Consider the following 1,134,817-nt stretch of genomic DNA (forward strand, 5'->3'; position numbering starts at 1 on the left):
ATTAGCTATTACCGAAAAACCTTTGCGAGGAGAAGAGAAATCTCACTGTAACTTGGAAAACTGGGCCCGGAGGGACCTACTTGGAGTTTCCAGCTCTTACACTGCTTCTCTGGGTATAGTTAACTTTCAGTCCTCAATTGGGAAAGCAAAGTGATCCTTTGCTATGGGAACTGATGATCCTGCTATGGGATCCTGGGTCTTGCTACTTCCCTCTCTTCCCATGTTTCATGCTACATGGGACAAAGGGAGAAGCAACAGGAAACACACAGGCCAGAGGTCCACGTTGGCTTCCCACGGGATTCCCATCTGCCCCTCAGTTATACAAATCAACCGCTGTTGCTTGCAAGGCAGGAGCCATAGCTCAGTAGCAGAGTACAAGTTTTCCATGTGGAAAGTCCCACGTTGAATCCTGGCATCTCCAATTAAAAGGTTCAAGCAGTGGGTGGTGGTGAGGAAATGCTTCTTCCCAAGAGAGCAGAAGACTGCTGGGCTACTTGGACCTGACCTGGTGGGAACCAGCAACTCCCTAAGCTTCAAAACAGGCAAAGAACTCTTAAAGCCAGGGCTGGGAACCTGTGGCTCTCCAGGCACAGCGCACATCACTCCCAGCCAGAATGACCAAAGGACTGTGACCTGCAGTCTAACAACATCTGGAGGACCACAGATCCCTGGCCCTAGGCTGTGTACATACCACATGTTCAAAGCACATGTCTTACCCCAAAGAACCCTGGGGGAACCCCTCCCAGAGCAACAATTCCCAGCACCCTTAACAAGCTACGGTTCCCAGAACTCTTGGGGGAAGTGATGTGCTTTAAGTGTATCTGAGAAATCATTAGCTCTTGCAGTTCCGTCTGTGGTCTGTAAAGGCATTCGCTGAATTTTTCATCCTCTGTTGCTTGCCAAATTCAGGGCCTTTCTGCACGTACTGTTTAGAGCAGAACAGCTGCTCTTTGACCTGACATTTTTAAGAGTGAAGTTGTAGGTGATTGTTGGCGTTGTTGGTCACATGTCGCTATGATCGGAGAGCGAGTTTTCCTTTCCACACTAAACTGCATACAGTAGAGGCTCTTGCTTGTAGGGAGTGCATAGGGCCACCAGACTGGGCTTCTCTGTACTAGCACCTTTACACAGGTAGCATATATACAATCACTGTAGTTTTTACCATGACAGCAGTTAAGCAAGGGCTTCCTCTATCGCAGACCAGATATGCACTGAACACAAAACGGCAACTCGTAGTAGCACAGCCTGGAGGCAGCCCTGAGTAATCCCAAGGCAATTGCATGAGTCATCATCATATGTAAACCAGCCCTTGATGTCTTACAGCTGAATCTATGAACTGTTTCCACTGACAAATATCGTGTATGACCAATATCCCTGAACTCCATGTTGTGGACTTGAAAGTTCTCACTTTCTTACACAGGAATTTCAGAAGGGAAGCTCCAGTGCAAAATAGCTGAATGAGAACTACCAACTAAGTTTGATTCTCTCGATTTGGACATGAATAGAGACAATGGTTTCCTGTCCCACTGTACATGTTAATTAACTTTGCAAGGCTGAAATGATTGTGTTATCATGAATTACTGCAGTTGTGAATGGTCACTATGCTTATTTTCCATAGCTTTAAGCTTTCAATGAATTTCTAGTCTGCACTTTTTTGCATTTGATTGCTATTTGAGTCCCTTGTCCTTCCCCCACCGTCCTTCTAAACATATTTCTGCCTATTCAGGATAAAATTTGATGCATCTGAGAAAGTGAACCCCATTCCATGAAAAGCCTGTGCCATAAAAAATTCCTTTAATGTGCCACAAAACTCTTTGATGTTTTCGTTTAGTACAATGCTTTGAGCAGCTCCCACAAGGCTCCTAGTGGGCTCCCATCCAGACACTGATGCAAATTTCAACAAAGGTGCAGCATCAACTGTTCCCAGATATAAAACCTCTAGGAAGACGACTCTTTCACACTTCCAAGCCATCAAGGAACTCATGTGAACATGGGTGTCTATGTACTTGAACAGGACTTTAGTCCAGTGAGGGCATATATTCAAAATCTCCTGCCTCAGTCTGCTTGTGCCCACAGAAAAGATCTTAGTAGCTTCCACACACTGCTAAAGAGAAGCATGGCAATTTGTATTGGAGACCCTTCCTGGTAACAGAGAACAGAAGCAGATATAAAGGGTCTCTGTATGCTACTAATGAACAAAGCAGTAACTGTACAAATCAACAAAGCGGGAAAGCTAGAAAGCTGAAAAAGAGGGAAACTACTAAAAAAAGAGGGTCTCTTTTCCATTTGATGTCACAGGAGGGAAGAGAGGAGCAACGGAAAGCATCTAATTTCCCAGAAATTTCTTAAAAGAAAAGAAAAAATGCCCACAACGTTCTCATAAAAGCATCGGTTGGGGGCAAACAGCAAAGGCAGAATAAAAAAGCTGTCTATTTCTGTAGTGCCCCAGTGTGCAGAAATTGGGGGACTCCTGGCCATTTCTGAGGCAATAAGAGCACTGCTGGAGTTCTGTTTGCCCCTGTCGTTTTCCTAGGAGGGAATCACAAGTTTATTGTAAGCAGTTGGCAGTACATTATCTGTTCTATAATTATCTTTTGAAAAGGAGCTGTTTATTTCATTCCGAGCACTGTTCTCTGGAAAGTAGAATGCAAGCCAGGCAGAATCTTGCTTACTTTTTATCTGTATTTTGAGAACATTTACATCCCTACCTTTGCCGTGGAGTCAGCCCTGCATGGTTAATGAATGTCATTTGACAGCACCCACCCACCCATCCACCCACCCAGATACACACAATGCTAATATCATTCCCTCTATTTCCGGTGCTTAGGCTATGAGTGCCATTGTGAATGTAGCCAATACCAATTTGGGATCTCTATGTGAACTCTAAAGGCTATTTTTATTTCAGTCCGTTTTCTATCTGTTTTATTGCTGACCCCTTACTTGCAGCTGCTTTTATTGTATGCTTTTCATGACCATACATAGCTGTCAACTTACATATTTGAAAATAAGGGACCAGCAGCCTTGAAAATAAGGGACCATCGGCCAAAATAAGGGACCTGCAGCCTCACCTGTTCCAGGCACTCCAGTCTGAGTCCTCCTGCAGTCTGGTCAAACTCATGCTGGTAGCTTCGAGAACACTGTCCAACCAACTTTGTAACCAGAGGTTCAACTGAATAGAATCTGAATCACATGCACCACAAGGCCTATGCAGCCTCAACTTAAGATGGCTCCCCGGCCTGGCTTTGCACTGCAAAGTTTGCAGCAGCACATGCAACAAAATGGCGTCCAGCATTCAAAAAACCCCTCAGCTTGCATTAACTAGCCACATACAAGGCATGCAAGCTTCACCCCCCAGTCGTTCTTAGACTTCTTATTGGGTGAGCAACACAGCCAAGCAACAAAGTTGGAGCCTCCCTCCTCCCTGGCCGGCAGGGAGGGAGGGAGAGGAGCTGCTTCCTTTGAAATTTAAGGGACATTTAAGGGACATCCATCAATAAGGGACAGCAGCAGGACATGGTGCTGGAATAAGGGACTGTCCCTTCAAATAAGGGATACTTGACAGCTATGTGACCATACAATAGATAAGTTGACAATAAAGAAGGAACCATTAAATATGGTTGCTCAAGGGCATCATTTCACCTGAGACAAGCAGGCTTAGAGAGCACTGATCAGGCTTGCAAACAGGTACTAGCCTGGTCACTTTTGATGAGTAAGAATTGCCTCCTGGTGATCAGCAAAGATGCTTCTGAATGCTGCTGCAATGGGGTAGCCTTTTAAAAAATAAATAAACTGTGAGCAAATCAGGGACTTATTTGCGAGTCCAGAAATCAGTCTCATTGTTTGGTACTGTTAGCAAACTATGATGCTGCAGTTATTTTCTGTGCTTCCGTTATGGGTGCCACTGGAGAGCTGTCCAGGAGAATTAAGGGTATGGGATCTGTGCCAGATCCTGATCAGGGCAAACTGATGAAGCCACATACACCTCTGCCAGAAAGCCATTAGCCTGTCTCCATCTCCCATGGATCAAGCAATTAATAGATCAAAGGTTTCCCAAGCAACAAGGCCTTCAAGGGAATTAGTACAGGGAGACAACAATTATGCTGTCCACAGAGGTCTCTGCTCTCTTTACAAAAAGCAGCCATTTAATTTGAAATTAGAATGCGCTCCCCCAGTTATTATTGAAAGTCCAGTTGATGGTGCTGACGAATCATCATTTTGCAATGCTTTCTGTGATGCTCTCCTTCCGCCGCCACTTCTAAGATGTTAGGATGGTATATTTCGCTCCCTGCACAGCTAAGTCCTGAAGTGGCTTAGCACTATTGCCACACCTGTACAGAAGAATGGTTGTGATGGCTGGTGACCCTGCCCCTCTTCCTTCAACACCACTTGCTGTCGATTCTCTCTCCTTGAAGAGAAATTGACAGTGTGGGGGGAGGACAATTTGAGGACAGAGTTGGAAGGTCTTCAAATGAGCATTGGGTGGGCTGGAAGAGTTGGGTTTCACCAGCTTCTCCTTGATTGCCAGCTTTCTGATCTCCCCAGCTTCCCAACTTACCTGAACATTGTTTACATGTGGTTGACTGTAATAGCTGGAGGGTGGAGGGCTTTCACCCTGACTGCCCATCAGCCTGTCCTTTGACTGCTCTCTCCATACCCTATTGCTAGGCTTGGGCTTGATGTCTAGGTCGCTCCTTTGTGGCAGTGATAGGTCACAAGGGAGCTTGTAGGGCCATGCTGGGGCTGAATGAATCTCTCTGGTGATGCTGGGAAATGATATATAATGAAGTTAAAACACATATATGTTTAAAATAACTTTTGTTAAAAGACCAGAAGCCTTTCTTTTAGGAATTTTAGGTGAAGACATACCGAAGGATATGAGAAGAGTGTTCATGTACACGACTACAGCTGCAAGGATGCTGTTTGCTCAGCGATGGAAAGATGATAAGATGCCGACAAAGGTGAACCCGCAGACAAAACTATTGGAATATGCAGAGATGGCCAGACTGATTGGGAAAATCAAAAATTAGGGGGGCCACAACTTCAATAAAGAATGAGACAAATCTAGATTGTATTTAAAAGAACACCGTAAATACTGGAAATCTTTGGCAGGCTTTGAATAACTCTTGCAAGGACACAAAGATGGGGGATATATTTGGAGAACTACACCATAATTTGGATGACTTATAATACAGTGGTACTGCGGGTTAAGAACTTAATTTGTTCCAGAGGTCTGTTCTTAATCTGAAACTGTTCTTAACCTGAAGCACCACTTAAGCTAATGGGGGTCTCCCGCTGCCGCCGCGCTGCCGCCGCACAATGTCTGTTCTCATCCTGAAGCAAAGTTCTTAACCCGAGGTACTATTTCTGGGTTAGCAGAGTCTGTAACCTAAAGCGTCTGTAACCTGAAGCGTCTGTAACCCGAGGTACCACTGTATGCAGTAGACTAAGATATTGGAAGGACCGACAGAGGGAAGGAGGGAAGTCCTCAGATTCGAAAGAATCTTGTTTTTGTTTTAAAATTTAAATGTTCTAATTGTGTGAATCAATTTGTAAAATCAATAATAATAATAATAATAATAATAATAATAATAATAATAATTAAAAAGGCCAGGAGAAAAGGAGGACAGAAGAGAGAATTTCAGCATGTGAAGCTTCCCATTCCTTTTTCTAGGTAAAGGTAAAGGTACCCCTGACTGTTAAGTCCAGTTGTGGACGACTCTGGGGTTGCGCGCTCATCTCACTCAATAGGCCGAGGGAGCCAGCGTTTGTCCTCAGACAGCTTCTGGGTCATGTGGCCAGCATGACTAAGCCACTTCTGGTGAACCAGAGCAGCGCACAGAAACGCTGTTTACCTTCCCACCGGTGCGGTACCTATTTATCTACTTGCACTTGACGTGCTTTTGAACTGCTAGGTGGACAGGAGCTGGGCCCAAACAATGGGAGCTCACCCCCATCATGGGGATTCGAACTGCCAACCTTCTGATGGGCAAGCCCTAGGCTCTGTGGTTTAGACCACTTTTTCTAGATAACTATTAAAGGTGCAGAAGCCTGTATTCTCTTCTTCACCTATGGCAGACTCCCGCCCAGTCACTGACCAGAACAAGAACTTCCTAGTTTCAGCAAGATTGTGGCATCCTGGCCCTCAGACGAGATTAACAGCCATCAGCTGAAACAGTGGTGGGAAGTTGCTGTGGGAGTATCAGTGTTTGGCCATGGCCATGGCTCCAGGGGCCACAACTGAGACCAAGCATTCTCCCCAGCCGTGTCTTCCTCTGAGTGATGCTACAGATTCCCATGGACATTGAACAGAAGAGAGGATCAGCAAGGGAGCTCCAAGTATGTCATTACTGCAATTACTGAAACAATTACTGAAATGATAAAGGGATATTTCCTGTTCCCTGGTGGTGGGCTATTTAATTAATTGTTCAGGTTATATATTATTACGTCTCAGAATCCCAGTTGCATTGTCATGTAATTGTTGTGATTTTTTTTTTAAAAAAACAACCCCAACAAGAACACTAAACTAAAACTGCTTGTTGCCAAGGAAAAGGAAATGACACATTAAGGCCATGATACTGTACACTTAGTTGAACAAAAGGGAGATTTATTTCTGAGTAAATGTGCATAGGATCAGGCTGCACAGGAATGATTTCAGTGCAGTTCAAAGCAGGTCCTGCCCTTGGCTAAGACCTGAACAGATTCACTGTCTTAATGACAGACCAGTCTTCATCCATTCAAGCTGGCTGCTAGGAAATCAACCTAGCTCTTTTAAAGTTCTGCAACCATGTTTCCCCCCATCGCCAGTACAAAGCCCATTGCTTCTCAAGTCTTCTTCCATTGAAAGGCTAGATAGCACATTTGCTTCTCCTCTGCCAAGTCTTAGAATTCTGTAAACTGGAGATGGAAGTATTTGTTTTCAGACTGATGACTATTTTAAACAATATTTTTGTTTATTGCCTTTGCTTTATCATGTTTCACAGTAGACCTAAGCAATTCTGTAGGGTGTTTTTTGTTTAGCATCCATCAGTGGTTATTGCCAAAAACAGGTACAGATAAGTGAAAGGTTTTTCAAAGTCTGGCCTTTTTAACAACAAGAACAAGCAACAACAAAAAAGAGGAGGAGGAGAAGCTAGGATAGTCATTATGCCCTATTTGGAATGTGAATCTTGTCTTTCCCTGTTTCAAGTAATATCCAATTTTGAAATTGAAGTGTGCTATGGAGGAAAGGGTCGGGCACCAAACAGCACTTTGCTTTTGTTGGGAAAAATACGTGAGTGCACATTCTCTCTCTCTCTCTCTCTCTCTCTCTCTCTCTCTCTCACACACACACACACACACACACACACACACCCCACAAATTCAAAATAAGAGAGGCGTGTACAGCTTAAACCGCCCTGGCAAAATTTCCCATCAAGCCTGGATGATTTAGTTCCTGGAACGCCATTACCGTAAATTCAGTTTCCATAAAATAAGCACAACTACAGTATTGGAAAAGTGAAACATATTAAATCAAAGAAAACACATGAATATTTCCACTACTTTGAAGAGACAGATTGAAAGGCTATTTCCTCCCTCAGTGCCTTGTTTTATTTTCTTACCTTCCAATGACTGTCAGGGTATTAAAATGGGGGACTTTTATCTCAATTAAATTATGCATGTGCTTTTTTAAACATAAATGCTACCAGGAAAGCAAGAAGAAGAAGCTGTCAGAATATTATAGCTTACCTGTTTGCTGCTTATGCAATAAAATAAGATGCCCCCCATGTTCTGGCAAGTTTAGCCCAAGTAGATAATATATTTTCTTTACTAATAATGCAACAAGCCATTCTCTTGAGTGCTGATGCTTATGTAACCAAAACAACACTCACCCACACACAAGAGGAAGGTACCAGCAGGCTTTGGGGATCCCCATGGTTTATAGAAGCACAAAACTTTGGGATGGGGACAGCAGCATAGTGTGGGTTGCTGGCGCCTGGGGCGGGCAAACCACGAATGCCATCAGAGCCGTGCTGTGCTGCCTGCCTGTGCAGGTGGGAGCCTGGCTGGCCGATGTGACCCTTGGCAGGTGAATCTCTCCGATGCCCATGGAAAGGAGCGCTGGGCCGGGCCATGCTAGGGTCATCCCTTGCCTGCTTCCTCCCATATGTGCCCACTCACAGTGGGCCTTGGCTGCTCTGCTACCTTTGCTGGGGCAGGGATTCCTGCAGAAGTCAGCGCCTGCATGGGGGCGCCTGGTTGTGCACCCTCAGAATTTTGTGCCCGGGGCCACGGCCCCCCTGGACTCCCCTCATGCTATGCCACTGGGTTAGGAGCCTGGCCAGGGGGAACACCCCAAAATTCTTTGAGGGAAAGAATGTGCTTTAAAGATATAGTGCATACCGAGCCATCGCTTGAAGATCAAGTGAGGACTGCTAAAATGTGTTTGAAGCTCCTAGTCGTCTCCTAGTTGCGACAAATGGAACATGAGACCTTCATGTTTTAAGGATATCCTTGGATAGCATATAGCTCAGTTTATATACTGGATATGTGACACACACCTAGCCTCTTTTAACACTGCCAGTTAAAGGATCTCAGATAACAGAGCAAGTCCTTTGCCAATCACAGCAGGGAATGCAGGGCTCGAAAGCCCAGTGACCCGACCCTAATGAAGGGAGTCTCATCTGTTCAAGTTTATTTGGTGATGTGCAAATAAGGATACTTCTTTGTATGGCAGCAGTCGTATGCAGTGCATGACCAGACCAAAGCAACTCATCATGTGTAGAATTTTCTAATGGCTGCTGGACTAATCCAGGTGGCCAAATGCGCACATCACACTCCAGTGATATCTGTTGGAAACAATCATGTCGCTTGAGCCACAGATGCTTTTACTCCACACAGCTGGTGTGTGAAATAAACCACATAATTTACTTGACTCAGGCAATTGCTTTCTGAAGACCTTCATGGGTGGCAAGAGATTCAGCTCCCATTTTGGCTCAACAGTGTATGACCTTGTTGCTCAATTCTTTTGCCCTCCCCCACGAGGTATTTTGGTGCTTTTTCTTCTAAGGAAAAGCACCAGGAAGCAGCTTGAATCTTGAAGGGGGATGGCAGCTCAACCTTCTCTTCGCCAAATGTTTGAGCGCTAAGAATCTCCCTCCTCCCCGCTGCCCCAAACTGCTGGGAAAGCAGCTGACAAATGACAGGCAGGGTAAGGGTTAAGCTGTGAGGTACCCAGCCTCATATAACCAACCTATTGAATTCTAATTAATGCATGGTGGGGTTAATACAGTAAGCTGTCCTGCCAGGCTTAGCTAGGTCGCTTCTGTAATTTGGGAGGAAATAGGTAATCAAACCTATTGTGCCCCCCACCCTCAGTCTACCTAAAGAAGTTTGAGCTTTTTTCTCCTGCTCAGCCACATGACTCTGACCAGCCATTTTTATGTTCCTATACCAATAATTTAGGAACTTTTATCATTTTGTAACTAAGCTAAGTTTTACTGCCTGTGCAACTTTTCTAACTGATGTATGGAAAAGCACATGAATCTGACCTTTGGAGAGTTTGTAAGGAAACCATTTCCAACTTACCAAACATATGTTTTTTTCCTATGCAGGTGGAAGAGGGAAACTTTGGAAGGGCATATTTTAAAGATCTAACAGCCTATATCTCAGGGAATTGGACTAGATGACACTTGTGGTCCCTTTCAACTCTGCAATTCTATGATTCTATGATTCCATGCTTCACTTTGCTGCATATTTAATGACTTTAAATCTCTGCTGGGGTTCTCTCACCAAATAATTGCTGTCCCAAACTTGGATCTTGGCATCCAGAAATTCTCTCTCTCCCTCTCCCTCTCTCTCTCTCTATATATTTGTACCACCATAGACACTCACTATCCATTGTTTTTAAAGCAGTAAGAAACACAGGCAGTACAACTTAGGTTCCAAAGTGGTGAGAGTTTCTAAATTATTCGTATAGAAACACAAATATGCCTTGCTAAGCCTAGAATATCTAGCTTAGACCACCTTACTGGTAGGATTCACATGGTGGAATGGGAGAACAAAGAGCTTGATAACCCTTCATTCCAAAGTGTGGGGGAGTGACCTAGCTAAGCCCAGCAGGACAGCTTACTCTATGGTCTTAACCCCATCATGCACTAATCAAACTTAAGGATATTAGTTATATGAGGCTGTCTAGCCCACAATCTGAAGCAGCATCCAAACCCCAGACTGCTTGCATCATTGCGTGAAGCTCAGCAAAACAGGGATTCTTTTATTATTCATTCTAACAGAAGGGGATGTGCACCGGCACGATCTTTTGGATATTTGCATTTTTACAATTGCTGCAGGGACTGCAGCATTCTTTCTGAGATCTGAATCTGATGAGTATTTCCAAAAATACATGTAAACTTTAAGAGGCTATTGGTATGGGGGTGGGATATTAACACAATCAGAATTTCATATTGAAGCAGAGAAAATTGTGTGTCTGAATGTACTTTTTTTTAAAAAAATCCATTCTTTGGAAGTTTATTTAAAATGATTTCATAGATCACATTATGACTCATTTGGCAGGTTCTGAGTCTTCTGTTGATGCTGTAGCTTGATAACCTATGAGTCACCCAGCCCATTAATCCTTTTTCTTTCAGTTGACTTTTATCTGCTATTCACTTTCTCTCCCATTAGAGCCCCTCCACATCCCTTTCCCTTCACTTTTCTCTTTTAGGATCAGTTCAAATGCATTTCCCCACTACCGGTCCATTTCTACTGTTTCTTGCCGTTTCTGCAAGGGGCCAGAGAGAGAGAGAGAGAGAGATTTTTTGCAGCTTTCATTATTTTCCTTTACCTGGATACGAGCCAGCTTTTGAAATGCCACTCGATTATTATTTTTCCTTTTGATGCATCTAGATCCCATCTGCCAGATGCAAATGGCAAAAGCAGCAGAACAGATTAGTGGATTGGGGCAAAACTCTAGAACTAACTCGTGGCAGAAACAGATCATTGTGTGAGGAATGGTTAGGAAGAAACCCCTTCTTGACAATGTCCCCAGGTTTATGAAATTATCCAGGTGAGCAGTGCAGTGCATTGAAAGATCCTTACTTCGGCTGTGCACATATGGTTATGTAGACTGAAAATTGTCCTTCCTCAAAAGGCTTGAAGGTCAAATAGAAAGAAAGGCATAGATCTCCCCAGGAAAATGGGTGCAAATGGGGAGGGAGGCTTCTGCACTGGTTCCATCTTCCCCCCAGACTCTTTGAGACAAACTGTTACTTCTACAAAGTAATGCTACCTCTTCTGTGGGTCCCTTAAAGATCACAAGGAAAATTGAATCTTGAATTCAAAATGAGCCACTGAGTGTGGAAATGGCATTGAGTTTCTCAGTTTAAATTGCTTTTCAACTCTGGATCCTATCTCCAGGAGTGTTAGCGATGGAACCCTCAAAAGGAGAAGCATAGTTGAAATGGGCTGCTTTTGAAATATTTCCTCGATTTGCATACACAGCTTGCATTCAGACAATACGCTTGCAACCTCAAGGGTGAGGAATTTGTGGCCCTGTGGATGTTTGGCTCCAAACTCCCATAATTCCCAACCATTGGCCATGCTGGCTGGGGCAGATGGGAGTCAGAGTCCTGCAACATCTGGACAGCCACAGGTTCCCTATCCCTACGGTACACATATTATTATTGAAAAATCATGGTTTGTTAGTTTGTTTAGCAACATTTACCTATTGTCCAACAGCAATTGTCCTCTGGGTGGTTTACAATAAGACATTTTGCAGAGCTTTTTAAAGATCTTTTGCATTCGTGGCATTTGCTGTTGCTGGGTTAACTCTGGCTTACGCTGCGAATGGTTTTAATTTGTTTTAAATTGCATTTTATCTCTTTGTCTCAACATAATTTTAGAACAAATTGAAACCAGCCATAGGATATACCAGAGTAAACCCAGCAACAGCAAATGCCATGAGTGCAAAAGGTCTGAAAAGCACTTTAAAAATGGAAAATATTCTTAAATGGAAAATGATGAAAAGGCCAGAGATAATTGAAAAATAAAAAAGACTGCAGTTTGGCTTACTTCTGAGTAGGCGTGTATTGGATTGTACAATTAGGCTGTAGTCCTGTACTCACTTACCTGGGAGTAAGTTCCACGGAACTCAATGAAGCTTATGTCTGAGTAGATATGCACAGGATTGTACAATACAAGTCAGTTTTTACTATTTAGGTATTCAGTATCTCAAACCTGAGATTAGGGTGCCTGCAGAAGAATGCATTCTGTATCTGCCCTACCCCATATTTTGCCTGCATAGTTTTTACTGCTACTCTTGCTGTGCACGAATGCATGATTACAAAGTATGTAAATAAATTATTATAACAATAGTATTTTTAATCTTACTTTGCAAGTTGTTGCCTTATTCTTTCTTAATTTGGGTTAGAAGGAGAAAGCCAGCTTACTTCGAAGCTGGACTTGCACAAAACAAGGTTTTTCAGTCTCATTCCTATGCTTTTAATTTTCCTGCAAAGGACGGCAGTTTGAAACTCTGTTCAGCCCACACACGTGAGCTCCTGGAGAGATAAACTGCAATTACCGTATTTTTCCCTCTATAACACGCAGATTTTTTCTCCTAAAAAGGAAGGGGAAATGTCTGTGCGTGTTATTGAGCGAATGTGTGGTCCCTGGAGCCGAAAAATCAGGCAAAAATCAAATCGTGCTTCACTGAGAAGGGAAACCTGAAAAGAGGAAGTGGCTGCTTTCCTGCATTCTGCCTCAGGGTCTTACTGCCCACTCTCCTCTGTTTCCTTGCTGTGTTTGCTGAAACGGAACAAAGAGCAGGGAAAGCCCCTCCCCTCCAGGCAAGCAGAGGGGAAAGCAGAGTGTGTTCCTTCTAATTCCTCTCTGTGCTCCGGTGCTGCTGGGGGAGAGGGAGAGAGGGGGGGAGGGAGAGAGAGGGGGGGAGGGAGAGAGAGAGGGGGGAGGGAGAGAGAGGGGGGAGAGAGAGAGAGAGAGAGATGGCTGGCTTGGGTGGGGGGAAACTTTTGCCTTTCTTTTCTCCCTCCCGTTAAATCCCTCTCCTGCATTCTTAGCCAGCTGCTTCTCTGCACACCCCTCTCATGTCCCTTCTTTGTTTTTCCTTCGCTCCCCACTTAAAATGTGGTTACAAAGCATAGATCCACATGGATCCTCAGGATCTTTGCATTGGGTCACCCCAAATTCACCATCAGATCACATAGCATGTCCATGGCTACAGCCTGCACCAGAAAAATCACGCAACCACTGTTGCCTGGGGCTGCAATGGTGCAAAAATGTGGTTAAAAAGCATGGATCCACATGGATCCTCAGGATCTTTGCATTGGGTCACCCCAAATTCACCATCAGATCACATAGCATGTCCATGGCTACAGCCTGCACCAAAAAAATCACGCACCCACTGTTGCCTGGGGCTGCAATGGTGCAAAAACGTGGTTAAAAAGCATGGATCCACATGGATCCTCAGGATCTTTGCATTGGGTCACCCCAAATTCACCATCAGATCACATAGCATGTCCATGGCTACAGCCTGCACCAGAAAAATCACGCACCCACTGTTGCCTGGGGCTGCAATGGTGCAAAAATGTGGTTACAAAGCATGGATCCACATGGATCCTCAGGATCTTTGCATTGGGTCAGCCCAAATTCACCATCAGATCACATAGCATGTCCATGGCTACAGCCTGCACCAGAAAAATCACGCACCCACTGTTGCCTGGGGCTGCAATGGTGCAAAAATGTGGTTACAAAGCATGGATCCACAGGAATTCTCAGGATTTTTGCATTGGGTCACCCCAAATTCACCATCAGATCACATAGCATGTCCATGGCTACAGCCTGCACCAGAAAAATCACGCACCCACTGTTGCCTGGGGCTGCAATGGTGCAAAAACGTGGTTACAAAGCATGGATCCACAGGAATTCTCAGGATTTTTGCATTGGGTCACCCCAAATTCACCATCAGATCACATGTCTGTGGCCACAGCATGAAGCACAAAAATGATACATCCACTGTTTCATTCGGAATGTTTTTTCCCTTGTTTTCCTCCTCTAAAAACGATGTGCGTGTTATGGTCAGGTGCGTGTTATAGAGCGAAAAATACGGTAATATATCCTCTCCTACCCATTAAAACCCATAACCCATCCCTCACCAATTTCTCTGTATAATGTCTCTTACAACAATCATAAGCATTTGTCACTGTATCTCAAAATGCCCACCCGGCTTCCCTAGCCAATTCTTAGGAAAGCGTTTTCCAACAACCTTTGAGGAAGGGGAAGGGAATCAACTGCATCCCTACCCTAGATGGAACTTTTGTTGGATTTAAGGTCATACAGCCTGGCAAGCAGTAGATGAAGAAACCCTATTTCCACCTTCCCTTTTGTCTTCCACAATTTTAAATTTAACAAACCCCAGAGTAGACAGACAGGCTAACACAGTGCCATGAAACAGGCAAAACAGAGAGGACTAGGGGGTGGCACTGGGGTGTGGGGTGGTAGTTTTTCTGTCCTGAAAATAGATAAAGGAATCAATGTCAGGAACATAGGAAGCTTAGTATTGTCTACACGCTGACTGGTAGCAGCCCCTAGGCTTACCCTTAGGAGTTAGAAATGGCCAGGGACTGAACCCAGGGTTGTCTGCATATGCTCTACCACTGAGCTGCAGCCCTGTAGGTTTTCCTAGAAGCCCTGTGGACTATTAAGGCTTAAGCAGTACTAGAGATTTGTTAGAAACTCCTAAGAAATGTGCTGGCAAACCCTAATAAGCCTAACAAAACACCAGTCCTTTCTGAATCAAGCTGAAGGGCAACTGCAGTCATTTTGAAGTACTCTTCGTCTTTCCTTCCCTCCCTATCTGCCAGGAATGAACTTGCACAGTCAAAGAGGCATTCTTTGGCCTGGGAGCCTGTTTGCATTGTCTTCCTGCTTCCCTGCCTGCTATTTATTTATAATTACATACAACTCTCTCTCTCTCTCTCTCTCTCTCTCTCTCTCTCTCTCTCTCTCATATTGAGCTTTTTCCAAAACACTTCCCTCAGATTCCTACACTTGTCATCTCCCAATTGCATGTTGATTGCAGCTTGGAGGTCAACATGAGATTCAAGAGGATGAAACAGAAATGCAAATTTTCCTCTCTCTTGTCTTGCAAATGTTGCTCCAGCCACCTCAGGGAAGAAGAAGAACAGACCAGCTGATGTCAAGGCAAAGGCCTCTCAAGGAAAGCTTGATCACATGGACATGAGGCCATTTTTCACAATGGCTGGAAACTTCCGGTTGATTATTGGGTAGGTAGTCAAAACTGAACTGAGGAGGGCAAATTTTAATTGATGAGTGAGCTAAGGGCACATGTATGCTTTCCGAATTCATTTTGATTCTGCTCTCTTTTGCAGTACTAGGAAATTTTAAAAACCCTGCAACCTTATGCAAAAGTTTCACTTTGAACAGAAATGAGGAAGTGTGAGTCTCTTGAGGACACAGAAAATTTCCCAGTTCTTTGTGACTGTTGGACTTGAATAACAGCCTTCCAGGCAAATAAAAGTTGTTTCTTAACAACTTTGGGTATATCCAGAAGTCCAGTCTCCTCCTCATCTCTCGTTATTTGCATTTCTTTCTTTTCTTTGGAAGAACAGCTCCTGGGAACCTCAAGACTGGAGTAGGAAAGAGCCATGTGAGATCTAGGAGCTTACCACAACTGCTTTGAATAGATCAGATGGTCATAGAATCACAGAATTGTAGAGTTGGATGGGGTGCCAAGGGTCATCTAGTCCAACCCCTGCAATGCAGGAATCTCAGCTAAAGCATCTAGGACAAATGGCCATCCAACCTCTGCTTAAAAACCTCCAAGGAAGGAGCGTCCACAAGCTCCCAAGGGAGACTGTTCTACTGTCAAACAGCTCTTACTGTCTGAAGGTTTTTTCTATGTTAAGTCAGAATCTCCCATCAGGTTTAAATCAGGACCAATTTCACCCATGCTCACAAAACTACACTGTCATATAACTCTATGAATAAACTTGATGGCTACAATCCAGGAGAGATTTAGATATGTTAAAGTTGATTAAAAACAGGGGACAGAGGCCTGAATGTTGTTGTTATTAACCTTATTTATAGTCCTTCACCTGAAGGTCCTGAGGCAGAAAAAACAAACCAAATTAAAACCGAAACGAAACACTAATATTAAAATCAGCCAACATAAATTCCATAAAAATAAAGCAGCAATAAAAAAAATGTACCTCATCCTTTCCCCGAACCTGAACAAAGAGGTGCGTCCTCACTTGAGGATGAAATGACAACCATATCATGGAGTGAGACACTTCAGAGGGGAGGCCAATGCAGAGGCAAGGGGCTGCCTTTGAAAAAGCCCATCATCACGTTCCCACCCCATGGATTTCACTGGGCGAGCGGATCCCTAAGTGGGCTTCCAAGACATGATATAGGAGGAAGTATTCTTTCAGATACTTGGAACCCCGGTCATTTAGGGCAGGAATGGGGAAGTTGTGGCCCTCCATATGTTGTTGGACTCCAACTCCCATCAGCCCTTATCAACATGGTAATTGGGCAGGGATTATGGGAGTTGTAGGCTGGCAACTGCTAGAGGGTTTCCTCACCCCTGGCTTGGGGCTACAAATACTAAAGACATGGTTCTCACATATAGAATTATAACTTGATTACTGTGTGAAATCTGTACACTCAGATGGCTGTGAGGTAAATGTGTACATCAGCCTTCCCCAATGTCCGCCATCCCTGATTTGATCATTGACCACACTGGCTGGAGGTAACGGGAGTTCAAAAACCCCTGAAGTCCGCCAGGTTGAGGAAGGCTGAATTGACTCTAGCACATGAAAGCACATGCCCGGAGTCCTTTGAGTGGACCTGGGGCAGGGGAGTCTAAGAAACTACCATTCCCAGAATTCTGTGAGGGAAGCCATGGCTGTTTAAAGTGGTACAATAGTGCTTTAAACGTATCGTGCAGATGAGACCACGCTTAATCATTCTCCTCACTAACCATGAGCTGGAGCCAATCTTTAGTTTCACTTCCTGTGGCGCGTGGACCAAGCTAGTAATAAGCACATTATGACAAGATAGTGTGCTGAGTGGCGACTGGAGTACAGGCCGCATTTTTGGCCCTGCTCCCTGACATGGGGTTCTCCCCCCCCCCCCACCTACAACAACCTCCTGTTGTGCATGATTGTCTGTAAAGAAAGTCCAATCTCCTGCTTGTGATGGTGTCCTGTCACATTCATTGTTGGAAAAGATCTAGTCCTGGGGATGGGACCAAAAATGTAGCCCCTTCCTCAATTTTCTGCATGGTTATGCTCTAAACATAAGTCACATATGGTGCATGCCTTCTCTCTGTTGAAATGTGTTCCTTTTGTGCTTAAGAGACACAGGATGTTCTATCTATAATGGCCCATTCGAACATGCAAGCCACTGCTTGCTGTTCATTTTGTACATCTCGCCCTCCCCACTTCTTCCAAGGTTTTCAGGATAGCATATGTGGCTCTCCCCTTCTCCCATTTTCACCTTCACAGCCACCCAGTATGTGGGGCTGCCTCTGAAGACTGGTTGGAAACTGCAGATGCTGCAGATCAACAGTGTGGAAACCTGAAGCAATGCTGGAGAGGCAGAATTAGAGAATGGATCCATGCAAGAAACTTTTAACATGGTCAGTTGCTCTGAATTCTTCTTTCTTCAACAGGGCTCAAGAGGACTTCACACGCCAATGTGGTGGTTACTGGATCAGTATTTTAATGGCGATGTAGGTGGCAGATCCTTACCCCACAACTGATCTCTGGCAGAGGATAAACGCTCGCGTAAGCAGTTTCTTTCAGCCCCATTCATATGATGCAGAGGCTAGTTTGTAAGAGCCAAGTTACAGTGGCCCTTTCAGTGACCTCTTCTTAGGAAGAAATAATGCTCAATTTAGATGCAAATTTACTTTCATGCTCAAGGAAGCTGCAGTGTTTTCATGGAATATTGTATATTAACAACAGAAACACTAAGCGTAACCAGGACCTGAGGAAATGTTTATCCCAAACAAATTCCCAGTCATTTAACTGATGGGCTAATCCTCTTCTTGTGGGTTTTGACGCTCCCCCCCCCCAGCACTTGCCGTTCAACACCCCCACCTAGATTAGCATTTATTTTTCACAGTGGTTCCCTGTCCTCTTTCAAAGCGCAGAACAACTTACATGGCATTGTCCCAATGTACAGTGGTACCTCGGGTTACATACGCTTTAGGTTACATACGCTTCAGGTTACACACTCCGCTAACCCAGAAATAGTGCTTCACGTTAAGAACTTTGCTTCAGGATAAGAACAGAACTCGTGCTCCAGTAGCGCGGCGGCAGCAGGAGCCCCATGAGCTAAAGTGGTGCTTCAGGTTAAGAACAGTTTCAGGTTAAGAATGGACCTCCGGAATGAATTAAGTACTTAACCTGAGGTATCACTGTATAGCGATAGCACTATATGTACATATGTATGTATGTATGTATAGCGAAAACAACTAAGTTTGTTATTGGTATGAGCTTTCGTGTTGCATGCACACTTCTTCACGAAAGCTCATACCAATAACAAACTTAGCTGGTCTTTAAGGTGCTACTAGAAGGAATTTTTTTATTTTGTTTTGACTACGGCAGACCAACACGGCTACCTACCTGTAACTAAAACCTGTGGGGAACGTTAGGCTGATAGATAGTACTTGTCCAGGTTCAGCCAGCCAGCTTCATGGTGAGCAAGGATCTGAACCCAGGACTCATTGGTCCAAATCTGCCCGGTGCACTGCCTTTTACTGAAATGCGAGAGCCAATCAGAGTGCAAGGAAGCAGCTCAATAGAAGAATCTTTCTGTATAAGACCGGAAATCCTAGGTCTGAGTCTGAGTTGTGAGACTATGTGTCTAAAGCCAAGCAACCTAAGAGACTCAGGTGAAGTCTGCGCCTGTGGCCAAATGCTAAAAGCCATCCTAAGGAAAGCAGGCAGAACTGCAACAGGGCTGTTGCAAAATGTCGTAAATGGCTTAGCCTTTTTTGCCAAGCACTCACAAAGCAAGCTGATAGCTAATTTCAAAACAAAACCAAGCTTCAAGAAAACCACCTTCATAACCATTAGACCTACCATTGGTCTTGATATAAGAAAAAAAACTGCTCATGTTCCCTTATGGGGTATCCAAGAGCCCATATAGAGTCCTTTTGTAGGTTCTCTATTGGTAGAAGAAAATAACAGAGACCAACCAGAGAATATTGAGAAGCAAAGCAGCTAGTAAGCCTGATCTTTATTAACTGTTGCAACAGGGTGCTCCCCCACACGCAGGAGAGAGGAGGAGGACCCAGAATAAAGGTGTGCCTGCCCTTTCATAGACATTTTAAATTGCCTGCCATGGAGTCCAAGACCACCCCCATATACATCATACCTACATCACAGAAAAGGCGGTCTACAACAGAAATCTGAGTGCATTGTTTATCTCATGTGTGGCAAGTTACCTGATTGCATTATCTGGCTTTTGGCCACTCTTTTGTTATTATAACTACTTAATTCCTGAATCTAGGTCACAGGCTCACACGCTCTTCATATCTTGAATGTGCCCCTAAGACAGGATTTGTGAGGACAGGATTTGTGAGGAAAGAGACAATGGGGAGGTTTCCCACTTTGACCTTGCAGAGAAATATTTGAGGTCAATTTGTTCAGGACCTTTTTTATGGGGTTTCAGACATGTGATTTATATATACAGTTATGAACATTTTATAAAAATATATATGACCTTAAAATTCTTATAACAGTCTCATCCTCTCAATCTGCTTTGTACGCAGGGGAAGTCCCTAACTCGCCAAGGTCTTCGCATGCAGAACGTGTGTATGTAACCTGTAAAAGGCAAAAATATTATGGATGAAGCAAAAGACAGTGCTCAGAGACTGGAGCTGTTGTGTGGTATAAAAGCTGAACAGAGAAGATCTTTGTTAAATATTCGTGCTGAACTAGGGTTGCCATATTTCAAAAAGTAAAAACCAGGACATATCCCGAAAGTTGTTGAGGAAGACCCCAGAATTGTTGAGCCTTTTTTAAGGAAACCACTGAAATTGTTCAGCTTTTCGATAGGCTTGCCTAAGATCAAGGACAAAGCGCCACCTTTCAGAAATCCCCCACCAGAGGTTGATTCCATCTTTGAAATCCTGGACATATGGATTTCTTTTAATCACATTAATTACTGTTAAAAGGCATTTATTGCAGTTTCAGATTATTCTGTCGTTTGTATTGCTATGGAAGTTGAAAAATGTCCTTTTGATTTCATTCATCTGTGAAAATGCCTTTTCAAAAGCCCTGTTCTATACCAGCTGGCCACCTAAAGAGAGCCCAGCCTTAGTTTTTCTGCATTCAACCCAGTTTTCTTGACACAGGCGTATAATTGCCATCCGCTTCAAAGTGAGCACCTCTTTAAATAACCAGCAAGCCTTAACTGCTGGGGGCAACTTCAAATGATACTATAACCATTTAATCTCTCCTGATCAAACAGGTTGCAAAGGTTTTCAAAACATCTAATTTTTTTTAAAAAAATCTGCTTACCGGAGGCAATGACGGAACAGGGGTGCACACAATATGGGCAAACATGCTTCTGTAGTGCTACGTTCAATACAGCTAGAGGAAAAACCACAGATTTACAGATGGGCAACAATCTGACATTTGCTGCTGAACTCCGCCAATGCTGCTGTACTACTTGCTATATATTAGCAAGTAATGCCAGGGTGAGATATATATATTATATATATATGGAGGAGGAAAGGCCTGCATTTCCATTTCCATTCCCCAGCAATCCAGGAAGATTAATTCCCAATTCTCCATATGGGCCTATCAACTTCTTCTGAGCTAACAGGTAAATGCTGTGTTATTAAGCAGTTCACAGAAATGCAAACATTTATCACAGATAATATACCACAATGCTCTTGCATGTCACTGTCAAGGCCAATTTAAAGAGTTATTCTTGGGAACGCAGGGCCAGTGAATGGAGTCTATTAAACGGATGCGGTTTCCACTGACATTTGGAGCAGCTACGGTTTATCACGTCAGGCCTACTTGGAAGTTTTCCAGGTCACAGAATACAGAACCGAGGGAGCCGTGAGGAGAGTACATATGAGTAGGGAAGACCCTCCGTTGGCCAAAGTGAACTGTGAGCCATATTTATAACCGTATCCCTGAAGTTCTCAGCTCATTGGGAAAGAATCCTTCTGCGTTTTGCATACTGGTCGTAACTCAAGGGCAAAATATATCGTCCGAGGGGCTGACCGTGAAGAAAGGTGTCCAGGCTTGTTAGTTGCTGCAGCATCTGTTAAAGCTGCCTGGCCCTGCCTCCCAGCCTCTCCTGGTCAGCCCGCGGAAACGCCCATCTAAAGCAGGTGTCCTGAGCATATCTAGCCCAAGCAGGACAAACGGCCAATAGTTTAGTTCTTTATTGACAAAGCACACACTTACAGCAGCTCATAAGGTGCACTGAAGACACACATACACACACACTTCTTGTGACTACGTAGGTGAAATAAAAACGGGATTAGACAGGAGGATAAAGCTGCTAGTGGCTGCTGTTGATGGTGGCTCTATACTGCCTCCCTGAACTGGATACCTGATGCTGGGGAACAAGTGTGAGAGAAGACTATTACTCTCACGTCTTGCTTTGGGGTTTTCAGGCAACCAATGTGAGAAGAGAAATACTGGAATAGATGGGACTTTGGTCTGATCCAGCAAGGCTCCTGTTATGTTGTTTAACTACCATTTCCTGAATAAGAGGACAGAAATCTTGTATAGTTCCCTAAGGATAACCATTGGTCTGTCAAAGTGGGCTTGTAGGAGATATGTCAAACTGCTATGTATTGGGTTTAACACATTTTATGTTACAAGGTGTGTTCTAACCAATCATAGAAGCGTTGGTAGACGAACGTTCTAAGGGCATTTAAGCGCATGCACTTTCAACTGTCAACTGTCAACGGTCAGTTCATGCTTGGGATTATTATTGTGTGTCCAGTCAGTTTGGTTCTTGTGTTCCTATGAGTGAGCTGTTGTCACTGACAAATGTTGAATAAACTTAGTTGAGGAACTTATATTGCCTTGGGATTCTGACTTTTCCCGAACATTTAATATTGGCGACGAAGGTGGGATTGATGAGTTCCCGCCGGCTGCCAGAGGCCCAAGACTGCACAGCAGCAGCACCACCTGCCGCCTTGCAATAAGCGCAACCTCTCTGCCACGCTGGACTCAGCAAATAGTCCCGGAAATGAGACCGCTCCTGCTGCGTCTTCACAACCACCCACAATCGCACAAGCAACTGCTCCAGGTCCGAGGATGGCCACCAGTCATAGTCGGCTGCCACCGGACTTCGATATGAGCCATCCTACAGAATGGCCACAGTGGCTCTGCTGAAGAAGGAGCTATGTCTGACTACAAGGCTTCACTAGGGAGGCAGACAAGGTGGATGTGCTACTGACGGTGATGGGAAGTTCCGCCATCACTCTACTGGAAGGTCTGATAGCACCCAGGGACATAGAGGCATGCACTTTCGATGAGCTGACACAGGCTATGACAAGACACCTCGCGCCTCAGCCACTAAGAACCACCGCCACTACAACTTTGCACACAGAGAGCAACAAGTGCAAGAATCAGCGAGTGAATACATCTTGGTTCATGCTACAGCACAAGGACGCACTAATATTTCAGGTAGGAACATCTCGACTTCCAAGATTCTGCTATCAGAAACCATTTGCTGCCGCCGGTTCCTTTGAAGCAGTTTCTCCCTGACTAGATCCTGATGAGCAGGATCCACACCTAGTGTAAATGGCAAGCGTTTAACAGAGACCTTTAAAGGGAACCTACTTTAAAATGCAACGGCACAAATGTTTTATTCATGTTCCAAAGACAGTCATGTGCATGATCACTGTCTTTTGAGTTATGTCAATTTTAGCTGACAAAGGTTCATGGTTGAGTACAGCATTCCGCTGCACTCCTGTTTAAATAAGGGGTATTTTGTAAAGCCAGAGGCTGTGTGGCCTCAGGAGACGTGGGATTGCGACTAGACAGACACAGTAGTTTTGCGGATGTTAAGTTGTAAACTGGAATCTCCCTGCAGAGAAGGAATCTATGTTTTAGTCTGTTTTATAAATGAATGAATGAATGAGAAAGGCAGCAATTCTGGGGTGGGGAAGCTCAGGCCTGGGGTGGAGGCAAATGCAGCCCTTCAGCCTCTCTATGTGGCCCTCAGGACTCTTTCCACACCACACCCCCTCCCCAGGCCACCCCTCTCGCCAGCTCTGCTTTTCACACTTTTTAAGTATTTTGCCTGACTGGAATATGCCCTTGAACTCTGATTGTGCCTTGAACTCTCCTCTGGACGGAAAGCTGTGTGTGAGCCTCAGGGCGGGTACCAGGAGCAGGTCAGCAATAACTCACAAGGTATCAACAAAGGGAACACTTTATGCAAAGAAACAAAACAGCTCAGGCCCAGTGAGCACAGCAACTCTTCCTAGCAGGTCTTGTCCCAATGAGGCAGTTGCGAGGACAGTTTTCTGAGTCTCCTTGTTCCTCAGCTCCTTCCCAAGCAATCTCAGACTCCAACACCTTGTCTGTCTCTGCTCTGCCCTCTTCATACCTCTGCCAGTTCTGGGAGACTGGGGTGGGGAGGGGAGGAGCTGGTTACAGCAGGAGGGGGGTGGGACTCCTTGACTTCTTCAGCAGCCTGCCTGATCTCTGCCTCTTGGCCTCCCTCTTCTCCTGCCTCAGCTTCTGCCTCTGATTCTGGGCTGCTCTCTGCCGCAGCCTCTTCCTGCTCACTAAACCATGTTACCTCTTCAGCTTCCGACACCTCCTCCAGCCTGCTCCCTTGTCTCTCTGACCACTCATCGCCATCCCACCACCACTCCCCAAGCACGCCCCAAGCACTGAGCCTTCTTCCCTTGGAGGTTCCCTAGCCCTGCCACTCCTCAGCAGCTAGCCTGTCCGTGGCAGTCCGTGTATGCAGAAAATTGACTAGTGTATCATTTACATGATGTCCCGCCCACTTTTGCCCCTGGCCCCACCCATCAATGGCACCTCAGAAAGTTGCCCAGAGGAGAATGAGGCCCTCGAAGACTAAGGTTCTATCCCTGGCACCAAATGTGAAGAATTAGCACCAGGAGGGGTTAAAATTCTCCTGCCCAGAAACCTAGAGAACTGCTGGCAGTCTGAAGAGACAATGCTGGGCTAAACAAAGTGGTGGTTTGACAGATTAATTTGATTAAGGGTTGTAACAATAACGCAGTACACGCATGTCTTCACAAGCCTTTTGCTCTTATCCTGGCAGCAGGTCACGAAAACAACCTACGGCATGCAGCTCTGTTGTTCTCTTTGGAGTATTCCAACAAGCCCTAGAGTGGTGTGAACCGAGGATGGAGGGATATTTGCATTCCTTGTCAAGTACTGCTGGTGTCTCTGTGGGATTCCATTTCTGTTCTGTTATTATAGTGCTTTCTGAAGTCGGTGGTTAATATTAACTGACAGGGCCAGCTGAGAATGTTGGGCTTCCCCATTACGGCTAATGAAGCAAAATACTAATTGAGGCACTGACTGCTTCCTTGTACTTAATTGCATTACGGCATCCCAACTTGGCTTCACCACGAATTCCAGGGCCTGTTGATGTACAGTGGTACCTCGGGTTAAGAACTTAATTTGTTCTGGAGGACCGTTCCTAACCTGAAACTGTTCTTAATGTGAGGTACCACTTTAGCTAATGGGGCCTCCCGCTACCGCCACACAATTTCTGTTCTAATCCTGAAGCAAAGTTCTTAACCCGAGGTACTATTTCTGGGTTAACGGAGTCTGTAACCTGAAGCGCCTGTAACCCGAGGTACCACTGTATCTCTTTTTAAGATCTGGGTTCAGATACCTTCTCAGCCACGAATCTCTCAGGGTAACTGTAGGCCAGTCACTACTTTTCAGTCTAACCTATCTCAAAGGGCTGTTAGTAGGGGGGGAAAGCAAGGAACGTGTAGGCTACATTGTGCTTCTTGAAGAAAAGGTAGGATATAAAACAAAATGGTTGGGTCTGTGATTATTACGCCTCCAAATGTGTTGTGAACAGAACCTTTAAAAAAAGAAAACTGAAAAACGATCGCAGGTTAAATGAATTTTAAATGGAATATCAGAAGTTCAGATTTGTTAAGCCAAATTGAAAACACAGTCCTTCAATATGTCCAGCTGCACAAGCTCATTGAGACGAATGGACACTTTCCAATCACAGTTAAGGCCTGAAATGAAGGGTTTCCCCCTGCGTTAAAAATATGGGGAGGCAGCAGATTTTGTCCCCGCCCTCACTCCCTCCACTACTGTCCTCTAGTGCTGATGGGGCATGGCAGCCATTCATTACTCCAAATTGGCTGTGCTCACCCATGTCAAGATTTGCACAGGAGAAGGTCCTGGTGAACTGTGCCCTTAAGGGCACCTTAAGCACTGACCAAACCCAGACCTGCTTAGCTTCAGCAAGGTTTCTGCATCATGTTTGCTCAGTCCATGCCCTTTGTTATGCTTTCAAATGAAGTCATAGCTATGCTTTCCATTAACGAAAAAGCAACCAGGTGCCCGAAGCATTTTGCCTGTTCCTTAGCTTTGACATTTTGACAATATGCTTCTTGTGTGTGTTGATATTATATGAATTGCCTCCATCAACAACTACAACAATTAAAACAAACTTCTTTGTTTTTTGGCTCTCCCCTCCCCCCCCCCAAATCCCACCTTGCTAACATTTTGGGGTGTGGGCGGAACTATAAATACATGCAGGCAGTTCTTTATTGATCCCACATTCTGTAGGGTTCCCCCCCACCCCGATTCAATTACATTTTAATTTCATTTTGCTCAGCTCCGATTTATAATGCAGTCTTTGCTTCCCTGCATTTACATCTGTCAAGGACCTGCTTGGTGATGTATAATTTAGCAGTGCTCCTTTGAAGACAATGATAAAAAAAAAAAACGCACTCAAGGTGCAGCCCAAATCCTCTTTTGAATAATAAGTTCACAGCTTTGCCTTAACTGTAATTCAGGCGTCTAACATGATTTTCACCTTGAATTACCACAATCTCCTTCTTAATGAACCGGAGGACAGAGATGTGAGTTAAACATTCCCGGCATTTCCTCCAGAGCCACTGCCATGCTCTTTGCTTCCCATTAGGTGTCAGTGCAGACCAACGCAATAGGATGCCACTAAATATGCTTTTCTCCTTTATAAAAATGTGTCTAGGCACACTTTACGTGTGAAGACTATGTGACGCACCTATCACCATGTCAGCTGGGGAGGGGAGACTGCCCTTATACAGTAAACCCCCCTAAAGCAGGCTGCATCCAAGGCCAGCTGAATACGGGGCCCGTAGCTCAGGCATAGTGCCTATTTCACATGCAAAAGGTCCCTCAGCATCTCCTCAGCATCTCCAGCTAGGGCTAGCAGGAGAAAACCTGGACAGCTGCTGCCAGTCAGTGTAGATAATACTAAGCTATATAGACCAATGGCAGAAGGCAGCAGCTCATGTTCCTGTGAACATTTATTTATTTATTTATTTGCTGTCAGGGGAGAGTGGCAAATGCCTTCCCCAGTCAAGGCATCAATAATACCCAAGGCTGGCCCCTGAGACAGAAAATCCCATAAGCATCTCTCCCCGCCCTCAGCAAATGAAAACACAAGAAGAACAGAAAAAAATAATGAACAATTTGATACATGGGCGTAGCCAAGGGGGGTGGCAGGCAGGGGCAGCTGCCCCCCAATCAATAGAAATTTTTAAAAATATATAGCAAACTGAGGTTCTCCCCCCCCCAACAAAAGGTCTGCCCCCCCCCCCCACAAAAATCCTGGCTATGCCCATGATTTGATGCCCTCTCACGATGCCAAAAGTCAGTTGCCTGAGGCGGCTTTCTCACTGTGCCTAAGGAAATGGGAGTAAAAATATGAAATGATCCAGTGGCAGGAACTGAATCTATACAGTGCTTTGGGGGGGCACACATACCCCTAAACATTTTGTGAATCTAAGTTTGGCCTCACTGAGGGGCAGTATTTAATATGAATAGGAAAATGAGAGTACCCCTAAACCTTTTTTTTTTAAAGAAAAAAAGCACTGAATATATATCTATATCTATATTGTTGCAAGGAACTATTACGATCCTGAATGGTCTGGCCTGTAAACTGCATCTCAAAGGAAGGAAAAGAGTTATATTAACCTTTCCTAAACCACTGGAAAATTGAATTGTAAAACCATTTAAGCCACACACCACCCTCACCCTCATTCAGATGGCTTTAAGTGTCTTCCTTTCTCTACCAAAGTGTTTGTGACTTGACTTTTCAAAATGCTGCCACCTGACCTTATGTTCTTGGTGCGTCTCAAGGACCAACCAGCCTTTGATGTTGCAGCCCTTGAATGAGCAATCATCCGGTGCTTTCCCCCCCAAGAATCTAGTCTATTTTGTTGGAGCAAAATGGACAGAAAACAAAGGCAGGCAGGCCCGTGTCTTGGAACCAGGGCAAGCGACAGGTTGTTTTTTTGCAGAGAAGCCAAAAATGTTTGTTTCCCCTCCTTGTTGGGGAGGGAATGTGTTTGCTAACGTTCTGCTGAAGGCTTCACCTGCACGGAGTCATGTCACAGGCCCAGCAGCCCAAATGCATGTGTCCAGTTTGATACAGATTGCTGAACCAAAAGGTTTAGTGGTAGTATGAGAATATATTATGCCATTGTTCAGTGGAGAGCTGATGGGAAGCAACAAACTGGCCTCTGCTTCTAGCTAGGGCCTCAAGATCACCCCCTCCTCCCAGTCTTCTCTCTCTTCTCCCTCTGACCTCTCATCATTGTCCCACCACCAACCCCTTGGCTCTGAGCCTTCTTCCCTTGGGGGTTCCCCAGGGGGTTACTATCACCATTCCTCTGCGTCCAACCAGTCCGTGACACCAGCCACACTTCTGAAAGCGAGTAAGGAAACTTTCCTGGGATCCCAAAACGTCAGGCAAGTGAGTCACATTGGCACCAAAGGGAGCTCTTACCCTGCCCATGGGCCTTAGAGCCTTGACCCACAGGCTTCAGGAGTCTCTGGTTGCCCCAAGTGTGCCTAAGTGTGTACTCTTCCCGCCTTGGATCAAATCTTTGCTTCCAGGTGTCATAAGAAAGCGGCAGAGATAGTGCGCACCCCGGAAATGATCTCTTTCAGCTTCTGCCTTCTGGAAGAAGGTACAGGGTTATAAAGACTAGGACTAGCCATCTGAGAAACAGTTTTTGTCCAAATGCGATTTTGGTTTTAAACGCAGTGTAAGGTAGTCTCTGGGGGAATATATTGTATTTAATTAGGGGGTATCAGAGTTTTTAGGGGGCTAACCAGGCTGGGATAGCTGGGATAGCAGGCTTGTTGGTTTTTGAATGTCTGATGTAGATTTTTTCAATTTTGTTGTTCTGTATGGGACAATGACAATAAAGATTATCGTATCAGTTGCTCACTTAGGCAGCCTGCCTACTCCAGCTTCCTGCAAAAAGTAGCTAGATTAATTTATTTAGTTTCCTGTGTTGCAGGGGGTTGGTCTAGATGACACTTGTGGAGCCTTCTAACTCTACAATTTTATGATTCTATAGGTTCCAGCCACTTCTGTTTAGTGAGCGAGGAGGAAGAAAAACACCTACATTTCCCAGAGTTCCTGTTGGCAGGAAGGAAGGGCAGAAGAAGCCTTAGGCTTCCCTCCACCACCGCCCCTGCCTACTTGAAGTGTGGGAAGTAGGCAGAGGAGGGAAATTGACACATGGCGGTTATTATTTTGTGTGTGTGTGTGTGTGTGTGTGTGTGTATGCCACCCTATACCCGGAGGTCTCAGGGCGGTTCGCAGAAAAAAAATCAAAATATAAAACCACAAAATATATAATCAAAATAAAAACAACCACCCAATATCGTCCCACCCGCCCCTACCCCAGATCACAGTTTTGGGTACCCACCTCACCTAGTTTTGACAATTCTTTTCTGTCCCTGTTTATTTACCCAAAAGCCATGAGCAAAGTTCATCTCCTCACTTTACACATGACAACAATGCTCTTTCTAAGAGCCGAAGGGCATCCTCAAGTAGCTTTCTAAATGGAATTATTTCAGGATGAACAATGTTTGTTCATTTTATCCTACCCACTTTCAAGTGTGATCATTTCAAGGTACCAAACCCCCCCCCCCACATATGAGCTAGATTGTTTAGCCTCTCAGCAAGTAGGTGATCCATAGGAATGTTTGAAACAGGCAACAGTCTTAAAACTTACAAGCTGTTGGGATGGCTGTTGATTTTATTTTCTATTTTTTTACAAGTGTCAACTTATCATATTATCATCTTGATTTATTACTGACATTGTCATAAGTTCCCAGCGCAGGACACAACAATTTAAAACACAACATTAAAATCAGTTTAAAACAAATGACAAAAACAAAAACAATGTGGGGTAAGTCAAATACCTTAAGTCAGGGTAAAGATGCATGTATCTTTGTTTTTGGATGTTCTGTGCTTTGGTAATGATCTATTTTTATTACAGAAGTCACAATAGCCAATCAATAGGCTTGTGATTTCACTTTGCTTGTCAACTTCTTCAGATTTATCTATCATCTATCTAGTGCATCTGGTGCTTTCTTAGATTTCAAAAACACGCAGAATCTGCTTAATACACTACAGAGGTTGGTACTACCAATATAATTAGAATCACAGGAAACTGGGTAGAGCAGCTCATTTATTTAGTGCTGCTTTTTAATGCGTTTACTGACAGATGTGCTTTGCCATATTGCATTGCCTCTTAGTGACAACACACACACATATATATTTTTAAAAAAATCTATTTTATTCCGCTTCATTATTCTAGCTGGATCATTAATTCTGTCACCTGCTGGAGGTAAATAACTACACAGCCACCCTGAGATTTCAGTGGCCTGTGAATTGCTCTTCCCCTCGCCCCCTTCCTTAGAATTTCTCTTGTAATGTAATAGCTAGGCTGTTCTGTTTTGCAGAGGAATATGGACTTTTGTATTCCTTGATTGCTTGCTTAATAGCCCCTGATGGGCTGCTAGGACCTTCTTTCACAAGGTGTGTTTGGGCAAGATGGAGACTGAGCTGTTTTAACTACCTTACTGAGGGTTTCACCATTATTTAATCCTGCCATTGCTGGCACTTGGCTCTCTGTGTTTTGTGTTCTGATGGGTGGATTATATTTTCCTGTTCAGCTGTATTTTGTCAAGAAAGTTTGCAAGCCTGCTTGGAGGACCTAGTTTTATCTTAAACGTTGTAAATAAATAACGTGTGCTTGGGTGAATGAATCCTTTGGATGTCCAGGGGCCATCTCTGGCAGTGGGGGTTTCTGTCAGCTTTCACTCCTCCACCTATATCTGTTTTAACGTCATGGCTTTCCCCAAAGAATCCTGGGAACTGTGGAACCTCAACTGCACCAACTTCACACTTCTCAGCACCCTTAACAAACTACAGTTCTCAGGATTCTACATGACTATGAAAGAAGTGTATGACTGCTTTAGGTTAATGGAGTGGATGTGAGGGGTGCTTATTTTGGACTTTATGACCTGTAACATGGCTGCTATACATCCTAGGAGTTAAAGGAGGCTGGGGCCCTCTTTGCCATGTGCTTTTTTGACAAGCCCCTTTCAATCCCTTCCACAGAAAGCGACAGAAAGACTAGAAGAACTTGCTGAAGGGAAAAAAGGGTGGTAAAGACAGAAAAGGGAGAGAAGGCTGGGTATAGGGCTGTGCAAACTGAGGAAACTAGTTTTGGACCTCTAACTGCAACTTTTTTAAAACAACAACAGAATTTCAAGTTTTACATAATTGGTTGGAAAATAAACGGGGAAAACAGAACCTAAAACAGACATCATTGTTCTGATAAGACAAAAATATTATTTATTATTTCCATTTCCATTATGTGAGAATAATACACTTTCCAGTGTGGGGCTTACTGCTATGGGGCATTTGTAGCTTGATATACCTTAGGGCTTCAACATGTCTTAATATGGCCCTTGTCCTGTGTCAAATAGCTTACCACAACCTCATTCTGAGATTTAACTCCTCATCTTGAATACTCAGGGCAGGAGGAGGCTATGACCCTGAACCCTGTTGCCCCCTCGCCCATCACCATCCTAGTCATCCAACACTCATGTCAGTAAGCCATGTTCATGAAATAAAAACAATAAAACCAAAAGTCTAAACACCACCAAAGAAAAGAACTTTAACTTGTCCCAAATGCCAGTGGCAATATCCTGGGTTGGATTCCAGTACTTTGTGTGCTTTTGTCCCACTAAAACCAGTGGGACCTAAAACATGACTAGCAGGAGAATCCTAAGCATGCCTATTCAAAAGTAAGACATAAATTAAATGGGATGTACTCCCAGGTAGGGGGTTAGGAATGCAGCCTAACTTGCCCCATTAGCTTCAATAGTACTGCACTGATTTAAGTCCTGCTGGATTCAACCACCTGGTATCTTACCACATCTTATCAGAGATAGCTACAACGTGAGAAAATGTAATCCTGCAATTCCCACTCCAACCCAACCTAAAATAACTATATTTTTAAAAAACAACCTTTGGGTTTCCTCAAAGTTTCTCATATCTCTGCCTGAGAATGAACCTGAATTCACTTCAGATTTTGCTTTAGACAAAATCTTGTGACAACCAAGGCATATGCAGGACACACAGAAATATTGCTAGTCTTAATGTAATTCTTTCAGCCTAGGACAATTTTTTGTTTGTGTGTGAGAAAGAACTGACAAGTAAAATTTGCTTTAAAATACATTCTATGAGAATCAGTGGTGGCAATCCTGTTAAAAACTGAGATTTTTAACGCAATATAGTTTAGTAATACTGTCTTTCAGGAGCGAATGTTGCTCATTGTTCATGTAGGAGTTGGGGTGGGGGTGGGGGGGGGAAGACTGGTGAAGATGTACTGTATGAGATGTATGACTATCATTGTTGCTTCATCCTGTAGAACCAGTATTTCCAGTAGCTATTACCTACTAGGGAGGATTCTCAAACTGGCATGATTGTACCATATGGGAGTGTAGACTGCAGAAAAGAAAGGGTGTTTTAGTGCACAGCAGTTCTTTGCTGACTGGCTTGCACTTCTGACACAGTGGGGCCATGATAGGGATCACTTATTGATTACCCATCTCTTGAATTTTGATTTCAGTCACTGATACTTGGTTTTTCACTTGCTGACATTTACAAAGCTGACGTATTCTAGCATTTAGGCTTCAGGCCATCTATGTGCCAGGTTGCAATACCTTTAGTAAGGGAAAGCAACCAGCCAGAAGCTGGTGCTCAACTGCAGATTGCTGGCTAAAATCAGTTCAAGTTCTGCCTCAAAAGTAGACTCAGTACTATGGCCTTGGGCACATAAGCAAGCGTATAACTTTTGCCAGACAACATTGATTCTTAAGATACAAATTAAGAAAGATTGCTTCATAAAATATTTCACAAAGCCCCATCAATATACATGTGTTTTACAATATCAACATACGTAAAACAAAAACTAACCAAAACCACCAGATTACCGCCTCCAGAAGTCTCCAATATGGATGAGAGAGGGAGGAACATGAACTGGGAGAATAGATTGAAATGAAATGTAAATACATGTAACACCACAAATGTCCCTTTTAACCTTATGTATTTTGTATTTTTATGTTGTGAAGCGCCCTGTGATCTTTGGATGAAGGGCGGTTTTCAAATTTAATAAATATTCTTTTGGATTCTGTTGGAAGCCGCCCAGAGCGGATGGGCAACTCAGTCACATGGGCAGGGTACAAGAAATTAAAATAACAACAACAACAATTTCTTCCCTCTAGTTCATGGGTAGGCAAACTAAGGCCCGGGGGCCGGATCCGGCCCAATCGCCTTCTAAATCCGGCCCACTGGTGGTCCGGGAATCAGCATGTTTTTACAAATAGAATGTGTGCTTTTATTTAAAATGCATCTCTGGGTTATTTGTGGGGCATAGGAATTCGTAAATTATTCCCCCCCCAAAATATGGTCTGGCCCCCCACAAGGTCTGAAGGACAGTGGACTGGCCCCCTGCTGAAAAAGTTTGCTGAGCCCTGCTCTAGTTATCCTTCTCTCCCTCCTCTCCTTTTGTTGACTCTGGCCAGTGTTGAAATTTAGACTAAAATTATTCATGTAGGGACCTGCCCTTTTGCTTTTGTTACATGGTAGAGCACTGCTCTACTGATAGAGCTATATAAAGTAACTATGATGAGGATTTCAACATTGTCTCCTAGGTAGGGTTGGGGGGGAGAGGGCCAGTGCCACTCCCCTCACACGCACATCAACAGTTTCACCAAGGGCCCTCCTTTATTTTATCCCATATATGTGAATGGAATTAATTCTTATGGGGCAAAGTAAAGTCCAGAAAGTCCAATGAGAGTTCTTAACCAGCTTGCCCTTGCCCATTACTGGATGTTCTCCATTTTGACCAGGACTCTTGAGATCAAGAGTCTCTTGTTCTACTGACTGAGTTACGTTGCTAGGCTAGAGAATCAGACTATATACAATATTGGTCCACACTAAAGCCAAACCACAGGAAGAAAAGGAGTTAAATGGCAGCAGAAGCTTGTGCATTTAGAGACAAGAGAACCATCAGAAGTTTGGGGCTGGATTAAATATTAAGCACATAATTAAGGTATCAAGGGAAGGGAAACACCACAGACATTTTCCAATGCCAGATTTACCATGGACCATGTGGTGCAGCTGAAAATAAACATTATTTATACAAATATAGAAAAAGAAACATTTTCCATCTTACTGTAGGTTGCTTTATTTTGAAAAATAAAATTGTATTTTATGGTTTAATATTGTTTATACAGTTGTACCTTGGAAGTTGAATGGAATCCATTCCGGAAGTCCATTCAACTTCCAAATTTTCGAAAACCAAATCGTGGCTTCTGATTGGCTGCAGGAAGCTCCTGCAGCCAATCAGAAGCTGCGGAAACCCCATTGGACATTTGGGTTACAAAAGAATGTTTGCAAACCGGAACAATCACTTCCGGGTTTGTGGCATTCAAGAGCCAAAACATCCGAGTTCCAGGGTGTTCAGGACCCAAGGTACGACTGTATTTTGAAATAGATATATATAGGGGAACCAAAATCTTTGAACTGCTTTGGGCCTCTACAGGTCTTAATCTGGCCCTGGTGGTGGTGTGTGTATGTGTTGTTATTTCCATCCCCATCATTCGGCCCAGACACTGAGATCTAGCTCCGAGGGCCTTCTGGCGGCTCCCTCACTGCGAGAAGTGAGGTTAAAAAGGGAACCAGGCAGAGGGCCTTCTCGGTAGTGGCACCCACCCTGTGGAATGCTCTCCCATCAGATGTCTAGGAAATAAACAACTTTCTGACATTTAGAAGACATCTGAAGGCAGCCATTTAGGGAAGTTTTTAATGTTTGATGTTTTATCATGCTTTTAATATTCTGTTGGGAGCCGCCCAGAGCGGCTGGGGAAACCCAGCCAGATGGATAGGGTATAAATAATAAAATTATTGTTGTCACTTGCATGCTGCTTTTAACCCAGAGGTCAGCAAGGTTTACCTCGCCTGGGCCGGTTCACTCCAGCGGAGATCCCTGTGGGCCGGATTGTGAGCGTGCGCGGCTGCGATTTCTGGCATCTGCGTCTGCACAGGCACAATTTTCGGCGTCTGAGCGTGCACAGACATTATTTCTGGCACCGCGGTAGCGAGTTGCACCGGTTTAGCACAGTGCAAGGGGACTTGCCGTGCGGGTGGCTCGGTTTGGGGGTGGCTCGTGGGCCGGTTAAACAACCCCCATGGGCTGCTTGTGGCCCATGGGCCTTAGGTTGCCTACCCGTTTCAGCCCATGCAAACCAGAGCAACAACCCATTTCAAACTCAATAAAAAGCAGCGCATCCAACAACCAGACCACAAAAAACAGGGGATATTAAGTAGGTAAGCTGTCAAGGGAGCCCTTGGGCCACTGAGTCAGCACTGCTGCGGTTTGCAGAACTCTCCAGAGGCTCCAAAACGCGTCCCCAAAAAGGGAAGTCACCATGACTGTGCGCGTGCGAGGAGGAGCAGGGGGCGAGGAAAGGAGCTGCAACCAGCCAGACGTAACACCAACTACATATCCTATCAGCCCTTCGGCTGGCTGGCGCGCGCGCGCACTCGCGGGGACACCCGAACGCGGCCGGCGGCGGCGCATGCGCGACGTCGCCCGGCTCGTCGGTTGAGCAACGCGGGCCGTGATTGGCCGCGGCGGCGGCGACGGAGGGAGGCCGAGTGTGTGAGCGCAGTGACGGAAGGAGCGGGGGGCAAATGGCGGAGAGATGGTCCAGGGCCCTGTTCAAAGAGCAGCCGCACTAGTAGTAGCAGCAGCAGCGGCGGCGGCGGCGAGAATCCCGGCGCGGAGGAAGCGGCGGCGCAGCAGCAGCAGCAGCCGGAGGAGGAGGCGGCGGCGGTGGTGGCGGCGGCTCGGCGGCTCCTGCGAGGACGCGAGGCCGGCGCTCTAGCCCGGGCGGCCTGTGAGGAGAGGCGGCCGGAGGAGCCCGAGGCCCCGGGGGCGTCGCCCGAAGGCACCGAGCGAGGGCAGGAAGGAGAGAGCCCGGGAGCCCGGCCGTTGGGAGCGAAGCCGGCGGAGGCCCCGCCACCCCCGTCCCTCTCCACCTACCCCGGCAGGTTTCGTTTCCCCCCTCCCCTTCCGTTTCTCGGTTGTGGTTGTGCGTTTGTGTGCTCGCTTCCTCGGCCTCGCTGTGGTAAGTGTGGAGAATTAGAGAGAGGCCGAGCGAACTCCCGGAGGCCTATGCCGGGATCTCCGGCGCTGGGTGAGGAGGAGGCGGCGGCGGCGGCCTGCTTTCTCTTCCTCGCCTTCCCACACGACGGGAAGCCTCGCAAGGCCGCATAAGGCGAGGCGGCCCCGAGGGTAAAGCCGGGAGGGAATCCGTAGATAAATATGCGTGTGTACATAAGGAGAGGGGGAGGGTGGAGGCGTTAACTCCGAAGCCCGAATGGCCTGCGTTTCTGTGACTATAAACACCAAGCAAGGGATCTTCTCTCCCTACCCCCCCCATAAGCTTAAAAAAATACTCCTCCCTGGTTGCCCCCCATGGCACTTAACCGGGATCGGGGGCTGCGATCCCGGGCAGGAGGACTCGGTTCCTAGCGGATCGCGGCGCAAGTGACTCCCGAGGAGACGTGCGCGGCGAATCGGTTCCTGCGACCTGCTTATTTCGAGGGTCTTAACCCGCCGCCCTGCATTTCTCCTCTTCCCCCCCTTCCCTTCGCCCCCAATCGAGAGCCGGGGCGGTTGCGAGCGAGGGGTCCTTGGGGCGATCAGGTGGGTCGGAATCCGAGGCGAGAGAGAGGCGTCGACTTCCAGCGCCGAGGCCTCTTCCGGGGTAAGTGCTGAGGAGGCGACTTTGGCCTCATCCTGGAACGGCCCGCTTCGGCTCGGGATGCCCCCGATCTCGGGGGGCTGTTGCCCAAAGTACGAACTCCTGCCAAGCTCTCTCGTGCGGTCCTGTATCCCCCCTCCCCCAGCTCGGACTAGGGTGCGGCTTGGACGCCGCTTCGGGTTCAGGGCCTCCCCCCCTTCCCACCCACCCGTTATTATTCGTAGGGGTTCCTGTCCCGAAACAGTGGCCGCAGTGGCTCTCTGTTTCCCCGCTTTCCCCTATGGTCGCGCTGGCGCTGTCTGCTCTCTTGCAAGTTACATGGGTGGGTGGGGAGCGAGGCGGGAGGACGGTAACAACCATGAGAAAACCGGAAGGGAAATGACGACATCTTCCATTAACTTGGTGTTTTAGTTCTGGATGACACGGTATCCCCATCCTCCCGCCCCTCCATTGTCGTCATAAGGCACCATCGCCCGTGCCTTAAGTTAAAAGGGGGGGGGGAGGGAGCAGGCCGCCTTTCATGATCTGAGAAGCAGTGCAGGAAAATACATTAAGGCCCTTGAGGCATGCTATCTTTAAAAGGATGATCAGGTGGCTTTCGATATAACTTTTTGAACAACCATATGAGCGTAGATTTAACACTTAATGATGTAGTAAACTTTGCACATTTATATTCTGTGATCTTCTTTTTCACTGTCCCAGCCTTAGCTAATATCTTAGTGGTCAGCAAAGAATATGAAAGGGCTAGGTTGTGAGCTGCAAAGTAAATCTGAAGCACTCTTGGAAGAGTAGAAGGCAGAAAGGAGAAGGTGCTTAAGTTGCAAACATTTCAAGGCTAGTTTTTTTCATAGTGTGCTTGATCTGATTCAGAACTTTAGATCAACTTCGGTGTTTTGAACTTAAATAATTCCTAGTCTAATCAAATGAAATTGTAGGGTGGGGATAGAAAACCTGTGGCCCTCCAAACCTTGCTGCGGTACAGCTCTCATCATCATTCACTATGGGTCTTAGCTGACTTGGACTCATGGGAGTTGGAGTCCATCTGGAGGGCTGCAGGTTTCCCCATCTCCACAGTAAAGTAAAACAAGTTATTTACCAGGCAATTATGCAAGATGCTGTTCTAAAAACTGGTGTGTGTGGCTGAATGTAATTTGTTCTTTAGCAAGTAATACTATTACTGAGCACAATTCAAAATGTTGGTGCTGACCTTTAAAGCCTTAAACAGCTTCGGCCCAGTATACCTAAAGGAGCACCTCCACCTCCATCATTCACTGAGGTCCAGGTCTGAGGGCCTTCTGGTGTTTCCCTCACTGCGAGAAGTGAGGTTACAGGGAACCAGACAGCGGACTCGGTAGTGGCGCCCACCCTGTGGAAGACCCATCAGATGTCAAGGAAATAAACAACTATCTGACATTTAGAAGAAAGCCCTGTTTAGAGAAGTTTTTAATGTCTGATGTTTTATCGCTTTATTATTATGATTATCATCATCATTAATTTTGTTGGGAGCCACCCAGAGTGGCCGGGGAAACCCAGCCAGATGGGCAGGGTATAAATAAATTATTATTATTATTATTATTAACCCTATAGCATAAGTTGACAAGTTGCACCAGTGTATCAATATTGATACTGGGTGAGACCAGTACAGGTCATATTTGAATTGCCCCTTTCACCAGCATGTATTCATATATCATTTGATGGTTAGTAATAAATCTATCTTGGTTTAATAAAATATTCCACATATTTCAAATAGCAACTTTAAAAAGCTTGAAGAATTAAAATGACAATAGGGTTTTAAAAAGAAACAAATCTTATGATAAGGGCAACAACGTTTATAAAACAATCTTCTAGTCTTGTGGGCGTAAGGATGCCTATGTTTGAGAGGATGAGATCCACAGCCTTAGGGTATTCCTGAACAATGTACGGTACATGGAATATCAGGATTTTAGTTCTTAGGGATGCTTTTCATGGCTTGATAACAAATCAATCAATACATTATACTTTCTTTTGTCTACTGTATTACATTCTACAGAACTGTTCTGGACAATTTGAATCTGTGGCTGTTTTTGCAAACACTGACTTAGTTGTGTGTGGGTCTGTAGGGAATTATGTGCTTTGATTGAGATGGGACCATGGGTGTAGCTGGGGGGGATGGACAGCTGCTCCCCCAATCAACAAAAATCAATAAAAATACTTAACTAACTGAGGTTCTGACCCCCCTAACAAAAATCCTGGCTACACCCATGAATGGGACATAAACCGAAAGAAAGGTTGCCACAGTTGCTACCTTATAGGCAGAAATAAAATGAAATACTGAAAATAACATTAATCTACTTAATATGTATGTATGTAAAATGGGATTAACAGTTAGTAGATATTTTTGCCGTTTTGTCTTGTACAAGCTTTGTGTCTTGAATTTTGTGTGTTGAAATACTTACCTGGTATAATGAAACATCAGCTTTTTTCTCTTTAGCAGAATGTTTGTCTTCTATGCTGATAAGAAACTCTTTCCCCCACTCAAAATATTGAGTCTTCGGATGTTTTGTTTTTGAAATTTCAGTAGGATGCACTGTGGTCACAGTCAGTAGTTTTATCATCTGTTAGGAGGTTCAGGAATGTTTATTAAAAGAATATAGCTGGTGTCCCAAGTTGGAAAACTACAAAGAGACTCACTGTTAAGATAAGAGCCCCAAATAGTGTTTTGATTCCATATCATGGTTGAAGCATGGGCCATTTACTGCTAAGAGGAGAGCTAATATTATGGCTGTGGTTTAAACCACAAGGAGAACAGGCTGTGCTGTCATTGATGATTAAAGCTGTTTATGGTTGTAGCATCAGAGTCATGGAGTGAGCCACTGGTGTTAATCATTTTAGAAGCAGCAGCCCCCCCAGAGTGTTGCGGTCAGAGGCAGAAGCCTGTACCCATAGCGTATGAGCTATGTCCCCTTCCCCCCACTCCCATGGTTTAACTCCATAAATTTAAAGCATTCTTGCTCTGTTCATCAACCAAAAAGCCTCCCATGACAGCTTGTAGATAATCTTTTTAAAAAAGTAGTCTCTGACCTCATGACACACAAGGCAAAAGTGTTGAGGAGGGAAGATGGAAACTAGCAAGCACAAGAACCGCTTCTTGATGTTGTCAGGTTCTTATAACAAGCAGCTTAGATGGCAACTGTTCAGTGAGAGAAGAAGCCCAAAACATCTGCAGAGCTGGTGGAGTGGTCCTGCTTCCCTTCTGCCTCAGCTGCAGTCTGATGGAATAGTAAAGGGCAAATTTTCTACCTTGGGTAGAAAATTTGCCTTTAAGGCTTGATGGGAATACTTTCTAATATGAATGGCATGTCATCGGTAGTATAAAAACAAACAAGATCATGTAAACAATTGAAAGGGAGCTTAACTATGCATCCCCCCCAAATAAAACTAATGTCAGGTGCCGTCTGTGAATGTAGTGTGAAAAATATTTTAAGATGACGAACTTGAATTTTTATCCATAACTTGTGTTATTTTAGGTTGGCGGCAGCTAAACCAGTGGCCCTCCAGAGGTTCTGAATTACATTTCCCATCATTCCCGATGGGTCTGATGGAAGTTATAGTTCAGTAATGTCTGAAGGGTCACAGGTTAGACAGCCCTGCTTTAGCTGATATTCTGTAAAAGTGCCATGAGTATTGTTTCTTGTAATTATTGTTTATTTGAAAGATGCTTCTGTGTGTAACTCTTAATGTAATAAAATGTAGTAAAAATTGTATTCTAAAAGATACTCATTTTTTTATTTCTACAGAGAATATGAAACAGTTGTCAAAATGACATCCAGATTTGGGAAGACGTATAGCAGGAAAGGGGGCAATGGCAGTTCAAAATTTGATGAAGTTTTTTCCAACAAACGGACTACTCTTAGTACAAAATGGGGAGAAACTACCTTTATGGCCAAGCTAGGACAGAAGAGGCCCAACATCAAGCCAGACATTTCTGAAATTCCTAAGAAACCCAAAATAGAAGAGGAAGCAATAGAAGACCCATTTGGATTTGACAGTGATGAAGAATCCCTGCCAGTATCTTCAAAGAATGTGTCACAAGCTAAAGGTTCTTCTCAGTTGGAGTCAGTTGAACCATCTCAGTCTGGCGACTTCTCTTCTGTACTTGAATCTAATAGCAAAATTACTCAGTCAATCAGTGAAGATATTTTGTCCAGCAAATGTGTGTCTTTCGAGAATGCTGTTCATGGATTAAAAGAGAAGAACTCAAACAGAAATATGGAGGATGGTGACCTCAAAAGCAGCAGTGTTAACACTGTAATAGCAGGTAAGCTTGGATAATACAGTTAATTTCAGAGTTAACAACTAAAGTCAGCCAAGTTGGCCACTCTTTTGACCAAATAATGTTTTCTTTCAGATTCAGATGCTTATCAGATCCTCTACTTTAATTGTTCCATGGCATGGGCTTATGCGTAGGGATTTCTGGTTGTGAGAGATGAAGTTTCATAAACTTCACATATTTGCAAGTTGGAACGTTTAATAAATTTGTGCTCGCTAGCTGCAAGTTGAAAGTCAGGGAGGCAAGGAATTGGTTGAGGGATCTTCTGGAGCACATTTTGGAGGTGTGCAGTGCGGAGGAGGGAAAGGTGAATCCGCACCCAGTATGAGTGGAAGTTGCCCAAACAACGATGGATTCCTCCCTTTACAATGGCTCTGCCAACTTATGTGTGATTAAGTAGTGTGTTAGCTTTTAAGATTAAAATAACTTTTATGACAAGTGCAGTATGGTTGCTTTTGTTCTTTCCTTTATTATTTTTAAGGCACCTCTATAGTGATGTAGAAATGTCAAGATCTCTGCAGAAATGTCAAAATATCTACTTTGTATATTAGAGAAGTAAGAAAAACAGAAATATGATTGAAACTAGGGCTGATATTTTTTAGCCATTTGTGGATGAAGTGAAAAATCTAAAATTGGAGTGGAGCAGAAGAAATGTCCTGGGAGGGGGCAGTTGCAGAAGTTTGGCTTTTTGCTTGGCACATACCCCCAGGACTCTCCAATATCTAGCTTACGGGTGAGGCTGCAGAGATCCTGGAGAGTGGTGCAAGGCTTAAAAATAGTTTAAAAAGAACAGCACTTGAATGCCACTTAATGTTACATTAAGTGGCAAACCAATGACCAACCCCCCCATAACTCCCATAAACATTTTAATGAGCTTATTTTGCCCTGTCAGGTGACAAGCCCCGTGCTGCTGTTGTGAGGAAAAAACAGATTTGTAAAACTAGAGGTAGAATGCTACTGAAACAGGGTTCTGTTTTTGCTGTCTTATTGGTAACATGCAGAGTAGGGACTTAAGTATCCTCCCTACAAAATAGAACATGTAAATCACTTTGTATGAGATCAGGGGGTCTGCACTTTGTATGTTACTGCAGAAGCAAGGAAAGCACAAAACTGACTTGCTTGTGCTTCTGTTTTGCTCACTTGGCATAATGTGCAACTGGTTTTGCATTTTATACATAGCTGTAAGGGGAGGCTTGTGGTGTAATTACCTGTATTTTAATGTTACTAGTTTCTGAAAATGTGTTTAAAAGTTGGATAAAAGACCTAAGGTATAACAGGAGGTGAGGTTCATTTGAAAATCATAGAGCAATAATACTCATTAGCAAAATCCACCTGCTCAAGAATTGAAGAAAAACAGATCATGTTTACCAGAAATCTCTGGTGTGCTCAAATTAAATCCCACAGAGTAATACTCATCTGGATTCCTGAAATACTTGATAAAACAACAAGTGTTGATTCACTAAGCATGTGCCTGCATAGATAATCAAATTAAGGTAGTATACACCTATATTATATGATTACAGTATATGATCTCTAAATCTGATCACATAAGCTGTGATCCAGGAAATTACTACATTTGTTACTTTCCTAAATGCATAGTTGGGCACTCGAAGTCTGGCATCTCACAAAATGTCGCCCCCTCAGCAGCTTAAATTTCAGACAGAGAGTTATGGAATGTTTTAAGTTAGTAGGGTTCTACTGTGCTCTTATGTCCAAGACTGAATATTCTAATTCATTTTTAAAAGCGGGTCACTTGCTTGACTGTCAATTTGGCATTGTTTGCATTGTCATCCTAAACCATAATTTAGTAGGAACAAATCACAATGAGCTTGCTTCCCCCTGCCATACTCTTGTCCATCCTAGAGGAGAAATACAGAAGATTTCACTTAACATGTTCAATTGTCGGGACTCTGGACCAACAAACCTGCTTAGCTATGATTAGTTTCAAACAAGTCACCTTCAAACAGTAGTTATTGAGGCAGGTTTGTTTCTACTAAACATAGTTAAGATTGATGACAGTTCTGGATCCAGATGGCATGGCAAACTCTGGTTAAGCAAAACTTGAAACAAACGCTTCTGAACTCCCTTCCGGAGTCCAGACACATGGGAGGAAAAGAGAGGGAAGTAAATAAGCTTGCAGTTTGTTGCTGCTTGTTTCTTCTAATTCACGTTGCACTGAGCTTTGGTTTAGCATGATGCAGAAATGCAGCCGCTATGTATACAGGTTTTTTTTAATAGGAATGTGAGTTATGAATAGAGATGTTGTAATCAATCTGATGCTGAGATGCACAGTAATCATAATGATTTATGTAGCTTTTGTAAATGTTGCCTCCTCCAATTGATAGTACAAGCTAATAGCTCTTGCAGCAACAAAGCCAAAAACACAAAATCTAGAACATGTTGCCTAACTTTTGATCAGCCCCAGATGCCATGGCCATTGGCCAGAGATGATGAGAGTTGTCCATAAGCACCCGGAGAGGCACAGCTTAGCTACCTCTGATCTATGGAACCAGCAGAACCTCTTTATATTTCAGAGAGATCTTGTGTTCAGAAGTGCTAGGATGATTTTTATGTGCATATGAAGAGGGTTTGATCTTGCCTTCTGGCTTTCTCGATAACGCTCTGGTGTGTGCAATCATGAGTAGTAGTTGGGAGGAGGTTGCTTAATGTTTGCCTCCTGATAGACGCTTGAACTCTGCTAATGAAATGCCATACTAAGGGAAAGCTTTTGTACTATTACACATGATCTTCCATGCTTTCCCTCTCTCCAGAGCTGGATGAGTTTATGAACAACAGCTGATTGAAGGAGTTTGCTCTCCTTATGCAGGTGAAATGAAAGTATGTAGGTGCCATGCCAAATTAAGAGGGAAGAAGGACAATCCGTGTAGGGCTATCCTTTCCCCCTTTCTGTAGCTGCAGACTTTGACTGTCAGGTACTAAATGTCACATCCCTTTTTTGAGTATAAACTATTCTTTCATGAGTAGTGCATGTTCTTTGGTAGTTAGTGCCTGTTTTACCCAGACCTTTACAAATGTAGTCTGAGACAACTCTTTATGGACACATGTTCTAACTCCTTTTTTACTTGAATTCCTCAAAAACCCTGTAATGGTTCTGTTTGGTCACTTTGGAAAACTTATCTTGATGATACAGTTGGGAGTTTGCTTAAAGGATGGTTATATTATTTTTTCTGCCCTTTACAAGTAGTAATACAGCAGAGACATGCATAGTGGTGCCAGTTTTCCCTAATTCATTTTATGATTCTAATTTATAGTCCTATAAAATCATGATATTCCTTGAAGCCTCCCTTTCCTATTAAATATCATTTATTATCTGTATAAAACACAAGCTTGTCCTGGTAAGGATGTGGTTAAAGGGAACATCTGTTGGAAGGATTCTAGATAAGAAGGCTGTGGAAAGGTTACATAAAGATTAGAGCAACAGCTCACCCAGCAAAGAAGCAATTTTGGTAAACGTGGTAGGAAATAGTCAAAGGACAAAGCAGAAGTAGCAAGCTAAATTCTGTTGTCAACAGCATTCATCCTTAAAGAGCTCTACTGCTGAATTCATGAGAATTGACATTGCATTTCTGCTTTAGAGCACAAGCAGTGCGGAGAGTTTTGTTTGATTACCACTGTTGGTAGAAGTTGTAGTGAAGCTTCAGTTTAACTGTTTGTGATCTTGAAATATTTTAGACACTTGGCTGATAGCTTTTTCATAGAACATGAATTTGCCATGTAAATGTAGGTACTCTTTTTAATTTATCAGTAAGTATGTTCTGAAAGCTTCATGCTACACTTGTTGACTTGGAGTGTTTTGAAGCCTATATGTGATGAAGTGAGGGTGGAATAGTTGGAGATTTGTGAGGAAAGTAGGGTTATCTGTGGCTTATATTCACAAACAAAAATTGGCTTGGCGCAGGCTTGTCCCCGGATGTTGCCTGGTTTTGGCTGGGCCGGCTCCCAAGATGGTGGCGCACCAAAGGGGTCCCTGAGAGGGAGCCAGAAGGCGGTGAGGAGGAGAAGGAAGGAAGGAAGGAGCACAGACAAGACAGCGAGCGGGATCTGCTAGGAGGAGGAACAGGAGATATAGCCTGTGTGCTGGGACTGGCACTAGCCTGAGGTGCTGCCTGGCTTTAGCCCGCTGAGGGCGTGTGAGTCCCACCAGCCTCCGCCTCTCTCTGCCCATTCCGTCAGGGGCTATGGTGGTGCTGACCCTCTGGAAGCACTGCTGCTGGCAGTGGAGTGAAAGCGCTGTCCTCTTGGCCCCCACTCCTCCTCGGGTTATGTCTCTCCCCCCCTTTAATTTTAAAGGTGCGGCTTATATTCGGGTGCAGCTTATATTCGGACAAATACGGTACTGTACAAACTGATTTCAACAAATTAGACTTCCTCATCTCCAAAAGTAAGATGCACTTCATTGGGGAGATCATTTGAAAGTTTTGGAACTGACACTGAAAAAACTCTGATATAGACCCTTGTACTTCACGTGTAGGAATCACCACGAAAGCCCCTTTAGCTGATTTTAAACCAGGACAGGTTGGTTTGGGAAAGACATTCTCTAAGATATTTGGGTCCCAGGCTATTCAGGACAACATAAGCACTTTGAATGCAGGCCGAAACTTGCAAAACATGTAGTTGTTTACTAGAGGCGAGTGACCATTCACCATTTTGAAGAAGTGTTATTTGAATTGGTACAAATAAAGAACCAAATAAAGATTGCCAAAGACAGTAAAACAGTATGCTAATTACAACATAAGGAATAGACACAAAGCATGGTTACCATATACATTGCAGAAGCAGGCCCTTTGAAAAAGCAGAATCCAGTCATTTAAGTAGTGTACATAAAATTCTCTCACCTCATGCTTCATGTTATTTATGAGGATCTGTATTAGAGAAGGAGAGTAGGCACATAATACAGGCAACATCTGGTGACTGATGCTAGTCTTCAGCACAAGGGGCTGGGCCAGTTCCCAGTGGTTGTGCCACCTTGAACCATCCCTCTTCACCATTCCTGTTCACTCTAGCAGCAGCAGAAGCTCCCTATTACGTGTTAGTGAGCAGTATTCCTTCCCCAATGGCTTGATTCCTGGCAGAGGTAGGTTTCCTCTGGAGAGCCGCCTGCTACCAGCATGGGCAAGGAGCATAGCCAATAGCAGGACTGATTCGAGATTTCTCATGACATTTTTGTCTCCCTTTAGTAGAGGAGCATAGCTGATGGAGGCAGCCGACCTTGTATTGCCCACCAGCAGAAAGTTCTTTTCCTGGACTCAAGTGTAGGTAATGGCAGGCTTGGTTCTGCAAGTTCCATCATAAAGATGGTAATGTGCAATTCAGCTGCAAGTTTTAATGAGATGAGCTTGGCACATATTTTAAGATTATATGGCAGAGAAACATGGCAGGCTGTCAGGACAGTACTCCATTCTTCCTTTGGCAGCCTGCTCATTTGCCTGGATGAATTTTTTTGTCGCCAGTGGTGGCTAGGTGAGTAGTTAAAAAGCAAGTCTAAAAATAAGAATAAACGATAAAACAATAGGGAACGAAACTTGGTTTGCAACCTTAAAGCCTCTAAAAAAAGCAAAGTGTGTGACCTGATACTTAAAATTCAACAAGGCAAACTTCTTCCAGAAGGAAATTCCACAACCTAGGTTTTATTTGAGGACTTTTCCCTTCACTTCTCTACCTTCACAAAAGAGAACAGTGTAAATTGAACATGAATGGTCTATGATTTGCTGATTTCTCTGACCGTTTCAACTGACAGATGCAGACTTGAATTCAGTTATGTGAAAATATAAATAGAAGATATTTCTGGTCATGGGGTGGGGTGGTGGTGTCCAGCCTACCCATGTCATCTTCAGAAGTGACTTTTCACAGCATATGGGGCATTTAGCAGAAGAGAGGAGTAAAGCAGGAAAAACCCACTTATATTTCTAGTTGTTTTCGTGGGTCAGAGCCATAGGCAAAAAAAGGGACCGATGGTTTATGAGAAATGTAACAAAAGCAAAACTGGAGAGAATAGATAAAACTGTCAGCAGTCTTTTAGGTCTTGTGGGGGTAGGAGAATAACTGCTTATCTTTATCAAACTGTTTCTACTATCCTATTATATCTAGTTGGCTTCATCGTGTGGATTTTCTGCAGGAATAAACTTGATGAGTGTTGCAAATACCTCAGTTTACAGTGGCTAGGAAAGAAGTCAGAAGGCCACATATAATGGGCTCATTAGGTGTAGTTAAAGCACTGCTAATACATTGATTTAATGCTTATTCACTTATTAGCCTTCACAACAGTCCTGTGAAGCAGGCCATTGTTCCTGCAAACATTGTTAAAAATGTTAACTGAGGTTGAATGAGTAGAAAGTGACCTGTGGGAATCGCATCTACAATGCATCATGGCTGAGCAGAGATTTGAACCTAGGCATTTAAAGATTTCAATGCAGTACCTGACGTAGTGAACCAATGCCAAGGACATGGGTTCAGTTCCCATAGGGCCACCTCCATATTCCAGCATTGCAGGGGATTGGATTAGAACACCTTCGGGAGTCCATTCCAACTCTATAATTCTATGACAGTAACTGCAGTTACTTCCTTTTATGCAAATTTTAATTTGTTTAAAGGAGAAAGAAAGCTTCTAGAGTATTTAGTGGATAAGCTGTGCTTAATACTGGAAGATTGAATACAGAAATTTCTAGTACACAGCTAATGAAATGTTAAGCTGTTTGTAGGTATTGAACCTATTATGAACAGATGATATACATTGGACGCATCACTTTATAATTTATTTTGCAACCTTCTGACTAAATGTAGTAACTTGATCTGACCTGCCATTCAAACATTGCTCTTTATAGGTTTTGGTCTATGTTTAGTACTATCCCAAACAGTATTAACATGGCTTGGTCAAAGGATCTGTAACTTGAATTCAATCAGAGTTGTGAATGTTGCTGAGGCTGGTCTATAGCAATCATGTCTGAGTTTACATTGAGGTATGGTACTGTACTGGGTAACCCGGGTGGAGTGTAATGAAAGTGGGTGGAGTGGCAGCTTTAGTCAGCAAACTCCAGACATGTTACGTGAATGCTGGTTTGGTTTTGCTGCAGAAGAACAACTGCAGCTATGGAGCGACACTTTCCTGCACCTGAGTGGAGATATGTTCTGTACCCAGGCCTGATTATTGTCTCGTGTCACTAAAAAACAGAGGGTAATATTGTAGTGAACCTAATAGTAACAAATAACTGTCTTGTTAATGTGTCCCAACTGGGAAATTGCTGTTTGTTGAATATTTCTCTATTTCTTTGTAAAGTATAAATAAAATACAGTTAAACTTAAATTATAAGCTATATTTAATTATTGCTATTTGTTTTATAGATACAGTACAGACTTTTAACGACAGTGAGAACAGTCACTTCATCTACAAGAATGTTGAAGACAATAATATAATTAATGCTCAAACAGCAGAAATCTCTGGGTACAATATTGAAATGAAGGAATCTCATGATTCTTGGGACTCCCATATCGGGAAGAGAGACTCTCCATCAGAAGTTTCACTTACAAAGGAATCATTAGTGACTGGCTTATATGAATGGGAAGATGAGAATGAGGATACCCGAAGAGGAGAGTATATGTTGGGTTTTGATGATGAACCACTTTCAGAGATAAAAAACAAGGAAGAATATCTGGTTAAAGAAGATATGGAAAGTCCAAAGGAAACCATTAGCGAAGAACTGATGCAAACTGTTCTCAGGCCAAGTAATTGTCGGACATACTGTAGATCCAACAAAACAAAATCACAGGGGACAACAAATTTTGATAAGCTACTGGATGGCACTCTTCAACCTTTAGCCAAAGCAAACAGTGATTCAAATACTGATGGTGTGAACCCAGTGAAAAAAGTTGCTTTAAGTAGTGGGACCAGTTTTAGAGGGACTGGAAGGACTAGAGACTACACTGTTCTCCATCCATCATGTTTGTCGGTTTGTAATGTTACTATACAAGACACTATGGATCGTATTGATGAGTATGCCACATCTACACCTACTGATTTGGGAGAAGCAGGACGTCTGAGAAAGAAAGCCGACATGGCAACAACCAAGACAACAACTAGATTTCGACCTAGCAATACCAAATCCAAAAAAGATGTCAAATTAGAATTCTTTGGGTTTGACGACAATGATGAAGGAGGGGGTGGTGAAGGCGGCTCTAGAACATCTGGAAGCTCAAATTACAAAATTAAATACTTTGGTTTTGATGACTTGAGTGAAAGTGAAGATGACGATGAAGAGCGGCCGTTAGAAAGAAAAGTCAATAAAAAAAGAAACCGGGCAGCTCCATCCTCTTCACTTCAGTCCAGTTCTGATGGAAGTGAGAACTATTCACAAGACAGTCAGTCAAGCACTAACCCAGGTAACATTAGTTTGTTGCTCTTGTTTCACAGTTTAATAGCTACAATTTGATAGTTAATAATTTGGTGCATTAAGCCAAGAGTGGAAATCTGAATCTTTCTCTCTCTTTCTTCCCCCCTCCCTCTTTCTGGCCCCCACATTTTGCATGTCAGCTTCAGGGCTTCTTACCTGGTTAATTCAAAGCAGTTTTCTGTTGCAGTTGAATTGAGAAACTGTGGCTTCATCTTTGTGTAGTCAACAAGGTCTGATCTTGTTTCACAGAAATTCCAGGGAAGTCTCATCAACATATTAGGAAATTGATGTGATTTTTATTGTAGTATGTGTTAGACTGTCTTTGAAAACAACAAAAAATAATTGAACTTAGTGATGGCATTGTGCCTTTCTGATAAAAATCAAGTTACAGATAGGTAGCCGTGTTGGTCTGCCATAGTCAAAACAAAAATTTTTTTTTCTTTCCAGTAGCACCTTAAAGACCAACTAAGTATCTGAAGAAGTGTGCATGCACACGAAAGCTCATACCAAGAACTAACTTAGTTGGTCTTTAAGGTGCTACTGGAAAGAATTTTTTTTTTTTGTTTTGATAAAAATCAAGTTACTGATCTTTATTTTTGGTATGGATTGGTAAATATGCAGACTGAAGATATGAATAATCAATACCTCTTTCCGTTATTTACATATGCTTTTAAACATTCAAGGTGTTGAGTTACATTAATTTTGAGTGTGTGGAAGTATATGAGGTTATAAATCTTCAGGCACCCAGACCTAAGATAGAAAGCTGATGAAGACCACATCCTCCAGTAATTGTTTGATAACTGTAGTCCTGTGAAATAAATGGAAGCAGTTGCTGTAGTTTCATTCATTGACTACAGAGTCTCCCAAAACTAAACTGGGCCATTGGAGTACAACCCATGAAATGCTTGATCAGCAAGGCAGACAAGATAAACTGGTTAATCATTGTAGTGATGGTCGCTTTAGCCAAAACAAACATGAATTAATCACAGAGTAGAAGAGACTTGAGGAGAGTGACAGATTATGAACCAGCTACTTCAAAGATGACTGTGTTTCCTGTAAACATTTCAAAATGAAGTCTTCTGTCTCTTATTGGTTCTGCAGCATAGTCTAAAAATATCAAGGCTAGAATGGATCTCCTCTCAACAGATAACTCTCATATCTTCCTTACTCTGCCATGTTAAACATTGCAGCAATTTGTTGCATTAAAGATTGCTTGCATGATGTTCCTTTGCCATAGATAGGTAATTGGATTCTGTCAAAGAGAATGTGAACTCTGTTCTTATTTGGGTAGCTAAAGGATAATATTTGTAAAGTCCTCACTTATTTGTATGCTCCTCTTCCGAAAGAGCTGGTCTCAAGTGTCTCCCCCCAAAAACCAGTCCCAAAATATTCACCTCTCCTTTTCTTGGAGGTGGTGGTTCATGCTTATAAAGCCAAAATATTCCCTGTTCCTTTTCAGTGAAACTCCATATAAAAGCAGATTTTATTTATAAAAGATAATGATATGAGTGCTGTTATTCTTGGAAGGAAGTAATAATTCACACAGTAGTCAACTAGAGGATTTAAATATTCCTGAAAGTACTTTAAAATGGTGAACTTGCTAACAGAATTTTGTGTCTTAATGGTCAAGTAGGTGGGTTGCTGTTGAGTCTAATTGAACTGTCAAATGAGATGGCCATGAAGTAAAGTATAGTGTTGTGTAAGTGGGAGCCTCCATTTTCAGAGGTATTACAAGGTTGCTTGATAGCAATGGCAGGAATGAGGCCCTTTGCTTTCCACCATTGTAGGTGCCAACCTTTCTTCTTAGGTAGGTGGTGCCTTGCAACTTATCTCAGATTGTTCCTTCTCACTGTTCTTCCATTTAAGCCACATAGATTATATACAGTCATACCTTGGAAGTTGAATAGAATCCATTTCAGAAGTCCATTCAACTTCCAAAACGTTTGAAAACCAAATCATGGCCTCTGATTGGCTGCAGGAAACCCATGCAGCCAATCAGAAGCCCCGTCGGATGTTCAGGTTCCAAAAGAATGTTCACAAACCAGAACAATCACTTCCGGGTTTGCGGCGTTTGGGAGCCAAAACGTCAGAGTTCCAGAGTGTTTGGGATCCAAGGTAAGACTAATTTCTTTCAAGCTTCATGTTACTGTAGGCATCTTTCAGCAGGAACACACAGATCACACAAGCAGCCACAGAATTGCTACAGAATTTATTGTATTTGATGTGGTGAGAAATGTCCCACTTGTGACCTGGGGTGGTGCTCTGTAAATCTTCTGTAAAAGAATGGTGGCTTTCAGAAGACTACCATATTTGTAACTCGCAACAAATTCAAGTTTTTGTTACTGTTCTAATTAATATGCTTTAATTTGACCAATGCACAGCCAGTCAGTTTGACAAACCCAGGATCGAGGCTGGCATGACTGACTGCTTGTGTTTGCACATGAGTATCTTTTTAACCTCCACCTTCCAAGCAACAGTGCCCTGCACCTGGAAAAGCCCACTTGCAAGTTCTAGCCCCTCCAGAGCAACATATAGTAAAATATGAAGGGTTACCATCGAAGGGATTTTTGCCCATTTGCACCACTCCCAAATGCAAGCCTTCTGCTTGGCCCAGAGGAACAGTTCCCCCCCCTAGAGGTTGTTAAAAGTCAACCCTGTGCTAAACATTTGATCCCTAAATGTTAAGTTAGTTTTCTAGCTAAAGATTTAAGTTATTGCAGATTTAAGTTAATGCATGATTCGTGAATCTGCCAAAGAATCTGCGTTGGTGCGGATGTTAAAAAGGAATGATGGAATTAAAGAGGTGGATAACTTGGAGAGAACACAATGAAATGGGATTCATTGTTGGTTTGTATGTGAAAGTGTAGCTTTAAAACCATGACCATGAATAGAGTAATGTTTAGTAGGCACATCAAAATAGCTGAACACCCAAGAGCCTGGCTCACTTGCACATGTTCATGACTGCAGTATCAAATAATGACTTCCATGCTTTTGGATGGGACTACACAGATAAAAAGCTCTTCCACATTGTCCCCAATGTAATAATAATTTATTGAACTGGTTTTAATACCTGAAATGGGAGCAATTGATTTCACTACGGGAGGTTTTTCAGCAGGCCTCGTGAGTTTATTTTCTTTCTGTTGTGTGTAGTTTAATTATAACTATTATATGATGATTCTTTCTCCTGTTATTAATCCAATTGTTTTATGAACCAGTAAGTTGTTGCAAGCCTGTTTGGTTTACATGTCTTTCTAAGACAATTGTAATGTCTGGTTTACATTGCTTTCCCTAACCACAGAACGGGGCCAATGAGACTTCCCTATCTCTAGATCAGGGCAGTCCAACTTTTCATACCGAGTGGACTGCAAGAGTACTTTGACATGAAACCTGCAGGCTGTGTTGTCATGCAGTGAAGGGGTGGGTGGGAGGGAATGCATTTGATGGTCCCGCTGCCTTCCCAAAGCTGGGTAAATGAGGTGCCAGGCTGAGTTTTTGGAAGGAGGCGCAAGGCTCTAAAGGGAGGGCGGTGGGGCTTTTCATAATGCACTGAGCTTTGGAGTAGGTAGTAGTGGCTAGACTTGCTGCTTCTGTCTGTTTTCAAAGTGCAGTGCAATATTAGACCCCTTCCCTGCGTTGTCTGGCACAGGACTTGGTGGAGCTGAAGGTGTTAACAAATCAGGACTTGGCTAATAAGACTTGCAGAAACCTGTTTCTATATGATGTGATTGTGACAGGACTATGTAATGTAATGTTGTGCTGTATGTTCTTGATGAGTTGATAACTTGATTTCAGCTTTCATGTTCATGTGATTATTCTTAAGCTATGCTTTATTTAACATAGAATGTGCATTTGAAACTCTTATTCCTTCCACAGTAGAGTGATTTGTGGTAAATCCCTACAGCCCCACCGGTTTTTCTTTGGGAGGGGGAAATTTTATATATTCAACTAGAGTTTTCATCTGAATTCCACTGTTCCCTTTTTAAAATGTAGACTAGCCTCCTCTGATGTTTATGTCAAAAGGAGAAGGCTGCTGAGAGACTTTTCCTCCTAATGTAATACTAATGTCTCAACAAATGAAACTGATCTGTGGAAAATGTAACTTGAAAAAAGAGACATTGCACATACTTTTGTAAACCAAGAAATCTTTAATAAAAATACGTTTGTTTGTTTTTAAAAAGGAGTAGGCTGCACGTTCTGTAACAGATCACACACACATTTTTGTGATAAACAAACAAATGGCACTTTTGCTGCAAAGTACTGTTTGTTAATTCCCTCCCAGTATGCAGTACCCAGTTCTCAGTGTGTTTGAACGTTTCACCCTACATGAAGGAAACCTCCCCGATACAAACTTGAAAAATTACAACTCCTTGTCTTACTCTTATCCTGGCAGAGCTATTAGAGTTTCCAGAAGATGCACCCGGTGTTCCTGAAAGCAATAAGAAATCCATAAATCCACAAGGTGATAAGTCTAAGGAAAACACACGGAAGATATTTAGTGGACCAAAGAGGGTAAGTAGCACCAATGAAATTAGACTGTCATGGTTTTAGTAGTACTTTTGTTTAAGAGACAGTCCCAGAGCCTAGTAGTTCATAATGCATGTTTCCAAGAACGAATGCATATATGGAAATATAATAGGATGAAAAACCCATCTGGATTTTATAGCATGCTAGTATCCTGCTGATTGCTTCTCAGGTCCTTTACTTCCTTTATTTCTCATATATCTTGATAGAAAACAATTTGCAACAGGCACCCACCATTTGTTCACCAGAGGTGAATGTTACTGGGCTCTCTGTGTGCTGCTTGTTGTCCTGTTCACCAGATATCCTCAGGGGCTCTCATTTGAACTGTGGGTTGGTGAACGTAAGAAGTGCTGTTTTGAAGAGAGACTTTATTTTTTCTGTACTCCAGCTCAAATGAGAGAAGATTGCATATCCGTCCCAAAACCTCCCCAGCTCTCTGGAATATGGAGAGGGAGGCCATTGATTGTGGCAACAAATAATGGCTCGCTAATAAACAGACTCAAGAGCTGTAGGTCCATGACTAGTGAACTAAAATGCAGATTCCTTTAGGAGATGAATAATGTGAAATATTTGTTTATTCCACACCCCCATGACTATGTTAACTGATAGAAAAACTTGAATTTGAGACAAATATATACACCTTCTAAAGCTTAGTTTTGCACATAATGTCATGATGATGAGTTCTGTTCTGATGTTCTTAGAATTTAGGGGAGTAAAGCACTGTCATGTCAGTGTTAATGTTCAAAACTCCCGTGAAATCTTTTGTGGAAGACAAAACATGATGTAAAATAAATCTCATAGAGGATTTGAAATGGGTGTTCTTATAAATGGCTGGTTAGGTTCTAAATGAATATTCCAACTGTTTTGTTTTGCAGTCACCAACAAAAGCTGTATACAATGCTAGACATTGGAATCAACCAGAATCTGAGACTCTTCCGACATCACAGGTGTTGAAAAATCCAAGTGTCCCTGTGAGTAAGGGGATCTTGTTTTCCCTCTGCCAACCCTCCCAGTGCTTAGAGATGATTCATCTACACCAGGAGAAGTGGCCTGAGAAATGGCTTAAAATTATAGTAGTAAACATCAGGGCAGTGTTGCAGACACTGCTGGATATTAAGGTTAAAAAAAACCTAGCATATTCCATGGTTGTGTCATGCCTTTAGTATGACAATGGTTATGAATTTAACCAGGAATAATAATGATATTTTAACTACCTTTTCTTAGATTGCAAAGAATATGTTGTCCATTGACATTAGTTTCTTACATTTAGGCTACTCTTTTGTACGTGGCTATGCAGGTTGAATCCAAACTCATTACTGCATGTTTATACTTCTTAGCATATGGGATGGTTTATGTAATTTAAACTGAAATACAAATTGGTTCAACAAGTTATTTTTTGTGGCAGCGAGTTGTAAATGTTTGCATCTATTACTTTATAATGCACTTAGAAATGTTATTGGTCCACACAATTTTAAATCGGGGTTTTTATTGGTCAAAGACATCTCCAAATCATATAAATAACTGGAGGTGATAATTGTGCACAGAAAGTGTTTCCATTACACAGCCAAAAATGAAAGTACAAAATGATTTTGTTGGGGGAATAATATTTTGAATGATTCTATGGCTCAGCATGAGCATGGTTTCAGGGACATATAAGAGGGAGCAGTTAACAGCTGCCATTGTGTTTTAAAATATTTTTGGGTTTGTGTATGTCTGCTTAGTTTTTTAAAGCTTAAATGTGGTTCCATTAGTCTGGATTCTTAAAGTAAATGGTAAGGATGTCACTATACTGTACTTCCATTTCAGTTGCCCCCTGGAGGCCCTTTAAAAAAATACCCTACAACATCTGAATTGTAATCATCTTGCACATACAGCATGTGTTCACTCATTTAATTTGCACTTTTGAAGCCTCTGAAAATCCCAGTGGATGAATGCAGCAAATGCACATAATTTTCTGTTACCTATTTGGTGTTCATATAAGGCTTAAACATCTACCCATTCAAGTACTTTTCATTAATAGGTAAGGCTGTCTTCAAAGGAGGCAATTCATAAAGATGATGGAGTGTTCAAAGCTCCTGCACCACCTCCCAAAGTGATAAAAACTGTGACCATACCCACTCAACCCTATCAAGAGATAGTAACTGCCTTGAAATGTAGGAAAGAAGATAAGGAAGTAAGTGGAATATCTAAAACTTTCTTGTTTCGAAAGTAAACTTGGTGAAAGATTTTTTTACCATTTATGATCCAAAGAACAATTGGCCAGGTGGAGAAACCTCCCTATTAAAAATAGATAACTTATCACTCTGAGCTGGCTGATGATTTCTGTTGCTGCCAGATAAAGTAGTCTTTTAAATGGGAGCTCTAAAACTAAAAACAAGTTTTATACATCTGCCTTCCAGTTATACACTGTTGTTCAACATGTGAAGCACTTCAATGATGTAGTAGAATTTGGAGAGAATCAAGAGTTCACCGATGATATTGAATACTTGTTAAGTGGACTGAAGTGCAATCAGCCCCTAAACACACGTTGCCTTAGGTAAGATATTTCTAATAATAGCATTTCCACATTTACCAAATAGCATTTTTTCTTCTTAGGTGTATTGTGTTCATAAGCATTGTAGACTATTGCACCATTGGGAGGTGAAAGCAGAAATGTGCTAATAATATACACATAGCAATTTTGTTTCCTTCAGGAACGTCCTATGGAGAACCCATGTACTGGTGCAGTTGTGTAAAAAGTATTGCTAGTAAATTGGGCTGATGTTGAATGGAAGTCAATCTGTATAGCTTAAGTCATACTTGTTAATAAGGAGAGCTATTTGTTCTCTGTGTTCTCAAGAGAATATAGTAGCCAGATTTTGACCTGACAATGCATTCACAGTAAATAGGTAAATGAAATAATTCCCACTAATGTTCTGAAGTTGCATGGTGTGATTTTTATTCCCCATATGGTTAATAAGGAATGTCTCATACTGTTTAAAGAAAGCATTGAATAGTTACTTGGGTAAACACACTGGTGAAAGGAAGTTATTAATTGTTATTACCTAGTTCGCTTTTTCTTTCTGAGTAGTTATCTCGTCGATTCATTTTTCAACCCCTCTTTCATCTTCAGGGAGTGCTCAAGAAAACTTGCTGTAGTTTAAAATAAAACTAAAAAATGACACTAAACTTACACAAATGCAACAGAAAAACACAAGATCAGAGCCATAGTTGGATTACATTTTAGGGTGGGTCAAACATCCAGACGGTCACATAGATTAGATTAATAATTCATCGGTTGCTTTTAATAGGTTAATAATTAATCAATTGCATATGTAGCCAGTCAGTCTCACCCTTCTTTCCATGAAGAAATCTTGTTTCAAACTGGTGTTGTCTGCTACAGCAGAGCGAGACTGCTGATGGCAGGCACCCCTTCTCCAGCCTTAACCATTATCGTTAGCATGTTGATCCAGATACAGTAAATTCACCAGACAGCTGGCACTGAATCAGCCGGAAAGAGAAAGAGCTTGTGTCATCAGAATACCACTATCAAAAAACATAATGGTATCTCTGCATAAGGTTGTACATGTATGCATACCTGATTGTTTCATGTAGCTTGATCTTTCTGAGGTAGTACGGGGTAAATAGAAAACGAATAGGAGATCTCTAAATGTTTGTGACTGTGTGCAGACATCTTGATTGGAGCTCTTCAGTCACTGAAGCTCTTTCCTCTGTAAACTAAGCATTGATCAATCCTCTTTGCTGGACTGTCCTTAACTAAGGGACCAGACTACAAGTGATTGACAGGAGCTGTGATGGTGGCAGCTCTCTTGCTGGTTTGTGGCTTAGCCAGCTGATTGTAAACTTTGACAACTTCCTGATTTCAGCTGCTTCCCACGGCATCACACAGCATAGTAGTAGTCATAGAGGGGAGATGGGGAAGGGGATCAGTGGAGCACTGGGGGGTTTCTTCCTCACTACATACGCTTGCTAGGCACACTATGTCCACAGAGGAGTACCTTGAGTCAAATTGCTCACTGCTTCTGATTTTGCTATAGGCCTGCTGCACTGGGAGTGGGAAACATGTCTGACTGTCAGGCTATTTGTGCTACAGGCCTGCACTTTTGGGTAGTACCCCATCGACAAAGTTTCCTCTACGCACTTTGGGTTTGTTTGACACGAAGCGATTGTCCTGTGGTGTGCACTTTGTCATTTGATTGCTTCATCGTGACTGTAGGGGTTTTGCGGGCAGGCAACCTGGGCTCTCCGTTGGTTGTTGAATTCTTTAAAATTCTGCGCTAGAGACTTGGAGAAACTTTAGTTCATAAGATTTGTTTTGTTTTGTTTTTAGTGTTATCAGCCTGGCGACAAAGTGCGCCATGCCCAGTTTCCGAATGCATTTGAGAGCACATGGAATGGTAGCTATGGTCTTCAAAACACTGGATGACTCGCAGCATCACCACGTATGTAGAGTTGTGGTTGCAGACGTGAAATGGCACATCCATCACTTAAATACTCATACTGGTTTTAATTGTGTTTTTATTTCGTCTGTTGTGTGTTATTTTATTGCAGTTTAAATTCTTCGGAATGCACTGAAATATAATCTCTAAGAAATGAAAGAAGCGAAAGAAATACTATTTAAAAATAATGCAGCATCTAGTACTGTGCATTATAATTGTTGTAGCAAGCAGAAAAATCATTAAGTTTGTCTGCCAAGACCCTGAGCAATTTTTAAGTAGCCCTTGGGGAAAAGTTGGAGAACCACTAAACTGAAAGTTCAAAAAGCTTTTGCTTGGACATAGCCTTGCCCCTGACTTGTGTAATGAAAGTCTGTGGGCTAACTGTAACTCCTTGGAGGACTTAAAAAATACTATTTTGATTGTGGCAGGGCTTACCCTTGTTTGTGGTGGCATGTCAGACTTCCTGAAGCCCATCACAAGTGGGGAGGAAAGAATGCATCTGTAGCATGGCATATTTCTGGATTCATAGTGGTGTAGATGGTTTAGAACCAATTTCTCTAGTCTGTTGCAGTCAGCCATTTTCGCACAGCCCATTTTTGTGTGCATCATTTTTGTATTTTGAATTAAAGTTCTCAGTGCTGTTCTTGCTGCACGCGGTGAGAAGAAATAATGGCCAGCAGAAGGGATACAAAAATACAGGATGGAGGGGCTGATGGACAGAAAACTACAGTAGTGAGAGACGAGGGTAAAGAGAATTGTGAGGGGCAGCATTGGGTTTTGGAGACGGGCAGCAAAGTGGGTACCTGAGAAATGGAGGTGCAGGGAGAGAATGTGTGAATGGAAAAGCAAAACTGTGCAAACATGGTGTGTCAAGAGGACAAGAGAACTGTGTGTGCAAATGGGTGCAAGAGAGATGACAGCTAGTGAGTAGAGAGATAAAAGGAAGAGGGTTCATAGAACGGTTCAGAGGGAAGGATCCAGAAAGAGAGGACTAGTGAAATGGACTGAAATAAAATGCCAACACACCAAAATTTATATTTAAACCTCATGGCCTCACAAAAGCCAATTCCATGAATCATGGAACTGTCAACAGTCTGTCAACTGCAGAACTGTCAACTGCAACAAGGAGTTGCAGTTGGAATTTGAAGTTGAAGTACGGAATAGTTTGTGAATGCAGAAAGAGATTTTGGGAGCCTAGCTAGTGTTAATTAAGCATGTCAGAGTTTTCATACACTGCACACAGATCTTACATTCATGTTTAAATCATACTGGATTTCTGCATCTTAACCAAATATTTACTACTTTGTTTTCCTGTTTTTCCTTTCTATTGAAGAATTTATCACTTTGTACAGCAGCTTTAATGTATATCTTGAGCAGAGATCGCTTGAACATGGATCTAGATAGAGCCAGCTTAGATTTAATGATCCGGCTTCTGGAACTAGAACAAGACTCTTCTTCATCCAAGTTGCTCAATGAAAAAGACATGAACAAGATTAAGGAAAAAATCCGAAGACTCTGTGAAACTGTTCACAACAAACACCTTGATCTAGAAAATATAACGGTAGGTTGTGTGACTGTTAACCTAATTTTTCTCTAATGTGAAAATGGTACAGGTGTTATTGCTGTTTTTGTGGGTAGAAACAAGTTAACTTTTAAAAGATGCTTTTAGAACAATAGAGTGTAGGAAAACCCTGGCACTTCTGAAATAACAGCAGTGATCCCTGCAGGTATTACTTAGTGTAGTCATGGCTTCTTTCTCTCACATCTTCTAAAAATTTTAACTAGGGCAGATGAAGAGTGTTGAACTCTTGAAAGATAAAACCCAAACACTTTTAAGTATTTAACAGTGCAGTTTTCATCTCATGGTTTTTTCTTCTTCATGGTAATAGGCAGATGGTATAGAACAAATAGATCTATTTAGCTAAGCCACTAAAATAGTGTATTTAATTGATTCTATAATTAAACACTAATGACTTTTCTGAATAATATTTCACTTGATAGAATGGGAGCTGAAAACAGTTATTTTTGTGATTCTGTGTGTATAAAAATGTCCACTTTTACTAGGGCTAAATGTGCTATCTGGTATGAAATCTTTACATGCTACTAGTATAAGAGGTGGGACGCGGGTTGCGCTCTGGGTAAAACCTCAGTGCCTAGGACTTGCTGATCGTAAGGTCGGCGGTTCGAATCCCCGCGGCGGGGTGAGCTCCCGTCGTTCGGTCCCAGCTCCTGCCCACCTAGCAGTTCGAAAGCACCCCTAAGTGCAAGTAGATAAATAGGTAACGCTTTATAGCGGGAAGGTAAGCGGCGTTTCCGTGTGCGGCACTGGTGCTGGCTCACCAGATGCAGCTTGTCACGCTGGCCACGTGACCCGGAAGTGTCTTCGGACAGTGCCGGCTACCGGCCTCTTGAGCGAGATGAGCACGCAACCCTAGAGTCGGTCACGACTGGCCCGTACGGGCAGGGGTACCTTTACCTTAGTATAAGAGGTTGCAGGGTGGAGTTTTCCTGTTCAGGCACCCATTCCTTTTAAAGGATTCCTTTTTCCTCCCCCCACAAAAAAAACCACAGCCAGACAACTCTGAATTCTGTGGCTGTTGAGCAGGAGAAGTTATCAATTGGACTGTGTTGGGGGATTTTCCCCACCTTAAGGTTTTCTTCCTAAAACATTTTGTATTTCTGCAAACTTTGCCTGTTTGAGTGAGACCCTGTCAGCATCTGACACCTGTGCTCTGGGACCTGAATTGCTTGCCAGTTTGCTGCTGAGCAAAATTCAGTGTGTTGCTATTAGTACATAAAGCCCTTTACAACTTGAGACCAGTTTACCTGCAAGATCGCCTCACCCCATATGTCCCCACTTGACCACTTCAGTCTGTGGAACTGACACTGTTAAAGCTGCTGCATAGAACCCCTTTTAGTGTGGCAGCTGTTGTACTTTGGAACTCCCTGCCTATTGATATTGCGCAGGCACTTTTACTGTACAGTAAGCCCACAACCTACATGCATTTAACTTGTGTGCATTCAGGTTTATGCATGAGGCAAAAAAAGGGGGGGGGATGGGGGCGGTTCTAGGGAAAATGACTGGCAATCCCACCCATCATTGAACCCAATGTGTTTGGACTATACATAGTTTTAGCTTTAGGTGTAATCCCTGGAACATAATCCCCACGTAAATTGCAGGCTTACTGTACTTTTTCTGGTGCCTGATAACACATTTTTGTTTAGGCAAGCCTACCCAGACATGTAGAATGTTGATACGTGTTTTAGTCTATGTTTAGTTTATCTTGGGTTTTTATTCTTTAAATGTTTTAATTAGCTGTTTATAACCTTTTTATGGATTATTTAAAATGTTTTATTCTTTCTGTTAACAACTTGGCAAATAGAGGGATTGATGCCTACACAATCTTCTCACTTAGGGACTATATTTGTCACCTATCTAAAGCCACCATTTCTTACATCAGACCTTCATGCGGGTTTTGATGCCATTTTATTTGAGATGCATAAAGCTACACTAAAGTTATCAGTTTGGTTTCATACTACCCACTTACATTTTGAAACTTGCCCCCAATCTGAAGTACAGTGATTAATTGGCTCAATCATTGTATGACTAGGTAAAGAAATACAATGGTTCAATTTGATTTTGCATATGAATTCATTTATTTTGCGAGTAGCAGAAGAGTTGGAAGGGAGTAAGACATGGTGATAGCGCAGCAGCATTTTGCTAAGATACAATAATAATCTATAAACGCACGGAGCAGTAAAATATTTTGGTGGTTAATTAACCTGCACTTTCAAACTTATAATACATAATCATGTAATTGAGATTCAAGTGACAGTGTTAATGGAAGAAGTACCTGATAGAGTGCTGCTTTTAATTTATAAACCATTTTTTCTCTGTGTGTGTTTTCTAGACAGGGCATTTGGCAATGGAAACATTGCTCTCTCTCACTTCAAAACGGGCAGGAGACTGGTTTAAAGAAGAGTTGCGACTTCTTGGTGGTCTTGATCACATTGTAGATAAAGGTATGCACATAGCTTGAGTGAGAATTAAAGTATATATCTTTTATTATTAGAAGGTAGTTTATATATTACTCGTGTGGTAGAATGAAAGGACTGTGTATTAGAATACATGCAGATAGTGAAATTTTCTGATGCGTTGGCTAGACGAGCCTATGGAATGCTATGAATTTGCAAAACCCTTTTCTTGTAGTGTGTGTACTTAAACTTAGCTATTGCAGTAGTAAAATAATATATACAACTGTAGTGATAGACCTTAGTTTCAACTTTTGCCCAATAAAAAGGTATACTCTACAAGATCATGAAAGAACTGTCCCCAATAGAGAACAAAGAAATAAAATTCCTAAGTTGCCCTATTAATTTATTCCACCAGTAACTTAAATAGAGATCTTAATCATAGTTAATTCTGTGAGAGGTTCCCCCACCATTGCAGCAGAGGCCTGTTGGTACTCCTTGCTGAATGAGCCTAGTAGTTGTGGAGTGCTCAGTTCCCTAGTTAAATTTTAACATTGCAAGCCATCCCAATGATGACCTTGGGAATAAGAGTTTGTCTTGATAATGCATACCTTTTGGAGCAAAGGAAATGGATTGTGGCAAGAGCTACACATGGATAGGAATGGATCAGCTGTCCTCATTGAAGTGAATCTTATTTTACAAGAATCAATATCCTACGTAGCTCTTGCTTTTCCCTTCCAGAGGTTATATGGAGAGTTCTGGCTATGTGTATCAGCTGCCACAGGACTGAAACCTTGTATCTGAAGTTGTGGGTATCACTTGATCCCCACTGACCTGAGGCACACCTGTGCTGGGAAGTTGTAGTGGACTTTTCCTGGAAGTATGCCTGGGCCTTGTAGGACAGGGTACAGACTGGATTCTCTTGACATCCATGACAGTCATGTTACTGTGTGCTTTGCTACTTGACATTTATGCACATCTGACATGAGGGCTGTTGGGCAAGTGTCATGATCACTTGGTGTTGATTGAGTTACAAGACTTGTGGTGTGGTTTTGCCAAATCCTTGAGACAGTCAGGATTGCATCTTAAAATCTTTACAATTTGATAGCTTAGGCTACCCAGGCATATAACTCTATGGTTGCGTTCACATGTAACACTAAACCACTTAGTGTTGTTGGTTTTTTTTATTAAAAAAATCAGCTAAGCAGTATATGTATCACACTAGATAAACCAACCAGTCATAGTTTGGTTCTATGCAGATTAGCCTAAACATGCCCAAGCAAAGGGTTGGCTTTCATGCTCCCCACCTCCCCTCTTGCTTCCCTCTTGCTGCCATATGGAGGACTTCAGCACAGTTTAATTTCAATTTTACAGAATCCTGGCTTAACATTAACGTCACTTTCAGACCGGGGTCCTGGTTTAAAACAACCGTAGGTAACTTTCATAACAAGCCAACGAATAAGTTATGAAATCTTTTTTAAACCACAACCCCTAGTTTGAAAGTGAAGTTAATTCTGGATTTTGAATGAGTGAAGCTAAAGTCTTCTGATGCCCTCTTCCTAACTTGGTAGGAGAAGGTTTGTACAGGCCCATTCACTTAGGGCTAAACTCTGATTTAGCATGAAGTGTGAATATGGTCATATATGTGCACGACATACATGTATTTTTAAATTGGCCTCTTTGTGTTTTATATGTGTGTGTGTGACACAAGTTGGTATATTGATAAAACATAATTAGAGTATTAGGGTACTTCATCACATACATGCAATTTTGGAAAGTAAAAAATACTTCCTTTAACAGTTTAGTAATAACATAAACTCTTTGTTTCTTAGTTAAAGAATGTGTGGATCACTTAAGCAGCGATGAAAATGAAGAGAAATTGGTTGCTTCACTATGGGGAGCAGAACGATGTTTACGGGTTTTAGAAAGCGTAAGTATTTAACTTTGTAAAGAGTGATTTATTTTTAATGGTCCAGAACCAGGGATGAGGAAAGTCAGACCAATGGGTTCTATCCATATAGCTTCTTACTATTTGTGTGCCATTTGTGTTAATTAGCTACTACACTGCTTTGGGTTAGCCCTGTGTTAAGCTTGATGGGCCATATTCAGATTGGGCATTCTGAATCTAATTATAAAAAACTAGCTCACTTCAGCAAATGTCTAACTGGTAGCGCTTTCCTAAATGGTATTGAGGTGAAAGATGTTGCTAACAAGGTGTGTGTGTGGGAGAGCGAGAGAGAGCGGGTGGGGAGAATTTCTTTGTTCCCTTTTTCTATTCTGTTTTTTGGTTCCTTGGGGGAGAGAAATGGAGACCTGCAGCCACATTGGAGGGGAGCTTGTATGTACCTGTTTGTGTGTGTAGACTAACACACATGTATATTTGACAGTATTTATGTTTGTGAACACAAGGTGCTTTGTCTCTTTCAGGGTTTCCCAAATTTGGGACACCAGCTGTTTTTGCACTACAATTCCCATCATCCCTGACCACTAGTCCCACTAGCTAGGGATTACAGGAGTTCAGATACAGCTGGAGACCCAATTTTGAGAAACCCTGGTCCATTTGTATATTAGCATGTCTGTGTGTGTATTATCATGAAAGATATTATTCGTTCACTTCCTGTTAATGGTGGGACGGTGACTCTAGAATTCCTTACCAAGCCCAAAGTAAAAATGTGGCGCTGGCTCTATATGTTAATGAGGCTCTTAGCTAACAATATACTATTTGTAACACCTCTGCCTGCCCAGTCAGCTCTAAGTGGGGGGTAGTGTTGAAATGGCCAGGCTTGGAGAAGTTAAACTGGCTGAGGGTTTGGTTAGTTGGCCTTGTAGGCTTCCCTGAGTTTGTTTTGTTTAGCTTGAGGACTCCCTAGCTTTTTGCTTTAGGCTGGAGATCTCCCAGCTCAAACCTATTCCCTTAGCCCAGGCTGTTGGGCAACGTCAAGTGTTCTAGAAAATCCAGGTTTCTATAAATTAAGTTAATGGTGCTTGCTTAGCACAAAGCAGAATGTTAAATTGCAGCATTCTAGAAGCTTGAGAGATCTGTTAAAAGCATAGTGTTCTTTCAGAAAGTGAAAGGAGCTTAACCTGCACATCAAAGGATGATAGCTGTATGATATTTTCTTTTCTTTTTTAGGTAACAGTTCATAATCCAGAAAATCAGAGTTACTTGATAGCATATAAGGATTCGCAGCTCATTGTCTCTTCAGCTAAGTAAGTTCTAATGAATGCTTTTTAAAATACAGTATGGTATACTTCTTTAAAGGTTTATGTTGTTAGGTTATGTATTAACACTGCGATCTTGGTGATAGCTTTCCTCAGCATGTGTGTGTGTGTATTGCAGCTTAGTATTTTCAAATGAGGGGGGAAAGCAAGTTAGATCGTTTCCTGCTTCCGCTTACTGATATGCTTTTTTCTACCTGCTGGAAGTAACTTCTGTTGCTAATTATGTTTTGTATGATAAAGTTTTGCAATCAAAATCACTTTTGATTGTGAAATGTTTCCATACAAACATTATACACACACCCCACATTATCTTTATACGTGCTTCTCAATTTGGGGGAACTTCTTTTTCTTTCAACAACTTCGCTATGGAACTCACAGGATTGGGGGGGTGACATAAGTAGTGCTTTCAGAAATTCTGGTCAGCACTCAAGCGGACTAAAAATATTGACAGGAAGATTTATATGTAGTTTATGGGTTCCAGAGAGGGAAATTTGTTGACATAAACCCTGTATACATTTACTTACGTTTGAATCATAGCAATTAAAGAGAATTACATGGCCATATACAGTGATGCATGTTTTCTGTGCAAGCCTCTAGAGTGTATAGTATGGGGGAGAAGCTTAATCTGTTGCCATAATTGAATGAAGACACAAACCTGGAATTAGCATTGTGTCTACAAGAGTTAGCTTTACATGACTTCATCTCTCTATCAAATACGTCACAAACGTTAAAAATTCTTATTGCAAGTTTGTTTGTTTGTTTAATAAACTGCCCTATACCTGGAGATCCCAGGGTGGTTTAGAGAAAAGAAAAGTTTATGGATTATGCCGAAATGGCAAAAATGACCGGAAGAACCAGAAATCAGGAAGACTCAAATTTTAATAAGGAATGGGGGACATTTATAATTTATCTTAAAAACCGCTGTAAACAGCTAAAATTGTTAGTAGGATTGGAATAACACTTGTAGTTTAATGGTGAATTTTGGACTTAATGGAGATGTAAAAGATTTGGATTATTATAAAAGATGCAGGAGGAAATGACTAACAATAGGACCCACAGAGGAGGGAAGTTCAGGAGATTGTCTGGAATCTTGTTTTTATGTTGTATGTTGGATATTGGATATGTGATTGTAAAACTTTAATCTGAAAAACCAAATAAATAATTTTATTTTTTTAAAATAATCTTACTGTAGACATTTGGTGTTAAGTGCAAACAGTCCTGTTCACATTTAGCTTTATGACCAGACAACTAGTGCACATAAAAGGGGCCAAGTGACTAACATACCAGTTATGGTTCTGCTTTTTCAACGCCTTACTTCAATACTTACTGGATCCAAAGTGCTTTGTGCTGCTAATATGTTGCAGATTCCTGTGTGAAGAATCGGGGACTAGATCATTATGAAGTGCACCTTTGGACCTTTTTTCCTAATAAAAAGTACATGAGATGATGCTTTCTAATATAATTTTGGGGACTCTGTTGCTAGTTACCATTAAACCAGCATGATAAATGAAAACTAAGCTTGCTGTTTACAGCTGGAACTAGGTTTTTTACGTGAAGAAATTTTGTCACACTGATATGAAAATGATTTGCGTTGTATATTTTGTTTTTGTTTTTTTGTAACCTTCAGAGCACTGCAGCATTGTGAGGAGTTGATCCAGAGATACAACCGTGCAGAAGACACCATCTGTCTTCCAGACAGTAGGGTACTGCCACACCAGAATGTAACAAACCATGTGGGTAAGGCAGTGGAAGACTGTATGAGAGCCATCATTGGTGTCTTACTCAATTTAGCAAATGATAATGGTAAGTTACTTATCCTAAAACATAAAATCAGATTATCATCTGTCCTGTCGGATTGTTTCCCATGACGTCTAGAGAAAAGTATTCCTTTATTTATTCTTAGGCCAGGTGGCTGGTTAATCAGGTGGACAGTAAGAGGTGTAAGAATGTCCTTCCAGCTCCCACAAAACAGTGCTGCAAATGTGAAATACGCATGCAACTATCATTTGAGTAGAGTTAGTGTCAGTACTGCAAATGTTGGTTTTCAGTTTACAAAATTGAGGGGGGTAAGTGTGCCTGGCTGCCAAATTAGAACAATGGAAAACAAACTGTCTCTCATAAGGCAGCCTGAATTTTTTGGCTGACCTTGCACATGTCACTTAGGTATGAGTTGGGAAGCAGAAATGTCAAAAATACTCTTTTGGCTTCTACTCTGTTACATTTGAGATGACTATCGTGATTAGTCTGTTCAGTTATTTCACCTACTATGGCACCAGAGAGTCATGATGGGTTAATGCAATATTCCCAGCTACGTTGGGCTTAGATGGCTTACGTTCTGGTTTAGTTACCGGGTGTAAAAGGTGAGATTCAGTCTCCTCCATTGCAGACTGGTGTGTCTGCCTGGGAGAGGTGTAAACTTGATCAGAGATTTGTTTGTGGGACCAAAACCTTAATCTGAAATTTGATCATGGCCAGGTGTTATTGCCAGTTGCTACTTTTAAGTGGTGTAAATGCATGTTTGAAATGCCTGTGGTTTTTTAAATGTCTAATCAGCATTTATATCCTTTAACGTTTGCAGAGTGGGGTAGCACTAAAACAGGTGAACAAGATGGTCTTATTGGCACAGCGCTGAATTGTGTGCTTCAGGTTCCAAAGTTTCTACCTCAAGAACAGAGATTTGATATTCGGGTTCTGGTAAGAAAAACTTTGAAATGTAAGGCCTACATGTTAAAAATTACTTGTGCTAACTTCAGTATATCACATTTAACATGACATCCATGAAAACTGTTTGAAAACTTCCACTGGTTCATAACATGACAGCCTTACTGTTAACTGATCATATCATTTCTCTGTTGAAAGGGTTGTGATTCCCAACACATTTCTGAGTATAAGCCTATCAGTACAACAAGCACCAGTCAAACAACATCATAAAACATAAAAAACCAAGTGAACAGCAGTAGAATGAAAGCTGTAATAGGTTCAGGTAAAACATACTTGCCACTGGAAAAAAGTAATAAAAAAAATAAAAAATAAATCTTCTTAGAGCATGCCAAAATGGGTGGATACACAGACACTGACTGGCAGATTATTTCATGGTTTAGGCAACACAACTGATCTTTGCACTGATGGCTGTTTCCGAAGGACAAGTCTTTGGCAGTGATCAAAGTGAATTTGGTGTGTCCTCTAGCAAAACATTTGTAGGAATTACAGGTCTCAAATGGTTCTGTATGACTCCTAGAATGAAATAATTCCTCTTTACTTCTGGATGAGACAAGGGTATGGGAGAAGGCTTTACATGGGGGGGGGGGACGACGGACCCAAACACATACTCTCATTTCATCTTTAAAAGCACACATTCGGAAGACCTTTAAGACAGACATTTTCAAGATAAGGTAATGTTGGCTGGTGTAAATGGACAAGAATATTTTGTAGGGTTGTTGAAGGTGCAATTGCCAAGATTTCATGAGGCTTGCCACTTCTTGAATTTGCCAAAATTGGCCATACTTCTTTTATTTTTTTAAAGATATTTATTGAGTTTTTCCACCTTTATACATTAAAAAAGAAAAAACAAAAAAGTTAAAAACACATAAAGTTTACAATCCTTATTTTCAATAACATATTTCCCTGGCTTCCCCACACCTCCCCTTCTTATATTCCAATTCAAATTGTTAATTCAACAAGTTCTTGTCCCCAATTTTTGACCTTTTTATATTTAATTCATTTTAAAAAAAACCAATTTTAACTTATAAACATCAGTATTTAAACATCAGTGCTCATTCTTAAAACTTTTTTCTAAAGTCGACCCAAATTCCCTTCCACGCATTCCCCAATTTTCATACTAATAACAAAACAAAATAGAAAAAACAGATTATAATTCTGCACCTTTGGATTCCCAACCCCTCCCCCTTTCCCGGTTTCAATCCCCAACGAATGTCCATCAGTCTTAGTCTACTATCAGCCTGGAGACCTCACGTCCGAGGCTCTTAATTCTCTCTCAGTTCCTCTCTGCTGGTTTTTTTGGTAGTCCTTAATATTAAACACCAGATCTCGGAGAAGCTCTGTCCCGATAGGGTCCATATTTCTTCCAGCCAGACCTCCATACTTAAAAGTTGAGCCCGAATCTTGTTTCTTACTCCTTTTAAGTCCAAATGTCCCAAAAGCTCCAACTTTCACCTTAATTAAATTTGTAATCCATAGGTCTTCAGATCTCCACATAAGGAGATCTCTCCATTCTTCAATCTTCAATTCAAAACAGATTTTCATCATCCAGTACTTATTTTCCTTTGTAGCCATCATGTCAGGCCTCTGGCTCTCCTCTGTCATGTGCAACATTACATCTCCTCCTTCCTTTTCCTCAGAAACAACATATATCTCTTTCTCCACACTCTCAAATCTTTCAAGTTTCTCTTCTTGTCCAGCTGCATGGACTTCATGAGTCAAGTCCTTATCAAATTCAATGAATTTGTTTACTGTTAAGTCCAGAGTTGCAACGTTTGTAGCCAAAACATCAATTTGGCCTTGTAACTTTCCCAAGAGAAGAAACACTCTGTCCAATTTAGCTTGAATTTTTCCTCCTTCAGCCATACTTGTAATATCCCAAAATCCCCTCTAGAGGGATTTTGGTTACTTTATCTTCCTTCCAGTTCAAATCCAAAAATCAAGTTAGTTTGTATCAGTTCTTCCTTGTTTTCAACAAAATATAACCAAATTGTAGCAAATATATCCAGCAGAGACAGCAGAAACAAAGTTCTCTTTTTCCTTCTTGACAGCTAATTTGACAGCTGTCAAACTCTTCTATATCTCCTCAACAGGCTCTCTCGCGGATCACTCCCGGGTCCGGGGGGTGGCACTTCAGCTCTCAAAATTAGCTCTTATCCTCCAGTGAAATTACTTATACTGCCAAATCGTGAAATTAATGTCTTTTACCCAATAAAGAAGAAGAAATTCTCTCGACCTTAGTTAGCTGGTCCTTGCTTTAGATTATTTATAAGACGGGGAGACGGACTTCCTGTTTGCGCCTTCCCCGATCGTGCCTAATTCAAAAAATTTTTTTCTTTACAAATCCAATTTATGTATTACTCACGGGTTGTTGCTTTTAGAGTCCAATTGTTCACAAGAAGAAGTCAGCGCTCTCCGACCATGGCATGTGGCTTCACTCCGCAGGAGAAGCAGTCAACTCTCAGCACCGCGCCGCTCACCCCGTCCCCCGTTCTGAAGCCTTTAAAAAGGCTCCTTCGCGGGTCGGGGGGGTGCAAATGGTGCCCGCCGAGTCACCAGGTTCACAGGCTTCAGCGCCTGTGATTTCTGAGGGTCCCTGCGTCGCCGCAGCGGCAAGACCCGGATCCTGCGGAGCCGATTCCCTCCGGAGCTCGGAGGGAATCCGCCATTAGCCGATGGCGCTAACCCGGAAGTCCGGCTAACCCGGAAGTCCCAAAATTGGCCATACTTCTGAGCACCCTGAGAGTGTGCAAAGTACAGTTCTTTGTACTCTACTATCTAATATTTTCTTCCTTTCTTGCAGGGTTTGGGTCTGCTAATCAATTTGGTAGAGTACAGTGCACGAAATCGGCACTGTCTTGTGAATATGGAAACAACATGTTCCTTTGATTCCTTCTGCTTGGGAGAAGCCAATGATAGCATAAGCACATCTGGACGGATGGCTGCTGTTCATGCTTTAGTTCAGGTAAATCATAGTTTATACTTAAAAGAACAACCATTTATGCAGTGTGAGAAACAGTTATCTCCAGAGGAAAGAAGCAGTGTTGGTCTAATGTTCAAATGTTGAACTATTTGTCATTCCCATCACTTTTAAACTAATAGAGACGATAGGCCAGAGGAGGCCCTGAGTCACTTATTTGTCCCAACATATTTTGAGCCATACATCTCTTTATAGGCCATTGATTTAATCCATGCAAGGGATAATTGAAGCCGTCTTGTGTACTATCTTAGTGGAAAACCAGATGTTACTGGGAGCCCTACAAAGAGCATCCTTGTGATGGCCATCAACTGGTTCTTCTCAGCAACTTGTATTTTACCTTTGAACAAGGTGTTCCCCTTAGTTGTTGTTGCCAATAATAATTGATTAATTTGCAGAGGATCAAATTTTGTAGAGTTTTGAGTCAAACATAGTTGTGAACATTTGGCTTGCCTCTTTAATTATTTCTTCATTAGATAAGAGATTATATTTGTTCACTTGCGTTACATTTTTCACTGGGCATTACATGCAGCATGAATTGGAAACTCATATATTAATCTCCTGCTGAATAAGGTATATTCTCTGTCTCACTTGTGTTTGGCTGTTCTTGCCACAGGCATTAGGACTTAGTTTATTATTATGCTGCACACCAACTGTTGGTGTACTATGCTGTAATCCCTCAGTTCCTTTACGAAATATTATTATTGGCATTTTTATCCTGCTCCTCAGCCAAAAAAAGCTGACAAATACCATTGAGGAGGCAGATACGGATCTCAGGCTTAGAATCAGAAAGGAAAAGGCACTGAAAGAAAGTAGGTGGGGGGAACTCAGGCACTTATTCTTACTTACAGAGATCTTGTAGTGAACTGTAGCAATGGGGGGAAAACCAGGAGAGCCAATGGAGAGCTCCTGTAGTCCCATCTCTCTTGCAGCCTGATGGAATGTCTGCTGATGACAGTTGGTGGAGGAGCCTGATGGCATGTAGTCTTTTAGCAGAGCTGTTAGAGAGTACCTTCTCTGCTTCTCCTATAGCCTGAGATGGGATGCCTATGCACAGCGTTAGAAACGGAGATATGAAAGCTAGGAGCTAAATGGCACCTTAAACCTAGGTTATGGGCACCGCAACGGAGTGTCTAGGCGTGCTTTTTGTATAGCAAGAATACAAAGCTGAAAATGAATGAACTGCAGCTAAAATCTTACGCTCATTTTCCACATAATCTAGTCCTCATCTGAAGACTGCAAAAAACAAAGCCATACTTCCCCTGCCCACCCCGCTAAGATTCTTGAGAGGGCCCCTTCTCCAATCTTCAGAGAGTAGCTGGAAGTGGGGAGGCAGAAAAAGGTTCTCCTTTCCTTCCAGCAGTGGCTGTTTTAATCTGAATTCTTCGGCGCTGTACTGAACCCAGAGCTGAGAAGCTGCTCTCATTAATGAAATTCCCTGTCGCAAAGCGCACCTAGAACAATGGGAGTTTCGAACGCTGCCTAGGGATGACAGGATGAAACATTCAGTACCAAAGCGAATGCTAATTTAAGCAAGGGAAGGCACACAGATGAGATGCTCCCTGCTGCCAGTTAAGTCGCATGTAGCATTTGGGTTCATGACTCATCATCTGTGGAATTTTCCCTCTCAGTTGTTCCTTGAGCGTGAGCGAGCAGCGCAGCTGGCAGAGAGCCAGACGGATGAACTGATTAAGGAAGCTCCTGCTGCACAACATGACAAGAGTGGGGAGTGGCAGGAGACGAGCGGAGAGATCCAGTGGGTTACTACAGAAAAGCCTGAGAACGCAGAGGAGAAAGATAAGAAAGAAGAAGATGAAGAAGAACTTGATCTTAATAAAGGTAGGTTCAGGTTCCTGGGGAAGTCAGCAAAGGAAAGAATTGCTAAATTAAAAAATGTCAGAGCTGCAGTTTTAGAATCCTCTTTCTTTCCCTTTTAAAGCAACTGGGACTCTTGTCCTAGTTAATCTCTTCCCAAAAATGCAGTGGTATTAAGGATCCAAGTATTTTCCTGATTCTTACAAGCCTCACTTCAGCTTCTTTTCCTGAGGATTGTTACCATTACAAAATACAAAAAGCTGCTCCTTGACATATTGTCATAGTAAACGTTAATATTCCCTTTTTACTAATACTTCTATTTAATTTTGGCCCATTTATTCTGGCTCAAACATTGTATCAGTTGATCCTTTCTTAAACATTTTTTTTCAGCACTCTTCTCTGTAATCATTCCCTTCCCTTCCTTTTATGGTTTCCACCTGAACATCTAATTTATCACACTGCCCTGCGTCTGCAAGGGGAATAAATTTAAGTATGTTTACTGAGATGGGATGAGGGTATTGGTCTGGGCGACAGTGGCATTCCACAAAATCACAATATCCATAGTTAGAAATGTTGACATTCTTGGGTACAGAATTATGCTCTATGTGTGCATGTGCACATACACATAGAACACATAGAAGTAGCTGCTTTATAAGTATTTGGGCAAAGTGACATGAAAATATAGTTTGGTTATACTTCAAATATTATTGTTTTTACTTGCAGCCCTTCAGCATGCTGGGAAGCACATGGAGGATTGCATTGTGGCCTCGTACACAGCATTGCTTCTGGGATGCCTTTGCCAGGAGAGTCCAGTAAGAAAACTTTTCTGCATAGTTACTAAATGGGTCTATAAAGCTGGGTAAAAGAGACTGTCTTGAAACCATAAAATGGATCTTGGGAACAGGCATTTTACAATTTAAACTTCAGTTGTTAACCTTTTTCAACTACTTCATATGCTTCAAGCTGTCTCAAAATGCAGTTTCCATAAGGGGCAAAACCCAGCTTTGGGTTACATTGCATTGTCAATTAAAGTGCAAAAGTTTGATGCTTTTCAGTGTGTTAGTCTAATGGAAATTCAGTCATACTTTCAGCAGAGCTCTCAGTAATAAGCAGGCTCCTACATGCTGAGCCAGCTCCTTGCTCTATTAGCCTGAATAACAACAGCTCTGAATAACAACAGCTCTCCAATGTATTTGCCAGTCCTGTTGCTTACGATGTTTGGGATTAAATGGAGTACCTTCTGCATTCGAAGAATGTGCTCTCTAACTAACCGGTTCCCCTCCCTGAGGATATATTACACACTCAGCTGGAGTGTCTAGGACATGCTTGTAAATAACCACAGATGAAAAAACAACATTACTAAATCTTGAAGGGACATTCTTCAGAGAATGGGAATAACTAATCCTGTGGGTTGGACTTTATATATGCTTGATATTCTCTCCTTTTTATTTTCCTGTGTGCTACTTTATTTCAATAGTTGTGTGCAACTGGAAAGGGGCAAGAAGGGGCTCAGGCTTTTCAATTAAGACTCAGGGTTTGCTTCCAACTTTCACGAAACGTTGAGATTTGTGACTTGGAAGCTCTTGTGTTTTGGTGAAAAACTGTCAACTACTGAAGGTTTGGTAACGTTGTATCAAGGCATTGTAAGAAATTCAGATAGGTTTCTGACATCATGCCCGTACTACAAGAAAGATGTATGTCGAGCAGGAAAAGAGAATAAATGTGCGGGTTGGTTACTCTAGCGTCGTGTTGGGAAGTCGATTTAATTGCCTTGTCAGAAACTTCCTAATTCTGCATTTATTTCCTTAGATCAATGTGACTACTGTGAGGACATACTTGCCTGAAGGGGATTTCTCAATCATGACAGAAATGCTGAAAAAGTTTCTCAGTTTCATGAACCTTACTGTAAGTAGTATATTACAATTGCTTATTTGTCTGGTGTTTCAGATCAAAATGCTTGAGATGACTTATACCAGTATGCCTGTCATCTTATGGAAGGGTAGGCAAGCTTGGTGTGTGTGTGTGTGTGTGTGTGTGTGTGTGTGTGTGTGTGTGTTACTAGGAACTCTGGAGGTACACCACTCAGAGCCAGGTGCAAAAAATGGGTTTGCGAGATGCACCTGCACAGAGCACCTCTGAGGATATATGTTTGCAGTGCCAGAACTGAGCTCACAATCCTCTGGTGCAAAAATCCTGATTCTCCTCTCCAATGTTTATTATTATTATTATTATTATTATTATTATTATTATTATTATTATTAAGTTTCATCAGCCTAATTGAGAAGCCTTTTCATTGATATGGAAAAGTTTGCTGATCAACTGTAAATAACCCAGTAATGTACCAGTCGTTATCATCCCGTCTTCTACAAGCCCTGATGTAATAGAAGGGCAGGCATAGGAAGATAATCTGGAGTGACAGCTCCTTGTTATTTCTCTCTCTGGTGGGGCAGTTTTCCACTTGTCAAGGAACTGTAACCCCTCTCCCACCCACCCCACTTAATGGGGTTAACAGTGAGCAGGATAAGTGACTTATCCTCTTCCATCTGTCCAAATGACACCACTAGTCTTGCCTCTATTGTAGTCTGAGAAGCAGTCAAATCCCCCCCCCCAAAAAAACCCCCTAAGATCACCTTCATTCAACCAAATCAGCTGTGGCAGCTGCAGCAAATCTCTCTGGTGTTGCAAGATTGTTTTTGCAAATTTATTTAAATAACAGCAGATGTTAAATGATGGCTTCTTCTAAGGCTGAGACATTATAAATTACAGGCCACTGTTTGTAAATAGACCACTTTGCTTGTAAATGGGGAACTGCTGCTACTTAGGTTGATGTAACATAGCATTCCAGACTGTGACCTGCTGTCACGTAATCCTTAAATTAGGTGGGAAAATGCATCTTAAACGTTTAATAAACGCCCCGTGTTTCCCTCCACACCTCCTTTCCTTCCCAGTGTGCTGTTGGGACAACAGGCCAGAAAACTATCTCTAGAGTGATTGAATACTTGGAACACTGCTAGAAACTCGAGTCTTGCCGCAGGCACTTGAATGCTGGAGCTCTACCCCTCCCATAAAGGAAGGAAGTCGTGAAAGGAGTCCTCGAGGAAGCACCACCAAGAGCATTCATCAGTCTCATTCGTGTTTGGATTTTTAAGGCTACCTGGTCTCTTCACCATACACTCGGCATTTTCCGAGAGACAGTTCACCACCACATCAATCTGCAACTATCAAAAATTAGGGGGGAAATATCTGAGGAAAGTAAATCAAGAATTCATTATGTTTATAATAATGCAGTGCAGTATTTAAATATATTTGGCAGGGTTTACTCTCCCTCTTTATTTTTCTGGCTTTGTTTGTGACAACTTTAAAGGGGAAAACTTGCTGCTGGTAGTGCAACTGCTGTTTACTGTTGAGCCACTGTTTTTCATGCCAGCCAGGTGCAAAGGCAGCTTTAGCTACTGAGGTATCAAAAAATCTTCTAATAAAGATGCTCTGGGCAGCAGCATTGCTCTGATTTGAGTTTAATTTGCTCTTGCTTTTTAAAGAGATTATTCCAAAATCATAAGAAATAGAAAAATTTTAAATACTTTTTGTGATTTTAACTACTGTCTATATTTAAAATGTGTTGGAATCCAAAGAGGTTGAGGCTTGGATAGTTTATTTTTTATACTGTTTTGATTGAAAATTGGGTTGTTGGAAACTACTTCTCAGTTCTTAAAATTGTCGTGGCCTACGTACTGTAAACTGATTGACCATAACACTTCATAGCTCTAAGAGAGGCATGCAGGAAGAAGAAATAATAATCCCCTCCCAGCTGGTGGCTGTCTGTATTTCTTTGAAATGCAGTAATTGTAAAGCACCCTGTTTAAAAAGGACAATGTGAAAAAAATGTTCAATGCCAGGGGAGTTTACACTTCATGATGCACAAAAAAGAAAGGAAAAGAAGCTGTTGATTTTTGTTTCAAGGAAGAAATGTGGAGCTAAAACACCAGTGGGGATTAATGTTTCCAGTTGACATAATCTTTCTATTTCTTCTCTAGTATGGCGCAGGTAAATGCATACAATACGAAGCCTTAAATAGCTGAATATAGTGAAGATTTTGTTCAGTATGGGGTTCTAGTTCACAGCAAAGGATTGTGTTGAGACTTTAATGGAACAAAAATCCCTGCTAAATACTTTTGTAAAAGAGGTTTTGGACATTAGTGACTTCTCGCACTCATTGTTCCGATGGACAGAATTGCTCATGGTTTTTATTAAGCTGGTCTTGAATTATTCACAAAATGTTTTGAGACATTTGCATCACAGACACTTTCCACATTACCTGTGTAGCTAGTTGCATCATGTTACTTCATTGAATTTGTAAAACTTGAAGCCATAAAAATATTAGTTCTGTGTATAATGAGGGGTGGGAGAAATAACAGAAAATCTAACCTGCTTTTTAGATCTTGTGTTATCTCCATGTATAAACTTACAAACTTGTGCTTTTGTATCAGTGCCAGCTGTAAAATTTTTACATACAGTGGCTGCCTTCTATGTCTTCCTATTTTTGATAATGCAGATTGTTGGGAATTTGGTAAGGAAGTGACTGATTAGAAGCAAAATCCTATATTGGTCCTGCTTTTTTATTTTTATTTTCCTTAACATCTTAATTAAGCAAACTACCCCCCTACAATGTACCAGTGTAACTTAGAAAAAAAAATGCTGAGGTTATGTTTTCCCTTGGATAGAGCTTCCTTATGAGAGGAAGAGCAACTTAGTAAAGCTGTACTTGTAAATTATTTCTGAGATGCAGGATTTACTGGATATATTTTTTGGCATTTAGTTTTAACAACTTAGAGCAATGGCTTTCATTTTTAGTTGGATTTCATATAGATTTAAGTTAGGCTTTTTTTTCTGTATGCGCAATGACGGGGGATGATTAAAAATAGATGCAGTGATGAGGTGGAATCAGGAGCCACACTTCTCTGTTACACTGGTAATGACCTGGATCGGAATTGGTTAAACTCATTGTGTTGAGCATTTCTTAATTAGCAAGCACTGAAACATGCAGACTGTTTGGTTTTTGGAGAGAGGGTCAGGAAACCACCCTGCAAGCTGCAGTGTGTTTTCTTGTTTTAAACCTCATCAAGCTCTGCATTAAATGGGTACTTGAGGCCAACCTTCAAATTTAAAAGTTTTAAAGTAACTTTTTTTCCACTGTAAATATATATGTAAATAAGCGCAATTGGAAACTAGAACAGTAGAGTACTTTTCTGAATCCAATCCTATTTTTATTTTATACAGTATTTCTCAGCTGTGATATTTGGAGCAAAAGCCAACGGCAGGAATAATAGTTTGTACCAGTTTCATGAAGTATGTCTTTTGGTTTTTGTAAATAATTTTAACTCGAATAAAAATTGCTACTTTCAATACATAACATACATGTAATGAGCATAGTTTCTTGCTATTGGAGACTCTACCCATGACCTTTAATGTGAAACAGCAAATGATATGGCTGCCATCTTGAAATTATTCTAACTATGATGCAGTAAAATGAGTGCCATTCTGTGATCAGAAAATGAACTTGGCCTGGGTTGTCTAACAGCTGGTGCTAAACATTTTATCATTTGGTAATTGCTGCAGATCAAACTGTTATTAAAAGAACAACTACCCAGGGTAGATTAAAGATTGACAAGAGTGTTTCCCCATAGCTGTTTGTGGCAGCATCACCATGGTGTCTGTGTTGTGCTTCCACAATCAGTATGAGAGAATCCCATGTCATTGTCCACTTCTGTTATAATTGGAGTGTCATTGGTAAAAGAGTATTTCTCATTGGGGTGCTAAAGATTAGATCGGAGCTTTCCAAACTGCATGTCGCCGCACATTAGTGTGACAGCTAGTGTTTAGGTGTGCCCATATCTCTTACATGGAGTTAGTTTAACCTCTGGTTTGCTAGTAAAAGTGAATTACTGTGTTGCGAAATGATGCCTGTCTTAAAAGTGTGTCACCAACATGAAAAGTTTGGAAAGCTCTGGATTAGATAGTGGGCCATTTCCTTCATAAGTACTAACATTTTAATAAGAGTCAGTTATCCTTTTCAGCCAGTAGCACCCATCTGGTAGCCAACACATGCTTTTGGGCTTCAAAAAGGTATCCATGCCAATTATGCAGTAATTAGTTATGGATAACTTGAATGATAAAAACAAGTAGCTCTGCTGGAGGTAAGTATTGAGGTCGCTCCACATGCATTGGTTATGCAACTGCTAGAAACTGCTTTCACTGGAAACCTAAGATGAATTGACCTGTGTGTTAAACCCAGTTTCTTCTATCATCTCATGGTATGCTGTTAGTATGTTCATGTGCATTCAAGTTTATTTGTAAATCTCTGAGAATTGAGTGGCTAATGAATGAAAGTATGCAACATTTCAATTTGCATGCTAGTATTAAATTTGTTCTATCGAAATAAGGCTTTTAAAAATCTTGTTTAGATTTAGTGTTAGTACCAATAGCAAAGAACAACCTCTCTTGCATTAGCATCAATTTAAATATATATAACTTTTTCATATTTAGGCTTTAGGTTTATGTGATAGCTCAGTCGGTAGAGCATGAGACTCCTAATCTCAGGGTCATGGATTTGGGTGTAAGATTCCTGCATTGTAAACGGTTGGACTAAATTACCCTCTTGGTCCCTTCCAAGTCTACAGTTCTATGGTATTATTATCTAGCTTTGTCTACCATCGTTTTCATACGCATTAACGGGCTGGTCATTGCTGAATTGAAGTGGCTATTTCAGATGTTAGATCCTAGATCCTATCTCCCATCCACCCTAGCAAGCATGGCCAATGGTCTGGGATGAACTGCCAGGCCAAAAGTTCCCCACTGCTGTTGTATTGAAGCGGAAGATTGTCTGACATCTAGTTGTGGCCAGTGAGGCCTCTGAGACTCAAATCGAAATAACCAGGAGCGCTATGGAATGCAGTTGTACATGTTACAAAGTATACACACTTGGCATTGCTACAGACTAGCTCAGTGATGCTCTACATATGATGGGCTAGCCATATGCAATTTCAGCAGACGAGTAATTTGCTCAAGAACAAAAAATACACTTACGGTATTTCCCTTCTTTTACCCCACCAAAGAAAAATCCTATGTACATAGCACCCTGGTAGTTACAGCTGCCACGAAAAGCAAGACACTAGTGGCTTATTCATCTTTATGTCAAAATATGTAGACTTCAAGTTGTTCATTGCCTAAAATTGAGATCAAGCTTAATTCATGGCAGGGGCCTTATGAAAAACTTTGGTTGAACTGCCCAATTCAAGGCTTAATTTAAACAAAAGGTCCTAGTTCATTTCAGTGAAACATTGACACTAATTTATACACACCTGTCTAGAAAATGGCCCCAAACAAGCTGACTGGAAAGCCCTTTTTAACTAAAGAGCAAGGCCAGGTCAAAGCTTACTTGCCGGTAACACTGCAGTTTTGGTTCAAGTTAAGATTCCTGCTTATGCAAGCTGCCAGGGCTATGTTGAGCACACATGGTGAGAGAAACTGTTTTATCTGCATGATAAATTAATGTGTTTGTGCTAATGCCTTAATAATGGCTTATTTCTGGAAGCACTAGAAGTGCTTCTGGTACTGTAGATCTGCTCTTCAGCAGTAATAATGAGGTGTAATCATGCAGTCTTGAAATTAGCTTATATAATGGTTCCTTCTGTACAAGGGCTTGATAGATGTCTATCAACCTACCCTGTGATGCGCAGATAAGAGTGAATGGTTAATAATTATTTGCACCTGCAAGGTAAAGTTACAAGGATACCCGACCCCTGAGATAGGTAAAATGTTTTTCTGGACATACTACCGGTGTTGGGTTGAAATAGTAATACTTCACCACAGAGCAGCACACACAGAGCTCTGGTTAGACCCAGAGTGACTATTTGCAGTGTCTACACCTGCCTTGGAAGAACAGCTCTACCAGCGTCTATGGAAATCCCTATTACCCCATGCAGTGTCCTTAGATGTTGCCAAGAAAGTAGGTGAAGGCTTCACAACAAAGTTCTCCTATAATGGAGACAATGGGAGAGTTTGAGGTGGAATGAAAGTTTGTTGCTTTTATTTTTAAAAAACACAGCTTGGGTGAACAAAGCCCATCCAAAGCCATTTGCAACAATGAAAAGACACGCACACACACTATTACAAAAAATCCAAAATAATGGCTTGTCACCCAGTGATGAGAGGCAAAATTTGCACCTTGAACTTGACTCACAGCTGTGTTGTGCAATGGCTCCTAAATATATGAAATCGAAATTATTTTTCCCTTGAGCAGTGAAATGTTGGCTTTCCATTTTTACTTGGACTTCTAACAGAAATTATTACACTTGGGACTCCAAGTGGTTTTCACATCCTCTGTTCCTTCGTCTCTTAATGCACAATGATTATTTCTGAAAATATGCTGACAGCGACACAGCGTTCAGAAGGCAAGTATAAGCACTTCCAGAAAATCCACTTAACTGGAACAATGTCTAGGAAATGCCACCTTCAGCAGTTATGAAGGACCTTTATTATCTTAATAGAATAAAAGCAAGTAGCTTCTCTAATTCATTTCTGATTTTCTTTGAAAACATACTCTTGCTACCCCAAATTTCTAGAAGGGTAAGGCTTGATGTAGCAACAGTATATTTGGGCAATGTGTCTCAAATGTAGTAAGCCGTTTGAGGAGAAGAACGCATTTGAAGATGAGTTGGAGAAGAGTGTACTTCTGTCTTGTAACAAGAGGAGGATGTACAGTGAGGGGGGAAAGTATTTGATTCCCTGCTAAATTTGCCCGTTTGCCCTCTGACGAAGAAATAACCAGTCCATAATTTTAATGGTAGGTTTATTATAGCTGTGAGACAGAAAAACCCCAGAAACCTAGAAGACAAGAAATTGCTTGCAAAAACATGAAAAGACGCACATACTTTTTTGAAGATTTCTTTTAAAAATGCAGACATGGACATGGAGCAAACCAAATTTAAGGCAAGAAACATGTATAACTGAAATGGATATATTTGCCCATCCCTAACCTGTACCTGTAAATTATTTCAGTGGTTAATTTATTAACTACCTTTTAGACCAGGGATTGAGAACCTGTGGTTCTCTAGTTGAAGCTGGACTCCCCACGCCTAAAGGCCTCAGCCAGATGAGTTGATGGGAACTGCACTCTAAACAACAGTAAGCGTTGGCAGGTTTCCTCCACTCTACTCCATATACTCAAAACAGTAATCCGGATTTAATCTTTTAAAAATACAATTTGTGTAATTACACCCAGGACATGACACGAAAACGCTGTGTTTTGCTGACAAACATGGAAGAACGTTGATGCTCATGATCACATTTAACAACATAAGAACACCTTGCCTGAGTCAGAGATCCATTTAATTTTGTTTGTTTCTAAAAGCAGTAACTAACAGCACTAGCCTATACATGTTTGGCATGGAGTAAACTCCATTGCGTCTATGTTTATATAAAACATAGTCTGCATAATATAATAAACTCTTTGAAGGGGTTTAATAATAAAAATATAACATTATTCAATGCAATTTCCTTCCAATGGCGGTGTACACTGTGTACCTTTACAGCACATTTGAAAGACATTATTTCAAAGAATTCCAGGCACTGTAGTTTTCCCCCTCACAGTTACAATTCCCAGCATCCCTTAAACTACAGGATTATTTGAGGGGTAAAGTGTGTGTCAGAGATATAAAGGGAAAATGCAGCTGTATTGTCACAAAACTGAGTGGTGTACAAGAGTTAAGAAAAGCTTAAGTAAAGATGTGTTTAAAAGAGGCTTTTAAAATGCCATCACTATCTCCATCTCGGAAATTCACTCCCTGGTAGGTGTGTATAAGACTGGCCTAGTTTGGGCCTGGGAAGCTTTTAAGCAGGGCATGCCAGCAACATGCCCTTTTGTCCGCTTTCTCACATCTGCATGTCAGTTATACAGCCTGTATGCAAGTTCTCCAACATTAGCGACAGCTGTTGACAAGGCCAGGAAGGGGGAACCTGGTGTGGTTGGACTCAATGTCCATTAGCCCCAAAGAGCATAGCCAATTGTTGGCAAATGTGCAATATCTGGAACGCCCGCAGGATCCCCAACCTTGTGATAGAGCTATCCTTAAATTTGTCTTGACCCTTCTTTCTGGCCATCAAAGGTAGGCCATCTGAATCACAGACTTGTAGAGCTGGAAGGGACCCTAAGGATCATCTAGTCCAACCCCCTTTCCCTGTCTCTTGTGATAGGTTAATTGTGCATTGTGTGATGAGGATGCTTAAGCTAATTAAGCGGGAAGGGTTTACAGTGAAAGCCGGAAGAGAAGGTTGTGCATTCTGGCGGAAAACCCACCATTTTTGAAAAAAAATACACACATTGTCTATTTTCTCCACATTACATTACACTTCATGGGATGGCAGGCACTCAAAGACTTTTTTTAAACTGCCTTTTAACTCTTTGATTAAATTTTAAATAACTCTGCATATCACCTGAACTCTAGTGAAGAGTTAAGATAGCATAAAGGCAACCATGCCAGCATGTTGCTGTAAGCCAGGCATGTCCAAAGTCTGTTTTGGTGGCCTAATCCGGCCCCTGTGGCAGTTCCATTTCCTGGGGTAAAATCCTAAAAAAACCTCAACAACTTCAACCCTAAAAAAAACTCAGCAACTTTGGTCTGCCGTCACGGCCCTTCACTTCATCAAATCTTGGACACCACTGTGTAAGTGATAGGAGGAGACAGATGTCTTTGCAACTTCATGGATGGTTAAGAAAGGCTGCAATCCTATGCACACATACCTGGGAGTAAACCCTATTGAATTCAAGGGGACTTCTGAGTGGACACGTGCAGGATCCTACTGTTACTGTCTACTTAACTCATGCTGCTTTAAGGCTCTTAGTAAAATATACAGGGTTTCTACAGCTTCTGCCTTATCCCCTGAAGCAAACATGCACCAGCAGCTTGCCGTCATTACAAACCTTTAATTACATTGCAAACAAAGTGAACATTTTGTCACTGGCTTAAGGCTGAGACCCACCCAGTGACTTCACTGCCATCTTGCTTTACAGGCTAAGGTAAGGAAGATGCTCCCTGGGTGTTCTTAAAACAATGCTTCTAATGCCCAGGTGCAAGCGTGCCTGTACATATCTATTGAGAAGTCCAATTTAATTAAATGGGGCTCACCCTTAAGTACCAACGGAAGCCTAACAGTGTCTACTCGGAAGGAAGTCCTGGTGAAGTCAGTGGGATCCCTTCCAGCAAACCAGGGTCAGGACTGAACTGCAAACCTAACGGGTTGATAGAATCGCACTTTAGCAGCGCAATCCTAACGCACTACGATCCACTGTCCAGTGGGGCTCCCTCCCTAGTGCTTTTACTACCCCAAGCTTAATCCTACTTGTACAACGCCGCCCATGCACATAATATAAACACGGAAGAGAGAGGACTCGCTCCCCGAACGAGCGTGTCTTGTCTATCCAGAAAGCAAGCCCCTCCTTTTCAAGTCAAACTTTCATTTTTTTTGCCCCCCCCCTTCCAAAAAACAAAAACAACCCTCTATGTTTGCACACTGATGCAGATCAGGGATTTTTGACGGGGCGGAGAAGGCTGCAGCCTAAGTCCCGCGCGCTTGTCTAGGCATAAGCACCTCTCCCTACGAGGGCAGTTTTTGCAAGGGGTTCTGGGGCAGGGATCTGCTCCGCAGGAGCAGGATCAGTTTGGTGATCCTGGGAAGGCAGCGGGAGGCGATCGGCTTCAGTCGCTTCCGGGTGGCGTCGTAGGAGCCTGGCTTGCCGCTTCTCTCCCCGGCGCGCCGGCGCCGACCTCCTGCACCAGCTCGCTCAGCATGGAGATGTAGATCTTGGCCATCTGCAAGGTCTCCGCCTTGGAGAGCTTCCGCTCGCCTCGCAGCGCGGGCACGACGCTCCGCAGACGGTCGAAGGCCACGTTGAGCACCAGCATGCGCCTCCTTTCGCGGGCGTTGGCGGCCAAGCGCCGCCGCTGCCGGATCCACGCCCCGCCGGGAGGCTCGCCAAGGCGTCTCCAAGCGCCTAGCGCTTTCTTGTGCGCCGCCGCGGGCGCCCAGTCCAGGCGGCGGGCGGCGCTCAACGTTGCCCTGACGTGATCGCGGCAGCCGGATCTATCGAGGAGCTGCTGATCGGGTACAGTCCAGACAGCAAGTGCCGGCTGCGAAGAGTTCGCTTGCTGCTGAGCCGGCGCCCTTACTCCTTCCCTCCCCTCTTTGTGCCAAGAGGCAGGGAGTCTCAACGGACTGGCGGTTTCAAAACCGGCCCACCCTAGGGGCTGCTGTTGGGAGCGGAGCTCTTTCATTTTAGCTCCGATTGGGAGATCTGGATGCCTCTCTAGATTTGCAAGCACACCCTCCTACTTCCTTTTTTTCCTCCGGGGAGAGCACGTGCGAATGAGCAAGTCAAAGGCAGGGAGGTTGGTTTGTTTATATTGCTGAGCTTGGGGCGGAGGGGGAGGAAGAGACACGCGAGGCAGATCACTGGGGGAAACAAAACTGGCTTGCAAACAAAACCCACGGGGGTTTCAAAGCGAAACCGTGACAACTTTTGTCACTTTCAAAGGAAAATAAAAAAAGAGGAGGAGGAGATTTGGGTGGAGGGAGTCTATTAAGGGAGTTCATTCAATTTGGATTAGTCTCTCTCGAGTGATCCTCTGAAGTGTGGCATCAGGAATCAAAGAGGCGTTAATCCTCTAATCTAAAATGTAATTAGATCCTTCCACATGGAAGGATCGCATGCAGTTTTGAGTTTGAAACAGGAACAGGGTTGTTTTTTGTTTTTTAAAAAGCTTTGGAAGGCAAGGACAATAGTCATTTAGTCATTTTATTATTTCCATTTACTAGCTGGAGATCTTGAAGTGGTTTGCAATAAATTAAAAGTACCACAGATGCACACAAGGACAAAGTACAATAAAAACAACGTTGGGTGATTTACAAGGAGAGAAAAAATTACAAATACATAAGCTATCACTAGATCCATAAACACAATACACATAGAAATCAAGACAGAGCTCTGCAGGGCAGCAGAATACAAAATCCCAACCTGCATAAAACACAGTTAATGCAATGTACACCCAGTCTCACCTTCACAATGCATTCCCCACAACCACTACAATAATTCACTACCACATAAATTAGCAACCAACCACTCATGCTCCACAATATTACAACCAATATGCAAAGGATCACTGCCAAACATACATGTAAGATACCTGCCCCATCTCTGATATGCTAATGGACAAGTGCAATGAATACAGTGTGGAACTAAGACCTGGGAGACCAGGATTCAAATTTCCGCTTGCTGCCTTCTGGCCTAACCCACCTCACAGGGTTGTTGTGGAGAAAAGGCAGGATATAAATGCAATAAATCGATAATTATTCCTTCTCTCACCTGGGAAGGTCTTGCTGCTACAACCAGAGCAGGCCTTTTCACCTGTGTGTTTTTAAAACTACTTCCACCCCCAAAATAATTGTACCATGCCCAGTACTGCACAATCCCACCTCTGGGTAAATAACCATTCAGCTCTGGTGGCAGACACAAATGTCAGTCTCGGCAGCCATGGTGGCCCTGAGGGTCATACCAAACTCCATTTGTCATTACCTTGCAGCTGTGGAACAACCTTTTAACGGAAAATTTCCTGCTTTCATTAATTCTGTTAAATGATCTAAAATGGAGGGGTTTGGGGCCTAGGTCTTGCAAACAAATGAGGTAAGTAAAGACTGTCCTGACTGCCCGCTCCCAAAGCTGCACTGTATGAATGTCACACAGGAGAGCCATGATTTGAAACACCAACATTTTTTATTTACACTTAAAAGCAGGGTTCGGGCATCCATGACACCCTCAAGTGCTGTGGCCTGGATAAAACTCCTCAATGCCTTCTTTGCCTCAGTCTTCTCCGATAAAGAAAACAATGCCCGACCTGAAGAATTTGGAGCAAATGATTCAGCAGAGGAAACACAGCCCAGAATAACTAAGGAGATAGTACAAGAATACTTGGCTAGTCTAGATGTATTCAAGTCTCCAGGGCCAGATGAACTGCATCCAAGAGTATTAAAAGAACTGGCAGATGTGATTTCAGAACCACTGGCAGTCATCTTTGAGAATTCCTGGAGAACAGGCGAAGTCCCGGCAGACTGGAGGAGGGCAAATGTTGTCCCTATTTTCAAAAAGGGGAAAAGAGAGGACCCAAATAATTACCGCCCAGTCAGTCTGACATCAATACCAGGGAAGATTCTGGAGCAGATCATTAAGCAAACAGTCTGTGAGCACCTAGAAAGGAATGCTGTGATCACCAATAGTCAGCATGGATTTCTGAAAAATAAGTCATGTCAGACTAACCTGATCTCGTTTTTTGACAGAATTACAAGCCTGGTAGATGAAGGGAACGCAGTGGACGTAGCCTACCTTGATTTCAGCAAGGCATTTGACAAGGTGCCCCATGATATTCTTGTAAAGAAGCTGGTAAAATGCGGTCTTGACTATGCTACCACTCAGTGGATTTGTAACTGGCTGACTGACCGAACCCAAAGGGTGCTCATCAATGGTTCCTCTTCATCCTGGAGAAGAGTGACTAGTGGGGTGCCACAGGGTTCTGTCTTGGGCCCGGTCTTATTCAACATCTTTATCAACGACTTGGATGATGGACTCAAGGGCATCCTGATCAAATTTGCAGATGACACCAAACTGGGAGGGGTGGCTAACACCCCAGAGGACAGGAACACACTTCAAAACGACCTTGACAGATTAGAGAACTGGGCCAAAACAAACAAGATGAACTTTAACAGGGAGAAATGTAAAGTATTGCACTTGGGCAAAAAAAACGAGAGGCACAAATACAAGATGGGGGACACCTGGCTTGAGAGCACTACATGTGAAAAGGATCTAGGAGTCTTGGTTGACCACAAACTTGACATGAGCCAACAGTGTGACACGGCAGCTAAAAAAGCCAATGCAATTCTGGGCTGCATCAATAGGAGTATAGCATCTAGATCAAGGGAAGTAATAGTACCACTGTATTCTGCTCTGGTCAGACCTCACCTGGAGTACTGTGTCCAGTTCTGGGCACCACAGTTCAAGAAGGACATTGACAAACTGGAACGTGTCCAGAGGAGGGCAACCAAAATGGTCAAAGGCCTGGAAACGATGCCTTATGAGGAACGGCTAAGGGAGCTGGGCATGTTTAGCCTGGAGAAGAGGAGGTTAAGGGGTGATATGATAGCCATGTTCAAATATATAAAAGGATGTCACATAGAGGAGGGAGAAAGGTTGTTTTCTGCTGCTCCAGAGAAGCGGACACGGAGCAATGGATCCAAACTACAAGAAAGAAGATTCCACCTAAACATTAGGAAGAACTTCCTGACAGTAAGAGCTGTTCGACAGTGGAATTTGCTGCCAAAGAGTGTGGTGGAGTCTCCTTCTTTGGAGGTCTTTAAGCAGAGGCTTGACAACCATATGTCAGGAGTGCTCTGATGGTGTTTCCTGCTTGGCAGGGGGTTGGACTCGATGGCCCTTGTGGTCTCTTCCAACTCTATGATTCTATGATTCTATGATTCTATGAAAACATGGCCTTGCTTGTCTGGATTAGAAACCTGTCATTTTTGCCGAGCTGGAATGACGCCTACTATACAATGAAATACCTTCAGGAAAACAATGATTTTTATTAACATTTAAGGCTACCACAGTCAAATTTGGCAAGAAAACACGGCTGTGGATTAGCATTTTCTCAGCATTATGCTATTTTAGGACTATGCAAAACACACACACAAGTTTAAGATGCTCATCTGCAAATCTTATAACATTCTGCCATAGGTGCTGGAAAGAAAAATACGGGACAGCAGCATTCTCTCTCTATACATCAGAAATAAAGGGGGAAATAGCACAGAATAGAAGGAACAATGTCATGTGCCAAGTCCCATGCTTTGCCCCATCCGCTTTTTGCTGTGAAAGGTTCCTCACCCCTTGCGTAAAATGATAATTAAGAAGACACATTGCGTCAAGCATGGCTCCACAACTCCCTCATGTTGGGACAGTTAGCTTGCATCTCATCCTGCTCGTCTAACATCCCCGTTGCTGTGCTGCCCCTTCTGGAGTAAACTCGTTTATTTTTATTTTATTTTTTGCTCCACAGTGAACTAGGGTACTCATGGGGGGGCAGGGAAGGACCAGGAGAGGAAAAGGTCAGGAGAAGTCCCAGTTGCCTTCCTCTTTCACAGTTGCGTTGCTAAGGAGACACAACCTCCATGTTGGAATAACAATTCCAACCTGCCCTCACAAGACCTGCTCCACAGTATCTTGAGGTACTGGAATTCTGAGATGGCACAATGGAGTCTTCCATTTCAGACTGCGGGTGAATACTCGCCTGTAGTGAAAAACAAAACACGACTGTGCATGTGGAAAACGAGAATGGCAAGGAGCAGACTAGGGCTGGAACTGTTCTCCCCACTAATACTGGCTGCTTTTTACTTGCAGGGATTCCCAACCCCCTTCAGATAGCTTTAAAAACAGTATTCCTGCCGCCACCACCACCCCTAAAATTTGAAGTGGTTCAGCCACTCTCCTGAATGCTGCTATATGTGTAAAGCCGATATGAGGCAAGGTCTTGATATGCAACTCTGCCACAATCCTGTCACCACCTCAGCACTTATAACCCCTTCCCCAAATTAACCAGTGCTCCATGCTTGTCAGTTTTGGTTGTTTCTGTTCCCACCTCTCATACACAGTTTTCTAGTATGCTGAAGAGGTTTGGGGTCCTGCACCTTAAAATAGTCGTGTACATGAGGGGATTTCGAAGCCACGCCTGCTGAAAATGCCTCCTCTGTGCAACTGTCAGAGGCGCAAGAGGCCTGTCTTCTTTCTCACTTAGCCCCCATAGATACTGCATTCAACCCAACCTTGTTGAATGTGTATCACCACTATCCAGCTCTAAAGTGAGTTTCCCCCAAACCTGAGTGTGCAACTTTCATATCACCATTTGCACGTGACCAGAGCCGGATTTAGGTTTGATGAGGCCCTAAGCTACTAAAGGTAATGGGGCCCTTTATGTCCAGCTGTCCTTTGTCAACAACAAATTCTCACTGTTTTTTGTGTTGAATATATGCTATATGGTAATTTATGGATCTAATAGGTATCTAAAGCCATTTGCACATGCAGAATGTAGGCACCCTATATACAGAAATGAGCAAACCAGTGATATTTTAGGGTGCAGGCTAGCAGGCGTGGCCCATTACTTACATAATAGCAGCCTACACAGCACAAAACACTGTTGCTGTATGTAGGTTTTATTTTATTTGTTTTATCTTATTTTTGGAAATGTACATCCAGTTGTTTTTTTCCTTTAATTTTTTTTGGGGCCCCCAAGAGAGTGGGGCCCTAAGTTATAGCTTGTTTAGCTTATACGTAAATCCGGCACTGCACGTGACAATGTATTTAAGATTTTCTCCTGCCTTCTGGCAGAACATGCAACTCGGTCATTCTGGAATAGCAGTGGGACGCACTTGCCCTTCTCTGGAGCAGAGTCAACTGTCTGGAGCATTAGCTATTAGGAAGGCTGCCTACATGGGCAAACATCCCATAGGCCTTTAGGCAGGTCCGGTCAATAGTTAGCGCTACCAGGCTACCCACGAGCCCTTTCCCCCACCCCACTGCTTGGCACAAGAAGAAAAAAGGAAGCCTTTGAATGCCAGGATTCGGATTCTCAGGACATTTTCAGGTAAAGAGATTTTATTTTCGTCTATTGGTGGGAAACCAAGAAAGGCGGGGTTCCTGCACATTCAATGAGTCCCTCTTCTGTACAACTATTAAAGGATTAGGAGTTTCATCCTCTTTGGCCTCTGGCCATGCTCTGCTTGTTACACTTTTGCCTTGCTGCTTCTCCAGAAAATTTGGGCTGGATTCCTATGAATTTATAAGTGACTCTTGAGGGAGGGATTCGATTTGTGGCAAAAGGAGGATTCCCAAGGCAGCAGTGCCCCCCCCCAATGCAACGAGGTGGCATCTGCAGGGCAGAAGCAGCAGGGAGAGGTACTTGACCCTTCTCCCACCCACTATTTTTTGCTTTGCAGTTCCTGGCTCAAAAACTAGGTTTCCTGAAAGGCAGCTGGGGTTGGCCAGACTATTCATTTGCCACCAGAAGCAGTTCTGAGGAGCGCTTTTCAGTGCCTTTATTCTTTGAAAATCTCCTGTATTTGCATTTTGAATCCAAAGCAGCAGAAGTTTGTCACAATTGCAGAGAGATGTAAAAGAGCATTAAATTGGGGCTGTGGGGGAGGGCACACCCGTGTTTTCTTTCTCCTGTGGTTTGTTAAGAATGCCACAGCGCTACAGAAATCAGACATCTCTGCAGGGAGCCGGCATTAATGAAAGGTCATTCTGGGACCTGATTCCATATTAACCACTTTGAAAGGGTTTTGCTCTCTCTTGGATCGCTTTCAAACATCTATTAAAAATTAACAACTCAGCAGGATTAAAGTGCCTCCAAACCTCCCTTTGTAGGGGCATTTGATGAAAAAATGCAAGGCAGTGTGTTTGTGGGTGGGGAGGGATTGCAGAACTTAAGCCAACCCAGGTTACTTTTTAAGAATTTTGGTAGATTTTCTGTACGGTTGGACTGCAAGAGTACTCTTGCTGTCAGTGGCGCCATCAGGACACAAGTCAAGGAGCCCCATTCAGCAGATTGAGTAGAAGGGCCCGTCAACACAGCAGGATTGGCATGCCACTTTGGGGGGGGGGATTAAAGTCCTATTTTTGTTGATTGTTGGCATCCGTCTATCTAGGGAGACAATGGAGTGCACCTCTGGGGGTGAAGTCAAACCGCTGCATTAGCTGCACTGAAGTGACCTCCCCAGGGTCCTGTGCCTGGGCAGTGTGTATGGAGGTCCTAGGTCTCACTTGTGTGGTCCAAAGGAAAGCAGAACAGTATATTTGGCACCAGCTTGGCTGCAGGAGTCTCTGAAACAAGGTGTATAAGGCGCCATCCAACCATCTTAGATTTGTGTAATTTACTCCTTAGCCTTTTATTCTCCTAAATCCATCCCAAAAGGCAGCGGAGGTTTAGGATCAGAGTTTTTCTTCTCCTAGATGGGCTAACTTCCCAGGTTGATGAGCCCTCACTTCCCTCTACAGCACCTTTAGAAACTGCCATCTTGAGTTAGACCCACTATTGATATTATCTGCTCAATCTGCCAGAGCTTGTTTTCTCAAGCAGGGGAAGTCCCTAACTCACCAAGGGTTTGAGACCTATCAGCTACCCTTAGCTGGTTTAGCTGACCAGTCAAAGCTGTTCCTGGGGTGTGGTTGGTGTCACATGCTGGCAGCTTCTAGGAGCCACAGGTGGGAGCTGTGTGCAGGGTGGGGACCGAAGGTGAACAAACTACCCTGGAAGGAGTACGACGTGTGCCCCACCAGAGGTACTACACCTCCCCTAACACCCTATGCCCCCCAGTCATATATAGTACCATCTAAAAAATCCATGTTAATACCATTAAGTTCAGAGTCTAAAATTGCCACTTACTGTATCAGACTAAGGTCCATTTTGCCTACTGTTTCTGCTAGGAGCACACTAGCAAGACATGAAGGCTATGCCCTTTTCTCAGGTTTGTCTGCTGCATCTGGTGTTTGGTGTAAGGTTACCAGATTTTTTCAATGAATCCTGGGACACTTTTCATTTTCAGTAGGAATGATAGGATTTTGTCAGGGGATTGATTTGTAAATCCAGGGACTGTCTCCGGGAAACAGGGACATCTGGTAACCTTAGCTTGGTGATATACTGCACTGGTATGCATAGGTTCTCTTCTCTCTTCTTCTTCTTCTTCTTCTTCTTCTTCTTCTTCTTCTTCTTCTTCTTCTTTTTGGCCAAAATTATGGATACTTCAGTATTCTATGGATCTAATGCGTTGTTGTTTTCTTAGTAAACAACTAAAGTAGTGTCTGTTGCCAAATATTGAAGTAGTAACTTCCATATGCCACCTCTTGCTGCTGCTTATTGAGCTATAATGTATATACAGTGGTACCTCGGGTTAAGAACTTAATTTGTTCTGGAGGTCCATTCTTAACCTGAAACTGTTCTTAACCTGAGGTACCACTTTAGGTAATGGGGCCTCTTGCTGCCGCCATGCAATTTCTGTTCTCATCCTGAAGCAAAGTTCTTACCCGAGGTACTATTTCTGGGTTAGCGAAGTCTGTAACCTGAAGCGTCTGTAACCTGAAGCGTCTGTAACCCGAGGTACCACTGTATATATTTCTCTCTCCTGCCTAGGCTGGAGTGTGCTTAGTATTTTTGCCTGGCTCAAAGGGGTCCTTGAACTCCGATCATGCTGCTTGCTTGTCTGTCTGCAGGATAAAGGTGTATGTATGTATGTATGTATGTATGTATGTATGAAAGTGTGTAGAAACCAGCTGACTGCATAAAATTCGCATTGCTTGCTCCACCCACTGTTGCCTCTGGCCTCTCCCCCCACTTGCATGCAGCCCTCAGATGATTGCCGAGAAGGGAATGCGGCCCCCACACTGAAAAATGTTCCTTACTCCTGGATTATACAGAAGATCCAGCCAGTGTCAGATTGCAGTTGGAAGAGTTGCTGGGAGTACATGGCTTGGCACATACATTACTCTCCAAAGATGCTTAGAAAGTGCTTTGCCTTGCCTGAATCATGCCCTATTACTATACCTAAGAAGAGGTGGGGAGTCTGTGGGCAACATTGCAGTCCTCTGCCAACTTTTATGTAGGCCCTGGCATCTCCTGCATCATGTGGCGTCTCTTTTTGCACCACCATGCATCTCTTTTGGGTCTCTTGCACCGTCTCCTCTCTGCCGCCCCGAGCTGACTCCCCTGGCGCAGGCAATTGCCAACGACTGTGAGAGAAAAAGTTGCCTTGCCCCAAAGTGGTTCTGCCCGCTTCCTCCCAGTCGGCTGCACATCCTCCGTTTCAGGAAGTGTGGCCAGCTCAGATGCTGCGTCAGAAAGTCTCACGCCACTGCAAGCAGTCCCATGGGGCTCCCTCCCTACCCACAAAAAAACCCTGCGGTGCAGCTGAGCTACCATTTCAGAGGACTTTCTTGATTCTCATTGAAATGACCTAATCTAAAGGAAAGTTATTCAAAAGACTGTGCACAACCCCCCCACATTTAAATTGCACAGCTTTCCCCCCAAAGAATCATGGGAACTGTAGTTTACCTCCCATAGAGCCACAGTTCCCAGAACCCTTAACAGACTACCTCTGTTCATAGAATTGTATAGTTGGAAGGGACCCTGTAGATCACCCTCTGCAGCGCAGGAATATGCAGCTGTCCCATATGGGGATCAAACTTGCAACCTTGGCATTATCAGCACCATGCTCTAACCAACTGAGCTATCCAGGTGTCTCTGAGGGGAAGCCATGCACTTTAAATGTATGGTGCGCATGAGGGAGGTGTAACTGGTAATGGACGGGAGCAAAGGCAGTAATTGCACATTTAGACTTTATTTGAATAAGGAATGTAGGCTGAGGGGTTGCCCCATGGAAAAGGTGGGTTTTGAGAAGGAATAAGAGGTGTTAACTGCTGGAGTTGAAGTATCGGGGCAGCAAGTAGGGCTGGAATAGATTTAGGGCCTGGAAACCAGGATTGCTGCTGCAAGTCAGGGTGGACCAGAATGGGGAACCTGTGGTCTTCCTGATGTTGGGACCACAGCTCTCACACCCCTGCCCATTGGCCATGTTGGCTGGGGCTGATGAGAGTTGGAGTCCAACAACACCTGGAGTGCCAAAGGTTCCATGGGCAATGCTGAACCAGATGGACAGTGATCTGACTTAATACCCTATGTTCCTAAGGGAGAATGGGCTGCAAATCGCCGATTAAGGGTTGTGGTGCTAAGGATATCCAGAGATACACAGACCATCAACATGGATGAAAAATTGAGCAGTGTGTGTGTGTGTATATATATATATATATATATATATAACAGTCCTGTTTACGAACGATTCAGTTTATGAACTCCGCAAAACCGGAAGTAGTGTTCTGGTTTGCAAACTTTACCTTGGTCTACGAATGGAATCCAAATGGTGGAAGGTCACTGGCGGTGGGAGGCTTCATTAGGGAAAGCATGCCTCGGTTTAAGAACAGTTTCGGTTTAAGAACAGACTTCAGGAACGGATTAAATTCATAAACCAAGGTACCACTGTACCACAAGGTACCACAGCGGCACAATAGTCATCTTCCAGCAGCATCCCGTTTCCATTTGATAAAGTACGTGTCACGAGGCAGTCTCTAAGGAGAGTGCATCACCGGCGGTATGGCAGGCATCAAAAGAACAGGCATTTTTGAAGAGTTTTTTTGGGGTGGGAAACACTTCTCCAAGAAAGGCCTTGCCGTTTTCTTTTGCGACCTCATGGGGTGTACCGCGGAGACGATCCAGACAGTTTTGAAAGATAGCCATGGAGTCTGAAATAAAGCACAGCAGGTAGAAAGAATTCAGCAGGACCTTGGAATGATATTAATATCCATGCAGAAGCCAAGGGTATCTTTTTTTGAAAAAACAACCCAAGAAAACCACAACTTCAATGCCATCTTTTCACCACTGAAGTGTTGTGACACCTCGTCGTTTTTTTTAGGACAGACCTTTTTCAAAGCATCATGAGCTGCTGTGATGTTATGCACATTGTTGCTATAATACTTCAGCATAATGGCAACGAAATAAGCATTGGTTTCATTTTATTTAGCATTCCATGCACTTACCTTAGAGCTTGTGTACTGAAGTGTCAGGGTGATACCCCCTACCCACACCCCAAGGCTATGCTTGCTTTCTACTCACTTAATAGGAATTGCTGCCAAAATGATTAAAACAGCAAAGTGTTGGATTTGAATAATAGCTCTACTCATTTCTTCTTCTCCCCACAATTATCGTTATACAAGTGGTGGTGGGGAGTAGGGATGAGCCAGTTGGCCCCACTTCATCCTGCACATCCCCATCCCCATTCCTGTAGCCTCTCCTCCCCACTCAAAATATTGGGGACTGGATAGCTCCTGCTGGGAGTTCTTTGATGGAGAACCAAATGGAGAGAAATGCAACAGGGAGGAGCCAGGGTGGGACACAGTAGAAAAGCACCAGGTAGGGAAGAGGGTAAGTAATCCCTTCTCCTGTTTGTTTCCTGCAAGTGGCCTTTTCCCAGTGACCTACACAGCAGAGGCAGCAAGTGTACTGAGAATCCCATATTTGCTGCTGAGACCCACACAATAGCCCCCCAACAGGTAGGAGCACTGTAGGAACAGCAATAGGACATGAAGGAGGGGTGGAGCCAATGAGTGTAGCTTGACAATGTATGTGGATCACAGTTCAGTTGTGCACCTATGGTCAATCTGTGCCCACATTTTCTCATTCCTCAGGGGAATCCACATGGTGGAAGTTGGACTGGGGTCAGGGAAGCAGCCTTTATTGTTCCTACCGCACCACTTAAGGAAGATAGCTGTTGATATGTCTTGGGCTGGCTGTAGCAAAAATACAGGCAAAGGGTTTAGCAGCCCCTCCCAGCCACCTTTAAACCCTTTGTCTCCCCACTTTTAAAGAATTCACCGCTATCCACCTTCTAACAGTAGCCCCGTACTGCCATATGTACATAGAACCTCAGAGTCACCGCCAGGCCTGATGATGATGGACGAAACATGCCCACGCTCCTCTTCTGAAATGCCAGCACCTGAGCATCAAATTGAATGACATGGCTTTTACGGCCCCGTAGGTGGTATATGGGGCAAGCTGGTGGGTTAACCTGCCTCTTCTTTCAGCAGATGCCGAGAGGCTAATTCCTGGAGAGGCGTGAAGCAGAACTGGCGGCCACCTCACAGGCCTCCCTGTGCCTCTTGCCAAAGAAGCCATGGCAATGCACATCCGCAGCTTTCAAATTAATCCCATTAGGCGCTCTGCAGGATGCCGCCCACACTTTGATTGATCCAGCTAGAGCTGTTTGCCAAGACCTTCCTGCTTCATGGTCCTGCGCACTCTTGATGGGAGGGTACAAGGTGTGAGGATGGGGGGGGGCGGTGAGGGAGACTACATGAACCACTTCAAGCTCTCTAGCCAATTCATTGGCTTTCCGGAAAGATGGAGGTCAGAAGAAATACTTACTGGGCTGCAGGATCCCTGAGGAGACCCGAAAAGTGACGTGACCAAATCAGGTTCTTCAGGCTCTTGTTGGAGAGAAGTGAAAGGCTCTTTTTACGTAGCTGAACTCCCCCACCACAGTCTGTCCAAGACACAAATAAATACATATTTATGTAAATATATTTTAGTGTGGTGTGTGTATATAGCATATACATACACATATGTATACAGACACCCTGCACACATATCAAAAGAATACAAGGAATCACTGGGATTTCCAGCCTGAGCGTGGATGGGAAGACAGAGTGTTTGTTCATTTGTTTCATTTCTACTCTGCCTTTCCTTCAAGGAGCTCAGAAGTTGGGGTATCAGGTGGGCTCGGCTTTGTTTTAGAAGGTGCCTTGTGGCCATTCTTTTCCGGCCAGAGGAAATTACCCAAAGAGGCTGAAGGGCAGTGGAAAGTCAAAAAGAGATGCTCAAATGTGGCAGGCTTGGTGTTCCTTCAACCTTTAAAAGTAGTAGCAAGTGCCGAACTAGCTATGGCCTGCTGCCTTCCTGCTTTGTGCAGCCATGTTGTCCTCTGATTACATCAGAGAGGACTGGCTTAAGCCAGTTAAGCACCTCCATGAAAGACCCTCAAGGGAGACCATGACAGTGCAGGAACTACTGGTTTTAATGGCCTTTTCCAAAGACCTGTGAAGTTGTGACCCAGTAGCGGTTGTGTCTGGCACCATAATAGCTTATGTTGCTATTTCTGGACAGATATGGTGAGGGTTGTATACTGTGTCCTTTATGATAAGAGAGTTTGCATCAGGTAGTGCTCAATTTCTTCACCTTTCCTCATTTGGACACCCAGGGGTATTTAAGTATCCAGTGCTTGTCATCTCCCAGGTTATGGTGTGAAGGTAGATGAGGCCACCACCTGACTGATGCTAAGCAGGTCAGTGCCTAGATTGGGTGACTACTTGATGAGCACTTGATAACACCACCTTAGGTTCTGTGAAAATGTAAGAAAAATACCTGGCTTGATGTTTGCTTAAGGCAGCAGTCCTAAGCATGTTTACTAGGAAGCAAGCCCCATGGAATGCAGCACGACTTACATATGAGGAAACATGCATAGGATTTGTTGAATTCATCCTTCTGATGGTAGTTTAACTTTGTAGGGGCAGGAAGTAACTGAAGAAATTGAACTTGTTCTCTCTGAAAAGTTCCATCTGCACTTTTTGTCGCTAAATAGTTTGCCAGTATTTACTTTCTCTTGCGAAATAATTACTAGTACTTATCTTCTTTTAAAATAATGGTTCAAAATGATTCAATCATGTCTTCAAGATTTGTGTGTGTGTCAGGTTTTCTTGGAAAATGGATGGTTATGGTTCTATTTCAGCAAATAACTATTACGTTGAATAGTTAGTGAGAAGCGATTTTTCAGAGATCGAAAGCAAATAAGGAAACTTAGGTTTTCTTTGGAGCAAGTTGATTAAAGGAAATTGAGTGAATTACATTTTCTCTCAGAACAGTTGATTAGAATTTTATTTAAGAAAATATTGTTCGGATAAACACCTATAATCTTTTAATGTCTAAAAGTACTTTTCGAACCCTTACTATAAAACAAATGGAGATACTTTAAAACTAGAAAAGCACTTTTAAAGGGGAAGAGCTGTTGTGAACCACTCTGAGATCTATGGATGAAGGGTGGTATACCAATTTAATAAAATAAATACATACATAAACTCTGTACCACATTATAAATTGTAGGTGATGCTTTCTCTCTGAAAGAGGTGGTGAGAAATGTTTGAAGAAAAACAAAAAGTCTCCCTGTATTTTAAAGGAGGATAATTTTTGTAGGAAGACTTTTAACATCTTGTTTGGGTAATACATTTATGTTGGCTTTTATCTGATGTTGTATGGGTTGCACATAATGAGAGTGGGAGTAATTACTTCATCTCAATGCATATGTATGTATTATGGCACCCATAAAAAGCATAGCAAGCTTGAAACATATTGGGTAATTATTTAAAGTCAGTTTTCTGTGGCACTGCTTTGATGTCTTCCTTCTGATTCCCCCCCCCCCAATGACTGGAGAGAAGGGTTGACAACAGAATGCAACCAGCAGAAGTCTGAGCTTTGTCTCTCCCTGGAAAAAAACAGCTGGCTTGGGGTGTGCATGTGTGGATCAGAGATGGCCAATGTGGCACTCACCAGATGTTGATGCACTCCAGTTTCCATAAGCCCCAGCCACCATGTCCAGTCCAGCAACCTCTGGAGGCCACCTGTTGGTTATTTCTGGCCTGGGTGTTTCTCCGTTTCCTTGTGCTCAGCTTGTACATCTTTAAATAAGTCAATAGAAAAATAACTACAAGGCTCGAGTACTCTCTGCTTGCAAGGAAGGAGGAGCCATACCCTAGAATGCCCTACCACTTGGGGAAGTTGTGGGGTCTAAGAAACATTAAGGTAGAGCTATTAAAGTTCCCTGCTTAAATCCTAGTGTACCTTCCATATAGTGGTACCATCAGGGCAGGAATTCAGGGCCTTGATCTTCTGGCCCAATTGGCAGAATGAGGAGGAAGGGACCCAATTTCAGCAGGTCTGGCTTGCCAAAGAACTCTCATGTTTCCATATTGAAGGGATTTTGAGAGTCCCTAAAGATTTCTCTACTGCAGTGTTATTTCCTTGAATGTCAACGTAGTCTTCCAGCTCTCAATGAGTGTGCAAAAATACTGTTTTCAGGGAGAGGTTTTCAAGTTATCACGCATGAGAACTCAATAGGAAGAAGAAAGGTTATTTGGATTTGAGAGAAAATGGTAGAAGATGGTAAAATGCTAGACAGTGCCATGGATGGTATTTTATACAACCTTTAATAAAATAGAGATTTTATTCCACTGCTGTCTGCTTTTGCCTGCCTACAACCTTATTGACTTGGGGACAGAGCTGCTGTGATATCACAGAATGTCCACAAACCTCCTAATAAATCAAAAAGGTCAGGTAGCAATCATGTTGATCGAAATGCCACTTCTGTGTGGGAAGTGAAAGGCTAGTTTAGCTAGGGGGAAATTCATACAGGGTTTAAGGATGAGAGAAAGTGGGCTACTTCAGCAAGATGGGAAGAGATGCAAAAGGGAATGAAAAAAAGGACTTGGGAAGTGGAAGTTGTAAGGGAAAGGAGATAGAAAGGCAAAGTGGCTGCAAGAGGACAAAACAGATGATGTTCTTAGGAGTAGGAATCAGAGGAACATGTATGGGAGAAAAGGCAAGGAGTTGAGGAAAGAAGAGGAAAACTGTAAACAAGTGAGGCTATGATCAGTTGGCTGTTAGTGAGGGAAGACACAAGGAAGCCCTGGAGCCTGTGGAAAAACAAGTTAGGGAGCAAAAGGAGATTAAATGTACTGTACTCATTTTCATTTGAAGCTAGTCAAATTTCCAGCAGCACATCTCAGGAAATCCTTTTATTTCTTCTTGTGGGTGTCATTAAGAACAGCTGTATGAGAAACCTCTTCTAGATGTCTGTCTCCTCCACTTATCCTTTCTTTTGCTTGATGTTAATACTGTATTTCGCAGCACTAATAATACACTTTCAGAGAGGCCCAAACATCCTCAATATTTGTTAGTGCCCTCTAGGGGACAGAAGTAGAGTAGAACGTTATTTTCATTGTTCAGAAAAGAGAAAGTTAGAAGGGAGAATGAATGCAGCTCATAAGACACCCAAGTATTTTGCACAAGAAATATGCAACAAGGTTTACAAGCCAATAAAATGAATTATTCACTTGTCAGCATACATTTATGCCATGCTAATGGATATGCATGAATAAAAAGCTGGCTTGACATTACCGTTTTGTAAATAAATCCAAGGTTCTCTTACATTTTGATAGGCCATGAAAGTCATTAGCAATCATTTGCCTTCTCTCCTAGTAAGAATACTTGCATGGCAATTCTGTTTCATTCCAGCATACATATACCGCACAATTTCTGTACTATTTCTGGATTAGCAGAGTCTGTAACCTGAAGCGTCTGTTACCTGAGGTACCACTGTACTGTTCTATGGACAATCAGGTCTCTGCAGCAGTCTATGTGGAGAAAAACATGTGAGAATTTGAATTGTGCAGGGACTACCTCTTTTCTAGGCACTGTTGGAAAATCCACTCCACTTCCCAGTGGGAGGAGTTGCGGTGGATCGTGTGGCCACCCACTCCCCACTGGGGGCGGGGGACTTCATCCCCCATTGCCAGGGGGATCCCGGCCACGTCAGAGCCCGGCCAGCCAACCCGTTGGCCAGGGGAGCATGGCCGGGGCTGTTTAAACGGAGGAGCGAGCCAGAGGACTTCCTCTTTGGCTCGCTTCCTCAATCACTCGCCCTCCCTCCCTATTTTGCAGGTTAGGCCTGCAAATGGACTTCGGTTGGTTGCCTTGGTTGTCCGAGGGGCCTGGTAGGAATTTTTCCACTTGGCAAATTGGCACTGGCCACTTGGTTTTCGCCTACCTCGTAGCAATCGTCACAACTTTGTTAGGGTTGTGGTTAGGCATTGTTTGACCTTGTGGGGGGGAGGGGAGGTGTGGCCATCACCTGCACCTCCATGCTTAAGGGTATTCCGTTAAAGGAACCTGGGGGTGTTGATCTAGTCTGAAGCCCGGCTGGGGGGCTAAGGCCTTGACACGACCCCAACGGGAACACCAGGGGGAGCTTGAGTTGGTTCGCATTGACAGGGCTCCCCCTACCGGTGGCTTACCCTTACTGGACTTCCTGTACAATGGGCAGGAGTCAGATATAGTCAGGTCCAATCAATGCCTAAGCCAATATCACTCACATTCTGTAATTTCAATAAAGTTGTGGCCAAAATTTGTCCAATAACATAAACCTAATATCCATGTCCTTGTGTGAGTTATTTCCAACGAGGGGGTGGCTGCGGGGTCTCGACACGCAATTATCCTACCCTATCTGAAAGCTGACAAGCATTCTCAGTATTGGCCTAGTAGGGCTGCCTTGAAGGGCAGTATGAGCATGCTCAGAGCTGTTTCCTTGAAAGCTACACAAAGCACATTTTTGTTGCTATCCAGGAGAAGGGTGGGGTTGCTGGTCTGAGGAGCTTTGTGTTTTTTATAATGTGAGAGAACGATGGTGGATAGAGCGCGTATCATTCTATAATATCTATTTTTTTACTTAATAATTTGCATTTTTGTGTCTTGGGGAGGAGGATTGGGAAGAGAAATTGTGAGACTATTATGAAAATGATTTATAGGTGGTACATGACCCCGGTCAAGCTTGCAAAAATTTATCATTTGCCCGATAATAAATGTTGGAAATGTAAAGAAAATGAAGGCACATTCTTTCACCTTTGGTGGACGTGCCCAAGGATTAAGGGTTTCTGGGAGACGATATATAATGAACTGAAAAAGGTATTTAAATATACCTTCTTGAAGAAACCAGAGGCCTTTCTTCTGGGCACAGTTGACCAATCGGTGTTAAAGAAGGACAGAACTTTCTTTATGTATGCCACAACAGCAGCAAGAATACTTATTGCAAAATATTGGAAGACACAAGATCTACCCACCCTGGAAGAATGGCAGATGAAGGTGATGGACTATATGGAATTAGCGGAAATGACCGGCAGGATCCGAGACCAGGGGGAAGAGTCAGTGGAAGAAGATTGGAAGAAATTTAAAGATTATTTACAGAGACATTGTAAAATTAATGAACTTTAGAATAATGTTGGATTAAAATTAAGAGGTTTCTAGCTGTAATGGGTTAAAAGAATATGAAAAAATGGGTTTATAAAAGTAAAACTTCAAGATCACAACAATTTAAGAATAAAGATTTGGGTAGAATAAAGAGGGAAACAAATTGCTGAGCTAATAAACTGAATTGGAATACAAAAAAGAGAGGTATGAGGAGGTCCAAGAAACAAGTAAATGAAAAATAATGTGATGGAAAGATTGATTGTTTTTAACAATTTTTATTTTATTCTGTATTTTTTCTTTTTTCTTTTTCTGTTTGTTTTATTTTTTGTAATGTAAAAATCTTAATAAAAATCTTATAAAAAAAAAGGGAAGAGAAATTGTGGGTGGCTTCCATGTGTGTGGCAACTTTCAACCTTATGTGCTATTGAAACTGTAGGGTTTGCATTCCTGATCTTCTTCAGCACGTCTTTCCCAAGGAATGAATTAAAATTCAGCTGGATGCGTATTTTCTTTAGCCTAGAACATCCCGCCTTTTGTCTCTGTAGGTGATGAAATCCTTATGTGCTTGCTTTTCAAATTCTCTAAATACCAATGTTATATTTAAGCCTTAAAAAACAAAAACAAAAAACAAAAAATAGATCAGCTTCTGCCTCTTGCTACATGGGAGAAGAAAAACAAGTCAAATGTTCAAGGGGAAATAGCCAAATTCATCATGTCGCATCATTAAGAAAGTGGGCTGATAAAATGTGTCATTCTGATGCCAGACAGTTATGTAGATAAATTGATTTTGACCTTGAATCACCTTCAGTGACCCATTCATTTATTTTTTCTGGCAGGGTGGGGAGGGGAATGAATGACTAGATGCAATTTCTCTTTCAAGAAAGATGCATTGTCATGTGGACTATGGCCAGAGAAAATGTGAACTAGTCTATTGCTATTTATTTCCTGGTCACTTTTAATCCTTAGACTACTCCATACTGAAGGCATTACCCTCTTTCCTGTCATATTTTCTTCCCAGGGTTGTCTCACTACCCCAAATGCAGTCTGTCACTGATGTAGAAAAAAGCCCTCTGCTGATGTCTGAAACATATGTGCAGCGGAGGACTGGGATAGTGCCAACCTGCCCCACCTCACGGCGCATCAACCCCACCTCCCTTTTGTGCATTTCGTCCCACATTTCCATAGGGCATGCTGGCTCAAACATTTTGCTGCCTGAGAGGGAGAACAAGAAAGTCTCCCCCTCCAAATTAGTTAGTTACTTCATCCAGTCATCATATTTATATACCAGCTTTCCTGCAAGAAGTTCAAGTGAGTGTACATAGTTCTGCCCCTCCCTTTTATCCTCACAACCACCCTTTGAGGCAGCTTAAGCTGAGAAACTGTGACTAACTCAAGGTCACCCAGTGAGCATTATGGATGGGTGTGGATTTGAACCCTGGCTTCACAGGTCCTAGTCCAACACTCTAACCACTACACCATGCTAGCCAGACTGGCAGCTAAATCTTACTTTGGCACTGGCAGCTGGACTGCATTCTCCACTGCAGCTGAGATCAGCAGACCAGCTTAGAGGAGCACATGGCAAGTCACATGACACACAGTGCTCTATCCTCCCAACACATTGCCGTCTCTCCAGCTCCACCCCTCAATAGCATCTACCACCAGCATCTACCAGCTCCTGTTCCTCCATGGCATCTGCAGTAGCTGCCCCACTCTGCCTCCTGTTAGGGCTGCTGCTACTGCTGCCCATAAGAGTATATTTACATAGAGTCCCATGTGCAAGGTCCAAACAACAAACAGGCAATTGTACACTTTGATTTTGTAGTGCAGGGTTGGGCAGAAGGTAGATCAGGATCTGCTACTTCTCCAGCTTCTGATACCTCCTCATCCCAGTCTTCTCCCTCATCTACCTCTTACCACTCATCACTGTCCCATCCCCTGGCACTGAACCTTCTTCCCTTAGGGGTTTCCCAGCTGTTGCCTCCTTCTGCTCCCAGCCAGTGCATGTCATTTATTCAGAGTTATTTTGACTGTTCTACTGATTTGTTTCTTTAAAAATCAGTTTTAAAACTATGAATAATAATAGTTTCTGACTCCCAGTCCCCTAACAATAGCCACAGTTTATTCAAGTTGGGTGGGGAACTTTTGGAACAGAGTATTCTGCATTATATCCACAATTACCTGCCAACCCCTTTCTCCAAATCCCGCCTTAGCCCTACTATTTTTGGATGTAGACTTAGGCTCCACCCTTCACCATAGCAAACTAGTAGGTTTCTTACTGATTACAGCATGATTAGCAATAGCTCAGCAATGGAAGACCCAGGCTGAAATACCCCTGAACGTATGGGAAAATAATATCTGGGATACAGCAATGTCTGAGTTTCTCACCAGACACAGGAGGGCAATCAAAGGCATGTCAAATAGAGATACCATCCAAGAAACGTGGACCCCTTTCTTTAACTATGTTAATGACCAAAATCAAGACCTTCTTATATCAACCGCTTAGTATTCTCAGTGGAGGAGTTACGTTAAGTAATATGTTTGAATGTGGAATGTGTAAATGGATGAAACAAACACCATTAGATATACTGCTGGATAAGTGTTGAATGGTTATTGTATTTGTTTTAAAACCATAAAAAATAACAACAGTTAAAAAGCTTCTCACCACCACCCTAAATTAGGCTGCTGAGACAAAGAAAAGTTGGGGAGAATTTTTTTGTCCTGTGGCCTGACCAAGGGCCTGTAGAACGTGAGGTCATTTCCTCCTGTTGCAGTTCACATTGCACTTTATGTTGCTGTACACACCATTACCTGATTTGCTTCCCCTTGTCTGCAGCTCTCTGAACACCTGTTCAACGAAGGCCTCATCTGTGCAAGCACAAGGGATGCTTAAAATTTACACACCCTAGCTTAACGGCGGTTTGCGTTATGGAATCAGGCGGAAGCTGGTCCGAGGGAAAGCACATTAAACCAGCATTATCTCTCAAGAAACTGCAGGATACAGATGGCTAACAACATGTGTACTTGGCTTCAGCCGCCATTGCTGGGAGTGCACTGGAGCTGGGGTAATATGCACATGGCTCTTAATTCTTAGCTAACATCCTCCCTCCTAAGCACTGTTTTGCACCTGGCTCTGGTTAGTAGACCACAAGGTTCCTGTTGGTTTGTTTTGTCTTTTTAGTAGATCCTATAAGGCTAAATTCTGCCCAAATGGATTGTGGTGTACTGTATAGGCTGCACAGTGGGAGAGTACATCTTGGGGCACTTATCGAAACATAAAATTTGCAGACAAATGGTAACAGAATGGCATGATCCCAGCCCCACACTGTGCAGAAATTCTGGAAGTGCTTCTTCTTCTTATTTTTTATACAGTCCCAGTTATTGTCATATTAACTACAGGTCCATAAGATACTGAACAGAAAGAAAATAACATTATATAACTAAATTGATAGGTCCTCCCCTGTGTTACAAAGCCCATCGCAAAGAAATCTTTCCATCTCTGTTCAGACCTCTTTTTTTGGTAGACATTACAAATTACGCCAGAGACACACCATTTAAATCAATGCTACTGAGTAGTGAGGTTCCAATGTCAGGCGAAACAGCTCCTCTGATGGAACTTTGTGCCACAAAGCAAACATGACCTGATAAATTAACCAGTAAATTGTATTTCACAGTCTCCATCAATTCAGTCTCTTCTTTGTCGCAATAGGAGAGGATATAGATGTTTAAACAGAGAGTTTTCCCTAATTTGCTGCATTTGTGATTCTCTGATTCCTTTTACGTCACCAATTTGGCTAAAACAACATAATGTTCAAAGCCTTCTCCCCTTCTCTATGTAATCAGGAGGTTAATGAGATAATTTAAAATATGTTCAATTACCACCCCCACTACATACACTTATACAAAGTTGAAACCGGGATCAATGAAGATACCTCTAAATTGTGCTGGTTTTATAGTTATAACAACTGCTGATTCAAGCCTCTGAAATTCAGCCTCAATTGCTAGCATTTAGAAGAGATTCATTTATACTAAACGTCATCAGATTTTGTATGTATAAAGACCATGGCAATCAATTAACAATTTTCTGCTTTTTCACAACACCCCAAATTCAGCAGCCTGAGGACACCGCCTTACTCTCTCTAATGGTAGGGCCAGCCCTGCAGAATTGCATATTTTATCCCTATTGCTGGATCCATCTGCTCTACTGATGGCCCCTATTTATCAGGGATGGTTCTTGAGTCTATACTTGATAAACCATTGCTCCTATTTTTGCCTGCTAGGGAGAATTTAAGGATGAGATTTTATAATTTGCTAATGGAAGTTATTAGAGTTGACGTTCTACAGATTCCGCCTCCCTTCTCTGAGTCTTGAGCAGAGGGCAGGTGCACCTTGGGGACAATCCTGCATGGCCGACACATACACAGAGAACCACTTTTTAGGTGCTGGAAATCTTGTCACCCAGCAGTGGGCTGCCTCTATGCCAAGCCATTTCCACACAGCCAGGCCATTCATTCCAAGACAGGCACTTCTGTCTGTCCCATACAAGTGCCCACAGGCTAATCTCCCCCTCCACTGCCAACCTGGGGTAAAGAACAAGAATACTGCTCTTTGCAGAAGCTTAGGAGCGTATGACTTTCATAGTAATGCTTGTTTTCATTGAGGCTCAGGAAGTGTTACCTTTGAAGAAAGGCTGTGCCACCTTCTAGGAAGCATATAGGGCAAAACCTGTTTTTCTGCTGCTGAAATTCATTTTGAACTATTGATGACATAAGCTCTCTCTAGGCATTCAGGCCTTGTGCAATTGCCCTGCAGGGTGAGGACTGCGGAGAGCAAGAATGAGCTCACTCACTGGCCCTGTTCTCCCTCCTGCACATGTTGGGGCTGCACTTCTGCATTTTATCTAATCATTTATACCCTTTCATTTTAATCCTGCCTTTTTTATTTCATGGAACCCAAGGTGATATACTTGTGGCACACAAACTTGGCAGCTCACCATTCAGAGAATGGTCCAGAGTCCCAGACCTGCTTAGCTTCAGCCAGTTCGCATGCGCCTTCAGAGCCAAACCTGGGACATGGTCTGTAGTCTGAGATCAGGGTTCTAAATAGTGAAGGAACTTCCTTGTGTGGAGATGAGTCTCTGCTACAGGTATTCAGCCCCAATGCAGGGGGGCAGGGAGGCCATTGGGAAAGTGGCAGAGGGGAGCAGGGAAAATTAGCACTTTCCTGCTCCCCTGCTACCAATGAAGTAGGGAGCACATGAGGGGGAACATCTAGAGAGAACTATAGGGCAGGGGTGCTAACTTGTGACCCTCCATATGTTATTGGAATCCAAATCCCATCAGCCCCAGCCAACCCAGCCCACAGTTAGGGATCATGGGAGATGTAGTACAGAGACATCTGAAGGGTGATGAGTCAGCTGCCCAGGATCTAGAACCATTGTTTTCTGAGTACAGTGGTACCTCGGGTTACATACGCTTCAGGTTATATACGCTTCAGGTTACAGACTCCGCTAACCCAGAAATAGTGCTTCAGGTTAAGAACTTTGCTTCAGGATGAGAACAGAAATCGTGCTCCGGTGGCGCGGCAGCAGCAGGAGGCCCCATTAGCTAAAGTGGTGCTTCAGGTTAAGAACAGTTTCAGGTTAAGTACGGACCTCCAGAACAAATTAAGTACTTAACCTGAGGTACCACTGTATGCCTTTGACCAGAAGAAGAAACAACCTATCTGGGTTTTTATTGCTGCAAGATGTAGCAGGTGGAGAAGGGCCTTCAGCAATTTGCTGACATCAGTTTGGCTGTCTCAGCATGCATGGGCATATCCTATGGTTGCCCCTTAGAAACCCTGTGCCTCGACACATGCACACTAGCTTTGGAAATGTGGCATCCATCAGAACTTGGTTGAAACAGAGACAGCTGGAGACAGTGGGAGTTTGAATTAGACACTGACAGAGGCTGAAAGTTTTTTAGCTGGAAGTAATTGGGCTGGAAGCTATGGGAGGCTATGTTGCTTTGGAGAATATGATGCAGGATCTTGCAACCTGTTACCGGAGGTTATATGCTTCCACTATGTTCTGTTCGTATAGGTGCACATAAAAAGGATATTACAAAGGCACAAGGTCTGCCATTCACAGTCAGAAATTTCACCATGCATGCACAAGCCTTTGGGCAGCTCTTTTTGGATTCCTGCTATTCCTTTAATCTTGAATTTGTCCAAGGGTTGATTTTTAAAAAATCCCTGTTAACTGTCACCCACCTTTTTCTGATCTCTTTGCCTCCCTTTCTACAAAGATCTAAAATCATGCCACTGTGCATCATGTATGGTCTGTAAGCCAGAAACGACAAGTGAATACCACATTGAAATATTCAATAATTGTCTTGGATTAAATGAACCCAGTGGTCCCGCTGGGATCAATTATGAAGTGCTAGTCATCTGAAACCTGCTAGGCAAGCAAGTAGTTAATCAGGCATGTAGAACTCATATATCAGCTGACCTCCGTGTCCAAGGGCATGAGGTGGGTCCTTTCTCACTTGATCAGCGATGGAGGTGTGGCCAATTAGACTCGTTTTCTCTGACATCAATATCCATTGTGTTTTCTCTTGTCCTTTAATGACCTTACAATTGATCTACTCACTCTTTGATCCTAGTTAGCTGACCAAGGAGAAGCTGGCATCCGCTTCAGTTGCTTAACGTGTTGATTTCAATTGTTGAATATAATTTCCTTGAGTCCATTGTTGCTCATTTCCATGGATGAGGTTTAAATTAGCAGATCAGAGCGGGGAAATGCATCCAAGTTCTTTGTGGTAATTAAGAAGAGGAGGGTTTGAAAGGCTTTTCATAATGGCTGTAAGAAGCATGACAAACTCTGATGCAAAATAACAGGCGCTTTTAAAAACAGGCTGCTGTCATAAATAGCCTGAAATTCCAAACTGGAGCTTTGCATTAGTCAGTTGAATTTTCTTTGTGGGTGTTTTTCCCCCTGAGCTAAAGCCCTGTTAATAGAAATGTCTAGTAAGAAAAGATAACAATTGCAGCCAAAATTTAAACAGTGAGAGTAAAATAGCACCTTTATGAAGACCAACCAAGATTCATGATGTACAAACTTTGGTTGACTTAGGCTGCTGTCCTAAGCACACTTACATGAAAATAAGTCCCTTTGAAATCCAGGATCCTACTTCCAAGTAAACATGACTAGGCTTGGGTTAGTTTTAGAGAAGTAAAAGTAAAAGTCTTACGGGTCAGGGATATTAAAAGGAATAAGGGGAGGCAGGTGGAATTGAATTGGGCCATGGGAAGATGGGAAGTTTGGGACAAAGCACTTGTGTTGGATTTAGAAGGTGATGGTTCATATGAATTTTCAGGCTTCATAGGGGAAGAAGAGGTGTCAAGAAAAAATTCTTACAGAGCTTAGGAACTGGTATAGTGTAATAGACAACTCAGGGCCAATTTAGGGAGTATCTGATTCAAATCTGCTTCTGTAATGGATTCACTAAATAAACTGTGGTTTGACCATATTTCTCATGTGTTTTGTCAGCTCAACTGGCTTCCACTGCATTTCCAAGGTCCAATTTAAAATACTGGTTTTAACATGTAAATAGCTTGGGATCATGTTACCAGAAAGCTCTGTTGAGATCCTATCTGGATTGCTGCATTATTATATAGAGAGACTGCCTCTGAGAGCAATTCAGAAATGCTTCTGGACCCAATTCGAACTGCTGGTGCATACTTTTAAGTCTCTAAGCATCTTGGGAGCAAAGTACTTGATGGAGCACTATCAACCTGTCTGCATGCTATGGTCATTGGGCGCTGCCCTTCATAGAGAAGGAAAACCAACAACAGAAAATTGGGGTGTGTGTGTGTGTGAATGACAGTGACCCCCCAATTCCTTTTTCCCCTATGCCTTCACATCTCTAGCCCTTCCCCAAGTAATGACCTTCACTATCTCGTAGCTATCAGCAACGCCCCACTTTTAAAATTCACCCAGGCATTTTAAAGCACCTTTTAATATTATCATAAATATTTTTAACACTCTTTATTGCACTTTTATCTGTTTTCAATTTGTTCAAAGTTTTGTAAACCACAGTGAAATCATATGGATGCTTTAAAAAACAAAACAAAACCCTGTCAATTGGCATTTTGTATATATCAACACAGATACGTATACTTTGAATGATATGGTAGATATAGGATTCCCTCTCCCCACACCTTCCCTGTGGGAAAAATATTAATCCAGGGTATAGCTGACATTGAAACGAATGGCGATCCTCTCATTGGAATCTGTGCGGGGTTTGCTTTACTTAGTGCACTGCAGCTGAGCTTGATAAATGAGGTCTTCATGCTTCAGGGTATGATGCTTTCTTGTATTTGTCTTGTCAGCTGTGACCTGCCATTGTGAAGTCAGCAAGGAGGTCAACATAAGCTCTGCAAATGAGACAAAACCTCCACAATGTCTGTGTCATTGGCCTGCCCGTAACTGGGCTTGATACCCAAGAAGACAGTCCAGGTCGGTGGTCCAGAAACTCCAGGCAGGCAAGGACTTGAACAAATGCTGGAAAGCAGATGGGCAGTCAAGTTGGGACAGGTAGTCCAAAAATACGGTAGTTCATTCTTCCCCCAAGGAATGAACTGTTCACACTGAGAAGCCAGGACAGCGCATGATGTGAAAGATTCTCTTGCTCAGAGCCTGGAGAGTCTGTCAGTCTGTATAGTACCGGGACAGGGAACCCTTTTATGGCTGAGGGCCACATCCCCTTATGGGCTATTTTCTGGGGGGCACGTGCCAGTGGTGGGTGGGACTAGAGGCAAAAGTGGGTGGAGCAACAAATGCAAATTTTAGTTTCAAAGAGTAGGTTAGCTTCTGCACAAATGTGTCCTTTTATTTAAAATGCATCTCTGGGTTATTTGTGGGGCATAGGAATTTGTTCATTTCCCCCTCAAAATATAGTCCAGCCCACCACAAGGTCTGAGGGATGGTAGACCGGCCCACGGCTGAAAAAGGTTGCTGACCCGTGGACTAGAGAGTTGAGCAAGGCAGGTGGAAAGAGGCCTTGCCTGAAGGAGTCTCTCCCCTCACAGTTCTTCCTCCAGGACCAGCTCCCTTATGAGGACTCCTAGGGCTGGAGGGGGGGGGGCAAGGCAGGTGGAAGGAGGCCTTGTCTGATGGAGTCTCTCCCCTCCACCATCTGAAGGTGTATGCCTGGGGGATCCTTGGCTCATGACTGTTTTCACACACAAGCAACACATCCTGTTGTATTTTATCTGCACAATCAGAATAAATTTCAGGAGCCAAAAAGTCGTATTGTTGCCCCATTTGTAAAGTTGCCCCAAAATGGCAACTAGGCATTCAGTTTTGGCAACTATCACCCTGGTTAAAGGAGCGATTTGACGCCTAGCTTATATTGCTGAGTTTCTAACACTGAACGCATCTTCTCTAAAGAGGTCACTGGAGGATGTCTTGGTGGTTTTGACCTACCCTTTTCCTGCTTATTTCTCAAGATCTATGAACAGAACATGATTTGTGAAAAACCACAGTTTGGCGATTCACCTTGCAGATCCTAAAAGTGTTTTTTTTAAACAACAACAACAACTCCCTAGTTTTAATAAAAGTGTCTTGGGAGTTGGGTGCAGAAGCCTCTGAGGAAGATGTCAGCTGTAAAATCCTGTTGAGGACCAGTCACTGCTGTGCTGGATGGTAGCCAGTGCGTCTAAAGCTCTGGCATTATTTGACGGGTAATCTGGAATGATGGAACAGAACAAGACTCTGGCTGCACAGATGGGTCATTCCTTTTCTTTGCTCTGCATGCTGCTACTTACTATCTTGTCACCTCAAAGCTTGCAGCGAGGTCAGCAGAACCTCTGCAGCTTAGATGGAAACTCCTTACTGGCCTCATCTTCGCTGAGGCTAATAGGCAGTGTGATGCAAAATCTTGTAATAGCCATAAAGGCATTTGGAAAGCCTAAGAAGGGAGCGTTCTCAGTTCATCTTGCTTTGGCAATAACATGAAGCATTCAGCGAAAGACTTCACCCATGAATGTGAAGAAGTCCTCAGTGGGAATTTCAGGAGGAATCCTGGATCAATATTATATTGTCAGATGCTCTCTACTTCCTTAAAGTGATGAAAGCATCTAGGGGCAGTCATTCCTCAGTTATGGCTTCCTCTGGAGAAGAGCGCACTGGAGACAAGTGGTATTTACTTGAATTCACTGAAAAAGACCTTGTGGTTGAAACAAATTTGGTCATTAAACTTTGTACTGATTCCTTTCACTGCGTTCATCACTTTCAGTTCTTCAGTATGCTGATGACACATAGCTCTATTTCTTCTTCATTTGCAAAGTGTGGTGGTGGATTTGATAAACTGGTGCCTGGCCTTGGCAGTGGACCTGATGAGGACTAACAAACTGAAGCTGTGTCCAGCTAAAAAAGAGACACTGTTAATAGCTGGTTCCCCAGTCTGGATGGGTTAAGTGCCTCTTGTTATAGATCAGGTCACTCTTCCCCTGAAGGGGTAGGGGCACAGCTGAGGGGTGCTGTGGATTTGTCATCAAAGGAACATGTGACCACTGTTGCATGGAGTGCCTTCTATCAGCTTCAGCTGGTGGCCCAGCTGTCATCCTATCTGCATGGGGGTAGCCTGACGAGAGATCTGTGCTCCAGTAACCTATTGGTTAGATTACTGCAATGCATTGTACTTTGGGCTGCCCCTGAAGACTTCCCAAACAGCAATTAGTGAAGAATGTGGAGGGCAGAGTATTATCCAGGATCAGGTGGTCTTTTCAAATTCAAATATCTTTAATACGGTCAGTGACCAGAAAGCAATTTATATTAAAAAAATGTGATATTAAAAGTAGTATTGTGCTACAAATAACAGTAGAAATATGACCAATTCACAGAATTGGTGCTTATATTTATGACCAGGTTTCGACTTTTAAGGTTTTAAAAATTCAGTTCAGGTGTCACTACTGTTTATTATCGTTCCTTCGATGTTTACAATTTGAACTCCGTTGTTGACATCATTGCTCGTCTTATTCTTGTTGCAATGTAACAGTACTTTGCCACGGACCTGTTAATTTCGGGCTCTTTGTCAGCTAAGAGGTGTATGATATAGGTGTCATCTGTACTATGAGGTATTTTCCTCAGAATCGGTTCGATCAGCTCTTTTCTTGCGTCTCGATATAATGGGCAGTATAAGATGACATGCCCAATGGTTTCGATTTCGTTGCTGTTACAGGGACATAATCTTTGTTCGATGGGTATTTTATTGTATCTTCCCTCTAGAAGAGCTGAAGGGAGGGCGTTAAAGCGGGCCCAAGAAAATGCCCATCGGTGTTTAGCGTTGTCTAGATCTTTGAGATAGTTTGCTAGATGGGGCCTTTGGGGATTGTATAGAAGTTTATAAGTTATCGGAAGTTGATTAAAGTCATTTTGGGCTTCAATGTCCCTGAGTCTTTCTTTGATTATGTTCTTGGCCCTTCCCCTTTCTAAACTTAATAAATACTCTGGGGAGAGACCATATGTGGCCAGTTTTCTGAGAGTGCCCTTCAACCAACTAGATTGGAATTTGTCAAGAAGCATCAGGGAAAGTAGTCCAACCAGCGAGTTGTTAAGTCTTAGCCAAGTGCATAAGGTTCTTATCCATACTTTGGGTTTAATGCTGTACAAGCCCGCTTCCAGTCGTAGGGCGGCGTTTGGGACACATTTAGGTGTTTGCAGGAGTGATCTAAGGAAACCTGATTGTATCTTTTCATATGGGTCTAGATTAGAGAGGGAGACGAGTGGTGCGCCGTATAGTATTTGTGCTGTTGGTTTTGCAACGAATAGTTTAATTGTAGCAGGAATGAAATTTCCTCCCGTTGTACGATGGAATCTTAGGATTGTCGTGTGTTGTTGTACAGTTTGTATATTAGTAGCAGCAGACGTCGGTCTATGGATGATTTGTTGAGTTTGTCCCAGAGTCGGGTTCTTGGGATGGAGTCAAAGGCTGCTTTAAAATCTACAAATGCTGCGAATAGGTGGTGATTGTGGTGCGACGTGTATTTCTCAGCTAGGTGCTGTAAGATCAGGCAGTGATCCATTGTGGATCTCCCCTATCTAAATCCTGCCTGTGCATCATCAAGAATCTTCGCTCTTTCTATCCATTCACACAGTTTCTCGCTGAGGTGTTTAGCGTATAATTTACTTATTATATTCAGGAGGCTTATAGGTCTATAGTTGGAGGGATCGTCCCTCAAGCCTTTTTTGTAAATGGGAATAATGATGGAAGTCCCCCAGTTGTATGGAATCTGTGCAGTTCTATCTATATATGTGAACAGAGAGGCTAGCAAGGGGGGCCACCAGTTCACATTGGTTTTAAAAAGTTCCGCTGGTATACAGTCAATTCCGGGGGCTTTCCCGTTCTTTAGTTGGTCAATCAGCAGATGAGTCTGTTATTGAGACTGCTGGCCATGGCTGTATCTGATCTTCTGGTATGTCTAATGCATAGGACTCATCGCTAGATTCCTCGTAAAGATTATGGAAGTGTGTTTCCCAGGCTTTCATTGATATGCAGCAGGATAGCTGTGATAGGATATATGGGGCACAAAGCCATATATCAGGACCCCCACAAAGAAGCCTACAAACTGTGTGCAGCAAAGGCTGTTGGATCTTCACCCTCTCTCAACAGAGCTACAATTCTCAAGGTTTTATTTGAAGAAGGAAGTGTTAAACCAGTTTAAATATGCTGTGCAGATAAGGTACCTGGAATAAGGGGACCCAAAGTTGAGCGCTCAGTGACTCATTGCTTCTTGAACATCTTCTGCTTTATGTAAAAGCTTATGCTGATCTCGCCCCCCCCCCACAATTAATCAACAAGTGCGCTCACATTTTATTTGCTTCCAAGCAAACATTGTTATTTTCAGTTATAGCCTCCTTTTTGTGCTTTTTTAAAGAAGGAAGCACTGAACAGTCTGCCACAAGTGCAGTAGTTCATTAAGCTTCCCTTTTTGCCAACTTCTGTGATTCTTCCAGAATTTTAATCTCTGTAGTATTTTTTTTTAATGCTACTAAGAAGTGCTTTGCTAGGACCATTTATCATCCTTTGCCTTAAGCAAAGTATATAAGATTATATTTGTTCTTGCATTATGCTGTGAACTTCTGGGACTTTTGCAATGAATAGCTGAGGAAGTAGCATATTTTAGCAAATGCAGTGTTGCTTCTTAAAAAAAAAAGTCCTCTAGAACTAACGCCCCTTTAAATACTGGTTTGTTTATTTTCTCCGATTGTTTCCTGGTTTGCAGTGCCACCTAGACATTTTTATAAATCTGCAGTTCAGCTGAACATGTAGGTTCACACCCCCAACCCCCAATGCCTCACTCACTGATAGTTACTTCACACATGAAAACAGAAGGAACCCAAGATTTACCATTACGGTGTCATGATGAATCTACCCATATAATTCAGGTGTTGCAAGGACATGCTTGTTGTATTCATGCTTATCCTCATGCAATGGATGACATGACCTTGGTCTGGATTCAGATTTAGTTATATTTACTGCTTTCTCAATAGTAACCTGTGCAAGCACAGAGGAGATGAAATATATATATATAGAGAGAGGGATTAAGTTTCATCAGGTACCATAATTCAGCATTAGGAAGTGCCTCTTTGAAGCAGTTGGTCCAATTTTGTGGAGTTTGGTTGTTGTTGTTTTTACACATACTGAGCATAATCAGTCTTTCTCATTGACTTCAGTCTCAGAGACAGATTTGTATGCTCCATGAAAGCAAATGAAATCTCTGGCGTAGGCTAATTCTGTAGAAATAAGTCCCATTGACACCAGTGGAGCTTTCTGCCACGGAATGAACTTACAATATGGAAGCTAAGAGCAACAACTTTAGTGAATACACACTGCTTTTAAAACAAACTGGTGCTGTAACTTCAAGGCAATACTCTGAGAGCACTAATGGGAAAAGAAACACACTGTGATCATCATCAAAAACTTGCCTCTGAAACTGCTGTGTTAGTGGAGAAAGCATGCACACAGCAAAATCATTTCTCCCTCTGCTGTTATGTATGAGCTTTGGTGGAAGTTCAAGGAGGATGCTGCTTGAGCTGTGATGAATTGTGAGGCTTCTGCCATTGTGAGTAATTGATGCTTAAGATTCAACAAGTCAAATGCTTGGGAGCAATCTGTTTCAGCCTGCTTGTCATCCATTTATTATCTGAAAGTTGTTCCTCAAGGTCCAGCAAGTAAAAGCGATGCTTCCCCTCCCCACTTCAAAGAATGGGCCTTCAGTGACAAAGCAACCATCAGTGGTGCAGTGTACAAATGTTGAACTGCAAGACAGACTCCAGGATCATCTTTGCTTTTCTGCAATGTTTTTGTACATCAGAAAATGTTTGATGGAGAGAGAATGCCTGATATTTATCAGAAGGTATCAGCAAATATTTCAAAGATGTGTCACACAGGTTTGTAACATAGCTCCTTTCTGAACTTGCTAGAAAGAATGCTCAGCTCTGCCCACAGAGGTGAAAAAGGCACACTCTGGTTCCCTCTGTGACAGGACTGAGGACAGTGTATTGTTTTTGTGTAGTTTGATGGCTTTGTTGTTGTTTTCTTGTAGTTTTTGAAGGTAATTCATCCAATATGCTGGTTAGGAATCTTCAAAAGGAATAATATGAAATATATGCTTAGCTCATGAGCTGAATGAGTAGCTTACAATATTAATGAAAAAGATCTGTGTAATACGGTCAGCTGTCCAAAAACAAGTTGTCAAAAAGTCCACTATACCATTTCATTTCATTTTGTTTCATTTACAGTGGTACCTCAGTTCACGATCTTAATCTGTTCTGGAAGTCCGTTCTTAAACCGAAACGGTTCTTAAACTGAGGCGCGCTTTCCCTAATGAGGCCTCCCACTGCTGGTGCCCTTCCACCATTCAGATTCCGTTCTTAGACTGAGGTAAAGTTTGCAAACCAGGATGCTACTTCCGGTTTTGCAGAGTTTGTAAACCGAGTAGTTCATAAACAAGGCTGTTCTTAAACCGAGGTACCACTGTATTTAGTTTATATCCCTTCCTCCTAAAAGAGCCCAGGGAAGCAACTACATCAGTGCATTTTTGGGGGGGAGGGGGAATTAAGACATTTCAGAATCATGTATCACAGCCCCTAACTTCAAAATGTTTTAATGATGTTATAGGGTAACATTCTCTCCCAGGAACAAGATTTTATGAACTTTTCTTGGCAGACAAGCCATCCTTTGTGCTCATTTATTTGAGGTAGTTGAGTGGGTATGAAATTTTATATTGCAGGACTTCAGGCAAACTTTTAAAATTTCTAGTAGGTAAGAATATGAAGCTCCAGTTATCAAAAGAAGGTAATTAAATTTCTAGTGATGGTTCGGTGAACTCTGTGTGCTTTGTCACATCTGTGAAGGCTCCTCACTCCCTGGGTTAAAAAGTGGTTGCTATGGTGTAACTAGCAGTTATGACATCATAAAGCAAGCTGATGTTAGCCTTTGAGTGGGTGGATTAGATAATGATTTGACTTGGTCTACCAGCTCATACCAGGGACAAGCAGCTATTTAAATGCAGGAGTTTCACAGTGAAGCCCAGTAATTTGCCCATTGCACCTTGCTGGTCCATAAAATTTGTATGCCAGCAAAGAATCGTCAACATTTATATCCATTCAGTCAGACTTCAGCCTTATTCCTAACACCTGGGTGAGTAATGACCTAATAAATCTTCAGCTATACTTTATTCATTAATGATCAATAACTGTCATCCCTCCCTGTGTTTTAAAGACAAAAGTCTAGTGTTACTTCTATAAACCTTTTGGCCTTTGGTGAATATCCATCAGTAATGTTTAAAAGTTATATAGCACTTTTTGAGTGTTCAGAAGCTTTTCACATGCATTTGCCTCAATAACAGCAGTATCATAATCTTATTGCAGATCTGAAGTTGAGAGATGGTGGCTTGCCCATAGCCACCTGATGATTTTGTGCCTGAGGCAAGTCAGGATTCTGAACTGGAGGCTGTCGAATTCACACTTCAGACACGCTGGAATCTCAGCTACATAATGCATGACTAGTGGTCATGCAACCTTTGTTTAAAAGCCTACAAGGAAGAAGATTCCACTACCTCGCATGGGAATTTGTTCCATTGCCAGAAAGTTCTTCCTGAGGTTTAGTCAGAATCTTCTTTCTTGTAACTTGAAGCCATTGGTTCGGATCCTAGCCTCTGGAGCAGGAGAAAACAAGCTTGCTGCCTCCTCCGTGTGACAACGCTTTAAATATTTGAAGATGGCTGTTGTATCTCCTCTCAGTCGCCTTCTTAACAGGCTAAATATACTCAATCCCCTCAACTGTTCCCCATAAGGCTTGGTTTCCACACTCTTTATCATCTTGGCTGCCCTCCTCTGCACATGCTCCACCTTGTCAACATCCTTCTTAAATTGTGGCACCCAGTACTCCAGGTGTGGTCTGTCCAAGGTTGAATAGAGCAGGATTATTAAATGCCTGGAGAACAATAAATTCCTCTTCACTGGGCATGGAAGACTGGACACTGATAGAAGCAACTCCCAGCTGATCTGAGAGCAAGTTCATAGATGGTGTCTTGGCCAGCCTGCTTCTCCTAATACTCACTCACACAAGGCAGTCGATGTCCCATTGCATTAATAAGCACACCATAGCAAATATGACTTCCAAGGGGTAGAATACTATGGCTGTGCCCTGATTGGCTGATTCAAATACCAAGGTTCCTGTTTGGAGCAGTGGCAGTTGGCTGAAGGGAGTCGGTTGGTGAGGTGTGGCAAGAGGGAAAGTGGAACAGCAATGGTGTGCTGGTCCCGAGGGTTAACCATGCAGCAAGGTCCGAGTCCAGTCCAAGGTCGAGGGTGCGGTTTGGAGGCTGTCCGTCAAAGCTGAAGCGGTGTCTAAGGCAGGGAGTCGGGTGAGGTCAGGAACTCTGGCAGAAGAGCAGGACAGGGTGCAGGCAAGAACAGGCTACCAACAACGTTGCTCCCGCAACCTGGGACTGGGCTGGTTGGTTTTTATCTGCCCCGAGGCATAGGGCGGCCCCGGTCCACAGGTGACTCGTCTCTCCTGGCCTGGAGGCGAGCACTCCTCCTGCGGGAACTTAGTTCCCTCCGCCTCTCTGCCTTGAGCCTCTGCAGCTCAGGAGAGGCTGGAGGGTTACCGGATCCAGAGGCAACCTCAGCTTCCCCTGACGGGGCTGAGAGTGGAGCACCTGCAGGCCGTGGGTCCTCCATCACCTCAGGAGCCAGAGCAGACTCAGCTGGTACCTGCACCTGAGGATCCAGCACAGGTGAGGACCCTTCAGGCTCAATCCCCAACCCCGGCTCTTCTGGTTTTGGAGGCGGGGACTCCTGTACAGGCTGGGATTCCTCAGGTTCAGCCTCCATGTCCGAATCCGAGGCCATCACAAATGGACTTTCTGCGAGGAAACTATAAGTGTTTAACTGCATCGGTCAGTAGCAGTCTCCTTTTCCTATCTTCTTCACCCTGTGGACATGGGCTTTAAATCTTCAATAGCAAAGGGCCACAACCCAGAAAGCTACATCAGGCAGGCATGGCTCACTGATGAAGCAAAGTGAAGCGCTCGCCTCAAGCAGCAGAAGCCCATGAGGTGGCATCCACCACCCACCCCATTGCCTCTGTCAGCAGCAGAGAAGCACCATCACCTGCCAGGGGCAGAGGAAGGGGTATGTGGTGGGGACGGACCTCCCCGGGTGTCTTTGCTGAGGGGGTGACATTTGGCACGCCGCCCGCCTGCGACTCCCAAGCCTGCCCCGAGCCATCAGGGGAAGGGGGAGCTGCACTGTTTTGCCGGCAGCATTCCCACCTTCCAACTTCATTTTGACAGCTTGGGGGAGGCTTGGGAGTCGCAGGTGGGCGGCACGCCAAATGTCCGCAATTGGCAGCTCGTTCCGCCCCTGTGGGTAGCTAACTCCGCCCCTGGCTACAGGGCGCGTGTGCACCTGAGCAGCTATCCCACGCCTGGGAGGGGACCCTCCGCATCCTGCCCCCTTCAGGAGCACCCACTGCCCCCCTTGGGAGCATGCCCTCCCTGGGCAGTGCAGGCATATGCTTCGCTGCTGCCGGCAAAAGCACTGCTGTCACCAGCAGCAGTGGATTACAGCAAGATCTCACCAAAATCTTGCAAGATTTCAACAGAAGTGGGAACCACTGTCAGTGCAAAGCAGGTAGGAGGGGTGCAAAGAGGTAGCAGCAAGTGGGGGGCGGGGGGTCACATTCCCGTTTTGCCTCAAGAGGTACAATGGAGACATGCTGTCCCTGACTTCAGGTGTGCTTATAGGCCCTGCATGTGTTAAGTGGGACCCCCCTCTTTGGACAGGGTGGCTTCTAGGCTTTTGAAAGTTTGGTGACTCTCAGAAAGTGGCTTTCTGTGCCTTTTTCCACAGAGCGTCTTTTCTAATGGGCAGTTTACTGTGTGAAAGCTGAGGTGGTACAGTCAGTGCCACAAGGGGGCTCTACCACACTGAATTGGCTCTTGACCCAGAGATGAGCTCAAGAAGAAGTCATACCCATATACCATACCTTTAGAGCTCTCTTAGGCCATGGCTTCCCTCAAAGAATCCTGAGAGCTGTAGTTTGTTAAGGATGCTGAGAGTTATTTGGTGACTCCCTCACAGACTTACAACTAATTCTGAATGAAAGCTGAGGGCATACACAATTCACACATACATACGTACGTACGTATATACATACAACCAACCAACCAACTATGGAACAGGTTCGTTTGACACTTGGGCAGTCATGAATCTTTTGGGGAAAATATACTGTCACAGGATCTACGCTGACGCCATGATGTATCTGAGCACCATTCAAAGTGATGATGTTGACCTTTAAAGCTCTAAATGGTCTCGACCCTCTATACCTGAAGGAGCATCTCCACCTCCACTGTCCAGCCTGGACACTGATGTCCAGCTCCGTGGGCCTTCTGGTGGTTCCTTCACTATGAGATGTGAAGCTACCAGATACCAGGCAGAGGACCTTCTCAGTAGTGGCACCCGCCCTGTGGAATGCCCTCCCATCAGATGTCAAGAAGACAAAGAACTACAGTACACAATTTTTAGAAGGCATCTGAAGGCAACCCTGTACAGGGAAGTTTTTAATGGTTGATGTTTTACTGTGTTTTTAATATTTTGTTGGGAGCTACCCAGAGTGGCTGGGGAAACCCAGTCAGATGGGTGGCATATGAATATCATCATCATCATCATTTATGAACAGTACGGAAGACTCATACTCTTAAGTAGCCCCTCAGAAGTATCTGATACGGTCCCCTAGGTTTATGTGAACTTAGCCTTATAGATGCAGAAAATGCCAAAAGGAAGGAGGGGAAACCAATTTAAGCATTGCTTGTGAAAATAGCCCTCCTGGGGAAAAGAGTAGACTGATAATTTTAATAGGTAATGCTGTCTCAAGAACCTTGTTCTACAGATGTAACACCTCTAATTAGAAAGAGCCTGAATTTGGGGCTTAGGAGAAAGCAAAAGGAACAGCTTAATCACATTAGCTGCAAAGCATTTCATTCGCTACGGTGTCTTATACACTGGAGCTTTCTCAAGCAGAAGGCAGTCATGGTGCCGAACCATTCTTTTGCCCCGACTCCCACCTTCCCTCCTGTTTATACTCATTCTAAGTAATGAAAGTCCTTCTCTAAGGACTCATTTAGCTCAACATCCAGCCTGTCCCAATTAGTAAACATTTTGCATCACTGATCTCACAATTAATAGGACAATAGTCTTCTAGCTAGTTGTGACATATTGACTACATCTCAAACACTATTAATATCCCGTTGTCGGGGGACAATGCATACACACATTACAGTTGTCACATTTTTAAATTATGAGCATCCATTCCCCAGTTGAATTCACTTAAAATTGTTTACGTATGTTGATGTAAATTGATTGATTGCACCCAGGCGCTCTGTTTTCTTCAAAATTACATCACCCAGTTTCACTGTGAGTTGGTGTTATATATACACGTACATTCCAGACACCAGGCTTGTTGGCTGGGCTAGCAGCATTTTGCTTGAGAGCTTCCAAGTACCACGTCTGCTGCAGAAGCAACAGGCGGGAAAGGTTTTTCTTTTCTGAGTATCGCTTTGTTTCTTATCGTTGAAACTGGAGTTTGGATAAGGTTTGGCAGCTGCTGAGGCCCAGATCCAATAAGGAGGCAGCTTCCTGGCTGGCATTATTTGCCACTAGTTTGGTTCTCACTTGATCGCACTCCATAAAGCCTTGCAACTGCATTGAGATGTTCTGTTTTCTTTTTGTTTCACAATCAAGCGGTATATACGTTTTATGAAATAAACAGAGTCCGGGGTTCGGTAACACCAACCTGAAATCATTGGGTGAGGCCATTCAGAGATTTAGAAGCATGCACAAAATCCCTCTTTTTCATCATTCTGGTAGAGACAAAGAAAGCGCTTAATCAGTGTCTTGGATCCATACTGGACTGGATGAGGGTCAAAAAAATGAAGCTCAGTACAGGCCAGAAAGGAAGATGGTGCTGTTGATTTTTGCTTCATCTAACCTGGAATGTGGCATTCAACTGATTTTGGATTGAATTGTACTGCCCCTGAAGGATTAGGTTTGCAGACTGGAGGTGTTGAGAGATCCTGTATTGTGGCATTCGTGGTGAATATATACTTTCCACCAAAATCTGGTGAGCCCACTGCACCCCCTCCTGGTCAGAAAACGCCTCACCACGGTTTCCCATGCCCTGCTAATTTCCAAGCTAAAATTATGGTAATCCAGTGTACATGTGGCTACCTTTGAAGACTTCTCAAGAAAATGTGGTTAGTCCAAAGTACGATTGCTCAACTACTAGATGGGAAAGAACAAAGGAAACATATATCTTACAAATAGGCCTTTGTCCACAGGGCTTCCCTCTCTCTGAGGTTCTATGGGAGAGTATGTTATCCTGACTGTGAAATGCCCTCTGCAAAGAGACTTGCCTGGCCTGGGTTCTCCGGGGGGGGGGGGGCAGAGGGCAGCTACCTCCGCTAAATCGAGTAAATAAAAAATACTTAACTAAAAGTGGAAATTGTAGAAATATTTTGACAGATTTTTCTGAGCACTTGGGGGTCAAAAGAAAGTAATTTAAAACCACTGTTGTTGAGACATTTCATTCTGAATCTGCTAGGCAGAACCAGAGGATGATGACAGGTGAGTGTCCTGCCTCCACCCCCAACATATATCTTGGTGTGGGGTTTGCCTCCTAGGTGGGTCATAAGGAAAGGGTTAAATGAGTGTGATGTGATTGGCCAGTGAGAGCCCAAGGGGAGGAGTTAAAGTGAGAGTTGGAGTTGTGTGAAAGTCAGTTGAGAGTGGGGAGTTGGAGAAGGAAGAGGGAGGATAAGTCTGTGGGTTGGTCGAGTTGTGTTGTGAGAGAGTGAGAGGAACTGTTAGGTGGAGTCAGATAGATAGTTGGGATAATCAGTTTGAAGTTGTTAGGAACGTATAGGACAGTAAAGGAACCAAGATTAAGAAACTGACAAGAAAAATTAACTGAAACCTTAAACTTGTTCATGCTTATAAAAATAAACTTGATTATTTGTTAACGTTAACAACTGTCTGGACTCCGTGTGCACCCGAGGGAAACGGGTTGGTGGCAGCAAAGAGGCAATCACAGTGGTGGCACAGGGATCAATAGACGGTCAAACGTCCGGGGAGCCTGTGTGATCTCCATATCTGGCTACACCCATGTTGCCTGTGCCAGTTTCTGGGTCTTTCCAGAATCAGGGGCCTTTTTATTTTCCAAATATATAATGGATTCACAGATAAAATAATCATGTATACTTATAAACCACAAACCACATACAAATGTATGAAAGCAATTTAATAGTTATTTTTATAAAGAATACTTTGTGTGTTTTTGTCTCAAAGACTCAATAATTTTTTAATTTCCGGATGTATAAAAGATCTTACAATACCAGAATTGACAACATTATCATATTATTCACACTCTTTATTTGGAGACATGCAGATGATGCAGCCACGGTATGTCTTAAAGTAAAGCATGTGGATTAATTTGATGCTCTGCTTTACTGTTCCAATAAAATACAAATGAACATTCATGAACTCCATTTCTCAGGGAGCTTACTGTCTTTTTGTCTGCTCTTTCTGAGTCTAATAAAGTTAAAGTACAATCTGAATCCCCAATCCACCAGGCTGAGGGGAGAGGGGGTAGGATATGGTCATTTGTGTGTGTATGTATGTGTGTTTGTGTGTGTCTGTGTCTGTGTCTGTGTCCCAGTTGAGATGAGTCCATGCCAGCATAAATACTCCTGTCATCAAAAGCCAATTTGCCTTCCAACCACTGCCCAGATCACAACTCTTGCAACTGGGTGGGTATTGTGCCATCTAAAAGGGTGGCACACAGGGGCATGCCCCATAGGAAGTAATGGGAGAGGTGCAATCCCATAAAATTGGGCCATGCCCTCTGAGCATCTACAGCTTAGTACCACTGTGGAATACCTTTGAGAAGCTACCAAGGGCTCTGGCAAAAGGGCAGGAAACAAAGATCTGAATTAAATGAATATTAGTGCTAGCTGGATGGGTAAACAGCTCTCTCCGCCACTTTTTTGCAAACAGCTTTTTCAACAGTGCAAAAGAAACTGCATTGTGATCCAAAGAGCTATTAAAGGCATAAAAAGGTAAAGGGACCCCTGACAGTTAAGTCCAGTCACAGATGACTCTGAGGTTGCGGCGCTCATCTCGCTTTACAGGCCTAGGGAGCCGGCGTTTGTCCGCTCCACAGACAGTTTTCCCGGGTCATGTGGCCAGCATGACTAAGCCGCTTCTGGTGCAACGGAACACTGACACCAGAGCAGCGCACGATTGGTTGATTTAGTTTCCTAACAGAAGACTTCATTGCCATGTTGCAAAGTTCCTTTCTTTCTCAAAGCAGTGCCTTGAGGAAACTGGTGTTTGAGAAGCAGAGGGCTGCAAAGAAAGTTGTGGTGAATGTGTAAGTAGTTATGTAATTCATTGCATTCTGGCCATTGTTTTTGAATCTTGTGGCCTACAAATTGGACTGGGTGCAATATATACATTTAGGTCCCTTGTGCAGAAGTGATTCTATATCGTAGAGAACATAATTCACAGTTTAACAAAACTGAGTTTCCATTCATCTGCTTTCATTCTTCTTGGTGATACGATGTCTTGGGTTTTTGGCAGGTGATGTGATCAAGTAAGTAACCTTGAGCTGTCACTACTGTTGTTGTTGTTGTTGCAAAAGTACATTACATACAGAACATGGAAGGAGAAAGTTCTCTTTTGAAAGCAAAAATTGAATGGTTTCTCCTTTATATTCCCTTTTCCTGCTTTGACAGCCATTGTGCCAATAAGCATCCTTGCTTACTCAGAAACTTGTTTCAAAAAGAATAATTGCAAAATGGCATCCATGTTTCCAAGGAACTGGGACTCATGCATGTAATTGCTCAAATTAATGACAGGACTGGGATGGAGTGTTTGCTCTCAGAACAAAGCCATCTTGTTAAAAAATGCTACGTGCAGACAACACACAGCAAATTGCTGAACCAGCCTTTTCTACAGCATGATTGATGACCAAAGTATAGGGCAAAATTCATTGTTTATCAAGCATCATGCCAGCTTTGGCATTCACAAAAGCATTTCCTGGATGAGGGCTGAAAAACAGCTATTTTGTTAGTTTCAAAAAGTTATATACTGCTGTGTATTTAAATGCAGAAAGGTTAAAGAATGTTGAAGTAGAGACAGGATATTCAGTGCTGAAAAGATACAAAGTAGAAAACTCGAATTTGTACTCTGAGATCTTCCAGAATCTATTATCCTTGCTGCCACAAGAGGAGCTTGTATGTATATGTACAGGCAGTGGCAGTTTTGCATGGAGGTTGCATTCCTGAGCACCACACGTGTCAGTGGAGGAGATTAGTTCTCAGTTTAAAGGGGCAGTGCTTGCTTTTGAGGTGTGCACCCCTGGTATGTCGTCTTCTTCTTCTTCTTCTTCTTCTTCTTCTTCTTCTTCTTCTTCTTCTTCTTCTGACAAATTGGCAAAGTCAGGATGTTTGGATCTTCCAGGAAGGAGTCGTCAGTCTCTGTGGGTATTGGCAAGAAACATTGAGAGCAATTGGTAGAGGAGTTACTGTTTCTTGGTGTATTCCATTTAAGTAAGAACCTGCAAGATGGGTTACCTCAATGGCTGCATCCTAAGATTGTCCAGGAGAACTTGCGCCACACTTTTCAGGGCTTGTGCTATTTCAGGATGACACACTTGATACAGGAGTGTCCAGGTACTGGGTCGTGAAATCCCCCAAACTACTGCATATCGATAATCAGAGCCTGTTACATACTTAACATTACATATTATCAAATCTACTAATTTGTTCAACACATAGCAGGTAATAGATCTTTGAATATCCCATGAAAATTTGAGCATTCAAAGGAAGTCCAGAGAAGATTCAATCTCAAAATTCGCAGAGGACAATGCAGAGGAGACATTCTGGGCAACAACTTCTCCAAGACCTTCCAGTTACTGCCTTTCAGAACATAACAATTTCACTTTCCCCTCTGCTTTTGGTGGCTCCAAGTCTGCACAGCGGCAAAATTGTTGCCTTGGATACCCAGTCACCTTGCATCATTTTTTTTTTAATAGAACTGTGTGATCTGTGCCAGTAACTTGATCATCACGACTTTGCATAGATGTAACATTCCCGAGCAAAAGGCAATTGCTTAGGTGACACTCAAAGTGGTGCAGATTCACCAGAATTGCTTAGCAAAACAGCTACTGGAGGGGGGGGGCTGCGCTGCTGCAAGCATTCATTACCATAATAATTGTGACATGAACTAAGTTGCAGGGAATGTAAACTATTACAGAATGTCCCAGTTCTTTATTGTTCCCCCTGCTTTCTTCTGTAGAGAATAAAAGCAGCCTATTAGTATGGATGTTGCCATTGCCTGATTGAGCTTGTAGTGTCTGCAGTGGAAACGGCAGATTCTGTGTTGTGGATCATTGAGAAAGAAATCAAAATCAAAGCTGGTTCCAGTATCCTCAGAAAAGGATATCGGAAAAGGTACAGAAAAGGGCAGCCAAAACAATCAAGGGACTGAAGCAACTCCTCTGTAAGGGAAGGTTACAATATTTTTGGCTTTTTAGTTTAGGAAAATAAGGCTGGGTGGACAGGGACAAGACATGGTATGCAGAAAGTGAATAGAGAGAAGCTTTTCTCCCTCTCTCTTAATACTTGAACCCAGGATCATCTCCAGTGAAGCAGAATGCTGGGAGACACAGAGCAAAGGCAGTGTACCAAAAGTATGGAAGTTGCTTCCATTAGCTGCAATAATGGCCTCCAGATTGGATGGCTTAGACAAATTCATGGAGGATGAAGCTGTCAATGGCTTTTACAGTAACTGTGAAGGCTGGGTGCAGAATCAGCGGTGGGATGCCTCTGAATCTGAGCGAATAGGAGCAATAGAGTGCTATTGTACCCATGCCTTGCTTGTTACCTGTCTGGCCACCGTGGGACCAGCTAGGCAGGCCTTTGATCTGACCTAGCAGGTCTTTTCTTATAGAGCACATTGTCATATTTGTAAGAAGCTGTACTGTTTGTTTCTTCATTTTTAAAAAAAGCTGTAGTAAAATGTAGCTTACTATTTAAGTTCTTTTCTTCTTCAGGGCCAGCTCAAGTTAAATCACTGTCCTAGGTGAACAAAGTCCTCACCAGGAATCCCACTGATATGAGTTGAGTGGTTGCAAAGATGTGGAGATAAAAGACTTCTAATTGCTGATGCCCATGAGAATAACTGTGGCAAAATTATGTCAGAGTGGATTATCATATTCTATGGAGGATCCCTGAGCAGGATTCTTAATTTCTGTTAAATCTTGCTTGCCGAATTTACTTTTAATGTGTGGGTTTTTTGTGGGGTTTTTTCGTCACAGCTAATTAACAGGCCAGGGACTCAGTCTGGCTCTCTAATGGCTCCCACCTAGCCATCAGCAGAGCATCCAGTTTCAAGGACATCTCTCTTAGGAACCTCAGCAGAAAAGCAACAGGCTCTTTTCACGCCCACAGTCTCCAGTATGAGAGGCAGCAGAAGCTCAGGCAGACGTCTTTTGTGCATCTCAGCTGCTCAAAGCAGAGGGGAATGTTTATGTAACCTTCTCCCTCTTTAGTGTGAATAGCAATGGATGCTTAGGAATGAGCTTCTGAAGGCCAAACTAGACAAGATGGCAGCCAGTCTGTGCAGCTTTCCCCATTATTGGAGCTCAGCTGAGGAAAATTAGCTGCTAAAACCAGAACCTACTCTTTCCATGTGGTTGGGGCAGGCATGCTGGTCTGCTGCCATAATGTCTTGTTTGGTGCTGAGGTGCGTAAGGGGAGAGCTCATATCCTTATGCTCTGTACTGATCCTGCTTGCACAGGCTGCCCATTGGGTCCTTCTGGTCAGAAAGAGATATAAAAGGCTTCCGTCTGAGGTGGAGACTTTGCCTGATCAACAAGGTATTCCTGGCTCTGTTTCCTCACCCCAGATCCTTACCTTGCTCCCTTTCTGACTCACCTTTGCCTGCTTCCCACTTCTCAGCATCAGTTATTATGCACATTGCATGGACTTTGGAGGGGCAGAGAAGGAGGATAAACAGTCCATTGCCTGTCTTAAGGAGCGAAATCAACATGGCTGGTTCTTCTGTTCAACATGTGGCTCTCATTAAAAATCAGTACAGTGGTACCTCGGGTTAAGTACTTAATTTGTTCCGGAGGTCCGTACTTAACCTGAAACTGTTCTTAACCTGAAGCACCACTTTAGCTAATGGGGCCTCCTGCTGCTGCTGCGCCGCCGGAGCACGATTTCTGTTCTCATCCTGAAGCAAAGTTCTTAACCTGAAGCACTATTTCTGGGTTAGCGGAGTCTGTAACCTGAAGCGTATGTAACCTGAAGTGTATGTAACCCGAGGTACCACTGTATGTACAACCCACAGTGAAGATGCCCTATCACCCTGATTGTACCCACAGGGTCATTTATTTATTTTTTGAACATCAAATACAATGACTGAATCTGTGCAGTTTCATTGCTGTAGTTTCTGGGCATTATATGAAATGATTTGGGCTTTGAAAGTCAGGATCCACATTGTGACATAAAAGGTTGAGCCACTGGCTCAGCTGCTTTTGCATTCATGAAAAATGATGACAAGGAAACCCCAGCTAGACACACATGGTGACAGCTCCAAAAGCAATATATTAGTGAGTGTTATTGATAACTGCATGCCGGAGCATCTAAGCATCCAGTGCTGAGTTAATCGTGATTGAAATGACGGGAAAATAATAAACTCCATGGAATGATATACTGCATTTTCTGCAAATGGTTGCATTTCAAGTGCTTCTCCCTCTTGGTTGTCATCAAGCAATTAAGATTGCATATTCTCCAGAGGCTCCAGGGTTCTGTATTTCTTGGGGCTCTTTTCTGATGAAGCCTTGGATATAGTCCTACTTCATTTGACTTGCTTTCCCGAGTGACATCAGGAGCTCCCCCCACTTCTTTTTCTTTTATTATTATTTTTTATTTATTTTAAAACATATTGTTTAACAAACATTCCACCAAATTTCACCTCTTATACAATCTTTTTGGACTTCCATCAGCGCCTCTGTAGATCTTCCATGTTTATTATTTCTTCTGCATTTCTTAAATTCATATTGCCTTTAATTATCATAGCTAATATTATCCTTTTTGTTCAATAATGCAATAATACAAATTATTCCCCTCACAAAACTTCCTGCAAACCTACAAATGTAATCTGGTCATCACAATTACTTTTCATATAGTCCGTAAATTTATGTCAATCTTCTGTGAATCTCTGGTCCGCCAATTTTGAATTCTTCCCGTTAGTTTATCTAATTCTGCATAGTCCATCAGTTTCATCCTCCAATCTTCTTTCGTCGGTAGTTCTTCCCCCCCCCACTTCTTTTTCAAAGCCTTTCTAGCTATGTATACACTATACCTTTAAAGCACATTCACAACACATTCCCCCCCTCAAAGAATTATGGGCACTGTAGTTTATTAAGGGTTGCTGGGAGCTGTCACTCTGTGAGGGTAGAACTACAGTGCCCAGAATTCTCGGTGTGAGTGTGTCTGCTTCAAATGTGCTTTAAAGGTATAATAGTCTCATTCAGCTCTTGGCTAGGGAAGGAAGGAATAAACCTTTCTCCTCAGGGAAAACCTCCCTTTCCAGTGCCTATGATTAAATAGAGGAAAAAGCACAGATATAGTTGCACACTACACACTTAGCATAATATGCAAGAAAGGGATTCTTCTTCTTTAAAGAGCATTCTCTTGCGGCTGCTTAAAGGAGGATATTGACTGTATTGAATAAAAGCTGATCAAAGCGAAGAGTTTGGAAATACTGGGGCGGCGGCGGGGTGTTCATGAAAACCGTGTAGCATCTTTGTTTGATATTCTCATGAATTAACAATTAGACTGGAGGGCAGAGCTGTGTAGTGATCAGAGTGGGCGGAGGTCTTTCTGTAAAGCCAGCCCTCGAGTGTAATGTTATATCAGGAGGCAGAAACAGCAGCAGGAATTTCGTTACCTAATTTTGCGGAGGATTCAAAGAGGACATGAATACTAAACTCCAGTAGTAACCACAGTTACTTCCTTTTTCTTGAGTTTCCTTTAATCTTTACAGGCTGTACCTTAATGCGATCAATTCTTGTCTCCCTGCTTCTTCTGCATCTCTCTTCTCTGCATAAACGCAGCCCTGGAGGCCTCCCTGTCTGGATATCAGGATACTGCCCTAACTATGCCTCTTTCTCAGGTGGCAACAGCTGTCACTGGCCCTGATCCGAACCCTCTTCAAGTGCTTTTCTGTGGCATTAAACTGTGATAGAGAGGTGTGTGCATGAGAACATAAGAAGAGCTCTACTGGATCAGGCTGATGACCCATCTAATCTAGCATCCTGTTCTCATAGAGGCTGACCAGATACCAGGATTTGAGCACAACAGCACTCTCTCCTCCTGTGGTTTCTAGCAACTGGTATTCAGAAGGATATAGCCTCTGGCTATGGAGGCAAACACAGTCATCCTGGTTAGTAGCCACTGAAAGACTTGCCCCCCTTGGATTTGTCTAATCATCTTTTAAAGTCATCCAAGCTGGTGGCCATCACAGACCCTCCAAGTGTCCCTATTTTCTAGGGACAGTCCCTGATTTACAGAAGCCATCCCAATTTCTGATTTGATCCTAGAATGCCCCGCTTTTCCTTAGGATGTCCCTATTTTCATCAGAGAAATGTTGTAGGGCATAGAGTTATGGAGCCCCCAGCCAAGGAGATAAGTAACTATACAACCTTTAGAAGACACCTGAAAGCAGCCCTGTATAGGGAAGTTTTTTAAATGTTTTGTTATGTTTTTATATATGTAGGGACTCAGCTACATTAGCCATGTTACAACGCTATAATTGTGGTATAAACATGCAAAACCAGATGGAGGTGTAGAGCATTTTGTTTATGTGGTTTTACATACAGTGTTTTTTCTTTTGTTAAAACAAAAATTTTTTTCCTTCCAGTAGCACCTTAAAGACCAACTAAGTTAGTTCTTGGTATGAGCTTTCGTGTGCGTGCACACTTCTTCAGATACACTGAAACAGAAGTTGCCAGATCCTTCTATATAGTGAGAAGGTGGGAATGGGTGATTGGCAGATAGCTGTGATGAGCCTGTTGACGACTCTTAACGACTGCAATAGGTCTTATAGGAAAAAGCAAGGGGTGAGAAGGTGAAAAATGGCTTTGTCATGTATAATGAGATAAGAATCCAATGTCTTTGTTCAGACCAGGTCTCTCCATGGTTTTAAGTTTGGTAATGAGTTGCAATTCAGCAGCTTCTCTTTCCAGTCTATTTCTGAAATTCCTTTGTAGTAAAACAGCTACTTTGAGATCTTGTATAGAATGTCCTGGGAGATTGAACTGTTCTCCTACTGGATTCTCTGTCTTGTGATTCTTGATGTCCGATTTATGTCCGTTTATTCTTTGGCGTAAGGTTTGGCCTGTTTGTCCAATATAGAGAGCTGAAGGACACTGTTGGCATTTGATGGCATATACAATGTTAGACGATGAGCAATTAAATCGGAGATGGTATGTGTGATGTTGTTGAGGCCAGTAATGGTGTTGTCCGGGTGTATGTGGCAGCAAAGTTGGCATCTGGGTTTATTGCAGGCTCTGGTGCCAGTGTCCGTGTTACGTCTGGTTGTAATATTATTGTGGGTTAGGAGTTGTTTAAGATTGGGTGGCTGTCTGTAGGCAATGAAAGGTCTTCCTCCCAGAGCTTGAGAAAGAGAACTATCATTGTCCAGGAGAGGTTGTAGATCTCTGATGAAGCGTTGTACTGTTTTAACTTGGGAGCTGTATGTGATGACTAGAGGTGTTCTGTTATTTTCTTTTTTTGGGTCTGTCTTGCAGCAAGTTCTCTCTGGGTATCTGTCTGGCTCTGTTGATCTGTTGTCTAACTTCATCTGCTGGGTATTTTAGTTCTAAAAAGGTTTGCTGTAGATCTCTTAGGTGAGAGTCTCTGTCTGTAGAATTGGAACAGATACGGCTGTAACGTAGTGCCTGGCTATATACAATGGACTGTTTGGTATGTTTGGGATGGTAGCTAGAGGCATGTAGATATGTTTGTCGGTCAGTTGGTTTACGGTATAAGGTGGTGTCTATGCGCCCATCCTGTATTTTTATAGTAGTGTCCAAAAAATGTATTTCTTGCATAGATTGATTCATTGTTAGGTTGATTGTGGGGTGAAAATCTTTCTTTTGTTGTAATGATTTAATTTATGACTTATAGTGGTTTTTTTTCTGTGTGTAGATCCAGTCTTGGAAGCTGCCCAGTGTGGTGGGAGCAACCCAGCCAGATGGGTGGGGTATAAATAATAAAATTATTGTTATTATGATGATAGAATAGAACATCCCTATTTTCATCAGAGAAATGTTAGCGGGTATGCCATCAATGCCTCCTGTGTGCTGCATGAAGAAGCACTTTCTTTTATCTGTCCTGAATCTTCCAACATTCAACTGCATTGGCTGACCATGAGTTCTAATGTTATAGGGGGGTGTGTGAAACTTTCCTCTCTCCACTCTCTCTATGCCGTGCATCAGGAGGAACGCGGGTGGCACTGTGGTCTAAACCACTGAGCCTCTTGAGCTTGCCAATCAGGTCAGCAGTTCAAATCTCCATGACGGGGTGAGCTCCCATTGCTCTGTCCCAGCTCCTGCCAACCTTGCAGTTCAAAAGCACACCAGTGCAAGTAGATAAATAGGTACCGCTGTGGCGGGAAGGTAAATGGCGTTTCCATGCGCTCTGGTTTCTGTCACAGTGTTCCGTTGCACCACAAGTGGTTTAGTCATGCTGGCCACATGACCCAGAAAGCTGTGCGGACAAACACATGCTCCCTTGGCCTGAAAGTGAGATGCACCACAACCCCATAGTCGCCTTTGACTGGACTTAACCGTCCGGGGGCCCTTTAACTTTTTAATTTTATGTATTATTAAAAGTATTATTTTATGCCCTTCTGTCATGTTGTTTCTTAGTTGCCTTTTTTCCTAACCTAAAAAGTCTCAAATGGTGCAAACTTTCCAAAAAGTGGAGTAGTTCCATCCCCTTCAATCAATTTGTATAGAAACTTTTGACTATGCAAAGATGGAATGTAGCCTACTGTACAAAGTTAAGAGTCACATCTTTTGCTCCCCTCGTTTCTTCTTCTTCTGGCCATGTCCTCTTTTGACTCTGGCCTCACCCACCACTGGCACGTGGTCCTTGAAAGACTGACCCTGGAAGTGTGTGTGACCCATGGACTGTTCCTCATCCTTGGTCTAAAGCGGTGCTTTCCAAACTCGGATCTCCAGCTTTTTGGACTACAACCCCCATCATCCCTAGCTAGTAGGACTGGTGGGCAGGGATGATGGGAATTGTAGTCCCAAACAGCTGGCAACCCCAGTTTGGGAAACCCTGGTCTAAAGCCTTACTTGGGGTCAAATGATACACAAATGTCATTTGTAGTCACCTGACAATCCTCTTTTAAAGAGGTTTGGTGAGGTCGTGAGAAGCAGTGGGTTGAGGGAAAGGTTAAAGCATCCATTGCCCATGTGTTGCTTCCAGGATTGTACTCAGGGGTTGGTTAGACTGGCACCCGCCAAGGATGCAGGCCCTATGTGTGTGTGTGTGTGCACGTGCATGCATATGTAAAAATCATGCTTCTTCACTCTGGCTCGCAGTGACTAGGAGCCTGCCCACCTGTCTGTGCGCTCCCTAGGCTGCTCCTCTGCATAGCCGGGTGAGGTGTGCAGGCTCCTCTGGGTGCTGGGGCAGAAGGGAAAGCAGCAAGAGGAGGGAGGGAGGAAAGCAGGCAGGTACAGACGACAGAGGAAGAAGAAGAGGAGGGGGGCAGCAGCAGCAGAGCAGACGCAACCCCAATGGCCATGGAGGATGTCACTGGCTGAGTGCAAAATATACTTTTTTGAATTTCTGGCCCATGGTGTCTCCTGGATTCAGAGGCACCAATACAGTGCCTTGCCAAGGGTGCAAAGGAGCCGGGACACGCCTCTGGTTGCTTCTCTGCTCCCAGTTGTGCCATTCCAGATGGGTGTCAGTGAAGGGAGAGTTGCTTCTGCAACTCATGTTGTCGTGCAACATGTGTGGTCCTTTGTTCCTGATTCTTGACATTCTCATGCCCAAGGGATTTGTTTTATTTATTTATTTATTTGCAAATTTATATCCTCCACTTTCATAACAATCTAGCAATACAGAAATGGGTGGCCATATGTCATATGCAAGTACTAATCTCTCTGCACTCAAATGTTCTCTCTTTTATTTATGTAGTTATTTGGTGCATTTATTACCTGCCCTTCGCCAGAAGGTCCCAGGGCGGGTTTTACAATAATAAAACAACACAGGGCTGCACTTAAATAGCCAGAAACTGCTAGAATCGCTTTGTCATAACTGGTATAAAATCACTAACTGCAAGGTGAAGCAACCAATTGCACATTCCTCAAAGCTTGGGGGGAAAGGTACATCTTAGCATACTATACTACCCTGAACATGCCCAATCTCATCTGATCTTGGAAGTCAAGCAGGGCCAGGCCTGGTTAGTACTTGGATGGGGACCATGTTTTTGCATTTATGACAGTGAAATAAAGCTTTCCTCTGTTCCTTGATATGCCAGGCAGAATCCAGACCTTTGCTGTAGCCCAGAAGATGGTTTTGCTGTGAATTCTAGACTTCTGTAGGCTTTTTGGTGGGGCTGGGGATAAGTCACTATCCAAATAAATTTTGCATTGACCTTACATGCATACATACCCTCCAACATTTCTCCAATGAAAATAGGGTCCCATTCCATAATGATAATTTTACTATTTATACCCCCCACATCTTCCTGGGTTGCCCCAGCCACTCTGGGCGGCTTCCAACATATATAAAAAACATTAAAACATCAAACATTCAAAAAACCTTCCCTATACAGGATTGTCTTCAGATGGCTCGGATAACTCCATACCCTCCAACATTTCTCCAATGAAAATAGGGATGTCCTAAGGAAAAGCGGGACATTCCAGGATCAAATCAGAAACCAGAATAGCTTCCCTAAATCAGGGATGTCGCTGGAAAACAGGGACACTTGGAGGGTCTGTGCATGGGGTTTTGTGACATCCAGAGCTCTCCACATTGAATGCATCATAGGCCTATCACGTGCCTTGGTCAAAGTGAACATGCATCTAGCTTTGTGTGTTTTTTTTTAAATACAGTGGTACCTCAGGTTACAGATGTTTCAGGTTACAGACTCTGCTAACCCAGAAATAATATCTCGGGTTAAGAACTTTGCTTCAGGATGAGAACAGAAATCGCGCGGCGGCAGCGGGAGGCCCCATTACCTAAAGTGGTACCTCAGATTAAGAACAGTTTCAGGTTAAGAACGGACCTCTGGAATGAATTAAGTTCTTAACCTGAGGTACCACTGTAAAGGCATTCTCATCTGAAGATTTAAAATTGCATACCCACTTTGCAGAATAATATAAAACCTTTAAGAAAATAAAAGCAGCTAGAGGCGAAGAGGCATGCAGAGGCCCAAGAAAGAGCTGTGGACGTAGGGGAGCTTTATTTGCCATGATTGGGGCCCTCTAGGAAACTCACCCAACCAACCTGCTGCTGCTGGGTGTGTGCAAAGAAGCTGACTTGAGTGCTGAACGGGACACAGCTGTGACCGGGCCTGACACACAGCTCCATTAACCTTGCTGCCTTCTCATGAAAACAAACCTAGAGAAGGAGAGACCAGGGTGGTATCAGCAATCTCTCAGTGCTCTCTTCATTGTGAGAATTTTTTTGGGAGGGGATTGGTGAGTATGTTTGAGTTCAGGGTTCATGGGTGGAGTCTGGGTTGAGAGGTATTGAGTGGGGAGGAAGCAGAAGGAAGTGCTAGGAGTCTATGCCAGTTGTCTATTTTTTGCAACATTCGGTGTTACAAAAGTTTTGCTATATTAAGCCGGTACAGAAATGGTCTAAATAAGCATAAAATCTATTACCATTTTTATTTATACAGGCTTTTGTTTTCAGGAGTGAACGAGAGGTGTATGTTTTGTGGCTTGCAGCTTTTGTGTACTTATCTCTTACCAAGGCTACTCTTTTAGTTAAGATAATGTAAGAAGCAGCCCAAAGAGACACCAGAAAATTGCTTCCTATTTGCAGGTTGAAGCAAGCCTGCTTTACAAACAAGAAGGGAAGGGAAGGGAAAATGACAAGCAAAAATTTATGGAGGCTTTTGCCTTGCTTATTGAGACAAACAATGATTTTTGCAAACAGGGGATGGCACTGTTGTACTGCTGCTTTCTCAGCCCTCTGTTTTAAAATGCCTGTTTACAGAAAAGCTTCATATCTACCAGGAAGAAAATAGACAAGCCACTTTTATTACTGGTTCTTTTGGTTTGTTTTTTAAAAATTGTTTTGTGTAAAATATATTACAACCCCTTCCAGAATACAAGTAAGATTGTGTTTTGATAAGCACCCTAAAGGAAAACCTTGGTGTTCCCTATGAATGGATTTTGGACTTGCATTTCTAACCCTCTTAAACTAAAAGTACTTATTGAATTGTCACATCTTAAATGGCCATTTAAGAATGACTCCGGTTTGTGTTATGGGCTAATCACAGAATGAAATAAGTGGTGTATTGCTGATATTCTTAGATGCTTGTGAACTGTAGCATCTATTTTTTTGTTGGGGGGGGGATGGCTGTTGCTGTGAAACCAACAAGAGTATTTTGTCTTGTTATCTATGCATGGAAACACAGGGTGAATTGTGATTGCTTCACTGCTGCAAATAGACAAGATAGAAGCATTGGTTAGAAGCGGAACTTAGTATTGTCGAGGGCAAAATGGGAGGCGGGCTTATGGAGCAACGACACACTTCTTCCCTCCTCCTCCTCTTCCTCCTCTGTGCCATTTTGTTTCCTCCCTTACCTCACAATCCTAGCCAATGAAGGATCATGTTGTGAACAAGTTGATGTCATGCTTCCACAGAGCCAATTGGAACTGGTGATGTACAGTCATTGCTGAGGGAAAGCATTGTTCTAAATGTGTGTTCCCGGGTTGCCTAGGCAGCAGCACAACACGGGGAGTTGGTCACCATTGGTCAGTTGCCTGGAACAGTGCCAGGGTGCTTCCCTGTCCTCTGGGGATGCGATTCAGTTTCTCAGTCCACCACGGAAAGATGGAGAAGCATGGCAATTTTCCTTAGGTTGCTACAGCACAAGAATATTGGGGGGAGGGGGCTGTCTAATCGCTGGGGCAGTGGTGGGGAACTTCAAGCACAAGGAGTAAATGCAGTCCTCCAGGCCTTTCTGTCTGGCTCTTGGGGTTTCTCAGGACATACTCATCCCTCTGCCATTCCCCAGCAAAGGCCTCCTCTGCCCCTTTCTTGACTGCTTTCTGCTGGCTGGGATGTCTTCTCAAACTGTGATAATGCCTCTTAACTTGACCGGAGGGAGCGAGGAGCATGTAGAGAACTCTGAACTGTGTATGGCTTGAATGCACAAAGGCAAGAGCCGCATCTGTTAGTCCTCCCATTTTTTGCCTCTGGCCACACCCCACTACTGGTATGTAGGCCCCTGGATAACCATGGGTGGGTGTGTGGTCCTTTGTTGCAGGAGATTCCTCCTTCCTTGGCCTAAGGGATGCTGCCATGTCTTTTGGCACTGTGGTGCAAGACTGCAGCACATCACCAGAAGATAAGGCAGCATGTTTGTGTTACCTAGGTAACCGAGGGAGTTGCTTTCATCCCTTTTTCCCTAGGCAGTGGGCAAACATAATCATTAGAGGACCCTCCTGGAATATTGACAAAGCAGGGGTGTTCTTTTTCCTTCCAAATGCGCAGCTTGTGAAGGAGGACACAGTGTTAAGTGGTCTGCTCCAGACTCTCCCAAACTGCAGTGACAGGGGAGCTGCTGGCAAGTATTCCTATACCTGTCAGGGGTTGCAGTGGGTATTTATATTATGATGGATGGTACGAAGTGGTATAGACTGTGTGCATCTAACCTGTGGCAAGGGTGAAATAATGGCCACAGGGACATGGATTTGCAGCGCTCCTAAGGAGGAGGAGGGGAAGGGAAGGAATCTTAGCCTAGAGTCAAGACCATGGGTAGGCAAACTAAGGCCCAGGGGCCAAATCCAGCCCAATCGCCTCCTAAATCTGACCCGTGGATGGTCTGGGAATCAGTGTGTTTTTACATGAGTAGAATGTGTCCTTTTATTTAAAATGCATCTCTGGGTTATTTGTGGGGCATAGGAATTCGTTCATATTTTTTTTCCAAAATATAGTCCAGCCCTCCACAAGGTCTGAGGGACAGTGGACCGGCCCCCTGCTGAAAAAGCTTGCTGACCCCTGGTCAAGACTATTGCTTGTTTCCCTAAAGGATAGTGCTGCCTGCTCCCCAGCACAGTAAGGACAAAGGTAAACCGAAACCAAAACCAAAACACCTCATCATGGCATCAGAGGGGATGAGGCTGTGCTCCGTTGGTTGAACATGAGACTCTCAATTTTGGGGTCGGGGGTTTGAGCCCCACGTTGGGCAAAATATTTATGCATTGCAGGGCGTTGGATTAGATGACCCTTGAAGTCACTTCCAGCTCTATAATTCTGTGATTCTATGTGCTCTAGTGCAGACAGGAGCAACTCTAGGATTTGATTGGTGGTCCATTTGCCAAACATGTTGGGCCATCTCTGCGTGAATCATGAGTCTGGCTGGTGACTCCTTCTCTGAGTATCCATAAGGCAGGGGTCCTCTGTGGCCCAAAGAGGTTAGCATCTATAGCTCAGGGAAAGCCCTGAGACAACAGTGACAACATGTCCCAAGCTGACAGCTTCATGGTTGTCCAGGTGACGAGGATAATGCATTTTCTAATAGGGGCAGCTGTCTTTCCCCTACCCCAAGAATACTCCTATGAATGATGCTATTTCATGACGAAGGTCACTCCTGTCAGGACCCTCTGTCCCAAGAATGCTGCTAGGCTGCTGAAGACAGACAAGGTGCTGCTTGAAGGGGTGGCAAAAGCTGTGTGTGGTGAGATAGAAAGACAAAGAAGTGCAGAAAGAGCCCTCAGCAACTTTGTCTTTAAATATTAAACCTGTCTTCAAATGAATCCCTCCAAGTTCCTGAATATTGAATTCAGCTTTAGTTAGGAATGAGGCTGCAACAACTGGGATGCTATCTACCATACTGGCCTGAATATAAGCCTCACTTTCCCCCCAAATTCTGACCATGAAAAGTTAAAGTGCAGGTTATATTCGCGACCTTACGGTATGCAGGCAGGAGCATGGGGCAAACAGTGCCAGGAGCATGGCAAAGTGGTGCCTGCCCTGTGTGTAGTCCCCCATCCTCTCCCCCAAGGCCGGGAAGGGAGAGAGTGAGGAAGGGGAAGGGCCACCGGCAACACAGCATGGTCCCCCCCCCCAGTATGCAGCCAGGAGCAGCGAGGAATGGAACGACTTATATTCGGGTATCTTTTCTTTTTTCTCCCCCCCCTTCCAATTTTAAAGGTGCGGCTTATATTCAGGTGTGGCTTATATTTGGGCCAATACGGTATATTTACTTGACAGTTTGAAATTATTTCAAAGGAACTTAAATGGACAGCTAAAAGAAAGGGAGTGGTGGGATGTAACAGGACCTTCTCTGTGGTGGTGCTCCATCTCTGGAATGATTTTTGAGGTGTGTATTGTGCTAACTTTACTAAGATGCACCTCATTGCTCTGGTCTTTAGTAGGGATTGGGGATTATAAGGAGTCATTCAATGGCTACTGAATATTGCCAGTTCTGAAAGTGTGTTGATGTTGATTACTTATTTTGACGTTGTTTGTGCTTTTGGTTTTATTGCTATTAATGTGTTTTAAGATGTTGTACTCCCACCTTGAAACCTGGGGGTCTAGAAATATCACCAACAGCTAGGCAAGACTGCAGCGCTAAGCAGACTTATCTTTGAGTTAATCCCATTGAATGCAGTGTTACTTCTAAGTAAATGCTGATAGGGTTGCACTGAAATTGCTTCAATTAGTCCATTTTAGTGGTTCCTTGTGATGGAAACTTTTATGAAAGGTGCCGGCAGGGGTAAGTTCTTAGCATCTCGTAGAGGATTCTTTTAGAACAAGTGGTGATGAATGCCCCTGTCTGAAGCTAATCTAGTCTGTGTGCCATTTATGCATTCAGCACTATTGAAATTGGGCTGAGAGTCAAAACACTGATGACCTACCGAGCGCTGAAATGAGACTGATGATGCTCAAAGTGGTGAAATGTTTATTTCCATACTTGGCTGATGATGCACTATTTATTTTAAGGCTGTTGAACTGTGTAATAGTTACACCATTTATGAAAGGCAGTTATCAACCACCCTTGCTGTTTATCTTACATTTATAACTCCAGCTAAGCTGTAGCCAAGGCCCTAGAATTGCTTATCACTGAACTGAGGCCCTGTCCAAACTCAGAGAGTACTTGAATCTGATCCTTCTAGTCCATACCTGTCTCTAATTATGCCTTTAGAATACCCGAACCCATCTGACTAGGATGAGAATTTACATCCATAGAGTACAAGGTATGATGAAGAGATCAGAGGCTGTGTATATGTTTGGTCTCAGTAGGATTTGCTTACTATTTTGTGCTAGGTGAGATTTTGTCACGACTATTTCAAAGCTCAGGAAAACAGCAGAACTAAACAAACAATGTGAGACATTGAATGTAGTTCCATACAGTGAAAGCCAAAATTTTATCAAATCCCCTTCATTTCCTTCAATGTATGCTTGGTTCCTGTTTAACTCATAATGCTGCAATTTCCATCCATTTTTTTTGTTTTTTCTAGTTTCAAAAAGAGTACAATCATGTATTAAAGCTACCATGTAGTTAAAATTGGAATGCTTCCTTGTGCATTGGATCTCCTTGTGTGCCCAGACTCAGTCCACTTCTCCCCTGGGAGCCAGACCTCAAGGGCAAAGGAGTAGACATGACAATGTATTCTGGCATCAAAATGGCCACAACTTTATTAAATTTCAGATGTAGGCAACCTTGGCATAGGCATTGGGTGTGTATCCCTCTCAGCCCCCAGATGGGGGTCTGAGGCATGGTAGGGTCAAACGAGAATATGGAACCACTGCAAAATGTGCATTTACACAGCTGGTCCCCTCCCACAGTGCCGGGGGGAGTTCTATGGCCCACTTGCCATCTGCTTGTGGACAGAGACACCCCTTAAGACCCCTCTAATGGAGTACCCTGCTATTGCTGCCACGGAAGGGATGAGTAACCACTTCACCCCTTCTTCAGTTGTTAGACTAAAGGATTCCATCCAAGGCCTAAAACCACCAAAGTTGTGACAATTGCTATGGAGAAGGCAAAATCTGCAGAGCAGGGAAAATTCCTTCCCGGCTCTGGAAAGCAGCAACCATCATATGACCATAGCAACACCCATGAACCGAAAGGAGAAAGGAGAAAGGTTAGCCTGTAAGGAAAAAAATGGGTTAGAGTTAGAGTAAGAAAAAAATTGGGGGGGGGGGGGGAGAGACACATTCTGGAGCCAACTGTGCTGCTGGTGGCAGCTCTGGTCCTCTTTTGTGCTTTAGGAGCAGACCAGAGTGACGCCTGCCCTAAACCGGTCTGCTCCAGCTGCCCAGGCCACCACGGATAGGCTGAAATTTTGAATCTGGGTTTGGTGGAAACCCAGCAGCCTCCACGACAGCCAGGGGAGCAGAGCAACAGCTGGCAGGAGTCGACGTGGCTTCGGGAGGATGGGGAAGCTGCGTTCAGGGCCGCAAATGTTGCCCACCACCCGATTGGCCATTCTGTGCTGTCTTGAATTAATGCAAGTGAATGTCAACTAGCAGCACTGCCTTTCCCCATCTGTATGTTAGCCAATGGAAAACAAATGCAGTATTGGCATGCAAGTGTGTTAGGTTACTTTTGATAAAGTGTTCAGCACCCTGGAGAGTGCATGCGATGCAATGAAGGTTCAAGTATGACAGTCCTTAAAGGGGAAACTTTCCATGCCCTGCCTTTACAAATCAATACAGTGGTACCTCGGGTTACATATGCTTCAGGTTACATTTGCTTCAGGTTACAGACTCCGCTAACCCAGAAATAGTGCTTCAGGTTAAGAACTTTGCTTCAGGATGAGAACAGAAATCATGCTCCAGCGGTGCAGCAGCAGCAGGAGGCCCATTAGCTAAAGTGGTGCTTCAAGTTAAGAACAGTTTCAGGTTAAGAACGGACCTCCGGAACGAATTAAGTACTTAACCAGAGGTACCACTGTACACAAAATAATTAGTGAAGCATAAGCTTCTCCCTGGGCTGATTCAGAAGTAATTCTAATTAGTTTGACTTTTCTTGTATTCTATGTTGAATTAAACTATTTATATATAAAAAAGAAATAATTATAATGTGCTGTATTTCACATAAACTAGGCTATATTCCAAACTAGGCCCAAATCTCTCTTTCAGTGCTCAGAGGCCTGGTACAGTGTGCCCTGCAAATATTGAAACATCAAAGCCCCCCTGCAAGATAATGACATCACAGGAATGCCCCAGGACCTAGAAGTCTCACACCCTGTTTCAACTTTTCTTGACAATAATCCAACTGTCTATAATAAATAAGCTGAAATAAGGAGGCTTAATTCTGGAGACACATATGCATCCACACTTCCTCCAATTCATACTGCATTTTTCATGCTTAATAGGAATTCTAAATTCTCTTTCCTGGCAAAATGGAAAGAATTCTAGTCCCCATCCATTCCAGTTGAAGTCAAGGGATTTGATACCCATTCTTCAGAAATTAATGGCGTGATACTTGGCCTGCCTTAATGTTGTTTTCCTCTCTAACTCAAGCTGCAGAGAGTTGATAGATATTTCAGAGAATTGGAGGTGATATGGCCGAGTCATAACTGCTTATGGTGAGCACACCCAACTAATTCTTCTATACTGTCTGTAGGTTTTTGTGTGCTTCTGAAATCTGCCAGATCTGTTTTTACAAGAAATGCTGTTAGGACACAATGGTAGGAGCACACTAGGAGCAATGATGCCTGTTTTTAGTGCATGATGTTCCAACTCTCTTAAAAATAATTGTCGGTTTCCAGCTTTTATATATGGCTGCTGCCACCTTTCTGGACAGGGTCCTGTGACTTTGAATGACATGGCTACTAACCCTGATGACTAGGTTCCACTTGCACTGTCAGAGACAGTACGTTTCTGAATACTGGTCACTGGAAACCTCAGGTCCTGCTTGTGAGAAAAGGACACTGGTTTAGATTGGCCACCTGGCCTGATCCTGCAGACTGTTCCTACATTCTTATGGAGATTCAGAGATTCTTATGGCAATGCAGTAGGAACATTTTCTGGCATGAAAATTATCAAAGAAAATAATAATATGCCTGTAATAATGAGAAAACCTTCGGCTGCTGCATCTGTTGGTTTTGCAGCAGTTAAAGGAACAAGGCCCTGTCCTTTAAAAAAGGTCGCAACCTCTCCTCCATTTCAGTCAGAATTCTGCTTTCACTACCAATAGGTCTTTAAAAAATCCATGTAGCAGATTCTAAATGAACCCCATCAAATAGTTTAAGACATCTCCAGATCTTCTTAAATGTCTGCCGACTAGCAACTGTTGAATGATAATTCTCCACAGCCAAGGATAAATGAAACAAAACATAGAACTGTGAAGTATTTTCTAATAATATTGCGTTTGGTTTAATTGAAAACCAAGCAAACATTCCAACTGTGCTACTGAAGCATTCAGCATTAGCTTATGTGCTTTAATTTGACAAGCGATATGGGAGTAAACAAATAAAATTAATAAGGTTAAACAGAACCAGGGCTACATTCTTTCCAAGATAGAAGAAAATAGTTGTTAGAGCAGTTTGTTTCCACGGTAAAAGGGATGCAATAATGCTCAGCATTTAATGCAGTACATTTCAAATGTTCAAAGCACTTCAGATTAATTCAGTAATCCTTGCAAGAGTGGCCAGTATTATTATGCCCACACTGCAGATAGGAGGCTAAGGCTATTTATTTATTAGTTAAGTTTTTATCATGACCTTCCTCTCAAGAGCTCAGGGTAGTAATTTTGGCCCCATTTCTTACAACCACGGCTACCCTGTGAGGGAGGTTAGGCTGATAATAGTGGCTACTTTTTGAGTTTTATAATTCAGTGGAGCATTGAACCTAGTTTTCCCTGGTCCTAGTCCAGTATTCTAACCATGAGGTGGTCTTAGGGTAGTGTGACTGGTTAGGTCTCATTGGGTGCTGTGCTGCAGGGGTTGCCACAACACTGCTGTAGAATAGAGTGAGTGGGGAGGCACTGAATTTTAGTGTCACACACAGCTCCGCTGAAATTTGAGAGCCCAAAGACTACCACTGACACCAAACTGTGGACTCAGCTATGCAGCTGCAAATAAAATGTTTTAAGTGTGGGTTAAGTTCATTATACAAATGTGACACTAGATGGCAATGGTGAGCTATGGCAAATTCAATAAGTTTTTCAAAACTTGTTTTTTTTAATGCATTTTCATGGCTTTTTTATGTGTCTAGATTCCACCTTGTCTCTGAATAGCGGTTTGACCAAGGCCACCTATTTGGGTCATAACTGAGGGGACATTTGTATCGAGGAGTTCCGAGCTCACATACTTTGCCACTACATGTATGTTGAGAAATCTGTTGTTAGCCAGGCACCGGGTAGGTAATGCCTTGCATGATGATATCAAGGAGACTTAACGAACTGAAGGACATTGTCCTCTTTCCATTCTCCTCCCGATGGAAACATGCAAATGGGGTCAGATATACCCCTCCTTTAAGTAGTTTACATACTGTCTTCTCTGGTATATTATTTACTACAAAGCTCGATGACTAAGCTCTTTAGCGACGAAACGTTTGATTACTGGAATGATGTCTGAGCACTGAACCACTGGTATATTACAAGTGTACTCTTTATTGCTGTGTTTGCAATTGTTCAAGATAAAATCTTTTTTGGAAAGAAACTACTCTTGACATTTTTTTTTAAAAAAATATTTATTAAGATTTTCCATTGTAATACATTAAAAAAGAAAAAAAGAAAAAAAGAAAAAAGTTTAAAAACACATAGAATTCACAATCCTTATTTTCAATAACATATTTCCCTGACTTCCCCACACCTCCCCCTCTTGTATTCCAGTTCAAATTGTTGGTTCAACAAGTTCTTATCCCTAATTTTTAACCTTTTTATATTTAGTTCATTTTAAAAAACCAATTTTGCCTTATTCTTAAAACCTTTTTCTAAAGTCGGCCTAAATTCCCTTCCACGATTTCCTCAATTCTCAAAGAGATAACAAAAATAAAAAACAAAACAGATTATAATTATACACCCTTTGGATTCCCATACTCCACCCCCCCCCTTTCCCGGTTTCAATCCCCAACAAATGTCCATCAGCCTGGAGACCTCACGTCCGAGGCTCTTAATTCTCTCTCAATTCCTCTCTGCCGGTTTTTTGGTAGTCCTTAGTATTAAACACCAGATCTCGGAGAAGCTCTGTCCCAATAGGGTCCATGTTTCTTCCAGCCAGACCTCCATACTTAAAAGTGGAGCCCGAATCTTGTTTCTTACTCCTTTTAAGTCCAAATGTCCCGAAAGCTCCAACTTCCACCTTAATCAAAATTGTAATCCTTGGGTCTTCCGATCTCCACATAAGGAGATCTCTCCATTCTTCAGTCTCCAATTCAGACCAAATTTTCACCATCAAGTTCTTATTTTCCTTTGTAACCATCATGTCAGGCCTCTGGCTCTCCTTCGTCATCTGCAACATTACATCTCCTCCTTCCTTTTCCTCAGAAACAACATATATCTCTTTCTTCACACTCTCAAATCTTTCAAGTTTCTCTTCTTGTCCAGCTGCATGGGCTTCCTGAGTCAAGTCCTTATCAAATTCAATGGATTTGTTTACTGTTAAGTCCAGAGTTGCAACATTTGTAGCCAAAACATCAATTTGGCCTTGTAACTTTCCCAAGAGAAGAAACACTCTGTCCAATTCAGCCTGGATTCTCCCTCCTTCAGCCATTCTTGTAATGTCCCAAAATCCCCTCTAGAGGGATTTTGGTTACTTAGTATTCCTTCCAGTTCAAATCCAAAAGTCAAATTAGTTTGTACCAGTTCTTCCTTATTTTCAACAAAGTATAGTCAAATTGTAACAAATATAGCCAGCAGAAGCAGCAGAAACAAAGTTCTCTTTTTCCGTCTTGACAGCTAATTTGACAGCTGTCAAACTCTTCGATGTCTTTTCAACAGGCTCTCTCGCGGATCACTCCCGGGTCCGGGGGGGGGGTGGCACTTCAGCTCCCAAAATTAGCTCTTATCCTCCAGTAAAATTTCTTCTAGTTCCAAATCGTGAAATTAATGTCTTTTACCCAATAATAAAAGAAATAATTCTCTCAACCTTAGTTAGCAGGTCCTTGCTTTAGATTGTTTACAGGATGGGGAGACGGACTTCCTGTTTACGCCTTCCCCGATCGTGCCTAATTCACAAAAGAAAAATTTCCTTAGAAATCCAATTTCCGTAATACTCACGGGTTGTTATTTTAAAGTCCAAATCACAAGAAGAAGTCAGCGCTCTCCGGCCATGGCAGCGCGGCTTCACTCCGCAGGAGAAGCAGTCGACTCTCAGCACCGCGCCGCTCACCCCGTCCCCCGTTCTGAAGCCTTTAAAAAGGCTCCTTCGCAGGTCGGGGGGGGGCGCAAATGGTGCCCGCCGAGTCACCAGGTTCACAGGCTTCACCGCCTGTGATTTTTAAGGGTCCCCACGTCGCCGCAGCGGTAAGACCCTAATCCTGTGGAGCCGATTCCCTCCGGAGCTCGGAGGGAATCTGCCATTAGCCGATGGCGCTAACCTGGAAGTCGAAACTACTCTTGACATTTTTATGGACGTTTATTGTTTGTTTACAGATAGTTGCCTTGGTGCTATTATCTTGGGTCGATTGCAATGGGAAGGAGTGGCGGGGAGCAAAAGGGAGTGGAGCAATGGAAATAGAGTTTACCTTTGTACAGTAGACTGGTCCCTACAGACGCCCACACTCCTCTCTATCCTCCATCTAGCAAGCAAGAGCCACGGTCAGAATTCAAGGACACATTCCAGCCTGAAGAAAGGATTCCAGAAAGGTGTGAAGCGAGGCTGGTGAAGGATATGGCCTGGAGTTAGAAGACATGGCTGTGTTTACATACCCATCCACTGTCCCACATTGAGTGGGACATCCTGGAATTACAGAAGCCATCCCAGCTTCTGATTGGCTCCAAGGATGTCTCGTTTTGCCTCCCGCGAGAGTGTGGCTCTGAAAGATGCCTTTTGGGAGGGCATGCTATTGCACAAGTCTTGTGACTCGTGCAGGAGTGTGGCCCCAAAAGAAGTGCATCTCAATTTCCCTCTGCGGCGTGTTGGAGTGTCTGTGTGTACGACCTGGGAGAGAGTCCTGGGGCATAAAAAGAGTGTCCTGGAAGGTTGCATTTGACCCCTGAGCTGGAGGTTCTCCATTCCTGGCGTACATTTATTTAATCAGCTGCAGAATTTGCAGACCACTTAACACACAGAAACAAATCTGCAAGTAAGATAAAGGTAAAGGGACGCCTGACCATTAGGTCCAGTCGTGACCGACTCTGGGGTTGCAGCACTCATCTCGCTTTATTGGCTGAGGGAGCCGGCATACAGCTTCTGGGTCATTTGGTCAGCATGACTAATCCGCTTCTGGCGAACCAGAGCAGCGCACGGAAATGCTGTTTACCTTCCCGCTGGAGCGGTACCTATTTATCTCCTTGCACTTTGACGTGCTTTCGTACTGCTAGGTTGGCAGGAACAGGGACTGAGCAACGGGAGCTCACCCCGTCGCGGGGATTCGAACCGCCGACCTTCTGATCGGCAAGTCCTAGGCTCTGTGGTTTAACCCACAGTGCCATCCGCGTCGCATAAGTAAGGTAAAGGTAAAGGGACCCCTGACCATTAGGTCCAGTACTTTACATTAAATAGTAAGCGGCTTACATAAAATTCAGATGTAAATGCCAATAAGTTCAATAGGTAAAGTGTTTGTCAGATTGTAGCCTAAATAACATTGATCTAGGTTCTGTTCAGATGATATTTTGTGCTGTAAATCTGCCCAGGCCTCTTGATGCGTAATGATTCCAACATCCATAGCCAACAAAGAATTGTTGTACGTGGGGAGCATTCTCATTAGAGAGCTACAACTTCAATGATCAAAAATCCCATATGCTGAAAAGAGACCAACAGATGGCGTTTGATAAACCCCATGCTTCCTTGTCCTACAAACGGAGATTACCAAGTGCATAATGACCACATTGAAGGAATAATATTCATTCCCTGATAGTTATATATATTACGCATAAGTAGACAACAAATACCTTTCTGCCTCTCACTGTTTATGCAGTTTTGTGGCACACAAAGTATTATTAAAGGGCATTGTGAGGTGGAACACTTAAATGTGGGCATCTGTCATGCAAATGGATCCCATTTATTTTGCCCTCTGCTGATCACAGTTCCTAACTCTATGAAGTTTGCTTGGCACTGCAATGATATTTTCTGTCGAAGAAAGGATTTCACACAGTTTAGAAGGCATTCTCTCCTTTTGTCACAGGGAAGGCAGCAACTGGCAATTAAGTTCAAGATATGTTTCAGTAAAAATAAGTTGCTGCTTTTGAAGTGTGGAGTAAGTAGAGTTTTCATGTGGTTTGTGCAACCCCCTTTGCAGCAAAACTTATGAAAATCTACTAGAATGCTAATCAAAATGAAGAAAAGAGTGTTCCAAGGAGAGATGGAATTAATTTGCTCCCTTAAATTTTCCTCTGCTAATGTGATATTTTCAATTTTATAAACGTTTGAAATGACCGTATTTTATAATTGACATGGTCTAATCATTGACATGTAACTGCGTATTTGAACATAGTTCTCTATATTCAAGAGCTGATAATAGTTGACATTTGATAGCTAATATTTGGCAGTGTTTAGTGGATGACATGCAATGGTATCTAGTATTTGACAGGTTATCAGATTTCATATCTGAAAGCAAAAGCAATCAAGGGAAGGCTGCAAGAGCTAAAGTGCTCCAATTTCTCATTTTGGTCAAATTTATAGATTTCTTTTTATTTTAATCACATTTGAAATTTGATATTATGGTGACACCTTGGTGAATTTCAAATACTTTTCTCCAGGTCTTCTGAATGCTTCCTAGAAAGTATTCCTTTAAACATTCCTCATTGTCCAGTACTTGGTTGACATGCACTTTCTGAAACCAGATAAAACCTTTCCAGCCTTTTTTCAGGATCAAAATCTTTCAGAAATACCAAAGCTAGGGAAATAAGAAATTACTATTTTGGGAGGGAGGGCACTGCCAAAATCTGGGAAAAAATGGATACCCTCTCACTATCATCATCAGATTTGGTTCTGCCTTTTTTGTTCAGTATTAATGTGTAAAATAGATCTGCCCAGTCATATCAACAGTTATAATCCATTTAATATGTAATCAAAACTCATTAAGATGAGCGGATGAAGGAATACTTTGTCTACGGTGAGTGATTGCAAAATATGATAATCGCTCTCACATGGGGTTTGTGCTGATGGTACATTTTACTCCTGCATAGTTATTTTTCTTTCCCATTATTTCCCCTGAGCTGGGATATATTTGCTGATGGGAAATGACTGACAGGCAAGAAGTATAGAGTCCCCAAGATGGTTGGGGCACAAAATCAAAGTGTGTTGTGAAATTCTGGTTCAGAAAACAACAACCCAGCAGCAATCTAAAGCCCAACATGGTTTGCTTTAATACTGCTTCTCCTAGTAGTAGTACTCATAGTAGTAGTAGTAATTCATAGTTAAGATAAACTAGGAGCATCTTTTTGACAACACCCTCCATGCATCGCTTTCTAAGGGAAACGGCATCAAAAGGCATTCTCCATGGTACTCCCTTCCCCTCAATCGACACGTCAGCCTCCATATGATGCTCAGTCATGGGGAGGTTTATTACTTAAAGCAGCTGCAGGAAACTGCAATCTGGACATCTTCCAAGCGCCTTCCACAAAATTGTATAGGCTGACCCTGAGCTTGTAAATGTTCTCTCTTCGACTGGCATTCATTGACTAGGAAGGGGTTATTCAAGTGTGGGGAACCTTTAATTTAATTGGACTTTTTATTTTTAACTGTGCTCACTTACCTCTGTGTGACTTGGGAAAGGACTGGATAGTGATGGAACTAACTGAATCTGATCTGAATAATATTTCTTGTTACTTTGGAGAAAGTCCTGTTGGAGATGTGGGAAATGTGCAAGCATCAGCAAGATGCATCCACTGTGTAATAAAAGCCAGTGCCCTTTCTCGTTCTTTTAACTCCTATGTAGGTGGATAATCTATGTCAGTCCCCATATACATCCCCCTGATGATTGGAAGATGACATGCTGATTCGGTTAGCGGTAGTCCTTGCATTACCTGGCTCTCAGACTCTATCTCCAGATGTGAACTCTCTATTTCTCAAATACTGCCGCCACTGGAATTTGCACTCTGGGATCTTTTTGAATACCAGAACCCACTTAAAGCATTCTGGAAATGCTTGATCAAATGTTTTTTTACAATGAAGTGGCCTAGAGAAACGAGGGCTGCGTTCCAGAGATTTTTTACTTTTTTTGGCTGCCAGATTTCAATGGTGACAGGAGAAGCGCATGCACATGCTTGGTTTGACCTCAAAGAGAGGGGGAAAAAGGATTGCTTTGCTGCAAGAAATTAGAAGCAATTGCAGCATCATGATCTGGCAACCGTTCAAATTCTGCCTTAAGCTCGAAGGCACTTAATAGAAAATTGCTCCAGTAGCAACTTGTGTGGGTAACTTAATGGGGCAGGATTGAAAAAATTGTTGTTAGTAAAGTAGTGGAGCATTGCAGCTGAAGTTAACGGTGCCCCCCCCTTCATCCCTGTCTATGTTTTAAAGTCTCACTGAGCCACATAGGGCAGTAGTAATGTGAGCAATCTGTTTAAATATTGAGAGGCGATTGCACTCAGGATCTTCTTATGGGTTTCCCATAGACTTCTGTTTAACCACTTGTGAGAACTGATGGTTGATCTAGATGGGCCTTTGGCCTGAACCTCCAGCACTCTTCTGATGCTCTAGTGACGATGCTTATCCTTGAAAAGATGATGCTTTTTCCTTGTGGAATCATGCCTGATAGAAAGTAAAAGTAACTTGTCTGCAAGATTCCTATCCTAAACATGGGCCCAGGTTGATAATGTGAATGAGAGAAAACATATTTGAAATGTGGTTGCCCAAAGTGGAGAAAGTGCTGAGAAGCATTCTTCTGCCTCATAGGCTTGGTATACTCATGCAAGTACAGTGGCATCTCAGCTGCATGTTCCAGGACCTCTTGACCCGAGGCTGTGACCTAGCCTATTGAAGCATCTGGAACAGTGTAAGTTGGGGGTCCAGGGCCTACTCTGACCACAGAAGGATGCGACACTTAGAGCATCATCCCTTTAGGTGGCAAGTGTTGTGAAGGTATAGAATTGGCCAGGCCAGGCTTACCGTAAATACTTGAAGTCTAGCTCCTTGTCTTGGGGCAGCAGAGCAAAACTTCCTACCTTTTAGGTTTCATCTTTTAGCTCCCATTCTGCAGTCTTATATGGGGCACTCTGCAGCCTAGATTTAAGCATTGCCTGACCCTGAGATGTGTATTGTTCTGGTTGGGTTGATGTAGGCAATCTTATGTGCTGCTTAATGCTGTATCTTTTGACCTTGGGTCCCCAGATGTGATTAGTCTACAATTCCTGTCATTCTCAGACAGCTTAACCCAATGGTCAGGAATGAGAGGAGCTGGAGTCTAGCAACACCTGGGGACCCAAGGTTGAAGAATACTGGTCTGATAGACCAAGTGAGACTTCTACCTCTGACTTGGCAGAAGAGGGAGAGCACAGATCCCTGAGCAACTGCTAATGTCTTGGTAGGCTCTAGACATGGAGAATCCTAGCTCTGTGAAATCCCTCATAACTCCATGTCAAAAAGGAATATGAACAGCTGCCTTGAAATACAAGTGATGCAAATGAAAACTGAAAATGGTGAGATTATTGTTACTGGAATCTAAGCCAAAGCTGGATCAGAAAGAACTGTCAGTGCATATGAGTAAAAACCTTGCAAGTCAGTGATAGTAGACCAGAGAGCAGGAGTGGATCTGTAACCTGGAGGGTCATGATATCCTCCAATGAGCAGTCTAGTTTGTCACACACCCTCATTGGCCAGGCTCCATAGTAAGGTTTCTGCTATATGGAGCAAATATTCTCAGGCATAGCCAGTGTATACATGTCTTTTACATACAGCATTCGAAGTGTGGTATATTTCTATTTCGCACAACCTGAACACATTTTCCCCCTTGAAATCGTATGTATCAACGCTTCACCATATGTTGAGTGACATCTACTAAGGCCACCAAAAGCCAGAGGAAATTCTGTTGGGGGCCAGATCAGGTTGTCAGCCATCAGTTTGCTTTCACTAGCGCAGAGACATCTGAGGCTTTGAGGAAGCCTCAGGATATGGTAAAGCAAAGGGCACCATTGCAATAGCAAGGCAATAAAGCTGACGAAATGTATTTCTCTACTGCACTGCCACAATTGCTGAAATGGATCTACATTGTATATTGTGAAAATAGCAGGCCTGTCTCTTTAAGGCAATTTGTATATCAAGAGACGCAATAGCCTATGACAGTTCTTCTATGCACTTTGAGTAAATAGCAGACCCTATGTAACCACGAACATATCACGGTTCACGGTAATAATGGATATGTCATAAAGCAACACCTCTCGAATCTTTAACAGAGAGTTGCTGGTTAACCAGGAGCTCACCAGATGAAGAAGGTACAGCGTACATTCGGGCTAAAGTGGAAATCTTTCCATGGCCACCATTCTTTCTCCTGTAGTTTCTTCAGTTGATGAGCTACAGGTTAGCAAGTACGACATGGTCCAAGATTGTAAACCTACTGGAGGTTTAGTTTACAATTAAGTGATACATATTTTTTTTTGTTAAACTAGTAATGGTTGAAGGGAGAGAAGCAGGGATCACACGTTTAAATCTCTCCCATTGAAATGTATGCTCCGGTAACTTCCAGGTTAGATTACTGCAAAGCATTATACGTGGGGCTGCCTTTGAAGACAGTTCTGAAACTGTGAAATTCAGTGTCTAGATTGTTCTGTGGTCTGAGCACATAACAACAATCCCTGCCTGACTGTCCTGGATTCTAATTAGTTTCTGGGCCCACTTCAAAGGCCTTGTTTTGTGACTCACAGCCCAGTACCTCAAGGACTACCTCTGCTGACATAAACCAACCTGGACCCTGTATTGTTCACCTGAGGCCCTTCTCTGTCTGCCCCCCTCTGAGGGAGGTTCAGAGGGTGATTTCCTGCTTATGGAATGCTCTTTCCAGGGAGGCCAGCCTGGTATCACCACTTTCTTTTTTGAGGGGCCAGACAAAAAAATTCATATTCATCCAGGCCTTGGGAATTCCATTTTCTGCTTACATTTTAGTGGGTGAATTTGAGTTGGTTTCATTTTTAAAAAATAAATGCTACATTTATGTTTAGGGACGTGGGTGGCGCTGTGGGTTAAACCACAGAGCCTAGGACTTGCCGATCAGAAGGTCGGCGGTTCGAATCCCCGTGACGGGGTGAACTCCTGTTGCTCGGTCCCTGCTCTTGCCAACCTAGCAGTTCGAAAGCACGTCAAGCGCAAGTAGATAAATAGGTACTGCTCCGGCGGGAAGGTAAATGGCGTTTCCGTGCGCTGCTCTGGTTCGCCAGAAGCGGATTAGTCATGCTGGCCACATGACCCGGAAGCTGTACACTGGCTCCCTCGGCCAATAAAGCGAGATGAGCGCCGCAACCCCAGAGTCGGCCACAACTGGACCTAATGGTCAGGGGTCCCTTTACCTTTACCTTTTACATGCATGTTTAGTTATTTTTTCCTCATTTTCATCCTTATTCTGAATGTTCATTTTTGTAGGTCATTTTGAGTTTCTTTTTTGGGGAGGAGGGGAGGAAAGCAACAGATAATAAATTATCATCTATGCTGCTGAAAAATGCTTGATGCTGGTGGAATTGCACCCTGTGGTGTCTGGTTTTTAGCCAATTGAATAACATGTTAACAGTTTTAGCTGTGATCTGCCAAAATTGGGCACTTTAAAGTCCATTTTATTTTATTTCATTTCATTTCATTTATATACTGCCCTATACCCGCAGGTCTCACAGAATAAAATCAGAATATAAAACCACAAAATACATAATCAAAAAACAAACAAACATTGGTTTCAATAGGACTTAACTCTTAAGCATATGCTTAAATCTGTCACATGGAAGAGGGACCAAGCTAAGTTGTTTTTTTCTTGTTCTGGAAGGTAGGACTTGAACCAATGGCTTCAAGTTTCAAGAAAGGAGATTCCGACTAAACATCAGGAAACACTTTCTGACAGTTAGAGCTGTTTGACAATGGAACAGTCTTCCTTGGGAAGTGCAGGACTCTCCTTTATTGGAGGTTTTTAAGCAGAGGTTGGATGGCTGCCTGTCATGGATGCTTTAGCTGAGATTTCTGCATTGCATGGGGTTGGACTAGGTGACCCTTGGGGTCCCTTACAATTCAGCGATTCTATGACTCTAAGTCAGTTGGCTGAGGGAAGAACTGAGGGCAGGAGCTGTCCTGCCCTCTTGGCCCGCATATTCTCACCAGCTGCGCTCCTGAATCTGATTGGTGCGGGGTGCCCTGGCCTTTGGCCAGCACATTAAACTTATTGAATTGAAATTGGTGTGGGGAGAGTGCTTCTGAGATGGGACAAATCTATATCAAGGGCAAGGCAGCCCAAACCACCACAGATATCAGCAAAGAGGTGCTGCTCTTCTAGGCAATCTTTTACCACATCCTTTTTGTTTGGAGAACCCCAGGGTCACAAAGGCAATGGCTACATCTGCTTTAGAAGCCACAAAACCGAAGCATCAGCTGGTTGAGCAGGAATCGGAGGGCAGAAAAGATAAGCACGGCATATTTAATAATGGACAGTTTTATTTTGGTCTGAAGATTTATAATGCCATTTCAAAGTCTTTTAGTTTAAATCGTGTGTTTTCAGGTGTACTTGACATTTTGCGGTGCATTGATGATATCACTTTTCTTTTTACTAAAGTCCCAAGGCTAATTCACAAAAAGGAGAAAACCGCCACCCAAAACTTTTCTTTTTTACAAAATTATATTGACCTCTGATAGTAGTTTTATTTTTTTATAAGATATTTATTAAGATTTTTTTAAAATATTACAATAAAATAAAAAAGAGAAAAAACAGGTAAATAACAAAAATACAGAATAAAGAAAATTTAAAAAACACATAAATTTTCAACTGCTTATTTTCCTTTAACTTGTTTCCCGGACCTCCTCATACCTTCCTTTTTTGTATTCCACCACAAATTGTTAGTTCAGCAAATCCTTACCATTATATTATTACCAATTTATAATCCTTTTTTTCATATTCTCTTAAAGTATTACAGCTGGAAACCACTTAATTTCAATCCAACATCATTCTAACATTCATTGATTTTACAATATTTCTGTAGATAGTCTTTAAATTTCTTCCAATCTTCTTCCACCGACTCTTCTCCCTGGTCTCGGATTCTGCCAGTCATTTCTGCCAATCCCATATAGTCCATCACCTTCATCTGCCATTCTTCCAAAGTGGGTAGATCTTGTGTCTTCCAATATTTTGCAATAAGAATTCTTGCTGCTGTTGTAGCGTACATAAAAAAAGTTCTGTCCTTCTTTGGCACCAATTGGCCGACAATGCCCAGAAGAAAGGCCTCTGGTTTCTTCAGGAAGGTATATTTAAATACCTTTTTCATTTCATTATAGATCATTTCCCAGAAAGCCTTAATTCTTGGGCACGTCCACCAAAGGTGAAAGAATGTACCTTCAGTTTCTTTGCATTTCCAACATTTATTATCGGGCAAATGATATATTTTTGCGAGCTTGACTGGGGTCGTGTACCACCTGTATATCATTTTCATAATATTCTCTCTTAAGGCATTGCATGCCGTGAATTTCATACCTGTGGTCCACAACTGTTCCCAGTCAGCAAACATAATGTTATGTCCAACATCTTGTGCCCATTTAATCATTGCAGATTTCACCGTTTCATCCTGAGTATTCCATTTCAACAGCAAGTTATACATCTTTGACAAAATCTTAGTTTTGGGTTCTAACAGTTCTGTTTCTAATTTTGATTTTTCCACCTGGAAGCCAATTTTCTTGTCCAAATTATATGCCTCCATTATCTGATAATAATGAAGCCAATCTCGCACTTTGTTTTTTAGTTTCTCAAAGCTCTGCAGTTTTAGTCTATCTCCCTCTTGTTCCAAAATTTCCCAATATTTCGGCCATTTGGCCTCCATATTGAGCTTTTTCTGAGCCTTCGCTTCCATTGGTGACAACCACCTTGGGGTTTTATTTTCCAATAAATCTTTGTATCTTATCCAGACATTGAACAATGCTTTCCTGACAATATGGTTTTTAAATGCTTTATGTGCTTTAACCTTGTCGTACCACAAATATGCATGCCAACCAAAAACGTTGTTAGAACCTTCTAGGTCCAAAATGTCTGTGTTCTCAAGAAGCAGCCAGTCTTTCAGCCAGCAGAATGCTGCTGATTCATAGTAAAGTTTAAAGTCTGGCAGGGCAAATCCGCCTCTTTCCTTTGCATCAGTTAATATCTTAAATTTTATTCTGGGCTTCTTGCCCTGCCAGACAAATCTGGAAATATCTTTCTGTCACTTCTTGAAACAATCCATTTTGTCCACAATCTGCAATGTTTGAAACAAAAACAACATTCTAGGCAAAACATTCATCTTTATAGCTGCAATTCGACCCAACAAGGAAAGCTTCAAATTTGACCAAATTTCTAAATCTTTTTTCACTTCCGTCCAACATTTTTCATAATTATCTTTAAATAAGTTCCCATTTTTTGCTGTCATATTAATCCCCAAATATTTCACTTTCTTAACCACTGTTAGACCTGTCTCATTCTGAAACCTCTCTCTTTCGATCGGTGTTAAATTTTTCTCTAAAACCTTAGTTTTTGACTTGTTCAGTTTAAATCCTGCCACTTGACCAAATTCTTGAATTAGTTCTAAAACCCTTTTGGTACTAGATTCTGGCTCCTGTAACGTCAATACTAAATCATCTGCAAATGCTCTCAATTTGTACTGTTTGGCTCCGACCTGTATACCTTTAACCAACCGGTCCCTTCTAATCATGTTCAGCAGAACCTCCAGGACTGCTCTGATAGTAGTTTTAAGGCAGGGATGGGGAACTGGGAAAGGTGTAGTTGTTCATCTCCCATAATCCCTGATCATTGGCCATGAACTCAGGTTCATCGTGACTGATGCAATAATAGTGTTCTGCATAGGCAAATACAGTACATGGTGGCTAAACAAAAATACTTAGTCCATTTCTTGGCTAGTGTACATAAGGAAACTTAATCCAGTTTTGTTCAGAACCATGGTCCAGTGCCATTTTTGAGGGTGGGAGAAACTGTAGCATCCACAAAAGTAGTCTTGCAGAGATGAGAGGCAGTGTGGTTTGGTGGCTCAAGTAGCCATAATCTAGATATGGAGGAATGCAGATTTTGATCCCATGAGCTTCACCACATGACCTTGGTCCTATGTATCTTGGTCTCTGAGGCACAGGGTTGTTGTGAGGTGAAAATGCTTGGCTACTTGTGGATCAGCTCCTGAAACAAAAGGGCGGGATGCTAAATTGGCATGCAAGTATGCAAACCGGCTTTAAAGAGTGCACGGAATTGAGTGGGTGTCTGGCAGCAAAATTCACTCTGCTCAAGAGGTAGCTTTGTGTTATTGAGGAGGATTGAAAAAGAGGCTGACATCAAATAGTGCTTGAATGCCATTTTCCCTGCTCTCTTTTGCATAAGGAGATGAATGGCGGTGCGGACACTTTTTCCCTCGTTCAGAAATGGATTCTGGGGTTGTTTAATTTAATTGCCATTTCTACTGCTTTCAAGAGGGCGCAGTGGCACTTCTAAGCTGCAATGCAACCACTCTGTGGCTTTGGCTGGGTACTAGAGAGGACAGGAAATGTGTATGCTTTTGTTTTGGGCACTGGAGATTTCTCATTCTATGCTGTGAAATGCTTGCTTTTCAAATGGCTGCTGGATTTTGTCCAGAATGCATTTCAAATTGAATTTGGAGGTGCTTGAGGGAAGTAGAACCATTTCCTCCCCCCCATAGGTGGTCTTGCACATACTTATGTGGGACCCACAGAACACATTAATGTGGGTGGTTTGATTGCTTGGTGGCTTCCAGAGAGCCAGTGTGGTGTAGTGGTTAAGAGCTATGGACTCGTAATCTGGTGAACTGGGTTCGATTCCCCGCTCCTCCACATGCAGCTGCTGGGTGACCTTGGGCCAGTCACACTTCTCTGAAGTCTCTCAGCCCCACTCACCTCACAGAGTGTTTGTTGTGGGGGAGGAAGGGAAAGGAGAATGTTAGCCGCTTTGAGACTCCTTAGGGTAGTGATAAAGCGGGATATCAAATCCAAACTCTTCTCTTCTCTTCCACCTGCTTCTCACCAAGCTGATTGTCCTGCGAGGACTGTTTAAGAAACCCCTCTTACAATGGAAGACATTTGCTAAGTTCTGGGACTAGAGTTGTCACCAAACTTTATTTGGGATGTAAGTCAGTGCTCCCATGTTCACTCCTCAGCATCTCCAAGTAGCCTGGGAGTGTCCCAAGTCTGAAATCCTGGCGAACTGCTGCCAGTAGTGATCTGACTTCGCCCAAGACAGATTCCTACAGGATGTTCCTATCTAAAGCACATCTTCAAGGTGAATTCAGAGGGGCCTTTCAGGAAAGAACACCTGAGGAGCATTGAGATGCTTAACCATTTTTTGATGACTAAGATTAGACTCAAACCCCAACCCATTTTGAAAAAGGAATACAGTGGTACCTCGGGTTAAGAACTTAATTTGTTCTGGAGGTCCGTCCTTAACCTGAAACTGTTCTTAGCCTGAAGCACCACTTTAGCTAATGGGGCTTCCCGCTGCCACTGTGCGATTTCTGTTCTCATCCTGAAGCAAAGTTCTTAACCCGAGGCACTATTTCTGGGTTAGCGGAGTCTGTAACCTGAAGCATCTGTAACCCGAGGTACCACTGTACTTCTATTGAAACTGCATCTATTATGTCTCAGCTTGTTTCCCACAGAACTGCATGATCATTCCTGATTATTATAAATTAGCATATACCAGTATACAGATGCTTGATATATCATGATGTTGAAAAAGTATTGCCCAGCCCTAGCACTAAACTAAATCATCAGAGGGTGGGCTGTTGTGCTAATCATAGTGGCAATTTGCCTTGTTGGACTTTGAAGATGAGGCATGAATCCCAAACTCATCAGGCAAGATTCACTGAAAACCCTACCTACGAGCAGTGGGAGAGTCCTCTAATGATATGCATGTGAATCCATCCCATAGAGCAAGCTGTTTGTTCTCTCTTCCTCCCCCTCCCACTCCAATTGCAAGAGCCCCAAGAAACTGTGTTAGAGGTTTGTGCCCAATCCCAGCTCACTTGTCATCCGGTAACTTTCTCACAAGTTTTTCCTCTGCCAGCAAGCAGGCCCTGGTCATAAGCAGAGGCTGGGTGATCTGTGGATCATTATTGTGGCTTTCACTGTGAAATTAACAAGATAAGTTAGTCCCTGGCAGGGGGTGGTGCCACGGACCCCCTGGGTGTGTTATGCAGGCCCCAGGGGTCTCCCTGGGGGCCCCCGGACCCCTAATTGGTGTGGGAATGTTCAGGGGTGCAGGAGAGGATATATTGACTAATTATATCCTTATCCAACTTGTGCTAACAAGTTCCCAAAATATCAGCAGAGTTTATAGACATTCCCCTTTAAGTTCGCAACGGTAACGTGTGCACAGGTTCGCTAGAACCTCTATAATAATTACTCTGGTAATTTCCCCTTTTGTTCCCTCTTAAAATACAAGACATGACACAGTCTTCATAAAAGTATAAAAGAGTTTACTCACGTTCTGTTCACAATATGATCCCAGAAGGCACACAGGCTTAAAAAGGTAAAATACATTTACAATCTATCTTGTAGCAAGATAGTCCTTATCTCCTCTCTTGGCTGGGAGCCAAGAGAGCATCCTTAGAAGTTTCCTCATGGAAGGAAGATGGCAGAGAGAGAGGGTGGCAGCCTGCCCTGTGCTTTTGTAATTACCTGCACAGGTGAGGCCACACCCACCTCTGGTCACATGCAGAGGAAGTCCGTCCCCAGGAAGTTTACCTGCTTCTAGACAGACATCCCTCCCCATGTTCTAACATGTACACTCTAGGAATGTTGTCATTGACTGCTCCTGTGTTTACATCCCACAATTGGGAACCACTGTCTTAAAGGGTCTGCACTCTCTCCTTTGACATTTGTAGCTTCTTGATGGGTCTGTTTGTGTCCTATGTGAGGGAGAAAAGGTGAAAGTCAGATTTGGGCAACTTGGCAAAGTGGCTGCTAGGAGGAGGTCTGGCAACTTGGGTGGTCTGTGGGACTTACTCCCTTCTAGGCAGCCTTCTGGGGGTCATGTACCAGTGATAGGCCAAAAGCAAAAGTGGGTGGAACAACAAATGTTAATTGACTCACACACCTGTCTCTATCTTCTGTCTAGGCAAACAAGAAACATTTTTGGAATTTCTAGCCAGTAAAAACCACTCAAAGACAGGGGGAAAACAGTGCCAGTGTGGGGTGCAGCTTGGACAGACTCCCTGGAAGGCCACATTTGGCTCCTGAGGCTGAGGTCCTCCCATGCTTTATGGGCGTATAAGCTCTCTGAACTCACATAGTTCAGACCAGTATCTGGGTCATTGTCAAGGATATGAAAAGTGCCCTTCTTTTAGCCAGTGTCTGGATCATGGCTTGAGGAGACAACACCCTCAAGAAAAGACGGCACCTTTCAATCAGATCACTACCAATTAAAAATTTGTCCCCATCAGTTAAATTTTGCTATTTAATCTACTTAAAGCTTTCCTTGATTAGTATCAAAGTGATCAAGGCATGCAGCCTCCTTCCTCTCCACAATGTTGAACTGACACCACAATTAAAGATTTATTATATCTGGATTCCACCCTTTCTCTAAAGAACTTGGCTGAGCATACATGATCCCATTTGTCCCCACAGTGACCCTGTCAGGTAGGTTAGAATGAGGAGAAATGGCTGCCTCGAGTGAGTGACATAACTGATCAGAGGTTTCAACTGGAGCCTCCCTCATCCAAATTTACAATAATCTGTACCTCTACAATATCATGTTCCATAGAAGGGCTGGGGAACACCTGGCCTTCCAGATGCTGCTGGAATACATCTCCTATTATCCCTGACTATTGTCTGTGTTAACTAGAACTGATGGGAGTTAAAGTCCCAAAACATCAGGAGGGCTGCAGGTTCTTCACCAGGGCTTCCCAAACTTGGGTCTCCAGCTGTTTTTGGACTACAACTCCCATCATCTCTAGTTAGCAGGACCAGTGGTCAGGGATGATGGGAATTGTAGTCCAAAAACAGCTGGAGACCCAAGTTTGGGAAACCCTCTCCTTCACCCTTGATGTATGGTTATAGGTTGCAGAAACATGACATTCATCCTAGGTCACACTTCTTAAAACCTGGGATGGTGAGTGTGTTTAAGAAGCAGGGTGACAATTGAACAGGCTGGATTTCCCCAGGGAAAGAAATTCAGGAAACTAAGCCCCCTGCCCCATACTTTTTGAAGTGAGGCATACCGTGTAAGTTGGGCTAATGTTTTCCATTATCAAGCCTTCATTGCATCTATTATTGAAAGCAATGGTGTGTGTGCTGAACTTGATGAAGAGCAACCTTACACAGAAGGAAACAAAAATCCCTTGGGGAATATTCTTTTGCGTTCCCCTGATGGCTGCCTGCCATTTATGTTAATGTGTGCAATAGAATTACAATACAATCCTCATAAAAATAGGTTCTGCAGGATCTCCTTTGTTGTGAAATCCTGAAAGGAGCTGGGCAGTGGTTTGCAAACGGGTTTCCCTCAGGAAACTGAGGCTCCTTGGACACTTATGAGGGATTCCCCAATATGAACTGCAAGGTTTCCTGACTGACCTCCCAGTGTCTGTCTTTCCCTTACCATGAATAGCTGGGATTGTAGCTCATTGGCAGAGCAGACCCTTTCCATGCTAAAGGTTCAATCCTTGTCATCTCCAGGTAGCAGAGACTCCTCTCTGAAACCCCTCAGAGCGACGGCCATCCAGTGAGCTAAATGGATCAGTGGTGTGACTTGGTAAAAAAATACTTCCTGCATGAGCAGGAAGTATTATTACTTAATGCCTTGAGTGCCTCTGAGCCTTGACTCAGTTGGTTAGAGCGTGGTGCTGATAATGCCAAGGTTGCAGGTTTGATCCCCATAAGGGACACTTCATAGCCCTGCATTGCAGAGGGTTGGACCAGATGATCCTCAGGGTCCCTTCCAACTCTATGATTCTACCCTATTTATTTTATTAGTTTCATTGCATTTATATCCATATGTCCCCCAAAGAACTGAAGGTGGCGTACATGGTTCTCCTCCGTTTTATGCTCACAACAACCCTGTGAGGTAGGCTAGGCTTGAGAGGTCATGACTGTCCCAAAGTCACCCCTGAGCTTTGTGACTGAGTGAGGATTTGAACCCTGGTCTCCCTGGTCCTCGAGCAACACTCCAACTGCTACCCTATGCTGGCTTGCATATGCCGAGTGGCAGAAACGCTTCAAGTTTCGGCCTTGGTTTGTGTGGAATGACAGGACTCTAAGGTCTCACAATCACTCTGTGGCCTAGAATGTGCCCCAATGGACACATTCTCTCCAATGGACAAGGGCTCTGCAAGGCAGAGATGGATAACCTTTTATGACTTGAGGGCCAAGCTTTGCAGCTGGGGGTGGGAATGCATGCCAGCAATGGCTGTGGCCACTCAACACTCTTGCACGCACATACGTACGCGCACACACACACACACACACACACACACACACACATAAAAGGCATGCAGCTCTCCCCACCAGCTGACCTGTGTAGGATTGGCCCTTTAAGGACTGCATCTTTCAAAAAGGGGTGGAGCCTGGAAGGGGTGACCTGGAAGCAGAGACTCAAAAGGTCTCAGTTCCCCTCTAGGCTTTGTTGGAACAAGTTTTTCTGTGATGTGGTGCCTTGCCCCATGGGCTCCTTCATGAGGCTAGAGTTGGCCAGTGCCAAGCAGGGCCGGCCCACCCATGAGACAAGGTTAGGTGATAGCCTCAGGCAGCAGGACCCACAGTGACCTCTTGGCAAATCTCCTCCTAACCTTGTTCCCAAAATAGATATTTATTCCCGCCTTATTCCTGATGTAGATCTTCACTCACCTGTTCTTCCCTGACCCGGGCGTTGGGAATGCCATTTTGTGGCTTGCCTCAGGTGCCAAAATGTCTTGGCCCAGCCCTGGTGAACCTCTTTGGGGAAGTTGTCCCATAAATAAAGAGCCACTGCTTTAGAAGGTCCTTCCTCCTGTGGCCACCAGCTGCATCTCAGCTTTGTGGGGCACTTAACCGGCCATCTTTCTCCCGGGGATGTTCGTTATTCAGAACCCGAGGAAGAAACTCTACAGCACTTCAGTATTAAATAGCCAGCCATAAAGGAGCAGGGGAAGATAATGGAGATACAGATACACAAGCAGCAGCAGCAACACTTAAAGAGTAAGCGTTCCTATTGAATATACCTTTATTCTTTTGAAAACCTTGCACCTCACTCTTCTTCTCTTCTCTTTCTCCTATGCTCCATAGCAAGAAGCATTACATTATATGAACACAATGGCTATTGTAAAGCAGCAGAGGAGACGGCATATATATTTTATGATTTATCTGACTTTGTGCATTAGTATGGATAAAAAAACCGACCACTTCAGAATGCTACCCATTGCCTTCTCCCATGTCTTCGGAGAGCCACGAAGCTGAGCTGTACCCTGTTTAAAATACTCTGCTCTGTAGTCTCTGTGGGAGATCAGGAGCCAAGTGGCTGGGTTTACCAGCCTCCTCACCAAATGCTTCATGCCGTCAGCAGTTACAAAAGCAGGAATAAATGGCAGCCAGCACCTCAACTTTTAGGTATTTGGAAATGCCTCAGTAATTCATATTAAAAGGGGACGGCGTGTTTTCCAGTAATGCACAGTACAATGGAAGGGTTAGGGCCGAGTGTGCACTATACATTTACAGCACCCCCCCTGAGAATCATGGGAACTGTGGTTTGTGAAAGGTGCTAGGAATCATACTTCTGTGAGGGGTAAGCTACAGGTCCTGGGATACCCTGGGGAGGGAAGAGCTATGAAAGTATGGTGCATAATCCAGAGGCAATTTGTACAATACAGTGGTACCTCAGGTTAAGAACTTAATTCGTTCTGGAGGTCCGTTCTTAACCTGAAACTGTTCTTAACCTGAGGTACCACCTTAGCTAATGGGGCCTCCTGCTGCCGCCACACGATTTCTGTTCTCATCGTGAAGCAAAGTTCTTAACCCGAGGTAATATTTCTGGGTTAGTGGAGTCTGTAACCTGAAGTCTATGTAACCTGAAGTGTATGTAACCCGACGTACCACTGTAGATGGGTAGGTTTATTTTTAGAAAAGTCTTATGGAAGCTGCAACAAAATGTTGCAGTGTGGAGCAGTCTTGCTCAGGATTCCAGCCACTCCACTCCGCTGCATTCCATTCACCCCCCTTCCCTTGGTTTTCCACATGGCCCTTCGACAGTCAGCACTCTGCGCCTACTGAGCACACTCAGTTCCTAACGTGCCATTTTGGCTACACAAATAATGGCGCTCACAGCCTGAACATCAGAAATGGAGGGAATTCAAAATAGGAAACTTGCAATTTGAAACATGAAAAGAGCTCTCTTGTTTCACTGAGACTCACCAATGTACAGCATGTGCTCCTGAAAATAGGTAAATCTCCAGGCTGTTGCTGTTTTGCAGGAGGCATTCTTGTGCATAATGGAAATTTATCATTGTGCAATTGAAGTACAGTGGTACCTCGGGTTAAGTACTTAATTTCTTCCGGAGGTCTGTTCTTAACTTGAAACTGTTCTTAACCTGAAGCACCACTTTAGCTAATGGGGCCTCCTGCTGCTGCTGCCTGATTTCTGTTCTCATCCTGAAGCAAAGTTCTTAACCTGAGGTACTATTTCTGGGTTAGCGGAGTCTGTAACCTGAAGCGTATGTAACCCAAGGTACCAGTGTAGATGGGAGCAGTTTGTCATCCTAGTGCAATAAATTCACTTTAAAAACCACAGGGAGTTTTTTGCAGTTAGGAAACTGATAGGGAAATGCCCTGAAAAGTGCCGGGTATGGGATGGCCGAATGATTAACGGGGAGACATACAAACACCCCACAAACACATCATGATGAATGCTCATTGGCATATATAGCCACCCTGTTAGAGTGTTGGACTAGAACTGATAGAGCTCAGTGAGGTTTACTCCCAGGTAAATTGGTACAGCATTGCAGCCTATAGCGCGTATGGATCTTGTCCTCTTGACAAGGGTGGAGAAAACAAGAACAGTTTATGTGTATCTACTGCTGTATATGCATAAAGAAATATTTAAAAATCTATGGTCTGATTTAACTTTAAAAGAGGATGATTGACACAGAGAGAAAAATGCTGTTTCAAAGGACTCCTATCCTCCTAACCTGGAGCTTAATGGCAAAGTTTTTTTGAGGGCGTGATATTAAATCCAGCTAAGAATAGGTTCCACTTCTCTTGTTCTGAAACTTAATACAACGATAATTTTGCAGCAATTATGCCTTTACTTCCTGCTGATTGCAAAAAAGGTATCTAAACGTTGTAAACACAATAATTTTGATTTTAATTGCTAGAGACTTAGAAGGATACTGTACACTGAAGACTGAACAGCTAATAAGTAAAGATGCTTGATGCATATTACATAGGGAATAAGGGAGAGAAGGTAGTAGCAGTCATTACTATCTCCTTTGACAGCACTTAAAGACAGCGCTTGAGGCACTGCTTAATAAGACAAAGTAGAATATCTATTTTTATGAGCCAGATTCTACGATGAGGAGTCGGAAAGCTTTATCCAGTTCTATAATCTCCTTATCAGAATAACTCTTCAGTAGAGTTATAGAGGTGCCATCCTGCAGCCCGTAGTTTCTAATTAGAGCTAAGCCTGGTTCACACAAGGCTGCAATATCAAGTTATTACTTGTTTATGTGAAAGAGCTCCTGCAGATCTAGCAACTCAGATAAAACTTTCATTTAAGCGTACACGTCAACAAAAATACCCCACCTTGGGCATGGGTGGGTGCCAGTGTGGCTACATGTGCAACGGCACCCACAGCTTCAGGATGGGAAATAGGGGGAATGGCAAAACATGTGAGTGTTAGCCTAACCCTTTGTCAGGAGCCAGAGTCAGGAGTAGGTCAGTAATAAAACACCCGGAACTAATCTATACTGGTCAGTACAAGTTAAAGGGCCCCTGGATGGTTAGGTCCACTCAAAGGTGACCATGAGATGTGGCTCTCACCTCACTTTCAGGCCAAGGGAGCCGGCGTTTGTCCACAGCCAGCTTTCCGGGCCATGTGGACAGCATGACTAAACTGCTTCTGGCGCAACGGGACACTGTGATGGAAACCAGAGCACACGGAAATGTCGTTTATCTTCCCGCCACAGCGGTACCTATTTATCTACTTGCACTGGTGTGCTTTCGAACTGCTTGGTTGGCAGAAGCTAGGACAGAGCAACGGGAGTTCACCCCGTCGTGGGGATTCGAACCGCCGACCTTCCAATCAGCAAGCCCAAGAGGCTCAGTGGTTTAGACTACAGCTCCACCTGCAACGTTTTAAATGCATTATAAGCATGTGATGCCAGAGGGCGCTGTAGAGCAATGTAAAATTGTATTGAGAGCTATATAACTTTTTAAAATAGCATTTTTACAGTCTTTATATATCCAGCCCCAGTGCGTCAATTTAACTCTTTATTGTGTCTTCCCAGAAGGTCTTGCCCCAATGAGGCAGTCATGAAGACTGAAGGCCACCGCCTTCCTGCCGCTCTCTAAGGCTCCTCCCCCAGACTCTGTTGTCTTGTCTCTCTTTGTTTGGTCCTCTTCATTTCTCTGCGTGTTCTAGGAGACCAGGGCGGGGGGAGCTGGTCGCAGCAGGAGGGGGAGACTCCCTGGACTCTTAGCAGCCTCCATTATTGCTTGTCATTTGAACACTTGGTTCTTGCTGCTCAATGTGCAAACTGTTGTGCCCATCTGCACCACAGATTTGGAAATGAGGTGCCCATCTGCACCACAGATTTGGAAATGAGGTGCCCATCTGCACCACAGATTTGGAAATGAGGTGCCCATCTGCACCACAGATTTGGAAATGAGGTGCCCATCTGCGCCACAGATTTGGAAATGAGGTGCCCATCTGCACCACAGATTTGGAAATGAGGTGCCCATCTGCGCCACAGATTTGGAAATGAGGTGCCCATCTGCACCACAGATTTGGAAATGAGGTGCCCATCTGCACCACAGATTTGGAAATGAGGTGCCCATCTGCACCACAGATTTGGAAATGAGGTGCCCATCTGCACCACAGATTTACGGCAAAATGCTTATGCATGTCTACTGGAATTAAATCCCCTTGAGGTCTCTAAGGCTATTCCTAGTTAATTGTGTTTAAGTGGATTAACAATATTCTTTTCTTCCCATGAAATTCTGGGAGCTGTAATTCTAGAGGAGAGGGCCACAGATCCTTAACATAATCCCCACCCTCTCATCAAATATAATGTCCTGCATACCATGGGTAGGGTGGGGTGTCCTGACCTGAAAATAAATATAAGGTTGTAGTGTAAATCTGTCAAATTTTTACGAATTGGTGCAACAGAGCAGCACCCCTACAGTTGTAAAATTGTCTTGAACTGCTGCTAGGTTATATATATACACACACACATATATATAAAATATCTGAACTGGCTCAGGTGGTAAGTGACATCACTGATTGACTTTCACATCTTCACGGGTTAAAGCGCTTCGGCTCACTCTTTCAGGATATTCAGGAATTGTAATGGCTGTGAATTTTGCAGACGACCCTTCTTGTACAGTAGCAAAGCCCATTCGATACAGGTGGAACTTCTCATTTCACGTTTATTCTGAAAATGGAAATCCGGGCACTCGCATTTCTGCAGCAGTTTTGCAGGAAGGGGAACAATGATAAAATGGTGCCTGGTACTCAAAAGTCAAAACTGCAAAAATAACGAGAGAGAGAGAGGCTGATGCATGAATGTTGCCATTCCGTGGTGTTCAATTTATAAGGCATTCCATTTACTGTATATGCTCATTCAAATGGCTCCCTCATGTAATAACACATGACAGTGCCTTCTCTCCTACCCGGTGATGATTGGATGCTGTGGGCAGAGAACTGTTCTTACTATTCAAAAGACATGTGGATTAGTTTAGCTTGGAGAATATGTTCATAGCCATGTGAGTGTCTTTATTATGAATGGAGGACAGCTGTATTCAGTGCTGTCTGTACCTTGTTGGGGCTAGGTGGAAGTAAGCCGGGACCAAGGAAGCACATGCCTCCCTGAGGAGCCACGCCATAGAGAGCCCTTCGTAGGACCAGGTAGAATCCTATCTGAGACTCAGCTACATTAGTAAAAAACAAACAAACAAACAAACAAGCAAAAACACACACATTTTAAATGCGTTCTAGCACTGTGACACCAGATGGCGCTGTTGAGTTTGGTCTTTCGGCCACGTGATTTCCCATTATGAGGTTTACAACGCGTTTTCCTGAAACATTTTTTTGATGTGTCTAGATCCAGCCTTGGTTCCTTCTGGCACCTGACCCCTTCACTGTAGCTGCAATATCACCTATCCATGATGGTAGTGTTGGGAGTATAGCAGAGGGCAGCTGAGAGGTTCCCTCACAAGAATCTGCTTTAAGATGAATCTCAGACCATTTGTCCAACTAGCACAGCGTTCTCTACACTGGCTGATGGTTACTTCCCAAGGAGGAGACTCTCCTAGCCATACTAGGAGATGCCAGGGGTTGAACAGATGTTCTAGCATCTCCCAGAGAAAGTAGGATGTGGTACAAAGCACCTAATCTTGTGTATGTGTTTAAAAAGCCAAAATACCATCCTAAATAATCTAGGGCTTTCCCCACAGTATACAGAAATCATGCTTGGATCCTTGGTCCTCTGTGGTTGCATACTGATTTGATGCAAATGTAAATTAGGATTAATTTTTAGTTGCTCCATTTGTCAGAATAAGGAAAGTTTGTATTGATCTTTGTTCTAGGGCCCAATTACGTGGATTAAGTGTTTTTATTACATGAAATACTGAGCATGGTATCTATTTAATGGGCTGGCATTGATTCGTAGGAAATTGCATGTGTAAAATCAAAGCCTGTAAGTAAGGATGGTTAGAAAGTGATTTTAAACTATTTTTAAAACTAGCACACACACACACGTCTTCAAGAACTATCTCTGTAGCTATAAAAGCTATTGGCATAAATTTGATACTTTTATTATGTTCATTCCTTATGTTCTCTCCTTTTCCACATCTAAATCAACATAATTCTCCTTACCTCTAATCATCCTCCATCTATGGAGCGCTCTCTCTCTCTCTCTCTCTCTCTCTCTCTCTCTCTCTCTCACACACACACACACACACACAAAACACCTTAGAAAACCTTTTATGCACTTCTGTTTTTTGTAAGGCAGGGGTGGGGAACTTGCGGTGCTCCAGGAGTTGCTGAAATACAAATCCCAACAGCCCTAGCAGGCATGCCCAGTGACCAGAGATAATGGGAGTTCTGGGAAAGGAATCTAGGTGTGTTGGGGAAATCTGCTATTATTTAGTGGTGAGGATAAGGCTCCCTATGTAATATGCTTAGAGCAGAGTATCTCAAACTTGGGTCTCCAGCTGTTTTTGGACTACAGTTCCCATCATCCCTGAACACTGGTCTTGCTAGCTAGGGATGATGGGAGTTTTCCATCCAGTTTTGTTTTGAAAGAGAATATTTGATTGGGAGGGGGAGCACAAATTATTTTGGCTAGGCTAGCAGCTCCTATCCCATTCTGCGTAACATCTAAAGATGTTCAGTGTGTGATGTGACATCATTGTTCTGCAAGCTATCCTGATTGGATGCTAGCTGCAAAGATGGGGGAAAGCATAACATGATGGCGTGATGCCACATACTAAGTATGCCTATGCCAGCCTTCCTCATACTGGTACCCTCCAAATGTTGTTGGACCCCATCTCCCATCAGCCCAGCCAACACGGTCAAGGGTCAAGTCCAATGGGAGCTGTAGTCCAAATCTTCTGAAAGGCACCAGGCTAGGGGACATCATCCCAGGTACGATGGGAGGAGAAGGGAAAGAGCAAGCCACAGGACTGATGTTTTGGGCTTCAGCATTCAGTTTCAGCCTAGTTTTATATATTCATGCACACTTATTTAATAGGCGCATTTCATTGTCACTCTGACATATAGTCACAGTGACAGTGAAATGTGCCTGAATCGTAAGTATGCGTGTTGAGGGCACAAAGACCAATCAGCAGTCAAGGTCAGTTGGGCAGTGTGGAAGACCAGAAATGCTTCTGTTAAGTAGACAGTGGTCACTTTCTCTGAGAGGTGCGGGCAGTGCTCCTGAAGGGCTTGCAACCCCTGGGGAGGGGAGAACAGCAGGGAGGGTTTGACCTTCTCAGAGTTTCCATGCCCCCCTTTTTAAACATCTTAAATTTTTTTAAGAGGGGGAGGAAGGGTATGAGTACAGCAGTTAAGCCCCATTTATTTCAGTAGCTGACTTTGCTCTCTCCCATTGGGAAACAAGGGGGTTCAAAACACTTAACTTTGACTGAATTGTGCCCTAAGGTTCTAGCCCCTTTGAGGCACAAAGCTGTAGGAGGCAAATAGGAGGCAATTTTACATCCAATTGTTCAGTAAAAAGTAAACATGCTCTTGGGGAATAATCCCATATCTTATGTGGCAGCAAACCTGGCTTTACAATGAAATATGCACTTGACTGGGACGTGGGTGGCGCTGTGGGTTAAACCACAGAACCTAGGACTTGCCGATCAGAAGGTCGGTGGTTCGAATCCTGCAACGGGGTGAGCTCCTGTTACTCGGTCCCTGCTCCTGCCAACCTAGCAGTTTGAAAACACGTCAAAGTGCAAGTAGATAAATAGGAACCGCTCTGGTGGGAAGGTAAATGGCGTTTCCGTGCACTGCCCTGGTTCACCAGAAGCGGCTTAGTCATGCTGGCCACATGACCTGGGAGCTGTACGCTGGCTCCCTTGCCAATAAAGCGAGATGAGCGCCACAACCCCAGAGCTGGTCACGACTGGACCTAATGGTCAGGGGTCCCTTTACCTTTACCTTTATGTACTTGACTGGGAGTGGCCGCCTGTCCAGGATCTTTAAGTATCTGTATACCAGTGGTGTCCAAACATTTTTCAAAGAGGGCCAGATTTGATGAAGTGAACGTCCGTGAGGGCCGACCAAAATTGCTGAGCTTTTTTTAGGGTTGAAGTTGTTGAGCTTTTTTAGGATTGACGTTATTGAGGTTTTTAGGATTTTACCCCAGGAAACACTGCCACAGGGGCTGAGTTAAACTGACTGGCAGGCCGGATTAGGCTCCCGAAACGGACTTTGGACATGCCTGCTGTATTCTATATGTATTTTCCACGTTGTATTATTAGACATTCACCTTAAGAACAGTGAGGGGAAAGGCTCTGGGAAGAGTGGCAGGTACAAATTTTGGAACGTTGCACCAAAGTCCACTTTATATATAAAAGGAATGGTTGAATGAATGAAGCAGCCCCAAATATATTAAATGACTTCTGTTTGGGATCTCTTGCTATTTTGCTTCAATGTACAATGCCCCACCTGGCTAGAGGCCTGCCTGTCACATTTGTGATGCCAGCAAGCTACAAGCTTCAGTGCTCCATCACCAATCTTTGCACTTTCAAAATTGACTGCTAGTCTTGTCTCCGGGTACCCAAAGGCTGACACTGCAGCTCTCCATTGCTCAGGCTAACCTGAGGCTTCAGGCTCGGAGCCACTTAAGTACCGTACTTGGCATCCCGCTTCTCCACTCATTTTTCCTGGCAGTGGTTTTAATTTTGTCTCTCCAGCTCCTGAATGAATTTGTTTTCTCTTGGATCCTTGTGGCGTATTGAAAGGCTTCTCACGTTTGGGTGCCTGCAATCACAGATGCGTTTGTTTTAAAGGGATGAATCAGTCTTCTGAGCCTAAGCATGTCCAATTTAGATTTCATTGAAGGCTTTTATTTTCATTATACATTTTTTAAAAAAAACTACCTTACAACAACAGCAGCACACAAGCAACCTTTCACGCACCACTTTCTCTCAGCACGGGAGTTAAATATTTATTTTCCATTAAAAGCAACACATCTTTAGGATCTAAAATCAGAAAGCAAAAACGGGGGGGGGGGGGTATAGCAGAAGACTTTGAGCTGGATTCTGAATTTAACAGCCCTAGATTTTCTTGTATGTATGTATGTATGTATGTGTACACACACACACATACACACACACACACACACACACTATATATATATATAAATATATATATATAAATATATAACTATATCTATATCTATCTATTTATATAAACAAGGGCTGCAGCCAAGTGGCAAGGTACTGACCTGAATGAAACTGTCAAAATAGGGAGCCCAGAATAATATGAATTCAAATACACAGAGTTTGTGATAATCACTAGCACTACTATCATGTGAGTGATGAAGACACAACATCTGGTCCTCCTATTAAGCAAAGAGCCCAGATGTTGAATGGATGGATAACTTCGACAGAAGGCTTTTCTACTCCTTTACTTCCTTTTTAAACTTTTCGGCAGCCCTTTCACCCTCGCGAAAGGTGGGTGGGAGTGAACAGGATCTCCCGGGTCATCATCTTCTGAGAAAGGCACCTCGGTTCCATAATCCTAGATGGTAGCGCCCCCTTTCGCTTGCCCCTCCTCCCTCTTTCCCCCTTCCAACCCTCCATGGGAAGAGAGTTAAGATGTATCTGCGATCCCTCCGAGTCCCTCTTCGGTGTCCATTCATCCCTTGGAGTTCTTACAAACAAGCCCGAGGTCCAGCGCAAGGAACCTGAGCTGCTCGCCTGCGCGCGAGCCGCTCTCCCGGAGGGTCGCTGTTTGTCGTCTCAGGGTGCTGGGAAGCCTTCCATCCTCCCCTCCCCTCCCACTTCTTCCACCTGCCACCCCGGGGCCACGCTTCTTGGCTATTTCTCGAGAGTTGCGCTCAGGCTTCTCCTCTTCAACACGTTCAAAAAAATATCCCCCTCCCCGTGCGCAAAACTGGCACTACTCTGTGCCTTCCTGTGGAGATGGGCTACCCTCCCCGTTCTGAGAAAGTAGATTTCCACTCATCTTTTCCCCATATCCCCTTAAGAAAGAGAGAGAGAGAGAGAGAGAGAGAGAGAGAGAGAGAGAGAAGCATTTGCAAATCCTTGATCCAAACTCAACTCTCCTTTCTCGGTTGCTTCCTCCTGCCGCTGCGTGCGTGGTTGCTGCTCCTGCTGCACACACACACGCGCGCGCACACTTCGCCGCCCCCCCCCCCCCATAGGAGCTGCTTCTCCATCTCTTCTCTGTTGCCTTTTCGCCCAGACTATATTCAGTAGTGAGGCTCTGCAATCACGTGGGTCCTCGGTTTGATGCGCGGGGGGGGGGGAGGATCGAGTTAGAGGAGGGGGGTGCCTCCGCAGTTTGCTGTTTGCTGGGGCCCGGAGACGCGCGCGCGCGCACACACACACGCACACGGAGACACACTCTCTCTCTCACACACACACACGCACGCGCACACACACTCACCCACGGAGTGCTCAAGAGCTATTGCTGAAGTCTAAGGCTGGCTGCTTGCTCTACTGCTGCTGTCGCTTGTCGCCTGCTACCAAGCTGGGATCTATCTCTCGACATACATTTTTAAAAACCTCAACCTCGTTCCTCCTTCTTTCTTTTTGCTGTGGCTCCATCGTTGCTGGTGGCTTTTTGGGGGTTGTGCTTTTTTTTCCCCTTTCGGTTTTTTTTCCGCCTTGCGCTTTCCGACTTTCAAACCTCAAGCTTGGAAATTACTTAGGTTTTGGGGAGGTTGGGATTTTTTTTATTCCCCCCCCCAAAAAAATCTGGGCATCTTTCCTCTCTCTTTCCTTGCTCTCCACCTCCTTCCCTCTCCCCATCTCGGTGGCTTTTCGCCCCCAATCCGGGCTGATGTGCTGTACGAGGGGTCTGAAATGGAAGTACTGATGCTTTGGTTTTTCCCTTGGATATTTCAATGCGTTACGGTGCGAGCGGACTCCATCATCCACATTGGTAAGGGGAAGAAGCTGGTGTGTGTGCGTGTGTGTGTGTGTGTGTCTGTCCCTGTCCGCGCGTCGTGTGTATATATGTGTGTAGATATATATGCAGGCTGCAGGGTAAGAGTAGCACATAAGCAATTACCATAAGAGTGAAAGGAGGATCGGGTCTCATTAAGGCGCAATAATAATTCTGATCCAGGAGGGAAGATGGAGAAAGCGAGTTGAACTCTAGCGACGGAAAGAGAGAGGATGGCGAGAGCTCTCGCTCGCTCGCTCTCCCTTCCTCTTCTCTTCCACGCCACCGCAAATAAAAGCCCTCTGAATGCACCTCACTGCAAAGTTAGGGGCGAAATAAGACTGTCCATGGTGAAAGCTGAATTCTCTCTCTAAATCTCCGGAGGCGGTACTGAGGAAGGTTTGCGCTTGCAGTTGCTTTCCTAAGCAAACCCTTTCTGTGGCTTTGGACCTGTTTGCGCCTATATTACTCTCCACTTCCGAGGAGGAGGAGGAAGAGGAAGATGAGGAGGTGGTCACACACACCACCAACCCCCACCTGAAAAGCTCCCCATAGGGAAAACTTTGGAGAGGGAATTTCCTTCTGCCCGGGCAGGTGTGGTTCTCCCAAGCCCGGACTGTGGGAGGCACAGAACTGCCACTTTCAAGTTAGCTGGTGTGTTTTTGCCGGGGGGTGGGGGAGAGATTGCAGGTGCCAAAAGAACGTAGTGTGGGTGCTCTGTCTGTCTGTCATTGGACTGGATGAGATTTCATTGGTGGGTTACTGAGCACCGTGGTTGGGGGTGGGGTGCGGTGGGGGTCTCAAAGGTTGGATCGGGAGAAGAGGAAGCCGGAAAGGGAGACGGGAGATCCGGGGTTCCCTAAAAGGAACTTTGAAGGAGAACGGTGGCTCGTGCCAAAAAGGAGGGGGGGAACGACGGGACTTGCCACTGGCAGACTTTCTTCCTTGAAATTAAATAAAAGCAACGGCCAGACTCTGCAGGGATCAGCAGGAAGAAGGAAATGAGTGTGTGTATGAGAGAGAGAGAGAGAGAGAGAGAGAGAGAGAGAGAGAGAGAAGGGAGCTGGGGAGCTTTTGATTCCCAGGGGTCCTGGTGAAGGAAGGCACGGGAAAGCTCCCTAGTGAGAGGCAATGCGATGGAAAAGGCTGGAGAAAAACCCAAGCAATAGGCTCTAGCAGATGATGACATCTTTTAAAAAACTTCGTAGAGATCTTTTTTTTAAAAAAAAATCAAATCAGAGGAAAGGTCTCCTCCCCGAAGGCGGGGAGAGGAGAGAGAAAGGAGAAGAGAGGGTGGGGGAGGAGAAGGAAAGGCATGTGGTCAGGCTGGAGGGAGAAAGAGGGCTGGGAAATGCTTTCGGGTCCTCTCGGTGGTGGCTGAGGGTAAACTCGTCCTTCTCTACTACCCCGCGTGCTCCTCTCCCGATGCCTTGAGCAGGAGGCTGGCGAGAGCAGGCCAAACAGCATTGCGGATCCCTTAAAAAAGATCGATTGGGGAGGGGAGGAGGGAGTCTGCTGTGCTACAGCTAGGTTTGGAAAGACTTTAGAGTTCTTCCCCCATCACCCCAACCCCGAAGAGAGAGCGGCTAAACTTTGACTTCAGCTGCGTGAAGGAACCGGCTCAGGATGGGCGACTCTTGACGTCGGATTTCAGAGGGGCGCACAAAGCTAGGCACCTGCAGATAAAGTATCCCCCCAAATCTCCCTGCACCTGTGGATGAAGGATTCTGTTCTAGTCAGATCTCAGCCCTGCCCCCTTAGTCTCTCAACCACCTGCCTCCCGCTCAAGTAGCGGGCGGGATGAGGAGGCTGCGAGCAAGGATGCTGGCTTCTCCAGGTTGAAAAGCGAAGCTGAACTTCGCTTTGGAATTTTGCGCACGGTGTGAGCATCTGGTTGGCATTTAAAGGCGCAGGAGAGACGTGAATAATAAGTTAGAGAGGCGGACCGTGGAGGTGGGTGGCGTGTGAGGATGAGCAGAATAATATGCTTAGGCTATTTTTTTTTCAAAAAAACAAAATACATAACAGAGAGAAAAAAAACCCACCACTATATATTTACCTCTCTCCTCTCTCTTCACGCTCAAAGCAGGGGTATATTATGTAAGGCTTATCGCCAGATGTTTTCCTGCTAGCTGCATAACCAAGGCTCTGAAATTAAAAGCTTTCAGGTTACTGAACACAAAGCTCAGATCTCCGTTAATATGGGGCGATGCGCAGGAGGGAAGTGACGGGCAGCCCTAAGAACAGAAGGGGGGGCACCCATTCCGGAGGCTGACGCGTAGGTGTTGTATTGTCCTACCTTTTTGCGGATAAAACTTTTAGGAAGCCTTTCCTCCGCCTCCCCCACCCCGCGTGTCTACATCTATATAAATCAACACAGGCTAAAATCCCAAGAGCCGAGTGGAACCCCAAGCTCACGCTGCTTATAAATTGGACTGTACAGTCTGCAGGCTCCCAAGCTCGCCCACTGGCTGAAGCTGAGCAGGTCTGCGTCTGGTCCGCGCCCGCTTGGGCAGCCCCCTGGGCACCGCAGCCACGCAGCCTTGGCTCTCGAAAAAGCAGAACATAATATATTTGCAAGCAAACGAACAAGAAATGTGGCTGCCCTCTGCCACAGGGCTTCATAACCGGGAAAAATCTAATTGACCCCCACAACCCCTGAGCAAGGGAAGAGGAGAATGTTCCCATCGCAGGCGCTCCTCTCTGCCTTGGGAATAAGGACTCTTTAGCTGCCCGTGGTGTCACAAAGGCACAAGGGAGCGGGTAGCTCTCCTGCGAAGCCGTGGCCTCGCCCGCAGAAACGCTTCCAGGAAGGCCTCGGGCATGTCCTCTGCCCCACACATCCCTCCTTCAAGGCAAGTCCAGGACAGCAGCTAGGATGGTCCGGCCTTGTCATTTTTATTGAGTGGAGCTCAGCTGAGCAAACTTCCAGAGCTCAGTTCCGTGAGTTCCTCTTTAGCTCTCCTGTTGTAACAGCAGGGCTACGAGCGAGCGGCTTCCTCCCCTTTCACTGCATGCTAGTTCAGGGTGAACACAAAAACCTGCTTTTTATCGTTGCAGGCCAGTGGTCCACCTAAGCCAGTGTTGTCCACACGGACGGGGAGCAACTCTCCTGATCTTCAGGCAGCCGACTCCCGCACCTTCTGCGCGCAAAACTGATGCTCCTGACCCTTCCCCAGCCCGCATCTGTAGCTGTGTGAATCTGGGACAGGCTTGCGCACTTGTTGCAGGAGAAAAAAAGGCCAGTTCGGGGTGTGTGGCTCCGTCAAGAAGCAGTCAGTGGGCACGACCCCTTTTGAGTAGGCTTAAATCCCCCCGCGGTTTAGGAGGTTGGGAAGTATATGTGCATGGAAAGTTGAGGGACGAGCGTGGATAAAGTAGCCTTCGGAGTAGAAAGCCTTTCTGGGTTCACCTTCACGCCACTGGCACGGCCTTTCCTTCCCATATGCTGGTAATGGGGATGATGGTTTATTTGTCCTCCACCCCCAACAGGTGCCATATTTGAAGGCAACTCGGCCAAGGACGACGAGATCTTCAAGCAGGCGGTGGCGGACTTGAGCCTCAACGATGACATCTTGCAGAGCGAGAAAATCACGTACACGATCAAACTCATAGAAGCCAACAACCCCTTCCACGCCGTCCAGGAAGGTAAGGGCGACCGCGAAGGAGAGAAGAGGGGCTCGCGACGCGTTGGCCTCCAATGCGCCCCTGGAACTTCGAGAGGGCGCGAGAGATCCACTCAGGCTGGGTTGCTCTCTCCCTAGAGGCGCTATAGACGGCGGGGGCAGCAGGAGGAGATCTGGGCAGTTGTCGATCTCTTGCCCCGCCCTGCCTTTAGCTGTTGCTATGCCCGGAGAGCTTTTGCCTTTCTCGCCGATCTTTAATTTTGCGCGCGGGATTCATGGAGGGCGCTTTGCCTAGCCAAGCCTGCGGTTCCCACGCGCCGGCCCCCCCCTTCTCTCTCTGTCTCTGGGAGGGGCTTCGACCCCCACCCGGGGGTAGGAGGGGGGAAGGGAGCAGGCAGCTGCCTGGCAGGGCCTGTGGCACAAAGCGGACGTTGTTTGCCGGCCGAGGTTGTGTGTGCGTGCGTGTGGTTTTTTTGCTGCGCGGCCTGGCTGAAAACTTTCCTTTCGGCCAAAGGTTGGCGCTGTTTGCCAAGGAAAAAAGCAAGCGGGGAGCGAATGAAAGCTGCAGGAGGTGTTTTGGGCGCCTTGGAGAGGCGAGCATCCTCTGGCCTTGCTTGAAGCGCTGGCTGGAGAAGTTGGTCGCTGGTTTGGAAGCCCTGAAACGAAGTGAAAGGATAAATCAGTGCAGCGCTGTCGGGCGCAGACGCGCCAGCTGCCTAAAGAAATCCGAGGCTCTCTGTGTGCGGCTGTGTGGTTGTGAGTGTGTGTATACACACAGGCATATTGGAAAGGCCTGCAAGCCAGATCCATGGAAACCTATAATCCTGGTGGGTTTCTAGTGCGCTGTGGTTTACAGCCTTAAAGAGGAATGGAAGTGGATGAAGCGAGGGCGGTTTCTTAAAGTGGAGAAAAGGATCGAGGAACATGAAATATTCCCGTGTGGATGAAAGAGGAACACCTTTAGATATTGATATATTGCCTGTGGAAAGAGCTTTTGCAGGGCAACAGGTGGATTAATTTGTGCCTGTAACTGGAGACTTCCAAGGTCCTGCAAAAGGAAGTTGCTGCCTTTAAGGCAGATGTGGCACAGCTGTGGCTTTCCAGATGTGGCTGGACTCCAACTCCCATCAGTCCTGGCCAGCATAGCCAATGGCCAGGGATGAGAGGAGTTGTGGTCTAGCAGTCTCTAGGCAGGACTGCAACTTCTCCACCTTTAAGAATAACAATGATAAAAAACCATTATAACCCTATTCACTCCATTATACAAAGTGAGACTTGCCTGTGTGAGTAAACATGCATATGATCTGCCATGCACAAATCGTTTTCCTGGTTGCAAAGGATTGGTTCTGTGTCTTTTGAAGAAGGAAGGGCAGGATTGGTAGCTTAGAGGGAGAGAAATGCTGGAATCGAAGGTGTAGGGAATGGGAGCAGCATGAAGTGTTTTGCAGGGTGATGGGTTTGATGCTGTGTGGATGAAATGGCCCGTGGCTTCTGCAAGCAAAGTCCCTAATCAGTTTGTTAACCATCAAGGTGTTTGTGAGATTCTTTGCTGTTTCTTGCTACCCTCACCCTTTTAAATACTGTATTCCAGATGATGTGAGAAAGTGTTATGGTGTGGTATTTTTTTCCGTGTTTTGCAGTATCTCTACTCTTCTGTTTAGCCTTGGCCTATGGAGAGTCTATCCCTGCAGCAGGGAACGGAGGATAGGTGCCGTGAACAAAACATGTTGATCCGATGTTCTGAACTGCTGCCAGAGCTATTTAAAAAAGAAAGAACAGGGACAGGGAGGTGGGAGGAGGGCAACTAAACAGCAGCTTTGTGATATGAACATTTCCTTCCACCCTGGTCTTGTTTTGTGGCACCTGTCAATCTACCATCCTGTTGGCAAGGGGACAGGAGACCCAAAGGGAAATATTAATTGGATAAGCACAAAGAAGAGCTGTTTCAGGACTCTTGTGTCCTACCCATCCCGGATGTGCTTTTTACGGCAATAAATAGGATACATTGTACGTGATCAGGAGTCGCATGTAGGAATTATCACCTAGTGTGGTGTTTTCTGAAGGGTTTTATTTTGAAAGGAGACTGACTTGCATGGGAGGAATGAATGAATGGTCGTTTTAGAAAGAGAGGGGATGTAAATGCAGGGAGAAAAGCACACTGCATCTAGATTTTTCTTGAGCCTGACCTGTGAGATCAGGCTTAGCTTCTTGAAATGTGCAACCGTCGCAGCATCTTTCTGTTGTAGCTACAAATAAAGCAGCATGGAAAACATGTCATAACCCGAATCTCTCCAGGCCTTGGTTCTGATCAACTGGCCAGCCTAGATGATGGAGGCAGGCAAATTGCCAACCGATATTATGTACAAATGCATTTTATTTTTGTGTTCTTGCCATGCAGCCAGTAATTCCATACAGACTTAAAGATGGTTCAGATAGGCCAGCTTAAATGACAGCCTGCAAACTATCCTCAAGTTCATAAGGTTAAGACAGTAGCTGGGCAGGTAAAAGAGTTCAATTCACAGAAGAAAACATTCTAGATCCTGCCTCAGATTAGGAATGTTATGTGGGGGGAGTTTGGTAAAGAAGCTGAGACTGGTTACCGGATGCGTTACTTCAGCAGCTGTGTAGCTCCGTAGCAGTTCTCCAGAAAAGGAAAGCTATTTATATGTCTTAGCAATATTACTATGCTTCCCCCACCCCTGAACGATGAATCATTAAGCCTTTCTTACCATGCATTGGAAATAGTTATTCCACCCCCCCCTGTCAAAACTCATGCATGCTTGTATGGGTTCTTGTTGGCTCAGCACATTTTAATGAATTTTTTTCTGGATCGTTCCCATCAAAACTCACCTCGGTTACTTGCACTTATTATAGCATATTATATTTTAATTGCTCCTTTTACTAGTGCTTTGTGCTCTCTTGGGTGTTTCTGACGATTTTCTACTTGGGGCAGGCTTTCGCTTTCCATGAGATGCCAAGTTACTGGGGAAGACAACGTTTTATTTTAGTGTTGACATCAGTTTTTGCCCATAGCAAGATGGCAAGGCTCAAGGAAGGTTCGAGAGCCAGTTACTGTACTGGGCTTGTGCAGCACAATCCTGTGCAAGTTTACTTGGAAGCAAGTCATGCTGTGTTCAATGGGACTTATTCCCAAGTAAGTGTTTCTTGCAGAGATCGGGAACCTGTGACCCTCTCAGGTGTTGTTGGACTCAAACCCCCATCAACACCTGCCAACATGGCCAACGGTCAGGGATGATGGGGACTGTAGTTCCAACCTTGCATGACTGTGTTCACAACATGGAGGGCTTCAGATTCTGCATCCCTGCTTTAGATCATTGCTGCCTTAATGTATGACAGTGCAGCAGCGGCAGCAAGCGATGCAATATCTGAGTTGTGTGTGTGTGTGTGCTTCCTATTGCATTATCTTGCACTTGAAACTAGCAGAGAATAGGGGAGTTGATTATTGTCAAAAGTTTTAGCGTACAATCAGATCTTCATAAAGCTACAAAGGATCAGTGGCCTATTTTGCAGCTGATTCATATTCATGGAAGTAACAGCAGTTGGATAGCTGAAATAGCATTTTGAACAGTGTCTCCTTGCACAACCTTACAGCATCTCCTTCCCTGGTTTGATTGCATTTGGGATTTAAAATACGACACCCAAGCAGAGAACGGAAGCATTTGGAGCACAGGAGACTTGTATTTTCTTCCTTTGCGTGGCGTGCATCCAGACACAGATATATGTATATAAAATTTGTGGTGTTTCAGTGCTATATCGGATGAAGAAGCTATGACAAAGCTAATGTCTGAGGCATACTCTGGAGAGTCCAGGGAAGAGTCTAGTCATATTTTAATCTGTTTTGGTACAGCTCATTAGGCATTGCAAAATTTTCTGCAAGACCCTGATAGGTGTTGTTTTAAACTGTCCACTCATGGGCAGTAGGCCTCTAAAATTAGAATCTCTCCCTAAGCAGAAGCTGATAAGCTGGAGGGCAGATGGGATGCTGGATAAATGTTACAATTCTACTTAAGAACTACCTCTTTTGGAGGAGTTAATATGTGCTTCTCTCTCCTGGGGAGTGATCAGCTGTTCACTCAAGGGGTGTCAGAACTTTGACACGATGGGTGAGTGAAGATGATAGTGGTAGCTCTATCCTGATTTCCAGGCTTCTTGTTGGTGTTAGACAGACGCTTCTCTTTCTCCCCCCATCGTTTTAATTTTCTTTTCTTTTCTGTTATACAGTGTGCTGACAGAATGATGCATGGATGAGCCAGGAGCCATACCATTGCTCTGTAGTATCGTTTTGGATTGCATTCTGCTGTCACTCTTACCGTTTGTTATCTTAGTGCTGTTGGTTTTTTTCCAAGATGCTCTGCTTGTTTTCCATGCAACTTTGCTAAGAGCTGTCAAAATGAAAGAAAAGATGAAGCAAATCAACTGACCTGCTCTGCGAGGATGGTGCTATGGCAGCTGCACTAAGGCCCTAAGGTGTAAAATGTTTTGTTTTGATGCTCCGTGCTTTCGTGAGCAGCGCTATATAGCAAACATTAGCGTAGCTGCAGAAGCATTTATGGTCTGTTCCTATGGTGATTTGTGCCAACAAACACCTTCGAGTAGGTATTCAACATAGCCTAATCTGCGTGTTGCCTGAATAGTATGAATGCTGTCTAGCCATGGTTGATGCTCCTTTACAGTATATATAGTCATGGGCGTAGCCTATGGTTACCAGATGTCGCCGTTTCCCAGGGACAGTCCCCGGATTTACAAATCTGTCCCCGTACAAAATCCGTCCCCGGATTTCATTTAATGCCCCTGGATTTATATTTTAAGTGTTGTAGATTTATCAGTAGGGAATGAATGTTGTGTGATTGGTTCAACGGCACAAGACACATCATAGGGACTTCCGGTGAGGCAAAATGGTGGGTGCCACAGCAGCGGGCCGCTCCTGAAGCCAGCCAGAGCCAACTGTGCTTCCAGTCTGGCTCCGGGCTGCTGAGATTGCCGCTGCCGCTGCTGAGAGGGAACCAGGGATGCCCGGCACATCAACAGGGGGAACCGCTGACACCCCCCGACCCAAATTGAGCCAGGAGTAAGAGCGCCCAGCTGACTGTCCAGTGGTGCTCTGGGGCCAGCAAAAACCCTGGAGCCAATGCAGGGAGAAGGAGGAGAGGAGAAGGAGAAGGAAGAGAGAGAAAGAGGAAGGAGAGAAAAGAGGGGAGCCCTGAGCTTGCTGCACCGCTGCTGCCACTGAGGAGGAGAGGTAGGAGAGCACCAGGAGGGCAAGGACATGTGGCCGAACCCAGGCTCGACCCAAGCCTACTCCACGGTGGCTAACGCTCCAAGAGAGCAGGCTAGGGCCCAGTGGAAGGCCATGCGAAGAGACCGCAGAAGAGAAGTTATTCTTTTTAAATTAAATAAATATTTTTAAAATAACTTTTTTTTCTCTTTTCAAAAAGAAAGTGTCCCCAGATTCTTTGATAAAAGTCTGGTAACCTTAGTGTAGCCAGGATTTTTGTTGGGGGGTGGAGCAGGACTTGGTTGGGGAGGCAGGACTTTTTGGGGGGGAGGGGGCACAGAAACGATGTGATTTGTCAGCTAGTTAAGTAATTCTATTATTTTACATGATCTAGGGAGGGCAGCTTCCCCCTTGCCCCCTCCCAGCTACACTCATGTATATAATAGTCATGTCAGTGCTGCCAGTCACCATTGGCTAGGCAGGGCCTATGGCTGTGGAAACCTCCTGTGTGATCCGTCCCTCACCTTTGCAGAGCATTATGGGATGCAACCACAGAGCAGTCACATGGCTCTCTGGGAAGCCTGTGAATTCGTCCTATGATGCCACACCAGTGCTGGAGAGACGTCGCTCAAGAGCTGTAGACAGCGATATTAACGATTGAGGTGCCCAGGGTACCAGTGTTCCTTCTTTTAGAGAAGGTCAAGTAAGAAGTGAGGCAAGCTGTACCTTGGCTGTGGCTATGGTTGTCCACCAGTCAACAGGTATTTGTGCTTTTGCACAGCTGAGGATCTTGCAAGTAGTGGACTGTCTCCACATTTATTCACAAGTGTATGTCTCCTTGCCTCTTTTCACTCAGCTTTAAAATAAAAACCAGCTGTCAAGATTCTAACACAGAGAGAGGATTTCCTGCAGTACCTTTGTGCCCAGGTGGAATACTATCTGCTTCTAAATAAGTTCTCGCACCCCTGTAGCTAAGCAAACCCTGAGTTGCTTATGTTAACTAGAATGCATGAGATCACCCATAAAGCATGTACGTCTATATTTTTTGGAGGTCCTGTCAGGTGTTATGCTGTCCATGAATATGAATCAAGTTGCGTGAGAGAAATGACTAGATAGTACATTGTCAAACAATATTTATAGGATAAGAAAATATGGTATGAAAGCATGGAACACATGCAAAAATGCAATAGTGGTAGCTGTAATAAGCAAAAAACAAAATAAGACAGCTTTCTAAGGATCCTTGAGGATCATACTTAAATGATCTCCCTCAGCTTGTCCCAAAGGAGGAGGAAAAGGCAGCCATAATAATGTAAGGGACTGAGGTGTCATAAGCCTTCCCAGATCTTCTTCTCTAAACTGGTTCTAATATTTACACCCTTTAAACTCTCATAGGTCAGCAATAATCCCCAATAAAAAAATAATAATTGGGGGGGGATCATCACTCTTATGCACCATATATTTAAAGCACTATTACACCACTTTGGGCTTCCCCCAAAGAATCCTGGGAACTATAGTTTCCCGCCAAGGGGCTGAGAGTTGTAAGGAGATCCCAGTTACCCTCACAGAGCTCTACAATTCCCAGAGTTCCCCAGGAAGAAGGATTGGTTGTTAAACCAATCTGGGAACTGTAGTGTTGTGAGGGGCATCCTAAGTATATATAAAGCCTAAGGGTCTCTCATCTGTTTCCCTTTCTATTGCGCTCATAGAGTGTGGACAGCGAAAAACCACCAAAGGAATAGAAATAGACACAGGGGTGTTTGAGCCATTGAGAGAGAATGGAGAATATGAGACCATTATTTACGTTTATCATTCCCTTCCTCCACCTCTGTTTTGAGCCCTTCTAGAGTTACTGATCACTGTTGTATTCTAAAAGAGAGGAATTTCACACTATTTGTTTTTGGGTGTGTACAGATGGTAGAAGGATGAACTAAAGTGAATTTGACACTAGCTGGTCCAGAAAGGAAGGAGAACATAACCAATTCTATAGGAATGAAGTGGCACTTTCTGGCTGTGTTCTGAAGTAAAAGTTTACTGGAAGAAACTCAAGGAAGTGATAATGAAATTGGGGGCTTAGCATAAGATCCTCCTCATTCTGTTGGCATAGCATGCAAATTTTGGAAAATCATAATGAGACAGAACTAATTTGTTTACGGGAACAGCAAATGTTAAAAGAATTAGAGGATAAAGAAATTTCTATTAAAGAGGTTATTTGACTACACCGTCATGTACAAAGCTAATTTATATATGAGTTAAAGGGAAGATATGGAAAGGAAACATGTGAGAGTAGCTGGTTATTTGTTATTTGGGGCATCAGTACTTTATACGACTTTAGATTATTGTGAACATAGTTTTGATTTTTAAAGACGACAAAAAAATGCCACAAGGATTATAGTGTGCAAGGAGATAACCAATCTTGGCAAGTACTCAAAACAACACAAATTAAAGTGACAACTATGAGCTGTTTCATACATGCACTTTCATCATTTGATGGCTTAGGATCTAATGATGTGCATCTGTGAATGATCCATCATAGATCAAAACACTAGAGAGAGAGACTCTTCATAGCATGTCACATTGACTCAATTACAACACTTTTTCGGTGGAGTTGGTTCATCTATCTGTGAGCTATTCAGTAATTAACTGATATGCAGGCATGTGTGAATTACACTGATATGTGGCATCAAGGCTATGCAAACATTTCAGCAAACGATCAGCTTCACACTTCTAGGCACTGCATGTGATCACTCCCTTGAGAATGCTCCCAGCCTAACTTGGAATCTTGATTTGCAAGTCTATAGCAGCAGTTTTCAAACTTTCCACCTTCAAGGAATGCTTTTCCTGCTTGCCTGCCATGGGACTCCTGTATATATTGCAGAGGATTCTTGGATGAGCACTAGGTCTTGGAAAAGTGGTCTTCCGAACCTTAGCATGACACTTGTGCAATTACATTGTGTTTAATGGGACTTTGTTGTGGTTGTTTAGTCATTTAGTCGTATCTGACTCTTTGTGACCCCATGGACCAGAGCACGCCAGGCACTCCTGTCTTCCACTGCCTCCCACAGTTTGGTCAAACTCATGCTGGTAGCTTCGAGAACACTGTCCAACCATCTCATCCTCTGTCATCCCCTTCTCCTTGTGCCCTCAGTCTTTCCCAACATCGGGGTCTTTTCCAGGGAGTCTTCTCGTCTCATGAGGTGGCCAAAGCATTGGAGCCTCAGCTTCAGGATCTGTCCTTCCAGTGAGCACTCAGGGTTGATTTCCTTCAGAATGGATAGGTTTGATCTTCTTGCAGTCCATGGGACTCTCAAGAGTCTCCTCCAGCACCACAATTACATTGTGTTTAATGGAACTTACACCCCAGTAAATATGGATTGGGAGGCTGCTATGGGGGCTTCATTTGTTCCCTTATATTCTGGCATCTTCAGCTGTTTTCTTGACAACCGATTTCATGCTGATTCATTGGGAGGTAGCGTACATATGTGAACTTGCAGAAACCAAACCCAACTCTCTAGAAAGAACATACGGTTGCATGCATCACTGAGTTTTAATCTGTTCTTTCAATGCTTGCTAAGCATGTGCCAGACACAGTGGAAAGTAGGGGGATCTTTTCCATATTCCTAGAGTCCTGACAGTGTTCCTGCACAATTTGCTAACCAGTCTGCTGCCATTAAATGTTGGTGCTCAGTGGGATGAAAACGCATAATGCTTACCTCCTGGTGCCTTCTGAGACCAAACCCAGACTTGTTTAAGACTACCACCGGGAAGACATCTGCGACACTATCGTCTCGTTCTGCATGTGCTTTTATGCTTATGAGCTGCTTGATTTGACGCTCCTTCTTGGGTCTACATTGAGACGAGCTAGAAATAATGCAGAATAGCTCAGAAGGAAATCCTATTGAATTCAGTGGGACTTTCCATTAAGTGTGTGTTGGTTTGCAGCCAAAGTCTGTTCTTAATAATAATAATAATAATAAATTATAATTTATACCCCGCCCACCTGGCTGGGTTTCCTCAGCCACTCTGGGCAGCTCCCAACAGAATAAAAAAGCGATAAAATATCAAACATTGAAAACTTCCCTAAACAAGGCTGCCTTCTGATGTCTTTTAAAAGTCAGGTAGTTGTTTATTTCCTTGACATCTGAAGCTTACCCTCTGAGTCTTCACCTAGTTTTGTGAATACTAATAATAAGTACATTTTTTAAAGTAGTGTTTCTCTGCTGGTGGGTTCTATTCTGCAAATTGCTGTGCAAGAGCTGGTGAAAAACTTTGCACACCTTGAACAGAAAACAAACAAGCATCTCTAGATGTGTGCAAGAGATTGTGTGACAACTTACAGACCCTCCAAGCGTCTGTATTTTCCAGGGAAATCCCTGATTTAGAGAAGCCGTCCCAGTTTCTGATTTGATCCCGGAATGTCCCACTTTTCCTTAGGGTGTCCCTATTTTCATTGGATAAATGTTGCAGGAATTGGAATTATGTTGCAGAAATGGAATTATCCAACTCCTGAGCTTTCAGAAGGCAATTCTGTATAGGGAAGTGTTTTTTATGTTTAATGTTTTGTTATGTTTTTATATATGTTGGAAGCTGCCCAGAGTGGCTGGGTGTGATGCATAAATAGCAAAATTATCATTATGGAATGGGACATCCCTATTGTCATCGGAGAAATGTTGGAGGGGATGAAGTTATACAAAGCAGCTCTCCCATTTTCCCTCCTCCTTTTGTAGCTGTAAAGAACTTGTACTAAGTTAGGGCTTTCTACTTGCGAAAGAGTAGCTTCACTTGCGGAAGGGTCCATTTGGAGACAACCCAGCAGTTCCCACCGTCTTTGTTGAAGTAATGCTTGACTTAACAGTTTCTTGAAGTGTGCACATATGCAAATGTGTACACAAGAACAGCAGAAGGTTGGACACAACAGTGTTCCTTTGCTCCCAGTGAGCCTGTGGCAACACTGATGCCCAACAGGGGAGTGTTCACTGTTGCAAAGTTCTGGCCATGTGCTTCCCTGAAAATGGTCTGTATCACCCTGCTATATGTCAAACTAAGGTAATTTGACATGATTAAGTGTGTGTGCTTTCCCCCTCTTTTGCAGTGTCCATATGCTCATTTTAAGTTCTGGCATTGCAATTGTGTGCTTGAGCACTCTAATTATTTTTTTCCTGCAAAGGTCAGCATGTTAGCACTCTCAATTGCCTTTCCCCCTGCTAAAGTAGAGATGAAACCTGCAATAAGCATAGATGAAGCAGGCGGCTGCTTTGCACACTGAGAAATCAGGGACATTCTTGCCTTCTTTGCTTTGCCGTAATATTTTCTCTGAGGTTGAAATTCCTTGTTTCAGGAAAACAGTGGGGGTGCACTGAGTCTTGGGACCTCCACAGCAGTGAGTGTAACCTGTAGTCAGCTGAGGATCATCCATAAAGTATTGCATTCTCATATAGCCATGGCATGTTGCCCCACTGCAGCCAACGGCCAACCCCTTCCTTGTCACAACTTTGCTGTGGGGCCGGCTAGTTTTGATGCTGTTTTTCTTCGATAGGAAATGAAATATACTTGGAGTCAAGTGTGAAAGCTCAGTACATAACAAGAAACTTATCCAGTGGAACAGGAGACCATCTAACTAGCATGCAACATCTTGAAAATCTAGCCGAGTGCACACTGCAACGCGTAAGAATTTAGAAGGGATGGTAATTTCCAATGATATGCTAATATCCCAAGCATTTTTTCCTCTGCTTCCTCATTTCCATAGCTTTAAGGCACTAAGTATATAAAAAAGGGAAACACATGTTGAAACGGTTTTCTTTTATGTGATGCCTAATGACTTAACATTTAATGAGAATGTTGGAGACTTGATGATTACTGCACTTGATAGGGCGGTCTTGGGTTTGTGGGTTTTCAATTGCTGGTGAGCTGTCCTTCCCACAGCAGCCCTCTGCTTCCCTAGAAAGTCTCCATTTCCATCTTGGTGCGCTGATGTGGCGGCGTTCGCCCTCCCTGACCCCCACTGCTGCTACTACAGCCTCTTGAGCCTTCCTCTCCCTGTACATTAATATTATATTAAATATATGCAGTAAGAAATGGGAACAGTAATGATCTCCCTTTAAGGGGGGGTTGGAAACTGAGTGGCATTAATCTAAAAAAAGAAGGGGGAGAAAAACCTGCTGTTTTGGCTGCATTAAGTCTCCCAGCAGGATTTCTCCTGCTTGACCTTACGCAGAGCCATTCCCTTAGCAACTTTTCAAAGCAGAAAGAAAGACAATGTTGAAAAAGAGACTAAAACACTCCCCCCATTTTTCAGCTGAATATAAAGTTGGAGGGATGACCTTAATTTTTTTTTTTAAATGGAAAACAAAGCCTGGCCAACAGGCTGCTGAATTTGTTTTTGGGTCACAGTTTTTTTGTTTTTGTCCATGGGTTTAGAATTGCTTTAGTTTTAGACTCCTTGGGGCTTCTAGTCTGCGGCACCATCGCTGGGTTTTGTTTTGTTTGATACAGGAAGTGAAGCAAACAGGATTTTCTGTGGCATGAAATGTTTCTGGAGTTACTGAGCATTAACTTTGTCAGCAGGTGCCTTTTGTTTTCTGAAAGCGCAAAGTCCCGAGTTCTTACTACTGTACGGCCAAGAAAGAAAGAAGAAGAAAGGGATTGCAGTCGGATTATTTTAAAATCTCCTGTATTGATTTTGAAACACTTTATTTATGGTGATGCGATTTTACTGGTACTGTAGCCCTCTTCAGGCATGGCAGACATGAATGAGCAGAAAAGAACTGCCCCCTTTCCCCTGTTCCCATCACCCCCCTGTGCTTATGCCAACTTCCCAACATTTGGGTATACGGTCTGCAATGGGGAGCCTTTTCTGCTTGGGGCTCCCTGCATGATTAGGGATGCTGATCTTAAGAACAAAAGAAGAGCCTTGTGGGATCACATGGCCCATGTTGTCTGCCAACTTCCTGTTCTCAAGGAGATGCCCGTGGAAGGCCCACAAGTAGGACATGAGTACAAATGGTGCTGTCCCCACTTGCGTTCCACAGCAGCAGCGGAGAACATAGCTATTGTGGCTAGCAGGCACTGATAGCCTTATCCTTCACTCATTTGTCAGATTCTCCATTGTCTAATTCAGAGCTTTCCAAAGGGTGTGTTGCAACATGTTAGTGTGTCAGCTGCAGTGTGTAAGTGTGTTACGTGAACTCTCCCCGTGCTCCTCCTGGGGCTGGAAAGGGGCTAGTTTATTCTCTGGATTGCTAGTAAAACCGAATGGCTGTGTCGCGAAATGATGCGTGTCTAAGAAGTGTGTCTCCAACAAGAAAAGTTTGGAAAGCTCTGCTCTAATTGGTCCATGAATTTGCTTACTCCCCAGTCTTCCAGGAACCTCCATGGGTTGAAGAGGGAAGAGTTGCCAGATATGGGGCAACTGGAAGAAGCCAATGATTGGGAGGGGAGCATCATTTTCTCCTTTCCTCCTTAGGTTTGTCCCTGCAACACATTAGGAGGGCTTCTCTCTATCTGTTTTGTTTTATTGATCATTACATTTATATGCTGGGATGCGAGTGGCACTGTGGGTTAAACCACAGAGTCTAGGACTTGCTGATCAGAAGGTTGGCGGTTCGAATCCCTACAACGGGGTGAGCTCCCATTGCTCAGTCCCTGCTCCTGCCAACCTAGCAGTTCGAAAGCACACCAAAGTGCAAGTAGATAAATAGGTACCGCTCCGGAGGGAAGGTAAACAGCGTTTCTGTGTGCTGCTCTGGTTCGCCAGAAGCGGCTTAGTCATGCTGGCCACATGACCCAGAAGCTGTACGCCGGCCCCTCGGCTAATAAAGCGAGATGAGCACCGCAACCCCAGAGTCAGCCACGACTGGACCTGATGGTCAGGGGTCCCTTTACCTTTACCTTTTACATTTATGTGCCACTTTCCCTCTGTGGAACTCCAAGTGGCATGCGTTCTCCTGCTCGTTATATCCTCACACAACAATCCTGTGTGACATAAGCTGGGCTGAGAGACTGTGGTTGGCCCAACGTCACTTCATGTCAGGGATTTGAACCCTGGTCTCCCCGCCTCTAGTCCAGCACTCTAACCACTGCACCACACTGTCTATACAGCACAGGTTTTTTAATATATATATAACATTGCCCTTTATTTGAAGAGCTGATGGTGGTGCAAATGCGGTTATCCCATTTCATTCCACAAAGAAGGTGAGGCAGAGTGAAAGGGCAGTTTTGCACATACTTATCAGCCAGCTGATTAAGTGCTGCTAGTATCTGTGTGCTTGAGCTATCCTAGATCTGGCACTATAGGTGAAAAAAGTGCTTTGGCGCAGGGTCAGTGCCCTCATCCACCTGCCAGCCTGCTGCTACATGGAAATCTAAAGATGCACGTAAGCCAGAGTTTGATGAATTTTTGACTAACTCAGTTGGAAAAAAAGTTACGTTGGTGGCTTAAACTGCAATTTGCCATTTCTCCGCAAAGTTGGTTCCAGGAAAAAAATGACTGGCTTGTAACAGAATGGGGAGGGTAAATTTGGAGAGGTGGTTGTCACTTATTGCACTGCCCCTAAGCAGAAACATCTCCTCTTGTTCCACTTCTTGGCTGGATCATGAACATTCTTTCAGATATGTGTGTCTAGGATCCAGCAATGAAGCAATACCCATGGATATATTTTTGCTTAAGAAGTGTGATAATACACAGTACTTCAAGTGCATTACATCCAAGTAAAATATGATTAAAACTCCAGTCTCGTTTTTAAAATTGCAATTTAATTCTATTTTTTTTTAAATTACTGGGTAGTTAGTTCCCAAGTGTTGCTAAAAATGTACATTGTACTGTGTAAATAACTCCCTGCAATCCTACTGGCTTCAAAAACAGCTGTGTCTTATTGCACAGAAGATTAAAATAACATCTCGGCTTTTATGCTGTGCTGGTAACACAGAATAGGAGTTCCTAATTTTATTTTATTTTTATCTCGAGCCTGAGCTGTGCCACTTCCCTAGTCCAATTCAGCAACATGTGTGAAGGCCGCAGAGCAAGAGCCACAGCAGGAGTGGGGAATCCTTTTCAGCCTGGGGCCACATTCCCTTTTGGGGGCCAGTGGTGGGCGGGGCTAGAGGCAAAAGTGGGCGGGGCAATGAATATAATGTTTACCATTGTACACCAAGCTAGTTTCCATGCACACTCAAACAATCCCCATCTACCTGATTCTTTATCCAGAGAAACAAAACCCAACGGTGAACTCCATGGGTTGGACTAGCCTGCTAAGGCAGTTGCCAGAACTGAGGATCTGAGCCTCCCACTTCCTCTTAAGGCTCCTCACCAGCCGGCTGCCTACCCAACAGTCACAAACTCCTTCGAGGAGGGCTCTCTGTGTCTTTTGTTCTGCTCCCCTCTTTGTTCTTGGGGACAGAGGAGTACGGTAAAAGGAAACAGTGGAACTGGCAGGTGGCTGGGGATGTGTTGCAACATCAGCCTCCTCCTCAGCAGCCGCAGTCGCACTTAAGCCTGTTGCTTGCTCAATCTCCAACCCATCTGCACCCCTGTCTTCCTCTGACCTGTCTCCTGCATCCCACAATCATTCTCCTGGCTTGGAGCCTGCCCCCTCTGATGCTTTCTGGGGGGGGGTGTTCCCCAGTTGTAGCCTTACACCATTCCTCCTTGTCTAGTCAGTCCCTGACAATCATGATGAGTTGTTCTCCTGCTACTTAGAGATGGGTGCTGGGAGAGAGGGAAGCTAGAGGTACATGCAGCCTCCTGCTTTCAGATCCTGGAATTTTCTCACTCTCTGCCAGCCCCAAATCATTTCCAAACAATCCAAAAGGCATCTCTAGTCTCAGCAATAGGCATCTGGTCCTCTCCAAGATCTGGTCCAAGGATCTTGCTGTGACAAATCTGTTGTAAAAAAACAAAAGTATTTTGCCAATACATCTGGCAACTAGGAATGGTTATTCAACAAACAGAGATAGGGAATAGACAAAAAATAAAAATGTAGTGCTCTTTTCATGGCAATCTCAAATCCATATGGGGCAAGTTCCTTCCCTCCTCTTGACTGCTGCATCGTCATCACATGAAATGGCCATCAACCATAGCAAAATTGTATCAAATTTAGTTAAAAATTGGAATATACAATAATTAAAAGAATAGAATGATCCCATTGAAAACCAACCTAGGCAGCATAAAATACTTCTAAGATGGCATTTAGAACACAGATGAGAATAAATAGTTTCAAGTCTTGAGAGAATAAAAGTAAAGGGACCCCTGACCATTAGGTCGAGTCGTGACCGACTCTGGGGTTGTGGCGCTCATCTCACTTTATTGGCCGAGGGAGCTGGCGTACAGCTTCTGGGTCATGTGGCCAGCATGACTAAGCCGCTTCTGGCGAACCAGAGCAGCGCACGGAAACGCCGTTTACCTTCCTGTCGGAGCGGTACCTATTTATCTACTTGCACTTTGACGTGCTTTTGAACTGCTAGGTTGGCAGGAGCAGGGACCGAGCAACAGGAGCTCACCCAGTCAGAGGGATTCGAACCGCCGACCTTCTGATCAGCAAGTCCTAGGCTCTATGGTTTAACCCACAGCACCACCTGCATCCCCAAGCTGGGCTGTGCATCCCGTCATGGGGAATCGAACCGCCGACCTTCTGATCGGCAAGCCCTAGGCTCTGTGGTTTAGGTACAAAGAATGCTGTCTAATACAGAGTCAGACCATTGGTCCATTTAGCTCTGTATTGCCTACTACAAATTGCAGAACACTTTAGTGTGAGAGCTCAGAAGGGTTTTCTCCCCTCCTTGACTTGCGAGCAGAGGGAACTAAGTTTACAGTGTATTTCTGCTTATATCACAGAGTGTGACCCACACTGGGGGCTGTGGGTGAAGACAAAGGAGGGGATGGAAAGAACATAAATAATCTAGGGTTGCCATTGTTAGAATTTGTCCAGAATTTCCCGGACATATCTAGAACACTGCAGTTGGAAGCAGCACCCAGGTGGAAATCGCAAAAATGTCCAGGAAAATCCGGACGTATGGCAACCAAAGTCGGCAGTGTCATTTTTGGCAGTTTTCCTTTAAAACGGCTCAAAAACCTGTGAATTTGCCAAAAAAAGTTCCACAGCTTTGGGCAAATTCCAGATTTTCACTGTTTGAAATATGGCAACCCTACATAGATCTGTTATATCAAGGAAAACCACACTGAAAAAAAAAGTGTCTGCTATACAAAATTGCATACAAATGTATGTACTGGGAGAAATTCGCACTAAAAAAAACTGATGTTTTCCAGGAGGACTTAAAAAATATATTAGCAAACTGATGTGGAAAACCAAAGTTAAGTTCGGAAAAATGAGAAACCAAAATAAACATAAATGGACAGATTACCTACCTGCTGAATATATGAAATTGGGGAGGGGCAGACACTTCCTGTATTCTAGAAACAGCAACAGTCAGTCAACATTTTAGAAGGTTTTTCTCCCCAGTGGTTCCCCGCCCCCCCAGGTCATCTTCTAGCTCCCTCAACTAAGCCACACATGGGAGTTATTCCCTTGTTTGTGGGATGTAGTGATGCGTTTGACCAGCAAAGATTTGCCATTGCTACTCCAGCATTGCTTCAGGAGTTTCCTGCTCCAGATTGCTTCTCCCTCCAGATTGCTTCTCCCAATTGTATCTTAATTACCTGTTCCCTGCTTTTCCAACACAGAATAGCATGTGTGTGTGTGTGCTGCTCCCCCAGTCAAGTGCTCAATGTAGATGAATTTATGAACATGACTTACTGGATTATTATAATTTCTGTAGCATTTTAATCATAATTACAATAACATCTGTTGGCAGTGGCACACAGATGTCTGACAGCACACAGTTTGTAAACGGTTACTCTCTCTCTCTTTCTTCTGAGAAAATGGATCTCTTTTCTCATTTCCCATCTGTCCAAGAGCAACTGGAACTGAATAGATATGGATGGGAGGTACAATATGATCATAAAGCCGTGGCTGCCTTCGCTTCCATTATTTTGACACCAGTTCTTTTTTTTTTTTTAATTGCTGGTCCATCTCTTCCTTAACCAACCCTAACACGGTTTGTTCTAATACAAAACCTCCTCTCTCTCTCTCTTGTTTTCTATCACTTAATAAATTATTTGTCTTGGCTTGGGATACTTTGTGTATGTGTGTTTGTATATATATATGTCATTGGCCCTGTTGAGACATTCATAGGAAACTAGGGTGGAATCTATACACACACACAGACACAAAACGCTGTGAAAATGCTTTTTTAAAAAAAAGTTTTGAAAAATACATTGAATTTTGCATAGCTCACTGTCGGCATCTAGTGTCACATTTGTATGTTTCACCTTACAACACATTTAAAACGTTTTTGTTTGCAGCTGTGTAGCTGGGTCCTTGGTATCATCTGCACTGACTGGCGGCAGCTCTACAGTGTTTCAGGTAGGGGACTCAGGTAGGGATATCAGGGACTGAACCTGCTCTGTCACTGAGCTATCGCCCTTCCCCATGTAGCGGATGCAAAATATTAACCAGAATACATATTGTGTAATGTAGACTATGTTCCCACTTCCACTCTCCTCCTTTTCATATGAAGATCTGAATAGAGCCTACACGCAGTTAACCTGGTTCCGATTCTTCCCTCACTTCATACACACAATGTGAAAAGGAGTTGGGACCTTTGAGGACACAGTGCATTTTAGATCTTCCCATATAGCCTGCCTTCAGTGGATGAAGTTCCATTGTGGAAATTAAAGGAAGGCTGCATCACAAAATGGTTTTCTTTGGCAAAAATATTAAATTTTCTTTGGCAAAAAATTTAAAGAAAATATCCAACTGGATGGGATTAAGTCTTGACAGTTTAATGTGATCCTATCGATGTCTACTCGGAAGTTAAGTCTTACTGAATTTAGTTTAATTACACTTACCTTTCACCAGTTTCCAAAGTGGTGTAGAACAATAGTAGAACATTATAAACCACAGTTAATTAAAATCAATTCCATACATTACAGTACAAACATTACAGTATTAAAACTATGCAATGCAGACAACCTGGCCCTAAGGCAGGATTAATTGATTCCTCCAAAGGCTCAGGAGAAAATACAGGTTTTTAGACATGGCAAAAAGTTAGGGTGCAGTTGCTGAGAAGGCTCTGTTTCTCATGCCAAGATGGCAAGCAATACTCAGTGGTGGGACTGCAAGTGGCCCTCCCAGTTGAGTTCAGTGGGACTTGTTCCTAGGTAAATGTTTATAGGGTTGCAGCCTAAATAGCCCATAACTGATCTGTTCCCTAGCGAGAAGCTCCCAGCTAAGTCTCTTGATATTTGGATGAAACCAGTATAGGAGAAATAGCAGAACATAACCACTATAGGATGATTATTTTGAGCTAAGTGGGGCAAATTTAATGACTTCTTGGTTTGTGCCGATATCTACCATTGAAATGAATCATAGAATCATAGAATCATAGAGTTGGAAGAGACCACAAGGGCCATCGAGTCCAACCCCCTGCCAAGCAGGAAACACCATCAGAGCACTCCTGACATATGGTTGTCAAGTCTCTGCTTAAAGACCTCCAAAGAAGGAGACTCCACCACACTCCTTGGCAGCAAATTCCACTGTCGAACAGCTCTTACTGTCAGGAAGTTCTTCCTAATGTTGAGGTGGAATCTTCTTTCTTGTAGTTTGGATCCATTGCTCCGTGTCCGCTTCTCTGGAGCAGCAGAAAACAACCTTTCTCCCTCCTCTATGTGACATCCTTTTATATATTTGAACATGGCTATCATATCATATGAATGCCCTCCCCCAAAATTTGTTCCTGTTCTCAGCTATTCCTGTACAAAAAGTACCTTAATGGAGCAATAACAAAATAAGAACATTAATTTTAATTTGAAGAATTTTCAGATTTTCTTTGGTCTGAAAAACTAGGAAGTGCTTCAGTTAGCATATTATATAAACTATATCAAGTCTCAAGGAGGACCGGATTTTCTAACATTACTGAGTGTTATTGTGTGAAATTGGCAGTAATATCAGGTTGATATAATAGGGATATTTTGCTAAGGCTGAACAAGGAGAACTGAAGACTCTTTGAGGATGTATTATGTGGCATGATGAGTGGAATACTTTGTCCAGAATTAATATCACCACTAAATTCAAAATCTTTTAGAATTCTCCTAATGTATTAGTTGGTATTGCATGGCGACATTATGGGGGACTGAAAGTACATTGGAAATAACTATAGATAATCATATCCTCTTCTGTGAAGAAGTTGTTAATCAAACTGATGAACATAAGCCATCTTCTCCCATGCTTTTTGAAATGTAAGGCACGTAGTATATAATCTTAAGTATTTTTGGATAAGACAAAAAAATAATTCTAGAGTCATTAATAGTTAAACCTAGAGCTAAAGGGTTGATTAGACATATTGATTGTTCTTATATTTGAACAAAACACATTATCTTTAGAGTGAGAATGAGATATACCTTGTATAATGCGGATGGGGAACCTGTATCACTCCAAACTGTGGTTGCTGGAATCTAGCCAGCGTGATCAATGGCCACAGATTATGGGCACTGTAGTTGGTTAAATGTTGCTGGGAATTTAACTCTGTGAGAGGTGACCTACAGTGCCCATAATTCTTTGAAGGAAAAGATGTACACCCCTAGTCTTTCACTCTCATCATATAATACTCCCTCACACACTATTAATGGGGGCACTGAATCAATACAATCAACACTCGTATTTCTGAAATGCCTTCTCTACAGTTTTGTGATTCTTCTGTTCTCCTCTTTCATTCTTTCCATCTTATCTTCATACTTGTGGATCTAATCATGGGCACACCTATGTGAGCATAAGCCCTGTGCTTATTAGGACTGACTTCGAAGTAGAAGGTCATAGGATTTTATATACTTTTGTTCATACACCTACAGCAGCTGCCCAGTGCAACTAACTTCCGGGAAAGCTGAACGGAGGCCCTGATCAGAGAGTTCATCTATTTTTTGATGGGGCAGTCAAGCTCATTAAGTAAGAGTTTGGGATGCAGCATTCAGCCTGAAATTAAATTATGTAAGGCCATTCCCACTCAAATATTAAGTCCCAAACTTTTTAAAAGCATGACTTGGTTCCCTCCAATTAGTGGCTTTATTAGTTTTGCAACTGTTAGTAAGGCTACAATTAAATTCCACATCTGACTTCTGAATAACCCCTTTTAAGTTACCTAACAAGGCAGCTTCAGGATCATAAGGCATACGTAAGGCAGGAACGTCTTTAATGAATTTATAATATTGATCTTAGGACAAGTCCAAAATATATGATTAAAAAACCCCTAGCATTCATAGTATTCGACCTCCAGCTGCTATATTTGCTTTAATCTAGGAAGGGTAAGAGAATGATGGTGGGGCAGCATAGCAGGTTCTCATATGGGAACTAACCATCATTTAAAAGGCTTGACTTCAAATCCACTGCCATTCCTCAGTACTTTGCAACAGGTATGGGAAACACAGACCTCCAAGTGTACCTGTTTTCCAGGAACAGTCTGGGATTTACAGAAGCCGCCCCGGTTTCTGATTTGATCCTGGAATGTCCCGCTTTTTCTTAGTGTTAAGTTGTGGGTGAACATATCAGACGACACAGCGATTCTTCAAACAGCTCTTGTTTATTCACAGGCCAGGACAGAACTGGCCTGAAGGGCTCAGTCAGCCTGCTTATATAGAGCTCCAGCACCAAGTTACTGTAACAACTTCTAAAACTATCCAATCACTGAACATCACTTTCGATCCTTCATTTGCATAACTATCTACAGTATCCCCCTGCTGTCCCAGGGTGAGAACTTCAGTACATAACACTTAGCATGTCCCTATTTTCATCAGAGAGATGTTGGAGGATATTGGGGAAATGCTGGACGGAAACCTCTGACCCTCCAGATAGCGCTGGACCACAACTGCTATTATCCCTGACCATTGGCTATGTTGGAGGACCACAAATTCCTTACCTTGATCTGGAGTCTAGTTAAAATTACTTATCTGCACCATTGCATATGGACATAGTTGGCTTCTTCCCTCAACAACTAAAAAGTAGGTTGCATGTGTGTGTTTGTGGTGGGGGAATTTCAACCATAGGTTAGGGCAGGAGCAAAGGGTTAACCTCTGAGCCCAAAGTTGGGATCCTTCCTCAAGAAAAAAACGGGGAGAGTCTCCATTTTGTCATGGGTGCTCCACGTAGGTTCAAGTTCCAGCATAAAAAAGGAAGCAAACAAGAAACAAATGCCCCCCCCCCCCAAATTGAATTAAGGAATATTCTCAGTGAACCTGTTCAAGGTGCAGTTTATCAATATTTGATGGTAGAAATGAGGAAATAAAATCAACGACACTATTAAATTTGTTATTAGTGGTAGCACGTACTGGCCATGGTTCAGAAGTGGAAGGCATTAGAGGAAACTGACATTGGAAAGTGGTGGCATAAAGACTGGAGTATACAGCAGCTATGCAGGAAAAGCTCACATGGCATGTAAGATTATTGTCTGGTAGGATTAAGCCAGAAGCCTTTGGGGCAGTTTGGAGAGATCTTACTGAAAATACTAAGAGGGCACAGCTGCCACTCCAGCAGATATATGGAATATGTGAAAATGGTGTGGTTTTTGTAGAGCTATGTTGATATTTCTAATGCATCCCCATTTCCCCTTCTTTGTAGCTCATTTCCAATTTTTGCATTCCTTCTGTGAAGTATAAGATAGACCAGCTTCTACTGCCCATCAAAATGTGACCTGCCAGTTCTTTTTGTAGTTTTCTAAACAAAATCAGTGAAGTGTGTTTTAAAACACAAACCAACTGGGGCCAATCTTTGTAACGTATCGTCAGTGTGAAAATTTTATGTCCTGCCCGCTACCATGATGTGGTGGGGGGTGATTTGTTTTCTTTGGTTTTTAATCAAAGGAGACAGTGGCCTGAGACTTTTTGCTGGAAGGTGAATATCAAAGTGCAGAAAGGAGAAGAGTGTCATCAGTGGGTGTTTTTGGACAAAAGATGTGGTAGCTGTTTCCTCCCACATAACTCTCATAGCTCCATACCTTCCAGCATTTCTCCAATGAAAATAGGGACATCCTATGGAAAAGCAGGGCATTCCTGGATCAAATCAGAAACTGGGGTGGTTTCTGTAAATCCAGGACTGTCCTTGGAAAATGGGGACACTTGGAAGGTCTGTGAATAGTTTTGGGAAATAAATATTTCAGATTATATCTTTATGATAATTGCCCTTTTGTCTTTTGGTCCTGAACTGGTATGCTAGCAGCAGCAGCAAGCTGAGAGGAAAGGCCTTGGCTGTTTGGAGAACCTGTTGCCTGGCAGGCAATGTCAGTTACGGAAGCCATTGGTGTCATTGATATTGGCAGGCATTGTACCATGTTAAGTTGTGGGTGAACATATCAGACGACACAGCGATTCTTCAAACAGCTCTTGTTTATTCACAGGCCAGAACAGAACTGAACTGAAGGGTTTAGTCAGTCTGCTTATATAGAGCTCCAGTACAATATAACTGTAACAATTTTCTGCTTTGAGTTTCCAATAGTTCCTTCTTTAAATCTTCCTGTTGTTATCCTTCCTTCCTTTCGTGGCCCCTGAGTTGTTTCCACAGGCGAGTTGAAATAATCAATAATGTGCTTCTGTGTGAAATTTGTATGACTCTCCCTTTTTTTTGCAGCTGCTAAGTCTGTTGTTTGCAGAATGTCCTCACATGCTGGTGTTTATGCCGAATCAATCAAAAAGTCCTTCTCTGGTGGCAGACGCCATCTTCACTCAGTTCCGATGAAATAAAACCAGATTATGACCTTTTTTTTTTTTAAGGTGAAAGGAACAATGCCCCTCCCCTGACAAAAAATAAAACATGTCCACAAGTCCTCGTGAGCATGCATTTTATAGGGGAGAGTCAGCCAACAAATGCCAGCGTAACAATCGAGATTTATCTCGGCTGAATTGTGTAAGAAGAACACACGTTCTGGGATTTTAAGCAAGGATTCTCTGATGGTGGCTTTTCCTTTTTTTCTCCCCCTCATTGAAACATTTTGCCAGATGCCAGACTTCAGCTAGCTTTCCCGGTTGTACATAGCAGATGTACAAACGATACACTTATTATCTGATATAAGTAAAAGGGTGCTATTGATCCCTTATGCCTGGCCGTATGATGGAGCATTGAATGGGCGAGTCACGACATTGTGTTGTAGAATAAGGCAAATATGGATTAGTTTAGCACTGAGCTGTGTTGTCTTTGAGGCAGACCGCTACCGGTCACACTCTATTCATAACAGGATTGCACATCTGCAGATAATTGCTCTTGTAAGAAAAAGTATGGCCTTCAATATTAAGCGTCTTTGAGCTTCAGTGAACACGGAAAGGAAACTTTGAAATGAAATCAGTGAGAAGGATGGAAACATCTCCTAGCAGGCCCAGAACCCAAGGCATTCTTTGTCTTGCTGGACAAAACGGTAATATTCTAAAAATATTGAAAGCTGCTTTGGGAAGGCTGCTTAAGAACGGAAGCCTTTAAATAACCCTGCGTCTTAAAATTAAATCTGTTTTCTTGAATATGAAAAAGCTTATTGTTCTCCTTTTCAACATTTATTACATTTGTACCTGCTTTTTCTCCAGAGAACTACCATATTTACTTGAATGTGGTGCACACCAATTTTGGCCAAATTACGTCGCGAAAGTTAGGGTGTGCATTAGATTTGATGGGGCCTTTACATTCGCCAGCAAATACCTTTTGGGTTTCAAGGTTTTGAAAATTGAGGTGTGCATTAGATGGCACATTAGATTCGCATAAATATGGTATGTATGGAGTTGTTTTAAGCATTCCTCTCCCCACAAACGTTTTTGTGCTAGGCTAGGCTCTGTCTGAAGGATGATGGCCGGCTGGCAATTCTCATGGCCAAGAGGAATTTGGACTCAGATTTTCTCATCAAATCTAGTCTGTGACTCCAATTTCATGTTCTGGAGATGTGCTCTCCTATATTTTCTCAATAAACCCCATCTGTACTACATGCATACATAATTTTATTTGTATGCCTTTCCATATTTAAAAGCAAGCTCAAAGTGTTTTACATATTAAAAAAAATACAAACAAACAGTGCTTTTTTTTCTAGGGGTACTCAAGGGAATGCAATACCTACAATATTAAAAGTGTGGCACTTACGATAACAACTTCATGGTGAGCATAGGAACTAACTCCTAGCGGCTGAGGTGCCTTTGACCCCCCCATAAAATATTTGAGGAGGGCAGCCCCCCCAAGTTAATGGGCATTGCCATTCAAATGAGATGCATATGCTGTGCCATGTGATCAATTATGTGGGGTGGGGCTTACCTGGCCCCCGCAATATTTTATTCAAATAGGCACCCCGATGGAAAGTACCGGCACTCCCCCCCTTTAAAAGCACTGATTACAAACATGACAAAAGTAGTCATAAGCATTAAATAGAGCATCAAAAAATACACAACCAAATTAAACAATTTTCACATAAATAATAATATGTTCTAAAATAAAGATACAAAAAATATACATTTAAAGTGTTCACTTTTAACAGTTAAAGGTTCTTCCCAAAGCATCACCAAAAATCCTGCTGGAAGAGATCTGCCTCTTCCTGTTTCTTACAAGAATTTTTTTAAAAATGTGGCCAGGATAATAATAATAATAATAATAATAATAATAATAATAATAATAATAATTAATACATACATGCATGCATACATACATACGCCGCTCACTCTGGGTGGCTTTCAACAGAAGATTAAAAATACATTAAAACATCAGTCATTAAAAACTTCCCTAAACAGGTGCTGGAGGAGACTCTTGAGAGTCCCATGGACTGCAAGAAGATCAAACCTATCCATTCTTAAGGAAATCAGCCCTGAGTGTTCACTGGAAGGACAGATCATGAAGCTGAGGCTCCAATACTTTGGCCACCTCATGAGAAGAGAAGACTCCCTGGAAAAGACTCTGATGTTGGGAATGATTGAGGGCACAAGGAGAAGGGGACGACAGAGACGAGATGGTTGGACAGTGTTCTCAAAGCTGCTAACTTGAGTTTGACCAAACTGCGGGAGGCAGTGGAAGACAGGAGTGCCTGGCGTGCTCTGGTCCATGGGGTCATGAACTAAACGACTAAACAACAAAACAGGATCGATTTTTACAGACAGAGAGTGTCTCCATTTACCTCCAAATCACCAACAAAGCTTTCGAGGACCTTCAGAGCATCCCTGCTTCACTTCAGACAACCCCAAATCAGCCCAGTTTCACTTCTCACTTCAGGGTTTGCCCAAGGCAGGTGTGGGGAACCTGTGGACTCTGGATGTTGCTGGAATACAACTCCTATCATCCCTGATCACTGGCCATGCTGGCTGGGGCTAACGGGAGCTGGAGTTCAAAAGTTCCTGGAGAGCCACCAGTTCCCCATCACTGGTGCAAAGCAATTGCACATCCCAAGCGGATTCCTCACTCTGAAGAGGTACTGTCTAGGTACAGTCATTCCATATGGTGAATGACTGGCCCAGACTGTGTTTAAAGGGCACATCTGTGCAAATAAAATTCCTACATCTGCATGCCCAATAACACTCTGTCCTTGCCCTTCAATGTTAGAGAGTGATTGTGCATTTTTGACACAAGTGTGCCAACTCTAGGCATGGAGATTATTGAGTGTTTACTCCCTTTTCTGGTCTTTTCTGGAGCCTCTGTTTCATAAAGCTGGAGTTTGCAAGGGGGTGGACTCAGTCCGGTTCCCAACACAGAGTATAAATATATTGGCATCAAATTATTTGCCCATTACTTTCCGAGTCAAGATGGGACACATTCTTGTTTAATTTGGCAAGGTTGCAGAGCTGAAGGACTTTGTCATATACTGGATGGTTTCAAAGATGACAGTGATTGATTGTCCTCAATGAGCTGAAATGAAGAAACGCCATTGAGTCTGGGACCTTGGTGTGCGAATCGCCTCTCTACTTATCGTTTTCAGGCCTGTTACATAATGTACCACACAGGTTGGAGAAATAGCCCTATAGGCTCTTCAGAGGTAATGGGCCTCGATGAAATGAACTGGTTGTAAGGATTTGGAAAATGAGACAATTTTATCCTCTATTTGCTGAGCGTAAGGGCTCTGTCCCCATTGTATAGGGTTTATTGTTTTTTGAAAGAAGGCATATTTGGTGCTTATCAGCGAGTGAATAATTATTTTAACTTCTCTTGATGCACTCTGTGTTGCGAAGTCCTATGATAATGATATCCCAGGCTTCTTTCATCTCCTGATATCCTATGCTGTTATAATGGGAAAATGTGTCTTGAAGTAATATTGAGCTAATAATGGTTTCTGGTGTCCCAGAGTTCCATTTTATGGATTCCTCTTTAAAGCCGCAGGGATTGCACATCTCTGTTCTCCTGGGATGTTATTGTGATGTTAGCAGAAGGCCCACACTGAAGATGGTGCAGCTGTTAGGGGGCAGGCGAGGCTTTAGCGCTTTCATGTCTTCACCCTTTTTCTTCCAGTGCTTGTGTTCCTTCTCCCTTGTTTGTTCCTGCACCATGAAGGAAAAGTGTTTGAAATGCATTTTCCTCACTTTCACTACCAGAGGCAATTCCCAAGCATTGGGGCAGAGGCATAATCCAGCCCAGATTGACAAAGCAGGAGAAGATTGAGAAGTAGCATGCACATCGGATATATCTTTCACAATACCTTCAAAAAGACATCAGGCTTTACAGTACAGCTGGTATCACAGCTATGTATAATAGGTTCTTGTGGCTGAAATAATATAGGTTCTCTTTGACTCAGCTGGATAGCTCAGTTGGCTACAGTGTGGTGCCAGTAATGCCAAGCTTGTAGGTTCAATCCGTTGCATTGCAGGGGGTTGGACTAGATGATCCCCAGAGTCCCTTCCAGATCTAAGATTCTATCCCTCCCCTTTCCCCCTTCTGTACGTAATACCTAAAAGTGAAAGTGGAGCAGTCTGTGGAATTCAGATGCTTTGCTGAAAAAGATGAAGCAGCAAAGCATTTCTGCCACACACTTACTAAACTATCTGGGAACCGTTCATATACATTAGCACAAAATAAATGTGTACAGTGATTATGCATTGAATATTTCACTCCTTCATAGATGCTATTTTGGCATCTGTACAGTATATAAAATGAAATAAAAACAAAAATAAAAACAGTATGGCAGTTGTAACAAGCAAGTCCTCTCTCTCCTCTCAGTCTCTCTCTCTCTCTCTCTCTCTCTCTCTCTCTGTGTGTGTGTGTGTGTGTGAAGCCAAAATAAAGATAAAATCCAAAATGGGACAACTTTTATTTCACCAGGTGTGTTTGTGCAAGATGTGAACTTGCATTATAAATATGTGCTATTGCCATCAAGCATTCAGGGCATGTTTGATGACAGGTGTGTGTGTGTGTGTGTGTGTGTGTGTGTGTGTGTGTGTGTGTGTGTGTGGCTACGGCTACAAACCTTTCTAAGCAGCTTGAATCTCAGGCTCGTGACCGTACAACCAATTTGGAAGTTAGGTGCATAGGAAATTCTGCAAATGTCACATGCGTGTGACCTTTTGAGTGTAGCATTCTGCAAACTCACGTTGAAAGCGCTTTTGGTGCAGGAACGTTTGTGGAGCCCTTCCTCCAAAACGCACACCCTCCTCCTATTAGTCTGGTTTTCAAAACAAACTGCATAGCAGTGTTTGGGAAGGGAGGGGAGATTTACTATTCTTAGAACCAAGGACATAAAATGTAATATTGTTCATACTAGACACTACTTTGGGCTATAATTCACCTTTTGGTTAAAGCTCTTCAGCCATTTATAGTTTACAGTCCTGGGGCCAGATCAAGCAAATGCTTAACCGAGTGGGGAATGCTTAATTTTTTTCCATTGAGGCCAGTGGGACTTTAAAAAACCATTTAGCTTTCATTTCTGGGAATGTGCTATGATAAGAAAAAATGAAATATTATAATTTAAAACGTAGACTGTTCATAACTATATATGTACAAAGTTGGGTGTGTCTGTGGAGCATTTGGTTCCTTTAGATTACATCTGTGTTTCCCTTGAGAGGTTGTGGACTCTCCTTCCTTGGAGGTTTTCAAGCAGAGGTTGGCTGGCCATCTGTCATGGATGCTTCAGTTAAGATTCCTTCATTGCAGGAGGTTGGACTGAATGATCTTGGTGTAGCTCCCAACTTTAGAGTTCTATGATTCTATGTCTGGGACAGTATCTTTCACTGACGGATAGTTGTTCTATATTGGAGAAGAGAGGCTCCTGATCCAGATACAACCCACTTATTTTCTTTGATAATACCACGTCCTATTACTTGACAGCTGTAAAAACAGTAGATTATCTTATGAGAGAATAATGTACGATGACTATTTCTTTAAACTCTAAGTTTAGCCAAAAATTATGCAAATTGACATGGAATTTCAGTGAAATCAAGATGTTCCTGAAAGCATTGCATTCTTTACTAAGCCAAGAGCAGTATGGGTGACAAATGTTAAATAAATCTTGATTAACCTTCACAGCAGATTTCTGAGATGCAAAGTTGATTCGGGTAGCCCTTCCTTAAGGTGGGGTTTGACTCTCATGTCATGAAGTGCTTCCTTTCAGCTAGGCTGTGGTCGTACTTCTGTGACATCACTTCTTGCTTAAAATTTGTCCTCCTGTCAATCTGAATCAGCTTTCACCGTATTAAGAATACCCAAAATTTATTTGGTATATTTCCATTGTTCAAAAATACTTAATATACATTGCTCTGGTAATTCTCAAAGCACTATGTGAAAGAGCAGTATCAACCTCACAGGGCTGATATGGGATGAGAATAATTCCAAGCTCTGGAACCAGGTTCTGGTTCATGCATTCAGTCGGGTGCTGAAATAGCATGGCTGAGGGCTTCTCCTCTTTGCGATGCACATAGCCTCCAGAAGTCCAGTTCAAATGGTCCTGTCATTACTGGCGAAGAGCCACCATTTTTATTTCCCTCAATGCCCCTGATGTAGCATTGCTCAGGGGCATTGTGGGAAACTAAAGTGGCTCTCAGAACTTCTGACCAATGCAATGGGAAATGCCAGAGTGGGTGAGTCCTGGCAGCAGGCAGAGGGTGTCCCGTGCTGATGCTGAACCTGTTCTAGTTGATGTAATTTCTCAACTTGAAAATGATCAAAGTGCACTTTGATGCAAACAGAGGAAGTTGGTGCTTACTATTTTCTAGGTGAGTGGAGATTTCAGCTTCCACATCCCTGCATCCCGAGTAAGCTTATATGCAAAATAAGCACCAGCATGTTTTACCTGTGGGAATGCATAAGTTGCTCACCTTTGTGGACCCCTTGCTTTGAAGGTTAGCAAAACCTTTGATTGTGAAAGAAGAGGAGTTGACATCACTGTTTAATCCAGAAGGTTTCTCCTCCTTGTTTTGCATAATAACTGTATCCATTTACTTTTGAGTGAATCCTAAAGGGTTTTAGTCAAGAAGGATTTAGATGAATACTGAAAGGCGATGCGATGCCATTACCCACTTACTTCATATGTAGTCTTTGTCATTTTAGCAATGTCAAAGTTTATTATGGTCTAAATGTTTCAGAGAGACAGGTAGAAATATGGAAATGCATTGATTGGTTGGAGTAGTTACACATTTCAGACTTGTCAAAGGGAATTTTAAGATATCAATCTTTATTCCAAACGAACAGTCCACAGAATTGCTTTCACGTAAAATGTGCACTTGCATAAATTGAAATGTACATTAATCACTGGATCATGTTTGACTTTTCTAGCAGACACACAAATATCAGTGAGGTTTGCAATCCCAGACACGTTGTTCTTTTTTCCTGATCTACTTTATGAGGCTCCTTCAAGAGCTAATTACCAAGAGCTGCTTGTAACAATTAGAGAAAATAAAATAAAAATGCTGAAAACTTTGTGGTTCTACGAAAATAGCTAATTTGTTTTCACTTTAGAGGGAAATCCTTATGCTTACTCTTCCATGTCACTGCAATGCAAAAGATCAGACAGAGATTATAATTCCATTTACTTACAAATAACATACTGTTTTTCCTCTGATACACGGATGCATTACAAGCAATGTGACCAAAAACCCCAAACCCATCCTTTATCCTTAAGCATTTCTACAAATGCATGCATTTCTCCTGAAAACATTGGGGCAATGTAATGGAACAGAGGGTTGACCTGGGATATCTCTCTCCAGTGGAAGTTACATGGAATGCTCCAATGCCAGAATGGTGAATCGTACAGAGGTGCAGCAGGGAGCCTTCTTGAGCTCAGGGGAGCTTTTCATTTACTGTTAAGGACTTGCTAACAATCCTCTCGTGGTGGATGACGATTTCCTACCAGTGTGGATACTAGTGTACTCTTAATAATAATAATAATAATAATAATAATAATAATAATAATTTATTATTTATACCCCACCCTCTGGCTGGGTTTCCCCAGCCACTCTGGGTGGCTTTCAACAAAACACAATAACCCATTGAACATTAAAAGCTTCCCTAAACAGGGCTGCCTTTAGACGTCTTCTAAAAGTTTGGTAGTTATTCTTCTCTTTGGCATCTGGTGGGAGGGCGTTCCACAGGGAGGGCGCCACTACCGAGAAAGCCCTCTGTCTGGTTCTCTGTAACTTGGCTTCTCACAGCGAAGGAACCGCCAGAAGGCCCTTGGCGCTGGACCTCAGTGTCCGGGCAGAACGATACAACCGCTCTAAATATTATGGTTTTATTCATGGTAGTTGCCAAAACATCCCCCTCCATTTGTTTCTGGGAATTCAGGAGGATATATCAGGGTTGGGGATTCTGTGGCCCTCCAGTTGTTGTGAGGTTCCACCTCCCACCACTCCCAGGGAAGATGGGAGTTGTCATTCAACAACATCTGGAAGGCATCAAATTTAGCTACCCCTGGGATTTAGGAAATGACCAGGTCATGTTGGGATCTCATTGGGGGGGTGTGGGAGGTATATGCATCTTCTTCTAAAATGCACATTTCTGCCATGGAGAGAGATTTGATTCATTTTGCTTCATCTTCACTAACTGCAGTTTGTATAAGCAGGGTTGAGCAGGGTGGTTGGGGGGAAATGACAGTGAAGCAAAAATAGAGCCGGGGCAATGACACTCCAGGGCATGCACACATAATTCTGACTCCCTACTTATGCTTTAAGCAGAGATGACGCCTGCGACCCTGGCTTTCCCATTCTCTGTAATAATAATAATAATAATAATAATAATAATAATAATAATAATAATTTATTTCTACCCTGCCCATCTGGCTGGGTTTCAAGAGCCACTCTGGGTGGCTTTCAACAGAACATTAAAAACTGAATAAAACTTCAAACATTAAAACCTTCCCTAAACAGGGCTGCCTTCAGATGTCTTCTAAAAGTCAGATAGTTGATGATTTCCTTGACATCTGATGAGGGCGTTCCACAGGGTGGGTGCCACTACTGATAAGGCCCTCTGTCTGGTTCCCTGTAACCTTACTTCTCGCAGTGAGGGAACCGCCAGAAAGCCCTCAGAGCTGGACCTCGGTGTCCGGGCTGAACGATGGGGGTGGAGACACTCCAGGTATACTGGGCTGAGGCCATGCTGTGCTCTTTTGCCACCTGCCTTTCCTCCAGTTTGCCCCTGGTCAACTACTACGTTTAAATGATCTTTTTTAGCTGGTGAGCCTGCTGGGTGCTGTAGAAATTGGACTGTCAAGCTGATGGTGTTTCTAGACGGAAACCATGACTTGAGCTGTCCTGCAAATCTCCTTGTGGATGGCAGGTTGTTGTCACTTTATTAAGAACAGTCTCTGTCCAACCTACCAAAAGATCCAGAAATGTATGTCTGTCTCCGTCTTCTGGCTTCTCTCCCTTTCTGCTTTCAAAGAACTTACAATGGCTTGTGCCATAGACACTGGAGTGGGGGGGTTTGAGCAAAATAATTTTTGGTTAAAAATTTGTTAGGACTGGCAGGTGCTGAATAAAATTGCCCCAGGGACTGGATGCATCCCATAGTTGGCTATTCTTTTTTTTTGTACTAAGGAGCTATATGTTGTTGCTGGCACATGGCATCCTTGGGTGCCCAATGGTGGCAGCACCCACCCTGTGCCCATGGCTGTGGATTTATCTGCTGGTGGCAATTGTTGACAGTTATTTTAACCTTCCACAAAGCTACGTCAGGGACATTATGAGAAACTGAGAGGGTAGAATGGGCTGCTTAATAATAATAATAATAATAATAATAATTTTATTATTTATACCCCGCCCATCTAGCTGGGTTACCCCAGCCACTCTGAGTGGCTTCCAACACATATAAAAACATAATAAAATACCAAACACTGATAATAAAAATCTGATCCAATACAAAAAAAAATCACAATCGATTTAAAACAAACAACTTGTATCAAATAAAGCAGTATTCAATAATCCATTAGAATATAATAGTACATAGTAAAAGTAAATACCAGCAAACAATAATTAAACAGTTTGTCCTTATCAGTTACAATAAAGAATTACTAAAGTATAATAAATAAAAATAGCAGCAAGACACAATGCATAACATACCACAAAACATACAAAATCATCATGTAAGAGGGTCAAATTGAAAAGCAAAGACACACAACTTTTAAACTTTTTTAAATAAATAAATAAATAGCAGAACTCTTCTCTCTTCCCAGCTGCTTTTGCTGTTCTCATCGTCATGGTCCGGGAAAGGTTCCTAGGAGGACCACGAGAGGATGCCATGTTAAGGGTATCTTCTCCAGCTTGGAACTGGCCCTGGCATGGAGGCTGCTTCTGTGTGGCAAAACATCAGCCTTGCTACTCACTGCATGGGGCGACATACAGTATTTTCACAAAATGGACACCAATTTGACCATTCAACTGTATGCTCCATTTGCTCCTCCTCTTCCACTGCCCTTCACCATAAGGTCCTGGGGCAGGTTGCCGCAATTTAAATTGCAGCTTTAGAAACTGCTTAAAACAAATTACAGTTGCAACAGTAGGGTGGGTCTCTGTATGGCTTGTGCGTGGCGAGGGTCGGGAAATTTAGAGGACCACATGACAATGGTGGGTGGAGCCAGAGGCAAAAGTGGATGGGGGGGGGGGAGTGGATTTTACCTGTTCAGAGTAGGCTAGTTCCTCCTCCCCCCCACTCACCCCCATCTCTGCCCTCCATCCCAGCAAGCAAGAAGAGCTGCCAGAGTTCAAGGTCTTATTCCTTTAAAACAACAACAACAACAACAAAACTTTATTAATTTAAATAAACTCATATACAAATAATTTACAAATAATTTACAATCTCATACTACAAAAAGAAAATTAAAGAAAAAACAATTAAGAGAAAAGAAGAAAATACAGAAAAAAGAAAGAAGAAAAAGCAGATTTATGTGCATAAAAAAACTTAATCTTCCTAATTAATACCTAAATAAACACTTAAATAAAAAAGACTTCTGACAAAGCGAGTCTTCCAATCATTCTCATTGTACTATTTACACTGTCGTTGTTTTCCTCCACAGTTTTATATTCTTTAATATTGTTCCTGTCTACTCCACAAACGGTATTTGTTGTGTTTACAAGTATCACTCAAGTTCTGCTAATATGGTGTGGTTGGTACAATATGATCTTACATAATCCTTAAATATTCTCCATTCTCCAAATATTTTCTGGTTCAATACTCCTCTAACTCTTCCCGTCAGTTTTGCTAGTTGTAAATCTTCTAACATGAGTATCTGCCAATCTGTGATTGTCGGTATTGTTTCGTATTACCACTTCCTTGCCACAAGAATTCTTGACCAAGAGTTCAAGGTCTTATTCCAGCTAGGCAAAAGCACCCAAGGAGGCTGAGAAGTGCAGCTGGTGAGTGGTGTATCTCAGAAGGGTGTGTACCCTGGGAAGACTGGATAGCTCAGTTGGTTAGAGTGAGGTGCTGATAATACCAAGGTTGCAGGTTCGATCCCCATATGGGACAGTGGCATATTCCTACATTGCAGGGGGTTGGACTTAGATGATCCTCAGGCTCTATGATTCTAGGTGTCTCAAGGACCAGATATGAGAAACCCAGAGAGCTTCATTAGGCCCCTAGGTTCCTCATCTCTGGGATGCCTACATGTGGCTATTTTATGGGAGAGGCTCAGTGCTCCCATTGCCGTATTCTGTTGTCTTCCAGCTTACTTTCCAGACTAAACTTTGCTAATTATTCTACAACTTTGATAGTGGAGAAGATGTGTTGCCAAGTTCCTTAGAGCTTGAGCTCATCTCCCTTCTGATCTCATCAGGTGCTGGAACTCTGCTGCTCTCGGTACATGGCCATTTTCTTTTACCTTGTTATCGCATCGTCTTCAGCTCCTTCCTCACCTCTCTCAGAAGAGTTGTCACTCTGAGCATCTGCTCAGCTGGTATGTTTTAAACCAGAAGCTTTGTAACAAGGACGTGGATAGGGAAAGGGGCCAAAGGACACAAGTTGGAGGCAGCAGAACTTCTGAATACCAGTTGTTGGAGACCACAGGAGGGGAGAGAGTGTTCCTGGGGTTGGATCCTGTGCCATTGGCCTGATCCAGCAGGCTCTTCTTAGGGTCTTACATTCTTATGAAGCAGTGAGACTGCATTGATGCCAAATAACCAAAATGCCAATAGAGATAAGCTCATAAGTATTCAAAAATATTCAATTGTATTATAGTTAAGTTTGCATTTCTCATATCTATTAGAAATGATGTCTCGTGCTTGGTCAGTCATCTCATTGCCTTTCTGTTTATTGGTCCGGTCCCTTGAATGCCTGTTGCAGATTTACTTCCTTGTGAACAATTGGATAAAATGACTCACAAAATACATTAATACTTTAATAACACCATACCAAAATATTTCCATGACAACAAATCTGAAATTACTATTTATAATAAACAGATAATAGTATTATGTTTTCCATTACTACTGCTTTGGTATTCTCCTTTACTTGCTCAGTACTTTTTTTTTGTTCCACTTTTCTACCTCTGCAGACTCATGATCTGTGTGCTTCTTCCGCAACCCCACTTGCCACAAGGGAATGAATGAAACGATCAATTTCAGTTTCTCATTTTGTTCAGTCTGCCACATTTCCTCATCAGTTTGTGATTATTTTAAAATAATAATAATAAATTGCCAGTATTTTAGCTTGCAATTTTGCTTTATCTATACGTCACAAGCAATTTTCTCTAATATTCTGTGTTTGGTTTATTATTTTCACTAAAACAGACATTTTTAAAGACATCGTCCCCCAACATACACATTCTTTGGTTGGCAAACTGCATCACAACAGTGGGAGCAGTGTGACTTTTGAAGGATAGCTGCGTTTTGGTTTCTGTCTTCTTGAAGTAATAGCAGTGAAATAGCAGCAAAGAAGCCCAAATCATATATGTGACTGACACCCTTCTTTGGAAATTAAACCAATGTCCAGACTTTAACATTCAAAAACTTTACTTGCAGAAACTTATAGATGAATTAAAACATAATATTTACAGTCACATGCTTCTCCAAGCATGGGTTTACAGCCTCTTCTTCTAACTTCCAAACAACTGTATTTTCCTCTTTCCAGAGCTCATCACCCAGGTTTCTGTATCTCAAATAGGCCATGCCTTGCAGCTCCTATGAGAGATTTCCACTTTTACATTCTCCTGCGGTCTGCTCTCTTTCTTTCAAGCAGAGAAGAAGCAGTCCAACACTCTGTTCAACTTAGTGTTCACAGTCGATTCTAAAACACAGTCATCTTGCATCACATAAAACGGAGTCTCTCCTTTGCTAGATACCTCCCATGTGACCAACGCTAGCCAATCCCATGAGAACTACTAGAGAACTCTCTAGAATTCATTTACCGTCCAATTTCAGTGCATTAAATTACTATACTGTACTTAACATGTCTTGTTTCAGGAAGTGCAAATTAGATGGGTTTGCATTAGAATCCAAACCCGATTTCTCTCCCATCTCTACTTACCACTGCCAATTCCATTAGCTAGAAAGCTCTAGGAAAACAGAGCATGTAAATGGCAATGTTGTGTATTTAGCACCATCTTCAGCAAACTGGCACCTTGCAGATGTTTTGAACTCCAGCTTTTATCAGCCCAAGCAGCATGGCCAATACTTGGGAATGATGGGAGTTGTAGTCCAAAAACTTCTGGAGGACACCAGGCTGGGAAGGTTTCAGTCAGGGGAGGCGGGGAAGGGGAGGAAGGAGAGAAAACACAAAAAATGCACCACCCAAATGTACTTTTAATGTAATGGGTGGGTTCTCTTGTGTTGCTTTCCTAAAAACCTGCTTCTTCTAAAGTTTAAAGAAGTACTCTTTCTGTAGGCTGGCCATTGTGAAACTGCAGCTGATGACCACATATAAGCAGAGCTGCAACAGTTCTAATCAAAATAAATTTCCTTTGTTCTTTGCACATATATATTACATGAATTGCACTACAACGATAGCTGTACTTCCCTCTGTTTTCCTTTTATTTCACCTTAATTTCCAAATATGACCTAAGTTTTATCCAAAAGAGTAGTTTCTTTCTACATGCACACCAGTGCATTCAGATTCTTTTTTTAAAAAACTTATTTGCTCTTTTAAAAATAATTTATAGTTTTATCTCCATTAAAATATGGTAAGTGAAATGAGCCACAACTTTTCATAAGCCGATGACTCTTTTTTGGTGCACTGGAAACGTTAAGTGGTTAGAATTTGCGTCATTTTATATCAAAGGGAAAAAGAACATGCATTATTCTTTTGCTATGCTTAATTCTCATTTTTTTTAAAAAAAAAATACTGTCAGCTCAGTGTCAGTCTGACATATCCTGCTTGTTTTGTGAAGCAACAAATGTTGGCTTTGCTTCCTTAACAATGACTTTGGCGGTTGTGCTGTTATCCTGGAGCGGGAAACCATTGACAAGCTTCTTGCCTCCTTGCATTTTCTCACCTATATTTATTGTTTCCCCTTTAAATCTTAAACACCTTGAGATAAAATTGGTCAGTGCATCATTCCCTCAAGTTGCAGCTTTCTAGGACTTCCAGGTTAGCGCCATCGGCTAATGGCGGATTCCCTCCGAGCTCCGGAGGGAATCGGCTCCGCAGGATCCTGGTCTTGCCGCTGCAGCAACGCGGGGACCCTCAGAAATCACAGGCACTGAAGCCTGTGAACCTGGTGACTCGGCGGGCACCATTTGCGCCCCCCGACCCGCGAAGGAGCCTTTTTAAAGGCTTTGGAACGGGGGACGGGGTGAGCGGCGCGGTGCTGAGAGTCGACTGCTTCTCCTGCGGAGTGAAGCCGCATGCCATGGTCGGAGAGCGCTGACTTCTTCTTGTGAACAATTGGACTCTAAAAGCAACAACCCGTGAGTAATACGGAAATCGGATTTGTAAAGAAATTTTTTTTTTTGAATTAGGCACGATCGGGGAAGGCGCAAACAGGAAGTGCGTCTCCCCGTCTTATAAATAATCTAAAGCAAGGACTAGCTAACTAAGGTCGAGAGAATTTCTTCTTCTTTACTGGGTAAAAGACATTAATTTCACGATTTGGCAGTATAAGTAATTTCACTGGAGGATAAGAGCTAATTTTGAGAGCTGAAGTGCCACCCCCCCGGACCCGGGAGTGATCCGCGAGAGAGCCTGTTGAGGAGATATAGAAGAGTTTGACAGCTGTCAAATTAGCTGTCAAGAAGGAAAAAGAGAACTTTGTTTCTGCTGTCTCTGCTGGATATATTTGCTACAATTTGGTTATATTTTGTTGAAAACAAGGAAGAACTGATACAAACTAACTTGATTTTTGGATATGAACTGGAAGGAAGATAAAGTAACCAAAATCCCTCTAGAGGGGATTTTGGGACATTACAAGAATGGCTGAAGGAGGAAAAATTCAAGCTAAATTGGACAGAGTGTTTCTTCTCTTGGGAAAGTTACAAGGCCAAATTGATGTTTTGGCTACAAACGTTGCAACTCTGGACTTAACAGTAAACAAATTCATTGAATTTGATAAGGACTTGACTCATGAAGTCCATGCAGCTGGACAAGAAGAGAAACTTGAAGGATTTGAGAGTGTGGAGAAAGAGATATATGTTGTTTCTGAGGAAAAGGAAGGAGGAGATGTAATGTTGCAGATGACAAAGGAGAGCCAGAGGCCTGACATGATGGCTACAAAGGAAAATAAGTACTGGATGATGAAAATCTGTTTTGAATTGAAGATTGAAGAATGGAGAGATCTCCTTATGTGGAGATCTGAAGACCTATGGATTACAAATTTGATTAAGGTGAAAGTTGGAGCTTTTGGGACATTTGGACTTAAAAGGGGTAAGAAACAAGATTCGGGCTCCACTTTTAAGTATGGAGGTCTGGCTGGAAGAAATATGGACCCTATCGGGACAGAGCTTCTCCGAGATCTGGTGTTTAATATTAAGGACTACCAAAAAAACCAGCAGAGAGGAATTGAGAGAGAATTAAGAGCCTCGGATGTGAGGTCTCCAGGCTGATAGTAGACTAAGACTGATGGACATTTGTTGGGGATTGAAACTGGGAAAGGGTGGGGTGGGGTTTGGGAATCCAAAGGGTGCAGAATTATAATCTTTTTTTTATTTTGTTTTGTTATTAGTATGAAAATTGGGGAATTCGTGGAAGGGAATTTGGGTCGACTTTAGAAAAAAGTTTTAAGAATGAGCACTGATGTTTAAATACAGATGTTTATAAGTTAAAATTGGTTTTTTTAAAATGAATTAAATATAAAAAGGTCAAAAATTGGGGACAAGAACTTGTTGAATTAACAATTTGAATTGGAATATAAGAAGGGGAGGTGTGGGGAAGTCAGGGAAATATGTTATTGAAAATAAGGATTATAAACTTTATGTGTTTTTAACTTTTTTCTTTTTTTATTTTTTAATGTATAAAGGTGGAAAAACTCAATAAATATCTTTTTTTTTTAAAAAAGTTGCAGCTTTCTAATTGGAGGGTCAGTGTTGCAGTTTTGAGAACCCAATTTCTCGGCTGTGTTTGGCTTTCTCGTAAAGCCACTAGCTGTTACCATTTTGAAGTGAGACAAGGATTGCTCTCTTCCAGTTCAGGATGCTTTCTAATTAGGAAGTGAGGTACATGGGACTTCGAACTGACTACCAGCTTCCAGCTGTACCAAAATGTTGTAATGCTCCCTCTCTCTCTCTCTCTCTCTCTCTCTCTCTCTCTCTCTCTCTCTCTCTCTCTAAACCCACTGACTTCCATTCCTGTGTCTTCCATCTCCGGAGAGTCTCTTATATCTATCTTCTAGAGGAGTTTGCTTCTTGTTTAAAGGGCATTAATAAATGGAAACATACCGAAGAAGAACTGCAAAAAGTCTGAAAGAGCTTCAACTTTCGCTATCTGATGAATCCCTCTTGCCTTTGGAGCCGCTCGCTCGCTGCTCGCTGTGTTCTCCCTTGTCAGAGGATTTTGTATATTGACTGAACTCAGCGGCGTTGCCTGAGGGGGAGCCGAGGCAGTCTGCCAATGTTTTCTCGTATTGATGGAGGCCTTTAGAGGAGGTGAAGGCTGGGAGAGCAAATGTGTGTGACATGCTATTAGAATGAAACACATCCTGTTGCATGGAGGAAAGGACAGAGAGGATGCTAGCAGTCTTGTGGTGTTGTGGCATCCATTTCATTGTTGGGGCTTTCATTGTCTGGTGCTGTAGGCAGGTGTAGTGCTGAAGAGTGTGGCCTTCATTTTGGGGAATCTTGAGGCCTGGTCCTGGGTCAGCTGCCTGAGCTACAGCATGCAGAGGATACTATGCTGTTGACCAGGCAAAGGCAAGAAATTGGGTTCCCTGTGTTATAATAGCATATGCTCCAATTTTTTTACCAGCCCAAATCCAGGGCGTCCCCTCCCCCATGATGCCGCTGCTGTGGCTGTTAAAGTTACATCATCTAGCCTTCAAAAGTCATTGGGCAAGCACCTTCCGCTAACCCTGGAAACATCAACCGACCATCATTGCCCATTAGCAAGCGATCAAGCATGCAGAATATGGTAAGCAGATCAGTTGACACCACACAATAGTATTTCTGTTACGCGATTAAATGGAAAGAGAGAAGAAAAAGTCACTTCTCTTCTCAGTGGGTGTTGCACTGTGCTCTGTGCTCCGATGAATATTTATCTTGGATGCTCATTAGGCTGGCTTTTGATAATCTCATTTGTCTTTTGGGTGGTGTTCTGGATCGGCTGAGGTCGGTGGCAACTACGTTTGCATTGTTAATAGCAACGCTCTGCATAGTACCTTACTTGGCAGAAAGGCTCATTGAAATTCAGAGCTGGTACTCAGTACTATTGACATTCAGAGGGTGAAGCTCTGGACTGCATTCTACTTATTCAACCTAAATAAAGCACATCCGAGCATGGGTGCCCTTTCTCTCTTTCTCCAGGTATTCAAGGGAGTAACGCTTGAATGAATGCCGGATAAGAATCTGGTGGCATCATAATAGATAGGCTGATATAAACAAAGTTCTTGCTCTTCCATAGTTGCTGTGGAAAATCCTCTCTTACGGTCCAGTGTAGCTGAGGCCTTTGGTTTAGGCAAAGAACACACAAAGTGATAACTAAGGATTTTAGGAGCCTCCATGCTTGGAAAGCTCATTTTAAAAAGGAAATAGTTTTAGCTGAAGTTCATCCTGTCCAAAGAGGAACCAGTTCAGTTCAAGCTCATCCAGATGAACTTGGATCGTTCCTAAAAGGTTTATCCTCTGCAATTTCCCCCTGCTTTCATGATATTACAAGCTGTTAGGGTGAGATATAGGATCCAAAAGTAAATCAGGGACCACACACAAGTAATAAGATGTCTGCAGACAGAATGTCAACAGGTGAAGCTTTTGCCATCATTGTATTGCCATAGTAGAACAGGCTTACCCTGTTTAATTTGTGCCAGCCACATGGTACCACACTATTCTGCCTTAGTCAGACCACACTTGGAATATTGTGTCCAATTCTGGGCACCACAATTTAATGGATTTTGGAAACCTGGAATGTGTGTAGAGGAGGGCAACCAATATGATCAAGGGTCTGGAAACTAAGCCTTATGAGGAGCGTTTGAAGGAACTGGGTCTGTTTAGTCTGGAAAAGAGGAGACTGAGAGGAGATATGATAGCCATCTTCAAATATCTTAAGGGCTGTCACATGGAGGAGGGACCAAGCTTGTTTTCTCCTGCTCTGGAGGAAAGGACTTGAACCAATGGCTTCAAGTTGCAAGAAAGGAGATTCCGACTGAACATTCGGAAAAACTTTCTGACGTAAGAGCTGTTCAGCAGTTCCCATGAGAGATGGTGGACTCTCCTTCCTTGGAGGTTTTTAAATGGAGGTTGGATGGCCATATGTCATGCATGCTTTAGCTGAGGTTCCTGCATTTCTGGGGGTTGGACTAGATGACCCTTGGTGTCCCTCTGAACTCTATGATTAAAAACGTCTTCGGGTGTCTTATAAAGGTTGTATAGTTACTTATCTCCTTGGCTCAATGGAGGCTGATGAAAGATAAGGAGGTAAGTTTTCTGCTTTGTCAGAATTCAAGTTTGTACAACCTCCTTCCCAGCCTCTGCAATGAGAAGCTATGTAAGGTTTGGCTGAGAGTCCCGTGAGCTTCATGGCTGTGTGAAGAGCTCACCCTGGCTCTCCCTGGCCCAAGTCCAACACTCTATCCACTGCAGCATACTGGTGCTCCAAGAGCATATACATTTTGACTCTCAAGCTCAACCAGAGCATGCCACTGTTGCAAGAGAAGAAAAGCAGTGGTGGTTATTGTTAAATTTGTATGTCACCTTTTGACCAAACTGGTCCTCTGGGCAGCTTAAAAGAGACTGGCAGATGCGTTTATACGAAATATTCCTATGCTGTAGACAGCATTCCAAGCTGAAACACAGGGAGGGGATAAAATAACGTCAAAAGTTTGAAGGCAATAGAAGCAGGGTGAGAAGCTAGTTGAGGGAATCTGTGGTGTACGGTGAAGCTACTTTTCTCATAATGTGGGTAGTGAGCAGGAGTGTTGGGATGCCAAACAAAATCCTCCCAAAAATCTGTATTTCAAAGTACCCTGACTTCTTTCAGCAAGTCAACAGAACAAGCACAGATGCTGGGATGCTGTAATTTTAGCATCTTTGTCTCATTTATGCCCTTCAGATTTCATTAAAAGAGAGTAATGTTTCATTAAAATTTCATTAAAAGTCAGCCATGTTTATGGCTTCCTAATATCTTGTAGGAGTGGAGAAAGGGCTCTAGAGGAGGCAGGCATGCTTTTTTTGTTTTGTTTCTCTCTCTTCCCAACCTATCCTTTATCACTGGCAAGGCTGGGCAAGGTCCCAAGACTTAAACGAGGAATCTGTGGCCCTCCAGATGTTGGTTGTCAAATCCTATCAGCCGCAGCCGGTGCGGTCAATGGACAGAGATAATGGAAGCTGTTGACTTTCACCTGAAGGGCTACAGGTGTCCCATTCCTGGCTTGCTCAGTGCTTCTTGTTGATGTGTACAAATTGGAACCCAAAAGCAGGTTCTTCAAGACTATTTTTAAAAACCCCAAAACATTTAATATGAAATTTGGTAAAATAATCTTCTTTTAATTTGGGTTTGTTTGTTTTTGCAGTGAACAAAGATGCTTCTGCAATTGAAAGCTGCAACCAGAATGTTTCACATTCCCTTTTATTAGAAGCTTTCTATTTATAAGGGCCTGACTTTTAAGTCTCCATTGACTGAAAAGAATTGGAAGAAAGAAAGCATTTCCCAGTGGGATCAGAGGGTCATTCCAGTAAACCAGAGGGTGATGCATGCTGCCAGAGAGAACGCTTGATGCCTGATCACAGGTTGTGTGAATTTAAGTACCAGGAGGGCTATTAACTCAGTGGGGTAGCAACAGAATAAGTGAGTCATGCAGCTTGTACAGCAGAATTGAAATACAGTAACTTTTTGCATTCGTATACTTTTTCATAACCTTACTTGATCACTTCCAGATCTGTGCAGAATTACGTGGCTGTCCTTTTCCTGTTAGGTAGTAATGTTATGAAAATCCATACCGTTGTGTCCATTAGAGCTGAGCTAATAATGTGATGCAGTAACTTTTTGGCACTCATCGGAGCTGTTGGGTGGGGGTGGGGAGAGTTTAGCTTAGCAGAGGCACATTTTCCTTATCCTCAGTTGCCCGCTGTGATGCCATATAGTCAAATTGGATAGGTTGTTTATGTGAATCCAGATTAATGGCGTATTGCCATATAAAACACTAAGCATGACATGACTGAGGGTAGCAGAGCTCAGATGAGTCAGCAAAAATTGCCCGTTAACTCCGAGCTGCTGCTCTGTTTCTGGAAGTGAACAATTTCAGTAATACTTGAGTTGTGGGGCACAAGCCAACTTTCCTTTGCACGTGGACTCTGTGAGGCTTAAGAAAATGAGCCAAGTCATGACAGTTACATAATCCAGCTTTCCATGGTGCAGAATCCACCCACCCCACCCCACCGATCTCTCTTGGTTCAGGGTACTTTGTGACAATAGCTTTAAAAAATGGCACCTTGCCCTATTACCACAACCATGCTTTGTTCTGGCAGGATTAGACTTCCTGTAGGTAACAGAGAAATAAACCTTGTCCCCAATTTTTCCAATCATCTGTATCCTGCACATGATTTAGAATGTCAGTTGCAAGCAGTGTCTTGGAAATGAGAGATGGACTAAGTCTTAATTACAGAAATCATTTAGTGCCTTCAGATTGCTAATAAAACTGAGACTTGGAACACATTCACGATCAGGGAAGGGGAAAAAAAATATCAGGATAGCCAATTAACTGCAAGTTATTTGCTCTGTTTGAGTCCGCTGCAGTGAAGCACATAATGAGTTTGGTGCAGTCATGGTGCCACTGTGCTGTGTTCGTGCATGGCAAGTGTGTGTGTGTGTGTGTGTGCAGGTTTCTGTTTCAAATTTGATAACACTGAAACAGTCTCTTGCTCTTCAAAGTTATGCTGGGTTGTGGCAGCCTAGGTAAACCAGAACTCTATTTGCTTGGGTGTTTTATCCTGTCCTGTTTGGAGAAGGGTTGGAATAAAGTAAACTTTATACAGAATGAACAATAAAAATAAATAAATAAATAAATAAATAGGGGAACAAAACAAACCAGTGGGGCATTCCTCTATCCCTACCCTCCCAAAGCAGTTACCAGATGACGAAAGCAGAAATCCTATAATGCTTACCTGGGAATCAGTCCCATTGAACTAAATGGAGCTTACTTCTGAGTAGAATTAATGCACTGAATTTCGCTGTTAGTAAAAGTCCTTAGGCAGATAAGAAACTGTACACTAGAAATGTAGTGAGAAATATGCATATGATGCACTGAATTCCTTTTTCCCTCCAATTTCAGTGCCTGGGTTTCTCCTGTAACAGACTGAAACTGATTATTGCAGTAATTATCAACCGTGTGTTGGGGTGGGGTGCTGGGTGTGTGTTTCCAAAAAAACATGTATAATGTAAGTAAAAAATTGCAGTATTCAATCATAAAAATATAAAGTGTTACGTTTGCTATTTTTTGTTCTTATGTATTTTGTGGTTTTATTTTGTGTTTTAAGTTGTAAAACATCCTGCGATCTTGGGTGAAGGGTGGTATATAAATTTAATTTAAAAAAATAATAAATAATTGAACTTTGGCTGGTGAGAAGCTCATATGCAGCTTCTGAACATGATCTGCACATCAGCATAGAATTTTTATATTATCTAAAGGGGTGGGCATGAGTTTTAAAATGGTTGAGAAACACTGGCTCATTAGTTTTAGTTTGATTGTTTACCATCAAGACCAGAGAGAGAGAGAACACTATTTTAGTGGGAGACTACCTGTGTGCTTACATCAACTAGCTGCAATGTGAAACAGTTTTAGATTGGGCCTGTTTGAATTCAAACTGTAAGCTGGGAATAGGTCTAAATATAGAACTCCTCTTTGTGGGCGGAGGGAACAGAATACCACTGGGAGAGTGCCATTACTTGTCATCTCTGCAGTGGAAATTTCACAATATACAGTATATGCGGAGCATGTCTGGGGACTTCCAACCTCCTCCCGAGTAACAGACGAGCTCTGATGTGGGAAAAGGGTTTCTCCTGTAACAGGGTCTGGTATGATTCCAAATTGGATGGGGGAACCACTTGTTGAGATTCTTCTGTTGCATGACATTGGACTAAATGACACTTGTGGTCCCTTCCAAGTCTGTGATTCAAAGTAAGATCTCTCTCTCTCTCTCTCTCTCTCTCTCTCTCTCTCTCTCTCTCTCTCTGATTTCTGGTATTTTCTTACTTCCACATGACCAAGAAATGTACCGTATTTTTTGCTCTATAAGACTCACTTTTTCCCTCCTAAAAAGTAAGGGGAAATGTGTGTGCGTCTTATGGAGCGAATGCAGGCTGCGCAGCTATCCCAGAAGCCAGAACAGCAAGAGGGATTGCTGCTTTCAATGCGCAGTGATCCCTCTTGCTGTTCTGGCTTCTGAGATTCAGAATATTTTTTTTCTTGTTTTCCTCCTCCAAAAACTAGGTGCGTCTTGTGGTCTGGTGCGTCTTATAGAGCAAAAAATACGGTAACTTAGGGCTGCCTTCCTTGTGTCCCACTGACTCCTGCTAACTGCCAGGGCAGGGTTAACTCTATAAAGCTAAAATGGACCTGAATTTGGGAAAGTATGGAGCTGACTGCGCTGAGTATTTAGGCTGTATTCTCCAAATTATGGTCCTTGACTCCTTGTATAGCACTTGTTCCTGTGTTTTGGTTGATGTGTTTTGACATGTACCACAGCGATCTTCTAATTACACAGTTCTGTATCATTGCGTGCCATTTGAGCAGCTCTTTCTGCGGCTGTGCTGTGATCATCAGCAGAAGCTTGAGGATTCGAAAAACACTTGTGGGGTTAATGCATGGTAAAAACGTTTAACCTTTGTGAACAGATCTCTTTTCTAATTAAAACCGTGATGTACAGAACACTGAAAGCGATAACGCTTCTGGAAAACGAAACCATCTATTAGTTGCGAATCAGGTATTGAATGTGGCAATCTGCAAGTCAAGTGTATTTTCTACACAAACATTCTCTTCTGGGGAATTAGAAATGGCTCTCAGATACAGTAGTACCTCGGGTTAAGAACTTGATTCGTTCTGGAGGTCTGTTCTTAACCTGAAACTGTTCTTAACCTGAAGCACCACTTTAGCTAATGCGGCCTCCTGCTGCTACTGCGCCGCTGCTGCACGATTTCTGTTCTCATCCTGAAGCACAGTTCTTAACCTGAGGTAATATTTCTGGGTTAGTGGAGTCTGTAACCCGAAGCATATGTAACCTGAAGCGTATGTAACCAGATAAGGAGTTGCAGACCCTCCAAATGTCCTCATTTCCCAGGGACAGTCCCAGATTTAAAGAAGCCAACCCAGTTTCTAATTTGTTCCCAGAATGCCCTGCTTTTCCTTAGGATGTCCCTATTTTATTGGAGAAATGTTGGAGGGTATGGAGTTGTCTCATCTCAAATCTGATCATTGGTACAGCCAGCCCACCCTTGCAGGAACAGGGGATGGGAGTTGTCATCCAACAAAACTTGGAGGGCCATAGGTTTCCCATTGATGCCATACTCACTTTTTCAGTTGGTGGCGGCATAGAAACAGCCCTGTTACATGTAATCCTTTTATCGGAGATATTTGGGATGGAACCTGGGATTTTCAAGTAGAATCACGGAGCTAGGAATCCTTCATCAATGACTCTCTTATACAGTGAGGCCCAGTGATTGACCATTTTTTTTAATCCTTTGAAGCCTTTTGTTTTTCTCAAAAATAATAATGATCACCTTTACCTTTACACAAACAGTTATGAGGCGGACTGAAATGAAGTAATATTTTTAATCTCTGTTAATTCTTCTAATAGTTTCCCGTGAAGATATGTGCTTCCCCTCTGAACCCAAGAGGAAAAATCTGAATTATAGAAGAATTATAAAGTTTTGCTGCAAAAGTGGGGTGTGTGTGTGTTTTGTGATGCGATTAGCGACCGTGAAGAAAAGCTGAAATAGTTCCACCTGCTTAAAGCTATTCAGTTGGAATAATAGTTTTTCGCACCTGCTGTGTTAAGAGACCCTAGTTCTTATGGAAGATTTTTAATAGACTCTGTAAGCTATAAGAGCCTAGGCTTCTAAAGCATGTTTCCTATTAGAGGGAATGTTTGGTTAAGTCAACCACTCTCTCTTTATGCTCCGGAGGGTTTGAAAACAAGAAGAAATTGCCATGGCTGTCTGATGGGGACACAGAGCATCAGCCCTCTAAATGAGCACAAGTTCTCTTTGAAATGATGCTCTGTTAATGGTGCCACCATACAAAGTTAAGCCTGCAAAAAGATTGCTTTTATGTAATAAAAAGGTGCCATGGTACTTAAATTGAAGGAAAGAGAATTAAATTCATTAAATGCAGGAAAAGGGGCACAAGCATTTTCTGATCGATATAGTGTGTCAGGAAGTGTCTGTTTGGAATACTAATGCCATGCCGCCTCCCACAATGTTCCGCAAAACTTCCAGTGAGGACAGTGTGCATTTCTACCACATGGGACTCTGTGAAAATGCTCTCCCAAAAGTGATCCATCCTATTTGTGGGTGGGCAAAATGGGAGGGGATTCACAGTGTAGTCTGTGGAGAGAGAGAATTCTCCAACAATTTGGACTGGGCCAAAAAAAATATACCATAATTGTCTTACAGTGCAATTTGATCTTGTCAGTGTCAAATGAAACCATGTTGGAAGTTTATGCAGATGGATGGAGGAAGCAATGGAATATTTACCTTTCTCTCCTCATCCTTCCTCCATCACATGGAAGAGGATGCCTCTTCTCTGATGCTCCATGCTGCACACATCCTTTCTCATCACATAGCTCTGTGGTTGCTAGGCACCAACAGCACGACTCTGTATTTGAAAACTTCTCTGTTGTGAAATACTGGTTGCAGACTGGCAGCTGAACACTGCAACACTGTAGTCTATTTAATTTTTAAAACAACAATGGCTTCATAATCTTCTAAAGACTACGGGAGCATGCTTTTATCTTACTATTGTGTTTGTTCATATTCAGATGTATGCAAATGTAATCATTTAAAATCATACATTTAATTGACTAGGATGACTTTAGTTGGGTGACAGGTCTCATTCTCAGATCTCATGGTTCTGAAGAAAGATACAAGGGAAGTTTGTGTTTGGCGTGATTGGGGGAACGCTTCCCCCCACTTTGCACCACTTCAGAAGAACATAAAAACCCAAGAAAAGCCCTGCTGGATCAGACAAGAAGCCCATCTAATCCAGAAACCTGTTCTCACAGTGGCCAACCAGATGCCTGTGAGAAGTCCCCAAGAAGAAGTTCAATAGCACACTGTGCCTGCAGTTCCCAACAATTGGGGACAGTGAAGGCAGAACAGAACCATTATGTAGTTAGTAGCTCTTGATAGCCTTATCCTCCACAAATTAGCCCAATCCTTGATAAAGCTATCAAGGGTGGTGGCCATCAGTGCCTCCTGTGGGAACAAATCCCCTGTGTAATCTCTATGTGAATCTTCTAACATTTAGCTTCATTGGGTGTTCCCAAGTTCTAGTAGTAAGAGAGATGGAGGGAAACTTTTCTCTGCCCACTTTCCCCACACCCTGTTTAAGCACATCTCCTTATTCTTAGTGGAAAGAGAAGAGGTTGTGAGAGATGCCTGTACCTCTATTACTTCAGAGTTCTTCACTCTATCATCTCACATTTTCCCTCTCTTTATTTTTCAATTTTGTGCCATGTAGACCTGTTTTATTGAAGAATTGTGCTCCGTTCCTCTCCACAGTCTTTTTCGTTTGCAGCTTATAAAATTCAGGGTTGCGTAAGTGCTATGTCTGCTCAGGAGGACTGTTGCCTGAGTGGTCAAATTATTGAACCTGTATTTATGATACTTGGCAAGATTATTTTGTGTGTGTGTGTTTCTAAAAAGTTTCTGTTTATCAGGGCATCAAAAATCCTATTTAGGAGTATCCCTATCATTTAAATAGGCTGTCCTGTGGGGTGACATAAAATGGGATTTTATTGCAGATTGAACTAGCATCTGTGAAACCACTCATTGAGTCAGGAGCAAAGCGCTTTCTCATAAAACACAAGAGCCATCACATGCCCATTCTGCCTGTTTCTTTCCTCCAAATGTTACTTGGCATGAGGGATGGAGGAAAAAAGTTTTTGGTCCACATTTCTATTGTAATACAACAAAACCAAAACACCAAACCGGCTTGCAAATATAAAGAACAATTTTACTTAGTCTAGCAAATTAAAGTGCAATATGCATATCAAAGCCTGGAGATACTTCTAGACATACAGTCAACTAGTGGCACAACTCTGCCAATAATGTATATAGTAATAGTGTCATAGCACAGTTGAAACAAGCAAATTGTTCTACAGTTATCTACTGGAAGCACAAAGTCCTGTAAGTGGGAACGGTTGCAAGAAAGGGTTCTTCACATGGCCATACGTAGAGACAGGGGTCATACGTAAGTAGTAGTTGCAGATGAGCACCTCCTCACCATCCCACAGCGAAAGTAGTACAGTAGATCAGAAGACCTGTACTCCGGATGTTAAGTAACAGCTGTGCCTGTGATGATCTTATATTCTTGGTGTATCGTGTTCAGTGTATAGTATTATGGACTGATGAAGCTGTTGCAAAACCTGCTTAACATCTTGTTAAAATAAAAAATAGGGACACACTAGAATCACCCCAGTTCTAATGCAGATGATTGCAGTCTATGATCTATCAGTAAAGTGGGTCAATAAACCTTCAGAATAAAGTTACGAATGAACAAGTATATTGACTGGGGTTTTTTTTGCTATACTTAGCAGTGGCCTTTCTCCTGCTGTCTTAAACACAAGAAGGCATTTGTTCTTACGGCTGGAGCAGGATTTGTTTTATTTTAAACCGCTGCTGAAGTGTTTTAATGCTTGACCTGGTTTAATTTTTTTCGGTTTCATATGTGGTTTTTAATGTTCTTTTGTGCACTGCCCTGAGATCATTTCCGATGGTCTGGAAAAAACAAACAAACATGCTGAATAAGCATAATTGTTTTCCAGTAATGGTTTAGAATGAGTTGTCAACTGTTACAGCCCTGCACCTGTAGTATTTGTGGAGTTGTTATTTCTCCCCTCCTGCTCCTGAGTTCGTCATACTACTATATTTCTTTAAGTAGCCTGAAAAAGGCATGTGTTCTTCCTGAAATGCATGCATTTGCATTAGGGATGTCACCAGAGCCTGAACAGGAGTATCCCTGGTTGAGCTCTGGTGAGCAGCCCACCTTAAGGGGGTCTCTTGCTTCGCCTCTACTGCCTGCTCTCCATCCCCAGAGGGGAAGAAATGGCCCGTCATCTGGGCCATGATAGGAATCCAGAGGGAATTTGCTCCGAGATGGAAGAGGCTTGTTTGGCCGCTCCTCCTCCTGTGACTATTTGTAAAACAAGCAGGAGGCCAGTACTAGAGTGACTTCCGCACCAGCTTTCCCCACAGAGGATCATGAAGCTTGAATTTCAAACTCTGCCACCCCTGGTAGAAGATGCCGGTATCCTTGTTCTCTCTCCTGCGTTGCTTCAGCACAAACATAACTTTGGCATGGGCTTGGTTTCTCTTTCATGTTAAGCTGTGCCCTGTGGATATCCAGGCTGTGAATATCTGATGAGCTGCTTCTGTGCTCTGTAGAAACTGTTTTCCCCAAGCCCATATTTGATTTCATTGTCTGCCAAGAAACCGCCCACATTCTGCTCGGAATTCATCAACAGCGTATTTTATTTCCTTTCACAGCCCCTCCCCACCAAAACCCCTCTGGGCCGTGACTCACCTCTCTTGGGGAATAGGTTAAATGCTCTCCCATATAATTGTTCAGTAAGATACAGTTTTGTTTGCTTAAATTTAAGCTACAGGTCCTCTGGGGTGTTAAGATTGGCAGAGGGGGGCCCCCTTGGTTTTCCCACTGCCCTCAAAAGTCCAAGGAGGGGGAAAGGGGTGGCTCAGGAGAGGCATCCTCTGGGGCAGCCCCTAAGCTGTGACGTTGCCTCTCCACAGAAGTCACTGACTTTTGCCACTTGCAGACTACGCGGCTCTTTTTGCTTTGGCCTTTGACACCTGAGATTTATTCTTTTGGATCCGCCTTACTCTTCAGGCTCCAAATACAAATTGATTGTGATGTTGTAGTTTAATATTGTTGTACCTCTGGGACCTTATGTTGAAGGGGGGTGGGTAAGAAATCCAATAAATCATCATTATCATTGTGGTAGTAGCTGCGCTCTTCATTACTTCCAACGGCAGTGCCCGTTAGGACTATCAATCTAGATGCATGCAGCTGCATGCAGGGGCTGCGTGCTTTCTATGGGAGGGTGTTGAGCACCAGTGACTCCCATTGAGACCAACAGGTCAAGACTGAACATCTGGCTTCATGTATATTTGACTCACAAAGCTGCATAAAGCCTGTCAACCATCTTTGGTTGGCCGGGACCAGCAAGGGTGTAATAATAATAATAATAATAATAATAATAATAATAATAATAATAATTATTATATATACCCCGCTCATCTGGCTGAGTTTCCCCAGCCACTCTGGGCGGCTCCCAACCAAGTGTTAAAAACAGTACAGCGTTACATATTAAAAACTTCCCTGAACAGGGCTGCCTTAAGATGTCTTCTGAATGTCAGGTAGTTGTTTATCTCTTTGACATCTGATGGGAGGGCGTTCCACAGGGTGGGCGCCACTACTGAGAAGGCCCTCTGTCTGGTTCACTGTAACCTCACTTCTCACAATGAGGGAACCGCCAGAAGGCCCTCGGCGCTGGATCTCAGTGTCCGGGCTGAACGATGGGGGTGGAGACGCTCCTTCACTGGTGTACTGGTGGCACAAAGCCCAGGCAGGAAAACAGGACCAAGGACAGCTCCCAGCAGAGCTGGCTAGTATCAGGCTAGATAGAGGCACCAAAGAGGAGCCAGCTAGGACATTGCTCCAGCAACTATTTGAAGAGTATGATACTCTTAATCTCAGGGCCATAGGTCTGAGCCCCACATTGGGTGAAAGATTCCTGTATTGCAGGGGGTTGGAATAGATGATCCTCACAGTTCCTTCCAACTATACAATTCAACAAAGCTTTCTTCCTTATTTCTTTTATATTGTTTTATTTCTGCCAAGCCCTTTCGGAAAGGAAGGGCTAAGCTGCTAAAAGCAACACACCAATGTCATGAATAACATGTAAAAAAAGAGTTAGCCAGGGTTTAAGTAGTTCTGCTTTCAGTCTGGCATTGTCAACTCTGCTCCCTCTGAGGAAACTGTTGCAATTTGAAGGGACGTGCCCTATTTGCCAGATTTATTTATTTTATAAAATTTATACACGGCTTGATTGTTAAAAAAAAAAAGGTTTCAAAGTGATTTACGAAAAGATAAAACAAGAAAATCAAGAAAAAAAATTACAACAGTACTTTAAAACATTCAAAAGTTTTATTTAAAGGAAGCACACTCAAAACTTGATAATATGTTCAGGGTTTTGCATGGAATGTACCTGAAACCTTTCTCTTTCTAAGTTATTTTCCTTTAGTGATGACAGCTTGGGTGTTTCGCTTTGTCCCTGCTTGGTGACAATGATAACTTCTAAAGAATAGCCAAGAGAGCCTTTAAAAAAACCCAAAACAACCCTCCTCAAAAACATTAAAGGAATGCTTTAAAGATATATGCTTAACATGCTCCCAAAGGAGCCTAGCTGTTGGCCTGCTAAAAGGAGCCATTCCCAAAGGCAGCAGATGCTTATGTAGTCCAGGACCAAAGACTGGCTGGCAGGGGTAGGAGAGGTTCACAAACAAGATATCTCTTACTCCTTTTGAAGCATAGAAGAAATGTGCCAGTGGGATTTCAATCGGAGAAGGACTAGGAAGCAATGCATTATATTGATCAGGGCTGTTCTTGAACAGTTTGGGGACACGTATAGCCTGTGTTCCCATTTCTGCCTTCATACGTGGCTTAAAAACAAACCACAAACACTTTAAATATATATTTTTCAACTTGCATTTTCTCTCAGAACAAGGCATTTCAAAACATATTTCAATACTTTTTATTGAGCTGGAAAACATGTTGGCGCATTTGGTAAGCTTGAAGGCTGGTAAATAACTCAAAGTTCTGATGTGCTGGGGAAGTCCAGATCAGGTCACCTAGTGCTGTAATTTGCAAAAACCGACTTCCCCAAGATATCCCCATTTTAAAATAAACTTGCAGCTTCCTCCTAGCAACCTGATCCCAGCGAATCATGTAGTCGGCATGGTGAAATCTCCTGACACCAAATCTGATTGGAATTGCCTTTGTGATGATGCCACATAAACATAGCTGGGGTAGTACTTCCTTCATTCCGGCTGGCTGATGGCATCCTGGAGGCAATTCAGTCCAAGGGAAGGAAGCAGTCTTGAGTGGCTTACAGGGAGCATGTTGCTAAATACTTGTTCAAAGTGCTCCCATGAAAGTACTTATTGGGTAAGTGTTTTATCTAATATCATTTATGACCTGCCTTTCAGGATACAGATCTTTCCAAGGTGGCTTGCAAGAAACTACAACACACACACAAAATAAAGCATATCAGCTGAGTGGCACCCCCTCCCCATCTTTCCTCAGCCTAATAATTAATGTAGAATAGATTCTAGGAAGTCTTGAGAAATTAAGAGACTGCTTTCTAATTTGAGCCATCTAATGCTTGAAATACTGGATGCAAGCTTTCCTTGAGTGTTCAGACTGATTAGGGTAATAACTGATTGACATCAGATTGGAAAGAGGCACTGATTGGGACTGAGTTCTACTCTGACGATTTCATTAGCTGCTCTATGAAGGACTTGAAAATCACATCAAGGCATATTCAGTAATTCTTAAGCAGCTTTAGGAAACCGATGTTCTTCCTTAATTGTTTTATACGTGTGTATTGTCTGACTTGCATCATGCAAGGCTACGACTGGAGAGTGTGTATTTTCATATTTGTGAATCACTGCAAAGACCGCACATTGTTTACTCCCTGACAATGGTATGGCATTGTCAAATCAACAAAGAGCACAGTAGTGCAGTGTTTATATAGCTTGAGATGAACAGGGGAATGGGGAGGAGGCAGTGTCTTAAGTCTGTGCCTGCAAGCCTAAGATCTGTGGCTTAGCGGGGGAGGGGGGGGCACAGGGACTGTTGCCCTGGTCGCAAAATTGTTACAGGCGCAAAATTTCAACACCTGGTACTGCCTCAATACAGCTGTGTGCGTCTGTTGAAAAAAGCTTCTCTATGTGAAGCAGGAAGTGATCTCTCCAGACAACGGAACTACTCTTCTTTTCTTATCTCTGCAGCTGTGATCCCCTGGGTGATGTGGACACCGTTAGGCAGTTGAATGCACATGCGTACTCCGTCCGTGTGGCCCCAGGTGCTGGCAATCCATGCTACACCACTGCCGAAGATGCTTGCTGTTTGTCTCTTTGCAAATTTTGACCCATGCTTGGATGCATGAAAGCATCATAGTGCAGACTGAGAGTGTAGAGAACTGCATAAACTTGAAAACCATTGTAGGATGGCTTAAAACGCGTATCACTTTATATGGCAAGGAACAACATTCTGAAACATATTAGATAATGAGCTAAGCAGTGGAGTCACTGTCACTGAGAGGGAGATAGCAACTGCTTGACTTGCTGTGGGGGGCGGGGGGGGGGATTCATCATCTATTACATGTTGCCCTTTTACTGTAAGTACAGTTCTTTAAATAGTGGACTCTGAATCAAGGTAATTAGGACTGAGCTGTTGGGGTGAGTGGGTGGAGGCGACAAACATTTTTAAACTTAATTTGAATATGCTGAATGGATAATTTGTTTCCATCTGACACAAGTCTCCCCAAGGGTGCTGGTTAATAGCAGAGACAATCAGATTTTCTCATTTCTGTTGAGTTACTGTTCCAAAGCTTTGCTTGAGACCTGTGTTGTCCTCCCACTTTCTTTCCAATTTAAAATACAATCTGGAACTTGCATATGGGCTTTTATTTCCTCCCTTTTGTCCTCTTTTTTTTACGGATGTGCATGGGCGATTTTGCGTATTGATGAGATGCAGAGTGAACCAGTGCATTAGTGGACAAACAGTCAATAACAAGAGCACAGTTTTTTCTTTTCTTTTTGCACTGTCTTTTATCAATATGCAGAAGTGCTTGTGCAACAGGGAGGAAAGGGGGATGGATGCTAATGAAGAAAATCAAATGTTGCATTGCTGTTTATGCACAGCGGTCCTTACCAAATCTGAAAATAAGCAACAAAAGAACAGCAGGTTCCTAAAGCACCAGTGGTAGAGAATTTGGTCCAGGTACAATGATGAAATCAGTCTCTTCCACCTGCCCATCTTTTCCAGGTTCTACAATATGTAATGTACCACTCTCTTATTCTGTTAAGAATATTTCACTATCTAAAAGCCAAGTGACAGACTGGTGCTAGCTTTTGATGCCAATATATGCCATGGGTGATATCACCTTAATTGCAGTGTTGTTCTGTCTGATAGCTTTTTGATTGACTATCTCTCTAATTCTCAATAATTTTTTTTGTTGTGTGAGTTTTCTGAGTGTGTGGTTTTTAATTTTTTTAAATTTATGGCAAATTTGCATAATTGCATCTAATTATGTCGCCCTTCTGCTGAAACTTATAATTGCAGCATTACAATAATGACACCTAAAAATCTATATTAAATGTTGTGGTGGGGAAATAATAGCAACATACTTCAGATAAGTTGTATTTAAAGATCTAGCATTAGAAATATGGAGATTCTAAATCATCATTTTTTGTCAGGAGGATAATGGACATAAAAATATTTTTTTAATGAAATATTTTAAAATAAATATTGGACCTGGCTAGTTATAGTTTGGTGTTTTGACTTTAAAGTGAAACTTAATTTTTAATTTTTCTTTTTAGTTCCTGGTCCAAAACCACATTTGTGCTTAAAAAATTATTTACATATTTGTATCTGAACTGTGTAAAACTTTAAATAGCAGCTATAAAAATAATACATAGCAGTACTGGACTCTGACCTTGAACATGAATTATTTGGAACCTCTTGTATATGGGTTCTCGTGTGAATGTATTGCAGCATGAATGTTATTTATGCTGTTTTTCAGTGCATTTATGTTGTCCATTGTCTATGGCTCCTGAAGAAGTAGTTTTTGGACTTTGAAATACATGCTACATTAAAGATTTATTGTAGAAGCAATGACTGGAATCCCGCCCCCTTTTTGCCCCACATGATTCAAAGTGATTTACACCAATAAAAGACTGGCCTGGATCTTATGGTAGTTCAAGCAAGAGACAGGTTGAACAGTCCATGTTTGGATTACTGTACTGTAGCGCATTCTGTGTGGACCTGTCTTTGAAAACAGCCGAGAAACTTCAGAAACCTCCAAGAGCTGCAGCCAGACTGTTAACTGGGGTTGGTTACAGGGAGCAAACTTGTTAAAAAGCTCCACTCACTACCGGTCTGTTTTTTGGCACAAGTCAAAATACTAGTGACGACTATAAAGCCTTATATGGCTTAGGTCCAGGCTGTCTGAAGGGACACCCTGTATTTTTGTATGAGAGCACAGCAGCCATTTGGGGCACTGTGATTTCATACAATTTCATGCTGAGATCTTGCCCCCCCAAAAAAAGTGCCTTTGGGGCTCCATGATCTCATACGGATCATAAGAACCACATGTCCTGGTTTTGGGACTCAGTATGTTGGAGGGTGTGCTGTAGTCTCCCATATGAACCTGCCCAGGCTCTGAGATCTTTGGGGGAGCCCCTTCTCTCACCCCCTTCTCTCATCCTCACCGAGGTGCTTAGTAGGGTTGCAGGAGAGGGCCTTCTCGGTGGTTGCCCCCAGACTGTGGAACTGCAGATAAGTTAGACTGGCTCCCTCCTTATTACCCTTCCTCCAGGAGGTGAAAACTGTTTTCTTCTGGCAGGCTTTTGGGAAGTGATTGCTTTTAAGGAAAGGACTGCTGTTTTTAACTATCTATATATTTTATATTACTTTAATTCTAATATAGTTTAAATACTTTTTGACTATTATCTTTTATATGTTTTTTGCTTTCTGTGTTTTATTTGAGTTACCTTTATTTGTTGTGAGCCACTTTGAGTGGGGTATATACATAAACCATGGGTGGACAAACAAAGGCCCTGGGGGCCGGATCCAGCCAAATTGTCTTCTAAACTCAGTCCGCGGACCGTCTGGGAATCAGAGTGTTTTTACATGAGTAGAATATGTCCTTTTATATAAAATGCATCTCTGGGTTATTTGTGGGGCATAGGAATTCATTCACCCCCCCAAAAAAAATATAGTCCAGCCCACCACATGGTCTGAGGGACAGTGGACCGGCCTCCTGCTGAAAAGTTTTGCTGACCCCTGACATAAACAAACAAGCAAAATTTAAATTTCACTCTCCTCTGCACCCCTGATAAGCCTCTCCAAAGGGTTGGGGGCTTATCCTGAGCAATGAGGGGCAGGGATGGATGGAACTGCTGCCAGTGGAGCACAGGAAGATCTTTTTACCTGATTTCAGGCGATTCCTCCCCTTGCACCGCAGTTCTGTGCATCTCAGCCCATGTTCTTCAGGAGTGCACCCTGATCCTCTAGAGAGTCTTTGGAGAGGTGCAAGGGGAGGGCTGCAGAAGAGAGGATGCAAAGGGAATTTTTTGCTTGTGCAACCTTTCAACACAATCCAGTAAAAACAACGGGGTAAGAGTTAATCTAAAAACAAATTACAGTGGAATCCAAGGGGAGGGGGGAAAGCACTGGCACTCAAATCCTTTTAGACACTTTTAATATTTTGAGGATTACAGCCTAACACCCAAGTCTGTATGCATTGACTTGCAGCTGGGGTGTGATGGTTTGCTCAGTTCCTTGAAGACATTAATATGAGTCCTGCTCCTGCTCTTTGGAGTTTGGAACATCAGGGCTCCCTTCTACCAAGGATCAGAATCGTTCCTCAAGGTAGAAGTGGCCTCTTGTCACCTTGGCTGTGCTGCTGATGTGAAAAGCAGTCATTGGCCACTGTTACTTTCTAGAATTTGAATGCGGTGCTTCCTTTTTTTGCTTCTCAAATAATAATAATAATAATAATAATAATAATAATAATAATAATAATGGGACGCGGGTGGTGCTGTGGGTTAAACCACAGAGCCTAGGACTTGCTGATCCAAAGGTCGGCGGTTTGAATCCCCGCGACGGGGTGAGCTCCCATTGCTCGGTCCCAGCTCCTGCCAACCTAGCAGTTCGAAAGCACATCAAAGTGCAAGTAGATAAATAGGTACTGCTCCAGCGGGAAGGTAAACGGCGTTTACGTGCACTGCTCTGGTTCACCAGAAGCGGCTTAGTCATGCTGGCCACATGACCCGGAAGCTGTACGCTGGCTCCCATGGCCAATAAAGTGAGATGAGCACCGCAACCCCAGAGTCGGCCACAACTGGACCTAAAGGTCAGGAGTCCCTTTACCTTTAATAATAATAATAATAATAATAATAATAATAATAATAATATGCCTTGTTCAAATGTCTGTCCTTGGAGCCTCTCCTGTCCAGGAGCCTATTTTCAGCACTGGTAGAAAGGAACTTCGTTACTCCCCATTTGAAGGAATGAGCAAAGTGAACTCAAGTCCCATTGATTTCAGTGGAGCTTGCTACCAAGATCTTGACCAATGTTTTTTCTGTTTTGCTCCAATGAGCCCTGATTTAATGAACTTCCAAATGTAACATTTTCTGTAATTTTGTTGGGCAGGTGTTTTTATACTTTCAAGTCTCAGAGGATTCATTACTCTCCTTGGAGTAAATCTCATGGCAATCTGCTTATGTAATGGCCACAATATCTAAATAGAGCATTATGAAACCTCGTTAAATGATCATGGCTTCCCTGGAAGAATTCCGAGAGCTCTAGTTTGTGAAGGGTGCTAAGAGTTGTTAGGAGACCCCTATTTTCCCTCATAGAGCTGCAATTCCCAGAATGGTTTAACAATCAATCCCTCATCCTGAGGAACTCTGGGAATTGCAGCTCTGTGACTCTCAGCACCCTTGACAAACTGCAGCTCCCAGAATTCTTTGGGGGAAGTCGTGCCTATTTAAAGTGGTATCATAGTGTTTTAAATGTGTAGCCTATGTCTATGTTCAAAGTATGCTATAAGTGCAGAAATGGCTTTCAGCCATTGTGGGATTACATGAAAGAAGGAAAAACACAGAGAAAGTGGTATATGATCCTATGCAGGAGAGGTAATGATCAATACGAATCAGTTTTAAGAATGCTTACTCAGAAATCCCATTGGTGCATGCTCTGGTTATCTCCCGCTGGACTACTGCAATGCGCTCTACGTGGGGCTACCTTTGAAGGTGACTCGGAAACTACAACTAATCCAGAATGCGGCAGCTAGACTGGTGACTGGGGGCGGCCGCCGAGACCACATAACACCGGTCTTGAAAGACCTACATTGGCTCCCAGTACGTTTCCGAGCACAATTCAAAGTGTTGGTGCTGACCTTTAAAGCCCTAAACGGCCTCGGTCCAGTATACCTGAAGGAGCGTCTCCACCCCCATCATTCTGCCCGGATGCTGAGGTCCAGCGCCGAGGGCCTTCTGGCGGTTCCCTCATTGCGAGAAGCAAAGCTACAGGGAACCAGGCAGAGGGCCTTCTCGGTAGTGGCGCCCTCCCTGTGGAACGCCCTTCCAGCAGATGTCAAAGCGATAAACAACTACCTGACATTCAGAAGACATCTTAAGGCAGCCCTGTTCAGGGAAGTTTTTAACGTGTGATATTTTACTGTATTTTTGGTTTCTATGGAAGCCGCCCAGAGTGGCTGGGGAGGCCCAGCCAGATGGGCGGGGTATAAATAATAAATTATTATTATGATGATGATGATGATGAACTCCAAGGTAGGACTTTCCTGTGGGCATAGATCTTGCCATATGTTTCAGTGGATTGGAGCCTAAATATTCTGCCAAAGATCATAGTCCACACTTATTACAATACAGTGGTACCTCTGGTTATGAACTTAATTCGTTCCAGAGGTCTGTTATTAACCTGAAACTATTCTTAACCTGAGGTATCATTTTAGCTAATGGAACCTCCCACTGCCGCCGTGCCGCCATCACACGATTTCTGTTCTCATCCTGAGGTAAAGTTCTTAACCCAAGGTACTACTTCTGGGTTAGCGGAGTCTGTAACCCGAAGTGTTTGTAACCTGAGGTATTTGTAACCCGAGGTACCACTGTAATTTATTTGATAAATATACTTATTAGCTGTCACTGCCACCACAGTTTTTGGGGGAACATCGAAACCATATATAATCATCGGTGTCTATAATCAGAAATGTATTATCTTTCTGTAAAATGCTGCATATATTTGGCAAACACTGCATAGCCAGGCCACTTTTTTTAAAAAAGAAGGTCATATGCAACTGCTGTTGTCTGGGATCAATTACAGCTGCTGGTATGAGATGTCCACAAAAGCAATCTGAAAGCATATCATTTAAGGCTGGGAATAATGCTAGGTTAGAGAGGGAGATGATTCTTGTTCCTTAGATAATTTCATAACTTTTATTTTTTTATTAGCGCGCTCTTTTCTAAAGAACTATGTTTTCCTTCACAGTCAGGGAGACTATAGTCAGAGGTAAAAAGAACAGTTGACAGAATAATCTTTTTACCTCAGACTATAGTTGCCCTGACAAAATGATCTCTTACATTTTGCACAGTGCTTTCTTTCTTCTTCAAAGCTCAGAACGATCCAGCAAATAGCAGAAACATTTTCTAGGCCTGTTTTAGATTGAGCAAAATTGTGTCAATATTTGACAAATTGAGCTGGTGTAGCATGAAATGGCATACTTGGGGGGGGGGGGAGAAAAACCTTCTTGCTTGATTCTGTTGATCATATAAATTGGCCCCTAGAGGTGAACTGTGAGCTGGAAATATCCCAATTCAAGTCTCACCTTACTTAAATTCACTTAGGTGGCCTTATAAGCTAGGATGCTATCAGCCTTTGTTCCCCTGACCTGTCCCACTGCTATTTCTGAAGACAGAGAGGAAGCTGGATAAGATTTCCAGCCAACGGAGAATGGGTCTCTGCAGAACTCCTTGACTTTCTCAATGCTTAGCAGCAGCAAACACAAATAAATGTATGGATATATTAAATCCTGACATCATTCCACGATGATTTACATATGATGGCCATTTTCATAGAGGGTGGTAGTCAACTGTGTTTTACCCAGAATAGAACTATTAAAATTAATGGCCCTTGGTCATGTTCTTCAATTTCAGCCGGTCTACTCTGAGGATAACGTAGTTGTATACTAAGAACAATGTACATAGTGGTGTGTTAAGTAATGTGGATCCATTGAACGAGGAGGGAGGTAACACATGGGTAACCTGATAAGTGAGCGACTTCTGACCGGCCTCAAGATGCGTGTAGGAGATCAAAGAAGCAATTCATAGTCACTTAGAACTTTAATTGATGTGGTAGGCACAGCAGTAGAAGGCCAATGTTTGGTCATTCATATTCTCGTATTATGACTTACTTGGAAGTAAATCGAATTAATGGGACATACGTCTGTGTGAATATGGCTAAGGTTGGGCTGCTAGATGGTAGCAGTGATGGAGGGAGATTCTGCGCTAAAAATGTCATGGTAGCCATGCCAGGTCTCTGCTTGTTAATAGTTGAATTGCTGCATGCAATTGGTACACAAGTTGTGCGTTTTTTTAACCCTCATGAAACTACTACTTAAGTGTGCAAGTGTGATGAGAAGGATGCACCAAAGGTTTGAATCATCATGCATAAATGCCCATGTTGTATTCTGAAATATTTTTCCTATCTCTGCAATTGTTCTGAGAGCCTTAAAAACTTCACAAGGTATCTAACTTGGCATTAAGTAATCCAGGGAAGCCTTTGCATCCCAAGTTGTGGTGCTGTTGTTTTATATTCTGGGGTTGAGTTTTGATTTGTCTTTCACATAGCCAGTAGAATTTATATGCATTGGCTATTCTGGAGTATTTTCAAAGACCTGATTTTGCCCCCTCAAAATCTCTACTATTTAGTTTTTGACCAACAATATGTAATTTATTACATTCTACACCTTTCCCATTTGCACTGTGTTTCCTTTGCAACAAAATGAATGGGGTGAAATAATGTAAGTTGTGTAGACACAGAGGTGAATTTGCCAGAAGATGAACAAGGCGACAAGGCGAAAACCACGCTGCATGTGAGATATACAGGGCAGTATGGAAGACGAAGCCTTCTTACACCCATACCCTGAAGTCAAGCCAAAATATTAAAGAAGTAGTGAGAAGCAGTTGAAGGAACAAAAGTGAGGTTGCCACAGACAGAGGTGTACTTTCCCTCTTCTTTATTTAATTTCATTCCCGATAACTGTTTCTGGATCTGTCTGTCAGTCAAACGGCATTAGTTTCAACTTGCGCCAGACGTAATGAGTGTCTTGGTGGTGCTTCTAATTACATTGCATCGGGTAGCAATAGGAACAGCATAGCACGAAAAGAAGGATGTATGGAACAGCCCCTAGAAACTTAAGACTAAGCAGTCCTGGAAACTCTAGAGGCAGACTTCCACTGGAGTTCTGAGAGACTGTTCCTTTTTATAAATGGCTTCCAGCATCACTGTATATAAAGTGAGCCTGCCTGAAGGCTTCCTGTAGATCTCTGCAGGGGTCAAAGCTTCATGTCGTTGGCCCACCCACAGTCGTGTGGGCTTGGAGTGTGTGTGAGTTTAGTGAGACAGATGCTTTCACAAGGGATATAAAAAGAGGCTAACTCAGCTATTTCTCCATTTGGCTATGGAGTTTGCCATAATCCAGGGGTGGGAAACACATTTTGTTGTTGTTGAGGGCCACTTTTCCTTGGGAATAATCTGTTGCAGGCTATATACCGGCAATGCACAAGGATGCAACATTTATTGGGTGGAGCTGGGATCAGAAGTACAGTGGTACCTCTGGTTGCGGACAGGATCCGTTCCGGAGCTCCAGTCGGATTCTGAGGGACTGCTTCTGCGCATGTGTGCTTGGTGGCAGATCGCTTCTGCGCATGCACAGGGTTTGTCACTTTTGCAACTCGAAGTTTACGTAAGCTGAGGTGCTACTGCAGATGGAGAATACCTGCTTTACTTCATTTAGATTAAGTACTTGGGGGGATGTTTAGTGTATCTGCTGAGTTTGTGGGATGGGGAACCATTCATGTGCCATTAGGAAAGGGTTGGTTTTTTTTTTTTTTTTTTGCTTCTGAGTTGCTAAAAAAAGAACCAAATTGGACTGCAAGGCAATTAGTATTTTGACCAAAGCTGCTATGACGGGGACCAAATGAGAGACACATTTAGCTCCACAGATGTAATTAAATAAAACATGCTGCTGGAACATATGCTGAAAGATTACAGCTGAGGGTTGCTATGTGTTTGAGGAAATTTTTTAAAATAGGCTTATTAATTATTCACAGGCAAAAATGGCATACTTAAAAGACCACAAATATTTTTCATCTGCTTATTCAAAAAACGGAGAGAAGATTTCTCTTCTTTGAGGATGTGGTGTGAAATAATGCTCCTTTAGAGTGTTAGTTCTCCATTGTATACCCCTGCTGTCCTCACCCCCACAGAAAAGGCAAAGCATTGGGGGACTCTCTGTTTTGCTCCACATCAGGGCCAGGACACAGCCTGTTCAAATTAGTGATGTTTGCTCACCGGCGATTTGGCAGAATTCTGCGAATGTTTGCTTTGGGTTGTTTCCCTTTGTTAACACTTTTTTCACAAAAAGGCCTAACATTTAAATATAACTTCATGTTTGTGTGCCTGTCTTACACCATAACGGAAGAGTTGGAATGAACACACAAGACTGTAATGAGGGACGAGAGGAGCCAAGGCGTTTGTCTCTGTAATGTTTTGTTGGCAGAGTTGGGGGTGGATTCTGTCACGGAGCCAGTCTAATTCCAGTGCATCTTCGATCTCCACAGCTCAGACATTGATCCGAGGGTGATCATCTACAGTACCTAGATAAATAATTGGGGAATGGAGTCTGCCAGTACTTAATAGGTATGTGTGATGTAGCTGCTCTTGTTGATACTGAAGGCCTGGGTGAGCGGTAGCCAATGGGGTTCCCTCTAGACATCATTGAATTCCAGCTTCTATCAACTTCAGTCAGCATGGCCAATGGTCAGGGATGATGGGAGTTGTGCTTGAGAGAGGGAGCCATTAGAGTAGTGTGTGACACCCCCAAAGTGGACTCTAGTCTTATCCTGGTGAGTTATCCAGGTAAATGCAGAGGGGTGTGTAAGCAGAGTGTAATTACTTCAGGTCTGGAGAGGGTTAAGGGAGCCAGGCAGAGAACAGAGGGTTTCAGCAGTGCGTGGAAAGACATCAAATGGATGCAAGCTTTACTCTTAGATCAGGGTGGGGAAACTTTTTGGCTCCCTTCTCCCAAGGACCAGCTTGGACAGGTGGAAGGGACAACCTACCTGTCAGTCACCTGACATCATTGCTCTGTGTCATGATGGGCAGGATGGTGGATCCTCTCTCCCTCCCTCCCTCCCACCTGTCCAGGTCCCTTGTACATCCGATTCACAAGTGCCTGGGAACCACAGTAAAAGGGGCTTTCCCAGCCCTTTGCTTAGTTGCTTGGGAAGGTTATGCCCACTTTTCCCAGATACCTGAAAGTAGCTGGCTGTCGAGTGCTTTGAGAAGCACTATGTTGAGCGCTTTGCAAGCCCTGTGCTCAGTGCTTCCCAGGCCCCAAGCACAGGGCGGACCAAGCTGGTTTCTGCAGGGATTGGCGGCACAATCGAGTTCCTCGTGCGGAGCTCAGCCATGCTGCTGATCCAGCAACATCTCTACCTGCCCTTGCTGCTCCTCCTCCCCACCCTCTCTGTCTGTTTGCACCACTCACCCTCACTCTCACTTGGCACTCTGGTGGTTAGCAGAGTCATGCCACAGGGCTGGACGGGAAAGCACTTTGGTGCAATGCTGCTGACAATCACCAGAATGAGCGTCTTCTGGTCCATTGTGCATGCCAGAGCACCAGACCAAAACCTAGGACATTCCAGGATCGAAATAGATGCCAGGATTGGCTTCTGTGATCCGGGATGTTCTGCTAAAAGTGGGACAGTTCGTGAGGATGCTACCCCTGATCTAGTAGATGACTTCAACCCTGATCACTGCAGGGATCCAGCTGTGTGTTAAAGATTCCCTTGGGGAACTTGGTCAGGTAGCCTAACTTGCTATGTCTCCATCCAGCTGTGTCTCTTACCTGCTCCATACCTGACCTCTCATATGATGTCAGATTTGAGGCCGGTTGGATGTGTGTAGTACAAGGATGTGGTTTGGGGAAAACAGCCTTGTAGGCCAAATAGGAACCGTTGCCAGGCCAAATTTGGCCCACAAGTTGGAGAGGTAGACCTGGAATACTTGTCTCTCAGAGGCCAGGTTCCCTCAGTCCTCACCACCGCTCAGTCACCAGATCTGTCATAAATGGTAGACCTGTTCTCTGGTTCTAGTTACGTATGTTTTCATTTGCTTCTTTAGCGTGAGTATTTACTTTGCTCCTCCACTGGAGAAAAATCCTGCAGACACCCAGGGCTCCATTGAGTTCCACCAAAACTTCAGAATGGATTACGCAACCCACCGCCTGCCTTGTTCAGAGAGGCCGGGCACAACTTTCTTCCCCATGCACCCAGGCCTCCAGCATGGTGAAAGGTGTCTGGTGGAAGATGTAGCCAGAGCTGAGAAATTTGTTCCCCTCCCCTCCGTATTTTTTGAACAGATGCAGAGCTGTTAGAGAGAGTGAGAGAAAGCATACTTCCAGAGTTTTGTGTTTTCCAGTCAATCATTATATATCACCCTGCTACACAGCTTCTCCACTGATAAAAGAAACTAGTTTGGATTCTCTTTTGCAGAGAAGATGTCCTTAAGAATAATACACCCTTGTAACTCTTGAAAGCATTTTGAAATTTTAGGATAAAAAGCACTATTGTCCGTCATTCTGTTAAAATCTTTTTGTTCATTCACTATTATGCTAGACAAATGCCTGTCCTGTTGTGTGTGTGTCTGTGGATTTTTTGGTTTGTTTTATGATGCATGTGGTTGGCTTGAGGCTAGCAAATCGCTCAAAATGACAGGGTACACTTGATGCTTTGTTCACTTAAAATGGGTTCTGTCTATCAGGGTCTTCAAAGAATGATACACGCATTAGAGGAAGAGTTAGGATTTATCCCACAGAAAGCTAATATTAAATAAAATTACTGTCAGGTTTTTTCTTCTTCTTCTATGCACATTCTATGAGGTGGCAGTGGCTATGATTGGATAATGTGCTCTTGTTTTTATTGGTGTCAAAGTCTGATGGATGGGGAGAGTAAACTCATAATACATACTTAATATTTTCTCCCTTTTACTCCAGTCAGTCGAGTTGACTATATAAAGTTTGCTATTGAACTACAGGTCACGTAAAAGGCCACCAGGAGAAAATAACGTTCCATACTTTTTAAAGACTGTTGTGGAAAAGAGGTATTAGGCTCCATCAGATAGCAGAGAGGAGAATAGCTTTTAAATAAATAACAGAATTGCAATGTGATGGAGGTGAAAGATTTAATCTCTCAGATGTTTTAGTTGTACATGAAGATTTCAGCGGATTTCTCTAGCAAAATGTGAAGTCTGGAGTCCAGCGGCGTATGAAATATATAATACAAAATTATGTCGGCAGAGGTGTTGTAAGTAGATAGATGAAAGTAGAATCAAAGATAGTGTTCCATTATACTGCAGTAATAGAAGCTGACCTTGTGAGACTTTGGGGAAATATTTGTTTTTAGGGTTTCATTGAATAAGTAGTGCATATGGGGTTTGATTCAGAAATTTGTGAGTGCCTTAAAAACTGGGAGAGGCGCTGTTTTGTGGATTGTTATGTGAGAGCATGCGAAACAAGTTGTGGTTGTTGCAAGAGATGTGGGCTGGCGCACCTCTTGAGGCATATGGGGCCTTGTACAATATGTTGCACAATACCGAAGGCAAATGGAAGCCCATCTCTGGAATTCAGTTCTCTTTTCACACACAAAAAAGATTTTGATGGTGTGATAAACCTCAGTGTTCGAAACTCCCATTGTTCCAGGCGCATTTTGTGACAGGGAATTTCATTAGCGCAAGCAGTTTCTGAGCTCTGGACGCAGTACTTCACCTAAGATTTCAGATTAAAACTGCAGAGTGGAAGGAAAGGAGGACCTTTTTCTGCCTCCCCACTTCCAGCTACTCTCTGAAGACTGGAGAAGAGACCCTCTTAAGAATATTAGGGCGGTGGGCAGGGGAAGGACCAGACCATGTGAAAAATGAACATAAGGTTTTAGCTGCAGTTCGTTCATTTTCAGCTTTGTATTTTTTATATATATAAAAAGTGCACCTAGACATTCCACTGTTGTGCCCATAACCTAGGCTTAAGGTGTCATTTAGTTCTTAGCTTTCATATCTCAGTTTCTAACACTGATAAACCTTAGCCGGCATGTTCTGCCAGATAAATTAGGTTTGCTCTGCTTGGCTGAGCCCATCAGGGAATGATCTGTGGAATTTTGAGTGTAGAACAGGTGAACTGAGCTCAACTGCTTCCTCCATTTTGCCTAAAGGCCCATTGGTAATATGTTAGGGTGCTTTCAAGTGTTTCCCCTAACAGTTGCTGTGACACCAAATAAGGAAGTGTGACAGAAAATACTAACTTGGAGGTAGGCAGTTTTAGAGGTTCCCACTCAGGAGAAACGTCATGAGAGATTCTGAAGAAAGGAAGATTTTCAATAAAGCCAGCAAATTTTTAAGGAGGGTTTTGCATATGCTTATTTCCTATGGCATGAAGTTTAGAACCACTGTTGCTGCTTTGCCTCAGCTGATTTGTAAGACTGAGGACTCAGCTATACAGCTACAAATATAACATTTTAAAGTGTGTTTTATGTGCATTATGCAAATGTGACACTAGATGGTGAGCTTATGGCAAATTCAATATTTTTTTTAAAAAAGCATTTTCACAGCATTTTTTATACAGTGGTACCTTGGTTTAAGAACAGCTTAGTTTATGAACAATTTAGATTAAGAACGCTGCAAACCTGGAAGTAGGTGTTTTGGTTTATGAACTTTGCCTTGGAATAAGAACATGTTCTGCTTCCTGTTGAGTGTGTTCTACTTGTAAATTGAGTCCCCCGCTGCTATAGGAAAGCACGCCTTGGTTTAAGAACACCTTGATTTAAGAACGGATTTCCGAAATGGATTAAGTTCGAAAACCAAGGTACCACTATATGTGTCCAGATTCCACCTGATGATAGCAAGGAATTGTTTGTTAAATAAAATAAGTGACAGCTTATATTTTGTACAGATGGGCCCACTTTCCCTTGGCTCATCTATTCCCCTTTCCAGTAGCGTTTGTTAGAACTTGTCCTACTGTGCCTTATCATTAGGGCTGACCTGACGCTACTAACCTACTTTAATATTTTATTTTCATGAGTGTTAGAGCTTATGGAACTTATTGTAAGCAGAGGCACATTGTTTCAATGCTGTTTGACACCCTTTCCCTTCCTGGCTACTGTTGTTTGCTTTGCAACATAATTTTCCTTCTTCTGTTTTTGGCCTCACTGCCCCTCAAACTCAATTGCCCCCACCAGTGGTCCTGCTAATTGCATGAATGGGATCATACCACTGTACCTGACATGGAGGCATCCTGGATGCCTGTTAATAAATAAATAAATCCAGAAAATTGGCAGGAGCAATCTGATTAAATAGCAGAAAGAGCCTGAGTCTGAGGACAGTGAGGGCAAAGTGATGGCAAGAAGATTCAGCTGCCAGAAGAACAAAGAGCATTAAGTAAGGGTCATATTAGATTATCTCCATAGCTCCTCCCAACTGTAAAATTATTTTATTCTATGGAGCAAGTTTGGTAGCTTTTCATTTGCCTCCCTGTTGTGTGTCAGCAGTGACCATCAGTTCTTAAAATGACGCCACCGCTTGCCCTGTGGTCAAGAATCAAGCAGCTCTGCTAGCTCCTAATATCACCAACAAAAATAAGTTTTAGTTCCGTAAGTATCTTGCAAGATGATTCATACTCATGATTGTGGCACTTATCAAACAAACAGAATGATTAGAAATGTATGCAGATGTTCAAGAGCTGCAAAGTCTGAGTTTGAAACAGCCCGATGATGGGACTGAGGAGAAAGACCTATCATGTGAATTAGTTTTTGCCTTTTTAGACATGGCCTAATCAGAATTAGGAAAATGAAACCCAGTTTATGTAGTGAGGTGGGTAGACGGTGTATATTTCGTGTTTTCAGTAAATAACCTGCCCTTTTTGATGAAATGTGCTTGCAGGAAGGATGGCTATGTCAATTTTGGTTTCTCTCAGTTTCTCATCCCTCCCCCCAATTTTAAGATTAATTCTTCACATTTCCATAGCAGATTGCATTTTTTAAAACGTTATCACAAAATTCACCATTGTTTAAATTTCTCTTACTATACACATTTATATGCGATTTTGCCCAACATAATGCATTTTTGTATGTTCGTTCCACTAATACATGGATTTTTACTTCAATATATACATTTTTGTACAAATGACCTGGTTGGAGACCTGCATTGCAAAATGCAGAATTCAGTGTGAATTTCAAAGGATGGCTCTGTTTCAGTTCACATATTTTGCTTTGGAAAGGGCACATTAGGTAAGTTTGCTTTCAGATGTGAACTGAATTGCATTTCCCCCATCTCTACTTGCAGCCTTCGCTTCTGCTGCAACAGACTAACACATACCCTGTTCCTAAATAAAAACCAAGAGGAAACTCTCACTAGGGTGGAGTCTACAAACTTATTTAAAAATGCTGTAAAAATGCTTTTTAAAAAAAGTTTTGAAAAATATATTGATTTTTTTGCGTAGCTCACTGTCGCCATCTAGCGTCACATTTGTATATTGGACTTTGCAACACATTTAAAACATTTGATTTGCAGCTGTGTAGCTGAGTCCTAATTTCATTTCCAGATATGTTGCTGAGTCAGACATACATCAGAGGTTAAGCTGCAGCTGATGATTTTTCACTTCCTCTCTTTTTTGTTCAGACTGGTCTTCCTATCAAAACACTAAGATATTTTGGGGTGAGGCTTAGCCCACAGCTAGTGTGCGTAGGATTGCAGCCTTAGAGTAGCCACATTTCTCTGGATGGCTTATGCACATCACTGACAGTTGTATCTTCAGGAATCTGCAAAGAGAGGCATGCCAATTGTTGGTGTACCAAATGGGTACCAAATGAGAAGATTATTCCTGATGAATAAAAGATATCAAATGTATGTTGATAATGAATCGTCCCAGGAGGCAAAAGAAAATACACTGTGCTTCTCCCACTCCTTGCAAAACAGACTCATTTCTTGAGATCTTCTCTCAAGAAAGTAATCTAGGAAGTACCTCATGGTGGGGGGGAGGGGAGAGAAAGCCCAGCAGAGCTCATTTCTGCTTTTATTGGAGCACAATTGACTTTTAATACTACTTCAGTTTGGGAATAAATGTTCTCATTTAGTACTGGCTTGGGGCTTTAAACACTGTGGTGATTCACCTTAACGCTGCTTTAGCATGTAGTAAAAAAGGGTAAAGGGACCCCTGACCGTTAGGTCCTTTCACAGATGATTCTGCGGTTGCGGCACTCATCTCGCTTTACTGGCCGAGGGAGCCGGCGTACAGCTTCTGGGTCATGTGGCCAGCTTGACTAAGCTGTTTCTGGCAAACCAGAGCAGCGCACGGAAAGCTCATTAGAACATGGGGGTGGATTGCAGCCCCCATCAGTCAGTTTGGAGAACAGGTCAATGGTCAAAATATTCACCATTAGCATGTAGTAATGGTGAATATTTTAACCATTGTCCTGTTCTCCAAACTGACTGATGGGGGCTGCAATCCACCCCCATTTTCTATTGAGCTTTGAAGTGGTGGTGGCTTGAATGGAAGCATCCTTCTGCTCACTTCAGGCAGCTTAACTAGCCTCCCGCCAGCTGCTACCAACAGAGTGGTCCTTATAATACTCTGCTGCTGAAGACCTCCCCACCCAGTCACCGAATGTGTGGACAAGTGGGAGACTTGCTGGTGGTATCCCCACTAGGGGTGCCTGATAGAAGCTCTGAAATGGTGCCTTCTGAGGGCAGAGCTGAGGTTTACCTAAGGTTAAAACAAAATTCAAAAATGAAGATTTCTTTTCATAATAGCATCATAGCAGTGAGGAACATGCTGGGTCACATTACCCGGCTTCCTTCTCCATGGCAAACCACCGTGTTCTTGTAAGCATCCCATAGTATTTTCAGTATTTTAAATATGACAATATAAAGTTTGGAAATTCCAAAGGCTGCACTGAGGAGGAGCTAGCCTGAGACTCTTTTTAGGAGACAGTTTCTATGGGTCTTTTGGACGTAGGAGGGCGATCTGGAAACGGTTCCGCATAATGTTCCACACCAGCACATTTTAAAGGTAGCATTCCTCGCTTGCTTAGTTCAGAGGATTTTATTGGGCTGTATCTAATCTTCAATTTTTTCCAATCCAGTTTTTATTTTTTACGTATTCTTCAGCTCCACCAAAAAGCAACCAAGTTGTATTTTGCAAGGTGAGTGTGTGGTAATTGGCTCAGGTGCATTTCTAAGCAAGTGATTTTTATATAGAAATATGTGGTGATTTCATCAAGAAAAAAAATCAGCTTTAAATTGTGTAGGATAAATTGGGTGTGTTGCACTCTTTAGAACTGCTACATTTGCTTTGCAACCCAGCCATCATCCTATTCCTTTCTGCCCTTCTGTGTGCAATGTTACATGCATGAACATTGCAATGCCAGAGTGGCAAATTAGAGATTGCCTTTCTTCGTTCAATTTATATAGCCAGTGACCATACCAAATCTGCATTAGTCCAGAAAATTGGGGCCCTTTTAAGTTCTACATATGCTAGATGCCATGCCTGAAGACCATTGAAATGGGTTCAGTCATAAAGGAATACAGTGGTACCTCGGGTTACATACGCTTCAGGTTACAGACTCCGCTAACCCAGAAATAGTGCTTCAGGTTAAGAATTTTGCTTCAGGATGAGAACAGAAATCGTGCTCCCGCGGCTCAGCAGCAGCAGAAGGCCCCATTAGCTAAAGTGGTGCTTCAGGTTAAGAACAGTTTCAGGTTAAGTACGGACCTCCGGAACGAATTAAGTACTTAACCTGAGGTACCACTGTACTAAGCATTTGTATATTGCTATTTCCAGGTGTTCAAAGCATTTGCTATACATTCTCTCTTTATCTCCTATAAAGGTGCCATGTAGGTCAGTATTATTATTATTATTATTATTATTATTATTATTATTATTATTGACTGTGAGGTGGGTTGATGTTTAAAGATATTAAGGCCACTAACGAGTACGCAGCTGAGCTGAAATTTTAACTTGTTAATTTCTAGTTTGTAGCTCCTAGATGATTCATTTAAGTGATGCTTCATTACTACTTAGAACAAAGGATGTTAAAAATGTTAAAAGGATGTTAAATTTTTCCATTCTGCCTTGTCTTCATCCACAGTGGTTTGAAATTTTCCTGTTTGCTATGGCCAGATTTAACAATGTAATTATGTGGAAATAGGTGTTGGAGAGGGGCAAGAGGTGTCATTTGGAGAAATTAGGCGGTGATATGGGATGGAGGGTGGGTGGACATTCCTAGGTTGATTTGGAAATAGAGGGCGGGGTGAAGAAGAAAATTCTATGTGAAAGCTAAAATAGGGCTGCTGGAAAGGGGAGGCAAAGAGCTATTTGTGTTTGTGTGTGAAGGAAAGGATTGACAACCAGAAGTGAAGTATATATAGATTTATATACACACATGCACCTTATAAGTTATAGTAGACAGTTAAAACAGTAAAACAATACAGCATTGTAGTTTGTCCTAAAATCATAAAAATCCTGCACCAAGAAGACCTGAATTTTGCAACTGGTGCATGCTATGCAGTACATAATTTATGCAGATTATTGTTTTCCTCTTTTTCCAGAATAATTTCCTCAGCTTCTCAGCAGGGCCAAGCACAACACTCCTGTAGATCCTAATGGGGTCTGTTTGTTGTTCTAAGAATTGTGACATTTCCCTCTCACATACTTAATTTCAGGAAATGCATAACCTTTTCTGCAGAGTGCAAATGGTATTTCGATAAGAGGAATGAATGGTTCTTTTTTCCATCTCACATTTTTTTTTGCTTCCTTTTGTTTTCCTTCCTACCTGAAGTAAAACACTTTGTTTTCTGTTTTTCTGTTTGTTGTGACTTTCTGCTTTCTGCTGCAGTGTTTTTTCTGACATGTCACCCTTGCTGGTACCTTCTAGTTTGTGCACTGTAAAATAATGAAAAAGATGACTAAATGTCACACTTTTTTTAAAAAAACAACAACAACCCAAAACTTTAAAATTTGACCCAAGACTGGACTTTCCAAGAAGGGGTGTGAGAGAGAGGATGAAAAAATTGTTCTGACCTGGGTTCTTTTCCTTTTCCTTGTGAAGAGGTGAAACATGCATCATTGTTGTTGACTCCCCTCTGCCTTAGGAGACAATGGCAGAGTGCGCCTTTAAGGGTGAAGTCAAACTGTTGGAGAGTTACAGCGCCTGCTGTGGCTGTAGAGACTGATACAGGAGAGATGCGTTTGGTTGCAGGTGGGGCTGATGAAGGAGTCCAATGGTGTTTCTACTCTCTGTGCTCCTCCCAGCATATATCATGGTGCTCCTCAGTAAAGTGCTTACTTACCTTGTTAAGTGTTTTATATGAACCCTCTCAGTGATGATAAGCCTTGTCACAGAAGTTGGCTGATTTGCATGAATAACGGCCACCTATAAAGTCCACCAATAGGCAGCCAGCTTGCTCTGCACGTGAATGGTTTAGCCCACATGGCCAAGGGTGTTTTTAATGCAATGGCTACACATACACAATATTCACACAAACAAGTGCTTTACCCATGACTACAGTGGCGCCTGTTTCAGCCCTGCATGAGAGGGAAAGCAAATGGGTCAAGAAAGGAAATAGAGGCAATGCTTTCTAAGCAGTTTTAATCTCTGCCGGTTAAGATGGAGGGATATTCCACCCCTACTACACCCCAAATTAAATGATTCTTCATAAACTTGGCTTTGGGCAGAACTGGGAGCCAAGGCCCTGTCCCAGACTAGCCCTTGAACAGATTCTGTAGCACTTGAGATCTTTCTGATCTGTGTCTGTATCAGCCCTTTCTGAGGTCAACTAGCACTTGAAGTATATGTAATGAAGATCAAAGTGCCTCTGGTCACGTACAGAGTGTATTTTCTTTTAACACTACAGTCATCCCGCTTTTGTGTGGCTTGGAATCAAAACAGGATTGATCTTCAGCACTTCTCTTGTTTATAAAAAGTAATCACTGTTATTCTGACAGGTAAGATTTCTAAATGCACAACAGAATGATGAACAGGTACTTGTGTGATTTGTGTCTACTTTTGGATTATGTTGAAGAGGACTCCCTGTGTTTTGCTAATTCACTCACTCAAATTGGCTTCTTGTTTCAAGCTTCCTGGTGAGAAAATGTAGGAAATTGGAATTTGATCATTTCCTGTCTAATCTCGTTAAATATGCAGTTTAAGCAAATTCTGGTGATTGTCCCTTAAAAAAAGAGAGAGAAAAGAAACCCAGAACAACATAATTGTCTTGTCACACAATTGCCTTGTGCATCATTCATATGTGACACACAATTTTAAAGAAGGTGTTTGTGCATATTAAGGCTGCAATCGTGATATGGAGGAAATTCCATTGAATGCACCATTCCGCATTATACATCTGGTGGGATACAGCGTAACTGATGATTCCTGACAAGGAAATGGAGGAGCTTTCAGTCATGCAGTCTGCAATCTGAAACTGTGACATCCAAATGCAGGTTTACCATGCAACAAACTGTTAATCTGAGCAATGGTTTTACCAACAAACTCTGTGAGCTACATGTATAACTGCCTCTCTTGAACAATGGCCACGTTGAGTAGCTGGGGGGAAACCCTCCAGTCAGTTCTCATCTCAAGTGCCAAATATGCTTCCACAAAAACTCTCTTTAAAAACTGATCTGTGACTGATCTGAATTTTGGTTGACTGAGACTGGGAAAGAAGCAGTGTGTTAGATAATGGTTAGTGAACTCTGTGATATTAATCAATAAAGAATAATGTGATGACTATCAGTGTGTGTGTGTTTAATCAAATGTTGTTAATGGTATTTATCATTTTAATTGATATGTACTACCAGGCACCTAAACTGAATTGAGCATCAAACTGGAGAGAGGTTATCCTTCCTTCCTTCCTTCCTTCCTTCCTTCCTTCCTTCCTTCCTTCCTTCCTTCCTTCCTTCCTTCCTCGCTCCTCCCCCTCCTGCTACTTCTGGGTTGTTCTCACTAGCCAAACAGACGGCGGAATGTTTTCCTTTCCATTTTATGAAAGGAAGTTTATAATTGACAGATATTTTATTTTGTGTGAACTATATGCCAATAAACACCAACATTTATGATTACTAGTCCTGGGATGAAGAACCATCCAACATATACAGGGGAATGGCATCTTGCTGATAAATGAAAAGCTGCAGTTCTAATTAAAAATATTGAGGTTTACTTTGAAGAGCAGCCATGCTCGAAACATCTCCTATGTTTGATTGACCACAGAAATGCCTCATTTCCATCACATCTTTGTATCTGGCACCAGGCTGTCTGTTTTTCAATTGAATTACTGTTTTTAAATCCATTATAGCGTCCACAAAGCAACTCAGCCATCCTCTCTGCAAAAGCAGGTTGAACCATCTATGCATGTGCCTAACCTCAGAGAAATGAATTTTCAGGATGCCTACCAATTTCCTTAACATTCCCCCCCCTTCATATATTTCTCTGAATTGTCTTTTCATTGCATATATACAACTTTACTGATCAGTGAGTTTTGCTAGGACTGACATGTAGAAACTGGGCAACAAGCAGGCACTCACATCCAGTGAGTGCCTGCTTGTTCCACAGAAATCCCCCTGCACAATTGCATGCTCTGTACTTGCCCTCCAGAGCCCAGTGCATTCTCAAAGTCTGCTCCAGTGGGTCTTGCAATTCTCCAGAGCATATTTTGGAGGCACTTGGTTGGGGGTGGGATTGGAGGATGAGAGAAACCTGAAGCCCAGTTGCCAAGCGGATGCCCACTCACACTACATTGAAGGTGCATGGGGATTATAGGGTTAGTTTTCCAGAAGAGGATGCTAGTGTTTTTATCCTGGATTCTAACATCCCATTTACACTGCATTACCTCTTGTACTATGGACCTGTGGCTTTTTCATCACCCCTTTTTTTTTAATAGCGGGAAAGAGCTGCGTTCTGGAATACCACCTGGAATTTCACCCCATGAAATTGCAACATAGAACTGCAATTTTCTGGGTTAAGAGGGTTGCAAATGGATTTTTTTCCCCTGGAAGCAAATAACATTGAAATGGGAGCTAAACTTCCTCTAGATTCTGATAGCTTTCCAGAAGTGGTTTTTATGCCATGTGAAATATCACATAAAATGTGGAAATTATTAGGTAAGGAAACGTCTTAAAAATCAGGCGGGGGGTGTGCTGTTTGAATGTGGCCTGAATCTCACCCCATGGCTGCAACTTTTAATTTGTTCGATCAGTAGACAAATCAACTAAAGCTTTAGTTGATTAATCAGAGCAAATTTTAATTAGTTGGATTACTTTTGGTAATAAATGAAAGAGAACATTAAAACTCATTTTCTACCAATGATGACTGGTGAGTTTTACTAATTAAACTGAAAGGTGGCTTTTCCCAAAGGCCACTCTATTGAGGCTTTGGTAATGTGCACACTTATTTAAAATTAATATGCTAATTGGTTAGAAGGCATATGTCAGCCTTACTATGAACCTACTGAGTTTGCATAAATAAATAAGAGTTGAAAAAGTTCTGATGTTGGTTCTGCAATGTGGTGAAGACTTTACTGTATCTGGTATTTTTTTATAAAGATCTTCCACACAGTGATAATTAATCTAGTGAGGAGTTTCTCCAGGATAAATCCTATTCATGCCTGCTGGGAAGGCAAGTTCAAAACAACCCCAAACACAATGTGTCTGGTCAGTTTCAAGATATCTTCTAGGAATTCATAAGTCACTAAGATAACGACCACAAAACAAGGTGGGGCTGAACCAGAAGATAAACTTCCCCTTCTCATACCCTCCAAGTGTCTGGATTTTCCGGGGACAGTTTTGGAATTACAGAAGACATTCCTCTTTCTGACTTGATACTGGAATGCCCTGGTTTTCCTTTTTCCTCATCGTGGAAAACAATTTAAAGTGGTGGAGAGATCAGACCCAACTCCTGTCCTTTTTGGAAATAGTTCCCTCTGGATGGTCATGTCTTCTGGTTATTTGTAAACTAAAATAAAACTGGACAAAATAACAGACCAATGAAAACACTAGTCATTTTATACTGAGCTAGCCCTTCTCTGTGTGCCCCACCTGAGGGGACACATGGAAGGTGGTCACACATGGACAGGCCTTTCCAGTGGTGTCCCCACCACCCATGAGATGTTCTCCCTAGGGAGACACACCAGGCACTGTCCTTGTCAGCCACCAGGCTCCTGGCTAAGAACTTTGTTACTCAGTCTCTTGCAGTGGCGTAGCGTGGGTTGTCAGCACCCGGGGCAAGGCAAGTAATTAAAGGAGCCTTTTGTGTATTTTGTGTTGTCCATTGTTTCCCCCTCCCCCCAGAATTTAAATTGGCTTTTATTTATTTCATCTTGTCAAGTCACTCTCAGATATTTTCTTTTGTATGAGGTAAAGGTAAAGGGACCCCTGACCATTAGGTCCAGATGTGACCGACTCTGGGGTTGCAGTGCTAATCTCGCTTTATTGGCAGAAAATTGGCGAACCAGAGCATCACACGGAAACACCGTTTACCTTCCCACCGGAGTGGTACCTATTTATCTACTTGCACTTTGATGTGCTTTCGAACTGCTAGGTTGGCAGGAGCAGGGACAGAGCAATGGGAGCTCACCCCTTCGTGGGGATTCGAACCACCGACCTTCTGATCAGCAAGTCCTAGGCTCTGTGGTTTAACCCACAGTGTCACCCGCGTCCCTTTTGTATGAAGAGACTGGTAAGAAACAGCCACAACAATTGGGGGGCAGGATAACCTCAGTGAATCCCCCCCAAATGCACACCTACCCTTGCACACCCACACAAACTTTACTTCAGTATAAAAGAGAACAGAATGAGGTTTCATGTGAAGTTATTAGGGATCACACACTTTCCCCCTCCACCAGGCTGATTGTTGTGCCCTGTATACGATACCATTACCTAGCTCATTTGCCTGTCGCGGCAGCTTTCTCCAGAACAACCAGGCAGCTATAACACAGCCAGAGGTTTATTACTCTAACTGAGGAATGAGCAGCAGCAGCTCTTAAGAAATCTAAGAACTCTCTCAAGAAGCCAAGATTAGACTATGTTGATAAGTGTCTCTGGTAGCAATAACAGTACCTAGGAAGAAATATTTTTAAAGCCTGTGAAATACCTCATTTGCACACAATGATTTGCAACCAATTCACAGAGCCCCTTGAAAGCGAGAATATCTGGATTTGAATGTGTAGAGGGGAAAAAACACTTTAAAGAAGTCGGTGGTGGATAGAATGCAGGGGGTGGGGGCCAAAATCTTGAGATCTAGCCTGGTCTGGTGCAAGTATTTAGCATGGACAGTTAATCCAGTAATATTTCCATTAATGATACTTTTATGTGACTAGCAAGCTCTTGGATACTCTTCCTCGTTTAGATTCCTCTTGGTCTGTGAACACGAGGGTCTTCTGCACATTTTAAGCAGCAACAAAGATGTAAAAAATTGTGGATGCAGGAGGGAAAAAAGAGCCAAGTAGTAAGAGTATTGAATTAATACAGTGGACTAACATTTGAGGGGCAGGGAGAACCAAGAACCCTGAGCTACTTGGAGGAATTGTGAGATATAATGAAAGGTAATAATAACAGCAATAACAAAATAATGTTTTCTTGAACTGAATCTAGTCCGCTTGTTTGGAGAACCATGTGCCTCTGAGGTGTGGATGCCACTGCTGTGTGGTTAGTAAGGAGGCACTGTGAGTGTTTAACCATAGATCATGCGATGAAGGTATTCAGCTGGAAATTCGCCACTTTGGCTTTGCCTTTTGTTTCCAGGTAGAGTGAGAGAAGGATGTGATTGTGAAGCCTCTCAAGGAGCTGCATAGCCTTAGGCTGGATGCAGGTTGATCTGTGCTGTGATCATAATTATATATTTAAGAAGAAGAACATATGTTTGAATAGGCAAATGCTTTATCCAACTTTATGGCTGTATCATGGATTGTTTCTGTACCTGTTTTGAAGAAGTTCTGGTTAGCAAAGCTTTGACTAATACTTATGGGCCTGGACAATTTTTATTCCAAAAGGAGTCGGCTTTTATGCATCCAATTGCTTCATGCTGCACAATATTAGCACCTGCAATTTGTTGGCTATGGTAGAACATGCAAACCTGAGTCTTGCAACCACATTGCACCATATGGACAACTTACAGCCAAGGCCATGTGCGAACCAGCCCTAAGTATCAAAGATATGTTTCGTATTTATTTACAGTACTTCTAAGTACCCCACTGTTGAACATCATCTGCATTTTATTCTCACGAAGGTTCATAATTGAACATTATAGGAAGATCTGATGTTTTAGGACAGGCTTCCTCAGCCTCAGCCCTCCAGATGTTTTTGGCCTACAACTCCCATGATCCCTAGCTAGCAGGACCAGTGGTCAGGGATGATGGGAATTGTAGTCTCAAAACATCTGGAGGGCCAAGGTTGAGGAAGCCTGTTTTAGGATTTGTACAAAAGGAACACAGGAAGCAGCCTTATACTGTTACCCTTGGGCCTACCTAGCTGAGTGCTGCCTGCCCTGACTAGCCATGGCTTTCCAAGATTTCAGACAGGGTTATCTCCCAGCCTCACCCATAGATGCTGGGGATTGAACCTAGCACCTTCTGCACACAAAGTGGATGCTCTGCCTCTGAGCTACAGGGCCGCTGTGGGATTCTGCCCCTCATACCATTGTCACTCATGTGCCGGAGTTATTCCTGCTTTCATCTGTGAGACGCCGGAGGGCATGTAAGGGCAGTAAATAATCTCTAGCCATTCTTCCTGGTGCCTGTAGTCATAATAAATGGTAGCTTTTATGTCCTGCACTTGAAAGAAGAGGCAAAAAGCAAATGCTAAAAATGAGTTGTTTCAGTCAAAATATGATGAACAGCTCCTTTTTATCTTTTTATTTTTTTAAGCAACTCCATTACAAATCATTCTGTCAACATACTAAGATCTCTGGACCTTCCAAGTGGGGGTGATTGCCATGGTAACCAAACCTAACAGATACTTCATCCCCCCCCAACCTCTATTCATGACAAAAAGAGTAGGATCTCATCTTTCTTGTGCTTGAAGACGAGGGAAGGGTCCCCCTCCCTGTGCCTTTTAATCGGGTCTTGATGCTTCTGTCGAAAGACTTGCGTATCCCCTGTACAGAGTTGAAATGTAGCTGAGAGGGCAGGTGTTCCCTTCAGCCTATTGCTATGGAGCGATGTGCTTGCGGTTAAGATAGAGAAATCATCTCGCTAAAGCACTTAAATAGTCCATAATGGCTTATGAATCGCTAAAGGGGGGGATAGCATCCTGGAGCCTCATGTGCATGCACAAGTGTTAGAGAATGAGAGCCAACTTTCCTCTCCAAGCCAGCCGTCTTTCATTTCCCATGACAAATTTATCGTCTTTCAAGGGCCCAAGGCTAATAAACACACCTGGCTCCTCAAGACACAATTTGCTTACCAAAGTCTCTCCCTGCAACACAGGGAGAGAGAAGGGTGTTTAGCTATTGCTGCATGATCACATACAGTCAAAAATTGTCTTTTTTTTTTAAACACACACATCTCTTTATAAGCATCTCCTCACTTTTCTGAAGCAGCCTTGGCAGCCATCTGGAGGAAATTAATTGCGTACCTAATGTGCTTCACTCTTATCTGCTTGTTTTTTATTGTAACAAGAAATATGTGTCAAGCTTACCCTGTTACCTAGGGGTTTTTTGCTTTTTTTTTTTGCTATGGCTTGCACCCTCTGTTGGCTGCTTGCACATGATGCATTGACTTTATGTATTTTCAGCAAAATTTATATAATGCTCAATTTAAAAAATCTCCAAGCAGCTTGCATGAAATGATATGAAATATTCATTTAAATTCATAAATTGAGAGTTTAAAAACAGTAGACATAATACAATTATGAAAATAGAAATGAAACCAACAGTTAAATGTACAAATTAAAAATAAATGTACATAATAATATGACATGTCTGGGTCAGCTTGTCTGAACAAAAAAGTTTTTAGCAGGTGCCAAAAAACAGTAGAATTAAAGGTGCTTGTCTAACCCCAATAGGCAAAGTTTTCTAGATTTTGGGGGGTATACAGTTGGGTGTGCTTGTTGTTGGTTAGCGTGCCTGCTCCCCCAAAAAGATGGTGTGTGAATGAGTCTTGCAGATGTTTGAAAATGCACCCATCCTACAGGTGTACTCTTTAGAGAGCTAGGGTTGGTAGCAGAAGATCTAGGGTTTAATCCCTGGCATCCAGTTAAAAGAATCAGTTAGGAGGTAATGGGACGGACCTCTTCCTGAGGCCCTGGAAAGCCATGGCCTGCCAGGCTAGCAGGATGGGCAAATAATCTCACCTGATGCAAGGCAGCTCACTCAGCAGACAACGTGGGCTTAAGGCCAAGCAATAAGCAGAAAGGTCTACCCTTAGGCTTGCTTCTTGAATATCTTTTTGTGCCTTTTGGTCATGTTGCTCTCAGCATCACATTGTGAAACTCATGTGCATATCTCAGTAGCAGCGTATGCAGTTGAAAACTGCACTGCTTACTTCTAAAAATAAAACCGTGCCTTTTATTTCTTACCAGGGAAGCCCCCTGTGCTGCTCAGGGTGGCTTGAGCACAAGTCTGTGGTTACTAGGGCAGCTATGCACAGAGTGATCTGTGATCTGATTTATACAGAGCTGTGGAATTATGGTGGACCAAATGGTTGCAGATTCCTTCTGCCTCCTCAGCCACCAACCTTTAGTCTCTCTCGCCTGCTTCCTGGGTTTGGGGCTCCTGCACCAGGATCACAGACAGGGCTTTTTTTCAGGGGGAACTCACAAGAACTCAGTTCAGGCAGTTTTCATGTGGGCACCCTTGCCATTCTAAGAGAACAAGGCAGGCATCCATGGTGAATTCTGGCACCTCTTTTTCTAGAAAAAGAGCACTGATAAGTGGTCATTCATTGACAGTGAATTCTGAAATCAATAGCCATGACCCGAACCCCCAATTTTCTTCCATGTGATGTCCACAAGAGGTCCTGTTGCATGTGAAGCATGTTTCTCTGGAGCACACGTTCAGAGGATCCTGATCACACAGTAGCTTATACTTCCTTCCAACCCCCCACTGCATGTATTGGTCTTCAGGAGAAGCCCTGGATCATACCCTGTGAGTGCTGTGGGAGAAGATTTTTCCCCATGGTCAACATAATGAGTTTCCACTTCTCCCTTTCTTGAATTCCCTTGATTGTCAGAAGCACTTAAAGATGGGGGATGAGTGTTCTTTCATAATTATTGCAAGATGTAGCTTTGTCACAATCAGCTGGTTTGCCTAAATGAGTTGGACATGATTATCATAAAACAGATTTATTACCTTAGCATTTGAGGTCAATAATATAGGCAAAAGAGCATTCAGAATGAGGTTCTTAACCTTTCAAGAGTTCATCAATCCAATTTTCGCAACACATTTAATTGAGCTATTTTGTGTCCGTTGGGTAGAATCTATGGGGACTATTAACCAGGACCAAATGAATAGCTTCTTACAAATAAAATGATTAATTTTCATTCTTCTGCTTCTTGATGTCTCATGAAAGAGACCACTGTTTATTTTATAATTTGTAGTATTGTTGTATCCTATGACTCTGCATTACAAAGCTGGAAAACAAATTGTGGCATCATTCAATTTTTCTCATTACAAAACTGGATCTCTGGATGGAATGGGCTCAGGAATTGGAATAAACCTAAGAGTGGATGCTTTCATATGAAACATTTACTGTGAAATAGCCACATTTTGTTAATTCACTATTTATGGGTCACCTACATGTCACTGTCATCAAATAATTGCTCTCCTGTGCCCTTTTCACTTTTTCCTCAAACTGCAGAAAAGAGCATCTTTGTTGCTGTTCTTGAAATAATGGAATGGCAGCTCACCGTTAGTGCTTTTGAAATCCAGGGTGTAATTTGTTTCATGTTGTCAGGAAGTAGTTTGTTTGGGGTGGGTGTTTTTGTGCTTTTTAAAATTATTATTATACATTCTATTTTTGATAGAGTAATATCAGACCAGACCAAAGAACTAACTAGTCCAGCATCCTGTTCTCACAGTGGCCAACCAGCTGCCTTTGGGAAGCCTGAACACAGGACTTGACACTCTCTCAGTTGTGATCCCCACAACATGCTTCCTCTGATCCTGAATTTAAGATTTGGAGGGTCACATTAAATCCCACCCCGGCCGTAGTGCGCTTGTTTACTTCAGACTGCTCTTATGGTAGAACAGCCCAAGTGAAGAACAGGAAAATTCCAAACTTCATGTACGTACTTGAAATCTACAGGAATGGTAGCTGATGTTATTTAAAAGGCCCTAGAGTGAAACATATAATTTAAAATACACTTTTCTCTTGAGAAACAAGGTCAATCAAGAAGAAGGGGAGGGGGAACTCTCATAACTTGTACACATTAGCTGGTGAGAGGACTGTGGGAAAAATTAAAATGCAGCTTTTAGCTATGAACTGGATGCAAGTCCCTTTGGTGAATTTATTATTTTCTTCAAACATTTTTGGTGGGCGGAGGTTGGGAGGAGGAAAGGAAATATTTTAAAATAAAATGACTTGTGCTATATCTGAGCTTCTGTTTTAATGATACCAATTTCTGTTGAACTTCAGGCACAGCTTGGTGGAAATAGAAAACCCCCAAAACCAAACCCCAGTACAATACTGCAATATGATTAAACTTTGGATTTTATTACAGTTGGCTTGCTACCCTAGTATTTTGAAAATACTAGGTTTCGTGGTTGAAATATTTTGAATTAATAATCACCAGAGATTCAAGTCCAATGGTCTAGTCTAGGAATAGATAACCTTTTTTTTGTCGGAAGGCCACATAATCTTCTGGGGAACATGCTGGGGAGCAAGGGGTGTGTGGGGCCAGTAGCAAAAGTGGGTGGAGCTGCAAATGTGAATTTTTCCTTTGTGTAGTGGGCTGGTTTCTGCACTCATAGATCCCTCTGTGCCCTCCATCCAGGCAGCAAAAGGCATGATCAGAGTTCAGTTATACTTCCAGCCAGGCAATAGCTCTTGAGGAGGGTGTAGAGCAGGGATTGTGAACTGTGTGTGTGTCTTGGGGTCAGACAGAGAGGCTTGGAGGGCTTGAGGTTCCCCACCCTTGGCCTAGGCCACCCTGAATCCTGGAACTGTGGCTCCTTGCCAGGAATTTGTTGTTGTTGTTTAGTCATTTAGTCATGTTCGGCTCTTCATGACTCCCATGGACGGGAGCATGCCAGGCACGCCTGTCTTCCACTGCCTCCCGCAGTCAAACTCATGCTGGTAGCTTCGAGAACACTGTCCAACCATCTCGTCCTCTGTCGTCCCCTTCTCCTTGTGCCCTCCATCTTTCCCAACATCAGGGTCTTTTCCAGGGAGTCTTCTCTTCTCATGAGGTGGCCAAAGTATTGGCGCCTCAGCTTCACGATCTGTCCTTCCAGTGAGCACTCAGGGCTGATTTCCTTAAGAATGGATGGGTTTGATCTTCTTGCAGTCCATGGGACTCTCAAGAGTCTCCTCCAGCACCATAATTCAAAAGCATCAATTCTTCGGCGATCAGCCTTCTTTATGGTCCAGCTCTCATTTCCATACATCACTACCGGGAAAACCATAGCTTTAACTATACAGACCTTTGTTGGCAAGGTGATGTCTCTGCCAGGAATTATAGAGTCACAAATCAGTCTCAGCCCAACCATTAGGCAAGGTGAGGCCTGCTGCCTCAGGTGGCAGAAGCCCCCAGGCACCACTCCTGTGGGTGCCCTGTCTGTCCCACTGCCTCTTCCAGCAGCAGACACATACCAGTGCCTTAGGTGCAGATTTCAGGCTTCAGCGTGTCCATTTTGGATGAGATCACACCCATGCCTGAAATCTGTGCTGCCCAGGTGGTATTGGCAGATATGGCAGCAGCAGGCATGACGTTTGCAGGAGTGGCAAGAGATGCAGGGCACCTGCTCCTCTGGTCACAATTTTGCTTTATTTACCCTGAATGACATCCCTGGCAAAATTGACTCTGGGCAGCTCTGTTGGATCATTAAGTCTGCGGCCACTGAAGCACAAGATGATAAACCTTAGAAAATACTGGAAGGTTGTCTTTATTTTTAATGGTACCTCTGAGCAAGTGATACGAGGGCAAATACTTAAGAGCGCAGGCAGAGCTACATATTCAAGATACCCCCCCCCATTTTGTAAATGCATTTCTTCTTCTTTTTCTGATGCTTCTCCTTGAGGCGTACTGTAATTTCCATAAGCCAGTGTAGTTTAGTGCTTAGAGTGTTGGGTTAAGACGTGGGGGACCTGTGTTCAAATCTCCACCACAGCCATGAAGTTCAGCGGGGCCAGACACCAGACATTTTGGGCCAGTCACCATCTCTCAGCCCAACTTCCTTCACAGGGTTCTTGCTGGGAGGAGAACAATGTATGCCACCCAAAGGTTCTTGAAGGACATAAATGAAATAAATTAATAGATGATAGATGATAGATAGATAGATAGACAGACAGACAGCACCAGTTATTTAGCAGAAAATTCCCATTCATAAGCTCCATTTGAGATATCTGGGAGTCATGCTTTTTGAGGAAAATCTATCAGTAGATTGTGGCCCTTCTCATATTTTTTATACTTTAAATGTCCTTATTGTTGTCAAGACAGTGTCTGTCTTGAGCACCTGATCTGTTGACTGAATCAGTTCACAAAACCATGAGAGGAAGAAACAGATTTTTGGTTGTTGTTTTTTTGGAGAAGCTTTTGCTTTGTACACCCCACTGTTGTTGCCACAGAACAGAGGATGGATAAGAAAAACCGCAAAAGCCTTGTCGAGTTTGATATCTTCTGGACAGTAATTGGGAGGTAATAAAAGCCCATGTTTCAAGAAACCTTTAACTTCTGCAAACCCGAAAGCCGAGGTTGGTTTTCCTTTAACAACCTGAGGAAATTATTAGCTAGACCAAAAAATCAGGAAGACCATTGAGTCTGAAGAAAAGGTCACTGCCTTGTTTTGTGAGGTTATGGGGAGTAATGTAGCAGGACAGAGTTTCTGAAATAGCTTTGGCAAAACTCAGCGAGAGATGAGGATGACATGGGACAATAGTCTCTAACCTATTGATTTCAGCCACCCCCTCCTGTTTCTAAACAAATGGATTAAGAGGAATTAATCTTGGTGTCTCTAACAGTTTCATCTGCAAATAGTGCCTACCCTTACCTGCTTGGAACAGAGAAGTATAATAAAAGTAAGGGCAAACAGAGGACCATCTCCACTTTCAACCAATGCGTGTCTCATTTAGGTCTATAGAATATATGTGCCTTGCCTGATCAGGGAGATTCAGAGTGCTTCACTTTGGTTGGAACATGCCCATACTTAGCATATATCTGTTTATCTAGACATCAGTTTTGGAGATGCTGTTTTCTTACCAGAGGCAATGCAAGTGGTGTGGTCACATCAGGTGCACAGCCGAGAGGGTGCCTTCTCAAAGCCCAATAAGCACTTGCCTGGTTTGGGGAAAGAGTCCTGAAGGCTCTGACAGGGTCCTAGAGTCCTCCTTCCTCCTTCCCAAAGCTGGACAAGCACTTAGTGGGCTTTGGGAAGGAGGTAAGAAGGCTCTAGGACCATGCCAGAGCTTTGTGCCTCCTTCCTGAAGCCTCACTGAAGATGGTGCCATGTGGGCTGGGTGGGGGGAGCATCAAACAGCCTCATAAAGAGTGGTGTATTGCCAAGGTCAGCCCCTGTTCCTACTCCCTCCAGCTCTGAGCCGTTTGTAGCCATGGCAAAAAAGGAGAAAGGGCTCCCTAAAATCTGAATGCCCCCCATTTCCCCCATAAATCTCCCTCCTTCCCCAGGATCTGTAGTTTGGCCCCTGGTGAGTCATATTGTTTCAGTCTAGCGTGATGGAGCTAGAGAGCCTGATGTGTCCTGCAGCTCGGATATAGGGTACAGACCCTCTAAGTGTCCCTATTTTCCAAGGACATCCCTGATTTAGAGAAGCCTTCCCAGTTTCTGATTTCATCCCGGAATGTCCTGCTTTTCCTTAGGATGTCCCTAGTTTCATTGGAGAAATATTGGAGGGTACAGCAGCAGTGACACTGGCAGGTGGTGCAGTGGCAGTGAGTGTCCCACGGGTGGTGGTGGTGGTTTGGCAGAGCAGAGTGGCACTTCCTGTTTTGCCTCAAGTGGCGAAGTGGGAGATACCACCCCTGATCTCAGGATTCCAGAATTTGCAGCTGTCAGTTCTGAGGGAAAGCAGGCAAGGACCCACAGCCCAGGTGGGGCTCACTAGCTTGGGGGGGGGGGAGGTGTGTGATTCCTCAGCTAGAGTAGGATCAGGACAGGTGGGGGTCACATGCCTCATCAAGCCCAGAAGGTATAACAGGAAAGCCATCCCGACTAGGACATAGCTCTCCTGACAGATGATTTGGTCTGGAGCCACAGTGTGGAAATAAAGGATGAGATTGCCCCTACTACTCCGCCCGGGGTCTCCATTGTGGTGCACCCAGCCCCCACTCACACTACTCCTGGAATTATCCGACCCCCGAGCCGTCTGAAGGTAATCCTGTATAGGGAAGCTTCTTTAATGTTTAATGTTTATCATGTTTTTATATATGTTGGAAGCCACCCAGAGTGACTGGGACAACCCAGTAAGATGCGTGGGTAAAATAATCAGTATGGAATGGGACTTCCCCATTTTCATCAGAGAAATGTTGGAGGGTATGAGGGTATGAAAGCGGCCTGTTTGTCATCTTCATTCGGTATTTGGGTGCATACGCTGGCTTGGTCATGTCCGCAGAATGGAAGCTGGCAGGATCCCCAATGACTTGCCCTACAGGTTGCTGGCTTCAGGCTCTGGGCCCGTTGGCCAACTCTGCATTGACAAAGATGTCTGCAAACATGACACAAAGGCTGGCAACATCGACCCTGCCATGTGGGAATCCCTTGCAGATGACCACAGTGCTTGGAGACAGACAGTCGTGTTTCCACAGCAGTGACCAGAGGAGGAATGACCGCTAGGAAGAGCACAGAGAGAAGAAATGCCATGGTGCATCTGCAGCAGCACAACTGGATACCTTCATCAGCCCTAAGTCTCTACAGCCATGGCAGATTCTGTAACTCTCCAATGGTTTGATTTCACCCCAAAGGCACACTCCTTCATTGTCTCATGAGACAGACAGATGCCAACGACAATGATAACAACTGCCCTGTATTTCGAGGTTCTTTTTAGCTGTAATAGGAGCTTCGCTTCATCTCATGCATCTAGTACTAGTCAAATATGTTTCATTCCTTCCACCGCAAAACAACTGTCTAACCACTAATGCACTTCTACATTGGTCATCAGCAAATGTACTTCGTTTGAATTCACCAGCTAGCTGGCATAAAAACATTATTTTTAATTTAACTGTATATCCAGCTTTCAGTAAACACCTTCTAACTTTTAAACTTCCTTTTAACCAGCTATGTTTTGATATTTAAGTGGCATATAATTATCATATTAAGCCACAGTGCTATTAAATCCAAGGGAGTAATTTTGAATCTAATTAGACAAAACCTACTCCTGTTTATAGTGGGCATTAATTTCCCTCCTTTAGTGGAAGTTGATATGTTGTTCCAAATTTGCTGGGATGTAGCATTAATTGCCATTTCTGTAGTACACTTCATCTAAGGATCTTGCATTATTTTTAGAAATCCTTTTTGTGGGCTGCAAAGTTAGTGCAGCTATAGCCTTGCTATAAAGAGCCACAGTTACTTTGTGACAGGCAATAATACTCTTGTTTTCTGTTGTTTAACGACAGTGCCCTGTTGGTTTAAAACATTTGGCAGCAACAACAAAACAAAGAACTGTGTTATTGGGTCAGACAAACAATGTGTCTTGTCTAGCATCCCTGCAGAGCAATTCAGGACTAGTCTATCCAGTTGGTATATCCAAGTGGAAAGGCTTTTTCGAGATGGTTGCAAGTGTGTTTTGGTGGGTGATGGAATTACTGTGAGAGTATATGGCTCCATCTTTACCCTCTATTTAAGGAGTAGCATACCAGTTTACACAGTTATGGCTCCCCCCAAAGAATCATGGGAAGTGTAGTTTGTTATCAATGCTAATTCCTCTACAGTGGTACCTTGGGTTTTAAACACTTCGGGTTACAGACTCTGCTATCCCGGAAGTAGTACCTCAGGTTAAGAACTTTACCTCAGGTTGAGAACAGAAATCGTGCGGCGGTGGTGGGAGGCCCCATTAGCTAACATGGTACCTCAGAATAAGAATGGTTTCAGGTTAAGAACAGACCTCCAGAACGAATTCAGTATGTAACCAGAGGTACCACTGTATTCCCCTCAGAGACATACAATTTCCATAGTTCCCTGGCATTGATTACATACATACATACAATGTATGTATGTATGTATGTATGTATGTATGTATGTATGTAATTTCTATTCCATCGGAGGATCACAGGGCAGGTGTATGCGGTATGGTACTGCTTTAAATGTACAGTGCAGATGGGGGCCTGTGATATAGCAACTGCCTGCCTCTGCAATATCATATCCTCCCCACAGTGTTCTGTTCCCCACCACTGCCGCAGCAGTGGCTACTGAGCATGTACAGTTCTCTTTAGGCTGCCTGGAGGGGTGGGAGTTTCTCCCAGAGGGAATCCCGCCCCCCAGATCTTTTTGACCTTGGGATTTCCCCAGACCTGCTGATCTCTCTCTCTCTCTCACACACAATGGATGGTGCCTTTTTTTGCTCTATACACAACAGCACATAGAAAGCACATTGGAAACAGAAGGAACGATCTGTAAAAAAATTATCTCTTGAGGGCATAAATAGGGATTAAATAATTAAACACTGATATTGCGCCTGGTAACTGTGGTGGTATTCTTCTGCATCTCAGACACTGCCCCCACCTGCACACGTATACCCTCTCTTACACACACACAAAGACCTGGCTGTTCTCTTGGTTTGCTGCATTCATTTTTGAAGTTTCAGTCATTGTGTGGATGTGGAGGGGGTGGGGGGAATGAGAAAAGAAAAGGCTTATCCTATTAGTGGAAAGAAATGTTACGCAACTCCTATTTTCTTCTGTGAAGCAGAGCTCTGTAAGATTGTCAGTTTAATATGGTCTTAATTCAAAAGAGGATCATTTCTTAGTGTCATACCCATTGTCTGATCAAGGATTAATATTGGCTTCTGCTCAGTTGTAGTGATACGTTAAATCACCTTTCGGTTAATTAGAAAACTGATGGAGATGTATAGATTCTTAATTAAAGAATAATAGAATTTGGGTTCGGCTCTGTTTCAGTTGTTTAATTTAGACTGTAGATTTATAGACCTTGCAGTGCATTTTCAACAATAGAGATGCATTTCAGTAGACAGAGACATTTTTGAAAACTAATAGCTTTACTAGCAGGGGAGTCTGTTGTCATTCTTGCCAAATGGAACGTTCACATCAGGGCAAAACTTTGGAAAATGGAATCCAGTGGCACTGCAGATCTGGTTGGGGTGCTGGTTCAGATATCTTATTCTGGTGGCAATACTATAGGGGAAGGATGTAGCTCAGTGGTAGAACATCGGCCTTGCACTCAGAAGGTACCAAGTTCAATCCTCGCTGTCTTCAAGTAGGGTTGGGGAAAAGGTTCCTGCCTGAAACCCCAGAGACCTTGTTTCTGTCATTGGAGATTTGCAAGCTCAAAGGAGAATCCTGCCCGAGTAGGTAGTTCCAAAACAACTCTAGAATTAATCCAAAGATTCCTATGGACTTAGGAATGGGATGCCTAGCAAGTTTAGGTGTTCAGCTGTAGGATCAAATATGAAGGTTATGGTTAAAACATCATAAAAACATCATAAAAATGGAACTGAGGAATTGGCTCTTACTCCAATGGCTTCATAAGGACCCCTAAATGTTACATTCTTTTCCTTTCTGATGTGATGGAGTAGAAACGAGCCATGAAACTCTGGGAGTTTTTCTTTTCTTTTTTCTGAGCACGAGCTGTCTATTGCATGCCAAGACCCTGTGACCCGGCAGTTCCCCAGGGAGTGAATAACCAGACAAGACAGCAGCATATTAGGTTGATGGGATCATAGGTATATGCTCTGGTTATCACCTGCTTGGACTACTGCAATGCATTCTATGTGGGGCTACCTTTGAAGGTGACTCACAAACTACGATTGATCCAGAATGCAGCTGCCAGACCTGTGATGCCAGGACCATATTACACCAGTCCTAAATGATCTCTGGTTCCCAGTATGTTTCCAAGCACAACTCAAAGTGTTGGTGCTAATCTTTAAAACCCTAAACTGCCTCGGCCCAGTATACCTGAAGGAGCGTCTCCATCCCCACCACTCAGCCCAGAGAGTTCCAGCTCTGAGGGCCTTCTGGCAGTTCCCTCAGTGAGAGAAGTGAAGTTACAGGGAAGGAGATTTTCGATGGTCACACCCACTCTGTGGAACACCCTCCTGGCAGACAACTATTTAGCTTTTTGTAGACATCTGTTTGGGAAGATTTTAATGCTTGAGGTCCCCTCCTCTTTCCCTCTGTATTTTGAAGAGTGGCTCGGGCAACCCATTCAGGTGGGCAGGATATAAGTATTATTATTATTATTATTATTATTAACAACTGCTGATGGGAGTGAGGGTTCTGCAATATCTGCAAGTCCACAGCTTAGCCGCCCCTAGTTTAAAAGGCAAGGTATAAGTGAAAGTAAGTAAATGGGAGGGAGGAATATGTCCTTGATAGTTATTGCAGGCCAAGGTAGAAAGGTACCCAAAAACGTTGGGTACCATTTTCTAAGATGCATCCTACAAGGAACAATTTGCTATATTGCTATATTGAGCTTTGCTATATTGAGCTATTTGGTTTGCTGGAAAGAAAAGCAAGCTTTTTTAAAAAATAGTAAAGCGATTGTACATTACGAGGCAAAGAATACCTTTTGATTAGGTTAAGACGACATGCTCTCTCCTCCTGCTTCTTCACCCTTGATTGCTTTTATACGGCCTGGCTGCTTTTGCTCTGTTTTTGTGTACCAGCTTACCATTCATAAGACATGGCCTTGTATGGGGTCAGCGAGAGGACTGGTCCATCTCTCTCAGTTTTGTAGACACTGACCACAGCAACCTCACCAAGGGTTTCAGATGAGAGACTTTCCCAGACTTACTGGGAGATCCCAATGACAGGTCCATGGACCCTCTGCATTCAAAACATGTGCTCTGTCACTGAGGCATGGTCTTCCAAATTATCTGTCAGAAATTTTAACCTGAGTCTGTGCAGGTGGGTCTTTCATCTTTGGCCTCCTCAATGCTGCTGGCACATGAATTGTGCATTTTGATTTTGTTTTTTCCCTCCCGATAGAGCAGATTTTTCTTCTGAGGGCTTCAATAAGTTTCGTGTCACTAGGTCTGTATGAGAACAAGAGCTGCCTGACATGCTTATTAAACTGCAAAGTAATGAAAAAGGCATGTGGCATAATGAAAAAAAAAGAGTGACCCAGTTTTTTGGCTGGCGGGTGAGAAGTACAAACACAGACCAGGGCTTTTAAGCGATGGCAGAACCCCTTGGTTAGGGGCAGCTGAGGGGAGAAAAGAGTCTGGCTGCTTTCAGTAGGCCTGCTTAGGGGAGCTGGTTTGGAAGTAAAGGGGCAATAGTCTTCATGGCATTTTAGGAACTTAGGAAGATGCCTTGCACTGGGTCACCACCCTTTTTAGGCCATTTGGATTTTTATGTGAGTACTATGTGTACCATCCTATCTGGACGCTTCCAGCTGAATTAATCTGAGCCTTGAAAAGTATATAGAGCTGGAAGAGGAAGTGGGGAAGTTCATCCACCTTTCTCCTCCAGCTTTATGTACTTTTCGAGGGAGGAAAAAGTTGCCACCCTCAACACCTCACAACCAAGGGGGCAGGGGAGGAGCCCGGTGGCTTTATGGGCAGCAGGAAACACCTCCAAGGCATCATGTTGGCAACCCCTGGCTAAACTGACTGGCAGCAGCTCTCAAGGGTGTCAGGCAGGTCTTACCAAGCCCTACTTGGCATTTTTGGAGATTGAACCTCACAGACGTTCTACCACTGAGCTACAAGCTATGTCTGAAGCTACGTTGCACCTCTGTGTAGGTTTTAACAGTAGACCATTTTTGTCACGTGAAAAGGAATGAAGAGATGCCATTTGAAGCCAGAGGCCAGGGGCGGACCAGCTGTTAAAGGAATGTATGGAGATGTTATGACCAGGACAGGGCAGGGGGAAGCCAATCAGGGAAAATAAGAAAAGAGCTATGTACTGAGCATCTCTGAGCATCTCTGAGAGGGTGGAGCTAGGAGGCACAGCCCCAGTCTCCCATCTGGGGAGGGGGAATGCTAGAAAAAGGTGAAGAAAGAAGCCTGATTGGTGCCTGCTCCTGCCAACCTAGCAGTTCAAAAGCACGTCAAAGTGCAAGTAGATAAATAGGTACCACTCTGGCGGGAAGGTAAACAGCGTTTCCGTGCGCTGCTCTGGTTCGCCAGAAGCGGCTTAGTCATGCTGGCCACATGACCCAGAAGCTGTACGCTGGCTCCCTCGGTCAGTAAAGCGAGATGAGCACCGCAACCCCAGAGTCGTCTGCAACTGGACCTCATGGTCAGGGGTCCTTTTACCTTTTTACATGGTCATCAGCCAGGAGGCTAATTTCTTGCCTCCTTTTGTCTGATTGGTTTGTGTACATTTTCCAGAGTTACAAAAGTACCCTTGGCATTCTGAGTTTGCCCCAAATTTTCCCCGGATTTGGGGAGACTGGCTTCTTGAATTTTCCACATCATGCAGAACAAGTCAATGAAATCTGCGCCTGTACCACTTCAGAATGCAAATGGGGTGCTACCTTTTAAATGCTCCCTCACATAAAAGAAGCCCCCATCCCTAGCTTGAAGTTGAAGAGAGAAGCTCAACACAGCCCCTTTTCTGATACAATTGGCTTATTCTGTAAATAATGCTTTTGATATTACCCTTCCCCCTCTGCCCACCCACAGTCTGAAGTGGTACGTTCCAGGATTCTGTCGTGTCGGTCTTATCACTGCATCTTGCATAATGTGTAAACTGGAGTGGCTCTTATTTAGTATTATGCGATGTTCTCTAGACCTGAAAGCCCAAACTGTGTGCAGCAGCTCAGACTGGCTGTGCTTGTCACAGATGTGTGCTTGCTGATAGATGAAAGATTTAGAATTTTAACTTTGAACTAAGAGAGGGGGATGCGGGGGGGACTCAACACTTCTATTCTCAATTTCATTCATGCAGGAAACAGGAAGTATCTTCCCTAAGTCTCAGGCTTTGCCATTTTTATTTATTTAATGATTAATCTGTGAAGCAGAATAAAATAAATCAGAATTTCATTCCCAGCAGGACTGACCTAAAAGTTTGTGCTCATAAATGTGTATTATAGTAATCTATAAATCGCATTTTCATACTCTGCTTTTTCTGCATTTCACTAATTTGCATGTCTGCTTTCTTGTATGCATCTGCTTCAGTTTGTTTGCCTAATTGCATTTTTGCTTTACACTTTCTCCAAGGAGCTCAGGGTGGCAGACGTGGTATTCTATATATTTTTTAAAAACCCACCTGCACTTCATAACTTGTCTCATCAGGCTTTTGCACTGGATCACATCAGATAACAATCAGTATAATTAAAAACAGAAGAAAAATTAGATCAGACATCCTCAAGGACTTGAGCCAGTCCTACGGTGGGTACCATGTGCATACAGGAAGGAATTACCGTATTTTTTGTTCTATAAGACTCACTTTTCCCCTCCTAAAAAGTAAGGGAAAATGTGTGTGCGTCTTATGGAGCGAATGCAGGCTGCACAGCTACCCCAGAAGCCAGAACAGTAAGAGGGATTGCTGCTTTCACCGCACAGCGATCCCTCTTGCTGTTCTGGCTTCTGAGATTCAGAATATTTTTTTTTCTTGTTTTCCTCCTCCAAAAACTAGGTGTGTCTTGTGGTCTGGTGCGTCTAATAGAGTGAAAAATATCGTATGTTAGAGTGGGTGGTCAATGCAGTATCCTCCATATGTTGTTGGGCTCAACCCCCATTTGACCCAGCCAACATGAATGATGGTTAGGGATGGACTCCCTTCTGAAATATGAGAGGCTCCATCTGTATTGGCATCCCACTGGCTTTCGAATACGTACATGTTTATACAGGAATTACCTTGGTCTCTCGACATCTGTTGTCTTAACAGGGTTGCTTTATTGTGTGTTTTAAAGGTGGAAGGTAGTATTTTAATGTTTGTAGAACTAGTTTTTATGTTTTGTAAATTGCTGGGAAATCTTTTTGGCATCAGTTATCTATGCCCTGGTTACTTCCAGGCCCTATTACTGCAATATTGTTTTCTATGTGGAGCTGCCTTGAAAAACAGCCTGGAAGCTTCAGCTGGTGCCCAGTGCCATGGCTAGTTTGCTGTTTTGGACTCTGTACATGGAGCCCATAACTCCAGTCTTTTTCCCTTGGCATTTGCTGTCCAGCCATTTACAGGCTCAATTTAAACTGCTGGTGTTGACCTTTGTAATGTGCTGAATGGTTCAGAAACCATGTCCTCCAATACCAACCTGCCCATACTTATAAGATTACCTTTGGAAGCCCTGCTCTACATAGGCTCAATTTATATGTGATGTCAGGTGGCTAGGAATGAGAGACTGGGCCTTCTTGATGATTGTGCTGATGTTATAAAATTTGTTCCTGATGGGAGACCTGCAGAGCAACCTCTCATTTTGTCTTTAAAATGCCAATGAATCCTTTTTTTAAAAAAACTTGTTCTTAATATGTGATCTACTGTTGTTATAAAACCTTTCCCTTTTATTTGTTGGAGGGTTTGGGGTTTTGTACTGTTGCCTTACTTCAAGTTTTTATCATTTTTGCTATTATTGTGTTTGTTTAGCCTTGACTGCCTTTTCGTTCTGGTACTCAATCCTAAAGAGGTCACTGTGTTAAGGGATACCTTTCTCCCCTTCTCAGTACTGAGAGATGTCAGGGTCCTACTGTGTTAACAGCACTGTGTAGGTGTTGGAGTAGGTACTAAACCCTTTAAGCGTGGGTTTCATGGACAATTATGCAGGGTTAGCAACAGACAGCATTTTATTTGAGGAATGATAAAAACACTTAAACTGAATTCTGGGCCGGGTGCTATGGTAAATACAGTGGACACTCGGATTGCAAACGTGATCCATGCAGGATGCATGTTCGCAACCCACAGCGTTTGCAACCTGCAGCGGTGCGTCTGGGCATGCGCATGTTTCAATTTGGTGCTTCTGCGCATGTGTGACCACCGAAACCCGGAAATAACCCGTTCTAGTACTTCCGGGTTTCAGCGGTCCGTAACCTGAAAAAACACAACCTGAAGCGTCTGTAACCCGAGGTATGACTAGAAATCTTCTAAATGCTAATTTAGCTCTAATTAGCTCTACTCTCCACCCTCTTTGAACTGCGAACTGACACTCCCCAACTCAACTCTCTACACTCACTGGCATTAACACAGCCCAGCCCAAGCAATCTTCTTCCTCACTCCCCTCCAGGCACAAACCCCAGATGAGGTTCATTGCATTGGCACAAATCAAATTAACAGGAAAGACTGCAGTGCAACAGAAAGAGAATCACAGGCCCTCCAAGTGTCCTTATTTACCAGGGGCAGTCCCAGATTTACAGAAGCCATTCATGTTTCTGATGTGATCCTGGAAAGTCCCGTTTTTCCTTAGGACATCCCTATTTTCATCAGAGAAATGTTGGAAGGTATGGAGTTATGTGACCCCCGAGCCAAGGAGATAAGTAACTATGCAACCTTTAGAAGGCATCTGAAGGCAACCATGTATAGGGAAGTTTTTAAATATTAAATTATGTTTTTATATATGTTGGAAGCTTCCCAGAGTGGCTGGGGCAACCCAGTCAGATCAGAGGGATATTGTAAATAATAATAATAATAATAATAATAATAATAATAGAATAGGACTTCCCTATTTTCATCAGAGAAATGTTGGAGGGTATGGAATCAGGAGTAGTTACTCCATACATTCCTCCAGGGAGAGATAAAATAAAACAACATAAGTCTAATTTTCTCCTTAGGATGCATGCACACCCACACACTTGCTGTGTCTGTAAGTATTAGCAATAACAGAGCTGTGCTCAGGAAAGAATGGATGCCACACTCCACAGGCTAGTCAAGAAGAAGCTATCTGTTCGTGGTCATTTTGAGAGGGAGCTTAAGAGGCTGTTTCTACTCCCTTGCAAAAGGTGTATTGGTGGAAATCTCTGTTCAGGATATATAACAGTTTTATTGCACTGCATCATCTGCTTTGGCATCTCCAACCAGAATCGAGACTTATGGAACAAGACTTGATGTTTTCGGGATCTCTGGGTAAAAAGGCCGGCTACTTTAATTTCCTTCCCTTTCAATATATTCTCCAGCTGTGATTGATATCCCTTCAGGTAGCAATGATATATTTTAGACGTTATCTCTCTGCTTATTGCATTGATATTGCAGTGTATTTCATCTCCTGCTTGTGGCTGGGACTGCAAACCGAGCTGCTTCAAGTAATGTCCTCTGGATAACTGGAGCACAACATCGATGCATTTCGCGGTGATATCTGGAAACATGACAGAGTTAGAACGCATTAAACACAGTGAAGCTGTTTATTCCCCCCCCCCACCCCACAAATAAGCAATCTATGGTGATACTCAGAATGCGAAGGTAGGACAATTGAAATACAGTGTTGACACCTCACCCAAAACCAGGTGGATCTGTAAGTTTGACCTTTTTCTCTCCAATTTTGAGAACTTCATAGGAGTTAAAGGATATGTAAGTTGCACTGAGCAAGGCAATATCTTTTTCCTGCTTGTTTCTGCACTATAGCGGTGTTAGGGCACAGCTCTGGTTGGTAGCTGGGCTGCAGCTGTGCTTCCTAGGCCACCATTTCTCCTTTTGCAAATGATGGGCCTCATGGTCCCAAGCAGGCTTGTCAGCCCCTTGGGTTGGTTACGTCCTTTGCTGTTCCTGAATAGCACCCCCCCCCGCCGTGTTTTCAGCCTTTCATCTGGAGGATGTTGCTCCCTGACTCATTACTGTGCATCATTGTTAGCTGTTCCTGCCTTGATCCCTGGCCTTATTTGACCGCTTCTTCACCCACATTGTCATTGTCTTTGCCTTCCTTGTTTGCTTTGGGCTTCTCTTACAGAACTAGCCTCCCAACAAAGAGAGCCTGGTTTTCTTGCCAAAGAAGCCTGTGGGGGTATCACCAGTGCTTTTTCCCCTTAAAAATGTTTAGGGGTACTCTCGTTTTCCTAGTCATATTGAAATACTGCCCCTCAATGAGGCCAAACTTAGATTCACAAAATGTTTAAGGGTATGCATCCCCCTGTCTCCCCAGAAAAAAAGCACTGGGTATTACATAATCCTCAACTTTCCCAGAAAAACTGTGACAACCTGTTTTCCCTCCCCCCCGAGAGCACGGTGGCTATTCTGGGTGCCACAATGTCACCCGAAGACACACTTTTGGGGGGCCTCAATATCACATGGGTCATGTGACTCATGTGGGAGTGGGGCTCCGGAAGATGGCACCCTGGTTTGGTTTTTTTTGCAATGTTTTGGAGGGTATGGTACTGCTTTCCTTGTAGCCTGATCTCCCCAAAGAGCCATCCTGCAAGGACTCCTCTCTTGATAGGCCCCGATTCTACAGGGAAGTGTCAGGCTTGGTTTATTTAGGTGATTTATATACCACCCTTTGCACAAGCCCCATTACAATAAAAGCAATTGCTTTTTGAAAACCCACGGTCCAGAAATGACGCACAACAAACAATAACTGATAGCCAGTGATGAATAACAGGAGCAATCAGGTCTCTCCTCCTCCAAATGCCCTCCAAAAAAAAGATGCATCTTGAGCAATCTCCTGAATCTATAAGAAGTGAGGCTAGGTGCACCTCAGTAGGACAAGAGTTCTCAGTAGGTGCAAGGAGCCACCACCGAAAAGCCCTTTCCCAAGACTTCACATCATGTACTTCATCCTGTGCAGGGATCACCAGGAGGGCCTCACCTGCTGATCTTAAAGGATGAGGCAGGCCAGTATGGGAGAAGGCATTGTCACAGATCCACTCAAAGCATAGCAGGGGTGTTGGGCAGAAATCTTGCCTGAGAGCACTGTGCCACTACTAAGCAGGCTCCCTTTCGGCCTTCAAAGTACCTTGAACATAAAGCTGCTCTGTGGCAGCCGCCCTCCTTCTACTGTGAATTAAGTAGCACAGAATGGAAAAGCTGGAAGGGGCACAGGGGAAATGTATTTAATGGCTAAAACTGATGACGTTAAGAAATGATACAGCGTCCACAGAAGACCATGAAAACCCTTTAAGGCAGTCTGAGTGCAGCGAGTGCTCTTCACGTGAGTCTCCTTTGCTTGCACAATCTCAACTGCGGAATTAAGAGCAAAAGACTGAGGATCGTCTCATCTAGCATGAAATAGTTGCTCTCTACAGCAAGACATGAAAAGTTTCACTCGGGCTGATTAATTTTTGATGCATTATCCTTTAAATAGCATGCAGAGCAGCGATGCAAAGAGGAGACAGCTTCTGATGCTGACAAGGAAATTAGCCCTCTGGTTGCTGAGTGGTGGGTGTTTTTTCTGAGCCGTAACCCATGGAGTCTGAATTAAAAATAGGAGAAACAATATGGATGGACCGCAGCAATAACACACAGCCAGTGGTTGTGATACCAACCAGCATTTCAGAAGTATGTTTATGTAGATATATGTGTCACACACTTTCTTAATATAATTAATGATTTTTTAAAAACTCGCTAGGCTTTAACTCTCAGTAGTTATTATTGCTTCGAAGTTGTTCTACTGTATTTTGCTTTTGAAATGGTTGTAAGCCACCTTGCGGCTTTTTGAGGCCAAAATCATCATAATAAATAAAATAAAATAAAAATAAAATATATAAAGGCCTGGAGGGAGGACTTGTATGTTGCAATGACCCTTGCGTTGCACACTGTATCTCCCTCCCCCCTGCAGTGAGGTCCTTTTTTTTGCCTTTTCCTTATAGCAGTGAAAGAGAATACAGTGGTACCTCAGGTTAAGTACTTAATTCGTTCCGGAGGTCCTTTCTTAACCTGAAACTGTTCTTAACCTGAAGCACCACTTTAGCTAATGGGGCCTCCTGCTGCTGCCACGCCGCTAGAGCCCGATTTCTGTTCTTATCCTGAAGCAAAGTTCTTAACCTGAAGCACTATTTCTGGGTTAGCGGAGTCTGTAACCTGAAGCGTATGTAACCTGAAGCGTATGTAATCCGAGGTACCACTACAGTTAACTTGCACGAGAGAAAGCAAAAGGGGTGTCCTGTTTGGGTGTTCTCTTTGCCTCCCCACCCATGCTATTATCACTGCATGATAGCAAGAGCGGGGGCAGGTTTCATAGTGGCGCCATCACTGGTCCCACAGCCTTCCATGTGCTGGGACTGAACTGCTTCAGGAAGGAACCTGCTGTACCCCTGAGGTCCTAAATCACCCCTTTTTGTAATCCGTTTCATAATTGCAAACTGCTTGCAGAACACATTGGCAATTAAACAGTGTAGTAAATAGTTGTGGTGATGTGAGCCTGTTGCAAGAAAGAAGCCTCTGGGTGTGTAAGCTATATGAGTCAAGGCTCCATTCCTGCTTTTGTTGTTCATGCTTACATGTGTCTATAACAGTTGAATAGGACCGATCATATAACAATATTATTGTTATTGTTCTGTTATTCTTATTGACTAGATGTTTGAGAAAATATTTCTTTTGGCCAGTCAAATGGATGAACAACTATCTGACTTTTAGAAGACATCTGTAGTTTTTAATGTTTGATGTTTTATCATGTTTTTAATATTCTGTTGGGAGCTGCCCATTGTGGCTGGGGAAACCCAGCCAGATGGGCGGGGTATAAATAATATTTATTATTATATTTATTATTATTATGATTATGATTATGATTATTATTATTATTATTATTATTATTATTATTATTATTATTATATTTAACTTGGTTTGTGACACTCTCAAAACATAAAGCATTGATGTGTTGTTTTAAAGAAACCATGTTAGAAATTCATGAAACACCTAAAACATTGTAAAAACTCCAAAATGGAGCTGCTGTGCAAATAAATGAAAGTTCACTGTTTGTCTCACAGGGGAAAGGTAATGGGGGGAGAGACTTACCTTGACTCCTTTCAATTTTGGCCAGGGGATCATAACAAAAAATGAGAAGGCAAGTCCCCACCCCTAGCCTCCCTCCAATTTAAGCCACCATCATGTAGTTCCTGACAGACATCTTGAAAAAACAAGGCAATGCAATGATGGAGATTATGTAGATACTCACCAGGGGGACATGGTAGAGAGAGCCGGAAAAGGGGGCAAAGGAGGTCCCTCAAATAGAGGGAGGGCACCAACACATGCTCCCCCAAAGCCTTCTAAAACAATAGCTAAAGGGGGAAGCACAAATCTGTGCTTCTCTGTAGCTTGAATACTTCACTTAACTTGATTCTCCTACCTTTTTCATCAACATAGCAAAAATACTTGGTCTGTTTACAATGTTCTGGTTAGAATTTGTCAGCAATATTTTTGGAGTTTGGTGGGACGATAAGACTCTGAGCATGGGACCTAAGTGGAACACGTGGCAGAAGATAACATGGCGTGTTATCTTCTGACATTCTAGTATCGAAGGATCACTAGAATGCTGGGCATGCATATTGGTCCTTTTGTTGGAAGAGTATTTGCCAGTTATTAAAGACCCTGTTTGTGATGAGTCAGGGAAAGTCACTCTGGATACAGGATAAATAGAAGCGAGGAGTATTTCAGATAATGTCTTCTTCCATTATCTGTTATCTTGTAGCCAGAGCTGCCTTGATTAGAGCTTGCACCTATTCCTTTTTGCTTTTTGTAAAACTGTGTCGAGTCATTTTTAGGGCCCTGAGCAGTTTGCAAGGTTGGCATTGTTCAGATCCCTTGCTCCTAGAGAGCTGTTTCTTCAGTGAGCCAGATGGCATGGCTGGGCAGCTGCTGATCGCCACACACTGCCTTCTTGCTGCTAGTCTTAAGAACTGAGGAATCTGCCATATAATGATTGACAGCATTGGTTGATCTAGCTCAGCATTGCTGATATTGAATGGTAGCTAGTCCCCAGGAGTCTTTCTCAGTCTTACCTGAAGCTTCTTCTACATGCAAAGCACATTCTATGCATTGCAGGGGGTTGGACTAGATCACTGTTTCCCAAACTTGGGTCGCCAGGTGTTTTTGCACTACAGTTCCCACCATCCCTGAACACTGGTCCGGCTAGCTAGGGATGATGGTAGTTGTGGTCCAACAACTACTGGAGACCCAAGTTTGGGAAACCCTAGACTAGATGATTCTCGTGGTTCCTTCCAACTCTACAATTCTATGATTCTATACTTTGCCACTGTGCAACTCCTTTGTCAGTAGTATTGTCAGTAATATATTGCCTGCAGCAGGTGGAATGTAGCAATGGCTGGAGCACCAAAGAGGTTGCTTACAAGGTCTTCCCTCCTTCATATAGCTACTATGGCCATTCGGGTTAAACTCTCCTCTAAAGGTCTCTTGAGGGCCATGTATCACTCTGTAGAGTAGACAAACATCTGGAGGATGTTTATTTATTTAGAAGCAGCAATGCTATTTCAAGATACAAGTTGTAGCAAAGTCTCCTCTTTGTGCAGGAATAAAGCAAAAAATAAAATAAAATTCAAAGTGCCAGCAAAAAAAGTTTTCACTTGGAATAAGTAAGAGAAGAAGTTTCACTTAGCAGGAAGACTTTTGATCAGCTTTCACATGTGAAATCAAGAGGTTGATATTTAGCTGAAAAGACTGAAGAAAAGGAAAGTGTGTGTGTGTGTGTGTGTGTGTGTGTGTGTGTGTGAAAGGAGGGGAGGAAATTTGCTTCGCAGAATCTAGGAAAATGTCACAGAGGCCAATTAAATATAGTAGTGAATTTTGTAAAAGGACTACAGTGACATTTGCTGGAAATAAGGTTTGAAGTCACTGCCAATCAGCTGACTGGCAGTGTCCGATTAAATTTCCTTTACCCGATTAAATTTCCTTTTCAGGTACAGTTTGAAGCCAGCCTGAGCCTTTAAAGAAAACAGTGGGTCACCTGACACCATAGTGATGTCAGGACCTGGCAGGTGGGTGGCCCTGCCTATGTATCAAAGGGGGTGACATTATGGGAAGGGGGGACTCAGGATGTCATGCATCAACCTGCTCCTGTTCCTCACTCCTGCCTTATGGGACAATGAAAGCAGGCCACTAGACTGTAATTTGGACTGCTTGGGTCAAATTAAGATTTGTATCACTGCCCCAGCTGATCAACAATTTTGCCAGTTTTTAAATCCCTTTAGAACCCAGAATTAGATTTCTAGCTACCTTCCTTGCCATTGTGGCTGTATGCAGTGTGGGGAGGTTGTCTCGGTGCTAAATTTGGCCCTGAAGCCTAGGCAGCGTCTGCAGCTCCAGACATTCTGCACCTGCTGAAATCAATAGAATCACTCCCACAGGCACACGGTAGTCTGCATTCTTTCATCTGTGCTAAATTTAAAGAGCTGCCGCTTAAATAGAAAGCCAAGGTGGGACTTCAGATGCAATCATCACTATATAGCTTTGTCCCCAAAGCTACTAAGTTGTCCTCCTTGGACTTGAGGCTGCAACAGATGCAACGACAGCAAAATCTTCTGCATGCTCACTGAACTCCAGAATATATTCCACAGACTTGGACTTGCAGATGACAACATCTGCTGGAGATGTTCTGCACCTCGGGGGACCGTAGTTCATATTTTATGGCCTTGGTCTGTCAGAGCTCCATTCTGGCAAGAAGCAGAGCTGTGAATTAGCTCCCCACCACCTCCCCGCTGCCTTGATTCAGCCTTCAGATTTTCTCCTTTTAATCTAATTTAAGGATATATGTCATTGACATTGGAGATTACACCATGTTGAAAAGTATGGATCACACAAGCTTCTATGATAGCTCTCCAAAACAGGTTAACATTGAGCTTGGCAGCTATTGAAACCTGATTGAAGGAACTATTAGACTTGTCAGTCAAATAACAAATCCTACTGAATGGGTTCAGTCACAGATTTGGGCTGTGTGTTGCTGAGGAGACTCATTGGTGCTTGGCTACAGCAGCTTAGCATCCTTTCCCCTTAAAAGTCTTCAAACCAGCCTGGTGTACCATCTAGAGTCAACCTGGTGTTCTCCAGTTATTGATCATTGGCCACATTGGTTGGGCCTGATGGGAAGTGGAGCTCAACAAAATCTGCAAGGCACCATGTTGGCTACCCCTACTCTATAGTGAAAAGGTTTGGACTTAACAGATATGATGATAGCAATGCATTTAATGGCATCTTGTCTGAATTTTTAGAATTCTCTGAATCCTGATTCTTTCTGTGCCTGTGTATCTGGTGTGGCTTCACACACCAGCCCTTTCATCCTCTCCATTTCTTCCCCCTTACTCTGACTCTTCCTACCCATCTCCTTCTCCTCTTCGGAGCTTGCTGGGTTTCTCTTTCAGAAGGAATGGAGCAGAACACCCAACTGTTACTTTTGTAGGGAGGTTCATTTGTTTTGCACATTAGCATAGTCAGAAAAAAATATCTAAAATGTGCAATATTTTTTTTAAAAAAGTTTCACTGTGGGTACAGTATCTGCCCTTGAAACTGAACAGGCCCAGGTTCCACTGAGAAGAACCATATGGGGTTGCTGTGTGTCTTAATGTGCTCCATGATGTCTCCCTGCCCCCCAGGTTGGATCCTTGTAGTATATTGGTCATCTTACTACTCATTGCTCATCACAGAGATGTTTATTTGGCTAGTTCTGTTAGGCCATGAGTTAATTTATTAGGAAATGATCACTTCATGTGCACAGATACAACTAATTCCGTGTCATTTTTGTTTTGTTTAATATTGACCACATTCAACTGTTGAAGTTGCCAGCCTAACATCACAGCGAGTTTCCGGCTGCATTTCTGATAGCCACTTTGTACTGTCTTGATATCTCTCGAAGCTTTGTACGGTTAAAGGTGTTTAGATACTTCCGCTCCACCAAAAAGCACACTGTCACAACTCTAAGTGTGTCTGAAAACATCACATTACAATGCAAAGGTAAGAGAGGGACCATCTCTTCCTCAAATTTGCAGTGCTTCCAGAGAAAATGTTTTGTTCTTTGATATGGGCTAGAGTTTTAGATAAGCTCACGTTCTTTAAAAGATTAGTATCTATAGTCTCTTGCCCAATCTGAGACTGCAGTCCTGAAACTCCTTGCAGATATACAAATCCCACCAAGGGGTTATAAATGTCCAAGAATTGCAAGTCATTGAAAGACATGCTCTTGGGAGAGGGATTGAAATGAAGCCGAGTGACACATTTGTGGGAGAGTATCATTGCCTTGTATGTTAGACAAGAAGTGACATATCTATTACTGGGAAATCTAAAAGTTAGACAAGCAGGAAAATGGCATACCTTGCGTATCCAGCTGGAGACTGCAATGAATATTGAAGGGTAATCATGATAATCATGAATTGTGTTTGCTGAGAACTCCATTTTCATTTGTCTGGACTTTTGATGTTTTGAGTAGTGGGCATTTCTGTTTTCTGTGAGCATTTGTCTTGTCATCAAGTGAATCAAAGTGCAGCCTCTACCAACGTTTCAGTCTTGATTTTTCAAATCCAGTGCTGGTTGTAATCCAGGCTTTTAGCAAAAGCTTTTGAAGCTTATCCTGCCCCCCCACCCGGTTTACGGCCCAGGGGGTCCTAATGACATTGCTCACCAAGGGGGCAGGGAATGGTTACCGCCTACTCTAAAGAGTAGAAACATAGAGCTGAAATTTCTGCGTCTGCTGCTTTTAAAACTGCAGCGTTGCTCTATGAAAATAGATCCAGTTTGGCAATGTGCAAAACAGTGTTCTTGCACTATAATGATACAATTTTTCTTAGTGTTTTATCCATGCTATTATATATTGATAAAGTCTGCATTGTAGCTAATCAATGCAGAGCAGTGGTTTTATTTGACAGCCGTAATGAAGCATTATTCCAACTCTCTTCATCATGAGCTTACTTGCTTGCCAGACTTGTAGGTAGTGAAATTCTTGTTTTGTTTTGTTTTGGACAGGGAAGGGGAAGGGTGATTTTATTGTTGCCATCCTGTTCACTTCCCTATCATTCATTCTGCTTTTAGAAGTGCATCTCACTTGATTACTTGCATACCCTCCAACATTTCTCCAATGAAAATGGGGATGTCCTATTCAATCTACTACTGCTACTAATATTTTTATTATTTAGATCCAGACCATCTGACTGGGTTGCCCCAGCCACTCTGGGCAGCTTCCAACATATATAAAAACATAAAGAAACTATACAGGGCTTCCTTCAGATGTCTTCTAAAGGTTGCATAATTAGTTATCTCCTTGATTCGGGGGTTGCATAACTCCATATCCTTCAATGTTTCTCCGATGAAAATAGGGACGTCCTAAGAAAAAGCAAGACATTCTGGGATCAAATCAGAAGCCAGGATGACTTCTGTAAATCTGTCTGTAAACAAGGACACTTGGAGGGTCTGTATTCAACAGTTGGTGACTGGCAGGTCTTGTGCTTTTGCGCTTGGAACCTGTTTGCAGGTTTCTCGTAGGCCTCTGAGGGGCCACTGTGTCAAGAGGATGGACTGTTGGCCTGATCCAGGTGACTCTTCTTTTGTTCTTATGTTCTGATCTCCAGGTAAGGCTGAGGGAAAGCCTAACAAACTTTAGAGAGCCCCTGACAAAGCAGATAAAACTGAACTGGTAGGGCCTGTGTTCTGACTTAGTATACCTGTTTCTCAGTAGTCATACTTGTGGCTGTAGGCAGTTAGGATGCTGAGGTGAATGTGTTTCTTTTCCTCATGCTGAGGCATGTCATGCTTGTAAATAACATAAAAATTGGGTCTTAGAAGGCCTAAAAAGTTAACGGCTCCTGTCACCCTCTGTGGCTAGAGTGTTGGAATTGCTTGCAACTTTTCCTCACAGGAAGGCATATTTTACTCTGGAAAATCATTCATGTAACTGAAGCAAGTGACGGTGCTTATTGCAAATGGTTTGCGTTGGCGGATTAGAACCAGAGTGCAATGCTTTTCAGTTTCAAGCCCCCATCAGTTTAATTCAGCCACTTATGCTTGCATTGTAGACTGAATGTGTCTAGGCTTCCTCTTGAACTGGATTCTTTGTAGACAGAACCTTGATAAACAGAAAACTGAATCGTCTACAAATGATAATACTTGGCATTTAAAATAGCACGTTTCAAGTGGAGTTGGATGAATCTGTCAATTTCAGTTTCAGTTTCTCATTTTTACAGTCTGCAGTTTGCTTTATCGCTGCATGTGTTTCTAATTTTTTTTTTTAAATATAAAAATCTCGGCATGAAAACATATGCACACCTTTGTGCACATATCTCCCAACATATGCATTTTTTGCATACATTTCTCCCCTGATGGAATGTATATTTTGTACTTTATTTTCAATAATACAAGCATTTTCAAAAATAGATGCATTCTCCACAAATATACCCATTTTTTTAAAAAAAAAATTGGGTTGGAGAAATGTGTCACTGTAGTTGGAAAATTTTGAAGGAGAGCTGTGTTTCAATTTATGTATTGATTCAGGAGGAGCAAATTTAGTAGACTCGCACGAAAATGGGGGGTAAACAAATTTCTTCTCCACCCCTTAATCTGTCTGAAGTGCATCACACGCAATAAGCCTTTAGGGTAGATAGTATTATTACCCTCATTCTGCCATTGACAGTGGCTTGCTTGCCTTATGAGTGTAAGCTGTGTTTTTCTAGTCGCCAACTATTATTTTCCTGGTTCTACTAGTAAACCATCTGACAGTTAACCAGTACTGGACCTAGAAAAACCAGTACATCTCAGACAAAAGGTTCCCACTTCTATTTAGGTTGGAGGATGGATGGTGGCTAATGGATTAAGGTTGAATCCTGACAAGACAGAAGTACTGTTTTGAGGGGACAGGGGGCGGACTGGTGTGGAGGACTCCCTGGTCCTGAATGGGGTAACTGTGCCCCTGAAGGACTAGGTGCGCAGCCTGGGAGTCATTTTGGACTCACAGCTGTCCATGGAGGCGCAGGTCAATTCTGTATCCGGGGCAACTGTCTACCAGCTCCACCTGGTACGCAGACTGAGACCTTACCTGCCCGCGGACTGTCTCGCCAGAGTGGTGCATGCTCTAGTTATCTCCCGCTTAGACTACTGCAATGCGCTCTATGTGGGGCTCCCTTTGAAGGTGACCCGGAAACTACAACTAATCCAGAATGCGGCAGCTAGACTGGTGACTGGGGGCGGCCGCCAAGACCACATAACACCGGTCTTGAAAGACCTACATTGGCTCCCAGTACGTTTCCGAGCACAATTCAAAGTGTTGGTGTTGACTTTTAAAGCCCTAAATGGCCTCGGCCCAGTATAGCTGAAGGAGCGTCTCCACCACCACTGTTCAACCCAGACACTGAGATCCAGCGTTGAGGGCCTTCTGGTAGTTCCCTCACTGCGAGAAGCCAAGTTACAGGAAACCAGGCAGAGGGACTTCTTGGTAGCGGCACCCGCCCTGTGGAACGCCCTCCCATCAGATGTCAAAGAGATAAACAACTACCTGACATTCAGAAAACATCTTAAGGCAGGCCTGTTCAGGGAAGTATTTAATGTGTGACATCTTAGTTTATTTTTGGTCTTTGTGGAAGCTGCCCATAGTGGCTGGGGAAACCCAGCCAGATGGACGGGGTACAAATAAATTATTATTATTATTATTATTATTATTATTATTATTATTATTAACCATAATCTGTATCCTGCCCTTTCTCTGCTGCTTCCCAGATAAGTCAATACTGTATTGTTGAAACTTAAACTTTGGCATTTACCCATAGTCATTTTTTATTTAAGGGGGTGGGGGGAAACCCTTATATCAGGCCTATTTAAAAGTAGGGGAGTTCTTTCAAACAAAAGTTGTTGATAGAAAGTAAGGCAGCATTCAGAAGAGTATCCATAAATCAGGTTTCTGTGTATTGTAAGATCCTAATGGGTTTAGCAGAGGAACTTAATGTTCCAGCGATGACTGTTGTTGTTGGTTGTTGTTAAGTTATGAAAAATTGATATGTGCCAGCGAAATGCGGGAGAGAAAAAAAAGCAAATGTAGTATAGATTTTCAGGAGAGGGAATAAAGGAATGATTGGTGCAGCCATCACAGTAGTGGAATAATGGAACAGAAATTTAAGGAGCACAGCCTCTTGAGGGTATAAGCAAATGGTGATCAATCAGCATTATGGGATTATAAAGGATAAATCTTTTCAGGCAGATATAATGTATTTTTGGAGTAGAAATGCAGATTTTACAGATGACAGGAATGGAGTAGCTATTATCATCACATCTAGGTATATTGGTATGTGCCGCACAAATATTAATCATTTTTTTACTGTGGTTGCCCAGAATTTTTCTCCCCTCGAGAGCTCATTTAGAAAAAAACACTAAGATGTACGCTTAAAATTGCATCCAAATTTCTGATCCTCTGACTTGAAGCTGAAATTGAATCACCACTCCGCCCGCCTTTTTGTTTGCTATTGCCATGTATGCTGGAATCCAACTGAGCAAAACTGTTGACTAGGGAATTTCATGAAAATTGCTCCTGGTTACATTTTGGAATACTAAATGCCCTGCTTTGCACATCACAGCCAACCAAACTATGGCTTCCCAAGACCGCAACTTGCAGGGCTTGTAACTGTTTTGTTCCTCCTCAATCCTCTTTGACTCCAGAGTCATGCTGAGCTAAGTCCAGGTTAGCAAGGAATCTGAACCTGGGCTTGTGGTTAAACTCTGTCCTCAATAAGCATGAGCTGCAGCATAAAACAAAACAAAACAAAATATAAAAATATAAAAAATATAAAAATAATATAAAATCTAAAATAATACAAATACAATGTGAAATAAACATGTTTCATACTATTAAAAGTACTACATTTTCCCAGTGTAATAAAAGGGTAAGAAAATATAGGTCTTAAAATAATGTTGAAGGGAAAGTTGGTATAATACCATGTGCTCAACCTCAAACACTGGCCTACTTGAAATTATCCAAGGTGACAGAGCTTCTGGAGTAACTACATTTCCAGTTATCTTAGTTATCTTGTACTGAAGATGCAGAATTTGTGAGAGACAATATGCCAGAGTGTTTGCATCTGAATATGGGACGCAGAAGTCAAACCCTTGATCAGGGCTCCTTTACAAATTTCACTTTTGTAGATAAACTTGAATATAGAAAGTGTGAGAAATTTGTCTTTTGTAAGCACTTGTATCACTTACTGGCTGGCTGTGGTTCCCCTGTTGCATGTTTGTGCAATAGCAAACCCAGATTAGATGTTTCCCAACGTGTCAAAAAGCCTTCAAGATGAAGCTTACCAGGCAGCCTTGGGCAGGTCACTGTATAACTATCTAACTTACCATATAGTCCAGTCGGCAGTTCCATACTCGTATTATGGAGATGGGAATAAATTGCATGGGCCTCCAAGTACAGTGGTACCTCAGGTTACATACGCTTCAGGTTACAGACTCTGCTAACCCAGAAATAGTGCTTCAGGTTAAGAACTTTGCTTCAGGATGAGAACAGAAATCATGCTCCGGCGGCACGGCAGCAGCAGGAGGCCCCATTAGCTAAAGTGGTGCTTCAGGTTAAAAACAGTTTCAGGTTAAGTACAGACCTCCGGAACAAATTAAGTACTTAACCCGAGGTACCACTGTATTCTTCTCAGAAGGATGTGTTGTACTTGAACTTTCAAAGGTGCATGGTCTAAGCTTTCCTTTTCCAATGGCTTTGCACGTTGAGGACTGAACCTACAAAACCAAAATATGTGTGCAAAAGTGAAAAGATTGAGCAACACTGACAGTATGAATACTTAAATTTGATTCCATCCTCGCTAGTTTGGGAAGATTTCCTATACAAATAGCGTGTATTCAGATCAGTATTTTTACATGGTTCTTCTTGAGCAGACTGAAGCTGAAAAGTTGCAATCTGTTCCTCTGATTTCTAAATCAAGTTATCTCTTTTTCTCTAGCTTCATTTGCAGTTCTAAGTTCACCAACTCTTTATTCTCAATAGTAAAACCGTCGTCCTCTTAGCTGTAATGTAAATGACACTGTGGAGTTGGAAATTTTGCTTTCAGCCAACCAGCCGACCAAACAATGGAGCAAACACAATAAAATTTGTTGGGTGTTTGATTGCTCTGATGGAAATGCAACTTCATTTTGTCCCAGACTCACTGGATAAGTGAAGATGAAAAATAGACTTTGAGACTATGTCACTCCATCATTTGAACACTGGAAACCAAACCATATGAGCAGTGACATCATGCAGCAAACATTTTAAAGCTGGGTAATAACTAGCAGTTATTCCTGAGTTAGGGAGAATGGATTCAAGTCCCGGACAAGCTATCTTGTTACCATGGGAAAGTGTGGCCTTTTAAAGAAGAATAGTTAAAGTAATAATACAGGAAGAAAGAGCAGTAGCTGTATAAGGGTCGAAATGTATGGCATAATGTGTAGTAGAAGATCCTGGAAAGACAGGCTGGTTAGCTTTTAACATCTGTCCCAGCAAAGTATTGTTAATGATAAAATACCTAAGCAAATAGAAGAACAAGCCTTTGCTGAAGCAGACCAGCATGGCTTCTTCAAGGGTAAGCCCTGTTTCAACAACCTATTAGAGTTCTTTGAGAGAGACAACATGCATATAGATGGTGTTGGACTTTCAATAAGTTTCCAACAAGGTATCACAGGTTAGCCACCCCTGGTTTGCACAAAGTAGCAGTGGTGCTCTAATGTTTTGATCAGGCGTGTTTCTCAACTGTACATGGAGTTGACTTCCTGTGTGCAAATCTAAATGTTACTACCCCCGAAAACAAATTAAAAGCAGGTGTTTAGAAGGAAGGGGTTATTGGTTTTTCACGGACAATAGCAAATGTAATGCTTAGATATTCTCCCTGAAAAGAGCATATTGCTGTCAAGTGAAGCTTGCAGCAGCTTTGGGTTTTCTTTGTCCTATTGCATATAATGTAGCTTCTTATTCATACAAGTCCCAGACGAATTCTGTTTGGACAGTAGAGCTGGGATCTTAAAAGGAATTTGCTAGCACAAATAAATTGCAAAAAGAACTCAACTAGGTGTACATTTTGGTTGTAAAGGAAAGCATTTCATTTTTCCCCCTGCACAGACTGAAAAGGCTTAGCTCAAACTGTGTTTAGTTCAAACATTTAAAAGCATCCTCTCTAATCCTCTCTACAATCTGAATGGTGTTTCCCCCCCCCCCCAAAATAATAATAATCTGCCAACAGATGCAATGGAAAGCTAGAGAAAATGCTGCCAAACCTAAATATGCTCATATGAGGATCATGGAGCAATCTACTTTTTCTGGAATACGTTATTTTACTTGTTTTGGAATACTGTAAATGAATGCAAAAGTAAGGTTGGTGATCTGGTCAATGTGGTTCAGATTGGGAGCTGACAACAGGATTATGTGCTCTCTTGCCCCAGCCTTTTAGCTCCCTGAAACAGATTCCTCCTGTCCTTTTCCCAACCATCTCGATATGGTTAGACTTACCGCACTATAATTGTTAACTGGCGAATGGTGAACATCATTCCTTCTTAACCAGGATTTGAAACTAGTGTTTGAAGTTGGTTAGCAAACTCTGGATAAGAGAACCTGATAACCATTTACAACTGTGAACATTCATGCCAGTGTAAGACTTAATTATGGTTAAGGCTAAAGTGGAAAGGATAGGGTAAAGTTGCGCATGAGATCAGTGTTACGTGGATAAATCAAGCAATGAAGCATAAGAGTCCCCTCTTCAGTTTGTTTATTTACTCAGTTTTATATCCTACCCATCATCAGTTTCATTGATTTCCCCAAACAGGTTGTTAATCATTTACCCGATTACCTTCAGCTGTTCTGGTAGGATTCAAATCTAAGTAATATACACACAAACACGTTTTTTGAGCAAAGAGTTGATCATCATCTTTCAATTTAGATATGTACAAATCCAAATGGATCTGGGAGTTCCTGCCTAGCATTTACCACAGAGGTAGGAAATATTTTGGGGTATGTGGGACAGATCCTATTAGGATTGGTGTGGACCAGATTTGACAGATGCGTGGTCAATAGGTAAAGGACCCCTGGATGGTTAAGTCCAGTCAAAGGTGACTATGGGGTTGCGGCGCTCATCTCGCTTAAGGGTGAGGGAGCCAGCATTTGTCTGCAGACAGATTTCCAGGTCATGTGGCCAGCATGACTAAACCGCTTCTGGCACAACGGGACACCATGACGAATGCCAGAGCGCACGGAAACACTGTTTATCTTCCCGCTGCAGTGGTACCTATTTATCTACTTACACTGGCATGCTTTTGAACTGCTAGGTTGGCAGGAGCTGGGACAGAGCAATGTGAGCTTACCCTGTCTCACGGACTGGAACTGCTGACCTTCTGATTGGCAAGCCCAAGAGGCTCAGTGGTTTAGACCACAGCTCCACCCGCTCCCTCTTATAATGTGACATCATAGCAACATCACATGATTGACCGGAGGGCACCCCCTGCTGGGTTAACAAGTGCTGCCTGTTGTTGTGGGAAGAGACAAAATCCCGCATTTAAAAAAACCAATCAGGATCAAACTTTAGTGCACTTGTTAATATGCACAAATTGTATACAATATTCTCCCCCCTGTTAGATACTAACATTTATGTTTATGTTGAAGATGGAGGCAAATTCTCTGCAAAAGGAATTTTTTACACTCTGATGCTTAATACAGCTGTCCCTTCAGTCAGCTTCCTAATGTGAATGTGAAATCTACATTGGCCAGTACGCTGATTTGCATTACAAATGTCCTCCAGTTTTCACTCCACAGTAACAATGATCAGGCATTTACATAACTGGCCCATGAGAGGCTCAAAGGCAATTTAAGACTCACCTGTGAAAATACCCAAAGTTTGACATTTTGTACATTCTAGGTGTGCTTCAAATGCATGATCTCCCTGGTCCCTGCCATGACCTTCAACAATGCTGAAATTCTAGCATAGTTGTTATATGAGGCTAGCTGGGAAAGAAATTATTTAAGACCCATGGGGAAATAAGGTTGCCACCTGTTTAGAATTTGATATGGGCTGATCTTAGTTTAGAAACTGGGTACCCAATGGATGTTATGATGGATAGACTCAGTCTGTATTTTCTGGGTTCAAACAGATTTCAGTCAGTCATGGATTGCGTTACAAAGAAGGGCAAAGGAACAATGAATGAACTAAGGGTAACTTCATTTAAAAAACAACAATACAAATGTTATTAGTTTTCCAGGTAAAGACAAATCCAAAGGAATCAACTGTTACAAACATATGTCCATTGCTTCCTGATGTTGTCACTTCCTTCGTCTTCTTTAATCACCTTCTCATCCTTCTACTAATTTTAATCCATTTTTTCCTTGCAATCAGCACCTTTGTTGTTTCCCAAACATATAAACATCCATTTCTCATGTTTAGCCCTTTCAGCACTCTGTTCCCAGACCTGGTGTGTAGACCTAATTTATTGCCATCATCCTTTGTCCATTCATATTCCACTCCTTTGAAAAATTCATTCCATCGTTCAAGGACTTGCTGGGCTATAAATAACTATATTTATAGCCAAGGTTGCAGGTTTGATCCTTGTATGGGACAGCTGCACATTCCTTTGTTGCAGGGGTTGGACTAGATGATCCTCAGGGTGCCTTCCAACTCTACAATTCTATGATGTTACGCACTTGAAGAGAGAATTGTTCTGTGATTGATATTTGGATCAGTTGCTATCTTCAGCAATGACTTCCTCAAATAAGATCATATAGGTCCATATATCTAATCAGAAGAACAGGCAACCAGAATGCTGTTGCCTATAATAGGGACCCTTAGGTTCATATTGAAGGCTTTAGCAGATTTAGATGACTGCCATCACTTTCCCCATTACTGCAGACATAGGCAGCGGTTTAAAGAAAAAAGCGTTGCTAGCATTCATGGCAGTGGCCTGTATCCAGCGAAGCAGTTCTGTTAGCACAAGGACTTCTGGCTGTGCAACAGAACTTCTCTTCCTTCCCCGATCTCTGCGTCCTCCCCAAATCTGCTTTGAAGGCTTGGGTGGGAAACCCAGAACAGATTTATGGGGTGCATGTGGGGAGGAGAAGGAAGGAGAATTCCATTGCATAGGCAGAAGTCCTTGCGCTAATGAAACTACTTCATTGGATAAGGCCCAGAATGTTAAAAGCAGCAGCATCCAGGGAGCATTCAAGTTGCTCCCTAGAAAATCCATGCTACAGATGCCAGTAACTTGGAATACGATCTCTGAGATCATGGCACTCATGGCGTGGGCTGTGTGCTTTGTAGAAAAAGACCCAAAAAGGAGGGGGGGGGAGTTGATGGGAATGAGGGGAAATCTGAGTAGTATTACTTCAAGTCTAGTCCACCCACATGCTTGTGCTGTGGTTGAAATAGCTTCTAACTGCTCATTTTGCCCCATTGATGAAGTGACTCATGAGATTGCATGTGCTTATCAAGTCAAAAGCTGACAATTTATGGGAAAGCATTTTATTATGGTACATGTTGTCTTGCTGCAAAATGGAAACCGCAGAATTCCATTGGTGCTCTGTGGGGAAAGAGAGATTGTGATGTCCTTGAATGCTGTTACAGTGGAGGTCAAATGATCTTTTGAAAGGCTGCGGAATAAGAAAGCAACTTCAGTTTTCGTTAAATGGAGAGAAATGGAGCACAATTAGAGTCATTTCTAAATACTTTCTATTAGGGCTATTAGAGAGCAGTGACACTTGGACATGCAGGCCAAATTAGAAAATGTACTCCAAATTCTAAAATTATAGGCTTCCTAATTATTTAAAGAATGAGGAAGCCTGCATTATTACTGTGTACACCAGTCTCCATTTCATGGAAGGAATTACACCCATCACTGACCCTCACAGAGCATTATACCCCATAGACCTTTGGCAAAGACCTTTTCGGTGGCTCAGTTCCCTTTGGGCTTCCTATATCATGGACAAGAACACAGTGGTCTTTTACAATTAATGTTTTATTCAGTTGGATCAGGAGTAAGGTATCCCTAGTGTTATGTGTTCTTTTAGAAGGAAGCTGCCTTATACTGAATCAGACCATTGACATCTATTTCAGTGTTGCTTGCACTGACTGACGGTGGCTCTCCAGGTTTTCAGACAGGTTTCTCTCCTAGCAGGCCCACCAGCTTGCCCCTATGATTGAGGGGCCCGGCACATGCAATGTGCTCAACGACAGCCATGCATGCTGTTGTCATGCACACACGCCGTACGACAGACTGATGTGTTGCACATACAGCGCATGATGTGTACATGCGGTTAAGGAGATTTCACCCCTCCCATATCCAAGAATCTGCTGATGTTCTCTGCTGATTCTCCAGAGAGGAGGGGGCAGTTTCTGCTCTCTACTTATTCCGCTCCAGCCTCACATCAAAGAGAGAGAGAGACTGAGTGTCAGAGAGAGATTGTGTGTATAGATAAGGTTGCTGCTAAGAGCAGCTGCAGACACTCAGTGCAGTTCAGCATTTTCATTTAGACCTCATTTAGCTCTGTATATAGTTGTATATTATAGTTGTAGATAGAATAAAGAAGATATTCTACAGAGCTGCTCTCCGAGTCGTTTATGCTCTGGTATACTCTGCTATACTCTGCTGTGCGACGACTGTCTTGTGGAAGTGAATCCGGTGCTCACAACTCTAAGCTGTGAGTCCACAGCACTTTGACCTGTTCCTGTGCAGAAGGTGGTCTCTGGAAGTGCTACCCCAGCTCGCTGGCCCAGTCGGGGCTGAAGTGGATGAGCCCAGTCGGTGGCACTGGCTCAAGGGCAATGCTGACAGTGGTGAGCACACGTCACCATGGAATTTTGAGGGGCCCAGCCCCCTCCTTGAAAATGGGGGGCTCTTGGCCCCTTGGCCTCCTAGCTCTCTGTAAGTGCCACCCCTGTTTCCTCTCCCTAACTGGAGAGGCCAGAGAGTGAACATTGGATGTTCTACATGAAAATCAGACCCAAATCTGCAAAGTCAGCAACTTTTACCTTAGTCGCTGTTCGTACAAATCTAATCCATCCCCTCTTAAGTTTTCGCCAAACCTCTCTCACACACGAGTGACTCCCATATGCCTTGTTGCCATATTATCAAAGGACAGCTCCCATGAATAGGTATCATCCTGTTCCTTATAACAATTGCGCAATCCAAATTAATTCAGAGGGGAATAATAGTTGAGCTACAGGTGTGCAAAGGGATGAGTTGTACAAGAACCTGCAGAATTGAGGTGTCACTTTTTAAAGCATGCGCATATATATATATATATATATATATATATATATATATATATAATTTAATCTCAAACTGTTCAGCAGGGCAAATCCTAAAGCACCAGTTTTGCGTAGACAATAAAATATTCATATTCCTTTCAAACATTTATTTGTGCAACATTAATAAATTAGAAGACAGGAATATGACCTTGCCTCTCTCTCTTAATAAGGAGGACAGTTGTCTGACATAACAGAACCTCTAATATATCTGTAACAATGAATTTTAAGAATGTAGTACTCAGAGCTATACTTAGGTGGGAGGATGGGTTATCATATCTTATTCTTTTTCTGTGTTTCTTTTGAGGTCTGTTCCAAGAGAATAAAGTTTAGCCCTTGTGTTCCCCACATTCCTGTGGCATTTGCATAACCTAGTGACGTGATTTGGGGGCAGGGGGAAATAGACTTCCACTGACAAGCAAGATCGTTTCCTCTTCAGCCACCATTGTCTGCTTGTTCGCCAGTCATTTTGCCAGAAGACTGTGGCCAAAGCATTTCACAATTCATCACAATGACCGGGGTTCTCCACCATCAACCTACACTAGGGGTAGCCAACAGGAAGTGTTGCTGGACTCCAGCTCCCGTCAGCCCCAGTCAGCATTGCCAGTGGGCAAGGATAATGGGAGTTGTAGTTCAGCAAAAGCTGGATGGCCTCACTTTGACTACCCTTGACCTATAGAAATGGGTTAGCAGCCTTCCTCCCAGCTTTCGCCTGGGGGTGTTTTGTTCCCTTCCCATTTACAGGCAGGCCAGCAAAGAACTTAGATGTGAACAATGATAAAATATATAATATTACATGTCCTGTTCCTGCAACCCTGGATCTGACCCATTGTGTACATGGGCTTTTGGTGCCCTAATTCCAAATATCTAAGCAGTCCTTGAAGCCAGAGGCCAGCCAGTTATGTTATTGTCGTTTAGTCGTGTCTGACTGTTCGTGACCCCATGGACCAGAGCATGCCAGGCACTCCTGTCTTCCACTGCCTCCCGCAGTTTGGTCAAACTCATGTTTGTAGCTTCAAGAACATTGTTCAACCATCTCGTCCTCTGTCGTCCCCTTCTCCTTGTGCCCTCAATCTTTCCCAACATCAAGCTCTTTTCCAGGGAGTCTTCTCATGAGGTGGCCAAAGTACTGAAGCCTCAGCTTCAGGATCTGTCCGTCCAATGAGCACTCAGGCTGATTTCCATAAGAATGGATAGGTTTGATCTTCTTGCAGTCCATGGGACTCTCAAGAGTCTCCTCCAGCACCATAATTCCAAAGCAGGAACTGGCAAGCCACTCCAGTATCCCTGGCAAGAAAACTCCATGGACAAAAACAACAGGCAGTTATAGTTCTTTCCAAAAAGACCCAAGCAGGGCCTGCCCCCCCGTCCCCTCCCCGGGCCCACACTAAAAACTGCTTGTAGGTAGATTATGCCTGGCTATGAAGTTTTAGGGAGATCAGGGCAGGGGAAGTGAAATTGCACCCTCTGTGAAATAGAGACCTCCCCATGAAGTCCTGTCAAAAGCCCAAACCTCTACACTATATTACCCATGTTTTCTGGAAGGTGTATTGTTGGTGCTTATGGTGGCAGCAAGGAACTATCTCATTGCTGAGATTTGGTGTTAGTAGGCAAATATTAAAATACTAACACTAAAATAGGCAAATACTAATTTATTTATTTTTAAATCATTTTTCTTGTTGGGGTGTGTGTCCATGCTTGCTTACACATTGGTAGAAGTATTTATTTAATGCTTAACCTTGAATTGCTGGTATCGTTTAAATGCCTGTAATTGCAACTTCTGGAGCTGAGATAATTAATTGGTAGCTAAATGACTGATAAGTGATAATATAAAGAAGGAAAATATGAAGAAGGAAAAGGGACCTGGTGGCTGTTAAGTATTCATGACTCGGCAGCGATATCACTTAATTTCTAAAGGACTGTCCCCACCTCCACCCCAGATCTATGCAACTTATTTTATTACACAGTGCTCCTCTACACATTATTCCACAATCGGCCATGGTGATTGGGGCCAGCTAAAGACAGACACTGTCCTGGAGTAGAGTTCAAAAAGAAAGGATTTTTCTGAATCCAATCCCATGCCATTTATAACACTTGAACTTCCTTTTAGGATCCCTTGAGTATTGTTGCAATGTGGGTGCTTCAAAAGAAGCCTCCGCCATGTTGTGTAAAGTAGGTTTGGAATCCTTGTCAGATGACTGATCTAAATTTGACAGCTAATAATAATAATAATAATAATAATAATAATAATTTGTATGCCACCCATCTGAGTGGGTTACCAGTCACTGGGTAGCTTCCAATGAATTAAAACACATTATGGCATTACTCAGTTCTATCTTTGTTTGAAGTTGTAAATTTTTCAGATACTTATAAATCTTTTTTTAAATTTTTTTATTGAATTTTGGTTAAATATTCTGAGAAGCCTGGTGTCTACCTTCCCTCTTTAATCATGGGGGCCATTGATAGCCATGGCAGAAGTGAAGCCCTCCCCACTCATCAGTTCTACAGGAGTCAGGGTCAAACATGTCCACATATATTTTATTAAGGCAGAGGTACCCCCTGCCATGCAACACTTTACAGAAGACATATTCACCTGCCCTTCCCATTATGTCATATGGCCTTTCTTTTCCAACAGACCTTGGGCTGTAGTTCTAGATGTCTCTGAACAGGAACAGGAAGTGTCACCACAATGGTAAACGTCCTAGCTGCCTAGGGGCCAAGACTACAATGGAATCCATTGTGTTTGCTGTGGGGAGCAGAGACCTTAATGTGATCTGAGAGCATGCTCAGTGCTTCTGAGAAAGATTGGACTATGGAGAGTCCTAGAAGACTGCCATTTTTGTAATTTGCACAACACACTTGTTACTCATCATTGTTCAAATAAGTTCATGATTTTAGCATTTGACCAACCTTTTATAAATAGGCAGATTTTGATGGTGGAAACTTCCACCTACTTCATTTCAGGATTTCTTTGGAGCAGGGAGAGGCTGATTTTTAAGGGGTGGCATGTTCAGCTCTTGCGAGTCGCCCACCTCTTTTATGCCCTTTCCAAGCAAGGGTTCAGAGCTGCATTTCATAATTAAAACTTAAGTACCTGTTGTGTTTGGAAACCCTACACGTGGCTTTTGATAAACTGGTTAATGAACAATAAAGTTTAATTGGGTGTATTATTGTGCAGTACACATGAACATCTAAATGTAAGACTGAAAGCAGAGTGCAATGAATGCAAAATAACGCATGAAATTGAGTAACTTTGTTGCTGTTAAAATACAGCAGCTTTGTCATCACACCCAGCCACCCAGAACTCAACTTTTTCTAGCCGTTCAGTTCTCATTAAGGAAGCAGTAAAGCAGGTTTTCTTCCCCTGTAGATTAAAAAACCCCAACACATTTCTTGAGCAATTCAAAAGAGATTACTAGTGAATGTATATAAAAGTGTGTGTGTGTGTATTGTTATAACACAGGAATGAACAACCTGTAACCCTCCACATGTTTGGACTACAACTCCCATCCTGGCTGGGGTTGATGGCACTGAAGTCCAACAACGTTTGGAGATTACTAGTTCCCCCATCCCTAATTTAATTTTTTCAAGTGCAGTATCAAACAGTGTTTCTAGGACTTGTTTGCCAAGGTTGGAGTCTCTGAGGCTTGGAGTACAAACCTCTGGGTCTGAGACCCAACCTACAGAACTACCATAGACTATGTCTGCTTGAGTCATAGAAGCATAGCATCCTTGAGTTGTTTTCAGGTGCAGAGGGGAACAGCAGTTCACAACACCAGCCTCTGTGACTGGCCAATAGTAGCCTCTGGAGAAGGCCATGCCTGGTATTAAAGAGCCTGGCTTTCTGTATTTCCCTGATCAACAGAGTGGTTGATACCTTCAACTTGCTGCAGGACAGGCTCCATCTATCTCAATAAATATACCTCTTGGACTGGGGAACGGAGAACACGCCCTCTAGGTCTAATTTTGAGTGAGACCTTCCTTCTAGTTCTAGCCTGACCTCAACACCTACTCCTTTCACTCCAGTTAATGTTTCTTCCTTGTGTCCACCCAACATATTACTAAGTTTACCTTCACAGATTTACACTTTACATCCTTCTTCTTAAATACATGAGCAGCTCACAAATTGTATTTCACTAAGGTGCTTCATAACACGGGAGCTCCCAGTGATCCAGATGTGGACCACGCTGTGGCATATATCTCCAATACATTACGCCTTGTTACTTAAAATAATTACATAATGATTGAGGCTCAAGGTAGATGTCATTCTGGGAGATGTGTGGTCGTCTCTTGCGTGTGTGTCTGTGTTTTAAAGAGTAAATGCAGCTGTGGAGGGACTTGGCTCAGAATGGGGCTGAAGCACATCGGGAAAGTGGATTTAATATTCTCCATTTGCTCTCTTTTCTCAATCTGAATTCTACCCTCCCTCGCTGCAACATGCTATTTGCCATAAAGGAAGAAAGCTACAGGTACCCATTTGGAAACAGTCCCATGATAGAGCTGTAATTGCGGGGAGGGGGTTGTTCATTGATTCGTCAAGTTCCAGTTCCAGTTTTGCATGTTAAATTTGAATGAGAAATTTGTGAAAGTCAAAATATGCTCTATGCATTTATTATATTTGCATCCTCTTCTAGCCTGTAGGATCAGGGACGATTTTCACAGTTTTTCCAGATGCAAACACTTGCATTGCCAGGTGACTTGTCCTGGCCTTGGCAAGAAGTCCATGGGGCCTGATGGGGCAAGGAAGTAGGTAGGGAAGCTGCAAGTGAGCAACCTCCTCCAGTTTGGGAGTGGCCTTTTATTCTTCCCAAGCCAGATTGCTCCTCCCACACTCTTGCCCACTTCTTGGAGAGTGAAAGGCCTTAAAGGGACAGACTTGTGATCTGAGCACTCTTCCTCCTCCCTGACAGCTCCCTCAAGGCTCATTACCAGTGCTGACAGGATGACTTGGGGCTGCAGATCCCTGGCCAGGAGGAATTCAGTACATTGAAGATTTGGGGGGGGGGGGATTCAGATTCTTGGTGGCCTACAGCTCAAGGACTCCCAAGTCAGTGGGCTCTGTCCTTGTCATGACATCAGGTCCTGGGTTGCTTTCCAGAACGTCTTCCATTGGTCTGATGGATCTGACCTGCCCCTTGTTTGAGTTGGAGCCCAGGCTGCTGCACAGGGAGGCAGCCATGCCAATCCTTAAACTACTTGGCATTGTATGGTTGTTCTGACTCCACACAGTGTAAAATCAAATGTTCACTTGTTTAGATATCTTTTTGTTCATCTACCAAATACCACTCAATGCTAAATACCATTCCATGCCAGCTGTCAAATACTGTCAGGTATCAGATGTCATATAGCATATTCAGTTAATGTTGGCAAATGTGAATTTCTTCTAGTGAATATTTCACACTGGAGTTTGGCAAGGGGTAATTTTTGGAAGCAGCTTTTGTTTCCATTTCTATCACGATTTCCTTTTTGCCTGAAAGATGGCAGTGGATGTGATGCTCTCCATGGTGCTGACTCTCCTGTCTTTTTAAGGTTGGCAGTCACAACATGCAGAGCCACAGTTGTGCTCATTGGCCAGGACTGGAGGAATGCTGGGGTGATGTTATCATATTGCTCTCCCTCAGCTGGATGGAACACCGGGGTGCTATCATCAATGTCCTTGGCCCCGCAAAGGCTAAAAGAGACAGATGCTGCAGAGCAGTACAGAAAACATGTGGCTGAGAATATGATTTAAAGTTCCAGTTGTAAAGGTTTTCACCTGCTGGAAACCTGGGATCCCTGTCACTAATGCATGTTAGGGGGCACATTTGGGGCACATTTAGAAAGCGTTTAACTGATATTGCAAAAAGTTCGCTCAACCATACTTCACCCACTGTCCTTTTCTCCCTGCTTTCTCTCTGTAGCATGGAACCTCAGGCTCTTCAAATACTGTTAGATTGCATTATCCCTGACCATTGACCATTCTAGCTGAGGCAGATGGAAGCTGGGGTCAAACAATATCTGCAAGCCCACATGTTTCTCTTTTCTCTGTGTCAGACTTTGGAAAGAGATGCATTTTTTCAATGTACACCCGAGCTTCATTCAAAAAAATTATTCATTTCTTCTCCCATAGATCTTATGCTTATGTGACAATATAAAATGGTTATCTAGCTGGAATTTTACGCCCTTGGTTGGAGAATGGGGGAAAAACCCCCTCAGCTATCCATTCTCTCCCTCCCCCCCCATTTCCATTTGGCACACATACATTAAATCGATCTGTGTCCCAGACAGCTCTTTCTAATTGGGTCTCTGCTTCCATTTCTCATTATTATACTTTTAGCAGAATTGAAACTAGGGAGGTGGGGGTGGTCTGTCAAGACTCATTCAGTCAAATATATCACTGTGCCAGGAGCCAACCTTGGTGTATTCCCACCAAGTTAAAGATGCAGTGCTGAGCTGCACTGAGGTTTAAAAAAAGAAAGAAAGAAAGGTGTTGTAAGCTTGTCCCAGGTAATGTAAATTGTATGATGATTTCAGAGAGTTTGGGTGCTCCTGGGACCACTTTGTATGTTGCTGCAGTGGTACAAGAGCTGCTTCCCCAGGGCTTCTTCCTGTCCTGCCGTAGTCGAGTTAGCTCTGCCCATCGGCTTTCAGATAATGTGGGCTCTCCCCATCCATAAATAGCACCCTTCTGTCTGAGTGATGACCAAGAAACTGTTAATTCTTTTAAATCTAATGACCCAGCTGGTATGTTGTGAAGCCTGAGATGGTACTTGGTCACTAAACAGCAGCCAAGTAGGAGGAGGGCCCTCACATTCTTATCTCTGGGAGATGTGAGATTGTCACCAAGGAAGAATCAGAATCAAGTTACAGTGGTACCTCAGGTTACATACTCTTCAGGTTACATACGCTTCAGGTTACAGACTCCGCTAACCCAGAAATAGTGCTTCAGGTTAAGAACTTTGCTTCAGGATGAGAACAGAAATCGTGCTCCGGCGGCGTGGCAGCAGCAGGAGGCCCCATTAGCTAAAGTGGTGCTTCAGTTTAAGAACAGTTTCAGGTTAAGAACGGACCTCCGGAAAGAATTAAGTACTTAACCCGAGGTACCACTGTAGCGTGCAGCTATTGTATGGCATGTTGGATTGAACTACCACCTGCCACAGCTGCCACCACTCTCAGGTAACAAGGCTGGTCTCTTTCCTCCTTGACGGCCAGTCTGTAGTGGTGCTCAGCAATGACTGTAACAGTGTTGGAGCACATACATTGCCTGCAGAATACCTCCAGGTTCAATTCCTGCCATTTCTAGTTACAAGGATCTGGTTGCGAGTGATGGGAAGGACCTTTGCCTGAAACTCCTGAGCCACTGCTAGTCAAAGTAGGCACTGCTCTGTCTGGGTTAGAAGAACAAATAATCTGACCTGGTATAAGGCAGCTTTCAACTTTCCTAGCAGTGGAGATGGAGTAGGTGCCACAGATTCCATGCCTAACCAGCTGCATCAGTGATTTAAAAGAGAGGTAGGTAGCCGAGTTGGTCTGCTGTAGTCGAAACAAAATAATATCTGAAAAAGTGTGCATGCACACGAAAGCTCATACCAATCACAAACTTAGTTGGTCTCTAAGGTGCTACTGGAAGGAATTTTTTTTATTTTAAAAGAGAGGGAGAGAGTTGCTGATCTGGTGTGCAGTCATGCACACATCAGGAGTAAGTGAAAGTTTGCAGCTGATCGACTGGCTAAAAGAGGCACTGTTCATGATATGTGGGTGGAACTCATAAAAGCTAAGCGAAACAAAATGGTATTGCTATTGCTTCTTCCTTCCTCCAGATCTTTGCTTCAAATTTGCCTTTACCCTGACCTCTTAGTAGTCATCCTCAGCCACATCAAAGCCTCTGTGCATTTGCATTGACACAAATGCAATTTAAACTTTTCCTTCTTCCATTATCACTGTCATTGTTTAGATTGTAAGTTCCCAATAGCAGGGATCTGCTTGTGTTGTGCTGGAATAGTATTTTATTGCAGACCTAAGTCTTGCTGCCTTATAAAACTCCACGAAAAGACTTAAAAGACACATAAACTGAAGGGTTCTGTTCTGCGTTGGTGCCAGACTAGGTTTCAGTTAAAGGTTGACACCAATGAACTCTCCTTTTGATCAACTAGTTTTGGCTGTTGGCCACAGTGTTCCAGTCTTGAGCCTTGCTTGTCACAACACACTTTCTCCTCACGTTTGCCTGTAAGGTACACCTCTGTTTTGACTATCTTCTATAGATCCGTATTTTCCTAAACTGCACATAGACATGTAAGGGTTTTCTTGTCATTGGATCCTGATGTTTCATCCCAGCTATGCCACTGATACCTAGTTTGGGGCAAGAATGATGCGTCCATCCAGTATCTATTTTATCAGATTCCAGCTTACCACCCACTATTAATAACTTTTCAGTATTAACACTCAGCCAAGATGGGCTGTTCACCCACTTGTACCGTCATTCTTTCTATTCCCTGTGAAGTATAACCCTGCAATAAGGAAAGACTAGGCTTGACTTCAGGACACTTATCTGTGAAATTAATGTTGTAGGCCAGTTCTCAATTTTACCACAGTTTTTATGGTTAAATTTCTTTATTTGCTTTTGATGTGGGTTGATTTGTTTTCAGAATTGCTTTCACTGAAGATTCCACCCCCCATACTTTAATATAAATATTAAGCTTTTCTGAATTCCCATCAATTGCTAGGTTCCTGAAGTCAAGAAGTTTTACAGATGTCAGATCTTTTATGTCCCATTCCTTAGGTTTAAAGAAAAAGGGCATTCACCACTGTGCTTTTCTTGGACAAGCCACAGTCATCTGTGTTCTGTAATCTCTGTTTTAAACTACTATCATTCATTGTACATGGGAGTGCCCTTGAAGGCTGCTTGGAAACAGCAGTAAAAAAGATAAAGGACCCCTGACAGTTAAGTCCTGTCGTGAACGACTCTGGGGTTGTGGCGCTCACCTCGCTTTACTGGCCGAGGGAGCCAACGTTTGTCTGCAGACAGTTTTTCCAGGTCATGTGGCCAGCATGACTAAGCCGCTTCTGGCGAAACCAGAGCCGTGCACGGAAACACCATTTACTTTCCTGCCAGAGCAGTACCTATTTATCTACTTGCACTTTGACATGCTTTCGAACTGCTAGGTTGGCAGGAGCAGGAACAGAGCAACGTGAGCTATCTCTGGCTAACAGAAACGTATCTCATTGGTTTTAAAACAGCTCCTCTGGCTCATGCTCATTTTAGGTCTCAATTCAAAGTGTTGGTGCTTATCTTTAAAGTGCTTGTGTGACTTGGAAGCAAGATCCCTGAAGAATCACGTCCCATATGACTTTAGCATAGGGGTGGGCTTATACTTGGAGGCCCTTTTCCAGTTGCCCCCATCTTTGGAGATTAAGCAGTAGGCAAGTTGGGTAGATGTTCTTCTCTGTTGGCGCACCTTTCTATTGAAAGCCGTTCCCTAAGGTGGCTCATTCAGTGCCGACTTTTTCAGGTCTTTTCCAACACCAAAGACCTTATCATTTCCCCAGGCCTTTTAAAATCTCATGTGAATGTGGTTTTATCTGCAAGAAAGGGTGAAGCTATCATTGGCTACTAGCTGCAATGATTATACTTTGCCTCCATGGCAGAATGCTTCAAAATACCAGTCGGTGGAGAGGAGAGGAGAGTGCTCTTGTTCTCAGATCTGTCTTACAGGCTTCCCTCTGGTTGGCCACTCTGAGAACAGGATACTGGACTAGAAGGGCCACCAGCTGGATACAGCAGAGCTATTCTTATGTTAAGAATATTTTATTTTTATAGGTCAGATTTTAACTTTATTTAAACAAATTAAATATCTCCTTTAATTCTTACAAGGTTGATGGAGGGGATAGCTATATATCTGTACCTATAGGCATTCAACTTGCATGCGACTGCAGGAGATAAATGAATAAAGAAAATCATACCAGGAATGGTGGCAGACAGCTGGAGAATCCTCGTGGCTCGCGAGGAGACCCTCCCTGGAGCCTGTAGGGTGCATCAGTGAGGCCAGAGGAAGCCCCAAAGAGACTAGAGGATCAGTGGGGCTTTGTTTAGGCTGCTCAGCCTCCCCGCCTAACAGCTGGTTTACGAAATAGCGCAGCAGCAGCAGCTGCTCTCCCACATGTCCTCTAGTCTCCAGCTGGCCCCAGAGCTTCAACTCTAGATATCTGGTTCTGGATTTGAGAGGGAGTGGAAGAGAGAGCTGGAGAGCAGGGGAAAATATGCATTTAAGGATTTTTGGAGGCTTTTTAGAGGGTGCTTCTCACTTTAAGCAATTTCACTTATGCATGCGTGGACCTAGAATACAACCCCATGTAAGTAGGGGGCACCTTTATATAGGCATACACCCCCCCCCCAAACAAGCCCCTTTGCCAAGCCTCAGAAGAATTCCTGAATGCCTTAGAGGACTTTTCAAAGACGCTGGCACTGATTCAGTTTTGAATCAATTCGTAGAGCTTTTACAGAGAGCAAGGATAATTAACCTCTTTAGCTTTGATCCCTGTGGTAAACATCCTGTAAAAGTATAGTACCTCTTTTTATTTGGGGCATACTGAGAACCTGTTAAGTTAGGTTTAATAGATATTGGGCTGGGGTCCATACGCAATGTAAACTAACGAAGGACAAATATTGTAATAAGTTGCATCAGTAGAATAAGCCTGCTTAGTTGGCTGCTAAGCCCGCTGGTGAAAGTTCAGCTTTGAGTTTCTAAGGCCTTTAGGCCTGTGATTAAATGATAAGCGATCTGAGCTGCATTTGATAAATTAATAAATATTCTACCATGTTTCTTGGCTCTTTAGTAAGGGTAGAAGTTTGGATGTCTTGCCATTTTCATTCCAGGACATAATTCCCTGAAACATTTCACTGTTCTTTAATTCTTTTTACTGGCACATTGCCTCACAAATATCCAGAACTGGAGAACAGGAGCTTGACCCATATTTTGCAATTGTGCACTTGATTTTTTATTTACGTATTTATTAAAATGCAGGATATTTAGATCTAGTTACAGTTAGGTAGCTGTGTTGGTCTGCCGTAGTCAAAACAAACAAACAAACAAACAAACAAAATTCCTTCCAGTAGCACCTTAGAGACCAACTAAGGTTTTTTTTTGTTTTTTTAAATAATATTTATTAAAGTTTTAAAGGTTACAGAAAGAAAAAGTAAAAAACACCATATTAAACAAAAACAATACAACACATCACAATAAGGAAAAAAAAGGATGAGAAAAAGAAAAAAAAACAGAAAAAATCCATTAAAAAAAACAAAAAAAGAAATACAGCGAATCTTCCCACAACTTATCTTTCATTAGCTTATTTCCTTGACCTCCTCACACCTCCCTTTTTTGTATTCTAGTTCGATTATCTGTTTCAGCAAATCCTTTCCATCTTTTCAAATTTTTGTCCTGTAATTTATCTTAATATAATGTAACTTTACTTTCCCTCCTTTCACCAATTAACAGGCAGTTTTTTCCTAATCCTTTATAACATTTCTGCTAAAACCACATAACATCATTCCAACATCCTTCTAACATTCATTAATTTTACAATGTTTATGTAAATAGTCTTTAAATTTCTTCCAATCTTCCTCCACCGACTCTTCTCCCTGGCAAAATGTTTTGGGCAGTTGCACTTGTATTATCATTAGAGACCAACTAAGTTTGTTATTGGTATGAGCTTTTGTGTGCATGCACACTTCTTCAGATATTTTAAAAAATGCATGGGATTGGCGTTGGAGTTTCACTACCTTCCCTTCCTCCATTCCCATCTGTGTTTTGCTGAAACCATTACTGTAAAAGATTTTCATCTGGGCTGAGCTGAAATGACTCAGTATTCTCCCCCTTTCCCTTTTTCCTTACATTGAAAAATGCCTTCCTTGTTTGACTTTCTTTTTTTGTATATTTCAACTAATATTTTGATTGACACTATCCTTGGGGAGCACTGCAGTTCTTTTCTTGATAGTTCACACTACAGGGGCTGCTCTCTTTCTTTTTAAAGGTTTTGTTAATGATTTCCCAACATACAAACATTTTACATACATTAGATTTCAAAGCAGGCACCACCATCCAACACCCAAGAACCCAAGATTAGAGTTTCCCATAGTACTTGTGTGGTGGGGGTGGGAATCTACAGCAACATCTCAACTGTCCTTGTTCCAGACTGAATATTAGGATGGATGGAACCATATTAATGTAGCATTTGCATGCTTTTGCCAGCCAGTCATTCCCAGTAGTGGCCACACTTGTGGGATGTGGGAACCTACGAAAGAATTCAAGTTGTTCCTTAGAGATATTTCTTATCCCTGGATATTTGAGTGTTCAGGTAGACGGGATCCTATTTGAGTAAGTCACAGCTGAGAGGAACAGGAGAAAGGTACTGAAAAGATAGCACAAATTGCTGCTGCTTATTATTGCATTTATTTTTATTAATTAGACAATTTGCTTATTGCCAAGCATTTCTTGGGCTCCATGATCACTGCAGATGTTGACAGCAGCCACAAAATTAAAAGACGCCTGCTTCTTGGGAGAAAAGCAATGACAAACCTAGACAGCATCTTAAAAAGCAGAGACATCACCTTGCCAACAAAGGTCCGTATAGTAAAAGCTATGGTTTTCCCAGTAGTGATGTATGGAAGTGAGAGCTGGACCATAAAGAAGGCTGATCGCCGAAGAATTGATGCTGGTGACTCTTGAGAGTCCCATGGAGTGCAAGAAGATCAAACCTCTCCATTCTGAAGGAAATCAGCCCTGAGTGCTCACTGGAAGGACAGATCCTGAAGCTGAGACTCCAATACTGTGGCCACCTCATGAGAAGAGAAGACTCCCTGGAAAAGACCCTGATGTTGGGAAAGATGGAGGGCGCAAAGAGAAGGGGACGACAGAGGACGAGATGGTTGGATAGTGTTCTCGAAGCTACTAGCATGAATTTGACCAAATTGCGGGAGGCAGTGGAAGACAGGAGTACCTGGCGTGCTCTGGTCCATGGGGTCACGAAGAGTCGGACACAACTAAACGACTAAACAACAACAACAAAGCATTTATCTCTTTGTTGAGAGAATATATTTTTCTGTGAGTATGATGACTATTTGATTTAGTCTCATATTTGAGGAAGGGCCATATCTCAGTGGTAGAGCATCTTATTTACATGCAGAAGGTTTCTGGTTCTGCCCCCCAATGTCTCTAGGTAGGGCTGGGAGTTGACCCGGTCTGAAGTCTTGGAGAGTCACTGCCAGTCCGTGTAGACACTACTAAGCTGGATGGAGCAGCTGCCTATTTTCCAATTACATAAGATACTTGCCGAGCTCCTTTCAAACATGAGAAATTTCACTGGCAGCATTTGATTACTTACATGCTTCTGCCTTTGCATTGGCCTCTGTGCAATGAGCCAGGGCTATATCGCACAGCTTTTAATGCAACGAGAGCAAGCTGTGTGCAAAAGCTTAAATATCACCTCCTTGGAGATGGAGTATTGTTGGTGAGACAATTGAATTGTTACAAGTTGTAGACATGGCAAAGGGACCTGGATTTGCAAGCTTGTTGTTTTTCTGTCAACACCGAGACATGAAATGCTTCATTTGACTGAGTTTCTGTATTTGGTTTTTACAAGCTGTGAGGGAGAATCATACCTTAAGGGACAAGGAATTAGAGCCTCTTGCCCTTCCGATTGCTGGTTCAAATCCAGCTCAAGTCAGCAGAGAGTTTTAAAATGCTACCATTTCAATGGGTTCTTTGAAGCAGAGAAGGCGGGTCGGCTCTTGAGCCTGCTTTTTAATGTCTATGTTACAAATGTTTCACAATATTGTGTGCTGGGGTTTCTTATATAGGAATACGGAAATTTAGCTCTAGTAACTGGAAACTGTGTCTGAAAACACAAACAACAAACTATTGATTTGTTTTAAAAATATTTTAATTACACTGTAATAAACAACAGAAGTGAAAGCACGGGTAGGAGGAAAAGAATACAACCAAGGTGCCATTCTCTGACATAAATTTAATATACACCCACCACTGCTTTCAGGAGAGACTGTTATTGATTGTACCCCACTAAAAGAGGCCACAAGGCCACCTTTAAAATTAAGGGCCAAGTAAAGAGGAAAGCCATTGTCTGGTGCCTAAAAATAGAAAAAAGATGGCGTCAAGCATGCCTCCCTGAGGAGAACATTCCACTGAAAAGGCCTTCTGGTGGGGGCACACAAAGAAAGGCTACCTGTATTATCTTCATTATCTATATTATCATGTTGTCTGTAACACATTTTCCAGAATGTGCCTTCACTCCATTCAGCACTCAGGCTCCATATTTGCTGGAACAGATCATTGACCTTCTCTAATTCCTTACAATATTTATTAATTCAGTTAACCTGGCAGTTAGGAAACTGGCCTCGCACCAGGCTAGCCTCTTTGTTTATGAAGCCTTTCTCCAGGGGCTCAGGAAGAGATCTTTCACATCACCGCTACCTTTCTGAAACCAGAGATGCCAAGGCTTGAACCTGGAGTCTTCTAGATGCAGATCAAGTGCCCTATCACTGAGCTATATACTCCCTGCCCAATAGTTCACCATCCACTCATCTTGTCCATGCTACTGTGACCACCAGTACTCTGCAGGTATGAGTTTGTATGTTCTCTGGTTTCGGGAAGGTTCTTCCTCAAAGAAGATATTCTGTCAAAATGTTTTGGGCAGTTGCACGTGTATTATCAAATTCAACAACCTGCACCTGTTTCAGAATGGCTTTCTTTCTTTCTTTGCCAAAGAGAGAGAGAGAGTAAGCAATGAGAATTGGAGAAGATCAGCAAAATGCAGGAGAGTTGCTTGATTTCATTGGGAATTACTTCTAAGTAGGCTTAGGAATGCATTTCTGTACAGTATGTGCTGATGCTGTAGATGAAAAGGGAGTGACAGGGGTGACTGGCCACAAAATTGTAAGGATATATAATCTTGCCTCTTTGCTCATATCAGTATTCTAGGAATTTAGGAGGGAGACACTTGTGTCTGGACTTCCTTGATAATCAGTTTCTTTGCACTCTCTTGTTTTTTTCTATGCTAAGCTTTGCCTTCTGCTGTTAATCTCATGAATAAATGCATGGCTCAGTTTCTGGTTGTGTTGCATTGTACTTCCTGTGGCAGTTAAGCTGGATTTACCTCTCGGAAGATGAACCTTTGGAAGTGTGAATCTCTTATTCTCAGAAGGAATGGCATCAAAAATTTATTATTCAAGGATCCGTTTAATACATTTAGAAGAATCAAGTGGAGAAGCTGCTTCTGGACTCCACTACTTCAAGCAGAAACAGGAAGGTGGCATCACCAAATCCTCCTGTAGTCTACAACTCACATAATCCCTGGCCATTGGCCATATTGGCTGGGGCTGATGGGAGTTGGAGTTGGAAGGCCAGAAGGTTCTCCATCCCTGGTCTATACATCTAAAAGAAAATGAACAAATGGGGAGACAGATTCAGTGTGGTCTTCTTCTTCTTAGGACATTTTTTTCCAGTTTGTAGGGAAAGTTTCTTTTTTCTTCTCCTTACCATGGTGGACATTCCAACATACCACAGTGTCATCACCAGCCTGAAGTGATACAACCCAGGAGAAGCTTTCCTACTTGAGTCTGCCCCTAATCTTAATACTAGTGTTAATTGAGAGATGTGTTATTATTCTTAGAGGTGCAGTGTATTTATTGTCTGACTGGGCTCCCCTTCAATAAATTTATCTTTATTTCCAACACATTTCTGACCACTGATAAATATTCAATACTAGCCAACTCAATAAGTCAGTTCTTTTGTGAATATACAAACAAGAAAGAGCAAAAACTGAGCGGGGAAGCGAGGGAGCTAAACTGCTGCGTAATATTTTATAGGATTTTGACAAGCCAGTAGTTGGGCAACATAGACAAATGACATTAGGAAACTTGTCCTGGGAGTTTGATCTTTTAGGTTATCATTTGTGGATAGGAAACATCATAATTCCTGTCTGTCAGGAATGACACCTTCTATTATTACCAATATATATGCAAGGGAAATAACAGAAAGATTCCGAACTGCAGAGTGAAAATCTATTGTCTGGATAGGGCTGGGTCCTGCCCTGCTTAGGGTTCAGAGGCACTCTTGGCCTCAAGGCAAATAGTTGCAGCCATGGAAGTTTTACATTAGAGCTACCTCTACATGAGGGCTTTAGTGTATGTAATTGACAGACACACTCAGCAGTTACAATGAGAAGGAGGGGAGGTGGGGTGGGTTGGGGAGAGAGTCAAGTGACACAGCCCACAAAAAGGTTTAGATATAAAACTCATCACAGAGATGCAGTGACATAAAGAGCATTTTTGAGAGTTAATAAAAATCGAGGACTTTCATGTTGATGGGTGTGACCATTTAAAGTCTGAATAAAGACATGGAGTGTGAGCAGACAAAAGGTAAACAGCAACCCTTGCACATGTAGAAAAAAATACACGACATGATTCTTACCATACTGCCTCTCCCAGATTTCATTATATGGCTGGTTCCTTTGCCAACATGGTGGGAGTAATTGTCAGCCATTCATTCATCCCCAGTAAGCCATGCTGGGGAAATGGTGAACTTTTATGAAATGTAAACAACCATAAGAAAATTATGCTTCTGGATTGGGAAGCATTGAAGCAAGTAGTACATCAGAAGCTGCCTTCGACCAAGTCAGAGCATTCAGTCTCTGTATTTTCTACACATCCTTGCAGCAACTGTCCAGGATTTCAGACAGGGAGAGGCGAGTGGGTGAATGGAGATGTTGGTATTGAGGTAGCAAATTGACCGAGGTGAGCCCATATCTGCCTCTGACACCTTTCTTGCTTTCCTCCTGTTCAGAATGCTGGGAGCGCCTTGATAACTTTTGCTTTGCCTTACCTGGAGAGCACTATTTTTGCAGGAATTTACGACTTCGAATTGAACATAGTGAATCTGTCACTACCGGTAAATTTTGTCAGTGTTGTGAAGCATCTGAAATCATTGCAGCATGGCTGGAAGATTCAGACATAGTTTGATGGCTTATTACACCAGCTGCCCCTTAGGACAGTCTAAGGTTTCCTTCCTTCCTTCCTTCCTTCCTTCCTTCCTTCCTTCCTCCCTCCCTCCCTCCCTCCCTCCCTCCCTCCCTCCCCTTCCCCCCTTTTTTATTTTTATTAAAAAAAACACATGCAAAAATTGCCTGTGGCACATTCTGCAAGACAGGAAGGAAATGACTTTGCCATGACCTCTCCTGTAGCAGCCCATGCGATAAATAGATCACAAAGGGCTCAAGTGTGTCTTGTATTCAGAGAGGCGCATTGTTCACATTGCAGACAAAATGTTCCGCCGTTCATTCATATGCTGGCAGTGTGCATTTCCACTCCCCCTCCTCTCTGTTAAAAGTAATAAAAAGGGAAGGAAAGTGTAGCATCACGTACATTACTATTCAAGCTCAGTCAGTGTGGGTAGCTGACGCCTTGCTCACTGAAGCCGTCATGCATGCTCATCTCATTGGAAAGGATGCCTTATTAAAGTGTATCACTAAATAATAAAAAATAGTTGAATGATAACCAAGGATTAATAGGTAGGTCAAGCTGCAGAAGACCAATGAGCTTTCTGGAGGTTGGGTCATGCTTGAGTCTGAGAAGTACAATACTGTTTCTTTTCTTCTGTTTTCTTCACTTGGGAGTGTCTTGCTCCTGGGAAGCACCAGTTTGCAGACCGGAAGGCTTTGTGGGATGCAGGGATGAACAACGTGGTCACACAAAAAATGGGTGCTGGCTGTACAAGACAACCTATGAGAGTATTGACATCTTTTGATTTCAGAAGCAGGTGAAGCTTGAGGAAATCAAATGGCCAGGAATGAACAGGTCGACACTTGACAGAATATTCCTGCTCATGGGCCGGAAAATAATAATAATAATAATAATAATAATAATAATTATTATTATTATTATTATTTATACCCTGCCCATCTGGCTGGGTTTTCCCAGCCACTCTGGGTGGCTTACAACAGAATACAGTATTAAAAATAGAATCAAACATTAAAAACTTCTCTGCAGTTTGCAGTTTAGTGGATTTCCAGACCCTAAAGGTTATCTGACAGAACAGATTGGACTGGTAAAACCTTGGCTGGTTGGTCACTCTAATAATATCATTTCAAACAACAACGTGATCATAATAATTGCTTTTATGGTTGAATGCAGTGTAAATTGGGTGAACTAGTTCAAAGGTAGTGGTTTCAGGGACCATGTATGTTTGCTTATTTTGATCACTTGTACTTGATCAGTGGTTTGGTTTTTTTAAGCTTGCATTTCAAAGATCCTGAACTGCATCTTGAATGGAATAAGGAACTTTTATTTATTTATTTAGTACAAGGGTGATCCCTTTGGGAACTCTTTGCCGGGTTAGCGTAGTCTGAATGGGAATTCTTCTGAACTGGTGATGAATGCTGTTAGTATATGCCAGTGGGGGAAAATCAGCAATTAAAAATGATTAAGTAAGTTTAAATATTTATCAAGGTAATATTCATTATGCAGAAGAATAATATGGTGGAAGCACTTCAGCAGATTTTAATACATTGCCATAGTAACTTGCTCTAATGTTGAAAATAGTTGTACAAAATGCCTTTTATTGGTGCAATATTTGTAATAGGGTGCTTTGCCATTTGTGGCTTTCAACGTGGGTGTCCTTCAGGAGCAATACATGGGAACTGGAATGTGCTTCCAACAGCAGTGAAAATGGGCTCATGGATTTCATTTTTGGATGCTTCATTTGCTTTGAAGATTAGTTTGGGGTTTTATTGTTTTATTGTTTTTTGCTTTACATCTTTTCTCTCTCTTTTTTCCTAAAGCATAGTACTGCAGCACTGTGATTGCAACATAGATCTTTCTGTCTTATTGCTGTGCACTAGCCTGCCATTTCCTCTATTGCAAGGAACTGGACGAGGTCAACAAGCAGAATAAGCTTCAAGGAGCCCAACACCTCAGTCCAGATACGGAGAATATGCCCATGGAATAAATAAACTTTTTTGCATGGATCTGTTGCTGCTTTAGCAAGAGCCACATGCTAAACAGTGGTGTGTGTTTGTGTGTGTGTGTGTGTGTGTGTGTGTGTGTTAGTGTTACTACAAAGCCCAATCCAGAAGTCAGTCCTGCATTCATAGCTGCAGTCAAATAATTAGAAATCTATCATTCAAATGAGAAGAAGAAGAAGAAGAAGAGTTTGGATTTGATATCCCGCTTTATCACTACCCTAAGGAGTCTCAAAGTGGCTAACATTCTCCTTTCCCTTCCTCCCCCACAACAAACACTCTGTGAGGTGAATGAGGCTGAGAGACTTCAGAGAAGTGTGACTGGCCTATGGTCACCCAGCAGCTGCATGTGGAGGAGCGGAGACGCGAACCCGGTTCCCCAGATTACGAGTCTATCACTCTTAACCACTATACCACACTGGGACTGGTGGTTGTTGTTTGCATTAATTTGTCACTTTAAGATATAAATTGGTCTTGCAATGCTGAATCTCCTTTCTAACAAATGTGTACTGCTATCACTGGCCATTGAGCTGGACCAACAAATTTGAGCTTTGCAGATTCCTTTATGAATTGACCTCATCTGCACCACTGCACCGATCAGAAATTGACTTAGTCACTAGCTTTTGCACTTCCCAGATGTTCCAATGTTTGAAATGACTACAAATACATTTCAAAATACAAATTTTGAGAGAAGATGCTGAGCAAATGTTTTTAAATACGAATTTTCCTGCAGAATTTTTGAAGTAAAAATTCAAGGTTAATGCAGAACTGAGATGGGATGGACTGATGGGTGAACACTTGTGAAATGGACACGGACTGGGAATAAATTGATTTGGCCACCCTTCATTGGGCCTATGTCCACAGAACCATGGCTAATGGGTTGAATCTTGCAGCATTAAGAACTAAATCTATACAGTTGGATAGATTTGGTGAATGGAATGCTGGTTTTGGACCAGGGTGACATGGGTTCTCACTGTGTAGTCTTCAGCAAGTCACTTCTTTAGCAAATCACCTTTGCTGCTCATTGCAGGGGTGGATGGGGGCTGAGCGTGCATAGCAATGTAAACAGAGACTTTGGAGTGGGACTTCATTTTGCACCTGCTCCCTGTCCAGGGAATCATCTTGTGTAGATCAGGGGTAGCTAATGTGATGCCCCCAGATGTTGCTGAACCACAATTCCCACAATTCCTGGTCATTGGCATTGCAGGCTGGGACTGATGGCAGTTGTGATCCAAGAACATCTGAAAGACTCTAGGTTGACTATGGAAGAGGAGAGAGGCAACTCAAACAGCTGCCATTTTGGGCCACCGGCATGTATCGTTTGTAAGTTCTAGCCAAGCCATTAAGTCACTTCCATCATTCTTGTTTCCTTAAATCACAGGGCCATGGTAGCTGCAGCTCCAGTCACCTTCCAGTGTTCTTCTCTTGTAGTCAACATGACCAATATCTTGCTGTTTTGGTCTTTCAAAAAATTACTGATAAAGGGAAATGTACGATATTGCAAACAAGGGACACGGGTGGCACTGTGGGTTAAACCACAGAGCCTAGGGCTTGCCGATCAGAAGGTTGGCAGTTCGAATCCCCATGATGGAGTGAGCTCCCGTTGCTCAGTCCCTGCTCCTGCCAACCTAGCAGTTCCAAAGTACGTCAAAGTGCAAGTAGATAAATAGGTACCGCTTTGGCGGGAAGGTAAATGGTGTTTCCGTGCACTGCTCTGGTTCGCCAGAAGCGGCTTAGTCATGCTGGCTACATGACCCGGAAGCTGTATGCCAGCACCCCAACCCCAGAGTCGTCCACGACTGGACCTAACGGTCAGGGGTCCCTTTACCTTTTTACGATATTGTAAACCCATGCTGTTATCCTCATTATCAAAAGCAGGAGAATACATTCAAAACCAGCAGAGGGCCTTTCAGCTGACCACTTCTCCCCTTTTCTTTACAGTAGTGAAGTGTACTCACTAACCTGCTCTTCTGTGAAAATTCCAGATGTCAGTTTGGAAGAGGAGGCAGAGGAGCTGCTCCACAGGAGTCTGGAGGAGGCCTCAATGTTTTCAGTACTTATATATTTCTGTGGGTTCTCAATATTGTTATGGGATGCAGCAGGGAATGTTTGCAAGGAACTGCGAGCTTTATCTTGATCCGAACATGCCTTTGAAATCTCTTGAAGTGTTAGAACTTCAAACTGTTTCTTCTTGTTGCTGTTTTGTCCAGTGCAGTCCCAGGGCTGCTGAAGATGCTATACAACCCTGCTTGAGGTCTGTTCAGAGAGGCATGCGTTTGCACACACATACACATATAGCTGTCGGATAGCTCAGTTGGTAGAGCATTAGATTATTACTCTCAGGCTCATGGGTTCAAGCCCCATGTTGGGCAAAAAATTCCTGCATTGCAGGGGGTTGGCCTAGATGATCCTTGTGGTCTCTTTCCAACTCTGTGATTCTGTGATTCTATAAAGAATCATAGAATGCTGGTTCTGAATGTATTCTTATTGCGCTCATAAATTATATTTGTTGGTTGTGTTTTCTTGCACTGGATTGGCCAGTGCAACCACGGATGAGATCCACTGTTCAGATCAGACTGATCCTGTCTACTATTGGTGAATAGTGGTTAGAATATCACTCTCTACTTCCTCTCCTTGTCTTCCTTCATATGGACTGCCCATTGCGTTTAATCTCTACTTTTTCTTTAAACGTGGACCATTACTTATTGACATTGCTGTAGGAAAAATAGCATCATATATTATATAGGGAGAAAGTTACTCCCCCTTTTTTGAATGGTTTCATTGTACAGTATCTCTCAGCACGATGGATCCAAACACATTGTAGCACAAGACAGGTTCCGTGCTGGGTAACGTGACTAATACGACACAGCCTGGTATATTATTAATTCCACATTTCACAGTATGTACGCTTCTGTTGGGAAGAGGAAATCTGTGGGCAATGCTGGGTAGATAATTAACAAGTAAAATAACATGCAGAGGGCTGTCTTAGCTCTTACCCTCCGAAGCAAACAACAGTTGTTCAGAATGCTTTTTATTTTTTTGGAGGGGAGGGAATAATGCACTTCTCCTGGCAGGCAAGTGCAAAGTTTTGCTTAAACAAAGAGGAATGTAAAAATGAATCTGGGAGCCCCAAGAATTAGATCCGTCAAGTTAGGCAAGGCCAAATTGAAAGGCATTATTTGGAGATAAACAGCATGTGGATGCAGTGGCATCTGGACCATAAGAAACTTGGTGCAGTTTTGCAGCATTTTTGAGTTTGTATAGCCATATCTCCCTGGCATTGTGGGATATTACACTTTACTGATAGCCTAAGCAAAACGGCGCACACTCTTTATGATTATTTTTAGCTGCTGAGGTTTGGGCATTTGGTAAGTAGTTATGGAAATTGCCTTGCACAGCATATAGAAACACTTGAAAAGAAGCATTTGGCATGGGGAAGGAAATCCTCCGCTCTCAGTGTTTGTACATGGTGCTGTTATTTTTAATTGCTGTACTAGAAAAGACACTCATCAAACGACAGTAATGTGTAAGGAAAAATGGGCTATGAAGATGGGCTTTAGCAGAGCTAGTGAACAAGCAACAAATCTCACTTCCGTTTCCAGTTGATTGCTGGCTGTGTTCCACCAAGCTTTTCCTTGGCCTCTGCTGTCTCATTTTCTTGCCACACTTGTCTCTGTCCATTGCCTAATCTCCCTCCCTCCATCAGTCCTTCTTTCTTACATCCCTAAACTGGTCCTGCCCAAATTCCTTTGTCCTTGTTTCGTGTAGAATCATAGAATTATAGAAATGGAGAGACGGTAGGGACCACGAGGGTCATCTAGTCCAATCCCTGCAATGCAGGAATATTTCACCCAATGTCGGGCTCAGGTACCAACAGGAACTGGGTTGGAATATATATCTCTGTCCTTTTCCTTTTATTCTCACACTCACTCAGCCAAAACCTATCTTTGCTATTTCCTGACATGTTCCCATTTGAAATTATACAGGCATCTGGCAACATACATACATATTCTTTTTTTTTTATAATCCAAATAATTTTTATTGGTTTCCTTGTAAATAAAAGAACAACATATAACTACAGTAACTTGTCCAGTGGTACATTCTTGAATAATGGACAGCTTTCTCTGTTGGTTTTGTCCCCCATTGTATGGCGAACCCCTAGATTAGGCATAGCCAACATGGCGGTTGTTGGACTCTAGATGTTGTTGGACTCCCAACTCCCATCAGCCCCAGCCAATGATCAGAAATTATAGGAACTGTGGTCTAAAAATAACAGTTCTTCCCTCTGCCATAGAGATAGTGTATTGCCCAAAACTGCATGTCCAAGATCTTGTTGTGCTGGCTCCTGCCCCCACCACTTGTCTCTGCCCATAATCATTCCTGATCCTGGTTTCCCATGTTTGATTTACACATGTCATTGCTCTTGCCCAGGGACCTCTCTCATTCTCAGTATCTTCATTAGCACCTACTCTGGACTTATATAAATCCACCAAGGATGCAGAAGTGACCACACAATGAACAGTCAGGCTGGTGAAGTTAGGGCTGCCATACGTCTGGGATTTCCTGGACATATCCAGGATTCACCTGTAGGAAATAGTGTCTGGGCTAAATTTCCAAAAATCAGGAAAATGTCCAGAAAAACCTGGGCGCATGGCAACCAATGTCGGAATTTCCTTCAAAATAGCTCATAAACTTTGCCAAAAAAATCTCAAGAACTTTTGTGTCCTGATTGTCACTTTTTGAAATATGGCAACTCTAGGTGAAATGCCATCTTGGGGCTGGGTAGGAAGTGGAGATGAGTTATATGACTTTGTTTAGTGACCTCTTCCTTTCAGAGAATTATATTCAGGTGCCTCTTCCCTATTTCGAGACAGTACTTTGACTAAATATCATTTCCAATTAAGGGGAAAGGATGCAATGATTTATTTATTACAATATCAATATCCTACTTCACCGTTAGATGCAGCCAACAACTCACAGGAAAAAGCAACGACGGAATAAAACTTAAAGCCAATAAAGCATCTGATCTGCAACAGCAAATATCATTTAAAAGGCTTTTAAAAATCAAATACCATTTAAAAGCTTTACCTGCCGTCTAAACACAAACTGGGTTCTTGGCAAATGCCAAAGTGGGAAGAGTTCCAAAGTTGAGGTACTAGAACTTTTCATTTCTGGTCTTTGTTGCCACTCACTTCTGAAAGTGAGTCTTGGTGGCCCCTGAGTAAGCCATCCAAAGAAGATATGAGGTCCTGAAAAGGATGGTGTACTGGTGGGTGATGTCACAAAAGCACTGAGCCTTGATGATCGGACAATCTGTGAAAGGAACGTTGGGATTGGTGTACTGGTGGGTGATGTCACAAAAGCACTGAGCCTTGATGATCGGACAATCTGTGAAAGGAACGTTGGGATTGGTGTACTGGTGGGTGATGTCACAAAAGCACTGAGCCTTGATGATCGGACAATCTGTGAAAGGAACGTTGGGATTGGTGTACTGGTGGGTGATGTCACAAAAGCACTGAGCCTTGATGATCAGACAATCTGTGAAAGGAACATTGGGATTGGTGTACTGGTTGGTGCACTGAGCCTCTGAGAGCAGGCAATTATCTGGTGGCTTGAGGGAGGTTTGTTTGCTGGAGAGTAGACCAGTATGTCTTAGGCTTTGTATGGTAGGTGTAAAAATTCCCCACTTGTAGGCTTTTCTCTAGTAATAAAAATGTCTTCAGCAGCAGGTATGATAAATTTCAGTCTATTGTGGTAATACCTCTACATTTTTTAAACACATTGGAGTCACATTAACCAAACTTTATCTCTCAAACCTCCTCCTTCCTCCACCAGCCTAGGTCCAAATTCACTTCGCCAGCTGCTTTACAGACCGAAGTTGTTGCAGTTCCCCTGTTCTCCCCTTCCCCTCTACACTCCTCTTCTCTGTTCCCTGCTATCTAAGGTAAAATCTTTGCCCTCAAGAGCTAACGACGACAATGTGAGAGACTTCCTTCCATCCCTTTTCATTTACAGTGGTACCTTGGGTTACAGACTCTTCAGGTTACAGACGCTTCAGGTTACAGACTCCGCTAACCCAGAAATAGTACCTCAAGTTAAGAACTTTGCTTCACGATGAGAACAGAAATCGTGCAGTGGCGGCGCAGCGGCAGTGGGAGGCCCCATTAGCTAAAGTGATATCTCAGGTTAAGAACAGTTTCAGGTTAAGAACGGATCTCCAGAACAAATTAAGTTCTTAACCAGAGGTACCACTGTAATGGTGTGCTCTTGTGGCAGTCACCTTCAGAGCATTGCCATTTCTCCAGCTCAGTCTGTAGCATAAAGGAGGGAGGGGAGCGTCGGTTTGGGGGACCAGTGAGGTCTGAGTGGGCAAGAGGAGATTTCTTTTGGGACTTGAATTAAAATCCAAGATGGAGAAGAAATTGACTTAGGTAAGGCAAGCATCATGAACGTGCTCCTGCGACGTGTGCTTCTGAGCCTAAAACATATGAACCTCTTTGACATCACTAGTTTGTGTAAAAAAATAATTTTGTTCCTTAAATTCTCAGCTGAAGTAGATTCAGTCCTGGGGAAGACTATAGCTGTGTAGAAAAAGGCATTAGCTAGAAGCGTAATGCTGCAATAGAAGAATAAAACAGGTGAAATTCTCCCTGTGTAACCTTTAAATTCAGCATAACTATTGATGCCCCATGCTCAGTTAATACAGGATGAGATGGAACACATTTAAACAGAAGGAGAATTTGTGGCTGATATACAATACAGTGTCTGTGGAGATATAAGTAGGAGAACCATTTTAGAATATTGTAAAAAAGTGAATAAATGAAACTACCATCATTTATTCAAAAGCAATTTCTTCACTTTTTGTGCAGCACATAAAGATGTTGTCAGCAATTTGGGATTTTTATAACATCCTTTAAACAGATCCTGAAGCTTGTTCTAGCAGTTTGAATAGTATTTTATTTTAGCACTAATATATGATACGCATTGAAATACCATAAGTCATCTTGAGCCTATGGGGTGGGACATGGAATAAATGCATATATTTACATTAGAGGTAGTGAATGTGCATAATTAAAAACCAAAAATAAAATATATTTAAGAGCATTAGTTGTGGTTAGCTGTGTGGCTCATACCATCAGTATCACATTGCTTTTCAATTTTTTAGTTTAACAATGATTACATATTGCCAAACAGGAATGGCAACTGAACCAGTGGCAAGGACTTATAGCTGCCTCAAGTACCCGTAATTCCCGAAAATTCTGGCTGTTGGTTAACAGAAAATCTAAAAGATACCCCTTAACAGTTATTCCAGCCCCAGTTTGGGAATCCTTTCTAAGGAACTATTTTGCTTTACCAGACCTTAATATTAATACAATCGATGGATTCTATGAGCAGCTCCCTCTTTGGCCACCCACTGACCCGGAAGAAATCCACGGACTCATTTCTAATCTTAAAATCGGAAAAGCCACCTGTCCTGACCTAGTCCCGGTGGAAGCTATAAAACTTCATGCAGACTGGTGAGCGAAAATCCTGGCCGCTGCTTTTGATGCCGTAAACAACAGTGGGAAGGTACCAAGAATATGGAAGGATGCGATTATTGTTCCAATTCATAAAAAGGGCTCGACAGAGGATCCGGGAAATTACAGGAATGTCAGTTTATTGTCATTTATTGGGAAAATATATGCACGGTTCTTGTTAACTAAGCTTACTAAGTGGGCCAAAGAGAACAACCTGATTGGGCCTGAACAGGCTGGTTTTAGACCGAATCAGTCAGCAGTTGATCATGTCTTAGTTTTATACCACCTTGCCCGGAAATATTCCTCCCCAAATAGAGGCCAACTTTGTGCGGCCTTTATTGATTTAAAGGCCGCTTTTGACAGCATCGCCAGAGGATTACTTTGGGGGAAATTAGCCCGATGGGGAATAGACAAAAGACTTTTGTGGCTAATAACTAAATTGCATGACGGATCGGCCGCTAGGGTGAGAATCACTCCGGCCGGCGACCTCTCAAATTCAGTAACTATCAATAGAGGTGTTCGTCAAGGATGTATCCTTGCTCCGACCCTTTTTAATCTATTTATAAGTGATATGAGGGCGCCTCTGATAGATTCTCATGAAACGATCCACGCCCCCCGTCTTGCCCAATATCGTTACCCCCTTCTACTCTACGCAGACGACACAGTGATCCTATCCTTCTCAAGAGTTGGCCTTAGGAGGGCATTAAATTTTTTTGATGTTTACTGCAAATCAAATTTTCTTACAATTAACCATGTTAAGTCCAAAGTCCTAATTTTCACCAAGAGTCGAAAAACCTATAATTGGAGAATAGATGGAAAAGCTATCGACCAAGTTTTTAAATTTCAGTACTTGGGAGTCCTTCTCCAACACAACATGGGCTGGAAGGTCCATCTTGCATATGTATTAAACAGAGCTAAAGCCCTTTCCTTTGCGCTACTGCGTTTTTTCTTTTCAGATGGGGCTTTCCATATTCCATCAGTGTTAAAAGTTTTCAAGGCAAAGGTGATTGCAACAATAGCATATGCAATCCCAATATGGGGGTCCTTTGTTAATCTAACCCATTTGGAGGTAATCCAAAACCAGCTTCTAAGAAGGTTGCTAAAATTACCCAGGTGTGTAAGCAATTCTGCTATACGACTGGAACTAAATGTTACATCTCTAGAAACCACATTATGGAAATGCATCCTCTGTTACTGGTTGGCATTATGGCATAAACTTCCAAATCTCCACTTGATACAGTGTCCCTGGAGAGATGACTTCCCTAGCCCCTGGGCAAAAATAATACATGGGAAACTTGTGTCCCTAGGACTATCTCCATCTGAACTATTAAAATTGGATTTAATTTCTGCCAAGAGAATTATAACTCACAAATTAGAGGAGATGGATTTACAATTTAATATTGCGACAGGTGGTGGCACCTGTTCGCCGATAAACCTTGGCTTAACACCACCAACGAAACTTCCATCTTATTTAACTACCTTATCTGTGGTGACGCACAGGTATGCCTTTATAAAGGCTAGATTCAATGTTTTCCCATCAAACGTGTTGGGTAACAGACTCTCCAACGGACAGATCTCACTCCTCTGTGACTGTAAAAGTGGATCTATAGAATCGTTATATCATATAAACTTCTGTTGTCCATTACATTCGGCTTCAAGGTCCAAGTTTCTAGCCCCATTTTTATCAAGAATTGCTGACAGACCTCAGGAAGCCCAAATAATATACTTATTAAACGACGAAGATACAAGTAGATCCCTGGCAGTCGCTAGATACCTGATTAATGTTTTATTTCAAATGAGGAGAAATGGATCACTGTATGACTCTGACAGCTTAGCTAAACTTAAGAACCATCAATAAGTGCCAGAACTAAGACGCATACCCCCCAAAATCTGATGGATTTGAATTGCGGTTTACATAGAGGGAGCTTATTGTGTATATTGTGTACTTAACTGAAGTAAAATTGGTTTTATATGGGTGTTTTAACTTGGAACTGTTTAAATTGTATTGTTTATGGATAAATTTTGATGTATTGTTTTCGATATGGGCCAATGGCCGCAATCTATCTATCTATCTATCTATCTATCTATCTATATCTATCTATCTATCTAATGATTACATATTTTTGTCATACAAATGTCCTTACTAAGGTGCTGTCAGATTGAATGAACAGAAGTAAGCAGCCCCCTCAATATGTTTTGAAATAGCAAGACCTAATTTAGGATACACCCCACCCACCTGTCAAAAAGGCCCAGTCTCCAGGCTAGATCCAGTTGCCCCCCCCTTGGGTTAGTATAATGTATTGAGAAATGCCTTGTTGGAAAGAGATATCATTTTACTATATTGTTTTGCTAGTCTGTATTACAGGGTTGTTGCCTTTGTAAGCATAGCTGTATTGTTTCAGAAAAGGGTTTTTTTTGGGGGGGGGCAGATGGTGACTCCAAAATGCACAGTATTTTTATTAGACCAGCCAAAGTTAGCAGCAGGCTCTTGGTTTCTCCAGAACTCTTCACTGGACAAGATATGACCTGAAACAAGAGGTTTAGCAATGAGGAAGAACCAAAACTGAATACAGTACTAATATGACTGCAGCTTTTAGACTCTGATCCAAGATGGAGATTGCAGACTGAATCGGGCCACCGGGTCACTCTCCCCTAAGCTCAGTATAATCACCACTAGATTCCCTCAACCTGTGTTCTGACTCTTTTTTTACCCGTTGTCCCTTCTGCAATGTCTTCGCTCTTCTGTTGAGCAGTGCCTTAGCATGCAGCGAGTGTAACGCGAGAGAATTTTAGTACTGCAGCGAGTGCCAACAGGAACAGGTTTTACTTTACACTTGGCAGCAGCTCCTGGCACTGCTGCGGTGCAGATGGCAGCACATACGAGCGCGGTGCCTGAAGCAAGGACTGTCATGAGCTTCCTATAGCCTCCGGATTGTACCTTTGGCTACCCTTTTCCTTAACCAATAAAGAACTTAACGACATCCATAGGCTGCTGTTGCTAGGAATTGGTTTGCCCACTTACATGACTCAAAGGGCCTCCTTGCCACTGGCTTTAGTTAGCCCCAGTTGCGGAGTCAATAGTTTTCGGTGGTCATGGTAGCTGAACAACCGTCACACCTCCAGCTACATCACCTGCTGCCAGACAAAATGGGGAGGCTCAATATCCAATGCCTGGCAGTGTGGATATATAAACACCCCATTCTGGCAGCTGCCAATCTGGTGCCTTTTCACACATAGCAAACTCGATGTATAAAAGAATCCTCTTTGAAGAAGTAATAATGTGTCGCTTTCTCAAAACATCTGCCTTTGTATAAACACATTGAATAAAAGTGTGATCCTTTTTAACACTTCTGCTTTAACTTGGGTGGATGGCATTGGATTTGTCCTGAACATCAACATCTCTGGATGAATGCAGATTTGGCAGGAGTTTAAGGCATGCAGGGTATTTCTTGATTTGCTGCTGGGACATAGTCAGTGGCATAGCCTGGAAGGGGCCACGGGAGTGGTTGCCCTGGGCGCAAAATTATTAGGGGCACAAAGTTTCAATACCCAGTGTTGCCTCAATACAGATGTGTGCTTCTGTGGCTGCGCTTTGTTGAAAACGGCTTCTCCATGCAAACCAGGAAGTAAACTCTCCAGAAAACAGAATGACTCTTTTCTTATCTTTGCAGCTGCAATCTCCTAGGTGACATGGATGCTGTTAAGCAGTTGAATGTGCATGTGTACACCATCCATTTCCCTCCGTATAACCTCTACCATGCAGCCCTGGGCTCTGGCAACCCATGTTATGTTAGATTTGGCTCCTCTGGAGTGATAAAGTGGAAAAAGGAGCAGAGAGGGAGGGCATGGTGAATGCAGTTTGTGGTTAGCAAGAGCCAATCTCCCTGTTGATCCAGCCAGTGAGCAAGACTGGTTGGGAAGTTTTTATAGGGCGTGACAGTCCTTCCTCCCTGCCATGATGCAGAGGAAGTCAGTGAATGCCCCACAATCTCACTGAACTGTCCAACCACCCCCTAGGACTGCAAGTGCCACCAGTTGAGGAGCAGAGGATGGAACTGGTTGGCACCTGTGGGCTACTGATGGGTGCAGGTGGTGCTGTGGTCTAAACCACTGAGCCTCTTAGGCTTGACAATCGGAAGGTCGGCGGTTGAAATCCATGCGACGGAGCAAGCTCCCATTGCTCTGTCCTTGCTTCTGCCAACCAAGCAGTCCGAAAGCATGCCAATGCAAGTAGTTAAATAGGTACCTCTGCGGCAGGAAGGTAAATGGTGTTTCTGTGCACTCTGGTTTCTGTCATGGTGTTCCATTGCACCAGAAGCGGTTTAGTCATGACCTGGAAAGCTGTCTGTGGACAAACGCCAGCTCCCTCGGCCTGAAAGCGAGATGAGCGCTGCAACCCCATGGTTGCCTTTGACTGGACTTAACCATCCAGGGGTCCTTTATCTTTACCTTTAACTGCAGACCCACGGCACTGAGGAATTTCACCTCAGCCTTTCTTGCAACTAGTTATCCCAGTGTAAACCTTTCTCTTTTTGCCGAGCTAACTTTTCCAGAACTGTATCAAGAACCTCTCCTAAGCACCAGCTTCAAAACAACTGTCAGGAGGAGGATAAATTCCATTGGCAGAGTGCCCAGGAAGAACCAGTGGATACAGAATCAAATGAAACAGCAGGATTAGAAATGCATTAAACAACTTCCAAGAAATGACTCTATCCTTATAATGATCAGAGAGTAGTGGTGGAATACCAATTCAAGATGCATATTCTGATCAGCTTTTTAAAAATCTTTTTTTTAAAAAAATAATGCAGAAATGGAGCTGGTTTAGTAATGTCCATGAGGAGCTATACTGCTGGAGCACAAGCGTCGATGTAAAAAGAAAAATAAAGAGCTGTATAACTGACAACCATGTAATTTGATTATGTCGTGGCTGTGTAGTGCCATATAAAAGCATAAGATAAACACTACTTGAAAGCGAGGTGATGAGCTAGTGCTCACTTTAGACAACAACAGGAGGCTGTGAAGAAATGTAGCTGAAGGCCATTGGGGAATGTGAAGTATAGAAAGCACAAAGAATGAGCGGGCACTCGAAGTAGGAAGAAATGTTTTTAATTTTAAATAGCTGGTTTTGCATTATATGCAATAGAAATGCGAGAGGAAAGCAAATTCTAAGGGTGCTGGAACGTACATTGGTCTCTTAAACTTGGTCCTCTCAATAATCTCTAGTGAGGGTTAACAGAAGGAGAGGAGATATGATAGCCATATTAAATAGCTATAGGGTTGTCGTATGGAAGATGGAGCAAGCTTGTTTTCTCCTGCTGTGGACCCATACCAATGGGTTCAAGTGACAAGGAAGGAGATTCCATCAGAAAGAATAGTGAGTGGTGTTTGACAGTGGAACGAACTTCCTCAGAAGGTGGTAGACTCTCCTTCATTGGATGTTTTTAAGGAGAGGTTGGATGGCCAACTGTCATGGATGCTTTAGCTGAGATTCCTGCATCACAGGGGGTTGAACTTGATGACCCTTGGGGTCCCTTCTAACTCTATGATTCCAGGAGGGGTGTGTTGTTGAGATGGTGGTGGTGATGGTGAAGCTTCTGGTGGGGATTGCAATTGAGACAATCACAGAGGGGCCTTCTGGCTGCCATTGCTAGAACTCCTCTGATTCTAGAGTGGGACAGAGCTGTCAAAAGGGTCTAGGCCAAGAAGAGGGGGATCTTTTTTCATACCAGGGCTGGGCAGAAACAAAAGAAAAAGTGGATGGTGCAATGAATGCGAACTTTACCTTTCTACAGTAAGCTATTTTCCACCCTCTGAATCCCCCATCCAGACAAGCAAAGGCATCACCAGGCGTACAAGAAAAACCACTCATGAAAGGTGCCAAATAGTCTGGTGAATAGCATGGCCTGAGCAGAGGTGGTGTGACTGGAGAATGGTGTGGCATTGGGGAGAGTCCTGAGGGTCATATAGAGATGCTTATGGGGCCACCTTTAACCTCTGTGCCTATGGTTCTCCACCCCTGGTCCAGGCACTTGGGAATAGACAAAACAGATGTCCAGAAGAGCTATAGACCAAGAGAAGCAAAGGAGTCTCAGAAATTATGAATAAACATAGGCTGGCTCAGATGAGTTGTGAAGAAAGAAGACCAGATTGAGAAGAAAACTGGCAGAGAAAATGGACGAAGAGGAGAGAATTGTTGTTGTTGTTGTTGTTGTTAGAATTCATATACCTCCCTATACCTGGAGATCTTAGAGCAGTTCACAGAAAAGATCAACATAAAAACCACAATATATATAATCAAAATAAAAACAACAAAATAGGTTGTGTGAACAGGCGCTGCAAAGGTGTGGAAGGCTGAAACTTGCATATATACTCAAAATAACACACAATTTCTTTGGCAGCAGGGCTCTGCCAGTTTCTTTGCTCTTCTCATCTCCCTCAGAATATATAACAGGAAACATCTTGGTAGGGGAGGCAGGCTAAGATAAGTTTTCAACAGACTTGTTCCAATTTTTTTTTTTTTTTTTTTAGGAAATCAATAGTGGGAGTACAGTTAGAAGAAATTATTGACAAGTTACTAATGAGTCTTTCAACATTATTTGGCCTAGAGGAACATATTGTGGTGGCAATGATGATCTGAATGCATATCATATTAAAGAAAGCTATAATGATCTTTATAGATTCCAAACAGATTTACAAATAGGCATCATCTGGAATTCAGGCTTCCTTGTAGTTTGCTGATCGATAATACAAGAAGCCAACCAGCAATTCTTCAAAACAAGTCATAAAGAAATCAGGATACTTCCTGAGAAAATTGGTTTCTGTTTCAGTTGCTTAAGATATAACTTCCTTTGAGAAATAGTTATGACAGGTTCACCTGATTGCTCCCCTCTACAAGGTCACCTTTGCAGTTATTGGAGAAGGGAGATCGGTGGAGCTTGGGTGTGAAAGAAGGATTCAACACTCTGGTTGTTCACATCTTGGCTCTGACATTTTCTGAAGAATCTGACAACTGTTAATGATTCCAAGTTTCCCCATGACTCACTGTAGCAATTAGATTTCTTGAAGGGCCAGTTTGTGAACCGAGTCAGGGGCAGAGGACCAAAGCCATGACGTCCCACCCGTACAAAAGGTCTCTCCACACCCACATCTCCTGCCTCTGGCTGCCAACTTGGAAGCCTTTGCAATACCCCTGAGAGAACTGAATTTGACCTTGGGATCTCCAGCCACCACCCCACAGCTAGAATAAAAACTGAAGTCTAGACTGTATGTTTCCCAATTCATCATATCTCTGAGACTGGCATTTCTTTAGAAATAACAGTCACTGTAGTGAAACGGAGCCCCAAATGTATGGATGTGCTTCTAGAAACATGGCCACCCCTCTTTATTTTTGTGGAATAAAGAAACAAATTAGTTCAAGAAACTGGAATAATTGCAATATATATCTATTGTGCATAAAGAAGGTGGGAGTTAAAGCAAAGAGCTCTTGATGATGAGTGAGGGGGGGTTGCAGAGATGGTGTCAGGGTTCAGTGCTATACATACCTAGAACTGGGGTCTCAGAGGAGGAGCAGGACCCCCTGACCACCCACAGTCTTATGTTGCTAGGATGCTTGGGGAGCCATCAGATCCAGGTGTCCCCACCCCAGACATCTACACCAATTCCTGACCCACTTTTGGAGCCACCACTCATGCCATGTCACTCTCAGGGTCACAGGAATAGAAGAGATGGTAGACTAGACAAGAGCTCCAGGGCCTGAGGTTCCCCACCCCATAGGAAGTTATGGGGACTAGTGAGTTGTGTCAAAGGCTTCGCAGAAAAGGTGGGCTCTGAATGATCATGGCCCAACCCTCCATATGTGCATGTGTTGGACCCCAGTCTGACCTTTCAACATATTGAATATCTGTGTGGGTGCATTCTTGTAGCCATTCGAGCACAGAAATTAGACCCAACCTACTTAAGACCGTCAATGCATGTCTTTCAGTTGCACACAAGTAGCAGTGTGTATGTGTCAAAACTCCAGGGGTCAACAGTGGATTTTGACCTCCCCCACTGCTATCTTGATAGGCACCCCCCCCATTGAGATTTACATTCAGAAGGAAGCCGCTACTAGCACCTATGGAAGCTCCCCACACTCAGGCAACTAGCAGCTCCTGTGTTTTCTTTCATTGGGGCCACAGCTAGAGGACAGAGTTGAAAATCCCTCTCCCTGCCTTCCAGTCCTGAGTCTGCTGCTCCTCCCCGATTTGCTCTTTCCATTTCTTTACTTAACATCAGATTTAGTTTGACCCTCAAATGCTAAATCAGCAAGTACAGGCTACATACCATGGCTTTGTAGTTATCTGTTGGAAGTAGAATGCCTTGGGATATCAGTTGCTGGGAATCACAAGTGTGGAAAATGCTGCTAGATTCAGGTCCTACTTTATAGATTTCCCATAGGCATCTGGTTGGCCAGTGTGAGAACAGGGTCCTGGATGAGATGGGCCTTTTGTCTGATCCAGTCTGACTCTTCTGCCATACTTAGCCTTGATCCATAAGAAGCCACATTTCAGCAACCATAATGTGCTGGCACTTTCGAAAGCATGGATTTCTTCCTATACGGTTGACTCAAAGGGGTCTGGCCTGGTTCGGGTTCCCAAACATTGGCAGCCGTGTGTCCGTCTTCCTTGCATACGTACTTGAAAACATTTTAGGACAGAAATAGAGGGCAGAGCTCAGGTGCCTTTGGTAATCAATACATTCTTTCACCTTGGTTAAGAAGACACAACAGCATTTTCACCTTTACCTCCCAAGAATTAAAATCCCAAAGAAGTAAACTAACATGAGGTCAATGTGAGGTGAACGTTAAAAAGTCAAAATGCCTCCAGTTTGCACTCATCCCTCCAAATGTGGATACTGTGTGTGTCCTACTTCTAAAACGATTATACTTTGAGCAATTGAAGCTTGCATACTGGAAGCCCCCAAAATTGTCAATAATACCACCTCTTCCTCTTCTTTCTCTCTTCCTCTCCCCCTCCTCTTAACATTTCCTTGGGGTCAGTTTGAGGCCTTGGATTTCTTTCCGTTAATTTATAGCACTCATATCACTATATGAATTAGTATTGCTTTTGTCTTCTGGCTAATGACTGTGGAATATGACAAAAGATTGTAATGGTAGCAAGAAAGCGTTTATTGGTTTAGGCAGCACAAAAGAGGATCATCTTATTCAAGGGGGTACAAATAATCTTGTCGTTACTGTGCAGTGAGCAGAAGGCAGAGGGTGAGAATTTGGAAGAGTACGTGACATGTTTGCCACAAATGCTCGAAAGGCAGGGTGTTTTTCCCTTAGCTGTTTTAAGAATCATTAATCTGGGATTTATTTATAGCTGTCAAGATTGGTTTCTTGCAACAAATATTTATGCAAAGAGAGTCGCCAAGCAAAGGGTGTTGGGAGCACTTTGCAAAGATGAGATTAAAGCTTCAAACCAACAAGAGGCTGTTTATCTCCTGGGTAGCTCAGATGAAGCCTGTTGTGGCTACCCAAGTGAATAACTTTACGGATAATTTTTGAAAGCTGCATTAGGGCAATACTTTTATTGTTGTTGTTGGCATTCATCAGACTCGAGGGACAATGAAGTGTGCCTCTGGGGTGAAGTCAAACCTCTGGAGAAACACAGCACCTGCTATGGTGGCAGAGACTGGTAACTTGTAACTGCTGCTTCCCATGTTGTTGTTTTTGCTGCATTATAGTAGCACCAAAGTGACCTCTCCAGGGCGCAAGCTCTATATGGAGTTCCTGGGCTGCTTAGGTGACAATTGGCTTTGCTGATGTGGTCCAAAGGAAAGCAGAGCAATGCATTTGGCACTAGTTTGGCTGCAGAAGTTGCTGGAAGGAGGTGTACAAGACCGTCTTAGGGACTCCGCTATGTATTACAAAATATTGCACAAATACACAGTTATATATAAAAAGGTTACAGTAATACAAAGTTACTAATATGTAATCTATAAATTGATATCAATTCATTTTCCTTCTGTTACACCCTCCGGATTCTCATCCAGGATCCAAACAAACTCTCAGCTTGCCCACAAAAGTCTCTCAGTGAGAAGAGTTCCTGGAGATAGTGAACATCACCCTAGCCTCTTCCTCTAGACTTGCTTTTTATGGAGATGCTCAAGATGGAGGGTACTTCTTCAGGTTGCCCACAGCTGTGTCCCATTCAGCTGCACTCGCCACACCCAGTTCTAGGTGTGGTAGATTTGTTGAGTTTCCCAGGGGTGCAAAAGTTGGGGAAAAGGGCCCCCTCTACTCACAGCTCTTTCTTCACCCTCTTTCATCTCCTCCTCTAGCTACCCTGGGCTCTAATGCTGTTACCCCACCCAACAGGAAACAGTTACCATGATGTCAGGTGACCTTTTGTACCTACAAGAGACCTGCAGAGCTTCCCATGACCTCACAACCCACTGACTGTCAGGGCTTCAAAAGCCCCTTACACTATCTTGCGGAGCACTTTGCATAGGGCTCTACAGACACTGCCAAGCCCCTTTTCAGCTAAGCCAAGCTTTTACTGGCCCCACAACTGATGTCACATCTGAGGTCCGGTGTAGGAAAAGCAGGCATGGCTTGGCCTGGAGTTCTAACTAGGGTTGTGGGCTGGAAGATCCCCACCCCCTGGACTAGATGAATGAGAAATGTCTTGAACCATCTTTATTCTGCAGAGCTTCTCATGCAAACTTGTGCAACAATTTCTATGCCTATGGGACAGTTTGGGTTGCATGACTTTAGGGCAATCCTTAGATTACCAAATTTTTAATATCAAAAGAATATCTCTAAATTATAAACTCTATCATTACATCCCCTTCCTGCATTGTTTGGGTTTTTGGGGGTATGTGTGTGTCTGTTATTTACCACAGGTAGTTCAGGTGCAGGGAGGTGACCCGGATGCAACAGGTAGACAAGAGAGCGCTGCATGGTACTCATCTATACTGGGAATGGTGGGGGAGAGAAGGAAGGATGGGGTAACCATGATTTGATAAGACTCTTGTCTTTGCTCTCCCGCTGTCATCTCGGACACAGCAATAGCAAGAGAAATCAATAAGGCATACCTACGGTAAGACACTCAATCATCTTTGTAATGTGTTTTGAGATCAGTGGATGAAATAGACATATACTGCGTTAGGAATCATCCATCTATCTATCAACATCTGCCACACACTTAAAAAGGAAAAGAAGAATCTCAACAGTGTCGTTTGTAACAGAAACCTAAAAGTATTCTCCTCCTAAAAATACAATTAAAAGCGACAAAGGAACAGAGCTTTGAAGTGAAAAATGTGCAGGTCTATTTTTTGTAATTCACTGAGCCTTGTTCCTGGCTAGGGGTGGTGATGGAATTCACTGGAAGAAGACCAAACATTGAATTGGCCCCTGTAGTCTACTCGTCTGCTCTGTTTGCAAAGTGGTCTTTCTTTCAGTGACTAATGCGGATTTCCCTGATGCCGGTTTGTTTGTTTTTAGAATAATTTGAATATGATGATATTTGTTCCAATACAATTTAGTCAGCTACCATCATCATCAGTGTTTAGAAACATAGACTTGTCATCATCAGTGTTTAGAAACATAGACTTCCTTGTGGAAGGGCCCACACAAGGGCCATCTAGTTTCAACCACCGCAATGGAAGAATCTTTTGCCCAATATTGGGTTGAACCCACAACCTTGAAATTAAGAGTCTCATGTTCTACCAAATTAGCTATCCCAGCTGTCAAATTTGTTCTTAACCGTCTTCTAACTGGGTACCACTGAAATGTGCATTCACTTCAACCAGTCTTGATTCGCAACTGAGGTCATTAGGTTAGCCACTAACCACCATTAACTTTCACTGTTTTATTGGTAACCTTTCTCTCACTCCCACCCCCACCGCCCCGCCATGTGACATTACCAAATGCACACAGAAAGCACAGTCATTATGTCTTAAGGTGAACCTTTGATATTTATTAATGTAACAAAAATGGGCCTTACTTGTATTTCCTGAGTGTTAAAATATGAGTCAGATGCATGTATTTTTGGAGTAACATTATTTATAAAAACTTTATAATAAATGGCTAGTTTTCCTATTACCCTTCTTATGCTTATTACTTATCATTATTCATCCATGCAAAAATGCTGACATCTTTTTGTCCTTTTGAGTGGGGCAGTGGGTGTGTGGGTTGTGGGTGTGGGTGGGTGTGCGTGTGGTTTGAGATCATAAGTGCACCCTGCAAACTATGCCTTGAATAATGGGAACTTTTTTGGGGGGTGGGGATATATGCTTGACAGTACAGTGGTACCTCGGGTTAAGTACTTAATTCGTTCTGGAGGTCCGTTCTTAACCTGAAACTGTTCTTAACCTGAAGCACCACTTTAGCTAATGGGGCCTCCTGCTGCTGCTGTGCCGCCGGAGCACGATTTCTGTTCTCATCCTGAAGCAAAGTTCTTAACCTGAAGCACTATTTCTGGGTTAGCGGGGTCTGTAACCTGAAGCGTCTGTAACCTGAAACGTATGTAACCCAAGGTACCACTGTATAAGTTGTTAAAATGCTAGCTAGATGACAAGAGAAACAGTAACTCTGTGTGTCTGTGCACGTGTGTGTGCGTGCGTGCATTTGTGTGCAGAGGGTGCCCATCGCCTCCTGATTCTCTCTTGAACAGATAGCAACCCTGATGTAAGATGCATACTTCAATGGGCAATTACCAGCTCATTCAGTTTTTGCCAGCCCTGAAATTGTCATTAAAAAAGTAAACAATGGTGTTATTTTCTAAAAGCTGAAGGACTGGATCAGGAAGAAGTTAAAAATAGCTAAGTTGAAACTGAAGTGAAATGGTATGGGTGATGAGTCAGTTGAATCATATTGAACCAGTCACAAAAATCTGATTGCATCCCTATTCCTGGCATGCAGGAATCATGTGTAAGACAAGTTCTTTCTATATGAGAGAAAGAGACAGACAGACAGACAGACAGACAGACACACACACACACACACAGAGAGAGAGAGAGAGCCAGAAATAGGATGCAAGTGGAAATAAGATGTGAGGCTTCCACTACATTGTTAAAATGGGCACAGATTTAAGATGGGAGAGAATCCTGGCGGTTGCTCAAAAGCTTTTCTTTGGCGCACATTACTTATTAGAGACTTCTAAATTGGAATGTAAGGCCTGATGTTGGGAGAGCTTGAGTCTAATATGAGGCTTCAGAGAATGACTTCAAGGAGGAAGGGCTTGTCATGCCTAGCAGACGGAGAATGCCTTGTCTTCAAAGGAAGACCCATGAATCCTGATGAAAGTCTTCTTGATCATGAAGGCATTGAACCAGGCCCAAGTTCAACAGCAGAGGGATCAGACCCCCTAGGGCCTATCTCCTAAAAACACACCATTAACTGTAAATGCTAAATGCCTCCATGCAGATAAGCAAAATGCTGGATCACTGAGCAATGTGCTAATATGTGGGAACCAGCCCTTTCACTATTATAAAGGCTCCAAATATTTTCACCAGTTGTTATTCTCATAAGGGAATGCCAAGGAGTAAATTCTGGAAGACAAAAAATTGCCTTAAACCAGGAGTAGCTAAGCGTTGGCCTTCCAGATGTTTGAAGACTTCTACAGCTCCCGTTATCCTGACCCTTGGCTATGTCCAACCACATCTGGGCAGCCACAGCTTAGCCACCACTGCTTTAAACAGAGTTAGACTATTGGTCCATCTAGCTCAGTACGTCCTACACTGGTTGGCAGTGGCTTGTCTGGATTCCAGACAGGAGTCTTTCCCAGACCTACTGGGAGATGTCTGGATTGAATTGAATTGGGGACCAGTACTCTATCGCTGAGCTATGGTCTTTTTCCTGAGTTGTAGGCATCTCTATGACCTTTGCAGTGCAAACAAGAGATTTATGCAGGATGATAGTTGCTGTGCGGTTGAGTAATCTCTGGCTGTCTTTGATGTGCCTAATGAAAGTGGTGACCTAACTTGTGGATTGGCCTGGTGCCATTTGTAGCATATGGCCCTCCAGGCCTTGAATATAGGACAGTCAAAAGATCATTCAGGAGCCAGCAAATCTTTGAACAGAGACTTCTCCAATTCAGCAGTGGCCAAAGCACTGGCTGTGTGTTGTCAAATGGTTAACAGGATATACCCCAACTTCTCCAGCTCATAGCAGGATTAACGTTGAAAATCAAAGCAAGACTTTGGAGTGCACTTAGCTTAGAGGTCAGGGGAATCTGGATTTGCCCACGCTCTTTTGTAGAATTGGCTAAAAATCATTTTGTGGGATTACAGTTTCTATTAAATAGAATGGGTATTTGGGAAACACGTTTGCTTCAATAATAATAATAATGATGAAGGAAACTCTAATGTTTCCTGATACTTCACTTCATTAAAACCCAGTTGCAGCATCCCCAACTCAACAAGGTTACTTTATGACCCATATTACTGATTAGTCTGATTCATAATTAATTTTAATATGAGGACTTGCATAGCCCAATTGGCTGGAATCCAGGCAAGGTTTCCTATGACCCGAGAGGTTACTGACTACCAGATGTTGTACACTTGGAGTAAAATGAGCTGGCACTTTCAATCCAGTGCCTCTTGGCAGGTTAAGCATTTACCTTGGGACAACAATATTCTGGAAACACTTGGTTACTTGAGTGGGGTGACAGCACGGCAGTGGTGGGTGTGGCCACCCCACACGCTTGTTCTCTCTCTCACACAGGACATTGCCTGCATACACCCCTCAACTGATCGACATAGTTCAGCTGAGATGGGGGGAGCAGTTATAACCCCACTCACAAAATGTTCAATCTGGTGACTGGCAAGAGGGACACACTGAGTTGGGCAGAGAGGTTTGAACCTCTCGGCTCTCCCTTGCGCACTGTCTATGCTGCTGGGGGGTGGGGGAGCTTGAGAACCCCTAAAAAATTGTGCTAGCTGCCCCTTGTCAACTGCCCCTTGACATAAATGACTGAAACACACAGAGCCGACCCACCCATTAGGCAGGGGGAAGAAGCTACCTCAGGTGGCAAATGTGCAAAAGGCAGTGTCCCAGCTGCCCAGTGTGTGGCATTGCTGCTCATCTTCCCTGCCACTGGTGTGGAGAAGAAAAGCAGTAAAATTTTGCGGAAAGCCCCTGCTGAATTCGGCAAGAGGGAGGTGTTCCAGCTTGTGGTGTTGCCGCTTGTCTTCCTCACCCCTGGGACACAGGAGACGAGCTGCAAGGCCTTGCAAAATGCCCCCGTCTCATCAAATTTTGGCAAGGGGGTTCTGGCAGCAGCGGACATGGTGTGACAAGGTGGCAAGAGGCAGCACATTCCCATTTCACCTCAGGAGGAGGGAAGAACTTGCCCTGGGCATGCTGGGTGCAGAACATCTCTGGATCTGTCTACTAGGAGGCGTAGCTTTGTCGTTCTAGTCCCTGCTGTAGCGCATCAGGTCTGAGTGGCACCCCACCCCCTTTGGAGGCTCTGCTTCAACCTTGCTCCTAATAAACCGTACGTCACCTTTAAGCATAAACACATTATGCCCTTACCTGTGAAAGGGAGCAAAGCCAGTGATGTCTTGAATGTCTGAGCAATGGGGAAAAAGGAGGGAGGTCAAAGCTCATTCTAATTATTCATACAAGACCAGACATTGTGCTTCATGAATCATTCAGAACAAGCCCTACTATAATCTGCTTCTTGATTATATCTCTTGGATGCTGTGCCGGATTTTCCCTTCTCCTCCAGTTAATTTTCTTAGTGATAAGGCTCTTTGTTCCATACCTGGGCTCATATTCCCTTTCCTGCCCTGGAACATGCATCCCTATTGCTTTTGACCTTCTTTAATCATTGCGAATATGAGCTGTTTTTTAATTGAAGGGAACATGTCTTCTTCAAGGGCCAGATGGTTGCACGCACCCGTTGCTATTGATTTCCCATTAGCCAAAGCTTTGAATTAATTTAATATATTTCCATCTCGGCATGTGAGCTTCAGCACTTGCCGTGTTTAATTTAGTCTTGGCCCAATTACACAGGTCCATATAGTTAAATAATGGAGGTCAGAGGGCACGAAACGGCAGATTTCTTCCTCTTGACTTAGTGGCAGCCAACAGTTGCCATAATCTTCACGCATCTTCTCAAAAGTTGACACCAGGATCTATAGCTGCATCATGCCCTTTCTTCATCTATGCCTCTTCCTTTATTTTTCAGTGCATGGCTCTTTCCTTATAATTCCCAACTGTCTCAGATCGCCCATATTCATCACTTTCTGTGTGCTTTTCCCTTTGTGCCCCCTACTTCTGTTGACTTACAGCTATAGTTTATTTTCCCCCAGATCAGCAAACACTGTGATGGATACCCATTTGCTACCAGCATGGAGGCCTTTCCTTCTTAATTAGAAGCCGTGACGCAGCTCTCCAGGCGCAACAGGCTGCTGAGTCACCTTTCTCAATATCTCTCCTTCACTGAAAATGGATAAATGTGGCTTTGTTTATCGAAGCTCCGGAGGAAAAGTTTCTGTTCACTCTGTAAGCTTTTAAAGGGGACCAAAAGGATCGGAAGCGTTTGTAACGTGAGCAAAACAAGAAAGAGAAGCCTGAAGTGTTTCTAAAGGTGACCTTGCTTCATTTAGTAAAGCACATTCCTTGCTGTGAGTGAGAGAGGGTTGATTTCAAACACAGAGAGAGAGCACTTGGGTTTCATCACTTGGTAACTTACTGCATCTTGTTGACCCAACTATTCTCATGGGCCAGATCTACACATGCAGAAGAACGAGGCGGCAGAGTCATCCTAAGGGGGGAGCGTGAACTCCTACCATTTCACATATGGTGTTTCTGAAGCCTTTCCTTGGCATTTGATTGACCCTGCATTTTGAAATAAAAATAGAAGACACCAATATGAGTTGCACTTATGTAAAGCAACTGATTGCCTGTCTTGCCATCTATGGCCTGGGGAGAACCTGTCGTTGTCCCCATCCCCTCCAGTCGGTAAGCCTTGGGAACTAGGAATACTGCCAGCTCTCCAGGGATCCCCTACAACAGTTCATCCTCTCTGGTTGCATTGAGGAGACCTCCTTTCACCATCATACATTTAACTGTATGCCACCTTTCCACAACAACAGTGGTTCAAAAACAAGGCCAATAAGCAGTCCCAGTTGAACAGCTCAAGTATGAATGGGGGAGAGAAAAATGCCTGACACAGAAATAAAACGGTGGCATTTAAAAGCCAAAATGCTGGTGTTCGTTATCCCTAAAGGTGTTCCACAGAGCTTCGCCACAATTTGCTTACATCTGTAAGATAGAAGCCACACCCCGCACCTGTGGCAGCCCTTCTTCCCAGCTCTCACCTGGGTCTCTTTAAACACTGCAGTGCTTCAGATAGCTCTTCTCTATACCTTGCTCTCTTCCCACCCAACCTCCACTGAGCCTGCTAGCTGTGGCTCCAAGTTGAGGACTAAGCAGCCAAACGATCTCAAACAGGCCAGTTTGAAGTATTCCCCAGCTACATTAGTGCACAGTAAGTGAAAAAGGGTTCCAGGCCTATAATGCACACCCTTCAACATTTTTGTGATGAAAATAGGGGTGTCCTATTCTATCATCATCATCATCATCATACCCTGCCCATCTGACTGGGTTGCCCCAGCCACTCTGGGTGGCTTCCAGCACATATAAAAACATAATAAAACATTAAACATTTTAAAAAAATCTTTATACAGGGCTGCCTTCAGATGTCTTCTAAAGGTTGTATAGTTACTTATCTCATTAGTTTGTGGGTCACATAACTTCATACCCTCCATCATTTCTGAAGGTTCAGGTACAGTGCTGGTGTTGTCCTATTGGAGAGTGGGTTTTGTTTTGTTTTTTAAAAAACCATTTCCCCTTGTATATTTGATCAAAATATACATTGAGAAACATGGGTAAGTTGAAACAATAAATTGTAATGTCTTCATGAGACAGATAGTGTTAATTGATCTTCATTTTTCTTTTTTTAAACCTTGCTTGCTATCTTAATAAATAGGGAGGCAATAATCCATCCTTATCAGGAAAGTAGTTTTTCCCTGCCACCGATATTTTAGGAGGTGAGTCTTAAAGCCCATTATGGATAGCGAAACAAGATAATGTAGTTTAAGTGCACAACCTTAAGATGCAGAGATTGACAGCACCGATTGTATATGTAACAGCAGCCTTTTAAAATGCATATTTATCTCCTACTTGGCTGTCGGCAAGACCACTATGTATAGTACTGATGCGCCAAACTCCTCTTGAATTTTGTACTGCTTCAAGAATTCATTACCCTGCCAACTCAGTCTGGGTTGTTCTGATTTCCTGACATGCATATCTCTGCTCCCTTTCTTCAATGACTCTCCTCTACTTTTTGAGTTGCTTCTATCTCATTATGTGTTGGATGCTTCATGCTGCTCTCATGTGCCCAACAACAATCAACAGGGACATTAATGATCAAAACTCCCTCCACTGTTGGCCACCAAACTCAGAGCCACAAATGAGGGGGGTGGGGGAGCACATGATTTGCATGTGTGATATTCCAGGTCTAGCATGTGGTCTCACCAGTACTAGATGATTTCTGCCTGAGACTATGAGAAGCTGGAGCCTATCACAGTTAACAGACTGGGACTAAAAAGGGAGGGAGGGAGCCGGCGTTTGTCTGCAGACAGTTTTTCTGGGTCACGTGGCCAGCATGACTACGCTGCTTCTGGCGCAATGGAACACCAAAAGCAGAGCAGCGCACAGAAACGCTGTTTACCTTCCCGCTGGAGCGGTACCTATTTATCTACTTGCACTTTTTTGGCGTGCTTTCGAACTGCTAGGTTGGCAGGAGCTGGGGCCAAGCAACGGGAGCTCAACCCATTGCGGGGATTCGAACTGCTGAACTTCTGATTGGCAAGCCCAAGAGGCTCAGTGGTTTAGACCACAGCGCCCCAGGATTGGGACTAGATAGCCCATTGTTCTGATTTGTTATGAAGGCTCTGGTTGATTAAAGCTCTGCTGACATGAGTTCATGGTCCAATTGAAAGTGAAGTGGTAAGAAAACCAGAGAGCTAGAATTTGATTATTGGAATTGCAAAACACAGCTTTCCTAAGCTTTATTTCCCACTCCTTAAATGCCTTTAAAACCTATGTTCATGTTACTATAATCTAGAATGGAGAACTTGGCACACTCATGGTTTGGTGTCACAAATGCCACCATCCAATAAAGAAACCCTTTCACCAAGCAGATCTAGCTATGTGTTTAACAAATCAGACTAAATTATTGCATTTACTAATTGTAAACCCACTGTTTTTACCAGTGCGGAGAGAGCAATTAAACCACAGCTGAGTAGTGCATTAATTAGGCTTACAAGTGTCCCAGTGCAGAAAATAGTAGCCAGTAATCACTATGTAGAGGGGCTGAACACAAGAGAGGTGCAGACATCCTATGGGGGTGGGGCGTGACTAAAAAATAGAAGATTGTTAGATTGTAGAAATGAGGAGGTATGTGGGGGATACACACACACACACACACACACACACAATTGGAAAGTGTACAGATGAAGAAATACATGACAAAGTATTTTAGAAGTTATATATCGATTATTGAGAAACAAATATGATTGTAAAATCAGTATGTTGCAGGGGAGGTTGCGGGGGGGGGCAGTGTAACACAGACAGTGTTTTGTCAGTTTTGTTTTGATGGTATCCTTGACTTGATTGGATCTGTGCCTAAAAATTATAAAGTTCTGTTGTTATATAAAATGTAAAATAAGCTTTTACCTAACCAGAATGACCTGGATAAATTCAATTCTTACACTGCCAATCTCTAAGTTATATCAGCCTTTATAGAAACATATATATGTATATATGTGTGTGTGTGTGTGTGTGTGTGTGTATACACACGCACACGCGCACACACACACACACACACACACACACGTATACAGATGATAGATAGATAGATAGATACAGGATAACAGAAGGGTATTCCTCAAGTGGTGGTAACATGTGACAATAAATGCTCTTACTGAAGTTCCTGTTGAAAGGGCATTAAAGAAATAATGGAGAATAAAGCTATCAGTGACTGCTGATGACTGCTCATTGCCTCTGAATGCCAGGTACTCGGGTTCATGAGTAAGAGAGGGTTGGTGTACTCATGTCTTGCTTGCAGGCTTCCCATAGATATTTGACCTCTATGGGAAAAACAATGGTGGCCTTTGATTTGATCCAGCAGGACTCTTCTTATCCCTCTCTCACACAGGAAAGGTGTCATACAGAGCAAAGTGACACCTCATTTTAACATGCTGGTTGCTGAAAAATTTGCTTTATTGAATCACATTTGTCCCCTTCCCTCCCCACAAAACTGAAAAGCAGGTGATCATTGTATTTGCTTCTATGCTCTGGATAGAAGCTAGTTCTCTTTCTTTAAAGAGACCTAATGCATTGTAGTTTACCAACATCTGTAAGAGTGGATGATCCAGTTGGGCCACTGTAGAAGCTACATGTTTTGACATCCCTACTTTTGTTGAATGGTTTTAGGGTCAAATCACATGCTATAATTAACAAAAAGGGTACAGCTACATCTCTTGTTTTTCTTGCTGAGTGTGGGGAGCTTCTGTGCATATTTCTGCTAGATGGAAGAGAAAATCACCCTCAACTATCCTTTAGTGACTTAAGAGAACACATACTGGTTTGACCAAACCACAGTGTGTTGTTACATCTGCATAAGCAAACTAGGCTTGCAGCAACCTGACCAAACAATCATTCATTATTGTTTTATATTATGCAGTGAGCCAACTTGAAAGGGAGGACATAAATTGCCATAAAGAATAATAAATTAACTAACCAACCAACCAACCAACCAACCAACCATTGAGGGTTATAAACTGTGGTTTGACAAAACCAGGATGTTTTCTATTAAAGGCCAAACCAGACTGGACAGTATTCAAGTCCGTAGCTCTGTCATTCAAGCAGAAGCCCTCTGCTGACAGGACACAGCTGAATCCTGCCCAATGACAGGTCCAAGCCCATGCAGTGAGCTTTGTGGCTGAGTGTAAATTTGAACCCAGGACTCACAGGTTTAAGTTTGATGCTCTGAGATCTGTACCTTTGTGAAGAGAGACAAAGGCTGTAAGAAGAATTTTCATCTCCCATGAAACTCATCCTGAATTCAGGGGGAAATGCCATGACGGTTAAGCTAAACAAATAATATTAGTTTGTGAGTTATGCCTTGTGAGTTGCTGGAAGTGACCCTTCCTTCTTCAAAGAGGCCTTTTCTGCAGCATTTCCTTGCCTTCTTTTTCTAAAAAGGTTAGAATGCAAGAACAGAGATAAAAACAGCTGCCAAGAGATGTGAGCAACCGCACTAAGGAATTTCAATGATTTGACTTTCTAACAACTTGCTTACTCCATTCTGCTTCTGGTAGCAAATATGAGCTGCTGTTGAAGTCCACAGTGTCTCTTCACATGAGGATATATATATCATATGTTATGATGGGTTTCCGTCCAACTCGAGCGGTATATTAACAGTGGATTACTGGATATGGTCCAGTGAGAGAGGTTGGATAGACAAGAAACTGTGCTCCGCTCAGTAATGGGAGAATGTCAGGCAGGAGACTTGGTACAAACAAACAGTATTTTGCTTTTCTAAGGGCTGGATGCTGTGAGAAGTCTGTGTCGCTCTTCTGCCAAGTGCCCACTTCACTTTCAGTAATCTTACGTTTGTCCCTTGATGCTTAACAAATCAATCAAGTTAAAAATTGCCTTCCCAAGTTCACTGTGACCTCTGACGGGCAGAGAGGCTGCTTGTTTTAGACACCCTTCAGTCATTTCCAGATCTTGCTGGGCTAAAAAACAAATAAACCTGCTATGTATTTTGGAAAGTTGTTTGCTTGTTGGTTATGCATTTGGACTCCTCTTAAGATATTGTAACCAAATTTTGCATGGTGGTTCCTCAGATCAAAGAGAAGGTTTTAATCTATCTTTGGATACAATAGGCTGTCATTTTGAGTCATGATGATGGTCTTTGTCTCTTGGGCCTGCCAGCTTGATGGATCATGATGACAAAACTGTGAATTGGGCATCTGTGGCTGATCTCAGGGCCCATGAAAGGTTTTTTGGTGGAGAAGGGGAAGAGGCTTCAGATAACCTAGTCCCAAACTGTATTGGGCCTTAAATGATACCCCCATGCAATTTTATTGTTTTACATGTGACCTTTTGGAGAGTTAATTTCCATTTGAATCCTGCATATTTTGAATATTCCTCCCCACACTGCAAACAGCTTGTTTTCCGGAGGGTGAATTGTGCCTCAATAGATTATCTTGAATTGTCATCTTTCTATGGTGCCTCAGCTGAAGAAGATACTGAAATAATGGTCCTCTCCATCCCCTTCAATGATAATCTGCTGTAATTAATAAATTGTTCATCTTCAAAGTAATCCTCATGTCTAATTATTGGTAGCTTAATCCATTCTTTAAAAAAAATAAAAAATCACCCACCATGTTCTGATTGAAATCTTTTGAAAAGAATAGTTCTGCTAGAGACGAGATTGAAGAACTTACTACAGAATTGTACTTCTTTCAGTCCTCCTTTAGCACTAAAATTTCCAGCACTGTTTCCCTATTTCTGCAGATTATAATAAATACCAGGAGGCTTTGTCACCCACAAAACCACAGGGAGATAAATTAATCCTTTTTAATCCCCCCCAATAAAATCTAACCCTGGGTTTATTTGTCTGTAATTTGATTGGTTTTCTGCCTGGGGTATGTCTCACCTCTATGTGCTTTTCATACAAATTGCCTATAAACCAATGGGACAGATTAAACTTGTGTTTTTTTTAAAAAAAATTCTAAAACATGAAATCTGATATGGTTCCTGTTTTGTGGAGAAAACCCCAAAATTTGCAAGCTTTCCAGGACCTATTTGCCTGTAATTTGGAAGGTGTTACCAGTATCTTGTCCAATGGGAACTTCCACAGAGTCCTCCTCTGTGGAATAGTTGTGGGACCATGCAGAGAACCACCATGCAGATAACCCAGTGCAACTGGGTCCCTTTGAGAACCTGCTTTGGTTCAAAGGGATCCTAAAATCTCTGGTCTCATGGGCATCGCATCTGTGTTTCTGATAACCTCTCCAACCACACTGGACCCCTGAGTCAAGTGCAAAGGAGGCTATGGAGCAAGCAGTGGAAACCCAAGAGGCACTGGCCACCTTGCCTCTGCTGCCAGCAGAGAAGCAGCAGCGGCACCGGTTTCTGCTGAGATCTCGCCGAGATCTCGTGAGACCTTGCCAGAAGCTGCTGCTGCTACTACTGGCGCTTCACCGGCACTGCTGTGTGATACAGGTAAAAGAGGTGCGGTGCTGCTGGCATGGGAGCAGTGATGAGGGAGCAGGAAGTGGTGAAACAGCACACTGCCCCATGGCTGCTCACAAACATCGTAACACATTTTATTCCTGCAGTGGGGGCAAAATAAACTGGGAGGGAGTAGTGACTCTGTTGCGGAGCACTTGATTTGCATGCAGAAGTTCCCAGAGCTCATCCCTGGTATCTTTTGTTAAAAAGATCAAGTAGTGTCAGTGATAGGAAAGGGCGCTGGAGAGCTACTTCCATTCAGAGTAGACAATTTTGGGCTAGATCGTCTGACCTGGTGTTCTGTGCTAGAAATGTGCTGGTGGATAGTGGTGTTTCTTTGGAAAGGAAACTCAGTAGCTGAGCACATGCAATGCAAACCAAATTATCCCAGATTCTTCTTTTTTTTTAATGTATTACTTTTCCATTTAAATGTATATAATCACATCATTATTATCCACTTTACTTCTCTGGCTCTTTAGAGCCTGTCAACTTCCTTCCCTCCCACCTTTTGACTTTCAAAACTAACCTTTATATTACAGCATTTTCTATGTTTTCCAATTCTAATGTAACTCTTTACTAAATACCTCAAAATGTAAATAAATATAGAAAGGTAAAAAAATTCTCATGGCAAGTCTTCAGCTAACCCTACTAGTGTTGTTAATTGCTTACAATGATCTTTCAAATAGTGAATAAATTTACTCAGTGCTTCCGGAATACTTCATCGTGCTGGTTTCGGGATTTTTCCCGTCAGCTTCGCCAGTTCCACAAAGTCCATCATTTTCATCTGCCACTCTTCTTTCGTTGGTATTTCTTGTTGTTTCCAATTTGGGGCTAAAAGGATTCTTGCCGCTGTTGTAGCTTACATGAACAGCATTTTATCTTTTTTTGGTATCTCTTTACCTACTATACCCTGGTTCTTTTAACAAAAGTGTTTTTAAACATTTTCTTTAACTCATTATATATCATTGCCCAGAAAGCCTTTACTTCTTTACAAGTCCACCACATATGGTAAAAGATACCTTCCTTGTCTCTGCATTTCCAACACTTGTTAGATCAAATTATCCCAGGTTCAGTCCCCAACATCTCCAGATATGGGTTGGTAAAGACTTCTCTCTGGGATGCTAAAGATCCCCTGCCAGTCAGTATAAACATAGGACAGATTCACACTATATACATTTTAAGTACATCCAACACATATTCAAAGCACATGACTTCCTGCCAAAGAACACTGGGAACTGTAGTTTGCTAAGGGTGCTGGGAATTGTAGCTTTGTGGGGGGGGGACTGCAGCTGCCAGGATTCTTTGGGGAAGGTCATGTGTGTTAATGTGTAAGTTTATGCATGCAGGGGAAAAGGACAGGAAAGGGATAAGTTAGGTGTGCTGGTTAATTTTCGTGTTTTTTTGGGTGTGTTTTTCCTGCACCTGCACCTGCACCTGGTTAAACAGGTGTGAGTGAGTCAGCAAGCATGTGAGAGTGACTCAGCACAATCTGAAGTATACAAACACTGGCTTTTGAAGCAAGTTTGGTCTTCACCCCTGTCCTGAGCCTAGTCTGTGTTGGGACTCTGCAAGGAGTCTATATGCTGGTGGAAGGACTGTACAGTATACTACAACTATATGTAACCTATAAGCTGAGGAACTGCATTATACTGTCAGTGAAGGGACTGATCCTACCTAGAACTGCCTGGTGTTTTTCTGTTCCATTGGCACACTCTGCTGGTATGTTGAATGAGCACTCTGCACATGCCCCAACAAGGTGCTTTAAATGTGCGCTGGATGTGTTTTTAATGTGCGGTGTGGATCAGCCTTACTGAGTGAGACCAATAGTCTGTATATAAAGCGCGTTGTCTGCTTCTTCGTTAATTGCTGACGGGCAGCAATCCCTGCTCATTCCACTCTTTAGTCATGAACCTGCTTACAATTCTCCTCCTTGCTGAGAAGAACTGTAAGTCCTGTGGAGTCTCTCTCTTCTTTTTAGTAAGAGGATTGTGTGGAGCTGTTTGCCTACTTTAAATGGCTCCATTCATTCTCCCTCCTCTTTTATTATCTCTTATTATCTCTGTTATTTCCTCAAGAAAAGAAATATTAGGTGTGATATAGGACAACTTTGATAGTTCAGCTTTTATCAGTTCACAAAACACTTTTTTTCCCCTGGTTAAAAAACCCCATACAATGATATTTCAACATATGTGGCACTGCGTTAGGTAATAAACCACAAATGAAACAGAAGATATCTCCCCAGTACATTTATACCAAATGCGGCATTGCATTTTACATCTATAATCTTTTAGAATCCTACACAGAGGCACCTTTTCATTCGTAGATAAGTAGGCTGGCACTTTCATTTTTCTAGTTAAAAACTGAGAAGCATTTTACTGCAAAAATCTAAGATATGTATGAATATATAGAACATTAGTTTAGAAGAAGGAAAGAAACATTGGCCATTACAAATGGGTCATAGAATCATAGAATTGTAGAGTTGGTAGGGACCCCAAGAGTTATCTAGTTCAACCCCCTGCGATGCAGGAATCTCAACTAAAGTATCCATGACAGATGGCCATCCAGCCTCTGCTTGAAAGCCTCCAAGAAGGGAGAGCCCACAACCTCTGAACTGTCAGAAAGTTATTCCTGATGTTTAGTCGGAATCTCCTTTCTTGTAACTTGAAGCCATTGGTTTGAATCCTATCCTCCAGAACAGGAGAAAATACAGTGGTACCTTGCGTTACAAGGGACGCGGGTGGCGCTGTGGGTTAAACCACAGAGCCGAGGACTTGCCAATCAGAAGGTCGGCAGTTCGAATCCCCGCAACGGGGTAAGCTCCCGTTGCTTTGTCCCTGCTCCTGCCAACCTAGCAGTTCGAAAACACATCAAAGTGCAAGTAAATAAATAGGTACCACTCTGGCGGGAAGGTAAACGGCGTTTCCGTGCGCTGCTCTGGTTCGCCAGAAGCGGCTTAGTCATGCTGGCCACATGACCCGGAAGCTGCACGCCGGCTCCCTCGGCCAATAAAGTGAGATGAGCGCTGCAACCCCAGAGTTGGTCACGACTGGACCTAATGGTCAGGGGTCCCTTTACCTTTACCTTTACCTTGGGTTACAGACGCTTCAGGTTACAGACTTCGCTAACCAAGAAATAGTACCTCAAGTTAAGAACTTTGCTTCAGGATGAGAATAGAAATCGTGCTCTGGCGGTGCTGTGGCAGCGGGAGGCCCCATTAGCTAACGTGGTGCTTCAGGTTAAGAACAGTTTCAGGTTAAGAACGCACCTCCAGAACGAATTAAGTTCTTAACCCGAGGTACCACTGTAACTTGGTTCCCTTTTCCATGGGACAGCCTTTGAGATATTTGAAGTTGGCTGCCAATGAGTAGTTCTGAGCTGATGGCTTTTCCATCCGTCTCACCTGTACAGCAAAGACAGTAGGAGGAGCACCAAAACTCTGACAGCCTAGAGGTAGCTGTGGGGTTGAGGTAGGGAAAAAACATAGACAGGTGCCAAGGCTAGGCACTGTGCCCTAGCAATAAGAGGAATACGTCTCTTGGCGCAGCTCAGGCCTGGATCGGATCACCAGAAATAGGTGGCGGGGGGGATAAAGTAAACAGCAGGGTGGAGACAGGAATATGAATGGAAGGTAAAGCTTAGATGAAGAGAGATGAGGGAGATGGACTGAAGTAAAGAAAGCAGGAGCTGGAGCGTCAGGAGCCAACAGGGGCCCCTATTGCCACCAGCCTTTTCTTGCTTAAGACTTCTTAAGCTGTCATTGACTAGAACATTGCCTTGTACCAAGTGGGACTGTTGATACATTTTTGTGCAGTCTTGTCTACTCTGACAATACTTCTTGCATATAAGTCTGAAATTATAACCTATGATGATTTCAGAAGAAAATTATGTTGTTCCAATTATGTTTGGTTTTGTTGTTGTTTAGTCGTTTAGTTGTGTCCGACTCTTCGTGACCCCATGGACCAGAGCACGCCAGGCACTTCTGTCTTCCACTGCCTCCCGCAGTTTTGGTCAAACTCATGCTGGTAGCTTCGAGAACACTATCCAACCATCTCATCCTCTGTCGTCCCCTTCTCCTTGTGCCCTCCATCTTTCCCAACATCAGGGTCTTTTCCAGGGAGTCTTCTCTTCTCATGAGGTGGCCAAAGTATTGGAGCCTCAGCTTCACAATCTGTCATTCCAGTGAGCACTCAGGGCTGATTTCCTTAACAATGGATAGGTTCGTTCTTCTTGCAGTCCATGGGACTCTCAAGAGTCTCCTCCAGCACCATAATTCAAAAGCCTCAATTCTTCGGCGATCAGCCTTCTTTATGGTCCAGCTCTCACTTCCATACATCACTACTGGGAAAACCATAGCTTTTACTATATGGACCTTTGTTGGCAAGGTGATGTCTCTACTTTTTAAGATGCTGTCTAGGTTTGCCATTGCTTTTCTCCCAAGAAGCAGGCATCTTTTAATTTCGTGGCTGATGTCACCATCTGCAGTGATCATGGAGCCCAAGAAAGTAAAATCTCTCACTGCCTCCATTTCTTCCCCATCTATTTGCCAGGAGGTGATGGGACCAGTGGCCATGATCTTCGTTTTTTTGATGTTGAGCTTCAAACCATATTTTGCACTCTCCTCTTTCACCCTCATTAAAAGGTTCTTTAATTTAATTTAATAATGTTTGGTTTATATATATATTAAAAGCATTATGATTGTGCATGCGCTCAAACACACTCGTTCTTAATGGCTGGATTACAGTTTTATTCCTTTTGATAACAGTTATATTTCAATAGCTTTGACTATTCTAAAAGATTACTGTATGTTACAGTGGAACCTCGGGTTACAGACACTTCAAGTTACAGACACTTCAGGTTACAGACTCCGCTAACCCAGAAATAGTAGCTCAGGTTAAGAACGTTGCTTCAGGATGAGAACAGAAATCGTGCTCCGGTGGAGCGACAGCAGTGGGAGGCCCCATTAACTAAAGTGGTACCTCAGGTTAAGAACAGTTTCAGGTTAAGAACGGACCTCCAGAACAAATTAGGTTCTTAACCCGAGGTACCACTGTATTTTGATTTGCGCCAATCGTCGACTTTTTGCTGTCTTTGAATTATGTAGAGATTTTTGCTCCAGAAGCAACCAGGTGTTCTGAAACTTGGACTGGATCAAACGCATGAGATTTGGCTTGACTCCTAGCCCTGTGTGGACATGAGACAGCCTTTCTCTAAGAGCTCAGTGCCAGACACGCCTATTCCAATTGGTAAGCGAGAAGTCAGATGATGTTTTCCAGCTCCTGCTATAGTTGACTGAGCTGCCACTATGAGAAAAATAATGAGGTCTTTATGGAGCAACTTGAACTGCAATGGAAACCTTGAACTTTGCTTCTTACTGAGTCTATGGAAACCAAGGCTGCTGAGCTGCCCCCAGACACATCAGAGGGGATAGGACCCCTGTAAGTAGTAGGATTAGCAAGAGTGGGGGTGCAAAAGGACTGGCACCAGCTTCTCATTTATTCCATAGTAACATGAAACTCCAGATCCTTTCTCCAATGGCATTCCCCCACTCCCAGCTCAGTGCGACAAAGTTATGTTGCTGATGCCGCTGCTGCGTTTTATGTATTATTTATTAGACATTGTAGCCGAAGTGGACTCTGTTTCTCCTAATCTTGCAAATGTTAACATTGCCACACGCATATCAATGTTCACGTCGCAGAATGCAATCCAGTTTGTGAACATCATAGTTCCTTTATTATTATTATTACCATTTGTAGTCACCTTCTACATTTGAAGAGCGGCAAGGCTTGATTACACAGCCGAATTTACCGGCAGGGAACCGTTCCATTTTTAATGCATGCGCCCTGCTTACGACGCAATGGAGACTATGACTGCTCTCTATAGCAGCTTGATTCAGAGCATAAATAATTGTTGTCTTACAAGCAGTCAGCCCACTTCAATCTAACCAGACACGTCAGTGGGCCTGGTTTATACACTTTAGCAAGGATGGCATACACCCCTCCCCTCTTCAATGTACAGTGGTACCTCGGGTTAAGTACTTAATTCGTTCTGAGGTCCGTTCTTAACCTGAAAGTGTTCTTAACCTGAAGCACCACTTTAGCTAATGGGGCCTCCTGCTGCCGCCGCACTGCTGGACCATGATTTCTGTTCTCATCCTGAAGCAAAGTTCTTACCCTGAGGTACTATTTCTGGGTTAGCGAAGTCTTTAACCTGAAGCGTATGTAACCTGAAGTGTATGTAACCCGAGGTACCACTGTATGTGATATGCAAGGTGGTTTCTCCATGCAGGGATCCCAGTTACCAACTTCCTGTGCCCTCCCACCAGATATCAAAGAGAATAACAACTACCAGACTTTTAGAAGACATCTGAAGGCAGCCCTGTTTAGGGAAGCTTTTAATGCTTAATAGACTATTGTGTTTTAATATTTTGTTGGAAGCTGCCCAGAGTAGCTGGGGAAACCCAGCCATATGGGCGGAGTATAAATAATAAATTATTATTATTATTATTATTATTATTATTATTATTATTATTATTATTAGGAAGCAGGTATGCTTACTGTGCATAGGGGTGTCCACATGGAAGGCCCACCTCCTATGTATGGATGTGCAAAGCAGAGGACAACAAAACTAGCCCCCTCCTCTGTGTGTCAATTTATTTCATTTCTACTTTCCTTTCCTCCAAGGAAAGGAACTGAGTCCTTTCCCCCCACCCAATCTTATCCTCACATCAATCCTGTCAAATAAGTTAGGCTGAGAGACGAGGAGTGTGTCAGTGTCACCCAGTGAGCTTCATAGCTGAATGGGGATTTAAACCTGGATCTCCCTGGTCCAAGCCAGACACTCATAACAAGCACAACACAGTGGCTCCCTAGAAAGCATTTTGCAGGTCTGAAGCAGAGGAAAAACCTGTTCTCTGTAGCTAGCCGAGCATAGTGATTGCACCCGAATTTCAGACATTTCTGAGGGCTAACAGACAAAATTCCTGAGCTGTAGGATCCTCCCCAGATCCTCTCATGTACCTCCAGATGTTTAAAATAAAATACCTCTGCATCACTGTGACAGACCGGCATGGCTAGCTGCAGTGATGGATATATGAGCCAAGGAGGTTAATCTCTTTCCATTTTTCACCCTTACATATTTGTTTCAACTATTCCTTTCCGCCCTCTTCACTGCCTCAAGGTGGCCAATTAATCTTATGTTCCTTCCTTTCTACCAGGAGAACAACTGCAGATATGTCTCGTCGTTCTCCACAAAGGTGTGTGAACAGGTCCCATATTTTGAAAGCGTGCCAAGACATGCACACACCACAGAAACCCACTTTGCTTTAAAGAGACCCTTCTGAGAATTTCTATCTCTACTGTACCCCAACTTCTTAAGCCTAGGAATAAAGGTCCTTGAGTAGACTTTGAATCAAAGTCGTTTTTATCAAGATAATAGAGGGATTTTCTATAGGAGGAGTATGGCTCTATCCTTCTTCAAAGTGGGTGAAGTTCACTGCTTCTAAGATTTAATTCAATGATCTTTTGAAAGAAAGTGCTGTCCTGCCAAAGCTACTTCCCTCAATGAAATCTTTCTACTCTTTCCAGAAATGAAAGACTTTTTGCATTTGCAGAATGCAAAGCTTTGTTTTGGGGCCACCTGAAATAAGCAACCAGGAGCAAGTTCCCGTGTTTGTCAAGAAACACGCTCAGCAAAAACTGAGAGCCACAGTCCTCTTTTCTACACCCTCCACTTGTGTTTTCTTGTCACAGAGGATTACTTCCATCATTTCTAGATTGAACGTTAATGAATCTGGGAGATTTTTATGTGGGATTGTGATTCTGCCTCCTTTAAGAAAAGAAAGAAATAGCTTTAGTCATCCTTTCAGCAAAAAGTCAACAGGAGAGATTTTTAACTTGGGGAGGGGTAAGGAGATTGAAATCCTCTATTGTATTTATTTGAGATGCTCTGTCATAATTATCTACTCATGTACAAAGAAAATCCATTTACAATTAATCAGTTTGAAGTTTCACTCTCCATTTTTTTTTAAATGATTATCCAATTCATAATAGTACACAATATGCATTCTGCAGCTGTCATTTCTTTGTGGGAAGAGAGATTGTTAATGTTCATTCTGCACACGAATAAGAGGCCTTCTGTCGTCATGTTAAAATAGCTACTCTGCAGAGGCATGTGAGTTTTCCTCATGAACCGTACAAAGCTTGTAAGGCTTAATCAGTTTAAAGATAACATGATCTTGGAAGTGGTTTTATATATTTGCTCTCTGTGTGCATGTAAACATGCGCATGTGGCGCATGGGCGCCCATGTGCTTTGAGGCTATTCTTTCCTCTTTCAAAAAAGGATTTTATTTTCTTTGTTATCGCTTGCAATCACTGTTCCATGTAATAAGCTGGAAAGAGCTGTGTTCCTTCCTCATGGCAAAAATATTTGATCGGCTACATCTGTATCCTGCCATGTGTTTGCAGTGCACTGTTATAAATAAGGTGGGCGCTCTCCATCTGTTATACTGCAATGCAGGCTTTTCCTGGGAAGTGTCACTTTTAAAGACGGTGATGGATGGATCTCCCTAACAGAGTTCTGAAACTAGAATGGGGTTTTCCTAGTTTTGTCAGAAAGAGTTTTCGTCCCTTGCCCTGTATGTCCTGTGGCACAGAGGTTGTTTGAGTGATATCACCGTTGCTCAGAAAAATCTCAAAATGAGAAACGTAAGTATGTACCCCATGTTAGTTCTGCTGAGAGTAGACCCATTGAAATTAATGGACATGACTGACTTAGGCTCATTCATTTCAGTGGGCCTATTCTGACTCAAACTTTGTTGGATACAGCCCATTGTTTCCAGAGAGGTGGAGGTAGTATTTATTTTTATATCCTCCTTTCCATAGACCAATTATGACCCAGTCTGGAATACAGAGACTAGGAAGTAAAATGACTCTATTGTGTGTGTGAGAGAGGAGGTTCTCAGAGTCTATAAAGTATCACCTACTTTACTATAGTCAGAGCCTTTTCCCAGCCATGATTCAGGGTGTGCTATTTATCTGGAGGAGTGCAGAGACTGTTAGGGGACAGTGTCACATCAACAGCAAATTGGTGCTTCTGCCGCCTTCTTTAAAAGCAGAAGTGCTCAAGCACATGGAGTCTCAAATGGATGGGCTTAGCACTGGGGCTGTCACTAGCCTTACCAGAGGATATTGCAAGGATCCTGATTCTGGCACAGGCAAGTGAGACTCAAACGGGCCAGAAGCAGAGGGTCTGGCTGATGGTCAAGATACCAGATTTGGCAAAGGCAAGACCAGAGAGTCTGCATTAGTGTGTGCTGAATGTTTTCCTTCCAGTTCTTTATTTTCTGCCTTTCAGGATAGAAATCCTACCAAGGTAGCTTAGGAGTAACATTCATTTACATGTTTTAAACACCCACTGAACAATACCCAGGGCTTTTTTTCCCCAGCCGGAACTCACCAGAGCTCAGTTCCAGCACCTCTTGGGTGGGTGCCATTGCCTTTCTGAGAGAAGAAAGAAGAGGTTCGTGGTGAGCTCCGACACCTCTTTTTCTAGAAAAATAGCGCTGGCAGTTCCAATATAAAAAAAAACACATCAGGATTTTTCTCACAAGGCAGTTGATGCTAGATCACCTTGGTGGCCAGGGTGGGAGGGGGAAAGTTCAGCTGTAGCATGTCCTGGGGATGCTCCTTCATGAAAATAACAAGTTGGCCTTACTATGATGAATAGGAGCAGCAGCAGGAGTGCTAATAGTGTGTTTGTTTGTTTCCAGCACAAAACAAGCATTCTAAGAGTGGTAATGTTGTCTTAATTCGCAATGGAGTCAGTGCGTTTTGTATCGCTCTTTGATGCCAATACATTTTAAATTGCCGCTTAGCATGCAATTATTATTACCTGATTCGCTTGTAATTAAATGTGAAGCCATGCATATTAGAAACTCAATTTGGAGATTACTTTTCCATCTGTAAGGGTTCTCAAATGATGTGAATGGGTGTTTCATAGTTTTGGTGTGCAAACTGCTGCTGCTCTTGTTTATTGCAATGCTCTTTGCTAGGCCGTCTCTCTCAACCCTGCGTGCTTTCTATTCCTCCCCGTCCCCACCCCCCCCGTTTCCTCCTCTACCCCCCTTCCCCTCTCCATCTCAGTAACATCCTACACATGGTAGGATTTCCAAAGTTGCAACGACCAGATTGAATTGTCAGGCTTGGCTACTCTGAAACACTGCCAGGCTTGATTCTGTAATCCCTGGAGAATTAGGGGGAAAGGGGGATGGACCATGTCACATTCGCTCACATCATCTAAGCTTGTCATCAGGTCACAGGCTAAAGAGAACAATTACATAACTGCTCAGGCATGGAGGCATGGGCCACATAGTCATTAAGGAAGTCTGACTCAAGCAGGCTGTTCTGCTATGTATATTCACTGCCCAGGGTGTAGGGATGCTTGAGGAATTCTCTTGCTGTCAATCCCAAGGCAAACTAACCTGATCTGCACACGCAAACACCCAGACCAATATGCAGATTGGAATAAGCCATTATCCTTCAGACTTCACACCTACAGATTTTGCAACACAGTTCTAGGCTCAAAAAATGTACCCCGATACATCAAAAATGTGTTTAGAAATGTGTACATGGAGAGAAAAGTATATATTACACATGGATTTTCATCTCACCCAGATTTCTTTTTTTAATGGGAGGTTAATGTATACAGAAAAACGAAGAAACAAATGCAAAATTGAATGAGACCAGATCCAGTCTGACCTGTACCTGGGTGCAGTGCTGACCTCAAGGAAAGTCATTTGTATAAGCTAGTGGTAGATTCTGTCATTTTCTTAACTGATAATGATGCCATTGTCATGATCCCATTTTTTTTTCTGTATTGGGGAGTCAAAGCTCGTAAGAAAAACAGTAAAGGTAAAACGACCCCTGACCATTAGGTCCAGTTGTGACCGACTCTGGGGTTGGGGCGCTCATCTTGCTTTATTGGCCAAGGGAGCTGGTGTACAGCTTCTGGGTCATGTGGCCAGCATGACTAAGCCACTTCTGGCGAACCAGAGCAGCACACGGAAACACTGTTTACCTTCCCGCTGGAGCGGTACCTATTTATCTACTTGCACTTTGACGTGCTTTCAAACTGCTAGGTTGGCAGGAGCAAGGACTGAGCAATGGGAGCTCACCCTGTCGCGGGGATTCGAACCGCCAACCTTCTGATCGGCAAGCCCTAGGCTCTGTGGTTTAACCCACAACGCCACCCGCGTCCCCAAGAAAAACAGTAATAACATGTAAATGAAATAAGTACAGAATACAGCAGTTAGCCATGCCATTTTATAGCACCACCTTTGACTGATCAGTGTTTAGGATAACACAGTGCACAAGGTAGTCATGATGGGCAGTTGCCCTGTTCATTTAAGTGGATCAGGATGTGCAAGACAATTAGGACTGGTTTGTACCCTTAATCAACTCTAAATGGTGGTAAAAGACATTTGAACTAATGAAGGCAAATGTTGTGAGGTGACAGGCTAAGGATACATTAGTTTGTATTTCAGTCTATTGTTCTTGCAGAGTTTCCCAAACTTGGGTCTGCAGCAATTTCTGGACTACAACTCCCACCATCCCTAGCTAGCAGAACCCCAGTGGTCAGGGATGATGGGAACTGTAGTACAGAAACAGCTGGAGACCCAAGTTTGGAGAGCCTGGTATTGTGTGTGTTACTGTAACAAGATGAAAAAAAGCCACATATATTAATTATGGCTTTTTATCTGGCCTTTGTTTATCAAATTCAGAGATATCTGCAGCATGCTGTGGTCTCTTTAAAAAGGCACTAAACATTGAGATTTGCATAGTGATTTTCATTCAGTTGATCAAAAAGCAGATGATTGCTCAACAAAAACCCCTTAGCTGGTTAACAGTCCTAGATTTCACACACAGAGAAAGTAATTACGGAAAATATAACAAAGAAGGTAAGTGCATGAAAAATCAGGTGGACAAGAGCATGTTGCTGTAGATAACATTGTTGTGTGCTCATGCATGAGCCATTAGTAGCTGAGGTAGCACAGCATGGTTTTGGGGAATCTTCTGGGAGAAGCTGTACAGGTCGTTGTAGATGGGTGTATCATTCGTTATTTTAATGATTCAACTGCATCCTTCCAAATGGTGTGTTAACGTTCTCTGCACAATGAGAGTTAACCTTTTGGGAATATCTGCAGAGAGCAAGGGGAGAAGATAGGTTCTGATTCTGTAACACCCCCCCCCCAACTCCACTGCCCAAAAGTGCTTTGTAAGCAAAACGAGACTCTTGCCTGTACTCTGCCGATGCAACAAATTCTACAGATGGCAAACTGGATTAGGATTCCACCCAGCAAACTAACTGGGTTTAATTCAGTAACCCCAGCAGAATCTGTCTGTAAGTACAACGCAGTCCCATATTCAGAATGATTAGCAGGGATTGAAAAATCTCCCTGCTTCCTCATTCTTAATACAGGGAAAAGCTTTCTGATATGAAGTTATCTCTCCAGTCCTTTCTCTACAACACAATACTCTCCAACAGTTCACCAATGAAAATAGGGGTGTTAAAATCTTGTTGTTGTTAAATTATTTATACCCCAGCCACTCTGGGTGGCTTCAAACATATATAAAACCATAAGCATTTATAAACATCCCTATACGGGGCTGCCTTCAGATGTCTTCTAAAGGTTGTGTAGTTACTTATCTTCTTGTCCCAGTGGTCACATAACTGTTAGGATATTTCCGTTCCACCTTAAAAGGGAGCAGGATGTTTGTATAACAGCCTGCGTAAGTTCCTGTCTCACAGGATGTTTATGTTGTAAGTTCGTTTCGTTTTTGGCTGTTTTGCCTGAGCAGTCGGAGCAGACGGTCATGATTTCTTTGTTCTGACCAACGCCTAATAAACTGTAAATATGCATGTTCTGCTCTCATGCTGTGCAACTTCTGTTGTGTGAATTCTGCTGATAGAGTGTGCACAAGTCCAAGAATGTGGCTATCTTTTCTTGAGGCTTCGTGTCGCTACAATTGCTAGATACTGCGTGACTAAGGGAGGTCGATGGATCGTCCGGCACCGAGCTTGGGCTCAGATGGATTCTATCTCCCTGGCAGTATCCCAACAATAACTCCATACCATCCAATGAAAAGAGGGACATCCTAAGGAAAAGTGGGACATTCTGGGATCAAATCAGAAACTGGGACAGCTTCTGTAAATCTGGGAGTGTCCCTGGAAAATAGGGACACATCTAGATGTCTTTTACAACTCCCATCAGCTCCAGCCAGCATGGCCAATGGTCAGGGGGAGTTGTGCTCCAAAATGTCTGGAGGGCATTGGGTGGGAGAAGCCTGTTTTATGTTTGGTTTGAACAATTTCTGGCCTGCCTTTCAGCATGTGCTGGGCTGGGGGGTAACCAGTGAAACGCAGTCCAGGACCAGACCAGAATCTGAAGGTTCTGCTAGGAGTCAGTCCGACAGGGCCAAGGCAGGACACGAGGCAGGAAACCAGGCAAGGACAGGTACAGGATCTCTGGCAGGATCAAGCATACAGCAATGTTGCTCCTGCAACCTGGGACAGGGTCCGTCAGCCTTTTATTTTTGTCGGGGTAGCAGCCGGTCCTGATCCCCCAGCGACTTACCTCCCTGTTTCACCTGAAGGTGAGCACTCCTCCTGTGAGTACTCAAGTCTCTCCTTCTCTCAGACCTCACTCTCTGCAGTTCGGGAGGCATTGGTGGGTTACTAGACCCAGGGGCCACCTCAGCCTCCCCTGATCCAACCGGTAGTGGAGCAGCTGTAAGTGATGGCCCAGCTGAAGGCAATGATTTAATCCCCGCATCTGGAGCCAGGGCAGGGTCAGGCCCCTGACTTGGCCCAACTGGTGTTTGTTGCAGGGGAACCTGTGCAGACTGGACTCTTCAGGATCAGACCCCAGACTTGGTTCAGATGATGCCTGAGGCAAAGGATCTGGTGCAGACTGAGTCTCCTCTGGTTCCAAGTCCGAGCCCGAGTCCCAGGCCATCACACAGTGGATGCTTCTAAGGTGGCTAACCATTGCAACCTTGATTCTAGCATCATCAACTGGCAGTGGTGCAGTGCGCTGTGGCATAGCTCTTTATGATACTGAAAGCATTAAGTATACTTTTCAAAGTTCTTCTGTTACCAGACGGTGAAAGACTGAAAACAAAGAGATGTTCTCTCACAGGAAACATATACTCTTTCTCTCCAAGGACAGCAGTATAAGGAATGGAAAAAGAGTGCCCTCTTGACGCTCTTTAAGCAGAAATGTTAAATGCAATTTGGAAGGGGGGAGGATCTCTGCGAAATAACCAGGAGATATTTTAGACTTCCAGGGACACCTGTTCACATTATTTTACAGCCTCTTTATATTGCATTTACCCAGTTTTTGTTGCCTTGGGCTCTTTTCTTCTTCTTCAAGGCAGAGCCAATTCCCTCACAGAAAGTAAAGCTCAAGGCAGCACAGCCACGGCAATTTGCTAATTCACTCTGCTTGAAAGAGAGAAGAGTCGAGTTCAAGAACTGACATGGGCCTTCTTTTGCAAATGTGTGTGTGTGTGTGTGTGTGTGTGTGTGCGCGTGCATGTGTGTGCACACTCGCACGCGTGCTTGCATGCATGTTGATATGGTAGAGCACCATTCTCAAAAAGTTCATGTTGTCTTTGTTAAATGATCAGACCGAGAGATGGTTTACTCAGAGTCACCAAGAGAGTTTAGAGCCTGGTGTGGGTTTTATTGATTCCCCTGTGCTATCCACTTCACTGAGGCCTAGGCCTGCACCATGTAAGGGGTGGAGGGCACACTTTGCCATCACTGCAATGCCCATTTGCAGCCTGTTTCTTTTCCTCAAAGCACTTACCCAAATATTCCCCTCTGGTTACAAGCTAGACCTGTCAGTCACAACGGCGCTCCACCTTACCCTTCTCCAATGCATTGGGATTGGTGAGTCTGGGTAAGAGCATCTCTCTGATTGCAAGCTAAACCTGGTGGTCATAAAAGATCTCTCCCTTTCTCTCCTCTCAATAGTGTTTTTCCTTATACAAATTTTGGTTTGTGTATGTGTGTATATTTTGGGGGTTGCCTTTGGATATTGCCTGTTGCTTTCCAGCAAAATATTTTACTCCTCTCTGGGAGGTGGGCGTTCTGGGGAAATTGAGTATACCATGGTCCCATCAGACTGTTGGGGGAAGAGGAGGAGGAGGAGGAGTTTGGATTTGATATCCTGCTTTATCACTACCCTAAGGAGTCTCAAAGCGGCTAACATTCTCCTTTCCCCTCTTCCCCCACAACAAACACTCTGAGAGGTGAGTAAGGCTGAGAGACTTCAAAGAAGTGTGACTGGCCCAAGGTCACCCAGCAGCTGCATGTGGAGGAGAGGGAATGTGAACCCGGTTCACCAGATTACGAGTCTACCACTCTTAACCACTACACCACACTGGCTCTCATAGGGAAGGCTGTGGCTCAGTCTTAGAGCATCTGCCTTGGGTGCAGAAGGTCCTAAGTTCAATCCCCAGTATCTCCAGGAAGTGCTGGGAGAAACTTCCTGCCTGAAACTCTGGAGAGTAGAAAATACTGAGCAAGGTAGGCCAATAGGCTGCTCAATACAGTCAAACCTCAGACCCCGAACGCCTCCATTTTGGAATGTTTCGGCTCCCGAACACCGAAAACCTGGAAGTAAATGTTCTGGTTTTCAAACGTTTTTCAGAAGCTGAACGTCCGACATGGCTTCTGCTTGAGTGCAGGAAGCTCTTGCAACCAATCAGAAGCTGCACCTTGGTTGTCAAACATTTTGGAAGCCGAATGGGCTTCCAGAATGGATTACATTTGACAACAGAGGTTTGACTGTATAAAACAGCTTCATAGTTCCTATGTTATATGGGGACATTAGTTTTGCTTTTAATTGAAAACGTTCTGACGCCATGTGTAGGGTTGCCATATTTCAAAAAGTAAAAACCAGGGCACCCCAAAAGTTGTTGAGGTTTTTTTCCAGGAAACCCTAGAAGTTGAAAATCCAGAGGAATCATGTGACACATTGAGGGTTCCTGCTTCAATTCAGGGGACTTCATGCAGATCCCACTACACCTTACACAACTCCAGAATCACACCAAGGCACCTCATTTTATTTCAGGATTTGTCCAACTTCAATGCACACTCCATATAAAAACATTTTCCAGTGGGATTTCTTTGGATGCGGCTTCTAGATACCATTCCAGGCTGCTATCATTGTAAATGCTTGGTAGGCAGTTGAAGAAAAGAAAAAATCCATATCTGTATGTGTATATATATATATCTATAATCGGTAGGTTACAATAATTTGGGGCTAGATGTATCAATACTTCATGATGGATTAAAATGACCAGTACAGTGCTACCTCGGGTTACAGATGCTTCAAGTTACAGATGCTTCAGGTTACAGACTCCACTAACCCAGAAATAGTACCTCGGGTTAAGAACTTTGCTTCAGGATGAGAACAGAAATTGTGCTCCAGCGGCGTGGCGGCAGCAGGAGGTCCCATTAGCTAAAGTGGTACCTCAAGTTAAGAAAAGTTTCAGGTTAAGAACGGACCTCCAGAATGAATTAAGTTCTTAACCTGAGGTACCACTGTAATGATTTTTTAAAAAAATTTTAAATCAAGGTGTTTAAGTTATTTTTTTCCCTAGAAAGGTGTGATGCCAATGCTCTAAACCAGTGTTTCCCAAACTTGGGTCTCCAGCTGTTTCTGGACTACAGTTCCCATCATTCCTGACCACTGGTCCTGCTGGGTAGGGATGATGGGAATTGTAGTCCAAAAATAGCTATAGGCCCAAGTTTAGGAAAGACTGCTCTAAGCAAACAAAATCATTTCTGCCTTTGTTGTTGGATGGGATGGGCATTCACACATGTGAGTCGCCGCTTGGTATTGTGATCACCAAGTGAAGAAAGCACAGGTATAATGAAGCCTTGCATTAGAGACCTATGAGAATGCATTTTTAAAAATGATCAATGAAGCACAAAGAAAATGAATGACTGATTGAGCAAAGGTTAATGAGCAAATGGGGGAGGGGAATGTTTGTGCTGGACCCAACCACATTACTAGTTTGTCGCTAGGCTTGCTTTTCAGCCTTTCTGGGAAAAATTGATTCTGCCACAATCCGCACTCTGAAAAAACATTTCATTTTCCATTAGTAAACTGGCTGTCACTTAATTGTGCCCTTATTTCCACAAGTAAACAGCTTCTAACAACTCTTCTTATCTATTTTCAAACAAAGGTCTTTGTTAAAAAGAAAGAAAGAAAATAGGAAAAAAAGAGATTAAAGTACAACAGTAGATGTGAGCAATTCTAATGACGCCAAGGACAACTTGCATAATCAAAATTATAAGCGCATTCTCTTCTTATCCCCAAACAATTTATTTTAGCTTGTCCTGTGTCAGCCTTTGAGATATATCTGTTAATTGCTCTGTTGTGCAATGAGTCAACTCTAACCCTTGGATTGCTGCACTGTGCACTAGGAAATGAAAGGTATTTTGATTAGCTTTCCTTCCTCACATTTTGTCTTGGTACGGGCAATTGTCACGAGGCTGGACTCGAGAATAAAAGGAACAGATAGTTGTGATCATAATACTTTACCTGGCTGATTATTGTTGGTGCAGGGCAGGCTATGGAGTCAAGACAGCCTCTGCATTTGCCACAGGCAAAGCATTCCAACAGGGAATATGGCTTCCGTCCACTGAAGGCCCCACTTACTGGAATGATACTATTAACAGAAAGGGCAGTACTTTTGGGAAGGAGAATAAGTTGGGATATGAAAGGTCCCAGGTCAATTTCATGGTATCCAGGAAAGGGAAAGACCCCTGTCAAACCCTTTAGAAGTGTACATAATGCAAGAGCTTGATGAGTCAATGGACTGTTTTGGTGAGAGGTGGGTTCCTATGTTCTGTGTTTCAGCCAGGAAATGAGACTAAGTCAGGTGTTTTTGTTTGGCTCTGTATAGGAGGGGACACATTTGACCCAAGGGGCCAGCTCTGTGGCATAGGTAGAATTCTTCATCAGTAGCTTTGACATTGAAGTTGATAAGCTTCCAGGCTTGTGCCTCCAGAGAGACATTTTGACACACGTGGGCAGTGTCTGCCAGAGGCAGGTTGTACAGCACATCTGACAGTCATGATTTCAGAGCTCTGTGCATCTCCTTGTCTCACCACAGTAGCAGGACCAGGATAAGTGGTGCATAAAATAGGCAAACATAGTCAAGCTGTGTTGATTTGCAGAATGTATAAATTTGGGCTTTTCATGCAGAATTTGGATTCTCTTGTTGTGTACACAGTGGCTATGCATTTGAGTGTTCATCCGTACGTTTCCTGCAAAATGCATGCCAACGTTGATTGTTTTCTTTTCCCAGTGCCCCTGAAAGGTGTTAGAACTGTTCAGCAGAATTCCTGATCACGTATAGATATAAATGAGCCTTCGACTCCAAGAATAAGTTTCAAAGCTTTACTACAGAACAGTCTTAAAATTAGTTACATGTAACGTTGCACGTTACAAACACATGAATCTTCTGTTTAGCTCCTGTGCATTGAGAAGAATTCCTAATGTGCCTGAAGAGGAGCCCATTATATTTTATGAAGGGAGCCTTGGCATCTTCGAGGCTTGGCCCTCTTATTTCAGCATCAGCTTCCGGAGGCAAGAACTTCTTTAAACCGAAATGCTCCAAACATGTGATTTTGCACCACTTGGCCTGTTGCTCCGTGAAAAGAGATGGGGGTGTGCATGTCTGTCTCACAGCATTATAGTTATCTGAAGACCTCTATCATGTTCCTCCTTAAGCTTATTTTTTCTCCAGCCTAAGCATACCTTCTTATTTTGACCATTCCTTGTTGCACATAGTTTCCAGACTTCCCACCATCTTGTTCGTCCTCCTTTGGACATGCTCTGTGAAATATACTCGGAGTTGAGTAGTAATTTCATGCTCTTTATTTCAACTCATAGGAACAGTGATTGAATTCCCCCCTGAACCTCAGGCTTTATATACATTATTTACACAATGAGTACCATCTGATTGGTTGATTATGTTTCCCTCCTGGAGCCTGCAGGAGCAGCCCAATCAGTTGTTGCATCCTAGCATCCTACTGGCCTAATAGGCTGATTAACTTCCTCCTGGGGTCTGATTGGGCTGCTCCTGAAGGCAATCAGGTTGTTGCATTCTAGGATCCTACCTGCCTATTATTCTAGGATCCAAGCTTAGTACATAACACCCTGGTTTGTCAGCATTCTCCTTAAGATGCTGAGTCCAGAATGGGGCCCAGTACTTCAGATGCAGCCTGACCAGTGCAGTGTAGAATGGAACTATTTCTTTCAGTGATTTAGATACTAAAGTGATGGCAACACCTTTCTTTTAGCAGCTGCTTTTCTTTCTTTTTTAAAAAGTATTTAAGTCGGCACAGACTCTTTGCTATTTTTAGTGTTAGCATCTGGTCACATGGAACGCTATCTAGTCACACCGATACCTTCTTTCTGTTCGTGCAAACTTTGCAACACGTCTTTAAAATTTCCTCAGGAAGCTGCCCTTTTATGGTCCGTAACTCAGCATTGAATTCAGGACCTTTTGCATGCAAGGCACACTGTCTGCCACTGGGCTATGAGCCTTCCCTAAGGGCTTCATTCTGTCCTCGTGCAATAGCAAGCTGGCAATTCCAAATGATGCTGAACTGGGGTTGGCTCAGTTGACGACACAGGCGTTCTGAGCCACCAGCATTCTTGGAGTGCCCTTTGAACTTGCCATCTGCTTCGTACACTGCCATTTACCTGTGGAATATGTTAATGTGTGGGCAAAACATCTGCACCCCTTCTGCATTCAGATCGGAAGCATAATTTTGCAATTAGGTGATCTTGTAATGGATAAAGTGGCATGCATGTGAAAGGTGCCTAATTGCTTATATTAAGGAGACTTAAAATACACTTGTAGTGGGCTGTCAATAAGGGATTGGTGTGGCTGAAATCACGTTTGACTATTTTCTTCCTTTTTTTTGAAACACATTAGCTTCCCTAGGAGGTAACATAGGAGATTAATGTTACTGGCAAGCACCTTGTTTAAATGTGTCTCTTTATGATTGCACATGGACAGTTGGCTCATATAAATTCAGGCACAGTTGCTGCTTGTAATCCTGGCTGGTCAAATTCTCCTTCTGCTGGAGGCAGCATCTCACTGTGCTGAATCCATCCTGACTTAACCAGATATTACACAGTTTGGCACAGTAGTCCATTGCTTCCACTACTGTCAGGAACTAGCAGGGCTACAGCTGGGATCTATGAATCTATACTCTTCTTGGCTATGAATCCACTCAGACCTGCCCATCAAACAGTTCCCAGGGCTATGATGTCCTCCCACGCTCTAGAATAGTGTTTCCCAAACTTGGGTCTCCAGCTGTTTTTGGACTACAACTCCCATCATCCCTGACCGCTGGTCTTGCTGGCTAGGGATGATGGGAGTTGTAGTCCAAAAACAGCTGGAGACCCACATTTGGGAAACACTGCTCTAGAATGACTCCACATTCCCAGGGAGCCCATTGGTGACCCCCGCCCCCCGATCTAGTAGGTGTATAAAAGCTTCAGGGGCAGGCTTGGGCTTTGCTTTGGTCAGGGAAGGGGAATTTGTGGCCCTCTAGGTGTTGCTGGACTCCAACTCCCATCAGCCCTAGCCATCATGACCAATGGGCCATGATGAAGGGAGTTGTGGTCAAATAACATCTGGAGGGCTGCAGGTTTTCTACCCTTGACTTAGGTAACAGGCAGCATTGGCCTTGCCTGTCCATCAGCTATGCCCAGCTCTCCTGCCTTATTCCTTTCATCTGTCCCTGAGGGACTGAAACCTTTCTCCTGCTCCCAGGTTTTTCTGCACTGCCTATGGGTCAACATCACCAGTACACCTTGGGAGCAAACCTTGCAACAGGCTGTCAAAAACCTGGAGCTGATCCTGCAGTGAGCTTCCTTCTAGGACTTCCTACCACCCAGGAGAAGTGAGAAGCAATTACCACTTATGATGAGCCAGATCCTAGGCACTGGCAGAGAGCCATGCCCTGCAGCTTTGCTAGGATGTTTTGGAATTTGCAAAGTGTCTTCCTGTGATTTCTGCAAAGCATCAAGGACATCTGGTTCTGAATAAATAGGGTTTTAATTTATGTTCCATCCTAAGCAGTCTCCTTGCTAGCTTTTTGGACTGTCCTTAATTTGAAGCAATTGCAAGATGAAGCTGCATGATTTTTTTTGGTTTGGGGGGGAGGACTTTTTTATTGCTTTTTTAAAAATAAGGCAGCTCAAAGCACTAACAGATATTTTCTTAATAGGCACATACCATTATGGTTTTATATTGTCTTTTGGATTGTACATTTCAATTAACTTGATTGCAGCATCTCAGATTGTTTAGGGAAGACATATATGTGTTACTTAGTGTCTGCAGCTATCCATACCCATTAATTTCACTGTGTCCACTTATCTCTTGTGCAGAGGCTGTCTTCATTGTCATTGCCTGGCAACTGGGTTGTGATACTTGATTGGATTGTTGTTGTTGCTGCTATTAATACATGAATAATATATCCAGTCCTCTGCTGCATTATCTACTTAGGTTAAATCTAAGCTACAGGGGAAACGGGAATTGTTTGAGAGGCCAGGGCATTTGCAGTCCATCTGTATTAGGTTTGACTTTTTCTCATCCAACAGCAATGGGAGAAATTGGGTAAATTGAATTAACTAATGCATTAGATAGCAGAATTAAATTTGTTCACCGAAACTAATAGAAGCTTGAGCAGAAACCACAATGGTATGGACTGAGCTTCAAAATAGAGACCAAATTATTCAGCTACTACACTTGGCTTTTTCCAGTCCTTCTTCCCTCCCCCTAAGTGGTTACAACAGTTTCTTAGTTTCACTGTAAAGAGAAAACCCACATGACATAAATGGGACTCAGAACTGTGTTTTTTCTCTCTCCCTCTCTCTCATGTTGAGTGAAATATTTTAAACAGAGATAGTTGGTTGTATGATCAAGACAGTTGGATTTGATTTTTTCTTACCTTTCGTGAATCCCGCCCCCCTTAGAGGACTGGGATTTGCATATGCTGAAAATATAAGGATGATTAAAATGCTTGCAAGCTTAAGAGGAAAGTGCAAGATTGATTCCCCCAAGTTTTCATTCTAATTCAACTTTCAAAACTGACTTGCTGAATTTTGGGTTGGGAAAAAGTGAAGATTTTAAAAAAGAAAAGGGGAAACAAACATCTAGTTACATGGAGAATCAAGGAGCCAGGGAAACATCAGTTTTGGGAAATCTAGTGCTGTTAAATTTGGCAGCTGCTCCCAGCCTGGCTAACTTCACCTCAGTCCTGCAAGTAAACATCACAATATCAGTTGGTCACAACATGCTTAGTTCTTTATATCAAACTAGGTGTTTTTGAATCACATGCTTGCAAATGGTCTACAAAAAGCAGCACTTGGGGCCCCTAATACGGATCATGTAGTATTATTACCATCGTCCTCAGTTATCACCACAGAATTATAGAGTTGGAAGGGATCCCAAGGGTTATCTAGTATACCACTTTTCCAGAAAAACTTTTCTTAAAGCTGTTTGCTATCTACGTATCAAATAAAATGCAACATGGAACCATTAAGCACCTCTCTTGTACGCAAATAAATTCAGCACATTGCTAAAACCAAAGTAGCTCTCTGGCCTGAATTGGCAGATCTCTTCTAATGTTGCACAGACCACAAAACCTGACCTCTTGCAGTTCGACCAGCGCTAGACTTTGAGAATATATTGTTTTGAATCCAAAGTACTCACATCTGCATCAGAAACAGAACCATATAACACCCGTCCTGAGAGACCTACATTGACTCCCAGTACATTTCCGAGCACAATTCAAAGTGTTGGTGCTGACCTTTAAAGACCTAAACAGCCGCGGCCCAGTATACCTGAAGGAGCATCTCCACCCCCTTCGTTCAGCCCAGACACTGAGGTCCAGCTCCAAAGACCTTCTAGTGCTTCCCTCACTGCGAGAACCAGGGAACCAGACAGAGGGCCTTCACGGTACTGGCATCCACCCTGTGGAACGCCTTCTCATCAGATGTCAAGGAAATAAACAACTATCTGACTTTTAGAAGATATCTGAAGGCAGCTCTGTTTAGGGAAGGTTTTAATGTTTAATGTTGTATTGTGTTTTTAATATTCAATTGAGAGCTGCCCAGCCAGATGGGTGGGGTATAAATAATAATAATAATAATAATAATAATAATAATAATAATAATAATAATTAGCCGCATTTCCTTCTAGGCAATGTTCTGGGAGCCATATGCCAATCATTGGGTGGGACCTGAGGCAAAATGAGTGGAGTAATTAATATAAATTTTATGTTTGTGAGGTAGGCTAGTTTCTACACACAGAAAGACACACTCATGTACACCCTTCTGTAATCTCCATCCATACAAGCAAAAGGTATGATCAGAGTTCATACCTTTGATGGGGCAGGGGGGATTCAAGGACAGTAGAAAGCAGAGCCAGTGAAGGGCTTGGCCTGGAGAGAATGGATGCTGCTGAGAAGAGGGTGTAGTCCCAATGGGTAGATCGAGGGGCTTGGAGGGGCCACATATGGGCCCCAGGCTCTAAGATTCCCCATCCCTCTGCCCAGGGTCTCAATATATCCTCATTTTTATTGACCAGCTTTTCTGCAGAAACTTTCCCACTTTTATCTTAGAAATGAAGTCATGTTCTCTGGGAGAATGAATTGGCAGATGGCATCTCGTTTTACTGAGAAGCAAATGGTAATGTTCCTCAAGGTCACAATCTGTAACTTACACTGCAACACACCAAATACTTCTGCTACCATATTCTAATTGCTTGAAGTTTTACTTTGTTGCCACAATTGCTTAGGAGGAGGAGACGGAAATGAACATGAAAGCAGAAACATCTCCATGGTGCAGCTGCAGGGTTTAATACTTGCTCTTATTTATTTATTGAAACAATTTATATACCACTTAATTACAATGGTTTCTAAGCAGTATACATCAAACTCAATACATACAATGAAGATAGCATCAGTTAAAAACTAACTACAACATTGGAATGCAGTTGAGATACTTGCTGGACTCAGTAGCAGGAAGGAGGACTCTCTGATCCTCAGCTGGAAGGAAGTTTTAAATTATTGGACCCACAATATTAGTTAGTTTTCAAGGTTCCACAAGACTCTTGGTTGATTGGGGTGCATGTGTTTGTATGTTTGCTGCAACAGGGTAACACAGTTACCCTTCTGGAAATAATTTTTAATCTGCTTTCATATGGGAATGGACAGGATAAAACACAGAGACAAGAAGCAGCTCAGGAGAATGCGGCAGAAACATGAACACAGAAGCCATCTCACTCAAATGTGCTTGCTACACACACACACACAGAGAGAGAGAGCAGCTTACATGCATATAGGTCAGTGAACCTGGCTAGTGCATTTAAATGAGGTGGTGGCCTTGTGGAGCACTTAGCTCAGTAAGCATTTTGCCCGCAAGCAATCTGACATTTACATCAAGCCGTAGTCCTCCCCTCCGCTGTGGTGTCATAGTTATTAAATTATGCCCATTGCTGCTGTTCCTGGGTACATGTCCTGCAACAACATGGGAGCACTTAGCGACAATCTAGCACATTGCCTTGTTCCCAGGCTGTGCTGCCCAAATAAAATATTGCTCTCTGTTTTGCTTCTGCCTGTAGATAATGAAACCACCGCCTCTCGGCTGGCTGATCCTCCAAGTGTCAATATGCACTTGGCTTGTTAAGCCATGCAGAACATGTGGCATTCATGGCCCACCTTGCCTTGCGGCTTTGTTCTGCTGAGCCAGCAGGGTCTTGCCTTTAAATGTACACAGTGCTCCAGGGTACTTGCAAAATCCAACCCCCTGCCTCCTGACACAAGCAGATACAACATGCAGGACAGAGAGCAGGAGCTGGCACACAACGGGGAATAGATAACAGAAGACAAGCCAGGGAAAGGAAGGCCAAATGGGGCTTTGCTGCCTGTTCTGATGCAGCCCTACTCAAGTCTTGATAATGAAAGTCGAATTGCATGTGATGGGTGTAGAGCAGAGCCAGGCAGTGATTATGTGTAGTACTGAGAAGCAAACTGTTAGGAGTCCTGGAGTGCTCATTAATTTAAGGTTACCAGGTGTCCCCGTTTCCCAGGGACAGTCCCTGGATTTACAAATCAGTCCCCTGACAAAATCCATCTATTTAGTAGGGGGCTGAAAAGTGTCCCCGGTTTCATTGAAAAAAAATCTGGTAACCTTACATTAATTTGAGTGGCAAGCAGTAAACCTCCAAACAGTTCCATTTGCCAAGTTAAGTCTCATTTTGGATAAATATTTGGAGGTGCAACTACTTGCTGCAAGCAGCTGATGCTGAAATATTGTTGCTTTGTGAAAATGCCACAAGAAAATAATTTTGGTGGTGGAGATAGCATGTGGCACCATAAGAACAGTCCTGCTGGGACTGCAAAGATCAATGTTGGGCAACCAGTAGGGGCCAGCCATGTTCCTCTGGGAAGGCCACTGGGAAGGCAGGCTTGAAGTCTGGTCTAGGCCTCTCCATGCTAGGAGGCAATATGGTGGAGGGCCCTGATGTATGGAAGGCAGCATGGGCTCTGACCTCAGGGAAGGAGCCATAGCTCATTAGTGGGACACATGCTTGTAATGTAGAAGGGCCTGGGTTCAGTGCTTGGCACAGCCAATTAAAGATGGACCACAGGTAGTAGAGCCAGGGAAACACTCTGTAATTATAGAATCATGCTATAGTTGGAACTTTAGTACTTAGGATATGTTAATTTCAGTTTCCTAGCTGGAGCGAGGGGGACGCGGGTGGTTTAACCCACAGAGCCTGGGACTTTCCGATCAGAAGGTCTGTTTGAATCCCCGCGATGGGGTGAGCTCCCGTTGTTCGGTCCCTGCTCCTGCTAACCTAGCAGTTCGAAAGCACAAAGTGCAAGTAGATAAATAGGTACTGCTCTGGCGGGAAGGTAAATGGTGTTTCCGTGCGCTGCTCTGGTTCGCCAGAAGTGGCTTAGTCATGCTGGCCACATGACCCAGAAGCTGTACACCGGCTCCCTCGGCCAATAAAGCGAGTCGGTCATGACTGGACCTAATGGTCAAGGGTCCCTTTACCTTTACTAGCTGGAGTGAGAGTAGCTTAACCATTTGGAGTGGAATGGATCCACTCCATTCCCACCCTCCAACTCCTTCCCTAAATTACAAGCTGGCTGGAGGGGGAAAACACAGGGCAGATTGTGCTTGATTAAACGCTAACTAAGCTTTGTGAGCTACAGACATGCACACAGGCTTGGGAGGCATCACTAGAAAGCACCCTGAGGATGTACATTGTGGGGCAGAGATTGGTACAGGTGGTCAGGCTGTCTTTTAGGGATGCTCTTTCTTGACCTTCTGATTGGAGGATCCTGCACAGCTTATGAGGAATCTGAAGGCTTCCCTGAACCCAGTTTGAAAATAATGGAGGGAACACATAAGTACCATTTCTGTAGGATGAAAGTCACATTTAGAGTAACTGAGGGTTCTCGGGAGGAAGCCTAAGATGATGACAAAATTCTCTGAGGCCAGATATGATCAGAGCCTACACAAAGCAGCCCCTTGCCTCCCTGGGTTCTGCCTTTGTGCTAGCATTTGTTAGGGAAATGTGGCCACTGGGTAACATTCGATGTCACTGCAGAACTTTCTGCTGGCGTTTTCATTTGTAGAGCGTAGATTACCAACTCAGCTAAAGGTCAGAGAAAGGAAACTAATTTATGTCTCATTAATTAGCAACATGGAAATAATAGACAACGTTTCTCAAGGCCTGTACCCGACCATCCTCCACAAAGGCAGTTCAATTAGCTATAATTTAACAGACTTGCCTCCTAATCTGGCTCGGCTGTCAGAATTGCCTCCTAGCACTCGGTGCAACGCAGAGTCTGGAACTCAGACTCCACAGATTTTGTTGGCATTTTAGCATCTTTTCTGGACTTTCTAAAGTTCAGTTTGTGAGGAACTGATCTGGAAAACCGGGGGGGGGGGGGCAATCAACAGTGTTTTTTCTTGCTGTTTAAACAGCGACAACAATTTATTTCCAGCGCCCAAGCTTGTAAAATTGCCTTTTCAGCATCTGATTTTCAAAATGAGGAGACATATTTGTCGTCAAAAGAACAAAACGACATGGTTACCATAGAGATGGAATCTACAGTTCTACATCAGCTACATATCCTAAGGCACACTATGCGGCTTGGCAGGGCAACTTGTATAAAGTACCCATAACATTGCCAACTCCAACAGCTATTTTTCCTTCCCACCTCCCACAATACTTAAAACACTTTTGTAACAGTTTTTTACAACTGCTTTTTTACCTTTTTTTAATAATAATAGGAGGAATAAATACAAAGTACAGCATGATTCTATTCTATATATAGTGCTGCTTCAAAGATTTATTTTTTAAACAGGACAGTTTTGCCTGACTTGCAAGTGTGGAGACAAGACAGATTGAGAACCTGGGCTCACATTGTGGGTGAAAGGAAGGCTGCTCTTCCACACACAATACCTGCTTTCCTTAAAAAGAGAGAGAAAACAAGTTTTCCACTGTTATGATTGTGTGTAAATGAGTAAATGGGTGAAAGTATCTATAAGGCTCTGAGAAATGAGCTTCTAAAAAGGGGGGTTTGGTTCATGAGGGGGGATATTTTAATACAGTGGTACCTCGGGTTAAGAACTTGATTCATTCTGGAGATCCGTTCTTAACCTGAAACTGTTCTTAACCTGAAGCACCACTTTAGTTAATGGGGCCTCCCGCTGCTGCCGCCGCTGCCGTGCGATTTCTGTTCTCATCCTGAAGCAAAGTTCTTAACCCAAGGTAATATTTCTGGGTTAGCAGAGTCTGTAACCTGAAGTGTCTGTAACCTGAAGCATCTGTAACCCGAGGTACCACTGTACTTTGCAGCTCTAAAGCCAAATCAACCTATGGTATAAAAGCTGAGATAATTTTGATTGCAAGACTTATGCTCCAGAAATAAATGCTTTTGAGTGCTTGCAGAGAGGTGTGGTGAACCCATATCCCTGCCCTTTCAGCCTCACCCATAGGCAATGAAATTTTGGTGGGGGGTAGTGGGATGTGGCTTTGCAGAGGAGTGAGGGGAGGAATCTTGCTGGTGTTCCTGAAGGCAACTTGCTGTGGTCCATCACCATTTCATCCTAGCCCCAAACGCCTCAGATTTAGTCTATGTTTTGATGTAGCATTCTGAGAGGCCTTCTGGAAAAGTGACAAATGTAACAAGAAATGTGTATTTTGTAGCTGCATCATTCCAGTAAGGTAGAAATGATTGAAATGATATACTCTATGTACACTTCATGGCAAACCCAGGTTTGTTGTGGCATAATATATGAAATGACCATTAATCTGTGCATAAGTCCAGCTCTTTTTCCAGAACCGCAGGGACACAAGCACAACTTATTCCAAATCAGTGCCTCTGAGCATATGCTCTGCTACTGAAGCCCTTTGGATTTTGGTCCTCAGCAATGCAAATTGTCTTATTTTACTTTGCTACTACTAAGCTAATGTTGCCGGGGGTTTGGAAAGTTGTTCCATTCCGTCAGGCTAAATATGGTCCTGTTAAACATACGCATATTTCCCGTTAGTTCAGCTTAGATCTGACAACATCAAAGAAAAATATTATGGATCTAAATGGGGACTTGTTTGTATATCCCAAATCTAATTGAGGGAGTTTAGCTAGTTTCCCTGTCTGGCTTTTCTAAGGAAGATACAGCATTATCTGGGCCCAGCTTTCTGTTGCTACACTGAGCAGTTGTAAAATAAAAATTAATGGCCTTGAGACAATTGTTCCATTATACGAATAGAACACATCCATGTAGTGAAACTGCTTTGCTTCTTCCACTTGACAGCTGTCTCTGAATAAACTCCTAAGTGAATGAAAGTGGGGGGGGGGAGAAAACATATCCTGATATGAAGAGATGAGAGGAAATCACATCTGCAAAATTGATGGTTATTATCAAGTGTTACACTTATCGCAATAAGCCTGCAGTCCATTGACAGTGTGTTGACGTGATATGAAATGTCTAGCATAGCTGTTGCGTTCACACAAATGAAGAGTTGGATTCATGCAGCCTCTTAATGAAGCCTCAAGTATCTCATAGCTTTGATGGATCTCGCAAAGCTGTTGGTTCAGATCACCACTACCCATGCCTGGAAATGCCTCCTTCCACCCACTTTGGGAGAGGGGCAGGGGCTCTGGGAAAAAGTAGTCCATGCCAGAAATAGACAGAAAGGCAAATCCAGGCATTCAAATCCCAGCTCTACCCTGGGGATTGCATCTGGAACCTTCCGTGTGCAAAGCAGATGCTGTACTACTGGGGTGGACTTTGGTAATATGGCTCCCTTAGCAAGGACAAAAATTGGCACCCTCCCAATACTTCATATTTTCACAATCATTCTTTTTGGTACAGTTGCTTTTTAATGGATCTTCTTAGTAGGAAACTGTATAAATATAGGTTTTATTTTTATTATTTTGTGCCACCTTGGCTCAGTGCCCTTTGTGGAGGGACTGTCCACACTGTCCTTAATCTGGCGCTGGCTACAGACCTTTCTCAATATATATTATATTATATTATATTATATTATATTATATTATATTATATTATATTATATTATATTATAAAGGGTCACCATATGTCCAGAGTTTCCTGGACATAGTTGGAATACCTCAGTCAAAAACAGTGCCTGTGCAGAATGTGCTAAAACGTCAGTGAAAATCTGGACATATGGAAACCCATACTCATTGAGATTTAGCAAAAAAAAAAGGCTCAGCAAGGTTTTCACTTTTTGAAATATGGCAACCCTGTTATGTTATGTTATGTTTTATGTTATGTTAACATAGCAGGGACGCGGGTGGTGCTGTGGGTAAAACCTCAGCGCCTAGGACTTGCCGATTGTCAGGTCGGCGGTTCAAATCCCCGCGGCGGGGTGCGCTCCCGTTGCTCGGTCCCAGCGCCTGCCAACCTAGCAGTTCGAAAGCACCCCCGGGTGCAAGTAGATAAATAGGGACCGCTTACTAGCGGGAAGGTAAACGGCATTCCGTGTGCTGCGCTGGCTCGCCAGATGCAGCTTGTCACACTGGGCACGTGACCCGGAAGTGTCTCCGGACAGCGCTGGCCCCCGGCCTCTTAAGTGAGATGGGCGCGCAACCCTAGAGTCTGGCAAGACTGGCCCGTACGGGCAGGGGTACCTTTACCTTAACATAGCATAGCATAACATAACAACAACATAACAACATAACATAACAACAACATAACATAACATAACATAACATAACATAACATAACAACAACATAACAACATAACATAACATAACAACAACATAACAACATAACATAACATAACATTACTTTATTTATTACATTTATATACCACCCTTCATCATAAGATCTCAGGGCAGTTTACAGAATAATATACAAGATAAAAACACAAGCAAATAATTAAAACAGAACAATAAAACAACAACCTTCCCTCCCCACAGACACATTTAAAAGCCTGCAGAATATCAATCAGCCAAAGGCCTGGTTGAAGAGGAACATTTTTGCCTAAAATTATATAATGAAGACCCCATGTGAACCTCCCCGGGGAGAGCATTCCAGAAATGGGGAGCCACCACAGAGAAGGCCCGTTTTAATGTTGCCACCCTCCAAACTGTAATGAAGAAAAGGGGCCTAATTTGATTAGTAGAATGTCTGTCACCTGGTAGGTGGGGCTTTTGTGCTCCTTCTGGTGTTCATTGAAGTTCAGTTAGAGAGGCAGCTGTCATTCTTGCCTCGTGTAGTTTTAGATACTCTCAGACACTACATTGTTGTGTTACAGTTTTCTTTATCATTAAAGCTTTGTTTGACATATACAGTACTCTGCCGAAAGAAAATAAACTCTGCTGAAGAATGGTGGAGTGAGGGGATATTGCCAGCCTGACAGGAGGATTGATTTTTTTTTAATTTAAATTTTTAAATCACTCCTCCCTCCAACAATATGAACCTCATGTGGAAGGAGGCACACAAAGAAAGGCCTCAGATGAGGAACGCAGAGTCTGGGATGGTTCCTATGCGGAGAGGCAGTCCTTAAAGTATTGTGGTCCTAATGGCAAATAAGCAGTAACAGCAACGGTTTATTTCTCTTTAGGTTCAATGCAGCGCCTGGGATTGTGGAAGGAGGCGTTCTTTCTGTGAATGTCTATAGGGATTGTCTGAGCCCATGGCTTCTTTGGGTGCATTAGGGTTTTCCGTATATGTGACGCCTCATTCAGAGATCAGCGTTGCCATTGGTTCTGTGTGTTGTGGATGTGAGTGGCCCCCAGAATGGCGAGAAACTAACAGGTCTCTGAAATGCTGTTTGTGCGTCTGAGCATTGACGATGGTCTGTATACCTTCCGGCTAAGTGTAGCTCCTATTTTCTCATTCAACGGCATGCACTGAATTTGCAGAGAATGTTGGATTATTACTTTTTCTGTGGGGTGCTTTGTGTACGGTGGTTTTTATTATAAGCTCCTTGGAGCAGGGAAACTGCTACTGAACCCCCTGCCCGCTATAGTGTGGGGATTAAACCAGGCTGATATACAAGGGTTTTGTAAGCTTGCCGGCCGATGCAGAATTCTGACTAAACTGAGAGTGAGATATGTGTGGCGATTAAAAAAAATGCACAGCGGTGACACCAAAGTGTAAAGAAAACACACTTCCCAGGCTATACAGAAATGTGTGTTTTAGCACAGCTACCAGGTCCTATTCCTGCTGTAAGCCAAAAATGGCTTATCTTCTGAGTTTACGCCAATAAAACTCAGAGACAAGGAGTTAGGAGTCCGTTGTTGTTTATAGCTAGGCAATAGGTTGCAGTCGAATTGTTTCACAAAACTGCAACCCCGCCCAAGGGTGGTGGTATTTATAACATTTTAAACAAAGGATTTCAATTTTCACCAATCATGTACATCATTACCACATTTCATGTTTAATACACAGCAATAAACATTAGCAATTTCTGTTGATTCAGCTCTGCTTCCCAGCGCTCTCTGTTAAAAGTTCAAATTTCTGTTAATTGTGTTAGTATGCATGTTGGGAACTTGTGTTACGCGTAGCCATTTGCACCATGTATCAACTTATGTTCTAGTTTATTAGCTGTATCTTTGCGATTCACATATTAGCTGTACTTCTGCCCCAATGGGGGCGGCAACTTGCACAAATCATCAGTTTCATAGAGCAACAGGTTACCATAACTTCTCTATTAGAAGCACACTCAAAGATTTATAGGGGTTCACATTATCATATTTATTGTGGCCCTTTGGGCCCCCACCACCAGTGAACCTGCTCACCCCAACTAGGCATGGGGGGATTCCATTCAGTTCTTGTTTAAAGGTGAAAATGTATAATTTGCACTTTCCAAAGCAAAAGACGAACAGAAATCACACTTCTCCAAATTTTGCCAGGCCAGGTACAGTGTTCAAAAGTGAATATACCAGGGTAAAGCGAGCATACAATTGCATGTATTAATGAAAATAACATAGAAAAATGCATTATATTAGGGAAAACTGCTTTGAAAGTTAGCTGCTGAATTGCACACTTGGAAAAGCCAAACCTGCAAAAATATCTGCAAGACACAGTTGCCCTGCTAGGAAAACATTGGCAACCTTAGCTGGGAGGGGAACTAGTATACCTACGTTAAAAAAAATGTCCCCAGCAACCCGGCAGAAAAGAAAGCTGAGTTGTTTCAACTTCTACAATAGGAACCCGCCTCTTAAATCTTAAAAGAAGGTGTTCCTACAGGCAGCACCGCTTAGAAGGCGTAAGGAGGTAATGGACTGCGCCGAAACATAAGTGCAACATAAAGTATAGGCTCACATGTGCTGGCAATGAAAAAGCTGACCGGAAATAAAGTGTCCAGTATTTCTAGGTGTAAATGTCCCTCAGCTGCCATAAAAACAGTAAAACATACAGCAACGCAGTTCCAACCTACTTTACAGCAGCGAGGAGAGTTTCAAGCCTTCAAGTTCCACAGTTCAGAAACCTGTTCAAGTTTGGACACATTTATGGCTGAACGTCAATTTAGACCCAAAAAAATGGTCTAAATACTGTTAGAATAAAACCCACTTTCTTTGAGATCTAGGACATGAAGGCCTTTACTGAGTGAAACACCACAACCTTCACTGAACTGCATCTCAACACATAAAGTTGCAGTAAAAAAATAAGCCTGCAAAGTCTTTTCTGCCCCCTCCATTGATTGCCTTGCTAGATGAGATCACTAGATCTATAGGCAATAGCTAGTTTTTATGCCTGAGCTTTACAAACCAGCTTCACCACAGTGAACCTATGACATTTGCTAGAGCTGTTTATTCCCGCAGTAGCCTCTGTTACACAAGTTCACGACTGCGTGCAGCTGGCTGGTTCTTGGGCACAGGATTTGCATCTTGCTAAAACGACACTGAATTGCTGTTATTGGTATCCTTCTGTCCCAAGAGACAATGGAGTGCACCTCCAGGGGTGAAGACAAACCGCTGTATTAGCAACACCAAAGTGACCTCCCCAGAGCGCAAACCTCGGCAGCGTCTATGGAGGGCCTGGACTGCCCAGACGACAAGACTCCCCTCTCAGCCTTGCTGATGTGGTCCAAAAGAAAGCAGAGCAATGCGTTTGGCATCACCTTGGCTGCAGGAGTTGCCAGAAGGAGGCGTACAAGGCACTATCAAACTGTCTCAGGGACCCCACTTGGGATTTGTGTAGGGTTTACTCCTAAGCTTTTTCTTCTCCCAAAGATGTCCCACAAGGCAACCAAGGCTTAGGACCAGTGTTTTCCTTCTCCTAGATGGGCTACCTTCCCAGGTTGATGAGCCCCCCCCTGCCCCTCACTTCCTTCTATAGCATGTGCAGAAACTGCTTTCTTTACCATTGGACAAGAATACTGTCCAAAGAATACAGTGGTTACATACTTAATTCGTTCCGGAGGTCCATTCTTAACCTGAAACTGTTCTTAAACTGAAGCCCCACTTTAGCTAATGGGGCGTCCCACTGCTGCTGTGCTGCTGCAGTGCGATTTCTGTTCTCATCCTGAAGCAAAGTTCTTAACCCAAGGTACTATTTCTGAGTTAGTGGAGTCTGTAACCTGAAGCGTATGTAACCTGAAGCGTATGTAACCCGAGGTATCACTGTACTGTGAATTGTAGTTTGAGAAGGGGTGCTATGCATAGTTATCTGCAAGACATTCACAGCAGGCCTTTCCAGGCATCCAGTGTGCAGCTGGGTGGAGAGGGTGGGCAGGATCCATCACAGCCTGTGTATTCAGTGGCAGAACAGATCTCTGTGCTCTGCAGAAACAGCACTGCAGATCAGCAGGTGGTGTATTACAGCTTCCTAGCTGAGCAGCATTAGCTGACCTGAGGAATCCCATGGGGTCCCCTTGGCCTTCCATGCATGTATGGTGTCTGGCTTGGCTCCTCCTCTTTTGATGCAGGTGGAGCAGAACCCTTTCCTAGGCAAGCTGAGACACACTGGCCTGCCTCTTGGTTTGCCATCCTAGCTGCCAGTCTGGACAAGAGACCCAGATGTGAACTTTGTGGCATGCGTCTAATCCGGTCTGAATCTTTCCATTATGTCTGTAAATGTTCTAATTCATGGAGCCGAATGTCCAGATGCAGATGAAATCTCTGCTTAGCCCAGATTGTCCCTCAAAGCACGCCCCCCGCCCCCTGAATCTTGGGCTGACAGCAGGAAGCTGATAACTGTCAGTCTGTACTTAGTGTCACCTACAGATCATGGGGCTCGCAGCTCGGGTGGCCCTTGTGACTGTGACTGCGCGGTCCTTGCTTTCTATTTTGTAACGTCATATTAATGGATAAAAAAGATGACTCCTGACCTATTTTTAGCATGATTTAGGAAATAATGTCTGTTGCATGATGCGCCTAGCAAAAGATTGAGAGGATTATTGAGCGATATTAAGCATTGGCTCAGAGTGACTGAGCAGCCCCTGTGGAGAAAGATTTCCCCCCACCCCACCCCAACTCCTGTAAGGATGCTGAATGGTATGAGTTTGATTCCTAGTAGTCAGGCTACACTGGACCTGGAAATGGAGATAGCCCACAATAGCCAGCATTACCCAGTAAACATTAGCACACTTTGATTTCAATGTGCATGTTTTATACTCAACTGAGTCCTGCTCAAAGAAGACCCATTGGGGTCTACACTGAGTAGAACTACTGTTGACCACCACCCTATGCATTTAGATATCTCCTGCTGAAATCAATAGTACTTAAAAGTGCCCATCTTTGACTGGTTCATGTCTGCTGGGCTCGTGTCTATAGTTAGCTTGTATTTTGCAATGCAGGGGCACAACAATTTATTGAGGCCTTCTCCTCCTCATCCCCTTCGTTTCAATGTGTTTTGTGCAATAAACTTCCAACTCAGCTTGGGGTGGGAGGCATAAATTTTAAAAAAGAAAAGCAGAAAGGGATCATGAGGCAACTGAGACAGTAATTGCTATCGACCCTGCGTCCACACACATTGATACATGCAGTGAAATTTACAAACTGATAGTGTAGATAGCATAGCAAGTTGCTTGGAGATATTGGGAATCGTCTAGCTCCCTCAATGAAAAAAGTTCCAGTTGTGAAATGGGACTTTCCCCCATGGAGAGGGGGGAGAAAGTGCTGTTGCACAAGTGAAAATCCTTATGCTGACAGGACAGTTAGGGCTTGTTCACACATCTGCTTGTGCCATGCCTAGAAAGCAGGGGTCTTAGCCGTTTTCCGCTTATCCCATGCTTTCTAGAAATGGGTCCAAGAGGTTTTCAGTTTGCTCCACCACTTTCTCCAGGAAAACCTGCTGTTTACCGTGGAATCGCAGCAAACATCAGTCCACAGAAAACCTGGTTGATATTTGCTCTGAGTTGTTTTCCCAGAGGAAAGTGGCAAGTCAAGCGGAACTGTAGAGCTCTTACTAAATACTACATTGGATACAACCCTTTTGTGTAGTAAGCAACTAATAAATGTAGTAGGAATAATAGTAGAGTGCTGTAGACCTGAACCAAGTTTCATAAGTTTTTGTGTGTGTTTTTTTAAAGCATGTATGAGGGGATATGACTGGGACTCAACAGCATGTGCAAGACCACGGAATGTGAGCAGTTTCTAAACTGCAGAGCTAAAGCCAATTAAGAAAATTAAGTCTGATGTAATAGCTAATGAAACCAGTGTAGCAAACAGTGAGTGAGACTGATGGCCAGGGACATCTTGCTTTCACAGAGCTCTTCTGTAATTGTCACAGGAAAGGCCTTGAGAATATTTGTTGGCCAGGCTACTTTCGTTTGTCTTTCATTCTCTTTCCGTACTAACATTCCCATGTTGTTATTTACACTGTTTACTGAGTATTAGTATGAATCATATCTAATACTAATAAGAGATGGCAATTCATAGCATGAGTCCTCAATTGCTTAGGATAGCTTAATGGCCTCTCACAAACATCTCTGAGAAGGCAGCGGCCTAGCCTGTTCTCTCTGCATTTTCCAGCCTGCATGCTGGTACTGCCTTTGTCATGATTCACTTGACTTTATTGTTTTCCTTCCGCAACCCCCTGCCAATGGAAACAAAATGCCATCTGAAGAGGATAAATTATATAAAATATTCCTGAGGCAAGCTGGCATCAATGAGATGGCGAAAAGTGTGATAAAGCTGAGGAACAAAGAGGCGGTTCATATGCTTGTTTTCTACAGAAGGGAGTGCCAATCTGGCACCCATGGGCACCCACGGTTTCAACCACACAGCTGTATTCCCTCGGAACCACAGTGTCCTTCCGCACTGCTTTAATTTGGCTTGAAGGAACCATTGTCTTGTAGCCAATAGGATATATTGCTCTCTCTGTGTGTGTGCTTGGTTGCAGCATATGCGTGTTGCCCACAACTGTTTCGCTCATTTGCAAATGTGTCATGGTCCCCAGTAAGTTGGCAGCCTCTGTATCTCGAATAATGTAACAGGCATGAATCTGGAGGTATAATTTGTTTGCAGCCAGCGCTACCACCCAGTGTGCTTAGGTTGCTGCCTTAGGGCCATGGAAATTTGAAGAACAAACTGAATTGAAGTCCAGGGTGGTTTCTAAAATACCCTCAGTGCTGCTGTCCTGGCAGTGAGGAGCCATGGGTTCAGGATTTTGGAAAGCTGTGAATTGCATGTTTTCCTGGATTTTGGAAAGCTGTGAATTGCATGTTTTCCTGGGGGGAAGTGATGGTGCTTTCCCCGTGCGGGTCGGATGCTCCTGTAAATATCATACCTGGCACTGATCCTACAAACTGAGTAACTATTGCTGTGAACAGTTACATTGGGCCAATACAATGGCTATGTATGCCAAAGGCACATATCCTTTATTTTATTTAAAAAAAGAAAAAAAGGGTGAAGGTTTTCACATTACAACATTGTCCTGAGATATTAAAAGTATTTACAACAAATAATCAGGGCATACATTTGCCCCCCTTCCATTTGTTTTCAATATAGTGACTATATCCAAGACAGAGGTTGCCCCTGAACTGACATGGAGATCCTCATGGCAGCTTCTTCAACCCTTGAGAACATCTGTCTTTAGCGTTTTACTCTATTTATAGTCTGTAATGCTGGTTCTCTTACGCAGAACATGGCTTCATAAATTAGTCTCCCCCAGCCGATGCTGTCCATGTGTTGGGTTACAACTTCCATCAACCTCAGTCAGCCTGGCCAATGGTCAGGGATGATGGGAGTTGTAGTTCAGCAACATCTGGAGGGCACCTGGTTGGGGACAACTGCCCTACATGCTATCCACATAAGACAAGTCTGTTTCCCAAATAACTGTTAAAGCAAAAGACTTAATTTGTAGGAAGGTTATTAGGGGATGGAGTGTCAATCACCTCAGCTTCTCTGGCATTAGGTAGTTCACTCAGCAAAGAACTGGATTTCAACCTTGAAAGCCTGTCTGGCTTTAAGACAGTAAAATAAGCTTAGAGGGCATAGACTCCATTTACAGTAAGTGTCTAAATGGGGATTTGTCTGATTGCAGAAAGATGAAAGAAGCTTGCTGGTCACTGGATCATTTTTTTTTCTTCTGCTAGATGAATCTCATCTCGTACATTTGTTGTGCAGAAATGAGCTGATAGAGAAGGGTTGGTTGGAGGGCAAGAAAGTCATGAGTTCAAATCCATGGTCTTGCTGAAAATGCTTCTGGGGTTTTGAATTATTTGGGTTATTCAGTCAAGAGAGCAGGTGGTGTTGGGGTGGATGAAGGTAGCACAGTTAAAGGAGCAAAGGTTTCCAGCAGGGATATATTGAGACGAGGGCAGAAAAATACAGGTGAGTGAGGCTGCATAGAGTTATAAGGTTATGCTGGACGCAGAAAAACCCCCGATACTGTTGTTTTATGAGGATGGCACACTCACCCTGATGTACCATAGCATATTCAACATGTTAGGTTTCTTTTAAAAGTATCTGAACAGGCTTCTCCTCTAGGTAATTAAAGCAGAAATAAAATAAGACAATCCCTTTAAATCATGCACTACAGGTACATGGGCCTGGGGAATCGTGCACTGTTTTTCCAATTAGTGTGGCACAGACTGTGTTCACCACCTCTGTGTTCATGCACCTGGGATATGCTGAATGGCTGGTGGTCAGGAGTGCCTTGGTGTACATCAGATGCATATCTAACCCTAGAGTTTTGCTCATGTAGACACCCTTTAGTCAATGATCACATGGTAGTCCACATTTGAGTCCTGTCTCTCTCTGATCAGGGTCTGATAAGGGCCCTGCCACTTGAGTGAAGGTGTAAAGTTTTTTAAAAGGAATGACATACATTGAGTCATACATTGCAGTACGTTTTAATTGTGTCTTTCAGCATCTCCAGCGAAACTTTCGAGGGTGAACAGCCTTGGGTAGCGGGTGGCTTATTTCAGGCTTAGCATCAGAAATGTCTGAGCTACCATTCTGAGGCTTAGAGGCCTGGTGGTTTTATCTTCCTTAGGGTGGTCTATAGAAATTCCCCACATCCAGGCAGGGCTGGCCCACCCATAAGACAAGGTGAGGAAAACAGCTTAGGCGGCAGGATTCATAGGGGCAGCAGATCTTTATTCCATCCCAGGGGTGCCATCTTGAATAAAATATTGTGGGGGCCCAGGTAAGCCCTGTCCTGCATAATCTACCACATGACACAGTGTACACCCTCCATTTGAATGGGAATGCCCATTAACTTTGTGGGGGCCCAGCCCCCTCAAATATTTTATTGTGGGAACTGAAGCCCCCACAACCCTTAGGAGTTGGCTCCTGTGTTCCACCCTTGTTCCTGAGGTAGATCTTCACTCGCTGCTTTTTCCCTGGAAGGAAGGGGAACACCATTTTGTGGTTTGCCTCAGGGGCCATACTGTCCTTGGCCGGCCCTGCCTCCAGGTAGTAGGCTGGGCAGATTCTGGGGCATAGGACCTGCTGGCCCAGTGAGCCTCGGATGAGAAGATGCATCTTTGCCAAAACTAAAGTAACATCAGTGCCACACACTTATTCTAAAGGAGGTCATTCAAGAGGGGGGCAGTGGGGGGCACCACACAGAAGGCCCTTTCTCAAACTACCACACCATGCACCTCCCTTGGTGGTGGAGCCATAATATGGGTCTCTCTGCTTAATACATGAGCAGTTTGGCGGCAAGAAAGGTCTTGCTTAATGGGGACAAGGGGGCAGGGAGCATTCTTGGATTTGGGGAATAGGGCCATAGATCTGTGCTCGAACCTCTGTCTTGTATGCAGAAGGTAGCAGATTCAATCCTTGGTATCTCAAGGTAGAACTAAGAAAAGATTCCTCCTGCCTGAAACCCTGGAGAGCCATGGCCAGTCAGAGTAGAGTAGACATTACTGAGGTAGCTGGCCAATGGTCTGTCTTGGTATAATGCAGCTGACTATGTTGCTAAAATTTCTCACTAAGCCTTCAGCGTTTCGGCAGATTCATTTGCCATGCACCTGAGTTAGAGGAGTCAGTTTGGCTTCAGTAGCACAGCCTTCCCTATGAACATGTGCAATGTTGGGATATGAGGTTTCAGCCTGAAGGCAGGCAAACATAAGAGGAGGTGTCAGAAGGTGATCCCAAGTAATGGTCTGTGAAAAAAGCAATGGAATATTGAAAAGCAGGTTTTATTTTCTATTATTATCTCTCACTCTGCTGAGTCAGGGCCTCCTGTGCTGGTGCGGCTTCCCCTATCATTTGCCACCGTAATGGAAATGTGTAAAGGAACTGTTGTAATGTTTTGCTTCATTAGGCAGATCTTACTGTAAAATGTTTTAAATTCAGAGCAATAAAAATAAGGATTCTTTAAAAGCACTGCAATATTGATGGCCGGGTGGCTATCCATACACATTGCTGGTATTGACATCTAATTGCCGGCTTGGAAACATAGGATAGAGCTTTTGCATTGGAAGCTGGGAGCTACCCGAATTTAATAATTCATGCTTATGAGAGGATGGATGTGGAATAGGTCCCTCTTGGTTGCTGTCAAGGGCAAAGATAAAGAGAAGGCATGCAGGATTTGTTGTGATGAACCAGTGTTGGTAGTTTTTGTGGCTAGCTCTGCCATTAGATTGAGTGAGGCTGCCTTAGGTGGCAGATATCAAGAGACAATTTCATATGTACAATTTCTGCATCTCTACCAGGGGTGCTCCCTGTTGTTGGTTTTTTTTTATATAGCCTGCCCAGAAATCTTTGTGTTCATATAGTATTTTCATTATCGGTGCTAGATTACCAAATAGGCACCGGCCTGCAACAACTATTTAGGGGTCCTGCAACAACTATTTAATAAGACTGGTTTATTAAAATTGCTGGTTGGTAAAATAAGATATATATTAGGAGATAATTTACAAGTGCCCCCCCCTGATTTCGCCTGCCTAGTGGCCTCCACAGGGTTTAATCCAGCACTGTGAATTATGGGAGTGCCTTTTAATCTTTTTCTTAATGTACACCTGAGTTGCCAACCTTAGGGTTTCAGCACTATCCCTTCCCTTCAAATAAGCAGATGGATCTTCTCTAGTGCATATGTAAAAATATAAAGGGGTCAGTTTGGTGCAGCCTGCCATATCACATGCTGGGGAGGCTATGTTAGAACTTCAGTTGTAAATAACACATAGTGGTGGAGGGGGGAAACTAGTTCTCCAACTCCCATTAGCCATGGGCTGGGGGAAAAAAATCTTTTCAGCTCACATTTAAAGCCAAACCTACCCCAGTTTGCACTTTCCAAAACAACAGATGAACTGACACGCTGCTATCCACTTCTCTGAATTTTGCAGTGCAGTTCTTCAGCCAAAGAACGTATAGGGAAATGTGCTTGCTGGCTGAGCATAAACATGACTGTATCAGTGGAAATGCTATACAATAATGCATTATAAAGGGGGAAAGATGCATTTCAAAAATATGTATGTGAGCCAAAATCTCATACAAAATTGTGTATATTAAGACAAAGTTGCATTAAAATGCAGATGAATTTTCATGAGGACTTTAAAATAATACAGTGGTACCTCAGGTTACATATGCTTCAGGTTACATACGCTTCAGGTTACAGACTCTGCTAACCCAGAAATAGTGCTTCAGGTTAAGAACTTTGCTTCAGGATGAGAACAGAAATCGTGCTCCAGCAGCGCGGCAGCAGCAGGAGGCCCCATTAGCTAAAGTGGTGCTTCAGGTTAAGAACACTTTCAGGTTAAGTACAGACCTCCAGAACGAATTAAGTACTTAACCTGAGGCACCACTGTAATTAAAAAAATCCTCAAACTGATGTGGAAATGTGGAGAACCTATGACTAGGTGGCTCTCCACTTGTGAAATGCTCTCCCCAGGAAGGCTTGCCTGGCGCCTTCGTCACATATCTTAGGACGCCAAGCAAAAACATCCCTCTTCTCCCAGGCCTTTGGCTACTTAAGCAACCATTGGCCTTTAAACTGTGTTCGTGTGGGGTATTGTTTTCATTTCTTTATATGTTATGCATTTTTGGGGGGGCATTTTTATATTGTAAACCACCACGTGATCCTTGGATATAGGGCGGTATAGAAATTTTAAAAATGATCATGATACCATGCAGCTGGCGGGTGGGGTGAGGGGTAGGAATGCCGCTCTGGTCCCTGGTATTCCAACCATCGCTCTTTTTGATTGCCTGCTTCACACATCAGGGTTCTTCATGCAACTCTGTGTCGGAGGATGGCCAAGATAGCTTGTGTACAGAGAAGGAGAATGATATTGTCTGAATCAGGCCATGCCTTGCCTCGCATTAGTCGACCATGCCATTCTTTTGGCTACATGGAGCTGTCACTGCAGAAAGGGCTCCTAGTTTCTATAGCTACAGCAAATGTAATTACCAAAAAGCACCTTTCTGCAAATTTCATTGTAACTTCAGATCACTAATGACATTTATTCCTCGCTCTGCTCCGCTCCCTCTCTTTCCCCCACCTTCTCTTTGCCGTATCTGCTATCCAGGACAAATTCTGAATTTAACTTGAGTCAATACCATTTCCCATCTTAATTAAGTATTTATTTCATGACTTATCGCCACGGAACTCCAGGTGCTGTCTGTAAACATATTACAAATATCATTACTACTTATTTTCTGGTTGGAGAAACTGCACTGGGGCTGCCCAAAAGAAAACATTTCCCTCACCACCACCTGCCCCATTTTATAGTTTGCTAGATAGCAAATACAGCATGATATCACTGCAGTGATGATTTATAGTATTCTCCAATATCTTACATTAAGCCAGAGATACCTCAGAGACTGGAATATTATCTCTGGGAATATAATATATGTAAATATAGACTGGGCAACACAGGGCTTTGTGACACATTTGGCTGTGTAATCTTCTTGCCGACAAAGAAGAAACTGGGCAAAAAAATTACACACACACACCCTTTTGTCTGGAAAATGACATTCCAGCCGACTGCCTTATGATTGTTCTGCAGTTACAAAAAAAGAAAAGAAAAGGCAAGGAAATAGCTTTTACTTTATGGATATGAGGCTGGGAACATCTGGGTGGGGAATGGAGAAGAAGCAGATTCATGCTAAAAAAAATTATCTCAATTGTGGAGCCAGAAGCATCTAGAAGAACAGAAAGAGAACATGCTGAATAGGAAAAAAGGTTCAGGGGCTTGGTGGGCATTTCATTTTAGTTTTCTGGGACTGGAAAGCTGGATATGAGGTCTGAAATTTCCTAAGAATCAGGATGTTGCATGAGAATTGATGTTAAAATTTTGTCATGTCCAGAAGTAAGAGAATAATGAATCATTTTTATTTTTATTTGATGGGGGGGTATGGATTCTGGGGGCCAGGCTAAAAAGGTTTCAGAGAAGAGACTCTTGGATATACTGTTGTTTTAAGAGCAACATTTTTATTAAGAGTATCTGTTGAGGTTACTTTTTTATATAATAATAATAATAATAATAATAATAATAATAATAATAATAATAATAATTTATTATTTATACCCCGCCCATCTGGCTGGGCCTCCCCAGCCACTCTGGGCGGCTTCCATAAAAACCAAAAATACAGTAAAATATCACACGTTAAAAACTTCCCTGAACAGGGCTGCCTTAAGATGTCTTCTGAATGTCAGGTAGTTGTTTATCTCTTTGACATCTGCTGGAAGGGCATTCCACAGGGCGGGCGCCACTACCGAGAAGGCCCTCTGCCTGGTTCCCTGTAGCTTTGCTTCTCGCAATGAGGGAACCGCCAGGTAATAACTAGCAATTTTATCAGCACAGGTCAAAATCTTACATGTACCCTTTTAACTAGACCTGATATACCCAGAGGCATGTTAGTTTCACATTCACTGGATCATAAAGTCTGTTCTGGGTTTTCTATGTCTCTCTCTCTCTCTCCTCCCCCCCCCCAACAGGACCCAAAATTGCATTTAAATTATATGCACTTTTTCTTGAAGCACGTTTTGCAGATTCTCCTTTCCAGAAATACATCCACTCAATAACTGTTCCAATACTTGTCTGGAGGCCCTGAATTAGGTTGGTTGGTTTTGAAATGCAGAGTGAACACATTTCTCCTCTGTTCCTTGTTATGGCAACTAGGCTATCTACCATGACTTGTTCAATACAGCAGCATATTAAACTTTCTGTACCTTAAGTTTTAGTTTCTCCAGGTTGTAGCTCAAGCCACTGAACACAAAGACCTTGAGTCTGAAGGTCTAGATTAGTGTCTGGCCTTCCATTCAGCCCTGATCTAGATCCAGCTGTCAGTTCAACTTGACATCTGCAAGAAGTACCTGTATAATGTGATGGAAAGGAGGAGATGATTTGGCTGGCCCAGTAAATGCATGCACCGAAACTAGGACCCTTGCCTTTAGTCTTGAACTACTGCTCTCTCTTTTTGTACATACGCAAATAGCAAATAAGAGCCCACTCATAGACGTTTGAAGTTGTAATCAAAGCCATTTAGTAAATACCACTGCTATGTGGAAGCATGGCTGTTAACATTTCTTTTGAAATTCAGGCGCAGTGCAAATAAATTGGCATGTTGGCATGGGGATACAAACAAGTCTAGCTCCCAGCATCCTTCTATGTAAAATGATCCAAGAAAACGACATCCTTTAACCTGAACTAACATGTGTGTATCTTTGGCTGTGTGTGTGTGTTTTTCAATGCTTGCCTGAGGGTTGCCTAGTTTGCCTGATTTAGACTCCAGCTAAAATGGTCCCCAGTTGATTTGTCAAATCCAGCATGAGTCACACTCTGCAAGGCAGGAGAAGGGTAGCAAACCCTAATTTAATGTGTCATTCTTTGAATCGCTGTGCCTTCCCACTTACAATTGCCATGCTTTTTTGTACTGTTGCAATCTTTTTAGGAATGAAGCATTCTGGATGAGTTATTTCCTGACAAGTTGACTAAAACTGAAAACAGCTTTCGCTTTAGAGTGAGTGATAGCTGCATTAGCCATCCTGGGTGGACTTTCTCCTGGAAATGGAACTTTTGCTGGGATTTTTTTGGTTTTTAACATGTACGGGCATTCAAATATGGGCTCCCTTGTATTCAGCCTGGTACTCCCAAGAAGACCATGTGGTTTCTCTAGAGGTATAAGTTGGTCTGGCGAGAGAGGAGTTGTTTACTTGAATGGCTGAGCATGAGCAAGGTACCCAGTGCTCTGCTCACACTAGTTTTCTTTCACTAAAATAGAGTTGGGAAGAATGGTTTGCCAACAAACCATTTAAAACATGAATAGCTGATATGCTGCACTCCATATGCTGCGGGATTACAACTCTCAACAATCCTAGCGAGCTTGACTAATGTGCAGGAATGGTGGGAGTCATAGTTCAACAATATCTGGAGGGTACCACAGTACCTTCTCCTGCTTTAATAAAAAGTAGGTGGCTTAAAAAAAAAATGTAGATAACAGCATATGCATGAAATACATTGTGATAATGTTGTAAAAAAACTGTCTATATTAGGCACAGTCATATCTCTTGTTACATTTGCTTCAGATTAAATCTTTTCAGGTTGCGTCCCACGGCAACCCAGAAGTACCGGAAAGGGTTACTTCTGGGTTTCGCCACTCGCACATGTGCAGATGCTCAAAATGACATCACGTGCATGCGCAGAAGTGGTGAATCGTGAACCGCGCATGCACAGATGCGCAGACTCAGATTGCGTTCTGCTCATGTTGCGAACGGGGCTCCGGAATGGATCCCATTCACAACCAGAGGTACCACTATATACTCAAAGGTCCATCTAGTCAAGCACTCAAACTCCACCTGTGATCAACCAAATGCCCCTGACAAGCAGAGCAAGATGGCAATAGCCAGGGTTGGCATCATCAGGCACTGCTGAAACCCCCACCCCAGTAAGAGGCCTATCCTATCCTGGTCTTGACACAGAGGCCATGGGACACAATGGAGTGGGTAGTTGCAACACCTAAGGATAGGAATGAATGAGCAACCTCCTCCAATGTTAAAGAAGGCTGAAAGCTATTGCACTTACAGAACTATATCTCCTTCCCAGGCTTTGCCCGCTCCTTGAGAGATGCTGCTGCTGCCTCAATCATCTGCTGCCCCTGAGCAAACAAGCTTATGGGAGAGAGGAGTTGCAACATCTGCCTGTCTTGTCTTCTTCTCAAGAGGGAATGCTGATTGGGCCCAGAAGAAGAGACAAGTGAACAGGCAGTGGCAAGAGCAGTGAGGAGCTGGGTCCCCCACTAAGACCACCTTTCCCAAGGGCCCCTCAGGACTTGGAATCAGCACTGGCACTGGCAATGGCCATCCCTTCATCCTTTACTACCAGCATCTGGTACTCAGAGGCAGGGCTGACTCAATACATTTTGCTGCCTGAGGAAGACAAGATGGCACTCTCCGTCAAGGCACAGTCAGAAGCCAATTGGACTGGTAGTTGAATCTTACTGCTGATGAAAGGACATACATTAGTTTCCCGCTGTATTTTAGGGCAGCAGGCTCATGTAGGTGGTACAGGGCTGGCCACAAGGCACTCAGAGCTCTGGCCACTCTTCCTACTTCAGGTGTCAGCTGCCTCACTTTGCCTCATCATGGGGCCGGCCCTGTTCAGGGATAAGCTACCTCTGGATGTGCAGACTGAATTCAGCTAAGGTGTCTATTGGCCACCATAGTCTTATCCTCCATACAGTGGTGGACTTTGGGTTTTAAACGGCACCCTGAGCATTGCCAAAATTCAGCAACCCCCCCCCCCGCCTCTCACCTTTCATTGTTTAGCTTTGTTGCAGCACCCTCTGTGGCACCCTCTTCCCTCGGTGCCCAGTGTGGGCAAACTGGTCCCGCTCCCCTAAATCTGCCTCTGCTCCATAGATTTGCTCGATGCTTTCTAAAAAAGCCATCTAAGCTAAAGGTGGACACGACACCTCTTACGATGACAAATTGCATATGTAAAGTTATGCATTGTGTGAAGTTGTCCTGTAATTTGTCAGTCCCGAACCCACCTGCCTATCAATTTAATTAAATGACCCCAAGTTCTAATATTGCATGAAGGAGGTAGAGGAGCATAGCTCTCTGTTAGCTCAACATGGATGGCTTTAAAGGGAGGGCTGTTAAAATTAATTTAATTTAAGATTAGTATCACCACTCCTGGTCAGTGTTAAAGCTAATCTTTATCTATAGCGACTTCAACATGTACATTGTGGCACTCAGTCCTGTTCTTATCCTCACAGCAACACTGGAGGACAGGTGAATATACCGTAATTCCCATTTGGGGCAGCAGCAGGAGGGGAACAGAGACAGTGAGGCTCTGATGAGTTAATGGCTGACCTGTGATTTGAAGCTGTATGTTGCATATCCAGCTCCAGCACTATGTCTACAGGACTAAATGCTACATAAAGTAGTTTCAATGGCGTCTCTTCAGAGAGAACTTCTGGACGTGATGTTTTTCAAGCCCAGTCGTTTTGGGCCTGTTCAAATGCCCAGTGTGTAAGGAAAATAAAACTCCAGCGTGACCAGAAAGTATTGATTAGAGATGGGCATTTGCAACGAGCTTTTAAATTCAGCCTGTATTTGGAGATATTAACTTGCTACAGAAGAGTTTACAACTGGTGACACTGAAGTCAAGTGGAGGAAAACTCAACTAAAAGGGCCAGTCCACTTCCCCTTCAAGTGAATAGAAGTGGAATTATGCCCTTAGGCAATACTGTTGGGTGTCAGAAAACCTAAATGAATCAATATCAATTGTTACAGTACATGAAACCTTTAACAGCACACGGTTGGATCTAATAAGTCATGTGGTAAGCCATTAAATTTCAGCGTTCACCTTAAAAGTTCCATTATTGTGGTGTGTGGGAGATCAATAGCTAGAAAGCAATTATTGACCTTGGGTGCCAAATGAAAATTATCCCAAAATATCTATGTGGCACAAAGTATGTTTCTGCTATATATTGTGGGCCACTGTTTACCTTTGACATGGAATGACTTTTCCAGTCTATGAAGTTCAGGTAAATCTAAATGCACCTGGTATAATAATTTTTGGCCACAGACCACAAGAATTGAAAACACAAAGATGATCATCCCGAGTGAGCCCTTATTTCCCGCTTGCAGTGATGGCCTTTCTCTGAGGACGTTCATAGCTATGATCAACTGGACAATTTTACTTAATCCCACATTTCAACATGTTTCTTTGTTCATGTACTGTGACTGGTTGTTTACATTAGGAAGGTAACAATATTAAAAAATAACCTAGCATTTGGCAGGAAGGAGCGTTAGCTTTCCTCCACACTTCCCTTTGCAAACCAAGCCACAGGCTACAAACAGTAACAGTATATTTACCAGGATGGGACCAGGATATCTGAACACCCACCTCCTCCCATTCAGGAGTCCTGCTATGCATCTTGTTACTGTCAGAGGCAGGATTGATTGGGCTAAAAAACTGAACCTTGTCTTTTGTACCTTTGAGGTTGTAGAACCCTCTTCCTAGATAATTTGGGTTGGACCCTCCCTCTTAAGCTTGAGGCAGCTGTTAAGGCTTCGCCCTGCCCTCCCCAAAGCATAATACCTTACTTTTAAGAATGTTAGAAGAACTTTGCTGGAACAGACCAAGGGGCTATCTAGTCCAGCATCCTGTTTTCACAGTGGCCAACCAGATGCCCATAGGAAGCCTGAAAGCAGGCCCTGAGAGCAAAGGCACTCTCCCCACCTGTGATTCCCAGCAAATGGCATTCAGAGGCATGCTTTTGGGTGCTGTTGGCAGTGGCGTAGCAAAGTCAGGTGGTACCCGGTACAGAATTTTTTTTGTCACCCCCACACACATTGAAATTTCCCCTTCCTCCCTCTGTTATGTACTGAAGTTCTCACCCTGGGCCAGCAGGGGGATACTGTGGATAGTTTTCACTCAGGTCCACATATGCAAATAAGGGATTGAAAGTGACATTTAGTGATTGGATAGTTGCAGAAAGTGTTACAGTTGCGTTGTAGTGGAGCTCTATATAAGCAGGCTGGCTGAACCGTTCAGTTCAGTTCTGTTCTGGCCTGTGAATAAACAAGAGCTGTTTGAAGAATCGCTGTGTCGTCTGATATGTTCATCCACAACATAACTCCCTCCATTCCCCCCCCCCCCCTTGTCAAAGAAAACACAGGAAAAGGAAGGAAATGGGACGGGAAGCCGCACTGATCAGCACTGCGATCCACACACAGGGGGACGATCGGCATGGCAGTCAGTGCCCGGGGGGGCAGCATGGTGATCCGCCCCGGGGGGTTCTGGTACCCCCCTTAAGGGATGGCAACTGGGGGCCCGTCCCCCTTCCTATTTCCCTTGCTGTTTGACTGACTTTTGGATTGGTCTGAAGTTCTGTCTTTCCAGGTGATTAGGCTTCTGTTTTACTCAGCTCCTGTTTGCGAAATGACTAACCTGGCAGCAGGAAACAAAAAGATAACCAGAGGTTTCAAGGGAGTGTACAATTGGCTCTAATGAACATTCATAATATGGAGAGTTTTGGGTCTAAGTCTGGTGTGTGTCCAACAACCATCCCAATTTCTGCCAGTACTTGTGACCACCCAGAATACAGAGGCCGCGGGCAGGTCCTCCAGAGTTGCCGCAAAACCAATAGTTTGAATTCTCTGTGCCATACGAATCAACATATAGTACCATCTATGGATGGTTTGCAAAGTGTTCTCCTCTCTGCACCTTATGCAGCAAATATGCCTGGTGCATTTTCCACCAGTGTTGTAAACATGTACAGTGTGGAAGTTATGCAGCCCTCTCCAAACATTCATATATGCCTGTTTAGGTTCCCTGATTGAGCCCACGGTCCCCAGATGTGGTACATGGTTATTTCAAGATTCAAGTGCAGTTATGTATGCCTTCCATACTTTTTACTACAGGAAATACCTGTTAAATGCAGCAGTTTGCCATAGGAACTCTGGAAACTGTGGAGCTGTGTATGATATGGAGCTGCCCTATGACCTCTTTGTTTAGGATGGGGGTTCAAATGAAGTTGTTAATCATATGATGTGGATATGATAGCCGATATGAGAGACCTTGCAAAGGCAATGCCAGCATTGGATTCATTTTATCTACGCTTTGCTGAATCATTTTTGAGCTCTGGGGGATTTGATCCTAGCCAGGCCAGTGTAGAGACCCTGGCTTTATTTCATTCCCCAGCTGTCAGGCAGAATTGCATATACCTCATTAAAGAGATACATGCATTTGCGCAATTGCTCCAGACAAAAGCCTCACACTGTCCCCATTTCCCTAGTGCAGTATGTAAAGCAAAGTAGAGAGATAGGGCCCTAATTAAATAAGCTGCAACTCTGTTCCCAGGGATAAAATCCATAATTTTCAGCACCGTTGCTCCTTTTTCAGGCTGTGTGTGCTTAAAATATATTCCTACTGGAAGAAGCGAAATGATATTTTGCTTTGAATATATTATAAAATTCATTAAACTTTTGGCTTTGTGGGGCAGTGAATGTACACATGTAGATCTCATTAGCTCAGCCCATATAATTTACCACTCTCTGATAAGCACTATCTCAATTTGACTATCTTGAAATAATCTTCTGAAAAGGAAGTACAGAGCTAGATAGATATTTGGATTAAGTGAAGGGGAGGATCTGCTTCGTTTTTTTTAGATGTTCACTGCTGGTAAAATGTTTCATCTCCTCTTGTTTTCCTCTGGGTAAATGCATTTTGATGTAACATTCTGCCAGGCTGGATAAAATTTATGATCAAGGCTAGACTACTATCTAGCCACTGGATCATGACTCTATTGTCTCGGTTAGCATAATAACAAGATGCTTAAGCAGATTTTAGGATACAAAAGACATAGTGACTTGCTCAGTGTTCACTCTGTCCTGTCCTCTGTAATCTGTTAGATAACGCTTAGATGAGCCACTAAATTATGTTAACTGTGAACAGTCAATTACTTTCCCACGGGCTTGTGGGTGCCACACAGTTTGTTGTTTTTGAAGCTGCTGCTGAGCTGTAAAAACTTTGCTCAATTTCGTGCTTACTTTTTTAATTGCAGCTAGTGGTGCTGTAATCGTTCTCTTGTTAATAAGGTCTGAGAAAGCAAAATATTTCGGTGCCTTTCTGTGTTTGTGCTTTCACTTGAGATTCCAGGTCAGACCACTGGTCCATCTATTTTGGGATTGTATATCTATACGGACTGGCAGAAGCCTTCATTTCATTTCATGCTGTTTCATTTCCATACCTTTCCTGGCACCTTCTCTATGAAAAGCGTGTGCTCTAACAATGACCTTGAGTTCTTCTCTTTGCTAAGAAGTTTCCATTGCCTACACCAGAGCCATTATTTGGAGACATGATTTTATAATAACTGAATGTCCACTAATATCCATTTTGGGTAGCCATTGACCTCCATGTAATAGTCTGGAAGAGCATAGAGTGAATCTAGCAGAGTCTGTGTGGTGGAGGCACTAATTTAATGAACTACCACTGCCTTGTGTGCTTATACACAGTGTTTCCATGTACTCTGGTTTCTGTCATGGTGTTCTGTTGCGCCAGAAGCTGTTTAGTCCTGCTGGCCACATGACCCAGATAGCTGTCTGCGGACAAACAGCGGCTCCCTCGGCCTGAAAGGGAGATGAGCGCCACAACCCCATAGCCGCCTTTGACTGGACTTTACCGTCCAGGGGTCCTTTACCTTTTTACCTTTACATAGGGACATTGTGATTAGAATGGTTGTTGCATTTCTTTCTTTCTTTTTTACTAACCACGATTGTGCAAATACTGACAGTTATAGTCCAAGGAGAAATCTGGCCATACAATTAGTGTCTCTGTGTGATCCCCAGGAGTTCACAAATCTATCGGTATCCCTACATGATATTGTGGAGGGTTGCCAACTGCCTGAACTGGGTCCAAAGAAAGGATGCCAAAGGAATGTGTTTTGTTCACATTTTCATGACTGTCATTTAATTAGTCATAGTAGGCTAATGAAAACATCTCCCTCAGGTGCTGCAAGGGGTCAGTGTGTCTGGCTGTTAACCAGAAGCTGGTGGTTCGAGCCCACCCAAGGACAGCTGTGGGCTGGATTCCTGCATCTCAGGGGTTGGACTAAATTACCCTTGTGGTCCCTTTCAATTCTACCTAATTTGTACTTCCAGAATGAGGCAAAATACAGCTATTCATCATAGTTCCCACTTCTCCAAATTTTGAAATTCAAATTTTCAACAAAAATCCATACAAAAAAAGTTTATATTCAGGAGTGTGCTAAGAATGCACATATTTGTGAAAATAATATACAAAAATGCAGTATATCAGGGAAAGCTGACTGCAAAAATGCATAAAAAGTGCAAACAAAAATGTGTATATTAGAAGAAATGCACATGGAAATGAGTAGGAATTTTCAAGCCAATCTCCCCCATCTTTTTAAAACACAAACTGATGAGGAAATGGGGTGAGCTGAACTTAATAATGAAATAATTTGGATTGAAAGAATCATCCATCCCTAGTCTAAAGAGCAATTTGAGCTACCTGAGTAAAGGTGGCCTTAGGCAAGCCGCTGATTCACAATCCCTCATTCTGGCACGCAGAACTGAGCTGCTGCAACTGTATCAGGAATAGTGTAAGAGAAGTGCTTTGGGTGTTCAGAAAAGTACTATCTAAAGGCTAATCATTATTGCAATGATGGATACTTTCTGTGATGCAAAGGAAAATACTGAGCTAAAAGAAACACAGCTACAACTCATGTATTAGTAACATGCAATTAACGTTATAAAACTGCAGCCAACCACTGAATAGTTGTCATGAAATTTGGGGTGCCAAGCAGAGGTGACCTTACACTCATTTTACAATGCATTTAAGCTAAAATTGTGACTGGGATCTCAAAGGACCACATTTCATCTTAGGGCAGGGGCCAAAGGGACCATGTTCTGTGTGGAGGGGGACCCTGATACTGTGCTAGATGATTCAGTATCTGAAGAAGTGTGCATGCACACGAAAGCTTATACCAAGAACAAACTTAGTTGGTCTCTAAGGTGCTACTGGACAATTTTTTAAAATATATATATATTTCAGATGATTCAGCTGTTAGAGTAAATTAACAACCTCCCCTTCCTCCTGGTGTGTGTATTTAAGCACTTTGCTATCACCCATAGGGGTCTTCAGCTCCCGGCCTGGGCATTTGTTCAGTGTCTTATCCAGAGGAACTCCTACCTGCCGCAGTCACTTTTATGCTGTGCTGTGCGTACATTCACCAGCACCTGTATAGATATGTAGAAAGCAATTGTATACCAACAATGGGTGGAGTGGGGTAGGCCAATACAGTGGTACCTCGGGTTACATACGCTTCATGTTACATACGCTTCAGGTTACAGACTCCGCTAACCCATGAATAGTGCTTCAGGTTAAGAACAGAAATCGTGCTCTGGCGGCGCAGCAGCAGCAGCAGGAGGCCCCATTAGCTAAAGTGGTGCTTCAGGTTAAGAACAGTTTCAGGTTAAGAATGGACCTCCAGAACGAATTAAGTACTTAACCCGAGGTACCACTGTACTTCAATTTGTTTCCATTCCACTGTTGTTCTTTTCTTCTCCACCCAAAAAAATCCCCAAATTGTATTAGATTGGTTCTTAGTTTGCAAGTTTTAGGAGAGCTCAGTATGGGATCATTGTTCAGTTGTAGGTCTTTTCCATATTATCTGCTTGTTCCTTTTCATTCAGTTTTCCAACAAACAACACCTCCTTATTTATTTACATTTCAGTTTCCTTCCTCTTCTTTCTCCGTGTGGTTGTGCAAACCACTCCCTGCTACAAATGCACCATGTGTGTATTTGTGCTTGTTGCTTTTAGTTTATTTCTGTTCCTCATCACTTCTCTGTTTTAGTTTGCTTGTTCCAAGTTTCATCCTCTTCCACAGGAGCCAACTCCTAGGAATCAAGGTCCCTTCACCCCTCCCCCCCAAAAAATATTTGAGGGAGCCCCCCCCAAAAAAAGCTGATAGGCATTGCTATTCAAATCATGTGATTGATTATGCAGGGTGGGGCTTACATGGGCCTCCTTATATTTTATTCAAGTTGGGATCCCTCTCCTCCTCTCATTTTACGGTAGCTGTGATTTCATCATGTTGAATTCTTGATGTCCAGTATTATTAACATTTTAAATTAAAGCATTTCCCCTCCCCTCTAGGTCTGTTACTTTTCTCCACTAAGATGAGCCTTTTAGTCCCTTCAGTAAGCTGCCAAGTGAGTTGCTCATTGCTAGCCTTTTCTTACTCACTTGTCAAGAGCACCCCTCTTATGTCACCAGTTTTCAGACTTATTACCCACAAAACTCTTGTGTAGGACAACCGTGGTGTCTATCGTTCTCAAAATGTGTAGGCCTCATCATCTGAGAAAGAAAAATCTTTTTAAACATACAATTTCTGGAAATGGATAAGTCTTTGGTTATGAACAATAACTCAAATGTCAGGTTTTCTTAAGTGTTTTATGTGAGTATAATTCAGCAGTGCTTGATGTCCCCCTGCTTTCCTTAAAGTTAATTTGCTCATTTATGATAACTCTACCATTAGTTGTGCAGTGATTAATGTAATTGATTGACAAGGATGCTTATTTGCCTAGACACAATGATAGGACAGAGAACTGTCAAGACAATAACTTTTTCTCCAGTAATTGATCAAGATATTCACTAATCATATGAGAATTGGCATTAAGGAGAAAATTAGTAGATACCTTTGACTATTAGAAAAGACTGATATAGTTGTTTTGGGGGAAAGCAAGACAGTTAATGTTCTGGTTAGGAATGAACTATAATAGGGATCCATAGAGCCTGCCATGCAGAGAATTCTTCTTCAAAGCAGGAACTGATTGTCTTTGGCAACAAGAGAGAGAGATAGAGAGAACAGTTTCCTGCTTCAGTGGCCTTGGCCCTGTGTGATTGAACTGAACACTACAATTTTGTCTGGATCAAAGCACCGGGAAGACATGGAAGGCAGTAGTTGGAAACTACAACAATGAGAGGATCTGTGAACAAGGGCTTTGTAGTAGCCCAAGGCCAACATTTTCACACTACAGCTTGACACTGAAAATGAGGAATCAGCAATGGGCAGCCTTCAGACAGCATCCATTCCCCAGGAGCTGCCAGCTGGCCTCAGAGACAATGCTCCTACGGCTCCCTCAGCTGTACATTAATTGATGGAAGCTGGATGGAGGAGAGTCGTGTGTGTACACGTAACATTTGGGCCAGTTTCATGGCAATTTGGTTGATTTTGCGCACAAGGAGAAATACCGTATTTTTTGCTCTATAAGACTCACTTTTTCCCTCCTAAAAAGTAAGGGGAAATGTGTGTGCGTCTTATGGGGCGAATGCAGGCTGCGCAGCTATCCCAGAAGCCAGAACAGCAAGAGGGATTGCTGCTTTCACTGCGCAGCGATCCCTCTTGTTGTTCTGGCTTCTGAAATTCAGAATATTTTTTTTCTTGTTTTCCTCCTCCAAAAACTAGGTGAGTCTTATGGTCTGGTGCGTCTTATAGAGCGAAAAATACGGTAAATGGGTAAATCTGGCATTTACCTTGTCCAGAGATGGGCTGCTGGAAGTGGCAACTGGGGGAAATTGATCAATGAATCATCAATGGATAACTTCTTAGCAACAACAAATGCTTGAGGAGTAGCTTTCTGAAACTCTCAGTCTCTGACTTGCAAACCCTGCTCCCTAATCCCAAAATATGCCTTCCCAGTAAGTAGGCAAAAAATTCATGGTGCACTTTGAATTTGTTTTATTGCAGCAATCCGGTGTTTTTGAATATTTGCAGAATGCTCTGCTCTGAATATTTGAATATTTGCTCCGAATATTTGAATATTTGCAGAACGCTCTGCTCTTTCCAGAAGAAGAAGAAGAAGAAGAAGAAGAAGAAGAAGAAGAAGAAGAAGAAGAAACCAAAGCATTCTGCAAATATTCAAAGACACGGGATTGCTGCAATATAACAAAATTAAAGCGCACCATGAATTTTTTGCTTACTTACTTTTTACTTTTTTTACTTATTTTTGGCACTTATGTACCAGTTAACCATGTCCTCTGGTTGGTTCACTAATTAAACACAATCAACTAAAGCAGCCAATATAAAAGCAGCTACAGAACAATAATTAGCAAAACCCAGCTTAAAACCATACAAATCAGCAAAAACTTGATGTAAAACAGCACTAACAAAGGGAAATCGTTTTAAGACCAAAAAACATAAAATGCCTGGAAGAACAAGAAAGTCTTCGCCTAAAGATCCTAACCCAGTTAACCCGTCTGAGGGCAGCATACCAGAACTGGGGTGCCATCACTTCACCCAAGTAACTACCTTCCTCCGCACTTCATTGGATATGCATAGCTGTCAACTTTCAGATTTGAAAATAAGGGATCAGCAGCCTCAAAATTAAGGGATCAGCAGCCTCACCTGTCCTGGGGACAGTCTACGAGATATCTACAATCTGGGATAGCAGCGGGAAGCAGCAGGAAACGGCGCTGGAATAAGGGAATTTCCCACAAAAAAATGGGAAGGTTGACAGCTATGATTGGATGCAGAAACCTGGAGAAGGCCCAGTGCAGAGTAAACAGTACAATCCTTAAAATTTCATAGATCAGGAGAGTATAAACTTCAGTTGCCTGCATTTTAAATATGATTTAGGCCCCGTGTCAGTGCCCCATACTCAGGCAGCTTCTTGATCTCACACAAAACAGCAATGTCCACTAGAACTGTTGTTTGCCTTGCCAAGATTAGCCTGCTATAGCTTCAATTGGCAGATGCCGCCCAGATGTGCTTACCTGTTGGCTGTCCTTTTTGATCCATTGCTTGCCTCTGGTCTGTGCGGGCCAGCCGCTGTCTTACATGTTTCAAAATGCAAGGCATTTCTTTTGAGAAATAGAAAATGGTGGCCGCCAAGCAGTTTACATCTAAGAGTACAGTGGTACCTCGGGTTACATACACTTCAGGTTACATACGCTTCAGGTTACGGACTCCGCTAACCCAGAAATAGTGCTTCAGGTTAAGAACTTTGCTTCAGGATGAGAACAGAAATCGTGCTCCGGCGGCGCAGCGGCAGCAAGAGGCCCCATTAGCTAAAGTGGTGCTTCAGGTTAAGAACAGTTTCAGGTTAAGTATGGACCTCCAGAACAAATAAAGTACTTAACCCGAGGTACCACTGTACTGCACGCCAAGTTCTGCATCTAAAGCATGTTGGGAAGGCGACAGTGAGTGGCAGCATAGAGGCCCGTGCAGCAAGAGGCATTGTTTGTGGGAGGGGGGCATTGATGGCAATATGCCTTGGGCCCACTCAAGTCTGGCATTGGCTCTGATATAACTGTTTTCAACAGCCTCCGTCTTGCCAATTCTGAACCAATTCTGGTGCAAAACATCAAAGGTAAACCTTGAGACTTGGCATCCCTGCTCTTGCTTACTACCAGCTAATTTATTAGCTTTGCCAAACCCTTTAAGCTAGAGGCATGAATAAAAGCTTTATCCTTTTAATCTTGAGTTTGGGCACGGGATTCCTCTTTTTAGACAGGGCTGGGGGGGGGGGGAATACTGCAAATTCCTAGGCATAAAAAATCATTTCCAAGTGCTTGGGTGACCAAGCACCTGGGCACTTGCCAGCCTTGCTTTTAGTATATTAATGAAACAGGGACTTTGGCTTATGCTGGTATAGCTATTTTTCTCCTTATATGTTTTTTTTTAATACATCTCATGCCAGAATGCTCATCTACTTTCATTATCAAAGCCATTCTGATAAAAATTCAGTTGGTCAGGTTGTGAAGAATATGACTGAAGGAAGTAAGCCTGGTTTTATGAATGAACAGAAAGCAATATCTAAATAGTCTGGTGTTGGGGAAATCTGCATTATCCTGTTGCTGCAGCAGTTTGCTGACCATTGGTGTTATGTACTGAAGTTCTCACCCTGGGCCAGCAGGGGGATACTGTAGATAGTTATGCAAATAAGGGATCGAAAGTGACGTTCAGTGATTGGATAGTTTTAGAAAATTGTTACAGTTACGTTGTACTGGAGCTCTATATAAGCAGGCTGACTGAACCCTTCAGTTCAGTTCTGTTCTGGCCTGTGAATAAACAAGAGCTGTTTGAAGAATCGCTGTGTCGTCTGATATGTTCACCCACAACTTAACAATTGGCTTTTTGATCTTGCTCTACATCCCAGTGGTCTGTTTCAGATGTAGTAACAAATCATGGTTTGCTGTTACCTGCACAAGCCTCAGGTTTGCATGTTCTCTCTCCCCTTCACACACATGGTCAATTTGAAAGTTCAATTCCTGATTGGAAACAAATGACCACTTGTTGCAATTTGACAAATGGTGGTTTGTTCAAACCACTAAACATGAAACCAGTGTTTCATTTTTTCCTTGCACTGATGTCCAAGACTGCAACTTCAATTTAGAGATAAACTAAGTAAAGCTCTGCTTAATTAATTGGTGGTGGTGTGAATGAAGGCCATACAACTAATTATTTGCTATTTTGGTTCTGGTGTGTTAATGTACAGTGGTACCTCAGGTCACAGACGCTTCAGGTTACAGACTCCGCTAACCCAGAAATATTACCTCGAGTTAAGAACTTTGCTTCAGGATGTGAACAGAAATCGTGCTCCGGCAGCGCGGCGGCAGCAGGAGGCCCCATTAGCTAAAGTGGTGCTTCAGGTTAAGAACAGTTTCAGGTTAAGAACGGACCTCCGGAATGAATTAAGTACTTAACCTGAGGTACTACTGTATTAGGAGGACATAGGTGTCTGTTTCTTTTGAATAATGCTTTTATTTTTTCAAACTGTAAGCTATTTCAGCCATTCTCAAGTATTTCAACAAGGTCCAGCATTGATGCTTCCGGGCAAATGAATTTCAATATAATTTATAAATTATGGAAATATATTATAATGTAAGAAATTGAATGATTAAAAGGCAGGTGGCATAGAAACGTAAAGACTTGAATTGGTTGCCACCCCAAAAGTCTACCATTTGTTGCACCAAAACATACCCGTGTATTTCCCCATAATAAATGCAAGCAGTGGCTGGGGGCCAGGAAAAATCATTAGCGAGTTAACGGTGCAAGTCTGCAGAATTAGAAATGGATTAAAACACCTAATAAAACAAAGGTGAACAATATGAGGTAAAACCCATGAAATTTACCCAAGGCGGAAATGCCAGAAAAATGTGGACATAATTCAAATACTGGGAAATGTAGAGAAAGGAGATGTGTGGTAAGCTATGTCAGGCATGGTTAACAAGCCCCCATGGCTCAGAAGTGGCCTGCAATGAGGTTTTGGGTTGCTCATGATGACCACACAATTGTGTGTTGTTGTTTTTACTTTACTTATAACATTGACAGACTCCCTATTTTCCCCCATTTCCCCCCACAGTTAATTACCTTCCTTGGGGCTCCCCAAGCTCCCTTGGGTAATCGACACTCATTTAATTCAATATGGACTTCCAAAGAAACCTTCAAATTGTCTAATTGATTCTTTCCTATTACTGCTTGCAGGTAGCTATTAATAGTTCCACTCATTAGCAGATTATTCACTTCATTTCTATTAACTGCTGGCTGCATTGTTGCTCCTGCTGCGATGCTTTCAGCAGCCAGAGACTAACTATCATTCCCAAGTCCTGCTTAAGGTATCAAAGTGAGAGAAACAAGGCAAAAAGAAGTTAATACGAGTGGCTAAGAGCAATGATAGGGTTGCCATATATCCAGAACTTCCCGGATATATCTGGAATACTGTAGTTGGAAGCACTGTCTTGGTGGAAATCGAGGGATGGGGAGTCTGGGAAAATCTGGGTGCATGGCAAGGCATGTCAGCAGTGTCATTTTTGGTGATTTTCCTTTTTAAAAAAGCTAAGCAACTTTGCCCCAAAATAGCTCAAGGAATTTGGGGTGGGAGTAGAGGATGTTGAAGGACTAACTCTGAAAACAATCAGTTTAAATTCAGTTGAAAAGTAAAAGCAAATAGAAATAGAATGAGTTTGGGGGAGGATTAAGGAAGGAAGTTTGGCTTTGAACTGGGGAAAAGAGCTGTTTGATAGTGGAACGGACTCCTTCCGGAGGTTGTGGACTCTCCTTCCTTGGAGGTTTTTAAGCAGAGCTTGGATGGCCATCTGTTAGGAATGCTTTAGCTGAGATTCTTGCATTGCATATGGTTGAACTGGATTACTTCCAAATCTACAATTCTACTTTGCCATGTGGCCCTTGAAGAGTTGGCAATGGGTCCATGCCCCAGTGCAAAAAAGGTTAGCCATCCCTGCTATAACTAGACATTTTCTCCAGTGAAGGCTACACTCATCTTCCCTTTGTATTTTTCTTGCTTGAATAGCTGTTGATGCCCCTTGGCCCCTTGGCCTATGCACAGGGCCAGAGTGTCCTTTCTCTTTGCTTCTGCATTCCCTGAGAAATTAGCACTTTGCACCTGATTGTTTTCTCAGACAGGAAGTGGGGAAGCTGCTCCTTCTCTGCCTGTTGGATAGGTCCAGCCTGCCTGATATTATCTTGGGTGGCAGGAGATATCAACTTCCAGTAGCCATATGTCCCCTGGCTGATGCCAGAAACCCAAGTAGACAATACTGCGCTAAATGACCCAATAGTCTGATATGGTATCTGGCAGCTTCCTACATTCCTATGAAGTGTGTTTTTCAACTTGGAGAACACACATTTACATTACTACCGTGCGTGTTTCTTCTTGCTTTGTCTACTCAAATATTTATGCTAAATCTGGACACTCAAGATGCTACTAAAAATATGTTACTGTGATTATTAATAATGATAATAAAGTTTCAATGCAACCCAAGATACACAACATAGTACTTCTGGGAATTTGTTGTTGATACGAGATTCTGTAAAACCAATACCAATGCTTTAGCTTGCTGTTTGGCTCTCTTGTCCAGCACATATGTGGAACCTTAAATTATGCTTTCCAGGGCAACAGTGTTTAATAGATTTATATTGTCATGTTAATTTCTGTATCTGGAAAAGGGAAAAACACAGTTAAATGCGCATTTAAATGTTTATTTACCCAAAAAGCACAGTTCTTTCACATACCAGTGTGAAAAACATTCAGGAAAAACCTGCAGTGGTGAATATTGCTAAAAAGAGCTTTGGATGTGTGCTGTTGAGAAGTTGACCTCAAGTTGACACTGGCTCTTGCATATAGCTCTATTATGCTGTGTTATAAAAAGCAGGACAACAACCAGATGGAGGCTTAGGAGTCACAATTGCTTCAGGAAACAGACTGTTCAATGGCAGAGAATTTCCCCTCTTTCCTCTCAACCACATGGCATGCTCAAAAGAAGGGAGTATGGATGGCAAAAGTGTCCTTGATGACCTGATTGAAGGCATCAGTGTTTCTGTATTCATAGGCCTGGAGAAGACAATCCAGCCAGAAAGCGATGGGATCTCTGTGTGTGGCAGCACAAAGTGTGTGAGAAAGAGGGATTGTCCACAGTGGGTAGTGGATTTTGACTGGCTAGCTGCAAATCCCTCCAGGATGGTCACTTGATGACTTTGGGCTGATTGCTATCTCTTAACCTCACCTACCTCAAAGACAGAATCAGAAGGCTTGATTTCCCTTATGAATCCTCTTGCAGTGCCTTCCCAGATCAGAAAGGAGCAGAGCAGGGACAAGATGTCTATTGCTGCTGTACCCTTCTAGCCTCGGCTGAGATCTGGCAACAGAACTAATTGGCAAGGCCCCTTTAGGTGATGCAGGCTGAGGCATTGATCACCACTCCTCTATCACTTCTCAAAATTACCCTCTAGGAGAACTAGTCACTGACCATGAGCTTGGGACTTTCTTTGTCAATTGTATTACTCTCTGGGGCTGAGGATGTTTACAATTGGGAGTTACAGATAGGTTTGTTTTTACAATTGGGAGGTATAACTAGTGGGCCAGTGAAATTGTAATGGTCAAAAGCAGCCCCATTTTCCATGCTAAGAAACCCTGCACATACATCAGTGTCCTTTCCTATGTTTGCCAGCCGGCAACTTCCTCAGTCTATTCATTGCAGAATAAATAAGACCACCCCATTCAAATTAAGGAGACGGGGCAGCAAATTAAGAACAGCTCTTTATTACGCCCCACAGTGGGACATTAAAAGCACATGCTTCCTTCAGTGGCCTTATGGTCTGGTTAAGTGAGGGCTTCCTGATGCTATGTGGCTGTGTGTCCAGCATAATAATGACAGCCTGGGCCTTCTTCTCTAGTTAGTCAAGTTTCACAGCCCTGCTGTGTCCTTAACACAGCTTGTCATGACAGCTGTTGTATTAATATAGTAATAATGTCACCAAGGTGGACATTGGTTCAGGCCGATTTCACAAAGCCAGAACAGAACTGGGCAATTTGGGAGTTCACACAGGGGAACACTATCTTGAAGACGGTCTTTCTGTTTAAAAATGGCTGAATGCTTATAACAAGTTCACTCTGTGCTGGGGGTTGCATAGATAGGACAAAATGTGATGACTCCATCCAGAAAAGCACAGCTAAACCCCACTATATTCATAAAAGGGCAATTATGGACATCCGTACCCTGAGTCTGGAGGCTGGACAGGTGTTTAGCTTTTTCCTTCCAAAAGCTCTCCATTTGGACAGATTCATATTTGTTCCTATGGTGAGATTATGTTTGAAACCTAGATTAGAACCCTTTTCCCTGACACCCCACTTTCAGTGGGAAAGGATTTGTATTTTTGTGTGGAAGAACATTCAGTATGTGTTACAGTCCAGACAGGGGTTTTACCACCTGGCTGAGGACATATTGGGACACAGATTTGGGAAGAAGCCATTTGATGACAAGCTCAAACTTCTCAAAGGAGGAGTTCATTATCAGACATACAGGTGAAACTCAGAAAATTAGAATATCGTGGAAAAGTTCATTTATTTCAGTAATTCAACTTAAAAGGTGAAACTAATATATGAGATAGACTCATGACATGCAAAGTGAGGTATGTCAAGCCTTTATTTGTTACAGTTGTGATGATCATGGCGTACAGCTGATGAAAACGCCAAATTAACAATCTCAGAAAATTAGAATATTAAATGAAATCAACAAAACAAGGATTGCAAATAGACCAGTATTGGACCTCTGAGAAGCAGAAGCATGCATATGTACTCAGTGCTTGGTTTGGGCCCCTTTTGCATCAATTACTGCCTCAATGTGGCGTGGCATGGATGCTATCAGCCTGTGACACTGCTGAGGTGTTATGGAAGACCAGGATGCTTCAATAGCAGCCTTCAGCTCTTCTGCATTGCTCGGTCTCATGTCTCTCATCTGTCTCTTGGCAATGCCCCATAGATTCTCTAGTTTTCCTGAAAGCATGTATGCTTTCTTGAAAGAGTCTCCAGAACTGCTTTTCCTTCCTTTTTCATTTTGAAGAGAAGTGTACGGTAACTTCTGCTTAAAGAGCAAATAGCAAAAAGCCCCCATTTTAAGCTCTTTTCTGAATTCCTAGCACTTCTGACAGGCCATCAAGTGAGATGCAATGCCACTTCCTTGGGTGGCCTTGAAGACCCACTTTTGGTACTATGAACTTAAAATCCCTTTGAGGGTTTTGACACATGGCCTACTGTCCTTAAATAGATACAGCCCATCTTGGGTGCTTTCTATCACTTCCATCAGCTGCAGATCCACTTAAGAACTCCCTGTTCCCACTGTTTCAGTGCAGATAGACAGTCTGTGCTGTCTAGCTATTTATCTGCAAACTGAGCACAGAAGAGCAGGCAAGCACTTGGGCCATTCCAGTTGTTAAACTACAATGTTACCTCAGGTTAAAAACTCAGGTTAATTCATTCTGGAGGTCCATTCTTAACCTGAAACTGATCTTAACCTGAGGTACCACTTTAGCTAATGGGGCCTCCTGCTGCTGCGGCGGCGTGATTTCTGTTCTCATCCTAAAGCAAAGTTCTTAACCCAAGATACTATTTCTAGGTTAGCGGAGTCTGTAACCTGAAGCATCTGTAACCTGAAGTGTCTGTAACCCGAGGTACCACTGTACCATCATCTTGTCTGACTTGCACAAAGCTTTCACCTTAACTGGCCTGCGGTGGTTACCCTGTTTCAATCTTTCTGAGCATTTGTTCTGATTTGTTTACGGGGCAGTTTACCTTTGTGTGTAAACTCTTCCTTTACTCTCTGTAACAAAGATTCCTAATGGTAACTACCTTCCTTACTGATAATTAAATGGTAGGAGAGTGGAATAGGGATTGCTGAACTGCCCTTATATACCAGACAGAAACTGATAAACAGCCACTGACAGGTTGGATCCTATCTGAATTCATCATATCAAATGGCAACAGTAAAAATGTTGAAACAGCGAGAGGAAAAGGCTAAATATTTTAGTAGTGTTTGATCTGCAGAAGGGTTTTTAAATTTATATATATTTATTGCAAACCTCATATATGTTTTCTGGCAAAACTGGAATTCATAGTAGAAATGATTTTTGTCCAGAGGCAGTTTGAGAGCTTGCTGTGTTTCGTTTGAGGATCTTATTACAAGAGTCAGGGAGACAAGTATTTATTTAGAAGGGCAGGAACAAAAAGGTGAGAAGGAAACTTAAGGAAAACTGAATGGTGAGAGGCAGAGGAGAGCTGCAGCAAAGTAGGGTGGTATCCCCCCCCTCAAAAAAAGAACTGTAGTCAAATATCATTTAAAAAAAAAACCCAGCAACAACCCTTCAATATGAATGTTTGCACTTTGCACATTAATGCTGAGCAAAACCATGGCTAAGCATAAATGTGCTGGCTCCTGTGTAGAAGATGGCACCCCTTTTGCTTCTCCCTGATCCTTTTAGCTCAGCATGGCATGGCAGCTAAGACAACAGCTATAATCCATTCCTCCTTAATTCCAATCTATAGCCAAGGTTTGCTTTTGGTTACAGATCATGTTTAAGGAGACAGCTCAACCACGGTCCCAGGTCCACACAACATGCCAAGCCAAATCTTAGCTCAGCTGCTACACTGAACTGAGCTAAAAAGGATCTGCACAGTCCTGGGAAGCCATAGTACGGCTTACTGCAACATGCGAGCCAGGTCGCTGTTTCCATTTTCAGGAAAACTTGCTCAGTAAATTAATCAACATCATCACTTCAAAAGAAGATAAAAATGGTTAAAACAAATTAAAGCAGCAGAGCGATAAAAAACAGACTAAATACCAGCAGAGGTTAAAACCACATTTTAAAGGATTAATAGGCCTGGGTAGATAAAATGTTTTTCGTTGGGCACTGAAATGAAATTAGAGTAGGGATTAGGCAAGACTCCTTGTGTTTCCCAGATGGGGTGTGATAACTGAAAAAAAGCCCTTTCTCTGGTCATCAGGCACTTCATCAAATCTCTGAAAGTGTCAGAGCCCTGAGGTGGGCTCCAGAGGATGATTTTAACATGCAGGCAGGTTAGTGTGGGATAAGGTGGTCTTCAGTCCTAAACCATGAATGTCTTTAAAGCTTAAATCCATCACTTTGAATTGTGCTCAGAAATAGACCAACATGAAGTGTAGTGGTAAGATTCCTTCCACGTGGCTGGTCTAGGTGGCAGCAGCTGTAGTTTGGAGTACTTAGGTTTCCGATAAATCTTCAAAGATAGCTCTGCGAGCAATGCATTGCTGTAGTCTAACCTGGATGTTAGTGGAGTCCTGTAGCAGAGTTCTTCCTGGCATGTACCATTTCAGGCTGCAAGGAAGAGGGGGTTGTATTTTTTAAAATGTCCCCTCTATGTGATTTAAACGTCCCCCTGGTGTGCTAGCTAGTTCTCTGCATGGAGCAGGTATTAATTTTGAGGAAGAACATTGGGAATGCAGCCCTCTGTCTATTGTCTAATTTGGTCTGGGTCAGAATGAAATGTCTCCAACATGTTTTTGCTAAATGTGTAGACCAGCTCTTCTCAGGTTGTTGTGGTTCCATGCTAGACACCAAATTTAATGCTTGTGTGGCATGGTTATAAATCACACGTATGCACTGCTTTGAGTGCTCAAGAAAGAATCCCCAAAGCTGCTTTCTGGATTCCTTCCTGGTGTTCTGAAAATTGTTACTGGAGAAGCCCATTTAAATGAAATCTCTGCACTGAAGATGGGGATAAAGGTTTTCAGCAGGAGCGGATGCCAAGGGAGAGGCAAATTCTGGCGTTTTTGCTGCAGCTTCTCTTCTTGCTGCTCCTGCTGGGCAAAGAGAACAATTGCTTCTACATCTGGAGCTTCCAGATAGGTCTGGCCAGCTGGCGTGGAAATGCCTCTTCATGGGCTGAATGACCCTGTCCCCAAGAGACTGAATGTGCAGGCTGCATCTGCTGACCTGGCGAACAAGGGGCATACTGTGACTCTCTTCCCAAGCTTGCAACACGCTTGGCGTAGGGAACTGGGAAGACTCTGACAGCCCTGCTGTGCCAAGAGGATTAGCGCAAAGCCCCTTCCTTTAAAGTCAGATAAACTGAGTGCCTTTGCAAAGTGGGGAAACAGAGATATTATTAGGCCATGTCTCATACCTCCACTGTCCAAATAATATATAAGCATTTGGGAGAGGGCTGTAGCTCAGCGGTAAAGCATCTTCTATGCATACAGAAGGCTGCAAGTCCAATCCCCAACATCTCCAGACAGGAACGAGAATGGCCCCTGTCTGAAATCCTGGAGAGTTGAGGCCAGTCAGTATTGATGATGCTGAACTAGTTGTACCAGTGCTCTGACTCAGGCTAAGGCAGTTTCATAGCTGCCTAGATTCATTCCTCCTTCTTTATTTAGTTAAGTGTATTTTTGTGTGTGGACCATCACATCTGCCAATCAAAATGGAGGATGGATGAAATTTCTCTTGTTGTTGCAGGAAATAAATTGCAGGAATGGGAATGTATTGCCAAATATCCTCCCAACATTCAGCGACACAATTTAGGTCCCTACTCTGGCGCCCTAATAGCTTTTACGGCCTATTCGTGGCTCTGCTAAGCATGCCTTGTGAGTAATCACTGCTGTTGGGTCTGTTAAGGCGGGGGGGGGGACTATTGATGTGCAGAGCTAGTTAAGCCCACCACACCTCCCCATTGGGCCCACCAGGCCATTTTGGCCTGGCTATACCCACCTGCCAATCACCTGACATCAGACATGACGTCAGGCATAGGGAGGCAAAAATAAGTTTGGGCTTGACAGAAAGGCAAGTTGAGAGGGACAGGGAGGAACTGAGTCGGATCAATTTCAGTTTGGTTGCGACTCCAGAGAGGAATCTGTGCATGGATATAAATGGCCACAGGGCAATGGATCCACCAAATATGGTGTCCAAACTTACTTTGGGGGGGGGGTTTCCGGGGTGGGGGCACTGTTAGTCAAAATATGATCATGACTGATTTATTGGCCAAATGAATAATCTTTGGTTTAATTTGCTTTTGACATCCTTTGTTACACAAACTTTCTCTTGAAGATTGAGAGAAACTGTTGTACAATTTCAAAACATTTCAATGCATGTTCAGCCCCCATATTTGTTTTATGGAGAGGAGGAGAGATGCAAAACATGCTCTGATTTAAAGCAAGGCCTCTCAAGCATTGTGCTTTAATTATTGGCTTCTTTATCTTTATAGCCCATCCCCTTTATGTGTTAGTAAGAAAAGCACAACTCAGAAAAACAAAAGTTTTTATCTAATGCGAACAATCCCTCTATCTTTTTCTGGCTGAAACTTAGAACCCAAATGGCCTGCTGCCCAAGTGGAGTGCAGGTTTGACTTTCGGCAATTGCAAGTTGTTTTACAAAGGAGAAGTCATTGCACTTGTCTTCATTTCCTTGCTGACTGAACCTAGCGCACATAATGGGGAATGCAACTCAAACTAGAGCTTTGATTATTCCATCATAAAATGTATCCATATGCACGCACCTCTTTAGATTCCTTGTCTCTAGCCTTAGGCTTGGTTTGACTATTGCTTTCCCCCCCTGGTTGTTACAACATTAATGCTTACTTGGTTAATGATATTTGAAATTGTCACAATATAACCTCAGAAATCATTAGGAAATGAAATGAATCTTGGGTTCCTAGGTATTAGTAATGGCTTCTTTAATTTTGGCTAACAAGTTGGTTGACAAACAGAGGTTTTTAGGTATTCATGACTGGTCCTTAGTTCCATTACAGTGATACTTCATTTTATTCATTGCTGCCTGCATTAGTATTCAAAGGAGGAAAGCAACTTGGGTGGAAACTGCCTAAATATTTATGCGCTACTGCTAGGGTCAGCGTTACAAGGCCAGCAAATGATTTTATTTTTTAAAAATTACATCATGAAACAAACCAGCTTATCAATTGTGCTTTGAAAAAATTCTAGTGCTGTGTAGACAGAGACATTGGTGGAGAGAGGAAGTTACTTTTTATGTATTTAGGGCAGTTTTTTGTTTTTTTAAAATCCACATCTCCACATAATCATGGCTGCAATTGTTGTTTGTTCTAAGTAGAATGTTGAATATGAATACACATTGTGATGGACAAAGATGTTTCCAAGTTAGATATCTAATGGCGACAACAGTACTTCTACAATAAAGCTTTTGTCATTCAAGATATCAAAGCACTCTCCAAACTTTGATCACATCCCATTGCTAAGAAGTAAGTCTATATTTGGAGCTTCTGTGATGTGTATAGCATATCTTTCTGCTGAAAAATGCAGTCTAGGATGAAAGTGTAAATAGACTTTACAAGCAGCAGTGGATTAAACTATTTAAAGACACTCATTAAAAGGCATAATATGTTGAAAAATGGATGCTAAGAGTGACATCCAACTAAGACTAAGTGGAATAAAGAATTTAAGTTGCCTTTGAGTATGATTAATATTGGAAATCCACAGGAGAAAATAAAATATTTGAACCCCCCCCCCAAGTTGATGGGCATTGCCATTTAAATGGTGTGTGTGTCCTCTGTTCTGAGGTAAATAACAGCCAAGGCGGTGATAGATTTCACCATTTCTCATTTTCAGACATTTCCCGTCATCAAAATGTCTCAAATGATTAGCGCTTCATATTATAGCTTTCTAGGTGATGTGGAAGAATATTTTACTGGTACACTTTGGGACAAACAACACATTACGTTGTTTTGTGTTGGCTTATACTGGTCAATGTTAGTCTGAAGAAAAATCAGCTGTGGGGCCCCAATATGGAATGTGTTCCCAAACCAGATTAGAGAGCCAGCATGGTGTAGTGGTTAAGAACGGTAGACTCGTAATCTGGTGAACCGGGTTCGCTTCCCATCTCCTCCACATGCAGCTGCTGGGTGACCTTGGGCTAGTCACACTTCTTTGAAGTCTCTCAGCCCCACTCACAGAGTGTTTGTTGTGGGGGAGGAAGAGAAAGGAGATTGTTAGCTGCTTTGAGACTCCTTAGGGTAGTGATAAAGCGGGATATCAAATCCAAATTCTTCTAGGGCCCAGTGTCACTTTTTTCTGGAAAAAAACTCTATTTGGCTGTAGGCCCCTGGAGGTGCAAATGTAACACAAAAGTGGTCCTTTCAAGTACTTTTTAAGTGTGAATGATGTAAGATATAATTTAACCTAAGGCTACCAGACGTCCCCGTTTCCTGGGGACAGTCCCTGGATTTACAAATCAGTCCCCATACAAAATTCATTGAAGTTGAAAAGTGTCCCCCGATTCATTGAAAATAATCTGGTTACCTTAATTTCACCCCACATCACCTCCAGTTTGAGGGAGAGACATATACACATTCTGTTTTCAGAGTTTCTGGGTGTTTTTCTCTAAGTGATTGCAATTTCTTGATTACTAAATTTCAGCTTTGTAGGAGGCACATAAAGTACCTAGGCATTTTGATATCCCGACTGATTGAGTCAGTGAGTCCTAAGTGTCTTTGTGTACATGCAGCAGCACCTAAGCACACATTCCAGCATCAAGTTATTAAATAATAGTAATAAAATATGATTCAATTCTTATGGCTCATTGATAGCGATCCCATCTAATGTATTCTGTATGATTAGTGTGGAGACTCCCAAGATCTCCACACACCTTCAGGGAACTTTGGTTGTGTAGCTTTCACAGAGAAGCTGAACTTGTATATTACAAAGAGCCTTTCTTCTGCTTTTGATTTAAACTGCATAGGGCTATCCCTGGATGACAAAGAAATAGTGTGCAGCTACCAGTTGCCTAGCTGAGATGCTCCTTCAGTAACCCTGCGAAAATTAGAGAAGGTTCCCAATGAGTTCAGAATTTTCGATTAAGACATGCGCCACCAGGGGCAGTTAATATTAAATGCTCATGATTTTTTTATTAAAGTGTGAACTTTAGTACGATTCCTTCAACTTTGGGACTTTTCGCTATCACATAATAATAAATTCATCTGTTATTCCCGTGCTAAACAGCGGATCAGATCCAATACTTTATTGGAATCATGATTTATTCACATCAGTAGGTTTATTTGTCAGGAGACGTAAATTTCTCAGACCCATTTCCCTCTCCCCTTCATATGTCTTTGTTTAAGCAAGTCACCTACTCTATCCCACTGAATACCAGTTGCCAAGGAGCATGAGCAGAATGATGCTGCCATACTCACGTCCTGGTCGTTAGCTTCTCACAGGTGTCTGGTCAGCCACTGTGGGGGCAAAATGCTGGACTAAGTGCTATTTTTCTAGAAAAAGGGGTGCCATAACTCACATCATCATCTTAGGATGGCAATGGCGCCCACCTGAGATTTGTCAGAACTGAGTTCCGGTGAGTTCCGGTGAGTTCCTGCTGAAGAAAAGCTCTGCTTTTACCCATCCTTCAGCCATTTGCACATGCCGTTCTGTGGTGTGTATTAAATTTTTCAGATAAAAGAATAAATTGAGGTAATTTTAACACTACTCCCATTTTAATAGCTTCCTCAAGGCTCAGGAGACGTCAAAATGTGATGTTCAAAGACTTGCGATGCTTCAGGGTTCTGAGCACCCGGGATAGTAGTGAGCCTAAATGAGCTTGATAAAAATTTATACTTACAAAAATAAACTAAAAGCAAAGGATAAACACTTCAAGCTGTTTCAGATTTACTTTAATAAGTCAAATGCAGTTTGCTTGCTGAAAGCCTATCCTGAAACAAGTCTTGACTTACATTATTACCTCCCTTCTATAAAATAATTTTTACAAAATTGAATTTTAGAAAACCATTAGAAGTTCAGACAGGAGATTTTTATATGTGCTTTAGAATAAGAACAGAAACTATAGCAAAATTATTCATGTATAATGGCATACATTAAGCATGTGTGAAGCCTGGGAGCACAGTTTATTTTCAGTTCCATTTTTCTGGTCCTGAAGAATAGACCTCAGTGGAAAATATATCTGACTATTGATCCTTGAGTTAGTTTCGCGGCCATCCTTTAATATGTTCAACTACTTGCTTCATAGAATAGATGCTTCTTCTTCTTCTTCATTGTCTTATTCTTCTTCAAATGGACATTTGGCTTGCAATCACATTGCATTGTGGGCTTTGTAGTCTTGTGGGTCTGCTTTCAGGCAATCGTGACATAAATACTCAAATTTCCTCAGTTGAGTTTACTATATGTATTCAAATGATTTGGTTCAATGTGAAACTCAAAAGCCTGTTGCCTAGCAATGGGCCCACATATTCTGCTACAGCTTCAACAAAGTAGCTGAAGAGCAGGATTCTTCCATGGGTCCATAGGAAAAGAAATGGAAAGTTAGATCTACCTGCTGAGGGATCTGAGCAGGTACCAAAGTGACCGCTCTCCCTCATCATGCCATGTTCTCCCTCTATCTGCATATAACTCTCTTACCTATGCTTTGGCAACCACACTTTATGGTTGCTTCTGATGGTGATGGTGTTCATTTGTAGACCACCTACAATCCACACATCTCAAGGTGCTACACAAAAAAGAAAATCCAAATAAATAACCCATACACATAGATACCAGATAAACACATTATCAGATAATTTAGATTAAGAAAATCCAAATCCCCTTAACTCTTTTTCTGGAGCTTCTTGCAATTTGGGGAGGGTGTGGGGCCCATATGGGAGGAGAAGGAGAATGAGTGTTGTGCAAGCATAAATCCTTGTTCTAACAGGTCACTTGATACAACCCTCTAGGTATATAAGGAAGACTGCAGAAAATTACTAGGAGCATGAGACAAACTCCCAATCATGTGATACAAACAGTACCCATAAATTATGTGAAGCAGGAATGCCAACTTGGCCCTGTGAATGTGGGTGCCTAGGGCCCTGGGTGCCATGCAATGTGCATGGCCCTGGCACTGAAATTTGTGGGTGCCTGGCCCCTTAATGTGGAATTTTGTGGGTCTTCAGGCACCCAGGACCCCAGGGACTTGGCACCTATGGTGTGAAGGTACTTAGATGGCTAAGAATTGCGCCTTCTCTATATGTGGCATGGGTGGATGGTAGGTTCGTGATGGGGTGAGGGTGGGAAATCACACCAGCACATAATTGATAACATGCAATTCGCTGGCACAAAATGCAGTGATGGAGGCTGGCTTAGACGGCTTTAAAAGGGATTAGAGGGATTCACGGAGGATAGACCTATCGATGGCAATTAGCCAAGACAGCTGAATGGAATCTTCATGCTTGGACTGGAGGCAGCATCCCTTTGAGTACCAGTTGCTATGGACAAAGGCCAGGGCAACCTTCGTTCTTTGCTCACACATTTGCTAGATGCATCTGTCAGGCTTTTTATGGTAAGAGAATGGTGAACCAGATAGATAGACCTTTGGTCTGATACACCTGGGGTTGTCTTATGCTGCGAGTTGGGAACTTCTGCCTTACAAATAACACATCTCCTTCTGATATTCTAACATTTCTTTCCTTATCCTGTTTGTTGGACATAGCTCACCCTTCTAAGGTATGCAGGAGAAGCGTTTTCTCCTGCAATTACATTTCCATGATGGCTCATTGAAAGAGATGAGGCTAGAGGCATGGGCTACTGGGGATGCACTCTGCATTCTCTGTTTAATTAAAACATGGCAGATTATGCCAAAGGAAGCTAAAACTGTAAAACCGAGCATCCCGTGCCAAGTATTGGGATTTTATGAGGACTTGGCAAGGCATCCGTGTAGATTTTTAGTCATAAATATGTGTGCAGCCTGCGTTTCAGCCCATTGAGTTTGGCTTTTATTTTGAGTTTCGGCTCTGCTGGACTGTTTTTTATTCTCATCTAATGAAGCGGGGGGGGGGGGGGGAGAGGAGCCCTGAATGATGTGAAAGTCGTCTGAGGAACAAGGTATTAAAAACAAACAAATATGGCTCCATATCAGGAAGTGGCTATGGGGCTTGGGTCATGAATGCTGAACAGTAGGTCACTGCACAATAATTAAGCCCATCACATCCTCACCATCCAAAGGCTATTCATTGACCTGTGAGAAAACAGCTAGGAGCTTCAGTCTGCTGCTTGATTTGCATGTGTGCAGTACAAACCTGCCATACCTGGAAAGCAATTTGCTCTTTGCTGTGATGGCGCAAACCCCACACCCCACCCCACTCCCTCAGACAAGGTGCGTAAGACCCAATACCAACAAAATCGCTCTGGCATATGAGGCAGAAAATCCTCCCTTCTTCCCTGGCAGTAAAAAGACAAACAAACAAATTAATTAAATGACTAAGCATTTGCTGCCCTTTCACAACACCCCAAATTTAGCTGCCAGAGGTGGCCGCTTCACTCTGCCTAATGATAAGGCCGGCCCAGGATGTCAATTGACAAGCCCTTATCAGTATGGGCAGCACTTAGGTGATTAGTTCTAAGCAATCGTCGGTGCCAATTCCAGCAGAACTGAATGCTAATCAAAGTTTAATTTAGTGTTGTATAATGCAAAGTGGGATGTCAAGTTGCCTTTGGTGTCTCCCCCAAAGTGATTGTTGTATTGTGATTCAATTTACCCATGTTCACTAAATCACTGGTATCCATCTCTGTATTGCTTAAGGTAAAGGTAAAGGGACTCCTGACCCTTGTTAGGGCTGATGGATTTTTGGCTTTCAGACTCAGGTTAAAGCCATAAAATGGCAAGTAAATCTCACCTGTTTCTTTTTTGATTACCACCCCTGCACTAGTAGGTCATGCTCTCAGATCCAGCCCACATATCAGATTGTTGCCTTTCAAGATTATTGTGACGTCACCAGTCCCAGCCTTGTGACATCATAAGCCTTGTGATATCACTTGTGGCCAACCAGATGCCTGTGGGAAGGAGGGATAATGGGTGGGAGGGGGACCCTTGACCATTAGGTCCAGTGGTGACCGACTCTGGGGTTGCGGCGCTCATCCCGCTTTATTGGCCGAGGGAGCCAGTGTACAGCTTCCGGGTCATGTGGCCAGCATGACTAAGCCATTTCTGGTGAATCAGAGAAGCGCACGGAAATGTCGTTTACCTTCCAGCTGGAGCGGTACCTATTTATCTACTTGCACTTTGACGTGCTTTCGAACTGCTAGGTTGGCAGGAGCAGGGACTGAGCAATGGGAGCTAACCCCATCGCGGGGATTCGAACCGCCGACCTTCTGATCAGTAAGCCCTAGGCTCTATGGTTTAACCCACAGCACCACCCATGTCCCTTTAGTCCATGCTAACATTGGACTAAAATGCAGCTGTCAGGAAGGAAGGACAGTTTCTCATTGAGACTGAATCAAGCTTCAAAGTAATCAAATTCTGAGCTTGCGCCTGTGGCTGCCAGCCTCACTGGCCTGGTCTGATGAATGCTAAGCTACACATGCAGGTACAAAAGGCAAGACATTAGCTCAAAATGCATCTCATTATTAATCATGAATGGAGTAAGAGTCCCAGGGTAAGCATGCCTGACATAATAAAATGAGCAGCATCAGTACGGTGTTGGTGGTTTCCATTGAGTAAGTCACTTTTAGGGAAATGTTAACCTCCCTCCGCACCCTGGCAATTCCCCAGTGCTGATTTTAACCAAGGAAAAAGATGTTGGGAGATATGAAGATGGATCTCTCCCTCCCTCTCCCCAACAACCTAGTTTGCCCTCAAGACTTTTTCTGACATCTTTCGGGATAATTGTGGACAGACAAAATGACACAGATTTCCTAGCTTATACAGCCAAACTACCAGAGTGTATCTGGCCAGTGCAAATGAGAGATTTTCAAAATGCTTATGTAGTACCATTCAGTAACCAATATTTGCAGCACACATTCATTCCAATTTGGATATACAGAACAAAATGAGATTTGAAGAGCAGTGGGGTATTTTCCCTGAAAGCATTGATTTATTATTAAATTATTATTTATGCTTGTTCACCACCCTTTTTATTTTATTTTTTACTCGTATCCCAGCTTCTATAGTAACTCATTCCTCTGCCCTCCCTAACTAAGAAGTAATTAATTTCATGGTGGAGATGGGTGATAGCTGGAGTAACCTGGACTGTGAGTTTCCTTGTTGCTCTCACTCTCCTTGACTTGGAGAGGAAAAGTCCCTGCTAAAATTCGCCATATACAGTATATAACAGCTGTCAGGACATCTCCTTTTGGTGTTAATGTTCTGCTTGTCCCAAGGAATGATACAAGACAAGTAAGATGATACTCATCATTGGAACAACATCTATTGCTATTGTTTCCTTTGAGCATTTCCTGATGTGATTCAAAAGCTTTCATTAACAGAAGTTGGTACAATAGTCACTGTCTAGTTGTGTGTGTGTGTCAATTCATTTCACAGTTGTCATGTAACAGATGGGAGCTCATTGTGTTTGTGATCATCATGGGCTAGATTTCCCCTCTGATGTGGAGATGAATGGATCTGTATTCCTTCCCTGCATCTTCAGTCCCTGAGCTGATCTCTAACATGACAATTTTCCCGTGGAGTTTCAGGGTATATTCCACATCTTTTGGAAGCACTGAAGAAACCTCTGAGCCTCTCAAGGAAATTTCCCTTTGGAATTTTATAGCTCTTCATCATGACTTGATGAAATTTTGACAGTCTGGAGGCAACTGAAATATCCAAGGCATTTAATGTGCAGCTTGTGTAATAGAATTTCAGAAGAATGAGTGAATGCTACTTTTATTAAGGCCTAGTATAGAGCTATGGTTCACTCTGGCTAGTGTGACTCAAATAAACAAACAAATTATCCTGATCTCCTAGCCACAGTTGGTGACTCGGAACAAGATACGGGTACTCCCTCCCTTCCTATCTTTCTCTTTTGTGAGTTCCTTCCCACCTTACATGGTTTGCAGACCCTCCAAGTCTCCATATTTTCCAGGGACAGTCCTGGATTTACAGAAGCCGTCCCGGTTTCTGATTTGACGCTGGAATGTCCCACTTCTCCTTAGGATGTTCCTGTTTTCATCAGAGAAATGTTGGAGGGTATGCAGTTATCCAGCCCCCAAGCCAACTGAAGGCAGCCCTGTATAGGGAGGCTTTTAAAAGTTTAATGTTTTATTTGGTTTTTATTAAGGATTTTTGTGTTACAAAGCAAACAAACAGGGAAAGGCTGTCTCCACTTTCAATTCATAGTCTTTTTCACAGTTTGTTTATGTTTTGTGAGAGACATAAATATGTATAATATAGTATATGCATATACATATATACTTATACATATATATGTACAGTATATTATATACGTTGGAAGCAGCCCAGAGTGCCTGGAGCAACCCAGGCAGATGGGTGAGGTATAAATAGTAAAATTGTTGTTGTTGCTACTGAATAGGATGCCCCTATTTTCCTCAGAGAAATGTTGGCGGGTGCGGATTTGTTGTAACCATAATGTTCAATTAATGGGCAGCAGTGCTACCCATGTTTAGCCAGGCTTTCTGTTGTTGAGGTGGGTTTGCAAGCCCTGCTTATGGAGCAGTTGTGGTTAGTGCCCATGTAGCTTTATGACACCGTGGAATAGGAATGTGCAAGCCTGTAGTATTGTACTAATCTCTGCGTTATGGTTAGGCCATCAGGACCATTGCTTTTGCACTAGCCCTAAGTGACTTAACTGTTATTTCACAGAAAATAACATTCATTATCATCATCATCATCAACAACCCAAGTACAGATTTTTTTTTTGTCTTGGCCATTAGCCACCAGACTACCCAAGTTAAAACAATAAAAGAAAAACTGAGATACTTTTATAAAATACTTTTTATAATTGTGGAAGGAAAAATATATGAAGATAAATGATAATTAATTTTATAGGGTTGGATCTGAAAGGAGATTAATGAGGCCTAACTCTGCACAAACGGTTTTTTATTTGATTGGCTCAGTAAAGTGGCACTGACCTAATATTTAGGGCTTTTTGAGGACGTTCATATCTTTTCATCCATAGAAGATTTGTTCTTGTTAATTGGTTTTATTGTGCAGAGGACAAGAGGAAAAGGAGCAGTATTTTTAAGTGCCTGTGGCTCCTCTTCAAGTGTGTAATGTGCTGGGCCTCACAACAAGCTTACCCAAATGATTTAATTTGATTTGAAGACAAAAAAAAGTGATTTTAATTTTTGACTCATGTGCAAAAAGAAAGAAAGAGAAGCTTCTGCAAATGGGCGAAGAGTTTTAGTCTCCTCCTGTCAGGAAAAGTTCATGCACGACTCTGTGAACTAGAAGGGCTGTGGTATGTGATGACCAGGCAGTGCAGGTGACTTCAGTGTGGTGTGTCAGAAGGAAAATGAATTGATATTGATTTATATATATATATTAGCAACTTTGTGTTAATGCAACATTTTTATATGTAGCTGTGCCTTTTTGAGATCTTATTTATGCTGTCTGTTATTGCTTCAGTTACTTGTAAACTGCTTTGAATACATTAAGCAGTCTAGAAATTAAATCATATAAAGTAATCGAAACCAAATCATAAGGATAGCAGCCATAGTCCTTCCCACATTGAAAAGCAAGGTAGAAAACAGAACAGAAGTTATGGATGTCCTGTCCTCCACATTGACCTCCTTCGGATTAGAAATAATAATCCTTTTTCAGATTCTAATGAATCCACATGGCTCTGTGCTTGGTGTTATCCCCATAAGTCTCTCTGCCATTTCCACACACTTATCCTTTCGTTTTCACCCTCTTCTTGGTTCCCAGGAACCCCCTGCACCCTCATTTACCGTATTCTGGGATTACAAATCTATAACCCTCCAGATGTGCAATGTGCTGTGGCACAATGGGTCAGTGTTTCTGGCTGTTAACCGGGGGTGGCTGTGGGCAAGATTCCTGTGGGCTACATGACCCCCAGGGTCTCTTCCAACTCTACAATTATATGATTCTTCATTGGATTTCATCTCCCATAAACCCCAGCCAGCATGGGCAGGATGATGGGAATTGTATTTCAGCAACATGTGGAGGACCATTCCCTGATGTTTGTACTCTGTTCCAGTTTATGACGGGTGCTCCTGTCTGCTCAAAAGCATTGGTCCACAGAGTCACCACCTTGCCCTGGTCAACTCCCTTTCTTGATCAAGAGGTGGAATTTTCTTTCTTTCTTACAAAAGGATCCCTGATGTGAGGATCCAAATACTGCTATCACTCCCCAGCTGTTAACAAATTAGATTGAAATCCACACAGCATATAAGAGCACACTTTAACTGCACATCAATGGCGAAACTCGTGCGAACTCACGAATGAAATCCAGTCCAAAGCCATATCTAAAAAAGGTAAAGATAAAGGTTAAAGGACCCCTGGCAGTTAAGTCTAGTCGCGAATGACTCTGGGGTTGTGGCGCTCATCTCGCTTTACTGGTCCAGGGAGCCGACGTTTGTCTGCAGGCAGTTTTTCCGTGTCATGTGGCCAGCATGACGAAGCCGCTTCTGGCGAAACCAGAGCAGGGCACAGAAACGCCATTTACCTTCCCACTGGAGTGGTACCTATTTATCTACTTGCACTTTGATGTGCTTTTGAACTGCTAGGTTCGCAGGAGCTGGGACTGAGCAATGGGAGCTCACCCCGTCGTGGGGATTTGAACTGCCAACCTTCTGATCGGCAAGCCCTAGACTCAGTGGTTTAGACCACAGTGCCACCCGCGTCCAAGCCATATCTACATGGGCTATTAAAACTAAATGTTGGGGGAACATGCTTTGCTGCTTTGTCTTATTGAGAACTACTGTCATGCAATTATGTGATGTGGCCTCGCTAGACTGTTGGCCAATGAAGTAGAGAGGCTAGGGAAACTTACAGTGAGGTGATATCACATGGTACATTGCAATGCGCAGGTCTTTAGACCCTTGGAAAAAGGAAACATTTAGCTAAGAAGTAGGTGGGGGTGAATGCATGAGGAATGACCCTGCCCCCTCCTCCCGCCTAGTTGTGGACGAGATAATACATTAGCCTCCCTCTTGTATTGGGTCAAAGAATAAGACCTAACACAACCCTTATCCCTTTGCGTGCTAGGAGAATTGCACTTTATGCAGCAATTTCTCTGACTGTATTAAACAATCAAAAGAGTGTGGAGTCCATTACAACTAGTATTTTGGGACACGAGGCTTGTGTTAAAAGACTCTAAATGTTTCTTACTTCCAGTAAAGTGCCTTTGCTATTGAATTATACAGCTTTGTCTGTATTTTAAGCTCTTAATAACAGAGTGTGACTATCGGGTATTGCTCTTTTTAAGGGAAAAGCAGCCCTTTATTATACTTTTCTCTCAAAATAAAGCCCACTTTAAGGTTATGTTGGGACTCCTATTGTAACTCTTTCTTCTCACTTACAGCTAGCTGAAAATATTTATTTTACCTGAAATACACAAGGAGTGTCAAACCGAAACTGTTCTTTAATGTTTCAGCTAAAGGCTCCCATCCAATTAGAGTTAATGAAACAACATAGTCTAGATCCGTTAATGCTGATGAATTTGTGGGCACAGTTTAGAAGCATTTTAGCAAGGCGTGGTACAGCTTTCAGCTTAACTTGGACCGAACAGACTGTGGTAGCTTTTGAACATCATGTTGATCTGTGGTTTAATGACAGAGGAATGAGGCTCCCCCAGGCTCATGCTCTTCTGTCTCTCTCCTCCCCACACAGCCAAGATGGATTTGATATCCCGCTTTATCACTACCCAACGGAGTCTCAAAGTGGCTAACATTCTCCTTTCCCTTCCTCCCCCACAACAAACACTCTGTGAGGTGAGTGAGGCTGAGAGACTTCAGAGAAGTGTGACTAGCCCAAGGTCACCCAGCAGCTGCATGTGGAGGAGCGGAGACGTGAACCTGGTTACCCAGATTACGCGTCTACCGCTCTTAACCACTACACCACACTGGCTCCAAGAGGACATAGGCATCAACTCTTAGGGGCCAAAGCACTTTGCTCCCCCATGTGTTTTTTTTGAAGGGGCTGCCCCCTCCAATGTTCAGAGGGCAGAGGAGGCTGAATGCAGAGCCAGATGGCTTTGGTGGCCAGTGGCTCCTCCTCCTACCACTTGGGGGAGGGAGCTGAGCTGGTGTTGGTGCAGGAGGAGGCAAAGGAAGCTGATACTAGAGCCAAGCACAATGCGGCTCTAGTGGTTGGCAGTTTCTCCTGCTGCTGCTGCCGCCACCACTGGCTGAGAGCAGGTTTCCCCATCTTTTCCTTGCACAGCAGGAGGAGGGGGGAACAGGGGCTGCCAGCCACTGGGGTCATGCTGCCTCCGCATATGACTCCGTCCCTGGCTCCTCGTGACATCACATGGGTGATGTCAGGATGTTGCATCAGGCCCCCACAATCTTTTTCAGAAGTTGGCTGTTCAGCAAGAGGGAGAGTCCAGAAGTTTTGACTTTTACTTAATCACAGCTTCCTATGTTGTCCATAGGATATACGACAGAGCCAAGATGTGTCTGGGAATGACTAGACATTCTGGGGCTTTATTGGGGCCATTTGGGATATCTGTGCACTTCAGCCAGGAAGCAGGAAGGGGGAAACCAAACCCCTCAAATTCTGAAGTAGCATCCCAGTAGCATCCCTATGAAGAAAGATAGGCTAGACCACACAGTACTCCAGCTGTACACTAGATGCTTTTTTCATTTCCCCAACTTCAGATTTCTCCCTCTCAGGTTTTTGGTTTAGTGAGTCAGACACAAGCTGCAAGGGAAAAGCCATGCCTCAATGTCATAGTTTTGTTTCTGCTTAATAAAATGATGACAAGCGTTGCAGCGCCTGTGAGACAAACAAACATGCTTTGCTTGGAGGACATGCACCGCAGTAATAGAAATCAGTCTGCTCAGGCTTGAAGCTATTACCTTCATCATCCTCTCTTCATGTTTGGAAGAAGACATTTTCTCCACCACCGATAACTTTTTAGCAGCTATCAGTGATGCATGTTATTTTGCCGCCTCTCTTCGTCATGTTGATCATAGGCCTTTGGTTCAAATAAATATGTGACGAAATGCCATCTGACATCCTATCTCCACTTTGAAGGGTTGCTTGTATTAGCAGAGTAAATTTTGAAATTATTCTTGTTGGTAAGTGCCTCCTGCTAGTTCCATCATTCTCGCTGTCATATACATGGCAGCCCGAGCTCAACACTAGAGTAATTTGCAGAGCAGGAGGAGGGAAAGAAAGCATCCATGTTAGATTAGCTAGTGATGCTTTCGGTACATGCCTCCCTTTGGTACTTGGCACTAGGGCAAGGAAAAGAATGGGAGAGCACAACAATCCACACTATCAAAATAACTTGGGATTCGGTGAGCAAGTACAAAACCCTGCTGATGAATGGAGCCACTCCTGTGAAGAGCCCAGCCTCTGCTTGCGTTTGACAGTGAATTGAATGGTCAACTTAGTGCCTGTTAGAAAAATTAAGACTCTGCCTTGTAAGGAGGAAGGTGGGAAGGGTAGGGATGTGGGAATTGATCCACCACTCTCTTATTCCCTGATCACACATAGGATTGTTCTGCCCCACAACCATTCCTTCTTTCCTGCAGGCTGTGTGCTAAAATATTCTTGTGGGCCCAGGTGCAGTGAGCCCTCTGCCAGTGGGGCACAGGGAGAGGTATAATAAGCACAAGACACACGTCTTGGGATTAAGCAGGCCACAACTTTATTGATTAGAAGTCAGTAGGTTTCGGCATAGGCATTGGGTGTGTATCCTGAATCATCCAGCCTGTCCCGAAACCCAGCATACATGGCAACCGGTCCCACTAGTGAATACAGTCTCAAGGGCAAATGCTAGCAGGTAGTCCAGCAGTCCAACAGGTCAGGAAACACAGTCAGGCTTCAATACTTGGAGTTCAGTCCCAAAAAACACAGTCCCATGGAGCACCTAGGAAACCCAAGCCATGGTCCATCAGCATGGGAAGTTGTGCAAACCCAGCACCTCAGCTCTCCTTCCCTTTTATCCATTGGATCTTGACTTCAGCATCTGGGCTTGATGTGACTCTCACCTGTCCTGAGCCTAATGCAGCTGAGGAATCACACACCTCCTCCCAGAGCTAATGAGCCCCACCTGGCCAGCTAGTGAGCTGGGCTATGGGCCCTTGCCTGCCTCAGCTTCCTAGAGCATACCTCCTGGAGCTCCCTACGCCTCAGAACCTGCCATGTTCATGGAGATGGGAGCCTCTCTGGCTCTGATGATGGATAGTGTTCCTCTGGTTCTTGTGCACTGACTCCCATCCCCCCGCCATCATTTGTTGTCCTGTGAGTACTTTCTGTGTCCCTGTCCTCCTCTTCTCCATCCCCATCTTGCCCAGGTGTGTACCAATCATGACTACACCCCTTGCTGGGATCCTCTTTCTCCTCCCCGTTGGCCTGCCAGTTCATGACGCAGCCCAACTGCTGTTTGATTAACTGTTAGGGTCAACCCTGGGCAAAGGATCACCTTATGATGTACCCTCACAGAATTGCCAACTGAGGGTGTCCTATGGCTCCCCGTCTGTTGTCTGAGCATCCAAACATAAGGACCTCTCCCTGGGGTACCCCATTTCCTTTGGGGGTGCAGGATTCATCCCAGTGACTGCCTTGCCAACAAGTTGTGACAATTGCTATGAGGTAGGCAAAACTCCCAGACAGGCCCTATTTAGCAGGAGGGAAAATTCCTGCCTGGCCCCGAATACCTATGATACGGTAAACCTAACTTTCTGGTAAATGATGTGGTAGAAATGGGCGTGATGGTGAGAAAAGAGATCTGGGCTTGTATCAAGCGTTTTTGTTAATGAACCGGAAAATGTAACAATTGAAATGTATGTGGTTGTGCTTAATGCGGAGGAGGTGCCAGCATAAATGGAGAAAAAAAGGAGTCATTGCAGATGTGCATCCAAGCAGTCCTCTGAATGGAACTCAGAATCCAATATCGAATTGAAATGCACAGCCTCATTTTCATGCAGATAGGCACATGTACAGCTTGAATGTGACGATTTTTAAAAATATAACAGGAACATCCAGAAAGAAAACAAGAGGGGTGTTTGTGTGTGTGTGTGTAATATATATAATGCTAAGAACAGAAAGAGTATTTTGTAAAGGTCTACTGAAGTTTTGAGCATTTTTTAATTATTTTTTTAATTGCATCAGTTTGAAGCCTAAATGACAACAGTTATGAACTCTGGGCAGAATATTAAGCATGTACAGTAGTACCTCTGGTTATGAATTTAATTCGTTCCAGAGGTCTGTTCTTAACCTGAAACTGTTCTTAATCTGAGGTACCACTTTAGCTAATGGGGCCTCCCGCTGCCACCCCACGATTTCTGTTCTCATCCTGAAGCAAAGTTCTTAACCCGAGGTACTACTTCCGGGTTAGCAGAGTCTGTAATCCCAAGTGTTCATAAGCCAAGGTGTCTGTAACCTGAGGTACTACTGTATTTGCAATGAAGTGCACATCCTGATCTTGTTGTCTAGATTTCCATTTAAAAAGGGAGCCCATCTTAGATCTCTCTTGAAGTTCCTCAAAATCTTCCTAAAGCTTGGGGAGGATAAAACATGGGGAGGAATTCAGGAACTTTTATTTTTCATGCACAACTGAATAGGTATAATTGTATACAGATTATACAGTGATACAGAAATAGATTTAGATTCAAGTATATAGATGGAGCGAAAGAAGTCCAAGAGAATAAGAATCAGCAGCTGGCGCATCTTCAGGTAATGTTGGACCACAGTTTTCATCAGCTCTGATCACTGACCATACTGTCTCCAAACTTGCCCTAGGCCAGATCTGGTTATCAGACTACCAGCATGTCAACAGAGTTGAGAAGGGGGTGGGGGTGGGATTATGACTGTGGCTATAGGATTTCTCAGCAACCTATTTATCTGCCAGGCACCTTCTACCTCTTCTTATAAGTACCCCTCCACTCAAACTAGCCTAGGGTATCATACCAGCTGCAGTAATGCTGAAAAGAGGCTTATGCTCATGTGCCACTGGTATATTACTTGGTGATAAAGCAACTCTAATAAATACAAAGTTGGTAGAAAATCAAAATGGGGGGAAAATATTGCCCGATTCTTTAAGATACAATTAACTATGCATGCTGCTTCTTCAAATAATTTTCTCCTTCAATCAGAATAAATGCATCTTGGGATTAGTACTCTTTCTACAAGAGATGTTTGACAAAGTGAATATGAATAAAATGCATAATATTAAATCTTCTGCTGGCAGTGCACACATAATCAAATCAAAGACAATTGCAAGGACATTAGATATTAATTCTCACTGCATTATCCAAATGTGACCTTTTCCCTGCATTATATCCTAATTAGTATATGGAAAGTTGCTGAGGTCAGGAACTCAATTCTGGTAACGTTAGACCGTGAGAACATGGTGTGCTTTCAGGCATCTCTGGTTGTCTCCTTGGACAGAGTCCTCTTGCCTTCATGGTGGAATCCATTTTTTAAGTGAAGATAATAAGCCTTGTTATCAGCTCAGTTCTCCTCCATTGACTGCAGTCTATTTAGTCCTGCCTTGCAATGATGTAAGTGGGAGCTTTTATCTCTGAGACCTTTATAAATCCTGTTTGGTAATGAGAAAATTTAAAACATGGCATTAGGCCATGTTGGCGGTGCAAACTTTCCTGCAGACGTAAACAGGTATTGCTTTTCTAATGCTCCAACCTGGTAAACGTTGTTCCTTCCTTGCCCACTGCAATATAACCTTAATGTAGGTTTGTAAATAGTCACACTTCTGGTCTCCTGTGAGGAGAAATGTGCCTCCATTTGACTAGGCAGAGAAGTGTTTGCAAATGGGAAAGAATTGGTTTTCCTTATCCCCCTTTTTTCAGGTCAACATGCAACAAATGACACTTGTGGGTCTGATAAGTTATGCAGGCAATAATTAAGTATAAATTAACTATAATTTCAATTGAGCTACACAATATATACATACATTTATTTAGAATAATAGAATAATAGAATTGGAAGGGGTCATGAGGGTCATCTAGCCCAACCGCCTGCAATGCAGGAATCTTTCACCCAATTCAGGATTCAAACCCATGACCCAGAGATTAAGAGTCTCATGCTCTGCAGACTGAGCTATCCAGCAACAACTTGCATCTCTGTCAAAAGAAGAGAGAATCTGGTATATACAGTGGAACCTCTAGTTACGTACCGCTCTGGATACATAACCTTCGGGTTACGAACTTGAAACTTTCAGGTTACGAACGCAATACGTAACTTTCGGGTTACGAATGGGTTACGAATGTGCATGCGCAGAAGCGGGGCCTCTGCCTATGGACTTTTCAGGCTGTGGATGGACCCCCAGAAGGTCCACCATATGGCTTTTTGTGTGTGACATTGCTCACTAGTAAGGAGTCCTGGCACCTCTGTATTTGCAACCCATGACAGCCACTTTGTGCTGGCCAAAAGTCAGGGACACAACAGGGGTGGGAGCTAAGTTTGGGGGCATAAGCCAGTTTTCTCCCTCTTAGGCTGCCATCCCAATATATAATCTCTAAAGGCATACCTAATACCTGCTGACCGTGAAGGAAAAAATGTGCTACCCTTACAGATACTCAGATGCAAACACATCAATCAATGGGACTTCATTCCTAGTAAACACATTTAGGAATATACAGATCTGGGATTATGTTTGTTTCACAAACAGAAATGCCGTTTCCTAAGTGACATTTTGTGCTAATAGTTAATAAATTCTGTAAGAATCACGTTGTGTCAGCCGTTGCTTTTAGATCTGCAGGACCATGAGCAAAAACGAGAGCAGTAATGCAATGTTTTTTGCTTTCCCCATTTAGCTTGAACTCAGATAATGCTTAATCAAGACTTTAAATTGTAGCATTGATTGAAATGACAAGTAAGGTCACCTAGTGCATGAGAATACAGGCAGCCTGTCCTCATGCTTACACAGTACATGATTGTTGCAGTAAAATGGATTAACATTACAAATTGAAATGTAATATTTCCTGCATCTCAAACAAGGTTCCTTACTGGTGTCTTGTGGCCTTAGACATTTTCTTTTCCTTTACATTATTCATTTCATTTTTGAGTTTCGGCTGATTTCTTTTTCTCTTCTTTTTGACATATCCAACTAACCTTATTTAATAAGCATGTTTCACTTGGCAGATGCAATGGGATAGCAGCAGGGTTACAGTGTGTTCTTAAACCTTCCTGGGACCCTCTCTCTATTTTGATGCAAAGGCAGATGGCACAATTCTTTTGCATATATATATATATATATATATATATATATATATATATATATATGTACTCATTGTATATATGTACTCATTGTTATGTACTCATTGCAGTAGTTCCTGGTTCTTGCTTCAGAAAGCTCAGATCAGCTTACGTGAAATTTAGAGACAGTTTATCAATACAAGCATTGACGAAGTGTAGATCTGCTTAGCTTTTGTAATGTAATCGTATTCTTGCGCCTTCAGACCATTCTCTGAGGTAGCATTGAGAGTTGGTCCTTTCTTCATCTTAGACTTCTTAAACTCACCCCTCCCCTTCTAAATCCACCCTACTTTCTGATATCCCTAATCAAGAACCAAATGTCTGTTTGATGGGTGAGAGTTCAACTTTGTTTGGGAGCTTTTTTTGTGAAGATCTGTGGACTGGGGCAATCAGGTCCACTATTGGACTGCTGATTCAGGACCCTAAACTGTGTTTTATATAATCGACTTCTTATTTTGTTTTGTGTATATCACAATGTTCTTTTGTTGCCGATGGCTGACGCAAATAAAGTTTCATTCATTCATTCATTCGTTCTGTGGACTGAGGTTGTAATATTGCCCATAGTAATTTATTTGTTTTTTATACTGTAAACCACCTTGTGGTCCTAGGATGAAGGGCGGTATATAAATCAAATCAAATCAAATCAAATCAAATCAAATCAAATCAAATCAATCAATTTGCACATGAGCCTCAATCACAGCCAAAAGCTTGTCTAACCATTTGGGCTATGGTGTGTGTGTGTGTGTTGTAATATCAGCACTCACTGCTTCCCTCCCTTCCCTTATACATTCATACTGTTATTTGACTCCAGTTCCACTTGTTCAAATCCAAATCTGACTTTGGAAACAGCGCTAGCAAGTCACGCTCCCACACTACACTTAAAACACATCTAAAACACAGCCATCCACCCCTTCAGGCAGCAATCTCTGCCTTTGCCTAGCTCCCTCCTGGTGCTGCCTAAAGCAGATCACTAGACCCTGCTGTAAGGCATGGTTGGCCTCTTTGAGAGGCAGATGGAAATAAGGCTAACTGTTGATTAATCGACTGTAATCAACAAATTACGCTAGTAGGACTACAAGAAGTTTTGTAAGGAGAAATATACGAAGTGTTACAAAGTAGAAAAAGATGGATATATTCGTTATGAGTTTGAAATGTAATAGGGAAAATAAGAAATGCATACTAAGAGGTTAGATTGGAAAATTTTCAGACAGGACTGATGGAGGTCAAAAAAATTGAATAAGATGTAAAAGTATGTTTAATTATTGTCGAAAATGGTATGTTAAAACACACACACACATATACAGTGGTACCTCGGGTTACATATGCTTCAGGTTACAGACTCCACTAACCCAGAAATAGTGCTTCAGGTTAAGTTCTTTGCTTCAGGATGAGAACAGAAATTGTGCTCCGGCGGCGTGGCAGCAACAGGAGGCCCCATTAGCTAAAGTGGTGCTTCAGGTTAAGAACAGTTTCAGGTTAAGAACGGACCTCCGGAACGAATTAAGTACTTAACCTGAGGTAGCACTATATATATATATATATATATATATATATATATATATATGAAATAAGGCTAACTGGGGGCTGGTTCTTTCTGCCTAATGGTAGAGCCAGCCCAAATATCTGCTCACTCAGAGCAGAGGAAATGTCTAGCACTAACAGTCCATTTAAAAGTATTTCTCAAAACTCTAGGTATTTATTTTTTTTGGTAAACCACTTTAAGATTATTTATTTATTTATTTACACTCAAGCAGTTTATAAATTTTATGAAATGATCACAAATGTTGCGTGGGCCACACAACAATTTTAGAACTTTTTTGCTAGGAAGTAAGTACCATTGGAACCAGTGAACACGACTTACTTTAGGTTCCCTGCTTATTAGTTTCATTTATTTATACGAGCAGCATAGGCTGTAATCCTACCAAGGAGAAAGCACTATTGAATTCAGTAGGAGTTCCTTCTGACTACACATGTTTAGGATTGTGCTTTGAGAACAACCTTTTACCCACCATTTAGGGGTCACACAGTCTTTAGAGTGCCTAGTCCGAAATGGTTAGAGGGGGAAAGCAAGCAAACATTTCTGTCTTTAGCAGCTTCTAAAATAACTTTCTTTTGTTGATAGATGAGGCCTTGCTAATGCTAAAGGTCATTAGCTTCTATTTGTGTTTCATGTCATTCCATTACCTCTTCAGTCCCACATTTTGCCCTGGAGTCACTGAGTGTTTGATTGAAGGCTTTGGTGGAGAGGAGAAAACCCACTAAAGGGTGCGAAATAATGTAAGGAGAAATCGCTCTGCATTGTGGCAGGTAATTGTAGGTGGCAAGTTTGTAAAATCAAATAAAGAAGCAAAATGGAATGGTAGATCCTTAGGTGTGGAATCAGAACAGGAAAACGGTCAACAACAAAAGTATTACCCAGTGAGATAACATTGCTAAATTGGGTGGAAATGAAATAACACCTGGAAAATATGACAACCAAGATGCAAAATCTAGGGGGGGAAATGGAATGCAGTGCTAATAATGTGCAGTGATTTCTCTGTTTTATGAGTATGTGTTTTTAAATAAAATAAAAAATAATTCCTGTTTTCAAAAACTAGGGTCAAATGTGCAGACAAAGCATTCTGTAATCTTGTATCCTTTCAAGATATGAGGTGTGTTGTGAACTTTCACACACCTTCCCTTTGATTGTCTGCTATACTCAGGCTATATACTTGATGCTCTTTGCATCAGCATTAACCTTGGTTATGTTAACTGAACTCCCTTGTAACCAGGCCTTTGCAAACCAGTATAAATCACTGGTCTCAAACTTGAGGGTAAACCTGGTTAGCATTGAGGCAGATTTTAACACTATCCCATGATTAAAGAGTTCTGTGGTAGTATAGGAGCCAACTCAGAGGGGCCGAGGGTTTTTCAGCCTCCCAATAAAATATTTGAGGATGGAGGGGGGGAGTTGATGGGCATTGCCATTCAAATGGAGTGTGTGCACTGTGTCATGTGCTTGATTATGTGGAGCAGAGCTTACCTGCCTCCCCCCCCCCATATTTTATTCAAGTTGGCATCCCTGCATGGCCAGAAGGAGGTAACTGGTAGAGGATGGAGAGAATGCATAATCCTACAGCCTCTTCCTTCTTAGGAATCATAAACATTATGTTTGCACCAGTCATATGAAATCAGCTAAAATAAGAATCTTTTTCAAGGGATGGTTGTGTCTCTGCATAAGCCTCTGACACTCGTTTGCTACATAGGGGCAGTATTCTATGAATGAAGCAAAATAAAATACGTAGACTCCAGTAAAATCCCCAGAAAGACAGTTTTGTTTTACCCTGGCAAGAAAACATTGCAGTACTGTATATTATACATTTTGCTCTCTTGCTTGACCGCCCATCCATCAGTCTTTTGAAATATCAGTCCCAGGAGCTGATGTTGTAGTGAATGAGTGAGTCTTCTACACTGTTTCCCACTGATCCTTGTTATCTGTTTAAATCCCTGTCTTGTCAAGTGAAATTTTGAATTATGAAGGAGGTTTTTAAATGGCGTGAAGCGAGAAGCAGCTAGCCAGGCAAGTTGTACATGGCCTAGACTAGTAGATTACAGTGTTTCAAGAGCCGAGCTTCAGATCATGGCATTCGAATGTGTTTCGCAGTGTTCATTTAAAGCACTAGCAGTGTCCTACTTTATGGAAGACAGTCCTCTGTTACAAGGACTGTGCCACAGTCCGGGTTAACAGGCAGTCGGAGTCCTGGATTGGTATGTCAGGACCAGAATAGAGGATGGGACGCAGGAATCAGCAGTCCAGGGTCAGGAAGACAAGAGTCCACAAATCAGGAAACCAGGAGTCAGGAAGCCAAGAGTCTGAGGGTCAGGAAACCAGGAGTCAGGAAGGCAAGGGTCCAAGAGTCAGGAAGCCGAAGCACAGCTAGGTGGGTAGTGTGTTGCTGTGGCAAAGAGTCAGAGGGAAATGCTGGTCTTATATACCCCTCCCAGCCCTTGCCACCAGGTGCTACGAGTCTTCTGTCAAGCCAGTCCTGCGAGGCCCTACCAGTTACAGGGCCTGGATCCTGCACACACTCCTGACAGTCTGTCATGGACATAGGAATCAACTCCTAGGGCCTGAGATCCCTTTGCCCCCCTAATGAAAGATTTGAGGTGTCTGGGAGCCCCCAGAGTTGATGAGCATTGTCATTCAAATGGTGTGCATGCACCACATCTTGTGAGCAATTATGTGGGGTGGGGCTTACCTGGTCATTCACAATATTTTATTCAAGTTGGCTCCCCTGGTCATGGGGCAGGTATATATATTATTTACTGTATAATTATTTACTCTTTGAGGAGTCCTGTTTGAAGGTATGCCCAGTACAATTCTGGTTTAAAGACCAAGAACTGTAAGAAGGAAGAGTAGCAGACTTGAAACTGATCATCAGCTGTGAGCACCAGGGTAGCAAACAGGTCTCCTCCCCACTGCGGTGAGATGTAGTGCATTTTTGTCTACATCATAGCAGTTATTGCCAGGGCCATCTTTACCTGGGGGTGCAAGGGGTGAGGGGCACCTAGGCGCCAAATTCTGGGGGGGGGGCGCCAAATGTATACTTACTGTATACCGGTCCCTCTTAATTGTCGGCAGTGAAAAGCAATGGAGCCCCCCTCCTCTGTCGCTCTGTTACTCCGTAGCGCCAAATATTCCCAACGAGTCAGGAAACAAAAGCTGCGTCCTTGTTATAGGTGAGCAATTTCCCCCCTAAAGAAGGTTAACAACTTTGGCTCCCCCCCCAAAAAAAAGGTAATTTGGGGGCGCTGGGCAGATCTTTGTACCCTGGCGCTGCATATGCTAAAGACGGCCCTGGCTATCTCTATATATGCATCCACTTAAATCAACTTAAGCCCAGGGCTTTTTTTCAGCCGGACCTTGACAGAACTCAGTTCCAGCTCCTCTCAGGTGGACCCCATTGCCATTACAAGAGAACAAGGTCATTCATGGTGAGATCCAGCACCTCTTTTTCTAGAAAAATAACACAACTCAAACCTCATTGGTCTTCTTTTGTAGAAGAAGGTGGAGGGGGGACAGTAATGCAAAAGTGGCCACCTTAACAAGCTGTCTCTTGGGGATGGCTGTTTAACCCCTTTTCCGCCAGCTGTATTCAAGACTGGCCCTCTTCTCAACTTGTTTTTCCACCCATTTGAAGTGCAAGGAGTGGGGAGACACAGATACCCAAATCTTTTTCCCCACGAGGGAAGGAAAACACCTTCTAGTTGTGCTTTTGATCAGAAAAAAAAACAGTTGGATGAAAGATTAAATGGCCCTTCCCTTTGTTGTTTTTCCTGCTCATGCCTTAAGTCTTCTGAGTCTACTATTGGTTTAAAACAATTGTTGTATGCAATTGCATGCATATCATGTCTACTTTGGTCCTAAATACAACCAACAGCTGGTCAGGTATTTTGCCAAGAGCACATTTCCCATCTCCATCACCATCTCCCACCCAGGGAACATAGGGATGCCCATGTATGACTTTCCGAGAACCATGGAATTAAATTAATGCTCTGCTGTATTACTTTCTACCAGATCCAGCCAGGGCAATCCTTGGATTTATTGCAAGATCTGCAGTAACTAAATTATAATAAGGGTTTGGAACTGATGCTATGATCCCTGAAAGTGAGAAATGTTTTGTGGCTATGGCAGAGGCAATGGGCATGGAATAAGGTTTTGTCACTGATGAGTAATGACTTCATCTAGTGAAATAGTCAAATGAAATTGGGCTGAACTGACTGCAAAATATACTTATATAGTCCCTGCTTTAGATAATAGTTGATAATTACCTTAATAGGTCATTAATAAGTCTGGGAGATTTATAGTACTTTATTTAACAAATTCCATATCCCCCTTAAATCAGGGGTTGCCAAACTTATTAGCCTTATGGACACAATTGAAATTCCAAGAGATTTCATTGTTTCCCCTGTCACTCCCCAACAGCTAGGATCACCTTGAATTTTCATGATTTTACACAGAGTCCCCCCAAACCCACCATCAAATCAAAGTTCACATTGATAGACTACACAATAATATATATATATATCAATAGCACAAGTCTGGTGTTTTCCAGTACCACAAAACATTAATCCAAGGCCTGGATACTCATAGATCTTCGTGATTTTTTTCTTCAAACAGTGATAAGAAAACCACCAACAAATCACATCTCTGGACACATAGCTGACAATAGTTTGATGGTGATTTTGCAAAAATCTGAGAATCCATAAGAATCTGTGTCTTGAATCCATGGTTTTCTGCTATGACAATGATAGAAAGCTCTGGATCAATAGTTTTTTTAATTGCTCAGTCCATGGAAACAGAGGTGGTCTGTGATTTGATGGCAGTTGGGGAGAAGGGACCAGTGAAAAAAGTATTCAGTTTTCAAGATGATTCGTTTTACTGGTTCAGAATTTGTGTGTGTGGTTGCATGTGTATGCGTGCGCGCGCACACACATTTTCTTTTTCTTATTCCTGCAACTTCACACTTTGTCCCCAGGTCTCACTCATTCACTCTTCTTCCACCCACCCCTCCAGTCTCCCAGATCACTTCCTGTCCCCTTTCAGCTGCTCCACTTTCTGTTCAGCTGCCCTAAATCACATGGAACTGAAAGCTCTTCCACCATCTTCCATCAGCTCTGCATCCTCCTTGCCACCTACTGACAAAGAGAGCAGTGTGTGTGACAAAGAGAGCAGGTCTCCCAGACTTCAGGGGAAGTCCTCAAGGGGACCTTTGCACCCTTTGGTACCATGTTCTGAATCCCACTGCTAAACCTTTTCTGCTGCTTCTTAGATGTGGCTCTTTCTACTGGCTCCTCTTGGACTTTCTTGGGAGTACATATGGATGGCAGCTCTGCAGTAGTTGTGTGCAAATTATTTTTTTCTCCATGGGTTCAGCCCATGGTTCTGCTGTAATCCTGAAAGGCCTGAAACAACACAGATAAGGTCCATTGCATGGATCTTTACTATGAAATCCCCACCCAGATGAAAACAGGGCAGAATTTTTACATTCCCCTCACTACTATAATGTGTCAATATATCTACAGTGACCCAGCAACAACAAATAAGCAGAGCAGAAGAATAGTTGTGTAAATATTAGGAACCATACACACAGAACATTTCAATTCTCAAATATACCTGCATAGTATGATTCTCCCTTTGGAATGTGCATAAAAGTGGTTTAAAATGCAAGAGAAATGCTGCTAACCTGAAGCTAACAAACATTCAATGAATATCTGTGTTTATTATGGTGCCATTGCATGAATTTCTTACTATGAAGATTCTCCCTATTTATGGATGGATTGTGGCAAATTGGCTATTTGGACACATGTCCATAATCTGTGGGATAAATAATCCACAACATTGCAAAGATTCAGATGCAAATGGATGCATTCATCCATCCATTCATCAAATTGACTAAGTGACAATATGCTTATTTTATGAAAGCACAATCAACTATACTTTGTAAGCTTGGGTACACAAAGGGTGGGTGCAAGAAACTATTGGGCCTGGCTGTGTGATACAGCATAATTCAGGTGTTCTCATGCTTTTTTTTCTTATGTTGATTTTCTTTTTTAAAGTCCCATTATGTTTGCAGTATGTAGTTTGCAATATGTTTTGTTTGTCCAACTTCAGAAAGGTAAGCAAGATGCTTCTATGTGGAGTGTGCATTTTTCTCAAATATCCGTGCCTCGTTACTCTGTAGTGATCTGATCTATGGGAAATTATTTTGCATTAAAATGATTTGGGCAAGGGTCAATGGGCAAGGAGCTGTCACTTGAAGATGGCTATTCCTTTAGAAGTGTATCTGTTTTCCAGTGCATTAGCACATTGTTGGGCACAAATAGACTATTTAGCTGCTTATCTCGTCCAAGGCTGTGAATGCATCCTGGTTGTCTGTCGTCGCTAGGAAACCATACTAGCCAATCAGCTGGTAGAAGTTTACTAAAGTCCAGCTGGTGGGATTTGGAACATCTTGTCCTGAATGTTAAAAGGGGTATAGCCATGTTATGGAAAAGATAAAGAAGGTCAAATACCAATTAAGCCAGAGGTGATTGCGTAACATATCAGAAATGAAGTGTTTAGGGAGCTTCCTGTGTGTCCTAAAGATCACCTGATGTATGTAGTCCACTTTTATCGTACACTACAGTTGTGATAGTCATAAGTGCAGAGCTGGCCCTACCATTAGGTAGAGTGAAGCATTTGCTACAGGTGGCAGATTCCTTTCTGTTGGAGATCAAAGCTATGTGTACCACAGGCCTGCCATATGCCCCCTTAAACTGGCCTGCTGCCCTCAGGGGTAACTATCCTATTACAAGAGTCAACTTCCAGTCCACTCATCTTCTGTACATGGAATGGGGAGGGCACCAACTTGTCATTTGCCTCAGGCAGCAAAATGTCTTACGCCAGCCCTGCTTAAGTGCTGTGTTGGAAGTTCCCCATGGCAAGAGAAGGGAGACTCATGTTTGTTGCAGGGTGATGAACGCTCTTCTCTTTGCTTTGCCGCTGCGGCTTTGCCTAGTTTGTAGTGCAGCAATGGGGCAACTACTGCAGGCATCTGAGTTAGGTTAACTGGGACAGTCCTGGGATTGTGACATGCTCCGGAGCTTGCCCCACAGCAGCCTAGGGCCTGAGTTGTTCATTCTTTAATCCTCAATTTATCATCTGAATGCTTAACAATCAGGGAGGAAGTTGCCCTAGTTAGTTCTGACAGCTGACTTTTCACTTGTGCCTTTAAAAAAGTACTGCCATAGTTTTGTTTTTCCCCTTCTCCAAATGAAACTGTTAAATCAATCTTCCCTGTGTGTAATTAGTGGGAATATTATTTTTATAGGAAGATCCTATGAGGGTACAAATTTGTATTAGCAGTTCCCGTTCTAGCCTGCATGTTGGTTATCTGCAGGCTGAGCCGACAAAAGAAGGTCACTGTATTCTTGTGACCTGGCAAATGGAATTTCTCTGAATTGTTCTTTCTCCTCTCAACTGACCTGGGGAGTTAAGGCCAGCATTGTTGTTGTACTTCAAAACTCTGGGCATGTTTGGATCTGGCTCCCCCCCGCCCACCGATTCCATTTTAGTACCATGTCTGGGCAATAGCATATTGTGCCCAAGGCTGGTGGAACAAACGAAGTTGGATATCAATGGAAGAAATAAATTTCATCTTGTAAAACTGGGAAATACTTGTGTCAGACCAAATCTATCATAAGAAATCAGACAGTTCCCAGTGGAAATACATAGGGTAATAAGTGTACAAGGTCATTGTCTGCCAGAGTCAAGATGCGGAGTGGGAGCAGGAGAAAATGCAGTCTTCTGCCCTCCCCAGCTAGATCAGAAAAGTTTGAACAACATATATTTAACTCCCTTTCTGGGAAATCAGAGAATATTGCTGAAACAGAGTTATGGCAAGCTTAACTAACCAGGCGTGAAGAGTGATTAAAGTGATTTCCAACATGTAACAAAGTAAGCCTGAAACAAAGAAGGGCAGTAAATTGTATCCAGGGCTGAGTTCATGTACGGCTCTTCTAGAGTATGCATTGTAGTCTGTTTTATTCTGATTATTAGTGTGTCTATTTACAGGCCACGATGCATCTGGTGAAGTAAGCTGTTGTCTACCAAAGCTCATGCCCAAGTAAACGAGTCTTTTAAAAAAGAATTTCAATCAGTTCTTTTTAAAAAAATAAAAAGGTAAAGATCAATTTAAAATAAATATGAAGATAAAATAGCAATGAGGAACCATCTCATCCTCTGTCGTCCCCTTCTCCTTGTGCCCTCCATCTTCCCCAACATCAGGGTCTTTTCCAGGGAGTCTTCTCTTCTCATGAGGTGGCCAAAGTATTGGAGCCTCAGCTTCACGATCTGTCCTTCCAGTGAGCACTCAGGGCTGATTTCCTTAAGAATGGCTACGTTTGATCTTCTTGCAGTCCATGGGACTCTCAAGAGTCTCCTCCAGCACCATAATTCAAAAGCATCAATTCTTCGGCGATCAGCCTTCTTTATGGTCCAGCTCTCACTTCCATACATGGTTGGATGGTGTTCTTGAAGCTACCAGCATGAGTTTGATCAAACTGCGGGAGGCAGTGGAGGACAGAAGTGCCTGGCGTGCTCTGGTCCATGGGGTCACGAAGAGTCGGACACGACTAAACAACAACAACAAATAGTGAGGTGTGCCAGAATAGATGCATGGTGACAGTCTCACCCGCCTGACATGTCACTGTGCAGGCTAGAAGCACTTCTCTCCCTACCCCCACCTCTCTTTTAAAGCCAGCAAAATATGACTAAGATGATCTACACCTGTGGAGACTACGCTTTATGTTCCATCCTTCCTCCAAAGTCTATTTTTTTGCTGTCAGTGAAACTACAGGTAAAGAGCAGGAAGAACTATGATCCGATGATGATGCCATGTAAATGCTTTGTAAAAACTGAATGAGCAAAACATGGCCCTTCCAGAATAAGCGCCTGGTGCAGACATAACCCTCGAGGGCACACTTTTATATTCTGGACTTTTTTTTTTTACTTAAGATTTTGATTACCCTTGAGCAGACCAATCATATTCATGACTTAGACCTCTGCTCCTTAATAACCTCTGTGTGACCAAGTAGCTAATGCCATTTTGGAGATGTAAAAGAAGACTTTAATGAGAAACTAGTCAGCTATGAATAAATAAAAACAATTCCCATGCATAACGATGCTTCTCTGTGCAATTTGCAGAGCTAGCCTATCATTTGTTTTTCAGTAATTGGTGAAAGAGGACTAGGCATTTGGAAGCTGGCATCATTTCCAAATCCAATTCTCCACCCCACTGTTTTCGCCTCCGGTTTTAAGGGGTGTCTTCTCTCTAAGTTTCATTGATCTCCCTGCATGACCAGATGGGGAGCAGGTATTTGGCACCAGTTCCACTGGTGCCAACTCGGCAGGAGACCCAATCTTCTAAATTTAAACATTTATCTCCATCTGTGTAAGAGAGCTCGTCTCGACAGCAGCATTGATGAATGGTGTTGCCATGGGACACAGAGAAGAAAGTCTAATAATGTGTTAGGTTGAACTGCTTTCAAATAATAACTTTTTCCTGGGGTCATGTTCTCATTTCTTTACTTCATGTAATGATTTGATTTAGGGTATTGCATGCACATTACCAGCAGCTCTGCCCTTTTGAAAAGCTCTTGTGTCAAATCTCCAAACTATTTTTTTGAACTTGGAGGAACTGAAAGAACTAATTTAGGTGTTTTAGCTTATTGAAAGTGCAGAATAGGGATCATATGCATACATGTCTGGTTTGTGGCCTATTTCTCTATAACTCTAAAACTTGTTGCAGAACCAGGCGTTGGGTTCCCCATAGCCAAACCCATGCAAATAAGAGACCAATGAGGCTGGTTTTGGGGGTCAAAACAGGCCACAACTTTATTGAATACAGATGAAAGATGTTTGGCTTGGGCATCGGGCATTCAAAATACTCCCCGCCTGCCCACCGGAAGTGATGCATGGTCAATCCAGATGGGGGTTCCTAAGACTTACATCAAATAGGGTGATCCCCAGAGGGACTGCCATTTGAGGGAGTGCCTTTGTCCCTGACCCCACTTGGGCACATGGTCATAGCCACTCCCCCCAGATTCCTTTAATGGGATACCCCAGTGTTTGGAGGGACAGGTGGAGACTACAACCTCTCCTCCATCCAAAACAAAGGATTGCCCCAATGCCCAACTGCTCAGACACTGGGTCCAGCCTGCTTCTTAGCTGTGCTTCTGTGAGAGCTTGCTGGAGGATGCTTGCCTGTTGTCTACCACATTTTTCCACTGCGGTTGCCCAGCAGGTAGTATGGTAGCCAAGAGCCCAGTAGGTCAGCTGGCACAAGGGTCCATCACCATTCTGCCTTGGTCCTCTAAAGCTGCCGATTCCAGGCTGAGTCTAACTCGCTGCTTATTTCACTGTTTGTCCGTCTGCTCCTCAGCTTAGTTCCGTGTTGTCAGCCCTGATAATGGCTTCATCAAATAATTAATTTTACTTATTTTCCTATATGTTTTAATAATCTATGGTGGACACTTCTCTTCAATGCATTCACAGGGTCACTGGAAGCAAGCTAAAGCTTTTTCCTTCATTTGGGGAATAGGACACTCTAGAGTTCAATAGATGTCTGATTGGTTGTTGCTGCTTTACTTTGTGCCTCTTAGCTGTCTTAACCCCAGTTACCTGGGAGTAAACCCATTGAATTCAACTAAACAACAACAACAGACATGGCTAGGCTCACAGCATTACCATTTAATATTTGTTTTAGGGTTTTTTTCTGATTACAGTTGGCTGTAAAGCATTCAGTAATCATATGATAAGCCGGAGTTGACAGCAGAGACACCAGCTTCTCAATATAATAATAATAATTTATTATTTATACCCTGCCCATCTGCCTGAGTTTCTGCAGCCACTCTGAGTCGCTTCCAATTGAGTGTTAAAAACAATAAAGCATTAAATATTCAAAACTTCCCTAAACAGGGCTGACTTCAGATGTCTTTTAAAAATAAGATAACTTCTTATTTCCTTGACATCTGATGGGACGGCATTCCACAGGGCAGGCGCCACTACCAAGAAGGCCCTCTGTCTGGTTCCCTGTAACCTCACTTCTTGCAATGAGGGAACCGCCAGAAGGCCCTTGGAGCTGGATCTCAGTGTCTGGGCTGAACGATGGGGGTGGAGATGCTCCTTCAGGTATACACGACTGAGGCCGTTTAAGATTGAGGGGGCTCAGTGTGACATCCTGATGGTGCACATGCAACGTCATCAAACACATGATGTCCTGATGTTGCGAGGAGCCAGGGAGTGGAGCTAAATGCTCTCTGAACATTGAAGTGGCTCAGCCCCCTCAAAAAGTACATGGTGGAGGAAGTGCTTCAGCCCCTAGGAGCTGGAGCCTGTGGTTGACAGTTGCTGTGGACCAGCTTAGAAGTTGAGGAGGAGTAGAAATGCAACAATAAATATCATCCAGTGGGTCCAATATGGATATTGAGGGGCTATTTAAGCCTCACAAGAGTTGTGTTGGTACACCTCTCCAAAATCCAGCTTATCTTCTTGGAAAAGTTATTTATTTACTTCTCACACTTCATATATATCACTGGGAGCATCGAGCAATCCCGCCCCTAACATAAGAAGAGTCCAATGGGATAAGCCCAATGGCATGTCTAGTTCAGCATTCTCTTTTCACAGTGGCCAGTCAGATGCCTATGGAATGCCCACAAGTGGAACAACCTGTTAAAGATATATTCTGGGCTAAATGGATAGTGAAATGGGTTAACATTCTGAGTGAGGTGGGGAAGACTTTATAACAGCAAGTACTGGTACCTTTCTTGATGACTTCTTAATCTGTGATTAATTTCTAGTGTGCTCTCCCCCCCTCCCACTCCATTACCTGCATTTATCATCAGCCTCACATTTAACAAGCACTATTTCTATTTTATTTCATTCTCCCTGAAATTGCTTAATAAATTAGACAAATGTTAAAATTAATTATAAGACTCAGCAAACTCCTTGAACATCTAACAATAATTTTATTAAATAGTATCAATTGTCTTTTCTTCATAGTTAATATAGCTTTTACCTTGGCATAAATTAGGACCCCTGTGAATCTGAGAATTTCCAAAAGCAGACATTTTTTACCATCATAATGAAGAACTGAGAAAGAGAACGATTAGAAGGCAATCGCCCCCTGTCAAAATTCCTTGTATTAAAGCTTCAAAGGAAATAGACATATTGAAACTCAGTTTTAGCTTATGCTTGATGGCTGCAGCACTTGCATATGTGAATGGAGCACCACAGATCAAACATCAGCTAGGACTTCCATGTCATCTCACATCATCTCAAACACAGTGCTTGTCAATAGATTCCTGTTCAGTTGTGCGTTATCAAGTGTTGAGTAATTCAGTGGTGAGAAATTGGATAATGTGCATGCCTGAATGAATCAACCCTCATAACTGGCCAGAATCCCCAATTCTCATTCCATTCGATAACCATAGGAGCCAACTCCTAGAGGCTGAGATCCCTTCAACCCCCTAAGAAGATATTTGAGGGGGCTGCCCCCCCAACATTGATGGGCACTGCAATTCAAATTGTGTGTGTGTGTGTGTGTGTGTGTGTGTGTGTGTACAGTGTCATGTGATTGGTTACGTGGGGCAGTATTCTATTCTATTCAAGTTGGCAGCCTGCTCATAACACAACTGAGATAAAGTGTTTGGAATTATTTATTTCCCTTCCATTGGTCAATATTTTGAACAAGGCTTAAATTTAAATCATCTGGGCTCTGCACTTACAGAAAGTGCATCCACTCATGAAAGGTGCAGCAGCTGAATTTTGTGATCTCCCCCTTACTAACTACAGAGTCCATGCCATATCCCTTGCTGTTTATAGTTTTTGCAGGGGCATTGGGTAGGAGGACTGGCAAATGTTGGGCCTATTGACCAGAGTAGTTTCTGCTAGTCCAACCCTGAAATTGGAATTGGAGTGCATTGCATGGAGAAGGGCAGTAGCTCAGTACTAGAGTCTAGTGTTTTAGGCTTACATTTCAACCTCCAGCATCTCTAGGTGGGGCTACTTATGAACAGACCTTTATACATTCCCAGGCTTCAAAACTTCTAGGATGCCAAGATCCCTTTCATCTACCCAACGTCCAGTGTGGCAACTGCTGATACCGATTCCCCTTGTCAATCTTTAGACTGGTAAAGAATAGATCTTTTATCTGGTAGCAGCAAGAGCCTCAAATGGGGAAAAGGAGAGTTGAAGTCTCTCTTCCCCTGGTGGTTGAGATGTGGCCTGCCACACCCATATCATGTCTTTCTGAGCTACTGCAGAAACTTCTTCAGTTGTCAGAATGAAATTAAGCATGCTCAGCTGCTCACTGAAACACAAATTACATTAATTTCCATTGCATATCAGTGGTTTGGATGCTGCAGGAAGAAACCACAGATTGCCAGTTGCTAGTATATCCAAGTCACTAGCTCAAGGCTTGGAGGAGAGCATTTAATAAAACAAGCAAACAAACAATACGTGGAAAGGATTTACTCATGGATGAGTAGAAACGCCTTAGAGTGTTATGAATTCAAGGGGAAAGGCCAATGTTTCATTGATAGAAAAGAGACTTAGATTAGTCACAGGCATCTTAACAGTAAGACAGACCAAAGACTTTCTTCAAAACCAGCCACTTGAAAGTGTGTGTAATCATGCCACATGGCAAGGACACAGATGCTGTTTTGGAGGGAAAGTATATTCAGATATATGGGGATTGAGCTTTTAACTTCTTGCTCAGTAAGGAGATGGGAACAGCATGGATCAGTGTTCAATGCACATCACAAATCCCAGTGGCTTAATACAGATTGGTGGCTAAATCTCACATTTTAAAATGGGATTTAACATTTCTTGGTCACTGACAGTGTGATCCATAAACCCAAACACAGTAAGAAGGCTCACTGATGTCACTGATGTCAATGTAACATCCAAGTGTGCTGAGAGAGAGGCTGCACACACAAACACAAACACACACACACACACACACACACACACACAATGCCTTTAAAGAACATTCAAAGCATATTTTTGAAAAGTTCTTTTTTAGTCAACAATTCATTAACGTTTAGGAATGTGTGGGCAAGTGAGAAATACACACACACAAATGCACACACACACATGTATATATAGCCAGGTTATATATCAGCATAAGTATTCCCTCACTGGTGCAGTAAATATTTGGACTGTACTGTGAGATTCTTTGTACCTTGTACTGAAAAAATGCATTTCTTAATGCTAAATAATATATCCCTTGCAGCATATTAGAGCCTGGAAAGGGCACTAAGGGGTCTTAACCTTCTGCTTTCAGCCGTATGTAGCAGGATGCAATATGCTTAAATAAACCCTGACACACATTTTATCTATACCCATTTTATAAATCATAAATCTCCCTGGGCAACTGCTCGATAATTTCACTGCTCAATAAATGTTGCCATTAGGAAGTTTATACTAACTTCCTAAATCTTTATATTTCTTTCTTTCTGTTACAAGCTTATTAGTTATTTGGAGACTGTTAACTTCTAAATGCTTTCACTTTTTGATAATGATTTGACTGAGGGATGGGCATAGTTTAACTAGGGCTTCACCTTCAGAAGGTCGCAGGTTTAATCCTTGCCATCTCTGGTAAAGCATTTGAACAATGTGCAAGTGGGGAGGGTTATTTTTTTGTTTGTTATTATTTTGTGTTTTTTTGGGGGGGGTTATACTTTGGTTGTTGGATGAAGGACAGTATATAAATGAATGAATGCATGCATGAATGAATGATAACAGGACTGGGAAAATTCCTTGCATCAGACCCTGAGGAACTGCCTACCACTCAGAGTAGACAGCAGATTAGACATAACTGGATGGACCAATGGTTCTGAATAAGGCAGCTTTGTAAGTTCATATGATAAAGTAACAACGTCTTATCATATCCAATGATACAGTCAGGCAACAGAGAACAGGGATTCACACCTTCCACTTACTCTTATTCTTTTCCTGTCAAGCCATGCCACTTTTCAGACAGGGATTTCTCATCTGACTGCCTCCCTCAAAGGCCATGTTTCCTCCATGTTCTCTGATAACTGGTGTAAATGCCCTGCTGCTTTGGTCTTAGGAATTGTGGACCAGAAACTGCGCAGCCAGAAAGATTGTTCCACACATGGTTGTGCTCAGTGTGATAAACTTATGCACCACTCTCAACGACCAAAGGGTCCTGACATGCCCTTCAGATGCCTCATCCACATCCTCACATGTCACAACTTGGAGACTCACTGTCACTGCCAAAGTATTTTCATATCTATCTATCATCTATCTATCTATCTATCTATCTATCTATCTATCTATCTATCTATCTATCTATCATCTATCTATCATCTATCTATCATCTATCTATCTATCTATCTATCTATCATCTATCTATCTATCATCTATCTATCTGTCTATCTATCATCTATCTATTCTAATTAATCTTGCATGTGCTTTGTATGTGGATTGAAGATTAGGTTATAATTAGAATAGACGGTTATGTGTATGTGTGTGTGTGTTTTATTATTTCTTTTGTCTTTCCCCTCTCTTTCCCTTCTTCCTTTGTCTTCCCCTCTTTTCTTCTATTGTTTCTCTTTCTTTTCTTTTTAGATTTCATTTGTTCTAGATACAATTTTACTGTATTGTGAAAACTTTAATAAATAATAATAATAATAATAATTAATATTGCATGTTCTTGATAATGTTTCCAGCACTGGAAACTTGTGGATTGGCACATTGAGAAAAGCTAGATTTATGAGTCAGCTGTCATTCCTATTCACAGAAGACATTAGCACATCTTGTCTGTCCCATATCCTGCAAAGGCAAAGTCATCACAAGGGATTACGTACATTCATTTGGAGAAGGCTACATGGGAGCGTCTTCTGTTTCCACTTTAGCATTTAATTGCAAACCAAACATTCAGGACAAATCTCCTGGGTGGGGAGCAAAACTGTGTTGGCATCACAACTTAGATTGTGTGAAAGAATGACCCCCTTCTCATGTATTGCTTCTGCCATAATCAGTACATGAATTAAGTTCACTTCTCAATGTTATACAAACAATAGATTGGGTTAAAAGTTCGCCTGCTCATTCCCACGCAAACCTCTCCATGAGAGGTCCTTTCCTTGATTCCCCCTCTCTCAAAATTTAGGCATAGAGCAGTTGCATTAAAGATCTTTTTGGTGGTGGCCCCTCAGCTTCAGAACATTCTCCCCTGGGACTGAACTTTGGGCACGGAACTGGGACTGAACTTCAGGCATTCATTCACCCAGACTTTTAGTGACTAGGAAATCTGATGCTGCTGCCTTATTGTTATTGTTTAACTGGTGTTTTGCTTGATTCTGTTATTTCTATAGCTTATATTTGTTATTTTGTTGCTTTAACTGGTGTTTTTTTTAAAAAGCCACAAATTAGAAACATATTTTATAAAGTGAGGTATAAAAAATGATTTTTTAATGACCTTGGATTCCACCATTCACTTCAAGCATGCACAAGAGGCCTAGCTTTTACATTTCCTGCTCCATGCCTGAAGGCTTCTGACATGTACAGGGCAAGGAAGGTGCTAAGTCTTCACTGCTGCAGAGTCTTGGAGCTTGCCTGGGGCTCTCTTTAGGCCATGTTATACTGTCATCTTTCAAGCCTGAGGCCTCCGGTTATTTTCAAAATGGGCCTAAAACCCTGCCACAATATGTCATACCCTTGTTCAATCTCCCAGAAAGATTCCCCTCCCTGACTGACAACTGGTGTGGAATTGGTGGCATCCCCAGTAGAGCCATGCCATTGTACCCCATATGCAGTCTTGTTCATTGATCTGAAAGAATAACAATCCTCTCTCTTTTTTATTATCAACCCCAAGGATCAGAATCCTCATTTTGCACCCAAACAGGCTTTAAAGAATCATAGAATTGTATAGTTGGGTGGGTCCCCACGGGTCATCTAGTCCAACCCCCTGCAATGCAGGAATCTCAACTAAAGCATCGATGGCAGATGGCCATCCAACCTCTGCTTAAAAACCTCCAAGGAAGGAGAGTCCACAACCTCCCAAGGGAGTCAGTGTCAGAATGTTCTTCCTGTTGTTTAGTTGGAGGTGGAATCTAGACACATATAAAGAACACTGTGCAAATACTTTTTTTTAAAAAAAAGTTTTTAAAAATATATATAGTGAATTTGCCATAAGCTCACCAATACTATCTAGTGTCACATTTTTATAATGCACTTAAAACACACTTAAAATGTTATATTTGCAGCTGTATAGCTGAGTCCGGAAACTCATTCTTTATAACTTGAAAGAAAAAAGCCTTTCACACAGATCCTTGCTGTGGTTATGAAAGTGTTCCTAAAAGGTGCTTGTTGTTGTTGTTTAGTCATTTAGTTGTGTGCGACTCTTCGTGACCCAATGGATTAGTGCACACCAGGCACTCCTGTCTTCCACTGCCTCCCGCAGTTTGGTCAAACTCATGCTGGTAGCTTCGAGAACACTGTCCAACCATCTCGTCCTCTGTCATCCCCTTCTCCTCGTGCCCTCCATCTTTCCCAACATCAGGGTCTTTTCCAGGGAGTCATCTCTTCTCATGAGGTGGCCGAAGTATTGGAGCCTCAGCTTCACGATCTGTCCTTCCAGTGAGCACTCAGGGCTGATTTCCTTAAGAATGGGTAGGTTTGATCTTCTTGCAGTCCATGGGACTCTCAAGAGTCTCCTCCAGCACCACACTTCTCTGAAGTCTCTCAGCCCCACTCACCTCACAGTGTTTGTTGTGGGGGAGGAAGGGAAAGGAGAATGTTAGCCGCTTTGAGACTCCTTAAAGGGAGTGAAAGGCGGGATATCAAATCCAAACTACTACTACTCCTCTTCTTCTTCTTCTTCTTCTTCTTCTTCTTCATAATTCAAAAGCATCAATTCTTTGGCGATCAGCCAGCTCTAACTTCCATACATCACTGCTGGGAAAACCATAGCTTTAACTATACAGACTTTTGTCGGCAAGGTGATGTCTCTGCTTTTTAAGATGCTGTCTAGGTTTGCCATTGCTTTTCTCCCAAGAAGCAGGCGTCTTTTAATTTCGTGGCTGCTGTCACCATCTGCAGTGATCATGGAGCCCAAGAAAGTAAAAGGTGCTTAGGTAGTAATTAATCTGAATCTGTGCAGACCAAATCCTCTTTCCATGTGCAAGCCTGTTTTTTATCTGCATCTTGAAACAACCTTTCCCCAGATGTATTTTACGATATTTCCTGGACCTCCTTTTAATAGTCTCTTTGTCTGTTTCAGCATTGTTCTATCATGATTTTCATTGCATTTTAAATTGGGGCAATAAATTGGGCTCTTATTGAGCATCCACCAAAGGATGGCAGAAGGTATCTGCGTTTAAATCTCAAGGACTGCAGCAGCTCTGTCCTTCAGGAATTGCACTGCAATGTCAGGGTTAGCTAAGATGGAGAACTGAATGTGCCTGACTGCTTTGGGGGAATCCTTTAGATGTTCAGGAGCAGCCTCACCTCTGTCAGTGCTTAGTCCAAAATCATATCTCTTTGGACAATGCATACCCAAGCCTCTTGCATGAGTTTCATGTGCATCTAACTACTGGGTCTGTACAAGAGATGAGGAGCACATCTTCTTACTCTGTAGTCCAAAATAGGTAAACTATTTTGTTGAGAGCACTGAGAAAACTGGTTGCATCTGCGTGCTGCAACTGCCACGAGTATCACACACAGGTCTGGTTTGTAACCGTCTTATCTTTTGCCTTTTCCTTTAGAAAGTTGTTTGCTGCATTACCATTTGCTTTTGCCTTAGGATTCCCAACTGGATGGATTTTGAAGAAGACAAGAAGAAGCCAGGAGTTGTAACTGAATGAGAGTGTGTTTTGACTAGTGTTTTTGCACTCATTGGTCTAAAATTACTGAGCAGCTGTGTCATCTTCTCATGTACATGTTCTTTATATCCAGTGCTATTTTTCTAGCAAAAGAGGTGCTAGAACTCACCATGAACTCTTTCTTTGTTCTCTTATAATGGCAATGGTACCCATCTAAGAGATGCTGGAACCAGGTTCCAGTGAGTTCCGGCTGAAAAAAGCCTTGCTTAAGTTAAAAGCTTTGCTTTCGTTTTTTAATAGAAAGCTGAGGATTCAGGCAAGTGGTCTGGAGTACCCCTGGAGGCAGGAGAGGAGGCAGCTTCTGCAACCATCTGATCCCTTTTCAGCCTTGAAGTGCATGCCTTTATTGCAGTTTTTAAGGCTGTCTTATTTCATAAATGTGTTTGATTTGAATATTTGGAAATACAGAGCTAGGCTTTAGAAAACAAATGGATGTGACATGCTGTTATTGTTCTTTCCTCTCTCTCTCGTTCATATGTGATTGTCTCTTGCCAGTGAAGCTCATTTTGATGTCTGAAGTACATTGTCATGAATTTAATACATGGGATTAGTGGTGGGGTAGTGGAATCTGTGAGTAGTATTCATATGATTTCAGTAAAACTGCTATGTTCAGTAGCTTCAAACATTAAATGGCTTGCAATATATTTACTAGAGGAAAGTGGGAGAGTCAAAATTCTGTCGAATTTTTGTTTCAGGGATACATATGCTGCAACCTGTGTATTACAGCGGCACTGCCAAAAGTGTGGTATATTTCAGGAGGGAAATGCAAATAAAAATGTGTATAATTTAAATGCAGTTGAAATTGGAAAAAAGAACAGTGAAAGGGACAGGGTGGAGCACAGTGTATACCATCTTGATGGCTTCTGAGACTTTCAGAAGGAGAAGAAGTGATGTGGATTATGTTTATTTATTAATGATTTATTAATGAGCTGGTTGCATGGGAAATTGAGGATTAAATTTGGTGAAATGTGAAGGGTGGGTGACGCTGGGAGATTGGCAGTGTTTGGGGGGATGTATTATTATATATACATATTTTCCCCATGGGGTTTAATTTTCACCCTCTGCATGCAGTTCCAGTGAGGCTGAGTTGTTTATTACTGGGGTCCAGATGTCAGACAGCAATGTTCAAGGCCATGTTAGGGAGGAATGTGTCCATTTTTTTCACAGGCAAAGTGTTAAGAGGTATCAGAAAGAAATGTTTCAAAATTGATGAATGACTATTATAGGTAGATAAAAGAGGATTTACTCTTCTCGACTATTCTGAGGGCAGGTTATAACAATGTATAAAAGCCATAGCAGAAATTGGTAATCAAACAGGTGATGTGTAGGGAGAAGCGATGAATGTATTTTGAAATGATAGTTGGAAAAGTTATTTTATTTGGAGCAGCAGAGGGAGGAGGAAAATGGAGGGGACAACTGGGGTGGGGGTGGGAAGTCAGTTTTTAAATTTGTATTGAATTTCTATTAATTTGGTGACAATTTGTTTAAAATTATGGAAAATCAATAAAAATAATTGGCAAACAATGCTTTGCTTGAGCTTGTTGTAGGTTGTACACATTGTTCTAAATCATGGCCTGGTGTTTCATGTAAACCAGTGATGGCCATTGCATTTGTGTTTGAGAATGGAGACTATCCAAAATATTGTGATTTGTGCAAAAACAAGGGCAGCAAAATATGCGAATAAAAGAAAAGGAGAACATCTGCAATTCCCAAATTCCAAGCAAAGGCTAGAATAGAAGAAAATACATCTTTCCAATTTATGGACCATGCTTCACCCTAATGTTCTTGCAGAACAGGCCGTCCACATGAGTGTTTGAACAACTGTAGTTGGGAAGAAGTTCCACAGAAAACAGGGTGGAATGGATTTGTGACTGAACCCATGTGAAACTGACATGGAATGGAATTAGGTTGGTCAGTCCAAGTGACATTACTTTGGTAGGGTAGGGTATAGAGCAGGCATCCCCAACCTTCGGCCCTCCAGATGTTTTGGACTGTAATTCCCATCATCCCTGACCACTGGTCCTGTTAGCTAGGGATTATGGGAGTTGTAGGCCAAAACATCTGGAGGGCCACAGGTTGGGGATGCCTGGGATAGAGTGTTCTGCCCAAAGTGAAACCCTTGCCATCTGGGGTCTAGAGCTTTCTAATATGCCTAAGTACAGAATATTCTGTGAATGTTCATTCATCTACTTCCAGGGTAGGGTGCAGAAGGGTATTGTTAACATAGCTTAGTAGTGGGGGTGGGGGTGGGGGTTACGAGCTAGGAATTCGTGATACAAAGCTCATCTCAGCCATGAATTCACACTGTGGCCTTAAGCAAGTCACAATCTTGCATCTCCAAGACCACATTTATAGCATAAAGGCAGTAATGCTAACCTGCCTTACAGGATTGTTACGGAGAGAGTTTATGTGAAGCACTTTTGAGCACTTAGGAAAATTACTCTATGAATAAACTTAAGTTATTTTTAGCAAAAAAGGCAACAAGGCATGTGTGTATTTATCACAGGAAATCCATTAATAGGTTTGTTGCGTACACAATCCTATATGCAGAGAGTGGACTCATTCTCTGAGCGTGGATTCTTTGAGTGAGTCAAAACAATGTCATTCATGCGTAAAATAGGTGCTCATGGTCTTGGAGGAACTCCAAGTTTTGCAGAAGTACATTAAAAATGCTATGAAAGAAAAGAACCCTAAATGTGGGAGAAAACCAAAGCAGCTCAATGAGGAATGAATGTACTTAGCAGGTAATGGATGTTGGATGAGTGAGCAAGGAGACTTGGGTGGAATGGAATATCTCAGAAGGTGACATAACTGGCTAGCTGGAACCCTGAAAAGGAACACTCCATTGCACAAAATTTCAGTGCCAGTCCTATTTGTATTAAGCATAGGGTAGAGACACAAATCCTGTCTCAGAGTAATAACTTCCACCTCTGGGTGTTCTGGCAAATACGGAACAGATTTTTTAAAATTGTACTTTAGTTTCCATTTAATGAACAAACACTCTACTTCTAAGCTATGATACTTTCTAATTCTCTAGTCAGTATTATAGACTTTGCTGAATGCGTATTAGCATTATGTTGAGGGAAAACCGACCAGTGCGTCTGTTGACCACTTGATGGCATCGCTACGTTGTACGGAAACTGTACTGCTGCCTCCTGTAACACATCTCTGTACTTCTTTGGTGAGAGAATGCATTCAGAATTTAGAATGCTAGAATAGGAAGGCAGCTATTTATTAATAAAGTCCAGTAAATGAAATGAAAGCTTGAGGCCTCATTTTCCAAATCTTATTCTCTTTCCCTAGTTTACTACTAAGTATTCTGACTGATTCTATTCGCCTGTATAAAAACCAGTGGAACAGCCATTTAGATTTCCTTCCTCTGCCTTTAATTTAGAGGCAGCATTTCTCATTTTCATCTTTTCTTTGCTTGCCACGTTTCTCTCAAAACAGAAGCAGGTGAGCCCCATTCCTTCTTGGGGAAGCCTACAGGGTCCTCCTGAGATCGTTGGAGGAACACACTTGCAGGACATGGCCAAACATCTGCAATGTCAAGGACAGGTCAGACTGTTTTAAGTGCTTTTTGGGTCCCCAGAGTGAGACTCTGAGCCAAACTCCTGCATTAAACAAAAACCAAAAAGAACAGCCTTCCCAACATTTGGCTGCCAGAGGCATCTGGGAAACTTACTAGCAGCACATGCAGACAGCATCGCATGTCTCCAGCATTTAGGATTCAGAGGTGTAATGCCTCTGAAGACAGGCTCCATATAGCTCTCACATGTAAACAGCTCAGGGTGGCCAATGTGGCTGGACTCAGTCGCAGGACTCCCAACTTTCATCAGCTTCTGCCACCATGGCCAAAGTCTAGGGATGATGGGAGTTGTACTCCAACAACTTCTGGAGAGCACCATATTTCTTGTGTGTATTTGGTGGTGGTGGCCCTCCCTGTTTTCAGGAGATTATGATAGTATAAGACATTACAAGGTACAGTGGTACCTCGGGTTAAGAACTTAATTCATTCCGGAGGTCTGTTCTTAACCTGAAACTGTTCTTAACTGAAGCACCACTCTAGCTAATGGGGCCTCCAGCTGCCGCCGCGCTGCCAGAGCACGATTTCTGTTCTCATCCTGAAGCAAAGTTCTTAACCTGAGGTACTACTTCCGGGTTAGCGGAGTCTGTAACCTGAAGTGTCTGTAACCTGAAGTGTCTGTAACCCGAGGTACCACTGTATATCCAAATGCATCTTTACTGGGAAGAAAGAAAGCCTATGAACAAGTTAGTTGGTGTTTTAGGGGGGCAGGGGTGCAAAGTTGGATAGATAACTGATGTGTTTATGCCTTGCTACAATGCATGTACATTGCTGAATATCTTTATGTTGGGTTAGTGTAGACTTGATGACTAGCAACAGAATGTGTAGTTTGGCTGTGTTGAAAATATTTTGTGTTTGGATGGTGCAAAAATTGATCAATGGTGGCCCGTTCACACAGGCAGATAGATAATCTCTGAATGCTATGGTCATCAGGTTATGAGCATGCTTATTGGAAACAACTCATAATGACTAGCAGCTGAGTGAGTGGAAAGACATTGCATCTGAGGTGAATGTGAGGCAAATATATAATATCTGTCTCTGGTAGTAGTATGATTTGCAAGGTTCTGTTCTTCACACTTGATTTTGCAGACATTTAAATGATGGGTGGGCATGCATGTGTGAAACAACTTTAAGATTAAATTCTCTTTGTTCATTCTATATGGGAAAGCATAATGCATTTTCTGCTGGGTTTGTATAATTGTTTCCTAAAACTAAGAAAGATCATTTGCTTTAATCAAGAAGCACTAATGACATGCTAAGCTGTCTGTGGAATGTTATGTTTGCGGGCTTACATGATACTTTTGAATTGTTCTGTGGGCCATTAAATCAGTCTGGCCATTTCCGTGATTGACCTATAAGGACACACTGGAGAATTATGTGACAAAATTGCCATGAGGAGATGCTTCACAGCTTTTGGTTCATAGTTAGTGTGTGGGGGGGAAGAAACCCCCTCTTTCTTTCACAGTTTTACTCCTGAGTCATATTGAGTAACAGTGATCTGTGTTCCAGGAGCAGATACCAGAAAGAATGTGAGAGGTTTAACTTCAGCTTCTGAAAGGGTACAAAGCAGAACATTTCTCAGATATGCAAGACTAATCTGAAACAAAAGACATTTTAAAAAATGGTTTCTGGGCCTGCTTCAGAGTCTGGCATCCTTCGGGAGATGCCAGGGTCCCAGCACCACTTATGCCTGATTTATACCTGACCTGCCTTTCTTTATTTCCACCCCCTGACCTTCACTCCAAGCATCATCATCTTAATTTCTCAGAATGTTCCAACTTAGTATTGTTTGGGGCATTGTGGGAAACTAAAATGGTGGTTAGACCCAGGGGCCTATTACTTATTTGGAATGCTGCTGCTCCATTTAAATGGGAAAAACTATCACATGGTGATGGACAAACTTTATTGTTCAGATTGCTTCTTTCAGGGTTCAGGAGGAGATAATATTTACTTTTATTTCTATTTTGATGACTTTTATCATATCTCTAAAACATCTGTTTCTGAAAATTGAAGTTAGTGATTTTCGGGGAGGGCGGGGCTGGGAGTGGCATGAAAATGGTTAGGCTTTCCTGGGCACAAAATAGCCGGTCATTGTGTACGGCTTCATTCTGCATTCCTGCCATACCAATCCCCCTCAGCCTTTTAGGATTATTAGAATATTCAACTGCATACAGGAATGGCCACATCTTTTCATTTTCACATGTGGCTTGTCTCATACATGCCAGGGTTACGTTCCTGACGACCACCTTAATTCCACTTGCATCCCCCACTTTCAGACTGACTGAAGCATGCAAAAGAGGACACCCCCCCTTCGCGTCTCATGTGATGGATTTATGGGCCATAGTGCTGGCAGTATTCCTGACAGTATGCGTAGTCGACTTTGCATTGTACATTTTGTGTGTTAGATGTGCTGGATATGACTTGCTGACATTTTTCTTTTAGTTATCCGAGTGTCTTGGCCTACATGTGTATGAAATATGACATTTCTGTCAATTGTGGAAGGATCCTAACTACTTTGATACCACCATGAAAGAGTAGGTCATTGAGTGAGGGCCAGGAATCCTTCTATACGACTTTCTTTTGTTTCCCCCCTTCCATTTAAGTCTACCCCACATGAATATGCAATCTTACTTCATGTTCACTCTCTTTGTTGGCATGGCAGAGATTTTCAGATGCAGTAGCATCCTCTTGTTCCCTTTCTGTCACTCCTGTCAAGCAGCCTCATATACATCTCCTTTTTCTTCTTTTTAACAATTCAGGTCATTAGCTGAGGCAAAGAGAGGGAATTGCTTTGGATGTGTCCTTTTGAAAGTTCTTAAGCCTTAATTAAACATACAACTGGTTGGCCTTTTGACTTGATGCATTTTGATCTCTTGGCTAATCAGGGCACTTAAAGAAATCACCATTACTTTAATGGGCTCAGCTTAGAAAACCAATCAAAACAGGAACTCTGGTGAACACTTGAGTCATTCATAGCAATGGGGCTGTCAAGCATTGTTTTGTATTTTTAATGGAAACTTATAAGAATCTTATCTTCCGATGAACGTACAAATGTAAAGCTGTCATCATGCAGCCCCCATTGGAGGATCTGTATGTGGTATCACAATCCTGGATTTGCATGAGCCAAAGTGGTTGGGAAGGTGAAAATGAGTTTAGTAATTTCTTGGGGTGGGAAGAGGAAAGGGGTAATATGGGTGGGGGAATGCAAGGGGGTTGGTGAGTAGCGCAAACAGAGGTGCAGCCCCATGTCGTATAATAAAAAGGATATTTGAACACGCATCATTTTTAATGCCAATTCCTGGATGCCATTCTGTCAAAAATCAGAGCCCAGGGAAATTAAGGGGTGTGTTTCCCCATGGTAGGAAGCCTTAGTTCTCAGTGGAGGATGTCATTGGGCTGCATCTCTTTATACTTGGATATTTTTTAGGGTATGTGTAAACTGCTTTAGTTCACTGGAATGAGTTGGTTGAATATTTGCCTGCATCATTTAGAAGATTTAAGGCCTAATCCAAGCATGGAGAACAATCCCCTTAATGATTCCAAAGAAACCTGCAACTTGATCCTAGCCATGTTCACTTGAAAGTAAGGTGAGCAAATATCCTACTTTATAGAGGAGAGTCCTCTGTTTGAAGTGTTCTCTGGTCCAAGTCTTCTTTAAAGATTAAGAACTATAAGAAGTCGGCAGGGGCTTTGGTCTGTGTGCCTGCTCACAGGTGTGTCCAGGTACTAACTGTTCAAGGGCAACTACAAGGTCCGTGATCGCTCCTTATAGTTCGTAATCTTTCAACCAGGCATGAACCAGAGGATCCTTCAAATAGAGGACTCTTTGCCTTCAACAATTAGTACCTGAACACACTACAGATCCTTTAGTCATTCTCCCCCGCTATGGCAAGATGTATTCTACTCCTATGTAAATTACAGTAATGATTTCCAAATTTGCATATGTAAATATGATGCAAATGTGTGCCATATTTTTGGTGATTGATTTCCTCTTTTTGAGGGAATACATAGGTGGCCACCCTACTTGAAAGGAAGGCCCATTAATTTCAGTGGGATGTACTTCCAAGTAAATATATTTACACTTAAAAGCAAGAAAAAGAATCTTATGCATGTTCACTGAAGCGTAAGTCCTACTGTGTCCAACAGGGCTTACTCCCAGGGAAGTGTGCATAGGATACAGAAATGAAAAAATATAATTATGCCCTGTATTACAGCTACACTTTTTATCATAGCCAACATAAACTAGAGAAGGCATAGGTTCCAGTGATTTAGTTTTTATCCATACAACTTTTCTGGAATTGAAACTTTCATTTGCAAAGGCACAGAAAAATACATTTCCTGGTCTGTTTCTGGTTTATGAAGATAACCTTTATGATGTAAAAGTCTTCAGCCAGTCTGCTTGGAACAAAGCATCAACAGAAGCCAGGGCTCCACAATCATGCAAATGTCTCGGGTGGTGGTGGTCTGAAGCCTCTTTTATGAGCAGTGAAATGCCAACTTCCAGTGCACACTTTTAGACCAGAAATATCAGGTGTTTCCACCCTGGATGGGCAAGCTTGCAGGATCTGAAGTTTTGTTTTGTTTTTGTGAAAACAACTTTGTAATGAGGCTAAGCTATTTTAATACACCCAAATGAAATGACATTTGCACTGTATGTGTGCATATTTTATTCAGAGAGGGAAAAGAATATACACTGGGTCCTTCTACATGTAAAGGTTATCTGTCTATCTATCTTTGAGGTTTTCATAGAATTGTAGAATTGTAGAGTTGGGAGGGACCCTGAGGATCATCTAGTCCAACCCCCTGCAATGCAGGAATATGCAGTTATCCCATACGAGGATCGAACTTGCAACCTTGGCATTATCAGCAGCATGTTCTAACTAACTGATCTCTCTCTCTCTCTCTCTCTCTCTTTCTCATTGATGATATTAAGTTGACCTCAATACTCATTATTTTGTGTTAGGATACAGGAGTGGTAATCTTAATTTTAATCTTTTAATCTATTTCACTCCACTATCCATATGATTAACACACTTTTTACAAACCTAGGTAAAGGGAAAGGTACCCCTGACCATAAGGTCCAGTTGCAGATGACTCTGGGGTTGTGGCACTCATCTTGCTCGATAGGCCTAGGGAGCTGGCGTTTGTCCACAGACAGCTTCCAGGTCATGTGGCCAGCATGACTATGCTGCTTCTGGCGAACCAGAGCAGTGCACGGAAATGCTCTTTACCTTCCCGCTGGAGTGGTACCTATTTATCTATTTGCACTGGTGTGCTTTTGAACTGCTAGGCGGGCAGGAGCTGGGGCCGAACAACAGGAGCTCACCCCGTCGCAGGGATTCGAACCGCCGACCTTCCGATCGGCAAGCCCTAGGCTCAGTGGTTTAGACCACAGCGCCACCCTAGGAAGGCTAAATATTTCACTAAGCCCTGTTAACGTTCCAGGATTTTTGAATTCCTTGTATAGCTCTTGCAAACCTTACTTGCTGTGGTAGAATAGCACACAGGCAGTTGAGTCTTCTGCCAAGTATCTGCCGCTGTGAAATGGAATCCTTACAAATGTTGCCAAATGTCCCTTCCATTTCCTATTATGTTTGTTTGCTGCTTAGCTAAACTGCTTTAGGAGTTTTAGCTTCAAGAACAAAAAAGTCAGAGGTGCCATTTCTTTGAGAGGGAGGGGAGGTGCGAAGGGATTTCAGGAGGGAGCAAAATTTTCAGTACGGTTCAAATAACTGCTATCAGAAGTTTTCAAAACTGAATTGCAAGAAGGCATGCATTTTCAGAGTGTTCTATACACTTTTCATTATTAGCACCTTTATTAGGGTTTTTCAGGAAACGTATTATATCCCAAATGTGTATAAAATGAAGGCACAGACTGGATTGCAACTACAACATTGTAAATCTCACAATTTCCTATTACATGTGTCCTTTTGAAAGTTCGTAAGCCTTAAACAACATGCCCTATAAAGGTAGCGCCAAACTATGCATTAAGTTAAAAATGTAGTTTCTTTATCCGTGCTTATTTTTAAGACTTTAAATAAATAGTAGTCCAAGGGGTCCTGATTTTTACGGTGTTGTAGAGGAAAGGAGTTAACTATTTTCTCTCACACAACACAAATCTCTCCAAGTGCTATGTGGCACACAAAGGAAGCTGCCGTTGGTAAAATAAAAATGGGACATTCCCTTTTGCTTATATCTTGCATTTGTCTCTTCTCTTTTTATACTGTTTGAGAGCAGGAAGATATGATGGAATAAAATAGCCCTTTAAAGCAGCCACCTTCCAGTGTTACTTGATATTGTTATGATGATGCTATTGTGCTCTGTCAAGCAAGGAAGAAACCATCGTCCTGGGCTTTGTCTAGCTTGCTTGCTTGCTTGCTTAATGGACTTTGGCTGGTGGCTATAAGCTACTGGAATCTTCTGGACGTAACTAGCAGTCAGGGCAAGAGTTTGAATCAGTGTTCTGGCTGCACTTGTGTGTGGCAGAGGAAGGGAACAAAAAGCAGTTTAAATTTGGGCCACAAAAAGAAACCATACTGACATTCTGCAGCTGGCTTAGGAAATCAGCAATACTGTTGGTGTTTTGAAGGTGAGCGCTGTCTGTCTGGTTAGCTTCTACCACTTCCTCCATCATGAATGGAGAAGTAATTTGATTCAGTAGGCATTCAAAGCTAAATCTGTCAGATTTGCACCAAACAAACCCCAAAACATAAAACCATTCTTCACACCTTATGCTGAACTTACATCTGCTTCCATCCTATTTTTGCTCTGACCTACTCTTTGGATAGCAATATCTTGGCAATTCTCATGGTTCTTTGGGAAAGGTTTGCTACCCTGCAGCTTTTGCCTTTGCTGTTAATCTGAGATGACACCAGTGCCAGGTGATCCCTCCTAGTGATTTGTGGGTCCCCCCCCTTCCTTTTTTGGTCTCAGCCTTGCTATACTTTTCTCTTTTATCCTCCCATCTTCCCTCTCCAACTGAGACTCAATAAATTACCTGTGTGATACGCTAAGCTTTCTCTGGCAGAGAGCCTGGGAAATCAAATCTGTTCCCAAACCTAGGCCTCCCATTTGAAAGTGAAGTGTTTTCTTGTAGCTAAATCAGGTCACCTCCTTTGGAGGAAAAGAAGAGGAAAATCATATCCCTATAATTAACAAGGAGTAAATTTAGATAATGCAGCTGGCATAAATTTATGGGAAGGGTCAAGAAGGAAATAATTTTGCAAGCATGCGATCTCTCCCTGTACTGCACAGCTTTATCGTGTTCTAACCTTCCAAAAGGAGCCATTGGGTTTCCTTATCTACTATTGATCTAAAGTCAATATCTTCTTTTTTCCATTTTTGTTGTTGAAATACTCTTATGTAGCTTTGCTAAATGTAGATTTTATTTATTTAATTACTAATGGGCTGAATCTGGAGCATGGGTTATTCAGTGGCGCTCAGTGGATTCTTTTTGAAAACTGGTGGCTCTCCATGGTTTCTTGCTCTTTCTAAGTTGTGAAGAATTGTGCTTCAACAGTAGTAAACTGTCCCATTGGTCCGATAGCCAGAAATAGGAAGCAGAGGGTGAGTGTTGGTGCTGGGGCTGGATGCAAGAACTGAACGATGGAAAAGAAAGGAAAAACAGTTAAAATCCAAGATCATAAAATGATTCCATAGTTATCAGATGGCCCCAAATATGTGGTCTCAGACATCCTAGAACTTCAGAACAACAAATGTTTTGTTGAATATAGGCAGGTTTTCTAGCAAATTGGTGCCACAAATGTGCACCAGACCCTAAAGCTGCAGGATATGCTTTCCTTAACTAAGGTTCACTTGTTTGGGATATCAGGTCATTTACTCCTGTTCCCTCAGAGTTGTTTCCCAAAGTACTCAATACAGTTCTAACATTTCACAGCAGAGATGCCCAACTACTTCATGCTCTGTTTTCCAGAGAGTATTCTGTGAGCTTGAGAAACATTTTCCCACACAAACTGACCTCGTGGATGGTCAGGCTTAGTAATAAATTTGGTACCATATATCAGTAAGGCAGTTGTAGTCGATGTGGTGTTTTCAAGATCTTGCTGGACTACAACTCCCATCATTCAAACCATTGACTAAGGCTGGCTGGCACTTATAGGAGTTTTAGTCCCAGTCATCTGGATGGTACTATATTGGCTCCCTCCGGAGTAAGGTACTCCTCACAGTTATAGGAAAGAAATACACTCAGCTATAGCCAGGACATTGCATTCAAAATCTGAAGATGTAGTGATAAAGTGTGAACTATCACGATTTGAAAACATTTCCCTCAAATTAAACATTATATTATTTCAATTTGCTAAGTAAATAAAACTAACCTTGTTTTCCTTCTGTAAAAGAGAAATTGTGAAGGGATTTATCACACCTTGACCAATATTTTTTGGGCAGTACTGAAGCATCGTCATTCAGGGCATGCATACTCTTCTTTAGAAGTACCTTTTTGATCTTTCTCTGAAATCTGAAAAAAAGGGGGGTGGAGATTGAAACTGAAAATACATGATTCTTTTTGCATTAAGAACAAAAAACCCCCACACATTCATGCTGCCTTTGTTCTGAAGGAAGTAATAACTGATTCAGTTTAACAAGCTACCGAAACATTCAGAATTTGTTCAACAGTCAATCTTAGGCCTTCAAAAGTGTTCTTCTTTTTCAGATTTTTAAGTGTCATACATGGTGTTGTTGTTTAATGCTCAAGATTGAGTTCTCCATGCTGCATTCTAGACATGCTTGGAGGACATTCCTTTTTAAAGGAATGCAAAGCCCAGCACAGCCTCTTAATACTGGGGTGTGCATACATTTTATAATGAGCAAAACATTGAATTGATCGGTTCCAATTAGGATTCACTTCCATTGTCCCTTTCATCACTCATTCATAAGTGTCTGGGAGGGGGGATAACTTTCTCTGGCAGCAGTGGAGGTCCTCTTGGTGGTTGTCTCCAGCCATAGAAATTCTATCATTTATTTTGTCATGTTAGTCTCCCTCTGTGTACACTGCTTGTGTCATTCCAGGGCATTCTGAGAAAATGGCAGCTGCCAGCCAATGGAGACCATTTTCTGTTGGCTTCTATCTCCACTCCTCCAGAGTGTCTCAGAACGTTACAGTGTCACATTTGGGGGAAATAAAATAGCAGCTTCCAGGAGATAATCACAAAAATCCAATCCACCATCAAGGGCTTCTTCTGTACTGTATATTACAAATGTATATATTTACGGTATATTACATTTTTGCCCTGCTATTCCTCCAAGGAGGCCCTGCAGTATTGGTGGCCCATAATCCTCACAATAATTATGTGAAGTAGATAAGACAGAGTCTCAGTGACTGGCCCAAGGCCACCCGTTGAGATTCAGAGCTGAGCAGGGATTTGAGAACCTTGGTCTCCCTCGTCAACAGATTGTGAAATCATTGTGCAACAAAGTTATCAGCAACCTACTTGTGCATTCTCTTGTACAATCTTGTTTCGTTGATGTAAAATATTTCACCAGCAGAATAAATATAACACTAAGTGTCTTTAACTTAGCACTATGTTCAGGGCCGTCTTTAGCATATACACCGCTGGGGTGCAAAGATCCGCCCAGCGCCCCCAAATTTAGTTTAGCCCTCCCCCAAATTAACATTTATTGAGCTTTTTTGGGGAGGGGGGAAGCCAAAGTTTTTGACCTTTTTTTAGGGGAGCGAACTCAAAGTTATTGAGCTTTATTTGGGGTGGAAGTAATCACTTATGTGTAAAAATGACGCAGAGGAAAAAACTACTTTTGTTTCCTGACTCATCAGGAATATTTGGCGCTAAGGAGTAATAGAGGAGGGGGGCAGGGACTTGCGTTCCATTGCTTTTCACTGCCACCGATCGAAAGGGACCGGTATACAGTAGGTATACATTTGATGCCCCCCAGAATTCGGTGCTCAGGTGCCCCGCACCCCTTGCACCCTCCGGGTAAATATGGCCCTGACTATGTTGTATACAACCATTTATTCTCTAGATATTTTGAGACCTCTTGAAACTTGGGCACATTTCTAGTTTGCTTGCTGGTAAATCCAGCCCACCCTAGATCAGCCACTGTTGTTTCATACAAAGTTCGGAAAACAAATTGCATAGGTCTTTTAAATAGTCTGCTGAATAGATTGGCTTAAGTTTAACAACAGAACATTACAAGTGAAATGAATTTGCTTCAAAAAAAATAATACTCTAAGGCGGTTGAGGCCAAATTTTATCTGCAAATTTGCTGGTTGGTTATTGAATATTTTTAGATTTGTATATGATATTCCTTGATAACTGATTTCATTATATGATATTTGCCAATAGTTGATGTCATGGTAGTATTTAATAAATGATATGTAATGGCATTTTATAAGTGATAATAACATGGCTACAAAACAGTTGTATTTAGTATCTGACAGTGTTTGATAGTTTATATGCAGCTGTCGACTGACAGCTGATAGGAAATCAGATTTCATGTGTGATATTTGCCAAAACATTTAAACAAACCTAAAGCACCCGACTTTTGAGGCAGAGTGTACATATTCAGAATGTAAAACTAAACAGTGCATTCAAAATATCACATTCAAAGTTGGTGAAGAGAAATGGTCAGATGTCTAGTATTTGCCAATATTAATTTCACTTCTGAAAAGCAGCATGTGCCCTCTATGCAGTGCTATTTTTCTAGAAAAAAGATGCCAGAACTCACCATGAATGCCTTCCTTGTTCTTTTATAATGGCAATGGTGTCCACCTGAGAAGTGATGGAACTAAGTTCCTGTGAATTCTGGCTGAAAAACCTCTGTGCCTCAGCAGGTTCACTTTTTCAGTAGACATGACTTGGCCACAGATTTCTAGATTTTCTCTTCTTTCTTTTTTTAAAATACTTTTTGTTAAGTTTTCAAAAGCAAACTCAAAGAAGAACGTAAGTCAAATTTCCAAAAACAAAGTCCACTTAAACTCTTGCATCCAGTATCTTAGTGTTTTCTTATTTACACTGTGCTTTGTCGCGCTCAGACTTCCTTCCCTGCTTCGGCTTTCACACATTTCACACCTACTCCTACAGATTCTTATTTACCCTCCACCCACATCACAAGATATAAGTTAATCCTGCTACAGTTTTTAAACTTCTACAATTATTCCGTATATATAAAACAAATTTATTCCACTCCTCTTTGAACTGTTACTTTTTGATGTCTAATCTTATTAGTCATTTTCGCCAACTCCGCAGATTCCCAGCTTTTTAGATTTTCATCTACCTGTTTCTTTTTCTCCTTAGCCTGTGACCTGATGACCCTGGGGATATTAGCCTTAGTCACCTCCACCGGATGTGCTTCTGCCAACGCCCTGCAGTCTTTGACAGATGCCATGCACATCCCCCACCTCTTCGTACAGCGCAACACAGGAGGGTCCCCACGGACAGCTTGCCACCTAAATCCTAGCCTTGAGGAGGACGAATACACGCTAGCAGCCAGGCCGCCTGTTCGCCTCAATGATGTTATGCTGAAGCTAGTCACCGAATTGCGATGGCAGAAATTTATAGTGTTCTATGACAGCGATTACGGTAAGTGCAATGAATCATTTCAGAAACATCCCCTGAGTCTCCATTTCTTTGAATGTTCTGTATCCTCTCTTTCCGCTGAAGAAAATAGACCAAAGACATGTTTTGGTATGGTACTTTGGGTTTTTTGTGTAACCAACGGGGAAAACGTGTTGAATGGACACAGTTTTTTCTTGCTTGCTTTCTTTCTTTTGAGTGAAAGGTTGCTGTGAAAACTAATTTTCAGCCAGACTGCAAGTTGCTTAGCAACACCTTATCAAGACAGCTGAAGTTTGATTCATCTCACAATTTTTCAGTAAAATATTAATAAACTGTTGACACTGATTGGCAGGGTTCATATACTGTATGCAAGGCAGTACACAACAAGAGTTCCTAAACCAGTCCTCTGTGATCTGCTTCTTTTCAAGTCTCCGTGTTGCTTGCTTTAAAAATTAATTTTCCGTATTGCCACATGTGTAATTTATTTCTTTACAGCATTTCCCCTACTTCTCCTTTCTGGACTAGATATCATTGCAACCTATTCCTCACATGATAGGATTAGCATTTCCTCTGTGTCATAGGTACAGTCCACATGAAGAATTTATTTCTGGTGTGAAACTTCAGACTTGATCTCTGCTGCCATGCTGAAGTGTTTGGAGAGCAGAAACTTCTGACCTGATGTCCAAACTAAATGAGATGGTGTTCATGTAATAATGAGCAATTTTAGCTTGTGGCTTTAAAAAAGTGAGTAGTGAGCACAGAGAGGGAGAAATCCAAATCAGAACCCATGAGACTTTAACCTGCCCCTCTCCTCCATGCTGGAAGAAAAGCTTCCATTAGCACAAAAGGGAGGTTCTCTTTCAATGTGAATAGCAGATACAGAGTTCCCCCAATCCAGATCAGGAATGCAGTCTGTAAGGCAAATTAGCGTATTTGCTGGCTCCCCAAAAGCAGAGCAGGGGAACTGCTTCCCTCTTATGATTGATGCAACCAATCATTGTGACTGATGGGTGAGAAAGAGGCAAGTGATTGACTCCTCCCACATGGTTGCACCATTCACTTTTAGTTGAGGTACATCACTGTGCCCATGTGTGAAATGGACCTTACCATATGCAAGTACAAGCTTAGGAAAGATCTGGGCACGGGGCTGGATGTGTGTGAGATACATGTCAAACAGATGTCAAAGCCAGACAAAGGTAGAATCCCAGAGCTCACTCTGAAAGTTAGGCATGGAAAGAAGACAGATGTCCTCATCAGGATCAAAGCACTCAAGGCCTGGAAGGTGGAAAGCAAATAGTGAAGTGGGGCTGGGAATAAAAACCACATGCACGCTATCATGAACCTGCTCTCATAAGGAGATTTGAGCCCCTTATTTGCAGTTTCTTCTCCATGGTAGATGCGCCCCTTAGAAAGATGGTGTTGGAAGCTGATATCTGACTCACCCATCTTAGGCCATATGTTTTGAAAGTATACTCTAGTAGCATAATTTTGCTTTGGAAGACATAGTCAGTCAATTTTGGACTTGTGATATTTGCAAATGTGGGGTCAAGTGGATGAGAAAGGTCGCCCTGTAGATGTTTCTGCTACAATGAGCAACTGGGAGAGAAAAAGATATGGCTGCCAATGAAGAGGTGATGTTTCTTAACAATCAACACTTAACTAGGCATTTTATTAATCTGATTTAGGATGAACAACAACAACAACAACAACAACAACTTATTTATACCCTGCCCATCTGGCTGGGTTTCCCCAGCCACTCTGGGTGGCTTTCAACAAAATATTAAAATATAACCGTCTGTTAAACATTAAAAGCTTCCCTAAACAGATGTCTTCTAAAAGTCTGGTAGTTTGTCTTTGACATCTGGTGGGAGGGCGTTCCACAGGGCAGGCGCCACTACCAAGAAGGCCCCCTGCCTGGTTCCCTGTAACTTGGCTTCTTGCAGCGAGGGAACCACCAGAAGGCCCTTGGCACTGGACCTCAGTGTCTGTGCAGAACAATGGGGGTGGAGAAGCTCCTTCAGGTCTACTGGACCGAGGCCATTTAGGGCTTTAAAGGTCAGCACCAACACTTTGAATTGTGCTTAGAAACGTACTGGGAGCCAATGTAGGTCTTTCAAGTTATGTGGTCTCGGCGGCCGCTCCCTGTCACCAGTCTAGCTGCCGCGTTCTGGATTAGTTGCAGTTTCCGCGTCATCTTCAAAGGTAGCCCCACATAGAGTGCATTGCAGTAGTCCAAGCGGGAGATAACTAGAACATGCACCACTCTGGCGAGACAGTCCGCAGGCAGGTAGGGTCTCAGCCTGCGTACCAGATGGAGCTGGTAAACAGATGCCTTGGACACAGAATTGACTTGCGCCTCCATGGACAGCTGTGAGTCCAAAATGACTCCCAGGCTGCACCTCGTCCTTCAGGGGCACCAGATGGAGCTGGTAAACAGATGCCTTGGACACAGAATTGACTTGCGCCTCCATGGACAGCTGTGAGTCCAAAATGACTCCCAGGCTGCACCTCGTCCTTCAAGGGCACAGTTACCCCATTCAGGACCAGCATTACGGTATAGGAACTGGGTGTGAAAAGCCCCCTTGGCACCTTCTGCTGTTTTCTGAATGACAACAAGTCTTGCATTACTCATGACATGTAATTTCTAGAGCACTGATACTTTGGAAACATATCTGAAAAGGGGGTTCTAAGTTTTGCACGCTGCAGAAAACCTGGTTGCTGTTGTTGGGGAGTGTAGTGAACAAATCACAACAGAAAGGGGCACAACATATATTCTTAAGGCCACATACATGCTTGCGGTTGGGCTCAAAGAAGTCTGTTTGTAGCAGCAATAGTGGATACCCTACTGCTGTCCCTGGAAGCCTATCTGAGGCCCTCTGATAAAGATGATTTGTTTTTGTTTTGCACTAACTAAAATAGCTAACATACACCCTTACTTAATTTTTTAATTTTGTTTGTGGTGTGGTGACCTTGGACAAGCAACTGACAATTGTTTTGGTTTATTTTTGTGTATTTATTTCATTTAAAATACTTGTATTCTTATTTAAGTGTGGGCGGGGGGAACATTTCACATACAATTAAAATACAGTACAGTTAAAACTCAAACTTATAATCATTGAATTCTGCTAAAAATATAAACTGCATTTTTATTTTTTTAAAAATCTGCACAAACACTTTGTTTGGAAATAATGAACTGCGTGTATTTGTGTTTGCATTTTACCGCATTGTGAAGGAACTATTGAATAAGCAGATGAAGAGAGCATTTAGAGCTGAGAGAAACATGTTTTATATATAGTAAACAGATAACAAAGTGCCTAATTTTGCCAACATTATGCTTTTGTTCTACTCTGTGGCAAAGCTTCAGTATAATTAAGAGTGGGGTGGAGGGGCAGAGAACCTTTTAAAACCAAAATGGATCCATTTTTAGGAAATGCAAAGATGCATTTAAATGGCAAGTTTGTGAATTAAAATTAGTTTTGTAGGCATTATGGCCCTATACCAACTTAAAGTGAAGGGAAATATGAAAGCCACCATTTCATATTAGGCACTGGATCCAATTTTGCAAAAAAAAAAAAAAAAAATTGATATGAGAATGCCTCATAAAATAGTAGAACATGTTCCAGTTCTGATTTACTTCTGTTCCATTAATTTCAGTGGGGCATAGATATCCAGTCCTTTGAATGCTTTATATTCAGAAGTGAATCCAACTGAATTCAATGAAGTTCTTAGGAAATGAGCATAAGATTGTGGCCTTAGTCCCTACTGATTGCAACAGAAATGTTTGGAGAGTAGATTATTTTTCTATGTTGAATAATCATGCCAAACCACTCTATTGAATTAATCCCCATTTCTATAGGAAAAATCAGTCATCGGTGAAGTAAGAAATGGCTGAGGGAAGAGGCAGACAAGAAGAGAGAAAATATTAAGGTTGATAGAAAGTATAAAATATGTCTTTATTTTAAAGATGTTTGAGAGGAACAGGGATATCATGATATTTCTTTGTAAGGTTTCCGTTCTGTACCAGCTAACCTGGGAGTAAGAGAGTTACATCTGAGTAGATGCATATTATAGGATTGTGCTGTGGATGTTTGTAAAATGTTAGGCAGGTTGAAGGATGATAAGGCTCTCTGGGCATCAAGACATCCGTGTATTGAGTTAATATGTGGTTAGATCAGTTAGATAAATATTGGAAAATTTTATATTTCAAGGAAGCACACAGTCCCATTGGTCATCAAATTGTATTTCTTCATTTTCCTCTGATAAATTATTCTTCAAGCATCATACATGCCAAGCTTTGTTTAGGAGCAGTCTGGTGTTATACACACACACACACACACACACACACACACACACCTCTACTTGTGGCACGAAGATATATTACACGACAAAGCTTGACTTGCATTATGCCATCTTTGGACTGCAACTTGGATCACTTGGTATACTGTTTTCGTACAATACAATATTCAAGTTAATACACTGATACAGGAATGGACCACCTTAGTATACGGTACAGCATTTCTATGTAAATGCTTTCCTGCAACAGTGCAAATTCAATTCTGATCAAACTTTCCAAAACCCAGGGAAACAAACTTCCGGATGAAAACTGATAGGTGAGGCTGTGTGGAATGTTGAGATAAAACAATGGAGTTTTAAATGTGTGTTGCAAATGGGAATGTGAAATTATGTGAAGTTAAAATATGACTGTTTCTCTGGATTTGTAGACCTTGGTCCCTGTTGCCTAGTAACTACTAAAAACTTGCCATCTGCCAGTAGTTCCTTAATTATTTGTCTAGAATATGAGATATTGGATCTTTGCAGAAGTTCACACAGGAGTTTCAGTGTAGTGCAAAATAGGAAGTATATGATGGAATATGGTAAACTAGGTAGTGGAATCCAGAGGTTTGGTGCACAATCATATTACTCATATTTACTATATCACCTCAAGATCAGCTATTGATCTCCCATGTCACATTGCAGAGGTAGGCGTTATGTCTGTGCTACTAGTACAGGATGTTTTGCTGGGAGCTGGTATGCTTAATGTCAGCACACCTCAGATATTCATTTGTTTTTCTAACCCTCTCTTCCTTTTAGAAAGCACAGAGCATGTTAGCTACATAGGAGTACCAGTGGTCTTCTGTCTAGGCACTCAATTAGGTCCACAATAGGGAAAGACAGCTTTTCTCACTTTTCCAAGCATCAGTTTGCCACATGTCCACATAAATTTGCAATATAAAAATATATTAAAAATGAAAAATTGTCAACATTTTACTGCACAATTCTTCTAATGTACACATTTTTCTTAGCAAATTTGCCTATTAGCTACACGTTTGCAAGCAGTTTCCCTCAGCATCACATATATCAGGCATGTCCAACAGGTTGATCATGATCTACCTTAAAAACGTTCAACAACTTTGCCTCCCCCCCCCATGGGTTGATCACAGTATTTTTATACTGTGAGTAGATGACATTCTACCAGTGTGGTGTAGTGGTTAAGAGCGGTAGACTCGTAATCTGGGGAACCGGGTTCGCGTCTCCACTCCTCCAAATGCAGCTGCTGGGTGACCTTGGGCTAGTCACACTTCTTTGAAGTCTCTCAGCCCCACTCAATTCACAGAGTGTTTGTTGTGGGTGAGGAAGGGAAAGGAGAATGTTAGCCGCTTTGAGACTCCTTCGGGTAGTGATAAAGCGGGATATCAAATCCAAACTCCTCGTCCTCCTCCTCCTCCTCCTCCTCCTCCTCCTCCTCCTCCTCCTTCTCCTCCTCCTCCTCTTCTTCTTCTTCTTCTTCTTCTTCTTCTTCTCTTGGGAGTTGGATGTGCCTGACATACTGACATATATAAACTAATATAAACATTTTTATGCATACTTTCTGCTAGTACAGTGATACCTTGGAAGTCGAATGGAATCCATTTCAGAAGTCTGTTCGACTTCCAAGACATTCGGGAACCAAGGTGCAGCTTCCGATTGGCTGCAGGAAGCTCCTGCAGCCCATCAGAAGCCGTGGCAGACATTTGGGTTCCAAAGAATGTTCGCAAACCGGAACAATCACTTCTGGATTTGCGATGTTTGGGAGCCAAAACGTTCAACTGGCAAGGTGTTCGACTTCTGAGGTACGACTGTATATGCATTCATCGACACCTTTTTTGGGGGGTTGGGGAACTGCATCATAAAATTTGTGTGAATTTTGAAGGGCTCCTGTGTTTCAGTTTGCATATTGTTCTGGGATGTGCAAATTAGGTAGGTTCATGCTAAAAATGCAAAGAAAACTGAATCACTTCCCCATCCCTAGCCTACACTTGGTTAGTTTCAGTGGATTCCCCTAGATCATTTAACTGTAGCCTTCTTTTGTTTTCTTCCTACACACTTATATATAGGTCTTGGGTGGAATACTAATCAGGGCAACAACATGATTTTAAACCTTTATTTCTGACACATTCTCATAGCTTTACCGTAAGCTTTTGCCTCGGTTTTTTCTTTAATGCATTTGTAGCTGTCTGGAAATGGAAAAAGAACCCTTCTCCCCACGCCCTCGTTCCGTGTTGAGTTTTGTTATGCTGTCAGTTTTCTTTTTTTAAAAAAATTCTTCTGACTTCTAATTGAACAAATTTGATCCAGAAGCCATTGTGCAAATGGTATTATGCATTTTGTTTTTATTCCCAGTTACTTGTAACTGCAACAGCACTCTGCGTAATTAGGTTACTTAATTTAAATGTGGATTTTCTCATTCCTGTTAGTATTTTTATTTAGCTATGCTCACATAACATTAAAAATGTAATTGAATTAGGCAAAATCTCAGTGAAAATGTTACAGATAAATTGATTCCAGTATGTACCTTTTTTGTGATTGACTGGAAACATACAAGCAAAGACTGAGTTATAAACTCCCGACATATATATGAGAAATTTCCTCCCTCTCATTGTAGAGCACAGTCCTTCAGCTCTGAATATTGCTGAAGGAAATGTGGTATAGTTGTTAAAATATTAGACATGAACCAGAGAGACCTGAGTTTGAATGTGTAGTCACAACATGAATTTCGGACACTCAATGTCTTTCAGCCTGTTATCTCAGAAGGTTGTTGTGAAGACACTATGTACAATGTATTGGTTTCTTGAAGGAAGGCTGGGTAGAAATGTGAAGAAGAAATCACATTTGGGAGTGGGGACTGTAGCTCAATGGGGGAGTCCATTCTTTGCATGCAAAAGGTCCCAGGTTCAGTCCAGGGAGGACTGACTGAAACCCTGGAGATCTGCTGCCAGTGGTGGTAGGAAGTGTGGATTCAGTTTCTACCTCAGATGCCCAAAGGACCAAGGCCATGTCCACATGGGGATATCAGGACCAGTGAGCTGTCTACCTGAGGCAATTCTACCCAACTATGACCAAATGAGGGAAAATATAGGGAGAGCCACTGCATCAACAAGGAAGCACTTTTCTTTACACCAACAGAGCTTCTGGTTCAAGTTTGTTTGCTGTTAGCAATGAAGAGACCCCTTTCTCACTGCACTTCACTGGTTATTGGTTGCTTTCACATTTGCCCAAGATTACATTGGACTAGATGACCCACAGCGCTCCTTCCAACTCTACAATTCTAAGATTCTATGCCTTGCAGTTCTCTAGTTTGTATTTCCTGGGTTGGCCCACCTACAACTTCACAGGGGATAGGTCCGAGGTAAAACAAGACCACTCTTTTCTCCTGAAAAAGGAGGTCACTACCCTAACTTAATGAGTGGGGCAAGAACTGTATACAGCAGAGTTTCCCAAACTTGGGTCTTTGGGCTACCATTCCCATCATCTCTGACCGCTGGTCCTACTAGCTAGGGATGTGTGATAGCCCGGGACTCGGGCTTGGACTTGGAACCAGAGGAGTCTCAGTCTGCACCGGATCCTTTGCCTCAGGCGTCATCTGAACCAAGTCTGGGGCCTGATCCTGAAGAGTCCCAGTCTGCACAGGTTCCCCTGCAACAAACACCAGCTGGGCCAAGTCAGGGGCCTGAGCCTGCCCTGGCTCCAGATGCGGGGATTACCTCGTTGCCTTCAGCTGGGCCATCACTTACAGCTGCTCCACTACTGGTTCGGTCAGGGGAGGCTGAGGTGGCCCCTGGGTCTAGTAACCCACCAACGTCTCCCGAGCTGCAGAGACTAAGGTCTGAGAGAAGGAGAGACCTGAGTACTCGCAGGAGGAGTGCTCACCTCCGGGCGAAACAGGGAGGTGAGTCGCCGGGGGATCAGGACCGTCTGTTACCCCAACAAAGATAAAAGGCTATTGGACCCCACCCCAGGTTGTGGGAGCAACATTGCTGTATGCCAGATCCTGCCTGAGATCCTGTCCTTGCCCTTGCCTTTGCCTGGTTTCCTGCCTCGTGTCCTGCCTTGGCTCTGTCGGACTGACTCCTAGCGGAACCTTCGGATTCTGGACCGGTCCTGGACCGTGTTTCTCGGATCACCCCCAGGCCCAGCATAGGATGATGGGAGTTGTAGTCTGAGTGTGGGAAACCCTGGTGTAGAGTCATTTTGATAGCAATACCGAATCAGTTTTCACATTACAGAAATGGCATCGTTGTTGCTTATGTCTTCCCTTGGCCCTCCGCCCATGTCACTCAAGTAATGTTAGAAAGAGAGAGAAACAGACAACGCCCCGTGCCAGTGTTGTCATTGGGAATGGAACACGTTGGTGTGGGAAGTAACCTACACTATCAGTTGCCTCCCACCTTTTTGACGTTAACATTACTGGAGTGGCATGACTGCTGCTTCCATCGTTAAAGAACTAGCCTCTGGACACATAGATTTGACTGGCTCCTCACTGGATCCCCTAAGCCTATTAATAAAACCCTTTATAAAATTCCGATGCAGAGGGACACATCTCAAAGGCATCATCATCTGTATTAGCATGCACTATAAATACACTTTCAGAGAAGAGGGATATTATCTGGGTTAGTTTAAATTCAGAACTGCAGTGTTATTAGACAGAACAATTTACTTAACACTCAGGAACCAGGAAATGACAATGTTAATTGCCTTCAAATGTAAGATCATAATTCAGTTTATTCTGAAAAATACACGTTGATCTTTTAAAGAGTGTAATGAACTCTGTGGAGATGGATATCCAGCACACTTATTTTGAATATGTGAGAGCTGAAAAATAATAACAGCAGCAAACCAGTGTACAAAAGGTGAAATTATACATCCCCTGCGGTTCATCTGGGGAGGGGTGAGAGGGCGAAAGGTAATGTACAAAATGGCAAATGGCGAAAAAAAGCAGCTATAGTAGAATAGTAATCATGTCATTTCATGGAACGATTAAGCAAAAATTGTGTTTGAAAGGGGGCAGAAAAGCAAACTTTGGCCTGGTTATAAGGCAGCGATCATCAGCTTAGTGCCCTTTGTATGTTTGGTCCTTTATTTATTCATTATACCTATAATCTACACAGAGGGCATTTGCTGGGGCCTCCACACCCAAAGAGTCTCTCTGTCTCCAAGTCCAAGCCTCTTCCCATGGAAAAGGGTGCCTCACTGGCTGCAGATAGGAGGAAGAAGAGGAGTCACCATTTCCACCACAGTGCGAACGCTTGACATCACATGCACACGCCTGAACATAGTGTGTGTGTGACGTCGCACGTCCGCGTTGCATCTGTTGGGATCTCCGCTCGGCCAAGCTGAAAAAGCTCATTTTCCTCCGGAATTGCCCCCGAAGAATAATTAACGACCTGAGCCTTTGATGAGGCCTCAGGCACATTCCATTCAGCAGAGAATCCAAAACACGTGGAAGTGATGAGATTTATGGCTACATTGCTATGCTTTATTTCTTACTACACAGACAGCAAAGAAATATACATCCTCTCTCTATGAAAGCAGAGAGCAACTGAAACAAAGGAACAGGAAACTAGTAAACATCACATCCGTCTCCTGCCTCCGTGAGACTTCCAACAGTATGGAATCCCAGGAATGTAAACAGAGTCCTATGACTCCAAGAACACTACTCAGTGGCAAACAGAAACTAACAGCATCAGTGGGCACCCACAATCCTAAGGGTGAGGTGGCGCCCCTGTAAGGTATCTGAGGAGGTTGGGAATGGTGTGAGAGAATTACTAGCTTGTGTGTCACACAAAATATAGGCCCAGGAGCTTCCAGAATCCTTGCAGTAGTGCTGCTGGGCAAACCTTATGTAATTTATATTTAAACCTCAAGCCCCAATGCTGCAGCTGCTTGCCTTCCCACTATCACTTCATTAACTTCTGTTTCTTGATTAAATCAAACAAACTGAAAGCCAACAAGAATCTTACAGGATACCCAGCACAGTTCCTGATGCCTCTGTGTTAAGTCCCCTGTCAGAGATTTTGGGTGGGGTGGAGTGTATACTAACCTTAATCAATAAAAGCTTTTCAAGTGCCGAGTGCCAGCTACAGCTGAGTCCTCAGTCTGGCCCAGTTTAAAAAATGATTTTAGCTAGGCATCGGTTTATTGTACAGCACAACCAGGATGGCTATCGCAACACCACATTAATAACCACCATAAAGAGTGCTATAGGGAATCTTGGAGACATAATCTTTTGCCATTAAAACATCACACACACACACACAATTGTATGTTCTTCACTGGCCAGTTAAATAATAATAACAACAACAACAATAACTAAATTAATTTATACGCTGCCCATCTGACTGGGTTGCCCCAGCCACTCTGGGTGGCTCCCAACCAAAAATAGTAAAAACATAATACAGTGGAAGCTCGGGTTGCGGACGTGACGTGATTTGGTGCTTCTGCACATGTGCAAAGCACAATTTAGCACTTCTGCGCGAGCTGCAAAACCTGGAAGTAACCCTTTCCGTTACTTCTGGGTTTCCCACGGTCCGTGACCTGAAAATGCGTAACCCGAGGTACCACTGTACAACATCAACCAATAAAAACTTCCCTGAACAGAGCTGCCTTCAGATAGCTGTTTATCTGTTTATCTGAACAGAGCTGCCTTCACATAGCTGTTTATCTGTTTGACATCTGCTGGGAGGGCGTTCCACAGGGCGGGTGCAACTACTGAAAAGGCCCTCTGCCTGGTTACATAATAAACCAAGTGGTTACATAATGAAAAGATACACTTAATAAAATCAACCAAAATAACACGAAAACCCCATCAGACAGCATTAAAATGTCTGACTCATTTAACATGGTTGGATGAAATTCCATGCAACCATCTCAAATCCGGCTACTCACTAAGCAACAAAAATTGATTGCCAGAGAGAGAGATTGGGGCGGGGTCAGAAACATTTTAGATAAATCATTTGAATTGACACTTTGGGATAATTAGTCAGCCATAAGTATGTATTCCTTTGATATACGTGGAGGGAAACAATAAATAATGGGACCAATCCTTTATTACCTACCATATATACTCGAGTATAAGCTGACCCGAATATAAGCCGAGGCACCTAATTTTAGCACAAAAAACTGGGAAAACTTATTGACTCGAGTATAAGCCGGTTCACCACACCACAAACCTCCTGATAGCCCGGAGTGTGTGTGTGTGTGCACACATGCGCACACGGCAGAGGGGGCTTCTCTCTCTCCCCCAGCCCCTCCGTCCCCCTGCCTACCTGGGGTGCTGCTGAGAGGCAGAGGCTGGTGGCGGCAGTGGCGGAGGAAGAACAAGCAGCCCGAAAGGGCTGATTTGGGCTGCTCGTTCCTCCTCTGCCGACAGCAGCAAAGGTGGAGGAAGAGGAAGGAGCAGCCCGAAAGGACTCTCACTCGAGTATAAGCCGAAGGGGGCTTTTTCAGCATAAAAAATGTGCTGGAAAAGTCAGCTTATACTCGAGTATATACGGTATATAGCACAGGTGAATCACCCTTCCAAATCCTGGTTTGGCTCTAAACTTCTACTTGTATGAGCAGAAGGTCTACCTGCTCATAGTGGTGACTCTTGTCTCCCACCCCACATGCCATTCTGAAAGAGTGGAAGGGACTGGAGTGGGCTGGAGTCAATATCTCCCCCTGACACACCCATGCAAATAGTGGCACGGTGTTGGACTCAAGTTATGTAAATCGTGAGAACAAGATTCCACAGCCTGTGACAACCCGAATCATATATGGTGAAAATGGTGACTCCTGTATCAAATCCATATCTCATCTGAACACATCCTCACTTATTTCTGATAAATCTTGGAGTCTGATCAGCTTCCAAGTCCCAAAAGCGTATACCATGCTTCAACATTTTGTTTTCATACTGTTTCAGCCAACTGTGCTGACTACCAGACTTTGCCTGCTCCATAAAACATTTCTGGAAGCCCATTATCCTCCATTTGGAGCAACTTGGAATAATGCATAAAGACGGCTAACAAAATACATAAATCAAAAGGCATTAAGCTAACCTGTCCTTATGTGAGCTGCTGGGGTACCAAGTAGCAGACTTAGCAAAGATTTTAAGAACATGCTCTGTAGGTTCTAGTTTTTTAAATCACAAAGAGGCTCAGACTTCTGCTGCGTATGGTAATTGTTCGAAAACTTTTAGCTGCAAAAATCAAAATTGCTGAGCTGTTGATATTTCCTCTTTTGTTCCTTCTTCCAAAACTGTCGGGGAGGATCTCAGTATTTTCTGCACGGTAGCAACTAAATGATGTTTCTATGTGCTTTTTCCAGAGAACCAGACTTCTTGGTAATTGAAGATCTGAATCTGTCCCAAGTTTTGTCCATCACCTGTTCTTTCGTAGCACAAAGGACTGTTGAATGGTTTCTTTAAATGTAAAGGTTCATCATTGTTGCACCCAATGTGTATGTCTTTAAGGGGCCAGAGCAAGGGCCAGAGTAAGATAACGAGACCCAGCTTTACAGCTGTGAAGCATAGCAGGTGCTGCTGAGTTGTATTTGATTAAGGTGTGTCAGCATTTGGGTGTAGTATATAAGGAGCAGCACCTAGCTCTCCCATTACCCTGGGGGATGGGTTGGTGGTTGGGTCTGGTTTGGTTGTTAATGTACTTAGTGTAAAAGGAGTTTTTGTTTTTCTTATTAAAACCTAGTTTAAGTTATTTTTGAGTCCTTTATTTTTTAATGCATGGTCTCCCCAGCAAGCTCTCTGCGCTACTAAACTGCAAACACCCAACATCTTTGGTTATGGGCCCAGCTGCTGAGTGGATGACTGCATATTTTTGGACTCTGAGAAAGGTTTGAAAACTCCTTCTCCTGTTAGCGTAGTTCTGTGGGTCTGGAAGAGTTCCAGAATGGTTGACCGGGTTCTTGAAGCTGAGAAGGCTCTGGTCTTCCCACAGCTAACAGATGAGAACTATAGTTTATGGTCTTTTCGGGTGGAGGCGCTTTTGACCTCTAGAGAAGTATGGACCTATGTAACTGATGACCCTCCTGACCCTGTGACTAATGCTTGGTCGAAAGGAGATGTAAAAGCCAGGGCGATAATTAATTTGGCAGTCAGCGACCAGCAAGTAGTCTATATAAGAAATAAGAAAACTGCCAAAGAAATGTGGGACAGTCTTGCAGCAGTGCATGTTAGAAAAGAGTCAGCATCTGCATTGACGTTTTTCAAGCAGTTGTACCAGACGAAGTTGCAGCCTGGTGGTGATTTGGCAGCACACTTGAGACGTCTGGAGGCAATACGCGGCGAATTAATTCGAAGGGACATGGACATACCTGATATTCAGTATGTTTTTATCATTCTTTGTTCCCTTAATGAGGATTTCGATGGTATAGCTAGCCAGATATCTGCCGTTCCACCAGCACAATTAACTGTGGAAGGGGTAACGGCAAGATTAATGGGCGAGTTGGATAGAAGGGAGGCTTGTGCCATAAGCACTCCTATTTCCAGAAGTAATGAGGAACGCCACATGCAAGCTGGTGGTGATACAACTGTATTTAAAGCTGCCAAGCGTTGTTGGTTCTGCAATAAGCAAGGACATTTTGCAAAGGACTGCAGATCCAAAAGAAAGCAAAGTACTCCCAAGCCTGTTTCTGTTCGTCAGTCACGGTTGTCATCTCAGCAGCCAACATCGCACCATAAAGACAGAAACGAGCCACGAGCTTTTCATGCTCGGACAACAGATCGTAAAAGAATTAAAGATGCCAAGTGGAAGTCTTTTATTATCGACTCAGGAGCATCTCAGCACGTTTGCAATGATCGAAGCTTGTTTATTTCTTTCGAAGAGGAAATTGGTAATGTACATTTAGCCAATTCACAAGTCTTGCAGTCGCTTGGCAGGGGTACTGTTAAACTTGACTCTTTAAACATTACGATAGCGAACTGCATTTACTGCCCGTCAGTGGACAATTTATTATCAGTAAGGTGTTCTGCTCGTCAAGGCATAACTGTGCGTTTCTTAAAGTCAATGTGTGAGTTTTTCGATGGGAACAAATGTCTATTATATGCCCGGGAATCTGATGGTTTATATAGACTGTATTTTCGCACCTACTCCCAATCGCCTATAAATTGCAGAGCAGCACAGTCAAGCCAGGGGTTGAGGAATGTAAGGCCTCATTCCGGGTGTGTCCATGAGGCACACAGAATTCTGGGACACCTGAATTTTGCTGATGTAATTAAGACAAAGAATATTGTTGATGGCCTCAACTTAAAACCATGTAAATTCTTTATGCAATGTCTATCCTGTTGCAAGAATAAGATTAAGGTTGCACGCAAGGGTAGATGCTCAGATAGGAAAGTAACTGAGCCATTTGAGCGTGTACATTGTGATTTAGTTGGGCCACTCCCACCATCATTAGGAGGTTCTAAGTACTGGCTTACTCTGATAGACCAGTATAGTAGATATTGTTGGACTTATGCAATAGCTGAGAAGTCCCAAGCATTTGAGAAGTACAAAGTTTTTTGCAACTGGGTAAAAACGCACTTTAACAAACCAATTAAGAACCTATTTTCTGACCGGGGCGGGGAATTTGTTTCTGAGGATTTTGAGAATTTCCTGGAAGCGCAGGGGACTACTCATGAGTTATCTTGCCCCCGAAGTCCCTGGCAAAATGGGCTTGTTGAAGTTGTGCAGCGTGACCTACAGGCAGGGGTTAAAACGTATCTGCACGATGCTAATCTGCCCAAAGACTTTTGGGCTGAAGCGCTTAATGCGTTTTGTTATGTTAGAAATCGCAGTTATCATTCTGGTTTAGATGTCACCCCCTATGAGAAGCTGTTTAAAAAACGCCCTAATCTGAAATACCTACGCATTTGGGGTTCAGATGTAATTATGCATTATCCCGCTAAGCAGAAATTGGGTGAACGTAGTGTCCAGGGAAAATTAATGGGCTACCAGCAGGGGGCGTACAGAATTTACATACCAGCAACTGGCAAATTTCATATTACCAGAAGCATGATACAAACTGTAAATTGGAATGGAGTTGCTGTCTTCCAAGATACTGATGGTATAGATAATACTGAGGAAGAAGAGGAAGCAGCAGCAGCAGCAGGAAATGGTGCTTCTGAATTAATGGAAAAAGACAAAAAGTCTGTTAAATCTGATTTGTTTGATGATTTAAAGTCAAAGGCACCCGAGGGGAGGTTAGATTCTCTTGAGTTTTCTGACCGTGAGCTTAGCCTACAGGCATCTCTTCAATCTGACAATGATTTACAACCTGAAACTAGTGGTTCACTTAGTCCCATTAAGTCTGAGGAGTCTGACTCTCCTTCCGGACTGAGACGTTCAGATAGAGACAGAAGCCACAACGTTTTGCAGATGAACATTTTAATACTGTGTATGCCAATAAGGCAGTTTTTGAGCCAAAAAGCTACAATGATGTTCAGAAATTACCTAAGCACCAAGCTGCAAATTGGTATAAAGCTATGAACTCTGAGATAGCTTCTTTAAAAGAGCATAACACTTGGTCTCTTGTACCACAAACCCCAGATATGAGACTTATTGATTCAAAATGGGTTTATAGAATTAAAATGAATGACAAAAATGAAGTTGTAAGGTACAAAGCAAGACTAGTTGCTAGGGGTTTTCAACAAATTCCAGGCGAAGATTATGATTTGTGTTATTCACCAAGCGTAAAATATGAAACAGTTAAGCTTTTAAGATGCATCACAACGTGGACATTCTGTTTTGAAAGACATGTACAAAGTATGCTTTATGTTTTTGTTCCACAATGATGAACCGCAGGGGAAATGTTGAATGGTTTCTTTAAATGTAAAGGTTCATCATTGTTGCACCCAATGTGTATGTCTTTAAGGGGCCAGAGCAAGGGCCAGAGTAAGATAACGAGACCCAGCTTTACAGCTGTGAAGCATAGCAGGTGCTGCTGAGTTGTATTTGATTAAGGTGTGTCAGCATTTGGGTGTAGTATATAAGGAGCAGCACCTAGCTCTCCCATTACCCTGGGGGATGGGTTGGTGGTTGGGTCTGGTTTGGTTGTTAATGTACTTAGTGTAAAAGGAGTTTTTGTTTTTCTTATTAAAACCTAGTTTAAGTTATTTTTGAGTCCTTTATTTTTTAATGCATGGTCTCCCCAGCAAGCTCTCTGCGCTACTAAACTGCAAACACCCAACAAGGACATGTTTCAGCAGTCCTTACCTTTGCTTTGACATAGGTGACATCAAGCCATAGTGCCAAAAGCTTTCGAAAGATGTTTCAACCATGAAAAATGCAACCATATCAGCAACATGTACATTGACAGAGACATTTTTCTAAACAAGTCTGAGGCTGGAAAGGAAGCATTAATCCTCAACTTTATTATTTCAAGTTTAAATAGGTAGGGAACCAGCAGACAAACTTTTCAAACTCCCCTGGTAGGATTACCCTACAGGCTTGACTTTCCAGTCATGCTTGACTCTGGAGTCTGTATATGACATTCTTATAAGAGAAAATAACATTTTATCAATATTTCTGTTTCTTAGTTTAACCCACATGGCCAATCCTATCAAACACTGGAGTAAAAACTACAAAAACTACAAGTAGCTTTATAATAATTTGTGCAAATTTAATGTAAATATAAGAAATTGTTTTAAGTGCAAGGGTAGGTCTATACAGCTTATCTATAAGAATTAAATGTTAATTTCTAAAGATCGTCAATGACCCCAAATATAACACACTCCTGATACTTTGCACATGCATTTCCTCCTTATTCTTTATTCTTGTTAGTATGAATAAGAAAATCATATTGAACAGTAAGCTGCACCTTATCTTAACTGCTGTATTAAGATAAAGTAATTATTGCATTGTTAAATGAAAGTTTTCCCTCCATTGGGGTTGTTTCCCCCCATTCACTTTAATTGGTGTCTAAATGACACTAATGTATTTTTTTAATAGAGCCCTCAAATTAAAACAAAAGAAAAACCACACACAGAGACAACAGGAAGGGACTTGAAACCCCATAACGGAACCCTTATTGTAGGAGAGCACTCGGGGTATGAATTGACACTAGTTAGAGGAATAGTTTTAGGTAATTTTGTACCCATTTGGGGAAATGAGACTCCAAATGCCTAGGAGGATTGTGAACTGTACTTGGCTTTTCGGGGGGCGTGGCAGCCACATGTTGTAACGTCAAACTCAGGTATGGTTTGATGGTTCATGTCATCTCTACCTTGTTGAAGCTAAGTAGGCTCAGGCCCAGTCATAGACCAGATGGGTGATTAACCACTTGTCAATCCTCTGTGTTATTTCTGGGAACCAGTATGGTGCTACTTGGTGATGGCCAACAGATGGTGTGTATAACAACAACAACAACAACCTGGGAGACCAGGATTCAGCTCTCCACTCAGCTATGAAACTCACTGGGTGATCTTGATTTAGGCCAAACCCTGACTCTCAATCCTAACTTACCTCTCAGGGGTGTTTTGAGAATAAAAGGAACCTTGACCTCCTCAGAGGAAACATGGCACATAAATATAATATAGTCGTACCTTGGAAGTCAAATGGAATCTGTTCCGGAAGTCCGTTCAACTTCCAAAACATTCAAAAACCAAAATGCGGCTTCTGATTGGCTGCAGGAAGCTCCTGCAGCCAATCAGAAGCCGCAGAAGCCCCGTCAGACATTCAGCTTCCAAAAATAGTTTGCAAACTGGAACACTCACTTCCGGGTTTGCAGCGTTTGGGAGCCAAAACGTTTGAGAACTAGGCTGTTAGAAAACCAAGGTACGACTGTAAACAAAATGAAAGTACAGGCCTCCCCTAGCCATTGCAAAGCATTCTGGAGGCATAACAATGCTCTTTTGCAAATCTTAAGATTTATGATAAACAAGACCCCATGATTTCAGGTGTGTGATCAGAAATGGATCAAAATAAAAGCTGTCCTTTCATTCCCTGTTACACAGATTAAACACACATAAATTTAATACATTTACTTAGCCTATGCAGTTGTAATAAAAACGTAATAGGTGAAATACAGAGAGCCGCTGTTTTATGTCCTCACTTATGCTGCATAGCATTTCATACCAGGGTTGTCCCATTGAAGTCAACGGCCCATATCTTTTGCTGTTCTAAATCAGTGTCACTCCATTGACTTCATGCTCATGTTGATTTACACTTGTTGGGAATCTGGCTGAGCAGCTACTTGGTATGAATAGACTATCGCAGTCTGCTTCATTTGCAAACTTTTAATATGGTATACACAAACACATTCAGGTAGGCAGCTTTTGCTTGTTTTTTTTTTTTTAAGAAATAGCCATGACATTTGCCATAATATGTAGAAGGAAAACTCAAAGCTGGTTTATTGTATTAAACAAGGGAATTGACATATCCATGGTGAATTTCCCATCTCTTGTTCATATCTTCTAGCAGCATTCTTCATCTTGAGTCCCCAGATGTTGTTGGACTACAAGTCCCATCAGCCCTAGCTGGCATAGCCAATGGTCAGGGGTGGTGGGACTTGAAGTCTAACAGCATCTGGGTACCCAAGGCTGAAGAAGACTCTAGAGACCAGCAGAACTGTCTGAGTCAGGGCCACTGTATAGTCAATATGAGTATGACAAGACAAATTTCCATCCTGGTTCCCTTTATGACCACAATTCAGATTACCAGCCTAGGAGGAAGACCATCTGGCCTGACACAGTGTGCACTAATCCTCTCCTTTCTGTTGTGATGATTCTTTTTGGTCTTGGGCCAAGGCCTATGAGATTTCTAAGCCAAAAGCCTTTCTCGTGATTGCTAACGTGATTTTGGGTGGGCACACAGAGATCTCATAAAGAACTGTGAGACCCATAGCTCTACAATTTAGGCATTTATGAAGTTGTCTTATACCAAGTCAGGTCCCTACTGGAGATGCTAGTCAAAGTTTTAACCAGGGACTTTTTTCAAACAAAGAAGGTGTTCCACCACAGAGCTACAACCTTTCTTCAAAAAAGGGAACAGCTTTCCCAGTCCAGGAGTCTCTCTCATTTATGCAGGACCCCATGGCCCTGTTGAGTTTTTCCTGCCATATTAAAGTCTCCCTTCCCTGGAACCCACTGTTGTTAGTCAGTGCTCCCTTTTTACTCTCCTATGATTCCAAGCTTCACTTTAGAACGCCTTAGAGCTTTATGTATTTGTTTAAAAGGAACTTTCTGAATATAGGTTATTCTGCAAGTGACAGTCTTCTGCATGGACGGTGCTTCTCCTTCTATCAAACTGCTTCCTGATTTGAATGCTGCAATATTCAAGCCCACTGGAAACGCAGTCTGCGTGACTGAGTTTCAGTGGGGAGTATTCTAATATGAACAGCATTATTGCAGCATTAGTTTTAAATTGAAGCACTACATTACTTCTCCATACAACGTGAGTAAATGAATTAAGTCTAATTGCCGGGAAAATATACTAAAATGAGCAGTTGCCTGAATTCAGGCTGTATTGTTTTTATGTTTGTGACTCTCCATTTAACATGGAAATAGAACCCAGGGCAGAGTTATGCAAATAAGAACACAAGAAGAGTCTGCTGAATCAGACCAATGGACTGTCTAGTTCAGCATCCTGATCTCACAGTGGCCGTCTTGGTACCTATGGACATGCGTGCAACAGTACTCTGCCCATCTGGGAATCTCCGCAACTGGTGTTCAGAGCAGTGGGTTCCCAGCGCCTGGGGCCATGCGAAGTGTGGGGGAGGGGGGAGGAGGGAGGGAAACAGATGGAATACACATGCACATTCAATTGCCTAATGGCGTCTGTGTCACCCAGGAGATTGCAGCCACCTAGATGAGTAAAGAAGAGTCGTTCTGTTGTCTGGAGAGGTCACTTCCTGGTTAGCATGGAGAAACCATTTCCAACAAAGCCCAGCGACAGAAGCACACAGCTGTATTGAGGCAGCACTGGGTGTTGGAATTTTGTGCCCCTAACAATTTTGCACCCAGGGCAACCGCCCCTGTGGCCCTCTCCACACTATGCCACTGGTTCAGAGGAGGGAGGCCTGACTCTTTTCTCAATGCTTTTCACTGAGTTCTGTGAGACATTGTAAACTCTAGCCTAGGACACTATTGGGAGGGACCCAAACTTGCCTTTTAAGTCACAGGAGCAGATTTAGCTGCTCCCAAGTGAAGTCCCCAAGTGTACGCTTTACTTTCTCCCTCTAAAATGGTTGGGTGCCATCAATACCGATGGAGGAAATAATAGCAATAAATCACTGCACATCGGGATAATGCTGCAGTCATGTGAACTGGACTCCTAACAGAGATACTCTGTACCCCCCAGGAGGAGTCCCTGCATTGTACAGGCCCATGCGCCGCATGTGTCCCATTCCTCATCATGATAGGCATTTCACTGCTGGTCCATTTTTGCCAATGTGCTTTGTGTGCATCTGAATTTCTGAGGGCTGGTGACTTACATGTGTGAGTGCACTGTGGCACATACAGCACCACAGGCAGAACTTTTCAGCCCTCTGACATCACCATTAATGGGATCGGCTCACATCTTCAACCTTCAGTCATCAAGTGTAGCAAAATCAAGAGAAGTATATGTAGGAATGGACATGCTTTAAAAGGGCTACCTCCTGTTTAGCTGGAATTATTTTGTTCTGCTGAGATTAGGAGGAGAGCGCAAGGGATGTACATTGTTCTTAATGCAACTAACCTCCAGCATTTACTGTTTTCCCCCTCTCTGGAAGAGAAATTAGATGCCTTTATTTATGTACCATAGCAATAATACAGCTGTGAGCTGGATGTTCTACTGCAGCTGCAGAGTGGTAGTCAGGCATGGAACTATTAGGGTTGTAGTCCCACCCAGATTTGCTTGATGTGGTTTCTGAAGTCATGAAGAGAAGCCTCTTCTTCAGCCACTCAGCATAAAAATGAGATCTGTGTTTATAGATCTGGAAAGCAAAAAGGAGTGAGGTACAGACTATGATGACTGGGGTAGGAGAACTAAAGATAGAGAGAGAGACCTTTTAATTATTTAATTCCAGAGTACATTCCAACAAAATGTGGTGAGCCTCTAGAGGGTAAACTCATTGCAAATCAATAGGACTCCTGCTGATCTAAGTGCTGTAGGCATTTTGGCCCACAGATTGTAAAGATGACCTCAGTCATTATGGAGTTGAACAAACCCCAGTCTATTTTTCAAATTACTACATTGTAACAACAGCAGGGTCCTGTAGATAAGAGGCATGATTATACTTGCCTTTAATCTTCTCTTGTTCTACAAATGTGTGGCTTTTTAATACTGCGAATCAGTGTCTTCTTCATATATATTTCAGGTAACGGAAAAGTTGTGGGGTTTCCTGCAGAGATGTTAATTCCAAATCCTGACAACTTGCTTAAATCTAGTGCAATGTGAAAAGCAGTGTGAGACTAATCTAACCACAGTATAGGATGCCCTCCCCCAACATATGTTTTTAAATCAGGGTGGAGTTTACCCTACTGGGTGGCACTGTGGGTAAAACCTCAGCGCCTAGGACTTGCCGATCGTCAGGTCGGCGGTTCGAATCCCCGCGGCGGGGTGCGCTCCCGTTGCTCGGTCCCAGCGCCTGCCAACCTAGCAGTTCGAAAGCACCCCCGGGTGCAAGTAGATAAATAGGGACCGCTTACTAGCGGGAAGGTAAACGGCGTTTCCGTGTGCTGCGCTGGCTCGCCAGATGCAGCTTGTCACGCTGGCCACGTGACCCGGAAGTGTCTCCGGACAGCGCTGGCCCCCAGCCTCTTAAGCGAGATGGGCGCGCAACCTCAGAGTCGGACACGACTGGCCCGTACGGGCAGGGGTACCTTTACCTTTTTACCTTTCCTCTGTTCTTTCCAGACAATTTAAAGTTTTTTGTCTGAGCACCCCTTTTTTTGTTATGGAACCTACTCTTTGAAGCTCAATCAGAACAAAAGTCAATCCATGGAAAACTTGAACTGACATTTGCTCTGTTTCAGCTTTAAAGAGCAGGTTTTTGTGGGGAAAGCTCAGGCGGGGGATGGGACTCACTTGTACACAGAGCATTAAAGGGCAGACTTCTGACTGGAAAAAGCAGGGCAAAATATGTGTGGATAAACCCCAGATTAGTATGATTTTCAATAGATTAACAAGGGTTTCTGGCTCCCTAAAGGTAAAGGAAAAGGACCCCTGACAGTTAAGTCCAGTCTCAGACGACGTTGGGATTGCGGTGCTCATCTCGCTTTACAGGCCGAGGGAGCCGGTGTTTGTCCACAGACAGTTTTTCTGGGTCATGTGGCCAGCATGACTAAGCCACTTCTGGTGAACCAGAGCAGCGCACGGAAACACCGGTTACCTTCCCGCCGGAGCGGTACCTATTTATCTACTTGCACTTTGAGGTGCTTTCGAACTGCTAGGTTGGCAGGAGCAGGGACCGAGCAACGGGAGCTCACCCCGTTGCGGGGATTCAAACCACCGACTGTCTGATCGGCAAGTCCAAGAGGCTCAGTGGTTTAGACCACAGCATCACCCGTGTCCCCTCCCTCTGCGTCTGGGTCCCTACTGTTTATTAAAAGCAACAGCTAAATTGGGCAATAACTCAGAGATACATTTGTACATTTATATGCGGGTCATTCCAGTGTATAACCTGCTCTTGGGGGACAGTTTGGTAATTGGCTTTACCCCCTCCACCCATGCCCTCATTTTGCATCTGGTCCCAGCAGCTCTGCCACTATTTCACACCTGTCTTTGGTTGGTGGATCTCAAGTGTCTAGTTAATGAATCACCTTCCCTGCAAGTTGATTCTGAAAGGCTGACGTCTGACCACTGATGGTGGTGTGATGGTAAATTTTGAAGTGCAGGAATTCACCATGACAGTACCTCTAGCCATGCCGTGAAGGGGAGTCCAAAATGCAAGGAGATATGTTGATCTATCCATATCTCTCTCTCTCCCCCCCATCTCTCTTATTCTCTCGCTCTCACTCTCCACAGCAATACATAGTGTAATGCCCAGTTTATCAGGATCAGCTGGCAGGAATAGAATATGAGTTCCTCTGTGCTAATCTGTCACAAACAAGGGTAAAACTTGAAAGTCCTGTTATCACCTAACTCACTTGTCAGAGCAAGGAGAATCCATCAGTTACCCTCTGGCAGAGAATGTCATTGCTCCTGCTCTTAAAAAAATCCTGGATTTCTCTCCCCCCTCCCTTGTTTAAATCACTCTTGAGCATAATCTATGCTGTGCATGTGATATGTATAATTTCTTCTTCTGTGACCTATGGGGAGCATTAAAGAACATAGTCCTGGGAGCGAGAAAGACACACACATTCTATACAGAGACACTCTCTGTTCCATTTGCCCAGGACTTACATTGCAGGATCTATAGCATGATGATTAAACATGCCTTACCTATTTCATTATCCCAGGCAGTATAAATGTTCAAAATAAGGATAAAAAAAGAAGAGTCACGCAATAGCTATAAGCACAGTGTGTATAGAGGTTTCCTCAGAAACTGCACATCTTTGGGCAGTGCCCAAGCTAGTCCCCTGTTGCTTTAATTTGAATTGTGACTAGGGCAACAGCAGTGGCGTAGCATGTGGGGGCACAGGGGTGGTTCCCCCAGGCACAAAATTGTTAGGGGGCACAAGATTTCAACACCCAGTGCTGCCTCAATACAGCTGTGAGCTTCCATCACTGGGCTCCATTGAAAATGGTTTTTCCATGCAAACCAGGAATTAATCTCTCCAGACAATGAAATGACTGTTATTTTCTTATCTCTGCAGCTGCAATCTCCTGGGTGACATGGACACCATTAGGCAGTTCAATGCACATGCACACTCCAACTGTTTACCTCTCCCCCCCCAAGTGGCCCTAGGTGCTGGCAACCCATGCTATGCCACTGAGCAACAGAGTTTGGCCTAATGTGTAGAGAGGTTTTCCTTGAATTTTCATTAGAATTATGATCATTTTTCAACAATTAAAAGACAGCATCTACAAGGAGTTGTAGGGTTTTCAAATACTTGGCATATATTATCATGTTTCAGAATTATTGTCTCCATTTTCGAGAGTGGCTTGTCTAAAGCCACTTGCTGATTTCATGGCAGAAGTAAAATTTGGACTTGGGGCTTTCTGACTACCCTCTACCCTGAAGCTTGCCAATGGGTGTTTAGAAAAGTAAAATTGTGGCCAATTGGTTTCTGGGCCTAGCATATGTGCAGGTTCTTGGAAGTGGTTTGTTCTTCCAATTCCATTTCTAGCCTTTGATTCCAAAATTGTCCTGGGTGGAGTCTTCTTTTCTTTTTTTAAAGGCTTGCTGTGACTGGAACTACTCTCATTAACTCTAAATTCTGGTGTCAAGAGCAAAGAGTACAAAGTTAGCAGGAAGATTTGTATGCTTGTCTTTATGGGTTTAACGCACATAATAAAGATGATAAAGAGACTTAATTTCACCAAGTCAGCAACTTCAATGCAGCAGTAAAAAAATAAACAATGTGGCAGGGTTAACGCGGGCAGGAAAGAGAGGGAATGCTGTCTTTCCTCTGTCTTTTAAGAATTAGAGTTGTTTTAAAAGTGTGTTGGTTGCCAATGTAAATTCATTTTAAACAGTAACGTTTTGATCTGTGTAGCTCTTCCTTCCAATAAGCCCTTGCTTGTTAACAGTACAGGGAGGGTAGCTTCCAGCTAAGTTTAATTCAGGGCAGACACATTGAAACAAAGAAACATGACTAAGTAAAATTTAGTTGAATAACCCCCTAGATTACAGTGAGCAATGTTAATTTAGGAGGAGTTGGAATTGACTTAATATGGGGCTACTCCAGAATTGGTTTCATATGCCCCTATATTCATTAAATGTGTGAGAAGTTAGAGACTGGAGTGGTTCACATGGGAGGATGCAGTCCCTGATACAGAACGCACACAATGGTCAGCTATATGCATTGCGTGGACAGGCGGAGTCCCCAGATCCCGAGCGGTCCCCCCCGTCATGTGGAATAACGACTCAAGACAACGTGCTATGGGATTAAATTGCCCACAACTTTATTAAATTTCAAATGTGAGTAGACCTTGGCTCAGGCATTGGGCGTTCTCCCTCCCCAGTCCCCAGCTGAGGACCTAGGGAGCATCAGGGTTATCCAGTGGGGGGGGGATGGGCCGGCTCTGGAGAACATATGTTCAAGCAGAGATAGCCGCCCCTGTTACGCCACCACCGCAGGGGAGAGCAATGACGACCTTTCGGCGTACGGTCAAAGCCTCCCTTCAGAAACCCCTTTAACGGGGAACTCTGGTATTGCCGCCGCAAAGAGGAAGATGGACTAAAGGATTCCGCCCAAGGCCTGATACCGCCAAAGTTGTGACGTTTTGCTACGGGAAAGGCGAAACCTGCCAATGCAGGGAAATTCCTTTCCGGCCCTTTGACAGCGACCTTACGTAGCAGCGCCCGCATACCTGTGAAGAAAAGTTAACCTGTAAAACCTGTGAAGAAAAGTTAACCTGCAAAAGAAGACATTAACTGAGGGTGGGTAGGGTGGGAGAAGCTCTGGAGCCAAGTGAGGATTCCCAGGTAAGATCCTCCCTCTATTGTGTGGGCAGGTAATCCCTCCCCTACCTGGCCTGGTCTCCTTGGCAACGCTTCCCCCAGGTGGGATTGGACAACTGACTGAAGTAGGCGGAGACCTCCAGGCATCCCACCTGAGGGAAGGCAAAGCCAAGCCTATGCTGATGGAGCCGCTCCAGATCTAGGGGCTGCGCGCGTCCACGCAAAGGGTGCCCCCCCCCGTTTTAAGCGGGGAGCGGTCATTACTTTCCTAAGCAGGGCTTTTTTTTCAGCCAGAACACTTCTGAACTTACTTCCAGCGCCTCTCATGTGGGCCCCATTCATGGTGAGTTCTGGTACTTCTTTTTCTAGAAAAATAGCAATGGTCCTAAGTATAAAACATTAAAATCCCACTACCTTTCTAAATACAGTGGTACCTCAGGTTACATACACTTCAGGTTACATACACTTCAGCTTACAGACTCCACTAACCCAGAAATAGTGCTTCAGGTTAAAAACTTTGCTTCAGGATGAGAACAGAAATCGTGCTCCGGCGGCGCAGCGGCAGCAGGAGGCCCCATTAGCTAAAGTGGTGCTTCAGGTTAAGAACAGTTTCAGTTTAAGAACAGACCTCCGGAACGAATTAAGTACTTAACCTGAGGTACCACTTTAAATGAATCCAAAGACTATGGGGGGGGGGAATCAGGCCAAGAAGCATGCAGCTTTTCTGTTTGCAAACAAATATAGCAGATATTTAATGTAAGCATGGGTCACTAATGGTATGTCTGTGATTAACTTTCACAGTTGCATACTTCTGTAGTTCTCCCATCTCCCATACCTCCAAAGTATGCAAGATTGTGTCCTGAATCAGTACTGTAGCTACGGGGGGTGGGGGGTGGGACTAGCTGGGTTTTTTTGCCCCAGATGAAGCCCCCAGAGGGATGCCACTGAGGCTCCCAGCCAGTGTGTGTGTGTGTGTGTGTGTGCACAAATGTGTGTGTGCGTGTGCGCATGTGTGTGCCAAACTGGGTCTTTGACCTGGGTGAAATAAAGTCTTGTTTCACCCTTGTCCTGAATCCACAGTATGCACTCCTCTCTCTCTGCACATGGAACCATCATTGACGTGAAGGAGGAGTTCCTGCTAGACTGGTGCAGCAATAAGGAAGTGCTGTATCAAGGATTGATTTACACAACAATTATTACCACTGCCAAGACAAGAATGATCCTGGTTTTGAGCCTGTCCCCTTTCTGCCAGTGTGAGTGATACAGTACAAAACAAATCATTTTCCAGTGGATAGGATTGAAGCAATAAACACACACACACATGCAAAATATATAAAGCATAAGAATTGCAGAATGTGGGTGCCACAACCAATTAACCCTTGTTTGCACTCCTAGCAACCTTAGTTGGAAAAAGGCCAACACCTACAGCAGGGCCTCCCTTGCTGATCTAAGGGTATGGGGAAATTTATATGGGATAAGGCACTCCATATGGCATTTGTTCCTAATCTATGTGCCAAAGTTTACTACTATGACTTGAGAAAATCACTAGTGCGCTGGGCTTCTTCTTCTTTTTTTTGGGTGCCTGCTTCTAATTAGAGCACTTAATTCTACTGTATTCTCAAATAAGGAGTGATTCAGTGATCTGATTATGCCTGGTGTAGATAATACATCCGAATCGCCCAGTGGAGGTCCCTAGTGAAGATGACTGCTGTGGTTCTGACTACTGTCAGGAAGCATGCTCAGTGCAGCTGTTCCAACAGAGATGCAATAGGTAAGCTTTTTAAAAAGGTGGCTGATTTTGCTGCATCTCAGTGTGGGCATTGTGAAGCATGTGCTCAGGTGCAGCGTGCTTTCAATTATAATTTGAAATGTCTGCCTCAGGTATCAGAAGCTTTAAACAGACTGCCTAAGGTACTCAGGACCTGGCTGTTATGGGTTTTTGAAGGTCAAAATTACTACCTTTGGGTAGTTTTCTAGAATGACCATTGCGAACCAACATGCCAGCCAAATCATCTTATCAAAATGTGGTTTTAAGTACGCACACTCTGATCCACATTGTACTTAGAAAAAACACCACTTTGTTGTATTGATATGAAATGATCACCCAGTGCTTTTTATAGGCAGATCTGACATTTTCTGACTACCTGAGGGCATGTTTGGCATAGAATGCTGTTGTGACACTTTCGACCAGAGGACACTGAAGGAAATTAATTGGTCGTTATTGTCATTATGTATGTGTGCAAAGTGCTAGTTGTTTACATTGCAAAAACAAAACTAATTATATGTCTGCTGTTTAATATCAATACATATTCAAGTGCTGAAACTCCAAATAACAAAGAAGCACTTAGGGGAAATGTAATTTATTCTCTGCTGGACAGAAATGGCAAAATTGGTTTCTTCTTATAATTTTTGCTGTCTTTTTTCAAATTGGGCTGCTGCACCTGAGAGTCTTCAAGGACCTGGCCGATAGTTAATTTATTAAAATGTAATCACATTCATGACCTGTAGTATAATTGAGCGCCTTTTGGAAAAGTAGGCTTCTGCAGAAAATAGTGAGTGTGTCGGCTTATTAGGATGTGTTGTTTCTGGCCCACCTTTTTAAAGATTGCCTCAAACTGAAAGTTCCCAAGGAGGGATTTGAAGTGCCTTGGCTTGTATATTTTATAGGCAAATGCTTATAAAAATTAGCATTTGGATATTGGTTAATAATGTGGTTTAGAGAATTGAAATTGGAAACCTGGGAATATGTGCACGCAACTCAAAACTCAATACTAGTACTATAAAATTTAGTTAAATGATAAAGTCTCTTTTGATCAATTAAAAAGTTGTCCTCAATCAGGCAACAAATTGTTTCTCATCCATTTATTTATTTATTTTACAAAAAAGGAGAAGACTGTTAAGATCAGCTGGAGCTTCATGCTGTACCTTTTATAAGGTGTTTGGTTGGTGGGTCTTGCAGGGCAGGTCTTCTCAGTCGCCAGCATTCCACACATCAGCATTGGTGATCACATGCTTGAGGGTGGTAGACAATTTTGTCTACCTGGGTTCCACCATAACCAGCGAGCTCTCCATCGATGCTGAGCTGGCAAGGCAGCTATGTAAATGGCTCGCCTCGCCAAAAGGGCATGGGAGAATGTGATACTGTGATTGTTGGGTCTCTCCCACAGAAGCGAGACAACTCCGGCAGTAATTAACTCAGGTTTATTGCTCAAAAACACAAATCACTCTGGAGCTCAATCACTCAGCGTCTGCTTCCAAATTAGCTGTTGCCGAGCCTGAGTTCCGCCCCTTCCTCTTCCCACATTTAAAGCCCCACTTTCGCTTCCTTTCCTGTTCACGCCTCTCATTAATTCTTGTGTGCCTATACATCTTGGGATGTGTCTTCTCCCTTGAACTGTCCCCTTCCTTCTCCTTGTTCTTGGAGCTCAGGCTTCTACCCTCGTACCTACAGGACCGCCTCTCCTGGTATGCCCCGCGGAGAGCCTCAAGGTCCATAAATAGCAACACCCTTGTGGTCCCAGGCCCTAAGGAAGTTAGATTAGCTTCAACCAGAGCCAGGGCCTTTTCAACTCTGGCTCCGGCCTGGTGGAACGCTCTGCCTCATGAGACCAGGGCCCTGCAGGATCTGATTTCTTTCCACAGGGCCTGTAAGACAGAGTTGTTCCACCTGGCCTTTGGCTTGGAGCCAATTTGATTCCCTCCCCCTCTTTCTTTTTTCTTTTTCCTTTCTCCTGCATTTTAATATTTTAATGTTTCAATATTTTAACTGTTGTATTTTAATCTTGTTTTTAAGTTGTATTCATTCAACTTGTTTTTATTATTCCTTGTTAGCAGCCCTGAGCCCGGCCTTGGCTGGGGAGGGCGGGGTATAAATAAAAATTATTATTATTATTATTATTATTATTATTATTATTATTATTATTATAACTAAGCTGCTCCTCCCTCATTCCACATTCCTGCCTAATTATCTCCTGTCTGTCCACGCTCTCCCCCTCTGTCAGCAATGGAACGCAGCTGACAGATACTAACGTCCAATACCAAGATTAAGGTCTACCAGGCTTGTGTGTTGAGCACTCTGCTTTATAGAAGTGAGCCGTGGATATATATCTCACACAAATCTGTGTGCCAAGGAGACTTGTCATGTAAAACTACACAATTAGTAAAGGTGGAAGAACCCTACCCATTTTTGCATCTTGCCTCCCAAACAGACACAGAAGCTATGACATTAAGGATGGTGAACGTGTGACCCTCCAGATGCTGTTGGACCTCAGGTCCCATCAGCCCCAGCCAGAATGGTCAGTGATCAGGGATGATGGTAGTTGTGGTCCAGCAACATCTGGAAAGCCACAGGTTCCCTGCTCCTGCTTTACATATACCCAGTCGATTGTGGGAGGCAGCACTGAGGAAGCATTAATGACTCCAGGAAACGTGAGGGGGTCTAAGTGATATTAGGATAGTAGTAAGAGATACAATGAAAGATCATGTGGCTGATTTAAGATGAATCACAAGGAGCGGTTAAAGACAGGCAACTCTTGAGAATAAATTAAGAGTTTAAGGCTGTAATGTTATGCACACTTAGGAATTCATGGTAAGCCCAGTCTGGAAGCAGTGGTAGAGTACAGAGAAGGGCAGTTCCTGTCTCAAGGTGAAACTGAGCTGCTTTTAAAGGGCTGAACATACGTCCAGCCTTAAACGGGGAGATAAAAATTAAATACGGCATTTAAAACTTTTGAAAGATATGGGCTGGCAGAATATTATTGGTAATTATGCATGTATGCTCCTTTCAAGGACTCGCACCTTTGAAAAGGTTTCATTGCACATCATTGTAATAATGGAGAAACAATTTGGGAAGCATTTTACCTGCGTTTTCTATAAAGGGGGGGGGGGAGCAAATCACTCTGCTATTCTTCCATTCTCAGCACTTTTGATAACCTTTGGAAAGCAGAAAGAGCTTTCCCCACTCAGTAATGTTCAGTGTTTCATGTCATTATTAGGGTAGTTGACAAAAGTTGTACATCCTTGCAAAGAAATAATGACTATAATAAAGGGGGATTGGAGATAGTGCGGCTACTTCTTTCTTCTCCGTAGGGCATCTGAAAATAATTGGAAACTTGTTTTTGCTCCCTTCATTCCATTAAAAGCACAATAATTATGAAATCTTCAAGAAGTATAATTTCTTCCGTTTCATGGTACTTCACTACTGATAAAGCAGCCACATCACGAACATAGGGGCTGTGCAGCTTCAGGTGAAACTGATGTTTCTCAGCTTAGAATATTGATTGTTTTACACCATAACCTCTGGGCACCTGGAGAAGGTTCATCCTTCATGGGAATCGCTTTCTCTCATTAAACTACGGCTTGTGTGAATAATTAGCTAATACTTCACATGTCTTCTTTCTACAAAAGGAGAAAATGTACATATAAGCATATCAGGAAAGAATACTTTCAAAAGTGCTTACATGGGCCAAAACTCCATATAAAAATGTGTTTAATAGGATAAATTCATACTGAAATGCTGATGAAATTTCACAATGATTCTTTTTTAAATAGATCACAATTTGCTGCAGAAATGTGGAAGACGTGTATGTTATTTTCACAAATACCGTCATTTTTAGGCACATACTCCTCTAATATATGCATTTTTGTAAACATTGGTTGGAGAACTGCATTGCATTGCATAATCTGGATAAGTGCAAATTTCAAATTTTATCTATTACAGCGGTACCTCGGGTTACAGATGCTTCAGGTTACAGACGCTTCAGGTTACAGACTCCGCTAATCCAGAAATAGTACCTCAGGTTAAGAACTTTGCTTCAGGATGAGAACAGAAATCGCGTGGTGGTGGTGTGGAAGCAGTGGGAGGCCCCATTAGCTAAAGTGGTGATTCAGGTTAAGAACAGTTTCAGGTTAAGAACGGACCTCTGGAACGAATTAAGTACTTAACCCGAGGTACCACTGTATTTGCATACAGAAGCTACAGAGCAATCACCTAAAATAAAATATTGGTGGACAATGGAGGCTGCAAACCAGGAAAAATGAAACTTGCATTTGAAAGGATAAGAGAATAAGACAGAAAATTAAGAAACTCCTTTCCAGTTTGGAGTGCAAAAGGTACCTTTCTTATGAAAGTGCAAAAAGTTTGGGGTGCAAAAGTGGTCAGCAATATGTGGACACAGTGGCAAATACTGACATGATCTGCCTGAGGTCACAGTGGCCAGTCTTACTTCCTCAGGCAGGCATCATAAGTAAAAGGTCACAATGCCTGATCTCTCTCCTTCAATTGGGCAGCATGAACATGAGGTCACAATGGCCAGTTTTTTCACTGTATCTCTCAGTGGGCAAGAGCATGTGGGCTCAGTCTCTCTTCCCAATATTGGGCAATGGCAGTGGAAGGTCAGGGTGATGAATATTGCTTCTCTTACTGAAATGGGCAGCAGCACATGGGCAGAGACACAGCTGGCAAGGGGAAGGAGGAGCAATAGTAGACAAGCACCCACATCCATAGGAGGGCTGCTTCTCCCTGTGAGTACTCCACAGTGTACTCTTGGCGCCACAAGAGGTGAGGATAACTTGAGGCAGGCCAACAACTTCCAAGGTCTCCTAGAGGGGGGCACAGGTTGATAGGCAGTCTAGCAGGCTCTGGGTGGTGAGAAGAACAGGAGGGAACCACAGAGAAGGTGGGGCATAACATTTCAGCATGTGCCACATAGGGAGCATGTTAGGAGAGTGAGAGACTGGAGGGCAAGTGTTGGGTACATGAACAGTTGAATGTGAGAGAGGAGTCAGTCAGGGAGCATGCAGCATATAAGGAGGAGGAACTGAGAGAGTATATGTGGGGTGCAATGCTCACCCTGGGTTTGGCCCCACCCCACAATTCACAGGATAGCTTGGTGAGCCGCAGCAGTGGAAGTTTATGTCAGGAGCTTGTCCTATACTTGAGTAGGACCCTGGCAGAGACACATGCCTGACTGGCATGTTATCTCCCTCCCAGTCGGTCGTTCGGGAGCTTCAAAAGCTTTCTTCAGCCCGAACATCACAGCGACCGATGCCAACAGACATCGGCGCACTTAGGGATCTGCAGAGTGTTCACAGCTTGCGTGACAGACCGCAGCAACTCAGCATTTTGGCTAATCTACTTTATTTACATATAAACACACAGAGAGCACTGCAACATGGCTCCCTCTCTCTCTAGCATCAGACAGCAAAGAGAAAGAACAAAGGACAATAGTCTCACTTCACAGAACACAGTAACACAAACATCCTGTCTCCATCACTTCCCACTTTGTGGAGTCAAAACATACACGCCATGTGATAGACAAAAATCCCATGACTGCAGTCATGGAACAGGAATCCTAACAGTTTAGCCTTCAGGAATGAATATCAACTGTTGGGGAAGGATTAGGGGAAAAAAGGGGTAGGGGATGCACAAAGGTGAATAGACAGAGATGGGAGATGATTCAGTTGATTATTAAAAGGGCAAAACCCAACCACCATGATGTACAACACCTAGTTAAAGCTAAGAATCAGAGAATGGAACAGAATAAAATTAAAATGAGTGAGGACTGGGAAGCAAATACTGAAGGGGGGCATGGAGAGAGATCTGCCAGCTACTCTGCATCCAGAATGGGCAGCAGTGTGCAGTTAAGGCAATGGTTCCCTATAATAACAGTGTTCACAGAACCCATCTCACAATGGCCCTGACTGGGTACTGGCAAGATGGGACAGCACTGAATGAAACCTTACGGCAGGGTTTTCCTCTACATGTAAGTACTGCTTGGTGGGTTTTAATGCTCGTTGGCCAGCAAGGGATGCTGTGATTATTTCCTAATCCTTCTCCTTCTGCTGCTCACCTTCTGGCAGAAGCTCCTACATAGTTTTGCATCACAGCCTCCTGGCAGCCAACTCTGAGGCCATGGTTAGACTAAAACTAAATGACTTGTGCTTTTTTGTGTTTTGTTGTTGTTGTTTAGTCGTTTAGTCATGTCCGACTCTTCGTGACCCCATGGACCACAGCACACCAGGCACTTCTGTCTTCCACTGCCTCCCGCAGTTTGATCAAACTCATGCTGGTAGCTTCGAGAACACTATCCAAACATCTTGTCCTCTGTCGTCCCCTTCTTCTTGTGCCCTCCATCTTTCCCAACATCAGGGTCTTTTCCAGGGAGTCTTCTCTTCTCATGAGGTGGCCAAAGTATTGGAGCCTCAGCTTCATGATCTGTCCTTCCAGTGAGCACTCAGGGCTGATTTACTTAAGAATGGAGTTATGGCTAAAACTAAATGCATATCGCTGCTGGTAGAACTGAGTGCTGAAGCTGGCACTTGAAGTCTAGTAGGCAGAATATACTGCTCAGTTGGCAAGGGCAGAAAGCCAGGATTGGCCAATCTAGAGGCTTCAAACTGGCCTACAAATTTCAGGGGCTTTTGCGGCATAAGCGGATTCCTTTCTGTACTTCAAGAGGGATCTAAGGAATGAGCATCCATAATGCAAAATTGCTCAGCAAAGGCCTCTCCATATGTCCTCGTGATACTACTGAGGCAGTCATGTCTGACCCCACTTCCAATACTCTTTGAGCCTGTAAGAATTTTGGTGTGGTCCTACTGCTTCATTTCAAATCAATCCATAGCCCATAGCGCCGTGCTGAAATCCCATAGCTTTTAGTACCACAAGTGTTCTATTTTTGTTCCCCTTTTGTTGCCCTGTAACCCCTCCAGACAGCAATAATGTGATTGCTTTGAGGAAACTTTGCAGAACAAACTAAAGCAGAATAAACCCACCACTAATGCCTTAGTTTTGTGTCAAGAATATGGTGCAAAATAGACCCACAATAAGACACCAGGCTGGAGAGGCCCTAGACTGCACTTAGCTGCTCTCTTAGGGTTCAGGGGTTTTGAAGATACACAATGAAGCCCAATAAACTCTCTGCTTTGCCCCTTTTCACTGGAACCACCCATGGTGGGTGTTGGCTTCAGTTAGGCAGCTCCTAGTCATGCTTTTGTAAAAGTCTCGTGTATTTTGAAAGACGTGGCAGGACAACAGCTCTGGGTCTGCCAGTTAATCATTAATGATTAAAAATTACCTTTGGAAAGCTCTGGAGAAGCCATGCCATAAAGGGACTGGAATGAATTTTCAACTTGCAAAGTGGCATTCTGCCAATTTAATTTCTACCTGATGTTTCAAAATAAATAAATAACATAATTCTAGCCCATTTCTCTGCAGTGCGTTCTTTGTGGTATTCAGTTGTTATGTTCACATCCCGGAAAAGAATTGGATGAAATAAAACCTAAGTGTACATTTTTCAGCATAAGTACTGTGACACAATATGTGCATAATCTTTGCTGCTGCAAGCTTTATACAGCATACTGGATGGCGTAACATAGGAACTCTGTGAACTTTTACAATGATGCAATAAAATGTTACTGGTTTAGTTTCCTCCAGAACTGTTTTTCTGAATCACGGGACATCTACTCATGGAACACTTTGACAGGACTGTGATGTTTTTTTCCCAATGAGGAAGACCTAGGCACCATTTGTAGACACTTTGTTTCTTCTGTCTACCCCTGTTCATACACTTTTTGTGTCTCCCTTGCTATGTGAACCCAGCCAAATAGCCAAACAGGGAACACTGAGATAATGTCATGGTGAAACAGAGCCAATCAGATTTAACTACAGATTTGGCATAATCCCTGAGGCTGTATGAAATAACATTGTCCACATTAGACCAAGAGACAGAGCATACCCCTATGTTACCCAGGAAACTGGGTAGATACAAGGACAACAAAACTGTCTCAGTGATGGGTATTTTCTTGCAAATGTCAAATTCATTCCCCCCCCCAATGCCCTAAATCAATTGAGATGGGATTTACTATGTTTTGTTTGATGCAAATTTGGTAAACAAAAAAATTAAAAGTATGTCACTTCACTTTTCTGCGCTGTATAATACCTGAAAGGTTTTCCCAATAGTCAAAAGTAGTTGAACTGCAGTATTTGCCAAGGGGAACAGAATCAATAAACAGTATGGCTTAAATTTTTGGCTTATATATCTAGTTTAAATGTCTGACTTGGAAAACTGAAAAGTTTTTCCAATAGTCAAAAGTAAATGAACTGAAGTATTTGTCAAGGGAAGTGGAATCAATAAGCAGTGTGGTTTAAATGTTGCATTCAAACAAATGCAAAGCTATACTGGGATTTTATTTTATTTTTGAAAGTATTTTGCTCAAAAATGTTCTAAGGCATGACAGGCAACTCAGAAGCATATACTCCCCCTTCATTACTTAGATTTAAGTGGGGGAATTGAAGGTGACTTAAGAAACAAAAAAACCTTTGCAGTACAAAATATGCATAAGATTAAAAACAAGAACTAAAGGATCATAGACTAATTCTAAAAGCAACAGACAAACTCAACATCCTTCCAATCAAGTAAACATGATCATGATCTGAAAGCTGCTAACATGCTAAGGCTGCAATCCTAGCCTCATTTCCCTGGAGGTAAACCCAGTTAAATTCAACAGGACTTCTGAGTAGACATGGCATGAATAAGTTGAGGTTTTTTTTTTAAAGGAATAGTCATCTAAAAATAATAATTGCAACTTTGATTTTAGATTTGGCTAGCAGTGTGCCCCTCCCAGTTGCCCAATGTGACTTGTGGTAATGAATCTATTCATTCTGTTACTAACAGTGCAATCCTCACCATGTCTTCTCAGATTGAATTCAGTGGGGCTTACTTCACCGTAAGTGGGACTAGCATTGCAACTTAATTATTTTCACCTTTCTAAAAGTGGAAAATACTATGTGGAAAAAGGAACAGTAGTGGATCTTCCCACCCCACCCCAATTTTTTTCTACCCTGTATCACAGAACTCACCCTCATAGTTCAGTGTGAAACAAAAGGGAGCATTGTCTGGTTACCGTGGCAACATGAGGGTGAGCTGCTTGTTCTCCAACACTGCACTGTCAAAGTGGTATCCTGGCTCCACACAGTGCAGGAGCACAGGAATCCAGTAGGAGAACACTTTAATCTCCCAGGACATTCTGTACAAGATCTCCAAGTAGCTGTCATATTACAAAAGAATTTCAGAAATATAATGGAAAGAGAAGTTGCTGAATTGCAACTTATTACCAAACTTAAAACCATGGAGAGACCTGGTCTGAATAGAGACATTGGATTCTTATCTCATTATACATGATAAAGCTATTTTTAGCCATCTCACCCCTTGCTTTTTCCTGCAAGACTAATTGCAGTCATTAACAGTCGTCAACAGGTTTACCACACCTATCAGCCAATCACCCACTGCCACCACCCTTCTGAATAATACCCCTCCCCACCCTCTCACTATATATAAGGGTGTGGTGACTTCTGTTTCAGTGTATTTGAAGAAGTGTGCATGCACACAAAAGCTCATACCAATAACAAACTTAGCTGATCTCTAAGGTGCTACTGGAAGGATTTTTTTTATTTTGTTTCTCTGTCCAGTGTCTCTCTGCTGGTTGCCTAGCAACCCTCTGACTGCCTTCTAACTCTCCCACTTCTTGGGAGCTATCTGTGTCTGTGACTTCTTTGTGAAATGGGGGTCAGGCCAGGCTTCCCTTTCCCAGCTCTGGGAGTGAGCTCTTGTCTGCAGAGTCAGCCTCTGTCTTTCCTTGTTAATTTTCTGAGCCTGACTCTTCCCCTGTGCTCAGTTCAGTCACGCCCTGAAAAATGGGCAAATAAGTTCACCTCCATAGCACAGTCTAAGTGTAAGATTGCCAAACACAAGACCCTTCTCATGGGAGCAGAAAAGCCTCAGCTTTTGGCTCTGCCACCCTCTTGACTTCCTGCTATCAGCATAGAATACACCCACGGAAGGGCCTCAGAGACTAATTTAGAGCAGCATGACTGGTTCTGCCACACTGGGTGCTGAGCCTAGGAGGCGCTGAAGGGCGTCACAACCATGATGTAGTGAATTGAGCAGAATGGAAGGCAAGAGGTTTGGGGAGGGGGGTTGGTGACTTTTGGCTTCACACACGGTGCCACTGAAATTTGAAAGACCAAAGTCCGCCCCGAGGGCATTTGCTCTAGTAGAGGCATTCACTAACTCTCTTTGCTAATTTTCAGGGGTCACTTGGAGCTATGGGAGGAGGCAGAATTAATCTTGGTAAAAGTTGCCTTCCTTCCTCTCCATTTGCTGGGCCAAAGTGGCACCCATGGGTTCCGTCCTCTGTCATTATAATTAAAACGTATATTGCTTTATTTACCTGCTTAAACTGTTGTTGTTGTTGTTTAGTCGTGTCCGACTCTTCATGACCCCATGGACCTGTCTTCCACTGCCTCCCGCAGTTTGGTCAAACTCATGCTGGTAGCTTCGAGAACACTATCCAACCATCTCGTCCTCTGTCGTCCCCTTCTCCTTGTTCCCTCCATCTTTCCCAACATCAGGGTCTTTTTCAGGGAGTCTTCTCTTCTCATGAGGTAGCCAAAGTATTGGAGCCTCAGCTTCAGGATCTGTCCTTCCAGTGAGCACTCAGGGCTGATTTCCTTAAGAATGGATAAATTTGATCTTCTTGCAGTCCATGGGACTCTCAAGAGTCTCCTCCAGCCCCATAATACAAAAGCATCAATTAAACTGTAAGCATCAATTAAGCTTAAAAAAACATCAATTAAGCTTAAACTGTAGCACCTAGTTAAAGCAAGTGTGTCAAATCTGCAGACACTGGGCTGTATATGCTATTCCACTCTTGTACTGCAGCTCCATCTAATAAATCCCATGGTGTTTTTGTTTTGTTTTGTTTTCCCCAGCCCCTGCCTGGCATACTTCATACAGCCCATGGGCTGTGACGTTGACCAAAGCCACGCCGTGGATAAAACTTGTCTGTACAGAATCCATTTCAGATGCTCTCAATAGCACAGAGATTAGAGAAAGGGGATGCTGTGAATGGTCCATGTTTGCCTCTTTAGATGTAGTGTTTTGGATATAAAACTGATTATGATGCTGGTGCTCAGGGTTTATAAATAGAGCTTTGAAAAAGAAACCTTTAAAGATATGATGCAATTGTTGCAAACAGGGTTAGAAGCCAGATTGCATCTGATTATCCTATATGTAATTTGTGCATATCAAATGTCTGAAATAACAACGACAGAGCATGGATTCCTCCAAGTCAGGCTTAGCTTGCTGCTTCATGCACAGATCACTGCTCTGCTGGTTTTTAAATCCTGGATCTTACAGTAAGCAGAATGAGCAAAACAGTTGTTGATCAGCCAGCTTTGTGCTCTGCAAGAACTCCAAGAGTCTCTTTCCCTCCAAATTTTCCATGATGAACAAACATCAGCCATTTCCTACAACACTTGGGTTTAGCCAAGCCCTGATGGAAAAAAGGGCAATAATTGGCACAGGCGTTCGTGTGTAGGATTCTAGGAATTTACCTCTCTACACAAAGTCTTTCAAAGCTGTCTGAAGGAGAGGGCATAATATTTAGATTTAGGGTTGTCATTACTCTTTCCTAATAGAGAGGATGTATCAGTCTGTTTCCAGATTGTGTCTCTTTCAGATCTGTGTGTAATTCCCTTTAGTATTGTTTCCAAATTAATCTTTTGGTTTTTTTAATCTGCATGAAAATTCCTATTTAAATATGCATTTAGATCCTTTTCACATGTACTACTGGCAAGCCAAGTGTCTCCCATCTTATATTTGTGCATCTGGTTCTTCCTGCCTGGTGTTTCCTTGCTAAGTAGGAAATATATGAAATGGCTATAATGGGCTTCCTCAACCTTGGCTCTCCAGATGTTTTGAGACTACAATTCCCATCATCCCTGACCACTGGTCCTGCTAGCTAGGGATCATGGGAGTTGTAGGCCAAAAACATCTGGAGGGCCGAGGTTGAGGAAACTTGAGCTATAGAGACAAGGTTTAAAGATACTAGAGTAGCTTGCTTCAGACAGGAATTGAATGAATTGCCGTGCATCTAAGGAAAATGGTAGGGCACATTCCTGATAAATAAGACAAATGTATTCTTTGATTTCATGATGATATTGCATATTTGGCTCAGTCAGTGCATATTATGTAAGCAAACAAAAGCGCCTGGCCTGAGCTTTCTTATGCCATTTTTATATCCGCCAGTATATATTAGCTCCACTGGAACGATTTACCCCGGTGTAAACATGAAAGACATTCATTCTTCTGGATGGAAATGAGACTGACACAACAAATAGTGTTCAGACTTGCTTGTGTGCTCTGTATTGCTCAGTAGTTATGCTAATGCTGCTATAAATATCTATGCATAGGTGGGCATTGGAACAGTGCATCCTCAGACATTTACATTATTGAAACAGCTAGCACTGTATTCTGAGTACTTAATATAATGAGTCCAAGGACACACAGTTTTCCACAATGCTGTCATTTTCAAATTCATTTCCCCACATATCGTTTACCTAAATCTCAACCAGTTTGTATATGCAGCACTCTTAACGGCAGGTAATCTTTCTATACAGTACTTTATATTCAAGTATAGCTATGGGATAGTATTTAACTAAGTTTCACTTGTAGATCCTTTTAAATTAATGGACCTAACTTTGCCATGTTCATTAATTTCAATGGGTCTAGTCTATCTGGGTAAGGCTTAATTGAATGCTACCCATGGTGTCCATTTGTGTGTGCGTGAGAGAGGGCCTTGACACAAACCTTTAATGGCACAAGTTTTGGTTCCCCACAGCACTGCATGATGCATGTGAATACCCAAAACATGTTGCTGAGGCCCATCGTGTATGTCTTCCTCACTCAGTTGTCACCTACTGTCAGGGAACTGCCATCGGAGAAACAGGAGGTGAAAGGGCTCACAGAGGCTGAGAGAGACTTATCAGCTGAGGAGGGAACCAGCAGGGGGAGAGGAGGAGCTCCAAGGGAAAGTGAGTCGGAGGGAGGGCTCAGAGACACTTCCAGCGAAAATAGTGGGGAGGTTTCAGGACCTCCCATAGGGACACCCACTCCTCGCTGGAAACTGTCACGCCGAAAGTCCAGAAGACGCGTTTCCGTTAAGGAACTTTTATGCTGGAAGAAGTTCCGTAAACGCCCACTGTCTGATTCTACAAGCGACTGACGGAGCCATGCTTAAGGAGCTCCGTCACAGACAGAGGTTTGTGGACTTAGCCAAACTCTGAGGGTCTAGGACTTTATGCACAAGCAGCTCATCATCCCATCACACCTACCTATGGCAGTGACGGATGGGTTAAGATCTGCATGATGATCCATCTCACATGGTTTGGTTCCAGTATTCACAAATATCCCAGTGGCATAGGATCATATCATCCTAACAACTCACACCTACAATGAGCAGTTGGGACAAGAGAGCATTTATCTTTCTGACAAAAGCTCTTCCCAATAGAAAGGTTACATTAATGCCAGTACTCATACTTTGCATCTTTGTAAGTAAGGAACACAAGCTACTCTAAAACCATTGATGATCAACCATGCCTCATCACTCTTTGGGAAAAATACAAAGGTACCAGCCAGGAAGTAATTTGATTAAGATGGCTTAGGGTGTTTTTCCTCAAAGCTAGACATGTCCTGCTTTCACAGCTTGTCCTTTAACTGGCTACAATTTTGGTTTCAAATATCTCTTTGAACTTTATCTGATATCGCTGTCCATTTCTGCTCAGCATGGTATTTCAATGCATTATTTCTAAAATCTATCTGTCTTTCCGATCTCTTTGTTGCCTGCTAACTTTCTTTGATTCTGGCCTTTTCTCTGTTCCATCAGTTTCTCCAATCTTGAGTCTTGAAAACTATTTGTCTGGAGTTGCTATAGTACTCTAGAATGAGTGTATTGTGTGTTGTTCTGCCTCTCCGTACCCTGTGCCACCAATTGCCTGCCCCCAATCCAATATAGATAGCTTCTGATACATTTCTGTGTGGATCTATAAAGTGTCAGATGCTTTATTATCTGCATTACCCCTATTGCTTGTTGGCCTGTTCTCTCTGAGTGCTTCAGCACCACCAGTGTTGATGGCCAGATTGTGTTGTGTTGATAGCACTGTAGATAGTGCCATGCCAGATTCTGGATGACACAAAAAGTTGGTGAAGCTCAACCACATCCTACAAATCCTCAGGCCTGGTTCTTCAACAGAGCAACTCCTTACTTGGGTAAACAATGAACTACTCCCAAATTGACCACTGCCAGTTACTGGCATGTCAGCCCATGCAGCCTACCTGTTTTCCAGCTTACCACTGTAATAACTTGTCCAACCGAGACCCCCAAGTTCCCTATTCCTCCATGAAGGCAACAGTAAAGAATATATCTAGAGTAAAGGTGATTGTGGGGACGCGGGTGGCGCTGTGGGTAAAAGCCTCAGTGCCTAGGGCTTGCCGATCGAAAGGTCGGCGGTTCGAATCCCCACGGCAGGGTGCGCTCCCGTTGTTCGGTCCCAGCGCCTGCCAACCTAGCAGTTCGAAAGCACTCCCGGGTGCAAGTAGATAAATAGGGACCGCTTACTAGCGGGAAGGTAAACGGCGTTTCCGTGTGTGGCTCTGGCTCGCCAGATGCAGCTTTGTCACGCTGGCCACGTGACCCGGAAGTGTCTCCGGACAGCGCTGGCCCCCGGCCTCTTGAGTGAGATGGGCGCACAACCCTAGAGTCTGTCAAGACTGGCCCGTACGGGCAGGGGTACCTTTACCTTTACCTTAAGGTGATTGTGACATCAGCAATCAGTGGGCCAATCGTCTTCTACTGCCCTTTCCCTCTGTGTGTTGGAAAATTCTGAGCTGACAAAGGTGAATTTGGCCAGAGAGACAACTGACTAACACAGTGTGCACTTTGAGAAGGTAGGGTCATGTATTTCAGGCTTATGAATAAAAAAGGAGAAAAACCCTTCTGAATATTATGAAAAGACCAACCCACCTCTAGTCCACATTTCAATATGCGTTGCTATCATTTTGTGGGCATCCTGCCAGTAGAAATGTAATGTGAGTGCTGTATATAACTGGGTGACCTTTGAAAAGGCCACATGGGAAGATTAATATTGGTGACTGAATGCATGGATAATTATTCTTGTTGTCATTAATTATTTTACATGAGAAGGGGTGGACTCTTAGAAGTATGCAACAAAAGCCATAATGTTATAGCCTGAGGCAGAATGTTTTATAATTATAAAGCCAATTAAAATGTCTCTTACCTTCTTTGTTACCTCTTGTGGGTAATGAAGTGAGATTAAATGGATAATTCCAAAATGTACATTTTCAGAAGAAACAGATTTTCTACATGTGTTGACAACATTTTGGTTATTTTAAGGAATTACTTTATTATATATTTGACAGGTCATTGTATTTCATGGCTTTCCCCTCCCTGTCTTCCGCTGATTATATTTCAGTTGAAACTTAATCCCCGTAGATCATCATGACACAACCTTTCTTCCAGAAGCCATAATATAGTGTCTGTCAGAAGAAGAAGAAAATTCCTCTCTCTCTCTTTTTAAAGTGATTATTACCTTACCATGGAATTATTTTTTCAAATTAATTTTGGCTAATAATGTTTTATCTAGTTCTAATCGATACGAACCCAGCATTATTTTCTTGCATGCAAGATTATTAGTTATATACTGCATTAGGAAGCCTAAGTGAAAGATATGCTGCTATTGTTCTTGCTTTTCATGAACTTGACAGAAGCAAAAGATTTCCTTACTCTTTTTCTGACATCAAAAGTTACAAGAATAAGGTGATTAGGTTCATTTTCTGTTAATGAGTTAATGAAAATATGTTTTCCCTGTAAGCTTTGACACGATTTCCCCTTTGTTCTGGCAAAAGGGGGAAGGCAAATAGGGGTGCAAAGGCTGCCAGGGAGGGACAGTTACTTCATGTCCTTTTGATGTGTTGAACTGCAGAGGTAGCCTCCCATAGAGAAATGCTCAAGGGCCATTTGCATTACTTGAATTCAGAGTGCTGGCTTATAGATGTGTTGTTTTTTTCTTATTAAATCATGAATATTACAGTGGTACCTCGGGTTAAGGACTTAATTCGTTCTGGAGGTCCGTTCTTAACCTGAAACTGTTCTTAACCTGAGGTACCACTTTAGCTAATGGGGCCTCCTGCTGCTGCCGTGCCGCCGGAGCACAATTTCTGTTCTCATCCTGAACCGAAGTTCTTTTTTTTAAAATAACTTTTTTATTCAAAATTAAAACAAAACATATTATCCAGAAACATATCATCCTTATTTCTCCCCAAGAAAATTTGTTTTGTTGGCAGGCATGAGATACAGGGTCTTATCGGCTGTGGCTCCACAGTTATGGAAGTTTCTTCCAATTGACTTACACTTGGCACCTTTAGTGTAGACTTTTGAGAGGGTCTCGCTGCTGCCTTTCTTAAGCGTGTTAGCTTTCTCCTTGGAATTGCACAATTATCTGACATTGCTTTGTGATGGCTTGGCTCTTCAACTATTTTAAATAAATAAGTGAAGTAAGATGTCAATGATATTTTTAGGGTATGTGGAGGGAGAGATTTAAAATGTGAAGCCCATTTGCCCAATTGCATTTATAGTTTTTACAATTAATACCAGATTTTTAAAACTGTAAAAATTAAAAGAAGAAAATGGGGAAATATTAAAGACAAACTTATTTGGCAAATGTGATCAATATTTTTCCCCCCTTGCTGGTTTTATTGGTTGCTTTAAACTCTCTTAAAAATGTAAATTATAATATATCAGTGATTTTTATATCCTTGTTTCTTGCCCCTTGCCTGGGAACTTGTAAAAGAGCAAAATTATTAATAACCTTTGGCTGACCTGAATTGATTGGCACCGAGTCATGGCTGTGATGGGACAAAAATAATAAGGTGCAAAATCAAGTCATCACTTTGGACCAGGCATCAGCATTTTGTTTGGTCAGTTATGAATTTTTAAGGAGTGATTTGACAGCAACAGCTCCCATCCAAAGAGATGGCAGATTGCATTCTGTCTCCTAAGATATATTGCCAGAGAGAGAAGAGAGGCTGGAGTTGTGTTGGCATAGCTATGATACGAACAGTAGCCACAGTGCATTACAGAGACGTTATTGGATGGTGACAATGGATATGATATGCTTTCTGCATGGTTAATTCTTGAAAGACTCTCGTTAAATTTGAAGTGTCATCAGAAACAAAACTCAAGAAGCAAAATGTAGTATAATTTCCTGTGGGAGATAATATATTTGTCATTGACAGAATTTTGCAGCTGTGGTTCTTCTTGGATTTCTTGTTTGTTGCTAGAGGTACTAGATAAAGGCCTGGAATGTCATGGTGTGAGGGAAGATGTCTGTTAGTGAGGCTCCAGACCCTTCTTCTCTCCTGTCACTGATCTACCTCAGCTCTCGCCTTTTACCTCTTCTCCTGTTTCAGCCCCTTGAGAGTAGCTGAAATTCCCAGTTCAACCCAAATGAGCTCTTTGCCTTGGCTATTTGACGGACTTTGAGTGGAATGCCTTTGCATAACTTTGTCCAGAGGATTTATTGCATGGGTACGTTAAGTGCAAAAGAAATAGGTCCAGTTGCTTTTTGGGAGTGAGGAAAACTTGTAACAATGTATTGCTCTCTCTGCTTAATTCTTTTTCATATGGGAATAACAAAGTCCATCAAATATTAGTTTGAGTGAGTGCTTGGCTCCCATTGGTGCCAGCTCGCTGCCACATTAAATTTTCCAGAATTTTCTCTCAGAAATGAGAGCCAAGCAACTTGTTCAATGTCTGCTACCAGGTAAGACTGCTGGGGTGCAGTCGGCAAAGCTGCTGGGGGCATCAGTGGCTAGTATGCTGAGACAATGAATGTAACTTCTGAACTTCAAGTATCAAATTACTCTGCTCTTACACAGTAAATATTCATTTGAATAATGTTTGCATAATATTTTGAGAACTTCTGAATGAATAAATATTTCATTAGTTTAATGTGATTCATTAGGCATTGTTTTAAACCAGAAAAATAATCCTCAGGTTTCCATGTATTTGTCTGCATTAATCCTCAATTTCTTATTCTAGGTGTTAAATATTTCCCAACTTTTTTGAACTAATGTGAAATATTGGGCTCAGCTATATACATTTTTTGCATCATCATGGAATGCTGCTGCCATCAGTACTGGACTATAGTTAACATGATGTGGGTCCAGGCTAGGCTTCTTTAGGAGCAATCAAATTATGGATTGTTTTCAAGAGGCTAGGACTGTTTCCCTCGCAATTAGGCATTTACAACCTCTTGGACCCAGACGGACATCCTCTGTCTGCTAGATTTAATAAAACATGAATGGGAAGGGTTGAGCATAGAAATGTTGTCCAGACTCTACCAAGACCTTTGTTCACATGCTCAGGCTCCAATAGGTGAAAGTCACCCAACAAAATTGGACCAGGTAGTGCTCTGGACACCCGTAACCAATGACACCACATTAATTGTGAAGTCAAAGCTACTCCTTTGATCACCTTGCCAACAAAGGTCCGTATAGTTAAAGCTATGGTTTTCCCAGTAGTGATGTATGGAAGTGAGAGCTGGACCATAAAGAAGGCTGATCGCCGAAGAATTGATGCTTTTGAACTATGGTGCTGGAGGAGACTCTTGAGAGTCCCGTGGACTGCAAGAAGATCAAACGTATCCATTCTTAAGGAAATCAGCCCTGAGTGCTCACTGGAAGGACAGATCCTGAAGCTGAGGCTCCAGTACTTTGGCCACCACATGAGAAGAGAAGACTCCCTGGAAAAGACCCTGATGTTGGGAAAGATTGAGGGCATAAGAAGAAGGGGACGACAGAGGACAAGATGGTTGGACAGTGTTCTCAAAGCTACAAACATGAGTCTGACCAAACTGCGGGAGGCAGTGGAAGACAGAAGTGCCTGGCGTGCTCTGGTCCATGGGGTCACGAAGAGTTGGACACGACTAAACAACAACAAAGCTACTCCATTTCAGTCAGATTTTAAAAGGCCCCATACACCTGGGGGGGCACAACTTATTCTGGATAAGGACACAACAGTGGAAAAGGTTCATTACTTCAGTTTTATGACTGCCACAGTGAGTAGACCTATGTTTCATTGGCATCAATATATGTTTTTCTTTACCTGTGCTACTGCCAGCTCAAGTGTATATGAAGTAGCAGAAGAGGGCCACTGGGATGATTGTATCATCTCCATGAGTTGCCTCTCCATTCTAGGGAGCAACTAGAGCTTTGACAGAAGCACCAATTATACCAGCCAGGAAGTCCCCCCTCAGAAATCCATCGGAATCCATTAACCTCAACAGACAGTAATGAAATATTTGCTCATATTGTGGAGAAAACATTTAATAGATGGTACTCATGTTTATTTAACTAACATGCAAGGCCTATGCCTAATAGGGGAGAAACATAGGCAGCCACTCCTCCTAAGGGTCGCATACAGTTTGGGGGTAGGAGGTCAAGGCAGGTGGGAAAGCTGGACTCCTGATGGTTCCAGCACAGTTTCTCTCCTGATGTCAAAGTAACTTGTCCAGCATGGGCTACTGGTCATGTGACATTTGCTTCTTTGCCCCAGGCAGAAAACTACCTTGAACCAGCCTTGAAACCATGGTCTGATCTAGCCTGAAATTACATACAGTCAATGGGAGCATTTTTCTTACGGACGAACTTTGGAAGAATATGTTCTATTAATTTATTTTGGAGATTCTTGTTTAAGATTCGGTAATTTTATCTATTTAGTAGTGTTACAGCCTTGTACAAAGCATGCTGTCTATGTTTTTCTTGTTTCTTTTTCTGAGGGAAATAGCAAAACCCATCAAAACTTAGCTCAGTGGAGTGTCCATAATCACTGTTGAATTTATATTGCATGATGGATCTTCCTCAGAAGTTACCTACCATGCATAACTCTGGGGTGCCATGTATGGTAACAAAGCCCAGTATGTGATCTTGTGTATTGTAAATGCAAGAACTATCCTATTTCCTGAGTCTTATCAATGGAACCTTCTGTCCCTCCTTTGGAATAACCACATGCAGGGTACTAAATAGAAACTGTAAGTCATTGGAATTTCTATGTCTTGCACTGAAATCAGAGTACAGTTATTGTAATGTGAAATGTTTCTTCTCCCTCCCCCTTTATCTCCCCCTGCTCCCAGTTGCAACCATCCATAAAACAAAACAATGTAGGCAAGCAGGGAAACTCGGTGCCAAACTGTGCTTTCCAAAAGTAAGAATGATCAGCTTTACAAAACTAGGCACAACTATAATTCAGCTGCATTGTAGAAATATATTCAGAAACAAATATCCCATAGAGATTTTTTTTTAAAAAAAAACATTACCAGTAGATGCAAACACAATTGCTTGGAAGACCACTACTGTGAATTGTCTACACTGGTGTGTTTCAAACTATGATGAAAACAATGACTTTTTAAAACTAAGTTTTTGAATGTAATGTGTCTTCTGATTGAGAGTTATTGTGGGGCATTCCATTCCAACACATCAGAAAAGTTTACATGAAATAGTCTTTCCAGGAAATATGTGTAATGACTGGAGTCCTATTGCTTTCACAGGCATGTTTGGTGGGAATGTGGAAGGGGGGGGGCTTCTCCCAAAATTTGATACTCCCTTCCTAAAGATACTAGACTGGCTCCCTCCTTGTTGTGTCCCCCCCCATGTCCTGATTTTGGGGGTGAAAATGTTGGCAGGTATGCAGGGTAAGCACATACCCTCCAACATTTCTCCAATGAAAATAGGGGTATTCTACTCCATAATATTTTACTATTTATACCCTACCCTCCTGACTGGGTTGCCCCAGTCACTCTGGGCAGCTTCCAGCTTATATAAAAACATAATGAAACATTAAATATTTTTTTAAAACTTCCCTATACAAGGCTGTCTTCAGATGTCTCCTAAAGGTTGTAAAGTTACTTATCTCCTTGGCTGACAGGTCACATAACTCCATACCCTCCAACATTTCTGCAAGGAAAATAAGGACATCCTACCATAGCCTCCAACATTTATCCGATGAAAATAGGGACTTCCTAAGGGAAAGTGGGATATTCCAGGATCAAATCAGAAACCAGGACAGCTTCTGTAAATCCAGGACTGTCCCTGGAAAATAGGGACACTTGGAAGGTCTCTAAGCAGCCCAAAATTGTTGTGCACATGGTCAGGAAAGAGCTATTGGTGCCCAACCTCTGCCGCCTGAATTATTAGAGAGGACTGCAGGGTTGCAAACTCACTGTTCCTTCTTCTGAGGTGTTGAAGTTGGCAGAATGAGATTTTATTTGTGTACGAATTGTGGAATTGTGGATTCTAGGGCACCATGCCACAATTATTTTTGAATGGGCAAATGTCAGCTATTCTTCTAGATTCTGACTGTTTATTTCTGAATGATGCAATTGATAGGTGAAGAGTAACTCCATTACAACCTGAAACAGGCTTTGTCATTTCTTGTTTTCTTTTTAGTTATCAACATGTTATTGTTGATAAGACATTGTAAGTAAAGGCAACAGGGTCTAGATAGAGTTATGGAGAACAGGAGATATATATAGCCTTTGAACATTAGGCCAGGCAGGCAGAATGCAATTGATATTTGTTACTATTTGAGTTCTTTGACGGTGAAACAAATTGGTAGTTTCTCTGCCTTTCCTTTGTAAAGAGTTTTCACATGTCAACAATCATCAGATGGCACAAAGACTAAGAAAAATGATTTTTGGAAGTAGAGAAAGCAAGCAAAGATGGAATGAAGGCCTATTAAAGACTTTAGGTACAAGGCAAAGACTTTATAATCACTATCTTTAGCAGTTAGAAGAAGAGTCTTGAACAGAAGCCTGAAGCGGCTTTGTAGAAAGACGAATCGTTTTTGGCTACCATGGGTGCAAAAATGATTGTATTATTTTGTACTTTTATTGCTTTCCTGCCAATCCTGTTGTGATAACAGCCTTGCTGAATTAGGTGAAATAAGTGTATTTACCGGAAAATGGAATTATAGCTTGGATCTACTGTTACAGCTTTTTGATGAGCTGTATATAGTGCATTAAAAATGTTTTTATTTTTTTCATTCACAAGCTATTCTTGTCGTCACATGAACCACTGGTGTGGTTCTGATCTCAATTTCTTGGTCTCATAGACCATGGCTTATTGGACCAGAACAAATCAAGTGCCCATGTGCTTGCCCCTCACCTCTCTGACCTTAGTTTGAAGGGAGAACTAGTTGGCTGTGACATGGAGTGTGACATGGAGACGTGGTTTAAAATACTAGGTTATCTTTTCCATAAAGGTAAAGGGACCCCTGACCATTAGGTCCAGTTGTGACCGACCCTGGGGTTGCGGCACTCATCTCACTTTATTGGCCAAGGGAGCCGGCGTACAGCTTCCGGGTCATGTGGCCAGCATGACTAAGCCACTTCTGGCGAACCAGAGCAGCGCACGGAAACGCCGTTTACCTTCCCACCGGAGCAGTACCTATTTATCTACTTGCACTTGACATGGCAAGTCCTAGGCTCTGTGGTTTAACCCATAGCGCCACCCGTGTCTATCTTTTCCATAGCTGGGTATGTAAGGAGGGGAGAGGAGAGGAGAAAGTGTATGGGCACAAGGCTTGTTCCTGGTCTGACAAAACATTGCTTATTGGGCCATGATTATGTTTTACATGGATAGGGGTGAGCTGGGTGATGGTGGTAATCCATTCTAGAGAACTGGAAATTTTTACCATTTGAGGAGTTCAACTTCCCCCTTTTCACCTTGCTGAAAATGCCACATTTCTCTCTTTCCCTTTTCCTCTGCTGCTGTATAGAATGTAACATTTTTTTGGGGGGGGGATTCTGCTTGTGATATTACACCCTACAGAATACCATAGGGTGGTGTATATCTAGAATGTGGGAAATGGATTGAGGATTAAATCTGTAGATTTAGATCTAAACCTCTTATCCTATGTGTGTGGGAGAAATACAAAAAGAAAAATGGGCTGTGAATCCATTTTAGCAGAGTAAAGCACTTACAAGTTTCACAGTGTATTAAAACTTAAGAATTGGACAGTTATACATTTTTATCCTTTTAATTGGTGATCTGTTGACCTCCACCCCCATTGCAGAGAATGAACCACACATTTTTAGTAAGATAAACAGAAAAAGGGCTTACTTACATTTCAATGCAGGCAGCATATACAGCAAAAGTACACACAGAAAAATACTTACAGTTTAATAAAAGTTGGTAGTCTTAGCTAACATGGCTGAAAGCAGGAACCATGGCCATGCACAGCTGGTCAGCTTAGAGGCATGGTGGAAAGAGAGTCTCCTCACAGGCAGAAGAAAATATAAAGGATTGTCTCATATGGTACATAGTTCCTGCCTAGAGGAGGGAAAGGAAGTGACCACACAGAGAGGGTTTCTTTGTGAAGTTCAAGAACTCGCTGTGTACTAGTCCTTTTCTTATCTGTATTTTGTACCTTGAAAGTTGAACAGAATCTATTTCGGAAATCCATTCAACTTCCAAAATGTTTGGAAACCAAAGTGCCACTTCTGGTTGGCTTCAGGAAGTTCCTGCAGCCAATCGGAAGCCACGCCAGATGTTCGGCTTCCAAAAATGGTTCACAAACTGGAACACTCACTTCCAGGTTTTGATCGTTTGGGAGCTGTTTTGTTCGGGAATCAAGGCGTTCGAGATCCAAGGTACGACTGTATCTGTGATTTTGGCTGCAAACACCACATAGAAGGGAACAGAGTTTCTATAGAGTGTAGGCTATCCCTTTCCATGTGGAAATTAGTGCATACACTGGGCCCCAAAGCTCCCTACACAACACTAAGTTATTGTTTTCAGTCTATCTTTGTAAATATGAGAACTATGTCCTTTGTTTTGTAAAGTTTGCCTTTCCCTCAGATTCTACAGCTGCTGCTGGGTTCTCTCGGTGGCCTTGCTCTATGTTCTGCTGCACCAAGATGTTGCTGCATATGTTTTGCTGAACATATATGGCTGCTCTTCCCTTGCTGCATAGCAGGTTTGGGGAACCTTTGGCCACCCAGATGTTGCTGAACTGCAACTCCCTTCAGCTCCAATAGCCAGAAAAGACAGGAGTGCAACAACATTTGGAGGGCCAAAGGATCCCCACACCTGCCGTCTAGTGATTTAACTGGAAATGATTTTGTAGTTTTATACTATTCTTCCAATAGACCTTCAGAGTTCTGGAGAGTTCTGATTGAAAGTAGATATACAGACAGACTTGGACAAAGAGAAGGCACACTCTTTCTATTCCTTATGGAGATAGTTGAAAGATATCGGTAGGTACAAGAATCTGTACAAACGGCTTTTACTGCTTCAGCCTTATCTGTTATATAAAGCCAAGTTGCCCAGTTCTGAACTACATGTGATAATCTGAGTGAATACTAACCCCCCCCCAAAAAAACATCCTTTTTGTTTTGAAGCTGGAAAGAAGGGATAAGTTCTGCTGGTACTAAGCACTGTGCTGGAATAAAGCACTGAATAACGTGACAGGAAAGTGAAAGGACATTCTCACTTTCTCTCTGCTACAAGGAACTTAGCAGGAGGCAACTCCACAAATCCTGTGTAAGCCACATTTTCTTTATAAATGGCATCTAAACCGAATAAAATATACTGTGTGTGAAAGTAAAAGACTACAAGAAGGCCTAGCTTACATGTGGTTAGATTTCATCAAGACTGCGGTTTTTATCTGAAGCTTCTTTCAAAGCTCAAAGGTTATCGCTCTTTTGAAAGGCATAAGAAATTTGCCAATGGAAAGCAGTTTCTGCAGATGTGTAGACTCTGGTTCTGTAGGGTTGCTACCTTTTAACCTGGTAAATTGTATGGACAGTCCAGTCTGTTGGAAATCTAGATAGTTAAAAACCAAACTCTTAGAGTTGAAGTTTCACGAAAACTGAAATACAGAAACACAGACAAGCCTAAGTGTCTGAACATGAAGACTAGAGAAATTATTAGAAAGTTGATCACCTCAGAAGGGAGAATTGAGGGATACATATTCTACATGATCTTATTTAAACCAGGAATGGGGGGAGGGTTTATTCCATGTATAGCACATGTCAAACCATTTGTAATCTTTGAAAACACACGTGTGAAGGAAGAGAACTTCCACCCATTTTGTGTTGGGTATTTGGTTGTAAAACATGGTTTCTAAAATGGTTGCTTTTTGCTTTAAAGCATAGGATGGTCAAAGGTTCCCATGAGAGTTAAAAGTACAAGGGGTTGTTTTGCTCAGGAAATTGCTCACAGGGAGTCAAGGTCTATGTTCAAATGTGAAAAAGAAAGATAGAGTAATACTCTACCTTCCTTCTAATTGGCTAAAAGGTTGTCAGGGAGGAGTGCAAATAAGCTAGAAAATAGAGTGGGCTAGTCAGAAGTTTGCTTAGTTAGGAATCTGAAAAGTTGGAGTTGAGGAGCTGCAAGAGAGAGAGAAAGGGTTGGAGCACTTTGTAAGAGAGCCAGCACCCTGGAAAGTGTTAAATAGCACAGTTATTATTGTATTATAATTTTCTTTATATCACACTTTCCTCTTAGAACCCCTTAGAACCTGGACTCCAGGTGGCACACAGAAATTTAAACAAACACAGATAAAACTTTAAAGTTAACAAGAAGAGGATGGTTTTGCTGGTTTGCTTGCTTCCCTTCCCTTTCATGGTGCAGGTTAGCAGTGCCATCCGGAACCGTCTCATGGGTGTTTAAATAAATTGTGCCACATCTGTATATTACAGTGAACTATCTAACCCCAACTCTCTTCTGGTTTTAATTAGCTAAATATTATGTACTGTTCATCATGGCACAGCATTAACTGAAAGTTTCTCACTGAAACCAGGCGCACAGAGCTATTTTTCTCCGACAGATAATTGAGCTGAATCACTTATTGGGTGACTCTACATCGTTTACTGATTTAAGCTTTTACTTCCTCCACCTTTTCTTATTATGCCTTCCATGACATATCATGAATGTGCCAGTATGATATTTAATCCTGGTACACAACCTGCACAATGATTCACTTTATTCTGGTATGAGAAGGCTGGCTGTAGTCACATTATTTTGAAATTCAACTCCTGTTCAGGCATTTATCAATGTTTCATCTTGTAGAAGCCAACCATCCCCTGCTTTGCAGAAGATGGATTGGGACGTTCTGCTGGATCTCTGGGTGACCTGACATAGCTTAGCAGGCATTTCTGACTCACAGCTGTGTAATAATAGCATTAACATCCGGCACTCTCAAATTGTACTGCTGAAATGGAGGGAGATAAGTTCACTTCACTTCTGGTAGTTAAAACAAATTACTGGGCTTGGAATTCTTGAATTCAAAGCATTTGACTTCTGCACCCAGCTCCAGTTGGTGGAACGGGGTTCCCAAAACAGCAAAGTAGATCCTGTAAGCTTGATTCCCCTCCCCACTCCTAATATACTGTATGTTCTGGGTGATCCCCCTTTTTGACTAAAAAAGGGGAGGGAAAGGGATATGCGGCCTAGGTGGAAATCTGAATTGGGCTTTAGAGAATTGTCTTTCGTGGTAGCAGCAGAATGAAAGCGGGTGAAGGCAAGGCTCAGAAATTAGAACAAGGTGGGGGCAATCTTCTCTGAAATACTTACTTGTAAGGCTGATTTGTGAGATATACTTTGGTCTGTTGGCTAATTCAGGGGCTGAACCAAAAGAACCAATTTGTGTATCTGTCAGCCTGGCTATGGCTTTTTCTTCTCTTTTCTTTTCACTGAGGGCCCTTGTGGAACCACAGTGGCACCAATTCCAGTTCTGTTACATGAAATGTTCAGTTGACTGTTGATCTTGCTTAATTGCACATTCAGTTGCTAAAGTAATTCAGATTTCAGCAGGAATGCCATGTGTGATCTCTGTCAGTGACAATCTCCCTAGCTCCATTTGTGATGCCCACATTTGGCTGACTCATGCAGTCTACCTGAGAGACTCTCCCACTCAGAATTTTCTCCATGAACCACCCAATTGTACACTTCCATACTGTCTTGGGAGCTTTCTCTCACTCTGAGTCATTTTAATTTTACCATTTTTTCCTCACTACTTCTCACATCCACATAATGGGGTTGGGATAATGGCTCTCAGACCAACGTTTACATGAAAATGAGAGCAATCTTACACTGGGTGATCCTCTCAAACTACTTTGATCACCATTCATCTTTTAACCCAAAAATAGCCATCCTTTGTCACACTGGGAATGCCTACATACTTATTGTCGCATGCTGATAGGGGAGGAAAATGGATGTCTTCAAATATATTTTGAGAATAGGGCTATTAATCTCTAATCTTCCTTACATGAGTATGCAACAGATGGCACTCTGATGTCATTGGAAAGATAAAAATAAACCAGAATTAGAGTCACAAATGTTGACTTCTTTTTTTAAAAAAGCAACTATTTTTATACATATTTTGTGGGTGGGTGTGGGTGTGCATGAACTCTGGAGATGAATAATGAGGCAAAGAATGAAGCAATTTAACAATAACCCCCTTGCCCCTGAGTTGGATCAGATCCCCCACAAAACTTTGGGTCACTTCGGAATTCTTGTATTTCTGTACCCTATAACTTTGTTCCTGTTTAACTCTACGTTTCTCCAGGTCTATGGGATTTGCAGGGTGAGGCTGTCCAAAATATTCCCTCTATGCTTGACAGAGGTTGGGTTTGATAAGGCAGTGTAAAGGACAGTCTGCATATTTATTTATTTTTAAAGGAAAGGAGTTGAGATTCAATCAAATCATGGCTTAGATGAAACATAAGCAACTCGTGAAGGTGCCATCTTGTTGTTTGGGGGTGGTGCAATGGCACAAGACTTCAGATTATTCATTGTGCAACATGTTAAGAGAGCTGTGTCTGAAATGCTACTGGTTCCAGCACAGCATCATTCATTATAGAAAACGTTAGATGAACAATACTCCAGCTGCATACACACTAACCTGTTTGTAGCACAAAAGCATAGTTCTTCTCGATTTGAAATAATTCATGGTCATCCTCAACATGCTGCTTTCAAACTAGATTGATTCAAGAGCCCACCATCCATAAGAGTTGGTGTAGTTCCTTGACACATGTTTGCAACCCCTCCCCCCTTGAATATGTTATCCATGCCTTTTCCTCCCTGCACATGCCCCAGGTGAATGAAGATGGGAGTAGTGATTGTGAATTTGGTACATATCCACCTATGGCATCCTTGGATAGATGTTGATACCCTCCCTCCATTAATGGGGCCACCAGAATAATGGGTAATGAGCTTTTCTTTTCAGAATGAACCCAGTTTCTCAAGAAGCAATTTCCGTTGGCAAAATAATATGTAGTAGATTCAGATTGTGTATGGACTATGTAAAACAACCACAATTGCTTAGTCTCCATTGGTTCTAGAATACAATGTTGTGTGAATGCAGTTTTGGTATCATCTCTTTGAACCATTCCCCTTCATGGATCACTGCCTTGCCGTGGCGAAGGGGCTTGAAGAACTCAGAGAAGCTATGAACTACGCCGAGCAGGGCACACAAGATGAACAGGTCATAGTGGAGAGTTTTGACCAAACGTGATCCACCTGGAGGAGGAACCGGCAAGCCACTCCAGTATCCTTGCCAAGAAAACTCCATGGACAAAGACAACAGGCATATAAAAGTTATGACGCTGGAAGATGAGCCCCTCAGGTCGGAAGGCGTCCAACATGCTACTGGGGAAGAGCGGAGGGCAAGTACAAGTAGATCCAGAGCTGATGAAGCGGCTGGGCCAAAGCCGAAAGGACGCTCAGTTGCGGATATGCCTGGAAGCGAAAGGAAAGTCCAATGCTGTAAAGAAAAATATTGCATAGGAACCTGGAATGTAAGAACCATGAACCTAGGTAAGTTGGAGGTGGTCAAAAATGAGATGGCAAGAATAAATATTGACATCCTGGGCATCAGTGAACTAAAATGGACGGGAATGGGTGAATTCAGTTCGGATGACCATCACATCTACTACTGTGGGCAAGAAACCCGTAAAAGAAATGGAGTGGCCCTCATAGTCAACAAAAGAGTGGCGAAAGCTGTACTGGGATGCAATCTCAAAAATGATAGAATGATCTCGATACGAATCCAAGGCAGACCTTTTAACATCACAGTAATCCAAGTTTATGCACCAACCACTGGTGCTGAAGAAACTGAAATAGACCAATTTTATGAAGACTTACAAGACCTTATAGAAGTGACACCAAAGAAGGATGTTCTTCTCATTATAGGGGATTGGAATGCTAAAGTAGGGAATCAAGAGATAAAAGGAACAACTGGCAAGTTTGGCCTTGGAGATCAAAACGAAGCAGGGCAAAGGCTAATAGAGTTCTGTCAAGAGAACAAGCTGGTCATCACAAACACGCTTTTCCAACAACACAAGAGACGTCTCTACACATGGACATCACCAGATGGGCAGTATCGAAATCAGATTGATTATATTCTCTGCAGCCAAAGATGGAGAAGCTCTATACAGTCAGCAAAAACAAGACCTGGAGCTGACTGTGGCTCAGATCATCAGCTTCTTATAGCAAAATTCAAGCTTAAACTGAAGAAAGTAGGAAAAACCACTGGGCCGGTAAGATACAATCTAAGTCAAATCCCTTATGAATACACAGTGGAAGTGAGGAACAGGTTTAAGGATTTAGATTTGCTGGACAGAGTGCCTGAAGAACTATGGATGGAGGCTCGTAACATTGTACAGGAGGCAGCAACGAAAACCATCCCAATGAAAAGGAAATGCAAGAAAGCAAAGTGGCTGTCCAACGAGGCCTTACAAATAGCGGAGGAGAGAAGGCAAGCAAAATGCGAGGGAGATAGTGAAAGATACAGGAAATTGAATGCAGATTTCCAAAGAATAGCAAGGAGAGACAAGAAGGCCTTCTTAAACGAGCAGTGCAAACAAATAGAGGAAAACAACAGAATGGGAAGAACCAGAGATCTGTTCAAGAAAATTGGAGATATGAAAGGAACATTTCGTACAAAGATTACCATAATAAAGGACAAAAGTGGTAAGGACCTAACAGAAGCAGAAGACATCAAGAAGAGGTGGCAAGAATACACAGAGGAATTATACCAGAAAGATATGGATGTCTCGTACACCCCAGGTAGTGTGGTTGCTGACCTTGAGCCAGACATCCTGGAAAGTGAAGTCAAATGGGCCTTAGAAAGCACTGCAAATAACAAGGCCAGTGGAAGTGATGGTATTCCAGCTGAACTATTTAAAATTTTAAAAGATGATGCTGTTAAGGTGCTACACTCAATATGCCAGCAAATTTGGAAAACTCAGCAGTGGCCAGAAGATTGGAGAAGATCAGTCTACATCCCAATCCCAAAGAAGGGCAGTGCCAAAGAATGCTCCAACTACCGCACAATTGCACTCATTTCACACGCTAGCAAGGTTATGCTTAAAATTCTACAAGGAAGGCTCAAACAGTATGTGGATCGAGAACTCCCAGAAGTGCAAGCTGGATTTAGAAGAGGCAGAGGAACCAGAGACCAAATTGCAAACATGCGCTGGATTATGGAGAAAGCTAGAGAGTTCCAGAAAGACATCTACTTCTGCTTCATTGACTATGCAAAAGCCTTTGACTGTGTCGACCACAGCAAACTATGGCAAGTTCTTAAAGAAATGGGAGTGCCTGATCACCTCATCTGTCTCCTGAGAAATCTCTATGTGGGACAAGAAGCTACAGTTAGAACTGGATATGGAACAACTGATTGGTTCAAAATTGGGAAAGGCGTACGACAAGGCTGTATTTTGTCTCCCTGCTTATTTAATTTATACGCAGAATACATCATGCGAAAGACTGGGCTGGATGAATCCCAAGCTGGAATTAAGATTGCCGGAAGAAATATCAACAACCTCAGATATGCAGATGACACAACCTTGATGGCAGAAAGTGAGGAGGAATTAAAGAACCTTTTAATGAGGGTGAAAGAGGAGAGTGCAAAATATGGTCTGAAGCTCAACATCAAAAAAACGAAGATCATGGCCACTGGTCCCATCACCTCCTGGCAAATAGAAGGGGAAGAAATGGAGGCAGTGAGAGATTTTACTTTCTTGGGCTCCATGATCACTGCAGATGGTGACAGCAGCCACGAAATTAAAAGACGCCTGCTTCTTGGGAGAAGGGCAATGACAGGCCTAGACAGCATCTTGAGAAGTAGAGACGTCACCTTGCCAACAAAGGTCCGTATAGTTAAAGCCATGGTTTTCCCAGTAGTGATGTATGGAAGTGAGAGCTGGACCATAAAGAAGGCTGATCGCCGAAGAATTGATGCTTTTGAATTATGGTGCTGGAGAAGACTCTTGAGAGTCCCATGGACTGCAAGAAGATCAAATGCATCCATTCTTAATGAAATCAGCCCTGAGTGCTCACTGGAAGGACAGATCGTGAAGCTGAGGCTCCAGTACTTTGGCCACCTCATGAGAAGAGAAGACTCCCTGGAGAAGACACTGATGCTGGGAAAGATGGAGGGCACAAGGAGAAGGGGGCGACAGAGGATGAGATGGTTGGATAGTGTTTTCGAGGTTACCAGCATGAGTTTGACTAAACTGCGGGAGGTAGTGGAGGACAGAGGTGCCTGGCGTGCTCTGGTCCATGGGGTCACGAAGAGTCGGACACGACTAAACGACTAAACAACAACAACAACAACAACTTTGAACCATTTGTGTCCTGTTTCACAAAACCACAAGGCCAACTGACAGAGGAATAGCCTAACATCTGGAAAAGCTAATTTCAGGTTCCTCTGATATTTTCTGTAGGCCCTAGGCTTTCGTAAAAGTTGGACACATTCCTAAAAAGTCAGTGCACGTTTTAAACATTTCGCCCAATGCATGTATTGTGGGATCTTTTATTTAAGGTTTTATAAATGTTCTTTATAAAGTTCTTTACAGAATGTTGCCAATGCCTATTGATGGAAATGAAATAGCTGGAGGTATTATTGTAAGTCAGGGCTGAAATGCATTAGCAGAACTCAATTTATAATTTGTTTCAGAGCAGGCATTTTACATAGTATCTGCTTTCTTAATCCCTGCTGGCTCTTCCTAACATTGTTAGCAGCCCACCAAATGGCTCACAAAGACTGTGCAAAATAGATATTTCTCTTTTATGGGCAATAGGTTCTGATTCAATTTGCGTCTGATTTTGGTTTTGAGTTTTGTACAGAAACAGCCTACTAATAAATAGAAATTATGCCAACTATGACCCCCTTCAGTTTAATGCATGCTTGGATCTTGGAAAAGCAAGCATGAATAATAGCAATGGTCCATTCAGAAAGGCCTGGAATAATTTGGAACGGAGCAAATTATTTCCAAAACATACAAATATTCACCCAGTTTCAACTTCAACTGTCCCTTTTTCATCAGGAATACCCACTATTTCCGGTTACTTTATGTTGTCCCTCCTTTTGATGTGTTGTTATACAGTTGTTCATGTGACCTGCTAGAGTCTTGTAAATAAGAAGAGCCTGCAGGATCAGTGCAATGGTCAATCTGGTTCAGCATCCTGTCACAGTGACCAAACAGATGCCTGTGGGAAACCATAAACCTCTTGCGGTTTCCAGTAACTGGGATACAGAAGCGTTACTGCTTTTGACCGTGGAGAGAGAGCATGAAATCTGCCTTTTTCACAACTGCCACACTGGATTGACATCTTCACTGAGCTATCCACTAGGATCCCAAGGTCTTGTTTTTGGTCAGTCATCATCAGTTATCATCCATGAGCATACATGTGAATTTAAGATTGTTTTTTACACTCATGTTACACTTTCTAACATTACAGTGGTACCTCTGGTTAAGAACTTAATTCGTTCTGGAGGTCCGTTCTTAACCTGAAACTGTTCTTAACCTGAGGTACCACTTTAGCTAATGGGGCCTCCCACTGCTGCCGCGCTGCCGAAGCAGAATTTATGTTCTCATCCTGAAGCAAAGTTCTTAACCCGAGGTACTATTTCTGGCTTAGCGGAGTCTGTAACCTGGAGTCTGTAACCTGAAGCGTCTGTAACCCGAACTTTTGCTATTTTACTGCCCATTCACAACAGGGCTGCCTTCAGGTGTCATCTAAAAGTCAGATAGTTGTTTATTTCCTTGATACCTGATGGGAGGGCATTCCACAGGGTGGGTGCCACTACCGAGAAGGCCTTCTGCCTGGTTCCCTGTAGCTTCACTTCTCAAAGTGAGGGAACCATCAGAAGGCCCTCGGCGCTGGACCTCAGTGTAATATTGCATAGATACTATGGATGAGTCCTGACTTTATTTTGGAACCAGCTGTTATTGCTATCATTTCTGCTTAAGCAATTGATTGCTCTTATTATCAGTGTTAATTCGAAGAAGCTGATATTATTGAGTTTAGTAGAGTCTCCACCTGCATTTAGTATTCTGTAACTAATGTTTAGCTATAAACTGCTATGGGAATATCAGCTTGGAAGTGGGATACTGTACGTATTTGAAGAAAGACAAATGTTTGGCTTTTCCAGAATTGTGTGCAATGCTTTGACACTGTGTTTGCCTGCTGCTGACGTCTCATTTTTTGCCAAGTGGATGACAGCATGTGTCACTGATACTTGTATGATTGATCATTGCTTGTGCTGCTTGTTGTCTATGTTTCACTGTGCACTACACTGCCAGACTTAAAAAAGAAAAAAGAGCAACCTCCTCACTTCAGTTATATTAGAGGAGATGAAATCTAGGATGCCATGGAGGTACAATAAATTAAAAGTAGGAATAACCAAAGGAAGAAGTAAACAGAGAATGACTTCTCTGTTGGAACCTGATAAATTTGGGTGGATGCCACATTTTAACAAGGGGAGATTCTCATTTCAGTCTATGACCAGAGGAGGAAAGACCTCTGGGAGGAGTGCAGAAAGAAGAAATGTCATTGTGCATCTGCAGCAGCACAACTGGATGCCTTCATTTGCCCCAGCTGCAACCCAAAAATTCTCTCCCATATCCTTCTCTACAGCCACAGCAAGCGCTGTAACTCTCCAACAGTTTGACTTCACCCGCAAAGGGGGCACTCTTCCATAGTCTCCCGAGATAGATGGGTAAAACCATGTTTTTATTATAAATATTTTTATGTTAATTTCTTTGTGATATTTCATGGCAAGCAATACATGAAATAAATTAAGAAAACTGGGTGATGCAAAAAGAAAAAAGGAGAAGGAGAAGGGTGCCAAATCTGAGGAAGCAAAAGTTATGTTGAAAATTCATGGAGAATGCTCAGGAGAACTGAACCATGGAATGAATCTGTTTGTCACTCTCTCAGTTCTGTAATCTAAACCATGGGAGAGAAAAAACCCCCCCAAAAATCACATATTGCTAGTTTTCTTCTTCCAAAAAAGATGGGATTTGGACTTGATCTTCTTTTTCTGAAGTCTCAGCCTGTATGGCAAGGTAACTACTTCCCAAAAGAAAAACAACTTCCACACCTTCATTAGGGAAATGAAAAGACCACATATCACGAGGGCTTGGTAGAAACTATCCACCCTGTTTCAGTTCTTTTTTAAAAAAAATATAACTTTTATTAATTTTTCATTTAACAATATATAATCACACCATTATTATCCACTTTACCTCTCTGGCTCTTTAGAGCCTATCGATTTCCTTCCCTCCCGCCTTATGGCTGTCAAAGTTAACCTTTATGTCATAGCATTTTATACGTTTTCCAATTAAACTCATTACGAAATATCTCAAAATTTAAATAAATATAAAAAGGAAGAAAGTTTCTCATTACAAATTTTCAGTCAACCCTACTAGTGATGTTAATTGCTTACAATGATCTTTCAAATGTCATATAAATTTAGCCCAATCTTTTTGGAATACTTGATCGTGCTGGTTTTGAATTTTTCCTGTCAGCTTCACCAGTTCCCCAAAGTCCATCATTTTCATCTGCCACTCTTCTTTCGTTGGTACTTCTTGCTGTTTCCATTTTGGGGCTAAAAGAATTCAGAAACCCTGTTTCAGTTCTGTTGTTATTGCAATCCTGTTACTGTGGGTGAGATTGGTGGATAGAGCAGAGGTGTGGTTGATACAGGATACATATCGGAAGAAAGCTTAAGGGAGAATTTTTATAAACTAAGCCCAGTTTTTGAAGCCCTAGAAATGGCCCTTTTGGAGCTTTTGCCACAGCATATGCGTGGCTCTTTGTGCTTGGACAAGCAATAGTGAAACAATTTTGATTTTTGCACCATTTATATACTGCTCAACAAAAACATCACCACATGTTGAAAATGCAGATTTCAGTATGAAAACTGAAGCTCATGAGAAGTCAGCCTAGCCTTTCCCACAAAGCTGATGACAGTCTCAGTCTCAGAAATTTGGGTTATGGGCTTGAGTTGGACCTACCATCAGTTGGATTTTTATGGTGTCCTGGAATGTAATTCCACAGACGATTAAAATCTAACAAGAACTATGTTCATAGAGTAATAAAGATATCTTAATGAGCCAAAGGAATTCTATTATTAAAACTGGTGTTTAATGTGATAATAGAATTAACTGGCCCCATCATTTGACTGAATGCACAGAGCGTGATGCCTGTTGCACAGGATGTCCCCTGTCATTTCTTGTTGCATGTTCAGGTCTTGTTGCATGTTCAGCTCCCTGTAATTGGGTTTCCTTCACACTTCATTTGCTTTAAAGAAATTTTGGTATATTTTTCAGAAAGGGGAGGCTAATTATTTCACTGCATTATTGTGGATGAGAATCCCTTTGTGAAAGTTGACTAGCGACTCCTTTCTTGGGGATGTAGTCCTTGTCTGAGATGATTTAACTTATCCAACCCTGAAACTTACAAATCATTGCACATGGCAATATTTAAATGCCTCTTAATGTTTGAGGGGGTTTAATCCAGAAACACAGGAGCCTAAAGCTAGGACTAGCGAGTTGTCTGAGTACGTGGGTGCCCAGACCTTAGTCAAGTGGAAACTGGAGTAGGAGCATGCAACCTCGTCAGTCCAGGCAGGATGTATGAGGTCTCTGGGTTGACCAGGTATGATACAAACAGTGGGGACTTGACCTTTTGCCTGTTCAATAGAACAGAACATCCTGACTGTGAGAGCAACTGACCTAAAAGGTAAAGATAAAGGACCCTTGAGCGTTAAGTCCAGTCATGAACGACTCTGGGGTTGCGGCGCTCATCTCACTTTACTGGCCGAGGGAGCCGACGTTTGTCTGCAGACGGGTTTTCCGGGTCATGTGGCCAGCATGTCTAAGCCGCTTCTGGCGAAACCAGAGCAGCGCATGGAAATGCCATTTACCTTCCCACCTTCCCACCGAAAGCACTTTGACGTGCTTTCAAACTGCTAGGTTGGCAGGAGCTGGGACGGAAGCAACAGAAGCTCACCCCGTCGCAGGGATTCAAACCACCGACCTTCTAATTGGCAAGCCCTAGGCTCAGTGGTTTACCCCACAGCACCACCCGTGTCCCTTTTCAACTGACCTTAGGGGCCCTCAATTGGAGAATTCATACTCCAACTCAGGGGCATAGGAAGGGTGGGGAGGAGCTGGTCTGCCCCAGGTTCCATCATGGAGGGAGATGACAAATTATCAAGGAACAATTACTGCCCTACTAGGGCAGTTCATAAAAAACTTGTTTTTGAAAATGCCTGCTCCAAAGGTCTTATCTTACTACACTAGGGATTATATAGCTATATATGAAATTTCATGCATATCAGTTAATATCTTGACCGTCCTCCACGAAAATAGCTGTTTACTTGGCTGTTTTCCCATGTTATGAAGGCTGAAATTTCAATTCAGTGGAGCACTTACTGTCCCCAACCCTAACCCTGCGGAAAGCCATCTAATTAGACTTTAATTTGATTTTGACATGCTTTTAGGAGGTAATTTAATTATTGTTTGATTTTATACCAATGTTATGTATCTGATGTTAGCCGCCCTGAGCCCGACTTCAGCCGGGAAGGGCGGGATATAAATAAAAGTTTATTATTATTATTATTACTTATTATTATTCCTTTGTAAGAAAATATGAAATAACGTAAAACCATTTTTGCAGGCAAAAAAAAAAAAAAGAATCAATGGGGGGGGTGACAAGAAATTTTGTGCACCGGGTACTACCTGACCTTCCTACGCCTCTGCTCCAACTTTGAATTCAAGTATGGCTGTTAACAGTCTCGCTTCAGTCCAGTCAATAGTTTTATTGAAAATCTTCAAGCAGAATTCAAAATAGTTATTCTACTGTAGCACATTTAACTATATTATTATATTGTGATAAATGGGCATTTCATCCTTCAGTGAGGCCTGCTACAGTCTACCCCATGCCAGTGGTGCAAATGTAGCTCAGTAGGCAGTCCAATAGTCTAATGTTCCTCAGCATGAAGCAAGAGGCAGAAATAGTTCTATCTTTGATTGCTTGGTAATCAGATCTTTCCCCCTTTTTTGTATGTTCGTCTTTACTAGTGGAAATCTCAAAATAATGTTATGAGTTTTTTGTGGGTGTTAAACTGCATGCCAGACCCCTCTAATCCCCAGATCCAGCAAGTGTTAAAATCTAATCAAGCCTTTTAATTCCTGGACTTCCTGGTGAGGTGATGGGGGATTAAGGGGCTCAGTGTCAGATGGCAAATGGGTGGTGTCTCCTTTGTCAAGAGAAAAAGGCAGAGTTTTGAGTGGCAGTGATGTGAGTGAGAGGAAAAGCAGCAAACTGGAGAGAGTGTCAGAGCAATGTTTGATTTCTGCTTGAATCCAAGGCTGTGGCTATGGGAGAAATAGGACCCTTTTGGGGTGTTACTGCTGTGAACCCCTCCATTGCAGGCTCAGAAGGCATATATGTGTAAATAAACCATATATCATAAAGACCCCCACAGTCATTTCCAAAAGGAAATATGAACCCTGGGTAAGCTCCTGGGACCTCTGGAATCTCACACCACTCTGGGATTGGGGTGGCATGCAACATTAACATATGTCATTAAATTAATTGGCACCATCAATACTGTTTGACTGATCATAGCAACCAGCGAAGGAGAATTGGTAAAAGCAAGATGAATTTCTGTCTTCAATGGCTGTCACAGTAAATATTGTGTGGTAGGCACCCCTTACAATTGTCCTTCATGATAGGGTTGCCCTCTATTTTGCACTATCATGTATGTTCTCCAATGGAATGGGTGGAAGTATATATTTAAGATTGCCCCTTTTGTTCCTGTATGTTGTGAGAGATTACACTGGGTGGAATTCATTTGCACAAGCATTCCAGTTTTAGGGGACATGGGGAAGGAGATGAAGAGAGGAAAATGTTGTTGAGCAAGGGGAAGAACTTCTGTGGACAAGTCTGGGTAGGTGGATCCTTCTCATAGTTTCTCTGAGAAGTCTTCTATATGGAAGGATGTCCTCTACCATATTCCTTGACTTGGAATTAGTCTATAAGTTGCCATTTTGATAAGAGTGTGTGTCTGCTTGTCCCATCACATAAACATGAAGATTTCAGTTACTTCTCAAATTGAAATAATTATGCCATTACTGGTCAAATCTTCCTTTGAAAAATGAAATATTTATGTGCTGGTTATAGGTTCTCTGTCTTAGTACTGGAGCAACCATCAGCCTCACTTTCCAAAAATTAAAAATTAAAAAATCAAATACTATCTGTTTTAAAACTATCCAGTAACTTAAACTAAAAGGTGGATGTTCTTAGGTTGTTATTAGATTGAGAGACCAAGGTAAAATCTGAAAAAAAAACCCCACTATATCCGGTATATGAATCCATTACTTGGTTCAAATGCTATATCTAACAATGACATTTGCACTGTGAAAGTCAGTAGGGGGAAAAAAATCAATGTGTTTTAAAGGCCAAAATCCAGTGGTAGATATAGACCACTGAATTGAAGATCATCCTTTTAAAAGCAGATATATTTGCTATTAGAATATTGTGCAAGAAGATGCTTTTAGGTTAGCTTTCATCTTTCTATTAAAATGAAAAGGATTTCTCTAGAGCAATCTATTGAAAGAAAATCCAGTTACCTTGACTTTGAAGATGGACTTAATGATGGTGCTGAATTTAAAACTCCGAGCTGAAATGACAAGGGCAAGTTTAATGTTGTTTAAAGTAGAAATGATCTGTTCTGTGATATTTCCGAATTTTAAAATATATAGAATATGTATAATCGTGCTGTCAAGAGAATTCAAAGAACATTAGCCAGAGACAAGTATGTAAATGTTCAGATTTTGCTCAATCCACAAGCCTCAAGCAAGCTTTTCCTTGGGATTCCCTTTTCTTCTTCAAGGTGGCTGTCTCTAAAGCTGAGTAACTTTGCAATTTTTGACACCCACACTTTATGCAGTGAGTGTGTTAGCTATGTTCACAGTAGCACTTGGTGTGGACAACCCCTCACATTGAGGGGAGGCAAACCTGTGATGAACAGGTAGCGACTGTGCTTAGGAGCTATGCCTAACCAGTGCATACCCACAAGATGTTTGCAAGCATGTACTTCCCCTTCACAGTTTATTTATCTGTCAGCACGAGTACTAATATACATGTAGCAGATATGCTTGTGACGTACAGCGTGAATCGATTCCTCGACAGTTCTTGCTCCCCTTGTCTGAGCAATCCCATCACTGTTTAGGAAAATGCAGATGAGAAGACCACCTTCAAGTCTAAAAGCCAAGATTATTCTCTAAAGATAAAAGCAACCAAGGGGAAGCATTGAAAATTGGAAAATATGGCTGGGGAAAAGATGTTTGTGGAGCAAATAGAAGCTTGGATGGAGGCAAATTACAGTAGGGGTAAAGGATGGGGGGGGAGGGACTCAGCTCCCCTTTCCCACAGCACTATGGCCCTGATCTGAATTATAGACACACTCCTGCCATTTTTAAAAAAATTTATCTTCTTCTATCAAATTGGAAGAATCCTGTTGATTGGATCTCCCAAAACATGGCTAGTTTAGCCCTGAGAGGTAGCCTATTAAGAGAAGGTACTGTTAGTGGAACAGATGTGTGAACCTGTAATTTTTTGCAGGCTGTACTGAAATTCTGTCGGGGTCTATTCAAAATTTCTGTAGATGTTTCACTTATGAGGAACCTTCCTCATTTACCTCAGTTTTTACTCAGGATGGAATTCCATGACAACTTGGAGGTATACAGATTCCATACTGTCTGTCCCCAGCAAGCTTTTCTAATATTATTGGGCTTCTGTGAACTTACCTCAGAATTCCTTTGGATGATTTGTTTGAAGAAGACACTTCAAAATGTCCTCAAATTTTGCTTTAGTCAAATTTGTGAAGTCAATTCTAGGCTTCTTTTAAATCACTGTAGTCTCCAGTGGTCTATGCAAGTAAATTAGAAGACCTCATTATTTGTTGTTGAAGAAAGCTGGAACATAAATATGATAAGTACATTTAAATTTTGGGGTCCAGAAGTAATATTTCACTACCTCACTAGTTTCTGTTTACAGTCTACTTTTAATAGTCAATCTGTAGATATTTGAGGTTTAATTTGGGAATTACCCCCAATATATATATTGAGTCTCATCAACAATAGTATTTTTAATGCTATGGCTTTTTCTGGTGGCAGTAAATGGGGAGCTTTGCTTATAAATGGTTTTCTCTGAGGCCAGTACTCACATTTATGTATATCTAGATTTATCTGCACCTGATGACAAGTAATTAAATAGGTGGACTCAATACATTGAAAAACACTGCATTTCAGATGTCATGAACTGATACGAAAGTTCACACATACAGCTCTGCCAGTCATCACTTGATGGTACAGTCACAGAGAGGTAATACATGAACAGCCCTGAGGCCAAAGCATAGAATAGCAGGGTGGTGTTCAGTCAGAATTGAGAGAGAAATATTGTGGGGGATGTGTGGAGTGGCGTGAGAAGAGGAGAAACTTTTCTATAGTTGATCTAGCTCAGAAATTCCATTCATATATTCACAATATTAGTGATTTGTTATGTCTGACGTATGAAGGATGCATATATAGCTGAGATGACCACCATGTGTTGATTGGGCTGGACTTTTAATTTTTTTAAGGATCTATCCAAAATCTTGAACTGTAGCATATTTTCTGGCATGCCGGAGTACTTTTTAGATTGGAGGTAGAGCCAACAGCTAGTGGAACTTGAAATGCAAATGTGCATTGTGCAGTTGTGATGTTATAATGTATCTCATCTTGCCAGTGGGAGTGAAACAGCACAGGGACTTAGTGCCATTTAAAAAAATATATATATTATTTCCTTTGAAGCCATAAGTTTAGATGGTGCTACTCAATAGAAAAAGCAGCTTGATCCCTTAAAAAACAATCAAATACTGCTGCATTGCTCTGGAGAAAAGGAATCAAACAAAACCATTCATTTCAAGCCCAATGTGTATTTGGAGAGGTCAGGGAGGGAGAAATATCTGCCAAAGAGAATGAGCTGTAATAAGAATGAAAGCTTTTGTTTTTCAGCTGTCAGAGTAGATGTTAGGTTAGTAAATATTACAAATAAAAGGCATGGGAGCCCCCTCTCAAACAGGTAACTATCACAAAGTGGTATCACAAACATATTTATGGAAAGAACTAATTCATTCCAAATGATATTTTTTTAAAAAAATAAAAATCAAATGTTAATTTGACTTTGGAAAGGGGATCTTGTAATCTTCCCAGCCAATGTACTTATTATTAGTGGTAAGCTGCAAATCGAAATTACCATAAGTTTTTGCTGAGATCCATACCAAGCCCTTTATAGTAAAGGGAGCTGAAAGATGGCAGAACTCTATTTGCTGTGACAATGGGTTGCTATAACACAAATTCAGAAAACATGGCTAAGTCCTCTCATTGCCCATTCACCAGTGCCATTAGCAAAAGCAAGAGGTTTGGGAGTGCACCAGGATGTTGTTGAGAATAATGAATGGCTCTCCCTTTTAAAAACACAAAACACCTTTGATATGTAAAGGTGTCCTCCTTTGTTCTGCCGCTGTTCACTTTTATTTCAAAACACTCTGGCTCCCATCCAGATATAGCCATGCCCAACTATGCTTGTGTAGCCTGACACAGTGATTGGTGGTTCACACCATGCAGTGCAAACAGGGCCCCCATTCAATACCTCATGTCCAAAGATTCAGGGCAACGGAGGTGCCCAGGGCATCTAGCCTGTGCCCACATTTCCTGATCCAGCAAGGGCCACCTCTGTGTGCGATATCTCTTGTGTTGGAATGAATGGTCTCTGGCCTAGAGGTGGACAAATCAAAGAGCCCATTTTGCAAATGTACTGAGCTGATCAGAGATGTTTTCTTATGCGTTTGATGGGTTTTGTCTTTCAAACAAGAAGCTGGGCTGCTTTGTGCAAAGTCCCTTCAGTCTAGGCATTCAGATGTCGGCGCTTATTATGCATATAATCAATCACTCCTCTGTCTTCCAAGCTGGTTGTCTGAAGTCTTGTATAGAATCTTACAATGGGGATGCAGATGCCATGTTCTGCAGGGGTGGGGGATGGGGAGAGCTTCATTTGAGATCCCTTGGCTTAGTTAAATTGTAAAATTGTCATGTTTATAGTGTGTATAAACATATTCAGCCAGACAAACATATATTCAGCCGGAACTAAGTTCCGGCACCTCTCCAGTGGGTGCTATTGCCATTCTAAGAGAACAAGGGAGGCATTCATGGTGAGTTCCAACTCCTCTTTTTCTAGATATATGCCTCCCTGATTTGGGAATGCTTAAGTGAAGTTTTCTAAAGCTTCTTCCTATCTGTCAAAGCATGAGCATTGTTCTTTAACCACTGAGATATCCTCTTGAGGCTGACTGTTAAGAGTCTGAGAGTGAGACAGCGCCACTTTTCAACAAATATGCAAGCAGGTTCAACTGTGCAGTTTGCTCCAAAGATACTGTTACGCTACTTTTACAAAAGGGAGTGTAAGGTCCTTTTCAATAGATTTTTGGGTACACCTTACTCTGCTTGCAGGAAAGACACTTATGGTGCTGTTTCATAGATTCCACCATTTCCCTCCCCTATTCAGTTAAGCTTGGCCATGATCCAAAGCATGCTGAGCGGCTTCAATATGTCCATTGGAATGTTTTCCCCCCTTTTCTGAACAGTAAACATCTTTCCCTGTCATAAACGGCATCCCTCTCACAAGTTCCAAAAGTGGTTTGGTATATTGCACAGGAGTCAGCTTTTTAAGAACTCTCTCTCTCACACACACATTGAATACATGGAACTCGTTGTACGGTGTATTGAATCTTAACCTTTAAGGCTGAAATTATTCTGAGCTAAAGCACTAAAAGTGAGTATCCCTCCCACCTTTCTCCATTGTACTGATGTGAAATTCGAGGTTGGTCTTTATCAGTTCTAATGACCTCTTTAGCAACATGGTTGGTTTCTTCCCTGGTAAAATAGTTTTGGGTACTCCTATTGTCATATGAAAGCATAAGTCCTATCAGACTTGTCTCATCCAGCATTCTATTCAACCTTCAAATTGTGTCTTCTAACACAAGGCAGGTCTTATGTGGTTGTTTTGGTTTTGTGGATCAGCTCAAGGTGTGAATAAAGGAATGACTGCATGTCTCTGTTGATTTCAGCTCTTCAGAAAGCAGTGGTCTTAGCATATCAGAAATTAACTGTGAGTCAGCCATGTAGTGCTGCAGCTAAAATCCTAGGCTGCATCCAACAGCATATTGTCTGGCTCATAAGAGGCAATTTTGGACCACCCCTTTCTGCTTTGATCAGGCTACACCTGGGGGACTGTACCCAAATGAAGGTAACAATGATGGCAAGTGGCATAAGCTCAGCTCCTATTAGGAAGGACTAATGGAGCTGGCTATGCTCACCCTGGACAAAAGATGATTAAAAGGTAATATGATAGCCATTTTCAGGTCTGGAGCAAATTTATGTTGATCCAGAGGATAGGACCCAAACCAGTGAGTTTGCTGCAATAGAGGGGTTTCCGAATTTATGTTAGGAATAACTTCCTGATGGTACAAATTATCTGATAATGGAACAGACTTCCTTAGTAGATGGTGGATTCTCCTTCACGGAGGGTGTTTAAGTGGACCCTGGATGGTCATTTATCAGGAAAAGTCCAGTAATGGCTTTCCTGCATTGGCATAGGGGAGTTGACTAAATGACCTTTGATGTCCTTTTCATGACCCATTTCCTCATCATTGCTAGATTAACTTTCCAGATAGTTTTTTGATTATTTAGACAGGAACCTAATAAACTCCAAATCTAATAAACATTTAAGGTCAAAGTAGACACATGATTAGGATCTCAAGTGTCACTGCTTTGAAGGACACAGAAGTGGTGCTTTAAATCCTTTCTTTCCTTGCTCTTGCCCTGATCTAAATCACCCTCCTACCAGAAGCTACCATTAGTGCCATGAAAAACAAAAACAAACCTCTCACACACAAAAGCAGGTACAGAATTGCTAGACTCATTTGGCCTTAATTGAAATGTCGAAACATCCATATTTATTTCTTTTCTCCTTGCTTCATTTCTGTCCCAAGGAGTCCACCCAGTTCCCTCTCTCCTCCATGGTAGGTCATTGGAGGAAAAGGTTCAGATGGACCTAACTTGGTATTTTCTAGGCATTATTTCCAGCCTCTTATGAGGTTGTAAGCTCTCCTGTTGCACCACCCTCTGAGGAAATACTCCTCTACCTTTAAAAGGGGTGTGTGACAAGCAGCAGAAATGCCCCATTGATTCACAGAACTTTACTGTCTCAAAATGTAATTTTGAATGCTGTATATTCTGTGACTGTAGCATACAGCCCCCTCAATATAGCAAATAGCATTTTCAATTTCCACAAGGTGAAATTGATCATACTTTTGTATTGTGGCCTCTTCTCACATCCCCCTCTACATGTTCAGTAAATCATAGAGGGAAGTGGGATAGTACCATCTGGCCCTGCCTCCAATCTCCCTTGTCTGCTGGCACTGCCTCAGGCTTCTGCCTTTGAGCAGAGCATAACACACATGCACACACCCACACCCTTGTGTGCATAGCATTGGTTTTCGGCCAGTGTGCTGTGGCTCCCTGGGGAGACTTGAGGAATGTTCAGGGGAGCCCCAGGGGCTGTTCTTTCATTAACTTGCAGCCTGTATCTCCCTGCATGAGCTTTTTCTCTCTGAGGAACATTCAGAGGATACATGCATTCCCACTTAAACATGAGTCAAAAATGGTGCCGAAAAGGGGCGGAACAGGGAAATCCCCACTTATGTGCATCCTGTAATGGAACCCCAGTGTAAGCGGCTTCCACAGGGGAGTTTCAGAAAGAATGTGGTTGGCCAAGGGAGTCCTGGATTCAAAAAGGTTGAAAACCTGTATAGGGCCTACATATATAAATGGGAAGCTAAGCACAGTTATGATTCCAGAAGTATGCAAAGCTGTATGCATATATGTGCACACAGTTGTATATGTGCAGCACCTGCAATTAACATCCTGCCTAATGTATAGAGGTAATGAAATGGTAATGAAAAGATCCCTGCTTCTTGGGAGAAAAGCAATGACAAACCTAGACAGCATCTTAAAAAGCAGAGACATCACCTTGCCAACAAAGGTCCGTATAGTTAAAGCTATGGTTTTCCCAGTAGTGATGTATGGAAGTGAGAGCTGGACCATAAAGAAGGCTGATCGCCAAAGAATTGATGCTTTTGAATTATGGTGCTGGAGGAGACTCTCGAAACTCCAATGGACTGCAAGAAGATCAAACCTCTCCATTCTTAAGGAAATCAGCCCTGAGTGCTCACTGGAAGGACAGATTGTGAAGTTGAGGCTCCAATACTTTGGCCACCTCATGAGAAGAGAAGACTCCCTGGAAAAGACCCTGATGCTGGGAAAGATGGAGGGCACAAGAAGAAGGGGACGACAGAGGACGAGGTGGTTGGACAGTGTTCTCGAAGCTACCAACATGAGTTTGACCAAAATGCAGGAGGCAGTGGAAGACAGGAGTGCCTGGCATGCTCTGGTCCATGGGGTCACGAAGAGTCAGACACGACTAAACGACTAAACAACAACAACAATGAAATGGGGCTGGCATCTGTGATCCCACTCACCTGCAAATTTTGATTGGAAACATGAAAGGGAAAATGAGAAGAGCACTAGCATGGTACTCTTCTAGAACTACCCCTTTATATATTGCTTACAATGTCTGTGAGGCTAAGACAAGCTACTGAAGTAGATTTGGAAACAGGTATAGTTTGTGCCTAATTTCACACACGTGATCCCAAATAGAGTGTATTCAGAGGCGAATTTAGGGCAGCGTGACTGGTTCTGCCACACTGGGTGCTGAGTCTAGGGGGCGTCACAGAGTGTCACAACTATGATGTACTGTGTGAGCAGAAGAGAAGGTGAGAGGTGAGGTCCCCCTGAATTTTGGGCACCACTGAAATTTCAGAGTTCAAAGTCTATTCCTAGCATATTCTTCAAGGCTTTGAATTTATCGCAAGATATGTGATGTCCTCATTGTTAAAGAAATGTGCAGATATTATAAAGACATTAGGTCTCTCTTTCAAGGCACCAATTTCTTTCTGATAATTCTCTCATAAGGGTATAGTCTTGATTTTAGAATTGAGGGTCATACTGACCCACCCAGCATTCACATGCTATCCTGGCTCTGTTACGCTGCTGCGGTAATTGAATAAATCTTAATGTGAATGCTAGAGAGTGAATCATGCTACTTTAGTATTCCCTCCCTCCCCAATTCCCCATCCATTTTCAAAAAATAAATTCATCTCACAAAGGTTACCCTTTCGGCTTCCTTCTGTTCTTGTGTGTCTCCTGAGTGAACTTTGTTTTTATGCCCTGATGACAGGCTATACAAATAAATGAAGATACAGTAGGTGTATTTTTCTAAGAGGTTGAACTTCAGTACACACATCAGAAATGGGATAGTCCAGCTAAAAGAAATATGAAATCGAATAAATTGCCTGCTGAACTGTGTTGGCTGCAAATGTCTCTCGCAATGAAACACTGTGTCTTAGCTTTACAGGGATGTAAAGTGAGCATTTTGATAAAATCAGGTTAGGAGTGTGTGTGTGTGTGTGTGTGTGTGTGTGTGTGTGTGTGCACAGGCGTGCACACACAAAGAGAATTCAGCTATTGCCCCCAAAACCTTGCATTTTTTAAAGTACAAAAGTAATGCAATTCTGTTTAACGTATAAGATTATAAACCTCACAGGCCGTCTTCCTATCCTGGGGCTCATCAGATTATGGAGCAAGATGAGGAGGAAGGCAAACATGGAACAGAACTGCATGGACACTGTCATGCAGTTGAGTGCTCTATGCATGTCTGGAGCTTGTGATCAAATGGGATATATGTGCTGCACCAAGTCCTTAGGAGAAGGTGTGTTTTACAAATGTAAAAATTCCAAACTAGAAGCAGGCCAGAAACAAAAGGATGCAGCCTTTGTGTTAGGAGAAGGCAGGGGTAAGTAAAGGAAACCATCTTGCTGGATAGCTCAGCTGGCTAGAGCAGGGGTCAGCAACCTTTTTCAGCCGTGGGCTGGTCCACCGTCCTTCAGACCGTGTGGTGGGCCAGCCTATATTTTGAAGAAGAAAAAAGAACGAATTCCTATGCCCCACAAATAACCCAGAGATGCATTTTAAATAAAAGCACACATTCAACTCATGTAGAAACACACTGATTCCCAGACCGTCCGTAGACCAGATTGAGAAGGCGATTGGCCCGCATCCGGCCCCCAGGCCTTAGGTTGCCTACCCCTGGGCTAGAGCATGGTGCTGACAACACCAAGGTTGCAGGTTTGATCCCCATATGGGATAGCTGCATATTCCTGCACTGCAGGGGGGTGGACTCAGTGACCTGCAGGTCCCTTCCAACTCTTTGATTCTATGATTGAAGGTAGCTTAAAATCAACTCCCAGTCAACATGATCAGGAAAGTACGGCGTTGTAGTCCATTGTAGTATGTGGAATACACCATGCTGGCTGCCTCAAACATACATAAACTAATTTCAACATTTGCTATATCAATTTATAAAGAACATGGACTATTGGTGAAGCTGTGATGTGTGGAGCTGGACAGGAAGCTATGAGGACCTGAAGGGAATTGGACTTAGATGATCTTTGTGGTTCCTTCTAACTCTACGATGGTATCTCATAAATTCCAGACATTGTCAATTATTTTGAGAAAAAGAAAGCTTTGCAGCAGATATCACATTCTGATTTATTTTTCCTGTATCGAATACCGCTTCAGAGATACTGAACACGACTGAATCTGTTAAAAGCACATTAAGCACACTTACCATTATCTCAATTTTCTGACTCAAAATTTTCTATTAAAATTAGTGTGGTTCAAACTGAACGGAGAAATTACAGATGTGGAAGAGTGGATCATATAAAATTGCTTCTTTATTCATTGCATTACACGTTAACTGCATTAACATTAACTGGCGACCCAGTTAATGGGAAATGTATCCAAAAGAGATCTCTACTAGCTGTTTTGCAACTCCCTGAAGAAAGCCTTTAAATATGCACTGGTCGAAACACATTGGGCTGTTTTAAAAATAAAATCCTCCTCCCCCCCCCAGCACCATGAGACACGTCCTCTTTTAGTCTTAGGTTCAACAATGGGTGTGCTCACCCCACACTCTCTCATATACACTCATGTACACACATAGGCAGACATGTACCCAGCTCCCACCTCAGCTGGTCAATGAGTAACCAACATTCAACATACCTCACAGCCAGATTCCCATGGCTGGTGACAAGGCAAATTCCTCACTCGATGTCCCCCAGGTAACAGATTCAAAATCTGCTGTGGACTCAGTTGCACAGGATGGAAGGAAATGATTCTATTGAAGCCCTGATGTGAGTATGGAGGATGACAGGGCTACAGTTGCCACATCTCAGTCTTCCAAAGCCTGAGGCTGACTTAGTGATGTCACAAATCAGTACCTGGTGATGTCACAATTATGTGGGATGGGCCAGGGAGCATGGCCAACTGGACAAGCTGGAGATGTGAAAGCCCAGAAAAATGGAGAGGGGTGGCAATCAGACAAATGGCCTGGAGATTTATTTCATCTGAGACCTAACAGATCTACTTAGGGCGAACTGGAATTGCAAGTCCCAAATTGTGGCTTGTGTTTTAAAGCAACCAGTTGGTGGGCAGGTTCACAGTTGAGCAACAGGATGCAGAAAATTGCTGGTTACTATAAAGATATGCTCATGTGAGTGGAGAGAATGACAGGAGAGAGGAAAGAGGAAGGGGAAAGGGAAGATGAGGAGGCAATATATCAAGTAGAATTCAGGGGTGCCCAAACTTTTTTCAAAGAGGGCCAGATATCTGAAGCAGACTTTGCACATGCCTGAAGTGGGTAATAACATTAATGGAGGCTAGGTACACCCTGATAACAACCAATTAATCCTCATTTGCATAACCAACCTTTGATCCCTGTTTCAAAGTAAAGAAAGCCAATTTCTGTTGGTAAGCTTGGTTGGTTAGAGCCCAATGCAGTTCAGGTAAGGTGGGTTTGAACAGTCTCCACCTCCACCCTCACCAAACTTGGAAAAAGGGGTGGTATCCATAAATTTCTGCATGGAGGGATGAGTGAGCTATTAAATGGATGAAAACTTGCATTTCAAATATTGCAGATGAGTGAAAACAGGGGACATAAGCTGTCCACACTTTCTCTTGCCCCTCATAAGTTTGAAATAATTTTGAACTGAACTGAAAATCACTGTTACAAAAAGAGAACAGGAGTGAATTTAATTTTCCCTCTAATTTTTAGTTCATATTCCTCAGAAGTCCACTGTCTTTGTTTAAAAAATACAGTTTTGGGCCTTCCTTGGGTTTTGTTTTTTTAAAAGATGTTGTTTATTCACACACAAAATGAGATGCATCTACATACCACTTAGATATTGAAAATCTGCATGAACTTGCTATAATTCTGGATTGTTCCCATCTTTGCTTGCATATTGCCAGTTTACAGAGGTGTGGAAGATGATAACAGTTAAATGCCGGTCCTCTTGATATAGAATCCCTGTGAGGTTGAGAGGGGTGTAACTACCAACTTAAGGCCCTGAAAGTAAATTATCTCTCTTACTCCTGTTCCAACTTATCAGAGCTAAGAAAACATAGAAGGACTTTCTGAATCTCATTCTCGAGAATATTCTCCATCACTAGGTACAACCTCTTGACAATTTCTGGTCAGCGGGTTTGTGTGTGAGAAACTAGAAGGGATGGAAGGGGGTATTCTGAAGTACTGTAATAATATACTTCAATATTGTGTTGTAGGGCTTACACATCTAGCTTTACGAATCATGTTTGGCTTCTTACATCTAGTGCTATTTTGGAATATTAGCTAAGAACACGAGCCAATTCAAATTTCATTTTGGTCATGAACTCACTAGGTGGCCTTAGGCCAATGGTTTGTAAGTGGATCTGGCAAGCGGGCCAACTGTCAATCCACCCACCCACCCACCTGTCAATCACCTGATAACAGGATATGTAATGCTTTTTTTTTTTACAAAAATATTTTTGCTGTCTCTGTATGTTGTCTGCTTCCTCAAAGCATTTTTTCAGAAGTTTGTGCATATTCCTCACACCTTTTAATGTACATTTACAATGAAACTGCATCCTATACATCTACATATAGGGTGAGTCCTTTAAAAAAGTCCCCGTGGATACAGAGTACACATGTTCCACGGCGCCTCTTTTAAAAGACTCACCCTGTACAGTGTGCACATACACACAAATGCATGCACATTTTCTATAACTTTTGTGTGCAATGAAATCTAGGTCCTTAAATGACCTGGGAAAATTGCATTGAGGTTCAGACTGCTGCCTCTTCCATCCATACACATCCATACAGAAAGAGTAGGAGAAAGATCCTCTGGTGGTTTTCCCCTAGTGATAGGACTTCCTTTCCTTAGAGGAAATCCTTGAAGGATTCCTCTCCCTTTTCCTGAACATTGCTAAAATGAGTATGTGACCTTCTGTTTACACTTTCTCTTCAGTGTTACTGATGCTGTGAGACATTGTAGCATGATGACTTGTAGTATAGTAATCGTAGTATAGTTAGCAGTCTTTTCAACAGGTTGGAGACTAAATTGATCAGCCAGAATACCACATTAATTAATATTCATATGAATGTAAGAGTCGTGTCATTTATTTATTTATTTATTTATTGTATCTCTGCTGCTTTGGTTTTTTTTAATAAAAAAATCCAGAGTTATCTGTTTCATAGAATGACATTCAACACTATTGCTGGGTAGCAGTTTTACTTTCCAATTCCTAAACAACCATTGTCTCTTCTGCATCTTAGGTTTGGAAACAATTATTTGTTTGCTCTGATTAGCTGCTATTTAAAAGCATCGTTACTTCAGCACATTGTGTAGCTGTAAAATTTCCCAGATCGCCAAAGGAGCTATAGATCTCAGAAAGGTGTGTACTGTGCAATACAACACAATTTCTCCTGTCTGGCTCTCTCATGATGGATTATGACTGGTGAATTAGAGGTCTGATTTATTGTGGGTCGGTGCATTGTGGGCAATGGTTCGTAGTGGCCATGATGTACCAGAAGCAGAGTTGATATAATATTTTAAAATACTGTTTTTCTCCAACTGTCTCCTTCCTGAACATCTCATTTGTATTCCTTCCACAGAGGTGACATGATTATGTTGGGATTGAATCTGCCAGGATCTTGTTTGGAGTGCTAATCATATTTGCTGGTATCTTTTCATTAGCATTTTAACCATTACTTTACATAATTTACCTTCTAAACAGTGTTGATTTTTTTTTTAACATGACATTTGATGGGCTGCATTAATTGATTGAATTAATTTCACTAAAATAAAAAAAAAACACAGAAATGAAAGCATTAAAACAAATATGTGTAAAATGTTTACTGAACATAGATTTAAAAAATAGAACTGCAAGGGATTGGCTCACTTGTTGAGCATGTAAACCAAACATCCCAAAAGACCTTACAAAAGATGAATCATAGCTTAATAACCAGAGCAGGCTGCTGCTTCTATTTTTGCCGGTCCCATATTTAGATGTATAGCAAATGAATCCAGCTATTTCTCCCTTGAGGCCTTATTTATTTATTAAACTTAATATTCCATATTTTATCCCAGAACCCCAGAGCAGGCTAGAACAACAAATACATAAAACAGTAATGAAAAATAATTTACAATCAATTTCTATTACCTGAGGAAAGTCCCATACCTGTGGCAAGGTATTAAGCACTCTGATCTCTAATGAATAACTTTTTATTATGAATGGAATTTTGGATAAGCTTGCATTTCCAAAACAAATTATAATTCTGTTCACTTTTCAGTACTCATGTCTAAATCTGCAAAGCTTTCTGAGGTCCAAGTAAACTGGAATGCTTTCCTTTTGATCTTGTAACATTCCTGATTTTATTTTTTATTTTTTTGTATTTTCCCATGCTTCATAACGTTACTCATTTCCCCTCCACTAATGAAGGCACCGTGTTTAACTTCTAATGCCAGAATGATTAAAATGGATTAGCAGCTAATCACTGCTAAAGATATCCATCCCATTGAGGGAGACTGCGACAGAAAACCAGCGAATTACAGCTATCAAGAGATTCCATTCTTTCACATGTGGCTTGAATTGGGGAAATGGGCTAGGAACATGGAAAGCTACCACCACACAACCTGTATCTAACTTAAGAGTTTTCTACATTGAACTGGCAGTGTTTAAGGTAGGAATCATTTGCAGCCATACCTGGCGACACCAGCAATTGAACCTGAAAGCTTCTGCATGCAAAGCAGATGTTCTACCACTGGGGTACAGCCTGCTTTCCCAGGGTTTCTAATTGCAAAACCACTATTAATTAGCAGACCAATGTTGGGATGTTTGTGCTAACATCTACACATTCTTTATGAATGGCCACTGTTAATCATATAATTGCAACTGCCTGTGCTTTCTGCATTTCATTTCCCTCTGAGATCAGTGCTTACAATTTCAAGCTCCCCCATGTGTATTTATATCAGCAAATTTGTATGCATGAGGCCTCTAGTCTACTTTTGCCGTGATAAATTTGGCAGTTGCCCCAAGACTCTTTAGTAACAACAGCCTGTAGTCTGTGCTGCATGAGTCTAGTTTTACAGGAGGGGTGCCCAGAACAAGAATCTGTGGAGTTTGGAACTGACAGGGTCAAAACTCCGTGGTGTCCTGTATCTGGGAGGAGGAGGAGGAGGAGCTTGTCGCAGAGCAGTGAGTCACAGCGTCTCTCTGCTTTCAGACTTGCTTTCACTTCTGCCTGAGAAGCAGCTCAGCTCAGAGGCTGCGAGTGTGCTTTTGGAGCACGGCTGAGAATGTCACCAAGTTCCGATGGAGTGTGACTGATTTATGGCTTGTAAATAAACGCTTCTAGAGATAAGAACCGAACTGTCTCTGGACTTGATTTATCCCTCATCTCACACGGACACAGGACCGCTGCTACTCTGCTCTCCTGCCAGGTCAGCTTCCGAGCAGAGCGACGCAAGGGAAGCGTGACTGGACGCAGGGGTTTTATTACCCGCAAAGGTTATGGAGTCCAGTCCAGAAGGAGCCGGCCCCACCCATGCATGCTACTGCTCAGCTGAGTGAGAGAGAGCAGAGAGAGCTCTGCTTCTTGAAAGCAAGTGTGGACGCTTTGCTGTTGCCCCACCTGGAGGGCGTTAAATCGGCTCAGGCCGCCTGGCAGGTGCTGAGGAGTCTGTGCGAAAGCTCAGCAGGAGCCAAGGGCCGGGAGGAAGCCGAGGGCCATGGGAGCAAGCCTCAGGCCGAAGTGGGAGCCAGACCAGAGGGGGCTAGAGGACGCCCAGAATGCCCAGTGGGGGCTGGGACTGTGCTGGCAAGCTTTTGCAATGCTTCGACACGTCTGTGTGATGGACTGTGTGCTGGAGAGCGGCTGAGAGCTGTGAAAGAGGGCACAGGCTGCACCCCAAGAAGCAGTGGGGGGGCAGGCCAGGCAGGCCATTCCAAGAGCTCTGAGAAAGCGAAAGGCTTCGAAAGTTGTTTGTGCTTTGAGACGACGTCCAACAGCGCTGGGAAGCATCCGCTAGAGGCCCAGGCTGCCAAGGACACCGGCTGGAGTGGAATGTCAACAAAGCAGGTTCCCGAGGCCAGTTCCCAGCAAAGACGTGGGAAAGCAGCAGGCCAGGAGAAAAACAAAGACAGGGCGTCTTATCACCTCACAGCTGCGATGGCGTCTCTGAGAAAAGGCAAAAGCCTCAGTCGGGGGGAGGCTGTGGCCATGGCAACCGATGGGAGTGCGAGCAACGCCACGGCATCTTTGGAAGACAGCCAGAGACACTCTTTATCTCTCGTGGTCGATTCAGGAGCTTCGCATTGTCTGGTGACATCTAAAGGGCTCCTGAGGAACTGCAAGACAGTTAAAACTGGACGCTATGTTACCTTAGCAGATGGGTCTCAAAGACCACTGACTGAATCTGGGTTTCTTTATTGTTCTTTTATAGATCATTGGGTGCAAGCTTATGTGGTACCAGAGCTTGCCCACTCTCTTTTAAGTGTGCCGGCTCTTATGGCTGCTGGGTTCGATGTTCTGTTCTCTAACAATCTGTGTTCCTTCTACAGGGATGGGAAGAAGATCTACAGTGTCGAGAGAAAAGGCACACTCTTTCTGGTGGAGATGCCCATTGAAGATGGGGCTGGTGGGAAAATGGGGCTGGTGGAAAATGGGGCTAGTGGAGAGTCCATTGACGACGCGCAAGGGCAGTGCGCTAATGTCCCACCACACCATGATTGTATACACTTATGGCACAGGAGATTTGGGCACGTAGGGTGGTCATATGTGAGGAAGGCCACAGGCAACACCATTGGGTGCAGGTTCAAAGCATGTGACAAATACCTAGATTGTCAAGCCTGTAAGCAATCAAAGGTCACAACATGCTCATACCCCAGGTCTGAGAGGAGAACCAGTAAACCCTTTGAACTTGTCCATGCAGATTTGTCGGGGCCCATGCCGACACCTTCGTTAGCTGGATCTAAATGGGTTTTGCTTCTGGTTGACGATTTTTCTAAACATTCGTGGGTTTTTGCGCTGCAACAGAAGTCAGAGGCAGCTGCACTGATCAGGGATTGGATCACAGCGGTAGAGCTACGGTTCTCTACCAAGGTGATTTCCTTTCAATCTGATCGGGGGGGGGGAGTTCACAGGTTCTGCGCTGCAATCGTTCTTCAGGCAGAAGGGTATCAGTCATCGACTGACGGCCCCCCACTCTCCGCAACAGAATGGGGTTGCAGAGAGAAAATTTCGCACGCTACAGGAGTCAGCGAACGCTATGTTGGCAGACTCGGGTCTGCCACAGCGCTTTTGGGCTGAGAGTTATAGGACAGCATGTTTCCTGCAGAACAGGGTGTTCAATTCCAGTGTAGGGGACACACCGTACTTTCTGCTTCACCGGAAGCAGCCGAAAGTAGGTTTTCTGCGCACTTTTGGGTCTACGGCTTGGGTTCTCATTCCAAAGGCCATGCGCAGAAAAGGGGAGCCAAGATCCAGGAAGATGATCTTTGTAGGCTATGAGCCGGGTTCAAAGGCGTGGCGCTTTGCATACCCTACTGGCAACCAGTCCAAGCTGCTTATTAGCGGCAGTGCTGAGTTTTGCGAGCAGAGTGGGTGGAAGCGTCTTCACGGGAATCCGGAAGTTCTGATAGACTCAGATGAGGAAGAGGAGGAGGGTGAGGCTGAACCTGTTGCTGAGGTGCACAGTCCACAGCCACAGAGTCCAGAGCCGGGATCTCCAAGGGAGAGGCTCCGTATCTCTCCAAAAGGGAGTCCCAGGACCCCTCCACAGGTCTCTGTCAAGTCTGAGCTAAGGAGTGAACCATCCTCGCCAGCAGAACCAGCTGTTCGCCCTAAACGGCGCAGCAGGTCAGAGGGGGATGATTCTGACATAGAGGATAGGAGGGTTGATCCAGGTGAATCAGGCGCAGTTCCAGAATTCACACTGAGGAGGTCAGCAAGATCAACCAAAGGGAAGCCACCTGAAAGGTATGAAGCCACGAGTGTCTGGGTTGGTGTGGCTAGATGTGAACCTGAATCCTTTGAGGATGTTCAGAAGTTGCCTCGGGAAGAAGCCAGCAAATGGCATGAGGCGATGCAGAAGGAGATGAACTCAATGGAGTCTCTTGGAGTGTTCTCACTCACACAGCTGCCGGCTAACCAGCAAGCTGTAGGCTGCAGATGGGTTTACCGTCTTAAACCCACAGAAGCAGGAGAACCACAGTACAAAGCGAGGTTAGTGGCCCGTGGATTCACACAGAGAAGGGGTGTCCACTTCACAGAGGTTTATTCGCCGACCTCAAGGGCGGAGACTTTGAGAACGCTTTTGGCGATAGCAGCACAGAGAGGTTGGAAGGTGAACCATTTTGATGTAGATGTCGCCTACCTGAACTCAGATCTCCAGGAGGAGTTGTACATGCTTCCTCCTCCAGGGTTTGAAGTCAGTGAGCCAGGCGTCGTGTGGCGGTTGCACAAATCCATCTATGGATTACGCCAATCTGCCAGGAATTGGAATATGTGCCTACATGAAGCCTTGGAAGAGCTAGGTTTTAAGAGATCTCTTGCAGACAGTTGTCTTTACATTAGAGATTCAGGCTTGCAACAGCAAGTGGCTCAGGTGTTTGTTGATGATATCTTGCTCATGGCACGGACAAGTGAACAGGTAGAGAAGTTTGCTAAGGAGCTTGGAAAGCGGTTCAAGCTGAAGCAACTTGGAGATGTCAAGTCCTATCTAGGCGTAGAGATCACAAGAGCAAGTGATGGAAGCTTTTTGCTTCGCCAGAAAGGTAAGATTGAGCAGTTGCTTGAGAAGTTCAGGATGTCTGATTGTGCAGGTGCCAGATCACCCATGGAGGCTGGTTACGTGAAGGAGTGTCAGCAAGTAGAACGCGTGGTGTTCGAAAACACTGAGCTCTTTCAGTCAGCTCTGGGTAGTCTGTTGTACCTGTCACAGTGGAGCAGACCAGACATAGCGTTTGCTGTCAATCTGCTCAGTAGAGAGGCTTCAAGTCCTAGTGTGCAGGCCTGGAATGGTGTTAAGCGGGTGCTACGTTACCTGCAAGATACCAAAGACTTTTGCCTCAAGATGTCAGCTGAGGGCGATGTCAAGCTGACCGCCTGGGTGGATTCGGATTGGGCTAACCTTGAGGACCGCAAATCAGTGTCAGGCCTAGTGGTGAAGTTTGGGGACTCAGTGATTGGGTGGAGGTCCCGGAAGCAAAGTCTCATAGCGCTTTCATCTACTGAAGCTGAGTTCAGTGCGCTATCAGAGGTTTGCAGAGAACTGGAGTTCTATGTGTGTTTAGTTAAGGAAATCTGTGGAGAGGATTGTCTGCCCGTTGTGGTGCATGAAGACAATCAACCATGCCTCAAATTGGCTGAGACAGGGCAATTCAAGGCGAGGACCAAACATTTAGACATACGTTTCCAGAATGTATGTCAGAGCGTTCATGAGGGGCTAGTTGCTCTGAAATACTGTCCCTCAACCAAGAACCTCGCTGATGGTTTCACAAAACCGTTAACCTTCCAGAAGCACGAGGAGTTCTGTGAGGGTCTGTGTATGGGGAAAGCATTGATGGCTACTGTCCCCAGGACAAGAGGGGGTGTGGAGTTTGGAACTGACAGGGTCAAAACTCCGTGGTGTCCTGTATCTGGGAGGAGGAGGAGGAGGAGCTTGTCGCAGAGCAGTGAGTCACAGCGTCTCTCTGCTTTCAGACTTGCTTTCACTTCTGCCTGAGAAGCAGCTCAGCTCAGAGGCTGCGAGTGTGCTTTTGGAGCACGGCTGAGAATGTCACCAAGTTCCGATGGAGTGTGACTGATTTATGACTTGTAAATAAACGCTTCTAGAGATAAGAACCGAACTGTCTCTGGACTTGATTTATCCCTCATCTCACACGGACACAGGACCGCTGCTACTCTGCTCTCCTGCCAGGTCAGCTTCCGAGCAGAGCGACGCAAGGGAAGCGTGACTGGACGCAGGGGTTTTATTACCCGCAAAGAATCATCACCAGAGGCATATTTAGGGGAGTGAAACTGGCTTGTTCACACTGGGCGCAGAGCCTTGAGGGTGCCACAACTGTGATGTAAAATGGAAGGCAAGAGGCAAGCGGCACCAAATTTTTGTGTTTTACAGGGTGCTGCTGAAATTTGAGACCCCAAGGTCCACCACTGTCATTGCTGATAGTGAAACTACCCCCCCATCACTGTGTTGACATCAAAATACCAGGAACCCCATGCTGCAAGGGGTGATGCTGGGAACAGGCTTCATTGTTTGGCCCTTGAATGACAACAGAGAAGTGGGCGATATAAAGAGTTTCCTTTTTAGAGTTTTCCAGAGTGCCAAGGGTGAAGTTCATGATAATTCCAGGCTCTAAGAAACTAGACAAAGCCATAAGCCATTGCTAACCTTCAGAGCTGTGCTATTGGTTCTAGCCTTGAAGAAAGGAACTTGGGCTTCCTCCATTATATTCCTTGTCCTGAAAAATAATGAGGATACTGGGTAAAATTTGGACCCCAGGTGGCTGAACAAGTTGATGGAGTACAAATGGTTCAAAATGGAAGCTCTGAAGGCGATCACCAAATCTATTGATCAAGGTGACTGGATGGCAACAAGAGAACTGTTGGAAGCGTATCTTCATAACCCATTCAACTGGAGCCACAGGATTTCTGGTATGGCAACCAGTGTTACCGGCACAGAGCTCTCCCCCTCATCTCTGTCCTCACCTCTGACTCCAGGGTTTTCACCAGTTTCTTAGTAGCCCTGATGGCTCATCACAGGACCCTGTGGGTGCAGGTTCCATTCCTGTCTTGATGACATTCTCATCAAGGCCCTGTTGAGGGGACAGCACAGAAGAGAAGTCCAGGCTCCACTATCCTGGCTCAGGACACATGGATTTGAGGTGAATTTGGAAAAGTGTGAACTGAAACCCATGCAGAACATTGTCTACCTTGGGGCCCAGATTAATGCTCACTAGTTTCACATCTGTCTCATGCAGGAGTGAGTGGACATAATGTATATCCCAGTAAAGGAAGTGAAGTAGTCAGAGAATTTAGACAAAGGAGATGGTGTTGGACTTTCGGAGGAAGAGAGGAGAACTAGCCCCGCTGTACATTGGGGACGGCTTTGTGGAGAGAGTCTCTTCCTTTAAATTCCTAGGAGTTTATCTCAGTGAAGACCTTACTTGGAAAATAAATACAACCCAGGTGGTTAAGAAAGCCCAACAGAGACTGCATCTCCTCAGAGTATTGCGGAAGAATGTCAATCAACATTTGATGATCTCCTTCTACCAGTTAACCATAGAAAGTGTACTTTCATACTGCATGGTACGCTGTTTGACATCATCTGATATGAAGTGCCTACAGAGGGTGGTGAATATAGCACAAGATATTATGGGCTGTCCCGTGAATCCGCTGGATGAAATAGTGGAAGAACGTTGCCTCAGGAGAGTGAAGAAAATTCTCAGGGATGATTCATACCCTGGCCGGCACTTTCTTGATCTCCTGCCCTCAGGCAGAAGATATAGAAGCATGATTAGTCACACCAACAGGGTAAAGAATAGCTTCTATCTGTGGGCTGTTAGGCTGCTGAATGAAAAGATAACAACAGGGCAACTGACTTTCGGGTTTGGTGGGTGTGCATCGGTAAATGAGGGGAATTAAGACTAAGAGAGCTGAGTGGGGGGTGCTCGTGTAATCTCACTGTACACAAGTTGTACAAGTGACAATAAAGTATTTCAATTCAAATTCAGTGTGGACTTGATGGAACTTGTGAAGCTCGAGGACATACTTGTCTCCTGACAGGACTTTGTGAATCGGTTCCCGTTTCACACTCACCCTCCACCACACATTCCCCTACCCTTTCAATTTCTGACTGCAGAATCACACAGCCTACCCATCCTGACAGAGACAAGTCTGAGGCATTCTGGCTTGAATAAAGTACTATTAATTCCATGCGGATTTAATTTCATGCATGGAAAGTGTAACACCACAACATCTTGCTTTTGACTGACAAAGCAAAAGTTGTGCCACACTCCTCTCACTACCATTCTGAATTAGAGTGCCTGTTTGCTGAAATAACCATCTACAGAGGGCCGCAGTACTTCTAAGAATGACATTTCAGTATTTGAAATGCAGGCTGACTGCTACACAATTGGCTACAAATTGATGTCAGAGACAAGAAAAGAACTCAAAAAGGATCTTTTTATGTAAGGCTGGCATTTTCCTCCATTATAATCTGCTGGCCTTTCTCTAGTAAAGGTTCCATTTGCCCATGCCTTTAACTATTCAGAGATGAAGACCAAGCTATTTTTTTTAATCTTTCTTGTTGTCAGGTTGACAGAAAAGGATGAAGGAGGTAGTATGTCTTAGAACCATAGGACTTCACAATATAAAGGTGATATAACGACTCTGCTGAGGTTCGCATGTTAAATATTAAACATATCTTCCAAATGTAGTTCAGCAAAATCAGTCTACATATACACAAGCCACTTCACAACTGTTTGTTGCACTAATACCACCACGAATTGCTCCTGAATGGAGAAGGGGACAAGACTATGGAGAAAAGTGTTTGATTCTCAGTGATGAAAACAGAAGAAATGGGGTAGGTTGAGTTTCCACTTCAACGGTATTGTGAATATACCTGTAACATTCTCCCATTGGAGTGAACCCCTGTGGCGGGGGGGAAGTACAGTACTTAAGAATACTACAGTCAAACCTCGGTTGTCATATGTAATCCGTTCTGGAAGCCCGTTCGACTTCTAAAACTTTTGACAACCAAGGTGCAGCTTCCAATTGGTTGCAAGACCTTCCCGCACTCAAGCGGAAGCCGCGTCGGACGTTCAGCTTCCGAAAAATGTTTGAAGACTGGAACATTTACTTCTGGGTTTTTGGTGTTCAGGAGCCAAAAGTTGTGGTTCGAGGACCCGACCCCCGCCAAGTGAAATGAATACGCAAGGACACGTGATATAAGGTTAATGGGCAAGAATAGGCCAAAAACATCTGGAGGGCCGAGTTTGAGGAAGCCTGCAATACAGTGGTACCTCGGGTTACAGACGCTTCAGGTTACATACGCTTCAGGTTACAGACTCCACTAATCCAGAAATAGTACCTCATGTTAAGAACTTTGCTTCAGGATGAGAACAGAAATCGTGCTCCGGCGGTGCGGCGGTGGCAGGAGGCCTCATTAGCTAAAGAGAGCCAGTGTGGTGTAGTGGTTAAGAGTGGCAGACTCGTAATCTGGTGAACTGGGTTCAATTCCCTGCTCCTCCACATGCAGCTGCTGGGTGACCTTGGGCCAGTCACACTTCTCTGAAGTCTCTCAGCCCCACTCACCTCACAGAGTGTTTGTTGAGGGGGAGGAAGGGAAAGGAGATAGTTAGCCACTTTGAGACTCCTTTGGGTAGTGATAAAGCGGGATATCAAATCCAAACTCCTCCTCCTCCTCCTCTTCTTCTTCTTCTTCTTCTTCAGTGGTGCTTCAGGTTAAGAACAGTTTCAGGTTAAGAACGGACCTCCGGAACAAATTAAGTACTTAACCCGAGGTACCACTGTATAGCATTTGGTGATTCCATCCCAACCTACATACTTAAATTCACATTTCAACACTGCAGAATATATTGTGACACCTTTAAGCTGCCTTCCTCAATCTAGTGCCTTCCAGACTTTTGGGCTACATTTCCCATCAAACCCAGCCATTATAGCCAATGCTCTGGGATGATGGGAGTTATAATTCAAAACTTCTGAAGAGCTCCTGGCTGGGAAAGGCTGCCTTAAAGTCTAGCAGGTTTGTTGTGGCATAAGCTTCATAGGCTAGAACCCACATTATTAAATACATCTGCTGAAGCGAGTGCCAGTCCATGAAAACTGAAATCACACACACACAAAATATTGGTCTTCAGGGACCCATATGACACTTGGCTGTTTTGAGTACATGTCCTGGTGTCTAGAATTTGTCACATTTAAAAAATGGAAATTCTAATGTATGGTAAATTTGGAAAGTATAATATTTCTGATGGATATCCTGTTTACCTTTCAGTTTTTGAACATTTGTGTGCTTTTGGCTGAAGGGAATTACAAATCAAACTAACTATATATTGCAATGGGACTAAGAGACATAGCTAGATTAAAAGGGGGGGGGAGAGAGAGAGAGATAATCGCAGAAGACATCCATCAAGTTTTCCTCACAACAGTATTGAAGCTTCGGACTGAGCAAAAGTTTGTGAACAATTACTCTCTAAACCCATTATTATCACACCATGCAAAATGCAAATTTTGATCATTATGTAAATTTGCTGGTTGGTGTAATTTATGTAATTCCAAGTACTTAATGAAGTGATTTTTATTCCTGAGCAATGGTGTAGGCATTCTATTAAACTCTTCTTAATCGAGAACTTCTAGGGGAGCTGTTTTACTGGGTTTTCTTTAAAGTCCACGAAGAGTGGAAAATGTAACAATTTAATTTTATCTGATTTAGCGTGTTACTTGAAATAACTCGGTATGTAAATATTATGCAGCCCTGCCCCCTCCCCAATGTAGTTTACATAGTGAATGTTAGCGCTGGCTGATTTTGCTGTTCTGTAAATGCAGGGACTCTATTGTAGTTGTTTTTGTGTGTGAACACATAGAAGTGGACACAGGGCTTTCCCCCCCAGCTGGAACTCACTGGAACTCAGTTCTGACAGCTCTCAGGTGGGGGCCATTGCCATTCTAGGATAAGGTTACCAGATTTTTTTCCAATGAATCCGGGGACACTTTTTAACTTCTGTAGGAATGATATGAATTTGTCAGGGGACTGGTTAGTGAATCCAGGGACTGTCCCCGGGAAACGGGGACGTCTGGTAACCTTATTCTAGGAGAACAAGGGAGGCTTTCGTGATGAGTGCTTTTTCTAGAAAAATACAGTGGTACCTCAGGTTACATACGCTTCAGGTTACATACGCTTCAGATTACAGACTCCGCTAACCCAGAAATAGTACCTCACGTTAAGGACTTTGCTTCAGCCTGAGAACAGAAATCAGGCTCCGGCGGCGCGGCGGCAGCAGGAGGCCCCATTAGCTAAAGTGGTGCTTCAGGTTAAGAACAGTTTCAGGTTAAGAACGGACCTCCGGAACGAATTAAGTACTTAACCCGAGGTACCACTGTAGCACTGAGCACACATATACATGGCACTTGGACATCCAAGTTGTTCATGGAATTTCAAGATTTTCTTCAGTGTGCCTGGGGCAGGAATTGCGTACATGAAAGCTTTCCCGATACAGACAGTATGTCTTGAAGGACATTGTCTTAAGCAAATGAATGAAAGAAAAATACAGTCTGCAGTAGCATCATACCCCCAAACTGAACCTTCTGTTCAGGTAACAATGGATCCTAATTCGTTCTGCACAGGAAACCCAATGGTCACCATTTTGGTTTTCCTTCATTTTCTTTTTGGGGAAGAAAATGTGCATCAGTTGTTGTAAGTCTTCCTTGCTATCTGATATTTGAAAACAATAGGGCACAGAGTTCAGTGTACACATCAGAGCCCCCAGAATTCAGCCACAGGGTTGTAAGTATAGACTTCAGCCAAATAATTCATTTATACGCACCATGTTTTCTGGTTTCTCCAAATACTGCCTTGTCCTGGAGTTGATAGGATTCATAGTACAAAATCATTTGCTTTCATAATCATGAAAATGTACTGCTCTTAAGGAGATGCAGCTCATCAGTGCTATATTGTTTTCCTTTTAAAATATCCCCTTGCTTCAAAAGCGAATGGCAGTTCATAATGTCGAGAATACCTTTTCCCGACCCCCTTCATGTTTTTCGGATCAGGCTCACAGTTCAAGGATGGTACAGCAGAATTATCTAAAGGAAGCTTTGATCTCCAAAAAGGTTTGCTTTTGATGATACTCTTCTTTGAGAAAATGCACAGCCATTTGCATAGCCCTTGTGATAGATGAGGCATATTTATTCATTATTTGTCTTCACAAGCATTCATCCCAACTTTGCTCTTCCAGTAAAACTTTAAAATATTCTGCACTTTTGCTCTGCTCTCATACTCAGGGGAAAAGAGGCTGGTTAAATGCAAGTTGTGGTCTTGGAAAGATTTGGAATGTACATTTCCCAGGTGAGCAATATGGCTTTTTTTTGCTTCTTTTTTTTACCGCTAATAGGAAGGCTTCACCTTTCTTGTGGAGAATAGTTGGGAAAATTAAGCTATAGGGTTGTTGCTATTAATTTAGACACTTCACTTTTTGTCCTTTTTGCTGGATCTGGGGGGGGGGGAATGCTAAGATCATATTTCCCAATTAAGATGCACAATAGCCTTCACACAGTGGCCTGCAGATTTATGAATGACCATTAATGTCATGTAAAGACAGCAGTTGTATGAAAGGGTTTCTTCACATGAGTCCTATGTGATTTGGATGACAATAGTGACCTCTTCCTGAGTTGCTGCAGTCATGGAAATCAGAGCGGCTAAGTATGGAGCCCCAGTGTGGGGGCACCATTTCATACCATGACTACCTCCACGTGATCCATGTTAGGTCATGGGTGGAAAGTTGCTCTATGACCTTTCAGCCTTGTTCACACAGGGTCCAAAGTTGGACCCCTCCATCCTTGCTTTGTGGGGCCTACAAAATTCATCCATTGTGTTCTTCTGGCACAGTCGTGGAGCACAGCATGGTGAGACAGGAAGCATGGCCTAGTGTCCCTTATGCTATTTTTCTTTTCTTCCAAAGCTGTGCTGCAGCACAGTGCCAAAACAATAGAGTGTCACACAGTTGCCTAGGCAATGGGGTCACTTTTGCTGTCTTCCAGCAACAAAGCTGTCCGATAAACTGCAGTGCAATGTGGGAAGAACAAAATGGCACTGACCGTCACGACTGGAATGTTTATGAACAGCGACAAAAGAAAAGTACATTTAGTTTTTTGTTTGTTTGTTCAGCAGAGTATTTTATGGTCCCATTTCACCCTTGACTTTTGACATGGGTGCTGCATTGGCTCAGTGTTTGCCACAAGGCTGTCAACAACCTTGTGTTCGTCTAAAGACAATCATAATGGAGCCACTAAGTATCTGAACTAGACCTCCCTTTTCTTCCTCCTTCTGGTTTTCTTATTTGTATTTCCATGGTGTTCCTTGCCAGAGCGTCTCCGACAGCCGTTAAGAGACTTCGCTTCTTCCATTTCCACCTGTTTGTGTCAGGGACATATGCGCGCCAATATTTCAGAGCAATATTTCAGAACGCTTTCTCCTTCTTAAATTATTTCTCCTTGTTGCTGTTAGGCTGCTTTCAGATGTCGCGTTTATTGCATGACACAGCCCTGGGAAATCACTGACTCCCTCCCCCCCCGACAATGAATATATTGTTCTTACATATGCTTCAACATACCAAATAAGGCTGATCCCTACACCAAGCAAGTTAAAACTGACATTTACATAATAGACAAGGCATCAGAAGTAAGGAAGAGGCAAGAATAAATGTTCTAGAGCTCATTTTAAGAAGTGGCCAAACAAGCCCAAGCTGCATTTGTTGACATTTACCCATGTTCTTCTTGCCTCTTCCTTATTCTGTCGCTGTATATGTCAGGGACCAGCCCAGCTTATCAAAGCTCCTCTCCGGACTCACATTAAGCACCTTCCCTAGTGCCATTAAGGGCCAACTGCTTAATGGGAGCTTCCAATCATAGAATCATAGAATTGTAAAGTTGGAAGGGAATGTGAGGATCATATAGTCCAACCTCCTGCAATGCAGGAAGATGCAACTGTCCCATGTGGGGACTGAACCTGCAACCTTGGCATTATCAGCACCATGCTCTAACCAGCTGAGCTATCCATGGTTGCAGTCCTGTTATCAGATTCAATGTCATGTATTGATGGTCTCATTCTTTGCCTTTATGCAGTGAGATGGGGTCTCTGTGAGCTTAGAGGCTTTGAAAAGAAAATCTTAAAGACTACTATGAGGTACTAACTAGGGCAAGATATGGTGGTCCATCTGGAAGAAGACATTAACAGTATTTTGATTTAGTGATGAGATGTTTTCCCTTTCAACTCCCCTAATTTTACAAGTTACAAGTAAGATTTGAACCAGGGACTTTTTACATGTTGCACTCCTAAGCCACAATCACTCCACCAACTCTCCTGGCTAGCAGAGCTTTTCGGCACACCTCTCGTTGATAGCACCCAGCAGCATAGAAAGATTGGAATGTTTCCAAGGATCAAGGTTAGTTTCTGTAACTAGATGCAGCTCTAAGCATGTACTTTTGGCAGAGAGCAATAATATGTGGTTGGCAATATGCTCTCCAGTTCAACAGCTTCAGTGATAGTGAGGAACTGTCAAGAGAAATGAGGTGTGGAAGTACATTTGTAGGCCAGAAAGTTTAGAAATGAGTTTATTTCCTGCAACACACAGGACTGTCTTATTTCGTGATGTTTAATGCTGTGTTCTCTATGACACTGTGTGGAGTAATTTAGTAATTTTGAAAGAAAATATAACCAATCCACGTTAAATTCTTTAATTGCAATGCTTCAGCAGGCAGCCGTTTTTAGGAATCGTGTGCAGGGTTTATTCCTTTATTGTAAATTTTACACTGCAAGCCTTTACATGTCTATTCAGAAGTAAGTCCCACTGTATTCAATGGAGCTTACACCCAAGTAACTGGGTAAAGATTATGGAGCCTTACACTGCAATCCTAAGCATATTTACTCAGAACTAAGCCCTACTGAGGGACGCGGGTGGCGCTGTGGGTAAAAGCCTCAGCGCCTAGGGCTTGCCTATCGAAAGGTCGGCGGTTCGAATCCCCACGGCGGGGTGCGCTCCCGTTGCTCGGTCCCAGTGCCTGCCAACCTAGCAGTTCGAAAGCACCCCAGGTGCAAGTAGATAAATAGGGACCGCTTACTAGCGGGAAGGTAAACGGCGTTTCCGTGTGCGGCTCTGGCTCGCCAGAGCAGCGATGTCACGCTGGCCACGTGACCCGGAAGTGTCTCCAGACAGCGCTGGCCCCTGGCCTCTTAAGTGAGATGGGCGCACAACCCCAGAGTCTGTCAAGACTGGCCCGTACGGGCAGGGGTACCTTTACCTTTACCTTTTTAAGCCCTACTGAGTTCAATAGGATTTACTCTCTGGTATGTTCCTGATCATTCTCACAGTTTCCATTACTACTACTACTACTACTACTACTACTACTACTACATCCCACCTTTTTCCCTGACAGGGACTCAAGGCAGGCTACAGCTTGCATTTCATTCCATTTACAGAGGGAGAGCAAGGTTGGAAGCAGTAAATGCTGGGGCATGTAGAAGGAAATCTTCAAATAAGGCAAGGAGAAAGAGAGAAATGGAGTTTAAGGGGGAAAGTGGTGATCAGAAAGGAATTGAAACACCCCTCATTTACCTGGGACACCCCTCATTTACCTGGGACTTCTCTCCCCACCCCTAAAATTGCACCCTCTTTCATCACTTTGGAGCCAGTGGCCTTATCCAGGGTTGGTAAACCCATTGTTTTCTGTGGAATGCCTAGCTTTAGTTTTACCATGCATGTTTCCAAACTCTCTGAAGGTCAGGAAATTTTCTCTGAGAAACATATTAAACCAACAACAATGTTGTTTGCAATTACAGAGTGTCTATTACTGATACTGATACCCAGTGTAAACACAAGAGACATGCGGCTCTTATAATGTCACTTGGGGGAGACTTAGCTGAATCAGCGTGACCTTTTAAAAGGCTTTCCAGCCTAAGAAAATATGCACACACAGAGGGAGAATAACTCTCTTTCCTTATATTGCTTTTATAGTTGGAGTTTCCATTAGATTTAGCAAGGAAAGGTTTTTGTTTTCATAATACATGCTCTTTCCAAAATTTCACAAAGTGGACTGCCATTTAAAAAGGAGTCTGTACCCCTGCTCACACCCCCCCCCCCGCAATTTCCCCCATTTTAATCCCCTACAGCTGCTTCTTCCCACCCCATACAGCTACTAAACATGCTCTTCACTTTTCCAACCTTTTCTGAAGCCACCTCTCTCTTCTGCTCCAAAGCCCCACTTTGTACCCATTTTTACCTTCACTTCCATTCTCATGCCTCCCCTTCCCCGTTTTGTGCACACAACCCACCACCTTGATAATATCCCTTATCTTCCTCCTCACACACATTGCAGCCACTAAGCACTATTTTCACCTTCTGCCCAGTCATCCACTCCTATTCTGCATACCCTTTCATGTCCCAGCTTTCACCTTCACCCCTTTTTTTCTCTAAGTCTCCCTTCCATACCCCCATTTCCAAGCCTTCTCCATGTCTTCTATTCTGCAGCCTCCTTTGCACACATACTCCATGACAATGCATGTAACTGTATCTTTATGATACTAGAATCTCAGGAGCAAGCCTGACAGTTAAGAGAAGGTTAAGGTCAGAAGATGGAGGGTGTACAGTGGTACCTCTGGTTGCATACACTTCAGGTTACAGACGCTTCAGGTTACAGACTCCTCTAACCCAGAAATATTACCTCGCGTTAAGAACTTTGCTTCAGGATGAGAACCAAAATTGTGCTCCAGGGGCACGGCAGCAGCGGGAGGCCCCATTAGCTAAAGTGGTGCTTCAGGTTAAGAACGGACCTCCAGAATGCCCTGAGGCACCACTGTACATTTATTAGTGTGTGCTTGTTGATAAAATTTCTGTTCTAAATTGCTACATCGAATGTGGAATTTCACGTTGAAGATAGCACCTGGTACCAGGAGTGAACTGTGTGATTGTGTGAAGGTACTATGGGATATTTGAGAGATCCACACCCTTTATCTCTCTCACATGAGGCAGGTGAGAACTGGAAGAGGGAAATGTTTGACAACGAGAAGGGAGAAATGCTGAAAGGAAGAAAGTGGCATTTTAAACAATAGCAGATGTTTGAATGAAATGTGGGTGGAGTAACACTGAGGGGGAAATGATGGTATAAAGAACAACAGAGGCTTGAGTAAAGCAGGGATGGAGAGCTACCAATGAGCTGCTTTTTTATATAAAACAACAACATCAAACAAACATACAAACAAACAAACGAGTTTAAACAAGGAGAAATAGCAGAGATTGGTTCAACAAAGAACACCCAAAAGCAAACCTTGTTTTAAACTCCACTTCCCACCGATGTTTGTCATCCCCTACTCACTCTGCAGTTTGATCAAACTCATGCAGGTAGCTTCGAGAACACTGTCCAACCATCTCGTCCTCTGTCGTCCCCTTCTCCTTGTGCCCTCCATCTTTCCCAACATCAGGGTCTTTTCCAGGGAGTCTTCTCTTCTCATGAGGTGGCGAGTATTGGAGCCTCAGCTTCACAATCTGTCCTTCCAGTGAGCACTCCGGGCTGATTTCCTTAAGAATGGAGAGGTTTGATCTTCTTGCAGTCCATGGGACTCTCAAGAGTCTCCTCCAGCACCATAATTCAAAAGCATCAATTCTTTGAGAGTCGAACACAACTAAACGACTAAACAACAAAAACTCACTCTCCTGAAACCTCTGCCATTATTTAAAATTACCACTCCCTCTCTCAGTTTATTTCCATCCTTGCTTTATTCATAATAGCACTGTCATTTGAAACAGCCACTTTCTTCCTCTCATTATCTGAACAGCGGTCCACAAAGTGGTCAATATAACGTGAATTCTTTTTTGGGGTGTGTGTGTGTGTGTGTGTGTGTGTGTGTGTGTGTGTGTGTGTTAAGATAGATAAGGAGCAGGATTTTTCTCTCCCTTTGCACCTTCTGAACTTGACAGCCTATAAGCAATTTATTGCACGCCATCCAGCCTGCTATAAACCAAGCCAATTCCTGCCTAAATTTGACAGATGTAATCTGACTAGTTATTCTTAGTGCACAAGCCAATTTGTTTACTCCAACATCTGGTTTGTTGGCCATCAGTGTCTTTACTCTTGTAACGGAGGTTAAGCATCCGCTTAATTCTTTCACAAGCTATGCCCATTCAAAGGAACTCATAGTCCTTTCTGTACCTTTTAGTTGATTCTTTTAATCTTTCAGTCTCTGAGCTAATGGACGCTAACTCTACTTGTATGTCCATCTCGTACAAATTAGTTTACATATCTGCTATTTACATGCTGCCGTTTCCTTCTAAATTCTGGGAAACTATTCTAAAAATAACCTCTCTCGGAACAGTTTTCTCCGGGGCCACATAATTTGAAGACAAAAGGACTTCTTAGCTTTAAAAAGCCTCCCTCACCATGAACGTGTGTCCAAGTGAGGATAATTAATTGGTCCCCAAATGGCACCCGATTCCTAAGTCATTCCAGGAGCACTCAGCAAGGGTTGAATGTACCTATATGTGTTTTAGAACCTTATTGCCACTTACTTTAAATAGGACTCATGGAAACTTCCTAGGACTGGAAGCATTCCCTACTGGATACAGCCAGGGCAGCCTGCTTTGGGCAGCATGATCCACAGAAGTGGCACCTTCCAAAGAATACATCCATTTCTGCTGGTGCTGCAGTGGCGGTGATGGCATGGCATGCATCTTGGAGGCCGGATCTGCCTCCGTAGCCCCCATCGTGACCACGTGTGGTTGCACCAGCACTATGGCGGCCTGTCTGGCATGTCAGGACATTGACGAGGTGGGTCGCGGGGAGAAGGGGCAGGATGGTGCAGGTGCACTGAGCAGGCTCCAGCATCCTCCTCATTCCTCACAGCAGCAGTGCTGTGGTCTGAACCACTGAGCCTCTCGGGCTTGCCGATCAGAAGGTCGGTGGTCCGAATCCCTGTAACGGGGTGAGCTCCTGTTGCTTTGTCCCAGCTCCTGCCAACCTAGCTGTTTGAAAGCACGCCAGTGCAAGTAGATAAATAGGTACCGCTGCAGCGAGAAGGTAAATGGCATTTCCGTGCACTGCTCTGGTTTCCGTCATGGTGTTGTGTTGCACCAGAAGCAGTTTGGTCATGCTGACCCATAAAGCTGTCTGTGGGCAAACGCCAGCTCCCTCGGCCTGAAAGCGAGATGAGCACTGCAACACCATAGTTTCCTTTGACTGGACTTAACCATCCAGGGGTCCTTTACCTTTTTACTGGCCAGAGCTTCAGTGTGCCACCTTTGGAATTTCAAGTCTCTCCCTCACCCTCCTGGCAGCAAGACCATGTAAGGGCTTTTCCTCAAGGCGAAGCCCTTTGCCGTATATAACGTCCCACTCCCTGCAGCCTGGCAGAGGGACACGGTTACACAAGGGTTTTCCTTGAGGAGAAGCCCTTGCTGAATCTTCTTCCACCTTGCCCCACAGGGGGGTGGGGCATGGCAAGGGGTTTTCTTCAAGGAGAAGCTCATGCTAAACCTCATGCCTCACTCATCATGGGGACAACAGGGGTGTGTTTAGCTACAGGTGCCAAAACTTCTCAGGCTGCCCCTGGATACAGCATTACAATATATGTTCAGTGTTGATACTCAGCAACTGTACCATTTCAGGTTTTTGGTCTACATGATGAAATTACCTTAGAGACTAAATCTCTTTGGACACTTTCGCCAGCAGAATTTTAGCAATGATCAAAATGCTACTGCAGGAGCTTATTCTGGCACAAGCTTGTTATCAAGATGGGGTTGCCAACCAACAGGAAGGGTCTAGAAGCTAAGTCACCATGAAAGCATAACTTGATGCAGCAATGACTGCAGGCCCTTCTGATTCATGTTGCAATGGGTGGTTGTTAATTAAAGTTGGTGGCATTCAGTTCCTGATATGCATGATGCATTTTAGTTTTGTCTCACATGGAGTTTTCTGTGAGTTGAGGCTGCCATCTTGAAAACTGCAGTCTTGCTGTCCCACACAAGTGTGGCAAAACGAGTAATACATCAAGGATTTTAAAGTGATCACTCACAGAATAACTGTGAGTGTCTGAGTTGCTTTAATTATCAAAGTTGGAATGGGAAAATGAATCATAGAGTTGGAAGGGACCATGAGGGTAATCTAGTCTAACCCCCGTGCAATGCAGAAATCTTTTCCCCAATGCAGGGCTCAAACTCACAACCCTGAGATTAAGAGCTTCATGCTCTACTGACTGAGCTATTGCAGGTGGACTGTTTTTTAGCTATTGGAACCCCTTCTTTTTCTAAGTGGCACTTTCCATTTTCAGGGTGCTAACGACAAAGAAAACAACATTCTGCAATATATTTTTGCAACGTAAGTTGTGTCTAGGATTTCTGTTTTTAAAAATAAAAAGTTTTTCTGGTTGTAGGCAGACACATCCTTTTCCACAAGTACATTTTTGAAACTGAAGTTTATTCATGCTGTATTGATAGAAAATACAGATTAACTCAGTCCATAGTACGTTTTCTGTTTGTTATAGGCAGAGCTCTCAAAATATAATAGCCCATAAACAGAATAGGCAGCTTAAGTGTGGGTACCTCTTTAACCATCTGTTTCTCAACAGAAAACATTACAGTGTGGCCTGGGTATAACTTTTGTGTTGTAATTGATTTTGCATCCTTTAAAACTGCTGAATGCACTTTTATAAAGGGCATAGTACATAATAGAACTTGCTGGTAGTAAAAAAAAAATGCTCATTAGAAGAGGAAGAGCAATTTTTATGAATTCAGGGATTCTTACTCAAGGATACTTGTGGTTGTGGCAGTAAGCAAGAGCAGTGTTAAAGCACAACTTTAGATAGCAAGCATTTCATAAATGTTGAGGCAAGTAGTTTATGTGCTATAATTTATTACATTTTTCATCTGCAAGGGTGCCTTATTTTTGGGTCCCACCAAATGTTTTCTAGCTTTGATTCATGGGTTTTAAGTAATAATTTCCCCCACCTCTATTCATTTTATCTGAGTATTATTCATCTTTCTTTGATACTGTTCAGCACCACTGGTTCCTGCAGTTTGGGTGAACCCCCCCCCCCCATCAAATAATACAGTCCAAGTAGCCAAGTCTGAATTTCAGCAGCCCAGGGTCAAACCTGAAGCACAGTCCCAGAGGTCCAGGAGCATCCAAGTCAAGGTCATCAAAATGGGAAGTTGAGCAGCACACACTCTCAGCTCTGCTTCCCTTTCTGCATGCTGATTGCAGCATCTGGGCTTGACGAGGCATGTGACCCTCACCTGTTCCAAGTCTACTCCAGCTGAGGAATCACAAACTTCCACCCAGAACTAGTGAGCCCCACCTGGCCAGCTAGGGAGCTGGGCTGTGGGCCCTTGCCTGCCTCAGCCTCCTAAAGCTCCCCTCCCATTGCCCCCTACACCTCAGAGCCCCCTGTGTTTGTGGAGACAGGAGCCCCTCTAGTGATGGGTCCTGCTGCTCTGGTTCCTGTGCATTGACCCTCATCCACTTGCCATCCTCTGTGACCCTGTGAGTACTTTCTTCCCCATCCCCATCTTGCCCAGGTGTGTCCCAGTCCCTGCTACACCCCTCGCTGGGATCCTCTCCTACCTACCCGTCGTCCTGCCAGTTCATGACAGGGAGTAATTCCTTTTGCCTATGCTGAAACTTCCAATATATAGATTGCTTGGATTTTCTCAGATTTAGTATTATGAGAGAGGAAGGAGAACCTCCATCTATCCACATTCTTGGCACCATGCATAATTTTATATAACTCCATCATGCCTCACATGGCTGTCCTCCTCCCCCAACTAAGAAAGCCCTAATCTTGTAACATCTTCATTTCAGAGAGTTGCTCCAAACCCTTGATCATTTTGCTTGCCTACTGTTTCTGACTCTACAGCATCCTTCTTGAGATGTGGTGATCTCACTAGGTTTGGTTTGAGAGGCAGTCGGTAGCAGAAGCCAGCAGTTGTGCTCCCCCATTCACTTCTTGAGTTGAAGCGGCCTATGATGTTGCTGTAAGAGAATGGGAAAGCTTGGCGCTGATCCCCCCCCCTTCAACATGCATTTCCAGGAAAGCGCAATACTTTTGAGGTTCTAGTGTAAGGATGCCAAACTGATAATTCTCAGGAATGGGTGGACGTTGCCCTTACCATATCTAGTGTCCTTGAAACATATTTTCATGGATTAGTAGCAGCTATGGAAGAAGGTGGGGAGACGAAAAGCTATTATATTCAGACTGGATGATTTATTACTTTGGAAATGGTGCAATTATGGCAGTGTGGAAAATTAAATGGGTGTGTTGAATGGAAATAGTTCTTCAGGGAATCCCTCTCCTGCATTGAGTTTGGTCTATGTCTGCTTGATTTTTTATGGTAATTAATTTCCTGAAATAGTTTCCTTTATGCATTTGAATATAGAATACTAAAATCCAGCAGGGGACCTGTGGTTGCCCTTTTGTGCTAAATGTGAAAGGGTTATTGTAGCCTTAAGGGTAGTTTTGATGTTGTTCTTTTCTGCTGGGTGCTTTGGGAGGTCCCTGCTTTCAGACCGTATCAGCTATTTCAGGAATGATAACAACAGATGATTCAACAATTGCCTGTAGTAGTCTTCAAATATTTCTTAAAAGAAATCTATGCTTTTGATGATTAGCGGGATAAGGAATGTAACTTGCTTGGCTATTAATATTGCCTTTTTTCGTTGTTTCAAAACACAAACCCACAAAATATCTTAAGAGTGGTTTTGGATATTACCCAGAAGTAGGATTGTAGAGTTGGAAGGGACCTCCAAGTTCATTTAACCCAGTCCCCTGCAATGCAGACGCTTTTGCCCAACGTGGGGTTCAAACCCATGACCCTGAGATTATAAGCCTCATGCTCTACCAACCAAGCTAAGTAGGATTGCCATTTTTTGAAGAGCAGAAAAGAGGAAACATTTGCCGGCTTCTACTTTTAACGATGGATCGCTATGGCAACTCTCATTTTACGTAGCCATGAAAAAGAGGATTTGTTCTGGAATAAGCAGACATATGGCAACCATAGGACTCATCTAAGGAATGGGGTGTTGTAGCTAAGGAGCATAGTGGATGCATAAGTGACTTAATGGATTTGTTCTTTGTGCTTTGAGTGAAAGTCCAAATGACAAACACTCTGGCTCCATGAATAGACAAGTGGGCTTGTACCCACATCTGGAACTCGTACATCTTTGAGCAGGCATAGGCAAACTCTACCCTCCAGATGTTTTGGGACTACAACTCCCATCACTCCTGACCACTGGTCCTGTTAGCTAGGGATGGTGGGAGTTGTAGTCCCAAAACATCTAGAGGGCAGAGTTTGTCTATGCCTGTCTTTGACTTAAGCCTCTTACAGATGTTTTGAGTGGTTGCCACAAATGTGTACGGGTCATTAAAGGAGTGGGCTTGACCCCATTCTGCATGAGTTTGTTTCAAGTCCCTGAATGGCTTGTGAGACTTTTAAAGGAAAGCATGGAGCCTGGGGTGCAGCCTGTTGCCACAGTGACCTCCATCCTTCCAGACAGCATAGGCGATGCTGAATTATATGGACCACTGGTCTCAGCACCATGAAGAATAATGTAACATAATATCCAGTGATCCCAAAGCCTTCAGCTAGATAAGAGGTTGCCCTGTGCATCTCTGTGTGACTAACTGTTGAGTGCTGGTCTTCCTGCCTTGCCTTTTACCAGCTGACAGACGCGCCCAGAACTATTCTTTATGGAGAAACATAGGGCATAGCCACTTGTGAGAACATGTAGTTCTTTTTCTTTTAAACATAAACAACTTACATAAAAAGTATACATTGGTTTTCTGAAATTTAGGGAACCATGCCTCAGCATTGCCTTAAAAAACGGGGGTGCAGAATTAAGCATTTTTAGGTTCGGTTGATTTTTTTCTCTTCCATTTAAATCATTGGAATTTTAAATTTGGCTTGATGGTGCCCTTGGCTGATTTATTTGGCCTACCTTGAAAGTACTTTTGAGTGACTGTGGAATATAGTGCTGTTCTTTTATTGCTGGAGTTGCTTTAATTCTCAGGAAATGACTGACAGTCGAAAGGATAATTTAGAATTTTTTTCCTGTGAGCCAAAGCATCCCCCCACCAAGTTTGCAATATACATTTCCATTTAAAAGCGGTTTTAAATGGAAATGTTCCAAGCAAGTTGCCATATGAAAAGCTTTGGCACCACACTTGAAAGGCTGTAGCACCAGTCAGAAAGTTTGATTTTGTAAAGCAATTAATGGGATAATAGTCTCCAGGGGTCAATCGAGAGAAGCAAGCTTTTGGAGCCCCCACATAGAAGAAAGAACATCAGGAAATATACAAAATATAACTTGGCAAAAGCAGTTTGCATATGTGATTGAATTTTGTGAGCACACAGTATGAGATGCTAGAGCTTGAAGCTTAATTTGTACACCCTTTTTTCTGTGATCTTAGTCCCATTGCTCCTGTGAAAAAATTAGCTTTTGAAGCGAAAACGTCCATGTTGGGTCTATGCCCCTGCCCTGTCTGGGTTGCTTTGAGAAGTATAGGAATTCCTTTGATTTTCTCAAGAACCATTGTTTTGTGAAGATAATTATCGATGCATTTGCTTCAAATACTGTATTAAAATTGATTCTGTTAAGCTGTCCATTTGGGCTTTGGACAAGGCAATACTAACAAGCTCACAGAAGCTATGTGTGGTACATAGACACGATGCATTTTAATATTCTTTTGGAAGCTGCCAGATGGGCGGGGTATAAATAATAAATTATTATTATTATTATTATTATTATTATTATTATTATTATTATTATTACCTCTTTCTGCCTTGGCTCTGAAGTGGAAGACATTCACAGCATTTTCTGCCTGGTGGTTTTCAGAAGACCATGCTAGCAGACTCTTCTTAGTCACGTCCCTCATTTCCATTTCTGGAACAAATTTTGCTTCCAGACTTACTTTAAATTCAACGAGAGTAAGTTGTATGTGCTAAAAATACTGAAATGGTCTCCAAAAAGATGACCAGGGCATCTCTCATCATAGGCCAATAATTAGCCCCACCTGTTCATGCATTTGGTTGCAGAACTGCTCCTCAGTCTGAGAATCAGACTTCTTGTCAAAAGAAACTTCCACTGCCCCCGCTCCAGACCAAAATAAAACTCATGTGAGTAGTGTAATGTCAGAGCAATGAACTCGCATGAGATTGTGGCTCCTCTCCCCTGAACTGGAAAATTGCAAGTTGAGATTTTCCACTTCACAGAAGGAAAGGAAAGATTTTGAGTGAATAGGCTGTGTTGATGTTACACTGTTTATGTGGGTAGACCAGCCATGTGAGCTGTTATTTGTGGAAGTGTAGCTGACTGATTTTAGGGACTGACTTGAAGAGAATAGTCTTCATTCAGAAGCAAAAATTCAGATGTTGATACAGAAACAGGAAATGTGGCTGTATTGAGAATGGCAAAACTGGGCTACTACCTACTTGCAGTTTCCTTGTTTCGTGGGTAGGAGGAGCTTATGAAGAAAATGCTCATTTCCACTCATACAAATGATATTACCCTAAACAAAAGGACATTTCCCTGAACAAAATGACATTTACCTGTCTATGGCTTCCTGAGAAACTTTCTGGTCATCTGAATTTATCTTATTTGCATGCTGATTACAGCATCTGGGCTTAAGAAGGCATGTGGTGAAGTGTTTAGGAGGAGGAGCCAAGGCATCGTCCTTATTTCTTCTATTTAAGTATTTGTGTTTCATTTGCCCTCTAAGACAAGGAAGTGAAAAATTTCAACCTCAAGAAACAAGGTACTAGGGTGGACGGCAGCAGGGAATCAACAAAGTGAAAAGTTGAGGTCTTTTATCTCTTGACATTGGGGATATGTGTCTATTCACTTACAAAGTAGAATTTCTGTTGGGCCCTTGTAGGTGTGGAACCACAGTTAAAATCAAAGGACTTAAAAACAAAATTCTCAAATAAATGTTACTCCTTTATCACCTGCTGAATCTTACCCAGTGAATGCCCAAATCAAGGAGAAAGACTCAGGGATGCTGTAGTTGCATCCTTTCTTGTGAAACCAGCATTGAGAAGAGGGTTAAACTAGATAATCTGTAATATACTTTAGATCCTATGGTTCTGTGGTTAAAAATGATCATAACTTTCTCACAGGATGGAAATAAAAAATGCAGGGAGCCATATTGGTCTACTACAAAAATAAATAAACAAATAAATCCAAAAGTTAGAGTAGCAATTCAATACCTTTATTATAAAGTTCAGCAACAACAAATTACAAGGAACTGACCAAACTTTTGGTTTCCTCAAAATTCTTCATCAGGCTGAAAGTTAAGCAAAAATGAAAAGAAATTAGAAGTAACATGAACAGATTTTGCTGGCCATTATGAAATACAGCAATGCTCCATTTTGTAATTGTTTGGACTTTTTAGTTAGTCATAATAAGGGGGATATAATACACCAGGGGCAAGTGGTATTTGGTCCTCCAGATTTTGTTGGACTCCAACTTTCGCCAATCCTAGCCAGCATGTCCAATGGTAAGGAATAATAGGAATTGTAGCCCAGTAACATCTTCAGGGCCAAAGGTACTACATACCGGTATATAGGTTCTCCTGTACAATACTAATCACAAGATACTATAATCAAAGGTACACCCATTGAAATACTGTTCGTGTATTTTGAGGATGGTGGTGGGTTGTGGGAGGGTTGTGTTCCTTGGTCTCTTCAGCGAGCCCAGAAGGCTTGCAATTAATATAATCCATGTAGCATCAGTCTAGACGTGCAGCACCAATAGCCTGTTTCATGGTCTGTACTGTGATTCAGAATGACACGTAGGGCATGTTAAAGCCTGTTAATGTGTGATGGTAGTGTTAATGTCTTTTAAAGCTTTCACATACAGCCTGTAAAAAATGGCGCAAAACATAGCAGAGGCCATTATTGGAAGGTGTTGGGAATGGAAGAAGAGAAACCCAGGAAAGTGTAAACAAATCAATAATGTGTGCAAAAAGCAGCTCTTTGGGCAGACTTTTTTAAAAAATCATACTTTCTTTACACAATCTTAAACTCTTCCAAGTTTAAGATTGCTTAGAGGAAGTATGATTAAAAAACACAAGGCCAAGAAGAGAAGTGGAGACATACAGGCAGGTATATTAGCAGGAAAAAACCCCACACAAAGCACCCCAAACGGTAATGCAAGAGAGGCTTGAGTATAGCAGCCCCAAGCAGAGCATTTCATACCCTCCAACATTTCTGAGATGAAAATAGGGGTGCCCTAAGGAAAAGTGGGACATTCTGGGATCAAATCAGAAACTGGGACTGCATCTGTAAATCCAGGCTGTCCCTAGAAAACAGGGACACTTGGAAGGTCTGGCATTAAAAACAAAGAAATAGAGAAATGTAATCCATGATTGTTATGGTCTGTGAGGGGAAGCTGGGGTGCCAGCCAAACAGAGTGTCCAGTTCTGCTGCCCATGCTTCATGTTACCTTATTGCTGCTTCTAGCTGAAAGGTTTTCTTTCCTCTCAGGCGGCTGTTCATTAAACAGCCTGAAACTCCTGGTATCTCCTGGAGAACCGTACAAGGAAGCATGGAACTTGGCCCTTAGATGTGTATCTAATGGTATGTAAATGGAGGGTATGTACAGTGGTACCTCAGATTAAGTACTTAATTCATTCCGGATGTCCGTTCTTAACCTGAAGCACCACTTTAGCTAATGGGGCCTCCTGCTGCTGCTGCGCCGCTGGAGCAAGATTTCTGTTCTTATTCTGAAGCAAAGTTCTTAACCTGAAGCACTGTTTCTGGGTTAGCGGAGTCTGTAACCTGAAGCATATGTAACCTGAAACCTATGTAAACCGAGGTACCACTGTAAATGGAGAGCACCAAGGTTTTGTAAGCAAAAGTGAATGTGGCTGAAAGAATAAGCAAGGTTGTTCTTATGAAAAAGGTTTAAACATAAGAGTGGTTATGACTTCTGGTTTCCTGCCGACGGAAAAGGGATGATGGGTCTGGTTGGGGTGCCGTGTGCAGCACTGGCCTCTGTCCCTCTTTCCTTCCCTGCCTCCTCTGATGCCCTCTTGCGTCTCTGCCTCCCAAAGACTTGCACAGCTGTTTGTTGCAGCAGTCCTGGCTACAAGCTCTGCAGGGAAATAGAGCCTCTGGGCCTGGCCAGGGGGTGCTGGTTGCAAGGAGCTGTGGCCTTGGAATACGCAAGCAAGTGGGCGAGGGAGCCCACCCAGCCAGTCTGTCAGCCCTTGCTGCTGGGAATGGACAGACAAGTCTCAGGCCCCTGTGGGGCAGTGTGAGGAAATACCTCTCTTTGGGGTGGGGGGTGGCTCAGAGACCAGGGGTGGCAGCAGCGGCTGCCCAGAGGACTCCCAAGGAGAGGGGAGAGAGGCTGAGGGTGTACAAAAAAGGGTGAGAGGCTGCCGGCTCTGCAGGCAAGGGGTGACATAACTGGGCTCCTGAGCCCCACAGAGGTGCCACAGAAAGAATGCAGTTGGTCAAGGGAGCCGTGGACTCAAAAAAGTTGAAAACCTCTGACTTAGGCAGATCTCATCCTCCAGAATGATGTGTGATTGTCCTGGTCTGAATGCCAAATGTCAAAAGAAGTCCCTGACTAATTATAGGCTGGGCTTACCTTTGATTTACATTCCAATCTGCACACATTCCAAAAGCCTCAAAGGCAACAATTTTCTCTGTCCTGGGTATACTGTACATAGTTTATCCTCACCTAATTAATTTGTGACACCTTCCAAGTTATCCCCCCACCCCCGATAGGCAAAGCCATGAGTCAAGCCACAAACTAGCTTCATAATCCCCAAACACAGAACAGGATTTTTACTTTTTATAGCAGTCCATTTCCTTCACAGTGGTCAGACTTTTTCCTTTGGTCAAGGCAATATGGCCAGTGACTCAATGAGTGCAGGGCTAGTCAGCTATAGAGTGTGAATAAAACATTTTAAGTGTGTTTAAAGTGCAATATATAATGTGACACCAAATGGTGATTGAGAGCCTTATGGGAAATTCAATGTTTTTTGAAAAAAGGTTTAAAGAAAAAGCATTTTCAGAACGTTTTTTATATGTATATTTTATGTATAGATTCCACCTATGGCACGGGTGTCAAACACAAGGCCCGCGGGCCGAATCCAGCCCGCCAGACCTCGTCATGTGGCCCGTGTAGCCGCCACCGGCTGCCAGCCTTCACCTTTTATTCTCGCTTTTTTTTTTGACACAAGAAAGCCGCCTCTTCAGCGCATGCACGGCAGCCTACAAGCCAGAGAACGTCTGCCCTCTAGCAGCGCCGGCCGTTCTACACAGGAAACCTCCACTTTACATGCATTCAGGAAACCTCCACTTGTTTTTATATTGAGCGCATGCCATCCTGTGATGTGACAGATCCAACGGCTGCCTGAACAACTGGCCCTTTGAGGGTGACCAAACTGCTGATGCAGCCCCCCGATGAATTTGAGTTTGACACCCCTGACCTATGGGTATTATTGGACTGTATCAGCCTCTAGGCAGCAGTGGTTAGTTAAACAAGTCAGCCCATAACCCATGGTGTTGTTTAACTTGTTTAAAAACTGAGCTGTTCCTTCATACATAACACTAAGCTGAGATGCTTTAAAAATGAAACTGAAACTTGTCATGGGAGAAGGGAGTGAATGAGACCAAGGCTTTGCTTAGTCTCAAGGAATTCCCCGTGGTTTAGTGTTCCATGTTAACACAACCAGGGAAACAGGAAACTCATAAACTGTAAATTAAGACATTAAATCAGTGTAGCAAGTTGAAGGCGAATGGTAAAAGGCAATAGCGGATCTATTCTTAAGCAAATTTAATTTTTGATGGAATTAAATGAAGAATATGGATTAGGGATGTTTATTGTTTTCAGTAACTGTTTGAACCTCTTCACAGAACAAAAAAATTATCAAAGTCACAAGTTGTGGTATTTCTGACTAGAATTTTTCAAGACTCCCATTAATGAGAGACTCATGTTAATCTGTGGGAAATGAAGCAACCTTTGTTGTTGTTGTCAAACTTTGCCTTTGTCTGGTAGCAATACAATTACCATAGCTTTTTGGGGTTTTTAAAATTATGTCCTTAATCTATAGGTGTGTTATATGAGTCGGAAGGCACAGTGATCTAAAGTTAAGCTCCTTAGCTTAGGCAAATCACAGCATATAACCGGCAGGCATAATGATACTCTTCGCTAGCTTGGAAAATTGGTGTTGTCCACTTTGACTAACTATAAATGCCAATAAGATAAAGTGTTATGAGATAATAGGTAAAGGTAAATACAGAAGCAGTGAAGTGGTGGAACAAGGAAATCTAATGTGTACTGAGAAAGATTGATCCGTGCTGATGATTCCACCAAGGACGAAGTGTGTCTTTTCACAAGTGAGACCCAGAAAAGTAGCAATATAAACAGATTTCTCTCTCTCTCTCTCTCTCTCGCACACACACACACACACACACACACACACACACACACACAACCTACTGTACTGAGTGCCAAGGCAGAAATTTCATTGTACATGCAGTGTTAATTTGTCAACTGAAAGCACTTGCATTACAGTGGTACCTTGGGTTACAGAAGCTTCACGTTACAGACTCCACTAACCCAGAAATAGGACTTCGGGTTAAGAACTTTGCTTCAGGATGAGAACAGAAATCGCACGGTGGCGGCATGAGGCCCCATTAGCTAAAGTGGTACCTCAGGTTAAGAACAGTTTCAGGTTAAGAACAGACCTCCAGAATGAATTAAGTTCTTAACCTGAAGTACCACTGTACATAAAATAACCATAAATGAGAGTTCTTTGGAAGATGGTAGGAGTTGAAACAAAATAATTTAATGAAAAAGGAAGATGGGAGAAAGAAGATTAGAAAACAAGAAGTGAAAGGGTGGGCTCCCATTGTAAAAATACTGGTGTTGGGTACAATACAAACATGTACAAAGGAGACATAATGGCAAAAACTGACCATTGAGTGGGTACATGAGGTAGAGATAGGTTCACCTTATATTGGCTACTCATCATTTCTCCCTCTTTCCCAAATGGGGTAAAGGGGGGGGAGCTATTTAGTGAATCCATAGATTTAAAAGAGTGCTGTCCCACTCCCACTTATCTCACCAGCCCTTTCACCTGCATCCAAATTCATTCTTGCCACATCTTAGCACCCAAATATACACTCCCCTTTCCATTTACCTTGATGGCAGGAGCATAAGTAGCACTGGAGATTAGATGCCTGCCTCTCTCCTTTCCAACATCAATTGACTTCTTGTCACAGGAGACTCTGAAATATCTGGACTTCCCACACCACACCTAATGTGAAGAATGGTTTCAGTAGGAAATTTAGTAGCACCATTAAATCATTCCTTTGCAAAAGTGATTCGTGATTAGTATGATCAGTTATGCAGGGAGGGATGAGTGATCCTGTGTCTGTAGCCACACTTTGACTTCACCACATGTGGCTTCACCACATATGTCTGCAAACAACACCTTTTAAATGTCTGGTCCTTAATGTTCCCAGCTCCTCCTCCTCCTGGAAGGAAGGAACACATGCCTTTGTCCAATGTGAGCACTGGAGAATGGTTATTTAAATCAAAATCATGCAACCGGCTCCCAACATTTTGTTTCCTTTCTAAAATATCCCAACACATTCTAGTGTGACCACAAAACAAAACTGAGGATAGAGATGGGCAGATCATTCTATTTCTGATTCGCATCAGTGTTACAAGTGTTCATTTAGAAGTCTTGTCCTGTTTCCACATTAATTTGCCACACAGAAATATGTGTTCAAGTCCTTTGTGTTGAAATATTTCATTATTATGAAATTTATCACAAATTATATATCTATGCATGCCTTTTATCTCAGAGTATGCATTTGGGCGTGCCTTTTATTCTTTCTTATTTTGCACTGAGCCTGGGTCACCAATTTTGGAGAAGTGCAAAATCCAAAGGATTAATACATTTTGATCTGCACATTTGTCTGGGAGATGCTGATCAGGTCAGTAAGCTTTGAAATTCACAGAAATAGAATTACTTAAGCATCCCTAAGCAAGGATACGGTTATGTATATCTATCAAATAGTGGGGCTTTGTAGACCAGAGTGAGTGTGATTCTTAACGGCAGGAGACACTAGAGGGAGGAAGCAAGTTTGAGTCCCTCGCCTAATCCTGTCCTCAGGTACAGCTCTCTACATTCTCCCATATAAGTGACTGTTTGCCAGTTATGCGGAGAAATAAAGTTTTGAACTTGAGAACAAACTATGGTGAGAGACAAACCTGTCATTCATTCTTGACAGTATGTGGCCTGGCACATCTTGAAATGAGTCCCACAATGGGTGAAGGTGCTCTGCATTATACCTGCCATATTTCCTCAGGTACACTATTCTATCGACCTAAAAGTCTTTTTGGTAGTATGCTTAAAGGAGAACTGTGGAAACCCATTGGAATCTGATTCTAAGTGAGACCTTTGAATCCAAAGCCCATAGAAATTATTGGCAGTGACTTCCAACTTGTAGCTGGGATTGGAGCAGGAATGTGTGTGTTTTTTAATTAAAAATATTTTCAGTGCTTGCCTGCCATACATGATATGCAACATCTAGTCACTATTCAAGACAAAACACCTTCCTTTCCCACTACACACATACCACAGTTGCAATTTTTCATTCAAACTTTCTGAATACTTTTGCTTTCCTATCTGGTTGCTCAGTGAGCTTGTGGAGAATATAATTCATCCTAAAGCAATAGCATCCTCATTCATCATCCACTGCAAATAATGTTCCTTTTTCCAAAACAGCTTTAGATGCTGGTAAAACGTAACGTTAGTCAACCCAAAAGGAGGATTGTCTATTTGTCAAGCTCTGCATTAATATGAAGAACCAGACAGTATTAAAAACAACTACTACTACTTTGTCACTGTACGTCATATACTATAGAGCCATAAAAGAATAAAGATAGCAAGGGATCAGAGAATCTGAATTTGCAAAAAGCAAACACCAGGATGACAGCATCAATAAAATAGTTTATCGAGTAAATTGCATCCTTATCATTGTGATTATTATTTGAATGTGTATGGCAAGCCGTAGGTTGAATCCAGGCTTAGTTATACATTACGAAGTATGAATCCAAGCCCTGATAATTATGAACATAATCTCACACACACCACATATACTATATAATAATATCTCTCTTTTTGCTGTTTCTAAACAATTAGATTTTAAAAATCTAAAGTTCCTGACACTTACATGCTACATTCATTTCAATGAGACTAAGAGTGTGGTTGGATTTGGCCTGTAGAGACCCACATCTAAACATCTCTCACCTTAACAGAAGTTTTGTGATGCTAAAATAGAGGGAAGCACATTCACACATTTACACTAAGTTCCTTGGCTCAAGGGTGGATTCTGGACTTACTCCGTGGTCTTTTACTAATCACCACCCCTTAGCCTCTGTTATTGCTCTCTCCCAAGGGAATATTGGTAATTTACCTTGTATGGCTGCTTTAAATATGGAGGAACTTCAGGGCACACTATGATCTATTCCAGGGGTGGCCAACTCTCAAGAGACTGTGATCTACTTTCAGAATTAAATACTGGCAGTGATCTAGAATAAAAACTGGGTCAGCTCGAAGCTGTTGAACTTTATTTAGGGAGGAGAAAAGCCCTGTTTTTTTAGGGGTTAAAAAAAAGCTTTGGGGGGGACTTCCATTTTTTTGGGGGGGTTAAGGGCAATGGACAAAGGGGTAAAGTCACTCACGAAAAGATCACTATGGATGAAAACAGCAGCACAGAGAAAGCTCCGTCTTCCCTTTCAGAGATCAAACAACAATGGAGGGTGGGGCCAGAGTCAGTTTTAGTGACGCAAAGGAAAGGGAATCAGAGATTGACCCCAATCTACCAAAACCTCACGGGATCTACCAGTAGATCATAAATGACCTGTTGGACATCCCTGATCTATTCCATGGGTAGGCAAACTGAGGCCCGGGGGCCCGATCTGGCCCAATCGCCTTCCAAATCCGGCCTGCGGATGGTCCGGGAATCATAGAATCATAGAATCATAGAATCATAGAGTTGGAAGAGACCACAAGGGCCATCGAGTCCAACCCCCTGCCAAGCAGGAAACACCATCAGAGCACTCCTGACATATGGTTGTCAAGCCTCTGCTTAAAGACCTCCAAAGAAGGAGACTCCACCACACTCCTTGGCAGCAAATTCCACTGTCGAACAGCTCTTACTGTCAGGAAGTTCTTCCTAATGTTTAGGTGGAATCTTCTTTCTTGTAGTTTGGATCCATTGCTCCGTGTCCGCTTCTCTGGAGCAGCAGAAAACAACCTTTCTCCCTCCTCTTTGTGACATCCTTTTATATATTTGAACATGGCTATCATATCACCCCTTAACCTCCTCTTCTCCAGGCTAAACATGCCCAGCTCCTTAGCCGTTCTTCATAAGGCATCGTTTCCAGGCCTTTGACCATTTTGGTTGCCCTCCTCTGGACACGTTCCAGTTTGTCAATGTCCTTCTTGAACTGTGGTGCCCAGAACTGGACACAGTACTCCAGGTGAGGTCTGACCAGAGCAGAATACAGTGGCACTAACTGTATTCATGAGAAGAATGTGTCCTTTTATTTAAAATGCATCTCTGGGTTATTTGTGGGGCATAGGAATTCGTTCTTTTTTTCTCCCCCCCAAAAAAAATATAGTCCGGCCCCCCACAAGGTCTGAGGGACAGTGGACCAGTCCCCTGCTGAAAAAGTTTGCTGACTATTCTAAACAAATAAGTGTCATTGCACAACAGTATACAAATGTCCTATTGAAGGCTGTTGGTGCTGTAATGAGGAATATTTAATGATAGGGAGGGAGGGTGAGGATGGAAATGGCATTCACAGTTGTATCTCTATGGCATGGGTCACATGTGCAGCGGCTCTCAGGGTAAGGAAGTTCCTCCTATAACTTTGTTAAACCTTTCATATTATTGAGCAAAAATATCAAGTTACCCATATTTAGTATGAGTTGGCAATGTTAGATACAAGGGGGGAAATCTAATGATCTCAGTGTATTTCTATTGTGCAAAAATACCCACTGCTGGACACAGATGAAGATGTTTGCAAGTAGTCCTGCACACTGCTTTGATCAAGGCACTTTCAAATTCAAACCATCGGCATTGGCACTAACAGTAGGGTACTGTTGTGTTGTGCCACTGTTCCCAAATCCTAAAGCATTTAAACAAACAAACAAACAAACATAAAATTGTGAAATCAGGCTTTGTCAGAGTCTCAGGTTTGGTTCTCACAGGCAGCTTGCAGATTGACCTTGATGGAAGTCACTGTGGGTTGCATGGAAATAGTTCCATGATATCATGCAATTGCCGCATTTAACATATCTCCAGGAAATGTAAGTAAAGGGCACCGCTCTGCTCACAGGAAACGTTCAGTGAGATGAAATTAACTTGGCAAAGCACACTGATAGCACACAGCGGAAGACAACTCTGTCTACCTTTTGCGGGGGAGCGGGGAAAGCCAATTGTTAACTCAAAACATGATGGCTAGAATACATAGAGCTAACAAGCTGTAGTTCTGGGAACCCAGACATTCCTCCATGCCCAATGGCATCAGGTCTGGCACTACTATTAGAAAGGCAAAGGCAGGGCTTTTTTCAGCTGGAACTCAGTTCTGGCACCTCTCAGGTGGGCGCCATTGCCATTATAGGAAAACAAGGGAGGCATTCATGATGAGTTCTGGCACCTCTTTTTCTAGAAAAATAGCACTGGGTAAAGGTATATTTGTGGGTTTTGTACCTTGAGCACCATAATGCCTTGGGTTGTCTTTGTATATGGAGACTTTCAAGGGTAGGCTTTGATACGGCATACAAGTAATTTATTCAAATAAAATTCCACTGGGCTGCCACTAGCCCCTGCAAGGCATCTCTTTGCATGTTGGGCTTTGTCATTGCTTTTTCTCCTTGCTCCTAGCTTTAAAACACCAAGAACATAATTTGTGTTTCTCTTTGGCAGATATCCGTGGTCTACAAGGATTTCTGGACCAAGCTTCAAAGCTAGGACTTGATGTATCTTTACAAAAAGTAGACAGGAACATCAGCAGGGTTTTTGCCAGCCTTTTCACTACTATGAAAACAGAAGAGTTGAATCGCTATCGAGATACGTTACGAAGAGCGATCTTACTTCTGAGTCCAAGGGGAGCACAAACTTTTATCAACGAGGTTAGTACATTCTTTCTGGAACCAGTTTCTCGTTGTAATTCTTGTAAAAAAATAAAAGTACTAGTTTGCAGTCTTGGGAACTTTTCTGAAAAGCACTCATTTGCAGAGGTGTGAGAGATATGAGGTGACACTGGCGTATCTGGGAAATACAATTTCCACACTTGTGTCATGGAGTCTGAGTTGGGTCTCTTCCGGTCTGTACTAAAAGCTCTGTGTAATATGCTGTTAGTCAGAGGTGTGTATGTTGTGTTGGGTAAGGCCTAAATGACTCAGCATCTCTTTTTAATATTTCATCTGAATCGAGTGATGAGGTCTGCAAAGCTAAAACAAGTATTTAACTGTAGTATTTCTCTTCTGAAGTTGACAAGGAGCTAGATTTCATGTTGTCTTAGTTAAGCTGGTGCGTATGTACTTGAAGAGTACTGCACTGGTAGATGAATTGATACTGCCTTTTGAGGAGCATTAGTTATTCCATGAAAACCTGGATGGAGGACATGGGACTGTAGGGAACTGTTAATTGTGATTTGGGGGAAAAGGGTATAAAGAATTAAGAGAGATGGCTTGAAGTGTGAACTTCAAGGGATAGAGATCAGAAAAGAGTTTCATGTGAATATGCCTCAGAAGTATTAGTTATCTGAAATGTGTTACACCTGATAATCTAAACAGAGGTGGGGAAACTCAGACCAGGGGACAAATGTGGCCCTCATGCCTTTCTATATTGGTTGTGTGAACTCTCATTTGGAAAATCATTTACTGGCAGTGCTCCGTGTCCTCTTCAGCATGACTGGAAGCTGTTGTTAAACAGGGATGATATCACTTGACTTCCTAAATCAGGGGTCAGCAAACTAAGGCCTGCAAATCGGATTAGGCCCAATTGCCTTCAGGGTCTGGCCTGCGGATTGTCCATAGATCGGCATGGGGATTCTGTTTATTTGGGATGCACCATTTCACTCACTGCGCTGTTCCACCCCCCCACTCCCTCACACACACTGTGGCGGGGCCTCCTCCCTACCTCCTCCTGGCTTCTCCCCTCCCTGCCTAGAGAAAGAAGGGGGTTGGGCTGAGCTGGCTGAGCGCCATTTTAAGCAGCCCCTCTCCGGAGCCAGCCCTTTCACGCTGCTCATCTTCCCTCCGCTGTTGTTGCCGCTGCTGCCCTGGTGCTCCTGTGGGCCAGAGAGTGGACCGGACAAGCTCACTCTGCCTACCCACGAGAAGCAGCAGCAGTGGCAGTGGTGGCGGTGGCGGCAGCAGCCCCTGGGAAGGTAAGCACAGGGGCTGGGGCTGGGGAGGAGGACTACTTGCCCCCCCTTCTTCCAGCTCCGCCTCCCAGTGCTGCTTCTCCAGCCCGCCACAAGGTCTGAGGGACAGTGGACCAGCCCGTGGCTAATTTTTTTTGCCAACCCCTGTCCTAAATGAAGGATGAAGAGGTGTGTGAGTGTAGCAATCCCTGAATTTCCCAAGGCTAGAATGTAGCCTACTTTGCAATGGAAAGTGTCCTATCTGTTGCTCCATCCTCTGTTTGTCTCTGTCCCCATCTACCACTGCCATGTGGTCCCAAGAAGGATACCCACAAGGACTGAGAAAGGTTCCTCACTCTAATCTAGGTTGTCTTTTGAATCAACCTTTGTATTGAGCCTAGTAGTAAAAGGCGGAAGATTTATAGGATCTGAGGAGAAACCAGAGCCTAATAGGTGTGATCTGGGTGCCCTGTGAGCTGAGCCATGTATCAGAACTCCACCACCATAAGATATATTTAATTAACTAGTAGTCATCCACACCACACCACTAGTTTTATTATGGCAGCTCAATATCAGTTCTTCCTTATTAATCTACAGCAGTGAGTATTTGTTGCCATCCTTTTTTTTAATCTTTAGAATTGTTGGAGATATGAAACTAATTACAATTCAGGTGTAACTGTTGGGCAGCAAATTTGATTACCGTTATTATCTTGTGGGATAATATTGTCATTTATTAATTTTCACACATTGTCTTCTGAAATGAAATAGGTTATTAGTAACTTGAAAAATCAAAAACACAAGTGCCAGAGCTCAGGTAATGCCACATTTGTACACCAAGGGAATGTGATCTTAATTGCTCTTCTTTCAGTTTTTGTTCCTTAGCCAATGTGACATTGAAGTATTATTGTAGTTCATCACTGCTTTACACTTTGTATTTAACACTTTATTTAATTTACGATTGGCTGCTTAGTGTGAACATGGAATACAGACTAAATTTTCATAATAAAAAATGCAAATGGCTAGGTAGTTATATGTGAGTTAAAAAAAGACTGAATAAGGAATAAGCAAGAACTAACTGTCGTGAGCATAGCAGATACTTTGTGGAATGCAGTGTTTTTAAAATGCTCTGCCTTAAGAAACCATTTCTTTTTAGCACCTGCCAAAGAGCTCATACATGCTTTCAACAGAATCTTTGTGCATATAACAAAGGTTTCGGGAGTTTTTTCTGGGGTGCATACTTAGTTGGGGTATTTATTGTCCACTGCACTGTGCAAACTAGTGTGTGCCCTGGAATACTGAAATTGAAATACTTTGTTGTCACTTGTACAACTTGTATACAGCAATATTACACAATATATATTCAACAATTTTCTGTAGTTGTTTGGAAAAATAAGTATTTGTTGTCGAGTTACCTTTAAGGAGAGCTTGTCCTCCATTATTTGTGGTCTTATTGAGGGACAAACAATAAGCTTCTGAGCCAACCACAGGACTCCCCAGAACTGAGTTTGAAAGCCACTGGAGTAAGGTATTAAAATCAGTTCAACCAGCTTAGTTTTCCAATGCTCTTTGAGTATCTCTAATACGATTTTCTCTATATGTTGGCTTCCTTCCAGATCTTGAAGGATACACCTATGAGTAGCCTTTCAGATTTGCTGAAAAGAAAGTGGTTAAATCAGAGGCTGAGTTATATTTCTTTTCATTCTAGCAACCGTATTTCATTACATGCTATCAAACCAGTCACCTCTAAAATCCATAACTCCTGCTAATATTCATGAGGTTTGCATTCACATGTTGGAAAGGCAATAGCCCTGCAGGACTGTGAAGTTTAAAGGGTAATGTACTAAATTATCATGCTGCTTTGGCCATCCCCAGAGAAAAGTGCTATTACAGGAATTATTAGGGCTAAGGATCCTGATATTTTTCCAGATCCCTGCAGGAGTATAAGTCTGGGCTGAATTAAGAAGTAATTTGTTCAAAAATCTTCTGTTACTGAATCTTGATTGATTCAAAAAAAAGCTTTAGGAAAGGGAAGTTGAATAATGGAAGTATGTAATCTCTCTAAAGGCTCCGTGCATTTGCAATATGCTGAAGGGAGTAATTCGACAATCATGTTGGCCATATGGAAGCTAGCAGGTTACTTAACTCCATAGTATTTATGCATCTGTGGACCCCCTGCACACCATTACAATCACAGGAGGAACAAAGTATGGTGTTTGAGATGGTTTTCATCAAGGCATTAAATGTGTTTTTATTATTTATGGAAGAAAAGAAATATTGTCCCATTCCCAACAACCACAGCAGGTTTGACTAAATTTCCGACCATAATGGTGAGGCTGAGGAGCTGTCCAGCAATACAGGAGCACGTTGTATGCAAGGTAGACTATCTCAGCAATGCAGTTATCCAACCGAGGAGTTCAATAATATCCCAAAGAGCTGGGTAGAAGTGGAGTATACAAGAGTCAGTCTACAATGAGCAGATCTTCTCCTGTTGCTTCACCCCATCTAGGAGCATCACAGAACTTGGACCTGGACCGTACTTTTGGTTCTTATTTTCTCTCATTTAGGAGATGGGAGGTCCCATGCAGTTCTGTGTGCACTGTACCTTCTTATTGCAATTCTTCTCCTAGGTGTGTGTGTGTGTGTGTGTGTGTGTGTGTGATAGAGGGTACCTAATCAGGAGGCATATTGGTTACCTTATTCTGGAAACCTTCCAATACATCCTTAGGATATTTTATTACCATAATAAGAATAGTCTAAGAAAGACAATATTGTATATTTTTAACTTTTAAGCATGTTTTTCAACTTTCTGTGGCATTGTGATTATAATGAATTTAAGGAAATTGGTGGAATATCTACTGATATTCTGGATGAAGGTTAAGAGCTAAGAAGTATGTAATGTTGCTTTTTAAAGCTTTTTTTTTTTTTAAAGAGAGTGTACACAAAAAGACAAATCCTCTTTGGTCCCAATGATTTCAATGGAGCCACCACAGAAGTGCAAATGGTTTGGATCACAGCACCTTTGGATGTGTTGTCGTTCCATTCTTATTCAACTATTTTTAAAGCTTTTCAAACATTACAACAAATTAAATGTATATATAAACTATTTTGTATCTTTGTTCGCCTATGTCTGAAAAAAAAAACAAAAAGTTAAAAGAAAAAAGGAAAGAAATTGATTAAAGAAAAACTGAAGGAAAAATAGTAGAAAGGTTTCCTGGTAAGAGTACGGTATATTAATCTGTTTGAAATCTATATATCTCTCATACTCAATACGCTGTGCAGTCTGAAAATTATTATTTTCTGCAGCTATAATCAAAGGTTAACCAAATGACTAGAAAATCTTTCAAGTATCTCATAAAACCCCCATTTCTATGGTAAAGCTAAATATTTCTTCATCTGATGTTATGAGATGTTTGCTTATAAGTTGCTACAGTGAAAGGTGAATTTGTCAATTTAATTCAAGGAAAACTTAAATATTTAAAAATCAAGAATGCAAGCAAGCTTCATTCCCCTAATTTTAGATTTGCTTAGATGTGATAGTGTGTTTTCCCCTGTGTCTGGAGATGTAATACATGTGAAACACTTGGTCTGAGATTCTGAACAGTCTGAAGTGTCTCATCAGCAAAATGTTTTATTTATTTATTTAGACACAACTCCCTTTTGCCTCAGATTCTAAAATATTGCACCTTGTGACACCATGTGCTTTTCTGCTTGAATGATGATTAGCCTCTCACTAGGTTTTCCCAACTTTATTGTTGCTACGAGGTGCTTAATACCTGAGAATGGACCTGAGGCACTGATGTAATGAAGATCACCGTGTGAAGTGGAAAGTCTTAAACATTTCATGAAGAAAGCTCCTCAATGCAATAGCAACAAAAATAAACATTTGTGGATTACTAGTGATTCTTATACATTGGTACTTAATTCGTTCTGGACGTCTCAACTTGAAACTGAGGTACCACTTTAGCTAATGGGGCCTCCCGCTTTCTTGCATTTCCTTTTCTTTGGGATGGTTTTTGTTGCTGCCTCCTGTATAATGTTGCGAGCCTCCATCCATAGTTCTTCAGGCACTCTGTCCACCAAATCTAAATCCTTAAACCTGTTCCTCACTTCCACTGTGTATTCATAGGGGATTTGATTTAGATTGTATCTTACTGGCCCAGTGGTTTTTCCTACTTTCTTCAGTTTAAGCTTGAATTTTGCTATAAGAAGCTGATGATCTGAGCCACACTCAGCTCCAGGTCTTGTTTTTGCTGACTGTATAGAGCTTCTCCATCTTTGGCTGCAGAGAATATAATCAATCTGATTTCGATGCTGCCCATCTGGTGATGTCCATGTGTAGAGTCATCTCTTGTGTTGTTGGAAAAGCGTGTTTGTGATGACCAGCTTGTTCTCTTGACAGAACTCTATTAGCCTTTGCCCTGGAGCAGGAACCGGCAAGCCACTCCAGTATCCCTGCCAAGAAAACTCCATGGACAAAGATGTTGTTTATAAGCAGATGTGCAGCAGGCTATGGTTGCATATAGAGGCTGAGCATTCTGAAATCCAGTAGTATGGATGTAAGCAGGAGAGTGAGTAGATGGGATAAGCTTTTGCACCCTAGGCTCTGTCCCAAGTTTTTTTCCTTAGCTATAGGGCCTCCTTTTCCTATGAGTTCATATGACTTTGTCTCAAGATGCCCAGATGGCATAAGTAAAGTAGCGAGGACAGGAAGTTCCAGCATGTGACCTGAAGCTTTGATCACTGCCATCACTCCAAGTCTCTGCCAGCTGCCAGCACGAGCAAATGGCCACAGTTTTGTTGATGGTGATACTACTGGTGGTGCTGGGCCTGGTAGGAGCTGTGTCATGTATTCTGCTCATTATTGATCCAGAGCAGAATGTATAGTTAGCAGAGTAAAAACTTAAACACATTGTGGGATTCCCCAAAAATAGACCAGAGGCAATTGTATTTCATCCAGCAGAGCTTTACTGCTACTGAAGGCAAATGGGCATAATGGTCACAAATCCAATACATTCAGGATTGGCACTGTCCAAAAGAAATCCAATTGCAGCAGACTTAACTTAAACTTACAATAACTTATAATAAGATTAAACCTTAACACTAAGGATACAGAACAGAACACCACACCAGACTTTTATAGTCATGCTGTTCAGTCTTGTATGCTTAAGCCAAAAAATTGTCTCTTCAGAGATATTTAGCACTAGTAGACGCATCAATGGCATGAGACAACTGAAGAAGCCCAGAAAACTGTGCTCAGGGAGTGTGCTATCTGCCAAACCCAACAAATCAGAAGCCTCTCAACTGCATGGACTGCTAGGGTGAAACAGGGATAGAACGCTGGCACCCTGTCTTCTTTATTACCTCATACGCTGCTTCCTCAGCACCTCACAGCTACCAGGAACAATGTTGAACTTACCCTTTTCTTGAATCTTTTTGAACTTATTTAAAAAACAAAAAACGAAAACGAAAAACTGAGTCAAGAATTTGTAAGAACCTAGTAAAATCTGATATTGCAAGCTCACTTTATTTTAGGTAGTTTGTAAGTTTTCATGGCACTTTGTAAGTAATTGTCTCTTTCTCACATATTTGATAAATGGTGTAAAATTATTTTTGAACAACTGTGTGAATATTTGTCGCCAATGTGCTGTACGAGTTGCACTTACTTTTATAGTCAGCATGACCTTGACAGAAAAAGATAACAGAACCAGTTTAAGCCAGCTGTACTCAGCTTCTCTGAAGGAATAACCATCATGAACCTTCTGCTTGTTTCCTTCACACAGAGAAGCCTCCAGAACCCTCTTGAATCAATTAGAATAGGAAAGATCTCTACACCTCAGATCAATACTTTCTGTACTAAGAAATGCAAACTGACAGGCTGCACCTGCATAAAGATGTATTGAGTCCTTTACGAATGATGCCAATTGAACCCAATGGCCATACATGCCTAACATTTCAGCTTAACTCTTCTTTGGAATGGTTTGCATGGCCTAGTTCTTTATTCTGTGAACCATATGTACATCCACAGATGAAAGGCATCCTCATCACCCTGATCCTCATCATCAGCATATATTGGGGGGAGATAGTAGTTGCCATGTTGGGGGAGGAGGAAGATGACCCAGGAGACCACTGTGGGGTGGTCTGTGTGCAAGGGGGAAGGCTACAGAAAAAGGTGGATGTGAAAACTGGTGCCAAGTGAGGCTGTAGGGTAGAAGGGAGAAGTGGCTTCAGAAATGAGGTTGGGAGGGTCAATAGGGGGCTTATTATTTTCATGAAGTGGGAAGGAGAGGTCTAGGGAGTGGTACTGTGATGGCTTGTGAATGCTCTTCGCAATAAGTACCTCTGCTCACTCAGAGATATATGTACAGTCTTTATTTTACATATTACAGACAGCACATTACAATCATGCATCTGAATCCTCCGGCTCAGATTCTGGGAGTGGCCTACGCTGGCTTCTCCTCCAACAGAAAAGGCAGGGAAGTTTCATGTGAGGCCTCTCCCCCCTCCTCTTTAACTCTCTCCTTTCCCTGGCAGACGGAATAGGCAGTGTCTCACTATCTGTGCCAGAACTTCCTGTCCGGAGCTGAGGCTCTGGTTCAACATCAGAGAGCCTTCCCGCCTCCTGGCTTTCCCCTCTTTCCTCAATCGTCACTTCCTGCCCACCTCCCTCTGCCTGTTCCTGCTCCTCCCCTGCATTCTCTGGCAGCACCATGACAGGTACGCAGGTTGGTGAGATATAAAAGGAGTGTAGTAGGCAAGCAGGGAAGGGGTGTGACAGGTAGGGAGGGGTGATGAACAATGCAAGCAGGAGCAACAGCCCCATGCGTTTTGTGAAGAACAACCATGTCTTAAATAATCCAGATATTTTCCAGCATTCTCAATTAAATAATGGATGCTTTTGAAAATTTGGTACAAGAGCACTAACTATGCTGAAGCAGCATCTCAGATGAATTTAGCTTTGTTAGGTTCTCTAGGGGTTTTGGTTTTTTGGGGGGGATGCAGACAATAAAGTTAATCCAAACATATGTAAATTCGTATTTTCACATTTATTCTGCTCTAATCCTTTTGAATGGAGCATTTCAAGGTTATATTTGAGTGTCTATGAAATGTATGGTAGGAGATCTAATAATGCTGGCCGCTAAATTAATCTTGAATGATTAAATCTTGTTTCAGCATGAGTATATGATGTGATGTGTGTGGTTTTATCACATGAATAGGTTGCAGCTCAGTGAGGGCAGAAGACTGCTTAGGGTAAAGAGATACATGATATAAATATTAAAGGGTCAGAATTGAAAGGCAAGCTCAGACACCGAGGGAATTGTTGACATTAATATTCTGAGATTAATTTTAGTGTGAGAGACATTTGTTTTTATTAATGTAGCCTGCCTGAAAGTTCACTTGAAATGTTACTCATTGTACATTTCATTTTTGTCAATTTCATTCCTTTAGTAATTTTATTTTGGGGGCTGCATTGAATGTTGGCTGGTTTCAATTTTTTGTGGTGCTCTGTGTATGTGAATGTGAATGTGTGTGCATGTGCATATGTGTATGTGTGGATATTTCTTGAAAACACTTGCATTGGGAAAGTTCACCTTTTAGTCAACTGTCCACTACCTTTGTTCCCCTGACCTGTGGCTGCTTTGGCACCATCTTTCCTTGGGGAAGGTTTCTGAATTATTCACTGAGTCATCCCAAGCAGTTAGTGAACATGGTGATGTTTGGTTGATTTACAGCACAATTCTACAATCATGGGGAGATGGCCCATAGGATGTTGTTGGACTCTCTCTCCGTGGGTGGAGAAAGAAGTCCACTCCCAAAGGCCTCTGTGTTCCAGTTACAGAAACCTTTCTCTCCTGTAAGTGCTACAGAGTAGGAAGGAAAAGGGAACCTTTCAGTGGCAGATTGAGAGAGACTTTGGACTCATGGGATCAAAAGCTCTTCGGTTCCCCTCAACACACACTTGGCAAGGAAGGGAAAATATGCAACCTTGAAGTTGATATACCGCTCCCACCCCCTACTCTTGACTGTCATGCAAGGCTTTGTTTGGTGGTTCTACAGATAGTAAGTTTCCTGGCCTATCAACTATCTATCTATCTATCTATCATCATCTATCTATCATCTATCTATCATCTATCTATCATCTATCTATCTATCTATATCTATCTATCTATCTATCTATGGTATATCTATCTATCATCTATCTATCTATCATCTATCTATCTAATCTATCATCTATCATCTATGTATCATCTATGTATCACCTATCTATCTATCTATCTATCTATCTATCTATCTATCTATCTATCTATCTATCATCTATATCTATCTATCTATCATCTATCTATTTATCCTCTCTCTCTCTCTCTCTTTTACTGTATCATCTGTCTATCATCTATCGATCAATCATCTACATACTTGTGAGAAAGCAGACAAAGGTGCAGCTGAATTTCAAATATTTGTCTCAAAATTAATGGCCCTGAATTTAAAGGCTTGCTGCGCTGCTTAGACCCCCTTAGAATACCTTTCTTACTTTGTATGCTAATAGTAGATGAAAGTATTGATGGCATGCCTACCCAGTCACTTTTAAGATGGAAACAGTATCCAGAATTACCATATTTCCCAGTTTTTATAAAGCGGTGTCCAACTTTGAATTCCAATATCCTCATTTCATTCCATGTTTTACCTTCACCATCATTAACCCTAAATAAATTTTGAATTTGGGGAAGGAATTCCAAATAAATGTGCTCAAGAGAAACCTTTGTTTCCCTGAAGATTTGAACAATCTTGTCAATGCAGATACATCCATTAAATGTGACATGTTGGGGTTGGGTGGGATTTTGTTGTTGTTTTATGTGTGTGTTTTGCATATGCGCAGTGCCTCCTAAGGATGAATGAGTTTCTGAAATGGTGCTTGTCGTTAACCTGTATTTAAATATTTATGTACATGTGCCCGAATGAATTATTACTCTGCCCTTATTGTTGCTGTCATATGTTGAACATTTATGAAAGGCCCTGAAAGTGTTCTACCAGCTTAATGATTCACGACAAGATTGCTGTGTGGCGTGTTACAATCCTGATTAACAGAGCTGGTGTGACCTTGCATTAATTCGGTACTTGAATGCACATCCCACTGAAATCAGGAAAAAAGCTTAGGGTTGGCTCACAAATACATTTATATCACTTGCTTTCTCTATATTTGGGGGATCATCTCCAGGATACAAAGGTAAAGGTAAAGGGACCCCTGACCATTAGGTCCAGTCGTGACCGACTCTGGGGTTGCTGCGCTCATCTCGCTTTATTGGCCGAGGGAGCTGGCGTACAGCTTCTGGGTCATGTGGCCAGCATGACTGAGCCGCTTCTGGCGAACGAGAGCAGCGCACGGAAACGCTGTTTACCTTCCCGCCGGAGCGGTACCTATTTATCTACTTGCACTTTGACGTGCTTTTGAACTGCTAGGTTGGCAGGAGCAGGGACCGAGCAACGGGAGGGAGCTCACCCTGTTGCGGGGATTCGAACCGCCAACCTTCTGATCGGCAAGTCCTAGGCTCTGTGGTTTAACCCACAGTGCCACCCGCGTCCCTTACTCCAGGATACAAAGCGCTGTGTAATTAGCATCAGATTCCCAAGGGGCTTGGGGGATTGCATTTCCCAAATAGTAGTTCTCCATGTCAGGTGACAAACAACTTTTGAAACTGAAGGGACTTTGTGATGTGACAAGAGGGTCAGCTGCTCAAAGTAAAGACACCAGTAATATCACTGGGCGGGATCCTGACCCAGATTCATTTGATGTCTTGCAGCACAATGTGTAAACACAATGTGTAAACAGACTCCATTGTGTTTGAGGCAGACTATTATTTTTCTTGGTGCCACATTGGAAGGATGTTCTTCCTCTTGGCACAACTCTTCCCTCTGGATCAAATCAGCAGGATCTATGATCTTCTCCCCATCAGCAAGAAGAATAGGTGACATCCTGCTCTCCAGAACTGTTCTGCCTAGCAGTGGGATAGGCTGGGTCATCTAGAGCTCCCTCAGAGCCTAGCCATTGGTCTTTGTTTTTCTGGGACAGGGTTTTCCCTTCTTTCTGTCTGCTTGCTCTCTTTTTGAACAATTTTATGTCCTGTTCTCTTCAGCATCAGTGGTATAGTGGTTAGCATAGTTGCCTTCCAAGCAGATGACCCAGGTTTGTTTCCTGGCCAATGCAGAATTCCCCAACATACCTAGAGGTGGTGGTAGAGTCTCTCCCCCTCTTTCTAGACCTCAAGATTAACCTGCTTCTCTGAAAATTCATTATAATGTGGACAAGCACAGTGAATCCATTATTAATGCAACTTGAAATTTTAATATTGCATGCAAATGGATCATTAAGGCATGAAAAGGATAGCAGGTCTGTACTTTGGACAACTAACCAAGATATATTAACAGAATCAAGATGTCTTTGTTAAATAAAAAAGTAATAAGCCCAGTATAGAATCAATGTATTATTTTTTTTTTAACAATGGCATTCATTTCATAGACTGATTTCTGTTAAAGACAAAATAAATCTCATGTGCTTTGTGAAACTGTGTAGCACTACTATTCTTGGTGATTTGGGAATCCTATAATCAAAATCTCTCTCCCCTGGACACATATGAATTTTCAGTTCAGGTGCTGAGAACATGTGACATCATGTCGATGTGTGAGTAGCCTCATATTTCTGCTGTAGGATTTAAAGTTTAAAATCTATATGGGAACATCCAGATTCCCTGGATGGCTTGTAGATTCTCAGGATGGCTTGTAGCATATGATTAGGAACTACCATATTTTTCTGTGTATAAGGCAAGGTATTTGTATTAAGAAAGAATGTTAAAAATTTGGGGTCATCTTATACACGGATAGTGCTGGGGGGGGACACAGGTGATTGGTTGCAGCTACAAGAAGATTGTCAGCAGCGATTTTTGCAGGTGATTGGTGGCTGCGACGGAAAGGGCTGCTGTTGATTGGCTGGGCGTGTGATTGGCAGCTGCTGGCAGCGAGCGGGCAGACGATTGGTGGCTTTGGGGAGGCGTGCAATTGGCACCCCTCCCCCCAAAAAACCCAACAACTCTGGGCAATCCCACCCCCAAAAAGCTCACTAATTTGTTAAACAGGAGTCCCACAAAATAGGGGTCATCTTATACATGGAGGTGTGTTTTACACGGAAAAATACAGTACTTTGTGGGTGGCATCCATAAATCTAGAGATCTGAATTCATTCTAGATTGTTGTTACTCCAAGAACTATAGTCCAAAAGTGAAGAGGCTTCATTTCATAGCAAGGGGTAAATATATTGAAATGCATGGTCTGCTGCTGCCTGCCCATGAAATGAAAATTCTTCATGTTTGAATTACAGTTTTGGAGTAACAACCTAATTGTATGTAGCAGAATCAAGGCAATAAGATTAATGGCTGCCATCCATGAATAATTATCAAATTTATTTCTGATGAATATGAAATAATCTCCTGGAAACTCCTGGAACTCAATCATGACTATCTGGAGATTTTCATTGTTGTTTATATAGTGGCCACAGCTGAGATAACTTGTATTTTGAGTTCTCTACATATATATTGGCACATGCTCTCATGTTTATGCTTCAATAAGCACTTCTATTCTGTGACTTTTTTTGTTAGTCAGCTGATGTCACCATGACATCAGGTGACTTACTGCAATCAAGCCACACCTGCAAAAGAAGACTTCCACATTTGCCACTAAATTTGCCAACCCCCCCCCCCCGCACACCTTGATCTGAAAAGTGAAAGATTCCCTAACAATTTTTAGTAGCTTGCAAAAATGTGACCATGACAATTTTTCCATAAACCCACACTAGAAGTGGAGGGGGAAGGAGAAAGTTTAAAGTGAAGTATTCTGAGTCCTGGGGACCACTGAGTAAGTTCTATCCTTTTGGAGCTGAAAGAGGAAATCTGCCTATCTGGGGATATTTAAATAATGTTCTTTGTAGTAAGGAAGAGAGGGACCCCGTTTCTCACCTTGCCCATCCTAGTGAAAAAAATGACTGAAAACTGGCCATGTTGTTTGCTTAACAAGTGAAAGATGTGTGGCTGGCCTAATTTGATCCATGGACTACACATTGCTCATTGCAGATGTTAGAACAATCAGTTCTGTTATGTTGAACTTGGAATCAGTACAGTAAGTATTCTCCACCTTTTTTTTCTTTCTTTGAGAAAATGCAGATGTGGAGATAAACATGTAAATTGATTTATTTTAATAGGCTGGGTAAATGTTTCAATTACACTCTGCATTTCAAAGATAAAGTTTATAAGTTCCCTGGCATGCACTGTGAAGATAAATCAAGGACTATGAAAAGTCTGTGGTCACAGAATATATAAATATGCATAAAATTGTAAATACTTGGGAAATGACTTTATCATTTATAGCAAGGGATAATTTTGTGCAATTTCAGAATCATTTACCTGAATACTTAAGATGACTAATTAATAGTGGATGATTAATTCTTAAACATGACCTCACATTTGCATTTCATTACCTGAGTGCTTGCTTGCCCTAAAACTGTAGAAGTACTAAACAAATATGCAGTAGCGCTAGTTTTGCATTGCAGAATCTGAAAAATAGATGAAAACTGAATCCTAGAGCTATTTATGGGATGTTCAACTTTTTGCCATATGTTGTAGAAAGCTCAAAGGCAATTTGTTTCTAGGAGATGTTAAAGATCCATAACAACCATTTTTCTGTGAAGAGATCTTCTTCTTCTTTGGCGATCACTTGTAGCCGATTCAGATTGTATTCCATAAACACGGTTTTAACAATGAGTCCATAAGTGACCATGGAGGCCAATTCTGGATCTACACGTCCTTCCACAATGGGGACATTGGTTTCCGGGTGGGAATTGATCGCTGTGTGGATTTGCCCAGTGTAATTGATCATGGTGTGGATTTGCCAAGTGTATGGGACTTTTGGGGTTTGGGATGGGTTTTTGGAAGATGCCTGTGCGTGAATTTGTTTTATATGTGTAAATCAGTGCACACTGACCAACACACAGTCTTCGCAGTAAGGCTCTGTTCCGATGGCATGAGTAGTCACGACGACCGGTAGATTCTTATCTGCTGCAGCCTTCATCCGCCTTTACAGCCGTTGTAACATACCACTTGTTATCATTTGCCTGTTCTGCGTGGGGGACTTCTTGGATCATTCTTTGTCTAGCTCCTTCCCTTTGACCTTACCACCTTGGGTGACCCTGCTGGGAGTACAGTGGTACCTCGGGTTAAGAACTTAATTCATTCTGGAGGTCCGTTCTTAACCTGAAACTGTTCTTAACCTGAGGTACCACTTTAGCTAATGGGGCCTCCCACTGCCGCTGTGCTGCCGCCGCACAATTTCTGTTCTCATCCTGAAGCAAAGTTCTTAACTCGAGGTACTATTTCTGGGTTAGCGGAGTCTGTAACCTGAAGCGTCTGTAACCCGAGGTACCACTGTACGAGAATTCCTGACAGCTTCGCTCACAAGGGTCATAGGAACGTGCAAGCCCACTCACCACGACAAGGTGATGATTCAGCGAGTGAGATCACTCAGTTATCTATATCTATCTATCATCTATCTATCTATCATCTATCATCTCAGTTATATATAGAGATACTCACTTATTAGTCAGAAGTCAGCATCCATACCACCCCATACAATATCACAGCAGTGTTGAGCTGTTTTTTTATGCTCAATCACACCATATGAATGGGACTTTATAGATTGTTCCCTCCTAGTTGTCACCTTGCTCTGCGCATAGGAGAGAGTCAGGTGAAAAGAGTCCAAGTGATGATGAAAATAATCAAATAATATGCATTATTTGTAGGAAAAGGGAGCACTGTTGTATAGTTTTCCGGTGGGAAATGACCATTGCCCCATTGAAGTTGGATGAGAAAAACTCAATGATTGGACCTGGTCACATTATTCAGTTTCAGAACAATAGCATGGGATGGGATAATAGAAAATGAGCACTTGCTTAAATTAAGTATGAATGGGTGCAATATAGAATAATGGTAACTAGCTCTCTTAAAGTGCATGAGCTCCTCTCAGATGTCTTCATTCTCAGGAATAAAGAAGTGACAAAATCATTTTTTCTCTCCCCTCCTAAAAACAATATCCTAAAGCTATTTTACCCAATTGAAGCATATCTGCTAAGAAGCAGCAACAAATTCCAGTTAGATCGCTTTTCTGAAATTAGACTATTATACAACATTCTTTCACTAAATAATGTAATATTTAACACTCTAAGAGCGAATGTAGAAATCATCTTACTAAAACTATGAAATGAGAAATATCTGAAAGCCTTGTCTGCTTGCTTGTTATAAGTATATCCAAATTATATAGATGTAAAATTGTAGTTTTTTTTTTCTGCTGAAAATTAACAATGCATGTTTGTGTGGCTGTGCCTCTGTTTCTGTGAGGAACACATTTTGGGTGATGATATTTTGATTAAGATCAGTTAATTTTAGGATGGCAGGTTCCAAAAGGACTCCAGTCTGTATTTTTGAGAATAAAATCTGGTTTGGTATCTATTAACAGAACCTAAACTAGCAAAATTGTAGACAATGGGAAACAGAATAGCAATTCCCAGAAGTGGTAGAAAAGCTACATTTTATTACAGATAAAACCGAAGATACATTTAGGGATGTTCATCAAGGGCAAGCACTCATATCTGTTTAAATTAAGTTTATCACGGGAGAATATACAAGCATACATCTGTATATTTGTTATTTGTATGCCATTTTTTCACTGTTCAAACCATGTTCAAGGCAGCTTAGAACATGAAAAAAGTGCCTAACTACAACATGACAAAAGCAGTCATAAACAATAAATAAAATATTTAAAAATACGCAACCCAATGAACAATTTCCATCTAAATCCCAATGAGATCTAAAATAAAGATACAAAAACCAACATCAAAAGCAGCAGCAACCCCCCTAAAAAAAAACTCAACAACCCCAAAACAGTCCCCCCCCCGAATGTTTTTGTAGGTGGAGTCAGCCAGGGCCCCACCCTCTCAGGCCAAGGTGAAAAAGGCCTGCAAGGCAGGGAGGAGGTCTTCCAAGACACACAACCAAGAAGCTGCTGTAATTGTACAATAAGATTTCTTCTAGTTAGGCAAATATTGTTCTGTGAAAGACAAATGCAGAAGGGCATCATCAAATCTGAATGTGATACGTCACTTGCTTCAATTTAACCTTTATATCCATAGGATGTAACATATTGAAACACACACAGAGAGAGTGAAAGACAGAATGTAGCAAGGGGTCAAAAGAGAAGGTGGAGAATTGCCCTGTGAGATACCCTGATGCTGTGGCAGGGACATGATGAGAAATATGGCTTTGGAATACATGTGTTGCATGTGAAAAGTCTCAGGAAATTCCTGTCTGAAACACTGCAGGGCCACTGTTGGTCAGCATATCATAGACCCCATATTTCTTCAGTTTTCCTCAAAGTTGCTTGCAACAAACAATGAATTATAATGCAGATAGAACGTTTCTGCTGTAAATCAATTACCATACTTCTCAGAATTTTCTTAAGCTTAGCCAAGTCGTCTTCTGTTTTGTTTGTTTGTTTTAAATTCATTAATTTTGTCGCCACTGAAGTTTTATGAGATCAACTTGAGTACTTGAGCAGCACAATTGATCTTGGGGGCTAAGCAGGTGAGTTCTCACCCCCAACCTTCAGTGATGCTTTTACTGTTGCTTGTGTTGCTTCGTAACATTTATGTGACACTAACAGTGGTTCGGGTAGATGTATTATCGCAGTGTAGTCATGGTATGTGAAATATACGTTGAAGGTAGTATTGATTTGTGGTAAATACCTCCTGCTAATATGCCCTCTGGGTCCAATTGACTAGGAAGTTCTCTGCAGCGAGCTCCACTGAAATTAATAGGAACAAACAGCAACATCACAATACTTCCCTTCCCTTCCACTGGTCTTGTAAATTTCTGTGGATCTTGTGCCCATAATCTACATTCCTGTAGAAGTTATAAACAAATCACAGATTTGCATGCAGTTAGTCATATATATGGGATTGCGCAGCTTTAACCTGTGGTCTGAAATGCAGATATATGTGAAAGTAAATTTACCAGGAGCTAAGAGAAGTCATGGATGCAGACAGGACTTTCAATGCTTGCTGTTGGACACGATAGCTGTAGAGCTTTCATGTACAGTGGCAGTATACCCCCAAATTCCAGCTGCTGGGGTCAGGCATTGGAAGGATATTGTCTTTCTGCCTTAGCATCCTGGCTTGCCTCAAAAGAGGATGCTGGGACAAATTTCTGCATTACAGGGGGCTGGACTAGATGATTTGGGTTCCTTCCAACTCTGAAATTCTATTATTCGGTGACGATAGGGTTGCCATATTTCAGATGTCATATTTCAACCAAAATTGTTGAGTTCTGGGCGGGGGGGGGGGGCGACTTCCAAGGTGGTTGAGCAACAACTACTTCTTCTTCTTCTTCTTCTTCTTCTTCTTCTTCTTCTTCTTCTTCTTCTTCTTCTTCTTCTTCGCCTGCTTTTAAACACACACACACAAACAAACAAACAAACAAACAAACAAATACACATGGCTGCTGTTTTGTGCAAAGCTGGTAGATTGAGAAACATTTATTTATTTATTTATTTATTTATTTATTTAAAAAACTAAAGGTTTGTGCTTACAGCTAAACAGATACCAGTGTCCATGCCCATAATGACATCAGGCAAGGCCAGCACACCCATGAAATTTTCTTTGCGAAAAGTAAGTGGCTCATGTAAATGTAAACTAAGCTTTAATAGTAAAGAAGGTTGTATTGTAACAAAGTAACATAATGAGAGAAACTAAATACAGCAACAGGAGGCAAGTCTGAGGCAAGAAACAAGGATAGTTGGTCCCTCTTAACGGACATTCTTAACTGAACAGAACTGAACACACACTGAAGGGAGGGGCTGATTCTGAAGCAAAGCACACAAGCCCCACCCACCAGATACCAAGCACTCTACTATTCAAATTAGGCCCCAGTGTTTTCCTTACAATCCCCTTCTCAATGTGCCTAATTTGCATTAATCAATTTAAATTTAACATGTAAATTCTCAAAACTCAAAGTTCTCAAAATTCTTATTTAAACATTCAACGTTTTGTTTTTTTCTCCTGGCTTTGCTTGGGGATAGAAGGTCTTGTTCTATCACTTCATTACAAACAGTTTTTCTACCTGCAACACACTTGTGAAAACCTGCTCCTTTTCCTTGGACAGATATTTTGTTGGTCTACCTTTTGGAAACACAAGGTTCTCTAAACAGCTTCAGTTGGATGGATGGATGGAGAGATAGACAGCATTCCAAATGAACTGTATTTAAGATTCTCTCTGTTCAGGTGTGTAGATTTTTTACAAATAGAACAGTCTACTGCCCCCAGTTTCCTGCAGCTTCACATTCAGATTGTAAATTTTGGGGTAGAGTCTCTGATGAAGAGCAGATATGTGTTGAGCTAACAGCATTTGCCAGAGGCACTGGGCCTTTAGGGGACTGTGTGGTATGAAAAGGAGACATTTGCACGTCTTATCAGAAGGCAAAAAGAGCACTCCAAAAACTAAGAATTGACAGTACGTATTAACAGTGGCTTGAAAGTCCTCTTAGATATGGACTTAGCAAAGTAAAGTCATGCTTCAATGCCTTGCATTTGTTTCACAATCAGCTTGAGAGATACATTGTCCATGCACACACACACATTGCCCACATACTTATTTCATATTATGTAGAAAACCTGGCAGCACTTAACAATTTGTTGATTTATTTCTGATTAGTACATTTACTTTGTTTTCTTAAATTAATGCATATTATACTATAGTAGTAAAGCATAAAAAATTGTTGGCGTCCATCTGTCTTGAAAGAGCAAAGTTTAGCTGCTGGAGAATCACAGCACCTGCTGTAGCTGCAGAGGCTGGTAACTCGTAGCTGCTCTCTCTTGCATCGTTTTTGATGCATTAGCAGCACTGAAGTGACCTCTCCAGGGCACAAGCCTGGGCAGTGTGTATGGAGGTCCTGGGCTGTCCAGATTACAAATCCCCCCAGCCTTGCTGATGTGGTCCATAGGAAAGTATATAGCTTAGCTGCAGGAGTTGCCAGGGGGAGGTGTACAAGACACCATCCAACCACCTTAGGAACTCCACTCAGCATTTATGTAGGGTTTATTGCCGAGACTTTTCCTCTTGAATATAACCTGGAGTTCTGTGGTTTCCAAGGAGCGTATGGTAGCTCAAGGAGTATTTTCAAAGACTGCCCTCAGTTGGTAACAGGCAGAGTTTGTACATTTTCATCATCAAATTTTCCTCTCTGTGCTTAAGAATACCCATTTCTGGAGCTTTCCCTCTAGTCCAAGGGTCAGCAACCTTTTTCAGCTGTGGGCCAGTCCACCGTCCCTCAGACCATGTGGTGGGCCGGACCATATTTTGAAAAAAATAATGAATGAATTCCTATGCCCCACAAATAACCCAGAGATGCATTTTAAATAAAAGCACGCATTCTACTCATGTAAAAACATGCTGATTCTCGGACCATTCGCAGGCTGGATTAAGAAGGCGATTGGGTCGCATCCAGCCCACAGGCCTTAGGTTGCCTACCCCTGCTCTAATGTTACAGTAAGGGTTATCAAAACAAGTTTTCTATACTAAAAACAAGAATGGCCACTGTCAACTTCACCAAGGTCATATCATTCCACTCCACAGAAGAGCGTCCTTAACTCCATTATGGAGTTGCTATATAGTTACCGGAGGAGAAAGAATATGTACCTTGAAACAAGCAAAACGTGACTTTAATGGGTATACATAGAGGGGAAGTTCAGGGCTAGATCTGTAAGCACAAAAGCACAAAATCTGATCTGGCTTCTAAATCCTTCTGATGTCCTCTGAATCCAAAACTCCAGAGAGGGGTTCTGTGTCAGACTTGCTACCAACCTCATTGTCTCTGTGTTAAACACTATATTCCCCTCAACTCCTAGAAACAGTTTTTGATTTTATAGCTGGCTGTATAAGGTGTTATATCCTGCACATAAATTCCTATAGGGCAATTGAAGAATAGCTCTGGAAACTTTTTTGATTGAATTTGGGTCACTTAATTTTAATAGACTTGCACTGTGCTGTGGACCACATTCTGTGGATGAGATCAGTGTGTTTGGCACAGTCCCACCCATTCAGCTCAAAGCAATCAGATTAAAAAGCTTTACACTTTATTAATGTGTGTGCAAATGACATTTGAGTTCCAAGGACACTCTTTGTGAAAGCACCTTGAATAATCAATCCTAGTATCCCCCATTCCCTCAGTTGCTTAAGATTCTCTCTCCCCTGATCTCCTGTTCAAGAAGCCTCTAGTTCCTTTATTTGTTTTACCAGACATCAAGTACCATTTTTTTAAAAAAATAAATGAAATGTTTTGGCTTCAGAGTTCATGCTTCTTGCTTGGCAGCCCCAGCAAAATTGGAATATGGGGACACAGCTGCATGTGTGATTGTGAAAATATTTTGCCACTTGTTTTCAAAACTACTTTACTCCTTCAAATAACTTTTAAATCATCATCATCATCATCACTGCAGTTTTGAATGCTTCATGGCAAAAGTCCAGTTCTTGCAGCCATGTTCTTGAATAAAGATGTTTCAGTGGGATTTTGACCTCTCCACCTTTAAGTGGAGAAATAAGCTCTATCAAAACCATTGCTTTATCTATATAACCCTTGTGTTGCAGATCTGTGTGGAGCCTGTTCTCTCTTGGCTGCGGCACCAAGGCTTTCGATAGGGCCTCCTTTATGCTTGCAAGCTCCTGGTCAGGGATTTGTGAGTCTTCCTTCTAAGAAATGATGCTAGTCTTACTGAAAGTTCCTTTAAAAAAAATCACCTTTTAACATTCAAGTGGTGTTTTGTCCAAGCAGGATTTCTTAATTCACCTTAAATTTTTGCTTAAGACAAATTTCAGTGACAATTTAGGAATGCACAAACCAGCTCAGGAGAATTTTGATAGTGTTCTAAAAAAAAACCAAAACACACACTTTTGCTTTCTCTTGCAATCCTATGTGTGCTTTGCTGCAGTAGAAACATCCACATATTCTTGTCAAATTTGATTCAAATGTCTCCTCCGTTGAAATTTGGTAGTAATTCTACTCCTGACCACTGGGCAACTGGACTCCTAAAGTTGGATGTGAGAGTTCAGAACCACAGCTGCCATCCCAGTCATGAGTAGAGTACCAAAAACAGTCCCCATAAGTTTTAAGGATATTTGAAGAGTGCTTGTATAAAACCTATAGGTGTTTGTTCTATAAGCACAGTTCCTTTTTGAAAAAGTGTGCTAGTCTCAACTTTCCTAGCAGCCATCTTTATAAGGAGAAAAACTGGTAGTAGTAAGCAGATTGATTCCCCAAAGAATGCTTAGCTTATATATGCACATGCATCACTTGATATCTCAACAACTAATAAATATTTCTGAATAGGAAATCTTTGGTTTTCAACTGGCCTTAATGGCTTTGTCTGTGAGATGCCCTATTTGGTTATGCAGGCTACTATTTCAGCCAGTGATGTGCATATGCATGTGAAAATTAATATTTGAAATGGGAGAACAAAATAGATCATAGTTTCCTTCTAGTGCATCTAAAAAGCATCCTTTCTGCTCTCCCTTACAGAATTAGAACAAAAATTAATAAAAGAATGGGACTCCATAAAAGAGTACATGAAAAAAACATTGTTCTGAAGTGAAAATATCGGTATGTAATGAGTGAAGTTCTACAGGGTCAAAGAAATGAAGAAATGGTTGTAATAGGTATAAAGCTAGAAGCAATATAAATATAACACAATTAAGAAGATTGAAAATTTGAAGTCCCAAAACAGTGGAAGGAAGTGAAAGTCTATGTATGTTTTGTTATGTATTGTGACTGTTATTGTTTTTCTTTGTTTTTCTTCTTTTTGGGTTTTATATGTATAATTTATATTGTAACTTTGCAATGATTTTTTTTTAAAAAAATTAACAACAACAACAACAACTATACCTGTGATACCTAAACAATAACAACATACGTAGAAATGCTTACTGAATATGCGATGGTAGCAGCTTAACATTCTGACACATTCCAACAAACTGATTTCATTCAGATCACTGGCAGGAGGTGATTGCCTATAAGTAACATCATGATAGAAAATGGTTGTGTCAATTCATTCTTGGTGAGTGTAGCCTAATAGGCATGACTCATAAGTTAGCATAAAGTCTGAATGTGCAATCCAATCCAAAGTTTTTGGCAGGAAGCTCAGTCCCTGCTCCTGCCAACCTAGCAGTTCGAAAGCACATCAAAGTGCAAGTAGATAAATAGGTACCACTCCGGCGGGAAGGTAAACGGCGTTTACGTGCGCTGCTCTGGTTCGCCAGAAACAGCTTAGTCATGCTGTCCACATGACCCGGAAGCTGTACACCAGCTCCCTCGGCCAGTAAAGCGAGATGAGCACTGCAACCCCAGAGTCAGTGTGGTGTAGTGGTTAAGAGCGGTGGACTCGTAATCTGGTGAACCGGGTTCGATTCACCGCTCCTCCACATGCAGCTGCTGGGTGACCTTGGGCTAGTCACATTTCTCTGAAGTCTCTCAGCCTCACTCACCTCACAGAGTGTTTGTTGTGGGAGAGGAAGGGAAAGGAGATTGTTGGCCGCTTTGAGACTCCTTAGGGTAGTGATAAAGCGGGATATCAAATCCAAACTCCTCCTCCTCCTCCTCCGCGACTGGACTTAACAGATAGGGGTCCCTTTACTTTTACCTTCTATAAACTCCAGCAAAACTACACTGTTCAGTATATGTATGCATACCATTTGAGTCCAAGGCTGAAAAGCCAGTGGGGACTTCTGCACTGGGTATGCATAAATTCAACAGCAGAGCAAAAGAGAAAAGAACAGAGAGAGAGAGACAAAAGAGAATACTTGGCCAGGACTATAGCTGTTAAGTCAGTTGGTGGGGGTCTTTTGCTCAGGTTCTTTATCACTGACTCACACAGTAATTTGTAAAGCTGTCAGCTGAGTGCAACTATAAAAACAGCCTCAAACATTTTCCAGGGCTGAGGACTCCCTGGACCACTTGTTTCAGAATTCCAGTCAGCACCTCTTCAAAGCCCATCTCTTAGTTTTTTATAGAAATGTTTCTCAAACTCAGTACAAGCATCTAATCCCTCCCCAAGCAATAATTGCTATCTTACCAGTGAGATTCCTTCCTTCCTTCTTATGACTTATATGTATATTGCTAAGATGGCAACCACAGGTACGTGCTGATCTAAAAGCTGATGCTTTTGTAGAGGAAATAGTTAGTATTTACATTCTGGCTTAGAATGTTCACATATATCATCTCAGTTCAGCAGTCCTTCCTATAGTAGGTAATGAAATAGTAGAAATCATAGAGTTGTAGATTTGGAAGGAACCAATTTGCAATGCAGGAATATGTAGCTGTCGCATACAGGGATTGAACTTTCAACCTTGAGGTTATCAGCACCATGATCTAACCAACTGAGCTATCCAGGCTGATAAGTATTATTGCTTCACTTTTGCAAAGGGGAAGGGTATGTGTGGCTGAGAGTGTTGCTTGTTTAAAGACCACAATCAAGAGTTCTAATCAGCTTGTTATTGCTTAATATTCCTCCTTGTGGGAGTGGAACATCTTGTTTTTGTTCTTTGTGCTGGGTTGTTTCTGAAATAAACACCAAACTGTTTCACACCTTTTCCAGTTTGGTGAAATGGGCTTAATTATACAACATATTGTGTAAGTCAGAGGGATTTTTGACATTTGTTTTCTAAGGATCTGCAGCAAGTGTTTGGACTCCTGTTGTTGCATTCAGAGCACACTTCTGGTGTGACTATGCAATTTTCTTTTCCTTGTGGGGATAAAAAACTCAGTTACACATTGTGTCTCATAGCAGCCTACAAGACTTAGGAGGCTGGGGAAAAATTGATTTAGAGGTATTGTCAAAAGGTGATAAAATATATATGATCATTGTAGATGAAAGATATACACTGGCAGAGTATAAGAATGTAAGAAGTGTACTATTTTCCTTGAGTGTACCTTTCAACATATACCAGAGAAAACTATGTCCATTTTATGATTTGAAAAGGTGGTTCCTATGTGGTTATGTGTATGCTATTGGCATATATCTGGGTTGCATGCTGAGGGGGGGGGATTATGAAATGTTGACTTTGAAATACAGTTTTTGTTATAACCTTGAGAATATATTATCCAACAACTTAGGAAATATATATTCAGTCAGATGTTACATATTCCCACTTTTTTTATTGTTAGCCCAAATCTTCTAGGCTTTTGTAACTAGTTGCTGGGAGAGGCAAGATAAAACTCTTATGTTCTTATTATAGTGGGAGAACACCAGGGGTTTCTGAGATCTTCACAAAGAACACCTACATTTTCCATTTAAAATGCAACATGGAATTAATTATTTTATGCTAATTTTGTTATGCTGTATAGGAGTGGTTTGGTTTGAATGCTTTATTCAGAACTTGATATGAAATGGTTTTCTTTCTAAAGAAAATGCAGATATTTTGTTTCTGTGTTTTGTGCATGCACAGTTCAAAGTGGGAGAGTGTTGGGTAAATCATGGAAAATAGGGAAGCCCTGGTAGCAGAGCATGATTTGAGGTCATATGGAAAGATAAAGATGTGCAAGGTGCAATTTCCATCACAGAAAAAGTTGGATACTTTTGGGTGTGCACTAACACTTCAGATCTTATATTGGTGAATCTGTTAGATTGTCTTGCGACTTAGCTACTATTTTCTCAGCCACATCCAAAATAATTTAATAAGGGATTACACAGATAATGTAAGCCAAAGTGGGGCGAACATTTAAAATGTCCTATATAGTTACAAATTATTACTACTTTCCAGACACTACTGGTTGGCCCTCATGAGACATTGTTATCCAAAGTCTGCTCTAGTTACTAATTTTTATTCTTCAGTACTTTAAATATAGGGTGTCAAAAGATAAGCATCCAGACCCAGTTCATGTCATAGCCAAGCAAAGACTGTGGGAGCCTATCCCTAAATCTCTAATCCAGTCTAAGGTTTCTGAGGTCCTTAGATGGAGCAGGACTGGACTAGGGGATGAACTGGATCAGGAAACTGATGAAGCTGGAAACTGGAGACTGACATGCAGGTGGTACTGGTGACCAGGTGTTAGACAGAAGGCCAGGCTGGGAGGAAAAAATATATTAACATCAATATGAAACTGAATCCCTGCTGATGGCATACTGCTCTGTTTCTCCATTTCATCAAGTCAGGTGAGACTGTGAAGGTGGTGGACATGTCTGGAAGCAGTGAAGAGGTGCATTGGGGCTAATAAAATAAGGCTTAATCTTGATAAGACTTGTGGTAAATTGCAGTCAAATATAACTCGCAAGGTGGGGCTAGTTTGTTGCATGAAGGATTACAATCATAGATCTGTATGCTTGGCTCAGCAAGGTTGCTTACCTCACCTGGAACAAAGTAAGTTAAGTTTCCTCCTTTGTTCATTCTCTTTCACCATGTGAACTCTTTGATTAATGGAGCTCTGACCTGGGGCTGCGGGCTCAGACAACGTGCTTAGAAACATTTTTCTACATTGTGCAGCCCAAAATTTTCTACCTGTGATCTTTCTGCTGCATGCAATAACACATGAATCTGACTTAAGAAGTTTTGTAAGTAAAGCATCTAAACTTACTAATGGTGAGGTCTGTTTATTGTAAAAGGGGAAGAAATGGGAAGCACTGCTGGGATATTTAGAAGTTTTAACAGCCTAAATCTCCATGCTATACTGCTGCTTGCTTTTGTGATTTTAATACACTTCTGGGGGGGGGGTCTCTCTTGCTGGAGAGTATGCTTAGCCCCACATTTTTGATCTAGGGATCCAGCCAATCCTTTTTAAAATTACCCCACAGCTAATTCTCCCCTGGCCTCCTCGCTGGCCCAAGTAGGACCAATTCAGCTAGCTAGCCCTGGGGATTATCTAATTGATTTTTGAATTTTATTGTTATTCATGTTTTTATACTGTATTTTATGCTGCTTTTATAATTAAGTGTTTTAAAGTGTTTTAAAATTGTTGTTAGCCACCCTGAGCCTGGTTTTGAACCGGGAAGGGTGGGGTATATATAAAAAAATATTATATTATTATTACTATAAGGGTGATTTATATTTTTCCACCCTCCAGTACTATGGGTGGGTGGTTCCCATGTTTGGGAATATGTTGTATGATCTGCCTTGGGAGGGCTTGGACTGAAGGAACAGGTTCATATTCTGGGAGTACTCCTGGAGTCCCAATTTTCACTGGAGTCTCAAGCCGGTGAGCTACTGGGCCCAGTTCAAGATGTTAGTACTAGTATATAAACCCCTAAATGACTTAGGGCACGTGCCTAAAACAGCACCTCCTCTAGTAACAGCCATCTTGGACCTGATGATCGAAGGGTGAGGCCTTTTTTATGGTGCTGCCACTAGGGTTGGATATTGACCATTATGAGGGCTTTTCAGTGGTGGCTCTGCATTGTGGAATGCCCTCTTGTGGAAGATGCACTTTCTCCTTCATTATTGACTTTCAGGGGAAATGTAAAACATTCTGGTTTAGCCAGGCATGAGATGGTTGAAATATGTTGTTCCTAGTAACCCAATGACTACTGGTTGGGATAAGGTTTTTAAATGTTTTAGAAATTTTTAAAACTGTCCTTAGATGGTTTTGTTAAAAAAATGTTTTATCACTGCTATATCTCCCACCCTGAACTTCTTTGGCAGGAGGGACAGGCTATAAATTGAATAAATAAGAGTAAATATTACTGTCTGTCAGTAGCAAGGTATGATGATTCACAATCCTCATCCTTTTGTGCCATAAGAGAGTTATGTAGTCTGAGCCACACAGTATCAAGAACCTCACTAGACTAAATTCCAGCCTCAGGCCACAAGTTTCTGGTTCAAGTTATGGAGTCTCTGATAGGATGCTTACCTAAGTTTGCAGTGGCATCTAACACCCCCCCCCCACACACATGGATTTGCATGAACAGTCCAAATCAGAGGATAGTCCAAATCAGAAACTGTTCAGAAACTGGTTGATACCACTTGGCTGAGGTGCCTCTCCCTCTTCTTGTTAGCACCACAGCTGCTGGGGGAAGCTACTGCCTGGATACAACCTTACAACACTTTGACAAATGAAACTCATTGTTTCATAACAAGGGGAATTTATGCCCTTCCTCCCTGCTCGATACCGTGGAGGTAAATTTTGCATTAATTGAATTCCTCTGAGGGAGGGGAAAAAATATGGATTGAGATTCTATTGTATGAGCATTTAATGAGATATGTTAGCGTTCCTACTATCACTAACCTAAAATTAGAATTAAATAAGAGCATGTATATAAATCTTGACAGGGAGGAAATGGCCCAATGAAAACATTATTACGCAAAGGTGTTCAGCCAATCTCATTCACCTTGACCAAAAATTTGTCAAGGCTAGACCAAAAACAAATCTCCTGGAACTACTGAAGCTTCTGTGCTGAGATTTGTAATTAAAAGTGAGCGCTTGCGTCCCATCTGCTTACCACATCGCTGAAGCTATGAGCACTGTCAGTGGTTGCGAGGGAACAAATAAATCAACAGACTAGTGGGATGCGCTTGTGCTTAGTGACACCCACCTATTCCTCTCTTCCCTCATTGATATTGATTTGCAAACGAGGCTGCCTGTTTGTTTATAGGAATCGGGTCGTTACTCCAGCAAAGTGTTCTAGCCAGGATACGGTAGCTTTCCAAAGGCTCCTGCTCCCATTGTTTATCACTGTCATTTGTCTCTTGGAAGGATCAGGAAAGCCAAAGAGGGCCAAAACTCTGCTGCCAAGTTTACCCATTCCCCCCCCCCATTGCTCAGATCATGTGACTCTGATTCTGCCTCCTGCCATGTCCAGCACAAGTTGATTGTCACTTTTGTTTAGTCGTCCAGTCGTGTCCGACTCTTCGTGACCCCATGGACCAGAGCACGCCAGGCACTCATGTCTTCCACTGCCTCCCACAGTTTGGTCAAACTCATGCTGGTAGCTTCGAGAACACTATCCAACCATCTCGTCCTCTGTCGTCCTCTTCTCCTTGTGCCCTCAATCTTTCCCAACATCAGGGTCTTTTCCAGGAAGTCTTCTCTTCTCATGAGGTGGCCAAAGTATTGGAGCCTCAGCTTCAGGATCTGTCCTTCCAGTGAGCTGATTGTCACTACCAGTGCTTTTTTTCCTGGGGGGACGCAGGGGGATGCATACCCCTAAATATTTTGTGAGTCTAAATTTGGCCTCATTGAGGGGCAGTATTTCAATAGTAGGAAAATGAGACAGTACCCCTAAACATTTTTTAAGAAGAAAAAATAGCACTGGCCACTACGTTTTACGTCCTCCATGTCCTTATCCTACCCTGTGTTTCTGTCTTCCAATTTATTGATTTATTTCCCTGTATGCCCATGACTTCACCAACTTCTGTAAAGTCTTCTCTCTTAAATGGCTGCCCATTCTTTCTATGTTAGGAGCTTCCTCTTAGAAATTTTTCTTCCTTCAGATCCCTTAGGAAGCTCTGCAATCCAGGTTGTCTCCAGATTTCCAAAATTCAAAACAAATTTAAAGGTTCCTCTGCAAACATAGTTTAAAGAATTTCAAGGGAAGTCAAAGATTCCATAACAATAACAGCATTTCTCAGGTGAGTTGCACATTCTCTTGAGAAATAGAATGCTGTGAAATGGGTAGCTGTTCTCTATCTGGTTGCAGTTGGTTTGATTTTCTCAGCAAGTCATCTTGTTTGAGCCCATAGCAGTCCTGATTTTTAGTTATTATTTAGCTATGCTGCCATATATATTCTGTGTGCAATTTTATGGATGGAAGCACAATCTATCTAAAAGACTTCTGTTCCAAAGTAGCTGGTGTGCAATGCACTTGTTCATTGCAGTTGTTCCCATGATCTGCCTCTGAAGGTTTTAACCCTAAATAGTTGCTTGCCTGAAAGTTGTTCAGAATTTTTCTCTTGATTCTGTGAAAGACCTACATGGAATCAATGACATGTTGCCATCTAGTTTGATGGAAGCTGTGCTGGAAAAAAGTAAGCCTTTGGCTCCCTGAGCAAGGACAGGGGCAGACTTTGGCTGCCTAAGCAAGGACAAAATCCCTGCACCCATAATTTCTTATTTTCACGATAATTGATTGGTACCCATATAAATATAGGTCTTCTTCTCCTCCTCCTCCTCCCAGTCGTACCTTGGATCCCGAACACCTTGCCAGTTGAACGTTTCGGCTCCCGAACGCCACAAACCCGAAAGTTAGTGTTCCGGTTTGCAAACATTCTTTGGAACCTGAACGTCTGACGCAGCTTCTGATTGATGAGGAGCTTCCTGCAGCCAATCGGAAGCCACGCCTTGGTTTCTGAATGTTTTGGAAGTCGAACGGACCACTGTTTGATGATGATGATGATGATGATGATGATGATGATTAATGTGCCCCCTCGCCTGCACTGTCTAAATCTGCTGCTGCAGTAAATGGCAGAAAACCCCTCTGACTGGTTTTGATGACACATGAAATCCCCTCATGTGCAACTGAACTATGTCAAAATGGTGGTATGTTGTGCACTTAGAATCACAGAATCACAGAAATTATTTACTGGCAGGGGGGCTGATGAAGAGGTAGCATTAGTGTTCATTCATCCAGAAACTCTGGCAGCAATTGTAGCCAACCTCTCTGAGCCAATTTTTCTCTTGGGACTCATCTTCCTTCCTTTTGGAGCTCATTCTATTCTGCTGTCGAATGGAATAATACTTCAGCTTTATAGCACAGATTCTTTGTACTTATAAATTCACAAGTGATGCTTAAATTGTTTTGTTTTGTTTTTTGTATTTCCCACATCTGTAATTCAGATATAATATATCCACAGGCTAGAAGATACATTCAGCTCAATCGCTTTGCTTTCTGTCCAACATTACCAGTGTTCCCAAATGATGCGTTGAAGACTGACAGGCCTTCTTAGTGTCACTTGTGAAAATGATTTTGTTACGTACTTGAACAGACTTTTGATGTTATGTCAAATGCCATTCTGAAATGAGATGGCCTGTAAATATTTGATTGCACACGCAGTAGCAAAAGTTTAAGTGACATTCCACAGTTGTTTTTGGTTTTTTAAAATAGAAATAATATGCAACCCCACTCTGCACAGTTTGTGGCCCACCAGAGACTCAGCTATACAGCTGCAAATATAATGTTTTGTGCGGATTATACAAATGTGACACTAGATAAGATTGTGAGCTTATGGCAAATTCAATATATAGATATTTGAACACTTTTTTAAAAAAAAAAAGCATTTCCACAGCATTTTTTATTTGTGTCTAGATTCCACCTAAGTTGAAAGTAGCCTGCCAGTCATTTATTGGCCTAGTTTCCATGTCAAATTAAACCACAGTTAAAAAACTATGGTTTAATGTGAACAAGCGATTTTGCGCCACTCCTCCTGCTGCTGCTTTGGAACAAACCAGAGTCTGGCTTGTTGTGGCATCTGAACTTGGGTTGAGGGTTTGTTTCTCCCCAAGCAAACCATGACTGACGTGGGTGGCGCTGTGGTCTAAACCACTGAGCCTCTTGGGTTTACCGATCAGAAGGTCAGCGGTTTGAATCCCCGCGACAGGGTGAGCTCCTGTTGCTTGGTCCCAGCTTCTGCCAACCTAGCAGTTCGAAAGCACACCCAAAAGTGCAAGTAGCTAAATAGGTACCGCCCCGACGGGAAGGTAAACAGCGTTTTGGTGCACTGCTCTGGTTTCGCCAGAAGCGGCTTAGTCATGCTGGTCACATGACCCGGAAAAACTGTCTGCGGACAAATGCTGGCTCCCTCGGCCTGTAAAGCGAGATGAGCACTGCAACCCCAGAGTCGTCTGCCACTGGACTTAACTGTCAGGGGTCCTTTACCTTTACCCTTTAAACCATGAGTAGTCAGCCAAGAACAAACATTAGTTACTGCTCATGATTTGTCTGGAGAAAAACAAAAGTATAAGTTCAGGTTTGCATGCCATGACAAGTTAGACACTGGCTTGACAGCAGGCATGGAGAAGGAGCAAAGTGAGACCTTTTCAGCACTGTGTGCAAACACACGGTACGTTCAAAATGATTTATTGTGATATGTGAATCATGTTCACATTGAGTCCAAACAGCAACCTGAAAAGGGCCCTGGTTTGCCACTTACCCAGGACTGTTAAAACAGCGGCCTTGCAAAGCCCCTGCAATATTTAGTGGGTAGGCTGAATTCAGATTAATGGGTCATAAGTTGTTCAGATTTGCTCTCTAAAACTCACAAAACACCAAGCTTACTCAACTTATGCATTAAGATATAAATTGTTCATATTACAAAAGTATCTCATTGCTCTCAAACTCTAAAATGGGGGGGGGCATTATCACCTTGACTGTGGAACAGTGTGTTGCTTTAAAATGCAGAACACTGTGATATGTGCTCCTTATGAGTTTACTATTCAAGTTTTAGAATATGGGCAGAATTTTTGGTATGTGCCAGAATGTGGGGAGGCCACCTCTGTGACACTTCATTGGAAATATGCTAAAGCAGTTTGGGGATATTGGTTCCCTTTGCTTCCATCCTTGGAAATGTCACTAGTTTCCTCAGGACTCACTCTTTTGGCTTCATTCAAAAATCATTTAGATGTTCTACCTGTAGAAAAATCCCTAAATTCATACCAATTTTCTCTTGGTTTAAGCTTTTGGTGTCAGTTCTCCAGATCAAGGTACTTCAAACTGTAATCATGGAGAGAGCATTGGGCAGTAAGGTCACCCTTACATTGACTGGTGGAGAAGGTCTGGGCAGGGATTGTGAATACTTAATGTTCATACAATCCCACTTTCAACCTTCCTGTTCATTGTAGGAAATTTTAAACTCACCTTCTACAATGGGGACTACAGATTGAAACTCTGCTTGGTGCCACGTGTATCAGGTTACACACCTAGGATTGAGGGACAAAGAAGCAATCATTGCTCCCCATTTTTGAAAACAAAGGCAAGCAATGATCCGTATCACTCCCATGCTCTAAGTGAAACACACAGACTCCTGTTTTGTTTTGTTTAGTCATTTAGTCATGTCCGACTCTTCGTGACCCCATGGACCAGAGCACACCAGGCACTCCTGTCTTCCAATGCCTCCCGCAGTTTGGTCAAACTCATGTTTGTAACTTCGAGAACACTGTCCAACCATCCTGTCCTCTGTTGTCCCCTTGGAGGTCCCTTTGGGCCCTGAATCTTTCCCAACATCAGGGTCTTTTCCAGGGAGTCTTCTCTTCTCATGAGGTGGCCAAAGTATTGGAGCCTCAGCTTCAGGATCTGTCCTTCCAGTGACCACTCAGGGCTGATTTCCTTCGGAATGGATAGGTTTGATCTTCTTGCAGTCCAAGGGACTCTCAAGAGTCTCCTCCCTTTTCAGAAGTTGCCCTCACAGCACACCAAACTCCACAGCACCAACCATCTTGGTGAAGGACCCTCAAGTTTAACAAGAAGAGGGCAGTTTAAAGGCCACAGCTCAGTTGATACAACACATGTACACAAGGCCCCCAGTCCAGTTCTTGAGATCTTCAAGGAAAGGATCTCATATTTCCAACAATCCCAATTTTGCCACATTTTGTTGCAGCCTCATTTCAGGGATAACTTCACCCTTCAATCATTTGATTTTAAGGAAGCAGCTACATTTACTCGCTCTTTATAGGCCCATTGCACATTGCTAAGATTCAGAGTGGGCACTGTTAAGAAGCCGCTGACCAAAATTCTACATAAACTTCTATTTTTATGATATGCCCAGATCTGAAATTATTGATCATATAACAATTAAGTCCCCTAAATCTATTCTAGGGATTCACCTAACCTTTCAAAGCAGATTTGGGGTTAGTGTGGGGTGCGTGCAGGAAGAAGGAGAAGGGCAGAAAGTCCCATTGTGCTAGCAGTAATCTGTCTGCTGACAGGACAGGTTAGTTGAATACCACACATACTTGAAATACAGCTGTAGTTCCCCCCTCCACCCCCCTCATTTTTTCTCCAATATAGATTAGATGCTTTTACTTTTGGCTAGTGAGGAATATTCAGTTGGGGGGGGAGAGAAAACAAAAAGGTGTAAAACAACGTCAAATTGCAATCTATCTCAGCACACTTCCTCCAGTGAAGGGCTTCCCAATTCATCTCAGTGTGGGAACTCGTGTGTTTTAACAGAGTGCAGGAACTGAACTAGATTGGAAGAGGGGGTAACACTGCTTCCAAGAAAATAAAAATTCAGATTATACTCATGTAAACTCAGCGTAACAAAATGATTTAATATGCTCATTTTCTTTAAAGAAGAGACCCTATTAAGAACAAAAAAACCCCATTAATTTAATCAGCCTAAAAGATGATCCAATTATGTCAGACCAATCATCCTAGAAAAAATATGTCTGAGGACTGGCAAAAAATCTGCTTTCCCTAAGATATATAGGAGCTGATCAATAGTCTAAGGTGACCTTATACTGGATTCATAAATTTCTATAAGAATGATTTAAAACAACAATTAATGAAAAAATGCATAATATATGGACAAACAAGCACAGCTATTTAAAACATCTAAGAGATAAAGAGCCACAAAATAAATTATAGAGCATATTAGATTTTACATAAATAACAGAACAAAACAAAACAAAATACCCAGACTGAATTTAATCTTTGCTGGAGGGATTGTAATGGCAATGCAAAGGAACATTTACATCTATTATGAAAACAATCCCTTGAGTCAATGTATTTTTGTTAAATTAAAAAATGTGGAAGGTTAAGTTATCCTCAAACTAAGTCTGCTATTTCACTTCCCTCCCTCACTTCTTTATCTTACATTTCATTCTAGTGACTTATTGACAACTCGCTGGTAGTTAGAAAGACAAAGGCCAGAGTAGACAGTTGAGAGTTGAGTTATGCGTGTTAGAAGCTGGAAGCAAAGTGGCAGGCTGGCAAGGCCAGGGGTCAGAGCAATGCTTGATTTCTACCTGAATCCAATGCTGTGGCTATGGGAGAAGCAAGACCTCTTTGGGCTGCCAAAAATGCTTTCCAGGCAAAATTGTATTAGAAAGGTGAATATTAGGAGAAATTTGCACTAAAATGGTGGTGAGCTTTCATGAGGACTTTAAAAAAAAAGAATCTGCAAACTGATGTGGAAATATGAAGATCTAAAGTTAACAATGGCAAAATGAGAAACTGAAATGGACAGACTATCCTATCCCTGCCCAGAGTTCACCTGTTCTGGCCTAAAGAGGATGGCTTTGGACTATATAGATTGGTCATTTCTTTTCCTGTGATATCTTCCTCCTTTGTAGGTTTCAACCCTTCTCTTCAAACCCTTTTCTCTCTCCCCAGTTGTATTGGGGTGGGGGATAAACATGACTGTTGGCACAGTGAAGGGGGGTAGTATTCTCCCCCGTTCCCCAGATCATGGTCCCGGTGAAAATTGTCCTCGCCCCACCAGTATTTGGGGCTGGGGAAAGGTGGATTACTCACTTGGCTTCAGATTGTTATTTGGATTCTGGAAGCCCGGGAGTAGAGCTTTTATTCCACTTACAGATAAAAGATAAAAGTAGAACAGTAATGACTGGATGTTGCTAAATCATCCACCTTTGGAAAGGTGCCCACACACAAAGCTGCTGAAAGCTTTCACCCTGATTCTTTCCTCAGTAGCATCTCAGAGTTGGCAAAAGCTCATTGCTGACAGAGTGTAATTAAACACACACACATAGTTGCCAAAAGGTTGCAGAATGGGACTGTGAACAGGAAATGACCACAGACCATGTTGTCGATCGACCAATTCGCCTACCTCAGTCACAATTCTTCTTGTCTGTACCTGAAGGAGATTGCACTTCTGTTCCATACCAAAAATGTTGGAAAGATCTACTAAAGGAAACCAAAGAAAAAGCATGTGTAGCTGTGTATTTATTAATCATATTTATGTCACACACCCACACACCCATAAAATGCGAGTAAGTAAAGTGTGGCAATCCCACACTAAACCCTCCACCTGGATGAGATCTCCTGATTCTTTATACTGGAAATGTCCAGGATTTCACCTGGGAGCATCTGTATTCAAAGCAGGTGCTCTTTCACGGAACTACAGCCCCTCCTCACTCTCGCCATGTTGTGTAGCGAGGCCCTGTTCCCTAAGGTGCAAATAACTTGACAACACACGGCATCTTGGTTTGGGATCAAATAAAGGGGAGGCAGGAGACTGCAGTATTCATTGATGAGAAAAATGTTATGCGCACATGCTCAGAGGTATCTTTCTCTCTATTTTCCATTGCGCAAATTACGGTGGGGTGTAGATGATGATGATGAAGAAGAAGAGTCTGGATTTGATATCCCGCCTTTCACTCCCTTTAAGGAGTCTCAAAGCGGCTAACATTCTCCTTTCCCTTCCTCCCCCATAACAAACACTCTGTGAGGTGAGTGGGGCTGAGAGACTTCAGAGAAGTGTGATTAGCCCAAGGTCACCCAGCAGCTGCATGTGGAGGAGCAGGGAATCGAACCCGGTTCCCCAGATTACGAATCTACTGCTCTTAACCACTACACCACACTGGCTCACTCACAATTGAAATTTGTCTGCAATGAGAGTGAGGGAAGTTGTGAAACACATTACACTTTTTCTGAAGCAGAGTGGAAGAAACGAGTGAATTATTAAGAAGAGAGAAGCAGTGTATGTGTGGTTTGGTTGTAGTTAGGTAGCAATGGACCTGGTGTCAGTACTTCATTTCTAAAGAGAGATACTGAGGCTTTAATCTTGGGCAACACAAGCTTGACTTGCTTTGTGGTCACTGTCCTTTCCTGGTGGCTTTTGCCTTGCTTACATGGACTTTTAGTTCCTGCTTTCTGCTTGTTGCATTTGCGTCTGGATTGTGTTGAATCCACCATTGCTCATCAAGATATGTTGCTGGGACAGCCATGTTCTGTCCCTGACCCTACCCACCATGCATAGGCACATCCCTGTTTCCATCGGCAAAACGTTGGAAGATGTGGGATCTCAGGTAGCTCTGTTTGAGGTTGTGGAGAGCCACTACCAGGAACAGTTGACTGAACTGGTCATGAGGGGTCAATATAAAATAAACAAATGTATTAATTTTGTGCAGGGAAAAATATAATAATATACAAGTAGGTTTGGAAGGGGGGGAGTTGTCAAAAGTCTCAGAATGGAGTGAGCTGTATAAGGGGTGGGGGCAATTTGCTGTTACTTTATGTGGAAGCAGAAAACGAATAAGCTTTGCAAAATGTGTTATCCAGTTAGTTGTCCATTCTTATCACGATTGCAATGGCCCATAGAATCTCGCAGCCGTACTCTTCTCTAGCCAGAGACCTCGTTATATGCTCTCTCAATCTGATTTTCTTCGCTTTATGTACTGAACCTTGATGCTCCCAGAGCCAATTTGTTCCTGTCTTGTGATTTCTTGCTATATACATTTTTTTGTTCCCCCTCAGATTTATTTAGGACAATGTAAACAGGGTCTTGACAAGATAAAAATGTAATCTTTCCTAAACTTGAGTCAAATGGACTTTGGCAAATGCTTCCGAGTGCTGGGTTCTGCAAAGCTGTTCAAATCTGCAGGGAGAGCATAAAGCGGGGCAAACTAGAGCAGTAGAGCAGGAAGAGAATTTGTCTACTATTCACCTCCATTGCCAAATTGCCTGTCCTTGTTGAGGGAATAAGAGTACAATTATGAGCCCATACAGATGGGCCATTTTAGCACACATTTTTCTACACATCCACATTTGATGTATGGTTGGACATTCCTTACTACCTGATATACAGCCAGCCATATAATCCTGGGGTGAAGCAGCTCATCCTGATGTTGTTTGGTCATTGGCATGGACTCTGTAAGATAGGAATGGGAACCTGTGATCTTCCACAGACTTTTGGACTCCCAATTCCCATTAGCCTTGACCAACATGACCAATGATCAAGGATGGTGGAAACTGTCTTGAAACAACCCCTGAAGGGACACAGGTTTCCCACACCTACTTTTAAAGACATCCCTATACCATGTCCCTGTGAATCCTAGAGCTATGTTTTCTTCTAGCTGAATTATACAAGGTTGGCTATGAACAATAATAATGTATCTTTGGAGTTGAGTTGCAGGTATTTAGAGATTTCTCAGGGGCTCCCCCCCCTAATTTATTTCTGTAGGAAACACCAGATTTCCTCCAGGGTGGCTTGTCACCTTTCCCAGAAATTATGGCAGTGTTATTATGGGAAGGAGATATTATGGACACCTCCCAGGTGTTTTAGAGCTTCTGGTGTATCAGAGCAGTACAGGGAGGGAATGTGCCACAGCTGCTGCACTGCTGGGGTGGTAATAATAATAATAATAATAATAATAATAATAATAATAATAAATTATTTATACCCCGCCCTCCCCGGCCAGAGCCGGGCTCAGGGCAGCTAACACCAATAAAATCACAGTAAAAACATAATAGGACGCGGGTGGCGCTATGGGTTAAAGCCTCAGCGCCTAGGACTTGCCGATCGAAAGGTCGGCGGTTCGAATCCCCCGGCGGGGTGCGCTCCCGTCACTCGGTCCCAGTGCCTGCCAACCTAGCAGTTCGAAAGCACCCTCGGGTGCAAGTAGATAAATAGGGACCGCTTACGGCGTTCCGTGTGCTGCGCTGGCTCGCCAGATGCAGCTTGTCACGCTGGCCACGTGACCCGGAAGTGTCTGCGGACAGCGCTGGCTCCCGGCCTCTAGAGTGAGATGAGCGCACAACCCTAGAGTCTGTCAAGACCGGCCCGTACGGGCAGGGGTACCTTTACCTTTACCTTTTAAAAACATAATAGGGGGGGGGGACCAATTTAAAATAATGGTTAAAATGCAATTGAAAATGCAGCCTCATTTTAAAAGTAGCCAATAGATTAAGACCATAAAAGGAGCACAACATAAGGGTCAGACTGAGTCTAAACCAAAGGCCAGGTGGAACAGTTCTGTCTTGCAGGCCCTGCGGAAAGATGTCAAGTCCCGCAGGGCCCTAGTCTCTTGTGACAGAGCGTTCCACCAAGTCAGGGCCTGTACTGGCCCTAGTTGAGACCAATCTAACCACCTTGCGACCTAGGACCTCCAAAATGTCATTTGTGGACCTTAAGGTCCTCCCCAGGACAGACAGCCCCTCAGTAGGGGTTGACTGCCCTTGTTTCCCATGACAAAGGTATAGGGACATGGTTAGTGTGGATTTTCATCTACATGTCATGTAGCGTCCTTTTTAAATCAAACTTACAGCTGGGATTTATGGAAGGGGTTGTGACCCAAGTCAGTTTCAAGAGCTAGAACCAGCAGACAGGAGCAAGGTTTCAGAGCCTGATGTATATGTCAGAGGCAAAGGACAGAGCCAAAGTTGAGGCAAGTCAGTCAGTCACCTTGTTCCTTCTGGACCAGCCCCAAATGTGTCAAGGAAGAAAGAAGTGGAGGATCCATCTGTGGAGAAAAGATAACAATGCAGGCATGGGCAAAAGACTTGCAGTAACACAAGAAGGCAGGAAGGCATCAGCTACAGTGGGACAAGATACAGGATTTAGGGATCAAGCTGCAGGTCAGAGAAACAGTGGGCTGCAACCTGCTGTGGAAGTATTTATATGCAGCGGGGACCTCCATGGGCTGATAGCATGCCATTGGGTGGAGCTATACAAAGTGGAAAATGCTGCTGTATCAGAAGTCCATGGAAGGTCAATCCTGAACCCCAATCCTGAAGATGGGATGTTGGAGCCCATAACTGTCTTTTGGAGCCATGTCACTTGGTGTTTGTGACACTGATTCATTCATTTCTCCTGCTCTGAGCCCTAATATGTCAGGTTGTTTTATTACAGGCATGGCAAACTCAGCCCTCCAGATTTTTTGGGACTACAACTCCCATCATCCCTGACCAATGGTCCTGCTAGCTAGGGATGATGGGAGTTGTAGTCCCAAAACATCTGGAGGGCCGAGTTTGCCTGTGCCTGTTTTATGACTTGACTACTCTGTGAATTTGGCCTGCTTTTTCAAAATCATAGGAAAGGTGAGGGGGGTGGGGAGAAAATTTGAGTTGTGATGTAATGATAACTCTCACACAGGGTATGTCAACGTGAAATTCTTGTAGATGTGACAGTTAATTTTTTAGATACAGTCAGACATAATTTAGAAACTGCAGAGCCTTGTACCCACATTTTACTAATTCTAATCAGATTGGCTTTTCTATAATGCTGTCAAGGGAAACTGCAGTGGTCCAAATCAATTCCCCTTTTCCCTGTGACTGAGGTGTACAATCACAGAAAAGAGCTCAAAATGAAGGATTGCAAATCCAGCCCAAACTCTTCAGATATTATTGTTCCCTGGCTTCTTCTTTTAGTGAACCGTTCCCCTTATATCTTAGTGGACTAATGTTCCTTCTGTAACAGCTAACAAACTGTGTAAAAAGGTTTCTAGCACAACCATTACTTACTAGCAGAATGGGTTTTCAGATAAATACTGCCAGAGGGTTAGAAACAGGAAAGCATTGACCAACAGTAATTACCTCCTGACAGGTCTTTGGGGCTATGTGTGAAATGAGGTGGTGGTTGCTGTCCAGGCTCTGACAAACCAACTATCTCTTCCCAGTGCTGGGGCGAAAAATCATTTGTTTCCTTTGCTCTGTGAAGGCTGCAAGATGTGATTGAGATTTAGGGAATGACTAACCCATGGTGGTCTCTCTTGACTGAGTGAAAAGTCCATTGGTCGAATGTGCCGTCAGAAATCTTCTGTAGTGCTACTGCTGAACCTAAATTCATCTTGTGATGAAGAGAACTTCAAATCACCTGTCATTTTTCAGAAAAACTGAACATTGCCAGGAGTCGATGAGTTGCAGAGCTTTTACATACTCACAGAGTCCAACATTATCCAGATTATTATTTTTATATTGTTTCATTTCATTTCTGACACATTACCCTTCTTCTCACGAAAGGCTAGAGTCATTAACAATAAATAATCCAACATTAAAACAAAGTTAAAACCACAATACAACATAAAATACCATGTTTAATGCAACACGTTGGTCAGCAATACATTATACAAATAGTGATACCCCCGTCATGCTCCAAAGGCTGGGTAGGCCAAACTGGTAACTGAATGAGAGTAATTGGTGGGTGGGGGACCATAAGAGCTCAGCAGAGAAAGAGTTCCATAGCTTGGGTGCTATCACCAAAAAGACCTTGCTTTGTCTAGTGGCTCCTCAGGACATGTTCACCAAGGGCACCACAAGAAGAGTCTGATACGCAGGAAGTCACCTATTTAAGTAATCTAATGTGTTCTGCTTGTGTTCTCATCATAAGCATCTATTTAGTAGGATGGCCAAAGGCAGCGGCAGACTTGGGTGCTATGGCAGCCTGTGTGAGCCCAAAATTTGGTACCCCCACCCACCCTGCATAGGTAAGGAGGCATCTGGCTTTGGGAAGGAGGCGGAAGGGCTATGGCAGACTCCTAAAACCCTCCCACCTCCTTCCCAAAGCTGGGATAGTGCTAACTAGGCTTTGGGAAGGAGGCTGTAGGACCTTGTCAGAGCCCTCATGCCTCTTTCCCCAAGCCCAGCACCTTGCTTACTGAGCTTTGAGACAGTGCCCCCTCAGCTCAGTGCCCAGTGCACGATCATCGCTTAAAGGTAAAGGGACCCCTGACCATTAGGTCCAGTCGTGACCGACTCTGGGGTTGCAGCGCTCATCTTGCTTTATTGGCCGAGGGAGCCGGTGTACAGCTTCCGGGTCATGTGGCCAGCATGACTAAGCCACTTCTGGTGAACCAGAGCAGCACACGGAAACACTGTTTACCTTCCCGCCGGAGCGGTACCTATTTATCTACTTGGACTTTTATGTGCTTTTGAACTGCTAAGTTGGCAGGAGCTGGGACCGAGCAACTGGAGCTCACCCTGTTGCGGGGATTCGAACTGCTGACCTTCTGATAGGCAAGTCCTAGGCTCTGTGGTTTAACTCACAGCGCCACCTGCGTCCCTCATGATCATCGCTTGCACAGCCCTAAATCTGCCCCTGCCAAATGAAAGGGATGGTAGGGTTCCTGCACCTTTAAATAGTTCAGCCTGCAGCTGCTTCCAATAGCTGAATTGCACCGTTAGGTAAGTAAAATAAGCAAAGGGTCTAAAATAGACTGTTTACATTTTCCTATGCGAAGATTTAGAGGGGCACAATATACTTTGTGACTCAGGCAATTCAGCCAGACAAATAAGTTAGTTGACTTCTGCAATAAGATGGGTACTCTGTCCTTGTGTTTTGTTTGCAAATTGGGGGAAATAATGAAAGCCTCCCAGATGTTTAAGTGTTTCAGTGATTTATTGAATAAGAAATAGATTAGCAAGAACCACCCTTAAATCTTCATCAGTGTCACTGTAATGTTGAGTTTAAAGCCCATTCTTCATTAGGAGATTATGAGGAGGCGAGAGAGGTTCAATGTGTGTCTCTTCTGTCACGTCGCAGAAGCAACTAATCCCATTGGTGGTGTTCATTCTGCTGCTGAGAGTAATCTGTAAATAATTCCTGCTTTGATCTTTCAAATGCCACTGTAGATGTATTTCATAACAATTTCATGTCCGTCCCCCCCAACATCCTGTTGTTTGCTAACATGTATGGAAGCATATTTAATTTGGGCAGAAAGGAACAGTGCCCATTTTCTTAATGAAATAAAGATACTTTTAATGTTCTAATCCCAAGTAAAAGAGAGGGGAGTTATAATTGGAAACTCTCAATATCCACAGGTGTCAGGGAAACAGATGTTTGCTTGAAGATCTTGGAAGGGGAAAAAATGCCTGTTCCAATCAGCTGCTGTCGTAAGCCAATAAGGCTTGACTTTCATGTTGGTGCCATAGGCCAAATTTGCAATGCAATGTTAAGGACATCCACTGAATGTTGCAGGCTGTAACTTGAATGTGGGCATGAAAGAATGGGGACAGACAGGCTGAGAAAACAATTTTGCTTGCCTTCAGAAGTTTGCGGCCCTGGTTTAAAATGTGGTTCAATCATAATTCTTGTTTTAAAAATGAGAAAAGGGACGTGGCCTGGTTTGTGCCATCTTAAATAATTATGCTCCCAACTTTTATAATCACTCTGTGCCGATTGATGAGAAAAGAAATGGCATTTGAAAATTATCAAAGGGGCTGTCAACACTTCTTGGTGGAATTTTCATAGATGGGGTGAGGGTTTTCTGTTGTGATTCCTTTCTTTTTGAGCTGGTTGTGGGGTGTTTGCAAGTGTCCTTTCTTTCATTCTGTAGATAATTTATCTGGTGGTCTGCACTCTGCAGGCCCCCCAGGTGCACACATTTCCCAAAAACCTCATGACATTCTCAAGCTGGGCTTTCCGGTAAGAAAGGAAAGGCTGCCTGTCATTTGCCTGGCAACTGTTCCTAGTTCATTTTTTTTTTTTAAAGGATGCCACTGCAGAAATATTTTCGAACAGCAAAAGGAAGTGCATTGCTCTCAGGTGCTTGGTTGCCAGCTCCCCCCCATTTCTGTCACCGTGCAGAGGAAGAAGTCATGAGCAAAATCCTCCTATGGGGCTTTTTCAGATCAGGAAGTGTGGGCGGCCATTCATGTTTGAATGGAAAGGAAACTGGCCACTTTGCTATGATAAGGTAAACTAAACCCCACATCCATGAAAATTAAAAATTATAAAGCATGGTGTGGATGAAGCAGAAAAATGTAAGCTGCTTTCCAGGAGAAATACACCTTTCAGGAGATTGAAGGAGAGGTTTCAGCACAGGTACTAGTTTTAACCTTGATACGTGAATGTGTTTCTTTTGGTCAGATGATTGGCAATTTTACTGATGGACTATTTGGCTGGAAGGTGTGGGTGGGTGGGTGGACTAAACAGACTTGTATGCCCCCCATGGGGTCGTATTGCTATTCTACAAACAAAACACTCTCACAATATTTTGTAGTTTTTATGTCCTCCCCATCAATGCTCCAGCCGAGGAGCGCTTAGTATAAGATTCATAGCACAGTGTCCTACATCCCCACCCCCCACCCCCGGCAGGTAGATTTTTGAAGTGGGCAGTGCTAAATGTTTCTGCCCTTTGAAAAGAAAATGGTGTCAGCATGTGGCTTAACAGAAGGTCAGAACAACCAATGGCTTATTACTCGGGTTAATGTTTACTACTAGTCTGTGCCTTCAAGCCTCATTGCCAACAAAGAATATTGAGGCCATTCAAAACTACTGTAAGATATCCTCCATATATGCTCAAAACAGTTTTTGAGGTAATACTGTTTGCATAATCTAATTTTGAGGTAATACTGTTTGCATAATCTAATTATTAAATTTGTAAAGTGCTTTGTTAATGATAGCTTAAGCACGGAAGGTTATAGGGTGAGAGGAGAAGTTCCTGCTACATTTATTTTACTAGACAGTGGAGGGTGAAACGTTTTTTAAATTTTTTTTTTTAAATCCTGCAGCTATCTGTTCTAGCCATCTAAATCTTTTACTGCATCTAAATCTCTTATTGCAGTGAAAAACAATCCAATTTACACCAGCATCACTGTGAACAAAATTTGGTCCACTCTTTGTCTTCTGCACTATTGTAGGACTTTCCAGAGAAGGTGATTGCACCTATTGCACTTCCCTATTGAATATTTGTCTTCTATCTATGAACAGCTTTACATTCTTTTATTTCCAATTGAAATTCAAGGTTTGGGAGTTGAACAATATTGAAGATAATAGCTTAATGTAAAAGAAGAAAGGACAAATGCTGAAAATTGAAACACAGCACATGCTCGTTTTGAGCTCAGTGAATGAGGCTGTGTATATTTATGCACAACTTAAGTCGTGTATGGATTTTGTTTGGAAAAGTTACAGATAAATGGATCACCCAAAAAGAAGAAAGCAGAATAATAATTAAAGCAGAACTCTTTAATGTTCATGTAAATGAAGTAACTCCTTTCTGAGGAAGAAGTTTCATGCAGATCAATTCTACACATGTAGCACTTGCATTATTCCTGTGTATCTTTTGAGGAGCAGCCATGATCTCTTTGAACTGGTAAAGAACTCAGTAAGAAGAATAAGAGAGACAAAATGGAGACCTTATCCATTTTGGCCACTGTAGCACATTCCTATAAGACAGAAGCAGTCCAGCTTGTGGAATACCACCATTGATTTCCCTCTATCTATTGCTTGCAGTCTGGGTAACATAGTTCTGAAGCAGGGTACTCTGTTACAGTGATATTCCATAGTGGTTAGATGAGTTAGACTCCAGTATTTGACATTGGGGAAGTCATTGCAAGATTTCTCTGTGGTTTATCTACCTCCACCTGTTACCTCAGAATCTGCCTGAGGGGCCTAGATGGGTTCAATACTTTTTTTTTCTTTTTGGCAGTAAAGCATTTGAATCACTGTGGGTTTTCCATATTGTGAGTCCCTGTTCCTGCAGAATATACTGATCTCTGGCAAAGCCTGCAAAGCCATCATGACGTTCCTGATACGCGCTAGAGTTATGTGAAATGCTCAACCTTGAAAGTACCACATTCAATTCATCCAAGCCCCAAAAAAGAAACATTGCTTAACATTTGCCTTGTTCCCATGCCATTTGGCATGCTTTTGTTTTTCTAGGCTGCTGCTTCTTGGCAAAATTTCCCCTTCTTCTTTGCTTCAAATGCCCCTACTATTATTTAATTTGGCTGTGGCAATCCATGGGATGGGCATCCATGACATCATCAGATTGGGCATAGTGTTACGATACCCTCTACAGATTCACAGGAGTCGCCATAGCCAATAGAATCGGGGCAGCGGGAGTAAATGAGGCCAAGGACTCTGAGGGCATTGAGGAGAGCAGTACAGAACAATGCAAATGTGTTTGCAACAAGCACCAAAAATTGCTAAGACTCAGAGGTGCTTTGCGACACTCTCCAAAAAGAACATTAAGCGAGATGAGTGGTTTCAACTGAGCCCCAGTGCGCAGCTCATTGAGAATGCAAGAATGGGCCATATTTCATTCTCACCGAGAGGATTTTAGCCTGTTTCTCAGCACAGCTTTTTTCAGAATCAAGCTATTGCCCTGCTGAAAGGAAGAAGGGACCCTGACTGTTCCAATCAGAGTGGATTTTTGCCTCTTTCTCCAGCCTCTTTTTAACATCCAGGCCATTGCCCTGCAGCTGGCAGTGTGTGGTCAGCCGTCAAAGGCTGGTGCTAACCCAAAAAAGTACAGAGGCTCGTTGCTGTTGTGGATTTCACAGGATATTTCTACCTTTCCATTTCTCACAGCCCAACCACTGTTTAGATGGACATTGGATCATTTTTGCTCCAGCCGAATTGTTCTCTTTCTGCTTTGGTATCACCAACCCTTTATAAAATATATCCCTCAGCATTCCTGCAACAATGTGTTATTTCTCTTCCATTAGACCCTTGGCTTAGACTTGTGGTAGCTTAGCCCCCCACTGCCTTGCACAGCACCATGCAAGTAACAGTTTTCATGCCATTTCAACCCAGGACTCAGTAGGCCTACCAAGGGATATGCAGCTGGGTGGGGATTGTACTGGGGCACTGATGATATGAAGCAACACCTCCATATGAGACCTACCCATGTGGCAACCACAATCTCCATGATTGTAGGCACATGATTTTCACCCACTACAATTCCATCAACTGCCTTAACCACATGTGAGGCTCTGCTTGGAAGTATAGGTTCATACGCCATGTTTATCCTGAGCCTGTCAGGCAATTCACTTGTACAAATCCACAAGAAACAACCAACACATGAAGGTGATTTGTGGTTTGTTGTTTGAATGCAGTAGCCTGCCACGTGGATTGGGCGCAAGTCACAACAAAGCAAAGAGAGAGATTTGAGAGAGATTTTGAAGCTACACGTGAATGACATGCATTCTGGAGACAGATCCATCAGGGAGCATTTTTAAACCTGCCTTCGGGTGGCTTCAAGTGATCTGGCCTTATTCGAAATCAGAATAGAGGCAGATTAAATTGATGATATGAGTGATTCCAGACTCTTGTTTGCTTCTTTTAAGCCCATGGTGGTGGTGATTTGGATTGATATTGGCAGCAAGTTCCAAACTGCAGTATGTTCCTCACCAAAAAGAAAAGAAAAAGAAAAGAAAAAAAGAAAAAGAAAACCCAGACGAAACAATTTTCACCTCTTGCATAGGGACAAAGACTTCCTGATGAGTCAGCTACCACAGTTCAGGTCTCTTGGATGCCTTCAGATATCTTTTTAATTCAAAGGAAAACAGAGTTTGGGTGCTTTTTGATGTAATTACTCCCCTCCCCCATTTTGAAGGCTAGTGATGGAGAGAAAATTAGCTGCAAACACCACATCCAAAGGAGCTGAGGAAAAGAAAAAGATAATAAGCAGTTTTGTGGCATTTAATTTACTGGCAGTAGATTTGTAGCGGGGAAAGTGGCAACTAGCCAGTGGACAACAGAGTATTAATTCCCTTTTATATTTAAAGCTTGACAGTCTTATTTCTCAACGATCGCAAGTTGTATTTCAGAAAGTTGAGAAGGGAAAATAAACCTTATTAGAAGAACTTTAGAACTTGAGACCTTTTGAGAGTTTATGTGATTACTGATTGGCATTTCCAATCACAAGGCCTGTCCAGAGTTACCACACTGAGCTCCCTTTACATCGATTCTACTGAAGAAGAGCAAACATTCCCGAATTCCCAGTACAGTGGTACCTCGGGTTAAGTACTTAATTTGTTCTGGAGGTCCGTACTTAACCTGAAACTGTTCTTAACCTGAAGCACCACTTTAGCTAATGGGGCCTCCCACTGCTGCCGCACCGCTGCCACACGATTTCTGTTCTCATCCTGAAGCAAAGTTCTTAACCCGAGGTACTGTTTCTGCGTTAGCGGAGGCTGTAACCTGAAGCATATGTAACCTGAAGCGTACGTAACCTGAGGTACCACTGTATACCTGCAACATGACTTATTGTATGTGTTCACACTTCATAGAATCCTTCCTCATCATCATCATCATCAAAAAAAAAGTGGGTAAAGATTCTGCACACATTACACTGCAGTGCCAAGCAGTGGAGAAGCATTTGCTGTCCAATGTTAGTGTATGAACTAGCTTACAATAGACCTACTTGTGAGCTCTCCATCGGTATTGGCTGGCTATAGCAGGGGGCAAAGAAAGATAACTTGATGGCCTGATTCAGCTGGACTCTGGGTGGTTTTGTTTTTTAACTAAAACTAAAGATTGATTATGAATTAGCATTCACACAAATACATCCAATAATCCCCGCATTACCTCTAAGCTTTCAGAAGCATGTGTTTGCTGAATATTCATGTATGCAGTAGCCATGGCTGGTGTTTTCAAGTTTGGCAATGGCAAAACCATTTCACAAAACAATAGGTTCTTAAGGTAGCATTTGATTCCTCCAGTTAATTGGAAATGACTCTATGTGATCTGGTGCCAGATGTTCCCTTCTATAACAAATTATTCCATTTATTTATTTTGCTTTTCTGTAGATGTGATTATGTAGAGAAATAATGAAAGTAGAAGTTTGGGGGTGTAATTAAATTAATCTCGACAGGAACTGTGCTTGTATGAAGGGACACATTAGATACCAAGATCCTGTTAGCTGCTTAGGATAACAGCTGCTTCATTTTTAGCTGTTTTATCCCTCTTCTTCTTCCTTTCTTTTACCTCCTGTTGCATTCACAAACATCCTCCTTGAAAGTAGTAGAATCATAAATATGTGCACAGTGGCATGTATGAAAGGCGGGTGCAATAGTTCAGGGAAGCAAACTGAGAAATAAACACAAGCTGACATAATTATAACATTTTATTGTTAATATTTGATGCAAAGGCACTTCCAAGTTGTAACAGATATCACGAACAAATGCTGGCACTTTGAGATGGTGTTGCCTTTTAAAGTGGGGGAAAAAGAGACAGCTCTCTGTGCTGTTTTGCAGATTTCTTAAGTTTCCTCTACCTTTACCTTTTCTTCAAAGGGAGGAACAAAACCCCTTATCCTTACCATTAAATTTCCCCACAACCTTGACCTACCGTAAATTCCAGCCCTTATTCCCCACTGAAATAAGTGAAGGTTTGTGGCCTTCATTCTTCCAATTCTGCCTCTCTCTGGTCCGTCTCTTTATATGACTCGATCTATTCGTCCTTTCTTCCTCTGATTCTTGGAGCTCCCTCGCTGAAGACACACGTGGCACCCCCCCTCTTTTTCCCTTTAGATCTACCAATCTCATTCAGCCTATACATGCACCCCTGAGGTCAGGCTAAGAGTATGTCCACCAAATGGTGGAAACATATATGGAAATGTTAGCTGAAAGTTGGTACACGGTGAGCAAGCGTCTGCTTCTGAATTTTGTTTGCCCCAAATCATATGGAATGTGTCTCTGTAGACCTCCTTGGCACGAATCTACCCAGCCACAGCAATAAATTATATGGCTGTTTCTTGCTGCCAGCACAAACACTGCATCTGAACTGATAAAAAAAGAGAATAAGGCAATAATAGGAATGTTTGTTATATTTCAAAGCAATAAAAAAACCCACCTCTGCTGATTCAGTTTTACTGGGAAATTTAATCATGTTTAAAATCCAAACTGACAGAGCATTTCCTGCTAAGAGTGGTGGAGGACAAATGTGTATTTTCTGTGCTGCCATAGTTGTGGATTGGGGGGGGGGGGAGTCTGTTACCAGAACTACTTGGTTATTGGTTTGCGGTGTCGAGACAATAAGCAATATCCAGCAAATATTGCTGCATTGTAGGTTGCAGTGGGGCCTAAAATAGTACAGGCTGAATGTTTATATATATGTTTGAGTGCTTCCCTGCACTTACACACACACACACACACACACACACACACATTCCCCAACTATTGTACATGTAGTAGCACAATGCATCAGCGGATGTGTCTGGAGAGGCTGCTAATTGCGTGGCTTTGTCTCTAAATTGTATTGACATCAAAGGGACTTAAGCATTTAACTGTTTCATCGATTTCAGAGGGACTTAAATCACAACTAACAGCTGCTAGAATGTACCAAATGGTGTGTTTGTTTGTTTGTTTCTTGTTAAAATGTACTCACAGTATTGCTAAATATCAAAGTGAGGGTGAAACCGCAGAGACTCTTCTTACGCTGTAAAAGTCTGCTGGATAAGTGTGAAGGGATACACACACATACATACACATGAACTTCAGTTGGACAAAAGTGAGGTATATTTCCATAACCCAGGAATATTTTAATTGGGTGTTACTGTCACTGTAAATTCTCCTCTGTGCTAATGCCATTCCAGGTGCACTTTGCTCCCAAAGGTTGTGTTTTAAGAAATTTATGCAAGGTTGATGGAAAACTGAGAACTAGTGGCCAGTGAACTTATTAAATACACTATCATTTGCACTGTTTATAGATTGCACTGAAGTCTCATAGAATCATAGTACTGTAGAGTTGGAAGGGACCACAAGGATCATCTAGTCCAACCCCCTGCAATGCAGGAATCTTTCAAACCCCTGACCTTGAGATTAAGAGTCTCATGCTTTACTGACTGAGCTATCCCTCTGTATCCTGGCCACTGGCAACAAGTATGATATAAACAGTTCTAAAATCACCACAAGAATAAACACAATGAAATGCATGAATTTCAAAGCCATGTGAAGTGCTTTTAAAAATTGTGTGTGTGTGTGTTTTAAGTGCTGTGTATACATAATAGAACTATTAACGTTTATGGCACAGTACTATATATGCCTACCATAAGCAGACCCCAGCAAATTCAAACAGATTCCTCTCATGTAAATGAATATCGGATTGCAGCCTTTATTTCTTAAACAAATTGTAACAGTAATTTTCTATATTAATAAGAAAAAGAAATATAGGCACTGTTATTACCAAATCACTTTGATATTTCAGCTTGTTACTCAATATAATCAATGGTGTATTGTGGTTGTAACACAGATTCAAATAAATTCCGTTTTTCATATTTCCATATATTATTTTTTCCTCCTCGCTTCTTGATAATCCCTCTGAAAGTGTGACCTTTATTATATATAGCCACATTAAATGCTTGTGGTGTTTTGAACTCCCTGGTTCATAGAATCCCGAAACTCCCACTTCTGCTTCTTAGAGTATTGTTCTAATCCTCATGATTACAGCTTGAAATTATAATAGCAATTTGTGTGCAATCCAGGGCGATTTAAATCACTGGAAGGATATGGTGTGTATACATAGTATAAAACCTCGGGAACCCAAAGCAAAAATATGTTTAAAAATTAATAGCCTCATATTGTTCAAATTATTATGCATTTGTCATGACTTTAGATGGGTTGACTCATATTTGTTACTAACAATTCCGGTGCGTGAACATCTCAGAATTAAGTGCAACATTTCCATTAGCTATGACTTGGTTTTCAGTGCCCAAGGCAGAATGATAAGCAAATCGTGTTGCAGCTTAATACAAAAATGCAAAAGAACAGCAATTTTCTGTCATAATACGGTGGTTATGGGGCCCAAATGCCAAATACTTCAGCATTTCCAGTTCCATCCTTCCACAGAAAGTACATTTACTCAGCGCATTCTCCACAGATTATTCATTTGTGGAAAAGATCACTAAATTTCAAGGCCAAATTACATGTTATGCTAAATATGTCACTTGTAGTTGCATGAATGTTTTTAAAAATGTTCGTAGCAGCTGTTGAAGGACCTCATATTAGGACATGACACATGGGAGGAGATCAACATTTTCTTTCACACCATGGTCCTGACAACTATCTCACTGCCGCCCCCTGCTATTTTCAGTTCCCACTCATGCCAGAGGAAGTTCCCTTCCAAAGTCTAACAGCTTCAGGATGGTGATTTTTCTCAGGTCCATGTCACAGGTGCAAAGGCTAAAGAAAAGCCCTCCTGCTTGTCCACTCCACTCCCCAGCAGCTGCTGTTTACTATTTTAAACAGATTTCTGCAGCTACAAGTGATGCCAGTAGCTTTGTGTATCATTTGACTCTCAGTGCTCAGAAAATTAGCTCCAGTGTTTGCACATTCATTGATTGCCTAGCATTTAATAATTCACAAGATTGAACATGTGACACATGCAGACCCATTGGTTTAAGTCTGGATCTGCCCCCAAATGTAAGTGGTGGTGATGGTAATAGGGTGTATGCCATTTAGGGCAAAAGAGAATGGGTGATGTTATGTATTCAGTGGCCTGTGTTTTTCTGAGCTTGAGTCTAGGCTAAGGCTTCTTAGCCCCTGTGTTCTGATGTAAAAGGTAAAAGGTAAAGGACCCCTGGACAGTTAAGTCCAGTGAAAGGCGACTATGGGGTTGCGGCACTCATCTCCCTTTCAGGCTAAGGGAGCCAACATTTGTCCACAGACAGCTTTCCGGGTCATGTGGCCAGCAGGACTAAACTGCTTATGGCGCAACAGAACACCATGATGGAAGCCAGAGTGCATGGAAATGCTGTTTACCATCGTGCCACAGCAGTACCTATTTATCTACTTGCACTGGTGAGTTTTCGAACTGCTAGGTTGGCAGGAGCTGGGACAGAGCAACGGGAGCTCACTCTGTCATGGGGATTTGAACTGCTGACCTTCCAATCGGCAAGCCTAAGAGGCTCAGTGGTTTAGACCACAGTGCCACCCGTGTCCCTTCTGATTCGATACATGATATCCAAACATTATCAGGTTTTGGGCTACTGGCATTGGCCCTTGAACTCTGAGTCATGATTCACAGCTTGGAAGTTTAGGCAGCCAGTCACGCTGGGAGTGGCCCAGGCCTTCAGAAATATATATAGGCAGTTGCTTTGCCCCTGTTGTCAAGTTCTGTTAGTTCAATAAACATTCTTGGTGTTATCACTGTCTTGCCTCACCTACACTTCAGGTGAGGAGAGTGGAACTCTCTGTATAGCCCCCTTTTAACTGAGAGGCTGCCAACATGGTACTTTCCAAAGCCAAGGATGATGGGAAGGTTCCGTGTTGGCTATCCGTGGCATAGCTCTTCATATTCACTTGTCCTTAGTGGTTTTCTTTCCCAGATGATCTCACTGTTGGTATCAGAGCCCACCAGGAGAAAGAAGACATTAGGAAATATATCAGGGGGAGGTTTCAGCATCCAAGTTTTCAGCACTCTCTTTCCTCAGACATCCCCCACCTCTCTGGAATTTGGCCAGATATGAATTTAAACCAATGAATTTAGCACCAGTTAAACATGTGACCTAACTTCATAAAAAAATGTTTTGGAGGATTGAAGAGCCACCTTGAGAAATGAGAGACTGGGCATTGGCATCGAGATGAGAGATCTCTGCCAATACCTGTCTTTATTACAGTTTTTTATTGTTTTGTGTTGTATTTTTGTTTATCACTTACAGATTTTTAAATATTAAGTGGTTTAAAAGTGCTTTCAATCCTGGATCAGTATGGCTCATCACCTGCAGATCAAGGGTGATCAAGTTATTCAGTTATTCAGTGTTTCACTATTTATTTCAGATGTGGTACAGAGATAAAAGGGAAGTTTTAACAACCGTCGTATGTTCCATTTCCAAATTGTCATGCCAATACAGTCTTTAAAAAAAAAATATTTTAAGAAAACATGTTTTCTGAAAGGGCAAGACTAGTCTTTTCAAACGGGAAATAAAAATAGAAATCTACAGCTTTGCCAAATTCTTTTCCAGGAAGTCTGATACTGAGGATAATATTGATGCATTAATTAGTCTGTTTGGATAAAGAATTCATTTAGATTTAATAAAGGTCCTGTTCTTGTCATTGTGTAGATATTTAAAATGAAATCTGATTATCATGCTGCTGTGGGCAGCAAAGAAAATGGTCCAATCCTGTTGCCGCAATCACCAAAAAGTAATGGTTAGTTCACATTAGGCAACTTAATGCAGTCAGTGGGCTGGAACCATAGGGTCTGTATGCTGCACACTATTACTTCTTGTAAGCTGTTAGCTGTTTTTATACCTCAGTATTGAATTTCAGAAGGATCAAGTCTGTTGTTGGACATTATCTTAGAAAATGGCTTTGCGGAGGGGGTATATAGTACTCATCACATTTGCTGATGTTACAATAATGGTTTGGGGTTGCAAATCTCCAGCTGTTGACACATAAATGCCCGGAGTGGAGGGTCGTGCAGTCAATATCAGAAGGAAATTCAACCAGGACAAAATACATGTATTCTGGGAAAATATAAAAGGTGGGAAAAATTTGACCCGACTATAGCAGTTCTAAGGGTGATGGTGAGATTAAGTTTAGTGCGGGATACACAACAAGCAAATCAGCTGTGGTGTTTAAGAACAATGCTATTTCAGACAAAACATGGAACTTAGTTTTCACATTTTCCTAACATAATAGGCATGTTGAACTAACTTCATAGAACATATTCCAGAAGTCCAGTTTTGAAGTTACCAGCTCTGTGGCCAGGCTGTGTTGATGGAGGAAGAACCATAGCTAGTGCTTCAGTTTGCTCCTACCCTCTGTGGCCAAAAAATAAAAAAAAAAAAAAATAGTTGAAGCCAGAGCAGTAGCAGTTACATAGCTGCTATTCCTTCAGAAGGAGTGCAACTCTGTCTAGAACAGGCAACCCATCTGGGCGTGGGAACAACATACTTAGTAGTCCTCCATCTTGTCAGCGCCATCTTATTGGCCCTCATCCACCAGCCTCCCATGGTCTCTAAGCACTGGCCCAGGATGTACAGCCACACCTGGCACAGATTTAACAGAGAAATAGAGATTGGTGTCATCTTTATGCTGGTGATACCTCAGCCCCAATCCCCTAATGACTGTTCTCAATGGCTTCACAGGATGATGCCAAAGATTCAGAGTAGGAAGAGCTTGTGGTGCCTCTTCACCTCTCCTGTGTTACCCTCTTCTGATGCAGAAGACTGTAGCTCAGAAGCCCTGGTGAAACTAGGGTCTCTCACTCTCCCCCAGCAGTCAATGACTGCTAATACAGCTACTTTCAGAAAAGGTGGGGCTAGCTGCTATCCAAGATGTAGTCTGGAGATGTCTGCTGCTAAAACAACATCTGAGCTCTGCTCCCATGATGCGTTCTGCATGGAACTGTTCAGGATGCCCTCACGTCTGCTGAGGTCAGTGCTTGCCACTCTGGATATAGATTGAGGGTTTTGACAAGTGGCCACACTATAGATGCCTTAATGATGGCTGATTCTACTACCATGCAGAAAGATGCCTTTGCCACTTTCCGGACCCCCTGGTAAACACCCCCATCTTGCTTGTTTGAAGAAGCCATGATGGGCAAGGGTTGGGAGGGCATGTGGTTGGCCAACAACCACAAGAACCATGTCTACATCCTCAGGCTTCAAGAGCCAAAACTGATCCCATAATACCAGACTAGATGGTGCACTGGACAACTCACTTGGACCTGTCACAACAATGGCACCCAAATCCCAATGGAGTTAATTCGTTTAATTTTTCAAGTGCCTTCCAAACTTCCTGCAGCAGGCTTCTGAGGGGAGAATCCAACTAATCTGGAGGACAATCCAATTAAATTTAAGCAAATTGAATTCCCTTTGATTTCAATAGAAGATTTAAGTGCATGCTTAATTCTCTCTGATTCAGATCAATGGGGTTTCAATGAGCTAAACTGTGACTGGATTGTGCCCAAAATTATTGTGTTTATGTGGAATTTAGGACCACAGTAGGGGAACTTTCTTTAAGTACAGCAGTAATTCCTAGCTCAAATAGAATTCTGTTAATATCAACTATATTATTTCAAATCAGATGACATTGCTGAACATATAGTAGTCATTTCAACATGTTTCATCCCATTAAGTTTTTTATGATATTTTTATTGTACATTAAGTAAATGCTCCTCTAACCTTGCACTGCCACATTTTACTTCCCATGGCATTTTCAATACACAACATTCATTAAAGGGTATGTTATGAGCTTAAGTGGTACAATGGACCATATCACAGAGAAGGAGATTAAAGCCATTAACAGAAATTACAAAGCAAATACTTTCGGAAGAGATATGGCCATGCAAATATGTACATTAAAGAGAGACGACATCACTGGGAAGGAAACTTTGTATAGCAGTGGAACTCCCAGCTCTCCCCATTTGGCCCTTGAAGCCATTTTGGCCAAGGTACGCCTGTATGCTCTACCTCTGACATAATATATGATTGCCCGTGTTTGCAACATGCTGTGGCTTTGTCCACATGGTCTGATTTCAAAGGAAGTAAAAGGAAAACAGGGCACTGTGGTGTCATTGTGGTGTCACATGATTGACTGGTGTGTGGTTCCACCCACCCTTCAAAGTTGACCTGCAGAGGAAGGGGGATGTCACAATCTTGCCCACAGGCTAGATCCATCTCTCCCCCCCCCAAGCCCTGGTTATATAGGATCATATAGGTTGGAGACAAACACTAGGTTTTGAGAAGGTATGGTAAATGTCATCAGTATTCATGATATATATAAACTTTTCTTTGTCCTCATCCAGTTAGAATCTCCAGTTATATAGGCTTCACAGGTTTTTACAGTGCTACAAATGCCAAAAAACCTCTTTACTGGAGGTGATGGTACAAACAGTACTGTCACCTACACTCTGAAGGCAGGGAAGCACTACTGTCTGTCTCCAGACAGAAACAGTCTGAAGAGTAAAAGAAAGAAAAGAAAGAAAAAGAAATAATCCAAATATTTTGAAACTTGCAGAATATTCTGCTTTTGAGGTTCACCCAGCACTGTCATAGTAGCTGAACAAAGCTAACCTGCTTATTGTTCCTCCAACAATACGTGGCAATCAAGGATAGTTTAAAATACTCTTCCAATTACTGCAGCAAAACTCATTTTATTGTGAGAGAACAATGAACCAAATATTACTTGCGTAGCTTGCCATGGCACAACAAAGAATGCTAAATGCCTGCTCGTCATCTTTCTGGGGCTAACCTATTTTTCCTTGCAAAGTAGCATCTTTGTAAGGGCACACCCTCATTATGTTTATTTTGGGGGTTTGAAGATATTTATGCAATAAGAACAAAATATGACCCCTAAATCTGTGTATGTTGGAGCTTCTGGCTGTGCTGGGCCTTATCTGGAATAGGACACAATGGACAGCACCAAGAAGTTGAAGGAGCAAGAGAGAACAAGTGGCAGGATGCTCTGTGTGTTTTAGAAAAGGAAGCCTCCCTTCAGGGCAACATTAAATATTGTCATTGAGCAGTACCTCATAGAACAGTTGACCATTGATGAAATTTTGGATGGCTATCTCTTTATGGGATTCTTGCAAAAAAATGCTGGGCTAAGTAGGTCTTGGTCTGATCAAGCAAAGTACTGATTTTCCTCTGCAAAAAAATGTTTAACAGGATCACTTAGTACGGTATAGACTAATATGTGCATTAATTGCCAAGAGATAATTAGTATGCACTTTTACTTTGTAAATTTAATACATATACAGCCAATTTGAGTGCAATGCTAAGTTATTGGTGTCATGAAAACAGGCCTCAGGCTCTTCTGCTCTCCTCCTCACAGAAGAGAAGGATAGGAGAGGCAAGTGTACAAGCCTGAGCTTGTGCAGGCTCATGACTGGAGTGCTCAACCCTACCTGATGTGCTCCCTTTGCTGTTGGGCTGGCAAAGTAGTTTGGGAGGCTCCTGGCCCCTTGAACCCATGGGAAGGTGTCTGTAAGGTTACCAGCTCTGTTTGCGGGCCCAGGTGCTGTGGAATTTGGTTCAGTGGTCCCCTGATCACCAGCATCAAGGTCAAAGTCAGGAGACCGGTCTAACTCCTGCCGCAGTGACTCTAACTTCCATGTCCTGGTCACAGTTGGACTCCAGGTCACGATGACTAATAGAATTAATGAAGAAAAAAGTTAGATTCACTGATGTTATGTACTGAAGTTCTCATCCTGGGCCAGCAGGGGGATACTGTAGATAGTTATGCAAAAAAGGGATCGAAAGTGAAGTTCAGTGATTGGATAGTTTTAGAAAATTGTTACAGTTACATTGTAGTGGAGCTCTATATAAGCAGGCTGACTGAACCCTTCAGTTCAGTTCTGTTCTGGCCTGTGAATAAACAAGAGCTGTTTGAAGAATCGCTGTGTCGTCTGATATGTTCACCCACAACTTAACAAATGACATTTCAGCGCTTTGTCCCCTAAGGTAGTCTGATTGGAGGGTCTAATAAAACACAAATAAATAAAGGCAGAAGTTTAATACCACAATTTTTTGCTGACGTTTCTGCTGTGCATTCTAAAGTGCACTGGGCAGGTTTTCCTGGGCCTTATCACTGATTCATGAGAATTAAAGTGTATCTTAGGACATGGGTCCGGTTTTATGTTGGGGGAGCAGAAGTGAGCTATCTGTGATGTGACTGGTCAGTTAAGTATTTTTATTTATTTACTTGATGGGGGGCAGCTGCCCCCTCTGCCCCCTGCCTTTGGCTGGGCCCATGTCCTAGAATGAAGCCAACATTCTCCTTCAGATGCACATTTCTGGGGAAGATCACTACTAGCAGTGCACAAGCTGTATTTCAGGGAAGCTTGATCTACACATTGAGGAACCTGTAATAAGCTTCCATGGAAACACAGCCTGAAAACCGACAAAATAGGAGATGGAAGAAATGTCCAAGGCACGCTAATATTGTTTAAAATGCTTAAGACTAGCCATGCAGTGGTGCACACTAGAGGGTGCTAGCGCTTAGAAAATATTGCACAGAGTGTGTCCTTTGATTATCATAAACAAGAAAGCCAAATTAATGTGGGGTGCAAACAGTTATACCTGAAATTGCAGCACAGTCTTTTCCTTACTTTTGAAAATGTCCCCAAAGAAGCCTATTTATGAAAAGTAGATGTAGCTTAGTACAGTGGTACCTCGCAAGACGAATGCCTCGCAAGTCGAAAAACTCATAAGACGAAAGAGTTTTCCGTTTCATGAGTCGCTTCGCAAGACGAATTTCCTTATGGGCTTGCTTCGCAAGACGAAAAAGTCTTGCGAGTTCTTGCGAGTTTGTTTCCTTTTTCTTAAAGCTGCTAAGTACCGTTAATAGCCATGCTTCACAAGACAAAAAAACCGTAAGACGAAGAGACTTGCAGAACGAATTACTTTCGTCTTGTGAGGCACCACTGTACAGTGGCCAAGAGAGTGGGCATCTAGTTCAAACCTCACCTGTGTCATGAACTTAAATGGTGGCCATGGGCAAGCCATTTCAGCCTCAATCCCGGCCTTGTTCCCTGTCTCATCTGCAGTGTGGGGCTATGAATCCTGATTTACCTTAATGATTTGTTGCAGGGATTATTGAATATCTGTGTGGTGTGGTACAGAGAAGCATTATGTGAACACAAATTATTCTTAAGTGCTAGTAAGAAATGTAACACAGATAATGCATGACTTTCCTCATTTTTCTTTACTTTCTTAAATACATTTTTATGTCATTTTAGCTTTTATGTAGATCATTAAGCTGTTTTATTGAATAGCATGGTTTTTGTCGTCTCCGTCCCTCTCTTTTCTCATTGGTTTCTCCCCAGTCTTGTTTGTTGAACTCCATTTCACACTCCACATTCCCTTGTGTCCCAATAGAATTAATCCTTCGGTTTCTAGCCTCCACTATCTCATGGGGGAAATGTGTTCTTCCTTTGCTTTATAAATCATAAGTTCTCTCCACGCGATAACTAGCAATTCCACAGAAAACATTCATGCTGTCATCTCTGTTATCAGCTGAGGAAATTATTTTATTTTTCTTATGCATTCAGTCACTTGTGTTTCAGAGAGTAGACTTGGCCTGTCTAGTAGCACCAGAATGCAGTCAAAAGCTGAAGCCATGAGTTTGGCCAAATTAATTCATGATAGGAGATTGGCTAGTGTTCTTTGGAAGCCTATTTTCCGTAGACAACAAGTACTTCCTAGTTTTTGCCACATACAGTAGATGTCTGCAACTAGACTTGCTTTTCTTTATTAAACATGTTGGATTTGTTTTGTAAATGAAATTTGGATACACACACACACACATTTTTTTTTTTTGGGTGCAGAGCTCACTTAGTCCTGACTACCAACACAGTTAGGTACATTTGAGCCCATTGAAATCAGTGGAATTGAATTCTCAATTGTTTATTTAGAAAATGCATAGCCTGCTTTTCCACTAAAATAGCACTCAAGGTAGCTTACAAATATGAACGCCAAACATACATTTCTAATTACACCCCTAACATATATAATCAGCAAGGTAAAGAGCCAGCACTAATATAGCTTGGTGGGAAAAGGCAGGGTAAGCAGAGCAAGGTTTGCTGGACACCCACAAAGGTCATAACAATGGTGCCGAGTAGGGTATTCTACAAAGAGGGTATCACCACCCGCCTACTCCCTGTCCCCTTGCCTAATCCCTGAAAGCAGGTCCTCATTTGAAGATAATTGCTGGGCAGGAAGCAGCCCTTCAGATACCTTAGCCCTAAGCCAGTTATGGCTTTATAGAGTGCTATTTTTCTATAAAATGAATTGCCGGATCTCACCGTGAACACCTCCCTTGTTCTCTTATAATGCAATGGCACCTACCTGAGAGGTGCCAGAACTGAGTTCCAGTGAGTTCTGGCTGGTAAAAAGCCCTGGCTTTATAGATTAAGAAGGAAGCTGGAAGTCAGTGCAGATCTTTTCAGTACTCATTGTGCTTGCGTCCAGTATTAGGCAGGTGCTGGGGATCACAAGCAGGAGAGGGCTGTTATGCTCATTTTCTGCTTGTGAGATTCTATAGGCATCTGGTTGCATACCACGGGAATGCCTTTCCAATCCAACAAGGCTCTTATATTCTTAAGAAGTGTGATGATACATTCATTAAATTCAAGGGAAGTCAGAGGGAAATTCTCATAAAGGGAGTTTAAAGTGCAGATAGGTATTTTTTTGTCATGTGTTGGCTGCTGCTGTTACCTTTAAATGTTGTCTGATGTGGACCATTGGCAGTATTTCTCTTGCAGTCTTCAGCCCTTCACGATAGCCCTGAATATTTTTCTGGCATAGAGCTAACTTTATTTTCCTTCACTTTGCCTTCTTAATTTTCACGACACACATGTAAGGTGATAGAACTAGCAGGGAACTATATTCCCCTGCCCCTGTTGCATGGCGAGTTCCCGCCTCCCCCCAATGAAATAAAGACACAGGACAACAGAATTCAGGTTAATGGGTCAAATTAGGCCACAACTTTATTGATTACAGGAATTGAGCGGTATTGGCTTAGGCATTGGTCTTAACAACTAACCGGCTTGAAGGCCGGCAAGGGTTAACCACCAGTGGGAGGAGTCCTGCTGAGGCACGTCAACTAGGACCTCCCCCCGGTGTCACCACGTGGGGGCGTGCCGTGGGCCCACACCCCCTTAGGCTTAGGACAAGGCCATGCCCCCCGGAATCCTTTACCGGACTACCCTTTGTTTGGGGGAAGGTGACGGCGCTCCTTCCCCCCCTTCAACTGCATAACAATAAAACAGTACCCCCACCAATGCCTAACCGCCAATACCGAGGAGTTGTGACGGTTTGCTACGAGGTAGGCAAAAACCAAATGGCTGGTACCAATCTTCCAGCTGGGAAGATTCCTACCAGGCCCCTTGATGGCAACCAACCAAAGTTCATAGCAACGTCAAAGCGCCTAGCCTAAAGGGTGGGAAGGGAGGGAAAACCGGGTCAGCAGCAGCGAGGGAAAGAGGGGGAGCCTCGGCTGCGGCAGACCTAAGTAGCTGAGGCCACGCCCCCGGAACCAGCCGATTGGCTGGCCCGGGGTATGACGCAGCCGAGGATTCCCTCTGCTATCGCGGGGGCTGGAGCCAGCCCCCGCGAGTGTGGGGGAGGGGCGTGAAGCCCGCAACCCCACCTCCTCCTTATCTCAGAAGTGGCTTTGCCTTATGCAGTCTAATAGTTCAATGAGTAGCAGTGGCGTTTGCGTGTTTGATAGTGATGGAAGAAGAAAGTGAGATGGGATAGTGGAGAGAATCAGTGAGTGGGCAGTAGACCCATCAAGGTGAGCAGGACACAACCAAACATAGCTTTACTTAGCCATCATTCCAGAAGACATTCCAGTGAGATAACGAATGCAAGAGTTTTATAGGTCTCTCAGTCTCTAGTTTTAGGATGTTTGCATTAAGAGACTTGAACTTGAGGGTAGCAAGTGCACAGTTTATTTTAAAGCTCCCCCACCCCCACTGAGCCTGCTGACAGCTGACACCAGATCTTCGAATCTGTCAGTACACACGCCTTACAAGGGTGTCCACTGAAAGTGCTGATTTGGGGATTCTTGGGTAAAAAACTGTGCGTGTGCCCAGGATAGAATTTGCTATGAATACCTTTCTTCAAGGAATCTAGTATTAGCCAGCAAGGGGAGATCATGGTAAAACAGAAATTATAAATGCATAACAGGAGTGATGCAGTAGTTAGCTGACACAGTGAGGAGTAGATGGAATAGCAATGCTGAACCCAAAGTTCTGGCATTTTTGCAGTGACAGACAGGAACGCTATCACAGGTAGGCATGAATTCTATGGCAAGTGGTGTTGTGGTGTTAGCTCGTTACCTGTTAAATATGATATGTGGCTGTATCCACAATAGCCAGTCATTCAACTCCAGGTCAACTCTTTCTCTCTAAAACAATCCGTTCCTCAAGTGGCTGTGAATCCACCAGATATTTGCTTGAAGTCTTCCCCTTTTCAGAAAGACATTGACAGATGACTTTCTGCTGAGAGGTGAGACTACGCCCCCAAAAATATTTCTCAGGCAAAGAACACAGAGAAGGAAGGAAACTATGCAAATATAAGCAGAGGAAAACAAAAACAACACCCAAGATATTCATGAGGGTGACACATCTGAGAAAGAATGTCACGGAACAGCCTTCTGGTATGATTCTGAAGGAACAGGGAATGCAATTTGCAGCAAGTTACAAGAAAAATTAAATACAAGCTTGCAGTGAATCGGAAAGAGTTTTGTCAGAAAAGTTCAGGCTTGCACTAGAGCATCATTAGATAGCAAAAGACTTAGGTGTTGAGTTCCTAGGATATCCCGTCATACCAATCAATCATCTTTCTTCCATTTTGTTGTCTGCTGATGCAAAAATATACATACTTTTTATATATCCTGTAATCCACAGTCGACACACACAGTAGACTCAGCGATCAACAGGTATTTACAAATCAGATACCATGCTGCCATGTTCCTATTTAATTAATTTCCAGCGGGGTAGCCCTTCTAGTGTTTGGCAGCGAAACCAACCAAGCGTCTTGCAGTACCTTAAAGACAAAGTTAATGAAGTGGCTAATGGCTCATAACAAATCCATCTATGGCTGCAATCCTAACCATGTCTACACAGTCATAAATTCCACTGAATGCTGCAGGGCTTCCTGCCAGGTAAATGGGATTAGGATTACAGCCTACTTGGCTTGATTTCACTGTTCAGTTTAAATTTACTGTCCAGCCTCATTTCTCTCACTCAACAGCAAGGAGGGGCATTGTAGCACCTTGTTGATATTTTGCTCTTTGTATCTCAGATTTGACTAATTACTTCTGTCATTTAACCGCATATAAGTCCTTTTCTTAGTGATGCGGGTAGCGCTGTGCCTCTTAGACTTGCCAATCAGAAGGTCGCTGGTTCGAATCCCTGTAAAGGGGTGAGCTCCCATTGCTTGGTCCCAGCTCCTGCCAACCTAGCAGTTCAAAAGCATGCCCCAAAGTTCAAGTAGATAAGTAGGTACCATTCCGGCGGGAAGGTAAATGGTGTTTCCGTGCGCTGCTCTGGTTTCGGTGTTCCGTTGCACCAGAAGCGGCTTAGTCATGCTGGCCACATGACCCGGAAAAACTGTCTGCAGACAAACGCCGGCTCCCTCAGCCTGTAAAGTGAGAAGAGCGCCGCAATCCCAGAGTCATCTGCGACTGGACTTAACTGTCAGGGGTCCTTTACCTTTACCTTTTAAATCTTTTTCTTAAAAGCAGCATTGCATTTCATAAATGTGTGTTGTTTTCAGAAAATTGCCCTCTGTATATGTGTGTGTGTGCGCGCGCTGAAATATAACACTCAAGCTAATATGCATGTGAAAAGAATAATGTTTTTATAATTCACTCACTGCAGGAAGACGATTAAGGTAGCAATACTAACCCCACTTCCCAGTAAGTAAGCTCCAATTTCAGTGGCACCTACTTCTGATTGGGATTAGGTTAGGTTAGGATTACAGCCTTAGTGTTTATAGTTTACCTCCAACAATTAACATCAGCTAACAACACTTCAGAAAAAAGCAACGCAAAGAGGAACCTTTGGGACAATGGCATCTATACAACAGTGAATACATAAATAATGTACATTGGAAAGCAATTTATGAATCTATTTATGTTTAATGTGCATGATTTTTTGTAGAGATCGAAGCCAAAAATCATTTATAGGAAGAGTCCATGCTGTGATGGGAGTTGGCTGGGCAGATGGAAGAAAATCTGCCTGATAGTATGTTTTCAATGGAATCCTCCAGCATCCCTAGGCTTTTTATAAGTCATACACAAAAGTCTCATTGATGTGATACATGTACAGTGGTAGCTCTGGATGTGAACGGGCTCCATTCTGGAGCCCCATTCCCATCCTGAATAGAACGTAAGATGCGACTGTGCGTCTGCACATGCGCGGGTCACGTTTTGCCGCTTCTGCGCATGCGTGTGATGTCATTTTGAGCATCTGCGAGAGTGGCGAAACCCAGAAGTAACATAACCCGAGGTATGACTGTATTTGCTCATTTCCATTATGAAGGTGGATATAGTTATAGTTTTGTATTTTTTTCTGATGATACCATATTTTTCGCTCTACAAGACGCACTTTCCCCCCTCTTAAAAAGTAAGGGGAAATGTGTGTGCATCTTATGGAGCGAATGCAGGCTCCATGGCTTCAGCAAAAGCAACGCAAAGCCTCCGGAGCACAGCGGGAGCTCCCTCTGCACTCTGGAGGCTCCGCGTTGCTTTCACAAAAGCCAGGAGAGCCAGAGGGATCGGTGTGCACCGATCCCTCTTGCTCTCCTGGCTTCGCTTCGCTGGAGAGGCACTGCACAGCTTTCCCTCTCTGTGCAGCGCCCCTTCAGCAAAGTGAGAGGAGAAATGGAAGGGGCTCCGTTTCTCCTGCCGCTTCGCTGAAGGGGCATTGCGCAGAGAGGGAGAGAATATTTTTTTTCTTGTTCTCCTCCTCTAAAACTAGGTGCGTCTTATGGTCGGGTGCGTCTTATAGAGCAGGGACTGAGCAACGGGAGCTCACCCTGTCATGGGGATTTGAACCGCTGACCTTCTGATCAACAAGTCCTAGGTTCTGTGGTTTAACCCACAGCGCCACCCGCACCAAATTTTATCCTTGTTTAGGGTGCTATATTACTAAAGTCTGCCCCTGTCTCCCATTAATATTTTCCTCTTCAGTCTAGACACAGACTCCCCCGTTATGGAAGTACATTCCTTTTGTTTCCTCTTTCAGTGTTGCCCTATGGGGCATGCAACATGGGTAGCACCATTTTGAACAAAGTGTCACAGTGCACCTATGTTGAATAGAGTTTATGTCCACAACACACTGCCCTTGACCGGACAGTTACGTTTACATAATTTGTGTAATTCCCATCATTGTGATCACTGCTGTTCAGGTTGGGCATGGATTTTCTGGCAGGAGAGAAAGTTGTGGCATTCTAACCACATTGCTCAGAGAACCTCTCCTAATTCGTATTGTTTAGCAGATTTAGCAACTGCCGCTGCCTGCTTACAATTCCAATCACATTTTTCTGCCTCATTCTGCAGCCATCACATTATCTGCAGAGGCAGACTCAACTGCAAATAAGTATTGGAATGGAGCCGACCAAGCACTGACCTGGGAGACTTGCACTGTCTGCTGAATGGATTAAAAAATGCACACACTTGCAAACATCGGCCAGATATCTCTCTGCACATATATTCACATTTGGCACATTTAAGGCAAAATGGTCAAACACAAGCACCAAAAATCCAACAAGAACTATCCATGGGTACGCGAGGAGTGCATCTTAATAGCATTTATGCTTGGAAAAGTGCACTACAATGAATACTATTTTATATCTCCATAAATATGAGTTTGTTTCTGAATGGAAAAGGCGAGTTACTTCATATAAAAGCACTTAAGTGGCATAGGAATTATTTTTCTTCAATTGTTTAGCTCTCTGGTGTTTACTGGGATTAATATCACAACGGATTTTCTGTGGTTCACTTTATTGATTTTGTTTTGATGGGGTGGCTCTGCTTGCTGCCTCAGAAAAAAACCAAGTTGTAATTGAATAGCACTCCGTTAAGAGTTATATCTTTCTGAACATTAATTAATGCTGCAATTGTATAACACACTTACCCGAAACAGAATCTAATTAAATTCAGTGGGGCTTAATTTGGAATAGGTATGTACAGGATTGCACTGTGAGTCTCACAATTTAAACAAAGTTGACAAGGATAAATGCCAGAGGTGTTATAATAGAACAAAAGAGGAGAAATTTCTGGTGGCTTCTTTCATGTCAACAACTCCCTTGTAAAATAGAGTAGTTGTAGTGGGGTGTGCAGGCTACTACATTCACACACACGAAAACCAGCATGGTGGATAAAAAGGAATACTGTGTTCCCTGTTAATGTGTACCTTTTGTTCAAAGGATGCAGGGACTTAAACTGGAAATGAGTACTGTTGACTCAGAGAAATGGGAGTTGTGCGTTGAGGTCCCCAAGCCACCCCAATAACTCACACATCACACGTAATTTTTGTTTAAGGTTTTTGGCATAATTTTGGCCACAACTTTATTTAAATACATAACTGTAAGTGGTTGCTTAGGCATTGGTTCCGACTATCTGTCCCCCCGCCTAGGGACAGAACTGACTTCCGGATTCCAGTGAAAGCCAGTCAGGGAAAACAAAATCGGGGAGACATGAAGCTGGGCACCAGACCCTCACCTCTCCCCGCATACTCCCAGAGCCGTTGCACAGCCCACGCCCAATACCAGGGACTTGGACGAAAGCATGGCAAGCCCCTGGATTCCTTTAATGGAATTCCCTTGCAGCACCAGCATTTGGAGGGGTAGGCACTTACCCCTCCACCAACCAATTTTTAACCAATGCCTAACCGCAAGCTTACAAGTTGTGACGATTTGCTACGCAGTAGGCAAAAACCAAATGGCTCCAGCCAATCAGCCAAATGGACAAAATTCCTACCAGGCCCCTTCCCCAAAAGCAGGCGACCCCATGACAGGCATAGCAAGGTCAAGCACAAATCCCCATTTCAGGGAGGGTGGGCGGGTGATCCAATGCACTCAGCAAAAGAGGACGCTCAAAGCTGCGTGCCCAGTAGTTAAAACCTTTTAGCCCAACCCCCAAATTGGCAACATCAAAATCTCCCCAGAAACACACACACCTAATCATAGCCTGTGGCCATCCAACAGATCAGCCCAGCAACAGTGGGGGGGCCTGCTAGACCCCACCGCAACACGTGCTCTCTGCTAGTGAGAACACGCTATATGGAATAGTTGGAGGGCTGGTACAGAAGTCTATGAACTATTAGGCCGGAAGCCTCCATCTGGCTATGGTGTTTGACAATCTCTGACAATTGCTACAGCCAGCTGGTGAGCCCCATTTCAGCCTTCTCAATAGTATCTTAGGGGAGCACATTCCTAGGATTGTGAACTCCTAGGATTCACAAACTTTCATTTGCCGGTGGCTGTTTAAATAATAGAAATCATAATCAAAAGTTAAACTGAAAAATTGTGTTCTGTAGGGTTTAGGTTTCTCGGAAAAGAAATACAGATTAGACAAGGAGCGACAATGGCCGTGCAAATTTGTCATGGTGGTAAGAGCTTCAGGGAGGAAAGCACGCATTTTGTGTATCATGCTTTGCAATGTATCACTGCTTGTTCAGGTGATCCAATATAAATGCAACTTTTTAGCACGTTAGTTACTTTGATTTAGCCATGCTGTGGAAATTGGAACAAAGTGTGTAATAAGACAGCTATAATCAGGATTTGCCAAGGTTTATTAACACCTTATCGGGGCTTTGGAAGGCTCACTGCAAACCCACTCTTTATTTGCATTATCTCACTTCATGAAATTTGAAAACAATCTGAGCTAAGGCACCCAGCGCGGCTCATTAGCTTTCCCAGAACACCAGCATTTGAAAGGACATCAGAAGAATAAATCAACTATGTGTAATTTTTTAAAGGTGTATGATTAATATATTTACATTTGAGATTCAGATTTTAATTATTTAGCTGCCTGTGTGACAGATACATAATGATTATTGGTGACTTCTACATGAATGTCATGCATAGCTGGTTCTTTTTTTGTAGTTGAGTTATTCTTTGGCAACAGAGTAGATGTAATGCTCTAGACTTTGATTTAACTGCTTTATGAAGCACTATTGGTAATTGTTAGACAAGTTTGGTCTTCCTGATACTCGTATGGGAGTAGCCCCCTTTCCTCCTGGCCTTTTGTGAAAGCTGCTATCCTTTTACTGATTCCTCGTTGCTACAGGTCTCCTTCACATGCCCAATGGAATGGGAGCCACTTCCCTGGCGAGAGATCCCATGTTGCTTGTAATGTGTGTGGATGAAACAACTATATGTGCAGAACCAATTAACCTGGTTTCTTTCATTATATTGCATTTTTATATGTTATCATTTATATGTCATAATATTTGATAAATGGAATGCAACCATATTTCCCTGCATATGATAACTGACATGTAATAGTCCTTAGTACTGTATAGTATTTAATAGCTGACATGCATTTTCCATCTGAAATCCTTTGACTGGTAACCTGCCAATTTTTTTCATCATGTGACATTAAATTGACAGTTGGAAGAAATCAAGAGATCTAAAACAACAGAATTTGAGTTCTGAAGTAACTTGTTGACATTTAGAACATTCTACGTTTTGCATTTGGAATTTGGCATGCAGAATTTTAATAGCGAAATTTGGTGGACCTCCAGCCCCTTATGTTCATACAGAGCTAAAGGCATTTCTCGTCGTTTGACCCTCCTATGGCTCTTTACTGTGTTGCAAGTTTAAGGCCATCACACAGCATCTTGCCCAGATATCCTCATTGGAGGACTAATGGGAAGCCACGTTGCTAGATCATAGCTGTCAACTTTTTCCTTTTCTTCTGAGGAATCCTATTCAGAATAAGGGAATTTCCCTTTTTAAAAAAGGGGAAAGTTAACAGCTATGTGCTATAGAGGTGATAAAATCAATCAACCACCTGAAAGCGCACAATGGGATTCATTTAGGCTAGATTCCACTGCACCAGGTGCCCATGACCACTAAACTTGTATGGATAGTGTCAACATTTTATATAGTCACCAAGAGGCACTGAACTTAGTTATATCTAAGTGTGAAACAGTTATGTCCTGAGGCTGCTTGTGATGTAAGTACAATGCAAGTACATACCATATTCTGGAGTTCTGAATATTCAGCTTCCACCGAAACAGTACCTCCTATCACAAGCTGATGTCAGTCCCTTATTTCAGATTCATCAAGTGATAATAGAGTCATGGAGATTTCTTTCTTGAACAGTAATGAATGAACCCAGATCATAATCTGAGGCCCTTCTTCAGGCACCTCCATGAGAGGTCTGGAGGGGTGGCAACATGATAAGAGGCCTTTTCTGCAGTGGCTCCCCATTTGTGAAAATCTCTCCCCGGGGAGGCACGCCTGGCACCTTTGTTACATATCTTTAGGCGCCAGGCGAAAACATTCATCTTCTTCCAGGCCTTTGGCTAATTAAACAACCTTTTAAACTGTGCGTGGAAGGGCTGTTGTTTTTGTTTGTTACTATGTTATGCATTGAGGGATGTGGGTGGCGCTATGGGTTAAACCACAGAGCCTAGGACTTGCCATTCAGAAGGTTGGCGGTTCGAATCCCCGTGACGGGGTGAGCTCCCATTGCTCGGTCCTTGCTCCTGCCAACCTAGCAGTTCGAAAGCATGTCAAAAATGCAAGTAGATAAATTGGTACCACTCCGACGGGAAGGTAAACAGCGTTTCCTTGTGCTGCTCTGGTTCGTCAGAAGCGGCTTTGTCATGCTGGCCACATGACCCGGAAGCTGTACGCCGGCTCCCTCGGCCTATAGAGTGAGATGAGCACACAACACCAGAGTCGGTCACGACTGGACCTAATGGTCAGGGGTACCTTTCCCTTTACCTATGTTATGCATTCTTCTGTTTTTATATTGTAAACTGCCCTATTCTCCTCAGATGAAGGGCACTATAGAAATCTAATAAAAAACAATAATAATAATAATAATTAAAATGATCCAACAGTGGAAATGACTGAGTGGATAGTTTGCCATTCATGTTTGAGCCCACTTGATCTGTGATCTCTGACTGTATTGTCATGTTTATAAAGTACTATTTCTGTAGCCTCTGTGCATGTTTTCACATAACTTGTTTATACTTGGCCATATAACTGAAAACTTTTCCTCCCCATTTTTCCTTTTCATTTAATGTACCCCTCACACTGTGATTGGGAAATCACACAATTTTTACTCCTGTATGTTTCATTTAATTTGCCTTTTCAAAATGTTCTATCACTTAGAAAATGCTTGTCAGTGGAAATTACTATTCAAGAAAGAAACCTTCATGACTCCTTTATCACTTGATGAATCTGAAATAAGGGGCTGAAATCAGCTTGTGATAGGAGGCACCGTTTTGGAGGAAGCTGAATAATCAGAACTCCAGCGCAATATGTGTACAACTTTCTCAATAATGTGTGATATTTATATTGTGTGTTACATCGCAAGCGGCCTCAGAGTGTTTGACAATCTGCAATTTAGGATGACAACCGTGGGAAGAGCTGGATTTCATTACTGAGAAGGGGAGCCATGTAGCCAGAGTGGGAAGTGGAGGCAGAACATAACTGTTTTAAAAGCAAGTGCACATCCCAGCCCTTTTTTATATATTTTGTATGTTGTCATTGGAGCTAGAACTGCAGGGGCAGACCCACTCCACCCCCCAGAACGCCTCAGCAGTTCTCCAAAATATAAAGACCACACCCACTTTCCTGTCCAACACACACTTTATTCTCCTGTCTGACGAGCTCTGAAAACATTTCTGGTGATCTGTTGTTCTCTGACTGGTTGAGTCTCTGCAACTAGTTGTAATCCAGAAGTATAACTACAGTGGTACCTCGGGTTACATACGCTTCAGGTTACAGACTCCGCTAACCCAGAATTATTACCTTGGGTTAAGAACTTTGCTTCAGGTTGAGAACAGAACTCGTGCTCCAGCAGCGTGGCGGCAGCAGGAGGCCCCATTAGCTAAAGTGGTGCTTCAGGTTAAGAACAGTTTCAGGTTAAGAACGGACCTCCGGAACAAATTAAGTACTTAACCCAAGGTACCACTGTATTGCAAAGAGGTCTCTCCTAAGTTTCTCTAAGCAGAAAAACAACTGTGACTGATCAGGCTGGCTGAAATTCAGCCCTACATGGAAAGGCTCCTACTCCATCTGTTGTTATGAGACCTTTCCCGCAATCTCAGGGATGGCTTTATAGGGCTGCCTTGAAGAGCATGTTCAGTACATTTTCCTAAGGCATGCTTCCTCAAACTCAGCCCTCCAGATGTTTTGGGACTACAATTCCCATCATCCCTGACCACTGGTCCTGCTAGCTAGGGATCATGGGAGTTGTAGGCCAAAAGCATCTGGAGGGACGAGGTTGAGGAAGCCTGCCCTAAGGCCACACTCACATCTCAAAACACATTCTGTGTAGCTAGCCAGGAGAAGGGTGTGGCTGCTTGTTTGAGTCCCACCCTGCCATGGGCCAGGAGTCAGCTTCGCCTGTTGAAAAGCAGCCTGAAGGGGGAGAAGGCAGGGTGACTCCACCTGCAGCTTATCAGTCTTCAATGACAAGGAGGAGAAGACCCTGATGAGAACCAGCTGGCTCCAGCCTTCTTAAGCAGAGCTTCCAGCAGCTGCAAGATACTGGTAACAACACTTGTATTTCCTGGCCCTACCTTGCTGCTTCCTGGTCGTTTTGATCCTTGACCCCCTGGTCACTGGATTCCCTGGCCCCTGGAGCATCTGACCACATGGATTGCTGTTTGCCCGACCCTAGGACTCGACCTAACTTCAGATGCTGACTCTGCCTCCAGGCAAGTACACCTCAGAGATTCTTCTGGCTGGCTGAACTTCCACTCCACTGTTCTCTGCACATGGTTGCTCAGTAATGAGACTATGACCCCCCCCCCCATTTGCAAAGAAAGCACATTGGTAGAGAGAGTGTACATTTTCCTATGCTATCTGTTTTTTCCTTGCTCACTTGCAATTGTTTTTGTGAAAATGGGAGAAGGATTGGGACAAAATGGAAGGTGGCTTCTCTGTATATTGCAACTTTCAAGTCTTTCTATAGGAACTGTAGGTTTGTGTGTGTTTCTGGGTTTCAGAGAAATACAGAACTTTTGCATTCCTGTTATCAAATACAAACTGAGGCTTCTCATTGGTGAGACAGGGGCAGGTTGAAAGGTGTGGGACAGAAAAGTTGCTTATGCTTGGGTGGGAGGAGGAGGTGTGCCCCAGTAGGCTAGCTTCCACGGTCCCACACTCTGTGGCATGGCACTAATATGACAAGGCTGGTACTACCATTCTTATTCCTGTTAGAGAGGAAACAGGATGGAGTGCTTCTTCCTGTACCTTAATCCTCTTTAAGACTTTATAATAATGGTGCCAACATAAACTGCCTTGGCCCAGAATACATGAAGGAGCATCTCCACCCCCATTGTTCAGCCCGGACACTGAGGTCCAGCTCCGAGGGCCCTGCGAGAAGTGAGGTTACAGGGAACCAGGCAGAGGGCCTTCTCAGTAGTGACGCCTGCCCTGTGGAACGCCCTCCCATTAGATGTCAAGGAAATAAGCAACTATCTGACTTTTTAGAAGGCATCTGAAGACAGCCCTGTTTAGGGATGTTTTTAATGTTTGATGTTTTATCGTGTTTTTAAAATTCTGTTGGGAGACACCCAGAGTGGCTGGGGAGGCCAGGCCAGATGGGTGGGGTATAAGTAAAAATTATTATGATTATTAATGATTATTATTAATTCAAAGAACTGTGCCCACTAGAGATGGGGCCATTTTTCAACAGATGGCAAAACCAAAAATGATGAACAGGTGGAGGGGGAGGTATGCATCCTGATAATCTTGCTGGTTTGGAAAGAATGGACAAAAGCACTCTCCTCTCACCAATGCAACAATGGCACTCAACAGCACCAGCTCATCAAAAGGACGGACACACACACACACACACACACACACAACCTCAACACAGCAGGCAAATTCCTGAAGATCATTGATTGCTGGCAGAAGTTGCTTTGGCAGGCGGGGGGGGGGAGGTTATGCAACCCTGCTGCAACAGAATGTTCCAAATATTGACCCTTGTACTGTTTACATTATTTACCCCTGAACTGTGTGCATGAAAAGTAGGCAACCTTTTGCCCCCAAGGGCCATATGCAGTGGTTGGGGTCTGCATCCCAGCAGACACTGTATGCTGGGGGACATTCTCATTCTCACAGAGAGAGATATTGCTGGCTATGATGGAAGAGAAGATATGCTTTTCCCCACTGCTGTTGCACTCCCCTCATCCCTTCACATAGCTGTTTGGTAGGCTGTGGTACATTTGGTTTAAATGCAGAGGAAGGCACATGAAGCTGGCTTTCCCCCACATACCTTCCTCTTTGCTACAGTTGTGCTAGAGAAGCATTGAAACCCGAAAGCATCAGTAGCCAAGTCAACGCAGAGGAGTTGGGGCAGAGCAGGGGCAACACAATGGGGAAAGAGAAAACGGAATCAATTAAATCGGAGGGAAACTGGCAATAGCGTTGGCAGCAAGATTCTGCAACAAATTCAGTATTGGTGGTAACAATGGCAACAGGCAATTGGGAAGAGGAAGACAAATCGAGCATGGAATACTGGGGTGGAAGGAGGGGTTCTGTGCCTCTACCCTGTGACGCCTCATGGAGTGTATGAATTGGAGCTTAATGATGCTGAATTGTGTGAGTTGATTGCTGAATTGTGTGCACTGGTTCCAATGAACACAATGTGTGTGTAATGAAATTAAGGTTATTTCTGTGGTGATTAATTTCTGTGATGGTTCATTAGCACATGCAGACCATCACTTGAACATGTATGAATAGGTTGTAAGCCAACGCTTAGTATGATCTACTTGAGTGTGCCTTTGTGTCCATCACCCCTCAAAAAAAAAAGTCTCTTTTTAAAGGAAAAATGTGTTATATATCCAGAGACTTTTAAGCAGAAGAATCTTCTCTTTTGTAATGTCCACGCTTTGAGTATATACACTCACAATTGCAACAAGGGTAAGTGTTATTTAAATAGGACTGCTGTTAAATTGTAATTTGCATGTCTGTTTGCATCGCTTTACCTCCATTTATGTTGTGAGGAGAGCTGAAAGAGAATTATGGTCTGTAGCCCATGGAGTAATTGTTCGTATGAGTATTATCTAACTTAGCATTCCTTCCCTGTTTTTGAATTTTCAAAAACTGTTTAGATTAAGCTATCAGAGCACAAAATATATACCATCTGAGCCTTCATGGTCTGCTAACTTCCAAAGTGACCGAATGGATTTTCTTCAAACTTTCCAAACAAAAATTTACCTGTGAGCAGCCTGAACTCAAGAAAGGTAAAACGAAGTAACTGTGTTCCTGCTGCTAGTCAAAATATCTCGGTAAAAGTGAAAAATAGAGGCCTCTTAAAGGTACATGTTTACTTTTAAGGCTTCTCTAATTCTTATGTTTTCCTCTTATAGGGAATAGTTACCTTTAACTTTTTTATGGGACACGGGTGGCGCTGTGGGTTAAACCATAGAGCCTAGGACTTGCCGATCAGAAGGTTGGCGGTTCGAATCCCCACAATGGGGTGAGCTCCCATTGCTCGGTCCCTGCTCCTGCCAACCTAGCAGTTTGAAAGCACGTCAAGTGCAAGAAAATAAATAGGTACCGCTCCAGCGGAAGGTAAACGGCATTTCCGTGCACTGCTCTGGGTTGCCAGAAGCGGCTTAGTCATGCTGGCCACATGACCCGGAAGCTGTCTGCGGACAAACGCTGGCTCCCTCGGCCAATAAAGCGAGATGAGCGCTGCAACCCCAGAGTCGGCAATTACTGGACCTAATGGTCAGGGGTCCCATTACCTTTAAGTTTTACCTATAGAGAATGGGGTGGTGGTGGAATAAGATAGCTTTTCCTTTTAATAACTTACAATTTTTAATAGCTACCCGTTATCTCACACTTTCCTTGGATTCTTGAGGCCTTGACTACATGAAAATACATTTGAAATGCTTTCTTTAATTGATTTGTCTGTTAAAATCAGATTACTAACTAAACAACACTCAGTGATAACACTTTTCAATAGTAAATAGTCTCTTGCTGTTTAAAAGAAGCATTTGGATGTTAATGGTCTGAACATTTTGAAAAGTGCAATTTATTTTACATGTATGATCACTTGACCTGTGTTCAGTCCTTAATTCGGCATCAGAAGTTAGTGAATTCTCTGTCGCCTTCCCCTACCTAAATTGTGAATGCTTTCATATTTCTGGGTTGAAGCTACCCTTTGCCTTCTGCAGGTGGAAAGGGTTCTTCCATCCATTGAAGACTTTTGATCTGGCAGAGATATCTTGCTGGCAGAGAGGGAAATAGGTGCTTTTGGCTGAATTCCCATTCTCTTTTCAGCTGGCAGTATATCTATAAAAGGGTGCCGGGGTTGAAAGGGAAGGAAGAAATTGGCAGAATAATCCTATTCAAGGGATGCTCTTACTTATGGGAGGAAAATCTGGATTCAATCCACAGTCCTGACCACCTTGCTCAGAATGTCTCACTCTGAGGAAGGCTCCCCCATGGCTGTTTTTGAGAGCAAAGCAAGGAGGCAGGTGAGGCAGAGAGACTACCACCATTAAATCACTTGTAAAATGTAAGTAAGTAGGGAGTGAAGAGGAAATGGGGCTGGTGAGCTGGAAGCAGTGGCGTAGTGTGGGGGGTCCTGGCCGCACCGGGCGCAACATCGGGGGGGGGGCGCTCGCACTCGCAGCTCTCTGCCCCTACCTGGCTCACTCAGGGTTAGGGGGCACAAATTACTTGCCTTGCCCCGGGTGCTGACGACCCACGCTACGCCACTGGCTGGAAGAGGCGGCGACATCACTCAGCTCAGGCAACTTAATCACTTGTACCAGCCCTGTCAGTTCTACTTCTCAACCCTGGTTTTCCAGCTGAATTTCATTTCACCCCTTCTTTTTGGTCACTCGTGTGTTCTCTTGCTTCTGTTTTGCTTCTAGTGAATTTCAGAGGCTGAGGCAGATGGGGGCAGCTCTTTGGAAATGTTGGAGAAATTTGGAATTGATTGGATTTTCAAAAATTCACTCTGGCATTTTGAAATGTTGATTTTAACATCTGTTTCTTAGAGCTAGTCTTCCCTTGAGTTTAGAAGTTCTGCTTACCTATCAGTTCTATGGTTCTTTTAGAACCATAGAATTATATTGCTGGAAGGAAACTAGGAGATCATTTTTTTCCCCAGAGCTGAAGAGCCATTACTGGGAATGTAAAAAATACAAAATCAAAATAGGGATTTGTTTGTTTGTTTATTAGTAAACTGCAGGAAGAATTCTCTTGATATTTTCCTCTAAATTTGTTTTATCTCTCTCCTACAGCCCTTACTTTTATCAATAGCTAATTTATTACACTGGTTTTACAGGGTTGTTCTCTTACGAGGTTAAGTTGATAAAAGGCAAACCCTTTGGCCCTTATGGTACTGTGTACTCCGACTAAAGCTGACATAAGTGGTCAGTGAATCACCTTTTAAATTTCAGGAATGATTGCCAGTTTTTAATTAACAGAGGAGCAATCAATATTGCCATTCATTTCAATTTACTTCATACCAATAGGGATGTCAGAAAGTGATCAGGTTGGGAATTATGTTTACAGTGTTTAATGGTGCGGTTCACTAGAAGTGCTAATTAACCGCCAAATGGTACTCACTGCCCTTTAGTAACAAGTCTTTTAACTTTCCTATTCAAAAGAAGTAATTGTGCCATTTCTCAGGACTGCTGCAATGTCTTACCAATAGACCGGCTCCATTAATCATACTAATGCAGAGTAAGTGATTTCAAGCTTATGTTTTAATCATTTTTTAGTTGGCTTATTGTATGTGCAACATGCCCTTCGTTCACTCCTTTGTGCATGCATATTATTGTACCCAGGTAGTAGGAAAAGAGAATTTAATCATTTTTAGTATTGCCAGGATGTAATCAACATATAACACAGATATTATTTAAACATGCTTATTAGCTTATTAACAAGCTTTTAATATTCAATGTTTGTGTGTCTGAATACCAGTGGTTGGTGGCACTGCCCACCCAACGATGGTGAACTGATGAGGACTAAGCTGCAACTTCCCCAGTTTTAATTGTAATATTCTAAAAAGAAGCTAATTTGGTGGGCTAGAAATTAGGCTTTACAGGTACAGTGGTACCTTGGTTTACGAACTTAATCCGTTCCGGAAGTCTGTTCTTAAACCAAGGCATGCTTTCCCATAGCAGCAGGGGACTCAATTTACAAATGGAACACACTCAACAGGAAGCAAAACATGTTCTTATTCCAAGGCAAAGTTCACAAACCAAAACACCTACTTCCCGGTTTGCAGCGTTCTTAATTCAAGTTGTTCATAAACTAAGCTGTTCTTAAGCCAAGGTACTACTGTACTCACCTTTCTCATCACAATTTGACACCATTGCTTCCCCTACTGCTGTGTCAGTGTCACATTTTCCTCCAGCTGCTGCAACTTTCTCCTTGCTGAATTAGTCAGTGGGTGGTGATCTCAGTCAGTTAGGTATCATGCAACTGGCACTACATACCCAAACAAATTGGACTACATGGTAATGTCGTTCAGGGAAAATAAGAGAGGTTGAAAGTGAACACTAATGAAAGCAAATCACACATGCGATCCTAACCCATTAGGGTGTCACAATGCCATGCAGCCTAGTAATGTCTCTGAGATCAAGCCAAAGGAAAGAATGCTAACAATGTAAAAAACAAAACACAAAAAACAAGAAAACATTTGTTTGTTTGTTTTTTCCCCCAGAGTGTTGCCAAAAATCATTAAGAAGGGGGTGGGTGTTCTTACAACTGCCAAAAATGTTTGTGGAAAAATATGTGAGTAGTTTTATCACACCACTAGCATTGACAATTCACAAACAATTTGTCTTCTAGTCAAGAAGCCATTTGCTGTTATCTTAATTCCAAACATTGTGCAAAGTTTATTAACCATCTGGGTTAATTCCATGTATCCCTGCTTTATTAACCATCTGGGTTAATGCAATGTATCCCTGCATTTTAATCTCAACACAATGGATTTTACTGAGATTAATCCTATGGGTGGATTTCTAGCCTTATTTTGCCTTTGATTAAAATGAAACAATTTAGCTCCCCACCTCTCAAGTTTTACCAAAATGGTTCAGCAATGCGTAAACAACACACTGTATGAACAATAAAGTCTATCATAAAATAATACACTATATTAATATATTAGTAAAGGTAAAGGTAAAGGTACCCCTGCCCGTACGGGCCAGTCTTGACAGACTCTGGGGTTGTGCACCCATCTCACTTAAGAGGCCAGGGGCCAGCGCTGTCCGGAGACACTTCCGGGTCACGTGGCCAGCGTGACAAAGCTGCATCTGGCGAGCCAGCGCAGCTCACGGAAACGCCGTTTACCTTCCCGCCAGTAAGCGGTCCCTATTTATCTACTTGTACTTAATTGTGCTTTCGAACTGCTAGGTTGGCAGGCGCTGGGACCGAGCAACGGGAGCGCACCCCGCCGCGGGGATTCGAACCGCCAACCTTTTGATCGGCAAGCCCTAGGCGCTGAGGCTTTTACCCACAGCGCCACCCGCGTCCCTATTAATATATTAAGTTTACTCAATTAACCTAGTGTGAGGTTTTTTTTTCCAAATGGTGCACATCTACCATGAAGTAAAGAATAGAAACTTTGTTATTTGCGTATTCAGACCCAGAAACCTCCCCCATAAATAAATTCACACTTGACTCAAAGTTTAGGTTTGGTTTTTGGAAGAATTTAGGCCACAACTTTATTGATTACAGAAAGTGACTGGTTGCATAGGCTCTGGTTCAACTAGCTCCCTGCCATGCAGGTAGCGCTGACCCAGGGCACCAGCATAGGTCAGCCAAGGGTGAAATCCTGGATAAGTGGAAAGCCAGGAACAGACTATCTCCCCCACCCAAATGCCCCCTTGGACTCAGGCACGGTCACAACCCCCTCTCAGGGGTTGACCAAACCATCAAGTCCTTGGATTCCTTTAACGGAATACCCTTCACACAGGGATGGCGAGAGCGTTCTCCCATCCCTATCACCTGAACCAGAGCCTGTCTGCAACTTTACAAGTTGTGATGATTTGCTACATGGCAGGCGAAACCCAAATGGCACCAGCCAATCAGCCAAGTGGGGCAAATTCCTGCCATGCCCCTGTCCCAACGACAGACGACACATGACGGCATAGCAAGGTCAAGCACAACAGGCTCTAAAAATAGGTAGAGGTGGGTGGGTGTTCCGAATGCACGTGCCGCAAGAGGAAGCGCTGGGTCACGTGCATGGGCATAAATAGGTCCCTCAAACCGTTTGAACTGTGTCCCATTGGCCAGATTGTACCCAGCTTCGAGGGACTCACCAATCAGGTGTTGTGGCTTGCCAATTGAACCCACCCACAACACAGGGTGCCTGTTGTCCGGGTCTCACCGCAATACGTGCCCTCTTTAAGGGAGGACCCGATTAACTAGCAAAAAACCAGTTAAATGGATTGGGATATGTATAGAAATATGTATAGAATTTGGCTGCTCAGTGACCCTGTTTGATTACAGGAGAGCTAGTAATAGAACGTTACATGAAGAAATTTTTAAACAGAATTATTTAGTACTTTCACACTGAAAGAGATAAAAATAACATAACATATGGCTGAGGTATGCACTAATGGAAGTTTATAGCTTGTGGATTTGTATGCATGCTTAAGAGAATAGGATGCTCATATATATATTGTAGGCTGATAAATTACATATTGTTGGCATCCATCTGTCTTGGGAGACAACGGAGGAGTGCGCCTTGGGGGGTGAAGTCAAAATGTTACAGCGCCTCCTGGGGCTGTAGAGGCGCAGGTCGGTTTCTTTCTTTTCTTTCTTTCCTGGTGCAGAAGTTCAGTCTACTTGTTGAGTGATACTCTCAGCTCCAAGCACCCATTGAAGCAGGCAAGAAGTGGCGGGTCAGCATTTTATTAATTGGGGCCACCTGGCTTCAGGTGGGCAGTAGCTGACCAATTATATAAGATGATAAATTATAAAAAAGGAACTGTGCTGTGATTCTATTATATGTGCATTTATGTTATACATACTGCTGGGGTCCTGTCTGGTTAATCGGGTGTTTCATTCCATTTACTGATTTATCAACTAAATATTGCAGCTCTAGAGCCAGTGCCAACTTACTTTCTTTGCCTGCTTGACTCAGTTTTTCCTCCTCTTAGTCTTTCTGCCACCCTCCCAACCGTTCTTTGAGCGCTCTGTTCACTTCCAGAGGAACTTATCGTAGGCCCCCTGCATCACTCTCCCCTTGTTTGCAGTCTTGGGGTGGATCTAAAAACAGGGGAAAATGTTATAAATAACTCAGAAATTAGATTGTTTTAACAAAAGGGGAAAAAATCTCTATGGAAAATCATGTTTTAAAATTTTCTGCTCTCTGGCACCATCTGGTGTCGCATGTTCATAGCGCAGCCAAATCGCTGTTTCTTTACTAATGTAGCTGAGTCCTTACTCTGCTGTTGCCCATTCCTGTGTGGTCATGTTGCTGAGGTAAAAAGCAGTGCCTTTGTGACATCATCAATCATTGCACCAATCCACTTTCTTGCTTCAGGCCTCTTTGTTCTTTAACTTAGCTGGTTACTAGGCATTCATGAAGGTGAGTTGAAGGTTGCAGGCTGGTGTGATAATCATTAGTTTCACAAGGAAATTCCCCAGAAAGGTGAAATTAGTTCATTTCTCCCATGTAGTTACTTATGATGTCCAGAACTCAACAATTACTTGTTCCAGAAAGACATATTTACTTTTCCCATTCCAGTGATGTGCTTTGGGAAGAGGACTGACTTGCTCACAGATGCATTCACTAACATCTGGAACCTTACTGCTAATACAGTATCAATACAGATCACCAACTTAAGTGACTGACAGTCCAAGGTTTGATAGTGGAGACTCTGTAGTCTCCATAGTATGGAGGAAGGGGAATTAAATGTTGCCCCAGACACCCTGAGTGGCTTCCAGCAAATTAAAACATCAAAAACAGTAAACATGTTAAATTTCCCTATACAGAGCTGCCTTCAGATGTCTTCTAAAACTCAGGTAGTTGTTTATTTCCTTAACATCTGATGGGAGGGCATTCTACTGGGTGGGCACTTTCTGCCCCATATCTCACACTATTCTGGAGGGTGCGCCTGTCCTCAGGGGCAGGTTTATTGTGTCTGCGGGGAAGGAGGATGCAGAAGGTAGGGTAGATAGACAAAAAACAAATCCCTGCTTTGTATGGACAAAAGTGCTCTGCTCCACCATTGGATACAACCTAACAAACCTATACGGTGGTACCTCAGGTTACAGATGCTTCAGATTACAGACACATCAGGTTACAGACTCCGCTAACCCAGAAATAGTACCTCGGGTTAAGAACTTTGCTTCAGGATGAGAACAGAAATTGTGCTCCAGCGGTGTGGCGGCAGCAGGAGGCCCCATTAGCTAAAGTGGTACCTCAGGTTAAGAACAGTTTCAGTTTAAGAACCAATCTCCGGAACGAATTAAGTGCTTAACCTGAGGTACCACTGTACTAAAAGCGCATACAGAAATCTTATGTGTCAGACCCTAAAGGCAATATTAGAATACTTCACACCCCCCCCCAAAAGACCTTAAAACTGAAGTCTACTTCATGAGGAGCTCATTACCAAATCTGAGAGGAACATTTGTAAAAATAAAAATAAAAAATAAAATCCTGCTAGATAGAAGTGACTTCAAGTAGGGCCAGTCTCGCCCAATTATTTGTCTGGGCCTTGTCACTGCCACTAGATCATTTGTGAGCAGCTGTAAATAACACAGTGCTAAACTTAGAACTAAAGATGCATTTTTGTTATCTAGGTTTGTTTCTGATTATGTTTATGCATCCTGTATGTATAAATTATTACCTGATTGGGTCTTCCATCTAATCACTGAGGAATGAGACTTCGAGGTGTTCAGGCAGTACTTGTCATTATTTAAAATGTCAATAGCAGGAACTGACATGTTTACTGTCAGGGCTTTCTGTGCTATTAAAGCTTGCGGTGATTTTCACTGCCCCCTTCCCAATTTCCCCACTCCCTCCAACATTTGACTTACTTTATTGATTAAGTGGCAAAATGTTATGCCCAGTGATCAAATTGGTCAATTATGTACATCCACGGAAAGCAGTAAAAATGCTGAATGCTGTACTGGAGGCAGAGGAAGCTTAAATATCGCCTATGGTTTAAAGAAAGCTATCAGGACTCTAAATTTGAAATTCTTCCTTCAATATTAGCTACTGGGTATGAAATTAAAAATAGGATATCTGTGGGTTTGTTGCCTTTAACGTTTCCATTTTATAATTTCTAAATCCAGAATCTTGGGTAGTTAAAGATTTCAAGAAATGGCAAAATACAGAATGATTCATGATGTCATTCTGTCAATCGAGGTCACAAGTGAGGAAGGAAGAAGGCCTCCACATTTCCAGTATTTTCAAATTAATATTTTCAATACAAAAATATGTGGAAGTCAAGAAAGAGAGAACATAGGACATTATAATTATATCTCATTTGGATAAAGGCATAATTGCAAGATTCTATGACATTTAAGGGATGCGGGTGGCGCTGTGGGTTAAACCACAGAGCCTAGGACTTGCCGATCAGAAGGTCGGCGGTTCAAATCCCTGTGACGGGGTGAGCTCCTGTTGCTCGGTCCCTGCTCCTGCCAACCTAGCAGTTCGAAAGCACCTCAAAGTGCAAGTAGATAAATAGCGGGAAGGTAAACGACGTTTCCGTGCGCTGCTCTGGTTCGTCAGAAGTGGCTTAGTCATGCTGGCCACATGACCCGGAAGCTGTACACCGGCTCCCTCGGCCAATAAAACGAGATGTGCGCCGCAACCCCAGAGTCGGCCACGACTGGACCTAATGGTCAGGGTCCTTTTACCTTTACCTTTACTATGACATTTGGTTAACTTTGGATCAGAAGCAGAATACATCTATGAGAAAACGGGTATAAGATTTGGATAAGAGATTAGCCAGGTAACAATGGAACTGGGTTTGGGACAACTTCCATTCCCATATAATTTCAGCAGACCTAAAGGAGAACTATTCTAAAACCTTCTACCAGTAGTATTTAACACATTACAAGTTGAATAAAATACACAAGTTAGGGTCAGATAAATATTTAGATGTGGATTAAACAAAACAGATTACATATATATTTCCAGGAATTGTTCTCAAATACGGTGGTACCTCGGGTTACAGATGCTTCAGGTTACAGACTCCGCTAACCCAGAAATAGTACCTCGGGATAAGAACTTTCCTTCAGGATGAGAACAGAAATCGTGCTCCGGCGGCTGTGGGAGGCCCCATTAGCTAAAGTGGTACCTCAGGTTAAGAATAGTTTCAGGTTAAGAACGGACCTCTGGAACAAATTAAGTTCTTAACCTGAGGTACCACTGTAGAAATATTTTGGAAATCCCCTCAGGCTAATATCTCTCGTATGTTAGGGTACCACATACACTTTCAGAGACACCAGCTTCTCAAAATGATTGAGGGGGCCAGTCATGATGTTCTGACATCATGTGTGCAGTGTCCCACAAAGATGCAAAGATCCAGGGGGTGGGACCAAGTGCCCTCTGAATAATGAGGGGTCCCTCTCCTTAAAAAAATTGGAGGGAGGGGAACTGCTGTGGCCCCAGAACCTATGTACCCTTTGAACCTTAAATATTTCTGCTTGGTTATCTAAAATACGTTATTCTGGAAGATGATCAAGAAACAATGTTCAACCTAATAACTGCTGCTAAGATTATCATACCTAAAAATTGGGGGGGGGGGGGAGAGAGCATATCTCCTACTGTAGCTGAACTAATTGAGAAAAATTGGTCCATAGTAACTATGATTAAGCCAGCATATTATAAAAGAATACATATAAATCAGCCTAACTGGGCTATGGAGAAATGGGTATTTTTTGTAATGTTTTGGAACAATAAGTTCAGTGATAATGTCCAACCTTTTACTGCTTTCAACCTTCTATAATAGTATTTATTTATGCTCCTTATCTTTGCTTATTTGTGTGTGTGTGTGTGTGTGTGTGTGTGTGGGCACACACACATACACTCAGCAGCAGCAGCAGCTAAAAAATGTTGAATGCCTGAAACCAATGTGTATAATATACTATGGGCACAGCAAAGTACAGTGGTACCTCGGGTTACATACGCTTCAGGTTACATACGCTTCAGGTTACAGACTCTGCTAACCCAGAAATAGTACCTCGGGTTAATAACTTTGCTTCAGGATGGGAACAGAAATTGTGCTCCAGCGGCACGGCAGCAGCAGGAGGCCCCATTAGCTAAAGTGGTGCTTCAGGTTAAGAACAGTTTCAGATTAAGAACGGACCTCCAGAATGAATTAAGTACTTAACCCAAGGTACCACTGTATTTATATAGTTGCTTCACTGATTACCCAAATGACCGAATTGATTTTAGCTTTGGCTGACCACTCAACCACCAAGCATTATTTGAAGGCTTGCAATGGTGTGAGAACTTTACTTTGATTTAGAATACAATTGCATATAAATTTAATAAATAGTAATAATAACAACAGGGCTTTAAGGAGAAGATGACAAGGCTACCTGTTGCGTTTATGACACCAAGAGGTTGATTTTCCACTTCGTTTTTTTTAAAAATATACATTTATTTATTTACTTTTTAAAAAGACTTTTTTTAAAGATAAAGAAGAGCTTCCTCTAAAAACAGCCGTGACCCCACTAGTCTCAGTAAGTTGCTACCCAGTCTCTCTGGCTTTCTAGGCTTTGATTAAAGCTCAGAGCAAGAGGTAACTTGCCCCATGGGGCTTGTTATGTACTGAAGTTCTCACCCTGGGCCAGCAGGGGGATACTGTTGATAGTTATGCAAATAAGGGATCGAAAGTGACGTTCAGTGATTGGATAGTTTTAGAAAATTGTTAGTTACGTTGTACCGGAGCTGTATATAAGCAAGCTGACTGAACCCTTCAGTTCAGTTCTGTTCTGGCCTGTGAATAAACAAGAGCTGTTTGAAGAATCGCTGTGTCGTCTGATATGTTCACCCACAACTTAACAGGGCTCTTTCAGATCAGGAAGCATAGCATCTGGGGAGGCTGCAGAGCACTGGTTAAACGTTTAATGGAAAGAGGGGGGAAACACGGCCCACAGCAACCTTGCAATGATAGGGTAAGCTGTTGAGTTATAAAGAAATCTTGATTAGATTCTAAAGTGCCATGAAAAAGAGGCAGGAAATCTTTTGCAGGGGAAGAAAACTTTAGAGAACCTGGAGGACAGATTTTGGCACAGCATTACCCCCCTTTCCCCTGTTCTGCTGGTGGATGCCTATTGTTAGTGTAGGGCAGTGTTTCCCAAACTTGGGTCTCCAGCTGTTTTTGGACTACAATTCCCATCATCCCTGACCAGCTAGGGATGATGGGAGTTGTAGTTGTAAGGGAACACACTGGATACCCCCATACTTTGTATTTACAACCATTTTGTGCAATAGGGTAGGCTGTGAAATTGTGACTGGTGAAGCCCCACACAATGAGTTTCATGGCTGGGCAGTACTAAAGCCCAGGTCTTCCTATTCTAGCACTGTATCCATTATAGCACAGCCAATTTACAAAAAAGTACCACTACTTGAAAATTTTCAAGTATTTGAAAGATTTGGCACGTGCAACGAAGGAATTAAATCTTCCTTCAAGCTGCAATTCAGTGTGCTCATCTCTCTCTCTCTCTCTCTCTCTCTCTCTCTCTCTCTCTCTCTCTCTCAGTTCCTGTATCCATCAAAATTTGAGCATGTGGTGGATGCAGTCAAAAGTTCATCCACCTAACCCAGAATTTCTTTCCAGCACTGTCTAGGCAGATGCCTCTCAGATGCTAACATGAAAGCTCAAAGGCTACCACACTCCTCCTTTTTGTCTTATAATTTGTTGTTTAGCATTGTAAATGATTGCTTTTCACTGTGTAAATTACCATATGCACAGATGGCACTGATGATGATGGGGATGGGGATGGCTTGCCCCTTCCCAATGTACAAGTCTATGTTTCTATGATTATGACAGCAGCATGTTAATCCTATAGGCTATCATCTCCTCTTTAATTAAGCCCCTGTACATGCATGGCGGGTGGTGCTATGGGTTAAACCACAGAGCCTGGGACTTGCCGATCAGAAGGTCAGCAGTTCGAATCCCCGCAACGGGGTGAGCTCCCATTGCTCAGTCCCGGCTCTTCCAACCTAGCAGTTCAAAAGCACGTCAAAGTGCAAGTAGATAAATAGGTACCGCTCCGGCAGGACGGTAAATGGCATTTCAGTGCGCTGCTCTGGTTTGCCAGAAGCGGCTTAGTCATGCTGGCCACATGACCTGGAAGCTGTCTGCGGACAAACGCCAGCTCCCTCGGCCAATAAAACAAGATGAGCACCGCAACCCCAGAGTCAGTCACGACTGGACCTAATGGTCAGGGGTCCCTTTACCTTTTTACATGCATGGCACTGCTCTTTTGATTTCAATGAACTTAGCAGACTAGAAACTTAATATCCAGTTCAAGGGCAGATAGAATTTAGTGGCAAAGAGTAGCTTTGAATAGAATCCAGTGAAGAGGGAGAGGAAGAGCTACTCCCTCCTCCATAGACTCCCCTGGATCCACTAGGGTTGCATGCACACCATACATTTAAAGCCCATCCTGCACCCCAAAGAATCCCAAGAGCTGTAGTTTATTGCTCACTGAGCTACATAACAAACTACAGATCCCAGCACTCCTGAGGTGGGTGTGTTTTAAGTGTTCCTGGCGTGCATGCAGCCTAATTGTTGTAATAATTGTGCAGTGCGAGCCAGGGAGAAGTCAAACTCCTTTATTTTTGCCTTTTGCCAGAAGTGTAACTACCGTTGCTAGGTGGCTCCTTTGTGATAGAGAATTGTGAACTGTTTCATTCTAGAACATGACATCTCCCTAGACTGTAACAGATGTCCTTTGTTTCCCAAAGCAACACTTCCATTGCAGGCCTGCAGAATTTTGCCATTTTTTATCTGACAGCCCTAGCAATCTCCATTTTTGGTGACTCTTGAAAAATATACACATGCTGGTAAATGTTTCATTAAAAAATAATAATGATGTTTTAGGCAACCTCCTTTCTTGTGTGTTCCATTCTGGAGTTTTCTCCAGCCAAACCATTGACACTTGTTTTTGAAGCTGTTCCTTTCAGCATTCAGTATTGTTGTGAGATGTTAGTGTGCAATATGCGCTTTGATCCTTCCCTTAATGGCAGATCCTTTATTTTGATTTTTAGCATTACTTTTAGGTTAAGCCAAACTTAATGGTCAGTTCATACAACCACACACAGCACTTGGTTACTTGATAACTTGGGCAAATGAATGTGGGAGCTGTCCAGTGAAAAGCATTGTGTTTGAAGGGATTTGAAAGGTCTGTCTGGTAATTATATCTATGCATTCATATCACCAGTTGATGCTGCAGTCTTTGAGCAATGGACACCATGTATCAATTGTTTGCTAAACAAACCAGCACTGCAAAATAATAATTTAGTCCGGAGAATCTTACTGCCAGAAACACCAGCTAGACTTCAATCCTACTAAAATTATTGTTAAGAATGTTATTAAATGGAATCTGAAAGATTACTTTGTGCATGCTTAGTGGGTTAAATATATATATATATATATCCTCCTTTGACAGGCAGGCTGGTGTACTGTATAATAAACTGTATTTGAAGTTCCCCTTGAGACAGAATTATATATTACTTTCAAAAATACACATTTCCTAAACTCATTCTTGTCAGTTACTGGGTTGTTTTTTATAATGCTTATTCATTTTTACACCTTCTATACCACATTTTCTACATTTTGTGCTTTAAAAAGAAAGAAAAAAGGAAGTGATCATAAATCCAAGCTGTACAATAGAGGGACATTTGCAACGCAGAATTGGCTGGAGGGGTTGTATGCTTCAACTTTTTTTCTTCTTACCGCTGGACATTATTTCTGTTACTGGAACTCACTGGGGAGAAAGTGGGGGGAAGTGATTAAGGGAGAAGCATTGCAGGCTAAAATGGGGGGAGGTTAAGAAATCTCCCCACCACACCTACTGATTCCCTCATGCAAATGCCTCCTCTGCCTCTACATTCCAAGCTAAACTGGATTGAGAGCTCCATGTTTGTCTCTTGGCTTGCAGTTCAGCTGCCCATTTTGAAAGCTGTTTTTCCTGCAGCATGAGCAGCCTGCTGTTTGAGAAACCCAAGATGTAGTAGCTAACTGTACAGTTCAATGGGCCCAGACTTGTGTATTTAAAGAATTATCAATATACAGTATGAGAAAAAACAGGAGCACCAAAATGGGGGGGGGGAGTCCTTGCAATCTTTTGGCAGAGGGGGAGAAAACAGAGGGAGGTGAGCGGCGAGGCTAATTTATAAAGGCTAGCGAGATATTGCCCCATGAATGTGAGGTTGCCCTTGCACAACTCAGCAAGGACAAAACCAGAATTAGTTGGCACCAGGAGTGCCAACTTGGGCACGCCCCCGTGGGTGCCCAGTGTCAGGAGCTCGTCCTACACTCAAGTAGGACCCTGGCAGAGACACATGCCCAACTGGCATGTTCTCTCCCTCCTGGTCTTTTGGGAGCTTCAAAAGCTTTCTTCTGCCCAAACATCACATCAACCGATGCCAATAGACATCGGCACACTTAGGGATCTGCAGAGTGTTCGCAGTTTGCGTGACAGACCTCTGCAACTCAGCATTTTGGCTAATCTACTTTATTTACATATAAACACACACAGAGCACTGTGACATGGCTCCCTCTCTCTCTACTATCAGACAGCAAAGAGAAAAAACAAAGGACAATAGTCCCACTTCACGGAACACAGTAACACAAACATCCTAGCTCCATCATGTCCCACTCTGTGGTGTCAAAACATACACCATCATGTGAAAAACAACAATCCCATGACTGCAATCATGGAGCAGGAATTCTAACACCCAGGGCTATGGGTGCCATGCAGCATGCATGGCCCTGGCATTGAAATTTGTGGGTACCCAGACCCTTCATGGAGAATTTTGTGGATGCTCAGGCACCCAGGGCCCCAGGGAGTTGGCACCTATCGTTGGCACTGCCTGTCATTGTCTCTGACCCTACCTACTGTTGATCTGCTTTCTGCTTTCTGCCCTACCAGTTCTAATGGGCACCAGCCATCACTGGATGGAGACGGTAAGACAAGGATACCTTCAATAGGGAGAATGGAGAGAGGCCAGGGTAATGTCATTTTGCTTTATTTCACTTGGGGGTGAAGATATGCAAAGTAATGGCTAATATGCCTCTGTATCTATTCAAGGAATCCAAATATAACTTCAGGCCCATCACTGAAGCCTGGTGTGTGCACTGACAGGGTGCAAACTGCGGGTGCTGGTGACAACTGACAACATTGAATAAAAGGCTGAGGAGTTATCCGTGTTTCCTTATATTTTTATCAGTATGACAGGAAAATAGTTGAACAACTTTTCATACTGAGGAAAATTGGGATGTGCTCCTGCCAGTGACAGACAAGCCTAACATGGTGGTTAATGAGTGCAGATACAAAGACCTCAGTTTTATTCAAACACTATGAACATAGTGTGAACGGAATAACTATTTTAAAAAAATTATTCTATTATTCTGGAACCAGAATCATGTAGTAAAACACTCTGGGGATTAACAAGTCAAAACTAAAAGATTCACATTTTAAGGAAGAAAACTTTCTGATGGAGATGAATTAAGTTGTGGAACAGTTTCTTCATCGGTGTGGTAGAAATAAACCCACTTGTCTAAAAGTTTTGAACAAAAATTGACAGAGCCTGGAATGATAGCACTTGGCATAATATTTGGACACACATACACACACAATTACCCTTAGCCCCCTTGTGACAATAAGGTGAACTCAAAACCTTGCACCCACCAAAATTCTAAAGGAATTCTGCGAACGAGGCAGAAAAACAGAAGCCTCTTTTGCACAGGTAGCAGACTTTTGAGAAATTGGAGGACACATTTTGGCACAGCACTAGTAGAAACCTCTGCCTTTTGCCAGGAAGGCTAGAATGGAGCCTCCTAAACAAAGGAGGGAGTCACATCCGTTGGGCCACACCCACTTTTGCTTCTGGCTCCACCCACCATTGCCATGTGGCTCCAAGAAGACTGGCCAGAAAGGAATGCTGTCGCTGGGATTGAAAATAATCCCTGCTCCTGCTCTAGACGTTATAGGGAAGAGGGGGAACACAAGATCTGAGAGAGATGATTTTGTGACCACCTTGTGCTCACCGTAATGTCTTTATTTCATCCTCAGAGTGGCTTATTTTTGGTTCTGTTTCAAACAGCTTACAAGGTCAGACCCAAAGCAAAACTGATATTTTAACCAATTTTTTGTGCCTTTGGACCATTTGATGGATTTAAGGGCTCTGTTTCTCAGCTGAATGCATGGAAGCATTTTTTTTAAAAATGTCAATATACTTCTACTGACATTCAGGGGTCCCCCCTCCCTGTATTCACTCCTCTTATATCCCTGTCCAACTAGCTTTTTGTTCAGTTCAAGCTTTGCAGAAGAAGCATTTGCATAATGTATCGCACTTTAAACAGTTTCCTTCCTTTTATTTAAAAATAATCTGTAAGTGGACAATTTTATTATTATTCTTGCATAGAAATTCGATTGCATTGTTGGACTGACTTATCTCTGCTAACAGGAAGTAAATGCTTGATCTGCATGTGAATTAATATTACACAGTGATGTGCAATCAAAGGGTGAAAGAAATAAGGAAGGAAGAGTCTGCCTAAGACAAGGCTACCCTTCTAAGGTGACTCTAAATGGAGTGGGGGAGAAGTAGAAATGGCTTCAGCTCTAAAACAACTTTCCTGCAGCTCTTTCAAGCTACAGCATTAATGTATCTTGCTCTGCTGAACTCAAATGGATGGATAAATCACTTTCTCTTAACCAGGGCTATCCAATGTGGTACCATCTAGATGTTGTCGAATCACAGCTGCTATCAGCCCCAGCCAGTATGGCTAATGATCAGGAATGAGGGAAGTTGCAGTCCAACAATATCTGGACAGCACCAGGCTGGATACTTCTGTTGTTAAGTACTACTAGTCTGTTCCATTTAAAATGAATTCTAAAACACTGTGTCTCGTTTCATCTTCCCCTATGCCCTGGTTCTGACACTGGATGGTAGCAATGTCCTTCATTGTGGTGGGTACTGGAACCCAATCTTGGGAGAATGTGCCTGACAACAAATGGAGCGGAGAAAAGATGCAGAAAAGGACAACCAAAATAATCAAGGTTCTGGGGCAACTCTGATTTGAGTAAATCAGGATTTTTTACTTGGGGGGGGGGGAGTGAAGTAACAGGGGCAAGATATATATACCATTATGCATAGTGAGAGAAAGTAATTTTCTCAGTCTCTAATAATACTATAATCAGAGTCATCCAGTGAAGGGGACTAGTGAGAGAGTTATGACAAACAAGAGGAAGCACATTTTCACACAGGAAACAGCTAAGCTCTGGAACTGGTTGTTGTGAGACTTAGTGATGGCTTTAAAGCCAACCTGGATGGCTTTAAAAGGGAAATTCGTGGAAGATAAGGTTGGCCTTTGCTACCAGCATGATATGCCTCATCAGTTGCTAAGGTACTATTGAGTTAATGAGCTGCTTGCAGGATTTCCATGGTATATTGGTTGACCACCTTGAGAATACAATGCTGGATTTGATGGGCCTTTAGTCTAATCCAACAGAACTCCATGCCAACAGAACCATGCCAACAATGCCTTTTGTGAGTGTGGTGGATTGCTTGAACCTATTCACACTAGGTTACATTTGTGTGGCGCAGGCAGGCGTGTTCCTGAGGCCTGGACAGAGTCCTATACCCAACCATAAGTTTATTGTGCTGAAGGGTTTACCTGAAATAAAGAAACAATGGGAAATACATTACGGCAGGATCAGGCCTACAGTCTATGCTGAGACTTCCCATCCACTGAGCTTTAGCATTCTGCAGGCATTGAAGCATAATTGAAGGGGGAGGTTATAGGAAGAGTTTAAAAAAATTCTTTGGTTAATTTTAGTTGTAGGCAGGGATGTATAAATATCCATGTTGAACTTTTAAAATCTTTTTGTCCTAATTTTTATTTTGCTGTAGGTAGGATTTGGTGGCAGCTCTGAAGGCTGACATGGACAACCACTTGGGAAGGGTTTTTCTTCATATTTTCTTCATGACTTATTGAAACTGTCCTTTCCCAAGTGTGTTTTGCCATGTGTGATGTTTTGAAACAGTTGTATGTTACATTGGAACTAATATTGCCATGAAATCTGGCAACAGTTGCTACCCCTTTTTGTGCACTACAGTCGTACCTCGTTTTGTGTCTGGGATCCGTTCCAAAGCCCCAGCCACTAGCCTAAAAGGACGCAGGGCAAAGCGCCATGTCTGTGCATGCACACAGAGTGGTTTGCGCTTCTGCGCATGCGCGAAGTGTGATTTTGCGCTTCTGCGCATGCGTGAGTGGCAAACCCGGAAGTAACCCGTTCTGGTACTTCCGGGTTTTCCATGGACGTTCGCCGAAATGGACACTAGACAAGGTGGACGTTCGCAGAAGTATTACTGTGTAATATTCACAGTCTTGGTGCAGGATGTGGCCTACATGGACAAGGTCAGATCTTGATTGACACCCCCATCCCTTTGGTGATTGTGGAAACTTACTGATGAAACCCCTTGCCTTTGATTATTTTAACTATGCAATATTGTGACGCACACTTTCCGAATTATATCTTCTCTCTTTCATCTTCCTAAATTTCACTACCTAAGCAACATACAAAGGGGGGAAAATGACATTTCTCATTTTTAATAATGGTTGCAATTTGGAGGATATTTTCACAGAGGGGAAACAAATGTGTTAAGTGGCAGTTGCGAATGCAGGGAATAATGAGTCTAATTAATTTGTCAAGCCACTGCTAATTATAGTGTGTAATATGGCACATTTTTAGATTTGATGGAGTATGTACATAAACATTGTTTTCACTTCCTAAATGCTGCATTAAAATGTACATTGTAAGCAAGATGGTTAATGGAAAGTGCTTTGCAATTGACCAATTTCTCACTGTGACAGGACAGTGGTTTTCCTTCATGTACATTATTCTTTATTTGTACATTGCTTCTTGTCTTTCTCCGCCGCGACGTTGAAATATTCATGTGCTGAAAATTCGCTCATGTCCTCGGTGCAACAGGAAGAAAGGCCAGCAGGCCCAGAATGGCTGCCACATGGAAATCTCTTTCAAATGTCTTTCCATGGCAGCTGTTTCCACATAGAAAGCTGTTCAGATCCATTGACTTCCCCTTCGGCCAAGGCAATTTTATCCACGCCTCCATAGACAGGAGAGAGAGGGGATGTTTTGTCCTCAAATTGACTCACAACTAGATTTCACCTAAAGTGAAAACGTGAGGCAGATTTTGAGGTTCCTGGTTAGGACAAAATTGGAAGAAACTCAGAGTGTCTTGGAACATCTTATAGAAAACTATATTATTGCAAGTCAGGTAAGTGGTCCTTGTAGCTCAGGATTGTCAACACTGAATGAGAATAGCTCGTTTGCGTTTCAGACAGGATTGTTCAGTACCCCTACCTTGAGATACCAAGGACTGAAGCCAGGACCCTTTGCATGCAAAATAGATGCTCTACCTTTGAGCAATAATGCAGTAAGGCATATAAAAAGAAAGAAAGATTGGTGGTAGGTGGAGGCACACACACATACAAGCCTGGAATGTATACAAAGCATTGTGGCATGTTAGTACAGAGGAGCAAGCTCTCTGAAGCTGTCCTTGGATTAATCTGAAAGTGATCCATTGTCTTTTGGGGATTTCCCCCTTGCCTGGTGCTCTCAGATTTCTGAACCAATCCAAGACCCAGAAAAGGAACCACTTCACCTTTTTCAAGACTGTGAAGAGAGCAGGGATCATCTCTGCTCCTCAGTAGTGGCAGCAACAGTACTTCCCTCCATTTTATAGCTGTGGCTGTAGTATTTAATTTGTGCAAATATTTGCGTCCATTTCACCAGGGATGCTGTGCATTTCCCCAATAAGTCATTTTAATGGGCTACCATTTCAATGAAAGGGCATTCTGTGATGGAAATATTAAAAATTAACAAATTTCAAAATGATCAGTGCTTCCATCTCTGACAGAATGCTATCGCTTTGCCGTTAGCAAATGCTGTGAATATTTTTGGCGGGGAGGGGGGATAATATTAAATTGGAATGTGATTGTATCCCCCAAATAGCAAATATTTCTGAAAGGCGATGTATATGAAGATTTACTAAAACGAAATATAGCTTGATGTGGAGAGCTTTATTGCTTCAGGGACTGAAAATTGTAAATGATCCTACATTTATGCATAGTTATAAATATGCGCAGAGCGGTATATTCTAGGGTTGCAACTGTATCGCACAACTGGGATATATCCATTCTATGATACTATATGTATACTACAGTACTATGGCAATAATTTATGACTGTCAAATAAAAGCCATGTAGGTTTGCAACATATTAGATGTCATCCTTATATTGGTGACAGTGGTCATAATCCCATAGCCAAAGGCCACATATATATCTGGTTTGGTGCAGCTAGAGGAGTTCTATTCCCAGATACTCACAGAACAGCTGAATCTGGCAACAGCAGCCAGGGCAGATTTACAACCCTGGAACCCTGAGGGGTTTTCTCTGTTCTGCCTGGCTGCAGATCTTGGAGCAGTTGAATAGGCAGGGCATCCGCAAATGCAAAGTGCTGCAGGCATGCCATAGGAAATGAAGGCAGGGTGACATCTTGCTGCTTCTTTGGCGATCACTCGTAGCCGAGTAAGATTGTCTTCCATAAACACAGTTTAACAATGAGTCTGTAAGTGACTGTGGAGGCCAATTCTGGATCCACACATCCTTCCACAGTGGGGACTTTGGTTTCCGGGTGGGAGTTGATCATGGTGTGGATTTGCCAAGCATGCCTTCCTCTTAGCATGTTTCTCCCTTTTGTCCTGAGTTTGAGCATCTTCAGGGCCCATGACACCTTTGGTAAAGGCTGTCCTCCAATTGGAGCCCGTGCAGGCAAGTGTTTCCCAATTGTTGGTGCTTATAGGGACGCAGGTGTTGCTGTGGGTTAAACCACTGAGCCTAGGACTTGCCGATCAGAAGGTCGGCGGTTTGAATCGCCGCGACAGGGTGCACTCCCGTTGCTCGGTCCCTGCTCCTGCCAACCTAGCAGTTCGAAAGCACATCAAAGTGCAAGTGGATAAATAGGTACCGCTCCGGCAGGAAGGTAAACGGCGTTTCCGTGCGCTGCTCTGGTTCGCCAGAAGTGGCTTAGTCATGCTGGCCACATGACCTGGAAGCTGTACGCCAGCTCCCTTGGCCAACAAAGTGAGATGAGCACCGCAACCCCAGAGTCGGTCACGACTGGACCTAATGGTCAGGGGTCCCTTTACTTTTACCTATACTACGTTTTTTAAAGATTTGCCTTGAGATAGTCTTTAAACCTCTTTTGTTGACCGCCAGCATTACGCTTTCCATTTTTAAGTTCAGAATAGAGTAGTTGCTTTGCAGCCGAGCTTGCAACTTTCACTCCAACCTCTCTTCTAGTTCAGTCCCTTCAAGGCTGCTGAATGTCCTGCTGCCTCAAGTTTTGTTTCCTTTAAGCTCATGGCCAAATGAGTGGCACATGAGGCTGTGAGCAGGGGCAGCACAGCATTTGCCTATATGGGACAAGACAGAGGTGAGGATGAAGGGCTCTGGGTTTTTGGCACTGGATTCCACCACCATCAACCTGGGGTTCATTTGACTTCACTGTCACCTTTCTGTATCCTGGCAAACAGTGTTGCTGCCACTGACAGGATGCCATAGCCACACATACAAACTCTACCAATGCCCTATAGATTTATGATTGTTGTGCGGTGTTGGCTTGGCAGAGCGGAGGAGTCGCTTTTGAGTTCTCTAGGCCAATGTGTGAATATATGCACTCTGTTTCTATTCGTTGGTGCTTTATCTGTATGGAGGTGAGTGTGTATATTTCTCCAACACCTTTACAATCATGCCTAGGCAAGTCGTTCTTTCTTGCTTACAAATTATTACATCCCCTTCCATTTCCATTCTACATAAAAATGTAAAGATGCAAGCTGTCACGGTTAAGCTTTCCTGGATTGTTTCACTTTCCACTGCCACCCAGTTTGCAGTTATTCCCATACAACATGTAAAACTAGCATGTCAAGTGAAAGACAAACCATAATCTAGGGATGAGTGAAAATTATGACTAAGTTCTCAGAATCCATACTTCTCCAAATCTTGCAGTGCTGTTCTCCAGCCAAATAATATATATGAAAACGCATGTGCTAGGGTAAAGTGTGTATATAAATGCATATATAGGTTTTTAAAATAGCATCCAAAAGTGTATTGTATATGGGGAAAGTGCTTTGCAAATATGTTTTTATTACAAGTCAGCACACAAATGCTGATGGATCTTAACGATGACTTTCCATTTTTAATTGCAACCTGAAGTGGAAAAGAGAATTTAAGATTGGAAAAATTAGAAGACATGAAACTCAAATTGACGGAGCCTATCTCTGATCCCTACTGAAAACTCTTGTCCCTAATATGAGAATTTTGTGATGCAAGAGTAATTTTGCTGCATAGTGGAGCATTCAGATATGTGAACTGCCCAACCTGCATAACCCAGAAGTGACTGCTCTGCTCTGCTCTTCCTGGGCCACACATTCTAGCAATTATGCAGCCAGGCACACAGCTCCACAGAAGTTCATAGGGAAGACTTGACTTCATTGTGGGCTGAGCAAGAGCCAGCTGCTTATCCCCACTCTTTCCTTATAGGCCCTGCTGCTTAACAATACGAAGGAAGGCAAAGATTGAGAGCAAAAAAAAAAAAATTACCTGAAAAAACCTGGCACCATGTTACTCCGTGGAAATGTATTCCTGCTGAGACACAACAGGGGTCTGTTATCTGTACATTCTGGCACCAAACTGGGGGGCGGGGAACACGTTTCTTCAAGTTTTTCCACCTAGTTAAAAAAGGTCTTTGCCTTGAGTGTTAAATTAAAATCTCTGCTCTGTTGTCATGCTTTAAAAATATTTAACGGTTTTAAAGGGTCTGTTTGTAAATCACCTTGGGACATATATGTGGACTGCGACTCACAAATGAATATAATAATAATATTGTTGTTTTTGATCAATGAAATCAGATAGCATAGAATCATAGAATTGTAGAGTTGGAAGGGACCCTGAGGGTCATCTAGTACAACCCCCCTGTGATTCAGGAATCTCAAATAAATCATACATGACGGATCCAACTTCTGCTTAAAAACTTCCTAGGAAGGAGTCCACTGCCTCCCGAGTGAGTCCATTCCACGGTTGAACAGCTCTTACTGTCAGAAAGTTCTTCCTGATGTTTAGTTGGAATCTCCTTTCTACTAACTTGAGTCTGTTTGTTCGGGTCCTGGCCTTTGGAGCAGGAGAACATAAGCTTGCTCCATCCTCCATGTGGCAGCCCTTTAGATGTTTAAAGGTGGCTATGATATCTCCTCCTAGTTGTCTCTTTACTAGGCTAAACATACTCATCTCCTTCAACTATTCCTCATAAGGCTTGGTTTCCAGACCTTTGACCATCTTGTTCACCCTCCTCTGAATCACTGTCAAATTAATCCAAGGACAGTTTCAGAGAGCTTGCTCATCTCTTCTGCCAACATTCTGAAATGCTTTATATACATCCCAGGCTGGAATGTGTAGATGCCTCCGCCTACCCCAAACTTCTTCTTTTTTTTACATGCCTTATTGAGAGAAGGCTGTAGCTCAATGGTAGAGCATCTGCTGTGGATGCAAAAAGTCCTCGCTTCACTCCTGGGTTGCCTCCCTGTTTAGCACTGAATTGGAACCAACGGCAATCAGGTTTTCTGCAGGTTGCTATTTGTTCCGATTTAGCAGTAAAGAATGGGTTTTCCAAGGGAAGATGGCTGGGCAAACGCAAAACCACTCGGACCCATTCCTATAGAGTCTCAAACCTTTATTGACATATATACAAGATTCCAGTAGGGTTCAGTACATGGAACCACTCATCAAAAACAAACAAACAACACCTGCATCTAACATTTATGTTAGTGTTGTATAGCATAACCCATGCCTATTAAACGCAGGTCAAGCAGGAAATTACTTGGACCCATGCTTTCTAGGCATGGGACAAGTGGAAGTTTGGACGATCCCTAAAGCTCTACTACGTGACAATGCGGTTTGCATAATTTGACTCCACATGTGACATTGATGGGGTTTCTTGATGCTTCCCTGCTGCACAAAAACAAGGTGGTTTGGTTTGTGCTGCAGGCACAGCATCATAGGCTGTGACACTGAACTGGCACAACAGATGTGCCCTTGTTCCAAAGACGTGTCAGCGACTGCAGTGAACTCACAGCAACCAGCCCAGTAATCTTAACAGCAAAACAAGAGAAGCATGTGATTAACGGCTTTGGAACAGAAACATTTACTAAAACGCTCATGGAAGCTGGTATTTATTGCACATTGGCACTTGTAAATCTAAATAAGTTATCTTCATAGTAGGAGCATTGATGAACCAGTTAAAATTTATGGAGCAGATAAAACTGAGAGAATTGAGATTTAAAAAATCTAATTAAATTTGAAAAGATTTGATTGTATCAGAGGCTAATGATGTGGACTGTTTCAAGGGAACTGAGGATATCCAGATTGTACTCCTCTTATTTATGTCAAGTGGTACCTGCTGTTTGAATGGTGCCATTAAAATCAATAGGTATTTTATTACAACACCATGAAAGAGCTTTTATCTATATGTCTAGGCAATCTGGATGCTGCTTAAATGCATTGTGCTATCTCATAATAGGTACGGATGCATTTACAACATGGCTGCAACCCAAATCCACTTCTGGCTTTTGACTATATAAGCACTATGCAGCTGGGACAGTTGGGGGGGGGGGAGAGGTACACTATAAGCAATGGAGAAAAGTCTACAGAATCCCACTCACTTAATGCCTGGAAACATCCCTTTCCTCTATACTACACTGTGCTAGTGTCGTGGCAAAGAATTGTTTTATCAGTGACCTTGCTCTGTTTCTCAAAAAGGGTGGCCTTCAGTTGTCTGCAGTGCGGTTTGTGTGTGAGAGAGGAGGAGGTGTTGTTAGGTCAAGTTAACCATATTGACTTGTAGACTGTTGGTGGGTTCTTGCTTTCTTGTTGGGCTGTGTATGTAATAAAGGGGAGCCACACCGGGGTGAAGGCACCTCTTTTGTTTATCTGTGTGATAGTTTTAGTTTGTTGCTTAGTTTTTCTAGGAGGGCTGTTTCCCATATGACTTTGTCCATGTTCACTTCTGACAAGTCCCTCCAGTGTCTAGTTATGATGCTCCTGGTTGCTGAGAATAGGTGGCTTATGAGTTCTTTGTAGTGTGAGTGTGTGTTGTTGTCTTGGAAGATATTTTAAAAAGCCAGTTCTGGAGTGGCTTCTAATACCACATTTCTTGTAGGACTGATGTCCAAAAGGGTTGGATATGGGGGCAGTCCCACCACATGTGGAGGTATGCGCTTGTAGAGGTGCAACCTCTACAGCATTTTGGTGAGGTTTCTTGGTGTATCAGCACCGGCTTCTGTGGTGCTAAGTACCATCTAGATTAGCTTCAAAGTGAGTTCCCTTCTTTTGGCTGAGATGGATTTAAAGGGTCAATATCTCTCACCACCAACAAAAACTAATAAATGAACAGAAACAGAACCTACCCACACAACGCTGACACAAAAACCTTGTGCATACACTACATAAAAGAATGAAAGTTTACTACTCCCCTTCTCTCTCCAGCCCCCCTCCACCTGTTTTCTCCCTCAGCCTTATACAGTTTATAACATTAGTGTCTCACATCAAATATAACTGATCTGTATAAAGGACTGTATGAACTGAAAGCAGAAAGTTAAGTATGTACTTTGTAACCCAAGAAAATATTTAATTGAAACAATTTTTAAATAGGGGGAGACTTATTTGCCCACTCCACCCTATCATTGATTCAGCTGCTCTCACCTTAAGAGCTTTGCTGTTCATGGTTGCTCAAATGCTGGGAGGGATGCTTCAGGACAAGAGGCAGGGGGAAGGAGGGAGGGAGGAACAAAGGGACAAAGTAGGTAGCAGAGGAAGGGGACCTATGAAAGGAGGACTGAGACAGGGAGGTTTAGAGGGACCCGAGAAAGGAAGGAAAATTGGGAAGTAGAATGGGCAGGTAAAAGGGATGCCCATCACTAGGAGCTGCAGCAGTGAGGAATATTCCACTCTTACTCATTTGAAATAACCAGCCAAACATTTGGCTGTAGACCTTGGTTGGAAATTAATGGGTTAGCTTCTGCTCCTACAGAGATATAAGAACATAGTGTGTTGGGAGAGGGACACAGACCACTGTGTGTCTGCATAGATGTACAGTGGTACCTCAGGTTACATACACTTCAGGTTACATACGCTTCAGGTTACAGACTTCACTAACCCAAAAGTAGTACCTTGGGTTAAGAACTTTGCTTCAGGATGAGAACAGAAATTGCGCTGCAGTGGCACAGCGGTAGTGGGAGGCCCCATTAGCTAAAGTGGTGCTTCAGGTTAAGAACAGTTTCAGGTTAAGAATGGACTTCCAGAACAAATTAAGTACTTAACCCGAGGTACCACTGTAAAAGCAAACACATCTACCAGCAACCATAAATTCAAACAAGAACCCCATATGAAAAGTTATGTAGGCTAATATTATCATGTCTTTTGAGTGCATGCAAATTAAACTACTAGCCTGCACAGGTTTGTTTCGCTTCTTGAAGACTTTTTTCGTTGTTTGTTTTGCCCTACTTTGTGCAATTTCATCTAGAACAAACTGTGTGCTGCGAGGGTGGATGCTGTTTTAAATTGGTTGATAAGCTGGTGCTGTTTGTCGACATCTTGGGGAATCTCAGTTGTCAGAAAATCTGCCCTGGAAGCTGGGCCACATAGAAGTTTTAGAGGCCTGGGGCTAAACTAACCTGGGAGTCTCTTGGCACAGAAAAATATATGATTGTGTATGCAGGGGATGTATTGTTAATAGTGCCCCTTGGAGGACTTATTGTAATTTAAGCCAGAGGCCAAACTATGTCTGTATCATGGATGGGAGACTGGAGAAATAGTTGATACTTGCATTTTCTGAACAGATGCTGCTTGGCAACTAGTCAACATTGGTTTGATTTAAAAAAACACACCCATAAATTTGAAGGTTTGCATTTTTTAAAAAAGGATGGTAAAATAGTAGATGCAGCTCTACTGAATGGTGAGGTGTAGTTAGGCATAATAGGAGATGATAAATCCCAGGCTGTAGGTCAGTTCCCTGTTTTTCCCCCAGGCTTTAACAGCTGCATGATGGCAAATATTCAGCGAGGACAGCCTTGGGAAAAGCTGTACCTGCTGAATTTCTCCCTGTTACGCAGCTACTAAAAGCAGGATTGTCAGGGCTCATAGATGGCCATAAAATTTCAAGGTAGCCTTCTCTCAGGGTCCCCAGGGAAAATGATTAAAACTCAGGGTGAAGAGCCAGAGAAAACTGGCCAATGCTTGTACGCCAGCCTTCTTTCTTAGTCTAAAACATACTGCTGCATGGAACACCTTTCACACGAAGAACCGATTCTCTGAATGTGGCAATGATCTTCTTTGCATAGGGGTTTTTGTGCTTGGAAATAGCTTATCTGCATCCCAAGGGAGGTCTTGTCTCCTTGCCTGTACAGTGGTACCTCGGGTTACATACACCTCAGGTTACAGACACTTCAAGTTATAGACTCGGAAGTAGTACCTCGGGTTAAGAACTTTGTCCCAAGACGAGAACAGAAATTGCGTGCCAGCGGTGTGGCAGCAGCAGGAGGACCTATTAGCTAAAGTGGTACCTCAGGTTAAGAACAGTTTCAGGTTAAGAACGGACCTCTGGAACAAATTAAGTTCATAACCAGAGGTACCACTGTAATTCAAATGCTTTTGCAAGGAACCACAAGGTGTGTAGCTAAGATCTAGATTGCCATTGTACTTTCCTGAGCTGACTCAGTACTCCTGCCTCAGGAGCAAGTTAGAGGCAGAGAATTGGTTTGTCCCCCTTCCCTTCCCTCCCTGCTCCTCTCCCTGCTGCCATTATTTTGCCCGCTTTTGCCTGCCTGCCTTTGCTCCATCTACTTCCTTCCTCCACCTGCCTGACCCACCACAGTAGAAAGACTAGACCAGGTTCTCCAAATTTCCCTTGCCACCAATGCATTGCTGTCTTGGCTGCATCAAATGCCATTTATCCTAGAAGGCAGAGCGAGCAAAAGCCTCCCACATCCCCCACACAAGCTAATGTATGAGGAAGGAAAGTCTGAGAGTGTGCCTTTATGCCAGTGGGACAGGATCAGCTTCATTAAGACCAGGCATAGGCAAACTCTGCCCTCCAGATGTTTTGAGACTACAATTCCTATCGTCTGTGACCACTGGTCCTGTTAGCTTGGGATGATGGGAGTTGTAGTCCGAAAACATCTGGAGGGCAGAGTTTGCCTGTGCCTGATTAACACAGTTATACCAGTGACTTTGGGCATGCAGCCTGGAAATTTGCTCACCACTGCCACCATCATATCAATGGGTGGACAGACCTTCAAGGAGAGGGCTGGGTCTATGCCTGTTGAGTGCTGGAGGAATACCATGGGCAGCTTACCCTGGTGCTTCCAAAACATAGATCAGGCTTCCTCAACCTCAGCCCTCCGGATGTTTTTGGCCTACAACTCCCATGATCCCTAGCTAGCAGGACCAGTGGTCAGGGATGATGGGAATTGTAGTCTCAAAAACATCTGGAGGACCGAGGTTGAGGAAGCCTGATATAGACCTTTTCAGCTCAGTTTCTACTGTGCTAATGAAGTCTCTTAACAGGGAAATTAAAGTTGCTACTGAATGATACCTAAGACAAACATTGAGGTGAATTTGAAGGGAATTTGTTTCAAAATGTTTAAATAATAAGATTTATGAAATTTTGCATCCATGAAAAGTCTTGAGTGGGGCTTTTTGAGATTTGAATCAAATTTTGTCTGAAGAAGAAATCTGGGGAAATTTGGAGGGTCTTGCTATGGTGAAGCATCTGTGTGGATTTGAGGGAAGCTAAAGTGGAACAAAGCGTAATCATTTAGCAAAGTTTCTCAGGGATATTTTACACACGTCAAATTGAACCATCTCTGCTTTCGCTATAATTGCCAAAGGCTTAGCGACATATGGATGAGGGATTCTTTAAATATGCTCCTTGAGAAGAACCCTCATCCCCCACACTGATTTTGATTCTGAACAAACAGTTGTTTGTAGATTAACTTAATATATTCATATTGCTTGTAGAACATTTCTGCACTGCTATTGTAATCAAGAGACTCTATAAATGTAATTTATGTCAACAAGTCAGAAGCACTCCCATAAATTTTACAGACACTGACTGAAGTCAGCCAAGAGATCTTGTTTGGGATGCGAGAATGTACCGGATAACAAGGGTTGCCATAATTTTATTTCTTCAACAATCAAAGATAATTACAAATAAGGCTATTCTTTTAACTGCCATTGGCTAAAGTACCTTCATATCTGAATAAACAACACATTGCTAATAGTAAATAAACCCCAGTTCTAAATGGGGAATTATTTAAGATATAAATTATTTTCCTCACTATTAACATCTTTCTAATAGCAAGTATGAATATTTTACTTTTATTGCCCTCAGTTCAGAGAAATGCAGTCATTATTAAATAGCATTGAAATCAATGGCGTAAGTGCCAGAGACTACCTCTGCACTAGGTACTTAAAGCACTATGATGCTGTTTTTAATTCCTGGCTTCCTTCCAAGAATCCTTGGAACTATAGCATGATAAGGGTGCTGCGAGTAGCTAGAAGACCCATATTCCCTCCAGAACCCTACAATTCCCAGAGTGGTTTAACAATCAATCCCTCCCCCAGGGAACCCTGAGAACTGCAGCTCTGGAAGAGGAATAGGGGTATCTTAACAACTCTTAGGGATGCAGGTGGCACTGTGGGTTAAACCACAGAGCCTAGGACTTGCCGATCAGAAGGTCGGCAGTTTGAATCCCGCAATGGGGTGAGCTCCCGTTGCTCAGTCCCTGCTCCTGCCAACCTAGCAGTTCGAAAGCACGTCAAAGTGCAAGTAGATAAATAGGTATCACTCTGGCGGGAAGGTAGACGGTGTTTCCGTGCACTGCTCTGGTTCACCAGAAGTGGCTTAGTCCTGCTGGCCACATGACACAGAAGCTGTACGCCGGCTCCCTCAGCCAATAAAGCGAGAGGAGCGCCGCAACCCCAGAGTCAGCCACGACTGGACCTAATGGTCAGGGCTCACTTTACCTTTACCTTTAACAACTCTTAGCATCCTTAACAAACTACATTTCCCAGGATTCTTTGAGAGAAGCCATGGATGGAGAAAATCAATTATTGGGAGAGCCAGCCAGAGCAGCAACTTTGAGACATTGCTGTCAATCTCCTCTGATGATAAACTCCTTTGGTTTTGTGTGTCCTCTTTAAGGCTTTGGCTCTTACCAGACAGTTTTTTAATCCCTGTCAGTGTAAAAGGAGCAGCATTTTTAACCCTTGTCACCGGTGGAATATGCTATGGGTGGAGCGAGGAAGGATTCCCACGACAAATGCCTGAACAGCAGATGTCAAGACAATAAGCAACTATTTTACTTTTAAAAGACAACTCTATAGGGAAGTTTTTAATGTTTGATGCTGTATTGTTTTTAATATTCAGTTGGAAGCCGCCCAGAGTGGCTGGGGAAACCCAGCCAGATGGGTGGGGTATAAATAATAAATTATTATTATTATTATTATTATTATTATTATTATTATTATTATTATTAAACCCTGTAGCATTGTTACCTGGCTTTCCAATGCACACAAACCACTGCCAGTTATTGTCTTCCATCTCCCTCTTAGTAACTGGCAGTGACATGCAACATTGCGAAGCCAGATAAGCTACACTGCCCTGTCCTCCCTGCCCCACTTCGGGGTTAAATGTGCTGCCATCCACGCACTTGTCATGGGAATCCCCATGTAAGCAACGCTGCCCTGCTTAGTGAGGTTAATCTGTGATGTGGCATATAAATAGGTTAAATAAATAAATTACGTAAAGCAAAGCTCCTAGGCTAGGATTTCAGAAAGGCAGGGAAACCTCTTGTGTTTTTCTGACGGATATCACTAGATGCTGGAGTCTGAGAAAAATTATTCTATCATTGCCATAATGATGCAAAGTCCATTAGAGAAGCAATTTGATGCATGGTGACCTGATAGGCTTAAAAAAATATGGGGACACAAAGTGCATTTTAAGAACAGGTTGGTTTCTTTGTCTTGACATTTTAGGCTGCACCACTAGCCTTTCTTTTAAAAATAAAATAAAATCATATTATTTGCCTGGTTAAATTTCTTTCTTTCTTTAAGCTAAATGATGCAAGGTACCACCACCACCACCACCATATTATTATTATTATTATTATTATTATTATTATTATTATTATACTGCACTTCATCTGAAGATCTCAGGGCGAGTCACCACAAAAATACAAGATAAAAAGACAAAGACTAGTGGGATGTTATTCATTACAGTCGTACTTTGGTTCTCAAACGGAATCCATTCCAGAAGTCCGTTCGACTTTCAAAACATTCAAAAACCAAGGCGCGGCTTCCGATTGGCTGCAGGAAACTCCTGCAGCCAATCAGAAGGCACGCTGGATGTTTGGCTTCTAAAAATAGTTTGCAAACCGGGTTTGCTGCGTTCAGGAGCCGAAACATTTGAGAACTAAGCTGTTTGAAAACCAAGGTATGACTGTATATTGAATAAGAGATAGAAAGTATTGCAGTCTGAACAATGGCAGCAGCGTGAAGTGGAATAGAAGGGAATGGGGCATCAAAACTCTCCATACGGTGAAGTCACGACACAGGTTTTGCATTGCTAGATGTTACCAGGGGAGGGAAAAAATGGAAGGCAGGGTCTGCCCTAAAGACTAATTTTGACCATGTTGCATCTTGCTGGGATCCCAGTTAGGTTAGGCCAGGCCATCTTAGGGTCAGGGATGATGATGGGTTGTGAGATGCAGTGGAAGTGTGCATGTGTGTGTGAAAGCAAGAGTGATTACCTGCAATTTCCTTCAGAAATCCTCTAGTCTGGCGTTACTGTTAACTTTTATAGGCTAGCACATGTTGTTTTCTGGTACATCTTTATTTCTAACCCTGGGAGAATGAATGCATAAATAAAAATCTACAGAGCCTCTGCTGCTCTCTGCCATTTAAATCCCTATTTATCTCACTCTAGGATGCCAGAGAGGAAACTTAATGCTGAGTATTGGTTCAATAAATGTCAGGAAGGGCAGGCGGTTTATATTTTCCTTTGCAATAAACATTTAGTCCTCATGACAAAGATGAGATCAGAGGGTGGGGAGGAGGGGGCGGAACAGCTTGAACATTCACAGCTCTGTTAGATGAGAAAGTGTGTGTGCAACAGAGACCATATACCTCTTAGTCTAATTTCCAGAGATGGTTAATATCCTTTTCGTGTTTCCAGTGCCTGCTGTTCTGGAAATAACACCGCCCACTCGCCCAGTCTCCCTTGTTTGAGGAGCTGAGCTGAACATGATTTAATCCTGCACAACGTCAGTGTAATTTTCTTTCCTACCTTACAGGTGTCGTCTCACTTTACAGCGTTTCTTCTAAGTTGTCTCTTCATTTTCAGAACAAGGTGGTAGGCTTTGTTTGCATTAGAATGAAGGATATCTGCATTTGTAATATATCAGGCTAATAAGCAACCAGATACTTACAGAGAAGGACTACCTCTTCAAGTAAACCTGGGTGTGTACCATAGAGGCAGAAAGGCTGAAGTGCTAAAGGAATTTGGACAACGTTAATAAGCCAAGATAATGACCGCTCCCCACATCAAATGGGGGGTGCCTTTTGCATGGTCACACACAGCCCCCCAGATCCCAGTGCAGCTCCCGGTAGTACGGGCTGGCTTCACCCTCCCCAGGCTGGATACCAGGAGGTCTCCGCCTACCTCAGCCAATTGCCCAATCCTGCCTGGGGAGGCGTTGCCAGGGGATCGGCCAGGTAGAGGGAGGGACCGCCCTGCCCACACAACAGAAGGTGAATCTTACCTGCGAAGCGCCAGTTGGCTCCAGAGCTTCTCCCACCCTGCCCTCCCTCAGTTAAGCCTTCTTTTGCAGGTTAACCTCTTCTCCACAGGTACGCAGGCACTGCTACGTCATGGTCACTGTTGAAGGGCCAGAAAGGAATTTTCCTGCATTGGCAGGTTTTGCCTTTTTTGTAGCAAAACGTCACCACTTTGGCGGTTTCAGGCTTTGGGCAGAATCCTTTAGTCTATCTTCCTAAATGGGGGGAGGGGCATGAAGCGGTGACCCATGCCCCCCTTGTGGCGGTGATCCCAGAGTTCCCCGTTGAAGGGGTCTTGAGTGGAGGCATTGGCCATACACTGAGAGGTTGTCATTGCTCTCCTCTGTGACGGTGGCAAAATGGGGGGTGGGCTCTCTGCTTGAACATATGTTCTCCAGAGCCAGCACACTCCCCACACATTCTGGATGACTCTGATGTCTCCCAGATCCCCAGCTGGGGACTGGGAAGGATAAACACCCAATGCCTGAGCCAAGGTCTCCCTACATGTGAAATTTAATAAAGTTGTGGCCAATTTTAATCCCATAGCACATTGTCTTATTATTCCGCTCGGGGGTTGCCTGGGGTTGGGGGGCTCCGCCTGTCCACGCAATGATACACACACACAGGGCAGGTAAAAAAACCCAAGCAGATATGGCCCTCTAACCTGCCTGGGGTGAGAGACGGTCTTGAAATCCCATGTAAGCTGTTATTTGCTGTGCGAGTAGAAACAGATTCAAGAGACACATGTTTTGTTGCAGCTTGGGCAGATTTAGGCATCCGGTTTTGCTGCTACAGGTGCACCATGGTGTTTCTGAATGGACCCTGTAAGGAACAACAGAACTTTTGGATCTCTATGTAATTCCAATCCACACAGTAAATCTAGCACAGGGGTCACCAACCTAAGGCTCATGGGCCGGAAGCGGTCCGCAGAGGTTGTTTGACCGGCCTGCGAGCCACCCCCAAACTGAGCTGCCCGTTTGTGCTCTGCGCTAAACCAGTGCAGCGTGGCGTGGGGACTCACTTCCGTGGTGCGAGAAATCGTGTCTGTGCATGTGCAGATGCCAAAAATCGCAGGCGCGCATGCTCACACATGCACGTCATCTGGCCCACAGAGGGATCTCTGCGGGACCGATCCGGCCCATGCAAGATAAACCTTTCCAACCCCTGATCTAGCACAATAATACATGATCGGTGATTATCTCCGTCTCTTCCTCTCTTTTTCTCTCTTGCAAGAATATACACACGGACTCACTGAACATGCAGCACATATGCAGACCACACAAATATTCAGCCCCACCCTCTGCTGTACTGTCAATGAGCGGGGGGGGGGGGGCGGGAAGGGAAGGGAATAGCTTCCATTCCTTATATCCCTAGAATGAGATAGGGAGGAAAACCTACTGTTATTCAGAAATTGCTATCTGAAGTGCTGAGAAAATGGCTTTCCTCCCATAGCAGTGCTGGGCTAGGAGGAGAGGAGCTTCACTATCCAGCACAGCACTGCAGTGGACAGGAAAGCACGTTCTCCTTACTTTTCAAAGGTGCCACTTTTCCCTCTGGTGTGGCACCATTGCTAAGAGGTCTTAGGCAACAGGAAGGAATGATCCCTTTTGTGTCCTGAGTGCTAAGTCCTCCCAGCAATAGCAACTTTGCACAGGGCTTTTTTCTTTTCTTTTATTGAGCTGGAGTTTCAGGTGAGTGCCGTTGCCATTGTAAGAGAACAAGGGAAGCGATCATGGTGAGTTCTGGCACCTATTTTTCTAGAAAAATAGCACTGACTTTGCAGAAGGAAAAGAGGCCAAGTTAGGGTTCATCCACACACCTGCTTGTCTGCTGCCTAGAAAACATGGGTCTGAGAGATTTCCTGCTTGTCCTGAGTGGTTTTGCATTGCCTGGAGCTTTCTCCAGGAAAACACACTCTTTACCACTAAATCGGAACAAACAACAATCAGTGGAAAACCTTATTGCTGTTTATAGAAAGTAGACTATTGGGATGTTTATTTTGGAGCAAATATTTTGAATAATTATTTTTATGTAGCTAACAGATGGAGAAACAGAAGCCCCTTTCTCTCCCCCCCCCTTTTCTGCTTTTGATTTTATATAGATTAGGTACTTTTCTCTTGTTGTAGCATAAAATAGCTTTAATAAAAGAATATGCAAAAAAGGAAAGGAAAGGAAAACCTTATTGCTGTTTGGTCCAATTCTGCAGTAAAAAAAAACCTTTCCAGGGGGAAAGCTGTGGGGCAAATGGAAGTGTGGCTGAGCCCTTAAAGTGGTATGGTGGGCTGGATCCAGACTGCAGGTCCTTCCTGCCCCGATTTAGCATTCTGGTGGATAAGAACCCTTTGAAGTGATAATGAGAAATGACCTGCCCATGTGGCGATACAACCCTCTAAACCAGCTGTAGCCAGTTCCAAGCTCAGGCAAAGCCAGGAGATATATTATCAAATCTGCAAATGAACTGCAACTCAGCAGTCTCACATTCTATCTAACCTCTAAGCATCTTTTCCTACGATGTGATGCCCTCAAGGTCAGAAACTGAGTAACATCCTGGGAGATTTAGAGCTGAATTCCCGCCTTTGCTTCAATGAATAATGTAATGGAGGCACCTGAGGCTAAGAGATATCATGCTACTGACTAGTTCTCCAACTTGGTGGACAACTGCACATAAGTGCTTTAGGTCAGAGGTTTATGTTTGGGTTGGCAATTATGAAAGGTTCAGGGGAGAGTTATCTGGATATCTGCCCTCTAGTATACGAACCAGATACTCTTCTGGAATTGTGCTTGTGGTGATGCTGCTTTGTGCCAGCAATGTCAATCTTTCAAAATTGAGGATTCCATTAAAAAAGTGTCACATTAAGTTGTCGTACAGGCATTCCACAGAATCATCTGCCAAGCTTCATTATTTCCTCCTGTTCCCTATTAAGCCACCATCTTTCTCATATTTTAATTGTTGGAAGTATTTTAGCAAATCTTGTCAACATCTATAACTTGGAAAGCAAACCACTAATAGAGGTAGATATGTGTGCTTCATCAAGGCAATGGATCCCTCCTTTCTTTTAACACATCAAGGCCCTAAGCATCCAAAATATGTTAACCAGACATTAACCAAAGGATAATCTGACTGTGTGACTGGTCAGTCAGAGATCCCCCCTTTTTTGTATTGACTGATGCAGCAAAGAACTACTGACTTCCCTTGTGGGGTGTGTGCTAATAATAATTTATTACTTATACCCTGCCCACCTGGCCAGGCCTCCCCAGCCACTCTGGGCAACTTCCAACAGAATATTAAAAACACAATAAAACATCAAACATTAAAAACTTCCCTACACAGGGCTGCCTTCAGATGCCTTCTAAAAGTCAGATAGTTGTTTATTTCCTTGACATCTGGTGGGAGGGCGTTCCACAGGGTGGGTGCCACTACCAAGAAGGCCTTCTGCCTGGTGATGGGAGAGTGAAATAGTGACTGTTATATGACCATACTAAAGACAAGCAACAAAGTCTACAGTGATGTGCCTCAGTCTTGACACACATTCCTCCCATCACAGTGCTCACCTGCTTCCTGTTGAACTTACTGAATATGCATATTGTTATAGGTTTGTGGGTTCTAAATGCCTGGGTTCAGTATACATTAGAATTCAATTAGTGCTTCTGTGTTAGAATTGGGAAATGGCCAGACTCATGTGTGTTTAAAATAGACCCATATGTGTATTTGACCTGTGTACCAGATGCTTCTAATAATAGAATTGGAAGGACTCCAGGGGTCATCTAGTCAAGCCCCCTGCAATGCAAGAATCTCAGCTAAAGCATCCATGACAGATGTTTTCTGCTTAAAAACCTCCAAGGGCCACAACCTCCCAAGGGAGACCGTTCCACAGTCAAACAGCTTTTACTGCCAGAAAGTTCTTCCTGGTGTTTAGTTGAAATCTCCTTTCTTGTAACTTTAAGCCAGGCATAGGCAAACTCGGCCCTCCAGATGTTTTGGAACTACAACTCCCATCATCCCTGGCCACTGGTCCTGTTAGCGAGGGATGATAGGAGTTGTAGTCCCAAAACATCTGGAGGGCCGAGTTTGCCTATGCCTGCTTTAAGCCATTGGTTCGAGTCCTACCCTCCAGAGCAGGAGAAAACAAGTCTGTTCCCTCTTCCATGCAATGGCCCTTGAGATTTTCGATTAGCATGTGTGAAAGACTAATTAGGTTAGATGTACTTCCTGAATTGTGTATTAGAGTCTTCATCATCCTAGGAAATCAGTGTGAGTAAAGAGAGAAATGGAGTCAGCCTAATTTCCTTTGAGGCGATAGTTATGAGCACATCAAAGGAATGGGGCATCTCCATGAGTTAGAAAAGGCAGAGACAAGGAAAGCTTAGGAACGGTGGGATGTAAGCTGACAGGAGGAAGTTGGGAGAGGGGTGTCAGAAGGAGGCATGGCTTTTTGCTGCCAGACTGCAGTCATGAGACGAAGAGAAAGCTCTTGGGAAGTGATGCTCTGATCCCCCTGTCCCATCTAGATTCAGGTTGCATATATGTGCAAATAAACCACATATCATAAAGACACCACAGTTTGCACTGTGCCTTACCCTTCAAAAGGAAAGACCAACCCTGGATAAGTGTGCATGGTACCCCAAGAATCTCACACGGCTCAGAGATTGGGGTGGTGTGTAACAATATTGATTTAAATAGTGACCCTTAGTAACGGAACCCTTAGTAATATTTCAGGGGGTTCTGGCACAAATTCGTGGTTCATGTGGTGACACTGTCCCATTGCGCTGTTGAGGGCAGCAGTACAGACCAACACCATAGTAAATTGAGAAATTCCAGCCATTAGTGTTTGTTGAAGTAGATCAAGTGTTTGCATGGCTCTAATGCCCCATTTGCATTCCAACAAGCTGCAGAAACGTGAAGTAACTGTTTCTTTGATTTTCTGTTTGTGGAGGCTTGAAGTTTCATTTAAAAATGTCAAGGAAGCTCTGTGCAGCAGAATTGTCACCAAAACTTAATCTGAAGTGTACTTTGAAAGAAAAGTGGAGGTCCTCTTCTGGCAAAACATCTGAGGAGTTTTGAGGGAAGACGAAAACTAAACCAAATTCTAAAAATTTAGCAAGATTTATTGGGGGTTGCGGACAATGTTTGAGAATCACATGTTCCAGATTAGCCTTTGCCATGTTATCGGGCCTGTTTAATGCTGTCGTTTGATCTGTGGAAGCAAAGTACCTTTCAAATTACCATTTCAATAGTTTTCCATAAATTTCAATTAAAAATACCTCATTTTTATAAGCATAAAATATATGTCCACATATAATATAATCCAAATTGCCCATTGGAAAATAAGTAAAATGAATGTGGCTTCTGATTGATAATTTCATGATCTGGTATCATAAAGTTTTCAAGTGTCTTGTAAAAATTATCATTTGATGAAGGTTGGTTTCTGTTAATGGTCCCTTGGAAATTTGCATTATAGCCATACTTATTGCACCAGGGCATTTTAAGATATTAGAACTACAGTATCTCAAGGATTCGTGTTTAGCTGGCAAGCTCACTCCATCTTTCTTGTTTCCAACAATGCCTTTGTTGTTTTCCTAAAGTGCATTTGTAAAAAGTGTAATAGGTTTCAGAATTCCAAGATAAGACAGAACGACAAAAGTAGCAAATGAGAAATAGTTACAGTCTGAATAATTCTTTGTGTGAGAAAGTTAAAGATCATTTTATGATGGTGGAACTACTATTATAGTACAGCATCCACGGGAGTGCGGTTCTGAATTATTGAATTTGTGATGCTAGAGAATTAATTAGATCCAATTTCTATATCTCGCATTACGTAAGAGACCCAGAACAGCAGGAAATTATCATAGCTAAGTGGGAAAGTGCATGCTTTGCATGCAAAATAATGCAGTGCCTGCTATCTCCAGTTCAAGGCATCTCAAGGAGCAGAGGAAAGAGCTCTGCTGAAGACTTAACTGTGAAAACCTGTTGCCTGTTGCCAGATAAGGTTTTGTTCACCTAGGTGGACAAAGTCAGATTCAGATGTTCGTATTGATGCCAGTGACTCCTCCACACCCTGCCCTTAGGATCATGTTTGGGCTCCTAGGCCAAGAGCCCAGATTGTGGCTTCTTTCAATGCCATAATAACCTCTCCAGAAACTGTAAAGATGCAAATAATTGTTTCACTATTGCAATTAAAGCAGATTACAGTAATGATATCACACGCTTACAGTGTGACTCTAAGTATAATTGGAAATCTGTTGGAAATCTGTTCAACTCAAGTAAGTCAAGGGCAGTCCCCCCCCCCCCATAAACCAAGCAAATGCCTTTAGCACAGAATTGAAAATGGAAGTGCTCTCCTACTGGGCTGTTTCATTAAATACATCAACAGTGATGGATCATGGTGTGTGGTGGGGTCAAAGTACAGCAATCCAAAGACAAGTCAGTGGGATGGTGAACACACAGAGTAGAACATGCATTCAAGTCCCTGCGTTGAAGTTCAAGACCTTGTGTGATCTTAGACCAATCCTTCTTTCTGCCTAATGCAGAGTTGCGAAAATAAAGCGTTACAAGCAATTTTTAAGCAGTGCCCTGAGATCCTTGAAGCATGCCCTCCAAGTTTCCCTATTTTCCATGGACAGTCCTGAATTTACAGTGGCCGCTCCAGTTTCTGATTTGATCCTGGAATGTCCTGCTTTTCCTTAGGATGTCCCTGTTTTCATTGGATAAATGTTGGAGGGTTTGGAGTCATGCAATCCCTGAGTCAAGGAGATAAGTAACTACACAACCTTTAGAAGGTAGCCCTGTATAGGGAAGGTTTTTTTATATGTTTCTTTATGTTTTTATATATGTTGGAAGCCGTCCAGAGTGACTGAGGTAACCCATTTAGATGGGCAGGGTGTTGTTCTTCTTGTTGTTGTTAATAATATGAATAGGACATGTCTATTTCCATTGCAGAAATGTTGGAGGGTATATTGAAGGGAGGCATAGCATAAATATTCACCAAATACCAGCAAACTTGACAGAGTGAAGTGACCAAAAGCTTCAGGGGAAAAGAGAGAGAGAAAGAAAAGGACAAAAGACAGGTTTGCATAAAATTTGTATATAACTGTTGATGGGCAAATTCAGACTCTGTTGCCTCTGCTTTAGGGCTCCTTGGCTTTAAAACAGGCTCAGACTAACAGCGCTTCCAACAGGACTGCCCTCGGACAGCTCTTCAAATTGAGGAGTTAAAAAAAGGGCACATGAAATATACTGTGTACCTCTGATGGAAATTCCATGGTGTCTGGAGTTAGTGCAATTCACTGAAAACAAGCAGTATCACTGGCAAAATACAATTTTAATTACTGCTATCACCTACATACAAAAGAAAACTTGTTTTTAAACCAATATAAATGCAAACACATTAGATAAGTCTTGGTGGAAATTGTCTATTTAAAAAAAAACCCAAACCCAGAGAAGCAGCTCTTTGATTTTTCATTATGACAGCTGGTAGATACAGAAAGTAATTATTTCTTATAATAGAATGTATTTATTAGCAGAGTTCTTTTAAAACTTCACCTGTTCCTTATTAGCACTTGCAGAAACTTCAAATCATCGCATCTACCTCACATCTGAACACTTGTTTGACTTCAGTTCTGACATTACCCAAATGCTAAATGTTCACATTTAAACTCTCAGGTTCTGGGAATCCAATATAATAATACTTACCATGTATATGGTACATTCCCAAATTGTTCAAATCACTCAAAGCCTGTCTCAGGCAACCATCTACAAAATGGGTATGATAATAGTGTTGTAAGGTTTACAGTGAGAGTGTATGTGGATACTGAAAGTGCTTCATAAATGCAAACATTAGTAGTAATATATTGATGGAATCTGTCTTCTGCCATGGCCGAGAAACTTCTTGATTCCATATTATCATTTTCTTTTTTTAACACGCACACATTCCCCACCACCAAATGACACTATTTCTAGATTTCCCCTGAGTTCTTCCCTCCTGCAAGGAGCAGGATATTAGTGAGAGTCTTGGCAGCGGAAGCCCATTTGGACTTGAGTTTTGCGCGCCAGAGATTATTCCCCCCCCCAACTTGTTGCCTGACATTTTATCACTGCCAATTCCAGTGTGCGTTTTTTGGCCATCACCACTGCTAATGCCTTTCCTCAGGGCAAACTGCAAGTAATATCTCTTTGAGGACACTCATCCCCCCCTTTTTTCTTCCCGGAGTGACATTTCAATCCCGAAAATTTACCAGCTTCTGTTTCAGCGTCCCTCATTTTAAGAAATATTTTACTTGGCTGATTGCAGAGAACGGCTTTGCAGGGAAAATATTGTTGAGTAAGAAACAACATCATTTGGCGCTGATGGTGTAATTGAGGGTTTCCTTGAGCAGCAGTTACTCACAGGTCTCAAAAGAGCTTAGTGCAATCTTTGGTTGATTTCATGATACTATTTGTAATTTTGTTCACCGAGTGCCACTGTATCTTGTAGCCCACGGTGAGCCCGGAGCTGCCCTCTTGAGGAAAACACATGCTTGTGTCATGAATTAGGGATTTATTACATTCATCCTACTTTGCTGGTTTAGAAAACATTTCCCTCGTAGTCTCTAGTTCTGATTACTTTGCTGAGATGTCTGACCGGAGTGGCTACAGATTTGTGACACCACAGGTTTAATTACAATGTTGCTGTAACTTGACTGGTTCCATGGAGGACAGGGTTTTCACTCCCGGGAGATCAAATAATACCTAATTTGAACCACAACTGACCTGTGGAATTAAACTTGCAAGCTATAAATTTAAATTACAGTGCTTTCTTGTAGCTGAGATCTATTTCCCAGCTTGCTTGCTTGATTACTTCCCTGTTTCACTCTGCCAACTGGTTGCCAATTTTCTTAGCTGCTGAAGGCAATGCAATGAGCAGAAATTTAGCAGGTGAAGTTTGGACTGGTGGGAAGTGGTGGGGAAATATTCTGGAATGGCCAAGTCTGTTTGCAGCTATAGCCACCTATATTCATATAGTCATAGAGCTGGAAGAGACCCCAAAGCAGGAATCTCAGCTAAAGCATCCATAACAGATGGCTATCCAACCTTTCCTTAAAAACCTCCAAGGAAGGAGAGTCCACAAAACCTCCCGAGGGAGACCATTCCACTGTCAAATAGCTCAATTTGATTATTATTTATTACATCATAAGTTATTGTAGGCTATTAACTTACTTTTTCAGATACCAGGTCAGATCAGCTGGCAACAAGAACTCCAGGATAGTTAAACAGAATGTTGTCCTCTTTCTAATAACTTGGAAATACATATACAAGGTATATGTGATAGGAAACGGAACTTAATGAGGAACGGTTCTTTAAATGATTAACATGGAAGAAGAGTCCATTGTCCCTATTTAAGGCCAGGTTTATATGCTGGCCACATGACCCAGAAGCTGCACGCCGGCTCCCTCGGCCAATAAAGCGAGATGAGTGCTGCAACCCCAGAGTTGGCCACGACTGGACCTAATGGTCAGGGGTCCCTTTACCTTTACCTTGTATAGCAAAATCATCACATTCATTTCTGCTCTTCCAACATATGTTTCCTAAAACCACCAGAACTGATTTTTAAAAATTATTTCAAATGGCCACCCTGAATTTTTATATGCTCAAGAAGGATGAAAGGTTTGTGCACAGGTGTTGTTTTGGCTTTCCTTTGCTAAATTTCAGTCTCGACATGTTAAAGGAATGAGATCCCTGTAATTTATTCTCCACAAAAAAATGCATTTAAATTTAATTATATTTCGGTCTATAAAGGTGTACACTATTTTAAGGTTCTATTACCACTTTCTTGCTTTTATTCTAACTTGCGTTGCTGGGATGGAACTTCTTGTCCCCCACAACCCTTCAATTCTAATCTTTTCAAAATAAAGAAAAACAAAATATCATATCAAAAAAAAAGAAAAGAATAAGCTTTTCTCACCTACTTTTTCTGACTTAAATCTGCAAAAATGTTTGACTTAAATTACCAGAAAAAAATAATATTTTCACCCCATTCTCATTGGTTATGACGGTTTAGAAAATGGAATCTTTTGGAGTGTTTGATCAGACTCCCACGTAATTAGCCCTTTAGAAGTTGGGAGCTTGTGCCAGTTTTCAGTTGGGGGAAAGGAAACTATGACTGAACATAACATTTTTTGAAGAAAATGTTTGATCATCTGTCCTGCTGTTCTTTATTATGGGTCTGCAGCAAAAGCAGAAGCTCCAGCTCCCCCCGCCGCCACCCCTTTAATTCATTCTGTTTCTGCCAGGATTCTATGTTCTTTTCCAGAGAATAAGTTATGCCTAAAACATCTTCCTCCAATACAGAAGACAATATTTTCATCTTGTTTGCAGAAACCCAAGAGGAAACCCTTCTCAATTTACACCTATTTTCTGCTGATTCTTGGAGATTATGATTGCTAAGCACACCTAACCCTTGGGATTCAGTCTCATGTGGAAAAACTCATGGCCCTATATGGACATTTGCTTTCCCCACTGTCTATATTAATTCCCTGTCGAACCCATGGCATGAAAAGCAGCTTTTGAGAGAGGGGGATTTTGAGTTAAAAAAGAATGCCAACGGGACTATATTCCCACTGCCCCACTTCAAATTACTGCTTCCCAAGGCTTCTTTCCATTTCTTTTTTAACATCTACAAATTGTCAGGATTTATTTATATGCATATATATGTAACTGGGTGGTTTGCTTAATTATTATTATTTTTATAGACTTTTTCATTTTTTTTATCTGCTCATAATCACATAGGAAAAAGTCCATTGGAAGATAATTGTGACTTGTAGCAAAATATGAATAAATGAATGGAAGAAGAATAGGGGGAAGGCAAACGCCCTCTATTCCATGCAGATTATTGCTAATGTTTATTTCATGAAAACTGTAAAGAGCTGGGCAAAGCAGTTGAATTGTTGTCTTAGAGGAGAGTAAATTGGACTGTATGGAAAGCATCAGAAACCTAATAGCACTCTCAGAAAACACCCTTGATTTCAGATGGATTTAATATTATGAATCATTAGCGATAGTTGCCTGACTAGCCTTTTGAAAAGTGCCCCCTTGCTGTTCAAATGAGAGTACACTGTTTGCAACCAGCTGAAGAAAGAACCAGTTAAACCTAAAAGGCTTCTAAAGTTGTTCTCATCATTATTTTGTGAATATGATTTAAAGGAGGGGGAAAGGAAAGTGAAGTGCTTTAGCCCAAGAAATTAATATTTTCTCTGAGTATGGTCTATTTTCTCTTGAAAATGCCATGATGTTTCTAATCAGGAGAATAGTACATTTCTCCAAAAATGTACTACAAAACAGGTGGTTGAAAATATGCAACACACATAAACACACACAAACATACACACACACAATCTATCTATCTCTCTGTCTTGGCCTAATTTCTTGCCTGCCAGTGTGTTTACAATGACATTTTGATGATAAGTGCAGTAACCTTTCAGGGAAATGAGCAGAGAAGTAGTCACTTACTGGTATACAATGTCTTAGGTAAAAAGAAATGTTGGTACTGGATTCAACAATCTTCCTGAACTTTCTTTGAACTGTGGCACAGTGGCTAGGAGCAGTGGACAGAGAGCAAGGAGATCAGTTCAGATCTCTACTCAGCCAGGAATCTCTTTTGAGTTACCTTAGGCCAGTCACTGTCTCTCAGCCTGACCTGCCTCATGCAGTAAAGGTAGAGGGACCCCTGACCTTTAGGTCCAGTCGTGACCGACTCTGGGGTTGCGGCGCTCATTTCGCTTTATTGGCCGAGGGAGCCAGTGTACAGCTTCTGGCTCATGTGGCCAGCATGACTAAGCTGCTTCTGGCAAACCAGAGCAGCGCACGGAAATGCCATTTACCTTCCCGCCAGAGCAGTACCTATTTATCTACTTGCACTTTGACATGCTTTCGAACTGCTAGGTTGGCAGGAGCAGGGACCGAGCAATGGGAGCTCACCCCGTTGCGGGGATTTGAACCGCCGACCTTCTGATAGGCAAGTCCTACGCTCTGTGGTTTAACCCACAGCGCCACCCGCGTCCCACCTCATGCAGTATTTTAATACAAAATGGGAAAACCAAATGCATGTCACCCTGGGCTCCTTGTAGGTAGTGTTGGGTATGCATTTAATAAGTATATAATAGCATTGTGAAGTAACCTATTCAGAGGCAAGCCAGTAGATGGATGCAGGAACCATTAGACGGAAGACTAGAAATAAATTTCACGCTCAGAATCTTGGAATGGAGGTGTTTGCCTCACCTCTAACAATTAAACCTCTCTTCATTCTGCCTACAATGAACTCCCTTCACGAACATTTAGAAACACTTCCTGAAGGCAGCAGATAGCATTGGATGGCAGAATTTTTTGATAGTCAAAGGTGATGATATCTTTTACTCGGGGTGTGCACACTCATTTCTTTTATCTCTTGAGTCTGGTCAGACAGGTTTCTGAAGCACTACTGAAATCTTTTTTAAAATGTGAAGAAAGGCAATGTTGAGATGAAGGTGCATATCATGAGTGATGGTGCCTCTTTTGTTACCTCCAACATACTGAGCAGGCAGCGGGAATCATTGTGTCTCAAAGAGACTCTTCACCAGTTTTAAGAATAGCAGAGCAAGAGATTTGTATTCTCTTTGCTGATGGAAACTCATGCTGCAGTACACATAGCAGCCTTTCAGGTATAAAGGCTGAAGGCCAAAATTACATGAGGCAGAAGATTCATGAATAGATCTACTCAGGGTTTGTTTGTTTTAATAAATAATCTAAGCATAAGAATTTGTGACAGGAAGGTAAAGGTAAAGGCCCCTTGGACAGTTAAGTCCAGTCAAAGGCCACTATGGGGTTGTGGCACTCATCTCGCTTTCAGGCTGAGGGAGCTGGCAATTGTCCACAGACAGCTTTCTGGGTTATGTGGCCAGCATGACTAAACCGCTTCTGGTGCAACGGAACACCGTGATGGAAACCAGAGCAGTGCACGGAAACGCTGTTTACCTTCCCACCGCAGCGATACCTATTTATCTACTTGCGTTGGCATGCTTTCAAACTGCTAGGTTGGCAGGAGCTGGGACACAGCAATGGAAACTCACCCCGTCGCAGGGATTCGAACTGTCAAACTTCCGATCAGCAAGCCAAAAAGGCTCAGTGGTGTAGACCACAGCGCCACCCACTTCCCATTTTTGGTCCAATGTAACTGTTCACAGCAATAGTTACTCAGTTTTTAGGATCAGTACCAAGTATGAGATTTACAGTAGCGTTAGATTCACAGGAAGAGAGGGCAATTGAGCAGGATAGGGACACTAGAGGAGTGGGAGGGGGGAGTAAACACTTTCCCACTATGTAATTTTTTTTTCTGATTAAAGGTCAGGGAAAGTTTGCTATAAGCCCTGATGGGAAAAGTCAGGTACTTCTATCTTTTGCCCAATGGGGCTAATGGCAGCTATGATTTTTACCACAGACGTGGCACAGAGAAAAGGTTTAAGGATGGCCTGAGAGCAGTCTGAGGTGATCCAGGAGCTGGAAACCAGAAGTCACCGGACAAGCTGTGAGTCAGGAATCAAAGAGTAAGAGATAAGTTATGAGCAAAGGGAAGTACAAATGGGCCAAGGGGTACGCCAGATGTCAGGACTTGAAGAGCAAAGCAGAACCACAGTTTAAACCAGGAGACAAGACCCAAGAAAACGCAGACACAGGAGCACACCAGAGCTAAAGAATAATGTGTTGTGCAAGCAAGGCTCATCTGGAACAAGAAGGCCTTTATTCTCCTTCATGGCCAGAGAATGCAATAGACAGCCTGGTTAGGTGGAGGCAATGTGACAAATTATTCACAGAGAAGATGGGCACCTGTAGTTCAGTTGGATTTGATCAGGAGTTCCTGACATTCCCCCAAGTACTTCCCCCATAACATACCTATACCTATATCTGTATCTATCTATTTATCTATATCTATACCTATTTATTTCTAACACACATACATGAATTTGTTGAGAGATCTAGTTATGGATCTGCCATATGACATGTAGCTTGGCTCCAACACAAGTAATCTACTTGATCTTAAAGACAGTTAAGCTCAGTGTTTGCAGAAGATGGAACTGTTTACATTCCACATAGAAAAAGGTGTTATCCGGCTTCAGATGAACCTGGGAAGCAGAAGATAAATGTAATTTTTGCAAGGACACTGTGTCCTGCTGAAATCAGCAGGGATCTTTTTTTTATCGTGGGATGAGTGCACAGAGCATAGGAAAAAGAGTGTAAAGAGCATAGGAAAAGAAATGAATTTGAGGACAGGTAAAATGGAGGTGTGGTTTAACTCAGCCTCCAGAAGGGTTTCTCTGATAATAAATGTGTGTGAGAGAGTTATTGGATTTCCTGCCAAGGCTTTTATGCTTAATGTGGCTGCCTGCCGACCACTTACTAATTGAAGTAACCAACTAATTTGAAAGAAAACAACTGCAGAACTCTCCACTGAAATAGCATGCAACATCAGCGTGCGCCAGAGTTGAACAGAGGGTAAGAGGGTAAGAGTTCAATTAGCTATAATCATAATAATTTCTTCAAATAAGCAGCTTTATTCATCCCATGTGCTCCTGCTCTTCCATGCAATTACTGAAAAGTTTGTTAACAACGGCATGCGGTTTGGTTTTGGGTTTGTGTTTTTTTTAGAATGCATATGCTCAGTTTTTCATCTTTGAATATTGGAACAGAAACCTAGCGATCCAAGTCCTGAACATTCTCTCCAACATTATTTGTACAAAATATTTGTTGATAATTTATGTCCCTCACTGGCAACTAATTTTACACTGTGACCATATTTTAAACGGGGGTGGGGGTCAGAGGCTGAAGGAACATTCCTTCCAGGCACTGATATGCTAGAGTTAGATGCGAATGACACTTCATCTCCCTTCACCTAATGTGAACAAAAAGTTTTGACAGACCCCTTGCTTTATATACTTCAGCTACTCAATCTCCCTGGCAAATGGCTCTTCAGCCACCTCCACCCCACTGTGAGCAATAATAGAGGCTTTGGAAGAGTTGTCCCCTACCATTATGCATCTCAGCTAGAGGTGGAATATTCTGAAAATCTCAACATAGGAGTTATCTGCACAGATTTTTTTTCTGATTCCCATCTTGCTCCTTGATCTCAATGAGAAGCAAGTTACTTTCTCCCCCCTCCCACTGGTTCCACTAAAATATGAGCAATTATTGCACGTTATAGATGATGTTATATGCATTATTGTAGATATGGTAATAATAATAATAATAATAATACGCCCATCTGGCTGAGCTTCCCCAGCCACTCCGGGTGGCTTCCAACAAAATACTAAAATACATGCATATTCTACACATTTCCTAAAGCAACCAGCACATTAGCAGAACATAAAACAGTGCATATAACTGTATAAAATACTTATGGATTAGTTATTATATAACCACACTGTAGAAATATAGGACCACCTGGTGCTCGACTTTTTTGTACATATTATACATTAAAATATGTGTGGGGTTTTGCATGCAACTTCACATAAATTTAGTCAAAACAAAAAATGCATGAGCAACTTGGGCATAACAGGTGCTCGATGTGAGAGGTGGTCTGTTGCAGATAAAGCTCAATCAGCTCAGTTGGAGACAGTGCTGTGTATCAATCCATCCAAAGCAGATCCCTCCTCCATCCCTGGCCTCAGGTATTTCCTCCAAGATGAAGATGACAAACTCTTCATCCCCACCTGCAACTCTGAGCAGTAACAGAGGCATTGGCAGAGTCTTTCCTTTGTGCACTTCAAGCTGCTAACTTCCACATTCAAGACAACATACAGGAAAATGGGAATGAGCAGCTGAAGTGCTTCGTATTTAGCTCCAAAATAATTTCAGCAACACTGTCACCTTGCCTTTTCTAGCATTCCATTCTTTCCTGGAGTAGATTTACGATAACCAGAAGATCTGTCAGCCACAAACACTGGATGGAAATAATTGCTCTGTTAAGTTGCCTCCAGACTGTCGTTCTTTTATGGGAGGGGTTCCGTTACTGGAAATTTAGGTTAGGGCAATTAAAGTAGATTAAAGAGTTCTGTCTTCCTAGCACAGCAAATCCGCTTCAAAAAATGTAACAGACATTTTGCAGCGAGGAAAGTGACAGGAAAATCCACGGAAGAGTGTGGAAAGAATGAATGATTAATGTGAAGGCATGTAAACACCCATCAAGTAGATCTGGATGAATGTGCATTATTGTGTAACCACTCTGCAACCGAATCAAGATGAATGCTCAATAAACAGGGCATCTGGAAGAGTCTTTAGTTTGGAAGACAGGGTGGAGACTTGTAGTTACAAGGGTTTACTCGCCACCAAGTCTATTATGAACCAAGCAGAGAAGTTCAGGTCCAGCTCATAATTCATTTGCCACCAGCCAGGCCTGTTCCCTCAAGTGTGGACAACCATGGATGGTCAGGGCTGATTAGAAACAGCAGCATGTCAAGGAAAGTCAAGGAAATTATAGCTTCAGTTCCTAGACAAATTCATTTCCCCAGCTCTCCCTGCTGCCTGCTTCCACTCTCCACAAGATCAATTTTATTAGGGGAGTAGGGGTTTGATAGAAAGATTTCCCAAGTGCCTCAGCTTTTCAGGCTGCCATGGGTAGCTCTCATGAAACTACCAAACGGCCCCCATCCAAACAATTTGTTATTTATTTTATTATTATGTTCTCTCTAGTTTTAAAAGAAACTCAGGGTGGCTAACAAATCAAAACACTTCATGATAATATGAAAATATAGCAAGGCTCCCAATCAGAGAATCAGCATGATTGACAAAAGGGGGAAAAAACCCTAAGCCACAACAATAATTTTCAAAACAGCCATCAGAACAACAACATGAGGAAAGTTACCTGAAGAGGCTTAGCAAAACAAAACTCATTATGATGCGAACTTGGGGAGTTTTCCCATCACTGCTCACAGTAGCTATGCAGTTTGATGTGTTACCTTTTTATGCCTTTTGTTTAGAACCTATCAAGAAAAACAGCTCATTCATTTCAGACTGCAGGTGGGCATGATTGAATGCGCACTCTTATTTATTTTTTAAAACCTACTCTTCACAAACAAAACTAGAAGTCAAGGAGAAAGTGTTCTGGCTCGCACTTTCTTCATTATAAGTCATTTTTTTAAAGGGGGGGGAGGGTTGATGGATTTTTTTTCTTGTCTCCATAGGAGAACATTTAAAGTTGCAGTCCCATACCTTTAGTCTGAAGTGGCAAACGTTGTTAAGGAACATTGCTAAGAGCTGTTTATCTAAAGAGCTTCAAGGCAAAGACAAAGAAGAGCTGGCTTAGATGGTCTAAGTCAGCCATTCTCAACTTTGGGCCTCTAGATGTTGTTAGACTAAAACTCCTGTCATCCCTATCCAGCGGGACAAGTGGTTGGAGATTATGGGATTTGTATTCAAAGAACATCTGGGCGATGGGACCCAAGGTTGAGAAAGGCTGTTCCAAGTTCATAGTGAGTTATGGCCTCACTTCATGAGTATTCCTAGTTAAGGTCCATATCAAAGATGTTCCCTGGTTTGGGCAAATAAACTTACAACCTGATGACCTCAACTTCTGCAGTGAGTTCTACAAATTGATACAGCCATGTGATGAGAATCTGGCCACGGGGATGCTAATCCCTATGGTGAATATAAGATCTAGCCAGCAATTTCCTTTCACTGATTTCTCTTGTCAAGAGATGCTCTAACTTGATGGAGCACTCTGTAAAGACCAGGCTTCAGAATACATTGAACTGTTCTCTGAGAGTGATTGAGAGCATCAAAAGTTCTTGTTATTTTATTGTTGCTAACAGGTTTCCAAGGATGCACTATTTTGTGAGGTTGTTGGTTTTTTTAATAGTTATTTTGGTTTGCAAGAAGATATTGAAGTATGCTCTAGGGGGTGACAGAATAGGAAACAAATGACTTCTAATAATCTTAAATCACATTTATTTTTCATGTTTCTGGATGCTATGCATGTTCTGCTACTAAGCTGGAGCCATGTCACTAACTCACTGCAGGCTTCTGTGTAGCAAAATATATAAAGCATTTGGGTCAATTTCTGATCCTTGGGAATAGAGAACTGAGGTTTTGGAAACTATCACCACAGCAGAACATTGTTTTCTGAACCAAACCCCTACACTTTTAAATAGTAGTAGCTGTGTAAGATAGGTGGGCAAGTATTTAATGACTTTACTTATCAAAATGGTTTGCTGAGGAACTGCTCTATAACTTCGGTGGAATCTTTCATGTCACTGGGATTTTGGATATCATTATGTGATGCACACCTCATTCATACTGGCCTGACTGCCATGCCATATCAACAGAGAATGCATCCTAGATACATGAAGCAATTTCTTAGGCTGTATGTTGCAGAGGGTAGGAAATGGTGGTTGTGTTCATCTTCTCTATCACTGTTGGCTTGTGTTATATTCTTTGCTTTGTTTTAAATCATTTTCATTGCCTTTTAGTATTGATTATATCATTGTGACCTGCCCTGGAAACTTGTGGTGAAGGCTGGATGAGAAAACTCTGAAATACCGTATTTTTTGCTCTATAAGACTCATTTTTTCCCTCCTAAAAAGTAAGGGGAAATGTGTGTGCGTCTTATGGAGCGAATGCAGGCTGCACAGCTATCCCAGAAGCCAGAACAGCAAGAGGGATTGCTGCTTTCGCTGCGCAGTGATCCCTCTTGTTGTTCTGGCTTCTGAGATTCAGAATATTTTTTTTCTTGTTTTCCTCCTCCAATAACTAGGTGCGTCTTATGGTCTGGTGCGTCTTATGGAGCGAAAAATACTGATCGCTTTGTGAAGCCCACGATAAGCTTCTGAAATCCTTAGGGATCTTTAAAACACAATTGGTAACCATTGGCCTAATTGAGGGGGGGACCTACTCATGTTGCTGTTGTTGAAAGAAACCTAAGTTCTTCCTTTTTCTTTTCAAGTTGTCTAGTATTTGGGGATAGTGGTAAGCATGACCCTTGGTGGATTACCCAACCCTGGGTAAGCAGAGAGTTCCCTGGAATCTCACACTGCTCTGAGACTGGGGTGCCATGTAACACTTGAATCAATGAAACTGATGAAGGGCAGGGTATAAATCAGACCGATAAAGTAAATAAATATATGCTTTGGTCACATGATTCTGGCAGTGATTTGATGCAAAAGCGTTAAGCGATAAGAATATTGTTGGTTGTTTCAAAAAGATGAGCATCAAGAAGATCCAAAAGTATTTGGTGTTGAAGTAATAATAATAATAATAATAATAATAATAATAATAATAATAAAAAAATTTTATTTATATCCCGCCCTCCCCAGCTGAAGCCAGGCTCAGAGCGGCTAACAACAGTAAAATAATACAGCATTCTAAAATCAATTCATTATAAAATCAGTTCAAATCAAATTAATGGCAACCATTGGGCTAGAGTTCTGTGAGGAATTACCAAAGGAGGGGGCCAGGGGGTCAGGCTGTGCCTTGGCCAAAGGCCTGGTAGAACAGCTCTGTCTTGCAGGCCCTGCGGAAAGATGTCAAGTCCCGCAGGGCCCTAGTCTCTTGTGACAGAGCATTCCACCAGATCGGAGCCACAGTCAAAAAGCCCTGCTTCTGGTTGAGGCCAGCCTAAGAATGTGGATAGCACAGGAAAAACATTCTGCTCACTTATATAGGTGGCTATGAACGTAGAAAAGGCACTGAGTGGCCTGGCTCAAAGGAAGAGATACACATTCAATGAAAGGAAATAATTGCTTAGCATTTTGAAAGTCTGCCTAAATTTGCATCATTGCTTTCAGCTCTGATGATATATATGGTGATTTGTCTTATTTATTGCAGCATATTATCTTGGCTAATACTTTTCCTTCTTCGAAAGGTATGATGTCCTTTCAAATTTCTTTTCAGTGCTTGTGGTCACTCTTGCATGAAAATGCCATTTGTTCTTCCCATATTAAGCCTTGTGCTTTCATGTAGATTGTGGCTCTGAAAATTTCCTATTACGGTAAATTAATTTCACTTCATTAAGTGGATGGGTCACAGGCAGGGGAATAATAGTATTTAGTGGGAAAGAACATTGGCAAGATGAATGATGGGAAAACAGCCAGCCACTGCCACTCTAATACTGAGAAGCGGCTTTTTGTGTTAACAGTCTTTTGTTTGGAAGTTCTGTGATATGGACTTCTATACAGTGGTACCTCAGGTTAAGTACTTAATTCGTTCCGGAGGTCCGTACTTAACCTGAAACTGCTCTTAACCTGAAGCACCACTTCAGCTAATGGGGTCTCCTGCTGCTGCCACGCCGCCGGAGCATGATTTCTGTTCTCATCCTGAAGCAAAGTTCTTAACCTGAAGCACTATTTCTGGGTTAGCGGAGTCTGTAACCTGAAGCGTATGTAACCTGAAGCATATGTAACCTGAAGCGTATGTAACTCGAGGTACCACTGTATTAGAGTAGTACTCTGAGGCTGAAATTCTTTATTTCTGAATGGGGTTTAGTGTGGAGCAGACGCATAGTGTTGCATTGTTATTCCAGTCATCTTACTCATTTGATGCTGCAAAGTGGATTTCTTCCCAGGTAACAGAACTTCCCATGCCTCTCCACCCCCATATGTCCCTGATATGCTCTGGTGGAACTCCCAATCCTCTGAGGCAGATTTAAGTGGGCATGTGGGGGAAGCTGATGAAGTTATTTCTAAACCACCAGGAGGGTGCCTGGTACTGGACAAATATTGACATAAATGTGAGGATGAATGAGTTGCCCAAAGAGGACAGTACAACAGGAGAAAAGGAAAGGTGGAGAATTGGGCCTTTCTCTACCCACAGAAAGAGAAAGGAAGATAAAACCTTAAGGACAGTCTGTGCAAGGCAAGAAGAGAGAGAACTGGCAACAGAAGAGCCAGGACCTCATAGAGCTACTTTGGGTACATCCAAAAGCCCAGTAGGATGTTTAATCTCTTGCGGTGGTTAGATAAAATGTTTTGACTTAAGCAGCTAGATGTTCATTGCCAATTTTGGAGACTAAGATTGTTAACAATGAAAGAACATTTATTTAAGGTAGTGAACGTAGATAAGATTTTTGTTAATTTTATTACAATATATTTGCAGAAACAACAAAAAAAATGGTCTCGTTGGCAGGATTTAAATTAAACATTTACAACTTTAGTTACAGAGAACAAGAAGTATAACAATGTGATAACATTGTATTGTATACAAACAGCAGAATGTATGATTGGATGTAATAAACCAGAAATGGTAGTTGAGGGAAGTCAACAGGGGTGTGTGTGGAAAATGCATGTTTAGTAATGATATTTGATATTTGTTTTGAGAAAAGAAAATTAATAAAAAATCATTTTTAAAAAGTATTATTAATTTTATTATTGGTAGTAAGCATTGGTAGTAAGCAACAGAAGCTGTCAACCTGTTTGTTCAATTCGCCATGTTATATGTTTGTTCATATTTGTTAATTTTCATGTAGCTTCATAAAATCATTGTTTCAGTAATTCGTATGGGTGCATTCTGGGTAGTGTCTAACTTAATTCAAAGCATTAAAAGTTGCTACTCAAATATCCGCTCATCTTTCTCAATTGCTTTCCTAAGAAACTTAGGGCTATCAAATAGTATTTTCCCATAGGCAACAAAATGAAAGTTGAATTTTCCATTTTATTTTATTTTATTGGAAGAGGTAAACTCCAAATCAGGGAGTTGATGACTTGTCCATATATTCATAGCAAGTCTTGGACCACAGCTATTAAAAAGAAGATTAAGCCAGTTCTTCCTAAACATTTTACAGGAGTCTTTGGACTATATGAAATGTCAAGAGACAGCAACAAAATTTCATGACTGCCAAGCTTCTTGTGACTTATATCTATCACAGCAATTTCTGTGATTTGTTTCACTCACAGACAGAAGTCTTACCCTTGTTGAAAAAGACAGAGGAATTTGATGAGAGAAAAAGGCCAATATATGGATTATGGAGAAGGATGCCGAATGGAACTAATGAAGAGAAACAGGACAATTAGGTTGGTGGGAGGTTAGGGGAGACGATTTTTTGAGCACAGCATGTTTCCTCCCAGGATTAACGATTGACATAGAACACAGCCCTGAGACATTTCAATTTGACAGAAGTGGTGATATGGCCTTTAAGGTGAAAGTAACCAGCAAACCTGTAGTTTGAATGATTTTCCACCAAGCCCCTGAAGTTGCACTACTTTTGGAGTGAGATAGGTGGAGATGTGCGAAACCTGTCATTTCTGTAGATATTTCTTCTTTCCTGTGAGCTGGAAATACACAACCTACAAGAATGGATATGGATTTTGTGGAACAAATCTCTAAAAGATGGTTGTGAGCTGTGTGTACACAATTTTGATTTGTTGCTGTTATCTTCATCACGGTTCAATCTGGCTTCACACCTGCATTTGGGATGGTCCTAGATTTGATATTGCTATCCCAAATTGATGATCTGTGCCTTTCATCCTCTGCCAGTTTGGCTACTGTAAAACAGTTTATATGAGGCTGCTGTTGAAGGTCACACTTCAGCTGGTACTGTCAGGATGCTGGCAGTGGCTCCCAGCTGGTGGTCCAGGATAGTATAAAGACAAGGGAAGGTTTGTTACCGTCCTCTTTTTTATTCAGTAATTACAATTGTACCTTGGTTCTCAAACGGAATCCGTTCTGGAAGTCTGTTTGATCTCCAAAAACATTTGAAATCCAAGGCGCGGCTTCCAATTGGCTGCAGGAGCTTCCTGCACTCAATCAGAAGCCATGGAAGCTGCGTCGGACTTTCAGCTTCCAAAAAACATTCGCAAACTGGAACACCCCATACTTTTTGTTAGACCTTCACAGTTTCTTCCTAGAGAAACTATACTAGTTGATACAATTCATAGTTACTTATTATCTTTTTGCTGAATTCTGTTTCTAATTTACTTGGTACAGTGGTACATCGGGTTAAGAACTTAATTCGTTCTGGAGGTCCGTTCTTAACCTGAAACTGTTCTTAACCTGAGGTACCACTTTAGCTAATGGGGCCTTCCGCTGCCACCATGCCGCCACCACGCAATTTCTGTTCTCATCCTGAAGCAAAGTTCTTAACCCGAGGTACTATTTCTGGGTTAGCGGAATCTGTAACCTGAAGCGTATGTAACCTGAAGCATCTGTAACCTGAGGTACCACTGTACATCTGTCGTTTTATTTACTCTTTTCTCTGTTGTAACAGCCACTTTGCATATGCTGGGGATGGGGTATAAGTATTTTTAAAAAAATAAATAACTTACCATCTGTACATTTTGTTCCCCATTTAAAAGTGTGGGCCTTTGTTGAGAACTGGCCACTCTGACAATGATTCTGAACTACATTAGTCTTCTCAATCAGCATCCATTTCCAAACTGCCATCATTCCCGGTTGGAGGGAGGCATGTTTAAATCTTTCTTTCAAATATTTATGCAGCCTCATGTGAGAGATATGAATCTGGTGATCATTGGGACTTAAAGTTAGGACTCAGATGGATTTTGGATTTTGTCAGAACTATCACCTAGTATCCATGGGAGCTCTCCCAGGTCCTGAAGGACCAGCTGCCTACGATTGCCTTCCTGATCCTTATTGCTGCACCCTGCTGCTAATTGCCTCTCCTTTTTGATCAGTTCTCCTATACCAGCACTCCACAGGCTCTCCAGCCCATTTAGAACAGGAAACGATATAATCAATATAAGGCAGATCTGAATCATTGCTGCACATTATTTGAGTAGTTTGCCTAATTGTGCAACAACAACTGTCTTCAGTCACTATTTTTCTCCATGAACCTAGTGATAATTTCAGACCTCCTATTCGGGAGGCCATTTATCCACAACAATGCTTAGGACACTTATCCACAACAACAAATGTGTGGTTTTTGCATTGAGGTGAGTAAAATCATAAATATTCATGGCACCGCTGTCAATGAGCAGAAGTAATTTCCATGTCATCAGTGCCAAAAAGCTAAATACATGGCCAAAACCAGAACTAGAATTTGAAAATTGTAAGCGCTATAATCATCATCTCAGTAGAAATATTTGTAATTCGGGTTTGGTTTTGTTCACATGAATGCCTTCTTGCACAACTAGGCATCAAATGCTTGATTCATGCTGTAATCCTGTGCCCATTTTCCCAAGAGTAAGCCCCATTTAATTCAGTGGGACTTACTTCTGAATAGATGCGCAAGCAGGGTTGCACTGTCAAAAGCCTCGTTTTGATGCTGCTCAGCATACGCCCAAATTACAGTGCATAATACAAGAGAGTGGAAAATCAGGCCATATGTGCATATTGAGTGAGTTACATCATTTTCCATATGAGCCCCTAATTTAAGTAGTCATCAAATGCAGCCAAACTCACAGGAGCCAAGATGGAAATTAGTTGACACGATATATGCAAAAAGTGTAATATTTCAATTTACTTGTTAGTGTAACTGTTCATAATAGTGCAAAAAGTGTAATATTTCAATTTACTCGTTAGTGTAACTGTTCATAATAGTGCATTTACCCTAGTTAGCTATTACAGGGGAACCAAAACATAAGGCAAAATTCTCTCTCAGATCCACGTAGTGGGCTCTGTGTGAGGCTAATATTTTCCTTCCTGTCTCTTTTTTTTCTTCTTCCCAAGATGTGAAGTGTAAAGTGAAGAGAATTGCATTGCATTATTGCCGCTTTTCAAATACAGCATACTCTATTTGCTGTACTGGCCATTTGGCTTTTTGGCCTGAGGTTGGAGCGCTGAAATAATAAAGGGAGACTTAAATGAAGAAAATGTTGGGGAAACATTCTGGCTTGCTAGCTAGATGGGAAATTCAGAGATGTGTTTTATAATTTTAAAAAGTATTCTGGACCACTGAAATGGATCGGTCATTGTCAGTTGCGGTAGGATGTACCGTAATTCAGTCTGGATGTCTACAACCTATCTTTTTGTAACCATACATAACCTGCAGCTGAGTCTTATTGAAGGTTTTAGTTTTAAGTGAGCAAAATGAAAATAGTGTAATGAGGGGGGGGGGAATCCAGCACAATGGTGTGCATATAATGGCAGAGTTTGAGACCTAACACTTTGCACGTTCAGGGGGTGGCTTGTCTGCATTCATTGTTTCCCACAATAAATAAATAAATTTGTATCACATCCCTCCTTCAAGGAACTCAAAACATCTTGTATCGGGTTCTCACTTTTATTCTCATAGCAATCCTGTAAAGTAGGTTAGGCTGAGAGATTACTGTGCCCAGCACAAAGAAATTCTCAGGTTACGGCAAAGCATGTTTCAGTGAAGGAGAAACACCTACTCCCCCTTGGAAATATAAAAGCTTTCATTTTTTGGATCTGCCTCTGGAACTAATTGGAACACACAGATTGCCTGTAAGGCAGAGGGCAAGAGTGCAGAAAAAATGTGACATCCCTTATTTTTAGCAAATCTAGAGTTGAACTTTGGGTGATGCACCAGATATAAAGTTTATCAAACTATTGCCCACTTGTAGGGCACATGGTTTCCCCCATAGGAGTGGGGATTGGACAGATCTGAATTACTCTTATTTTTATAATTATAGCGCTAGGGTTGCCTTGACTCTTTTAGCCCATGATGCCATTCTACAGCCTTAGATTTTTTTTTGCAGTGGGCACAGTCTAACCTAATTAAATCTACAGATCACCTCTTCCATTTCATCTTCAATCTCTTACAAGCTGTCAATTTGCCTTTTCATCATGCACAGCAACTTTCTCTCTCTCTCTCTCTCTCTCTCTCTCTCTCTCTCTCTCTCACACACACACACACACACACACACACACACACACACAACCTTTCTTAAGATCAACAGTGAAGAAGAGTTGTGGTGAACTTGAACGCTTGTATGCTGCCTTTTCATTTCCATTTAGATCATATTAGTTCCTCTTGCATATGAATTGGTAAACAACCAAGTCTACTGCTAGGAATATACAGTACAGCTATGTGAAAAACCAGTCTTGAAGTGCAATCCTATCCATGTCTACTCAAAATGAAGCCTTGTTGAATTCAATGGGGCTGACTCCCAGGTACGTAGAGTTAGGATTGCAGCATAACTCAGGTATACTTAGTTTCCATTTGAAAACACAACCATAATTAAATACGGTATGTAGTGTCAAGTTCAGGCTCAGACAAATTAAAGAGCTAGTAACTGACCTAAAAAGCAAACCCATGGGAAGGTATGGTGGTGGTGAACTTTCACCTCTCTCCTGTGGAAGATTTTGTGTAGTGGCTATTTGATCAGTTCCGTGTGTCCAACTGTGATCCTGCAGACCAAAAGGACACAGGACTGTTTGGTTCAGCAGTGGTAATGGCAGGAATAGGATGTCTCTTGTTACACTAAGGAGGTGTATGCAGGGGCCGATCTACTATGAAACTAATTAAGCTTAAGTTTAAGGGCCCCTAATCTAGAGAGGCCTCGGAAGTGACTTTCGTCCACATTGCTCTGAAAAAATCGGTCTAGTAGACCCAGTTTGAGTTGCATGACACAAATTGATTAATTTTTCGTTAATATCCTAAATTCCTAAATGTTTACCATTATGGAGCAGCGATATGGATGGGCATATTCATAATGTTGTGCAGCAATAATTCAGGATTGGAGGTTTAATTTGAAATTTATCACTGAAGAATCTAATCTTCTGTGGGCCAGACTGTTCTGAGGTGCCGTTGGGGGTTGAGGAACTGGTCAGATAACCCAATATGTAAGCACGATATAAATTTATTGTTTCCCCAGAAGTACTTTGTGGCAACCTTATTAATTTTTGGTTTCTGATTTCAAGAATTGGCACTAAACACCTGGAAAACTAGCTGAACCAAAAAAGGCTTTTCTTTTCCCTAGCCTCTAATGAAAAAACAAGGGCTGAGTTGTAAAGTCCTTATCTGAATGGTAAAAGATTGTCACTTTAGCCCTTGTTGCCTTAATTTTTTTAAACACCTTAATCTTTTAAAAACAGTTTAGTTTGGGATCAAGAAACAGCATTGAGGCTGACAACCTTCCTGCCAAGTTCTGGGACGATGCAATTTGGAATGGCTGAGATATTAAACCCAGAATGTCTGAGTTTCTAATAGAAATGTCAACTCGATATTAGCTCCAGGAGTGCTACTGCAATTTGGAATGGCTTAAATGTACTTTTTGAAATCCAGCGGTGCCCCTCAGGCCTGTGGAGCTGCAGGAGTATTTCTGCAATGTGCCTTGTTATTCGGTGGCCTACCTGTTTGTGTGGCATTTATCTCTTAGGGGTTAACCACTTACATAAAATATATATGACTTGTCTGTAGTTTTAGATCTTTTTTTTCTAGATGACTTTGCAAAGAGAGTGGGTGCATGTGAAAGTACATATAGAGTTTTCTCAGCTGCAATTTATATTTAGAGAATGTGTTTGAATTTGTCTTTAACCTTTATGTGTTATACAGCTTACGTGCATTCTGCAGAAAGAAAGAGATAAACATAGTATGCTTTAATTGCTTTTTAACTGGATTAATAGGACTGGAGTACTGTGCAATTTTACTGTGAGACAAATTTAACATGAATGCAAATCACCGTTTGGAGTTGGGTGTTCAATGCAAATTGCTCAAAGAAAGAACACATTGATGGCGCCACATCTGTCCAGGAGGCAAACTTGTAAAATGTCTGACCGTTTTCCTTTCACACATTTAAATATTCCTCAAAACATCTTCGTCACATTGCTACTGTGCAATATAAACTCTGGATCAGTTCACACATTCATCACGTGATAACCATCAGGGGGATATATTCAAATGTAGTTGAAGCACCATAGATACTGTTTTCATCACCTCATGTGATCTTAGCCACACACTGTTTTGCAATGGAATCATTTCAGATATCCAGTTGTGAGAAGTCAGGTGATATACATAATTGCCCGAAACGGCTCTTAAAACTGCAATTCTGAATGTTCTTAGAAGAACACACTTGGATGTCCTTCTCAACAGACACAATAAGGCTTGTGGTGTTTGTCTGCCTATTTACTGCTTGAAGCTTGGGGGAAGGCCTAGAGGCCTGTTTATATATTAGATGTTCATTTATCCCAGAATATCCCCCCCCCCCCGGGTAGCTTCCTTCACACACCAAACCTAATATCCCCAAGATGGAAACATTTAGTAGAACAGGTTGCTAGAGACAAAGTAGAGGGGTTGGTCAAAAGATGGTGGGAATATATACTTTTTATGTATGTGATGCTAAAACTGACACAATATATAGTACACTTTAGGTTAGCCTTTGTCCAGTTTGGGTCCCCAGCTGCTTTGGGACTAAAACTCCAATTATTTTGAGCCAGCATGGCTGGTTTTCAGGGGTGATGGGAGTTGTAGTCAAATATTGGCAGACTAAAATTGTGAAAGGCTCTTTAGATATTCTCCCAGCTATATATGAGCCAGTTCTTCTGTGAGCAGCTCATGTATGTTTGGAAGAACATTTAAATGCTAGCCCTCATGGGTGGTGAGAGTAAGACTGCTTTAAGAGATGATCTGGAAGGAACCAAAATAAAATATATTAGAAGTGTGTGGGAGTGGTGGTCAACAGCAGAGGAGTGTGAGAGAATGAGGAAGATGAACTAAGATGGTGTATACTTATACCAAAGTACAATGAAGTATTTGTTGTTATCATACAGTGGCTTCCATAATTGCTTCATAACACAAGGATTATGGGTGAGGCTCAATTGCATGGGGTGTTTCCACTGAAAGAACCCGTGTGGGAGCCACATACAGAGAAGCAGCTCTCCTACAGCCACAGCGAGGATAATTTCAAAAGGGCACCACAGTAGAGCCATCGTTAAGTTTGATTAATAGTTTCTTTCTGCTCCTTTCCATTGTAAAGCTCTGCATTAGCTGACAAAAGAATGAGCATATTGATTTGATTGCAACAGCACAACCGAGAGACCCGTGAATGCTAAAATGCACAGTTTCTTAAAGGAATGATCTGCAGCATCTCTCTTCTGTTTCCCAGTATTGGAACCGTAGTGGCAAAGGCTTGATGGAATGCACCAAAGTGTTTTGCCACCGTGTTTATGCTAAGGTCACAACCCATCCCAAACTAAGCACATTTAAGTACTACTGATTCCAGGAGGTGATGAAATGCCATCCTCTCCTCCCTCTATAGTCTTAAAGAGTCACAGGGCAGGATAAGCAGTGTGGGATGTGGGTGGGGCAAAGAATTGCCTGGCTGAGAGATAGGTCAGGCAGATTGATAGTGACTTGCTTAAGCTCACTCTGCATCCAAATCCAAAATCAATTTACTTCATTGCATTGGCTCGCACTGGGGATAAGCAGGTGCTTATTGTTGCAGCTATGTGTCAGGTAAAATTGACACATTCCTTTCTAACTTTCATTTTAGAAATAAAATGCAGATGAACATGAGGATGTGCACCACTAGGTGTGCACCACCTACAGGAAATCTTTTTAAATGTATAATCTGCTGCAACAAGCAATCTTAATATATTTTGCTTAGACTGTGAAAACTAAAAGTCCCTTCATGTAGCTATTACAAATGGATTAAAAATTATTCTTTATCAATAAAGTCAGATGATACAATACAGTAAGCAGATACTGATTATTCTTTTACTGCCAAAGCGGAGTGGTGATTTATCATTAGAACTGACAGGACTCCAGCTACTCTGAAAATGGGATTATTTTCAAAACGGCTATTTCTAGAAGGCTTTCATTTATATAACTCATCCATGTTGAAAGCTAGGAAACAAACTGGATAAAGGAGCGCTCTGATAGCTCAGTTGATAGAGCACGAGACTCAATCTCAGAGTTACAGATTTGAGCCCCACATTGCGCAAAAGATTCCTGCATTGCAGTGGGCTTGACTTGGGACTCAGATAGATTGGTAAAGAAAAAGTGTTGTATTTGCATTGTACATGCAATATAACAATGTGACACCACATGGCACTGTGGTGTCCCGTCTTTCGCTAACGGATTTCCCTGTATGAGTTTGCAACGCGTGTGTAGTGTTAGAATATTCCGTTCCACCTTAAAGGACAGGCATGAGACTGTTGTGTGTCACGTATCTGTTTACACTCCAGCACAGCTTGCTGGGAACTTCCTTTTGTGTGTAGCTTTTGCTTATGCTTCTTGCTTTGGACATGAAGGGGAGAAGACATGTTTTTCCTTTTGTCCTGATGTACCCTGAATAAACTGCTTGTAAATATGCTCAGCACAGCCTCTCCCTGCCACTTCTTTTGCACAGCTGAGTGTGCATGCCCAGCTTCTGAAGGTTTCTGAAGCTAGGGTCGCAGTTTCATGCTGATCCAAGGACCGGAGATCGCCCGGCACACCGGCCGGTGGGCTGGGGCCTGGTGGGGGCCTGCCAATTGCCCCCAATTCCTTGGCTGCATCCCAACATCCAGCCTAGATCCCAACATCCAGCCAAGATCCAGCCTAGATGGCTCTTGTGGTCCCTTCCAACTCCAGGATTCTATGAAGAGATGGAAGAATTGGGCAGTTTCAAGAGGCACTGGAAGCTGCATTAAGTGGGGGTTGCAGGTTGCCTACATGTGCTCTACCATACGTTGCCACTGCTGGCAGGCCTGCAACGACTCCTTGGCAGATACATCTCTGCAGAAAATATAAAGTTTGGAAAATACTGAGGGATGCTCTTTGTACTGAGTGTTTTAAAAAGCCCTTAAAAAGCTACCTGCAACCCCCTCTGCTTTAATAGAGCAATACACATGCAAATAAGCAGCCAGCAATTGGCCCTCATAATACTCCGTTATCAGTATGTCTTTAAAGCCATGAGGCATGTTGCTAAGATCCCAAACATAAAGTCCCCTGGCAGGCTAAGCCCCTAAGAGAATGTTAAGCAAGTGACTTTAAATAAATGTTCCTTCCCGACAGCTCTGCAATTAACTTGTATCGACGACTGTGTAGCATGTAGTTGTTCAATAGTTAACATGCATATAAATAATCTACGACATATTGAGCTTTGTAAAAATGAAATCTCACTGAAAGCTCTTGGAATATATCCATGTACAGGAATTTGCCTTTATTTACTATTCCGTAAAGACAGAGATGAAATGGAATGTGTGTAAATGTGGAATGCCAGCTGCATTAAAGGCAGGAAGACTTGCTGGCTGGTTGATTTTTGTTTTGCTTTCATGCTAGATGCAAACCTTTCAACGCTATTTAAGTTTAGGAGAATAAATTGTTTTAGTGCTAAGGCTCTGTGCTCTCTCCAATCCCTGCCAAAAACAAAAAACCACATACCCCCGACTTGGTACCACTCGCAGAGCCCAACCAGGTATAAATATAATTTTTCAATTTCGCTCTAGTGAAATTTGTGTGGTCTCTGATGCATACTTTCAAATCTTATGGCCAGCCTATCCCACTGTAAGGACAAATGTGTTAGTGCAGTAAGTATTAGGAATGAACTGTTAGTAACTGCAGAAAAGTAAATGTTTCAAGACCTCTGGTTTTTATTTTGGAGTGTTGCTTGTGTGTATCCTGCTGGCATTGAGTTGATATTTACTATCGACTGCTGCTCAATTAAAAAAAAAAATAATTGTAATTGGCTGTATTTTAATTGTTGATGTGTTTTTCTTTTATCTTTTTTGAAAACCACCCTGGGATCACAAAAGAGATGAAGGGTGGGGTGTAAATCACATCAATCCAGTCGGCAGATCAGCCTAGCTGACAAGTATCTATTCCTCCCTTCAGCATAAATTTTGGTTGTCCCAGATATACTAATAAGAGCAGAGTAGAATGTATGATAAATCATGGCAACCCATCATGAGAGTAAATCTCATTTTCATGGCAGAAGATCCTGATCATTTAGATGGAGACACTAAATGTGGATGTGCCCAAACTGCTTTCAAAGGGAGCGTAGTTTTCTAATGCAGTTGCGTACATTTTATTGTGTCTTCTTAACTAGTTATGTGGTTTATAGATTTTGAGAACATGAAGTTTTAATTTAGTTGTGAAATACCATTTTATCTGTAGTGTTATATGTTCATTTATCTGCCTGGAAACTGTGTGCAAGCCTCCTGAGAGTCTGTTGTCACTGAAACACTTTTCGGATTCCTTTGAAATGCCTCAGCTTTTCCACTTGAGTGCGGACCTCCAAATACTCAACATTTTCTGTGGCAACTGCAGCCTAGGCCTACTGCATAGATAATCTCTTCATCAGCCCTGGACTTCCACCACTATATATATATATATCCAGTGTTGGCGAGAGGCAGCTGGTGACCACAACATAACCTGAATAACGACATATACCAGTGTCTTCTGTGGGATACATAGAACTCCCATGAGAAAGATTTTTGGTTTATCAAAACCTGCTTTGCTTCTTTCAAGGGTCCTCAGAGATGTTGCTTGAACAGAATTCTAGAATTTTGTCTTAGAATTCTGCCTTCTGTGACATTTGGTGGTAGCAACAATAACAATAGTAAACACAGTGCTATTTTTCTAGAAAAATAGGTGCTGGAACTCAGAATGAACACCTCTTCAGTTCTCTTATAATAACAACGGCGCCCACCTGAGAGGTGCTGGAGCTGAGTTCCAGCTGGGGGGGAAAGCCCTGATTTTATTTTTTATTTTTGTCTCTGACGGTGACATAAAAATAGCTCTACAAGAGCAGACTAACAACCCACCAAGTTCAGCATTTTGTTTTTATTTTGAGGTAATATTTAGTCATTATGAACAGCAGCCATTGATAGCCTTAACTTCCGTGAATTTATCTAATCCCCTTTTAAAACCACCAAGGTTAGCAGCTATCACTATGCAAATTCCATGTTTATATGCTGTGTTGTAGAAGTAGTTTTGTCTCTCCTGAAACTCCTACCCTTCAGCTCCATTGGATGAGCCTAGGTTCTAGTACTGTGCGGGTGGAAGAAAAACAACTCTGTGTCCTTTTTCCACATATAGTGGTACCTCAGGTTACATACACTTCAGGTTACATACTCCACTAACCCAGAAATAGTGCTTCAGGTTAAGAACTTTGCTTCAGGTTGAGAACAGAAATCGTGCTCCGGCAGCGTGACAGCAGCAGGAGGCCCCATTAGCTAAAGTGGTGCGTCAGGTTAAGAACAGTTTCAGGTTAAGTACGGAGTTCCAGAACAAATTAAGTACTTAACCAGAGGTACCACTGAACTATGCATACTTAAACACTCTTACCATGGCCTCTTGTACTTCCCTTTTTCTGAAGTGAAAAACACTAAGTGTTGTAGCCTATCCCCACAGAGGACTTTTTCCAGGTCAATGATCATTTTGGTCACCCTCTTCTAACCTTTTCTAGCTCCACAATAACCATTTGGAGATGTGGCAACCAGACCTGCGTTTATTTATAATTAAATTTCTATCCTGTCCTTCCAAAGGAGCCCAGGGCAGTTGTACACTGCATTCAGAGTGTGGTCACATCACACATTTGTATAAAGTCATTAGGATCTTGGATGTTTTATTGTTAAACCCTTTTCTAATGACCTCTAACATTCACCTTTTGTATAGCAGCAGAATGTTGGGTTGACATTTTCATTGAGCTCTCTGCCACAACCCCAGGATCCATTACTGGTCAGTCACTTCCAGCTCAGATCCCATCAATGTATATATGAAGATGGATTGTTTGTTTGTTTGTTTGTTTGGAACTTCACACTTGCTCATCCTGAACCAGATTTACTATTTTGATGACCATTCTTCCAGTTTGGAGAGATCTTTTTTCAAGCTGTTTGGTTTTGCCACCCTAAATAATTTGAGGTCATCAACAAACTTGGCTACCCATGCAATATCATGTGCTAACTTTTTTAGTTCACTTGTGCATGGTGTCTCTGCTCACCTTTTGGTGATTACACCTCCTCTATCAGCCTCCTTTTCCAAAGAGCCCCCGACCGGCTCTTAGGAGTGACTTTCCAGGACAGAGCAGAACCCCCTTCCAATAGGTTCCTTCCAAGACATTCTGTTTGGTCTTCTCTGAATTCAATCCATTACCTCTCATTATGAGGAATTATATTAATGGACTGTGATTAATGGGGATCCTTTAAAAGAAAAAAATCAACCTGTTTCCTAAAATCTGTTTGAGGTGCAACCAAAGGGAAATGCATCTGTTTCAATGTGTTTCTTTTTGTACTAAATTTGCAGAAGTGATTTGTTTGGGTATTTTTAAGGTGAAATAAATGAAAGCTGGAAAGTCTCCACTTTCTAATGCACTATCTGTCTTAAAAGCTGTGTTTCTTTTTTGGGAGGAAATGCTGCAGGCCATTAGTCCTGAATGAAGTCTAGAGCCTCGGGGAATTTTATGAGAAATGGACACACACACACACACACACACACACACACACACACACACCATAGGAATGACTGAGTCATTTTGTACATACTCTAAAACATTTCCATGAGGAAAAATCCATTTTTAAATCTCTCGAACCATATATTATACAGAATAGCACAGGATGAATAACTAAGCTTTGCTTCTGCAACAATAGCCACTGTTGTTCTGACATACTTAGACACCCTTAGGTAAAAAAAAATGACATGTTCATGTGGTGTGCTTTTCTTTTGAAAAGATAGTGCTGCCCAGACACATGCAAAGTTACAGAATAGTAAAATCTGCAGGGAATGAAAAGTTCTCTGGCTATGTCTTGTGCCACCATTAGCTGATAGGTTACCAGCTGGGAGATCAGACGATATTTGAAACCTTTATCCAATTTTGTGCACCCTTTTGCTGGCTTCTACTGTTGCTGGTAGCAGATCTTTCACCACCGCAACACTGGTAGCAAAAAGGCTCCACACTGACAGGCAAGAGGGTTTCCAAATATTTTTTTCCTCAAAACCTCAGATTTAAATGACTGCCTCCCCACCCTTTCATATTCTTCAGAAAGGAAGAATATGAAAGGGAAGGTGGATGTCACAAAAGAGAATAAGAGAAAAGCAAGATAATGCAGACGAAGCAAGAACAGGGCAGGATCATCACAATATTGGAGAGGGAGCATTCTTTGTCTGCAACCCATATTGCTCCTCTTAACTTACTTTCCACTTCCAGGAAATCTCGTTGATGGGTAAACATGGACTTGCTTACGGTGCTGATATTTCATTAGTAAAGCAATGCTTCTCACTTCAGTGTGCTTTACCGATGGCCTGTCATTAGTAATAATTGGGCAGGAGAATTTGCTCAACCAATATTTGGTTGATCACATTGGGATGTGGGGGCAGGGCACTGGGGTATATTTGGGTGAGCTTTCCTTCAGGGAAATTGGGACATGTCCTGGGGAAATGGGTGCAATTTGCACAACACACTGTGTGAAATCACTTACTAGTACTCCACCGGTGGATATATGAAATACTAACAAGTCAGCTTCTTTCTGAAGCCCTTTCCCCCTCTGCATCACATTGCTGTTTTGCATCCATCAATTTAGCCTGACACATCATGTACAGTTTCAGCCTTCTTTCTGAAGCCAGAAAAGGCCTATTCATTGCATTGATCCCGTACTTGGTCAGTGTCCTAGTTAGATGAATAAAGGAAGCCCTAAGGAACACTGTCACAGGATTTATATACACCATAGAGAATTAAACCAGATCCTTCTGGATTTTTCTATACTGAATAAATGATCTTTGATGCTGCAGTGCTGTGTCCTTGTGAGCTGCCCAACTGAAGGAAGCCATCTAATTCACAATGAAGTATGTAGCTCTTTAGATGACTGCCAATTATATAACTATTGTATGAGAGCAAAAAGTGCCAGAAAATACCTATTGTAAGCTCTTTGTAGCACAAGGCATACATTAACTGGGGAATGTTTTCCAACTCCTTTATTTTATTTTCAGTTGTTTATTTCTTTCTTTTCTTTCCTTTCTCTAGGCAGTGGAAACCAACCTGGCTTCAAAGGATAGTCACTGGGTCTATGTTAATGAGGTAAGAGAATGAGGCTGCGTAAAAAGGCTCCTTTGCCTATTGTTTCTCTTTCTCCCATCCATTTCACTCTCATCTGCCCACTTGTCTTCCTTTTTTGTATTTAACGATAGACAATAATTGTGGGGAAGGGGGGTTGCAGAAAGTTGAAGGTGTTGTGATAGACCCATCACTTTCAGTGGTTTACATATCAGTTTCTTTGTCATAGCAGCCAACTCCTAAGGGCTGAGGTCCCTTCGGCCTCCACAACAAAATATTTGAGGGGGCTGCCCCCCAAAGTTGATAGGCATCGCTGCGTCTTGTGATCAGTTATGTGGGGTGGGGCTTACCTCCCCCCCAAAAAAATCCCTTGCCCTCTGTCATCTCTGTTTTGCAGGGCTTTGAAGCAGGGAATGGGGCTTGTGCTAGGGTTTAGGTTTGTGCTTCGAGACTCCCGACCATCCCCCAAAAATGAAGACACAGTGACACAGGATTTTAGTATAAGTTATTGGGCAAAATTTAGGCCACAACTTTATTGAATACAGAATGTGAGTGGTATTGTCTTAGGCACTGGGATCATCCAAACTATATCAGACTCCCACCCACATCGCAGAGAATCTGATAAAAGGATGAAACACCACCAGAGGGAACCCCGCCAATGAGAACCGACTCAAGCTCCCCCTGGTGCCCCCGTGGGGTCCTGGTATGGCCCTAGCCCCTACCGCGGGGTTTCAGACAAGACCCAGGCCAACCCCTGATTCCTTTAACGGAATACCCTTGAGCTTGGAGGGGCAGGTGTTGGACGCACCTCCCCTCCCCACACATTGCTGATCCAATGCCTAACCGCCAAACCTTACAAAGTTGTGATGATTGCTACGCAGTATGCGAAAAGCAAATGGCTCTGCTAATCTGCCAGTTGGAAAAATTCCTGCCAGGCCCCCATTGCAAAACAGGCAACCAACAACGTCCATAGCAAGGCCAGCACACCAGATAAAGGGGGGTGGGTGGGCGGGTAATCCGCTGCACGAAGGCAAAGAGGTCCAGCAAACATCGCACAGGGATTAAATAATGTGTTGCGGCCACCCCCCAAGCCAAGCCATTGGCTTTAGGACCAAGTGGCCATGAAACGACCAACCAGAGTGGAGCAGCAGCCCACACCAGGAGATGGGAGATGCCTGGAAGCCCAAGCGCAACGTGTAACCTCCTTGAAGAGGATCCGATTTGTTGGATGGGTGTGTGTAGCAGTCCCGCTGTTCCAAGTGGCGTAAATTAGTATAAAATAAAGACGCAGAGAGCTAGTATTTTTCCTTGGACTGAGGAGCAGCTCTTTCAGACATCTTCTCCTCTCCAGTCCGTCACTTTATTACCCTTTGTTCTCTCCAGCCGCATGGCTGCTTGCCAGTGTCTCATGTTGCCTCATCTGGCCAAGGCTTAAACCCACCCACACCATATAGGGTCATCACTGCCCAGAGGAAACACAACTCCTTTTAAGGTCAATACAATCCCAATACATTGTAAGGCACAGACATGCTGGTCACTGGGTCAGCAAGACACCAGGTGGCACTACAAACCTTTGCCAGGGCTTTCTGGCTCCCACATGCCCTCTTTCTTTATATTTTAAGCATAATCATATATATCAGTACCAATGGCTTTGTCGAGCGCGAGAAGCGACTCTTTTGACACCGGAAGCGGGCCGTGGACTGGAGAACCATGCAGTACATACAGAAATTAAAGAATGAATACATTGTATATAGCAACACAAAATAATGCAAATAACTACTATAATAATCACTATAATCAATAAATGTCGAAGCCAACTTCCATCCGGAAGCTAAGAATGTAAGAATTCTGATTCCATGCTGCATGGTAGGCTTCCTTTCTAGTTTATTAGCCATGCACTGGTATCGTTTCTATAGCACTGAGATTGGTCACTGTATGTTCCTGTAAGAGAACAAGAGCTATTAAACATGAATTTCAATGTATATTGACAGTTTGGATATATGCCCCATGATTCTTTCCCTCTTTAATTTGAAAATAACTGGGGGCAGGCATACATACCCAACATTTAGAAGCATGCAATAAACTAGTAAACTTAATCATATCTTGTACAAAAATATTATTCCTCCATATCTTATGATAATTTTCACCCTTAAAAGTCTTATTCAACAACACTGTTCTTATAGTTCGAGAGTGGCTGAGCTGTGAATACTGCCAGCCAGTGTAGGATTCAGGCAACAACTGCTTGCCAGCCAATAAGGTGAAATATGGTGGTTTCAACTGGACCGTGTCATCTGCTTCTCTTCCTTGTATAATGGTGCAGCAAAAGATGGCAAGGCAAATGGTTAGGAAGCACTTCCGCAGTTGAAGGGACTTGCCATGGCTGCACGCATCGAGCTAGAACCCATAAAGGCTTGTCCTCGACATCCACTGCCACGTACCCTCGTCCCCACGTGATCAGCGGAACAGGTCCATGCCATGCGGGATCAGGCAAGCGTCTGTACACCACCAAGGGGTGGGGGAGTGCCTCCTCCTTCCTAAAATGCAATTCCGCAGGAGTATGGGTCCTAGTATTTGGATATAAAGATGGTTAAACACAAAAAGAACTTGGTGAACAGCTGAAGGGATGAGTGCTGTTCGGCCGCCAAGCTGTTTTAGCAATAGTGTTTTGAACGTCAGGTGCGCCCTTTCCACTATCGCTTGCCCTATGGAGTTAAAGTGTATATCATGAGTTAATTTCACATTCCACAACATACAAATTTCCGAAAATGTTTTAGAAATATATGCTGGACCATTATCAGTTTTGATACGCGTAGGTTTACCCACGACTTAGAAACAGCGGATAGTGTGCTGAGTGACATGCCGAGCTGTTTCCCCCCTCATGGGCGTAGCCCATATGAATCCAGAGTGGGTGTCCACCGTGAGGTGAACCTTGGAGAATGGAGCCAACACAGGTGTGTGTGTGACTTCCATCTGCCAACACGCCAATGCAGACGTGCCCCTAGGATTGACAGCATCAAAAGGAATGGCCAGCTGAGATTTAGAACAAGAAGCACATTGGGAAACTATATCCCTAGCTTGGGCCAAAGGAATAGAAAACTGCTTAGCCAATGCTTTTGCAGGGAGATGAAAGGTGTTATGACCTAGTATAGGATCAGAAAGGAGAGAAAAGGCAGAAATGTTATTCAGAGCTGAATCTGCTCTTGAATTTCCCTCTGCTAAATACCCTGGGTGCGATGTGTGGGAGCGAAGATGTGCAACATAATAAGGAACTCTCTGTGCTGAAGTAAGGCCTACAGGGCAAGAAACAAGGAAAACAAGTCAGAATCCAAAGAAGGAGTTATATAAGATATTGGTAAAATAGCAAAAAGCGATATACATACTGAGTATCCACAATAAGATTGAAAGATTGAGTAGGAAAGGATTGAAAGGCAAGAATCACAGCCGCTAGCTCTGCTCGCTGGGCAGAAGACTGTGGAGAGGTAAATAACCTTTTCCATTTTCCTCCCTCTTCCCATGTCACCCCCCCCCCCTATTTTTCGTTCCATCCGTGAAAAGGGTTAGTGCAGAGGGGAGAGGTGTGAGAGACAAAGGGTTTGTCAAAACATAGGTGACCTGTGTCAGAAATGTCAAACGGTCATCCTTTGGAGGATTAAAATGATGACCTATAAAATCAGCCAAAACAATTTGCACGGCAGCATTTGTGATCAATAAATGCTGCTGTTCAGTCTGTGAAAATGGCAAATAAATTGATGCAACATCAAAACTGCTCAAAGTTATAGCACGTGAACGTCCTTTGATAACAATTGTCTGATGTGGATTCATTTGCTGAATAAATGTTCTTCAAAGGGGTATGAGGTAAATGTAACCATTCTATAATGCAGATAGTCTTCTTCTTGTCCATCTGAGCATATAAATTTCCTGTTGGCAACAATGGTGTAGCAAATACTGCCAGATGCAGCTTGTGTTCAGCACCTCTAGGTGGCGCATGCGGAAAGGTTTCAATGCTTCATTCACAAAATGCTGACAAAGTGTAGGGGAGTTCCGCATGCTGTTGTGGCAGAACAATCCACTGATATCACTGGGTGGATTGCAAATTGTTATATACTGGCAATGTAAAAGCAAACTGTTCCTGTCTGCTGGATCCAGTGGGATGAAAATGATTCAATGTCAAAAGTCAATTGTTCAGAAATAAACTGTTCAGAAACGAGATGGTGCCATTGCTGCGGTTTTTCCTTTTGGTGGAGGCCACTGTTCTACCCACACTGAAGTATCAGTGATCTTGGTTTGCCACGCTGGAAATGTTGTATTGACGGCTACAGGCTTTTCAATTTGGCTACTCACTGCTGTAATCAGCCTGATTTTTCTCATTGCTTGTTTAGCAGCAAGAGCTGTATCCCTCAATAAGATCTGCAGCAGTGTGGCTTGTACTGAAGCCTGAGCAAAAGGCTCACGCCCCATCATAGCATCTATGACCTCTGCGAGGGTAAGATTAGGATTATTCCCTCTGGCTTGTTGCAGTAAAGCAGGAGCATAAGCACCACAGGCAATTTCCCATTCGTGAGCTGATGGGGGTAAAACTGTACGTGCCAAAAGCTTGAAGTCATCTGGAACCAAAAGCTGGGCTTGAATTCCTGCTGGAGCACCAGCAGGTGGCACAATAACAGGGAATGCCATAGTATCCTGAGTTAAGTTACAGGCAAGTACTGCACGTTGCAAAGGGGTAGCTGCTTTTGCTGCTGCTGAAAAAGCAGAGTCATTTCCAGCCAGACCACGGTATTTTTGCAGGATTGGGTCCTCTGGTGAGGAACTGCAGTCTGGAGGTTTGGGATCTGGGGCTGCAGGCAAAGCAAGGGCTGGAACACATGGCAGGATAGCAGACTGAATTAAGGAAGCTGAAGCTTGTGTTGGCAATGCAGCCATGGAGATATTTTTTGGTGATAAAGAACCCATAGCATATCGAACTTTGCACCATGCATTTAAATTCCGAACACCAATGCTGGGATGTCCATGAAAATGTGTTCCAATATTATCCCAATGTTTTAATTCCAAAGTTCCTTCTGCAGGAAACCAGGGGCAATGTTCATCAATTGCCAGAATGAGCTGTATCAAATCTCCCTCAGGAACTTCCAATTTGTTGCAGGAGAGGAGAAATTTTAAGTCTTTTAAAAATTTCTGTTGGGGAGTAGTCAAAGAGCTGCCCATTTTTCTAAAATCAATATTTAAGGGATCGACTAACCTTGGATCCGTAGATGAATAGCGCTTGAAACCTTTGCCAGGCGAGGTAAGTCGATGATATCCACTGCTTGGATCAAAAATCTAGTCTGGCCTCAGACTGTTTGCTTTAATCTTACTTCTTAGCTCTCTTTTAAAAACCTCAGTCGTATCTTTTATTCAGCCTCACACGGGGCACCACTTGTAGCAGTCCCGCTGTTCCAAGTGGCGTAAATTAGTATAAAATAAAGACGCAGAGAGCTAGTATTTTTCCTTGGACTGAGGAGCAGCTCTTTCAGACATCTTCTCCTCTCCAGTCCGTCACTTTATTACCCTTTGTTCTCTCCAGCCGCATGGCTGCTTGCCAGTGTCTCATGTTGCCTCATCTGGCCAAGGCTTAAACCCACCCACACCATATAGGGTCATCACTGCCCAGAGGAAACACAACTCCTTTTAAGGTCAATACAATCCCAATACATTGTAAGGCACAGACATGCTGGTCACTGGGTCAGCAAGACACCAGGTGGCACTACAAACCTTTGCCAGGGCTTTCTGGCTCCCACAGGTGTGTTTCACAGTCCTTTAGCTTCCTGAGCTTTGCGTCTCAATTTGGGTGTTTGCAGATCGGCTCATCAGCTTCACAAGCTTCCTTGGTCCCAAGGCTTGGAAGCTACCCTGAGCTTGGCCCTGCAAGTTAGCATAGACGTTGTGCAGTTTTACAGATCTTTGCAAAGAATAATAAAAAAACCAGACAGATTAGACCCTGTGGAGGCCCCTAGGCAGTCAAAATCTCGGGGGGCCCTTGCAAATGATCTCTTAATATGTTTTTGTAATTCTCTATCAAATCAATATTATTTCGATCCATTGTTGCGGGCCCCTGAAAGGCATGGAGCCCATAGGCTGTTGCCTACTCTGCCTATTTGGTAATCAGGCAGTGGGTGGGAAACAGATGTCATTCACATACTTCTTATCCCTCCCCCTGCTTGTCAAGTGTACCATCTTTGGACAAAAGAATCAAAACTTGTAAACATCCAGCTTTACTGCAGACACCATTGGTGATGGAGACTCTCTCACACTAACTTCTGTTGGCGGGGGGTGGGGGTGGGATAGGACAGGGAGATTGTCTCTCTCCAGCCTGAATAATACTAGAATGCAAATTGTATGGCTCCATTTCCAGACTTCTTCTTTGCTGGCATAAACAGCATGATAAAGATCAAAACAAAGTCCCGAGTGTGCCCGGGAAATGGCAAGGCTTGTCATCCTGTTCTTTCTCATGCTGACCTACTCCACTAGCTGTGCTTGTAGGGAAAAAAGAATTATTCCACATAAACCTCAGAAATGCAGATATATAGCTCTTGGTGGTCTTCTGTAAGCTTGCAGTCTGTTACCATGGACAACCGAGAAAGCACTGAGCTTACATGTAAGGCTGCTGCTCTCCAGTTTGCAGTGTCTGAATGTTACAAAAGATTAGCTCTCTGAGCTTGATGCATTAACATCTTTTCTGTAGAACTGAACTGATTCTATGACTGTTATCCAGTTCTGCATTGAAGCAATGCACGTGTTTGCTTTGTATGCCCTCCCCATTCCACTTAAAGGATAATCGAGCTTTATTTATGTTTTGTATATCAATACTGGGGGCGGGGGGAGAATGTCCCTAAGCTGTATTTTATAGAGGCCCATATTGAAAGTCTGCGCACTGAGAAATGTCTCATAATATAAGCATGGCGGTGGGGGTAGGGAGAGAAAATTTCCTATGTGATCATTTATAAATTTCTGGCCACTTAGTGGAAGCTGCATTATTATAAACATTTGTAAATCTTAATAAATGTATGTTCTTTATGTGCTTAAGGCTGGTAAAATATTTAAATAAAGAGAGCTGTGTTATCTGTTGTTTTGTACTAATGCATTATATAGGGGACATCAAGTTTAAGTACAGACTTCTTTGTTCACGTTTCATACCATCCTTTGCCTCTCACTAATCATGCGGAGGAAGGCAGCCATATATGTTAACAGGAACTATAAATTGCTTTTGTCTGGTTAGCGGTAATGCATGGAAATTAAAAGGGGTAGTGGGTATAAAATTGCTACCTCCAAAAAGCCATTATGAATCTTCTCCAGTCCCTGTGATGTTTATGGAACTCGTTCTTTTTTGCTGTAATAGCTTCGTAAAAAAAAATCACCACGAGAAACGCACAGAGGAAATCAGTGTTTATATTCACATAAATACAATGCACTGTCTACTCTGTACAGGGTTTATAGGAGGATGTTGTTGTTGCTGTTGTTGTTGAGGTGCTGAAATTCACTACCCCCAATTAAAACCGTGTAATATGATGCATAATTTTTCGCCTCTCTTCTGCCAAAATAAGACTCCCGTGGGCTTACAAATATGTACATCATTTATTAAATGCCACAAAATATGGACCCTCTTCCACTGACAGAGTACCGATAGGAGAAGCATTTGCAGGATGCAGATTTAAAGGTATCAATCAGAAAGTTCATGAGACAAGAACAAATTAGAATCCCTACATAGCGTGATAAAATCCCGGGGACAGGGTTATGATGGGTTACAAAGTGCAAATAGGTACATAAATATAATCCAGTGAAGAACTATCAATGTGCAAGCTTATATAGACTCTATAAAATTCAATTGAGTTAAAACAGACAACTATACATTCTCTCAAATGTCTAGAATCTGAGAGTTTGAACAGAGTAAATGTGTACTCAGAGAAACAGAGAAGCACTTGGTATGCTGTCTAGCTACTGAGGACTGGTGGGTGGGTGGCTTCTCATTTTGAACTTCTGTATGGATTGGAAGGAATTAACCGTGTAAAAACCTTCTGTCCTACTTCCATAAGAGGACTTGCTCTTTGGAGTTTGATTCAAATTTGAGATACTCAGGCATGCATTTTTGCAGCATGTAAAGTATATGCACTGTTAATGGAGCATGTCTTTTTCGGTCCATAGCTGACTGTTTTCTTCTGCCATTGTAAATTATGCCTATGGGATGTGGTGGCCATTGCCTAGGAACCAGGGCCCAGATTGAAGCATAATCCACCCCTACCAAGTAAAGGAATACAAACATCCAACAATAACCTTAGGTTGAAAGATACATGGCTTTTGGCTAGTCTGTTAGTGTCCCTCATAATTCCTCAAATGTTTTGTCTGAAAGGAACCTTTCCATTTGGTTCAAAGAGCAATACAGTCGTACCTTGCTTCTTGAACAGAATGCGCTCCCAAAACCATTCGAAAACCAAGGCGCAGCTTCCGATTGGCTGCAGGAGCATCCTTCAGCCAATCGGAAGCCGCGGAAGCCACGCCGGACTTTTGGCTTCCGGAAATCAATCAAAAACCAGAACACTCACTTCCGGGTTTCAATCATTCAGGAGCCGATTTGTTCAGGAGCCAAGGCATTTGAGATCCAAGGTTTGACTGTAATTCAGTGGGAATTGAAGTTATATTCCAATTTTTATTTTAAAAAGGAACAAGCCACTCTCAACTTGTGTTATGCCTGGATTATCTGCATTTCAGAAGGGATGATCAGGATGCAAGTCACAGAGCTGCAGGGTTAATATTTATCAGAATGTACAAGAAAATTAAAGGAGAGGAAGGACAAATGAAAGGATATGTGATCTGCTTAGCATAAAAGGCTTTAAGAACAAGGAAGAATGTGGAGGAAAGCAAGCATCTCTTTGACAGCTGTGGGCTGTAAGCAGTTTGACCACTCAGAAATGTGACAGCACAAGTCCCTGCAGGATCAAGACCACCATCATTCAAATTCCAGGAGAGATCCCACAGGAGGACCTAGACAGGATCACGAAATCCAGTCCAAGCTGACAAACTATAAGGAATGCAGTCCAAATAACAAAGCTGATTCCAGGCGAGAATCAGATACAAGGAGCTTACTTGAAGCAGGCACAAACTGGAATGTCGAAGGGCAAGGAGGCAGATAGTCAGGGCAGATATATGACAGTATTGAAAACTAGATACCACCCAGCCCTTGTGTGTTTGTGTGTGTGGTGTGTGTGTGTGTGTGTGTGTGTGTGTGTGTGAGAGAGAGAGAGAGAGAGAGAGAGAGAGAGAGAGAGAGCTCTTAACATTCATGTCACAGCCTGGTACTTGATCTTTGTGTTTTATTAAGCAAAAGAAAAACCTTAAGCATGGTGGCGAGATTTGCAGCGACATATTTTATCCACGTACGTTAGTTTTGCATGTGTGAGTAAACTGAGTACAAATATGACACGAACATTTTCCCATGATTAATTCATGGCACAGCCCTCTCAAGTTAATAAAAATGTAAAAGTAGCCCTCAGAGCAATTTCAGTTGTGCATTCTTGCCCTGTGATTTTATATAGGGTGCCCACACTTCAAGATGACCTGTTTATTCTACTATGCCCTAATATTAACTATCCTGTGCAAATTCTCCCTGATGCCTAGGGCAAGGGAGAAGCTTTAGGAAATGGAGTTGGACTCAGACTACCTGTGGCAGCGCTCTACCGATTGGCGAGTGGGGAGAGAGGCCATTTTTGCCCATTCTCACTCATTTTAGCCCTCTGTGCCCTTCAAATACTGCTCCAGGTGATCAGGGGACCCTCCAGAATACATGGGAGATGGCACTGGGGACTGCTAGATTCAACATCTGTGAATGGAACGAGCCCTTCCATTGATGGAAAGGCAACTCTGGATCCATCCCAGGGTGTGTGAACTCCCATTTTAGATTCGTAGAGAAGAAATGTAAAAACTGGAAGGACTTGCACTTCCTGTTGTTTCTTAGATTTTCTATAAGTGCTCTAAGTGAGCTACACATCAAGCCCTGGCCTGTAATTAGCTAATTCTGGAAGTCAACTTCCTCCTTGCTGTATCTCCCTGTCGATGCAACTTCCATTAGCTGCAGTCAGTGTTTCCAGACATAAATTGGTTATAATGATATTTTCTCCCCTTTGTTTTGATGGGAAGATAAAGTGCAGCCCCATTGCTGTCACCTGAAATGCCACAAAACAGATTTAATTACAAGTTGCTAAACTAAGTTGGAGAGCTGAAGGTTAGAGTTGCTACTTGACTTTGAGGCTTTCATTTGTGGCTATTCACGTTAATGACTTTCAGTCAATTCAGATTAACACACATCCAATAAGTTTCAAAGGGTAGCGCTTATTACCTCACCACAAGCTATCATTACCATTCTTTTGTTTCTTTTATCTGTCAAACACATTGCCAGAGGAAAGAATGTCATGCTTTATTCATGTTGTAAATTCTCTGTATGAGATCCCAGAAATATTTGAGGATGTTTGTTCTTTTCCTGTTACTGTGAGATTAGATCAGAGTTTCTATAGTACGGTAGTGATAGGAAAACACTTACTTTGGTACTTCACATTGGCTTACTGTGCAGAAACATCCAAGAGCGTCTTCTCAGCATATCTCGGTAAAACTAAGTTGAACAAAAAAAGGTGTGCAACAAGATGTTCTTTTGAAATGAACACATGTGAGAAACAGTCCCAATGGACTGCAAGCGGATAAAACACTCATTTTTAAAAACTCAAGTTTACTTTCCAAGACCACCTGCCGCCTACAGATCTGTCTGTTGTAAATGTTAATTCGCAGTTGATCAGGTGTAAACACTGATTTCCTTGTAATTAGGCAGATTTTTAAAAATCTTAAATTATTTTCAATAAAAATGGAGAGTGGTATACATTTCTTCACCTGCTTTTCCTCCTGGATCTGTACCTGTCTCACCTACCTCTCCCACACAGCCCTGAAGGGGCGTCTGCCAAGGAACATAGCTCCCAGGCCAAAAAAAGGGTTCTCGCCCTTGCCCACAATTAATATAGACATTTCCACTGTGGGTGTCATGAGTATTCTTATCCCACGTTATGCTGCCATGTGATGTGACTATTGGCAAAACCTATTTGGAGTTTCGAAACCTTCTGACTAGTTGCAGGACCTTAGCCAGACCTAGCAGAGTACACGCAGAATCCACGGAAGCAATTGGCGACTTGGCTGCAGACAGGATAGACAAAGCAGGAACCAGGAACTTGTAGTTAGGTGTTTATTATATACAGTGGACTATTTACAGGAATAGAACACGGATCTTTTGCTAGCTCTCTCTGACACGACTGACAACTCCTACACTCACACAGAACTCTGGACTCACGAACCTTGGAACTAACACATTCCAGTTAGTAGGCCATTAATTATCACTCCCTTGAGAGAGCTTGACCAATCAGGGAGCAGTCTCCATGTCTCTGTTATCACCAGGCAGACTTACCCCTTCCGGCTGTCTGCCAAACCTTAATTGACTCTGTGTGAGTAGCTGCACGTACACAGTTTCCCAACAGTGACACTAGGCCACCATCATGTACATTGAGGTACATGTATCAGAACCAATTTGTAATGTGTGGATTGACACTGAAGCCTCTTTGTCTTGAAGCCTGGGACCATACACAAACTTCCCCGGAAATACTAAACTCAGTAGAACTTGCTTTCAAGTAAATGTGTCTAGGATGTGGCTGCATGATTATTTTTGTCCATTCCTGGTCTGTTTAATTTTCTTTCCCTCCGACTTCCAATGGATCCTTGATTTAATGTCCTCTACTATCTCTGCCCAATTCTGCAGAGCACCTGCTCTTCTGTTTTTGACTGTCAGAGGCCATGCTACCCATTCAGTGCATGATGGATGATTATTTACTTTGCTGTCTCTGCCGTAGTCTAGACTTCCTTACTTTCCATTTTCACCTCATGACCTCATTCATTGTTTGTGCTGGTGGCTTTATTTCTCACTTGTCTGATGTCATTCTTAGCTAATAAATCTATTGGTAGCTATGTTCTTCCTCCAAAACTCAAGTGATTTAGATTATTTGCATCTGGGATGTATCTTATGTAAATCTTCAGCTGTTACTGCTTCTCTCTATAAATAATCCGTTACTTAAAGTTAGTTCTCATTGAAATAAATGAGACTTGTCATGTCTAACTAGTCCCAGTGGTTTCAAGTAAGTTAAACTTAGTTTGGATACAGTCCATAGTTAATATTGATGGAAATGGAGCAGGAAAGACCATTAACAACTAAGATGATGTTGTCTTGATAATAAGGTACAGAACTTAAAATATCATAATCAACATTGTTTACTGAATATAATATTTGGGATATTCTTTGGCAGAAGAAAGCTTCAGTCTACTTTTTGTTTCCAATGGTGGCTGGGTATGAAAATGTTCCCCATACCCTATATCAGTCTTCAGGTACTTTCTTCTGCATGCCTTTTTCAGTTTTCTGAGTGGGGTGGGAATAGCTTAACCATTTTTTTCTACAGAGAGAAAGTGTCAGGGACTCGCAGGGCTCTGAGGAGCAGGTGGAAGAGGCAGCAGGGCCAGAGGCTGATGCAGGGGAAGCAAGTAGCTTCCAAGCACAATTCAAAGTGTTGGTGCTGACCTTTAAAGCCCTAAACGGCCTCGGTCCAGTATATCTGAAGGAGCTTATCCACCCCATCATTCTGCCCGGACACTGAGGTCCAGCGCCGAGGGCCTTCTGGTGGTTTCCTCGCTACGAAAAGCCAAGTTACAGGGAACCAGGCAGAGGGCCTTCTCTAACCCTGTGGAACGCCCTCCCACCAGATGTCAAAGAGAACAACAACTACCAGACTTTTTAGAAGACATCTCAAGGCAGCCCTGTTTAGGGAAGCTTTTAATGTCTGATGCATTACTGTATTTTAATGTTTTGTTGGAGGCCGCCCAGAGTGGGTGGGGAGGCCCAGCCAGATGGGCGGGGTATAAATTATTATTATTATTATTATTATTATTATTTATTATTTATTATTTAATTAGGTTTTGTGCCTCCCATAGGACAGGAGCCATAGCTGGAGGATGAGGAGGGGTCTGAGTAGTCAGAGACGGTGGAGGAAGGACAGGCAATGCCTGAAGGGAGAGGGTTGGCAAAACCCACCCTGTCCCTTCCCCCACTGCTCCCTAGGATCTGGCGGAAGGGGGGGCGGTTTAAAGAGCCAGGCACACCAACAACTTCAATCTAGGAGAAGTCACAGGTTGCTTGTACTTGTGCCATCAGACTAGAGCACTTAAGTTGGCATGTTGGCATGGTCCCCTGTTGCTCCAACAGTCTGGCCTGGGGCACAAGCCTGGGGAGGGGTGGCATCTGCCTAGCCATTGTAAGTTCATACTTTGGCAATAAAGAACTAAACTACTGGCTGTTTGTACTCCTTGATCTGGATATGCTCAAGACAGTAAGAGGCAACAATTAATATCATTTCCTAATAATCTCGGAGAACAGATGTACCATTTTTCAGCTTCCTGAGCCCCGTGGAAGTATTGCAGGGCCAACTCAAGGCAGTTTTTTCTGAGCAGTTAGAGGATACAGTAAGAGTAGGATGCTGTGGAAGCCATGGGTGGGCCCAGTGAAGGAGGGATGCCAGCTAATGACACAGTGGCAACAGGATCATTCCTCCTCCCCTTGGATCCAGCCCCTCCCATGGATCTGGGGCGGGGGGGGGGACTGAATAAGGAGATGGCGGCTCAGAATAATGGTCTCGCTGAGGTTGCGTAACATCATGCTTATGTCTGAGCAGGCCAAGCAAAATGCCCAGACCTAGCCACAGTGCCAGGAACTCCAGCTGGCACTGTCAATGTGTTTGTTCCCTCCCATGCAAATTGCTGGTGCTAGCTGCTTTTTTTCCTCCATGAGTCATTGAGTGAAGCCCCATACTTGTTTGCAGTGCTTTTTCCCCCTAAAAAAAATGTTTAGGGGTACTCTCATTTTCCTACTCATATTGAAATACTGTCCCTCAATGAGGCCAAACTTAGATTTTTTTTGGTAAAAAAATTATTTAATCATTTTTTCAATACAAATAACAACCGCAAAAGACACATACAACAAAAACCATAATAACACAATTTGACAATTCAGATTTGAATACACTGATATACCTGTGACTACACCTTTTTAGCAATATTTTCCCACCTCTCTCTCCTCCCCCTACTTCCCACCACTATCTGCCTTATTGCTTAAATATTCCTTCCAGATTTCTTCATATTTATCCATTCTTAATTTGCATTGACATGCAATTCATTCGTATGTACCTAATCTGTCCATATTATCAATCCATGTGCTCAATGGAATCTTTTTGCGGTTCTTCTAATTCATCAAAACAAGTTTTTTTTGCTTCTAATATAGCAATGGTACATCCATTTATTATTATTTTTTTACCCCTTGTAATCTCCCAGGTCAAATTTAGATTCACAAAATGTTTAGGGGTATGCGTACCCCTGCATCCTCCCAGAAAAAAAAGCACTGCTTGTTTTCATACCTAGAACTGCACCAACCATGACTCCACATTGCTGCTCTTCTATAAACCAAAATATGCAAGTAAGGGAAATCCATTTCACATTTTTAAAGCACCAGCCCTGCTGTAAATACTACATATAAGTCTACAGATTTTTCATCAACCTCATGATCCTCATGCCTATTAAAGTTTAATCTTCAGATTTTTCTCAGGGACATTTTTTTTCATGGAACTCTTTTTGGTTTGGTAAATTATTAATGTCATTAAAATTTATAATTTTCCCTCATTACCTCTAGGAAAATAGGAGTTTTTAATGTGAAACATAATTGTCTCATTTTGCAATTTGTGTTATGATAACTGAAGGCAGCTAAAGGAGATTTAAATATTTCCCCTGAGCAAAATAGCTAGGTATTGCAAACACAATAATTGATGTTCTTTGTCTGCAAATAAATAAATACACAAATGGATTGAGTACTGGGAGCCTGAGATGCTTTAAAATAATCTTTGGGTTTAACTTCCTGAATGTTCAGGAAGATTAAATTTTCAGTATGTAGTTTTGGGGGCTGAAATGGTGGTGGTGGTAGAACGTTTTTCCCCAGAGGCCTCCAGAGAGCATTAGCTGCCTGTGGGATACTGCCTCTTACAGAAGCTAACAAGCAAAGCAAGAAGTAGCTTCCACTGACATAGGTGCTGCCCCTTCCATTCCCAGACCATAGGTTATTGCACTAAGATCACTACATCTCATCTATGCCTTAGAAGGGGAATGTGGGGTTAACAGAAGTTCTTAGAGAGTTAGCAAAGTTAACGGACAAACTGCAAGAAAAGGACAATAGGGACTTTGAAAAAGAATGGGAACCTTTTACAATGTATTTGCAGAAACAAAAAAAGTGGACTCGTTGGCAGGATTTAAATAAACGTTTACAACTTTATTTACACAAAACAATAAATATGGCAATGTGATAACATGGTATTGTATACAAACAGCAGAATGTATCATTTGATGTAATAAACCAAAAATGGAAGCTGAGGGAAGTCAACAGGGAGGGGGGAATTGAAAAATGAATATTTAGAATTGATATTGGAAATTTGTTTTGAAAATGTATAATCAATAAACAACAACAAACAGAAGTTCTTATAGACTACATTCTGTCTCCCCCATCTAGCATATTTTTAGATGTGTGAGCTACTTAGATGTGGTTCTGTCTGTTTGCCTCAATCTCTTCCCCACACCCCGGAGTTTTAAGAACAACACTGAAGCTCAAACACTTCCCATTGTTAATACAGGCAACCCCCATTTACGTGTGTTCAGTATGTATGCAATCGTGCACACGCGCATCATGATGAACCCTGAAAGTGATCAGAAAATGTCACAGGAGGGGTAGGGGGTGTTTGCAGTCTTTTCCAGTGGTGTCTCAAATATACACAATTTCACTTAAATGTGTGGTGCCTTGGAATGTAATCCCCTTATAAACTGGAAGTTGCCTGTATAACCAAATGTGGAAATAGTTTCTTACTTATGCAGCCTCCCCTCCCCCCCCCCAGCAACTATTTAAATAAATACTCTATATGGGAAATTGGTAGCTTTCGAATCATCGTGTGTTTTCGGTCGTAAGTTGTGAAAATTATGTCAGCTTCTCATAATACGTTTGCCACCGAGGCGTTTCCCCTGGCCACAAGAGTAAGCAAATAATGAGACTATTAAGTACAGCTATGCTTGATCAGACCAAAAAGCAGTGCTTTGCACGTACCGTTGGGTTTAATATCGCTTGTGTTCATCGGTATGATCTTGATTGGATGTAATTGACTTTAAAAGAAGAAGGGCTGATGCAAAAGAGACACACTCTTGCCTGAAACCCCAGAAAAAAATCTTGAGTAATGTCATTCCGGGCACCAAGAATCTCGCTCCCTACACAGATTAAGTTGCATAAAGTAAGCGACACTGTTGTGCCACAAGCACAAGTGGAGGGCAGGACAAAACAAGGTGACTCATGTCAAATGTGTTTTCCTATCCCTTCCGAAATTGCCAATTTAATCAGATGGAATATTCTCAGAAAGCATGGATGCTCTGACAATATCCTATGGCACCTGTCATTTAGAAAGCGAGGGGGGGAATCTTCCTGGATTTATTTTCTTTAGTTCCAAGAAAAAGCCATAAGTGCTTTTAAATGAGCCGTTATTTAGCTAGTAACCTTCGGATTAATACCTTGGTCTGAAATCTGTCCTCCATCATCATCATCATATTATGGCACAGGATAGAAAACACTACAAAGAATAGGTTCAGATTATACTTATCACACAAATTTGATAAGCTGTGCTTATTTACTAGTACATTAATACATGATGTAAGAATGCCATTTAGTGATGATCCTGATTATTCCCCAGGAACATCTATATTTCTGGCCACTTGATAGGCTCTGTGTAACGAGTGGTGGTTTTTATGGTTGATTTAATTGTCTTATATTTTAGGGCATGCATGCCATAAGTGCAAGCTCCTTTGATTAAAAAGTGCCTGTTTATTCTGTTGATACATTTGCTATAGCTATTATGAGAAAATATACAGCAATCCAACAAATGTTTTAAATTGAAGTTTCAATTTGTGACAAATGGTGGGATTATATTGTACGTTGCTTTAGGATGCCCCATGGGAAGTGATTCATAAATGAAATTAACAGCCACCACAACAAAACAACCACAACTGTCTTCACATGATAAGTCTGAATGAGGAAGAAAAATGCCGTAGAAGCATAAATTTCCTCCATTTTAATTATTCTACCTATTTCCTTATTACACTTAGACTTCACTATTCCCTTGTGAAGCCTGAGAAAAATATTTGAAGCTATTAATAAGTAGTTCCTCATCCAGACACTGACCAAATTTATCCACACCTGTTCACCCTGCCACTTTCCCGGGGGGAAATTGATGGTTTAGAGCTGAAATTGATGACTTAACACAATTGGGTTTTCTGCAGATTGTAGTTTGTTCCGATTTAGCACTAAAGAGCAGCCTTCCCAGGGAAATGCAGTGGGGCAAAGGCAAAGTCACTCAGACCCATGCCTAGAAAGGATGGGGCAAGCGCAAAGCTGCTTGGAGCCATGCTTTCTAGGCACAGAATGTTCAGTGTAGATGAGGCCAGAGATTAGCTAAGTTTTCACTAGGTAAGTTCTCTCCGTCTCAGTTATTTTCTGTTTTTTAAAAAATGTCCTCAGAAATATATAGGTGCTGGACTTCAATAACTAAAAGATTCATTCAAAGTACAATTTATCATGGAAGTGGTTTCTAATGAATTCGTTTCTTTCCTCACAGGAAATCAGCGACAATGAAATTTTGGAACTGGTGCACAGTGCTCTCGGGAGGATGACCGTCATACGGCAGATCTTCCCTCTGTCAAGAGAGAACAATCAACGATGCATGAGGAACAACCACCGGATATCTTCGCTCCTCTGCGACCCACAAGAAGGTTATCTTCAAATGCTTCAGGTCAGTAGCATATCTGTTGAATAAGAGGGCCCATCCCTTCTCTTTCCCCTGGGAGGAGGTTGTGACCTGTGACTTTACTAGGAAAGTTTCACAGGAGTAATAGAACAGGAGAAATGCAAATGGAAGGACTTAGGTCTCAGTGTGTTCCACATACAGGATGTAAATGGCTGTTGACCAACCCAATTATCTCCTTCCCCTAGTTTCCAAATGCTTTAGATCTAATTTTATTGGCAGCCCATTGCACTGACTCCTGTCAAATCCTCTTGGGATGCTATTTTATGTAAAAAGTATGTTATGCTCTATTGCCATGTATTAAGCAATTTCATGTATTGACTAGGGAAGTTGAACATGGAAATTTTGACAAGAGCTCTGCTGAAATGACTTAGGTACCTGGTTTTTGCAGTCCTTGGCATGTGTTGAAATTTGCAATTTTTGACGCTTGAGGATATTCTTGTGTGGTTTGGTTATGTGAATATAGATAAGCGCCACAACCCTAGAAAGAGCTAAGCGCTCCTAAGCTCATTCAGAATTTCTGACCCAATATCCTTTTAAAATCAAATAAGACTAAACAAACTGTCATAGCCAGGAATGTGAGAATTGTATTCAAAATGTCCTCACAGGTACATTGGATTCATGTTTATACATTATCCCATACATAGAAGCAAGCAGGAAGCTCAAATTGTGGGGAAAGGAAAGAGAATAGGACTTTTCGTTGATTGTAAGGAAGTCATAGGAAGATGCTACATCAATAGTCCACTAGACTCAGGAAAATGTCAGGTACTAGGCCGCCAAGTCAATTGCAGTCTTTTTGAAAAGGAAAAATGAACATGGCATTCTTCACTGGACTTGCTTAAAAAGATCTAGTTCCAAGAGATAATTACATGCTGGAAAGATGATTTTCCCAAGGCCATCCTCCTTGGTAATTGTTCACCTCACTTTAGTTGGAGGGGACATCCAGAACAGGGCCTCTGAAGAGGATGTTAAGCTTTGGGTATGTGCACATCTGATGTAGTGATGTCTGTCAACTTGAACAGCATTAATAGCTACGAGTGGCTAGTGGTCATGCTGCCTCCAAGATCAGAGGCAATTTGCTTCCAAGTGCTAGTAGATGAGGAACACTAATGCGAGAGTATAGTGGTACCTCAAGTTAAGAACTTAATTTGTTCTGGAGGTCCGTTCTTAACCTGGAACTTTTCTTAACCTGAGGTACCACTTTAGCTAATGGGGCCTCCTGCTGCCGCCACACAATTTCTGTTTTCATCCTGAAGCAAAGTTCTTAACCCAAGGTACTATTTCTGGGTTAGCGGAGTCTGTAACCTGAAGCATCCATAACCTGAAGCATCTGTAACCCAAGCTACCACTGTACTATTGTCCCAATCTCCTGTTGGTGGACTTCCTATACACACCAGGTTGACCGCCATGGATTCTGGGCTAGAAAAGCTTTTTGGTGTGACCCAGTGGGGCTCTTAAGTTACTTCCCCACCCCACCTCATTGCTGGAGCCAAAGCACCTCCTCTTGGGCCATTGGAGATTCTGCACCAGCTCAGTCTTCCTGTTCCCAGTTGCAACTGAAGCAGTAGAACAGGAGTGATGATTATATTAACTGCTCCCCCTGCCAGACCTCAGATGTTGCTTAGAATGTTAATGGTAAAACATTTACTGCTTTCTCTGCCAGATTGGAAAGAGTGTTTCGGTGTTGTTGTTTCCTTTTGAAATGTCCAGTAGTCATCAAATCAAGTTAATATGTAGTAATAAATAATACGTGGACCCCTTTCTTATTAGCTGTTGCTGGCTCTGTTTTGCTATAGTAAGCAAGCAGATTTCTGCCATCTTCTTAGGGTAGTATTTATTGGGGCAAATAAATGCAACTACTTAGAATATAAGCCAATAAAGAAAAAATGTTTAGGTCACAGCATATTAACTTTAATCTGATAGAATTAGCTAAAATTCTGCCGGAGCTACTTGGTTCTGAATGTCCTCGTGAACAGCACCCAAAGGTTTTCTTTATTGGTGACAAACCTTGTAAAGCTCTGTCTGACAAGCCTAGTAAAACTGTCCATAAAACTCAGACAGTGGAGCACATCGCTCCTAAATTGTGTGTGCCTTGACTGTGCAGTGCCTACCTTATTCCATCAGATCTCTTGCCAGCATTGTCTTCTGGCCCTCATTTGAGCCATGAAGCCAAATGTTTAAATAAATTTAGGTTTTGTTTGTTCCAAATCTCTCAAGTGGGAGGATTTTGATGGAAGGTCTTGACGGTAAATGTATGGGATGGCAGAGAATGAGTTTGGGAGGCATGTTACTACTTTCTGAATTGTGGTAGAAGCCCTGCTTCATCACACACAGAGACCCTGCCATGGCAACCTGCCACACACTGGTTTATGTTCGAGTAGCACTTTTCTATGAGTTGCAGATGTTTCTGGGGTGTGCTCGCACTTTGATCATTTTACCCTATTGCTCTTTACGCTACACATTTCTGCCCTGCTGACCTTCTCATCCCTGTTAAACTTTAGGCCTTGGGATCCAGATTGGCTTTGCTTTGCAGACCTTTGATCTGGCTAGAACAACGTGTGTGGGACAGCAGCAGCATGCATTGGTTTAAATGCCTAAAGAGAACCTACAAGTATATGCACATGGGTTCTCTTCTGACATTTAAGCAAGTGCACACGAGTTAGGTGAAGAGTCTTCTGTCAAGACAAAGCTTGCCTTTATGTGCATTTATTCCACCCATATTCAAAATCTGTCAAGGTCTTTCACTGGGGCAGTGGCACACCTCAGGGTAGACAATTACATTTCCACACTGTACTAATTTATTAACCTACCTCTAACCCAAGCTATATCAATTTTTTTAAAAAAAATGTGGGTTTTTTGGGGGGGAGCTATTGGGTTGTTGTTTTTATTTTGATTAAGTATTTCGTGGTTTTATATTTTGATTTTATTCTGTGAACCTCCCTGGGACCTCCAGGTATAGGGCAGAATATAAATAAATAAATATCAGTTGATCTCAGGGCAAGATACAGCAATCAAACCAAAAAAACATGAAGCATAACCAATAATAGTCATGTTCAGCATAAAATCTTAAATGCTGAGCACCAGCAAACATCACAAGCAAGTCAAATTCTAAGCTATTCTCACCATAGGCCAAATGCCTGAGTAAAAAGCCAGGTTTTAATTTGGTGTGGAGGAGAGTTCTCTCCCACCTCACCAGATCTTAACTTTAAGGCAGGAATATGTAGTGAGAGGTGCTCTCTCAAGTATCATGGTCCCAATCCATTCTGGGTTCTAAACATTATGACAAACACTGTGAAAGTGGGGAGGAAGCATATTGGCAGCCAGTTCAATTCCTTTAGGATTGGTGTTGAACTGCAAACTCACTTCCACCTTTTGCACTATCTGCAAGTTGCATGTCATTGTCAAGGGCAGCCCCAAGCAGAGTGCATTGCAGTAGTCTAACTGGGAGCTTATATGGAGCATGGACTGCTGTGGCCAGGCTCTCTTTCTCCAGGAACAGTTGTAGCTGGTGGGCCAGCAAAAAGCACCATGAACCACTGAAACTACTTGAACTCTGAGTGACGACTCTAGGAGCAGTCTCAGACTGTGTGCCTGTTCCTCTAGGGGGAGGCAACTAGCTAAGTCTAGAGCAAGTCTGTTAACTCAATTCCTGAATATGCACTGCATGCTAGGAAAATGGTTGTCCCATTCTTCCCTCTATTGAACAACATATATGAGCTATTAAACACTAACCAACACTTTCTGGCTGAGGGCCCTCAACTGTTTATCCTGAACCTGGGAGTCAATTGCAGCATCTCTTGCACACTTGAACTGGAAATACGTGTCACGTTAACATTGCTTCCCACAATGGAGACTAATCTCTTCTTAATGGGACAATTGACCTTTAAGTTCAGACGTCTTGCCATCATTGGAAGTCACCAGTGGTGTGACCTGGAGGCAAGAAGAAGCACACAGTGTTGCACTGTTAGAATGCGAGTAAGTTGTCCTAGACAGAATAAAGGTAATATGCTGTTGTGAGCACAGATTTTCAAAATGACTCCTGCTCTATTATTAGTTGTGCTGTGTGATGCAGATCATCCATTACCCCCGAAATAATATATTTACCAGCTAAGGTGTAGGGTTTCTGTTATTACTGAAAAATAATTTCACAGCTCTGTGCTTCTGGGGTTGTTTTTTTAAAAAAAATGTTATTTCTATTCACATTTTGTGTGTGCTTGCAGGAACTGATTTACCTAAACTCAGTTTGTTCTTTGGAGTTTTTATATTTAAAATATGGGATGAAAGGATCTGAGGCAGCTGACGTTACTCCATCTAAACCCAAAATATATAAAAAGCATTTATAGTACCCTGGGGGATTGAAGTAGTTAAACACACATGCTATGAGCTGAGTTACAAGTCCTTAGTTCAAACATAATCTTAGCCATGAAGTCATAGACATCTGATTTGTCACTTTGAGAACAGGTTGCTGGATTAGATGGGCCATTGCCTGATCTGGCTCTTTAAATGTTCATTGAGTGCCCTTACATAAGCCAATAGCTTCAGACCTTATTCACCCTGAGCTGTAATATGACCTACTTTACAGGTTTGTTGTAGATGTAAGGTTATTTTGAACTTCAGTCTGCAGAGCCAACAACAGCAACAAAACATTCTTGATGTACAAGATATTAACAAGCTTGAGGTGCAGTACCCCATAGACCAAAGGCGGAACAGAAGTCTCCCAGTGCCACTGATTGGGTTTGTCTTTTCAGAAAGACCCAGAGCCAATTAAAAATGGTGGCAATCCAATAAGATGATCTAGGAGGAAACCATGCTCAATGGTACTGAAAGCTGCCAAGAGGTCCAGAAGAACAAGCAGGGTTACATTCAACCCATCCATTCCCTGGTGTAGTCATCCACCAGGGTGATCAAGACTGTTTCCATCCAATAGCCAGGCCAGAAACCAGATTGCAATGGATCTAAGTAATTACTTTCCTTTAAGACTGCCTGGAATTGAAATGCCACCACTCTTTCAACGTTACTGAAGAATGAAATATTTGATACCGGATAGTAATTGCTGCCCTTTTCAAAAGCGCCAGCACAGCCTTTTGCCGATGCTCTGCTCTTCTCCTTGACTTCAGCATTGCAGAATTGCACTATGCAGGGATTTGGAAGGACTGATGTTTCAATAGCACCAGGGGGTCATATCTGTATCAGTCACTACTATGGCTACTGCCTGCCCAAGCAGTTCCTGATGTTTATAAGAGCAGTCTGTTAGTTTGATCTTGACTGCTGTAGTCCATTCTGAATATCTCTTAAGGAATAGGGAAAGAATATATTTCTCCTACTCCACCATGTTAGATCTTAGTTAACATTAGAAGTAATATTGCTGTATGTACAGCCCCTCTGAGAACCTTTCATCAAAGTCAATAGTCCATGGATTGATTCTGGAGATAATTCTGGGGTCTTTGGAACGTATGTTAGTATAGTGGAACCTTGGTTCTCGAGCGGCTTAGTTGACGAACGAATCGGCTCCCGAATGCCAAAAACCCAGAAGTAAGTGTTTCAGTTTTCGAATGTTTTTCAGAAGCCGAACGTCTAACGTGGCTTCTGCTTGAGTGCAGGAAGCTCCTGCAGCCATTCGGAAGCCACGCCTTGGTTTTTTTAATGTTTCGGAAGTTGAACGGACTTCCAGAGAGGATTACAGTGGTACCTCGGGTTAAGTACTTAATTCATTCCGGAGGTCCGTTCTTAACCTGAAACTGTTCTTAACCTGAAGCACCACTTTAGCTAATGGGGCCTCCTGCTGCTGCCGTGCCGCTGGAGCACGATTTCTGTTCTCATCCTGAAGCAAAGTTCTTAACCTGAAGCACTATTTCTGGGTTAGCGGAGTCCGTAACCTGAAGCATATGTAACCTGAAGTGTATGTAACCCAAGGTACAACTGAACATTCAAGAACCAGTGTACCACTGTATCTTTTGGTTTTCCCTCTCTGTGTGTGTGCGTGTGTGTGTGTGTGTGATTCTTTACTGGAACAGTGTAGAAGCTGCTTCCCTATAGAATTGCTTCTTGCCACTCCACTAACTTATTTAAAGAGAATTCACATAGGTTGGCTAAATGGCCTGACCTTTTTTAAATGACAGCATCATCTATGAGGTCCAGCCCACTGGCGGAGGAAGAGGAGTGCGGCAGCACGATCCCCAGGGTGCCATCGCAGCTGCCCCCTGCCCGCACTGGGCGCCCTGCCCCCGCAGGCGGCACCCCCTGCCCCCAGGGCGCACCCCGTGCCCCTGCGGGCAGCACGCCATGCCTCCGGGACACGCGCCCTGCCCCCACCTGCTCTCCACCCCCGGTGCTGGAGCATGAAGCTCTGCCACTGGTCCAGCCATGTGGACGTGCCTTTCAAAGTGCTTTGGAAATATGTGAAGGAGAAATGTGGTTTGATATGGGATGATAGCAAGGAAAGAACAGGAATGGAATTTGTCCGAATAACCCAATGACTGTCAGTCTGCTCTCAGAAACAGAAGCCAAGTCATTTTTGTCAATCAGGGGTTGTTGGGGGTTTTTTTGCCTAAGGGACACGGTTGAGATTGAATTTGTGTCCTGTGATTACTAGAAATCTTTTGTTACTCTCAGAAGGATGTTGATTCTGTGTGTGTGGGGGGGTTATGCAAGTAACTGAAGGACACTTGTTACTTGAAAGATATGAACAACAGAGACAGAGAGAAATTGTTCAGGGAGTTATAACTGTGTATAAAAGAGCAAAATGAAGAAAAAAGAAATGAAAACTGAGTATTGGTGAAAATTCCCTGACAGGGTGATCCATTAAATAGTGAAAGAGTTGCTGAAAGAAATGACTGTAAGTCTTGTCACTTGAGTCTTTTAAAAACTAGAATGGACAAAGTAGCAGAAAATAGATGTATTAAAAAAAGGAGAAACCTCACTGTCATATGAGATGGACTGAATCTATTTGGATGGCTCTTTTGTTTTTGCTCTTCCTTTTTTTCTTTTGGTCCCCCCCCCCTTTTATGAAGAAACCTTACAATACAAATTACAGAGTGCAATGAGTACATCATTTTTCTTTTGTTTCAAATACAACAAAAGAAGACCCTTTTCAGTCTGCAAATGCTGATCCCATAAGGATCTCAACCACAAACTTATTTATCTATTTCTGACTTGGACGATTTTTAATTATTCCAAACTGTAACATACTTTTGGGGGTAGAGGGGAACTCGTTTCATTTTTATGTAGGATAAGAAAGAAAGCCATTTGACACAACAAAATCTGCTTTCTGCTTTTTCTAGCCCTTTGGTCACAAAAACCTGATGGGGAAGCTTCTCTGCTACTGCTAGCTTCCAAAGCCTGCTGTGCCATCAATCTCTCCAATTTTGTGATTTTTCTAGAACACAGCTTAGAAAAGGGAGAGAATTGGGAGGGACTGGTCCAGGAGAATGAACAGTAAAGGGTAAGACCAGAAGGGAGGGGTCTAAGAAGAAAAGAACAACTTGGAAGGGGAATAGCTGAAGTAAGGAAGGTTGATGCGCATGTATATTGGTTTGAAACACTGGACCAAATTTTTGCCTAAAGCTTTGTCATTTCCTAGGTCATTTTAAAGCTCACTTTACAAGCATTAGTGTGCAAAACTGCTTCCAAAAGAAATGGAGTTTTTTGCAGGATCAAAAGTGATGGGGAAATGCACTGCAAAGTATGGGGTAGCAACTCCTTGATAGGCTGTCATCTAACTTTCCCACAAACAAATCAGAATGAATGCTCAATAAGCATCCAGCATCATATAACCTTCCCACGAACTTCGTACAGATGAGGCAGGATGAGTTCTGTTTTGGCTCGACTCTGTCTCTTTGAACTTTAAGTATATAGTAGAGTTTCGTAATACCTTACTGTGTGAATACACATGGCTCTAAGTCTCTCCAGAAAATTCTGCCTCTGGAAGAGTGGCATGTGTTTCAGTTACCTCCATCTGCTACAGTCTTGACAGATGACAGTTGTGTCCACTCATGGAGTGTGCTTGGCAACTGAAAGTCTTGGGATACTCAGCCTGAGAACGCATTATTCAAGCAATGGCATCTGGCAATCAGCTTGCTTTCCTAGTTTGTCTCTCTCCCCATTGCCCTCTTGCCTAACTCGATACCTAGCCTTGCTGACTATTCTGAACCTGCCATAGGTATGATACTGGGTCATTCTCCTGCTGAGCTGCCTTATTCTCCTGAAAGATGTTTCTTTTTGATTAAAGGAACAGAAAGTTTGAAAGAGTAACTTCCAAAAAAAGAAAGAAAGAAATTGTTCCTGATCTATTGAACTTGCTCAGCAGTAGAACGTTCCAAGTTGCAGGCAGGTTCTCCCCTTTTCACCAGTATATCCTCTTTGTTCCTGACTGCCGGGTGAGGTTGACAGTTCACCATACCAGTAATTTGCTCCTGGATTTCCAAGTCCCCTTTTAACCTAGTTTGGAATGGACCCTGTATGGGGTTGACCTACACACATACACTTGATTTTGATTTGATTTCCCTTCATTCCTCAGCACTTTCTGACTTGGAGCTTAAGGTGTTAAGTGGCTCCCAGTGATGAGCATCGATTATAGGCAACACTGGGTGATACCAAAACTTCTCTGGAGTGTTCGATCTGGGATTATTCATTAATGTGCGAATCATCCCATAGTGCAAGATTATACAAGTATATTCTGAAGGAAATCCCAGTGTTCAGTGGGTTGTATTCTCAGGCAAGGAATTATAGGATTGCAGCCTTAATGCATCAGTGAAGGCCCTTTGCATGTAACCTACACTGGATGGGGGCTGTTCTAACAAATCTCCTTACTCAGGACTATTTTTTCAGCCAGAACTCATTGACACTCAGTTCTGGCCCCTCTCAGGTGGGCACCATTGCCATTATAAGAAAAGAAGGGACGAATTCATGGTGTGTTCCTGCACCTCCTTTTCTAGCTGCAGTTCAACATATGAAAGGGAACTTCTTGTGGCAATGTTGACCAAGTTTCCAAACAAGGTGATTCTGGCATGGTGAAGAGCTACATTGGGGGGTTCCTTCCATGAACACTAGGTCTTCATTTTGACATTACTTGCTGAACATGTTAAACTACCAGAACTTCCTGAAAAGATACTCAAAGAACATGGCTTATAATGAAGATGGACAATATCACCAATTCTTTCAGGATGTATTATGCAAAAGTAATAAGAAGTACATTTGTATGTGTCCAGTAAAAGTTCCCTGGGTCTTGCAGTGGAAAGGGTTGTCTTGCTGTTCTTATGTACATATCTAGAAATGTATTGAAAGTAGGAAAGGAGCTTCTCCGTTGTGGTATCCTGACTTTGGAACTTCCTCCCCCTTGAAATCAACTATATTTCAGGCAATTTTAGGCATCAGGTTAAAACCTGCCTTTTGCTCAGATTTCTAAGCTTTCACTCGAGGTCGTTTTAACTGCCGTTTCTACTGTTGCATTTTTAGTGTATTGTGTTTGGTTTTGTGAAATGTTATTTTTACCTGCTCATAGATCTCCAGATGTGGGGCAGGAAACAAATTGTCTGAATAAAATAAAGTATTCCTTCTCCCAAGTGTGTAACGAGGAAAAATCAGCAGTGCTGCACAACTCAGTAAACCCAAATCAAAAGTGGTGACCTTGTTTTTATTTTCTCCTTAGCACTCCTTTTCTACCAATCGAGGCACACTGCTCCAGAGATAATTCTCCAGTTTCCTCTTTTCTCATGTCTTGAGACCACCTGGGCAGGGCTTGCATAGTGGTTCAGGAATTTACATGAATTCCTTGTTATCGTGCACCTCCATGTGCAGCGGGTGTTCACAGCAAATTGAGATTTGTGGTGGTGCTTGAGGTAACAAATGTGAGCAAGCTTTCCTCCTTCACAGCATTTCCATTTTTGGCAGCAAAAGTGTGATGCTGTAAATATCTTCTCTGACACCAGAAGAGAGTTGTGTGAGGGAAACGCGTTCACTTCTATGAGTCCGTAACGGATGGGGCCCCTGAAAGGGATTTGAAGTGACAGCAATGTGGAATTCTGAATGTCATGTTTAAAGGAGGAAAGGTAGCTGGAAAGGTTCTTGCTGTATCTAAAGCATGGGAGGGAACTGGGGGAAATTAGTTTGACCCTGATCTGGAAACACATTTGTGGTGGTGTTGTTTTCCTTCTGTGCAGTGAACTGCAAAGTTTGAAGGGGCCTTTCCGTGTGGAGTGATTTTAGTAAGTCGCTGGTGGAAGATGCAGAGTTTGAGTGATGTGTATCTCTACTTTGAATTCATGTATATTTCCTAAACTTTTTTTTTTAATAGTTCTTGTTTTAAGGCTGTCATGATTTTTACAGATTGGTTATTAAGCTTAAAATACTCAGTTCTGTAATTATAAATATTTTCAAATTGTAGATTTCCCTGACAAAGGATCAGAGTGGTCTGAAATGTGATGGGAAATAATGTATACTATTTTCCCTACCCTGTGCTTTGTGCTCATTTTCTCAATTTGAAATTTCTTGGGTCCCCAATTTTCTGCTTAGGTTTCCTACCTATAAGCAGCTGCTTACAGCCGTGCTTCTTGTGTTGGTGTAATATAGTTGCAACCCTATCCACTGCCAATAGCGACATCAAAGGCACTCGCCTTTTCTTCTATTTGATTTTTGGATTCCCTGCCCATCACTTCTTGTCACCATTTGGACCTCTGGAATGTTCTATTTCCCACTAACATCTGCCCCTCCATTCTACCTGCCCATCTAAACATATGAAAATACTTATGCTTCAGGCATATGAGAGAGAAGTGGATTCTGCCTTAAAGAGAACATGCACATTAACAATGAACAAAAAACCTAGAGGCCATGAGTGAGAGCACACATACTAAATACCATAAACCAGGCATGGGAAACCTGTGGGCCTCTGAATGTTGTTGGACTCCAACCCCTATGAGCCTCAGCTATCAGGACGAAAGGTCAGCGACTATGGAAACTGTGGTCCCCCAACATCTTGTGAGCCACATATTTCCCATCCCTGCTGCAAACAGTGAGGGAAATGGGAAATAGGCAAGCTGTCTGTGTCCTCAAACAGCAGTTTTTTTGGCAAGGATATATATATATACATCTTTCAAAATAGAAGATGTTCAGAATGAACAGTCTTCAAAATAAAGAATTTTTGAAAAGAACCACATCATATATACACCCCAAGAAGGAATTGTCTGGTAAATACCCAGGGATGGGGAATATAGCAATGCAGGAACTGTGGCAGATAGAACATGAAGTCAGTCCTAGAGCTTTCTATAGAGAGAAAGAGAAAGTGTGTTCTTGGAAAAAGATGCTGTGACTTCCCTCTCTGCAGAACTATAATAGAACAGTTCAAACCTGAGAGTATGTGTAGTGCTTTTCACGCTGGCTACTAAAACTCAACTCTACAATGAATTACTAATATGAAATGTGGGTGTGAAATGGAATTCATCAGGGAGCAGAAGGAATCTGGTCTCTCACTTTCGGTACATTAAACAAAATGGTATAGTTTCGCCTTCTATGCGTAAAACCTGCTTTTAAGTGAGCTACAGAACCCCGATGAGAAGCTCAGTATAAAAGGAGAACGGGGAGTCCAACTAAATGACAAATACTTGCTTGAACGTTGGCTTTTGAAATGTGGTATGAAGAGACAAAAACTGGAGTTGGGTAGAATAATGAGCTGCAGACTCAAATCCCCTGAGGTTAAACTTTGGCTATTTTTGCAGCTCCATTGGCACTCTGATTTGAGTCTCCTAGAGCTACCTTCTCAGATTTAGTTATATTGGTGCAATAGCAACAAAAGTGTAGGGCAATCAGAGTTTCCTGCCCCTGCTATAATTTGGGCATGGATGCAAAAATGGGCCTCTAAGGCCAAGTCACAATTCAGAGCTCTTAAAATAATCATATTTAATCTGCCGTCAGTTTTGTCTTGGTAATTTTTAGACATGCTTTCAAGTTGTTAGAGGCAAACTCAGATATCAGCTTGCTTGGAGAGTGACTGAGGTTAAAAAGAGAGAGAGAGACTTGTGCATCAAGGCCCAGGTGCACACCCCCAGGAATAATAAAAACACATTGACACAGAATTTTAGTTTAAAGGTTAATGGGCAAAATTTAGGCCACGACTTTATTGATTAAAGAAATGTGAGTGGTATTGGCTTAAAGGTAAAGGTACCCCTGCCCGTACGGGCCAGTCTTGACAGACTCTAGGGTTGTGCGCTCATCTCACTCTAGAGGCCGGAAGCCAGCGCTGTCCGCAGACACTTCCGGGTCACGTGGCCAGCGTGACGAAGCTGCTCTGGCGAACCGGCACCAGAGCAGCACACAGAAACGCCGTTTACCTTCCCGCTATAAAGCGATACCTATTTATCTACTTGCACTTAAGGGTGCTTTCGAACTGCTAGGTGGGCAGGAGCTGGGACCGAATGACGGGAGCTCACCCCGCCGTGGGGATTCGAACCGCCGACCATGCGATCGGCAAGTCCTAGGCACTGAGGTTTTACCCACAGCGCCACCCGCGTCCCGGTATTGGCTTAGGCATTGGCAATAATTATAACTGACTCCTGCCCACCTTGCAGGAAGTCTGAAAGGGTAAACCACCAAAAGAGGGAGCTCTGTCAATGGCAACCAACTGAAGCTCACCCCGGGGTTCCTGTTGGGTCCTGGCATGGCCCTAGCCCCTCAAGCAGACTTTGGGCGAGATCCAGACCCATGGATTTCTCTAATGGAATACCCTTGTACCTGGAGGGGCAGGTGATGGCCGCACCTCCCCTCCCCCACATCACAATAAGCCAATGCCAAACCGCCTAACCTTACAAAGTTGTGATGATTGCTAAGAGGTAGGCGAAAACCAAATGGCCAGTGCCAATCTGCCAAATGGAAAAAAAATCCTACCCAGCCCCTGTTCCAAAACAGGTGGCCAACCGGTGTCCAGAGCAAGGCCAAAGTGGACACTTAAAACTAGGGCGGGTGGGCTGGTGTTCAGTGGCATGAAGCCAGATGAAGCCCTGACAACGCACCACCGCCTTTTAAAGGCCCCCACAATCACGCCACCACTCTCTAATTGGCCAACAGGCCAGAGGCGCAATCGCGGGGCCACTGTGGGCTCGGGATCATCCCCCTCCCCTTCCCCTGGGTGTGTGTAGGGGGGGTGCCCTGGCACACGCACAACGCAGACACTTGAAAAGGAGGATCCGCTTTGCAGATTTACGTGGGCTCTGTGTCAGCAGCCTAACCTGGTCAAGAATGAACATTTTGCATTGAATTCATCTGGGGAAGAAAATACAGAGATATGGGATTCTGGCTATGGAGAGATGCCAGGTATTAAACTCAGAGGATGGTAATCTCAGTTGACTTACTCAGGAGTCTTACTCAGAGTCAACCCATTGAAAGTAAAGAACCTGACTAAATTAGGTCCATTAATTTCAATGGGTTTATTCTAGTAAAACCCAGAATTTCTACATATAATGCATGTGCTCTACCAGAGTGCTGATTCCTTCTGTATCTTGCTGTCGTTTGTGAAACCATAGCAAAATAGGTAATCAACAATTATTTACATGATGGGCTTGCTATTGCTTTAAATATGAATCAGTTCCATGCTTGGTTTTGCATACCCCACTATACCCTTAAACATACTGGGGATTCTTTAACAATTTCCTCATATCTGTATTACGTTTTGTCCCTGTTTTCAGGTCTCCAACCTCTATCTCTATGACAGTGTGCTTATGTTGGCCAACGCCTTCCACAGAAAGCTGGAGGACAGGAAGTGGCACAGCATGGCAAGCCTGAACTGCATGAGGAAATCAACCAAGCCTTGGAACGGAGGCCGCTCCATGCTGGAAACGATTAAGAAGGTAAGAATAGGAAAATGGAAACCCAGCGGGCAGACTGAGCAGGCAAGCTTCCTTACCAAGGAAGTCACATTGCTTTGGCATGGCAGGATCAGGAGGAAAACAGAGGGTGAGCTGGGGAACACATTGGCCAGGATTCAGGGAGAATAGAATAGAAATACTTTATTTGTCACTGTACCACTTGCTTACAGTGAGATTAAACGAGCTCCCCCCCCCCCAATCTCTCAGTCCTTGTTACACTCTGTGTGCTGTCGTACGACCACCAAACCCAAACGTCAGCTGCAATGTTGCTGTCTTCCATTCAGCAGCCTCACGGCCCAGGGGTAGAAACTGTTCTTTAACTTGTTGGTGCAGCTTTTCATGCTTCTATATCTCCTGCACAAGAGCAGGAGATTAAAAAGGTGCTGGCCAGGGTGAGTCATCCCTGAGAATGTTCCTCGCTCTTCTGAGGCAATGGTCAAGGCAGATGAAGGGACGAATTTGCAAGAGGTTTTGTGAATGCCGACATAGACCTATCTGGGCTTTGGATCACCTCTGCCCTGCCCCACCCACCAGTCCCCTTCTTTCCCAATATAAAATGAAACAACAAAACAAAAGCCTTGTGGAAGGAGGAGGAAATACCAAGTGGTGAAGGCCCTTATGTGGCATGAGAAGGGCCTGTGCCCCATGATGCCTGGCAGAAAATGTCACATTGTGTAGCATTGACCGCTGCCATAAGCCTTCTCATTGATTGCAAATGACCTTGGAGTGTCATTTGCTGCTGGGGATAATGGGATTTAGCAGCCAGGTGTCCCCTTTCATGATTGGAGCCCACTACCCCCTTCTACTTAGCTGAGGTAAGTTATTTTTCTTTGGAGAAGGGGAAACTGGGAGGACAAGTGTAGGTTAATATCCCCATTTGGAGGCAGCCTGCTGTGCCCTGCTTGAATTTAGCATCCTAGCTTTGAATAGTCATGCCATTCTTACTTGCAACTCTAGGCATGAAGAATGAGAACTGTGGTTTTGTGTTCTAGGTTGTGGTCAGTCCCCAACATTATCCAGACATGCCAAGTATGGCTTATATCTGCACAAGGCCCCAGCAGAATTCTGTTTTAAATCCAAATAAAATATTTTCTGCTCTTTTGGCAGTTCTAGTGTGTGCTAAATCTCCCACAGGTGCTTATGAGTATTAAATGGTCTTTGCCAACATTCTCTAGTTTCTTTACAGAATGGGTTCCTTTAAAAAAAAGGATTATTATTTTTCATTGATGTAGATTAAGATCATACTACGTACAATTTACATAAAAATCTATTTATTTTAAAAATGGGTTCTATTTTAGAAAATGGGTTCTATTTTTAGAAAATGGGTTCTTGTGTTTGTAGACTATTGTGGGCATTTGTGGTGCTTATGATACATGATGCTACTTTCAGTTTCATTACACAACTTTTGTGATCTATATAATAAATGTCCTAAAACTGATGACCTTGTTTCCTTAGGGTCACATCACTGGTCTCACGGGGGTTATGGAGTTTAGAGAAGATGGTGCCAACCCCTACGTCCAGTTTGAAATCCTTGGAACCAGCTACAGTGAAACATTCGGGAAAGATGTGCGGAGGGTAACAATGTTTTCTCTTTTTTCTGCTTTTCTGTTCACACTGAAGGAGAGTTACATTCTAATATCCTAGGGATAATGCTACCGTTTTAGAACAACTGGTGGAACTGATCTTGCTCATAGCACTAAAGTCGTTAGCTGTGGAAATAATATTTTCTAATTTCTCACACACCTAAGCCTTGAGAGATAACCATTTTAGGCTGTCAGGATGGAGTCCAGAAAATTGTTCTCAAATGTGCTTTATTCCTTAAAATATTCCAACACTGAGACAGTGAGCATAATTGTGAAAATGTTAAGCTCTACTTGTAGGTATTTCCAGGTGAATTATAGTATAATTGGTATAACTAAGACCTGTCCTACTTGGGAAACAAAATGTGATATTTTATTTCTAGTCCCTGTAAAATCTTTCAGTGCAGAGACAGAGTGTTATACTGAAAGAAAGATATGACTATGTAGAAGAGGAAATAAATTTATTTTATTTCTGTTCCCCAAGGCAGCTTACATTTTCTTAAAAATCAAATACAATTAGAGTGGGGCTCTTGCATTTCAGCTGTTTAACATTAGCCTGTGTTACCTTTTTAAAAAAGAACCACCTTGACCAGGGCAAAAATTTCTTTGAAACACAGCAATTTGGGATGTTTCAGGGAGAAATCACAGATAGGCAAAGGATTTCACACTCTCTAGACCTCTCTTCTACCCTGTAAAACTGTCTGTTCCCAAGGGTCCTCTGCAACAGAGACGCAACCATCTATCATTGCATATATCCACAGTGTAACATGTAGGTTGGGGTCTTAGAAGGAAATGCATAAGTAGGTGAAGCCTGATAGAGATTCAAGCAATAGAATGTTTTGTCAATCTGCTTGGAACCTGAGTGTCATTGGGTATGTAGCTGTCTGCCTTGTCGCATTTTGGTTTTGAGAAATCCATGCAGAATTAGGCTCCTGCTGTTGGGGGGAAATCGGTGCCTTCTAGGATCTGAAGCTACTGAAATGAAAACCTGCTATGTGAAAGCAAAATGAATTAATCAATAATTAGTGGGAAAGGTGTGAGGGGATAGAGTCTGTGGTTTAGTTGTTGCGTGATGAAAGTATATCTCAAGAAAGGCCATGCCAGAAAACAAAAAATTCAGCAGTTAATTGAACTTGTGCTGATGGGTTTTTGAATGAGGACATTGTGAGAAGGAGGAGTTGGGAGACTGATGGAAGGGGAGGAGAGGAAGATAAATTAAGGTCCTGAATTCAAGTAAAGTTTAAGGGTGAATTGAGGCAAAGCCAATTGCCTTTTTTTCACTGAAATTTTTCATGGTTCTCTTTATTTTCACTGCGATTGTTGTTCCCATCCCTTTATTCTCCAAAGTGCCTGTCTCTCCATCTGCTCTTCCACCCATGCCCAGTAAAGGAAAATAAAATGGCTATGTGCTGTGTTGGTGTTGACCTTTAAAGCCCTAAATGGCCTCGGCCCAGTATACCTGAAGAAGTGTCTCCACTCCCATCATTCTGCCCAGACACTGAGGTCCAGCGCTGAGGGCCTTCTGGCGGTTCCCTCACTGGGAGAAGCTAAGCTACAGGGAACCAGGCAGAGGGCCTTCTTGGTAGTGGCGCCCACCCTGTGGAACGCCCTCCCATCAGATGTCAAAGAGATAAACAACTACCAGACTTTTAGAAGACATCTGAAGGCAGCCCTGTTCAGAGAAGTTTTTAATGTGTGACATTTTAATGTGTTTTTAATATTTGTTGGCAGCTGCCCAGAGTGGCTGGGGAAACCCAGCCAGATGGGCGGGGTACAAATAATAAATTACTATTACTATTCAGGTGTGACTCAAATTAGGCTGGACACAATCCACTTGTAGGTTCCAACCAATCAGTTGAGACCAATGCTTTATAATACGTCTTGGTTAGGTTCTAAAGTCAGCAGGTAAGCTGAAAATCATGTATAGTCAAAATTATCTTCAATTGCCCCCAAAGTGCACTCTTGAAATTTGGGCTCAGGGAAGTCTTCTAGCTCACTCACTCTTCCTCATTTGGCTGGGGGCACTGCTACATGCCGACAGTGCCCCCCTCAGTCCCTGTGCCTTCTTGGGGCCAGTGAGCAGGAACTGCATGGATCGATGAAGGGAGAGAAGGGCTTCCCTGCCTTCTCCTCTGGCTGATGGAGCTCTGGTACATGTTGGCTACTAGCTAGCTGTCATGGGGCGAGGAGAACTGTTATGTACTGAGTTGAATAGGATCCAAAATGCAGCAGTCTGATTGGTCCTAGAACAATAGTATTCAGAATGCAGCAGTCTGATTGGTCCTAGAACAATAGTATTCAGAATGCAGCAGTCTGATTGGTCCTAGAACAATAGGATCCAGAATGCAGCAGTCTGATTGGTCCACAGGAGCTACCCAATCCAGCTCCAGGTGGAAGGGAATCCGCATCCTGATTGGCCTACAGGAGAATCTAGGAATTAGCCAATTATGTGGGGCCCATTGTGTAAATAATGTATATAAAGCAGACATTCTGGGGGAACTTCTATTCCTTCTCACCGCTATGAGCTGAATAAAGAGCATGAAATCCACTCTCGACTCTGAGTATATTTCAAGAACCTTGGGTTCTCCTTCTCCATCTCTTTGCTGCCTCTCCACAGGCAAGTGACCAGCAGAAAGGACCTTCCAAAAGGGGGAAGAATCCAGGAAAGGATTTTAAAAAAAAGTAGGAAGAAGGTAGGCAGATAGAGACAACGTCAAGCAGGTCCCGTTGAGGCAGAATGAAAAGGCTGGAATGGATCCTTCAACTGGCAAATGAGATCAGAGGGCAGGGCAACTGGTTCCACCGCCCTGAGTACCAGGCCTAGGGGGCACTGCAGGGTGTCACAACTATGATGTAGTGAATTCAGCAGAATGGAAGGCAAGAGGTGGGGGGGGCACCAAATTTTGGTCTCACACAGGGTGCCATTGAAATCTGAAAACCAAAGTCCACCCCAATGGGATCCTATAAGAAGGAAGGAGGAACAAGGGAAGCGAAAGGGTTCCTTGATACTTTTGTGGGAGCTGTTGCTAAATTCGTATAGTTGAATTTACATAAATTAAATGTGTGTATGATGCAGCTCCGTTGTACACATTTCTACTAGTTTCGTTTCACAACATTGTGCTTTCTTTTCATTTTTAAAGCAAGCCTTATCAGTTGTTTCTCAAGGTATTCAGAACGGAGGCAAAACTGCCATCTCACACACATGCCGTATATTACAAGAAACATTCTGTTTCCAGTGATAACATTTATCATTGGATATTCATTTGTGTCATTTCAAACACCTTTTTTTTTAAAAAAGCTTCATTTTCTTTAAATATCATCTGTTTCTTAGAATCAGCCTTACTGTTTCCCTTAGCACTTTCCCAAGCAGATTGCAGAAATCACTTCTGGTAGTGTTTGTGATTTCGCTTGGTTGTGGTTGAAGTCGTGCTTTTTGATGCTTTTCATTCCTGTTACTATTTTAAACAAAATCTTGCCATTGGTGAAGCAGCTGGTTTTAAAAACAAGACATAATGTTTGGGCCATATGCCATGTAAAACTGGATATAATTCTTTTCAGAAACTTGAAGATAATACAATAGAGCCATTATTATCACTGTATTTGCCTGGATTCTTTTTTTTTTTAAGGCCTACTGTGACCTCTGATCAAATAGGTTATATAGTGCTTTAAAAACATCAAGTTCCTACTTACTCAGAAAGAAATGCATGAATCTGCCAATTTCAGTTTCTCTCTCCCCCCCATCTTAAATTCAGTTCTCCAAATTTCCAGCAGAGTTTGTGCAATTCACCTGCATTTCCTCTAGCATACACATTTTTGTATACAATTTTGCCCAATGCACACATTTCTACAAAGCAATCTCCCCATATCTAATGCATTTCTGCATGTTATTTTCACTCATGTATACACCCTCAATGCACATCTTACTACATAGCATTTCCATTGTTGTACCGGAGAGCTGCGTTGAAAAATTCAGAAAGTAACTAATTTTAAAGGTTGACCATGTTTCAGTTTGCATCCCCGCCCCCGAATAACATTTTGTATTTTTGTACTTCTGAGCAATGCTAGCTCTATCATACTAGTTTGATTGCCGGGGATGAACATTCATTTTAAGTGTGGTGAAGCTGGTATGATTGAGGCCTTGTTATCTGATATTTGCTACTTGAAGCCCTTTTTACTGGTCTTGACGGGGATTGAATCTGGGACATTTTCTGCATATCAAGCATGTGCTTTGTCACTGACCTATGGGTCCAGTGGCTTCAATATCCCTCTGCATTTTTCAGTTGTGTTTAACTAGGAGCTTGTAGTTCAAGATAAGATGATGATACAGCAGTCTCTCTCCCTCTCTCTCTCTCTCTCTCTCTCTCTCTCTCTCTCTCTCTCTGTGTGTGTGTGTGTGTGTGCATGCTTTAGTGATGACAGTTCATGTTAGGTATTTTGGTTCTGATTTGCATCTGCATTTCTGCTGGTACCCAAATTATATTAATCATGACCATGTGGTGTGGGGTTCCAAAAGGTGTACCACATTCCATGCTCAGTTATGAGTCAGTATAAGAAGGGAGTTATTATGAGAGGGCCACTTTCTGGAGATGATTGAGAAAAGGGGTTAAACGTCCAACCATCTTCCCAAAGTGCTGCCAGCGAGTCCCATTACACAATCACCACTTCTTCCAAGCATACCTTATGCCTGCCAGCTGAGGGAGACACTGATACTGTTCAAAGTGTTAGATTTGACGCTGAGGTCTAGTTATCGCCACTTAGTCTTCGTACATACTAGCAGATCTCTTTTGTTATTGAATTCTTTGGAGATATGATCCTCCCACGGCAATGCTAACAAGATTAGCTTATTTCAATAATTAAGTGCTTCCTTTTACTGCTGTGTGAACTGTGTCGCTCCCTAGATAGTTGAAAATCTACTGAGATCGTAAATGAAAATCATGATATACCAGAAGGGGGATGGTGGTATGAAATGGGGGGGGGGGACTTATAACAGAAATTGTTTCCCAGTTTGGCTATGTGATTCCAAAATAAACTCCACAATTTTTTTAGAAAATGCTCATAAAAGTTCTGCAATAATAAAGTGGTGAATGGTTATGGGCAAGCCTTCATTTTCAGTATAAAAATCAGTTGCAGGCCTCAAAGCTCCTTCCCAAGGTGTGTAATCCTAGGGTTACCTTTTTCAAGATGCTACACAGTGGATCTTGTATTAGAATTTCCCATGGGCTTTGTTTAACTAATTAGAAGCCCAACTGGGAAAGAAGCACTAAGGTGTTTAATCCTTTCCTCCTGTGTCCTTTCCCAAATCTGCAATCCTCTTCCGAAGCTGATATTAGTTTAGGAAGCGGGTGGGGTTGGGTGCAGGAATGTAACTGGCAGCTCACAGAGCTATTTAGTTTCAGGAAAAGGGAGTGGGAGCAATATGTTAAGATTTTCTTCCATAAACACAGTTTTAACAGAGAGTCCGTAAATGACTGTGGAGGCCAATTCTGGATCCACATGTCCTTCCACAGTGGGGACATAGGTTTCCGGGCAGGAGTTGATCACAGTGATTTTTTGCCAAATGTGCCTTCCTCTTAGCTTGTTTCTCCCTTTTGTCCTGAGTTTGAGCATCTTCAAAGTCCATGACACCTTTGGAAAAGGCTGTTCTCCAATTGGAGTGCTCGCAGGCCAGTGTTTCCCGGTTGCTGGTGTTTATACCACATTTTTTTAAGATTTGCCTTGAGAGACTCTTTAAACCTCTTCTGTTGACCACCAGCATTACGCTTTCCATTTTAAAGTTTGGAATAAAGTAGCTGCTTTGGAAGTCGATAATCAGGCATCCACACAACATGACCAGTCCAATGAAGAATGTTGAGGAATCATTGCTTTGATACTGATGATCTTTGCTTCTTCCAGTACACTGGTATTAGTTTGCCTGTATTCCCAAGTGATGTGTAAAAAAATTTGGAGACACCATTGATGGAATCTTTCAAGGAGTTGGAGATGGTGTTTATGTTAAACACTATCTCCCAGTGTGCCATTTCCCCATTGTTCAACTCCCACTAGCGCTGCTAAGTGGCCAAACAAAAGCCGTAGAAGAGGCTATTCAAGGATGTACTACACAATGCCTCCTTTTTTGGTTCTTGGTGAAACTCAGTTAAAGTTATATGGGGGGGGGAGCTTCATAGGAGCGAAGGGCTTGAGAACTGATGTCAAACTGGAGTTTCATAGCATTTGTGTGATGATTTATGTAGTGGGATATAATATTTACTGGGGTGTCCTGAACAGTTCGTGTTTAACCATTTTGTAACTGATTTAGGACTAATTTAAGACTGATTTAGGACTGAACTAGAAGTGACACTAATAGCCACTGGTGTGAGCTTCTCTTACAAACTGCAATGTGAAGAGCTGGAGGCAACATGCCTTGGTGGTGCAGGGAGCACCCCTCACATTCACAGCAGTCTCATAAAAGATGACTGGTGGGAGCTGGGGAGTAAGATGGGAGGAGAAGCCAAAAAGTGGGAAAAGTTTGGTGACAAATACTGGGCCTTTGGAACAGGGATGCACAGCAAGGAAGGGAGAACGTCTACCACCAACAAAGCCAATGGATCTGAGTACTGAATGAGAATGGAACAAAAGGGAGACAGAGAGAGAAATTTGGCAGTGATAGAGACCAGGCAGGGAGAGAAATAGATGGGAGGGAGAGGTTTGAGGTTACAGCCTCAATGGCGAGGCAGAGATACCAAAGAAAAATTACAAGCACAGCATATTACAAAAAGGGACCTGTGATGGGAAGAGTCATTTCCTCCCTGGGGAGTTGAGAACTCACTGGGCAGAACCCAGGGGTAAATAACCATTCTGGGACTCTGAAGGGACCCTACAGGCTGTTATTGGGAACGAGAAATCTGCCAGGCACTTTCAGAGAGGCAATTTCTGACAACCCTGTGGCAGGGATGGGAAGAATTAAGCTTCACATCCCATGATTGTGAGGCTCCCCAGGCTGCTATTTACATAACAAAAAATGTGCGATTTCTGTTCTCATCCTGAAGCAAAGTTCTTAACCCAAAGTACTATTTCTGGGTTAGCGGAGTCTGTAACCCGAAGCGTATGTAACCTGAAGTGTCTGTAACCTGAGGTACCACTGTACTGTATTTTGAGTTGCAACATAGCATAGGCTAGAAAAGAAGCACTTCCTTCCTTTGGCTCAGTGGGTAGACTCCGCCCTTCTTCGAAGCCCCTTCCACGTATTAACAAATGAGGCTGCAAAGGAAGGTGTGGAGCTTTGGCTCAATCCTACTTTTCAAGGTGTTGAAGGTGAATCTACATCCCCTCCAGTGCAGTTAAAAGGCTATCTTCATCATAAGTCATATAATATGCACTTCTGAATCAAGACCCAGTGTTGCGGTATTGGCGGAGCACTGATTTGACTTCTCAGAACAGACACCTTCAAAAATCTTCTGTTTCTATGGAAAGTTCTGCTGTCAGTGGAGTTCTGTTCCCAATGCACTATTAAGGAGTTACCACTCTCCTTCCCTCCCCGGTTCTTGTAATCAGTAGTCTGACACCTGATGCATTCATTTATTTTTATAATTATCATTACACTCGCTATTATAATTGTTGGTATCAGACTTTGGGAGCTGACACTTTTTTTCTTGCAAATGTTTTTTTATTTCAGCAGCTCTGCTACAGGTTGGAATCTGAGTCAGAATTTCCCCCTTTTTTTAGTACAGCAAGTCAGGTTTCTGATGTACAGTGGTGCCCCGCAAGACGAATGCCTCGCTAAACGAAAAACCCGCAAGACGAAAGGGTTTTCCGATTTTTAGCGGCTTCGCAAGACGAATTTCTCTATGGGCTTGCTTCGCAAGACGAAAGCCCATAGGGAAATCTCCGGGGACAGCGGGGAAGCGCAGCGCTTCTCCTCTGTTCCCGGACCTGTCCTGAAGACTTGCGGTGGGAGGAAGGTTTTCCTCCCCACTGCCAACATTCAGAAAGCCCTCCTCCCACCGCAAGTCTTCAGGACAGGTCCGGGAACAGAGGGGAAGGTGCGCAGCGCTTCTCCTCTGTTCCCGGACCTGTCTTGAAGACTTGCGGTGGGAGGAGGGTTTTCCTCCCCACTGCCAACATTCAGAAGGCTGTTCTGAAGGCTGGCGGTGGGAAGAAAAGCCCTTCTCCCCCGCAGGCCTTCAGAAGAGTTCCTGCAGGGCTGCCTAGGCTGCGGATAGCAGCCTGCTGCCCCGCGTGAGGGGCGCTCTGCTTCAGAGCGCCCCTCACACCGGGCAGACATCCACAGCTTGGGGAGCCCTGCAGGAGTTCCCCGCAGGGCTCTCCAAGCTGCGGATAGCAGCCTGCTGCCCCTATCCGCAGCTTGCGGATAGCAGCCTGCTACCCCTATCCGCAGCTTGGAGAGCCCTGCGGGGAAGTCCTGCAGGGCTCCCCAAGCTGCAGATGTCTGCCCCGCGCGAGGGGTGATCTGCTTCAGAGCGCCCCTCGCGCCGGGCAGCAGGCTGCTATCCGCAGCCTAGGCAGCCCTGCGGGAACTCTTCTGAAGGCTGGCAGCGGGAGAAGGGCTTTTCTTCCCACCGCCAGCCTTCAGAAGGCTGTTTTGAAGGCTGGCGGTGGGGAGAAAAGTCCTTCTCCCCCCGCCAGCCTTCAGAAGAAGTCCGGGGACAGACTGTCCCCGGACCTGGTCTGAGGGTGGTCTCCATAGGAACGCATTAATTGATTTTCAATGCATTCCTATGGGAAACCATGCTTCGCAAGACGAAAAACTCGCAAGAAGAAAAAACTTGCGGAACGAATTAATTTCATCTTGCGAGGCACCACTGTACTTAATGGCATTTTACCTCAAAACACCACATGATTATAGGATTCATCACTCTTTTAAGATCAGCGTGCTTTTCGCATGCATCCTTCTGACAGTTACTTTAAATTATTAGCATCAAAACTAATGAAACCTGAAGCTGATGTTACAGAGAACTTTATGTGCATTAGAGGGATATATCCTGTCCTAGTTTAATCTTCTTTCTGTATAATTTGGTGGTGTGTTTTGCTTTGGGGGAAGGGAGTTTACGACACACATTAAGATGCCAATGTGCATGTAGTTCTTGACAGATTGATATATCTGGGTCTATATTTCTAGAAAGACAGAGGAGCTACTGCTAATAATGTGTCTTAAAAATGTAACAGAAAAATAAAGTTATAAATATGTATAAACAGAGATACACAATTTTGCACAATACCAGCTACTGTTTTGGAGCACTTGGAATTATTGTATATTCTATAAACCAGTTAATCATTTTCCTTCTTATAAATATGTTTGAAGACTGTTTTTATTGAATCTGTATAATCCTAGGCAAAGTTCAGATAAAAAGATATACTTTAATGTCAAATGCAGTCAGAAACGATATTCAATAATCTGATGGTTAATTAATATAAAATTGCTCTCAGTTAAATAAATGGGTGTGTCACTAAAACATACAAGCAATCACAAAAGAACTTTCTTCAATATCTCAAAATTTGATAAACAAGTTTTGTTTATTAACTGTTTATTAAACAGTTTGGAAGGAAAAGACAGCTTTAATACTTCCTATTTTGTATAGACCAATCTCAAAATAGCCTAAAAAAATTAAACAAATGTGCCTTTCAATCTCAGCCCCAGCCAGCTAAAGCTTAATTGATTTTTCTACTGATTAAAATGAGGAAAGGTTTTAATAATAACCATGGGAACTTGTAAAAGTTTACCAAATAAGTTGGTAAGGACAGAAAACATAGGCTGCCTATCTGTAATGTATGATTATTGCTGAATATTCTTATCCATTAGAGGCTTAATTATGCCTGTCCCCCATGCCTACAGGTGAAGCCATGGTTGTTTTTTTTGTTTCTGTGCAGTGCAGTGTTACGCGTGTAAATTGGTTTGCAGATTGAGCACATGTACATGTTTTCTTATTTCAACTCAGATGTATGAGTTGTGTAAAATGTTGTTCAGGAATTAATAGTATGCTGTCACAAATGTACTTCTCTGATAAATGTGGGTATTTTCAATGCTGCTTTCTAATAAGGTTGCTTATCTAATTGTGTTTTGAAAATATTGGCATGTAAAATAATGTAAGTTCTTGCCATAGTGCTTGATCAGATTCTGACTCACAAATCGTACTTCTCATGCAGACGATTCATATGTGCTCTTAATACTCAACAATTTTAACATGCAAAAGTGCTCCCCCCCCGCTTTGTCCTGAGAATGTCAACTACCATCATTGCCATGAAGTGTACACATATTAACAGACTTGGAAGAGTAGTTGTAGGGACGCTGAACTCTTTAGTGATGCAGTAATGGGCCTTGCACCATATATGTGTTTCCCCAGTTAAATTTCCTAACCAGGCACCCGCTGTTCACATACATATCTCAGTAAGGAAGTCCATTTAAGTGCTTTGCCAAGTAAATGAAAGATCCATTTTCAGTAACACTGAAAGGGAAAAACAACAGGTATTAGCAATAACGTGTATATTTGTGGGTGGTGGGAACAGAAAAAAATGAAGATGAAAAGATAATTTGATGGGACTCGCTTGCAGGTTGGGGTAGCTGTCCTATCAGATTGTTTGAACTTTAAAGCAATTTGCAAAATATGTGATCTTTCCAGAGATTGTCTCTTATGCGAACCCTACTGAAATGAAGAGGAGCTGTGACAGTCAGTATCTGTATGCTTCAGCATGATTCTTGTTCTGTTCAATCAGAGGTGCTATTTCATTGCATCAGCATCATGTGGCTTTAAGCACAATGTCTATTGCATCCATCAGAATTCTGAAACATTTCATTTCAAAGTAGATTCATCTTTAGCATGGCTGTGAAGAAAAAGCTTAGTATAGTCATTTCAATGTATGCTAATGAGACTGGAAAGGGCCTAGAGCCCGAATTGCTCAGTTGATTAGAGTGTGATGCTGATAATGCCAAGGTTGCAGGATCGATCCCCGTATGAAGAAGCTGCATATTCCTGCATTGCAAGGGGTTGAACTAGATGATCCACAGGGTCCCTTCCAACTCTACAATTCTATGATTGACTTCAGTATTGAGACACTAGTGAGCTGTTCAGTTGTCTCTTTCTCTCTCTTTGGACTGAATGTCCCACTTTTTTAAATTAATCAGATACTTTTATACCACCATATCCTCTGGGTGGTTCTAGTCTTAGAACATCCCTACCCATACTTACCCATTCATGTCCCATTCATGCTTTACTTCGCCCTATGGCACTATTTTGGCAACACTCCCACTGGTGCTAAATAATAATGGATAGTGTCCAAAGAATTTTGTAAGGGTATCTGTCAGTGACTGTGCTGAGGAGGGCTGCACCAAGGAGGAATAGTGGGGGCCACCCCCTCCCCCTGCTCCTACTCCTGCATCTTCCCAGGAGCAGGAGGACAGTATAGATTTGGAGCAGTGGCTTGCAGAGGGGCATAGTTCAGAAGGCAGAAGCTGGGAAATTTTGGAAGGGGAACAGCTAGGAGAAGAAACACTGGAAGAGAGAGGGTTAACAGATTCACAGTCTCTGGACAGCATTCCGCCACCCAGCCAAAGGTCAAGAAGAGCTCAGAAAGTCTCAGAACAGAAAGCGCAGAGGGTACAAGCTTAGATTACAAGACGTAGGAGTGTCGTAGATTAATAGGGATGGAGGGGGTGTGAGCCTTAATTGGGAGCACCGCCATTCTGGGTTGACACTTTATTTTGTCCTTCACTGTGTTTATTAAAGAAACTAACTGGTAAGAATTCCTATCATTTGATCTGCTCATTTAGGGGGGAGGTAGCCAATTCCCCAAAGCCTCACTGTTACCTCCCAACATTCTCTTTAGTCCGCTTGCAATGTTGCTATTAGTGCTAAACTGAAAGGCAGTTTTTCAAGAAAAGGGAGTTTTCGTCTAGAAAAGGGCACTTCACATAATATTCTCTGAAGATTTCCTGCCCACCTTTTTGTGTTGGTGGCAGAGGCGGCTGTTTCCCCTCCACATGTCCCCAAACAATTCTAAGTCCAGGGCACAGCAGAGGATGGGAAATATTGGCCAGGATTCCAATTCTGCTGTTCTCAAATGCAAAGAACGAAACCAAAACACCTTAAGGAGAAAGGAAGACACTGTCTAACTGTCATTGCTAATGGTGAGTCTCTTCCATGAGAATCTGTTGGAGAATTTCTCTACCCAATGGAGAAATTAGGTGTGATGGTGTCCTTCATATCTCTGCCCACTTATACAGTAGGTAACGTTGAGAGGTCATTTGCAGTGAGGTCTAGTTGCTATCCAGAAGCAAAACATTTGAAAGCTTCTTTGTATAGATGCATCTGACATTGGTTTCTGTCTGTGTCTAGCTCTGCCATTTAAGAGCCTACTGACTCCACCACCCTGTTTTTCTCACCCTCTTTGTTTGCCTGGAATAAATGTAATGGTCCCAAAACTACTGTAGTAATTAATAAGCAGCCCCTGCTACAACTATAAAATTGCATAACAAGCTTCCAGACAGTTTCCCTCTAAAATCTACTCTGAATTAGCATGTAGCAGGAATGTAGTTCATTATTGATTCCCTGTAGCACCTTGGCTGTAGCAAATGATTGATTGCTTTAGAGAGGCTTAAAACAGTTTTAATAAACAGGTTTACTAATCAGTAACCAAAGAAGAAAAAGGCTTTTCAGATCCTGTATCATGGAGATTAATAGTCGGTGTCAAATCAAAATAGTGCATGAAACAACATTATGATTGTAACAGAAACACCACCCTTTGCGTCCATATTATGACACAATCAGCAAATGTTGATATTCTCCTATGCCACCTTCCGTCACATGACATGATTTTGTAAACACTAAGCTAATTGCAACAGTAGTGTAGAATATTCTAGTTTATTTTATGCACTTTATATTTTAAATTAATTAGTTTATAATATGAGGATTTTATTTTTAACTCTGATGCGATAAATATGGGGTTGAGGCAGTTGCTTGCCCAAGGATGTCAAAGGAGCTCAAAAGCAATACCCACCACAGTATATATTATTATGTCTTAAATTTCTATAGACATGCATAGGATGGTGCTGACAGCAGGATTCTCTTTGTGTCCATAGTGTTTGGAAGCCTCCCAGTCTGCTTCAGGTGCACTCTGTGTCATTCAGATTTGATTTGTTATTGAGGTTTAAATCTGACCTGTTAATTCCGAAACTCTGTCTTGTCCCGACTCACTATAATGAAAATAGCTATAACATAGTGTGTTGTTGTTTTTTGCATAAATGGATGGAATTTGCAGGCAAAGGCACCTGGGTACAAACAGTTTTTAAAGTGTTTGTGCAGAAATGAACGAGCCATTTATTGGCTCCGATTTCTATCATCAACCTACAGTTTTCAGAATCCCTGGCAGTTTTCCTAGAACTAGGCACATTTCCCACAATGAAGGGAAATCTCTGGAAAATCTCAAGTAGGTAACAGCCTATATTTGCCAGGTTATATCAACAAAATTTTTACTACCACTTCTAGTAACAGCAGGATTTAGATTTTATGTAATAGCACTGAAATGCATTTTGAGCAAAGGCTACACTCTACTCACAATACAATAAAGTAGTAATGAAATATTTGTTGTTAGAAATGTAAGTTATGGTTCATTTTCAGGCACTGTGCATAAAAGTAGTTACCTTTTTGGCAATTGAGACTGGGTAGCATCTCCTGTCCCCACGTGGCCTAAATAGCAACCAGGGAAATCATACATTGGTTTGGAAATGTCATTTATAAAGCACAGTGAAGACAGGCTGAGCAGAAGGAAGACAAATAAATTAGCAGAGCCTTTTTAATTCTAAAAGTCTTACAATTGTAATAATTGCTTTGATTAAAGAAAACAAACCCATCACCTACTCCTTCCCTAATGCTACCATAATAATAATTACTGCCATGCCTTCTTTGCTGACAGGTCTAATATTAGAGTTTCCCCGCACTGTTTTGTTTTTTTTAGAAAATGTGGCTTGTAATAAGATGTTTGGTCTCTGCCGGTTATAGGAGATTAGGAAAGCATTATTGACTGTCCATCCACAAGAAAACTGATAGGACGCTCATGCCTAGAAGGCAAACTTATACTCCTTTAAACTAAATGATTAGCCTTGTCATATTTCTGCTGGCATTGTGGATTATACTGTCAAATGCTTTCGAAGTCTTTCCACATTCAACACACTTTAATTAATTGAAAGAGAAAGGAGGAGGGAGGGGGGAGAAGCAAGTAACCTGTTTTTCCTTTTATTTGCCTGCAAGCATGAGGCATTTTTAGCAGTTTGCGGAATTGCAAACAGCCAATAAATATTTCATATCAGAACTTATTTATAAGAACCATTGTTTCTCTCTCTGCAGGCAAGTTTTCCTCCTATTTATTTTTCGGTTATTTCATGTTTATTGTGTTTCTTATGTTAATACACAGCAAAGCTCTCAGTTGGTTTCTGAGTTTGTTTGTTTTTACTAAACAGTACAACTTGGCTGTTATAGGTTTCACTTACAGAAACCCAATTTATCGGCTGCATGCTATTAAAACAGTCACAAGACTTTCGCTGGGTGCCATTCTAAGAAGAAAGGGCTTTATCAGTTTGTGCATGTGCAGATAATTTAAAAGTGACTTCAGTGAAGGCAGTCGGGGGAAAAGTGACATCAGTCTCAAGGTGCTGCATTATCTGCAGGGATATCTTCAGTCTTCAATTTCAGCCAAACTCAGATCCTGTCACAAACTAAACTGGGAAACCTCTGACCTATGGCTGGAACCTATGAGTTACTTGAGGCTGTGCATGCTCAGATTTGGAGCCCTATTTAGACACAGAAAGGAATAAGGATGTGTAACATCACAGATACCGTGAATGGCAGGCAATATAAGGCCTTTGATATGGCCCTGCCTGATGTGGCCCTGATATGAAAATTCATCCTTCTGAAGTAGCTTGGTCAACAGAGCTGTAACTTCAACTATAGCTGCCATAGACAAGTTGTAAAGAAGGACAGAGCTCCTGTACGAGCGCATGCCATTTTAGTGGGGGGTAAAACTTAATCACTGCAAATTTCTTCAGTGAGGGGTCTTAAAAATACATTTTTCCATGTGAGGAATACAAATTTGCTATTTTTTTGTGATTGGACAGCATTTAGCTTGGTAAGTCTATGTTTGATGAAGGAGAACATAAACTGATTTTGGAAAACCAAAGAATTATAATTTTACCTTCTGAAAATGTCAGGTAATGCTAAATAGCAACATCAACAACAACAACTGCAGCAGCTGAGCAGCAAGTACTTGTCAATCATTTTAATTATTTCTATACAATTTTACACACATTTTACTTACCAAGCAATAGTACATTATATTAATTTAACCAAAAAGCCTTTTCAATTCCTAAATCATGTTACAACTTTTTAGCACCCCTCATGTTTGGAATTTGAAAGTTGAAAAATTCAGTAAAGCTTACTCCTGTACTTTAATGAAGTAGTAGTTGCTCCTGATCACACCCCTGACCTTGCCAGGTTCCAGTCAGAAAGAAAGAGTCAGATTTTCTGCCAATCTGTAACAGGCACCAACTGTTCCACTGGCAGACTTTTGAAAATAGGAAATGACAACCATAGTCCTTCCTTTAGCAGCTAAAGTTTTAACTGGTGTAGTTCTTTACCTATATGCCACTGAGCTTCCCTTCTCAGTCCTCTTATACCTTTATAATACATGTTTTTGAAAACCCAGTTACTTACATTTTAAGAACATACAAAATACATCTCAGGTATATACCTGAATGATACAATTAAAGTGCCAGTCAATAAGGATTTCAATTGCTGTTTTTCAATGCACGTTTACTGGAGGAGGCTTTTGGAACAGAAATGATCTGGTACAGTGTTTTCTGCTTACACATGCTACATTTAAAAACAAGCCACTTACTGTGCTGCTACAAGTTTTGTAGCCAGTTTGCAATGAGGCTTTGTCTCCTTGATGTGCTAAAGCAGTATCTTGAGAAACAAACCCCAAAACAAAATCTCTTCACATAGAAAACTGTATGTCAGGGAAAACATTTCAAATTTAGGATTCTGTCTGACGGGCTACTCCTATAGGTGTCATAATCCACTTGAAAACAGAGATCAAAAAGAGTGGCTCAAGAAGATCTTCCAGCTTGTTCGACAAAGAGTGCAAGCAAGCTAAAAGCTTTTCTTTTTTAAGTGATGTTTTTCCACAAATGAGGATTCCATCATGTAAGCCTATACCTGCAGATGGTATAGAATTGAGACACAGATTTACCACCTCAGGGAAGACTAGATCGGAATTGTAAGAATTAAGCAGTATACTTGACCAATGCTTTCTCACCTGCTAAATTTGGGGGCCCCCTCCTTTTTAAACTGGTTAAATGGAAATGTATGCAAAAAATATTGTTATTTTACTTTTATGCAGTAAATAGGAGGCTTTTCTGTTCCCAAAGGCATTGTACTGAAGAGGGACAGAGAATTCAGGCGTTAAAGAATCAGCTTTGCATGACTCTCCAAAAATCAATAAAGATTTCCCCCCCAGCATCAGAAATGAAAGTCATTAAGGATGCTTATTAAATTCCTGCTTCAGTTCAGGTGGCCGAGTGTGGCATAGGTAACTCATTACCCCAGAAGGATTCTAATTCAGAAGCATTTTACCAGAGAGCTACAAAGCAAGTCTATATTAGTGTGCATTAGGGATTTTAGTTATTATGAATTACATTCTTTGAAAATCTCATTTAGAACCAGGAACTGAAATGCTGTTGGAAGACTCGGAGGATTAATTCTTTCTGAACAATAGACTGTCAGTGATCACTCTGTAAAGTAATTACGCCAAATTTAATTATTGTACAAGCTCATTGTCAGATAGGTGGAGTGTGCCCAAAAGAGAGTTTGAAAAGGTGCCACAAAAGTGTATGAGCCGGTTTTGGGAGCAAAGGGGGGAAATTACACATGTTTTAATTTAGCACGGCCTAGTACTGGGCTTTTCTAATTAATGCATTGGGTTAGTGGAAGGAAGGGGCTAGTTTGCACATTTTTTTAGTATCAGCAATGTGACAAAACCAAATATAGAACCGGAAAGTTGGAATGGATTGGAGGGGACATGCAGTGTAACCTCCCCATGGGAGAAATTACAATTAATGGGAGTGCATTAAACCTGGTTGAATCATGCCCTGTAATTTTTGCAAAACAGAAAGCACATTTTCCCATTGATAATAGATACCTGTTTAGTTTTAATTTTGTAAAAGTGTTTGCCTTGAATCTCTGCCATTATGTGTACTGGAATTCTACTGTCTCTGATACTTTTGTTGCTTGCTGTGTACTTTATGCTTATCACCAAATGCCATCTGGATTAATAAAATTGGTTGCGCAGAGAAATAATTTCTGTCTGTTAGTCAAATTTGAATATTGAACTCGTAGCCTTTTTTAAAGAGTAGCTGACATTTTTTCTAATTAATAATGCCAGAATACTAAATATGCCTTGAGAAAAGACACCACAAGCCAAAGAATGAAATATTTACATGTGACTTTGTGATACAATGTAGGGTATCCCCACGCCTCTTTTAGAAGGATAAGCAGATAAGCTCAGTAAGCCAATATTGCAAATAATAATGAGTCTGCTGTATAAATAGTGTTGGAAACAGGCAGTTCTGTGTTTTTAAGAGCTAATGAGAATTGAGTAGGATGGTGGTATGTTCTGCTTCCAGAAAATTCTCTCTCTCTCTCTCTCTCTCTCTCTCTCTCACACACACACACACACACACACACACACATGAATAGAAAAGGGAGGAATGCACTTTGGGAAACAGATCCTTAGTTGTTTCCCTAGTAAATTAGAACCATTAAACTGCAACCTTATGGAGATAAGCATGAATACTTCTTAATATTGCCAAGTAAGTCTAATTTGTTTCACAGAGAACTAATTATCTGCTGGATAAAAAAACAATTCCCTTGCATAATTCCCTATGTTGAACAAAAACAGTTTGTTTCTTTTTTGAAATCTCTGGAAGAGCAGTAAGCAGAGCTGTAAAACTAGAAATCTGCAGTTCAACTGTTACCTCTGCTGCAGACATACTTGGTGGTCATAAGAAAGCCACTTTCAGCCTCAGTCCACCACCTTGCTATCTGGAAATAATGATCCTGACCTTCCTTACAGGAAATAATATATTAAAGGACTAAGTGTTGCACATTCACATATGTTCTTCCATTCATGGGAAGCCCCCTTGTGTGTGCCAATGGATCTTTGATTCATTTCTGGCTGATTCCCATTTAACACACTGTTTTGGCGGACTCCCATCCCTCCAGAGCAGATTTTCTGGGAGTGTCGGAAAAATGGCACAATGACAAAAATATCCCTTTGTGTTACCTGCATCTTTTGTGGTAGCTGAGACGACCCTTTCTGTTGTTGTGGTGGTGGTGGTGGTGAGAAAACAATATTATAAAGAAGCATTTTCACCCCCATCAAATCAGAAAGCTAGAATAGAAGGGACACTTTACAAGCAGAAAAAAACCCATTACTTGAAGGATCACCTTTTCCTGTATGAACTTCCCCAAGCTATATGATCTTCAGTCGAGGCCCTTCTCTTGTTTCCCATCAATAACAGAAAGTTATTTGATGGGCGTATGAGAATTGGCTTGTTCAGTGGCTGCACCTAGGTTTTGCACTTGCAATAGTAAGGAAGCCTGTTTGGACTCTGGCTCCTCTTCTACTGGATTTTAATCAGCTGCTGAATACCTTGTTTAGACCTCTGAGTGAGTCAATTCTTGCCGTTGGCTTTGTTTCTAATTTACTTACATTGTCTTTGTCTGTTCCTGATTTGTATTTGTTGATCCCTAATTTGCAATTTTTATATGCCTGTTGTCTTTGTCCATGGAGTTTTCTTGGCAGGGATACTGGAGTGGCTTGCTGGTTCCTGCTCCAGGTGGATCACATTTGGTCAAAACTCTCCACTATGACCTGTCCATCTTGGGTGGCCCTGCACGGCATAGCTCATAGCTTCTCCGAGTTATTCAAGCCCCTTTGCCACGGCAAGGCAGTGATCCATGAAGAACTGATGCTTTTGAATTAGGGTGCTAGAGGAGACTCTTGAGAGTCCCATTGACTGCAAGAAGATCAAACCTATCCATTCTTAAGGAAATCAGCCCTGAGTGCTCACTGGAAGGACAGATCGTGAAGCTGAAGCTCCAGTACTTTGGCCACCTCATGAGAAGAGAAGACTCCCTGGAAAAGACCCTGATGTTGGGGAAGATTGAGGGCACAAGGAGAAGGGGACGACAGAGGACAAGATGGTTGGACAGTGTTCTCGAAGCTACGTACATGAGTTTGACCAAACTGTGGGAGGCAGTGGAAGACAGGAGTGCCTGGCGTTCTCTGGTCCATGGGGTCCAAGAGTTGGACACGACTAAACGACTAAACAACAACAAATTTGCAATTTTATTTGTATCTGTACATTATTATTATACAGAAAGTTAAGAGTACAGAACTATTTTATTAAGGCAGTTCCATGTGAACCCTTAGATCTTCCATCTCTTTTCTCTTCGGTACCAAACTTCAAAATGTTGCTTAAATTTGAGAGAATTTTAAGAGCAGTTTCTGGTTCACTGTATGGAGCTGCTGACAAGGAAATGTATGAGAAAAACCTGGGTATATAAGAATCGAATACTGGCAAATATTTGTTTGTACATTGTTAGCTCATGCCAGTGTTCCAGCTATTCTTTTACGATTATGCCAGTTATGGACTTCCGCTTGAGGCGCCACAGAAGATGGCTGAAAATTCCACTGCTCCGGCTCTCATGGGGTAATTAGAGGCTGAGATGGGAGTAATCAGCCTCCCAAAATCTTCCCGGGGGGTACGGGAAGACACAGTCTCATCCGTGGATGCCCAACAAAAAAGCCCCAAATTCGGAAGGAAGGAGCTGGGGGCACTGGATGGAAAGCCCCCGAGAGAGTCTGGCTCTCCTGGATGCTGTCTCCATGAGCGAATCAAGTTCCATTTCTTAAGATGAAAAATTGGATTTAAGTTTTGGATATGCTTCGAGCAAGGAGGGAGGAATTACTCTGCTAATTAACCCAGCCACTGAGGTGCCAAAAAAGACTGAGTGGAAGAAGGATTAACATCTAAGGTGGTATGTTGGAATGGAACGAAAGCGGCGGGGGTGGGGAGCCTCTCTTATTATTATACTTTGCTTTATTATATTATTTGGCAAAAAACCCAAAAAAACCCCAGAAGAACCATTTACATTATCTATAACAAGCGAGATTGGAAAGTTTTGTATTTGTTGATATAATATGGCTCTAAAACTATAAAATGTGTGGAAATACTACTACTATATGATTAAGGCTTATGATCTTTGACTTGCTTGGAAGAGGATAAAAGATTCTCCAATTTGTTGACATCAGACAGAAGCAGGGTCTCATTAGCCGCTGGAGAGACGTTAAAAAAACCTTGGAGTGTTTCCTGGAATCTATGTGGAAGCTGTGTCACACTTTTAATTTGGAAATCCGCCATGATCGGAAGTCAAGACCGGGCTGCAGAATTACAAATAGTCATAGGGGGAGGTGAGCCTTTAATATGTCATTATATTTTTGTTTCCAGTTTGATTCGGTAAATCTCCCCTGGAAAGGCTAATGTTTGATGCAACTAGTCTGGGAAAATTACTGAGCATATGCTTAGACTTGATTTCATCAGAACTGAGTGAAGATGGCGGCTGCCAGTAGTGAAAAGACTTTTGGATTGATGTGGCAGAAACGCCAGCATGCGAGGAGATGCTGGGAACTTATAGAGGGGAATCATAGACATAAAATCCACACAGAAACACATCATTGTTTGTTTTAACTCACTTGTGGGAACAACTCAGAAGCTGTGAAAGAATGAAGGTCAACAACAGAAAGAATTAGAGGAAACATCGGAAATGACTATGAAAAGCAGTAGGAGTATGAGATGATTAGAGCCCTCGGAACTTGAAGCATGGGAAGTCCCATTAAAAATTTATAATTTTGCAGAATATTCAGACTATCTGATATGTATATGTATAATTTGGAATATTTAATGTGATTTGATTGGATTGTTAAAGTAGAAAATTTAATAAAAATGATTTTTTTAAAAAAATACAATTATGCCAGTTATGAATTTTCCCTTCGTACTTTTTCTATCCCAAACTTTAGTTGATATTTAGCAGAACAGACTCATTGTGCAGAACCAGTCCTTTCTTCATATCACTTTCTACTTATATACCTTTTATTTTCCTTCAAGTTCCTAGTGATTGCCCAATTTTTTTGGGGGGACTGGATTGACTGTATGAATTGCATTTCTCAGACCAAACAATTTGCAAACTGTTCACTCACCTAACCAGGCAAGGGTACCCATGCTGAAGACTTGTGAGCGTTCAATATACACTTATCTTCTATTTGCTGAGTATGGTTTTGCCTTAACATGTAATTTAGACCTTTCAATTGATATAGAGAATCCACATTCATAGGATGGTGATTTGGCTGGGAAAAGCCATAGCATTGATTCATGGCATTATATTTTCCAGTGTGATAAAGGGGCTATGTGATGCTTGATGCACACCAACCATTTTACAGCTATATACTTCTGTTCATTTCCCAGTTGGCTGCTTTGTTATAACTTTGACAGGGGCCATAAGTGTTTGTCAGTTTCTAGCCTGCAACACTGGCATATTCTATCCTCTCCACAGAGGATCACTGGACTGAATCCCAGCATCAGTCTTCTTTTCTTTAACCTTAGTATGTAACCAATATGAAATGTATATTGTATACGTCCTTTCTGGCTATGTAAAATGAGTTTTTCCTCTTGAAGGCATTTTGTTTATCTAATGCCTGAAGAGCTTTCAATGGACTCTAAGGACTAAAATGTTCTTGCTTGGTAGTTTTCGATGGTTGCTGGCTATTAAGTACCTATGGTTTGTCTCTGCAGGGGAGGAGGGAAGAGAGAAACATTTTGGAGTTTGAGCAAAATCCACAGAAATAGAAATCTGACCTTTTTTGGCTAGCTGAGAGTTCTAAGCACCTGCTCTTTGGAAAACTGGTGGTTCTCTGCAGATCAGCATTGCCTATCTCTGTGCTAGCTTACCTCCATTCCATCTCTTTTCTTCAACCTGTTTATTTGAAATTGAACACACCACACACGCACACACGCACACACACACACACACACACACGCACACACACACATTTTTCTGTCTATAAGACGCCCCCATGTATAAGACACCCCCTATTTTGAGGGACTCGGATTTAAGAAAATGTGGGAGATGTATAAGACACCCCCAATTTTTGACTTTATTTTTTCAGGGGGAAACCTGGTCTTATACACAGAAAAATACAGTATATATGTCTCTTTAGCACACTCAACTCACAAGAAAACTGACCCTGTAAAAACTGTTTCCTGGAACTTTGTGGAAAGCCCTGGAACAGTATTTTTGTTAGACAAATGGCCCATATGTTTCCAATATTTTAGGCTTTTGAAGTGATGCATTCTTTTCCAAATGCAAGGTTATAAGTGGAAAAGTGGATTTTGGGGCTTGGTCAAATGTCCCACTCCTTCTCTGGTGAAGCTGCAAGGCGTAATCCTTTGCTTCTGGGTTGTTGTTTTTTAAAGTAACTATGGTTTACCATAATGTTCAAACATGGGCAAACTTTGGTTAGCCTGAACTTTAGCTTGGGGTAGGTGCATATATGTGTACAGAGGATACAGGAATGCATTGTCCTGGTGCCTGCACAATATGGCCCCTCTTTGCTTACATCTCTCGTACTGACTGGCATTTTGTTAATAATGCACCATCTTCTCCATTCTGTGCCCTATGGGAAATAAACACAAACTTTTATGACACTATAAATGACTGCCACTACCATATGCGTATCTCAGAATGGATTGTCGTTCTTTGTTGCTGCTGCTTTTACTTATTGTGAATGCTTCTCACTCAAGTTTAAGCTTACATTTTAAGAACTGCCAATGTCCTCCTCTAATTCCTTCTTCTTTTGCCCTCATCAGCATTTTGTGGTCATTCTTCCTTTAAAGATTGGCATTAATTGGAGCAATTTATTTTACCACAGGTGGACACGGTGTATTTATAACCCTCAATGTCTCATTATAACAACCTGTGCTTATAACAACCTCTTCTAGTTGACTGCTGTTTCCAATCAGTATGTGTGTGATGTCAGCCAATACATTTGTTCAAGCTTCTGTGACCTCCCTAGACATCACTAATGTAACCCAGGGAAAATATTAACCGTTTTGAAATGTTATAATGGTTGTTGGTTCCTAATAGCAATATATAATGTACGCCTGCACAGATTGTGATGCACCGAGCTGATTTCATCCTAGTCATATGTGGTGGTCCACCAGGAACTTTATAAAATTGGATTTATTTATTTATTTTGCCGCTTGCCTGGGATTGGGGAGTAAAGGGGGCATGTTTGTCAAATGCGTGCTTGCTTGCCTTGATGGCTGCAAGCTGTACAGGTCTGATCTAAGTTAATGTTTTATCATCACCAATGCTCATTGTAGTCAAGAAAGAGCATCATAATTGAAGTCTAGTTGCACAGAACTAGAGAAAGTTTCCTTTACCTGCCAGTGTTTGGAAATTCAGTACAAAACAGGTAAGTTTGAAAATAAAACCAACTTGGGGGAAAAAATAACAACAGAATGAAATTGTGGGCAGGATTTGAAATTTGAGCAACAGGAAGAAATGATAATATAAGAAATAGAGGAATTAGATGATGTGTGATGTAATAGAGGAATATGAATTATGCAGTATATAAAAGGGATGACTATAGAAAACAGCATGGAAGGGAAGGTGATTATAAGAGAAATGTATGTTTGAAGTTTGAAATTAATTGGTTAAAGTAATGAAAACCTAATAAAAATCTTAATAACAAAAAGAAAACCAATATTATTAATTTTTTAAAAATGCATTATCTATTTAAATGTTTGTATCCAGCCAAACACACATTCCAGAATCTGTGGCCACAATGCCTCCAAAATTAAGCAAAGTTCAGTCCCATCGATTTGAGTTGGGCGCATTGAATCCCTTGCGACTTCAGGCATTCTTCACTGTGGCTGGATCTTACGTTGCATTATCAGCAATGTTAAAGACTTCATTTTGCCAGCATGTGTTTACATAAAGACTTACAGCTCCTTTCTTAACTGATTATCAGCTGACCTTCTGGAAAGCATGCTCCCATTATGAGGGGGAAAAGCACTTCCCAGGAGGACGTTGCAAAGTAGTTTATCTGAACTAGCAGTTTGGTAGTTTTTGCAAGCTTATGCAAAGGGTGTGAGGCAGGAGGAGCTGCCTGGCTGGTTGCTTCAGCTCAGTGGAACATGCAAGAGGAAGGTTCAGGCAGCAATAGCACTGGTGTCTGGCTTCCACATGCCATGTGTCTGTCTTGGCTGCTTCCATGATGTTCCGGTGGGGAATTAATGACTGCTTTAGCTTGATCTGTTGTTTTTAGCTGCCTCCATCTCTGTTTATTTTCATTTAAGGTTTGATGAGATTCTTCTATGGGTATGCATAAATTCCATTTATCAGCTGGTTATCAGCACTGAAGAAAGGAGTGCAATACATCTTTAATAATAAACAAACAAATAAATTTAAAGTTCTGCACCTTTTGGCTTTTGTTTAGGCTCATCGAGGCATCGGTTGCAGGGAGAAGAATATTAGCACCGTGAGCCTTTGAAATGGCACAAGTTGCCTTAGCTTTGTGTGGAGTCATGATCTCATTGCTCTGGGCCATTGTTGTTGTTGTTTTCACCCAGCCAAAAATGTTTAATTATTTAATCAAGTTGATGAATCAATTGATGTGGCTGCCCTATGAATCAGCAGTCTTAAAAAGATTAATCTTTTAGGAGAAATCTATTGAGCGGGATTGAGTTGATGGTGGCAAGGCTAAGATAGATAACCCTGGCTGCAACCGTGGTCCAGTTACACAAATTGTAAAAACAAAACAAAAACCAGTGTTGGTTTTATGTGTTTGTTTGTGTATGGGTATTGGCCCAGTAACAACAAACCATGAGGGAAGAGTATCAGTATTGAGGTTCATTTATCCCCCTCATTCTTGGCACCCAAGGAGTGGAGGTTTAAAAGTTTCTGCTACTGGTTTGCTCTTGCTGCAGTTTCCTCTTTTGACTAAACTTGGGAAGTTGCTTTATATAAACTACAGTTGCTAGGATATTGAACTAGGATCGTGGTTCATTTATGTCTGAACTGAGCTTCTGTGTGTTATCTACCAGTAAGAAATATTTTAAGTAGCCTTTATTTGGATTATTTTTTCATTTATTTACTGCCTTTTAAAACTGCAACTTCACCACATGGTGCCAGGGCAGGGTATGTACATAAAGCAATATACAGTAGTACCTCGGGTTACATACGCTTCAGGTTACAGACTCCGCTAACCCAGAAATAGTGCTTCAGGTTAAGAACTTTGCTTCAGGATGAGAACAGAAATCATGCTCTGGCAGCGCGGCAGCAGCAGGAGGCCCCATTAGCTAAAGTGGTGCTTCAGGTTAAGAACAGTTTCAGGTTAAGAACGGACCTCCGGAACGAATTAAGTACTGAACCCGTGGTACCACTGTATAAACCAGCAAAGTAAATGGATGTTCCTGCTATGTTTCTGTGTTTTAAAAGTATATTATATAGCACATAGACACAATATGTGGGCCACATGTGGCCCCCACAGGCCTTTGCTATGGCTCCCCTCACATTTTCCATGCCTCCCTGTCACCAATTGGCATTTGTGCTCCCCTCAGTGTGGGCCGAGACAGCTATTCATTTGTTCTCCTTTCCCAACACATTTGAATGCAACACAAGTGATTCCCGAGAAAGAGAAGAATGCATTTCACTGAATTTGGTCTAGGTTAATGATGTATCTTACAGAATGTGACTGCACATAACTTTTTAGAATTTCACCTCCTCTACAATAAAGAATCATAAACTCAGCAGAATAGATTCCTTTTTCTCTTGTAGCAGGAAGCACTATCCATTTTTATGGTATCTCTCTAGCACTGCATTGCATAAATTGTGACCCGTGAAGATTAACAGAGCCTGCCAATCATATCTGGTGGCCTTCCAGATCCTTAAAACCTCATCTCCTCATCCCAGGTTTTGCAGTTCTAGGCCGGCAGCAAAAAAAAACACAGTAATCTAATGGGCTACCAATAAATGGCTTGTGCCCTATGTTCAGCTTGGTGGATAGTATTGTGTAAGCCTTTATAGAAAATGTGAACTTTCATTGCCATTAATTCAAGATGAAGCTGTATATTTTATTAAGGCTATATTTTAATCAAGTTGAAGGGGGTCCTGAATTGGGGATGAGCTAAACACTGGATTTTTAGTGTCTCCTACCTGGACCCATTTTGGAACAATTTCCAGTCTGTATACCATAGGTTCAGTTTTAATCTGAAATGGGTCAGTATATCCCTCTGTCTCTTCCTCCTTCCCTGCCAGCACCACCTTACTTAATGTGAGCAAACTTGTTTTCTACTGCTCTGGAGGCTAGAACTCAAACCAATGGCTTCAAGTTATAAGAGAGGAGATTCCGACTAAACTTCAGGAAGAACATTCTGATAGTAAGAGCTGTTTAACAGTGGGATGGACTACCTCAGAAGGTTGCAGACTCTCCTTCCTTGGAGGTTTTAAAGCAGAGGTTGGGTGGACATCTGGCATGGATACTTTAGTTGAGATTCCTCATTGCAGGGGGTCAGACTAGATGACCCTCTAGGTCCCTTCCAACTCTACAATTCTATGATTTTATGAATGTTGCATCAGGGACCACAGTCACAATAATGTTGCACAGGCCCATTGCATAATTCCCTAGCTGCAGAGAGCTATATTTTCTATGATCCTAGCTTCCTTGGACACTTGACCAGAAAGCTCATCTCCCTCTACAAAGATATTGTGTGTGTGTGTGTGTGTGTGTGTGTGTGTATGTGTATTTCTGAACCATGACACTGCCACAAGGTGTACCCCAGAACATTATTTTTTTGTTCTGCATGCATTGTAGTTCCCTGATAGTAAATATCTGTGCAATATTGTTTTTAGAACAAGATGCTCATATTCTCATGATTAAGATTTCATGAGCAAAAGTTGAAACCCATTACCAAAATTTAGATACCACCCACCCCTTCCTCCACCCCTCCCCTGAATTTGCATCCTGTGATTGTATCGGGAAGGCAATGAAGTTTGTCTAGAATGATTTGTTCAATATAAAATCATGCTGTTTAATCTTCATACTTCCATTATTCTGTAGTGGTGGTTTATTATCCATTATATGACACCGTTAATTTGTATGGCACTTTACCAGCAGAAGTCACATTTATCGACTGGAAGGAACAACCTAAACCTCTTTTAGCAAGTTGATTGGATATGCTATGACTCTGGAAGTTGGCTGCCCTAGTTGCGTTTGTATATGTACCGAGGAAAGAATTTTCAGGATTGACATTCATGAACTCATCTCTGCATCAGAAGGGGCCAGGGCCAGGTGCCTTTCAGATTGGCTATGATGCAATGCCATCTCAAACCAAATCATTGTTGTGTTGTGACTGGCCCAGGATAGAAGTCAAAGATAAGCAGTGTTTTAGATAATTGACAGCAGAGATGGGCAGAACCTCTCGGCTCCACTGTGCAGAAGGTAGAACAAAATCATTCATTCTGTCAAGGTGCTGGAGTGGGTTGTGCAATCCAGAATTGCATTTACAATCAATTTAGCAGCAGGGGGAAGCATTTTTACCAGGCTTCCCTCCTGGGGTGCAAAAGTACAGAATTCGGTATCTCCCAAGTCACATCCAAAATGTTTCCAAGTGCTTTGTTTGCTTATGTATTGTGCTTATACTCCACCTTTCCTTTAAGGAGATCAAAGCAGCATACACAACTCTCCCCTTTCCCATTTCAACCTCAGCGACACTGTGAGCTAGGTTAGGCTGAGAGACAGTGACAGGCCCACGATCCAAATAGTGTGCAAGCTTTTGCGTTTTCCAGAACTCTTCCTTAAAGGTAAAGGGACCCCTGACCATTAGGTCCAGTTGTGGCCGACTCTGGGGTTGCGGCACTCATCTCGCTTTATTGGCCGAGGGAGCCGGCGTACAGCTTCCGGGTCATGTGGCCAACATGACTAAGCCGCTTCTGGCGAACCAGAGCAGCACACGGAAACGCTGTTTACCTTCCTGCCGGAGTGGTACCTATTTATCCACTTGCACTTTGACATGCTTTCGAACTGCTAGGTTGGCAGGAGCTGGAACTGAGCAACAGGAGCTCACCCCGTCGCGGGGATTCGAACCACAGACCTTCTGATCAGCAAGTCCTAGGCTCTGTGGTTTAACCCACAGCACTACCCGCGTCCCGAACTCTTCCTTAGGCTAAATGATAAAAGTACTTTAGCCACATTATCAGGGAATTCGAAACTGGAGGAAGACCATCTTATGCAAGCAAAAGGTGGGACTTTACTCCCTGAGTGAGCATTTTCTTCAGCTACAAGGTAAAGCTGGCCAATCTGCAGGGGCGTAGGAAGGGGGGTGGGGGGTGCGGCCCACCCCAGGTGTCATCCCTGAGGGGGTGACAAAATGGCACACCCTGGGGATGTGCCTGAGCCACGTTCCTCTCCTGGGAGTGACGCAGTGGCTTGGGGCCCCGCGCTGCCCGAAATGGCAGCATGGGGCTTGTGTCCACCAGGCTGACTCCATGGGCAGCTCGCTGGCTGTGCCCCTGGGCAGATCGCCATGCTGCCCCCCCCAAGTGGATCGCTACACAACCCCCATGGGTAGCTTGCCATGGTGACCCCTGTGGGCAGCTTGCCCCACCTCCGTGGGCGACTCTCCCCAACCCCGTGGGTGGCTCGCCCCACTCCACCGCTATGGGTGCTGGGGCAACTAGCTATGCCTCTGCCAATCTGGCTTATAGAATCATAGAATGGTAGAGCTGGAAGGGTCCCTGAGGATCATCCAGTCCAACCCCTGCAACAAAGGAATATGCAGCTGTTCTGTATGGGGATTGAACCTGCAACCTTGGTATTATCAGCATCATGCTCTAACCAACTTTCTTTTTGTTACATAGCACACCTAAAACGAATCTCTACTTATTTTCATGTAAGGAATGCCTATTTCTCTTGGCCACCTACCAAGAAACCTGTGTGTTTCTTCTAAGGATGGAAACAGATCTGAGTAACGTCTGTATTTCCAGAGACGGGGAATCAACCATTATGCTTTTCTTTGCGGCAGGAGGCTTTAGTACAATCTGAATTCTGGATAGCAACCTTTAAAAAGTTTCATTTGGATGTCTGCTAACGCCTCCCCTACTCAGCCTTAAAACTCTTGCCAGATGCAGACACAGGTGGCTTGGTCAGTAGCGAGACAGGAAGTAAAGTATAACTGCCTATATAGTTATTTCTCCCCTAATTGAACCTATATGCATATTTGATAGCTGAAGCTGCACACTAAACTGGCAACAGAGCTAACCCAATACTTTCCCCTACAATATGGATACAGATTATGTTTATCCTCGGAATATTGACATTCCAGTTACAAGGATTATCTCACTATGGATGTTAAAAGAGCAGACAACATATTTAACACAAATATGTTACAAAATGAAATCAATACCCAATGAAAGTTTAAAAGAAAATCCATTGAAACAATCTGCCACAGTAAACAGTACAACACAAATATAAGAATTGCATATGTAAGCAGGATTCTTTCTGTCTAGTTTAAGTTAATATTTCACCTGTGATTAGACCAAGAGGAAGTTGCAGGAAATTCTCCAATAGCTTGTTTTGGTTTAACCAGAAGCACAACCATTTTCTTCTGCTTATTAGTCAAGAGATTGGAAGAAAGCATGAAAGTTTATTCAATGAGTGCATTGCTTAATCCTGACTTATCTAATTGGTGACTTTCTGAATGTGAATGATGTAAAATGGATCGTACAATAACTGACACCTTTAAATATTCCAGTTTACCTTCCCCAAAGCAAATTCCATGTACCATTCAGAAATTACAAAAGGAAACTACTGCCTTAAACTTCCTGAAAATATCCTTATACCAAGGCTATCCACAGTTCTTGTCATTCTGATTCTCTTATATCAAAACTCTGATATTATTTGTGCTAAAGCATGGGTCAATTCCTCTGGTTGTGTACATGCCGTTTTCTCATTTAACTCACCTGGTGAATTATTTAGCTATTGAAACTGCTGTGTATTACGTGACTTAACAAATAAAATAAAATATTGGGCTATATAATATTGGATCTGAGGGAGCCAACTTCACAATTCAGTAAATCAAGAATTTAAAAATAAATGAAATAAACTGGATTGCCTTGGCAGATATATTTTTCCTGGGACCAACAGATTTGTTCTATAACTGGCTGATCCCTGTGAGCAGTTGTTTGTCATCATCAGATTTAGGAGCTGTTATCTCTTGCTTTATTTTATATATAAATTTCTACAGATTTAGAAGCTGTTATCTCTTGCATCAGTTGATGACTGTTGTGTAACCTCTGGCTCTGAGAGTCCTGGAAGAAGGTATAGCTAATTTCTGAAAGGAATGAAGATTGTACAAGTCTTATCAAACAGCAGCAGGACTCATTTGGTTTAACCGTGCTGGAAGTTAGTTTTTCAGGCACTGATCTTGACAGGTCAGCTGTCAAAAACGGGTGTCTGTATCCATAAATTCATCGATCCTACAGAATGCATTCCTGCCTCCTAGAACAAGTGCAACTCAGAATCAACACATTTGTGAACAAATGGGATGGTTAGGGGCCTAGAGATTCAGAGGAGGGGGGAGCCTTTTTGGTAAAAGGCTTTCTTCATGTCCTGTTATTAACCTTATCTGCATTGTTATTATTTTTGAATGCAGTGTAGAATTTTACCCTTGCATACAAAAAAGATTTTTATGTGCTGGCTGGTATGAAATAAAAGGAAACTATAAGCATGCCTTAGAGAAATTCTCCTCCTCTTTGGACTGTTTAATATGCAAGAAGCAAATTGTAGCTCTCTTTCTTTTTTTGAGTCAAACATAATAGAAAATCTTACTTATGTTGGCTGATTTCCAGAATTCCCTAGCCTTGGTGCTGAATTTATTTAGATTTCTTCAAAGGTAACAAATACTTAGCCTTAAAGAGAAAGGTCCCAAGCCATCCAAAGTCAGGAATGACTACCTTTTTATTGATTTCAGTGAGATTTAGTCATTATTAAATTTAATAAGATCAAAGGGTTTTGTGTGTTAGATGACTCCTGACCACAATACCTCAAGGGCCACCTCTCCCCTTATGAACCGACCCTGCACTGTTTGACCGAACTGACCCTCCCACTGGTTAGATTTGTATTCATACAATCATAGAATTGTAGAGTTGGAAGGGACCCCAAGGGTCTTCTAGTCCAGCCCCTTGCAATGCAGGAATCATATATAAAGCATCCATGACAGATGGCCATCCAGCTTTGCCTAAAAGCCTCTAGGCAAGAGAGCCCACCACCTTCCTAGAAAGTCCCTTCTATTGTGAAAAAGCTCTTTCTGTCAGTAAGTCCTTTCTTATGTTTAGCTGAAATCTCCTTTCCTGTAGCTTGAATTTTTATCATTTGATCATACTCTGTCAAAGCATTCCTGTAATAATTCTTGCACAAAATAGATTCTTAATATTCCTCTTTAAAAAAATAAATTTACATCCTGTATTTCAGAAAATGTCTCACAACGTGGCAAACGATAATATGTAAACCATTCCAATAAAAAATATACTCAGAGGTAAAACACAAGGAATCAACAACTGACGAAACTAGCAGCCAGCCCTAGATTACTAAAATCTAGCCGAGCTCATCAGTATAAAAGAGACATCAATAATCAATAGGTGTCAGTAATGTGAAGATTGCTTCTAAATTTTATGGATACGTTCTGCACTGGAAAAAGAAAGGGTGGCTAGCTCTGTCTCTGTGGCTTCTAAATACCAAATAATGGAAATCGCGGGAGCTGAGAATGCTCCTGTGCTTAGATCCTGCTTGCTGGCTTTCCACAGGCAACTTATTGGCCACTGTCCGAACAGGATGCTGGACTCAATTGGCCTATTCCAGCAGACTCTTCTTAAAGTTCCAAGATGTTAATCAGGGAGGTTCAAGGGAACAAAATGTGTTGAGAAATAGGGCTTTGTATTCCCTGATAACACATTTCTAGTTGTGGGGGTCTTGGCTGAACATAATTGGGCTCTCCCCACACCATTATTAGATCACAATGGTCAATCCATCTCCTTTAAATAGGCAGGGTCATCATTTGGTCACAATGGCCAGTCCTTCTCCTTCAAGTAGGCCTCATCATCATTAGCTCACAATGCACAACTTGTCTCCTTCAGGTAGACAGTGTCATCATTAATGGTCATCAGTAGGTAACAGTGGCCAGCTTTGTTCTAAGAAGGCAGTATCAGCAATCAGGCACATTAGTCTCTCTCTGCCTCACTGAAGCTGGCAAAAGCACAATGACCCCTCATTTCTCTCTGAGGCAGTCAGAGGTCTTTGGGAAACAGCAGCTCTTACTTTCTTCTGTACTCCACCACATTAGTATTTCATGTCTAAAACTAAGGAAGAGTCACAGGTAAGGCTGTTCCTGTTGTGTTTTCAGCACCTATTGAAGACCTTCCAGGAGTCTTTTTAAGTGGAGATTTTTATCCCATGCTGTATCTGTATGGGATTTGAAATTATTTTTACCTATGAAAGTGCTTTTAATCGTTATAACTCTTTTTGTACATGAAATTGCGTAATTCTTGTTATCACTGACGTGGGAAGCGATTTGGTATTGGAATTAAATATATACATGAGAGAGAGAGAGAGAGAGAGAGAGAGAGAGAGAGAGAGAGAAATTGCCACCACAGGCACATAATGTCAGTGGCTGGTGCAGAGAGAGTTGAAAGAATGTACACAGGAGACTGGTATTGGGCTGAATTAGGCCATAACTTTATTGATTACAGGAAAGAGTAGGTTTGGCTAAGGCTAAGGCTCGCCTGCTACCTAATAGGAACCCAGTGAAGTTGACTCTGTACTAGGAGCCACCCCTGCATAGGCTGCCATTGGGAGAGGTATATTGGCCCATTGGTCCCTCTGTGGAATCCCAGAAAGATTCACTCCTCCTGAACCCCTCTAGTGGGGTACCCCCACAACTAAGGATCCAGCCAATGCCTTATCTGCTGTGAGGTAGGCGAAAACCTTCAAGCTGGCCAATTTGCTTGCAGGGGAAAAATCCTCACTGGTCCCAGATACCAAGTAAACCATAGCAAGGTGCACATGCCAAATTGCCAGCTCCCCACTAGGTGGACCTTTAGTAGTCTGGGTGGGTGGGTGGAAAATCCTGCAACAGTCAGCAGACAGGGAGAGTTGCACTTGGCTGCTCTCTTAAATATGTCCCTACTTTGATTGGCCTAGCGGCCAAGGAATGGAAGGTCCAGCGCAGTCAAAGGTGGGTGGCACCAGGTGGCCAACATCACACAAGATGACGATGGCCTCCCTGGACCATCCACAGATGTGCCATATTGCCAAAATGAGTGGAGTTGGGATGTGATGTGATTTGGGAAACAAATGTTGGAATGAACAATCTGCCAGGCACTTTGCGCCCAGAATCAGTGGCAGACAGGATCTCAAAGCAATCTTCCCTTATATTAATAGCTTTCACCGTGTCCTCTTCTCAGCGCCCCTGAATATGATTGCACCCTTGAACAAAACCCAGTGGCAGGGATTTGTCACAAAGTGTCACAATGCTGCCTGATGTGTTTGCAATGCCAACTGGCCAGCAGGGACATCAGGCATCAGGGTTCTTGTTTTTCCTATCCCCTCTGGCTTCAATTGCTATGTTGTTTTGTGTCCCAGCATTACAGCAGCCAGTTTGAGACAATGCGGATGCTGAGGTTTGTTTGCTTTGTTTTTATTTTAGTGAGTGTGCTGGAAAGGAAATTGACTGATTTTACAGAAACTACATGCATACCCCTAATGACTGCTACAGAATGCAGTTTTAAGTTTTGTAAGTCATAAGTGCTTAAGGGTGATCAGGGCTGGCCCAGGACGTTTTTCTGCTAGAGGCAAAACACAAAATGCCACTCCCGCCTCTGCTACATGCCTGCATGCCAAAGAACACCCACTGTACATCTTTTTGGCATGCGCCCACTGCTGCATGCACACACAAACTGCCGCCTAGGCACATGGTGGAGAAGGTGGCGGTGGCAAGTGGCATGGAGACTGGATCTGCTGTCCCACCAAGCTTTCTGGAGCCTGCTGCCCTGTGGCGACTGCCTCACCTTGCCTCATGTGTGGGCCAGCCCTGAAGGTGATCATAGGATCTAGGATTTGTGTACTGTTAAAAATGAAGAAAAAAAGTTACTTCCAGACTTTGGTAATAAGCTTATATTTATATCCGAGATCACGGAACAGTGCCTCTCCTCTCATCACATTAAGACAAGGATCTGACCAAGTCTGTGGCTTTTCTCAAAGTGGGAGGAATTTCCGCCTTTGTTATCTTTGAAACATGTGTGCCATCTACTGCGGCAGGCCATTAGGTTTGATGGACTTTTCTTTATGATGTTGTTCTGTGCGACTATAGTTTTAAGTTTTGCAATTATTCAGCTTGCTTAATTTATTAGGTTGGTACCATGTTCCACATGGTTCATATCCCTAACGGCGCTTTTGCTACCACTGCGCCATGGCGCTTCGACAGCTATTACCACCCAATGCCATTAGCTTTTCACAGGGCTCAACCCATCCCAATACTCTGCTCAGGGAGGACGCACCTTGCCGCCACTCTGCTCAAGAAGCCAATGAGCCTCTCTCTGGTTCCTCTCCTCCGACGATGTCCCTCAATGCTCTGGGGTTGACTGCGCGGCCAGCGGCAGCTCCAGCCCCTCTTTTGTTCTTCATGAGCAGACCGGAGTGAAGCCTGCTCCAACTCAGTCTGCTCCAGTTGCCCTGCCCCCCAGGCCACTACACATAGATCAAAATTTGAATCTGGGTTTGGTGGGAACCCAGAAGGCCCCACCATGTCAAGGGGAGCGGAGCAATGGTTGGCAAGACGGTGTGGCTGCAGGAGGATGGGGAAGCCACGCACCGGGCCACAAATGTCGCCCATTGCTGAACTGGGTGAACTGCCATTAATGTCTTAGCATGCATGATTAAACAGAGTATGCATTACAGTCCAGATTTGTGGTGTCAGATACCTGTTTCAGATGCTTCAAACCAACACTGATTCAAGGAGAACCAGAAATACAAAAATGCCCTGAGATGAATGTGCATAATTATGGGAACAGAACTCCTAGGCAACCATTTTGATAAAGAGACAAACAATTTGCTGTAGACTAAAGATGTACAAAAATGATCTATAGGAACGAATGTTTTGAAATAATACATGCGGCCAATGTTCTTGTGCAACCCATTTAAAGCTCTATAATTATGATCATAAAATTGTTTGGATAATAGAACATTTCGTTCTTCTGCTCTCTCAGCCTTTTCTGTGTTTTCACGCATCTTTCTCGTCTAACTCCTCGTTGAAGTATTTTATGCAAAGATTACAAATGTATTATTTCCTCTTCATATTTGTTGTGTTATTTCCATTTGCAGTTGGCAACATGGGACTCTGAGAAGGGGCTGAACGGCAGTCTGCAGGAACGGCGCTTGGGCAGTGACTTGCAAGGATTAACACTGAAAGTGGTGACTGTCTTGGTATGACCATATTTGAGTTGAGGAAGCAAAATGCTCAAAAATGTTACTTGCTAGTCTCTCTCTCTCTCTCTCTCTCTCTCTCTCTCTCTCTCTCTCCCCTTCCTTCCTTAACTCATCGTTTATTCCCCCCCACACACACACTTTAAAGGTTTTGTTCAGTTCTCTTGACACCTGCAGCACATGAATGCTGCATTATGCATGGTATTGCCTAATCAGGAAAACAGCCATGAGAATTTCCATTTTTGCAGATACTCCACTGCAAGGGCCATGTGAAACTAGGGTTTATGAATGTTGTGTCAAGGTATCACAATGTTACTTATGTATTGCCTTTTTATACCACCTTTCTGCCAAGGCACCCAAGTTGATTTGCAATTTAAAATACTCAAAAAAAAGTGCATAGAATAAAGAGCAGGCCATTGACAATCAATTCATGAACACAGGAAACAGTCGGAACACTGGTCCATCTGGCTCATAATTCTTTGTGGTCTCCCATATTCCATTGCAGTACAGTATGGTACTTATGTAACACTTAGAGCTAATAAATATATCCTAGTAGGGGGTGCCCCCCCGCTCACTTTGCTTGCCATGCTTGCTCTCCGTGCCTCAATTTTACATTGCCCAGGGCTTCCCTCTCTCTCTTTAAGGTGGGAGAACTGGAGATTCAAAACTCCCTCTCCTCTTAGCCCAACTCCACATCACAAAACCTTTCCATCCCAGGTTCATCTCTAGCTGTCCACCCATGTGGGGGGACTATATCTGTCCTCTACCTCCTTTGTCATGTAGGGCAGAGTAGGAGTTGAGATTCCCGTTAACTCTCAAGTGCCTCCCCACACAACTCTCCCATGTTTACCTCAAGTTACCTCCCCCTTTTTTGCGCTTGTGTGGGGAAGCCCCTACCGCCACACCTTCTAGGCTGGGGTCAAACCAATCTCCCTCCCCACACTCTAAACTCCCTCAGCAGACCCAAATCCTTATCTCCCACACCCAAGTTCCCACTCTTAATTTAAAGCAGGGGTAGGCCTCTTCATTCTTTTCAGTAAGCGCTTTCATACCAGGCAGTATGTTTGGAGAGTGGATGAAATAACGTGGACACGAGGAAGTTGCCTGAACAAACTTACCGCAGCATTACCCTCCATCTGGCTTCTCCTGCTTTTTCTTTTGCTTTGGGAGTCCAAGGTGGGATGGTCAACATTCCTTCACCTGGTAACTTAGCAACAGTGCTTAAGCTTCGTTAGCAAAGGTGCTGCCTGCCAAAGGTGCTGCCTGCCATCTTAGAGTTGTCTCCATGCTTTGTTTTATAACTTCCTTTAGAAATGTCCATTGACAATGATAATGAGGTTTTTTTAGAGGTGTGGGATTCCATGTACACACTAAAATGTTGCAGGGTGCTATCTGACTTATGGCTCAGATTTTGAACTAAATAAACTAAAAAGAGAAAGGCTGATTTCCTAACCTACTGCAGCTCTGGAAAAAGAAAAACCTACAATGTACTTGCAAAAACAGCACCTAGCTTAGAAGTTATTTGCTGCGTTGAACATTGTGACCTCAATATGTTGTTTTCTTTCTGTATCAAAAGTGTATGGGCATGCCAGTTGCTTGTTTGTGATGTCAAATCCAAGTTGAAAAGAGACTCTAGTCTGCAATATGATGTATGCAAGCCCCCTCCACCTCGCAGCTTCAATTCTTTGTCCCCCCTCCCTTTTGCTTTTGCTATTCTCTAAGATCACAGTGCATTAAAGCAACTTAGAGTGCTTCAGTGAGATCTTTAGGACACCCCTCCCCCTGCAATCTGTTATTCGCTTTCTCCCCTCCAGCTGTTAAGAGTCATGATCAGATCTCCTGTCTGTCCAGGAGGTGAGCTGTTCTACCCCCAAGAAGATGTCAGCAGCACTTTGCATAGATAGCCAAGAGCAACGGCAGTAAAATCAGTTGGGCTGGCATCCCCCTGGCAAGTGAGCGTGTAGTCTATGTCATATTGAAACCATCACCCTACAGGATCCTCTGTCGTCTTGTGGTTTCCAAAGTGCAGTTCATTAACTCTAAAAGTACCTCAGGGGGCCAGCCACTCTAAGATTTATTTTTGGGTTGGTTTAAAATTATGAATAATGGAAGAACGAGTAACAGATTTCTCACTTTTATCCTGGAAGTCTCTCCCCACCCCCCTTGGAAAGTCAATCCAATAAATGTGAAGCTAAAGTGCTGGAGGCTTGGCAACATCACCATTCTGGGTGCCATTGATACCGTGAGCTGGACTATCTTTGATTAATCATCTTTAAATTTCCATTTAAGCATCAGCTTAAACCTTGCTTTGTTCTCAGGAAGAACCTTTCGTTATGGTGGCTGAGAATATACTTGGACAGCCCAAGCGCTATAAAGGCTTCTCCATTGACGTCCTGGATGCACTTTCGAAGAATCTGGGCTTCAAGTATGAGATCTATCAATCTCCAGATGGCAGATACGGGCAACAGCTCCATAACAGCTCATGGAATGGCATGATTGGAGAACTAATTAACAAGGTATATAGGGCAGAAAGACTATATATTCTGTGAACTGCCTTGAGACCTCCAGGTATAGGGCGGTATATAAATTCAACTAATAATAATACAGTCATACCTCATGTTACGTTTACTTCATGATATGTTTGCTTCATGATTACTTCCGGGTTTCGCCGCTTGTGCATACTCAGACGTGCAAAATGACGTCATGCGCATGCGCAGAAACGGTGAATCACAATCTGCGCGTGCGCAGACGCGCTGCTGCGGGTTGCGTTCTATTCATGTTGCGAATGGGCCTCCGGAACGGATCCCATTCACAACCAGAGGTACCAGTGTAGTAGTAGTAATAATAATAATAATAATAATAATAATAATAATAATAATAATTGGAGAATGAACTCAACAAGGCAATCCTATACCTGCCTAATCCCTTATACCTGCTTAATGAGACTTACTCCCAGGTAAATGGGTATAGGATTTGACCTAAATTGAGGATATGTAACATGTCAACTAGAGGGATGCGGGTGGCGCTGTTGGTAAAACCTCAGTGCCTAGGACTTGCCGATCGCATGGTCGGCAGTTCAAATCCCCGCGGTGGGGTGCGCTCCCGTCGTTCGGTCCCAGCGCCTGCCAGCCTAGCAGTTCGAAAGCACCCCCGGGTGCAAGTAGATAAATAGGGACCGCTTACCAGCGGGAAGGTAAACGGCGTTCCGTGGGCTGCGTTGGCTCGCCAGATGCAGCTTGTCACACTGGCCACGTGACCCGGAAGTGTCTGCGGACAGCGCTGGCTCCCGGCCTATAGAGTGAGATGAGCGCACAACCCTAGAGTCTGTTAAGACTGGCCCGTATGGGCAGGGGTACCTTTACCTTTACCTAACATGTCAACTATATGGAGCCACTTTGCCTGCCTCAAAATATTGCCACTGTAATAATTACTGCAATTAAAGACTAATATTTGGAATATTGCCTTTCTAACATCAAAATGTAGATACTTGGGATGTGCCAGAAATCCTTGGAAGATTTCATTAGCTTTATTGAAACAATATTGGCTTATTTTGAATATCTCAGATATTTTACCTAAAGAGAAACTTCCTATCTGTTTCAATTTAGCCTATAAGTGAAATCCTAGGAATCTCTCCCTGTGAAAATTTGCTAGATTTATCAACACACTTTTTTTGGTTTCCCCTTGAAATTCTGCAAATGTTTCACCTGAGGAGGAACTTGGAATTGCACTTGAATTTTCGTTTAGAGGAGAAATCCAGTGGCCACTTTAAAACAGATAACTTTGTGAAATGGCTAAAGGATGGAACTTACAAACAGGGGTGTACATTATATGCACACAACAGCAGACTACGAATTCCCCTTACATGCTTTATGGCATCCTTTCTGCTATCGCTTTCTTACTAAAAGCCACTCCACCTTGATTTCCAAGTGGGCTAGATGCATGCTTTTTATAGTAATGCTATTTTATAATGAACAGTTGAGTGGTTTCCCAAAGAGCAAGTTATAGTTTTGCCTTAAAGAGAGAGAGAGAGACTTTTAAAATGTAGAAAATGGAAAACACATCTCAAAGTGATTGAGTCGCAACTGATTTGGGGGCACTTGTGTTCACTTGGATTAAGTGAACACTGCTTAAAGCAAAGCGGAACAGATTTCACCATTTAATCCTTAGGAGCACAGATGCTGGAATATATTTTGTAGGAAACCTCACTTCATTTCTGACCGAGGTTGAACATTGTCATGGCGATAGAATGAAATCTTAGGCATTTATATTCAATGGTGTGGCCATTTCCAAATACTTTTGCTCTATTGCGTTATACTGTATTGCTTGTCACCTAGCATTTCTGCTCAGAGAAAGTTTAAGATGCAAATGAAAGCAAAACATAACATCAAAAAACTGTTATTGCTGTAATGCTGTACAGGAATATCCTTAATCTTATCACTATTTCAAAGCATCTCGGTAGTGGTGCCCACCCTGTGGAACACCCTCCCATCAGATGTCTAGGAAATAAACAACTATCCGACTTTTAGGAGACATCTGAAGGCAGCCCTGTTTAGGGAAGCTTTTAATGTTTGAAGTTTTATTCTGTTTTTAATGTTCTGTTGAAAGCCGCCCAGAGTGGCTGGGGAAACCCAGCCAGATAGGCGGAGTAGAAATATTATTATTATTATTATTATTATTATTATTATTATTATTATTATTATCCTGGATGTTCATGTCACCTTTGTTCTTTGTTTGTTGCTTTGAAATAACACACTCAGTCCTCAGAAAATCAGTCTGCTTTGGGAGCAATTCAGGATAGGCTGTTTTGCACATGTGAAAAAAGCTACACATGAGCAGGGCTGGGCATGCAAAGCTCCACCTCCAAGTTGTAGAGCAGCCTTTCTCAACCCTCAACAAGGGTTTCCCAAGCTTGGGCCTCCTGCAGTTTTTGGACTACAGTTCCCATCATCCCTGACCACTGATCCTGCTAGCTAGGGAGGATGGGAGTTGTAGTCCAATAACATCTGGGAACCCAAGATTGAGAAAGGCTGTTGTATAGGGAGAAGCTGTGTGGTGGAAGGCCTCAGAGAAGCTCCCTGCTTTAGTCCATCACCTTCCACAAGTGGAAGTGGGAGTGGGTATAGAGCTCATATGCAAATCCCACACAAAGATAGAATTCCTGGGCAGGACTATGGGGCTCCTCTGTCCATTTCCTGCTAAGTGTTAAAGGGACACCATCAGCATCTTATTCTTCACAGCAAAATCGTTTTAGGAATGCAAACTTCTCCACCTTGTTTCTAATTGTTCATTTCTATTCATCGTTGCAACACAATTCATGCATTGATGTAGGGTACAGTCCGAACAAAAACAAGTTAGCACATAAAATTAATAGTTCATACAGCGAGTTGTATGCAGTAATAAGCAATCACCAGCACCCTGTGCTTTCTTCTTCATAATGGTTCAGTGAAATGTTTTGCGCGTCTAGAGTGGTTTTCAAAGAGCAGCCCCACATATGCCGCAGATGGGAAGGTTTTTCTGGACAAGGAGGGGACTTTCCAAAGGAGCTTTGTTATGACATAGGCTGACCTACTGTTTCACTTGAAGCAGTCAATAGTCGCAGTTCCACTCAGCACATCCCAGCCTTTTGAATCCCAGACCTTGGGTACTGAAATTTATTTGAATGGATAAGGGTCCTGCAATTATAGTTCATTTGCATACACAACAAAATCGTGTTGTGCATTCCTCCCCCCCCCCCGGACTTTACCATTTAGTCTGAATGTTCTTCACAACACCCTCTCCCCTACAAAGAAAGGAAGCATGCAAGAGAGGAAGGCTCCCAGTGGTATTCTAGTTTTCTATGGGTAGAAAATCCGTTTCTTTCTTTCTTTGTTTTATAATGGTAGAACACTGAAACCTTCATGCCATCACCTGCAGCCTAAGAAGGAAACAGGAGAATTTCCACCCAAAGTTAATTACCGTATTTTTCGCTCTATAAGATGCACCAAACCACAAGATGCACCTAGTTTTTGGAGGAGGAAAACAAGAAAAAAAAATATTCTGAATCTCAGAAGCCAGAACAGCAAGAGGGATCGCTGTTCTGGCTTCTGGGATAGATGCGCAGCCTGCATTCACTCCATAAGACGCACACACATTTCCCCTTACTTTTTAGGAGGGAAAAAGTGAGTCTTATTGTCAGGGAACTGCCATCAGGGCCAGAGGGAGAGAGAGAGCTCCAGAGGGATTCTGAAGAGTGTCCCGGGATGGGGAGAGGCAGCCCGTCTTCTGGGGAAGGGAATCAGCGTAGCACCAGTGGAGAAGGGGGGCAGATGGGGGAATCAGCGAGGCAGTCCCATGACTCCTTGCCGGGAACCAGCGGGGAGAGTGAGGGTCCTCTGCTGCCTACACCCTTCTTGCGCAGAAGGCTTCTGCGCAGGGAGAGTAGGAGGAGACTAGGCGTCAAAGAGCTTCTTTGCTGGAAGAAGTTCAAGTTCTTTGCTGGAAGAAGAAGTTCAAGAAACGCCCACTGACGGATTCTGCCAGTGATTGAGACAGCCATGGCTGTCCGGACAGAAAAGGTTCACTCAGGCAACCCAGCCAGGTGTTGGCACCGATTTACGCATGAGCAACCCCTAGAACCATTACACTTATAGAGCAAAAAATACGGTAACTTGCTGCCCTTATGCTAAGCAGGGCATTGCATCCTTCCCCCACCAGAATCTGTGTCCACACCAGTGATAATGTCACCAGCCCTTCTTCATTCTGAAGGACTTAAAATATGCAGAGGCCAGCGCCAGTCCAATATGTTTTGTTGCCTGAAGCGGAGCTCAGATGGCATCCCCTCCTTGCTTTAAAAAGCCTTACAGCACCATTTAGACACCAATTCATCTATTCCCAGCTCTGTGGTGCTTCCTGACGCCAATCACTTCAACCCTGCAGCACAGCAGGGCTAGATATTTAATTTTTTTCCCTTTTTGCAAATAGCCAGAGAGGATTGCTGCATCTAGTCCTGGACTTTGGTGGAGTGGGGCTTGTTTTTCCCCCTCTCCGCCATAACTTTTTCGGAGCAGAACCTAGCAGTTTTTCTCCCTCCTTCCCACCTTTCCTTTGCTGCTGAATGGCAAACAGTTCCGCTGGACCAGGAAAGGCTCTGACCATTGTTTCTGTTCCCTTTGCAGAGAGCTGACTTGGCCATCTCCGCCATCACTATCACACCGGAACGGGAGAGTGTTGTAGACTTCAGCAAGCGCTATATGGATTATTCTGTAGGAATCCTGATCAAGAAACCAGAAGAGAAGATCAACATCTTTTCTCTCTTTGCCCCCTTTGATTTTGCGGTGTGGGCTTGCATCGCTGCGGCCATCCCTGTTGTTGGCGTCCTGATCTTTGTGCTGAACCGAATCCAAGCAGTAAGAGCCCAGAACTCTTCTCAGTCCGCTGCCTCCGCTTCCTCCACACTTCACAGTGCCATTTGGATTGTGTACGGGGCCTTTGTTCAGCAAGGTACGTGGTCAAGTATTTTTCTGTCTGACAAAAAACCCACAGTACTGATGGCTATTCACTACTTTTCAGTCTCAGCACAAAAGGGTAGGCCGTGGACTAACCTTTCGCAAATAACTGCTTGAAGGGTACATTACAGAACTTGTTCTGCTACTGACAATACACTTTGAGCTGACATAGGGTGATTTCACAGCGCACAAAACATGTATATTTCTGTACTCCGAGCTGCTTGTTAAAGTCTCATTTTTAGTTGTTATTTTATTTCTCCCTCACACTTTAAAAGTACAATGGTACCCCGCTAGACGAATGCCTCGCTAAACGAAAAACGCACAAGACGAAAGGGTTTTCCGATTTTTTTGCCGCTTCACAAGACGAATTTTTCTATGGGGTTGCCTCACAAGACGAATTTTTTTTCGGGTTCTTGCGAGTTTTTTCCTTTTTCTTAAAGCCGCTATGCCGCTTATCTGCTAATTGCCGCTTATCCGCTAATCCGCTAAGCCGTTAATAGCCGCTAAGCCGCTTATCTTCTAATTGCCGCTTATCCGCTAATCCGCTAATAGCGGTGCTTCGCAAGATGAAAAAACCTGCAAGACGAAGACACTCGCAGAACAAATTAATTTCGTCTTGCGGGGCACCACTGTAGTATTCTAGGGCAGTGATACACAAAACACTATGTTGATCTTTTAAGCTGACTCAAAATAATCTCTTTGTGCCAAATTATATACTTGTGAGTGAACACGACATGATTTTATTATTATTTATTAAATTTCTATACTGCCCTTCACAGGTTGGTTTACAATATAAAAAGGCAGTAATACATAATACAGAAAAAAATAAAAACAATACCCCCACATATAAATTATTCTACTTTTGAAAACACCCATATAAATATGGTTTGTTTGTTATTTTAGGACATTAGGAGGGTAGTATTTTATGGCTTATGCAATTGTGCTGAGGTTTTCCCCCCACTATATATATATATATATATATATATATATATATATATATATATATATATATATATATAATTGTTGTAGTATTTATGCTTTGTGGCTTTAAAAAAAGCCTTAAGTGCCATTAGTCTTAAGTGCAGGTGAACTTTTTGAACATTGACTGATGAGTGGCACGGGAAAGACAAGAGCAGCCAAAGCTAAGGAAGCTAAGGAGAAAGAGAAAGTAAAAAAGCAAGCACAGCTTTTGCAAACAACTTTAACTCAGGGACGTAGACTATCAGTTCCAGCTGTGCTTGCGACACAAAAAGTAGAAACCGAAAAGCCTGAAAAATCTGAAGAGGAAGATATGGCAGCAGGAGGAGCTGAGGCAGTACTGAAACAAGTTTTGGAACAATTGTCAGCAATAAATCAAAAAATTGATAATCAATCAACAAAAATTGACCAAGCAACATCCTCGATCCAGAAATTGACAGATCAGGTTTCCCAACATACCCAAGCAATTGAAAAATTGCAAGGAGCAACAGAAGAGAATCGTAAACTGGCAGGGGAAGCCGTTCAAATCGCAACATCAGCTAAAAAAGAAGTCGAGGAAGTTAAAGCAGAAGTCAAGCCTCTCCATAAACAGATAGGGGACCAACAAACCTATCTTTCGTTGGTGGAATTGAAAAATCGCGAGACCAACCTCAGACTAAGGGGAGTCCCAGAAATTGAACAAGAAGACCTAATAGGACTTTTGACAACAGAGTTTACAAAGTTCTGGGACTTAAAAGAAGAAAGTGACTTCAAAATTGTATCGGCTTTTCGGTTGGGAAGATTAGTAAGAAAAGATAGATCCAGAGACTGCCTAATAGCTTTGAGATCAAGGGAGGAGAGAGATAAAATATTAGGCCTACACTTCAAAAACTCAATTGTGATACAAGAGAAAAGGGTGGAAATTTACCGAGACATTCCTAAACAGTTATTGGACTTGAGAGCCACCTATTCAGAATTGGCTAAGTTGCTGAGACTCAACACAATTCCTTACAGGTGGGAGTTCCCACAAGGGCTATCATTTACTTACAAACAGAAGAAGGTTAAAATAAGATCACCAGAGGACCTACAAAAGTTCCAGCACGATCACGGAGAAGATCTCCAAAAAGAAGCAGCAGCTAATTGGCCTATACCCAACCCAGGTGGAGCAATACCTGCACCTTCGGAACCAGAGGAGAAAGAAGACACACCGCTCTAGGTGTAGCAGAATAGTTCAGGATGTCTCTGCGGCTACTCAGTTGGAATATAAATGGCGGAAATTCCCCGGAGAAAAGAAGGAGGTTATTTCACATATTGAAGAAAGAACAATTGGACATTATTTGCCTACAAGAAACCCATGTGACTAGGCTCCACAGGAAGGTTTTGGTTAACAAAAGATTAGGCCAAGAATTTATTTCGTCTGACAAAGTAAAGAAAAGAGGAGTGGTGATTTATGCCAAGGAGAGCCTGACACCTAAATTTCTATTTAAGGATGAACAAGGAAGAATTTTGGCAATTGAAATTCAAACCCAAGGAGTAAAAATATTGATTTTAGGAATTTATGCTCCAAATGACGGGAAATCGGAATTTTTCAAGAAGCTGCATGAGACGTTGCTGGATTATCTGGATTATGCTAACATCATAATGATGGGAGATATGAATGGAGTGGTGTCTACACACATGGATAAGTCTTACAACCAAAACTTAACATTAGACGGCAGACTGCCCAAAACTTTTTTCGAATTGACTGACAATCTGGATTTGATCGACATATGGAGGACAAAGAATCCCTTAGGTAAAGAAGGAACTTTTTTCTCTGAGGCCCACCTGTCTTGGTCAAGGATCGACCAAATCTGGACCTCCAGGGGGCTGGCACCCAAGATTAAAAGGGTGGAAATCTGCCCAAAAACATGCTCCGACCATAATGCCTTGAAAATAGAACTTAGATTAACTCAACCTGGTTCCTTCAGATGGAGAATGAATGACACACTACTAAGAGATCAAGAGATTGTGAAAAAGGCCCAAAAAACATTAAAGGACTATTTTGAGATAAATCTGAATACTACAGTTGAAAAAAGAACGATCTGGGACGCAAGCAAAGCTGTTATGAGAGGGTTTCTGATACAACAGAATACAATCAAGAAAAAACTCTGGAATGGAAAGAAGGACAAAATATTGGAGAAAATATACCAAGGAGAGAAAAAACTGAGAACCAAACCAAAGTCCAAGGAGGTGCTGAGAGAAATTAAATTCCACCAAGCAGAATATTCAAAATTGATCAATCAGGAGATTGAATGGAAAATAAAACAGATGAAGCAAAGATCCTTTGAATCAGCGAATAAATGTGGAAAGCTATTAGCTTGGCAGCTGAAAAAAAGACAAAAGCTAAATACGATAACAAACCTAGAGATTGATGGAAGGATGGTACAGAAACCAGAAGAAATTAGGAAGTGCTTCCACAGATACTTCAAAGAACTGTATGCACAGGGGCCCCAGAAAGAATCAGAGATAGATCAATTTTTAAAGACAAATGGAATATCAAAAATAACTCAAGATAAAAGATCAATCTTGAACTCTACAATAACCTCACAGGAAATTGAAGGTGCCATTCAGAATATGCAACTAGGCAAATCTCCAGGCCCGGATGGACTTACCTCCAAATATTATAAGGTTCTGAAGGACTATTTGATACAACCTTTGTTGGAGGTATGTAACCAGATCATGGATGGGAAGAGGGCACCAGAAACGTGGAAAGAAGCCTTCATCACATTGATACCTAAGTCAGAATCTGAAAAGACTCAGCTTAAAAACTACCGTCCCATCTCACTCCTAAATGTGGATTACAAAATATTTGCAGACATTTTGGCAAATAGACTTAAAAAAGTTTTAAATGAAGTAATTCATAAAGACCAAGCAGGCTTTCTCCCTGGTAGACATTTATATGAGAACACTAGAAACATCATTGACATTTTAGAACTTTTGCAGACTAATAGGAACACAAGGGCGGTGTTAATTTTTATTGATGCGGAGAAAGCATTTGACAACATATCTTGGATGTTTATGAAGAAGAACTTGGAAGGGATGGGAGTGGGACGGGGGTTTGAGAATGGATTACATGCAATCTATTCAGAACAAAAAGCTAAACTAATAGTGAACAATGTGGTGACGGAGGAATTTAAAATTGAAAAAGGGACACGACAAGGGTGCCCTCTATCCCCTCTGTTATTTATTTCAGTCCTGGAGGTGCTATTGAATATGATCAGAGAGGACCGGTTGGTACAAGGGATAGAGGTCGGAGTGAAACAATATAAACTGAAAGCTTTTGCAGATGACCTAGTTTTGACACTGCAGGAGCCAGAATCCAGTACAAAAAGAGTTCTCGAACTTATATCGGAATTTGGTCGGGTGGCGGGATTTAGGTTGAATAAACAAAAAACTAAGGTTCTGACCAAAAATTTAACAAACACAGAAACAGAGGGGTTTCAGAGAGAAACAGAACTGAATGTGGTTAAAAAAGTGAAATACCTTGGGATTTATTTGTCCTCCAAGAATTTGAATTTATTTAAGGATAATTATGAGAAATGTTGGTTGGAAGTTAAAAAGGATTTAGAAATTTGGTCAAGATTGAAACTTTCCTTGTTGGGAAGAATCGCAGCGATAAAAATGAATGTGTTGCCGAAAATGTTATTTTTGTTTCAAACCTTACAGATCGTGGACAGAGTGGACTGCTTTGGAAAATGGCAGAAGGATATATCTAGATTTATCTGGCAGGGCAAAAAGCCCCGAATAAAGTTTAAAATATTAACAGATTCAAAAGAAAGAGGGGGGTTTGCCCTGCCGGACCTGAGGTTGTATTATGAAGCTGCAGCCTTCTGCTGGCTGAAAGATTGGTTCTTGTTGGAAAACACTGATGTCCTAGATCTGGAAGGTTTTAATAATGCTTTTGGATGGCACGCATACCTATGGTACGACAAGGTTAAAGTACATAAATTGTTTAAAAGTCACATTGTCAGAAAAGCAATTTTTGCAGTCTGGATGAAATATAAAGACTTACTAGAGAGTAAAACTCCGAGGTGGCTATCACCAGTGGAGGCCAAGGCCCGAAAAAGACCCAATATGGAGGCCTATTGGCCGAAATATTGGGAACTGACTGAAAAAATTGGAGACAATTGGAAGTTGCAGAGCCAGGACAAACTAAAAAATAAGGTGCGAGATTGGTTACATTATGCTCAAATTCAAGAGGTTTTCAAAATGGATAAAAAAGTTGGTTTCCAGGTGGAAAAGTCGAAACTAGAGACAGAATTGTTAGAACCAAAGACAAAGCTGTTATCTAGAATGTATAACTTGCTGCTTATGTGGAACTTACAGGATGAGACAGTTAAATCTGCTATGATTAAATGGGCACAGGATGTTGGACACAACATTATGTTTGAAGACTGGGAAAGGTTATGGAACACCGGAATGAAATTCACGGCAAGTACGGCCTTGAAGGAAAACATTATGAAAATGATATACCGGTGGTACATGACCCCAGTCAAGTTAGCTAAGATACACCACCTGTCTGACAATAAATGTTGGAAGTGTAAGGAAGCAGAGGGGACTTTCTTTCACCTCTGGTGGACATGCCCAAGGGTTAAGGCTTTCTGGGAAATGATTTATAATGAGTTGAAAAAGATATTTAGGTATACCTTTCCCAAGAAACCAGAGGCCTTCCTGTTGGGCATGGTAGACCAGAAAGTGTCAAAGAAGGACAGAACTTTGTTTATGTATGCTAGTACAGCAGCAAGAATACTTATCGCAAAGAACTGGAAGACACAAGATTTACCCACGCTGGAGGAATGGCAGACGCAGTTGATGGACTACATGGAGATAGCTGAACTGACCGGCAGAATCCGAGATTTGGATGTAGAAACAACTGAGGCGGACTGGAAAAAGTTTAAAGACTACTTGCAAAAGTATTATAAACTGTATGAATCTTAAGATTGTGCATGATTTCGAAATGATACGCTTTAGCAATTATGATTAAGTAAATAGTAAACTAAGTGATAAAAGAGAAAAGGAGATAATATGAACTGAACATGTTACGTTTATTTTAAAGGTATAAAAACTGTGACACAATATATTGAATTTAGATACATAACATGTAAAAGTTACAATAAGGTATGACATAAGGTAACAAATTGCTGACATTGTTAATATAAAGAACGCAGAATCGGAAGGGGTGGGGAAGTCCAAATTGGGATTTTTGTTAAAAAAAAAAAAAAATGGTTTCTTGTAAATTCCTTATTTGCTTGCAATGTATAAAAGTTGGAAAGAAACGTAATAAAAAATATTATAAAAAAAAATAAATAAAAAAAGCCTTAAGTGCCATTAGTCTTAAGTGCAGGTGAACTTTTTGAAAAGTGACTGGAGTAAAAATTACTCGCAGCGGTCAGGAGCTGCTAACTGTAGCTCCAGTTGATGTGCATTGCCCTATAAAAGCTAGCTGAGCCTCTGAAATAAATTTTCTGATACAAGGTCTGTCTCAAACACATAAGCTACCTTGCCTCTTTGAGCCAAGCTACTGTAGCAGAAGAATCCCCAACAGCTCTCACATATGTTATGCATATACAACCCAGGTTTCCTAAAGTAACCAGTACATAAACAGATACATACAGAAATGTGTGTACCTCTGAAATAACATATATGTCTTAATACAGTTACATAATTATACTGCAGAAATGTAGATGACTATGAATGAGCTGCTGAGGTATTAGAGGGCACTCAGTAAAATAGGCAGTCCGATGTAGACAAGACTCGGTCAGAGTGAAACTGCCGTATTCAGTGTATAAATCTGTTCAATTCCTCCTCCATCCTTGTTTTGAACATGTGGAAAATCCTCTCCACATTATTTTGTTGTTCTCGTAGCTAAACTCTGTATGTGAATCGGATCAGTGACTGAAAGAGCAGAGGTTAAAGGGCAAGAGGAATTTTCCATGGAGTGCAGGGTCCACTGTGGCATTCACCACTAAAAGGACGTCCCTCCCTAACTGCTGCACTCTTTTTGCAGTGTCAGTATTATACCTGTTTTCAGCCTGTGTTCCTACTGGGGGGAGAGTTAGTTCAATGCATTCATCTCATCATGCAGTGAAGCAGATTCCTAAGAATGTAAACTCTATGTCACTGAATCAGATCAAATAATGCGAAAGGGGGGGGCAGTAAATAAAGACAACAATGGTCCTACCCTGCCTAGTGTCTGGTAAATAATAATGTGAAGAGTAGATTAGAGCTTGTTCCATTATTCTTTAACCTTCCACAAGTTAATAGGAATGATCCAGCTACATATAAAAATCTTCTGGCCCTTTAATTTCAAAGTTAGATATAAGCAAATCTGTAACCAAAACAAATTGAATTATAGAGATCTTCTTCTTCTTCTTTTCTAGATTATTCCCGAATGTGTTCTTTTGTCAACTGACTTCATTTGAAGTCTTGCATTTCAAGCTGAATTTTGTTGATTACCGCATGGAAGTAACACCCCCCCTTAATTATAAGGATACATCTTGCAAGGTTGTTAGAAAAGAAATTGGGAGAGGAGCAAGATGCAAAACTTTTAATGGGAAACTTTGCCCACTAAATGTGGTCTCATTGAGATAGTTGTCTCACAAGCTTCAGTAATATAAAAAAAGAGGCACTTTAAATTAAGCAACCAACAACAGGTGTAATCAAAGATTGACTGATAGCGAATGTGCCTTTGAATTAAAGGAGAAGCACAATTGTGTAGGAATCATCTATCCCCATAAATGATTTAAAGACAGAGCAAGAAATGATATTACTAACGCCATAGTCTCTTGCTCATAATTTGTTTTATCTTAATAAATAACTAACGCCACCATCTTTGCTTGGGGTGATTAGTTTTATAGTTTTCTATAGTATAGTATGGGGATTTACAACTTTTTGCTTCCTATACCATTACACTTTCCTTTCTAACTGTGGGATATGAATGGAGTAAATAAATAAATAAATGTGATGTTTCACTCACCCTAAATATGGTTTCGCACAACCAGTTTGTCCCATTACATGGTGATTTTTGACATCGCACTGAGGAAACACGTCTGTGGGAAATGTTTTTCTTTGGGTTGTGCCCAATAGAGTTGCCACCAAGATCTGAACTGAATTTAGCTTCTTAACAAGCAAAATCTTTCTGAATTTTAGGAGAAGCCAAAAGAGTTTCACTAAAACTGTGGACGCTTCTCAGTGAGTTCTAGCTTTTAGTGGATTACTTCTAAAATGGAATGCAAAGCACAAATGGATTCCTGAGGGATTTTGAGGAAATCACAATGTTGACAGGACCAGGGAAACTTCTCAGAAGGGTTCTGAACATTCCCGGGTCAAATATGTATTTGTCTCAGTATGTCCAAATTTTGATGAAAAACATGTTTATAATAGTAAAATAAATGCCCATGAGGCACGTGCAGGTCCAGTGTCTAATTTTAGACATGTTACAAGGAGTGCTATAAACCAAGAAGTAGCAGTAAAAATATGTCATTAATGTTTTGATGTTTTCGGTTATGTTTCAGTAAACCACTTGGGAATTTCAGAGCCAATTTACACATTCCTTTAACTCACCGAGCAAGAGGTGGTGGGGCAAATGATAAATAGGTTCTCTCATGGTTAAATATTGCTCTATAGTTGAATATTCCTCCCTGCCCTTAAAAACTAGTTGTCTCAGGGATTGGGATGCAGACTATTAAATTCCCTAACATGCACATTTTTTGTCATGGAGTGTGGCTTCCACCCCCCATGGCTGTGTATTCAAATATACAACCTTCAACTTGTAGTGTAAAACTTGATCTACACAAGCAGATAGATCACATGGTACAGAGTTCGCAGAACTGTAGCATTTCGTCTTTTAATCCCCACAATTATGTAAATGTGTGTTTCTTTTTGTGTGTGTGTACATCCAGCTTTTTATGATGATGTTCATTAAAATACAAAAGTTGTGGGCTTAGAATGCTAACAGATAACTACAAGACAGGAATTATAGACGGGCATTAGCCTTTGTAAATAAGTTCCCAAGAGCTCACTCATTTTCTTATATTTCAGGTGGTGAATCTGCAGTCAATTCCATGGCGATGCGGATTGTGATGGGTAGCTGGTGGCTCTTCACTCTTATTGTGTGTTCATCCTACACAGCGAACTTAGCGGCGTTTCTCACTGTGAACAGAATGGACAATCCTATCAGGTAAGAGCTTTTCCCTACTACATAGCCGAGAAACCTGAACATTTTAATTATTATTATTATTATTATTATTATTATTATTATTATTATTATTATTATTTATACCCCGCCCATCTGACTGGGTTTCCCCAGCCACTCTGGGCGGCTTCCAACAAAATATTAAAATACAATTGTCCATCAAATATTAAAAGCTTCCCTAAACAGGGCTGCCTTCAGATGTCTCCTAAAAGTCTGGTAGTTGTTTATTTCCTTGACATCTGATGGGAGGGCGTTCCACAGGGTGGGCGCCACTACCGAGAAGACCCTCTGCCTGGTTTCCTGTAACTTCACTTCTCGCAGGGAGGGAACCGCCAGAAGGCCCTCGGCGCTGGACCTCAGTGTTCAAGTAGAACGATGGGGTGGAGATGCTCCTTTAGGTAAACTGGACTGAGGCCATTTAGGGCTTTAAAGGTCAGCACCAACACTCTAAAATGTGCTCGGAAACGTACTGGGAGCCAATGTAGGTTTTTCAAGACCGGTTTTATGTGGTCTCGCCAGCCGCTCCCAGTCACCAATCTAGCAGCCGCATTCTGGATTAGTTGTAGTTTCCAGGTCACCTTCAAAGGTAGCCCCACATAGAGCACACTGCAGTAGTCCAAGCGAGAGATAACTAGAGCATGTACCACTGGTGAGACAGTCCGCGGGCAGGTAGGGTCTCAGCCTGCGTACCAGATGGAGCTGGTAAACAGCTGCCCTGGACACCAAATTAACCTATGCCTCCATGGACAGCTGTGAGTCCAAAATGACTCCCAGGCTGTGCACCAGGTCCTTCAGGGGCACAGTTACCCCATTCAGGACCAGGGAGTCCTCCACACCTGCCCACCTCCTGTCCCCCCAAAACAGTACTTCTGTCTTGTCAGGATTCAACCTCGATCTGTAAACATGAAGAAGGGTGTATTGGGCAGGAAGGAGGGCATTTGAAAAGGTTTGGGGACAGCAGTTGCAGTTTGTGAGAAATACCCACTTGGAATGAAAAAGCCTCACCCGCCTAACTTTGTTTTGCCATCGCTTATCAGAAACTAATTCAAAATTTCCTCTGAAACTGTCAATGCTGGGAAACTGCAGTGCTATTATTTATTGAAAAATGTTAATTCTGCTTGAGAGGCCAGGCTCTAGGATCTGCCATATGGCTACAGCTGCACAGGCTCATGAAGCAAAAACTATAGAACATCTGGCCTTAATGTTTGCGGGATGTATTTGTGTAACCTCAGTTGTATGTGTCATTTCATATAGTTATGCGCCGAAAATTGCACGTGCGTAAGGGAACACGCTTCCACAGCGTGGTTGCACTGAGAGCAGCAGAGGTCTTGGAAGCAGTAGAGTGGAAGATAGTACGCATCATATATCAGCATGGTAAATCTCCCTGGCTTATAAAAGTACTTCATAGTTTTACCCTTAGTAGTACATTTAGCCTTTTTACCTTTCTCTGTGTCAGTGATTAAAACTTCCAGCCATTCATCCTGAGGTGCAATTGCATCCAGCTGTCAACAAAATTGGCAAGAGCCAGCTTCCAGCTGATTCGTTACAGTCAGTGATAATGTACAAAGGAGACAGCAAGACAATTTCATCTGAAGACACCTGCTTAAATATATATATGTGTAATTTTCTTCTCACATTTCTTTCTGGAAACATTAATTGATTCTTCCATCTCAACTTAACACTAAAGAACTATTTGCAGGCCTCAGTCTTTTCCAGACCCTCCAAGTGTCCCTATTTTCCAGGGACAGCCTTGGATTTACAAAAGCCATACTGGTTTCTGATTTGATCCCAGAATGTCCCACTTTTCCTTAGAACGCCCCTATTTCCATCTGAGAAATGTTGGAGTGTATGGTAGGAAGCCTCTATTTACATTGGATAAATGTTGGAATGCATGGAGTTATGTGACCCATAAGCCAAGGAGATGAGAACTATACAACCTTTAGAAGACATCTGAAGGTAGACCAGCACAGACAAGTTTTTTAATGTTTAGTATTTCATTTTTATATGTTGGAAGCCACCCAGAGTGGCTGGGGCAACCCAGTCAGATGGGTGGGGTTCAAATAATAAAATTATTATGATTATTCTGGAATAGGACGTCCCTATTTTCATTTGAGAAATGTTGGAGGGTATGCCTTTCCCTGTTGCTGGAGTAGATTAGCTCAGTTCTAAAGAAGCTGAAAGTGTCTTTTGTTTCTCTGAAAACCTTCCAGCTCAGCAGAAGAACTTGTGCTTGAGTGCTGCTATATTCTGCATTTGAAATTCCTTACCTGTTAAAATTATCCATGGAGCACTTTTCTCCACTGTTACCTCCAAACAGAGAATAGCCCATTACTGTATTCCTTCCATGATAGACTGTATGGCTTAGCCTTTAAGCTTGTGTTTCTGTTTTCTATGAGTTTCCCCCCCTTGAGCTCAGTGATAAACTCTTTATGTGCCCAGGAGCCATGACCTGCCATCCCGCAACATGTCTTGAAAGGACTACCCGTGACAATATTCTTTTGGTTCAAATTAGGCCACAACATTATTGATTCCAGATGGATGTGGTTTTGGCATAGACATTGGGTATATGTCTATGCCAGTGTGGTGCAGAGAGCCAGTGTGGTGTAGTGGTTAAGAGCGGTGGACTCGTAATCTGGTGAACCGAGTTTGCGTCCCTGCTCCTCCACATATAGGTGTTGGGTGACCTTGGGCTAGTCACACTTTTCTGAAGTCTCTCAGCCTCACTCACCTCACAGAGTGTTTGTTGTGGGGGAGGAAGGGAAAGGAGATTGTCAGCTGCTTTGAGACTCCTTTGGGTAGTGATAAAGCGGGATATCAAATCCAAACTCTCTTCTTCTTGTTGTTTCAACCAGCCCACCTGTTGCTTGATTCTCCAAGGGGTTGAACCAGTGGTGAGGAAATCCTATGACATATGTCAAATAGGTTCTTCCCCACACAGATCACTACTGAGAAGAGCTGTGGCCCAAGACCCTGCCTGGGCATCCAGACAGGAGACCTCCTCTAGGGTCCCTTTAATGGGTTACTCAATTCCCTTGGAGGGACTTACAACCTTCCCTCCAACCATGACCAGGTTTTTTACCCAATGCCTTACCCACCAAAGTTGTTACAATTGCTACGAGGTAGGCAAAAACCTCAGGTTGGCCAACTGACCAGAAAGACAAATACCTCCCCAGCCCCTAATATGGCAACCAATCATAATTCACAGCAAGGTCAGGAAACAAATGCTACCCCCAAGAATGGTAGGAGCTGGCCTAACTGTTGGGCAGTTAGGAGGGAGATTCTGTGAAACTGAAGTGCCGTGTGAGGGGCCGACACTCTTTATATACTCTGGGAGCAGACCTGAGTGAAGACTACAAGGGACCCAGTCAGGCTTGTTTGCTGAACATGCCCGCCCCTTGTTCTGGCTGCTATTGGCCCATCTGCAACCAATTCAAATGCTTCGCAGCCAGCAGAAGAGGTTTTTTACATCTCCTTTCTGCTGAGGACTTAGCCAAAGAGTCTGTGGAGGCAGCAGGATGCACCGTGCTGCAATGCCACAGTACCCTTGGCAGTTTGCAATATATAGTGGTACCTCGGGTTAAGAATTTAATTCATTCTGGAGGTCCGTTCTTAACCTGAAACTGTTCTTAACCTGAGGTACCACCTTAGTTAATGGGGCCTCCTGCTGCCGCCGCACGATTTCTGTTCTCATCCTGAAGCAAAGTTCTTCACCTGAGGTACTATTTCTGGGTTAGCAAAGTCTGTAACCTGAAGCGTCTGTAACCTGAAGCATCTGTAACCTGAGCTACCACTGTACTAGGAAAGCTTCTGCATGGAGGGAGAAGTGTTCCATTAGATGGTTTAGGCAAGCCACTCTCTCCCAACTCCTCAACAATTTTCAGTGCGGTGATGTCAATACTGATCTGCGTTTCACTGTTGTTGTGAGAAGTATCGAGAGGGTATGTGTGAAACACTTTGGGCTTTCTCAAATGTTTTGTAAGTAATGATATGTATCAGCACTAAACCACATATTGTGTGTATATATATCGTAAATAAAAAATAAAGGACCCCTGGACAATTAAGTCCAGTCAAAGACAGCTTTCTGGGTCATGTGGCCAGCATGACTAAACTGCTTCTGGCACAACAGAACACTGTGGTGGAAGCCAGAGTGCACAGAAACACTGTTTACCTTCTCGCGGCAGCAGTATCTATTTATTGACTTGCGCTGGTATGCTTTTGAACTGCTAAGTTGGCAGGACCTGGAACAGAGCAATGGGAGCTCACCCGATCACATGGATTCAAACCGCCGACCTTCCAATCATCAAGCCCAAGAGGCTCAGTGGTTTAGACCACAGTGGCGTCCGTATCTATACACACACACACACAAACAACAACAAAAACATCCCAAGTTCAATTCATGTAGGTTTGGGACAGATCTCTGTCTGAATCTGTGGAAGCTTCATATAGACCAGGCTTCCTCGGCCTTGGCCCTCCAGATGTTTTGAGACTACAATTCCCATCATCCCTGACCACTGGTTCTGCTACCTAGGGATCATGGGAGTTGTAGGCCAAAAACATCTGGGTGCCCAAGGCTGAGGAAGCCTGATATAGAGACTACTGAGCTAGATGAACCAACAGTCTTGACTCTGAATAAGGCAGCTTCCTTTGTGCCTAGAAAACCTTTAGCATGTTTTATCTGGAAGGCGTTATCTGGCATTCATTTCTGTAAGGTACTTTCAAACATTACATGATTATTGCCATTTGGATGCCAAACTCTCATCTGATTCATCCAGTGCCAGGCATAGAGTCCTGCTGTGTGTTTCTTGTGCTAATGCATATTGCTTTTGCTTTTTTGAATGGATTTCCAGTTCCCCAAGCATTATAATTACACATAGTACAGAACAGCTGTTTGCTACTTTGAGCTTCCCCAGGCTTGTAAGGAACGCACATCTGAATTAGGTTTCTTTTCAGAAATAGTGAGATTCAGGACATCAAATCATAGCTGCCAGTCACACCCACTCATCTGAAAACCAGTCATCTTCCGAGATTTCCTCCCAGTGTTAGTTTGCTAACCCCTCTCCCCCCATGTTACTATCCTGCCCCCTCAAAGAATGTTTGACTGGGCTACAATGCCCCTTCCCACTATTACATGATTCCTCAGCGGGCCTTTCCCTTTTATTCTTATCACAACCCTATAATATAGCAATCTGAGAGAAGACCACCAAGGCTGAGTGGAAATGCAATCTGAATCTCCTCCATCCAAGTCCAGCGCTCTTCCCACCACACCACATAGGGCTGACCCAACTAGGGTCTTCGTTTGTCCACTCTGCCTTCCTGGAGCCATGGCATCTGCTGTGTAGCCCAGCCCTGTGTGTGCCTGAATTTAATTAGAGATGATCTGGATTCCCATGTTGCTGCTTGTTTGCAAGGATAAGTGTGTGGAGTTCGCAACTACATACATATTCTAGGGCCCAGGTTCAGGAGCACCCTTCTGGTAATAATTAAGTGCCATGCTAAAAACAAACAAAGTAGGACACATAGAAAAGTAGGCTGTCTGCAAATTCAAAGGCATTTCAAATTAAAGCCTTTGTCAGATAAGCTTTTACATTTGCAGTTTTTTATGAATATTTTAGGTACGTCTGTTTAACTCTGTTCCTTGATTGCACACACAGAGTGTGTCTGTTTATATAACCATATCTATTGTCTGGTGATTTGGAGTGTTGTCAGAATTTGGACCTTAATTCCCAAGTTTTCATGTTTGTTTATGTCAAGGTTGAAAACCAAGTCAGGTAAGACCCCTATTAACATGATCTTCCCTTCTTTGTTTTCTTGAGGAGAAATAATCCCGTACATCAGCATTTACACGGAGCACCCAGCCCACAAGTGATCTTTTGTGTGTGATGCATTGCACCTTCCCCACCCATTTCTCTGCCCACGTCAGTCTGTTTTAAAGTCTTTCAGGCAGGGAGCTGCCTCTTTAAAAATTATTGGTCAGCATCTAATAATTTAGCCCTTTAAAAATAAGATAAGATGATGTTGAGCCCTTGGCTCTAACTCTTTTGCTCTTGATTGTGATTCCCCTTTCTGCTGTCACCACTTCCTAGCATCTTCCTGTTGTTAAGGGTGGGGTGGTTCCATAGCAACAATAGAATTTCACTACTGTCAGGATGTATAGAGCCAGCACATTTCCCAGGCAACCATACAATGGCCCCGTTCATTCTTTGTACGCAGAGGCAGATTTACGGGAGCATGATTGGTTCGCTCACACAAGGTGCCAAGCCGAGGGGGCACCGGAACAGTGACTTAGAACGGAAGGCAAGAGAGTGGGGGCACTGAAATTTGAAAGCCCAGATTCCGCTGCTGTTGTCTGTATAATAAAAGAGGATCAGATTAGTAGCAGAAACTTGCCACCCCTTTGCCTGCTACTCAAGAGATAAGAATCCACCCATCAAATAAATACATAAGTGGACAGAGCCTGATAGAAACCGTACTAGACCCTTAGAGCAGGAGAAATACTAACAAAGATGTCTTGGAAAGGGTACAACATTCACTGCATGTTGTTTTTCATGAGACAATCTTTAAAATTCCAAATCAACTGAAATGAGTTTGTAAACCCCCTCTTGCATCTTCCGACCATCTGCATTTGTGAAGATTGCCCGAGTGCGGTATACGTGACTTTCCCAGGGCTTTCCAGGCTGTCTAATAGAAGAGATGCCTTTGCTTATAAATTAAGCCATGCAGGCACAAAGTAAGGAAATAATCTCAAATGCCTCATAATTAAGTGTCTCTAGCTTGTATTTAGGGATAGGGATACACATTCTGCAATACTGCAGACTCACATTGCCAACGCATTATTTGTGATCCTTGTCAGTAACTCTGAGGCTGGATGCTTGGTGATCCCCGGAAGGCCAGTGCTTGGTGTTAAAGGCTCATCTGCCCTATGGGTGAGCCGGCTCTGAGCAACACTGCTTCATAGTTGAAAAAGCTTATCTGCATCTAACAGATAGTGATAGAAACAGACTAACACAGAAACAAACAGGCATAATAAATTAACAATATTGAACCTGTTTAACAAATTCCAGTAACGTAAAACTGAGCCAACAAAGTTTGTATAACTATCCAAAGGACTTTTTTAAAAAGCATAGTCTTCATCAGTCACCTTGAAGTAGTCTAGTAATGGGGACTGACAGACCTCACTTAGGAAGCCATTCTATAGAATGAGACACAATGGAAAAAATGCTAGTCATGGTTGGCACCAGTCCTGCTTCCAAGGTTGAAGGATTTCCAGGAGGGCCCTACATGATTATCAAAGCACAGGGATGGAACTTACAGAAGTAGGCACATGCTCAGGCACCAAGTAACTAGTAATAATAATAATAATAATAAATTTTATTTATACCCTGCCCTCCCCGGCCAGAGCTGGGCTCAGGGCAGCTAACACCAGTAAAATTACAGTAAAAACATAATAGGGGGGGAAACCAATTTAGAATACAGGTTAAAATGCAATTTAAAATGCAGCCTTATTTTAAAAGTAGCCCATAGATCAAAACCATAAGGGGAGGGAACATAAGGGTCAGACTGAGTCCAAACCAAAGGTCAGGCAGAACAGCTCTGTCTTGCAGGCCCTGCGGAAAGATATCAAGTCCCATAGGGCCCTAGTCTCTTGTGACACAGCATTCCACCAAGTCGGGGCCAGTACTGAAAAGGCCCAGTTGAGACCAATCTAACCACCTTGCGACTTGGGACCTCCAAAATGTTGTCATTTGTGGACCTTATGGTCCTCTGTGGGGCATACCAGGAGAGGCGGTCCCATAGGTACGTAGGTCCTAGGCCGCATAGGGCTTTACAAGACCAGCACCTTGAATTATGGCCAAAAAAATAATTGGCAGCCATTGCAAATCATGTGGAACTGGTGTGATAGAATAAAATGTCTAGTTTTCATTAGCATTTCAATCTGATAACGTAGGGACAGACAGGAAACCTCTTTCTGTTACGTGCCTGTCATTGACATCCTGAGAAAGAATCGGCCATGATGGGCTTAAGTTTAGTACGTACCCTTGGAGAGATGAAAAGGGTTTACCAATTTATAAAGTAAGGTAGCAAATGTTCCCCAGTGTGGATGGCCTACACTATTCATAAGATGAGCTGCACATTATAATTTCCACAGAGTGCACACTACATGTTCTAGCAATCAAACGTCTCTTTGGTATTTCTCTGCATTTCCCTGTTGCTTCCTTGAAGCACGAACTGCTCTCTCCTCTTTCTCTTTCTGAGCTGTGGAAGCAACATCAAGGAAGCATACTTTAGAGCGTGCCCTAGAACTTTTAATACCGCAAGCCCTGTCGGATTCAAGAACTTCAGAAGGAGTCCTTTGTAGACTTTCTTTTCATAAGACTAATGGGATTGCCAAAGTGAGAGTCCCAGTGACCTCTGCTTGTTCTGATTCCACAGCAAAGTTCCAGATCCACCTTCAGTTTATTAACATTTTTCAGTGTATGCGTTATCAGTGAATGGGATTATGAAAGGGAAAATAATGAACCACCAGCACTGTAGGTCATGCAAATCAGCACCATTTAATTAAAGCACTATTTTTTAAACTGCTACACAATAATACTTTTATTGACTTCTATATTGCAAGTTTGTAATTTCATTTATTTATTAGATTTTCATTGCCCCCTAACCTGGATGGAAGCACCATTTGTCTCATAGAGATGCCAGCAAACTTTTTCAGAGTTAGGCCCAGGAATGAGCTACTAGGGCTCAGTAATGTTTGCCTCAAAATAAGAGATAAGAATTCAAAGCCCCGGGATTCTTCTGCAGCTTAGATTTTTTTAAAAAATGAGGGGGAAAAGGCTTATTGAATAAATAGCTTCTTAAAGAAGATACGCGGTTAGAAGCAAAAGCCTATACCCCAGTGGGAGAGTGGGCTTTTGCAACTAGCGTGATCCCCCCCCCAAGATAATTCTTCAAAGCAGCTCCCCAGTAAAGGGATAAAGATGGTTGACAATGACTCTGCAAGGAGGCTACGTTGAAGAGCTACCCTTGGTGAAACTAGGAGGGGGACAAAAACCCATCACTGTCAAATATACTTGGGCTGCAAGGATCTCATACAGATGGACTTTCTCTAAGAGTAGCTCTTCAGCTGAGCTCCCTTGCAAAGCCATTGACAACCATCTCTGTTGCTTTGCTAGAGGGCTATGTTGGAGAAATACATCTTGGAAAACAGGAATGGGGGCCAAAATCCCAAACCCTGTGGAAGAATATTTTACCCCAAGGTTCCTCCGTGGGCCTTTGGGGCGGGGATGGGCTTTTTCATCCAGTTTTCCTGGGGACATCTCTTCAAAGCTGCAAAGTCACATGGAAACATCAGCTTCCCCAATGGTTCCTCAGCGAGCTGAGCTTTTTACCAATGCTTTGGTAAATATATCAGCCCAATTCAAAGCCAATCTGACGTGAACTGATAGGAGCTGGCTGGCAGCTCCCAGTCTTGGCTACCATGTTTCTTTACTGCACATGATACCATGGTCTCTTGGGAATGTGGTGTTCAGTTTTAACTGGTCAAAAAGAAAATCTGGCCAGCTCAGCTGCTAAATATAGCCAAGTCATGGTCAACTCTTATATAAATGATTGCCTTTTAGAACTGTTAGAATAAACAAATAATTATGCTGAATGTCAAAACTATTCTGTTCCAGAGAACCCTTTAATCATGTCCTCTCAGAATCTTTATCAAGCACTATGCCAAATTACCGGTACATGGAAGCCCCTTTTAGCCCAAACAATCTCAGTGGACTCTCTGGTACTTCTGATTCCTGTGTCACTGGAGTGATTGCTCTTGTGTTTATTTCTTCCTGAAGTCTGTATTCCAGTTCCTAATGTGACTCACCTTTAAGTTAGAACACATGGCTAGCTGGAGAAGCAGAGGGCAGAAATTCTCTAGTGATGATTTCAAGCTGTGGTCCATGGACCACTAGTGGTCTGTGAGCTTCATTGGGGGGGGGGGTCCGTGGAGTATCTGTGGATTTGTGTTTGAAGATGGAAGAAAGCATATTCATCATGTTAAATATCCATATGATATTTAATTGCATTTTATTGATTATTTAGTTTTTTATATTGTATATTCAGTAAAATACAAGATATAAGAAATAGAATAAGCAATTAAAATACACTTAAAAAATCATAAAGCATCTGGCTCACCACACTACAATTGCTGCCACAAGCAGAAAAAATCATTAAGTGATCTGCCAAGACCATCAGCAATTTTCAGGTGGTTTGTAGGAAAGGAGAAAATGGTAACCATTGCTCTAGTGATAATCACACAACAGTTGCTGCTCCTAAATGAGGAATGTGTGACCTTTATTCCTGCAAAAGGGGCCCTCTCTAAGGATGGCATTGTATCAGATTTTTTTTTCTTCCCAATTTCGATCTTTGTTGCTGAAGTTTTGATAGATGCGTCTCCAAATCTGAGTATCTGGATAAAAAGATATGAAGCAGGTGGAAAGCAAATCTACATAGATTATCAAGGTAGTTTGTTACTTCCATTTTAGGCAAAAGCATTTGTAATTCGCCAGATGTGTCTGATTCAAACAGAATGGTTTCATGCCAACTTTATGATACACTTGATTTAGGTAAAGTGGCTAAAACCTGCTGTTGAGACTGAGTTGCTCTTTATTTCAGTCTATCACTTTAGTTGCTTTTCTTTCTTTCAACTATTAATTATATTGCATGTATTAAAATACTTTGCTTTAGTAAATGTGTTAACCCTTTAAGCTTACTCAAATAAAAGACAAAATAGCATAGTGATTGTTTGAAAACGTTCACCCCGCAATTAAGCTCATTTTTGTGTCTTGGTTGAAAAGCGTAGCCATCTGTATAAATTGCTCTTAAGTGCCTTTTATTTTGTTCCGTTTCCACTTGGCAAACAAGATTACCCTGTAGTTGATGCTTCCACCCTCCCTCACTCCCTAGACCTAAAGCTAATGAACAAACTGGAGCTCTTCTCTAAACTGATTTATGCATAGAGGAATGCAAACAAACACCCCACACCACTGAAAGCTCCGTCTAAGTAATAAAGCATTCGGAGAATAAAAACTTAGAATATAAAATGCATTCACCACTATTAGAGCTGCTGCACTCACATTCAGGATGGGTTATATCCAGCCTTTCTTCCATGGAACTTTCAGAGATGTACATAGGGGTCTGGGGGCAGCCTCCTATTTGGGCATTGAGGTTACCTCTGTTTAACTGCTCAATACCCTGGGATTAGTTTTTGGCACATCACAGTTTTTCAGTCCGTAGCAGTTAAGTGACAAATGGGGTGCTTTCAAGTGAACTCTTACTATTGAAAACTGTTTTGTTGAGATCGCACAAATGGCTCACTGTGGCAACGGGATTTTAAAAATTATTATTAATTATTCTATTATTAATATTCATTAAATTTGTATGTCGCCCTATCCCCGCAGGTCTCAGGGTGGTTCACAGGATAAAATCACAATATAAAAACACAAAATACATAATCAAAATTTTTAAAAAACAGGAACCACTCAATAACCCCTGCCCAACACATTTTTAAAGGGCAAATGCCAATCAGCCCAAGCCCTGGTTAAAGAGGAAGGAGAGAAGAAGAAGAGTTTGGATTTGATACCCCGCTTTATCACTACCCGAAGGAGTCTCAAAGCGGCTCACATTCTCCTTTCCCTTCCTCCCTCACAACAAACACTCTGTGAGGTGAGTGAGGCTGAGAGACTTCAGAGAAGTGTGACTAGCCCAAGGTCACCCAGCAGCTGCATGTGGAGGAGCGGAGACGCGAACCAGGTTCACCAGGTTACGAGTCTATTGCTCTTAACCACTACACCACACTGGAAAGTTTTTGCCTGGCGCCTAAAGGTGTATAATGAAGGCACCAGGTGAACCTCCCTGGGGAGAGCATTCCACATATTTATTGCATTTCCCCCAGAAAATGTAAATCCAGATTAAACAGTGGAAATATGGTCTGGCATTTTGATACTGAAGACTATGCTACAAAAAAGAAAGAAAGAAAGAAAGAAAGAAAGAAAGAAAGAAAGAAAGAAAGAAAGAAGCCTGCATGCATGGCAAGCACAGATTCGTCAATAAACACCCATTTGCAACCACCTAAAATCTAAACTCTGCTGAGTCCTCTTCATCTCTCTGATGACTGACTCTGTCTATGGCAGCATGGCTAAAAGTCACCAGTCCAGTCTAACTAAAGTCCTGAAAGGGTCCTGCAAACAGACACTTATATATTCCATACCTTTTCTTCAGTATCTGAGCAATATATAAAGCAGGATACAGAAATGCAACATAGTATTTCCTCTTGGCAAGAAGTCTGCTATGACTCTGTGAGGAACATATTATTTTATTTGGCTTTGTACAACAGATTTCTGTGCTTGTCACTTAGATGGAAAGCTCCAGAACTGCTAATAGTGAAGCCCGAGGCAGGAGAAATCTTGTTCAGCATGTGTGTGCAAGATTAATTAATACTAAGTCACCATGAATAAATGATAGTAAAAGCCCTTGTTTCTACTTGAAATGTTTAGTTAGTGGTTTTGTGTCACTTCTGTGTTTAACCTAATTGCATTATTTGCTTCTTTTCTTTGCGGTGTCTGTAATCCTACAATTGATTGGGTTAGGCTGGCAACAGGAGTGGGGGAACAAGTGTTTTCTCTGCCATTTCACTCAAAATTACCTGTTTTGTGTCTACAATATTTCAGGATAGGGGGTAGGAAGAGAATCAATGTGGCTTCCATTTTGGTTCTTCCAGAAGGCTTGGGAAATCTTGGAAATTTCAAAGTGGCAGCCACAATTCAAAATGGCAGCCTCCTGGTTAAGCATCTAAAGAAAAACACATACTTTTACAGCAACTCACTATTTTGAATGTGGTTATTTTGCTGGATTGTGCCCATGGCACATCCAATTTATCTGGATGAAAAAGAGTACAGTCTGTGTCAGATCCAAATACCTCCTCCTGCTGCATTCCTCTTCTCTCCTGTGAATGAAAATGTTTCTGACATGCACAGGGGTCCCCTGTATTACATGAACAAAACATTCCCCTGACTATCAGAGGACATAGGGAAGCATTCTTATCTGCACATTTCCACATGCAGCTCAAAGCCACAGGACAGTATCCATGAATATATTTGCTAGATATCTTGCCTATCTGACAGACTTGGTTTTAATCTTTCAAATACTTGTGCATATGCTAAAAATATTATGAAAATGTGCACTTAAAATTCAGTGACCATCGGTCACTCCTAATACAGCATTATTCACAAAGGAATATGTGATACACATAATAGAATTCCATTTCTCTACAGGATGGGATTTCATGCAAAATGCATTTGCTTTGCTGTGCTTCAGTTGGTCCGGTCTACATTGCTAGACTTGCTATAGCTGCAGGTTCCCTCTGTAATTAAAGAGATCTTTTTATGCATTTATTCTTCCCTCGCTGTTGCTGTGTCATGTGTGTTGCAGTGTATGCAGCCACAAGGCTTCAAAACATGTGTGTCTGTCACTGAATCCCTTTCTAGTTTGGGACCAGGGTGGGTGGGTGTGTTTAAATTTTTTTTAATGATTCCCCCTATGTTTTAGTTGTCCCTATTTTATGTGTAAGCCACCTAAAAAAATGTTTAGGGGTACTCTCATTTCGACTCAAGAAAATCACCATTTTATAATTCAAATGGGGAAAAATAAATACAGTAAATACAATGAAACTGACCAATCACCGTGCTAGATTCCAACTCCTACTTCACATATTAAACGATCTCTTCTGAGACTCAGGAAACACCGTGACAGGAAATGAGGCCACCATTGGGGGTAGCAATGGAACTGACAATTCACTATGCTAGAGAAGAAACTTAAAATGTTATTTTTTTAACTATCTTCTCCTGTTAGATTCACAAAATGTTTAAGGGTATGTGTACCCCTGCGTCCCCCCAGAAAAAAAACTAATAATAATAATAATAATAATAATAATAATAATAATAATAATAATACGAATACTGTTGCAAGGACTGTCTTCTATTAACATTCTGACTTGATGTTTTGCCTCATAACCCCCCATCTTCATAGCTGCAGTTGGTGATGATATGGAACAGGGCCTTTTGGGCAGCACCACCTTAGTCAGAGCTTTCCAAACTTTTCATGTTGGTGACACAGTTTTTAGACATGCATCATTTCGCAAAACAGAAATGCAGTTTCACTAGCAAACTGGAGGTTAAACTAACCCCTTTCCAGCCCCCCAGAAGGAGTGCGGGGAGTGTTCGTGCACACTGTATCTAACACACTAACTTGTTGTGACATATAGTTTGGAAAGCTGCGGCCTAAGTTGTTTGACTCTCTTTCTCTCTGAAGATCTGAATGGACTCCAGGACAGCCCAACTTTTCATACCAAAAGGGCTACAAGAGCACTTTGACATGGGATCCATGGGCCACACACTGCCTCATCACGTGAGGTGGGGAGAGAGACCAAAATTTGATGCCCCACTCAGCCCTCATGCTGCCTTCCAAAATCCAGCTAAGTGAGGCATCAGGCTATGAAAGTACTACCTAAGCTTTAGGAAGGAGGCAGAAGTACTCTAAGACACAGCCAGAGCCTTCACACCTCCTTTCCAAAGCCCCTCAATTGGGAAGGAGGCACAAGGCCTGGGGGGAGGTGCATCAAATGTTTATCAGGGCCGCCCAAAAAGGCCACAAGAGCCACATGCAGCCCCCAGGCCAGGCATCAAACCACCCTGCTATAGATCTTTCAATCTGCTGTAATGGGTGAAATTCTACTAACAAGCCCGGTCAGTGAAAGCCATGGGCAAAGACTTCCACCTGTTTCAGGGGGTCTCCCACCCCCTCTGCCTGTACAGCCATGAAATGGTCTTGGGAGTGGGGCTGGAAGGATCCCCAGTATAGCGTTGGGGGAGGAGAGAGGGAATATGTCTGTATTGCAAGCTGCAACACTTGCACAGACAGAATGTTTTCCATAGCACAGCGGTGAATTCCATCCTGTTCTATTTCACTGGGCCTTTGGATTTGAATGAGTTGTGGCTTGTCTGATGGGTTTACAGTAAACTCTGGTTAAAAGTAATATTTAATACTAGGTAGCCTTTTTTTGTGCTACTTTGTATGCATTTTTTTCATATCTATGTTGCTTTACACATCTTGGATTTTATTGCTTTTTACCTTCTTATATGATTGTCTCTGCAAAAGCAGCCTAAAATTCAAATATAAAGGATTGCCTGTAATTCTGGACACTAATTGCACATTAGTGAAACCCCCTATTTTGTACTAAATTCCATCTGGGAGGGTGAGGAGTGAAGGACTCTATTCATCAGATTTTGTTCTTTGTATGCAAATTATATCTAACCAGTTGTTAATTTATGCCCCCCCCCGGCCAGCACTTTATGCACTTGGGAAACATAAAGTGTTTTTGAATTCAGACCTACATGGATGTTAAATACATTCCCCCATTCCCCTGACCAGCTCTGTTTATTCAAGCCAGGCATTTAAAATTTACATTATTCAGAATGTTGGTGGCAGAACCTTCAAATGTGTCTATTCAGTCATTTTAATACTTGGACAGAGAGGAGGAGGGAAGGTTGGAGAGGGAGAGAAAGCTAAGCAATTTTAAACTCAGCAATGGGAATTTGGCACACGGGTAGCACACATTTTCTGTCCAAAGAAGCTTAGAAGTCTGCATGCCCTGGGCAGCACTACATCTTAGTGGCAACTCTTCTGTTGGAGCAGCTTAGCTGCACCATTGAGCTGAAAGCTTAGTGTGGTGGCCCTGAGCAAAAAGCTTACCTTCATGGCCTCCCTATGTCACCAAAACATGCATCTGCCCTAAAATACATCGTGTTTTTAATTGTGCAGATGACCTATGCGGTGGAACATGTTATTTCCAAAGTCTATGACATCTGCCTTTGTTAATTTTAGAATTTACTTCCCATCTTTTTTTGCAGATGCCGCAGAGCAGCTAATAAAAATATGTATGAACCTATCTATCCTGTATACTCTAACATGCTAAGTCAAAAACTTAAGGTGTTACATGAACCTGAAATATCCTGTAGCACCCCTGCATGTGCCACTATTCTAGGCTTGCTGCTTTCTAATCAGGAGGCATCCCCAGACCAGCGACTCTTCAGAAACACAGGGGATTGGCTCTACTCAGGGTCGGTAACTAATTACTTGTCAAGTACAGGAGTTCCCCTCTTCCTTCTGGTAGCTCACCAATTAGAATTAACAAGCATCTGGTAGATTTATAGTCTTTTTACTACAGTATCATGTTGCGAGCACAGACAGACTCTCTGCAAGGATAGCAGTTGCTCACTCTGACTCCTCCCAATTTCCGCAGCAAGAAGCACGCCAACGGGATGTCCCTCCTGCCCTGTGTCTCCTTTGTTCTCTGACACACTTGGACGTCTGAGTGCAGGGGGGGGGGGGTTCCCCCCACTCTCAATTGATGTCTTGCCCAGCTGCTCCCTCCCTTCTGGCTGCTTAGCTACTATCTCAAAAGTGGGTAGCTCCTCCCTCAACTGTGCAGCTTCTGTCTCTGCCTGTCTGTCTGCTTCTGGAAACACTGGAAGCGGGAGGGGCAGGGAAATAGTTCCCCTCTTCTTCTGGTAGAAGCTGATCTCCCTGCGATTTCATTCTGCAATCTTCCGATCCAGCCCAGCTCCTGACATTACTCTTTTAAACTCCAATAGTAAACATTACCAGCGATAAGAGTACAGCCTTCTTCCAATTTATTAGATGTTTGCTAAACACTAGTGCTTTACTTATTTATTTCTTGAAGAAATTACAGTGGTACCTCGGGTTACATACGCTTCAGGTTACATATGCTTCAGGTTACAGAGTCCGCTAACCCAGAAATAGTGCTTCAGGTTAAGAACTTTGCTTCAGGATGAGAACAGAAACCGTGCTCCAGCAGTGCGGCAGCAGCAGGAGGCCCCATTAGCTAAAGTGGTTCTTCAGGTTAAGAACAGTTTCAGGTTAAGAACGGACCTCCACAACGAATTAAGTACTTAACCCGAGGTACCACTGTAGACACCATTTGATTTTGATTTTTTTTAAAAAAAAATACCTCAAAGCAAAGCGGTTTACCAACAACTACAGCAACACAGCTTTTGTAGCCAACACACCATCCCTGGTGCTCTGAAGGTGGTGGTGGGGGGAGTGAAAAGAGACCAGAGAGGAGCCAGCAGCAAGTGGCTTGTACCTCAGAGGCCAGATCAAGCATCTGAGGTGAGCCTCTTGGGTGGGACAGCCCTGCCTGTGTGGCACACTATTTGCTAAGGAAAATCACATTCTGTGACCCAGATGCAGCCACGCAGGCACATGCATGGAAAATTGCAGAGATTAGTTTATGTTGCATACCATTTATCTTGCTGCCTCGGGGCATTGGGAAGGATAAGGAGCTTTGTGGCTGCAGAAGACCTACCTTTAGAAAATATACCCCAGCTGCTATTCCTGAGGGTTCACTAGGTCATCTGTACACAGGCTTTCAAGCTCATCTCAAGAGAAATAATGGCCAGAGACCTACTTTAAAAAATGATATTAGATTCTTGGCATATCTTCTACATTTCCTGCTGCTTTGGTGTAATCTGAATGCATACTCAAGTCTTAGATTAAACCTTAGTACATAATCTAGGGAGGTTCAAGAAAGCACTGACATATGATGTTGACAATACAGGAGATCTATTTGTGGCATTTCCTGATGAGTACAGAAAAAATATTTAAAGATTTCTGCATAGGGTAGCAGCAGCAGCAAGGTTAACTATCCTTTTTACTCCCTTAGTATTTGAAATTATTTTCCTCCCCTTTAGCTGTAATTAAGGCTCTATTTATGCATAGGAACTAAGAAAATCTAAACATTTCAGCATTTTCAGAAATATTACAACTTCAGTAATTGCTGCAGTAAAACTCTCCATAAAAGTATTTGCGCTGTAACCATTCTTAGTTCTGTAGTATTCCACACTTGCAAAAGTGAATGTCAATAAAAACTCCTGTTTGGATCCTGAATTTAAAGATGGCCCAGTGTTTTCCTGGTCACCTCTTGGTTAACCACTTAGGCTGCAGTTAGTGGTTGCATGCATTTCTGCAGACAGGTTTTTATTTTATTTTAGAGGTCATGCCAAGCTGGCTTTTGACTCTCAGCCTAACCAAAACAAGGTATTCTACATTCCTCTGTTACCACCTGATTAACAATTAATTTCTCTTTTTGATCTGAATATATGGCTTGAATTTCTTTCCTAAATTTATCTCCGAAATTCATTTCTCCAGTAATTTTTTTCACAAATTCCCAGGAGACATTGTCAAAGGCTTTTTCAGCATCTATAAACATCAAAGCTGCTTGTTTTTCATTTCTCACTTCCAGGTATTCTATAATGTCAATAATATTTCTTATATTATCCTTCATTTGTCTGCCTAGAAGGAATCCTGCCTGATCTTGATGTATATAGTCTTTCAATACTAATTTCCTAACTGAAACAAGGAACCCACAAGGAAGCAGCACAAATTGCTCCCATGGAACAATTTTCCTCAACAGTGGTTGGAGGTGGACCAAGGCCTTGTGCGCGCCTGTCTCCAGCCCAGCCCTCCCAAGCTCCATTCCTTTGCTGAAAGAATGGAGACTCTTCAAGCAGTCAAGTGATTGGCTTGGAGATGAGTGTGTCTCTTGCTGCTTGCAACCTCCTGCCTGGCATGTTTCCTCCGCTTCTGGGCAGGTGGGACAATGCAAGAGACATTTGGCCCTCTGACCTCAGGGCAGGGTGCCTGTGAAGGTCCTGACTCTGGTTTTGTGGTGTCAGGCTCAGTGATAAGAGAGTGGTCCTGGTTTTCAGCCAATAGCACAGTGCGGCGGCGGGTGTGATGGCACTTTTCCCTCTCACACCATTGGGCCCACTCTCACTTAGATAAATTGCTCCCCACCTCACTGAACAACACTTTACTCAAAGGTTTCTTTCCCTTTCCTCTTAAAATTCTAACCCAGAGTATCCTGCGGGACCTCTGTGAGGGGGTAACTAATAAGTTGGCGTCTCAGGCAAGATAATATATAACACAAATGGATTAAACTTAGGTTACTTCAGGCATATAGTACACTTTAATTCGTCCTCAGTTGTTTTGCGCTACAGGTTTGGTTCCTTTAAACTGTGATACTTTCTTTCAGTTATCCACCCCTTTTAACAATCCTGCTCCTGAGGTACCTTAAGCAATAGACCCAAGGGCTCGCCACACCCCCTCCTTTCACTGGGTTTGGGAGTTTCTTCTTTTCCTTAGAAGAATCTCTCCCCTCCAGACTAGATTTGAGTCCCAAGTAGGGTGTTCCTTTCCATCTCCTACTTCTTCTGGCTCAACCTCTGCCTCCCAGTAAAATTTCCTGTCTGTTCCTCCTACAGGACACCACACTCTGTCCTTCACAATACACTCAGAGTGGAAGTTGTTTTGTTTTCCAGAACCAACTCTTTCTTGCTTTCACTCTTTCTACCTCAACCTGTCTCCCTACCTATCTCCAGACCTCTCCAACCTCTATTCCAACCTTCTCCCTCACTCTACCTCCCACTGTCTCTCAAAACCTCTCCTTTTAAACTCTCCCTCCTGGAACCACAGCCAATCAGAGACTGCCGTTCATTAACCATTTTCTGGCAGAGAAAGAAAGAAAAAAGAAACACCTTTTGATCCAACTTGTCCAGCAAAACCAACTTTTTTGTCACACACAGTAGCCTTGAATCTGAGTGGCTCACCCTCCTCCTCTGACTCGGAGCTTGAGGCCAAGGCCATAACACACTACCAAAAAAAGCATTCATTTCCCTCATGGGACCATGTCATATATTACATATCACCTAAGAATACTTGGGTGTTGGGAAACGTATTTACTACTAATGTTTAGATACTAGATGTGTGTGCCTTTCCTTCTCCCTCATTTCAGGAAAAGGTTGGCTTTCTTTCTTCAAAACTTAGTCATTTATCAGTATATTAGAAGAAAGGAAAATGTCAAACACTGCAAGTATGCCTGTTTTCTTGTACACATGGGGAAAACCTAGTAAATGACAGAGCCTACAGAGGCCTCAGTATTTGTCAACCTGCCTGACATTTGCTCTGAGCAGTTATAATATTGCCTAACATGACATCACAGCAAATGAGCCAGTGGCTACAGTAATGGGATAACAGATGAACAGCTGGTTTTTAGCCTACTATATAAGCATCAGAAATTATAGTTTTGTTCATTTAATTCCACAGTATTATCTATTATTGTGAGATATGTTGATAACAGGCTGGGCAAAATGCAAAATATTATCGAAAGAGTTCCAGTCTAAACAGATTGCTTCAAGCAATGACACTTTTTATTTTTTATTTTGCAACTGGATTCATTTTTATCTCTTCATTGGAAGTTTTGCTCTGATCACAATGACAAGCACCTTGCCACATGACTGGCACTATATAAATGATGGACAGTAATCGTGGTAATATAATTATTACAAAGAACATTGCCTCTTGATACTCCACCGGCTTTGGTCTTCACGTTTAAAAACAGCCCCTCGATGGTTTGAGAGCTGAGAATTGGAGTAAATGGGGCATCCTATACATTGGCAGCTTCATTTTGCAAATATTGTGGATATTAAGGCTGTGGAATCTTCTTCCTGTTATAATATTAAAGCAGTAGGAGCACAAGAATTGGAGTTAAGAGTGCCAAGGAAAAGAAATAAAGCTCATGAATGGTCACAGCAGCTGGCTTTAAAGAATGAAACAAGCCTAAGCTCTGATGAGAATCTAAAATTCGATTAGAGCAAAAAAGATGATTTTCGGCAGTAATGGAAGGTTTATTGGTTGGTACTTGAGCTAACAGGGATTAGGTCTCAAAGGGCAAAACGAAAGGATATGAGAAAGTGCTAAGGAGATTGCATTGCATACCTCTTAATTCATCAGCTGCAGTTTATATTGTGCCAGCTTCATTTAAGGGTGCTACACATCTGTCTAGTATTTCATGTCCAAATCTTTGGGTATGTTGTTTGCCCAGGAGGCAATTTCAGCACTGCTTCATGTAACTTAGAGAAGGCTTTGTGCAACCTATGAAAGTAGTGCTCAGAGAGTATTGCCTACAGCAGTGATGGCCAAACTTGGCCCTCCAGCTGTTTTGGGACTACAACTCCCATGATCCCTAGCTAACAGGACCAGTGGTCAGGGATGATGGGAGTTGTAGTCCCCAAACAGCTGGAGGGCCAAGTTTGGCCATCACTGCTGTAGGCAATACTCTCTGAGCACTATTTTCATAGATTGCACAAAGCCTTCTCTAATTGGAGGACCACAAAATACCACACCACTCATTCCTAGTCTTACCTGCCCAACCTGCTCCCTCTGCCAACTGTATTTTGTGACTCCACCAAGCTAACTAAAGCACACCCGTCATGCATTGTGCCCAGCCAAGGGGTTGAAAGACACATCCCTTCTGCAGCTTCAGGCAGGTAGCAAACACCTCTACTGGGCCAGGATTGAGAGCTGGTGGACTTAATGTGACTTAGTTGGTCCCATCCCTTGGGAGCCTGCGATACTGAAGAATGAATGGAGATGTGCCTTCCATCATGTTAGATCCCAAGACGGAAGTAGAAACTGATGGAAGACTAGCCTCCTACACTAATAACTTAGGATAATACTTAAGTCCAGAAGAAAAGGTGAATTTGGGATGCCAAAGCAATTTTGGACATCATCACCAGCCATTCACAAATGTTCAGCAACTAGAGACTGATGCTATTTGCGAGCTTTAGTTAAAGCTGCTTAAGGGCTTAAAATGATAGAAGTCCTTAAAGCAACTTAAGCCACTTTAAATGTTTCAATCAGCTTAAGGGCTTGAAGAGTTTTGTTGTGGTAGCTGGAGGGTGTTCTGCGGGAAAGGAGTTTCAAGAGAAACTCAAGAGCGCCTTGTGTTAGGAGGGCTGAGGGGTTAATAGTTGTGGGGATGGGTGAAATGGAAAAAACAGAGGTACAGGAAATGAGAACAGGAAGACAGACATATATTTTTCTCTTTATCTGTACTATGAAGAGAGAGGGGAAACATTGAAAGATATACACTTATTAGGCCATATCTCTATTTAATGATTAGCAGAATAAATCTGCTGAAATACTTGCAAGAAATCCATGTGCTCTTATTGTTCCACTTAATGAAGATACATTTTGTAGTGATCTTCTTATACATCTGATTCCACAGAAATAACCTAGTCCATAAATAATGTAACTAAAGATAAGGGAGTGAGCAATGAGTGATGAAAATTAATTTTTCAGTAGATATAAAAAATCATGATGCTCACGGCCAGTTTAGAGAGAAGATGGACTGGATATTCAGTTAATGATCCTCTTCGTTTTATATTTTTAATTTTAATTCTGCCATTCCTGTGTTGGTTTGCTGGTCTAATGGATGCTGTTGTGTTAGTTGTTAATATTTTAGATTTTTTTTTTCTATTTAAAAATTGTTTTATATTGGTTGTCAGCTGCCTTGAGAAAACTGTGTTTTGAAAGATGGGATGGAAATCTCTGAAATGAATGAAAAATATATTCCTTAATTTTTACTAGTGGAATGGTGTATATTTTCTCCCCTGATACCTCAAAATGATTCCCCCTTCCTGTTTCTTCAACAATTGTTGTCAGCAGAAGACCTTAACTGGCTCTTGTCAAGAACTCTCAGCATCCTATCAAGTAACTATAAAGTGATTTAACTACTAATAAATTTGGGGTAGTTATTTTGAAATGAATGAGTGAGGAAGAATTTCAAGACACCAATTCCTTAATTTCTTAAAAGAATAGTAAATCTCCAGGACTGGATAGGTTTGGTGTAGAATATTATAAACACTATTCAGAAAATCTTACTCCACACTTACTGGAGTTATTTAACAATCTTATTTTCAAGAGAACAGAACCTAGGAACCTGGAGGCAATCAAAATTAAACCTAATTCCTAAACCAAACAAATATACTAAGCAGTTTGATTCCCAGTTGCCATTCATATTATTTAATATAGATTATAAGATTTTTTTTTACTACAATTCAAATAAATAGATGAAAGATGAGTAAACCTCATTATACTGACCTGGACTAGTTTAGTTTTCTAATGCATAGCTTCCAGCAGACCCCATCAGTATTTGCCTGAATGTCATTTTTTATTGCAAAAAAGAAAAAACTATTTTTAAAGCCTTTGTTTGTGTAGAAAATACTTTTCTTTGGCAAGTAATTTCAAACATGAAACTTGGACTAAAATTAATTAAACTTATTTACCTGCACTATACATCTAATATTAGGAAAAAATGGCTATGGTTCAAAATTTCTAAACATTATCTAGAGTTACTAAGGATGAATGTCCCCTCTCCCCTTTACTAGTCTTGCTTTGGAAGCTTTGGCAGAAGCATTAAGAGCTAATATTAATATCAAAGGACCTATCACAAAAGGGGCTAAATAAATTAATAAAAGTTTATAGTGCTGTCCTTTTTATTATTATTATTTATCGAACTTATATACCACCGTTCATTATAAGACCACAAGGTGGTTTACAACATACAACACAAATGTCACTAAACAACATAGTATCTGTATAACATACAAATCAAGACAATGATATAAATACAAGTATAATAAAAAACTTACATAAGCCTATAGAGATTCCAACAATGGCAAATGCATTTTTTTTAAAGGGGGGAGAAGAGAATCAGCAGCAGGGTATCTGATATACTGAACAGTGTAGGAATATAAAATCTTCTCTCAAAGTTTTTTTCTTAATCCTAGGCCCCCCCCCAGGAAATGGGAGACCCCACAAGCTTCAGCTGGTAGCTTTGCTTTCCCCTCCCAGTCACTCATGCATTTACAGATGACATGGTTATATATGCTGCCTGGCCCATCCATTGCAGCTCCTTCTTTAAAAACAAGAATGGGGAAAGTAACAGAAAGGAGCAGGTTTACAAATGAATTATAGTAAATCTAATATATTTAATAACATCCTTCCTAAAATACAAAGTGGGATGCGGGTGGCGCTGTGGGTTAAACCACAGAGCCTAGGACTTGCTGATCAGAAGGTCAGCAGTTCGAATCCCCGCGATGGGGTGAGCTCCTGTTGTTCGGTCCCTGCTCCTGCCAACCTAGCAGTTCGAAAGCGTGTCAAAGTGCAAGTAGATAAATAGGTACCTCTCCGGTGGGAAGGTAAACGGTGTTTCCATGTGCTGCTCTGGTTCGCCAGAAGCTGCTTAGTCATGCTGTCCACATGACCCAGAAGCTGTATGGCTCCCTTGGCCAATAAAGTGAGATGAGCGCCGCAACCCCAGAGTCATCCGCGACTGGACCTAATGGTCAGGAGTCCCTTTACCTTTACCTTTAAAATACAAAGTAACATAAAACAATAATTAAAAGTACTCAATAGTCCAAAACAATTTTGGTACTTGGGGGTTAGTATACCCTCAAACCAAAACAAGCTTTATCAGGCCAATTGACTCTACCCTACTCTAATGGAAAAAGATGTTAAAAGTTGACAAAAACAACCTCTCAGTTTTAGGGAAAATAACAGCAATTAAAATGCATTCTTTATTGAGAATGCTATACCCTTTGCGGAAGTTACCCGTTTCCAATAAAACCTACTATTGGCAAAAGATAACAGAATGTTATATATTTGGAGCAAGGGAGAGATCACAAACAAAGAAAGAATTATCTATACGAACCAGTCTCTAAATGATGTCTCTTAGTTTGCACTATAGGGGGATGGATGATTTAATATTGGCAGGAGGATGCCAGTGACCTGTTTTGTTTTGTTTTCACTCTGCTACTTGGTAAAGGAGATGTTAGGTCGGTGGTGCTCTGTGATTAATAATGATCACCCAATGTGATCGTTTTAAAAAGCCCTTCCAAGTCGACACAACTGAGAGCTATCAAGTGACAAGCGATCAAACGATGTACAACTATGAGTGATCCAATCTCTCGTTGGAAAACACTTTGCGGGGGAGGGGAATCTTAATTTACCAGCCAGATGAAGATGGTTGAAACGTTCCCTCTTGGTCTAGCTGCTAAAAAAGCCTATGAATAAATATTAATAAAGGGAAGGAAATTACCATTTCAAATATGCTGGATGAAAGTGATAGCTCTGGTGTTCTGTGGCAGTTATATATTAATTTAGCAGTGGCTGTCACAGCAATAATTCAGAGCACTTTCATATTTAGGTTCAGCTGCGTAATTCATTTTGATCTCCCACATTCATCAAAGCATTGTTTTTGTTTATGTTGATATCATGAAGCACAGAGAAAAGAGTACGGAAGAGGAGATTCACTCTCTGAAAGCATCTCTATCCCATATGCCTGTTACAGGAAGATGCTGTTTTGCTCTAATTGTATGTAATTAATGAACAATAATCAGAAAGATGTCTTCACTGTGAAATCATGATTTAGTTTTATTTTCTCCTATCATGTATAATTCATTAATCTCAGTACGCATTGTACACTTGTGCTAATGCTGAATGCAGAAGAGAGCGTTTAGTAACTACTGTTTAAGCTCACCATGCCTCTTAAGAATTTCTTCGGCACATTTCCAGTGTATTCCCTTACCATTCATTAAGTACTACTCATTAAGTACCTGCATTTGTAAATGCAAGGGAGGCCAGCTCAATCTCAGTTCCAGATAAGATGCCTCCAGACTGGCAGAATATATTGTCAAAGTGAGTTAATCAGGTGCTACAAAAAGCGAAGACTCAATTGGCTGCTAAAGGCAGGTCAGAGAGTGGAAGTCTAGGAATGACAAATACTAGTAACAGGGCCACCCCTCTGGGAATTCATTAACTTTGAAAGAGAACCATAGGGAAGGTAAACTGATTAGGAGATACCTGTTGATAGCTGAGATATGTGTGTCCATTGAGCACTCTGATATACATAAAACAATACAGTGGTACCTTGGGTTAAGTATTTAATTCGTTCGTACTTAACCTGAAACTGTTCTTAAACTGAAGCACCACTTTAGCTAATGGGGCCTCCCACTGCCGCCGTGCCGCCGGAGCACGATTTCTGTTCTCATCCTGAAGCAAAGTTCTTAACCTGAAGCACTATTTCTGGGTTAGCGGAGTATGTAACCTGAAGCGTATGTAACCTGAAGCGTATGTAACCCGAGGTACCACTGTACATATCTTTCAGCATCAGCGGATGATGAAGTGGAAGAAAGACTTGTGCAAAATTAGCCAATTGAAGCAGAAGAAAAAATGGTAGCTAAAAGAAAGTGTGAATGTCTGCACAGATTGAAGCACATTTATACATCCCTTGCTGGAAGTTCCTTTTACTCATGAGTAGTCCACCACAGGGTAGTGGGAATCCCACTCTAGTTGACAAATAAGTGGGTGGTGGTAAGGAGACAGCGTAATTAATAGGACCAGACACCCACTGCTAGTGGGCTACCTTTACTGGATTGGCACCATCCACCACAAGCACCTTTTGCTACACTGATGTGGATGAAGAAAAACGGAACGCAAAATTATGGAGTGGGGGAATCATCATGGAATCATTGTTTAAAAATATGATGGTCTTATATTGTTGTATTTATCGGCAGCAATGAAGGCTTACTTGTGGTTACTCATACTGGGATGCATGTATTGAAGTTTTTAAGAAATAACAGGTTTTATCCAGTTGGTGTCCTTGCACAACTGAAAATGCTTTTGATCAACTGGAAGGGATCCTTTAACAGGGGGAGGGGTGTAACTCTCTTTAAAAAAACAGTTTCAGGAGACACAGGGGCCTGCAGGGAAGAGGGGGAGATGCAAAAAGCCCTTCCCTCCTCTTCTATTTTCAGACATCTCTGCTGGAGCAATAGTACTAAGAGGATTGATTCTAGTCTTGTCTAATGAAATTAACAATTATTAGAAGCTGTTTTCCTTAAACTGACAGCCAAATAATCGGTATAGATGCATTTCTGCAATGCACACATGTTCTATGACTACAGTTATAGGATTTTCTTCCTTCTGCAAGATCTGTTGTGTTATTCGTCATGTTAGATTTTTAGGGGAAATACTGAATTTCAGGCTAAAAAATCTTAAAACCTCAAGTCCCATGAAAGGAGCCATAGGGTGGCTTGTTCTTCACATCCTCCGCTCTCCCCCAACTCTGCTGCCATGATCAATCTTGTTTTGCTTTTCCAAGCTGCTTTTAAGTTCCTAAAACAACCAGGAGATCAAAGAGGTGCAGTTTGACCCAAGACATCTTTTGCTTCCTTCAGATTGAGAAATGAAATATTTATGTTGCCCCGCATTTCACAAACATTTGAACTCTTCTTCCATTTCAGAACATTCCAGGATCTTTCCAAACAAATGGATGTATCCTATGGTACTGTCCGGGATTCTGCGGTTTATGAATACTTCAAAGCAAAAGGAACAAACCCTCTGGAGCAAGACAGCACCTTTGCTGAGTTGTGGAAGACTATCAGCAAGAATAATGGAGCTGATAACTGCGTCGCAAATCCCTCTGAAGGCATCCGGAAGGTAAGAATGTGGGCATCATTAATTTACCTCTAGGAGGTTTGTGTTTAATATTTTCATGGAGGATAAATCCGTTTGCTGTTCTGTAAAAGCAATGAACTGGCATTAAGAATTTTTAAATAGATTCAAAAAGAAACCATCTAAACCAGAGTGATTACATTGCCACTTATTCTTTCCAAGAAAGCTGCAAATCTGTTTGGAACGAGATTGGTGTGATTTTTTTGTATTCTCTCCCCCCCACCCCCTTCTGAACTGAAGCTTGCACTTAGGTGACAATCAAAATCATATTGCCTTTGATGAACCCACAGCAGGAGTCCAGAGAGCCCATTGTGAATGGCTATTGTTCTAATCCATTAAAACTTTCGTTACATCCCTTGTATTGTGAATTTCTGCTTCCTACCGTTTTCTTTTATATCGGCGAGGGTGTTAGTCCTTGTCATTTTATGTACTGAGTCAGTTGCTAAACCAGTGGTTTACATTCAAGCTCTGGTCTAAATTTGTGCTTGGAATTTTGGTGTAAAGATTTGCATCCCACCAAATATAGCTTCACAGAACCTTTGTGTGTGGAGATAATTGGGTGGATAATCTGGGGGCAAGACAAAGACAACCCCTTTCCATTTTTGTGAGTTGGGCGTTGGATCTGTCCTGGTTCATCTGTTCTCCCCCCAGAGCTTGCTTCACAGCACTCTGGAGATAAGAGGTTCCTTTTGCTCAGTTCTTTGTTTTTTAAAACAGGATTCACCTTGCTGAGCTGCAGCTTGGAAGATGAACATACTGTGGCTTTGGCTACACCTAGCTGGTACTCAGCTGAGCAATGCAGCTGCCAGGGCAGAACTGTTTTTTATTTTATTTTAAAAATATGCTGCACAGTAAGGGAATTAGGGACGTGGGTGGTGCTGTGGTCTAAACCACAGAGCCAAGGACGTGCCGATCAGAAGGTCAGCGGTTCGAATCCCCGCAACGGGGTAATCTCCCGTTGCTCGGTCCCAGCTCCTGCCAACCTAGCAATTCGAAAGCATGTCAAAGTGCAAGTAAATAAATAGGTACCACTCCGGCAGGAAGGTAAACGGTGTTTCCGTGCGCTGCTCTGGTTCGCAAGAAGCGGCTTAGTCATGCTGGCCAGCTCCCTCGGCCAGTAAAGCGAGATGAGCGCCGCAACCCCAGAGTCGGCCACGACTGGACCTAATGGTCGGGGGTCCCTTTACCTTTACCTTTAAGGGAATAAGAGGCTAATTGCCCTGAGACCTGTGGGCATAGGGCAATATACAAATTTAAGTCATTATCATTATCATCGTGGGACCAGGGCTTTGACTGGCCTGCTCACTCTATTCCCAACCTATGCAGAACATGGTGTAGCAAGGATTGCTTATCTTCACTGATACCATAGTATGCATTTGGATGTATATCTCAACTCCTGTCTTGGTGCTTATTGTTTCATGCAACTGGGTTTGCAGTTAGGCTGCATTGTATAGCTGCTTCAGGTGTCCAAGTCAAATGTCATTATGCATTCACCCATCCATACAACTTTTGTTGGTTTTGGAGATGTAATTCCACTCAGTCATGCATTCCTTCCCCCATAGATTGGTTAGATTGGTCTCAACTAGGGCCAGGGCCTTTTCAGTACTGGCCCTGACTTGGTGGAATGCTCTGTCACAAGATACTAGGGCCCTGCGGAACTTGACATCTTTCCGCAGGGCTGTTCTGCCTGGTCTTTGGATTGCACTCAGTCTGACCCTTATGTTTCCTTCCCCTTATGGTTTTGATCTATGGGCTACTATTAAAATGAGGCTGCATTTTAAATTGTATTTTAACCTGTATTTTAAATTGGTTTTCCCCCCTTTCTCTCCCCCCCATTATGTTTTTATTGTGATTTTACTGGTGTTAGCCACCCTGAGCCTGGCTCTGGTCGGGGAGGGTGGAGTATAATTATTATTATTATTATTATTATTATTATTATTATTATTATATCTCCTCTACCATATACGCTCACATAATTTTAAATGCCTTCAAACCTTTGTTGCTGTTGCTAGATTCAAGTGGCAGTTATTGGGTTCAACGATCAGAGGTGACTGGAAACCTCATCCTGAACCCTGTACTTTTGTTGCATTATTTATTTTAAGTGTCAGCTCAAAGCTGGCACATTTTGTCTATATGCCAGAAGGCAAAGGGATGTGTTCAGACTAGAGCAACAAAAGAGGAACCATCTGACTTCTATCCCTGTGGCAACTTGGAGACCCTTGTTATATGTGTACTTCCTAATTTCTCCTGTGCCTTATATATCAGTATGAATGGAGGATAGATGCCACTGGAAGAGCCAGTGTGGTGTAGTGGTTAAGAGCGGTAGTCTCGTAATCTGGGGAACCGGGTTCGCGTCTCCGCTCCTCCACATGCAGCTGCTGGGTGACCTTGGGCCAGTCACACTTCTTTGAAGTCTCTCAGCCCCACTCACCTCACAGAGTGTTTGTTGTGGGGGAGGAAGGGAAAGGAGAATGTTAGCCGCTTTGAGACTCCTTAAAAGGGAGTGAAAGGCGGGATATCAAATCTAAACTCTTCTTCTTCTTCTTCTTCTTCTACTTGGTAGTACTAGACAACAGATGCAGAGAATGTGGCACAAGTGCAAAACAGTGAAAACATCTTAGCCGTACCATGGCATCACTCTTCCCTTGTGCTAATGTCTCTTCTGCTAAAATTTCAGTAATTTTCTGGAAACACTCCCCCCCCCCCCGAGCAATTGAATTTAACCTCTAGCACTGCATGCTATGTGAGCAAAAATTCTGCTGAAATCAACAGGACAAAGAAATGCAACCTAACACTGCCTTTCTCTCCCCCGCCTCACCTCCTCTCGAAAGCCTGATTGTCACATTCATTTTTTGATGTTGAAAAGTTGCTACAATGTGACTTTCACCTTTTATTTCCATGTGATAATCTCTCCTGAATGTGCCCCCAACTTGCTGAGATCAGAGATTTGCCATGTCTTTGGGAAGCCACGGAAAGCTGTCATTCTGCAGGGCACAGCAAAGCGCAGAGCTCCTCACACTGTGTGCGCTCAAAAGAAATTTCTCCACATGAAAATCACAGGCAAAAGTCACATTGTAGGGAATTTACCATATCAAGGGTGAGTGTGAGAACTAAAGCACGCTCCGTCATTATATTGCATTAATGTAGACTCACCAAAAAGAAATGAAAAATGCAATTTGTGTATAAGGTTTAGATTCCAGTGCAGATGCTTCTACTCAAAATGCAGGTAGATGGTAGGCAATATAAAGCTCTCTAAGGATGTCCTTTCCTCTGTTTTCTTGCTTCCAGTATCCGTAGGCATTATGTTCCACATAATTATAGGAGCAGTGAGATTATTTAGTTTAAGGAGAAAGCCCTTAACATTTGTCTGACAGCTATGCAGAGCTGGTGTCAGAGGTCAGCATTGCTAGGCATTGAATTATTATTATTATTATTATTATTATTATTATTATTATTATTATTATTTTATTCCCATTGCCTGTCCCTAGAATCTACTGGTCCTGTTGCTTCTCCTCCTTGCTGTTCAGGGCTGTTCACTTTCAGAGTGAGCAAGGAAGAAAAGAAGCAATGAGAACATAAGAGAAGCCTGCAGGATCAGGCCAATGGTCTATCGAGTCTGGCAAGGTGTTCTCATAGTGGTCAGCAAGGTTCCTGTGGGAAGCCCAGAAGAGGACTCTCCCTTCAGTCTCCAGCAACTGTAATCTCAGTATGACTTGCCCTCTTGCTCTCTCTGGCAGGTGGTTTCATATGGGCACTGGGGGGAAGGCAAGTAAATGGGCAGCAGTAACACCAGCAAAGGAGACAAGATGGGCCTATTCAGAGAGGGCAGCCCAATGAAAACGACTTGCCCAAAAGACCCCCAAAACTTGAGATTTTCACTGCTGCTTTCTTTCATAATTCCCAAATGCCAAATAGAGAAATTTAAGAAATGGAATCCATACTGCACAACTTGGAGTGTCCTAAGTATTTGAACAACAGAAACCCTCAAGGAAATATCTTTCATTCATATTCTCCCCCTCCACACACACAGAAAGCGAGCACTTGGGACTTGTTCATTGATGAAGTTGTCAAAATTGTTAGGCTCCTTCCAAAATACAGAGAAGTTTGAAATTTCACGTATCGTCCTCTAACACATCTTGCTTACTAAAAAATTCTGTGAATTGAACACACTTACTTCCTGCTTGACCCAAATTTGGGTCCCCAGCCCAGCTGTTGTTGCACTGCAACTCCCATCATTCCTGACTACTCGTCCTGCTAGCTAGGGTTGATGGGAGTTGTAGTCCAACAACAGATGGGGACCCAAGTTTGAGAAACACTGGATCATTAAATCCTCTGAATTAGTCAATCGTTTGTCCCATGTACCAAAGGTAAAGGTTGGCATCACTTTTCACTTCAGGTTTTTCCTCTAAATACAAATGGGCAGAAATTACATCAGTGACTAACACGTTTTTCATTTTTTTTGGGGGGGGGGGAAATGATGAAAAGTCAAAACCCAGACCACCTACTTATGTTGCTTAAAAGATTTTGATGGGCAGAAAACAGAGGTAAATATCTGACACATCCCAGAAGTACTGCCATTCTTCTAGAGCCCTGTGACTTCAGTTGTGTTTGAGCAGCTATATCGATCTAACATCAGGGATTTTAAAAATGTAATACCCCCTAGGCAGTCATTCCCAGCCTTATCTATCACACATCTCACTCCATCCATGATAATGCTTCTCAGTGCTATAGCTGTCATTGTCCTATTGGAAAAAAATATATATCTATTTTTACAGTAGGAGACTTTTGCAAGATCAGCTTACTTCAATTTTTTAAAAATGGTATATACAACAGTAGCACATTTAACATTTCCTTCACCTTTTTGTCACTTTTCCATAAACATCAGTTTAGAAAGAGTGAACACTCACACAGCAGGGGGTGGGGTGGGGGTGGGAATCAATAAAAGTTGAACAAACAAACAAACGGCTGGGCAATGAGCCATCACCAGCGTTGTACTAAGATATCTCTCAAGTCACTTACTACTTCCCATGAAATCTCTATTGAAGCGACCCTTCGTTCATTTCTTCAGCCCCCCATAATTGGGCACAAACCCCCCCATTGAGTCTAAAGATGTACCAACCTGCCTTAGAGAAATTTAAATAGTTTTATCAGAACTGTTTTGCTTTCTCTCAATATCTCTTAGATCTGATTAACTTCAAATTTTGCTTTGAAATATGGGCAACAACCTGGGGAGAAGTGAGCCCACTGAAACCTCTTTTGGCTTTCCTGGAAATATCTCTGCTGTTTTGCCTGCAGAACACCATAAATCCCATTCGCTTTGGGCAAAACGCAGTGGCAACCGTAGTTTCCCCCCTGTTCGGAAGTGGGAAATAACTCCGGTGTAGTAGACTAGATGGTGCAGCGACTCAAAGTCAAGTGTTCCTTATCTCGTGGTTATCTTTTGCTGGCTGTCAGACAGGGAACGGCATGTGATTGGAGCCATGAGCTTATGTGGAGAAATCTTCCCCAGTGAGTGAAGGAGGAGCACATGACACATCACATGTCAGTTAAATCAAATTGAGATGCACATCCTTCACATGTCATAGCCCTGAAGTGGAAGGCTTTGTCCTTGGGGTTCTGCTTGGGAGAGTGAGTTTGTAATGTATGTCTTGTGCTACTGAACGTGTTCTGCATCATGAATTTGATTCTTGCACCATTGAACTTGGTTAGAAACTTCCATTGACTTTAATGAGCTTTAGATCATGCCCTGATACTCACATGCCCCCTGATTAGTTCACTTGCTGTCTGCTTTGCCATCTTCTGCCTAGGGGTATTGTTTTAATTAGCTGTGGTCTTTCTGGGTCAGGTGCATTAGTTTCAGACTTTTCAGCTCATTTTCTCATTACTGAACCCTTGGTGTGTGTGGTTTTTTGCCTCTGAAGCTACCGAAATAGGAGAAAGAACAAAGCTGGTTTTCCTCGAATGTCCTGCACTGCAAAAGCCATGCGGAAGCAGTATAATGCACATCTGCTTAGGAACCTTATGGAAAAGATCTAGATTACACGCTGCCTTAAGGTGCAACAATGTCACAGGCAGCTCAGACCCCAAAACGGCTAAAAGCTATATGTGTATGGAATCAGGGTTTTGCACGCATTGCCCTAGCTACACAGGAACTTTCGTTTTTGATTCCTCAGTCCTATTCTTCAAGGACTGAATATACTGCCCCCCTTTCGTGGCAAACAGCTGGTAATAGGATTACAGTTGCTTTTACAGAACTGCACACATACAGCCTCAGATGCTATGTATACCCTTTGTTGGGTGCAAAGAGTTCAGCTGCAATCTTCATATGCGTATGTCACCATTTAACATCCATCTATTATGTCGGATGCTGAATGCATGGATAAGAATATAAAGATACATATTTTATAACCTATTGCATAAACATCCATTTATTATGGATAGATTTATTTAACATTCATGTTTCAATGTCACACGGGCAAACTGGTTGAATACCAATGCATTCCATTTTGGGATTCCCTGTAGAATTGGAAAGTTATTTAAATGTATATGATAATATTGTCAAATTAAGTCTGATGCTTAATTTTCTGGCACAAATGGCTTTTTAAAATTGCGTAACTCGGTCTGCTTAGCCCCAAAGCTTGAACGGCAATGTAGTTCCATTCTAATACCTGGCTGACTTAGGTGCCCCATGATTAAACCCTGGCATAAGCCAGGCTTAATGTTTAATAACATTTTCAAATAAAATATAATGCTCATATTATATTTTCTTCATGGTTCACTGAGTGCTTTGGTTAAAACAGAGAAGTTGTTTGTGTCAAATACAATGCCTAGACATTATATATATTTTCAAACATAAATTAGCATTAGCAAATGGAAGCAACAGGGGAGATGTTTCCATGGATGGAAACTTGACATGCCATTGGACTTTAGTGGAGACTAATCTGAAATGTTAACTATAAAAAGCAAGATTTCTTATATTTTCATTGGACTAAGCTGCTTGCAATGAACTGCCATTTTCTTAAAGGCATGGGCAGGCGTTAAAGACCTAAAAGTTGTCGTACGAATCCAATCCCCACACTTTACCTGTTAATTAGACACAAGACAGTCATCAGTGTGAAGAGACATTTATATTAGAAAAGTAAATATCTGCCAAAAAAATAAATAAATCATGCACAGACAAATGGGAAGAAGCACCTTTCATGCTGTTTCTACCAGGGAGTTGTGAAATTACATCAGATAATAGAAGGAAAAGGCATGAAATGCCACCTTATAAAATAAAATTACTTGACAATGAGAAACGAAGAAAAATTCCACACTCATCTCAGTGGCAATTTGCAGGGCTGGCCAAAGGTGTTTTGCTTCGTGCTCCCATGACACATGCAGAAGTCGACTAGCTCAGCAGTTCAATCTTTCTTCCATTTAGGAGATAGGACAGCATCGTCCACCATAGCTGAAGGCAGCAGTTATGGGGCACACTTCGCTTTGTCCTCCGGTCCACTCCCTACTTCCAGAATCTGCCACCTGACGCAGTTGCCTCATTCTGCCTAATCGCAAGACTGACCTAAACAGTTTGCACATGATCACTAATTCATGTGCTTTCTATTGTCCTTTTAAAATGTCACTGTTGTTCCGATGTCGTAATCCACTACTTTATCTCTCAGGCTCATAACATTCAGTTTCCTTAGCAGTTTTGTGAAATGAACTTTACAAAGTATGTTTCTGGAAGCTTTAGGTAAATTTGAGCAATATGTTGTTGTTTTTTCAGGTAATCTAGCAGGTTTAAAAGGTTTTGCCTCATTGTATAAGCCTTGCAACTTCAAGTTTGCCTTGGTAGGTGCTTTAGAGTTTGTTTGGTTGTCTGAATCGTTTTACTATTAGGGAGGGTAGAGTCCCCCCCCCCACAACCCACTGCAGTTTTTAGGGTGGGCATACAGGTGAAGCCCACAGATATACTAAGGAACACCTTTAGAGAGAAGAGAGCTGATGTTCTGTATTGAAAAAGGACATAAGCATATGTGAGCCACAAGGTTTCTGATTCAAATACTGTTTTAATCAGATGCTCACTAGGGAAGTCTTAGGCAACCCACTACCTTTTAGCCTTGGCTCCCCATCTGCAATACAGAGGTAATAACAAGGTTGTTATAGGAATTACAGACATAATCTATGGGGAAATATTCTATATAATTGCTATTTAGTACTCATATTAAATAGTCATAATTACTGTACTAAAGCTAATTCTTTAGTTTACGCATGAGTTCAAAAATATTAGTGTGAAATCTAGCTGATACAATTGTTCAGCATTATTTTTTTCTGATAAAGAGAAATTCAAGGGTTTTTGGGATTTCACACATCATTCATTTGAAAGCAGTTAAGAAGTAGCAAATTTATTTAGTACCTTTCTTTTTGGGGGTGGGGCTCTTGGATGCCAATATCTCACAAATCCAGCACTTTCCCCATGAGGTTCCATATTCTGTATGGATTTAAGCAGTGAATTTGCTTCTTGACTTCCAAGTAATTTTGTTTTATAAATTACTGCTTCAGCCTTAAGTATTTGAGGTGGCATTTTATGCCTTTTGATGTCATTTCAGAAATTTCTAGCGGAAACTATATGAAATACCGTATGCTTTTTTCCCATTTATCTGACGTTTTTATCAATAAAACACCCCTTCCCTTTCCCCCCTTTGCACATTAGGCTGTCTTCCTGTCACATCCAATCAAACAGTAACATGCAGGCACACATTTGATCAAAAGGTGATAATTTGCAGAATCTAAAATATAAATACCTAAGAACTTTCAATTTCAAAGCGGGGGAATGAGAATGTCTTCTTCATGCCTACCACACTGCTAACTGAGGAAAGAGAGGTGTTTTCTCTGTGTGTCTGAAAAATTGACATAGGGGACATGAGAAACCCTTATTTAGGGGTGTGAACAGGATTTTCTGGGCCCAATATACTGTGGATTGGGCTCTTTGCTACACTTGCTGAAAAAAATGCACATAAAATTTGCATGCATATGTCATATGCAAATTTGTACCCTCTTTTGCAGGATATAGCCATAGAAGGAGGAATAAAATGGCTACTTGTAATCATATTTTGCTTCCTTTAAACAGAGTGATGCATCATTCGACTATAAAGGGACTTTTTCTGGGTCTCCCCTCTACCCTGAAAAGTAGTACAGCTCCAGTGCTTAAACCAACCTTCATCTGGCCTAATTATCCCATTTTTGAATGCATAAGACCCACTTGTGTTCAACTGAGCTCCCAGTTTGCTGTGCACAAAAGATCCTCTCACTATGAACCCCATTAAACACACAGATACTTATTTTTGAATAGACATGTATACCATTGCACTGTAAGCTAACCATACACTGAGTTTTTAATAAGTGCCTGGAGTTGTCTAAGCATCTTTGCATATATATTTTTTCAAATTTTGGAGTGAAGGGATGGGTGACATCCAGCTGGGGACACACACACACTTTTAGGGAGTATTGGATCTCAAACTGTAGAAATTCCAAGAAATAGAAAAGGATAAATAAAAGTGTGGGGGTGAGGAATATTGCAGCTGTTTATGACCTCAGGATTTCCTGTTTCCTGGTATCCAAACACCTCACTTGTCAATCACAGTTCTTATTTCACTCTGGCAAAAAGCACTGAAAGGCAGGAACGGCCATACTGGTTCATCTGCCAGCACATTTTGATTCTTAACCTCCTTTACAGGAGACCAATCAGCTTACTTTAAAAAATAAATAAAAGCTCAGAGTCTGATGCTTTTGCTGTCTGTGGGCTTGGTACATCTGCACCCCCACACCCTCTTTCAACAGACCTGTCCTAATCCCTTATTGACTAAAATGTTTACTGAAACTTTATGACTTCTGTCTAAGTTCCTTGAATGTTTTACCTAGAGAAGTAGCTATGAATTTTACTCCAGATGTTGTTCTTGCGACATTTTGGTAGAGCAGTAGTAAAGACATCTAAAATTATGGTCGCAATCTTCTGTTTAATGTTAAAGTGGCAGAGGATAGTTGAAAATGATCTATTTTTATTGTGCAGGCTAGAGTCCTTTATAAGCTAAAACCTTCGTTATTGATATTGAAGGGGCCAGTAAGCTTAATGGCTGCAATCCAGCACAGAGTTAGGCGCACTTAAACCTGTGGATTTAAAGGGGCTTAACTGTGTTTATTGTGCTGGATTGTGGTCTATTTTGTTTCTCTGCCATATTCTCAGTGCAGCCCTCAGTACTGCAGTGCTATAAGACAGGAAGAGAGAGGACAACCTCACGGCTTCCTTGTTTTGAGACGCAGGCTGGAAAGCTTCTGAGAACGAAAGGGAGACATTCCGCCTAGGACACATTCAGCTGGTACGGCAGAGGCTGGAACAGCAGTATTCTTCTCCGGGCATTGGCTTGTAATGGAAATGGAATGCCTGTGGATGATAATATTTCCCCAAGCACCTATGGTGCAAATAGGAGGCATACTGTAGATAGGGACTATCATTCCTGTCAGCAGATTGCAGGCTCAAGAGAGCTGGTGACAGTAAAAGCCCTGAAGCAAGAGACAGATACAAAATAGATGAAGTAAACATGTCTGGTGCAACCTTGTCTCTCAGGTTACATTTGCTCCTGGTTTTGTCTCTATTTAGAAATAACACAACTAAAGCCATGCTATGCTAGTGGTTCATAGGCAGGACTGGGCCTATTTATCACCCAAAGCTATAGGTGGCCAAATTCTAGGACACCACTGGCAGACTAAGAGGGGTTTGTGGCACACCCGGATAGGAATAGCACGGTCTATTCCACAGGTGGTGGGCATGTCCCCAAATAATAAAAAAAAGGGGACATGATCTATGAGGAACTAAAAAAATGCTAAAACACACATTTTTAAAGAAACCTGAAGCTTTCATATTAGGCATTCTAACAATAAGCATCCCAAATGAAAATAAAAGAATGTTTCTTTACGTGACAACAGTGGCTAGAATGCTACTGCGTGTCGAGGTCCCCAAGCCACCCCAAATAACTCACACATCACACGGAATTTTTGTTTAAGGTTTTTGGCATAATTTTGGCCACAGCTTTATTAAAATACAAAAAATGTGAGTGGTTGCTTAGGCATTGGTTGCGACTATCTGCCCTCAGTGGGGACAGACTGACATTTTGCAAGCCTGCGAAAGTCAGAAAAGGGGAATACATTTTGGGGATAGCGACGGAGCAGGGAACCTGCCCTCAGCCCTCCCCAAATGCAACCAGGGGCTCTTGCATGGCCTTAGCCCCTTGACAGGGTTCGGACAAAAGCAATGGTGAGCCCCTGTATTCCTTTAACGGAATACCCTTGCAGCAGCAGCATTAGAGGGGCAGGCACAGCCAATCCATGCCCCTCAACCAACCAAACCATAAACCAGTGCCTAACCGCAACCTTACAAGTTGTGACGATTTGCTACGCAGTAAGCAAAAACCAAATGGCACCAGCCAATCAGCCAGATGGACAAAATTCCTACCGGGCCCCAGCCCCAAGAGCAGACGATCCCATGACAGGCATAGCAAAGTCAATGCGAACAACCCTAAATATGGGGGGGGGACGGGCAATCCGATGCACGGAGCGAAAAGAGGAAGCTCTACGCTTCGTGCAGGGAGTTTTAACATTTCTGGCTGTCAATCACAAAATGGCAACATTAACTTCTTCCCAACAAATCACAACAGTGGCCAATGATCAATTAGCCCGCCCCACAACTTTGGAGTGTCTTGTTGGCCCCCACCGCAACACGTGCTCTCCATGAAGGAGAACACGCTATAGCAACATACTGGAAAAGTGAGTTGATACCAACAAAAGACGAGTGGCAATTAAAGTTGTGAGAGTATTGTACCTCAAACTAGCCAAAATGACAGAACTTACAAGAGATCACTCAGGCGACAAGTTAAAAAAGGAATGGGATTGCTTTAAAAACTACCTGATAAAGTATGGTTCCAAAAACAATACTTGGTTGTGCTTAGATTAATCTCACAGATATAATAGAAAAAACTGATTTTAATAAATGAATACAGAATATTTGTCACTTAAGAGTAGTGTTGAAGCAGCAAAGAGATAGAGGGAAGTCAACTAATATAGCAGGGATTCAAACTAGTTTTCCGGAACAGAAAGAAAGTGACTGTAAAGAGAGAAAGAAAAGAAGGATTACAAATGTAATTTCTTTCTGAGAACCTGGCGTATAGAATATTCAAATTACTGTTTGTATCCTTTGAACAATTTTGTGTACTTCTCTAATTCTTTTTTTATTATTATTTATCTTTTTTATTTTTTATACTTTTTATTTTTTGTGGGTTTTTTTCTTTTTCTTTTTGAATATTTGGAAGTAAAGTTTAATTCATGCTTTCTCTGTAATTTTTTAAAATGCAATAAAGATAATAATAATAATACAAAAAAAGGAGTAGGATGGTCTACAGAAGAAGAGTTTTGAAGAAGAGTTTGGATTTGATATCCCGCCTTTCACTCCCTTTAAGGAGTCTCAAAGCGGCTAACATTCTCCTTTCCCTTCCTCCCCCACAACAAACACTCTGTGAGGTGAGTGGGGCTGAGAGACTTCAGAGAAGCTGCCCAAGGTCACCCAGCAGCTGCATGTGGAGGAGCGGAGACACGAACCCGGTTCCCCAGATTATGAGACTACCGCTCTTAACCACTACACCACATTGGCTCTCTACAGCCTATACTTGTGCCTGCCTCTCCTCTGCTGTGTTGCCATTTGCTCTCCGGCACAATAGGCTAGGGGCAAAACCACAGTGAGATGCAGAGGGGTGCATACACGCTGTAAGCTATAAAAGTGCGGTGGTGATCTCTTAGACTGCAGATCTGGCAAATATCGCATTTGCCCAAAGGGAAATGTGATAGTCGCCAGAGGGAAGGGCTGTAAGTCCAGTGGTAGAGCATCTGCTTTGCATGAAAAAGGCCCCAGGTTTGATCCCTGGCTTCTCCAGGGAGGGCTGGGAATATTCCCTGTTTTGAAAAAGCCAGTCAGTGTGGTCAGTAATGAGCTTCCAATGTTCCTAAAGCTTTGGACAACAGTGGACACTTTTGCCCAGGTCTGCTCATTTCAGCCAGAACTCAGTCTTGGCACCTCTCAGGTGGGTGCCATTGCCATTATAAGAAAACAAGGGAGGTGTTCATGGTGAGTTCTGGCACGTCTTTTTCTAGACAAATAGTACTGCTATTGTCTGTTCCTCACAACTTTATCAGTATTAGCCACTCTTGTCAGGTTCAGAGGATATAGCTGTGGAAACCTTGACCATTTTGCTCAGGGAAAGAAGTAGCATGTCACCTTCTTCCTGCAACAAGTTGTCCCAGTTCCAGATGTGTTTCAGATCCATCAGGCTGGGGTGACAAGGAAGACACGCAGGCACTGATGCTCAGCCATAAAGGCTCCTTGGCTTAGCAGGGAGGCTTCAGATGACCACCCGGATATTACATTGTTCTGTTGGTGCATTCATGTTTATGCCATTAGCAATTATCTTGTCACAATTCCATGCACAAACATAGAATTAAACGGAAGTGTATGTCATATATACTGCATCAAGACTGAACAGTTTTCATCTTGGTTTTGCTTTTTGGGACTCCTGGTCTGGCCTTCTTGTTCTCTCCGTGATATTTAACAAGGACCACCTTTGATTCAGTAGGTGTTTCAAGACCAAATACTTGACAGCTTTACTTCCCTGTTTAAAGGCTAAGAACCTGATTTTGTTTTCAACATTCTGTCATTTTTTCACTCCTCACTTTTATCTTTTGAAATGCCATCAAAGTGTTCAGCAAATATTTGTGACCAAGCATCTTTAAGGGAAGGTAGTCTAATTACCGTTTGCCTAGATCTCTAAAACAAAGTTGCTAATCCTTAGTTCACCCCTCCCCCATTTTTTCCTGCTTCCCTTTAAGATCCTACCAATTTTGGTGGTGCCAGCTAGTGGGGTGGGGTGGGGTGGGGAGGAGGGATAGTCCTGGGGTGGGCACCCTAAAGCAGATGCAAATCACCCCCCTCCTCAGTCATCAGATCTATCATTTGATGAGCAGAAAGGGGTTGATAAACCCTCCCCCTCAGCTAATCTGCATGGCTCTAAGTGTGTGTGCATGCACAAGAGTTTGGGGTGGCCACACCCACCACTGGAATGAGGGACCTGGAGGGTTGACCAAGGGTCAATGACCCAAAAAAGATTTGCTGTTGGTTAAAGGTGGAAGATGATAAACAGCTGGAATGGGATTTTCCTCTACAGTGGTACCTCTGGTTATGTACTTAATTTGTTCCAGAGGTCCGTTCTTAACCTGAAACTGTTCTTAACCTGAAGCACCACTTTAGGTAATGGGGCCTCCTGCTGCCACTGCGCTGCCAGAGCACGATTTCTGTTCTCATCCTGAAGCAAAGCTCTTAACCTGAAGCATGATTTCTGGGTTAGCAGAGTCTGTAACCTGAAGCGTATGTAACCTGAAGCGTATATAACCCGAGGTACCACTGTACGGGGGGGGGAGAGGGAGAGAGAGAGGGAGTGTAGTACCCTGCTTGTGGTTAACGCTTAGCTGGAATGAAATATTCAACGCAGCAATAGAGAAATTAAAATAATAATTTGTCAGACAAATAAATGATAGGCACAGTGGTATATGGTTACCAAAACTCTGCCCCCTCCAGCCCTGATGGCCAGCACTTATATTTCCTCAACCCAGTCCCCTTGCTCCTCCTTTGGCTGCCTCTGTCCAATCAGCCTGGTTGAAATTCCTATTGGCTGTTTGCTAGAACCAATCATAAAAGATACACCCATTTCCTATTACCTTTTATGGGAGACAAAGAACTATATTTCCTTCTATCCATAAATGGCAGACAAGTAGCCATATATCTTACATTTGCCTCGACAAGGCACCTTAATTACCAGATCACCTTTTGCCCCTGTTGCCCCTGCATTTCAAAACAAATGACTAAAACAAGTGGCTCGTGGTATTAAGTTCTATCTAAACAGAAATCTTGGGTTCACATTCTCACACACCATCAATGAAATAAGAATCTAACATAAGAATCTAACATTTCTTACTTTCTAAATCCTTTGTCTATTACATTAAGCCAACAAATATCATACATAACATAAATAGCTTTTTAGAAGGAAAAGGCCCTTTCCCAGCCAGCTGCTTTTGTTGATTCAAGCCAGCAGAGCCAGCGAAGTTCAGAGGAATTTGGCCACCCTCCAGGTGCCCGGCTTGAATCCTTGTTGACCTCCTGTCTGCGACTCCCGGCAAGACCAGGGGAGGTCTCCAATCGGCGATTCTTCCCAACGTGAAGAAGAACACACCATTCCTCCCCCTCCCATCGCCGGGGGGGGGGGAAGAGACAGACAGAAATATATTTACATACTTTTATTCCTGTCTTTCCAGCAGTACAGAGAAAACATGTCTGTACTCTCTCATCCCAACTGCAGAGAGAGAATAACTCCACCCATGTACTTCCAGTACAGGGTCATGTGCCACTCTGAGCTAACATCCGGTGCTCAGTGCACCGAATAGACCGTCCCTGGTTCCCACGGTACAGTCCCAAAACAACAGCTTCCTGTTTACCATTCCAGCCATCTGGAGCTCGCTTCTGCATTGCTCCTTTTTCGTAACAGCTTTTCCTATTAGTTCTTAAACCTTAGGAAAATATGGCTCTTTGTCTGATGGGAGGCACATGGTATTATTTTCTGTTAAACAATAAATCTTACTATTTACCAACTCTTAATTAGTGTTTTTGCAGCTTGATTGTATTCTATAATATGTAGGGTCAGTGTAACATTTGCTCCCAGCCTGTAATTCCTTTTTACAACTTTGAGAAACTTGTCTCCTGCTACTGCTATAAATCAGGGGGACCCTTGTCCAGGAGAGCAGAAAGATAAACAACTGAAAAAAAGTACTTAGCCAGCTGGTTTCTGGCTGGCATGAAACATTTGCAAATATATCTTTAAGCTCATTTTAAAATACAGGCCTTGATCAGATGCCTCAGGAGGGAGGGAGGTGGCAAAGATATTCTGGTTTTATATTGGTTTTTACTGATATGGTTTTTCGCCAATGAATTTTAAAAACAGTGGTTCCGTGAGTGAGTGGACTGACAGTTCTCTTTTGGAGTCTTCTGACGCACTGCACAGAACTACATTTCCCAGAGTTTCTTGGGGAAAGGAAATTAAATGATTAAATCATAGTAAGAGCCAATCTGAACATTATGGTAAAGACAGGTGCTGTGCATCTGGTTCCCCTGCAATGACTAACAGAACCTGTCTCATAGGTCAAATTTCTGTGCTTGCCTGTCATCAGCAAGTGGAATCAAGGAGATGCCTTGTGTTGTGTGATGTCAGGACACTGTGTGGCTTCTACTGCATGTTAAAGAGACTGATTCATATAGCAGCAGTTTTAGCACTTGGCATGTGATTACAATAACAACTAATTTGGTCCCCAATTCCTGATGTAAATTTGCAGAACCATATGCAAGAGAGAAAAAACCACCCAAAAGAAAAAGAAACATCCATATGCCTTTTTTGCGGGGGGGGGGGGGGTTTGTTCTTATTTAATTACACATTCAAAATTATTGCTTCCCTGAACCTGATGAGAAAACAGAAATGATCTAAACTTCCTTTTAATAGCTTGGGAGCCTGCATTTATGATTACTCATTTATTTGCATTAAATTCACCAGCCCATCTGTTCCACTGTGCTTTGTACATTCACTGGAGACTTAAAAACATATTACTTAAATGTATTAGGAAGTCAATGATTACTTTAACCAAGCAAAGCGATCGGGTTTCTTCTCCCTGAATTCCCATCCAGAGACATTTCTTACATCTTATGTTAACGAAAATGATTTACATTCCTCATGCGCACAGCATGCAGTCACTGTTTGGAATCCCAATTAGAGCTGACATTTGCGGACGAGAGATGTGTAGGTGTGTACTAATATAAGTAAATATTAGCCACAAGTGAAACTCGTGGGAGAATTCGGTTCCTTTAGCCTACGATGTCACAAGAGAAAAGCTTCCTTAGAATAACTAAACTTCTGATAGTTGAAGCACGCTACTCTTTTCTGAAATAAAATGAGGCTTGTTTCATTCTTTCACCGGAAAAGTTTTACTTTGTAACAGGAAAAAAGCACACCACAAAATTTAATGAAGAATTAAAGAGCGTTATTGAATCTATTAATTTTAACGAAGTGTAAATATAAAACATTTACACTTCCCGCACCTTCCAGGTAGTGACGGGTGAACTAGCCTTGGCTCAATTCCAAATTGGCTTGGCATTCTTAGATGGTATTTTGAAGGAGTTGTGTGTGTGTGAGAGAGAGAGAGGATGCAGGAAGCTTGCTTATTTTCAGAAAGCTCCCTCTCAGCTTATAATGATGGATTTCAGATATGGATGGTAGTCAGCCGCCACATCTCTGCGGAAAAGCAATTGGGAGAATTGACCCAAATAATAAAACTGACCCCAAACAGACTTGTAAGTTTTAGTTTCACTTGCTATTTTCAAATAGCACCTCTATTTTCAGTAAGTTTACAACTCACCCTCAAGATCTTGGGTGTTTTTCCCCAAATTACAGTGAAGCCCACTAAGCCTGGTTTTTAAGGCTCCAGGAAACTCTGCTGCCCCTGTAGATAAGCCTTCGGAATCAGGGAGTTATCTGAACCAAAGGAGTCCCTTTATATATGCTCTGTAAGGACTCCTCCTACCCCATATGATAGGCAAGAATGCTGCCCTAGCACCAATCCCAGATCTAAGGTTAGTTGCATGGGCAGAGGGAAGGCTTACAATAAGTAGCTCATCCATCTACTAGCCATCACATACTTACAAGATCCTTCACTTAATTTAGCAGGGCACTTAAACAGTTCTTGCAAGTTACTCATATGTAGAAGGTATGGGTGGGGGGGCATACCCTTTTTTTTAACATTATCTTGGAAGGTTGTGGCTCTCATCTCTCCCTCATAGTGGCTACTTTTATTCAAGCCAGCTAGACATAATTGGTTTGATGAAACGGTCTTTAGGGGCCACTTTCGATACACGAACTAGATGTCTTTGACAAGACATAATTTGCTCTGTCTTTCACTTACTGTGTTACTGTTTCACACAAAGAGAGATTTCGGCAAGTCATCCCAAATTTCTTTGAAAAACACATTGATGTATGAATATGACATTGATATGGAATTTTCCCCAAAGTAAAACTTGAGGTGAATTTTAGGAGTCCTTCTGCATTGGAAAGCCACTTCTGCCCTGCAGAGGAGGTGGGATTGCGGGCGTCATGGCCCCACCAAGCGCTTCGACTGGAGCCCAGCCCCCGCGTAATTGGGGGAATCTCCAGCCGCATCACCCCCTGGCGAGCCAATCGGCTGGCTCCGGGGGGCATGGCCTGCCCTATTTAACGCAGGCGCAGCCGGGGATCTCCCTCTTTTCCTGCCTACCAGCTGTTCCTGTTTTCCCACCCTCCCGCCCTTTAAGGTTTTTGTTCCTTGACCTTGCTATGGACCTTGATTGGTCACTGTTGAGGGGCCTGGTAGGAATTTTTCCACTTGGCAAATTGGCACCAGCCCCTTGGTTTTCGCCTACCTTGTAGCAAATGGTCACAATTTTCTGGGTATTGGCGGTTAGGCATTGGTATAGTTCTGTAACTGGAAGAGGGGACGAAGCGCCATCACCTGCCCCGCATATTGAAGGGTAGTCTGATAAAGGATTCCGGGGGGCGTGGTCCTGTCCGAAGCCTATGGAGGTGAGGGCCTAAGGCACGCCCCCTATCGGTGACCCCGGGGGAGTTCCTAGTTGATGTGCATCAGCAGGACCCCCCCTACTGGTGGTTAACCCTTCCCGGACTTCAAGCGGATGGGTTGAAGCCAGATATAGTCAGTTAGGACCAATGCCTAAGCCAATACCACTCATCACCTGTAACCAATAAAGGTGTGGCTTTATTTAGCCCATTAACCTTAATAATTGTGTCATGTGTCTTTATTTCCCCTGGGGGGTGGGCGGGAACTCGCCATGAAATTTTACGTAAGCCACATTAATTTGTGAGCCTCCCCCCCCCCCAAGTGAAATTTGAAGCAACTTTGAATTGATAGTTCTCCTTAGCTTAAACATAGATTGGAAATTAAGGAGAAGTTAAAAGAGTGTTGATCTTGGGAAATTTCTTATGGCTTTTTTTGGGGGGGGGATTTCATATACAGGTATGTTACCACTAAATGTTACACCCATAGTGAAAATAGAGGTGAATTTGAGAAGACCTGGGTCTGGCAAAATGTATTTGGTGATTTTAAGGCCTTCTTAAAATGCATGTACGCCACTACTGTGGCCTGTGTTTCATAAGCTCAAAAATGGAAAATGAGTGAGGTCACAACTAAAGAAGAATGACAACTTAAGCTGACAGAATATGCGCAGGTTGCAGACTTAAGATATAGAATAAGAGAACAAGAAGAACATATGTTTGGAGAAAAATGGAAAACGTTTATTGAATATATGGGGGGGGATTGTGTACACTTGAAAACATTGGCAGCAGTAATATAAATTCAACAGTGTAAATAAGTTTTGATGGATGTAATAATGGAATACTGAATGGTTTAGTTTTTGTAAAACATGCAGGGATTTATGATATGCAAAATGAACCACGGAAAGAGAAGAAGGGAAGTCACTGGTATTTTAAAGATGTTTAAATGAGTACTCTAAGTTGTAAAACAGAAAAAAATATATCTATTAAAATGAGTAAAAAAGAATTCTCTGTTCAAAAACGGATAGCTTTTGAAAGAGAATGATAACATTCTATCAAAGTTAAAGATGTGCCTGAAAGTTTTGTTCCTTGTTTTTACAGGCAAAGAAAGGCAACTACGCATTCTTGTGGGACGTTGCAGTAGTGGAGTACGCGGCATTGACGGACGATGAGTGTTCCGTGACAGTCATTGGAAACAGCATCAGCAGCAAAGGATATGGGATAGCGCTCCAGCATGGCAGTCCATACAGGGATCTCTTCTCCCAAAGGTAATACAAAAGTGCTTGGGCTTGAACTATTTGCTGGCATTTAGAGCCTTGGCTAATCAGCTGCTTCTGGCTGAATATCACTTGTAGCAATGCATTTTAGTTCCGTCGCTTCTTCAGGGTCGCAGGATGGCCCATCTGGTTCTCAATTCAGGTGAGTGTGGGGGATGCAGGGACAGAGGGGCAGTCCAGCCCTTTCTAAATTAGGAGTAGTTCACAGGCGAAGAACTGTGTGAGAGTAGAAAACCATGGCTACAAATTAATGAAAACTGTCAAGTGGGGAATAATCAGTGAGAAATGTGTGGTTCATTATTCTATGCTCAAAGGTAGGCAAATGAGAGGTGCTCCTAAGAGCCACTTTACCTTTTTCACAGCAACAAACCCAGGTTTGCTGCTCAACAGGAAGCCGCAGTCAACCCTGTCTCTCTAATGAGTATACCTGTATGATAATATGTTTCCGAGCACCTTTTTGCCACATTCATAATTCATGCTTCTTGCTCTGCTTTTTAAAATACCAGATGTATATTTTAAAAGCATAATGGGTTGGATCCAGATTTAGCCTTCTGCAAAAGGAGGCTTCGTCTACTAGCAGAAAGAATAATTTCTTGACATTCTGTGAGATCTCCTCCAAAATAAGCTAACAGAGAACCAGAAATACCATTTCATTAGGGCAAGTCCTGAACAACATGTCACCTTCATAATCAATATGTGCAATAGTGATTGCATTTGGTTTAGTGTGTCTTGCTTTGGAAACAAAACATGAGCATTCCTGGAAGTCTGAACTGACAATTTAGGTGGAAAAAAGGAAAGCGGAAACAGGCTGTTACCTTGCTGAACACCACTAGCTTATATAATTTATCCTGGGAGTGTGGGATTGCATCAGGGGCACATGGGGAAGTGCAGGAAAGGAAGCAGATAGCATATGTTACAGTTTTCACTCTGCAGAAATACTTCCACTCTTCTGTCCTATATATAATGCTCTTGTATTCACTCTGATCATGATAAGATCAGGTTCAAGATGGATCTCCCTAAACTATAATCAAGTAGCACTTGACTTATACCAGGGCAGTTTTGGGGGCTATCCAGGTCAGTCAGAGCTTTTGTCTGTTGGCATCCATCTGTCTCAAGTGTGCCATTGAAGGTAAAGTCAAATAACTGGAGAGTTACAGTGCCTGTTGTGTCTGTAGAGACCAATATGGTGGAGACATGTTTTATTGTAGCCGGGGCAGATTTTGTACATCTTGTACAAAATGTGTACATGACCAAGCCTGCGTGAGTCAGAGCAGCCCAGTCTTGATTATCTGTGGATCGCCAGGATCTCAGGCAGGGCCGTTTGACGTCTTCAACTATCTGCTAGTTTAGAATCAGCAGTGCTTCAATGAAAAATCATTTCCCCCGCACACACTTGAATTTCTGTTTCCCACAATCTCTTTGGAGGAGTACAAAGCTGTTGTCAACAACTGGTATGATCCTTAAACAGAAGCACTCCTGGAGATTTAATCATCAGAGCATCTGTATGAAGTTTGCAGTTTTCCCCTGTTGTGCGTAATTCAGGGGTTCTCATGCCTGTCAGTTGTCAAACAAAATGGGGCTATGCATATGTAAGGTAGTGCTCTCTTAAGTCTTGCTGTGCTGATATGCAGTACTACAGAAGCTGATTTGCAGGAAACCATGCCTAGCTCTATAGTTACCTGTTGGCTTTTGTTTGGGGGTCAAGGCTGCTTCCCATCCCAATTTTGCCAGTGTCCATTGTTTTCTGTGTCCACATCTCACCACCCCAGAGTGAAAATCTGGCAGGACAGGAATTTGGCAGGCATTGTTAATCTATCCAGTTCAGTGTATGATTTGGAGCTCTTGGGACCTGGAACTGTAACAAGGTCAATTTAATAAACCAATGGAAATGATAGGCAAAAGAACTAAGAAAGTATGCCTGTTCAGCCCTCTCATAGTGTGTAGGGAGGGGATTCGCTAAATGGGGCCTGACAGGTTGGGGGTTCTCTGCTGTACCTCTTCTGGCTGTCAGATTTAGTATCCTAAGGTCTCTTAGTCAAGCCTTTCTTCATGGGCTGTTTTGTTGAGTAAGGGAGTGGCCATCGCTGCCTATAATGGTTTGCACAGAGGCCATTAGGACTTCTCCTGTAGTTGGAGACCTATTGCACTCCTACCCACAAGCACAGTGTTTGTGTGCTTCAAAAGCACAGCTTGACAGTGCTTGCTTCCTCTGACTGGTCACATCTGGAGGTTGCTTTTCAACAGGGAGACGCTTCTGAACTCACAGATGAGGCTTCATTTGTACTAAGTAATGTTCTCAACATTATTTTTGACCATTATGCATGGCACCAAGATAATACTGAGGAAAGACTTGTGCCACAGTTTGCTGAACAGCAACGGTAGCACCATTTCTACCCCACAAGTACATGGTGGATCCAACCCAATATGTTGAGATTCCCTTCCTTATTCACAACTTTCTGAGTGTGTTGTTAATATTGAGTCCTACAATTGGGTATACATTTTTTTGGTAGCACAAATCTTGCCGATTGCCAAGTTTATATTCTTCCAGTTGCAGATTTCCTCTGTGCAAGCTTTCCTTGTAGAAATATAATGCTTGTGGTTTTCCCTAAAATGATCTCTGCAGGATCTTAGAACTACAAGAAGCTGGATACTTGGATGTGTTCAAAGAGAAATGGTGGCCACGAATGGGACGCTGTGATCTGAACAGCCACACCAACGCACAGACGGATGGGAAGGCCCTGAAGCTTCACAGTTTTGCAGGGGTCTTCTGCATTTTGGCAGTGGGCCTGCTCCTGGCCTGTTTGGTGGCAGCCCTGGAGTTGTGGTGGAGCAGCAACCGTTGTCATCAAGAAACACCCAAAGAGGTCCATAACTTTTATTCTTATCACAATTAAGTGTAGAGAATGTAAAACTTACATCAAACTGAAGCTGTGGAAATCCAGTTCACTGGATTACAATTGCAGATAATTACATTTAAGCACAGGTTTCTTTCTTTTTAAAAAGTTATATCCCTTTTCCATATTTTTTTTATAAAAAATCCCTAATGTTTGTGTTTTATGGAAGGTACCAAAATGTCAGCTCTGGCAACTAAAGTCCTGTATTTATTTATAGAGCAGATACAGCCTGGGCAGCAGCAGCACTGCAAACATTCCCACATTGCCCCACCATTGTGCCTCAACCTTGCCATGGAGAGACCATCTTTAGGGGTAAGAGAGTAGCTCAGGCACCATGCCTTTGGCCCCTTCTGTTAAAACTGACAGACAAGGATGTTTAGGGCTGCCTTAAATACACAGATTCAACCCCTCCTGATTCTTGCAAGAACAACAAAAATCCCATGTTTACCTGCTGGCCAAGCCTGCACCACATGTCACCTCCTCCTTGACCCCAAGGACTGCTTTTTGCCCTTCTGGTTTGGTGTTAAAATAATTGACCTGGAATATGGGAAGATTGAGAGCAAGTGTAAGGCTATTTACCTCACTTGGGGCCCTCATCTGATCTTTTGGTTAAGGCAATAGAAGCAATAATGCAGTCACCAGGTGACATGAATCTTGAGTAACAAGCTAGATAGGTGAGGTGGAATCTATATTTTTTAACTTTGGTATATGCAACTCATGATTCACCAAGCTGGCAACAGCTCAAACATAGTCACGTATTGTGATCTCACAGGAGCTAAACAACCCTTCCTGTCCCATTTTTTTGCAGTCCTAGGTAAACCACAAGAGCATGAGGTTTATTGAGCTTCTAGTAGGGTCTGTGTTCAGCTTGGTGAATGTTTTTTTTGGGGGGGATGGTGCATATGAAAGCACTGAACTGGTTGTTTGTGAAATGGGGACTTGAGTAAGGCCCTTCCCAGGTGTCTTCTGCCACCATGGAGAGATTATTTCATTCCAAGATGTGAAGTCTCTATGGTAGTTAGTTGCTGTTAGCTGATAAAGCAGTCAGAGAGGGATTGCAGAGGATGATGTCAAAATACGGCAGCAAGGAACTTCAGTATGTTCCCATGTGCTCTTATGTAACTCAGTTTTCTTTGTGGAGGAAAATATCCCTTTACAAAGGAAGTGTGGGAGCAGTGCTTAAATAAGGCAAGCGCTTTTAGAGAAATATGTAATACTGTTTTCCTTTGTGTGAACAGATGAATGAATCTTTATTCCACTCATTAATAACACAATAAATCATTCAGGCCCCATCACTGGTTGATGTCCCCGCCCCCTTCTTGTCTCTTTCTAAAAATAATACTCTTCAGAGCTAAATGAGCGGCTTTTAGTTAAGTATCTCTTATAGTCAGAATATGAAATTGCCTGTTATCAAAGCTTTTTCTTGCAAATATTTCAAAGCAATAATAATCAACCTGTCATAGCCATATCACGCAAAGAGACAGCATCTGTTTGCATCTGTTTCAATCTTTAACAACCTCACCTCTCTGTTGGGCTTTGAGACATTAAGGCACTTTAACCTTCTTTTCATCTTGAACAGATGCTTTGTACCAGAGGGTTATGACAGCAGCCACACCCCGACTGGGGAAGAACACAGGGCCTATCACTTTTAATTTTTCTTTCTGAATAGCCAGAGTGTTGCACTAATTGACATGCCTACCACATACAAACCGATGGGAAGGCTTATATTCTATAATGCTACTTGTCATTAACATTCCACTTGTCTGGATTTCCTACTTGTTCATTCAATTTGTCCTCCAAGTCTTCAGCTACCATGCTTCACATCCAAGTCAGAGAAATCATTTTGTATGTAAGTCCACTGTGCATTCTTTTCAAAGGGAACTTTTTTTGGTCAAAAAATAACTTAATTTGCTCACGTAGCCAAGAGTATCATGAATCCATTTCTTATTCACGAAGAGATGATGTGTGGAGAAATCCATCTATGGGCAAATACACATTATTAGTGTGAGGGCTGAAACCTTTAGTTTGTTTAGTTAATAGTGAGTGAACTAAAACTAAACTGAACTGAACACTTTAAAGTTCAGTCTTCTGCATGTTCATGGCAGTAGGGATGTTTGAGGAATTTGCTCTTTGTGGATCCCGACTCAAAGTAGCCTCTTAGACATACTGTAGATATTTTTTGAATTTTTCACTTCTCCAAAATTGTGGTGCAGTTCTAATTTCAAAAGACACACCCAAATGTGTATTATATATATAGTGTGCTTTGGGATTTAAAAAAAGCCTATAGAAATGCATACTATGAAGTAATAAAAAAAATATTTAGTGAGAAAATAGATTCAAAAATACCATTCAAATACAAGTTTTCATGCATTATTATTATTATTATTATTATTATTATTATTATTATTTAGAAAAAAAACCTCTGCAAATTAATGAAGAGGTGGGGCATAACTTCTGAATAAACCCTTGTGAAACTGACTCATGAAATAAATTCTGATTTGCCCTGTCAGTGTTGCCCAACTTTCAGGGCACAACTAAACATGATGTGGAAGAAATATATAAACCAACTGTGTCCCAGAGGTTGTTTTTTTTATCTGAATGTGGTGGGACAAGGCCTCATACGGAGCTGTGGAAAATGTGGAAGTAACATTTCTCTCCCACAGCATTTTCCAGCTGAATTTTTCCCTTGTGGCTGCTGTTTGTCCTGTAGGGAGAAACCTACAGTGCAATTTTAATCAGGACAAGAGAATTAGAAGTAGGGGAGAGATTAAGTTGTTCTGTCCCCCAGAATCATAGCCCTTGTTCTATTAACTTTTTAAAAAATGGGTCATGGATTTCCTGCATCAAATCTACTTTCCCTATATTTGGGCAAGTAAATGTATTGATGAAAGTAGGAACCGTTTCTGAGAAAACTTTGATAGGATTAGGATGTTAGTTGATGGTGTGGTGGTGGTGGGGAGGCCGGCAGGGTTAATGAGAACAATGTTTAATTGATACATTTATAAGTTAAATGTTTAGACCTTTTGTTCTAGAATGCCACTTTAAAGAGAGAGAGAAATGTATTAAGGATTGTCTTTCTTTCTAAGGTTCACTCACTTCACTATCTCAAAATGGCACCTACAATGAATTAGCTGTTGGTGATACATGCACACTTGTATAAATTAAATCCGTTATTGGTTGAAATGACCAATTAAAACACATGCTTTCTACCCTGCATTTCTCACCACTTCGAACATGGCGGGTTCTTGGTGCAAAATGGAATTGCTGATTTAGTTCATTCAAATAGGGCCTATTTTACATCTTGCCAAACTGCTGAGTACATTTTTCTGAAAGGTGTGCCCAAAGTGTATTTCACACAACAGCCTTCCTCAGAAGTAGCTGGAATATAACCTCCATTGTCCACAGCCAGAATAGTCAAGGATAATGGGGATAGTCCAACAACATCTGAAAACCTAAGAATGGAGAAAGCTGCCATACCATGTGTGAACAATGCACAACTTTTTTAAAAAGTATGTCTACATGTGGATGCGCATGCACTTCAATTCATTGTCTGAAACCGGTTTCAAACATTTTGAGCTGGCAATACATACGTGGCCCATCACAGTGCATTTCACTCCTGCCTGTGCTGTGCTGGCGGCAGCCAGGGAGTCGCGATGTATTGCCAGCTTGCCCATCTGCCTGCCTGCATGTTTGCCTTTGCCCAAGCAAGTTAGGTGGGCTGCCTCTTTCCTCCCGGTCAGTCACAGGAAGAATGAGGCAGCCCACCCTGCTTGCAGGCAGGCAGATGAGAAAAAACCTTCTCAGGCTCCCTCTTCTGAGGCCGGGACTGGGCTGTGGAGGGAGCAAGTCACTAGGAACTCCTTCGACTGAGCAAGCAGGAAGCTTCCTTCCCTTCCTCCTGGTCGCTTCTCCCTCCCTCCCCAGCCCAGCCCCTTTTTCAGATGTTTTTGGTGTTCGGGCATTGTGATATATCACAATGTTGAAAACCAGATACCATCCAGCCCTAGTCCTCAGAAGTGGTTTTTATTTTACAAGATATACCTGGAGTAGCTCTACTATTTTTGTAATATGCAAAGGGATTTTGAGAGGCACTTCCTTTCAGCCATAATATCAAAGAGTGCCACTATTAAAAATAATATAATGAAAAGTCCCACCTATACAAAGTTCTTACAATGCAACACAGCGGTCATATTATTTCCCCAAGCACATGTAATAAAAACTATGCCCCAAAGTTGTAGCCAAATACAAAAATGAATGGTTAAATAGAGGTCAGCTTCTTTTTATATCAAGGCATTCAAACTCTCCATTCATTTGGGAAAGGGGCTTTTTTGCCATTCTTTGCTGTTTCTCATTGTTGGGATTCCTTCTTTGTCTGCTTCTTGCACAGAATTCCAGTGGGCTTCTGATTGTGTCCAGCTTCACTCATGCTTTGGAATCTGCAGTTTCGCTAATAGGACTGTCTCTTGGAATTGCCAGAGCCTAGTCATTGCTTGCTAAATGCTCTCTAACATTGCAAAATGCTAACCGCCCATTTCTAAGATCCGCTTTGCCAGCAAGTAGGCACTTTGCATAGCCCATGCTCACCGGCCACTGTAGCAGTGCCGAATTTCAGTCAACTATGCCCTGCAAGCACTGCAGGGATCTTACAGCCAGGATTTTAAGGCAAACCAACCGTGGAAGATTTGATTGAAACATTTCGGGGGAATTTCCTCCTGGGGAGTATATTTTTAACCTAAGTTCAGTAGGAGGCGATACTTTAAGAAATGAAAAATGGATTAATAACTTCGGGTAGATCATAGAAACAGACAACTCCTCTCTTAGGTAGTATCTAGGCAGAGGAAGCCACTTTCATGCTGATTATGGCATGACTTGCAAGCTATTCACTGCCTTGGCTATACTTTTAGGTCTGAGATGGGGAATGTGTGACCTTCTGGATTTTGCTGGATTACCACTTCTGTCATTACCAGGTAACATGGCTCATGATCAGAGATGATGGGAGTTGTAGTTCAACAATACCTGGAGAGTGACAGGTTCCCCATTATTTAGGTAAATGTTCCATGCTGTGAGAATATGGATGGTGCTTACCAGGGCTTTTTCAGCTGGAACTCAGTTCCGGCACCTCTCAGGTGGGCGTCATTGCCATTGTAAGAGAACAAGGGAGGCATTCATGGTGAGTTCCGGTACATCTTTTTCTAGAAAAATAATATTGGTGAACATTTATGAAGTTCTCAGATACCTTACAGCTCCCTACTATCAGTTTGTTATTGTGTTTTCGCCTGATAACGATAAAAAATAATGCACACTGAACCATCTAAACCTGTCCTAATTAATAATCTAATTTACATCATAATTTTATAGCAGTTCCTAGGGAGTCCCAGAAATTACTATCAACGAGAGAGGCCCTCGGGCACATTTCAAGCCATCAATAAATCCTATTTTGCAATCTGTTGCGGCCATCAGTTAAAACAGGGTTTTTATGTAATCATATTGGGAAGGTAAGATGTAAAGGAGGACAGGTTCCCAGTACCTTTATCAGTTGTGTGGAAAAGGGACTTTCAACAAGGCCACCTTTAAATACTGCACTGAATTCAGCTTTGCTAAGTATCTTTCCCCACTCCCTAACCTTCATTTTGCTGTGTAGCGAAAACAGCTGTCTGTTAGGTCCGCTGCTATTAGCAGCTGAAAGCAACTTGTGTTTGCCTAACTGCTCCTTATCAGACCATGTGAAAAACATTCTACTAGAATGTCTTTTGCCTCTTAGCTGCTTTCAAAGGGCCAATAGTGAGATTAGCACTGCAGGAGCTAAAATAGTGGCATTTTGTTATTGTCAGAGCCTTCACTCATCTTCCTGCGAACCAATAATTTTTTGAAATCAGTGCACAAGGCTCTAGTAGGAACTAGAGATGACCTGTTCCTACAGGTTTGCCTCTGGCACTGTAGGAATGTCAACCAATTTTTATTTTTTTTTTTACCTTTTTATTTTTACAAGCCTAACCAGGTTCACATGCTTTATGCCTTATTGTGATCTCTAATGCCACAACCATCATAAATACAATTTTATTGGTATTTTTCATGAATATTTTAAACTGCCTAGAGCTCTTTTGTTCTAGTAAGTGGTATATAATGTTTGATGTATCAACTAAAAAAAAATCTCCCCCTTTCAGTGTATTTAGCTTGAATAATACCATAGCTGTTAATGATGGGTGTATTCTAACCTACCTCAAAACATTTGCATCCTAAAAACTCCTACTGTCTTAGAGTCAAGCTTCACAAGTGAGAGTCCCATGTAATGCATCCAATGATGGACAGTATCACTTCAAACTGTGTGTGTGAAATGTTTGAATGATCCCTCTTTTTGAACAAACAAACTGTCTGCATATTTAAAGCTAGTATGCAAGGGAGAAGGACAGGCTACAAGTATCTCTCAAACATGCTGATTTTGTATTTGCAAGAAATATTTCACGTATGAGCATTCAATTATTTGATCTTTCTCCTGTATGGGAGGTGTGAATTGCTCTCACGCTTTGTTTTATTTACTGAAATATTTGCTAGCATCTCTGTAGCCGGGGCTCGCCGAGTGGTGCACAGCATAAAAATGAAAATACAATAAATGCAATGAATTTGATCACCCAGCAAATTGCACTACAAATTAGCATAAAATCATAAAAAACTAAAGAAAAGGCTAGGGAAAACTATTCACCTGGCACTGAAGAGAGGCTTGATATTGGTGCCAGTTGTACACTACAGAGCTATGTTACTTGCTGATTGGGCAACATGGGAAGTGCTCCTCAGTAAATAGACTAAGTTGGAAATGCTGTTCTCCATGCAATCTAAAGTAGTAGAGTCCAGCAAGGGATACATTGCATGGGATTTCCGATTATGTAGATTAGCTGCCAGATGGAGGAACATTCCTTAGGGACTGAAAAAAATAACACCACAGGTTCTGCATAATGGTAGCCATTGTGTACCACCTGGATCCATTGTACCTAGACATGTATCACCTCCATTTTTATTTTATTTTTTAAAAAAGCACAACTGGGGCATTCATGCACTTTCAGAGTAGAAAATTAACTGAACTGTTTTGGGAACTGGGTCCTTCCTCCTACTTAAAAATGAAGACACTGAAGACAGGCACTATGGTGCTCTCCAGATGTTGTGGACTTCCACCATCACTTTGGCCATGCTGGCTGGGGCTGATTGGAAGTGTCTTTCTCAACATCTGCCAGACAACACGTAGACTACTCTCAACACAGACTATCACAGGCGTAGGCAAACTCGGCCCTCCAGATGTTTTGGGACTACAACCCCCAACAACCCCCAGCTAACAGGACCAGTGGTCAGGGATGATGGGAGTTGTAGTCCCAAAACATCTGGAGGGCCGAGTTTGCCTATGCAATTTTTTTTGCCATTTCATCACTGTCTTCTCCCCCTAACCCACCCTGTTGCTGGCTGTTTTTCTTTTTACTGTTTTATTTGTTTTTTTCCCCCAACTTGTGTTCCCTATTCCATGTGAAGAAAAATACAGGATTTTAAATATATATATATAATTCCCCTTCATTGTATGTTTATATTTTACATTGCTTTTTAAATTATTATTTTTATGTATTTCAATCACATCTGAAATCTGTGTACTTTTTTTGCTAAAATTTCTCATATAAATAATCATCTGTATGTATCACTGCATTGTACTTTAATTTTCTAAGATGAAATAAACTTTTGGGAGCAGGAAATAATAATAAAAAATGTCACTGGCAATACAGGGCAGTAGAACAGTAGCACGCTAGCTACTACACAGGGCCAATTCACATGTGCAGCCTCTTGATTTTTCATTGCTTACAGTCCAGTCCTGTCTACAGACTGTCTACTCAGAAGTATGTACTCCAGAGTTCGGTGGGGACTCAGGGTACAATGGGGCTTGGTATGAAAAAATGTGTTCACTAGGATAAATTTACACCAAAATGCTGGTGAATTTTTGTGAAGAAATTCACAAATTGTGGCAGAAATCTAGAGAGCAGAATTTAAGATTTGGAAAAAAAAATTGAGAAACTGGGAGAACTAGCAGGTCCTTCCATGCCTAACTGCAGCCTTAATTGTGGTTAGATGACTGAGAGTTTGAATTTATCACTGATTCCATCGGAAAGTAATGTGTTTGAGGCTCTGTAAAATGGTCACACACACACACTGGAAGCAAGCTATCGCTTATTAAACAATGGCCTGCATTCACTCATACTTACTAAGGCAGATTTCCACCCAAACAAGCTACCTGCCATTGAAGCCTCAAGGAATCAGAAACTGCCACACTTCAGAAAGTCCCAGGTGGCGGAATGTGGAATCTCCTGTAGATTCCAGAGTGTAGATAGAGAAGAATGGAAGTCATTCTACTCTTCTCCAACACTTTTCAGAGAAATATCAACTTATCATTAGCTCTTGACTACCATCTGAATGGAGTTCCAAAACTACCATGCAAATAGAAGTTGAAGAGCTGTTGAAGACCTGGCCATTTGACAGACAATTTTTTTGTGATAGGTGGTTGGATAATTCTCGGACATGCAATCTTAAATCAAGGCACTGAACTGTTTACAAATCTGGACTACCCTAATCTACCAGCATATCTATTCCAGGGGAAGAGAGAGGAATAAGGGGAGGGGAAGATGTATGTGTTCCCACTGCAACATGTAACCGGCAGTAGTGAAGGAATGTTATATAGTTATAACGTATGGCCTATATTAATATGAAAGATAAGCGCAAGAAGCCTTGGGTTCCATGGAAGCTATACAAGGGTTTCTCAGAAAAGAAGTTCACTTTCCAATACACGAGACAAGGAGGGCAAGCCATAAGGCCACTGAATGGCCCAGCCATGTTATGAATATGACGCTATGAAATACAATGAGTTAAGCTCTGTACCAGGCTTAACTTGTACAGAGAAAATTATACCAAAATAGAATCCTGTTCTAAGTGAATGGGACAGAGCTGCCAGTCATCTAAACACCTGCCAACATGCACACAATTTGAAATACTTGCCTACATTGGCCTCAATGGTTACTGTGAGCCTGCCCCCCCACCAAAGAAATATATAAAGCACTCCTAAAATGTATCACTAATTGAGAATACCTAATTTATTGGTGAAAATTGTATACTTCCTTTCTTTTCCAATATACAATTCTTTTTCGGTATCCAAAATGGTGAAGAAAATAGGATTTTAGAGTATGAAGTACACCAAAATTAAAAACGAAAACCTCCAACAGAATCAGACAAATTAACCTGGACCATGCCAGTCATTTTCAGTAGTTTGGGTGCATTTTTAGTGTGTCATTTATGTCACAAATAGGAAATATCTGAATTAGCTGACTGAAGGCAAACTTGTGACTGAGCACACAACTCCGCCAAAAAAATCAGAAGTGGGTGGCAACCAGTTTATGCCACTCCTAATTCCAGGCCAGGTCACACGGGAAAACATACCTTGATTTGTTTGAATGGTTTTACTCATATTCCAGATGATATGTACTATCATTTTATTCATACTTACTTGGAAGCAAATTTATCCAGTGGGGCTTATTTCCAAGTAAGAGTACATTGAAATGCAATGCAGGTATAGCTGAAATAAATTAAAACCTGCTTTGAAATGACAATTTCATGTCATGTGGCATGTCAGTGATGGGTGTGATTGATCAGCAATGAAAAAATACCAAGGGTAACACATTAATCTGAGAAAAATTAGAAAGTATTTCTTCCACTCCCACCAAAACCCCAACACACTTTGGGGTGTGTCTGGCATATGCTGAAGGGATGGGAGGAAGAGTTCAAATAAAAGATGCAGACATTTTGCTTACTATCATCAGTGTTGCATGACATGGGTATGCTGATATCTGTCATCACTATGTGTACATTTCTTAGAAGCCACACTATTTGATCATTTCCCCCTCCCTCTTCTTCTTCTCTGTGTTTTTTTGCCCCTTGGAGATTGCCCATGATGTGAGGCTGGGTCTCAGAACCATGGTGAGCATTTATAAAATCACATATAATTTTTTAAAAAAATCCATGCTTGCAGTCACTCCCTGAAACCTCCAACCTTTCCACCCTCCCTGCCTCTTTTGTTGCCTGTAGTGAATGCACACCTCAACTGCACAAAGCACACATTTCCTCAGCCTACAATGCTGTCATTTCCAAACAATTTCATTTTCATACCTCTTGGCATGAAAATAAAAAAAAACACCCTCATGTGATGTCACATTTTCCTTAAAAATGTTACTGTACATCCTTTTTTGCTGCTTTTTATCTGTATTGTTCTGAGTCAGTGCCAGACCATTGATGCATCGGGCCAGTACTGTTCATGCCAACTGCTTTGCCAGGGATAGATGCCCTTCCCAAACAGTGCAACTGAGTTCCTTATAACTAGATGTGCCAGGGACCAAACCTGAGACCTTCTGCATGCCATGCACGTGATCACCTACTGAACTATAATCCATTCCTTAACCTTACAAAACTGACTACTGTATATGTATAGACACACCTTCATTGCTGCTACTGGAGATCTCCCTCAATCCAACTCTAATTTAAGGGTGTGCAGAACCCCAGGAACTCCTCAAGGGAATGGGCCAGTCTATCTGAAACTTGGAGTGCCCATTCATGACGGTTTTGAAATCCCAGCTGCTTAGTTGATGCGAAAATACCTTAAGTATATTGGAGTACAATTCATTTTTTCTCATTTTAGAGAAAAAAGCAATCATGTCTTTGATTACGTTTGTAATTCCTGATGATTCAGTCTGTCAATCCAGGTTTCTTTCTTGTGGGAAAGTAACCCAATGAAACATGGACTCGGTGAGCCCCAATGATGTATTCCCCCCCCCCATAAATTCAAAGCATGAAAATGTTTTTCTTCTGCAATTTGAAGAATTCAACAGAAGCCTATAGAGTTGCATTAACACTAGTGAAATGTATCAACATGCTGTTTGGTTGCAGTTGGAGTTTGGCTAGAATGAAATTCGAAGCAAATCTGAAAGTACTTCCTCAAGTGAGGAATTCCAAGGGAATTTAAGCCCAACAAATTTCACCTGTGAGATGAGGGTAGTTTCCTACATCCCTAATTTTAGCTCTTCCACCTGGCTGTTGGGAAGTAATTAACATGCCAGGTTCCCAGAATCTAGATATTTTGACATGAGGAACACATATTTGGAGGTCTGTAAGGTTTCAGCAGGCTATCAGATGCATTTTTGTCACAGCAGCTAGAAAACAACCTTTGCTAAAAACAATGTTGACTCACACCGGGAAATGTTGTCAATTATGCCAACAAGGCCTCATTTTTAAAATTTGTTTTGCTTAAAAGCCTCACTATCGATCTTAGTTAGGCACGGTATAGAGAAAACAGAAAGAAGCTGTCTGTATCTCATAATACTACAGCTCAAGGGCATCAGACACAACTGACTAGGGCTGGACGCAGGACAGACAAAATAAAGTAGTACTTCACACAGCACATAATTAATGCATGGAATTGATCGCCACTAGCCTAGATGGAGGTTGTCTATTTATTATTTATTTTTAAACAAATCTACTTTGTCTATTTCCCCAAAGGAGCTCCAGACAACTAGAATAGTTCAAAACAAAACAAAACACAGCAAAATAAAATTTATCAAAGGTTAGAAGACATTATGGTTATATGGAAACTTCACATTCTGAGGTAGCTGCTAGCTTCTAGTTACTGGGGAGCAACAATATGAGAGAGTTTCAAGCCATATTTGTGGGTCCTCTGGAGGAATAGGAATATAGGAAGCTGCACTGATCCATCTAGCTGAGTACTGTCTAAGCTGCCCGGTAAGCTTGTAGAGAGGCAAGTTTGCATACATGAGTCTTTCTCAGCCATGCCTGGAGATACCAAGTACTGAACCTTTGATTTTGCATGCAACACACTGCCTGTAGCACTGAGCTATAGCCCTTCCTTATCTGGCTGAATACAGTGGACAACAGGATGCTATGCTCGATGTACCTTTGCTCTGATTCAGGAGGGATCGGCATACGTTCTTTCATTTTGCACATGGTTACTCAACAGTATCATCCCCCAAGAAAACAAGTGATGGCTACTTGGTAGTGCTATTGCCTTTTACTGCTCTCATCTTGTTTGAAGATCAGCAGACATTAAGAAATCTGTTTCAAGCAACCAACACCAAAGCATCAGGGTGCCGCTGAGTATTTTCTCAGAATTTCAGACTCGCCAGCACTCTGATGCTTCCCAGAAACACGAGAACATGTGAGCAAAGGCAAAATAACATCCTTCCTTTCAGTTCTGCTTTTTAAGTACAAAAACATATTCCAGATTATTTCCTTGCAAAAGGGATTGTGCCCGGTGAAATTATCTGAAATTATCTCTTGTGGACAACAGTTGCATTTGGTTTACCTTGTAGGAAGGTACTAGTCAGTGTGTGTGTGTGTGTGTGTGTGTGTGTGTGTGTGAGAGAGAGAGAGAGAGAGAGAGAGAGAGAGAGAGAGAATATGATAAAAGGGAATTGGCCTATCTGAATGCTTTCTATATGACTATAAGAATGTGCTTCTGTGAGAACAGTATGCTGAATTAGCTGTGCCACTAGCATGACCCAGGCTCATTTTATAGTCTTATGAGATCAAATCAGATCTGTTAAAAGTGAGGCCCTGTTTTCTTCCTATTCACTATAATGAGGAATCTAAAAACTGTGATGACATAGCCTCTCCTCACAGACGGGAGGTGCTGTGAGCGGGAGCTGGTCCCACATCAGCAGGGGGGCGTAGTCGGACTCCTGTGTCACTGTCCTGGCTGCCACACCCTGCCCAGCGGGCCAGCCAATAGGGCTGGTTTGTGGGCGGGGTCGAGCCACATTCAAGCGTATGTGGCAGCCTCGTGGCTTCACTCTGTTGCCCGTCTTGTGTCTTATTTATCCCAAGTGGGCGGAGGGTCCTTGACTCACAATTCCCCTTTTCATAGAAGTGGATGAAATTTTTGGTCATTGTAGCCCCTCCCCAGTGGATTATGCATGCCAAATTATAAGAAGATACACTTGGGGGGGGGATTGTGCAGGGCACCTTTAAATTTTGATTTTTTTTTTAAAAAAAGGCTTTAATTTTCTGCCAAATGGGAGAAGACTGTCAAATTGATTGATGCAATGGTTCTTTCATAAGGGCAGACATTAATGTTAGGGTTGTGACAATATGAATTATTGGGGGCAGGAGTGGGGGAAAAGAACACTGATCTCTAGGAAAGACTGATGTGTAGAACATCTCACTCCTATCTCACAAAGACCCTGTTACCTCAAAGGATCCCCCTGAATTTTTGGAGATGCATGGAAACGTCTCCATTGATTTGCATGGGGAAGGTAGGTAACAGAAAAATAGCATCCATCTCCAAGAAAAACTGGCGTGAGGAAAAAGGAAACTTAGCAAGAACTCTTTTTACCCAAAGGTTCATTGATTGTGGGATTCTTCTCCACCACCCATGAATTTTTCTTGGGCTGAGAAATCTGTCCACTGACTTGCATTGGGGAATGCATAGATCACTGTGAAAAACTAACAGTTTAACCCCCCCCCCCAATCCATGTGATTAGGAATGTCTTGGGGAAATCATTCACTGTGAATAAAACCTATACCTATGTGTCAAAATGAAATATTCTCCCAACTCACCTCTCGGGATGAAGGATAAATTGGAAGGCAAAACTACATAATTCACACTTCCTGAAACAATGTACAGTGGTACCTCGGGTTATGAACTTAATTCGTTCCAGAAGTCCATTCTTAACCCGAAACTGTTTTTACCCTGAGGAGCGCTTTCGCTAATGGGGCCTCCCGCTGCACTGCCAGCACATGATTTCCATTCTCATCCTGGGGCAAAGTTCGCAGCCCGGAGCAACTACTTCCGGATTACTGGAGTTTGTAACCTGAAGCATTTGTAACCTGAGGTACCCCTGTATTGTACCAAAATACAGCCACCCTTTGATATTTGCGCTTTTCTGAATTTTGCAATACAGTTCTCCATGTTAATGAAAACAATGTACAAAGTCGCAGGGCATTAGGTGAAATCTTGCAAAATGTGTTGGGCAAACTTCCCTACTAAAAACGTGTGCATTTGAAGAAGAAAAATTCACACCCAAATGTTGATGAACTTTTATGAAATGAAAACTGATGTGTGCCCTTATGGCTGGAAAAAGGAGCAATAGAAAGGAAGTATCTCATCCTTACCACCTCAAGCTCTGGGCATTTCCCCAGTTACAAGGCCTTTGGACAGTCAAGGAGACAAAGCCATTAGAAAGCTTAGGCAATGTCTGATGCACCTTATCTTTCTGAATCGAATTGTGCCACCAAGAAGGTACCATAAGGTGCACCAGAGAACTTTCCCTATATTGTCCAGATTTGCCTTGTTATTTGGGATGCCTACAGAGCCAATAAGCACACCCTAATGGATAGGGCACAGCTTTATTTATATTTGAATAACAGATTCAGAAAAATGGGCAGGTCCCATCATAGGCCTCTATAGATGTACAACATTGATTTGAGATCTTCCCACATGATCCATCCATCCCATGACATTCCAGTATTTATTTCAAATGTTATTATCCATCCATAAGGAACTGGCAGCTACATTTCACCCATAACATGATTTGACTCACAGCAAGAAGACTGTAAGGATTAAATCATTCCATTGCTTCTGAAATTGAAGTATTTGTGTAAACCAAAGGTCTACCCACCATATGCCACCTTTAATTCACTCTTCTCAGACCTTACACCTGAAAATGACAGGCACATTGGCTAAAGAGACCCTTTTCATAGTCTCTCAGACCTGGTTCATATGTTCCAAGAAGCAGTGAAACAATATATATCTAGAAATTCCTATATGTGTTTAGATTTCCATTATTGCATAAAAATAAATCCACCACAACAGGGGGGAAATTGCCATACTAGACAGTTAAAACATTTGAGCAGAAGCTTCCTAGCCAATAATATGCCAGCGTACAACAAATATTAACCCACTTGCCTAATAGCTATTTTGTTCACCCATAACACTCTTTCCTCATTTTGGTTATTGCGCTTTTCTTTATTTTACTTTGTATCATCATTTCTTTCAAACTCAGATGTTTTGTCTTGCTACCTTAGCTTGGGCTAACCTAGTTGCCCATTCCAAATTTCTTTACATTTGCACTCTACTTTCTAGCAAACTAGTGGTTGTGGTTTGAGGATCACTACCTCCCATCCAATTATTACCTTGTCAATTGTTCTTTTCTTCTCCAAGCTATACTAATTTACTCTGAAAATAGCTTGCCTTGCACTGGCTTCTGAAACAGAGTATGTTAATAAACTTCTTCGGATATTTACATTTTTAAATGTTTAGTCTCACAGTGGATATGGAAGAACAAGGGGGCTAAAATCTAACCACATGTGAACTATTGGGTCTGCCATTAACACGGAGTAAATGATAGAATGGGCCTAGATGATATTTACAATTAAATGCAAGAGTATCAATACGACTTGGCTCAGTTCCCGTTGGTCCCCCCCCCCATCAGTTCAAAGGCTGCTCTGCCACCTTTTTGATATGGAGTGACAACTGTCTGGTTCCATCTTGATTCAAGTGGAGTCTATTCCTCTTGTCCAGGCCTGGCTTGTCTCAAAATATTCCCCAGTGCCTAACAAATCCAACCCTTCCTCCTGACACCAATGTCTGATTCACACATGGAGGCTACATGGCTAAAGCTGTCTGGCTGTCTCTGCAAATGGAATTGGTAGCATTCATGAAAAAGCTATCATGGAGGTCCTGACTTCCAACAGCCTGCCTAGCAACTTCAATTTTGCTTCCAGGACCCCACTGGTTAGAATCATAGAATCATAGACTTGGAAGGGACCCCAATGGTCATTTGGTCTAACACCCTGCAGTTCAAGAATCACAGCTAAACCCCCCTGCCAAATGGCCATCCAGCCTCTGTTTAAAAACATCAAATTAAAGAGAGCCCACTACCTTCTGAGACAGTCCATTCCACTCTCAACTGCCCACTACCATCCTAATATTTTCTCAGAATATCTTTCCTTGTAATTTGAATCCATCGGTTCATGTCCTCTGGAGGAGCACAAAAAAAGCTTGTTCCATCTTCCATGTGACAGCCCTTCAGATATTTGTAGATGGCAATAATAGCACCTCTTAGTATTCACTTGTCCAGACTAAGCTAAAAGTCTGAGATATCAAATAAATAAATGGATGCTATATAGCATCTCATCATTTGTCTGCTTAACTTGCCTTGATTATTTGTCCACTGAGGAGTCCCTGTAGTTTCTGGAACAAGTTTGGTTGCTTCGTAACATAGAAAAGATCTGGAATATAGCTCCAGTCTGATTTAATAAGTGCCAGTAATTGCCAAACTAAGCCCAGCAAAACTGCATTCTGAATGCAGTCAGCAAATTTTATGTAGCATTAAGTGATGTTTGACTAGGTCAGTTGACAGTGCTAAATTAATGTACACCACTGAGTCTTGTTTTCCACATGTATCTATGTTCAGTGATTACACCTTGCTAAGTATTGAAAACCTTGACTAATGAGGGTGTAAATTAATGTATATTAAAAGCCAACTGTTTATTCATCTATTTAGCTTAACAGTGCATAGCGGTTACTTTAAAATCACAACAAAATACATGTGTTACTCCCATTTCTTCCCTTTGGCAGGCGATAATAACGAAACCTCTGCCACTCAAATTCTGACAGAATGAATTGGAATTATGGCCTTGCAAATGGACTAGACAAATTGGAAAGTATTAACGGAGGGAGTGAATGCAGAATTATTAAAAAAAAATTCCCTTATGGGTTATATACATTATAAGCGTGGGGTGCCTTTGGTCAGGTTTCAAGCAGCCACGTTCTTGGAAACATGACTGACATCCTCAGTTTTTAAACTAGAAGTACAATTCTTCATGTCACATGGATTACCATCATACGAAGTGATTATATGCACACCGTGGTAAGATACCACTTGGCCAATAGTGATTTGTGTTCACCTTCAATGTGAGATTTTTGGAACAAGACATTGGCTTGCTTAGCAGAAACTGCTTCTGCTTACAAAAGTCAGGATAGCCACCGCATATTACAGTCCTTGACATCATATCTCAATCTGTTCCAACTCTCAGTTGCAGCTTTTGGGGATCAGAGAACTGTAGAGTTGGAAGGGACTCCCATGGTCATCTAGTCCAGCCCCCTGCAATGCAGGAATCCGGCCCACAGCCGTCCCTGGGTGGGCTTGAACCACCAACCTTCTGGTTAACAGCCAAACACACTGACCCATTGTGCCATAGGAGATGGGAGGCTTTGAGTGGATAGGGGGATCAGCCAAAAAGTGCCGCTGCTTTTTAAGTGGGTGTGATTTCCACTAAGGCAAATAAATCATTTAATGCAATCCATTGTTTTTCACTTCATATTAAATTCAAGACAGTGCCATTATAGTGAACGGTAGGTATATATGCTATACCACTGTTTTCATTTCCATCTATTTTTCTTCACTTTCCCTATATTATGCAGATGCATTTCTGCATCACCTGTCTTAAAACAAATCTCTTTTACATTTAAAGCTAATGAAAATTGATATCTTCATTAGGGACTGTAAAACAAAACATTTTTCTTGTGGCATTTGGAATATGATTTAACGGCATTATCATATCTTATGCCTTCTGAGATGGAAAGTGCCAAGTTGTTATATTAAAGTTTTCATCTCTTTTAGCTAGTGTGCCTATGTTCTTCCTTTAAAGTCACTACAAATAAACTACATTTGCTGTAAAAACCAAGTGGGCACTTTACAGATAAAACTCACTTCCCTCTATAGGACTATACTGTTCATCATTTCCTCTGATTGATTGAATCCAGGTAGTGGACAGTTAGACAAATGCACTGGCATCATCTTCCCCCCCCTTTCCCTTTTTAAAAGAGGGGATGGGACAAAGCATCTTCAGATTTAATATAGCACCCCCAAATTATAAGGGGGCCACTTCAGATATTTGGCAATCCTCTTTTATAGTTTTTGTTTAGATAAACAACAAGGATGTAAGTACAGAGTTACAGAGTACTTGAGTACCCCATACAGGCCAATCCTGGTGCAACAAAGTCACCCAAGTGACCAGAAAAAAAAACAGGTCAATCTGACCTTTTTCTTTACACTTGCTCACTGCTAGATCTCTGCCACTCCCTACCCATAAAATCCCAATATGGTTGCCATAATTCTTTGAGTAATGCCACTTTTTCTGATTAAATATTAGTGGCAAAATTCCCCCCTCCAACTGGCCATGTTGCCTTGAAATACAAATGACATATTCTAGTTTCTATTCAATTAGCTTTTTAGAAAAATACTTCCTAGCATAGATGTCAATGTTGGTGTTTCTCGCAACTCTTGTTTGTTGTAGATAAACGTAATTGGCTCACAGCTCAAAATACGTTTGATGTACTGTCAAGGGAAGAATCTTTTTGAAAGATGCACACAATTATTCATTAAGGAAGCTGGCTTTGCAAGCCATATCTGTTGATAGGTTTCTCTTATTTACCTGCAACTGCTTCAAGCTTGGATGACGCTAAAGGGGTAGCATGATTTTCACTACTCTATCCTACTTTACTCCCTTAAGGTCTCTGCGCACAGAGATGGTCCATAGCACAATTGCTTCTTGAGCCACTACTGACTTTCCACGGGGGCAGAAAGACTTTGTGTTGGGAGTACCCATGTCCCATGTCGTTTCCTGTCTACAGACATTACTGGGCTGGAACAATGGGAAACTCTGTGGTGGGCCATGGAAATATTATATTGTACATAGTTGAAGCTATTAATGTTAGCGCAACTATTTGCCCTCTAGCTTCCTGAACATTTGTTAATCAGCTGAGCAATATCTGACAGGAAGAAACGTCCCTCCAGTTTGCATTGGCTCTGTTAAGTTGTGGGTGAACATATCAGACGACACAGCGATTCTTCAAACAGCTCTTGTTTATTCACAGGCGAGAACAGAACTGAACTGAAGGGTTCAGCCAGCCTGCTTATATAGAGCTCCACTACAACGCAACAGTAACCATTTTCTGTAACTATCCAATCACTCAACGTCACTTTCAATCCCTTATTTGCATATGACGACCTGAGTGAAAACTATCTACAGTATTCCCCCTGCTGGCCCAGGGTGAGAACTTCAGTACATAACAGGCTCTTGGCTTGTATGACTTTCATATAAAGCAGGGTGATTTGGATAGTGCATGGGGCAAGTGCCTGGGTATCTGGTGTGGGTTGTGGCGTACACTATTCCTTGTATTCACAGTAGGCTTTATTACTTTTTTCTGATGCTGAATTTATAGTCATAATCCATATCCAAACATTTAACAAATGTTTGTGCTGCTCCTTTCCTTCGTCATCTCCAATACCAAGTGTTTTCTTTCTGTATCAACTTCTGAGACTTTTGTCCACGACAGGCCATGTCTTGCATAGGTTACAGTTAAGTTCATATTTGCTAGTCTTCTGTCAAGCTGATGGCAAATTATTTGCCCCACCACTACGATCCTGGCATCTATCCCCTTACATTCCCAGGGCCACTTCATGCACGACATTTCGCATAAACAATGGAGGAAACCAGTGTACATTATCATGAGTGAAAGAGCATTATCTGTTGCTGTGGACATCAAGAATCTGCTGTGTGCGCTGAGAATCCACTGCCAATTGTGAAATAAATCAGACTTGTGATGGTGCGCAACAATATAATCAAAGGGCATTGAGTTGGTCTTAAGAGTCCACACCATGAAATATCAGAGACATTTGCTTTTGTTTTAGCCATGCAAGGATCAAATGACCTAAAGGCAAAAGGATTTCTGCCTGTAAGACTATAGAAATCAACAGTTAGGGTGATAAAATGATCTGCCATCTGTCAAGGCTTGGGCCACCATGTTTAGATCAACCCACACAACCTGTGACTCATCAAGCACACCCAAACCACTGGTCATATACTATCAGGTGTTTGACAACCACCGACTTTTCTAATTCCACTGTTAGAAAACAACAAGAAGAGGTTTATTTAATAGCTAGTGGCCCACCATACATGGCTGGTGAGTTAACTGGGTAGGTCACAAGTTATGGAAGGCTGATCTAAATCAGCAAAGATAGTCAAAGGAGTCTCCATAATAGCAGCCTAGACCCAGACGCCACAAAGACATACATTTAGGCTTTACTGTGGGGAGAAGGACAAATTATATGGGAACTAGAAAAACTTGTCACCACTTTCTCTTTGGATGGGAATAGAGCCTCCCCAATACTTCAGGATTAATAAACTTTTCTCTCTTCTCTCATAGGATAAAGAAGTGAACCTGGAACAGGTCCACAGACGTATGAACAGTTTAATCGATGAAGATTTAGCTCACAAGCAACTCTCCCCAGCATCCATCGAAATCTCAGCCTTGGAGATTGGGGGCATGCCACCCAGTCAGACCCTAGAGCCTGTCCGTGAATACCAGAACACACAACTTTCTGTCACCTCCTTTTTACCAGAACAGACAACTCATGGTGCCAGCAGGACACTCACAGGTGCCTCTGGTAGCAACCTGCCGCTGCCTCTGAGCAGCTCAGCTACCATGCCCTCTATACAGTGTAAACACAGATCACCAAACGGAGGACTATTTCGTCAGAGCCCTGTGAAAACCCCCATCCCAATGTCCTTTCAGTCTGTGCCGGGGGGAGTCATTCCAGAAGCCATGGAGTCGTCCCATGGAACATCCATATAATGAAATCGACCAGCAAAGATTTTTAATACAATTAAAATGAACTCTTACATTTTTCTTGTACATATCTGTAAATAATGAAAGAATGAAGTGGGGTAAATAGTGTATTTTGAATATTCCCAATTTTCAAAGTCAGTAAAAAACAAACAAAAGAAAAAAAGAAAAAAAAGAAAAATGTATGAATGACTTTGTAAATTTTGTTCTCTATGAATAAAAAAAAAGGCAAACTACTTGTGACCATTCTCAAGTGCCAAAGAAGACCTGTTAATGGGACTGAGGGCAGTAAAATATTTCTCCAGATTTTAACTGGTACTCCCTTTTTTTGGTTCGTGTTCTAATTTCCTACTTTTAAAGCAGAGAAAGCTATTTCTTGCTGGAAACCCAGTCCTGCCATTCTGTTCATTTATTTTGCCCCAGATTCTGCTGTTTTATTAAAAAACACAGTCCTCCTAGGAAATTTAATGGTGCAGACACATGCAACAACCCCTAAAATGCCACTAAAATTGTGCAGACAATAAATTAAGGACTCCTTTCTCATGACAAGGGTGAAATGGTCATTCTTTATTGCATTGTGTTGTATGCGCAGCTTCTGCAATATATATATATATATATATATATATATATATATATATATATATATGCAAGGCCCTATCCAACTTTGCCTTTGAACAAAGGTAGGATAGTAGGTAGGATAGTATGTGGATCCAGTTTGAAGAGCAGCATTTGCACCTATAGGAATTTGGCAGAGGGGAACAAAATCCAGAACCCTAATGTGCCTCTTGATGGGAAACATCCCCAGCTTTGGAATTTAGGCCCTATCTCTACAGCCCCTGCAGCTGCACTGGAGATGGAGTAGAATGGCAACCACAACCACCTGTTTGTGTGCAGGCTTCCCAATGCAGGTAGATGTCCGCGAAAGTCTGTTGGATCAGATTGCCATATGCATATGTGTTCTACAGTTTTGCAGATTCATTGCCAGCCATTGCTTAGCAGTTTGGCTCTTTTGTATGCATGTTCCTCTGTTGCACATAGGGTGGAGCTATAACTTGATAGAGCCTTATCTGTTGGTTTATCTGACAGGGAGGATGTGATCATGCTTCGGTGGCCAATTAGGATCTGGTGGTGTTTTTGTTTCTGTTACGTTTTGGGGGACCACTGTCTAATAGGAACAACATTCTCTGTTAACGGCCTAGTTCTGAATGACATGGCTAATCTGGTAATTAGAAATTGCAGCTTCTGTTTTGTTTTCCATTTTCCTCTGTGGTTTAGACTAGGCATGGCATTCAGCTAGGCAGTCCTGCATCAGGTTATCCCTTTCTTCCCCTAACATTCAGGTAGGCTTGCTTTCGTTGTAATACCATCATGCTGTATGTTTCTCTGCCCCATCTCACAAACTCAGGCAGTTGTTTTGGGTCATCGCCTTCAATTAGGGTTGCCGTGTCTTGAACAAAAAATAGGACAGCCTGAGTAAGGGAAAGAGGCACAAGAGGTCTCCACCATGCCTGTTTCCCTGGCTGGGGCTAGCAAGCCCTAGCCCAGGCATCCACAAACTCGGCCCTCCAGATGTTTTGGGACTACAGCTCCCATCATCCGTAGCTAAGAGGACCAGTGGTCAGGGATGATGGGAGTTGTAGTCCCAAAACATCTGGAGGGCCGAATTTGGGAGTGCCTGCCCTAGCCCAACCTACCTGAGCCTGAGCCCAAGTCCGAGCCCAAAAAACCCTCCAAAACCCGGACATTTCCTTTAAAATCTGCCTGGATAGGCATGTTGGTCCCCCAAAAGAGCACATGTCCAGGTTTTCCCGGATGTATGGCAACCCTACCTTCAATTCTACCATGTGCTGTTTCATTGAATATTATAACCTTGCCATTAATCCAGAGCTCTCTGGTTTGCGCATGGAGCAACAGGATGAGAAGGCTTCCTGAACCCCTTCAGTTGTACTGCACATTTCCATTATTTCCACTTCAGTACACAAATGGAGAATCATGTAATAGCTCTTCCTAGACAGACTACAGATAGGGCATTTGTATGACTGAATGCTCCTGCAGCTTGAAAAGGAGAAGAAGAAAGAAACCGTTTCAAATAGAAAACCAGGGACAAGAGACCTGATCTAGCCTCTCTCTTGATGTACTAATTTTCTGTGCAGACTGCTTTGCCCCCTTGGGGTGAACATTCAAACATGTTCCACTACACACATCTGTAGTCTGGAACAGTAGACTTACTGGGCCAAGGTAATTGGCTCTTGCATTGTAAAGATTTGCACCAGATTATCTGTTTCTAATTCTGCTGGTCTGGTCTCCCAAGAACCCAATGCATGCAACCAAGAACTTCGGTACATGCACTAGTGTCCAACTTTAGCTCCTTGTCCTGAATCAGAGGTTGCTCTGGAAAAGCCCCTGACTTTCAAGGGTGGCTGTTTGGGTGGACTCAAGGTGCTCCAGAATGGAATCAGAATGCCCCAAAGCCCCAGAATTTGGGCAAAAGCTTCAATCATGTCTCTTTGGATCCCACCTATGGTTTCTAATGACCCACTAAAGTTGCTATGCCTTTAGCCTATGTATTAGCAGTTGCAGAAGTTATGATTACTTTTGGTGGGAAAATTATCAGCAAAATTGAATATGGATTTTAAAAACCCCTACCATCCTTTTCATCTCAAATGTACACATTGAGTTGGTTGGCTCGTGTTATTTTGCCCTCTTTCCATTTGCAGCTCGGCAAGCATCAGATCTGAGGATTTGAATAACACAGAAATTGCTCTCACTCAATTTGTTCTTTTCATAAACAGCCAGATCTGGTTGCTAGCAGAGCACCACTAGGTGGAAAACGCAGGCGAACTTGGTATGGTGCAACAAAATCACTATCTGTGTTAATGGAGGGTGTGGAGGGGGGGAAAAACATGTGACTGATCAAAAGCAGATATGCCTATTAGATCCCTTAAAATAATTAGTCAGCATAAGAGTCTTGAGTTGTACTTTTGGATAAATAAAGGTTTCATTGGTTGCCTCTTATATTGCCTTGCATAGTTACTTGAAGAAATATATACAGGGTGGGGGTGGGGGGAGGACTACAAAAGCATTGCTTTTTCAACAATTTCCCAAGACAATAAGTCACTCTTAGAAATTTCAATGCCTTCAATCTTTTTTTCGGTCACCACTCCCTGGTTGATTCATATTTGCATGAGACATGTCCCCAAATGCCTAACTCTGCAGCCCCAGCATAGCCGTCTGACACCTATATATCTGCCACTGTTTCTAGCTCATTGAAATTATATGCCTTTCCACTGCTCTACAATTAACTTTCCATTAGGCAGCCTTAGTGAACGGGGCCAGCTTGCCTATACAATTAGATCTAAACATCACTGTCTTTTACCCAGCATTTGACAATAGATCAGGAGAGTGGGTCTGACTTATGATAACCAGGACTGCTGAATGAAGAACTAGATCTCCTCAGACTGTTGGTTCATTGAGCCCAGTATTGTCCTCTGTCCCAGAATCCCATACTTTTCAGATCAAAAACCAGGATGTGCTCCAGGGGGAGTCACATGACTTGCACCATGATTTCATGCTTTTTTCAGGGCAAGATGGCAGCATGGATCACGTGACTCGCCATGGAGCATGTGAGATCATGGTATCCTAAATGGCCGTTGCAATCTCACACCAAAAAATGAGATGTTCCATTTTTCCCCCATGACACTTGGTAGGTATGGAATCTCTGCCTGGTACCTGAAAGTCTTTAAATGTATATGCCATTTGCATGTTGCTCCCAGGACCTTGTTATACGTGAAGTGTGAGTTCTGCCAATGAGCTACAAAGCCTCCCTTGCAATGAGGGGGAAGCCGGGGCAATTGGTGCAAGTTAACTTAATTGAAAAACTTTAAAAAATAATAATAATCATGAATTTGCTTCATAATCTGCAGTTTATTGTTTTAAAATAAAGAATGCTGGCATGCATTCAGCAATATAGTTACAGGTCATGTAGGATCTTCAGATACTAAACGGCATTGGCTTCATGGAAAGCCACCTCAGATGAACAAAGAAATGTAGATCCTGTTTCCAGATATTATAATCTGAAGCAAGGCATTCAAAACACTTAAAAGCCCTAATCAGCCTCGGTCCTGTATACCCGAAGGAGCGTCTCCACCCTCTGCCCAGACACAGGTCCAGCGCCGAGAGCCTTCTGGCAGTTCCCTCCCTGCAGGAAGTGAAGCTACAGGAAACCAGGGAGAGGGTCATCTCGCTAGTGGCACCCGCCCTGTGGAATGTCCTCCCATCAGATGTCAAAGAAATAGATAACTATTTGACATCTGAAGGCAATCCTGTTTAGGGAAGTTTTTAATGTTTGATGTTTTTAATATTCTGTTGGGAGCTGCCCAGAGTGGCTGGGGAAACCCAGCCAGATGGGCGGGGTATAAATAAAATTACTACTACTACTACTACTACTACTAGATTTACCTAGGGGGGAAGTGGAAATGTGGAATAAAAATAAATTCTGATTTTATTTTTTGGAAAATACAGAAATATTCTCACCTCTATTTATTTGCTTTGTTTTTTAATTGGCCCTGTGCTACTTGGTACAGATTTGGTTTTCTTTCTTTCCCCTTTGCAGTTCTCCAAAAATCATTAAACGCCTCAACAGATGGTTGTGTCAACCCTGGAGACAGTGAAACAAAAGATGGATTTAGATGAGCGTTGGAAAAAAGCTACGGGGTGATGTTCCTCAGTCACCCCATTGCAATATTCATATATAGTATATAATTGTTCCAAATGATTCTACAGAGGCTCAGATAATCTGCTCTGTTTGAGAATGTGTTCACAAATTGCTTGCTGTAAGACGTTTCCTGGCCTTATGTGAATACTAGTCTGTCCTTCAGGAAAAGAATGGAAGAACAGGACCACGTGTGATATTACTGAGCAGCTTCAGACTGGACACAAGAAAGATACAGAAGGCCAGCATGGCAAAGGTCATAGATCTGCATTTGTGGCTATTATAGGGAGATAATGCTCAGAGAAGGCAGAATCATTGTCATCATCTCCATAGCAAAGTCTTTCTCTTCAAGTGAAAACTATCCTGACATTTGTTCATATTTGAAATCTTGCTACTTTACCAAGCAGATTCTTTCACATGTAGACTACTGAGAATTATCCTATGAATTTTAAAACAGTTTGAAATTTCAAGGAATAAAACATACCACAAGATTAAATCATATTTATTTATAATAGAGTTATGCCTAATCATTTGGCCATGCTACTGAAGGGTAATTTTGGGGGGTGGAGCCAAACTGGCCCCCAAAGATAGAAAAAAATATCTTTGGGGTGAGGGAATGGCAGAGGTTTGCCTTGCCATAATATTTGGTGGCTGGGGGTTTTATTTCATTTATTTTTCATTATTTTATGTGGGGCAGTGTGGGGAGGTTGCCACAGTTTCAAGCCTTGGAGACAGTATGCCGCTGAGAACGACACTTCATTATGCTTGAGTGCCAATCCTAGGAGCAATTGTGACAGGAAAAGCTATTGTCTGCATGAAAAGCAAATTCTCCTCTGATCATGAAATTGATTTTCATCAACCCACCCCTGAAGCCATCAGGAAGAGCCTCCCCATTTTCAATGCAAGAGAATGGGGTCGCAAAGGTGGGAACACATCTTTGGTCCTCTAAATTGTCCCTTTTCACATGTTTCATTTTAATCCTTTGAATTCAGCAAAACTCCCAAATTTCATCTCAATTTAAAGCACATTTTAAAGATTTGGTACCATTCATATTTGTGGGGATGCGGGTGGCACTGTGGTCTAAACCACAGAGCCTAGGGCTTGCCGATTGGAAGGTCGGCAGTTCGAATCCCCGCGACGGGGTGAGCTCCCATTGCTCGGAGCCTGCTCCTGCAAACCTAGCAGTTCGAAAGCACATCAAAGTGCAAATAGATAAATAGGTACCGCTCTGGCGGGAAGGTAAACAGTGTTTCCATGCGCTGCTCTGGTTCACCAGAAGCAGCTTAGTCATGCTGGCCACATGACCCGGAAGCTGTATGCTGGCTCCCTTAGCCAATAAAGCAAGATGAGCGCTGCAACCCCAGAGTCGTTCGCGACTGGACCTAACAGTCAGGAGTCCCTTTACCTTTACCATTGCTTGACTGAAAAGCAAATGCAAGGGCATTCAAAGAAAATCTACCTTTCAATTCTGAGACCCCTTGAAAAGCATCCCAAGGCTCTGTGGTCCTTTTCATTCACAACAGCATCTACAATCAGAGGATTTTTCTACCATCTGGTAATGGGCTACAGCTTCTTCAAAGTAATACTACACAGTTTGGCTTCAACAGACCCCCTTTACCTAATACACCATCCAAAAACATTCCCAACATATTCATACAGATGTTAAATATCACCACGGACAAAATAGTGCCCCATTACACAAGTCCCATGGATTGAAGAGCACTCCCCCAACACTGGATTCAACCACACAGGTAGGAATGGAACCACTATAATACAGTGACTCTGATAGTCATCCCGCAGTCAATCCAGAGGGATACCATGGTCAATGGTATCAAAGGCAACCGAGACATCAAGTATGAGGAACAGGGTTGTGCTCCCTCTTTCACTACTGCTACAGCTCTCCACAAGTTGGAAGCTGCAGTTCTGCAACAGAGAGCACTCTTCTTCTCTTACAATGCATGATTCTCTCCATGCATGATTAAGACCCCTGCTCTTCCAAATCTCATAGGGAACAGACTCTCTGCTGCAGGAAGTTCAGCCTACAATGAAAGGAAGCCTATTGTGATGACAAAGTTAGAGAAGCCAGCTACTGCTGATTTCACAAAAGGGAGATTTGTGGAAAGAAACCCAACATCTTCTCACACCAAAGAAAATCCCAGTCAGAGAACCAATTAGATTTTTTAAAAATATTTTTCATAGATTCCCTGCAGCATCAAGATATCTAGGTGTTCCTTAAGTAGAGTGAGTTGCTCTATTTCTCTAATCTGGATTCGTCAAATGCAGGCTCTTCAGGGTAACGACTGTAATTTCATTACTCATTAAAATGGGTACAATGAAGGGCCAGCATTCTGTCATAAATATCATTCTCTTCTGGTCATGAAGCTCTAATTCAAGTATCTTTGACATCAGTCTTTTTGTTAAAAAATACATTATAACACAGAGGATAAAAAGCTGCTAGCTTCAAAACAAGAATAATGGAATGGATCCAGACCAAATTAGTTACACTTATGTCACACTGCAATCAGTTTGAATAATTTGTCATGAAATACGTCCTCTTGATTTCAATGGGATCTAAGTGTAACTAATGTATTCTAGATCCAACCCAATACCTCTTCTCTCTCTCCTTTTTTCTTTCTTTCATGTTTTTCAAGATTTAGAAAAGACTTCTGCTTCTTCCACTTTGCTTGTAGTCCAACTACGCGAAAAGAAACTGAACTGCAACTTATAGAGCAGTTTGGGCTATTTGCCAAAAAATGGCTAGATTGTAATGTTTTCGTGAGGGATTTGAGTGTGCTTTGAGTGCCCTGAAGCACTTAAGATGAGGTTGATAATATAAGCAGAACAAGAGATGGCTTCTTTTGTGCCCCCCCCAGCAGTATATGCAATGTTGAAGGAAGCACCAACAAACACCATTAAGCAAACTGGCAGTAACATGTTACCAAGCAGTTCACACAGCAGCACTTGGCTTCAGCCAGAGCTGACCTTTTTGCCCCTCAGTGTTGCCATTGTTCACCATTGGGTATTGCTGCCCCAAACACATGCTTCATATTAGCAGCACATTTCAAAAACATTCACTGCAGACTTTGAATCTTCACACTTCTCAAGCCCCAACTAAAGGTTGATAGAGATACAGTAGTACCGCAGGCTACAGACGCTTCAGGTTACAGACTCCACTAACCCAGAAATAGTGCTTCAGGTTAAGAACTTTGCTTCAGGATGAGAACAGAAATTGTGTGGTGGCGGCACGGTGGCAGCAGGAGGCCCCATTAGTTAAAGTGGTACCTCGGGGGGCCACCAGGGGGCGCATTGGAAGATGGCCGACAATAACATCTCTCCGACCCACACGAGGTAATTAAGAAGCTGTTATGGGAGTATGCAGCCTCCCTTGCCCCCCCCAAGGGAATGGGGGGGACTGCCTTGCCTGCTGTGCCCATAATTCACCCCCAGATTCGAAAGAACGGGGTGAGGGCACTAAGCACGAAGCCCTCGGGTGGGTCTGGCTCTCCCGGACGCTGTCTCTGATTGCGCACTGGCTTGCATCAGCTCGAAATATATAATTGGAAACAGAAGCAAATGCACATACTTCAAGTGAAGATCGGGAGTAAAGACTGCTGATTAATGGGATCTCTGTGAGCGGAGCGACGGGCTGGACAATAAATCAAGTGAAGACTCATCATTAAAAGATCAGTATGTCAGAGCAAAACAGAAAGGGGGGGAGGAAAAACTTTTCTTTTTTTTGTCTTATGTGAGTACCCAATAATCCTTCCTCCCAGAGAGAATGAATCATTGCAAATTACTAATCACAAGCAGGAGATTAAGAACTGTGTGGAAATAAATTACTGATCAAAGAGAGGACTAGTGGGAACATCTGATGGCAAGAAAGCTTTGTGACGCAGTTTCAAATGGAGATTTGTTAAGACAGGCCTGCTCACAGGAGGACGAGGGGAGGAGGACCATGGTCATCAGAATGTGAATGTATGGTTATCGGAATGTGGATTTGACCTGGCAGGGCCCCCTGAGATACAGTTTCGCAGGCCTGTGAAAATCAACGGACAGACTGTGGGAATGTTTTTTGTGGAGGTGTGGAAATGGCGTCTGTCCTTTATGTGATATGGCTCTTGGAGAGTGTAAAACCCACACAGGAGATGTTTGTTTTCAACCCGCTTGTGAAGATTATCAGAGATCACAAAGAAAGGAATATATGATAACAACAAGAAGATGAGGAAAATAACAAAGAGACTATCTGGACAGAACTGGACAGAACTGTGTAATTAAAGCAGCAACAAGAGTGATGTTTGGATCCCTTTCGGAGCTCGAAGTATGGGTACCCCCAATAAAATTTTAAAAATCTGGCTGTATAATTTGGAACTAATGTGATTTGGATCCTGATTGCGGTATACATGAATGCACATGAATGAATTTTGTGTGCACAATAATGAATATGAAGGCATTATACTGGAACACTATAGTGTGTGTGCGTGCGCGCGCGCGCGCTCAGCTGCATAGGTACTCCCAATCCAATAATTGCCAAGGGGAAAAATAGGCCTGTATGATTGGGCATACCAACATGGTTCCAGGCTTCAAAACAAAACTGCAAGCAGTTTGGCTGGAAACCACAGAAAGCAGATCCTGCGCCACTATGGTAATGGATGATGAGGCCCTGGAGGCACTAAGTCATTTTTTTCACATAGTTAAATGACTTGCATTGGATTTCAGAAATGTGTTCTTTCTGATGAAACATTTTAACGCTGTTTTGAAGGGCTTTCCATGTGCTCTTTTCCAGGATATTATTTTCCAGCTATTATATTTTGAGCACAAGACATCTAGATTTTATTTCAGTTGCAGGCAAGGTTGAAAATGCTGCTTTACAATATGTACCTGTTTCTAAACACATACACACCACATCTGGAACTGACTGCAGTTTGTGTCTGTGTCTGTGTCTTTTGTTGAGAACAAGACTGGCTGGATCAAGAGATGGCTTGAAAACTCCTCCTTGGGCTATGGATTTGGCATGTCATTTATGAGTCACAATTGAACAAATTTTCATGGGCTCCTAACTTACTGAGACTTGTGACAGCGGTAGTGGTTGAAGAAGGAGCTTCACCAGCATTGCATGTATGCTTCCTAAAGAAATTGCCACAAAGCCTAAAGTTGGCCCTGGTTTCGGAAGGGGCTAGGGATGGGCAGATATGTAATTTTTTGTTTCTTTCCATTTCCTATTCTTCAGTTCAGTTCTCCAACTTAAGTTTATGACTTAAAAGAAAAACAAAACAGTTATAATGAAAGATGATCAGCATTTTAGTGCCAATTTCTCCTAATATATTCATTTTTGTATGCAGTTGTGACTAATATTCACCTTTTTGCAAAGCAATTTCCCCTAACTTTTGTACACTGTTTTCTCTAATATATGCATCAAGATGCACACTTTTCCTAGCATATAGGCTTTTGTGCACATTACTGGGATGGAGAACGGCACTGCAAAATTCAAAGAGGTGTGAATGCCAAAGGATGTGGCCATGTTTCAGTTTGCATATTGTTTCAGAAAGTGCACATCTGGTAAGCTGGCGCTGAGGTGCAAAGCAAATTGCATTGCTCCCCCAAACCTAGAAGGCGTATATAATCTTCTCCAAACTACATTAACAGGGCGGCTTTTCCTCAAGAGCTTGTCAGGAAGAACCACTATAATTAGGTTTCCCCCTCTCCCATTTACATTCCTGGCATTGCCAGGTGAATCAAATCAAAATGTCAGACAGGCTTTTCAAATGAAGTTTCTACAGAGCATTTGGATCAATAAGAAGTTTTCACTGTCTGCATAATAGTAATATCTGACACAAGGTACAATGTGAAGGCCTGTCAAGCCAAGATCTCAGGAAACAATTTCTTACCCCAAATGGGCTGCACATTTATTCTAACAAAAAGGTGGGAGGGGTAACAGTGTTTTAGACATTGCAAAGGTTCTGTTTGTGAAACAAGCCCCACATTGCTTTTTAGGGAATAAAAGCCTCATCCTTTTTTGTTGTTGTTGCATGCAGCTGTGTTTGCAGCCCACAGATCTGTCAGTCTGTGCTGCTGACAGTTTAATGCAGCCACTGATCACCTCGGCTCGCTCTGAAGGCCTATTCAGGTAATGATGCTGATTATTCAAAGAAAGCACATGACGAACTGCCAACTTACCGGAAGAGAAGCTATTTGACTATGTGCTACAAGGGATCTGATCTCTGAGCTTTCTGATGCAAGTTCTTGCAGCTTTATAAAGCTCTTTCTCAGCAGCTTTTCCTGAATGCTTGCTTTCATTGCAGCCATTTCTGCAAGTGGAATTAAACGGTGAGTATTTTAGAGATTACTTTTAAGCCGAGTGGGATACCTTGAGCAGAAACCTTAATTAGTTTATTACTCCGAAACTTCAGGTTATGGAACATTAGTTCCTGACACCTGGAGGTCATGAACAATATATAAAGCAATCAAAATTAATTTTGATTGAAGTTGCTTTGTTCTGCACTTTCCGATTTTACTCATTAAAAACAAGCAGGGGCTGAAGAGATTTATCCTCAAAATGTTTGGTTTGACATTCATGGGACTTGCACCAGTAGAGTTGTCCAAGGATGAGTGCAGAGAAAAGGGCTACCACTCGATGATGCAGGTACATAGTTTTAACGGGAAAGCCTGTTTGCAATCACTCTTTCTCCTTCTTCTTGATGGAATGAGAAACTGAAATGTGTGTGTGCTTGCGGTTGAATTACATGGTACATTGTGGTTGAATTACATGGTACAAGGAACATGGAGCTGTTGTTGAAAACAGCAGCACTGTGAAAAGATCATCTCCCACACATCATAACACCTAATTCAACTTAAGGGACAAATTACACATTTGACTCAGCCATCTGAAGATCCTGAGGATCTCCTTTACCCCCAGCCCAAAGCAGAACAGGCAGCTGGCAAGCCCGATCCTGATCCATATCACTTATCAGGTTGGTGGGCCAGATCCTTACCCCACATACTCCCTGTGTGCCAAATTTGACATCAGGTGACACAGTATTTTGACAATCAGCTGATTGTCATGGCTTGCAAAGGACAGCTTCCCTTGCAAAGACACAGTACACTTTGGAGCCCCACTGATCTGCTGTTATGTGGAGCTTCAGAAGCCCCTTTAGGGCCAGCTCAGCCCAGTTACCTTTCACCTGCCCTGTATGACATCAGGCATGGCTTGGTCATAATGGCTTGTCACGCCAATGAGAAGGACCAGCAGGCCACAGGCCAAAGGTTCCCATGCCTGTTGGAATACAAAGAGATGCTGTTTTGGACACTTTTGATAAGGGGTGCAACAACTGTGGCACCCAAGGCACTGTGGAGCTGAATGACTTGATCCTCAAAGACATTTGTGGCATCGTCAGTCTCCAAACCACCTGAATCAATTCAGTTGCATAGTTCCTTGAGGATACAATGGAAGCTGAAAATTAGTTCTTCTTTGCCACCTTCACTGCCACATGCTGGGCAGAATTATGCAGCCTAGCCTAACAAGTATTGCCAATGTTCTTTGTAAGGTGTCATTCTGCCTTTAGTGAAAGGGGTCTCCTATTGCGGGCTTCCCATAGGGATCTGGTTGCCCAATTAAAGAACAGGATGTTTGGTTAAATGGGCCTTGGGCCTGATTCAGCAGCACTTGCATCCCTCTCCCTGTTTGCCAATATAGACCAGCATTCATCTTGCTTCTGGGGCTGTTTTTGTGTTAGATGGCATTGTTCAGGGAGCTGAATCTCTCTGCACCATCACTTCTTGACATTTATAGCAGTACCAAATGCCCACAAGTGAACTTTGTGGCACAAGGTCCATGGCATTATGAATTCATTACATATGACCATGGTAGATATAAGAAAATGTGAGGAAGAAAGCCGAGGTAGCTCCAGAGAAGTCCTAAAAGCATACCATAAGACTCCTTCCTACCTCCAGGACACGAGCTCTCCGGGCCTCCCAAATCATGAGTGTGTGTGACATTATACAGCTCCTTTGAGTATCTAGGTTGTGTGAACGGAGCCCTTGTGTGTGCAAGCTGGCCAATGGCAGCAGGACAAGCAGATCAATGCAAAATGTGGCCAAGATGTTGCTCTTGTCATTTTTAAGCAGCAACTTCAATGGAAAGAGGTGCGGATGTTTTCCATACAGAGTCATGTTTGCAACCTTGTTTTCAAATTTTAATAGGGATTTTATTATGCCTTTAAAAATTTATGGTAGGCAATTATAAAATGCAAATAGAGGCCAGATTAGCTCCAGATCCACCATGTGTCAAGCTGGGTGCATGTGCGGTAAAGTTCAATCTTGTTTGCACATTCTGTTTATTTGTTATATGCCGAGTAGTCTAATCTTCAAACACAAATGCATAACTTTTTTGTTATATGACCTTTTTTAATTGTTTGGTTTTTTACATGTAAATTGGTTCTGTGTCGGCCAAATACTACCTTAATTAGAAAACAGAATATGCAGCCTGGCTCATAATGTTTCCATTAGCTAGTTTAAATAGTCTGCAGATTTGGAGTGGAGCCAGATAGTTTATTCAGAGAATAGTTTTAATTGGATTATTGGTACATATATTAATTGATATATCACTAATCCACTGTTAAAATGTAGATGGAGTTGAAAGCCTTCCAAAAGGTCCCTGGAGATTCTAATTGAAACATACCCTTCCCATAGAAGGGGGTGCAGTATGATTTCCACAGCCACTGCCCCAGAGCTAAGTAATCCATCTTATTTCACTACTCAAGTGAACCTAAGAACATGGGAATTGTGAGTATGAATTAAATTTATGACCTGCCCAGTTGAGCACTAAGGACAGAGGTGGCCAATATTGTGCTCATCAAACACTGACTAATTACAAATCCCATAATCCTTGACATTGGCCATATTGCCTGAGGATCATGGGAGCTGTATTCCGACAACAGCCGAAGGGCACCACATTGCCTGCCCTTGTCTTAGGGCCTGATCCATAGCCTTCAACCTATGCTGGCACATCCCTCCTGCCAGTACACTCAAGCTGAAAACTAGAAACAAGGATACCCTACTGGTGCTTCTCTGTTACTGGTTAGGTAGCTAAAGTCTAACTGGATTATCACTCAGGAATTTATGAAATCACAGCCATCTTGCAGCTTCTGATCAGGAGATGCCGAAACCACTCTTCTCCATTATCACCGTGTCTATGGGAGGAAAAGGCAATATGGCCTTCAGAACTGTTCTATGGCTGGGATTTACTGGCCTGAGGTAGCTGACCAGTGTACGTCAGTGCTACACACGAAGGTGGATAGGACATCCATTCTATGGCAAGGGTGTCACGGGAGTAACATTGCCTCCATATTACTCACATGCTAAATAATCAGATTCCACAGAGATATATTTCAGCATTAATATGGGTTCTTAAGTTGGTATAATACCATGGGTATAATTAAAGAGGAGTGGAGAGCAATGCATCTCTGAAAACTTTTAACACCGGGGAGCTTGTAATTACTAGTCTCAGCCTCCTATTTTATGGAAATGTACTGAGATGAGGTCTGATTCACAAAGCCACCAGGCTCAGGGTAGCCTCTTTTCTCCTAGGCCTGCAGCAGTTCCTTGCTCACCATATATATGAAACCTAGTGGAATTAAGGCCAACCGTGCTGGGAAGCAATAACCTCAGGAAGCAGATTCCCCAAGTGTGAAATTTTTCTGCTTCTTATGTCTCTCTGTCTCTCATGTTATGAAATGAGCTCTGGTCGGGGCAGTGTGACTCAAGGGTGTCTTTTTTTTGGGGGGGGGAGAATCAGGGAAGACCTTCAGTGGGCCTCCTTAATCTAGGAGACAAATGTTATGTCAACAAGACATTCCTTCATGCCTCCTCTGACCCTTTTCACTACCTGATGCAGGGTGAGGATGACAGCAGTTTGGAGGTTGAAGGATCTCACCAGCCCTGGCTGATTCCTGTCCTCACCACCCTTTGGATTTGACACTGGGTGGGAAGGAGGGAGGGAGGGCATCAAGTTGTCATTTTTGCTTCTGGGGCAAAAAGTTCTATGACTTTTGCTGAGCCCACCACAGGTTGAAGAAAACAGTCAGCAGCCACAAACTCAAAAGATCTGATTCAGCCCTCTCAGTATGTCTCCAGGATGTGCAGAAGACAGACCTTCCCAAATGGGACACATTAAGAACCCAAGTCTACAGTGTGTGGGGGGGCAATACAGATGGGAGGAAATCACCTAATTCCGTGTCTCTCATAAGAAGAAGAAGAAGAGTTTGGATTTGATATCCCGCCTTTCACTCCCTTTAAGGAGTCTCAAAGCGGCTAACATTCTCCTTTCTCTTCCTCCCCCACAACAAACACTCTGTGAGGTGAGTGAGGCTGACAGACTTCAGAGAAGTGTGACTAGCCCAAGGTCACCCAGCAGCTGCATGTGGAGGAGCGGAGACGCGAACCCGGTTCCCCAGATTAGGAGTCTACCGCTCTTAACCACTACACCACACTGGCTCTCATAAAAGGCTGAACATGAGAAACTGGCATAAAATGGCTCCTTCGACCATAAGAATCTTTTCCTTCCACATGCAGAGCAGATCTTGGAATACAGAATGATATTTTAGGTGGTCTCTATCCCCCCCCCCTTCTGAGTGCAAAGGGGGGAAATCAACTCGCATCAATCAAGATGTTAATAAACCTGAAACTCTGGTGAGCAGGGACAGATTCGTTTTTTCTCTGCCAGGTCATTATTAGGTCAGGTCAAATGCAAAGGAGTTTGGAACAGCCATAACAGCAGCCAGCAGCTTGTCAGCAAGCCTATATGTGATGTTTGTGGGGAGGAAAGAATTCACTTGAATTTGTTATGAATAAGAGCAGCAGGAAGACCTTTCAATACAGCATAGGAAGGCTATGGGGAATTTTCTTGGCTAAGAAATATATAGTGAAAAAGGAAAAGGAAAGGTGAGGTAGGTGAAGCCTCAAAATGATGCTCAATTAATATTATTTGTAATATGCTAAGGGAATTTCAGCATGTTGCCTTATTTAGTGGCAAGCAGACCTTATTATACTTACTGTAACTTTTCAGTGTCTTAAGAGTTATGTCTCCATATCATTATGAAAAAACATTTCCCCACCCAGTCAGCCATTATGGGGAGCTGGGGAAAGAAAATACGCTATGCAACTGTGGCAGGACTGTGGCAAATTGAGCTGGATGTGATGGAGAGGCCGAAGGGAGCTCGTCACAAGGCTGCTATTTGTAGCAATAGCCTGGTGTTCTTTGTAAGATATAGCTCCACCCTATGGAATTCTACCCATACTTGGGCATGCCTTAATGAACAACTGTGAGGTGGCAAGAATACTAAGCTGCTACAATTCAAGGCCCACTCTTGCAATCCATCTCCCAACCAGCCCCTGAACCCCATGTAAAGGTTCTGCTTATGTGGATAAATTGGAAGCTTTCAATTTACAGGTTGGTTGAATCAGGAAACATGAGATGCTGTTGAGAAATTCTGCGCCATTCCCCTCTAACTAAAGCAAGCCTTGCAGCTGTACATTAACAAGATTGAACTCTTGCTATTTTCTTCGAGACAGTATCCTGCACCCACCCCCAAGATTTTGCAGTTACTGCCCCTTTTACTTGTCAAAAATGTGAAAATAATCTAGAACGCTCTTAACACCATGGTATCAAAATATCAAAAAACTGTGCCCCCCCCGCTAACCCATTTCTGCCACAATGGGTTGGTGCAGGTGTAATAGGAAACCATGTTTGGTGCTAAGTAGATGAGCCTCAGTGCACCCCAGGAAAACCTTGGACATGGCCTCTTCCTCCTACTGCACAATTCAGAGGAGAGCTTATGCCAAGATTACTTTATGTTTCAAAGAATTCCAGTTTAGTGTTATGTTTGAACAATGAACCCTAGTTTAGAACAAACAATAGCTAGCAAAACAAGCCAACTACCAAACCTATGGTTTCAAGTTGGCTTGTTTAGCAAGTAGCCACTGTTTGTTTTAAACCAGGCATAGGCAAACTCGGCCCTCCAGATGTTCTCGGACTACAACTCCCATCATCCCTAGCTAACAGGACCAGTGGTCAGGGATGATGGGAATTGTAGTCTCAAAACATCTGGAGGGGCAAGTTTGCCTATGCCTGTTTTAAACCAAATTCCTAGTTTGCCAATATTCTTTGAAACTGAAAGTAAACTTGCAAGATAGTTTCCACCTGACTGCGTGGCAGGAGGAGGGGAAAGAGAGCATAAGCAAACCCAATGTTTTGCTTGGGCTCACTGAGATTTGGCTACAGATTTAGCTATATACTTCGTTACGTGCAAACAATAGCTACACTAGACTTAATGTAGTTATGGGAAACCAAATAAGGGTATGGCCATTTGGTTTTTAAAAGCTCTTTCTAAGCTTTTCCACTTCCCTCGCATAGAGTAGACCACACAGCTGGTAAGTCACAAAATGGTATACCCACACAACACTTCAAATGTGCTTTTCTGTACAGCAATCAGAAAAGATGCACAGGAAGTCAAAATGTTGCTTATTTACAAAAGGTAAAAGTTTCTATACTATTTGTAGAGAAATATGCTGGTTTCACACCAGGGTTCACCAGTTTTTGAACATTCATATTTTTCTATTTTTGGTGAATGTAGTTGTGCCCCAGTATGTTGCAACAATGAACCCTGCCCACTCAAAAATAAAAATAAAATCTGATATTGGGAATGATTAGGCACAATACTTAAAATAAAATAGCAATTAGCAAAGTGCAATAACTTAGAGCATATCAGGTGCACTCCCATATTAAGGATATTCTGAGGCAGTTCTGCTAGCTCCATTTCAGAAGGGATATCCCAGAGTTGTAGAATGTGTATATTCTAAAATGATGAGGGGGAGAGAACATTTTCCCTACCAAAAAAAGGGGGCGGGAGTCACTAGAAAGGTGGGCTTTTTTAAAAAGAGTAATATGAGTGGGTAGAACAGGATAGACATCAATTATCAACGATGTGGAGAGTGTGAATAGAGAGACATTATTTTCTGTCTTCTAAAGCACTAAAATTCAAAGCCACTGAATGGAAATGACTAGCAGTAGGTTCGGGACAAAGAAAAGGAAGTACTTCTGCACACCACAGACTTTGAATTCATTACCACAAGATGGGAGTAATGACCGCCAGCTTCGGTGACTTCAGATGTGAATTGAACAAATTCATGAGGAGAAATCAATCTATAGCTATGAACCTTGCACAAAACATTGCAGGTGGAACAATCCTGTTCAGGATTGCAGCCATGCTTTCTTATAGGAAAATAAATAAATAAATAAATAAATAATTATAAAAAAATATTATTTATACCCCGCCCATCTGGCTGAGTTCCCCCAGCCACTCTGGCTGACTTTGATCACACACACACACACACCCGTTTCTATCCCCACCCTCAACGGAGACTCAGTATTCTATGGCATAATTCATAATTGGGCTGGTTTCTTATAATGGGGGGGCCTTGAATTTCCCTCCTAATCTTTTGGTACTTTTGCAAACTGTTGGGGTTTCCCCAAGGCTGCTGATACATCCTGCTTGTGCATAGATGGTGTCATTTGGCTGCATAAGCATCAGCTGTTCCACAGGATCCCACTAATTTCCAGGTGCTGGGGTAGGGGCAGAGCTCCTGAGAAGAGCTGTCTCCATCATATCTTGTTTGTCTGCTTCCCAGGGGAACCTGGACGGTCCCTGCTGGGAGAGAGAGCGCTGGACTAAACAGACCTTTAGTCTGATCCAGTCAGGCAATTCTTAACATTCTTATTGAAAGCGAATCTGAAGATAGACTATAAATAGAGCCAGCTCCGATGAAAAGAAAAGCTTTCAAAAATGCCTCCGATAATGACCTTGATGGGATTAAATTAGCTCTGATGGATCTCGATGACATTCTTTTACAAAGACAGCGTTCTGAGAAGCAGCACATCATGTCATGGAGTTGAAGGCTACAAGGAGCTCTGCAGAGGTACAGACAAAAAGGAAGGACAGGGGTTGGCCTCGCAATGCAGGGGCAAAAAGGGAGAGTAGAGCTAAGTGCTTTGTAGGAAATGAATAAACACATGCATTCATGGCAGCCCTTGCATAAAGCTAGTAATTCCGGTCAGAGTTCCTATCAAAAATAGGTCAGCAACTGGTTTTTTCAGTCTCTGGGTGTTACTAACTTTCTGGCTAGTCCCTGAAGCTGTTCCTTTAACAGCAGCTCGATTTGCAGGTATTAGTAGCTGAAGGTAGTGTTCTGCCAAGGCCAGGTGGTTTGCCAAGACCACAGGTTCTTTTATGGATGCAAGGCATAAACATGCTCATGAGTGGGGAATTGCAAGCTTTACTGACGCATAGCAAGTATAAATGCATCATGGCACAGTTTCATCTAAGCAAAGCTTCAGTGGACACATAAAGCATATTACTACACACCCAGGCACAACTAAAAGAGACAGAATAAATGGTGTAGTGGCTGATGTCAGAACTCTTAGATACAACAGTGGACAGAGCCCCCTCATAGCTGTGGCAGGATGAAATCCTGCATTTCTAAAGACAGTGATATTTGTATTGTGTGTCAAAGCTCCAAGCCACCCCCACGAGAAGAAAGACACAAGGACACAGAATTTTAGGTAAATGTTAATGGGCAAAATTTAGGCCACAACTTTATTAGTTACAGAATGTAAGCAGTATTGGCTTAGGCATTGGCATCCACAGACTACATTTGACTCCTGCTTGCCTTGCAGGGAGTCTGGTAAGGGTAAACCACCAGCAGGGGAGCCCCACTGGTGTGGATTGACTTGAGCATCCCCTGGGTTCCCGCTGGGGTCGTGGCATGGCCCTAGCCCCTCCCCAGGCTTTGGACAAGATCCACACCATCAGATTCCTTTAATAGAATACCCTTGAGCACGGAGGGGCAGGAGATGGCAGCACCTCCCCTCCCTCACACATTGCTATTCCAATGCCTAACTGCCAAACCTTACAAAGTTGTGATGATTGCTACAAGGTAGGCGAAAACCAATTGGCCAGTGCCAATTGGCCAAGTGGAAAAATTCCTACCAGGCCCCTCAATGGTGACCAACCAAAGTCCATAGCAAGGCCAAATGACGCAACTTGAACAAAGGGTGGGAGGGCGGGAGATCCACAGTGTGAGGCTGAAAAGGGGCAATTCAGCATCGTGTCGTGGTTTAAATTGGTCCCGGGCACACACCCCAAGCTGCCTGATTGGCCGGTTGGCTCCCTGGCATGGCCGGGCCTCCCCAGTGTAAGTCGGGGGAGGCTTGTCGGCTCACCCGCAATGCGTCCCCACTAAGAGGTGGAGCCAATTTATTGTCTTATGCTAGAGAGGATTGATTGGCTTATTACTCACACCCACCTGGGTATACAGTGGTACCTCGCAAGACGAATGCCTCGCAAGACGAAAGGCTCGCAAGACGAAAGAGTTTTCCGTTTTTTGAGTCGTTCCGCAAGACGAATTTCCCTATGGGCTTGCTTCGCAAGACGAAGGCGGGCGGCAGGGAGAAGAGCGCTTCTCCCCGCTGCTGGCCCTGCAAGCTCCGGGGACAGCTGGGAGGCGCAGCGCGCCTTCCCGCTGTCCCCGGACTTGATCTGAAGGCGGGCGGCAGGGAGAAGAGCGCTTCTCCCCGCTGCCTGCCCCACAAGCTCCCGCTAAGCCGCTAAGTACCGTTAATAGACGTGCTTCACAAGACAAAAAAATCCGCAAGACGAAGAAACTCGCAGAACGAATTAATTTCGTCTTGTGAGGCACCACTGTACATTATTAACCCCAACATTCCTTATGCATTTCTGAGGAAGAAAAGAAATCTACAGAATATATTCTTATGGTTTTGAAGCAGTGGCATAGTGTGGGGGTGCAAAGGGACAGTTGCCCTGGGTGCAAAATTGTTAGCAAAATTTTAACACTAGTGCTGCCTCAGTACACTGTGTGTTTTTGTTGTTGGGACGCATTGAAAACATGTTCTCCATGCAAACCAGCAAGTGGCCTCTCCAAACAATGGAATGGCCCTTCTTTTCTGTGCGGCTACAATCTCATGGGTAATGTGGATGCTGACAATGGCCCTGGGTGCTGGCAACCCACGCTACGCCACTGCTTTGAGCTAAAGACAACAGTGTGTGATAGTCTGTTGGCTTATCTAGTTCCTGCCTTTGATCCTCCTTGCTAGCATATTACTCCTTCGACTTAATCAGCCATGTGACATTCTAATGTTTTCTACTGAATAAAAGCTGAATATACAGATGCATATTAACTCACACAAGCATGGATGGTAGTTATAAAGCAATGCTAGATCCAGGCCTTAGGCCTTATACTGAGGCATCAAGGGAAAATTGATGACAACACACTATGTCCTTGTGATAACAATTCTCTTCCGTAATGTGAGGGACTGCTGCCATGCCCATGTGCCTCTTTCCCCAATTCAGGCTGGCAGCAGTCATGACATGCAGAGGAGCCCAAGCCCCCCAAACCCAGACATTTCCTTTAAAAAATGTAAAAATCTGCCCAGATGGGCACGTTGGCTCCCCAAAAGAGGACATGTCCGGGTTTCCCCAGATGTATGGCAACCCTAGTTGGCAATGAGAAAATGTTTTCCGCAGAAAATTGGAGTTTATTATACATTGCAGCAACAAAGTTCAAAACCCAGTGAATCCATATTCTCTGCCTGAGGAAGTCTAAGAGTACAGAGAGTAGATTAAATAGTAAATAACCCAGAAAATGATGTTGATTATCTTTTAGGATTTGTAGGAATGTGTAAATGTATTTAAATAATTGAGGATATAATTATAAGTAGCAAACTATTTTTATAGAATTTGTACAGTATTAAATACAACTGTGCTTTGTTGCATCACACTGTATTAAATACCTCTCTATAGTCTTGTTAATAAATATACATTAAATTTTTAATAGGTTGTCTGGAAGGGCCAAAGAAAAGGACTTTTAAAGACCAAAGGAATGGTACCCCATTTTCTTACCCCACTAGAAATTAGCGTGGTCAGATGTGACCATTGACAGAGCCCCCTGCACCTTTAACAGTTGTGCAGAAAAGGAAATTTCAGGAACTGTTGCTTGCATTACGTGCTGATAAGCCCTTCTACCCATCTATGAGAGGGTGTAATAATAATAAAAGACAGGAATCGACAGCATCCTTTGCAAAGTTACAAAAGAGCCACATTTTTAAAAGCTCTGGCATACACTTTCCTTTCCTTCCATCAGGTTGGGATCCTCTCATTGCTGCTCAAATGGCCCAAGGAAGAACACACCATAGCCTGTGACATGGAGCAGATCCCCGGCCCCCGTTTTACAATTATCTTTATATAAGCGAAAATTATGCGTACGGCGACAACAGACTGCACTGGCTGGGGTAATTTAGCTTTATTCCAGCAGGTGCTTCTGATTTTGCTGCTCCAGCATAAGCACCCACTTATCCAGCTGAGCTGATCTGCTAGCCCTGCTTTATCACTGCCTTACCAGCTCACCAGCTTTCTTTACTTAACTGCCTTAATTGCCAGCAGCTGGTAGGCAGCTTGCTAGCATATTGCTTCTCAAGCAGTCAACACTACTGCGGAACTAAAGGAGCGTTTGGCTATTCACACCAAACCTGCAAAGTCTGGCTGGAAGGGTGGGTGGGATAGACAAGGCTCAACCTCTGGTGGAGGCTGGGATTCAGGCTTAGGGTTGCTGTTATTTTTGTTGCCCCTGCTCCAGTAACTTTAACATCCAGAAATTAAGCAGCTGAAGCTTTATCTGGCATGGAGGCAAGTGATGGGAAAAACTCCCGTTGCTAAATTTCTGAATATCAGGTTACTGCAACACAAGCAAGATCAGTTTGGGAGGAGGCGCATTTCAAAAATAAAATAAAATAAATGACAACCTTGCCAATAATAATAATAATAATAATAATAATAATAATAATAATAATAATAATTTATTTATACCCAGCCCATCTGGCTGAGTTTCCCCAGCCACTCTGGGCTGCTCCCAATCAAGTGTTAAAAACAATACAGCATTAAATATTAAAAACTTCCCTAAACAGGGCTGCCTTCAGATGTCTTTTAAAGATAGGATAGCTGCTTATTTCCTTCATGTCTGAAGAGAGGGTGTTCCACAGGGTGGGTGCCACTACCGAGAAGGCCCTCTGTCTGGTTCCCTGTAACCTCACTTCTCGCAATGTGAAAACCGACAGAAGGCCCTCGGCGCTGGATCTCAGTGTCTGGGCTGAACAATGATCAACAAATGTGCTTGCCACTTAAAATATCACTTCTGGCTCTTGACTTACGGTACTTCCCCATTCAATGGAAAGTGTGGCAGTGAAGATTGTGCCACACCTGAGCAGAGAGTGCCTCCAGACTGCCATTGTTTGGGGAGAGCAATTCCAGCACACACTGACTGGAAGTGCAGGTTTGCAAAATTAATGCAGGTTGAACGATTCAGCTGCTCAAACACAACTTTTAAACACATTTGAAAAAGAATTGGAGTTTGGAAAGTGAGAATAAACACCCCAAGAGCAAGTTGGGGTGACTGCAGGACAAATGCTGGTTTTTGGATAACCACCCCATGAACAAATCCGAATGAATGCTCAAGAAACAGGTTCAAAGTAATCTATCCTCTGCATAAGCTTTGCGTAAGCAAATCACGATGAAGGCTGGAGAGGCTGAGAGTGAAGCATCAGGGATACTTCTTAGCAGTGCTATTATTCTGGAAAAAGAGGTGCCGGAACTCACCATGAACGCCTCTCTTGTTCTCTTATAATGGCAATGGCATGGAGTTTCAATGAGTTCCTGGTGAAAAAAGCTCTGTTTGTTATGCAGTGCTAGTTACAGAATGGAAGGAGACAACACAACAGTGGCTGCCCAGTCATAAACATCTGGAGAGAACCCTACATGGTTATTGTAGGGTGTCTGTGTTATGTACTGAAGTTCTCACCCTGGGCCACCAGGGGGATACTGTTGATAGTTATGCAAATAAGGGATCGAAAGTGACGTTCAGTGATTGGATAGTTTTAGAAAATTTTTACAGTTACGTTGTACTGGAGCTCTATATAAGCAGCCTGACTGAACCCTTCAGTTCAGTTCAGTTCTGGCCTGTGAATAAACAAGAGCTGTTTGAAGAATCGCTGTGTCGTCTGATATGTTCACCCACAACTTAGCAGTCTGATTCCTGAGGGAGTCAGTTGTAGCTACCAATATAGTGTTTCCATTATAAGGGGTGGCAAAATCTGGAATCTGAGTGGGACCTGAAGGAGGAACTCTGAGGCCTTGTGTTGAGGTGATGTGAAAATACCCAGCTTTTCCTATATGGTAATAGATCCCAAAGCAAAACTTCCTAGGCAGTGGGGAAGCCTATGTCTAGCTAACGATGATCCATCAAACTGCACTGCTTATAGATTTGATTTGTGTTGGGGGGCAACAGTACCGTTTGTGCTAGGAAAGTGAATAGGCCTTCCAACTTCTTAACTTTATTTCTGTGCCTTTAACAACCGTCTGGCATGCAGGAGTTTAGCAGGAGAAGACAGTGACAGGGGAATAACACCTCACTTGCCTAGTTTTGGCATGCCATAATGCCGCACAAGAGCAGAGCCAGCGCACAGAAGCAAAAAAGTGACAACTCCACCCCTCCGCAAGAAAACAAGTAGGAGATAAAGGAGAAATTACTGCCTGCCTAGTCATTGTAGCTGCGTACAGCCAAATCCGAAGTGCCTCTGCGGCCGCGGCAGTCAAAAGTTGGGAGTGAAAGGAAAATTATATATAAATATATGATTTAATGCGGTGAAATTCGCTTTCTCTGCAGCTTGCCCACAAGCACTTACTGTTGTTTAATTTCGGTGTCAACAAATATTGATCAACAAAATTACTTTCCAAGGTCATCATTCTGGACACAGCATTGTAGCCAGTGATAAGAATAATCTATTTCCAGTGACAGCTCTGATGCAAGAGATACAGCACTATATGAACCACTCACTCATTTAAGGAAGCTGCAGTGGGCTGTCTATCTGGTATACTTCCGATTAATTAATCTAAGGGTCGAATTCTTTTGCAGCTTGTAATTTTTGCAGTGTGTTCACAGGAAGCAGGGAGTGGAGACTGTACTTTCCCTGCTCTACGTGTGTAGTTTTTGTTTACTCTGCACCCTCCTCTTTTCTGGCATAAAGAACCATCATCTTTGGGCCTTTAAACTAGCCATTTAAAAGCCCCAAAGGCAATGCTTCGTTATGCTAGAAAAATGCCATTGTTCTGCAGTACATAATCCTGAGATCAAAATATGCTTCAGGAGCTGCAGTAGGTGGAATTGCAGTCTGTACACTGTATCACACCTTAGTGTTCAAGCATATGCATTTACATGGATGTGCACTGGGCAAGATACATTCATTGCCCAGATGTGGTTGAACCTCTGTGCACCTCATGAAAGGCGCTGAATCCTGAATAGTGGGTAGTGCTAGCAACTCACATAAATAACACAGTAAACAGGACACCTGATAAATTGGAGGGCATTATCATGTGTCCTCAACTTGGAGCCCAAGAAAGCGCCATACTGCAAATTGTTAGTACAAGACTTTCTGTTCGTTTTGAAAAGAAGGCCTAATTGCTGTCTTTTCAAAAGATGGCTTTCTTTCTTTAGTTCCAAATATTCCTTTATATTCTCATTTGGTAACGGTGTTTTGCAATGTGTACATTTATTTTTATTATCTGGTTTTTATTATTGGTAGAAGGCTCTTTAAGATGGCATTGTCTGTTTTAATGGATTTCTGTCTTTTTTTTGGTCCTTTGTGTTAGCTGCTTTGAGCAACCCCCCCCCCCTTTTGTAAAGTGGCTATTTAACAAAAAAGAAAAAAAGAAAAACACTAAATGACGCTAAATATAGACATACAAAAGTAGTGCTGGGATAATTAATTTGGGGTCTCAGAAGGTCTGGGAAGATCTTTTTGAAGGTAGTGGATTGGTTTTTTATTCATTTTGGAAACAATAGGAAGTGGATGGGAACTGTCAATAAAAATTCAATTATTATTAACTCATTCTGGTATGGAGCTCTCAACTACAGCAATAAGCTACACCTGTTATGTAGCATTAGGGCTTGTAACTCACAAGGGACAGTGTTCAATGTGTATATGTGTGTATATGTATGTGTGTGTTGGGGACAGATCATTCTACAGACACGCACGTACCAGTTGCATGTTTTCAGGTGAAAAGACAGACTCCCAAAACTGAGTGGGCTCTACCTCTTGACTCTGTCCCCTGACCTGATCTGGACTGCCTAGGTACTAGTATTAAAAAAAGTTATTTGCTAGACCTGGCAAGTCTGTATTTGCATACTTGGCTCTGAAGTCATTTCTATTTCTTTTCCAGTTACTGATTCTGTTTCTTTTCATTATTGTTTTCTGGAGTAATGAAAAAGATAGTTGTGGCAGTCAGTGTATAGGCTAAGTAGCCTAGGGCCTCTAAATCTAGGGGGCCTCACCAGCCTGCCCCCTCCCCCGTGCTGCAGTCTCCCCTGTCCCAAAATTGCAAACCCAAGACTTCATGCAAGGGCAGGGCAACTCAGGCCCAGCAACTATGAGACTCAGGGCCAGCCAGTGGGGCCCAACTTGAATTGTTTTTGTGGGGCCCTAGTTCACAGCCCAAATCTGCAGAATCTTAGAGATATAAATCCACGTGCTAGGTCATTTTCACAAGGTCAGCAAAGCCCTTCAGAAATCAAACCTCTTATTGAGTTTTTGTGCAAGTTTGTAAACAAATTTTGATGACGTTCTCTGGTGTCCTTTACAGGAGAAATTGTGAATTGCAGAATTTTAAACACCCATCATCATCCTTGGCTTCATTCCATTTTGTTTATAACACTCTTCCTTTTTCTTTTGGTCGTAAGGGTGGGGGGTGGGGAGGGGCCTCACAAGTGGAGTAGCCTAGGGCCTCTTCTCATCTAAATCCGGCCCAGTATTAGAGGGAGGAAGGAGCTGCCCCCTCTTGCTGCCCCAGGGCATCCCTATAGGAGTCAGATAGAAGAAACAGGCTCCAGAGAGCAGGCATAGATCCAATGGAATTTCTCTTGCCTCTGTCCTGGCTCACCCCTCCATAGCAGGAGTTTCTCACTTTAGCCTCCCTCCCCAGTGGTGGGTGTGAGCAGCCACTCGTCAAGCCCTGAACCTGTGAACATAAATGGTTTGGTGGGTACACTGCCTCCCACAACTCAGCAGAGGCATTGGTAAGAAAGGTTGCTAACAACAGTCATCTACGGTGGATCCCGTCTTACTCCCTGGCTCCCTAAGTTAGGTTATGCTTGCTCAATTGAGCAGCAGTGGCGGAATATCGATACCCAGTGCACCATAGGGTTCATTGGGGAAAGCCTCTCTGCTCCTTAAATGTATGCTAAAATGGAGCGCAGGTATCCATGGATGGCTTTGGGGTAGGGTTGCCAGACACAATCCGGACACAAATGTTGTCGAGCTTTTCTGGGCCAAAGTTCTTGAGCTATTTTTAATAAAAATTGCCAAAATCTACACCTCTGATATGGCTTGCCATGAGTCCAGATTTCCCAGGCATTTCAGCGATCTCTGCCCAGACAGTTTTCAAAGGGTGAATCCTGGCAACGTCCAGGAAATTTGGGACGTATGGCAACCCCACTCTGTGCTATTCTGTTTAGTTGCTCTTACTCCTCCCATCGTTCCCAAATTGTTCTGTTGCTATGGAGTGAAGACTTATCCCTGCATGCACTCCTCTGGTTTTGTTCCACTTCCTAGTTCTTTGTTTAGGGAGGAAGCAGATGGGCAACCTGTTTTCTCACATTCTTTAAAGTTTCTTCATACTGATATAGTGCCATTTCAGAGCACTCAACTAAACATCGCTCTTTGGAGTTGTTCCCTCTTTGTTAAGGAAAGTTTATGACTTTCACAACAGAAGCTTGTGCTGCTTTAAAACCACAGAAAGCACATGTAATTTCATACTTTAAAATAAAGATGAATCACACACACTTCCCTCAACCTCCTCATTGCACAAAACAAAATCATGATTTCGGAGATATGAATATAGTGTCTAACAGTAGCAACAAAATGCCTCTACTACAGTCTGAAATTTATTTATGATTTGCTACATCCTGGCTATTGTGGACTTAAATTTAGAGCCTCTTATTTTTAGCTGGAACAATATTCCATTCTTAGACTTTTCTGCTCAATTTCTTTCAGTTTCTGCCCGGCTTATAAACAACCAGTTTTATTAGTAGCATTAACACTTACAATGGTTTAGCATGCATCTTAAAAGGGGGGGCGGGGCAAACTTTAGACACACATGCCAAATATAATTTTGATTCCATTCCCTTAAAATAAATAGATAAACTCTGAGGCTTTTTGCTTCAACAAACTTTTTTGAACCAAATCCAAACTGCTTAAGTATTCTTGTGTTGGATGCCATTAATGTATTATGGAAACCTGAGGATTAATTATTGAAAGGGGGGGAGGGAGAAGCCTGGAAAGACAGCTGATGGATGTCATTTTGTATATTACTTCCCAGCTTCCTTTATGTTAAGTTTAAGGTCAAATTCTTCAATAAACTAGCAAGAGATTAGCTTATTTTTAAAAAGAGAGAGTCACCTTTCTCTGCAAGTAAGACTGTGAAGAACTCCAAAAGTTGGGAGAAATTAGGTGCAAACATATTTCCTAATATCTTGCATAAAAGTAGAAATATGCTTGTGATCTGAGCACTTAACATTTTCTCTAGCAGCGTGGTTCATTTCTAAATGCATTCAGTGGAAGCAAGCCCAGATTCAAATGTTACCTTTCAGTTTGGGGGGTGAGCCTGGCTTAAATCAATGAGACTTGCAAACCAAACGTAACCAATTTTACAGAAGACCAGTTTAGAAAGTGGTTGCACGCACATACTGATGAATTACCACTTGGTAAATGATTGGGTGCATTCGCTAACACTGGAGCACTAAATGCAGACTGAATTGTACAAGCCATAACGCATCCATGTCATGATACAACAATTAGGCGGCTCTGCTCAGCCACATTCTCAACATGCTCATCTTGCTCACTTAAATTAGGCAGTACTCTTCAATGCTGGGGTGCCAACTTGAATAAAATATTGGGGTGGCCCAGGTAAACCCCGCTCCACATAATCGCACGACACCCCCCTATTTGAATGGCAATGTCCATCTACTTTAAGAGAACTGGCCCCCTCAGATATTTTATTGGGGGGCCGAAGGGACCTCAGCCGCTAGGATTTGACTCCTATGCTCCAACAAATGTGTTTAGGATTGCAGTGCAGGTAGAGTGTAGGATTGGAATAGTGTGGGGGCCATTACCCAAGATTACCTGTCAAATCAATCACCCCATCCAAGATTATTGTTTGACTAAGAAATGCTCGACCTTCTGGTTGACTAGACACATTGAAGAATGACAATACAGAAGCTTCCCTGAAGTTCATGTACTGGGTTGGAAAAAATACCAGTTGCCTGCACCATTCATTCCAAATAACCATTTCCACTTGCAGGCAGATGGCTATGGTCACCATAAGTCTACCCTGCACTTTGCAATATCTCTGTTAACACAACATTTCTGTCATTGCTCTGACTTTGGAATATTCAACATATGTACCTTGAATACTACTAAGGTCACCTTTCCACCATCACTTTCAGCTCTACTCTGGATGAAAACCTTTGCATATGTGCAGGGAATAAAGGGCATGCAAGGAAAGGAGGGATGGAAATATACCCATAGAATAAGGAAGGTCCATTTGTCTGCACATTTACAATATTAGGTACTTTGTGAGCCTGCCTAATAATTACATTAGGCCCTTTTGCCGTCTAATGTGCTTCCGTTTTGAGTCTGAGAGACTTTAGGCAACTTCAGAAACAAAGTAGTGCTTACCTCACGTTGTCTTCAGGTGGTTTCATGGCTGCCTGCTAGCCTATTAAATCGAAAGAGAGGCTTCTTTTTCTCTTTACTGCTCATGTGCAACATTGTCTAAAGGAAGGAAGGCAAAAACAAGTTGTGAGTGATTACAGTGGTTAAGCTGAGCTGTCTGGAATTGGTTGCGGCATGCATTTTTAGATTTCCCCTCAATCATTTTTGCACAATAGCCACAAAAATGACAAATGAAACGCACTATTTGTCTGCAAGATACAGGGAGATTGTTACCCATCTTATTTATTCAAATTTGTCCGCATTGCAATCAACTGCGAGCAGATGAATGTTTCCTGGCTTGGAGGGCCGTACGGAATATTTGGGAGCAGAGCTAGGTCTGGTAAACTGGCTTGCAGCAACAGTATGATTTAGAGTGGAAAAGTGGGGAGGGTGCTTAATCCCATTGCTGCACACTGCCTTTCTCATATGGCCTCTTATACCAAGTTGCTTTGCCTTAACCTGTGCTTCTGGCTGCAAGTTCGACAGAGTAAAGAGGTACTGTATTTTTCGCCCCATAGGACGCACCGGCCCATAGGACGCACCAAGTTTTTTGGGGGGAAAATAAAGAAAAAAAATTTATTTCCCCCCCAGGCGCTTGTGGGGCCTGCTGTCCCTGGAGCTTGCGGGGCAGGCAGCGGGGAGAAACGCTCTTCTCCCCGCCGCCCGCCTGCAGAACAGGTCCGGGGACAGCGGGAAGACGCACTGCGCCTCCCAGCTGTCCCTGGAGCTTGCGTGGCAGGCAGCGGGAAGAAGCACTCTTCTCCCCGCCGCCCGCCTGCAGACCAGGTCCGGGGACAGCGGGAAGACGCGCTGCGCCTCCCCACTGTCCCCGGAGCTTGCGGGGCTGGCGGCAGGGAGAAGCACGTGTCTCCCCGCCGTCAGCCTCCAAACCACATCGGAAGACAGCGGGATGGCGGCGTTCCGCCTCCCCGCTGTCCCCCGACCTTGTGGGGCTGGCGCTGCGGCTCTCCTGAAGCCTGGAGAGCGAGAGGGGTCGGTGCACACCGACCCCTCTCGCTCTCCAGGCTTCAGCGAAAGCCTGCATTCGCCCCATAGGATGCACACACATTTCCCCTTCATTTTTGGAGGGGAAAAAGTGCGTCCTATAGGGCAAAAAATACGGTATGTGGGGACAGAGAGTTGAGCGCCTTTCCTGTACACCACTTCCCTGCTAGGTAAAGGTAAAGGGACCCCTGACCATTAGGTCCAGTCGTGACCGACTCTGGGGTTGCTGGCCGAGGGAGCCAGCGTACAGCTTCCGGGTCATATGGCCAGCATGACTAAGCCGCTTCTGGCAAACCAGAGCAGCACACAGAAATGCTGTTTAGCTTCCCGCCAGAGCGGCACCTATTTATCTACTTGTACTTTGACGTGCTTTTGAACTGCTAGGTTGGCAGGAGCAGGGACCGAGCAAAGGGAGCTCTCCCCATCGCGGGGATTTGAACCGCCGACCTTCTGCTCGGCAAGTCCTAGGCTCTGTGGTTTAATCCACAGCGCCACCCGCTTCCCTGCTACAAATCACATAATCACTAACCTGTTCTGCATAGTGCATAGAGGAACACTCATAACTTCGTGCTTTAGTATCTCCTCCCTTGCATGCAAAAAGTCCTAGGTTTAATACCCAGCATTTTCAGGTAGGGCATTGAGAGGCACCTGACTGAAACCCTGGAGAGCCATGGCCAGTCAGGATAAACAATACTTAACTAAATAAACCAGTGGACTGACTTGAAGTAAGGCAGGTTCCTATGACCCTAGTGTTTTCGGTGGTGTGAGAAATGAGGATGTTGCTTTTTCACATAAACCACAAATGTAGCAAGTTAGACAAACGTCAGCAGCTCAGATCGATTCACACCTGATCACGAGAGATGCTTAGAGCATGTGGCCAGGATGTGGGGTTTAGGTTGGCTTAGCAAGTAACTGCATAAGAACATAAACTAAATAAGGGAAATAATAAATAAGGGTAAAGGGGCACTGAAATAAGGGTAATGGGAGATGTAAACGGAGGCGGGGATGTTAGTAGGGAAATTAGGTGGTCGTGATAGGCTGTCAACCTAGTAGTACCCAGCCAATGGGGAGGCAAAGGAGAGAACCTGCACTTCAAGGAATATAAGTTCATGCTTTGCCAAAGCTAGGGTGTGCCTACTTTGGACACCTGCTCTTGCAAAAATGTATTGTACTAAATCAACTCTTTACTGCGTCACCAATTTTGTTCAGATTGTATTTTAAGGAGCGGGATTAAAGGTTTCAGGACCCACTTCTTACAGTGGTGATCTCTCAAGCCAGGACTTGTCACCCAGTGTGGCTTTGTATGTTGGTTCTATAGAGCTGGAAGTTGTAGGAATGGCTATGGGCTGGTTTACTGAGCTTTCACGGAGAGAATATGCAAGCAGCTTCTTTGTCTTTTTTTGGAAACGAGACCAGAAGGCTTTCACAGCCTCTCTCACTGGTCACATGATTTTTTGCTGTAATGAGTGAAGCCCTCTTGGTCTCCTATAATTTTGATCAGGTCTCATATGAGAATAATGCCAACTGACCTGCAATTGCAGACTGCTAGCAAAGGGGACATCCCAAGGACTGCAGCATTTAGCAGAAACTCCATCACAATGTATGGGACAAAAGCAAAATGCCCTTAATTTTGCATTGATCATTTCAGACCAGGTTTTAGACTAAAGAAACAGATGACAGCAAACAGCAAACAGAAAGGGCAATTGTAACACACACTTCTTCAGGGATCAAGCTTCTTATTGTGCATACGTTGTTTCAAACGTCAGTGGACCTGTTTTTATTCCATGCACAGGTTATATTTATTTGTTCCAGAAGTCTTATAATCCTTCCTTAGCAATTTGTGGGAGCTACAGGTGAAATTATTTCTCCTAATTTATTATCAAACCTGAGTGGTAATTTGGCCTGCATGCTAGCTTAGCCTTGAATTCAGTGACTGCAAATTATGTCTGATGCCCATTGCAGCTGCTTTCACAGTTGTGATCTCAAGGTTAAACCATAATGGGGAGGGTTAAGTTCACTCCATAGTTGCCTAAGTATACAAGGAGGGTTGGAGAGGATCCCATTAGTTAATCCAGCCAAATGTTAAATCACAGAAGCAGAGCTAAGGGGAAGAAAGATAAATTATTCTCGCCACCTATATTAGTATTTCTGCTCCCTCTCCCTCTCAGTATCTTCAATAGATATACATACAAATATATTTCCTGATAATGGTTTCTTCCTTTCAACCAGAACTTTGGCATGCTTCTCAAAGATGACTGGACTGAGAGCAAGGCTTTTACCATATTTAGTGTGCAACACATGGGGTGGTATTCAACTGTATTTTCGCACCAGTGCAAGGGTTCCCCCCCCCCCACCTCATGCATGGCCACCATCCACAAATCCACTTCAGAGGGTGTGGTTTGGGGAACGCAGAACAGATTCGGGGGGCAAAGGAGGAGGAAAGGGGGGAAGAATGCTCCACTGTGCTATGAGAAATCTTTGCACTGACAGAACACTAACTTAGTGCTACAGTGGGTACAGCCCATGATCACTGAGATTTAGTTAGGTATATTCTTGTGAGTTTGGCAGCCTTGATTACCATGAATGGGCCTTAGCACTATGTTTCTGGCTAAAGGAGGGATGGGCAAACTTTTCTCAAGGGCTACCCTCCCTTGGGATTAATCTGTGGCGTTACATGTTGACTGGGAGTAGGGTTGAAGCAAAAAGCAGGTGGGGTCATACTGTTTTGTTCTTTTAGCCATCCCCCCCTCCATTTCCCCCCTCAGACTGCTGAATGAGGAACAGTTCATACACAAGAATAGAATGCAGGCAAATGACAACCCTCCCCCCCCCCTTTACACAAGGATAGAATAGACCAACATACCAGGCAAATGACAGAATAGACTAACATATCAGGCAAATGACAACCCCTCCTTTCAGCTGCCGGGAATCCCAGGGATTTAGCCGCAGAGTAGATCTCATTCTGGCCAGACTATGCAGAATCTACATCGGTTTAGGCCTGCATCAAAACTCCACATCCCTTTAACCTGCCTCAAGCCATATGATTTTTAAGCTACCTTCACCTGATGTAGACGAGCAGGCAAGCAAAGTAATTACAGCTGTGTTAGCTCTGCACCAGGAGCACCTCTGCAAGCAGTCAAGTCAGCAGGAGTCAGCTTTAGAATCACTGCTGCTTTTATATGGTGGTATGAAGGGTTAGTTGTGCGAGGGCACCTACACCTCTTAGATTAAAAATTCATCTTCTGCATTTCAATTCCGGGGGGGGGGGGTCCTTCTGTTTGTCAGTCCTGAACTTACTGTCAGTCAAAAGACTCTCTAGTCCCCTTCGCCCATTACTCATGTAACACGGGACTCCACACGTTGATGGAGGTACGTCATCATACTGGGGCCTGAGGTCCAGCTCTGAGGGCCTTCTGGTGGTTCCCTCACTGTGAGAAGCGAAGTTACAGGGAACCAGGCAGAGGGCCTTCTCGGTAGTGGCACCCGCCCTGCGGAACGCCCTCCCACCAGATCTCAAAGAGAGCAACAACTACCAGACATTTAGAAGACATCTGAAGGCAGTCCTGTTTAGGGAAGTTTTTAATGACTGGTGTCTTAAAGTATTTTTAATATTTTGTTGGAAGCCATCCAGAGTGGCTGGGGAAACCCAACCAGATGGGTGGGGTATAAATAATAAATTGTTGTTGTTGTTGTTATTCAGTTTCAGTTTCCTGTGTACCAGTTAGCCTCACTTCCAACCACATGTTGAGCATGAATTCCGTAGCAAGCCTTCCCCATGTTATAGAACCCTAATCATGCAGGGTTCCAGATCATGTGAAACCCCGCCTAGGTAGGCTTCCGCATTTCAGATGTCCACATGCAGTGCATGGGCATGGTGTGGATGTCTAGTTGGGAGTACAGGGCGTCAGGGTGGGGCCACTGCTGCAGCTCAGCCCCCCTCCAATATGTGACATCCAACATCATTTATATGCAGAGTAGGCCCATTGAAATCAGCAGGCTTAAGTCCAAATATTTCAATGGGTCTACTCTGAATAAGAGTAACATCCAATATATGAAGTATGTCTTCATAGAATTGTAAGGAACCATGAGGGTCATCTAGTCCAACCCCCTGCCATGCAGGAATCTTCTGCTCAGTGTAGGGCTTGAACCCACGACCTGCTTTACCAACTGAGCTATCCCAGGCTTATAGAGGTTACAGTGGATCTAATAATTAATGGCACCAACTGAGAAAAACAAAAACAAATAAGCCACCAGAACCACATGACATTCAATCCCAAAGTTTTTCCTAAGAAATTCAAATGATAATGTGTTGTTCTTGTAACAACAGAACAAAAATAATTCGCCTCTAAAAAAACCCCACCCTTTTCAAAAGTTGTCTTCAAAGTAAAACATTTTGGAAGGATCAATTTTGGAAACAACATGAATTTAAGTCCAAAGGAATACAACTTAGGGCACACACAGTTGTTAATATTGGTTTTCATTACACAACAGAGAAGATTTTGGGTTGGGTTCATATGTGGGAACCCAGGTACAAATCTCTCCTCAGTTGTGAGACATACTGTGTGGACTTGCCAGGCCTAGGCAAACTCGGCCCTCCAGATGTTTTGGGACTGCAACTCCCATCATCCCTATCTAACAGGACCAGTGGTCAGGGATGAGGGGAGTTGTAGTCCCAAAACATATGTAGGGCTGAGTTTGCCTATCCCTGACTTGGACCAATCGCTCTCCCATACAATACATTGTTTCCTACTGATTTCAATGGAGTTTAATAGGGTTGCCATTAGGCCCGGGTGATATATTGATAGATCACCCAGGACCGGTATGAGGAGCAGACCTTGATGTTGGCTTCACTCAGTGGCATATCGCTGGTGAAACCCCACTGCTGCTGAGTCCCTCTGCTAGCAGCATCCACAGGAAGGTGTCAAAAGTACCTTCTGCTAGCTCAGGAGCAATGTCAGTTTCACCAGAGATATACCACTGAGTGAAACTGCCATCACACTCTGCCTTCATATGATGCCCTCCTCTTTAAACTGCTCAAATGAGGAGTGTGCAGCTGCCCATGCCTCAATCAAGCAGTTAAAGGAGCCCCCTGCCTGATGCTGGCTCCCGCAAGCCAGCAGTGGAGTGGGGACTCCATGAAACTGCTCAGCTGAGGGGAGCACGGTTGCTGCTCCCTGCAGTGAGCAGTTATGGAGCCCTGATGTTCCACCTGCTCATGGGCAAGTGGGGAGAACACTGGGGCTCTCTCAGCTGGGAGAGGGGGAACATTCCCTGCCCCAGCTGAGTGGCACAAACCAGCTGCATTGTCCCAGCTCATGAGTGCCTGGGTGAAACCGCCTCAGCTCTCGAGGCGAGAGCTGGGGCAGTTTCACCTGGTGTCTTGCGGGCAGAGGCCAGCGCATCTTATTTTTTGCAACATTGCAGTATATTGCCAAACCACGATGTTTGGCTGGTGATACATCACAGTGTTGAAAAGCTGATATTGGCCAGCCCTAGCTGCCTTACGTCCGGAATTTGCCAGACATACCTGGAATACTGTGGTCGGAAGCAGTGTCTAGGCAGAAATGGGCAAAGTGTCTTGGAAAATCCAGACGTATGGTAACACATGTCGGCAGTCTTGTTTTTGCCAACTTTCCTTAAAAATAGCTCAAAAACATATTTTTAGCCAAAAAAGCAAAACAGAAAAGGGGGGAAATAGCTCGACAACTTTGCCAAATGAAGCTCAAGAACTTTTGTGTCCAAATTTTCACTTTTTAAAATATAGCAACCCTAGTTTACACTCAGCTAAGTGAGTGCAGGTTGCAGCCTTTGTCTACCTGCCCAGTGTGTTGAGTGGATAAAAAGAAATAGCCTCATATAAACTACCCCGAGTTCCATGGACAATGGATGCATAAAAATGTAAGATAGTATAAAGCTCACAGGAAATAAAACTGAGACCTCCATGACCTGCTACAGTGAAAAGGGCAAATTCAATGCTAGGAATTATTAGGAAACAAGGGTCATAATGAATTCAGTGAGATAAGTAGACCTAGTGTTGCAGCCTAAAATTGTCAAGATCTTCCCGAAAAGTACACAACACCACCACAGTGATTTACTTTCAATTTAGAGATTCAGCACCCCCCCACCCCTCTGCAATGTGACTAAGCAGGACATGATAAAAGTTAGGAAAGTATGAACAGTGGATACAAAAAGGCTTTTCACTCTCACAGAACTTGGATTGGAGTCATCCAGTGTAACTGACTGGCTGTACAGAGGTCAGCAAAGACAAAGGAAAGTGCTTCTTTGCACAATGCACAATTAACTTACAGAATTCACTACCATGGGATGCAGCAAAGGTTGCTAGCTTATGTGACTTTCAAAAAGCATTAGACAAATTCATGGAAGATAGGCTTGGCAATGGCCATTAGCCATGAGAATTAAATGCAACTTCTGCACTCAGAGACAGTATACATCTGAATAGTTGTTGCTGCAAAACTGACAAGAGAAAGCTGCTGTCTTTAGGGAAGGCCTTCACACTTTTTACAAACTAGGACTTGCATACTTTGGAGAAGCCGATTGTGGGCTCCATCAAAACATCTGACTGGCGAGTGCTGAAAACATTATGGCAGACCTTTGCTCTGATCCAGGAAAGCAACTGGAAGGATGACTGTCATGTTTAAAGAGCGTCTTGGATGAATATCTCTTAGGGCTCAGTTTGAGATGTTATGCCTAACCATGGTTTGCACCAACCACAATTTATTTCTCCCAACTCAGCAATCCAGTTTCTAGGTTCAGATACCTGTAAAAGCAGAGTAGTGGTTGTAACTGTAGTTTGTCAATGAGTAATTCATGAAATGAATGATCCATTGATTTTTGGTTTTGTTGGCTGGGCCTGATGGAAATTGGAGTTCAATGACATATGGACAGCTGCTAGTCCCCTATCCCAATTCCATATGGACATGACCGTCTTTTCTGTAGCTGTACCCTTTAGAAATTCTATGCGGGTGAAAGGGGTAGAACTTTGGAAGGGCACAATTCCATAAAATGCTCCCCTCTCTTGGCCCAGAATCATTCTGCTGGATCAGACTCCATCAATAATTAGGGCAAGGTTTGCCTTCAAGTTCCTTGAATTAAAACATCCACGAAATATAACTATTTGTTCTCATGTTTAGGTCTGTTATTGTTCAAGCCTTTTCATCCGGTGTTCAGCATCATTATGCGTTTACACCAAAGTAAATCCCATGTGCAGCTTGTAATTACTTGCATTGCTGGGAGACTTCAAAACGCTGGAAACTGTGTGGCTGTATGAATAATTAAGAAAAAAAGAGGGACTTAGAATCACAGGAAAGTGTCTTCCTGGTTCCCATTGTCTGCTTTTCAAGCAGAAGCATCAAGCAGGCAATAGCCCTTGACAGACAGGAACGTATCAAGATAGATTACCAAATATTTACTGAGTAACTCAAGTAGAACAGGAACTTCATTTTAAAAAATGTTATATTAATGCTCTACCACACAGGTCTGACTGCTGAGGAATATTAATAAGCATGGTAACATTTGCTAAATGAAAAGGTAGAAAGATAAAGGATAGGGTTTTTTAAAACCCCCACAAATAAGACATACATTGTCTTCTGCAGTGAAGTAGTACTTGGGGTATTTAGCACACAAAGTCAAATATTCCCTTAATATAACTCTACAATTACTGGTTGACTATCAAATTTTGCCAGCCTGGCTGGTTCCATCAGCCTTAGAGGATGCTGTCAAGGGCATCCTCTTCCCAGATGCTGTACCTTGGGATATGCCCCCAAGGGATAAGAAAGAAAGAAAGAAAGAAAGAAAGAAAGAAAGAAAGAAAGGGAAATAAAATAGCAGCATAATTGAATTATTTTTTTCCAGCAGAAAATTGGTGCATGCGTCACATACTTCCAAAGGAAGCCAGTAGAGGCAGAGGTGCCTTTGTGTAGAAGTTGTGCCTGAAGTCATGGAGGGGTTGAGGAGAAGATAGAATTGAGGTGGGGGCAAAGTGGGATAGAGAACACCATGGGCCTGTGTTAACCCATACAGGTTTTGAATTTTTGACTTTTGAATGCCACTGAAGTTTGCTTGAAATGGTACTTAGGATAGCTAGTCTGGAAAATGAGCGTCATAAAAGCAAAATGTGTCTGATAAATGAGTGGACTTTTTGAGAGATGACAATGGTTGTATGGCATTATCACGTTATACCAGTGAATCCAACCTGCAAATATAAATGCATATTCCTCACTGCAATTGGATATCAGCCTCCCCACACTGAAGTCACCAGGAAAAAGTATGGAGGATTTTTGATGGTGGGAGAGCTTTGTCCCACATGTTCGATTTCTGGAAGATAAATAGTTGTGTATCTCATTACAATGCTTTCATCCCAAACAGCCCCCACCCTTAAAGTAACCCCTACTGGTTTTGGTGAATAGCAACAGTTAGGATTGTAGACTTGTTTTAATTTCCGGCATATTCTTCTTCTACAATTTCTTTATGAAAATTGTCTTTGCTTCAAGCATTGGGAGGATATGGATCAACTGACTTGTCTGGAAAGTTCTTGCTTCCCCCTTGTCTTTCTCTGCCATTGTCTATACTAGTGATGCCATTCAGATGTGGTGGACTGCCATTCCCTCCATCCTCCACCATTGCCAATGCTGGCTAGGGCTGATGAGAGTTGTAGTCCCAAACATCTCTGGCAGAAACCATGTTGACTACCCCTGATTTAGGTTAGTTCACGTATGATGCAAGTGTGTGAGAGGCCAAAGAACTCCAAAACACCGATATTCTGTTCTGTGTGCAACTTAGTTTGCCTTGCGCTAGCTTCTGTTGTGAGGTACACCCATTCATGAGATAAATTATTATGAGCCTTTAGACTTCAGCAGTCTTGCTAATGTGAAAATGCACATTTGCTTTACCAGCTTATGAGGTATTAAGTGACTTGTAGTAGATGTAGCTCACTGTGAGGCTGTAGCAGTGGCTTGGCAACCTCCTCCCAAGAATAATATCTCAATCTGGCTTGCCTGAGCTTCAGCAGAAGCAGCACTTGTAGGAGTGGTACTCACTGTGAGGGAAAGTGTGAAGATTACCTCAAATTCAGACCTTGCAGTCATTGAAGTTTAGGTTGGCTAGTGCTTGTTACAGACTCCTTCTTTATATGTTACATTGGCCTAAAATGGTCGGGAGATGTTTTTGAAGGCAGTGGGGCATGGAGGATTCCTGGAGATGCCTTCTCCACCTCCTCATCTGCTGTTGGCCTCCTCTCTTCTTTCAGTAATTGGGCAGAAAACTTTGATGCGGAGGTAGGAGCTTTCCTGCTGAATTAGGTCACAGCAAGATGTCATGTGGAAGGCTGGAGTCACTGTGAACTTAGCAAAAGTGAAGAGAAATTCTAGATGGAATTATGTTCCCGCATTGCAGGGGGTTGGACTACATGACCCTTAGGGTATCTTCCAAATCTACAGTTCTGTGATTCTATTAATTTGGCAATTTCTGCTTAGTAAAGTGTTTGAGGAATTTCAAAGGAAGCTAAGGCTACAATCCTAGCCCCACTTACCCGGGAGGGAGCCCCGCTGAATTTAATAGCACTTATTTTTGAGTGGACATGGTTAGAGTTGCATCTTAAAAAGAACTTCAATAAGACTCATGAGATTTCTAAGTTAGGTTGTGTAAATACCTAAAAGCTGAAGTGGGGGTAGGACAGTGTGCATGAGTGGCACTGGGATGGGATGTTTATGGAATCAAGGTAAGAGAACATGGTGTGAAGTATTTCCTCATAAATTATTGCTTCTGACCAGTGCTTACATTCTTCCTTACTTCCAGAGTGGAGTAATGCTATGCATTCTGTGTGACTGGAAAATATTACCCAATATCATTCAGAAGTATTGTTTAAAAAGCATTTTGTTAGAACGTATTCGGTGCAAATATGGGGAGAACAAAAAAACACATTCTGGTAAAAGCCTCATAAAGAGTCATAGCTGCCATTATTATTTTATCTATTCCTGTTAATTCTTCTCTACAGTTATTACAGTAATAATGGTGCTCTTTACCCTAGCCCCTTTGGGAAGAAAAAAGGAGCAAAACGTTTAAAGAAAAGGGAGATGAAGGTATCTTTTCATTCATTGGTGGCTGAGCCATAGATGGAAGCCATCAACATGGTGTTAATTTGCCATCGCAGGAGAAATGTCAGAAAGGATTCTGCAAATGCGCTGATGGGGCTAATTATGCTGATATTGTAACATTCCCACAGGCAAGAGAATCAATCTTGCCCTTGACAGTCCACTGACAAATTTCTGTGAAATTCATAAAGAAATCAATATTGCTTGCAATGTGAAGATAATTGTGAGGCATTTAGCTTTGTTTCCCTCCACCTTTCTTTCAATACTTGAATCCTTTTTTTTCTTTTTAGATCGCCTCTTGACGTGAAGCTGCTTCACAGTGCAGCAACCAGAAAAGTTAGAGAAACTTTGGGAGCCAGTGGTTTCTTTCAGGACACGATGGGCCCAAACAGCATGTTTTGGTCATGCTGCACAGCAGGAGTGTATGAGAAATTCATGCTAACTCTCAACAACATGAAAACTTTATGGCAGGAGCTCTCTCACTTGTCCCTGTTGTTCTTTTAAGTTGTAAGTGAATTCGAGAAGCCCACTTTCCTTTGCCTTCTGCATTGAAAAATGCAACTGGACTGTGTGGCTGGCAGGAAGCTGCAGAGAGACTGCAGGTGGTGTGGACTTTTCTGTTAAGTTGAAAAAAGCAAGGAAAAAAATGGAAAACCCTTGGTCACCTTGTTTGGTTAAGTGAGGTAACGGCAACCCCCTCCTGAAACTTTTGAGACATCCGTCACATCCCCCAATTTTCCAGGAGACCTTCATTTCACTCCCCACCCAGTAAAATTCATATTCTGCCCATCTCTATCCATCTGACAGGCTCCATCTCAGAAAGCTGGGTTCATGGGGAGATGTTGGGAAGGGACAAAATCTTTGCTCTTTGCCGCTCAGTTTGTTAACCTTTCATTTGTCCCTTTTTGTGTCCTGCTGCTCAAATCTACAATGTGGACTATTTTTGCTTCCCTTCATCCGATTAGCCCGCTGAACCCTCATCATTTTAGTCACACATCCAAGTTCTCACTGGAAGAGGAGAATAAAAACCCGGCACTTGATGATTTTGCACCTCGTGACACCCGGCCATGAGGAAAAGTGATGACAAATGACCGTGTTTACTGGTAAAACTTTCATAGTTTAGGTTTGATGGTACTGTCAGAGATTCTGTCAAGAGCAGCTTATAGTTTCAAAAGGCTCTTTTGACACTGTTCATTGGCAAGTGTTAGATGAAATGGAATGCCGGAGAGCAATGCAAAGCTACAAAGCAATGCTCCTTGAAGTGAAAAAAACAAATAAACCTCCCATTCTTTTCCTTTTCTTGAGTTTCCTCAATTGCGTGGTTCAGTAAAATACTTTGTGCTGAACTGTTCAGTATACTCTTGTAGGGGAAACACAGATGGCTGCACAAAGGAATAGATGGAAGTGGTTGAACTGCATGATTCCAAGAGGCAGTTCTTATGTCCTTATTCCTAAATGTCCCTGTTTGATTCCAGGGACCATTATTATATCTTCTGATACTGATGACTTCCACAAATTAATTAGTTCATTTTCTTTAATACTGCACCCTACCAATTAACTTTCATCATACAACACCAAACTTTTAGGGTTATTAAAGGGGGAAAATAAAAAGCGTGAAACGCCCCCCTCTCCATTTATAATTTTATAAATAACAGTTGCCTTACCCCTCACTCCAAACTACAAAAACCTTGACCACTTTGATCTTTGCTCGTAGGAAATGCTTTCCAACCACGCTGATTTTAGTTGCCTTTTTCTGAACCTCCTTCAGCCCGTTGCTATCCATTTTAAGGCACAGTGACTAAAATTATATTCCATAGTGTCTCCTGACTACCACTTATGTCTCTTTCCCTAGTACCCCCCTTCAACACACACTGCATATACCAGATTGTCCCTTCTAACCTTAAGATTTCACAACCTCATTTCTTTACCTCAGTTCTTGACTTATTTGCCCCCTATCCTCAAACTTTCTCCTCCACTTGCCTCTTCCACAGTTTCCTTTTTCTCAGTTCACTCTGCATCTGTCTGTTGGCTGCCTTAGTTTTCAGTGACCTCAATACTATTTCCCAGAACTTCTTCCCAGACTACATTCTGTGACATTATACCAGTTCGAGTTAGAGGCTTCACTGCACATAGATTTTCACTGGAGAGACTACCGTCACACAAAATTCATGATAAGGAAGGGACTAACTAGCAATTATGCCAAAAATGCTAGAGTTTACATGAAATAAGACACAACTTTAAAGGTGAACCTTTAGGCTTGTCACCACGTAACAAGCTTAATGTGGAAAAAGAAGACCGCTTCTCTTCTTAGGATGGGAAGCAAAACACTTAGTTTGAATTAATTCCATACTTCTGAAATGCAGAATATGCAAGAGCGACAGAGAATTGTTTTTAAAAGCATTGCCAACTGAAGTTTTAAAAAAGAGCAAGCATTTTCTAATAAGAATGGGGGGGGGGAGAATCAATTAAGTTTTCATGACCTTCTGAAGGGGGCAGATTGTTGGTCACAACATGCTGAACAGAGATTTCTAAATATTATTCAGCAGTGACTCATCAGATGAATACTTGTCTTATCCTATGTTGACATTTTAACAAGGGTTTTTTTTTTTAAAAAGCATTTCTTAGAGAAAGAAAAGAAATGCATTCATACAGGGTCTTAGAAATCAGATGTTTAAAGTGAAAGCTGGCTGGCTTGAGCTGTCATCTAATTGCTCCATCTTGTGGCCAGTTCAACAGCTTCCCAGTGTTTTTGAGAAAGATGGTCATCTCACCACATGTTGAAAATTAATCTCATCAGGTGGTAGAGCCTCATCGCAAAGCTAGCTGAAACACAGTCTAAATCAGTGTTGATTATCCATTGCAAGATATTACTTCTTAAATCTGATTGTGCAATATGGTTTGTGGATTGCAGAGCTTCAAAAACTATGTCTAGGTTACTTGAATTAATTATATTTGCTGTTCAGTACTTATAGGTACCAAAGAATACACTTTTTTTTAAAAAAAGCCATCCAATCTGAGGACAGCTAAAGCTTTTGGAAACTTACTGATAAGTGCTGTGAGTTACTATATCTGCTACAATCCATTGGGTTGGTGGATGCAGATATCAAGGACTTGTTGGAAGCGAGGGAGGGGGACCTCCAGGGGAAGAAGGGTCAAAGCCTTCAGATTGGTGATGGGACCAATAAATAAACAAATAAATGGGAACAAACAAAGGCTGAAAAAAGGAGGTACCCATTCTTTAACTGGCCAGATGCATACACACAAAAGATATGACTTTAATCTTTACCTAGTCTGGACTATAAATTGCTGCCAGTTGCTCCAATACACTGCTCAGACAACTTGTATTTTTTCCATCAGATGGACAACTACTAAGCATGGTCCTGAACTATCACCTTGATCCTTATCCAAGGTCCTGGCCCTCTGTTCCAGAACACTGGACCTCCTGATCTCCAAGGAATTGCTAGGTCCATTCCTTCCCTTGGTGGTGGGCATCATAATGTATCTGGACATAGGGGAGGATGGTATTCTGAGTGAGCCCCTTCTGAGTGAGGCCCTTAAGTATAACTAAGCTGGAGGTGCCCTGGTCATTTGCAAAACTGTTGATTTTTTTGGATGTAACCTGTGCAATCTCCCATAGTTTGAACTGAAACATTTTTATTCCTATTCGCAAGAAGGTGAATGAATGTTTCCCATCCACCCAGCAGCTGATAAGTCACAAAGACATAGTAATCAAACTACATGCCAACAATCTTATTTTGAATATTGATGTTAAAATCGTTGACTACTACTGCATGTCAAGTGTCAGGTGCTGTCCAATACTGACTGCTACTGCTATAATTAATTAACCAACCAACCAACCAACCAAATATTGGAGCGTAAAATGCTGAAGTTGAATATAATATATTTGTCAAACAGCTATGCTCTGAAAATAATTGGAGGATCATCGCCATCAAAATCCAAGGTAGGGAATTTCAGCTAGAATTTAGGGGAAATTTGTTTTCCCCTCTAGGTGCTTACTTCAAGAGTTCATGTCCCCCCCTTTTTTTTGCAAACGCCTGGAAAATGGATAGTGACAATGATTTTGAAATACAGCTCTTCAAACGAACAGGGTCTCAGATTGAGTTAAGTGTTGAATAAAACAACTGTTAGTTATTTCTGGATATATGTATATATTTCTAATATGAATGAAACAGATGAAATTCAATCTTGTATAAGAACTGGAATGTATGGAAACGGAGCTACAAGACTGAAAATTCATGAGGAAGGCAATTCATCTCTTATAAGGAGAGAGGCATTTTTAAAGGGCTGTTCTAGGTCCTGTATGACAGCAGCATGGAAATCCCTCACCAGCCTTAAAAATATGGGGAGAACTGAAGAGATATGGGGAAGGCTTAAATGGCAAATTGAACTGCGCACTAAAGCAAAGGGGTCTAATAAATTGGGAGATAGATGAAATTGGACATATTTTTGCCCTCAAAGGAGGTGCTGATGGGGTTGGAATGCATACAGTAGGGGTTTTTTTAAAGGTGGGGGAAGAAACATTCTTGCACATGTAGTAAAAAGGATAGGATAATAAAATATATTTACAGTAGAATATATTTTACTGATACGTTTTTCTGATCCTTAATGGATCTTTCCATTCTGTGCCATTTATCAGAGCTTTCAGAAGGAAAGAAGGTGAGAACAGATTGAGAATGACACAATCACACTGAAATAAGTGGGAGCCGCATTAGGTGAGATGACATTGTACATCCTGAAATGTGAAGGACTGCCTTAATCAAACCAGCTAACTAACTGCTTTGAGATGTGACATTTTAGGTCCCACTCAGATCAGTGGGGCATACCTGTTTCTGAGTACATTTGTAAAAGGTAAAGGGTGTTGAATGGTCTCTTTAAATTTGAAGGTTCATTATTGTTCCACAAGGTGTGTATGTCTTTAAGGGCCAGAGCAAATAACATGACCCAGTTTTACAGCTGTGAAGCAGTATAGCAGGTGCTGTTAAGTTGTGTTAATTAATCTGTGTCAACAATTGGGTATAGTATATAAAGAGCAGCACCTAGCTCTCTCAGTATCCTGGTGGATGGGTTGGAGGTTGGGTCATGCTTGTTGATATATTTAATGTAAAAGGAGTTTTTGTTATTTTGTGTTCCTTGTAATGTGTGGTCTCCCCAGCAAGATCTCTGCAGTGCAACTAATCTGCAAATAGCCAACAAAGGGACCCCTGACCGTTAGGTCCAGTCGTGACCGACTCTGGGGTTGTGGTGCTAATCTTGCTTTATTGGCCGAGGGAGCCGGCGTACAGCTTCCGGGTCATGTAGCCAGCATGACTAAGCCACTTCTGGTGAACCAGAGCAGCACACAGAAACACCGTTTACCTTCTGCTGGAGCAGTACCTATTTATCTACTTGGACTTAGACATGCTTTCGAACTGCTAGGTTAGCAGGAGCAGGGACCGAACAACGGGAGCTCACCTCGTCGAGGGATTCAAACCGCCGACCTTCTGATCAGCAAGCCCTAAACTCTGTGGTTTAACCCACAGCGCCACCCGCGTCCCATGTATAAAATCGTGCTGTGTGCCCCATTGAATTAAATACTAAATATTTCAGTGGAATTGCTTTGGGGTGTAGCCTTCACCTGAAAGTGATCAAATGGAAAGAGATGCTTGGACCAGGCAAAATGCCAAATCCATGCTGGGCAAGGGGGCTTGTAGGCGCCAAGCGTCAGGGATATTCCAGGCTTCTTCCCCGACATTTCAACTTTCATTTTAATAATCTCTCTCTCTATAAACTAGGAGCCCAGGAAACTGCCTTATACCGAGTCAGACCATTAGTTCATCGAAATCAATATTCTTGCCTCCTGTGGAGCTATAAGTAAAACTTTGTAGGAAGTAGTCTATACTTTTCAACTAGCTTCCCAAAGTTCTCTTGGTGATTGACATGTAAGAGGAAACAGCAGTGTTCACATCCCTTCATTGTATGTACATGCCAGTGAAGGACAAAGGGGCAGGATTTTCTCTCTTGTCAACTGCAGAGTAAGTTCTCCACCAACCGTCTATACAATCTCATAATTTTGCTGGTTGGCAAGGTGGCACCAATGATCAAGGCTTGAGAACAAATGGGTTGGCCCTTGACACGAATGCACACATGTACACCCAAGTATGCACGCACAGAGTTTACATTGATTTAAATGCCTTGTATTTTAATTTTCAGTAGATCTGGGCTTTCTGACTCTGGGCTTTACACCAAACACATGGGCATGAGTACAGTGATGGCCGCCAACTTGGATGGCTTTAAAAGAGAATGAGGCAAATTCATGGAAGGAAAGGTTATCAATAGCAATGCTTCTGAAGACCAGTTGCTGGAAACCACAGGAGGGGAGATTGCTCTGGTACTCAGATCCTGCTTGCTGGTTTCTCACAGGCATCTGGTGCACCACTGTAAGAACAGGATGCAGGATTAGATGGGCTGTTGGCCTGAGAAGAAGGAGTGCAGGAGTAACTCATCATAGGGATGGATCTTAGGTCAGGATGCTGATGACCAGAGCTACAGGAGGAACATTTGAAGTTGTTTTATACAGTCACACCTCGGGTTACAGACACTTCAGGTTGGTTTTTTTTCAGGTTACGGACGCTCCAAAACCCGGACGTATTGGAATGGGTTACTTCCATGTTTGTGAGGTCACTCAGAAGTGCTAAATCGCACTTTGCGCATGCTCAGAAGCACAGATTTGCAATCCGCGTGTGCGCAGATGTGGCACTGCTGGTTGCGAATGCTGTGGGTTGTGAACATGCATCCCGCATGAATCATGTTCGCAACCCAAGCATCCACTGTATTGAACTTTCTAATTCAGTGTTGCCCCACTCTGACTGCACTTGGCACTGTTGGGTCTCTTTCACAGCTCTCTTGGTTTAGCAGCAATTTCTCTTTGAGAAAATAAAGTGATAACACTGAACCAAAGCTTTAAAAGAACCAGAGTATCTTGTATACACAGCATATGCGTTTTCATCATTGAACTAATGTCCCTTCCCAACTATGCCCATCAAATGGAAACTAGCCTGTGTGAAGACACAGCCCCTGATTCAAAGTAATAGATAGTAACTAGTATGGCCAATGCAGCTATAAAGCAAGCAAATCATTGGGAGAATCCATTCATTCCTTACATGGAAACAGCGAGTAAAAAAGTAAAATACTGATGCTATTAAACCACACAAATGGTTTGTATGTAACATCTCATTTAAATTTTAACACTGGAGGCTTTGATGGAAATGAGCCAGGCCAACAAGAGCCAGGGCAACAAGGGAAACACATAGCCAGGAAAAGCAAGGATGATTAGTCTAATAGCGAGGGATAAATTCCACTTTTTCATAAACTAAAAATGATGTGAAGCCAGCACTTCAGTCACATCCGAGATATCCTATCAAGAAGCAAAGACTCTCTATATAGGGCAATCACAACAGTCAACAATAAATGTAGAGAAATAGTTTCAAGACATGGCAACAGTGGATGCCATGATTTTGAGAATGTAAAGTCCACTTTGGTCCTGAAATTGGAAGGCTTTGACATTAAGAAGCTGAAGAGAAGGATTAAAAGAAAATTATTTTGGGCTGCTCATGAGGGAAATGTTGCTGAGATACTGTGAGCAGAGCAGGAAGCATGGAGAAAGCTTTGCTTAGTGGAAAAGATTCCCTCACTACCCTCTTTCCACCATATATGTTAGAATTTGGAAGGAATAGCTGGGCATAGTACTTACAGATGGCTAAAACATTGCTTTGGAAAACAAACCAATTAAGCAAACGTTGGGCAAATGTGGCAGACTGATGATTGAAAATGATCTGGTGGACCTTTCATCATCCAGCTCCATATTTATGGCATACATTTATACCATAACCAAGTCACAAAAATGATTGGTGCCTGGCCTCATGTTGAACTGATCTAGTGCTATTATCAAAGACATGAAACTTCCTGGCATGGAAGAGACGAGAGACAGACGGTGCAAAGGGACAGACAGATAGGAATTGGCTACAATAGTGAGAGTGGTCAAGTATGTTTTCTTACACTGAATTAAACATGTACTTAAAGGAGTGCAACAGTGGTTGGCTCCCCTCCTCAGCTTGTTTCAGATACCTCTGTGGTTGTTTTGCAAGAGCAAGTGCTCCACCTGGTACCACACACATTCTATACCAGTGTTTTCCAAACCTCTGAGAGTCAAGGGACACCTTTTTTGCAAATCAAAATTGAAGACAAGATGGGGGATCTATGGCTCTTCCAGTGTTGAGCTCCCATTGACCCTGAGCCTTGGCCAGGCTGGATGGGACTGATGGAATTTGGAGTCCAACAACTTCTAGAGGACTGCAGGTTCCCCATTCATGCTTTAGGCCAATTACTGTCACACAAGATATCTACCTCAAGCGTGAATGTGAGGATAAAAGGATGGAGGAGAGAACATATATTCTCCTTAGAGAAATGGGATCATATAAATGAAATGCATACATTTCCAGCTCTGTTTGTTTCTATACTATGAAAACAAAAATAATGAAAACAAAAATCTAGTCTATAACATTCATGAAAGACCATAAACATACTATATATTAACCAAATTATACTTAACGTTCTGATGTTTCGAAAAGAATTACAAATGATAGAATTGAGTTGTCTCTTTTTACAGTTTGTTGTTTATTACCTCTAATATTTTCATGCTTCACTCTCACACTGAAAGATATACATCTAGAGGATGTGAGAGTTAAGAACACGCACACACACCCAGTGGGAGATGCCACTTCCTGTGTTTTGGCATGAACCTCTGATGTGGGCATAACTAGTAATCTGAAGGAAGTAACCCTAGAGAAGTGTTTCGTGCAAGAGATCCAATGGGATGCCTCCTGGATGCTCAAACTGTCTCATACTAACATAGTGGATGCCCTGTACCACTGTAGGGCAAAATCCATCAAGCACAGGGCCAAACATAGATGCAACTATTTTGCAAAGCAGCTGAATGGAGCTTGTGGACCCACCGGTGGTTAACAGACCACAGTTTGTTACCCTGTGTTTTAAAACATTGTAGCGAACCTCAAACTATTCATTACTGTGAACAAGGAAGGCTTTTAATGTGCTAGAAATTGCTTTTGAGAGCATGATATATGATATAACTCTGGAGTTCCAGCTATGACACAACCTCAGGCATGCTTCCAGGACCATGTGCTTCACTTAGTGATATATGCCAGGTGATCTGGAACAAGCAGAGACACTGTCTCTGAACATGATGAATGCATTATGTTCTGTATTGCCTTCATTAGTAATGTGAGACAAGGTAGAAAGAGAGTTGGGTACAAATGAAGTGCTATCAGGTCTAAGTAACATAAAGTAAGTGTATTTTTGGAAATATTTCAAACAAAAAATTGTTTTGGGAAGATGGAAAATACAAAGACAGTAGTTCTTAAAGCAAGACACACACACACCAAGTGTACATGGAAAGAACCTTGCAGTATTAAGCTACAATGGAAATCATGGTTATACTATGTTAAGAAAGGATTTGGCGGTGGCAATTACCTATTTCTATTTCCTGAAACAATATGCAAATCCAACCACAACCATTTTTTCAAAATTTGCAGTGCAGTTTTCCAGCAAAGTAATGGGCACAAAATGCATTAACTGAAATAAAATGTGCGTGGAAATTAGGCCTGTGCACCTGATTCAGCTGCAGCCTCAATCCTGAACCAAACTGAGCCAATTTGGGAGTATCCAGGCTTTGGCCAAATTGAGTTGAGACAGCCTCTGGACTTCCGGAGGCGGCGCCATCGGCAATGGCGGAATCCCTCTAGCTCTGAGGGACACAGCTCCGCGGAAACCGGGTCTTGCCGCTACGGCGAAGCGGGGACCCCTTCAAAATCACAGGCGGGAGAAGCCTGTGACTGTGGGACTCGGCGGGCACCTTCAGCGCCCCCCCCCAATCTGCAAAGGAGCTCGGTTATGAGCTCCGGAGCGTAATGGGGAGTTTGGCGCGGTGCTGAGAGTCAATTGCTTCTTCCGTGGAGTGAAGCCGCACAGCTGTTGCCGGAGAGCGCTGACCTTTTTCCTGTGACAATTCGGCTATTAAACAACTACCCGTGAGTAGGTCAAGTTTAAAGACCGGGGATTAAAGGGAAAAAAAACTAAATTTGGAACCGAAGCGGGAAGGTGCAAACAGGAAGTCCGCCTTCCGTTTCTTGTAAATAGATCAAAGCAAAGACTGCCTAAGCTAAGACCTTGAAAAACGCTTAAAAAGACTTAATTCCTAACATCAATAAAGGAGAACTCCCTCCCTGAGGTGCAGGAGGAGGGGAGGGAGAAGGGGACGTACTTTTTGCCTGCAAAAAAAGAGAGAAAAGGGAACAAAGACCACCACTTAATGCCTGGGAACGGACTGCCAAGGGACAATAGAACTGCCGCACTGTGAATCGCGCTGTTTAAGGACAATGCAACTTTTTGACAGCTAACTCTGTAAGAGAGATACTTTAAATCTGAAGGGTTTCTCCGGACTTGAAACTGTTGCTTTTTTCGTTAGAGGGGGACCTGTGAAAGTTGGAAAAGTTACTTTATTGTTACAATTTTTAACTGTTACTGTGTCCCCCTAGAGGAACTTTGAAATTGTTACAACTGGCCAAGGAATTTTCCACTCTAAACTGGCCAGGGGAATTTCCCACTACAAAACAAGCTCTAACCGTGGGATTGACCTTGATCCTTAGATAAAGTGTTATGGAAATTTGACTCAGCAAAAAACTACAAGATCGGGCAAAACTAGACTGCAGCAGCGCAGAGCATCAGCATCTGGCCCTCCTGCCCCATCAGGGGAAGATTCTGCTCAAGTGGCGCTTAAAGGAATGGCATCTGAAGGGGGTTTAGCTTCAGCATTAGAAATTTTTTTTGAATCTTTGGAAAAATTAAGCAAACAAGTTGCTGAAGTAACAACTAAAATTGATCAAAACACTTCAAGCATCAATAACTTGGGGCAGAAGGTGAACTCAAATACTGAATCTATTGAGAAACTGCTGCAGGAATCCACTTCGAATCAAAAGACAGCTGAGGAAGCAAAGGAAAAAGTATTGGCTGTAGAGGAAAAGATACCACCGATATGTAGGCAGCTTGAGGACCACAAGTCATTGCTGTCTATGATTGAATTAAAAGAAAAACAGATAAATCTAAGGATCAGGGCTGTACCTGAACTTGAGAAAGACAGTTTGAGTGATTTTCTTACACAGGAATTTGCAGACTTTTGGAACCTAGATGCAGACAAGTTAGATTTCAAGATAGTAAGCACTTTCAGACTTGGAAGAGGGGGGAGAAAGAACAGGGTGAGAGACTGTTTGATTACCCTCCGATCAAAAGAGGAGAGAGACAGAATATTGAGTCTGCACTTCCAGAAGACATTGGAAATAAACGAATCAAGAGTGGAGATATTTAAGGACATCCCGAAACACCTTTTGGATCTTAGGTCTAACTACGGAGATCTGGTGGCCCTGTTGAGAGGAAACAGAACCATTTTTAGGTGGGAATTCCCCCAAGGCCTATCCTTTACCTTTAAAGGGAGAAAGTTTAAAATAAGATCAGTGGAAGATAAAGAAAAATTTCTGAGAGAGCACGGAGAAGACCTGCAAAAAGAAGCTGAAGAAGAGCCAAGAGCGTTAAAACCAGGAATACAAGACATAGTACCACTACCTTTGGGATTGGACAAGTTAGAGAAAGTGATACCACCGTCAGAACAAGAACAATTATTGGGAACAGTTGGAGGAAAAGTAAAATAAATATATCATGTCTCTGCAACTATTAAGTTGGAATATTCATGGATTTAATTCCCCGGAGAAAAGGAAAAAAGTATTTCATTTATTGAAAAAGGAACAATTGGACTTGATTTGTTTACAGGAAACACATGTGATAAGGCTACATAGGAAAGTATTGATTAATAAAAGATTGGGCCAAGAGTTTATTTCATCGGACAAGGTCAAAAAGAGAGGAGTAGTAATTTATGCAAAAGAGAGCCTATCACCGAAATTTATTTTTAAAGATGATCAAGGAAGACTTCTGGCAATTGAAATCCAAACACAAGGAGAAAAAATTTTGATAGTAGGAGTATATGCACCAAATGAGGGGAAATCTGATTTTTTTAAGAAGTTGCATGAGACATTGTTAGACTATATGGATTATAACATTAACATGATGGGAGATATGAATGGAGTGGTATCTACAAACATGGACAAGTCGCAGAGACAGGTAGTTACCAAAGATGGCAGACTACCAAAAACCTTTTTTGAGATGACTGACAATATGGACTTGATTGACATTTGGAGAATAAAAAATCCCTTGGGTAGAGAGGGAACCTTCTTCTCTGAAGCCAAAATGACATGGACAAGAATTGACCAAATCTGGATAACTAGAGGACTGGCACCTAAGACTCGAAAAGTGGAAATTTGCCCTAAAACTTGCTCCGACCATAATGCTGTGAAAATGGAGATGAAATTAACACCAACTGTTTCTTTCAGATGGAGGATGAATGACACCTTGTTTAGAGATCAAGAGGTTACTAAGAAGGCCCAAAAAACCTTGAGAGACTATTTTGAGATAAATTTGAACACCACCATTGAAAAAAGAGTAATCTGGGACGCAAGCAAAGCAGTTATGAGGGGGTTTCTGATTCAACAGAATGCAATAAAGAAGAGAACTCAAAATGAGAAAAAAGATAAAATTTTGGAAAAAATAAAAGAGGGTGAGAAGAAACTGAGAGCGAAACCAAAGTCACAAGAGATTCTGAGAGAAATAAAGTTATATCAGGTTCAATACATGAAGATGATGAATCAGGAAATAGAATGGAATTAAACAGATGAGACAAAGGACATTCGAATCGGCTAATAAATGTGGAAAATTGCTAGCCTGGCAAATGAAAAAAAGACAAAAACTTAACACCATTACCAACTTGGAAGTGGAAGGAAAGAATATTCAGAATCCAATGGAAATTAGAAAATGCTTCCAGAGGTATTTTAAACAGTTATATACACAAGGGCCACAGAAAGAGTTTGATATAGATCAATTCTTGAAAACAAATGGACTACAAAAAATCTCTCAAGAAAATAAGTTAATGTTGAACTATAAAATAACAGAACAGGAGGTGGAAGGTGCCATCCAGAATATGCAGTTGGGCAAATCTCCAGGGCCGGATGGTTTAAACTCAAAATATTATAGATCCTTGAAAGATTGGATAATTCAACCACTAAAGGAGGTTTGTAATGAAATTTTGGAGGGGAAAAAAGCGCCTGAGTCGTGGAAGGAAGCTTATATAACGAAAACTGAGTCTGAAAAGACACAACTTAAGAACTACCGCCCCATATCCCTGCTCAACCTGGATTATAAAATATTTGCTGATATTTTGGCTAAAAGATTAAAAAAAGTATTAGTGGAAGAGATACATAAAGACCAAGCTGGCTTTCTCCCAGGTAGACAGTTGTCTGACAACACGAGGAATATAATCAACATTTTGGAGAAGTTGCAAGTGAACATTAATACTAAAGCAGTTTTAATCTTTGTAGATGCGGAGAAAGCCTTTGACAACATTTCTTGGAGTTTCATGAAGAAAAATTTTCAGGGGATGGGGGTTGGTCAAGGGTTTGAAAATGGTATAAGTGCAATTTACTCAGAACAAAAGGCCAAATTAATAGTTAATAACGTGGTGACAGAGGAATTCAAGATAGAGAAAGGGACACGACAAGGCTGCCCAATTTCCCCATTGCTTTTTATTTCGGTCCTGGAGGTTTTGCTAAATATGATCAGAAGGGACCGTCTGATTAAAGGTATACAGGTCGGAGTTAAACAGTACAAATTGAAAGCTTTTGCAGATGATTTAGTACTGACGTTACAGGAGCCAGAACCTAGTACTAAAAGAGTATTAGAACTGATTCAAGAAATTGGTCATGTGGCAGGATTTAAGTTGAACAAGTTAAAAACTAAAGTTCTTGAGAAAAACTTAACACCGATAGAGAAAGAGAGGTTTCAGAAGGAGACAGGTTTAACATTGGTTAAGAAAGTAAAATACCTGGGGGTTAATATGACTGCTAAGAACTTAAACCTATTTAAAGACAATTATGAGAAATGTTGGTCAGAAGTGAAAAAAGATCTAGAAACATGGTCAAACTTGAAGCTTTCCTTGTTAGGTCGAATTGCTGTTATAAAGATGAATGTATTGCCAAGAATGTTATTTTTGTTTCAATCATTGCAAATTTTGGACAAAATGGACTGTTTCAAGAAGTGGCAGAGAGATATCTCTAGATTTGTCTGGCAGGGCAAGAAGCCCAGAATAAAATTTAAAATACTAACTGATGTAAAGGAAAGAGGTGGATTTGCCCTGCCAGACCTTAAACTCTATTATGAATCAGCAGCATTCTGCTGGTTGAAAGAATGGCTGCTTCTTGAGAATACAGACATTTTGGATTTAGAAGGTTTTAATAATGTTTTTGGGTGGCATGCATATTTGTGGTATGACAAGGTTAAAGCACATAAAGCATTTAAAAACCATATTGTTAGAAAAGCATTGTTTAATGTCTGGATAAGATATAAAGACTTACTTGAAAACAAAACCCCAAGGTGGTTGTCACCGATGGAAGCAAAGGCTCAGAAAAAGCTCAATATGGAGGCCAAATGGCCGAAATATTGGGAAATCTTGGAACAAGAAGGAGACAAATTGAAATTGCAGAGTTTTGAGAAATTAAAAGATAAAGTGTGAGACTGGCTTCACTATTATCAAATAAGGGAGGTTTATAATTTGGACAAAAAAATTGGCTTCCAGGTAGAAAAATCAAAATTGGAAACAGAACTGTTAGATCCCAAAACAAAGATACTTTCAAGAATGTATAACTTGCTGTTAAAGTGGAACACACAGGATGAAACGGTTAAGTCTGTTATGATTAAATGGGCACAAGATGTTGGACATAACATTATGTTTGCTGACTGGGAACAGTTGTGGACCACAGGTATGAAATTTACGGCATGTAATGCCCTAAGAGAGAATATTATGAAAATGATATACAGGTGGTACATGACACCAGTCAAGCTTGCAAAAATCTATCATCTGCCCGATAATAAATGTTGGAAATGTAAAGAAAATGAAGGTACATTCTTTCACCTTTGGTGGACGTGCCCAAAGATTAAGGCTTTCTGGGAGATGATCTATAATGAAATGAAAAAGGTATTTAAATATACCTTCCTGAAGAAACCAGAGGCCTTCCTCTTGGGCATAGTCGGCCAATTGGTGCCAAAGAAGGATAGAACTTTTTTTATGTATGCTACAACAGCAGCAAGAATACTTATTGCAAAGTATTGGAAGACACAAGATTTACCCACCCTGGAAGAGTGGCAGATGAAGGTGATGGACTATATGGAACTGGCGGAAATGACTGGCAGAATCCGAGACCAGGGAGAAGAGTTGGTGGAAGAAGATTGGAAGAAATTTAAAGACTATTTACAGAAACATTGTAAAATTAATGAATGTTAAAATGATGCTGGATTGAAATTAAGCTGCCTTAGCAACAAAGATAATAAGAATATGTAAAAATGGATTGATAATGGATGAAAATACATAGTTATAATGTGTTGAGATATTGAGTCAAGATAAATGAAAGAGGGTAAGGATTTGCTGAACTAATCATGTGAATGGGAATACAAAAAAGGGAGGTGTGAGGAGGTCAGGGAAATAAGCAAACGAAATTTAAGATAGAAAAAACTAATATGTTTTTAATTTTTTCTATTTATCTTTGTATGTATTTTGTATCTTTTTCTATATTTTTTTGTATTTTTTGTATTTCCCCCCCTTTTTTCTGTTTTCTTTTTACTTTGTAATTCTTTGTTTTTTGTAAAATTTCAATAAATATCTTTAAAAAAAGAGAGAGACAGCCTCTGAATACCCTGGTTGGCTGACCTGGAGAGATCTGGGGCTAGATCTGTGTCTTGTTTTCTCCATTTTTGTTTGCAATAGCATCTCATTTTGTGTTCATGCCAGCAACTGTGTAATGTTTTTTTTTTAACCACCACAATGTGATTTAGTAAGGTTTAATTGTGTTGACTGCTTGGCTAGATTAGGCATATTTATGCTGACAACATGAAATAGAAAGCATGAGAGTTCTGCTGCTTTAGCCCAAATCAAGGTGTTCTGAGTCTTAGATCAAAGGCTCCAAAGGGAATAAAGAAGCAGATTCAAAATGTTTGGCATTATCTGTAAAGCAAAGAGAACCAGTAGGTTGTAGTTCAGAATGGGCAGATGATAGAGATTGAGAGCAACTAGTAAATCTCTAGATGATTTGCAAGGACTTCTGACTCCCAACTGTTTTTTATTTCCTCTTCTAAATTAGGTTGTTAGAATCCCTGGTCTATAGTAACTCAGATGCAGATTTGTACTTATCTATGCGATTCATTCCAGTGCATGTGGCTCATGGAGTAATTGGCTCTGATTCTTGAGTAAGAATGTTCCTAACAGACCTCCATCCATTCAGGCAGTTTTTTGCACTTTCATATGGCATTTTCTTTTTCACAGCGACTGGTTTATTTTGCACAAGTACTTTCCACTGATGCAGAAGTATACAGAGTTCATAATGTATATCATAGAGCACGATAGGTGAGCATGACTCAGCCATCAACAGATATTTACAAAATGATTACCATTCCTGTGTGTTCCCTTTCAAAGTTAATGCATTCTCAGAGGGGTAATCCTGAGGGCTGTGTACCATATTTGGCTGAGCCCTGAGTCGAATTGAGCCTATTTGTGGGGATTTCAGAACTGATGAAGTCTGGTTCAGAGAGCCATGGATCTCCACAAACCAGAGCTGTCTGGGGACATCAGGCAGGAAAGTGAGGCTGGCATGAAGCAGAAAACCTCCAAAAAGGCTAAATCAGGTCCTCCTTTCAGGAGGGCACATATTGCAGTGAGACCTGGACACTGACACCCTGTGTTGTGGGTGGGTACGATTGGTCATCCACAACACCCGATTGGTAGGTCCCTCGTGGCTGGGTGCAATCTGGCCAATGGGACACAGTCCAAACGGTTCGAGGGACCTATTTATACCCGTGCACGTGACCCAGAGCTTCCTCTTTTGGCACGTGCATTCAGAACACCCGCCCACCTCTCCCTATTTTTAGAGCTTTGCTCTTGACCTTGCTATGCTGTCGTGTGTCGTCTGTTGTTGGGATAGGGGCATGGCAGGAATTGCCCTCACTTGGCTGATTGGCTGGTGCCATTTAGGTTTCGCCTGCCGTGTAGCAAATCGTCACAACTTGTAAGGTTGCGGATAGGCTCTGGTTCAGGTGATAGGGATGGGAGAATGCTCTCGCCATCCCTATGTGAAGGGTATTCCATTAAATGAATCCAGGGACTCGATGGTTTGGTCAACCCCTGAGAGGGGGTTGTGCCTGTGCCTGAGTCCAGGGGGACATTTGGGTGGTGGAGATAGTCTGTTCCCTGCTTTCCGCTTATCCAGGTGTTCACCCTTGGCTCACCTATTCTGGAACTCTGGGTCAGCGCTACCTGCATAGCAGGGAGCTAGTCGAACCAGAACCTATGCAACCAGTCACTTTCTGTAATCAATAAAGTTGTGGCCTAAATTCTGCCAAAAACCAAAACCAAAATTTGTGTGTGAATTTATTTAGGGGGGAGGTTTCTGGGTCTGAACACACAAATACTGCCTCATGGCCATCTGTGTTTCCACTTGACTCTCCTTCCTGCCTGCGTAATGCTTCACCCCTTAGGAGGCTCAGGGAGAATTGGGGATGGGCCATTTGTGCACAGGACTAGGAGTCTTTTGCAATAGTGGTGAAGAGCCTTGTGGCATCTTAAAAGCAAACTAAACTTAACTAAGAGGCTAATGTCCATCCAAAAGCAATCCTAACCATTGAATTCAGATGGGGGGCAGCGTTAGGGTTTCAGCCTCACTATCTTGATTTTACAGCTCAGAATAAACGTAATCCTGTTAATATCCCTCATTCAGGCACCAGCGAAGGACAGTTTAGGACCCTGCTGTTATTTCACTCTTTGTATCCTGGGTTGTGTGAATTCCTGGGGGCATATTAAACATTTGACAGCCACTCTAATGCCACTTACACAAGCCCTTTTGGTAATGCAACATTTTATTTCGTAAATTGATATTTTATGCGGAAGATGGTCATGTGTGCACAACTCCTGGAATATAATGCTCAAGCTAGTTTATGTATAAAATGTTTGTGCTTGACAGCTTGAGGTCTTCAGACTTTAACTGAGGAGCGCTGATAAAGTCAACAAATGAGTTCACTTCTTTCCATTGGAAAATAGAAAATAGTGAATAATGTGTTCCAGTGGATTTAACATTCACTGTAGGAAGCAAGCAATGATAGCCCTACTTACCTGGGAGTAAACCCCACTAACTCAACAGGACCTACCTCTAAGGAGACATGTTTAGGATTGCAGCCTTTGTGGTCATAGACTGCTCTCGCAGCAAACATACGTACACACAAAGTCAACAACAGAAAAAAAGAAAAGCAGTAAGACCCCTGTCAGGACAGCAGCAGTTATACATAAATGAACATGTTTTGCCTGAAGTAGCAAACTGTTCTGGACCAGCCCTGTTCGATTTACATATACTATGCATTTAAAAAGTCCATTTTGTTGTAGAGGTCTTGAGTGAAAAGTATTCACAGCAAGAGTCTATGCTGTAATGGGTTTGGACAGGTAGTAATTCTTTGTTCCTTTTCAATAGATCCCTCTGACATCCCTACTCTCAAGCCTCTATTTTGTATCTGACTCCACGCACAGCCAAAGTTGGACCCTTGGCTGTAGTTGCTGGGCCTCAGAGGATCCTAGTGTGAGACACAGTTGATCCTGCATGCCTGAAGTCCATCCAAGCCCAGAGCAATGGACGGAACAGATGGATGGGATGGGAACAGGAGATCTAGGTTCAAATCTACTCTGTTGTGAGGCTTGTGGGGTGAGCTTGCCAGGGTGATTATTTCTCTCAGCCTAGCCTACCCCAAAGGGATTTCTCATGTGCTTTGTTGGGGAATGGTGGAATAAAACATAGCCCAACGACAGCAGGAGGTTACCAGCTTAGCTAACCTCGCACTCAGTATATAATATAGCTTAACTGATGGGTCTTTCTGTCTCTCTTTCACTTACACATACACTTAAAAATGTTGATATGAAGCTTCATAGCAAATAAAAGTTATTGGACTTCGCCTATTTCAGTACCTCCAACCCACCTGTGGAGTTTCAGCCTGACTGGCTGATGTATATATTTAGCAAGGCTTCTAGGAAATCCAGAAAAGCTTTGCACCAGAATGTTCAACTTCTCTTGTGATGGGGCTGCTGGTTTAGAAGGTTGCTCCTGTCCTTCTAGATCTAGAAGATCTCCATTTCTGTCTGCTCATTTGACCTTTGCCTGATATGCTTCATTCACTTTCCTGCTGGTGCATCACAGGAGAATCTGGTAGGTGAAACCAGAACAGAAACTGGTGGTTGTTGGATGGGGCTTGGCAGAGTTTGGAATTTACTGGTTTTTCAGACCTCCCAATGCAACTGACTGAGAAGTTGGACTAGAAAACACAGTAGCCAGCTGGCAACCCCCACTTGCTAACTTAGAAGAGCTGTCAGTCATATTGTTGCCTAGAATTTGGCTTTGGCTTAATTGCCCAGAATTTTGGAAATTCTGTTCTGCAAGGATGGTTGGGCTACCTCTAGCCCATGGTGCTGAGGCCAAGCCCCACTGATGTGGCCAGTTGTGACCCTGGCAGCAACTGCAGCAATGGTTTGCACTCCCTAATGGCCTTTAGCTTCACTATTGATCACATTTCCACCACTCCTCCATAAAGCAACCCTGAACAAGCTATTTTTCAGGTGTCATGGTTTATGTAAGTGTGTTTAATCTGAGATGCAGCAAAGGACAATGTTTAATTTATCAGCAGTCTGGTTGTCTGCATGACTAAGGACTGAATTGTTGTGTTTTGGAGTGGTTGTTTTTTTGTGTTGTTGTTTTTTGGCACCTAGCACTGATGTCTTGGTATTCTGTGCCTGTGTCTCTGAGTGTGATGGAGCTCTTGTAACTGAGGAGAAACAAATTCATAGAGAAGCAATTTAGGAATGTGCTGGAGAGTCCACTGCAGCAGCTGTCATTTAAGAAACAAAATACCCAATTACATATTGAGCGAATACTGTAGCGGGGGGCGGGCGGGAATATCAACATAGACTATTTTTCTCATTATTATAAGCCATTCTTGGACCTGGTACAGACAAAGAAGTAACAACACTGATCTCCCCCCCCCCCAAAAAAAATGGCAGAATAGCTGCATAGACTACTATCTTTGAAGGCAAATCTGCAAGACTCAACTTGCCTCTGTTTCCAATTTATCACAACGTAAAAGAAGTGACAAACACAAACTGATGAAGAAGATGGAAGAATTTATCTCTGCCTTGCACCAGTACCCAAATATATGTGTGACTCAATCAACAGGCATTTTTTTCCTGCTCTGCTTTAAGTTTTGCTCCTAATGCTGCAATCTGAAAAGAACATTATGAAATTTGAAAGCTGGTGGGCACTAATTCCAGTAGATGATATCAGTTCACCATCATTAGTAGTAGCCAAGTGGCAGAAGTGGCAGAAGTAACTCCTAATCTATATATTTTTTAGCTGCTGGCCAGAAGAAGCCTCAGATTCAATGCTTTCAGAAGCTCCCTGCCAGTTTGCGAACATCCTCACCACCATTATTTCATATGGATAATCAGACATTTTATTTTTACCAATGAATCAGAAGGGCTTGTAACTTTAATTCTGGGTACTTAAAACCAAATTTACCAAATTTATTCTGACTTAATATATTTTTGAATGCAGTTTTGACTAATATACACATTTCTGCAAACAATTACCCCCCCCCCCAGTGTAATGCTTTTCTGTACATTACTTTCACTAATATATGCATTTTATGCACAATAACCCCTCAAAGTTTAACTTTTTGTACACATTATTTCATTGTAGAAATAAATTGCAAAATAAAGAGAAATTTGAATATTGAAGGATAATGGTGTTTCACTTTGTGCATTGATTTGAGAAAGGCATTTCTCATGAAATGCAAACAGAACCAGATTTATTGGGGTAGCTCAATCAGTAGAGCTTGAGACTCTTGATCTCTGTGTTGCAGGAGATTGGACTAGATGACCCTTGTGTTCCCTTTCAGCTTTGCGAGTCAATGATTCTATTCCTCCATCCATACTTGTAACAGGGCCTTCTTGGTGGTGGTTCCCCATTTGTGGAATCCCTTCCCTAGTGATATGTATCTGTCTCTCTCATTATGAATATTCAGAAGGAATTTTTTAAAAATCCTGTACACCCAGATATTTGATGGCTGAAAGACACTGTTCCCAGCAACCTTGACATTATTAGCTTTGAGGTGTTTTTCTTTTATTTTTAATTGTATTGTTTTTGTTGCTTTGCTGTTTGATACCCAGGTTCATCTGGGAGGATGGGCAGAATAGAAACAATAGAAACATACATACATACATACTTCAGCTAACCAGAACAGCCCAAAGCAGCTGTTTAGGACATTGTATATTCCTAGATGTGAACCATACCAAGCTGGGCTCATCTTTTCCTGTCTTCCATTTGAATGGAGATGTTTAGAATTGCATTGTAAGTCTGCAAAGGTGCTCATCTAAAATGCAAGTGGTTTGAGATACCCCCACTTGGTACTGGTAATATTCCTTTTAAAATGCAGTAGTGGGGAAATACATCGGAAGGAGATGCTGGAGCTTATTAACCTTTTGTTTCTCATTGCAATAAATCATGAAGCGGACTCATTTGTAACCAATAGCTTTAGAAAGGTAGTTATTTATGTACTACCGAAGTTGTGGTGTGCAGAATTTTTTTTATGACTTCCTAGTTTCTTTGCAAGTGACAAGGATGTGTTCATACAGTAGGACAGGGAAGGGATGTGCATCTTAAATTTTATTTTGTTCCTCTATAATGAACACTTAACAGATTTTAAGGTCTTGTCTTAATTTCACTGAATGGTCTCGACAGGTTTCAAGGTCAGGTGGTGTCTGTCTCAGTTTCACTGTCTCCAGGGGGGGGGAAAGGATCAATATAATAAATATATGGCAAGTGGGGGAATTACAATAAAATTGTTCAGGGTTTCAGCCAGTCAGTTGAACCCCCTTCCAGGATACTCCATTACATTTTCCCAGTGGCGTAGCGTGGGGGGTGCCAGGGGTGCCGGCCGCACCGGGCGCAACATCTGGGGGGGCGCGAGTCCAGAGGGAAAGGACAAGTTCCTTCCTCCGCCGGACTCCCCGACGCCACCGCCAGCCTTGTGCCCTAGCGCGCGCGCGCCCCCCGCCGCCGCTGCAGCTGCGCTCCACTCACTGCTCGCAGGAGGAGCAGCCGCTGCACCAGCGCCAACGCCGCCACCGACGCCTGGCCAGGCACGGGCAGCCTCCGCACCTCGCCGCCGCCGCCGCCATCCCCTCGGCCCAGCCACAGCTGCTTCTGCTGACTGGAAGGGAGGAGAGCTCCGAGGGGCCTCGACGCGCCCTGCCCTCCCCAAAACCCTCCGAGAGGAAGCCGGTGGGCGGACGAGGGTCTCCCAGCGGAAGGGGGCGCCGCTGGCTCCGGCTCTCAGCACAAGTCTCAGCCGCGGGGGGGGGGGGCGAGGACGGAGCGCGGCTGGAAGCCCCCGGACCCGGCTGGGAGGAGGAGAGGCGCTCGCCAAGCCCGGATCTGGAGCGCCTCGGAGCGCGGGCTCCACATACAGCCCAAGGAGAGGAGGGGGAGGGGAGGCGCCCGAGGGGAGGGGGCTTCGGCTGCCTCGGCCCGCGGGGGCTCCGCAAATAATAAATTTAATAAATTCCTGCTGAGCCTTTGGGGGGGTCCTTGGCTCCTTTGCTCGCCCCCAGCCCCAGTGGCGTAGCGTGGGGAGGTGCAGGGGGGCGGCCGCACCGGCCGCAACATCTGGGGGGGGCGCGCTCGCATTCGAGTGCTAAAATCCACGGGTTAGGGGGCGCAAATTACTTGCCTTGCCCTGGGTGCTGACAACCCACGCTACGCCACTGCATTTTCCCTACCTGCCTTTGTTTCTCCTTTAACAATAGCATTCCATCCCCACTGAGCATGCCTCATCCTCATTGGACAGTTTTGGAGATTTCTCCTTAGGGGTTTCCCCTCTGTATATTAATTTCTCAGACATTTCCTTTATTGAAACCCCCCTCTTCTGTGTGGAAGATGCCATTAGGGCCATAAAATGAGTGGCATATAGGGAACAGATAAGGGTGCACAGCAAAATGACATGTGTGCGTCTGTATGGGTGGGAACCTTCAGAATTTCCACCTCAGACCGGAGGCTGCTCAGAGTGAGGGATTGGGTGACTCCCAGCTGCTGTCATAAACTGGCAGGATGATGGGTGAGGGGTGTAGCTGGGACTGGGACACACCAGGGCAAGCAGGGGATGGGAAAGGAAGTACTCACTGGTTGATGGAGGATGGTGAGGAGATGGGGGTCAATGCACAGGAACCAGAGCAGCAGGGGCCAGAGGGCCCCCTGTCTCCTCAAACACGACAGGCTGTGAGGCGTAAGAAGCAGTGGGTGGGGTGCTCCAGGAGGCTGAGGCAGGCAAGGGCCCACAACCCAGCTCTCTAGCTGGCCAGGTGGGGCTCACTAGTTCTGGGAGGAAGTGTGTGATTCCTCAGCTGGAGTAGGCTTGGAACAGGTGAAGGTCACATGCCTCGTCAAGCCCAGATGCTGCAATCAGCATGCAGAAAGGGAAACAGAACTGAGGGGCTGTGTCTGCTCAACTGACCATGTTGAAGGATCTTGACTTGAATGTTCCTGGACCTCGACAGGACTGCGGTTTGGGTTTGACTCTGGACTGCTGGACTTCAGGCTTGGCTACTTGGATTGACCCTGGACTGTGTTTCCTGATCTTTGGACTTCGCTTCTGTGGATTGACTCCTGGATTTCGAACTTTGGATTTGGCATACTGACTTGCTGCCAGATAGGCCAGGGGTTCAGGACAGCTGGTGAGGGCAAGGGGTTTTGGACTAAAATTGGGGAGGGGGAGGTAAGGAAAGGGCTTGGCTTCTAGCTAATTTGTATATCTTGCCATTTTATCAGAACTTCTGCCACATATATTTTTTTTCAGTTGGGGGGGTTAAATATGGCGAGCCTAGGGTAGCCTTTCATAAGGAACACAGTTAACAGAGTATCTTGTTATCAGACCATTGGAATAAGTCCAACCTGGGAGCTTTTATATAGGTTAGGAAGTATCACATTACCTGATTTCTTTGTTCCTTATTTTTCCAACCTTTTGTTTAGTTCTTATTTCTATATTTCTTACTTGTGATATATATTTTTTTAAAAGTCATCATGAAAATTCATCAGGGAATGCTCCTAATATACACATATCTGTATGCTGTTTTGCCTAATTGACACATTTTTTGCAAAGCAATTTCTCCCAACAAAGTGCATTTTAATTTTATGTTCAGCAAGGTATGCATTTTACACACACTTTATACTAGTATGTGATTTTTTGGTGTACACATTACTTGGCTGGAGAACCGCACTGCAAAATTTGTGAAGTGCAAATGTTGAAGGATGGTTGTGTTTTGGTTCCTGTATAATTTCAGAAAGTTCAAATTTGGGTAATGCAACTTTAAATGCAAAACTTTAAATGCAAACTGAATCAAATTGCCCCACTCTCCCCCCCCCCCAAATCCCTCTTTTCTTGCAAGGCTAGTTAGTTAAGCTGTCGTTCCTTCCTTTTGATTAGAGCTCCGTGCTGGCTTACAGGTTGAATTTCTGCCTGGCAACTTTAAGATTCTTGGTTTAGCACCCATTGTGGGGTGAAGTCTGCCTCTTTAATGTTCTTTGGATGAACTCTGTGGTCAGTTCAGTTATTTCACAGTGGTTATCATTGTACCCAACAACTCTCTTCTTAAATACTCACAAGTAACAGTAATATTTTACACTTCAGATATTGGGGGCTGCATTTTGATAGGTAAGTTGTTTATCACTTTCTGCTTGCTCTCCTTCTGGTCCCCTTAAGTGAATATCTGTGCACGCCGAGATCCTGGAAATTCAAAAAGAGCTGTGAAGCATTAGGCAACAGCTTTTCTTTAAAAGTGCTTGCCTGTCTATGGATTGTTGGGAAAATATCTCACTATTTTATCTGGTTCATGTCCCTCTCTCTCTTTAGCTTATTAAAATGCAGTCTGTAGACTTAAAGGATACTTTTCTTTAGTATGAGATATAAAGTATATTTATTTGGGACCAATCACAACAGAGCCCAAAAGCAATGTTCTTTGTCATTCTACATGTGCATCTGGTTGACTGCAGTGGGGGACCCAATAAATAATGGAAACAGGAGAAGTCAAGAGGTTTATTACAGCCACGTTATTACAGACCTGCAATTTCCTCTGCAGTGCTGCAGTTTTATGCATTCCCCTCAATTGCAGCAAGTATTTCTGCAGGGCTGGTGGGGGGAGGGGGAGAAAAGAACCTGGTGGAACTGGAAACACTATACAGAATAACCAAGCAGAATATAATACAGGCATTACGATGGAGGCTATATTTTTGTTCCCTCGTATTCATATCTATAACAGCATATCTTAGGGCAGCTGTTGAAGATAGGAATTGGAGATGGGCAAATCTGTCAATTTCGGTTTATCATTTTTCCAGTCTGAAATTCAGTTCTCCACATTTCTCCCCCCCAAAAAAAATCAGTTTGCAACCTGTCTTGTCTTTTCATTAAGCACCCATTAAGCTTCATCAGCATATATACATGCTTGCAGGCAAGTTTGTATAATATACACATGCTTTGTATTTTATTTACACAAATATATGCATTCTTATCCACACTTTACCCTTGTATCTGCATTTTGTACATATTACTTGGCTGGAAAACTACATGGCAAATTTCTCAGACGTGTGTATTTTGAATGATTGCTGTGCTTCAGTTTGTATAATGGTTTGGGATTGCAAATTAGGTAGGTTCGCCTTTAAATGCAAACTGAATCAAATTTATCACTCGTCTCTGCTAGGAATACAGTTATGCTTTTAACCAAAGCATTCCGTACAGTAGATTTAGTACATGCTCCACTTTTTAGTGCTTTTGAATGCACTTTAGTACTGTTCACTAAACTCTGATACATGGGAAGAGATGTAAATATCTGCTAAAAGGGGCATAATTTGCTCTACACGAGAATTATGGCACAGAGGGGAAATGCGAGACAACCAGATGAAGTTGCTTTAATTAGGAAACATGATTTCCTATTGTTTTACTGCAAAGAAGAGGCCACTGTTTTGCGGAGCTTCTCCACCCGGCAAAGAAAACATTTCTGCCCTGGTCTCCCTCTATGTGCCTGCTCATACATTTGACAGTTGTCTCTTAATATGTATTCTTGTCAGTGGCGTAGCGTGGGTTGTCAGAACCCGGGGCAAGGCAAGTAATTTGCACCCCTAACCCGTGGATTTGCGCCCCCTAACCCGTGGATTTGCGCCCCCTAACCCTAACCCTAACCCCCAGATGTTGCGCCCGGTGCGGCCGGCCCCCCCTGCACCCCCCACGCTACGCCACTGATTCTTGTCACACTTTGTTGATGGAATACTGTCCTTTTGGGAGTTGTTTTTGGGTGGGGGCAAAGAATGGTGCTAGGAGAATTAGATCATTGGTTATAATGCAGTGCTGCCTATCAGTGTTTTGTGGCTCGGGGGCCTTTCTGGAAAATCAGGGTTGACTACTTGTTGTCTTTACTCCTGACATCTTTCCTCCAAGTTGCAGCTCCTATTGTGGGAAGTACCCCATTTCCAGCACTGAATGTGCAGCTGTTTTTCATACCTGGGGAAAAGTTGATTCCTCCTCCAGATAGTTTCTCTATTTGCATGAGTATCACCTATTGGTTCCTATTTCTGTCATGTCATCAGATGTGAGTGCCACATAACCCCTCCATACCATGCCTATGTGAACTTCTAACTTGTAGAACAACTAACATCTTTTAAATAACCTCTTTAGCTGTGTACTATGCAGTACAAACCTGGTACTGAAGTACTTCCTTACAGCAGCGGTTAATGAAAGGAACTCGCATGATGCCCACCAAATGGTGGGAATATGGTCAATCGCTGGCTGGGTAGATTTCCCCCTCATCTCTCTCTTGCTTTCTGTCCTCCCCCCTCCATCCTTTGAGATCCTTTCATCCTCCCCTTAACCTTAATACTAAGTCTCTCTCAGTCACATGCCTCTGTTGCTAGTCCTAAGTAACCTCAGATCATAGGCAAGGAAATAGGTGTGTGATGAAGGTCAGAACTAGGGCAATGGCTGATGATGACACAAAGGTGATACCTGCATTCCCGTGTGTCCCCGGTCCAATAGCAGCAGAAAACAGTGGTATTCCTCAATATACCTCATAAGTGGGAAAGAGGCATTCAAGGGCAGGGGGACTAAATCCCAGTGCCGGATTGACATATAAGCTAAATAAGCTATAGCTTAGAGCCCCACTCTCTTGGGGCCCCCAAAAAAATTAAAGGAAAAAAACATTTCTAAAATATAAGATAAAAAACAAATAAACTAAAACCTGCATACAGCAACAGTGTATTGTGTTGTGTAGACTCCTATGATATAAGTAATGGGCCCCACCTGCTAAGGTGCTCCCTAAAATATCACTGGTTTGCTCATTTCTATATATAGGGTGCCTATATGCTACATATGCAAATAGCTTTAGATACCTATTAGGTCCATAAATTACCACATACCATATATTCAACACAAAAAACTAGTGACAATTTGTTGTTGACAAAGGACAGCTGGACATATAAAGGGCCCTATTACCTTCAGTAGCTTAAGGCCTCATCAAACCTAAATCCGGCCCTGCTTATTCCCAAGGTGAAAGGTTGAAATTTCCCTAGACACAATTGGTTACTATGCTCTCCCTTGAAACATTTTGGGAATACCAACCCCTCAGGTTACTAGCAAATCAAGAGAAGGGCAGACATAACTATGTGATCTCAGAGGTTGCCAGCCTTTTGGGCCCACTTGCAAGCTGAAGAAACTGTTGTGGGTACCACATACCCTGCACCTTAGCATATTGGCTACAACAGAAAGTATATTTCAAGACTAATTTCAGTGGTGTGACCACTCTGCCATTTCAGAAAGCTTGTATATTGCATGTTTTCAAGTGTTTCCCATTGTACTCAATCTTCCTGGTTTGTTTTTTGGGTTTTTTTACTGAGCCCTACCATGACATGCCTCTACAAGAAATCTGTTTTCTTTTCCCCTTTAACATTTTATGCTGTTATTTTAGGTGCCAATTAGCCGCAGGGTGTGGGCATTGATTGATCATTTATGCAACATGAGGAAAACCACTTCATTCAGTGACAAGAAAGCTATAAAATCAATGGTGGCTTGTATTGTGCCATGCAACTATTAATACAAACACCTTGACACCAAATGTCTCCTCCTTTATGGCCTATTGGATCATTAGCCCCAAAATGCCACTTTGCCACCATCAGTTCACAGTGAATTATTAGGCAAGGTATAATATAGAGTAGTTTTAGATATTGATATTTTTGTTCTGTTGACAGACAATTGAGAGGCGAGGTAGAGTTAAGCAAATGTGTACAGGAAGAGAAAAGACAGGAGGCATATTTATTATAGTTACTCACTGAAAGCTTGTCTTTGAAACTGTGTAAGTACACAGAAACTGTTTGATAATAAAATGCATGAGGCACTTCATATTTTTCACAGGTGAAAGAAATACCTGTTCATTTAAGGAAAGATGGACACCTTTCGGAACAATCAGGGGTTGCATGTATTAGCTCCTAGGGCTGCTCAAGGCATGTTGACACCTGAGGCAAACCACAAAATGGTTCCTCCCTCCCCAGCAGGGAAGAAGGGTGAGTGAAGATCTACACCAGGAACAAGAGGTGGTGGTGGTGGTGGGGATAAATATCTGCATTGGAATCTGCTGCCCCTATGGTTCTGCTGCTTGAGAACTGTCACCTCACCTTGCCTAATGGGTGGGCCAGTCCTGTTAGCGTCCATTGGCTCAGCAGCCAGTTTATTCTCACACTCCGTAGCACCCAAAGGAGCAGGTGAGAGGAAATATTCTCTGAATACCAAATGGCCACAGCAAGCCTTAACACTAACACTACTGTTTAAATATATATATCATTTCAACCCTGTTTTGAAGCAGGCTGGGTGGAGCATTAGTGTTGCATTAGGCAGAAGGATTTAATAATAATAATAATAATAATAATAATAATAATAATAATAATAATAAATATTTCACTTGGAAGGAAGACCCATTATACTTCATGCAGCTTACTCCCAGGTACGTAGAATTGTAGTCTTAGTGACAAATGTTTCTACCAAAATGATAATGTTTGAATGATCTAAATATTTTTGCCCCTTTCACTTAGCAGCAACAAATCACACTCCAAAAGTGTTTTGGCCACTTAACAGTGCCCAAAGCATTTAGATGAAAGCTGGTGTTCTAAGTGTTTCACAGCAGTCGTGTGAGTCTGTGCTTTTTGTCTGGTAGCTGATAATGGCCCCCCTGGAGCATCCATCACCCAGAGAACCTTTTCATTCTCTCCTCCCCACTGAAGAAAAATGGTATACAACCGTGCTTGTAGTGTTTACGATGCTTTGACGCGGCTACAATACTGAACTACATTGGGCAGGGCAAAATTGAAAAAGAAAAACACTACAGACTTCACATACTTTGTAATAATCAAATTTGAGGGGAAGGGCCATGTGACTAAAAGCTAGAAAGAGAGAAGGAAGTTAAGAATTGAGAACCATAGTTTGTATATTTTTTAAAATGTTGGAGGACAGGGAGTGGAGGAGCATGCAGGAACCAGCTGATGTTTGTTATATATAGAATTTAAAGCACAACAGCATAAGGAAAGCTCTGCTGGAACAGACCAAAAGGCCACCATAGTGCAGCATCTTGCTCTCACAGATGCCATTCAGATGCCAGTGGGAAGCCTGGCAGCAATACCTGAACACAACAGTACTCAGTGGTTCACAGTGATTGGCAAATACGGCCCTGACAGTTGAATGAAGGTTGAACACAGCCATTTTTGGCTTATTGGATGCTGTTTAATATCTACACTGGAGATGTTTCAGAAAGTAAGAAGCCTGATTTGAATGCTCCAGGAGAATAACAACTAAGTGTGTCTCTTTTTAAATACCGTGTTTGCCTGAATATAAGCCGCAGCTGAATATAAGCCTCACCTTTAAAATTCAAGGGGAGGGGGGGAGACAGTACCCGAATATAAGCTGCTCCCTTAAAATTCTGCAGGCACTCACACCCATTCTGTTTTACAGGACGTTTGTTTCAGCAGCGATATCATAATAGCCAATTTTTGTATGGTTGTGAATTTAAGCCGCACTTTAACTTTCCACAATTGGAATTTGGGGGGGAAAGTGAGACTTATCTTCAGGCCAGTAAGGTAACTGCAGGCTAGAGTGGTGGTGTATCCAACTTTACAGAAAACAAAACAATGGAGAGGCCTCTTTCAGCCCTTTTGGAAGATGTGCCACCTTCCAGTGGCCTCCAGTTGTTGAGGAACATGCAAGTTTCTGGGCAACAACATCCTTGTTCTCCTCCACTTTCAAACGAAGTTGGGCCCTGCTAGAATGAGTAACGGTGGACAGCGATGCTGAGAGGACAGGAAAGATGTTCTCTGCAGGTGCCTGTAGCTAATTAACAGCTGCTGCTACAGTCACCCCATGGCCTTTGCCCAAGTAGAGGCTGGTTCACAGAAGGCTGTGTGAACTGGATCACACGGTCTACACAGAGCTGCAGTTCCTTGAAGCTGACTTGTTTAACAATTTATGATGTCCCTTTCTGATCTGTAAGAACACTGTCCATGGGCTATGAAATCTGAAGCCTTCCCTGATAAGGGAGATGGATGTCCAGAAGGATGGCAGGAAAAGCTGAGGGCTTTGTAGACAGTGATGTGAGCTGGCAAGAGCCTTCTGCTGTCATCTCGCATCCTTTCACAGTTTAACATGGTATAAAGTTCACCACTGGCATCTTTGTCTGCCTTGTGTTCTGATTGCTCCCAGTAGAAACATCTGAGACTGCAGACGGACTCTGCTTCCAACCTCAATCACATTGTGCATATATTAGGAAAGCAGATGTTGGGGGGGGGAGAGAGCCCAAAGTGTAGTTCCAAAGAATTTTAGCTCATTCTCTCTCTCTTAAAAAGAACAAAAACCTTGATGGAACAAACAGATGCCTTTGGTCCTTATTGCCTCTTTGTTACCATGAATAGATAGCAAGAAGAGGCTTCTCCCATTTATCATGAAAAAAATAAGATATAGCCAATACTGGTATGATTTTTTTAAATGAAAAGACTTTGTCAACAAAGTCTTAGCTCAGGGGTGGACAGCATTCTCTGGTCAGTTTTTCAGGGTCACAGGTCAGCAGAGGGTAGAACCAGAGGCAAAAGTGAGCAAAGCAATGGATGTAATTTATACCTTTTTACAGTAGGCTAGCTTCTACACCCCCCCCCACATATCCCTATCCTTCATCAAGGCAAGTGGAGGGGAAAGTAGTTTAGCATCTGTGTTAGGTGGCCAGACAATGGTGTACAAAATCTGGTTGTGAACCACCATTATTTGGTCCCTCGTGGGCCTGTTGATTTTTTAATAAAATGAATGTTGTGTTCGTCTTTTTGCTTATGAGGAAAATAAATAGCAACACACCATGTTTGTTTTCTTAAATGCTTGTTGCATTGGTATTTTAAGAACATTCTGGAAAGATAACCTAACTCTTGAGGCGATCTTTCTGGAAGGCAAGTTGTTCTCCCATCTTTGAATTGTATACAGTGGTACCTCGGGTTAAGAACTTAATTCGTTTTGGAGGTCCTTTCTTAACCTGGAACTGTTCTTAACCTGAGGTACCACTTTAGCTAATGGGGCCTCCCGCTGCCGCTGGAGCACAATTTCTGTTCTCATCCTGAAGCAAAGTTCTTAACCCAAGGTACTATTTCTGGGTTAGCGGAGTCTGTAACCTGAAGCGTCTGTAACCCGAGGTACCACTGTATTGGACTCTGGTCCTATGCTGTAAGCCAGTTGGGGGATTTGGAAAAGCATTTATCCTCTCTCATATCATTATAAATGCTGCAGGTCTGGGTCCAATTTGTGCCCAAACCTAGATATGTGGAAAGGGGAAGTGGTGGTGATGCTACCCAGGAATAAATGACTCACAGAGTGTCTCACCTGATCAGTATGAGTGTTGTCCTTTCGTTGTGTACTCCCTCAGTGATTTCAGCTGGAGGTTATGTTAATGGCACCCCACTTCCCAGTGTTTTTGAAGATGGTTCCAGGAGAAAGTTTCTGTATGGGTTTTATGTTGTTTTTTAATCTACACTTTTTATGACAACAATTACTAAGGAACATTTGCCTGTAAATAGTCTCTCTTTCTCTCTCATTATGAATCAGTCAGTCATTAACCTTAACAATATTGATGCATTCTCCCCATGCATCTCAAGTAGTTTGATAAACAACAGAAGAGGAGAAGAGCCCATTCCCCGTGCTATGATGTGTTTCCGCATCATCGGTACTGTATAAATACAGAGACGCTTCATTGTGTTGTGTGAGATTTATGAAGGAAGTACAATATGGTTGGGAGGGGAAGAGAGAAACTCTCACAGAAGCATATTGACAGAGAAACAAAGATAGATGGATAGGCAAATACAGGAGACATGCACTCATACCTATTCAAACAGCATACAGTTGTCAATATATGGACAATGCTTGCAGGTAGAAATTACTGCCAATTTATTATCTTTATGTCATTGTGAATCTCAGCGGTGATAAGTGTTCCGAGGAAAATAGAAGCCTGTGAAATGAAGGATGGAAAAGTAAGAATAATGGAGAAAAAATTATCCAGATGGAAGAGTGGGGTGGGGTGGACAACAAACATGACTGCTCTGTCCACAGTGGTTTCTTTTATCCACATGGCAGCTCTTTGGCCATGGCATCCACATCCCTATGCCATGAGCAGAATCTGCAGTGCTGCACTTGAGGCTCATCCAAGCTGTGGCATGCTATCTGCCAGGTTGCACCATGGCTCTGCAAAGAAGGAATAGGAAGGAAATCAAACAGATCCCTAAGCAAGGGTGTTGTGCATCCAGCCCTAAGTTTGATGTAACCAGATCTTTGGTGACAAGGGTTGGGAAGATCAGCCTATGTCCACCCTGTTTCATTTTTGTTGGCACTCAACAATAGGCAGAAATAAGAAGCAAGGCTCAGCAACAGATATAGCTCTGCTTCATAATATTACATGGGTGGGAGGTAGTCATTAAAATGAGAGTCAAATATCCAAGTGCCACAATAAATTAAAAAGAATTTGGAAAGTTTAGAAACTGGCCTGAGTGAAGATAGTTAATGCCTCGTTATATAATACAGATAGTTGGGGTTTTTGTTTGTTCTACAGAGCAGGCTATGGGAATGAGACTTAAATCATTAAAGAACAGCCCCCCCAAAGTAGACACTGTTATCTTTCTGCCTAAATGGGAAAAAAGCCATTTTACTTCTGATATGTCACTTTACAAGCAAGAGATAAATTTGAGAAACAAGGGAGGAAAACAAATTCAGTATTTTTTTGGGAAACTGTTTCCCATTACAGTGGTGCCTCGGGTTACATACGCTTCAGGTTACAGACTCCGCTAACCCAGAAATAGTGCTTCAAGTTAAGAACTTTGCTTCAGGATAAGAACAGAAATCGGGCTCTGGCGGCACGGCGGCAGTGGGAGGCCCCATTAGTTAAAGTGGTGCTTCAGGTTAAGAACAGTTTCAGGTTAAGAACAGACCTCTGGAACGAATTAAGTACTTAACCCAAGGTACCACTGTATATATGGCACCCAGTGTGCGTTGGGGGGAAAGTTTGATGATACTGAATACGAATGATGCACAGGCTAAGTTTTCATAAACAGTTAATGAGGTAATGAACCTGTAGCTTGACTCTTATCACTTCAGATTGTAGGTGAGGGTTCACAGGATGGCATGCACCTCATGGGGAAATAAATCCAAGCCATTGAAATCTAGCATGTCAGGAAGAAGGCAAGAGGAGAACTGTTATGATATCTGGTTTTCTGTGGACATGGTATGTTTTCTTTTCGTATGGGTGAACATTCAGTCATGAGTCAGGACTCTAGGCAATCTGAAGTGAAAAGGGCAGACAGAGATTTAGCACCTCACTTGCTGTTTATGATAACTGGATTTCAGAGCATGGGTGAAGAACCTGTGGCCCTTCAAATGATACTGACCTATAAGTCCCATCACCCCTGACTATTGGTGATGCTGGCTAGGGATAATGGGAGCAGAGGTGGTTTTAGGGTAGCATGACTGGTTTGGCCGCACTGGGCACAGGTGCCACTGCAGGTGATGAAACAATGTTATAGAGTGGAGTGTGAGAGGCTAGGAGGTGCTGAATTTTAGTGTCACATAGGGTGCCACTGAAATTTGAGAGCCCAAAGCCTGCCACTGGTGGGAGGTAGATTCCAATGTCATCTCGAGGGCACATTTTCTCCACTCCTGTTTTAGAGTCTATACAGATAGCTGGACTATATTTTACAGCAGGATGGGGCCAGGCCTCAGAGGTCCAAGAGCTCAGACTGCTTCCTGGTTTTGTTTAATTTTTTTTATTTATTATTATTATTATTATTATTATTATTATTATTATTATTATTATGATACACAAAAACAAAATAAGGCACTTTTTGATATCACATAATCTATATTATTTAACAAAAATCACATCTTTTATCAAATCACATCCCTTATTTGCTTCAGTTTGTAGCTCTTAAGCTGAGAGAATACGTCACAATTTGGTCCCACTAATAATCAGTTGAATACCAAAAAAGGGTTACATTTGAGGGGGGGCTTAAACTTGACACCCTGGGGCCAAATGGCCTTCCCAGTCCTTCCTCTGATTGGCCCTGCTTGGAATAAGTCATGAGAGCCATTTTAAATGCCATCATTTAGGTCTGGTGACAAATCAATAACGTGAGGCGCAGTGTGTTGAAAAACCTTGACAAATTGCCATCACAACTCAGCAGCATTTGCCAAGTAATGCTGTGCTACAGCAATGGTACAGCTGTTGATGTGGCAAATTTCACTACGCTTAGGGATAGTTGTGAAGCCTGCCTGAGGAAGCTTGCAGGTCAGGCTGTTGACTCATTTAGCTTCCACTGAAGTTTTTTTGGGATATTGTGCTAAGGCAGGAATAACTGGATCTGGGCTCCCCTGTGGGAGAACATTAGTGGCCACTCTGATTATGACATCCAGGAAGAGCCGGGGGGTAAAAATGGGAGGTTTTGTGAATTATGCTGACCTGTATCTGTGATCTGCACTTAGATATGGCTTCCATGTGCATTGATCTGCCAGCACTTCTATTTTGTTCTTGTTGTTTAGTCGTATAGTCGTGTCCGACTCTTTGTGACCCCCATGGACCAGAGCATGCCAGGCACTCCTGTCTTCCACTGCCTCCCGCAGTTTGGTCAAACTCATGTTGGTAGCTTCGAGAACACTGTCCAACCATCTCATCCTCTGTCGTCCCCTTCTCCTTGTGCCCTCCATCTTTCCCAACATCAGGGTCTTTTCCAGGGAGTCTTCTCTTCTCGTGAGGTGGCCAAAGTATTGGAGCCTCAGCTTCATGATCTGTCCTTCCAGTGAGCACTCAGGGCTGATTTCCTTCAGAATGGATAGGTTTGATCTTCTTGCAGTCCATGGGACTCTCAAGAGTCTCCTCCAGCACCATAATTCAAAAGCATCAATTCTTCGGCAACCAGCCTTCTTTATGGTCCAGCTTTCACTTCCACACATCACTACTGGGAAAACCATAGCTTTTACTACATGGACCTTTGTTGGCAAGGTGATGTCTCTACTTTTTAAGATGCTGAGCACTTCTATTAACCTTCTATTAACCTCCCAGCCTTAGCTACGTCCTAGTAGGCAAACTGTTTCTTTTGAGTAACAGCAAGGAGGAGCCTGCCCAGATGGCATAGCTGGAAAGCCTTCTCAGCATGAGGGCCAGGTACTGATTGTCCTGGAACTTCACAAATCATTAGAGGATCCCCACTGCTGCCTTTCTCAAATCCCTAGCATATGTAGATATTCAGAGATGACACAATTAATTAACATATATTATTGACAGCTGGATCTGGGCCTCTCTGTTGCCAAAGGGGACGTGTGTTGTTGTTCAGCTGAAGAGCTGAGAGGGCAACTCACAAACCAACCTTTATTCTACTCTGTTCCTTCTCTGAATCAAACGCTGCACTGGCTTCATCAGATATAAAGCTATTTTAAATCAACACTCATGGCAATTTGATTGCTGTGTGACACTGTCCTCAGTGCTTCATCCTAGAAGAATGCCTGGCAACTATTTCGGTTGTTGGGGCCATATCTGTCACCTATATGAGATCAAGTCTCAGCAGGATTTCTCCCTTTTTCACTTTCTCTCCACTCTTTTATTGATTTGAAAGTGTATAATTCACTCTTTCATAAAATATACCGAGGTGGCTTACAAAATATAAAATACAATAAAACACACGCACATCTTTAAAACATAATACACATCAGTAAAACATCAGTAAATACTTACTGGTTTAAAGGAAAAATAATATTGTGAAAGCCTATCTAAATTTATTTATTTTTATTTATTGAATTTATACTGCCCTAAGGGGACATGGGTGGCGCTGTGGGTTAAACCACAGAGCCTAGGACTTGCTGATCAGAAGGTCAGCGGTTCGAATCCCCACGACGGGGTGAGCTCCCATTCCTTGGTCCCTGCTCCTGCCCACCTAGCAGTTCGAAAGCACGTCAAAGGGCAAGTAGATAAATAGGTACCACTTCGGCGGGAAGGTAAACAGCGTTTCCATGCACTGCTCTGGTTCACCAGAAGTGGCTTAGTCATGCTGGCCACATGACCCGGAAGCTGTATGCTGGCTCCCTTGGCCAATAAAGCGAGATGAACGCAGCAACCCCAGAGTCGGCCACGACTGGACCTAATGGTCAGGGGTCCCTTTACCTTTATACTGCCCTAAACCTGGGGATCTCAGGGCTGTTCACAGAATAAAATCAAGATATAAAACCACAAATACATAATAAAAATAAAAACAACAACCCAATAGCCTCCCCTCCCCCCAAAAAAACTCCCAAACATTTTAAATGGGCATAGGATATAAATCAGATCAATCAAATGCCTTGTTGACAAGGAATGTTTTTGCCTGGCGCCTAAAGGTGTATAATGAAGGTGCCAGGCAAACTTCCCTGGGGAGAACATTCCACAGACAGGGAGCCACTGCAGAGAAGGCCCATTCTCGTGTTGCCACCCTCCAGACCTCTGGAGGAGGAGGCACATGAAGGAGGGCCTCAGAAGATGATCTCAGGGTAGGTTCATGTGGAAAGAGGCAGCCCTTGGGGTATTGCAGTTCTAAGCTGTTTAAACAGTGCAGTTTTCAAAAGATGTCTGAAAGAAGGCAGGGACTGTTCCTCCCAAAGCTCTGCAGGCAGGGAGTTCCACAGGGCAGGCCTGCCACACTAAAGGTTCACCCCAAGTGGAGGCCAACTGAACCTCAGGGGTGCAGGAAACCAGCAGAAGCATCACATAAGAGAATCTTAGTGAACCAGGTGGAGTGCAAGGGATCAGACAGTCCCTGACGTACTTTGGGCTCAAGTTATTTAGGGCTTTGTGAATTAACCTTGAAGCTAGCCTGGTAGAAAACTGGCAAATTGATTTCAAGGAAGGAAGCTGTGTGAGCTCATATTAGTTTTTAGCTCACAAAGAAAGAACACTGTTGTTGTTTCAGCAAAATGAACTGGGTATTATTCTCTCACAGACACAGGCTGCACTCATCCGTGAGGTTTATTATGTTAGTTTTCTTTGTTGCAATGCTAGTGCTTCCGTCTTGATTTCTAACATTCATTTGACGCTGCAGTATCCGCTGCATTTTGGAACGGTAGATATACCACCATGTTGCAGCACATTTTAGACCTCAAGAAAGAACTCTTATGTTGGGACACTGGCCCAAATTTCATCAAATGAGCAGAGGACTGCCTGAGGCAGTAGGATTCACAGGGGCAGCAGATCCCAATGCAGATCTTTATTTTCCCCCTTGTTCCTGATGTAGATCTTCACTCCACCCCCCCCCCTCTACCCTGTCAATAGGGCAGGGGCGAATGCCATTTTGTCATTCGCCTCAGGTGCCAAAATGTCTTGATCCAGCCCGGGAGGTGGCATGATAATGAAAGCACCATTAACAGTGTTACAGACAGATTTTTCCTGGCAACAGTTAACATGGAAATGAGAACTAAACATCTGCTGGATCCCACTAGATTTCCAGAAGTAGCTTTCACATCATGTGAAAGCTGGAATAAGATGTGAAATTAACAGATGTGGAAATGTGGGGAAGACAAAATAAAGTGCTGACTGGATGCAGGCATTCAGCCACAAAGGCAGAGGGGAACTCCCCTGCCAGATGGATGGGACCAATATCTCTGGCATAACTGCATGCTCTACTAAGAGCTTACAACATTGCAAAATGTGGCCTAGTCCTTGATTGTGTTGATGCTGAAGAGTCTAAGCATGCCCACTCCTTAGTTCAAAATTTGATTAAAGGTTTTCTCATCATCATTACTCTCCTTGATGCTGGTAGCAGGTACAAATGATTCTGCTGCTAACATTGATGCATTGAGGAGGCGAAACGAGAAAATGCAAGGTAGCCGTGCTGGTATCAGGCAATGGCTATAATTGAAATTGCCGAGGAATGATGATGAAAGGACATAAAATACTCGCATTATGCCAAATAAATTCATTGTGATTAGTTTTATTACAATGAATAGCAAATGAATTAAAGATGGAGACACCTGAAGCACAGAAAAGTGCTGCCTAGCTCAAAAGCCCCCCTTCTGAAGGGTCCATCTAATGGAAAAGCCATGTATAGATTAAAAAGCTGTGCAGTTATATGCTATAATTACACCCAGTCTAAGGAAAGAATCTGATTAACCATCTTTTGACAAAGTCAGCTTTGAAAAGGAGACATAGTGAAACCATTTTTTTATTATTTCAGTACAATTTTGTACTTGAAGTGCTCTTTTCAATATTATTCATAATTTTGCATCATAATACCTTGTGGGAGGTTATGTGCAGTAGAGATCAGTGATGTGGCATTACCTGTATCACTGTGGCTTACCAAGAACTTCAATGCCACCTTGTCTCTAGTCCTTCTCTTCCTTGTAACCCTTGGTGATGCCAGTAACAGAAGGTCAGGTAAGCTCTGGTTCACCTTAATTGCATGTACCTAGATTTATGGTGTGCAATTGAACCCCTCCTGCAAAATAGTGACAGCCTGGAGGTGACCCAGGGATTAATGAATCTGTCAGTTTCAATTTTTATTTCTCGTTTGTTTTTTTTTGGGGGGGTTACTATTAAATTTAGTTTTCCACATTTGTCAGTGTTTTCAGTGTGAATTTTCCCCAATTAAACTGTGTGTGTGTGCTCGCGCACTCTAGGGTGCAGTTTTAACTAACATGCACATTTCTGCAAGCAATTTCCCCCGTTACAAGGCATACTGGTACATTATTTTCACAAATACACATATTTTTATGCACACTGCCCCTTAATGTACAAATGGTTTAGTTGGAAAACCACAGCACAAAATTCAGATCAGTGTGAATTTCAAAGGCATTTCAGTTTCTGCATTGGTTTGGCAAGTGCAAATCAGGAAGTTTCTCGTTAAAATGTGATCAAAAATGGATTTCTCTGCATCTCCACCCAAGACTCACAAAGCAATCCTGTATGCCACCTCAGAAGCATGGAGCTTACTCCCAAGTAAGCAGGGACTGCAGCCACACGTTGCAGTCTGATTCATGTCTACACAGAAGTTCGTCCCAATGTGGTCAGCGAAGCTTACTCTCAAGAAAGTGTGCATAGGATTGCAGTCTTAGGCAAGTTAAGGGAATGCAGATCAATGGCTCTGGGGTGCTAGCCACCTTTTTAAGAATAAGATACTCTGTGTTCACAGGCGGCATGAAGAAGCTCACCAAGGTTCAAATGTCTGAGCAGGAGGGCAGCAAAGAGGCTGCTGACTCATCCCAGGTAACACAAGAAGCAAGTTGTATTGGTTGTAGCCTTCATTTCCTGGCTCATAATAATAAATCTGGCATGTCAGTTTCAGGGAAATGCACAGTTGACAACCTTGCCTGCAGCGCCAACTGCTCTGTAAAACACAGAGAAGGTCACAGTTGGCGACTTCCTGATTTCAGGTCATGGTTCTGTGGAGAACCTCCCTCCAGCAGTAGATGTGTTTCACACCTAGCTGCTCCTTTTGCCAACCTGTCATATTTAATTAAAATGGGGCAACAGGCTCTAAGATTCTTTGTAGTGGGCAAAGCGAACCTCCTTTAAAGCCTGCACTTCACTGGGGTGTCCATGATTATTCTGTTCCCATACAAATGTAATGGCTCCTCTTTAATTTCTGCCACACCAGCTTTGAGCAGCTTTCTCCAGTTGACCGGCAAATCTCCTCCTCCTCCTCTTCTTCTTCTTCTTCTTCTTCTTCTTCTTCTTCTTCTTCTTCTTCTTCTTCTTCCTCTTCTTCTTCCTCTTCCTCTTCCTCTTCCTCTTCCTCACTTATTTTCTCAGGAGGCTCTCCTTAGACTCCATCACACCTCTTAGACTCCATCAGCCCCTGTCAACATGGCCAATGTTTAGGGATGATGGAAGTTGCAGTCCAACAACATTGCAACCATCAACCAGCTTAATTTTGAACTATCTTGTGGTTCCCTCCCTCCTGCCTCTCCACCCCACACGTGGATCCAGTCGAAATATTGGCAAATCAAGGGCCTTTCCAGCAGTGGTTTAGCAAGGTCAGGTGGTACTTTGTGAGGAAAAAAATCTTGTCACCCCCCCACCCTTGAAATTTATTTATTTATTGCCTGCAAAAATGGTTTGACTTTCTTTTTCTTTCTTTTTGTGGAGCCAAAGGTGTTGAGCTTTTTGGGGGGAGCTGAGCAGGCGGACCGTTTCGGCAGCGGGAACCGTGCGCATGCCAAAATCACAGCATCTCTCACTGACGTTGACTGACGCGCAGCATTTTGTAAACCCCCTCGGAGGTGACACCCAGGGTGGACTGCATCCACCTTGCGACACCTCTGCTTTTCAGTGGCACTGTCCAGAACAGAGAATATGTGACATTCGCAGATATTTGCAGCTTCTCTAGTACTCTGAAAGAGCTGATCCAGTTCTTTGATATCATATCTCTCCCCACCATGAACATCTATTCAAAGGAGATTTTTTTAAAAAATGCTTAGCATAGGTAAGGAACTTTCCATTTCACAGAAGGGTATTTGTTTAAGCATCTTTGGGGGGCACTAATTGGCCCTTTTTCAAATTGGTAAGGGCCTCTGATTATTACTCCTAATGCATCTCCATGACCACTGCCTCTAACAACGTTAATTGCCATCTGTGACTACTGGCAATGAATGTTTGAAGATCTAATGTCCCTCTCCTCTCTTGTTCACCATTGTAGCTTTTCAAAAATTAAATTGCCTCAAATTCTAAGGAATACTCTGCCTTGAGCTCCTTATGGGTCTTGACTTTATGCCCAGATTTTCCTGAGAAGCAATAATAATAATAATAATAATAATAATACCCTGCCCATCTGGCTGGGTTTCCCCAGCCACTCTGGGCGGCTTCCAACAAAACACTAAAATACAATAACCTATTTGGAATGTGTTGTTTAACAACTGATACAGCATGTTGGCCCAAAGTGGAAGCAGGAAACTCAACGATTCCAACTTCACAACTGCCATGAAATTGCACGATAGCCTTCAAGGAGCAATGTCCGAAGTCAAGACAGATCAGATGGGTCAGAAATATCAGGGGAGCAATGCTGGTGTTGGGAGTAGAGATGGGAGAGAAATTCAGTTCAGTTTGCATTTAAAGGTGAACCTCCCAAATTGGCCATTTCCAAAACGAATAGACAGCTACCCTCTGAAAGTCACACTTCTCCAAATTTTGCAGGGCAGTTCTCCAGGCGAAAAATGCATACAAAAATGTGTGCACTAGGATAAGGAGTGTCTAAAAATGTATCTATTGGTGAAAAAACAAAACAATAATAGTATTACAGAAAAATGTGTTGAAGAAAGGTGTATGTTGGGCAACATCACATAAAACACAGTGGGCTCTTCCAGACTTACTTTTGCACTGCATTCCCAGGCAAAGGTCCCCACTTTTTATGATTTTCAGTTTTATACATTTCAATAATTTTACAATCATTTTAATATTTCAAAATTCCTACTTCCTTCCCCCTCTTTCTGCAGTTCCTTAATTTTTTTTTTTAATATTTTCTGCATATTCCAAATTAACTTAACTTACTTATAGCAAATGTCCACACTTTAAAGCTCTGCGTCTGATTGGGGGGTTTGTTGTTGTTCCAGCATTTCCCCCAGGAAAACTCACATTTTACCACTGAGGTGGAATCTAGACACATATAAAAAACGCAAAAATGTTTTGAAAAATATAAGCTCACTATCGCCATCTAACTGTCACATTTGAATAATGCACTTAAAACGCACTTAAAACATTATATTTGCTGCTGTATAGCTGAGTCCTGAACTGGAGCATATGAAAATCTATGGAAACCCATTTGCCGTTTGCTCCAAGGCTCCAAAAACATAGGTTTTCCCAGGTAAATATCCAGGAGATAGATGATAGATAGATGATAGATAGATAGATAGATAGATAGATAGATAGATAGATAGATAGATATGGAAACCACTGCCCAGATATAGAGCTTTAAATCTCATCCTTGTGCCTAGAAATACAGCACAAAAGGAGGTGTGGGTGATCCCTACATATAGTAGGAGAAATCTGGAATAATACGCTGATGAACTTTCTTAAAAACAAATTCACAAATTGATGTGGAAATGTGAAGAACTGAATATATGATTAGAAAAAAATGTGGAACAGAGAGAAACTAAAATCGATAGATTTGCCCATTCCTTGAATGGAGGCGGTGCTTAGCCCCCCCCCCCACATTTTTCATCTCAGTACTCCACTTGCTGCCATTTCCCTAACCACACTTTTTCTCACATATCTGGTTTCTGGATCAAGTGGGGAAAGCAGCTGGTGAGAGTGGAGAGTGGAAAGCAGCAGAGGGCAGGGAGGGTTAGGCATCGCTTGCTCCTAGCCTGCTCTTTCTCCTCTGAAAATTCAGCTTTCTCTTTGCAACCACCACCCCCAACCAAAATGGCACTAGGACTATCCTAAATGCAATGTCACAATTCATTGCAAATCAAAATGTTTTTCACCACCCACTCTCCTGTAACAGAGTTCTCTGAAACAGCCAAACTTTAACAGGCATCTTTGACAAAGGCTGGACATAAAACACCAACAGTATCTTTGAAATGAATAAATTTAACATAATCCATCAATATAATACACTATCTAGAGCCATGCTGTGAAACAATACATACATAATTTACTTGACTACACCAGCACAAAAACAACAGACCTATTAATGCAAAAAGGCCCCAAATATCCCAGTCCCCTTCATACATTAATAATTTCCCCCTTCCCATCCAAACACATAATTCTCTTTCAAAAGTGGGGAAATAATTCATAATTTAATGAGTACTGCAATAGAGAAATCAATGAAGATCGCAGTGTCTCTCTGATTTTTCACTCAGGGTGGTCAAGAGTCCATCTCGGAATTTTTGAAACTGCATATTGGTAGAAAGCTGGGCTTGATGGGATTAAGCCATTGTGGGTTTTTTTTTGTTATGCCTTTCCACCCTTTGTGTGCATGGATGGTGCAGTTTTGGTTGCATAAGCATAGGGAGAATTGGTCTTAGAAGGAATGGTGATACCTGGGGATGTTTCTTTCATTGGCAGTCTACCTCCAGGGTGATGTTTGACAGCAGTCTTCAGGACCAGCCCAAGACATCTTGGCATCAGAGGAAAACCCCAAAATTGTGCCTCTCTCTAGACCAGGGAAGGGGTGAGGGAAGTTCTACATCAGGAACAACGGGAGGGAAGGAAGATCATGAATTTGGTAAGTTAAAAACTAGTTTACTTTCAAACCCTCCAAAGGTCGGGTTCATGTGCTTCAGAAAAGTTGCACAGACAGTAAACCTTGGTTTAGTTACAAAGCATTAAAAGTTCCTAGATTATTGGTATAGGAACTCAAGAGAGGCTTGTAAGAGCCATTTGGTCTGAGCTGGAGCAACCAGTTCAAACCTCATTAGGCATTGAATGTCTCAGGTAGACTGAGGTTGTAGCAATAGGCTTGATTACTCATTCCTTCCCAAGGTAAGGAGAAGTGACCTAGCTAAACCTGGCAGGACAACTTACTCTATGGTATTAACCCTTTCATGCAGTAATTAAACTTAAATATGTTGGCTATCCCACAAATTGTTAGTGCAGAAAGCCTCTCAAATGGAAATAGTTGGGAGTGTTGCTGTTTCTGTTGCTGCATGTGCATCATTATGATTGCGCTTTGGAAATCCAGTCTAGGATTAACAGTTCACCTTCCTGCTTTTGTTGCCTGCTTGATTCCTCAAATGTTCAGTTTTGTAAATGAGCATGTATTTTTTTTAAAAAAATATTGTAAGCTCCCCAGGGCTTGTTGGAAGGAAATAAATCTGGTGAGTGGAACACCCCCAGAACTTATCACTGAAATAGTATAAACTGGAAACCCCTCCTCCATTTTGAAACATTATCATCTCCTTTTCTCTTTATCTGTTGTTTGTAAGAGGAGGAGAAATATGCACCACAGCTTAGGAGGAGAAGGAGTTGGGGGCTGGGAAAAACCTAGAGGGGAACAGAAGTTCATTTGAGCAGTTTCTAATATAACCAGCAGTAGCTTTGGCATCACTGCACAGACACATTTGAAAACCTTCTGGGAGATCCCATGCATGGTGAAATGAAATGAATCACTCTAATTATGTTTTTGTTATGGATCCTGAAGCAATAGTTCTATGAAACAAAACATCTCGCCTGCCGTGATGTGTCTGTGTTTGTCAGTTTACATGGGGCTAAAGGGAGAAAAGGGCTTGTTTTGACATAGAAAAGTATAATCCAAAAGTTGTTGTTGTTGGTTTTTTTGAGAAGTATATATACACATGCACTCACACTCTCTCAGGAACCATTCACACAACCAAAGGGACCATGTGTCTTCTCTTGACATTACCATGTGTATGATACATCCAAGGTAAGGATGGGTGAATATGACAATTTTGGTTTCTCTGTTTGGAAAAATGACAGTCTTATGTTCCAGTCATGTTTCCACATCAGTATGCATTTCTAATAATTGCCCTTGTGCAAATTTATCAGCATTTAATGTGAATTTCTTTCAATATACATGTATCTGTATGCAATTTTGCCTAATATACACAGTTTTGCAAAGCATTTTTCACTAATATAATGCATTTTGAACATTGTTTACATTGATATATATACATTTTGATGCACTTTACTCTGGTAGATGAATTTTGTACGGCTGGAGAAAAGCATTGCAAAATTAAGAGAAGTATGAATTCTGAAGGATCACTGTGTTTTGGTTCATGTATTGTTTGGGGAAATGTGAAATAGATAGGTTGGGCTTTAAATGCTCAGTGAATCCAATTCCTCCCTCATCCCTAATCCAAGGTTCCATTTTTGGCAGCCTGCCACAATGTAGGGGTTGCAATGACATGCAAAAAAGGTTTAATGTTACATGTGGTGGCAGCTTCTCACCATTAGCTGACCATAGCTACCTTGTGCTGGACGACTTGCTAGTCCAGAATATGGCAGCTTGGCTATTAACTGGAACCTGGAGAAGACTGAATAATCTACTCACTGTCAGTTTCAAGGAGTTGGTACTTGTCTTAAAAGCCCAAACAGGTTGGAAGTGTTAAACTTGAGTACCACCTCCACCCATATCCTAAAAGGCATCATATGAGACCTTGCTCTGTATCTTGGGTCATGCAGGGCTGAAAATGAAAGTGGCAACAAGGAGCAGGGCGTTTTCTGTAGCGGTAGCTGTGTAGCAGACCTCCTTCCCTAGAGAATTTTAATCATCAATCAAGATTTATTTATGGCATTCTTAAAGCTTCATTTTAAAGAAGATCTCCAGTGGGCAGTGGCTAGGGAAAGGTGAAGAGTTCAATTGGTCTGCATTTCACAGCAGACCAACCCAATCTGATACCGTCCAGCTTGCTTATGGATTGAAACACAACTCCCAGTTGGGTGATTCCCTTCTCTGGATTTTTGCGGTGCTGTATTGGTGCAGAAGAAGCACACACATGCATATTTATGGACAAATGCGCTGAAGAGCATTGGAAAGTATGTTGTTTAGATAAGGTGTTTGTACAAAAAGTCGTACAATTTAAATGGGGACTTTTTGTATGCTTGGTCAAAAAATCCACACAAAGTGGGACAGATTGGACCATTGTCATCAAGACTGAAATTCAACAGAATTCAGCCAGCCAGATATATAATAATGTTGTTGTTGTTGTTGTTATCCACTGCTCACCCAGTTCTTGGTGGTGGCAGTGCATGAGAGGGAGAGAGGGAGAGAGAGATTCTAGTGTCTAATATGTTTCTAACTGCAGTGCAGAATGGATTGTAGCTTTTATAGTTTTACTTGTGATTTTATTGATTGTTTTTAAATGATATGGATATTGCCTATTATTGTAAGCTGCCCCAAGGGTCCTTTGGATCATGAGATGACTATACATGTAAACCACCATCAAAATAATTGGTGGTTAAAGGTTTGCAAGGTTCATGGATTTTTTTCTTCATCTTCCCCTCCATCCACTAAATCAGAACAGTTCTCCGGAAGCTTTTATGACTTTTTAGCTATTGTATTATAACTTTCATCGGAGTCAGTTACGGAGAATCAGGCCTGACTTGCTTTTATAAGGTCAGAGAAGAAGATACTACATTTGATAGGCCATTAGTCTGTTGTTGTATTGTAGTTAGAAATGGAAAAGTCTGATAAACTGAACTGCAGATGAGCCAAGTGTATAGACTCGTTGCCAAAAAGAAAAGAAAAAGTCACTTCCAAAAATAAACTTGCATTGAGGCCAGGTGGAAATGTGTTCTTGGCTCTTGTTTATCAGCATGTGAATCAGAGCCAAAATTTCTCTACCTGTCCATTTCTTAGAGCAACAGCTCATTTTGGAAGTCTTATAGCTCAACTTCTCATATTTGGTTAACCAACCCCTTACTCCTCCTGGGTTGGGGGCTAAATAATTGTAGGCCCCTGTGGAGCAACTCAGGGTGAACAGATAAGCTTATTTTCATCCCATGCTAGCTTCATATGTACACATCCATAGGTCAGTCTAGTTTTTTGTGGATTTTTTTAAATGCAAAAAGCAATTTACTCCTGAATAGGGCAGACTATGGGGTAGGGCATTTTGATGCACTCATCCCCCAATTTGGACGGCAGTGGAGAGAGAGTGGTACATATAAATCAATGGAACTGCCATTGAAGCCAAGTGCCCCCCTAGCTATCGCCACTGCCACTATACTTGGCTCTGCCCCCTGGCTCCTCCCAGCCCCCACTCGTCACAGGGCATGTCATCAGCTCCCCCAGATATTTTATTCAAGTTGGCACCTCTGCTCTTCTTGGGTTCTTATGATTGGACCAGAACCAGTACACATTTTGCAAATAGTTACTTAGCACACTAACAACAAGCTATCCTACATCATATTTTTTTTTAAGTGCAACTAAGCATCCCCAGAAGTGATACAGCACTTGTGTGTAAAATTGCAGTATGAAGTACCAATTTAACTAACAGTAAGCCCCACCAAACACCATGGGATTTATTTCTTAATAAGCATGCATGAGATTAAGCTGTAGGTAGAAGAATCTAGGTATGCACGGACCATGCATTTGGGTAAATTGATCATATATGCAAATCAAATTTTGTCATCCAAGGGGTATCATGTAAGGAACGAGACACGGAGCAATGGATCCAAACTACAAGAAAGAAGATTCCACCTAAACATTAGGAAGAACTTCCTGACAGTAAGAGCTGTTTGACAGTGGAATTTGCTGCCAAGGAGTGTGGTGGAGTCTTCTTCTTTGGAGGTCTTTAAGCAGAGGCTTGACAACCATATGTCAGGAGTGCTCTGATGGTGTTTCCTGCTTGGCAGGGGGTTGGACTCGATGGCCCTTGTGGTCTCTTCCAACTCTATGATTCTATGATTCTATGATTCTATGATTCTATTCATGGGACTTAGAGGCTTAAGACTCCTCTTCCCATAAGCCTCCAGATTGTACTATATCTTACTTACAAGGACTCTGAAGTTTGGAAATAGATCCCTTCAGGTTTGCAGATGCACAAGTCACTGGGTGGAAGCTTGAAACAAAGCTGTTTATCCTGTTTTGCAAAGCCTTGTGTATAGCAGTGTTGGATCAAGAATCCTGGCAGCTGTTCAATGCCTCTATTAAGTCTCTCGGCATGCTGAGTGTGAACTAGATGTTTCCAGAAGTCTGAGCAGAATCAGACTGACTTGGGAGTTCATGCAGTTAATGAAAGTGCTAAGCTTTCTCAACTGACAAATCTGGCTGCCGGGTATTTACTTCGACTGTACAGGGCTAGTGCTTATAGGATGCTGGCTTCTTGTTCAAAAATCCACCTGCAATCATGAAAGCCTATTCCTTGGGCAGCTGAATTGTACAAAAATGCATTGGCTTTCCACACTGCTTTAATACCTGGATATGATAACAAGTTGGTTGATCTATGCCCATTTCATACCTTCCGGAGATGCTGTGGAAACTAAGGGCTTCTCACTGTGTAAGAAGTTTTAAAACTTGTTGAGAATCTCCTCAATCTCTTCCCCATCCTTGTAGTTGGGCATGGCCAGAGATATTCCTAGACTTCAACTAATGTCATCTCATTGACCATGCTTGTTGGGGCTGATGGAATTGGGGGTCCAACAATACCTGGAGAGTTGCAGGTTCCTTCTCTCTGCTGTAACCTGTTCTTGGCTCCCCAATCCCATCAACCCCAACAAGCATGGTCAAGGAGATGACGTTAGTTGAAGTCTAGGAACATCAGGAAGACCACAGGTTTTTCTACCCCTGGATTAAATCTTGGCGGGCTTCAGGAGGAGCAGAGCAAAGAGCATCCCATGTGTGATAGTTATGGTGAAGTAGGCCACTGTTCCACTATATGTAGAGGGAGATGGTGGTAAGAACAATGCTCACAGCTGCCATTGTTAAGCTGCCGCATTGCTGTCTCATCACACACTTCTGTCTATCTCAGCTAAAAAATTGTGTGTGTGTGTGTGTGCACTATGGAGGAAGCACAACAACTATACTGTGCACTGTGTTGTTGTAGCAGCTTTTGAAATGATGAACTGGGGCTGAGCTTAACAGCCCGGCTTTGCACAAATGTATGCCTACTTCAGGCATGTCCAACTCCCAAGAGACTGCAATCTACTCCCACTATAAAAAAAAACTGGCAGAGATCTACCCAATGGTTGACCAAAGTTGTTGAGCTTTTTTGGGGGAGAATTAAACAAAGTTATTGAGCTTGGGGGTGGGGGGAAGCACAGGATTGTGTGATCAACCAGGATCGACCAGGGATACACCTAGATCAACTTTGTAGATCACGATCGACCTGTTGGACATGCCTGACCTACTTCAAGCATGCTGACATGGTGAGGGTAATGCTGCCTTTAGTCAGAAAAAAATGCACCTTAGACTTAACAAAAAATACTGTTTCCCCAATTTTATTTTTAGTTGGTCTTTTCACAAACACAGATATTCTAGCAGCTGTCCCAGAGCATCTCCCCTGCCACTAGAGCATCTCCTGTGCCATGATAAATTGGCAACAAAGCCTCTCTGCACATGCCCATGCACACACTGTAGGTTGAAATGTTGCCACCAGGGAAATGTTGCCAGGGGTCAGAGACCCCTTACCGTTAGGTCCAGTCACGGACGACTCTGGGGTTGCAGCGCTCATCTCGCTTTACTGGCTGAGGGAGCCGGCATACGGTGATGCGACCAGCATGAATAAGCCGCTTTTGGCAAACCAGAGCACCGCACGAAAATGTTGTTTACCTTCCCACTGGAGCGGTACCTATTTATCTACTTGCACTTCATGCTTTCAAACTGCTAGGTTGGCAGGAGCAGGGACCGAGCAACGGGAGCTCACCCTGTCGTGGGGATTCGAACCGCCGACCTTCTGATTGGCAAGTCCTAGGCTCTGTGGTTTAACCCACAGTGCCACCCGCGTCCCTACCTCTTGCATATGGGTAGGTTATTTGACATAGTATGTGAACCTGGAATGCAGAGAACATAAGAAGGATCCAGATCAAGCAGGCCACAAGACAGTCTCCTGTTTCTCATAGTGGTCAACCAGATGATGATAAACAACAGCAACAACATTCTATTAGTCACCTTCCACAAACATTTCAATACTAGGGTTGCCATACATTGGAAAGTGTCTGGGCAGAAATCACTGAAATGTCTGGGTAGTGTAGATTTTGGCGGGGGGGGGGGGGCTCAACAACTTTTGTGTCTGGATTTTCACTTTCTGAAATATGGCAACCCTACTCAAGATGATGTACAAAATTCAATAAAAGCTGCTAAACCAGCTAAAAATCACAAAATAACATCAGATGGAATACAAAGTAGACATCCATGGCAAAGCCTTGTTCATCTGGCTGAGAAAGCTTGTCAGAACAGAAATGTATTTCTGTTTCTGGAGAGTGCAGATAGTGAGCAACTGTCAGATCTCGACATGTATGTTCTTCCAAAGAACAGGGGCAGCCGCACTGAAGGTCCTGCTCCAAGTTACTTGGATTCCTGTGGGAAGTCCCAAAGCATGAAATGCAGGCAATAACCCCCTCCTGCTGTTGTCCCTCAGCACCTGGCATTCAGGAAAAGCTGCCTCTGATCCTGGGAGTATGGATTGAATGTGCATGCAAAGTTTTACTGCTATAAGGTAAAGGTAAAGGGACCCCTGACCATTAGGTCCAGTCATGGCCGACTCTGGGGTTGCGGCGCTCATCTCGCTTTATTGGCCGAGGGAGCCGGCGTACAGCTTCTGGGTCATGTGGCCAGCATGACTAAGCCGCTTCTGGCGAACCAGAGCAGCACACGGAAACGCCGTTTACCTTCCCGCCGGAGCGGTACCTATTTATCTACTTGCACTTTGACGTGCTTTCGAACTGCTAGGTTGGCAGGAGCAGGGACCGAGCAATGGGAGCTCACCCTGTCACAGGGATTCGAACCGCCGACTTTCTGATCGGCAAGTCCTAGGCTCAGTGGTTTAACCCACAGCGCCACACGCATCCTTTACTGCTATACTGTACCTCAATTTGCACATGGTTGCAGAATGTAGTTTCTAGGCAGATCTGACTTGCGACTTGGACTTTGCAGATCCCAATATTTGTTTCCCATTCTATAGAAGCAATGCAAACTAATTCCAAAGGGATACCAGCCTCCTGGTTGCTTGATATACTGCAGTCTGCCTGCATTTGACATGAATCCCCACTCATGTCAGACAGCCCAAGACATGATTTATCCACTTAGTCTACGAGTAAGTGGATCATTTCCAGACATAATTGTTTGTAAAGCAGGAATGTTGCATAAACCTCAATGGACTTAGCAATAGATTGTCAAGTCACGACAGCAGGCCACAATAGACACCCCAAGGTCCACTGGCATTTCAGCATGAGCCATTTCTGTCCATATCAGTCTAAGTGTCAGGTTGGTGCAATTTGCATTGGGGGGATAGATGTCATCTGGTCTGCTGGGCTCTAATGGACTTAGGCTAGCTGTTCTCATTGGATGTGCATTCTTGAAAAGCCCCAAACCTGTAGTATGTGCTTCTGACCCTGAGGGAAGCCCCAAGGCTGTTGTGGTTGGAAGGAAAAGCAGAAGACACTGAAAGAAACAGCTAGGAGTTCGCTGGAAAATGCCACCAAGGGGGCAATGTGTGTGCAAAAGGAATGTGGGTCTTTGTAAAAACAGACATATCACAATGGCTCAGATTTGTGAGTTTTTTTGGATCCCCCCTCTTTTAAGCTGTACTTAAAATTTTATAATGTATAGCAATTTCTAATGTGTCATAGCACAGAAATCAAATTAACCATAGCATCTGTTCACCTGGGCTTGTTGACTGGAATGTTGACTGGAATTCCAGCAGCTGGTATTGTTTGGGTGTTTTTTGAGATGCAATTTTAGATGTTTTTAATTATTATATGGGTTAATACTTTCTATGTTGCACACCACCCTGGGCTCTTATAGCAGTAACAGCAATGTAGAAATACAGAAAAATCATAACATGGTGATTTTTTTTTAACCATATGGGTAGTATTCAGCTATGTTTTACTCAGAGTAGAGCCATCAAAAATAATGGGTACAAGTTAGTTGTGTTCATTAATTCCAGTGGATCTACCCTGAGTAAAGCTTAGTTCAATTCCACTCCATACATGCTTAATTAAATGTGAATAGTCCATAAATTATATGCTTAGGAAGACTTATAGGAAGTTATATGCCTAGGTCTAGGACATCAGGCAGCTGGTAGAGCACATTAAGTTCCTTTTCGTATGTGTTACACCCTTCCGACCTCTTGCCCTCCCTCCTCCATGACCTCATTGCATCTTGAAGAAGAGGGTCAGTGCTAGGAGGAAGATGGTACTTTTTCACAAACTGAATCTAGTCCAAAGACTTCCAGTTTTTGAATCCTATGCCAGAAGTTCTCTTTTGAAACAAATAGTTAAGATGCATAGATTTGCATGAATTACATTCAGATAACATTGTATTACTCTTTGCCACCAAACTTTTGAAATGCAGTTATAGGTATTAGGAATACTTTGATGCAGATGTGCTTTGCAGGACCCATATGAGGTGGTTTTTGTGAGATGATCAAGTCCATTAGAGACTTCTGATATCTCTGGACAGCCTTTGACTCACTCCACAATACCTGCTCTCTGCTCCCTTCCTTCTATAACTTCCACACTTTTCTGAATCCCATCACCTATCTTCTTTTGTCTCCGCTCTAGTCCCATCTTCTCCTCTTGATTCATTGACCTTCCTCCCTCTCATCTTCCACTTCTTCAACAAATCCCCTTCTTGAGATTCCTGCCCTCTCTTTTCTTATCCATTGCCATTTGACATTCCCCAACTCCAGTGTTTAGGGTCAATTCCTGATCTTCTTCCCTGTCTCAGCACATTCTGCCTAATGAATATTGTAAGCTCCTTTGAACAGGGACCTCATACCATCTGTGTTGTGTACAGAACCTAGCATCTGGTTACATGCTTCATCATACCAGTAGTTACAATTAGCTATTCTACTCCATTCTTGAGAATGAAAGACTTCAAATAAGCTTTGACTCAGACTTTTGCTGTTAGATATCCATGCAGGCAGTAGGCTTTGTAGATCTGTCAATATTTAGGATATCACACAGCCCCAAGCTTTCAAAGAAAGGTCACACCGATTCATTGATGTCGAAAAATATATGTATGCTGAAATGGTAGTAGGACTATTTCTTGTTAACATGGAATCCTGGTATCTTTAACGAGAGGAATAACTGCTACTTTCAGCCTTATCGTGGGAATCTTCTGCAATCCATACACAAGCACTTTGGATGTGGCCAAAAGCATTTGCAACTTCACAAAGCATAGTGAAGGAAATGAAGGAAATGCCGCGCTCCATTATCACAGGCATATTGATTGGCGGAAAAGCATAGAACAGGCTTGCCTGGCTTGTGGCTCACTCTAACAATTGTAGCTCTGGGATGAGAAAAGCTCACCCACAAGTAAGTAGGGTTAGGATTGCAGCCATAGGTACATTTAAGACTCTATTATTATTATTTTGTTTCTTCCAGGATAGCAGTTCCACCTTATGCTGTTGCATTATATTCATTGCAAATCTTGAGCTTGATCCTGCCAAATTGAAAAGTAGCTTTCCCATTACTTTTGACCAGAGAATGTTAACTGTAGCTTGGTCCCATCAATTATTATCTGGATGTGATATTTCCAGCAAAAGCACAAACATTCAGCCTGAATGTGAAGTATCTTTTCCATCACTCCAGTGTCTTGCTGCTTGTTAATTGTCACCATCCCCCCCTCTCTCTGTGTGTGTGTAATTCATCTAAATGAACTGGTTTTTTAAGATTGTGCTTGCTCAGTTTCTACAACCCACGCAACTTTGGATAATTATGGCCACTAGACATCTACATGAAAACTTTTGCAGTTGTATGACCACTAATTATAAGCCATCATTTTCCCTGCCTATTTTCCAAACAGATGGGGAAAGTCAAAATGTTAAGTAGCTTCATCTTCTCCACAGGGCTCTTTTGAAAGCTATAAACTTCTGGATAGCATCCAGCTTTCCTCTAGGGCATTACTTCTTGTGTTTCGCCCCTGTCGTGTGGAGGGCAACACAAAAGCAAAGTTAAGCAGGACTCTGCTTAATCGGCACAGCTCTCTCTCTCTCTCCCCCCCCCTTGCCTTGGCTCAGCAGAGGTGTGTTACTCAAAGTGGGTTGATGTTTTCAGTATATGTTGGGTTCTAAAATTAAAGCCTGAAATTGTTGGCGATTTTCAAGCTTGTCAGTGTTTATCCGTTCAAGGGCTTACTCACAGGCTTTGCACATTCTGATTCTGTGCATCTTTGTAGCTGTCCATACGGAGGATAGTTTTCAAGTCTTTCCCTTTTTTAAAAAAGTGGAATTAGAGTAAAAGATGTGCCGAGCTTGCATGAAAGAGATGCTGAGAAAGACGTTTGCATAATAATGTACATTCATAATGTTGGAATTGAACTTCACGATGGAATAGTCAAATCTGACATGGCTCTGTTGTTCTGATTAAGTTACTGGGGGAATTTACCTTCACAGTACTATAGAATGATTCCATTCCTATTGGGTGCTGCAAGGTGTTGTGACATAAAATGAAGACCAGCACCATGCCCTCCTGTTCAGAAATGGGGAGGTCATATGTAGTCATGTCTAAGTTAACTATTCTGTAGTATTCATGTTTAAGTTCACCAATAATAGCTTAGTTGCTTAGAGCGTGGTGCTGAAAATGCCAAGGGTGCAGGGTCGATCTCTGTATGGGACATTTGCATATTCCCGCATTGCAGGGAGTTAGACAATATGATCCTTTGGGGCCTTCCACCTCTATGATTCTATGTTAGAGATGGAAACCTTCTACTGAGTTTGGACAGATTCACAGATGTTGGATTCTCAAAGCATTCTTATTCCTGCTTATCAGTACTTCTTGGTTTGTGTACGAGCTTGCTTCCAGACTACAAGGGATCACTATCGCCACCTGGCCATCCTTCCCGTCTGCTATACATCGTCCCCAGTGCCATTATTCTATCTAATTGGAATTCCTTTAATGGAAACTGTAACAGAGAAAAGATGGATGACACAGCTCCAAATGGAATGGTCAGCAGGTGAAATGTTGGCATTGATCTCTACCAGCTGCACAGCTTCGATTATGATGGCCTGCAGTATGTATTTAATAGGCATTAATGTCTCTTGCTTATTGCCTTACTGAGGTATTATGCAAGAGACATTGGTAGCCTCCCTACAACCCACCCACCCATATATTTTCCATTTCTGTTTGGTAAACCTGAGATTAGCATTACTGGTTTTAAATGGAGTATGCTGTGCTAATCATGTTTCTTCCAACTAACCACAGTGGCTTCCTCAATTGCTGATGTGGTATTTGGGAGTCAGTGATCCTTAAATGTCAGCTTAAGGGTCGAGCTGCAAGGCTTCAGTCCTTTGGCTGCAGATCTCATCCCCCCCCCCAACTGTCTTCATACTGTTAGTCTAGCTGGTAAGAAAGTAGGGGATGTTAAAGATTGTCCTGTTCTGCTTTAATGAGAGAGAGAGATGAAAGTAAAACAAGTTAAACTAATGACACTTTATTAATAACTAACAGCTTCATAACATTGCTTTGGAATTATAAGACACCCCCCCCCAAAAAAAAAAATCTGTGTGGTTTTGAAATTAGTGATTAAAATCAGTTCAGTTTTGAAAGTTTCAGGCCACTATCCGTACTCAAAATGGTATCCAAGTGTCTCCATAGATGAAAAAACCACTCCTTGATCTCAGCACCATACAAACTTTGGTTGTGATAACTTAAGAGGTATCCAAATGCATAACAAACAAACAAATTTGTCTCCCTGGAAGAGTCCCTTGAAAGCTCCTCTCTTCCCACAGAAACACTTATGGGTCTCTCTTAGGTCACTGGTTGGGCCCCATCCTCCCTGTTCTACCAAGCTTTGATGCTAGTTCCATGTATTCATTTCCGCTCCTCCATGATCTTTTCCTGTTGCAAATGGAATAGGAATAAAAATGACTAAATAAATGGAATTATAACCTACTATTGAAGAGTATATAATATTATTTGAAAAATCACTTAGCTGACCCATCCACATCAACATACTGAACAGCAAAAAAGGGGGATGAATCTGGAAGAGTGCAAATATAAGCAGTCAAAAATGGAAATAAGAAAGAAGCTAATGAATTCAAAGGGAATGGACAAGACAGGAAGGAAACTGGTAGGGTATGTATGGTCCCTTAAACTGTACAGGAGGTGTTGTTAGGGGCATATCACTGCACAAAGAAATATGAGAAGACCTGCCATGTGGATGCACTGGAATTTTGATACTGCTGGACAGGGCTGAAAAACTCATGGTCCTCCAAATGTTGCTGGTCTGCAACCCCATCAACCCATGAACTGTGACCTTGTTGACTGGGGAGGAAAGGATTTGGGGCCCCACACTACCTGGAGGGCCACAGATTTCCCTGCTCCGCTGTAAGAGAACAGATGAGGTTGTGATTTCAATGAATACATGGACTCCCTTGATTTGATGTCCCGCTTTATGCTGCCTCAGAGGCCAGTGCCCATTGTGAAATACTGCTCTTGGTAGCTAATGGTCAGAGACAGCTTCAAGACACAGAGGACACTGTTACACCACCATTAAAGGTAAAGGTAAAGGTACCCCTGCCCGTACGGGCCAGTCTTGCCAGACTCTAGGGTTGTGCACCCATCTCACTCAAGAGGCTGGGGGCCAGTGCTGTCCGGAGACACTTCTGGGTCACGTGGCCAGCGTGACATTGCTGCTCTGGCGAGGCAGAGCCGCACACGGAAACGCCGTTTACCTTCCCGCTAGTAAGCGGTCCCTATTTATCTACTTGCACCCGGGGGTGCTTTCGAACTGCTAGGTTGGCAGGCGCTGGGACCGAGCAACGGGAGCGCACCCCACCACGGGGATTCGAACCGCCGACCTTTCGATCAGCAAGCCCTAGGCGCTGAGGCTTTTACCCACAGCACCACTAGACACCTCTTATTATTTTAATGGGAGAAATTTTTGACTGGACTGTGAAGAAAGAAATTCCATATAACAGGGTGGAATGTGGTAACACTTCTCCTAGATAGGGCCTACAGTCCTTGCATGCATTGTCCATAATCCCATGAAGGTCACGAAGATATTTCGGTAGAAAAAGGCCATAATAGTGGATGTTTGCTCCATATATTATAGTGAATGATAAGAGTGTCCAATTGCAGCTACTTCCTTCAGCACACATTTTTCTGTATCAATTTCAGTGTTCTGTACCTTCTCAGTTAGAGCAGGCAAAGCATGACAACTATTATTAATCTTGGGACTTTTCCTCTTTTCTTTCGAAAGCATGCATATTGAAATGTACCCACATTCAGTGATTTCCCAGGAGAGTAAACCATCAGCTGAAGGCAGCTGTGTGGCCAGGAACCAGCAGAAGTTTGCGCATTGACACCATCTGAAACTTTCCCTGATGCCCACTTTTTAATTCTTAAAAAAGAAAAAAAAAGTATGTTGCTTATTAGATGAAGCACAGTTGGTGTGCTGTTGCTGGAGAAGAAAAAGAACAGCTATAAAGTGGGAGCAACAAAGGGTTTAGAAATTGCAGCCTGAAGGTTGTTGCCCTCATTCCTTAGAGGAATCTTGTATGGTCTCCTGGTTTCATATATTATAGGATAGAAAGGGGGGGGGGAATCCTCTACATTCAAAATTTAGCAATATTTCAGAATCAGAATTTTACTCAGCTTAATGCCTTATTGTTGTTGTTGTTGTTTAGTCGTGTCTGACTCTTCGTGACCCCATGGAACAGAGCACGCCAGGCACTCCTGTCTTCCACTGCCTCCCACAGTTTGGTCAAACTCATGTTGGTAGCTTCGAGAACACTGTCCAACCATCTCGTCCTCTTTCGTTCCCTTCTCCTTGTGCCCTCCATCTTTCCCAACATCAAGGTCTTTTCCAGGGAGTCTTCTCTTCTCATGAGGTGGCCAAAGTATTGGAGCCTCAGCTTCACGATCTGTCCTTCCAGTGAGCACTCAGGGCTGATTTCCTTAAGAATGGATAGGTTTGATCTTCTTGCAGTCCATGGGACTCTCAAGAGTCTCCTCCAGCACCATAACTCAAAAGCATCAATTCTTCAGCGATCAGCCTTCTTTATGGTCCCGCTCTCACTTCCATGCATCACTACTGGGAAAACCATAGCTTTAACTATATGGACCTTTGTTGGCAAGGTGATGTCTCTATTTTTGTGTGTGTGTGTGCCTTATAGCACACTCCTAACTATTCAGTGCGGCTTAATTTCAGGTAAGTGGGGTTTGGATTGCAGCCTTAGTCACTTGCAGCTAACATGTGCCATTCCCCTTATTAAGTTTTGTACTCAGACACAACAATTTCAGCTTGTACTCTGATAAGACTCTTTGGCTGCATCCATTTCCAAAGGTCCCTCTCCTAGTTTTGGTTTTCACAATGAGTTCAGTTATGTAATCTGAAGTATAAAAGAGGAGCATTTAGAAGGTGCAATTTCTAGAGTCTGGGTGTTGAATAGGGATGGGGTTCTCTGTTTGTCTTTTGATCACATTTTTCCCCCTATCGTGGTTCACATTTTCCTGCAAATTTGTGAGTCTGGCAGCCCCTCAAAGCCTTTCTATCTGGCCCCAGACCACAATCCTTTCTTGGCCACATTCCCTCTCCTTAGAGCACATCCTTGACATCCTCCTTGAAGATTTTTGCCTGGCTGGAGTGTGTCCTCAAACACTGGTAATGCTTCTCACTTGGCTAGATGGAAGATGCAGGTGTCTTTGTGTGGGTCTGAGGAAAAATTAACCTACTGTAAGAAGCTAAAATTCACATTCATTGTGTTAAGTTGTGGGCGAACATATCAGACGACACAACGATTCTTCCAAAGCAGCTCTTTATTTGTAAGCTGGAACAAAACTCAAGTGAGGAGCTCAGTCAGCCTGCGTATATAGAGCTCCAGAACAATGTAACTGTTGCCATTTTCTAAAACTATCCAATCACTGAACGTCACTTTCGATCCTTCATTTGCATAATTATCTACAGTATCCCCCTGCTGGCCCAGGGTGAGAACTTCAGTACATAACACATTGCTATGCCCACTTTCATCTCTGACCCTGCCCCCCACTGCCATATGGTTGCCATTAGCCCTTCAAATAAGTTAGTACAACCCCATGGATTTCAATAGGCTTAGCACTCTTCAGTTCCCCCAGCTGGAAATTTACTGATGATGAGAAAGATATACATCTTGCTAAGTCCTGTGCATTTGAAAGCAGTGTTTTAAAATATTAGGCACTATAGATAATTGCATCCGAAGGGGAGGCAGGTGGGCCTTATTTATTTGCAACATTTCTTAAAATGATGTCTTCCTTGTGAAAATGATTCTTCCGAGGTAACGTCACTTTTTGTACAGTAAAATTAAGCTGAGGCTGTCCATCAACTTGACGTGCTGTAAATTGCAAGTTAAAAACAGTTCCAAAGCTGTGCATACATATATATATAGCAGATACCAGTCGGGCACATTAGAGATGCCAGAATCCATATTGTGAACAATATTGTGTGAAAATCTAGGACTGTTGCCTGTCACAGCTGTGAAAGTTCAGATATGATTTTTACGCTTAATGAATGTTCCGTTTGGGTGTTATTAGTATCTGGACAGCAAGAAGTGTGTCTGTGTCAGTTCAGTAACTTGTTAATTCCAACCCACCCCCACTAAAGCTTGAAATGCCTTTGTAAAGTTACTGTAGCTCTAGTGTGAGTGTGAGGTCATGTTCGGGGGCATTAGTACCACTTCAGTAAACTTTGAAGCTGACTTGGAGAGTCCTGCTCAGGAAAATTATCTTCAGCGTTTCAAGAGAAGTAAAAAAGAGTCATGAAAAGATGAGTAACAGCTCCTAGCAAGATCCACCAACAGGCTTTGAATGAGGAGGTGTAACGGGCTGCTTTTCTCTGCCAATACAGTGGGGCCTCTGGTTAAGTACTTCATTCGTTCCGGAGGTCCGTTCTTAACCTGAACCACCACTTTAGCTAATGGGGCCTCCTGCTGCTGCTGCCGTGCCGCGGGAGCACGATTTTTGTCCTCATCCTGAAGCAAAGTTCTTAACCCGAGGCAATATTTCTGGGTTAGCCGAATCTGTAACCTGAAGCGTATGTAACCTGAAGCATATGTAATCTGAGGTACCACTGTAAGATGTTTGAGGTGGTATGCACACTCAATCCAAATAATTATTCCCAGTCAATGAATTATTGGGGGGGGGAGAGAGGATAGTTTTACAGTGGTACCTCGGGTTAAGTACTTAATTCATTCCGGAGGTCCGTTCTTAACTTGAAACTGTTCTTAACCTGAAGCACCACTTTAACTAATGGGGCCTCCTGCTGCCACCACGCCGCAGGAGCACAATTTCTGTTCTCATCCTGAGGCAAAGTTCTTAACCCGAGGTATTATTTCTGGGTTAGCGGAGTCTGTAACCTGAAGCGTATGTAACCTGAAGAGTATGCAATCCGAGGTACCACTGTATTTTGTTCTGTTGTACTAGCAGCCAGACCAAAGGTGTAAACCAGGCATAGGCAAACTCATCCCTCCAGATATTTTGAGACTACAATTCCTGTCATCCCTGACCACTGATCCTGTTAGGGATGATGGGAGTTGTAGTCCCAAAACATCTGGAGGGCCGGATTTGCCTCTGCCTGGTGTAAACCAAGAGATGCTTTGGAAGCATCTGATCTTTGATCTCCTCCTCCAGAGAACCTATTTTTAACCCCCGAAAATGCAGTATCCATATATTTTGATCAGACATCTGCTTTAACTTCTTGTTTACATGTGTATTGTTTGAAAAAGCAACTGAGACTTTTGATCAGCATGGGAGAAAATGGCTCCTATGGAAAGATTTTTACATACAGAAAAAGCATCTTCAGGTGATAAGAATAAAGATAATTTTGAGACCAAAAAATGACACAGTGTAATCCTACATGTCTACTAGGAATAATAATAATAATAATAATTTATTATTTGTACCCCGCCCATCTGGCTGGGCTTCCCCAGCCACTCTGGGCGGTTTCCAAAAAAATATTAAAATCCTCTAATACATCAAACATTAAAAGCTTCCCTAAATAGGGCTGCCTTCAGATGTCTTCTAAAAGTCTGATAGTTGTTGTTCTCTTTGACATCTGGTGGGAGGGCGTTCCACAGGGAGGGCGCCACTACCGAGAAGGCCCTCTGCCTGGTTCCCTGTAACTTGGCTTTTCGCAGTGAGGGAACCGCCAGAAGGCCCTCAGTGCTGGATCTCAGTGTCTGGGCAGAACGATGGGGGTGGAGACACTCCTTTAGGTATACTGGGCCGAGGCCATTTAGGGCTTTAAAGGTCAGCACCAACACTTTGAATTGTGCTCGGAAACGTACTGGGCCGAGGCCATTTAGGACTTTAAAGGTCAGCACCAACACTTTGAATTGTGCTCGGAAACGTACTGGGAGCCAATGTAGGTCTTTTAAGACCGGTGTTATGTGGTCTCGGCGGCCGCTCCCAGTCACCAGTCTAGCTGCTGCGTTCTGGATTAGTTGTAGTTTCCGGGTCACTTTCAAAGGTAGCCCCACGTAGAGCGCATTGCAGTAGTCCAAGCGGGAGATAACCAGAGCATGCACCACTCTGGCAAGACAGTCCGCAGGCAGATAGGGTCTCAGCCTGCGTACCAGATGGAGCTGGTAAACAGCTGCCCTGGAAACAGATTTAACCTGTGCCTCCATGGACAGCTGCGAGTCCAAAATGACTCCCAGGCTGCGCACCTGGTCCTTCAGGGACACAGTTACCCCATTCAGGACCAGGGAATCCTCCACACCTGCCCGCTTCCTGTACCCCAAAAACAGTACTTCTGTCTTGTCAGGATTCAACCTCAATCTGTTAGCTGCCATCCAACCTCCAACCGCCTCCAGGCACTCACACAGGACCTTCACCGCCTTCACTGGTTCTGATTTGAAAGAGAGGTAGAGCTGGGTATCATCCGCATACTGATGAACACCCAGCCCAAACCCCCTGATGATCTCTCCCAGCGGCTGCATATAGATGTTGAAAAGCATGGGGGAGAGGACAGAACCCTGAGGCACCCCACAAGTGAGAGCCCAGGGGTCTGAACACTCATCCCCCACCACCACTTTCTGGACACGGCCCAGGAGGAAGGAGTGGAACCACTGTATGACAGTGCCCCCAGCTCCCAGCCCCTCAAGACGGTCCAGAAGGATGTTATGGTCGATGGTATCAAATGCTGCTGAGAGATCCAGCAGAACTAGGAAACAGCTCTCACCTTTGTCCCTAGCCCGCCGGAGATCATCAACCAGTGCGACCAAGGCAGTTTCAGTCCCATGATGAGGCCTGAATCCCGACTGGAAGGGATCCAAATGGTCCGCTTCTTCCAGGCGTGCCTGGAGTTGTTTGGCAACCGCTCGCTCAATCACCTTGCCCAAGAATGGAAGATTTGAGACTGGGCGATAGTTGGCCATCGTGGCCGCATCTAAAGATGGTTTTTTAAGAAGCGGTTTAATAACCGCCTCTTTCAGCGGGTCTGGGAAGGCTCCCTCACGGAGGGAAGCATTCACCACTCTACGAAGCCCATCGCCCAGCCCTTCCCGGCTAGCTTTTATGAGCCAGGATGGGCAAGGATCAAGGAGACAGGTGGTTGGTTTCACTCATCCAAGCAGCCTGTCCACATCCTCAGAGGTAACAGATTGGAACTGATCCCACGCAATTTGACTAGACAGGACTCTGGCACTCTCTCGCCTCGGCCCTGCTCCCATGGTGGCGTCTACCTCTTCCCGAATCTGAGCGACTTTATCTGCAAAAAACTTTGCAAAATCATTGCAGGAGATCATGTGGCCCATACTGGGCCCCGATGTAGCAGGTGGTTCCGCTAGATTGCGAACCACCTGAAAAAGTCTCCTGCTGCTGTTTTCTGCAGATGCAATAGGAAGTGAACCCATTGAGTTTAATGTGACAAAATCTCCAGTAAAAGGGGGTGGAACTGATTTACAGAATGTTTTTGTGCATCATGACAACATTAACAGCCATTATGAGTTATGAACTCTACCAGCACAACCCAGCCAAAATTAAGCAGATTTTATGTACCAACCTCCCTATTACCTCTCCTCTTCCCCCTTCTGGTAAGCCACAGCAATATTGGTGCCAGGAGGTAAACCAAATACAACAACTTCTTCCTGCCAAATGGGAGCCAATTGTGTCGGTGTCAAAACCAAGAAACACATTGGAAGTATGGTTTTGTCGTGGGCTAAGTCTAAGCTGAAACAGGAAGTCTCTTATAGCTCTTCCTGTCTTGAAAGGCCCAGTGACAATTTGGGGTGGATAGGGCCAGTCCAAAGCCTGAGAAAAATTTACTTCATTGCTCAGTCCAGGAAGATGCCATTCTGTGGCTTACCACATAGGACAGCTATACAGAGAGCCCAAGGGCTCAAGAAAAAGCTATTGGAAGCAACGGGAGTAAACAACTTTTAACGTTGACTAGATTGCATCCCTCTTGGGTTTTTTTAATAGTATTTCCATTAGCTACCTTCCCCCTGCCTTCCAGTTGTGCTCTTAAAGTGGAATTGGTTGAACTGCAAATAGAATAACCCTTCAGATTATGCAAGAGGAAAGCAAACTGTGGTTTTGACCAAGGAGTCTTGCTTTACGGTGGTCAGTGGAGTCTTGGTGTTTGGTTTATTTACCATTATATGGTATGAATGACCTTGCTGCTCCAGCTCTGCTGATTTTGAAATGCACTTCTTTTGCAATTATCTAAATGCCTTGCCTGTGCTTCCATGCTCAATGAACCCTCAAAGGCCAGTTATTGTTCTGTGTATTTTGCTGCTGTGAATGTTATCCCCTAATAATTCTCAAAAATCAATCTTCCCTAAGTAATTTCCTCTATTGATATTTGCTCTGAAAACACACACACACACACTAAGAACAGGGGATTGGCTAGCCAAAGCTATACTTGCATCTATATCCTGCAGGAAGCTAGGATTTTGATTTGAATGTCTGTTCATCGCTGTGCACATTTGAGCTTGGCGTTTAGCGTTTGTGTTTTCTTGGGAGTGTGTGGGTCTGGTTTGATTTGGTTTATCATGCACCCCAGCTGTGTGAAATTTCAATATCAGTTCCTATAGTTTCATGATGTGTTGCAATACCAAGTTGTGGATGAGCTTGTGATGGTGCTTGGTAAATACAGTTGTACCTTGGTTTTTGAACAACTTAGTTCACAAACAGTTTGGAACTCAAATGCCACAAACCTGCAAGTAGGTGTTCTGGTTTGCGAACTTTGCCTCGGAAGCCGAATGTCCAGCACGACCTCTGTGTAGGGTCGTAGATAGGGGGTGCAGGCAATGTGGGGGGAGGATTGGCTAAAAATATGTCCATAAATATAAATATTGATTATTGCCTCATAAGAAATGGTTTTAAATAGAGGGTGAATTGGATGGGTGAGGGTGGAAGAAAGGTGGAAAGAAGAGCTAATTTGTCTGTGGCTAGGGGGTGCAATCTGGATGGTTCCACCAGGGGTGCAAGATCACCTAGCTACGGCTCTGCTTCTACAGCTTCTGGTGGGCTGCAGGACACTCCTGCAGCCAATCGGAAGCCGTTCTATGGTTTCCAAACATTTCAGAAGTCGAACAGACTTCCAGAATGCATTCTGTTCGAAAACCAAAGTACGGCTGTTAACCTCAAACACTGTTCCCACTTTCCACTCCCAAAATGGTTGCAACTGTGGCAGTCTCAGACACTGACTCTTTTGTCACCCTTACTGAAGGGGTTTTCTGATGTCTGAGTCATCAAAGGACAAAAAAAGAGCAAAATTTTCACTCAGACAGGCAGACCAAGGCAGGCAGACCAAAAACCTCAGTTGAATCTAATGTGGGGAAGGGAACACATAGAGTGGAAGGCTTAAGTTACCAGGAAAACACTTCCTGAGGTCCAAACACAGTGTGATGACATGGCTTTCGAATGAAGGGCATCCAGATGCAAAAGAGGACAAGGTTTCTGCCTCTGTGATGCCAAAGAAACTTGAAACTGGTCACGATAAAGATCCAATCTGATACGTTTGGAAGTGTTCAGAAGTGCATTGCACCTGGGTCTCCAGTGAAGTGTAATAGCCCCATAATTCAAACCAAGAATGTGAGTTAATTTGTAGTTTGTGTGCATGGGTGTTTGGCATGACTAATTGTAATCCTATGCATATCTACTCAGGTGTGAGCCTCACGCAGTTCAGTGGGACTTCTTCCTGTGTAGATAGGATTGTTGCTCTGCAATAGGGGGATCCCTTAGATGTTTACTCCAGTACCCATCACACTGATCATTGGTCAAGGTGGCTGATGGGATTAGGGGTCCAACAACAAACATAGCAGTCCATGTTTTCCCCATCTCTGCCTTAAAGCCAGTTGGGTCCGGACTTCCGGGTTAGCGCCAGCGCTGAATGGCGGATTTCTCCCGGAGCTCCGGGAGAGATCTGCTTCGCGGGTTCGGGTCCCGTAGCTCACGGCGGAGCAAGGACCCTCAAAAGTCACAGGCGCGTAGCCTGTGAACCGGAGACTCGGCGGGCACCTTTGCCCCCCCCCGACGTTGTGAAATAGCCTTTTTAAAGGCTATAGATCAGCGGAGGGTGTGTGGAGCGGTGCTGAGAGTCGCTTTCACCCAGCCTGCGAAGCGAAGCCGCGTCGCCATTAGCGGAGAGCGCTGACTTCTTCCGAAGATTTTGGATTAAAAAAGAGCAACTTTCCGTGAGTAGGATTGAGCTTGCATTAAAAATTGGACACTAAAATTAAGGAATTTGGGCACCGAGACGGATAAGCATTAAAAAGGAAGTCTGCTTTCCGTCCTGCAGCAAGATTAAAGCGAAAGGCATTTAAGCTGTAACTTTTGACAGGAGAGTTTACGAGCCAAGAAACCCAACACCAAGTAAAGAACTCCCCCCTCAGAAGGCAGGAGGGGGGGAAAAGAAGATTTTAAAGGGATTCCCTGCCTGTTTTTAAAGGAGATTGAACTGTTTACCGCTGCTTATCTACCTGGGGGTCGGACTGCCGGAGGAAAGGAACCGGCTAAGGACGGTCGTTACAAAAAAGGTTAGAAAGTAACTGTAATATAGACTCCGGCTACTCTCAACTTGAAACATCGTATTTTGTTATATAGTAAGCTACTTGCAGGACATTATTGATTTGGATCTTTTACAAAGAAAGGGACTTGGAGGGCTTTTGCCTTCTGGAAGTGTGGGAACAACTTAAAGTTTAAGAACTGATTTTACGCCCTCTAGAGGATTTGGACAGTTTCAGCAACAAGTGGAATTTAAAACCTGAGAACTTTTCTCTTTTGACAGCTTAAGAGTGTGGGAATGACCTTGAATGAAAGACTTTGTTATGGCAGATGGTAAACAGAAAGAAGACTCACAAGAAACGACTTTGAGATCTGGTAGACAATACAAAGTTGATCTTTCTATGCAAAGAAGGGCCTCTGTATCAGGGGCCTCGGGAACTGCAGCTGTCACAAAGGCAAAAGTGAAAACAATGTCTTCTGAAGAAGCGTTTGCAAAGGCATTGGGAAAAATAAATGATTCTTTAGAGGAATTAAAGAAACAAGGCGCTGAAACAAATAAGAAAATTGAAGAAATCTCTGGGAAAATTGATTTAAATACTAAAAGCATAACTGACCTCGGGAATAAAGTGAACTCTAACGCAGAAGCAATTGGGAAACTACTGGAAGATTCATCTACAACACGAAAGATAGCTGAGGAAGCCAAGGAAATTGCTACTGCTGTTGAAGGGAAACTTCCACCGGTGTACAGGAAACTGGATGAGTATGAACTGACACTTTCTATGCAGGATATGCAACGCAAGGAGAAGAACTTAAGGATTAGACTTGTGCCGGAAAAGGAAGGAGACAACTTGGTGGATTACTTGACAAAAGAGTTTTCTGATTTTTGGAAGCAAGATTTGAAAGAAGAAGAGTTCAAAATAGAGAGTGCATTTAGGTTGGGAATAAGGCAGAGGAAGAATAGACCCAGAGATTGCTTGATAACTCTAAGATCCAAAGAAGAGAGAGATAAAATATTGAACCTGCACTACCAAACAACCCTTCGAATTGAAGATTTTCATATTGAGATCTTTAAAGATATTCCCAAAAGTATTTTGGATGCAAGAGGTCCTTACAAGGATTTGGTGACACTACTGAAGAGGAACTACATACTATTCAGGTGGGAGTTTCCCCAAGGCCTGTCTTTTAAATACAAGGGGAAGAAAAGAAGAATAAAAACAGTGAGTGATAAAGACAAGTTCCTGGGAGAACACGAAGAAGACCTACAGAAAGAGACTTATCCAGGAGAAGGACATCCTTCAAGACTAGATACGGACACAGAGCCACCGACAAAGGACGAACAACAACTGGGAGCTGTAGGAGGAATTAAATAACCCCATCATGGCTTTGCAACTTCTAACCTGGAATTGTAATGGTCTAAACAATCCCCGAAAAAGGAAAAATATATTTCATGCTTTAAAGAAAGACCAATTGGACTTGATTTGTCTACAAGAGACCCACGTAACAAGAGCTCACAGGAAACTATTAATAAATAAGAGATTGGGACAAGAATTTATATCTTCAGACAAAGTAAAAAAAAGAGGAGTGGTGATCTACGCAAAGGAAAATCTGCAGCCGAAACAAATTTTTAAAGATGACCAAGGAAGATATCTGGCAATTGAAATTCAATTTCAAGGAGAAAAACTTTTGATAGTGGGGATATACGCACCAAATGAAGGGAAAGCAGAATTTTTTAAGAAGTTGCATGAGACTTTAATGGACTATATGGACTATAAACTAATTATGATGGGAGACATGAATGGAGTAGTTTCAACAAATATGGATAAAGCACAAAGACAGGTAGTTACAAAAGATGGAAGACTACCAAAAACTTTTTTTGAAATGACTGACAATATGGATTTGATAGACATCTGGAGAACAAAACACCCATTAGAGAGAGAGGGAACCTTCTTTTCTGAAGCCAAAATGACATGGACTCGGATTGACCAAATTTGGGTGACTAGCAACATGGCGTCGAACATAAAGAAAGTGGAAATCTGCCCAAAAACTCTCTCCGACCATAACGCAGTAAAGATGGTGATGAAGCAAACAACAACTGGTTCCTTCAGATGGAGAATGAATGACACCTTATTTAGAGACGAGGAGATCTGTAAAAAGGCCCAAAAAACTTTGAAGGATTATTTTGAAATTAATCTAAGATCTAAAGTAGAAAAAAGAATAATATGGGACGCAAGTAAAGCCGTGATGAGAGGGTTTTTGATACAACAAAATACATTAAAGAAAAGAAAGCAAAATGAGAGGAAAGAGAAAATTCTGGAAAAGATAAAGGAAGGGGAAAGGAAACTAAGATTGAAGCCAAAATCGCAAGTGGTTTTAAGAGAAATTAAACTGTACCAAACACAATATATGGAACTGATGAATCAAGAAATAGAATGGAAAATTAAACAAATGAGACAAAAGACCTTTGAATCTGCAGATAAATGTGGCAAGTTACTGGCTTGGCAAATAAAGAAGAGACAAAAACTCAACACGGTAACAAATTTAGAAGTGGAGGGAAAGAACATATGCAACCCAGTGGAAATTAGGAACTGTTTTCAGAGCTACTTTAGACAATTGTATACACAAGGGCCGCAGAAAGATAAAGACATACAACAATTCCTCGAGAAAAATGGGCTGAAAAAGATTTCTCAGGAAAGTAAGATAATTTTGAACCAGGAGATATCAGCACAGGAAATAGAAGATGCCATTCAAAACATGACGTTGGGCAAATCACCTGGACCGGATGGATTGACTTCCAAATACTACAAAGTTTTGAAGGAAGGGCTTATACAACCTTTGAAGGAAGTCTGCAACGAGATCATGGAGGGGAGAAGGGCACCCGATACGTGGAGAGAGGCCTACATTACACTTATACCAAAGACAGAGACTGAAAAGACCCAACTTAAGAACTACCGACCCATCTCCTTATTAAATGTGGATTACAAAATCTTTGCTGATGTTTTAGCAAAGAGACTGAAAAGAGTTTTGATGGAGGAGATTCATGGGGACCAGGCGGGCTTTCTCCCGAAAAGGCATTTGTCGGACAATGTAAGGAATATAATTGACATTTTGGAGAAGTTGGAAGTGAATATAAACACTAAGGCTGTTTTGATATTTGTGGACGCCGAGAAAGCCTTTGACAATATTTCTTGGAGCTTCATGTTGAAGAACCTCCGGGGGATGGGGGTAGGCCAAGGGTTTGAAAATGGTATAGGTGCAATATATTCTGAACAGAAAGCAAAATTAATTGTAAATAATGTGGTAACAGAAGAGTTTAAGATTGAAAAAGGGACACGTCAGGGGTGCCCTATCTCCCCATTACTTTTTATTTCGGTCCTGGAGGTTTTGCTTAATATGATTAGGAAGGACCAGTTGGTGAAAGGGGTTCAGGTCGGAGTTAAACAATATAAACTGAGAGCATTTGCAGATGATCTAGTACTTACTTTACAGGAGCCAGAAGCTAGTACGAAAAGAGTTTTGGAGACAATTCAAGAGTTTGGCCAATTGGCAGGATTTAACCTGAATAAGTCAAAGACTAAGGTATTGGAGAAAAATTTAACACAGATTGAAAAAGAAAGGTTTCAGAATGAGACGGGGTTGACTGTGGTTAAAAAGGTGAAATATCTGGGTGTGAATATGACAGCTAAGAATGTGAACCTATTTAAAGACAATTATGAAAAAACTTGGACAGAAGTGAAAAAAGATCTGGAGATCTGGTCAAATCTGAAGCTTTCCTTGTTAGGTCGAATTGCAGTTATAAAAATGAATGTATTGCCAAGAATGTTGTTTTTGTTTCAAGCATTACAAATAATGGATAAAATGGACTGTTTCAAGAAGTGGCAGAAAGATATATCTAAATTTGTCTGGCAGGGCAAGAAGCCCAGAATAAAATTTAAGATATTAACGGATTCAAAGGAAAGAGGGGGGTTTGCCCTGCCAGACTTTAAATTGTACTATGAAGCGGCAGCTTTCTGCTGGCTAAAAGAATGGCTGCTTCTTGAAAACACAGACATTTTGGATTTGGAAGGATTTAACAATATTTTTGGGTGGCATGCATATTTGTGGTATGACAAGGTTAAAGCGCACAAAAGTTTCAAAAATCATATTGTCAGGAAAGCACTATTAAATGTCTGGGTTAGATATAAGGACTTGCTGGAAAATAAGACTCCAAGATGGCTATCACCAATGGAAGCTAAGGCAGTTAAAAAGCTAAATATGGAGTCGAAATGGCCAAGATACTGGGAAATTTTGGAAAAGGAAGGGGACAAATTGAGATTGCAGAGTTTTGAAAAACTAAAAGGGAAGGTGAGAGATTGGTTACATTACCATCAAATAAATGAAGTGTTTAAATTAGACAGTAAAATAGGCTTCCAGGTGGAAAAATCAAAATTAGAGACTGAACTGTTAGAATCCAGTACTAAGAATTTGTCAAAAATGTATGATCTGCTGCTGAAATGGAATACACAAGATGAAATGGTAAAATCAAGTATGATTAAATGGGCTCAGGACATTGGTCATAACATCATGTTTGCTGATTGGGAAAAGTTGTGGACCACCGGGTTGAAGTTTACGGCGTGTAATGCCTTAAGAGAAAATATAATGAAAATGATTTATAGGTGGTACATAACCCCAGTCAAGCTTGCAAAGATCTACCATTTGCCTGATAATAAATGTTGGAAATGTAAAGAAAAGGAAGGTACATTTTTTCACCTCTGGTGGACGTGCCCGAAGATTAAGGCATTCTGGGAAATGATTTACAATGAACTGAAAAAGGTATTTAAATATACTTTCCCCAAGAAACCAGAGGCCTTTCTCTTGGGTATTGTCGGCCAGGGGGTGTTAAAGACAGATACAACTTTTTTTATGTATGCTACAACAGCAGCTAGAATACTCATTGCAAAGTACTGGAAGACACAGGATCTACCCACACTGGAAGAATGGCAGATGAAGGTGATGGACTACATGGGCCTGGCAGAAATGACGAGCAGAATCCGAAACCAGGGAAGAGAAGCGGCGGAAGAAGAATGGAAAAAGTTCAAGGACTATTTAAAGAAATACTACAAAATTAATGACAGTTAAAATGATGTTGGATTAAAATAAATGGTTACTATTAGTAATGGTTAAGACAAAGAGAATAAGGATGATTAACATAAATTTATAGTAAAATAAGGGAAGATTCGCTGAATAATTATAAGAATTTGGAATACAGAAACGGGAGGCAAGAGGAAGTCGAGGAAGAAAGGTTAAAGAAATTAGGATATGAAATGGTACCTGTTTTTTGTTGTGTTATTGTTTGTTGTTTGTTTATGTATGTTTTGTTTGTATTAATATATAAAAATTGTTTAATAAAAATATTATATAAAAAATAAATAAATAAAGCCAGTTGGGTCCAACAAGGTACACGATCTCTCAAGAAGTGCAGCTTCTCAGAAAACAGGGCTTTCCTACTTTCACTTTGATTTATTTCTGTAGTAAGAATTAGAGTGGAACTCTTCAAAGCATCCCAAAGGTCACACACTTATCTCAATGGCAGTTATTTGGTGGCATTTTCTTTGCTTATCAGAAGGTGAAGAAAACAGGCACTGATTTGGAATGATATGTAAACTGCACAACTGAAAATGTTTAGATTTTTCTTTTTTCTTTTCAGCCAGCCGGAGTCAGTGGAACAAAATCCACTTTGATGGACAGTGTCTGGGTTAAACATCTGGTAGATCACATCTTGATGGCTAAGGTTGGGAGGGTTCAGAGCCCAGTAGTAGAAGCCATCCTTTATATGCAGAAGGTCCCAGGCTTATAGTTCCTCAAAACACTTTTGCTGGGCTTCTGTATATTCAGCTCTGGTTGCCCAAAAACAAGCAGACAAAGCTTTATGTGTATAGATGGGAGTTTTAAAGTAATTATAATTTAAATAGAACAACATTTTGCCAAAATGGGAAAAGTTGTAACTAGGTGATCTCATACCCTCCAACATTTCTCTGGTGAAAATAGGGATGTCCTATTCCATCATCATCATCATTTACTATGTTTGCCCCCACCCCTCTGACTAGGTTGCCCCAGCCAATCTGGGTAGCTTCCAACATATATAAAAACATAATAAAACATTTAAAAGCTTCCCTATACAGAGCTGCCTTCAGATGGCTCAGGGGTCAGATAACTACATACCCTCCAATATTTCTCCAGTGAAAATAGGGATGGCCTAAGGAGAAGCAGGACATTCCAGGTTCAAATTGGAAACTGAGACAGCTTCTGTAAATCTGGGACTCTCCCTGGATTTCTCTAGGAATGTCCCTGGAGGGTCTGTGATTTCTGCACCTCCTCAATTTGCTGCCTATGTAAAGGTAAAGGTAAAGGTACCCCTGCCCGTACGGGCCAGTCTTGACAGACTCTGGGGTTGTGTGCTCATCTCACTCTATAGGCCGGGAGCCAGCGCTGTCCGCAGACACTTCCGGGTCACGTGGCCAGCGTGACGAAGCTGCTCATGGCGAGCCAGAGCCGCACACGGAAACGCCGTTTACCTTCCCGCTAGTAAGCGGTCCCTATTTATCTACTTGCACCCGGGGGTGCTTTCGAACTGCTAGGTTGGCAGGCGCTGCGACCGAGCAACGGGAGCGCACCCCGCCGCAGGGATTCGAACCGCCGACCTTTCGATCGGCAAGTCCTAGGCGCTGAGGTTTAACCCACTATGACTAGGTGCTAACTCATGAGTACAACGTTCTTGCTGCCTATGACTAGGTGTTAACTCATGAGTACAACGTTCAGCAAGCATGGCCAATAGCAAGGAATGATGAGTTGTAGTTCCTGGAGAGTGAAAGCTGAATGATGACCAACTTCAAGGCTCCTTCTCTCCCTTCTGGTGGTTCTTTATCTATTAACACAGAGCCCTTTCAGTTGGAGACACCTTCAAATAGAGGACTGTCCCCTGTAAAGTAGGGTGCCCTAGCTAAAAGATGCCTCGTTAACAGCTCTACATTTACAAGGAACAGATATGATATTTTTAATACCTAAAAATATTTATTAGCTGCTGTTCAGTCAAAGCACTTGGAATAGCTTGAAAAACAAGGCATCAAAAGATGAGAACATCAGACTATGACACATTTAGCAAACTGTTTGAAAAATCAAGCATAAAATGGCCAAAAAAAAAATGAGTGAATGAAATGTTTTCACTAGGAAAGAAAATGATGACATCAATGAAACCTCTCTGGCATAAGAGTCCAAAAGATAGGGCACCACAACTAAAAAGGCCCTGTCTTCAGGCCCCATGTGACCTACCGAGGTGGGGTTGAGGTGAGACACAGAACATAGCTTCTGATATTAATGGATAGGTTCTTTCAGGAGCAAGTGGTTCTTTCAGATCAGGGGTCAGCAAACTTTTTCAGCAGGGGGTTGGTCCACTGTCCCTCATACCTTGTGGAGGAGCTGGACTATATTTTGGGGAAAAAATATGAAGGAATTCCTATGCCCCACAAATAACCCAGAGATGCATTTTAAATAAAAGGACACATTCTACTCATGTAAAAACACGCTGATTCCTGGACCGTCCACGGGTCCACAGAATTGACTCTATGTCAATTCTGCCTGTTACAGTTTATGTATATCCCTAAGCAGGTCTAAGGGATGCGGGTGGCGTTGTGGGTTAAACCACAGAGCCTAGGACTTGCCGATCAGAAGGTCGGCCGTTCGAATCCCCGCGACGGGGTGAGCTCCCGGTCCCTGCTCCTGCCAACCTAGCAGTTCGAAAGCACGTCAAAGTGCAAGTAGATAAATAGGTACTGCTCTGACGGGAAGGTAAACAGCGTTTCCGTGTGCTGCTCCGGTTCGCCAGAAGTGGCTTGGTCATGCTGGCCACATGACCCGGAAGCTGTACGCCGGCTCCCTTGGCCAATAAAGCGAGATGAGCGCTACAACCCCAGAGTTGGTCACAACTGGACCTAATGGTCAGGGGTCCCTTAAGCAGGTCTACTCAGAAAGAGGGGCCATTGAATTCAGTGGGACCTCCAGGTAAGTGCGAACAGGATTGTTGTCTTGCTGTGCAGTCCAAAGCATGGGACTCCACCAGAGGGCTGTTAAGCTGATAGATCTGCAACATCCGAATCACTCCCAGTCAGAGGGTCTTGTGGTTTGGATCACTCTGCCTATTGCTTTTAAAAAAACAACTTTATATTTTTGATACTTTGGATAGTTGAAGCTGATTTTGAAATTTCTTTTTAAGCCAGCTTGGGTCCTATTATGGTGGGAAAGTGGAATATAATTGTATCTTTATAAATCTAAGACAGCTTGTATTATTGCAGAATGGCTAACATTGTAAGGTTAAGAAAAGTACATAATCAGATTCCTTGCAGTTTTACTTATATTTATTGGTGGAGGGTTCTAAATGCACTTGGATTGACTTCAGCATTTTTAAAGAACAAAGCATTATTATTATTATTTTTTTAAAAAGTGGTAGAGCATTATTTTTAAACGATAGGTTGCCCGCACTGAATTTCAAATACAGATATTTATTGTGTACTCTGTAATATGGGTAGGTGTTCCTTAAATGCAAGAAGTTAAACAAAAAAATTGTTAAAGGAGGTTTGCAGGACACTACTGTGTAAATGCCATCAATAATGCAGCTACCACTGGGGAAGAATAGAGCTTAATAGCTATGCTTAGAAATTGACAATAAAACAGAAATAATTGATCTAGAATCAAACAGAAAGGAGTACAGAATCCTAAAGGGAGAAATCAGGAGCACTAGCAGCCATGAAAATTAGGCTTCAGGCATTCAAATAAAGACAGAAGCCTGGTATTTTATAAGTATAATGGCAACCATTTAAAATATAAACGCAGAGCTGTTAAATATGCACCTTTTCAGAACACTGAGCTAAATATACAGAAATGTAGCAAAACTTGTATGCTTCCAGAAGCTATAAATCATGTTCAGTACCTCTGTATTATATAGCTTCCATCATGCCCACAATCATGTTATTGGAGCATGGGCTGCGCATAATGATTACCCAACATCCGTCTTATCTTTCATTTTCGGGTTGTGTGTGAATACTTACATTCAGATATGATTTTATCCATGGAGAAATGGGTAGCTATGAGAAATACCACTGCTTCCAGCAATTACTCTTTCTTTCAGACGCTGCATTTCTTGCGCTTGCTGTGATACATTAAAAAAAAGAAGCCTGGTTCTATTAAACCGATATTAGTATAGTGTACTCTACAAAGAACTGGCCACTTTGATAAACAATGTTTGTTTGAAGGCAAATGTCTTTTTATTACTAGAACAGAACTGCAAATGTATTCACAATCCAGCAGGTTTTCCAAAGCCATTCCGGGGATTTTGAATGCGAGATTTAAAATTGCACAGTCGGTAGAGCATGAGAATCTCAGGGTCAGGGGTCTGAGCCTCACATTGGGTGAAAGATTCCTGCATTGCAGGTGGTTGAACCAGATGACCCTTGTGGTCCCTTCCAACTCTATGGTTCGATGATTCTAAAACTAATATTTTGCATTTTGATTTTTTTGTAAAAAAAAATCAGGATTCAAGTGCATTGTTCTTAGTATTTCTTTATTATTTGGGGGGGCATCAAATATGTCCAATGTCAAACACTAAATAAAATTTTAAGGCTTCAAACCTATGGAAGTCTACCCGACAGTAAGCTTCATTGACCACAGTGGGAATTAATTCTGAGTAAGCATGCATAGAGTTGTGCTATAAGGTCTTGATCCTAAAGTATATGCAAGTATGGGGAAAAACGAAGGTGGCTCAACTGCCATAGTGTTTTCTTCCCCATTGAAAACAATGTGCATGAAAGGGGAGGAAGCGTTTTAGACATGCTCAGGAATATGTCTGAAATTCTCTCCAGGGCTGAGGCATGCCAGGGGACAGGAGTGACTTTGGGTCTCTTTCTCGGTCCTCCCTAGCACATCGTTGATATGCCTTGACATGCTCCAGGGTGTTGGACACTTCAGCAGCCCTCTGGAGGAGCAATCTGACATTGCATCTCCCTTGGCAATGCATAGCTCTGTTTCCAAATTTGAGGCACAATATCTGATGTATTCTTTGACCCCTGTGACCCCTTCCTTGGGTGCCTAGTATTGCAGCCTAAGTCTGTTAAATGCCACAAAATGCTGACTATTAAATACAATCTGCAGGAATGACCACTGAGTGTGGAGCACACTTCCACCCACAGACAAGCCACAGCTGTCTGAACATCATGCCCTCTATCTAACCTTTGGCTTTCTCAGTGGTCTGCCGTGCCCCGTCTGTGACCTTTGTCTCCTTTGTCAAACATTGTGCAAGGGGAAAGTGACGCGATGGAAAAAGGTGCCAAAATAACTTTGTACCACCCCTCGATCTCGGGATTGTAAAGGTCACAGTCCAAAATGTATCTGACTGGTTTTGCATATTGTGCTAAAAAAAAGAGCCTCGGCAGAGCTAGCTGGCAGCTTGCTTGTGCACAGCTCACCTGCATTACCAACTCCTGCCTCATGCTTTCACTTCACAATCAGATGTTAAGCACCACTCTGTGCTAGCTGTTCTGTCAAACGCTTAAAACCATTGCGTTGACTTTAAAATATTGACATCAAATAACATTACACGACAAATGTAGCTATAAAGTACTGGGTAGAGAATACCTGGCTTTGAAATGTCCACCTGTGGAATCCCCACTGGTGTCACCACAGATAAAACAGGATGTTCCAGCTCAGGGACGGGCTGAGTTGACTCATGATCTGCTAGCTCCAAGCCAGGCCCAGTGCTGTCACTGGGAATTCCTCAGGCCCCATCCTGGCCCAACTGATGTTCAACCAGTCAACCGCGATCAACTAGTAGATCCCCTGGTGTTCCTGGTCAATCGCGTGATCCTTATCGATTGCGGGAGTAAAAAAAGCAGCGGTACGAATGCCTCCCCCCCCCGCTTCACTTTGTCCCTCCATTGCGTAAAGTGGACACTGTTTGGCGGTGTTTGGAGAGGTGAGTGATGTATGTTATTCCCCTTAAAAAAATATAATCCTCCCCCCCAAAAAATCAACAACTCTGCTCTCCCTCCCCCAAAAAACTCAACAACTGGTCAATCCTCAATGACAGTGGGTAGATCACTGCCAGTTTTTGGTTTGGTTTTTTTATACTGGGAGTGGATCACATTCTCTTGGGAGTTGGACGGGCCTGCTGTACTGGCTCCAGGTTGACTCTGGCTGGCATGAGCAGCAGGGCAGTAGACTGAATAGTGCCCCTTCCAGTCCCCAGATGCAGTTTGTATTGCAGCCCTAAACAGCATGCTGCTGCTGACTTGTCAGAAGTAAATTGTCATACATAGTTTCAGAAGATCAAACAAATCACCTCTAAGATCCTTGCAAATAATAATAATAATAACCATTATTGCCATAATTTTCCAAACAATAACTTTTCTTTACTGGAAACAGAATGGAGTTGATGTCAACAGAGCCAAGGATAACAACAGACCAAATGGATCATGTTTGCTTCTTAATGGAACTTAAATTTACAAGCTGATACATTTTTTTGCGGTTGGGTATTTTCACTTCTTTCTGAGATTGAGCAGGATTTCGACTGTCACCTTTATACCTGATTTACTCGCAATATATATTTCTCTAGCAGCTAACTCGCAGTCCAACTCTGAATTGAAAATCTTGGTTTGGTGAGCATTTGGACTTGCCTTTGTTATCCTCATTTGCTCGAGAAGACTAATTTCACATGGGAAGGATGGCGAGCTTTCTCAGATATTAGATTTTAATGCTTCTATTATTTTAATATTATGCATACTTCAAAGCAGTTATTCAGCTCCTTCTACTCTAAACCTCCTAAAAATGAAAATTATTCAGTGGCTTGAAAAGAAATAGTTTCCATCCTGTGTGAAGTGAACATGAGATAGAAATGCAAAAGTTGAGAAATGTGCCTTGGTTTCTCAGTTAAGACTGCAGTCCCCTACATATCCTCCTTTTTTTCAAAGGAAATGTGTTTGTGGATTCTGATGTAAATACCACCCATCTCAGATGGCTATTCTTTTTCCAGTGGTTCTTGTTTGTGCTTCTGAGGTTGAACTGTTACCAGTTTTTGATGCAACCACTGCCACAATGGCATGACCAAAGATGCTTCCAGACTGAGCTCCTTCCCTGTGGATTTCAAGTCAAGCCTCTGAAAAGAGGTCCTAGGATAGAGTGGTAGTAGGACCCTCTCAAATCTCCCTATTCTGTTTCCACTTGCTATTTGCTCCCATCTCCAGGAGTATTGTACTCCTACTGTCCCAAGCAGAGAGGTGATATAACCGCCTTCCAACTCCCTCTTGCCTTCTCCCACTGTGTCCATATCTCAAGAACATAAAGAAGAGCCCTGTTGGATCAGACAAAAAGCCCATCTGGTTCAGCATCCTGCCCTTCCTGTGGCCAACCAAATGCACATTGGAAGCCCACAAGCAGGACCTGAGTGACACAGCACTCTCCTCACCTGCAAGCTGGTATTCAGAGGCAGCTCAACTTTGTGCTCTCTCTCTCTCTCTCTTCCTGCTTTCCCCTAAACCCTTCCACCCTCCTCCCCACTGGAGAATCTTTGGACCACATAAAGTATGGTTGCCAGATTTTTTCAATGAATCCAGGGACACCCCCCCTTTTTTTGAAGCTGAGTAGCAAGGCTGATTGCCGAAGAATTGATGCTTTTGAATTATGGTGCTGGAGGAGACTCTTGAGAGTCCCATGGACTGCAAGAAGATCAAACCTATCCATTCTTAAGGAAATCAGCCCTGAGTGCTCACTGGAAGGACAGATTCTGAAGCTGAGGCTCCAGTACTTTGGCCACCTCATGAGAAGAGAAGACTCCCTGGAAAAGACCCTGACGTTGGGGAAGATTGAGGGCACATGGAGAAGGGGACGACAGAGGACAAGATAGTTGGACAGTGTTCTCGATGTTACAAACATGAGTCTGACCAAACTGCGGGAGGCACTGGAAGACAGGAGTGCCTGACGTGCTCTGGTCCATGGGGTCATGAAGAGTTGGACACGATTAAACGACTAAACAACAACAAAGCAACAGGGTGTCAGTAGTGGGGATGGTGAGGCAAAAGACCCCGGGCCCAAGCACACATGCATATTGTATAAAGGTGCAAAGCCCTTCTTTCACACCCTGTGAAACATAAATATGCAGAGTTTTAAAAAAACAGAGCAACGGCCACCAGACCGCAACTCCTGAGCCTCCCCTGATCAGTCAAAACAAAGGGGGAAGGGGGCAGGAGATCTGTACTGCCAGACGTCCCCGGTTCCCCTTCGGCAGTGGTGGCAACAGCAGCAGTCAGCAGCCCAGAGCCAGCCTGGTAGCGCAGTTGGCTCTGGCTGGCTTCAGGAGCTGCTTGCAGCCGTGGCACCCTCCATTTTTCCTCTCCGGAAGTCCCCATATGATGGGTTGCGCACACAACACATCATATGGGGACTTCCAGAGAGGAAAAATGGTGGGCGCCATGACAGTGAGCAGCTCCTGAAGCCAGCCAGAGCCAACTGTGCTACCAGGCTGGCTCCGGGCTGCTGAGGCTGCCGCTGCCATATTTCCCGGGAACAGATTTGCAGATCTGGGGACATTCCGGGGATGGAATTTGTCCGGGGACAGATTTGCAAATCCAGGGACTGTCCGCAGGAACCGGGGATGTCTAGTAACTCTAACTTAAAGGGAACTGCATTCTGGTAGTGGTGACAAACCCCTTTCCCCTAGCTGGCCACAGTCACTGTCCCAGAGACGGCCATTGAGAGAGCAGCACCCACAAAGGACATGTTTTGGAAGTGTCAGCAGTTGGCGACTATCCCAGCTCAGCCCGTGCTGCAACCAGGAGGGACAGGGGAAAGACTGGAGGCTCATTATGACTCTCATCTTGTTCATATCTGGAACAGCAAGCATGCAGTTTTCAGAACAGGAATGGACAATCCCTAAAGGTTCACAGCACCTCTACGTGTCATACATCTACCTGGGGCCATAGCTGAAGCAGTCTCTCACAGCTTGCACTGGAAATACAGTATCTACACTTGGATGTAGAATGGTAGGGAGCAAATAATTCAATAAGGGACACTGCTCTCTGAGAAGTGTACATTTTCTGCACGTGTTAATGGACTGCAATGTTTAATTTGAAATAGTTGGCTTTGTGTGTGTGAGCACCCGCAGACAACTAAGTGTGGGGGGGGGGCGATATTTTTGAGAAGTTAATAATTGCCTGTGATCTGCTGCAAATTTATCTTCCTCCTTTTCATTATTACATTAAAAAAAGTATCTCACCTGCTTTACTGCAGCACATATGTCCTTGGTAAATTGGCTTTAGTGACTACAGGTGGCTTACAGAGAGAGTGGGAAATGGGCAATTTTTGCAATGCATTGGCACCTTTGTCTTTTTCAATGACAATAATCAGAATTTTGCTCCATATAACACAGGATAAGGGTCTTGCTCTCTTCTCTCATGTCTTTCTCAGATTAAAAAAAGGAGAACCAGCCCAGTTGTCATTTATGCACATAAAAATACATAAGTGGGTGCAGGGAATCTATGAGCATCAGAGCCATATGTCTCTGGAAATTTGCAGCGGAAACAAATGACCCACAAGGAAAATGGATAATGCATTACAAAACAGGCACCCTGGAACCATGTGGCTAAACTAACAGTAAAAATGATCCATTCTTTCAACATGAAATTAATTCTCTGGTGAAATATCGAAAAGAGATTTTTAGGCAGTTTTGCCACCTGCTCCTCAAGTATCGTTTCTGTATATTCAGGTTTTTGATTTATGAGGAGCAGGGATATTTTGAAATACCTATTTCAACAGGGTGAAGTTGCTAAGATTTTTTTTTTTTATCCTTGGATTTATCCTAGCTTTGCAGCATCATAGCAAACTTTTAAATAGTTTCAGAGATAGAAGACTTCCCTGCTTCTTCTCTTCTGATATATATGCTGTTCCGTCAAACATGCATACCAATAGCAATACATTATATTATTTTAATTACAGGAAGACATGCTGTGCTCCTCTCATTGTTCCCCTAACACCAGTTACTTGAGCTGCTTGGTGTTACAGAATATGCACAAACATTCTAACTTCCTGGGAAAGAAATGGGTAAGAAACAAACTGTTCACGGTCCATCTTCTATGAGAAGGAAGATGAGGGGGAAAATACTTCATACATGCTCTGGGTGGAGGTGCTGTGTGAAATGGGACTAGAAAGCTGAGTGGGAGAAAGTTCCAGAAGCTAAGAGACCAGATGCAGGATGCCTAAAAAACAAAACAGAGTAAAAACAAGTGAAAAAGAAGACCTTGATGGAAGCGAGAGTCTGGAGGAGAAAGCTTGAAGAATGTAGGAAGGGAGTGAAACCATGCTTAAGATTGAAAGGTATAGACTCTGAAAAGGGCTTCAGTAAGAGTTGTTTAAAAAGAAGAATTCTACCATTGTGCATCCTGCCACCACTGTGGTACAGTATTAGGAATTCGAAGATGGGATGAGGTCCAAGAAGTGATAGGGTGGTGTATTGAATGATTTGAACTCAGCAGACTATTCTGTGACCACAAGCTTCCAGTACACATTTCTGCTGATACATCCAGCATGCCAGATTTGAGTTATATTCTTTCAGACTCTCCTGATGGTGTTGGAAATGTGTGTGCTGGGGACACTGTTAATTGTGGTAGCATGTGCCCTTAAACCCATCGTTCTGAATCCACCAGTGAAGATACAGAAAGGAAACTCAGCACGTGTACAAATGTTCACACTGGCATTAGGATTTGAGGCAGTTGGAATAGCCACCTGTTTTGCAGAGGCATCCTAACTGCAGTGTAGGAATATGCATCTCAAATAGCTGTCTCAAGTTGTTGCTGGTATGGGTGATGGTAGCTGTTGCCATGTGTTTGAAGAATGACTATTGACTAGTGCCAAACAGCATATAACTTTATTCCGTAACTACGTTGCAACAAACCATGGGATTATGCCAGTGCAGTTACTGAAACCAATTTACACAGAATACTTACATACTCAGATGATGGATGAGCCAGTCTGTAAACTTAAACAACCCTTGTATACATTGCATTGGAAAGGATACTGTTAGAGGCAATAGTTCAATAAGGCAGCAGGGAAGGTGGAATGGGGAACAGAAGAGTTGGGGGAAATGGAAGACATAGAATCTCTAGGCATCTAGGCTCTCCCAGCATGTCAACACTTCACAGATCCCATTGTGGAGATCCCCAAACCCTCATCATGCTGGTTCATAGGTGATTGTTTCCAAAAATAACTTCCATATGGCTGGGTTTCCAAGTTGTTGCAGGAATTTTTGAACCAACTTCTATGCCAGTATCCTTTGTGAAGTGTTTATGCTAGTGTCATACCCCTTTCAGAGAAGTGAGAGCTTTGGAAAATGAAAAGGCTCTTATGAGCAGCCACAAAATCCCCGTTTTATGCAGGGAAACTGGCAATACTCAAACCATCCCCAAACAACAGGCAAAAAGGCACCCTCCTAAAAACTCAATAGATAGGAAAATTGGGAGGGGTCGAGGGCCTTGACAGGCACCACAAGGGGTGTTTCGGTGTGCTATGGTGCCCACAGGCACCACATTGAGGACCCCGGGCATAGGTACTTGGGGGAGGGAACAGGGGCCTTTGCCACAAATTATTGGCCAGGTAGATCAGCTCCCCAGTGCAATTGTAAGAATCTCTGTTTAAAGTTTGGATTATGCAGATAGGGTTCAGCTTTTAGTCATCCTACCTGACAAAGGGAATGGAAAACACAAATTAGAAAGTGAATAAGCAATGCAAATCAATAGGAATTACTTCCTCCTTAAAAAAAACCCCAATCAAGTAAAGTGAAATGGAAGCCCAATAGTTCTTAGCATTGCTGTTGTGGAACCTAAGCCCCAAGGTGTAATTGAAATCTAATGCTGATCTGAATCCTTTGAGGAATTAAATTGTTATTGCAGGGGGAGAAATAAAGTTTCCTTAATATTAACAAAGTCTACTGACATACAATTTTCTCTGAGGGCTACTTCATAGCTTAGCTGCCTTACTGCTGCATTAGGACAAGTATCAGAAAAAGGAGTGAATGTGGTCTTCTTTTCATTCCAGGTCTATGACATGCCCTAGAAAAAAAATCTTCCCTACTCCCTACCCCAATAATACTGGCTTTAAACATTCTTACGCATAATGGCTGAATATTCCAAAGTCTTGAGGAACCAACAGATGTATCATGTATCACCTTCCAGAGACTTTAGTTCATATCATCAGGAACACTGTCAATTGACAGTTTCTATAGCTATAAGTACTGTATATATAGATAGATAAGGATGAGTGGGTGGATCAGTGTGTTTCTGGTGTGTGTCAATTATTCCATGTGCTCAATTATATGTTCATTCAATTCTGGTTCTACATGAAAATTTGCATTATTTTTGAACTTATTTTTCATGAAATAAAATGCATTTTACTCTAGAGTATGTAGCTTTGTCAAAAACATGCAACCATACCAATTTTGGTATGCTTTCTGAGCTGAGAACTGTATCTGGAAATTCCAAGAAGTGTGAAAGCTGATGGGTAATTGCATACCAAGCCATGTGTGAGTCCGTGAGGAAGTGCAGATATTGTTCACTTAAAAATGTGGACCTAACAAAATCCTTGTGCTTCCAGAGCCATATGTCTCATGCTGTGAAGAACCAATTTAATATTATCATGCACCACTCCTTGGTACACTAGCCTTCTGAACTAGCAGAATGGACCTTTCATTTCCTCTCCCTTGCAGCCCCCTGTGTACCCTCAAAATCATCTCCAGAGGGTTGGAAGACTCTCTGGAGCAGGCATAGGCAAACTTGGCCCTCCAGATGTTTGGGGACTACAGTTCCCATCATCCCTGACCACTGGTCCTGTTAGGTAGGGATCATGGCAGTTGTAGGCCAAAAACATTTGGAGGGCCGAGTTTGCCTGTGCCTGCTCTAGAGGGTCTTCCAACCCTCTGGAGATGATTTTGAGGGTACACAGGGGGCTGATTTTGAGGGTACACAGAGTGCATGTGTGGAGGAAAGAAAATGGAAGTGCTTCTTGAATACAAACCACTCAAAATCCAGTGCATGGAGATTTGAAATACATTCTCAATGACAAAATCCAGGAATCATCCAAGAATCAACTGTAAACTCTGAGCCTATACGCGTTTAATTTTGTGCATGGTCACTGCATTGAAATCTTAAGCCTACCCATGGATCCCTGAGGCACTGAAAGCACAATATCTGTGCTGAGAATATTCACCACCTGGGTTTTCACTTAAAGATCCAGTCCGCTTTCTAAGCAATTTCTCTTTGAAATGAAAGGGAAGGCTGATCAATTAAAAAAAAAAAAATCTGATAACTGCAACTAGGATCTTATTGACTTTTATGATTATGTTTAGGGATGTGAGAAGAAGCTACTACAAACTGATCTGACGTTCACTAATTCATACACATCTCGACCTGAGCTCAATATTAGAAAAAATCAGATTTGCTAGCACAGTAGAAAGTAGCTGTGTTTCAAAATGTGTAAATGGGTTAATCTGCTCTAAAACATTGCTTTGCCAGCTGCGTATTTAAACATTAATGAGACAGTCAGGGAGGGAATGAGCAGTTAACGCTCTTGACCTGAGAAATAGATTGCTATTTTTAGGAGACAAAGGGTATAGCAAACTGAAGGTTTGTACATTATACAAAATCCATTGTATTATTATTATTATTTATAAAAATATAGCTTCTTGCAGCATATAGCTGCTAGGCAGAAATGGATTTTCAGGGCAAAATGGCACAGTTTGGTTTCGGGAGTTATAAGAAGGGTTTAATACATATGCTTGCAATCAGTGTTTGGGCAAAGTCTGTGCATTAGTTCTTAGCAAAGTTTGGAGAGTTCTCATCCTTGTGAGGTTCAAAGAACTATTAGAAAAATGTGTCTGCAGCACTTTGCATGGTCCATGTAGAACTAAGGAAGTGTCATGAGTTCATGGGAAGCTTTTCGCTTTTGGGAGAGGATTTTATGAGAGACTGCACCAAAAGACAACCTTTCCATATTGCAGGACCTTGCCTGTCAGTGTGTTATCTATAAACACTTTCATCCATCTCTAGTTGCATGTTGTTGGAATCCATCTCTCTCCGGAGACAATGGAAGACTGCACCTTTGGAGATGAATTCAAACCCTTGGAGAATTGCAGTGCCTGCTGTGGCTGTAGAGACTGAAATGGGAGAGACATGTTTTGTTGCAGCTGGGGCAGGTGAAGGTGTCTGGTTATGCTGGGGCAGGTGTGTTTCTTCTGTCTGTGCTCCTCCCAGCAGTCAGTCCTCCTCTGGTCACTGCTATGAATACATGACCTGACTGCCTGTTTCCAGGCACCAAAGTTAATTATAAAGAATTATGTCAGAATGTGGCTGGGAACACACTTCACAGTTCATCGGCATTCAGATGCACATATGTGTGTGCCTCTGATTATATCTGTGGTTCATCAGTCAGATATGTGAGGGGGAAAACAGCCTCTTTCCTCTTGTCTGTACTGTGTCCTATCCTGGCCCTGACAAGGAGTCCATGAGGCACAGCTGAGCAACACAGGTTGGTGGTTGCAGGACCATGGACAGCTCCAAGGGAAGGCTGGAGGTGAACTGAGGCTACTTGACCCATGGCCTCCACCCCACCCCTCCCAAGCCCTGCTTCCCTTGTTCAAAGAATGGAGAACCTCAACAGGCCAACCACCTGTCCTGGAGATTACCTGATGTGCTTCCTGTGCAATTAGGCAGGGATAGTAGTTCCAGAGGCCCATGGGCTTGTGAAGGTCCTTGCTCTGCAAATAGAAAGCTAGCACTGTAGGTAAAGGTTACACACAGGCCTTCTCTTTGCTCTGTTAGTTTTCTTCCTTCAGGGATTTTAATTTATTTTATGGAAAGCTTTTAGAATCTAATCCCTCATCTGTAGTCTACCATCTGAGCAGTATTTTGCCTTACTCTGCAGCAAGTGTAGTGAAGCAATCATCCATCCATTCCAATGAGCTAAATTCAGGCTAGACCCAATCTTTGGCATGCACCTGCAAATATCAGTAATTCAATATTTGCCAATTCTTTCTTTTGAACTCTGCTCCTCTCTCTGCAACCTGCACTGGCTTGAGTAGCTTCTTCCATCAGCTATGCATAGCTGTGGGTGCTAGCACTTCACAAGAAAATTTCCTGCCCCTATTTTTAAAACCTAGGCTTCATTTTACACGCATACACACACACACAAATTTTAAAAACATGATCTTTTTGGCCTTTGAGGTCTACGCACTTACAGTCAATGTCACCTCCTTGACTTGCATTTTGACCTTCTTGCTCAGGTCACTTTTAATCAAAGTTTGATGGGCACATCTGAAATTATGGCCTTGTTCTGGACCCTCCCTTCTTCATTTTGCCCTGGTACAGTCACCTTAGGGAGTGTAAGGGGTTGCCTGTCAGCAGGATTGCAGTATATAGCAATGCTAGGTGTGTGGATGCAATTAAACAGTCTTCAGCCATCCTGCCAATTGTTTTTGCTCACACAGATCTAAAGAACAAAGCATTCACTTGCATGTATCTTAGTGACTGCCTTGGAATCTTTTCCTTGTATCTCTGCTGCATTTGCTTTTGAAACCCTTTTTGTGGGTCTTTGGACCATAATAAAGAATGCTGTTGCCACTGCATAAAGCTTAGTCTGTAGGGAATCAGTATGGGGGGGGGGTAAAAAGGGAGCCTTCCCTGTGTTTCTGGAGGCCAGATTAAAGAACTATGGGAAAGGAGGACATCCTCTCTCAAGAGTCAGATCTTGGAGATCCAGAATGGGGAGAGGCCGTGCAGGAAAAGTAAACTGAGCTGGAGGTTCAGGTGGTCTCAATACCTAGGAGTGCCTTTTACTGGCCTTGGCTGATAGGACAGCTGTGGCCATTCCTGTACTGGGATGGCTTAATTCCAGTAGCCCAGGCATTGGATTCAAGAGTGGATTGTTGCAATGCTGCAATGCCAAACAGAGTGAGTGGGATCTATCTTGGCCTTCCTGGACAATCACAAAGGGGGTTGGCATCCTGGCATTTAAGGTTGTGCCAGCTCCTTTTTCATCTTCTTTCTTTGTGCTATGGCAGTGTGGTCTAAGCAAGTCACCCTCTGGCGGTCTGAGTAGGATTTTTGTGTGTGTGTGTCATTGATTCACCTCTTGGACTGCTTCCCCCCCCCCATGACTCTACATTACCTGCAGTTCTAACTGAGTGTGGTTTGGTATTTAATTTGCTGCTGTTCTTCCTTGATCAGCATGTAACCGATGTGGCCAGGGGTGTGGATTTTGTCAATGGAAAGTGTAAGCAAACTGAGGCCTCCTTGGGTGAAGACCACTTTCCAACCACCTTCCATCACTGACTATTTGGCAGGTTCTTTGGTGGGTGGTCTTTGGGGTCTAGAATATGTACTCCAGTGAATGCTGGACAGCAGGGCCAAGGTACACAAGTTAAGTACCCATACCCACTGTTCTACCAGGAGGCAGGTAATTTTTTCTCTCATCCTAATATTTGGAGATGGAGACCAGGTGCAGTGCTTGGGGAAATGGAACAATGCATCCCTACCTGACTTACCCAAGCTCCACCTGCCCACATTTTCATAACTGGGTTGAATTGGCTCCAGCTCTTAATGTTCTATAATAAATATGACCTTTTGTGCTGCAAATGCTGCCTCTCTCGAGTCTTCTTCCTGGGTGTGCGGGCAATTAATTTTTTCACGTGGCAGCACCTATGCTTTGGCATTCTCTGCTTCTTAATATTAGGCAGACACATTCACTATACTGCTTTAGACATCTGTTAAAAAGTTTTCTTTGATTTCACAAAGTCGACCCAGACATATACCTTTATCTCTGCATTTTTGTATTTCATCTCTGTGTTACTGGTAGTGATTTTAATGTACTGGTAGTGATTTTAATGTATAGTGTTTATTTATTTTATTTTCCATCAACCTGTCTAAATCTGGCCTCTTAGCTGTAAACTGCCTAGTTAGCAACCCCCACCCTCCAAAAAGCTGATTAGGGTGCAGGGGGCATTAGCTGGCATGCTCTGATCTACTGGTCCACTTTCTTGTCTATTCTGGCTATTGCAGTTCCTTTCCTTAGCTAAACATAGGTACGCATAGACATAGACCAGGGGCTATCAACATGGTGGCCTTCAGCTGTTCTAACCTACAGCTCCCATCAGGCCCAATGGTCAGGGATGATGGGAACTGTAGTTCAAAGAATTTGAAAGGCATCTACTTGGCTGTCCTTGACTTGGACCAGTCCACACCTGACATCCCTCAAAATACCATTTCAAGGCCTGCTGCAGACTTGACTCCTAACACCATGTAACACTTTACACAGCCTATGTGTTGGCCATGCAAGCACATTCTCTTATGGATCTGCAAGTAAACACCATTAGTAATGCACAGGCATGCAGATTACAAGAGGGCCTTTGGGAACCTGTCTGCATATACCATCCGATGCTTCTTCCTGTGTTAAGCAACTATTTGCTTTCCCACAAATGCATCCTGCTCATAGCATTTTCAGCAGAGTTAATAGGTCCCTCATTATGCTTACAGCATGCCTGTGATTATTTACTGAGTTAATTAATGATTTATATTCAAAAAGCAAGAGAGGCCATATTGGGCAATTGAAGGGTTGAAAGTCTGTATTGAAACACATCTGGTCATAATTAAGATTTACTGTGGAATTCCATTTTGCCAAAAGATTAATTACAGGCAGCTAAATGAATATCATCATGGCTGATTGACATGTACACCATGAACAATTCAATCTGGGGAGCACACTTTACATTCCCCTGCCTTGTTTCAAATAAGTAAAGATACTTAGCCCAGACAAGAATTACTGGTAACTAGTGAAATTCCCACCATTCGGAATTCTCATCATATGGAAATGTGAGTATATAAAGATGAGCGCCCCAATTTCCTTTTCTCCCTGCTCTCTCCTGCTCTTTAACTTTTCCATCATCATCAGTTTTGTATGCCATTTCCCCATGATAAACCATGTGCAAAATGGCTCACCAGAACATCAGAAAAGTTTAAGTAACATATAACAGAAAATGTGCAAATATTAGTAGACCGATCAAACATCTTGAATTAATAAATAAATGTATTATAAGATCCAGTAATCCACTAGTAATTCATGCTAAGGCCTAACAACAGAAATATAAAAAGATGCAACAACTGTGCATCTTAGCCAAAGGCAGACGCACGCGCGCGCACACACACACACACACACTTCTGCTAGGCTAGATACAGATGAGCCTAACAAAAAGACAGGGACCAGGTCTTGCAGGGTTCACAGCTAGATGGTATCCTTGGTTCTGTCTGTTGCCTTATCTGGTCATTGTTTCCCTGCGAATGCCCCACAATTTTCATCCTTCCTTTACTTCCAGGCCATTCCACATTCCAGCCCTTTCCTGATTGTGGCTTCTAAGCATGCAAATATGTTTGAGGTGAGGACAGGGATTGGCTGGTGCTGTGACAAAGGCACTGTAGACTCCTTAAATCTAGAGAAAGTGATGGCATCGCTTTATGACATTTCTATGGGCAAGGAAATTAGAACAGCAGGGGTGTGTGCGGGGTCTTCTCTACAAAGTGAAACGTGATTTGAAAATGAGTGGCAGCATTTTGTCCCAGCTGCAGTTTCTGGATCATCATCAAAGGTAATGAAAAAAGTTCTACAAATAAATTAGTTTCTGGCCAAAATGTTCTCGTTAGAAATATACTAACAGCCTTTTCTCATCCTTCAGCCTTGTGAGGCAAAGAACAAAAGCCCATTTCTGGCTCAAAACTGACAAACATCTGTACTGCTGAAGACATTTTTATTATCCTGTACCTACATGTTGTTCTTAAACATAAATAAAAATATACCAAAAAGGGGAAGGGAAGGGGGAAAGAAGGAAAGAAAGGAGCCAGACATGTAATACCTTGTGTGCAGTGTAAGAAAAGAAAGAAACTTGTACAGAATTGTAGCAGCTGTGGATGTATTTCAAGGATATTATGTATATATATAGTCTCTTAAATTCTTATTTACAGCACCTCTCAGGAAAACATACCAGATGGTACTAGATGATGTAGGTGCTAATAAGACTACTGAGGGGACAAGTGCTCTATGGATATCTCTGTTCAGCTGACTCTGGAATCATTTAGATCTGAGGCATCTACCCGGGGGTCAGAAGGTTATGCTCGCATTGGATGCCAGAGTTTTCCTGTTGACAAGATCATTGCATAGTCAACCATCTGGCCTTCCAAAAATATTAATCTTATCTGGAAGGTGTGCCCCCAGAAGCATACATCATTGCAATGGTACCCAGAGACTGCAATGATGGGGTTGCCTATCTTCGTTCTTTAACTTTTGGTAAGGCACAGGACCTGCAAATATATGGACTTACGGACTGACAAATTGAGCACACTAAATAATGCTATCATTTTTATACTCCCCCCCCCCCCGGATGCTAAAATTCACCTGTAATTTAGAGTAGAAACCGATTCACGGATGATTTCAACTTCTAATGAGCTGCTGGGCCACATGGCTGAAGAATCGAGAAAGTGAATGAAATTATTCTCAGACACATTCAGTCATAGAGAATATCATTTTCATAGATGACACTGAAAGCTGCTTAAGCAGCTCTTGCACTTCTTTGTGAGCACTGTGTGTCTGTAGTGTCTGGCAGCAAGTCTTCAGGATATTAGGGAGAAATTTTCCCCAGTCCTACCTGAAGATGGTTTGACCTTCTGCATACAAGGCAGGTGTTATAGCTCTGAGTTATTGCCCTTTGGATGCTATCAGATGCATGTGTAAGAAAGGATGAGAGTGAGGCTCAGACCTCTTTTCTTGTGCAGTGGTTCAAATACAATCATTTACATGTTGACACTGATGCATCTGAAAGCGTTAACAAGTGGATTTCGCACCCCCATCCCATATTTAATCATTTTCATGATAGCATGCCCTTAAAAGGGAGATAAATGGGCATCTAATCCTTAGCTCTATGGAATGAACATTTCTGGTCAATAACCAGCTTTGGGAAGGAAACTATTGCTCATCTCACAAACAGGGCTTCATAAATCTTCATCTTGATAGGAGATAATTGTGAGAGGAGCTGGGAGATGTTACAATTCACTCTGTCTCTAAAGCCAAATATTCTTCTACTTTGTTTCCCTCAAACTCTCCTCCTGCCTCTTTAATGCTCATGTTCACCTTTTGTTGTTTCTTATGATAATGATCTGCAAAATCAATCTCCCAGGACATTTTGGGGATGAATGTGGAGCCACTATGCTAAAAAAGAATAGAGAGAGAGAGAGAGAGTGCTGAGCATGAGTTTGCTGAGTTATAATTCATTCGAAATTCAATACTTGTGCCAGGATCTAGAACAGTGCTAAAAAAATTCCCAAATTTGATTTTTTTTTTAAAGTAGGACTAAGTAGGGCTGAGCAAGTCACCTCCAGTTTGATTTGGGGCCCAATTCAGCAATCCTGCTTTGGCCCCAGTTTTGGCTGGATTGCTCCATGCCTAACTCATTGCAAATACAAAACTAGCAGAATGGGTGAAGACAGAATATTTCTCCTTGTTGTGCTTAATTTCTACTTGCAGAATTTTGAACACACACACAGTGCTTTTTCTGGGGGGTATGCAGGGGTATTCATACCCCTAAACATTTTGTGAATCTTTGTACTTTTGTCCATTTACTGTATTTATTTGTCCCAATTTGAATTTTAAAATGGTGATTTTCTTGAGTCAAAATGAAAGTACTCCTAAACATTTTTTAAAGAAGAAAAAGGACTGTAAATATAGCAGGAGCATCCAAAATTAGAATCACCATCTGTAGACTGAAGCCATATTATTATTATTATTATTAAACTTATTAGTTGCTTGTCACCCGAAGGTCTCCACACAACTTAAGCAAAGAAAAATACACAATGCATAATACCATAGGGGAGAAAGCAGGGGGAATCATATCATACATTAATATTTCATATAACATCCATGGGGCAAAAAAGCCATACCAGCCATATAAATAGTAGCAAACAACATTAACAATAGTCAAAGAATAAACAAAGCAATAATCTGAGCCACTAATTATCAAATAAATAAAACCTCAGCCTCCCCCCCAGTCCAAAAAACATTTACATCGGACCAACAATTTTTCTCATTTAGCCTCCCTGCCCCACCCAGAAGTCTGGTGTCAAGACCAGCTGCTACAAATCAGTGGTGGGTGGTCCAATGTCCTCTGTGGATGGTCTGTCATCTCTCTTCAGTGGTGAGCAATCACAAAGGAGCAATAACAGTGTTTTTTCAAGAATGTGCAAAGAATCCTGATGCAGCTGGAGTGCCAGCGGGAAGCCACAAAGGTAGTGATGGAATCATGAGAGTGGGCATCTAGTTGAGTGTAGTATTTGTCAGGACCAAGAATTGCTGCAGCCAGCTGAGCCACTGTGACCACATAAAGGCTCTTTGTCTTTTGTGTGAATGGGCCCTAAGTAGGATTTGCAATGGATATGCTTAAATCTTTCTTGACTGAATTCAAAGGAGTTTACTTTGGCAAGAACATACCCGGTATCATACATTTCATAGGGAATAGCCAACATGGCACCTGTGTGCATTCTTCTGTGGTCCCTGCAGAGTCCTTGCCCATGCTGAAATTTGTCTTGAAAGAGGGCATTCTCCTGTACAAATAAAATAGGACTTGGTATTTGTGTGGTTGTGGCATGTAGTTGAGGTGCCCATGACATTTTCTCTGCTTTGCAAATATGCCCAAGGGCCCCTTGGTCATGCTTTGCCGTTTTCCAGCAATTCTGATGAATAGCATGCAACATGCTATTCATTGCACCTCACTGGATTTCTTCAAAATCTCTATATTTTTGCTTCACCCCATTGGTGGTTCTCCTTGTTTGCTGTGAGCTCTGGGCCCCATGTGACAATGGCTGGTCCTTACCTGCTCATGCCACACAGCTGTCCAGTTAGACTCCCATACTCTCTCAACTTTCCCCGTGACTTTGATTGCTACCCCATTGTTTCAAAACCCTCTATTTTTCCTCCACGCTGACTCTACTCAAATGACAGAAATATGTACATCTTCCATCTGTTGGAGCAAAGGTGAAATTCTAGGCAGATGCGTAGACTCCCTTACAGGTATGGGCAAGTTTGCCATTGTCTGGGATCTACTGTTCCGTGTTAATGAGATGACCACCACCAAGATACTACCAAAAAGGACAGAATGCAACACCATGGCTCATTAGCTGCACAGACTGAGACAAGCTCACCACACCTGTGAATCGTGAACTTCTCATTGACTTCAGCATGGAGCTCAAAGACCAGGTCCTAATCTACATGACACTTAATGGACTGGAACACAACTACTTCAGAGCTCAGCTTACACTCCTTGGTTCCGCAAGCCAATGGCAAACCGTAGGGGTGTTACAGCCAAGCTCTCACTATCCATAACTGACAACAGAGTTTTATCAGAAGCTGCTGACTAAACAGAGGACAGCACTGAATGTGCTCTGAAGTCAGATGATTAACATTTTTAAATGAAAACTTCAATGAAAATTCCTGCACTAAATATAAATGTTACCTGCCCTGTGCAATGCCACAATTCTCTATGGATGTTTAAGCTTTTCTATTATTATTATTATTATTATTATTATTATTATTATTAGCAAATAAAAATTTACCTATTATTTATTTAAGCCTGGAAACACAAGAAAGCAGCACTTTAGAAAAATACAAGCAATCCTTCTCCCTTCCCAATTGTCTGGTGACATCCACATTTATCAGATTACATGTGCATTGTCATATGGGTAATCCCAATTGTTTGATATAATCTAGGCCTTGGATATTGTTGACCATACGTTTTCACACATGGTTGCAGCACCTCATGGGTTTTGTAGTCTTGTGCATACCCCTGTTTCGCCTTGCAGCAGAATTTGATGACATGCTTGAGTGCAGAAAGGGTTGTGTTTCACTGGGCTGCCACTGTAAATGGCATCCCTGTACCAATTCTCCCTGCTCTGATGTTACAGGCAGGATTACTTTCTGGTTGCCCCATGTTAATGACTTTGTTATATGCTTTCCCCCCAGTAGGAGCCAATTATGTAGAGCCATTGTAGAACCATGCAAAATGACGATGTAAATTGGACTGGCAAACCCACAACCCACTGACCTGATTCTGTACCCCTTCTCAAGATGACAAGGGGGCTTAGCCCAGACCCCACTGGGTGTGGAGGCCACGTGGCCCACTCACAACACTGCCCCACTCAGAAGTGGACCAGCCTTGCCAGTTTTGGTGATGGCATTTTCCTCTATAACTAGCTTACGTATTATGGAGGAGAGTTTGACACAAGGATGTCATTTTCAGTAGAAGCTCCACATCATACATAAGACTTCACCCATAGTAAATGGGAAAGTGAATAGTGTTTTACACTTCCACTAATGTTGTCTGGAATGCTAATGGATATCGTCGCAAGAGTTGCCTCTGACACTGCTGAATGAAATGATCGAAAAGGGTTGAGTGCCTATAAATTATCTTTGCTCATACCCCAAAATTGCCACTGATTAGCTGACTGTGTGTCAAATTGAATTCAGATTGCCACCAGAAAAGCTTCAGAAGTCATACTAAGAGATCCTGTGCTGAATGATGCCTCCATTGGCTGCCAGCACTCGCATTAAGAATAAAGGCTGTATTATCTCCTTGAGTTGATGGATTCCTTTCCCCTGCATCTCAAGCACACAATCTGTCTACAGCACTGCCTTTTCAAAACTTTGAACTTCCTTACCATGTTAGGTAATCTGAAGATAAATGCAAGGCAGCATTGGAAGTTAAGAACAATTCACTAAGAACTTGTGTGTGTGTGTGTGTCGATTTATCATCTATCTACCTACAGTATATATCGACTAAGCAGAATGTTACTATTATAATTATCTGAAGAAGTGTGTATCTGAAGAAGTGTGCATGCACATGAAAGCTTATACCAGAACAAACTTAGTTGGTCTATAAGGTGCTACTGGACAATACACACACACTCACACACACACACATCTATATATATAATTTTATTTTTTTCGACTGCGTCAGACCAACACGGCTACCTACCTGATATTATAATTATAGATAATGCCAAGTGGCTGAGTCTTACTGTTTATTTTTATTTTTTGTTTTGCTGGAATGGGGATTTAGAACACCTAAAATATTGATGGCAACTTCAGTGTGATTTTTACCGCGAACCACCCGCATGAAAGATGGAGATATTAGCAGGCAGAGCGGGGAGGGGGAAGAGAAAGGCACAACTTTTGCAGAACTACAAACAAATATTTAGGGGAAATGTCAGATGGAAACTCCCTCCCCACCCATTTTAAAAGCCAAGTGTATTCAGTGGTTATGGGGTGCTGACTGACTGTGTGTGAGTGTAAAACAGGAGGAGGTGAATTTAATGGAATCACTGGAATCCTAACTAGGGAACCCTTCATGCCACAACACTTTGTGGCAGGCCCTAGTTCTTGTTTTTTATTCACATTCACAGGTTTTATTTACCAGAATATTCTCTTTTTGCTTCTGCCTTCCTTTGCCTGCAAAAAACTATATAGTCTTCCCCTCACTGGCAGATTCCTTTTGACTGGATCTATTATTCCCTGTAGACCCAAGTGCATGAGTGTGTGGTTCTATGGCTTCAACTGAAAATTCCCATGAGTGTTTTTGAAAAATTCATGACCTTATCGTTAAATATTCCCCACTTCTGAGATTTTGTAGAATGGGATTTGGGTACCATGCAATCGCATGCCCGTGCGTTGAAGAACTGGGCCTGGAGTATTGGATTTCTGCAGTGTGTGGCTCATTTAGGTGTTAAAAAATAAAATTTGGGGCACATTTTCAAGGCAACTTGGCAATGTAAGGATAGTGTTCCTGGATCAATCTCATAAAATGACCAGAACTGGATGGTGGGGGACAGGATGGAATCACACATCCTAAGAACATGAGAAGGGTGACCAAATACTTCTATTACCTATTGTTTGTTCTTTCTTGCAAACATCACTTGATCCAATGAACCATTTTGCTGAGACCATGGGAAGATGACATCAAATATATGAAGTACTGTGAAAGTAGAGATGGCACAGTGATGGTGCCAAGGCATTCTTGGCCGAGCAAGATTTTGAACCCAGATCCAAATTCCACACTCTAAATTAGGGATGGGAATCCTTTGGCCCTCCAAATGTTGTGGCACTCTCATCAGCCCCAGCCAACATGGCCAGTGATCAGGGATTATTGGAGTAGTAGACCAAGAGCATCTGAAGTGTTACAGATTCTCTACTCATACTCTAGACACTATACAACATTGGCTGCTAGTTGCCTGTGGTGAGAAGAGGTTGTGGGTCCGCTCACTTGGTACACATGGACTACTGATTTATTAAAGGCTATGCTTAAGATTTGCCAGTCCATATTTGCTATATTAACAATTTATTACATCTAATCATCTTACGTAGCTTAGGTGGACATGGGGTCCAAGGGGGAATGTTATTACATTAGTGACACTGGAATACTCAGCTCAGTAATTGTGTTAATTTTTAGTATGTGCCTTAAGTTCATTTTCAGTGAGTGCTCTCCAGTTCATGAAAAAGGCTAGAGGCTGCCTCTATTTGCAGACTGTTCATTCCTCTCATGAATGTACCTTCTTTAAACCTTCTTTAAACCTCTCATGAATGTACCTTCTTTAAACCAAGGTGTCCCAATCTCTTTAAGGGTTACAGGGAAGTCATGCATTACATCTGATCATTTGCATTACCATTTTTATATTCTTTTCCCAGTCCCATGAGAGATGTGGGTGAACTGTTTCTATGCTGCTAAAATCAGCTGTTGGAAAACCATGAATGTATAACAAATGTAATACACAAGAGGGACATGCAGAACTGATTTAAAAGTTTTGTATCTGTTTAAAAACTTACTTCTGTTTTATACTTATTTTTCTCATATATATATATGAGAGACTTAGTTTTAGCTTGATTTTGTCTCCAATTTTTTTGTATGCCATTTGGATGGTGGTTTCCTGTATAGGGCTCCTTTTGGTCAGCCATACTCTATTCAAGGGACCGTAAGGCACTCAAACAGGTCAATGAATTCTTCTCTTTATGCACTCCCCCAACAGCTAAGAGTAGGTGGAACTATCATGAGGTCACACCTCTGTCAATCTTAACACCTGTCAATCTTAACATCTGCGGGAAAGAGGAGACCTTTCAGATATTTGAGGCCAAAGTCACTTAGGGATTTAAACAATAATGTGAGCACCTTGAATTGGGCCCAGAAACAAATTGGCAAGCAATGCGGCTGCTCTGGAACATGGGTTATGTGAGTTTTAAATAGAATCCCAGTCGATAAACTGACCAGTGTATTTTGGACCAGTTGAAGCTCCTGAATTATTTTCAAGAACAGCCCAACATGGAACATGTTTCAATAATCCAGTGTGGGATTCATGGCCAAGTCATTTCTGTCCAAGGGAGACCATAGTGGGCAAATCAACCTGAGTCTTCATTGACAATGTTGTGTCCAGGAACAACCCGAAGCTCTTCTCTTGATCACTGGAAATTACTTGATATTACTGAGTAAGTTGAAGCACACTAAGAGAACCCAATGGAGGATGTGAGAGGCATATCTGAACCTTGAGTGTCTTTATGAATGGAGGGAGGAAAAGAGCTGTAGTGTATCCTAAGAAAAGTTGTGACACCAGAAAAAAATAATCGAGGAGGCACAGAAGGGCCAATTTCAGTTGGTAGGTGGGGAGAAGCTTTGTCTCAGCTGTTAGATTTCCAGAAAAACAACAACATATCATTTCTATGTGCAAAGTCCCTTTCCTTCAAGTAGGTGAAGGGATCTAGCAACAGAAGATGGTTGGAAAGGTGAGCTTCTTATGTGGGGAGTGTTCACCCACAGCACTCCCCAAGATGACTGTTATGTACTGAAGTTCTCACCCTGGGCCAGCAGGGGGGTACTGTATAGTTTTCACTCAGGTCTGCATATGCAAATAAGGGATTGAAAGTGACGTTCAGTGATTTGATAGTTACAGAAAGTGGTTACTGTTGCATTCTAATGGCTCTATATAAGCAGACTGGCTGAACCCTTCAGTTCAGTTCTGTTCTGGCCTGTGAATAAACAAGAGATGTTTGAAGAATCGCTGTGTCATCTGATATGTTCACCCACAACTTAACAATGACTATGCCTATGAGGACCTTTCCACGTGCAGCTATTTTATTTGGGCAAAAATGGCTATACTGCCAACAGTAAGGGAAAAAATCATGGTGGCGAACAGCATAAAATCAGCAACAAAAATAAATTCTGAAAACAAGAAGAAAATACAGCACAATTGGTCCCTCACTCAGGGAAGAGTAATGCCCTCAGCAAATAAGTAACTAATGGCACAATCCTATTCATGACTACTCAAAAGTAAAGCCCATTGAGTAAAAGGCCATGACGCCTTTGTAACTATCAGTTTCAGTTCTTTAAAGCCTTCTGTAAAACAGAGAGACACTGAGTAATACAAATGGAGCATAAGTACTATTTTTTTCAGGAAACAAGTACATGTAAGGAAAGCTAATCCAATAACCAAAGATCATTCTCCAATTTGACTTTAGATGCTGCCAAGTATAATGTCATATTCACTGAGCCAGAGGGGGAGCCTTTTAATGTCTTTTAATGCCTAATTTGGAAACAATAGCATAGCAGGGCCTTTGAAATTATTGACTTCTAGGGAATGTTCAGGACCACGCTGCCATAATGTTTTCATTCTGTTTGACATCAGTGGGTACATTAACAAGAAAGTTAATTATGGATGCAAAAGAGCTGAGTTGAGTCAAGCTATGGACACTGCTGTCCATAGTTTAGGTTGCCCTGAGGAAATATGTTCCACGTCCTGCTGATGAATGAGTGAGCCGAAATTCACATTTCTGCCATTAGAAAAGAAAAGAACAAAATGCAGATATGATTCTGAAAGCCCTTTTCAGGTGTGTGAGAAAAATAGGGTTCAAACTGATTGGGATTCCTCTAGGGGAAAGTGGTCATTGACCCATTCTACCCTGCCTCCCACTGACTCTGAACAGAATACTTTTAGTTTTAATTAATGTAATGTGGAAATAAAATCTTAACTGAGAGGGCTGGATTACATTTACTTGGCTTTCATTGCCTGAATGCCTGGCGTCTTAAAAAACGTATTATTCACACGTTGCTAATGGTATGCACACTGTTAATTATCCCAACACGTCTAATTGCTGTTTTCTTAAATAACTACTAGGCCATATGTAAATGATCTTAAAAGCATTAACATTTCATTGTGTGAAAAATTAGAGCAGCTAACAGATTGGGTGATAGAGCACACAGATTGTACACATTGGGGGGGGGGATGTGGCTGAGTTGTTGACGGTGAGATTGAAATGTTAAATGCTTGAAGAGAAGCTGGCAACCTCTGACCCATCTGGGTGAAATGGAAGTTGGTTCATTAAAGCTTCATTTAGGGAAAGACTGGCTTAGCCAACAGCCTGCAATGTCCTCCCCTTTCATTTTTTAAGACTGCCACTCCACTGAGCCATGACCAAACGCTGATTGGATTGTCATTGGCCAAATGCACATTGTCCAGCAGATAATACCCTCCCCACAAACCATATCAGATAACTGGGTTTACTCTGCAATGACAATAGCTCACCTAGAAATGGACAATGATTCCTTCCTCAAAGAGATTTTCTTTTTGCCATGAAAGAATAATTCATCGTTCAGGATCAGACCTGTACAATTTCCCTTCAACACAGTAATTTCTAGTGACGTAAAATTATTCCAGATCAATGGCTATCAAGAAGTGATCCTTTATGAGTGTGTTGGTCATCCCCAAGTTGATTCAAGGATACATTCTTACACGCGTCCTATGGAACACAGAAAGAAAGCTGGGCTTAACTTAATATTGTCCACTCTGACTGGCAGGGTATCAGGCAGAGGGTCTTTCCTATTACCTGGCATCCAATCATTTTAAAAGGCAAGCAAATAAAAAAACAACAACACCCTACAATCTTAGAGATGTAAAGCAAGTGCTCTGCCACTGAACTGTTTTTTCCTAATAAAAAATAAAAATGTGCATAAAAATGCACATATTGGTGAAAATAGCCTACAAAAACTTGCTGTATTCTACTAAGGTTTACCCAACAAGTAGATTCACTGAAATTAACTTAGTCATGTTCGTTAATTTCTTTTTAATTTTTTTTTATTAATTTTCCAAATTTATAACAAATATCACATACTAAAAAGAGAAAGAAAAAAAAGGAAAAAAGAAAAACATACAAATAAACACACAATCCTTCTAGAATCCAATTTAGTTTTCATTGTTAACTGACTTCCTCAAATCCCCCCTAACTGAATTCCACTGTATCCCCTTGCAACAGTTTTCCAATATCTTCTTTCTGACAAAATTTACTCCTTCCAATTACTACCTTTACTTCTTTTCGTAATTTTTAAACCTATAATGTTTTACAGTTTGATCATATTCTATTCCTTAGCCAAATTGGTACTTTCAAGTAGCTTCTACTTGTCTTATACAGTGGTACCTCGGGTTACATACGCTTCAGGTTACAGACTCCACTAACCCAGAAATATTACCTCGGGTTAAGAACTTTGCTTCAGGATGAGAACAGAAATTGTGCTCCGGTAGTGCGGCAGCAGCAGGAGGCCCCATTAGCTAAAGTGGTGTTTCAGGTTAAGAACAGTTTCAGGTTAAGAATGAACCTCCGGAACGAATTAAGTACTTAACCCGGGGTACCACTGTATTACAATATTTAACTAAATAGTCTTTAAATTTCATCCATTGCTCTTGGTGTTCCTCTTCTTTCTGATCACGGATTCTTCCAGTAAGGTGGGCCAGCTCCAATAAGTTGAACATCTTCATCTGTCATTCTTCTACTGTTGGTATTTCTTGTGATTTCTAATTTTTAGCTAATAAGAGTCCTGCTGCGGTGGTGGCATACAAAAAAATCTAACATCCTTTTGGGGCATTTCCAATCCTATTATTCCAAGTAGAAAGGCTTCTGGTTTCTTAATAAATGTATATTTCAACATTTTTTTCAATTCATTATAAATCTTTTCCCAGAAGTCTTTCACTTTAGGACACGTCCACCACATATGATAAAAGGTACCTTCTTTTTCTTTACATTTCCAACATAAATTATCAATCGTATGGTAGATCTTTGCTAATTTTACTGGGGTTGAGTACCATCTATACATCATTTTCATAATATTTAGTCATGTTCATTAATTTCAAAGGATCTATTCCGAGTCAAACTTAGTCAAGTCCCACCCATTATAATGGGGGAAATTGCTTTTACAAAAATAATATGCAAAATGTGTAGGTTATGTGTATATAACTCCTTTTCTTTTCTTGCAATTTAATCTTTATTGATTTTAAATATTGAATCCATTCACCACAAAAAGAACCAAAGAAAAAACAAATCACATCAAATACAAAAAACAATTCCTTCCATACATTGAGACTTCCGTCCTTTGTTTCCTTTTTGACTGATTATTGTATTACTTTTAACTTATCATAAATTATCTATAATCTTTGTAGCATATAACATTGCAGAAGTTAATCAAAGCATGTCGAAGGTTGTGTATATAAATTCTTGTGAATTTTCATGAAGACTTCTAAAAATAAAATAAAATTGCAAGCTGATGTGGAAGTCTGGAGAACTGAGCCAAAGGTTGGAAAAATTAGAAACCAAGAAACTGAAATAGACGTATCCACTGGTGTATCCCCTGGTGTACACTTCACTACATGAAAAACTATGAAGAATGCCTACCAGCTTCCCCCATCCTGGTGACCTCCACTTGGACTACAACACCTATCAACCAGAGCTAGCAAGGCCAAATGTTTGGGGATGCTGGGAGCTGTTATCCCCAAACACCTGGAGGAACCAGGTTGAAGAAACCTTTAGTTTCCCATTCGGCCAAGGAAAACACTTGGTATTTTACTTTAGTTCAATCTTCCCTTCAGGGGAAAGCCTGGATTGACAAAAGTGTGTTTTGAACTTGCATCAAGTGTATTTCTTGATGTATTGCAACCTGACAAACTACTCGGAAGCTTTTAAAAGGCAAAGCCTATTAGGGCCTTTTGAGAAAATAATGTTGCAATGTAGTGCACTCTCTTAACTCCCGGGACACCAAATATAATGAAGCAGTATGTGTGGCCCCTGGGAATGCATTACGTTTGCCCCATACTCTCATCTATCCTTTTTAATATTGTTTTTCCCATGAATCACATAGCCCACCCTAACTTAAATAATATCCATCAATTGCTGAAATGAGTGTTCATGCTCTCTGCTTTCCTGCCTTTTATGAAAAAGACTTGGTTACTGGTGCCATCAGTCTAAAATGATCTTATTCCTGGAGTAAATGTGATCTTGGAGACTCCAAATTCCAAATGAAACCCATTTAAAATGACAATAGAAATTAAGTTCTTAGATCTCAGACTTCCTGGATAAGAAACTGATGGGAGCTGTTAAGATTCTTGGACAGCTGCTCCATGTGGTGAGTCAATGAACTGCATGTGACAGCTTCTTACTTATCTTGAGGTCCTGGACTGACTCCATCTACCATCCCACTGGCTGGCCATTGGAGCCTCCTCAACAGGGAGGAGTATGAAGCTTCCTGTTCCAATTGAGTCTTCCTAGAACAATATAGTTTTCTTGATGTGTTCCTGTCTCTTTAGTTATACTTTGGCCCTGGCTTACTTCTTGGCCTTGCCTCCTGATTTGTTGCTTGGTCCTGACTTTTTATTCAGTCCTGATTACTTACCTTGTCTCATAGTGCCTGATTCCTGGCTCACCTCGGACAAAGTTTCATAAACTCCAGCATTCTGCTTCTAATGTGAGATGCTTCTGGGAGGGTTTCAAGCAAGTCATGAAAGTAACCGTCCACTCCTAGGTCACATTCAGGATCTGGTATGCAGAAGGAGGCTATCTTTGAACTTGTAGGGTTTTAGTTATCATATTTAACAATAATTCAGTTCCCCAATCACAAAGGATCTCTTTTTAAAAGTCACCAAAGCTGGTTTCTGTCACCAAATCCTGTGGCTATGTTTTCCTTTCGTTAATAGTACATAATGTGAAAAAGTTTTTAAAAATTGTCTGCTCATCAGTTTCTTTGACAGATCCCAAGTTCTAAAAGAATTCTATTTGTGCATTCCTCAAACTCCTGTGCATTCCTCACAGAGAAGCAGCAATAGCTTAATCCTGAATATCCAACAGGTAATAATAATAATAATAATAATAATAATAATATGCATTTTGGGTGCACTTGTTCAATGAAACGTGCCTTTTCTCTAATATATACATACTGTATAACCCTTTGTGCACTTTTTTTGAACCAAAATGGCATCTCAAAATCTGGATTAGGGCACCATCCAGCTGTTAGTTATGCTGTGATCCAGTTTGGAATGTCAAATTAGATTGGTCCAATGTGTAAAGTGGATGGATTCCTCTCTCACCCCTTGCAGAAATGAAAAGGATGATACTGCTGGTCTTATTATTATGCTATTTAAATTCAGTCATCTTATGCTCAAAGCAACAGTTACCTTGGGAGGTGGTGGACTCTTCTTCCTTGAAGGTTTTCAAGCAGAAGTTGGCTGGCCAACTCATGTATCATGTAGCTGAGATTCCTGCATTGCAGGGGGTTAGACTACATGACCCTCCAAGTCCCTTCCAACTCTTCAATTCTAGGATTCAAGGATTGTTACCGAATACTCAGGACAATTTCTCATGACTGACACTTTATTTTTTAGCAAGAAGGCGCATCCTAACTTATTCAGAAAACAACAAGCACACAGGAAATTGTTTCTGCTGCCTGTCACAACTTTTACCTGAAGAAACTGAATCCTATGAGAGCAAGCTTTCATTTACAATGGATACTCAGTCATAATGAATAGCAAATTATAGCTGATAGAAGTGAGGTTGGGGTAGGGGAATTTGCAGACAGGGTCATATATCATTGAAAAAGCTCCTGCAAAACATTATTACACGAGGAAAAAAAATCAATTATCCAAACGTAGGCATATGTCAAACAAACAATAAAACCATAAAGGTCATACTGAAATCAAACAATGTCATGAATAATTATGGGGGTAAGAAATCCCACAAGAATTCCTTTTGTTTCCTATAAAAGCAAATTTGTATCTCTTCTGCTTGTTCAGTGTAACAGCCAAGCCAAAATAATTGGGGAGAGCAGAAATCAAAGGATATTTCAGTCGGTTTCTTAAAAAATAAAATAAACAATAAACAATACCTTTTTGCATTAAAGTATCATGTTTCATTCATGATGAGTCAAATAATCCAATTTGTTTTCCAAAATAATAAAGCAAAAGCACAATGCTTTTTTAAAAAATCACCCTCATAACACACTTGGGAGGTGCTGTATGGTGGATATTATAAGTGATTGCCACCTAAGTCATGCTTAGAGTAGACCCATTGAAGTCAATGGACCTAATTTTTGGATTTTTGGGTTAAAATGTGTTTCTGTGGGATATTCATATTTCCTTGAAAATAATTTAGTTTGTGAAAATACTCAAATGTTTTTTACACTTTTCAGTAGTGTTGTTTACTTTGGCTGTTTCCTCCCCGCCCCCCGCCCGCCCCATTAGTCAGGTGGGGGATCCCATGGAATAAAGGATCCATGTAGTAAACAAAATGACATCACAATTCCACATCTGATTGATAGTGTCAGCTCACATTTGTAAATAAAAGTATGTGGTTCAATAAAACCTGCATGGTATCTCACAAGATGCAAACAGAGGCACCGGAGAATGAGGGTGAGGGAAATTTAAATGAGTAGGTGAGTAAGGAGGGCTAAAAAATCATCCAAAGGAAGAAATTGTTTTGTTTTAATAAAATGCAAAAAATAGTCCAAGCAATGATTTCTAAATGTGAACCACAGGCAGAAGTAATTTTTAGAGTTGTTGGAGTCCAGCTTGCAGATGACCCGGGCGACAAATCCTGCCTGTGCACATATTATGCATTGCATCAACATTGCACAAGTGATTATCACTTCACATAAAAAAAAATTTGGCACAGACACTGACATCAAATGACAAAAAATAAAAACCTTGAGCCACCTTGCACATACCACCATCAGCAGTGCGTGGTGCATGTACGTTAAATGGCAGAGGTTCCTGATATTAGATATGAAAGTGAGGATGCCTCCTTTCTCACATGGTGCTTAAACATACACACAACATCTATGACTGATGCTACTATGTTTGTGTGTACATAGTCTCGCCAGAGTGGTATATGCTCTAGTTATCTCTCGCTTGGACTACTGCAATGTGCTCTGTGCGGGACTATCTTTGAAGGTGACCGGGAAACTACAACTAATCCAGAATGCGGCAGCTAGACTGGTGACTGGGAGCGGCTGCCGAGACCATATAACACCGGTCTTGAAAAACCTATATTGGCTCCCAGTACGTTTCCGAGCACAATTCAAAGTGTTGGTGCTGACCTTTAAAGCCCTAAACGGCCTCAGTCTAGTATACCTGAAGGAGTGTCTCCACCCCCATCGTTCTGCCCAGACACTGAGATCCAGCACTGAGGGCCTTCTGGCGGTTCCCTTGCTGCGAGAAGCCAAGTTACAGGGCACCAGGCAGAGGGCCTTCTCGGTAGTGGCACCTGCCCTGTGGAACACCCTCCCACCAGATGTCAAGGAGAAAAACAACTATCTGACTTTTGGAAGACATCTGAAGGCAGCCCTGTTTAGGGAAGCTTTTAATGTTTAATAGGTTATTGTATTTTAATATTCTGTTGGAAGCCGCCCAGAGTGGCTGGGGAAACCCAGCCAGATGGGTGGGGTATAAATTATTATTATTATTATTATTATTATTATTATTATTATTATTACACACACTCAGGCCCCACTATCCACACATTCGCTATCTGAAAATTCACTTATACACACATAAAGAATTATATCCAAATCTCACTATACACTCCAGAGATTCCACCATTCGGACAGCCAACTTCCTGTGCTTTGCTGGTTGGTGGCAGCCATTTTAAGGCAGAAATCACAGAGAGTGGAAGCGGGGAACAAGATCAAATGAATCAGGGAGCAGGAGATAACAGACAATTTTTTCTCCACTGTCTCTCTTTTGCCAGTGTGGTGTAGTGGTTAAGAACGGTGGACTCGTGATCTGGGGAACCGGGTTCGCGTCTCCACTCCTTCACATGCAGCTGCTGGGTGACCTTGGGCTAGTCACACTTCTCTGAAGTCTCTCAGCCTCACTCACCTCACAGAGTGTTTGTTGTGAGGGAGAAAGGGAAAGGAGATTGTTAACTGCTTTGAGACTCCTTAAGGGGAGTGAAAGACGGGGTATCAAGTCCAAACTCCTCCCCATCTTCTTTTTCTTCTTCTTCTTCATATTCGCAGCAATTTCAGGAAGAAACCATAGAGAGTGAGGGGGAAATAGATCAGACAAATCCCTCATTAGAAATATTCCGTAGGAAATAATGGACATTGTGGACTCATTATGCAAACGCTCACCTAATGAACGGTTTCCATGGAAGTCATTGCATTCAGTAATCAGGACCTGTGTGAATATTGCCATTTAAACTTCAGCACATATTCTGTTTCTTAAACGTAGGGTGTGAATGAGCTTGGAGCTATCACTGATTGTAGTAATGGAGTGAACCTGAATTAGCTGCATCGGCAGGTCACTGCACAGTACTGTACACAGGAACAGGATGGGAGCTGGATTACTTGTGAGAGAACTGCCATTTAAAAGGGCTCAGACAGTCAGTTATAGTGACTTTCCCCAAGGCTGAACTGAGTGTGTTCTATCAAAGGCCTTCTTGTGAATTAACCTGCATGTTCACTCCACCGGAACACTGACAGATAAGGTGAGACTTTGAGGGACTGCTTGGTCCAGTTAAAGCCATTTGGTACAATTCCCCAGACACTCTTAGAGTCAATCAATATATTACGCCAAATGTAGAATTCTGGACTTTACCACCTCAAATGGTGGGTAGGGTCATTTCAAGTCCTCTGACATGTCAACAGAAAACATCCCTCAGTGAGGTTGGCCAACACTTCAGAAACAGAAAGGAGAACTCTCTCCCTGATGTGTGTTAGGTTACTGCATAGAAAAAGCTTTCTATTTGGGAGTAACTGTAAAATATGCAACCTCTCGCATACAATCTGTAGTCCAGAATGCATTCCCCATGTTTTTGAGAACAGCTGCATTCCACGCTCCCTGGGTTTATATTACAACTTGAATATAATGAAATCTATTCAACAACTTTGACAGAACGATCTGTTTTTAATCGGACCATGGAACCTTCCTTTCACAGCCCTTTACCGTATATTGCATAAATATATATATATGGGGAAATCCTTCTTCCCATTGAGGGTAAGCTGTGCTCCATTCGATTTCACAGATATCATCTTTTTTGAGCGGTGAAGGAGAAATCAGTAAAATCTTAGGGTGCTATTATGAACTCCAAATCTGAAGAATTCATAACAATGGGAGCAATGAAAGTGGTGATTTAGATGAGACTCTATATGGTCACAGGCAAGTCCAAAGGACTATTAAAAAATAGATATAGAAAGCAAGATCTTGTAAAAAGGAAGAAGAAAAGAGCTCCAGAATAGATTAAAGGTTCCACAAAATAGCTGGCTGACCTTTAGGTACACTAGCCAGTCAGTCACTCCTGTGATCTCATAGGCTTTCAGCCAATTTGGAAAGGATTGATCAAATTTGCATGACACAGTCCTATTTAAGTAAACTTTCTAGTGCTCCCCTGATCTTTCTCTTTGTGGCATCTGTTGGATAGCCTTTGAACCTCCAACATCAAAATACCACTGAATAAATGTGCAGTCCTTCAGATGAAAAATGAAAAGAAAGGCCTGCTTTAATTCTTAACACGTTAGAGCTGCCATTAAGTTTGCTAAGAGCAAGCACTCCAAACAAAGGAGAGAGAGTCAAGGAACTTCATGTATACCTTCAGGGAGCTGGGTGGCGTATATGTGGTGCCAATAGCTACAAAGGCCTAAATGCTGAGTGTTATGTTATGAAACGCAAATGCTAAAAACATATTGGAGGAAAAGGTTATATATCACCAGGAGGCTGAAATTTCAATGACATCACATGTTGGTTGTGTATTAAATGTTTCAATGAAATAATTATGGAGCAGTTTTAAACACTTTCTGAGTTGTGGTGCCTTACCCTTTTTAATAGAACCTTATAATATGCTCCCCAGAAACTTAAATGACAAACATAGTTCCAGTTACAGATAGGTAGCCGTGTTGGTCTGCCATAGTCAAAACAAAATTTTTTTTCCCTTCCAGTAGCACCTTAAAGACCAACTAAGTTAGTTCTTGGTATGAGCTTTCGTGTGCATGCACACTTCTTCAGATACACTGAAACAGAAGTTGCCAGATCCTTCTATATAGTGAGAAGGTGGGGAGGGGTATTACTCAGAAGGGTGGTGGGAATGGGTGATTGGCAGATAGCTGTGGCAGACTCTGCCAATTTGTCCTTACCCACAACAACTTCAAATTCGGTGATGACCTGTTCCTTCAGATCAGCGGCACAGCAATGGGCACCCGCATGGCCCCACAGTACGCCAACATCTTCATGGCAGATTTAGAACGTTTCCTAAACTCCTACCCACTCAAACCTCTCTTGTACCTGCGATACATTGACGATATTTTTATCATCTGGACACATGGTCAACAGACCCTGGACACCTTCCACCAGAAATTAAATGATTTTCACCCCACAATCAACCTAACAATGAATCAATCTATGCAAGAAATACATTTTTTGGACACTACTATAAAAATACAGGATGGGCGCATAGACACCACCTTATACCGTAAACCAACTGACCAACAAACATATCTACATGCCTCTAGCTACCATCCCAAACATACCAAACAGTCCATTGTATATAGCCAGGCACTACGTTACAGCCGTATCTGTTCCAATTCTACAGACAGAGACTCTCACCTAAGAGATCTACAGCAAACCTTTTTAGCACTAAAATACCCAGCAGATGAAGTTAGACAACAGATCAACAGAGCCAGACAGATACCCAGAGAGAACTTGCTGCAAGACAGACCCAAAAAAGAAAATAACAGAACACCTCTAGTCATCACATACAGCTCCCAAGTTAAAACAGTACAACGCATCATCAGAGATCTACAACCTCTCCTGGACAATGATAGTTCCCTTTCTCAAGCTCTGGGAGGAAGACCTTTCATTGCCTACAGACAGCCACCCAATCTTAAACAACTCCTAACCCACAATAATACTACAACCAGACGTAACACGGACACTGGCACCAGAGCCTGCAATAAACCCAGATGCCAACTTTGCTGCCACATACACCCGGACAACACCATTACTGGCCCCAACAACATCACACATACCATCTTGGGACTATTTAATTGCTCATCGTCTAACATTGTATATGCCATCAAATGCCAACAGTGTCCTTCAGCTCTCTATATTGGACAAACAGGCCAAACCTTACGCCAAAGAATAAACGGACATAAATCGGACATCAAGAATCACAAGACAGAGAAACCAGTAGGAGAACACTTCAATCTCCCAGGACATTCTATACAAGATCTCAAAGTAGCTGTTTTACTACAAAGGAATTTCAGAAATAGCCTGGAAAGAGAAGCTGCTGAATTGCAACTCATTACCAAACTTAAAACCATGGAGAGACCTGGTCTGAACAAAGACATTGGATTCTTATCTCATTATACATGACAAAGCCATTTTTCACCTTCTCACCCCTTGCTTTTTCCTGTAAGACCTATTGCAGTCATTAAGAGTCGTCAACAAGCTCATCACAGCTATCTGCCAATCACCCATTCCCACCACCCCTCTGAGTAATACCCCTCCCCACCTTCTCACTATATAGAAGGATCTGGCAACTTCTGTTTCAGTGTATCTGAAGAAGTGTGCATGCACACGAAAGCTCATACCAAGAACTAACTTAGTTGGTCTTTAAGGTGCTACTGGAAGGAAAAAAATTTTTTTTTAAAATGACAAAGACCACCACTGTCAGAGCAGAAGGATTTATAGAGAAGGCAAAGTCTAAACTTATATATAAAAAATGTCTACTTGCTTGGGGAAGATAGACAGTGGATAGGCATAAAAGGTACAATATTCCTTTTATGCAAGACAGCATCTTGCATAAAATTAGGGGCTGTCATGCATGCTGGTGTATCCTGCCCCCACCATCCCTAGATTCACCTCCAAGTCCACAGGGAGGAATCACATGGATGCCTTCTTGCATATAGTTGTATGCACATGAGCTTCCTGTCTGCTTGGAGACAGACAGGCAGGTCATGTATCCATAGCAGTGACCAGAGGAAGAATGATCTCTGTGAGGAATGCAGAGAGAAGAAATGCCATGGGGCATCTGCGGCAGCAAAACCAGATGCCTCCATTTGCAACCAGCTGCAACCAAATATGTCTCTACAGCCACAGCAAGTGCTTCAACCTTCCAACCGATTATGTCAGCAGTAAGGCTTGTTGGTCCTACTTCTTGATTCAATGTGTCAGTGTTTCTTTGGAATAGAGGTAGAGTACTGTGCTCATCTAGTTGGGAGGTGGGCTGTACACTAGCTGTAGCTTCAAAGCCATCTTCAAGGGCAGCCCCACACAGAGTGAGAGCCTAACAGTGCATAAATGAAGAACTTTGTGTGACTTTAGATTCAGGTAGGTAGCCGAGTTGGTCTGATGCAGCCAAAATAAATTAAAAATTTAAAAAGTGTCCAGTAGCACCTCACCTTAGAGACCAACTAAGTTTGTTCTGGGTATAAACTTTCGTGTGCATGTATCTGAAGAAGTGTGCATGCCCACGAAAGCTTATACCCAGAACAAACTTAGTTGTTTTCTAAGGTGCTACTTAGTGGGACGTGGGTGGTGCTGTGGGTTAAACCACAGAGCCTGGGACTTGCCGATCAGAAGGTCGGCAGTTCGAATCCCCGTGATGGGGTAAGCTCCCATTGCTCAGTCCCAGCTCCTGCCCACCTAGCAGTTCGAAAGCATGTCAAAGTCAAGTAGATAAATAGGTACCGCTCCGGCGGGAAGGTAAATGGCGTTTCTGTGCACTGCTTTGGTTCGCCAGTCATGCTGGCCACATGATCCGGAAGCTGTACGCCGGCTCCCTTGGCCAATAAAGTGAGATGAGCGCCGCAACCCCAGAGTCAGCCATGACTGGACCTAATGGTCCCTTTACCTTTACCTTTAAGGTGCTACTGGACATTTTTTAAAATTTGTGTGACCTTGAATTGCTTCCCATTTATTGTGCTAGAAGAGGAAGGCGAACTCTGATATACAATGAACAGGCTGTGATCTACAATTTAGAATTCTTTTCTGGTGTGGCAATTAGCTGCAAGTGCTCCAATGCACACCCAGTGCTCCTAGATGTAAATGATAGCCTGTTCACTTCTATGGAGTGGTCGGAAGCTTGCAGTGGAGCATTCAGACATGCACAAACTCCATGTGCACTATGCACGTATACTTTCCAGGTTCCCAGGGATTATGCTGAGAACAAGCTTCTCTCTACAAAACAACAGGGTAAGCATTTTCTTTACAGCAACAACTCTTTGGTTCTTTAATCTCTTTCTCTCTCTTTCTCTCCAGCACCTCCCCGCCTCCCCTGGTCTTCTGCACTGCAAATGCCAGATTGTCTCTTCTGCATACAGGTAGCTTTCCTCTGCTATTCAGATTTAATTCAAATGCAATTGACTGTGACCATGCTTACGGTAATAAGATTACTCATATATGTATCTCCAAAACACTCCAACCTTGGTAATACAGATGTATTAAAGGTTCATAAAAGTACACTACTGAGTTCACAGAAAAGATTTCAAATAATCTTTCCTTAGGAGGCAGTCAAAGGATGGAAATGAAAGGAGACTATTTTTGAGGCAGCAGCTGACTATAAGAAAGTAAAGTTGATTCAAGGTGAAAATCTATCATTCTACTTTCCAATTTCCTCAGGGATGCCTGGCACATCTTTACTTGTCACTGGGGATGCTTATGAAATTCTCCCCATCTGAATCTCCCCCCTAGATCTTGAGTTTCCATAGAAGCTGAACGTGTTTGTGGAGCTGCACCAATATATCAGCAATTTTCCATTGTTCCATTGCTGTTTCCTCTTCCCCTCATTTCTACTTCTGAGAATGTCTAGCTTGCCACAGCTTGTAGCTCAGTACTGTCTACACCAACTGGTATGATCTTTCCACGATTTAAGACAGGATTCTTGCATGCTTGCAAGCAGTTCTCTCTTTCTTTTGGGGTCGGGCTGTGTTTCCATTGCCTGGGCATGCTAACCATAGTCCTCCTGATGCCTTAACCAGTCACATATTGTTGAGCTGCTTTGACAACTCTAACACCAATCTCAGGACCAGTAGGAGCCTCCAGTAACTCATCTGCTGAAGCTGTGTTGTTTCATCTCTTGAAAGGAGATGAGTTGTCTTGAATGGAAGTGAGGAAAATCTGGAGACCCATCAAGCCGAACTCATCTCACCAACTAAGCATGGCAAAAGGTGTCTTTCTGCCTCTCTGGTTGCAAAAACAGTGGGGTTATTCAACACTGGACCAGTCACCCAACATGGCCTTTGGCTTTGTAAGTCACATGTGGTGCACACCAGATTAAGAAACTCAGCTGTTGGGGCTAGGAGAGATCATGAGTCCCACAAGCTGCTACAGGGAGTAGTGGGCCATGTGAAGAATTGGTCTGACTTGGAAGAATAAAGTCCTTATACATTCTGTAGGTCACACACAGAAGGCCTCAGTTTGAGGGTACTGTATGGATTCAACATAGATTCTTTTGTTTGTTCCAGTGAGAGTTTGGGAACTGTGGTGAAAATCTTGTTAGATCTCAGTGAGAGTATGGCTTATGCCAGCTGCTGCTTGCGTTTTACAGAACTAAATTGACAACACAAAAAGCATAATTTGCTTGCATCATTAAGAGTTATAGTTTATCTTGTTACATTAGAAAGGGAAAAAATTCTACCATCTTCTCTGAGAAACCTGCCTTCCACCTCTGGAATGTAGCTGATGGAGGAAATTCTTCAAAGACAGACAGGATCATGTTAATAATTAAGGTCATTGTGATAAAAATAACTCCAGTTGTATAACAGAGCTCTTTACAGTAGTGAGATTTATGATGGGAATTATTAACTCTAGCGGCTATTTTATCTTAAAGCACTGTGCATGAAATAGGGTGACCTTTTATCTGTTACCTGTTGGGTTTACCATGTCTAAGAGTTTAAGATAGATGACTCATTCTCCCTAGCCAATTGCATTACATATTCTGCTTGTGCCATGTTTGCTATGCTGGGGGACTTGTTTGCACAAGAAAGTGTAGCGAGGGCCTGATGATATGTGATACTTTGGAATTTTCTGAATCCTCAAACAGTTGGCAACAGTTCTTGATTTCAAAGCAGCTGCTGGAGGAAAAAGGGACGTTTCAGAACATGTAACATGAAATAGAAGAGAATCACTACTGTAAATATTTCAGCATCTGGAATAACCAACTTATCTCTCACCTGGGTATGATGAGAGCACTGCGACTGAAGCTGAGTGTTTCAGTAGAAGCCTAATAGGCTTGGAGCAATTTGATTCTAATAAGATGTTCTTGGCTCATTATGATTAAGCTGTGGAAGTTTGGAGGTGGGGAGATATCAAGGCTTTCAAACAGCTGGATAGCTTTGCTAATGTATGAAAAAAAATGTATTTTAGGGGCAAAGGCATACAATTTAAATGCATTTGGGAGATTCCCCCTCCCCTAACATATCTGAAACCACTGCAGACCAAAAATAGACTAAACAATCTCTCTCTCTCTCTCTCTCTCTCTCTCTCTCTCACACACACACACACACACACACAATCAAGTCTCCAAAAATATTACAAAACTCTTGCCATCATTTACAGATTTTTTTAAAAAAATATGTAATTTCTTCTTGACTTCCCACCCCTCCTTTCCTGATTTTTTTTGTTATTCCTTTTTAATAGCTGTTTTAGAACTCATATGCTTTTATTACCAAAGCCCCAATATTATTAATTCTTTCAATAATCTGTTGCTTATATTTCAAATCCTGCCTGTGACTTCATGTATAGATGAAGTTTCACAGATAGTCCATCAGTGGTCTCCATTCTTCCTTAAACAATTCATCGTTATGTCCTCTTAGTTTAGCAGTCAATTTCACAATTTCCACATAGTCCATCACTTTTATCAGCCATTCGTTTTTGGTTGATATTCCTCCTCCTGTCCACAATCGATCACTTTTCCTATGGGGAGTCACATACCCTTTGTACGTGAAAGAGTTTGAATTGTGCATTTTGTCAGTTGTTGGCTTGATTAGGAACATAGGAAACTGCCTTACACTAAGTCAGTCCATTGGTCCATCTAACCCAGCATTGCCCACACTGACTGGCAGCAGCTCTCCAGAATTTCAGACAGGAGACATGCCCAGCCCTACCTGGAAACGTCAGCAATTGAACCAAGACCTTCTGTATGCAAGAAAGATGCTCTACCCTTAAACGACAGCCCTTCTTCAGTAGCAGAGCTTGGGACATACAGCACCCACCTGTGTAAAAATGTTCCTAATCCATTTGAATTTCTATTGACGCTCCTTCAATGTTTTCTTGGGAGGTGCCTCCAAATTTACCTTAAATTTAACATCAGGTATCATTTTGGGGGGACGCGGGTGGCGCTGTGGGTAAAAGCCTCAGCGCCTAGGGCTTGCCGATCGAAAGGTCGGCGGTTCGAATCCCCGCGGTGGGGTGTGCTCCCGTTGCTCGGTCCCAGCGCCTGCCAACCTAGCAGTTCGAAAGCACCCCCGGGTGCAAGTAGATAAATAGGGACCGCTTACTGGCGGGAAGGTAAACGGCGTTTCCGTGTGCTGCGCTGGCTCGCCAGATGCAGCTTTGTCACGCTGGCCACGTGACCCGGAAGTGTCTCCGGACAGCGCTGGCCCCCAGCCTCTTAAGCGAGATGGGCGCACAACCCCAGAGTCTGTCAAGACTGGCCCGTACGGGCAGGGGTACCTTTACCTTTACCTTATCATTTTGGGAGACCAGTGTAAGAAGCTTGTGGTCACTTCACCATATTTGTATCTGCCTTAGCTGTTTGTCTGATTGTAACAAATTTGATGAGCTGATACATAAGCCAAAAACAATAGACTTCTGGTTCTTCACTAAAACTTCCAAGGCACCATGGTAAATAATAAATAATAATTTTATTATTTATACCCCACCCCTCTGACTGGGTTTCCCCATAATAAATTATATAAGTCACTGCAACATGTCTTCCCACAAAGCTCAGGCCACAAATCCAATTTAACCTTCATCATAACATAGCCATTAGTTAGCAACAATGCTCTGGAGGAAAAACATCGCAGACACTTTACTCTATCAGTTTCAGCACATTTTGTCTATTCTTTGCTTACTTGTTCACTTGGATCACCAGCGCAGTTTCATAGTTTTCGAAGGATAAAATTGCTAAGATAAATGGCTCCAGTTTGACGGTAAAATGCCAAAGAACAAATCTTAAATCTTCCTGCTGCAAGCTACAGATGCAATACAATTGGTAAAACAAAAACCTTTACTTAAGTTTTAAAATGATAATATCGTATATTACCGTATTTTTTGCACCATAACACTCACTTTTTTCCTCCTAGAAAGTAAGGGGAAATGTCTGTGCGTGTTATGGAGCGAATGCATGCGGATGGCGGGGGGATCTGCTGCAGTCGTGAGCAGAGGATCCATGGTTCCCCTTCCTTCCCTCCTCCGTGGCTTGCTTTGCAACAGCAAAGCGGGAGAAGAGCCGCTGAGTGGGGAGGAGAGAGGGACAGAGAGCCTGCTTGCTTTAAAGGAGCAAAGCGGGAGAGGAGAGGAGCCTTCTCCTCTTATACCCCTCTTCTGCATTATTAACAGCATCCTTCTCCACCCACCCCACGCGTGTTCCTTGTCGCTTGAGTGCTTTTCCTTCCCTCCCCACTTAAAATATGGTTACAAAGCATGGATCCACATGGATCCTCAGGATTTTTGCACTGGGTCACCCCAAATTCACCATCAGATCACATAGCATGTCCATGGCTACAGCTTGCACACAAAAAATCACGCACCCACTGTTGCCTGGGGCCGCAGTGGTGCAAAAACATGGTTACAAAGCATGGATCCACATGGATCCTCAGGATTTTTGCATTGGGCTACCCCAAACTCACCGTCAGATCACATGTCTGTGGCCACAGCATGAACCACAAAAATCATACATCCGCTGTTTCATTTAGAATATTTTTTTTCTTGTTTTTCTCCTGTAAAAACTATGTGCGTGTTATGGTCGGGTGCGTGTTATAGAGCGAAAAATACAGTATATTGCTGTCCAGATTTTGAATGGCTTACGGGTCTGAGCACCGGACAGTCAGGTACAAGGTCACATTCAGTGAAGAGTAATAGGTTGGTTCTGATGAACATCAGGAACACTGGATCCTTCATTCAGAGAGGCTTTTTGTACCCAGCTGATCCCTGCTAGGGTCCACACTTTGTTAGCTTGTACTGATAAGAGCTGAGAAAATCCTCAATTCTGGCAAAACCCAATAGCACATCATGCAAAAATTGGGCCTCGATTCTGATCCCCCTACATTGTCAACATCCTCACCTGGACCCATCAGTGGTTCATGGAAAACAACACTTGAATCATTAAGGCTTAATACACATTTAAACCAGGGTACAGTGGTACCTCGGGTTACATACGCTTCAGGTTACATACGCTTCAGGTTACAGACTCCGCTAACCCAGAAATAGTACCTCAGGTTAAGAACTTTGCTTCAGGATGAGAACAGAAATTGTGCTCCGGCGGTGTGGCAGCAGCGGGAGGCCCCATTAGCTAAAGTGGTGCTTCAGGTTAAGTACAGTTTCAGGTTAAGAACGGACCTCTGGAACAAATTAAGTACTTAACCCGAGGTACCACTGTACTGAAAAATGTTAATGGAACTGGTGAGATCTTAGGAGAAGATCTTATGACATTTGTGGTAGGAGTACATTCCAAATTTACAGTTCTAGACAGAATGAGAATCTTGTTTCATTGAGATTGCAAAATAAACTTGTGAGGGCGACATCATTTGTGAAGCCAGAAAACAGGAAATCTCTTACAGGAAGATTTAAGTTTTGTTCTTTGGCATTTTACAGCAGAATTGGAACCATTTGTCTTAGCAATGTTATTCTTCAGAAACCATGAAACTGTGCTAGTGATCCGAGTGAACAAATCCATTGTTGGAATTCTCTGGCTTCACAAATGTAATTGCCCTCACTGGTTTCTTTTGCAATTTCAACAAAACAAGTATATCATCCTATCCTAGAAGTTTAAATCTGGTTTGTACTCTTACCACACATGTCGTAAGATCTCCTGCCCCCGAATGGATTGTGGTATTTACGCTCTGTCGGCTCCTGCTTTCCTATTTTTATAATGGCACAAATGAGCCCCTTGCAACCCTCTGTATGGTCAATCATGCATCTTCCATGAGTCAGGACTCTGCATGTCGTCAGACTTCTCATTAGCACCTGTAGCAAGGTCAGTGAATTAATTTAGCGTCAAGGGAATGTCCAGTACAGCAAAGAAAAGGTGCATATATCATAAAGAGTTCTAGAACTGATATCAGTCTCCACTTATTTCAGACCAGCTGTGATCTTTGAAGAAGCCTTGTTCCATGCCCAATAAGAGTGCAACGCCTTTGCCTACTGTGGCCCATATAATGAAGCAGAATACTGAGGAAGGTTTCACCTAGTATCTTGTCTGTGTGAGGGGGCTTGTGGGAAAAAGCTGTTCTATGAACCCTTGCAAAGGTGAGGGGAAAGCACATATAAGGCTGCTTCTCCTGGAGCTCAGAGTCATTTTGCTTTGAGAACTTCCTGCCCATCCACCCTTGGGTTATGAGATTCAGAGGATGCAATTTTTGGGAGAACGTTCATATGTGATAACAGCACATCATACAGAGGATTTGGCTGTAAGGAATTCTTGTGTTAATTGCTACTCTTTAGTGATAAATCGGAACAAATGGCAATCCGCATAAAACCCAATTGTTGTTTGCTCCTATTCAGTGCTAAACAGTGATGTATTATGAATTATGTGTTGTGTTTGTTTGTTTGCTGTCTAGGCTGTAATGGCTTGGGAAGCTATAAAGATGCATAATACCTGGGTGGGAGATGGGAAGTAGTGGATATGTTGCTGTTTTGTGATACTATATTGCCGCAGATGGAGGTGGGTGAATGAGTTGGTTGTAAATTATGCTTACTGCTGCCATTGATTTTGTGTGTGGATTAAAGGTTTCAGCCTTAGTAATCCATCACCTTTCACTCTGCCTGAATGTTCCAACACAGTTGTTGACTCACAAACCATGTCAGAATACATTTAAACTGTATATTTTGAAGATTAATGCAGAAACAGGATTGGTGAGTGAATCGGAAAACATCATAGACTAGAAAAATCCAATGTTATGAGAAGGTTAGGGGGCTTCTCTTTGGCAGTTCTCTTAGGGAAATGGCTAAGTGAATGTAAGATGTCAGAGAATTCTGCTGGAAATGGAAAAGGGAGAGGAAATTCCCACAACTGGCATGTTCGTTCAAGGTCAGGATCAGAAATAATGAAAGTTAATACAAATGGCATTTGCTATTGGTTTTTATTTTCCCCCGTCTGCAAAATTATGTAAATGCTTCCTTTATTTTCTGCTTTTCTTTTTTTCTTTTCCACTTCCACTGTAATGCATTTAAATTATCTATATAATCCATTACATATGTTCTGGTCATAGCCAATAGTGAAACTAGCACCATAGGTTTAAGTGGAAGATGAACTGTAGTGGAATGGAAACAGCACTGATTGTGATGAGCCCAAGGCAAGGTGGAAATTTCTGCCTCCCTACAGTGACTGGGGGAGGGTGGTGTTTCACTCTACCATCCCTACAATTGTTGTGTATTTTGCTTTCCTGCCATCCTTGCCATCCTTTTTGTAGGATAGCCTACCGCATATAAACAACATGCTTAAATCTACTTAATGCATGAAGGGGTTAATGCCATAGAGTAAGCTGTGGCTAAACCCCTCACTGGGATCCTCTTCCCCTTCCAATTCATGACACCCTGGGTCTCAGCTTCAGCATCTATCTTGCTATACGTTGAAAGATTCTGCAGACCGATGAAGGGTCATTTTACTGTAAAGCTTCGCCAGGTTTCACCATGCTAATGGTGGGTTACTGATATGCCTTTCCCCCAAAGGGTGCTGTCCAACCTTAAATTTGATCTCTTTAAAAATGTGAATTAAGCTTGAACATTTTATACGACATGCCAGCACATCCGCCTAAATGCTTTGGTGAGCTCTTTGTACTGCACGCCGCTGGTTGCCGGCAACTGTGTTGTGTGTTTGCGGCTGGATATTTAACAAAGCTATTATTAATTTGTGGTTGTCAATCACAGGCACCAGATGTGCTTCGGCTGTGGAATTTATTGACAAGCTAAAATAACTGACATTTAAATTGCCTGTTCTCTCAGATACAAACAGCCAAAGCTAAAGCTAAAATATGACATTTGCTTCTAATCCCTCCTGGAAGCATGCAATCCTGCCCCCCACAATCTACTGCCTTTAAAAAAAACCCTGTATTAAAGGGACACTCTCACATAGCTGTTATCATTTATGTGAGAGTCAAATAACTCAACTAACCATTCTGGGTAACTTTTGTTTCTATACAGGCAAATTGAGTTATAATATATTATTTACTTTGATTTGTTTTTATCCTTTGTGGTGCTTTTCTGGGTGCAAAGTGTTTCCAAAGACACACCTTCTGTCTTCCGCATTTCATCAATTTCACATAGTTCATGCAGTGGCAGAGCTACATGCCCCAGCACCCAGAGCAGCAAATATGCGAGGGTGTGGCTGGCACACATCCAGGGGATGTGGCGCACATCCCAGGGGGCATGGTGTGCCACCCGCGGGGGTGTGACATGCGTCCCAGGGGTGTGGCACGCATCCCAGGGGGCATGGTATGCATCCCGGAGGGCAGCTGCGATGTGTCCCCCAGGATGGCACCCGGGTGGACCGCTCCCCCTGTCCCCACCTTCGTCCGCCAGTGAGTTCGTGGTTTTCTCCCCTTGAAAAATTATAGGCTTGGGCAGGCCTTCTTTTCAGCCAGAACTCACCAGAACTCAGTTCCGGCACCTCTTACGTGGGTGCCATTGCCATTATAAGTGAACAAGGGAGGTGTTCGTGGTGAATTCTGGCACCCCCTTTTCTAGAAAAATAGAACTAGGCTTGGGGTTGACTTGAACACTGATCCTACCACATCCTGCATCTAAGATACATATTGTATGCAGAGGCATGTGGCAGGGCAGTAGATAGGTAGACCCTTTCCATATGGATGATTTGGAGCTGAGAATTGTGGGTGGATGGCTTACGCAGCCTGTCAATAACCACATTCCAAATAGTTTCCCCAAGCAGCTTCCCCCTCCTTTGTGGACGTAAATGTGTGCTTTCCCATATTAAAAATACCCACAGTGAGCCCATTTGAAGAAGCAATCTGAGTATCTGGTTGGCCACTGTGAAAACAGAGTGGATGGCTCTTGGTCTTATCCAGCAAGGATCTTCACTTGTTCTTAATCTGAAATGTGAGAAAAGCAGTTGTCCCTCCATTTTAAGTTCCTATCAGGCTATAATTACGCACATTTGCATGTAACAAGAGCCCTCTCCAGGTGTTCGGAAAATGAGTTAGCACGTGAAGGATGGGGCCATGTGAACGAGTATAGTATCTGTCATGGAGCCAGCTGGGATGACTCTGGCATTGGAGGAGGGGAAGAGAGAGGGGCCGGTAGAAGAGGCAGCACTAGAAGGGGGTGGAGAGCAAGGGGAGGCGGAGGCACGGCTCCCTGAGGTCAGAAAGCAACAGCACGACTCCACCAGCTTCAGCACATAAGGTGAGGGGGCACCAGTTCTATCCGCCCAGGACAGGAGGGGGTTAAAGCGTAGAGAACAACGCCGACGTCTGGGATTGCCCAGGCTGCTTTGCTGGAGGCAGAGCAGGAAGCCCCCACTCCTGGGATCTGTTACGGGCGACTCAGATGCTTGAAGAGATGCTCTGTACTTTGTAAATATTGTACAAATAAAGGACTGTAAATACAACTCCGGTCAAGTTGAGGGATTTATTGCGAAGGGCTAACCAACCCTCCCTTACAGTATCATTGCCACCTCCCCGTGTGCTTTCATCACCAATGTGAAGGAAATGAACTGTTCTGCTAGTACAAAAACTATTTGCACATACATTGGAGGGTTTGAGTTTAACTTGCTAGAACCTTCTGGTCTGGTGATCAGATTGGAAGCTGGTAAAATCATTGAGGAAGATGCAGGATCACATGTAGACATGTTAGCTGTTGAGAGAGAAAACAATCTAGCTTGCTTGAATTTGTGGACTGGGAGTCGCACTGCCAAGAGGGAACATTACCAACCAGATGAGCGGATGAAGGTGTGGTCTCAGGATAAAAAGGTAAAGGGACCCCTGACCATTAGGTCTAGTCATGGACGACTCTGGGGTTGCGGTGCTCATCTCGCTCTATAGGCCAAGGGAGCCGGCGTACAGCTTCCGGGTCATGTGGCCAGCATGACTAAGCTGCTTCTGGCAAACCAGAGCAGCACACAGAAACACCGTTTACCTTCCCGCCAGAGCAGTACCTATTTATCTACTTGCACTTTGATGTGCTTTCGAACTGCTAGGTTGGCAGGAGCAGGGACCGAGCTACGGGAGCTCACCCCATTGTGGGGATTTGAACTGCCGAGCTTCTGATCAGCAAGTCCTAGGCCCTGTGGTTTAACCCACAGTGCCACCCACGTCCCTGTGCTACCCGGTCTCAGGATACAGACAAGCAAATGGCACGCCAGGTTGGAAGGTGTAAGATTCTGCAAGTTGGACCTAAATTGTTAGGGTTAGGGGCAATGTCTAGATAGGGAAAGCTAGATTGTGTTTAAAGCAACATTTATTTGGCTACACTTTTGTTCTGGAGTAATGTATGCTTGTAACCCAGCCAGTTTAGCCAATGGTCAGGGATGATGGGAGTTGTAGTCCAACAACATCTGAGGAAGTGGAAGAACAATCATATCCGGTCTACCCCTCCCAAACTTGAAGGGTTTAACTCCTTAAAGGGCCAGCTCACTGAATACAATGTCCTCTCTCACAGATATATTTGAATTTTTATCCCATACAGAGAAGGATGCATCCTCCCACCTCTCACCTGGGAGCATTTCCCTCTTCTCCCAGCCTCTCATTCTGGGATATTTCCCCTTCCCTGCCTCTCACACAGGGTCTTTCACCAACTGTCCATCATCTCCATCTGCATGCAACTCTTATCAAAATAAGGGAGAATATTAAAGAAAGGAATAAAGAGAAAAGAGAAAGGAAATAAGAAAGAAATAGATAGATAAAAGGTAAAATGACTTCCAGCCAGCCATCCCTCAGTTGTATATACAGTCATACCTTGGATCCCCAATGCTTTGCAAGTCGAACGTTTTGGCTCCTGAACACCACAAACCTGGAAGTGAATATTCCAGTTTGCAAACGTGCTTTGGAAGCCAAATATCTGATGCGGCTTCCGATTGAGCACAGGAAGCTCCTGCAGCCAATAGGAAGCCGCACCTTGGTTGCTGAACATTTTCAGAAGTCAAACGGACTTCCGGAACGGATTCCGTTCGACAACGAAGGTACGACTGTACAATAATTCTTCAAAGTGGTCAAATGTTCAATCTAAATTAATATTCAACTGTTCTGCCCTCTGCTGGGCAATATTTTTTCCAATCCTCAGGAACTTTGCTCTGAGTCACTTTTTCAGCCGTCCCAGATCCATCCTCCTGACTCTCAGCTTGGCCAGGACCATGACAGTCAATGCCTCGCAGTTCCAGTTACGGTGCAAGGAATTTAAATGGGAGATGATCCGGCTGTGTACTGTAGCATTAGTAATTGTCCTTGAATTGTGCTGTTTGCTTTCTCTGGTGGGAGACCTTTAGGAGAACAAACAGTTCCCTCTTTGCATAATAATTAGATGCTGATCTTTCTCTTTCCATTCTGATATCAGAAAAATGGTGTTTAGAGAGGGTGAGCTGAGAACCAAGATAACTCATAATGAGGTGGTCACATCAGAAACTGAGTCTTTTGCAGGCTTGCTTTGGAAGCATAACCTTGACTGCAACACACAACAGTAATTTCATTCCATTGACAAAGGTGCAGACATTATTAGATCTCTCTGCATCCAGGAGACAGAGCTGTAAATTCTGCTTTTTTGTTTTGTTTTCAAACAAGTGTTTCAATTATGTTTCTTGTTAAGAAAAAAGAGGCATAAAATAAGAAGAGGGAAAATCAATACCCATGCCTAATTCTCAGCACTGTTTTGACAACAAGTCATAAACAAAAGGGGTGCATTTTTTTAAAAAAAAAGAGGATAAAAGAAAAATAGTCAGGAATTGATATTTGTGGCACATAAGGGGATTCCTTCCAGACTCACACACTGATCCAGCATTGGATGCAAATCTCATGGGGGTGTTAATATATTGGATGAGACTGTACCAAAATATATGGCCGCCTATTGCTGTGCAGGACAGAGAGAGAAGGAACATTAAGGGGAAATAAATTGAGGAAGAGAGGTGTCTGAGATAAATGGAGCTGACCAGAATTTGATCCCTCACAGTATGGGTTGCCATCTAGGCATCAGTTGTTTCTAATGTGGGGCTTGGAAGTAGGTAATTGAAGTTCTCACCCAGAGCTTCAGAGGCAAACCATGTTCCTGAGCTGAACTGTCACAGCAGGGTCCGTCACTCAAGCGCAGGAAGACACAGTGGGATGATTCAAGCTAAAAGTCCAGAACCCAAGAGACAAGATGAAGATGTTGAAAAAACATATTTTGATTGGTGGAAATAATGTGGAAGGGAGCAGTTGGGTTATTTAGCCTGGGGACACTGATGGTGGCGTAAATTTGGAAAGAGGAGAGGCCTGCTTTAAAGCTCTAATCCTCATTATGACCAATCCACCGGCTAACCCAGTGAGTTGCCTTACAGTAGGTCCTACGGATGCCCCCTTTTCAAGGTCAAAAAGTAACCCAGTTGCATCTTAAAAAGTCTTATCTCCAGTCTATGTGTAGTGACAGAAGACCTCAGAAAGTACATAATAAAGGAAAGGAGTGAAAAATAGGGGGGAAATTCTGTGTTTCATTCAAATCTGAGAATTTTTAGAAATGTAAAATGATGCTCTACAGATTAGTGCTCCTGTCCTATAAAACTGCCTTCATATGAGAGGAGAAACCAGCATACTGATGACACTGCACTCCAAATCTCCTGATGGCTGCTCCCAAAGACTTTATATAAACATTAAATAACCTTGGAGATAGAATAGTGCCTTGTGGCACTGTCTTGCCAAGGAGCAAGAGGTGTTTTTCATTATTATTCAGATAGTGTCCCCTTCCCATGCTCTGCTAGAAGTAGGGACCTGCAGGCATAGGGTGGTATATTATTATTATTATTAGTAGTAGTAGTAGTAGTAGTAGTAGTAGAAGTGGATACACGGCAGCCTCCTTCAAAGCAATAGAGACCATTGTCACATGCAAAGATGCATTAACTGTACCCTGGATCCACCCGACAGCCCCCCCCCCAACTTTCACAAACAAGGCAAGATGGACAATTGTTAAGGGAAGCAAGGGACAGACAGCTGCACCCACTTGTCCACATCCTCAGGCCTCAAGGACTGAAATTGATTCATCAAAATGGAATAAGATGGCGTAGAGGAATTATAGAATTGTAGAATTGGAAGGAACCACCAGGCTCATTTAGTCCAATCCCCTGCAATGCAGGAATCTTTTGCCCAACCTGCGGCTCAAAACCACAACCATAAGATTTAGTCTCATGCGCTAAAAACTGAGCTATCCAGAAGCTGGAGACACTCCACCGTAGACTGTTTTAACAGCGCTGTCGAGGTCACCATGAAAGCAAGCGATTTTGTCCTAAAAGTGCCTAATGAACTCATCACAGCATCCTTTGCAGTACCCCATTAACCGGGGCATGTGATTATAATTTGTTTTTTTACTATGTGAAACAGCTCTGTTGGGTGGCTACTTGAGAACTATAATGGAAGAGTGGAGCTTTATCTCACTTACCCACTTCTAGCCTGTGGGTTAAACCACAGAGCCTAGGGCTTGCCGATCAGAAGGTCGGTGGTTCGAATCCCCACGACAGGGTGAGCTCCTGTTGCTCGGTCCCTGCTCCTGCCAACCTAGCAGTTCGAAAGCACGTCAAAGTGTAAGTAGATAAATAGGTACCACTCCGATGGGAAGGTAAACGGCATGTGCTGGCCACATGACCCGGAAGCTGTACACCGGTTCCCTCAGCCAGTAAAGCGAGATGAGCGCCGCAACCCCAGAGTCGTCCGCAAGTGGACCTAGCAGTCAGAGGTCCCTTTAAATTTACCTTGAAATATACTCAGAGTCACAAGTGATTTCATGCTCTTTATTCAGCTCATAGTGGTGAGGAGGAATGAATGAAAGTCCCCTCAAATTATCTGCTTTATATACATTATTTACACAATGGGCTGCACATGATTGGCTAATTCTGGAATTCTACTGTAAGCCAATCAGGTTGTGGATTCACTTATATCTGGAGCATGATTGGGTGGTTCCTGCCAACCAATCATATTGCTGCATTGCTCTAGGACCAATCAGACTGCTGCATTCTGAATCCTATTGTTCTAGGACCAATCAGACTGCTGCAATTTGGATCCTATTGTTCTAGGACCAATCAGACTGCTGCAGTTTGGATCCTATTCAACTCAGTACATAACTCTAAGTTCCAGTCCTGCCCAGGAGGTCGCATTCATAGTCCTCGAGGTATGCCGGCAGTCTACGTGTGCGTTGCAGCCTGGGGTGTTCCCTCGTCCGGGGTTCAGGTTCTTGCTCGTGTTCCAAGGATGCTGGCTGTGATGGGGCTGTTTGGTCTGGTGCAACCGGCTCGCTCAGTCATGGTTCTGGTTCTGGTGTCCTTTCAGCCTCGTGGGTACTCTCTGTATTTACTGATTCTGCCTCTCCTGCTGGCCCCTCCTGCTCTATGGGCCTCACTGCCCCTCTTTCCCTTGGGACTCCTCTGACCTTTCCTCCTCCTGGTTTTCTCCTGGGAATCGTCGCTGTATCTGGTCGCAGAGGCGGTGCCAGCATTGCCCCCTATCCGTTAGCACCTCGTACGACACAGGGCCAGTGACCCTGGTGACTGTGGCGGATACCCATGCTGGGCCTGCCCCAAAATTCTTTGCGTACACTGGGTCCTGGGCCTCCAAGGTCCTGGGGTTCCTGCCTTCCCCCATCACTACCTCATCCTGAGCCCTATCGGGGTGAAGGCGGTCCAATCTGATTGCAAGGCGCCGACCCATTAGTAGTTCAGCGGGGCTCCGGCCAGTCGTTGAGCTGGGGGTGCTGTGCTGTGCTAGGAGGAATGTGGCAAGGCGGTACTCCCAATCCCCTTGCGTCATGCGGCGAAGGGTGTCCTTCTGCTTGGCCATTGGTGGCAGGGTGGAATGGCGCCGAACGGATGTGGCGGATGGCGTTCTGCGCTGTGAAGGTTTGGAATTCTCCTGACGTAAATGCAGTCCCGTTGTCTGAAACGAGAGTGTCAGGGAGCCCGTGGGTTGCAAACAGCCTGCGTAGTACCTGGATGGCTGCGGATGTAGAAGTGGACAGTACCAGTGCGACTTCCAGCCATTTGGTGTAGGAGTCCACCACTATGAAGAATGTTTTCCCCTGGAAGGGGCCAGCGAAGTCCACATGCAGGCATGACCATGGTGCTCGGGCGGACTCCCAGGACTGGACTGGGGCCCTTGGGGGATCTGGGCGGGATTCTTGGCAGGCCTGGCAGTGTTTGACCCAAGTCTCTATCTCTCCGTCGATCCCCGGCCACCACACATAACTCCTGGCAAGGGCCTTCATTCTTACTACTCCTGGGTGTGTCTCGTGTAGGGCTGTGAGGACCCTTTTGCGGAGGGGCTGGGGAACAACAACCCTGCTTCCCCATAACAGGCACCCCTTGTGGGCCGACAGTTCATGTTTGCGGGTTGTGTAGCCGGCGAATTCTGGCCCGGGGCTGCTGCTGGGCCATCCCCTCCACACCCAGTCCAGGACCCAGGAGATGACCCTATCTTTCTTGGAATGGTGTGCAACTTCTTGTGCCTGAATGGGGTGCTCGGGAAGCAGCTCCAGGCTCATAACCTCTTGTGCAGGTGCTGGGTCGGGGCCTTTTTCCGGTAGTGGTAGCCTACTGAGGGCGTCCGCATGGCCCATCGCCTTCCCAGGGTGGTGAATCAGTGCATACTGGTAGCTGGCAAGGAAAATTGACCACCTGAGGACGCGAGGAGACAGCACTTGGGAGGTCTGCTTTTCGGGGGCAAACTCATGGAACTTTGAAGTGTCAGGCATAGCTCTAATGGCTTTAGCCCAAACGTAGCAGAGTTTTCCTGCACAGCGAAGAAGCTAGTTGAGGTGGAAATGACTAGTCAGCTAGACTCAGAATAACTATTTACAGGATTTATTAAAAGGAAAAATAAAACCAGCAGAGTTTCTGCATACAAAACAAAGCAAAATAAATCCTTTCTTTCTCTCTCTCTCTCTCTTAACCATACACAGCACTCCTACTCCTAACACACACCACATCACACTGTGCTAGCAATCCCTAGATAACAGAGTTGAGTGCTGGTCGTTAACCAATCAGAGTAAGTAGTTTCTAGGTCAAGCTAACCTTGGCTTTCTGCCAAGAGTAAATTGACACTGCCTTGAGTTAATTGTGTGAAGCCAGAATCTGTAAGTTTCCCATGAGAACCAATTAACAGAAACTCAACACCCCCTCACAGATTCTGCTGGACAATTAACATCAAATACACCTATGTAGGAGATTATTTTTCCAGCAAACCTAAACCCTTGCACATTCGTTTGTTCTTTACCTTTGCCAATGGTTTAGTTAACACATCTGCTACATTTTCTTCACTTGATACATAAGTACAGGTGATTACATTGTCTTGTACACAGCAACGCACATTGTGGTATTTTACAGAGATATGTTTGGAACGCGATTTGAAACCCTCTGTTTTACTTAAGGTTATACAAGCTTGATTATCAATGTAAACTTGTACTGGTTCTCCACAATTTACTTTTAAATCTGTTAACAAATGCTTGAAATAAATCACCTCGTTGCACAATTCACTCAACGCGGCGTACTCTGATTCCGTTGATGACACACTTACAACGTCTTGCTTGCGTGACCGCCAGCTGATTAAAGCTCCACCGACCATTATGACCAGTCCTGTGACAGATTTTCTATCCGGCAAATTTCCCCAGTCACTATCACAGTAGCAACTCAACATTTCATCCTCTGAAGAATTTAATTGTAACATATAGCCAATTGTCTGTTTGAGGTATCTCAGAACTTGTTTTACCCCTTTCCAGGCATTTAGTGTGGGTTTTGAGACCAATCTACTTAATATGCCTACTGCATAGCTAATATCAGGTCTGGACCACTGCGCTAGATACAATAAACTTCCAATTACAGAATGATATACATCAGGATGTTCAAATTCAGGACTCTCATCTGTATGAAGTGTTTTTATGAAACCTGGATCCATAGGCACCACTGCCCCTTTGCAATCCTGCATCCTGTATGTAGTCAGTAGTTGTTTAACTTTGTTCTGCTGACTAATTAGGCAGCTGCCATCTTGGGCCCAGCACACTTCCAACCCTAGATATGTCCTAACCGGGCCTAAGTCTTTCACTTTAAACTTACTGGACAATTGCTTGGCAAACCTTTTAGTTTGTTTATCTGTTTTGCAGGCATACAATACATCATCTACATAAATCAGACAAAACTCTTGATCACTGCCTGTACCACGTACATAAACACAATTGTCAGCTGTACTCTGCTTGAAACCAAATGACACTAAGGCCTCATGGAAACATTTGTTCCAAGATCTTGCAGCCTGTTTAAGACCATATAGAGCTTTGTTTAATTTCAACACTCTATTGGAACCTGTCTCATAACCAGGCGGTTCGGCTAGATACAGGTCTTCTGATATTGATGCATGTAAATATGCAGTCTGGATATCAAAATGGTTTAACAGGAGTTTTCTCTTTGCTCCAAGCGTTAAAATCAGCCTTACACTGTCCCCCTTAGCAGTAGGGGAAAAAGTCTCGTCATAATCTTTTCCAGGCCTCTGAGAGTATCCTTGAGCCACTAAACGAGCTTTGTATTTGTACTCTCCTGTCACCAGAGGTTTAAGTTTGTACACCCACCTGCAGCCTACAATCTTTGCCCCCTCAGGCGCTGCTACTGGTGTAAAAACCTTGTGCTCATTCAGAGAGGACATCTCTTCCTCCATTGCCTGCTTCCAGAGCTCTGCCTCCTCTTTTGGTAACTTTAACACCTCCTGAAAACTCTTGGGTTCTGCAATCACACTAAACACATTTGCAGTATCTGGAGAAAAACGCACTGGAGGCACTCCTTTGTTTTGTCTTTTAGATCTTCTGGGAGACAATTTTTCTTCTGACCCACTTTCCTCCTCAGAACTATGACCTCTCTTTTGTTGCTTAGCAACTGGTCTTTGGCTAACTCCACTTTCTTGAGAGCTCTTATCTGAACTTTCCTCCCCCTCAGACTCTGATTCTCTATGTTTACCTTCAGAGTCATGAAGCTCCTGGGAAGGTTCAAACCAAACCTCAGTATTGGCATGTAGTCTCTCCCAGCCACTATGTTCACAAAAACTGGCATTCCTGGAGATCACAATGCCATTTGTCCCTTCAGCAAAGCGGAAACCTTTTCCCAGCTCCTGGTAACCCACAAACACTAACTGTTTGGTCTTAGGATCTCCCTTCTTCCTCATTTGTTTTGGAATTAACACCCAGGCTTTTGATCCAAACACATGCAAATGGTCAATTTTGGGTTTTTTCTGAAACAATTTAAAGTACGGGGTTGTACCTATTGTTTGATGAAAGAGCCTATTTTGGAGATAACACGCGGTGAGCATGCTCTCCCCCCAATAAGACATGGGCAAATCAGCATCATCAAGCATGGCAAACATCATGTCTTGTAAAGATCTGTTTTTTCGCTCTGCAACGCCATTCTCCTCTGGGGAAAAAGCGTTCGTTTTTCTATGCCCAATGCCACGCTTTTGTAACCAATCTCTAAAAGCATTTGACATAAATTCGCCACCTCTGTCCGTCTGAATCCTTCTGAGTTTAGTGGACAGAAATCTTTCCACAGATGCCACCCAGCCTTTAAACTTAGTGAACACGTCACCCTTATTCTTCATGGGAAAAACCCAAGAATAACGCGTGGCGTCATCCACAATTGTTAATGAAAAACGCGATCCACCCCTGCTTACAGCAAATGGACCAATTACGTCCATGTGAACCAGCTGTAGCGGTGACTCACTAACTCTGTCACTTCTGGGGTAAGAGACTCTGTGGGTTTTAACCTTTTTACAAACATTGCAATCAAGGTACTTGTTACAACTCTTTAAATTACCCCCATCAGCCAATTCAGACATTTTTAGTACACTTTTCCAGCAAGCATGCCCCATTTTCCTATGCAATAAGTGAACACAGTTGTCATGTATAGCTTTGTTATTCACTGCAGGCTGAGATTTACTGACTACTGCTGCAACTTGAGATCCTGCTTTAAGCCAAAACAAGCCTCCCTCTGACTTAGCAGTGCCTAAAATCTCACCAGCCTTCTTAATAATGCAACTGTCTCCTTCAAAATGCACTTTAAACCCAGCTTTTAGCAAACAATCTACAGACATCAGATTGCTCCTTAATGAAGGCACATAAAGTACATTTTGCAGGCATTCACGAAGACAAGGAACAAAAACTGCACCCCCCGAAATCACTTCGGAAGTACTTCCGTCTGCTAGAGCCACCTGGCTGCGTTGTGCTGAGTTCTTGGAAACAAACAATTCATCTGAATTTACGATGTGCCGAGACGCTCCCGAATCGACCACCCAGACAGCTTGTTTCTCATCAGCAATCTTGACCTCGGCGGTCACCAGCTGAGCCGACTGTTTTCGTTTGAAGAATTTCTTTTTCCGCTGCTGCTGCTGCTGCTGCTGCTGATCTCGTCTCTGCTCCTGCACCGGCAACTGAGACTTGACCAACTCAGGACATTGTCGTTTTAGATGCGCTGAAGACCCACATCGAAAACAACGCCTAACAGCAAACGCAGACTCCTCACCGGCACGCTGCTCTTGCTTCACCCCTGGCACGGCATGAGAACTCCTTCCAAACCGCCCGCCTGTAGAAGCCTCTGCAGCCAACGACCTTTCTTGCCTCTTCTGCCATTCTTCAATCAAACGCCCAGTAATGTAACTGATTGATAAATCACGCTCCTGTATGCCTTCTAGAGACAAAACTAAATTATCCCAGCTTTCCGGGAGAGAACTCAAAATAATAGCCACCTTCTCCTGCTGGTCTAATGCACAGTCTCTTTCCTGTAGCGCAGCAAACTTTAACTGTAAACTGTGTAGGTGTTCCTGCATTGTAACCCCAGGCTGTAACATTGCCTTGTACAATGCCTTGCGAATGAACAGCTTGGAAACCGCTGTCTCACGCACATGGAGTTCTTTAAGTGCTTGCCACACACCTCTAGCTGTCTTGATTCCCCTCACATACGGCAACTGGGAATCTTCCAGCCCCAAGACAATTGTGGCCCTTGCTCTTTGGTCTTTATCGAGGTCTTCATCATCAGGCTTCACAGGAAACTTACTCACCACTTGCCAAAGACGATCCCTCTGCAGCACTGCCTGCATGCGTTCCGACCACAGCAAGTAATTGGAGTCATTCAGACGCTCAAAAGCCATCTGAACTGGTTGTGAGGCCATCTTGAGAGCGATGTCCCTGGAACCCGGAACCAGCTACTCACGACCACCGAGAGAGAAAACAGGAACCACAGCACCCAGCACTCACACGCTGCAGCTGTTGTCCTTGTGTCCACTGCGTCACCAGCTCACAGCAGTCAGGAACCAGCCAGTGTCCATCTGCTGCACCAACAGGAACAACAACTTCTGGAACTACTGGAACCAACACCGTTGATGCTGATACCACCACAACTCAGGCTGGCAGCACAATACCCATAACCTCATGGAACTTTGAAGTGTCAGGCATAGCTCTAATGGCTTTAGCCCAAACGTAGCAGAGTTTTCCTGCACAGCGAAGAAGCTAGTTGAGGTGGAAATGACTAGTCAGCTAGACTCAGAATAACTATTTACAGGATTTATTAAAAGGAAAAATAAAACCAGCAGAGTTTCTGCATACAAAACAAAGCAAAATAAATCCTTTCTTTCTCTCTCTCTCTCTCTTAACCATACACAGCACTCCTACTCCTAACACACACCACATCACACTGTGCTAGCAATCCCTAGATAACAGAGTTGAGTGCTGGTCGTTAACCAATCAGAGTAAGTAGTTTCTAGGTCAAGCTAACCTTGGCTTTCTGCCAAGAGTAAATTGACACTGCCTTGAGTTAATTGTGTGAAGCCAGAATCTGTAAGTTTCCCATGAGAACCAATTAACAGAAACTCAACACAAACAAGCCAAGCAACGGCTTGTGGTCAGTTACCACGGTGAAGGGCCGCCCGTACAAGAAATCATGGAATATTTTTACTCCCTTCACGATTGCCAGACCCTCCTTGTCTATTTACGAGTAGTTCCGCTCGGTTGCGTTGAGTGTCTGGGAAAAGTATGCTACTGGTACCTCTCTTCCATCTGGGAGTTGGTGTCCCAGGACAGCGCCAATGCCATAGGGTGAGGCGTCGCATGCTAGCACCACCGGCAGCCTCTCGTTGAAGTGTGCCAAGACCGAGTTTGAGACAAGCAAGTCCTTGACTGCCTGGAATGCAGCCTCCTGGCACTGGCCCCACACCCAAGGGGCCCGCTTGTCCAGGAGTCTGTGTAGGGGCTCCGCTACCGCCGCCTTGTGGGGAAGGAAGGAATGGTAAAAGTTCAATAGTCCCAAGAAGGCCTGAACTTCAGTCTTGCTCTTGGGCTCTGGGGCATCACAAATGGCTCGTACCTTGTCCCCAGTTGGGTGGACCCCTTCTGCGTCCACCATAAATCCCAGAAAGTCCACCTGAGGCACTCCTAGTAGACATTTTTCCCGCTTCACCTTGAGACCCGCCATCTGGAAACGGTGCAGAACGGTGCGGAGGCAGTCCTCAAACTCTTCTGGTGTGGGCCCGGCAATCAACACATCATCGAAGAAGGGGGTGACGCCAGGAATCCCTTTAAGGAGCGAGTCATTAGATTCTGGAATATGCCTGGTGCCACACTGACACCGAATTGCAGCCGCTTTACCCTGAACACTCCTCTGTGCGTCACAATCGTCTGTGCCTCTGCTGTGGCCTCATCTACTGGCAGCTGTTGATATGCTTGGGCCAAGTCCAGCTTGCCAAAAATTTCCGACCCAGCCAGGGTGGCAAGGACATGGCTGACCATTGGCACTGGGTATGCATGGGCCGTGAGGGCCTTGTTTATGGTACATTTGTAGTCTGCGCAGATGCGGACCGAACCATTAGGCTTGACGGGTGTGACGATTGGGGTTTCCCAGGGGGCATTAGGCACCGGCTCCAGCACTCCTTGCTCCATGAGCCGGTCCAGTTCCTCGTCTATACGGGGTTTCAGGGCGAACGGGACCCGGCGGGCCTTGAGCCTGACCGGTCGTACTGCGGGGTCAAGCTGTAGAGCAATGGGGGGGCCCGTATACTGTCCCAATTTCCCATCGACAACCCCTGGAAATTCCTTGCATATGGCATCCACGTCCACTTGTAAGCTAGTGTGGTTCACCCCGGTGATGGCTAGCCCCAGTGGTCCAAACCATGCCAATCCCAGTAAGCTAATGTAGGGGCCCTTGACCACAAGCAAGTCCAGTTGCCGTGTCCGCCCTCGGTATTGCACCCTGAAGGTCCCCACCGCCATTGTGGGGACCTTATGTTTCTGGAAGTCCCAGAGGGTGAATGGGGCCGGCCTGAGTTTGGGACCCCCAGTAGGACACAGTTTCCTTAAGGTCCTTGCCGAGATTATGGATAGAGTTGAACCCGTGCCAAGCTCCATGCGGCATGGGGCTCCCTCTATCTGTACCTCTACATAAATTTTCTCTACGTTGGGGTGGGGCAACTGGTATACCTGGAAGTCTGTGAGCTCCGTCGAGTTGCCTTGGTGCGTTGGGCCCCGGGACCTGGGGCTCTTGGATTGGTCATCTGATGCCTGGCGTTGGGTGGGTCCTCCTCTCGTGACTTTCCCTGCAGCTTGCGCAGTTCCCTCCTTCTCGTCGAGGCAGCTGTGGTATGTGGGCTTCTTGAGTGCGCTGCTGTACTCGGTGCACCTCCTCCCTGTCAGATCCTGAGTCGTCGGTGAGGTCTTCGTGGTGGACCCTCGGTTGGGATGGCAGGCTCGGCCGTGCCTCTTGCGTCGACCTCTTGGCAGCTTCCGTTGCCAGGGCCTCCTCCAGAGCGACCTGGAACGTTAGGTCCTTCTTAGCGTAGAGGCGTCGTTGCAGCTTCTCATCCTTCAGGCCACCGACGAGGCGGTCACGAAGCATGTTCTCCAGCTCTGAGAAGTTGCAGAACCGGGCGGCTTGGCGGAGAGAGGTCACAAACCCGGTTATGGTTTCCCCAGGGGCTTGCCGCTTTGCGTAGAAGGCATTTCGACGAGCCACCACTGAGGGCTGCGGTGAAAAGTGCCCCTTCAGCTGTTCCATTATTGTTTTGTATGGAACAGTAGCGACGTCTTCAGGTGCAAGGAGAGCCCGGGCGATTTGAAACGTCTCCTCTCCGCAGACGCTGAAGAATATCGCCCTCTTCTTGGCGTCTTCTTCATCGGTGACCCCTTTGGCTTCTAGGAGGAAGGTGAAACGGGAGGCATACACTTCCCAGTCTCCAGATGCTGGGTTGAACGGCGAGAAGCTGCTGTCGGTTGCCATTCTGAGTTCCTTGTGTCCCGGAGCTGAAGCCTGGATACACGGTGCGAGGCAGCGGTGCGGCAGGTGGCGGTGCTGCGGTGCGGATCCCACCTTCGTCGCCAGTGAAATATACTGAGAGTCGCAAGTGATTTCATGCTCTTTATTCAGGTCATAGTGGTGAGGAGGAATGAATGAAAGTCCCCTCAAAGTATCTGCTTTATATACATTATTTACACAATGGGCTGCACATGATTGGCTAATTCTGGAATTCTACTGTAAGCCAATCAGGTTGTGGATTCACTTATACCTGGAGCATGATTGGGTGGTTCCTGCCAACCAATCATACTGCTGCATTGTTCTAGGACCAATCATACTGCTGCATTCTGAATCCTATTGTTCTAGGACCAATCAGACTGCTGCAATTTGGATCCTATTGTTCTAGGACCAATCAGACTGCTGCAGTTCGGATCCTATTCAACTCAGTACATAACAACCTTTAGCCCCTTCCCACCTTTCCCCGACCTCCCACTTTATTTCCGCATCAAATCATCTATCCTTGTGGCTTATCCTTAACATGCTTATGGGAGTGTTTTCTTTGGACAAGGAGCTGAGCAGGCCTCACAAAACGCAGCACTCATGTGCTCCTTGTCGTTTGATTGGCCTGGTATTCACATGGGATGGCAACAGCACTACTTGTGGAGCTGGGGTGGGATGTAACTGTTGGCTGCTGCCACTGAGCAGTGGCCAAAGGGAGGGTCAGTAACCATTGTGACAGTGGCAGAGGCCACCAAGGTCAGCCTTGTGCAACCATGCAACTGCTAGCTGAAAAGCAGTGGCCAGTTCAATGCTAGGGCATCTGCTTTGCATGCAGACAGTTCCAAATCTGACTCCCAGCATCTCCTGGTAGGGGTGGCAGGGACCCCTGCCTGAAGCCCTGAACAGCTGCTACCCATCAGTACAGTGGTACAGTGGTACGAGCCCCGTTTGCATCCTGAAGCGAACACAATCTGCGTCTGCACATGCGCGGGTTGCGATTTGCTGCTTCCACGCTTGCGCGTGATGTCATTTTGAGCGTTTGCGCATGCGCGAGTGGCGAAACCCGGAAATAACGCATTCCTTTACTTCCGGGTCACCGTGGAGTGCAACCCATAAATGCTCAACCTGAAGCTACTTCAACCCAAGGTATGACTGTACAGACAATACTGACCAATTGTCTAACTCATTAAAAGCAGCTTCCTATATAGCCTATTCTGGGCATTACTAGTTAGGCAACAGCCATGCACCTATGCACCTGCGTAGGCACAATCTCTACCTCTCCCCTCCCCCCATCACTGCCTCAGCTGCAGAGACTATGCCTCAGCATCATGCTTTTTCAAAATTAGTTTTTCTTAAAGATTGTTGTGTTACAAAGCAAAACAAATAAACAGGGAAAGGTACATCTATCGGTTCACAAAGTCTTTTCACAGTTCATTTACATTTAGGGTGGCTCTACACACAGGAAAAAAATGCTATAAATCAGCCAGAAATTAAATTGTTATAACAAAAGAAAAAAATAAAACGCTATTGAAAATAACAGAATTTATTTATTTATTTATTTATTTATTTGCTCTCCAAAGCCATCTGGTGTTACATGTTTACAGCACATTCAAAACAATGTTTTTTGACTAATGTAGCTGAGTCCTCAGTGAGAGACACTGGTCCTAGTTAGCTTACAGTTTGGAGAAGAGAGAGGGGAGAAAGAAAGGAGGGAAGAGGTGGGTGTATTATTATTTTTTCATTCTGGTGCCTGGTGTTCATGAAAGAGTTTGTGTCCCACCTCACCTCATTGGTCACTACTGGATGTTCAAATGTGACAGGTGGTGGAACAACAGGTTTTGAGGACAGAGAAACCAGAAAGTAAGCTCCAAGGATAGGTTTTCCCTCCCTCTCTTTTAACTAAGTCCTCTTCTTGCTCGATTTCAAAGAATGGGAAGGTCTTCCCATAAAACAATGGCTTGTCTTCTATAGACATCTGAGGCTTTAAGTCCTTTCTGTAATGATGAGGTGAGTGGCTGAAGTAATAAAGTGTCCTTGGCTTCCCATCAGGCCTTTTCACAGTACCAGCTGGTCACAAACTGCTCTGGTAAAAGGACCTTGGCATGGGAATGCTTGTCCACAGTATGGCTTTTGCAATTTCCTGTGCCCCGTGGCAGCATTCGCTGCGTGGCTGATTTCCCCCCTCCATCTCCCCCCGCCAGAACGCGTTCTACATTCCATGCCATGTCATGATTAGATTTTTCTTTCTCTTGAGCTAGTTTCTCTGACTTCTTCTTCTCTCTCTCTCTTTTTAATTTCCAGTTAACTTTGTAGAAAGTAATTATATTCTGCTCATTCTACACCAGCTGGTATTTACTTCATCCTCCATCAGGCATCAACAGAGCATAGTGCTGCAAGACAGAAATATTACTCTGGCAAGCATAAATATTTCATTTTTCACACCACAAATGCGTTGATGATTTATTAATTAGCCTAAAGGCCTGCTGCTTCTGCATAGCTGAGTAGCAAAATAATTCAGCTAGGAAGACCGAGAGAGCCTTACACCATGCTTTTCCACAGGGAAGGGAGAAAAAAATAGAAATACTCATGACCAATGGCATGGCTGGAGGCTAGAAAATGCTTCCAGTGGGCCAAGAATGAAATGGATCAAGGCAGACATTGGCCATCACTGTCTTTGAACCAGCTCTGGAGAAATGCCTTGCGGGTTTTCTAACATCAGAGGCTCTGCTTTGTGGGCAGCTGATGTTGCACGTCCATTTCTCCCCCTCCCTGTTCACCCTTCTGCAGGTATTGTGCTCAGAAATGATGTTGCCGGCTGATGCTCTTTTCCTGGCAAGAGACCCCATGCAGCTGGGATGTGTGTACTAAACCATAATTAAGAAAACTGAGACTAAGTATAGAATCCTTGAAGGAGCGTCCCTTCAGGCTGTTCACCGCCTTCTCGGCTGCCTCCGAGAAGCGAGCCTCTATATTTCCTCCTTTTGAGGAAGGCGTTGAGCAACCAAATGTGATCAAAAGCAGTAGCAATGAGATGCAAATGCACAGGTGGTGGGAAGAGAAAGCAGAACTGGCCTCTGGGAAGGATGAAACAAATCTGCAATGGTTTCATGGAAAATGGCTTCCATCATTGCAGATGTGCCAGGGGATAGGAAGCACAAAAATCTCCTGACTTCTTATCTATCTGCTTCTAGGGAGTTTCCAAAATATCGCTGTTGCATCTCCCTTCACAATAAGATATGCAAGATGTTTCCACTACTCTATATGTTTGAAGTTTGATTTGATACTTAGCTTCAGATTATTTATCCTTCAGTGTAATCCTTCAGTGTTATCCTTCAGAATAATCCTTCATTATTTATCCTAACATCCACTCACCAGGGATCTTCCCACGTTCAAAGTTTTGACTTCACTCAATAAGGCCTTTAAAAAAAATATTTATGATTTTCAATTTTATACATTTCAATAATTTTACAATCTTTTAAACATTTCAAAACGACTTCCTTCCCCCTCTTTCTGCGGCTCCTTCAATTTATTTTAAATATTTTCTGCCTATCCAAATTAACTTAATTTGCTCATTTATTCATCTACTTGAAATATATATTCTTATTAAACTGCAGGTTATTACAATAATCCTGCCAATGCTCTTATCTGTTTACAGTTCATTTGTCAATATCCAATAAACAAACAAAAAGTTTGTTATCTTGATTTCTTATTTTTCCGGTAAGTTTTGCCATTTCTGCATACTCCATAAGGTTTTGTTACCATTCTTCTTTCACTGAGACTTCTCCTTCTTTCCATTTTTGGGCAAGTAACATTCTTGCCACTGTATAAATGAATAAATTTCTGTACTTTGGGTAGTTCTGTCTCTATAATTCCCAAAAGGAAGGCTTCTGTTTCTTGTTATTTGTTTTTACAAATATTATTTTAAACACCCTTTTCATTTCATTATATATCGTTTCCCAGTAAGCTTTAACGTTATTACAAAACCACCACATATGATAAAAATAACCTTCTTTCTCTTTACATTTCCAACACTTATTTGATTTGGATTTATACATTTTCACCAATTTACTTGGTGTTAGCTACCATCAATATATCATTTTCATACGCTCAATAAAGCCTTAAATGGCTTAGAACCCTAGAGTACTTTGCTCATTACACTCCACTCTGAGTCCTCACAGGGGTCAGCAAACTTTTTCAGCAGGGGGCTGGTTCACTGTCCCTCAGACCTTGTCAGGGGCTGGACTATATTTTGAAAAAAATATGAACACATTCCTATGCCCCACAAATAACCCAGAGATGCATTTTAAATAGAAGCACACATTCTACTCATGTAAAAACTGATTCCTGGACCGTCCATGGGTAGGATTTAGAAGGCGATTGGGCCGGATCTGGCCCCTGGGCCTTAGTTTGCCTACCCATGCCTCAGATTGTCAGGGGAAGCTTTGCAAATGGTGCCACCAATGGGCATTGCCTGGTTGGCAGTGACAAAGGACAGGGCTTTCTCACAGTGGCACCTGACTGTAGAATTCTTTCCTACTGGAGATGTGATTTCCTTTTCCAGTGTCTTTAAAAGTGTTTACTTATTCAGGCTCTGGAGAAAGTTGAGACACTGGGGTGTATTTGTTTTTTGTTTTGTTTCTGAGATTGGTCTTCGTGGATGAGTTTAATGGAATATAACACAATTGAAATTTTATTAGCGTCTTCAGAATTTTTAAATTCATATTGCACATTTCATTTTGTATACTTCCATGTGACAGACAGTTTACATCAACAACAACAACAAAAACGACAATTTGTTTTAAGCATTGTCAGTATCAGGTTTTATTACCTTTCCATTTTTAATTGCATCTGCAGTTGGCTAATTAATTTTAGAGAACATTGTGAAAATTACTTAACACCCCCCCCCCAGTACACACAGCACTTTAAAATAAGAGAGCATAGTAGAAATACGCATCTTAAAATATCATCAGGAAATAATGATTCCATAGAAAGTTGCCACTTGGGTTTTTTTAACTTTGGCACTAGCCAATTAACCTTTGGATATAAGGAGGGGAGGTTCAAATCCGAAAACAAGACATGCTATTTGTACACATCCCCAGTCTTTCATATGCTAGTGCACAATTACCACTATAGAGCACAATATGCCATTTGTTTAACAATGAATATATTCATATAGGGGTAGCAGCCAACAACTGTGAATCCATTTCTTCATGACTCTGGTTTAACTAAGGCTTACATTTACCCCAAGTGGCTTGTGAGACACATCATGCAATCCTGCCCCATATATGAAGGTATCACATGGGCAGGGCCAATTATGTGTTTTCCAGTGAAATTCTCCTCCTTCCAAATAAAGCAACTTCTAGGCATAGCTGTCAATGTTTCCCTTTTTTAAAGGGAAATTCCCTTATTCCCAATAGGACTGATCGCAAGAAAAGGGAAAAGTTGACAGCTATGCTTTTAGGAGGGAGGGAACCTTGCCATTAGCTCATTGCTCATTACAGTCTTCATACCAACAGCACCTTAAAAATTAGAGACATCACCTTGCCGACAAAGGTCCATATAGTTATAGCTATGGTTTTCCCAGCAGTGATGTATGGAAGTGAGAGCTGGACCATAAAGAAGGCTGATTGCTGAAGAATTGATGCTTTTGAATTATGGTGCTGGAGGAGACTCTTGAGAGTCCCATGGACTGCAAGAAGATCAAACCTATCCATTCTGAAGGAAATCAGCCCTGAGTGCTCATTGGAAGGACAGATCCTGAAGCTGAGGCTCCAATACTTTGGCCACCTCAAGAGAAGAGAAGACTTCCTGGAAAAGACCCTGATGTTGGGAAAGATTGAGAGGACAAGGAGAAGGGGACGACAGAGGACGAGATGGTTGGACAGTGTTCTCGAAGCTACTAACATGAGTTTGACCAAACTGCGGGAGGCAGTGGAAGACAGGAGTGCCTGGCGTGCTCTGGTCCATGAGGTCACGAAGAATTGGACATGACTAAATGACCAAACAACAACAATCCACCTTGCTAGTCAGGTCAGTCACACAAGAGGGAAGCGGTTCCCACAACACTGGTTGTGCATTTGGTGTTTAATGCTCTTGTCTTTCCACAATCCACAAATCAACCCACAAATCCACAACCAATCCACAAATAATATGTAATTGGTTACTTGTGCCCTGCCCTCGGTTGCACTGTTTACTTTGCATTGAAATGAATAAGGTAGAATAAAGTAATGACAATTTAGTTTGCATAATTACTTATGTAAATTACATGAATTACGTAATTTCACCACAGCAGGCAGTGACACAATTTTTTTGGCAGAAGATGGATGGCTGTTCAACATAAAGAAGACTGAGTGTGAGGAATACAGGGCAGAGAAGAAAACTATGCCTTCTGACAACTCTACTTTCACCCACCCAATTCAGTTTTGGGGAGGGTTTCCTACCCCCTCCAAACCCCACAAAATTCTGAAAGCTGAAACCCTCAGTTATAAAACAGTTAGCTACCCACTAGAGCAGGTTTTTTAATTCTGTCTGTCCACCTGCCCCACTGGTATTCTGAATGTAGATGCTGTTGAGTTTGTTCCCTAGCAAAGGGTTCCATTCTTGTGAATGGCATCATTGGCAATGATCACATTGGTCTAGGGCCATTGGTCCCATAGCTCAGCTAGAGTTGCTCAGAAATGGGGTGAAATAAAAGCCATGGAGTCAGTGGCATCTTGGACTTTGGGGAGACCACTTCTAAACATTCCCCCCCCCCTGGAAAGAGGGGCTGCTGCAACCCTACTCTGCATTCACACATGCTCCTTGGCTTCTCTCTATCTTTATTTCTCTAATTTGTGTGGTTGAATATTCATTGTAGCTTAAGATATTGGTGGGGTGTATATATATATATATATATATATATATATATATATATATATATATATATGATCCAGGCATATATATATATATATATATATATATATATATATATATATATATATATATATATATATATATATATATATATATATAAAAGCCTGGATCAATAAATAAGCTGTGGGCAACCCTCCCATCAGATGTCAAGGAGATTAAGAACTACACAACTTTCAGAAGACATCTGAAAGCAGCCCTGTGCATAGCTGTCAACGTTTCCCCTTTTTTAAGGGAAATTCCCTTATTCCGAATAGAATTCCTCACAAGAAAAGGGAAAAGTTGACAGCTATGGCCCTGTCTGTATTGGGAAGTCTTTTATGTTTGACATTTTATACACACACACACACACACACACACACACATATATATACACACACACAAAATATATATTGCTAGAAGTCACCCAGAGTAGCTGGGGAAACCCAGCCAGGTGGGCGGGGTATAAATAATAAAATTATTATTATTATTATTATTATTATTATTATTATTATTTATTAAGCTAAATCAGAAGAGTTGGATTTAAGATGAGGCACCAAGCACACATACTGAAATCAATGGGACTTATTTTTAGGCAGGGAAGTACTCAAGGTGCGCATGTAAGGTCCGCAGGGCTTCTGTCATAATAATAAAAATACAAAGCCGAACATTGTTAGTTCTCCATGGTAATTTAAATTTCTACCAGTATGACAGAGTTTATACTGAGATGATTAAAAGCAACACTTGGTGCTTTGAGAGGTGAACCTCTGTTTTGTCCATGTTAAGGTTAATTGACTGATGCTGCTCTTGAAGACACTGACAACTTTCCACCTGATGATTGTTCGCTGCTGCTTTGGTTACGAGCCACAGTCATCTAGAATTCCAATGGACATCCTTACTGTGAATTTGTGTGGAGGGGGGGTCTACTGAGATGGCAAGGTGTGAAATAAAAAGGCTGAAATCGATCCTAGAGTCTGTTTTGATACTAGTCAGCTGCAAGGCATGCATTTTTGTTCCAAGTATCCTGCCGTTCCGACTGACTGCAAAGATCTTAGAAGGGGACAGGGTATCAGAACTTCAGGTTTATTCCAAATCCTGGGAGTGTACTTTGTCAGAAAACAGCAGCCAGCATGTGGTGGAATTGGGACACATAAAAAATGGGGCTCACACCTGGCAATCTCCCCATTTGGGAGTTTGTCCTGAGGAGGAGGGGAAATTTCAGATGATTCTAGAGTTCAGCTGCGAACATGATTTCTGGGAAATTGCTGATGCAAAGCAGATTCCTAATGACAGCTGCAGATGTTTCTGATGAGGTTATATTTAATTGATGGTTATTTTTTTGCAGTTTCTTGGCAATCAGCATTAGTTGCCTCTAACCTTCTGCTCACATCACTTTGTCAACACAGTTCTGGCCTAGAGAGGACCTGCAGAAGATAAAGCAGGCAGATAGACAATTTGGACAAAAAAGAGTTATGGTGCGAAGTTAGATTTTGCATTTGGTGTGCATAAAAAGTGAATTGCCTTTATTTGGGTTTCAATGCATAGTTTTAGGTTTCTGTGCTGTAGCCCATCCTGGGATTGACGGGAGAACTTGAAACTGAATGGATAACTGGAACTAACCAACTAACTAACTAACTAACTAACTAACTAACTAACTAAATGCGAAAGAAGCCATTCCTGCCCTGTATATGTATACACGTGGAAGGGGAAAAAATATATCTGGAAATATACTCTGTGATGAGCATATAGCAGAATCTCCTAAATGGCTCAATTATATTTTCTAAAAGAGCCCCCAAGGTTATCTGAACATCCCTACAGTGCTTTCATTTTGGCCATCTGGAATGCACAGCGTGGGACGGGATCCCAGAGCTGAAGATTCATCGGGATAATATCACTGCTGCATTATGAAAGGTTGCTAAGTTCACAGATATCCTTGTGGGGGGAATCAGAACAGGGCAAACCAATCTTTCTGTCGCTGAACGTTGGCAATGGAGGCCCTCCAGAGGAGGAAGAAGAAACCACAATGCTGTATTGCGGATTATTTTATCAATGGTTATTATGTCTTTGGCTCCTCAGTGTTAAGATCTGCTGTTACCTTCAAAAGTACAGTGCCTTTCAACCTTATGCCTTGTTTTGATGGCTTATGACATTAGAAAAGCCCTGCTGGGAGGAACTAGGATGACCTTGCCTCAGCTGTGTCTGCAGCTCAGCACCCCAGTTTACTGGTGGGGAGCAAGGTGAGGTTGGGTTCTCTCTGGGCCGTGGGGCCCAAACCAGTTCACTAGTTCAGTGGGGCTGGGGTTCTGATTTTGTGGTGCGCAGCAATGTGATAGCAGCTTTATAAAATAGTTTTAATGCTGTATCTGCAACAATCGGGGTACAAGGCATCGCTGCCGCCATATTTCTAAGACTGGGGGGAAATGATGACACGACAGAAAGAAAGGAAAACTGCTGTTCCTTTAATTTGAAGTACTATGGATATGGGACGTGGGTGGTTCTGTGGGTTAAACCACAGAGCTTAGGACTTGCTGATCAGAAGGTCGGCGGTTCGAATCCCTGTGATGGGGTGAGCTCCCATTGCTCGGTCCCTGCTCCTGCCAACCTAGCAGTTCGAAAGCACGTCAAAGTGCAAGTAGATAAATAGGTACCGCTCCGGCGGGAAGGTAAATGTGTGCTGCTCTGGTTCGCCAGAAGTGGCTTGGTCATGTTGGCCACATGACCCGGAAGCTGTACGCCGGCTCCCTCAGCCAATAAAGCGAGATGAGCGCCGCAACCCCAGAGTTGGTCACGACCGGACCTAATGGTCAGGGGTCCCTTTACCTTTTACCTTACTACGGAGGGATGTAGGAGGATGAGACAATAGCAAATAGCCAGTTCCTTATGAAGTTTCCTCCTTTTTCTTTTTGATGTTTTGCTGTACATTGCTTAGATGTTTTCTATAAGAGTTAATATTATACAAATATTTTAAAAAATTAAACACTCTGGTTTAAAGGAAAAGAGTTAACATGCTGCTTCTCACTGCTGATGAAAAGACTTTCACAACCAGTTTGTTCACCAGGTTTTCTAAAAACCAAGAGAGATGACACCTCTCTGTCCTGAATTTAGAAGGATATCTGTCTGTGCTGAGAATAGAGATGTAGAAGAATTTCATTTGGACAGGGTTTTTTTTTTATTTTATGTGAGCTAACACAGTTCATGCCTCCTGGATTAATACATGCTTGGAATGTAATAATCCATCAAATTTTGCACTTCTTTGAATTTTGTAATACAGTTCTCAGCTCAAAAAGGACCAAAATATATAAAAAGAGACAGGTTACTTTAGGAATTTTACATTGAGATAAAAGGAACTTAAGGAATGGAACTTTTAGTTTTTGGGATACACGTGGAAGGGGAAAAAATATATCTGGAAATATACTCTGTACTGTACTGTATATATATATATTATATTTTACTTCGTATTTGTTGGAAATTGAGATTTTTGTGGTATAAGGTAAACAATTGCATTAATAATAATAATACATATCTTGTGATTAAACATTATTTAAATACAAGTTTCTGTACAGATTTTTGTAACTGAAAAAACACAGATTTTTCTTTTTATCTGCAACACTTGTTCTTTTGGGCCAATGACTTGTGATTTAATAAAATGTTAAATGTATTCACTGTGCTCTTTAATTTTGTTTGTAACACAAAAATTCTAGCGTCTTAATATACAAAGTAATAGATTGTCATAAACAAGTGTAGCAAAAGATTTTGCACAACAATGTAAACTGATTTGTTTCAATTAAGTCCATCTCAATGAACAGATCCCCCCCCAAAATTAAAAAAAAAATCAAATATATGACAAAACATTTTAGGTGAAAACCTTCCATTAAAACAACTAGGTTTCTACGTTTAAAAGTAGTTTGTTGCCTTTGTTCTTGAAATCTGACAATATGAGTTAATTGATATAAAGACTGTTTCAAACTCTTCTAAACTGTCGTCAATAAGCAGATAATCCAGTTTTTCCCATTTTACTCTTATACTAATGGTAAGTGTAATAAAATGTCAATCACAAGGACTGTCCCTGCTTGTTAGGAACAGAGTTATCTAGATTGTCATAAACAAGTGTAGCAAAACATTTTGCACAACTATGTAAACTGATTTGTTTCAATTAAGTCCATCTCAATGAACAGATCCCCCCCAAAATTAAAAAAAATCAAATATATGACAAAACATTTTAGGTGAAAACTTTCCATTAAAACAACTAGGTTTCTACGTTTAAAAGTAGTTTGTTGCCTTTGTTCTTGAAATCTGACAATATGAGTTAATTGATATAAAGACTGTTTCAAACTCTTCTAAACTGTCGTCAATAAGCAGATAATCCAGTTTTTCCCATTTTACTCTTATACTAATGGTAAGTGTAATAAAATGTCAATCACAAGGATTGTCCCTGCTTGTTAGGAACAGAGTTATCAAGCAGCTTTCATGCTGCCTGAATGGAATACAGCTTTGGCTCAAACAAGTATCAAAATAAGTTTAGAACCCACTTTTTCAGGGCGGTGGGGGAATGAGTTAGAAATGCACTTTTCAAGAGAAGATGTGTTGAGGAACACATATGCTTTAAAATATTTCAAATACATTAAATATTTCAATATTTTAAATTTAAAGGTTAATTTTGGTGTGTGGGTCTTAAGGCAGATTACTGAATTAAAGGTGAACCCAACTGAAAATGACACAACATGGGAAATAGACATTTTCACCCATCCTCACCTGCATACATGTCCCAGAGACCAGATTATTTAAAATGGGGATGGCAGACCCGTGGATTTATTCAGAGCTGCCAAGCTGTACAAAGTCACACTTCTTCTTCTTTGGCGATCACTCATAGCAGAATAAGATTGTCTTCCATGAATATGGTCTTAACAGTGAGTCCGTAAGTTACTGTGGAGGCCAATGCTGGATCCACATGTCCTTCCACAGTGGGCACATAGGTTTCTGGGTGAGAGTTGATCACGGTGAGGATTTACCAAGCATGCCTTCCTCTTAGCTCGTTTCTCCTTTTCATCCTGAGTTCATGCTTCTTCAGAGGACATGACACCTTTGGTAGAGGGTGTTCTCCAATGGGAGCGCTCGCATGCAAGTGATTCCCAGTTGTCAGTGCTTATACTACCCTTTTTATATCTAGATTTGCCACACCCCAGTCCACCTTCCTCCCCATCACAGCACTGTGCTTAGAGGAGAGGTTTTAAACTCACTGTGGAATGCAGAACAGTGATGGGGGGTCTCCTGAAGGAGCGTCTCCAGCCCCATCGTTCTGCCCAGACACTGAGGTCCAGTGCCGAGGGCCTTCTGGTGGTTCCCTCGCTGTGAGAAGCCAAGTTACAGGGAACCAGGCAGAGGGCCTTCTTGGTAGTGGCACCCGCCCTGTGGAATGCCCTACCACCAGGTGTCAAAGAGAAAAACTACCGTGGTACCTTGGGTTACAGATGCTTCAGGTTACAGACTCCGCTAACCCAGAAATAGTACCTCGGGTTAAGAACTTTGCTTCAGGATAAGAACAGAAAAAGCGCCACGGCAACGGGAGGCCCCATTAGCTAAAGTGGTACCTCAGGTTAAGAACAGTTTCAGGTTAAGAACAGACCCCCAGAACAAATTAAGTTCTTAACCCAAGGTACCACTGTACTAGACTTTTAAAAGACATCTGAAGGCAGCCCTGTTTAGGGAAGCTTTTAATGTTTAACAGACTATTGTATTTTAATATTTTGTTGGAAGCCGTACTGAGTGGCTGGGGAAACCCAGCTAGATGGCTGGGGTATAAATAATAAATATTATTATTATTATTATTATTATTATTATTATTATTATTATTGGAATGAGGATGGTCTTTTTGTGGCAGATGACAGCAGTGGGGGACCTTGGAGTCTCAAATTTCAGCAGCACCCTGTGAGACGTCAAAATTGGCAACTCTGCCTCTTGCCTTCTATTCTACATCGTTGTGGCATCCCCCGTGGTGTCCCCGAGGCTCTGTGCCCAGATTGGTTGCTCTGCCCTAAATCCACCTCTGCATGATAGAGAGGGCTGGAAGGGGGGAGAGAGTCTGTGCATAGTGTGCATGGATATGTGTGTGGAGGGTGGGAGAATGATGTGCATTTGAGTAAGGAAGAAAAAGAGATTGGGAGGTTGTGTGCACTCTGAGTGCCTGCGTGTGTGTGTGTGTGTATGACCAGCACACATTGTAAGTAAGTGTGTGTACTGTTTGTGTGTACTGCATGTGTAGTGCACAACCAGGAATGCTCGGCACCAGTTCTTACATGGCCAGTGCTGGCATGCAGCTCTCACAAGTGCAAGCAGATAAATAGGTACTGCTGTGGCGGGAAGGTCAACTGCGTTTCCATGCGCTCTGGTTTCTGTCACGTTGTTCCGTTGCACCAGAAGCTGTTTAGTCCTGCTGGCCACATGACCCAGAAAGCTGTCTGCGGAAAAATGCTGACTCCCTCGGCCTGAAAGCAAGATGAGCACTGCAACCCCATAGTCGCCTTTGACTGGACTTAATTTGTCCAGGGGTCCTTTACAGCCCTCACAAGATTGGCCAGATTTGAATGTGACTCTTGGGTCAAAAAAAACAGTTAGCTGCTCCTGATTTAAAGCATCCAGATACATTTGATTCCATCTGTAGTTGTGCAAGAATGGTGGGTCCCAAAAACAGGTTTCTTGTTGCAGCTGGTCTAGTTTGGGGCTATTAACTTTATTGAAGAGATGCCCCAGCTGTTTAAAATAAAACCAGAATTACTTTTTCTCTCTTTCCCTCTCTGTTCTGCTCCAGCAGCACTACAAACCCTTCCAGATGCTTTTTTCCTTCCATCACACAGGGCAAGAGAAGCTAATGAGTCTCAGGAAATTTGGAATGGTGTGCTTGAAAGAAATAAGGTAAGAGATTGAGGAGCCTGAGATATGGAAAAAGCAAGGGGGAATAGCTAGTTTCACAGACGCCCCTCGCCAGCTTTCCCTTACAGTGTTCAAACGAAGCTTCCTACATTGTGCAGAAATCAAACAGAAATCAATTGGACTTGTATTCCCTGTTCCCCTATTAAGCAAGCAAGAGGAAAGCGTGCATTACAAGGGAGTTTGTAATTCAGAATGAATAATATTGCAGACAAACTCACTTCCCCTGCCCCATCTATCGGATCCTCTCTAGCCCTGCTCCCGCCATATAATCTGGCAAGCGATCCTGAGTCACAAAGAGCAATCTTCAGGTCCTAGCTATCATACTATCCACATATTTAATTGACCTGCATAGGAACAACCCTCCCCAATGTTGGTTGTTCTGTGTTTAAATAAATATTGCAGACTGGCAGAGGATTAATGGAGAAGGATCACAGCTCAGTTTGTTCTGAAGGAGCAAGTAATAAAAATAAGAGTTAAAAGGGTATAACATCTTCAGCCTAAAAGATGAATTCTTCTTCTTCTTCTTCTTCTTCTTCTTATTATTATTATTATTATTATTATTATTATTATTAGCCACCCATCTGACTGGGTTGCCCCAGCCACTCTGGGCAGCTCCCAATGGAATATATATTTTTTTAAAAAAATCAAATATTAAAAACTTTGCTATACAAGGCTGCCTTCAGATGTCTTCTAAAAGTCAGATAGTTGTTTATTTCCTCGACATCTGATGGGAGGGCATTCCACAGGGCGGGCGCCACTCCCGAGAAGCATGCATTACTCCATGCCAGGTATGCTAATGCTTAAATCATATGAACTCTATATTCATCTCATTGCTTCATCTTTAATAGGAGAAATCACTATTATCCAAAAGCCATACTTCAAAACATAAGGGACTAGAAGTGTGATACCTCAGGTTACAGACAGTGGTACCTCAGGTTACGGACGCTTCACGTTACAGGCTCCACTAACCCAGAAATAGTACCTCGGGTTAAGAACTTTGCTTCAGGATGAGAACAGAAAAAGCGCCATGGCAGCGCAGTGGCAGCGGGAGGCCCCATTAGCTAAAGTGGTACCTCAGGTTAAGAACAGTTTCAGGTTAAGAACGGACCTCCAGAACGAATTAAGTTCTTAACCCAAGGTACCACTGTATTGTTGATCTCTGACAGCAGGGATACCCGGAGAACAATAGAAAATCTTAATATGATCCAGCCATGTTTTTCTTCTGATCCCAGTTCTTTCTACTGTGTTTTTGGTTGTCCATCTGATGTTGACCTCCTCTGCCATGCATCTTGCAGAAGCTTTCCAATGACTGGCCATGCACCACTTCATAGTGTCGCTCCCGCAAGGCCATTCAAAGGGCTGGCAACCTGATTTTTCCCCTCCATAGTTCTTTCCTAGACATTCTCTCCCTCTCACACACTCTGAGTTTCGAGCTAGCAAATGCTGCAACATGACAGACTTTAGCTTTCTCGGTGGAAACTGAATGGAGTGCCAGCTGAAATATCCTGAGTGGTGTTTCATCAAGCAGCTGCTATGCATCATTACCACTTAAATGACAGACTGCAGCATAGGATCTCCCAGAGGCCTCCCAATTGCACTGGCCTTGAACTCTGTGTTTCTCCCTGCTCTTAACATATTTTGCCTTAAGTGCAAATTATTGTCTAGGAAACCAAGCTCTGGAGGGCCTTGTTTTTCCTATATATAATAATCTTTGGGACTTGGGTAATCGCTCCCATACTCCCAGCTCCTCTTTTGCTACGGGATGGATTTTCGTTCATTTTCTCGGAGAATGCAAGGATGGATTCCTGCTTGGAGACTGCTCAGGGGGGAGCTGTTTGAGTGCAGCGGCTGACCATGTGGAGTCTCTGATCTTATACTATCTCTTCCTCTTGTAGGCGTATTGTGTTGTGATGATTCCAAGCAGTGAGCTGGAGCATAAAGCATCCCCCTCTCCCCAGCTATGCATACATACAGACCTGGTATATACATCATGTTCAGCCAGGCTATAATTTAGTATGAATGTGCAAGCATGCAGGCTCCCAGATATGAGACCACAATCACTTTTCTCCTTCCTGATCTTGTGCCGAGCTCAGCTGCGGTACGTAGCTGTCAACTTACAGATTTGAAAATAAGGGATCAGCAGCCAAAATAAGGGATTTTACGAACACAGGTATGTTCAACTTCTGAGTCCCTCCGAGCCAAAGGTAGAAAGCAGCCAAACAAAGCCTCAAGCGGTGGTTCCCACAGCACAGCAGCCTGGCAAAGGGGATGCAGCAAGGAAAATCACCATCACCTCTCTGCTGGGAAGTGCTGAGCAAAGGCGAGTCCCCAGGCAATGCAGCCGATTTGATCGGCACAAGGCATGCAAGCTCCACCCCCCAGTCATTCTTAGACTCCTTATTGGGTGAGCAACGCAGCCAAGCAACACAGTTGGAGCCTCCCTCCTCCCTGGCCAGCAGGCAGGGGGGGAGAGGAGCTGCTTCCTTTGCAACCTGGGAAATTTAAGGGACATCATCAATAAGGGACAGCAGCGGGAAACGGCGCTGGGATAAAGGATTTTCCTGCCAAATAAGGGATGGTTGACAGCTATGCTGTGGTAGACTCAGGATCATGGTTCACCTCTCCAAGACAAACCATGAGCTGTACACTGCTGGGCAAACTTGGGTTACAGCTTGTGATTAGCTTGGAGAGAGGTTAATCCTGAGCCCAGGCTCAGGCCGCACGTTATGTCAAGCCATGGTTTAGCTGAGCACAGTGCAGCAGCAGAACAGACCAGGGAGGAGCAAAGCAGCACTACGCTGCTGTCCAGGAAACCGCAACTTCATGGAAGTCATTGTTTGGCTTAGTGTGATACGCAAACCATACATTATATCCTCAGCCTGTAAAAGGAGTGCTCCAGTTGAGGGCTTGGGCCACCTTAGAGAAGATGCTTGGACTGAGTATGCAGCATAATAGAGGTGGGGAGACAAGAGACAGAGATGATTCAGGCTAGTGAAGAAGCCAAAGTGTCATCCTGTCCTGCTGTGACCCCCTCCCCTCCCTGCTGGTCTCCCAGAACTAGAAGAGGTATGAAGATGGTGGAGCAAAGGGTATAGTGGCAGAGTCTCCGCTTGCTTGGGAAGGACTTGGGAGAGGAGGAGACTTAGACAACTGTGGCAAGGTCTCCACAACTACCTCACAGGGGCAAGATCTACCAAGATGAGTTGCTGCACTGATGCTGCATGATTTGTTCCTGATCTGTTCTTGACTCTTGGTATAAGGCAGCTTCCCATCTTAATTATAGATAACCAGGTTTGTTTCATGGTGGCTTATGGGAAATGCGGGTTTTGATTTAGGATTTGCAGGAAGAGGCAAAGTTGCAGACCTAAGGGGAAGCCATACAGGACAAGCATGGAGGAGAGCAGACGGTTTTAGGGGTGAGACAAGGCCATGGGGTGCTTTTGAATGAAACAGACCAGCTGCTTAGAAGGTAGGTGTTCTGTTCTTGCCAATAATTTTCTTTTGTCTCTACTGCATCTGTTTGCACTGCATTATTCAAAGGCCCACAAATAAGGTTTATGTCAGGAGCTATGCTATTTATGGTGCATGGGGGGGAGTTTGAGGTAGATCTGCCCTTACCTGGGAGTTAAGTTCTATTGCACTCAGTGGCACTTATTTCTGTGTATGTACACTTAGACTTGCCTTTTCGAATTCCATCTCCCCCTACTCCAAGCAGCTAAGAGAGACGACTGCTTTTGGAGGGCGAGAGAGGCTACGGCTTTTGTGCGGAATGGATTTGGAAAGCATTCGACTAGTGATAAAATGGGCCCTGTCAGCTGCCAAGAGTCATATTCCTGTTCCATATTCTCACTTTACAAACAAGGGTGCTTTTTAACTGCATAACTTGGGCAGGTTTGTTCCTCTCTGGCGCTGCCTCCACTGGGTTTTCGTCTGGAGCCAGACCCTTCCATCACTTTTGGAAGCATCTTAAGGGAGAAGTCACATTTAACATGACAAAATGTTTCCCTCAAGACACCTAGAGGGAACCATCCCACTGTTCAAGAGGTCATGTGCCAGGTTGTATGAGTAACAAAAGTTGACTCACTTTGAATAATTAACTTGTAAACCTGTTTTCTGGCAGGCAAGAAAAGGGTTTTCCTCCCTCCCTTAACCTGCTTCTGACCCAGTCAAATATGTTCAGTTCATTGGGGGGAGCTGAGAACCTGCTTGTTTTTTGCTTGGGCTTAGTTCACACATGCAGATACAGCCCCTTGACTTATATTCACTAAATTGGTGCATAGTTGATACTTGCTGTTCGATGTGCAAAATGTATCCATTGAAAACCATTGGATTTGAAGTCGTATGAGGCCATATGAGTGTTTTACTTTTGGTGTTCTATATGTGCGATGACCTATTCCCCACATGCAAATCATCACATAATGTTGCAGTCATCAGGTGAAGCACACCTGTGTAAAGCATCCCAGTTTAGGTAGGTCATCAAGGCACACCTCTGTAACATTCAAACTGGAGGGACCATCCATCTGTCAAATGCAGCCTGGGGAGAAATATTTGAAAGTGGTGATATTAAAATATATTGCTTTTGAAATACCATTGCTTCCCACAGCTGTCTTATTTTGTGACATGTTGTGGAACAAAGTGGAAAAAGCTGGTTTGTCAGTATATTAATCCTATCCTGGGTAGTTCTATTCCTTCTTAGGAATCTAGGATGTGTTGCCATAAATTCAGAACTTGACCTCCACATTCCACCATGTGGCAAGTCTACCTCTGAATGCGTGTTGCTTGTGGGCTTCCCAGAGGCATCTCTCTGACCACTGAGGGGAAAAGGATGTTGGTCTAGGTGGACTTTTGAACTGACCCAGCAGAGATCTTCTGTACATTCAGTGAGGTGATGGGCTGAGGTGGCAGAAATCTTGACTCTAACATTGCAGGGTTTGTATCTTGTATATATCACATCATTGGTTCCCTTCAGAGAGGAATCTGAAGCCCAATTTTTTTGTTTTCTTTGCTTGGATTTCACCCCTCAGGTCTATTTCATTCAAAAAGGCCATCAACTGCCCTAGGCCTTTTAAAATTGCAAATTATTATTATTATTATTATTATTATTATTATTATTATTAATACCCCACCCATCTGGCTGGGTTTCCCCAGCCACTCTGGGCAGCTTCCAACAAAAGATTAAAAATACATTAAAACATCAGTCATTAAAAACTTCCCTAACCAGGGCTGCCTTCAGATGTCTTCTAAACGTCAGATAGTTGCTTATTTCATTGACAGCTGATGGGAGGGCGTTCCACAGGGCGGGCACCACTACCGAGAAGGCCCTCTGCCTGGTTCCCTGTAACTTGGCTTCTCGCAATGAGGGAATTGCCAGAAGGCCCTTGGCGCTGGACCTCAGTGTCCAGGTTGAACAATGGGGGTGGAGACTCTCTTTCAGATTTTTTTATGTGGTCGCAAATTGTTATGTTTTCATGGCACCACCCAAGATAGATAGGCAGCATGAGCAAATCTTTAGCTGAGCGGCTGCACAGTGCTCACTAAGGATGCTTTGCCTGATTGCTCTGAAACACTGAAGCTAGCACGGATCCAAAGTGTGTATTGACTCCCATTGCACCCACATAAAAATTATTTTCCTAGCCAAAAATAAAAATGCAACAGTTTTTAAAGGTTGATATCAAGTTAAAATAAACATTCCCCTCCAATCCAAATGGGAAGGGAAATCTACATATAGAGCACCCTTGTGCTCTTCTCTTTCTTTGATTTAAAACTAATTGAAGTAAAAAGGAACAATTGCTGATTTCATCACTGTATTATAATTATTTTACTCGCAGATGTTAATTAATTTGGATGCAGCCTATGCCCTGTTGAAGTAAATGGCAAAACTCCATTTGACTTGAATGGATCAGAAGGGCATTCATGCATGGAGAGGGAAGAAGAGTATAAATTATTTGAGTGGCCTTTCACTTAAAGGAACATGTAGAACAAAACAAAACCTTTTGAATCACTTATCGATCACTGGCAAGATACCTACAGATGGCATGAATGGGTTTTAAAAATGTGGTTTTGAGAGTGGCTGAGCCATTGCATAAGTGAGTCAGGTATTTTATTTGTTCTGCTTTCCCCAAGCCTTAAAATTTGCCTCTTTGGGTCCTGCACAATGCCAACCAGTTGTGTTTCCAGAAAGCAGCAGTGCTAGATGCTGCTTACCTGTGTATGCACACGTTAATCATTGACCCTTTCCCTGCAGACATATTAAGCATGGCCGTATTTATTTATTTCCATAAAGTGAGTATTGTCTGCTAAGATACAGCTTGCTGGGATGAGGCAGCAGTGAGTTTAGGGCTGTGCAAACACACTGGTGAGAGTGCCAGATGGACTTCTGGAGAACCTGTTCATTCCTGACCTTGCTGCCACCCTGTTCTATCCATGGCAGTGGCAGGAAGGCAGCTGCATGTCTCCACCCTATCAGACACTACCTCTGCATTTGGGAGGGATCAGCTGAAAAATCAACATGGGATTTACTGCATTGCAATAAACTTTGACGTCCAGTCATACCTTGGATCCCGAACGCCCTGGAACTTTGACATTTTGGCTCCTGAATGCCGCCAACCCAGAAGTGATTGTGCTGGTTTGTGAACATTCTTTTGGAACCCGAACGTCCAACACGGCTTCCGTGGCTTCTGATTGGCCGCGGGAGCTTCCTGCAGCCAATTGGAAACCACAAATTGGTTTTCAAATGTTTTGGAAGTCGAATGGACTTCCTGAATGGATTCCGTTCAACTTCCAAGGTGCGACTGTAATCCTATCATGATGTGGTACATTGTTTGTAAACCCAGCAAATTACCTGCAGTTCTGGGTTCTTAACTATCCAGTTTCTTGGTTCCCTTTTCTTTTATCTTATGCTTCTCTTTATTTCCTGTAGTCTCAGGTTGTTTCTTTTTAAAAATAGGTTTATTCCCAACATTGTTCTGAGCCTCCGAAGGCTAAGTGTGTACTTTTGGGAAAGTGGCAGCTCCATAGACAGAGCTTGACGTAATGTGGCTTTCCCCTCTTCCTCCCCCCCCCCCTTTTTACGTAGCGTGCCAAGAAGCAAGGAGGCCTGGCAGCAGATTGATGACTCAGCCGCAAGCACTCCTGTTTGTTCCTTCTGTACTCACATGTGACTTTGACACTGATCTTGAATGACCTGGGCCATTATGGCACTTGCCCTTGCGGTATACTTTGGGATGGAACCAGAATGTGCCTTCTATAAGTCCCAGGGCACAGATATCTCTGGATTCAACCTTTACAGGCTGCTGGTTTGATATCAGCCTTTCCGGCACCATCTGCCTCTGATAGCCATTTCACACATCACGTTTTAGGTGTGTCTCTAATACATTTTAAGGGTAGAGCTGAATATCATCTCTGCAATTGGAATATAAAGGTAAAGGGACCCCTGACCATTAGGTCCAGTCATGACCGCCTCTGGGGTTGCGGCACTCATCTCACTTTATTGGCCAAGGGAGCCGGCATACAGCTTCCGGGTCATGTGGCCAGCATGACTAAGCCGCTTCTGGCGAACTGGAGCAGCGCACGGAAATGCTGTTTACCTTCCCACTGGAGCGGTACCTATTTATCTACTTGCACTTTAACGTGCTTTCGAACTGCTAGGTGGGCAGGAGCAGGGACCGAGCAACGGGAGCTCACCCCATTGCGGGGATTCGAACCGCCGACCTTCTGATCGGCAAGTTCTAGGCTTTGTGGTTTAACCCATAGCGCCACCTGCGTCCTGCAATTGGAATATAAGGGAGGGCATTTGTGGTTCCCTTCAGCTGCTCCACACCCCCAGCCAGGCTTATTTCTTGTCTTGAAGTTCACCTTGAGGGGGGCAAAGCAGGTAAAAATCACCTGGTGGAGACAAGGCTGTTGAAGGGACATGATACCTGTGCTAGAAGAGCATACTGATCACCAAAGTGCTACCAAGACAGGTTTGAAGACTTGGACAACCCAGCCAGATGAGCAAGGTGAAAATATTATTGTTACTACTGTGGTACCTTGGTTCTCAAATGCCTTGGTTCCCAAACACTGAAAACCTGGAAGTAAGGGTTCCAGTTTTCAAATGTTTTTTTCAGAAGCCAAACGTCTGCTGCTGTGGTCAGCTATTGTTTCCAGGGCACCTGCACCAATCAGAAGCTGTGCCATGGTTTCCAAACATTTTGGAAGTCAAACAGACTTCCGGAACGGATTAAGTTTGGCGCTTTTGTTTTTGTATTTATTTTACACTGTGAAATTCACCCTTCAAACTGCTCATTGAGTGTGCATTCTTCTGCCTCACTTGGGACTCTGGATTCCAGATGGAGCAGAACTCTGCCCCATCCCTAAATTAGAGGGTCAGTGTAACAGTTTAATCCAGCACCCTTCCGACAGAAGATCTTATTTTAAACAGAGGAACTAATCAGACTTGTTCAGCATCTGCTCTGCTCCAGTCAACACAGCAGAAAAAGATTGCATTTCCCCATAAATGCAGTCCCCTTAAATTGCTCTTCCTGTAAAGTTAGATGAAGTGGGGAGGTTGCTGTTCTGCTGTAGGTAACTTTAAATGCGCAGTGTCTGATTTCAACAGAATTATGGAAATGGCCCAATAATAGCATGAAATCAAAATGAGACACACATAAATCAGCATACAGTTACTCCCTGAGGATATGGACTTCATCCAAAACCAAGGGGGAGCAAAAGGGAAGTTTGAAATCAACTTTGGAGGAACTTTCCATGAGGCCCTGGTTGCCACGAGATAATATCAAGGCTAATAGTTCAGGACAGATTTTAATAAAGGATAAGAACCCCATTTAAATAAGAATGCCATCTGATTAGCACAAAAAGCAGTCTGTTCTTTGTTCTTAGTCTGATAAATCCCTTATCCTTCTGCAAATCTCTGCCAAGTTTGTGTGCCTTCATAATGCCTCGAAGCCAAGAGCTCTGGATGTTAAGCATGAGCTGCATAAGAAAAAGATCCAATTTCAATCAGTCTCCTTTCTATTTAAATATTGCCTCCATTATTGTGACCCAGCCTACATCGGGACTGTTGTGTTAGGCCATCTCTCTCTTCTCCAGGCAACTAAATTACATCCTATTTAATGTTTCTTCTTGCCTTCTTAATAAAACCATTGATTTCTAGGGACCAAAGTTACCAGCAGTATCAACTTTTCTTTGCATAATAGAGGTCATAGTGTTAGTTTTGCCCTCCCTCTCAGCATGCCCTAAAACTGCAAAGGAAGATCCAATCTTCGCGGAAAGGCTGCTGGGGAATTTGCCATATTTCCATGGCAAATTGTTCTAACGATTAATTATTCTCACTTGAAGGAAGTGGATGATGAAAGCAAGAGGGAGGGAAACCCTCCATTATATCTTACACTTTCCCTTTTTTTGGATTAAAGCAGAATTTACATAATCAGGTTTTCATCACAAGGTGACTTTGTGTAGCCATCTTATGCTGGAGATGTATGTGAAAACCAGCCTTCTGGTTCGGTTCAGCTGAATCTGATTTCAACCTATTCTTATCTAAAGGGTGCATGGGAAACACATGGGATCAGGCTTTCAGAAGGTCCCAGATCAATCCCTTGCAACTTCTGACAGAGCCAAGAAAGACTGCTCACTTTTGCTACATGAAACATGATGGGGGAACCACATAACACCAGTCCTGAAAGACCTACATTGGCTTCCAGTACGTTTCCGAGTACAATTCAAAGGGTTGGTGCTGACCTTTAAAGCCCTAAACGGCCTCGGCCCAGTATACCCAAAGGAATATCTCCACCCCCATCATCCAGCCCAGACACTGAGGTCCAGCTCTGAGGGCCTTCTGGCGGTTCCCTCCCTGCAAGAAGTGAGGTTACAGGGAACTAGGCAGAGGGCCTTCTCGGTAGTAGTGCCTGCCCTGTGGAACACCCTCCCATCAGATGTCAAGGAAATAAACAACTATCTGACTTTTAGAAGACATCTGAAGGCAGCTCTGTTTAGGGAAGTTTTTAATGTTTGATCTTTTATTGTGTTTTTAGTACTCTGTTGGGAGCTGCCCAGAGTGGCTGGGGAGACCGAGCCAGATGGGCGGGGTATAACTACTTCTTCTTCTTCTTCTTCTTCTTCTTCTTCTTCTTCTTCTTCTTCTTATTATTATTATTATTATTATTATTATTATCAGGGGCCTTTTCCGATAACACTGTCTATGAGGTGTGGGGAGAAAAGCTAGGCAAAACAGGCACTCGGCCAAGCAGATTTAACTGCGGCAAGGACACCAGTGCAGGAGGATGAATGCAGCCATGGACCTCAAGCAGAATGTTTGTGTGAGTGAGTGTGAGTGTGAGTGTGAGTGTGTGTGTGTGTGTGTGTGAGAGAGAGAGAGAGAGAGAGAGAGAGACTGGGAGGCTACCACCATCCCAGCATCTGCCAATTAAAGAGCTCCCCTCATGCTACCTAATGCTAGGGCCAGCCCTGTGAGGGTATAAAGGGACGTGAGTGCCCAAGAGTGCATATAAAAATGTCCACTGAGACCTTCCTTCATTAGGCTTCCACAAAGTGCTTGGAATTACTCCCAATGCAGAAAGATTTGTTTTAAGCAAGGGGTACAACTTCTCCAGTTCAGAGCTGAACACATGTATGCTGCTGCTGAAAAAATGCACCATTAAAACTTTAGTTTAAAAGACAATATTATTTTTTTAAAAAAAAACCAGCAAAAAACCATGTAACACATGGCCACTGAGTTTTTAGAGTAAGGGGCATGTGAAGTGAGTACTGACACTTATCCGGAACAACAAACATCAGGTATATATTTTAGGAAGTGGACAGTTTCTTGAAATATGCGGCAGGTGGTCTGCCTACATAGATCAAATAAGCTGAAAATAAAAGAAAAGGTTCCTGGATGCCATAAAGTCTCAACAGGCATCCACCTGAGGAATTGTTTTTATTCTCCATCTGTTCAAAGTCTTTGGAGAATGTTTATTTTTATTTTTTTACCAAAAGTAGGGAAGTTTAAGATGGCCTGAGATATCCATCTTGGGATTTTCTTTTTTTCTTAGCAGCATTGGGGACACCAACATTTTTTTGCAAATAGTTTTCTATTCAAGACATTTGCCTTTATAATCCTTGTCTTTTTATAGCACTTGAATCTCAAGTTGTCACAACCGTCTCCTACCCTGAATCCCTATTAGTGAACATTGCCTGCAGCTGGCTGGTCTTAATCATTACTGTCAACCAATGCCTGCACTTACAAAGAGGATCATATGGTGATTTTTGAAATCATGTGACAGCATCCCAACATCAGGGCTTGCCTGATTGCAGAAGGAGTTCTTTGTGGTGAATAACTTGTTTCCCTGGTTTCAACAGGACTTAGTAATGCTTAACTTGAGACGAGTTGTGGGCCCTACAACAAGTCATGCAAAGCCCCCACGGGGGGGGTGTCCCTTATACTCGTTCATTTAGTGTTGGACACCCCCCCCCCAGAATAGTCTACTCTTACTGAAATCATGGAGAGTGAACATCTGACAGGGAATCCTTCTCCTCCCTACCTGGAGATGTTAGGAATCGGACCAGTGTGTTTTGCATGTAATGCACTGAACTATGATGAATAAGTCCCTTTCTCAGGTATTAATGGCAGCGTAGTGTGTGAATTCCTCAAGTCCTAGCGCCTGTGACATTTTCTTGACCAAAATGGGGCCACATAATTCTTCTTGCGCCTACCTCTATGGCTGCAGAATAAAATGCAGATAATACTTCACCCCCCCCACACACCTTTGAAATAGTCTGAAGGTGGCCTTCTCTTTTGTCCTAGCCCAAAATGTCATCCCTGCAGTAGCTTTGAACAGTGGTGATTGATTTCTTTGGCTTTTCAAGTTGGCAACATGAAACTTGAGCTTTTAGCTTCATAGACCTTCACGTTCCATATCTGAATATCTCTTCTGTGAGCCAGCTATTTCTCAGTAGTACCTGCATCCAGCCTACGATTTCTGTTGCCCTGGAATATGTGCCCATTTCCCACATCCAATCACATTTTCTCATACTCCAGTCTTTCCTTTGTAAATATCCACGCAGAGAAATAACTGTATTGAGAAGTTGTGCTTGAGCTTGCTTCCCCCCTCCCTCCCCTGCACTCTTTTTTCCCTTGTGTGTCATTTCTTTTTAGATTGTGAACCTGAGGACAGGGACCATCTCAGTACTGATTTTTGTAAGCTGCTCAGAGAGTTGTTGTTTTGGCTTTTTTTTTTTTTGCGAAAAGGCAGGTTATAGATGCTCTAAGTATAGAAGGGAAGAGATGGGGAAAGTGAAAGTTTGTAAAGTTTTCCCAAAAAAGATCGAGACACAAATGGGTAATTGACAATCGACTCATTGAACAGGTATCATCCTTTAAACATCTGGGCATAACCTTTCAGGAAAAGGGTTCATAAAATGGTCAGGTTAAAAACACTATTGCCAATACCCAAAGATCCTCTAAAGCTATCATAAGGGGGTTTTTTATGGAAAAGGCGGCAAATATATTCCATCAGCTTCCCAGGTCTTTGCTGCAAAGGTACTATCACAACTGACTTATGGTTCCCAGATCTGCAGCTCTCAAAAGCTTGATCCCTTAGAAACCTTTCAAACCAAGTTTTATCATTCCCTTCTAGGGATCCTGTCTTGTGTTAGCGCTCGGATATGGATCCTGAAGATCCATTGCTGGATAAAACTCATCTTCTTTCCTTTTGGGTTGGCACCCTTAACCCTACTGGATCCCTATCAATCAAAATGGAAAACTACATTATACAAAAAGCTGAAAGGCTTGGGATTTTCGCCACAGGCGCTGATAGCCGTAGGTTATGAGAAAGCCAGAGCAACAATTTGTCAACGAATCTGGGACGTAGAATTTCAGTGTCATGTGAGTGAGATGAATAAGCATCCAGCAATCAAAAACAATGGGAGAGGTTTTACCCCAGCAATATCTCTGTCAAAATTACAAATATCTAAATATAGACGGTTGTTCACCCTCGCTAGAATCAACGTGCTGCCATCTGCCTTATTGCAAGGCAGATATGTGGGTAAACCGTATGCAGAGCGAGTCTGCCCCTGCAGCCTGATAGAGGTGGAAGCCATCTCTCATGTCTTGCTATGATGTTGGTTTTATGAGGATATATGCTTGGTCTTTATCACCCCTGTTATACAGAAAGTTCCAAGTGGATCTGAACCTCAATGCTTAAAATCCCTGATAGAGGATAAGGATACAGAGATCATGCTAAGGGTGGCCAAATTTTGCGCTGCTGCCATAAAATTCGGGGAACAAGCCTAGCATTACAAAGACTAAGGCCTCAGATGCAAACCCTAGATAATATTTTAGAGACTAAGAGCTAAACCACATTTCTAAGGGCTGTCATATTCGTATTGTTTATGTCGGAGATGGATTGAGGATTAAAATTTAAACACCCTACCCCACATGTATGGGGAAAATATAAAAAGTAAGTGGGCTGTGAAGCTTTTTAGCACAATAAAACACATACTTTTTTGCAGATAATTAAAATGTAGAAATTAGGCAATTACATTTTTTTATCTTCCATTTGCCGTCAGCTGACCTCCTCTTCATCTTTATTGCAGAGAATGAACCAACCTCTTGCAGTAAGATAAACAAAAAAGGTTTACTTGTATTTCAGTGCAGGCAGCAAATACAATACAGGCGAGAAAACCTCTCAGGTGCAAAATTACAAAAGCTGGCCTCAAAATAGGCTATGTGTGTCTCAAGCTCTCAGACACATGCCTGCTCAGTTTGGAAGCATGGTGGAAAGAGAGAGGCAGGAGGAAATATAAAAGATTATCTCCTTTGTCACAGATTTCCCACCTGGAGGTGGCAGGGGAAGTGAGCTCACAGAGTGCCCTCTCTAGGAAGTTCAAGTAATCTCTGTGTACTAGCCCTGTGCTTGTCTAGCAAAACATGCATTTGTGATTTGGCTTTAAACCCAACAAAGCCTGCTCCTGAGTTCATTCAGGGCTGGATCTGGGGTGGTGGTCCCCAGGTCAGCATGGGTTGAGTTGGCCTGATCTGAAGCACCAGGTTGGGGGCCTAAGACCTATTAGCAGGCTGTGCACAGCTGTAATAAGTACACAGGAACATATTTGTAGCTACCTTCTACTGAGTCAGACCACCAGTTCATCTAGCTAACTATTGCCTGTGCTGGCTGGCTGCTGAGTGTTTCAGAGGCAAGATGTCTCTCCCAGCCTTACTGGATGTTATGTACTGAGTTGAATAGGATCCAAACTGCAGCAGTCTGATTGGTCCTAGAACAATAGGATCCAAAAGGCAGCAGTCTGATTGGTCCTAGAACAATGGGATTCAGAATGCAGCAGTCTGATTGGTCCTAGAACAATGCAGCAGTATGATTGGTTGGCAGGAACCACCCAATCATGCTCCAGATAGAAGTGAATCCACAACCTGATTGGCTTACAGTAGAATTCCAGAATTAGCCAATCATGTGCAGCCCATTGTGTAAATAATGTATATAAAGCAGATACCTTGAGGGGACTTTCATTCATTCCTCCTCACCACTATGAGCTGAATAAAGAGCATGAAATCACTTTGCGACTCTGAGCATATTTCACTGGAGATGCCAAGGACTAAAGCTAGGGCCTTCTGAATGGAAAGCAGATGATCTGCCATTGAGCTGCAGCCCTTCCCCAAATATTCTCTAATAAGAAATGTCTTCCATCTACTGCTGCAGCAAAAGTGCTGCCCACTACAGTGGAAATGCTGCTTCTGCATGGTTTTGCAAGGCTAAACCTTCCAAAAAGGTAGAAAGAGAAAGCATAAGGTTTTTTATTTGCTGAACAGCTTGCTCTTACTCATTAATCTTTATATGAACAATGGAGCATTCCCCATGATATTTATATATAAAAAAATTATTTGAGCAAATTAAGTGTGGAATTTACCTCCTGATGAAATTAAATTCTTGTTCTTGAAGCAGCCCGGTGTGTATGGATTTACACTGTGTGATCTTTCACAAAAAAATAAGATATTGATTTTATTTAGCGTGAATCTGAAAAAGGGCACCAGGCAGGAGAAGCAGAGAAAGAGATGAAATTAATAATGTAAGTTAATCCAACCATGATGCATGGATATTTACAGCAGGACAAAACCAGTCTAGCGCCACCGCTTCCTCTTACAAAAGGATATAAAGCTCTGAAATTAAATAACACTTTCCGTAAAGAATGAAATGGTAAGTGCTTTTGCCAGTGATAAGAATTGACCGGCTGAGTAGAACCTCTTCATTGAAAAAGAGACTGGATCTGAGAGAGAGAGAGAGAGAGAGAGAGAGAGAGAGAGAGAGAGATATTTAAATTTGGTCTTGGTTGATTGCAGAAGAAATACGGGCAAGATTGTGTTTAAATTTCGTTTTGGTTGACTGAAGAAGGAATACATCAGAACCATGTCATTTTAAAATATAAGCCTCACTTTTCTCTCTTTTTTTGATGTCTGATGAATAGTATGTTAGTAATTCAACTCCAGCGGAATGCTTAATCTAGGAATATTTTATATCAGGGGAAAAGCAAATCCTCCGTGTCAGGAAGATTTGGGCTGAAACAATCTCAGACGCTCCATCTCCGCGCGAAAACAAAACAAAATGGAGCTTCAGAAGCTGCAACCTGCCTAGGAAAACCCTCATGCTGGGAAGAATGACTTGAACCTTTCCACTCTGGCTATTTTTCTGCTGCGATTAATGATGATGATGATGATAATAATAATGATGATAATAATAATTTATACCCCGCCCATATGGCTGGGTTTCCCCAGCCACTCTGGGTGGCTTCCAACAAAATATTAAAATACAGTAATGCATCAAACGTTAAAACCTTCCCTAAACAGGGCTGCCTTCAGGTGTCTTCTAAAAGTCTGGTAGTTGTTTATTTCCTTGACATCTCATGGGAGGGCATTCCACAGGGTAGACGCCACTACGGAGATGGCCCTCTGCCTGGTTCCCTGTAACATCACTTCTCACAGTGAGGGAACAACCAGAAGGCCCTCAGAGCTGGACCTCAGAGTCCGGGATGAACGATGGGGGTGGAGACGTTTCTTCATGTATACTCTCCTCTAGCTCCTTTTCCCTCCTGTATAGTGGTTCAAATCACTATATTTCAGCCCAAAGCCCAAGGGTCAGTAGCTGGCAACAGTAGCATCTGATGTCATGGGGCAGAGCCTCAGAGTCACCCTCCTGAAATCACTACATCTTACCTGGATAAGGCTGAAACACAGTGACAGTGAGGTGGAGGCTGTCAAGATGTACCAATGGAGCTGTTCCAATGCTCTTGTCCGCATGTCCATCTAGCCCCAGCCTTGCTGCTGCCTCACCTCACCACACTCTTCCCCTTCAAGTAAGCTATTGCCAGCGGTGGTACCAGTGTCAGGAAGGCAACTCTGTGACTCTGCCCCACCACACTAACTACAGTTTCCCAGCATCTTACACCAGCTGCTTCCAGGTGCCCTGCTCCACTCCTGCCATGCCAACTCATGTCCAGCTTCTGTCCAAAACAATGAGAGAGGCAGGCAGATTTAGGGGAGCATGACTGGTTGGGTTGCACTGGGTGTGGAGCCTCAAGGGATGTTGCAACTTTGATTTAGAATGGATCGTGAGGAGTGGAGGGCACCGAATTTTCGTGTCACGCAGGGCACCGCTGAAATCTGAGACCCCAAGTCCACCATGGACAGAGGCTTTTACGTGCAAGAAAGAGTTCTTTATTTGGGCTAGTAACACTACAAAGTATACGAGCAAGGGAAGAGATTCAGAACTGAATGAAAGCAACAAAGATGTCCCAACAGTTTGTGTGCCTCTCTCACCCAGCTTTTGAAGTCAAGGTGCGGCAAGCTCACTCATGAGACTACCTCATTTGGGGGGAATGCCACCCATGGTTCATCTGGGTGGATGCGTCTGAACACATCTATGGAGACAGGCCCTGGTTCTCAATTACTGTGTCCTGCTTTCTGACTTTGGTTCTGCTCACACTGCCTCCTGTGCAGCTGTCCCCACGAGCTGGTCAAGGTCCTCCCTCCCTCTCAAGGAGGCTCTGTGCTCTTAAGAAAGGGTGGCAGAGAGAGCCAGCAGATGGACTTCCCATTCTCTGGCACTTGGGAGTCAAAAGTGGAGAACCTCCACATCCCCATCCCTGGGTACAGCCTTTAACTTTCCTCTTTGCTCCATTTCCTTCCTCCTCATCCTCATGCTCATTGTCTTGGGGCTGCCAAACCTTATGGAGCCAAGGGACCCATGACAGTTGGCCAGAATGAAGCCACCATTTTAAACCTTCCACCATTACCAAGAGCATGCTTGAGGTATCGTGTGAAATTTAAAGTGGTAGCTTGTGGTTAGGTACCTGCTGCCAGGGCTCTTTTACATCACTGCAATTAAATAGGAAGAATTTTACTCATTAAATACGCACATCACCCACATATCCTCCTCCTTCTGAGTCTGCAAAATATAACACAAAATCATAATGCAATACTTACATATGGTGGTCCAGTGTGGGAGATGCTTTCAAGACCCATAATGGAGTCTGTTAAATACCCCCAGAAGCCCAAATCCAAAGGAATGCACCCAAGATTTTGCCCATAGATTCTAATCAAGTTCTGGAATTGGGCTGCAAATGTAATTGCATGAAGTAACTATTAAAATACCGTAAATAAAATGTTGTTCCTCTAATATAAATCATTGCAATTCTTTTGATGGATTCTGATGACCTTGTAGAGAATGTAGGAAGGCTGGGAATTTTATTCTGAAAGGAGAAGAAAGGAAATGATTTAGATTACTATGCAAATATGATCACCAAACAACTTATTTAAATGTGACTGTTTCCAACTTTCACCCAAGAGGCTACTCTGGAAAGCCTAACAAGTAGCTCATCTTGGAACAATGGATTTAATTTACTCTGCAAATGAAACACGGAAACCCTGGAGGCACTGAGAAAACAAGGAATACTTTGGAGGGCAAGATTTGATGTAATTGGTTCCGCTCAATGTACATTCAAATCCAATGTGGGGTGCATTTTTTCCCCAATTCACCTTAAAAAAAAAGAAAAAGAAATATATAAATGGACAGTATTTAAGTCTCACTGACATGTTCTGGAGCTCTGTTAGTATATTTTTTATCATTGAAGCCCAGCTCCACCTTTATACAAACCTAATGCAAATGCACTTAATCTGTAAATTTGTACAATTATGGATCTTAATGAGCTCAGATGAATGTGAATTCTCTATCACCTAGTGGCATCATCACTTCTCACATCACCCATTTCTTAATTATCTCTAAATGTTTAATTTCAGGAGGTTTATCCTGTGCCACTTAACTTCAGAACCTGAGAGATATCTGAGCAGAGGTGGGAGCCAATGACATGTGCTAAGGCGACCAAACCCTTGGCAAAATCAAGCCCATGCTGCCTTATTGAAGGGAATAAGGATAAGTGGATTGGTCTATTTCTGAGCCATCTCAGTTTCCCATGTGCTTATTCATAAGTCCATTCCATTTGGTTTTGGCATTAATTTGGTTTTTCTTTAATAAAAAAATATGCTAACCATGTTTAAATGTGGATTACAATATACAAATACTATATCACTAAATACTTATTTGATATATATATTATCCCAATGCATGCATTTCTGAATGTATTTTGTCCCAAAATGCACATTTTAAATGCATTTTGGTACAGTGCTGCAAAGTTTTGAGATATGCTCTGATCCAGTGCTTTTTTCCTGGGGGGATGCAGGGGGACGCATACCCCTAAACATTTTGTGAATCTAAGTTTGGCCTCATTGAGGGGCAATATTTCAATATGAGTAGGAAAATGTGAGTACCCCTAAACCTTGGTTGTTTTTTTAGAAAAAATAACACTGCTCTGATCTATGTACTTTATTTGGGGGCTATGAATTAGCTCAGTTTGTTTAAATAATTTGACCAAACAAAACTCTCCTCCATCCCTAGGGTGGCATTGGGGATGTACACAACTAAATTTTACTCTGTGTTGGATCATTTGAATTAAACAGACCCAAGTTAGTCACGTCCATTAATTTCAATGGGTCTACTCTGAATAAAACTAACAGTGACTACAACTCATGAAACATAGGCATTTGGGCAATAAAGTGGCTTCAGACCAGAGCCTGCCTATATCATCAGCTCTTGCTGGACTGTACAACTTCAGACTGCAGGGCAAAGAGATGGAAGACGGAAACCATAGGAAATGAAAAGCACTAGATCAGAACTCCTTTTTATGTACCTTCTTACTCAGCAACTACTTGTCAATTTCTGTGTCTTCATTTTCAAGTTTATTTCTCAGTAGTGAACTTTGGAATTCTAGCAAGCATCTAAGGGGTAAAACTATGTGAATCTGAGGCTCACACTACCCCTGGCCTGCGAGTGCTCCATTCGGAGAACAGCCTTTACCAAAGGTGTCATGGGCTTTGAAGACACTCAAATTCAGGACGCAAGGGAGAAACGTGCTAAGAGGAAGGCACGCTTGGCAAATCCACACTGTGCTCAACTCCTGCCCAGAAACCAATGTCCCCACTGTGGAAGGATGCATGGATCCAGAATTGGCCTCCACAGTCACTTACGGACTCATTGTTAAAACCGTGTTTATGGAAGACAATCTTACTCGGCTATGAGTGATCGAAGAAGAAGAAGAAGAAGAAGAAGAAGAAGAAGAAGAAGAAGATTACCCACAATTGCACATCATGTTCCCCATTCTTGAGGAGAAGCAACCACCAATACAAATCTGTAAGACTGTTTTTTCATCACATGCCTAATTGGCTGAATAGCTTGCTCATTCCCTATTCTAAAGCAGAGAAAGCAGTATACATGAATCTAGATTTGGCTCACTGTTGCACAAGACAGACACAACAAGCTTAAGTATACAGCAGCTTGTGCTATTAAGCCACTCCCCTTTCCCCCTACAGGTTCAATGGTAGTGTTCACAAACCTTCAGCCTGTTTTGAATGCTTATTCACAAAAGAGCAAATATATGGCTTTCATTTTGGGGAGTGGGAAAACCATAGATGTCTAGAGTCTCCCTAGCTGAGCTGTCATTCAAAGTTTCTTGGAGAAAAGAAATCCACTTCAGGAAAAGTCAGAAAATGTTCTACTGTAGAAGTGCATATCATCCCTTTTAAAAAATCACAGGTATTATAAGCAGGGTTTCATCATGCAGCCATGTATTTATTAATGGATGCATTGTTACCAGGGCTTTCATTGTAACGTGGTTGCCAAGTAAAGTGTTATGTGCACAATTGCTGCGCCTGTTTTAAAGAATTTGACAGGGCACAGGGATTATAACAACTGAGATCCCTTGCTTCCTCAGGAAAAAGCCAATATTTTACATACTCCTATAAACTGCAGTGTAGCCTGTGCTTCGTGACTGAATACAAAGATGCTTGCAAACAGAGAACACTTGTTTTAAAGTTGGATGAACTAGGTTTTAGTGAGATGAAAGAGACCACAAAGAAAACCTTGATACCCTTTTGCAGAGATGAACGGGTTAAAAGGTATAAGCGCATAATAGTATAATAAGTTTCCATGAGAGAATAGAAAATGTCAAGCAGATTTCAGATACAAGAAGGTGAAGGCAGTTTCGTGCATTGTTATGTAACCAGTCTATTAAATGCTTTTAGGGTTTCTAGAATTGCCACTGAACTTCAAATAACATGTATTTGAAAGGTCCAGTTCAGGTGAAACACTTGTAAGGATTCGGAAGAAAGTTTAAAGATTCACAAGGTCAGTTTCAGGTGAGCATTCAGCCTGATGGGTCTGTGGAGAGATTAGACAATGTTGGTTCTTGAATCAGCATTCACACCGATCTGTTTGTTAGGAGATGAGATGATGTTGCACCCAAGCAACTTTCCAATGCATTTATACATGTTCCAGTGCATTTTCTGGTCACTTTCCTCATAGGAAAAAGGACAATTTGGGGGGGGGGGGACTCCAAATCAGCTTTAATCATGCAGGCTACATTTGCCAGGATGTGATTAAATCCCACCCCACCCCCAAAATAGTGACAATCTTAAAGCACCCTAAGTTTCCCTCTGCATTTTTTACAGGGCAAAAGCAGGTGAAGGGGGGAGTTTTAGGGAGAACGCAGTGAGATAGGAAGGGTTAAGTTTCTTCTCCCCTGCCAACCACATCTCCCCTCCAAAATAATGTCCTCCCCCCCCATCACTTTGCAAGTGGCCTCTGGAGACTGAAGAGCCTATCTGCTGCAGAATGTCTGGTTCAGCTATAAAAAATGGAACCAAGAGATTAATATATCTTCAGCTTGCTGTTTATGATTAGGCTCAGAGACAGAAGAGTAACATAGCGAGGGAGATTTTAATATACATGGAGTCCCATGGCAATTCATATGCTGAGCCAGAACGGGAGCAGAGCTTAGCACAGTATTACAATGCAAAGGCCGTATCACGGGGAAAACAGCAACAAACCAACATGCAACTGTCTTCCTGCAGAAGATTGTGATTCCAACACATTTCTTAATAGACAAGCACAATACGGAACGCTCATTTTAGGAAGTGAGATTAGTGTGTGTGCTTCTCCCCTTAAAGGAGAAACTTGTAGCCAAGTTGTTCTGCTAACATTTTGTAGTTTCTGTCTGTCTGTCACGGGAACACACGGGGTATCTTCACTGATTCAAAGCTTCTGGCAAATTCCATGGCATAATTTGAGTGTGTGGTCTCCCCCCTGAATTTTACAAGCTCTCCTTCAGATGTTTTGTTGTGATCTGTGTCCATCTCACACTGTGGATTTTGGTAATTTTGCATCATTTTGCTTGGCCTTTCTGCTTCCGCACAGCTGATGGTGTACACCAACTAAGACACCCCACAGAGATTCTCAGCGGGAAACATCTGCTGTTTTGCTCTTGTCACATTCCAGCTTGAGAATTCCCTTGCCCCCCTCCCTTTGCAGGCATTATTTCTCTTTCTAAGCTGCTGTCCAGCGTGCTGCAGCAATAAGAGAACTCCATTTCCTATTTACAACCAAACAATCCTCCAACCTGCCTCCGCTTTGTAAAGTGTTAGATTGCTTTTCCTCCATCTTCTTATGTTTCTTAGATAAATTGGTTTCAGGTTCCCAATTTATTTGTATGTTACACTTCTATCCCAGCTTCCTAGCTTTGGAGAAGGGCCATTACATCGTGGAAGACGATGTATTACGGTTCCTTTGCATGTAAAAGTTCCCAGTTCAATCACCGGAATACACAGGTATGGCTGGAAAAGGCTCCTGGGTAGTATTCCAATGCTGATGTCCTGCTTGTGCATCAGATTTCCACCTGTACAATGGAATTTCCCTCTCCTCTCCACTGCAGCCTCCACCATGTACCCTCAAAAACTGTTCCAGGGGGTTGGGGGACTCTCCAGAGCAGACTGGGGGGGGCGTGCAGGGAGAGCAGAGGAGGGCCAAGTGGGGTTACATGAATGGAACTTCAATGGGTGCAACCCTGTCTAAAACCCCAAAGAGCCACTTAGTGTAGACATTACTGAGTAAGATGGATCAATTATCCGACTTGATGTAATGTAGTTTCTTATGTTCACCCTTCATCCAAGTAATTAAAAATAAAATGAAGGGTCTTGTAGGACCACAATGAGGGTGCAGCAGGAGGAAGCATCCTATTTTCAAAAGAGCCCAACCAGCTGCTTTCAGGAAGACTTCATGTAGGTCTTGAAAATGACATCCCATTCCCATTGTATGTCCCCAGTATTTGGTTCTCAACCATATTGTTGTATGCCATCCACAGTCTGAGCGGAGATTCCATGGGTTCCTGGTGGCTTACCCAGCATCTGTGTTTCCTTTTGGAAAATGAGGCACAGTGGGGACTGTGGTGTCTTTATGGCATATAGTTTATTTACACATATATCCTACCTGAGCCTAGGAGGGAGGGGTTCACTGCATAATCACAGACTAGGATCCAAGCAGAGATTCAACTTCATGCTCTGCCAGTTGCCTTTGCTTCTCTGCCACATAACTCCATCCCAATGCTTCTTTTCTAAAAAATATATATATAATGTTTATGGGTACTCTCATTTTCCTACTCCTATTGAAATACTGCCCCTCAATAAGACCAAACTTATATTCACAAAATGGTTAGGGGAATGCATCCCCCTGTGCCCCCCCCAAAAAAGCACTGTTCCTACCTCTAGTTCACATCACAGCAACTCTAAATCTAATCTGTTTTAGTTTTGGCTTTATTTGTTGAGGGAGGGACTGGCCCCATCAATTTGCCATCTCCAACATAGTCCCTTGAAGCTTTGTTCTTCTTAACGGTCCATCCCTCAGGTTATACCCTCACCAGGAATTTAGCCTGGCTTCATTAGCTTTTAACACTATCTGAAGGAGGGTCTCCACCCGCATCATTCTACCCGGACACCGAAGTCCAGCCCTGAGGGCCTTCTGGTGGTTCCCTCACTGCGAGAAGCCAAGTTACAGGGAACCAGGCAGAGGGCCTTCTCAGTAGTGGCACCCACCCTGTGGAATGCCCTCCCACCAGATGTCAAAGAGAACAACAACTACCAGACTTTTAGAAGACATCTGAAGGAAGCCCTGTTTAGGGAAGCTTTTAACGTTTGATGCATTACTGTATTTTAATATTTTGTTGGAAGCTACCCAGAAGCCCAGCCAGATGGGCGGGGTATAAATAATTATTATTATTATTATTATTATTATTATTATTATTATTATTATTATTACACTTGCTGAAATTTGAGCCCCCCAGGTCTGCCAATGATCCAGCTCAGCTCTCTCTATGTTCCGAGCAGAACTGAGCTGAGCTCACTGTCTTTCCATATACAAATCTATACCTACTTATTACCACAAGCTTTCTTCATTTCAGCAGACTAGTTTCAGAGGGAGCATCACTTTATTGTTGTTCTTCTGCAACAATCAGGAGTCAGAAATCCTTGCCATTCTTCAGCAAATCACCCAGAGGTTTACAAGTAGATGCTAATCTACCTTCTCTCTTCATCCCTGCCCTATAAAACCAAAGCTCTATTAAAAAGGAGCAGCAAGCCAAGATTGTACCAGAGGCGTGAATCGCACAAAACCCTTTTCATATATTTCCATTCAGAAATCAACCTGCATATCTCCCCCAAGGGGGGGGCACATCAATCCCTTTCCTGCAGATGTTTCTGTGGAAGAAAACTTTAACTGTAATGAAGTACACAACAACAATGAAACATTTTGCTGTATCAGAAGATCACTCAGTCATCTGTTTGTTTGTTTTTTCACCTGTGTGACCAAAACTATAACTTCTTATTCCAAATTCCATCACAGAACCTGCCCACAGCTAGGTACTAATTGTAGGGTACATAAGCCAGATAATTAACGTGCTGGATAGCTCAGTTGGTAGAGCACGAGACTCTTGATGTCAGGACTGTGGGTTTGAGCCCCACATTGGGCAAAAGATTCCTGCATTACAGGACTAGATGACCCTTGTGGTCCCTTTCAGCTACTAGAAGCAAAGCTATTTAGTGCATTGGTGTGTTTATAAGATGCTGTACTTTTCTTCCTACACAAAAGACCCTGATATATGCATTAAAGTGGACCTATCACATTAAAGCTCTGCCATCTCATTCCATATTCAAATATGTGCACACTGCACAGCACACCATCTGCAGAAAACGTTCAAGAGAAAAATCAAGGGTCCTGAATCAATATAGCCCATCCCAGCAAAACAGAATGAAAGTGTCTTCTAGTTATCTTATAAATAGTGGCCCTGAGCCAGAGGTAGGCATAGGCAACTGATCACAAATAATAACTGGTGACTCAAGAAGTGCATCATTATCCCTATTATTTATCAAAAGACACATCCAGATAGTTTAGTAGGGCTTGGTAGAACATCACAATCTTTATGTGGGTATTTTGCAAAACTCACAGAAGCCCACTTATTTGTATGCACCTCTCTTGCTGGACCAATTCCTGGAATAATTTCAGATTTTGTTTTGCTTTTTTTAAAAAAAGAAACTTGTCATCTGGTTCTTCAGTTGTGAAGAGCTGTATCTCAGTGTTCATGGATAAGGTCTCATGGAGTCCCTGTTATCTTCAGCTAATGCTATGAGAAACTTGAGTTTATAATGCTGGAGAGCCACTCCATTCAGTGTGGACCCATGGATGGGACCTGTTGTTCAACTCCCATCAGCATCAGCCAGAAAGACCAGTGGTCATGGATGATGGGAGTTGCTGTTGAAGAGCACAGGAGACCCACAGGTTCCACATCTCTCGTGTAGACAGAATGTGATCTAGACGGACCAATGGTCTGCCTCAGTTTAAATCAGTTTCCTAAATTCCTAAAACATGTGTCTCCCACTATCTAGTCCAAGCTCAATTGCTTATATAATGCCTCCAGGACCTTTGTCTTTCTGTACTTGGTAAGATATGGTGGCTTCAGAAATAAAACTATAAAGTGCATTGAAATATGATGAAGGTTGAAAACCTTCTATACTCCTCTGCCTTCTGGGAAATTGGCTGACGCCAAAGGCTATTAAATCGTTTGGAGAAAACCAGATTGATTTCATGTTGAGTCTCTTCCATTGTGTGACATTTCCCCCCTCTTCCAACTTACTTTAGCACTTTGGATTGGCTCTCTGTGTTGGAGATTTTATGACCTGTACTGGCAGTGCCTAATGAAGTTAGAAGCCATTAGGATTAGAACAGTTAAGTAATGCCTCCTGTTTTGTCAATTCCCTCAATTATTGCAGCAAAGGATATTGATCCAATCCCGGTTCAAAATGCAAAGGTGAAGGGAGACCTCAGAAAGGCAATTGAGTTTAAGCAACAACAACACCCCCCACAGGGATCTCTCTGTACAAGAACATAATTGCTCAATTTTGAGATCTATGGCCCTAGTTCTACACATACCCAATGAGGAGGGTCTGTGGAAATTCTCTGAGAAACACTGACTATTTAAACACCATTCCCACTTCCCCTTCCCTTTGAATATACAAAGAAGTTGTATGCAAGGTGCTTCTTGAAGGGCATTTGTCATGGGACATTCCATTTTTTTCCTAGCACCCACATGATCCCAGCTTGTAGTTTCTCCTTTACCATTTTAAACCTCTTTTTGGAAGGCTTTGTAGGAATGTTTATGAAGGTAGGAGAGGATATTTTAGTTAGATATTGTCCTTCCTTAATCAGGTTAGTGAGCATAGAGCAGAGCACATTCCTTTGCAGCAAACAGAAAGCTGTTGATCAGCTGGTTTCAGCCTTTTAATGGAGCAATCCAGGATGCCTTAGTGCAGCCTGGATTCTTCCTGCCCCCCCCCCATATTTCCCTCTTAAAACAATAACAATACAAAACAGTCTTCTCAAAATAAGAATAGAGTTTACTCACAGTTCGCATTCAGCAGCAATCTGAAGGCAGGCTGAAGTTACAGGTACATGTGTAGATTAAAGTGAAGAGAAGTATGAACACAGGGTGGATCCAAACACAGGAGGGAAACACTATAAATAAGTCAGAAATTGGATCATTTTAACAAAAGAAAAAAAATTCTATGGAAAATCTTGTTTTAAAATTTCCTGCTCTCTGGTGCCATCTGGTGTCGCATGTTTATAACACATTCAAATCGCTCTTTCTTTAATAATGTACCTGAGTCCTAAGTCTCAGACTGACAACATGGGCCTAGATCCATTGCTATGGATGAGAAGGCAGGAGACAAGAGGATCAAAGTGCAAAGAGATCAAGAGAGAGATAGCTAGATGACCAGCCCTTTTATGTGGGCCATGCCCATCTACCTGGTCACATGGTGGCTTCCAAAGGTTTGACAGGAAGTCCTTCCTGTCTGGAGCCTCATTCCTCTGCGCGTTCTAGCAAACAGGAGATGTTGGACTTGACTGCTCTATCTAGCTATCCTACAGCCTTCCTCCCTACAGGGCTTCACATGCGGTAACTGACTCCCATTTCTATTCAAAGACAGTTTGGCCCTGGCATGAGCAAACCATTCGTGGTAAACAATGCCAAGAAATGTACCATCTGGACTCATGCAATATCCTTTAGACCAGGGGTCAGCAACCTTTTTCAGCCGTGGGCCAGTCCACTGTCCCTCAGACCGTGTGGTGGGCCAGACTATATTTTGGAAAAAAATAATGAATGAATTCCTATGCCCCACAAATAACCCAGATATGCATTTTAAATAAAAGCACATATTCTACTCATGTAAAAATACCAGGCAGGCCCCACAAATAACCCAGAGATGCATGTTAAATAAAAGGACACATTCTACTCATATATAAACTCACAGATTCCCGGACCGTCAGCGGGCCGGATTGAGAAGGCAATTGGGCCGCATTCAGCCCACGGGCCTTAGGTTGCCGACCCCTGCTTTAGACAATATTTCAGTTTCAATCTCGGAAACCCTGAAAGAATGTCTTCATTTCATTGATCTACTACATTGTTAAGAAAAACAGAAGGAGGAGGAAGGTGGTTGAAAGTTCAGGTCTGTAGGGCAAATGTTTTCATGGCATAAACATGCGCTTGTCCACAACAGAGACTGGGCTTTTTGCTATGATATCATATTCAGTAAATGCCTTTGAATCTATATGAGTACCTGAAGGCTTCTAAAGAGACAAGGAACACAACAGCCTTTCAGCGCTGGGAAAGCGGGGAGGGGAAACACACGCCATAGCTAAATAAAGCCCTTTCTGAATTCATCTTGCACTCTGAATATCCTGGGGGAATTAAGTTGTCTGTGCTCTTGTCTGTCTTGATTCCCTGACTGTCTGCCTATGACTCTTTCGAATAGAAATTTATAAACATGTGAGCTGCCTTGCAGTAGGCTGATGAGACCTTCTAGGGCTCAGAGAGAGAGAGAGAGGAGGTCAATCCTCCTTGTTGTTTGAAGCAAAGCAGGGTGAAGATCATATTTTTGTCTGCTGTCTGGTCAACAAATAAATTGGTGCATTAAGAAAAAATCAGAACAGAGCTGGATCTCTTCCATACTTTTTCTGCCTGTAATAAACACAGTTTAGCCACCACGGAGACAAGTGGACAAGTGCAGGATTCATTTACATATTGTCATGGAAGGCTTAGAGGACACACCAGTCAAAAAAGCAGACAAGGACTTCATTATCTCGCCTGAAGAAAAACAGGATGGTAACATGACATTCCTGACTCAACCCAGATAAGTTCAGCACCATCTAGTTACTAAACTTTATGGTGACAGTATCTTTCCCCCTTTGATTTAAAGAAACAATAATTAAATCGGTACTGTTGGAAAAAAATGGCAGTTTGAGTATTGAGTCTCTCATCTCTAAATCTTGAAGGATTTCAAATTACTCAACCAGAGTGAGCAAGACAATCCAACTTACATGGCAGCTTGAGCAGACTCCGAAGATGAAGCTGGGTTTTTAGATACTACTTCTAGATTTTGTGATTATACCTTTTGAGAGATACGAAGAAGATATTGCCAGTTTTTGCTAAGTCTCAACAGAATATGATCTGGGTGTTTCATTTTAACTTGTGCAGTAGCTGAAGTTTGCCCTGCATTTTCTTCAACAAGTTTGATATAAAATATCTCTCCTGCCTCGAATTGAGGTAGTTCTTCCCAGGAACCATGCCAGTTATAAATGTTCAGAATCCTTTCTCAGTTTGGTAATCTGATCAATAAATTTCTTCGGGTTCAACCACTTGGGAATGAAAATTCTCCTCTAGGCCTGGGTTTCTTCTCCCAATTCTGTTGGGCTACAGCCAAACGTTATCAACGGTGTTGACTCACAGCATATCTTTTATCTTCATAAACGTATCCTCCTGGTCAAGATTCCAAGACTGTGAAGATTTTGCAGTAATAGATTTACGGGCTCTGCTTCCATTGAGATGTCTTGCAAATATTGATTCAGATAGTTCAACCTGCCCCAGAAAGCATCTCAGTTGGTGTTTTAGCTCTCCAATGACATTTACTTTCTCTGGGAATGGCTTTGTTCCATGCTATATGATTGTTTGTCCCAAGCACTATATTTCATTTTGGCAGCTGAGAGAAGGTGTGGCTGAGGGAGAGGTATGGTCTAGACTGAGTCCTGAGAGGCCATTGCAGAGGCTTGCAGTTCCCCACCTCTGTTTCAAAGGCAAGTGGTTTTATTTCCACACACCTGTTTCTTCCTTAAGCAAATGCTCCTATCGTTCATTACCAAGATACATGAAGAAAGTGGTTTTTTAAAATTATTTATTTACAGCAGGGATGGCCAACTTTTGTGTTCTTGCAGACCAGGCTGTTTCCCAGAAAGCAGTCTATGGGTCAAAGTTGCATTTGGCTGCACAAACCATCCCCCTTGTGAATGGTCGAGTATAATAATAATAATAATAATAATAATAATAATAATTTTATTATTTATACCCCACCCATCTGGCTGGGCTTCCCCAGCCACTCTGGGTGGCTCCCAACAAAATATTAAAATACAATAATGCATCAAACTTTAAAAGTTTCCCTAAACAGGGCTGCCTTCAGATAATAATACTGATGTCATCTAGCAGCAATTACTTCTCCATTACCTCTGATCTCACTCGTGCAGTCAGACATAATGTTACATACAAATATGCACATTTTTATCTCATTCATTCATTCATTCATTTGTATGCTACTTTGCCAAAGCAATACACAATATATCAAATAAGCAGCAGTAAATATTTTAATACATAGCATGAACCATTTCAAATAGCTGTAGAATTACTAAGTAAATTTATGATTTAAATGTGAATAAATTGATGCACAATATTTCAGGCATTTTATACAGAAAATTCAAAAGAGAGGTGTCACATTCAAGGCCTAAATATGTTGTTGTTGTTGTTAATAATAATAATAATAATATTTCAGATGCCCTGTTAACAGTTGCCTGGTGGCTGAGCTGCTTGTGCCCCACGTCTCTTTTACCATATTATTGATGGGAAGAGAAGAGCATGGTTACACTTTCACCTATTGGCGAGAGGCAGCAGTGTGCTCCATCACAAAACCATCTTCCTCCTTAAATAAAGCAATCTCCTCCTTGTCATTTCCTGGGGAAGAAAAAAGACATTTGCCTCTTTGTCCATTTATGTACAGAATGTCCTCTGCAAGGCATTGGCCATTAAGTAAGAAAGGCCCAGAATGCTGCAGTACTCAATTGATTTCACGCTTCACAGTGGCTTTTTATCCAGGGTAATTTACAGCTGTTTCCCCATGACAGGTAACTGTCTTGTGTCTAAAGGTGAGGCTCTTATCAGGACTTCGGATTGGCGATGTGCTAAATATTCCCCTATCATAAACTTTTTATAAGTTTATAACTGGGCAGTAAATCTTGAGGCCGACAAAAGCTTCCATACATTACCCTGTTTTTTTGCCACTATCTCTTCCATTATTTTTTAATGCAATTCCTGTCGGGGAAACGAAAGATGAATGATGTGGATCACCTAAGCACATTCCTCCTTGTCAGCAGTACAAAGGGGATAACTAGGACAAAGCCTCTGCTCCAAATGGGCTTCATTATGCTAATTGACATCTAAGCTGAGGGAAGACCTTTCCCAAAGCATTTGATATTGACGGGAAAGTCAACTGGTGGGGCACTGCTGCCGTGGGGCAGAGACCTTAGCCCAGTCTCAAAATATCAAATTCCTTACCCCAAGGAGCCTCCAAGCCCCTTACAGTCGCCATCTTGAATTGATTTTTTTTTCTGAAGATGATTAAACTAAACTAGTTGTATGCCTTTTTGCAGACATTCAGACACTGATGAAGTGAGCACTCACATTTCATAATGTGGGTGCCCTTTGCGGGATCGCGCGTGGGACTACATTTCCCAGGGAACATACTAGTAGTAGGGGGCTGGCTTGCTTCTCAGTGTTATTATTTAGAGCAGCGGTTCTCCACCTGTGGGTCCCCAGATGTTGTTGGGCTACAACTCCCATCATCCCTGAGCTCTGGCCTTGCTAGCTAGGGGTGATGGGAGTTGTAGTTCAACAATATCTGAGGACCCACAGGTTGAGAAAGGCTGATTTAGAGGTTCACGCCCAGCTTCAGTAATTAGGCTTCTTGCTGGGAGGTGGGGCCAGCCCCATTTATAAATAAGGGGTGGAGCCAACAACAGCCAGACAGTCGGCTCTGGGGATTCACCCTCCCTACCCTCTCTTTGTTTAATGTTTTCTTGTTTGCAGGTTAACTTTTCCTTCCTGTTTAGCGGGCGCTGCTTTGGTCTTTGACTGGTCGCTGTTGAAGGACCAGGAAGATATTTGCCTGCATTGTCAAATTTTGTCTTCTCTGCAGCAATTCGTCACAACTTTAGTGGTTATGGCCGTGGGTGGAATCCTTTAGTCTTTTCTTCCCTATAATGGGGGGGCATGAAGTGGTGATTCACCCCCCCCCTGCAGTGGAAATTCCAGGGTCCCCTCTTAAAGGGGTTATATAATGGGTGTCACTGGCCATGCACTGAAAGGTTGTCAGTGAACTACTCTGCATGCAGGGATATGGCTGGGCTGCCTGCCTACACTTACATCTCTCAGAGCACCCCCATATCCCATTTACCCTGATGTGCCCCAGTTCCCCCAGCTGGGGGGCTGGTAGGGATAGACGCCCAAGGCTTAAGCCTAGGTCTTCCTACATTTGGAAGTTTAATAAAGTTGTGGCCTAATTTTAAATCCATAACGTTGTCAGAGTCCTTATTCCTTTCTTATGACACCTGGGGGCTGGGGCTGTCGTGCCTGGTCACGCAATAAGCAGAAATAGAGGAGAACTGATCAGGAAAAACCCTTCTCACTGGCACACTTCCTTCTAATTTCTCCTGAGAAAATGTGGTTGACATTTGTGTGTCTTTTTTTATTTTAAAAGTTGCATCTTGATTCGAGGAGATACTTCATCTTTCTGCTCTGTTGTTGTTGTTGTTTTGTCGTTTTGTCATGTCCGACTCCTGTCCACAATAGTGGCCCCTAATAAACCCTTTGCAGAGAGGTTTCTAATACGTGGTTTTTTATTAGGCTAACTCCAGCTAATGCACAGGGGAAAGGTGACTTACCCACAATTTGGCTGGGATTAGTAGCCATGCTGATATTTATGATATGAAATGCATTAGCAGTCGTACTGTATCATTGGGATCCACTGAATACAACAAAACAAAATAACAAAATTATACGGCTCAGCTCCTTTACAGTAACAAAAACCCAGAAAAACACAACCTGATATTTGGAGCCTAGACTGTCTGTCTGTGTTAAAACTTCCAAGCCCAATAATGACATGATAAAGGTAAAGGGACTCCTGACCATTAGGTTCAGTAACGGACGACTCTGGGGTTGCGGTGCTCATCTCGCTTTACTGGCCGAGGGAACCAGCATACAGCTTCCGGGTGATGCGGCCAGCATGACTAAACCACTTTTGGCAAACCAGAGCACTGCACGAAAATGTCATTTACCTTCCCCCTGGAGCGGTACCTATTTATCTACTTGCACTGCGTGCTTTCAAACTGCTAGGTTGGCAGGAGCTAGGACCAAGCAACGGGAGCTCACCCCTTCATGGGGATTTGAACTGCCAACCTTCTGATCGGCAAGCCCTAGACTCAGTGGTTTAATCCACAGCACCACATGATATATCCCCCTTATTAGAATGTATATTTGAATGAAGATCTTAACCCTTCTCTTTGCCAATTTGATGTCGGTTAACGAAACCAATCGTCCTTTGGATCCTCTTGTACATTCTATGTGATGAAGTGGTTCAAAGAAAATCTTGTTTGAACTAGGGTGGTTTTGCTTTTTTGCTTTTTGACTGAACCCTTTCATAAATAATGACATCAGTTTGCGATTCATCCCTGAATATTTCATGGAGTTCTCCCCTTTTCCAACTCCCCGTGATTCCTCCCTCCCACCTGAAAAAGTCTGCTCTGTTTGTTTTGCTAAATTGACATCCTGACAAATCAATCTCTCTGGTGCTGCAGGTATCTGTTCCTGTGGAGCCTGCTCTCTCCAACCTAAAAGAGCGCAGAGAGAGAAAGCGCCTGATTTAATTAATGTTATTTGATTCTTTTTTTTCTGACAATGCAATTAAAACCCAGGGAGACGTTCAGCGTGGCAGTCGCTCCAAATGGGGTGAAGAAATGTCAGTCTTAAATGGCTACCTGCACTGCTAAGACACAAGCAGAGACGTGGCAATCAAGGGTATTCTGGGAGACAGCACGTAGGTTGTACCCAGACAGCAGCTGCTTATAGTGGCCTCAGTTCCAGGAAGATGGAAATGTGGGCTTTGAACAACACAGCTTGGGGGGGAAGCACATAGCGTTTTTCATGAGTGGATTGTGCAAGAGCACACAGTTGCTGTTGCTATCTCTAGAAATCAGACAAACAGAAGAGGAGGAAATAAAGGGGGCATTCGGGGGGGGGTTAAACCAGGAGAAGATTTGGGTTAAGTGTGTGGGAGCAAATTTTCCTTGAAAGCTTTGGGGTGGGGGGTTATCATTGCCAAGTGTTGTAGCATTACTGGAGCTCCATTCAGCAGCTTGGCAACCAGCTGACATTTTCTGTCCCCTCGGCTATATCCCAGGACATTATAAGGACTCAGCTACATCTTTAAAGAAAAGCGCTTTATATGCGTTATAACACTGTTATAACACAGATGGCGCTGTCGAGTCTAGATCCAGTCTACGGCAGCTAAGTGGCTGCCTCAGAACATGGTGGTGGCTGCAAGTGGCCCACCCCTTTCCTGCAAGATTGAGGCGAGAGGTTGTGGAGAAGATTGTGTGAGAGAATCCTTTTGATTTCCTTGGAGCATTAGAAATATCTACTTTGTGGCAGAAACACTGCTCTGGGGTCTTCAGAATGAAATCAGACTTCAGAATTGTTCCCCGCTTAATGCATATGTGAGAAAATGACCACAGAAGCACCACAGCCTAATTTTGAGGCAGAACACATATTTCAGCCTTCAGTATTATGAATGATTATCCAAACTGTGAAGATTTGCCCTGTCCAAGCATTGCACTTGGTTGATAGGACCCTCCAGGTTGTGCTGCAATCTCAGTTAAGTACCTTTTATTTATTTATTGTGGGGGAACATTCTGCATCAGAGTTCAATTTTTATGGAACCTACTCTCTTCTGGGCTCTGACAAGCACCCACACTGATGATATTGTGACACTCGCTAAAAATGTTTGCTCAGACTTTTGCCATCTTCTAACAGGAATGGTGCCCTTATACATTGCATTGTGATGTTCTTGTTTTGATCACTTCACTGATTGAATGTGTTTTTTTCATTTACGTACTGTACCTTGAAAGACATTGTAATAGACAGTATATAATAGTAATTTTCAGTAACCTAAGGAAAGTCTGTGTCAGTTGGACTTAGAAGCAGGAAATCCTCTGGAAATTTTGCCATTAGATTCAGGGCAGATTTGATGGATTTCTGAAAATGTTTACTCATTGCAACTTGGAGGGGTCATCCTACACATCAAACGGGGAAAGATCAAGTTGCTTCTCACAGTGTTTGATGTAGCTATGTTTGGCTACATCAAACAAAATTCTTCAGGTACAAACTTTAGGGCTAAAGTAAAATAAAAACTAGGGACCACAGAGCCTAGGACTTGCCGATCAGAAGGTCAGCGGTTCGAATCCCCGTGAAAGGGTGAGCTCCCGTTGCTCGGTCCCTGCTCCTGCCAACCTAGCATTTCGAAAGCATGTCAAAGTGCAAGTAGATAAACAGGTACTGCTCCAGCGGGAAGGTAAACAGCGTTTCTGTGCGCTGCTCTGGTTCGCCAGAAGTGGCTTAGTCATGCTGGCCACATGACCCGGAAGCTGTACGCCGGCTCCCTCGGCCAATAAAGCGAGATGAGTGCCGCAACCCCAGAGTTGGTCACGTCTGGACCTAATGGTCAGGGGTCCCTTTACCTTTGCTTAAAATAAAAACTGGGTGGGGATTCCTTCTGATATTGAGGCAGGGCCACCTTCCTCTCCCCGCAACCTGCCCTCAGCCACCTGCACTGTCACAGTCTAGGTGCTCAGCAATGCTCACTGATCAGACATTACTAATCAAATATTTCACACCACCCACACCTATGCAGTAGGTCACTACCCTCCAGGCCCCTAGTGTACAAGCAATCCATCCAGTTTTGGGGAGTCTGCCTAAGAAGATTGTCTCTCCTTACATGCATGAGGTGGATTGTGCTGCTTCGGATTAGGTTGGGTGCCTTATAAAACAGCTTCTGACTCCAGTCATTATTTTTGAGACTCACCGTGGCTTTGATAAATGAACATAGCTTCCACAGTTATATTTAGCATTTCACATGCACGGAGGTTCTATTCAAGGAAGGCATTTAAAATAGTACAGTTCACCCACCAGAATATTAGCATGAAATGCGCAATTCCTCCTTCCACCCCACCATCCCATAGTATGAAGTTTAACTCATTTTGTTACGGTTATGTTACATTTGGCAAGGCAGGTCTTTAAACCCACTCATCTGACTTCTTTAAAATACCTTGGGTTGTATCCAGTTTAGTGTGCAATCCAAACCTCCTTTGTGCTGGGCTGTGAGGTGTGTGTTATGATTTGGCGGAGGTGTCCCTCCACCCAGCCTTGCTAGCTTCTGTTTGCAGAATGACGCCGGTGTCATTCAGCTGGTGTGGCACTCCCCCTTCCCTCCACTGAATGCCTAAAATGGTGCATTCTGGGAGTCAGGAGGGAGATGGCGTGACTCAGCCCCAGAGCCATTGGATTCCAAGTCAGCCCCAACATTAAAAAAACTTTCCTATACAGGATTGCTTTCAGATAGCTCGGGGGTCAGATAACTCCATACCCTCCTACATTTCTCCATTGGAAATAGGGACATCCTAAGGGAAAGTGGGACACTCCAGGATCAAATCAGAAACCGGGACGGCATCTCTAAATTAGGGACATCCCTGGAAAATAGGGACACTTGGAGGGTCTGCATTGCACACCAGCCTTAGTAATGGCGACTCACGTCCTGCATGACTAGGCTGACTGCATAGCCAATTTGCTGGAGAATGCCCTGTGGTGTGGCATTTGACTGTCCTGCCAAATCATAATGCTTGTCAAGCATCCATAAGGCATATTTGGGTCCAAATAGCTTCACATACTTTGGGTCAATAATCTTTACAATAGGCCCATAAAATACGGTAGTTCCCATACTGCAAATGGAAATCTGAGGCTAAGAGGCTGTTGTTTTCCTAATCTCTCCTTGTGAGGCAGTAGCTAAGATTATATTTCAACTGGATATTTCCTGGCTCACAGTTCAGACTGTTAGCTTCTACATCCCAACAGCTTTAGTGTGAAAATCTCAAAAGGCTGAGAGTCCAGTTTCACAGCACCCTGGAGAACCCAAGAATGCGTAAAAATACTGTGGGGTTTGTGTTTGTTTGTTTTTGTTTGTTTGTTGAGCAGAAGTGTATTTTGCACGCTCTCTCTCTATACATATATCTGTAAGCATTTCCAAAATGCAGATATTATTTATGAGCTAGAAAGCCCTGATACTTTTGAGCTCTAGTAGAAGACCATTCTGATGTCTGAAAATTACATTAAACCACTGCAAGGAATCTATCTAGCATGAGTCATCAGAATTACATTTAAAGCAAGCCTTCGCAAAATTAAGTTACAATGTGCCCTGAAACTGATATTTTCAGGCTTACCCCACACTCTGGAGACAACAAATCTGTGTGGAAGCAGGAGCTGGAATGAGCATCAGGCCTATGCATTTTTTCTCTTCCTCCCCCACGTAATCAGTACCAAGGAATGGCTTCAAGCAGAGCAGTCTCCGAGGAAAAGAGAGAATAATCAAGGGGAAGAGAAAAGAAGTGGTGTAACTCAGGGTCTGAGTTACATTGGGGCAAGAAGCTGCAAGGTTGTGATGGTGAAAAAAATCTGTCTGTCACCCATCACATTGGGCCAGGATAACGACTCTCCCTATGTTTCCTAACCATTACAATTATTCTGTAGGTATACAATAATAACTGTTTTAAGAACCATGCCTGCTTAAGTTCCATTCAGTGTCCTGCCTTGATCTAACCACTGGCTGAAGTGGTTAACTATGTCAGGACTATACCACCTGAGAATGCAGAGGGAGGCTCTCATTTGATTTGATTGCTCCTCCATACAAAACATCCCCTCACCATAGGAAAAGAACTGGACCTTTAGGGAAAGGGATTTTGCAGGAGCATTCAGGTATATGGGTCTTCACCTACGGTCTGAAGTGGTACAGACCAGACACAGGTTTCTCATTCCTGTGAGAGAGCAAAAGCTCTTGCCTTGGTGGTGGAGAAAGTGGTGGCCGCTTCTTGGTTTGACTGACTGACATGCAGCAGTGTGAATGATGGATTCACTTCTCTGCGGATGAATATTTGAGTGGCTCAGTAAACTTTCTATTGGTGCTGCGGAATTAGTAATTTGTTAATAAGATGAAGACACAAAAAGGCCACCTATTTTAGCAGTGGCAGATGTTGCCGCAAATCCCTTATTTCAAAATGCTGGCTCTAATATCCAAGTACTACATACCCCTCATTTTCTCAATATGCCCTCTGTGTTTTTCTCAACACTGCTGTTGATCACAACTTTCTCTATCCAAATGTTTCATGCATCCCACAGGCCATTTGGCTAAGAAGACCATACTGAGTGTGGCTATTACACGCACACACACGCACACACACACCCTCTCTAAGCTCCTGGCCTGTGTGTAGGTCTTGCATCAGAATTACAAGAAAGAGCAAATGTTCATCAAGAGCATTTTACTGCATAATGTACTTAACAGCCTCTGTTAATGAACAACTCTCCACAGGCAACAGCTTTGGATTTTCTTGGCCAGCTGCAGGGATGGTTCTTCTGACCTTTTGTCTTTCCTTGTTACATTACAAGGCTTACTCAGCAGGGCATTAGAGTATCAAAAGAATAATGCTGCCTCATACCCGCGATTGCTTTCTAACTGTTTCCAATTTGGCCAATAGTAAAACTGTCCATATGTCCCTCTGACCATCCTCAGAATTTAGAACATTATTGCAGGAAGCTCTGTCTACGGCTTCTTTTGTCAAGTGTGGGACTTTAAGGCACCCACATAAATAGCTTCCTGGAAAAATGGTGTGTTTGTTTACCAAGCCTCCCTGCTTGTGAATTTCCAGGATACATTTTCTGACTGATACAATTGCCCTCTGATACAGAATAAGTACATCATTAAGTGAGCAGTCTGAGCAGAAAATTGACTGCATGTTTTAGAAATGCCGATGTATACATTTCGGAGGCATTATCTTCTCACCAAACAGATGTGAAAACATAATGGTCACAGCAGCGCCTTTGCCCTGCAAGTAAGAATCCCAAACACTTCCTCTTCTTTGTGTGTTCAGTAGCGATGGGTGGATCTGTCAACTTTGGTTTCTCATTTTCCCAGGCTTAAGTTGAGTCCTTCACATTCCCAAATCTGTTGGTGTGTTAAAAAAAAACCACCTCATGAAAATTCACAGGCATTTTAGTGCTGTTTCTGTTTTGTGTTTGCATGTAGCAAGTTTGTGTTTTTCTTTGCAACATGTTACAATGCATGTTTGTATGTAATTTTGCCCATCATACACAATTCTGCAAAGCAATTTACCCGGGTTTAATTATTTTGTATCTTATTTTCATTAGAAAACAGAAATGCATATTTATAAAAATATGTGTTTAAATGCAAAATTTTACACTAGTATATGCAATTCTGTACACTTTAGGTGGCTGCAAAATTCAGAGAGGTATGAATTTAGGGAGGCTGTATTTCGTTTTGCCTCTCATTATGGAAAATGCCTTCAAATGCAAGCTGAATAAAAGCTCTCCCCTTGCCTAGTATTCAGCAGTGGGAACAGTGGAGGGTGTCAGAAAAAAGCCTTGTGAAGACACAGAAGGTGAGTCTTATATATTGATTTGAAATAGGGAAGAAAGGGGGAAAACCCAGTCTGTACCAATACAAGTGAATGGGAACTGGCCACTTTCCTGCCTTCTCCCTCTGGAAGGCTGTACCTGCTCTTTGCTCTTTGGGTTGTGTACGAGGAAGGTTTTGGCCTAGCATGGACACCCAGATGAAGTGATCAAGCAAAAGGAGGCAGTGGCTGCTCTGTGGGTAGAAACCTGCACTCTTTGACTGCTCACCTTGCAAAAGCAGAAATCTGGCAGCCTTTATTGGCTCTGCTGCTGAACCCACACTATGCCAACCTCTCTGCCACCTCATTCCTGGGTGACTGGGTGTAAGCAACTTTATGCCACCCCACCGCTCTGCCAGCCATGTCTGCATTTAGGAAGCTCCCTGCTTCACACCTGAACTGGAGAGTGATGGGAACAACCACAAGAGGTGAAGCTAGTCCAAACATGTGTTTTATCTTTGCTTAAAGGTAACACCTGAAGAAGGCTAGCATCTATCCACAAGGAATGCTAGGAAAGTTGGGCAAACTGTACTGAGAACATTAAAAATATATATATATTTTCAGCCTCAGACAGAGTCTTCTAATGAATGGGATTTGGGGCTAGATAGCTCCTAATGCAGCCATAACCTGCAACTTGCCATAACTGAGGAGGGGGAATGAACTGTCTGCACATTCATGCTGAGAGTGCTGATATCATGTCAGATTTCATAAGCCACACACACAGCTATATGTCAGCTTCTTGCTGAGGGATAAAATCAGACCAGGGTTCGCACACAAAATTAGAGTTTTTTGACACTTGTCACTAAAAGGAGGACAAAGGAGTCTGGCTCCCCACACGGTCTGAGGGACAGTGGACCAGCCCCCTGCTGAAAAGTTTGCATTGCTACCAGCATGCAACTTATCTAAAGATATAGAAGTAGGTCTCATTTCTTCTTCACATATCTCCTTTGCTCTTTGCTGACAGCTGCAGAATCACTGAATACTAGCACTTCCCTGTTAATTAGGGATGTGGAAAGTGGAGCAAAAGTTGGTGATGCTCACTTATCTGTCCTGTGGCTGGAACAGAAATCAATCTAGGAAATATGATTGGTTTCCATTGTTGTTGTTGTTTTCAGCCCAATTGCATGACATTTCTTTTGCATTAAAATAAACAGGGTGCAATTTATGTAATTTGATACCTAGCATATTTAATTTACGTAATATTGCTACAGTGGACAGCAAGATGAATAATTTAGTTTTTGGCTGAAGATGATGGTCCTCAAAAAGTCATCACAAAGTGGTGGTTTCCAGAATGCTGCCTGTGGCACACTAAAGAACTCTGTAAGATTATTTAAGAAGTAAAAGAAAAAAGCAGAGCAACATTGAATTAAAAACAAACAAACAAAACAGTTAAAGGAAACTTCTAAAAAAAATTTAAAAAATCTGTTTTGCACTCTCTCTCTCTCTGTATTCTGAAGTTCTTCAGCACTCTGTAAGCAGCATCCTGGAGAGCATTACTTCCTGTGAAGCCCATAGACTCAGAGAAACATACAGAAAAAGTCAGTACAGAAACATAGAGAGTTTCTGTCTCTATGTTTCCCTAAGCCTGTGAGCTTCACAATAAGTGAGATGGCCTAGGAGGCTACTTGCAGAGTGCTGAAGAACTCCAGAACAACCACCACCAGATCAACGGAATATAAGGGGTATTTTTAAGTTAAAATATCAATTTAACTTTTTTTTAAAAAACAACCAAAAAACAAGTCCTATGTTCCTTAGTGTGTGTGTATGTGTGTATGTGTCTCCAGAGCTCTCCTACACTCCTTAGGCAGCCTCATTTTTGATGCATATAGCATAATGTTTTGATTCATCTTCCTTCTATACACAGACAAGCACTGGTAAGCTAAGAAGTCAGCTTGTGAGAAACTGCTGTGTTAAAATAATGTACAAGAAAGGACACCCACCACTCTGCTACCTCTTAATCACTTTGAAGTAAGAAAACACAGTAGGCAAACCCTTCCTCCTCTTGCTCAAAAATTCTTTGAAGTTATTGCATTAATCTCTCTCTCTCTCTCTTTGCAGCCAGTTTCTTTTTGCCCATCCTTCATATAAATAGTCCAAACACCTGGTTGTAGATATTGGCACATCAGTAGTGCACAAGGTAACGATTGACAACAGCAGTGGCCTAGCAAAGGGATTTTGGCAGGCAAGATCTGGATACTGGTAGAGAATGGTAATAAGTATTTTTAGAAGTTAGCAACTGGGTCTTCCACTGACTCCCCCACCTACGAATCCAATAAATCTTTTAGCAATAAGCTACAGGTGTGATCCTTTGCCATCTACTGGGTGGAGAGTTTCTCCTCCAGCTCATTTGATTTTGACAGCCCTGCCTTAGCCCATGGGCACTTTTACATGGACTGTAAAGACATCGACCCTGTCAGAATTTTATGATCAAACTGTGTGAAACAGATCCGACAGTAAATCATGATTAGGCCGTCTGGCCTCCGTGCCCTTCTCTGTGAGCAACCTGTCTTTTAAAAGTCCTTCAGATTCTTCTCTCCTAACAACAAGAAAGTTCTAAAAGTTTATGATGCATTCGAGTGGGGGGTTATTAATATTTTGAGCCTGTCAACTCCAAACTGACATGGTGTGTGTGTGTAGGACATCCAATTAGCATCAGGTCTAAACACTACTCCCTGGTAGTATACTGTGCCCTCAGTTAGCCTCTAAAGCAGGGGTCAGCAAACTTTTCAGCAGGGGGCTGGTCCACTGTCCCTCAGACCATGTGCTGATATTTTCCCCACTCTTTCTGTTATATTTGCAATATTTTTTTTGGGGGGGGGATATAAGAACTGTTACCAGCAGAAAGCACCACAGTGTAGTATTTCATATTGTCCTGAGTAGCTTTTATCAATTTTATTTCAGTTTCTGTGGATCTGAGCCTGCAGTTTGCTTGCTTCAGCAGTAACTCCTCTTGGTAAAAGTACCAGTATTTTAATATTAAAAAATGTAAAAAAAAGGGGGGGAGTATATATATGGAGAGGCAGCATCAAGCTCCCATTTAACAAATTCAGCTGTGCAAATTGTATCAGGCAGATACGTTGAGGGGAGAAACACACACACACACACACACACACAGAGAGAGAGAGAGAGAGAGAGATTTGCTGACATCTAACTAATATTGCAGCCTATATTGTTTGGATGGTAAAGACAATCCTGCTTTTTACATAAAATAAAAACTTACTTAATATTCAATACATATAATCAATAAAGAGCAACAACAATTGACTATGTCGACCAAAATACATTAATATATACAGTAGAGAGAGATGTACATGCCTTGCTCCCTCCCCAAATCTGCTCCAGAAGATTGGAGAAACCCATCCCAGAATAGATTTAGGGCTGTACGGTGGGAGCAGATAGGAAGGAAGTTACCCTGTGCAAGCAGAAATCCTTGCTTTAATGGAATGAGTGACTTAGAACTACTTTGAATACAAGTATCAAGTAAACATTTTCATATTTTTCTAGACCACTGAAAGTTCCATTCAACCAAGCATTATGTGACAGAAAAGAGGTTAATATCAATCATGTACTGAACCTTCCAGAAATCAATACGGGGTCAGCAATGTTTCTGCAAATCTTGGTTTGAGGCATAATGTTGCTTTACAGTAGTTTAGTTGCCTCATGATGTTAAGATCTGGTGTTGTAGACAGTTATTCTTTTGGGAATCCCTCTCAACTTTTTTTTGAGTTCCTTGAAATTAGCTTTCCTAAAGTCCAGGGTACGTGTCTGGCTCTGCTTAGCTTTCATATCTCTTGCTATCACAACTTTGAAGATGACATGGTCACTTTCCCTCAAGGTTCCTGCCACTTTCACTTCATCAGTCCCTTCTCCCCTGTTGGTCAGGATTAAGTTCAGGTTAGGAGATCCCTTTGTTCCTTACTCCATCTTCTGTAATATGAAGTTGTCAGCAAGCCAAGACAAAAAATGTGTTGCTCCTTCCATATTTAGTAGAGTTCAACTTTCAGGAGATGTCAGAATAGTGGAAACCCCCCATTACTACTACTACTAATACTACTACTACTACTACTAGGTAAAAAGGTAAAGGTAAAGGGGTTGGGGCGCTTATCTCGCTTTCAGGCCGAGGGAGCCGGCGTTTGTCCACAGACAGCTTTCTGGGTCATGTGGCCACCATGACTAAACTGCTTCTGGTGCAATGGAACACCATGATGGAAACCAGAGCACATGGGAACACTATTTACCTTCCTGCCTCAGCGGTACATATTTACTTGCACTGGCATGCTTTTGAACTGATAGGACAGGGCAATGGGAGCTCACCCCATTGTGAGGATTCGAACCACCAACCTTCTGATCGACAAGCCCAAGAGGCTCAGTGGTTTAGACCACAACGCCTCCCGCATCCCTAATTCTACTATTACTACTACCACAACCTAAACAAACAAACAAACAAACAAACAAACAAACAAATAAATAAAATACCCTGCTTCTTTGTCTGCATTGCCCCAGCCACTCTGGTCAGCTCACATCTATGAAAGTTTTGGAATGTATTTCATAGAATCATAGATTTAGGGAAAACTTAGCCCATGACCCATGTATTCAACTTGGCTGAGTGCCCTGTGATATACTGCCATAACATTGTCACATTTGTTTTCTCTCTCCTTCTATCCTAACCCAGATGTTTTCAACATAATTTTTATTCCCATATTCTGAGTGTTTCCCACTCAGCTGTTTCCAGCAAATGTTTTGCTACTTCTTGGAAGCAAGTTTGCAATGTCAGCAATTGCTACTTCCATGGGTATCAAAGTGATTCCCAGTCCCCTCTAAATAGGATTTACAAACAGCTGTCTGACACCCTTTAATGTCCATCTTGTCACTTGCTGTAAAAATGAGAAGGAAACAACACAAAACTTCCATATCTTCCACTCCTTCTTACCAGGAGTAATTATTACAGCTTGACCTTTCTCAAGTTTTTTCTCCCTGTGTATATCTTGACTAAGTGCCAGACCTGGCATTATTCAACATGGAATTGAATAACTATGTTGGATAAAGTGTCTAAATTACGATATGGGGAGCTACGTGCAAGAATCTGTTTTCCTTCCTGAAACTCATGACTAGACTTTAATTACTTTGCAGGTAAAACTAGAGAAATGAATATTCACATTTCAATGAAATATATTAATTTCCACGTGGAAAATGCAATGAGAATTGATTTGCACATGTTTTATAGACATGCAATATGTTATGTTCAAAACTGTGAATGTTTCCAGATAATTTTAAAATTAATCACATGCCAGCAAGTTGGTGAGAGCCAGTCCCAAAACACAACAGCTGCTATTCAGACAAATAGGCCCAGCTGACTTATAAGCTTTAAAATTAGGAACAAATTCAATTTCACACAAGAAAACAGTTAAATCAAAGCCTATCAGTTCTCAAAGCAATATGAGCTGCAACATATACATTAAATGCACTGCCAAATAAAACATAAGTAACAATGTAATAAACCACTTTAGGCTGCAAGAACTAAACTCTTCAAAATTACCAGATATCAAGTCCTAATACATTGCCATACAGGATCAGTTTACACATTATTAAGCTTTGATCACAGTTAATAATAAAGAATGTAGCCAGTGGGGGCAGTTAAATATACATTTTGGGGGAAATGGGGACCAATGTTTTCTGAGGGGAGGGGGATATCTGGCACAGAAGGGAGAAGGAGAGAAAGATACTGAACACCTGGTGATATGCAAACCCCCATTAATCTCAACAAGGCTGATGGAGAATCTTCTGCTTGTATAATTCTACCGGGAGAGGTTTGATGTGCACAAAATTTCAAAGAACCCATATTCAGAACTGAGGGTTGCACATACCCTGCTGCTGGATTTGGCCTGCAAAGGTGTAGGTATCCTCTAAGATGGTTATCACAGTAAGCTTTGTCAGCCCTGACAATGTGGGGAGGAGCTGAAAATAGAATCAGGCCCCCCTTTCCCTCTCCTCCTAGATAGAAAACTGATATTTGACCACAGTCCATTCAGCAGTAATGCATAGAGTAATATATCCCACTGCTATGTGTCAGGATCTTTGGACCAGAAGACGTTAAGTAAGTAGATGCAATTGGACTCTGCCACTTGATCACATGCCAGATTGCTTTCCTGCACCCTGGGTTCACCATTAGCTTGTTAGATGGAGGAAGGAACTGAATCTGACATGCTAAAGCCTATCGTTTTTAACCTAAGATGAATCAATGCAGACCTAAATACATTTTGAGTTGACTTGACCAACTATATGGTCTACCAACCACACATGGATTGACATTATGTGTTCAATAAGCATCCTGGGCTGCCCTTCTTCTTCTTCTTCTTCTTCTTCTTCTTCTTCTTCTTCTTTCTACCTAGAACTACTGATTATGCATTGGCTGCATGCCAGTTTAGGAACTGGCACATGCAGTCGCAGCAGCAGGGTTTAACCCCTGCTCTTCGGTTTTCTATTGGGAAGAGGCCGCTGAACAGCACAGCACAGGACTATTTGAAAACCCATATTCAAGCAGTTCTGCAGTGCTCTTTAAATCTCTGGTTTTCAGAGGTTCAAAGAGTAGCATGGCGCTGTTTGCAAAAGGCCTTTCAATCAGCCCAGCTCTGCTTTCTGAAGTCCTGACCATCAGGGAATCACCTGAAAAATCAGCTTGATTGAATTTTTATTTATTTTTTGCTCCCCTATCTCAATTCCTTCCAAAAGTAAGAACTTCCAGATTTGTTTTAGAATTTCCAATTGTTGTGAAATTTTGTAGCAACCCAATACTCCCAACCCCTATGGATTTTCAGTTAATAGACACAGTGACAGAAATTAGGTCTACGTGTGTTAAACGGATGAAACCAAATGTTGGTGTTTCATAGTACAAGCTTTTTCCTAGTCCACTGGCAGAGGCAAAATAAAAATTAGGAGAGAAAGAATGGCTTATTGTCAAGCTAATGGGATTTCTTTAAGGGTGCTTTTATGAAATGACATTAAATTATGGTAACAGCTGATGGAAGAAAAGGAAGAGACCTTTCAGTCACAGTTACCTCAATGTGGTATGTATGTGTTTCATTTTCCCTGGTTTCTTCTTTTCTTTCAATATAGCAGGAATCCCTCAAATTATAGACCTATCTCTGTGGCCTAGCACTGCCATTGTCTGAAAACCACTCTTGCCTCCCCAGAGCCATTTTATTTAGAACTGCTGTTCTTTTGATTGATGGTTCGTGTTGAAAGCAATCTTTCCTCCAAAAGCTGAGCTGAGCTCATAGCCTGGCTTGATGCAGCTTCTGCATGCCAGCTGCTGTATTTCCGTCCATTAAAAAGTGCTATGAATTGAGGGGATTGGCTCTGGGTTAGGGAACAGGGAGACATTTGATTCAGTTTGCATTTAAAGGCTAACTTACCCAATTTGCACTTTCTGAGATAATATGTGAAGTGGAACAGCCAACCTTCCAAATTCACAACTCTTTGAATTTTGCAATCCATCACGTAATGTGTACAAAATTGCATATACTAAGGTGAAACATGCATATAAATGCATACATTGGTGAAAATGACGTACACAAGTGCATTATAAATAAATATATATATTAGGGGAAATTGTTTTGCCAAAATGTGTATATTGTGGAAAATTGCATACAACGTTGTATATTAGCAGAGATGCTGGTGAATTTTCAGGAGACTGGTGTGGAAATGTTCCTTTGTTTCTTTGCTAGAACCCTGAGATCCACCAATTGGTACTGCAGTTCCCAGAATTCCCTGGGAAGAGGGACTGATTGTTAAACCACTCCAGGAATTATAACTCTCTGATAGGAACAGGGGTCTCCTAACAATTCCCAGCACCCTTAGCAAACTACTGTTCCCAGGATTTTAGGGAGAAGTCAAGACTGTTTATGTGGTATGATTCTGCTTTAAATATAGTGTAGATGAGGTCTAAGCTTATAAACATTTTGGCTCCCAGTCCAACAGTAAATATGTATGGGACATTGTGATGGAGAGGGAAGGGACAAACCTGCCCCTCACATCTGATACTGGTACACACTTTGCAGAAAGAAAGACCATGTGAGGATGCAATGTGTGGATAGCTGTGTTGGTCTCTCGCCTGCATTATCAGAACCCTGGACTTTCCCCTAACACAAGCAATTGCTGCTGTTCCCAGCTGAGTTCCTAACAACGCTTTTGAGTAGCAGCTTGGCTGTGGTTGGTACCAATCAGGCTCACTAGGGCTAATGCATCTTCCCAAAGAGAACTCATTCCTAAGGGACCCTTTCAAAAATGAGCCTTGTGCAAAAATAGGTATCCAAATTTCAGTAAACATCATTGTGATTTCAGAGCATAATTCCCACAGCGATGCTCTGAAACCAGTGTGCCTACCAGTTCAGCAAGGCACATGAAATAATATATTACTGCTTTATTATTTGTGGTAGCAGGCGGTTATTATTTTCGGGTGGATCTCATCTTACCAGAGGCCTTCCCAAACAGCCCTAGTAGAAATTATGAACCCAGCAAGCATCCAAACCTGAGACAGATTGCTGTTAGCCTCCCCCTCTTCGTGAAAATGCTCCAACTCAAATAAAGCTGATCTATGGGCCTCACAGCTCAGGGAGTTTTACAGTGCAGTCAGCAATTTCTCCTGTTTCTTGATAGAGAAGTCATAGATTTAAAAATGAGAGATTTAACTAGACAGCATAGGAGGGAATATAAAACAGATCATTTACGTATGCAGTGTTGTGTGATCAGGGGGTTGAGGAAGGGCAAGCCGTATGGAGGCGGGCTCTGTCAGCGAAGGAAGGGCACATCTCTCTTAGCAGCAAAGCAAAAAATAAAAAGGGAAAATGTTAACAACAGAGCCTTGAGGAAATTTCATTGCTTTTAAAAAATATTCCCATACCTTTCGAGTCTGAAAACAATTGCACCAATTCAGCAACAGAGAGGTGCATATGGAATCAGTCTGCCACATTGGTGGCCAATGCCATTGTGGTTGTATTACTACTACTACTACTACTACTATTATTATTATTATTATTATTATTATTATTATTATTATTGAAGCTGTGTCTGGTTAGTTGTTTGCAACAAGAATTGGAATGGACCCCTTATTGTAGGGACTGTGTGGGGAATCTTTTTTCCTCTGAAGAGAAATGTCAATTGGGCAAAGCCTGAGCCAGGACCAACCCAAAACATTTTGGCCTGTGAGGTGAATCACAGAATGGTACTCCCAATCCTACCAGGGAAAGGGTGGGAGACCAGCAGCAGCACCTATTTCCAAAGAGGCTACTGTATAAGTGGGGAGTGCTGATGATGAGGAAATGACAGATCTAGTCTCCAAGGAGCATGCCACAGGGGTGTGTCGCCATGGCAGTGGCAGTAGTAGCAGCAGCAGCAGGCAATGCATTCCTTGGAGACTGGATCTGCTGTCCCTGTGGATCCTGTTGCCTGGGGAAGTCACCTCGCCTCCCCCCATGTGTAGCCAGAGCCCCAAATGGCTGGTGTAGCTTATATCATTGTATGATTGTATATGGTGCTCCTCGTGTATGTAACATTTTTCTTCCCTACACCCACATACATATAGTTCACACCAAAATGCCAAACTGTTTTCTAAAACACCATTTAGCCTGATTTCACCTTTTAAGGAAAATATTGGTCATTAAAAATAAAAATAGAAAATCAGCAACTGTTTCCAGCTACCCATTTCTGGTTGCTAAATGACCCTTTTTTAATATTAAGCTCACGGTGACTCCTTGAATTTGTGAAAGCAAAACGAATATAACTCCAAAGTCACCAATATGCCCATATAGATGGCCTAGCTCTTTTGGGTGAATGTTTTTCATTCCCCATTTCATTTCAGTGCTTCAGCTGTCATTCCTTTTCTCTTTTGGGTAAAAATACGAAGTAAAGTATCAGACTGATTACATGAGAGACTCAAAGGTAACATTCACAGAGGGCTTTCTGAAGCACTAGGGGTGTTATCCAGGTAGCCTAGTCTAACCCCCCACACATCCAAGTGTTGTTGTTTTATGATTTATATATATATTAGGGATATATTTCACCCTCTGGTAAAGATCCCCAGGATGGCTTTTAACCACAATAGCTAACTGGGAACCAGGGCTGGGGCTCATTGGCCTGCTGTGGGTTGTGATATGTATAATCTCCTCTATTTGCCAGAAGGTGGTGTTGCAAATAAGCATTCAGCAATGATCAGGGGGCAAAAGGGGACAATGGGTGCTCCAGAGAAGAATTTCATTCAAACCTCAGTCCTTCAAGCCACCTTCCCTTCAAACCTTGTTGGTTGTGTGGTCCCAAGAAGTCGCTGGGACAAAATTCACTTATGTACAAGAGTCAAATAAGCCAACCCTTTCAAACAAAAGAAAACAGACTTCTCCAAATATATCAGAGCCATCCATTGTGTTGTCAGTAATAAAGCTTAACTTTTGGGAGATGAGTGAGGGTACCACGTTTTATTTATTAGCCAGGACCTGTCATGCATTGCAGCTTTTCGAAATAACTTACTACGAATGCCCTTTTCCTACCTCATTCCTCATAAACTCTTCCCGGTGCTTTCTGATACATTAGATGCCAGGCACATAAAGTGCATTGATGTCCTTGCCAGTTTCTCAAAGGTACACAAATCATGGGGATGCGCCAATGCTTTAAAAAATGTTGGGAGTCTTTTGATATTCTGCTTATGTTAGCATATGTGGGGAGATCTCAAACCACATCCTTTTTGGATGTGTTGAACTTGAACTGGTTCCTTTTTCAAATGAAGTTTCTAAGCTCTGGTCTGTCGTGGACATTCACTGGAAAGCTCATGTTGTCAATAACACTGACCCTCCACCTGATCTAGGCTTATATTTTAAGTTTGTCTTTGATTGTGTCTTACCAACGAGGAGCTGTAATCCCCACAATGTTCTTCATTACCATGTGCTTCCAATTTGACAAAAGGCAATATTTGGAGAAGCAATTTTCATTTGGGGTGGGATTTGATTGCTTAATAGGTTAGGCTCATGTCAGAAATGCCATTTCCTTCCCCCATCTCCCCTTGCCCTCAACTTTGCAGCTTTCTGTTACTTCTGGCTCAGTCCCTTTCATGCATATGTTGACCCAATGCTATCCCTACATGTGAAGAAGCAAGGCCAGTCAAATGAGCTATTACCAGAGGAATATCCTCCTTCAATGCAACTGACCCTTGTGAAAAGGGGGGGTGTCACTTGGAATCACACAGAAAAACTACCATTATTTAGCCACATACAATTTTTAAAAAATAGCTGTGAGGCATTGCATGGAATGGGAGTGGGGAAAAGAAAGACATTGATCTCTGTGTTTGATTTGATTTCTATATTTACCAAGACATGAAAAAGCCTTGCAACAGCCTTTGTGATAGCATATATCCCTTCCTATTATCAGCCTCTAAAACAGCCTTCATCAACCTTGATGGGGTTGATGGGAGTTGTAGTCCCAACCACCTGATAGATCTGCTGCCAATCACAGGGGATTGAGGAGAGGAGATTGGGTTGAGACTGCAGACCCTCTAAATCTCCCTATTTTCTAGGGAGAGTTCTCCTCACAGAGCTGTGGTGCCCAGGGTGGTATAAATGTGCTTTAAATGTATGGTGTGGATCCAGCCTTTGTGAAAGTGGACTTCAGGTAGTCAGTAGGTCAGGGTGACAGTGAGGCGACAGCACAGGGACACTGGCAGAAACACTGGATTGGCTCCATTAATGCATCTATACAGCCCTGACCTCACTGCTGCCTTGCCGTGCTCAGATAAACTACAGTTTTGTTGGTGCCAGGAGGATGGTTCAATGGCTCCACCCCACCAAAGGGTTGGCTACTACCAGAACTATATAGGAGAGCCAGGGAAGTCACCGATATTTCTGAAGAATCATTTTTTCAGTTGCCATCAATTGCAGGGGAGACTTAGATGTTGCTTCTTGGGCCAGAATGCCTGAGGAATTTTACAGGGATTTTGATAAAAACCTTTGAAATTTCCATGGGGATTCCGGTCAACCCACAATGTTATTGCTGAATTTTGCCTAAAGTGCAGTTCTGAGGTGAATTTGGCGGTTTTGTCTTGGGTAAAACATCTGAAGAGTACCAAGGAAGCGGGTGGGGGGAGTTTTGATACCACTATCATGATTTCTTAGCAGTATTTTATACATCCCTCATTTTTATTCTATTTTGTCTGTCAAAATTACAAGAAAGTGATTGCCAAAGCTGTTATAGCAGCCATATTTTCCCTATCAGTCTGCTCTTTTGGTAAACACACACATTTATCTATCTGTTCTTTCCCTTTTTAAAGAAAAAAGAGGGGAATTAGGAACTGCATTATTAATGAGTAATTAAAGACAGATTAAAGATCTATTAACCCACAGTTTGGTTACGGAGATTTTTTTGATTTTTTTTTTTAAGCTGGAAGATGAAATAAGAACTGTCTCTCTTTTGGAAAGGGTCTGATGAATGCAAGTTCATGTGAGGTTGTCAAGCAGAGCTGGGCTTAATAGATTTATCCATCTCTTCTTGGCAGACTATAATAGGGTGTGGAGTCAGTCTGCAGATCAGCGGATAGCTACAGAAAGCTCATCACACAAAAGCTGTTGTTAGGGTAGAAACAGTTTTGGAATACCCAGATATGATTAAAAATTAATCTGGACAACTGCATTTAGGGGTGCTGTGTGAAATAGTTAATCTGTCTGTCCGTAAGGAGGGATAGTGACAAATGGAGTATGCACTAAGCGATATAGCTAAGCTGTTTCTTGAGAAATATACCCCCTCCCACTGTCCATTGCACACTTACGGTCAGATATCTTGTTCTGTGACCGAGATCCTTTGTGTTTGTCCATTTCTGCAGTTGCTCACCACATACTCCTTTACTCTTCAATGAGAGGTTTATTACAAAATATTATTTGCTCGTTGGCTGATCACAAGCAACCAGTTGCTCTAATTTCTTTATTTAGTATTTACATGTGCCAGTCATGCCATTCTCCTCTTGTCAGGGACTGGCACATACAGACAACAACTGGGACATCCCCGAAGACATGCAAGGCACTGAGTAGCATGGATTCCTTCAGTGACTTAGAAGGACTTTAAAATCCAGAAAGGATGGACTGAAATGCCATGGATGACGGAGTTTGGCTCTTGTCCATCAGCTTGGGAAGTGGCAAGAAATACCATTCTCTGGAAGCGTGCCCTTGTGGGGGGGGGAATCTGAATTTGCAGCGTTAAGCCTTGGTCCAGAAGTCACCTTGAGACCTGCTTACTTACATCAAAGTTCAAATGTTGAGAGACGTGCTTCAGCAGGAAGCTGGTGCTCCTCATAGCTCTTTCACACTCATACATATTTTGGGAGTCAATGCAGAAAGGCAAGATTGGAATGCCACAGATGACGGAGTTTGGCTCTTGTCCATCAGCTTGGGAAACAGCATCAGAGACCATTCTCTTGAAGTGTGGTCCTGTGAAGGAAGAAGGACTTGGTATCCTCCTGGCAGATGTGGAGGAATGGATGCCCCAGCCCTGACATTGCTCCCAAAGAAAGCTTGGCCCACCCACTTCAGGACAAGAGCATCTCCTTTCTGCTCTCATGCATAGGACTTGCAGGGGAGACGTGTGGAGGAAATCCCAAGATTGCATAAAATAGTCTGTGTCCCACAGAAGCACGGCAGGCATTGTAGGCAAACTCAGCCAGCGGTAGCAGATCCACACAATCGTCCTGGGGATAACTAAGGAAGCAGCAGAGATACACTTCCAGGACTGCTCTGTCTGCCTGTCTCCTCTCTCCAGGGCCTTTTCCCCTTTGGCAGCAGCCACAGCGGTGCATACAGCAGTTCCTCTGAGACAAGAGGCCTTTATCTGGGCTCCAGTCCCACCCAGGATGCGCCAGCTCCCAGACTGAATCTTTCCCTCACACAACTTCCAATATGTCCTTTTTATACATGGCGGCCTCCCCTTCTTCATGGCACCACAGCAGCCTCTGTGCCCTGCCTGTCTTAGGACTGGCGGTTTCAGAAACTGACTCCTGGAGAAGCACGCAAGCTGCTTGTAAGGCAAAGGCAGCTGCTGCCTCTGGTACTCAGCGGTGAAGCAGAAGCAGCCCTCGCAGGTCACGAAGACATGGGAAACCACAGACACTGAGGCGGTGGTGGTGGAACCCAGAGCCACGGCTTCAGTCAGAAGATGCATTCGAGTTTGGGAAAGGGATTGCCGTGCCAACCAACCGATTATCCCACTCTTTTTCCTCCTCAATGAGAGGTTGTGACCACATTTTTCTCCTCCAGCATATATGTGTGTGTGTGTGAGAGAGAAACAGGGTTGTGCCCCAGTGCCAACTGGTGGTGATGATTAGCCTGCTGGAAGGAGAGGGAGTGTGTGTCAGGTACTGGGCAGAGGAGGAATGGTGGAGACTGCCTCCCCAGCCTGACCCTTCCAGAGAAGAAGAAGACAGTTCAGAATTACAACAGGGGTTTGAGGGAGGTCACAGCTCAGAGGCAGATGAGGGGGAAAGCTGGGAAATAGTGGGAGAGGAGGAAGCAGAACCGGAGCGGCAGCTAGCTTACACAGTGTATTAGAAAGCATCCCAGACCTTCCATCTCCCAGAACCTGGTGAGCCTTAAAAATAGGAGAGCAAAGAGCTCAAAGACAGAGGGCACATAGCAGCACCCATAGAAGTGAAAAATGAGGAAGTGGGAGAGATGGGGAGAGGAGATTCACTTGCCATTATCCAAGAGGCTGGGTTCTATAGCCTCTCTTTGTAAATATTGAAATAAAAAAAGGATGGCAAGAAACCTTTCCTTGTCTTTATACTTCCTGGGCAACCAGCTGGGAGCCACTGACAGTTGTGTCAGTTGTGACCTCATTCTGATGCTGTCCACTTGAAGAATAGGCAAGGCCATTGTGACCTCATGTTGATGCTGCCTGCCTAAAGGAGGGAGACTGGCCATTGTGACCTCAGTTGTTGCTGCTAACTGAAGGAGAGATTTCCATTATGACCTCATGTTGCTGATGCCCAACTGAAGGACAAAGACTGGCCATTGTGAACTCATGTTGATACTGCTCAGCTGACTTTTGTGGACTTCATGGTCATGAAGCCCAGCTAAAGGTGAGAGAAACTGGCCAGTGAGCCTTTCAGTAGCTACCGCCCATCCAAAAGCGAGAAAGATAACATTCCTTGTGTCCACATTGTGTCAGCCAAGGCTCACTGACTGTATATACTGGTGACTCATTGTTAATATTTGCAGGATTCCCAAAGCTAATTTCTCATGGAATCAGCTGCATGAGTGAAGTTAGGGTTATGGGAAAGGAAGGTCTTCCAAGTGGTATGAGCTGATCGTGTCTTGAGAAATGGCACCTCTCCTTTTACAAATTATGCTGTACCAGTCAGTTGAGATGTTATTTGGAAGATGGGCCAATAGTCTTGACTCATATTCCTATGTTCCTTACAAAGAATGATGGTGAGTTTTTAGTCCATCTACTGTAAGTCAGGATTGTCAGCACTGACTCTTCAGACTTTCAGATAGAGGATCTTTCCAAGCCTTACCTGGAGGTGCCAGGGATTGATCCCGAGACCTTCTGCATGCAAAGCAGCTGTTCTGCCACTGAGCTATGGCCCTTCCCCATCTCTAAATACTGTTGACAACAACAGTGTTGGTTTCCTATTCTCCCCATGGTGGTAATAATCATGTGAGAGTTAAATGAAATGTACTTTCCCTGCCAGCTATTTTCAACAAGTGAAACTGAATTATTCTAGGTTTCTTCACATAAGAGCAAAATAGACTAATTTGAAATCCAATGTCCAAGGTGCTGTCTGTCAGATGAAAAATGAAACCAATGTGACTTTTTCTAGTGAATTTCAAGGCAGAAGGTTAGGGTGCTCCAGCTTTTTAAAATGACTGAATCAAACACTACAAAATGGTAGGAGGATACCTATACTGAAAAAGGAGAATAGAATTTTCACAATAAAGACTGTTGCATGTTGCTAATTTGAATGGGTTGGGTATAGAGAAGAAGCTTTCATTTTCAAGATATGAGTATCACAAGGAAAAGGTCTTACTGTAATAACTCATAATCAATACTGTTCAGTGGAGATAAGCCATGGATTCAGCTGTCTAACATTGAGAGCTTGTTCAAACATATTGGTAGGGAGATCTCACAGGGAGAGAAGGAGGGTTAGAGGGGAAAGGGTTAGGGGAAGATGCAAAGGATAGAAGGTGCAGGGGCCAAGGGAGTGACCCAGGAAAGGGAACGTACAATTTATCGGGTTTGACGCTGCGTGTGTGTGTGTAAAATTTTCATTACAATACTTCAACAATCATTCTAACATTTTGAACCTTGACTTCCTTCCCCCTCTTTCTTTGGTTCCTTATATTTACTTTCACATTCTCTGCATACTCCAAATTATCTTAACTTATTCTTTTAATCATCTGTTCTCATATTTATTTTTGAAACAGCAGGTTTTAACAATAATCCTGCCAATGTCTTGATCTGTTTACAGCTTATTTGTAAATATTCAATAAACCATTTCCATTCCTTTATATAAAAAAAGTTGTGTCTTGATTTCTTATTCTTCCGCTAAGCTTCACCATTTCTGCATAGTCCATTAGTTTCAGTATCCATTCTTCTTTTGTCGGGACAGCTTCTTCTTTCCATTTTTGGGCAAATAATGTTCTAGCAGCTGTAGTTGCATACAGACACACGCCCTCCTTAACTAGGATGGGCCAGGACAGAGACTATGTAGAGCCACATTCCACCTAATTCCATTCTATGTTTGTTTGCAATTAAAGCAAGTTCAGATAGTTGCTTCTATGGTACTTTGCTTGAGATCCTCATAGGAAAAGTTATTGCTGATACATGTTTCCCCCCTCTTCTAAGTTACCACTGATGCTAATTAATAGTGGAGTTTGTTCATGAGCAACCCCCTCCCCCATTTCAATCTCACTATGACTCAAAAGTGCAATTAGAAATTGCTTTTGTAAATTCCCAACTTCCCCTTTCAGTGAATCTAATGAAGTGGTGATTAATATTCCACAGGGCTAGGCAGAAAAAAGCTTCAAGGTAATTTAAAAGAGTTGTAAGGGAAGAGGACGGTGTCAGTCAATTACCGACATTGCCACAATAGACTTTAACTGTGCATAGCATAGTTGAGAAGCAAGTTGATCATTGGTCCATTCCCAAGTACTTTGGGCTATTGTTATCTTTACATGCATGGCTTTGATGAATAAACTCAGTGAGGGTGGGCATAGTTTTGGGGAAATGGCCTGGCAGGATAAGATGGGCCCATGGACCAGAGAGCCGCATCTTGTAGTGTAGACTATACTGAGCTAGACAGACCAATGGCTTAATTCAGTATAAGGCAGCTTCCTATATTCTTGTATTTTTGTTCTTAAAAGAAAGGATGAGGGGTCATGCCATCTTGTGTTTAAAGTAAAACAAAAATTCTTCAAATCTGATTACTCCTGATGATTAATCCAATATTTGTTGTATGAAAAATAGTGGGATGAATGCTCTGGGCCAGCACTACTATGAGTTCAGATGATGTAACCTTAGCTGGATATTAAACCATGTATGGAAATTGAATGTTATGTAGCAAAGCACAAATCAGTCTTCTTTCCATTCCATATCACTTTTGCATGCATTCACTTATAAGCTGATTCAGTTTCCACAATAATATGCTTTTTTTTAGAGAGAGAGAGAGAGAGAGAGAGAGAGAGAGAGAGAGAGAGAGAGATCTGCATGGAAATTTACACTCAAATGTCTATTTGTGGTTTCTCTCAAAATTGCATTTCTAAACAGATTTCTCTCTCTGAAAATATGTACTTGTAACTTACATTCTGATACATATTTGATCTGAAAACTGGAAGTGCAAAATCCAGGGATAGTGTGGATCAGGTCAGTTTGTATTGGAATTCACAAAGCTTAAAATTCCACAAGCATCCCTACTGCCATGTCCATGGCTCACCTTTCTGGTCCAGCTGTCAGAGCTATGGTTCATGATGTAGCCCTCTTCAAAGAAGCAATAATTGTGCCCATCTGTTATTCAGGAGAGGCAGGCAGGCTGGATTGACTCTGTGTTTTTCTTTTGTTTAATTAGTGTATTTAATTTGGGGGGTTGTCAAATAATTAAATCATGTTGGTTGATCAATCACCTGACTCTAACTCAGTAATTTATTAATTAATCAATTAAACTCGCATGTTAAAAACTTGCATATTTATAAAGCCACAGTTTGGTGCAACTTTCAGATTCTGGATACAGTATATATGGAGCAATCCCACGCCTTCAGAACTGCTAGCTGGAGGGAGATAGGATTGAATAGGTTGCCTCTCCACCAACCAAAAAGTGCCCTGCTGGTGGGAAGGCCCTGTCCACCACAGAAGGTCCCACAATGCTTACAGAAAACTCCACCAATAGTGATGGTGATGTTTCTGATGAAATCCACTCCCTCAAGGAGTAGTGATGTCCACCAACTTAGATGTCCTTAAAAGAGGACTAGACAAAATCATGGAGGGCAAGGCCATCAACGCCTCCTGGCCATGATGCCTATGTTCCCCGTCTAGTATAAGAGGTATTATATAACCATTAGGGCTGGGAACTATGAGGTCTATGCTGCTGCAATTCACCACAATGCCCCACCACAAAAGCATATGTTGCAAAGGGTAGATGGTTGTGTCGAAACATATGCTGGATTGGATATTGGCCAGAGCTGCAGCCAACCCATACGGTGGCCCCATATATTGAGAAAAGTACACACACCCCTCAGACTTTATATGTTTCCTGTGGGAACATTTAGAGCACCACTGCTGTAGCTGCAGAAAATGTGGTCATCATGGCAAGATGGGATATATCAAACGGCTTGTTGCATGGACCACCCACCCCACTGAGGGCAGTCCACAAGGAGGCTATGGGGTGATTCATATATTACTGGAATGACATGGGGGCTACATTTGCATATTTGAATCCCATGCCACTCACTTTAGTAACATCTGTCAAGAAGAACAGTGTGGTTCAAATGAACTTCTCTGGGTAATACATTTCTGAGCCCTGATTCAAATCGAGCCCTTTAGCTGTGTAAAGTCATCCATTAGGGTGGAAATATTGGGCCTCTGGAGTTCATACACACACACACACACACACACACACACACACACACACACGATTTAGAGTTAATGGGAATTTTTTTCATTGGAGGTTTTGTTGCATATCAATTTCACTTTATGCTTTAAAGCATGTACATAGAAACTAGCAAGGTTGATGTTCGCCTTCTAGCTCTCATCTCTGGCATTTGATTTGACTTTTCTGAAGTACAGCCATTGCCCAAGGTGTCGCCGCCTCCTTGCTGCAGCAGTATTTCCCCACAGATGGTCCAACAGGCTGGAATCAAGCAAACGAATGTGGCATCACTATTGAACCATTAGCAGAGGAAGCTGTGTTTTCTTGGCACAATTGTACGAGGGGTGAAAATGGGTGAGTAGTTCCCTTAAATGATGTGGCACTGTGAAGCTGTTTTATTATAGGGAGAACAGTCTCTAATATTTTCCCTGCGGCAGGTGTCTGCAGTGATTTAGAAAGCTGTTGGACCCCAAGAAGTGTTGCCAAGTTTAATTTTTAGAGTGCTGTGCTTGTTAACTAGGTAAAAAGTGCGCCGCTGTGGCAGTGCTGAGGGAGTGGGGCAAAGAAACTTAAGTGTCACCTGGGAACATAAAAATGTTCATTGATGCAGTGGAAGGGTGGGGAGAAACAAAGGCAGAAAATGCTAATGATATTGTAGAATAAATAGATTAGAGTCAACAGTGAAAATGGAAGGGACAAGCTCATGAAAAATTCATGGGGCGGTTGCCAAGGGATTGATGGGTTATTTATGATGAAAACCTTTGTTATTTTAACATGAATTGCAGGTCATTACTACTGCTAAAAGCAACTAATGTGTGTGCTCTCCTTAAAACATTGTGGGGAGGGAGTTGGCGAGGAAACCTGTTCCTTAAAAACTAAACAAAAAATTCTTATACTCTTAACACACACCTTTGCATTTAATCACATTTAAGGGTTTTTTTTTGATGTTTGCTGCAATAGACTAACACAACATCAGGAAGCAGTGTTATCAGTGTGAAGCCCCACCAAAGGAGGATATGAGAAAACTGTTTAAATGACAATGGATGTGATGTAAGTAAAGGCATTACTACAACACATTTTTTTGTTTTTGTTTTTTGTGTGTACAGAGGCTGTGAGGAGATCTGGGGTAGTTCCAATTGTGAAGTTGTGGCATCATTCTCCACAGTCACAACATGACTCTCTCTCTCCACACACACACACACACACACACACAGCGCTTTCTACTCAGTCAGCTCATTGGTTTCCTCCTAACCTGGTGGGCAGGCTGCAACCAGATTCTGATTTTGAGAGGGCTGCCCAGTTACACTCAAAGTATCCTCAGCTTGTTGGCCTGTGTATTCCTCTAGTATTCCTCTTTCTGAATCTATGCTCCAGCTCCTCTGGACCCCTGACTTGGCATTTTTATTGATCCTCTTAAGGATTAAAGGTAAAGGTACCCCTGCCCATACGGGCCAGTCTTGCCAGACTCTAGGGTTGTGCGCTCATCTCACTTAAGAGGCCGGGAGCCAGCGCTGTCCGCAGACACTTCCGAGTCACGTGGCCAGCGTGACAAGCTGCATCTGGCAAGCCAGCGCAGCACACGGAACGCCGTTTACCTTCCCGCTGGTAAGCGGTCCCTATTTATCTACTTGCACCCGAAGGTGCTTTCGAACTGCTAGGTTGGCAGGCGCTGGGACCGAGCGATGGGAGCGCACCCCACCGCGGGGATTCGAACCGCTGACCTTTCGATCGGCAAGTCCTAGGTGCTGAGGCTTTTACCCACAGCGCCACCCGCGTCCCTTCTTTAGGATTAGGCAGCAGCAAAGAATAGCTAGTACAGTATTAAAACAGCGGACTGAAGAAATATAATGTGTGGCATTATTTTGTCTGCTTACTCAGAAATTGCTGTGTTGGCCCCAGTGACTTGTTTTCCAACTGTATATTTAAATGGTTTTTTTAAAAGTTACAAGATTATCTTGATACATGGCTGCCGGAAGTTTTCATTCTTTTCTTACTGATGCAAAAAGTTTCTGAATTGCCGATGATCGGCCAAGTGAAAGGTGGCAGCCCTATGGCTAGGGATGCTTATTTATTTTAAATAATTACATCTCTCAATCAAATGATCTCTAAGGTAGCTTGCAACTTATTATTAAAATACAAGAATAAAATGCAATTAAACACCGTAGTGGGGCAGCTAAGGGATACTGTGGGGTGTGGGGTGTGTGTGTGTGTGTGTGTGTGTGTGTGTGTGTGTGAGAGAGAGAGAGAGAGAGAGAGAGAGAGAGAGAGAGAGGTAGGTGTTAATCTAAGCTTACCAGATTTTTTTCAATGAATCCGGGGACACTTTTCAACTTCAATGGATTTTGTATGGGGGCTGATTTGTAAATCCGGGGACTGTACCCTGGGAAACAGGGACGTCTGGTAACCTTATGTTAATCTTCCCTCTTGCCACTGCTCCTACTGCTGCCTTTGTAGGACACCTGTGGGTATCAGTTGAGGGTGCTGTAGACTTGCCTCCTTTCTGAAGCCATCCATGCCTTTATTTGAGTGAACTTCATGGAGGAAGTTTCACAGCAAAGTTGAAAGAGCTGTTCTTTGACGTATTTATCACTAAATTGCAAAGCTCAAAATCTTTGCAAAAACTACCATTGTTTGGAGGCTTGGAGCCACTGCTCCGTGGTTACAGTTTTGAAATATACAGTATAGTTTCTGCATTTCCTATTGAGCAAAATTGATTCCCCCCCCCCCCCATTTCATGCCTTGCAACAGTCAGCCCCGAGTGGTTTCTCTGTCTTTCGCTCTGTCTGACAGATAAAACATTTACCTGAATGAGATTTTATGGTATTCAAACATATATTTAGTGCTAAATAGTCATTGGATGTTAATTGCAAGGAAAAAAATAGCCTTCCTGGGTAGATTTCACATCTGTTTGCCAGATGCAAAATTTAATAATACAAGCCAACCAACACATGCTAAGGTGTCTTCTTTTTAAAAACACATTGTTATTTGGCAGGTAGAAAAAGGAAGTGCTAATGATCAAGGGTGTGTGAGGAATGGCTCAGAAGACAGGGATTTAAAAAGTAAAATAAAACCCACTTCAAATGAATATAGGTAAAGGGACCCCTGACTATTAGGTCCAGTCGTGGCCGACTCTGGGGTTGCGGTGCTCATTTCGCTTTATTGGCTGAGGGAGCTGGCGTACAGCTTCCGGGTCATGTGGCCAGCAT

At 42.6% G+C, this 1,134,817-nt stretch overlaps 3 protein-coding genes and 4 long non-coding RNA genes across 12 annotated transcripts; 2 read left to right on the forward strand and 5 right to left on the reverse strand.

Annotated features, from left to right (window-relative positions):
• The first annotated feature begins 35,242 nt into the window (after window positions 1-35,242).
• Window positions 35,243-78,165, forward strand: WAPL (WAPL cohesin release factor). 2 transcript variants are annotated; one of them, XM_053388288.1, is made up of 19 exons: window positions 35,243-35,738; window positions 40,154-40,674; window positions 48,046-49,080; window positions 53,482-53,600; window positions 54,488-54,583; window positions 55,633-55,785; window positions 56,012-56,148; window positions 57,943-58,054; window positions 59,385-59,612; window positions 61,963-62,074; window positions 63,856-63,953; window positions 65,157-65,233; window positions 66,873-67,048; window positions 67,824-67,939; window positions 70,767-70,928; window positions 72,572-72,779; window positions 73,479-73,567; window positions 74,565-74,660; window positions 75,704-78,165. In XM_053388288.1, the coding sequence occupies exons 2-19, from the start codon at window positions 40,176-40,178 to the stop codon at window positions 75,767-75,769; spliced, it is 3,579 nt and encodes a 1,192-aa protein (XP_053244263.1). In that variant the 5' UTR covers window positions 35,243-35,738; window positions 40,154-40,175; the 3' UTR covers window positions 75,770-78,165. The 2 variants fall into 2 exon arrangements, with proteins under 2 accessions (XP_053244263.1, XP_053244264.1); XM_053388289.1 differs by having other exon boundaries at window positions 35,243-35,657.
• Window positions 78,166-83,446: 5,281 nt separating this feature from the next.
• LOC128413408 (class A basic helix-loop-helix protein 15-like) lies at window positions 83,447-85,184 on the reverse strand. The gene has a single exon (XM_053387439.1). The coding sequence runs from the start codon at window positions 85,082-85,084 to the stop codon at window positions 84,509-84,511; it is 576 nt and encodes a 191-aa protein (XP_053243414.1). The 5' UTR covers window positions 85,085-85,184; the 3' UTR covers window positions 83,447-84,508.
• Window positions 85,185-174,904: 89,720 nt separating this feature from the next.
• GRID1 (glutamate ionotropic receptor delta type subunit 1) lies at window positions 174,905-883,989 on the forward strand. 4 transcript variants are annotated; one of them, XM_053388290.1, is made up of 17 exons: window positions 174,905-175,457; window positions 178,953-179,108; window positions 468,549-468,833; window positions 584,149-584,354; window positions 726,849-726,902; window positions 744,671-744,844; window positions 758,527-758,688; window positions 760,162-760,281; window positions 795,825-795,926; window positions 798,245-798,442; window positions 803,081-803,405; window positions 812,447-812,585; window positions 839,864-840,059; window positions 859,892-860,058; window positions 862,691-862,931; window positions 863,184-863,273; window positions 883,258-883,989. In XM_053388290.1, the coding sequence occupies exons 1-17, from the start codon at window positions 175,379-175,381 to the stop codon at window positions 883,684-883,686; spliced, it is 3,123 nt and encodes a 1,040-aa protein (XP_053244265.1). In that variant the 5' UTR covers window positions 174,905-175,378; the 3' UTR covers window positions 883,687-883,989. The 4 variants fall into 4 exon arrangements, with proteins under 4 accessions (XP_053244265.1, XP_053244266.1, XP_053244267.1 ...); XM_053388291.1 differs by having other exon boundaries at window positions 760,162-760,272; XM_053388292.1 differs by lacking the exon at window positions 863,184-863,273 and having other exon boundaries at window positions 174,906-175,457.
• Window positions 312,232-314,811, reverse strand: LOC128413848 (uncharacterized). The gene is made up of 2 exons (XR_008330489.1): window positions 314,449-314,811; window positions 312,232-312,460 (listed from the first exon to the last, which is right to left on the reverse strand). It is a non-coding gene; the product is annotated as an uncharacterized LOC128413848 (long non-coding RNA).
• Window positions 418,017-418,670, reverse strand: LOC128413846 (uncharacterized). Its single transcript, XR_008330488.1, has 2 exons — window positions 418,547-418,670; window positions 418,017-418,402 (listed from the first exon to the last, which is right to left on the reverse strand). It is a non-coding gene; the product is annotated as an uncharacterized LOC128413846 (long non-coding RNA).
• Window positions 531,011-545,269, reverse strand: LOC128413844 (uncharacterized). Its single transcript, XR_008330485.1, has 4 exons — window positions 545,089-545,269; window positions 536,617-536,784; window positions 535,438-535,487; window positions 531,011-531,404 (listed from the first exon to the last, which is right to left on the reverse strand). It is a non-coding gene; the product is annotated as an uncharacterized LOC128413844 (long non-coding RNA).
• Window positions 860,090-871,272, reverse strand: LOC128413845 (uncharacterized). Of its 2 annotated transcripts, none has more exons than XR_008330487.1 (5): window positions 871,196-871,272; window positions 864,865-864,940; window positions 863,410-863,498; window positions 861,747-861,845; window positions 860,090-860,283 (listed from the first exon to the last, which is right to left on the reverse strand). It is a non-coding gene; the product is annotated as an uncharacterized LOC128413845 (long non-coding RNA). The 2 variants fall into 2 exon arrangements; XR_008330486.1 differs by lacking the exon at window positions 871,196-871,272 and adding an exon at window positions 868,047-868,154.
• Window positions 883,990-1,134,817: the final 250,828 nt, after the last annotated feature.

Source organism: Podarcis raffonei, chromosome 5, assembly GCF_027172205.1.
Source record: "Podarcis raffonei isolate rPodRaf1 chromosome 5, rPodRaf1.pri, whole genome shotgun sequence".
Classification (NCBI taxonomy): domain Eukaryota; kingdom Metazoa; phylum Chordata; class Lepidosauria; order Squamata; family Lacertidae; genus Podarcis; species Podarcis raffonei.

Bases quoted from the DNA above. Each gene is read 5' to 3' on its own strand.
- WAPL (XM_053388288.1), top strand. From the start codon at position 40,176: ATGACATCCAGATTTGGGAAGACGTATAGCAGGAAAGGGGGCAATGGC. The intron at 55,786-56,011 runs GTAAGTGGAATA...TCTGCCTTCCAG, and splicing joins GTAGGAAAGAAGATAAGGAA to TTATACACTGTTGTTCAACA. The intron at 73,568-74,564 runs GTAAGAAAACTT...TTATTTCCTTAG, and splicing joins GCCTTTGCCAGGAGAGTCCA to ATCAATGTGACTACTGTGAG.
- LOC128413408 (XM_053387439.1), bottom strand. From the start codon at position 85,084: ATGAAAGAGCTCCGCTCCCAACAGCAGCCCCTAGGGTGGGCCGGTTTT.
- GRID1 (XM_053388290.1), top strand. From the start codon at position 175,379: ATGGAAGTACTGATGCTTTGGTTTTTCCCTTGGATATTTCAATGCGTT. The intron at 726,903-744,670 runs GTAAGAGAATGA...CTTTCCTCACAG, and splicing joins ACTGGGTCTATGTTAATGAG to GAAATCAGCGACAATGAAAT. The intron at 862,932-863,183 runs GTCCATAACTTT...TTTATAGAGCAG, and splicing joins ATCAAGAAACACCCAAAGAG to ATACAGCCTGGGCAGCAGCA.